Raw genomic sequence first — 1,153,433 nt, 5'->3', positions numbered from 1 at the left:
CTTCCTCCCTACCTCCCACTTTCTTTGCTTCAGCCTTGCTCCAGTTGCCTTCCATGGCCTTCTTTATTCTTCCTGTGGCCACATACCCTCCTAGCATGCCCCCTTTTGGCATGGTTCTGTGTGGCAGGAGCTCTGTCTATTTGCCACTGTGCCTTCAGCAGATCCATCCATCCTCCAAGCACTTTCCACGCTGAGGTAACTTAGCCCCCTGGCTAGATCACACAACAGTTCTACCCCTCCCAGGGTACCCAAAGTCCAAATTAAACACAATGATATGTAAAACTCATCCCTTCCTTCAGGGAGGCCTGGATAGGCAGCAGTCTTTCCCTGTTTCTGACCCCAGCCAGACTTCTCTCCCACTTGAGAGCACAAAGACTTCTCTTCCACCTAGCCAGGCAGCAGTTAGGCAGGGCTTCACCTTTTTTTAGCTCCTCCCTCTAGCCCCCAGCTGCCCATAAACCTTTTCCTGACTTGTGTGGGGTTTGTACATTGCATCACACCCCTGCTTGCCTCTGCCTTCCTTTGTTTTTCCTTTTACCTAATCCTCTGTCTACCCTTTTCTCCCAACTACCCTAGAATACATTTAAGACACAGAATAAAAAGTGTCAAACAGAATCCCACCCAAAAGGTACTTGTGTGTACACACACACACTGGAACTTATATCACGCTTGCAAGCTATTCATTCATCTTGTATGTTGAATCTACAGCTTGTCAAAACTCAAACCACCCTTGGTTCTGTAAACTCAAAATAATCTTTGTTTTCTTATATGGAGAATAATAATCAATAGATCGTGGACTGCATTCTGCTATGTATTGATATGACTGCCTCCTTGCAATGCATACTGAAGAAAGAAAATGTCTTTGAAGTAAGAGCAGGCTCCATTTCTAGGAAGAGAAGATTCAGACTGACAGAGCTTTGAATCTTAATATCTGTACAAAATAAGAAGCTTTTGTACAAAGTTGCAGCTGAGGAACTTTCTGAAGAATATAAATTTATTGGAAAAATCCTTCTTGCTGTGACAGGCATAAGGTTCTGTAAAAATGTTTTCTATTCATTAAACGCTGGCATTTGGGTGTACAGAGAATACTGTAGCACATTGCAGACAATGTAATATTTATGTGGTGTGATAAAGCTTTTTTTCCCCATTGACTTTTGAGATACTGATGGTCTAAAAACAGCAAAATGTGTTTGTTGTAATGGTGATCCACAATAATCTGGCTAGCTCTAGCTCTCTGGTTAGATGGTAATATAATCCTAGTATCTTTTTGCCACTGCAGAAGGATAATTAATTGCTAATTGAATGTGCTCTCTCTTTTCATAAGCAGTCCATACACCCCCAAATTGAACATTTTAAACTATGGCTACATCTCCATTATATAGTGATAATCTCTTTAATTCCAACTTTTTTTTTTAATCTAAACCTTGGCAATGTTCTCCGCATGGATCACTTTTCCAGTAGCTCAGCTGATTATCATATATCATGCATGGTTTACTCTTTGAGCAAAGAACTGAAAAGCAAGAATTGTATAATCCAGGTCTCAACAATGATTCTGTCTGTGGCCTTGCAAGTGTTATTCAACTTCTTCTTGCGTAAAATGGGGATTATACTCTCCTACCTCACAGGAATGTAGTCAGAAGCAATGTTTGTCAAGTAGCTGGAAATGAAAGCTAATGCATTGGGAATGAGAATAAACTCCCTGTAAGGGTGTTCCTAGATGCACAGCAAGTTATACATTTTGGGGTACGGTTGTTCCTGCTTTTTGTTACTAATTTAGTTCAGGATTTTGTGCATCAGTGTGTGAGAGAGAGATTGATTCAGTAGCTTCCCTACCCCAAAAGCCTAAAGATGCAAAAAAAGCACCAAGGCCAAGATCCTCAAAGATGTTTAAGCATACAACTCCCAGTAATTTCCATGGAAATTAGAAGCCAAATACCTTTAAGGTTTTGGGCCCAAATTGTGTACTACACACTATTACCAAAATGAAATTTATATTATCTACCCCCACCCTATTTACTCCTTCTCCAGGAAGGCCTTCCTAGAAGGAGAGAAGGAAGAAGAGCTGAAGACTGCACAAAGCTATTTGCATTACCTATGTTGCTTGTCTAATCTAATTAACCTGGCTCACATTTGGATACTTCCATGTTGTGTACCACAACCTTTGGAGAGACTAGTGCATAGGTGCTAGAACTAGGAGTGTGGGGGATGCTGCCACACCCCCTGGCTTGAAGTGGTTCCCATTCTATACAGAGTTTACAGTTTGGTTCTGTGGCTCCCAGCACCTGCACTATAAAAATTGTTCCAGCACTCCTGGACTGGTGTGGATTTTATGCCTGGCTTGGACCAATCTCATGGAGGCCTTTGAATATCAGAGCCCTGATGGAGCTAGAATTGGACCATGCCCAGTGGGAATGCAGCATATGGTAAGCTGTGTTGCTAAAGCAGAAGGGTTGCCTCGTTTGGTACCAACTTGAACATTTTCAGCATAAGTGGCTTCATTTGGTTGTGCTGGGTCAGTGCATTGCTGATGTGGTAAGTCATTTACAATGCAACAGAGAAATGTGACAGCAGTATGGGCCAGAATCTGTATGTAGTTCTCATTCCTCTATTTTTTGGCATTCCACTATTTTGTTACCCCCACCCCCTTTTGCATTTCCAGCTGCCATTCATCCATGTCTGTACATCAGGTGCTTTTATATAGCTGCCTTATTACATGCCATAGAGATTTTCTTTCATCTGCCATACTGAATGAACCATCCAACTTCATTCTCCTGCCTTACTCTCCAGTGCATATGGTTTTCAGAGTAACTCATACAACCACTTCGTCCATCCTTGGCCTCTTATCTTTTCCTTGGCTCTTGGTGGACAGGCATGAAATCAGAGTATTCTGGTTCTTTGATTGGTTTTTGAACTGAAATGGACTTTCAAGTTTTGACAGAGAAAAAGATATCCTTTGATCTTTATAAAGTACTGCAATATTAATACTCTTCCTAAAACTCCTTCCTAAAAAGGAGAGGAATACCATAGGAATGATTGGAAGCAATGAACATTTCGGTCATGCACCTTATAGACTCACTTTCCTTTTTTAATGTCTTTGATCCTGTCTTGTTCTATTACTTAAGTACAAATGACAGATTATATTAGATACAGAAATACAGATTTCCTTTCTGTCACCACTAAATTATCATGCAAACTAAATTTCCAGCTGTTATTGATGTCCCCTGATTTAAGTATCTTTTTTAGCTTCTTTTCCTTATTTCTTTCCTGTCCTCCTTGGCTGTACAGAAGGGCTCTTAGTCTGCCTCTGGGAAGGTCGCCATCATTTTGCTGGAAAAGGAACACAATGAAGAGTGACAAACAGGCACACACCAGACACACAATACCTGATTTGTAAATGCAAAAAGGATGTCTCACCCCAAACCAGTAGTTGATGTATTTCAGTAACATAGGCTACATTTAAAAAAGGTTTAAGTTTGTCAGGTATTACATAGCAGCCCTCGATGTAAAGAATGGTTTCAGTGCTAGTTCTCTTATTCAGTCTTCATGGTTTAGAAAACCTTCCTGCCCACATCAAGTACTTCTAATCCAGGAAGAGCTATGAGACAGCTTTCCACAAGGCTGGTTAACCCTAAACAATTCTTTAAATTTCCTTTGGTGTCCTGTTCCCCTAACTCTTTTGTTTTGTTTTTAAACCTCCATCTAAAGTGAGTGGTTCAGCCAGAACTGAAATTGCTAAATTGTACCACAATAAGTACAGCTGTAACGCAAAACCCCGTTAACCTCAGCACAGTCAGACTCAATCTAGGTTGCTCCTTTCTGAGATGTGAACTCTCAATCCAAGGTCACTGACCAGGTGTCTATTATCAATTCCCAGTCTTTCCAGCAATGTTTCCCCCCCCTTAAGTGTGACACTCTAATTTAAACAGAAATTCTCAGTGTCTTTAAAACAGAAGCAAAAATGGCACACATTTGGGAAAGTCTATTCTGTCACTATCACTGCCCAATTAATTGATATGTAGCTAGTCCCCAAGTCCTCTTTTTAATTCTGCTTAACTGGATTGAGACAGACTCCCATGTGAAGGTATATGCAATGCCAGATGTGCTGTAATAAACTGCACAGCGAAGTCCAGCTATTTGCAACAACACATTGTTCAGAAACTTGTTATTCTTCTGCACTGCATATTCTAAGGTTCTCTTTTCAAATCCTCAAGTCTCCACCCCTTTAATTAGATTGTTGTAGTGGAATCCCCAGGAAATTGTTGGCATTATCAAGCTTTGCTGATCCAATTACACTTGCAAACTAATAGGTTTTCTATACACACACACACACACAGAGATAATCAAATACCAGTCTGAGAAAGAGGAATAGTTTCTCCTGGGGTTCACACTAGGCGTAGTCTGAAATATCCCAGCTACAGCAATTCAAGTAATTGGCAAACAACACTATGGACACTTGCTTCCCCCCCCCGTCACTTTGAGCAGTAATACATTTATTCTTTCAGTGATGGATCACGCTACATTGCGTATAGTGTGATGTGCAAGATATCTTTATAATAATGCACTTTGATATTTAGATTGGACTTTAGCCGAGGCTGCACCTTAAAATTCAGAAGTTGAAACTAGTTCAAGATGTGGCATCCCCAAATTCCATCAGGAGTATGTGACTCTGATGTCTCATGGACTTCGTTGGCTGCTGGTTGGCCAGTTGATTTCCAGGCAAAGTTTAAAAGAGGTTTAGACAGAGTCCAAAATGGTTCCAGCCCTGTCTACCCAGAACCACTTCTCCTCATATGATAGAACAGTAGCTGCACAAGGGCTCCTGAACTCTGGAATTCCCTTCTTACCTTGATTTCCTAAAATTCAGGTTTGATTACTTTTAGGACCAGAGAGATGCACCTGTTCTCTAAGACTTTCTCTTGGGTGGGTGGGAAAGAGGAATTGGCCAGGTGGGCTGAGGTTGGGAGGTTGCCATGGAGACTCCTAAGAACGTTCAAATAAATGTGGCAAAAAAATATTCTACACCTCAGGAATTTCTCTAGGAATGTTGTTTTTTTTTAAAAGATTTGCTTGAGATGTATTCATTGCATAGTGTTAGCATTTGATTTTTTTAAAAATAATTGGTCTTGGAGAGTGAGACACAATAAAAGTTTAAATTAATAAAATAGCGTGAGAGTTTCTTGTTGAGGCAATGTCACAGATTAAGGATCTAAGAATTCTGAAGCAACATGATGTTTGGTGTGCTCCCTTGCATGGCAATAACCCACAGACTTTTAGCATTCCATCTTTTTCATACCATCACCAGTGTATGAACTTTGAACTTCCAATAGGGTTGGGCATGTTTATGGCAGCACTAAAAATTGCAGGCAAAACAGTAGTAATGCAACTGGTAATGTGGACTTCCACCCCGTCTTTAAACCCCAGACCTTTCTGTGTACTTTACAGCATAAATCAAAAAACCCAACAGACCACAGGAGCCTCAGAAGGAAATCATCATAAGCATTTTTTACTCCTGGGGGAAAGAATCTCATTCTTGAAAAAATGTATTCCTCCAGGGGTTTCTTGTAGAGTTAGTCAAATTTTATTTAAAACATTCACTGGCAGAAGCATAAATTAAATTGGACACAAAGACCCAACTAAACTTGTAAGAAACTGGGATTGCTAAAGGGCTAAAATGGGAGGAGGAGGTATGGAAAGAAAATTCTGTTTAAAAAAAATCCTAAGAAATTTACAGTGACTGACCATACAAATCAGTAGCAGAAGCCTATAAAGTATAAAAAGCAAAGCATATATATTAAGAGTATGAAAATATCTTATAGTCCACTTTTCTGCACACCCTACTTATATCTGTACAATTCAATTTATAACCATACAAGTAAGCTTTGAAATTCTGGCCCTAAAAGGTTCATTTTAAGCACTGGCGTGATAAAAAGAGCTAAAAACAGAAGCCAAGAAAATGCAGGAAACAAGGATGAAAAACTGTAGGAAGACAGTAATACACAGAATCCAGTGACATAACTATGCAAAATTTAGACCCATTTGTACACATTTGGGTCAGAAAAAGAGCTGTGTTTGAAATATCAAATTGTGGAGCAGACTATTAGGATTGCCAATTTTCTAATTCCGGAAAAATGGACACCCTTGCCCTGCCCACTGCCCCACCCTGTCCCACCACTTCCCAAGGCCCCGACTCGCTCACTATGTCCCCCCCTACCGCCGTCACTTGCTTTCCCCCCCATCCTCTCGCACGTGCTCATTTTCACTGCAAGGCCCAAACAGGCATATTTATTGTTTTGACAGATGTATTATGCAAAGTTCAGGTTTTATTTGTTACACGATGCTAGAGCTGGCAACAAAACAGTCAAAAAGGATAATTAAATAAAAAGAAATTTCACAAAGGTTTTCATGATTCTTTCCCTCCCCTCTTCCCCTTTTTTGTAACCAGCTCCATGTTTTTTTGTTCTCTAAAGTTATTGTAATGTTAGTGTAGAATTAGGACCACACAATTATCATAGCAGCAACAGATCCATTAAAGGCCCACTCCTGAAGCCCAAATACAAATCGATAGAGCACAACCACAGAAATGCACCTGTCCAGATACCTGTATAAATAAATCTGTAGAAACCGACTCCCACCCCTACTTGCAGATATACAGGTGTATTCATGTGTACACATCCAGCATGCATTAACACATGTACTTCCACATTTAATATTACAATTGTTGTTTAGTGCCTAGAGTCCCCAACTAAGATCGGGCTCCAGGTTGGTAAGTGCTGGACATACACATGACGAGAGAGTCTGCAACAAAGTTTATAATGTTGCTAGACAAAGGTGGGGAGAAATGTATAATACATTTGGCTCTTCTACAATTACTAGCCAACAACATTCACTTTTTAATAATACATTTCTTTTAGAGTTCTTCTCTTTTAAGAACTTGTTATGAAATGAACACATTTTATGTCAATTTTTTGGTGCGCAAGCCAACAAAAGGAATAAAAAAATCAAAGTTAAGCAGCAAATTTTATTCACACAGATACACACATGCTGCAATACACACACCTCCCTACACAAAGATACAGTCTTACACACATACAATGCATGCATGCACACACTTGCCTACATAGAGACACTTTCATACACTTTTCCAGGGGTTGCCTAAATCACCCAGCCAGGAAGGGAGGAGGGTGGGCTGGAGGAGAGGGGATGGGGAGGGAAAGAGGCCAAGGATGATAGTAGGGTGGGGGTGAGAGGGGGCAATGAAGGAGAGAGGAGGAGGTGTGGGGGGGGGAAGGGGGGTGGATGGTAATGCAGGGGGAGGCAGAAGGCTACAGGTGCATGAGGTTGTGGGGAACATAATGGGAGTGCAGCAGTGTATGGAGGTGAATGGGGTGCCGGTCTGTGGGAGGTGAGGGACATGGGGGTGGCAGCTCTGGGAGATGGAGAGGATGGGTGGGAGAGCGCTGTAGGGGATACAGAGCTGGGATGGGTAGGAGTGGGGGGCAGAACAGGATGGGATGGGAGAGGGATGCAGTGAGGGGGGGGATTGGGGTGCAGCCACATTCCCAGCATTTGGAGACGGAGATACACATACTTTGAACTCCTGGATGTTGGCAATGGGGTGACAGACTGTGGTTCGCAGCAGGGCGTGCGCTCCAGCTCGAGCCCGGCCACAGGAGGGCGGCCGTGCAGCAGTGGAAGTGGCGAGTGCCATGCGACCCCTCAACAGCCGCCTGCTGAGCACTCACGCTAGTTCCACCCCTGCCCTGACCCAGCCAATGGGAGCTGCGCCCGTGGGCTGGGGCAGCACGCGGGTCCCCCTGGCCGCCCCTAAGGCTAGGAGCCGGACATGACAGCTGCTTCCCGACCCAGGAGCACTGCAGCGTGGCGGCAGCACCAACCGGACAGTCAACAGCCTGGTCAGCAGTGCTGACCAGAGCCGCCAGGATCCCTTTTTGACCGGGTGGTCCAGTCCAAAAGCCAGACACCTGCTCACCCTAAATCACATCCATTTTCATTCCATTCATGTATAGACTCTTCCTTTCCAACAGCATTACGTTTTCCCCATTTGTTCCAACTGGGTTGAAAGGAGGGCAAGAAGGTCAAAAAGTGTGCTTGAAATTCCCGAAGAAGCAAGTGGCTCAGAGCATATTAGAATTAAACACTCCTCTAGACTAGAGTGATAAAAAACCCCTCACTGGTTTTAATTTACTGAGATTCACATGAAACTTTTCCCCCCACTTTTAACTCTAAGGAAGCATGGTTTAGTGAGTTGAGCTCAGAGAAGAGAGACAGCAACTTGTATGTTCAAACCCTGGCTCGGTCAGAAGCTTGCTGTATGACCATGGGCAAATGCCTGAATGCCTCTTCCTTCAGTAATGACGGGTTTCAGAGTAGCAGCCATGTTAGTCTGTATCAGCAAAAAGAAAAGGAGTACTTGCGGCACCTTAGAGACTAACCAATTTATTTGAGCATAAGCTTTCGTGAGCTATAGCTCACTTCATCGGATGCATGCAGTGGAAAATACAGTGGGGAGATTGTTTCATGTTCTGTGTATATAAAATCTCCCCACTGTATTTTCCACTGCATGCATCTGATGAAGTGAGCTATAGCTCACGAAAGCTTATGCTCAAATAAATTGGTTAGTCTCTAAGGTGCCACAAGTACTCCTTTTCTCTTTTCCTTCAGCTTTGCTATTTGCAAGATGAGGATGATTAATGCCTTCACAGTGGTAGAGTGAACTGATGTTCATACAGTGCTGTGAAGCACTGCGTAATACAAAATGAAAAGGAATTATCTTGGGGAAGTTCATTTTCATGAAGGAAACAAAAATTAAACTCAAGCCAATGTGTGAGTGTCTCTGGTTTGGGACAGAAGCTACCAATTCCACATGATTTCAAATGAAACAATACCTCAACCTCACTTGAAACTCAGTTCATTTTTGCTGAAGAGTTCAGGATCAGCAGCAAACCTTTAGCTGGTCCTAACTCAAGTATTGAAGCCCTAACCCAAGTTCCACCCCATTTTGAAATTCATTAGGAAAGTGCCACACACCCTACTCCTGACTTAGCTCTTTTCTACAACCTCCATAACACACAAACACTGATCAGACAACCCCACTTTGATAGCACCTGAAATGCTAGTGAACCACTAATATCTGCTGTTCACAATAGTTCAGAAGCTGGTCACACAAAATCAAAGCAACATACTTTTTCCTTCTTCAGTGTGGCTAGACAACAGCTTTGCAAATAGTGGAGATGCGTGCTGTCAGCATTAATGCTCTCTATGCAGCCAGTAACCAAATGCATGTACATTTTCAAGAATATTTGCACACATTGTAGACACAAAGTTATATTCCATGGTGATTCCAATTTTAAACAAACTGTCATTTTTTGACGCTATAGTTGTCTAAAGACAGCTCCTCTGTTGGCTCCTCATTAGATCTGGATTTAGTTTTCATTACTTTCTTAATAGTGTTGGCTTTATTCTCTGCTCCCATCACAGTGAAGACACAGATGAAAATGACACTTTTCCATGACACTCCTGACACACTCTGCTCATAAAAGATATCAGCCAGCTTATCAAAAAACTTATTTCCTCTGCCGAAATTAAGATACAGTATTAGCTTGACCAATAGCAGGCTAATTATTAAGTGTCAATAACATGCTCAGCCCTGCGCAAGGTAATCCCTGCCCCAAGGAACTTTCAATCCAAGGGCTTTATCCTGCAAATGCTTACTAATGGGTGTAGTGTTTGCTACCAGTATTAGGTGTTTGCAGGATTAAACATTTTCCCAACTCGAATCATCATAGGAAGTTTCTGGTTTGCTTGGTTTTATTTGTTTAAATGAACTTGCTGGCTCAGGTCTATTATTTTAGGATCAAGATACATTTTCTGTAAATGTAATATGCTTAAGGCTTATCTATGGCTTAGATCAATGTTAGGAGGCACCTGCAACTGCAGAGACTGCTGACCAGAGATTTCAGTTCCAATAACCAAGGTACTGTCTCTCTCCCCTCCTCCCGTCCCGCAAACAAATACCACCACCCTCCCTTCACTTCACAGGCACACATGGGATTCATTTTATTTTGCTTTTGTTTTAATATATGCCACACACAGTACAGCAATGGTGCATCCGTCACAGGATCCTGCTAGACAGGCAGTCTGGGGATACAGGAGAATTTGCCGAAAGATTTACTAGAAACAATCAAATTAACAAGAACCTCAGTCTATGGGTTCAGTCGCCTAAAATAATAATGATTGAACTTTGCACCAAGGATCTTAAATTTGCCGCAGCGGTGATGCTTCTGGGCACGAATACAAGAGCCTCCAGAGACAACTTGGAGGCAGAAGCTGCATATTTTAAAGTGAGAAGTGTCATTTCTAAACATCAATGACCTTAATGAAATCCTTATTTTTTTGAGGACTGAATCAACACCGAGATGTAGGTAGCCTCCCATTCCTGTTAAAAATTCTCCTGCATCCCAACATCCTAACAAAGAACAAGACAGCCTCTCAAGAAAAAAAGAAAAGGAGGACTAGTGGCACCTTAGAGACTAACCAATTTATTTGAGCATAAGCTTTTGTGAGCTACAGCTCACTTCATCGGATGCGTTCAGTGGAAAATACAGTGAGGAGATTTATATATTCACAGAACATGAAAAAATGGGTGTTATCATACACACTGTAAGGAGAGTGATCACTTAAGATGACAGGTTTCAGAGTAACAGCCGTGTTAGTCTGTATTCGCAAAAAGAAAAGGAGTACTTGTGGCACAAGTACTCCTTTTCTTTTCACTTAAGATGAGCTATTACCAGCAGGAGAGTGGGGGGGAGGGGGCAGGGGGGAACCTTTTGTAGTGATAATCAAGGTGGGCCATTTCCAGCAGTTAACAGGAATGTCTGAGGAGCAGTGGGGGGTGGGGTGGGGAATAAACATGGGGAAATAGTTTTTGTGTAATGACACATCCACTCCCAGTCTCTATTCAAGCCTAAGTTAATTGTATCCAGTTTGCAAATTAATTCCAATTCAGCAGTCTCTTGTTGGAGTCTGTTTTTGAAGTCTTTTTTGTTCTAATATTGCGACCTTTAGGTCTGAAATCGAATGACCAGAGAGACTGAAGTATTCTCTGACTGGTTTATGAATGTTATAATTCTTGACATCTGATTTGTGTCCATTCTTTTTGCAAATACAGACTAACACGGCTGCTACTCTGAAACCTTTCAAGAGTGTCTGAGTGAACGACTCAGCTGAACACAGAATCAGAGGGGGAAATGGAATATTTTGAATGAGCAGTAAAGAACTTTAATAAAAACTCCTTGAGGCTAGAGAACTGGTTAAAGATACATAGTTAATTTACCAGGTTTAAAAAAAAAGAAAAAACAAACCACACCTCACAGTCCTTATTAAGTTTGCTGTTTCCTATACAAAATCTACCATTAATTCTCCATATCCAAGGAAGGCAAGAGAAAAGGAAGACCTGTATGGTTGAATGGCAAAGCTCAAGAGGTCATTCATTCCAAAGAGATACTTCAGATGATTGAAATCCAATGCTAGTGAAACCAATAGAAGGGCTCTTAAAGTATGGCAATTAAAATATAAAAAGGAAATTAGAAATACTAAAATGGATCTTCAAAAGTAGATATTCAAAGACTTGAAATGAATTCTTTAAGCATAACAGAAGCAGGAAGTCCCTTAGAAAACTGGTGGGTGTGCTGAACTATCAGGGAGTGAAAGGAACAGAGACAACATTGCTGAGAAGCTAAGTTACCGGTGAGACATCTACCCTGGACCTATTGTCTGCAGGTAATAAAGATGAAGCACTTTCAGATATTGGGGTGTCAGAATAGATATTACTGGAATAAATCAGATTAAAGAGCATCAGATATATATTAAAGAATTCTGAAAAACTTTAAAGTGATTGAACTGCTAACAAAAATACACACACATATTAAAACCAATAACCATACCAGAAGGCCAGAGGACAGCAAAGGTGTACAGACCTCTAAAAAATGATGGTGCTGGGGTTGAACTTGAGAATTGCAAACCTATGGAGGTTTTTTTTTTTTTTAATTAGCAGGTAAATGGAAAGAAAAGATAATACGAAATAGAATTCTAAAACATGCTGATGAATAGGATACAAAACTAGTATGGAGGACTTGTGGCACCTTAGAGACTAAGAAATTTGAGCATAAGCTTTCGCAAGCTACAGCTCACTTCATCAAATGCATTCAGTGGAAAATACAGTGGGGAGATTTATATACACAGAGAACATGAAACAATGGGTGTTACCATACACACTGTAACCAGAGTGATCACTTAAGGTGCGCTATTACCAGTGGGGGGAGAGGGGGGGAAGCCTTTTGTAGTGATAATCAAGGTGGGCCATTTCCAGCTGTTGACAAGAACGTCTGAGGAACAGTGGGTGGGTGCCGGGGGGGGGGGGGGAGGGAGTAAAACTATTTCCCCTTTTTATTCCCCCCCCCGCACCCACCCACTGTTCCTCAGATGTTCTTGTCAACTGCTGGAAATGCCCCACCTTGATCATCACTACAAAAGGCTTCCCCTCACCCACTGGTAATAGCTCACCTTAAGTGATCACTCTGGTTACAGTGTGTATGGTAACACCCATTGTTTCATGTTCTCTGTGTATATAAATCTCCCCACTGTATTTTCCACTGCATGCATCCGATGAAGTGAGCTGTAGCTCACGAAAGCTTATGCTCAAATAAATTTTAGTCTAAGGTGCCACAAGTACTCCTTTTCTTTTTGCGAATACAGACTAACATGGCTGCTACTCTGAAAACTAGTATGGTTTCTGTAGAATTGGTCTTGTTTTTTTAGATTGTAAGATCTTCAAGGCTGGGACGGTCTCATTACATGCATATACAGTGCCTAGCACAATGGGGTCCTTGTTTTAGTTGAGCTTCAAGGCACTTAGTATAATGCCAATAGTAAACATGATATTTACTGTTTATCCCATACATTCCTACAAGCTCTTGATACATTCAAATTACAGAGCATAGGCAATAAAAAGAAAACATCTTTTCCTCACCCTTCACACCCAGCCTCAGTGGCCTTATCAGATACATGACCCACATACATTCCAGTTCTAGAGGAATGTTTCATTCCAAGCAAAGTTTATAGTAGCCTGGCTATCCCCCAGTACAGAGATCTGTCTGCCTGCAGCCCAATGCTGGTTAGCCATAGAGATTAGGAAAAGCTTGTTGTTTCAGAAGTAAAATTTCTTTTTCTTCCCTACTAAAACAAAATGATCCGTCACTGGCTGAAGGGCATTGCACTGAAACATATCAAAATGTATTCCATCAGCCTGATGAGTTATCTGACATACGTACACACCAAAAAGAGCATTAAAAATCATTCAAGCATAAACTGAAGAGGTGTGGGTGTCAAAGAAAACTGGATCATGGTCTCACTGATGCCTGCAGTTAGTGAAGTGCAGAATTGTGCTCAGAAATACACTGTCCAATGCATAACCAATGAATATATTTGTATGTTCTTCTAGTGATAGATCATTAGAAACCACCGTAATTAGAGTATCAGCATCACCAACTCCACCATAGTGTCCTGCCCCTCAGTCATGACTGGTTTTCAAAACCGGAACAAGGCCCCCCATATTGTGTACCACACTGTGCACATTGCTAGTATTCAGCAAACAAGTGAATGGTTAGTCGCTGCTGAAAGCCTCCACAAGCTACATTAGAGCCTCTGGGGCTGCCAGCAAGTTTACTTTTGCTTATTGTTTGCTGCCCATGTGCTCAGTGCTGTTCAAATCAGAGGCTTATGGGCCACTCACCTAGGATGGCCCAGATCCTGCAAATACCAAGTCCATGGGACAACTCATATATCTAAAGATAAGCAAGTAGAAGTGTTTGCAGTATTGAAGCCTACGTTAGGCAATACAGTGCTAGGACAATGCACTGGGTAAAATAGTCTCCTAAATGGTGCCAATTTCTCTTTAAAGTTTACATACTTCCATTCTGGGGGTGGCGGGTATTGTTGATCAGATTAATTAAAAAGTGTGTTTTAAGGAAAGATTTGATTAAAGAAAGAAAGTGATTAACTGGTTCCCAAGGGCAACATGACAGAAGAACAAGAGTCAGGGGACAATAGAAAAAGGATGCTAAAGAAAAACAACGACAGGGTTTTGCTGAGTTTTTACTTAAAATCATAAGTCTGCCCAGCTTTGCTCAAAACTCTGCCCATAGGTTTGCAAACATCTGAAAACCTGACCTGAGTTTCGGATCAGTAAAGTAATTAAATCCCATGACCTGGTTTCAAGACATTTTTGGAAAAAAACGTCATGTTGCTCCAATTACAAATAATGAACTATGAAAGCAGGTGAAAAATACAATTTCTAGAATTCAGAAAATAAAGGCTTTAAATTAAATTGAAGTGACACTCCAGCCCCTAAACATGAAGAACATTTAAATAGAAAATAACTAGGTTATATGGGCATGGGTTAAATCAGGGATCAGCAACCTTTGGCACGTGGGGCAGACCGAGGGATGTGCTGGCCACTGCTTCCCACGGCCCCCATTGGCCTGGAGTGGCAAACCGCGGCCAGTGGGAGCTGCGATCAGCTGAACCTCCGGATGCGGCAGGTAAACAAACCGGCCCAGCCTGCCAGGGGGCTTACCCTGGTGGGCTGTGTGCCAAAGGTTGCCGATTCCTGGCTTAAATAAAAGTTATTTAACAACACAAGTACCATGGGTAGAAAGGAGATAAATTAATCCCCAGGGCAGGGGAAATTCCTCAGGAAATAAAAGTGAAAACAAGTGACTACACATCTGAAAAAAAACACTTTTAGAAGCACCAAAGCTAACCCCAGAGATGAAGTTGGGAAACATAATGGAAAGGTAGCATGGTCTAATGGACAGGGCTTTGGAAGGACAGTGAGGAGACCCGAATTCTGTTACTGCACAACATTGGACAAGCTACATCTCCTACCACCCTTTGTCTATTTAGAATAAGCTCCGCAGGACAAGGACTGTCTTAGTATATTTTTGTACAGTGCCTAGCTCAATGACACTGATTTTGGTTGGGGTCTCTAGAGGCTATCAAAATGCAAATAAAATTGATGCCCAACAATTATCCTCCAATTATAAGATATCAGTGGATAGTGTTGTCTTTCTGATAAAAAGATCTTCATACAGACTGGGTTTCTGCTTAGGTTACTTATGTTCTTCTGATACATATTTAACTTTTTAGTTGGCAGTTCTCAATACTTAATGTCCTCTTATCCTATGTTAGAGTGCCAATTGTAGTCATATCATCAAGGTCCACCACAAACAAACGCTGTTTTCATATCAGTAATTGTCATCCTGTTCTGCTTTCGGTTCTTCCATGTGCATTTTTGGCAAATAGAATTCCAGCAGAAAGGGGATGGGGAGCGTGTGCTCTTGTGAGACCTGGATACTAGATAAATCACCAAAACTCTGCAATGTTTTTCACAAGACAGAAAGATTTTCCTTTGAGTCCTGCTATTTTGCCAACACCCAGCACAGACAGTTTTCACCTTTCTTAGTGCTGCTCAGGCAATATACTTGGAAGGATAATACCGTGGAAATGTGTCAGATCCCAAGACAGAATATATGGAAATCAATTACAGGATGAGACACAAATAGCATGCCTAAGTAAACACTGATAATAGCCAACTTGAACCTCTCAACTTATAATTGGGAATCTTCGCAATGAGACACTGTAGAGTGGATAAAGAAATGACACTTCTGGCAAATGATTGCGCTGCAGACACCGAGTTAGAAACTTTGCTTGGAAAAACACATTTCTCAATGCTCATTTACCTAGATCAAGACAGAGAAGAGCTGACAAGGAGTGGGCCAGGCTTAACCTGTATTTGCGTCTTTTTGTTTAAGTCTGTTTAAATGTAAAAATGGAGCCCTCCTTTATTATATATGCAACAAATGACCAGACATTTACTTTTATTGTGTCCAATTAAGTAGTTCTAAGAACAAGGGATCAAGTGAATGGCAGGTACATTCAGAACAAATAACATGGAAGTTCTTCACATGCACCAGGAAGTCATCTCATAGAATTCACTATTGCAGAATGCTAAAGAGCAATGCACTGTACAGTACAGGATTTTAAGTGTGGTGGATGATATTATGAGCCATAATGATATTTCTTCTTCATAAAGCAAACGGGCCATTCTCTCCTTATTAATCCCGGGTCTCAAGATCCCAAAACTAGGCTGGTGGCAATCTCAGGTCCTGATCCTGCATTCCACTCATGCAATCACAGGGAACAACCAATATGCAATTACAGAATTGAAACCTTGGTCTACGCTAGCATCATCTGCTTACAGCTTTATTGTACATTGAATGAATTAGCTGGTGTTTACAAAACACTGAAGATTTTGGTACAAAACTCATTGCTGGTGTAAATGGGCTCAATTCTGCTAAAAAAGTTAGTGGAAGAATCTGCTTATACCAGAGCGGTGAATTTGGCTCCTAATGGGCTGCATAAACTAGGTATTAATTTCACTGAGAGCTATTAATTTTCTATTAAAGGAAGTTTCAAATGTCTGTAGTAAAAATGCTGAAGGGAATGGTGGTTTTCATTAGTGTCTGGAAATATTTAACACACATTAAATTCAGAAGTGAAAGACATTTTAGAGAGCAGAGAGCTATCCTTTAACTTCACAGTCCACGGTCATGAACTAACTCCTAAACATCCCAGAAGATTTCAAAAGACCAAAACTCGTATTTCTGACATAGTACATATATAATGGCTGTTATAGTGGCCCTTCATTGCATGCCTCATAAAATACTGAGTAAATAACAAATAATTTATAGCTCACAGACGCATGCATTGACCCAGAGTGCAACACACAAACCTATGGCAGTCAAAGTTAGCTTGCTAAAAACTCAGCAAGTGCTAAAAAGAGTTAGAAAAAAACTCCAAACATGAATCCTTTTCATATGACTGACTTGGCAAGTATTATACAAAGAATTCCTATAAAGCAAGCTCAAATAACTGGAAAATAAAGGAGAGTACGATTTTGTCCTTCGATTATTCTTCTGAAGTGTAGTTGGGTTCTGAAAAAAATAATGCTGTATGTATCAGTTACTACGATACTCCCATTTTTATATTAATATATTTAAGGATACCAAGTAGTAGAAAAAGAATTCAGTGTGTTTATGGATTGTTCCTTTTTTAGTAGGGTATCCAGACACTCTTTGCACATTTCAGCTTCGACCATTTTATATCTCAAGCACAGCTTTCCTTGAGGGCGCTGTCTGCAGTAGCCATCATAAGCATCAGAGGAAATTAAGTATCGTAGTCCTACATTCTCCATGTGAAACAAATACTTCAGTTGTTGTTCCCATGATCGGATTCATAGCTGCTACAATGAACGTAAACAGTATTAAAATATTCGAAACCCTAAATTTATGTTGGCTTGCTATAGGGCACACCGAAGCATTTGGCTTGATTGAACATTCCACTTAGATGTGGTATGCAGGTTCTCCCCATGAGTGGCAGGCCAGATTTTCATAATTGGTTACCCTGCTGATTACAATTGTGATCCCTGATGAGGCTATTGTACTAAAAACTTAGAAACGCAACCAGGGAAGGAAAACAGAAGGTCTTATTTTTTAAAGGAATCTTCAGCCAAAGGGGTCAACAAACATCCTTTAAAAAATGACATGAAAAACTTCTTGCTTTTGTTTATTTCACTTGAAATTAGTGAGGACCAACAAAGTCTCACCTGAATTCAACTGCTTCCAAAGCTGACAAGTTGTATACTATATTCTTTGGGAATCTCAAATAATGTGTTGCACAGAGTTTAGAGAACACTACTTGGGAACCAGAGCTCCTGAGTTCCATTTTCAGGCTTGCTAATGAGTAGCTGTGCAGTCCTGAACAAATTCAATTTGTGTCTCTCTTGCTACCTCTCTGTAAGGTAGACAATTGTGTGTAAAACACTTCAAAGATGTAAAATGGCACATTAGTATTAATTATAAAATACTTATCTAATACACTGGTATTTTACAACTGAATTATCTATTAAGTGCTTTAAGATTCAGGATGTAAGGTGCAATACAAAGCACTATATCTCAAACTGCTCAATTTTTAAACTCCCAGGCTAGTCTTCGTTAATCCACACAAATGCAATTGAAAGAACATCTGGAAATAAAAAGTCTTTGATTTTAAAATCAAGTGGTACTGCAAACAATGTGTAAAAGAAGATTATTTAATTGCTTCAGCCCCGCATGCCACTATCATTAGTCTGTGTTTGTAATAATGAATTATTGCATTAAAATGTGCACAAACAAAGCTACATTTTCAAATTTAGGTGTATGCAATTGCACACACAAAATTGTAGATACCTAAATTACATATGCCTATACCAGATATGTTCACCTGACTACTGGGAACCTAACATGCCATGTGCACACCATGTAGATGTGTGCAGTTATATGCATGCATCTGTGCACAACAAAACTTGAAAATCTGCTCCATAACTGCAATGTGAAACTTGTGGCTGAACCATAATTGCTCTATTCTCTATCATTTCTAACAGACAATCCAGAAATTCAGCACATCCTCTCTACAACACTCAGCTTCAAGTACAGAGATGAACAGTGGTGTATCCAGAGACCCAAAACAGCATTTTCCTCCCATGGGGAGCATTCCCCATGAATCCCTACAATTTACAATCTCTTTTGTGCTATAAATTGATCTTGTATCCATATCTCTGTAATTTGCCTACACATTTTTAAATTTTATCAAACTCCAGTGCAGTATTTGCAAGAACCAACAGTAGCTATAAGAAAGGCCTCAAAGGATTCTTCTCCTTCTGAATAACTAGATTTACTGCCACATTAACTGAAGTAAATCTCTTCACCACCCACATTTAGTCTTTCATGCTCCAGTCTGCTGGTAATTTTTTCATTGTCAGTAATCAATGAAAATTTAAATGAGAACTATGTACTGGGCTAGAGTTGCATTTACATTTTTAAGTAATGACATAACCTAACACCTGCACACTTTCGTGCAAAACTTCAAAAGTTTTTTCCTTCTTAAATTGGATTCAAACATTTACGTTGCAATTTCTGCCTGCAGACCTCACGGGCATACACTAGTCACATCAACTGTTTATAGTTCTGTTGAAAAAAAAATAGACCCTGGAATAAACATAGCACCACAGCTGAAATTTCATTCTGGAAAAGCTTGTTAAAATAAGTATGTATTACATTTTATCCCTAGAGCCTTGAATCCATTGACATAGTAGCTTGTGGTTTGCACAGTTATTTCAAGGCCAGTGCAACACCGAGTTTAAATTGAAATCTGTGTGCCTGTAAATGTAAGGTACATGCACTGACCCACAGGTAATGCCGGTACTTTGTTAACCAATGACTTAACCACCCTCATGATGGTTTAGACATATTTTCAAATCCCCTTCCTTGACACACGCATGCCTCATGCATCCTTCAGTTACATTGGGTTGCCTAAAGCAAAGGTGACGTCTGCAACCAGACATTGCCCCCAGGAAAGCAAAAGCATAACTCATTTCAGATGGAAGTGGTTTTCTAAGAGTTGTGAAAAAGAAAGGAGGATTCTAGAGAGGAGGCATTTATACTTGCCTCTTCTGAGCTATTATAATAGAGAGCTAAAGTACATTTTATTCCACAAATTTAGCAGCTATTCTTTCAAATAGGCATCTTGCTAATTTCATAAATGCATATGTTATATCCCTCCCCATCTTGGGCCAGGGACTGTACCTTACTTTACACTCATGCCCTGCCTATCACAATGCAGCCTTGATCTTGATTGGAGTCTCTAGGCACTACTACAGTACAACAGTAAAATGAATGTCTACCCACTAATGAATGAGGCATAAATGCTCAGTGGTTCCTAAACAAGTCATCCTCACAGCAGTTACATTAAGCAAATAATGTCTTTCCACTCATACAGCACCTTTCATCTGAGAAAACCAAAGCAATTTATAAGCATCAAATACAGTGAAACCTAATGACTATGGCCACTAGAGGGATTTCTGTTTTTCTGGTCAATGATGGGTAGTCATGCAACGGTGGGATTGCTGTGGAGAAACCTTCATGAGAACAAAGATCTTACTGGCCATTAGAGCGGGTGACAGATTAATGTTGCACAGCTTTCACTGTAATTAAGCCTCAACATCCTTGTGAGTAGAATATTATCCTAATTTTTTCATAGGAGGAAAGTGAGTTCCAGCAAGGTGAAGGCCCCAAACATGTAAACACTTAAGAACAAGCTTATCTTTACACATATGAGCAATGTGTAAAACTACTCATATGCTTACATGTTGCCAGGATCAGGATCAAAGTCAGTGGTTAGAAGCCAGGAATGCCAATTCTTAGTCCTCTGCCCTAATTCCTCGAAAAATTCCATAGTCAGGCCTTATTCAAAATTGTTTTTCTTCCAATACGCCCATTAATATAGAACACATCATCTGAAGATACTCAAAAGCCATTATTCTGGTGTAAAAAAACCCCAAAGCATCCAACCACATTACTTCCAAAACATTGCACTGTGTGCTGCAAAGAACAATTAATGAAATTAGAAGATACTTTTTAATTTCTCTTATTCTGCTTCATTTAATTCTACGGAGTATTTTTGGATACATGAAAAACTCTATACAAAATAAAGTTGTACTGGACTGTAACCAATAATTTACATTCACCTCTTAGGTCCAAACAGTAATTGTCAGAGAAATAATATTTATGGAGTAAACAGAAGCCTACAGTACATCATAAAACTGCTCCTCATAAAATTTGCTAAACTCTACGCTCTTGAACATGTCTGCTCAGCCAAGGCTAGGGCTGAATCATGGAAACTAAATCACCCTAATCTCAAGGAGGCAGAGAAAGAGATTGGTCCTCCCAGGGTCAATGTTGAGGTCATTGGTGGACAATGTATCAGCTTGAACTGAAACCGATTACACCCAGCAGCCCTCTGCTTTAATAAAGGACTTTGATTTCCAGGGCTGCAGGCCATTTATCCTCTAAGTGCTACAATATACTCAAACTGAATTTTGTCTAGTCTGTATTGAACTGTTAATCTAACTGCTCCTCTATTATGTTGAGAGAGAGAAAAGTGAAGAGGACTGCAAGGAATTCATGCAAGATTCTAAAATGTGCTTTGTTTCAGCAGGGATGAATTTGGTCCAATATCTATAACCAGTTCATAGACCAGGGGTGGCCAACCTGTGGCTCTGGAGCCCCATGCGGCTCTTCAGAAGTTAACGTGCAGCTCCTTGTACAGGCACCGACTCCGGGGCTGGAGCTACGGGTGCCAACTTTCCAATGTGCCGGGGGGTGCTCACGGCTCAACCCCTGGCTCTGCCCCCCACTCCACCCCTTCCTGCCCCCTCCCCTGAGCCTGCCGTGCCTTTGCTCCTCTCCCCTTCCCCCAGAGCCTCCTGCACGCCATGAAAAAGCTGATCAGGAGGTGCTGATCGGCAGAGCTGCCGGTGGGCGGGAGGCGCTGGGAACGGAGGCTGCTGACGTATTACGGTGGCTCTTTGGCCATGTACATTGGTAAATTCTGGCTCCCTCTCAGGCTCAGGTTGGCCACCCCTGTCATAGACACTGGGATGAGGAGGAGAGTGAAAGGGCAGTTATCTGATTGGACAGGTCATTAAGAGGAGAGCTTTCATTAAAGAAGCCAAATGGCGTCAGTGATGAACTACGTGAAAAGGCTAGAATGTAAATTCTCTTCCATATTCAGTTTTTATGCAGAGCTTTTATTGCACTTCCCTCTGCCCCCCATTTTTATAATCCAGGTTATGGTCTGGAACAAAGTGAAGGTAGTCTACCACTACAATAGTCAATCTGGTTACTGCAGGCTAGCATTCAATCACATTAAGAATTGCTGCTTGGAAACAAAAACTCATGCAATTGTAAAAGAGCTAGCTCAGTCAAGGTAAAAAATGTAACAAGTGGATACAAAAACAAACAAGTGCAAGGTGAAAATTGCTGTTGTCCTGTAACATATGTACACGAACATTAAGTATTTTACACAGTGGAATAGCTTTAACAAGAGACTGAAAAAAAAAAAAGCGCATACATTTTTAATGGTGAAAGTAACTAACCATTGGAACAATTTACCAAGGGTCATGGTGGATTCTCCATCACTGAAATTTTAGATCAAGGTTGGATGCTTTTTTTCTAAAAATATGTTATAGGAAATATTTTGTGGAAGTTTTCTATGGCCTATGTTATACAGGAGGTCAGACTAGATCATCATAATGGCTCCTTCTGGCCTTAAAATCTGACGGTGGAAGGCCTGTCCCAGAATACTTCAGTCGTTAAGAGCTGTTTCCTGAGAGGCAGACCTAAATTCAGATTCTTGCTCTACATCAGGCAGAGGGAAGATTTGATCCCACAGCCTGTTCTAACCGGTGGGCTTCAGGTTATAAGGGTAGAGCAGCAGTAACACTGCAACCACTTTTCTTGAAAGAATGCTGATTTGGCTTATGCACCTAACTCCAGAAGAGGGTTCACAGTTGTGAATGCCGAGTGGAAACAGGCATCTCCCTCTGGCCCAGACTTAGGTAGCTAACTTCTTAGGAGGGGCAGGATTTATGCTCCACCCTTCTTCCCACCATTTCCTTTTGGCTAGTTTAGGTGGCTCCCTACTTAGTATGCTGACTTTTGTGAATGCCATTCTTAGGCACTTAACTCTCCCATGCATTGTATAAGGAGCCTGGCCACCTTAATTTAGGATTGTGAATTCTATTAGGCAGCAGGGCACTTTAAAATTAAGCGGTGTTGCAGCATCTAAGTCTCCCTTGTGAATCTCACCCACAATATTAAACTTTGCAGCACTTGCCAACACACTCAAAACATAATAGCTTTATCTTTGATTTGTCATTAATAAAATGGTGATTTTACTGACCTTCAGATTTTTATTTTTTAAATAAAGCTGCAGTTTTCAAAATAGAGGAAAAATTATTTTGTACAAAATAACTGCATGTGCATGTTATTGAGCCCCTTCTTGTGGGACTACTCAAGATAGTAAAGTTAAGCATATGTATAAGCATTTGCAGGATTGGGGCCATACAGCTGAATTCTGCAATCCTTAAAAACAAAATTCTATTTGAAGGTAATGGAAGCTTTGGGATTCGAGTTTAGCCTAATGTTATGAAGAAGTAGAGTTGTATTTACAGCTAAATCATTCTACTGACATTACTGTACATATCTAAAATTAAGTCTAAAATTAAGCATTAGTTGCAGTTACGAGTACAACTTTGTCATTTAATTTTAGTAAACAACAAAAAGCTTTTGGATTTGTAACTAAACAGCCCTTAATCCTGTCAGATTTAACAACCCTAACTGAAGGGTTTAAATAATTGAAGGCCCATTGCTACATCTGAAAAAGTTCTGCTTTCTACAAAATAACTAGTGTCAGTTTGTTTTCAATAATGCAGTATGAGATTTATGAAATCTTCAAAACCAAATCCTCTTTAAAATTATCCTAAAGGCTCTCCCAAAAATCCATCAACAAATGTGCTTAAAACAACTTACTGCTGTGCTGTGAACCTGAAACTATTGCTTCCACCTGTAATTTACTAAGCACTAAAAGGGAAACCTTTTACCACCTCTTATCCTTGCTACTCATTCTAAAATGAAAAAGGCTGTTCTAAATTAAATACACCATTAGGCCTTTTTAATACATTCTATCAGTTCAACATTTATTTCAGCATTTTTAGTCTGAAAGCAATGGAAAGCGCCTGTATGCTTCAATTCTTGATGTATAACAATATTTTAAAATCATCGTGCCCTTCTTGCAGGTGTGGAATAATATCTCCCCACAGAGCACCTCCGAGACAGCACTATACACCTGCGCTGAATGGCTTTTCTCCTAGTAAGACATTATGTTGGGTACTTTGGGTTTAGTCTTGCTCCCATTGAAATTAATTGAAGTTTTGCCATTGTCTTCAATGGCACCATGGTCCAGGCCTCATTTAAGCCCCTTTCCTACAAAAACTTATGCAAATACTTGGTAGTTACACTTATGTGTAACTACCATTCCATTCAAATGGATCATGTCTTTGGATATGTGCTGCAACTCTCATGCGCAAAGTTCAAGTGAAACTTGTTTCTTTTTTATCTTGTGATTTATCCAAAATCTCCTGCTGGTAATAGCTTATCCAAAGTGACCACTCTCCTCAGTGGTCACTTTGGATAAGCTATTACCAGCAGGAGAGTGAGTTTGTGTGTGTGGTTTTTGGAGGGGGGTGAGAAAACCTGGATTTGTGCTGGAAATGGCCCACCTTGATTATCATACACATTGTGAAGAGAGTGGTCACTTTGGATGGGCTATTACCAGCAGGAGAGTGAGTTTGTGTGTGTGGTTTCTGGAGGGGGGTGAGAAAACCTGGATTTGTGCTGGAAATGGCCCAACTTGATGATCACTTTAGATAAGCTATTACCAGCAGGACAGTGGGGTGGGAGGAGGTATTGTTTCATGGTCTCTGTGTGTATATAATGTCTTCTGCAGTTTCCACGGTATGCATCCGATGAAGTGAGCTGTAGCTCACGAAAGCTTATGCTCAAATAAATTGGTTAGTTTCTAAGGTGCCACAAGTTTTGACTAAAAATTTTAAAAAGGCTGCTGATAAAATGAAACTTAGAACCAGAATCTCAGCTGGTGTAAATCAGCTTCATTTACTTGACTTCAACAGAGCTAAGCAAATTTCTAGTTGTTGAGAATCTGGACTACAATTTTTTCCTGTTACTTTACATCTAAAATGACATATTAAAATTAAGAATGAGAATAATTTAGGCAGGATTGGGGCCTTTATCTCTATTTAGGACCTAATCCTGAAAATGCTTATGTATGTGCTTTACATTATTACCATGAATAGTCTCACTAGTCAATGGGACTACTCACAGTAGCAAAGGCAAGCATGTGCATAAGTGTTTGCAGGATCAGGGATCTTAATGATAAACTTTTTATATTTAAGTTTAGAGGTATCTATTGAAAATGGGAATTAAGTGAGTGAGATAGTGAAATAGATTTCACTAGTATTAGAACTGTATATTGACAACTTGCAGATGGAAGAGGCTTAGACAAGATAAAAATAAAAACCTCCAATACGTTTCCTTTAAGCATTTCAGTCCGGAGTGAACTTGAACTGCGATGCATGTTTTTATTTACAACACTAGATACTCCATAATGTCAGAAATGATTTTCATATGTAAATGGATTGTTGTGTCAAATAAACGGTTTCATGATTGAATTTACTCTTAAAATGATAGTATCGTTCAGTAGACATTGTAATAAAATTTAGCAAATGTGCACTTCGCAAGGAGCTCAGTCCCAGGCAGTTATTTTGTACAAAACAATATTTTTCCCTTTGTCTATTTTGAAAACTGTGCGGCTTCATTTAAAAAATAAAAATCTGAAGGTGGGTAGAAATCACCTGAGCAATTGAATGATCTGCCTGACTTTTCACCAGTTATACTGGTAGCTTGCTTTTTGCTGGGATTGTGAAACTTTACTGGTTCAAATTACAGTTCCTAAAGTGTAATTACATTCTATTTCACTTTCTGGTTTACAGAAACTAGCACAATAGTACTGTGTTCAGGTTTTTCAATGAAGCCAGGGAATTTTTCGCATGTTTAAATGTCATGAAAACATTTTTGTTCATGCTGGGTTTTATAAAATCTGATTTCAAGGAAAATACATTTTTGGACCCGAACTACTTGCTTACCTACCTTTTGGATATAAACTCAAGTTTCCCTCTGAAGAAACATTTCTATTTTTAAAACCAACAAAACACTGATGCAAGTACTTGTTTTTCCTGAAAAAATGAATCTACTTAATAATGAGTCTAACTTTTAATAAAAAGTTCTCTCTTACTTCATGATGGCACTTGTGGGTGAGCAATGCATGTAGGCACATTTTTAAATGGCTTATAGTTTATGTAGAAACAAATTGTGAGAATAAGGAAAAGGGCCAATCTAGAGAGTTATCAGAGTGAGGGGAGGAAAAGCACTTTATACTTATGTAATTAAGGTTTAAATATTGGGCCTGATTCTATGAGGTATTGAGACCCAGATCCTCAAAGGTATTCAGGTGCTTATTTCCCATTGAAATTAGAGGGAGGTAAGTCCCTACATACCTCTGAGGATCTGAGCCTACATGCTGTCAATTCCCTCTGCTGCCTTCAGTGGGAGTGGGAGGGCATGGATTAGTGTTCACGTCACACTATCCATCGGTACCTGACCCAAATTGGGGAAACTAATAATCCAACCAGGGGACCAAATATGGTAATGAATCCTGGCCATGTGCCACCTGAGGCAAACACTAAGAAGTGGAAGTGGAGCTTACTAAGGGGTTGATCCTATACTTTTGAAGTCAGAGAGAATTTTCCCATTGAATAGTAGGGATGCAGGACCAGAACCAAAGGTGTCAATCCCGAAGACACTTGTGCATCTGCTTAACTTTACTACCATGAGTAAATCCATTGATTTCAGTGGGATTACTCATGCTAGTTAAATTAAACATATGCTTAAATGTTTGCAGGATCAGGCCCTCAGTGGTTTGCTGGACACACTCGTTACCTAGCATAGTCACACCTCTCATGACAACTGTTTTTTAAACTAATTGAGCTAGATAATTTGGGGGGAAAAATGTTTAAAAAAAGCTCCATCGTTTTGGTTTCATTTTGTCCACTCTTTTTTTTAACGAATGTTGCTGTTTGATACTCTTGTCTTTCGTTCAGACTTAAGTGATTTTAAAAAAAAAAAGATCTTGTGAAAGGTGCCAGTTTATTTGACTCCATTTAAAGCTGCAGTACCTCTGTCAACTGAGCAGATACAAATATAGGCATGTTGTACGTGCCAGTGATGAAGCAGAAAAACCAAATATAAGGGTGAGAGGGTAGCACCTTCTCCATGATCATTCATTTCTTAGCCTGCGGATAGCTCCAACAGAAATACCAATTGTGGAGGATGTTAAAAATTAACAAGCTCCAAATCTGACCCATTGACAATGGAAAATGACTGCAGCAAGGACCCTCAGACTTGGTTCTGTAGTAGAATACTTTTTAAAAAAAGAAATTAAATAAGTCAATAGTATCTTAACAGCTCTTCCTATGTTTTTTTGGTATTGCATCCTCACAAGGTAAGTACTTAGCAATTTGGGATTTTGCCCCCATATTTACAATTAAATTAAATTTGAAGACAGACATTGATTTTGATTAACACTGTGCATTTGGGGGGGAAAATTGATTAAAATTAGATGTGACAGTATCACACAAAGTTGTCAAGTATTTAAGAGCTGTGACAGTGACACTAAAATAAATTGAATAAAACATTCCTCCTGTGCACGTTTTACTGCAATTTTAAATAAATAATTTATCTGAATGGATCAATATTACCTTATTCATTAAATTGAAAATCCACAATCATATTACAGAGAAGGGGGGAAAGGAATAATAATGCAACAGTGCAGTCTTTCAAAAATTTGATATTTGTTCTAATATTAAGTCTAAGGCCTTGCAATGAGCTCCATCTAGATGGAGCCTCTATCCCCATGTGGAGCCACACTGAAGTTAATGAGGCACCTTGTGGGCATAGAGCAGGGCATCACTTCAGAAAACTTCTGGGGATGGCAAAAATAGATGAATAATGAATGCTTGCTGGCATAGCAAGAGTTAAGATCAAAGTTGGGGGCAGGAAGTGGAAGCCATAATGGAGCATAGTGACCTATAAAAAGCTGGGGGGTGGGTAAATGGATCTCTGGTCCCATAGCAAATGATGCGCCTGGCACATAGGTTCCCATGGAAGTCATTGCAGTATCAGAATCTAATCATTTAGGGCCCAATCATGTGCTCACTTAAATCTATTCTGAAACTCAAATCTGAGCCAAATACTTTAACGATGCCACTATATGTGCTTTTAAAATAAACTCATGTGGTCTAATGGAAACTGTGTCATGGAGGAATAAATGTATTTCTATATAATCATAGAGCCAGATGCCAGGTTCTGATTTTCATCTCATGACAGGGTAAATCAGGAGTAACTTTATGGAAGTCACACACCAGTGTAACACCATGAGATCTAAACCAAGCTTTGGCTGGGTACAAATGGGTAATCCCATTTTTGCTGTTCACCTTAAGTTTTTATTAAGGTGATAATATTAGCTAATTGCCTGGAATTTAGTGAGAACACGGTTCATGTGCTATAAAGCTTGCCCCAGCTTTGAAAGAGTCAGTCTGGCCTGGGAAGGTTAGGGTTAGATAGAAACCTGCTCCAGGTTTGGGAAATACAGCTAGCCTACAACTAAATTTAGCATGTGAACCTTACTCACGGAGGCTTGCTCTTGTTTGGAAAGGCTGATGCCTAGTCTACACTAGAAAATTAAGTTGGCTTAACTACATCACTCAGGGATGTGAAAAAATCCACCCCACTGAGCAGTGTAGTTAAACCGATTGAACCTCCAGTGTAGACAGTGCTAGGTTGACTGAAGGGGAGGTGGATTACCTATGCTGATGGGAGAACCCTTCCCATCAGTGTAGATAGCGTCTACACTGAAGCACAACAGCAGTGCAACTGTAGCATTTCAAGAGTAGTTGAGCCCTGAGTTTAGTCTGAGGGTCTGACAGAGGGACTCAGCAGCCTGAAAAGATTTGTTTAGCCCAGATAAAAGCTTGTTGCAACTTCAGGGGCTTTTACTTTAGCGGGTGCTATACTGTTCTGAGGTTGCTGTGGGAATTTCTGTAATTTGATTCAGTTAACTTTAGATTCTGTCCTCACACACTTTAATAGATATTTATTTTCCATATTTTAATGCTCCTGAGTCTTGTTGCCTTCCCCCCTTCAATTATCTGAGTCTATGACCTACACTGCACAAATGTGAGACTGCTGTGACAATCTTGTTTTCTGTTCTGCCTCTGTGACCCTAGTGTGTTGTTTTAGAAACATTTAATTACATTTCATAATATAACTAACAATAGTTTGCTCTTGTGTATTGCTTTTCACTAGCATAGATGGCTTGATCTTGCATGGGGACAAGCATCCTCAGCTTCCAGTGAAGTACAAGGGAGTCAAGGACACTCAGTGCCTCTCAGGATCAGATCTATGGGGCCCAATACTGATCCCAGTTATGTTAATAGCCAATTTACACTGAATTAAAATTGGGCCCATAGACACTGCAAGCAATAAGCAGTGTCTATGGGCCCAATATAAGTGCCAGGCACTAGGAAAGCAAACATACTGCGCTATCTGGGTTTGAGGGAAAAGAGACATAGAACTGTGTGTGTCATGTACATCTTGATAGATCTACAGCCCAGTTTGTTTTATTATTTTCTTCAGCATGACATACAGGAAGGGCAATCAAAATCAGCTTGGCAGAATGTGCATGAGAACTGTCTCTGGAGAGATAAGCAATTGATCAAAATCACATTCTCTGATCTCTTGGGGCCAAATCCTGTTCCCATTAAAATCAAAAGGAGTTTTGCTATTGAGTTCAATGGGAACAGGTTTTGACATTTGGAGAGGAAAGAAAAAAACACTCAAGCAAGGTGTGCTTATGCTGCAAATACCGAAGGTTGCTGACTCATGTGAGAAAGTCAGATATCTGATCTTGTCTATTGCAAGGGAGAAATCAGCAATCAATGAGGTTAGAACAGTCTCTGTACCATATCCAACTCAAAAATCTATCTGCAAAGGATCAAGGAAATATGAAGGCTCCAGATTACATTAAAGTCCTCAGTCTCTTGGTTAGAATGCTCCCATTAGTATATGTTCATAGTCCAGAGGCTGGAGCAGGAAAGAGGCAAAATGGAGATGTTTCAAGGCCAGGGCCTTTTAGCTTCTGCCAAGAGCCAAGTAAAGGGAAATCTGTTCTCACTGTGAAAGATGGTGTTTGGAGTCACATGAGCAAGTTACATGTTTATCAGCCCAGCCCATATTCTAGTTAGAACATTCACAAAGAGTCCATTAAATGTAGACAGGCGTTTTCTAGGGTCCACTGTGAGCTAACTGTTCCTCAATGGGCCATTCAACTTGACTTGTCTCTTCATGTGCTGGCTAAATACTTTGTAGGCATTACCACAGCAGCAAGCAAACATATCTAATATTCATAACTTCAGATACCAAGATGAATATACATGCATAGAAAGAGAATAATCATAAGTACCAAGGGCAAGGTTAATTTTTAGGTGTTGTGACAAAGCTCTGTCCTTGCCTCCATGGGTCCCACATTTCCTGGCAGATTTAGCAAGCCTCTAAGGCTCGCTGTGACTCTCCACGGAACCCTTCTCTCTCTCTAGGGAGAAGGGTCACAGTCTACAGAGCCATTTCATCATAAGCCAGCTAGGGAAGTGAGGAGAAGCTATCCTTCCTTGCACAGTCTCTGTTGTCTCCCAGTCTCAGTGATTAATTGGGGGCAAAGGGCAGGGAGCCCAGGTCCACCCTCTACTCCAGGCTCCAGCCCAGGGACCCTAATAGTATCAGCTATGGTAGCTGACCTTTTAGAAACATGACATGTACAATTCCCTGGGCTACTTCCCCCACAGCAGCCCTCACTTCCTCAAGCTCTACTTCACCCTTACCTCAGGGCCTCCTTCCTTGTACCTGATATGGTGTGTACTACTCAGTCTCTCCAACAGCACAACTTCCTCCCACAGCTCCTGACATGCACCCCGACCTGACTAACTGGGAGGCTTTTAACTAGTTTCAGCTGGCCCTTGATTGGCTTCAGGTGTCCCAATCAACCTAGCATTCTCCCTGCCTTCTGGAAAGTTCTTAATTGGCCCCAGGTGTCTTAACTGACCTGGAGCAGCTGCTATTTCACTTATCCTGGTGCCAGGGATTTGTTTAGCCTGGAGCTAATATATCTATCTCCCGCTACTTTTCTATAGCCATCTGGCCTTGCCCCATCACACTGTTAACTTTTTAATGTTCATCGGCCTTGTATGTGCTGAGGTGGTTTAGCATAACACATGTTTTTAGGTTTGCAAATCTGTGAATCTCTGCCTCTTTGAGATTTTATTATTAATTATTATTATTTTGCTGGTCATAATGTGGGAGGGTATCCTCTCTGCCCTTTGCTCATGAGGTTATGTATGTGTCTTGTAGCACTCGTCTGAACACCAGTTGGAAGGAATTTTTTTTTCAGTAAGCATGGACTGATTCTTTTCTCTTAGAAGGCATGCATTTTTTTCAGGTACGCACTGATTGATTAACACAGAAAACAACTAGGGCTGTTAAACTTTCTTCAAATTCAACAGAAAATTAAATTCAGCTATATTTTCCAGTACAGTGATGAAATGGGTGTTTGTATATACAAACATCAACATGCTTAACTACTCACTTTCCCCCCAAATATGTAGTATTTCAGTCTGTTTATATGGAATATTGGAGTTGTGTGAGGAGCCATTTCAGCATATGTTTGACATCTGAGGAAGTGAGCTGTAGCTCACGAAAGCTTATGCTCTAATAAATTGGTTAGTCTCTAAGGTGCCACAAGTCCTCCTTTTCTTTTTGCGAATACAGACTAACACGGCTGCTACTCTGAAACCTGATAAAAGTCAAATGTTAAGTAGAACTGTATCCTAAACGCATTATGGTATTACATCCAAATATTGCATTTCAATGGGAGATTCAACTTCCTTTATAGGAACAGAACAGACTCCAGAAACTCTTACCACAAAAGTGGTTCATAGTCATGCAAATAGTCCTATTGTCTTCAATGGAATTGATCAAACGATTAAGGGTTTACAGAATTAGGTTCCAAGGTTGTAAACTGAAATTGTTCTGGATGAAACTTGTTTTTTCCTACCCCTGCCCCCCCACCGCAGACGTTCTTGTTAAACCCTGGATTTGTGCTGGAAATGGCCCACCTTGATTATCATACACATTTAAGGAGAGTGGTCACTTTAGATAAGCTATTACCAACAGGAGAGTGGGGTTGGGGCAGGGGGAGAGAAAACCTGGATTTGTGCTGGAAATGGCCCAACGTGATTATCATACTCATTGTAAGGAGAGGTTTCAGAGTAACAGCCCTGTTAGTCTGTATTCACAAAAAGAAAAGGAGTACTTGTGGCACCTTAGAGACTAACCAATGTATTTGAGCATGAGCTTTCGTGAGATGAAGTGAGTTGTAGCTCACGAAAGCTCATGCTCAAATAAATTGGTTAGTCTCTAAGGTGCCACAAGTACTCCTTTTCTTATTGTAAGGAGAGTGATCACTTTAGATAAGCTATTACCAGCAGGACAGTGGGGTGGGGCGAGATATTTTTTCATGCTTTGTGTGTATAAAAAGATCTTCTACACTTTCCACAGTATGCATCCGATGAAGTGAGCTGTAGCTCACGAAAGCTTATGCTCAAATAAACTGGTTAGTCTCTAAGGTGCCACAAGTAGCCCTTTTCTTTTTGCGAATACAGACTAACACGGCTGCTCCTCTGAAAAATGCCTGAGCTGACAGATCAGAAGGAGCTTCATTCGAATAAAGGTGGGCAGATGTGTGATAACTACCAAGCTAGGAATTAAGATGAGTAACTTTCAGCAAAGTTCTTGGCAGATTCCCGAGGCAGCTAGTTTAAGGCCGTCAGTGTCCGGCATTATAATCTTCACTTATAGTTTTCTCACCCACAAAGCTGGAAAATGAGGCATTTGTTTTCTTTGTTTTGCTGCTCCAGTTCCAGTTAACAAAATGCAAGTTAGACTATTTTGGCTGAAAAGAAGAATTCTATGTACACTGGGGACAACACTTGATTCCTGTCAGCCTGGGCTGACATCAGAATCCAAACATCCTCTAGTCAGTGCAAGCAGAGGCATTCCTCTAATGATTTGGACTTGATGTGATGCAGTATGAACGTCATGGATAATTCAGACCAATGGGGAAAAACAGAATCAAAAACAATGTTTAAACACCTTCCATCCTCCTCACCCTGCCCCTCTTGAAGACTCCTGACCAACTTAACAGCACAATGCATATGCTAACAAATTTAAACAAAGCTTTTGTTAGCATATGTATTATGCTGTTAAAGCCATATAAAGAATGAATGCCCTCACTAGCCACGTTCTGCTCCTTTAAGAGAAGGGGGCTAGCCCCAACTCTTTCCGCTACCCCAGACCTGCTAAAAATCTCTTGCTGGTACTGCGTACTGGAGGGTGCCGCCCGACTTGCCCTGCTGCCTGGATTCCCTGCAGCGCTGCACCTGGCTGAGGTTCAGGGGTGGCACCAGTCACTTCCACCCGAGGCCCTGCCCCTGGCTAGGCCAGAAGCCAGAGCTGGGAAGTAGTAAGAGCTGCCCAGGGAACCCAGGCCGCTGTGGGGAACCTCGGAGTCCTAGACTCTCCATCTGCCCTGGGTAGCACGTCCCAGGGAGCGGGAACACCAGCCCGGGGCTACTCTTGAGCGCCCCCGATGCTCTGCAGCGCTGGTCACCGCCTGCCTCTGGCACCCGGCTTGGCCAGGGGGCGGGGCCTTGGGGGAAGAGGAGGAGCCAGGGGCGGGGCCCCAGAGAGGGGTGGGGCTCTGGCATATGTCCTGTTTTTTCATTTTGAAAACGGGGTCCCCCTCGAAGGGAGGCGAGGAGGGAGTAGCAGGCATGAGTGGAACGTGCGTGGCGGAGGGGGAAGCAGGAGGACAAAATGGCGGCCCATGCTACCTGAGGAGAAGGACACAGCGGGAGAAGAGGAAAGCGGGTGGCTACAGGGGAAGGAGGCAACAGGGCAAAGCCCTGAGGGGAGAGACTCGTAAATGGGGGCGGAAGGCCAGGTCTAGGGGAGAGGAGAGGAGAGGAGAGGCGGAGCGCGGCCGTTGCTTCCCCACCCTGGAGGAAGAGTCACGTCCTACCGCTCCTTTAGCTTTCCAGGCCACACTCAAGATGGCGGCCAGACACAGTTAGGACGCACGCTAACGCCCCGCCCACTCCCTCTCTGATTGGCTGTCGCCGCCAGCAATCTGCAACACCACCCAATCAGCCTTTTTGTTTGGCTGGTCGCCGAAAACGTGCGGCCTAGCAGTGCTACGGCGTAGAGAGGAGCCCGGCGCCGCTGGCCCGGGGGGTCCCGGCCGGGTGCGGGTTGGCCAGCATGAGCCGGCTGGGCCCTTTCCTGGTTGCGCCGCGCCTGCTCCGCCGGCCCTGGGTCCTGCCGAGGCGGCCTAGCGGCGTCTCCATAGTGACGGGACCCTGCGCGGGCCTAGCGGGGTCAGGCGCCGCCGCCGCCTCCCTGTGCTCGGGCCCAGCGGCTCCGAGCCTGGCCATGGAGGAGCTGCTGAGCCGCTCCGTGCCCCCGCTGCCCCCCTACGAGACGAGGGAGAAGGCGCCGCCGCCGGCCGAGCTCCGCAGCGCGGAGTTCATGCGCTCCTACAGGGCCCTGGAGGCCGGCCCCCCGCGGGCGGAGCTGCTGGCCCGCCTGGCCCGGGACTTCGGCGTGGACCACGGACGGGTGGCCGAGTTCAGCGCCAAGGTGCTGCAGGCTCGGGAGCAGCAGAGGGAGCCGGGCGCCCTGCTCCAGGCCGAGGACCGGCTCCGTTACTACCTCAGCCCCCGCTACCGGGGCCTCTTCCAGCACCTGGGCCGGCTGGAGGGCGGGCTCCGCTTCCTGATGGAGCTCAGGGGCGACCTGGTGGAGGCGCTGGCGGCGCGGCATGCGGAGGGGCCGCACGTCAGGGTGAGGGGAGGGCGGGCACGGGTCGCGGGGGGCAGTGGGGCTCCTAGGTGCCGGGCTGATGAGAGGGGGGCCCAGAGTTCGTCAGCCCTTCCCCCCAACGTTTGTGTCAATGAAGTGAAATGAGAGGAGGTGGGACCCAGCGAACAGGATGTACCTTGGGCCCCAGATTTCTCCCGAGGAGCCCGTCACGGCAATACAGATAATGATGGTGTGAAGGGTGGGAAATCCAGCACGCTGTGGAGGAAATGGTGCACTGATGGACATGATATGGCATGGCACCAGGAAGACCAGCTGCCCGTGGTGTAGGCTGCAGGTGGGAGCTGTTGTGTCTCTGCCAGCGGTTAGATGAGCCAGGAGGAAGGGAGCCATTGGCACGAGGCAACACGCTTGTGGAAAATAATAACAGGACGTAGCAGGGCGTCCTGCAACTTGTGTGAGAATTTCCATTTTGGCAGGTGGAATAATTGGCTTGGTATGAGATAACTGGTGAGGTGAATGTACTCTGATTCCAAGGATGTGCTTTAGCTACATTGGTACAACACACAGGGTGTGTCTACACAGCATTTTGGAGAAAGCCTGCCAGCTCGGGTTGACACACTCAGGGTAGTTGGAGCTCAAACGGGTGCTTTAAAAATAGCTGTACAGACGGAGTCTTGTAGCTGTTGCTTGGGCTCTGAAGCCTAGAGGGTGGTGTGGGCTTCAGATCTGGAGCTGCAACTTCAAAGAGTGCTGTCTAGAGAGCAATTTGTAGAGTACTAGGATGAATACCATTAGCCTGAGTATGTCTCGAAGGCTCACTTCAAAATGCTGTGTAGAGGTGTAGTATAATGTTAATGAAGCAAAATGTTAGGAGGTGTCATCCTGAGGTGTCTTGGCGGTGGCAAGCCAGCCCAAATGTCTGGGTCCCACTGCTTGGCAGCAACATGGACAGTGCTATTTTTAGCGTGCTCTCTCAAGTGGTGCTAGAATGTGTCTGTTACCAAGGGTGGGAGGCATGCTCCCAGTGTAAACATACCCTAAGAAGCTACTACAGGAGAACCTCAGAATTACAAACTGACCAATTAACCACACACCTCATTTAGAACTGGAAGTACACAACCAGGCAGCAGCAGACACCTCCTCTTCTTCCCCTCTCCCCCCCACAAAAAAACCCCAAGTACAGTACTTTGTTAAACATAAACTACTAAAACAATAAAGGGAAAAAGGGAAAGCAGCATTTTTCATTTGCATAGTAAGGTTTCAGAGCTGCATTAAGTCAATGTTCAGTTGTAAACTTTTGAAAGAACAACCATAATGTTTTATTCAGAGTTATGAACAACCTCCATTCCCAACGTGTTCGTAACTGAAGTTCTACTATATAAGTGTTAGCTCTGTCTCTCATCTGAGGCTTTAGTTTAGTCTATTCTCACTTGTTTACTACAGGAAACTAGATCTGAATTCTGTTTTTTTTCTTTTACATAAGATGCACCTGTTAAATGTCAAGGAAATCCAAGGATTGCATATATCTCCAGAGTTGCCTCTCTACAAACTTCTTAATAGAAAAGAAAAAGAATAGAGGGAGGGCAATAGCTGAGTTTTAGTGTCTAGAGTTGTTAGTTCTAACTATAGCGCAGTATTTTTTTAAAAAATTATCTTATTGTTTTTTGACTGCTCTTAACTAGTGAAGTCATGAGCTGGGCAAGGCTTGTGAATTTGAGCAATAAATGAGGGAAATATATCCAATTCTGGGACATGTGTACGCTTGCCTGGGATGTTTGTGAGGAATTTGTTTGAAATACTCTAAAATATATACATATTTTAGCATGTTTGGATAGTGTTGCAATTTTAAAACAACCACTTTAATGTTTTTGCTCATTTGTTTCTGAGACTTGTGGATAGAGCCTTGCACGGGTGCAAAATTTATATCCACGGATGCAGATAATCCATAGATATAAAGTGGTTATCCGGGGAGTTGCAGGGCTCTACCAGGAACTGCAATGGCAAAACTGCAGGAGATACAGACCACTGGATGGAAGGGACTCCTGTCCGGGAGCATATGAGCTGCTTGCACACACTAGCGTGACCAGGGACAGCTGCTGGTGAGCCTGGTGGGGGGTCGTACAGTCACTTCAGAGGAACTGCCCAGGATGGGCGCTGGCTCTTGCGAGCGACTGCCTGACATGCTGCTGCTTTCGCTACTACATTTCCTGGTAGAGCCCTGCAGCTCACCAGATATCCACTTTATATCCATGGATATCCATATAAATTTTGTATCTGTGTAGGGCTCTTCTTGTGAATACATGTCAGTGTATCCTCATCAACCAATCAGACTGCTCCCTTAGTTCATTCTTTTAAAGATTGTTTTAATGATTGAAATTTTAAAGATAGTGTGGTAACTGCTGGTTTTTGTTTACAGTTCTGCAACTCCTGTTTGCTCAATATGAAACTAATGAAACCTTTTTTCAGAGTAACAGCCGTGTTAGTCTGTCTTCGCAAAAAGAAAAGGAGTACTTGTGGCACCTTAGAGACTAACCAATTTATTTGAGGATGAGCTTTTGTGAGCTACAACTCACTTCATCGGATTAATGAATAAATTGGTTAGTCTCTAAGGTGCCACAAGTACTCCTTTTCTTTTTAATGAAACCTTCTGATGCATATTTCCTTCATTCCCTGCAGGATGGGTAAACTCCATCCTCTAGTGAATTTTATGCAGTCTTTATAAAAGCATTTTTTTCCTGCCGTTCATGGCTCTGCTTTTTCCAGTTGGGGCCTTATGTCCAAACAGCTGGCCCATTGATTAATGAAATCTTATTTCATGTGCCAGCATTGTAATTCTTATTTTTTCAATTGCTTCCCCCCAACCCCCCCCCCCACACCTTGGTTGATGATGTCTCTGATTAGTGATCTGATATAGCTGAACTCATTAAGTTAACAGGAGAACAGTGGATGTCTCGATGTGATTTGTTTGTTTGTTTTAAATGGGTGGGGCACATCCCTCCTATTTTTTCTAGGTTATTATTGGCAGCCTTTCTTCAGGAAAATTATTTTGGCGCCATTGTATTATGCATTGGTTCCTTCAGTTCAGTAGAGAGGATTCATACAATGGGGTTTCGTAACTCAGCCCATGATATCTCTGTTTAAAGCTGAAATTATCTTGACTTGATTTTGATCACAAATCTTGTTGAAAAAAACAGAGTTCTCTTGGAAATGTTTATTCTCAGTATTGGTTATGACACTGGGATGGTTCAGTAACCACTGATCCTAGTCCGGCAGATGATTAAAAAACAACTGTACTGCCCCCTATTGTCTTCCTCTGAGCTGAAGGAGGAGTGCTAGACTATAGAAAAGGGCACAGAACAGTCTTCTCAGAACTTATGGTAAGGCTGGTAGCTGGATTCTGCAATACTAGAACTAAATATGTGACCATTTCTCCATCAAAATCTTTACAGGTATTGTTTAAATGGAAGGATGGCAGACCATTTAGTGATTATTTCTCTACCACAGGTGCATTGCTATTGAATCATTACTGTAGTAGATGGTGAAATGGATGCAACATTTATCATTCTGTAGTTATACCTGAGTATTTATATCTTCAGTGTAATGGATAAATAGACTTAGTTGGTCCAGTTTTTAAACCAGCCTATTGATGGTAAAAACTTAAATAAGTGTTTGCATGAATTATACTGCTTTTTCCAATGTTGAGATAAAAATCGTTAGGATGCAGAGAGGTAAGTCTCCTTCTGTGTTCACCTCATTTGATTCAGTTCCATAATGACACAGTGCCCAGGTATTGTGTGCCTGGCTGTATCCCACTCTTAAATGTGGTTGGTAAATGGATGATGATAGGTGCCATGCGCTGATGTGACTGAACTCCTTCTTTTTATGCATAATTCAGTGGTGATCTTGATTTTTTTTTTTTTTTTTTGTAAGTGGCATAGCTGTCATGAGCCTTATCAAGGTAGGTTTAGTTCAAAAGACTATTTTATTTGTAGCAAACAAAATCTAAGAAACTGAGTAGAATAGTCCCAATTTTCAGTTCAGGAAGACCAAAGAATCTGAACATAAACATTGAACAAGGCATTGTATACACACTGAATAGAAAAAGGAGTACTTGTGGCACCTTAGAGACTAGCAGATTTATTTGAGCATAAGCTTTTGTGAGCTACAGTTCACTTCATCGGATGCATGTGCTCAAATAAATTTGTTAGTCTCTAAGGTGCCACAAGTATTCCTTTCTTTTTGCGAATACAGACCAACACGGCTGCTACTCTGAACACTGAATAGAGGGTAGTATAAAGAAAAGAACACCCTGCAAATACGGAGGAATTTGTATTCAGGGTTAGTATTCTAAGGTAAAACAGCAGAATCATGACTAACGGCCCAGAGGAAATGACTAGACTCTTCATAGACTAGTTGCTAAGAAACAGTAAATGACTTCCTGGTAGACTCATAGAAGATGATAGATACTTCTGACCCAGCTGCAGAACTGTTTAGACATACCTAGCAACAAAAGTTCAGCTGTGGACTATGTTGGTGGTAACTATATAGTTCTTCCCCTGTGGGTATGCAAAAATGCTTTTTGGTGTTCTGAGTCTGCTGTCTGACAGGATGCGTACTCCCTTTTCCTTCAGCTAATGCAGCCATGGAAGGGCAACCCCACCTATATAGGTGGCCCCAAGGAAGTATTGTGTGCCTAAAATGGACTGCTATCTTTGCCTTAAACTCTTATATAAGACCTGCAGATCAGCGCAAAGTGCACTGCAAAATAAACAGTTTGCTGTTACTGATTTAGACCCAAGTGACTACTAGTATTGAGGGTCTGATTAAAAATAGCCATGAATGCCTATAACCTTTGTGCACTTTGAAATGTCTTTAGTAGGGCTGTTGATTAATCATAGTTAATTTTGAGTTTATTGCATGAGTTAATTGCCATTAAAAAACTGCAGTTTTAATCACATTGTTTAACAATAAACTACCGATTGAAAAATATTGAATATTTTTGGATGTTTTCTCTACATTTTTAAATATATTATTTCAGTTTGAACACAGACTACAAAGTGCACGCTACTAACTTTACATTTTTTGATTTATAATTTTTACAGTGGAAATATTTGTAATCAAAACAGTATTTTTCAGTTCACCTCATACAATAATGCAATCTCTTTATTGTGAAAGTGCAACTTACAAATGTAGAATTCTTTTTACATAGCTGCACTCAAAACCAAAACAATATAAATTTAGAGCCTACAAGTCCACTCAGTCCGACTTCTTATTCAGCCGATCGCTAAGACAAACACGTTTGTTTACATTTACGGGAGATAATGCTGCCGGCTTCTTATTTACAGTGTCACCTGAAAGTGAACAGGCATTTGCATGGCACTTTTGTAGCCAGCATTGCAAGGTGTTTACATGCCAGATATGCTGAACATGCATATACCCCTTCATGTTTTGGCTACCATTCCAGAGGACTTGCTTCCATGCTGATGATGCTCATTAGGAAAAAAAAAAAAGCATTAATTAAATTTTGACTGAACTTCTTGGGGGAGAATAGTATAGAATAGTCTCCTGCTCTGTTTTACATGCATTATGCCATGTATTTCATATTATAGCAGTCTCAAATGATGACCCAGTACATGTTGTTGTTTGTTTTAAGAACACTTTCACTGAAGATTTGACAAAACACAAAGGTACCAATGTGGGATTTCTAAAGATCGCTACAGCACTCAACTCAAGGTTTAAGAATCTGAAGTGCCATCCTGAAAGGGACGAGGTGTGGAGAATGCTTTCAGAAGTCTTAAAAGAGCAACTCTCCAATGCAGAAACTACAGAACCCAAACCATCAAAACAGAAAAAAATCAACCTTCTGTTGGTGTCATCTGACTCAGATGATGAAAGTGAACATGGGTCTGTCTGCACTGCTTTGGATTGTTATTGAGCAGAACCTGTCAGCATGGACACGTCCTCTGGAATGGTGGTTGGAGATGAAGGGGCATATGAATACACCAAGAAAATCTTTCCTGTGTAGACAGACCCTTAGAGGGAGTGAGGATTTGGTTAAGTCGTCCAGCAAGGAAGCCTTAGGAGCAGGTAGCCTTGATAGAAAGAGCTTTGGCTGACACGTTTTGGTATCCTTTGATTTGCCAGTAAAGCAAACCTCAGGAAAGGAGTAAATGTGGACTCCTTACAGTGTGCATAGACTGTTCAAAACAAGGTGGAAAAACCTCTTGCTTACAATGGAAAACAGTACCAAGTTACTTGCTTAATCTGCTGCAGTCTTTTCTTTGCATGACACTACAGTAGCATACATGAGGCAGAAAACTGCTGGAGATGGGCCTGGGAGCCTACTCTCAGTACAGGGGTCTTACCCCTGGCATTGAAGCTGGTAAGAGCTTTATAGCATGTTCCCACAACTTGTCCTCTGTCATGGGTGAGGCCAGAGTCCCCATAGCCAATAGAGGGATCTAGGAAACAACCATATTTATTAGAGCCTCCCTGACTAATTTACGCTGTGGGCTGTGTAGAATATGCCCCAGATATGTAGCGCACAAATGTGACTTAAAGCCACCTATGCCCCCTTCTATTTCCTAGCCCCATTCCTGTGGTTAGCACAAATGGAAAAACAGAGAATCTGGGCAACTGTGGTGTAATTTGGAACAAATACGATCTTCCTTCAAGTACATTGATTTTCAGTAGATACAATTAAATAGTGTGTTTCATAAATATTTCTGTACCAGTAATGTGTAAACAGAAAGTTAATGGAAAATATATTAATTACTTAGAACAGTTTTCAGTAGAGGAAATTATATAAAAATTTCACCAAAGAGAGAGAAGAACAGTTTGGAGTTGTGCCCGTATACAGGAAACTTTAATATTTTGCTGTGTCCTGAATTTTTAAACAAGCTCCATCTTGTTAAACTGAGAGCTGAAGTTCAGATTTTGATAGCCAGAAGTTACTCTGACAGTTTTTTAATGATCTTTTTCTAAATCTATAAGTATCAGTGTTATCTATGGAATGGTTTCATCGGGAGTAGTTGAGGTTTGGGGGTTTTGTTTGAAATATGTAGAGTATAAGAGCTGTGTGGGGAGGCTTGCAAAATACCATATTGTGCTTGAGTTAAACTAGTACTCTTGGTCCCTAAGGTGTGTGTTTTTTTTTTTTTTGTTTTTGTTTTTTTCTTGCAGTGTCTACACTGCAAAGAAAAACCCACAGCATCTGGGGTTCACAGCCTGGGACAGTTGATTCGGGCTGCGGGGCTAAAAATAGCAGTGTAGACTTTAGGATCTCAGGCTGGAACAAGGGCTGTGAAACCCAGTGAGCAGGGAGGGTCTGGGAGCCCAAGCGCCAGCCTGAGCATATTCACTGCTATTTTTAGTTCTGCTGAGCCCTGCAGGTGCTCTGAGACTTGGTACGGTGGGTTTGACTTTGCAGTGTAGACATAACTTTTATGAGATTAAACTCTTATTTTTCTTTTTGTGTGCACGCGCACGTGTCTTTTGTTTCATTTTTTACTGAGGAACTTTGGAGGGCTCTGATTATATTCAGAGCTTCCAATATGTGAAGTGTCCTTTTGTTCACCTTCCCTCCCATGTCACTCTATCCCTTTTCTATTGAAGATGAGACAGATGTAGTGGGGCAGTACACACCCCTGCTCCTCAGCCTCCTCAGTAAAACCTGGTATTCATAAATACCAGTGAATAGTAAAGTCCTTTGTTTGTATTTAAACTACATTTAAATTAATGAAATGGCTAAACATCAGAAAACATTACGTAAGGTTCTGTTGTTGCAGTGCTTATCTTTTAAAGGCAGGCTGAAGAGTATAAACAAAAACACCACAAACTATGATGCGCTTACAACTTAACAGATCCTTTATCATTGATTTCCCCCTGCCCCTTATTCCTCTGCAACAAAAATAGAAAAAAACATTTTTCTTTTCATGACAAAGTAACTTGTTCAGTTATGAAAGTCTGGGTGCCAAATTTAATTTTCTGTATGTTTTCTTATTCCATTTATGCAACTTGCTTGAATAGCTGGATTCTCTTGCAGTTTGGGACCCTATGAGAGTTAATTCTATTTCCCCTTTATGGCCTCTCTCTCGTTTTTTCACTTAGATACACACACACACTATGCCTATCTGCCTAATGACTGATAAAGGAACAGAATTGCCTATTAATTTTTTGTCACTTATTACATTACTTGCTGGTTGTATGGAAATGATATTTATTTGAAGTCTCATCTGTGGCAGATATTTAATAGAGCCCTTAATAGCCTCTGCTCTAGAATCCCACACTCTGTAGACAATAGCATTCGTGGTTCTCTGGAAGTCTGTGTCCCTGCTTCCCACCAAATGGCAGGAATTCAGTAGTTCAGCTGTAGTGACTAGTGGGAGAGTGTGCTTCTCTAAGGAATGTGCTTAAGAACATAAATATGTGCTTTGAGATAAACTTCATGTACATAATTTCTGTTGTGTTGTGCATTTGTTTCTCAGTCATATTAGGTTTTTATTAACATAATGCTTATGAACATAATTTTGTACAGTCCTGCTAATTAGGGCATAGATCAGATGGAAATGCAGCCAAAAGAAAACTACCTGCTGTCATACATTGCTGGAAAATGACACCTGATATTAAATCTGAGAGAATTTCATCTAGGAAGGAAGGCCAACAAAGTCTGGCTGGCTTTGAATTTTTGACTCCTAGATGAAGATTCACATTTGACTTCTTTCTTCTCTATGTGGCGAAGGATATGTGACCTTTTTAGATCTACAGTAGGGCTTAGGTAGTATTGTAAAATATGTGCCTCAAAAAATCCCAAACAACTTTCCATTTCGGCACATATATGCCACTAAAGCCCTAATACTTTGGGGTGTGTGATGGGGGTTGAGACTCACCACCGCGGCACCTTCTGTTGGTACCTCCGGGAATTAGCTCAGTCCATGTGGAGCGCCCTTTGCCAATGGTGTCCCGTCAGTCTCTCACCCTCTGTTGGCATCTGGACCCGTGTTGTTCCCTTCTCACAGAGTCCTCTTCAGAACACTGCCCAACAGCAGTGCCCCCTAGTCCATGCTCACCCCCTTCTGGGGGGGGCATTTAATAGCAGTCTTTCCGCTTCAGTCCAGCCACAGTGGCCAACCACCCCTACTAAAGTCTAACCCCTTCTGTCAGGGGTCGTGTGCAGTCTGCTATGGCCACTTCTAATAGCTGGGTGTAATACAATGGGGAAGGGAGGGGAGGGAGACCCAGGCCCAGGGACCCTCTGGCAGCAGCCTCCCTGCCCTCCTTCGCTCCCCTTGTCCGCCTCTCCATCCTGGGTCACTTCCCCTTTGGCCCCTTTGCACCTTGTGGGCCCTTGTATCAGGGCCTGCAGCTTGACAGGTACCAGGCTAAAGTTCCGAATTGCCTTCTATGATGAGATAACTGGTTCTGTGGATGAAGGGAAAGCAGTGGACGTGTTATTCCTTGACTTTAGCAAAGCTTTTGACATGGTCTCCCACAGTATTCTTGTCAGCAAGTTAAAAAAGTATGGGCTGGATGGATGCACTACAAGGTGGGTAGAAAGTTGGCTAGATTGTTGGGCTCAACGGGTAGTGATCAATGGCTCCATGTCTAGTTGGCAGCCGGTATCTAGCGGAGTGCCCCAAGGGTTGGTCTTGGGGCCGGTTTTGTTCAATATCTTCATTAATGATCTGGAGGATGGTGTGGATTGCACCCTCAGCAAGTTTGCGGATGACAGTAAACTGGGAGGAGTGGTAGATACGCTGGAGGGTAGGGATAAGATACAGAGGGACCTAGACAAATTGGAGGATTGGGCCAAAAGAAATCTGATGAGGTTCAACAAGGACAAGTGCAGAGTCCTACACTTAGGATGGAAGAATCCCATGCACCGCTATAGACTAGGGACCGAATGGCTAGGCAGCAGTTCTGCAGAGAAGGACCTAGGGGTGACAGTGGACGAGAAGCTGGATATGAGTCAACAGTATGCCGTTGTTGCCAAGAAGGCCAATGGCATTTTGGGATGTATAATTAGGGGCATTGCCAGCAGATCGAGGGATGTGATCGTTCCCCTCTATTTGACATTGGTGAGGCCTCATCTGGAGTACTGTGTCCAGTTTTGGGCCCCACACTACAAGAAGGATGTGGAAAAATTGGAAAGAGTCCAGCGGAGGGCAACAAAAATGATTAGGGGACTGGAACACATGAGTTATGAGGAGAGGCTGAGGGAACTGGGATTGTTTAGTCTACGGAAGAGAAGAATGAGGGGGGATTTGATAGCTGCTTTTAACTACCTGAAAGGTGGATCTAAAGAGGATGGATCTAGACTATTCTCCGTGATAGCAGATGACAGGACAAGGAGTAATGGTCTCAAGTTGCAGTGGGGAAGATTTAGGTTGGATATTAGGAAAAACTTTTTCATTAGGAGGGTGGTGAAACACTGGAATGCGTTACCTAGGGAGGTGGTGGAATCCCTTTCCTTAGAAGTTTTTAAGGTCAGGCTTGACAAAGCCCTGGCTGGGATGATTTAGTTGGGGATTGGCCCTGCTCTGGGCAGAGGGTTGGACTAGATGACCTCCAGAGGACCCTTCCAACTATGATATTCTATGATTCCCTTCTGCTCCCCTGAGCCTGCCTAGCGCTGAACTGTCCCAGGTGCTGGTCTCCTCACTCAGGAGGCAGACCTTCCCCTTGAAGATCTAGGAGAGACTGCCTGCTTCTCACCTGGGCAGCCTTTATATAGGGCCTAGCCTGGCCCTGATTGGCTGCCTCTTGCTCAGCCCTGATGGCTCTCTAACAGGCCTTCCGTGATTGGCTGCCGCCTTGTGCGGCTGCTCTGGCCTGCTGTACCCCGATCTGGCATGGGAGTGGGGCAGCTGCCCCATTACAGGGTGAAAGACTGCTTTGTTCTAGGGTCCTTGAACAGTCTCTACTGTGTCTGCTTTATCACTGGATCATGGCAGCCTGAGAAGTTTATGCATTGTCTAACATAGTAAAGGCTAAACTTGTGGGTGGGAAGAAAATGAGAGGGAGATTTTTGAATATGCAGATTTTTTTTATGTGAAGGAAAATGTGGCTAACTTGATTGAGTCTGCAAATGAGGTCTGGGAAAAAAGCGAAGATTTGGGAATTTACCTTGCAAACTCCATTACTGTGATCATTATCAACAACTTTGCTTTAGGAGTTTTTCTAGGAAGAACTAATTTAATTATAACTTTAGGTGGATTAGTGTAGATTGGTTGCAAGAAGAGTCTGGAATTGCAAAAGCAGAGTTTTACTAGCATGGTGTTTTAAGGGATAAAACATGGTTTTTGTGATAAAAGCTATCTTCATTTTGGATTGTTTATAGCAATTACCTTGGCCAACAGCGTTTTCCTTTGATGTATGCCTTTTAAAAACATTTCTACTTTTATCTTTGTTAGGACATTATAGGAAATGTTCACACACTTTCAGAAACTGTTTCAAGAAATGTTGGGGGGAGGAATAGCTCAGTGGTTTGAGCATTGGCCTGCTAAACCCAGGGTTGTGAGTTCAATCCTTGAGGGGGCCATTTAGGGATCTGGGGCAAAAATTGGGGATTGGTCCTGCTTAGGGGGTTGGACTAGTTGATGACCTGAGGTCCCTTCCATCCCTAACCTTCTATGATTCTATGAAATAGTTGTTTATAAAAATCTTCTAGAGAACTAGGGTGCAACGGAGAATTTTTTTTATCTGAGTGTTGTACGTAAGTTAAATAGACCAGTTAATTATCCTAAAAGTCTGTGGCTCAACTGTTCTTAATTGTAAAAAATGCCCTGTTTATGATAGTCTCTGTTCAGGCAGCTAGTAGTTTGATGCTTTTTAAATATGAGTACAGTGTAATATAAACTACTGTAAAAAAAAAAATTAGCCACAGAACATCACTGCAGGAGATCCATACTTTCGTTAAGGTTAAGAATTACCATTTCAGTCTGGAAAGTAATTCTGCATCTGCAGCAATCTTTTGTAACATAGATAGATGAAAGCAAATGAAGAAGATAAAATTCATTGCTTTTTGAAATTATTCAACAGTGCACTTCTGTGTGTATTGTTTACTGTGTGCGTATTCTGTGTGTATTAACCCCTTTGCTGAATTTTATATTCATATGCTGCTGCTTCACTCTTTCATTCTCAAAAAAAAATTCACATTTACATGGGATTTAGGCAGATGACTTCTATTAACCTCTGCATGTGGTCACATCCTATTTAAAGGTTTAAATCTTCTATCCTGAGGTCTGGAGATCTAGTAATGGGATATGATGCATATTGTGGAAAAGTTTGCTATGGGGATTTTGAGCTACAGCAGCCTTAAAATTGTATTTCTTTTGGTTTAGTCTACAGAAAAGTGAAAAGAAAAGGAGTACTTATGGCACCTTAGAGACTAACCAATTTATTTGAGCATGAGCTTTCGTGAGCTACAGCTCACTTCATCGGATGCATACCGTGGAAACTGCAGCAGACTTTATATACACACAGAGTTGTGTATATAAAGTCTGCTGCAGTTTCCACGGTATGCATCCGATGAAGTGAGCTGTAGCTCACGAAAGCTCATGCTCAAATAAATTGGTTAGTCTCTAAGGTGCCACAAGTACTCCTTTTCTTTTGCGAATACAGACTAACACAGCTGTTACTCTGAAACCTGTCACTAGAGAAAAGTGATAAACTTTCAGGTTACGTTTTTAAGTTAACTATATTTTGTTTGCTGGTAAAAACTATTGCTGAAAACCAGGTTTAAGACTAAACGCAATGAAGGATCTATTGTATTTAGCTCAGTGTTCTCTTAGAACTGTTTTTTTGGAAGGGCTAAGTTATAGAAGTGAAATATGAAGTCCATAACTTACACTAAGTGAATTTTTTAGCAGGAAAAAGATCTCAGAAAAAAAGTGCTCACATTTCTTTGAAAAGTCTTTATTCTCCTTGTTGATGTTGAGCAGATTCTCTTTTAAGGATCACATACGTTTTACCAGTCATAATAAATGCTGTTACATTATATAATGAATGATTGAAGTTACAAGGCTAGAATTAATAAAATGGTGCTCTTAGCATGCTATAAATTTGTCAATAGCTTTACATTATTTGCTAGCTCGCTATTAACTAACAAAACTAAAGATAACTAGCTATGTTCATTTGTATATGGGGATACATTTCATTTTTTAGTTATTTTACTGGTATTGGCCCTAATGTTGCAAACAGTGTAATTGCTTAGACCCACATTGAAATCAGCGGAGAAAGATAACAGGCCAAAATGTTTCCTCTGCAAAATCTTTAAAAAAAAATAGCATTCATGGCTCCCAAAGGTAGAGTTTTTAAAATGTGACCCTCATTAGATTTTTTTCCCCCGCCTCATCTTCAACAGTTGCTGTCCATCTCCTTTTCTCTGGCTGTTCCTCCAGTTTTTTTGTTTCCTTTTTCTTCCTTCCCCTTAACCTGTTGTTCCCAATTTTATTTTACTCTTGAGCATTTCAGCTTTTTCTCTGAAGCAAGATGTTCAGTCATGTCAGGCATGTCTTGTATTAAAGTGCTTTGTTAAATGGAAGATAAGGAATTAAAATCTGATGCTCCAGAAAAAACTTTTCTTCTGCCTGAGTATCTGGTATAACGATAAGAACTGAAAGTAGAACACTTTACAAATTGTTATTGTACTACTAGCTAGATAGTTGTGCTTCCTGTGATTGGTCACAATTGAATCCACCTAAAACTCAAAAGAACAGGAGGAATTGTGGCACCTTAAAGACTAACCAATTTATTTGAGCATAAGCTTTTGTGAGCTACAGCTCAAAGCAAAACATATTCAAGCAAACAAAACCCCAAGGACCCATCTTCTATGTTCATAGGGGGGACAAAGGTCATGCTCAAATATTATTAAAACCAGAGTTTTAAACATTGTGCTAAAGTAATGTCTTTATGTTCTGAATTGCACGTGCTCTGATTTACAGCAACGCAGAGTGTTGCTGCTTATTTTTCCTGGTGGTTCCAGTACAGCCACTTTGGGGTCTACCAGAGTAAAGACAAGTAAATATTTATTGAATCCACATGTCTAATGCTGTAGTTCTGTACCCTGTAAAACATTTAATAGTGTGGAGTAAGGTTTTTGAGCCATGTCTGTTCCTACTATTGGTAACTTTTCTATTGCTGCCCAAATGCATATATATCTAAATTGCAAACAATAAAAACAAAGATACCAGGGAAGAAAAGCATTACATGAGTTAGTGACTTGGATCTTTCAAATTGGATCATCTGAGGTGAAAGAGAATGATCAGGGGCAGTTGAACAGTTGAATTGCATGTGAACTACAAATAGTTTTGAAATTCTTCAAGTAGACCCCTGTGCGTTCCCGATAATGGGAGATGTGCTGGTGGTGTAGCAGGCTTTATGGAAACCTCTAAAATCTCCACCTGTTGGAGGACCCATGCACCCTCCCTTAGGGCCCCAAATGTTCTGCAGGCAAGGATATAAAAAGAGAGCCCCAAGAGCCTCGGTTTCGTCAGACTGTGTGGTATTGCGCAGGCCAGGAACACTGGCTGAGTGTCGGATCTAGCTCTCTGGAAACAGTTTCCGAGTGCCTGCCTTTAGATAAATTAATTATTAGGTCATAGTTGGTAGATAGTAGTAGAAAATTTGGGGGCTATTAGGCGCAGACATGCTGGCAGTTGTTCTCAGATCTGTGATGGGAGATACTAAAGCTAAGAGACAGGAGTTCAAGAGATGTACTTTATGTTCAGTTTGTAATCCCCTCCCTGAACTGATCTATAAAATTGCTAGCCTCTCTTTCATATCACTTTCCAAGATCTGTTTTGCCCTGGTGCCCATATGAAACTTGCCAACAATTTATTGCTAGACTCAGAGGCCATCTTGCAGGTGACTGATGGGTAGTTAGGGAAAGCTAATATTATGGAATAAATTATGTAATAAAAATAAATTAATATTTATATAAAATGAGATTTGTCTCCTCAACCCACACCCTTCATAAGATGATTCCCATTTTAAAATGCAAGTAATTTGGGTCAGGAACCATGCCAATTACTGTGTTTAGAAAATGTTTTGCACAGTAAAGTCCCGATTAAAATCTCTTGACACAACCATAATATGCATATTTAATAACTAAATAATTAGACATTGGTAACATACACTGGGTGAGTATAAATATATAATCAAAATATAAAAAATGAGATGCAAATATCCTACACATGCCAGCTTTATTAACTGGTATTTCTAAAATTATTTTTTGAGTTTTAAGTAGTTTTGGGATCTTTTTGAAGGAGACTGTGGGGCAAATTCATCCATGGTGTAAGTCCCTTGAAGTAACTGGAGCTATACCAGAAATGAATTTGCTTCCATAATTGTGGCAATGAAACTTTGCATGGAATAGTCAATGTACATAATTATATCTGCCCCTCAACAATGTGCTCGTATGTGGTGCAATATATAGCTGTCTTAAATGTATCCTTCTTGAGATACAGGTCACTTGAATCCTGATTGTTCATTGGAAGTCTTTGCAGACCTTACGCAGCCAGGGAATGAGTACCTTTGTTGTTTGAATAAATCAAACCTACCCATTTATTTTTTTTCTTAATGAGATTTATTCTTTATGCGGCAGAATCTTCTCTTTTGATAATTTATTTTTATCATGTTCAGCTTCTAACAGGGGGAATACAGAGGGACGGTAATCCGTAGCACATTACAACTAAAGATCTTGAAACTTGGCATGCCAAGTTATTTGTGTTCTTTAATGCGTGTCATCGTGACATGAAGCTGGTGAGCACCTCTTGTATTTAAGTGATTTCTGATGATTAAGTATCTGTTTGCTAGTGATCTAGAAAATGGTGCGTGATGGTTCATTTTATATTCATTTTAAAAAAAAGTGTTACTTTAGGCACGATAGAGCAGCACTAGAGAATGAATGAAAAATTGGGGGGATTCTATGGAAACCTGGTTACTGACTACAATACAGAATACTCTGAAAGTCAGACAGAGTATGGCAATAAATTGGAACAAACTCAAGTGTTGCAACATCAGAGAGTTTTACTTTGTTTTCCTAGAGGTCAGTGTGCTGATATACTACAACATTTCAAGGATTGCTATCCCAACTAGTTTATCTGTGAACACCATTTCCCTACCATTTTTTCTGTACAGTATGTAGAACTCAGTGTAAAATTTACATTTCTTTGAGGGGCATCTGTCTAAAGCAGAAGCATGCATATGTGAGTTGTGCTAACTGCCAGTGTAGAGAAGTGGGTTGCCAAGGTTTACAAGCAGACTCAGCTAAGCTTTTTTCACCTGACCTAGTAATCTTGGTTCTGGAGGTAACAATACAGAAAAGGTCCTTCCTGCGTTGTCAGTGCTATAGGTAGCACTGGAATAGATAATACTTACCCACTTTATTCTTTGTGCATCCAGCAGTGAAGAGGTGGTTAAAACAGTTCCAAAAACAGTAGTGAACAAAGAGTAATATAGAAGTGACATTACGCAAAGTAAAACTATTTCCCCATGTTTATTCCCCCTCCCCTCCTAGCGCCCCCCCCCCCCCCCGGTTCCTCTCACGTTCTTGTCAACTGCTGGAAATGGCCTAACTTGATTATCGCTACAAAAAGTCCCCCCCATTTCCCCCCCCGCTCTCCTGTTGGTAATAGCTCACCTTACCTGATCACTCTTGTTACAGTGTGTATGGTAACACCCATTGTTTTATGTTCTTTGTATATATAAAATCTCCCCACTGTATTTTCCACTGCATGCATCCGATGAAGTGAGCTATAGCTCACGAAAGCTTACGCTCAAATAATTTTGTTAGTGACTTAAAAATTCTTCAGTGATTTTCTTGCTTCTTAGAATATCTTACCACTTGTCCACCAGGTTTAAAAAGAGTATGTATGAATGCTGACCGTAATACTGATGTAATGATGTTAACTTCCTAATATGTGAGCTGCTTAGTATTCAGCAGAGATCAAGACAGAATATTACATGAGACATTCAATCTGAAAGCCTTCTCCTTGATTTGTTTTTGGCATCCAAATTGATGCATCTGAGCAAACACATGATTTGAGATTCAGTTCTTGTCAGTGTTAGAGACCACTCAGATGCTGTTCTGGTGTGTCCTTTTCAACTTAACTGTTTTGGGTTCTAATCTTCAGTGCACTGTGGAGAATGTCTGCATAGTATCTTGTAAACATTTTCATCATTTTAGACCTAGATGAAAAGGATTTCTATTTATTCAAGCTTCAGATGATTTGCAATCAGCTTTCTCAAATGGACCCAAGAACTTGCTTAAAATTTTCAGTGTGGTAATGGTAAAAAATAAACAAAAAATCATTAATGAAATAGATGGCCTTGTCCCAGATTGTTATCTTGCACCCAGTTTATTCAAAGTAATGAGTCAGTTTTTCTCTTCCTGTTTCCAGGAAATGAATGGCATGCTAAAGAGCATGCTTTCAGAATGGTTTTCTACCGGATTCCTAAACCTGGAACGAGTCACCTGGCAGTCACCTTGTGAAGTGCTTCAAAAGATTAGTGAGTAAGTGCCAAGAATTTCCAATGTTTTCAGTGTTTGTTGAAGTAGTTTGAACAACGCATTGGCTCTTCTGCAGACACTTGTGCAGGTCCCAACTCAAGAAATTGCATTCCTATGCTCTACTGCAAAGTACGATTAAAGAATTGCAACCTTACACATACTGTTTAGCACATACTTTGATTTTAACAGAATTATGTAGATCATAAACAATATCCTTGGGGCGTGAGATGATTCATTCTTATGGTCTTATTCAACATAAATTAGAGCTGTAGGCTCTGGGAGAGTATGCTTAGAGCCAAGAAGAATCTTTCTTGTGATGGCCATAAAAGACACACAAGTCTATTCTGCTGCTGGTGAACTCTACATAGTAAGAAGTCAGTATAGTGTACCAAGACGATACATCTAATCAAATATTATTGTAATTCTTCAGCAGTCATGTACAGTATGCAGAACTCAGTGTAAAATTTACAGTTAAAGCTTTGTTATCCAGCATGTTCAGGGAATGGGTAAGTCAAAAATTCCAGTTAACTCACAGGGAGGAAGTTTGGATGCAGGAGGAAGCTGGAGGTTGAGAGGCAGGAGTGGGTGGAGGTGGGAGGATGCTCGGGGCAGAGGGTTGTGGTTTGAGCTGCCGGATCCGGGCAGTGCTCCCCTCAGGCAGCTCCTCGCAAGCGGTGACCTGTCCAGAGGGGCGCAGCCAGGCAGCTCTGCACGCAGCCTTCGCCTGCAGGCACTGCCCCTGCAGCTCCCATTGGCGCGGTCCCCGGCCACTGGGAGCTGCGGAGCCAGTGCTCGGGGTGAAGTGGGGGCAGTGCACGGAGCCCCCTGCCTGTACCTCTGTCTAGGAGCATTGACTGTGGTCAATGGGAGCTGCGGGGGCGGTGCCTGTGGGCAGAGGCAGCACGCGAAGCTGACTGGCTGCGCCCCTCCGGACACGTCGCTGCTTGTGGGGAGTTGCCCAAGGTGAGTGCCGCTCGGATCCGGCAGCCCGCACTACAGTCCCCTGCCCCGGATCCGGCACCCCAAAACTTCTCCCAGATCCCAACCCCCTGCCCCGAGCCCCTTCCCCCATCCAAACTCCTTCCCAGACCCTGTACCCTCTCCTGAAATGCTGGTTTATAGAGCTTTCTGGTTTGTAAAGTGCCGGATAACACAGCTTTTCTTGTAAATTGAGGTCAAGTTTATACAAGTGCCTTGACAATCAACAATATTTATTTGTATCTTCCTGTCTTGTATTCAGAATTGCATTGATTCCATTGGAAATGTATGAATCAAAGTTTTATTGTGCTGAATTTTTTTTGCCATACTTTGAACTCTAAGAAAAGCTTTAGGAAAACAACATCTCTAAAGAAAGAGTTGTGAGGGTAGGCAACTTCATCTGTTCTTTGTAACACAAAGAAAGTAAAATGGTGATACAAGCTAGGTCTGCAAAACAAAAATAAGTGATAGAAATCCAAGTCTTCCAAACTAGAGACTGGAGCATAAGAATTTTAAGACTAAAGTTTGTTCAATGAGTATTTAAAAAGATGACTGAGGGAATTTGTGTTCTACAGAAACTTCTTAATAAAAGTTATTTAGTTTAATTCTATATGTGATTAATCTGTGGATATTGATAAATTAAAGGATTTGAATAGAGTACTAAAACTGGTTGAGGAGAGACTTCACGTTCTTGTTTCAGTGTTTTACATGAACCCTTTTGAAATATTAATTTATAAAACCTTTCACTAATATCTAGATTCCTTTTTATAAAAAATGACACTATTCTGTGTGCATGCAACAAAAGTATTAGCAATAGGATGGGATGAGGAGGTTGGATTTTTAAATTGTATTTGAAAATAGCATTCCATCAGGATAGACGGTAATACTGTGAGGAACCATTTTGCGCTTAATGTGTAGTGCTTTTCATCCAAAGCTTTCAAAGTTCTTTACAAGGGCAATCAAATATTTTCTCTATTGTACTGTTGGGGAAACTGATGTCTGAGGGGATGTGATATACCCAAGGTCATTCAGTGAATCAGTGGCATAGTGATCTAATCTGATCTCCTATGTAAAATACAAACTGCAAGCTGGAATTTATGTTCCAGAGAAGGCTGTAGACAGACAGAGAGTGTGTGGTAAGTGAGATATATTTTACAAAATCTATTATGTTACAGTTAGAGGGTGAATTTCATTTATAGCCTGATCCTGCCCTATTGATGTCAATAAGAGCTTTGCTATTGACATTAATGGGAGCAGCATTGGGTTGATACAGTGGGTTGAGTGAAGTCTGTCTTTTTAGATGAAAATCTTAATTTTTTTAACCTCCTATTCAGTTCTGAAGCAGTGCATCCTGTCAGAAACTGGATTGATATGAAGCGTCGAGTTGGGTCATATAGAAGGTGCTACTTTTTTGCCCACTGTGCAATCCCTGGGGAACCATTGATAGTCTTGCACGTAGCACTAACCAATGAAATCTCCAGCAGCATCCAGGTACAGTCAGCATATTCTATACCTACTCCAATGTTTAAATTGCTAAATAGGCTTGTTTAAAAAAGGTTGGTTCAGAATGGATCAGAAGTCTGTGTTAAACTCTCATTTTGAAAATCCAAGTTAAGTTCTTGGTGCTACTAATGGCACTTCTTATTTTTTCAAGAATAACTCAGTGAGTTAATGATTTAGGTGATGTATGTGAATTGTAATACAGTCTTTAGAATAAGTGGCAGGAATCTTTGTTCACTGAAGAAAGGTCTATTTTGGTGGTTGTGTTAATGATACCTGCCAGTAATGGGTGGTTGGTCTCTTCCCCCCCCCCCTCCATTATGGTTAGAGAGCTAGCTTTCAAAGTACAGTGAAAGCTGTGTTGTCTGGCACTTCACCAACCGGCAAGCTCTATGAACCGGCTATAAATGTCTGGTCTTCGTTGAAAGTCTGGTTGGCGCAGGCTCTCTACCTGGCTCCGGGTGGCTCCCTGGAAGTGGCAACATGTCCCTGCTGCTCTAGGCACAGGAATGGCCATGGGGGATTTGGAGTGCGGGATGTAGTGATTGGAATATCTTTTATACTGTGCTAGAGTTTGACTTTGTCTCAATAGATTGAATACAGTAAGAGAATGGAAAAAACTGTCAACGTTTTTAATAAATTAAAAAGTAGTAAAATGAAATAAGTCTTGTGGTGATGGTGACTCTTACTAATTTTTTTTCACAGGCCATAGTGAAAGAGGTTCCCCCTCTAGAAACAGAAGATATGAACAAAATTACTACAGCCATTTTCTATTCAATCAGTTTGACGCAGCAGGGACTTCAGGGTGTAGAACTGGGGACTCACCTCATCAAACGAGTTGTTAAAGAATTACAGGTAGGTGTGGTAAATTACACTTCGGGGTATTGTTCTGCCAGAGTCCTTTTTTTCGGTAGTCACTGTGCCTCATTGCTCAAGATGTAGAGCTGCCATGGATTCCCATTAAGCCTTTGACCTTCCGAGGGCTGAAAAATCTTTTTCCCATCTGTATTTAGTAAATCGGCACTAAACTTTAATATTGGCTTTTTGATTTTCTGTTTTTTAAAAAATATGGGACTTGTTTGGTAGCTTTCTTTAGCAAAATACCTCTTAGCTGACCTAGTTAGAAGGGATTTTTCTTATCTGAATGCAGATTTTTTTCTCAGTGCATTATAGTATGTTTTGTCATTGATATTATATATATAGAGAGAGAGACACACACACACCTCTTCTTTGTTTTTGGAAACTAATAAGTTAGATGTTTGAGGCTCAGATTTTAAAAATAATGAGGTTAGAAGGGCTTAGGAGCTGATATAGAAGGTGTAATATAAGACCTCTTGTGGTCCAAGTTCAGGGTACAACTCCTTTTCCTCCTCCTTCTTCCTAAAAATGTCTTTTATTTACTGATTGTTTTAAACTGTTGAAGTTGAACTCTTAGTACAGATAATTTAACTTCTACATTGGTGCAGAATGTAGTATTTTGGTATAGTACAGAGAACTGTGGAATGGAATATTGCAGATAAGTCTAGGTCCATATTAAAGTAATTGCAACTATTTATCTATCATTGGCAATTTCTTTGCATTGTTACTAACATTTCACTGCAAGGTGAACAACTAACTGATCAACATGTCTCCTATTCTAATTAGAGCTGATCAAAAAATGGAGTGAGTGTGAGTATGTGAGTGTGTGTGTGTGCGTGTGCGCAGAAATCTTCCCTTTTTAAAATTTCCCAACCACCTCTAATTATAATAAGAGAATAGCACTCTATTGTGCACCCAAATAATTGATGTGGAGTATGGATTGTATAAGAATTTAGAAATAGTATGTGAAAACACTACTGCATTTGGGCTATCAGTTGCGTTGTAATTGTAAATAAAATGTCTGTGTGTGTCTGCTATTTTACCTATTGTAACAAACACATCCACCATTCTAGACTCTTGGAGAAGAGTTTATTTTTCTTGTAGCTGTTAGGAATAACTGTTGGAGGATCTGTTCTTCCAATTAAGCTGAATTAACATTTTCAGTTTAGTGAGATAGGGTATTGGAGCATATACACACAGATACATAAGTCCTGACATAAATTGGGGCTATCAGAAATGCATATATTCTGACTGTCCTGTTTTAATCAGAAACATATACATCATGAAGTAGTTGAACTTCAATGTGTCAGTTAGTTTTGTAAAGAATTTAAAGAAAAGAATAATGCATTAATCCTTAGTATTGCACTAAACAATTGCTTTGAACTATAAGCAAGGTAGATAAAATATAGTGAAAGCATTAATAGTATAAGAAATGTTTAGTATGAAACAATACTCTTACTGAGAGAGGCATTAGAAAATCCTGACTTCTCATTTTATTAAGTTAATATTTAAGCAATCTTGACATGGGCTCAGGCACTTATGTTCCCAGGGATTGCCCAGAATCTGTTGTTGTGAGTTCTGGAAAAATTTGGTTTTCTGTTACAGGATTAACTTCTGTATGAGCTTGGTGTTAGGTCAGACACTTAGGTTGTCAACTTCTTAAAAAGTAACATTTTAGTCAACAAAATAAAATATTAAAAATGCAGTCACGTTTGCTTTTTCCAAGATGGTACTGAAAAGTCAGTGCAAATCTATCAATTTAAATGTAGGGCCCTATCTTACTCGCACTTGTTGAAAACAGAAGTAGGCTGTTTAATGCCTGAGAGAGGCAAATAGGCCTCTTTTTCACTGTAATGATCTTTTTGTAGATGTAGAGACTAAAGAACTTAATCACAAGAGTATCTGGAAAAGATGGGGAGTGAAATTTACATACAGTGTTATAACCGAGTCATGCAAAGTGGTGTTCTCGCTTGATTTTAATGACAGCTGAAGATTCTCAGCAACTTTGAGAATTAGACCCTACAAAGTTAGAAATCCTTTAGTGTCCTAAATTGGGATTCATAGTGTTGTTACATAGTGAAATTCAAAATCCAAGCATTCTGGGCATTAAACATTTTAATTTTGGCTTTAGACAGGCATTTAGGAAGTTGTCTCATTAAAAGTTTAGCTTGCTCATGTTAAGTGCCAAACTAAATTACTGTGTTTTGCTCTACTTGCTGGGTGTCATTCCCATAGATAGTTAGGCAGTAATATTATTCTCATGCCTTGATTTTAAAAAATAATCCTTGGGGAGAATAAACAAAGAGAGTATAATGACGATATGAGAAAATATGTACTATTATTTGTTTGTTTACACTCCACTATATTTGATTAATTCCAAATCACTTAATTTCAAGCCTCTGTAACTTTTAATTTCCTAAGGAAATGACCATGTTCTGAATGTTGCCATCTTGAAAATGTTTAAATGTAAAAATTAGTGAGAACCTGATAGCTGAGCATTTGGCAGAATACTGGAGCTATATTTTAACTGTGTATTGGAATTTGGAAAATTTTAGGAACAAATTGATCGTCTGTACATAGGGTTTCCGAACAATGTGTTTATTTTGGAATACAGTCTCTGTGCTTTTATATATCAGTGTACTGATGATTTTGATTATGTAATCATAATTTGTAAAAGCTCTTGTGATGGATGGCTATGAGCGGTTTTCTGTTACTCTTGGCGTGTTCTGTGACTAGTTTTTAGGTCAGATGTAATAGGGAAATATATTTGATGGAAAAACAAAATAAGTGAGCAGAAGGAACACATTTCTCAAAAAAACCCCCAAATCTTCATGTTTGAACTATGCAAGAGAAATAATTCTGGAGAAATTTTTCTGGAATTTTACAGTGCACTTAGGGCAGCTCTGTAGCTAGTTAAGTTACAAATGAATTCTTGCCAATGTGTTGGAAATAGAAATACTTTTGGTGGATTTGCATTATGGAATAAGTACAATGACATATTTCTTGAAGCAAGGTCTTTATAGATTCTGGTATCCACCACTGTGGAAATACTAGTACAGTGAAAAAGGCCACTATTTATTTTTTATAATGTAGGGGGTTGTGTGAATTGTATTTTTTTTCCCACCTTCTTGGTTTTCAGACAACTGAAACATTTTCGCTTAATCATAAAAAAATAATAACAGAATAAATACCCAAACAGGGAATCAAACTGAGAACAGATGTGGCTGATTTCAGCCCAAAAATGAAGAGATGGGGGGAGAATATTAGCAACTGAAAATCAACCTGTAGAATGAATCATAGAATCATAGAATATCAGGGTTGGAAGGGACCCCAGAAGGTCATCTAGTCCAACCCCCTGCTTAAAGCAGGACCAATTCCCAGTTAAATCATCCCAGCCAGGGCTTTGTCAAGCCTGACCTTAAAAACCTCTAAGGAAGGAGATTCTACCAATGGAAAAAACTTGACATTAATTTTAGACTTCACAGCACCCATCTAAGATTATGCATTGTATTCATACGTGTTGAAGAATGTTACATAAATATTTATCAAATATTTGTCAATACATAAATATTTGTCAATTTATTCCTTTTCTTTGTAAAGTGCTTTGAGATCTACTTATGAAACGCGCTGTATGAGAGAGAAATGATATTTGCATATTCAGTAGTTTTTAGATTTAAATGGCACGTGGGGTCACCATCAGTTTTACCATATTTCAATCTGCTCTAATGTCATAAAAGAATAACCTTTCAGCAGACTACAAACTGAGTTGAAAGCTTGTTCAAAATGTTAAGAACTGAATGATTTATGAAACATATTTTCTCTTTTTCTGGGGGAATTTTTGTGAAATTCAAAGTTCTTAATTGCCTCAGACTGAAAAACTTGGATTTCATTTCATCTTATATTTCCCAGAAAGTTTTATTATTAGAAAGATGAAACGGGCTTAAGTATGTCAGAAGAGCAGTTAAAAAGTTTCCCAGCAACCTATTCTTTGTTGTCTTTTATTCAGGAAATTGTACATGGGTTGGGTAATCACAAACTTCAGTAGAATCAAGAAGAAAATGATTGAAGTTTCTTCAGAAAGAAGTAATACAGGTATAGCATCACTGTATCGAATGTAAAACATCTCAGTCTGTTGCAGCTCCACTGGCTAATACACAATTCAGATTTAATGTAATGAATAGCAAAAGGTCAAAATGGTGCTGATTTGCTTAAAAAGAAAGGTTTATGACCAAAGAACAAGTCAAGGTGTCAGCTCGCCAAACGATTTGGATGAAGAGGCAGCAAATGCTATTCATTCAAATGAAACAAATGTCTTAGTCATGGATATTCCAGAGGGGATGGACGAAATTTTTCTGGAATTTTACAGTACACTTAGGACAGCTCTGTAGCTAGTTAAGTTACAAAGAGACCCATATTTCTTTTGAGTAACATTTACAGTATTGGTAAACTCCCCTTCTCTGGAATAAATTGGTGAAACATAAATTTATTAGAATTTATTAAAATAGTCACACTCTGTGGAGAACAGAAGCATGAAAATATATTTAATAATTATTCAGTATACCTCACTTGTCATTGTTGCAGGACTATGTCATTCTAGATCAGATGTTTAAGCCATATTTGTTTAAACAAAAATATTCTCCCCTCTGCAAATGTTGTTTAATGTGAAACTATTTCACCTGTTTATAGAATGCGTGTTCTTCTAAAAGTCTGGTCAGGCAGTGCTTAAAATTTTTGGTGATGCTGGAAACTACATTATTTAAACAAATAAAGTGTTGTAGGAAAACCACTGAGAATTTGACAGATTCATGTGAGTAATTCAAATCTTATGTAGTGTCCCAATACTGCTTCCCATCACATCTGTGCACATGTGATTGCCTGGTCATTGCAGTCCACCAGGTCACTGGAAGAGCATGTGTGCTCAACAGCTGGCATCACAGGAGATGCTTCATATTTTGAGGCTCTCTGCCGCAGTTACAGGTATTGGGGCCAGTGATGTAGCCTGACTTGATCATCGCATCTCTAGACTGGGCAACTCCAGTGCGGAGTCATTGAAGTCAATACCATGTAGTCCAGAGCTGACCTGCATTGGATGGTAGGTGTTTGACTATTGGGAGCCGGCTTCCTGAGAATGTTGTTTCATCTGCTAACCTTGGCTTTAGTTTTCTCAATGTGATCTCTAAAGGAGAGTGTGCGGTTGAGAGTAACACCAAGATATATAGGATTTATGGAATGAGTAAGTTTTGTCCCAAGCCAGCTGCCATTGAGTTCACATTTGGCTACTTGTTTTTTGAGATGGAATGCACTGTCTTGCATCTTTGCTGGGTTTACAGACGGTTGGCTGCATAGTACTTGTCTAGGGTGTTCACCAGAGTACTGTCTAATATGCCAAACTCCTTGGGCTTTGTGGTGATGTACAGATTATCTGTGTAGATAAAGTATCTTGTGCCAGGGTAGCTTGACTGGTCATTTGTGTAGATGTGGAATAATGTAGGTGCTAAAACACTATTTAGCAATCCACACTACCAAGGGTCAGTGTGCTGAAAATTTACTATCCTAGATATTCTTATTATATCATGACAGATTCTTCTATCATTGCACGTAACATGATTAACATTAGTTGATTCTGAGTTTGTTGGAAGTGTTACCTTCTCTGATAGAGGTTGGAACGATGGCCTCCTTTGCCTATCATTAAAATGCCACATGCTGCTATGCTATGCAGCATTACTTGAGAAAGCATGATTCTGATGGAGATTTACACAAGAAGTTTGGAATTAATGTACTGAAAAATTAATTGTTTACATTCCTAATTTTGTCTCACTGTAATATATATACAGTTAGTCTTTCAACGTACTTTACCAGGAAGAGTATTAAATTACATAAATGAGATGCCTGGTACGCCTACATAATTGTGCTGTTTGTAAGAAAAGTGACCTAATTTTGGCAGAGTTGCCATGTAACGGAACAGCGTGTAGCTGCAAAGAGATGATATGCTATTATAATTTGTATGTTGTCCTCTTTCAGCTTTTTTGCATTAAATAAAGTAAAAACGAATGATGCAGCAGGTTCATTGATTTCCTGAAATTTCAGATTCACGGACAACCACCCTTGTTTCCCCATTCTTCTGGTGCCTTGCCTCATTGTACCTTATTCTAGCCACGTAGGCAATCAATAACAATATATGATGTGTTGTGTTAACCTCGTTTCCTACACAATGGGGATATTCTTACTATGTGTGAAGCTCTAGAAGGAGAGTGTTTTGTTTCTCTGCCGTAGCCACTTCTTTTCTATTGTAGTGAAATATTCTCCTTGTCTACAAAAAGGCATCTCACTTTCTCCATCTCAGAACAGTATTTTGGTTTGTCTCCATGGTTTTGAATGAAAACCATTTCACAAATAACTGGTATCAAAGGGAACCAATGTCTGAAAGCTGAAGTCAGACAAATTAAAATGAGACATTAGGCATGCTCTTTTAACAGTGGGGGTGATTAACCGTTGGAAGAAACAATTAAGGAAATTGGTTAGATTCTCCATTTCTTGAAGTCTTTCAAGACTGGATACCTTTCTGGAAGGTATGTTTGGAGAAAACATAAGTTATTGGGCTCAATACAGGGGTAAGTGGCTGAAATGTCATGACCTGTGATATGTAGGATGATCTAATAGTACCTTCTGGCCTTAAACTCTATGAATCTATGAAAAGCCACTTTTTATCCCACGTCTGACTCCTTTCTGTCTGTCTTTTTGTAAGAACAACTCTTCCTTGTTTGGGTTCTAGCTATTCTATTTTTCTACAGTGCCAAGATACTAGTTGACTTGCAGACTTTAATTGGATCATGAAACTTTGCTTCGCACTTTTCTATCTCCTCACATAACACCTCTACAGCCAAACTTTAAGAAGGAATGTTTAAACACTTAAAGAACTACCATTCTTAATGATTTCTTTTCAAGTTTTAAATAGTTGCAGATGATGTTGATCTTACAATACCGGAAACTGTCACAAGAATCCTGTAAAATTCTGTAGGCAAGCAAGATTAATAGATTCCAGCACCAGAGGGGACCATTGTGATCATGTAGTCTGACCTCCTCAATACAACAAAGGCCACAGAGCTTCTCCAAAATTATTGCTAGAGCGTGTCTTTTAGAAAAACAACCAGTCATTAAAAATGCCAGTGATGGAGAATCCACCACGACACTTAGCAAATTGTGCCAGTGGTTAATTACCTTTACTGTTAAAAATGTATGCCTTATTTCCTGTCTGAATATGACTTGCTTCAACTTCCAGCCATTGTACTGGGTTATGTTTTCTCTGCTAAACTGAAGAGCCCATTATTAAATATATGTTCCCCATGTATAGATATTTATAGACTGTAATCAAGAGACCCCTAAACCTTCTCTTTTTTTAAGCTAAATAGATTCAAGAAGCTCAATCACTATAAGGCATATTTGTAATCCTTTAGTGATTTTCATGACTCTTCTTTGAGCCCTCTCCAATTTGTCAACATCATTCTTGTATTGTAGATACCAGAGCTGGACACAGTATTCCAGCAGCAGTCTCACCAATGCCAAGTGCAGAGGTATAATAATCTCTTTCCTCCTATTCAAGAATCCCCTGTTCATGCCTCCAAGGACCTGATTAGACTCTTGGCCACAGTGTCTCACCAAGAGCTCATGTTCAGCCAATTATCCACCACAATGCCCAAATATTTTTCAGTCACTGGTTCTCAGGATAGAGTTCCTCATCCTGTAAGTATGGCCTATGTTCTTTGTTCCTAGACAGCTGTATTTACATTTAGCCATATTGAAATGCATATTGTTTGCTTGTGCCCAGCTTACCAAGCGATCCAAATCTCTCTGTATCAGTGACGTGTCCTATTCATTATTTACCATTCCCCCAATTTTTGGGTCATCTGCAGACTTTATCAGGGATGACTTTATGTCCTCTTCCAGGTCATTGATAAAAATATTAAATAGCATAGGTCCAAGAACTAATTCCTGTAGGAACCCACTAGAAATACTGTGAGTATCATTTGTTGCTGTGTTCTCCGGGAGTTGCATAGTGTTTAAAACTACACAGCAATAGTTTCCACCCATCCAAGTATTTCTGGGACTGTCTCACATTTTCAGGGTGAAGAAGCAGTCCTGCAAACCTCATTTTCAGGATGTCAACTGTTTTGTTTTGTTTTGTTTTTTTTTAAAATAACAAAAGGATCTATGCAACATACTGCTGACACTAAAATAGAACATAATGTTTCATCACAATGTTTCAGTGCAATGTCGTGTTCACATTTGTCCCGTTGGCCTTCTTAGTTATGCATAACTGTTCTACTGTTACCTTGCACCTCTCCCTTTTTTTGTGTATTGCATCTGTCTGGGGCAGAGAGTTTAGTTTTTCTTTATTCAATGCCTAGCACAACTGGATCCTCTGCCTTGATTGGAGCTCTAGGTAATACGGAACTACAGTTAGGCCAGACTCTTATAAATGGAAGCCTTTTGACTCATTAAAGTAAAGAATATATAGGTCCTTATCCAATAATGTTGGAAAAACAAAAATGATCAATCCACTTGTCCGTTCTCTTTTCTGTGGTGCCAAAAGTGCATTCATACCAGTCATGGTTTCCTTCTTCTCTCAGCTGCAGAAACAAAATATACTAGCTTCCTAAAGGAAATTAAAGCTGCAGGTGAAGGAATAATAAATATTTAAAATGTCATAGTAATGACATTTCTAGGTGCATATTGTCTTTGCTGGGATGAATACACGCTTTAAATCAATAAACTAGCAACTTAATGATCACAGTTTACTAGCGATTATATTTTATGAATGTTTCTCTCATATAGCACACTATATCCTGAAAAGATTTAATTTTCAGTATGAAATATGGTAATTTGCCACAGGGATGGGGGGAAGGGAGAGAAAGGGGCTTACTCAGCAGGATACCAGTAGCATTTATATTAAAAAAATAATTTTTTTTGAATCATAGCAATCAAAATAAGGTGGTATCATAAATCCGGTTTTTGTTCTGAAACTCGGTCTGAATGAATGGCACCCCACTAATCAGTCTGTGATTTCTAACCAACTTCAAACAGGCTAATTCCAACCAGTTCTTGTAAATTAAGATCACTTGTTTTTAAACAGATGTATTGTGTCTCCAGTCTTACAAAATCAGAGGCTCAGCCTGTTACATTGGCTATATTCAATGAAAATAATGGAGGGGACTCAGGACAAGAAAAAGCTTTTGATTACTGAATTTTCAGCAACATTTCTTGTTTAAGATCAAAGCATAGCTTCGTTTACTTTAGTGGATAAAGATATGCTGACAACATAAACACCCAGGTGCACAAAGGATCAGTATGTCTACTGAAAGGATAAGAAAAAATATAACATTTCAGAAAATCTTTCTGTAAGCATATAGACATTATTTAATTGAACATCGTTGTTTCAGCTTCAGAACATTTTTGGTAAGAAAAACTCCTTTGTGTGCGGTAGGATTTTTTTATGTCAACCGCATGTCAGCTAGGACTGCTGAAGACCCCTTGCATGTAGATACCTAACAAAGACCCTGATTTTCCTAATTTAACTCTGCAAGATATTGAGGGGAAGGATGATGTTTAATCAAAGGCCCTTTAAGCAGCGTTAATAAGAGACAAACTGTTGCTAACATGTCTGCATAACTAATAGGTGGAGAAGGGCGCAGCGCTGGAATTTGTGGAACTTGACAGCATTTAAAATGAAGGGCTACGCTCTCATTTTATTTTACTTTTTGTATGATGAGTTCTGTGGCCCCTCTTCTCCACTCACATCATTTCTCCCCTTTCTGTTATGTGATTTGGGTAGGTTGGTGGCAAGAAGGAGATGGGGCATAGAAGGTTATTAGAGCCAGTGTTGTTTGTCTCTGAGAAGAGGTATCTCTCTTAGGTTCTCTGCTGTCCTTCCTTTGTCTTGTAATGTCTCTTACTCTCTTCCTTCTCCCTCTTTCTGGCTGTTTCTTCTTCCTTCTGCCTCTTGCCACTTGTTCCTTCCTTCCATTGCTCACAGTTTTTTCTCATACCTTTCTACCTGTTGTCCTTGTTAAACTCCACCTTGCCATACTTCCCACACGTGCTCCCCAGCAGCGCTCTTCTCCATTATTAGTGATTGTGGTGCCTATAAACTACAAGAATTTATGGCCCCATGCTGCCTGGGAGGATGCAATTTGTGTCCAATTGGATTGGGATTATATGATCGGGCACAATCCTGCCTAATTAAATGTACGTGGGCCAGGATTGAGAGCTGTGTCAAAATTTAGTACGTTGAGACTGTGTGAGCCACTTTCATTGCTGTAATAATTTAGCATAACGTTAACATTGCTTCTGCATTCTTAGGGGAGAAATTGACATGTTTTAGTATTTAGTATTTGTTTTAGGTACTCCAGTGTGATATCTAACCTTTATGAATCTGTAGTTTTGTTGGGAAGTGGTTGAGGTTTATATATGAAGGGGGAAACAGACTTCTCCTGTAGGTGTGGAAAATTGATGGCTTGCCTGCAAGGTTTTGAAATGCTGGCTTGATGCTGGCATAATTTAATGTCAGGATAAGTCTTATGTTATATCTTTGGAAGTGATTTTTGTGTAAATTGTGATAATTAGCCACTTGGCTCTCAGTTAAAGCAGGTATGGAAATTACCCTTTTCAGTGCTGATTACAGGCGGTTGTGTTGACACCAAATAAGTAGCAAAGTATACTTAGTTTAACATGAGAGACTTAGTTTTTTAATGAGAGAATGTTATTTCTTGAAACTCTGAAATACCAAATATAGCACTGTTTACAGTCTTTGTACAGCCACCTGGAAATGGGTTAGATTTTGGACAAAGATTCTTAGATTGTTAAATGGGATTATTTATTTATTTTATGTGAGGGGAGAACTGATTTTTTTTTTTTCCACGTGGAGAACTTCCTGTCTCAAATTCTGCAACACCAGACAGGCTCTGTTTTGAACCACCATTAGATATTTTACATCCTTTAAATACTATACACAATCCTGTAAATGAAAAACAGTTAATGTGATTACATGATTACCCTCTCAGTAATTTCAGTCTCTGACTGAACCAGGGGCAGGTGACTTCAGCCAAATTGACTTAGACAATTTGAAGGGGAAGAGCCCTTTCTTCCTCTTTCCGTCTTAAGTTCTTATACTGTGTTTATCATTATGTTGTCTAAGTGATACTACTCCGTGATTCTTTGGTGAACTTGAATACGTGTTTAAGGTTTACCTTGCTCATGACCTCAGTATGACTCCCACAACAGTAGGTTTTATTCCCCTCCTCCCCCCAAACTGAGCTACATGCACCAGTTGAGAGGAATCTAATGCATTACAGCCTGAAAGCACTTGTCTTATGGAACCTCTTCTGCAGAGCTGTGGCAGCGAGGGCAAAAGAGGAACATATAATCATCAATATTATTGGCAGCCTAATTTTGGCAGAAGGGCTCAGCTTTCTGATAATACTCCTTCATTGCATTTGTTTGCTCTGTATTTTGGGTCAGCTAAAAGTGAAGGACTTTCCAAGGCTGCCTGAGTTCAGTGCAGACATTTGTTTGGAGCACCGTTCTATCCACAGTGACTTTAAAGGGGCCAACAATATAATTACAGTGCTGAGTCAGCTGTGAATTGGTGGCAGCATCTTAAGACGTGTAGCACAGCAAGAATTTTGTTGATGTTAAGATAGCTTACGCTGATGGCATGCAGTAAGTTATTTATGTGAAAAATAGGTAGATTTGGGAGTAATGTACAGAGAAGGAAAACTTGTGTACAAACTTTGTTATATAATAAACACACAGATCTTTTCAACCACTATGTGCTAAAAGATGCAGTTTAGGAATGGTGAAAAAGTCTTTTAATTTTGCTGCCAGTAATATATTAGGGGGAAGAGGGAATATTATGAAAGAACTGAGTAAACTTTTTAGCAATATTTTATCTATTTTTTCCCTTACAGTTTAAACACTTAATGTTTAATACATTTCTGTAACCCTTCACATGTTTTGAGTTAACCTTTGTGGACATCTGCTTGAGCAGCAGAAGGTTATTCAATTCATGATTTCCCAAGGCATTGTAATTTTTTAAAACTTGTTTTCATCCTCCAGTAAAACTCATTTTTTTTTCTGACTTTGCCTTAACTTAACCCACTGTGACACATCTGCTTGTAAATGCCAGTATAACTTCAAAAATGGAACCCCTGTTGCCATTTTTCATAAGGGAAGCTGCAAAACATTCTGTCATGAAGTTATATCATTAAATCAGAAAAGACACAGCCACTGAGTTAGAAATATGTTTATAACCACTCTTTGCATTTAGTTCTTTATTTAGAAGGACTTTTGAATTTATAGGAATATGGGAATTGATTTGTGTAGTCCAGTATCCTGTCTCCAACAGTGGCTTGTACCAGACAATTCAGAGGAAGTTGCAAAGTAACCCTCAAAGTGAGCAATTAGGTAATAACCTGCCCATATGGTAAACTTCCTCCTAATTTTCTTGATTAGAGGTTGACAAAGACCATGTCTACATTACAGACTTCTGTTGGCATAGCTATTGCAGTCAGGGGTATGAAGAGGTGTGATATCTGTCTGACCACTGTGTCAACAAAAGCCCCTAGTATAGACACATTTATGACCTCAAAACTGCACTTTTACTAGTATGGCTTATTTCAGTCAGGGATGGAAGCTGGCTGGATTAAGCTATATCAGCAAAAGCACAGTTTTGCTCGTATAAGTTGTTTCCACAATAGGAACACTTAGGCAGTACAGTATATTGATATAGCTATACCAGCAAAACATTCCTAATATAGACATGGCTTTTTTACTAAAGTGTGAGGACATATAGGACCAGGTCTCTATCCAGTTTGCCGGTGCAAACAACTGCACACACACTTTTTAAAGTATATGCCCCCATAAGGATGTTTTTCTAAATATGGATTTTCACTACTATTTGTATTATTGCAGCCCAAGAAGCCCCAGTTAGGTCTGTGAGCCACCCACCCACCCTCCCCACCTTCGCCAAGCACTGTGTAATCACATAGCAAGACACATCCCCTGCCCAAAAGAGTTAGTCTAATTTAGAACAAATAGAGGAGATTATGAAGTTGATGGCAAGGCAAACAGTGATAGCATGTGTGAATACATGTTCCTAACTGAGCAATTAACAGTTGGAATGATCTTTAAATATTAGTTGTCCTTACTAGCAACCTACCTAACCATTATCAGCTGGCATTTTACCATAGGCATCAAGATAGAGATGGTTTCTGAGGTATTTATAGGAGATCAGAACAGTGGCTTTAGAGATTGGTTTGTTCCACGCACAAAGGGAGTCATGGGAGAAAGTATGCTGCACTAAACATTCCAGTCTCAATATTTATCTCAGTTCATAGAATGAACCTTACTCAATGTATTAGATTCACATGTAAATTAGAATAGAGTCATTAAAGATAAATTAAGGCAGTGTCTGCTAAAATACTCCCTACCCAGTCAAACTCACTCTAGACAAATAAGCTTTCAAGATATGTCTATGCAGGGATTAAAAACACTGGTCCACGTCTGCTGAGTTTGGCTCACAGGGCTATGGTTGAAAAATTGTGTGTAGATATGTTTGGGTTCAGGCTGGAGCCCAAGCTCTGGGATCCTGCAAGGGTGTGTCCTGAAGATCCACAGATTTGGACCCTGAGCCAAGGAGGCAAACTATTTCAGAATCGGGGCTTGTTGGAAGGCAGATGAGATCCACTCCCCTTTAGCTTTAACAGTTCCTGGTAGCCTTTATTTTGTACATTTTAAGACAGTGCTGTTAGCACCTATAAATTACATATACAAGCAAAAACAGCTAAGGCAAGAGAAGTTACCTCTCCTGGGGACACGGCAGCTATTTTCAAATCTGTGGTATCTGCTGTGTTCTTCCCCTGTGTCTTTTCCATGCCTGTTGTCAATCATTGTCTTTTATACCCTGTTCCATAACTTTGCCTCATACCTATCCATTCTAAACCCCAAGTAAACATTTGTATGCATAAATCACAATAATTAACCTAATACATCCAAATGAATACATTTTTGCTCACCTTACTAAAACTAACTTTTGTGATCTATTCTTTGCTGTCAACCCCACTGGTACCTTCAAATTCTTTTTGATCTTAATGGTCTGCTTTTGTGGCCTTGGGTTTTTGCATGTTAACTTGTTTTGCAGGGAGACTTGAAGTTAACAATTCTCTTGTGAGATGGTTTCACCTGCTGTTTACCTAGACCAAGGTTTTACGGAGGAAGGCACACAAACCAGTTGTCATGGCTTACACAACCATTTTTCAGCTAAATTCTGAAATTCTGCATCAGACATGTACAACAAAAAAAAAATCCTTTGTGTCTTCCTATAATGTAGACAATAATTTCTCTAACATTGTTTAGTATATTAATGGGTTGGGTTATATGTATGACTAGCACAATTCAGTACACAGTTTTCCAACAGCCTCTCCATTGACAGTACTCTAGCACCAGTTTCCTGATGTACAAATCTAGGAACTGTTAACTCGAGCATTTTGTCTAGTTTCAGCTTCCAGGTATAACCAAGGGTGAGTAGTCTCTGGGAACAAGTGATACAAATCCATGTAGGGCTTAAGTTAAAACTTGTGTTGCACCTAGAAATGAAAACCAATGTAATTTACAAAAAGAAAAGGAGGACTTGTGGCACCTTAGAGACTAACCAATTTATTAGAGCATAAGCTTTCGTGAGCTACAGCTCACTTCCTCAGATGCATCTGAGGAAGTGAGCTGTAGCTCACGAAAGCTTATGCTCTAATAAATTGGTTAGTCTCTAAGGTGCCACAAGTCCTCCTTTTCTTTTTGCGAATACAGACTAACACGGCTGCTACTCTGAAATGTAATTTACAGAGCACTGGTGAAAAATGTCTTGAGATAGGTAAGCATATGGACAGATGCATTTCTCGCTAGCTGAAGTTTTCAAATATTCTTCACAGAATATGCATTGTGGTAATTCCGTCTGCAGGTGACAAAGACATGGATAACCACGACAAGGTGTGCATTTGAGAGAACTGGTAAAAAGCTGATACAGTGACATATTATACCTGCAAACTGAGACTAGACAGGATGCCCAGGTTAACAGTTTCTAAAATACATAACAGTTGGGAGCAGATTTTGACTTTCTGGTTGGGTTGTTGATAATTACTACTTTAATTTGTTCAAGGTGACCTGGTAAGAACTTATTTTCCTACACAAGCTTTGCTTTCATTGGCGAAAAATGTGACCTTGGACTGTTGCTTTCATTGTTCAGCTAGTGTGGAATGCAGCGGTTTCAGATGATTCACGAATAATAGGATGGGATCTGCAGTATTCTGAAAAAAACAAACAAAAACAACACCACCAGCAGCTTCTTGATGGTGTGAGTGTTTCTGACAAGAAAATAAACATGAACAGAGTCATCAGTAGCCCAAGAAACTAGCAGCCCCATACTACTATATGTAAACATATTTTTCTTATATGCGTTGTCTTAATGCTGGAGCTCAGGACATTGGAATGACTTGTTGGAGCAGATGCAGATATTGGCAGACTGTGTTTGCAGATACACATTTTGTATCTCCGCAGGGGCTCTAGCTATGGGCAACTGGGTATAGGGCTGCTCTAACTTACACAAGAGGTAGGCCTGTCAGCCCCAGAATCAGAGACTCATTGAGGTTCTCCCTGAGCTCCGGTGCTAAGCACAGATCAGCTGTGGGTGATCATTTTCAATAGCTTCCTGGGAAATGCATCCTGTTTACTTGTATGTAGATGCCCAAAGCCTAAAACACATAAGTCAGTAGCTCTTGTGTAAACCTCTATCAATATCTACACTAAATATTACACATTTAGATTGCCTAGATTCTTCCATGAGTTTTCTCTCTCTCTAAAGTTCAGTGCTTATTTGCAAGGTAAATATTACCTGAAGAATTTTCTGTAAAATGTTATCTTTTCATAAATCAATAACTGGTTATTGTTAGTGGATATTACTTGTGTAAATGTTTTGAATAATTGAGCTCCTTTGAGTAACACACATTTGAATCCTGCCAAATGCAAGGTCATACATCTGGGCACCAAGAACATAGGTCATACTTACATGATGGGGGACATCATCCTACATAACAGTGACTCTGAAAAGAATTTGGGGTGGGTCTTTGTCTAACCCATTGAAAATGACCACCCAATGTGAGGGTGTGGCTAAGACAGCTGGTGTATACTTGTAGGTATTAGTGGGAGAAATGTCAATGAGAAGTGGAGACATGCTGTTTCCTCTAGTTGACGTTAGTGAGACTGTTACTGAAATGCAGCATCCATTCCTAGTTTCCATATTTCAAAAAGGGTGCTGACAAAGTGGAAAGGGTTTTGAAAAAGCTACAAAAATGATTTGAGGTCCTGAAAACATGCCTTATAGCAAGATACTGTCTACTTACTTTTAGTCAAAAGAAGGTAAAAAGGTGACTTGATCAGTTTAAGTACCTACATAAAGAGAAACTTCTATTAATGCTCTTTTACCAGACAAGGATATAACAAGGTTCAACAGCTGGCATCTGAAGCTAAATACATTCATACTAGACAGAAGGTGCAAATTCTTAACAGTGAGGGTAATTAACCATTGAAACCGCTTACCCAGGAATGAAATGGCTATTAGCCAGAATGGGCAGGGATGGTGTCTCTAGCCTCTGTTTGCCAGAAGCTGGGAATGGGCAACAGGGAATGGATCACTTGATGATTCCTTGTTCTGTTCATTCCCTCTGAAGCACCTGGCATTGGCCACTGTTGGAAGACAGGATCCTGGGCTAGATGGACCATTGGTCTGACCCAGTATGGCTGTTCTTATGAGCTGAATGTTACTTTCATTAATGCTACTTTTTCATTAATGCTAATGTGGTAGACACTTGTCTTTAGGCTACATGTATAGCTTCTTTTTAATTCCTTTACCCAACTTGCAATTGAATTTTTCATGCTTATTAACTTGTAGGATAAGAAGTGGTGTTAAGATATTGAGCATCAACTAATTTTATCCCCCAAATTACTAAAATCTGTAGTCTCAATAAACAAGAAATGGTAGGCCAAATCAAATTGCTTCTCTTAATATCCATTCAGGGATGTGACTCCCATTATCTGAGTCACCTGGGGTTGTTTGCCATGGCTTACGGAACACCACGATTAAAAATAAAAAGATAATCACTATTATTATTTATGACTGTATTAAAGAAAGAAAGAAAGAAAGAAAAATTTAAAAACAGAACAAAAAATATATATACAGTGGTTACTGCAGTTACAATCTCTTGTATATGTTTCTCTGTGGCAATTTTTTAACCAAGATTATACCTTTGAGAGTGGGCCTGCCCCCGGTGGGTCACTTTTATCGAGATAAGTTAAGACCAAAGTACACATTCAACACTAGTAGTGAGTTGTGTTTTATAGATGGGGAAATAAATTTTTGTTTATGGGTAGGTGAGTGCTTTTTTAGTTTATTAAAGATGACGTAAAGAGTTTATAAATGGGCAAAACTGAGTGATCTTAACTAAGTCTTGTGAAAGCAAAGAAGGTGTTTAAATTAGATTACTTGAGAGAAGTCATTCAAGGAGCTCTCTTGAGACAGGCATATTAAGAATTCTAATATTCATATTAAATCCAATGCTGCTTTCTGTTTATCCAGGTTAGCATATGTCTCCCCTCTGGAAATATATAATCTAAACCAATTTGGTGTTTTAACAGGAGAATCCATTACTATCATAAAGTAGAATAGCGTTTCAATATCCCATTTAAAATCATTACAAGAAAACATTAAATCTAGTGCATTGGCAATCTTTCACCCTTGATGTTGAAATCTTAGTGATCTCATTGTGTTCCAGAAGCAGTGCTGTACTGGAAGGTTGTTCCTTCCTAATGCTGTATGGGGTCGTCTTTGTTCTTTGTTGTCATTCTGCTGTTTGTGTGCTCTAAAGAGATGATATTAACAGGATGAGAGGAGATGAGTGTGATTTGCCATTGAAGTCAACAGATGGGAGCAAAATTCATGTTACTTGCTTAATTCAGAAAAAATGTATTCTTTCATAGTTTGACTAGAGGTTCAAGACACACCTCTTTTAGGGCGTTCTTCAAATTGAATATTCACTGCTGTCACCCATTCTGTGATTGAAGACATTAGTGAGGTGGTCCTGGTATCATCTTTAGAACATGAATATGCAATCTGTAATAACTGTCTTTGTTCTTGTGGAGGGAGCTGTCAGAACATCTTAGGTTAGAGTTTTAACTCTTGTATTTAGCCCATTTTCTGAGCTATTCTTGTAGTTTTATTAGGGTTTAGTAGGACTTGAAATTCTATTTCAAATAAGTACAAATGTATTTGTACAAAAAGTCAAGTTCTCAAAATTGCCTTTTTAAAACTTACATGATTCTTAAAGAGCCTTTTTAGCTTAAATAGTCTACACAGAAGATTCTGTTCCTTCTTGAAAATCTTTGGAGAGGGTACTTGTATTTCTGAGTTTGATAGGGAAATTGCCAGATAATTAATTGCCCAATTAAAAACATACATATATAAGTTGAGGCTTACTGCCTACAAACTTCCGTGATCTTGTTAATCTTTTTTTTTTTTTATCTGATGTTCTTTGTGTACCCTTAACCAGAGAGGTATCCTGAAGGGTCACTGGTTTCATCAGTAAACAGTGATAGCAAGGTTATTTGATGCTATATGTGTCCATAAGACATCTTACTATTTATATGGCAGTAGTATTAAGCAGGTAGTATTCCAAAGAAGCTTATGCTATTTGTAAGCATTTAAAGAAATTTAATAAAACAAGAAGGAAAAACTAAATACATACACTATTATTCTCCAATATCATATGTATAAAAGTATTTGTAAGAAATTCTTCAAATTTAATAAAGGCACAAGCAAGTTTGTAACAACCTAACATTTCAGAATATATTAAAATAACTTAATTTTTGCATCAAAGTTGAGGCTCACTGCCTACACACTTCTGTGATTTTTTTTTTAATCTTTTTGTATATGATGTTCTTTGTGTACCCTTAACCAGAGATGTGTCCCTAGACTTTATCCTGAAGGGTCACTGGTTTCTATAACTTGATCACTGCTCACTGTCCATTCTGCTTTTGTTGAGATTCTTCAGAGCCCCCATGTTTTCAAGTTCTTAGAATCTGTGAAACAGTTTGCTAGCTCCCAGGCACCTAGAGAATATAGCAAAGATTTTGAAAGGAATTTAGGCTCCCATTTTCCATTGATTTTCCATTCCTTTTGGGCTCCTTTGACAGTCCAAACTAAAATTTATACCATATCTAAATTAAAATTGTGTGTACATAGTGATGCTGCTCAGTGCTCCACAGCCTTCATTCTACCAGTGCTGTATTGTATTGTCTATGTGACTTGAGTTCTTTGGCAATCTCATTCTTGCTTTAAATTGAATTGTGTGGGATTTGATAGGAAGAGAGAGATGATTCTAGGAGTGTCAGTCATGGGAGATCAGTTTATGGTATGAATCTTTACTGTAGCAATTAGTAAACAATATAATTAGTAAACAATGTAAGTCATGTATTTTAGTAAATTGTACCGTAGAATTATATTTTTCACCAATGTTTTTAAACTTGTTGCTATAGCTACAAGAAGAAGTGTTGTTCAGTGTTCAGATGTATACAGGTTTTCAATTGTTTTCTATATTTCTGTAACTTGGCTAAATTTCTAGAATACACTAACTATTTATCTGCAGCATTAAGCAGTCCTGCAGTGCTTTTAGTGGAAAGCTGAATTAGAATTACAGGGATGGTATTGGTATCCCTGATTTATTTTTCATTGTAGAGCTGCCAGTACGGTGACTTTTTTGAGGCATTGGTTTGGTGGCACTGCTGCAATACCATTAAAAAAGTAGGAGGCAAATAATTACTTCTGTTGGCTAACAAATATTTGGCGTTTTTCTCAAACTTTTGCAGAGTGAACATTTGTGTTTCTCACTAATAGGATCTTTCTCTAACAGATAGTATTAAATAATGACTGGTCAGGACATTCTAACATTATGAATAGCATGCTTTATGTTTCCCGCTGACTAATAAATATACTACCTCAGTTGCTGGATTGCAATGTTTGGCAGAGGATATCTGTCGCATTAGGCCGAAGTGTGAGTTTTGTTTTGTTTAAGACTTTTTTTTAGCAGGAGACAAGCTTCTAAATGTTTGGTGCGGGGGAATCTATTTTGAGTTACATTCAAATTCAGTTTGTAGTATGTACAGATGCGTATATGTGATGAGGTTTGTGGACCCCATGGTGGCCTGGTGACAAAGGAGTTAATGCAGTAACCACCTGTCAGTGCCAATTAGCAACTTCACAGCAGCTGGGAGAATAAGAGCTGAGAAGCAGAGGGGGCAGGACAGTTTCCCCGGAGAAAGAAAACTGGAGAAGGAAGGTACTGCCAGCAAGCTGGTGGGGAGACAACCCCAGCAAAGGGATAACCAGATCTACAGGCTGGGGAAGTCTATGGAACCAAGGGAGGTAGGAAAGAACTCAAGGCACAGCAAAATGAGTTGTTGAGTCTTGATATCGCCTCTCTAGTTTAAGGGCCCTGAGCTGCAACCCAGTGGCATGGGTACACCTGGGTTTCCCTCTCCATCCCTCAGAGTCTTAAGACCCCAAGGGGTTTCTAGACACCCTGACAACCAGGACTAGCTAACCCCTGCAGGTGTAATGGGAAATCTGAACACCCCAATAGGACTGAGACTAACATACTTTATAGCCCAAGAATGGGGCTACGATAAGGACTCGGGCAGGAGCAGCTGACTGACTGCCCTGCCAGACCAAGCTCCCTGAGGGGGTGCTGTCATGTCATTTTGCATGCATATTGGGTATTGGCTTGCACAAATAGCCACTTACACATTTTGACTTGAAAGCTCTTTGCACAAATGCTGACTATTGTATGTATTTAAAGTAATTGACAAACAGATTAGGTGTGGGTAATTTTTGAAAATCAGACTCCATATTATATTGGGTATCAAGTATGCTTTTTTAACAGGACTAGTGGATATAGAACTGTATTTTGATCTTGATCTCTTGGTGAACAGCATAATATTTTAACCAAACACTAGATTCCTTTATTCTTGCAGAATTTGTATTGTTTTTAAGAATATTAAATTGTGTAGACATACATTTTGGGGGTTTGTGTGTGTGTTTCATATTTCAGGTTTCTTAGACTCTAGTCCTGAAAGCTGTTTTATATGGCTGGATCCCATCAGAGCCTTTTTCACTTCTTTGGGCATCCACAGAGGCTCAGAGGATTGAGTCCTACATTTGGAAATCCAGGAGTTTAAAAGGGCTCTTCTTCCAATGTTTGTGTCTGACACTTGATAGGGCACTGTTGTATTTTAGAATTTACAGGATAAATTTGCTGTGCAGTGCCTTAGCAGCATGATTGCCGTTAGCATTTGTCAGTTTAAGATAGCATCTGAATGAAGATGATTTTTTAATGATGATCTAGAAAATACTCAAAATAGAAAAATGTATTGTGAAGGCAATTTTATGTTGACGTTAAGATGTTATTATAAAGTCTATAAATGTCTGAAACCTCCTCCCTCTCAGTGTGAAAAGTAATTTTAAAAAGCACTCTGCGTTGTTGTACTTTGGCTTCTTCCTCCCTCCTTCACCCATCAGGTTTGATATCCAAGTTAATTCCTGATGTGTTAAATCCAAATGACTGTGAATTTGGTGGTTCCAGCTAGTGCTGATATCAGTGCACCTCAATACCAGCATTCATTTTTGTCATAATTACCAAAGGGAATGGTTTCTGTTCATGTGTCTGTTAGTACCTAAGAGATACTTCAGCTGATTCTATAAATGTTGATTGATGGGATCAACTGTGTTATTCTCAACATAAAATTTTATCTTAGAGTTTGCAGTTCACATGGATAGTACGAAAAGTAGCTTCCAATGGTACATAATCTCTTCTCAGACTTCAGTAAACGCTGGATTCAGAAAAATCCTTGCGTAAGTGGCACTAGTTCATCTAAAAGGGCTACTGATGTCAAGACTAAAAACCTAAACAAGACACACTGCCTTTTGTATCTAATCGGAAGAAGCCTCCTGAGTTTATTATAGAAATTTAGCCTAAGCCTCATTCCCTCCTTCCCTCCATCCCTCCCTAATTACCCATACATTTCTTCACATCAAAAGAGGGGAAAATTATAATAAAAATGCAGGAAAGTCATAAAATGGCCAAATCCTTTCACCTTACTCCTCTGGGTAGGATTGTTAATGGGCACAGTACTATGTTGATGGGCACAACACACATACCTATAGACCTAGATGAGGTTTACTGTGTAGATTATAATTATCAGTTGTAAAGGAAAAATATTAACAGAATGGCAAACACTTACCTGAAACTAATCTGTTATTGACAGAGGTGATTTTATATGGTATTTGCACACACCAGTAGCTAGTGTAGTAAATCATACTTTTGGCTAAAGAAAATAATCTTTTCTCAAAACCATTTGTCCCTACTGACAGTAAATTGTCCTGAACAGTTGTTGGTGAGAGTTCTTATTGAGTCAGAGTTCTCATTTATTTAAAAAAGCAATTATTGTGCTTGATTTTTTATTTTTTTTTCTTTTGGTCTACAGGGGGAATTTCCTCAGATCAAAGTGTTTTCTAGTCTGTCACCTATCCCAGGATTCACCAAGTGGCTCATTGGACTTCTGTCCTCACAAACAAAGGAACAGGGGAGAAATGAACTATTTACAGATGCAGAATGCAAAGAAATCTCTGAGATCACAGGTGACCCTGCTGCTGAAAAGCTAAAGAGGCTCTTAACTAACAACGAATGGGTGAGATCAGAAAAATTGGTCAAAGCATTGCATTCACCATTTATGAGGCTCTGTGCTTGGTACCTGTACGGAGAGAAACACCGTGGATATGCCCTTAATCCAGTAGCAAACTTTCATCTTCAGAATGGTGCTGTGCTGTGGCGGATAAACTGGATGGCAGACACAAGCCCCCGTGGGATCACTGCTTCATGTGGCATGATGGTAAACTATCGGTATTTCTTAGAGGACACAGCCAGTATCAGTGCAGGATACCTTGGGACAAAGCACATCAAAGCCTCAGAACAGGTTCTTTCCTTGGTGTCTCAATTTCAACAAAATAGCAAACTTTAAATATACAGCAAGATTTTAAGAGCAAACATTTCTCATTTGAATGAAGGGGTATGATATTTTGGGGTGTCCTTATTGAAAAGGGAATGTTTGTAATAAAAAAGTGAGCTCTGTTGTTAGTCACAGCAGGATGAAAAATTACATAGTCTGCCAAAATTACTATAACTTTCTTTACTTGCATTGCCAGATACTCAAAGCCTGGTTGAATTATTGCCATACTTTATGTTCAGATGAGCTGGAAGTGTGTATTAAAGGCTGTGTAAACTCATCTCAGTAAGGTTACAAGCCAGTGGTAACTTGTGTGGACTGTTCTCTGCCCCTGTTGTCGTTCTCAGGATCAGTATAGTTGTTTTAAGGTACATCTTTAAAAGCACAGAGGAACTCCTCAGTATGCTAATATATTAAATAGATTAATATCCAAATAACTAGATAAAAGCAATGGGCGAAGACAACTTTTTGTTCAAATTTGTATAAGCAGAAGAGCAATCTGCAGCATTTCTTCACTAAGGTCGTCTTCATCTTTATTCCTGACATTTTTTGGTAAAACCTCTTGATTTGGCCATTCTTTTGCTCTTTCAAAGTACAGTACAAAGTGCCAACACTGAATCATTGCTCTGATCGAGCAACAAGATACCTTGTATTTCCGTGGCTTTTTCTCAAGGCTGTAGGTATGTGTAACAGTGTATCTGCAGATTGCTATAGCTCAAATTTACAGTTTAATAAGTAAAATCAGTGGTTCTGAATAAGAGAAGAGAGTCTGTTGCTTATAGGACTTAATTATGAAGCTTTTGGATATATATTAAATCTCCATAAATTATATTGGGCATTTTAGAAATTGGTAAGAAGCTTTTTTAATAGTAAACAGCCAGGTTTGGTCTGTAAAGCAATGAATTAAAATAAAATAAATCTTGCCCTATAAACGTTACATGATATCTCTCTTAAAATGTACCATATTCAGGTTACAGTCACACTTGATGTTAGTGTCTCCAGTGAAATAAGATAACTGCCTTCTATGGATCAGATATCAGCAGATTTGGAGTGCAGAATTCTTGACTTCTTCAATGTATGGTGAAATCCTGACCAGATTCCTGAGAGAATTACACAAACATTTCTATTTCCCTATGCAAGTAAAGGTGAAGGGATCCCTAAGTGTCCAGATGTACCATTTCATTCCAGGAGAAAGGGCAATCAAATGAATTATTTGTATTCACTAAACAAAAAACTTCCCACCTACTGAGTGGCCTGTTTTAAATATCTGCTAAAGAGATTAAATGGCTTCAATGGTTCCCTGGCTTCAGCTGATGGCAGATTTCTGAGTGTGATGATGCAGAGAGGCTGGGTTCACTACACACTATTCCCTTCAGAACAAAGTCATTTTTACATAGCAGCTGGTCTTCACATTAGCAATGGCAACTAGCCTATGCCATGCTGCTTTCATTATGTTTTTAAGAATGGTTCCAAAAGCCATCACATCTAGTCAGCAGGTATCTCTTATGTCAACAAATTAAGGCAAACCCATGGATTTTGATCAGATACCAGTTAAAAAAAATGACTACCAGTTTCTTGCGGGGGAGCAATATTGTATTGCCAAAATTTTTAAGGAAAATTAAGCAACTCTTTGCTCAATTTGAATTGTAGTTTTTGTGAAAATGCCAGAGAGCAATACAGTACTTGCCAAAATATAGCTTTTTCACTGGCTCTGACTAACCTGATTCGTTGCACATGAGCCAAAAAAACACTGTAAAGTTTTTGAGAAGAATCAGGAAATTCTTCAGTTTGCCTCTGCATTTCCCACTTATGGAATTAAGTACTCAAACTTCTGGAATCTTCTGGTGTGAGTAGTGTCCACTGGACACTGTCCGGTGTTTAGTCAGTGGTGGGAAAGCAGCTCAGTCTAATCAATCAGTCAGTGGCCTAGAGTAAAGGTAACTGCTAACAGGACAAGAAAACAGTTATTTTAATTTTAAAACTAGCGTTTCACTGATGGGGTGAGGACTGGGGTGCTGTGTTTTTTTCCTGATAATACCTGAGAGTAGACTGACCCCACTGTGTACCAACTCAACTAGTGAGAGTAAACGGTGGGCTTGTGTACACATGAAGGTTTAATGTGGAATAAGGTTGGGTGTGAATTTAAAGTGGATTACCTATCCCTGCTTTACTCCATATATGGAAACTTTTATTCCATAATAACAGTGCCTTATTCCAAATTAGCTTAATCTACTTTAAACTAATTTGGAATAAGATGCTCTTCTTCTGGATTAAGAGGGTCCACACACACAGTTGATCAGGAAGAGCTATTCTGGAATAACTCCCCATGTGGACAAGCCATTTGTGGTGTTTGGGACTGTACTTGCCTTTATGCCCTCAGGCGAGGGATCACAGGCATGCAGGGAACATGTCGTGGCCCCAATGGACACTGCCAGCTAAAAGGTTCCAAACACGCATAAATGAGGCATGTACATACCATGAGAGGGATCCATATGGAAAAAGCATCTGAAACCAGAGTTACTGTTAGGAGTAACCTGCTGTTCCCTAGGGTTTTCAGACCTGCTCAGCACCCATTAAGATCAGTGGGAGCTGCTGGGTGCTCAGCATGTCTGAAAAACCTAGTTATTTATATGGCTAAAAAAAAGCAGTTGGGGACTGAGCTCTTTTGAAAATTTGATCCTCCCCTCCCCCCACTGAAATCAGTGGGAGTTGAGAGGCTTCCGCACCACACACCGATAGGCATTATAAACAGTGGCTTAATCCTGTTGCTATTGAAGGCCATGACAAACCTTTCATGGATGCCAAAGGTGTAGGGTTGGGACTTCACAGGATAAACGTCGTCCCTATGGAGACCATTAATATCAGGTATGAATGACAACACGTGTACTTCTTGATGCATTTTCCCAGTGCAGAGTGTACCCCGTCCTTTCCAGTCAGTCATCGCTTCAGCTTGTTCAAAATTGCCTGTCGATGGCTCTTGGAGTAAATTTCAGCATTTGCTATGTATAAAATGTCAGTTTTGCCTAAAGGGAGGATATTATCCATGTTTAAAGACTCTCAAGGACTTAAGAGTTTAAAAACCTGCTAAATGAAGTCAGCCAGACCTTGCACTGGAGTGGTACCCATTAGTGTTGCCATAGTGAATAGTCAGTTGCTCCTTCTGTGTAAGTACCCCAGTTTTCTAGGGGTTCTAGCAGGACCGTTTTGAACTTTCATCTTTCTGAAACTTGGTGTGCAAGTTCTTCTTCTTTTTTATTTCAAAAAAACCTAATTTTTGGACTTAGAGCAAAAAATGGGGGTTTAAATATTTTCTCTAAGGAAAAACAGCTTAAATTTAAGAACCTGAAATTTTTCAAGCATGTATTCCCAAGAGGCACTTACTCATCTGAAGTTACACTGGCTAAGATAAGAATTATGAGTGGTTATAAAGGATAGTGTTAGGGAAAAAGATGATCACTTACTGGGATGAGGAAAAAATCTCCCTTTCTGAGTAGGTGTGCTGTAGAAGTTTTATGAAAGGTCCCCTTGATTCGACAATAGTTTGATACCAGACTAGATGGATGAATGATCTGACCTGGTATGACCCCCTGCTCCAATGCTATGTGTAGACTGGTGCCTTTTAAAATTAAAGACAAAACAAACAAAAACCTGTCATTTTCTGTTTCTCTATAACAACATGAAGAAAAAGACCCGTTTTAAAATAAGGATCTGATTTTAAATGGGGTTTTAACCCACCCTGTGCTTTCCTAACACATGCACCTGCAGTTGCAACTGATATGATAAAATACCGTTGCAGGTACAGGCATTAATATCTATAATACCTGCCCACATGGCCAATAGTGGTAGGAAAGTGCCCTTGAAAGTACTTGCAAGCTCACGGTTGCCCGCCAGGATCTAAATATCAGGCCTAAAGTTGTAGCATAAAAGTACCTTCCCATTTCTGTGCTTTCCCTATTATTTCTAGAACTCTGCAGCCTGTTTTGTCTGTAACATCATTAAATATTATCTTTACATGGAGCCCTGAGGGGGAACATGTGTAGATAACTGTTGTGTGGGTGCTGAACTTTCAATGGCTGCTGTCAAAAGAGTGCTTAGTCTGATACCCTGACAGCCAGACAGTCAGTCACTTAGGAAAATCTCATTTTTAGCGAACACATTACTGCAGGACATGACACTTTTGTTTTCAACAGAGATCAGAAGCCAGGTGTATTTATTTTTCCCTTCTCCAAGGTTTAGAAAGTACAATTTAATCTGTATACTCCTGGTTTTAAGATGAAATTCAGTTTTATATATGAATAAATACAGCTGTTCGTGAAGGAAAAACCCTATATTCTCTAAAATGCCTCCGGTTTGAGGAATTCAAATAAGAGACTTCTATTAAAGACAACAGAGATTTTGAGTGATGCAACAGGCTAATCTAAACCAGGCTCATAAACTGTGGATTCTCACACCTAGACAGAGTTGAAATGCCTCCATGGTGTGTTTGTTGGGAGATTATAAGAAAAGATTTTTAGCATCACATTGGAGATGCATTGTATGGATGTATTTTCTATATGACATCTGTTCTCCACGAGCCCTCACGCACCTGCAAAAGTATTTCACTTCATGCTCGCTTTTTGGTTCACTTCATCTGTTACACCAGTAACCTAACAAATTAGGCTAAATATTCTATCATTTAATTGTGCATCAGAAATTTAGTTCAATTTTAAAAGAACTTTTGTGAAAGGATTGTTGAGGGTGAAGTCTTTGCTCATTACTACCACTAGCTTTTTATTCCCACTTGTTTTCTTTCATTGGTTGTTGGCCTTGAAATGACCATCATTTCTTAGACTGTCCAGCATGCCCTTAAAGGTTGCTTTAAAATGAACAATGCTGAAAATGGAAAGGAAATGCTCACCGTATGTTCTATTTAATGGGGCAATGGGCATGTCATTGGAGAGGTTTTAGTCTATTCTTTTGAAATGCAGCTTCATTGCTCAAAATGCAGGGATAACACCTCCCCCCTCCCAGTTTGTGGAGCCTATTCTGAAGAGCACACAACAAAGAGGCTGTGATAAAAGCGTAGAACAGTAAAACTTGGGTCTCCTTCCAGTGTTTGTCTGACACTTGGCAGGGCACAGTTCTATCTTAGAATGTAAAAGGTAAATTTGCAGTATAGCGCCTCAGCAGCATGACTCCCGTTTGCTTTTGTCAGTTTCAGCTAACTGCTGAACGATGATGCTTTTTTAATGATGATCTAGAAAATATTCAAAATAGAAACATGTATTGTGTAGCCATCGTAAAGACAATTTTCTGTTGACATTAAAATGCGATTGTAAAATCTCCAAATGACCGAGACCTCCTCCCCCTCAATATGAAAAGTAATGTTTAAAAAAACCAACACTCTGGCTTCTTTCTCCTTCTTTGGTCCCAAGCTGAGGAGTTTTCATGTGCTGTCCTTTTCTGATAGCCTTTTATGATGCTAAAACTCTCATTGGGCTGAAGATTTAAACACATGCTGAATGATGCACTCCTGCAGTAGTCATGTGCTTTTGTGTCCCAAGCATTTAACCTGTACAAATTAAATAAATATGTTCACCGCAGAACCCTCTGATGCAACACAATCGAGAGAATAATTGTTAGTTGTCAGTCTGTTCTCTACACACTCAATCCATGGCTTCCCCATGAAGGGGTCAGGTCCTGTAGTCTAGTCAGGGCCAGAGAAAGACGTATGTGGGTAGAGGGAGGGCAGCAAGGCAGCAAAGTGGCATTAGTCTTCGTATTTCCTCAAATTCTGGCACCAGGCTATTCCTAAATGGAAATCAGAGCAGACTTCAACTAATGCCTAGCTGCCTATGTCCTGGCCCAAAGGTCCATTGTTGCAGAACAGCATTCTGGCCCTGTCCTTTATACCACGCGCCATTGAAGGATTCCCTGAAAGGGGGGAAGTCACAGTAAGTTCGCTAAAGTACCTTTACAGCTGCTCTGGCACAAAGCAGACAAAATGTGGGTTGTCTGGTGCAAGGGAGCTAATGAATAGTGATTGTATTAATGGGGTATTTTGTGCATGTGCTCTAAACAGCTGCCCATGCTATACTGGATGGAGTCTACAGACTCATTTCAGCGAGAGCTATGGGCTGGGTAATGACTTTTAGTCACTATCATAATGAACTGGGTGGAAACCATTAACTCAGAGAGGGTTAATGCTTCTCTAAGGCTTTCCATTGCAAACTCAATTTGTAAACCATAGCTGGTTGTTTCAGAGAATATATTGCTAAATCTGGGCCTTTTACAGGTCCTCTATCAGCCCAAATACAGATTTATTTTAAGGGGGTGGGGCAGGGCGTAAATTGATTTTTGACATGTATTAGTCACAAATTTGCAAAAAATATTTTTATACACAGTTTCAGATGCTCAATTAAAAATAAACATACTGAGAAAATGGCTTGAATTTTACCTAATGCTTTATAGACACACAGTCCTTAATGTGGACTGCTTCTTTTTGTTACTATCATTACCATAGTAATAAACAAACTGGTCTTGATGGAAGAACGCAAAGAACAGCTATCGAGCAAAGTTTGTCATATTTTTATGAATGGAAAATGTTTGAAAACGAGTAGATTTGTGTGTTTTTTGTAAAGTGCCTAGAACCAAATGGTCTGCAGGGAGACATGCTGTTGTAGACAAATATAAGAAACTACCTACACCACGGAAAAGGCAGCAACTTTATTCAGTTTCAAGAAACGCTTATGGCCTTCTTTATAAAGGCTTTTGTGATGGCTCAGTTTGTGCAATTTGTGTCTTCAGTGTCCTGTCTTACATTATTTGCACCTTAAAAATAGTACATTGGAGTGATGTATGGACTGCCACCTATTGGGGACCCACATAAGAACACACAACCTCCCTAAGTGATTCAGCTCTCATGGAGGGAGTTGGACTTCATTTCAGTGGTGAGAAAAAGAGTGATGGAAGTGGATCAGAAAATGGTCCTAAGCAGCAAAGTAATGTAACTTGCCTTGATTTGGTCTCAGTAGTGGGGTGTAGCTGTGAAACTATGATGCCTTTGTTTTAGGTACAGCACAGTAGCTCAGCCAGCCAATGAACCGTTTCCTTGGCACACAGAAGGGGTGGAGGCCCTGAGAGAGGCCACCTGGACAATTTAGTGAGAGCAGAGGTCCAGGGAGGTGCAGCCAAGCTGCCTGGAAAATTCAACAATAAAACTCATGTTAAGAAATAATGGGCATTTCCCAGTATGAGACCCAGCTAGGTGTGTTTGCATGGGTAACGGGGTATTTCATGGCAGTAGAATAAGTTAATGTTGCCGCACTATCTAGTGTGTGGTGCTTTGGAATGTGGGTGCTTTGTTCCCTACTTGCTCCAGCAGACGTGAGATGCTGCACACATGCAAAAGGGTCCAAAGAGGAGGACGATGTGGCAAGACAGTGAATGAGGTGGAAGAAAGCCACTGCCCCTCCATTAATTTATGGTTACATCGTTCCCATTATTTTTATGAGGGACCAAGTAACTCCTGGCATGAAAGTTCAGCTCCTATGGACAGCAATGGATGTTGCACTCATTTTAACAGGTGGGTTTGGTTCCAGGAGAAATGCCACATTGAGGCAAGTTACCCCAACATATACCAACTTCTGGGCTAACTTACAACTCATTTTGGCCAAGAGCTGTATGTCATGCATGAGACCATTACGTTGAGCAAACCAAAGAAAAGTTTGTGCCAACTTGCCTTGTGCATCACTGGCTTGGTTAGGATGTCAAAAATAGAGATGACATGATGGCTGTGCTCGTTATGTTCCTCCAGTAAATAAGTGAAACGAAGCACTATTTTGATGATTATGCTGTCCGGATAGTGGCACTATACACTGCTGTGCAAAAAGTCACTGATAAAAAAGGAGTTATCGGCTCAGATCCTTGGGAGGTATAAATCAGTGTATTTCCATTGACTACAATGGAGTTACACCACCTTACACCATCTCATGATCCGGCCAGTAGTCTTCAAGGCCCAGATCCTCAAAGGTATACAGGCTCCTCGCTTCCCTTGAAATCTGTGGAATTTAGGAGCCTAAATAGTGTTGAGGATCAGGGCCAAAGGGCTTGTCAATACCAAAACTTGCACTGGTGTAGTGTAAACTCATGTTGACCATTATTTTGGATTAATTTAAACCTGTTCCAAATTGGCTTAAAAAAACATAAAAAGCCACTCAGACTAGAATAAGAGTGTGAAAACAGGAGTTTACACTGATGTAACTATATCTGGTGCTTAATTTGCACCAGGGGGCTTGGCAGTCCATAGCCACGGCACCTCTTGGCTTGCTGCATCAGTTATGAATGTAAAAAAAAATTGTGTCCTGGCACCTCTTTCATTACAAATGAAGCACTGACTGTATCTGTCTAAATTCACACCTTAGGTTATACTAGTACAACTTCCCTGTGTAGACAAGGGCTCAATCGTGTTAAGCACAAGAAAGAAGCCCACCAAGGCAAGGAAATACAGAGCAGAGAGCCTTTGCAATTGGGGACTGAGGCCTATGGATACAGTACTGCAGGGAGTGTGCGCTGGTAGCACCATACCTGTTCTGTGCATAAAGAGGTGTTTGGCACCTGATCGTGTGAGATGCTAATCAGGGCACATGCTTACAAGTAGTTCAGGAAAATTCTCTGGGACACTTCCATTGATGCAGGGATACTGAAACCTCATTGCTGATTTTTAAAAAAAAAAAACCAGTATGGAGACTAGCTACTGAATATGCTCTGTCATAGTTTTTCAAAGATAAATGTCTTCTAGACGTGTTGGTCTCCTCCCACCAAAATACCATAAGACCGCATGGCTCAATATACCTCACTGCATTTTAATTGGTGGTGGTATTATTATTATTTATTATTTATGATTTATTATGAACCACGTTAATTACAGCAGTGTCTAAGGGCCAGCCAAGAATGAGGCCACAGTGTGCTGGGTGCTATAGTGGGTAGTCCCTGCCCCAGAGAGCTTGCAATCTAAACAGGCAAGAAAGACTGGGTAAGAGAAGGGGTATAACATGCAAGCAGAGTGAAAATGTGATGGCAGCAAAAGGCATGTTAGTCCATGGTTTTTAAATTTTAATTTAATTTTATTTATTTGATGGTTTTACTTAGGAGGAGATAAGCTAAATGAACAAAAAAGGAACAAGAAGAGGGTAAGCGGGGCAGATGTGGAGTGAAACCAAAGTGAAGGAGGAGGAAGGTTGGAGCAAGGAGCCAATCAATGCACAGCGGAGAAAGTCCAGTCAAAACTAGAAAGCTCTCTGAATATCTCTGCTTTGGCTGCATCTGCCCCTACTGGCTGGAGTCTCTGGCTGGCTTCTCTATGCAGTTTTCTCCCAAGGCCACATGACGTGTGGGTAGGATGTGTGCACCACCATGTAATGCCCCCAGAGTGTGGGAGGTCTGTTTTAGATCAAGGAGGGTGCTGAGGGAAGGAGTGGCTGGGCCCCATTTTATCCCCTCCCCCATAGTGCAACGGTCCTTGATGGCCCTGTCTCAATGTGACATGGTTCAGAATTGTATTGACAATCAATACAAACCATTCCATGCTTCCAGCTTTCATCAGACTCTTCCCTCCTATGATGAAGATTTGAGGGCTGAAATGCTGCCTTACAATTTTTCTTGGTAAATCTACAATAATTATGGTCTGACTTCTGTGGGTTGTATTCAAACATATGACCATGGTAGTCGATGGGAGTTTTACTGAATTAAGGACCCCAAGATTTGGTCTGATACTGATTGTTTTGTAAATTGCAATCTGAATGTTTGGCGTTCAGATAAACATGGAGAGTTGAGCCACAGGCTGACAGGCCTATAACTGATATAAACAAATACCGATTTTCTTGTGTCTAAATACTTCTGGAGAGTCAATGGCTTGTGTACTGGAAAATAACAAAGGTGTGCCTTTCATTTATATTACAATAGCATGTAGGAACCTCCATCATGACCCCTTTGTGCTGGACGCTGTACAGACGTAGCAAAGACATTCTTTGCCCAAAGGAACTAACAGCCGAGGGGTCCGAATCGACACAAGGTGTGGATGAAATAGACAAAAAGTGCTGCAGCTGTGTCGGCAGGATGAAATCAGAATAAGCCAAGTAGCCATTAGCAGAAGTGTCACATTACCACTTGCCTAGCCAATGCCAATTGATGCGATGAAATAAAAAAATTCAAAGAGAGCTCCTTCCATTTTCAAAAATGTCTGAATTGATAGATTCATTTTCAGCTACAGCTGTTCTATCTAATGAAAAAAATTTGCTGAAACCATTGCAAATATAAGGGGAAATGAGGGTAACTAATTTGCTGAAACAGGTACACCAAATTCCAACTTAGCGTGACTTTAAACCAGAGGACTCCTGAACCCCTGATTATTGGGATTACACTAGGAACACTAACCGAATCTTAATTAGAGCTGGAATTTGGAAAGAGAGAGAGAATCAAAATGACTTATCTTGTTTCTGCTTAATTTAGAGAAAAAGGAAATGATGTAGAAACTTTAAATAGTGGGGAAAAAAAAATCATTAGGCTCCTACAATCTGTATCTAAGATTATACTTAAGTGGAATTTTTGTTCTAGTAAAGTCTTTAAAATGTAATTAAAATATCAATGATATGTGTTTGCTTTTTTTTAATCAACTATTTTTTTCAAAGAAGCCTTTTTTTTCATGAAAATATCTTTTAAGTTTGAAAAAGGTTACACTGCGTTCTTGGAGGGTATTTTCCTCTATGGATGAGAGTTTGGTGGGAAAGGATGTAGTTATAAATATACTTCTGAGTATACTTCTAAATATGTTGAAAGTATACATTACACATTAGGCCCTTGCTTATTTTAAACTCATTAGCCAGCACCCTGTTTTATGAAATGCGGTCATTTCTTCTTCTTACGTTGGAGTTTTAACACATTTTAAATAAAATCTGTCATTTGGAAAAAGTACGTGAAATACTGAACATCCAGCTTGGTACTAGGATGTTCATGCTTGAATGTACATGCTTTTCTCATAAACTGGGGACTTCTGTATTACCACCTGCAACTTTATACATCTCAAAACCAATAGGATTATTTAACTGAAATGTTGATGTTCTCAGATGCAGGCAAATACGCGTTAACCCCACTCCCCCAAACATACAGAAAACAACATTAAAAGAATGTTAATATTGTAAGGTAAAGCACTCAAAAGTTAGGAAATGCCAGAATTAAGGTTGCCTATGTAACCTTAATTTGGGCCCTTGTGCATATGCATTTTGATACCGTCTTTAACTGCATGATCATAGACTATATTTTCAGCAGAACCTCATTCAGTGCACAGGATGTGAGTACTCAGCACTTATGCAAATCATAGGCTAGCTGTCTCAAGTTGGGCATGCAGAAATGAGGAACATAGTGTTAATAGCATTTGTAAAAAGTTTGGTTGAAGTGAGTTGCCCAGCATCATATAGGAACTCTGTGGCAGAGGCAGGGATAGACTCCAGGTCTATAGGATGGCATTCAATCTCCAACCCTGCTCTCAGAGGAGAGCAGGGTTGGAGATTGAATGCCATCCTATAGACCTGATTAGCTGAACATCCCAGTCTCCCCCTTTTCATCCCCCAGGCCTTGCTCCTGATTCCCCTATATTCCAGTCAAGCTGATTCATTTCTTCTCCCTGCGACCTGGACACCAGGAGCACTGAGAGCACAGGGGCGGTAGTTCATGTGCCTTAGCTCCAAGAGAAGCAATGCAGCCCTTGGATGGAGCATGCTCCGTACAGATGGACTCTTCAGAGAATTTCGCTGCCAAACTCTTACGACTCTACTGAGGCTATAATTTAGCCAAATTTGGGAAGAGTTTCATGGGAACAGCAAAAAGCACTTCGCTGTCACGGAGTGAGGTCCTTGCTCCAAAACCTGGAGGCATCAAAGCTGATCAATGAATCAGAAACTTCCCCCTAACCTTGTGCTGAGAAACAGCTGAACCGTTTTTGCTATAATTAAAAAAAAAAAAATTGTAAACCAGAGGCAGACGTCTGGCATAGAAAATTTCAGCCTGAGCAGTTATGTCTGTTAAAATTATTAGCCTTTTTTAATGGCTTATAATGAAAAGTGATGGCAACCCTTATCTACAGACTTCACTTTTGTATGTCGCCTACATTGACCTGGCTCGCAATGTGAGATCTGTAAGCACAGCTGTAATTTATGACAAGTGATTATTTTATGTGTCAGAGCAGCACGAGTTTATTTCCGTGTGTGTTTCTGTATGTATCTGATCAAGTAAGAGAGTTGTTAAGAAAACAGTTGAAATGGCTTCTGTAGCTGCAGACTGATCAGAGGACAGATGTTAAGATGGGAAAAGCATTAAAAAGAATGAATGATGAGAGAGTGGAGGTGTTTAAAATAGAACAATGGTGGGCTCACTTTTGAACAGATTTATCATTGCTTTTCTGGAAGGAAATGACACAGAGGGATTTGTGGATATTCAGGCTGAAACAAGTTGCTGTGTTAGGAGTATTGAAATTATAGGTATGCAGCGTAAAATGTGTTGAAATAAGACATAATGTGAGCACTTTGGGCTTCGCTGAAGTGCATATTTCAACACTTCTTACGTCATTGTTAAAATGATAGGATTCATCAAGAGGAATTGTATCCACTCTGGTGTGTGTGTGTGTGTGTATGTATAATATGAACACATACAGACTATCAACATGTGTTTTATAGGTTTTGATGTATATATAAATAGAGAATTGAAGGGAGAGAAAGCACTTGTGTATTATCTTGTTTGCAGAAAAGTCCTTAATAGGAACACCCTGAAATATTAACCTGTGATGAGTAAATGTGTGGTGGTATTGCTCATAGAAACCAAATAATTTTACTTCTGATTTACAAGGGATTTGTATGTAAATGACCCTTACTGAACTCTAAGCTTAATACAGTTTTGTGTAAGAAAAGAGATGTGTGCACAGGGACTGAGCCAAGTCTTGATTTAGCATGTTGCACTTTTTTTAATTCTCTCTGCTAAGTCCTGCCAAGCCTGCAGACTTTATTTACTAGCACTCCATTGAAGTCAATGTCAAAGCTCCCATTGATTTTGACAGCATCAGGATTTCAACCTATAGGTCCTGCAGCAGATAATGGTTTGTCTGTCATCTTCATCATTTGCTGTGGCTATCTTAGTCTGTCTCAGTTTTGCCATCCCTTCATGTGTTTATTGTTCTTAATGCAGTGCTCAGTGAAGCCCATTTAGGCATGTGATCTCCTCTGTTAGCTCTGTGGAGAGCTGGCTGTTGTACCCATGAATTTGTTCTCAGATAGATGTCTGTTGTATTTGAGCCTCAGTCTGGGAGGGAGTAATGACTTAACACAGTGCCACGATGGCAAAACAGCTGTTTTCATGCAGTACTGGTGAATAGCATGAATCCCTACACACCGAACATGGGATATTGTTCAAAATGGGGACACAATAGACAGAGACGTGCTCAGCTCTGTGAAAATAATTTAGGAGGCTGACAAACTTTTTTTGCTGGTTTACAAACACTGCTGTTAGCTGAATCTTCCCATCGCATCTATCTGAGTCCATTATTTCTGATCAGGTGCTTTGTATGAGAATAAAATAGCTTTAGGGTTCATTCCAGTGCTCTTTTACCCTGCCAGTCTTAATCTCTCACAACCATTGCTTATTCCTCTTTACTTTAAAAGAAAGGTGAAACACATGCCTATTGACAGCTGAAAATCCCTGTTCACAGAGAACTAACCTCTGGTAGTAAAGCCAAAAGGACACCCAGATTTGTGTCATTTGCATTTGTAATGGAGAAAATAATCTTGTGGCTCAAGAAGTGAAGCCTGTCTTCTGCTCCATCAATGGCAAAGCAGACAGTTGTAGATAGCCAGAGACTGATCACACACATTGTAAATCCATTAGGTGAAAACCTGGCTTTACTGAAGTCAATGGGAGCTTTGACTTTGATTTTAATGGGGCTGGATTTCACTCACTGACTTCAATGGAATAACTCCCGTCTTACCTCATGATAACTGTGATCCGAATCAGACCCAGTGCATCTAGGGTATGATTGCAATGAAAATGATACTTTCTGTGTAGCCCATACAACCCCTACCCCCATATTAGAAGAACATTAGAGCTGCAAAGTAAAAAGCACAAGTCAGGAGACAGTATTTTAGGCTGGAATTTTCAAAGGCTCTCAAGGCATTAGTACTCTAATCTTACTGAAACAGTGGGAGCTGGGCATCTGCCTCCCTTAGGCTCCCAGTATAAGACCTAGATCCTACATCAAACACCCCACAATGGGCCTCCACCTCCATGCAGAGTCTTATTGACTTCAACAGAGCACCTTGCAGGAGCCGGGGTCCACTTGTATGGAGTCGATTACAGGAACGGAGTCTGAGGTTGACTTGCCTTAACTCTTTCCCCCGTGTGCACCTGCATTATGATACGGGCCCTGATTCTTAGCTACGCTCTACCTGCTTTGCACCTCTCCATGGGTACAAAATGACCAAGGATTTCACCTACATAGGGAGATCTATTGTTGGTGGCACAGACCTGCTGTGGCTAGCATGGCTTTGGCTCCCCTGAGTTCTACAAGTACCTAGCTTCCTTTTGTCAATGGGGCTGATTAAAGCCCCTCAGGATAGTGGAAAGATGCTCTTAGCAGGCAGGAAAGAGTCCAGCTTGATTTTCAGATCCCGAGTTGAGTTTACAGGGGGGCATCTTTTTTCTGGTAAGCTGAGCCAATGGGATATGCACGTGCCATTGTTAGGTTATCACTTACTGTTCATCGTCATGCTACGTTTCATTGTAAAGGCCACACCTATTGAACTGGCTACGTAATTCCAGCAAGGGGACTTGTCAGGGGATCCCATTCCCCACAAGACAGAAATGCTACTGATAGCTTGGCTGAGCAGACACTTCAGATGTGTTGCCATCCCAGTGGAGTACCATGAGGAGTGCTTGAATGTGAAAAGGAATAAGCATGTAACTGTAAAGACATAATGAATGAGTAATGCCTATTTGTTGCTGTGCTAAGCTTGACTGAAACCCTAAGTGATAGCTCCCTGTTAAATAGTGTAATAAATTAGTCACAAATTGGTTATGACTCAGGGAGATCAAACTTTTTGCTACATACTGTCAGACAGTTTCATTTACAGGATATGCCAAAAGTGGTGAATTTTTTGTCAAAGACAATTTAGCCAGCTCCTACCTGCACTTGTATAAAAGCACATCTCAGTGACGAAGGGGTGTCAGGAACCAGGGTCTGCATCTGGGTCAGTCTGGAAGCAGGCCCTACAGAGCAAATCTCTGGGCCACCTAATGGGCACAAACAGTAGTGGACTGTTTGATTGGCAACACAGCCTGATTGGTCGGACGAATCAGCCGACTGGCTCATAAGCCCAGCAGCAGATGTAGTTTGGTAGCTGCTCAAAGCACTCGCCCATGGCTGTGATAACTTCTGCATCTGCTTGTTCCCAGTCCTGCCCCTACCATGGACCCAGCCCCTCTCCTGCCTTACCTCACTCCAGGAAATCTGGTCCTGACCCTCAGCTCAAATTCCAGACTTTGGACTGCAGCTGTGACCTTTGGCTCTGGCACCTGGCCCCCAACTCAAGCTCTGACCCTAGGCACTGATTCCTGGCTACTGACGCCTGCTCTAAACACTAGACATGACTGCCTGTGTCCCAGTCGCTGACATGGGAAGACTCTCACTTTCTCACATGCTGTTACAAGTGTCAGTCACGTGAATGACATTTTTTATTATAATCTCTGAGAGTATCAATGCCCTTAACATCAAGCCAAGACATATTATTGCAAACTTCCAAGGAATTGCCCTTTAAAAAACAAAGAAGCCTATGGTTACCTTCTTTCACTAGGGAATGCTTCCACATAGTGAGCAGTTCTCATACACTTGTTCTGTGTATGACACATACCCTATGGTGACAATAGCCATATAAGCAGGCTTGGAAAGTTTACAGTTTTACTGGTGAATGTAGGTAAATGTCAATTTCATCATCCACACACAAATCAACGGGAAAATATGCCCATTAATAATCTAAATTTAGATAGGAAAAGTAAGAAAAACTTTTTGCTTGAGAACTCACTAGTTTGACTTAAGGATATTTTTACAGCCTTGCACAGATACAAATTTATATCTGCAGATAATAAATTGGAATCTGTGGAACCACAGGGGTCTCCCGGGAACCGCAATGGCGAAAGGAGCAGAATGTGGGGCTGCTGCTCCCAGTGCAGCTGAACCGCCCCTAGCCTGCCCCGGTCCCTTCCACACAACTGTCTGTGTCTCCTGTTTTGGGGGCAGTGCAGCCATGCCAGAGGAGCTGCTGGCATGGGGCGCTGGCTTTCTGCTCCTTTCGTTGCTGCGGTTCCCAGGAGAGCCCTGCGGTTCCACGGATACTGACTTATATCTGCAGATATCCGCATCCATGGATATAAATTTGTATCCATGCAGGATTCTAGATATTTACTGTATTTTGACAATTTATGTCTGAACAGTTACAAAGCTTTAACTTTTTGAATCTCCGTGTCCATTGTCATTAATTAATTCTTGTCTGGCCCCCTCCCTCAGAATTTCCTGCAGCTGTGGAAAATTTAAATCAATAATGTTTGGGAAAGAAAATGCTTAAAACCCATAATTCTGTGCAACTGTAAACTTTAGATAGATAAAAAATGGGAAAAAATGCTTAAAAATAAAGATATTATCTGTCAAAACTATAAAAAAAAAATAAAAATTGAATTCTGCCAAGCCTACAAGGCAGCATTTTGAGGGTTGTCATAAATATAAAGGGAAGGGTAAACACCTTTAAAATCCCTCCTGGCCAGAGGAAAAGCCTTTTCACCTGTAAAGGGTTAAGAAGCTAGGATAACCTCGCTGGCACCTCACCAATATGAGGAGACAAGATACTTTCAAAGCTGGAGGTGGGGGGGAGAAACAAAGGCTCTCTCTGCCTGTGTGATGCTTTTGCCAGGAACAGAACAGGAATGGAGTCTTAGAACTTAGTAAGTAATCAAGCTAGAGATGCGTTAGATTCTGTTTGTTTAAATGGCTGATAAAATAGTTGTGCTGAATGGAATGGATATTCCTGTTTGTGTCTTTTTGTAACTTAAGGTTTTGCCTAGAGGGATTCTCTATGTTTTGAATCTGATTACCCTGTAAGGTATTTACCATCCTGATTTTACAGAGGTGATTCTTTTACTTTTTCTTCTATTAAAATTCTTCTTTTAAGAGCCTGATTGCTTTTTCATTGTTCTTAAGATCCAAGGGTTTGGGTCTGTGTTCACCTATGCAAATTGGGGTGAGGATTTTTATCAAACCTTCCCCAGGAAAGGGGGTGTAGGGTTTGGGAGGATTTTGGTGGGAAAGACATTTCCAAGTGGGCTCTTTCCCGGTTATATATCTGTTAGACGCTTGGTTGTGGCAGCAATAAAGTCCAGGGGAAAAAGGAAAATAGTTTGTACCTTGGGGAAGTTTTAACCTAATCTGGTAAAAATAAGCTTAGGAGGTTTTCATGCAGGTTCCCTCATCTGTACCCTAGAGTTCAGAGTGGGGAAGGAACCTTGACAAGGGTGCTGGGGGGAGATTAATTAGAATTTATTTTGCCAAAGTGGCTTAGAAAAATAATTACACAGAACCTCTTCAAAATCCATTCAGGCAAACAATGAAAACGTTGCTGTGTTCTGGGGTACCACATTCAACAATACAATAAAAGTCTGAATCCAGCCTATGCAAGCTCCAGCCTAAATTGTAAGCAAGCTATTTTTATTCATCAGATGTCCATGTGCTGTATCCAAACGGCTGGTTTTGAGATGAGGCAAAGTTTCACTGCAGAAAGATCATGGTTTTAATATGGAAGCAGGGGCCACCTTGTAACACTTTATTAAAAGATCTCAGCAGATGTGATCATATGGGTACAGATTGTTAAAGAGCCCCACAGTCTCTATGGTAGCCCTTCATCTTCCTTAATACCTGCAATTTTCTGCTGTGCACAGTAAAGTATTAAATTGCTACTGTTTCTACCCAGATTTAGATAATTGTTTTATATAGTACTTTACATATTAAATTCTTTCAGTATAATGGTACAAAATGTCATTTTCTGGGAAATTAGCTACTCTATTTAATCAGCCTCTGGGGACAGCTACACGCTCATAAATAAGGAAATCATGGTTCATATTTTTAGTGATGTCTGTCTTTTTCTCCTCTGATTTAATCTCTATTTCTTGAGCATTTGTTCGGCCAAGTGCAAATGGCGGAAGTCTCAAGAAATAGCAAAAAGGCCTTAGAAACATTTGCCATTCAAAGTAAGAGAAAAAGTAACAGTGGAGAGGAACAGCAAATAGTGCTGGCTGAAGGGGACTGGTTTATTAGTAAAGGGATGACTTGTTTCACTTCGGCTGGACACTCCCAGTTTTACATATAATGTGCAAGGAGCTTCTTTGAGGACACCTAAAACGTCCCATTTTTTTCGTGTAAACAAAGCATTTGTTTCAACTACAAATTATTTGATTTAGATGTATTGCTACCACGAGTAGAATTTGCTCTGCATTTACCAGGAACACACAGGTCACTGGAATGAGCGATCAGTGTCATCAACGGTGTTTGGAGTGGAAAGTCAAATGGTTATAGTCCCTGTTGAAGCTGTCCTTTGCATTTGTTAACAATATACATTTGCTGTTTCACAATAGACTCATCCATAGCACGTTCACTAAGGGGACTTAAGCATTGCAACATTTAACTCCTAGCCAAACTGCTGCCCAGCCCTGAGTTAAGTGTCCAGGCTCCCGTTGCATTATATGGGGAAATTAGGTGCCTAAGAAAGGGATTCTCAGAAGCCAGCAAGCTGAGTCGGGAGCCCCTTAAGCTAGCTAGATGGGACATGCAGAGGAAAGGGCAGTACTTAGGATCCAGATCCACAAAGGTACTTTAGGCGCCTAACTTTCACTGTGCTGTTATCTTTCGTAGAACTGTTTGATGACCCTATAATCTGCCACCACAGAAGTGTTCTGGTTTTTATTTTGAAAATACTTATGACAAAAGGCTAAAAATTTAATATGTACAATTTGTCAAAATGTTAGCTATTGGATGGAGGACCATGATGGGCCAGATTCTCAATGCAAATTGGTGTAATGCCATTGACTTCAACAGAGCTCTGCCAGTTTATACCCACTGAGGATCTATCCTGATAATTAACCAAACATGTTGACCTATTGGAGGACACTGGATTGTTGTTCTTGCAATGCTTAACTAAATTGTTGCTATTTTGGGGGGAAATGAAGGTATCTTAAATGCTTCAAAGGGACCATGAGCAACCAGACACCAAAGTTGCCAAGCAAGAAAACATAAAAGAAACCTTCAACATTCAAATCCTTCTCTCTCTCTAATCGCCAGTTTTCCTCTCTCACATTCACTGTAATCCAAGTATGTCCCCTTTCTTTTTCTTTCTCCACTGTGGTGGAGTTATGTTTGTATCCATACATAGATAAATGTGTACACCACATGTTCATGTTTGTTTCTCAGTAGAGAAAGCAAATTCTTTTAAATCTATTTAAGAGATTTAACCAGCATATTAACATGAGCCAGAAGGGATAATGATATTATTCAATCATGGAATCCTTTAATATAAGGTAATAGGGTATACTTTATACCTCACCTTTGCTATATTTTATTATTTCCCTCTCTCGCTTGTTTCTTTGCTTCCACTGTGGAAGGCTAGCCCCAGTCTGTCTGTCTCTCTCTTCCCACATAGGATCACTAATTACACATAGGATGATAATATCCAGTATAATCCTGTTCCCTCAAACAGAAGGATAGATGGAACTAAAAACTCCATCATGGGACCCTGAGTTCTTAGGACTATAGGCTACAATACAGCAAGGTACTTGAATGTGTGTCTAACTCTACTCTCATGCTTAAAGGTAGACACATGCTTCAGTACCTTGGTAAATTGAGGCCTTAATTGGAGAGGGCAGGAGATGAAGCTGGAGTCAGCTTCCTTGGATAGCTGCCTCTCCATGCAGCTCAGCTAGTTCTCCTTTCCCCAGGCATTGCCACTCCATCATGAACCCCAGGTCAAGAACCCGTGTCCTACATAAGACTTGGGCCTGTCCACGCTGCTGACACTGGAGTTCTGAACTCGGCTGATGATGTGCTGTTGTAATTCTCTGAGGAAACAGTTAAAACAAGGATGCACAGGTGTAAATCAGAGATTTGAAGGGAAAAAGGAGAGCTTCAGTATCCTGGCTACTCTCACATGTGTACACACCCTAATGGCCAAGCCTGGGTCAGAGCAAATCATTAGTACTGCAGAGCTGCCCCGTCTCCACAACGTATGTACAGCTGTACTCTGAATATCCATTCATCACCTTGTAAAGCTCTTTGAAATATGCGGAGTGTGAAACCAGAGGAAATATGCTGTATTCATGCCAATGTCTCTGAAAAATATTACCCATTATCCCTTGTGGCACTGGGCACACACACACACACACACAAAAGCTGGCCCTACCTGTACTTATCCCACCAGCTCCCAAGACAAAATGGCAACCTTATTTTTGGCTGACTCTTCCTTACCACCTCTTAGAGATTCTGCCCCATGTGTAGCTTATGCACCTTGTGTGTTCTTATTTCTCTTTCCGACGACGTTTCCTCCACTTACTAACCTTGCACATTTCCAGCCGACTACGCTGTATGAGCCCAGTTATGAAATGCATCCTTTCATTTAGTTTTACCTTTGATTGCTCCGCCCCACACACTTTTTCCCCCTTACCTTCTCTGTTACATTTCTGAATTATTTAAGAAGAGTTCTGTACAAGCTCAAAACCTTGTCTGTCTCTCATCAAGAGAAGTTGGTCCAGTAAAAGACATTGCCTCACTCCCTTTGTCTCGCTAACCTGTAATGCAACCTTTTCCTGTTGGACTTTTTCCTTTCCCATTCACACTTCTAAAATTCCCTCTGGTCTTAGTATAGCTGCACCTCTTCATCATTCTCTGATATCCACCCACTTTAATGCATGTACTCTTTTTTCCCACAGACCTCTGCGTTCCATATTCATGTTTATCTGGATAATATACGATAGGCATTGAGAGTTTGTATGGTATTATCCCTCTGCAGAGCAATAGCAGATGTGGAGAGCCTTGCAGTTCAGTTTTCTATTGGAAGAGAAATCAGTGACATTGTGTCTGGGTATGTTCTTAGGGTAAAGGGAGGGATAGCTCAGTGGTTTGACCATTGGCCTGCTAAACCCAGGGTTGTGAGTTCAATCCTTGAGGGGGCTATTTAGGGATCTGGGGCAAAAATTGGGGATTGTTCCTGCTTTGAGCAGGGGGTTGGACTAGATGACTTCCTGAGGTCCTTTCCAACCCTGATATTCTATGATTCTAAATTGTTTTATTTACACCAATCCTGGAACAGAGGTTGTCAAAAACAGCACACAGGCAATCCCCCACGCAATACTCAGCCCAGTGCCCATTTCCAAGTCATTGTACCCCAAGAATTGACTCCAGAGAGAGACTTTAAAGCAGAAAGCAAACTCTCTTACTGTTGCCACAGCTTCCCGCAAAGGAAACCACATCACAAAACTCAAAAATTTTTCAAAGTTTTTCTTCAAAGATCGAACACGGCTCACCCGGCTCCATGTGCTTCGGGGCCCGAGCTGCTACTTCAAAGCACGGTCTGTAAAGCTATTTTTAGCGTGCCAGCGTGAGCCCTGGTAACCCGAGTCTGTCGACCCGAGGTGGGAGGCTCTCTCTTGCTCGGCCCCAAATACTGTGTAGATGTACCCTGTGTCTCTCTCAATAAACATATAAAGTTAGATCATCTTTGCTTTCTACCTTTCTTTCCCCTGGCTGCATTTTTTCCCCTTTATGGCTCATCCCTGGAGAAGGATTCATGAGTGAAAAATCATTGCTAACTTCATTTTCTGCCTTCAGTGTGCATTTCTTTCCCAGTGCAATAATAAGGAGTAATAGGTAACACTATTTTGCAGAGCCCATAGTATGTAACAAATTGTCGATTGTTGTTTTTAGTTATTGTTGCCATATTTAACTTATTTGAAGTGTATTACTTTTTCTCTTTGTCTTACCAAGTTGTGCTTACGCTTACTGGTCCTTTCAACCCTTTTGGTAATATTAGGAGCCAGAATTTCCCTAATGATAAGAGCTGGGAAATGGGATTTGGGTCTTGAGTTTCTCCCACTGTCTTGCTATGTGAACTTAAAGTAGTTCTGAGGTTTCAAAAGTGGCTACTGGTTTGAGATTTTGGATGTCCACCTTGAAACACTGGTTGGAGCTATCGGTGCAACTTCAACTGCAGGTTCTTAGCACCTCTAAAAACCAAGCTCATTGTCTCACAAGCTGAACCCCCCAAATCAGTGGCCATTTTTGAAAATCTTGTCCTTAACCCTTCTGTGCCTCTTGTCAGAACTCCCTCCCTCCCTCCCTGTAGTGCCCAGTGAGGTCTCCAATCATCACCTGTCTCTGGACAGGATCCTTTGTCCACTCCTTTCTGACTTGGGATTTTATAGCTACACAGCTCCCTACACTGTGATATACCCAGCAAACCCGTCTGCCTAACAGCCAGCATCTGTACTTTGCTCTCTCTCTCTCTCTGAGTGCTATGAAGAGTGCGTTTCCAGCAGTTAAAAGTTACCACACACAACTCTTTCTGAGGGCTACCAGGGTAAGTCAACCTAAGTTATGCTAGTTCAGCTACATGAATAATGTAGCTAGAGTCAATGTAATTTAGGTCGACTTTACCCTGGTGTCTTCACTGTGCTGCATGGATGGGAGATGCTCTCTGGTCGACTTGCAGTGGGGGAGGTTTAGATTGGATATTAGGAAAAACTTTTTCACTAAGAGGGTGGTGAAACACTGGAATGCGTTACCTAGGGAGGTGGTAGAATCTCCTTCCTTAGAGGTTTTTAAGGTCAGGCTTGACAAAGCCCTGGCTGGGATGATTTAACTGGGAATTGGTCCTGCTTTGAGCAGGGGGTTGGACTAGATGACCTTCTGGGGTCCCTTCCAACCCTGATATTCTATGATTCTATGATTCTATGACTTACCTTACTCTTTTTTGTTCTGGTGGAGTACCAGAGTCGACCTGAGAGCTCTCTGCTGTCGATTTAGCTTGTCTTCACTAGACCCACTAAATCAACCCCTGCTGCATTCTTTGCAGCAGCATTGATCTCCCTGTAGTGAAGACAAGCTGTAAGCAAGCACATTTATTCATAAAGTAACAGCATTACAGAGAAAACATACAAACCAATACAAATTTCTATTTGCATGCTAAAAGCTTACCAGAGGTCACTTGGAATTATTACTAATGTATTAATATTATTATTACAGGACACCACCACAACACCAATTTAACCAGACATGCCTTTTGTTAAATTCAAAGGCCAAATGGTATTTATACAGCTGCTCCAAACATGCTGTAAATGCCAAAATAACCACACCCATTTAATAACAAGCAGTTATAAGTATGGATCAGGTGCTTACAAGAGGACTAGATCTGGGGTTCTCAGACCCATGTTGTCTGGCTCCAACTTGGTCAGGCAGCTACTAGTAACAAACCCTTCAGGAGTTCACCCTTTTATACCTTACCTATTGGTCTCTACGTGACTGAGAATTTCTTTCTTTGCTTAAACCAGTTGGAACAACTCTTGGAAATTGAGGCCTCTTCTTCAAGGCCTTTTCCTCCTATCTTACAGTTACCTTCCAGGTCCAGTTTTTCCAGTGAAGCCACATTCTTTCCAGCAACTGCTAACAAGGCCTGCAGATTACACAAACTGCAAAGCATATATTTTCTTTAGTCAACCTAATTTTATCCTTTACATACCTATCTAATCCTACAGTTACCCATCAGTCTTATGGGGTCCTAGGAAACCAAATTCTTTCCAAACCTTCCCTCAAGAGTTGTGGATCCCTTAGACAGAAGGCCCTGTCCATTTGTCAGATCAGAAAGAAGGCCCAAAGTCAGTTTAAACACAGCCTTTTTATGCCAAAAGCCCTTTCTTTGCCTATTGGTCTCTGGAAAACCCATGTGTTCTTCATCATGAAAGTGTAGTTCTCCTCTCAAAAGGGACTCCATAAATAGGGCAGCATGGAGGTTCTATTATGGTGTGTGACAAAGTGTGAGCAGCCTAAGGCTGACTCTCCACTTTGTGCACTTGGCAAGTGTCTTCACATGGGCCAAACTGAGAAGACAAGTAGTTAAGGACTGCATGATTTACCAGTTAACAAGATGATTTAGCTAGTCAGTGGAGGACAGTTAAAAGAGAGATAGGAAGAGAGGGCAGACCTAGTGTTTTCTCCCAGTGCATGTGGATGAATTTCTTAGGCCTTGTCTACACTACGGGGGGAGATCGAGCTAAGTTACACAACTTCAGCTATGTGAATAACGTAGCTGATTATACTGCAATGTCTTGATTATACTGCAAATAATTGAAGACCTTCCCCGCCACCCCCGTGATGTCCGTGTAGGTTCGCTTTTATATCTAGAAAGCAGAATAACGGCTTGTGTGGCTCATCCAACAAAGTGGCATTTCCAGGGCTGTACGGCTGTGGGAGGCAGTAGATTCTCAGAGAAAGGGAGAGTCAAGGACAGTTGAATTCAATCATCTAATGGCCAGAGCTGGAAGGAGGTGCTGTGTATTCTGGATTCTATTTCTGCTGTGATATACTGAGATCTGGAAATGAAGGATGCTACATAAGTGCAAAACACTCTTACAATTATTATCTTAAAACTACAAAGGGACAAACATAATGAAGGGTGGGTCCAGGTTTGGAAGTGGATTTCTCAAAAAATCAAAGGATTTTGGAGGGGAGTATTCCAGACTGGATTGTTCACTTCTCAAAACCCTACTGTATTGTACTTGAAATTTAGAACACTTTTGTACTTCATCCAGCAATGCCCAACAAAATGGTGCCATTCCTTGGACACCAGGGTTTGAGGGCTTCAGTTGGGCGACAGTATTTGATAAGGCTAGTCAATTGTATTTCTTGCATAGTTCCCATGCGTAGCTGAAAATATCATCTTTCCCTCCACCCCCAGTCAGTTCACGCAGTGTAGACTTTGACAGCAGTGCATTATAATGCAAATATAATATATAGCATTGACCTTGTATGAACTCACTATTATATTTTATAATCCTCTCCATTTCTACGTTTCTTTCCATAGCTGTGGAGCAATTTTCTTTCTTTTCTTTGTGAGTATTAAACATGCATTTTACTGTATTGATATTAAAAGCCACTTGTTTCATTGGCAATGTAAACAAAGAATGGTTGCTTTAAAAAGTATGTCATTTGCCGTTGGTTTCCCTGGTTTTCAGCTACCAGTAATCTCTCTTCTAAACTGCAAAAATATTCATAATTATCTTCTAAAAAGTTACACATGTCACCAATGTACATTTCTAAATATGATCTACATTTCTGCTGTTGCCGTGCTGATGGTTTGGCACACGTAATCATTTTAGAACTTATAAAACCATATGTCTCAAGCCAACAAGCACACAGCTGTTTAAAGCAGGTTTTAAATTATGTTCCTGGCCTGTAGCTAACATCATCCTTACAATATATAACAGTAACAGTAAATAAAAGGCAAATCACTAACTGGGAAATATAATCAAGAAACAAGAAAATAATCTCCCTTAATAAAAAGGAGATTGCATTGCATAGTCATGACAGCAAGTGCCATTAAGATATCAGCACTCCATTATCTACAGTACCCTGACTATTTAATTTGCTGCTCTGAGCGATCTTTAATATACAGAACAACAGGGCTCATGCAAAAGTAATTTAAATGTATTCCAAATCCTCAACTTTTAGTTTATTTATATTTTCTCATTTGTGATCACTCTAGTTTGGAATGTATTTTTCAACTGCCAGATTCTTCATTTATTTATTGTGTTCTTTCAACTACTGGTTCCCCTACTTCCCCTCTCTCTGTGAGACTACACCAAACTCATTACTTGCAAGTTGCCGCTAAAGGGGGGATTGCTGCCTTGTAAACAAAACTATTGTGAAGTCAGGAACTCAATCACGATACCACAAAATGTAAAATCTGGAAATTCAAATCAATAACAAAATATCCTAGCATGTATATTGAGAGCATGATTTTCTTCAAAGGCTCACTCTGGCAAACTCCTGGCTTGCATGTATATTGGGGGTTGCACATATAGAAGTGAACCCCTGAAATTCCAGCATATAATACTAAAAATAGAGTAAATGGGAAAATATTAGGGCTGTCGATTAATCAGAATTAACTCACGCTATTAACTCAAAAAAACTAATAGCTATTAAAAAAATTAATCACACTTTTAATCGCACTGTTAAACAATAGAATACCAATTGAAATTTATTAAATATTTGTGGATGTTTTTCTACAAACAAACAAAAAAATCCACATTTGTAAGTTGCACTTTCATGATAAAGAGATTGCTCCTCAGTACTTCTATTAGGTGACTTGAAAAATACTATTACTGTAACACTTCTCTATCTCTACTGGAAATACCTCTCCTGACCAGTCCCTGAGGAACTCCACTAGTAACCTCCCCGCAGCCTGACCGTTCATCTTTCAGTATGATCCATTGTAGTCTCCCCTTTAACCAGTTCCTTACCCGAATTTGGTTCTTGTACTAAACCCTATCTTCTCCAATTTAACTAACGATTTCCCAAGTGGAACTGTATCAAATGCCTTACTGAAATCCATGTAGTTTAGATCTACTGCGTTTCCTTTGTCTAGAAAATCCATTGTCTTCTCAAGGAAAGAGATCAGGTTGGTTTGATATGATCTACCTTTTGTAAAATCATGTGGCATTTTATCCCAGTTACTGTTTACCTCTATTTCATTAAATACTTTCTCTTTCCAAATTTATTCTAAGACTTTGCATACAACTGAGGTCAAACTAACAGGCCTGTAGTTTCCCAGATCACTTCTTTTCCTTTCTTAAATATAGGTACTATAATTCTCCAGTTGTTGTGTACAACACCTGAGTTTACTGATTAATTAAAAATCTTTGTTTTGGGGGCTTGCAATTTTGTGTGCTGGTTCCTTTAATATTCTTGGATAGAGAGTATCCAGGCCCCTGATTTAGTCCCATTAAACTGAGTTTGACTTCCACATTGGATGTGGTAATTTTGACTTCCATATCCTTGCTCCCATTAGCCACGCTGCCACTGTCCCGAAACTCCTCATGACTCCTTGTCAAGGTTCCTCCCCCACTCTGAACTCTAGGGTACAGATGTGGGGACCTGCATGAAAAAACCTCCTAAGCTTATCTTTACCAGCTTAGGTCAAAACTTCCCCAAGGTACAAAATATTCCCCCCGTTGTCCTTGGACTGGCCGCTACCACCACCAAACTAATACTGGTTACTGGGGAAGAGCTGTTTGGACGCGTCTTTCCCCAAAAAATACTTCCCAAAACCCTGCACCCCACTTCCTGGACAAGGTTTGGTAAAAAGCCTCACCAATTTGCCTAGGTGACTACAGACCCAGACCCTTGGATCTTAAGAACAATGAACAATCCTCTCAACACTTGCACCCCCCCCCCCTTTCCTGGGAAATGTTGGATAAAAATCCTCACCAATTTGCATAGGTGACCACAGACCCAAACCCTTGGATCTGAGAACAATGAAAAAGCATTCAGTTCTTTACAAGAAGACTTTTAATAAAAAATAGAAGTAAATAGAAATAAAGAAATCCCCCCTGTAAAATCAGGATGGTAGATATCTTACAGGGTAATTAGATTCAAAAACATAGAGAACCCCTCTAGGCAAAACCTTAAGTTACAAAAAAGATACACAGACAGAAATAGTTATTCTATTCAGCACAATTCTTTTCTCAGCCATTTAAAGAAATCATAATCTAACATATATCTAGCTAGATTACTTACTAAAAGTTCTAAGACTCCATTCCTGGTCTATCCCCGGCCAAGACGACTACAGACAGACACAGACCCTTTGTTTCTCTCCCTCCTCCCAGCTTTTGAAAGTATCTTGTCTCCTCATTGGTCATTTTGGTCAGGTGCCAGCGAGGTTACCTTTAGCTTCTTAACCCTTTACAGGTGAGAGGAGCTTTCCCCTGGCCAGGAGGGATTTCAAAGGGGTTTACCCTTCCCTTTATATTTATGACACTCCTATTAAAAAGTGAGGCAAAGTATTCATTTAGGTGGTGGCTATGCCTAGATTGCCTTTAATCTCCAAATCTTAAATGATGAGAGAGCAAATAATAAAGGAGTTCAGATACTTTACTTGTGCGGGTGTTACGAGGCTTGACAGAGGCCGCCGCGTATGAAATGTTGCAACTTCCACACACGACGATTTACATATGGACTTAACTTCAAACACTGTGACTAGTGCCACTAACTGCACCCATGACCCAATGCTAATTATTAATCAATTAGTATTTCCATAGCACCTGGATCCCTCGTCATGGACAAGGACCCCTTGTGCTAGGCACTGTACAAACTCAGAACCAAAAGATGCTCCCTGCCCCAGAGAGCTTACAGTTTAACTATAGGACAAGAGAAAACAGGTGGATACAGACAGACGGGAAAGCACAAAGAAACAATGAGACAACACCGCTCAGCATGATAAGCAGTGGTCTCTGGCAGCCTCTTGTCAATAATTTTGTAGATTTCACAGCACAGGAGAGTTTTAAGAGGGTTTTGAAAAAGAATCATGATGAGCTCCAGTCCTCCCAACTGAGGGGCAGCATGGGAGAAAGCATGAAGATGCTTGTTCGAAGTGAGAAATGAAGGATGAAAGTTAAGCAGCCATGTACTTTTTTGCAGGATCAGAGCCTTAATGCATAGGGCGATTTTGCTTGTATTTCTAATTATTTCTTTGACTTGTACCGGGCCAACTCTTATGTACTCAGCACAGTTTAAATAAAATTACAGATCAAAAAAATGTTTTCAAAAATCCTAATCCTGAAAAGGCAGAGTTTTTAAACTTGGGCAAGTGCTTAGCAAGCACACACAGGAGCAATGTTTGAAGAATTTCATGAAGATTTGTTCTGCTCAAAGGAAACTGTAGCTTTTGCTGCTTATAACCCATCTCCCCACCTTCTATCTATGCAGTGTCTTTGATTTTAAAAACATTTCCTGGTATTTTCTTGGTTTTTTTTGTTTTTTTTCCCTCTCCCAGTCATTCTCTCTGAGGCACAGTTGAGGAATTGCTACCATTAATATTTCATAACCCCTGGAGTATGTGCTAAAAACATGGAAATTTAGACACAAATCACATATTGGTGTTAATGTCATGTTTTGGTGTGTGACTTTCAGGTCTCTGAGAAGGAAATTTAGATGCTGTCTCTCTCGCGCACGCTCAAAAAAAAGAAAAAAAACTATCAGTAAAAATATATCTGACAAAAACACACTGAGAGTTTTCCAATGGTTTAAACAATTTTATCACATCCTGGAGTGACTTATTAGAAGTGTCTTCAACCTTTATATTTTCCAATAACAACCTGATGTCTTCACCATATCTTATGGAACTATAATTGGCTGAATCCAGATACCGGTGCCTGGAGGGCATACAGTCTTACAGACTTTAATGGCTCATTAGGTATTTATTCACTTTACCTTAAACAGCTCAGCCATTTGTGGAAAATGAGCCTTTAAAATAGAATTAAGGCTTTTTTCCTAAGCGTAGTGTGTTACCTGAACTGTTGCTGAATTTAAATTTCCAAATCTGCCGGTTTAATTTGGCTTTCCTGTCTTTCTTTTTCAACAGGAGTTATAGCTTTATAATAACCTCTTCAGCTTTAAGCTTAATGTCAACTAAATCTGCTTGTATGACATAGAATTGTTTCTTTGTTGTAAAAAAACCCACATTTTTGGTCCGTATTTTGACATGTATGTGTCGTTCATTTCTCTGCTGCTGACCTACACAGGTCATGGCTGAACTCTTTAATCATCCGAGAAATAAGGAAGGCAGGATTGAGACTGATGGGAGCTTAAGCAATGTGAATTTTTGCCATGGTGCTGGGTGGTTTTGCATCACCATGTAGAAGAATGGCTCAAACCTCTATGCACATGGTGCATTTTAAATTGGTTCCAGCAACATACGTTTATTTAAACAATTGCTTGTGAGTGAGGGAGACAGACAGAGCAATGAGGATGGGGGAGGCTGGGGCAAATATGAGCTGAATTGAATAGTGCCAGTTAAACTGTGCACTCTTCAGCAGGACCAATTAGAACACAATGAGGCAAATCCAGTTTCCTCTGCCTCTCACAGGCACAGAGGACCAGAGACAAAGCAGAAGTTGTATGTCTGATTCCTGGCTTCACGCCCCAGCCCAGTGAGCCCTGGTCTACACTAGGACTTTAGGTCGAATTTAGCAGTGTTAAATCGATGTAAACCTGCACCCGTCCACACAATGAAGTCCTTTATTTTGACTTAAAGAGCTCTTAAAATCGATTTCCTTACTCCACCCCTGACAAGTGGATTAGCGCTTAAATCGACATTGCTGGCTCGAATTTGGGGTACTGTGGACACAATTCGATGGTATTGGCCTCCGGGAGCTATCCCAGAATGCTCCATTGTGACCGCTCTGGACAGCACTCTCAACTCAGATGCACTGGCCAGGTAGACAGGAAGAGAACCGCGAACTTTTGAATCTCATTTCCTGTTTGGCCAGTGTGGCAAGCTGCAGGTGACCATGCAGAGCTCATCAGCACAGGTGACCATGATGGAGTCCCAGAATCGCAAAAGAGCTCCAGCATGGACCGAACGGGAGGTACGGGATCTGATCACTGTTTGGGGAGAGGAATCCGTGCTATCAGAACTCCGTTCCAGTTTTCGAAATGCCAAAACCTTTGTCAAAATCTCCCAGGGCATGAAGGACAGAGGCCATAACAGGGACCCGAAGCAGTGCCGTGTGAAACTGAAGGAGCTGAGGCAAGCCTACCAGAAAACCAGAGAGGCGAACGGCCACTCTGGGTCAGAGACCCAAACATGCTGCTTCTATGATGAGCTGCATGCCATTTTAGGGGGTCCAGCCACCACTACCCCAGCCATGTTGTTTGACTCCTTCAATGGAGATGGAGGCAATATGGAAGCAGGTTTTGGGGACGAAGAAGAAGATGATGATGATGAGGTTGTAGATAGCTCACAGCAAGCAAGCGGAGAAACCGGTTTTCCCGACAGCCAGAAACTGTTTCTCACCCTGGACCTGGAGCCAGTACCCCCCCGAACCCACCCAAGGCTGCCTCCTGGACCCAGCAGGCGGAGAAGGGACCTCTGGTGAGTGTACCTTTTAAAATACTATACATGGTTTAAAAGCAAGCATGTGAAAGGATTACTTTGCCCTGGCATTCGCGGTTCTCCTAGATGTACTCCTAAAGCCTTTGCAAAAGGTTTCTGGGGAGGGCAGCCTTATTGTGTCCTTCATGGTAGGACACTTTACCACTCCAGGCCAGTAACACGTACTCGGGAATCATTGTAGAACAAAGCATTGCAGTGTATGTTTGCTGGCATTCAAACAACATCCGTTCTTTATCTCTCTGTGTTATCCTCAGGAGAGTGAGATATAATTCATGGTTGAAATAGAGTGCTTTTCTTCAGGGGGCACTCAGAGGAGCCCATTCCTGCTGGGCTGTTTGCCTGTGGCTAAACAGAAATGTTCCCCACTGTTAGCCACAGGGAGGGGGGAAGGTTGAGGGGGTAGCCACGCGGTGGGGGGAAGCAAAATGCAACCTTGTAACGAAAGCACATGTGCTATGTATGTAATGTTAACAGCAAGGATTACCCTGAAAGAGTGTAGCCACTGTTTTATAAAATGTGTCTTTTTAAATACCGCTGTCCCTTTTTTTTTCTCCACCAGCTGCATGTGTTTCAATGATCACAGGATCTTCTCCTTCCCAGAGGCTAGTGAAGCTTAGAAAGAAAAAAAAACGCACTCACGATGAAATGTTCTCTGAGCTCATGCTGTCCTCCCCCACTGACAGAGCACAGACAAATGCGTGGAGGCAAATAATGTCAGATTGCAGGAAAGCACAAAATGACCGGGAGGAGAGGTGGCGGGCTGAAGAGAGTAAGTGGCGGGCTGAAGACAGGGCTGAAGCTCAAACGTGGCGGCAGCGTGATGAGAGGAGGCAGGATTCACTGCTGAGGCTGCTGGAGGATCAAACCAGTATGCTCCAGTGTATGGTTGAGCTGCAGCAAAGGCCTCCTCGCCCGGTATCGCTTTGCCAGGTTCCGGTGCTGCATATACTGCTGGATAATGTGTGTGGTGTTTAATGTGCTCCTAAGTGAGCTGAGCGGCCTCCATGCTTGCCTTGGTATGGCGTCCGCACAGAAAAAAGGCGCGGAACGATTGTCTGCCGTTGCTCTGACGGAGGGAGGGGCGACCGACAACACGGCTTACAGGGTTGGCTTCAGGGAGCTAAAATCAACAAAGGGGGTGTCTTTACATCTGCCTGCCTGGTAGAAGATGGTACAGTACGACTGCTAGCAATCCGTATCACCTGCCTGCTCACCATAAGACGGTTATGCCAGGAGCACCTCGGACACAACGAGGACGACTACCAGTCATACTGCACCGTCTGCTGCCAGAAGGCAATGGGTTGCTGCTACTGTGTAGCAAAGCCGTACCGCGTCTGCCAGCACCCAGGAGACATAGGGTGACGGTTACCTGAGCGGGCTCCATGCTTGCCGTGGTATGGCATCTGCACAGGTAACTCAGGAAAAAAGGCGCAAAACGATTGTCTGCCCTTGCTTTCACGGAGGCAGGGAGGGAACGGGGTCCTGACGATACGTACCCGGAACCACCCGCGACAATGTTTTAGCCCCATCAGGCATTGGGATCTCAACCCAGAATTCCAATGGGCAGCGGAGACTGCGGGAACTGTGGGATAGCTACCCACAGTGCAACGCTCCGGAAGTCGACTCTAGCCTCGGTACTGTGGAAGCACTCCGCCGAGTTAATGCACTTAATGCACTTAGAGCATTTTCTGTGGGGACACACACACTCGAATATATAAAACCGATTTCTAAAAAACCGACTTCTATAAATTCGACCTTATTCCGTAGTGTAGACATACCCTCAGTCATGGATTAAAGCTAGAGCTGGGTGAGAAATGTTTTTCCCATTCAGCAAAGATTTTCATGATTTCAAAACTTGTTTTCATTCTCCATCGAGACGAAACTGAGATCTGTCCATTTATTTTTGTGTAAAAAACCCGAACTTGCCTCTGTGATGTGGAAGACATGGGAATCCCACATGGGATCCCACTAACCACTCTCTTTCTCTGGCCAGAAATAACCTCCTGGACCTTTTCAATGAAACTATCAGCTAAACCGCTCCTTGTGTAAAAAACCCGAACTTGCCTCTGTGATGTGGAAGACATGGGAATCCCACATGGGATCCCACTAACCACTCTCTTTCTCTGGCCAGAAATAACCTCCTGGACCTTTTCAATGAAACTATCAGCTAAACCGCTCCTTTCCCGCAAAAACCATTGCTTAAATGGTTCCAAACTCCTCTAATTATACTCCACGGGGTCCATATGACTTAGCACTGGCAGGGACACAATTATGAAGATGCATCTGTTAAACCACATACCCCCTACCCCTGTTATAGGGAAACTGGGATATACTGACTGGGGGACTATTTTCAGAGTAGCAGCCATGTTAGTCTGTATCCATAAAAAGAAAAGGAGGACTTGTGGCACCTTAGAGACTAACAAATTTATTAGAGCATAAGCTTTCGCGAAAGCTTATGCGCTAATCAATTTGTTAGTCTAAGTGAGCTGTAGCTCACGAAAGCTTATACTCTAATAAATTTGTTAGTCTCTAAGGTGCCACAAGTCCTCCTTTTTTGGGCGGGGGGGGGGCGGGGACGGGACTATTGTGTCCCTGTGACTGAAACTGAGACTGTAGAGGAGTTCTTCTGCCACTTGGTGGCTTGGAGGAGTATCGACTCTGTTGCAGCCTCAACCTCTCTCCTCTCCTGCATTTGCAGACCTCCTCCATGAACAGCCAAAGCTACTAAGGCTGAGAGTTGGCCCTAATGTATCAACATAATGTACGTGTATGTTTGGGCGCATGGTAGCAAAAGTACATTTGCTTTCTGCTGTTTACTTGTGTGATGTGTAACTATGGAGACAATATTTGTATAACTACAATAAAGTTTGGTAGTTTCTTGAATCGCTGTTTGTTTGTTTGTTTGTTCGTTTGGAAATTCAGCTTATAGTTCAGTAAAATTGTAATGTATCCATGTCTTAATAATAGTATTTATTTGCAACAAATACTAATGCCTGTGAAAGCATGCATGCTTTGGGGACTCAAAGGAAGTTCATTTCTGTGATGTGGTTAGGTAACGTGGTAAGGTTGTTGTAATAATAATCAGTGGTCATTCCCTCACCCTCACCGTTGTTGCAAACACTTTACTACCCACATTGCCATACCAACGACAGTGTCTATATGGACATACACCGTGTAAAGGGAAGGTGTCAAATGAAGGTGAAAAGAGGTATTACTTGTAGTGTTTTTCTAGTTTTAAGTTTCCCTATTGATAACTTTTTCAAAAATGTACCTGACTTTATTGACACATCGCATCTTGCTCAACACCAAAATGGCTTGGTCTAGAAACTCTGTTTCTTTTGTTCTGCTAGCCTTGTTGAGGAAACATGCCATTTAGTAGGGTTTTGTTGGTTGTTCGGCTTTTGGGTTTTTTGCAGGACTTAGAGGAGAAATTGAAGAGATGTATCAAATACAAACTGCTTATGATGGGGTGTATAAGGCAGGCTGGGAAGAGATTAAAGGGAGTCATTTGAGCAGTGATAGAAAGAGGAGGCAGTGGAAGCTCAGGAAAAGGAAGTAGAAATGCTTGCCCTGCCCTGCATTTAGGAGGCAAGGAGGAACTGGGATACTCAAGGACTCTACTGCTTATAAGATAAACTGTAAAGGTAAGTTACTCATGTTCACTTACATGTAAAGTGGTAAATTAAGTATTGATTGTTCCTGATCCTCCCCTACCAGCTGAAGCAAACCATTTTCCTCTCTTCTCCTCCTTTTTCCCCCCGAGACAGGTTGAAGGAAACTTTGCCCTCACTCCACTTAGACTAGATGAGGGACGAAAATGCTCTGGCAGAGATGTATGTTACTTCCAGTGGCACGATGCAGTATTTTATCTTTCCCTCTCTTTCCTGTTATCTGTATGTGTATATAGAGCAATTTTTAAGTGTTTATAAATAATAAATTGACCAGCTACTGATTCCAGGCATGAGCAGATGTCAGGACCTGATGGCTAACACCACTGCTCTTAGGAAAAAGTGCCATGAGATATTTAATTACCACAAGCAGTTGGGAAGGACCTCAGGTTTTTTATCTCAGTTGAAAGATAGCATATCCAGTGCCAAATTAGGATATTGATTCCTTAATGAGTCAGGGAAGATTGCTACCTGCTGAACTGACAACATTACTTCTTACTGCACCTAGGTTTTCCTTGGAGGTCTTCAATCCAGGCCCAACACTGCTTAATTTGAGCTAACTGTGTTGACATAACATACGTAGACTTCTGCAATGCATTTAACTTCGTACTGCACAACATTCCGATAAAAAAAAATTATCACTGTACAATATAAATATAGGACATATTAAATGCATTCAAAACTGCCTAAGTGATTGCTCTCCATAGGTAACTGTAAATGGCGAATCATCATCCAAAAGGGGAGCGTCTAGTCCCACAGGGATCTGTTCTTGTCCCAATGCTAGTCAATAGGTTTATTAAAGCTTTGCTGATTAAAATTTGCAAATGACACTAAATTGGTGGAGCGGAAAATAATGAAAAGTTCATGTCATTTCTACAGAGCAATCTGGATGTCTCAGTAAGCTGGGCTCATTTGAACAACACGTGTTGTAATGTAGAAAACAACAAGGTCATACATCTGGGGGGGAAAAGAATGTAGGTTACATTTAGAGGATCGGGGATTATATTCTGAAAGCAGTCACGCTGAAAAGGATTTAGGGGTCCTGGTGGATATCCAATTTAACGTGAACTCCCAGAGCAATGCTATAGCAAAGGGGGCTAATGTTTGGCTGTTTATGCAGGGGAATATCAAGTGGGAGTAGGGAGGTGTTGTTACCTCTGTAATTTGTGAAACCAATACTGGAAAATACTTTGTCTAGTTTTAGGGTTTCCACTTCAAAAATAATGTTGACAAACTGGAATGGGTTCAGAAAAGAGCAAAAAAGACTGGTTCAGTGTCTGGAAAACCTGCCTTGCAGTGAGACTAAAGAAGCACAATCTATTTAGCTCACGAAGAAGAAGGTTAAGAGGTGACTTGATTGCAGCCTACAAGTACGTACATGGGGAGAAGATTTCTAATAGAGGGCTCCTTAATCTAGCAGATAAAAGCAGAACAAGATCCAAAGGCTGAAAGCTGAAGCCAGATAAAGCTGAAGCCAGGTTAGATATAAGGCACTAATTTTTAACAGTCAGATTCAAGGTAATGAATCATTGGAACAACTTCCCACAGATCTGGTGGATTTTCTATCACTTTAAGTCTTTAAATCAAGAGTGGATGTCTTTCCAGAAAAAAAAAAGTTTTATCTCAACCTAGGGCAGCCTCCATTATTAAACCAGACAGTCCTCTTTTTGAGAGGTTTGTCCTCCATCTGGTACTGGGACAAAACTGCACATGGTTTTGTCTGGTATCGGATGGGGATGCCACTCTGCCCCTTAAAATGATGCCTCCCCGTGTGATGTGACCACACACACACTGTCACACCAAAACGTCCTTATCTCAACCACAAGTTATGGGCTTGACACAGGAATTACGAGGTGCCATTTTCTGGCCTTTGTTATACAAGAGGTCAGACCTCATGATCATAATGATCCCTTCTGGAATAAAAATCTATGTGATGAGATCACAGCCCAAGATGTTATGGCTGACTGTTTCCCATGCATCACAAATGATTGAAAGCTGAACTATTATATGGGAACTTTCATGTGAGAGAACCATATTTTATGACTTATTCAAATCCCATGATAGTGGAAGAAACTGAATGTGAACTATGAGTCAGAGCAGGCTAGGAACCTGCTTTTGGAGTGTCTTTCTGTGACACTGATTTGACTATAAGGCATTCTTTAAATACTTATACAGGTAACAATTTTCTTGCCAGTATGATCACCTGGAAACTGCACAGAACATTTTACCAAGGTGAACATTTAGCTGAGGCCAGAGCAGACTGATGGCCTAAATGTCACCATGAAATGTGCCCTTTTTGTAATGTTAATGAGGGTGGTAATGACTGATGATGAGTACAGGATGGCTGTTGTTTGACCAGGTTGCTGATCTCAAACTGCAGGTGTTCACATGGAAGTTAGCAGTAAGCTTCAGCAGGCAGATCAAGCAATAAAATACTCACTCATTAAAGAGTGGGTGGGTGAGGTAATATCTTTTATTGGACTAACTTCTGTGGGAGAGAGACACAGAGCTCTTCTACTGGTCTGGGAAACTAACTCAGATTTTCCCAGATGTGAAGAAGGGTTTTGTGTAAGCTTGAAAACTTGTTTCTCTAAGAAATAGAAGTTTGTCCAATAACAGATATTACTTCACTCACCTTATCTCTCTAATCTCCTGGGGCACAACACTTACGCCTTAAAAACATTCTCACCTTCTCACTATCCAGATCAGTATTGAAGACCGAGGTGGGATAGGCCAAGGACTAAATTGACCTTGTCTTGTACCTGTGATGTGGTGACAAGAGCAACCATTAACTTTCTATTGTTGTCAATTTAATTTTTTAATGGGTACTAAATTCACTTTAAAATGAGTTTCTTGTTATTGTGTAGCTTCGGTCAAATTAACCCATGAATATCACATCTTCAAAGGTTGTCATGTTCTAATTAATGTAGCGATATAATGTCTTCAATGGATGCGTGATTTGCCCCAGGGTGCATAAAGAGCTAGCCAAGCAGTATTTCCAGATGTTTGATTACCATGTTGTTACTTAATGGGCTGCATGTGATCTCCATTAATTAGACCACGCTCAAATCTTGATAAAATGTGTGTTCTTATAGAATAGCATAATGGCTTCAGAAATTCCCTACAAACAATGATTAATTACAAGCTCGTCATGATTTTGGAATTTAAGAGAGAAGATTAGACACTTTTTTATGGCTATAAAATGGTTCTGAAAAAGAATCTTCCGTGAAGTGAAAGTGGGGATGGTGGTTTGGAGATGAAATGATTTGGCAGAAAAAAACAATTTCTTTATAGCTCTATTCAATGAACTTCAAAAACATTTGTAATGGCACAAAAACTCCATCACATTTATTCACATTACAGGGCCCAATCATGTAAATGGGGCCCTGTTTCCACTTCATAGAATATCAGGGTTGGAAGGGACCTCAGGAGGTCATCTAGTCCAACCCCCTGCTTAAAGCAGGGCCAATCCCCAATTTTTGCCCCAGATATGTAAATGGCCCCCTCAAGGATTGAACTCACAACCCTGGGTTTTCTGCAATTTGCATTTCCCACTAGTCATTGTTGGCTTTAATCCCTTTCAGTTCTAAGCTCTCCTCTGGATAAATGTTGTTCATGGTTATTTTTGATGGTGTGGCAATACTGTGTACAATCTTCAGGCAGAGGACCACACCTGTTCACTATGCAGATATAAGCTACTTGTCTACAGACACTAAAAGGGGCAACATCAAGATTAAAATAGAATATTAAAGAAAATTATTCAGCAATTGTGCATGTGAACATACCTGATAGTTATTTGTGTATGTGCAACTTAGATGCATAAGTGGGTGCTTAAAGCTTCTGACAACCTGTAACAGAAAATCGAACTTTTTACCACTAATGAAGTTTATTTGCTTTATTTTGCTCTCCCCTCCACTTGAACTGTGAAACTGATTGATCAGTCCTAGTCCCCTCTGAATTTCTCTTTCTGTGCCTTAGTGCAAAGCTGTTGTGTTTGGTGCAGGATGCTGCAGGGGAATGTTCAAATGGGATAATAAATGATTTTATTTGACTAGTTACAAAAAAATTCCATCCCTTTCCCATGCATATTGGGCCAAACGCTCAAGTACTTAGCCCTAATTTAGGCAAAATTCCCATTACATTCCATAGGGTGGTGGTGACATGGTATTTAAGTTAAAGTATTTTCCTCAGTAATACATTGTCCACAGTCAATCCGCAGTGTTAAATTATCCCAGATTTATACCTGAGCAACACAGCACCGTGTCCCCCTGCCACAGAATGATGGATTATTGCACCAAGAGACCAACACAGCAGTCATCTTAACATTAAAATATAACATCAAAGCAAATCTGAGAGGATTTTGTTCATTTGTTGTCTATCCAAGTGATTTTTACAGTACTTGAAAGGCAAACTGCTTCATTTCAGGAGTGCGATTTCACTTACAAAACATTTTGATTAAGATATGTAGCAAGATTTGTATTTGCACATATCTTTAAAATAGTGGCTGATCATAACCATTTTACTCTAATATCTGATCTACAATTACCAAGGGGAAATGTAATGGTTGGTGGATAATCAGCAGAAAACTACATCCCCAAAAGAAGGTATGCTTCAGTAGGCTATGGAAACGGTAAGATTCTTTTTAACTCAACAGGAGTTGAGGGAACACGATATTTCTTGTAAGACAGCAACGAGAATCGTATTCAGCTTCCTTGAATCAAAACATCTTAACATAAATGTCAGTGTCTTGTAAAAATAAACAAGAGAAACTTTCCCTTTCTCTATAGAAACCAGCAAAAGTGAGGCAACACAACAGATTTCAGATTATTTTTAACATATTGGAATGTGGCCAGTTGATGGACATAGACCTAACTACACCATCTGCCTACAAAAGACAAGGAATGTTTAGTATTAATGTAAACCAAGCATGCGACAGGGAATTATCTTCTGTTTCCCATATTACAGGAAATACACGACAGCTAACAATAGTATGAGAAACAGAGTGTGCCTGCAACTAGATGCATGAAGGCCGACAACTAATATGAATAAGAAGGAAACATTGAAGAGGATGGGGTGGGGGGAGGAGGAAGGAGTTAAATTTGGGAGGTCTTTATGTGCGGGGTAAAGTTCTGTACCAAAACAAGCAAAAGGAGCTACATTTCCCCCCTTCCCCCGCCACTTGGCCAGTAGATGTCTCTGTTATACACATAGATACTCCTTCAGCTGTAACTTCCTTCCCCAGTTAAATCACATTTTGTCTCAAGTGAATCTTTCAGCATAAAATGTATGCACTATGCCTCTTTATTTTGGGGAGTAGTGTCAAACTTTTTCTCTTTTTTCCCCAGCCACCACATATAATTAGGAAATTACCATGACAATATAGGAAACTTTCACATTTGAGTTAGTACCTCCTAGCATATGGGATAAAGCAGCATTCGATAAGCTAATAAACCAGGTAATGCTTGACAGATTGATGCAGAGAGTTCTGCTCAGTTATCAGTGTCAAATATCTATATCTAATTTATATCTATCTCAGAAGGCCAGTCAAAGCCTTATGTTGAATGTACCATAGATGGTATATTTCTGCTAACAGAACAATATGGTATTGATGGATCTTGTCATTTTTGCCTATAAAGAGAGGTTTTAAATGCTCACAAATGCCTGCCAAGTACAGCAATTCTGTTCTACACCAAAGACCTAGATTAGTTTTGTTCGAGTTATAAAATGCATTAATTTAAGATTATATCCCTGTATGCCGGGGAACATATGTAGGTACAGCACATAACTGACAATTTGTCAGGCCTCTTTCCAAGCCTTTTACGTGAAGAATGGGATCCAATCTGGATCAGTTACAACTGAATAAACATAATCAACTCAAAACTATGCCTCTGTTGCTTAACAGTGCAAATTATTTTTGTGCAGTTCTCTTGCCCTGTGCCAGTGAGCCGAGTGTGAGTTCTAACTCCATCTGGCCCTGATCCACGGCCACTCCACATGTGGCTCTCAGGATCCTAATCTTTCCTTTCTGGGGATCGAGGCCAGTTTTTATCCTTCAACATCTTAAGTCTCCCCTATGCAAACACAAACATGGTTCAGGTTGTCAGTGGCCTTCTGCAAAGTCCAATGCTGTTACCATTTCATCTGTCATACAACAAAGGGTATTTGTTTCATGAGAGGCTATATTCCTTTCCCAAGCATGTAAGATCCAAATCTATGTCTTCTACAGCTTGCTGCATGGTCATACTTCAGCAGGTCAAGTTGTTGTTTTGGATCTATAAAACCATTTATAGTCTGAGGCCTGTGAACTCTGTATAGGTTCTTATAATGTGGTCATCCCTGTGGTATCTTAGCACCTTCCAGTAGTGCATTAACCAATGTTTCCAACATCTGTCAAGAAGTATTTATTCTCCCATCCTCCCCCAGGAAGAGAAATGTGTGCAGGGGAGTGTATTGTTTTCACTGGGGGTGGGTGCGTGTGTACACATGTTCTGTATATATTTGATAGAGAAGGCAGGTCAAAGAAAGGCACCTGGCACATGGAGCAGAAGGTGGTGAGATTGGTGATTAGTTCCTGTGTGAGTTTTGTGACAGACATGGCAATTTCCTGCAATGTCCTTGAAAGACCTTAGGGTATTAAGTGTATGTAGTGTTGTGGGCTGGGATTGTATGTCATTTCATCATAGGAGGCATGTGACAAATATTGCAACACCATCTTTGGGTCCGTTGGTTTAAATGAATGGTTTATGTAAGATTGGGTTTTACTCCATGGGGAAGGAACTCCTCCAGGAACAAAAAACATTGGCTGGTGATTAAGACCAATCAGCTAGATTGTAACGCCCTGGAGAGGTACACGTATACTAGTTTATACTAGATTCTCTGGAAACCAACAGACAAAGAAGGATTTTTGGATAAATAGGTTAAGTTTAAATCTACTCAGTGCATCCTTTCTGATCCACTAGGCGGTCAGGACCTTCTGTCCAAGAGGAGGTCCCAGTCCTTCCTGAGAAGGGTTGGAAGGCCTTTGGGCTACTGGGGCCTTATAAGACTGATGGGTGACCTCTGGTAAGATTTTAGCATGCAGTTAGAATGCTTATTGTTTTTCTCTGCAATGCTTTCACCTTAAGAATAAATGTATTTGCTTTTAAAAGTCTTTGTCATAACTTATTATTGTTGGCAATTACAGCTGTTCATAGTCTTCAAAGAGAAAGCAAAGCATGGCTTGTTGGAGAATTCACAGTGCAAGCAGGGAACTGTGCTGCCTGAAAGTAACCCCAGTAAGGCAGGAGAGCGATGTTAATATCTACCCAAGAGAGTGATGGCTGAGGAGACTGGACTTTAGAGTGGGTGCCCTCGAGGGACAACAGAGGAAGAATACAGGTGCAGTTGTACTGAACTGTGACAAGTTCATTTCACAGTCTCAGACCAGCCCTGGGAAAGCTCTGTCTCCTGCACAGCTTTATCCTTATGGTAGAAAGTTCATTGTGCCAGAGGAGAGAAGCTGTTGACCAAGGTCTTCATTCTGGATTTTTAGGTATCATGCTCCCAGGCCATTGAGCACACTGAAGATACGGACTGAGACCTTGAGCATTGCTCTCTATGGCAAGCTTGTGTAGAGACCGGCGGACATGTTTGATGTGCAGCATTCTCTACTAGTTGGAATTTCCTAATGGTTCAAAGTGTCATGCCCAGGTATTAGAGATTAACTGTCTCAGGACTCTGGACCAGATGGAAAGCTCAATTTGACGGACCTTAGATTTAATCAACTGGGGGTACAAGGTCAGGCAGGAGAGAGATATTTGTGGAAGAGCCGTGACCTGGAAGCTCACTCTCCACTCTTTTCCATTGGCGTATGCTGCTTTTCCCAAGGGAGATGGCTCAAGAACAGAGAAGTTTGTGGTAGGAGCGGAAGTTCTTTGTTATTAATGAACTTACTGTATTGTTTTTGTCTGTAGAGGTCACGATAGATGTAATCTTATTTAGCAAAGGAACAGGGATAGATGCTACCTTCATATTGCTTCATCCTATCAAAATCTAGGGGTATACGACTATGTACTGTCCTTCCTCAGGAATAACTTGGAAAAGCTGCTCTACGGGCTACATAATATAAACAATTGCTAAAATATGTAAATCAGGAAAACTAATGATGTGTAATACCCCCCTGTTTTAAATGTCTTAATTTAGTTTGTAGACTAGCCCTCAAAAAGTCTCTTAAGGAGAAAAGCATCAATAACATGAACTCTGTGTTAGCTGAGTAATTACTTCTCAGAGCTGGATTCTTAAATATTAATTTGCTATATGCTATTCATCATGTGGAAAACTGCATCTGTAAAGGCAAAGCAAAACTGAGGCTCCAACTCTGAAGGTAATGGAGGAGAATGTTTTTTTGCGGCTAAGTTAGTGCTTGCTACGTGCATCTTTTCAACTTACCAATAGGTGCGTATGTGACACGTTTGCCTGTTGCCTTTTGCATGGCAAGTAGAAATGTTGCATTAGCAATGACAGATGCTATTCTACAAGCATTGCTGTAGTTAGTCACCCAGGCCGATCTGACTGCTGCAGGAAAAAGATGCTCTTTCCAGGCGTCTGACATGGCCTTGAATTACTGCAACGCAGTTTTGGTTCCCAAATAACCTGGCCAAAGAAATGCCATATGTGCTATTTTGCCCTCAGCCAAGTGAATGCAGCTCCAACTAACTTCAGTCACAGAGCTCAGTGAATGGCTTCAAGGAACAGCACCAACATAAGTCAGGATTAGAGCTCACTTGCCCCTTTAGATCCTGGGCCAAACATAGAGGTGAATCTAAATTACTGTAATTCACACCTTCTTCCAGTACTCGCAGTCTGTAAATTACACCCGTTTAGACTTGGTTAGACTGCCTTAGTCGCTCCTGAACCAATTAGGAGAGGTTGGCTGAGTGTAAGGGTGTTAAACTGAGTGCAGTGTGGTGTAATTTACATGTTGTTAGGGGTTGGTAGTAGAGATAAATTGTGCCAATGTGGAGAACTTGGCGCAGGCTACTATCTGTTTACTGGAGTGGCTATATTTTCCTTCACTTTTACACTGTGTTGCTATGTTTATGCAGCTGTTGCTAGTTACAGTGGCTACTAATCTAACTGATTTTTGGGATGCACTGTGGCAAGCATCTGCCCAGTGGAACTCTCTAGTACCAAGGTCAAGGACATCACTGCAAGGAAAGTGTTGCCTAGTGCTTAGCCGGTGGGGGGTGGCGGGGAGAGATTTAATTCCTACTTTTGCGACACAGTGTGTGATTTTGGGCAAGTGATTTAACAACTCTGAACCTTCATTTCACCATCTGTACACTAGGGATAATAGCACATACCTCACGGGTATACTGTGAAGTTTCATTAGTAATCCTAACATATTTTGCAATCCCTGCAAAGTGTGATACTGAGCTTGTAAATGGAACTGTAAATCCATGTACCTATATTTGCAGCTGCCCCAAGAGGCTTTATGCAGCAGTGCTAGATTACGGTTCAGTGCCCCCGGTGGAAACTGTAGATATTTTTTATCCTCTGGGAGTTCAAGGCTATGTGTAAAATCCATGCAGAAGAAATGACTCAGCTCTTGGGTTCACTTTAACACCTTGTTGTTTTTCAGTCAAGACCCAGAACATGTCCACCTCCCCTACCCAGACATCCCTTCCTATCCCATGTCAGCAAGAATACTCCTGGAACATGTACATGCTAGGAATACACCCCTGCTTACTGAGGAGGAGATAGTTGACAAGCATGTATGTTCTCTCTCATCATCTCTGCAAAGAGCAGAGTCCCCCTGGAGGCTAGCCTGAGAGCCCTGCAGCATATTGAGGTATGGACTTCCCACCAGCTGGATAAAAGCAGATATGTTATTCTTACTGATAAGTATTAATGTGGCAACTAGGAGCCCGAGGCCTGGCTCAGGACCCCATGGTGTTAAAGTGCTGTACAAATATACGGGGTGGTCCTCCAGCCATTTCTTCTCTTCCCATTTTAGGAATTGGTTAGCTTTTAAAGTGAAATTTTAAATCAGACTTAATCGCAACAAAGAGCTTTCCTTTCCTCAAACAAATTATATATTTACACACAATTCTCTAATTGCTTACAGTATGTTGCCTTCCAAATGTAACACCTGCTTGGGGATGCTGTTAATTTAGATATAATAAGATAAATGCAAAAATTCTATATTGTACAAGGCAGGAGAGATGTAATGTCTTAAAAGTAAGTCATTGACATTACAAATGAATAGGAATCAAAAGAATTTTTTTTTCATTCACAGCAACCTTTACATCAATGGATTTCGGAGCACTTCACATTCACTTAATTCATTGTTGACTGGGGGGACTGTTTTAGCAGCCTAGCAACACTGCATGATGGTTTGGGCCAAGAAGTGAAGAAGAATCATGTACCGTATTTAAAAGGCATGGGGATTTGCAAGAGACTGAGGGTCTTGTTTTAAACATGAGTACATGCCCCACAAAAGTGAACATACATGGTTCATGTAAACAAACCCACGAAGGTGTGCCGGATTCTGGTAACAGTGCATGCAAGTTTGCTCCATGCATTTTGGCTGTGTGCAATTCCACATTTGCATCTTTGAAAACTCAGGGGAGATGGCGTTCTCTGCCTCCAGGAAGCATAGCTCAGGGCTTTCAGCCCAGGGGGAGTGGAGGGTATGGTGACTTTCTACCACCATTGTGCTTTCCTGCTCCTGGGCAGTTCTGGGGACTGGCAGAACCCAGCATCTGCACTAAACCTCTTTCCATTGACTACAAAGGGTTTTGGATCAGGCCCTAATTCCCTTTTAAAAAGATACTTCATTTAAATTGCAACAGAGACCAGAATCTCTATATCACTCTCAACTCTGCCCCTAACGCCTATCGCACAATGTCCTGCGTTGTCTTCAGCACCGATTTTTTTTATTTATTTATTTTTTGCGTATTTTTTTTTTCTCCTGCCCCGAGACATTTTTACTGTATTATTTTCTTGGGATCTTCAGCATAGCTATGGAATTCAGCTCTGACAGCTGGGGTCAGAGATTTCCTTCTCGTTTAGTACTTGTTTTGAAAATGGTGAAAGGCGACAATAGAACAAGCCGTCGCTTTTTGTTTGTGGCTTTTGAGCCAAATATTAAAGAGCAAATGAAGATCGAATGTGGAAGCCACTCGAGAGAAGAACTACTCCAGCTTGAATTCTGATCCAAGTGAGCCTAAGCCCTGGTCTACACTAGGACTTTAGGTCGAATTTAGCAACGTTAAATCGATTTAAACCTGCACCCATCCACACAGTGAAGCCCTTTATTTCGACTTAAAGGGCTCTTAAAATCGATTTCCTTACTCCACCCCTGACAAGTGGATTAGCGCTTAAATCGACGTTCCCAGCTCGAATTTGGGGTACTGTGGACACAATTCGATGGTATTGGCCTCCGGGAGCTATCCCAGAGTGCTCCATTCTGACCGCTCTGGACAGCACTCTCAACTCAGATGCACTGGCCAGGTAGCCAGGAAAAGAACCGCGAACTTTTGAATCTCATTTCCTGTTTGGCCAGCGTGGCAAGCTGCAGGTGACCATGCAGAGCTCATCAGCACAGGTGACCATGATGGAGTCCCAGAATCGCAAAAGAGCTCCAGCATGGACCGAACGGGAGGTACGGGATCTGATCGCTGTTTGGGGAGAGGAATCCGTGCTATCAGAACTCCGTTCCAGTTTTCGAAATGCCAAAACCTTTGTCAAAATCTCCCAGGGCATGAAGGACAGAGGCCATAACAGGGACCCGAAGCAGTGCCGCGTGAAACTGAAGGAGCTGAGGCAAGCCTACCAGAAAACCAGAGAGGCGAACAGCCGCTCTGGGTCAGAGCCCCAAACATGCCGCTTCTATGATGAGCTGCATGCCATTTTAGGGGGTTCAGCCACCACTACCCCAGCCGTGTTGTTTGACTCCTTCAATGGAGATGGAGGCAATACGGAAGCAGGTTTTGGGGACGAAGAAGATGAGGAGGAGGAGGAGGTTGTAGATAGCTCACAGCAAGCAAGCGGAGAAACCGGTTTTCCCGACAGCCAGGAACAGTTTCTCACCCTAGACCTGGAGCCAGTACCCCCCGAACCCACCCAAGGCTGCCTCCTGGACCCAGCAGGCGGAGAAGGGACCTCTGGTGAGTGTACCTTTTAAAATGCTATACATGGTTTAAAAGCAAGCATGTGAAAGGATTACTTTGCCCTGGCATTTGCGGTTCTCCTAGATGTAGTCCTAAAGCCTTTGCAAAAGGTTTCTGGGGAGGGCAACCTTATTTCGTCCTTCATGGTAGGACACTTTTATCACTCCAGGCCAGTAACACATACTCGGGAATCACTGTAGAACAAAGCATTGCAGTGTATGTTTGCTGGCATTCAACCAAAATCCGTTCTTTCTCTCTCTGTGTTATCCTCAGGAGAGTGAGATATAATTCATGGTCACCTGGTTGAAATAGGGTGCTTTTCTTCAGGGACACTCAGTATAGCCCATTCCTGCTGGGCTGTTTGCCTGTGGCTGAACAGAAATGTTCCCCGCTGTTAGCCACAGGGAGGGGGGAAGGTTGAGGGGGTAGTCACGCGGTGGGAGGAGGCAAAATGCGACCTTGTAACGAAAGCACATGTGCTATGTATGTAATGTTAACAGCAAGGTTTACCCTGAAAGACTGTAGCGACTGTTTTATAAAATGTGTCTTTTTAAATACCGCTGTCCCTTTTTTTTTCTCCACCAGCTGCATGTGTTTCAATGATCACAGGATCTTCTCCTTCCCAGAGGCTAGTGAAGCTTAGAAAGAAAAAAAAACGCACTCGCGATGAAATGTTCTCCGAGCTCATGCTGTCCTCCCACACTGACAGAGCACAGACGAATGCGTGGAGGCAAATAATGTCAGAGTGCAGGAAAGCACAAAATGACCGGGAGGAGAGGTGGCGGGCTGAAGAGAGTAAGTGGCGGGCTGAAGACAGGACTGAAGCTCAAATGTGGCGGCAGCGTGATGAGAGGAGGCAGGATTCAATGCTGAGGCTGCTGCAGGACCAAACCAGAATGCTCCAGTGTATGGTTGAGCTGCAGCAAAGGCAGCTGGAGCACAGACTGCCACTGCTGCCCCTCTGTAACCAACCGCCCTCCTCCCCAAGTTCCATAGCCTCCACACCCAGACGCCCAAGAACGCGGTGGGGGGGCCTCCGGCCAACCAGCCACTCCACAACAGAGGATTGCCCAAAAAAAAGAAGGCTGTCATTCAATAAATTTTAAAGTTGTAAACTTTTAAAGTGCTGTGCTTAAAGTGCTGTGTGGCATTTTCCTTCCCTCCTCCACCACCCCTCCTGGGATACCTTGGTAGTCATCTCCCTATTTGTGTGATGAATGAATAACGAATGCATGACTGTGAAGCAGCAATGACTTTATTGCCTCTGCAAGCGGTGATTAAAGGGAGGAGGGGAGGGTGGTTAGTTTACAGGGAAGTAGAGTGAACCAAGGGGCGGGGGGTTTCATCAAGGAGAAACAAACAGAACTTTCACACTGTAGCCTGGCCAGTCATGAAACTGGTTTTCAAAGCTTCTCTGATGCGTACCGCGCCCTCCTGATATCTTCTAACCGCCCTGGTGTCTGGCTGCGCGTAACCAGCAGCTAGGCGATTTGCCTCAGCCTCCCACCCCACCATAAACGTCTCCCCCTTACTCTCACAGATATTGTGGAGCACACAGCAAGCAGTAATAACAGTGGGAATATTGGTTTCTCTGAGGTCAAAGCGAGTCAGTAAACTGCGCCAGCGCGCCTTTAAACGTCCAAATGCACATTCTACCACCATTCTGCACTTGCTCAGCCTGTAGTTGAACAGCTCCTGACCACTGTCCAGGCTGCCTGTGTACGGCTTCATGAGCCATGGCATTAAGGGGTAGGCTGGGTCCCCAAGGATACATATAGGCATTTCAACATCCCCAACAGTTATTTTCGGGTCTGGGAAGAAAGTCCCTTCCTGCAGCTTTTGAAACAGACCAGAGTTCCTGAAGATGCGAGCGTCATGCACCTTTCCCGGCCATCCCACGTTGATGTTGGTGAAACGTCCCTTGTGATCCACCAGAGCTTGCAGCACTGTCGAAAAGTACCCCTTGCGGTTTATGTACTCGCCGGCTTGGTGCTCTGGTGCCAAGATAGGGATATGGGTTCCGTCTATGGCCCCACCACAGTTAGGGAATCCCATTGCAGCAAAGCCATCCACTATGACCTGCACATTTCCCAGGGTCACTACCCTTGATATCAGCAGATCTTTGATTGCGTGAGCTACTTGCATCACAGCAGCCCCCACAGTAGATTTGCCCACTCCAAATTGATTCCCAACTGACCGGTAGCTGTCTGGCGTTGCAAGCTTCCACAGGGCTATCGCCACTCGCTTCTCAACTGTGAGGGCTGCTCTCATCCTGGTATTCATGCGCTTCAGGGCAGGGGAAAGCAAGTCACAAAGTTCCATGAAAGTGCCCTTATGCATGCGAAAGTTTCGCAGCCACTGGGAATCGTCCCAGACCTGCAACACTATGCGGTCCCACCAGTCTGTGCTTGTTTCCCGAGCCCAGAATCGGCGTTCCACAGCATGAACCTGCCCCATTAGCACCATGATGCATGCATTGGCAGGGCCCATGCTTTCAGAGAAATCTGTGTCCATGTCCTGATCACTCACGGGACCGCGCTGACGTCGCCTCCTCGCCCGGTATCGCGTTGCCATGTTCTGGTGCTGCATATACTGCTGGATAATGCGTGTGGTGGTTGATGTGCTCCTAATTGCCAAAATGAGCTCAGCGGCCTCCATGCTTGCCTTGGTATGGCGTCCGCACAGAAAAAAGGCGCGGAACGATTGTCTGCCGTTGCTCTGACGGAGGGAGGGGCGACTGACGACACGGCTTACAGGGTTGGCTTCAGGGAGCTAAAATCAACAAAGGGTGTGCCTGTACATCAAGGAGTATTTCAGGCAGGACTGCACGGAGGGTTCCAATAAGAAATGGTGCACCAAAGTTATCGTTGTTATTGGAACAAGGAGGTTAGCCTGGCCTCTGATTGATACATGGCTAGATTAACCTCACTGCGCCTTCTCTGTGACTGACTGCAGTGTGATCTAGACAGGGGAGGAGGAAAATGAGTACAAAACAAATCTGGTCTATTTCTTGTTCTGACCCACTCCATCTATCCTTTACATCTTTGGCTGGCAGCAGACAAAAAAGGCGCGAAATGATTGTCTGCCCTTGCTTTCACGGGGGGAGGGAGGGTGGGAACGGGGTCCTGACGATATGTACCCAGAACCACCCGCGACAATGTTTTAGCCCCATCAGGCATTGGGATATCAACCCAGAATTCCAATGGGCAGCGGAGACTGCGGGAACTGTGGGATAGCTACCCACAGTGCAACGCTCCGGAAGTCGACGCTTGCCTCGGTACTGTGGAAGCGCTCCACCGAGTTAATGCACTTAATGCACTTAGAGCATTTTCTGTGGGGACACACACACTCGAATATATAAAACCGATTTCAAAAAAACCGACTTCTATAAATTCGACCTAATTTCGTAGTGTAGACATACCCTAAGAGGATTGGAGAGTATAGACTGTGCGACAGTAAAGAAGCAGGCAGAACAAGAAAGCCAGGCTGAAAGCAAGGGAGGAAAAAAACCAACAGCAATACATACCAAAGCAGATGGGCAGGCAGAAAACACCCAGCAAGGCAGTCAAGTTAAAAAGGGCTTAAAACAATCATATTATCACTAGGTTGGAAACCCCATCAATATATTTGGCAGGAGAGACTTATCTAGATATAACTTCAGAAATTCTCACAAAGACCCAGTTTGACATGCAAATGCCTAACATTGTCTATGAATACCCAGGTGGCTTTTGGATGCAACATGCTGTATAACAGAGGCCGTGGTGAGGGTCTCAGAAGCCACTCTCTGTACATTCATTTTGAGCCAAGTGCTCTGACAATGCGGAAGATTTGGGAAAGGCTGCTTGGCTAATGCTCGTTTTGTGAAACAAGATGTTAGAACAAAAAATCTGGATTTTTTTCATTGGTTATTAGAGCATCTCTTCAGTAGCATTCTGTCTACTGTTCTTAATCCCATAAATTACTTAATATAATTGTGGAAATTGAACCATTGCAAAATAGCCCTTGTTCATATTTGTATATATATTGACACCAGTGTCCAATTTGGTCTTTGGTGCAAGTTTCATTAGCGCAAAATGCATCAACAAGTCTCAAACAGCAAACAATTCTTCACTAATATGCCATGAAGTGCTGTTCCACATTTCCATAAATGATTAAAAATCCTGCTCTGCTTATGCATCCAGACTTGGTGCAGTGCAGATAAAAGTGCTCCACATATGGTGTTTGCTAGCATTGTCTTTGGCATTATGGACTTCAGAGATAGGGTTCAGAGAACCATGCTAAAGTACAGCCATAGAATGAGTGTGCTTTGCAGAGAATACTTCCATGAAATGCCAGAACACTAGTCAAGAAAATAAATAATTTTCTCTTGTTTTAAGGAAGACAATAGCCAAGAAAGCATAAGCGAGTGGAGAAAAGGTTGCTTCATTTCTGGACATTGTTGTGTTTAGTTATTTGCAGGGATTCTGTGGCAAGAAAGGTGTTGGTGCTATTTCAGTGATCTACAGTTTGAAGATGTAGAGAAGGAAAGTTGAGGCTCTGTCACAAGTGAAGGACTGTAATGCATGTCTTCATCGAAATTCCACTGGCTCTGGCTCATTGAGCGTCCTCCTCTGAATTCCAGGGACTTAAAAATTAATGGTTGTATTGACATAGATATGAGTAATAGTGTTTATATTAGTTACTGTGGGTGTGTGGATGGTGGTGTAGATGCTGTGGTGATGGGGGTACCAGAGTTAGGTAGTCTGATAGACTAGATAGGCCTTCAAGATAGTCAAGGTGAATACGGCTCTGGAACTCTAGGGGCCTGATCCATAGCCCATTGAAGTCTTTCTATCTATATCAGTCAGCTTTAGCTCAGACCACAAAAGTAAGGAATTTATCCATCTATTTATACAGTCCCAATCACCATAATGCCAAGCACCTTTGCAGCATTTAAAAATACGTAGAGATGTCTATTGCTATTTTTCTTCCTCTCCGACCTATAGAAGAAATAGTTGGTTCATTTATACAGTGTTTGTTTTGCTTGTTGATATTGTCTTGTCTTCTTCCATTGCATCATTCTGCTGCAATCAAAACAGAAGGGCTGAGACCCTACAAGAAATATTGTTGCATAATACAATGGTCCATAATACTACTCAGTGTCAAATACCAAGTCAATTTAAACTTGAGAATCTTGGCTGTAATTTCCTTTGTGAAGACGGAAGGATGAATATGAATTTCTGGCTCTGACTAAAATATTGCTACACTACCCCTATAAAATACAGAATCTCCTCTCTGTCTGCCTTGCATTGCCACCCTGCTAAATAGAATGCAGTTAGGCTCGGCATTGTCAAAGATGTAAATCTAGTATATTCTCACATGGGACATGGTAATGTAGTAAGTCAGGAGAATTGCCAGTATTTCTGTAACATATTCTAAGATGTCTTTGCTCAGGATCCCTTTAAACTAACGGCTGCAGAGATGATAAACCTCAGTTAGGAATGTTGAAAGTTCATCTTGTGATATGGAACAGGGCACATGCCAGAAGACAAAGGTGGACTTCTACCACTGTAAAACATCTGGATAGTGATTGTCTACTCTTATGGTATGTCAGCATAAAACAGCAATCTTCAGGAGGGTTAAGCAGGGGACATTTTTTGTGTGATCTCCTGCACTAGAAATACTATGTGCTAAATGCTCTGCTGGAGTAAATTGATGCATCTCCGTTGACTTAGGCCAAGCTGCAGCAGTTTACACTAGCAGAGAATTTGGCCCTATTTGAGAACAAATGACTAAGGGTCCTGATCCAAAGCCCACTGAAGTTCATAGTGTGACAAAGTTCCTCCTCTGCCTTGGTGGGTCCTGCGCTTATTGGCGGATTTTCTCGCCTCAGAGGTTCATGGCAGGCCTCAGTTTGGCCACTTTTGTGGCTCAAATCTGTCATTCACTCAGTTAGCCTCATCACTGGCCAGCATGGGGAAAGGAAGAAGAACAATCCCCACAGTCTCTGCTGATCCACCTACTGGATCAGGGAACAGGCCACAGACCTTTCCCTCTGGTGGAACCCACAGTCCAGTTCAACTCCTCCGGTATCAAGTAGGGAGTTGGGGGAATGGAGGGATGGGGGGAACCCGTGCCCACCCTTTACTCTGGGTTCCAGCCCAGGGCCCTGTGGAATGCAGCTGTCTACAGTGGCTCTTGTAATAGCTGTGTGACAGCTACAATTCCCTGGGCTACTTCCCCATGGCCTCCTCCTAATACCTTCTTTATTCTCACCACAGGACCTTCCTCCTGATGTCTGATAATGCTTGTACTTCTCGGTCTTCCAGTAGTACGCCTTCTCACTCTCAGCTTCTTGCACCTCTTGCTCCCAGCTCCTTGCACACACACCGCAGACTGAAGTGAGCTCCTTTTTAAACCAAAGTGCCCTGATTAGCCTACCTGTCTTTATTGATTCTGGCAGCTTCTTGATTGGCTGCAGGTGTTCTAATCAGCCTGTCTGCCTTAATTGTTTCCAGAAAGTTCCTGATTGTTCTGGACCCTTCCCTGTTAAGGAGCCGGAATCGTTCTTCACTCGCTCCTGAGCTATTTGCTTTCCTTTCTTTCCTAAAGCCCCCCGGCCCGGATTTTTCACACTTTTCCTTTTGCTTAGTTTCCCCCCCCGCGTTTGGGCCGGACGCTTTGTTTTTTTGGTTTCGTTTTTTCCCGTTTTTTTGAGCTGCGTCAGTGTGCTGGCCGGTCGCCAGCACCCCCGCCCCCCCCCGATGCCTGCTTTTGGACTTTGCTCCTTGCTTACTTGAAACCCCCGGAGGAGGGGGGGAGGACTGCCAACCTGCTGTCCGGGGAGGGGAGTGGACCCCCCCAGACCCAGCTGTTTTGTTTTTTGCCTGGACCTTTTCCAAGAGCCTTGGGACAGAGCCAACAGCTGTAGCAGACGCCAGAGGCCGGAGTACTCCCGGGCAGCTATGAATCATCGTGGAGAGAGGCCGTAAGACTGAGGGATTCCTTTTGAATTTCTACCCTCGGGGGGGGGAGTTGACTGCATTTCAGCTGCGCCTGCGGCGGCACAGGGGTGTAGCAGGGAGCTACCCCCAGATCCATCGGTGCCCCCAACCCCCCCACCACTATTACAACTATCACGGCCCCCGCTGCTTCGTCCCTGCTGGCAATCTGCCATCTGCCTTCGGATCCAGCTGTTTGCTTTGGACTTCGCCTTTTGGCCCAGGCATAATAACCAACCAAGCGAGACTCTTTGGACACTTGTGGTGGGTTGTCCTCCCCCCACACCCCCCCCCGGATTGTTTACCCCATAGCCTACCCCTACTACCGGACCCCGATTTTTGCCCCCCCCCCCTCCCAGTGTCTCCCTGTCTCTCCCTGCTCACAATGGCAGAGAAGGAGGGACGCAAGGCCCCTCCACCGAAATTGGTTGCCCCTTCCCCATCTACCCTCCTGCCCACCCCTCAAGATTTCCCCACCGCCTCCATTGTTAGAACCCCTGCCACCGCCCCCGCTGGGGCATCGGCAGTGGGAGGCGCCGGGGCGATTACTACTGCTGCTCTGGTTCCTGCCCCACTAGATTCTAGGAACCCCCCCCCAGTTAGACGGAAAAATCGAAGCGGGCCAAAAGGGAAGGGCCCTGCTAATGCCGCTGGACCCTCCGTGGCAGAGGCCGCCCCCACCACAGTGGCCTCGTCATCGATCGCGGCACCCCTCCCAGCTGTTCCCTCCACCAGCTCTGCGACCATCCCTCCCCCGGCCCCCAGGACGTATGCCCGGGTGGCGACAGGCCCCCCCTCACCTGCCGCCTCCTCATCTCGCCCTCCCACTGCCTCCGCTGCCATTACTAGTAGTCGGGGCCCTTTTCCCGCCCTGACCGGGAAGCACGGTGTCCGTTGCCTCCTAGTACCCGCCTCGCCCCACGTGGAGGCATACGTGCAGGCGTTGGCGAAAGTGGTAGGACCCATGGCCATTGTGGCGGCCTCCAAGATGTATGGGAAGGTCGTTCTCTTTCTGGCCTCGGAGACTGCCGCCCAGGAGGCGGTGGAGAAGGGCCTAGTGGTGGGGGGGGTGTTTCTCCCCCTAGAACCGCTAGAAGATCTGGGCGTTCGCTTCGTCCTCACCTCCGTTCCTCCCTTTTTACCTAATGTTGCCCTGTTACCTGCTCTTTCTGCCCTGGGGAAGCTTGTTTCTGTTATTAGCCCTCTCCCGTTAGGCTGCAAGGACCCCGCCCTCCGTCACGTCCTATCGTTCCGCCGGCAAGTGCAGATTTTACTGCCGGCGGGGGTGCGTGACGGAGAGGCGCTCGAGGGGTCCTTCCTAGTTCCCTACCAGGGAGCCCGCTATAGGGTCTTTTATTCCACCGGAGAGGCCCGGTGCTACCTCTGCCGCTCGGCAGGGCATGTCCGCAGGGACTGCCCTTTGGCCCGGGGGAGAGGGGCACCTGAGACCCCCGAGACCCGGCGGGATATCGGCCCTGTTGTTGCCGACACCCCTGGCCACCCGGCACCCGACACCACCCCCCCTCCCACCCGATCCACCGCTGCCCCCGTCCGGGCCCAAGAGGCACCCCTCCAACAACGCCCGGGCGACCACGGGAGTCCCACTCTTGCCGTAACCACCTCGGCAGAGCCTATGGAGGGGGGTGTGGCAAAGCTTTTACCGGGTGCAGGAGAGGGCTCGCCCCAAGGAGAACCCCCCGCCCCTAATGCTGCCTTACCGCTACCCCCCCAAACCCCTGAACCTCTGCCTCCGCGCCCCGCTCCGTCCCCTGCTACTCAACCCCCGGACGACGCCATGGAGGGCTGGACTGTAGTCCAGGGGAAGCGAGGCAAGCGGAGGGCTCGAGCTCCGCTGCATTCATCTGACGCGGAAGCCCCCCGGAAGACCAGGAAGGGAGGTACCGACCCTGAGCCTCCCGCCTCGGCCACGAGTGAGATCCATTCGCTGGTGTCGGGAGGTGAAGATAGACCAGCATTGGAGGGTGGAATCCCCCCTCCGCGGGGGACCCTCCCCTCCGAAGCCCCGGGGGAAGCCCCTTCTAACCAGATACCACCTGAACTCCCAACGAACCCCGATGTGACCGCCGAGGCGGGCCCTAGCGGAGAGGCCCCTGGGGTGGTGGGAGTTGGCCTCTCCTCCGTGTACGCAGAGATTGAAGCCCTGGATTTGACCCCGGTCACCCAGGGAGGGGATGATTTACTGCCGGCCGGCCTCGATTTGGGCAATCTCACCCCAGGCCCCCTCTCCCCATGCCCTTTCCCCCGACTGCCTTTCCGGGTGAGCACCCCACGGAAAGTGGTTTACCGCCTGGGGCCATGGCTGCCACGACCACCCCGGAGCCAGTACCTAGCATTCCTCGGAGCCCCCTCCCTTGCCCCTTCACCCCCGACCCTGCTCGGGAGGCGCCTTCTTTTCGCTGTGCGCCTCCTGAAGCCCAGGGCCTTACCTCTGCCCCTGCCCCCACCCCTATTCCGGTTCAGTCTCCCTCCTCCTGCAAGGCTACCGCCGCCCCTGGGGTTATTTCTTTTCCGCCTTTTGCAGATTCCCCCCAGGGAGCAGTCTTTATGTTTTCTAGTTGCGACTCCCCAGGAGTTGCACCTTTCCCCCTGCCATCCCCGTCCGCCCCAAGGCACGAGATGGAGTTAATAACCCCAGCCTGTCAGACACCCCGTCGGCGGTCCGCACCCTGCCTACCCGCCTTAGCGGACCACGAAGCTGCATCAAAAGCCCCACCAGGGACTGCTCTGGGAGTTGTAACCCTACCCCCCCATGAGCTGCAGCATGCATTACGGGAGTTCTTGAAACGATGCCGTGGTGCCCGCGATAGGGCACAGCTGGCTCTCCAGCAATGGGGGGACTTTGATCGACTCCTTCGGGCCGCGAGAGCCCTTATGAGGGAGGGTAGAGGGCAAGGGAAGGGCGGTGCCGCAGCCTACGAGCGGGCCCGCAGCTTCCGGAAAGAGTTACTTACTCACGGGATGGGACACGGGTTGCTACGCGACCCGCCGGGGGCCATGAGTACCCCCACCCCTGAGAACTCCCCACCCCCCCAGCCCTCCGCATGACACCTCTCATCATTGTAACCCTGAACACCAGGGGCTGTAGGATGGCTCTCCGCAGGTCCCAGGTGCTCTCCTACCTTCGGGAGGGGAGGTACTCTGTGGTTTTCCTGCAGGAGACCCACACGGACCCAACCGCCGAGGATAGGTGGCGGCTGGAATGGGGGGACGGGGTATACTTTAGCCACTGCACGGCTTGGCAAGCTGGAGTGGCGACCCTGTTCTCCCCCACCCTGCGGCCCGAGGTGCTCGGAGTCACTGAGGCCGTGCCGGGCCACTTGTTGCACCTCCGAGTTCGATTGGAGGGGCTCGTGGTCAATTTTGTTAATATCTATGCCCCGCAAGTGAGCTCACAGCGGCCGCAATTTTACCAGCAGGTGTCCGAATTTCTCGACACCCTGGATTCACACGAGTGCCTGATCCTGGGAGGGGACTTTAACACCACCCTCGAGGAACGGGACCGCTCGGGGGCCGAGCCGAGCCCGGCCGCCGCGACCATTCTTCGAGACATAGTCGACTATCACTCCCTAGTGGACGTCTGGCGTGACCATCACCCAGATGATACTTCCACGTTTACCTTCGTTCGGGTGGAGGCCCGTCGGTCGCACCGCTCTCGGTTAGACCGTATTTATCTATCCCGTCTCCATCTTTCACAGGCCCACTCCTCCACCATTCGGCCGGCCCCTTTTTCCGACCATCATTTGGTTGCCGTCACGGTCTCCCTCCGTGCAGAGGGACCGGGGCCGGCTTACTGGCATTTTAATAACAGCCTGTTGGAGGACGAGAGCTTTGTGATGTCCTTCCGGGAGTTTTGGCTGGCCTGGCGGGAGCAGTGGCGTGCCTTTCCCTCGGTGCGGCGATGGTGGGATCTCGGGAAGGTGCGCGCCAAGCTCTTCTGCCGCAACTACACTCGGGGCACCAGCCGACGGAGAAATGCGGCGATGGAGCAGTTGGAACGGGAGGTCTTAGAGCTGGAGAGGCGCCTGGCCGCCAGCCCCGGGGACCCGTCCCTCTGCGGAGCGTGCCGGGAGAAGCGGGAGGAACTTCGAGCCCTCGAGGACCACCGGGCCCGAGGTGCCTTTGTCCGGTCCCGCATCCGCCTCCTTCAGGAGATGGATCGCGGCTCCCGCTTCTTCTACGCCCTGGAGAAAACGAGGGGGGCCAAAAAACACGTCACCTGCCTTCTAGCGGAAGACGGCACCCCCCTCACGGATCCGGAGGAGATGTGTGGGAGGGCCCGTGACTTCTACGCAAACCTTTTCTCCCCGGATCCGACCGATCCTGGCGCTTGCGGGGTGCTCTGGGAGGAACTCCCCACGGTCAGCGTGGGCGACCGAGACCGGCTAGAGCTGCCTCTCACCCTGGCCGAGTTCTCGGACGCCCTCCGTCGCATGCCCACCAATAAATCTCCGGGCATGGACGGGCTGACCGTGGAGTTTTACCGCGCGTTCTGGGACATCCTTGGCCCAGACCTAGTCACTGTCTGGGCTGAGTCCTTGCAGAGCGGGGCCCTCCCTCTCTCGTGCAGACGAGCGGTGCTCGCCTTGCTGCCGAAGAAGGGGGACCTCCGCGATTTACGAAACTGGCGTCCCCTCTCACTCCTTAGCACGGATTACAAAATCGTAGCGAAAGCAATCTCGCTGCGGCTAGGGTCCGTGATGGCGGACGTGATTCACCCAGACCAGACCTATACTGTCCCGGGTCGCAGCATTTTTGACAACCTCTTTTTAGTCCGAGACCTTTTGGAACTCGGGCGGAGAGACGGTCTGTCGTTCGCCCTCCTGTCTCTCGATCAAGAGAAGGCGTTCGATAGGGTAGATCATGGGTACCTCCTGAGCACCCTGCGAGCGTTTGGATTCGGACCCCAGTTTGTGAGTTTTCTCCGGGTGCTGTACGCCTCCGCGGAGTGTCTGGTTAGGCTCAACTGGACCCTGACCGAATCGGTCAGCTTCGGGCGAGGGGTGCGGCAGGGGTGTCCCCTCTCAGGCCAGCTGTACGCCCTGGCGATCGAGCCTTTCCTCTGTCTCCTCCGCAGGAGGTTGACGGGGTTGGTGCTGCGGGAGCCGGAGCTGCGACTGGTCCTGTCGGCGTACGCCGATGACGTCCTCCTCGTGGTCCAGGACCCGGGCGACTTGGCGCGAGTGGAGGCATGCCAAGCCATCTTTTCGGCAGCCTCCTCCGCCCGAGTCAACTGGGTCAAGAGCTCTGGCTTGGCGGTGGGGGGCTGGCGGCAGGTAAGCCCCCTCCCACCCGCGCTTCAGACCATCCGGTGGAGTGCCGGCCCTCTGCTCTATCTCGGCGTTTACCTTTCTGCCACGCACCCTTCTCCGCCGGAGAACTGGCAAAATTTGGAAGGCGGCGTGATTGAGCGGATCAGGAAATGGACGAGGCTACTCCGATGTCTCTCCCTTCGGGGGAGAGCACTGGTGCTTAACCAACTAGTCCTGTCCACGCTCTGGTACCGGCTCAACACCCTAGCCCCGGCCCCGGGTTTCCTGTCCCACCTCCGGAGATTGATTCTGGAGTTCTTTTGGTCAGGATTGCACTGGGCCCCTGTTGGAGTTCTCCACTTGCCCCTGAAGGAAGGAGGGCAGGGCCTGAAGTGTCTGTACACTCAGGTCCGCGTTTTCCGCCTCCAGGCCCTGCAGAGGCTCCTTTATAGTGCAGGTAGTTCGCCGTGGAGCATATTGGCGCATGCCTTTTTACGCCGCTTCCATGGGCTCCGCTATGACCGACAGCTCTTTTATCTTTGTCCGAGAGGTTTTCCGCGAGACCTCTCCGGGCTACCGGATTTCTACCAGGACCTCCTCCGGGCCTGGAAACTGTTTTCAACGACCAGGTCCGTGGCGGCCATCGTGGGGGCAGATCTCCTCACGGAACCCCTGCTACACAACCCCCAACTTTGTGTGCAGGCGGCGGAGTCCCGCACGGTGCGCCAGAGGTTGGTCCTGGCGGGAGTTACGAGGGTCGGGGACCTCCTGGACTACGACCGGGGGGACTGGCTGGATCCCCTGACGCTCGCTCGACGCATGGGGCTCTCCAGCCTTCGCACCCCCTGGCGCGTGCTTCAGGAGGTGGAGGCCGCTCTGACCCCCGCCGCTCGGGCTTATGTTAGCCGAGCCTTGTGCGAGGGCGCGCCCCGCCCATCCCTTACCCCAGGCCCGCCGGACCTTTCCATCGGGCCCCTACTCTGTCGATCCCAACACACCCCTCATCCTTTCACTGCGAGCCGGCTGCATGAACTGCAACCGGTCGGTTTTCAAGTTGCATCACGGAAATATCTATATACACTCACGCTCCATACCCTTCATGCCCGCACCCTGGTGTCCCGCCCCGATACAAAGTGGCGAGATCTCTTACCACCTTTGGAGGGTGAGCAACCTCGGTGGGCCAGCCTGTACTCCACCTTGGTCCCGAGGCCCGTCGGGGACATCAGTTGGCGGCTCCTTCACGGGGCTGTGAGCACGGGCGTGTTTTTGACACGTTTTACCTCCCTTCCGGAGACTTGCCCTTTTTGCAACGTGAGGGAAACCCTGGCGCACGTCTATTTAGAGTGTGCCAGATTGCAGCCTCTTTTTCGGCTCCTCACAAATATTCTTTTGCGCTTTTGGCTTCATTTTTCTCCCCACCTCTTTATCTATACACTCCCCATCCGTGGCCCCACCAAGTCGCGGGATCTCCTGGTTAGCCTCCTCCTAGCCTTGGCTAAAACAGCCATTTATAAGACCAGAGAGCGGAGGTTGGCTCATGAGGCGTCCTGCGATTGTGAGGCCGTTTTCCGACTCTCAGTACATTCACGTATCCGGGCGGAGTTCCTCTGGGCAGCGTCCACCGACTCCCTTGACACCTTCGAGGAGCGGTGGGCGCTGTCCGGGGTTCTCTGCTCGGTGACCCCGTCCGGTTCCCTCCGTCTGACCCTCTGATTGAGGGAAAGAGCGAGAGCCGCCAGTCACAGCCGTTAGTTGCTGTGAATACCATCATTACTGTCTTCTAGGAGGGGTCCTATAATACATGGGTGTACCCCCCTCCCTCCCAACCACCCACCCCGCAGCCGTGCCCATCTTGTCGGGCACTCTCAGGAGAGGGAGGGTCGGTGACCCTGGGCGCGGCACTAGGTAACTCGAGAGGGTGGAAGACCACGAGTGTCGAGGAAGCCCCCCCGCTCTAGGCCACCAGGTAACTCAGGAGGGTGGAAGACCACGAGTGTCGAGGAAGCCCCCCCGCTCTGGGCCTGGGCTAACCTGAACACCTCTCCCTCCTGAAAGCTGTTGTGTTATACCTTTTGATTGCGTTGTTTTGTTGCTAAGTTTTTTTTTTTATCCTTTTGTATTCTTTGTAACTGTTACAAATAAATTTCCTTTCTGTTTAAAAAAAAAAAAAAAAAACCTTCCCTGTTACCTTACCCAGGGAAAAAGGGACCTACTTAACCTGGGGCTAATATATCTGCCTTCTATCACTCTCATAGAATATCAGGGTTGGAAGGGACCTCAGGAGGTCATCCAGTCCAACCCCCTACTCAAAAGCAGGACCCATCCCCAATTAAATCATCCCAGCCAGGGCTTTGTCAAGCCTGACCTTAAAAACTTCTATGGAAGGAGATTCCACCACCTCCTTAGGCAACGCATTCCAGTGTTTCACCACCCTCCTAGTGAAAAAGTTTTTCCTAATATCCAACCTAAACCTCCCCCACTGCAACTTGAGACCATTACTCCTTGTCCTGTCCTCTTCCACCACTGAGAATAGTCTAGAACCATCCTCTTTGGAACCCCCTTTCAGGTAGTTGACAGCAGCTATCAAATCCCCCCTCATTCTTCTCTTCCGCAGACTAAACAATGCCAGTTCCCTCAGCCTCTCCTCATAAGTCATGTGTTCCAGACCCCTAATCATTTTTGTTGCCCTTCGTTGGACTCTTTCCAATTTATCCACATCCTTTTTGTAGTGTGGGGCCCAAAACTGGACACAGTACTCCAGATGAGGCCTCACCAATGTTGAATAGAGGGGGACGATCACGTCCCTCGATCTGCTCGCTATGCCCCTACTTATACATCCCAAAATGCCATTGGCCTTCTTGGCAACAAGGGCACACTGCTGACTCATATCCAGCTTCTCGTCCACTGTCACCCCTAGGTCCTTTTCCGCAGAACTGCTGCCTAGCCATTCGGTCCCTAGTCTGTAGCTGTGCATTGGGTTCTTCCGTCCTAAGTGCAGGACCCTGCACTTATCCTTACTGAACCTCATCAGATTTCTTTTGGCCCAATCCTCCAATTTGTCTAGGTCCCTCTGTATCCTATCCCTGCCCTCCAGCGTATCTACCACTCCTCCCAGTTTAGTATCATCCGCAAATATGCTGAGAGTGCAATCCACACCATCCTCCAGATCATTTATGAAGATATTGAACAAAACTGGCTCTCCTGTAGCCATCTGGCCTGACCCTGTCACAATAGAAAGATTCCCATTGACCTCCAGGGGCTTTGGATTCAGTGCTAAGAATTGTTCATCACACCTGTCTTTGTGTAACTTTACCCTTATTATTAATTATTTTACTGCATACAAAATAACGCCGTATTGAAACAGTACCTCGCACAATGTGTGCTACAGCTGATAAAACATCAGCAAACTGGTTAATGAAAAGGAAAATGTATTTATTTTCCCTGAAGAGGTGGGCTGAGATGAAAGCCCCATTGTCAGCCACCTCTTGGGGTAGGCAATTAACAAACAGCAGCATACTATTCACATTCGGAGCTTAATTCAGTAAATACATGCTGCATAGTCACATTCCACAATTAGTAATTACAGACAGATGCAATCAACAGGTCCTTTTCAACATCTTTATAAACCTCCGTGTGAAATGCTGAGAGACCTCAAACGGGAGCGAATTCAAAGGTACGCCCACGCCTCAAACACACTGTTCAGATGTACTGGCTTTTTTTTTTTAAAGTAAAGCCAAAACAGAATTGGAAAAGGCCTAGAGATAGGAACAAGAGTGAGTGGAGGTATGCAGCCAGGGTGGATTTACATGTGAGGAGGAGAGAATCGAAAGCCTCGGATTATTCAGGTTGGACAGGAGAGGTGAAAGAAGAGTCAGGGTCTATGAAATAAAGCATAGTCAAAAGTCCATTAGCTAATGGCTCATACCATGAGATAGACTCCTGCTGAACCTGAGAGGCAACAGCTTTACAATGGGGAAAGCTAAATATCTGCTACGCTGTATATAAATGACCCATGAGGTTGGCTGCCCTGAGAAATCATAAAAAGCAAGTTAAAATATTTTACAAAGGGCCTACGGGTGTCAGGCATCCAGTTCCCATAGGGTCTTTTGAAGATCCCATCCTGGATGTTTGTATGAACACAAATAAGGTTTTCAGTTACAGTCACAGAGACTTAAAACTCCTGGGGATTTCCTCTCCTACAGGGTGGATTTCCTGTAATAGATACATCCTGCGTACCCGCCAATTGTGGATACCAACGCTTAAGACACTTGGGGTCAGATTTTCACAAGTGCTCAGCCATCCGGCATGTCCCAGTGTGACACTTAACAGCAACGACTGTGTTGCAGCTTGTGGCGATTCCTTGATGTGAAGGCGATAACCCAGGAGCAGCCCTGAAAGCTATGAATGTAAAGCACTTGGGAAAGGAAATATAAAGAATATGTGCATGACCGTGCATGCAGGTTTGTGTCTTCCTTCTCTTTGCTGTCATGTGCTATTCAGAGAGCACTTACTTACTAGGGGTGGGGAAAAATGCAGATTTTTTTCATTACCCCTGGATATAAAGGAAATGAGGGGAGGGGGGAAGGTATGGAAAGAGGAAGGGCAGCTGTCAATCACTCCTGAAAAGCTCTGTTCCCACTGTCTTCCAGTGAATATCACCCTTCATCCCAAAGTGCTTTACAGTCTCTACAGCCATACAGGCAGCACCCCCATGACACGGAACCACGGCTAGGATGGAACGTGGCCACTGCTCTGCCACGAATAGCAACATTATCGAGTGACTGGCGGAGGGCCAGGCAGGGCATCCCTGAATCTCAGGGTCTGTTTACACTGCAATTAGACACTTGCAGCTGGTGTGTGCCAGCTGACTCAGCTCGTGGGGGCTTGGGCTAAGGGGCTGTGTAATTGTGGTGTAGATGTTTGGGCTTGGGCTGCCGTCTGAATTCAGGGACCCTCCCACCTCGCAGGTTCCTAGAGCCCAGGCTCCAGCCCTGAGCCTGAATGTCTACTCTGCAATTAAGCAGCCCCTTAATCCGAGCCCCATGAGCCAGAGTCAGCTGGCATGGGCCAGCCGTGGGTTTTTAATTGCACTGTAGATGTACCACATGCTATTATTACCGGGGAGGAAGATCAAGCTCTCCTAGAAATAACTCACACCGCAGTTCTCCCTAAATTAAAACACAGCCAACCAATGAAAGGGGTTTTCTTCACTGTTCAATGGAAGTGACTGATGGGCATCTTTGATTTACATTGTGACATTCACCAGGAGTGTTTCAGGCTTAGAATGATGAGGGAGTTTAGGGGGGAGATTCAGTGGTCGCTCTGGGCCAACATTTAAGGAGGAGCACTACAATTCATTGTCGCTGTAGGTTAAACCAAATTCCCATTTACTTTAATGGTAGCAGGGTGGGCTCAAAGGCTCTCATTTTGTTACCACTTTTTGCTGAGTTTTCTGCCTTCTGGAGCCACCTCTGGGTATGTAGCATTGACCCTAGAAGCTTTAATTTGCCACAGCTCATCTTTTCATGTTGGATCTGCATTTCCCACATCTCGTCGCCTTTGATCCATTTTGTTTCCCTTAATGCAACCAGCTGTGTGTTCATATACCCTGGTTTACTCCAACAAGGAACCTCTTAATCTGCGTGCTACAACAGCATTCAGCAAGCCACAAGAGACAATGATTTTCTGCACTGCCACTTCCAACTCAGGTTTCAGAGTAGCAGCCGTGTTAGTCTGTATTCACAAAAAGAACAGGAGGACTTGTGGCACCTTAGAGACTAACCAATTTATTTGAGCATAAGCTTTCGTGAGCTACAGCATCCGATGAAGTGAGCTGCAGCTCACGAAAGCTTATGCTCAAATAAATTGGTTAGTCTCTAAGGTGCCACAAGCACTTCCAACTCAGCTTCTTTGCTCGCCAGCGCTTGGGCCAATTTTTTTACATCTTGAGGAGTGGTGGGCTGCAGAAGGAATAAAGGTGGCAGCAAGAGCAAACTGACTTTTTCCATGTTCCGCTTCCATCTGATTTTTGATTTTGAAATCTAAGCACAGTGCCCAGCTTGCTGCTTTTCAGCTCCGTGAGTTAATAATTTCCTTCTCTGTGTTGTCGCCAACAATCATGGGAGGATGAAAGGGAATATCTCCCTACGCTGCCACGTGCTTGGCAAGCATAGCAGAAGCCTTGCCTTATCGACGAAAAGGTGGCTTGTGCATCTACTTATTTTCAGTTACTTTGGCATGAGGATTTTCTTTGGAGAACAAAAAAGCAGTAAAATTAGCATCTATAGCATCCTTTCGAAAAGCAGCAGCATACTGAATTCTTCTAAATCTGAAGTGTGTTATGCAAACTGCTTGTCATGGTACTTACAAAAGCCCCTTTAGTAGCTAATCTAAGCAGTTCTCCGAAACATTGACACGCCTGGGTCAAATAAAATACTGAGCACAAGGGCTTATTTCATGTCCTAGCTGCACTGCAGCATTGGGTGGTATTTTCCCTTATGTGGAGACGGTGGTTATGATGATAGAGGCAAGTTGGAGAAATTTCCTTCAAGTAATAAAGTGTGTGGTTTAGGCTGGAGGGATCCGAGATTGAAGAGAGACTTAATTGTGTGTGTGGTGGATTAAAGGGGAATGGAATTTAGTGAAACCCTGAATAGTGTGTGAGGAATTCTGCCTCCCCCCACTGCAACTCTTCCACTCCACTGTGATAGCACAGAAGAGCCATAAACAGCCCACAAATAGCCAAGGTAGAATTCTTCATGCACAGCTGGGCTGTAGCAGGTGGCAAAATGCAAGCCTTGGCATAGGGAGCATGCCAGGAGCAGCCTGGGATGAGGCATGCTCACAATCCAGGGGCTATGGGGACTCTGGGCAGCACCAGACTACAGAGCAGCCCATAGGCAATCTCAGAGCAAATTAGAGCAATCCAGAATCCTGAGGGCACAAAAATGGTTCAAAGCATCTTTACCCTCCTCTCCCTAAGCTGCACCTTCTGTGCTGGGGGCTTTCTGGAAAATGCCAGTCCATAACCAGATAGCTGTCATGGGAAGAGAAAGAAAGAAAGGCCCTTGTGAGGGGGTGCCCACCCCACACAGGACTGGACCAGGTTAACATGGCTAGATGGGCTTATTAACTCCATAGGCTACACCTGGAGGAAAAGCCAAGAAGATGGCAATAGACAGAGGCTGCTGCTGGGAAAGAACAGTCACTCCCTGGGAAGAGGGAGGAGAGTTTGGAACTGGTACACTCAGGGCAAGGAGGGAAACTAGGAGTTGTAGGAAGCAGTCCAGGGAAGCAGCATTTAGGGCTGGAAGAGGAAAGCCCAGAACTGCTGCATTGAGGGTCCCTGGACTAGAACCTGGGGAAGAGGGTGGGCCTAGATTCCCTTACCAGACACCGAGGGCATGGCATAGACCGGTGGGGCAGTGAATGGGAAGACTGCCTGGGTCACTGTGGGAGTGACAGAGAATTGAAGGACTGTACCCCAGGAAGAGGGAAACGCTGAGTAACCTAGCTGGAGGACTGAGTCATGAAGAGAACTCTGCAGTTCCTGGGATGAGAGAGGAACTGCAGACTGAGAGAGACACAGTGTGAGGGCATGCAATCATGGGAAGGGATATCACCCTCGAGAGCTAATCTGCAGAGTGACCAGGAGAAGGCACTGAACAAGTGGTGAGTGGAGAACTCCTGTCATAGCCCTTGATATTCTTTGTGTTAGTGGCTTTCTATAAATTACGTAACATAGCTTTGGGGGAATTTCAAGGCCCATCCACCCCCTTGTAACACTTTGTAACATTGAAACAAACATGCAAAATTAAGGACCAACCCCCCCTCTCCCCAATCCATTATGTAATTTATGGGCAGCCCCATAGCGACACCAAGCTACCAATAGATGCTCTTCGCATGGTAGCATTTCTGAGTTTAATGATTAAAGATGCAAAAGTAGTTTTTTGTGAAAACCAGGGCCTCCGGAAAGTAAGGATAAATGGCTAGATCTCCAGGACTGTAATTTGAGCAGGTTCCAGACCACTGACCAGAAGAAAATTCAACTCCTGAACACAAAGACATGTTTGCAGCCATGCACGCCATCTGACAAAGTAACTAGATTATGTCAGATTTTGCTAACAGGCAACCGAATGTAAATAAACCTGAAAGATTACTCCGCAGTGTTTGACTGTAGGTGGTGAAAAATACCACTCACGAAGAATTATGGCCTAAACTATGTTTATGTTCCTACCTTTATGTTCCTAATCCGCTCTCAAGGCTTGCTTTGTGTCTTAAAAAACCAAAACACAACAACCTTAATATTTCTTATATGTCAGCTCAGACCCCCCCCCCTTGGGTTAATACATTACACAGTCTTGTTGTTTACTTCTCATTAAGCTAAATGTTTTATGCAAATCATCTGACATAAAGCCAGACGACCAATCTAGAAAGGCTGTAATTCCATTTGATGAGTTCATTCAACTGAAATCTGTACTTAATTTCCATAATTATACTACCCTATTCTCATAATGTGAACTGATTGCTGAGAAAACACAAAATAACTAAAATGCATTCAGATTTAAAATATGAAAATGATATGTCCCTTTGGGCATAAGAATTATGTTTTACAAACAGTTTCTCTATTTTCTTATTTCTCCCCCCTCAGATAATATCTCTTTATTTAAGGCTATGCCAACCTAATTTAAAGACTATTCAAATAATACCCATTTCTGATGCACTTTTGTCTTAACAGGGGGAAAAACACATGCCCACGCGTGCGCACGTACACACAAAACACAAGGCATTAGCAATGGTATTAATGTGTTATGCTCAGGAGCTTGAAGACTGCCATTTTCAGAGTCATGCAGCTTAAACCTAGAACAAACTGGTTGCGTTGCTGCTGACAAGTCTACGCAATTTCTTATTTATAGAATCAGCCAAATTAAGTCACCGCTGCACCAATCAGTCTGTAAAAGAACTAGCATGGCTGCTCCTCACAGGGCTTGAAGAAACCTAGGACCAAAGTTTTGAGAAACTTTGGTCATTTCAACTACATCTTTCTTGGCTCCCCAGAATTAGCAGACTGCTGGCTTTCATTTTTGCATTGTGTATTCTATTGTTCAGAGGGCTCTTACTATAATATTTGGTCATATTTATTCAGCATGCTTTATCCAAAAAGGATCCAGAAGTGTTCTACGCTATGGACCTAATGTAGTTCCCATCAAAGCCAACGGATGAACATGACCAGGGAGGATCAAGCCTTTTGGCCCAGATCGTCAAGGGTTATTTAGCCACATAACTGTCACAATGGCAGTTCCGTATCTAAATAGCTTTGGAGATCTGGGTCTCTCTGCGTTTGGGGATTTCAATTTTCATTTTAAACCACGACAAACCGATAAAGCAAAACAAGTTCTAATCTACCAGTGTCATTTCTAATGCCCACATCACCCTAGCAAAATTACAAGTTGGGTTAAGTGTGACCTTAAGGGACTCTGCTCTCCACCATTTCTTTATGCCTCATAAATAAGAAAAGACTTTTGGCAACTATAAGTTCCAGGCTTGGGCTTGTTCTGAAAACACTTGCATGAGTTTTGCCCTGGGCTCCACTATCCAGAATGTTCCTGTTGAGCACTGGGGTGCCTCATGAATGGAGAAGTGACCACTAACATAGCCATATCTTATCTCATTAAGTGCCTTTCAAGGTAAGGCCCCAGACAATGACCTTGAGGAATTATTGCTGGTACAGTGGCATCTTTGGAGCGTCTTCTGATGGACTTACTTTTTCTTCTTCTTGCTTAAAACATGAGTTGCTGTGTGCTGCACACCTTGGGCTCTCTCAGTTGGGATCCTACCTCAGAGATAGTCCTTTAAAAACAATAGCATCAGTCATTTACTTCCTATGGAAATTCTCTGCTGCAAAAAGTTTGCTTTTTATGCACAGCAACATCACAGGAACCAGCACAGGAAGGAGTCTGTGTGCACAAGTACCTAGCCCCCAAAGACACTAGGGCTAAAATTTTCAAGCCAGGGAACCTAATGTTAGACTTCATAACCACATTTAGGTGCCTAAATATTGCTGCTGATCCCACAAGAGGGCATTGCTCTGAGTGCTGCGGTAAACCAGTCCTTAGAAGTTTGGTAGCTTGCTGACGTCCCATGTGCTCAGAGGCAAGTGCTGTAGATCAGTGGTTCTCAAACGAGGGGCGCCGCTTGTTCAGGGAAAGCCCCTGGCAGGCCAGGCCAATTTGTTTACCTGCTGCATCCGCAGGTTCGGCCGATCGCGGCTCTCACTGGCCGCGGTTCGCCACTCCAGGCCAATGAGGGCTGCGGGAAGGGCGGCCAGCGCATCCCTTGGCCTGCGCCACTTCTCGCAGCCCCCATTGGCCTGGAGCGGCGAACTGTGGCCAGTGGGAGCCATGATTTGCCGAACCTGCAGACGTGGCAGGTAAACAAACCGGCCCGGCATGATAGGGGCTTTCCCTGAACAAGCAGCAGCCCTAGTTTGAGAACCACTGTGCTAAGGCCGTGCATTAGAGGGGTAGTTAGCCAGGATGTCTTAAGAAATAATGATAATTACACTTTGCAATGTCTCATTATATACACAGGAATCATGCCACCCACGTATGAAGTGCAGTCACCTCTGGGATGAAGTGCAGCGGTACTTAACAGCACATGGAAGTTGTATGCAATGGGTCAGGACAGCAGGTGCCTGATTCTGAGATTGTCTGATCACCCACAACTTACCATTGACTGTAGCTTGGTGAAATTTGTCTGATCACCCACAACTTACCATTGACTGTAGCTTGGTGAAAGTCGTGGGTGCTCATTCTGACTCCGGATCTGGCTTGAAAGGGAAGAAGGAAGCAGAGGAGGAATTTAGGCTGGCACAATGTAATTTACTAAGCAGGGTTATTGATCAATTTCCTTAGTGCACACTATCCATCCTTAAGGTGAACAGCTCACACACAGTGGTAGATGAGATCTTGTAATTATTTCCTGTACTAAGTGTAGGGGGAAATATGTTATCTCAGATACCACTGTATGATAACTGTTGGCAAATGGAGATGACAATGCAGATGACACATAGACAAAAATAGACATAGAACTCAATCTTGCAAAGGGTTGAGTGCTCTGGCTCCAATCCAGCAAAGCACATAAGTATATGTAAGCATGTGAGTATTCCCTTTGATTTCAATGGGATTCCTTATTGGTGGAAAGTTAAGCCCATGCTTAAGTACTTTGCTAGATCAGGATTATAATAACCAAGAATCATCCCTTTCCATTTGACCACATAGAGCGTGATCACAAAGAAAGCTGGATCTGACAAATACAGCACATCCACTATTTGGAACTAGGCATATTTTTATAGTTAATGCTGAGAACTTGTAATTTGTTTGTAATAAAAAGAAATCTATTTTTTTCAGTCTCCTGATTAAACTAGAACACTTTCTCCCACAGATGCTAAAAAATGGAGTAGCCACACTTGATAAAAGGCATACACTCCCTCTCTCACGTTATGGCAGTTTACCCATTAAGAGGAGGGCCCAAATTTTTCTCCACCATCCAGTATTGCCCAAGAGTTCTTCACTGTCTCATAACTCTGTGACCGCCCATTTTGCTGTCACCCCTAAATGTGTTACTAGGTCAAAGGTTTCCAGGGGGCACTGTTCCCTCTAAGCTGTGGGCATGTGCGCTCGCTCACAGCTCTTAAACCCTGCGCACATGGCAAAACACAGCGTGCGCTCCGGCTTTGGCGGGTTTTTGGTTGTTTTTTTTTTTGCTTCGGCAGCAGCACAGAAAAAATTTTTTGGGCACACGGCCTGTTAAAAATTAGAGGGAACATTGCTAGAGGGTATACATCCTTGATTTGTATCCCTGGAATAATCGCGAGAGTATCAAGAGACAGTTCAGCTCTGCTAATGGTGGCCACAATTCTGCCGTTTGAAACCCAGGCACTACCTTGAGTTTAGGAGTATTTTGTGTGTGTGTGTGTTACTCCTATTACATTTTTAAGCCCTCTAAGATGTTTTCTCTTCATTTAAACCTTCCCGTCATTTAAACCTTTTACAATTCGCTGAACTCTACACGCTCTTAACTTACATGGAACTCAAAATTGTAGTTCACTTGTATGAATTCTTCCCAAGGCTTGAATGTGTGGTAGACACTTATGTATGATTGACTGATGGTGAAGCTGGTTTAATATGCAATACCATGTTGAGTCTATGCAGTAATATTGCTCCAGGAGTTCTAGACAATGCAGTCACCCCTGCAGTTACCAAGATGGCCTTTCCGAAAAAAAGAAGCAGAATCTCATTACCGTTTTTTATAAAAGTAAGAAATAATCCTGTTAAAAATTCAAACTTTCAAATAAATCAATTTAGAAACTTTCCCACATATCCTCCTTCAAACATGCTAGTCTTTCTTCCTTGAAATGACAAATAGTACCACTGAGAACCATGCAAATGGTATAGTCTCAGTATGTTTGGCAACAAGAAATCCTGCTCAAATAGGGCCTGGTCAAACTCTTATTTGAAGTCACTGGGAGTCTTTTAAATTCGGTTTCAAAGCCAATTGGATCAGGCTAATACTTGGCAGGAATGGGTGAATCTGAAGAAGTTCAGGTTCCACTTTTGACCATGAAGTTCAACAAACTCAAACTTCAACCTTACAGGAGAGGAGTCCCACTCTAGTGTCCACTTCAGGGTCAGCCACCTGGAAGCTACCATCCCTCTCCCGCCACGGCACTCTGAGAATCGGACCCTAGGGCACAGGCTCTTCTGAATCACCTTTTAGCCTCATACATCATGGGCCCAATCCATAGCTGGTGTATCTGTGCCTTGCTCCATAATATAGCAGTGCGGAATTCAACCAGCGTCAGGATCTGACCCAGCAGAATAGTTTTGCAAAAAGCTCCTCCTCTCCCTTCCAAACCACATCCAAAATGTCCCCCCGCCCTGCTTCCCCAGTCATCCTTACTTTCCCGATTAACATATTCTATCGTCCCTCTTTGCTCTGCCTGCCTCAGCAACCCCTTACTTCACCTCACTTCTCTCAGCCTCTTTCATCCCTACTCTGCCAATCATAGTGAAACTCCTTGCTCTGTTCAAGTAAAGGTGAAAATTCCAAGGATATTAGGACCTTTTTAACAGGATTGTAAAGTCTCCTTTGGCATTTTTTGGTTTATTTGTCTGATTTACTAAACTGACATAATTTGTGGGCTTTATTGTATATATCAAATCTTTCATATAGTTCAAATAATTCATAATTGTGCCCTATATTGATATAATGTAGCACCTGAAATCCAAAAGATTCTAAAGCACTTTATTTAATCAGGGATCTAATCCCCATGTGGACCAGTAGCCTGAATTCTGCACCACAACAATACTGACTTGAAGCCAGTCACATTTTGGGGTTTGGAAGGTGGAGGGAGAATTTACATATGGACCAGGTAATTGCTGGACTTGGCATGTGGCCAAGGCATTGGGGTAAACACCCCGAACTTTGTGAGGCAGTGGACACAGGAGACACATGCAGCAGGAAAATTCCCTGCTGCATATTGGAAAACTGGCTCAGTACTGATTCAGAAGAAAAAGTGTCACTCACTGAATTATCAGCATCACTTCCTGTAGCAACTAGTTATTCCATAAGAATGAATTCTCACTAATTCAATTAAAGTAATGGACAGAAAGAGTCTAAAAGCTAAATTCTCATTCATGTTAGTTGAAAAGAGTTATTCAGCAAGTGAATACAAAGGTTGTTCACAGGCTTATAGATTATTAACTTCATACTCTGTAAACAAAACCCAGAAGAAAATATTGTCCTAGAACCAAAATCCTATTAATTTTACAGCTGAAAGAAGTCCCTTTAAGAAAGTAAATCGCCTTTTACTTGAATGTAGCTTACAACTATCAAGCTCCATTGAATTAATGTCTCATGGCAATGGAAGGGCTAATGAAACCTATTTGAGAGAAATGTCATTTGTTCTGAAAACTGACGGTCGTTGTAGATTTCTTCATCTGATTGAGAGAATGACCTAATTTTATAGAAGATGAGACTGATTGGGGAACCAGCAGTTTGTATTTGCATACACCAAAGGAAGCTGCTTTTTACTGTGCTTATTTGCATGAAGCAATTTAGATGCAGTTTGGTCATAAAAAGGTTCTTCTCTGAGTTTCAGTGGGTCTTTCTGAAAGGTAAAACACAGTAATTACTTAATGAGAAATGTAAGAATACTGTTCGATGTCTATAACTTCCTTGAATTGATACCAGCTGGCTAATTTAATGGCTTAGGGTCACTGAACATATTTCTAATGTCTCCCTCCACCTCCAATTCAAAATAGATCTCTTAAGTTTATCTAATTTTAGTTCACTTGAAATGTCCAAGGTTGCCAGAGTTGATTTACATACCAGCTGAGCAATAGAAACAGTTAATACCATTTTTATTAAGTGGCTATATAGCTGCTGAGGACTGTCGCTTTCACTGCTGTATGAATGCCGCAGCTTTTTTAAAATCTCTAATTACATTTTAATGAGATACATTAAATGTAGAAATAGAACTTGGTGTGACAATTATTTTGCTAAGATGCTCTCTTATCTATATTCAATATACTGGGCACGTTTGTATTAATAATGGCAAATGCCCTCCTGTGTGCTTCTTATTATTTGTTCTGTTAATTAATTTGCTGGATATCCAGGCAAAATAGACACAAAAATACAATAATTAAACATTGGGTCTTACGGTCCAGCTACAGATCCCCTAATACCTTTGGAAATGGAGCATTCCACGTGGTAGTGGGTGATTAGATCCCTGATTATACAAGTGATCATGGACAATACAACCCAAAGCAGGATTTAAAGTAAATCTGAAAACAGCCACTGAGCGACTTTGTTGGACCCTGTGAGGGGTGTTTAGCCCACACTTGCCCTGAAAGGATTAATGAAGAGTGAGAAGGGGGCTAGTTAACCCAACAGGACACAGCAGAGACAATCAGGTGGCTAAGCAATCTCCTGATTGAATGAGGGAGCCCAGCTGAGGAGGAATGAGCTGGGCTGGGACTATAAAGGCAGGAAATTGGCAGCAGAAAGGGGCTGCTAGGAAAGTCTGCAGTCACTCTCTGAGAGAAGGGAGGTGTATTTACACAAGCCTAGAGAGGGGAGGTACTAGGAGGGTAGGATGGGGCTCAGTGAAAGGTAGTAAGGCCTAGAAGGGAACAGACCTTGAGTGCTGGCTAGAGGGTCCCTGACCCAGAACCTGGAGTAGAGGGGGAGGGCTTGGGTTCTTTCCCATCCTTGAATGATATGGGAAAGACTTGAATGGGTGACTGCCACAGACTTTCACCTTGGGTAAGTTACTGAATTTCTCTAGCCCCCAATCCAGCAAATCACTTCAGCATATGCTTAACTTTTAAGCATGTGCTCTAGTCCCTTTGGAATTCAATGATGCTTATGGGCAACCCTTAATCTATAAAACCTTTAAACCTATGCTTGAGTCCCATTGGCATCAAATGGAATAGAGCGCCGTCAGAGGGATCTCCACAACTACAGAGAGATTGTGAAGGGCTGGTGGGAAAAACAAGGAAGGGAGGAAAAACGTTTAAAGCAAAAATAACTATTTTGTGTCCGTGCAAATATAATTGTAGCTGCATTTATGGGGTATCACTTGTTGTTACTTAACATTTTTTTTCCCGCTAGAGTAGAATTTAATACAGAGCATAGTTTTAGCTGAGCGAGCTAGCTTTTAGGGAAGAAACAATGGAGTCCTCTTATGGGGAGGAAAGGAAGATAAATTTCAGGGACAATGGTTTGGTAACACCACTAGTTTTCAGACTTCATAATTAGTTCAAGAGATTCAGGAGACCTTCAGCTCCAGGAGATTCATCCCTGATTAAAAGTTTGAAGGGGAACAACACTTGATGAATACTAGATGAGTAATCAGAGATCACACCTTGACTACTAATTGGGTAGCTAATTAAAATACTGTAGCTCCTCCCAGAAAGAGATGCTCTGGTGGTGATTCGATGCAAGTTACCTACCGTGTTCACAGATTCTAATCAGCAAAGAATCGTGCAGTGCAAATATTGAGCATACAGAGCATGTTGCGTTCCCCTCTGCTCTGTCTCTAATATTACATATTCTGAATAAACTTGACTTTAATTTTCTCAATCTAATGTGGGAATCCAGAAATATTTACCATATTAAAGGGGCATTGTAGCTGGGGGTTTTATAATTAAGTTCAAATGTAGAACCGACATATTGGGTCAAAATTTCAAGCATCAGACTTGTGACCTTAGGCAGAATTCTTATTTGCACAATGCAAAAAAAGCATTTAAGCGCCCGCTAAATTAGTGCACTCTTGACTAACAAATTTAATAATATTATGATAGAAGGTGTAATATAAATGTAAGGTATTATTTGAAACAGTGTAATGAGTTTAGCCTCACAAATCTCTGAGTTATGAGATAATTGAGGCACAAGGATTTTCAGTGGGGTCCACCTGACTGGAGTTAGGGTCATACAAAAGGATGTGTGCAAGGTCCATTTTAACACTTTCATCTGCAGATGAAAGCTTCTAATATCTGCGCACAAGGATGATGGAATTTTCAATTGGACAAGATATGATGGTTGGTATTTGTTGTTGTTGATAAAATATCTTTTATATACCACTCTTCATCTGCAAGATCACAAAGCTCTTTACAAAGGAAGTAGGTATCATTATCCCAATTTTACAGGTGGGGAAACTGAGGCACAGAGCAGCAAAGTGATATGCCCCAGGTCACCCAACAGGTCTGTGGAAGAACCAAGACTGGGACCAGGTCTCTTGACTCCCGCTCTAATGCCAGTTGTATGCTCAGGCACAGCAAAGGCTGGGTTTTGAGTATTAGGCTCCTCAGAACAGATCCTCAGAGGTATTTAGGCACCTAAGCTCTGTTGAAATCATAATTACCTTTGAGGATCTCTACCCTCATGACTCCCTTAAAGCTACACAGGAAGTCTGTAGCCGATGCAGGAACACATTCTTTCCCAATTCTTACCTCCTCTACCTTCATCATAAAACCATCCTCCCTTGCCATGCCTGTTTTGATGCACAAATGTAGGTTTTGCATGCTCAGGTGGCCCACACACAAACAAAGAAATGTACGCCATTTATGTAAAAATGCTGTCCAAAGAATTTGAAAAAGTCGTGTGGACACTGCAACATTCTATGTTGCAGGAGACCACGTTCCTGTTAACTCACCCCCTTGGTTCATGGCAAGAATGATTGAATTATTCCTGATAGATCAGTGTCAAGTATTAGTCGGGGTAGCTCCAGTGATGGCCAATTCCACTTCTCCTCTCCGCAACTTCTTATATTGCTGAGCTGATCTTCCAGATCAAAAGATCTTCCTAATATACAAATGTTCTAGTCTGAAGCTTAAGTCCATTATTTCTTGTTCGGTACTGACTGATTAATGAGAACATTTGATCCCTGTCCTCTTTATGTAATCATGTCTCCTCCTTGCTCTAGGACAACTTTCACATCTCTTAAAGGTGCCTGCAAAGGCGTTTTAAAAAATTGGTTTGGGCCCTCTTTGTTTTGATGGTGTATAAAGAAAGTCCGAATATTCCTCCCCACACACTTTTCTTGCTGCTTTTTTACCTTAAAATTAACTCAAGAATATTGCAATGTGCAGGAATAAGATACTATCAGGTTAAATAACTGGTGAATCCTCCAGCGGTGCTCACCATGTTCCATGCATCAGGAACCTCTTGCAACTAGCCAGAGCAGCAGAATGTATATAGCTAGGCCTTACATATTTGTATATGGTTAGTAAATGTGGTTGTCTGGAACCTAGCTGGGCTGGTGGGTTTCTTATAACTTTTCTTAAGTAGAGAGCAAAGGACACAACAGATATCAAATCTGATCTGTAACTTATTATCTATTAAAAAATCCTAGCTCCTCCTCATGGTGGTTGGTACTCTTTATAGACTCAAGCCAAACTCCATTAAACTCAGTGGGAGTCTTTGTATAGTTTTCAATGAGAGTTAGAATGGGCCCTCTGTGAATGGTGGCTGTAGAGGGGGGGGAAATGCACCTTCCTTTTAATTGCTTGTTTCTGCAGATTTGGCAGTTATGCTTTGTAGGCTCACTGTCCGGTTCCATGAAGCTAAAACAAGGACATATTACCAAGTTTTAGCCAATACCCAAATTACCTTTTGATATGGTTCTTAATGATGCTTCATTCATTTGTCAAAGAACATTCAGCTGTGAGACTCAAATGAACAGGGTATTAGAAGCCAGAAATATTCCATTCTGATTTTCAGACAGATGACAAGCCACAGGAGGGCTGCGGGTGGCCGGCATGCACTGGTTAGTTACCAAATTACAGTCAGGGAGACGTGTAATGGAATCAGGTTCAAGCCAGGTCAGGACACCAGGAAGTCAGGGTCAGGCCCTGAGTTGCAAGCTGGAGTAGTCAGGGACAAACTGGGGTCAGGAACCGGAATCAAAGGTTCACAGTAAGAGGTGGTCTGCAGAAGCAAGCAAGCAGTCTTCATCATTGCTCAGACAGCTCCCTGTAATGGCTTCCTGGTTTATATACATTGGGGGGGCTATCAGTGGGCTCCGGGGGGCCACCACTCAGGCCCCGCTGGATGGTACTTCCTGCAGTGTCTAGCTTCATAGGGTTCCACAGTGGAAGCTCAGACTGATCTTCCAATGGCAATGCAACAGTGTTAACAGCCCTACACCTCCATGATCCATAGGCACTGACTCTGTGAGTGCGCCGCGGCTGGAGCACTCACAGGGAAAAATTGGTGGGTGCTCTGCACCCACCGGCAGCTCCCCCACCTAGCTTGCCTCCCCAACCTCCCTCCCCAGCTCGCCTCCTCCCCTGAGCATGCTGACACATCCTGCTTCTCCCCCCGCCCAGCGCTTGCAGCGCAAAACAGCTGTTTTGCGGCGCAAGCGCTGGGAAGGAGGGGGAACACGGCGTGTTTGGGAAAGAGGCAGGGTCAGGGCAGGGATTTGGGAAGGGGTCCAATAGGGGCAGGGAGGGGGCAGAGTCGGGGTGGGGCTCGGGGCGGGGGCGAGCACCCACCGGCACCAAGGAAAGTTGGCGCCTGTGCCATGGTCCCATGTTTCACTCTGGCAGGTGCTTATATCCCTTGTATAACTTGAATGACTCGAGCAATAAGCCTCTATAGCAGCCTATATTCTAACTCTAGCCCACTGACAGTCTACAATATCTTCACTGTAATTTGGCTCAAACACTCTTTTTTTAATAACTTGTATTGATTTTACATTACTGTTCCTCTGGAAGGAAACTTAGTGCAAGCTTATGCCTCTGTTACCTATATACAAATGAATTAAACATATTCTTTTAGTTCTCCTTTTTTCTTTATTGCCTATCATGTCTGGATGCCAATCGTGTGTGTGTGTGTATATATATATATATATATATATATATATATATATATATATATATATATATATAATGAATTGCATTGCTGCTTAGGATATTTTCAGTTGCTTGATTGCATCACTGATTTCTATTTATTAAAATATAATAAAGATGAATATTGAAAAAGATACTTTGCACCTCACAACTAGAAAAAAAATGTGAATCAAACAGAGTACACCGATTGCTGCATCAGTGGCTATAGAGATTTATTGTTGGTGTTAGCTCGTGGAAAAGGAGACAGTGATTGTATTGAGATTGTTTTGGTTGGTAGCTGTCATATCGGGAATAGATAACACAATGATTTCCTATGTAGAGGGAAGGTGTCATGGCTCTCTGAGGGGTCAGGGACCCAGCCTCCCTGTGCCAGTCTCTGCTAAAGAGAAACAGCCAACCACATCCTCGTGGGGATGATTAATTGGATAAGTAGCTGGATGGCAATTAATTTTTATAAGGAACCCCTGGCCTTATAAAGAGTTATGAGTGCTCAGCAAGAGAGGAAACTGCAGAGGAGAGAGACTACGAACTCTCCAGGCAGGGAGGCCTGCATGACCTCCTGATTCAGCAGGGGAGAGACTGCAGAGCTCCAGGCAGTGGAACAGCCTGCTGACTTACAGCAGAAGGAGAAGGTTTGTTTACACAAACATTTGGCGGTTGATTAAATAAACTAGACCCCTGAAGGGGCATTGTTCACTTGTGTACGAGCCTCATTAAACTTACTGAAAACCCTCTAAGGGAAACTGAGCAGGAGATGTAACCACAGTTCCACACTAGGCCACCAGGGGGGTGTTCCAGGAGTGAGTGCCTACCATTACAAAAGGATTATGGAGCCTCTTAGGCCTTGGTTTAGAAAAGAGCTTATGTCCATGCGTAAGCACACGAGACCTCCAATTGACTTTGATGGCTCTATTGCATGTGTAAAGTTAGACACATGCTTAACTATCCTGCTTAATTGGGGCCTTAGTTGGGAGCTCACCCCTGGCTGTCACAGACAAGCCTTCCTCATGCTAAGGGCAGGTGGTAGGAAAGTGACTCACAGCCCTGGTACCCCTGGGAAACGCCACCATGGTTTGTGTGGCAGAACCTATGCCACCTGCCCCCCCCCCCCATGGGTCACATAGGGGATTGGCTGAGGGAAAAGGAGTGTGGCTAGATCTTCCCTGCAACCCAGTGATCTCCAGCTGCCATCATAGTCCATAGGAACTATTGGAAGTTGGCATAATACAGAGCAGCTCTAAGGATGCTAAAACTGGTGCTGGCCACTTGTGTGGGCACATAGGCAGTCCAGGTTCAAAGAAGGACAAAGATGACTTAAAGCCACGTTGGCCCACCGCTTGCCGTGCTGGACTGCGTGCTCCTCAGCTGTAGGTTGCAGCTAAAGCTTGTGGTGTCGGTTAGTTTCTAGCAGTGGACCCTTTGATCCAAACAGATTGTCCTCAATTCCTGAAACAGTCCTAGAATTACAGCCCCAACTCATTATTTCATTCCCGCTTGGCAGTACCCAATCAAAAAATGGACAACCGCCCATCTGTGGTTCTGCTCCTCTGCGGTACAGTGCTATGCATCTAATCCTAATACACCGCATTACCTATCTTCTGAATGGGCTCACACAATACATACCTCAATAGGAAAAATGCATTTCAAAGGTGGGCTGAAATGCCAGACCTCCGAAATGCATTTTTCTCCTCTAATGCCATTCAATAACAAAACAGTCTTCAAGACTATCTTGTCGTGCTGGCTTTTATACCCTACAGTCATCACACTCCTCCCTTTCCCTGACCTCATTTTTGGATAGCGACACTATAGAATTTAATTTTCAATCTTACAGAAGCAGATTCTCCTTCTATCACTGTGGGTTTCTATTAAGGAAACTGCTAAATATTTCCTCTTTTGGTAGCAGGAGACAAAATTACCTCATGCACAACCTGATGTTATTCCATCTAGTTGGCTTGACATACACTGTGTATTTCAAAGGATCACGCCTCTAAAAGATGAACCGTGTTTAATAAGGACCATAAAAATCTGAGGTCAAACAGTGCCATGAATTCAGCAGCGCAATGCTGTATCACAGCACAGACAGTTTCAGACAGGGGACAGCATGCAGCAAGAAAACCCCAGAGACCTTTTTTGAAATTTCATAGAGGGCATGCCTGGTGATTTAATAATCATATTAAAGGGAAAGAAAGTCCTGGAAAGATAAAGGTAGAGACAATCCAGATCTGTATGGAAAAAGCTGTTTCCCCAGTCCCTTAACGCTACTAGAAAAGCAGATTTGCTGTGAGTGGAGAAAAGCTATGGTCCAGGCTCCATTTTAAGGGAAGCAAATTTAAAGACAGAATTCAGAGGAGCCCGTTATAGTCCACAAAGGAGACTAAGACCGAGTTTGGAATAGCCTATGAAGGAGGAAGAATTCTTGTCTTCCTTGACTTTAGCTCTGCCATTCCGTCAAAAAGCAAAGATCTGAGAGCAGTTAACATTTCACAGCAGAAAAGGAGAAGAAACAAGTTTAATGTAGCATCCAAGCACTGAGGAAATCTTTAACTGAAAAACATAGCGTCTCTGAGAGGAGGTGGTTGTGGAAGAGCCTATGAATGCATCCGATGAAGTGAGCTGTAGCTCACAAAAGCTTATGCTCAAATAAATTTGTTAGTCTCTAAGGTGCCACTAGTACTCCTTTTCTTTTTGCGAATACAGACTAACACGGCTGCTACTCTGAAACCCATGTACGTAGGGTACACTGCATAAGTAAAAGATGAAGAATTACACTTTTTGATATTGAAATGGCTATTTTAATTGGCTGAACACTTTGTTCCTGGAGCTGCATGGCATGGTAGTACTGAAGTAACATGCTTTTTAAGGACTCCCTTTTCATATGAAGAAATTTCAGCAAAAAAATTTTTGGAGGTATCTGGAGATTGATATTCTCTTGGACTTGTTATAGCAGACAGCATGACAGTGAAAGACAACAGATACCAGCTGTATAAATTCTTCAAATAATTTTCACAGAGTTTAAAGCCAAAAGGGACATTAGATCTCATCTGACCTCCTGTATGCCAGAGGACATAACCTTTCACCCAGTTATCCCCGTACTGAGCTCAGTAACTTGGGTTTAACTAAAGCATTGTACCAGAAAGGTATCCAGTGTTGATAAGAGATGGAGAATCCACCTCTTCCCTTGGTAGTTGTCCAAGTGGCTAATCACTGTCACAGCTCAAAATTTGTGCAGAATTTCTGTTTTGAATTTGTCTGCCTTTAGTTTGCAGCCATTGGTTCTTGTTATGCCTTTCTCTGCTGGATTAAAGAGCCTTTTAGTACATGGTATTTTTCTCCACCTGGAGGTAGTTGCACATTGTTGTCAAGTCTCCTCTCAACATCTTTTAGATTAGCTAGATGGAGAGAGCTCTTGAAGTCTCTCACTGTACGGCATTTTCTCTAGCCCTTTAATCATATTTGTGGCTCCTTACTGCACCCTCTAATATTTCAGGTTTCAGAATAACAGCCGTGTTAGTCTGTATTCGCAAAAAGAAAAGGAGTACTTGTGGCACCTTAGAGACTAACCAATTTATTAGAGCATAAGCTTTCGTGAGCTACAGCTCACTTCATCAGATGCATATCGTGGAAACTGCAGCAGACTTTATATATACACAGAGAATATGAAACAATACCTCCTCCCACCCCACTGTCCTGCTGGTAATAGCTTATCTAAAGTGATCATCCGGTGGGCCATTTCCAGCACAAATCCAGGTTTTCTCACCCTCCACCCCCCCCCACAAATTCACTCTCCTGCTGGTGATAGCCCATCCAAAGTGACAACTCTTTACACAATGTGCATGACAATCAAGTTGGGCTATTTCCTGCACAAATCCAGGTTCTCACATCCCCCCCCACCCCCATACACACACAAACTCACTCTCCTGCTGGTAATAGCTCATCCAAACTGACCACTCTTCAAGTTTAAATCCAAGTTAAACCAGAACATCTTGGGGGGGGGGGGAGAGGAAAAAACAAGAGGAAATAGGCTACCTTGCATAATGACTTAGCCACTCCCAGTCTCTATTTAAGCCTAAATTAATAGTATCCAATTTGCAAATGAATTCCAATTCAGCAGTTTCTCGCTGGAGTCTGGATTTGAAGTTTTTTTGTTTTAAGATAGCGACCTTCATGTCTGTGATTGCGTGACCAGAGAGATTGAAGTGTTCTCCGACTGGTTTATGAATGTTATAATTCTTGACATCTGATTTGTGTCCATTTATTCTTTTACGTAGAGACTGTCCAGTTTGACCAATGTACATGGCAGAGGGGCATTGCTGGCACATGATGGCATATATCACATTGGTGGATGTGCAGGTGAACGAGCCTCTGATAGTGTGGCTGATGTTATTAGGCCCTGTGATGGTGTCCCCTGAATAGATATGTGGGCACAATTGGCAAGGGGCTTTGTTGCAAGGATAAGTTCCTGGGTTAGTGGTTCTGTTGTGTGGTATGTGGTTGTTGGTGAGTATTTGCTTCAGGTTGCGAGGCTGTCTGTAGGCAAGGACTGGCCTGTCTCCCAAGATTTGTGAGAGTGTTGGGTCATCCTTTAGGATAGGTTGTAGATCCTTAATAATGCGTTGGAGGGGTTTTAGTTGGGGGCTGAAGGTGACGGCTAGTGGCGTTCTGTTATTTTCTTTGTTAGGCCTGTCCTGTAGTAGGTAACTTCTGGGAACTCTTCTGGCTCTATCAATCTGTTTCTTTACTTCTGCAGGTGGGTACTGTAGTTGTAAGAAAGCTTGACAGAGATCTTGTAGGTGTTTGTCTCTGTCTGAGGGGTTGGAGCAAATGCGGTTGTATCGCAGAGCTTGGCTGTAGACGATGGATCGTGTGGTGTGGTCAGGGTGAAAGCTGGAGGCATGCAGGTAGGAATAGCGGTCAGTAGGTTTCCGGTATAGGGTGGTGTTTATGTGACCATTGTTTATTAGCACTGTAATAGAAACTGCTGAATTGGAATTCATTTGCAAATTGGATACTATTAATTTAGGCTTAAATAGAGACTGGGAGTGGCTAAGTCATTATGCAAGGTAGCCTATTTCCTCTTGTTTTTTCCTCCCCCCCCCCCCCAGATGTTCTGGTTTAACTTGGATTTAAACTTGAAGAGTGGTCAGTTTGGATGAGCTATTACCAGCAGGAGAGTGAGTTTGTGTGTGTATGGGGGTGGGGGGGATGTGAGAACCTGGATTTGTGCAGGAAATAGCCCAACTTGATTGTCATGCACATTGTGTAAAGAGTTGTCACTTTGGATGGGCTATCACCAGCAGGAGAGTGAATTTGTGTGGGGGGGTGGAGGGTGAGAAAACCTGGATTTGTGCTGGAAATGGCCCACCTGATGATCACTTTAGATAAGCTATTACCAGCAGGACAGTGGGGTGGGAGGAGGTATTGTTTCATATTCTCTGTGTATATATAAAGTCTGCTGCAGTTTCCACGATATGCATCTGATGAAGTGAGCTGTAGCTCACGAAAGCTTATGCTCTAATAAATTGGTTAGTCTCTAAGGTGCCACAAGTACTCCTTTTCTTTTTTCCTCTAATATTTCAACATCCTTCTTAAATGTGGACTCCAGAACTGGACATTGTATTACAGTACCGGTCTCACCAGTAAATGACCAAGTCATACTCATTTCTCCTATGTTTATTCATCCCAGGATCACATTAGCATATTTTGCCCAGCATCACACTGGGAGCTCATATTTAGCTCCCTGTTCAATATGACCCCTAGATCCTTTTCAGAGTCACTTCTTTTCAGGAGATAGCCCCCCCGCTCCATTCTGTAGGTATGGGCTGCATTCCTTGCTCCTAGATGTATAATGGTGGCTGAATTAAAATGCATTTTGTCTGAATGGGCCCAGCATACCAAGTGATCCAGGTCATTTTGTATTCCTGCCCTGCCTTCATCATTATTTAACACTCTGCCAATCTTTGTGTCATCTGCAAATGTTAGCAGCAGCGGTTTTATATTTACTTTCAAGTCATGGATGAAAAGGTTGACTAGCATCAGGCCTCGTAATGACCTCTGCGGAACCCCTCTAGAAATACCCCCCCCTCCATTCAGTGATGATCCCCCATTGTCAGCTGCTTTCTGAGATCTATCAGTTGGCCAATTCTTAATCCATTTAACATGTGTTTTATTGATATACTAGAGTGCTCATTTTTAATCAGAATGTTGGGTGGCACCTGACAAAAGTTTAAGTATAATGTATCTATGCAGTTACCGTTATCAACCCAAGTTGTAATCTCATCAACGGATGAAATCAGATTTGCTTGACGAGGCCTATTTTTGGTAAACCCATGTTGAGTGGTGTTAATGATATATTCCTATCCTTTGTCACTTGAATTCCATTTCCGCTTTTCCATTGCTTTGCCAGGAAATGGTGACAGGCTGACACAGAGGGTTGCACTAAGAAACTCTGCAGAGGGGTGCGTGTCAAAGACACAACTAGCCCCGTAGCTGTGACAGTACTAAGTGAACATCCCATAAATTAATTGGGCATTCCCAGTATATAGGGACCTTCTCCAAAGCTGACTAAGACAATGGGCTTTACTTTACTGGGCTTTTGATCAGGTCCTCAGTGTAAGAAATTATTGTTATCATGTGGTTTATACTATTCCTTGAATTCAGACTGATGGCACCTCGGCTCCTGGGATTTCACAGGAAGAGCTTCAGGGCACAGGTTAATGGCTTTTAGCAAATAATCTCCTTTGAACTGAAGAGATCTCTACTTGATCTGTCCTGGGAGCATTTAGGGAAAGGAAAAGAGGCTCTTGCAGTGATGCATCATAATTGGTTTTGTTCCTGCATAGTCCTTCAGAAAGCTTTAAAATGTGCAGAGACTGTTTTCTGGATTTGGTGACAGCTGTCAACAGTCTCTCCATTAGCAAAAAGGTGACAAACACACGACCCTTATAAGAACAGTTAATGTAAATGTGTTTATCTATCTTCCTGCATATTATCTTTATTGAAATTCCAGATGTGCTTTCATTTCATAGATCTTATTACCTCCATCACCTGTAGGATTTGCACCACTGGGTCAAATAATGCACCATATTGGGTGGTCACACTTCAGGTGGCAAGATGTGGAGGTAGGCTTGGCGGTTTAATAGTCATCTCTGATAAGCAAATACGAACTGGTAAAAGGGCCCCTTTTCTTCTCAAAGGTAACTACAGCTTCATCATTAACATCTTCGTTAAACTTCAACTTGCATGACAATCCTGCTGAGGTTTAATACAGGACCGGAATTGGAAGGGAAACAAGGTTTGCTTTCTAATTACCCTGCTCATTTCTAGTTTATTCTCATTTATAAAGCACTAAAACAAAACCTTTCCCGAGCAAGTGCTTCATAAACCAACATGACAGCACTTAACCCTGCTCTAGCACATGTGTGTCACTCAGAGAGACATCGCTCTGAAAACCTGTGTAAGCAACTTCACTCTTCCATCAGAAACCTCGCTGCTCCCCAGTCAAAACAGAAACTTGGGCAGAATATAATTGTTATGAGAACTCATTCCACTGTCTCCACGCTGCAATGCTGGACTAATTTCACTGGGGAAGAGTGGTGTTTTTATGGGGCTAAGGGAACCAGTGTTCAAAAATTACTTGTGATTTATATGTACCAAACAGTACTTCTGGCAGCCTAATTATTCCTTGTTTCATTATCCCTGGATTCCTGGTAGCTGACTGATTCACAACTTTTACTTTTCCTTGCTGTAAGATAATAGTGGGAGAAGTAAAGCAGCCACTGTTTTCAGCAATAGCTGTCATGAGGGAAAATTCTGAGTACTGCCTAAGGGAGTTCTTTTGAAGAAAGTCTATTTGATATGCCAGGTTCTTTTGAGGAGTTGTAGAATACTTTGAAAATTGGTTTAATGATGCTTGCTGTTTAGTGGGAGTGACTCACTGAAAAATGCAGTAGCGGGGGTGCCTAATTCCCTAATTACTGTGCGGCTAGGAAATATGAACTGCTGGTGAAAGGCTAAACATATGGGCACTGCTGCAAACAGAGACTTACAATTTCAATGGCTGTCTCTGTAATAAGGTGAATGTATAGCAATATCTGTCATATTGGCTGAATTCTGCTCTGAGGTCTGTATCCATATTCACTGTACAGCTCTTAGCTATGTATTGTATAGATCTGAAGGCTGAGGTACAAACATCAATCTCTCATCTTCATTGGTTCTCTTGTGTCTACACTTGTGGTTTACTTGGAGTGGATGAAGTCCAGTGAATTAATTTGAAAAGGAAAGGCCCATCATGCACTAAACAGGTGTCTGCTTCGTGGAAATTGAAGGTGAGGAGAATGAGAATTTGCAGGAAGAATGAGACACTTGAACCATGTGTTTTATTCAGAATTCAGTGGGGTGTCATTGAAAAGAGAATTCGAGTCCAGGACTCCAGAGCTCAAGGAGTCCAGAGTTCATGACTGTTTTGCATTTTATGAGGATCTGGGAAGAGGAGGTTAGGAATGAGTAGGCTTTGGAGCAGCATGGTGTAAGTCATACAGTGAAGTTGGGAACTGCATGATAACCAATTCTGGTATGGGTTGAATGTAAGTTATAGGTCTCATGCTGGAATTTTTGGATGAGGTGCTCTACTCTGTGTCATGTAGGAGTTCAGACTAGATTATCATAATGGTCCTTTCTGGCCTTAAAATCTATTAGTGAGTTCTTGTGCTGTTTTGAAGTTGTATAAGTAAGATTTGGAAGACTGGTTAGATTTCTGTCATACATATAAAACTGTCATTCATGGTTGTCAGAACTCAGTTCTGTGTGACTTGACCAAGCACCTAATTTAGAAAGATTAACCAGGATTGGCATAGCGGTGATGTCAATTTTTGATGAATGCTTCTTTTTCTCAATCTTCCACTCTTTTTAAATCACTCCACTTTCTTTGCCAAACTGAGTTGAAAGGGGTTCAGAGCAGGATTCTTCTGTTTCGGGGAGTTTCTTCTCTTCTTGGGTTTCTCGGTGTTGCTTTCCATTTGCTTGTCGTGGGACAGCTGTAGTAGCTAAACTAGATTTTTAGTGATCAAAGGCATGTTTCTTTTTTAACATCTTGACTTGTCGGTAAAGTGGCAATAAGAACTGGTTGACAGTTTTCCATCAAATCATTTTATATGGACAATGCCTTTAAAAAAAGATGTTAGCAAAGATATTTTTTCATGAATCTTTTTTGGTTTTCTTAAAACTGATTTTTGCAGGTTTTTTGACAAAACCCCCCCAAAATTCAGGTAAAAATGTTGACAAAACAACAAAAGTAGTTGTCATGTACATTTTGTGCATGGAGAAATTTTTCCCCCTCAACCAACTCTAATAAAAACATTTCCCCAGTTCAGTAAAAGACTTTGAGATCCTCCAATGAAAGGTATTACTAAAAGGCAAATTATAACCTTATGGAGTTAATATTTTACATAATATTAATTCACCAAACACTGCTGGTGATCTACCGCGAGAGAGGCTACATGTGTGCTGAACAGTAAACACAGAAATTTAGAACCGAGCCCCTTAGCTCTCCCAGTGTTTTGGGGTCTATCTGATTCCCACCATCACCAAAAAAAAAAAAAAAAAAAATTGTGCCAAACCTCTGCCTCTTCGTACATTAAGGATTCTCAAACTCGGATGAGGTCAATCTTCCCACACAGGCTTTGTCACCCTACTCGTTTTGGTTCTTGTGTAGCAAATAATGTTACTTAAAAAGGTAATGGGATTAGCTAGACCCCTCAATGTTAACTAATGGGAGAAATGAAAAAATTACATTTCCAAGGTCTGTGAGGGTCTCTTGAACCCCAGCCTTTTACAAAATTTTAAATAAAATGTGATAGGCAAACCACTGCCTATTCTTTCTTTAAATATTCTCAAACTATGATGAGGACAACTGTTAGCATTGGTTTTGTCTGCATACCTGTTGTGGTTTTAGTGAAGTGAAAAAAAATCAAAGTAGAGGGTGTCCGACCCCAAATAATTATTCCAGCATCAGATTATTTTTATTTTGAGGCAGCAGCTATATGACTATGTGAATCTTTCAGCATTGATTTTATCCTCATAGTTCCAGGTTTTTTTTAAATACACTTCTACGATCTTAGGGGGTCTCTGAGACCCTGGATAACATTTGCCTCAAGTATCATCACAATTAACCAGCAAATTGAGTTTCTTTGAAAATAACTCTGTCAGACTGATTTTCTGGGAAGCCTACACTTGCTAGCAAGAGTTTCTGGTAGGGTGGCCAGTCCTTCAGGATTGTCCTACAGTCTGCAGGAATTGAAGATTGTGTCATGTGATGAAACCTCCAGGAATACGTCCAACCAAAATTGGCAACTCTAGTTTCTGGGGAAGCCACAATTGTCAGATACATTTTTGAGCATGCCTGTGCTTGCTAGATGATGCTGTTGGGGCAAAGATTTGCTGTTGCATTTCACATGCACATTGCATCTCTGAATGCATATATCGTTCGGATTTTGTTGACTGGCACTTAGGATAATAAATCTTTCTCAGGGACCTGGGCACAGAAATAGCGCAGGAAAGGAACACTGCAGCCATTGCCTCAGGCTTCTAGGGAAGTAGCATCTAGTGTGTTGGATACTGATACTGAGTCTAAGAACCAGGGAAGATATTACATCTGTTCCAGAGAACAAGGCAGAAAAACACAAAAAATGTGGGAAATATAAAAATGTTGTATGCTCACAACACGTGTCTTGTATTTGCTCTGTTTGTTCAAAGGAGTAGGCCAGTTGCTGCCATTTTGCTGCATTTGTGCTTTCTATATCATTTCTGTTGCTATCTATTTTCATTGTCTAAACATGGGGTCAGTTAGACTTTGATCACCTATATAGGGTTTGATCATGGGAGTCAGTTAGACCCCAACCCAAGTACTGCGTAGCGTGCTTTTGAATCTAGGAAAATGTTAACTTGTTCAGAGCGTTATGGTTCGCTGGTTACAATCAAGTCAGTTTTAAATGCATCCCATGTGTTTCTCCCCCCAATTTTGACATAATAGGGGTCTCCAAGACCCCAAAACGGAAATAGTTGGGTGATTTTTGGTCCAGTTTGAGGGTTCCACTCTTGGTAGATTACACTGTAATTCATTAGTTAAATCCAGACTCTAGCATTTATTTTTTATGCATATCAATACTGTTAATTCTCGGTATATATAGGTGTGTCATCTTTTAATTACCAGAGACTGTCATGGATCTCTTCTTTCCATACTTCGTTTTTTTGTTGCAATCTTTGGAGCCATTGATTCCATGTGATTTACATTACAGCGATTTTTTTTTTTCAACCTGTAGTCAAAATGCTCTCATTGCTGATCAATAGGTAATATCAAGGACAAAACATCACGGGTATTCTGCAAGTTAATTTAGAAGTCATATGTGATTTCTATGTCCTCCGCTGCCTCCTTTCCACCCCCCCTTAAATGGGCACCTCATTTGTTCTCTTTCAATCTATATATTTTTGCTCCAACTTGTGGAGAAGTGTGTTCCCTTCCTCCCCCCACTTTGCACATTGTTATCTGCATATCACCTGTAAATAATTTATTCAGACTTGGACGGTTCTATTTATAGCCAGGTAAAGCTTCTCTATCACATTGTGCATCTTCTTTTTAAGCAAAAGGAAATTTTACATTTCACAAAACCCAGAGACTATATTATGGATGTACAACCTGATGAAAATAAAATAAGAATCAATAAGAGCTTCTGTTTGAAATTTGAAGATGAACCTGGAATGAACTTTTCTGGAGGTTCAGATATGTTCAGAGACCTCTTGTCTCCAATATTCTCCACCGTGTGCCCCTGAACTGCCTGCTTCTTGAAAGGACAAAGGGTGTGATCCTTAGAGCAGCCGAGCACTTACAAGCATCTCTGGCTTTATTGGAAATTGCTAGTGTTCATCTATTCTTAAAATTAAGCCCTGAGGATAAAGTTCACAACTATACAGACAGCCAGCACAATCCAATGCACTATTATTTCACCTAGACCCTCAAAATTGGACTTATATGTGCCGTAAGTGGTGGTCTTCTGCTCAGCAGTGATATCTACCCTAAAAGCAGAAATGCCACAAGGAAAGCTTTCTTCCTGCATCGGTAGACCAAACAGACTAGGCATTTTGAACTTTTATGGGGTTTCCAGCCAAGTTTTGTTTCCCCAAGAGATCTGGGTGGTTTGGATAAAGAGCTGCACTTTTATGAACAATTATTCTAATTGATTTCATTACACAATGCCATTGATATGCATAGTACCTTACAGAAACATAAGGAGACAACATCCCCGTGACAATGAGTTTACAGCCCAAATTAAATATAGTAACAACAGAACTCCCAGAACATTTGGGTACCTCTGCAAACTGATCCCCTCCAAATTCAATGAGGTTCACCCATCACAAGGCCACATGCAGTTCTTGTATCTGATCCTTGTCTTGAATGGTTTATCAAACTGACATCCACCAAGCTTGTTGTTGTTTATTGTTACTTGCCACTAGGGCTTGTTTCATGTGTATTGATTTGGGGCTTGATCCTGCAACCCTTACTCACTTGAGTATTCTTCCTTTTCCCTAGGTGTAATCCCAGTAGTTCCGCCGCTCTGAGTAAAGTTGCAGGCTCGGACCTGAGACTGCTAGAATATGCCACAGATACCTTCTGTGCAATAACAGTTTTCCCCAGTACGCCCTCTTGCAAAAGCAAAACCCAAAGACGTGTCGTTTTAACGTGCTGCTTAAATTACTTTTTAAAAATTTCGTTGAGATGGTTTTAAAAGGGCGTACAGATGTAATCAGGCATTGCCAACCCGCTCTAAATTATTCAAACTCCTGCTTAGAAAGGGAAGGGGAGGGGGAAGGAAAAGGATTTGCTAATGTTTCTGGTTTGTCTTGTCTCGCTGTGGAAATTATACTTTCAAATATGATGCGCAAGGACCATGTGCATAATTGATTGATTGGCGAATCGGAGAATGAGCTACCTGTACTTCACTAGTTAGGCTCTCGGAGTGTTACACAGCCAGAGAGAAGGTTTCAGAATGGCCCCAGGGCTGACAAACACAGCGTGATCTTGGAACACCCCTGACTCCGAGGGGAGATCTTTTCAGTTCCTCACCTAGAGGCAGTTGACAGGGAGCCATCTCTTTCTGGAACAAGTCTATTATTTTAAAGGAGGAAAAGCTTCTGTTTGTTTTTCTTTTTTACTTTAGCAAACTGCGCTCGCCTTAAACCCCAACACACAACAGCCAAGCAACACAACAGATCACACAACAGCCAAGCAAAAATAAATAAATAAATAAATAAATAAAAAGAATTGTCCAGGGCAAAGGCTTTCCAGCACATCGATCGAAAGTCTGACCTAAGTCAGTTCTGGGGTCACAAGAGTGGTGTCAGATACCTCTCCATAAGGGGAAGCGATGTGGAGACAGCTGGATCAGTAGCTAAGCCTAGGAAAGCAGGAAACAGCCAGCTACACCTGAAAAACTGGACTGGCTTAGGCATGCCTGGGCAGCTTTGTTATCTGGGCTTGATTCTTTTAGAAAGATTTGCTACAAATCCACAGGTGCACTGCCCTCAGCTCTTTCGTCTCCTTCCCTGCGCTCAGGGGCAATGGTTGGCCAATGGTGGAGCATCTGCCTTCCTTTTTCCCGCTAACCAATTACCACACAAGCCCAGCGCGCTCTGTTTCCTTGTAGACTTATGTCAAGGTTCCTCCCCCACTCTGAACTCTAGGGTACAGATGTGGGGACCTGCATGAAAAACCTCCTAAGCTTATCTTTACCAGCTTAGGTCAAAACTTCCCCAAGGTACAAAATATTCCACCCTTTGTCCTTGGATTGGCCGCTACCACCACCAAACTAATACTGGTTACTGGGGAAGAGCTGTTTGGACGCGTCTTTCCCCCCAAAATACTTCCCAAAACCTCGCACCCCACTTCCTGGACAAGGTTTGGTAAAAAGCCTCACCAATTTGCCTAGGTGACTACAGACCCAGACCCTTGGATCTTAAGAGCAATGAACAATCCTCCCAACACTTGCACCCCCTCTTTTCTGGGAAATGTTGGATAAAAAGCCTCACCAATTTGCATAGGTGACCACAGACCCAAACCCTTGGATCTGAGAACAATGAAAAAGCATTCAGTTTTCTTACAAGAAGACTTTTAATAAAAATAGAAGTAAATAGAAATAAAGAAATCCCCCCTGTAAAATCAGGATGGTGGATACCTTACAGGGTAATTAGATTCAAAAACATAGAGAACCCCTCTAGGCAAAACCTTAAGTTACAAAAAAGATACACAGACAGAAATAGTTATTCTATTCAGCACAGTTCTTTTCTCAGCCATTTAAAGAAATCATAATCTAACACGTACCTAGCTAGATTACTCACTAAAAGTTCTAAGACTCCATTCCTGGTCTATCCCTGGCAAAGACAGAATATAGACAGACACACAGACCCTTTGTTTCTCTCCCTCCTCCCAGCTTTTGAAAGTATCTTGTCTCCTCATTGGTCATTTTGGTCAGGTGCCAGCGAGGTTACCTTTAGCTTCTTAACCCTTTACAGGTGAGAGGAGCTTTCCCCTGGCCAGGAGGGATTTCACAGGGGTTACCCTTCCCTTTATATTTATGACAATTTATTTTAAAAGAAGCCCCGCTGCATGCATCATTTAAAAGGAAACTGCACAAAACACTACAAAAGATCCTGGATGGAACAATCCCCCTAGCTTGGTCAGGGTGTGGAAGTGGAATATATGATGTAATACGGTGAGTTTTTCCCATCTCCATTTGCTAGGACTGAAGGGATGAATCACAAGTAGTGGTCCCATAATTCTCTGTCCCAGCTAATCTATGCCTTTAGGAGGGCTTTTTCAAAGGTGTCTAACAGAGTTAGGCACCCAGCTCTTGCTGAATTTCAATGGAAAATTCATCCTTGTTGTACAGCACTGTCAAAGTTGTCCAGCCGAATCTGCCCCAATTCCCTCTCTCCCTACCATTAACCTCTGGGAGGGTTTGTCTCTTGTGGCCTGTGTTAGAGACGTTTACTGGAAGCAGAATGTTGGTTTGAGCATCTGATTCACTAGCTCTTTAGATAGGCAATGGGCCAAATTCAGCCCTGATGCAAGTGGGTGCAATCCTGCTAACTGCAAAGGAGTTAACTTTGCCGACACTGGGAGCGAATTTAGCTTGATATCTCTTTCTTGATATCTCGGGGGGAGGGATAGCTCAGTGGTTTGAGTATTGGCCTGCTAAACCCAGGGTTGTGAGTTCAATCCTTGAGGGGGCCATTTACATATCTGGGGCAAAAATTGGGGATTGGCCCTGCTTTAAGCAGGGGGTTGGACTAGATGACCTCCTGAGGTCCCTTCCAACCCTGATATTCTATGATTCTATGATTCCCTTTGGACTGATCATATCCTGCCTTTTGTTCTTCTTTGATAGATTTATTTCCTGCTCTGGAAAGTAAGAGGCAGGGCTAGGTTATAATGAATATAAAAGGGTTTATATATTAAGTCTGCTGGACACAGATAGACCCTGCATTTCCACTTGGCTTTCTAAGCCGCTAGAATGACGACAACCAGCCAGTGCTGCATTGTGAAAACATTCAGAATCTCCCTGCATCTTGGCCAGGAGTTAGCAGTCATAGAAGGGACTACATACTTCTGACTGGCCTTGCTTCTGAGATTGAAGAGTTTCTAGTCCCTTATAATTGTTTTTAATGTCTCTTTGGGGATTTAATACATAATATTAAATTGAGTGTTTTCTTTTCCTCCAACTGCCAAGGATTCTATTTCATGGCAGCAATGGAAAATTAATTTCCACTTCAGAAATTGCTTTGAAATAGACAATACAGTACAGTATGATTTTTGGTAGACCAGTTTTCCTACAAACTGCATCCCAAAGCACTTTAGTGAGTTAAATAATACAGGACAACGGATGGTATAATTTATCACCCGCCTCCTTCCCACAGTTCTTTCAAAAGTTAGAAATAGCCCAGGGAGTTGATTCTTCTGACCCACCGTTTAGGGTCATTATCATTGCATCTTCTGCAAAGCTTGTAAAAAAATGGGCATTATCCTGTCTTAGCACCACTTAGAGAGATATAAACCACTACGGGGTTAATAACATAGAGCAGGATCTTGCCTAGCACAGACTTGATGATTTCAAGGTTACGGACAGAATAGTTAAATGACTCAGTTATACTCTCATCTCCATAAAAAGGGATTTTCATGCATTACTCCCAGCACTCTGAGATCTGAATGTACCTCAGTCTACATTTTAAGAAGTCCTTGAGAAAGTTTCCAATGATGGCCTGTTTCGATCTAAATGCAACAGAAATCCATTATACATCTATAACCACATGTAACAAAGAGACAAAAACTGTTGTCCTTAAAGTTGATAAATATATTTTATGTATTGAGATGGCAGATCCAGCAAATGAGATCTCACAGGTAGCATCACTGTTGTCTCATGGTTAGAGGAGAGGAGCAGAAATGCTGGATTCCATTCTCTGACACTGACTTACTCTGAAAACTTGGTCATGTCACTTAACCTCTCTGCCTCAGTTTCTTCATCTGTTCAAAAGCAGCAGTACTATTTGCTTAACTCACAGGCATGCTGGGATGTGTAACTGATGACTTATCATGCCCTTTAAGATCCTCTAATAATGTCTGGGTGGGAAGCACTACTATTAACATTTCAGTCCAAAGCTGTTTCAAATTAAATTAAAGGAGTAAGAAAAACACAGAGAAAGGTATTGAAGAATTTGCAACTGTGCCGATAGCACAAAAGTGAGAATTAGGGTGCAAAGCTATGGGTAGGGGGAGACATAGGGGTGTCCTGTGAGGGGAAAATCCCAACAAATTCCATGATACTAAAAATTGAATGTAAAAGGATATCCTAAAATTGGAGCCAGAATGGTATCAGACGTGTAGAAATGGGGAGATCTCTTAATATGTGTATTCAAAGTGGGGAGGTAATTACAAGAGCAAATAAAACGTCTGGCTGAATAGCTGGGGAATTATTAGAGTCTGCATGGCTGAGGCTGCACAATGCTCTGGCAGACCTCAATCAAAGCGATAAGTTCCAGTCACTGCATTGCAAAACACATTACAGCACTTGAAAAAAACCCCAAACCCATAACAACAGAGGAAGGCACCGGTATTGTTGCCTTCAGCTTTAGAGGAATGAGTTATGAGGACAAGTTAAAAAACCTTAACCTTAGAAAAAAGTCAACTAAGGGGATCTAATTAAAGAGCTCAAACTCTATAACTAATGTCAGCATTATTCATAACTCCATGCAGAAAATTTGACAAAAGAGCACAAACGGAATTTAAATTAAAATAAAGACACAAGGGAGCATCTTCTCTGTTTGAAAGTAATAAATGTTTGGAACGAACTACCTAGCGAGGTTTTGGAGGTGATGACACCAAGGGCATACTCAAGAAGCTCCTAGATTTTGCTCTGTGGAAACAAGGTATTAATATGGATGATCTGAGATGAGCCAAATGCTAATTCTCATCCCAGCCAATGCTGAGAATGCCAACAGCTGCTCGATTTCTAATGAGCACCTGAATGGCAATGGCAAAGGCAAACTGCTTCCCATTTTAGGATGGTGGCATGAGCCATCCAAGGGACAAAGGGCTGTTTACCTTGGATTGGCAATAGATGACTAATTTATTGTGATCTTTATGCAACTCTCTATGCCAGTGGTTCTCAAACTGTTGGGATCCCAAAGTGGGTTGCAACCCCCTTTTAATGGGGTCGTCAGGGCTGGCTTAGACTTGCTGGGGCCCGGAGCCCGAGCCCCACTGTCCAGGGCAAAAGCTGAAGCCCCAGACCAAAGCCCTAGGGTGTCAGCCCTGGATGGTGGGGCTCAGGTTAAAGGCCCCCTGCCTGGGTCTAAAGCCTTGGGCTTTGCCCCCCCCCCCACCTGGGGCAGTGGGGTTTGGGCGGGCTCAGGCTTCAGTCCTCCCTCCTGGGGTTGTGTAGTAATTTTTGTTGTCAGAAGGGGGTCGTGGTGCAATGAAGTTTGAGAACCGCTGCTCTATGCATTTTCCCCCCTCATTGGGACTGGTTTTCCACACCATTTTCCAAACTCCTGCACATGGTCCTCAAATATTTAGTGCTAGTGTAAAGAATTTCTTCCATTTGCTGAATAGCTGAAAATAAACAATTCACTGTTTTTTATTGATAAAACAAGTGGAGGGGGATGGTGTTGGGTGAGGTTTGCTGAAAGGCATTTTAAACTAATTGGTTTTTACCTTCTGTTCAGCCTTACTGAGATCTGATCTTGCACATCAGAGTTCATCATCAGTCCCAAATGAAGCTTTGCCCAGATTGGCATTTGGTCTGTCTCTTAAAATGAACACTTCTCTCATTCTTCACTGGTTTCTGGCTGTCTCTGAACTGATGGATCCTGTTCTATTTTTGAACATCCAGCCGTTGTTTTTTTTTCCAAAGGAGGCCAGTGCTAAAGTTTTAGGAGGGTCGCAGAAGGAATTAAATTTAATATCATGTCAGAATAGTCATTGTTTTGACAACCTTTTGCCGAAACAGCGTAAATCCAATAATTCTGTGGGAAGCGAAGCGTCATCCTCATCCAAACAAAGTAGTGAAAATTCATAATTGTTAACCAATAATGCAGGAGCCAATGCCAGCCCCTTCATTAAAGGAACACATGGCTCACAAACAGGATACCCAATGTGTTCTCTGGATTCCCTAAATAGCCCTCTTAACCATTTTTAATCACGACTGGAATTTTTTAAAAAAAATCTGTTTCAGGAATTATTTCAGGGGAAGTTCTAGGGCTTGTGATATACAGGAGGTCAGACTAGATGAACACTATGGTCCCTTCTGGCCTTGGAATCTATGAAATAATTACAGTAGCAATACAGTAATACACAGAGAATGTGCGTCATGGGTACAAACTTTCAAACTGGATCCATGACTTTTGATTGCCTCCTTTTTTTGCAAGTGCAGATGCTTTAAAGGCAGCTGATTTTCAGAATGTGCATGCTCTGTGGCCCCTTTATGTGCCTCATGCTGGGCACCCAGACATTGAGCCATCCACATGACTGTTGAGACCATAGATACGCTCAGAGCCTGCTTGGGTCTAATGGTTTGGCAGCTATCCTGAGCCTGTGCCACATGATAGTCATGGTTGCTGGCCTCCATTCTATTCTTCAATGTCATTTTGCAGACCACTTAGCCACTACTTATATTCCTTTTTCCTCCCTCGCTTTTTCAGTAAAATCTCAACTTTCTGCCCTGTTGAAGTGTGAACCCCTGTGCATGCAGTAAGATGCTCACAGGGCTGTCTAAAGTAATAATCAAAGGGGCTGACAAAGGAGGTGCTGTAGTCATAATGAACAGGTCTGATTATGAACAGGAGGCTGCCAGGCAACTCTCCAACACCACATTCTACAGGCCATTATCCTCTGACCCCACTGAGGAGTACGAAAAGAAACTACACCATCTGCTCAAGATATTCCCTGCTACAGCACGGGAACAAATCTACATGGACACACCCCCAGAGCCCCGACCAGGGATTTTCTATTTGCTACCCAAGATCCATAAACCCAGAAACCCTGGATGCCCCATCATATCAGGCATCGGCACTCTTACAGCAGGATTATCTGGCTATTTGGACTCTCTCCTCAGACCCTACGCTACCAGCAATCCTAGGTATCTTCGAAACACCACCGACTTTCTGAGGAAACTACAATGCATTGGTGATCTTCCTGAAAACACCATCCTGGCCACCATGGATGTAAAAGCTCTTTATACCAATATTCCACATGAGGATGGACTACAGGCTATCAAGAACAGTATCCCTGATGAGGCCACAGCACACCTGGTGGCTGAGCTTTGTGACTTTGTCCTCACCTACAACCATTTCAGATTTGGGGACAACTTATACCTTCAAGTCAGTGGCACTGCTGTGGGTACTCCCGTGGCCCCATAGTATGCCAACATCTTTATGGCTGACTTAGAGCAATGTTTTCTCAGCTCTCGTCCCCTAGCGCCCCTCCTCTACTTATGCTACATTGATGACATCTTCATCGTATAGACCCATGGGAAGGAGGCCCTTGAAGAATTCCACTAGGATTTCAACAATTTCCACTCTACCATCAACCTCAGACTGGACCAGTCCACACAGGAGATCCACTTCCTGGACACTATAGTGCAAATAAGTGAGGTCACATAAACACCACCCTATACCAGAACCTACTGACTGCTATTCTTACGTACATGCCTCCAGCTTCCATCACACGATGCATTGTCTACAGCCAAGCCCTAAGATACAACCACATTTGCTCCAATCCTTCAGACAGAGACAAACACCTACAAGATCTTTATAAAGCATTCTTACAACTACAATGCCCACCTGGGGAAGTGAGGAAACAGATTGACAGAGTGAGACGGGTACCCAGAAATCACCTACTCCAGGACAGGCCCCACAAGGAAAATAACAGAACACGACTGGCCATCATGTACAGCCCCAACTAAAACCTCTTTAGCACATTATCAATGATCTACAACCTATCCTGGAAAATGATCCCTCGCTCTCACAGACCTTGGGAGACAGGCCAGTCCTCGCTTACAGACAGCCCCCCAACCTGAAGCAAATACTCACCAGCAACTACACACCACTCCACAGAAACACTAACCCAGGAACCAATCCCTGTAGCAACCTTGTTGCCTACTCTGTCCCCATATCTACTCTCGTGACCCCATCAGAGGACCCAACCACATCAGCCACACCATCAGAGGCTCATTCACCTGCATGTCTACTAATGTTATATATGCCAACATGTGCCAGCAATGCCCCTCTGCCATGTACATTGGCCACACTGGACAGTCCCTACGTAAAAGAATAAATGGACACAAATCGGACATCAGGAATGGTAACACACAAAAGCCAGTGGGAGAACACTTCAGTCTTCCTGGACATTCTATAAGAGATTTGAAAGTAGCTATACTTGAACAAAAAAACTTCAGAAACAGACTTCAAAGAGAAACAGCAGAACTAAAATTCATTTGCAAATTTAACTCCATTAATTTGGGCTTGAATAGGGACTGGGAGTGGCTGGCTCATTACAGAAGCAGCTTTGCCTCTCCTGGAATTGACACCTCTTCATCTATTGTTGGGAGTGGACTACATTCACCCTGATCAAATTAAACTGAAGAAGTGAGGTTTTTACCCACGAAAGCTTATGCTCAAATAAATCTGTTAGTCTTTACGGTGCCACCAGACTCCTTGTTGTTTTTGTGGATACAGACTAACATGGCTACCCCCTGATAGTAATAGTCGTTCATCAGTTGGACTTGAATGTTTAACCAAGACAGGTATCTCCTTAATGTAATCAGGAATGTAGATGGGAGCTTTGTAAGGTGAGCCTCACTGGTAGGAAAAGGTGATGGAGGTCCGGCAAGTTTGGACGAAAGGGGAAAGTTTAATCATTACCACTGGAAGTTGTACTTTTGGGGGATACTTCTTGTGAGAATTTTGGCATTAAAGATGGATGCTGGCCCCGAGGTGAACACGCAGGTACTCTACCTGGGGGTAGATGCTCAGCAGGTGTTCTTTGTCAGAGCTCCACTGAAATTAATGGTGTAAATTGCTGTAGTACTGGCAGAGAAGCTATTTCTTGATGCCTCTCTGAGTCTCCAGATCTCAACTGGGTTCAGATGCCCCCACAATTCTACCAGATGTTAATGGGGTGCATGAGAAGCTGTATAACTTCATCACACCAGTTTGCTATTGTGCTCTCCTACCATGTCCCACAGCTCTATTTTCTTTAGCAAAAGTCCCCCCTAGCCCTGGACTTTAACTTAAATTGTACCTTTGTCAGTTGGCCCCTTCAATTGTGCAATTTCACTGCTTTCGTAAATTTAGTCCTTACTGAAATCCTTGGAAGCTATCACCAGAGTTGGGGAGAGCCAGTGAGAGTAATAATCAGCTATTTAAAAAATCAACCTTTAAAAATAATTAACTCCCTGAATGCCATATTCATTGGGCTACTAAAGAACGCTGCCTCTTTTGCACTAATAAAGACCTCTTTAACAATGAAGACTTGCTAAATGAAGCTATTAACATCATGAAAGAACAACTTTCTTGATCTGGAGTTCTGTTTTTAACAAATTTCTGCTTCCAGTGTGTAGGATTGGAACTGCACCAGCAGAATTGGAGTTATGCCTTAAATTAAGCCAATTCAGTCATGCTAATGTATTCACATTGGCCTGAGCCAAAAGTACGGAGCTCTTTAATTAAATGATAATCTCACAGGATGAAAAGAACATCTTATGCACAAAGGATGCTGACTGTGATGATGATGATGATGATGATGATTTTATTTTTTTATCACCTTTTCTTTCATTCATGAGAGAGATTTTCAAAGCCACTAGAGTCACTTATGGGCCTTTCACACTGAGTAATTAAATATCCTACTTACTCTTCAGGGGCTCATGAGTCCCTTCTCCACCCTCTCCAATGTAGAGAGAGTGAGTGGCATCGCAACCTGGTGCACGGGGTTGCAGTGGCATTCAGGTTTGGCCAGGCCACAATGTGGTTGGCTCATGGCCTGGATGCCTCCCCCTGTGGCTCCATAGCCAATGCTCTTTAACAAAGCAAGGCATGCTCCTTACTCGTGTTGAGCAGTAGCTTACTCCACTAATATGTCCATTGTAGTCAATGGACAGACTTCTGCCAGTGTAAACTTGTATAGCTCCATTGCATCCAATGGAGTTACACCGATTTATACCAGCTGAGGCTCTGACTCGTTGGGATTACTTGTGGGGTATGTTGCTACACAACATGAGTAAGGATATCGGAACCTGCCCTTCAATGATGAGCCCCTATGCTGAATCTTGGCCCATGGCACATCTTCTCTTGAGGTATGTATGCTCTAACCTGCCATGAATCTCAGAATGTTCTAAAACCAGACTCCAAATCCTAGTCTCATCATGCTGGAGTATGGAAAGTAAACACTTCATGGAAAATGGTGATCCTTGGTTGGTACAAACATATTCCAAGCATGATAAGCTGGTACAGTTGCCTGAAAAGATTCAGAACCATAGTCTGATGCTAACCACTGAAACACAACTGCAGCCAAGATTTTGTTTAAAGAAAGGTTAGTGAAGGCTTGTTCTCTTTGGAGTTTTGTTTCTGAGCTGTATTGTTCATCTGACCACAGATATAATTTCACAGCAGAGAAGGAACAGTCACAAAAGAATGTGATAGACAAGATAACAGGCAATGTTCAGGGAAGGTTCTAATGTGCTTTGAAATACCATAAACAGAGAAATATGTGTCCCTTTAGCCCCACGGTAGCACAGGCCCCTGCTTAATTCATAGTGTGATACCAACTTGTTCTGTGATCACATTAACTAAACAGGGTTGAGCTAGCTCAGTATTTGGATGGGGACTTGACTGCTATCATGATGAGTGCCTTAGGATATGTCTACACTGCAATAAAAACCCTACAGGATTAAGTCTCAGAGCCCAGGGTCTGCTGACTTGGGATCACAGGGCTCAGGCTGCAGGGCTAAAACCTGAAGTGTAGACGATCAGACTTGGGCTGTGACCTCCGCAAGAGGGGAGAACGTTCAGAGCCTGAAAGTCTACACTGCAGTTTTTAGCCTTGCAGCCCGAGCCCCATGAGCCCCAGTCAGCTAACCCAGGCTCTGAGACTTGGTGCCATGGGTGTTTCATTGCAGTGTAGACATACCCTTAGAATTATCTTTGGTAGGCTAGATATAAGAACAGCTGGGCAGGCGGCATTCAGGCACCACTGAAGTGCTAGAGGAAGTGATGGTGGTTATTCAGTAGCGGGGCAGGCCATATTAAATTTCCAATAAAAGCAAGAAGGCATACCTCTTGACCTATCTGCCCTGAGCCCTGTGTAGATCTGTGACCACAGAACTCTCCAGGCCCCCAGGAAAGGACATAGACAGCTGTGATCCCCTCATCTCAAAAAAGATATACTGGCATTAGAAAAGGTTCAGAAAAGGGCAACTAAAATGATTAGGGGTTTGGAATGGGTCCCATATGAGGAGAGATTAAAGAGGCTAGAACTTTTCAGCTTGGAAAAGAGGAGATTAAGGGGGGATATGATAGAGGTATATAAAATCATGAGTGGTGTAGAGAAAGTGAATAAGGAAAAGTCATTTACTTGTTCCCATAATATAAGAACTAGGGGCCACCAAATGAAATTAATGGGTAGCAGGTTTAAAACAAATAAAAGGAAGTTATTCTTCATTCAGCGCACAGTCAACCTGTGGAACTCCTTGCTTGAGGAGGTTGTGAAGGCTAGGACTATAACAGGGTTTAAAAGAGAACTGGATAAATTCATGGAGGTTAAGTCCATTAATGGCTATTAGCCAGGATGGGTGAGGAATGGTGTCCCTCGCCTCTGTTTGTCAGGGGGTGGAGATGGATGGCAGGAGAGAGATCACTAGATCATTACCTGTTAGGTTCACTCCCTCTGGGGCACCTGGTATTGGCCACTGTCGGTAGACAGGATACTGGGCTGGATGGGCCTTTGGTCTGACCCAGTATGGCCATTCTTATATTCTTATGTATAAATTATGGTCTAGTGGATTGAATTTGGAAATTAAGAGAGCCAAGAAGTCAGATGAGTTCTATCTCTGGCTTTTCCACTGACTCACTGTGTGATTTTTAAGCAAGTCACTAAGGTCCAGATACTCAGAGATTTCAAGGGTTTGGGCTTTAACCCCTTTGGCCTTCAATTTCCCCATCTATTACATGGGATTAAGTGGCAACTTGGAAGAAAAGCATCATATACAGACAGAGCATTATTTAAATTAACATATGGGAAGAGTGAACTAGCCTGTGTGTCAACTTACACATTTTATTTCGGGTGGTGCCCTACAAAAATATCATGTCCAACAGGCAATTTATCTCCTGGAGTCACAAATTACTTCCCATAGAATGGATTATAAATCTCAAGTAAAGCCTAGTCAATTCTACGAATGATGTATTTCTATCATTACTGACCCGTTTATTGATGCTCTCTGTTTCATATCTATCTTTTCCCTTGGGCAGAGACAGTGCCATAGTGCATTAATACATTAATCTCAACAGCTAGTCTAACATTCCCCATTGTCTTTCCTTTTTGCATGCAGATACTTGAATCTAAACATTTTGGTCAATATTAGTTTACCTAGGTATTTAATAACATGATTCAATGACCTTAAAGATATTTAGAAGGACAGGTTCAACATTTTTGGATGAAACATTTTCCCATAGGAACATGAGCATTCATTCAAAATTGAAATCTTCCTCCAGAAAACATCAATTTCAGTTTTCAGAGTAACAGCCGTGTTAGTCTGTATTCGCAAAAAGAAAAGGAGGACTTGTGGCACCTTAGAGACTAATCAATTTATCTGAGCATGAGCTTTCGTGAGCTACAGCTCACTTCATCGGATGCATACCGTGGAAACTGCAGAAGACATTATATACACACAGAGACCATGAAACAATCCCTCCTCCCACCCCACTGTCCTGCTGGTAATAGCTTATCTAAAGTGATCATCAAGTTGGGCCATCTCCAGCACAAATCCAGGTTTTCTCACCCTCCGCCCCCGCCCCCCCCCCACACAAACTCACTCAATTTCAGTGGAATTTTCCACCAGGAAAATCAAAGCAAAACATTTCAATTCAGGAACATCAAGATGCTTTGTTTAGATTGAAAATGCCAAAACAGAGTGGTTTGATATTTCAAAAAAAAAAAAAAATTCTAGAAACTTCTCATTCTATGAAAAGTTTTGTTGTTTCAAGTTTTCATCCTGACTCAGGATGAAAAGAGCGAAACTTTCCACAGCACAGAAAATTTGTTTTTTCTATCAGCTGCAATATTTACACAGCAATTTGTGACCAAACCAATCAGCTGCAGCTGGAGGAACAGTTTTTCCAGGCGTGATCAGTGTGTGCAGGTCAGGCCAGTCCATGCTTTTTTTTTTTTTTTTTTTGCACATGTCCATGTCCAGTGACAATTTCAGAGGCACTTAATAAGTGCAAACCATAGGACAATTGATCCTGAGGATGCATGTAGAGAACAGAGGTAACTTTACAGACACAAAGTGTTCATTACATTGTGAGTGCACAAAAACAAAAACAAAATACACAAATAAATTGGTTAGTCTCTAAGGTGCCACAAGTACTCCTTTTCTTTTTGCAAATGGAGACTAGCACGGCTGCTACTCTGAAACACCTCTTAGTGGTTTGTATGTATCAGTTTAACAACCTGGTTTGCTCTTTGGGCCTGAACAATCTGAAGCTCACTGTAAATTAGATCAAAGGAGGCATTGAAACAATAGAAAGAGCCCAAACTCTGCCAAGCAGCAACATAGCTAAAGAAGGAAGAAGCCAAGATTTTAGTTCCAGGGTGTTCAGCCACTGTATGGCTTCTGTGTCATGGAAGACGACCCTGAGCCCTGCCTGGTGACAGGCAGTAAAGTACTGTGTCACTAATTCAGTCCTTACTGTTTTGATGTTTGAATGGAAAAATGTCAAGAAACAAATATATGAAGCATGCTATGCTGGAAAGAAACAAATCCGTCCTATACCCTCAGGGACTGAATGCAACTTACAACTGCTGAGTGAATAATTAGTTGTAATTAGCACTAGAAATTGATGCCTTTGGAGATAGTCTGCCAAGTTTTTAAGCACTTTAATACTAATGGATTTTTTTTTCCTCAGGAATAAATCTTTATAGAGGAAGCAAGCGCAAATTGATTTTTAAAGAGCCTGTCCAATGCTGAATTTATCTTTCAAAAACATTAGATTTAAAAACAATTACATTTACCTTTACTGTGTTTTAATGTGTTTTCAATGGGCTCATTTCTCTTTAAATATTTTTTTCTGTCACTTCTTGTCCATTTTCTTGGAAAACGAGCATATAGAATGCATATACATCTATAGAAGGTATTAGGATAAAATATGACACGAACTACCGCCATTTAGTTTCTGAATCATTTTTCGTTTATGAAAAAGTAGCATACTTTAGCAATAATGGAAGTATACTGACACTTTGAAGTATATGAGTAAAGTTCACTTCCTTTTTATAAAAAGAGTTTTGAGTAGGGAAAAGGCAAAGGTGTAAATGTTAAGAAAATAGTGTGCGCAATTTCATACCTACTCTGTATTTGTATCTTACAGATCTTAGCCATGCAAACTTAGAGGCAAGGCAATGGGAGTTTGAACCAATAACTTGGGGAAAGACCTCAGAGTTTAGTCCTATTCAATTGCATGAGCAATTGCAGCAATTGTGCAGGCAAATGACCAGTTGTACCAAGTATTAAACAAACTTTGCCACAGCTGGTGGACTGGTGCATTTGCAGGACAAATTGCAACTCAGGTTCTGATCTTGCAATTGGCTTTGGGTGGAGACGGTGGTATGCTGACACTGAGCCAATTGCAGGGTCTGGGTTCGAGTGCCAGACTGAAATGTCAGAGATAAATACAAAACACTGATTTCTCAGGAGTGCTGAGCACCCTCCAATCACAACTGAAGTGACTGGGGGAGGGAGGTGTTTGAGGCTTCAGATCATCAGATCCCAAAAGGTGAAGATACTGTGTTTTGATTTAAAATAAATTGTTTATTTTTTTTTGTGTTGTGGTAGTAGCTAGATGCACCACTGAGGAATCAGGGCCCCATTATGCAAAGCACTGTACAAAAATAATAAAAATGTGGTCCCTTCCTCAAAGAGTTTACAGTCCAAGTAGGTTGATGGGTGATGTGGATACCTCTAACATAGACAGATTCCATAGCAAGAGATACTGTACGGTAGCTAGAAGTCAGTGCACTAAATAGTGCAGCTATTTGTGGTTACTACCAGCAATAAAATGAAGATAAAATAATAACCATTACTGGAAAATCAGAGCTAAAAAACCCCAGTTTGGAACATACAAACATTTCAATATTAAATGCATTAACTACAACAACATGATCTATCTTTTACAACAGGTGGTGTGTGGACATTAGGATTATAGAAGCAGTCTGTTGTGGATTTTAACTCTGAATCATGTCATGCAGACATCATACAAATCAATTTAATTTCCTGCAGCAAGAAGGTGAATTTCCTGCAGCAAGAGAGTGGTCCTTTTTCACTGCCAGCTTGAGTGCCCAAGCATTTGTTCATGGCAGTGTAAATATGAGTGTGACATAATGTACAAAATTAGAAAGCAGACTCCCTCCATACCTTTGGAGTAAATATGTTTCCTTATGGGACCTGATGCAAAGCCATTGAAGTCGGTGAAAAGGCTCTCATTGATTTCAGTTGGCTTTGGATCAAGCCCTGTTCTGAGACTGACTACTCACCTCACTCTGAATCATCTAAATTCCAGGTACCTACTAAGGGGCCTAGTATTGTGCTGACATGTTACCGGTGCATTTCCTGTTAATACCAATGGAGCTTTCATGTGTCAAGTGTATAAACAGGAGGACAGACCCCAAAATGTACATCATGGACCATAAAAACCTCAGATGAAATTAAATTTGCAAGAAAAAAACTAAAAGACTTCTTCAAACCAATCCTTTTTCAAAGGACCCTGATTGAATATGCTAATATCATTCTGACAAGTACGCATTTTGGTTATGTGCAACCAGTAGGTGAATAGCATGTGTACTGCAACTTCAGGTTACATCAGTAATATCGGCAACATATAACATCATGCGAGAATGATGGCACAGTGAAGTAATATGACCAACAAATATGTGTTGTGGTGTGCTGGTTTGCTCATGGCTGCTCTGGTCTATGTGCTATTAGTAGTCAATGGCTTATCGACATTCACATCTCTGTGCACAATTTTAATTAAGAAATTCAGACATTTCCCAGGAGAACAGGTACTGTGGGTTCTGCCAAATTTATGAGATTTTCACCCCTAGGATGGAGGGAGCTTTCATATATTTCTGATGTATGAAACATGCAAAATCTTCAGTAAGTTTTGAGTTTTGAACATCTTGCATGGGAACATAGGAGTGGAAGGATCCACTTGAGTCATTGATTCCCGTCTCCGACTATCACATGAAACCACATCATATAATCCTGTTCTTAGATAATGGTTTCTATCCTATGTTTTATTTATAAGAAAGAAAGAAAGAAAGAAAGAAAGTGTGTGAAGTGTAAATGAATTATAAAAGATTTTTTAGCTGGCTATTCTCCCTCCCAAACAGTTTATGAACAGTAGAGATACTACTGCATAACTGCCTAGTGTCTCTTCACTATTCATTATTAGATGGTTCAGACACCTGTAGACAAATGACCAAGGTATAGTAGATGCATGCATGCTCACTGCTTTGCCTTGTGGTCTGGAAGGAGCTCGGCTTTGAACAAAGCATCAAAGTGGACAAAGAGTTGGTGCTGAATTACTTGTGTTTACAGCTGCTAACATCAAAGGCTAAATGGGGGTCATCAAGTCTTTGCCTGTAACTCTGAGGGCACCAGACCTTGTGTTGCAATGCCAACTGTACTTAGTCGTTCCTTCTTCCTAGTCGAAAGGAACATTTGTGCTCATTGCCTTCTTCCACACTGAATTCCTTGTTTTCACTTCACACACTACTCCACAGTGGCCTTTGCTTTATGGAAACAATGAGTACAGCATGTTTAGTTTGGAGGTTACATTCTTTTTCTTATTGTGTAGGGTGCAGTATCACTGTTCATTAGGGTATCTTTAACTTGGCACCAGTTACTCCAGTATTCAATGCTGGCTTGAGGGGGAAAAAGCAAGGTTTCTTTCCTCTTTCTGTTGGCTTTTGAATTATTGCCTTTAGTTGATTTCTGAGAAAGCAAAGCAAGCCCGCTTTCTGAGATAAAGGCATTTAGTTTGTGAGTTTTCTTGAAGGAAGTTGTTTTTGGTCTGAACTTGGTAGCGTGTTTTTCATCCTGACTATAAAGTAACTCACATCTATTTTGGGAAAGTACCAGTGTGAGTGAGATTTCAGGAGAAGAAAAGAACATGTTTTACTTTCTCCTTTCAACCGAGGTTCAATCCCCCAAAAGTCCCCATAATTGCTAGTGAAGGTACCAGGAAGGTGACAATATCCACTGCTGTTATGACGCTGAGCCAACCAGCAAGCTGAGTGACTGATAAACAATCTTTAAGGACATATTAGAAAAATATTGAAATGGTAAACAGGGCCAATCCTTGTAGATAGTTTGCAAAGCCATGTTAAGTAGACTAGAGTCCTTAAAATATAGGCCTCTATTGTTAGAGAATCAGGAATAGATACTAATTGTATTTGTTTGTTTACCTATATCTTGTTAGAAGTTTAACAATGTGATCTAATTAGTTTGTAGCTGCTAAACTTCTGTTCCTGCCTATAATGTTTTATTATTGTAATCTGTTGATTCAGAGATCAAAAGGGGATATTGCCATTTAGATGTGGTGCAATCATATTGTTGTCTTCATTTCTCTTTGAAATTTGTAGGAAACTACCTGTGAACTGTTGCCCTATGCTAATGAATGCAACTAGTTACTAGTGTATACTTAGGAAACAGATTAGTTTCAAAGCAACAATATACATTACCTATTCTGCAGCCAAGGAGGGCTTTCTCTGACCACAACTGAACTTCAGCTATAAAGAAAGTTTCAGGCCTGATCCTTGCCATCTCCGATCTGCTTAAACTCGGACAGGGAAAGTCTAAGTCCGTAAGATTAAGGTCTCCACTCTATTCTGAATTAACTGCTGCAATTTCTCATGGAAGAAACTCAGCGGGTGGACCCCGGACCCACACAGTGGATCCAGGGGGCAGCTTGGACCCCGCTGCAACCCAAGACCCCAATCCTGCTTTGTGGGGCCAGGTGGTAGCCAGGACCCCACAGCCTGACCCTGCCGGGCACCAGCCAGAACCCTGCAGCCCAACCCTGGACCACGACCCTGCTGCCCGACCCTGCCGCATGGCTGCTGGGACCCCGGCGAGAATGCCCACTGAATGGGAGAGAAGAGCCGTGGCAGAAGAGTGGAGCCCTGTCGCTCGTCACAGATGCAGGGATAGACGGCCAGCTTGGAGTACTTGACATGAAAGCCTGAAGAACCAGTGCTTCCGTTGCACATTTACTGAGTGTTCTGCACCGGGGCTATCCAGAACAACCCCACGCTTCCAGGGGGATGGACTACATGAACTAACAAGTGTGTTCCATTTTCCTGGTTCTATGTATGTTACCGATGTATTCCAAAGAAAGAAAAGACACACCGAGAGAAGCCTCATTAAAGGACCAGATCCACAGCCCATTGAAGTCTATTGAAAAATCGCCATTGACTTCAGCAGGTTTTGGGTCAGGCCTGAACGAGAGCAGCTATTACTCTTTCTATTTTCAACTCTCCTATTATGCCCCTTATCCCTTCACATGTGAAGAAAGTTATAATTCACTCCAGGATGCACTCTGCAGAGGCAGAAAAAGAGAATCTGGTCACAGCCGTGTTCCCCATGTCACAGTGGAACATTAGAGTCATAACCTGCTGCCTGTTGATCTTTTCACTTCTCAGTAACAAAGGTATATGAATATTTCAGTTGTTTTATAGTTTTCTTTTTTCCGGGAGAGGTGGAGAAAGAGGCCGAGAATCCAGACAAGGCAGCCATTGTGGATTCATGCAAGCAAACTGGTTTTCTTAGCAACAGACGTTCTGTGAGAAGTTGCACACTTATATCTTTCCATTTGTGCTACATGCCTTACTTTGGGGATGGCCCACCACACTTAGGTGGACAATCTCTATTCAGAGACCTAGAGGGGAATTTTCAAAGCCTTGCATAGAGCATATCTAACCCAAAGGACACAACCTGTCCTTTGATGACTAAATTAGGATGTTCCTTTACTTTGAGGCAATCCGGCAGCCAGACCAGGGCTGCTCGCTCATCTCCAGAGCCTCAATAGGTGCACTGGCCCATCCTGTAACCACAGCCTGCAGTGACTTAGCCCTCAGGCATGCTGCAGAAGCCTATTACTGGGCAAGACCCGGGCCAGATGGTTCCCAAGCACAGGTATTTCACAGGTATCTCACAAGAGCTGCAAGCTAATCTATGCAACAGCAGTACCCGGCCAGGAACTCTCCTGCTGCCTTGCAGTGTTACAGACTCCCTCGGCTTCCAGCCTGTCCCTTGATCCAGTTCCTGTTCCAGCCCCAGCCTTGCTGAGTCCTCTTCCAACCTGCTTCAGCCTTGTTCGTGTCCTACTCCAACCGTGCTCCAGCCCTGAAGCCTTCTTGTGACCCCTAGACCCTTGGACTGCCTCCACTCTGGCTTCAACCTGACTACAATCCTAATTTGGCTTGTCTGTGGATGCTAACCTCAGTTCTGACCCACAGCCTGCCTGCTGGACTTCAGTTCAGTTCTGACTGCACGGCTGACTCCAATCACCAGACCTGACTGCGTGCAACACAGAGCCTGACACTGTCCTATTTTGAAGATTCACACACCTACCCGGAATGTAATTTTCAGAAGAACTGAGCATGCAGAATTCTACCTGGTGCCAGTGGAGGCTGCGGATGTTTAGTTCAGTGTGTATCAGTTCAGATGCTCAGCTTAGCACATCTGAAAATCAGGCCCCTACAAACTAGTTCCCAATAGGAACACAACCCAGCTTCCTTTCGTACGGGCACAATTCTGTGCATGAAGAAAGCTATATTTGCACTTTTCAAGCACTAGCACCTGGAGGTAGAGTGGATAGATTCTGTCCATGCATGTCTTAGGACTTGAAAAGGTTATATTTGCATGTATGAAGTTGTATACGCACAAAGTGAATAGAGAAGCGTTATTTACCTTGTGCTGTGTATAAGAAAGGGAACCATTTATATCACTGCTGTTACCACTATTACCCAATTACCAGACATTTTGGATAAAGTGCATCATGTAAGGTGTCAATGAAAAGTTAGTCTATCAAATAATATTATCCTGGTTAAATCCATGTATCATCTTTGTATCTAAAGTTTTGAATATTGGCTATGATTAGCATCTCAAACATGTGTTTTGTTCCTGGGTGACACCCACCAGATTAGTGGCTGGGTCACTACAAAAAGTAATTTTCCCTCTGTTGATACTCACCCTTCTTGTCAGCTGTTGGGAATGGGCGACATCCACCTTGATTGAATTGGCCTCGTTAGCACTGACCCTCAACTTGGTAAGGCAACTTCCATCTTTTCATGTGCTGTAATGTATATACTGCTTACTGTATTTTTCATTCCATGCATCTGATGAAGTGGGTTTTAGCCCACGAAAGCTTATGCCCAAATAAATGTGTTAGTCTCTAAGGTGCCACAAGGACTGTTGTTTTTACCCACCAGATAGATTTACATCAGGGATAGGGTGACTTTGTGATGATGGCCTATTAAGGACACTTGACTCTCACAATGGGCCATAGAAGAAACTCATCCTGCCCGGGTAGCTTTTTCTGTGGATGCCTCAGACAGCAAGGAGTCAGTGGCTACCCTTGTGATTCAGCAAATGATATAAGGACATGTGACCTAAGACTCCATCTTTTACCAGTAACTTTCCATGCTTATGTGACCCTGGACTCCATCTTGGGCCAGTAATTTTTCATGCATGTGAAAACTAACTTGCCTTTCACCAGGACCAGGATTTCCTCTAAGGTTTTTTTTTTCTTTAATTTGAACACCATCCCTAGAGAAACAGTGGGCCATTCATGCTAAATTGAAACAATGGTGAGCACTAACTATCTGGAGCATGTTAAAGCCAAACCCCTAAATTCTCCAGTGTCGCTAGCAGTGTTCCAGGTTAGACAGTGGATATACCATGAAGCTAATTACAGAATCTGCAAGTTGAAGGGAATTACATCTTTGTGCCACGAGGGGAAGAATATGATGTATGCAAAAAATTAAACACATTGGGGGAAAAAAGACAAATATTGAATAAGATATACCAGAGAAGTACAATTACATTTTTATTGATCAGAAATTTCCAGGCTGGGAGCCCTTTGTTATTGAGAGATGTGCTAGCTGAATTCTTTACAGTTTGAAGATTTTGCTGTGGATTAGTCAGCTGACAGTTTTTGGAAATCCCTATGAAAGCTATTTCCTGTGTTATGGGTTTCTCTGACACTTTCTACTGGTAAATAATATCCTGATGTGCTGCTTCTTTGTGCTAACATTTAAAGACTTATGCATGGAGTAGCTAGTAGTCAGGGACTGGGTAGAAGGATTGGAAACAGCTTTTTCAAAGATTAGGAATCTAGGCCCTGATCTTCAAATGCATTTATGTGCCCAACACTCATTGAAATCAACAAGCAACTGTCAACTAGTAGTAGGGGTGAAAGAGAAAAGGCTGAGGTTAAGTAGAGATAAGCAGTTGAAAGTATGCATGCTTATCTGAACTACACCATGCTATCCAGATCTTGCAAAATAGGGTTGGAAATTTCAGGAAAATAAGCTCCTTAGTTACAGTCCAGAGGTCCTACTACTGGCAATAACCTGAGGTCCTGAGTGCCTAATGAAAATCTAAGTGCTCAGTGTTGAGTTGAGACAATATAGTTGGAGGTTGATCTAGATGACCTCCTGAAGTCCCTTCCAACCCTGATATTCTATGATTATATAATTTTCTCATGCTGTTCACTGCAATGATCATAGCATAGTGATGCTTTCCCAATACAAGTGATTATGGCAAACTACGTTCATTGTTACTAGAACAATCATTCATATTATATTCTGATTCATAGCAGTCATTGACAGATTTCCTGCAGGCTTTCTTTTCTTTTCCCTCGGTTATAATCAAAATCAGCAATTCACGGCTCCCCCCCTCGCAAATTTTGTTATGGCTGTTAACACCAACACAGCACAATACCCACCTCTGCTTATTCTGAAGTGATCTTTAAAAGATGGTTATGTCCCCTTTTCTCCCTCCTCCTTTGATCATAGCAGGAAACAAGCCCTCCAGTGCGGAAGTATAGTTGTGACAATTCCTTAGTCTGTTGCCTCTACTGGTTGAGAGCCTGATCAAAAGCTCATTGAAGTCAGTTGGAGTCTTGCCACTGATATTATGGGATTTGGATCAGGCCCTGAATTTTTTTAGATTATGTCCCTAAACTCTCCCTGATGAGTAGGCAGGCTAGGTGCAGTGCCCAAGGTTTAATCCTGTATTAACCATATCGTTTGTAGGATTTAATATTTTTCCCTACATTTTGATATGTCGGGAGTGTTTATCACACAAACAGACAAATTACATTTTATTAGTCTCTCAAATGCCAAGACCTTTTGTGTTCTCTCTGCGTGCGTATCCAGAATAACAGTGCTGCAATGAGCAATGCTAGGAGACTAGCCAGAACACAGCTTTGATTAATACTATAAATCTATTCCTAGATTAAATATATTGAAAACATTTAATAATAACCTTTTTCCTGGATGAGATGATGTGCTTAGCATTTGATTCTTCTGTGTTTGGAGGCTACAGTTTTGATTTCTGAAGGTTACATTGGAAATGCTGCATTTCTCAAGCCGCACAGATGTGGGTGTTATTTCAGTTGATGAGCTGTAGAAATATCTATTTGCAGCTTTATTACGGAACAGCTATAGCAGCAACACAAGTTATTATTCACATAGTCAGATGGGGATGTGGTAAACATGACCATAAGTTACAGTTACAGAAATCCTTTGTGCAGATGCAGTTAGCTCCGGGACATTAAATAGCCTCTGCAAAAATAATATGCATTTCACAGCAACTAATCTAACTTGCGTAATTTGTATCATCACTGCAGTTCATGGCTGGCTTTCTTTCCAGTTGAAATACTCAGGAATATTACCTAGGTGACTAACAGAAATAAGCTCTTCTATTGTGTGCTCTTGCATGCAGCATGAGCCATGGAATTCCCTGATGCAGGGAGTCAGGTCAAATAATGTGGCTGGATTTTTCAAAAAGACTGGTTAATTTTATGACCAGAAACAATTTTGCAGTAAATGTAGTTAGTTAAGTGAATATGATAGGGTTAACTGGGAGTAATTATGGGATGGAGCCATGCACCACCCTTCTTTTATTTCCTGCTTAGTCATTGGGAGTTTTCTCCCTCACTTTCTGTGATGCAGTTAAATAAAGCAGCAAGTTCTCAGCCTGCAGTACTGTGAGTAGATTTATTTTTGTGGCACTGAGTGGTCCCTTTCCAAAGTAAGCATGGTAAAATCTTATGCCTTCTGATGTAAGTAGAGTACGTGAAGGTAAGGAATTTTCATCCTTGCACTGCAGTGCCCGGATGGAGAAGTGCCTTTATAATGTGGGGGACAGAATACATGTAGAGAGTAGAGACCTATGACACTGTGAGCTAGGTGAATGCAAGGCTGTCTTTATTTCCTGTTGCCTTCTTACCTCCTTTGTATAGCCCCACTGGGGCCACACTAAACATTCACAACTAACATTACAATGGGACACATTGTCTTCTTCTGAATCATGAGTTAGGACCCACTTTCAGAGCCAGAATATTGGACTTTAGGCCCCTATTCTGATTCGGTATGGCACATCAGTGGGAATATACTAGTCAGGAAGTCAGGCTGTTCCATTTATTAAATATTCTGGCTAGGCAATGCTGCTATTTCCTTTATTAAGTATTTTGGTTAATTTCAGATAGATGGGGATGTTTGTGTGTAATTCTGTGCTTCTAGACAATAACTCAAGAGACTCTCCTGCTAATTCCAAATCCAGGTAGCATGTGAATTTACCATTTCCATTCCCAAACCTTTTTAAAAATTTAAAATATTAGACAAGCCTAAACAAAGCAAGGAGTTCATGGATTTGAAATGAAGACTGGAACACTTGCTGGAAAGAAACCTTAACAATATTATTTCTTCACTGATAAGATCCCCAAATCCCTTGCAGTTGAAAAATTACAGAGGATTTAAAAGACTTCATGCTCCAGGTTATAAACCGACAGTGAGCCAGTCACTCTGAGGAGTTCTGTCTTCCAGGAACATCGAACCACTATTTCTTCAAGCTTTCTAATTCTCTGCAACCCGAACTTTGACAGATGACTGTAAAGAGAAGGCAGAAATGTCACTGTTCCACCCCCTATCATGATTTAATTATTTACTTAACTGCTTCCCACACCATCCTCCAAGAGAGAGGAAAGTAGAAGAAAGAACTAAAGGAAATCTGTCTTGAAAGGAAACTGAACTCCTTCCGAGAAACTGTTTCAGTGCACAATAGGGATGGCCTCTTAGTGGGGAAAAAAATCACCCAGATGTTGTAGTGATGGGGAAGCTGCAAAAGGTGGAGATCCTAATTTTTCCTCTTGCTTTGTATCTTGTGCAGTTATTTCCCTTGGTGAAAAATGATGGCAGAGCAGCTGTGTGGACTCCTGCTATGGTACAGCCCCTCTGTGTGCCCTCCTTTGCAAATCTTGCCTTTAAAGCTACAATCTGGCCCTAATTAATTACAAAAATGCTATTTAAATATCGAGTTTGTGGTAACCAGGCACTACTGATGTGTTAACAGTTCTTACTGATCAGTGTTGTCTAGTGGTTAGAGCAGGGCCTAAGAGTTGGAACTCTTGGGGTTCGGGTTCTGATTCTGGCACTCATTTGCTTGGTATCCTTAGGCAAATCTCTAGAATTTAAAGGTGTGATATTAGCAGGCTTTAGCTCATGTGTACAAACTAGAACGTTTGAAAAGTCCAGTGCAGAAACGGTCACACAGACTTAGGCTTTAAATCAACCAGTTCAGCACACATTAAAGGTAGCATGCTTTGTTGACGCTAGACTACAAACCCTGCTATTTGGCACGTCCTAGCTAACATGCCAGCATACCAGCTTAATTTCTAATCTAGACAAGACCTTGGGACCTGACTTTCAAAAAATGTGGGTGCAATTTTGTGCTAATTGGTATGCATAATTGCGTGGCTGCATGCATAACTTCGTATTTGTGCACACAAATGGTTTAGTTCCATGTGTAACTGGCCTTATGTATGTGCTGCCTAATTTGTACAAGGCGATCATTATAAATGCCTGTGCAATTGCAAACACATGCACTTTTATGTGCCTGTGACGGGAGTCCCAGAGAGCCACACTGAGGTTACTCAGTTAGGGTAAACTGCAAAGAATGGGGGCAGACAATCCCCAAAGCTGGTGGATATTCCAATACTTAGATTTACTAAACCAGCACAAACCAACTTCTATAATACCTTACTGGTTACCCAGAAGCCAACAACACAGTTCCCTTAAAGCAACCCAGCCTTAGGCCTCCACCCGGCCACCCAAGTCAAATATCAGGAGGATTACTGAAAATCTTATTCATCATATAAAAAAGTTCTACCATTCCCAAAGGATTGGACACATTACCTTCCAGGTTCATGAATATTCCACATCTTACACAAATACATATTTACAGCCAATTCTTATTAACCAAACTAAAATTTATAAAAAAAGAAAAAAGAGAGAGTATTGGTTAAAAGATCAGTATATCTATAGACATGAGTACAGTTCTGAGATCAGTATTATAGTAGAGATGTTGAGCACTGTAGTTGCAAAGAATTCTTTTGGAATTATTCCATAGTCCAATGTTCATATTCAGGGTGATCCCGGTGGGACTGGAGATCTCAGTCTTATGACTCAAGCTTCCCTTGCATAAAGCATCAAGCAGATCTGACATGAAAAAGGATCAGGACCCAAGACACCTTCATACAGTTCCAGGCCTTCTCTTGACAGCTCGGAGTCCTCAGGCGAACACTAGCAATCATTGAGGCTTTGAAGTAGACCCATTTCCTAAACATCACTGGTAATTAGCTACAGGGATTAACATAAGGCAATTGCCCGTTTTCTACCATTCGCAGGTGATTTGCTATACATTTCAAAGAGAGATGAATACAGTGATATCACTACGTTTACACTATGTTTACAGGTTTCAGAGTAACAGCCGTGTTAGTCTGTATTCGCAAAAAGAAAAGGAGGACTTGTGGCACCTTAGAGACTAACCAATATACTTATGCTCTAATAAATTGGTTAGTCTCTAAGGTGCCACAAGTCCTCCTTTTCTTTTTACTATGTTTACAGTTCATCTAAATGTTAAGATCGCCTTTTGACCTCTGAATTAACAGAATACAGCATGACAGGGACTATTTGATTTCATTGTTAACCTCTAGCAATAAACACACAAAACACAAACATTATTTACCAATAATTCCCTAAAGGTTGAATCTGGGTCAATTAGCCAGCAAGATGCTTAACCCATTCTGGCCATGTGTCACAGTGTCCAATTAAAAAAAAAAATAGCCTTAACCACTTTGGGCTCCCATTTCCCTATCTGGGATAGTAAAACTTTCCTACCTTATAGGAGTATGGTGAGACTTAATTAATTACTAATCAGAAAGGGCAAGATTCTTATCTCTGCTCCACGCTGGTTAAAGGGACTCTTAAAGCCCCATGCGATGCTAAGGGAGAGTTTCCTTAGTGCAGGAACTGAGGAAAACAGCCCTTCACAAACTCCAATGTAAGGAGTATGTCAGGAAGGGAGTAGTATTTTGAGAGTGGGGCTGCAGCATGTAACATTGCAATGATTTTGGACAGTGCTGCACCTCATAGACAACCAGCGACAGGATGCTATTATGCCACAGTACTCTTTGGCCAGCAGATCACTCCAGAAATATGGTTTAGAGACACCTTAACCTCCCCACACACTGCCCTGTGAATTCTCTGCTGTGTTTCTTAGCGGCATAGCACAGAATCTCACCCAAAGTATTCTGGGCTCCTCAGACGAAAGCTAAAGTATTAAATAAAGTATTATCATTTTTTAGTGGGCAACTACCCTTGTAAATGCAGATGAAATTCACAGCTAAGTGGATTTACAATAGTTATTTTAAAGTGTTGCACAAATCTCTCTAAAGGTTCTTTCACTTCAGATCCCAATAGCTTTGAGAATAGAGTAAAATAGCTGGAAGAATCTTCCCAGACGTGAGGATGTTTTAAAATGATGTTTGGGGCTCCTGTTTCTCCTAGGAAAAATAACAGCCCAGAGCCAGAATAACTAGATCCATCCCTGCCTAAAAGAGGTCCCTACTGATGCGGGTTTTTGATCAGTTGCTGACTGTAGACCGGATCCTCTGCAGGTGTCAGCTGACATTCCCTTGAAGCGAATGGAGCTGCGTTGATTGACGCCAGCTGAGAATCAAGCCAGATATGTACCAATGATTCCTTTAATCAAAACAGTGTCTGGTACAGAGGAGGAATGTGCTTTCTCTGGAGATGCCTAGAAACTCCAGTATGATCATTTCTTGCTGCAAGCATGGAGAACTATCTCATACTGCATCTGAATAGCAGTCTCGGAAGCACAGTGAGATCTTCAAGGTAGGCCTCCAGAGTGTTGAATCAACACATCAGAACCCATGGGTACACTATTAATCCTGTGCAAGAAAGCATAATTTAATGATGCAAAACTGCAGAGTTTTGCATCTATGAAAATGAGCCATACTAATTTAATGAACGTATGTGCTTCCAGATAGTTATGGTTCCCTCCCTGGCTATTCCTGTTGATATTAGCTACACTCTTAGATTGTTTTCTTAAGCTTATAATTATTATTATAAGTCTATCAGGACAATTTTATTCATAATTATTTTGCACTTAACAATTTCATGTGTATACAGGAGGCAAGTTTAGACCTCCCTAAGGATAATGAATCAAGGCATTATTTTCCTTTTATCTAAAATACTCTTTTTTTCCCCACATGAATTACCATCTAGCCCTAATCAGTTATCAGAAACTCAACTAACTCATAGCCTCAGTACTTCAGAAAATGAATTCAGCACAATGTGCTAGCACTTTTCAAGCCTTAATCAAGCTTGTGTGTTTTCTCCTAGCAGGGGTGTTTGGAAACACTTGGATCAACTAGTTCAAATACTGTTAATAACCTTCAGGTCATCTGTGGAGAATACACTCTCTAGCAGGGGTTCTCACAACAAAAAAATTGGTGGCCTCAGAGTGTGGCCACCAACTCTTGCTAGTGGCCGCTCTGACAATTTTTCCTACAATACTTAATTAACTTTAAAAAAAAGAAAATATGCACTGTGACAGGGTCGGGCTGCAGATGGCTATAGGGGAGTAATAGAAGGCAGATATATAAGCCCCAGGCTAAGTAGGTCCCTTTTCCCTGGGTAAGGTAACAGGGAAGGTTCCAGAACAATCAGGAACCTTCTGGAGACAATTAAGACAGGCTGATTAGAACACCTGCAGCCAATCAAGAAGCTGCTAGAATCAATTAAGGCAGGCTAATCAGGGCACCTGGGTTTTAAAAAGGAGCACACTTCAGTGTATGTTGTGCGTGTGAGGAGCAGGGAGCAAGAGGCACTAGGAGCTGAGAGTGAGAACGCGGACTGTTGGAGGACTGAGGAGTACAAGCATTATCAGACACCAGGAGGAAGGTCCTATGGTGAGGATAAAGAAGGTGTTGGGAGGAGGCCATGGGGAAGTAGCCCAGGGAGTTGTAGCTGTCACACAGCTGTTCCAGGAGGCACTCTAGACAGCTGCATTCCACAGGGCCCTGGGCTGGAACCCGGAGTAGAGGGCGGGCCCGGGTTCCCCGCAAATCCTCCCAACTCCTGGTCAGACACAGGAGGAGTCGACCTGGACTGTGAGTTCAGAAAAACGGCCAAGCTGAGAGCTGCCGTGAAGCTCCAAGGCGAGCAAATCTGCCAATAGGTACAAAGACCCACCCAAGGTAGAGCAGGAACTTTGTCACAGCACATATACAGGTCCAAATCAGTGTAATTAATTTATGTAGGGTTCTTTGCAGACCTAATAATAAAAATAATGTATAGTTGTCTGTTTTCTTTACTGGATCTAAACAGAATAGAAACACAAAGAAGGTACTTTGCATATTATTGTCTTTTGTACTTTTTTTGGTTGCTTTTTTATGACTTGCTAGCTATCAAGTCTGCTTCTGTGAAAAGTGATATGTGTATGTTTGTTAATATCACTTTTCACAGCAGCAGACTTGATAGCTAGAAGACAGTGAAAAGTGATATTAACAAACATACCACTTTTCACAAGAGACTTACTCAGCCCTGGCAAGCCCAAGGACAAATTAAGCCCTGGATGGGGAGGTGGGTAGGGAGACAGCGGGGGCCAAGGGAGGCAGCAGGATCCAGGGGCGATGGGGTGGTGAGCCCAGGGCTGGGACCAGAGGCAGAAGCTCCTCAGCCGTAGTGGAGCCTGCTGCCGGGTGGCCGGAGTACAGAGCCCTCCACCCCAGAGATGAAGTTGAAAGCCTGAACCCCTGGGAAGGTGGGAAACTCACACTGGCTGCCTGCTCCTCTGGAGTTTGTGGCTCCACTGCTTCCCCACCCCCGATCACATGGGCAGAGGGTATAATAGGCCAGGGGTGTTTGGGGGCCAAGTTTTTGCTTTATTATGCCCCATGCAGGTTCTGGGGTGGCTGAGGAGGCACAGACAGTCCGGCTGCCTCAGCCTCCCCGGAACCTGCATGGGCCATATCAAAAGTGTCTTCTAACAGATGATTTTCCCCTGGGCGGGCTGGGTCTGGGGAGGGGTGGCACAGCGCAGCTGTGTCCAGCCCCAGGCTCCTCCGGCTGTGGGAGAAGGCTCAGGGCGGTGGCCAGCCCCGGGCTCCTGCAGCCGGGGGGACGGTTGGCCAGGAGTGGGGCCCTTGTGGCTCCGGCCATGGGGGTCTCGGGGCTCCGGCAACGGGGAGGGCATGGGCAGAAGGGGCGGATCCAGGGGCAAGCCTCCCCAAAGGGGGGCTCCACAGAGCTGAAACAGGAAAAAAAACCCCAAACTACTAGCCAAAGCTCTTTCAGTATGAATCTCTTTGTCCATTCTCCACCAGCCTTTCCTGAAGGTTTCTATTTGGAAGAGCAGAAGATAAAGTTGCTCATGGAGAATTCATGAACTAAAGCTAACCACTGAATATTCAGATTAAAGGTTTAAGATTCTGCAAAACAATGTAATGAGCTGAACAAATACTGAAGACATAGGTGCCCCACCCATGCCAATCATGCTCAAACTATGCTTAATTAAATTTATATTTTACATTTTAATGGCATCTCATTATTCCATTAATGGTCTGCAACAGGATTATCTGTGTTTGTTTTCCACCAGCATTTATACATCATGGCATGTCTCAACAAGTATTAAAAAGCTGCGCGTTGCATGGAAACATGGAAGACTTGGGTGCATTCTACTGAATTCTTTTCAATGTGCATATTTAAATAGTAAGCTCCAATTTACGTCTGCTTTCTGCTCTTTTGGACTTCACTCTTTTAACCTCAGGCGTCATTTTAGTGATTGTCGCAATGTGTTTATTTCTGGGATATTCAGATGAAAAGAAACGGTGTTAATTACAACTATTACCATACAACAGGCTACATTGTCAACTATTATAAAACGAATATGTCACCAATTGATGTCAGTGAAACTATATTCTTTTACCCCAGCTAAACATCTGTTCCTACAACTCTAGGGATGCTTCAGTTGCCCTACATGGGTTTGGAATCCCCTGTACATGAAGCTACTTGATCCTTGGATAAGGCAGTTATTTCCATTGGTGATAGGTGAATAAGCTCAGGTTGGGTTTGGCGACACACTTAAGAAATAGAACACTTTTTCAGTACTGATTCCCAGGGAAGATCACCGTAGCAGTACCTCTTGGAGCTCTCTGGATTTTCCCTTGTGGTCTCCCAAGCAAGTCCTGACGCAAGTTAGGTTATGAGAACCAATAAGTTCACCAAAAGGCTGTCTGAAAAGGTACATGGATTCAAGTTAAAGTGTGATACCCTTGAAAATGTTTCCCAAGTGTGAATTCCCCTTTAGAAAGCATTTATGCTGACACATTTTGCCGAGAGGAGGGGAGGAATGAATGTATCTTGGGTGACCATTTCAACTCAGCAATGCTAATAGTTGTTTATAGGTTGTCATGCTGTGAGACTTAAACCAGCCGGCGACCTTAACTGCTTCATTGTCATCAGACAAAACTAACTTGTCATTTCACAAAATAAGGGGCTGTGGCTTTTTCAGAACTGGAAAGTAGTAATGAAATATGACATTTGATAAATGGGTTTTATGTTGCATGCAATTCCTGTTTTCTCCACATCTTTTTTTGGTATCATTTACTGTTCCTGTTTTCTTTATCTGTTTCTCCTATTGTTCTGAATGTGCATTTTTGGCCAACTGTTAACCTTCTCTTAGGCAACTAGGGAGCTGAGACTTAGACGCAAAGCTCTCTGGGGGAAATGTCTTCTTTGCTATTCCTTGTTTGTTCATACCAGATTATTGCAATGTAGTTTTTGTGGGGCTGCACCATAGGTCAATGTGGAACTTCTGTTGGTGCAGAATGCAGAAGCCAGCCTGTTAAGCCGTGCACCTCAGTGGCAGCATGTGCAACCAGTGCTCCGTGATCTGGATTGAATTTAAGTTGCTGGTTTTGAGCAATAAAGCTCTACGTGAGTTGGGACCTTGCTACTTGAGAGACGACCTCTCTCCTTGTGCCACACTGCCACGGTTGGGACTGATGTAGGCACTTGAGCTGGCTCTCCATTAGTTTAAATAATCCGGGACACTTGGTAGAACATTTTCCATATAGGACCTTCAACTCTGGAACAGGCTTCCACCCTGGTTTGAAATGGCCCAAGTCTACTGACTTTCAGGGCATATGGCAAGATGTCTGTTTATGTGAACTGATGGCTGGGGGGACTTTAGAAAAAGCTAATCTGTGGGGGAAAGGGAAGCCTGGTGTTCTGCCAGTGAACTAAATTGTTTTAGTAGTATGTGGCAGGAATACATAGAGTCTTGAGTAGGGGGTCCCTTTATATTTTTTGTATGACTCTAACAGGAATAATTTCTCTCCTACACAGTGGAGTTCCTGTCCTTTATGGGGATTCCCAGGTTCAACCGTAATGAATGATTATACTGTGCTTTATGATCTCGCTCATGAACTCATTGTAAAAAAATTCTCAGTCACATCAGCCCAGATCATCTTGCCTTGATGTCGTTGGAAGCAAAAGGAGGACTTTGAAAGACTGGAGGGCCAACTTCTCAGCCAGCTTCTGAGTTTTCATGCCCATGTTTGTGCATGTGCCAGGAAATGTGGGTTCTTGCCAGAGCTGGTTGAATAGCCAAAACAAAATATTTGCAAATACCTCACAAATACTAAGGCTTTGGTTCTACTGAGCCACGTTTATGCTCTTTTGTATTCATGGAGCTTTGAAACTGGTCTGCCTGATTCAGTCAAATACATTTGCCATTGAATACGTGTGTGTGACCCACTAGCTGTCAGGGTTGAGCACCTTCAGCTGAGCCTGAGTACTAGCCAGCTAGCCTCCAGGCAGATTAGTGAGCTCAGCTGTCTGTGGGAGGGCTGCCTAACTGGCTGAAGGGAGCCAGCAGGCCTACTTTTAAGCTTAGCAACAGCAGTGGATCGCTGGTTGCTCAATACTTCTAGCCACAGCTGCAATCAATCTTGTTCCTGCTCTGCTCCAGCCTTGCTCTGGTCCAGCTCCAGCCCTGCTTTCCCTTCCTAGTTCCTGGCTCCTGACTCTGGCTCCGATCCTTGTTTCTGGTTCCCTTTTTCTGACTCCAGTTCCTGACCCCCTCAGACTGGTTCTAACCACTAAGTTTAATGGCAGGTCCCTAGGATTTCCTAAGTTTCATGAATAACCAACAGGGTGTCAATTATCTGTGTATGACATTGATCCGATTTTGCATATCACGTTGAATAAAAAATAACAATATTGGGTTAATCTTTGCATGCAGTGACTAGTCTTCCAACAGCCCTTTTGTATAGTCATTTTGCACAATCAATTTGGAGAGTTGGGTGCTCGCTTCTATGGTTGTTCACAAACAGGGCATGCCTATTTAGCTAGCAAAATCAGCTGCATGTGGAAAATTAGAGGCCAAAAAAGGCAGTTCTCTTAACGAGTACCATCAAGTAATTAAGCCCCAGAGACGAATGTTCCATGAAGGGCTTCAAAAAACCTTGTAAGACTAGATATATTTCCTTTTTGAAAATTTGGATGAAAAGTCTATTGATTGTTCCCCTGAAGTGCTAGAAGCCCCAAATCCAGCAGTAATATGCAAATACACGAGAAACAGAAAGCAAAACTGATCAGCTGAGTTTCATTATGTAAGCTGAGTATTGTAGAAAAATAAACAAAATAAAAGATGAAAAGTGAATTTGATTCTTTCACTCATACTAGCCTGAAGGAAGGATGTGGGGCCAAAGTTAGTTGTATTCTCTAGCTGCTTTGCGTCATGCTGATGAACTTGGGTCAACCGTCCATCTAACCCAGGCATGGGGCCAATTTACTCCACTGGCGTGGAACAAAGATTGCAAACCCTGATGATGAATCTGGCTCTTGGTTTTTACCTTAGTAAAATATTTATTAGCAAATGACCTGTAAAATATTTGCACCAGTTTTTCCTCCTGTCATTTCACAGTTGTATCCTACAGTATTTTGTTCTCCAGATATGTCTAAATCCAGCTTAAAACTATTGATACTTTTCACCTCTGTGGCTTCTGACTAGTTTTTGGTAAAGAAATTCCATTGGGGCCTGGCCTTCCATCATCTCTGCTCTTCTGTCTGAGAGAACCTCAAAGTGCTTGATAAATTCTGTACTCCCCAGGTGTATCTATAACAAGAGGAAGTAAGTTGGACAGCTCAGCGAAGAAAGTATAAAGTAATGTATTGGTGACAGTTAGCAGTAGTTAAAGTCTCACTTGCTCTTTGGATCAGTTCAGCTATTTCCAAAACCATGCACGAAGCACACCAGATAACCAGGTCATGGGTACTGGATGCTACGTTGTTTATGACGCCAACTAAAAATCATGGGACATTTTACAATTTTGTGTATCTATTCGTGGCACACAGACAAAATAGCCTTATGTGCACTTCAAAAATGAAATTGCTTTCCCTTGTACAGAACAAAAACTCTGAAAAAAGTTGTCTGTGCAGGGTAAAACTCTTGTACATCTTTACCTTGTTTCTTCTAAGGGTGCCTCTTCACTGCCAACTCCTTACAGTGGCATGTGGAGTACATTCGCTGCCTACTTCGCTAGCGTGGGTATAAATAGCAGTGTTGCGGGTGAAGCATTGCTGAGGGGAGTAAAGACACGCCTGAACCCTCTGTGTATGTCCCTGAATGGCTCTCTACATGCCAAACCACAGCTATTTGTAGCAGGGGAGTGTCCCTCTGCCTCCCCATGTCTGGAGTCTTTCCCTGTAGACTTTCCTTGCCACCAGAACCTTTCCCTGACTCGTGTAGCTATATACCTCATAGAATCATAGAATATCAGGGTTGGAAGGGACCTCAGGAGGTCATCTAGTCCAACCCCCTGCTCAGAGCAGGACCAATCCCCAACTAAATCATCCCAGCCAGGGCTTTGTCAAGCCTGACCTTAAAAACATCTAAGAAAGGAGATTCTACCACCTCCCTAGGTAACGCATTCCAGTGCTTCACCACCCTCCTAGTGAAAAAGTTTTTCCTAATATCCAACCTAAACCTCCCCCACTGCAACTTGAGACCATTACTCAGTGTGGATGCCGCTGCTTTTCCCTGCGTGGTGTAGCTACAGATAGCCTACATGCCGCCATCAGTGGTGTGCATGTAGACAGACACACCCCAAGACTGTCCCATTAACTCTCCCTTTTCTTCCTTTCTATCATCCCTTCTTTCCTTCTTCTTCTCCTTCTCTTCCCTTGCTTCTGATCGTTCCTCCCCATCTTTATGGCAACCGGAACAATGCAGAAGCCAGCCGGAACAATGACTGGCCCAGAGGCTTATTTCTCTTGCTTCTAGGGTTGTGATCATTCAAAAGCTTCTTTCAGTCCAAATGGTCAAGTGGTTTAGAACACTGAGTTTGAGGGAGGGGCAGGATTGGGATTAGCATTGGGCTAGAGAGAGCAAGGATGACTCTATCACCTGGCTCTTAGCACATTCACCTGGGAGCCCCATGTCTAGTCTCCGCTCCAATGAATATTTAAGTAGTTATACAACATAAACAGCTCCTAAAGGAGAGATTGAGAGTGACCCACCCCAGAATACTCTACAGCCCCTGGGGCAGGCAGGAGAGCTGGGTTCAAGTCCCTGCCCCAAATCAGGCAGAGCAGGGATGCAAACCTGGGCCTCCCACATCCCAGACAAGTGCTCTAACCATGGGGACTCACCTCTTCCTTGTGTTGTGTGGGTTAGGCATGATGCCTATTGGATTGGGGTCCCCCAGGCAATGTAGGTGGCGGAACACCTAGTTTGTGACTCCTGCCAGGGCTTAGGTGTGAGTTAGGTGCAGAGAGTCTCAGCCGTGTCAAGAGTGAGGCAGCTATGTATATCTGCACCAACAGGAGTTTAGATGCCTATAAGATTCAGCAGCAGCTGAGCTGGGGTTGTGAGGATCTAAATTGTGGACTTTGTGGCTGTTAGGCACCTAACTCCCTTTGTGCATCTAGCCATCAGTCTGCTTGACTGGCTCCTAAATCATTTGGGCACGTTTGAAAAAATGTATCCCTTATCTCTTATGAATATCTTCATATGGGCCCTGATCCAAAGCCATAGAAGTTGATGAAAAGCCTTCCAGAGACTCTCAGTGAGTTTTGCATCAGGCCCATCGTGTTCTTTTATGGGTTGATCGGAGCAGGTTCTATAGGATTTTTAAAGCCAGAAGAGACCATTGTGATCATAACACAGGCCATAGCATTTCCATATTCCATTCCAACCATCCCATAATACTGTGGTGGAATTACTTCTTCAATCTCCCATTTAATGTATGAATGCAACCTAGCATTTTGTTGACTTTCATTTTAACTGCTATAAAGAAATGTTTAGAGTTTTATCTGCTTCTGCTCCCAAAGCTCTCTCCCTCCCAGCACTTGACCATTTGAGTTATCTTCTCTTCCTCCAAATTGTCTTGCTCATGCGTCTCTCCAAGGCTTCAAGCCACCTTCTGAAGGGCTTTGATAAAGAAAGAATATATCTGAGACACAGAGAGACTATTCTGGGATGGGAGGGGGACCAGCATGGGAGATGAGACAGAAAATGAGAACAAAGGGTGAAAAAGCACTTTATGATTAAGTACAAAATTTTCATTGCATATTCTGAAGGAGTGGATATAGTTGATGGGTTGAATCAGAGGACTTGAGCTGAGGACTCCTGGTTTCTGTCTCTGGTTCTGACACTGACTTGCTGTGTGACTTTATAGTAGTCCCAGGAGAGCAAAGTCAAACAGATTCTTAGACAGCTCTTTTAAGTGATTCTTCTCCTTTGTAGATTTGATTTGTTTTACAATATTTCTGAGATTATTTAGAAAGGATCCAGAAGGCCTTTGCACAGCTGTGACTCAGTTGTAATAAGCAGTAGGAAACCACTAGAGAGGCAACTAAAGCAGGCACTACGAGGAATATCATGCAAATTACATTCATGCATAATTCCTATTGATTTTGATGGTGGTTCCTCACACAGAATGATGGTAGCGTTTGGCCCAATGGCCTGTTTATATTAGCTTTGGTGGTTATGAAATCCACGTTTGATAGTTTCTATAGTTACTAGAGCCATAACACACTTGTGCGTCACTCATGGCTTCATTCATTCCTTCTCCAGGGTTTTCTGATGGGTTAGAGAAGGTTCTCATCACCTTTCTACGTAAAGCCGCACTGACCTCAGAATCTTAGCTGACAAAGTTCGTGTTCTTTCTGGTATCAGTCAATCTGCCAGCAGTGTTTGGAGATTCTGTGACACAGTGGGGGATTTTCTTGGTTTTTCTTGTTTTTTTTTTTCAATGGTTTGCATGCAGAGGGGATGGGACACAGTTTCCCTGGGTGTTATTGGTTTTACCAGGTGATGGGAGAGGGATTTTGTTGTTACAGAGGACCAGCGATGGAACTTGGGACCCCAGCCAATGGCCTGGAGAATGGATACCCCAGCGGCTAGTGATCTGGTGACCGGAGGGCCCAGCTCGGAAGTCACAGCCAGTTCTGGCCAGTGGGAGGACAATGGGCTGTGAAGATGTGACAGATTTCTGTTACTAATCTGCCTGAAGTATCAGGTGGTCAGTCTGAGGCCACAGGATCGTTAAGGGAGGAGATGATGTAACACACCAAGTGTCTAAATTTTAAAGCTTTATTGATAAAATAATAAAATAACAGCGGAGAGTGATGGGTGCTTCCCATGTCACTCAGAGGAAGGAAGAAAGCGTTAGTGTCCCGAGCCCTAACCCACTTTCATACTCACACACGCACTATCCGAGGCTGGCCAGGCCTGGGTGTAACGTAAGAAGAAGAGCAGGGAGGGTGGACAGGAGTTCTGTCCTGTGCGCACAGGTCGTCTGGGTCCACTGTGATCTCCAAGTTGCTCCAGCTATCAGGAAGGTTTTAAGTCCCAGTCTCCTTGGACGGGAGGGGGAGTGCTTCGTTCAGGGACCTCTGCTCCTGGTGCCCTCTGTGCCAGTCCAAACTGGCTTTCCATGGTGTCTTCAGTATTCTCAAAACACCCCAGCTCCAGGGACGCAAGGCTCGGCTCCCCCGCTTGCTGTCTCACTGGTGTTTTCAATCTCTGCAGTCTTAGAACTTGTTTTCTTCTTTGCTGGCCTCAGTGCCTTGCAGGTCTGTGCTGCTGGGTTTTTCTTTCTCACGGCTGCTTGGGCACATTCACACCCCAGTCTTTCTCGGCTGTCCGCCAAGTCTCAGCTGTGAGCAGCATCCTTGGGCTGGGGCCAGCGTCTTATCGTTGGACTGAGCTTGCTAGCTGCAGTATTGAGTTAACCCGTTCTCTGCTCTCTTTCTCCTTCCCCCTTTGGCCTCTTGCAGCCTGCAAAAGAATCTTCCATTCCACACTTACTCACACCTTTGACCCTTCCCAAAATATCCTGCAATGCTTGCAATAACATTAGCAATATACAATGCTGATCTGCCTTCCCCAGGGGACCACTTGAGGGAGGGAGCCATCAGGGTGTGACAAAGAGAGGACCCCGGTGACCTGACCAGCTGGTTCCAGCCAGAGGGGAAGAAAAGAGGGCTGAGAGGAGAGGAGGCCCAGGCGACCCTGTTTATCTGGATAGAAGACAATAGACAGAGGCAGGTATTGGGGGGAAGGTGATATCAGATGCCCAGCTGGAAAGCACAGGGGCTCGGGACTGGAGAGAGAGAGAGCAGACAGAGCCCACCTGGATGCAGGAGTGACTTAGATCCGTTGTGCTGAGGGAGGCCAGGCCTGAGGGCCCTGAGAGTTTCCTATGCTGTGTTCAGACACTTAATAAACCCTCCTGTTTTACGCTGGCTGAGAGTCGCTCCGGTCTAGAGAACAGGGTTGCATTATTCCCTCTGGGAGTGAAGGCCCCAGGGGTCCAGAGCGAGTGGACTCCCTGAGGGGGCCCACAGCAAGAAACAGACATGCTAAGTCTTAGAGAGATACGGTTCCAGGTGACGTCAGGGCTTAAGCCCCGAGAGAGAGTGGACTGCAGAGAAGGGCTGTTGCTCTGAAGGGGATTCCCCCCAGGGACCATATAGGACCAAGAGTGGGCCCAATCTATGAGTCCGTGACAGATGCTATGATGTCAACTTGCCCAGAAGGGAAGGAAATGTTTTAGTAGAGCTTCTGGGAAATTTTCTGATGGAAACCAGTCAGGCAGAATGGCCAGAGTACCCACATGGATTCCTGCCAACATAGGCTCCTCTGGGCACCTGCCTTTCCAGGCTACCCAACTTTCCAGGGAGCTGGTAGCGTGGCAGTGGAAAGAGGGCACTGCAGGCAGCCAGAAGCAAGCTGAAGAATTTGGTATCGGGTACCCTGAAATGAAATTCTTCAGAATTCTCCTCCTGTGAAAAATTTTTAAATTTTCATCGTGATTCAGGATGAAGAGTTTAAAAAAAACAACCACCCATTTTCCACCCAACTCTACATGTTAGTGTCACGGATAACTTATTTCCAATGCAATAAGTCAGACTGTACCTGCATGACAAGATTATCTGGAATGTTTTCTTGCCTTTTAGTGATAAGCCAGAAATAAACATGCATTTGTTATAGACATTAAGAAAGGATAAATCCCTCATGGAAATGTTTCAGCTCTGACACAACTGGACACAGTCATCAGCCAAGCCACTCTATTCTTTATAGCAGTGGTTATCAGACTTTTTTTTTTTTGCGGACCACTTGAAATTTGCGGAGGGTCTCGGAGGACCACTTAATGATCTTCCCAAATATTGTTTGTACCGTTAGCTAACTATTGTAAAGCGCTTTGGATAAAAGTGCTATATAAAAGAAAACAATAATAATTAATGTTTTTTTGTTCTACGAATAAAAGCACACAAGTCATATTTTAAGATCAGTAGTCTTACCTTTCTAATGCAATGAATGTTCCCTCTCTCCCCTGCCGTGGTAGCCCCCAAGCTGGGGCTGGGAAGGAGCGGGGAAGGGTCTCTTCCCGGCAGCCGCAGCCCGGGAGCTGAGGAAAGTTGTTTCTTTCTCTGGCTGCCGCAGCCCTGCACATCCCAAATTCCCCCCACCCCCTCTTCTCACTCCATTTCCCCCTACCACCTACCCCGTATTCCCCCTAAGGCCACCACCTGACCTTACATGTGCATCTTCTCCAGGGTCCAGACTTCTAATTAGTGGAGCCATGCCTGTGTGGCTTCACTAATTATGTGGGTGGCCCTTCATTCTTTTGTGTGTAGCTGCCCAGGTGCACACTTTAGAGGGAACTGTCCGTGGACCCCCTGAATGGAGGGTCTATCGGACCACAGTTTGAGAACCTCTGCTCTATAGCAAGAATATCTAAAGCATAAGAATGTGAGCTCTCCCTTGTTTCAACTGCATTTGCAATGCAGATACACTCTGTTCCCTTCTTCCTTACCCCAAGAAGTGCACAGCAAAATAAACCACTTGAACCCCATTCCCCTGATGCAACATACATATAACCCTCTGAAGGCTGGTAGACCGCCTTTGTCACCATCTAAGACAAAATCGGCCATGCCCAGTTTAGTTTGCAGCCTTTACCTCAGGGCTGTGTATTCCTCAACACACACACATACACACAAATGTGGAGCAATAATAAGAAGCAACAGTCCTGTTCTCACCTGAGATTGAGGTGACCTCTCGCCTCCAGTAGCTTAATGGTCTCACCCTTCCTGAGCCTTGGGGGAGAGGGGGTTGGGATTGGGGGCATGGTCTGCAGGGTAAACTGGTCTGCCCTCTCATAGCATTCTGCTGCATCCACTGTAGAGTATACTCCCAGCCCTCTTTTGGAGCCGAGGTGGGGGGGATAAGGGGCTGCTATTCACAGCTGGGAATCATCCGACCCAATCACTAGAAGCTGTCCAGCTGGGTCAGATGATTCCCAACACCTGCCTTTTGGGATCCTCTCCAGAACAGGGTTGGCTGCGCCCCAACCCCCTTGAATCGCCAGACACCATGTTATGCCCTCATTGATTCCAGTGGAGAATAAACCCTGTTGTACAGACCTTCCGATCCCAGCTTTGTCAATTTGATTCTTCCTCAACCATTCCTGCTGCAAACTTTAACAGCCCCAGTCCACCTTTCCATTTCTTTGGCTGTGCTTTAAAGGAGTGTCTTGCATTCACTGAGAGATTATTTTTACCCATCAATTTGCCAAAAGTCCTAGAGAAGCTGTAAGTAAAGAGCACACCATGGGGTACTGTGGAATAATTCTACCCTTACCTCCTGAGTAAAGAAGTCAACGTAATTAATGACTTCCCTCCAATTGGTCACGTGCAAAATAGTAATTTGGGTACTGGCAAACCAGGACTTACTGTCAATTCACAAATCCACGCATGCCAGCACTGCAGTTCTCTACATCTCCACTTACAATGGGGATCAATACTGCACTCACAGCAAGCCCTTGTATATTTTATTTATGGCGCACATATTTTGAAACTTTTTTCCCCTCGGTTGTTTTTAAGAATTATTGCCGCAACCACACTTGATTTACACCAGTCCAATTTTATTCTCTTCTCTCCTGCAGCCAGAACAACAGGTGAGGGTGTGTGTTTGTGCGTATTCATGTGTGCGCACATTTCTGTGTCTATTGGGGGTGGGAGGAGGTGCATAGCTGTATGTGTAATGGCATATGTAAATCTGTGGTTTTTATTCTCCACTAAACTAAGTCCTCTTTACACTGCTCTGGAAGTATATTTGTAATTTGTAGCCACGTTTACGCTACAAAAGTAGTGTAAAATAGCCTTCGTCAAGTGAGGATTGGCTCTTGTGTACATAGGTGTGTGAGCACATTTCTATGTGTATGTCAGAATACAATCTATGGAACAGGGTTAGGTTGCAACCAACCCGCCTTTCTGACCTACCCCAAACTTTGAGGGAGGTCAATGCCATGTCCAGACTCTGACATTATAACTCTGCTCTGGCTCTAGCCCTGCGCTCTTACAAGTTACACTTGCTGTTGTTGGTTATGGACGCTGACAGGTATTTACTCAATAAAATGAGCAGAGTAACTTCCCAATCCTACAACCTGTTATGTAGTTATTTCTTTGGTAGACTCCAAGAAGAAGTACCAGTTCTCTGGTTAGATAACAGAGGTTTCTGGGTCACAACAAAATGATAATGCACTTAACTGTAGCAGGTGATGGAACAAGGTAAAACACATTTATTTTAAAGTCTAACATACAAATCCCTGGCTAACTATGTACAAGAAAATCAGGGAATTTTAATATAGAAGCTGAATTACATAAAGTAACATGCACAGTCAGACAGGAAAATAACATAGTGTTATAAAACTCTTCAAAAATAACATTTTTTAACCAAAATGATCACTAGTCTTTACGTAGATCTTGTTTCTATAAGATGTGTGGCCGCTAGTATCCTACAAAGAGATCACTCCGGAGTCATCATTTGGGTGTCTGTTTATGGGACTCTCAAAGCCCATCCCTCTATTTCCTCAGGCAGGTGAAGTTTAGTTCAAGAGTTCCCTTTTTAGTAGCCCACTGAGGTTGGGACAGCTTAACCCTATCACACCTTCTGCCACCCCAGTGAGTCACAGCAGCCAAATATCCTCTTTTGGTGGCTTCCATCTAGAACATGAAACTTAGAATTGACCCATCCCTTTATCAATGATATGTACATCAATCAGTTGCCATATGGACATCTTTTAAGGTTGTGAAGAACCTGGCTGTAACCCTTTGACACCACGTTGTGCCCTCCATCAGGAAATGGACTTTAACCACCCAACCAGTCTATGTTTGCTAGGGGACACACATCAGAGGATAAACAATATGGGATGGATTTGATGCCTTGCCATAGTAATGAAAGGCTCTGTAGTCCAGTATAGATCCCCTCAGCTATCCAGTCCCCCCAAGATTGGTACCTCTAATCATTATTGTCTGAATTCCTCAGTACCTTATTATTTCACTTCTCAATCTTAACTTTGGGCATGAACAATGTGGTGGTGGTGGTGTTTTGTGCAGGGAAGATAATTGCATTACTGCTGTCTGTATGGGAAGGACCATTGTTATTCCCTTCCATTAAATATCTGTGAAATCTCTTTCTGCACCATGGAAAGAGAAATAACAGCAGAACCAAATGCAAATCAGGCACAGTTGCACTTACTCTGCATTCTTTATAATTAATACACATTCGTTCTCCAGGCCACTTGCTTAAATGGTCATAATAACTGTGTTTGTATTGGGCTGCAACATCCCTGGAGTCCACAGAGCACTGTATTTATTTATTTTGACTTCATACTTGTTTAAAGAGACCATTTTTAAAAAACTGAACTAAGCAAGCTTTTTTGGGGTAGGAAACTGTTCCTCGGTTTTCAGTGTTCTATAAACCATGGACCATCAGTTTAACCGTTACCTAAAAGGTAATGTGATGGACGACTTACTATAGATTTGATATATTGCAGGAACTCTGCATTCATGAATTCTGAGTAAGAGCAACAATTTTTCAGATATATATTGTCAAAGCTATTTTCTCTCCAATAACATTCCACATAAAATGTTACAAGTGTAATGGCTATTTTACTTGCAGTTAAAAAGCACATACCATTGTAATATATCAGCTGTTGTTAAGATGACATCAGGGAATATATGAAGGTTTTTTTTTTCCTTATCCTATTTGAGCCTTCTTTACTACCAGTGTTTCCCATTAAATAGACTAGTATTAATGAATTACTAGAGAGAGTATACCGCCTATATATTACTTTTTTGTTCTCAGTAGATTTTAGTACCTACACTTAACATACATTACTATATATTGAAGGGCACAGTGGCATCTCTTTATAGACTGCATATCTGATCTTACTCTAGGACTTCACTCACATCTGTCAAATAATTAATTTCGTAATCAGCCTACGGTTGTTTTGAATGGTGGCTTGTTCCCAAATTATATTTAATTGGAGGGTTGATCTAAGCTGCCAATCCAAAGATCACAAAAGTAGGATGATCATCATAGTTCAGTACACCTGGGTATTAACAGGCAGCCTGTTGGAATAAAATGACAGCCCTTAAACAGCATGTGTTCACAACTGTTGTAGAATTAAATAAAAAAAAATGTTAAAGAGTTCTATGGATCTAGCAAAGAAATCCAGAGTTACACTGAGATAGGTAAATCTGCATATTTATACACACATATGGTGAAATTCTGGCCCCGTTGAAGTCAATGGCAAAACTCCCATTGCTTTGGATAGAGACAGGATTTCACTCAGAGTGTAGGGTTTTTCAAAATTGCCCAGCAGGGAATGGGTGTTTTTCAATGGACTTCAGTGGGAACAGAAAGAAAAGGAGTACTTGTGACACCTTAAAGACTAACCAATGAGCATAAGTGGGAACAGAGTTAGGCTAAGGCTGAATGCTTTTGACCATCCCACTGATAGCTGTGCTATTAAGCAGAGCATATAACAAACCTGTGTGGCATTATGATGTTCCCTTTACCCATTGGAGGATTGGGCCAAAAGAAATCTGATGAGGTTCAATAAGGATAAGTGCAGGGTCCTGCACTTAGGACGGAAGAACCCAATGCACCGCTACAGACTAGGGACCGAATGGCTAGGCAGCAGTTCTGCGGAAAAGGACCTAGGGGTGACAGTGGACGAGAAGCTGGATATGAGTCAGCAGTGTGCCCTTGTTGCCAAGAAGGCCAGTGGCATTTGGGATGTATAAGTAGGGGCATAGCGAGCAGATCGAGGGACGTGATCGTTCCCCTCTATTCGACATTGGTGAGGCCTCATCTGGAGTACTGTGTCCAGTTTTGGGCCCCACACTTCAAGAAGGATGTGGATAAATTGGAGAGAGTCCAGCGAAAGGCAACAAAAATGATTAAGGGTCTGGAACACATGAGTTATGAGGAGAGGCTGAGGGAGCTGGGATTGTTTAGCCTGCAGAAGAGAAGAATGAGGGGGGATTTGATAGCTGCTTTCAACTACCTGAAAGGGGGTTCCAAAGAGGATGGCTCTAAACTGTTCTCAATGGTAGCAGATGAGAGAACGAGGAGTAATGGTCTCAAGTTGCACTGGGGGAGGTTTAGATTGGATATTAGGAAAAACTTTTTCACTAAGAGGGTGGTGAAACACTGGAATGCGTTACCTAGGGAGGTGGTAGAATCTCCTTCCTTAGAGGTTTTTAAGGCCAGGCTTGACAAAGCCCTGGCTGGGATGATTTAACTGGGAATTGGTCCTGCTTCGAGCAGGGGGTTGGACTAGATGACCTTCTGGGGTCCCTTCCAACCCTGATATTCTATGATCTCCCCACTGGTTGTTGCTTTCACTCATTGCATCAGCATTACAGTTCAGCCTTGATTTTGCATCGGAGTGTGTTAGAATGGAGTTTGGACATTGGGCCAGATTAGCAGATCTCTGATCAGGATCATGACTTTAGAAGTAAGCTCTTCAGCACAAGGGATAATGGTGTCTATTTCTTTATCTGTAAAGCACCTCACTTTGGGTGCTGTGCATTTATTAAACAACTCTAACAAGAATTTCAATATATCTGGAGTTTGAGTTCAATTTACATAAGCACCGAAAAGATGAGGAGTCCGGTGGCACCTTAAAGACTAACAGATTTATTTGGGCCTAAGCTTTCCTGGATAACAACTCATTTCTTCAGATGCATGGAGTGAAAAATTACAGATACAGGCATAGATATACTGGCACATGAAGAGGAGGGAGTTACCTTAGAAGTGGAGAACCAGTGATAACAAGGCCAGTTCAGTCAGGATGGATGGGGTCCACTCCCAATAACTGATGAGGAGGTGTCGATACTAAGAGAAGGAAAATTGCTTTTGGAGTGAGCCAGCCACTCCCAGTCCCCATTCAAGCCCAAATTAATGGTGTTAAGTTTGCAAATGAATTATAGCTCTGCAGTTTTTCTTTGAAGTCTGTTTTTGAAGTTTTTTGTTGAAGGATGGCTACTTTTAAACCTGTTATTGAATGTCCAGGAGGACTGAAGTGTTCTCCCACTGGCTTTTGTGAGTTACCATTCCTGATGTCCGATTTATGTCCATTTCTTCTTTTACGTAGAAACTATCCGGTTTGGCCAATGTACATGGCAGAGGGGCATTTCTGGCACATGATGGCATATTGCATTAGTAGACGTGCAGGTGAATGAGCCCCTGATGGTGTGGCTGATGTGGTTTTGTCCTATGATAGTGTCACTAGAGTAGATATGGGGAAAGAGTAGACAATGGGATTTGTTACAGGGATTGGTTCCTGCATTAGTGTTTCTGTGGTGTGGTGTGTAGTTGCTGGTGAGTATTTGCTTCAGGTTGGGGGGCTGTCTGTAAGTGAGGACTGACCTGCCTCCCAAGATCTGTGAGAGTGACGGATCATTTTCCAGGATAGGTTGTAGATCATTGATGATGTACTCAAGAGGTTTTAGCTGGGGGCTGTACATGATGGCCAGTATGTCCCTTGTTGGGCCTGTCCTATAGCAGATGACTTCTGGGTACTTGTCTTGCTCTGTCAGTCTGTTTCCTTTCTTTCCCATGTGGGTGTTGTGTTTTAAGAATGCTTTATAAAGATCTTGTAGGTGTTTGTCTCGGTCTGAGGGATTGGAGCAAATGTGGTTGTATCTTAGGGCTTGGCTGTAGACAATGCATCGTGTGATGGAAGCTGGAGGCATGTACATAAGAATAGCAGTCAGTAGGTTCTGGTATAGGGTGGTGTTTATGAGACCTCACTTATTTGCACTATAGTGTCCAGGAAGTGGATCTCCTGTATGGACTGGTCCAGTCTGAGGTTGATGGTAGGGTGGAAATTGTTGAAATCCAGGTGGAATTCTTCAAGGGCCTCCTTCCCATGGGTCAAGTTGTCCCCAAATCTGAAATGGTTGTGGGTGAGGACAAAGTTACTTGAAAAGATGCTTCTCCACCCTCATCTGCTAAGGATCACACATACAAGTTTTTTCATGAGTTACAAGTCAAAGTCCATATCTGGCCCCAGCTGGAAATGTTGTTAGAAGACTCTCTCTCATGGTAATCCAGCCACAACAGTTCCATCCCTGGCCAGAAACTAGAAGGAAAAAAAAAGTCAAAGAGGTTCAGGTTGAGAGTAAAAATATATGAAGGTTCTTATTTCATCTGAAATGGATGATCGCTCCCTAAGTCTGCTCTTAACTCATGCCATTGTGCCTGGGTGTTGTACCTTGTAATATATCACCTGCTGTTCTGAGATCTCTGGAACTAGTCACTATGGAGTTGGTTAAGTATTTAATTCAGACCTGTAATATATTTTAAAAGCTTCTGTATTTGATTTCCCTAGACTTTCAGTAGTGTTTGACAAAATTTCTAAATGATTTGAAATATAAGAAAAAATATATAATGACCATCTCTAAAATCAGCAATGACCAAATATCTTTAATTTGATCATTATTTATTATTTACGAGACATTTGCATTGGAATTGATGATCTATATGTCAAAATGCAGCACATTCTAATTTTTCTAGCACAACGGCTGAAGGCAAATCACAGGCGAGGTATTTGTACTCTTACCCCCCAGATAGATGGTAAAAATACCTTTTCTTGTCATGCTTAGTCAAAGCACTTGACTTTTATAGCTTCAAATCCTGCTAAGATAGAAAAGCAGATGGAGGTTGAGGTAATGTTGAGTCAGGTATGTGCCACTAGACAATAGTTTGTCACTGACAGCATCCCACTGCTTGAGGTTTAATTGCTCCTCATTTTATCCTGCACTCGTCTTCTTCAAACTAGTTCAATAACACCAGCCGTTGCCATTAAAATCACACTCAAAATATGGTAGAAAGGAGCACAGCTGCAATCAAAGACTTGTGGGGTTTATTGTCTTTTGTTTTCCCTAAGCACAATCTAGGCTGCATTTGATAGTAAAATCGTGTGTACTGCAGTCAATATGAAGAAGCTGCTCTTGTTTCTGTGTCACAGTGTTTTTAAAGGTGTCATTTAAGAATCGAAGGGTGTTTTGCAAGGCTAGCTTTGAATAATGTTTCCTGCCTCTCAGAATGTCTGCAGGTGACGTACCTCTTCCAGAGCAATCCAAATTAAAATTGAGAAGTACATTTTTAAGCAATGAATGGCAAGCTCTTGAAGGGGCTGAAAGAACAATGCAATACATCTGACCACAATAAAAGCAAATGTGGGACGATGCCAACCAGCATGCTTGGTGGCACGGAAATTGTGGACGCTTACTGTTTTTGGGGAGATGTTTCTACGCTCTTGCTTGCCGCAGTAAGCAGAAAGCCAGCTCCACCTGAAAGGACTGAAGATAGCTGCATGCCTGATTTTTGTCTCGCGGAATAGCTTTTGGCAGAACCTGATGCCGTGCCGTCTCTCATGAATGTGGTGGTGCTTTAGAAGACAGAGTAATGAAACAGTGTAATGGATTTGACTATCCCATTAGGTCAGTGAGTACAAGGGCAGCAAACACAGTGACCTGTTTCTGATGCCGTCACCTTTTCAGCAAGTGTTAAGCAGCCTTTTCTCTCTCGTCACATAATCAGTCAGTCTAGTCTGCGTACTGTTGTTCATTGCTGCCACTCTTACTCATGATGAGTTGTGCCTTACTCTTCAGACAGTCCAACAGAAATCACTGGGGCTCACCAAGCTGTTAAATAAAGAGGAGTAAAGGTAGCAGAATCAGGCCCCTTGCTGGCTATCTTGGATCTTGTCATGTGCATTAATAAAATAGACATAAACTGCTAGCTTAGAACATTTAAGTCTTTGCCAAGGACTAAAATATATTGTGTAGTGTTGAGAGAGTCAATGGCAGAGAAAGAAAATCTATAAAGTAATAAGCATTTTAAAAGGTCGGTATTATATTACTTAAATAAAAACGAGGCCTGGATTTGTCCTCTAAGAAACCTTTTTATTAAAGAAAGAGTAATTGACACTCATTCCTGAGCAACTGGAAAGCAATAAGTCATTCTAATTTGGGACTAAATAGAGAGGATGCAGAGGGAGCGAAGCAAAAGGTCTGTTCTAAGCACAGCTGGGTTTGTTCACAGATGCTCCAGGAACAGAGGATCTGTGGGATAGGGGGGCCACAGATGGAGACACTGGGAAGTTTAGTGGTTTAGAAATCCTGAATAGCCTTTTCTCTCCCTGACCATTTCTAGGCATCTGATATCCTGCAATCTCCTCCACAAACAAGCTGCTGTCAACACCGCATTTTCTTGGAACCTTAATGCTCCCTGCCTTTGTTGACGAAGGTGCCATGTGTCTGACAGACTCTGTGTTGTGTCCTAATATTTCTGAAGTCAAACATCACATGTCCCAGGACTCTATCCGTAGTCATCCCAGAGTGCATTGTGGGTTCGAATGCTCACTCAGGAATGTGGAGGGGCTATCAGATATGTCCTATGAACTGTCACACTGTCAACAAATGTAGGCAGAACTGAGGGGAGCGGAGCGATTCTTTGATTAGCAACAGTTTAAAAAACAGTTCAAGTTTGGTTCAAATCAGAGAGCAAGCTGTGGTTCAAACTGCAGGGAGACAGCATCCCGGCACCTCTCAAGAGCTGTTACTCTCCAGAATTTTAGCTTTTTCTTTCTTTCTTTCTTTCTTTCTTTCTTTCTTTCTTTCTTTCTTTCTTTCTTACGTCCCTGGCTGTTATGGTTGTAAGGAAACCTCTGAAATGTGAACTCCTCATTCCTCTCCATGAGGGATGACCTCAGATGCACATATTCATTTCAGCCTGGTTAACTCAGTATTCCTCATGTAAAGGGATGGTGATGGTAGATTTGCAAAATTTATCTCATTTTGCTGCTGTCCCCTGAAACAAGATGCCATGTTTATTATAATAACGCTGCCACAAACGGGTGATGTTTATTTCCCCTCTCCTCCCCTTGCAAGGGACCAACCCAAGGAGTGTGACAGTTCCTCTGGGCATATTCAAACCCCACTGACAGGGAGACAATCTCAGGGAGCATGCATGGTCACCTTTAGAACATCTACACCATCGACTCTGAAGTGGAGTTCCATTTTGATGATTCACCGGGGTGGAGCTTATTTTGTGGGTGGAGCTTAGAAGAACACGGCCTCCCCCCTCCACCCCAATTCTACCCTGGATTAGACCCCCTTGATCCCCTCCTTAATGCTGACTGACATTATCTGTGTAAGAGGAGAGCCCCAGAAAATGATTCTAGCATCCTTTTTAATGACTCACCACTCATTGGCATCAATTTGCTACAATACGTATATACAGGGCAGGGGAAGCGGGAAAGTAAAGATACAATTGTGCCTTCTCTTTCCAGCAGAAGAAAGACATTTTAGTTTTACAAGAACTAACCATCTTCAGAGAAAGGAGAAAAAAAAAGTTCAAGTAGCTAAAGGACTTAAAATTATGCTATCTATCACTAGGAGGTAAAGCAGAGATGAGCAGGACATTTCCACAGGGAATCCTTGCAACAGCAACTTGTATTGCCAGGAAAAATAGCCACAACAAATCTGAAAGTAGGTTCTGGTCAAAGCAGAGTAAACACATACTTATGATTGAATACACATCCCGTGGGAAGACATGCTTAGGAAAGCATAAGAATTACAGACAAATACTAGGAGAGCCTGAGAGGCGTGTGCAGAAATTGTGATGCTGAGCTAGTAGAAAAGAAGATACTGCTAAATCTAACTGGGGACAAATGTCAAGTTGGCACTTTTCCTTTGCATAGTCTACAGACACCACCTGGGTCAATAAATTGCAAGGAGATAGTACCTGCAGGCATCTGTGGATGACTTGGGGTTCAGGTTCTGCCATTCTTATGTTTCTGAGCACTTATTCATAGAATTAGTCCTCTTGGAGTCAGTGGGTGAGTAAGTGCTATGCAATGTGAATAGGGCTTGTGGGATGTAGCCGTTGGGAATGAAACTTATTGGCCCAGAAGTAATTGCTAGATAATCTACACTCTGGTTCAGTAGTGAGGGATAACGATGGTTGATTGACAAGCTTCAGATAAAAGGGAAACTTCCCCTTTATATTTACTTGACAGAAATCAAATTCGAGCCTTTTCAGAGATTCAGAAACCTAAGGCTATGTCAATGCACCACTGTAGCGCTTCAGTGTAGACACTTACTTCAGCAATTGAAAGGGTTCTTCTGTCACTGTAGTAAGCCCACCTCTCTGGGAGGTAGTTGCTAGGTGGACGTGTAGTAGTAGGATTTTATGTTTGTATTTTGTGTAATTTAAAATAAAAAATAATGTAGCATGTGTTAAATGTACTGGTGTATGATTTAATCACATTCTGCCAGCCACCTTTTTTGAATAGCAGAAAGGAATGGCCTAATGGGCCATTTGGGAAAAAGGCATCAGCTGGAATCTGTGTCTGGGCTGATTTCAAGGCAGTAACAGATGTTTTAAGGTCACCACTTTGTTGTATGTTTAGCATTTTAAAATTAGTAAAAGAATGCCATAATTGTTTTCTTGTGCATTGCAACTTGATGTTCCTGTGCAAAATGTCTTGTGTAAATTAATTCTGTTTTGTGTGTGAATAAAAAAATGTATGTGTTCAGAAATAAATGTGAAGGCTTTTGCTGCACTAGATGTACGAGGGAGGAACCGGAGACAAACGCAAGGGCACCAAGACAAATGCAACAGCCCCCTTCTGTAATGTCAAAGGAGAGCAGATTGACAACTCTAAAAATAAAACAGGCACCTATTAATGGGGACAAGATAGCTGTGATAAAAAATAAAAAAAAACAATTAAAAAAAACAAGCACTCGTCAAACAACAATTGATGACAGCATGATGGTGCAAAACTCATTGATCCCAGTGAAGAAAAATCACTATATAAACAGGGTGCCTTGCCATGAAACTTTGGGTTTGTCCTGCCAAGACTTCCCTGGAGTATTGTGTTGTGACCGACAAAGCCTGGCTCCTCCCTACCATGATCAACCTAGTTGGCCACTAGATGGCTCCAAACTCTAGACTAGGAACTATAACGTTGACTGGCAAAACAGTATGTATGTAGTGTAATTAAATGCATATGCTAATTGTTGTATCTTCAATAAATGCGGCTTATTGCCTTTTCCCAGCAGGAGTGGTAAGTGTACAGGAGAGCTTTGGTTATGGAAGAGGGGAGGCCTCCTCAGAAGTGTTGTTGTCGGGGGTGGGGGCGCGGAAGGACCTCAGGGAGCTGAAGGGAATTTTGTAGCTGTGTAGAAGTCTGTGACAGTAGAACAGTGTGAGGGCTTTTGGCACAGAAGGCAAGGTAATCTGGGTTCTAGCCTTCTGTGTGGTTCTGGGGTGCTTCCTGACTGATATGAGGATTTGCCTGATATTGGTCAAAGGAGCTGCCAATATCACCCACAGCAGGCTGGATGAGTGTGGTGCAGGGGATGCTCTGTCTGCGGCCTTCTCTTTGTTTTTCTTCCCCAGGTTGCTTCAGGGTTCCCTGGGCAGTCAGGTAGAAAGTTCAGATCCTTGGCAGCAGTGTGACACTGACGGTAATGCAGACAGACATGAGTCTGCAGTATGAACATTCTTATTCAGCTTAGGATGCTACACACAACTCTCATGGGTGACTCGAGACTAGAGAGCCACCTGAACTTCACACAACAGCCAGCTGCTGGAATCACTGTCATCTACTCCCTGCTCCTAACGCCAACCTGGGGGGGCATAGCTGGCCCCAAGGACCCAGGATTCATCTTCTGCCCCTGGGTCCTGAACCAGCAGCAAGTAGCTGGTTGGTAGCAAAGAGCTATACACTTCGCTGTCTCCTGCGAGTTATTTCAGCATCAGGCTCACTTCTAAGGATTTGTGGCTTAAATGCCAAGATCCTTCCCTATTCCTTGCCTGTATCACTCTTGACTACCAGCGACTAATAGTTAGTCTGCTAGGGAATCAGAGTGCTCGTGACTCAGATTAATAGATCCACACTGTTAGAAAGTTATAGTGCTCTCTAGAGGCTGGATGGCTGTCTCAACAGCTTTCCGGAACTTTGTAACATACAGAAATATAGATTGAGCCTATGGATTTTACAAGTTAGGACTAATTTTGCTTTTCACCTTGAATTGTTCCCTTTATTGACACTGGAAGCTAGCATGGAGTAAATACATTTCAAGATAAATTCTTCAGGGAGGTTTCTTTGGAGCTCTGGCTTGATTGGAACTGCGTGGGTCCCGGTGAAAGGAACCAGGAAGATGAGTGAAAGCATCTGAATGTGACTGAAATTGCTGTTGATGTGCAAAAGAAAGGAGTGCCAAAAAGGGCTCCCTGTGAAGGGGCCTTGTGGTTTGAAACTTCATAATAGGAGCCAAAAAAGCAATGCTGTCAAACCAGCCTTAAGGAACTGAACAAAGAAGGACACAAACATCTGTTGATTGGTGATCTCATGGGTGACTGGCCCCTTTAAGGGGATATGGGGCAAACCACAACTGTGCCATAATGAATTAGCTGCTTCCCAGCCTGCAGGAGATGGGATTGATGAGGGCCAGATGATAGAGTAATGGACACCTGGGCCTAATAAAAAGGTTGACTCAGTGAGACCAGTCTGAGAGTGGGAATCGGGGAGTCAGTAGGTTCTCATGGAATGCCCTGAGCCCAGGTCTGCAGGATGCTGGGTGCTTTGGGAGAGCAGTCTAAGGCCCAGTGCTCCATACTAGCACTGGGAAGGATTCAAGGAACAGAGCCCAGCAGGGCCTGAGAATAAGACTGCAGGGGAACTGGCCTGAGAGCTGAGTGCTCTAACCTAGAGCCATTATGACTCTCAAAGTTAGTTCAGGAAGGGGTGGGAATAAGGCCTACAGGGTGGGCTGAAGAGAAACCTGGAAGGGCAGGGGAACCTTCTGGTTTGGGACTCATTAGGTGGACTTTTAACCCCTTCTGGGATAGCAAGTTTATTTGTGGTTTTGCTGGAAGGCTAAGCCACATCACCAGCACTGGCTTGTGTGGAGAGCTCAGGAGACCCACCTCAGGGGGCGGGAAACTGAGGCAGGAAGTGCCAGCCATACCATGTTTGGCCAGCAGGAGCTATGGGGTGGCCACATCTCCTCACAGGTGACATAAGAAAATGTTCCATTAATTCAAAGCTTTTTCTGTTCTTAGTGACCTAGTACATTACTAGAATTCTCCAATTCAGTACTTGGTAATTCAAATACTTCACTTATCCTTCAGAGCTGGTATTTTTGAGTAGTCAAATACGTGAATGAACCCCCAAACTTATAAATTACTCCCACTGTATTTATTTTAAAAATATTGTCTGTATTGATTCTCTTCCCAGGTGATAATATCTACAAACAAGATGTGCAAACAAACAAAATATGTTTTATAGCAGTTGGGTGTACATGAATTATATCACCAGTTGATTATGCAAGAACAATTGGATGGCTAACAGGGCATCAGTTATATGCAAATACTAGTTGCTTTAGAACAGGGCAAAAGCTCAGTGCCAAAGGTGTTTTTCCATTTCATTTAGATTGTTACCAGTTGGAGCAAAGCCACTATAATGAGAAATCTATTAAAGATAAACTGATAGTCACTGGATCCCAAGTCAGTTTCTACTTTCCAATCCCCTTTAAATGGCTCCTTTCAGTCAAAAGCATCGGGAGTCCAACCTCCTTGGCTGTCCTTCAGACAGGGTAGGCTGACAGCTGACTCAGAGTTTTATAGGTTTGCCTTAAGTCATTGGGCTGGCAGGTAGGAAGGCTGAAAATTATGTGGTCATCATTCTGACTGCAGGAACTGGTTAAGGAGGGGACTTGTTTGGTGTGGGAGCTGGTCACATTGGAGAGAGGTCCTCTGACAAGTAAGTTATTATAAAATATGTGCAGATCCATTTGGGTGTGGCCTCTTAGGACAGGAAGTATTTGAATAAAGGTGATTCTTGGTATAGTTTCCCCTGGAAATAAAGAATCAGTTATATAGGAGCACAAGATGGAAGTATTATTTTGATGCCCCCTGGCACTGTGCTGGCTCCCTGCCCAGTAGTGGATCTGGTTTAAAGAACTGGTCTTGCTCTTTAAGGCCATGAATCCTGAAAGCCCTGACTATCTCAGGAATTGCCTCTCTCTTTCTCATTGATCATGTCATCTCCTCAGACACTGGAATTGACTGTGCCAGAAACATGTACCTGGAGAGAAAAAAGTCGTCTTGGCAGCAGGCTTGCAGATTTCCAGGTTCCTTCTAAAAGACCTTAAAATGACCACTTGCAGGCTGCAATATAATATCCATCTTGGATGGTATTTTTAAAGATGCCTAATGAAGTTAGATGTGTGAATCCCAGTGACATTTAATGGGAGTTGGGTGCACACCCTCCATAGGAACTTTCAGTTGAAAATGCCAGCCCTCTTCTAATTACTCATCCCAAAGATTAAAATACTTCTAATCATTTTAGTTTTCTCAGTGCACCAGGAGACTATCGGGAGAATTAGCCCAGGGGTAAATGGATATTTTCATAGTTCTGGTAGAGACTCAGTAATGGCTGTGTTATGAACAGAGGAAAAACCAAGACATTCTATCTTCAACCTCTCAGGATCAGGGATGGTTTTGGACTACGATGAGCACATTGTTGGTGTATAACAGATAATAATAATTAATGAATAATGGTAAAAAAATTAGAAAAACTGCTCAATTTTTTCATTCAAAAACACTTTTATTTGGACAGGAGCCTTTTTGTTCAATGATTTTCTGCAGAAAATTTTCATTTCATTCACAATTTTCTGGATTTTTGATGAAAAAAAAATAATCTGTTCAGTTTTTGGTTTTCATTTTTCTTTTTCTCCCCCCTTTCTTTCCTTTCCCCATTTGGAAAGGAGGAAAGAACAGGAAAAACAAAAAAAAATTAAATTTTTTGATTAAAAAAAATCCACACAAAATATTCTCATGAAAGTAAAAAATGTCCATGAAACACAATGACCACTTTTCAATCAGCTCTAAAAGATAAATTGAATGCAGGTCTACACTACAGGATTAAGTTGACCTAAGTTACACGATGTAGTTTAGGTCAACTTAATCCTGTAGTGTAGACCTGCATTCAATTTATCTTTTAGAGCTGGTTGAAAAGAGATACTGAACTGGTGATCCATAAGGAATCTGACTAGCGGAGCATATTTGTGACCTGCAGACCTAGTTGAAACTCTCCCGTCAATTTACCTTATGCTTCTCGTTCTGATGGAATACTGGAGTTGACAGGATAGCGATCGGCGGTCGATTTAGTGGGTCTTCCCTAGACCTGCTAAATTGACCCCAGGTGGATCAATCACTGCAGCATTGATCTATGCTCTGAATGATGAGCAAACCCAGCTCCTCATCACTCTCTGCTTACAGGAGATCAGGAACTAATGTTTCCCCTTTACTCTTGGGAAGAGTGGCAACTTCTCCTTACTATTTTCCTCTGTTCAGCTAGGGAGCAGTAGGGAATGGGATAATCTCCTTGGAAGGCAGCATTTGGTACCTGTCTGCTAGGAGATAATTGCAGCATTCCAAGGGGATTAGCACAGTGGAACTTTATTATAGCAGAGTGAAACTGCACCGGCTATCACTCACCAGATGGATGTCAGACTGTTTGTCACAGTAGACTCCAAGCACAGAATGGAAGACATGAGGATGAGCTGCAGATGAAATGTGGCCTAAGCTACCCTCTCTGCTTCAGAAGTGGGTGCAGACTTTCTCACTCACTCGCTGCCTTACTTCAGAACTTTTTCTCAGAATTCTCGTGTATAACTAAGTTTCTTGAGGCTCAATCCCAGGCCCATTGAAGTCACTGGGAGTCTTTCCACTGACTTCATTGTAGTTTGGCTATGGCCCTTCCTGCCTTGTGGCCCTACCAACTTCCAATTAAATTCAATGAGAATTTTAAAAAACCCATCCACTGAAAAATTGAAGCTTCCCTATGAGAGGGGTGAAAGGCTGTTGAAATAAACTATGCAAACGAGGACATTTTGTCCAGTTCACTGCAATTACAGTTTCCCTGTAGTTGGGTTCAGTACAGGCAGGGGGTATTGTATTGTGCGTATCTATAGATTTAGATCTAATGTATGTAGAGAAAGAAAGGTAGAAATTTAGCAAACAGAAATGAATGTGCTCTGCAGGTCACAAATATGCTCCGCTAGTCAGATTCCTTATGGATCACCAATTCAGTATCTCTAACTGTGAGTGAACGAGCAAGCTGACAGTTAGTACTGTTGCAAGCCAAGTGTGTTCTGCAACATAAAAATAAAGTGGTCCATTTTCCTTTCTATAGGTCCAAAGGCAGAATCAAGCCATATAATGTGAGTGATGTAATTGTCTTGTAGAAAGTGCTGAATCTCATTCAGATGATCACTTACTTGTAGTGAGTGGGTTAGCAATGTAATGGAAAATATCCCCCAACTTTGCTCTTCTATGACCTGTCTGTCTTAAATTGGGAAGATCCACATGTGGCAGAAATTAGAAACTATTTAAAGTCTTGCCTGGCAGTTTTATATTATACTGGTGTTAAAAGTGGTGTGTTGGCATTTAAATCACACAGTGCGAACCTCTATTTAAATCATGTTTCCTGCTGTAGAACAGTTTTTTGCTAAATATAAGTGTGTGTTGAGTTTGTTAGAACCTCAAGCAGTGGAAGTTCATGGTAGCAAAAGAGTTCCACTAAAAAACAGTAAACATTCTTTCCCAGTGTTTGGTTTTGTGAAGAAGAAAGTTGATACAACACAATATTCAATATGCAGTACAGTCATTTTAGTAACGGGAGGGGGACATTTCTCTAGGTCTTTTAATGACTTTTCTACTTTAGTTACTGCTTCCCTATCAGTACAGAGCTCTAATAATACTCAGAAGGCAGAACTGTGTCTTGATTTACAACCCACTGAAAGGATGTAGATCAGGAGAGAACTTCCCCCAAAATTTCTAAATTGACTGAAGACATTTGGCTGATGGTGGTGAAAAGCTGCAATTTGGTACAGTACACGCTGAATGTATTGAGTTTGAGGCTGTATGCGTGGTTTGGGCAGTTTACATCCAGCATGGCCATTCTTTGCACAATGGACACTGTTTGTAAGCTGCACACTATTTAGTCTTAGATGGAAGAGTGCTCTCTCAATTCCCTGACTGTTTTGTGAAGCAGCTTAAAAGTTTGGTTGTTTCAGCACTGCTCAGAAGAACTTTACCGAACAAAATTGTTGCTTGCTCTAGTTAACTATAGGGAGGCAGAGTGGTCTAGTGCTAGAGCACTGCACTGGGACTCAGGAAACCTGTGCCCTGCTCCTGGGTCTGCTGCTGGCTGACTGGCTGACATGTCACCTCTCTCTGCCTGCTCCCCTCCTGTAAGCGGATATTTATCTCATTTGTGCAGTGTTTTGAGATCGACTCATGAAAAGTGCTGAGAACTGTGTACTACTGTCTCTTTGAAGAAGACGAGCCCCGTAGTAGCTTTGGACAGTCCTGGTCCAAAGTCCTAGAATTCACAATCAGTGAAGAATCGGGGATCTAATTATTACTGCTATTTGTATTACAGGATTATCAAGAGCCCCACTGAGCTAGGCACTGTACGTACAATTAGCAAGAGACAATCCCCGCCCTGGAGACCTTCCAGTCTGTTTCCCCTCCCATTCTTTATCTGTAAACAGGCATGGAACAGTCTGTGTCAGGTCACACAGCAGATCAGTGGTAGAGGAGCGGAGTAGGACACAGAGTGAGAGTCAGCTCAGTGCCTTAAGCACCGGACAGCTCTGCCTCAAGTTAGTAGGCCCTAAAAGATACAGTTTATCAAACACCTAATACGTTGAGGCTGATGTGAAATTTGGAACCCCCAAACTGAGTCTGAAGACATACCTGTAGTGGGGAGCAGAAGGGCTGGCACCCCTGAAATGGAGGCCTGGCTATGTTTCCATCCCCGTCTGGGGCCAGTGGAGGTTAGAGCGGGTCCCAGAGGATGGGCTGTAGTGGGCTCCACAGCTCAGGAGTGGCTGCCGGGAAACAGGTAGCCTTTCCTCTCCCAGACACCATGGGTCCCGGTGAAGATACCTGACCTGGGCCAGAAAGCATGTGCCCGAGCTGCTGGGGTGGGGGACAGGGCATTGGTACCTGCAGGAAAGACAGGTTGCCAGACTCCAAAATGGGGGGAGCACTGGGAAGCAGCCACCAATACGGGAACTGCCAGGATGCCCCTTCCCAGCCCGGAGCCTGCTGCCTTCCCCCCTCTCTACCTGCCAAGTCTCAGTAGCTCTCATCCTCTTGATTCCCTTTCTCCGACCCCTGCACTCTTCACCTCCCCAGCAGCAGGGAGACACCGTATGTGTGAATGAGGGAAACACATAGCGCAGACCAAAAGTACACCCAGTACTTCTGAAAATGAAAACTGTCCTAAATCAGTAACATAGCAGTTAACATAAATACTTGACAAGCCTATTTACAGGAGAGAACACAGTGATTGCCATGACAAAGTTGTTAATTAGTAGTTAATGAGTAATTATTGTTACTGTAGTATTGTAGTATTGCTTATACCCTGACGACCCTAATTGGGATTGGTAATGGTACCCGCTCTGATTCTGTCATGCAGATACACATGTTGATGATTGTGAATACTCCCCTCCCCCCCCCCCAACCTATAGCCGGGAAGACACTTTTACTTCTTCTTTTATTTGGGCTCACTGTGAATGTATTTTATTTTCATGATTTAGCAACGTTGTCTGGAGACATCCATCTCCTGGAATCTCCTAATAAAAGACTGGAGTGATGTTGGCTCCTGGTATTGGAAATGAACATCCGTAGGTCAGACAACTGCCCTTTTTTCCAGCATTTCTTGTTGATCTTGAAGGAGAGGCTGTCTCTCCGTTCCCTGCTATATTATAAGGACCAGAAGAGCGTAACTAATGCGTATTGCTAGAGAGAATTAAACCTATAATAAGTTTGTGACACCTCCAATATCTAACAGTTCTACTTAAGCTACATGTAAAAGCAGAATCTATTACTGTGAGTGTAAAAGCAGAATCTATTACTGTGAGAATATTAAATGCTAAGTGCTTCAAATATGAAGCAGGTGGACAAGGCTTAGAAGAAAAATAATTTGATCTCTTTCTAATATGTGTACTCTGCACATTAGCTAAAGATGGAACATGTCAAGAATCTATAGCATTCCAGATACTTTTGAAATCAAAGGACAAAAGAAAAAGGAAATAAATAATAATAATAAAAAAATTGAAAGCAACATGCCTGCATGAAATGATTGTACCTATGTAATAGTTCTCTGTGGGCCTCCACTACCTACACTAAGTAGTAACTTACCACAAGCAGTTTCAATGGTTTCTAGGGGACTGTTCAAAGAGTAAGGTATTACTCAGTGTGAGTAGAAGAGGTGGAATCAATGTGATCAACTGGTGGACTTAAAAGGCAATTCTCTTAAAAAAATTGCAGATGGAGATACTTTGTCATCTTGTTTTGAATTGCTAGAGTCAGTCCAAAGGCTGTGCATCAGTAAGAGGAATGGTGTTTTGGTAGCCTACGTCTACCTGCTGTTGTAATGCTTGTGGAAGTATTATACTGCTGCTAAAGTAGAAATACTTCAGGAGTAAGTCTCCATTGAACAGCTGGCAAAAAACCACAAGATTTACTGTATCTTAAATGGAACCTGCTGCTTGGTTGAAAATCAGAGGTAGTACAATTGTTGCTGATCCTGGGAACTTGGATGCAAAGATCTAGTCTCTCTCTCTCTCTCCTCATCTTATCCTGAAAGAATCTGATCAGACAAACCCAGAGAAGGGGCAAGACAGTTTTACATGACTTTGTACCACCCCTGCCAGAAGATAGGGTGTGGGTAGGTAGTGGTGTATTTGATGTATCATAGCACGTGTTGAGATGTGTAATTACAGCAGTAGGTGAAAAATGCAGTTAGTGCTCTGGATATAAATGGCAAAATATGTCATTCTTAGAGTCTTTTAAAGTGAAGTTTTTTCTTGATATGATTAACCCTCTCTGGGAGAATGGAGTATCTTAAAGCTTGTCTACATGGTGCCACAGTCTGGACTTTGGAGGTGTAAAGTGCAGAGCGCTTAATGTCTTGCATTCTAACTGGTCCATGTAGACCCTGCTGGTGCAGACTAAAAGGTACTTAACTCTTTTTAACATAGCCCTGGTTCAAACAAGATGACATCAAGGTGAACTAAGTTTGCACCAGCAGGGTCTACACAAGCCACTTAGACTGCAATCCGTTGAGTGCTCTACATTTCACACCACCATAGTTCAGACTGTGGCATGATGTAGACAAGCCCCCGGTATAGAAAAATGATTCTCAACCTCTTTCATAGTGGGACTCCTGAGACTCCCTTCTCATCTCTTTGGTGTCCATCTGGGTAGCAGATAGCAAGTGTAAAAAATTGGGACGGGGATAATAGGTGCCTATATAAGAAAAAGCCCCAAATATCAGGACTGTCCCTATGAAATCGGGACATCTGGTCATGCTACATCTAGGAATCCCCTCCCGTTTAGCAATATGGAAAAATTAGGGTAATCACAACCCCATAACCTGTTTATGACCTGAGAACCCCCCGTATGTCACAGGTTGTCTCTGCAGTTTTGTGTGACATGTAGAATTTGACTTCACCTTTTCCTTTAATGTAGAGCATAGGTGGTTTTGCCAAAGATTGCTCTTGGCATTTGCTCTACCCTTTCTCCATTGTGCAATTACTGGAATACCCTTTATGCATGGTTCAGGTATGTAGACAATTAACTTCATACCATACCTGGTTAAATGACTACAGCACCATTCCACCATTTCCATATGAACCCAAACAACTAGAAAATAGTGGATGAGCTAGTCATCAGAATCAGCAAGTAGAGCTTAGCTCTTTTATCCATGGAGTGCTTGCCAATGCACTCATGTAGAGCTTTCTGCTGTTCCAAGAGCCATTTGTGCATATAATAATTAAAGTTCCAATGATCTGGAACAGCTTGATTCAGCTATTGTTTTGGCAGGTGGTTGAGCCGCTGAAGCATATTCAAACCGTGTTAGCCTTGATAAAGTAGCCACAGATTATATGCATGCCTGAAATTTTGGTATTGTTACAAGCAGTGAGAAATCAAGGGCGAGTCCACCAGCTATGCATACATAGCTATCATTGACGGCACATATATTACTTGCATGAATGAGTGATGGGAGTGAGGGGGTGTGAAATACGTTATTCTGCATTTAATTTATTATAGAAGTGGGATATTTAATCTTTCCTCTATATACGTTGACATGTAATATACCTAGTGTTATCCACAAACCTGATTACCTGTGGGACTGTGCTTTTTACATGAGTCTAGATGTAAACACATCAAAAAATGAGACAATATCTTTCTACCCAGAGCCCAGGTATACCTAGCCTTAAAGACCTTCCTTATTTCTTTGATTGAATGTTCTGGGCCTGGATTTGCAAAGTTCCATGAATGGGAAAATTCAAGTTCGCCACTGGATGCCAATTAAGAACTAAAGAACTACATTGAGGTCTTAGGTCGCTTGCTAAATATTGTGGCCACTCTTATCTGAGCAAGTAAAGTTCCCACCTGGAAAGTTTTGGGGCTTTGATAGACTTGCCTTGAGCGGGTGCAGTTTTTCTGCCGGGTTGCATAAGTGGTGAAGGCATCCTGCAGTCCCTTACCCAAGCAATCTTCCCTAAGGCCAATGGGAGTTTTGCTTAACTAAGGTCTGCCAGCTCTGACATGCCTGAATTCCAGACCTATTCCATGAGAGTTATAGATATGAGCATAAAAATGACTTTCTGATGGGGAAGCAATGGGAAGCCACAAGTGTGGTCAAGTGCCCCGCCCCAGCAGGGTGGGTGCGTTGTCTCAGCCAGCAGAGAGATAAATAACTGTGGGAGGGTGAGGGGGGTGGAACAGGGCTGAGGATGCCTCGGCTGGTGCCGGGTCAGATGCACTCCCCATGCATCTGGACCCTCCATACCCAGACCTCCCTCCCATACATGGAACTTTGCAAGTGGAGCCCCTGCACCCAGACCCTCCCTGCTGAGCCCTACCTCCTGCACCTGCACAAGGTAGGGCTGGGGATGCTGGCAGGTGGCTTCTACCCTGTGCCAGGTTCAGCTGCTAGTCCATAAAATTCCCCTGGCTCTGTATCCCCCCAATTTCCTGTTCCTATCAGTCATCCTGTATGGGGGGAGGGGGTCACTATATGGGAGCCACTCCCCTGTTCACACAACCCCCATGCATCTGGACCCCCCATATCCAGACCCAACCCCCATGCATCCGGCTCTCTCCACTGAGTCCCATCCCCTGTACTCAGACCCCCCCCCAGTGAGCCCCACCCTCCTGCATCTTAACCCTCACCCCTGCACCCAGAGCCCCCTGCTGAGCCCTCTGCACTCAACCCCGCACCCCAACAAGCCCCACCCCCTATGCACTTGGACCACCCTGACAAATCCCCCAGCACCTCCCAGCTCACCACCCCACTGATCCCCATCCAGCTGTATGTGGATCCCGCACCCCACCAAACCTCTCTCCTCTAATACCCGGACCCTCTTGCAGAGCCCCATACTCCCACACCCAGACCCCCATGCTGAGCCCCAACCACCTTCACCTGGACCCCCCATCCTCATACCTGGAACCTCCATACATCCACATCCCCCACTGAGCTGCCCGCACTCAGATTGTCCCACACAGAACCCTCTCACCCCACATCTGGATCTCCCCACACTATGCCCCTCCACACTTGGATCCTGCCTGCCCTAGTGCTACTGGTGCAGAGGGGCAGGGCTTGAGGGGAGGTGGGTTTCTGTGTCAGGCCCAGACCTTGCGCTCTGTCAGGATCGAGTGCAGCCTCACCACCGAGTCCATGTCCTGGGGAGGGGAGGGCTGCAGGGTGATCTCCCACCTCTCTGCAGCCAGTGGCCTGTGTTCCCCACCACCAGGCTGGAGCCTCCACATTTAAAGTTATTGCCAAATAAAACATGCAGAATTTTAAACTACTGTGCGCAGAATTTTTGTTTTTTTGGTGCAGAATTCCCTCAGGAGTTCTTCCTAATGTCACATGGGAAGGCTGTGATGGAGCAGGGACTTGAATTTTGGTCTCCCAAGTCCTGGGGTAGTGTCTTGACCAATGAACCATGCTCACTCTCCAACTCTCTTTAAATAGAGCTCTTTTGGTGATGATTACTGATTGCTGATGATGAGTGAAGTGGGCTGCAACTTATTTACAGTTGCCCTTTGGTCTGTCTTGCCTTGCTAGTATCAAGATGGCTTCCTGCAGAATGCGGATTGGAAATGCCAATGGTCATTGGAGTCTTTTAAATGACATTTTCTGCTTTTAACCCAGGATATCAAGTGTTTCTTATTCTGCAAACTTGGGTAGGGCCGGGCAGAGGAAAACAAGTGGAGATTTCCAGTAAGTCTGTTTGCCATCTGAAAATAATAAAAATATAGCTGCAGAAAGGATTATTCGCCTCCTGAAATGACTATACTGCTTAACGAGGTCAGTCACATCTCGGCATGCAACTTACAAGATAAACAGAACTCATTTTACCGTTTCTTCTCTACAGTAAAGGAAGTCCCAAACAAGCAGGGCAGTCCCAGTGCAAAGAATGCGTGCACAAGCCTCTTTGGCCTTCGCAGAGGGAACCGTGTCTGAGTCATGAATCATGGAGAAAGGGCAGAGAGACAAAAGCAGCTATGCAGTTTGGCAAAATAATTTCTTTGCTTCTTTCATGAGGTTCGAGCCACCGTGCGCATTGTCAATACAAATACGACACAAAGGGCAGCTGATGTTAGCAAGGAACAGAGCAGAAGAAAAGAGGAAAATGATGTCCAGTGAGCTGTAGCTCTGCATTGCTGCTTGATTGTCCGCTTGTACATGTACACTATCTGTGGTCCTGCCGTTAACTTCATGGCCTGGCGCCTGGTCTACACGTTGATGCATTTAATCACGTATTCTTGTTTGTGCCAAACTATTTTGATGATGCTATTTGGAACACAAACAGTGCCACTCTGCTTGCTGAAATCGAGTGATACCGTGAAAGAGAAGAGACATCAGTCCAAGGTTATTATTCCTCCTGGTGCCTTGCTTAACCAGTGTGCAGTTGGATGATGTTAGTTACACCCGGTTACTCTTTGCAATGCTGCTTGCATGGCTATCTGCTTTTGATACAGTGTTGGCATTTAGAAAGGTCAATAGGGCAAAAGTGGGCAAGCTGTGTTTTTTGACACTGAGGAGAGCTGACACTCAGTATAGGGACTACTGCCTGACAGACAAGTGAGCATAGTGCACCCATGCAGATCTGCTTGAGAAATTGCAGTGGGAACATACTGTCTTTGTTCACAAGGATATAGTAGGGCCTTCCTTTAATATTAGGACCAAATTGTAATATTAAAATCCTAGAGCTAGATCCTTGTGTACGGGGAGACTTTGGCAAACCAGTAAAGTGCCTGAAACACTATGGCGTATTGGTAAAAGCAGCCAAGTCAGCAGGCTGTAAATAGCCAAGTCAGCAGGCTTAGCTTAACCAAGGCAGGAGGGGAGGGGGGCTTTTGGGTGCCACAGAAAGGGCAGCTTGACCCCGCATCCTTCCTGATAAGAATTGTGTTGAAATGGCTGATACATGCATCTTAGAAGAACAGGATGTGCCCCAGGAATGTCTATTGGGGCCTCAAGGCTGCAAACTCTGGAAAAACCCACACCTGGTTAATCGATAATCAGAGCCTTTTGCTTGCCCATTGGAACTTCTTGCTTAACAAGTTTTCTTTAAGGCGCATGTCATTCTATTACTAATGTATAAATAAGGAGGGAAAGTTTGAGGTGGTGGGACTCTTCAGGACTGGACTCTCTCTCTGGATGCATCTTGTGTTTCCCACCGGCAGACGGGCTGCTGCTGTGCCACTTGAGAGCCACACTCAGCTTTGGTAATTATCAAGGGTTGGGGGTGTTTTACTAACCTGTTGCAGATGTGTGTATCGGTGCTTGAGACTAAGTAAAGTTTAGCTTTAAGTGAAAGCATTCTTGTGTTGTCCTGTTTGTGCCAGCCATCTATCGGTCAGACGGCCGTGTCTCCCCTGATCTTTTTCCTGACACCACCTCGCACAGAGTAAAAGTTACCAAGAGCTTTGGGTTGAAAGAACCCTGGGTAACACATGGGCGTGCTGAACTCTGCTTTGTGTAGGACCAGAGGAGAGGGGAGGGTATTTTTGAGCTACCTTCCTGATCCTGGGGCCATTTTTCACCTGGCACAATTTAGAGCAACCCCCATTGGGTACCTAAAGGGGAGCTGGACTCTTTAGAAAGGCTAGCTGCAAGCTGTGGGTACTGAGCATTAGAAAATCTGACCCTTAACTCTTGTAAAATCTACTACTGGTCAAACATTTTCTGCTGGAATGTTTTTCCATTGGAAAATGCCATTCTGTCAAAATCAGAAGCTTCCTCAGGAACATGTAGATTTTAAAGAAAAGTTATTTAAAAAAAAATCAAAACAAAGCATTTTGACATTGTCAAAATTGTCCGTAGCCTCATTTTCAAAATGGAATGTTTCAATGTTTTGTTTTTGAAATAACTTTTCTTTTCAAAATTTATTTTATTTTATATTTAAAAAATTGAAATCAAAATGAAATGTTTTGATTTTTATTAAAACAAACTGTTTGAGCCAAAATGGAATTATTTTGAAAATTAAATTTCATGGGAAATCTTGTCTTTTCATTCCAATTCAAAATGAAGAAAAAGAAAAGAAAATTAAAGATGTTGGAATTTTTCCACAGAATGGAAATTCTGATTCCCAACTAGCTCTGGTAAAATCCTTTTTAACACAAAATCTGAGTACGGGGCTTTGAAACTAGTTGCAGGTTTCTCCTTTAATGTGGATGGATTTTTACGATCAAGGATAGATTGTCAATATTGTTTTGATAATTGATGCAATATTTTGGAAACTGCAGATTTTTCTTGAAAGCATAACAAGTATATATACACTCCTTATGCTTTTCAAAGCAGGATTCTAACTATTAATTTTTGATGCAAGGGCTGGCCTTGCTTTTGTTGAAATGCTCATTGGTGGAAGCCTTGGAGTGCTTTGTCTGTCTTTTGTCAGCACTTGTTTTACAAAATCTAGCTAGTATGTGACCAGATGATTTGGGCTGAGGCTGTGGAAATTTCATCCCCAAAGAAGTGGTGATCAGAGAAGTTCTTTCTTTATCCCAAGCATATGTATTTGCTATACATGGCTGCACATGGATAAACCCCTCTACCTTCCCTAAGGCTTCTGGCCAAAGAACTTGCTTCCTTACCAGGGACATAATTAGTAACTGCAGGGGATAATGGTAGTATCCTCTGTACTACACACATTTAATTTCTATTAAATTGCTACTTTCTTGTCTTCCTTTTATTCTGCCACAGGCGCCTGCCTCATCTCCGTGTCAGAACCATCCCTGTCATGCTTAGCTACCACTGCTGTCATTTCTCTTGCAATCACCTAAGGAAGTAAGATGAAGTTTAGGAAGTTAAAAAGATCAGGTCTCAGAGTAGCAGCTGTATTAGTCTGTATCCGCAAAAAGAACAGGAGGATTTGTGGCACCTTAGAGATGAACAAATTTATCTGAGCATAAGCTTTCATGGGCTACAGCCCACTTCATCGGATGCATAGGATGGAACATAGAGTAAGAAGATATAGATATATATACACATACAGAGAACATGAAAAGTTGGAATTAGCCATACCAACTGTAAAAATCAGGAGAACACAATCAGTCTCGCTGTACTGCCAGTGAGCAGGCAATCAGCAGGTAGCTTGGCTGGGTTGTTTGTCACTTAATGGAAACCTCTCCTGCCTGTGTTTTATATCACTAGTTGCTGTGCTGAAACATCTAGTAAGGCAGTTTTCATTTTAAGATAGGGCTTTTGGGCATAACAACCCCCCCCCCCAAAAAAAAAAACCCAACTACCAGCTCGTTTCTCCTTTGATGATGCATCAGAGGAATTTTCATCACAGAGTGAATTCTATTTTCGTGCGCTTGCTCATCCTACATTCCCTAGAGTGGGCTGTGCCTCACTTGTACTGTGTACAAATTTCTCCCTCAAACGGAAGAGAGAAATCAACTTTATTTGGAGCAATTTACTTCACACAAAAACAGTGCTTCATCCCAAAACCAGGGTGAGAGCATGGATTTGATTGTGACATAAAGAAAAAAAATATGCTTTAGAAATAGCAGAGAGGAACTGCTGTTAGGACTCACAGAAGTATGTTGCTGTGATTCCTTTTTTCCCTTTTCATGCCCACAATAAAGAGGAAAGAGGAATAAAGTTCTATCTCCGTGAAAAATGCAGAAGTCTAAAAAAAGATGCAAATTTAAATCCACAAAATACAAAAACATGAAAAAATTAAAGGCTTCATTGCAACATTAATTTGCGCACATATCTCTTACTGAGACACTGAATTGCAATGGAACTTGAGCCCATAACGCCTTCCAGCTCCTTGGAAAATCCCAGTGTAAAAGTACTACCTCTGTACAATGTGGGTGAATTAATTTTGGATTGAACAACCATAACCTTTCAGGGCCAAATTCACAGCATATGTAAGCAGGTGCAACTTCTGTTAGAGGTGATGGCACCTGATTCTGTGGTGCTAAGCTGGTGTAAGTGGGCATGAGTCTAATGCAGATAAAGTTGGTGTAAAGTTAGGGGCACAGTCAAATGTACCTCTTACTGTTAAGAACCTGTGTCACCTCTGAACTTTCAGTTGAAACTCAGAGAAGACAGTTAATACTGAACAATTGAATGAAAGAACCCCACTGAGTTATAATGAAATTCAACTTACAAGCTCCACCATAGTATTCTCCCAATGGATGCTAGTGGGAAACACCCATGTGCTACAGGTACTCTTTAGTTTGTGATAGTTTGCTACTTTGAATATGTGGGACGGTGAAGAATGAGGCCAACTTTCTGTAATTGGTGTTCATTTATGTTCAACACAGTGACGTCCTTAGCCTAGAAGTGTGTTTAAAAGTGTTAAACTGAATATTTTTTCCCAAGAGAATTGGGAGGAATAGTTCTAAATTGAACAGATTGGGGGCATCCATTCTGACCGACCAGCACCACGACTCTGGGAAGTATGAGAGTGTGCATGCGGGGATACGGTGTGAGACAACGGGTATGTCAACAGAACATAGAAAAGCCTGTGGCTGGCCTGTGCCTGCTGACTCAGGCTTGCAGGACTTGGGCTGAGGGGCTGTTTTATTGCTGGGTAGATTTCTGGGCTCAGTTCTGCGATCTTTCCACCTTGCAGGGTCCTAGTGCTTGGGCTCCAGCTGGAGTCTAGATGCCTACACAACAATGAAAGAACCTGCAGTCCAAGCCCCACAAGACTGAATCGGCTGGCATGGGTGTCTAGTTGTTGTGTAGACATAGCCAAAGGGGTTTGGTGAAATATGGGGAGAGTACTGGTCTTTTCGCTATGACTGGGAGTGTGTGGGGCTTTTCCCCTTAATGGTGAAAATTGCTGGAGAGTCAGAGAAACCAAGTGCAAAAGGGGTTCAGAGCACATCAAGACTAAGGAGAGCACTGCTGAGAAAGGAGAGAGAGAGAGAGAGTCCTGCTCAGGGAAATTAACAACATCCCTGGAAAAATTACTGTAGGCGGCAGTTTTGGTCCATCTTCCTTATTTTGTTCAGCTGCTGAGGTTGTATAACATTTCAATCCCTTATTTCTGTTAAGAGTGAGACACTTTCTTTCAGGATTATAATGTGCAGCTTTATGGGAAATTTATGTGTCTTTACCGAAGTCTAACTGAGGCTTTGCTAGTGAGAGAGACAAAGATGTTCAACAATTACCTTTAAACCCCTAAATGAACTACTTTTGCCAAGCCAGGATTGCAAGCCATAGATGAGCTTTTATTGTTGAGACTGGCTTCTACAGCCGAGGAAGGAATGGGTGATTATATATACAGTTAGGAAATCAATCATGAAGAATAACAATTCTAGGAATTATTGTCTAGGTTCTCTGCAGACCATAATTATACCCTTTAATGCATGATCATGCAGACCTTCTGCAAGCAAATTTCCCATTAAAGTCAATGTGATATTTGCTTGCTCAAGAACTGCGACACTGGGCCATTAGCATGCATTGATTTACAGGCTTCATTCTGCACATGTTAGGTACACATAGAATCATAGAATAGCAGGGATGGAAGGGACCTCAGGAGGTCATCTAGTCCAACCTCCAATCCCCAATTTTTGCCCCAGATCCCTAAAGGGCCCCCTCAAGGATTGAACTCACAAGGCTGGGTTTAGCAGGCCAATGGTCAAACCACTGAGCTATCCCTCCCCCATGTGATGTACAACATTTAGAAATGGTAGTTTTGAGCTTTCAGTGTCCAAGTTTGCCTCTTCCCTAGAGGTCTATCATTTTGGGGGTAAATAAGGGCAATGCTGCCTTGTTCTCCGGACCATTAAGATGAGTCAGCGCACACGGTTCCTTGGCTCAGTTCACCCACCCCTGCTTTTGAATGATCATCTTCAGAACCTGCTCCAAAGGAATATGACTTTCCTGGGGTAGGAAAGATCACCATAATGCAAGGTCCTAAAGAGGGAGAAGAGAAAGCAAATGTAGGAGAAAAAGTGCTGAGGTTCCTGAGTGTCAATCTGGGTGAACGGGAGAGATTGGGATGATCAAAAGCTTAATAGCAAAATGGATCAGATTATAGAGGCTGAACAGGAAGGACACCGTTGAGTTGTCCTGAATCTTTATATTCAGGCTTCAGCAGTTATTGAAGATTTTTACTACATTTGATACAGGAAGTGGATAGTAGTGGAATAGCAGAGGGGAAGTCAATAGCAGAGATAAGTTTTTGGCAAATATTCATTGGTTCACAAGTAAATTTCAATTCCACTGCTTTTGCCACTCTCTCCATGAATATCTGAGTAGGGCAGATCAAAACATTTCCATCTGAATTTTTTTTCAATGGAAAATTGGGGTTTCTGTGAAACACATTTCAGTGGAGAATTTCTGCTTTCCTCAACACTTTTTTTCATCAGAAAACTGAAAAATGGAACATTTGGCAGGATTTTGGTAGTCTTTCTTTTTTTTTTTTGATGAAAAGTTGAAATTTTATGTTGATGGTTTTGATGGGAAAAAAAAAGAAACAAACAAAAGTTATTAGTCCCCAAAAATTCCATGGGGGGCAGGGGATGAAGATATTTTCTGACAAGTGCTATATCTGAATGCTGAAGTTTTGCTAGCATAAATACTCAGGGTAACACAGATTTTTAGATTGAACGTTCAAATATTCACTGAAAACAAATTTCAGATTTGTGTATTAAGTTGTCAAAAGTGCAAGTTATGCCATGCTTAATTTGGGCCAGGGCTGTACCCTGACACCTTTAAGCTTGGCAGTTCATCGCCCCTGCATCTCCGGGCTTGCTGCATCAGTTATGACAGCAAAAAAATTGCTTGAGCCCCGGCACCTCTTTCAATACAAATGAAGCACTTGAGGTTATGATTCATACTAAGTTGGTGCATATGGGTCACATGGACTATTTCTATTCCCTGACTGGATGGTGTCTATAACTAACCAACATATCACAACTTTCAGCTGATTAAAATGAACGTATAATTCAAAATTTGGGCTGTGCTTCATTACATAAGTTACAAAGTGAACTGTGTGTTTCCCTGTAATATTTGCAACTTGCAATTCAAATGATCTGCAGAGCCAAATTATTCATGCAAGTAACTTCCAAATAACTGTGAATAATGAATACATTCAACAAATTTGTGGTCAAAACATGGATGGTTAGCAAAGGGGAAGGAGTAGGCAGGATGCTAGAATCCTGCATGTGGGATGTTCACACCTGGGGCTTCTTCTGTGCTGTTATGGGAGTTGTGAGGAGGAGGCAAAGAAGGTGTAAAGCTTGGCTGGTGGATGGACAAATATATAGATTCCCTGGCCTCTTCCTCTAGCAGAATGTGGAAGCAAACCAAACTGAGGCTGTTTTAGTCTGGATGCTGCAGAACTTGCTGATGCACTAGCTTAAGGGTAGTGGAGCCAGCCTGTCCCCTTACTGTTGCTGAGTTCTCACGGATCAATCCCTGTATTTGGGCTTGGCCCAAGCTTTACCTAGGGCCTTGTCTGCACTCAGGACTAACCCCAATTCAGCAGTCTGTGGCCACCAGCTAGTATAGCTGCACAGGCTCTGAACTCTAATCATAGACAGCCACAAGCTGGGGTTAGCCGTGATTGAATTTACGGGGGTTTGTTCCACCAGTGCAGCTACACTTCTCTTGGTTACTGATTGCTGAACCAATGCGATCCTCCATCATAGACAGGGCCTTATTAGAAGAGTTTATGAATCAATCATTCCCATCAAACGTGCTATCTTGAATCATGTCGCTTGGTTGCTAACCATTCTGCTCATTGTATTGTCTCCACTTTTATGAAAAACGTGCTTTCACAATAACAAAACCCAATAAAAAGTAATTTAAAAAGTAAAATACACAGAGTATATATCTATCTGTGCAGCAATATTGGCACGTTTAGCTGTCTTGACTTTGCAATTCCCCCAAATGTATTATAGCTTAACTCTACTGAGCCAACCTCCTCTGAGAGCAAAAAGATCTTATTAAGGAATGCAAAGTTCTTGTGTTTAAATTGGTTTTAGTTTTAGCCCCTGGAGGAAAAGAGGCCTAATGTTCCCAGCTACCAATAAGGGAATATTTTCTAGTTCTACAACATGCCAACCCTTGAGGAGGAAAATAAAAATCAAAGCATTTTCTTGAAACCAGAGTTTCTTTTCCTTTTGTTACATTGCTTTGGTTGACCTTGACAGAGAAGGTTTTGACCAACCACTTCACCGGGTCAGGATCAACAACTGCTCCTATTACACAGCGAATGACAAATCTTAGGCTTGGCTGCATGGTGCTTTCGGGTGCACCATCAGGGGCGTACAGTCTAATTTTCACGGTATGTTGTGCACTTACTGGCCCATGTACACCCTGCTGGCACACGCTAAGAGTTCCCTAGTGTTTATTATTGTTGTACTTTTGAAACAAAAAGGGCTGCATTAGCTCACATTAAGGAACTTTTATGGTGCGCCCGCAGGATCCACATGGGCCCATTAGGGCACCAGACACTGTGTGCATTAGAATTTACATCCCTCTAGTGTGGACTAAAACAACGTGTAGGCAAACCATTAGTTTTACTCTTAACTCTCTCTCTCTCTCACGCACACACAATGATGCAGACACACACCACACAGGGGCACACCATACGTATAGACGTTGACACATACACATTCAGTGCCCACCATAGCACAGATGCTCATCCAGGAACACAGCCACCATAATCACTGACACAAGCCTGGGCACATACCCACAGACGTACGCCCTATGCACAATACGGAACAAATAAAGGACTGCGTTCTCTGGTATAACCCCTTGATGCCCTGAGGACAAGAGCATTTGGCCCATATAACACAGGATACATAGCTGTGACTTTCCATTTTACAGAAGACCTTCATATTGAACGTGCCTGGGACTGTCCCGCAGCTTGTGCTGTCTGTTAAGTGGTAACATTTTCAAAGCCTTCTCAGGCTTGGTTACTGTGCTATACAAGGCATTGCACAGAGGATGTTCACACCCCTGCATCCAGCCACTCCACCATCTGTCTGCTGCCAAGGGCTACAGATGAAGGCTCTGCAAATCCACTCTTCTCATTATTGATTTGTATTGCGGGAGCACTTAGGGGCCCCAATCAGGAATCAGGGCCCTATAATAAAGACTGTGGCTGCCTCAAAGAGCTTAGAAGCCATGGATAAGCAGATGTCTATATTGCAACCAGTGGGTGTGACTGCAGCTCAAGGAGACATACCCCAGCTAGCTGGCTCAGGCCCTGGATCAGTGAAGCCATGGAAGTACAAGCTAGGGTGATCAGACAGCAAGTGTGAAAAATTGGGACAGGGGATGGGAGGTAATAGGTGCCTATCTCAGACAAAGCCTCAAATATCGGGACTGTCCCTATAAAATCGGGACATCTGGTCATGCTAGTGCAAGCTAGCCCCATGAGTATTAACCCAGGATTCTGGGTGGGGTTCTACAGCCTGAGCTGACGTTCATGCTGCGGTGGCTTCACTGTTCTGGCTCAGGCTAGTGAGATTAAAGCTATCTAGGGTGTGTCGGCACAAGCTTCAATCACACACCCTGACTATAGAATAGACATGCCAGGCGGATACAACAGACACACAGGGGAGTGCAAGGTACCAGTGAGATGGTTATAACAGAATGATAAGTCATCACAGTACACCAGCCCCTTGTTTAAAGCAACAACTTTAAAGCATCTATAAGCTTCCCACTGCTATTCTGATTAAGCTTCAGTTAAAAGCTACCTCAACAAGTTGATTGATTTTTGTGGCTCCTTCTTATGGTCACTTACTGGTCTAATGTTTTCTTAACCTTCTATAGAATTTTAGTTCCAGTTCTGAGTGAAGGCACCTGTTCACATCAGGTCTAAGGGCCAGATCCTGTAACAAGATCTGCCCTCTTCTGCCCTGGCAGATCTGCTCTAATTATGTTTCCAGTTAGTGGAAATTACAACTTGTCAGAAGCACGATTAAAGTGTAAATAGATAAAGGAAAGATAATTTTTTAGCATGTCAAATTGGCCCATTAAATCTCTGTGTGTTAAGAACATAAACATAAGAGTGGCAATAGTGGGTCAGATCAATGGTCCATCTAGCCCAGTATCCTGTCTTTAGACAGTGGGCCGTGTGAGATACTTCAGAGGGAATGAAGAGAACAGTGATCCATCCCTTGTCTTCCACTCCCAGCTTCTAGCAGTCACATGGGGTTGTGTCCCTGATCTTCTTGGCTAATAGCCATTGATGGACCTATCCTCCATGAACTTATCTAATTCAGTGATACTTTTGGCCTTCACAATATTCCATGGCAATGAGTTCCACAGGCTGGCTGTGAGTTGTGTGAAGAAGTACTTTCTTTCATTTGTTTTAAACCTGCTGCCTATTAATTTCATTGGGTGACCCCTGGTACTTGTATTATGTGAAGGGGTAAATAACGCTTCCTCCACACTATTCATGATTTTATAGATCTCCATCATACCCACCCATAGTGCTCTTTTTTCTAAACTGAACAGTCCCAGTCTTTTTAATCTCTGTACTTTTCTGATTCTAATATATCTTTTTTGAGATGGGGTGACCAAAACTGCATGCAGTATTCAAGGTGTGGGGGTACCATGGATTTATATAGTGCAATTATCTATCATATTATCTTTTCCTTTCTTAGTCATTCCAAACATGGTTAGCTTTTTTGACTACCACCGCATAGTGAGTAGATGATTTCTGTGAATTACCCACGACTCCAAGCTCCCTGTCTCACATGGTAACAGATAATTTAGACCCCATTGTTTTGTATATATATTGTTTTCAAATGAGCATTAATGTGCATTTATTAACACTGAATTTCATCCGCCATTTTCTTGCCCAAGGCAGACAAGGTGGTCACACAGTTTTGTGTGATCTCTGTAACTCTTTGCAGTCAGCTTTGGCCTTGCCTATCTGGAGTGATATTGTGTCATCTGCAACCTTTGAGACCTCACTGGTACCCCTTTTCCAGATAATTTATGAATATGTTGACCAGCGCTGGTCCCAGTACAGATCATTGGGGACCCCACTAATTACCTCTCTCCACTGTGAAAACTGACCATTTACCCCTATCCTTTGTTTCCTATCTTTTAACCAATTACTGATTCATGATTTCCCTCTTATCCCATGACTGCTTACTTTGCTTAAGAGTCTTTGGTGAGGGACCTTGTCACAGGTTTTCTGAAAGTCCAAGTACATTATATCCACTAGATCACCCTTGTTCACATGTTTGTTGACCGCTTCAAAGATTGGCAAGGAATGATTTCCCTTTACAATTGCCATGTTGACTCTTCCCCAATATATCATGTTAATCTATGTGTGTGATAATTCTGTTCTTTACTATAATTTCAACCAATTTGCCTGGTACTGAAGTAAGGCTTACTGGCCTGAAATTGCCAGGATAACTTCTGGAGCCTTTTTCTAAAAAATCAGTGTTACATTAGCTATCTGCTAGTCATCTGGAACAGAGCCTAGTTTAAGTGACAGATTACATACCACAGTTAGCACTTCTGGAAGTTCATATTTGAGTTCCTTCAGCACTCTTGGGTGAATACCATCTGGTCCTGGTGACTTCTCACTGTTTAATTTATCAACACCTCAATATGGGACAGTTCCTCAAATATGTCGCCTAAAAAGAATGGCTCAGGTGTGGGAATCTCCCTCACATCCTCACCAGTGAAGATGGATGCCAAGAATTCACTTAGCTTCTCCACAGAGGTCTTCCCTTCCTTGACTGCTCCTTTAGTGCCTCCATCGTCCAGTGGCCTCACTGATTGTTTGGCAGCCTTCTTGCTTCTGATGTCCTTAAAGTTTTGTTGTTGTTAGTTTTTGTGTCTTTTGCTAGTTGCTCTTCAAATTCTTTTTTGGCCTGCCTAATTATACTTTATAGTTGTACCTATAATTGCAAAGATCCAATTATCATACATTTTGTGAACGGAGTGATAAGGTTTCTGGATTAGAAAGTGATAAGAGATAATAATTGCTTAATAATTTCTCTTAAAAGCTATCTAAGCCAAATGTATGATTCTGATAAGAACTAGAGGCAGATGACTTTAAATCCTGATATGTCCAAGTAAACAACATGAAGAAAGAGCAGAGGTAGAAATGCCATCATTTGGTGCAGATGTTTTAAACATATAAGACCGTTACTCCTGACAGTCTACCCACACTCCTCCTATACAGTGTGTGACCAAGTTCCTGCTCTACCTTGGTGGGTCTTGCACTTATTGTCGGATTTGCTCGCCTTGGAGCTTCACGGCAGCTCTCAGCTTGGCCATTTTTCTGAACTCACAGTCCAGGTCAACTCCTCCTGTGTCTGACCAGGAGTTGGGAGGATTTGGGGGGAACCCGGGCCCTCCCTCTACTCCGGGTTCCAGCCCAGGGCCCTGTGGAATGCAGCTGTCTAGAGTGCCTCCTGGAACAGCTGTGCGACAGCTACAACTCCCTGGGCTACTTCCCCATGGCCTCCTCCCAACATCTTCTTTATCCTCACCATAGGACCTTCCTCCTGGTGTCTGATAATGCTTGTACTCCTCAGTCTTCCAACAGTCCACGTTCTCACTCTCAGCTCCTAGTGCCTCTTGCTCCCAGCTCCTCACACGCACACCACAAACTGAGGTGAGCTCCTTTTTAAAACCCAGGTGCCCTGATTAGCCTGCCTTAATTGATTCTAGCAGCTTCTTGATTGGCTGCAGGTGTTCTAATCAGCCTGTCTTAATTGTCTCCAGAAGGTTCCTGATTGTTCTGGAACCTTCCCTGTTGGGAAACGGAACGTCCCTCGCTTGCTCCTCAGCTATCTGCTTTCTATTCTTTCCTAAAGCCCCCTGGCCTGGATTTTTCTCACTTTTTGAACCTGCCTTAGTCCCCGCCGACCGGGCTAGACGCTTTTTTTGCTTTGTTTTGATTTTTTTTTTTTTCGTCTACGTGCTGGTCGGCCCTCAGCTCACCGCCAGCACCCGCCCCCCCACCCCCACGCCTGCTTTCGGGTGCAGCTATTTGCCTCAGTTGAGCCCCCGGAGGAGGGGGGGAAGATTGCCGATTTTGCTGTCCGGAAGGGAGAGTGGAAACCCCCAGACCCAGCCGTTTTGCTGGCAGCTCGGACTTTACAACATTCTCAGCATGCCGAAGGCCTTGGAACACAGCCAACACAGCTGGAGAAGAAGATTTCAGAAGACAGGAGAAATAATCCAGGAGAGCTATAAATCATCGTGAAGGGGGCCGTAAGACTGAGTAATTTTCTGAATTATACTCTCGTGGGGGGGAGTTTGACTGTGGTTACTTGCGTTTGTGGCGGCACAGGGGGTGTGGCGCGGAGACCCCCACCCCCAATCCATTGGTGCCCCTAACTCCTCCACCCTTACTACAACTGTCACGGCCCTCCCGCCATCTGTCCCTGCTGGCAACCTGCCATCTCCCTTCAGATCCAGCTGTTCGCTTTGAATTTTGCCTTCCGGACCGGACATAACAGCCAACCAACCGAGACTCTTTGGACAAACGTGTGTGGATCTGCACCCCCCCCCCTCGGCTTGCTTATCCCACAGCCCCTATTACTGGATCCTGATTTCTCCCCCCCTCCCAGTCCAACCCCTTCGGCATTCCCCCCCCCCCGCCTGCAACCAGCAGGGAGGAGCGGTTACTTTGCTTTCCCCCTCCCCCCTCCTCCTTCCGGTGTCTCCCCCTCTCTCTCTGCTCACAATGGCGGGGAATGAGAGGGGCGAGGCCGCTTCAACAAAATTAGTTGTCCCTCCCCCACCACCCCCCCCGCGCGACCCCCAAGGTTCCCCCCCCACCACTATTGTTAAGATACTTGCCACCCCCCACGCTGGGGCACTGGCAGCAGGAGGCACCGGGGTGATCACTGCTGCTGCTGCGCCCACTGCCCCCCCAGATTCTAGGAACCCCCCCCCAGCTGGCCGGAAGGGCCAGGGCGGGATGAAAGGAAAGGGCCCCGCTAAAACCATTACCCCCATCCTGGATACTTGCACTTTTTGTAATGTGAGGGAAACCCTGGCGCACGTATATTTAGAGTGTGCCAGATTGCAGCCCCTTTTCCGGCTCCTCACAAATATTCTATTGTGCTTCTGGCTTCATTTCTCCCCTCACCTTTTTATCTATACACTTCCCATCCGTGGCCCCACAAAGTCGCGGGATCTCCTGGTCAACCTCCTCCTCGCCTTGGCTAAAACAGCCATTTATAAAACCAGAGAGAGGAGGTTGGCCCATGAAACGTCCTGCGATTGTGGGGCCTTTTTCCGATCCTCAGTACATTCACGTATCCGGGCGGAGTTCCTCTGTGTGGCGTCCACCGACTCCCTTGACGCTTTCGAGGAGTGGTGGGCGCTGTCCAGGGTTCTCTGCTCGGTGACCCCGTCCGGTTCCCTCCGTCTGACCCTTTGATTGAGGGGAAGAGCGAGAGACGCCAGCCCCAGCCGTTGCCGCTGTGGATACCATCATTCCTGTCATCTAGGAGGGGTCCTATAATACATGGGTGTCTACCCCCCCCCAAACCGCCCACCCCGCAGCCGTGCCCCTCTTACCGGGCACTCTCAGGAGAGGGAGGATCGGTGACACTGGGCGCGGCACTAGGTAACTCGAGAGGGTGGAAGATCACGAGTGTCGAGGAAGCCCCCCCGCTCTAGGCCACCAGGTAACTCAGGAGGGTGGAAGACCACGAGTGTCGAGGAAGCCCCCCCGCTCTGGGCCCGGGCTAGCCTGAACACTTCTCCCTCCTGAAAGCTGCTGTGTTATACCTTCTGTTTGCATTGTTTTGTTGCATAGTTGTTTTGTTTCCTTTGGTAATTTTGTAAGTGTTACCAATAAACTTCTTTTCTGTTTCCAAAAAAAAAAAAAAAAACCTTCCCTGTTACCTTACCCACAGGAAAGAGACCTACTTAGCCTGGGGCTAATATATCTGCCTTCTGTTACTCTCCTATAGCCATTTGGCCCAACCCTGTCACAAGTGCTGTATCAGTGACAGTACAACAATGACATTCAAGGCCCAGGATGTAAGAGAAATCATGTTAAATAGAAATCTTGCATTTAATAATGTTGTCTAGGATTGTGTGATCTTCTTTAAAGTAATTAGAAAACCAAGACTTTAACCTACCTTAAAATTCTTATTTTCTATTGGTGAACTGTCTTTCAGCTTGTAATTATCCTACAGCGATTGCCAACTCCATAGGAATGACTATTATGTATATCGAAAATGTTGAAACCTTCTATAAATTCTTTTACAAAAATCTTTGGGGCAAGACTGAGAGTTTTGGTCAAACCACAGAACAGTGGAAATGCAGTCCTTGGGCTTGTCTTCACTACGCGGGTAAGTTGACCTAAGTTACGCTACTCGTTATTAACATAGCTGGAGTTGACGTAGCTTAGGTTGACTTACCCCGGTGTCATCACTGCACTGCATCGACGGGCGACACTCTTCAGTCGACTTCCCTTACTCTTCTCGGAAAGCTGGAGTACTGCGGTCAAGTGGAGAGTGCTCTGCCGTCGATTTAGTGGGTGTTTATTAGACCAGCTAAATTGATCCCTGCTGCATCAATTGCAGCAGCGTCGATCTCCTCGTAGTTTAAGCACCGGCTGGAGTTGGTTCTCCGGGATGGGGGTAAGGGGAGCCTCCCATGCTGCTGCTATAGTTCACAATGGTAGCTGTTTGAATATAGGTGTATTGTCTAATATTGCCATTCTTTTTCATCTAAATCTTAAAAGCAAGAGCTGGAGAGGCTTTAGCAAGCTTGAAATTCAATTTGCAGAGGGGTGTAAAGGTGAGAGATTGTGTGTGGCACCAATAATTTTGAGACATACATAAAAGAAATAAAAGGACAGCCTTAAGAACAGGAAAGATAAAAGGATTGCTGTTATTAAGCAGAACTTACTTCACAGAAAAACGATACTGAATTGCCTGCTATTAGCGAGAAGGGGAAAAGAAAGGGAATATTTTTTTTCTAAGAACCCAAGAGGTTTTATCCATTTTAAAACCAATTCAGTGCAAAATAAAGGCAAGCGAGCATATATATTCTAAATAGCACTTCAACCTCCCTCCAAAGAAGTCATCAGTGTTAAAATAGGAGTCGTTACTGTGTTCTTGCAGTCCGTGGATTGCAAATGACAAGCCTGCTTTCTAATTACTTTTAGAACTGTACGCACAAAGTCTTGCATGTAAAGTGAAGGAAGCCAAATGTGGCTGGTTGCATGCAATAAAATAAATTAAAAAAAAAGAAAGAAAGAAGAAAGAAATCAATTTTGCACCCATTATAGTTTTCACAAATTTGGCCAGAGACTAAGAAATCGTTTTTGGTGACTGAGACCAAAGTAAAAGACTTTTGGCTTCAAGAAATTAAAACGTGAGTCACAACCAAGGGAAGGTTGAAGGTCAAGGAGTTACAACTGCATCTGCTCTAATGAGTTCTTGAGTTAAATTGTGTCCAGGCGGTCAGCGGCATTGACATGTTGAGTTGTAAGATGGTGGCATATGGAACAGTCATGACAAAAGGTGAGTCATTTATTTCAGTCTTTATTTTAGGACAGACTTAGGGATTTTTAGGATAATGTATTTACTTAATGAACAGTTAATAATGTAAGTCCCAGTCCTGGAATTGCATCTGTACAGATGTAGGGGGTCTGCCTGGGCAGATCTACTTGTAGGATCAAGGCATTATGAAGTAAACACTGCTCTGATGCTTCAGTAATCAAACCTAGGTGTACCTTCTGTCTCTGATTATGTCTACACAGCAAAAGCTGTGCATGGCCTAGCCTAATCAAGTTAGCTTGAATCCAGCCAGCATGAGTAACATGGCAGTGAAGACAGCACGTTTCAGGTGGCAGTGAGGGTAATACAAGCCTGGCATAGGCTATGAGTAAGTATTTGGCTCACTATCCCTGTATGAAACCTGTGCAGCACAATCCTCTCAACTGTTGTTGCCTGCCCAAGCTGGATTCAAGCTAGCTCAGGTAGGCTAGCCTGTCACAACTTTGGCTGTTTAGACATAACCTCAATCTCTATGATTGGTTCCTCTCGGTGTGTGTCTGTGAGGGTCAACTGGATGCGTGGCACTGCCCAGCAGCCTGCAGGATGCGAGACAAAAAGGAAGAAAGGGTGAGGCCCAGCCCTGGTTGTTGACTGAAGCCTATTAAATGTGCAAAAGACAAAATTAAGCCCCACGCTGAGCAGAGGTCTGCAGTGGCAGTCATAACAAACCCCCTGCCGGCAATTGTTCGCTCATCTCTGAACCTCATGGTGGCGAGAACTGTGATTTTTTGCCATCGCTACACAGGCGCATATGAAAATGTGAGCTGATCAAAAAGGAAAAGGAGGTGATTAAAGCATTCTTTAGTGTTGCTAGGGAATCAGAGTCCTGATGTCAGTTGAAATAACTCTGGCGCATGTCAGGGCACTACAAAGACATTGCCATGAAGAAAAATAGTCCAGCATCATCATTATCTCACCACAGGTTGGTACCTCAATGGCAGTGCTTCTAAAATTATAGTCCAATGGGCATAATGTTTTTCTGCTTTGTTCTTGCAAATGTTTGTCCACTTCTCAAAGGTTAAAGTTATTAAGGGATAAATCCTATTATTTTTAGAAAACATAAGCCACGAGGCCCAAACCTTCATTATATCATTTAGCTAAGGAGCAGGAAGATCTGTCCACATTGGCCTACGACCTTATATGGAGGCAGCAGCTTGCAAAGTGGGTGCATGGGGCATTCTGCAAAAGTAGGTGAATTCACACCGATATCTGGCCCAACTTTTACTTTGGGTAAATAGATCCTGCCTACCCAAATCCCCTATGCAATTTCCACTGGATATAGTACTCTTCTTTGTTCTTTGCCCAAAACGGAGCCACAATATTGCAAACACACAATCATGTGCATAAGGTCAATGAGGTTACTCACATGAGTAAAGTTATATACCTGCCTAAATATTTTCACGACCAGGGCCATGGTGTGCCGTGTTACTGTATGCTGTTAATCAGCAATCTCATTCTGCTTTAGAGGTAGCTGCACTTCAGCTCTGGTGAAGTGATTTGTGTATTTGCAAAACACTGTGGGATCCCGGGGAGTGTGTGTGAAATATAAGATGTTAGTAATACAATACTAATAATCCATGCTCAGTCACAAGCATCATCTGGAACCTGGATCTGATTGTTAACAAAAGCCTATTAAATCTGGAGAAAACAAAACAGTCTGCAGTGACAGCCATAAGAAACATGCTGCCAGAGAAGACAAAGTAGTCTGAAATGACAGTCATAACAAACACAGCGCTGTAGAATAATACAATCTTTCCTAAGCAATTTTCAAATAAAAAAAACCAACAAGTTTACAGTAAAGCCATGCACTTTGGGCACACTTTTTTGAAACACGTTTTTTTCCGGGGGGAAGTGAAGGATGACTTTTGATCACATAAACAGCTCAGGCAAGAGGGATCTGTAGGGAAATCAAATATTCTTGCAAGAAGACAAAATCCTTTCCCTGAGTTGCAGTGGCAAAAGGAGGGCTTCAGAATTCTGTGTCATGTTAAATGTTCACAGCAGGAAGAGAAGCCAGGCTCTTGAACTGACATGATGGATTTCCTTCTCACCTGCTGCCTCTGTCTCATTAAACCAAATTGATTAAAGCGTTATCAAAATTTGATACTTCAAAATGACTGCACAGAGCAACTTCTTTTTATGAGAAGCCGTCCTCACACTATGACACACAAACACATACACACACAGCGCCTTTTAATTGGTTGGGAAAAGTAGTAAAAACTTTTGCACTCTTGAAAGCAAACAAGTGCTCTAAATGCTTGTGAGCCCGTCAGGCATATTTGATATTAAGCCTCACTGGGTGCAAGAGGGCAGATGGATGAGCTGTGCCGCCACCAGCCATATTAATTGCATGCTAAAGATTTTCATTTTTTTCAGATAGAAAATATGGATCGGAATTAGCGCAGAATTATTCAGATGGCTCTGACAAGCTGCGGCTTTAGAGATTTATTGAAATAAATTAGTTTCTTTCTTTCTTTCCGATTACTTTGATCGGATAGTGAATTCTGTCACCCTCCTAGTTTTTAACACTCTACTATGCAGGGTCTTCATGCTTGCAAATTGCACACACAGAACGTATACAGCACATTCCAATACATATGCAGGTGCGGCCCTATGCATGTGATTGTGTCATGTATGATACCTAGCTCTTATGTTTCGCTTTGCGGCAGTAGAGCTCAAAGCATTTCACAAAGGAGGTCAGGATCATTATCTGCTTTTTAGAGATTGGGAAACTGAGGCACTTGCCCCGGTTATCCAGCCAGCCTATGGAAAAGCCAGGAGTCAAACCCAGGTCTCCTGAGTCCCAGTTGTCCTTCCAGTAGGCTGCACTGCCTCCCCATATATACCCCATCAGCCGGAGAATGGAATACCTTAGGAGAAACGTAATGGATAGAACCATGGCATTTTGGGATGTATAAGTAGGGGCATAGCGAGCAGATCGAGGGACGTGATCGTTCCCCTCTATTCGACATTGGTGAGGCCTCATCTGGAGTACTGTGTCCAGTTTTGGGCCCCACACTACAAGAAGGATGTGGAAAAATTGGAAAGAGTCCAGCGGAGGGCAACAAAAATGATTAGGGGTCTAGAACACATGACTTATGAGGTGAGGCTGAGGGAGCTGGGATTGTTTAGCCTGCAGAAGAGAAGAATGAGGGGGGATTTGATAGCTGCTTTCAACTACCTGAAAGGGGGTTCCAAAGAGGATGGCTCTAGACTGTTCTCAATGGTAGCAGATGACAGAACGAGGAGTAATGGTCTCAAGTTGCACTGGGGGAGGTTTAGATTGGATATTAGGAAAAACTTTTTCACTAAGAGGGTGGTGAAACACTGGAATGCGTTACCTAGGGAGGTGGTAGAATCTCCTTCCTTAGAGGTTTTTAAGGTCAGGCTTGACAAAGCCCTGGCTGGGATGATTTAACTGGGAATTGGTCCTGCTTCGAGCAGGGGGTTGGACTAGATGACCTTCAGAGGTCCCTTTCAACCCTGATATTCTATGATTCTATGATTCTATGGCTGATTCCTGGTAAGTGTCATCTCAAAAGAATTAGCAACCTAGAAAAAGGGTGAGTTAGCGTTGACTCATCACAGCAGCTTGCAACTGGAATCTAGAACCTGTACTGTGAAACCGTTGTCTGACGCTGGCTACTTTGAAGAGCCAGCGTCACCACTGGGGAATAGTGTGGTGGAGCCAGTGAGTGGAGCGCTTGAAAACATGAATAGCTGGGAGAAGACAGATCCGCTGGGGGGCAGGTAGCAGGGATGGAAATTCATTTGGAGGATTTTTTTTTCAATCTCCCAAATTAATAAAGCAATACTTACTGTACCAGATACTTGTCTTCCCTTAAACCCCTCCTGTGTTGTTTGAGTGGTGTGAAGGGGCCATAACGCTGCTTTGGGGTAGCAGCTGAGGGATATTCTAGTGCAGGGGGAATCCTGAGCTGGCCTGGGGCTCCCATAGCCAGTTCTCGGCTGGTCTCTCTTGTTCCCCTTCTATCTGGCATACGGAGTGGGGATGGGGCATATCAGGGAGTGGAGCTGGAGTGCAAGAGCTCTCTGGAGATCTTGGCCAGTCCCTTGAGGACTACTATTCACTGGCACGTGTTAGAGCAGCCCTGAGTTTGCCCCCGCCCCCGCCCCCGCTCCCGCCCCCGGTAGGCTTGAAGACCAGGGGGATGGAAAGATGGGAGAAAGTCACTAGTACCTTCTTATTTCCAAAGCTGTGCCTAAGGTCTGCTGGGAAATAGCAGTACTGTCTTTTCCCTCTACGGTCCATAATTGTGACGTATGGGCTGGTGTGTTTTCATTTAGAAATGTAGGCTCTGTAGCCTTATAATTAATTTGGGATGCAAAATGATTTTGTCACTAATATCAGGTTTGTTCTTTGGTGGCTACTTAGAGACTAATTAAGACAATGATTGGTGAGACACACAGAGACTTTGAGTTTTATTTCTATCATGATTAATGTAAGCAAAATCAGAGAACTAGAAAAACAAGACAGGCTAACAGCAGAATTCACATCATGCATACTTACAAATCTGCAGGACTGTGGGGGGGGGGGGCCTTAAAGTGACATTAAGTATTAAGGTTTTCACCATCCTGCTATCCCTGTGAGGGTGGTGTTTGAGTCTCTTTTAATGCATCTAGTGCTTACACCTCCCTATTGCGCTGAGACCATGTTTGATTAAGTCTTGGTATCTTGTTCATGCTTGTTATTCCTGCTACCCATTTGTCTACATTCCTGTTACAGCAGTTGTCGTAAGCATTTGCACAGAGAGAAGATTCTTTATACAATGTGGTTAAGGAAGTCTGACTAAATAAAGCTAGGGTTGCCAGGCATCTGGTTTTCGACTGGAATGCCCAATTGAACAGGGACCCTGGTGGCTCCAGTCAGCACCGCTGATCGGGCTGCTAAAAGTCTGGTCGGCAGTGCAGCGGGGCTAAGGCAGGCTGCCTGCGGCTCCTGGAAGCATTCAGCATGTCCCTGCAGCCCTTAGGCGCAGGAGCAGCCAGGGAGGCTCTTTGTATGGCCCGCCCCCACCCCGGGCGCCAGCTCCGCAGCTGCCATTGGCCAGGAACTGTGGCCAATGGGAGCTGCAGGGATGGTGATTGCAGGCAGGGGCAGCGCACGGATCGCAACTGGCCATCCCTAACCCCGAACCCTCTCCCACACCCCAACTCCCTGCCACAGGTTGGAACCCCCTCCCACACCCAAACTCCTTTCCAGAACCCACATCTTGCACCCCCCTCCCATACCTCAACCCCTCGGCCCCACTCCTGAGCACCCCCCCCCCCCCGCATCCCTCATCCCCAGCCCTCCCCCCAGAGCCCACACTCCCAACCAGAGCCCGCACCCCCTCCTACACCTCACACCCCTGCCCCTTCAGAGCCTCCTCCTTGCCCCCTGAACTCCTCATTTCTGGCCCTACCCCAGAGCCTGCACCCCCAGCCAGAGCCCACACCCCAACCCCCTGTCCCAACCCAGTGAAAGTGAGTGAGGGTGGGGGAGAGCAAGTGATGGAGGGAAGGGGTATGGAGTGAGTGGGGGGCAGGGCCTCAGGGCAGGGGCGGGGCAGAACAGGGCCTCTGGGAAGGGGCAGGGCGGGGCAAGCGTGTTCGGTTTTGTGTGATTAGAAAGTTGGCAACCCTAAATAAAGCCTTCATAGTCCAGAGAGTTTATCACAAGATCTATATTACTAAATCTTCTAACCCAAGGTTACTTACTAATGCTAACTTTTATTAGACCTGATGTGGAGTTATGCTAACTATTATTACCACTAGGCCTCAAGCTAAATGCTAGACTTCTGGCTTACGGCAAAGCCTATTTTAAAATAATATTTAATTTTCTTTCTTTATTTCTACTTGCATTATAGCTCTAGTTTCATTTGCACTAATTTAGCAAATTAGCTGAACGCTTTCTAAGATGTACATGATTATTTGCCTGATCACCCGAGTTCAGGTCATGGGTCAGAGTTCAAAAGGTCCAATCCTGCATCACTGATGTCACTAAGATCTTTGCCATTGACTTCAGTGGAAGCAGGATTCATCCCTTAAACTACTATTTGTGCATAGATCTGTTCTGTCCAGTCACCCCCGGTAACTTACGACTGGCTGCTTTGTGTATAATATTTTTCCATTAACCACAGAGGATTTCCCAGAGATTAATAATAAGAGAAAACCACAGGGCTCAGAAGAGGTGAAAACCTCCTGCATAAAAACAACAGCCTTACTCAAGCCTGCAGCTCTGCTTTCATAAGCCACAGCAGCAGCAGCATTCAGTAATTCACATCAGTGGATAACAGAGTAAAAATTCAGGGAAATAATTTAAAACAAAATAGCTAGCTCTTTAGCCTGGAATTTTGTATGGTATTCACTTGTTTAAAAAGCAGTTTTGAAAATTAGCCCATTTATCATTATAAATTATTATTATTATTGATTTGTATTGTGTAATGTTTACGAGCATCGAAAGATGGTCACTGTCCCCAAACGTATACAATCTAACTATAAGGTGAGAGACAATAGGGGGATACAGACAGATGGTGGAGCACAAAGAAACAATGAGAGAGGATCCGTCAGCATGATGGACAGTTTTCTCAGCATACCAGCTGCCTAACTGTATCAAGTTTTTTGTTTGTCACAGAAAGTGAAGGTTTTTAAGGAGGGATGATAATGTTAATGGTAACATTATTGACATCTGTCTATCTATATATGTTTAACAGATGGAGAGGCAGATTCTTATCTACATTCATCAGTGTAAAGCTGGAGTAACATTTTCAACATCAGCCTGAAGAAACGCCCTTTGTGCCTTCAATTTTTTTCCCTCCAGCAGTAGAATTGCTTCAGATTTACACAGTGTAGCTGAGATCAACATATGCACCTGCATTTTTGTGGGAGTCCCACAAATTATTCTTGGCGGGGCTTTGGTGAGGAGTGCTACTTGATTTTTTTTAAATATCATTAAAATGCTTCTTTCCCCACCCACCCCTCTTCTCACTGCTCTATGTCCAAAAAGGGAGGATTGCCAACCCAATTTGATGCAAATATATAGAAACATTCACTTCTGAGATTCCCCTCAAGTACATTAGCAAGTCCCCATGACTATGTCATAGGTGCCAAGATGTTACACTTTTATTTATTCTCACTGCCTGTGAAGGAGACACAATAAATACTGTGGCCCAAAGACCTCATCAGGCAGTGCTGAGGCAAAACACTTAGTACCGTTATTCAAGCTATGAGGAAAGCATGTCAAAAGTCGAAGTAATTAAGTTTACTGAGTCAGAGAGAGACAGCAAGGAGTAGTCATGCTGATGGATATCTTTTATACATGGCCACAATTGAACAAAGTTTGTCACATGATATTTTTTTACCTGTGTCAAGGTTCCTCCCCCACTCTGAACTCTAGGATACAGATGTGGGGACCTGCATGAAAAACCTCCTAAGCTTATCTTTACCAGCTTAGGTCAAAACTTCCCCAAGGTACAAAATATTCCACCCGTTGTCCTTGGACTGGCCGCTACCACCACCAAACTAATACTGGTTACTGGGGAAGAGCTGTTTGGACGCGTCCTTCCCCCCAAAATACTTCCCAAAACCTTGCACCCCACTTCCTGGACAAGGTTTGGTAAAAAGCCTCACCAATTTGCCTAGGTGACTACAGACCCAGACCCGTGGATCTTAAGAACAATGAACAATCCTCCCAACACTTGCACCCCCCCTTTCCTGGGAAATGTTGGATAAAAAGCCTCACCAATTTGCATAGGTGACCACAGACCCAAACCCTTGGATCTGAGAACAATGAAAAAGCATTCAGTTTTCTTACAAGAAGACTTTTAATAAAAATAGAAGTAAATAGAAATAAAGAAATCCCCCCTGTAAAGTCAGGATGGTAGATATCTTACAGGGTAATTAGATTCAAAAACATAGAGAACCCCTCTAGGCAAAACCTTAAGTTACAAAAAAGATACACAGACAGAAATAGTTATTCTATTCAGCACAATTCTTTTCTCAGCCATTTAAAGAAATCATAATCTAACACGTACCTACCTAGATTACTTACTAAAAGTTCTAAGACTCCATTCCTGGTCTATCCCCGACAAAGATCAGCATATAGACAGACACACAGACCCTTTGTTTCTCTCCCTCCTCCCAGCTTTTGAAAGTATCTTGTCTCCTCATTGGTCATTTTGGTCAGGTGCCAGCGAGGTTACCTTTAGCTTCTTAACCCTTTACAGGTGAGAGGAGCTTTCCCCTGGCCAGGAGGGATTTCAAAGGGGTTTACCCTTCCCTTTATATTTATGACAACCTGATTGAGTAAAGGAAAGAAGAATGAGTCCTCTGCTTTGTATAGAAAATATCGCCATATGTCGACCTTCCCACATTAAGAAGGCCAAATGATAGGGTTGATACAAATAGTGGGAGCAGCATGCATTCTACAATGATCTTTTCTGTATAAATATCTTCAGTCAAAAAACATGGGAGTATTAGTAGGTAGTGGGTGATGAAAAACTATGGGGAAGCCATGATTGAAAACAGGCACAACACAACCATGAGCGGGGATTCGTGCACATGTTCAGTCAGGGGACAGAAACTTTTTCCTGACCCTGCGATCTGGTGGGTGAGCAAATTGGTTTTGTTGACATTATTAGCTTTGTTCATTGAATGCACGTAGTACCAACGATGTATGTAGATTCCTATAGACAACTATGTGGACAAAGTCCCCGTCGGCATGGCTCTTACAGTTGAAGGGCTTGATCCTGTGAGGTGCTGAGGACCTGCAACTCTTATTGATTCAACACTCTGCCCCTATTAGAATTTCACACTAACAACAGAAATGAAGGGTTTGAGTCTCATTTACATGAACATCCCTTAGCATCATTTTGGCAGTGTAATGGAATCTTGAACTCTATGTAAATTATCTTGTACAGCTCATTAAATGTACACCAACCTTAAAACTCCTTTATATTGCCAGAGCAGCGGGCCTTACTAGCTGCAAATAATACAGACTAATGCTACTAATACAGACTCACAAAAAAGTTATCCACCCATTATATATTTTGGATGAGGGGGAATTGCAAATGGTAGCCAAGAAGATCAGGTGGCCACATAAAGAAGGTTCTCACAGTTTGCTGAGATTGTGGTCCTGGCATGACATAGCAAGACACCCATTTGCACTTCTTTATTTGCTTCACTCTAACTGAAATTGAGAATTCTCTGCCGCTAACTGGAGACCCCAGCGCACTCAGAGCCATTGACTATAAATATATGAGAGCGGTAGCCCTTGTGCACAATAAGGAACTGTACAGAAGCAGGGAGAATAACAGTGACATGAATATGCAAGCAGCTCTTCATGCCAACATCATAATCACAGATGTTGTTTCCATGCATCTGGGGTCCATCCCCGAGTCATTCATTTTGCACGAGTTCCAACTCCAGTAGCTACTCCAAATATTTTCACCCAATGGGGGATGGCTGATTGTTCAGCCTTTAGCACATTTTTCTGAAGTTTACTTTGCTAACATCTGTGTACAGTCATGGAGCTGGCACTGGTTCTGAGACACTGCTAATTTTCTCTATTTTGGTGACAGGGAATGCTGTCCCTTTCTAGCTCTTTGAATAAAGATAGATTATAAAGCGGTCCGTGCACACAGAAACTGTCATATGCTAGAGTTAATCCGTGGTGGTCTGAAGTGCTGAAAGCTACCTCCAGCAGCTGTTCTCCTGGGGGACAAAGTGGCCACAGTTGGCCAAAGTGGGTAAGACTGGCCCCGGAGGAGATGGGGCGAGGCCAGCTTGTACTCAACATTGCATTGACTCACAGCAGCTTCTGGGCAACCAGCACACGCGAACAGAATGTGCAGCCTTCCTCCTACACTGGTAGACCCAGAGAGGGGGAAAGTAACAGCACTACTGCCATTACGTTTCTCCAGGGGTGAACCCCCTCCGGCACATTTGCCACGCAGGCAAAGAGAACAAGGGGTTGAATTCCATTGTCTGTGCAGATGAGGGTTGTCACAGTTTGGGGGTTAACTACCCCAAAGAGGACAGGACAAGGAGCAGTGGTCTCAAGTTGCAGTGGGGGAGGTTTAGGTTGGATATTAGGAAAAACTTCTTCACTAGGAGCGTGGTGAAGCACTGGAATGCGTTGCCTAGGGAGATGGTGGAATCTCCTTCCTTAGAGGTTTTTAAGGTCAGGCTTGACAAAGCCCTGGCTGGGATGATTTAATTGGGGATTGGTCCTGCTTTGAGCAGGGGGTTGGACTAGATGACCTCCTGAGGTCCCTTCCAACCCTGATATTCTATGATTCTATACCTCTTTCACCCTGCTCCTGGTCTTCCTCAAGGGCATCCACTTAAGGATTCAGGCTTCTAGCCATTCCTTCCTTTGGGTAGAGACCTGCAGCTCTCTCTCCCTCCAGATCGGGGGTGTGTGGGCTTGAAGTCCCTCTGTACTGTGATTTCCCCAGCCAGTCTGACCAGGGTCCAGCACCTGTGGTTAGCCTTTCTCTAAAGGTACAACCAGCCTCCACAGAACAAAATACATGTATTCTTAGGGTAAAAGCATTACAGAGAACACATATAAAACAAACTGAAGTTATTCTATGTATGCTAAAACCTTAGTAGAGGTCACCCATCAATTCTAGAGAATCCATGTAAGCCACAGTCTTTCCAGTCCTTTCCCTCCCCCACACCCTGGACAGAAGGTCCTCTCTGTTTGCTGAATCAAAAGAAGGCCCAGTGGGAGTTCAAACTCTGCCTTTTTATAACCAAAAGCCCTTTCTTTGTGCGAGTCTCTGGAAAACCCAGTTTGAACCCGTATTAGCCTTTGCAAACCTCTCCAGGGGGTGGTAACCCTCTAGCATTGTTTAGTCTCAGTGACTCAGCTCAGTCACTCCCCACTGTTTTTAGTTCCTGGCGGTCCCCAAAGATACTGCATGGGGTTGTAAGATCTGTTACAAGGGTACATTTAACATGAGTATAAATATGTGTTGTTATATTGCGGGGGGAGGAGGAGTTTTTTTAGTGTCTCCTGGTCTCTGCCGGATTCCCTTCCAGACTGAGGGGTCAGCTCCTCCATCATATGGCACAGGTCAAGCTTATGGGAAATTATACCCATCATAGGGCAGGAGCCAGTGGCCACTGAGCCCAGAGGCTACTCTTAAATGGACAAGGCCATTGTGTTGCATCTGATATGGACTTGCCAAATAATGTTGCCTATTTGGAAGGCTAGCCTAAGAAGGCAACTGCTAGTATTTGCCATTTCAAGGAAATTGTTCTATCTGTTGTTCTTAAGGGTAACACTGGGTGTTTTTTTTTTTTACATTTTTGAACCAGTGGCAGGAGGGGGTAGCTTCTGAGGGCTGCGGTGGTCTTCAAAATGATGATCTTGCTGAACTGGAAGTGTTAACTGACCCATTATATAGAAGTATATTGAACACTAAGTTATTAATCATTGTGACTAAAGCTTTCACAATCTGGTCCATAGTAGTTATCCAAGTATTTGCTTGGGAGTAGTTTTGCAGTCTGGAAAGAAGGCAAAATACTCAGCTTGTTTGTTGTTATGTTTTATTATTTTTTCCTCATGAGTGATAACTAGTACTAAACTTCTTTCTCTGGGGGGTGAGTCATTTATTTTATAGTAAATTGATATCTGTTGATATATGAACATTACTTATATATTATTTATATGTAGATCTGCATCCTTGAACTGAAAAATGTAATCCTTTATTCTGTAATTTACTGTTTAAAATTTAATGAAATTTTAATTATATATATATACACACATACACACACACAAGATTTATGTAGCACAAAACAAGTGCTGTATATTACTGCAAATTGTTCATGCTGAACAAATTGTGTCACAAAGGGAACAGGAATAAATTACTGAGCACAAAACAAAAGCATCTGCAGTTGGCCTATCAATCCTATGTAATATGGCAAGTGTTATTTAGAAAGATGCACCTGAAGACAGTGTTACTGCTCTTGGAGATGGCAAAGCCAGATGAATTGGTATCTATCTCTGCCTCTGAATAGGGCCCAGTGGCAATGAGTTTCTGGACTCTGCAGCATGCTCTAGCAGTCTGGCATTACATTGTTTCATATCCCTGTGTCGTTAAAAGTGTTTGAAAAGTTAAAATTGGGAATTTTTGGTTTCCACAATGCAGTTATACTATTTGGCAGTGTCCCGATGACTTTAGGTGGACAAAGTAATTGGCCTGAAGGCCCATGTTGTGACAATGTACCTGAGGCACCAACTGTAGTCTACAAAAGACCAGCAAAGCCTTTGAATTGAATGATACGGGGGCAGAGCATTTTGTTTCATATACTTTTAGTAGCAATACTAAAATGCTGTGTTAACAACTGATTACACTGTGAGGCCTCAAGTCACAGTCATCGCTTGATTCTATATTAATGTCTTTGATATTACCCGAAATTTTGTGTCCTGAACTGAATGACATTTCAGACAAATAACTGTATTTCCTTAGACAGATAAATCACCTTATGGCAATAGCTACTATAATTTGCTGCCATAATTTCTTAAGGTAATTTATTTGAAGAATTGTGTCTATGCTCCCAAGCTGAAACCTAGATGATTTTTTCACATTTCTATTTTAAAAAAAAGGAAAAAAACCCACCTCTTGCTTGTTCACTTTGAATAGTTTTGGTCAAGCTAATTTTTTAAAAAAACATTTTGACTGCACTGCGCTTTAGCCTTCACAAAACGGGTGCCATTAGACTTTCATAGCTTCCAGCACAAGAATGGTAGTTCTATTTCTAATGTGCTCTGTGGCTTTATAAATGGCAAGGTCATGTCTTTGTAGGATTTGTGACAAAGATGAAAGTTCTCTCAGAGCCTCTTCCCTGAAAACTAAATCCACCATAAATCCAGGGCTTTCAAGATTTTTCTAAGATGGGAAATGCTGAGCATTCTGATAAAGATCATACTTTTCTCACTGTAGCAAATGCAAAGATGAATATATATGTAGAGCATCTATGAATGAAATCCTGCTGGGATTGTCCTGTAACTATTGCCTTCTTTCTGCAATCACTTTAATAGGCTGTTAATTTTACATAGCACTAGTGATCCTTCCTATGCAAGCTACACATTCCTGCCAGCTGTTCGCTGACTGAGTGATAATGAATACTCTGTATCTCAGAGCTGATGATTCTTGCAACATCCTTGAGTGCTTTTGATTCTTAACTGTCAGTTCTAGTTGCTGTGCAGTAGGCAATTGTAAAATTTATGGAATGAGGACAGATAATTCTGGACTGTACTCAAACAACTTCCTAACAATACTCTCCAAAACATTACAAGCAGACGTTCATCAAATCTACTAGTCATGTGTCCCTGTTCTTTCACCTTGTTAGAGCCAAAACTCCTTCTAGTAGTCCATATATTTCTGCATGTACCAACAGGTCCAATGTAAAATGATTGTTTTTGGATATTCCATCGCCCATGTAACAGGAAAATTCTAGCAGGGTCCCTAGTAATAATTCAGGATGATTCTCATTTACTAGGTATTTGAAAATATGAAGATAATTTATCTATATTTCCTCTTTGTTTCTGTGAACATCCAAGAAGAGTGATGAATGCCACTTTATTAAAAATATCCTGTCATCTAGCAACACAAATAAAAAAAGTTAGATGTCTTGAGCATTATGTTATTTTATATTTCACTAGCAACATACTAAATGTGTTTAATACTATTAAAACTGGTGTGGTAGGTAGAGCAGACACTCTTTCACTGAGTCCAATTCAGTGTCTGTAACTACAGCAGGTAGCTCTGGCCGTAACAAACACTGTCCGAATATAGAGTCTCCACAGATGGAAGCAGGAAGTCTTTCATTTGGGCATGCGCTCTCATGAACATGTTAAATTAATGTATGCCTTTGAATGAAGATGTTCAGATATTTTCTTACAGGAATGCCTTTGGGATTCTCTGTGGTTGTCGTAATATTAACAAGTCCATTGGAGTAGACTGCTTGGATCAAACAGGTTTTTACATCAGCACATAAAACCTGGAATTTACGGTTTGCCATAAGGCTCACAAAGTGAGATTTCAACTCCCTGTGGTGCACAGCACATCACGCATCAGGAATGTCACTATTCCTTGTAGCAGCTATTGCTCTGACCTGTTGCTAAAATGCAATTCTAAGCTGTACTTGGTGTATCTCAGAAGCTGGAATAGACACAGAGATAGATATATTGCCTTGGGAAGATGGCATAAAGGTGGCAAAGCTCATCACTTTCCCAGTTTCCCCCCATAACATGGCCATTTCTAAAACCACTTGTAAAAAGCATAATTGCTCGGATATGCATAAACAGAACAAGCTACACTGAGGGACTCAAGAAAAGGCCCAAGATACTGATCTTAAATGATAAAAAACACATTTGTATGTGTTCCCATTAGCATAAAATAGAAACCGTAAAACTGATCACAAAATACAATGTTTTCACATTTAGAGACTATTATACTATGTCTCCCAACTGCCGTAAACTCAACTGACAATGCCTTCCATACAGCAGCAAACTCACTCTAACTTGGAAAGTGTTTGTCTACAGTCAGGTAGAAACAACCTTTGATACAAATGAAGGTGGTGGAAATACTTCATATATATTGCAGTCAGTACAGAAAGATCAAATGAAAATATCTCAGTGCACTGATGGAGAATCCACCCAGCTCCAAAGAAAAGCTACGCACTCATAGAATCAGTGTGTCACCTTTCCTTGGGTCTGGTTTTATTAACAAAAAGGTAACACTAAATGAACCTCAGCCTAAGCCCTCTCCTCAGCCTTGGCTGTTCCTAAGGTTCCTTCCTGTAAGATTCCGCTGTTCCCAGGCCCTAACTCCCACTGGTGAAGAGCTATTGCTACTTTCCTGTCTATTCAGGGAGAAAGCTAATGAGCCCCACTTGCTTTAAAGAATGTGGCCCTGAGCAACAGTGTGCAACTCAGGAGAGCTGTGTTCAGTTCCCACCTCCCCTGTTGGGTCACCTTGGGCAAATCATGTCGCTGCTGTGTCCCTCAGTTCCCCAGTCCCATGTAAAATGGGGATAAAGATACTAACCGCCTTTGTAAAGTGCTTTGAGAGCTGTTGAGAAGAAGCACTGTATAAGAGCTAGGTGGTATTATTATTATTTATTAGAGTGTCAGCAGTAATTCACTGGCAGCTCCCTGCTGGATTCCAACACTTTCTAACAGGGTTTGGCAACAGGAGACTTCTTCCACCTTCTTGCAATGTCAAATACTAAAGATTTGACAAGCATTAATAATTATCCCCATATTACTACTTTTTAAATGACAGAGAAAAATGTATTTCACATCTCAATAGCATAATATGGAATAACTCTCATTATTTGTATGGTGGTAGCCAAATTCAAGGTCCCATTGTGTTAGACATTGCAAATGCACTTAACAGGAACCTAGCCACTGACCCAAAGAGTTCATAATCTAAGTAAGTGGCTGTCTGTTGCATTTTTTGTACTCTTTAAATATGTGAAAATTCTACTGATGATTTTGCTTGGGAATCCGGTGCTCTATACTGAGTCCTGGAAGTTTTAATTAGCCTTGATCTACATTTTCTCCAGAAGTCAAAGGTACCATACCCATCTTCTGAAGAGCCCTTGTGTTGGACTTTAGAGAGTCCTGTTTTTCTTGGATGAATGTCAGCCTTGTTTCATTTTCATTCCATGCACTGATCTACAATCGCTTATCAGATTCTGCAGGAGTATTGATTTATAGATACCAAATCCAGAAGGGACTATGGTGATCATCTAGTTTAACCTCCTATATAACACAGGCCATAGAAGTGCCCCAAAATAATTCCTAGAGCAGATCTTTTAGAAGAACAATCAATCTTGATTTTTAAAGTGTCAGTGATGGAGACTCCACCATGACTCTTGATAAGTTGTTCCAATGGTTAATTACCCTCATTTTTAAAAATTTACACCTTATTTCCATTCTGAATTTGTCTAGCTTCAACTTCCAGCCTTTGGATCATGTTATACTTTTCTCTGCTAGATTGAAGAGCTCATTATTAAATATTTATTCCCCATGTGAGTACTTATAGACTGTTATCAAGTCATGCCTTAACCTTCTCTTTGTTAAATTAAATAGAATGAGCTCCTTGAGTCTACCACTGAAAGGCATGTTTTCTAACACTTAAATCATCTCATGGCTCTTCTCTGAACCCTCTCCAATTTGTCAACATCCTTCTTGAATTGTGGACACTGTAAGTGAACACAGAAGTCCAGCAGCAGTCACCAAAAACAGAGGTTAAATAATTTCTCTGCTCCTCAAGATTCCTCTGGGATCCCCAAAATTTCAATAACCCTTTTGGCCACAGAGTCACACTGGGAGCTCATTTACCTGATTATTCATCATCATGCATTGGCAAGCCAGAAAACTGAAAGACAGGAGAACATAAAAACAAAATCATTTAAAATGTTAATGCTGGTCATGATGACTTCACAATGGATGGCTTTGGGGATGGATAATGAACTATTCTTGTCAGCAAGTTAAGGAAGTGTGGGCTGGATGAATGCACTATAAGGTGGGTAGAAAGTTGGCTAGATTGTCAGGCTCAATGGGTAGTGATCAATGGCTCCATGTCTAGTTGGCAGCCGGTGTCAAGTGGAGTGCCCCAGGGGTCGGTCCTGGGGCCGGTTTTGTTCAATATCTTCATAAATGATCTGGAGGATGGTGTGGATTGCACTCTCAGCAAATTTGCGGATGATACTAAACTGGGAGGAGTGGTAGATACGCTGGAGTGCAGGGATAGGATACAGAGGGACCTAGACAAATTGGAGGATTGGGCCAAAAGAAATCTGATGAGGTTCAATAAGGATAAGTGCAGGGTCCTGCACTTAGGACAGAAGAACCCAATGCACAGCTACAGACTAGGGACTGAATGGCTTGGCAGCAGTTCTGCGGAAAAGGACCTAGGGGTGACAGTGGACGAGAAGCTGGATATGAGCCAGCAGTGTGCCCTTGTTGCCAACAAGGCCAATGGCATTTTGGGATGTATAAGTAGGGGCATAGCGAGCAGATCGAGGGACGTGATCGCCCCCCTCTATTCGACAGTGGTGAGGCCTCATCTGGAGTACTGTGTCCAGTTTTGGGCCCCACACTACAAGAAGGATGTGGATAAATTGGAGAGAGTCCAGCGAAGGGCAACAAAAATGATTAGGGGTCTGGAACACATGACTTATGAGGAGAGGCTGAGGGAACTGGGATTGTTTAGTCTGCGGAAGAGAAGAATGGGGGAGGATTTGATAGCTGCTTTCAACTACCTGAGAGGTAGTTCCAGAGAGGATGGTTCTAGACTATTCTCAGTGGTGGAAGAGGACAGGACAAGGAGTAATGGTATCAAGTTGCAGTGGGGGAGGTTTAGGTTGGATATTAGGAAAAACTTTTTCACTAGGAGGGTGGTGAAACACTGGAATGCGTTGCCTAGGGCGGTGGTGGAATCTCCTTCCTTAGAAGTTTTTAAGGTCAGGCTTGACAAAGCCCTGGCTGGGATGATTTAATTGGGTATGGGTCCTGCTTTTGAGCAGGGGGTTGGACTAGATGACCTCCTGAGGTCCCTTCCAACCCTGATATTCTATGATTCTATGGTTCTAATGAGACTGTTATACTATTGGCCAATAGTTCAAATTCATTTCAGGTAACTAGTGACCAAATCATGATTGTCACCATCTGGCTGTTTGATGCTCTGTAATGGAAGGACAGGGTGCATAATAGGAGTACAACTGGACAGGTATCAATGTAATAAAAATTACCATTGTAATTGTCACCCTTATTGGCAGAGATTCCACTGCAGAGACGCCAGGGACTGAATGGGCATGGAGGGTTGATTACCTTCTCAGGCCAATGGTGAGCCTGCTATGGTGGGACAGCATGGAGAAATTCACACTAGTACTTCTCATGCTGTGCTTGCCCTGTGACTGATCAGAGGATTTCAGTCTCCAGCATTGTCCACGCATGAACTTTTCAAGTGTGATAAATTCACCGAAAATAAACAAGATTTAGAATTAGTCACAACTTCTGTACCTCTCCCTTCACTGACCTGAAAGTCCTGGTCTCCCAGTCTAGTTGACACTGCTGCCTGCAGAAAGGTACCACGGGCACATGAACAAACAAATAAACAAGGCTTGTGTCTTTCTGAGTTGTGTGTGCTCATCTGCTAGTTTCCCCAGGCCACAAGGGCTAGTTTTGCCATGGCAGGAGGGAAGCTGTCTTGATGTAGGAGAAAAAAGAAGTGAAATCAAATTGGGGCGAGTGTTTGTAACCAAAGCTGCTCAGGGAAATCATCGTTACCTACATTTGTACAGTGCTGTATGCATGCATGGCGCTTTTGTATAAGCAGAAAGTACCTAACAAAGAGTAGGATCTCTGCATTGAAAAACCATGGCTTCAGTCCAGCAAAGCACTTAACACTAAGTACTTGAGTAGTCCAGCTTTGCTGGATCAGGTCCTACAAGCACAGATGTATTCAGCACAGTGCAATCTAGACAAGAAAAACAAAGGAAAACATGAGTATCTATCCTAGCATTTACAGCAGGAGTTCACAAAAAAGTGGTGGGTTCCAGGAACTATGCCCCAGTCCGTGGATGCACTCTGGATGACTCAGGGTCATCAGTATGTCTACAGTGCAAAAAACCCCACAGCGGTGAATCTCAGAGTCTGCGTCAACTGACTCAGGCTTATGTGGCTTGTGCTACAAGGCTAAAAATAGCAGTCTAAATGTTCCTGCCCAGGTTCTGAGACCTGGTGAAGGGGAAGGGTCTCAGAGTCCAGGATCCAGCCTGAGCGGGAATGTCTACACTGCTCTTTTCACACTGATAACGAGAGTCCCGCAAGTCCAAGTCAGTTGTCTTGGGCTCTGAGACTTGCTGGGATTATTTTGCAGTGTAAATGTGCCCTCAGCCAGGAGACTTCTGAGACCTTGGTTTCAGTAAAGCAGGTTTTATCCAACTGGGTCTGCGGACCCCTGGGGGGTCCAAAGGGAATCCAGGCAGTCCATGGGCCTCGCTGATCAACTCCTCCCCTTCCCTCAACTTCTCCCCCTCCCTCTTAGTGCCTCCTGCATGCCAGGGAAGAGCTGTTCAGCGGTGTGTAGGAGACGCTGGGAGGGAGGGGGCGGAAAGAGGTGGGGAAGGGGCAGGGCAGGGATGTAGTGGGGGCATGGCTTGGGGCTGAGTGGGGGGCTTGGTGGTCTGCAAAACATTTTAAATCAAAATGGGGGGGTCCTCAGGTTGTTAAAGTTTGAGAACCTCTGCACAAGAGAAAAAGGTGTGTTCTTACCCCGAGTTTGCTAAATCAAGGTCTCTAACGTGGTAAAATCCTAGGGAAAATAAGGCATGCTGAAGTTTTCACATGTTAGCAGGGTGACTTAAAGACTACTGCCTTTAACTCAGCCTGCGTAGTTGTGAGAAAACGCAAATTGCCTTCCCTAGGATTTTCCCCTCAGGTTAGTTACCTCGTGTTAAGAACACAGCTTTTTTCCCTAGAGAAGACACTGCCTGAGAGGACTGCAGGATTGTGGCTTTGAATACAAAGCATCTGAGACACCCATCTATCTAGGCCTTCACTTTGGTTAGTGTCTGTTACCCAGCTGCAGACTGTAAACACACACTAATGCTAGCTGGCAGCTGAGCTGCAAAGCACACCAGCTTTGACTCTTGGGCTCAGAGTTCGGTAGACATCCTGATTTTATAGGGATGGTCCCGATATGTATGGGAATGTGCTGCTTTTCCTTTTCACTGGGCACAGTAGTCTTCTAAGGCCGAAACACCCATCCTTCCTAAGGGCCAATCCAGAGAGCACACTAGGGAAAGGCGTAGAAAGAAAGCTCAGATGCTCCCTGTATTTATTGTTTTATTGTCATTGCCTCAGGCTGAGCGGTGCCAGCAGTCACACGTGGCTGGACCCTTCCCTCCAGATTAGTCTCCTGCTCCCATGGGTGGAACCTGTTGCAGGTTGGGAGCTGATGATCTAGCCCTAAGAGTGGTGTGTGGTTATCGGAGCTGGAATGCCTCATGGAACAGGCATCATTCGAAGAGGGTCTAAATGAAGCCTAATTGCAACAGTACTAAGACCTTTGTCTGTAGTGTCCTGGGAAAGGAACGCCCTGGGGCTCCTGACGAATCCAGGCAGTGTTTTATACAAGGCCCACTTGAAGCGGAAACAAGAAGCAATCAGGCCTAAATCTCAGCAATACAATTGCCAGTTCTTTTCCCCCAGTGCAGTTTGCGGTCACTGAAGGGGCCAGCTGAGACACAACAAGAGTCTGAACAAAATACAGACTCATAGACATTGGAATACTGGGCCAGATTAATCCCCAGTCTAACTCCACCTATGAATGTGAGGTCGAGGGGGACTCCCCTTGCTGGTAGTTAATTCCAAACTTCCATCCCTTGGCTTGGGGTGGAGACCATTCCTACAGCCGGTGGGGAGGCAGGAATTCACCCAGAAAGCACCCAACAAATAGCAAACAGGCCCAGTTCACACCCTATCCCACCCTCAATACCAGCTCCTCAGTCCCTGATCAGGGCACCTCTTTCCCACTGGCAGTCTCTCACACGTGCTGCAGGCTCACTGTGGCCGCACAGACTGGCAGCTTGCTGAGCCTGTCCTGTGACCCTCAGCCCGCTGTGTCCCTTGGGAGCATACACATGCCATTGGCAAGCCTATCCTCCAATCAGAGGAGAGCTGGACATAGGGGCAAGCTTCCTGCCAGCTCTCTCGCCAGCCAAGGCTCTGGCAGGGTGGAGCAACCAGCTTCCCTGTCTCATTGCCACACAATCTCAGGTCACCAGGGGAAAGCACCTCCATAAAAGGCGTTATTAGTGTAATGAACATGGCGTATTATATATGTCTTCTTCTTGATGACATTCAATTACAAGGGCCAGAGCATCATAGCTCACATGTAGATTTTCCCTCAGGGAGCATGGATTCCAGTATCACAAGTTAGCAGTGAAGAGGAAAAAGTTTCCCTATTGTCTACTATTATATATAGTCTCTCTTGCTCATTTATTTAGGCATTGACAAAGCTGGAGGAGAGACCGGTGTATCACAGTTTTATTATTTGGATTGGTTTCCAAGAGCAACATAATGGATTGAGGTTTTCTGGTAAGGGCAGCTGGTGTGTGTTATTGCAAGGGGATTTCAACTAGTTTCTGTACTAGCATAGCATTCTGCTGCTCACACAGCCAGCGACAGCTTCGGAACGGTGGCTGAGGAAAGTTCAGGAAAAGCAGTGCCTTTGTATTGCCCTGCTTCAGGGGCTGTTCTGCCTTGAAGGCTGCTTTTGCACATTGCTTCTGCTGATAGCCCAACAATACGGAGCTGCTCTCAAAGCTAGTTCCGCTTGATTTTCTTGCTTTATGGCAGTTTAGCAGTGCAAAGTGCCCAAAGAAACCCAGGATCAGGTCCATTTTATATCCAGATTGAAATATCAGTCATGTTCATATGTAAATGTTACTGTATAACATAATCTCTTTACTGGATAAATGAAATCTGCAATGATATGGCCACCCAGCCTTCAATGGGGCTATAGAGGGCAACCATCAGACCAAGCACATTCATTGACTCTTGGATTCACAGTAAAATCCACTCGGTTTATACTGTGAATTAGTGCGCTTGCAAACTCACCGCCAGCCTTGAGGCAGCACAAGATCATTGCTTTGGGAGAGGGTTGACATCTCAATGGTGGAAAGAGTCTATTGAATGGCTTGGCAACTTCTGCGGAGAATAATGACAAGTTCCCAGTCAGGTGAATGCTGCAGAGCGGGTTTTTTTTCCAGGAGACTGTAAACAAAACTCTTTCATTTGAGCAAGCTTCTATAAACACACACAAAGAGCAGACATCTTCCCTGAGGAATGGAAAGCTTGCAATGTGTTAATCAGTCAGCCACAGATATAAAATCCGCTGTGCAAGTGCTAGGGATAAGCGGGCCAATTTAGACACAATAAGAACCAGTCTGAGCCATCATCTGCAGCTCAATTCTCGTTTTCTTTTTGTTTGGGGGCAAGGGAGTTGAGAAAGTTTAGTTAACTCCCTTTTACATCTCTTTTTTTTTTTTGGTGCGTATCTAGTGAATATCCAGAAATCAAATCTGGGACTCAGTTACAGTAAAGTGGGGGTAGGAGGAGCAATGGACTTAAGAAGCATTATGCTTGCAGAGGCTGAGTGCGTCTCCAGGGACGGTCTGGGAGTGCGCTCACAGGGCCTCAGTTCCCCAGGACAAGGACAAGAAACTCACTGCTGTGTGTTGGGCCAGCCAAGTCGCATCTCCTCTCACGTTCCACTTTGTTCTAGTGACGTCAGTATGATGGTGCATGTGACTTTGTGTCCTGGGCAATGGCACCTCCTGATGCTTTGTTCAGCACCTGTTTGCAGAGTGGGGTAGGGGGTCTTATAACACTGTGTCATTTAAAATTGGCCCTTTCAGCAAGCAGTTCCTCAACAATGCAATCAAATTCTCCTTTGCTTGTGCTGCAACACATGAGGCTTTTTAACATTCACTTTTGTCTACACCATTGAATAACTGGGGCTAATCTCGCCAGCTATTAGTATTCTGCTAATAGAATTTATAGCTCACTGTCATAAATATAAAGGGAAAGGTAAACACCTTTAAAATCCCTCCTGACCAGAGGAAAAACCCTTTCACCTGTAAAGGGTTAAGAAGCTAGGATAACCTTGCTGGCATCTGACCACAATGACCAATGAGGAGACAAGATACTTTCAAAGCTGGAGGGGGGAGAAACAAAGGGTCTGGGTCTGTCTGTGTGATGCTTTTGCAGGGGACTGAACAGGAATGGAGTCTTAGAACCTAGTAAGTAATCTAGCTAGAGATGAGTTAGATTCTGTTCGTTTAAATGGCTGAGAAAATAAGCTGTGCTGAATGGAATGGATATTCCTGTTTTTGTGTCTTTTTGTAACTTAAGGTTTTGCCTAGAGGGATTCTCTATGTTTTGAATCTAATTACCCTGTAAGGTATTTACCATCCTGATTTTACAGAGGTGATTCTTTTTACTTTTTCTTCTATTAAAATTCTTCTTTTAAGAAACTGAATGCTTTTTTCATTGTTCTTAAGATCCAAGGGTTTGGGTCTGTGGTCACCTATGCAAATTGGTGAGGATTTTTATCAAACCTTCCCCAGAAAAAAGGGGTAAGATTTGGGAGGATTTTGGGGGAAAAGACATTTCCAAACGAACTCTTTCCTAATAATAATAATACCGGTGTTAGACGTTTGGTGGTGGCAGCGAAAGTACCAGGGCAAAGGGACTAGTTTGTACCTTGGGGAAGTTTTAACCTAAGCTGGTAAAAGTAAGCTTAGGAGGTTTTCATGCAGGTCCCCACATCTGTACCCTAGCGTTCAGAGTGGGGAAGGAACCTTGACACTCACTCTAACATAAAATGATGTAGGGTTGCTAATGATGATGTGCCAATGTTCCCCAGTTTGCTGCTCAAGCCGTTTGCTGTTTGCAAAGGTTTGGCTCTATTAGAAAACACATCCTTGAAAATAAGTAAGACAGCAATGCCGAGTATAACAACTGAGTCCTTGTTATAAGAGCAGGGGGAGAAAGAGCGGGGTTTTTTTGAAAGACATTATTATTCTTGAAACCCTGCACACATCAAGCTAAGCATCAGATCCTAGACAGCCTGCAGACCATGCAAGCAGGAGTGCCAACTCCTTCCCATACCCAGGTCTTTCACACAGCAACAGAAGTGCTGCCTGCAGTGCTGAGCTGCTGGGTACAAGGGTTGGATCCATTTCTAGGAAATTAACATTGCGTAACCTGGTGCAGCGAAACGCCAGCCCTTGTATTCTTTTAGTAATTTGCCTAGTGGCCTCCACTTCATTTGAAGGTCTGCCCCAATGTCGCATCTAATTTATATGTCTGTGCCAGATCCATTGAGAAGCTCAAACAAACAGAGGCTGAAATATGAACATAAGAACATTGATGATATGGCAGCCAAGTGCAGTCCTCTTACTCTGTTGGCTACTGTCATGTGCACAACAAAGAAAATGCAATACAGTAACTCTGTAAGAAGCCTATTCAGACTAATGGTGGACAAGCCTCAAAAGGCCCCAAGATTCTGTTGGGCTTAGATAAGCTTCAGAAAGCATCTGAGTGTTGAGATGATTATCTGAACCTCTTTGGTCTGCCAGGTGGGGCTAGAAAGTTCACAAGAGCTGACTTTCTTCTGAGATTTGTAGTGCTCACTGGGTTGGACCGGATGTTCTGCACGAAGGTGCTCAGATACAGTGGTGATAGGCACAATATAAAAAATGAGATCAGACAGAAGCACTGATTCTCACAGAGGAATTTGACACGTTTGCTTCTGAGCCCAGTTGGGACCCAAAGGTGCAGCGGAGTTAAAAACAGAAGAGAATGAAGTAAAGGGGGTGGGGAGAATAGCATAGTTTTCAGAAAACAATAGGAAAAAAATTATTCCCTTCAATTTATGGAAGAAAGCTGATTGGAATTCTTCTTATATCTGGGCTAGTTTCTCCATTCCTAATCGAAACCAACACAGAGTATAAATTCTTCTGCCATCTTCTATGTGTTTGTACAGCACCTGGCACAGTAGGTGCACCTAAGTGCTACAGAACTACAAATAATAACATAAAATAATAATATTTACTTACTTACTTAGATGGCCCAGCCACCTTAGTATTTGAGCTCCTTAGATGTGTCCTGCTGGTGTTGTTCCCTGCTTTTTGCTAGCTGCCATCACCCTTTTCCCTCACAATCATTCAGTGAAACCCAGTAAGAAAATTAGGGTTATATGCTGGAGAGGTCTGCAAATATTGCTGCTTGTTGCACAAGTCATTTGTGGACGTCCTTCTGGGGAAACATTCAAAAGCCTTTCTTTTCTTATCTTGCAATGACAGGTCAGATCTATATAGGCTATCTGAAGTATGATATTTGCACGAAAGAAGTATAGATTTTTAAAGAGGCTGCAAGAAGGGAAGTATTCTACAAAAGAATGATAAAGAATGAAAAGTATCATGTATATTTCAAGGCTTTGGCATTCGGTGAGCTCTAATATAGTTTTTCATTTAGTTAAGTTCATCGTTAGGCTTTCCAGCTCAATGAAACTAGGGACCTTAAAAAATAAATAAATTGTGAGTTGCCTTTCTGTTGTTATGTTATATCTCTCTGCTTTATGAAACTGTTCTGATGACTGAGCTGTTCTGATCTAATAGGTAGCATATCATGGGGACAGTTCCACATTTCTGTAGTTGCTAGGCTACCAGAAGTAATTCTTGGTATTCTGCAGCACAACTCAGTAAATACAATGGTCACATCAAACTTGTCTGAGGGCCTCATCCTGCTCTCACCAGAGTCGATGGCAAAATTCAGACTGACTGAAGTGGTGCAGATTCAAGTCCTCAAATACCGTCTCCAGATCTGGCCCATTCTGGCTTATAATGGTCCCCCATTCTCACTTTTAAGAACCTCCACAAATCTAAATTCTAGGCCTAAAAGTCATTGGCTTTAAATATGGCGAAACACCCAGTATGTGGAACATTCAGGAATATTCAAAAGTAAAACTCTGAAGTCTTAGTATCCGTTAGTAGTAAAATCTTTGGGTTATAAATGGGATAGAGAAATTCATTGGAACCATTAACCTTTAGTAAATCTGAAGCCAAAGCTAAAATATTTTGATTAAAAAGAAATTAATCAGCTATTAACAGATTACATTTCCTTTGGTGAAAGTCCAAGACCGCGTATATTATGGAAAGAGTTTAATTACGTTCAGATGCTGTTTCTGAAGTGGAAGATGACCTTTTATTTGGGGATTTATCTGCCTTTGCCCTCTGGGGACCTGATCCCAGAGCTAATCTTAGCATTTTAGGGTGGGCTGGAAAAACATCTTGCCACCCAGAATCCTGAAACATAACTGACTCCTGTCCCCTTTTACTACACCTCTGTGCACAGGAACAATGTGAGGATTTGAAAAGGGCTAATGAGATGATTAAGTGGACACACTTTAATTTTGCATTAAAAATATCTCTCTGTGTGTATGTGTTTCAGGGGTTTTAGGGTTTCCTCAACTTCTTGAGCCCCAGCCTATGTGGTTAATGTTAGACACATGAGTCCCATTGCCTTGCTACCAAAGTGGAGTCAAGCTGCTCCTTCCTTTCAGTTGGAGTGATTGGGGACAGATCCTCAGCTGGTAGGAACTGTCATAGCTCGGTGGAGCTCAAAATATTGCCTATTATAATATACTCAAATTGTGGTTTTGGCCCTGGCTTCCATCTAGTTAACTTTTTTCAAGTCTATCTCTGCAAGGAAAAACCCTTGAAACATACCTTGATTTAAAATGAGACCTGCTATTTTCCTTTGTATTTCTATTTCTCCTAAATAAGAGGGGCCATTGGTCACTGGCTTCATCCTTGTGCTCTTCATGTAACCCACAGATGCCAATCAAGTCAGTGAGAAGACTAGGTATGCACAGAATGCCAGAGAAGATGCCATACCTAGTAGAACAAGGGCAATTAACTAGAAAGCTTGAACATTAATGCTTAATTTTCAGGCTGCTCTTGGATTCAGCTAGCCCACAATCACTATTTAAATGTATTTTTGTGTGCATAGTATCCATAAATTATTCTCTCTGGTGAGCTGCGATAATGTGTTGCATTGTGTGAAAAGGAACATTTCGAAAGAAATTTAGCGACACTATTGCTTCAGAGCTCGCTTCCCCCACCCCGCTCCACACACAAGCACACATATATATATACTTGGCTGTATTAATACTTAATGCTGTTAATGAAAACATTGCCTGCTACTCACAAGGGAAGGGAAAAACAAAGGCCTGTTTGTTTGTTTTTTAAATACTTGCAGCAAATATCTACAATAGTTCGTATTTGCTAGTGGTTACCTGCACTGGTGTCTGAACCACTGCATTGATTTCCTCTTCTACATAAAGGGAAAAGTCGCATCCAGCTCAAATAACACTGTGTTGCAAAGATGATGATTATTTAACATTTATATTGCAGGAGCACCTGGAGAACAGGCCCTCATTCTATAGCGCACGGTACTAACACCTGGCAAATGACAGTCCCTGACACAGAGATCTTAATAGTCTAAAAGACTCCCATAGCGGGTGGATTAGATAAATAAGCTGGCCAGAGTGGATGAAATGAAGTAACAAAAACAACAGGTTGGGCACAAGTCTCAGACATTCAGGAGCAGGAGTCACAAGGCTGGCAACCTTGGCAACTGCAGACTTTCTAACAGCAACCGTGGGCCATTGTAACAGAGAGAGAAATGAAGGAGGTTTGAGGTTTTCAGCACAATCTGTAGAGATGCTGGGGTTAAAAAAAATCAGTTTAGGGATTTTCTGTTAATGCTCGCACAAGGCCTGACTCCTTCACCCCCATGGCACATCCTCTGTCAACCCAGAGAGAAACTAAACTGCCAGATATAAAATTCTAATTTAGATTCTTAATTAGTTGCCCTCAGGTAGGCTCTTGGGTCACCACAGGCCAAGGAACATCTGCAAAGGATGTATAATTTTTTTGGCCTGGAAGTAAATTAAACAAATGTATCAAGTCATAGAGTTTCCTTGTAGTCACTACCTTGGGGGCAAATCTTCTCCCAAGCACCCATCGCTGTGTCTGACCTGAAAGGCAGAGTTGCTATACGGTGTGGGCACAAGGCAAACGTGTTCACAGGTGTGGGAGTGGGGATGGTTCTGAACCTTTGGTAGACACAATCTGAAAGGCAGTGCTTTGTCCTCCTCCTGTATTAGTGTAAGGGAGTGTTTTGAAGGCAGGCAGGGCATGACCTACTTGTCTGAAGCTATGTCGATCCACCAGCCAGACCCGCCCACTCACTTTGCTACGCTTTGCAAGCTAGTGGACAGCACTCTCACCCTCGCTGAGCTAAGGCTGTGCACAGGGGATGTGATTTTAGGGCCAAATCATCCTCATTTTACTCATGCAACTGGTCCCATTGCCTTCCGTGGGACTACCCCTGTGAATAAAGCATGCAGGATTTACTCAGGGGCATTAGAAAGGTAGAAACAACTGCTCAAACTGTGCATCACTTCATACTTGGCTATAGCAGCATAACTGACTTTTCCCTCCATTTTACTAGCAAAATCTTGTTTGATACATTTAGTCAACATTATTGGTTATGCTAATTCTAATCAATTAATTCCAACCATCCAGGAATACAAATAAAGCCAGAAGGTCTCACATCAACAGCTGCAAACTAACTAGGTAATGCAAGTCAGCTAGAAACAGGCTCACATAGTCTGACAGCAATTGCTGCATGAGTGACATTTACAATTGCAGAACATTTCTTTCTTAAGTCCAGTGAATTCCATCATTCCCTCTCCTCTCCCTTCCCCTCCACTGCCTGTCTCCAATCAGATTCTGTAGATAATATTGGATAACGGATTTTTTTTTTATCTTATCAGTGTCAACCACAGTACTTTTCACTCTAGGGAACTGAATTTTTGTCTCCAGCCCCATTGGCATGAGGAATTTCATGTTGATTTTGTTAATCATTAACTAATATAACCATACTAATATAACTAATATAATCATTAACTAATATAATATTACACCGCCATATTCAGAGTTGTGTTTAACCATCCATTTAAATGGAAGGCTAGGGTCCAAGTTGTCTTTGTCACAGGACACATGATCTGCTGAGGAATGAAGCATCTCCCTGAACCTCCACACAAGAGTGAAAATTAGTTCATAACCGTATGTTGTAGCTCTAGGCGTGCAGGTGCGTGATGATCATTTTAGAATCTTGCGCTCACATTTGTAGGAATCTCCATTCAGAAACAAAAACAAGTTAGAAACAGGCTGTTTGCTAAGGGACCTGGCATTGATCATGGTTGGAAGACAGAATATTGGGCTAGATGGACCTTTGGTCTGACCTAGTATGCCCGTTCTTATGTTCTTATGATGTCAGCTACCTACCAAACTGATTTGGGTTTCATTAAAATAGCTAAGGCAGAGTCTGGTTTGACACAGGCCAAAACACACTGAAAAGGAACAAGGAAGAAAGTGAAGGTGATACAGCTTGCATAGGTGAGGAGTCTAGGCCTTGTCTATGTGAGAAAGTTGCATCACTTTCATTTAAATACGTTTAAAAAGCAATTTAGTTTAATGAGTGAAACATCTGTATAAACATTCTTATTTTGGCCTAAGAGTGGCTTATTTCAGTTGAGCTTAAGAATCGACATAAGCTAAACTGGTATAAACTATTTTAAACTGAAATTGGTATCTAAACAGGGTTTTGCACTGGTTTGATCAAATCAGTTTTAAAATATGCAGCTAGTTAAACCAATGCAAGTTTGTGAGAAGATAAGGCCCTAGCGTTGTTTTGGGTACTGCTATTAGTTGTCAATCAAATAAAATACAGTCTGAAAAGATATTGGAGTATGTCTGATCTTTCTTGTAGCCCATCCAGAAAGAAAGCAGTACTGGGAAAACGGTGTGGTCGGTGCCAGATTCCTACCTAGCATTTCTTATTCACTATTGAGAGGTCAATTTCCACTTTCCATTGGCCCATGATGTCAGTTTCCATTGCCCACTTGGTACATTTTCAAAGGAGTGCCTTTGTGCTTTCTCTCATGCTTGGGAGAATCAACCTGTGAACATATGCAAAGCCACCTCATGGATTTCCTTCAAATCCCCCCCTTACTACTCTCCTTTGTTATGGCGCTGTTAAAACACTGTTAAAACACTGGTCAACAGCTAGGCCAATATTGTCTCATTGTTTCCCTGTACTTCCATGTGTGTCTGTCTGTATGCAACTGTTGTCTCTTGTCTTATATATTGTTTGTAAGCTCCTTGGGGTAGGAGCTGTCCTTTTGGTCTATGTTTGTCTAGCACCTAGCACAATCAGGTACTGATCCATGAATGGAACTTTTAGGTGTACTACAATACAAATAATCAATCATAATATGGAATATTATTTTCCACCACAAGTACTTCAATTGAAATCAGTGGGACTACTCACTATTCAATGTAAGGATGGGAGAATCTGCCTGTCAGACATCAAATGGAGCATAGAAACATCAACTGCAGTTTAAACCTACATTCTACAGGTGTCAGGAATAGATCTGTGTAAGACTTTCCTATTGGAACACATAACCAGGTGAGTCAGCCCAGATTTGCCTCAGTACCAAAGGGTTCAGAAAAGTCCACAAAGCTGGGCTGAGTTTCAAGTGAAACCTGAGGGATGAAATGAGGCAACACTTTGCAATTTTCATGACTTCCACTTTGAATTTTGGGGTATGTGAACAAGCATGAAACTAAGAAAAAGTTTACCAGCTCAAGCTGGATCCACTGTTTAATACACAGCTCTAATTAGAAGTAACCTTAAAGCAGAATCACCTAATTTAGAGCCTGATTTCAAAGCCCTCTTTCCATTGACTTCAACGGGCTTTGTTTTATAATTTAATCAGAGAATGGGTTTCCATGGAACAGGCCATGTTTGCTAGTACACTCCAAGTAGTATTTTAGATGATTACATTGCTAATATAATGAAACTTTCCATTTCACAGTTGTTTAATTTAATTGAGTGAGAATCAGATAATCTGCACATGCTTAATGGGGTATATGTGTAAGGCAGGTGCAAAAAATACCCCTATGGTAAATTAAACGAACTCAACAGTCAACAAAATAACTATGCTGTGGGAGTTGCATTTCAATTAAAGCCCACATGGATATAGCCATCTTAACAGAGGTAATTCATTAGCTTTGCTTGCCTTCAGTAGGAAGAGAAGACAGTGTGGGGTTCCATGAATGCATGACTGAGTTTGATGTGAAAAGTGAAAAATTTGTTTTAATGAAAAAGAAACAATTTCTCTCGAGTGATTTCCATAGTAACTGTCATCAGTTATCCTAGCTCTAAGCAACCTGTCTTGCCCTGACTCACATTCCACAGACATCAACTTAGATTTTCACATCACTTTTTATGAAGGCACCCCATGTGGAGAATGATCTGTTTAAACCTTGCCTCATTGCAGGCATATCAGAAACTACCAATGTCTAAGAAATCTATATAGGGTATATCTACACTGGAAAAAAAAACAAACAAACCCTGCCAGAAGTGAGTCTCAGAGCCCGGGTCAAGTGACTTGGGCTTGTGGGGGCTCATGCTACAGAACTAAAAATACCAGTGTAGCTGTTCCCACTTCGGCAGAGTCTGAGACTCTCCAGCCCAAGCAGGAACTTCTACACCGCTGTGTTTAGCCTTGCAGCATGAGCCCAATGAGACTGAGTCAGCGGACTGGGTTCTGAGACTTGCTGCAGCATGGTTTAGTTGTTGGGTTGTTTTTTTTTTTTTTGCAGTGTAGACATACTCTAAGACCACAGACCCAAAGTATGGGCTGCTCCTGCTGTGCTTGCAGTGGGTGAAGGGGATTGATCTCTAATGGTTTATCAGGCATGCCACGAATCATTTGGCAGTGAAGGAGCCACAGAGGCTGCAGGCAAAGCAGAGCTGTAGGACCATACAGCCAGGAGGAGACTTTTGTTTCAGCTTAGCAGGGGTCCAATGAGGCTGTTGATTATGGCATTTTTCAAAGTAATTTGTTACAAGTGGGGCCACCAAAGACAGAATAAAAACAACAGGGGAAAGATGCACTTATAGTGCCATTAACATAGCTTTTATGGGTCAAAGTCCATTGAAGTCAAAGGGAATCTTTCCACTGAATTTGGGGCCAATCATCTCTTTGGATCTGACCCCATAGCTCTTTCCCTTGGTGATAATGTTCAATCCTTATATATCCCCCATAGATAGCTTGAGTCCAGTAGTAGTTCTCTCATCATCAAGGTAATGTTCTCTGAGTCTGTAATGTTGTGTAATGAACTTCTTCACTACTGTCTCCTTCTTTCTTAGATAATGATGACACTCAATTATTTTACATTGGTTTTGGTGGCTGCATTCAAATACTGATGCCTGTAAAGGTCTCTTGATCCATAACTGCAGAGATCCTTTTATGTGCCTCTGTGTTACTAGTGTACCTCCCATGTAGATAGCATAGTTTAAGTCTTTGCACCTCTTCACTAACGTTTCTCTCCGCTGGTTAGCTGTGTTCCAGTAGGTACTCTTTATCCCTCTTCTATTGCTCCATTATGAGGCAGGCTTCTACTGTGTCTTTCATGCTAAGATTTTGTCCAGAACATCTTCATAGATTGTTTCCCTGTTGAGTTAACCACAGTGGTTCTTATGGCATTGGTCAGTAATCTGTCATGGTATTGCTCAAAGTTTGTTTTTATGGAGACTGGTTACCCCTGGCCTTTCAAACATTAGCTAATGTATACTATGTTATTGTATGGACCTAGGATAAAATCCTAGTCCTACTGAAGTCAATGGTAAAGTCATTGACTTCAGTGTGGCCAGGATTTCACCACTAGTGGCCACGGTCAGTTTCCATAAGTAAACTTGTCATGCAGTACTCTGAATGTAGTTCAGTTCTGCATCTCTTTTCATCTTAGACAGAGCTAGATTAGAACTGTAAAATTTTATTAATAACAACAAGTAGGAAGAGGAAATGGATGGATGAGTGATCTTCTGGGTAAGGCACTGTACTGACACCCCTAAGATCTGAGTTCAATTCCTGGCTCTTCCATGTAACCTTGGGCAAGACAAAAGAATTTCTCTGTGCTTCGGTTCTGTAAAGGAGGAATAATAATACTTACTTTGTCTGACTTGTCTATTGAGGTCTCTGGATTAGGACTGTCTTCATACATGTACAAATAGCATGTAGACTAATGGGATCCTCATCTTGGTTGGGGTCTCTGGCAGTACCTAAATATAACTAGTATTAATAAATAATAAGGACAGTTACCAGTTATCTCCTTTATCAACTGGAGAGCTTTTCCTATGTATACTCAATAAAGAACCAGCCAAACCTTACATTACCTGTCAGCTTTCTGATTTCTGGCATGCAAAATTTCTCCAGGGTTAACATATCCCCAAATACTTTATCAAAATGATGTTACTGGGTGCTCTTTCCACCTTACGTATGACTCCATAAATCAAAACTGTAAGGGAATTATTTACTATAAATCTCTCCCTGCAATAAAGTAAAATTGATCCTCTTACACGGGCCACAATGTGACTCTGCCATCAAAGGGTTACACATGTACATTGTCTTCTAACTCAATAAAATGAGAGAAGGATTGCTTTGCACCAGGGAACTAAATTGCCAATCAACTTATTATGGAGCTTGGAATCTGCTGTTATTTTGTCAACCTTAATGCTTATACATGTCAATTTACGTAGGATTATTCTTGACAATTTGACCTGTTATTTAGTTTATCAGTCTTTTTTGTTATAGAAATTACACTATACACCATAAACAATTATTTCTCATAGCTGACATGCCATTGTGTAAAATCTTTTGAAGGCTGCCCAGAACAGATGCTACCTAAACACCTGATGGCATTAGGTTAATGTAAATTTCCTTATTTTCTATATAGTCTATACAAATTGCAATATTTCCCACGCCTATAATAGTTTCATCATCGTGGGCATGTCAACATGAAGTAGTATATTTCAACACTGTAGGATACAAAATACTGAATTGCCAGCTTATACCTTGGAAAAGTATTGTACTTTCTTTGATGGTACATGATTCTTAATACCAAGTTATGCACGAGCCTGTTATTGTTTTTTAACGAGGCTTTTGTTATTTTACAAGTGAAACTATGAATCTCAGCAATTTTGGTGTGTGGTAGACAGATCTTTTGTGGTAGGTGTTGCTTCTTTTCTCAAAAGACATTAAGGCTATGTACTTATTATGTTAATAACTGACTTTCTTAATAGATGGCAGAAATAGATTTTAAAATATTGATCTAGTCTGGTGCTGTCAATGAAGCAAACTATTTTCCAGTTACAGTACTCGCAGAGAGTTCAGGAAAACAGGTGTTTCAGAGCAAGCATATCTCTCCTTGATGAAGTGCTTATTTTATAGCAAAGACATTATCTGTATTACATCCTTGTACATGTTGGGGTTTGCATAATTTCTAGCACTCTTAGTGTCTGAATTCCTCTCCATTATGCATTCTGCTGGTTAATTTATGAAGTGTAAAGAATAAAGCTGGTTAAAAAATAAAGTGACTTTGGTGATACTTAATCTTTTTCGCACAATGTGTGTGGTAATTAACATATTCAGCTGTACCAAAACCTAAAAGTTTCCTCCTAATCACCCTTCCATATATTACATTTGACATCTCAGTTATTTTCAGTGGCTTCTCCTGGGTACATGAAGTGATGAAAACATGCAATGAAATCTGACACTTTAAAAAAAACACCAGACCCTTAAGTACTAAAGAAAAAGATTAATTTGATTTTTGTAAAAATAATAGTTGAAAAGAATGTGATTTACATGAATTTACATGGATAAAATACCATTTGCTAAACGCCACCGGTAGGGAATAAAATTTGAAACTTGAAAATGATTATGTAACCGTTTAGCTACACTGAGCTATCTCAGCATGAGTTAACTGTAACACACTGCACAGGCACATTAAATTGCATCTTTATAGGGTACAAAAGGCTTACAAATCACAAAACCTGCCATAGTTTGAAAATAAATGAATAAATATGCTGGTTTAATACAACACTGGGTCAAATTCCTCTCTCAGTTACACTGGCCCCAATCAGCTTAGTTTACACGATGGTTTGAGGCAATCTAGTAAGATTGATTGATTGACTGTTTTCTTACAAAGACAGCAATGTTTTTGGATTTAAACTTTCTCCTAAAATGTTGTGAACTCAATGACAGCAGCATTGTCCTAACACATGAGCACTACAGAGTGAAAGAGAGTACAAAATGTCCAAGCTGTGTGTTATCCTGTACAAATCCCAGGGCCTACTTTGCTATTTTGGATGCCACTGAGTTTTTGGTAGACAAATACCAGTTCATTGACACTGCAAGGAGGACTAGTCACTTTCATGAGATATGGCATAGTACACAATTGGCCAAAATAATATCATGGTTCATGCCATTAAGTCAGGGGCATTTAAAAGGAGTTGGAGAGGCAGGATGCTACCCTCGGGGGCAATTAGGAGCCCAAGAGAGTCATTCATGATCCATTTCTACCACCTTCTTTTAAATAAAACAGCATATTTATGACTAACAGAAAGCTAAAATAATATATCTGAGAATAGATATCCCTTTCTATGTTCATATATACTTTTTTCAATAGGCAATGGAGCAACTGGGCAGAGCTAACTGGACACTCAGATTCATTTATTTATTACAAAAAATCTTTATGGTCAATGTTCAAATGAGCTCCATAGGCAAAAGCATCACCTCATGGTTAGGGAAGTGACAGTCCTTGTGGGAAGAAGGACCCTAGTATACTGCAAAAAGAAAAGGAGTACTTGTGGCACCTTAGAGACTAACACATTTATTTGAGCATAAGCTTTTGAGAGCTACAGCTCACTTCATCGGATTCAGTCCCATGGAGAAGTAAACAAACCAGTGTGGAAACTCGTGGAGAAGAACAAAAGTGAATAACAAGGTGTAGGAAATTGATCATGGAAAATAATCAAAAGAGTCCAGGGGAGCAATTTTTGAAATGATTTAGGAACATAAATTCAATTTACTTTTAATGGAACTTGTGCTCCTAACTCATTTAGGTGCTTTTGAAAACCCAACCCTTAGTACAGCTAGTATTACTAAACAATGACAAAGAAATAATTGTCTTCAAGGATGTTAGTGCCAAGGAAGGAGTGAAATATTTTCAGGGTGGGCTAAGGAACTAAATGGACATAACTCGGAAGAATGGGATGAAATTAAGCAAAGAATAATTTAGGCTAAGTGTAAGTAAACATTTCCTAACAGTGAGGTTGCTCTATATATGTAGATTCCTTTATGACCTCCAACACCGTGATATCTGAATACTCTTAGACAGCAGTCGTCCCCAGAGTGGACAGTCTGTAGCAATACATCAAGATCAGGATGTCTATGAAAGACTCGCTACAATCTGTTGAGTCTGAATTGGTACAACAATTACCACATTATTAAGTGGCTTGGCATAATAGACTGTAAACATTCCTACTGCTCTTTCAGTGAGCTTTTTTTGCATTAAAAGTAAACCGGAAAGATTAAATAGCAAAAAGAGAAACTGTTTATAAGATAAAAATAAGAAAATAATCAGTGTACAGACATCGAAGGCCTGGAATAGAATGCAAAGGAAGGGATTATTTCATTTTGTCTTTTTTAAAATAAGTGGGAAGAATCAAGAAAGCAGAGGTAGCTTGACTCCAGTTTGTGCGCATGCATACTGAAAGTATGCAAGCCCAAGTCACAAGCACACAGTACTCATGAGAGACAATCTGGGCCTAAATTACTTCATGTGCTAGATCCTGCATGTTCAAATTAGGATCTAATGATTTTGCATTAGAGTGTAGCTGAGAACACAAACTTAAATCAGGGACAGTAACAAAAGAGCAATTTCCAGGTGAGGCAAATTTAGCACAACTTTTCAGCCATGAGCAGCTGTCTTCACACTATGGTGGACCCAGATCTTCCCTATAGTAAGAATGTAATAATATACAAGATGCCCAAAATTCCATTTGGGACCTCTACTGTCTTATCCTGTTGCCATACTAACCTTCACACAAATAAAACACAACGGTGTTGTGTTGTAACCTGTAACTTTGTTGTTATACAGTGGAGGCCATAAGATATGTTCTTTTGAGCCCTCTGAATCATAAAAGAGGAAGTTTTCTTGCCATGGGATGTATAGTATCAGATAGTGCTTGAACTCTAGAGTTCTCCTGAACCTATTTGTACCTTTCATGTGACACACCTCTGGCTAAGATCCGTGTTAACTTTGTCTTTGTTGCAGATTACACGATATCACCTAGTTTTATAATCCCCCAGCAGTGTGAAAAATGTACCTCTGAAAAATATAGATCTGGGAAGCCATGTTTTAGTGTCATACTTCCTTTACCCCTCCCGAGGTATTTCCCAGAGTGAAGTCTTCTGTGAAGGCAAATCTTCCTACAGGTAGAAATACAAGCACCCATAAGCACAGGAACTAAGGGTGTTGGGGGTGCTGGAACACCCCCAGGTTTTATCCAGGGCTCTGCTGCTGGCCTCCCACCCCTGGATCCCAGGTGTCGGCTCCACAGGGGAGGGCGGACAGAGGTAAGGGGGCTGGCTTTCACCACCCCCACTACTCGAAGTGTTCCTATGCCCCTGAAGCACTCCATGTTTGGCTTGCAGTTACAGCAGTTGCTTGACTGGCATTGGATTCTCTGCTTCTCTGGACATTAGCATTTGAAAGACGCAGCAGCAACTATCACCGTTCCTTTCGTGGTTAGTATTTAAGTAATGACTGGACCAGAAAAGACAGAGCGGTCTAGGATTAGAGTGATTATAATTAAAGGAGAACAAAGAAACTGAGAACAAAGGTAAAAAAAAAAAAAGACCTAGAAGTGGATCTTTCAACTTCACTCATCAACTTGGTTTTTGAATTATTTTTGACTTTGGGTGTCTCATGGTTTATTTATTTATTCCCCCCCCCCACATTCCTTTATGAACAGAAGACACAAGTTTTGCTCCATTTTGTCACAGAGAAAAATGTATTGGGATTTCCTTGTTATCAGCCCACCAGTCCTGAGAGATGTTGTATGTTTTTTTTTAAGGTTTAATCCCCATGCTGGCATTTTTACACCTTCCACTTGTTGGTGGCTACTAGGAAAACTGATTTCATTTGTAATAGTGACTGTGTGACAACCTGCACGTCAGATTCCAATGTGCTTCAACAACAGTTTAGCTACTGAAAAGAAAACATGTTAATATTTAGTATTAGACATTTGGTTTAAACCTTGCATATCATCTGTTGTTACTGATCACCTGTAATATCCTTGTGTCAGGGTTCCCTTCCCACTCTGAACTCCAGGGTACAGATGTGGGGACCCGCATGAAAGACACCCTAAGCTTATCTCTACCAGCTTAGGTTAAAAACTTCCCCAAGGCAGAAATTCGTCCTTGTCCTTGGAATGGTATCGCTGCCACCACCAAATGAGTTAAACAAAGATTTAGGAAAAGGACCACTTGGAGTTCCTGTTTCCCCAAAATATCCCCCCAAGTCCCTTCACCCCCTTTCCTGGGGAGGCTTGAGAGTAAACAAGATGAGCACAGACCAGCCCCTTGGGTTTTTAGGACATTAAAAACCAATAAGGTTCTTAAAAGCGGAACTTTATTATAAAGAAAAAGTAAAAGAAGCACTTCTGTAAAATCAGGATGGAAGGTAATTTTACAGGGTAATCAGATTCAAAACACAGAGGATTCCCCTCTAGGCAAAACTTTAAAGTTACAAAAAAAAACCCAGGAATAAACCTCCCTTTTAGCCTAGGGAAAATTCACAAGCTAAAACAAAAGATAATCTAACACATTTCCTTCCTATTACTTACAGTTTGTAATCTTAGATGCTTAGTTCAGGTATGGCTTTAGGAGATGTTTTTTCCCTGTCCTGGTTCCTTGCTGTCCCGGAGAGAACACAAAGAAACCCCAAACAAAAACCACCCCCCACAGATTTGAAAGTATCTTCTCCCCTTATTGGTCCTTTTGGTCAGGTGCCAACCAGGTTATCTGAGCTTCTTAACCCTTTACAGGTAAAGGAGGGATTTATGCTATCCTTAGCTGTATGTTTATGACACCTTGTCATAAGATGGCTGCCAAGAGCATGGCCCATTGTATAGGACACCAACTTGGGGGTTAGACAGTTCTAATCTAGGTTCTAATCCACCATCTGCTACTCAATTAATTCTCTGTACTTCAGTTTCCTCAGTTAACCAGTAGTGCTTTTTCACTTTGGACAGTGCTTCAAGATCCATGGGTGAAAATCATTCTGTAAGTGCCGTGTATAATGTTATTCTTACAGATATTCCAATTGCAATTAAATAAAGACATTCAACTGAATTCACAATGAGATGCTTCCTGGCTTTTAAACTCTCAGGTTGCTGGGTGGAGTTTTCTTATATCTCTTTTGCTAGAATTAAATTAGCAGCAGTAAATAGCCAGGCTGGGTATTTGAACAGATTTTCACTACAGACCAAATAGATGGGCTCATCCTTCTAAAACATACACTTTTTGCTTAGCATCTATACAAATCAAGACATTTCACTTCTAACCTGTCTTTAATTTACAATATATCCTGCATATATCAGTTGAAGGCCACTTGTTCATTATGGCTGAAATCCCCATGAAAAAAAGAAGTGGGTGACTTTCAGGAAGCATAGCCTGGGAGTTGGAAGGAGGAGAGAAAAAATATAAAAATCACCCACTTATTTTTATATGTACTTTCATTGATTTTTGCTTTAACAAGGGGGGAGATAAGTTTCCTATTTTGTTTGATTGTTTCTCTTTCTCTAGTTAATGACATCAAGGTTGGTATCTTTTTACTGTGGGCTGTCTAGAGGAACACCCACCAAGCCCCAGAGATGGTTCTGAAATACACTGCACATCTTTGAAACATAGACTTTCAAAGAACATCAGAGACCTGCACTGCCTGAACTCTGGTCTCTCATTTGCATGAGGCATCTGGCTTAACTGAGGGAATATTTTTGTCACACTAATAATAAACCCTTTCATGAACTGCAGAACTGATCCTTGATGAGAGATGGTTCAGCAATATTGGTGGTGACATGGCTGATCTGAGGTGGGCCTGTGAAGTGAGGACACTGTGTCACAGAAATATGTCTCCGGAGATAAATGCCCTGAGAGCAGAGCAAGATAATAGCAGGGAAGGAATTGGGCAAAGTGGGATGAAGGCCAAAAAGTCACAGAGGGAGCAGCCATCAGGTGTGCAGGGTAAGATGCCTCTTCCCTTTTCTAAGCAAAGAAAACAAGAGAAACTTCCCATCTGGGTTTTGCTATGCAATTTGCAACAACAACAACAACAAATTCTAATTACCTCTGGCTTAGCACAGGACACTACATTAGGAAATGACATAGCTAATGAAAGATGAATGTGCGAGCCAATTTCCTTGAGCGGGTAAAGAAAGAAATGTCACGCCACTGGTCCCCTTATCTACCTCCTTTTCCAAAAATATGAAGAGAAAAAAAAGTCTTTTATGGTTACCCCTCAGATTGCACCACAATCTGGAAAGCTTCTCCCCATGTTAAGCAAGAAAAAAGAGATACATTCAAGCATGGCACTCAAGCAGACATGAGAGGAAAAAAGATCACCCTACAATGAAAGCAGAGAGATAATGGCAGAATGTCTGGCAGTGGGCGCAGATATGAATACTGACCTTCTGGCCATAAAGAATAACAATAACTTGGAAGTCGGAAGGGCAGATGCTCATTTGGCGAAAATCAGCATAGTGCCAGTGATTTTCCATGGAAAATCAGCATAGTGCCAGTGATTTCTTCAGCCAATGTACACCAGCTGAAGATCTGAGCACAATGTCTTCAGGATGGAGACCAGTGCAGGCTACAACTGGGGAGTTTGCGTTGATTTACAGAAAAGAGTTAGAGTTGTGGAAGCTATAGCAATCCAGTGAAAACTGGATGGCATTGAAGACAAGGAGGGGAGGAATAACAAAGAATATCTGAATCTTCTGAAAAAATGTTTCCTATTGGATTCATCCAACAGCTATAAAAAGAAACATTAGATGTTCAAAGTGCGGATGAGTACACTATTGTGGTACACACTGTCCTTCAAATGCTGGTCAAAGACCAGAGGACTTTACAATAAGGCTTCCCTATTATTAGCCAAAAGAAGCTATCATAAAAAGGGCAGTGAAATGAGTGGATAATCTTTTAAGGAAATTAGGTACAGGTCATTTTGAATGAGAAGAGAATAAAATGGAGAAACAGTTTCTGTGGGGAAACAGAGATTTGCCACAATTGAGACAGGATCTACATTTTTCTTCAATATGCGCTGTACAGTGCCTGTGTCATTAGGCAACATTATCAGTAGGGTTTTGGCATGCCAATAGTTGTCCTCATATTTCTTGTCTCGAAGGCTTTCCAGAAACCTGGCTATTGTAGGAACATTCCTACAATATTGTAAACTTGAAACAAGGGTGGTGGCAGTGAAACCTCAAAATAGGGGTCTTAATATGAAGAATGAAGATAAAGTGCAGGAATTGCTAAAAGATACCTCTGAAATTGAATCAATAGTTTAAAACTGGCAACTAACAAAAGCAAAATAAAGAAAGCTGGACAAAGAAATACTAGTACCAATAAGGATCAGGGTTCCCAGGATAAAAAGGAATCAGATGAGGAAGAAGAGTTGGAGGCCGACTGAGCACATGTGAACTTTGAAAAGCATTTTCTAACAAAGTGAAGTTGGATTTCAATTGCTGTTGCATTGATGGGTTTAGGATTTGTATATATGGCACTCTATATTTAGCAACGTTGTTTTAAAGTTAAGGTGGAAAGAGTTCTATGTTGTAAGAGTTTCATAAAGTAAATATATAGAAAATTTTATAAAAAAAAAGAATTGCATCAGTAATCTGAGTTGTTAAAATAGGAAGAGAATGGCACTCATGGGAGGTGTGAGCTAAATTGCTCATAACGTTTGAAAAAGAAAAGTATGGGAATAAAAGTAACTAAAAACATTTGTATTAGAGGAAGGTCTCAATGATGAAGAATGAAAAGTCCTTCAGAGAAGACCTTCATCTGAGGTAAATTATAGCTCCAATGCCTTCCATGGAGCTAAGACAACTTATACCAGTTAGGGATTTGTCCTCAAAAGTACCATGTAAGGGGGAAAAGAAACCTTTGCAGCACTAGATGTTCCAGCTCAGGGATAATTGTAATAGGATGGTAAAATGTACCAAACTTGAACCTGTTAATGAGGGTGGTATAACAAATACAGCTGGTTGAAAAAGAGAAAAACTCTTTCACAGGAAATTTCAAAATGGCTTTCGTTTTGTAGGCTTTGAAATGGACCCATTTTCTATTTTTTCGTAAAAATTTCTGCAACATTTTTACTGATATTTTAAACCAAAACTTGCATCAAAACCATGTTCAGAATCATTATCAAATGGTTTTATTGACCAAAAATGCATTTTTCAGAAAAACAATCATGTTCAAATTGTCATCAAAAAATTTCAATTACTGAAAACCCACGTAAGCATTCAGTAATGATGTGAAACAAGTTTTTTTTAAAAAAATTTTACACTGATCCCCTAAGCTCAGGGAATTCTCTGTTGGGTATTTGTAGTTTCTGGTTCCAAAGAAGCTTGATCTCAGTAGAGAATTTGAGCCTGTAGGTTTATATAAGGAAACCTCAGGTAGGGGATATACTCAGTGGCTGTTACTGTGAAAAATTCCCATTGCACAGGCTTAGCAATGAGATGCTTTGCCTTCAAATTTGAAGGCAACTAGTTAATTAAAAGATATAGAGTTGGCCAATGTTTGCCAATTGCTAGCCCTTTGTGCACGAGACCTCCATTGCTGTTTGTGCCAGAGCAAACAGGGCAGTTAAACGAGAGATGAAAGGTCCCAGGTTTGCAGAAGTAGGGACTGACTCTTTGCTACTTGTTGCTGCAGCATGGGGAGAATGCAATTTCCTTTATCCCAGAATACCCTTCTGGATGGGAAGAGATATAACGCTGTCTGATGACCTTGACCCAGGAGTTAGACATCAGCCTTCCATCTGGCAAAGAGTGGAGTCAGAGGCTCTGGTCCTTTTTCACCAAGAAGACAACATCTATTGAAGCAATAGGAAGTTATGTTGCAAGGCATGTTGGCGAGAGGTGATTGGATGAGACAGCTGGCCTGAGGCATGTTGTGGAGTCAATAGCTTCAAATGTCAGAGGTTTTTATGTGTAATTTTACTGTGTTGACACTGACATATTGAATCCTTTGCTATGGAGCTCTGCTCAAGCGAGACTGGTTCACTGTGTGTGCTGAGTCTAATTTGGCTGTGTTTATAATGGTGGGACTTGCATGCTCTTTTAATTTTGATCCACTCCCAAACCTAGAAGCAGGGCACACATTTACAGCCACAAAGGAGAGAGACTGCTTCAGCTGCAGACAAACAGGTGCTCAGAGACTATGCTGCAGAATGTAATATAAAATGCATAGAGATTGGTGGCCAACACTAACACCTAAGGTTATATGGCACATGTGAGCTGTCTGTCTTCTCCTTACAGTGTATATCAGTGGTGGACAACTTCTGGCCCATAGGCTGCATGTGGCCCATCAGGGTAATCCGCTGGCGGGCTGCGAGACAGCGTTTACATTGACTGCCTGCAGGCACGGACACCTGCAGCTCCCAGTGGCCACGGTTCACTGTTCCCAGCCAATGGGAGCTGTGGGAAGCAGCGGCCAGCACCTCTCTGCAGCCCACGCCACTTCCCGCAGCTCCCACTGGCCGGGAATGGCAAACCGCAGCCACTGGGAGCTGCAAGCGGCCGTGCCTGTGGATGGTTAACGGAAACACTGTCTCGCAGTCCTCCAGTGGATTACCCTGACGGGTCATGTGCAGCCCATGGGCCGCAGGTTGCCCACCACTGGTATATATCCAATGCAGAGCAAGTGTTCTCTGCAGCATCTACCCATATAATACATTCAGCACTACTCTGACCACATATTTACAATAGTGGGAAGGGATGCTGGGTGGGGGATAAATACATTGGAATGCATTGATCATCAATTCTTCTATGCTGGGCTGTGTACATTGCTAAGCTTACCTATGCTTAGGGTGAACTGTGAGTTTTCTCTGGGAGCCTGGCTTACTTAGGTGCTGTGGGTGATGAAAATGCAGGTCTCTGTGAGCAACTGTGGACATTGAAATTTAGGCGGCCTAAAACTGTGCAAAAAGTTACTGCAACTACATGGGGATTTCATATGCAGATGATCAGTTACGTAGCTAAAGGTAAAGGAAAAAAAATACCCCTTTGTCAGGCCCATAGAGCACACTAGAACCTCCCCCATCTGGCTCAGCTGTCCCGTGAAGGACTGTATGAAGCTAGAACTCTTGCTGTTGCTGTCTTGTGAGTATAGTCTAATTTGTTTGGAATGGCATGTGCCATTTTTCATGCTAAAATTCCATCTCCTCAGTTTGCAACACCTCCAAGAATTGTTGAGTAGGATGCATTTTACCTCCCATTAATCACTGTTAGAAAATATCGCACTTTATTCACCCTGAACCCAGGTTCTGAGCTCCATCATTAACTGTCATCTGCTACTCTGGAATACAGTTGTCCTCAGTCTTCCGCCATCTGAGTCAGGTAAGAACTCCAGAATAGCATTACTAAAATCAGAGATGACTCTATGAGGGGAAGCATTGTTGGAAGCACAAAGAATGGATTTTAAATTGTGGGTTAGGCTGTTTACATTTTGCAGCTTGGCTTTGTTTGCCAGTGGCTGGTAATGCTAACATCCATCATGTCTGGCCTGTCGTGTAGTCAGCAGCAGGCCCTGCCACTACTGTGCAGGCCCAGCCAGGACATAGAGGGACCCTATCTGGAGAAAGTAGGCGAGTCTGGGAGCTAGAGAGAAGCAAAGGGTCTGTCTGTGTCCAGCAGCCTCAATAAAGAGAGCCTTTTTATAGCCTTTAAAACTGAGCACTGCCTCCTCTCTACCATGAACAGCAGTCCAGAGATGGACTTTGAAGGTGCTGAATACTTCCAGTGAAGTTCTCAAGCACTCTCAACTCCCACTGGCGTTGAGGGTGCTCAGCTACTCACAGGATCAGGCAGCATCAGTAAATATTCCAGTGAACATACAAAGCCATTGTATCCAGTGCTTCAGGCTTTTTAATATTAATGCCGTCCCAAGAGCAGCACCTCCTAAGAGTTAATGGAGATTAGATCTCATCTAGAAATATAGCTCCAATTCACTGAAACTTCCTTAATAAATTTTAGTATAGACTTTAGTTCAGAATTACAGTGTAGGTCTCTAGCTATTAAAAAATGACTTATTGCCACTGGTGTAACTCAGTACTCGCTGACAGAAATGGCCTGAGCTAATTCCCTCAAAGATTACTCTCTGTTCCTGGAAGATAAGTGCTTTTGCCTTGTTTCCTTATGTTGGATTTTATATAGTAACTCGACTAGCACTGCATCATTTTCATTTGCATGTACTGTGTTGTCAATATCAGAGCAGGTGTTATATCACATCAGATTTGAGAAGACTTTGTGAAGGTGTTCTCGGCCTGCAGCGGTACCACTGCTGGGCCAGGTATAGAGCTGTTAGAATAACGTGTAATGAATAATGTATATTGAAAATTTCACCTCTTTTTTTCTCTGTTCATTAATTGCTTGGGAACAGCTCTCAGATTTCTCCAGTTCAATCCGTGTTTAAAGTTATTTGTTGAGTAATTTCTGCCAGTTGTTTTTGAACTGTAGGTCATTGGCGAGCCGTTTGCTGTATATATTTGACATGCCAAATTCAATTTGCTTTGATTAGACACGCAGGCCCATATGCTACAATGTCTACCCTTGCAAGTGGCTTGGGGCAGGTCTACACTACCGCTAAAGTCAATGTAACTTGCATCACTCAGAGGTGTAAAAAAGACACCCCCGAAGCGACACAAATGCCAGAGATCTAAGCGCTGTCCCCACCACTGTCCACTCTCACTGACATAGCTTCTGCCTCTTGCTGAGGTGGAGTAATTTATGCTGATGGGAGAACGCTCTCCCTTTGGCATAGAGCGTCTTCACTAGACGTGCTACAGCAGCACAGCTGTGCCGATTTAGCGCTTTTAGTGTAGACCTGTCCTGAGTGTAATGTTTAGAAAATCATTGGGTTTAGAGGAAATACTCATGATTAAGAATTTGAAATGCAGTTTACACATGCAAATATGGTGAACAGTAAAATACTATTCTAAAATATTTGCAGAAACAAAACCACAAATGGGGCAAAAGATGAATTATTTAAAAAAAAATATGAATAGGTATTTGTGGATCATTCTTTGTTGCATTCACCCAAATGTAACCAGGAGGAAATAATGGGATTGCACATGCTCTTAGAGAGAAAATATGTACGGAATATGCTCATCAGCAGTCTCTGTGCAAACATTCCAGCAGCGGAAGGTGCATGACATATAGTGCTGGTCTACTGCATACTCGCAGGTTTGTCAGAGTAGCTAAAAAGCTAATATTATGATGTTCCTTTTCCCTTACAATGTCTGCTTCCCCAGCTTCCAGGCCCAGAGCCTAATTCTGCTCTCACTTACACAGGTGCAGCCCAGACAATGGCATTTCCTACTTGTCAAGTAAGGGTTGGGAAAATGAGGGAATTTTAATGACAAACATTTCCAGTGTTTCATCTCATTTGTCAAAATTTGCCAACCAAGGCAGAATGTGGACTGCTGAATCTTTATTGCTGGAGATGAGGCTGCACAAGCTGGAAAGCACATAGCTTGACTTTCAGGTGCCAAGAAGAGATTGCAGGAATGACAGTTTTTTACTTAGAAATTGGAGGAAAAAATGATGAGGGAGAAAAATAACTTAGAATCATCCAATGCTGCTTTTACAGAATCATCTTCAAAGCCAAGCTGTATTTTATGCTTCAGTCCATTTCTGGTTGAATTGGCTTTGTTTCCACTCTAAAGTTTAATATTTTCCCTTTTTTAGCAATTTTTCTATGTGGTGGTACTGGTGTTGCAATCTCCTGTGATTTTATCATAAGGATCGTGATATTTGGTGTTTTTCTTCAAGCCCCAGCTCCTGAACTCGAGCGATTTTGAGAAAATCTCAGCTTTCATATTAAAAAAAAAGTGAGTTTCTAGTCATCTTGGTGCAAAGAAAAGCTTGAAAACATGACTTGCAATGACGCTAATGGCTCAGAAATCCAAAGGCAAATAAAAAGAGCCACATTTATTATTTGTTAAAATCTCATGGTTTTAAACAAATCACGTGATTTGGGGCAGGGGGAGCTGGCTCATGATTGTTGAATGCTTGAGGTTGGCCATTGAGTTATCCTGCACCCAGAAGACTCTGAAGAAGTAGACTATTGTTATGTGGCCTGTAGTCTCCTGATTGACAGTCATGCAGAGTCCTTGGTGTAATGACTTTGGCACGAGCTCAGTTTAACAACAGAACAGCATCTGGTACTTGCTTCTCTTCTGGGAGGAGCCACGCACTCTAGAGGCTGCTTGCAGATGTGTCAACAAACACCCATTCACCCAGCTAGCACAACAACTGTGACGTTGTTCAATGAAGATGCTGTGAAGTGCTCAATCTTCCTAAATAAGCATTTCTGGAATATTTGCACTTTAGACACAATCTTCTAGGACATGGTTCACTGGAGTTGCTCTGTGGTGTGTATATATATATATATATAGGCTTGTTTGTGTCACCAAATTTTGTAAAGCTCCACTGGAAATAGCAATATCTGATGCCAAGTAGCTGTAATTTCATGGCAGAGACTATACTAAGGTATCTCTCTTCAAACAGGGCAGTAAAGATGCGTTGATGTATTCTTTTCATTCTAGGCAGCTCCATCTTCATTTTATTAGCAGCAGTTTCATAGTAACCTCTCCCCACTTAGGGTTTTGGATTTTTTCCCCTTTAGTTAAATCAGGTTTAAAGTTGTAAGTTGTACTTATGCTACGATGCATATAGTGTACTTAATAAACATGAGATTCATTAATTAACATAACCTCTGGACAAAGCTCTTAATCTCTGAGTCTGATTCACGGAGGGAATACACAACACAACCTCCATCATTTTAAGTAAACAGGAATGACAGTCATTTGTACCTTAAATTAAAAGGAATGATTTGTAGCCAAATGGTATTTAATGAACAACTTAGTGGAACATCAAGATAAGCTTCACTTAGGGCCAGGTTCTGCTGTCCTTTTTCCATGAAGAGTAGTACCATATTGGCAAGAAGTCTCACTGATTTTACAGATCGCAAAAAGAAAACCAGTCGCCATCGGTACCATATATATCCTTAACTAGATGATTTGGGGAAACAGATTCCATTATTTAATTGTCCCACAGGACCCAGGATATGGTATTATATGCAGTCTCACTACCTGGTATCTACAGAATTTGACCGGACTTGAAATCTTTGCTCTATTTGGGTATGGTAGTAGCTTTTATCAATATTTTTCTTCATTCAGCTGACTACACTTGTGCCACTGAATTGCAGGAAAGATCTTCTCTGCTGAAAAGGAAGATCTCTGACAAACAGCTACAAAGCTAACAAACAACAGCTATTGTACAGAACAGAGGTTCCCAAATTACACTCCATGGACTACTGGTGAGCTGCAGAGTGCTGGCTGCACGTATGGAGCTGATTCTCTCATTGTTTCCAGCGGATACATTTTCACTAAAAGACAGTGAAAAAATCCATTAAATGTTTTTCTAATAATGCCAGAGAAAAAAATACAATCAACTGCAATCAGCTAAGCCGCTAATACTAAGAATGTTCTCTCATAGATATTCCCGTCCCATCACATAAGAATCTGTTCTGATAGAGTCTCTCTCTTTCTGTCCTAGGTTTAGTGCTGAGCTGCATTCAGCCACAATATAGTCACTTTTTGCTACAACCACATACTTTCCCCATTAAAATTAGTAGGAGCAAGGGAGGTGATTTTGCCTCCATCTGTGGCATTGGTGAGAGTGATACTGGAATACTGTGTTCAGTTCTGGTGAGCACGTTTTTGAAAGGTTGTAGAAAAATTGGAGTGGGTGCAGAAAATAGCCATAAAAATCATTCAAGGGCTGGAAAAAATGCCTTCCTTTGAGAGACTTAAGGAACTCAATCTGTTTAGTTTATCAAAAAGAAGACTGCTAGTTAACTTGATTAAGTGTGCATATCTTCATGGGGAGAAAATACCAGGTACTAAAGACCTCTGTAACCTGGCAGAGAAAGACGCACTAAAAATAATGCCTGGAAGTTAAAGCCAGACAAATTCAAATTAGATATAAGGTGCAATTTGTTAATCATGAGCGTGATTAACCCCTGGAATAAACTACCAAGGGAAGTGGTGGATTCTCTGTGTCTTGATATATTCAAGTCAAGCCTGTATGCCTTTTAGGCTGTTGGTGTACTGTGACCGTTGTCATAACATGACATATCACATTGTGCATTGCTATTACCGGCATGCCACAATATGATAGTCAAAATATTCTATTGATTTATTTTATACTATTTTATTTTTAAACTATTTTTAAAATCATCAGGGACAGCTGCTATTTAGCATGGATTGAAACATCTTATCTTATTTTATGTCTCTTGTTTGCATTGAAATGAAACTGTTTGACATTTTGTCTCTGTGAACAAGAAAAGAAGATAAGCCCTCAGCCCCAGGTGAGAATTAGATGCCCAAATACCTTTGATGATCATTGAATCATAGAAACGTAGGATGCCAGGTCAGGCCAGCAGATGGATGCCTCCATCCCCCTTAGAAGCGAGTCACCGACTGCCACCACTCTTTGTTTCTTCTTGAGAGTGGTGACCGTGATCTTCCCAGCCTCGGAGATATGTAGCTTCTCCTCCACCACCTTTGAGGGAGATTCCTCATCCCCCATTCCCAGGGCAGCATACTGGATGGATGGAGTGCTGGGACAAAGATGGAACACTGCATGGTGCCAGAAGTAATCAGCAGCCAGCTTCCTCCCTGTGAAGGAGCAGTTCCCTCCTCCCCTGGTGATGCTAGTGCAGTCCTCTCCAGCTGGATGGTTTTCTCATCGGTGGAGGTCTCTGTACACATGTTTTCAATGAATTGCTGATGTGAACTGATGCTCCTCAGCCTAGCCACCTCCCCCTGTAGCTCTGCACCCTGCTTCCTGAGAGAGTCTACAAGTGGACACTTCTCACATTGGATGTTCTTCTCAGCCTGGCTTTTTAGGGCAGGAAATGAAGGCCACAGTCTCTGAAATCCACCCCATGACATAGGTAGAGGCATCCATGGTCAGGTTTTCAGTCTGGACACAGGTGCAGGTTGTGGTGGTGCTGACCTTGGTGATGTGGCATTTCCATACCATGCTGACAAACTCCCTCTCAGACTCCCCTGTTTGCTAACACCACTTGATCACTTAACAGCTGTCTTCGAAGCCCTTCTTTCCTAGGAAAGCCCTGCCCCCTCCTCAACCCACAGGGAAGGATGAGCACAAGAGTGATCAAAGGACAGGAGGCTAGAGCCTTGCCATGTCCATTCAGCAAGCAGACAGTAGGCCTCTGGCCCTCACTCTCACACAGTCCACACAGTCAATGTTAAGCAAGCCAAAAGAAAATCCAAGCAGACAAACAAGCGTGCTCCCTCACTCCAAGAATTAGTCCCCGCACCTTCTTCAGCAGGGACTCTCCCTCTTAAACTCCCCTGTTTGCCTTGGTTACTTAGTGTCTGGCTTTTAAGCCCTTCTGTCCTTTCCCCTCATTAACACTGGGCTTCAATGTACTAATGAGATGAGCAGCTGTTTTCAATGTCCTTGTGTTAGCATGGAATCATTTTTCTAGGATACTAAAAACAGCTGGTCCTTTAGCTAGTGCACTGAGTGCTTATCTTCTTTTCCAGATCCAAGTGTCAAAATGCCAAACTGTTTCCTTACACCACAAACAGTAAACACATTGTTTTCCAATGTAGGATAAGATGTTTGAATCACTACTAAGCAGCTGCATGAATGACCTGCCATGTTATGCACTATTACCAATGTGTCATGAAATAATGAAACAATATATAAAAGTAATCAAAAATCAAAAAATCAAAACAAAAAAGGCGTTTGGAAACAAAGTTTCAATTGTTTTCTGAATTGAAATTACTCAAAATGAAAAAAGAAATTTTTTCCCTTGGGAAAGTTTGTCAAAATCCATTCAGTTGCACAAAAACCAATTGGTTTAATCAAAATGTTAAACTCTTCCAACGAAAAATATCCAACCAGTTCTGCATCTTACCTATTCCCACCTCTGAAGGAGAAAGGATGGTTCAGTTTTCATGTTTATTCAAATTTAATTATCTCTTCTGACACTGCCAACAAAAGTATAAATAGTCTGCATCACAGAACCAATGCTGTCGAGTCCATCAACTTACCTTGCATACCCCGCTTTATGACTGTCACACAGTAATGACTTTTGGCTTATCACCCAGCTGTGTTAGATGCTAACCAGCAATCTCAGTTGAATGGCTCAATATCCTTGAGCCATTCAGTCACTTGCAATCATAAATAGTCTATTCTTTTATCTTCAAAAAGAAGTTTAATATTGTGGCAGGTTTCTTTTTAACTCAAACATCAGAGAAGAATTTATCTCAGCTGCTTCGCAGTTTCATTTACTCTTCAGAAACGTTCTCTTTGAAGGTTTAATCTAACAGCTTTCAGAAATGTTGCAATAAACTTGTTCATTTGTAGATTCACCAAAAATAAAAATCTCTTTTGTTTTTTGCATTTCAGTTGACGTTCCGTGCTTGTGGAAGATCAACTAATTAGTTTTTAGGCAAATTAATCTTCAAGTAACACTAGGAGGTGAGAAGTTAATTCTCTTGCATTCCTAATTTCTTTATGACTACTTAATTATTTGTGAATGTTTCTTGGGCACAGTTATAGAAATGGAACTCAACATGGGGTCAAGCAGTGCCCCAATGGAGGGAGAAAGGTAAAAGCTTTGCAAATTTGACATGCGTGTGGGTTGCTTTGAGATTGGCATTTACTGCCTGTCAATACCATCTTTTGTTTGGTAATTGTAAAGTACTAATCATCAACAACAATTTTCTTTATAGCCCTGTACATTTCCAAAGAGTGTTACAAATTCAGAAGAAGACACATTCACTTTCGTAAAAGAACTTACAATCTAAAGGACAAATTTTTGCCCTGGCTTAAATCAGTGCAAGCTGCTGAATCAAGGTGAGCAAAGAGGCTGGGAAAATGCTGTCAACAGAAATGAGAATGGAGATGTCAGTAATGCAAGATTTTCTAGGCACTTGTAGATGGAGATGATTAAATTTCAGGTGGTAAGAGATAAGAAGCCATTGGAGGGATTCCAGCAGGGGATGTTACATGATCAAAGAAGTGAAAAAGGAACATGAGTTTAGCAGGAACATTTGTACAGTCTGAAAAGGGGAAAGACAAGGAAGCAGGATAGGTAAAAACGTATGCTCCATCCACTGTTTGTTGTATCCGTTTGCTCTCATGTTGTACTAGGTTGTAAACTCTTTGGCACAGAGACCATCTTTTTGCTGTGCATGTGTGTAAGTTATATACATAGGTTTTAACTAGGACTAGTCAAAAAATCCAAATGATTTTTTGTGAAAAATTTAGGTCTTTGTTTCCTTGGTGTTTTGAGAATGGTTTGAGTTTTGAAGAACAAAAAATAAAAACATGGATAGACTCCAATTTTACAAACTACTTGCGGATGGAGTTCATCAAATAACGTTCTAAAGCTGAACATCTCAAAATTACGCTGGGCCCGTCAGTACAATGCACTGCATCAATTTCGTCTTCTCCTTCAAACCACTGCAAAGCGATTCCCAATGCATTGAAGACATCAGCTGAAGGCTCACTGACTTGCTCTTAATCAACATCACTTTTATTACATGATTTTTTTGCTTCCAGTCAGGAAAAATGATTCCTGTGACTGGGATTGGTGTTAGTAAAAAATTGAGGTTCTATAGTAAAGCTAAACTAAATATTTTACTTCATTTTGTTTTATTTCAAATTCTATTTGCATTTAGGTTTTTGAAAACTAAAAAAAGGTTTTTTTAAACTTTGTTTTGTTTTCTTGGTTTTTATTCTCCCTTTTCGGTGGAAAAAAATTAAAAAGGGAGAGAAAGTGAAGCAAAACTCCCACTTCTTTTCATTTTTCGCATTGGCGCACCCAAGTCTCATTAAAGCCAATAGAAAGTTCCTTTTTAATGTCATTGGCAGCTAGATCAGGCCATAAATATGGAAGGAGGTCAAGAGCAAAGAGAACAGGAAGGAGAGTCCGATTGACAATGGAGACAAAGAAAAGCAGAGGATGGGAACTGGAGAAGTAGTAGAAACCCAAAGTAGGTGCTAAATTCATTAGCCACAAAACTCTTCACTATCATTGAGAAAAGCAGAGAAGCAGTGTTAGTCCTACTTTGAGCAGGGGGTTGGACTAGATGACCTCCTGAGGTCTCTTCCAACCCTAATATTTGATGACTCTATGATTCTAACAGCAGGCAACGAAAAGCCCTGTACCATTCCAATAAGGCCCATCCATGTTGAATTTATTTTTCAGACAATTGTATCCAACCAATTGCATCACCTTCTTCTCCTCTTGACAAAATAAAAGCAATATAGCTTTACAAAAAAGTATAATATGCCAGTGGTTTCTTGAGAGATTTCTTCTTGCAGTTATAGGTGTCATAGACAGGGAATTGATGTATCTGGCTTTCTTCTTTGCATGTTCTTGGTACCACAAGCTGTGAACAGCAGGCTTTCAATTAATTTAAACTAACTTTCCATCTGCTCCAACAAATGTAGGATTTGAGTGAAAGACAGTATGATGGAGTGACATGAAATATGCAAATAGCAAGCACTAATGTGAAAGGCAGTCTTCTGTGGAAAATGTAATAACCACGGTGCATTCTTTCTACTCTATGGTAAAGGCTCACTTTATTGAAAAATTATTATTGTTCTCAATATTTTCCTAACCAATACAAGAGACGAAAGCTTTCATGAAGGAGATAGAGATTTAAATTTTTTACATAGCATTGTAATTTGAAGAACAGGATATGTCAGATCAATTTCTTGTTAATTGCCACTTTAAGCAAGCTTTATGTTATGGAATTATTTCATTACCTTTCTGCTGTTAAAACAAAACAACACAAATGCCAAATGTGCTTAGAACTCTGACAGCTTGGGGCCTGTTATCAACTTGATCAGAATGCTGGTTTGAAGAAATACTATGCTCGCTCAGCAAATAAAAGTTCCAACAAAAGGATTTAAATTTCACAAGCAAAGGCCACTGTGAAACAGCTACAATTCAATTACACTCAAGTAATGACAGACTAAATTACAGCAAGTACATACAACAAAAGCCTTTTGCTAGGAGATGTACACACTTCTCAGGCATTATTGTAGTCCTCTTAGTATAAAGCAGCAACCTAACATTGATTCTGACACTAGCCTTTGAAGCAATGACTATTTAAAAGCTTGAGCTAAATAAATTCCACCGGAGGCTTGCTCCTGCTCCCACCAAACCCTATGGCAGCAGAACTGCACACTTGACTTCCAACTTTTATACAGTATGAGAATTTGCATAGCAAATCTTTTCAAATTCTGGTGCCTTCTCCTTAAATTGCTAGCTTTAAGATCTGTACTTTTCGCCTTGCTTTGACCATAGCGGCTGCTGGCATGGTTATCAAATGCAACTCGAATCAAGATTCTAGGCCTGGAGAGGTGGGTAAGGGTGAGGATGGTCCTAGCATTAATATATAGGAAAGGTGGTGAAAAAAGAAGGTTTTGATTCACATTTAGTCCCAGAATCTCAAAAGTATTTAGCAACCCAACCGCTATGGAGCTGGGCTTTAGTTCTTCACAAAATCAACCTAAATTTATACACACTCTTTCTAACTATGCATATATGGAGGCTAATTATATAGAAGCATAGGGAATACCATACTGAATCACACCAGTTGACCATCTAGACCCATATTCAGTCTCCAGTACTAGCTGCCTCAGCAGAAGAAATCTTATGGAGTAACCTACCCTCAGAGAAAGCTTCCTCCTCACACAAAATAGTTAGAGGTTGGCTTATACCCCAAATCTTGAGGATTTCCCATCTTTTCTAAAACTCTTGGTGTTTTGTAATATTTACTGTTATAAATCTGAACGTTCTTGTTATCCATAAAGGTGCGCAATCCTTTTTTATAGTTCTGCTAAGCTCTTCAATGATATCTTGTGACAATGAGTTCCGCAGGTTATTTCTACATTTTTCAGTGTTGCCTGTTATCAGTATTTAATTTAATACATTTTAATTTCATTGACTGTTTCCTACTTCTTGTATTAAGAGAAATTCCTGATTATATATATTCTATACGGTGGAGGTATTCTGAATGTATGTGAGTGTGGTAGGACTTCAATTCCCCCTAGACCATTAGATGTCGTAGGTCACGACATTTTTATTCAACAGGTAATAGTCCCCTGTTTACATATAAATTATTGGATTTGACCTCTGACCTAAGTGTCATGAGGTATTAGTCATTAGAATTTTCTGACAGTGTCCCTAGATTCCTTCCTAATGTCCACTTAAAATTAAAGAGCTCCCGAGCAAGGTATTTTCCTATAGAATACATCAGATCTTGTGCAGATCTCTGGCTCCCTCGGTGAGACTCATTCAGCAGGCACCATTCAAAAACAATAACATTTGACAATAGTTATTGCATGGCCCATAGCCCAGAAACTAACAGCTACTTCTGACTGTACTGTGTGATAACTCTTCTGTCAAATGTTAACTTTTAAACAGTAATTATTGTAGAGTACAGCAATACTTGTTACCTGGATGTGACGGTGATAGCTGATTTAGACACAGAGATGAAGAACACAGAGATGAAAAGAGTCACTTTGGTCTCTGAAGGCCAGTTGCTCAAAGCCTTTCGCGCCTAACTCCCAATCAGTGGAAGTTTAGGTGCCTAAATACCTTTAAGGATCAGAACCTCAGTCCGTAAAGGAGCAATTCTTAATTCCCAACAGTCAACCCACTGTACGTTGTTCCAGAACCCAGTTGTCTTCAGTCTCCTCAATGGCCTTTCCAGTCTCAGTTTTTTTCTTTAATCTTACAGATTCCCAGTTCCTCAAACTCCCTGAGAGATTCCTCAGGATCTCCTGAGCCAAGGTGGACCGTTTCTACCTTGCCTCAGGGCAAATGATCATATCCCTCATGAAGTATATTCTTGTAGACAAATATCCCGGCAGCCGTGGTGGGAAATAATTTAGTTTTCTTGTGACTTAAAGATGAATTTGTTCCCTACTCTCCAGAAACAAAATGCTGGCACATTTGACAACTGTATCACCTACTCCTTTCCCCTGTTATCTTTGTATTAACAACCATTTTTTTAATTTCACTTTCCTATTCCTTATTTTTTTGCATCTCATGTGTTATATCTGCTCTCTGAATTCATTACTGGGATGCCATGTTTCTTGTGCTCAAACAATTTGCTGTTAATGATAAACATTTTAGCGCTCGCAATGCAGAACCAAGTCATGTGTGTCAGCCACGACATTAATATTAGCAGAAACATACTTTTATACTCTGCTTGTGTTTCATAATTTCACTTACTGCTACAAACAGATCAAATCAGGGTTGTGAAGTCTCTTGGTCAATTTTCAGTTAAAACTGTTACTTTTTTTTTTAAATGGATTGTGCTATGAATGTTTTACATGACACTTACACAGATACAGCAAATAATTTCTTAGAGAATTTATATGCTCACCCTGAAATCCTTGTCAGAGACGTGATTAGACAAGCTTAATTATAGGCAGAATGACAAAGTATGTGTCAGGAAAACTCAACTCTTCTGCCTGCATAAGCAGTTTCAAAGGACTAAGAATGCCCTGCCAATCACACTGATATTTCAGGTGTAGCTTGCTGGTATTTTTTAACCTGCATTAAAAGTGTTTACAAATGGGACTGTTTCATGCACAAGTTTAACATTTAATCAATATGTGTTGAATTTAGATACAAATTGAAGCTATGGCAGAGAGGGAAAAAAAGAATAAAAATGCATTGCCACATCAAGAAAGGAAATGTGAAAATGACAGATTAAGTAATTTAAAATGAAGGCCATTGAGAATGAATACGGGGGATATTTTATTTTATGCCTGAGCTGGATCATTGGTTGAAAATAATCATTTAGTGCAACAAAGACAATAATCCAGAACGGAGATGGAATAGTAAGTTAAAAGGGAAGGCAATAGGATGAGTAATAGAGTTAAGAGACCAAGAATGCAGCGATGCAGGGATGGTAATACAAGTTATTTAACACTGGGAACAATGGCAACTAATGTTAATTAGCACTAATGTGAACACATTTTCTCCTCATAAATCCATTCTTGATGTCAATGAGGGTTGCCTGCATGTAGATTCGGGGAAGAACATGCCCCTAAATCGGCTAGCAAGAAAGAAGGTAAGAGCACCACTGAAAGAAGAGGGCAGAAAGAGACAGGAACCAAAGAGGAAGGAGGAAAGGTTTCAGGGGGCAAATCAAGAAGGATGTGTAACTTACTGGGTAGTGTATGTTTCAGGTCTCCGCTGGGCCCAATCTGCAGAATATGTGAGTTTATCACAGAGCCTCTTAGAGAGCTTGAGTTGCAGCCGCTTGTGTGTTTAGCTCTGGAGGTTCCTGGTTCAATCCCTGTGGGTTAGCCAAGATGATGGTTGTCATAGACGCTCTTTGTTATGTGAAGGATGTTATGGCTGCAGCACTAGCTTCAGCAACTTGACCCCTGTCTGGTCTCACTAAGGGCACCCCCTCAGGTGTTAGGCGCCTGGCCTTCAGCTCCCTCGGCGGGCGGGGCGGGGCAATCTAGCTATTCTACCACTCTTAGACCAAGCCCTGGGCTACAGTATCCGTGTACCACTCATTCAGCACCTGTAAATCTTCCCGTCAGGAACTGTGACCAGTGGTTAACACAGGTGACCAGACAGTTTTCTTAAAACAAAGTGTTGTTTTCTTTTAAAAGTAGGAACACAGCAAAGCACACCAGAAACAGGATTTTAACTCAATAAAATATCTATCTTACCTAAGGCTTACCATCCATCTGCAAGCTTAGGAAGGCTTAACTGCTTCAGATGCTCCTGCAGGATCTAGGTCAGTCTGTTCCTCATGAACAGCTCCCTGACAACTACTCCCCCCTTCTGGACACAGAGAGAGAGGGGTTTTGTTTTGTTTTTTTACCATATACAATGCTTTTGATCTGGGTGTTCCCAGCATTGGCAAAACAGCTGTTAGCCTGGAAGTAGTACTTTCCTATCTAACAGACCAGGTATTTTTTCTTAACCTCCTGACCCATTTACCAGGGTTTTTTTTTCCCCGTGGTGCCATTGTGTTGTCTCTCTCTTTGTTTCATATTAAACTAAACCACATATGCATATAGTAAACATGCCAGTAACCCAATATAGCTGTACAGTAATATACCCAGCTCATATGTGGTATTCATCAATTATTGTAGATCATCCCCATATCCTTCACACAGGACAATGAGCAATCACATACCTAGAAGACAGGAAAGGTTATTCTGGAGTTTGCAGATGTAGCTGTTTATTTGCAGATTCTGTGTTATTCACTCATTAACTTGTGTTTGTTTGGAGGGGACTCCCCACAAAATTACTCGTGTGACCTCCTCCCGCTCACCCAAATTAGATATATGTATCAGTCTCGAAGAGGCATGGAATGGAAGGCACATAGGTGAGCAAAGCTTGAAAATGGCTCTATTCAAAAGTAAAATTCTTCTAATTTAATAGTAAGATACAAATATACTAAGCCCCTGTCAGGGTAGATTCTGGAAACCAGACAGTTAACTGCTTAGAAGAGCTGAGACAACGAAAGGTGGGTGAAAAAGTCAGCGCAGTTTGGCTCAGAGTGTGTGTGTCTGGAAAGTCCAACTTTTGAGTGAGCTCTCTGGAAGCCAGCTGAGAAGTTATCAGCCATTCAGGAAAACAAACAACAAACTAAGCTTCCAGCACACATGCCAGTAGCATGAGTGCATGGTGAACCAGCGAGCTTCTGGTTGATAACCCCCAATATGAACAAGTTTACCTACAGTCTCTGAGGTTCATTCTGTTTAGCCTGGCAGCCATCTCTAGACACTAGTGGGTCATTGTAATGGCTGTTTCCTCCCCACTTGGCAGAGCTACACCCCGTTCTTCTTAAAGGGGAAATACTCTTCAGCCTGGGAGAGTTACCGGAAACCTATGGATCTGCTGAACATTTACATTAAATTTTAATTGGAGCTTCAAATTTGCTGCAGCTCAAGCATTATGCCCTTAATCACAACGCGAAAGCTCCCCCAAAAAGGAAAAAATAATTGCTGCATCTCGGTACATTCTAAAGCACTTGTTCTCCAAAGGACTCATTCCATTAAATTCCCAAATAATTATTTTAAAAGCCTGAAACGTTTGGTTAACCCCCACCACACACAGACAGATACCCGCCCCACCCCCGCACCTTTTGTAAAGATCTTAATGGTTCCCAGATCTAAAAATGTTGGCCATACATGTTAAAACTTCACTGCTTCAAGGTCTTTTTTTCTAGCACTATTTATTATTTCCTTTGGTTCATCTTAGTTTCTTTCCAGTTTCTTATTTGAAAAAAAAACTATCCAAACCTTTTCTACAAAATTATAAAATCTCCAGATAATTATTCGGATTGAGAACCTGAATAAATAATAATGTGACTGCAAAAGATTTTGTTTTTAACTAGCAAGAGGGTCTGAGTTGAGAGTCAAATGCTTAACTTTTTCCTTTTCACATAGTTGAGGGTCTTCTGAGATCCTGACTTTTAAATGCCAAGTTATTCAGATTCTCTCTTTTTCATTAGTGGTAATTTTGCCTTGGCTTGAGAAAATTGGTTTTAAATTAGTAAACTGTTTAGCAACCCCTGTGACATGTCTTGGATGATGTGCAAGGAATCATGCTGTTCTATAAGACCTGCAAATTGAGTGTCACTTTAAGACTATTGCTTTTCGTTGTACAGGTGCCTTGGAAAAATACTTGTTATGTTCTGTGAACTTGATGTTATTGTTCACAGACTGTTAACAGGCCCCCCCAGGATCGTTCACATCGTTCAGTTCACACCTGGACTTTGCAATAGTTGCAACAATTCACAGAGTTCAAAAATGTCTAGAAGATTTAGACAGTCACACAAAATGTTAATGAAGAGAACAGAACAGAAATCTGAGCCAGGTTTAGAGTGTTGCCAGACTTCTTCAGTACTACATAATGTTGTCGTGAAATAACCAGGACTTTCATCAACCAGACACAGGCCAACTAGGATTTTATTTATTAAAACAAAAGTGGCAGACTGAAATACAAGGGAAAGTTAGGAAGAAACCCATTGTTTTAGGCTGATGGCATATGTCTTTCAAATTAACTGTTGTGCACCAATGCGTTTTACTTCACATAAAGAACTTTCATGACGTAATGATCCACCAGTAAGATTTGGAGCCTGATTCTCCATTGCCCTGCAGTCATTTACATCCATGCAAAGTGAGAGTAAAATGCTAGCAAATCAGAATGGTTGTGACTTGCACTCACTTTGCATTGGTGTGAGTTACTACACAAGAGGCAAGGCAGTGGAGAATCGACCTTTGGTCTTCTAAAACTTGAAAAACCCCTGGCCAGCCAAACCTCAGATCCAAAGAAGAATTTAGATTTAAAAAACGTTCAGTTCAGTACCTGGGATTTGAACTCACCCGTACAACTTTGGCTTCTGATTCAAATACCTAACCATAAGGTTCCCTTTTCTGGTTCTTATCTGGACCGCAATGGCAGAAATCTCATTAAAAACTGTGAAAGTCCATGAGATTCCCACCATTCAAGATGGCAGACATCTCACATGATCAGCATTTTTGTGAAAATGATGTATGAGTACCAACAGTGCCAAGAAATCAGATACAGAGCTCTGGTTGGGCTTTGAACCAGAATCTCCATCCCTTAGAGGTTTTTAAGGCCCGGCTTGACAAAGCCCTGGCTGGGATGACTTAGTTGGTGTTGGTCCTGCTTTGAGCAGGCGGTTGGACTAGATGTCCTCTTGAGGTCTCTTCCAACCCTAATCTTCTATGATTCTCTGATTCTATGAGCCCAAATAGTTCACCCTAGATTAAGCCTATCCTGGACCTGACTGTGATCGCTGTCTTTGTAGCCAATCTCTGGTTGGAATACTACCCTTCTGCTACTTAACATTTTGTGTGATGCTTTTACAGGAGGAAGTGAATAGAAGAAGCTCATGCGCTCAATTCATGATATGTCACCCTTCTTCTAGCAGGCTGAGTTTTGGATTAAGCAGTTTTGGAGACAATATGTGAGACTGGAATTCCATCTCTCTGGAGCTTTGATAGGTTCTTTTTCCTCACAACTATCAGAAAGGTATGTTTCATAAAAGTCCAGTTTGTAACCAACAAACATCTTCTGAATCAGAAGAAATTGGACAGCTTGCAAGACATCTTCTTGAATCAGCGACCTTTACTGAGAACAAACAAACAGGGATCTCTCAAAGCTACAAGTTGCTACACAAACTGAGAAAGGGCCAAGAGGCTTGGGAGGCTGAGAGCTTCAGATTATTCTTCCTATTCCCAGTGTTTCAGATTTATTGGAGGGATGGAGAGAGCAGAAAGCCAAGAGATGTTCTTTTACAAAACCAAAACTGAACAAAGACTCGGGTTTAGTTCAGTGGATGAGTAACAGTTGGAGCCACTTTGCCCATCTCTGATTAAAATCCCCTATCAAACAAACAAAACAAAATGACCCCTCCAAAAAGCAAAATCAATCTTTGTCTAGCACTTCATTTAGAACCAAAGAACCAAGCCCTTTGTGTGATTCAATGACTTGCTGGGCCAAAGTGTGATTCTGCTAGGCCAATGTGTGATTCTCTTATGTAATGACTTGCTGCCAGAAATCCCTGCTTCCATCCCAGTGTATGTCTATGAAGCTTCCTCACATAGCCCAATTCCCATATTAATTAGTGTGCAATGCAAATTAATTCCATTGTATTACTTTTTATTTTCCTAATGAATTGAGGTCTTACAGAGCACTCGCTATTTAACACTAAAGTAAAACGGGCCTCAAATTCTCCTTTTTGTGAAATTGAAGGGTATGTCTTTTCTAAAACTGTCTTCTTTGATTTGAATTACAATTAATTTTAATTAATTTATTTACGCTTGTTATAGATTCGTGATAGCTCAGTCAGAGGATATCATCTGAACTGCACATACTCCTCCCATTTAGAGTCAAAGCAAGAAAGAGAGGAGGGCACTTTTTGATTGTCCCATTAAAAAAAAAACAAACATCTTTGGATTGCCCCAAAGGATGGAGCAATGTGCAGCAAAATGTTTTATTAGCTTCCTGTTCTCAGTGTTTATTTTACAAAAGAACAATGTGCAGAGTGCCAAGGAACGTTAATTAAGAGGCTAGGAAAGGGATGAAGACCAGGATCTGTGTAAATGGTCACAAAGAGCTACAATTAAAAGTAGGTTTATCTCTGAATTGATACAATAGCAAAACTCGCTCTTTAATGCGAAGGACTACAAGAAAAATTACTAGAAATCAAAGCACATGCATTAAATGTTAGGGTGCCTTAATGGAGAGGGAGATGGAAAAATCAGATAATTCTGTATTTCTTTTGGTGGAAAATATATGAACATATATTCAGCTCCAAGCTGTATTGATTGCTCACTAGCTCAGTATGTCAGGGATGGAATACCTATCAGAGCTAATAATCAGCAAGGTGGGGCAAAATTAGGCCATTTTTTTCCTGCTGTGCCTTGAAGAAACCATAGAAATTAGGGACTGAAAAGATTGATGTGGCCCATCTGTCAGAAAAATCCTATATTAGCTGGAGGATAGACAGGATGATCCAATAGGTTATTCCCTTTACAATCTCTATGGGCTGTACGCAAAGACTCTAGTTTGTCAAATGTTTATAAAGAATATCAGGAAACAGTAAACCTGGGGTGGGGTGGGTAAGTTCAAAAGCGCCTAAAGGGTGTGAGAGCACAAGTCACCTTGACTTTTCCAGGAGACAAAGTCAGTGGAACTTGTGCTCTTAAATCACTTAGGAGCCCAGGCTGAAGCCTGGTAAGTGGGCAAGGGATTCAGATCCCAACCTCCAGCCCGAGCAGGAACACTTACACAGTTATTTCTAGCCTGGCAACCCAACCCCCATGAGCCCAAGTCAATTGACCTGGGCTCTATGACTTGGTGCCGTGAGTTTTTCTTTGCAGTGTAGATATACCTGTAGGTGCTTTGGAAAAACACACCAATATTTTTTAAAATTCTTCATGTTTACCTTTCTTATTGAGGATATTTGTGTTGCAACTCTACCCCCCATCATTGATACCTGGCACATCAGCATCTAATATAGGCAAAGCCTCATGACAACTCAGATGGGTAAACAGTTATGGGCCGCCATCCTAGAATAAGGTCAGCATGGGTGATGTCCAGATGCTGCACAAAGCCTCATTCATTGTGACAGGCAGACATCTCTGCAGAGCTGATTGCAGACTGGGGTTTTGGTTTTCAGTTGGTTCAAGATATCTCTTTGGTTGGAGACTGAGCCCTTTTCAAATTGAATAAAGCATTTGGTGGTACCTGGGATGAAGTCCTGGCTCTCCTGAAGGCAATGGCAAACTCAAGTTGACTTTACTGGGGCCAGGATTTCAGCCTTGATCTAGTTATTACAGTATGTAGTTAATAAGTATCAAATTGGGACGCATGAAAACACTGGAATGTGTTACCTAGGGAGGTGGTGGAATCTCCTTCCTTAGAAGTTTTTAAGGTCAGGCTTGACAAAGCCCTGGCTGGGATGATTTAATTGGGGATCGGTCCTGCTTTGAGCAGGGGGTTGGACTAGATGACCTCCTGAGGTCCCTTCTAACCCTGATATTCTATGATTCTATGCAAATGAACATATTGAGGCCTGTTGGGCTGTAACAGCATGACCTCCCCTGGGCTCTGTTTCCAGATTCTAAATATTTCCTTTAGCTTTTTAATTCCAATAATATGAGTTAATCTAATTACGAGAGTAGTGGTTCCCCAACTTGTTCCGCCGCTTGTGCGGGGAAAGCCCCTGGCGGGCCGGGCCGGTTTGTTTACCTGCCGCATCCACAGGTTCGGCCGATCGCGGCTCCCACTGGCCGCGATTCACTGCTCCAGGCCAATGGGAGCTTCTGGAAGTGGCGGACAGTACGTCCCTCAGCCCTATTGTCCATTAACTTATGTAATTATTTTTTGAACCCAGTCATACTTTTGGGCATCACAACAGACCCTAGTAATGAGGTCCACAGATTGACTATGCATTGTGTGAAGAAATACTTTCTTATGTTTGTTTAAAATCTGCTGCCTATTAATTTCATTAGGCTCTTTTGTTACGTGAAGGGTTAAATAGTACTTCCCTATTCAAATTCTCAACACTTATCATGATTTTAGAGCTCTCTATCATATCCCTACTTAGTCGTCTCTTTTCTAAGATGAACATTTCCAGTTGTTTTAATCCCTCCTCATATGTAAACTGTTCCCAACTCCTAATCAGTTTTTGTTGTCTTTCTCCACCAACAGATGCTTAAGAATAACCTTTGAAGAAAATTGGGAATAGTTTGCAAGTTATTCATTAACTGAAACAAGGGGCCAGCTCTAGTTTTCATTCTAACCAGGCCGTTTCAGCATGCCTTGCAAAAAATGAAGGAGCAACTTAGATTTGCCCTTCTAGTTTGGAAATGGTGCTGATTCCAGATCGAAGCCATGAAAAGTGCATCCATTTGCCATTATTAGGGGCACTCTACAACTGCATGTGATAATAGTGAAACACATAGTAAGTAATACATAATAAATCACAGCATAATGTAATGCTGAAAGCGTTGGGATATGGTGACTACTTCCCTTCTGTGCTTACAGGAGCATTGCAGGTCAGAGCATTTGGGGAAAAGGTTGTGTGTAGTTCAGCCAGAGGCATCATAGTTGAGGAAGACCATCTTGGTAGGAGGAGGAGGAGCAATGTCCCTTGTCCGATGTCTGCAGAGAAGGCCTTTGTTCTGAAGCCAGAAGACGTATTTATCTACTATTGAGGGAGAACTCTGTAACTAGCATGAGCAGTGCAAAGTTACACAGTAAAAAATGACGCCTCAGAGCAGAACTTCTAGATCGCTCCTATTAAGGGTGGTAGGGCAAAGACATCATTTAGCCTGATTTAAAAACTCTCAACATCCTCTACTCTCACTGCCAACCTTGTCCTGGCTTGTGTGTTAACCTTGCACTGTTTAAAACTGCTCTTTTAAGATACAGTATGCAGCATCAGCTTAGGTTAATCATAGCCCGGGACCAAATAAAGTCAAGGGCAGGAGCCCTTTGTGGTGGCCTCCAGGTAATGGCCTTTTGCTAAATTTAACCTCAGTTTCTATTTGTTATTTGTAAAGAGCCCCATGCAAAGGTCCTTACTCACTTTATACGCAGTCTGCTCAAGTTCAGGTAGAACAAAAATTGAGGGTGAAAAAGCCAATGGGAGCAGGCCTGTGGGGGGGTGAAAAACCACAGAAAGATGACTTCTGTGGTGTGCACTTGAACGTTTCCTTTTTGGAGGTGGAGTTTTGCTCAACCCCATAGAATAAGAAGTGGTTCCTGATGTTCTCTAAGATCTTTTGGACACAAAAGATTACTCATGTGGTGACCTTGAGACTACACCATCTCTACCTGCAGGGTGTAGTGTCAAATGCTTCCTCAAGCAGCAATGTTCCAGGGAATTCCACACAGGCAGCTGCTTCTGGATTCCCCCTTGAAGAGAGGCTTCCCCAACATGGAGCGCTTTTATGCAGAATGCAATACAGCCTGGTGTCTTTTGGATGGATTCAGTTTGGTACTTTCGCAAGAGAAGATGTGCATTCCACCTGACCCTTCCACTCCTGCTCTTGACCTCCATCCTATTCTATTATTACTATGATCTGTATTACTGGTCTTGGAACAGGCCCATCACCATGGTCTCAGAGCACCTGCCAGAGTTAGAAACCGTGGTGATTCAAGGCAGTAAAGTTTCCTCTTTATTCCACCCCACAGAGGAGTAAGTTGCATGAGAATTTTTTTTCTACGTGTGTGTTCCAGAGCGGTTTCTGGGTTATGAGTTGCTTTGTGGGAAATCAAAGTTACAGAAGAGAAGTGGTGAGGATTGTGAATCCTAATGTCCTGGGAAATCTGTTGTCATGCTCACATGAGGTTCACCAGTAATGTGGACAGTTCCATTGTTCCTGCTGTGTAGAGCGGTCAAGTTAAAATCCCAGTGGGTGTCCTGGGTCCAGAACATTGAAGGCCTAGAAAATCAGGACTTTAAATTTGGGGGTCTGATTTCTGAGAATCTCTGCAGTGGCATCATGGAGTTCTGGGGTGCATGGAATGATCTGGCTCTGAGAATAGGCCTCAGGAATGACCCCATACTAATAATCTGAACTGTAATTCTCTTGACGCATTGGCAGGAAGGATCCAGCAGAATTGCAGCAGGTTGAGCCCACTACCTTAGCATTAGCATTTAAATATATCAGGCTAAGAAAAGATTGTGACGAGCAATCAATCCACATGGTGGGAGAGAACATCTAAGGGGTAGAGCCACTGTAAGGTAATTCCAGTATGGTAACTTTATTGGAAAACCCTTCCCTGAACCTCCCATGAGAACACAAGGTTAAACCATCAGTAAGATGCACATGGCAGAGCGAGTCTGAGCCCATCTCTTGCCAACTATATTATAGAAACAAAGGTCTGGGCAATTTTACCTTGGATGAGAATTCCCTTAGTTTTCTGGGTCATCTCTGGAGCTCAAGAGAAGCTATCAGTACTTGCTAGAGGACATCATCTTGGAATGCAAGTGGACTGGGAACCACTGCTGACACTCAGCACTGCACAGTGGCAGGAATCTAGTACTGCAGCTTCCCGTAGCGTTCACTGGTGAATCTTCAGGAAGCTGACTTATGGTTTTGTTGATCTTTTGTTTGGCATTTGATTTTATCATGGGTGGCTTCTCTTGGTAGCCCTTAACTGCCTGCTGATAGAAGAAGGTGATAAGGGCTAGTTGGCTGAAGCCAAAGGATGGTGAAGCCAAAGACCGATGAAGTTTCTTTGCGGCACATAGCCAAGAAATTTGGTAGGAGTGTTGTAACAAAACTTGGGCTTTGGAAGGCGTAATCCTTAACTGAGCTGGTGTATGCAAAATAATCCACTCACCACATTCTTATGAAGTCTGGTGAATGATCTCTAGATTTCTTCCATTCACTATACCCACCTAGTCCCACTCTATGGCCATTGTGTGACAACAAACAGCTCAATTCATTGCCTTAATCAGGGCAACTGGGGGAGGATCTTCAGGGATGACACCTGCCTCTTCCCAGTCAGGGGCCTGAGGTAGGCCAGACATAAAATTAGGTGGGCTATGCCCCCCTCCCCCACTCACCATGAGGTCCACCCCCTCCATGGCCCCTCCCCATGGCCAGGTTGGAGGCTGAAAGCTGGAGCTGAGTACTGTGGGACGCTGGCTGCTCACAGCTAGTAAGAGCTGCCCAAGTGGGGCAACCTGGCTGTGGGGCCAGCCGAGCCCTCGGGGAGTAGTGACCATCGGGGGTGTGGCCCAGGAGCCCCGGCTGGGTGGAATGTCCCTCCTGGCCAGTAGCTGCCGCTCTTTCCACTGTGCTGGAGAGCAGCAGCTGCTACAAGGTGGCTATGGCAAATTTCGGGGTGGCTATAGCCCTTGCAAGCCCCCTCCTAGCGCTGCCCCTGAGGCTCTTGCTTCTAGTTCAGTGTGGGGTGGGTTCAGACACCTGTGTCAGCCACAGCAGGGTGATTATACAGCCCCCTTGATTCATGCAATGTTGTTTCAGAAAGGTCTAAACCCAGACGAAAGGATAAAAGCCCAGACATCCTTTATTTGAGCATTTCACAAATAAATTACAAGTTTCTTTGCAACCACATCATAAATCAAAACGTTTATTTACACCTCAGAAACGGCAAGCAATTCAGCAATTAGGGCCTAAAGGAAACATTAACTGGAAAAGTAGCTGAATAAAGTATTCAAATCCAAACAAAAATTCCTGGTGATGACTGAAGGAGACAGAGTTCATTATGGGGCAAACGTGACGATACAGGAGGTTACCATTGGACGTTTCAATTAATCACACAGCATATCTGTACTGAATTCGCCACCATACACATTTTCATTTTACAATCCTAGTTCATGGGCAGGGCGCGTATGCATGCCCACGCATGCACTGTCCCTTTAGACTACATTCATTTAACCTCAAAACATCAAATACAGCCACTTATTAATGCAGAGGAGAAGCATAACTTTCAGAGGATGGGTATAGCTCCATATAGTCATCCTGCTAATACTGAAGAAAGTTAGGGTTCTTTCTGTATCCCCCTTCACACTGCTACTGACTTGCTGGTACATAGACAACTAAAACAAAAGGAGTCAGTAAACAAGTATGCATATCTTCAAATTATGTAAATCAATATAAAGAGCGAGAGAGCCGAGTGAGGCTTAAATCAATACAACATCAGAGGTGGGAATAAACTATTTATTTTCAGCAGTTTGGGTTGACCCTGCATAAACCACGCCCCTTCTTAAGTTGAGTGTTCATCCATAATTCATAGAATTAAACTGCTTATTCCAAATCCCCATGCTGTGTAATCTCACTCTCCCCCTCTACATATATTATATATAGCTCTATATATGTATGTGTGTATCTCTATATATCTACATATATACACACACATAGCAATTGTGCAACTAGTAACTTTCACTGAGCATTTTTGTGTGTATTCATTTCATTTGGACATTGAGAAGTTAGCGATCATCAAAACTTGTGGTTAGGTAAAGTAGTCACAGCAATGGGCTGTACGTTTTACACAGTAAAATAGTTATCTGTATCTAGCTTTGTTTTCCGAAATAATTTGCATGTGAACTTCAAGGTTACAAATCACCAAGAGCTAAATGGGAAAGAATTGTTTTTGGTTTTGTTGTTTTGCTCCCTTTGGGAGATGTAGCACTTGGACAAAAGACGGTTCTACAGATACTGTAATGGGAATACATAATCCTATATTTTCCCTTGGACCTGCTATTCTTGAGCCAGTGTCATTTTTTATTGTCATTCATCTTTTATTCAACTTTTTTACATGAAATGAGATAAGCACATTTGGTAGGAATTTGGCTTCTGGACAAACAATAATGTGATCCGTGTACAAAACTCTGCTGTGTGATCAAATGGCTAAATGCATTGGTAGAAACCGAGGGGGCAAATTAGCAATCACCATGCTTTAGGAAACTAGTGATGCAAAGGAATGGCTAGTGGTAAAACAAGCATAACCATAACACACAGGCTTCTCTTTTTCTGTAACGATAAAATAAAGCATTGAAACCAGGTCGCCTATCAACTGACTGGAAATCCTTAATTTAATAAATGAGTTTGTATTACAGTGGACCCTAGTTTAAATGATCACCAAAGAGACCAACAAGACTTGCTTGGCTAGAAGTGTGGTCATTCTAAATAAAAGTTAAACCAAATTGTGTTGGGGACCTTAGGGATACTTTAACGGGGTCAGCGAAGGAAGTGAGTCAGATAGACTTTAGGTTTCCCTAAGTTCAAGACAAACCTACAATAACAGATAAATGATTTCCAAGTGTCTTATGACAAGTTATGTTATTTTACTATGTACAGCAGACTGAATAAAGCAATGTGTTGAGAAATGAGATGAAATATCTCAAGGTATAGGGTCTTACGGACAGGCTGGATTTTCATCTTTCATCTCTGGTTAATGGAGTTATTCATGGAAATGTGATGAGAATCTGGCTCCATGGGTCTATTACCAAAACATCGTTCCACTGTAATCTAACTCTTATTTGATCCCCACCATGAAATTCAGCTGGTTTTCTTTTGTTTTGAGCTTCAGACCTGCAGTTACTGAACATAATGTACATTAATATATGCACATAGGCATAATGCGAGCACACTCATGAGGTGTATTGACAGGGCTTCAATTAGCAAGTACACTGAAAATGACACAATTACCCTGCTAATCAACACCATTCTTTGATTAACTCGATAATTGTCATATTGGATTCATGTTTTACCAGAAAATACAGGATTTTGAAATTAAATGATTTATACCGGCACTGCTTTACGTATGCTTCAAAATGAAAATGATTAAATTCAGAGTCTTTCAAAATACAGACAACTTTGCATGGATTGCACACACATACACACAGAGAGAAATAAATGTTGTAGCAACTAAAATAGCTAAATTCATATAACTGATGGATTATGAAAATAGCAAGGCATACCTGAACAAGTTTTAAACTTAATCCAACATAAAAAGGAAGAGCAAAAGTTATGAGGTTTTTCTTTTTGGTCTTTTCTGATTTTGCATGACATGAAATGCTTCCAAATTCTGCTAGTTTCTGAGTTTCAGGAAATGACATCACTTTGGGCCTTTTCCCTCATGTAAGGAACCCCATACGTTTTAATGGGGTTTCTCTCTTTAATAAGACTGTAAGATTTGCCCTATTGGGCTTCTTGATAGATGTTCTTTCTTGAATATGGAAACTTGGGAAATGAGGACAAAATATTAAGATGGCAGGTAGGTTTCCTCTTTTCGTGCCTCGAATGCCCAGAGGTTAACTCAAGCTGGAGCCTTCGGGCATATGAACAGGAGATGATGGGGACTGAGATTTCAGACCCTCCCACCCCAGTTTTGGATGAGAAAGTCAGGGAGGTATTGGTACCTCTGTGATCCAGAGCCTCCACTGGGGAATATCCTTATTGATAACCACCCCGTGTATAGGTCAATTTTTTTGCAATATTATTTGAGACGTTACTCTGCACTGTGGACTCTTATTGCACAGGTAAAGGGTAGGCAACTGGCTTTACCCAGTAGCTTGTTGCTAGGCCAGATTCAAACAGAAAATTTTTATTCCTGGATTTGGGCCCCCTTAGGAGGATCCATAATGTGCTAGGTTCTGAACAAGAAGCAGGGATAGCTTCTCATCATAACTCACACAAAGCCCAGTGAAGTCAATGGGAATCTTTTCACTGACAGACTTTGAATGATGTCCATATGCAGGGGAAGGAAGGATCCCATTAGAAAAATATATTTATGTGGAAGGATAGTCGTTGTTTCCGTTACATTCAAGTGAAAAGTTTAGTAGATCAAGGCATGGGATGCAATTCCTCTTTGGGAAAGATCCACAGTGTATTTAGCATTCATCTATTTTCCTTTTGCAAATTTTGCATTTAACGCTTGTTTATATATATAAGTGATTGGTGATTATAAAGCAGCAGCATTTGCTTACCACAATGCCTGGGGCAGACGGCATGGAATGGAAGCATGCCCATGTTCAGGTAGGAGTAACATTTGAGATCAGGCACTTCCTGCTTAAAGGCCTGCAGTTGCTTAATGAACCTTTCTGAAATTCTTTTCTAAAGAACCTCCCATTGACCTCTAAGTACTACTGTGGTAACTCAGACACCTATGACCTGTGAAAGAAGCAAGGTCAGTGAGAGTTTTTGCTGGGTGCGGACTTCAAGTGTTAAGCTCTCCGATTAAAAAAACCCAGCTTTTTGTGTCAAGGCAGTTTATATCTTATGAAGAAATCTAAAAATTTAGGGAAGTCCACAACATAAACTAACTTTTTTGCTGTCACCATTATTAATTATTATTATTATTACTTTACTTAAAAAGGACCTGTTGTAATATTTGGTATAATACAGGAAGTCAGAGAAAAGCTATTGTACAGCAATTTTTCACCACCAATACACATTTAATATCTAGTGTAACATCATGAAAAAAACTAAATGTGTGTTTGGAATTTATTTTTTATACTTCCAAAAAGCTTTAATACTGAAACATATACATGATGTGGAAGGTATGTGTATAATCTCACGGCAGTAATGACAACATACAGAATGACCCATAAGTACTGTAAAAACGCTAACCCAAAAACGCAGCTGTGACGATCTATTGCATAAGAAAGCATTGGTGTTTAAACTTTAAATAAGCAAGTTTATTAAAATATTCTAAGACATTTAACCTCACCCTAGTTACTGGCAAGCTCTAGTAAAAGCCACAGTCTGCCACTAGTATAATTTTTTGTGTGTGTTAATTTTATAAAAAATTTGGTGTGAGCTTTGATGGATCATTTACAATTTATTAACAGGATCATCATCTTGATACAGTTAGAAGTTTTTTGTTTACCTTACATGCTCACAGAATAAAAAAAGGATTAATATTCATACATAATGACACCTTTTAATTCCAGGTTTGCAAACAAGTTATTTCACACACACAGAGAAATGATCTTGTTACTTTTAATTGAAAACTGTGCGTACATGTATATGTATGTGTGTGTGTATATATATACTCTCCAAACTGTATATATGAATATATTTATACAATACAATTTCCTCACTGTGCTCAGGGACGTCAATGAGAGCTGTATGGGGACAGAGCGAGAACAGGTCTTTGTGGTCAGGGAGTCGAAAGAGAGATGATCAATGCATCTGAGAAATCCCTGTACTCCTACTATTCACACAGGCTTTCTGACACGTAAACATCTACCTATCTGATTGCCCCTGCAGATCAGGCACTAAGAAGTTTAAAATGTCCTCAGCTGCACCAGCAAATAATTATCGGCAGGAGCAAAAAGAGAGGCTGGGTTAAGGCCCCTTTAAAATCAAGCCCAGAGTGTCCCAATATTATATGAAATGACCCATAGTGCATTTGACTGCTTTCAGCCCCCTTGCAAATCACAGCCTCCTTATCTCCCAGGGCTGCTGTCATTGTAATGTGGAGTGAAAAGCTGCTTTCACTGCTGCTTCCTCAGTACTACCTGTGGCTGAAGGAAAGAAATCTTGATTGGAAATAGAGCACTGGGAATTTGCGTCTCTTGTACACTGAGCCTGAGGTAAATGAAGTGACCTTGTGGTATAGCTGGCACTACTGACATGGCAATTTTAATGGTATAGTTGCAGTTGCTCTCGTCTTTTGTGTTACACCATTGTATAAACAGCATATACAATGGGTTTAGCTATGACAGGACAATTCTAACTCACCTATGGCCCTGTTACTCTGTCCTGTCCCTCCCCAGCTTCAGGCAAATGTCTCATAAAAGCTAAACCTATTGTGTATCTCTTCTCTGCATATAAATATATATATACACACATACATTCATACATATACAGATACCATCCCACAGACAAAAAAATTGTTTCTGAACAGTTGAATAGCAACAAGTCAACAGAGAGAAAAAAATGGATTCATTCTATATTCAGCTCGCAGAAGGTCAAGTGGAGATGTCATGGTCTTTTAACATTCAGTGAAAATTCGCATAAACCTTGCATCTTGCAAGAGAAATCCATTATTGAACAACAGTAAGGGCAGAGGTTGCCAAACACTGACGTACAGTTGGATAGACTAAGTGAGGTTGCAAATTAAACTGAATCTGGAGCAACTGAGGCCTAGTAGTGAAGAACAGTAATTGTAAACTGCGATCTTCAGATTTGATGTTTTCCTTTTCTTGTTGCCATGGCAACTCGGTAGGACAGCTTCAAATGTCAGGAGTTCTTACAGACCTAGGTGATGGGAAATGTGTGTGGTTATTACTGAGCAGGATCACAGCATTCTCTAAATATTCCTTAAGGGAAAAATACATCAAATTCCTCATTGGGTTGTATGCATATTATTAAGCAGTTGCAGCTAAATCATCCTGGTTCGGAAGCAATTATTTGAAGGCAGAAATCTATGGGAGAAATGCCACTTCTGCCATTTAAGGATCTTTAACAGTGCATAGCCAAGAGGTCTGAGCTTAAAAGAGGAGACAGGAACTCCTGTGACCTGATCCTCTTGTACCTTGCACCTTAGTCAATTACACCCGTGTAAAGTGAGATCAAATACCAACCAGTACACTTTTTTCAACCAATGAACAGTGCAGGAAACCCAGGCAACTTTTTAAAGAACATGTACTTTAAAAAAAATCATAATTCTATTGGCAGTTTTATGCTCCCGGCATGCTACGGTTTGGAACAGCTGCTCTATTAATTGTGTGGTAGGACAATGGAAACAGAGGAATACAATAAGAAAAGGAGTACTTGTGGCACCTTAGAGACTAACCAATTTATTTGAGCATAAGCTTTCGTGAGCTACAGCTCACTTCATCGGATGCATACTGTGGAAACAGCAGAAGACATTATATACACAGAGACCATGAAACAATACCTCCTCCCACCCCACTCTCCTGCTGGTAATAGCTTATCTAAAGTGATCACTCTCCTTACAATGTGTATGATAATCAAGTTGGGCCATTTCCAGCACAAATCCACGTTTTCTCACCCTCCGCCCCCCCACCCCCCACAAACTCACTCTCCTGCTGGTAATAGCCCATCCAAAGTGACCACTCTCTTTACAATATGTATGATAATCAAGGTGGGCCATTTCCAGCACAAATCCAGGTTTTCTCACGCCCCCCCCCCCTTTTTTTTTTTCCAAAAACCACACACACAAACTCACTCTCCTGCTGGTAATAGCTTATCCAAAGTGACCACTCTCTTTACAATGTGTATGAAAATCAAGGTGGGCCATTTCCAGCACAAATCCAGGTTTTCTCACCCTCCGCCCCCCCACACACAAACTCACTCTCCTGCTGGTAACAGCCCATCCAAAGTCACCACTCTCTTTACAATGTGCATGATAATCAAGGTGGGCCATTTCCAGCACAAATCCAAGTTTAACCAGAACGTCTGGGGGGCGGGGGGTAGGAAAAAACAAGGGGAAATAGGCTACCTTGCATAATGACTTAGCCACTCCCAGTCTCTATTTAAGCCTAAATTAATAGTATCCAATTTGCAAATGAATTCCAATTCAGCAGTTTCTCGCTGGAGTCTGGATTTGAAGTTTTTTTGTTTTAAGATAGCGACCTTCATGTCTATAATTGCGTGACCAGAGAGATTGAAGTGTTCTCCGACTGGTTTATGAATGTTATAATTCTTGACATCTGATTTGTGTCCATTTATTCTTTTACGTAGAGACTGTTCAGTTTGACCAATGTATATGGCAGAGGGGCATTGCTGGCACATGATGGCATATATCACATTGGTGGATGTGCAGGTGAACGAGCCTCTGATAGCGTGGCTGATGTTATTAGGATCTACAACCTATTCTGAAGTATGACCCAACACTCTCACAAATCTTGGGAGACAGGCCAGTCCTTACCTATGGACAGCCCCCCAACCTGAAGCAAATACTCACCAACAACCACATACCACACAACAGAACCACTAACCCAGGAACCTATCCTTGCAACAAAGCCCGTTGCCGACTGTGCCCACATATCTATTCAGGGGACACCATCACAGGGCCTAATAACATCAGCCACACTATCAGAGGCTCGTTCACCTGCACATCCACCAATGTGATATATGCCATCATGTGCCAGCAATGCCCCTCTGCCATGTACATTGGTCAAACTAGACAGTATCTACGTAAAAGACTAAATGGACACAAATCAGATGTCAAGAATTATAACATTCATAAACCAGTCGGAGAACACTTCAATCTCTCTGATCACGCAATTACAGACATGAAGGTCGCTATCTTAAAACAAGAAAACTTCAAATCCAGACTCCAGAAAGAAACTGCTGAATTGGAATTCATTTGCAAATTGGATACTATTAATTTAGGCTTAAATAGAACTGGGAGTGGCTAAGTCATTATGCAAGGTAGCCTATTTCCCCTTGTTTTTTCCTACCCCGCCTCCAAACATTCTGGTTAAACTTGGATTTGTGCTGGAAATGGCCCACCTTGATTATCATGCACATTGTAAAGAGAGTGGTCACTTTGGATGAACTATTACCAGCAGGAGAGTGAGTTTGTGTGTGTGGTTTTTGGAAAAAGCGGGGGGGGGGAGGGTGAGAAAACCTGGATTTGTGCTGGAAATGGCCCACCTAGATTATCATGCACATTGTAAAGAGAGTGGTCACTTTGGATGGGCTATTACCAGCAGGAGAGTGAGTTTGTGTGGGGTGGGGCGGAGGGTGAGAAAACGTGGATTTGTGCTGGAAATGGCCCAATTTGATTATCATACACATTGTAAGGAGAGTGATCACTTTAGATAAGCTATTACCAGCAGGAGAGTGGGGTGGGAGGAGGTATTGTTTCATGGTCTCTGTGTATATAATGTCTTCTGCAGTTTCCACAGTATGCATCCGATGAAGTGAGCTGTAGTTCACGAAAGCTTATGCTCAAATAAATTGGTTAGTCTCTAAGGTGCCAAAAGTACTCCTTTTCTTTTTGCGAATACAGACTAACACGGCTGTTACTCTGAAACGAGAGGAATACAATGTGTACCTCTTATTTTTCCTGTTAGCCAATTTAAAACCACAAATGTTTGCAGGTGTTGCTCCTTGAAGCATAACTCTGCCTTTTTTAGATTGTCACCCTTTACATTGTATCAGAGAGGTGCCTACACAAGACCCAAAGAAGCAGAGGCAAGTAGGATCTGCTCTAACACCCACTGGAGTTAATGGGAGTCTTTCCATTGACTCCATCAGGCATTGGATGCGTCCTTCACTGAACTGAAAATACTGTGTTTGCATTGAGAATGAAAGCACAAGGCTGTCGAAAGGATTCAGGTCAAACCATGCAGGGTCCTGATCCTACAATAGTTGGACCCCATCTCAACAGGGCTCCAGGCAGAGGGAAGGATCTGCTTATGTGGAGATCACTGCAGGCTTGGGCCATGACGACAAATGTCATACACCCATGTCAAAAGAGATGAATGTGTTTACTGAATATGCTGTCTAACCTTTGTTAAATTTCTATTCCTTGATCACCTATTTATAATTTTGCCAGTTAACTATAAACACATGCAGTCTATTCAGGACACAATGGGTATTATTTAGATGCTGGAATACTATTTCTGTTTGCTTGTTTTTGATTATTTATTTTGTTTCTTTGAGGCAAACTGAGTTTAATATCAATTTTGGTAAAACTGATTTTGTTCTGACTAATTATTTGCTTGTTATTATTTTTGCATTATTTGAACTGAATTTAATGTTAAATTTCACTAACTAGGGAATTACATGCAGCACAACAAAGAAACCTGAAACAACAAAGAAACCTATAACAGCCTACCATCCCCTATGGCAAAATATAAATTATGCAATATATGTTTCTCTAATAAAAATAAGTGGAAGGAAATGAAACAAGCAAAAGAATCTGGAGAGAGGCTTTTGAGAACACACACAATCTCTAGAGCTGAAGAACCAAGTTCAGCCAGTGGCTATCTTCTGCTTGCCTTTGTATTCACCTTCCCCACTGCTTTCTCCTGAGTTTGCTTAGCTACCATCCATACTTGCTTATATTCTTTCCCAATTCTGAGAACACGCTGCTGTGTGATGTCTCCTAGGGCTTCACCTACCATTGAACTGCAGTCATTTTTGGGGTGGAATTTAACTGATGTATAAAGAGCACACAGTAATGCTACATACTAATACAGTGCAGAGAGGAGGATACCATATATCCATTTTAACAATAGAGTGAATTTTAGTTAGGAAGGATGCAATCACCTGAAATGGAACGTGCTAATGCCATCCCGATTCCAAACTACTACAGCATTTGGGATGGTTTGGTTTGGGTGTTCAGGTATGGTTATTAAAGGCAGAGATGCTAATTACAAAATTCTGATCCATGTTTGGATATGGATACTCCCTGAGCACCATCACCAGTGTTTAGATGTGTTTGGATGAGGGGTTCAGATTTGGGCCAATTTTTCATAAATACCTTGACCTACGGTGACAGTGAAAAATAAATGTCACATCTCTGAAAGTCAGTTTGATGCCTCCCAGCATCAGGAAGTGGGTTTTATTCAAGCCTGACTCACAGGAAGTTGTGCTGCCTTTTGAATCAAAAATCTACTCTGAGTTTCTAGGAGTCTCTTGGAGATCTCCAAGCTAAGGATAGCCAGTCACACGTGGCAAATAAACAATAATCATAATACTCAATATCTGGATAATCCATAGGCTGAAATTTCTTCAGAAAATAAAATTTCAGGACACAATTATGAATACCCAACACAGTCAGGAAATTCATAGTTGGTTCATCAGCAGCTTGTGAACAAGAAATAGGGGATACCTTTGTTGCATTAATCATTCATTATAAATAGGTTGCCCAGCTCTAGTTTTGACCACGATTTTTTCCACGCTAGTTTCTTCTATATTGGAGTCTAATACAACTGTGACATAACATATATTTCAAAACCCTGCTTCACGCAGTATTGACAGTTCCTACTGTGCTGTGCTCATGGAGAATAAAATATATAATTTTATGATGTAATGGTCATATTTTGAAAATTTTCTCTACCTGCAAACAAACAATAATCGCACAACCCCCCCAACCCCCCCCCCAAAAAACCCCACACCCCTCACCTTCTATTTCTGAGTGTGAATTCCCAGTGGACTCACCCATTTACCAGCTAGAATTTAGTTTTTCTGCTCAGCGACTCAAGCAGTATTTCCATTGCAATTTCAACCAAATAAAAGAAATGCATTTAAATGTGCCATGAAAAGTTGCATGAACTGCTCTTCCTAACTGGAATGTCACCAAACTGATAACAAGAGGAAGAGACAACAAAAGGTGGGATCCTGAACATATTCAACTCCCCTTGAAGTTGACTGGAGATCCCGGTGCTCAGCAACTCTTATGATCAGACTTACTGGAACGCTAAAAAGGTGATATAGAGATTATTAGAGAGTGCACATTGGCTTCAATTTAAGTGAGGGTTCCAGCTGAGGGCAAAGGTCCTGCTGTTTAGGGTTATGGAATTTAAGCTTCGATTTTGTGCATGGACACACACAGTCACAGACATACACACTTTTAAGAAACATTAGGGGGAAAAAAACCCTGCAGTTTTTCATCTAACTGTAGCAGGTGGAGATTCCATCTGTACTGGTTTTTTTGAGGAAAAAATAGACTTATTTTTTATCAAGAGAAATCTGTCAAGATTTTCAGTGGGAGTTAAGGTTATTTCTTTATGAGCCGTGTAGTCTATCAAATGAAACCCTGGCAACAGTGAGACAAAGAAAACTGTTCATTCCATAGGTTCCAGGGACAGCACAAATGATGTACTGCTTCATTCTCCTGGATTTTGATGTGACCAGAAGCCCTTGATGGGACTCTTTCTTTTTATCTTTTTTTGCAGGCTGTACACTTCCTCTGCATTTTCTGATCTAGCCTTCAAGACAGCCCTGTAGCCATCCTTAGCTTCAGCTGTGCAGATGACAAGGACAATCCTATTCTAAGCAGTGTTGGTTAGAGCAGCGTCAGCCATGCACTATGATTAATTGATTGACTTAATTTTGCTTCTTCTTCTGCATGTAAATTGCCTGTGAGCTGCTTTCAGTTCTCTCAGATGTATGTTTTTCCAAATTATGTGACAAACAATTTCTGCAAATAATTCTCTTCTGTATCTTGAGAGCAAGTACTCAATATTTGAGTGTCAGTTAATTTTGATTGCACACAGAGGTAACATGATCTGGTTTATATTCCCTGATTGAATTAACCCAACTCTTCTATTCCAGTACGAATATCAAAGTTTGCCAACTCAAAATTTGCTTTTCAAGAATATTCTCAAACAGTCACTTAAATGTAGCATTTTCAGAAACACTCAGGCCAGTAAAACTCATTTGCTAGAATATCTGCAGAAATTAAGAAGAGCCAAAGTAGTGGGCAAGATGCTCACGTGGGATAAATGGGTATAGACTCACTGAAATCAATAGTGCAATGCTAATTTAAATCAGCTCCCTTGCTGCAGACTAAGCCAACTACTTGTAGTCCTTCTTTTAGTGGACAGAGAACAATTGATCACCGTCCTCTTCATAACAACCTTAACATGGTTGAAGACTGTTATCACGTCCATCCTCCATCTTCTTTTGTCAAGTCTAAACATGCCCAGTTTTTTTAACCTTTCCTCATAGGTCAGGTTTTCTCATTTTTGTTGCTCTCCTCTGGACTCACTTCAATTTATCCACATCTTCCCTAAACTGTGGCTTCCAGAATTGGACACAGTACTCCAGCTGAACTCTTACATCTACATCTAACACTCTATCACTCTATCTTTAAAAGCGGGGATCAAGAGGACCTGGGGAATGATAGACTGGTCAGCCTAACTTCAATACCTGGAAAAATACTGGAACATATATTAAACCATCAGTTTGTAAGCACCGAGATGATAATAGAATTATAAGGAAAAGTTAACATAGATTTGTCAAGAAAAAACAACCAACCTAATTTCCTTCTTTGACAGCATTATGGCCTAGTGGATAGTGGGGAAGCAGTAGATGTGATATATCTTGATTTTAGTAAGGCTTTTGACACAGACCCACTTGATATTTTCATAAGCAAACAAGTTAAATGTGTCTAGATGTAATTTCTATAGGTGAATGCACAACTGGTTGAAAAAGCCATATTCAAAGAGTTATTACCAGTGGTTCACTGTCAAACTGTATCTAATGGGGTCTTGCAGGGTTAATATCTGGGTCTGGTACTGTTCAAAATTTTGATTAATTACTTGGATTATGGAGTGGAAAGCATGCTTATAAAATCTGTGGATGATACCAAGGTGTGAGGGGGTTGCAGCACTTTGGAGAACAAGATTAGAATTCAAAATGACTGACAAATTAGAGAATTGGTTTGAAACCAACAGGATGAAAATCAATAAAACTAAGTGCAAAGTGTTAAACTTAGGAAGGAAAACTCAAATGCAAAACTACAAAATGGGAAATAACTAGCTAAATGAAAGTAGTAATACTGCTGAAAAGGATCTGGGGGATATAGTGGATTACAAATCAAACATGAGTCAACGATGTGATGCGGCTGCGAAAAAGAAAAATCATTATCCAATCATAAGGGTTTGTCTAATGGATAGTTTTTAAAAACCAGCTTGCAAAAAGTAACAATCCATTTTAAACAGCCTACTTATGTGTCTGTGTTATGGATTTATACAATGATAGTTGCCACCTGTCTATTCCTAGAGGGTGAATCTCATGTTCACTGTATCTGAGGGTGTGTGATGGAAGAAAATGGCAAAAGAATACACATGCCATTCTTGAAGTCCAATATTTCAACCTGCCTTATCTTACCAGAAAAACCATACAGTTCATACCCTTGCCTCATTCACTACGGGCATGATTTCCAAGAGCTCATTGTCCAACAACTCCCATCTAGGTACCTCCAGCTTGTACTTATCACAGTGCTTTGGCACTGACTGCTTAACTTTGCAACCTCACCATTCTCATATCATGGCATTTTTCTGATGTCATTTCCTATTAGTTTTACTGTTCTGTTTCTTTGAAACAAAATTACAGAATGCAGACCCATTTGCTAAACAGCCCTTGAATGCTTTGTTCCTCCCAAGAGACAAAATTCAGCCCTGTGCAGAGTGACAGCAGCACATGTCTTATACACCACTTAAATCCCACTGAAACCCTCATGGGAATTAGTGGTGCATAAGCTTTGTGTTGACCCTCTGCATGGAGATGAACTTTACCCAAGATACATGTTTGTACCAATTCTAATTTAACATACAGTAGAATCATAGAATCATAGAATATCAGGGTTGGAAGGGACCTCAGGAGGTCATCTAGTCCAACCCCCTGCTCAAAGCAGGACCAATCCCCAATTAAATCATCCCAGCCAGGGCTTTGTCAAGCCTGACCTTAAAAACTTCTAAGGAAGGAGATTCTACCACCTCCCTAGGTAACACATTCCAGTGTTTCATACTGTACATATTCATAGTAGGATAGTTAATAAAACTGGATTCTAGAGTTCACTGCTCGCAAATGCCATTTTCTTCAGAGGGAAAGCTTCAATTGCCCTCTCATTGGAAACACTGAATTTAATCTTTGCATACTTAAAAAAAACACATTTACAACATGGGGTTTGTAGATATCTCAATACCGTTGCAGAGTTCCTAGGGAAATGGTATATAACATCAGAACCACAGTCACCTGACCAACATTCAGATAATTATTTCCTGGGTTTACCCTCTAGAAAAGAGCATGGATTAGATACATAGTTACTGCTGTAGCCTAAATGTAAATTATAATAATAACAAAACACCTTAGAAATTTTCAAATAAATTATTTGTTTTTTTGCCAGTGTCCCAGTGTGGGTGAGTTTTCCAAATAGCCAGAACTATGTTTTCTTTGAGCTTCCTCCAAATTTATTTCCATCAACTTCAATAGAAATTGGATAACACCCTTGGAAATTACTAATATTTCTCCAAGCACATAGAAAGTAATAATTGAATAGCCACTTCCTAGTTCAAATCTCAGCGTAGCAAGATATTCTATAAGCTTTACTGCAGGTGTCAGAAGATATAGGCTCCTGATCTTTGCCCAGCTGGCATTTGCTTTTCTTGGGAAAGAAGGGAAATATATTCCCCAAATTCTCACTAGACTTGGACAGATGAAACATCTGCCCCAGTTAGAAAATGTGTTTGCTCATCTCAGCAAGCAAGACACCTATTTTTTGCATGAGCCAGGAGTTGTGCCCGTTGTCAGGGAGAATGAGTGATCTAACTGCACATACATACAAGGGTGAAAGGTCTATCAGAAAGAGAAAGTAAATGATTTTTCAATGGAAAATATCCAGTTCACAGGTATACCCATGTAGTTAATTGTCATTTGCTTTAGTAAAATGACTTCTAGATCCTTAATGATTAAAAAAAAAAAAAAAAACCACAGCATGTAGTAATTCTGTATGCCTGAAGTGAATCTGTTGTAACTCTACCCACAACTCCACTAAAATCTTAAATACCAATGTCAATATTCAGTTTCATGAACTAAAATGACAGAAGTGCTATACAACTGGTTGAGACCAAGCTTGGCAAGGAAGTGGAGAAACATATCAGTTCAGGCTGATCAGCTACTGAAGGGCACACCAGGTCTTCCTCGGCTGAAATAATTTCCAAAGGAAAGTCTCTTTGGTACTATCAGCCTACTATAAAGATGTTTTCACTTGCACTGTGAAGTAATTTGTTAATTAAAAATATAAATTGGCCAGAACTTCCATTGGAGTAACACTACTTTACACTGGCTAATGATCTGGCCTTTATCTTTTTAACTCTTGTCAAGTTCCTCCTCCTTTGTTGAACCCTTTTTTCTTGATTTATTTGTTTGCTTTTATTCAATGGGCAATTCTTAGGCAGTGTAAAGTATGCATGTGACATCTACTTATAGCAAAACACATCAATCCTATCAGATTAGTAGTGATGCTTGTTTTGTGGTTGAAGGAAACTTTGAAATCTAGCCTTCAACTTTTTATTACCTAGTACTCAATGTGATTATACAGCTAGCTAATAAAGCAGGTTCCATAAACATCCCTGCTTATTGTTTGTTTAGAGTATATTAATTTGGGGACTATAATTCCTAGAGTAAAGCAGCAAACATATTCCAGGCCTTGGATATATTTTTTTCTTTAAGTAATACAGTCATGTCACTGTAGCTTTGATAGACAAAAATATAAAGCTGCACTCTCTTTCAGTTCAAGGGGGAAATAGGAGGAAAGGGGAAAATGTCTAGTAAAATAAGTACATAGGAAAGAATTCTCTCATGCACTGAGCTGTTAAATCCCACTGAATGGCTGAAAATATTCATTTAATAAAACAGACAAGTAAATATTTGAAGTAGACCAACTGAGTAGTTCTCTTTAAGTTTTCACACATATAGTACTAAAGTAAATGAAACATATCAAAGATCAGAGCCAGCCAACCTTTTAAAACAATGGAGACCTACTTAAGCAGTCTGGTCTCATCTTCCAAAGCAATGCAGCTTAGTTTGTGAGCAGTCTTGCAAAAGTAGAGCATGAACATAATTAGTCCAGGGACACTTAGGTCTCTAGGTAAACTATATCCCAACATGAAATATTGAGAGAATCCCTAAAAACTTGTTATTAAGATAGAATGCAAATGAGAGGAAAGTAATTTGCTCAGCAGCCATGGAAGAAAGTGAAATCAATTAGAAATTTGTCAGATTTGGCTGTGCTGATGCTACATATAGATAAATATTACTTTAAACTGCCCCTGAATTTTCATTTCAACCCTAAATCTTCAAAGCACTTTTGTACATGTCCAGTCTGTGCATGCATAACCCAAGCATGCACAGATCTTAATATGTGGACATGAATGATTCAAAGCCCCAATGGCTTCTTCAAACATAAGAGTTATCTTCATCCAATCAAGCAACACAGACAACACCATCTGACATTTGTGGCCAATCAAAACCCACCAACTCATCTTGAATTGCAGATACCACATACTGAATACCAGTAGCAAGTTGTTTACAATCAGTCTATATAGAAAAATATAATTCACAAAGATATGTGTTAGTAATTTTGAGGTACTCAGATACTATAGTGATTGAGAGAGAGAGAGAGAGAGAGAGAGAGAGAGAGAGAGGAAAAAAAAGCATAGCTAGATAAAATAGCTGAGCTAGAGAAAACAGAATCATGATTTGTTGTGGACATTTTGTGAGCAGGAAAACAGCCTAAATTTGTCTAGTAAATTATTTTCTGTGAATCATTTGCTCAGCCCTCATTTTTAGGTATAGTCTATTTTAGAACAATTCAGAAAACTGTCTGAAGTTAGGTTTCAGAGTAGCAGCCGGGTTAGTCTGTATTTGCAAAAAGAAAAGGAGGACTTGTGGCACCTTAGCGACTAACCAATTTATTTGAGCATAAGCTTTCGTGAGCTATAGCTCACTTCATCAGATGCATTCAGTGGAAAATACAGTGGGGAGATTTATATACACAGAGAACATGAAACAATGGGTGTTACCATACACACTATAACGAGAGTGTATATAAATCTCCCCACTGTATTTTCCACTGAATGCATCTGATGAAGTGAGCTGTAGCTCACGAAAGCTTATGCTCAAATAAATTTGTTAGTCTGTAAGGTACCACAAGTACTCCTTTTCTTTTTGTCTGAAGTTACACACCTGACGTTACAATGTTATCCAGAAAACAAACACGGTACTTTATATACCAACTATTTACCGGTGCAAAAAAAAAAAAAAAGGGAAAAAGAAATTGTTCTTCTGAATGAACACCAAAGAAAGGGCTACTAGTTTAATCTCTTCAAATGTCTGTTTCACCTCTATGGAATGCCTGGTGGTAACACCACCACAGAGTTTAAGGAACTAGTTGTTTTTGTATTATCAAGTATTTATTTAACATTCCCAATACATATCTATCTATTTATATCTAGCTAGCTAGCTATATCTTCTAAACTGTCACATGTTTTTCAACATTTATTTTTCCGGAATCTTTAGTTTTAATATACTTAAAATGCCCTTTACCTATCCAAATAACTGTACTGATTCATTGAAATGTAGGCTAATGACTTACATTTTCATTAAGGTTAAGTATAAACTGTGGGTGTTGCTATTGGTCTTATTTATATAGCTAGGTATTAGGTACTGAACCTGCAATTCATTGTGTGTGGGCAGATTGCTGTGCCCATTCAAAGCCCTCTGACTTAATGTGTGCTCAGCAGTCAGTCTTCCCCCAATAAGTTGCAAGACCCAGGAGTTACATTGCCATTATTATCAGAGTATCTGAGCATCTCATAAACATTAATGAGTTAATTATGTCTCCAAGAAGTTGGAAAAGATGGAGTAAGTAAGATACAGAGATATTATATTTGCCCAAGATGTCTGCAGTAGAGTTGGGAACTGAATCCACATCTTCTGACTCCCAGTCAAGTGCCTTAAACATAAGAGCACTATTTTTCTACTAGAGCTTGGTCAATCAAAAATTTATGGGGCGCACAACAAAATGATTGTTCTCACAATACAGGTGGGCCTGTGTCTCCTCGCATCTCAAATCTAGGTATAATTATTAAGTAATTTTACAGCACTGTATGCCTATTGTCTTCAGTGGAAATATTTCTGATTTACACCAGTGTCAGAAGAGAATCAGGCCCTAAACAGCACTATTAAAAGTTCCTTTCATACATACAGTATGCATGCTGGAATATCAGAAAAGAGCCTTTGATGGCAGCAGTGCAAAACTGCTAATTTTCACATCAGAAGCATTCCTAAATTTCGAACGTAGTGAAATTTTGCTAATATATACAGCTCTATGTGAGGTCAATACTGAAATTCTATTTTTCTTTAAAAAATGAGTACTTGCCCTGGTAGAAATTTGAAACTTTTGCTAAGAAGTTTTGGCTTTTGTTTTCATTTAGCCAGCAAAATGTCAGTTCTCCTGTCTGTAAAACCTACTTATAAAAATAAAACCAGCCACAACACACCCTAAAAGCACTGAGTTGGGAATTATATATATTTGGTTTTGGCAAACCCAATAAAATGGAATGTTTTCTGCATAATTTCTTCCTCTGACCTCACAGAACAGAGCCAGATCTTTGCTCCTTTTGAAAAAAATATCCTCTAAAAATGAAACAAAAGTTAAACGATGAAAAGTTGTATTATTTGTCTGAGTCAACCTAAGCAAAGCAAAGAAATTCAGGGATAAGACTCAAAACTGTGCACCTACAGGTAACAGCCCTGCACTGGCAAAGGAAAAGACCAGAAGACCTCATAGGTCTTTTCCATCTGTAACTTCTGTTATTTGTCTTTGGTTCACACTAGATCGCATTGCCTGAATCTTCAGATGTTTGGTGTTCTTGCATAAAGTAGAATTTATATGCTGCAATTCCTTTGTACAATGAGGTGGGTTAAAAGTGACATTTCAGGTTTAATTCTGGCTCTCCACACTCAGGCAAGTTTAAATCTGCCAGTTAATATTATTTGAAGATTTTTTTATTGGTTTAATATCCAACATTTGAAATCCAGGGGAAAATAAGATGTTGTGTCTATTAGCCTTGAAGATGCATTCCTAAATGGGGATAGTGGGCAGCAGAGAGGAAAGGCTGTAGAGGTGGCAGTTACCATTTCAAAAGGAAGGATAGAGGAAATTAATAGGAGGTTAATTTCAAGGATCTCTCTCAGGCTTATCTGCAATCACAATAGAGGCATCAGTGCGCTACTCTTGTTTCTCAACACACAGAAGGATTTTCACACTTTAGTTTGACAAATGAATTTCAACACAGAGGCCACAAACTCATTTCATTTCTTCACAGCCACCTTTTTTTTTGGTTTCTGTTTCTTTCTGTTCATGATCATGGAGTACTTTAGTTACATGGGCTGAAGTCATCTTTACAACTTTGTAGCCCACTTCCCAGACTGGATCAAAAAGAGAAAGGTTCCTATCATTTGTTTCCCATCAACTAAGACTTAAAAGGTTAAACATAGACATTTTCATTTTCACCTCTTTCTCATAAGTAAATTAAACCAAAATATTGTTACTGCTGTAATTAACTGAAGCCATCACGGTGCATGCTATTTGTTCTGGTTTTGACTATTGTGCTTTGAGGTCTCTCTTTTAATCTCTTGTTTTTAGTGGGCCTGGCTCTCATTTAGTCTTTTATGTTGATTTAACATACATTAAAATGTTGCAAGCAACCACCAGTTTGAGACAATGTACAATTATTTCAAAATCAAGTGAAAAGTCTAAATATTTAAATAATAATATTCTGGATAATGTGCATCTGGTCTTAAATCTAGAGCTGATCATACAGGATAGCTATATTTGAGTTCTTCACAGAGACGCTGGCTTTTGCCATTGAGCTCACTGTGACTGTGAACACAGGTATGTTTTCTTCCTGATCCTCCTCTAAGCCAATGGGAAATAGCCTGATGGAGCTGGAGAGCATTTATACTTTGCCCACTCTGTTGTGCATATATCCAGTCCTGAAGGTTCTTTGATGCATATCTGTGAGTGGGCTTGTTTTGATTAAGTTCATTGTGGAAACTCATTCTACCATGGCAATGAGAACAAATATTTCTATCAGGAGCAAAGTATCCCGAAAAACTAATAGTCTAGTGGTTAAAAGCTTGTTAGCGTTTATGTACACTGTCATTTGTTGTGAAATTAATAGTATTTAAAGTGTAATTTGTACAGGAAACTATGCTCCTTTTACTATCCACCCAACACCTGTGGAATGTGATCTACCAGACTGTCAATTTGTACATTGCCATAATGGGCTAATTCTTCTTCTTTTTTTAATCAGTAGGCCACTTTGTGGAGATCCTCTTAGTGGAAAGGCTGAGCGGTTTCAGTTAAAATGGTGAATAAGTCCATCATGAAATACAAAATGCTAAAAAATGTTTTGATCCCCTTCAGAATACCCCTCACATGGACTACATCAGCTCCCAAATTCAGATATTTTTACTGTGTGACATTAAAATGATAATTTTTTATCATTTTCCTTCTGCTGTAAATCTGACTAGCATACATGAGGGATACCTCCAATACAACTTATTTTGGTTTGGTGGGTAAATTAACATGCTGCATCTCTTTCCTGAAAGAAACAAATAGTTGACTGTAACTGAAAGGCCCTGCCTGGTCACCTGGCCAAATCAGAGCACTGAGAGACAATATGGTACCTTTAAAATGAGGCTTATGCGCATATGTGTCAATAGTGCACTCCTCCCTAGTCCTGCCTCCTTGTCCCAAGGCATTACTCTGTGTGACTGACATCCAACAGGCTTATTCCCCTTCTCTCTGGCTGGTAGCTGAGATCTATTTCTCTGATCAGCCCCTTCTCTTCACCCTACTGCCCGGAAGGAAACTCAGCTTCCTTTGTCCCACTCTCAATCAGCAATGCCCTTTTGACAGGCACCCTATTTCTGCTCTCCCTGATATCACAGGGCCACAAGGAGACAGGAATAGCCAGACTGGATCAGACCCATGGTTGATCTTGTCTAGTATCCTGTCTCTAGCAGAGGTCAGCACCAGATGCTTCAGAGGAAGGTGTAAGGACACTGCAAAAGGCAGATTAGGAATAATGTGCCCCAATTTTAGGTCTCAACCTGGTCTCTAATAGTTAGAGATTGGTTTAAGACCTGAAGCATGAAATTTAATATCCCTTCCAAAATTTGTTAGCATTAACTATTGTAATCCTGGATGTTCTCGTTATCCAGATAGGTGTCCAATCCCTCTTTAATCTTACTAAGTTCTTGGCCTCAATGACTTCCTGTGGCAATGAGTTCCAAAGATTAATTATGCATTGCACAAAGAAGTATTTTGTTTTATCACTTTTGAAATGCCACTTTTCCATTCCATGGAATGGCCTTTGTTCTTGTTTTATGAACAATACACAAACCAGCAATCCCTGCTTTCCTTTTCTTGCCCCAACCATATATCTACTTATCCCAGGCTTCTGGACAATTGTATATTTCTTAGCCTGCCATTACTGAATGTACTCAGCAGCAGCTGAATATGCTGAACTGTTTCCTTTTGCTTGTCTTGAAGTTTTAATCAGGTCCTTCTGTTCTGCAGTCATTTCATTCAGAAATCTGCCACATATCACTTCTCCTGTGACTTACAGAACAGGCATATTTTCCAAGTGTAGCTAATAATTGCCTTATTTAAAGATGTTTTGTACTGGCCAAAGATTCACACAGGGCATTTTTATGCTGAAAAGCTCTTTCATGGGATTATCCATCCTCACTCCAGATGTCAATTACAAAAATGAAAGATTTTGCCATGAACAGCAAAGTTCACCTGATTGAGGAATTTGCCTCCTAGGAATAAGAGCCTCATAAAACATAAGCACCAGGAGCAAAGTGAGCTACGTAAGGGGTTTTGCAAAAATTAAACCCATAACTTGACACTAGCAATGGGATATTTCATCTGTTCAATAAGCATTAAAGTTATCTGAGTTTTTATGGCACCATAATCTTTGATTACTCTGATAAATATTTGGACTACGCAAGACATTGTGATGGAACTAATGGTAGCTATAAAAAGAAAACCTACTTGTGGACATGAGTAGGAACCACCACTCTCCGCCCCGTCCCCCCCCTCCCCCCCCCATCGTCCCCCGGATATGACACCAGCACATTTTGCAAAAGTTCTGAGCCAGAGCCAAACTCCTCAGCTACCTCCTGGGCTTCATTCTCTACTGCCTTGTGTGGTCATGCACACCTGTGGAAAGTGATTTTAAAATGCTACCCGTCTGATTTAACAATGGTTTTCAGCCACTTTGTGCAACTATTAACGACTGTATGAGACACAAGACACTGGAAAATCAGGGTCCCCTCTCTCCATAATGGATTGAATCAGATTGAGCATCACTGAATTTTAGGAAAAAGTCTAAATTTGGTCTGAACACTGGCTGTCAGGCCTGTATTTGCCTGAGTGTACTTAACCCTGTTTGCTGAATTCATGCTCACATTCACAACTGTAGATAAAATCACCTAAATCTGGAACAAGGTGGTCTTTCCACATGTGTTTCCCAATACAGCTGGTGTTTCCCTGGCTTTTAATCAGTTGCCAAGACAAAAGAATGGAATATCTTTTCCTACCCAAACAAACCACACCTGCAAATCATAAACACATACATTATTTGTGCGGCTGTTTTGCAAAATTAGAGAAGAGGATCTATTTATAAATTTGACCCTTTATATTTTTTTGACAGGCAGCTTTTAAAAACAAACAAACAGGCTAGTATTTATGGGCTTGCTTGTGGCTTTTATGCCACAAGCCCACGTACGATGTGGTGCAGAGCTGCACCACGCCAGGAAGAGAGCCAGAGAGAGAGTGTGTCTTAGGTGGGTACTGTCTATCCAGAGCTGCACCTTGCATATAATGATGGAGCAATATGCTCCCTCCTCAGTATGCTGGCCTTGTTCTATGCCTTGGTATCGAGTAGTGGCAGGACCAAGCACCTACCATCTCCTACCCCTTCTCATTATATTGCTCCTTAGTGAGTGTTGGGCTGGGCGAGAAAGAACCAGCAGTCCCTGTCTTTCCCAGAATGCCAGGACTGTCAATGTGAATGGTTCTTTTGCAGCCACATAATGAGGGGGAATCTCACTGCACAATCCTTCTGTTCCTGTGCGCATGGGCTGTTCTCACAATCTGGGCCTATATATGGCTCACATTTTAACTAGTTACAGTAGCTGGGAAATGTACTCTGTGATGATCTGGATCCAAAAGGTAGAATGTTCCATTAGATAAACCTACTTCCCGTGATTCATTCCAAGGAAAAATGTGTTGACTTCTTAACCTGCTAGATAACAACCAGGTGGGTGCATTCAAAACCAAAACACTTAACCAAAAGATATTAAAACAATGCAACCCCTTCCTGTAATCACATCCTGTACAGACAAACCAACAAGAGTAAAGTTTCAGAAGGAATACTGAAAGCTCATCTAGAAATGCAAGGAGGTTCTCATAATGGGCCTGACTTATGCCTGGTATAATGCCATTAACTTCCATGTAGTTGCATCAGAAATGAATCTGAACCAATGAGCTGCATATTAATATACACAAATATGATTTTTAATGTCCTGCAGAATAGTTCTAGCAAACTAATAACTACTTAGGGCTGAATTCAGGGTGCAGGGTAACTGCACTGACGCAAGTACAGTCACTTCAGATGTCACCCAATGGAATCAAAAACAGGAATTTGCACTTAGCATTTGTACAGCTCTTTATCTTCAAAGAGCTTCACAAACATCAGCTAATTCTAAACTTCCCACAATGACTTTTATGCCAACCTTTGGGGATAAAAGTCATATATTCAAATAAAAAAGAAACTAATATGATGTATACTATATAACTCAAGCAGCCCCAAAATCCGATATGTGCAAAACTCTGCTATTCAGGCCTTTATCTCAGCATAATATCATATTGTACTTTACCCAGATTTCTAAGCCCTTTGGCAGTGCTGAGGTGTTAAATCCACCTATACAAAACCATGCATACATATGGTGACTGTACAAATTTTTTGGGACAAATAGTTTATTTGTCAAAAAAATGCAATTTTGGGTTGACCAAAACTATTTGTGAATTTGGGTTGCATTTGTCAAATAGTTTTGGCCCCAAATCCTCCCCCAGATTTTTTTTTAATTCAAAATGTTTTGTTACTACATGCTCAAACTGAAACATTTTGACCTTTCATTTCGAAGTGATGGTTTGGTTTTCAGAAATTTCGCCCGATTTATGTAAACAAAACAGAAAAAGCTAACACACCCCCAAAACCAAAACAAAAAAATGGGTGGGGAGAGGGTTTGGATTGACCAAAATATTTTGTATGACCTGAAATGAATTGAGGGGAGAAAGGGAAATGGAAATGAAAACTTCCATTTCAGGTCGATATGAAATTAATTTTATTTCCAGATTTTTTCGGCTCAACCACTGAACCGAAAAATTAATTATTTTCTCAGCTCTGCCCAAGACCATTAGAGCAAGCCAAGGGCAGAGCCAGCATTAGAACTCGGAAGTCCTTGTCCCCCCAGTCACATCACCTTTCAAGCATTAGTTTTGACTCTTAACCCTCCAAAATTAAATTGTACATTCGTAAGGTTTTTTTTTTTTTAGAAACGCCTACTCGGAAGCATCAAAGAGAGACAATCTATTGAAAGTTATCCCAAGACATCAACTCCTGTTCTCTCTTTTGACTTGCAGTTCTCCAGACTATCATCTTAGATGTCTATACATTTAGATTCTTGAATGAATTCCCTGTGTACGGTTGCTTACGCACTTTATACGGGGGAATAGATTGGAGCAGACATGACTCATTTTCATAGTGACCCACAACAGCTGTGGTTACAAGAACACGTTTAATCTCCTGTTTCTGTTTTTGAATTGAATTCAGGCAGGGAGAGACGAAGGAAAATGAGTCACAAATGTGTTACTACTGCCCATGCTTCTAAGTTTATAATATCTCAGCTTTGATTTTCTTTGATTCTCCTTAAAACTCTTCCTGTATTTGCAATCACCTGGCATTTTCTACCCTTTTTCTGCCTACAGAATTTTTTTTCCCCATTCACATAGATATTTTCTCAAAATATTCAGATGTCACACTGTGGACTTTTAGATCACTATACAAATTAACTTCTGCTCCCGTGGGTAGGTTTTCTTATGAAGAAACACAAAAGATTCACTTCCAAGAACTTAGATAAATAATGCTTCACTGTTACTACTTGGAGTTTAGGAAAACTTACAAAATAAACTGAAGAGTGAAAAGAGAAGGATTAGGATCATGCTGATATGAAGGGCATCGGCTGCACTGCAGTCCATTTTGGATTTCTTGCAGGAACACACTTGTACTTTCAGTTCGGTATTGTTAGTCAGAGGTGGTTTTCCGGAATCTGTCACCAAGATTGGGATGTTGTAATTGGCCTTCTTCAGGTTTTGAAGCAGGCTGACCTGGGCATGAGTGTCTGCAAAGAATAAGGAGGTAACAATTAGGCAGCCACGGGGGGGGGGAGGGGGGGGAGGGAAGGGGGGGGGAGAGATGTGGGAATAAAAAGGCACCAGTATGCCACACCACACATGCCACATGAAAATCTAGGGGGAAATGAGAGCACTCTACATAACTAGGCTGGAAGGATTTGTTGGTAAACGTCCAATTCTCAAACCCACAAAAAATTATTTCCATCAACAGTAATCAAAATTCACAGATAGGCGCAGTAAGAAAGTGCTTCTTGAGAATTTATGAGTTTAATATAAGGATATTTACTTTTTACATTTTGACAGGTGATGTGTTTTAACTATTATAAAAAGCTTTATTTACTTTTCTAATCTCAACATCTATTGTCATTAAATAACCTTTGTCTGACACCCCCTGCCCCTTAATTTTGTGGAACTGTGAACATTTAAATAGATAAAAGTAAAAAAAAGTGCTTAAAACTAAACATGACATTATCAGTCAAAATTCTAAAAAAATAGAAATGGAATTCTTCCAAGCCTATATATAACTGATTACAAAATGGTATTCAATCAACAACTCGGTCATAGGAATTCTTCCTCTTTGGCAGGAATGTAATTTCCCCCGGCTCTTTCTGCAATCCCATAAAAAAAATGGATTTTCAAGAGTTTATTTAGTTTAAAACTATGATTTGTCCGGCTGAAACAGGATGTGGGGCTGTTGTAACTTATCAGTACTCTATGTGACCTGGTTTGTGGCACAGTTACTGTATGGCTATATTGAATCATTGGGATGTTTCCTGTAAGCATATGTTGGTTGAGTTTTAATAGCAAGGCTGTTAGGAAGCAAGCAGGAAGACCACACAACGGCTCCAGATAAACAACCTGATAACACATCAGCAGGCATGAAGAGACAATGACTGAACCATTAGTTGTGAAGATACTGTTTGCAGGCTCCACCCAAGTTACAGGACTTGTTTTGTCAGTGCTGGAAGCCAATAGTCCAAAAGGATTTTAAAAGGCAGTTGAGAGGTAGGGGCAGTTGTCAGGGAGCTGTTCCTGGAGAACAGATAGCCACAGACAACCCGCTAGGAGATCTGAAGAAGCTAGGCCTTCTCCCAGGGGGATGGTAAGCCTTGGGTAAGACAGACATACATGTAGACCTCTTATTGTTTTAAAATCCTTTTTCTCTTATGTTACACTTTGTTCCAGCTATATTAACCACTGACCACAGGCTCCCGAAGGGCGGAACCACAGGTATCCAAGCCCGTTGGGACCTGCTGGAGGTAAGGCTGAGACTTGGTGTAAGAGTGGGAGAATTGCGGGATTCCACCCTGGAAAGATAAGGGCACAAAGCCTACCACCTGCTGAGCTTCATTCAGACAGGCCAGAGAAGGGGTCAGAGGAGCAGCTAGTCTGTAACCATGAAGGCCTACTACCTAAAATAATAGCACTTAAGGAGCTCAGAGGAGCACACAGGGAGGTCAATGGGGGGATTCCCTCATCCTACTTAACTGATTTTCTAGAAAGAAGCTATGGGGAAGTAGACAGTAGGCAGGTCCATGGCTCTGTATGTCCTAAGCAGTAGCCAAAGGAATTGCTCATTGGTATGCGGGGGAGTATGCCGAAACCTCTTATGGTGTACTGACCCCAAGGCAATTGGGCTCAGAGTGCTCCCCACCGGGGTGGAGATGGGCAGGAGGGAAAAGGAATGGCCCCATGCCACCCATCACAATGGGTTGTGCATTAAGAGTCACTGCAGTTTGTCATTCTGGGCTTTGGATCAGGCCTTAAAGGCACAATCTACTCATAAGTGATCTGTTCTAATCATCCAAAGCGCATAGGAGTACATGAGTGATAGTACACCTATCACATTATTATGCTCCTTGATCTCAGATAGAACTTATAGGAAGAAGGTTCAGAAGGGCAGTTAGGGAGAGGGAGAGACAGTCCGAAAGAATGAAGGTATAAGAAAAACAAATTAAAAGACTTACTGTTGATCTTGGCGATTTTCCACACTTTATCTGGGCCAGACTGTTTATTCAGTTCAAACTTGAATGGATCCGTGTTAGGGTGAAGGTCCTTATCCGATGCCCCCAAGATCACAACCCTGAGATCTTTTGCGTCATCACAGACTTTTGCCAATGTTGGATAAATGGTAGGGGCATTGTCATTGACATCTTCCAGAGTTATCTGTAAAGTTCCCGTGCCGGATGCAGGAGGGTTGCCTATGTGACAAACAAGCAAGTATTTATAAGCTTGAACTTTCGTAATGCACGCTAGCCTCTAACAGGCACCCCTGGATGCTCACAAAAGGAGATCAGCGTCATTGACACAGTGCCCACTGCTTACCATCACAGGATGACCTTTGCCATTTTTTTTTAAACTCAAGGGTTACTTTTGCAAAGTTTTGATTTAGACACTATATTTTCCAAAATCCAGTAAGTGTGATTCTCTACAGTAAAGAGAGTAAATCTAAGCAAACCTCTGTTCAGGACGACTCTGTGTAGTACAAAGTGGGGTCAAAATTATATTAGAGTCCAAGTCTAAGTCTAGGGAGCAGCTTGCTGTACGCAAAGTGAGCTGTAGCTCATGAAAGCTTATGCTTAAATAAATTGGTTAGTCTCTAAGGTGCCACAAGTCCTCCTTTTCTTTTTACAAACACACAGTAAGAGATAGTCCCTGCCCCAGAGAGAGTAGACTCTAAATAAACACGACCCTTAAAGAATGAGAGGAGAAATGGAGTCATAGAAAAGTAATCTGCCCAAGGTCACACAATAGGTCAGTGCTTAAGGTGGGAATAGCACCGAGGTCTCCTGAAACCCTGGTTACTGGACGACTTTGGTTAATTTAGTGGAGCTTAAATCTGCCAGATTGAGAGTTTGTGAGAATGAGCTCTTTTATTTGTCCAGAGATGTACAGAATGAGCAATGGCAGTTCAAACTTCCACAAATTATCTGCATGAGCCTTGACCTAGAGGAATCAACTTTAGGGGTGACAGTGTTGTTTATTCAACATACCACCAGTACAAGCTTTAGCCTCTATTCTGTGACTGATGTACCACCTATGGTGATGGAAGCGTTTGAAATGTAGACATCTGCTCACAGGGATCAGGACTGAGCCAACCACCTCATTTTACAGAGGTCAATGAAAAGCTGACAGATGATAATATGTTTCAGTCACTACTGATTGTGTGCCAAAGCTGAACCAGAGACTTACTGTCCTGGTTAAAAGTTCAGTATCTCCATGATAGCTTTTGCCATCCAGTTCTCCATGATAGCTGGCCACAAAGGTTTTTAAAAGTACATCTCTTCTTTCATAGGCTGTTATACCTAATAATAATTTCCCAATCTAAAGGAAACACTTCTTGAGAGCCAGGTTTTCTTATTCATATCATAAATCTACCATCCCCTTAGTAGCAAAAATCTGAGATTCCTAAAGTCCATTCATCTCAGAACTCTCTGAATATAAAAAGGAAGCAAGGGGGTATGTTTAGCCTCTGAACTGCTAGTGTGGTTCAGCAGGAAAAGTGGTACTCTAATGTATAATTAATCTGCATACAATAACTCAATGAACTTGGGAATCACTGATAGATTGTGACACTGCATTCTAAGGAAGAAAGTATTCACCCCATGGTCTGGATCTGACAGAACTGTAACTGTAACATAATGTGATTAGTCGTTATAATGACAAATGTTACTAATAGTGACACTTCATCTGTTTCAGACACATACATGCATAACAAAGGCAGAATTTTCATAGTTCCCTTCGGTTGCTTTTCCTCACTCTTTTTGTCATGATGAGGGTTAGGGCTGAGTTCTTTTTAATTAAAAAGAAATTATTTTTCACTTTTTATTGGACTAATTGAATTTGCAGAAATATTCCAATACATTTTTTGTTCTTGATATATTATTAAGTAAAGTCATATGGCAGAATGGATGAAAAGACATTTGAGTATTTGAAAGATGATCGTAAAAGTCAGGCTTTCATGCACTTAATTAAACTGCTGTCTTTAATTTTGAATGCATTATTTCCACACTGGACTGATAATGTCTTGTGCATTGCCCTGCTTATCTTCCTCTGAAGTCAGTAATATTAAAATCTTCTTTTTGAAATTAAGAACCCAACAGCATTATGACTATACTGTTAATTGTTGAATGCAGATATGGCTACATTTGCTCCGCTTTGCTAGTTCTTCACTTTCTTCCTATGGCTTATGGACCAATCAACAATACACACAAAAAGAGAAAAAGAAAATTGCTTCTGTCCATTTCAATGATTTATTCTCAGACTGTTTTACTTGTAACTACTGTGACAAAATGTTTTGTTGATTTATAAAGACTTTCGAAAGAAGAATAGGCAAATGTCAAGGTCATAAATTGAAGCTTGTTAACAAGCATGCCATAAAAATGCAACAAAAAGCAAGTCAAAGTAAAATGGCTACAACACATCCATTGGAATTTTTATAAATTTTATAAATTTGATACTATTATGCCTTGGAAATAAGAAACATTCAAAACCCCATGATCTTTATTTGGCAATGAATTTGAACTAAAAGTCTCTCACTTGCATATTTTAATTCTAAAATAAGCCTTCCCTCAATCTATATTGTAAAATGTTGTAGCTAGAGGAAGAATTAATGCATTAAACAGATTATAAAAGGACAGTCCTACAAACCGTGGGGCAAGATTTGAAAAACTCAGCTTCCATTTAGGCACCTCAATGAAGTAGCTTGTCCCACTGGGTGCTGAAAGCTTTGAACCTTTAGGTGCCTGATTGGGAGCTGTTGACCACAGAGATTTTTGGACAATCCTGCTCTGAATCACGCTAGCTATATAACTGAACGTAATGGCACTATTCCATAAGTAATGGCTACTACTGTGTGTAAGAATTTGTGGATCGGGCTACAAAAGTTAGTTTAATTGTTTATGAAAGTGAAGAGAATAGCTATCAGATAGGGACATTACTATTATAAGGCCAAATCTTGAAGCCCTCATGAGTGATCTTCAATGAGACTAAAGATTATCCAAATTGAGTAAGGTTTGTGGGACTGGACCCTTCATTGGTAATAATATAAAGGTTTAGGCGAATATCAGATCATGCAGCAATGGGAAGTGTACGATGTACGTTAGAACCAATAATGTCTTCATATCCTAATATTAGTTTACATTAGAACATTCTGACAGCAGGTGTCACTGAGGCAATAGCTACTGCTGTTGTGAGATGCACCAGTCAGGAAATGGAATAGGTTGGGTAGTTATGTATCATACCTTGAGGAGGTAGATAATATAATGTATGACTAGGCCCCCTGCCTGAGAGCCTACAATGAAAGGGGCCATTACAATAAGCAAATAGTGTAAAAAGGTATTCTTAGCGAAAATAAGTGATTTGAAAATGAACAGTCAGGGAACATGTTTTTTGGACCTGTTTTTTGCTCTATCTTGCTACTGTATTCTAACTTAATACCATGCAGTATCATTTTAGTGCTTCTAGTCTAAAGCTGATTTTTAAAAAAAGTTATATTCAGCTACAGAAACCTTTTAGGTTAAAACTCAGCAAATAAGAGTTTAGGTTTTAAACATGTAGGCATGAATTTGGAATCTGGTTTCCCATTTTAAAGCCAGTCAAGTAGTTGGATACCTACCAGACATCAGGTATGCCTGATACAAAATTATGGACATAGAATGGGAAGACATTTTTAATATCAGGTCATATATAAAATGGCACATTCACGCCCAGCCACTATCTTCAGATTGCTGGATGGCTGACCAATGTATTAATAGGAATGCAGAGTATTTTTTAAAAAGTTATTTTAGGGAAAACCTGGTCTCTGATTGGCTGAAGTACACAATAGCTCAGCTCACAAAACCATTGTGATGGCAGCAGGGAATAAATAACGATATTGTCAGCAACCGTCACTCAACTGTGCCAACATCCATCAAAAATAATAAATCTACATAAACAATTTTCTCTAATTAGAATGATGTTATTGTAATGCACCATTGTCACATGATCAGCGTCCCCTGCTTGGAAGACAAATGTTTTGGCTTGGCTTCAGTATTTACGTAGCTGGAGGGGATCATTATCCCACGATGAGATTCTATTCTTTTCATGGAATCATTTAAAGGGATACTGACAGAATAGAAATCTTATCACAAAATAAAATTCCTTTACTATCAATAAACCAAAAGGATTTTAAAATTCCAGGGTATTTTTTCACACTTCTGCCTTTATTTTACTTGGGTTCATTTGGTGTGAAGCCAGCAAGACAGTTTCAGTTTCTTGTTGTTTGCGTTCTCTGGTTCTCGTGCAGAAATGCAATGCTGCTGTTTCTGGGCTTCCAGCATGGCAGGGCTATGCTCAGATCAGTAAGTGCAGATGTTTGCTTGAAATGTCATAAAAATGAATAAAAACATTTTGACTCTGATTTGGATTTGGATTCTGTTATCCTCACGCTTATTCACTTTAAAAAAACAACAACAAAGCCTAAGTCTGGGACCTAAGCACACTATATGGGATTTTCAAAAGTGCCTAAGACAGTTAGAAGCCCATCTCCCACTTAAAGCCCTGGTCTACACTAGGACTTTAGGTCGAATTTAGCAGCGTTAAATCGATGTAAACCTGCACCCGTCCACACAATGAAGCCCTTTATTTCGACTTAAAGGGCTCTTAAAATCAATTTCCTTACTCCACCCCTGACAAGTGGATTAGCGCTTAAATCGACGTTGCCGGCTCGAATTTGGGGTACTGTGGACACAATTCAATGGTATTGGCCTCCGGGAGCTATCCCAGAGTGCTCCATTATGACCGCTCTGGACAGCACTCTCAACTCAGATGCACTGGCCAGGTAGACAGGAAAAGAACCGCGAACTTTTGAATCTCATTTCCTGTTTGGCCAGCGTGGCAAGCTGCAGGTGACCATGCAGAGCTCATCAGCACAGGTGACTATGATGGAGTCCCAGAATCGCAAAAGAGCTCCAGCATGGACCGAACAGGAGGTATGGGATCTGATCGCTGTTTGGGGAGAGGAATCCGTGCTATCAGAACTCCGTTCCAGTTTTCAAAATGCCAAAACCTTTGTGAAAATCTCCCAGGGCATGAAGGATAGAGGCCATAACAGGGACCCGAAGCAGTGCCGCGTGAAACTGAAGGAGCTGAGGCAAGCCTACCAGAAAACCAGAGAGGCGAACGGCCGCTCTGGGTCAGAGCCCCAAACATGCCGCTTCTATGATGAGCTGTATGCCATTTTAGGGGGTTCAGCCACCACTACCCCAGCCATGTTGTTTGACTCCTTCAATGGAGATGGAGGCAATACGGAAGCAGGTTTTGGGGACGAAGAAGATGATGATGAGGAGGAGGTTGTAGATATCTCACAGCAAGCAAGCGGAGAAACCGGTTTTCCCGACAGCCAGGAACTGTTTCTCACCCTGGACCTGGAGCCAGTACCCCCCGAACCCACCCAAGGCTGCCTCCTGGACCCAGCAGGCGGAGAAGGGACCTCTGGTGAGTGTACCTTTTAAAATACTATACATGGTTTAAAAGCAAGCATGTGAAAGGATTACTTTGCCCTGGCATTTGCGGTTCTCCTAGATGTAGTCCTAAAGCCTTTGCAAAAGGTTTCTGGGGAGGGCAGCCTTATTGCGTCCTTCATGGTAGGACACTTTACCACTCCAGGCCAGTAACACGTACTCGGGAATCATTGTAGAACAAAGCATTGCAGTGTATGTTTGCTGGCATTCAAACAACATCCGTTCTTTATCTCTCTGTGTTATCCTCAGGAGAGTGAGATATAATTCATGGTCACCTGGTTGAAATAGAGTGCTTTTCTTCAGGGGACACTCAGAGGAGCCCATTCCTGCTGGGCTGTTTGCCTGTGGCTAAACAGAAATGTTCCCCGCTGTTAGCCACAGGGAGGGGGGATGGTTGAGGGGGTAGTCAAGCGGTGGGAGGAGGCAAAATGCAACCTTGTAACGAAAGCACATGTGCTATGTATGTAATGTTAACAGCAAGGTTTACCCTGAAAGAGTGTAGCCACTGTTTTATAAAATGTGTCTTTTTAAATACCGCTGTCCCTTTTTTTTTCTCCACCAGCTGCATGCGTTTCAATGATCACAGGATCTTCTCCTTCCCAGAGGCTAGTGAAGCTTAGAAAGAAAAAAAAACGCACTCGCGATGAAATGTTCTCCGAGCTCATGCTGTCCTCACACACTGACAGAGCACAGACGAATGCGTGGAGGCAAATAATGTCAGATTGCACGAAAGCACAAAATGACCGGGAGGAGAGGTGGCGGGCTGAAGAGAGTAAGTGACGGGCTGAAGAGAGTAAGTGGCGGGCTGAAGACAGGGCTGAAGCTCAAATGTGGCGGCAGCGTGATGAGAGGAGGCAGGATTCAATGCTGAGGCTGCTGCAGGACCAAACCATTATGCTCCAGTGTATGGTTGAGCTGCAGCAAAGGCAGCTGGAGCACAGACTGCCACTGCAGCCCCTCTGTAACCAACCGCCCTCCTCCCCAAGTTCCATAGCCTCCACACCCAGACGCTCAAGAACGTGGTGGGGGGGGCCTCCGGCCAACCAGCCACTCCACCACAGAGGATTGCCCAAAAAAAAGAAGGCTGTCATTCAATAAATTTTAAAGTTGTAAACTTTTAAAGTGCTGTGCTTAAAGTGCTCTGTGGCATTTTCCTTCCCTCCTCCACCACCCCTCCTTGGCTACCTTGGTAGTCATCCCCCTATTTGTGTGATGAATGAATAAAGAATGCATGAATGTGAAGCAACAATGACTTTATTGTCTCTGCAAGCGGTGATTGAAGGGAGGAGGGGCGGGTGGTTAGCTTACAGGGAAGTAGAGTGAACCAAGGGGCGGGGGGTTTCATCAAGGAGAAACAAACAGAACTTTCACACCGTAGCCTGGCCAGTCATGAAACTGGTTTTCAAAGCTTCTCTGATGCGTACTGCGCCCACCTGTGCTCTTCTAACCGCCCTGGTGTCTGGCTGCGCGTAACCAGCAGCCAGGCGATTTGCCTCAACCTCCCACCCTGCCATAAACGTCTCCCTCTTACTCTCACAGATATTGTGGAGCACACAGCAAGCAGTAATAACAGTGGGAATATTGGGTTGGCTGAGGTCTAAGCGAGTCAGTAAACTGCGCCAGCGCGCCTTTAAACGTCCAAATGCACATTCTACCACCATTCTGCACTTGCTCAGCCTGTAGTTGAACAGCTCCTGACTACTGTCCAGGCTGCCTGTGTACGGCTTCATGAGACATGGCATTAAGGGGTAGGCTGGGTCCCCAAGGATACATATAGGCATTTCAACATCCCCAACAGTTATTTTCTGGTCTGGGAATAAAGTCCCTTCCTGCAGCTTTTGAAACAGACCAGAGTTCCTGAAGATGCGAGCATCATGCACCTTTCCCGGCCATCCCACGTTGATGTTGGTGAAACGTCCCTTGTGATCCACCAGAGCTTGCAGCACTATCGAAAAGTACCCCTTGCGGTTTATGTACTCGGCGGCTTGGTGCTCCGGTGCCAAGATAGGGATATGGGTTCCGTCTATAGCCCCACCACAGTTGGGAATCCCATTGCAGCAAAGCCATCCACTATGACCTGCACATTTCCCAGGGTCAGTACCCTTGATATCAGCAGATCTTTGATTGCGTGGGCTACTTGCATCACAGCAGCCCCCACAGTAGATTTGCCCACTCCAAATTGATTCCCAACTGACCGGTAGCTGTCTGGCGTTGCAAGCTTCCACAGGGCTATCGCCACTCGCTTCTCAACTGTGAGGGCTGCTCTCATCTTGGTATTCATGCGCCTCAGGGCAGGGGAAAGCAAGTCACAAAGTTCCATGAAAGTGCCCTTACGCATGCGAAAGTTTTGCAGCCACTGGGAATCGTCCCAGACCTGCAACACTATGCGGTCCCACCAGTCTGTGCTTGTTTCCCGAGCCCAGAATCGGCGTTCCACAGCATGAACCTGCCCCATTAGCACCATGATGCATGCATTGGCAGGGCCCATGCTTTCAGAGAAATCTGTGTCCATGTCCTGATCACTCACGTGACCGCGCTGACGTCGCCTCCTCGCCCGGTATCGCTTTGCCAGGTTCTGGTGCTGCATATACTGCTGGATAATGCGTGTGGTGTTTAATGTGCTCCTAATTGCCAAAGTGAGCTGAGCGGCCTCCATGCTTGCCTTGGTATGGCGTTCGCACAGAAAAAAGGCGCGGAACGATTGTCTGCCGTTGCTCTGACGGAGGGAGGGGCGACTGACGACACGGCTTACAGGGTTGGCTTCAGGGAGCTAAAATCAACAAAGGGGGTGCCTGTACATCAAGGAGTATTTCAGGCAGGACTTCACGGAGGGTTCCAATAAGAAATGGTGCACCTAAGTTATCGTTCTTATTGGAACAAGGAGGTTAGCCTGGCCTCTGTTTGATACATGGCTAGATTTACCTCGCTGCACCTTCTCTGTGAGTGACTGCAGTGTGACCTAGAGGAATGAGTCCCCTAGACAGGGTAGGAGGCAAATGAGTACAAAACAAATCTGGTCTATTTCTTGTTTTGACCCACTCCATCTATCTTTTACATCTTTGGCTGGCAGCAGACGGTGCAGAAGGACTGCATGCAATCCACATCTCATGGCTGCTCGGCAGAAGATGGTACAGTACGACTGCTAGCCATCCTCATCTCTTGCCTGCCTGGCAGAAGATGGTACAATACGACTACTAGCAATCCTCATCTCTTGCCTGCCTGGCAGAAGATGGTACAGTACGACTGCTAGCAGTCCGTATCGCCTGCCCGCTTACCATAAGACGGTTCAATAGGACTGACTGCAGGACTAAAGAGAATGACCTGGTCAAGTCACTCCAAATTTAGTCCCTGCGCCCATGTCTGCCCAGGCGCTCCCAGCCGACGTGGCCAGGAGCACCTCGGACATGACGATGACGGCTACCAGTCGTACTGTACCGTCTGCTACCACAAGGCAAGGGGTTGCTGCTACTGTGTAGCAATGCCGTACCGCGTCTGCCAGCACCCAGGAGACATAGGGTGACGGTTACCTGAGCGGGCTCCATGCTTGCCGTGGTATGGCGTCTGCACAGGTAACTCAGGAAAAAAGGTGCAAAACGATTGTCTGCCCTTGCTTTCATGGAGGGAGGGAGGGAACGGGGGCCTGACGATATGTACCCAGAACCACCCGCGACAATGTTTTAGCCCCATCAGGCATTGGGATCTCAACCCAGAATTCCAATTGGCAGCGGAGACTGCGGGAACTGTGGGATAGCTACCCACAGTGCAACGCTCTGGAAGTTGACTCTAGCCTCGGTACTGTGGAAGCGCTCCGCCGAGTTAATGCACTTAATGCACTTAGAGCATTTTCTGTGGGGACACACACACTCGAATATATAAAACCGATTTCTAAAAAACCGACTTCTATAAATTTGACCTTTTTCCATAGTGTAGACATACCCAAAGTCAACGAGAGTGAAATACCTAATTCCCTAAGGAACTCTAGCCCAGACCCTCGAAGATATTTAGACATCTTTGAGCATCTGGACCCCTATGTCTGTATGAGAGCTAGGGCTGATTTATGGTTCTATATACTAAGTGTAATGGCTGCCATTACCAGAGGGTTACATAAGCATGTGAAATTCTGTTTCTTATAGTTTCAACTTCAAACCTTGTGACATTGTCTGAGTTTGTTTTGAATTTTGGGGTTTGTTTCAAGCAGAGACTAAAAGAAACCCCAAGGAACATACTACTGTGTGTCTGTGCTAAGCCTGTAGTTTTTAGGTCTCTGAAAGTGTTTGCACCAATGGCTGGAGGTGGACCAACCCTGCAGGTATGACAGAACCTATAAAGACTTGATTGCACGAAGACTTTCCCATTAAAATACTTCATAATACTTTACTCTCTTTCTTTCAGGCATCCCTTCCCCATCAATTGATAAGCCCTGGGACAAGCCCAAGGCAGCTGAGAGCTGCAGAGAAAAGTTTCCAGATGTGCAAATAACCCCCGAGTATGTCTGCCAAAGTTTCACAAGCATATCCAGAGCTTTGTAAATAAACAAATTTGAAATTTAAACTTAACGCAAAGTTGGAGTAAGCGTGAAGTTCAACTTGCATCTCTTATAGGCTGGGCTCTCTGGCTGGACTAAATCTCCCATGAGGAACACAGTCTCCCCTTTCACCAGGTGGCATGGTTCATCATGAGAGTCACTTGTTTGTAGTGCATCATGGGAGATATAGCTCAGACAGGGATCCTGGCCCAAATGGGAGAATGGGAGCCTCAGGTACCCGAACTACAAATCCCATGAGGCAATGTACCACTATAGGAAAATCCAGCTTAATCTTGTACAGACTTGAAATGAAACACTTCAGAATCAATTTTTTTCAGAACTTTTTACTCCAAGAAAAATTAAAATATTTCATTTTTTGTCCCAATTCGGGATGAAAACAAATGTTGAAATTTCAGAATATCCCATAGTTTGGAAATTCCAATATTTACTCAGCTCCAGTGTAACCAAATGAGACAAAAGCCAGGAAATTCAAAGTTATGGCTGAGAATGTGTTCTTTGCTAATTTGATATTGTCAGCTTAACTTTGACCTTGCTGAGTTTTGACAGTTTTTAACACACTTTGAATGCAATTTAAATGCACTTTTTCTTGTTTGGAATTAGGCATTTACACAATGTTTTTAACTAGAGGATTTCAAAGCACTTTACTAAACTAACCAAACCAGTTTGGACAAAATAAGAACCTTTGCTCAGTTAACAAAGTGAATCAAACACAAACATTATTTTTTGTATTTCTGAAAACCAATGGGGGAAAAATAGAAAGAAAGAAAGAAACTAAATACATTTTATGTCATGCTGTATGGGCATTGGGCCAGATCCCAAGTGGTGTAACCATCAGTGCGATTGATATACAGGATATGGCCCAGAGAGTCTATATGTTAGACAATAGTATTGGGAATTAAAAGTGGAAAGATTTAAAAAATTAAATAAAAGGGAGATATGTATATTTATCAATACTTGATATCACATGAGAGGAGCAAGTTGTGTGGTGAAGACATCGGTACAATGCAAAAGGTATTTGACCATGTTACCATAGGCTTTGAAAGTTGGATGCAGCTGTAAATAATATAATTTGTTTAGTGGGATAGCTGAGGAACAAAGAACAGATAAACAAGACATAATCAATTTAAGAGGAAAATACGAGACACACAAATCAGAAAATGTTAAGACTGGGAGACAAGTTAATTAATGAGACTGCATATTTTTGCTTAGATTTAAAAACTTGTGATATTAAAGCACCAAATATATAAAATCTTCATTATTAGAGACATACGTTTTATAGTCTACATTTTTGTCATTATAGGTATGGAACATTTTTCTAAGTCCCTTCAAAAACAATTTATCAGTGACAATTAGAATAAAAGAGAACTTTACTGCTGAATTATATTTCAAGCCCATCTCAGACCTGTGCTCTGGAACTGCTTATCAAATTCACTGTCATAAACGTACAGCTAAGGGTAGCCTAGAATTCCTCCTTACCTGTAAGGGGTTAAGAAGGTCAAATAGCCTGGTTGGCACCTGACCAACAGGACCAATGGGGAAAGAAGATACTTTCAAATCTTGGGAAGGGGAAAGGTTTTGTTTGTGCTCTTTGCTTTGTGTGTGGGGGTTCTCTCTTGGGACTGAGAGGGGCCAGACAGAAATCCATCTTCTCCAACCCATCCCAATCCAAGTCTCCAATATTGCAATCCATATAGGGTACAGATGTGGGGACCTGCATGAAAGACCCATGAAAGCTTATTTCTACCAGCTTAGGTTAAAAACTCCCCAGGCACAAATTCTCCCTTGTACCTTGGGTTTAAGTAATGCTGCCACCACCAAGTGATTTCACAAAGAACCAGGGAAAAGGACCACTTGGAGTTCCTCTTCCCCCAGCAATCCCCCCCCAAGCCCTTACACCCCCTTTCCTGGGCAGGCTTGAGAATAGTATCCTAACCAACTGGTTACAAAATGATTAAAGACCCAAAACCCTGTGTCTTGGAACAATGGAAAAATCAGTCAGGTTCTTAAAAGAAGGATTTTATTAAAAAGAAAGAAAGGTAAAGATCATCTCTGTAAAATCAGAATGGAAAATACTTTACAGGGTATTCAGACTCAAAACACAGAGGATTCCCCTCTGGGGAAAACCTTAAAGTTACAGAAAAAAGGAATAAACCTCCCTCCTAGCACAGGGAAAATTCACAAGCAAAACAAAAGATAAACTGTTTTACCTATACTGGTTGCAATATTGGAGACTGGGATTGGGATGAGTTGGAGAAGAAGGATTTCTGTCTGGCCCCTCTCAGTCCCAAGAGAGAACCCCCACACAAAACAAAGAGCACAAACAAAACCTTCCCCCTTCCCAAGATTTGAAAGTATCTTCTTTCCCCATTGGTCCTGTTGGTCAGGTGCCAACCACGTTATTTGAGCTTCTTAACCCCTTACAGGTAAGGAGGAATTCTAGGCTTCTCTTAGCTGTATGTTTATGACATTCCCAAAGAAACTTCAGCCACTTTGGAGGATCTGACTATTATACAGGTCTCTAAGCCATAGTGTTGCCTGAAGCCAGAACCATATCAGGAACAACAGAGCAGAAAGAGTCTCACATCACACTGACATTACAAATGGTAGAAAGACTTGTGAAGTTATTTCTTTTGATTGCATTATGTTTACAGGCCTATCAAGTGAATCCATTAGCTATGTCCTTTTGTGCCACCATGCAGAAATTACAAAGCCATTTAATTCTTAGGACAAAATTCTCTCCTCCTATTGCAATCAGTGAGAGCTATTAACATGCATCTGAGGGCAGAATCTGGCCTTTAAACACAGATTTTCTTTCAAGCCAACAGGCTTAATACTCAGCCACTCATTTAAGTTTCACCAACAATGATTTCTTTCTCAGAAATTAGAGTATTTCTATCACTTCCTTTAAAAAGTCTTTTTCACCCATAGTTTGCATTAAACTGTCAACACAAGGCCAAATTCTGGACTCGGTTGCACTAATTTAATGCAGCTATAATTCTACTTAAGTCAACAGTTGTACTGATGTAAAACCAAAGTTTTGTACATCCCCAAGTGTTTGTTCACTTATAATAGTAAGAATTAACATTCTTCACATGTAAGCAGTAAAAACTGTAGTGATTTTGAAGTCAATAATTCTCAAGACAATTAACTTTCCATCACCCTGTCACGAATAAAGTTACTAAAAGCTGAAGTATACCTCTTTAAACACCTATGGATGAGATTCTTATCTCAGTTATACCAGCGTAACTGAAGGCAGTAGGGTTACTTGGATTTACACCCAAGTAACTCAGGCATGGTCTACACTGGGGAGTGGGGAAGGGAAGATCGATCTAAGTTATGCAACTTCAGCTATGTGAATAACATAGCTGAAGTTGACCTACTTATATCTACTCACCACAGTGTGTTCACTACAGTGAGTTGACTGCTGACGCTCCCCTGTCGACTCTACCTGCGCCTCTCGCTCCGATGGAGTACTGGAGTCCACGGGAGAGCACTCGGCGGTTGATTAGATGCAATAAATTGACTAGACGCGATAAATCAACCCCCGCTGGATCTATCGCTGCCTGCTGATCCGGCAGGTAGTATAGACATACCCCAAGAGTACAAGATAAGCCTGAGTTGGGCTCTTTGACTTTGGGCTTTGACTTGGACTTTTCACCAACTCACTTGTGTATTCTTAGCTTCCACTTTGCCTGAAAGGGAGGGTTTTGGAAGGGCTTACAAGCACCACAATATAAGCTCCCTGGATTGCTTTAATATATTCCTCTTGTTGCACTTAATATTTTCAAGAAGGGAAGAGAACAGAAGAATGAAAGAAACACTTCAAAGGTCCCAGAAGTGTTCGGTGTGAGCCAGGCAGTCACACAGTGTAACCTTTGGATGGGCTAAGTAGCACATTCTCTCTGAAAAGAGGATACTGCAAATTCTGTTTTTGAAAATAACATTTGAAAACCTGCTGTAGGACTAAATGACTTTGAAAGTTTACGGCAAACATTCTAACTTTCCTCTTGTTGCAAAATTCTTTACCAGCCTCTCTCATCAATATTCGGCTAAACCCTGCACAATACGAACAAGAGATTCTCTGCAAGCTGTTTCTCTAAACAAGAAATGTGTGCAGGTCAGGTGGTTTGGCACTGACCTACCTGATCTGCAGGCACGAATCCAGTTCACGGGCAAATTCTGTTATTGCCATATGCGGGCTCATATCTACAAATAACCCACTGAAGCCAAGAGGACTTTCTGAGAAGCAACTCTTCACAAATAAAGGTATCAAATCTGGCCACACTGGAAAATCTGGCCCATAAATGCAATCCTCTGTCATTTTGCAAAGAATAGCTCCCAAGGTCTCAATGAACAAGAATTCATTTTTTGTTTTTTTGTTACATTTCTCTGGTACACAGATATATTCTTTCATGATATATGGAAATAAACAGCCCATAAAAGTTATAATCCTTTATTCATTCCAATATTCTAAGCAGATCATATTTTTGAGTAATTATATTTCAGAAGAGCAAAGCTCTGTCAGCATATCAAGTTGCTACTGACATATGCATCCGTCTTAAATATTGTTTTCAGCAATTTAATTTCTTTTTCTAATCACCAGTCCATGGTGACAAATTTAAATAATATTTTGTGTGCAATTTATATTTTATTGAAATTTAAAATGGCAAGAAAAGGACAAGTATTAAATTTATTTTCTCTTCTCAATTAATACAGCAATTAAGATAAGAGGTGTAAAACTGGCTTAATTGGGTTGCCATAGCAACTAATAGTCTTATTTCTTCCAAAATAACATGTTTTAGGTGGAATCAATTGGTGGTAATTTAATTATATACATCATGAAGCAAGAAGACAGATTAAGATACATGTAAAGAGAAATTTTAATTGCAAATTGTCATGCATCCCTTTGTTACTCCAGTTTTTCCTCTCTTCTGGGTGCTGTCTGTTTCTGTTCATCATCAGACACAATACTGAATAATCATTTTTCTTTTTAATGAATGAGAATATTGGCCCTCTGCATGTATTTTGGGGTTCATTCAATCTGGCCACTGTAAACACTGAAAAGGTTGTAATTGGAACCTTCTTCATCATTTCTGATTGATTTTAGTTTGGAATGTTCCATGGAGAAATCGAAACTGTGCCATTCAGCTCACCTGTATATACATAGAATCACAGAAATGTAGGGCTGGAAGGGATGTCAAAAGGTCATCAACTTCAGTCCCAAGCATTGAGGCAGGACTTAGATCATCTCTGACAGGTGTTTGTCCAACCTGTTCTTAAAAACCTCCATTGATGGAGATTTCACAACCTCCCTTGGAAGCCTATTCCAGAGTTTAACTACCCTTATAATTAAGGAGCTTTTCCTAATATCTAACTTAAATCTCCCTTGCTGCAGATTACTTCTTGTCCTACTTTCAGTGGACACAGAGAACAATTGATCACCATCCGCTTTATAAGAGCCCTTCACAGATCTGAAGACTGTTCTCAGGTCTACCCTCAGTTTTCTTTTCTCAAGAGAACACATGCCCAGCTTTTTAAACCTTTCCTCACAGGTCAGGGTTTCTAAACCATTCATCATTTTTGTTGCTTTCCTCTGGACTCTCCCCAATTTATCCATATCTTGCCTAAAGTGTGGTGCCCAGAGTTGGACACAGTACTCCAGCTGATGCCCCATCAGTGCTAAGTCGAATGGGACAATTACCTCATGTGTTTTACATATGACACTCTGGTTAATACACCCCAGAATTATATTAGCTAGTTTCACAACTGCATCACGTTATTGACTCATTTCCCATTTGCAACCCACGAGAGCCCCTAGGACCCTTTCAGTGGTACTACCACCTAGCTATTTATTCACGGCTTTGCAGCTGTGCATTTGATTTTTCCTTCCTAAGCACAGTACCTTGCACTTAGTTGTATTGAATTTCATCTTGTTGATTTTAGATCAATTCTCCAATTTGTTAAGGTCATTTTGAATTCTAATCCTGTCCTCCAAAGTGCTTGCAATCCATCCAAGCATATTCTCCACTCCATTATCCAAGTCATTAATGAAAATATTGAATAGTACTGGACCCAAGCCTGACCTCTGCGGGACCCCACTAGACACACCCTCTCAGTATGACAGTGAACTACTGATAATAACTCTTTGAATATGGCCTTTCAACCAGCTGTGCACCTTACAGCAGTTTCATCTAGACCACATTTCCCTAATTTTCTCATGAGAATGTCACGGTGGGACTGCATCTAAAGTCTTAATAAAATCAAGAAATGTTTTGTTTACTGCTTCCCGCTATCCACGGCCAGTAATCCTGTCAAAGAAGAAAATTAGGTACACTTGGAATGATTTATTTTTGATAAATTGTTGCAGGCTATTCCTTATAACACTATTATCCTCTACAAATTGATTGTTCAATAATTTGTTCCAGTATCTTCCCAGGTATCAGATAATTCCCTGCTATAATTCCCTGGGTCCTCTTTGTTCCCCTTTTTAAAGATAGATACTATGTTTGCTCTTCTCCTGTCTTCTGGGACCTCATCAATCCTCCATGAGTTCTCAAAGATAATTGCTAATGGTTCTGCGATTGTTTCAACTAATTCCTTAAGTACCCAAGGATGAATTTTATCAGGCCTTTCCAACTTGAATACTTCTACATTATCTAAACATCCTTTAACCTGTTCTTTCCCCATTGTGTCTTGTATTCCTTTGTTAATATTAAATTGTGTTGAATATTTGGTCACCATTAACCTTTTTAGTGAAGACTGAAGGAAACAGGCATTAAATCTCAGCCATCTTGATGTCATCAGTTATTAGCTCTCCTTCCCCTCTAATTAGAGGACCCACATTTTCTTTGTCTTTCTCATCTCCTAATATATTTCTAGAACCACTAATTATTGCCCTTTATATCCCTGGCTAGATGTAGCTCACTTTGTGCCTTACCCTTTCTGGTTTTGTCCCGACATGCTTGTGCTCCTCTTTTGTGCTCCTCTTTCATAGTTCATCCACACGTCCACTTTTTGTAGGGTTCCTTTTTGATTTGGAGGCTACTAAAGAGCTCCTCATGCTGCCATATTGGCCACTTACTATTCTTCCTGTCTTGCCTTCACATCAAGACAGTTTGCAATTGTGCCTTTAACATTGTGGCCTTGAGAAACAGTCAACTTTCCTGATTTCCCTTTTCCCTTAGATGTTCTTCCTATCAGACCTTACCTCTACCAGTCCTCTGAGTTTGTTGAAGTGCGCATTTTTTGAAGTACATTTTCCAAATTTCTGGTGCTTTTATGCCTTCTTTTCGTTAGAATCATGAAATCTATCATTTCATGGTCACTTTCACCCAACTTGTCTTCCACCTTCTGATTTGCTACCAATTCCTCTGTCTTGGTCAGAAACAAGTCTAAAATGACTGCCCTGGTTACTTCCTCCATCTTCTGAAATGAACAGTTGTCCCCAACAATTCCAAAACCTTACTGGATATTTTGTGTTTTCCCATATTATTTTTCCAATAGATGTCTAGGTGGTTAAAGCTCCTTGTGACTTCTATTTCTTTTGTTTTGGATATTTCTGTTATTTGTTCTAGAAATGCCTCATCCACCTCCTTTTCCTGATTTCATGTTTTATACTAGACACTTACCAGGACATCCCTACTGTTTTTTTGCCCCTTTTATTTTTACCCAGGGACTTTCAACTGGTCTGCCTCTTCAGCTCCTCCTGGACCTCAGAACAAGTGGATAAATTCTTGATGTCCAATGCAACAACTCAATTTTTAGCCTGCCTCGTCTTCCTGAACAAGCTGCACATGTCTATACCAATATTACAGTCACAAGACTTATCCCATCAAGTCTCTATGATGCCAATTAAATTTAGCTTATGTACTTATAGTCTGAGTTCTTTATGTTTATTCCCCATACTCATTACATGCGTAATTTATCACAATGTAAATACTGAAATCACATTGGATTTAGAGACAGTTCTACATAGTCCTACATGTTCTTTCCCCCTTACCACTGCTTATGGATATTTGCATAAAAACAGGGCACTCCACCTTGTTCCGTTGATGCAGACCCTATACTAGTTAAGTATCAGTTTAACATAGCCCACTCCCAATACTCCTCCTACCATGAGGAGAGAAGGGACAGGAACTGGTACACTTGCACCAACAGAGATTTTCTCTCCAATGGGGGAATCCTCTGCTGAAGATTTGTGGGCAGTGTTCAGCCCCTTTGCTTCTCCTGAATAGCACCTCATGAGTAATGCCAAGGGGCTGGAGCTTCTTACAGAATCAGCTCCAAATCAGAAGTGATGACTATCTGAGTTTTGTGCGCCTCATCGTGGCACCTACATCCCTGAGTAACAAAAGGGATATTCCACATGATATTATACTGACACATGGTAACTAGAAGCCATATTTTTAAAATAGACAACAAAAATCACCATACTTGAGAATTCATAGCACAAAATAACAGAACTTTGTCATTCCACAATCACACTGATAACGTCCTGCTTATTTTCTGGGCTGGGAATGGAAATTTCAAAATCCAATGAGAAAGATTGTACTTACAGAGTTTTCAGCATGAGCTAAAACAGCCAGCTGCTCTATTTTCTGGTAATCACCCAGAATACTCCAGTTAATAATAATGTCTTTGGGATGATTATTGAAGGATACTGCAACATATTCAAACAGGAAATACTAACATTTTCTTGAAAGTTTGTTCCAGCCCAGTTTTGCAAACCCAGTAGGCTTCTTGCCCTTACACAAATAAATAAATAAATAAATAAATAACAGTACAGCATCCTACAGTCATGGTGCAAACTACCACATTTTACAATAAGGACACTGCAGTGTCTGAGTGATTACCGCAGCATTTATTTCAATAAGGGGGCATCAGGAAGAAGCCTAAGATGTTTTCCAGGTTTACCTAAATCTGTATATTTCCCATTATCAGCCTGCTCTCAGATTAAACACAGTTCACTCCACTTATGTTAACTCTGCTCCAGGATCTTTTCCACCAGCATTTAATTTCTCCTTTGATAGACCAGAGTCTCTATGTCCACACAAGCCCTTAATAAAGAGTTCTCAGACTCTAAAGACACGGTCTTGACCTTTACAGATATCAAAGGAGTACAAAGAAAATTAGGATGTACATTCCAAAAAGTGAAATTTCTTCCACATAAAAGGTCATATTTTTTAATCTATAAAATTAAATACTATGACCATCAAATTCATTATTATCTATGTTGTTTCAATAAGTCCTGGCAGAGATCAGAAGGGCTGTTTACAACTGGAAGAAATCATTTCACACTTAACCAAATTTTTCCTTCTGATACAGTTATAATGTTCAAGAAGAATATCCTCAAGATATCTGACATAACTATTAATTATTTTTTTTCCTGCAATGAGAATGGCAGCCACAGCTCCATCTACTAACATCCTGTTGTTAAGAGCATCTTTGTGGTGGGCTGAAGAGAAGTGATGCAGATGAAGGTGTGGCTGACCAGTTTATGCACAGAACTGCCAATGAGAAATTCCTGAGTTATATTCCCAGCTTGCGACACACTCTATTTTACAGGTTGGGAAAAGTGCCCTTGTACTAGTCATTAGCATTGTCAAATGACCTCAATCTAGTGCCCACCGGATTCAGTAGGAGATTTTCTATTGACTTCAGTGGGCACTGCTAAGAGGGGCAAAACAAAACAAACCTATCTCTGTGAATTTCATTCCTGTCATTGTGAATTTGATTCCCATTTCACCCCACCTTCTTACCCATAATCTACACAACAGATAGTGAAAGAACATGCTGGAATAACTGTAACACATTCTGTAGCTAAATATATCCCAGGCACTGTGGCTAGCAATGGTAACATTTAGGCTTCTCAACCCTTTATTGTATGACTAACTCTGATATACAGCATATTAAGGACAGGCTTGAGGACTCCAATTCTGGAGTCGAAGCACTACGACTGCCTTCTAATTGAATGCCTTAATTAATCATTAGTTTTGAATAAGGAAAAAAACCAACTTCCTAGAGAGTGGATAGCTGTAACCTAGGTTTATTAAACTCCAACACTATTAAAAATCAGAGGAAAAATCTACAGGTGCCTTCCCAAGGCATGTATTCAATTTCTCAGTCTTATTTTTATGAGCTTAAGGCCAGATGTTGAAGTCAATGAAAGTCAGTCCACTGACTTTAATGGGAGCAGGATCAGGCCCTTAATATTGGTCATAGGGGCTTGACTGAGAGTCTTCTAAATCCATGAAAGGCAAAGTCTGCAGCAGTTCAAGCTTCCCCAAGTTGATACGGATCAAACTTGACTTGGAGGTGAGAAGATAGTTCAAGTTCCACCCAATACCTAGTCAAAGCCAGAATTAAACAGATGCTACTTTTTAGGCCATATCAATCACAGAATAAAGAACCCTATGATGTGTTATTAATAGATCAAGAACATGTTTGCATTGGCCAGGCTGAAATCCACATTTAATGAAGAAGATCTAATAAATATCTGTTCTCTTTTCCTGGCAAGTGGCCACATACAATGGCTGGAGAAAAAACCTACAGCTTGTGCCAGAACACAGCCTTTGGATAAAAGACTCTGTGGTTGAGTATCTTTTACCTCTCCTTGCTCCAAGACTCTTGGCCACATGCATAATTTGAACTGGCTGAAATAACACTATGTTTTCAATTTACCACCCAATCTGTTTGGTCCTCTTTTAATCTTCCAAGAATAGCCACTATCACACATCATTCTAACCTTATTCACCAATTTCAACTAGAATATATTCAGTAAACTGAAAAAAATGACTTTTCCCTTTGGAGTTTATGGACACTGCAGCTCTCAAAAAGAACATATGGAGCATATTTTAATTTAACCTTCTTTTAAAGTCCTGGAAGAATTTTATATTCATTTTAGATTATTCTACTACCAAGCTACATATAGTATTTAGCCTGTAGGAAATGAAATAAACCTTTTCAAACTGGGCATTAGAGTTAATTGGCTAGAAAAATCGAGCAGAATCCAGCATGGCTGGTTAGCACTTTTTGGTGACCCATCAGTAGGGGAAAGAGGGGAGTAGATGTGCCTCACTGGCAGCATGGACATATCAGCACCCCAGAAAAGACCGACTACCCAATGCAGTGCCCACTGAAATCAACGGAAACACTCCAATTGGCTTCACTGGCCATCGGATCAAGCCTTTACAGACCCTGGATTAACACTATACCCCTTTGACTGCACATACATGGTGGGACAACACTTGCTATGGCTAAAATGGAAACAATCAAGTTATAAGTCTATTGCATATTGTTGTACAATGAAGTCAGCAGACGCATTGCAGGACTTCCCAATAACATCAATAATGTACTCCTGAAGGCAAAGGGGCCAGCATTTCTCAGGCAAGGGTTGAGCCTGATATTAATGATATCAAAGTATCATCCGCTTAACTGTATTTTCATACAAGTGGTGAACATTCTAAATTAGCCATTCTCTCTATGATACACTTGCTGGCATGTTTATGAAGATGCCTAAGAATAGAAAAGTAAGTAGTTATGTAGACACTATCATGCAACTCTTAAGAGACACATATGCATATTACAATAGCCTTCTTTGGAGCTGATCAGCTCAAGAGTGAAGCTAAGGTATTATAGGCTTTTGTTCGTAGAACAGGGCTTCCTGGAATTCTGGTTCATTCTGCATGATCTCCAGAACAACTTTATGGTTCCGCACAAAACCTCAAGGAAACCTCCAGCATATCAAGTGGGGTCCTGTAGGGATCAGTTCTGGGTTGGTTCTGTTCAATATCTTCATCAATGGTTTAGATACCTCAATGACAACATAACTCTCTATGTTGTCATTGAGGTATTCAGGTGCTTCATAGCTGGGTGACCTCACTCTGTACTGAGGCCCCCAATTCCAACTGCCTTCTAGCATATCTTATTACCTGCACATGTTTGAAAGATGTTACTGATGAAGTTAATTATAAAAACAACAACAATTGTGCAGTGGTCTGTACAATTCCTTTTGCACACAGCCATGATGCTCAGATACTGCGACATGAGAACCTACCTACTTGTAGAATAGGAGAAAACAATCACTGTGACTGTGCCCGCATTCGCTAGTATCTGCACCTGCATATTTTCAAATGTTTTGCTCCCTCATTTCTCTCTCTCTCTCTCTCTGATAATTGGTGAGACAATTTCCTCCTGCTCCTGCATACAATTCTAAGCCTCTGCTTCCTGCCTCTTGAGTGTCTACAGCTTTGCCTTTGATGCAGACACAGCGGCAAAATGAGGACAGACACATGGATGGATTTTTAAGAAGCAGGCTGCAACTACTATTAAATTTAAATAGAGGGGAGGGGCACTACCCGCCCATCATCCATACTGTCCTATACCAATCATTTAATTGGTTCCAGTTCAGAAGTTACAGGGTTCTTACCATATGGCCCCCACTCCAGGTTAGATCCTAGGAACTGAGGAATGCTGGCCAATCAGTAACCCTCCTCTCCAATTGACCAACCAGTGAAAGAGACTCCTAGGGGAGAGGAAAAGAGCTATCTGGTGTTCCTCACCAAGTGTCTCCCTCCCTTGTTGAAGGGCTGTTCCCTTTCACTGCTGGCCCCGACAAGCTCCCCTACTCACTGAGGCAGGTGGGTGGGGTTTCTGAAAATCAAACCCTAAGTAATTTGATCCCAGTTTTCCTATTGGCTCAACATAACATTACAGGGGGTCCCTGGTATACCCACTTATCCGTCGTTTCATATATCCGTTGCTCATCAATAGGGGACTATGCCTGATTCACGTCGGTCCCCATCTGCATATCCGTTGCTTCACCTTTTACCTGGCTCTTCTTTGGGTGCTTCCCTCAGTGTCCAGGAGGCGCTGGGAGGGAGGGGAAGAAGCAGGGATGGGGTGCGCTAGGAGGAAGGTGCAGAACTGGGTGGGAAGAGGCGGGGCAGAGGTGAAGGGGGGCCGGGAAGAGGCGGGGTGGGCCACTATTTCTTATGGGAAAAATTCCCCAGTATCCGTTGTTTCAATATCCATTGCCCTTTTCAAGAACGCAACCCTGACATGTACCGGGGACCCCCATACCTTTCTGATGCTATTATAATTAAGATACATTTTTCAAAAATGATTAGCCAGCAAACATAGGTAAAGGAGTAGGGTTAGAGCCACATTTCTTTTATGGACATTACACTAAGAAAGAAACCATTTATGAATATACAAGTAAATCGCTTCTGCAGAAGATTCTTTTTTCCTTTTGCACTGAAGGAGATGATTCCTTTTTCTTGTCAGACCTAGCAAATGTTTCCTGAGCCAAGTCATGTGATGCAAAAAATGTAAAATTAACCTCCTAAAAAGAACATTTTACAATTTATCACCAGGGCTAAAGCAGCTGCAGCTATGGGAAAGGGTTAGCATATTAGCTGTTATATTACATACAAAGCCTTTCTTTATTTTGTGCCCTCAGCTCTAGAGATTTGCAGGAATGTTCAGGATTTTCACTACATTTTTATGTGCTACAAAAGTCACTCGTAGTGAATTTTTGCAACATACTTTAATTTAGATTATACTCGACAGAAGAAACTTTAATACACTTAATATGTAAAAATATTGCGTTTTAACAAGGGTTTTTAATTATGTTTTTATTGTCACTGTCATTATGTGTTAAATAGGATAGAATTCACCATATCCAGGATGAGTTTGCTATTGGTGCCTTAGGCTTCATAACAACTCAAATATTATGAAGAAATTAACTCTGATAAAGATGATTTATTACTACCCAAGTACATTCATCACATGCATTGTTTACTATTAGCAGTGTGGGCTTTGTAGGATTAAATGTTTCCAGCCTGCCCCCAAAACCTATGCCATTCTAAGTTTGAAGTCTAATTTCCTCTCCACTTACTTTTTGACTCTATTTGTTCACAAATATCTTAGACACTTAGGTGCCGATTTAGCAAATTACTTAAGCCCAGGCTTAACTTTATGCCTGTGCTTTTTTGAAAAATGGCCTTGAAGGGGTAAAAAATCAAATAAATTATCAATCCAGTAGTGTTATCAGCAACCATTACTCACCACTGTCTATTGCCAGAAACAGTGCTGTATAGACGTTGTTGTGGACATAGGGTGATTCACGATCCAGGACAGCAGTGGTGAAAATGGTACCATTTGTAGGATTAATTTCCAGCCATCCTGCTGGATCCTTGTAAACAGAATACCTAGGCAAAAAGATAAAAGCCATCAACTGATCACATATCTAACCTTGAACTGATTATGTTATTGCAAAAGGAGAGCCCTTTGCACGGACTGCCTTTCTTAGGAGAATCTCTTAAGCACTTTCACAGACAGTTACTTCTTTGAAATAGGTGATTATAATTAGATTCATTTTACAGATGGAGAAACAGACAGAGAGAGGTGAAGGCCAACAGTTTCAAACACCTAAATCAATATTTAAAACACAGGCAACCTGGCTCTCATGGGTGCTGACTGCCTTCTGCTGTCTATCTGAGGGCTTTAACACTACTGCCCATTATTGTAGTATCAGACCGCCTTCACATAAAACCAATAACAATAGTGAAGCCCCTAGTGAACTTTACTGAGTCTCTGGCACTGTTACCTTTTCAGGGTCAGAACTCTGTGGGGGGGAAGGATAGTACTTATTTTGTTGTCTTTTTGTTGGATATTTTGGATTTTATTTTATTTTATTGGTTGCTAAGGGGGTTGGAATTAGAAGGGAATTAGAAGGGTGTTTTAAATGCCATTCTTATGACGGCAAGGATTTTTGGAAGAGGAAGGTTTTGCAGTGTTTCCTAAAGATGGTCCGATGCTGGATCTGCTTGATCTCCTCTAAATGTTCGTTCCATATCCAGCTCCCCTCCTCCAAGGATGCTTTGTCTTCAGCTCTCATATGCTTCCTTCTGGGCTTTGTGATCTGCACTGTTGTGCTTCCAAGCTGTGGGTGCTCAGACTCTCTGAACAATCAGGGCACTTCCATAGTCACCTAAAAATATATATAAACTGTTGCCTTCTGGGAGCCCTGATACGTACTTCACTACTGTAGACTATGCCTCCTCTTTATCATGATCATTTAGGTCCTGATCCTGGACAGATTTAGGCCAGTGCTTAACTTTATGCATTATGAGTAGCATAACTGAAGTCAAATTACATGTAAAACTCTTTGCAGGCCTAATTTTGTATGCAGTTAAATACATTGAAATAATCTAACCATAATGTGTTGAAATAACTGACACAAGTTTCCTTTTTAATTAAATATTTTAATGCATCAAGTCTCCAACTAAAGTGCCTATTGCACAATCAATATGCACTTTAGTGAGATGCTTATCTGCTTGAAATGGATTGCTTTATAGGTCATAACAGTCAGCAAGTCTACCATAGGTATTTTGAATCACTATCAATTGACATGAAGCCTGTTTATTGTTTTATGAGTATCTGTGAATAACCAAGTAATTTAGAGTGGCCTCCATTTAAAAGGTGCATTAGGCAGGTATTTCTGCCAAAAAATCATCTACCCACTGAAGGAAACAATCTAAAGCAGTGGATTGGCAAGAAGAAAATAGTGCCAGAAAAGAAAAAAAAAATGAATTAATGGTTAGCAGCCTAAAGAAGTGAGCACACTGAATGCCTGTTTCAGAGACTTGTCTTGGTTTCAGGTAACTGAGACATTCTATTTATTTCAGGTACTTATATGGAAACCATTGCCACAGCATTTGAGCACCTCACAATCTTTAACGTATTTATCGCCACAGTGAAATCCATTAACTTCAACCAACTTTGGACCAGGCAAAGGGCTCAGACTAAATCCTATCAAAGTCGATGGAAAGACCATCATTGACTTCCACAAGAGGTGGATCTTGCCCTAAATTCTGTCTTCCCAGCCTATATGAGTAAGGCCAGATTCTAATCTCATTTACACACGGTTAGCTCCATTGACATCAGGGAAAGTGGTTCTCATTTGCACTGGTGTAAGTGAGATCAGAATCAAACCTTTATTCTGATGGCACAGGAAATGGCATTTGCTTTTTGATCTCCAGCTTCCAGACCTACTAAGCTATAGCCTGATCCTATTCCCATTGAAGTCTATACATTTTCATCCTTGGCTTCTCTTGGAGTCCAATAGAGAAAATGTAAACAAAGAAATGGAAGCAAACACTAATGAACAGTGAGTGGTACAGTCTATCAAACGTGTATGCACTTCCACTTTAATAACCATTCAAACATTAATCAATAGTTGAGCTTTATCTCCCATAAAAATGAGTTGCTAGAATAGTAACAAGGCTGATAATTATTTCATTGTACTCCTTTGTTTTTTTCTTTTATTGTTGTTTTTATAACATTGCAACAAAGGTATGAACAAACAAAATATGGAACCAGGGCAGTCTAAACAATTCCCAGTCTATTGTAAGGCAGCAAATTCTCAATTAACCCTGAAACAATTTAAGGGGATTCAACACTTTTAAAGTAATGAGAATTTAAAATGGATTTTTATTATCTTCCCTGATTGCTCTACAAAGCACTGTTGAATGTACAAATAATAACAATAATAAAAAGAATTGTATAGTCCGTGATTTGGCTTAGGATATTGTAAAAGCAGTACTTTGTCTTTTCCACCAGATGTTTTACATATTGTAAGAATATACTGTGGTATCGTTCAGATGATTGTTCTTTGTTCCTTTTTCAAAATAAGGGTTCTACTACCAAAAGGCTTAAACTAGACACTCATTAAGAAAAGCATTATATAAAACCATAAAAATACAGAATACAAAGACTGACTTTCTCCCCCTCTGCTGACTTCAAGGGTACCCGCTGGGCATTCAGCAGTTTTGAAAATTGTGCCATATATCCAGGTGCCTAAGTATGGACTTAGCAGCCTAACTTTAAGCACTGAATTTTGTAAGTCAGAGGCACGTGCATGTCGACACATTTACTCACCTACATATAAATGTAGGCCCATATTTTGTGCTGTGTCAAAGACCTGACTGCAGCTTGTTCTTGTTCTACATCAGCACTCGTGAAACTTAGAGCAGCCTCAGTTTGTTCTAATCTGTGCCAGCAGACTGTGCCCCCGCCCCAGCATGTTTGTCAACGGGGATCACCGGAGTATAACCCATTTGGCTGTGCCTCTTCTCCTAGTGACATGCCCCTCTATGCCAAGAGCTGCAGGGAAGTGGGAGAGGAGCCAGCTACACCACCTCCCTTAGCTGGAAAATCCTCAGCTGAGAAGAGCTTCATGGTTTATGGCATCTCTGGAGAGATGTAGCAGAGTTAAATCATGGGAGAGAAAATCTGACTTAATGTGTGTGTGCTGGGGTGCCTGGCCCACACTGGGCTCTAAGGGGTTAATAGAGCCCTTGGGAGGCTGCGCAGGAGGCAGTCAATCAGAGGGGGCCTGCAAGGAGTAGCCAATCAGGGCCAGGCTGGCCCATATAAGAAGGGCTGCAGAGCAGAGCAGCTTCAGTCACTTCCTGGAGCTTGGGGTGGGGAGTCCTGCCTGCCTGCCTGCCTGGCAGGCTGAAGGCAGCATGCACCCTGGACAGAGCAGTGCTGCAGGCAGGGACCCAAGAGCTAAAGGCAGCTCATGGCAGGCTGAAGTTGTCTGCAGGCTGAGGCCCTGAGGCAAGGGCAAAGAGGGTGCTGCAGCTGCAGGGAAGTGGCCCAGGGAAATCTACCAAGGAATCAGAGGGGGCCCCGCAAGCAGCAGCCATCTTCAGGGTCCCTTGTCCCCTCCTCATCCCCACTCGCCACTGAAGAAGTGGCTGGACTAAGTGACTGTGATATTCCCCCAGAAGGGGGGGAGTACAGAGTGTGGTACAGACAGAGGGCTGTGTCCTGAAGAGGATGCCACACTCCTGGGAGTGACATGGGTCCCAGGAACAGATGTGACGGTGGCAAGACGCCACCAGAAGAGGGCACGCTGGCTAGCAGAGCTGATCCCCGAGACATCTAGGAGGGGGCGCCGCAGTGGTGAGTCCCTCCCCGTCACAAGGTGCAATTGGCTTACATGGCTAAAAAAACAAAACAAATTAAAATATTTGAAATGGCTTCATCTTTAAAGTAGTGTGTATGTGTGTGTATTTATATACATATTTTCTGGAAAGTATTCAAAGTCTTCCAAAGAACAGCTCCCAAGGATGTTTAGCACACACAAATAATATCTGTGGCTGGCAGCTGATTAGGAGGGAAGATCATTATACAAAACAGTGGAGACAATATGGACATGAAAATCTAATCAGTGTCACGACCCTGCACTTGCCACATAAAGAATTTCATAGCTAGGAGTGAAGTAGCCAAGGGGTTACAGAAGAGCAGCCAGGCATCTAGGCACAGACCCAGCTACTGCCTCTGGCAAACCATTCCAGAGCTTGGTAGCTGCCAGACACATCCCATGTGAGTAGATGGGTCTTAGCTTCTATGATTGAACAGAACGAGAAGGAAGGCAAAATGAAGCATATTGAGCATACTGAGCACCACCAGTGACAGAAGAAGGCCGTGCCAAATTAGCACTGAACTAACATATACGTGCCAATTTGATGTTGCAGCTCTTTTGCTAGGGTACATTTGAAGTTAGTAATCTAAATGAGCATGCTGGGATATGCATTTTTCTGTTACAGGAATCTGAAGTTACAACAGAGGTTACTCAGATCGTATTGCACAAAGATTGTATAACCAACAACATGCAACTGCTGGGAGGACACTGGAACAAGTATTGCAGTCTTGAGTAGCAAAATATCAGTTTGGCTGTGCAATTCAGCTCTGCTATGACAGCATGTTCCCAAGAGCGGGGGAACTTAGGCCCTGAAGCCCAGATTTTTAAAAGGATTTAGGTGTTGCTGTGTTCAGCATTGCAATGCATAACTGATTTAGAAGCCTAAATCTCATTTTCAAAAGTGATTTACGCTCTTAGGAGCTTAAATCCCAACTGTCAATGAGATTTGGGCTCCTAGGTGCCTAAATCCCCTCTGAAAATGAATCTGTTAGGCTCCTAAATCAATTGGGTGTTGCAATGCTGAGCAACTCAATGCTTAAATACCTTTAACAGTCTGGACATGAGCCCACAATATGATGGGTTGGAATGTACCTGTGGCATTCTCTAATGGGGAGGAATGACAGTCCAGTGCTTAAGTCACTGGAGGGGGACTTCAAAGACTTGGGTTCAAGTCCTGGCTTTACCAAAGATTTCCTGTATGACATGAGACATTTCATCTACCCTGAGTCTCAGTTTCCCATCTGTAAAATGGGGAGATTAATCCCTACCTTGAAAAGGTGTGGCAAGGATAAAATCTATAAATGAATTTTAACAATAGCCTTTCATTGTTTGTACAAACTGAATTTGCCCCTGAAAGTATAGGGGCAGAAGTGCATGTGCATTCATCCAGTTAGGTCACAGAACACACCCAGGTGACTTATGTAAGCAATCAGCTAGTCAATAATGAATCACACTGAGGGTAAATAATGGAAAAGATGCAGTCACACCGATCTCAGGCCTGAGCAAAGCATTTTGGGTCAGATTTTTAAAGTTAAAGATGCAGCTAGGTCCTTTATGGGATTTTCAGAGGCACCCAAGTGCCTATGAGAGTTTTAAACCCCTTTAAAATCTGGCCCTTTATAAAAAATAAGACTAAACACAGTTGGGTTAAATTTTCATTATTTTCCAGACATGTGATTACTGGTTCTAAAAGTGCCTACCATGGATAAAAGCCATTTTTGCAATATTTCCACCCGAACTGGTAGCAAGAAATGTCACAAGAAAGTCTATTCATACGTTAGATTTCCACACTACATTTTCTGCCTTTAAGGGGTGAAATCTGGCTTACTGAAATCAATGGCAAAATTCTCATTGACTTTAATGGGCCCAGGATTTCATCTTAGAAGTTCAGCTAAGTGTTCACCTTTTGGGGGGGCTTATCCAAACATCTTGGAGGCTTCACCCATAGTTAGGTGAAATTCTGAAACAACTGTCTGTCCTTATCCTTGCTGGACCTACATTACATAAAGGCAGCTTCAGAAATTCTTCTCTGCACTTTTCACAAACTGTTCAAGTAAAAGGATCAGTGGGGAATGCAACTCCATATTTTCTGTGCTTAAGAATTCAGTATGAAAAGTTCCTTTTGCCCTTGAATGAAACATTCTCTAAAAATGGATATTATATGATCCTTGAATCACACCAATATACATTTCATACTATTAGATGAAGTACCCTCAAACAAAAGACCACAACTGCCTCTGAGAAATGCCTGTAGACATGTAAAAGAGACAAGTGTGGTAATTATAGCGGAGAGATATTTGTTCCTCATGTTTGAAAAAATGCAAATAGGTCAAGACAGTGAATACAAGATTAAATGTTTGGGCTGAAATGATAACTAATGCACATTGCATTTCGTGTGCTTTACCTTTGGGTCGCATAACCTAGAGCTTTTAAAATCGTAAGCTGCATGCCATCATATTCTCTGCTTCCCACTGTGCCACCGTTAGCATTAGACTGTGCTGTTTACTGTTGATAGTAGGTGATCTATCAGCAGTGTAATAGCCCTCAGTGTCCTGCAGCTAATTTTAGATTTTCTAGACGGCTCAGGGATGAGCAAATACAGTACAAGAAATAATTTATATGATGCATTTACACTGTATTTCTGCCCATGGAATAACTGCGAATAGATAGCAAGCTAAATGAATTTCTTTGATATCCAAAAGCATTTGACAAATTATTTTGTAACTTTTGTTTCTTTTTAAACTGTATGGTTTGATCAGCAAATATTTGCAGTTTGATCTGTGTTGGCTAATGGTGACCAGTTATAAGTTACATTGCACTTTTTCTGCTATCTGATTGGATGAAGGCAAAAGCACTTCCACCTGAATACTGTCTTAGATTGTAAGCTTTTTAGGGCAGAATCATTGAATCATAGAATATCAGGGTTGGAAGGGACCTCAGGAGGTCATCTAGTACAACCCCCTGCTCAAAGCAGGACCAATCCCCAATTAAATCGTCCCAGCCAGGGCTTTGTCAAGCCTGACCTTAAAAACTTCTAAGGAAGGAGATTCTACCACCTCCCTAGGTAACGCATTCCAGTGTTTCACCACCCTCCTAGTGAAAAAGTTTTTCCTAATATCCAACCTAAACCTCCCCCACTTCAACTTGAGACCATTACTCCTTGTCCTGTCCTCTTCTACCACTGAGAATAGTCTAGAACCATCCTCTCTGGAACCACCTCTCAGGTAGTTGAAAGCAGCTATCAAATCCTCCCTCATTCTTCTCTTCTGCAGACTGAACAATCCCAGTTCCCTCAGTCTCTCCTCATAAGTCATGTGTTCCAGACCCCTAATCATTTTTGTTGCCCTTCGCTGGACTCTCTCCAATTTATCCACATCCTTCTTGTAGTGTGGGCCCAAAACTGGACACAGTACTCCAGATGAGGCCTCACCAGTGCTGAATAGAGGGGGACGATCACATCCCTCGATCTGCTCACTATGCCCCTACTTATACATCCCAAAATGCCATTGGCCTTCTTGGCAACAAGGGCACACTGCTGACTCATATCCAGCTTCTCGTCCACTCTCACCCCTAGGTCCTTTTCCGCAGAACTGCTGCCTAGCCATTCGGTCCCTAATCTGTAGCGGTGCATTGGGTTCTTTCGTCCTAAGTGCAGGACCCTGCACTTATCCTTATTGAACCTCATCAGATTTCTTTTGGCCCAATCCTCCAATTTGTCTAGGTCCCTCTGTATCCTATCCCCACCCTCCAGCATATCTACCACTCCTCCTAGTTTAGTATCATCCGCAAATTTGCTGAGAGTGCAATCCACACCATCCTCCAGATCATTTATGAAGATATTGAACAAAACTGGCCACAGGACCGACCCCTGGGACACTCCACTTGACACCGGCTGCCAACTAGACATGGAACCATTGATCACTACCCGTTGAGCCCGACAATCTAGCCAACTTTCTACCCACCTTATAGTGCATTCATCCAGCCCACACTTCTTTAACTTGCTGACAAGAATACTGTAGGAGACCGTGTCAAAAGCTTTGCTAAAGTCAAGAAACAATACATCCACTGCTTTCCCTTCATCCACAGAACCAGTAATCTCATCATAGAAGGCGATTAGATTAGTCAGGTATGACCTTCCCTTGGTGAATCCATGCTGACTGTTCCTGATCACTTTCCTCTCCTCTAAGTGCTTCAGAATTGATTCTTTGAGGACCTGCTCCATGATTTTTCCGGGGACTGAGGTGAGGCTGACTGGCCTGTAGTTCCCAGGATCCTCCTTCTTCCCTTTTTTAAAGATTGGCACTACATTAGCCTTTTTCCAGTCATCTGGGACTTCCCCCGTTCGCCACGAGTTTTCAAAGATAATGGCCAATGGCTCTGCAATCACAGCCGCCAATTCCTTTAGCACTCTCGGATGCAACTCGTCCAGCCCCATGGACTTGTGCACGTCCAGCTTTTCTAAATAGTCCCTAACCACCTCTTTCTCCACAGAGGGCTGGCCATCTACTCCCCATGCTGTGATGCCCAGCGCAGCAGTCTGGGAGCTGACCTTGTTAGTGAAGACAGAGGCAAAAAAAGCATTGAGTACATTAGCTTTTTCCACATCCTCTGTCACTAGGTTGCCTCCCTCATTCAGTAAGGGGCCCACACTTTCCTTGGCTTTCTTCTTGTTGCCAACATACCTGAAGAAACCCTTCTTGTTACTCTTGACATCTCTTGCTAGCTGCAGCTCCAGGTGCGATTTGGCCCTCCTGATTTCATTCCTACAAGCCCGAGCAATATTTTTATAATCTTCCCTGGTCATATGTCCAACCTTCCACTTCTTGTAAGCTTCTTTTTTATGTTTAAGATCTGCTAGGATTTTACCGATAAGCCAAGCTGGTCACCTGCCATATTTACTATTCTTTTGACACATCAGGATGGTTTGTCCCTGTAACCTCAACAGGGATTCCTTGAAATACAGCCAGCTCTCCTGGACTCCTTTCCCCTTCATGTTAGTCCCCCAGGGGATCCTACCCATCCGTTCCCTGAGGGAGTTGAAGTCTGCTTTCCTGAAGTCCAGGGTCGGTATCCTGCTGCTTACCTTTCTTCCCTGCATCAGGATCCTGAACTCAACCAACTCATGGTCACTGCCTCCCAGATTCCCATCCACTTTTGCTTCCCCCACTAATTCTTCCCGGTTTGTGAGCAGCAGGTCAAGAAAAGCTTCCCCCTATTTGGCTCCTCTAGCACTTGCACCAGGAAATTGTCCCCTACGTGTTCCAAAAACTTCCTGGATTGTTTATGCACCGCTGTATTGCTCTCCCAGCAGATATAAGGAAAATTAAAGTCACCCATGAGAACCAGGGCGTGCGATCTAGTAGCTTCTGCGAGTTGCCGGAAGAATGCCTCATCCACCTCATCCCCCTGGTCCGGTGGTCTATAGCAGACTCCCACCACTACATCACTCTTGTTGCTCACACTTCTAAACTTAATCCAGAGACGCTCAGGTTTTTCTGCAGTTTCGTACCGGAGCTCTGAGCAGTCATACTGCTCCCTTACATACAGAGCTACTTCCCCACCTTTTCTGCCCTGCCTGTCCTTCCTGAACAGTTTATAACCATCCATGACAGTACTCCAGTCATGTGAGTTATCCCACCAAGTCTCTGTTATTCCAATCACGTCATAATTCCTTGACATCACCAGGACCTCCAGTTCTCCCTGCTTGTTTCCAGAGACTGTAATTTGTAATTCTCCCTGCTTGTTTCCAGAGACTGTAATTTGTTCTGTATTTGTACATTGCCTTGCACTAAGATGTACCACAATCTAAATCAGTGGTGGGCAACCTGCAGCTCATGGGCTACATGCAGCCCATCAGGGTAATCAGATTGCGGGCCACGAGACATTTTGCTGACGTTGACTGTCCGCAGGCATGGCCCCCCGCAGCTCCCAGTGGCCGCAGTTTGCCTTTCCCAGGCAATGGGAGCTGCGGGAAGCAACGGCCAGCACGTCCCTACAGCCCGTCGCTTCCTGCAGCTCCCATGAGCCAGGAACAGCGAACTGCAGCCACTGGGAGCTGCAGGGGGCCATGTCTGCGGACAGTGAATGTCAGCAAAATGTCTCGCAGCCCTCAATCAGGTTATCCTGATGGGCCGCATGCAGCCCGTAGGTTGCCCACCATTGATTTAAATGATAACAACAACGAGAATAGTTTTACATGAGAATTTGGCTTTTTATAATTAATCTTACATGAAGTTTTGACATTTGCATCAGTAAAATATGATTGTCAGAAAGTGTGTGGAAAACAGGGATGGTTGGAAAATTTCAATGAATAAATGGAAACGAACAGTTTCTCTCTCTCTCTCACTCCTTTTAGTTTTCCAATTTTCCAGCAAGCTTTGGTGAATAAAGTGAATGTGTTAAAACATATGAGTGAATAGACTGGTTGTACTGCATTACATGCCCAGATGTAAAGCCACTGTAATTTAATTCTCTATTGCAGTCCTTTAAGTCCATACCTTGTCTGTGCCATACAGTTCAATAGCAGAGCCAATTCTTGGTCCCTCAGTTTAGCATGATGCAGAGTGTGTGCTGTACCAGTAGAGATGAGACAGTACTAACAATAACTGAATTCTCCATTTCAACAGAAATATTAGTGATGAAATATGGAAGCCACGGATATGACCCGTATTGTAACTTTATCACATTAGTCGACAGGATACTACTAGTAAGCAGTTCTGGGGAAAATCAGTAATCCAAAAGGGCTTTCATATTGCCTTTCAAAACCCCTGCCTGATGTGCTTTCCCATTAGGATACATAAAAGCCATAAAACCCCTAAGAAATAAAAAAGGGACTATATATATATATTTTTCTTTATGTCTCCTGAACAGCTCCATCTTTTATTCCTACATCCATACAGCAGGATGTTTTTACATCCTCTCCTATGTACTGAACTCAGAGGCTGGTAGCTTGCTGTTAAGTTGATAACGCTTGGATATAAATCTGCATGTGACCACTATGGTGTTTCATACCCTGTTGTCTACCTCTGTTGCTCTGTAGTCAGAAAAAGTGTGTGAATGCCAACTGCTGGACTCTGATACAGCTTGTTTTCTCTGCTTCACTTTTCCATGCCTGCATTTGTCCCTTTTTTTAAAATGAGCACACGTAGTAAGAGCTGCAGTATTGTCAGAATGATCTAATTATATATTATGCTGTGTAATCTGATGCACGAATCATTTGAGGATAATTTATAGTCTGCTATTGCTTAGGCTGTTTTGCTAAGTACATGTCTGTGTGTACAATAAATCCAATTTGAGTCTTTTTTCATAATTTATTAGCAATTCACATAAAATTTGTCCAAAACAATACAATGTCAACAGTTAAGTGGCCATATGTTAGCAGAAATGAGGACAAAAATTGTATCAATATTGCCCTTTGTGCATTCACGTATAGCACTGGTGTCAGCAACTGGATGTGCACCGCTGACCTGCACTGGCTAAACCCAATAACCCAAATTTCTTTCAACAACACTCCTTCACCCCATCATATTTTATGGACCTCATGCTTTTCTGATGTGCTCACTGATCAGTGTGGCAAAGGCAGATTTTGCTGTATTTATAGACATATTGGCTGCTCAGTGTACTGTTTGTACCAAATCCATGGACTTCATACAACACAACAGATTTAGTTACTGGTTAAATCACATACCCATGAGATATTTGGAGAGCTGAAACTAAAATTTGGGTGTCCTTAAGCTTCATACACACAGGCCTCTTCTGCCAGAGCTAATGGAGATCTCTTCTGGGTGGCAGTAGTGGTAGGCAATTATCCACCTTGTAGGCCAACCACTAGAGGGGACACCATTACAAGTACACACACAAAACTGGAAGATTGCATTATGTCTTTAACTGCACAGTGTGCTCCATTTCAACCACGTAACATAAGCCACATGAGAAAGCATTTGGATGACATGCAAGGGATGACAAGCAATCAGAAAATTTCACTTTATGGATGATACTCAGATCAATTGCTTTAGCACGCAACATTAATGAGTCAAAGCTTAGGCATTTTTTCTACTTGGCCCAAAAATCACAGTTCAAGATAGACATGTTACCATAAGGAGTAGTAATGGTAAACATACTGGCATCCTTTTTAAGGCTTGTGCATATGGTCTACTGCATAAAAGAACCACCACCTGGATTACTGATCCGTGAAGTCTGTAGGAACTCTATTGTATAAATCTGAGTGTGTGATTTTTATGATAATATGACTGTTGGTCACAAGACCCACTTGGAAACTTCACAATATCTGGATTTTTGACAGGAGCCTTTACATTCCATCACATCAGAGCCCTCTTACAGGTACCTAAATTTGTGAATCAGTGGCAAGATTCTGCTTCTCCAAAGGAGCAATTACAGCCCATCATGCTAATACATCTTTAAGTGCTTACACATGAAGCTTGGGTGCTAACTTCTTTCAAAACATCTTTCATAAGAAATGTTACGTCTGAATGGTAAGCAATTTTCTCAATGAAATAACTTAGAACCATAGAATCATAGGGTTGGAAGGGACCTCAGGAGGTCATCTGCTCAAAGCAGGACCAATCCCCAGTTTTTGCCCCAGATCGCTAAATGGCCCCTCAAGGATTAAACTCACAACCATGGGTTTAGCAGGCCAATGCTCAAACCACTGAGCTATCCCTCTCCCTTACTTGCTTGTTGTTGTTTATTTAATTACATATTACAATCCCACATATTCTCACCAATTTTCCTTACCCTTCTTGGCTAACTTTGAAACCTGGATCACAATTATACAATCCTTCAGCCGAGGAATTCTAAATGCATGTTGTTTCTGCTGGGATGCTGGCCAGGGGAGACCCACTCAAAAAGAAGGTTCTTTTTTCCCCAGCATCTTCTAGTCTATGGACCAAGCTCAGGACACAACTTGAATCCCTCATTTGGTTAAAAACACCAATAATAATCCACCGGCAGCCTTCAAAATATGCTATTTAAAAAGTCATGTTTGCTCCATTATATTTTCACTCTTCTCATATTTGACTTACGTTGTTCAGGTGGGGAACTAAGAGTGGTGGACAAGCTTTTTTAATTAAACGTTTGACGATACAAAATGCATAAGTATGTATTTGGATGGAAATGCTTTTACCAAACCTATTATTATATGCTACCAGTGCGGCAGACCATAAAACACCTCCTGTAGTGCACACAAATTCTGAAGATACAAGCTCAAGCGGTCATGCTCTGGTGGATTCTTTGTTAAATCCATAGCCTTAAAATGTAATTAGGAAATTTAACCTAAATACGCTATTCTTTAATAAGAACAAATATACTGGTAACAACAACATAAAGCTTACTTAAATTGCCCTTTCTGGCTACCAAGGGATAATGTTGAGAGTGCCACTGGGTTAGTTGGATTTATAAATTGACTGCAGCATAATTGCATTGTAGGTACAATATAAATTGTATCATGTTGATATTGCTTTTGGAACAGTGTGAGCTTTCGAGGCACAGGCCCGCGTTGAATAGAATACAATACCCTCTGAGGAGTGCTGGGAAGCATTCAGCAGGATGCACAACCATCCTGGAGCCCTGATTTGACAGGGGAGATCACACATTGCTTAGGAGGTGTTCACTTGTGTGGCCTGCCAGCTCTGCAATCATGGATCAGGACCACACTTTACTAGGGGCAGTATAAACACAGAATGACAAGATGATCTTTTCCCCAAAGACCTTGAATTTAGACACCTTGCTTCCACTTTTTCCTTTGAAAATCTCCTCTTTAGCCACCATTCCTGCTTGAGGCAGAAGGAATGGAAAATACAGATTAAAAACAAATATCTTATCAATACCACATAGATTCATATGCCTCATGCCATGTTCTCCAGCTAGTATTTGTCAAGGCCATGCTAACAAGGGCCACAGGTAAAGCTGGTTGAAAAATGTATAAACAATTTCATACAAATATTTGAAATTTTGAAGTTGTTTCTGTTTTGTAGGATTCAAAATGGAACAATCCTTTTTTTTGGAAGAAAAAAAAATTAAGACAGTGCTAACCGAATTTTGAAATAAAATAAAAAACCTATACATCACTCCTGTTTCTGAATTCAAGGACAAGGAAACGGGAAATAACAAAAATCTGAAATTATGAATATTTTTCAGTTTTCAAAAAGAAAATGATAATTTTGGCTCAATTCAACAAAAAGAAAAATGGTGTTTATTTTTGAAATTTCAAGTAAAAATGGGGGGGTGGGAGGAAGGGTCAAAATGACATTTTCCGACCAAAATTTCATTTTTGACAAAATCTGTTTTTGGCAGGAAAAATTTCAAAAAATGTTGACCAATCACAAGGAAAATGTTCAATCCCCCTCTTGGCAAACTGGTATATGAATAATACTGAGTCTTTCCCAAACCCCCTCTTATGGCCCTCAAACAACCTGCTCCCAACCTTGTCAAGCTCATCAGAAGCAAGCTCCCCACAGACCAGGACCCACCAACTCAAAGCAGCACCAGACCCTGTCAGAACAACAGATGCAAAACCTGCAGACATATCTCCATTGCTACAATGATCAATATCTCCTACAACGTCATTGGGTCCTCCACATGCCTATCACCACATGTGGGGTACCTCATCCAGTGCATTAAATGCCCTAATAAGAACCACATGGTAAAACCAGACAATCCCTACACTCTCGAATGAACTCACAAAGAAAAATGATAAAAGACAATACTACCATGTCGCTGATGGGCAAACCCTTTTCACAAAATGATCACTTTATATCTGACCTCTCATTCCTCATAGGAAACCTGCATAACACCTTCAAAAGGTGAGCCCGGGAGCTTAAATTCATAATTTTGCTAGACCCTAAAAACCATGGTCTTAATAAAGATGCAGGATTTATGGCTTATTATAACAATCTGTAACCCATTAACCCTCAATTTTTGTCCTTTTACTGCAGGGGTGTTAACGGGCCACTTCACATTCATCTACTAGAGTAAGTGTTAACTATTTATGCTAAACAACCTGTTCCACTTTATATATAGTTGTGATACTCTGAGTACCTTTCCCAGACCCAAAGAACTCTGTATGGCTCAAAAGTTTGTCTCTTTTATCAACAGAAGCTGGTCTGATAAAGATATTACCTCACCCACCTTATTTCCCTATAAAACAGACACTTCTATGCAGAACAGATGGGATAATAAAATTCAAGGACTGTGATTAGGAATTCAAACCACTGTGGTAGCTGTCCTAACACAGGGTTCCCACTGGCTTAAGGGGTCTTTATTGCCAATGACAGATCAATAATATTCACCCAATATTTGCTCCTGCTTCTATTTTGATCATGAATGAGAGTGAGCCAGGTACATCAATTATACACAGCATAATGAAAAAAAACATGTTAACACTGTTCTAACTCATGCACTATGAGGGAAATTGGTCACTTTGCTTATAAACTAGAGCACCACTTTTGGTGCTCATGCGCTGTACGGGGAGACTTTGGCAAACCAGTAAAGTGCCTGAAACCACGATGGCTTATTGCTAAAAGCAGCCAAGTCAGCAGGCTTAGCTTAACCAAGGCAGGAGAGGAGGGGGGGTCTTTGGGTGCCACAGAAAGGGCAGCTTGACCCCACGTCCTTCCTGATCAGAATTGTGTTGAAATGGCTGATACATGCATTTTAGAAGAGCAGGATGTGCCCCAGGAATGTCTATTGGGGCCTCAAGGCTGCAAACTCTGGAAAAACCCACACCTGGTTAATCGATAATCAGAAGAAACCTCTTGCTTGACCATTGAAACTGCTTATTTAACAAGTTTTCTTTAAGGGACATGTCATTCTATTACTAATGTATAAATAAGGGGGGAAAGTTTGAGGTAGCTGGACTCTTTTTGGACTCTCCCTCTGGATACATCTTGCAGTCCCCACTGGCAGATAGAAGATTTGGCCACCGGAAGCCTGCCGCTGTGTCACTCTAGAGCCATACTCAGCTTTGGTAATTATCAAGAGTTGGGGGTGTTTTACTAACCTTTTTTGGACGTGTGTAAGTGCTTGAGACTACGTAAAGTTTAGCTTTAAGTGAAAGCACTCTTGTGTTGCCCTGTTTGTGCCAGCCATCTATTGGTCGGACGGCCTGGTCTCCCCTGATTTATTTCCTGACACCACCTTGCACAGAGTAAAAGTTACCAAGAGCTTTGGGTTGAAAGAACCCTTGGTAACAGCACCAGCCACGTAACCTGCTCCATCTGGGCTGAGCCCTATGCTTTCATGGAGCAGTTTGTTGGCTGTAGAAACCTATTTTGTTCCTTTTGCATACAGATTCTGTAGACATCTTTTGTTATGCATGATGCCATGCCATGAAAGTGGGGACACTTATTTGTTAGAGATTTATGGTACTTGTCACGTTAATGATTTAGAAAACTAGCCTTCATCACAATGCTGTATAATATGATCAAAACACAGCAAAAAGAAAAAAAAAAGTCAAAATTCAGCTTGCCTGTCCCTTGCTACTGAAATATATGAGTCACTAATTTATTGCTTGTGTGCAAAAACAAGAAGGAAAATAACTGATAAACTTCAGGGAAGAAACTGAAGAGTGATTGCGTGAAATAGGTGCTAAGCAGAATAACAACGTTGACCAATCAAATTAAAATACTATAGTGGTTCTCATCAGGTTGTTGAAGAATTCTATAATAGTGCAAAATATTTTATATTAGCTTTATTATATGGCTTTCCAAAAATTTCTACATTCCAAAATGTAATGTTCAGTTAGAAGTAATTAGGGCTACGGTTAAATAGGCCCAGAGGCTGTGACGATTTGTATTATTCCTACAGCCAAAGAATAATACATCATATCTGGGAATAACACACTAGCATAATCAGGATGTTACTGTTGGAAGATTTGTCGACATATGCAAACCAGTAAAAATGCTTTAACTGTAGTAATTGTGTGTCAGAAGCTAATCAACACAAGAAGAGCTGGAGGTGCTTTTATGAAGCACTTAGAGGAGGTTTGGGCTGTAAAACTCTATCGAACTTCTGCACATGCCAATTATTTATATCCATCCTTCCAGCTGGATCAGCTTTTCCTGCTACCTGTCCATTTGCTGGTTTTCCATTCCTTTAGTCAGGAGCCATGCAGTCTTAAAAGATGGAGGAGTTTTGATACGAGTCTAGCAGATTCACAACTACAATCTCACTATAAAATAAATAATAAATGACAAATTCTAGGACTGAAAAGGGAGTTATGGGTTTTTTTTTCCAGGGGGCAGGCAGAAAAGAAATGAGACGTGGCACACTACTGCAAAGTATTGTTCCATTTGGATCCATAGAACTTCCAGAAGGTCAGCAGCACTTGCTGCTAGAAATCCAGTTGGTACCAGCATGAGATCCCTTAAATGAGCTGCAGTAAAAGCCTAAACTCTACCACGGTCTCTTAGAAGGTCCAGTCCTGCTCCCACTGAAGTCCATGGCAAAATTTCCATTAACCTCAAGAACAGACTCAGAGAGGCAAGATTAGAAGGGAATTAATATATTTCTATGAGTCCATTTGGGAGATGAAAGGGTAACTACTAAATGTAAATAATCATTTAAGTGCAATTTATGGATTGGGGTATATATTATAATGCATATTTAAGATCTGTGCAATATGCTCTTCATTCAGTAGAGATTAGCTGAAATTAGTACATGTTCCACACACACACAGGGCATTTTTTTTACTTTTGTGCCAGGCTTGCATTTTTCCTATTATGTTATTTACCACTGCCCTTTTTGCCACAGAACTTTTCAAAATAATTACAGTCCGCCATACATTTAGGAGACAAGGAAACTATTTTATCTTGGAGATTGGCGAGTACACAGATAAAAAAATCAAGTTTATAGCTGTTTTAGATCTTTCCCCTCACTGTCAGAGAAGCAAACAATATCAAGGGCAACATTTTTAAAAGCAGTTCCTGAGGATTTAGATGAATTATTTCCTCTGACACTAAATGGAGTCTTGTGGCTTAAATGAGTGCCACTTTGACAATTAACTTGAGATGTTCTTCGAGAGGTGAAGAACATTAGTGAATGAAACAAATGCGAAAGAAAGTGATGTTTAAATTCTGTGAACTCTTTCAGAGCATAAACAGGCAGAATCACTGGTATTGTATCCTCCAGCTACTCTCAAGTTTCTTGGCATTCAGAAGTATTAAGGGCCTGATTTTTCTCCATCTTGCATCTTGGGTAGTCATTCATTCCCATGAGAAGTGGATGTAAAATGCTACCAACTGCTCAAAGGATAGTGCTGAAACTAAGACTATTAAACATGGATGAAGTCAAATTCAACCTTTTCTTGCTTTATATGGTCTGAGTATTACATGGGAAGCAAAATAATTTACCAGAAGAAGTCTGAACTACTGTTACTCATGGGAAGAAAACTGTCTCAAACAGAAGTATTAATTATGATGTATATAACTGCAAAAGTATAAATTATGATGTATATATAACTCCAACTGTGGAGATGATGCCCCTTACCATTTTAAAAAGAGATCAGGGGGAAAATGTGAAGTTATTTCAGCTTCTTAATACCACATACAAGTGTTTACATACAGTGCATCCACCTGTTGAAGTATGAAATGTGCAAAAAAAGAGAATGAATTATAAAAGAGGTAGGAGAGTGAATGAAAGGAGAAAAGTCTATTAACTAAATAATCACACTCCAAAAAATCAATAAAACCAAAATCTTTTAAATTTTTAATTCTGAACCGAAAGGGACTGTTAGCGGCACTGAATGCAAACAGGTGAACATTACCTAATGTCACAGAGATCTGGAAAAGTATTAGAAAACAGCATTCATTTAGCATTTCCATGAAGTCTACGAAAAACTGGGATCATATCCAGGGCAAGAGAAAATATTCACAAAATGGACCTTTCTTAGAAAGCAAGTGATGGAATCACAACATCTGTCCCCCACACCAGCAGAAGACATTAGTTAAAGCTACAACAGAGATGCTATGAAGGTAATCTATGTTCAGTCTGTCAATTCAAGGTCAACAAAGATGGAGTGAAGAAGTTCTGGAGAATGAAGAGTGAGCAGCTGAGGGCTAAACATGATTAAACCTGGATAAAGCAGAAACTACAGTTATCCCTTGAAGAGGAAATATGGTTGAAGCATCAGCTATGACTGGATCAGGGTTTGACAACAGGCAAGGACAACCAGAGTGATTATTGCCTATGGAAGGGATATCATAACAACGAGTGAAACCTCCATTTTCTATAAAGCTACTGCAGTTTGCTCTGAGGGCTAAATAAAGTATTTCAAGCTATTCCAGATAACTTGGAATTCCCAGGTGATTCCATTAGACTTTTCTTAAGGAGGAAACACAATTTTAGGAATGCAAGCAGTGGAACAGCAGTCTGAGCAAAAAAATAAGAAATGGTTACTTATTTCAGTGACCCAGCACATTTTGTTGTATTCGCCTATTTTTCTTGGCTTCGCAGACAAAAGAACAAGAATCAACAACAAAAAAAGCAACTGTAGAAAGCACAGAACTTAACACACAACATGTAATAACTGAAAAGAAAAGTCTGTAAAGAAGCTGATGTTGCCAAAAATTGCAATAGAATTAGTTTCCAATGCTGACTGAACTGGAATACGTCTAAGTTGTCTGAACTGACAAGGGACTCATTGCTAGGAATGAGCTATATACAAGGGAAACAGACAATACAGCAGGAGGAAGTGGAATAAGTATGCTATTCTCTTGACTCAGAAAGAGATTCTACATAGCTCAGTTTTTCATTTATAGACTTCATGCAGGTGAATGCAACACATTAAGAGGTAACACTAAGAATGATTCTGTGGCATGCCCCATTCCAGCTTGGTTGGCAGTTCTAATACTGACTTCAGTGCGAGTAGCATTAGGTCCCTGATTGGTGGTCTGAAAAGAACCAAATCCCAAAACACTTGAAACCTGCTCATTGTGTGAATATAAAAAGTTTACATATGATATATAGCTGGTGGGATTTCCCGCCCCCCTACCCAAGTTATATGTTTTTGTTAAATGCTGAAAGGCACAATTCCTGAACCAATGTCTATAATGGCATTTGTATGTGTTGGTGCTACTCAGACCCATGCCTGCAAAGTTCCAAGTTAGAATCCAAACTTTCCCAAAGCATAAGGGGAACACTGGTTTGGAGTTCTGTAGAAATAGGTACACAAGTTGTGAAGTTTGGATTTTCCAAAGTTTAGTGCAAGGCAGGGGCATGGGCATGGGCAGGGTGGTGGGTCTGTGGGGGTGAAGAGTGGAACATGTTAGCTTATATGTGGAGACTGTGTCCTTCACTTTTGAGTGTACACATTCTTGCCCAGGAAAAGTACAGGGGATGTGATTACATGCACAAAATCTATTTGTCCTCCTGGGATATGTGCATGGAGATTCTGTCACCTATACTCATAGGTGATGGACTCTATCACCTGGTGGCATAAGTGTTAGTGCTGGAAAAGTGTGCATGCAGGTACATGGAAATTAATGCTGGGTTGATATTGACAACAGAGGGGAGAGATAGTTAGTGGTTTGAGCATTGGGCTGCTAAACCCAAGGTTGTGAGCTCAGTCCTTGAGGGGGCCATTTAGGGATCTGGGGCAAAAATTGGGAATTGGTCCTGCTTTTGAGTAGGGAGTTGGTCTAGTTGACCTCTTGAGGTCCCTTCCAACCCTGAGATTCTATGATGTCCTAATAAAAAACAGGCCCCAATATTTAAATTCATATCATTTGTGTGTGTTCTCAGCCTTGATTATCTTCTGGCAGACAAATATGATAAAGTGGATTTCATGTCATCACTACACAAAAGGTGCTTGCCAAGTTTTCTGATCTTTGATTAATCGCCTGGCTTTATCCAGAGGAGTTGGTAATTCTCAAAGTGCTTCATGAATAAGTGGAAAGACAGCAAATGAATAAGATTGTTTCCATAGAAATAGATTCACTATCATGCCAACCCTTGAAAATATGAGAGTCTGGCACTGTGCCAGGAATTAAGATAATTTTTGGTTCTGTTTGTTCATTTATTTTAAATTTTGTTATTTGGGATTTTTAGCAGCAACACTTGTACTAGCTCTCCTTTTCTCTAAAATGACTTCTAGTTCCTTGAGGATGATATATGACTGCCCAATGCACCCTTTAAAAGCATCAAGTGAGTGAGAAAATCTGGTGGAAAACAAAGCCATCTTGATGCACTTAAGCATTTATGTAGCCCTGAGGAATACGTTCTATCCTTGTAGCCAGCAATAACAGAAGGTAAGCATAGGTGAGAAATTCAGCAAGACGTGATGACATGATGATATATGGTTCTAGAAAACCTCACACCAGAATTTAGTCAAAATATAACAAAAATGGAAAAATGTTCATTTGTATCTGATAACAAAAAGTGGGGAATACACAATGGAAGAAGCTGAATTATAGGGACTAATTTTGGGGATATGGTGCACCATATAGGCTGCACTTCTTGTGCCACAGACATCCAATGCTTTTAACCAACTCTCTTCTCCTTTTTCTTATTGTGACAATAAGTAGGCAAAATCCTATCAGGTGTTTAGCTGACCAAGTCCATCCCAACATTCTGTACAGAAAACTGCACTAGGTTTCTATTCTAAATATTGTAGGTGCCCACATGTACAATGTCCTGCCATATCTTTTCTCTGACTTTAGACCAGTTGTCTTTGTTTGTCTAACTCACTATCTTTTTTCATTATGAAAATTGAAAAGGAAAATGTGATTTACCAATTCTGATCTGGATGAGATTCCCAGATATTCAGACAATTCATGCACTCCCTAAAAGACAAGCACTTACCATCTTTCAAGTTTCTGTGTGTCTATGTTTTAGCTGTTTTATTTATAATGTTATCAAGTCTAGTTTGTTATATTTGTTATTGCTTGTTGTGCTGAAAAGATTGCTTTTTCTGATTCTGCTGTCCCTTTTGGGCCTGTAGGAAAATTAAATATGGCTTCCCAGAAGTTGAACAAAAATAGTCAGGGCCAGATTTCTACTGGCAGTTACCTTGGTGTAAGTTTAGAGTGACTTCCATTACTTTGCCAGTTTATATACAAACTGAATTTGATGCTGCATGTTTAAATATTAATGAAGAAGAATACTAATATAATTTAATTTCTGTTAGATTTGCCAATGGGTAAAGGGGCACAAGCTTTACCCATGGTGTGGGTTGAGAACATGGCACTTTGTATATTCCACAGCTATAATATACAGGCATTTCTGAACAAAAAATGTGTTTTTTTTCAAAAAAAAGGACAGGATATTTTCACAAGCAAATGATCCTTTGCAAGGGAGTGGGTACTGAAGACTTTAAGCACTGGAATAAATTGCCTAGGGAGGTTGTGGAATCTCCATCATTGGACATTTTTAAGAGCAAGTTAGACAAACACCTGTCAGGAATGGTCTAGAATAATTAGTCCTGCCACAAGTGCAAGGGACTGGACTAGATGACCTCTTGAGGTCTCTTCCAGTTCTATGATTCTATGATTCTCGCATCCTTCTAGCAGTTACAAAGTTTGAGAGTGTCTCACTTGTTAGCTTAAGTACACAGTGCAGTCATGAATATAGATAGGCTATCTCCGTTGTGATGCCTGTAAGAAATTAACTAATCACTGACAGCTGAGTAGAAGGGGGTGGATGGCGATATCTGACACTATTTCTTTTATAAATATGTAATTGCAAGCATGTATTAGTATGCTACATACTATTTCTACTGTGTTAACAGAACATAGCAAAATCAGGCACTCAGATGATAGGAAATGAGTGAATTAAGACTGCCTGTTCAGCTTTAATTTGTCACCTTTCTGCATATGCCTTATGAAACAAGGTGAAATCCTGGTCCCAGCTGAGTCAACTGCACAACTTCCATTGTCTTCTATGGGGTTAGGATTTCACACAGTCTTTAATTACAGGACCTCTTATTATTTATTTCACAAGAACCCTGACTCATTCAGTGCACAGGATATACGATGCTCACTGAGTGGGTGACTATTCAATTCTATTTTTTATCCTCATCATTAAATATCCAGCCTTGTTTACTGCACATTAAACCCTGCACTGAATACAAAATTATTAATTTCCCGATGGGCTTTTCTATTCTGGTCTGAACATAGTACCTGATTGCTTCACAAACATTAATGAATTTGTGCTCACAACACCCCTGTGAAATGAGGGACTATTATTGTCCATGTTTTATACATGAACAACTGAGACCTCAAGACATTAAGGTCAAAGCTGTCAAAAGTGCCCGCTAATTTTAGGTACGCAACTCAAGACACATAGGGCCTGAGTTTTTAGAGTATGTAGTATTTTTCTAGCACTTTATATCTTCAAAGCACAGTTAAAATTGCAAGATCAACGCAATCCTGGCATTTTCTAACTTTTGAGTGCTTGATTTTGCAACTTTAATGTTATTCTGAACATTTTTAATGCAAATTGGTTTTATTTTTTTTAAAAGTACATTAAAAAAATTGAAATACTATCAAGTGAAATCCTGCTGGCCACCACAGGGGCCATCTTCAGTGCTGAAACCATTAGATTCACAACACAGTCCATTAGGTAAGAGGAGTAAGAGGTAGCAGAAGACTGTTGTATTCTATGTTGGTCTAGCCACTAGAGGGCAATGAGACACACACTTTCCCAGTGGGTTTCACAGCTATTTGTTAGACAGCAGAGGAATGTTGAAACTCTGGAATCCTGGGTCCAGTTTCTGTTCTGGAGGGGAGTGTGCTTTATAACCCTTCTCCCCCCATTCCTCCCAGCCTTACCCTGTTCCCTTCTGCTTCTATCCACACTCCTGCTTGGTTCCTATCCAGCCCTTAATAACCTCCTATCTCTGCCCCAATTTGTTCCTATCTTTCCCCTACCTGCATCAGCTCCTCTCTCTTTCTTCCTTTGCTATTACTGTAACTCCCTTCAGGTCCTGTCCCAGAGCCCACCTCCTGGTCCCTATGCCCTCCTCGCCTGTCCACAATCCCGACCGCTTCTTGCTCCTGTCCTTAGCTCTGCTCATTTCTCTGCATTTGAGGGAGGCTGTTTCCTTCTTTTTCATCAAAACTCCCTGAGCACCAGCAGCAGGAGCACTCAAAACACAGGAGAGGCCATCATCCCAATTGTAATTTAAGTGTCTGGCACCCCAGCAGGCCCAAGCAGCCTGGAGGAGCAATTGCAGGAAAAGGCCCATATTTCTGCAGCCCTGGGATGGCATATGCTCTGTCGCTCTGTAGATGTAGTGTCCATTGCACAGTCCATTGAAACAGGAGCATACCCCATCCTCATTCATCTCCTATGCACTGGGCACGCTCCATCCCCATACATCTCCTATGCTCAGTGCATATGGAATCTTTAGAGACTAATGCTGCCAGTCTCCACCACACCTCGACTGACCATGTGCAAAATGAAATTTTCAGAGCCTTATAATTTGGCCAAATTTGGGCAGATTTTAAGAGGGACACTGTATGTGCCACATTTGTTACAGAAAACCTATTTTAGGAATGTTTTAAAGAGGAGTAAATATTGAATTGAATTTCTTTCTATATCCATTCCCCCATAAAGTCAAACACCATAGTTACCAGAGCCCAACTCCAACTTTACATGGCTCAAAGGAAGCTATGGAAAATTGTTAAAAGTACTTAAGATGTAACTCTGATCCTTCCAGGGCCAGAAGCAAGTGCTGTGTGTTCCATTGTGAAGCTGAAAGCCTCCTGTTCTGACAGTATAAAGTTCCTGTTGATAGCCCTGCAGAGTCATGAGGTAAGAAACTTTAAATCTGCAACATTTTATGTATTAAAAACAAATCTATCACTAGCTCAGGACTGAATCTCACCCAACCTGGGGTTTACGCTGACAGAATTATGTAGGAAATATCATATTTGCAAGGGAAAGGATGTAGCATTTATCTGGTGAGTTGATTGAAAAAAAATTGAATTTTTGAAATGGCCCCAGTGTTTAATAGGCCCTGAACACGCGGATGACTAGCCAGATGTGCATAATAGACACCATTATCATATGACTCTGCAAACAATGTACCACATGGATATTAATTACCTACGTGTTCATGGATTATGTCTCTGTGTGCACAGCAAAGTTGGTCATAAACCCACAGAAAGTTTGATTCATGGGTGAATTCTGTTTGAGCCAAGTGTGGAAATGCAGAGTTGCCACTGCTTAACAAAGTGCATAATTTCACTTACATGCCAAAACTATTTTACGGAAACTGGGCCCCTTATTACTCAGTTAATAGGAAAATTCCAATTCAACTCTGCAAGATTTTTTCTATTACAGTAACTTCAAAGAGCTCTGTTCAGTGAAAAATGAGTGCTAAAACCTTCTACCCATTTCCTAGCGGAACTTAAATTCCATTCTAAGAATAGCCACATGTGATTTTGAAAGAAGATGGGACGCTTGATTCTGAGAAGTGCCCAGATCAGGGTGATTCATGGCTGATCAGCACCTGCAACACTAGCAGCTATAGTACTGTGTGCAGCATTGTGGAAGACCTGAGTTTCGGAACGGCTCTTTTCTAGACACCTGAGACCCGGCCTCGCTGAACTCAATGGGAGTTTTGCCATTGTTTTCCAAGTGGCTAAAATTTCAACCCTGACCTCATGGATACTAGACATGAGTGAACCCACATTTATCTGAAGGATATTGACACCAGCTGAATCTCTTGGATCTTCAAACCAGGCCAAAGAGATCTGCAAGAATTCCAACACACCTTTTGTGCACCTAGAACATGAATACCAGAAAAATAGCTACTCTTCTGTTATAAAAATTCTGATTATGGATCTGGTCAAAAGAAGGCAGTTGAGAAGTACACAATGATGACAAAGGGCTTATTGCATTTTTCTCTGACCACTGTTGGAAACAGTATTCTGCACTAGACAGACCATTGGTCTCATTCAGTATGGATGTCCTACAGCAAACTCTTGTTCAGGTTTTTGTTTTTACTATTACAGCCTGGCCTTTGCTTTACAATAACAGTGGTCTCGTGAGTTATCTTCTATACTTATTATCACACAAACACCTTTCCTTAAGAGCACAGTGGAAGTGTTTTAGAACTTTTCAACTATAATTTGGCTGTGTGGAACTCCAGAATTCAATGAAACACGAACTATTAACTGCAGTATATACCACCAGTTTCATAGTGACCCAACCACCTCACACAATGTCCCTACATTTAATATCCAAATATATAATAACCAAGATACTTTTCACCTCAGTGTCTTTCTATTCTTTAACCGTCATAAAATAATGACAAAGTGAGTTATTATCAGGATCTAACTTGCACGATAGGCATAACTTGTGACTTATATATCCCATTGTTTTATTTCTCTAGAACAGTATTTCCCAAACTAGGGCCACCGCTTGCTCAGGGAAAGCCCCTGGCAGGCCGGGCCGGATTGTTTACCTGTCGCATCCTCAGGTTTGGCCAATCGTGGCTCCCACTGGCCACGGTTCACCGCTCCAGGCCAATGGGGGCTGCGGGAAGCGGTGCGGGCCGAGGGACGTACCGGCTGCCACTTCCCGCAGCCCCCATTGGCCTGCAGTGGTGAACCGTGGCCAGTGGGAGCAGCGATTGGCCAAACCTGCAGACGTGGCAGGTAAACAATCCGGCTCGGCCCGCCAGGGGCTTTCCCTGAACAAGGGGCGTCCCAAGTTTGGGAAACACTGCTCTAGGAGAACTGCAATATTGTTTAGTCAGTGACATGAAAAATGTGCCCTATAATTTCATGGTTCAGAACAATTTATTTCTCTGCACTGACACATTATGTGAAATAATGCTGTTTTGTGGGGGAGGGGGGAGGGTCTAATTAGACTCCCCTTAAAATGTTACATTCATCCTTGTTAATCAAGAATTTGGAGCTCTTAGGGAAATATCAGGGGAGGTTTATATTGGTTTTGATAGCCATTCTGATTACAGGAAAACAAACACATTCTCAAGTCTATCATCTGTAACTTTAATAACACATTAAATATGTTTATAGGCAAGGTAAGGCCGATTTCAGATTTTAGGAATGTAACTCTTCTGCCAGGTGTTATTGGCAGCAACAAGGGCTGAGTTAAAATAGCTAAGGGTCTCTCTTAAACCTAAAAAAAGATCAGCAGCTTCAACTCCCCCACCCACAGAATTTCTGGGATTACCGAACACTTTCTGTGGGCATGCTTAATAGGCAATACTTCCCCACTCACAAGCACTAAGTCTGCATATGAAACAAGGACAACTTTAGTAGAGGGGAAAGGAAAACAGCATCAACCTGGGAAAACACAGCAATGCCATATCTAAATGAATGGTAAGTAAAACATTCCTCCATAGAGACTTTGGCAATAGTCCGTTAGCTTGTTTCCCTGCCTACCAGTGTGACTGTCCCATAGGCACATGTCTGTTATCACATCACTTCTCCCTGCCCCATCTGCTAAACCCCACTCACAGTTTGGTGTCAGTGGGTAGCATAGTCCCAGGGTCCTGAGGTGTGCTCAGGTAGGCCTGTCTCTAGTCCCTTTGGAAGTCCTGCCTGGTCCTGTCCTGAGGCTCTACCACCTAACCCAGCTATCATGATCTCAGCTTTATTTAGTAGCTGGTTACAAGGGTCCTCCCTAGAGTGCTACTGTCCTCTGAGGCTTTAGTGAAGAACTCTTCCTGCATTGCACCTCATCATGGAGCCACCTCTGCATCACCTCTCACAGTGAAGTCCCTTCAACAGCATAGGATCCTCTGGAGATAAACAGTAGTATATAGCACTCTTGAACACAGTTCTTGCCATTACAGGTATACTCCTTGCCATAAGATAGGGATCTTTCCCCCTTTGCTCAGTCCAATTCTATTATCCAACCAATTCTGAGCTATTGTACCATTATGGTGGCTCTAGAAGAATTCTGGGTTAGAAAGTTGATGTAAATGAAGCTCTCTGTAGCTGTACATTCTCCCTGCTCACTCACAGCTGGGAACAGATTGCTCTTTCCCCTCTGGAGCTCGTTCGTCCACCTAGAGTTCTGGGTATATATCTTATGCAGATGAAGCAGCTCTGCAGCTGTTCTTCACACTGTTTCACCAACAGATGGAAGCAGAGAACTCCCTCTGCAGCGTTCATCCACAGGGCTTACAGGAAAGCAGACTGTGAGCCAGATCTTCTGGTTCACTAAGCCAGCTTTATGCTGCTATCCTGCTGGAAAACTGCCCTAAACCCAGTTTAACTACCACCGGAGGATTACCCTTCAGCATTGGGTGATCCTTGGCTGACAAGGAGCCACTGTGGTAGCTTCTGCACCATAACTGTGCTCATTGTAGCAAGTGCATGGGGTGTGGCCAAGGTAAAAGGGGCATAACTGGGGAATCTTTGTGCTCATAAAGGCCTGGTGCCATATCAGCTCCTCTGCTGCTGCTGTTGTTTGGAGCCCGGGTAAGACTGAAGACTGCTCTAATCTGCACACAGTGCAGAGCAAGCCCAGGATTAGGGAAGCTCAAAGGTGCACCCCCACCGCACCTTGACTTGTGCTGAGCACTGGTCAGTGGGACCCCAGGATCTGGCCCGCACTGCATTTTGGCCAGGGGCAATTTTTTCACGCATCCTTCTAATCCTTAGAGCAGATGTTGTTCTCAATTCCTTCCATGCTACTCATGAGGTAACTTCAGAACTTCAAGCCCGTTGTTTTTAAAGATACAAACAAAGAGGCCAAGTGGGTATCTGAGTCTGATCACCCCCTTCCATGGAGGAGAAACCAGCAAGGGTGGAACGGAGGGGCAGGCCATCTCAGAGAGGAGATGTGGAGTCTCTTGCCAAATATTCCCACAAGGGACTTGAGGCCCTGTGGAATTCAGATAATGTGAAGGTTCCCAGTCTATGAAAGAACCTTCCAGATCTATGAATCCTGCCTCTGCTACTGTCCCTCACCACTTCCAATGTGGCTCCATCCAGAGCCATGGTACCATCGGCTGGTTCCCCTCATGATTTGTCAGAAGCATCCATGGAGGAGATCCAGAGCAGCATTTATTCCCGCTTTGGCTCATCTTCATTGGAATCTCTGCAGCAAATGGCAGACAGAAGCCTATCGTATGTTCTTCATCATCTTTCCTTTATCCCTGGCTTACAAGCCCACAGAACATCCATAAAGGAGTACCCAACAATGCTTCAGGGAGTGTGGAAGCACGGCCTCATTTTCAGGGCATGACAGTACATTGATAAACACAGGGCAATCTTTGTTTCCACAACAAATTATTCGTTCCCTTCTTGCAATGATTTAACCCTCAGAGTCTGGCTTTTTATTTGTCTGATTAATTAAGACTGCTTAATCCTTTACACTCTTGCAGGAAAGAGACTCTCATGCACTTGGGGTGAGATTGCCTCATGCACTTGGGGTGAGATTCGTCTCTCTGGTGGAACTTATCGCTTTGTCCAGCTCTAAGGTTGAGGAGAATGTCTGATGGTAGTGGTGGTGTGTGAAGTGCAGATGACATGTCCGGGTTCCTCACCTGTGTGGTCATTTTCAGCCTCCTTTCACAGCTCTGGTAGGACTTGAATTCCAGATCCGGCAGATTTTTAAATTCTCTCCATCCTAAGGATTTTACTCCAGCCATTAATTCTCTTCAGTTTCATTTCACTAGTTTGTTTCCACCAGAGAGATTCTCTTGCCAGCTTTTCCTCACAGTTAATTCAAAGTGTGTGATCTCTCCAGGCAGTGCCAGCCAAATGCCCCGTAGCTACAAATAATTCTCAGAACAGGAGAAACACTGATAGATATTGGACCCAATTTTCCTCTCACGCCTCATAACCCCACTTCAGTTATACATGTAAAAGTGGTATGTAAAGAGAATCAAGCATACCCGTCCCTTTCTAGAAGCCGCTCCAATCTGAATATCTTCACTCCTTTTCTCATTTTACTGTTAGTCTAAACAGTTTGTTACACAGGGAAAGAATTGTATATTTATCTCACCACTTAATAAATGAAAGACACATGCCAGTTCATTCAGATTACCAAGGAGCAATGAACATGAATCTTTCATTCAAAGTTTCTCCTCTCTGAGTATTAGTATTACAACAATACCACAATACATCTCACTTATCATTATACTTACACTGCTACTATAACCACATACAAGAAAAGGTTTTCAGTGAAAATGCTGTTCTGAAGGGTGGTCTGAAAGAATTTCCTCTCTAGCATGAAGGAATGGGCAGGACTGTTTCTTTCAAAATGAGGTGATTCAAGCCTCTTCCACTCCCCCATCTCTGGATTCCACTGCTACAATTAGCTTCTCTGGAGGCAATGCTTTGTGTTTCAAAGATCATGGCAGGAAGGGGAGCATAGGAATTACTTGTACCTTAGGCCAAGTTTTCATGATTTCGCTCTCCATCTCCATTATTTTTAAAGCAGTTTGTACTCCCCAATATACATCATCTTCAGATTTAGAGATGCGCTCCGAATTCCCAGGGTGTGGATTTTGGACAGGCCATAAATACAGCTGCAGAGCTAACTCAAGATGCTCTTGGGTATAACTTAAAATGAAAAACCCTGGTGCTGCATACTGAGAGTATGGCTCAGCCATTAATTTTTAAAAATAAGATCTATTTTTCTATCTGTATAAGGAAAACAATCTCCTGATGTTAGGGGTCCAAAGACAACACTTTCTGACTCTGGAAGACAAATTTAACAAGGACTGCGTGTATTACTTCATAAGCATGCACTCTTAGCTTGAGACTTGCTGTCCCTCTCTCATTATACAGTACTTCCTTAAAATGACTGCAGTGCAACCTAAAGCAAGTTTATTGACCCGTGCCTACAATAAAAGTGTGTCTTAAAAAGACTCAGTATGCATCGGAGTATGCAAAATTAATCCCTTAACAGTTGGCGAGGAATGTTGTTTGAAGTCTCATCATTCTTGGACATAGGGTGCTCAGATTTGCTTGAAAAAACCCAACTTGCAGAACAGAATGAAATACATTTCTTGAATTAGTTTAATGATGCATGGCTTCTGATTTCACTACATATAAACTAGTAACTGGCAGCACAAATGGGAATAACAGATGTAAATCATTTCTTACTTTATTCCACTGAATTCTGCTTAGTTTCTCCAATGTTTGGGAGTCACGATGAACTCACCGAGCTTGCAGATTTCACATTTAATGTAATCTCAACACTATCTTACAGGCCTTTAGGAAACCACTCCATCTTTTCAAAGATGAAACATGGCAGTTTTCACTTACACCAGCATAACTCTGGAGGATCTCCACTGACTTCAGTGGATTGCACTAGGCCCTGACTCTAGGTTTCTGAAGATGGAACAGAGCCAAATCTGGCTCACTTCTAAAAGTAACCACCAATGGACTTAGTAGATACTACGCTGCCCGGCTGCACTTTGAACAAAGATATTAAGAAATGAGTATCATTCTTTAACTCATTGTCTGAGAAACTCAGGACTTGTCAACACTTACAGCACTGCAGCTGTGTAGCACTTAGTGAAGATGTTATGTGTGCCAACGGGAGGGCTTCACCTCTCTGAGAGGCGATAGCGATGTCAACAAGAGAAGACCTCCCATCGACCTAGAACTGTCTCAACCAGGAGTTTGGTTGATATCCCTGTGCTGCGTAGGGGGATGGGTTTTCCACATCCCTGAGTGACGTAGTTATACCAACATAAGTTTGTAGACCAGGGCTCAGCAATATTACTTTCACAGTCTGTTATTCAAGAAAGAAGCCCCATTAGAATTTGTCAGTGTTTTGCTCTAAGGCTCAAGTCCAGTATAAGAAGTAAAACAAAGTCTGTTTTACATTTCAACATAGACAGCTGTTGTTTGGAAATCATGCTATGAACTGCAAGTACTGATTATGATCTCAATTCCACTAATATAAATCAGGAGCCATACCACCAAAGCCACTGGAGATATTCTGGTTTCATATTGGTGTATTTCCACTGACTTCAAACGCATTGTAAGTGAGATCAGAATCAGATCTTAAGATTGTTAACATGTCAAATTTATTGTAAAATAGCCACATTGCCTTTCAACGTAATGCAGCTGAGACTTCCTCAATATTCTTCTTATTTATTAATTCATTTGTATTATTGTACTTAGGAGCCCAAGTTATGAATCAGGACCGCATTGTGTTAGGTGCTGTACAAACTATGACAGTGGGCCTTCAGCTATCTATTCAGACTTCCTTGATATTATATGGCATCAACTGGGATTGACTACAGATGAGTTGCCAAAATTACTGCATATAATTTTGACAAAGTTTCCATTCCTATGAGCCTCATTCTAGCATGGGTTCTATTTCTAAGCACTCCAGCTTCACATACATCTTTCAGATAGGAATTAAAGCCATTTTAATGTTGTTATTTAATTAATTATACATGCTGTATTCCATAAACTATTTTTTTCCTGGAGATGTTTCTACAGCAACCAGTCACATCACTTACCAAGAATGAAAGTTGCAATAATATACTTACATAAATAATTAAAAATCCTAGAGCAGAGTAGGTAATAAAAATATATTGCCATGATAAAACATGAAACCAGAGAGCATTGCTTTAATTAAAAATTATAAGTACGCTGCAGTAAACAACTTATTTACACTTAGTTTGAAGTCTAACTATGGTTATTCCGGAACTTGTTGAATCCAAAGAGCAAAGAAATGACAAAACTTGATCTCTCCATGCAGACAAATTATTAAGGCTGGTAACTATGTTTAATTAAGATCTACTGTTAATAATGGATTTCAGAAAGCAAAGCTCTTCTTTTAATTTCCCAAGATAGAAAATGTTATTAAATTTGGCCTTTAACTTTGCATTGACACATACCCTTGAAACTTCTGATTAAAATTTCAGAGGTGGGAAAGAGGCACCCAAAATTAAACTCTTAAATCTGGCACAAAAATAACAGTAATCCCTGATTAAGAAATCAAATTTGAGAAACTTCATTATCAGTCTATTAATAAGTTGTTGGATTATAATTAATAAGGGGGCTTCTGGATTTATTATTATTATTTATTATTATTGTTATAAAAAGTTGGAAGCTGTAGAAGGAACTGAATACTTCAGAAGAAAATATAGGTTAATATAGGTTAATCAGTCTTAGAATTTCAATTGTACGTTAAATGGTTCCATTGCTTTCTCCCTGTGAACACAGAGGGACAAAATTTTGCTCTCAGTTACATTAGTGTAAATGGGGAGAAACTCTGTTGGTTTTGTCTACCGGTTCTTGTTTTGAGGGCTTGATTCAAATCCCACTGTACTCAAGGGGAGCCTTTTCATTGACTCCAGATCAGGACATGATTGTCCAAGGCCTGGCTTGAAATTAAAACTACTCTAGATCTAATCAGATGTAACTAAGGGCACAATTGGACTTGGATCCTGAAGTGTATGGTTGTGAGTTTTAGTTCCCAGTATGATGTTTATAACTCTAATAACTTCCCTTGAATGTTAATGCAGGTGCACTGCTAACCATATGCATACTGACATCTAGACCTACAGGTATATGGGTTTTGATTCTTGCAAATACTTGGAGTCTTTGAATACTTCAGACTGAAGAACTAGAAGGAAAATTGTCTCAAAAATACAGATGCCTATAGGAATCTTTATAAGGCAAGCTACGTTTTCCAAAGAGACAAGTCATTTAAATCAGATTCAGATATTTGGTGCTCAAACAATAGATTCAGTTTGATTTGGAACCATGATACAGAAATGTTTCTTTGTGTTATATTCATGGTTTTTAAAGTGTAGTTGTTACACTATGTTAGTGGTCATTACTAATAGCTACCAGCACCTCCTAATTGTAGGTACAGCAAATTGAAAATACCTTTTTGGCCCCGAATGGTGTCATACATTAGTTGCAATACACTGAAAACAAAGGTGGGTGACGTGAACAAAACTCCTCATACCTCTATCTGTACAGACATACATTTTGCAACTGACATATGTATTTTGTTGGGAATAATGGATGCATGGATCAGGGATGTGGGCATACGGTTCGCACAGACACATATGGATCAGGGATGTGGGCATGCACACACAAACTGAGACTTGCACTTGTCCACTAAGGCTTACTAATCACTATCCACTCTCGGCCCTCTACCTCATTGTTGTGCTTTTTCTGGATGTTCAGCATGAGAGAAGAAAACATCTCTTTTGGGTAAAAGAAAATTCCAATTTTTGGCAGTGCCAATATTGTCCACATTAAGTTGTGGGCTCTGGGAACCTTTCATTTAGCTTATGAACTATTATTATTCAGAATTTCAGGAGTCCTCTGCTGCAGGTTTTGACTAGTGGTAGATTGCAAAAAGATTTATGCTGTTTAGCTGCCTGCATACGCTATTTGAAAAGCAAACTAGAATTCCCAGTGATCCACTAATACCACCTATAATTTTCATTCCCAACATAATCATTAAAAAAATTGGCAAAATCAGCAAGTCTTGTTCAGAAGTACAGATAACAGATTCAGGATTATAAGAAAAACCTACTGCATGATTTTCTTAACCCATTTCACGTATACTCCCTATTCTCTTGGGGCTGCTCTCTTAGCAGAACAAGATCAAACATTGCAAATAATTAATGAGCCTTTTCTTATCAAATAGCTCCCATGAAAATACTTAAAACTGTCAATAAATTTAGCCCTGTATATGCTAAACTCAATACCAACACCAAAGGGAATATGGGACTTTTTTTCTACATGAGTCAGGCTTTGAATAATGCACGTGAGGGTCATATTGCTGAATCTGACGTGATAGAAATTCCACAGCTCTTTTCCATCCATCAACAGAAAGCTATGACAATAGTGAATGAAATAAGAATTCTCCGGAGCAAAGACTAAAATGAAATGAATGGCTAAAAATGCATTCAATAAATAAATACATTTAAAAAACAGGGGAAATGACATCAGTTAAGATCTATCCTTCAGATAATCTGATTTTTAAGTGACAACGTTTACAGGTACTCTTGATACAGAAAAACAACATATTCATAGTCTATTAACTAGATGTTTTTGAGATGATGCAGGGAATTGAAATCTTTAATTATATGTGTTACCTTTCTCCCCTACATTAAATGTTGAGTACTCTTACCTGTTTAAATTCATCTTCACATCATTTTAATCCCCACCTCTCAGTCCAGTCCTTCACAACACTATGCTGATACATGCTTATTTACACTGAATTTCATTAATGACCCATAGACTCATTTTCCGTAAGAAGTGACCAGTCACTTCTAAACAACTCTTGTGATGATGGACAAATCCACACATGGATTGGCATTGTGGTCTCTACAGGTACATAAGAACATAAGAATGGCCAAACTGGGTCAGACCAAAGGTTCATCGAGCCCAGTATCCTGTCCTCTGACAGTGGCCAATGGCAGGTGCCCCAAAGGGAATGAACAGACAGGTTAGCATCTAGTGATCCATGCCCTGTCACCCAATCCCAGCTTCTGGCAAACAGAGGCTAGGGACACCATCCCTGCCCCTCCTGGCCAATAGCCATTGATGGACCTCTCCTCCATGAATTTACCTAGCTCCCTTTTGGTAGAGCCTGCGTGCCTGCCTTGCAATCACTGGGCACTCAAAGATTCAATTGACTTTGCCTGGAGTGTATGGCAAACAAGGAATACAGGAGCGGGCCAACCCCCTTGAGCTACAGAGCTTATCCATGGCCTTGTTGCTCCCTCTCATGGAAAAAAAGGAAATAGAGAAGGGTAAAAAAATGACTTCTAAACCTCCATGAAGTTTATCATAAAGTCAAAACTGCATTCTTCCTTCATGCAAATGGTGTTTGCAACCTCATGCGGTAAGGACTCGGGAGAAGGGGTCACAGACTGCACTGCCCAAGAGAATCCATAGGGAAATCAGAGCACAATGTTTCTTAATCCCTCTTACATTATTCTATGGCACCTTTCTGCCATTCATTTTCAATGCCCTGCAACAAGGCTCCATTTCTAACTGGAAATTCTTCTGGGAAGCATATTACAAAGAGTGGCTGCTCACTGATTTTTCTCCTCACATGCACCCTCTCAATCTTTAATAACTGACAAGGCAGCTGATCTGTAGAGGGACTCCCCAGGCTACAGCCTCTGGTCCTCCTTTCTGCATTCTACATCCTCGCTCCACCCAGTTTTGCTTCCCTCATCCAGCTCAAGTGTCTAAGCATCTGATTGAAACTCCTCCTCTGATATGCAGGAAGGTAGAGTTAACGTTATTTCAAAGAAAATACGATTTTGAGACTAACATCATTGTATGACTTGTGTGTTCTTTCTAAATTTTCATCCAGTTCACCAGAGACTCCAGGAACCGTTTTTAACTGTAAAAATAATCTGCTTTTTTGGGCTGGAAAAATTATTTCCCTCTTTCCACACGAGCCTTCCCAGAACACTGGTAGATCATCATCATAAGCTGCCTAATATAGGCTGTGGTCTCAAGAGATTCAGACCAGAAAATAGCAATCAGATGTCATAAAATAGCTTTAAAATTGATTCTCCATTTTTAAATATGAGAAGATGGCAGCACTTAATAATAGCCAACTCTGTTCCTCAGAGACAGAGTATATGTATGGAATTATATTTCTATAGTACAGAAGACATCATCATGTGGCTGGTGAGAGGAAGACAGCTAAGGGAGTTAGCCAGCTGCTGAATATCTCAGGGGGTTTCTGTCTTCCTGCTATTAATTAACTTTGGTGGGGAAAAAATTAGCACTTTTCTGTGCTAGGATCTTGTCATCCAGGTTAGTAGGACTCTGGGTTAGTTTACTGGTTTGCTGTGTGGTTGAAATCTAAGCTCAGTTGCTGACTGTCTGGGCTAGATCACCCTGCAGTTAGGTGGGTTAACACCTGAATACAAGTGGGGCTCTTTGAAGTGAGGGCAATGCAATTTTTTTTTTACTAGGCCAGAGATTATGGTGGCTGAATGAGAAAGGGTGAGTCACCCATTCCATTTGAGAGTGCATGTGCGGCCCAAGCTTTAAAAAGCACACAAGTTCCCTGTGGCTGGTAAGATTTAGCTGCTGGGATGAAGGCCACTGGAAGATTAAGGGAGTGAACCTGCTGGGTTCTTCAGCAGAAAAAGGCAGAGAGGTAATGGTTGTTTTTTGTTTGTTTGTTTCTTTAATTTGCAGATACTGTCAGGTCTGATCCTGAGCACATCATCATGGACTACAGGGCTCTGGGAGCATGGGTGAAGGAGGTGGGGGTGCAGATAAGTGTCTCTTCCATTCTCCCAGTTGAGGGTAAGGGCCTAGGCAGAGACACATGCACCCTGGAGATGAGTGCAAAGCTGTACAGATGGTGTTGACAGGACGTCTTTGCCTTCCTCGACCATGGGGTGCTATTCTGAAAAGGAGGACTGCTGGGAAGAGATCAGGTCCACCTGACCAAGAAGAGGAAGAGTATTTTTGGACACTGACTACCCAACCTAGAGAAGATGGCTTTAAACTAGGCTCAAAAGGGGCCAAGTGATAAAAGCCTACCAGTAGGTATAAAAAGGTGACCTTGATAGAGGGCGAGAAGATGCAGCTGGAAGGAATGAAAAATGACAATAGTGTCATAGAAGCGACAAAATGGAAGAGTGGGGGAATCTGCTTAACATCTAAAAAGTCTACATGCAACTGCAAGGGGTATGGGGAATAAACAGGAAGAACTGGAAGGCTTAGTACACAAGTTAAATTGTAACTTAATTGGCATCACTGAGACTTGGTGGGGGATAAACCTCATAACTAGAATATTGCTATAGAGCCATATCGCTTGCTCAGGAAGGACAGGAAGCGGAAAAAAAGAGGAAGTGTTGCTTTATACATCAAGAATATATAAAGTTGTTCTGAGGTCCAGGAGGAGGTGAAAGGCTGGCCAGTTAAATGTCTCTGGGTGAAGATTAATGGGGAAACTAAACATGGTAAGGGTCTATTTGAGACCACCAAATCAGGAGGAGGAAATGGATGAGGCATTTCTAGAACAAACAACAAATATCCAAATTTAGTAAGTAATGAGGGGTGAGGGGCATTAACTACTCAGACATCTGTTGGATAAGAAATACAGCAAAACACAAAATCTTTGGCAAATTCTTAGAATGTATTGGGGGCAACTTATTGTTTCAGAAGGTGGAGGAAGTAACCAAGGACAGCCATTTAAGACTTGATTCTGACAAACAGGGAGGAACTGGCTTTGAATCTGATCTTGGAAGACAATTTAAGTGAAAGTGATCATGAAATGATAGATTTCATTATTTTGAGGAAAGGAAGAAGAACAGAACAGAACAATAAGGAAAATGAACTTCAAAAAAGCAGACTTGAACAAACTCAGAGAACAGGTAGATAAAGTCCCATATCTAAGGGAGCATATCTAAGGGGGAAAAAGAGTTCAGTTTTGCAAAGAGACAATATTGAAGACACAACAGGAACAAGCTTCATGTGAAGGAAAGGCAGGAAGAATAGGAAGAAATGAATATGGCTCCATCAGGAGCTTTTTAATAACCTGAACATCAAAAAGAAATCTTACAAAAAGTGGAAATATGGACAATTTACTTTGGATGAATACAAAAGAATAGCAGAAGCATGTAGGGACAAAATCAGAAAGGCCAAGACAAAAAATGAGTTACATCTAACAAGGAACATAAAAGGCAATAAGAATTTGTTCTAGAAATACACTAGGAGCAAGCAAAAGACAAAGAAAAATGTAGGCCCACTTTTTAGGGGGATGGAGACCTAATAACAGGTAAAGGCTGAGGGGCCTAATGCCTATTGTGCTTCAGTCTTCATTAAAAAGGTTAATTGTGACCAGATGCTCAACATAATATTAACAACAAGAGGGAAGGAATGCAAGCCAAAACAGGGAAATAGCAGGTTAAAGAGTATTTAGATAAGTCAGATGTATTCAAGCCAGCAGGGCCTGATGAAATTCACCCTAGGATGCATTAAGGAACTAATTGAAACATTCTTGCAACCATTAGAAATTATCTTCAGGAAGCCCATGGAGGACAGGTGCGGACCCAGAGGACTGGATGAGAGCAAACATAGTACCCATCTTTAAAAAAGGGAACAAAGAGGACACGAGGAATTATAGATTAGTGTTGATTGGTTCACTGTCAAACTAGGACAGCAAATCTTGTAGGCTCCCTTAGATGTCTGTCCTGGGTCTGAAACTATCTAATATTTTCATTAATGACTTGGATAATTGAGTGGAGAGTATGCTTATAAGATGTATGGATAACACCAAGCTGGGAGGAGTTGCAAGCACTTTGGATGATCGGATAAAAATGCAAATGGACCTTGGTAAACTGGACAATTGGTATGAATGAAATTCAATCAATACAAGTGCAAAGTACTGCATTTAGGAAGGAAAAATCAAATGCACAACTACAAAATGGAGAATAACTGCGTAGGTAATATTACTGCTGAAAAGGATCTTGGGGGTTATAGTGAATCACAAATTGAATATGAATCAACAATGTGATGCAGTTGCAAAAACGGCTAAGATAATTCTGGGGTGTATTAACAGGAGTATTGTATGTAAGACAAGGGAGGTAGTTGTCCCACTCTATTCAGGTTAGGTCTCAGATGGAGTATTGTGTCCAGTTCTGGGTGCCACACTTCAGGCAAGTGAAGAAGTGGTTTTTACCCATGAAAGCTTATATCCAAATAAATCTGTTAGTCTTTAAGGTGCCACTGGACTCATTGCTGGTTTTGTGGATACAGACTAACATGGCTACCCCCTGATACTTGGAAGACTATTGCCACCTGCCTAATGTAGATCTTTGTCTTCATGATAATGAAGCTCTTCATTCTGAAAAAGAAATCCTCACTTCTTATTATCCGGATCCCAAATTAATTTAATTTAATGTGGTACTAACAGCCAAGCTCTTCAGGCACAACAGACATTTATATTCACTTTTTGGTAGACTTAGAATATTGCACTCACCGAATCGTCTGGTGTTGCAAGGTATCTGGATCTGTGGCGTTTACTGTTAACACAACACTGCCTATGGGGCTGTTTTCTTGTTTGGTTACCGTCATTGGGTCTGGGTGGAAAACAGGGCCTTCATTTACATCCAAAACAGTGATCTGAACTGTTGCTGTCGAACTGGGGCCGTAGGCTATGTCTGGAACCAGCGGGTCTTCGTTTTCTACTTTGATCAGCAGTGTGTGGAATGCTGAGATCTCGTAGTCTAAAGGCTGTAAGACACACCAAGAAATCAGAGTACCAGATGCGAAGAGCATATATAACATTCATCCAAGCTTGTAAAAGTGACAGAATTAGCCACAAAGGACAGCACCTCCATCACCATCATTGGATACATCCTGCTGTCTGGTCAAAGTTCAGCAACAGACAAGTTGTGTGGTCTCTGTCTCATATTTTGTGTATATATAGCCACACGACAAAACTACAGCATGTACTCTAGCATAGTAGCAGAGATACTAGCTTTCAGTAAGCAGGGTTATTGTGTTATTGTAACACAAAAGGAGTGACATGTATTGCCTAAACTGAACTGCAAGCCAATAATATACTTTCGACTTGAGAATTCCAGTAGTTGGTCCTTTTCATGTGTAATGCACCTCACAGTAATAATAAATTACACAAAAGAAAATTGTCCTTACTTTGACAACAGAGAGCATCCCCTCATTGGTCTTTAGGTTGGTATGGATTTCAAAACTCTGTCCTGGGTTTCCATTGATAATGGTGTACACAGCTCTCCAGGCTCCTGTTGCTGGGTCATCTCGGTCTTCAACAGTTAAATTCACTATCACTCCTGTGACTCCTTCTTTTACGGTGGCTTGGAACTAAAACAATATTTGTTATTAGTACTATTAACAATAATAATAGTTACTATTTTCTAGTAATGACCACACAATTTTTTTTATTCAAGACAGCATTCATTATTTACATCAGAAGAAAGATGTAATACTTGAGTGAAACTCAATTTCATAGGCCATAAATAATACATTCCCGGAGCATGAAAAGTAAGGTACTATATCATTACTGCACTGCTTCTGTTCTTGATAGATTGTAGATAAGTAACAATGTGATAGAAAACACCCTTTGAAAGCACTTGACTAAGAAGAAAAAAAATCATCTAGTAACTTCAGTTAATGCACTGCAGATAATACACAGAGGTGCAGAAGTGCACAACTACTAGAAAAAGAAATATTCAGAACTAAGAGGGTGGATGGAACATGATTCATTCTTCTTCTAAGATTCTTGCCTTTTGATGTTTTACAAACAAACCCCCGCTTAATTGCTCATTACAGTGGTCATAAATAAATAAAATATTTGACTTGTGTCCCTTAACTTGCTTTTTCTCTGATGAGTTTCTCTGGGATAGAATAATTAGGGTTCATTTTACTACTTAGTTCCCATACCTATCATGCATTACATTCTCTTTTCAGAGGGAAGAACTGTCATTATAGGAAGTTGCCCCTATTTTACAGGTCAATTAACCAAATCTTACCTGGGTAATCTACAACTTGATTATGATCCAATCAAACTGTATATGAACACTATTCTCACTTAGCAGGGGTATATTAGGTAAACCATCACAGATGCACATGAATTTCAGACACAATAATATTCCTCAATTCTAAAGCACTGGCAGCTGAAGCACTTTATATTAATTAATTTAATGAATACATCTCTCCATGGTTTTGTGGTGGGGAAGAATTTTGATAGATTGATTTTATGGATGGATAAACTGAGGCTCAGAGATAGATTCAAGGCCCAACCTTGAGAACTACAGATCACCTGCAGCTCAATTTTAGATCATTAGGAGCTGGGAGATCTCAGCATCTCTCAGGATTAACCCCCTCAATGGCCCCAGCCTGCAAACTTCACTAATGTAAGAAGCCCCCATTCCCCAAACTGGCTTGCCTGTTCCTGCTTTGTCAGTGGCTATACTGTTTTTTTATTCCCAGGGACAAAATTCATCCATTGTGCATCTCTAGCGGTGTCAATACTTTTGCCCAAGGAGTCGTGATGAGAAGTCCTTTGCTCTATCTTATCAACCTCTGTCAAGGTTTCTTCCCCACTCTGAACTCTAGGGTACAGATGAGGGGACCTGCATGAAAAACCCCCTAAGCTTATTTTTACCAGCTTAGGTTAAAACTTCCCCAAGGTACAAACTATTTTACCTTTTGTCCCTGGACTTTATTGCTGCCACCACCAAGTGTCTAACAAATATAACCGGGAAAGAGCTCACTTGGAAACACCTTTCCCCCCAAAATCCCTCCAAGCCCTACACCCCCTTTCCTGGGGAAGGCTTGATAAAAATCCTCACCAATTTGCATAGGTGAACACAGACCCAAACCCTTGGATCTTAAGAACAAGGAAAAAGGAATCAGGTTCTTAAAAGAAGAATTTTAATTAAAGAAAAAGTAAAAGAATCACCTCTGTAAAATCAGGATGGTAAATATCTTACAGGGAAATCAGATTCAAAACACAGAGAATCCTCTAGGCTAAACCTTAAGTTACAAAAAGACACAAAAACAGGCATATACATTCCATTCAGCACAACTTATTTTATCAGCCATTTAAACAAAACAGAATCTAACGCATATCTAACTAGATTGCTTATTAACTCTTTACAGGAGTTCTGACCTGCATTCCTGCTCTGGTCCCAGCAAAAGCAACACACAGACAGAGAGAACCCTGTTTCCCCCCCCACCCCGCCTCCAGCTTTGAAAGTATCTTGTCTCCTCATTGGTCATTTTCGTCAGGTGCCAGCGAGGTTATCTTTAGCTTCTTAACCCTTTACAGGTGAAAGGGTTTTTCTTCTGGCCAGGAGGGATTTAAAGGTGGTTAGCCTTCCCTTTATATTTATGACACGCCCCCCAAATCACAGATAGGGTGAAACGCTGGCTGTGATTTCTTCCTGGAGCTCTAGGAGAAAATAGAGTTAATAAGACACATGCACCTCTAAATATACTACCAAGTATATAAAGACTAACAATATTTTCCACATCTCAAGGACGATTTTACCAGTTGATTCTGGGAAACTTTCACAGGAGAGTGCATCAGCCACTTTGTTAGAAGCTCCTGAGATGTGTTGGATGTCAAAATCAAAATCTTGGAGAGCTAAACTCCACTGAATAAGTTTTTTGTTATTTCCCGTGGCGGTATGAAGCCACCGTAGTGCAGCATGGTTGGTTTGCAGGTGGAAATGCCGTCCCCAAACATATGGGCGTAGCTTTGCCAGAGCGTAGACAATGGCGTAACATTCCTTTTTAATGACTGACCAGTTGCTTTTCCTCTCAGACAGTTTCTTGCTGAAAAATACTACAGGGTGGAATTCTTGATCCAGTCCTTCCTGCATTAAAACTGCTCCCACACCACATCGGACGCATCTGTGGTTACTAGGAACGGTTTGTCAAAGTCTGGGGCCTTAGCACAGGGTCCGACATGAGTGTTGCTTTAAGCTAGTTAAAGGCCTTCTGACACTCTTCGGTCCTCTGAACAGCATTTGGCTGTTTCTTTTTGGGTAGGTCTGTCAGTGGGGCGGCGATTTGGCTGTATTGTGGTACAAATCACCTGTAATATCTGGCCAAGCCTAAGAAGGATTGGACCTGTTTCTTTGACTTTGGGACAGGCCACTTTTGGATAGCATCCACTTTGACCTGTAGGGGGTTGATAGTTCCTTGACCCACCTGGTGTCCAAGGTAAGTCATTCTGTTTAGGACTATTTGACACTACTTAGCCTTAACAGTTAGTCCTGCCTCCCTTATGAGCTCGAAGACTTTTTGTAGATGTTCCAGGTGTTCAGCCCAGGAATCCGAAAATATGGCCACATCGTCAAGGTAGGTGACTGCATATTCTCCTAATCCCACTAGGAGACCATCTACAAGTCTTTGGAAGGTGGCGGGTGCATTCCCCAGCCTGAAAGGGAGTACATTAAATTCATACAGCCCGACATGTGTGGTGAAGGCTGACCTTTCCTTGGCGGATTCATCTAGTGGTACCTGCCAGTACCCCTGGGTTAAGTCCAAGGTAGAGATGAACTGGGCCCGTCCCAGTTTCTCTAATAGTTCATCTGTGCATAGCATTGGATACTTGTCTGGGCGAGTTACAGCATTTAGCTTATGGTAGTCCATGCAAAAACGTATCTCCCCATCTGGTTTGGGAACTAGAACCACTGGAGATGCCCATGCATTGCCAGAGAGGCGGATTACCCCCATCTGTAGCATATCCTGGATCTCCCGTTCTTTAGCAGTTTTAGCTTGAGGAGACACCCAGTAAGGTTGGACTTTAATTGGGCGAGCATTACCTGTGTCAATGGAGTGGTATGCCCGTTCAGTCAGTCCTGGGGTGGCTGAGAACGTCAGCGCATAGCTAGTGCACAGCTCCTTGATCTGCTGTCGCTGCATATGCCCAAGGGTCATGGAGAGGTTCACCTCTTCCACGCCACCAGCACTTTTCCCTTTGTAGTAGACACCTTCAGGCCACTCAGCGTCATCGCCTCCCTGGGCTGTAAACTGACAAACCTTTAATTCTCTGGAATAAAAGGGCTTTAGAGAATTAATATGGTACACCTTAGGCTTTCGGTTGGAGGTGGGGAATGTGATGAGATAATTAACAGCTCCCAGGCGCTCCTCGACCGTGAATGGCCCTTCCCACGATGCTTCCATTTTATGGGCCTGGAGCACCTTTAAGACCATGACCTGGTCCCCTTCTTTGAAGGAACACTCTCTGGCATGTTTATCATACCAGGCTTTTTGCTCTTTTTGAGCATCCTTTAGGTTTTCTTTAGCAAGGGCTAAAGAGGTTTGGAGGGTGTTTTGTAGGTTGGTTACAAAGTCCAGAATGTTAGTTCCTGGGGAAGGTCCAAACCCCTCCCATTGCTGCTTCACCAATTGTAATGGCCCTTAACCTCGCTGCCATATACAAGTTCAAATGGTGAAAACCCTAAACTGGGATGTGGTACAGCTCTGTAGGCAAAGAGCAACTGCTGCAACACTAGGTCCCAATCATTGGAGTGCTCATTTATGAATTTACGTATCATGGCCCCCAAAGTCCCATTAAATTTTTCCACCAGGCCATTTGTTTGATGATGGTAAGGGCTGGCAACCAAGTGATTCACCCCATGAGCTTCCCAAAGGCTTTCCATAGTTCCTGCCAGGAAATTAGTTCCTGCATCTGTGAGGATGTCGGAGGGCCAACCTACCCTGGCAAAAATGTCTGCTAGTGCCTGACTCATACTTTTAGCCCTGGTGTTGCTTAGAGCTACTGCTTCCGGCCATCGGGTGGCAAAATCCATGAAAGTCAGTATGTACTGCTTTCCTCTGGGTGTCTTTTTCGGAAAAGGACCCAGAATATCCACAGCTACTCACTGAAATGGAACTTCAATGATGGGGAGTGGCTGGAGCGGGGCTTTGACCTGGTCTTGGGGTTTTCCCACTCTTTGGCATACCTCACAAGACCAGACATAGGTAGAAACATCCTTGCCCATTACCCCCCAGTGGAATGACCTCCCCAACCGGTCTTTGGTCCTGTTCACCCCAGCATGGCCACTAGGATGATCATGGGCTAAGCTCAAGAGCTTGACCCGTTACTTAGTTGGAACTACCAACCGTCTCTGAGGATGCCAGTCTTCCTGGTGTCCACCAGAGAGTTTCCTGGTATAAAAGTCCTCTTTCTGCAACAAATCTGGATTGATTAGAAGAGCTGAGAGGCAGTGGGTTGCTCTGTGCTGCCGTCCAAGCTCTCTGGAGGTGTTCATCTGCTTCCTGTTCAGTCTGGAACTGTTCCCCTGATGCTGGAGACATCAGTTCCTCATTGGAATGTGGACCTAGGCTTGGTCCCTCTGGAAGCGATGTAGGGGATGGGGCTGTTTCTGCTGACTGTGAACCGCTCTCCGCTGGTGCACTATGTTGGGTTTCAGGCTCCGGCTGAGCCTCTTGTGTAGGGTTATTGGCTGCTGCTGGTTCAGATTCGGTGGGGCCCTTTGGTGTTGGGGTTGCAAGTACTGGATTCAGTGCTGGCAATGGGTCTGGTGCTGGTTGTTCCACCAGTTCCGGTTCTGGGACTGGCTCTATCTGGGTCTCTGGGACTGGATCCACTACTGCTGTTACAGACGCTGGCATGGGGTCTGGTTCCATCACCTCTGACCAGGTCCTGGTAGAAGTTTCTGGAACAGAGCTAGGCATGACAGCTTGCTTAGCCTGGCTGCGGATGACCATTCCCACCCTCTTGGCTAGTTTCACATGATTGGCCAAGTCTTCCCCCAACAGCATAGGGATGGGATAATCATCATAGTCTGCAAAAGTTCACATTCCTGACCAGCCCTTGTCCTGGACCGGCAACTTGGCAGTAGGCAAATTGAAAGAGTTGGACTTGAAGGGTTGAATTGTCACTTGGATCTCTGGGTCAATTAAATTGGGGTCCACTAAGGAAGCATGGATAGCCGACACTTGCGTTCTGGTGTCCCTCCACGTGGTGACCTTCTTCCTGCCCACACTCACAGTTTCCCTCCGCTCCAAGGGTATCTGGGAGGTATCTGGGCCTGAGGACTCTGGTGTGATTCCGGTGCAATGAACTGTAATCTGTTGGGCTTCTTGGGGCAGTTGGCCTTCACATGCCCCGGCTCGTTACATTTAAAACATCGTCCAGCTGACGGGTCACTGGGGCAAGGTGGGTTGCTGGAGAATGGTGTGGCAGGACAATAAGGTGTCTGGAGTATTCCTTGGTGTGTAGTTGGGGCCTTGGGCTGCCCCTGGTAGTAGGATGTGGTCTGAGGGTGTCCCTTCTGGTATCTGCTCCAACTGCGACCAGGATTGTTCCTCTCTCCTCCCTCCACCCATTTTGTTCTGGCTTGCCCCACCTCTCTGATGGTCTGGGACTGCTCATATCGATCAGCATAAGAAGCAAGACTTTCTGCTGAGTCCATTTTCTTATACCATAAACACTATTTTATTTCCTCCTTGGACATATTCAGGAATTGCTCCTGAGCTATCAAATCACACATTCCGTCAAAGCTAGTGACACCCCTTCCTTGGACCCATTTATCTAACAGATCCTTCATCTGGTTTAGATAAGCCACATAAGTCCAGGCCCTCTCTTAAGGGTTCAAAATTTTACTCTGTACGTTTCAGATGTAATTTGAAATTGCTTTAAAACCAAATCCTTGAACTTATTATAATCAGAAGCTTCATCAATAGGCATCTTATTGAATATGTCCAGAGCTCTTCCAGTCAATTTTGCGACCAATGTAGTCATCTTGTGAGCTTCAGGAATTTTATGGAGTGCACACAGTCTGTCAAAGGTGAGAAAATATTCAGCAATATCACTGGATTCATCATACTGTGGACACAGTCGCTCCCATTTGTGGATTGTTGGGGAAGGATTGTTAGGGTTATCAAGTAGATTCTGCTCAGCCCTTACCTTCTCCATCTTCAGTGCATGCTTCCTCTCTTTTTCCTTCTCCTCCAGTTCTTTTCCCCTTGCCTCCATTTCTTAGTCCTTTGCCTCCACAGCTCTCCTGTGGGCAGCCTCTAGGGCTTTTTCTGCCTCTCTCTCTGCCTCCATTTCTTTGTCCTTTGCCTCCATTTCTTTGTCCTTTGCCTCCATAGCTTTCCTGTGGGTAGCTTCTAGGGCTTTTTCTGCCTCTTTTGCTGCCTCCAGTCTGGTTAACTCCAGTTTGTGTTGTGCCTTGGTTTCTGCCATGTTAGCCTCTCTGTTTTTAACTAACTTTACACCCGAGAGTTAGAAAGAAAACAACAAAACAAAACAAAAAAAAACTTGGCTTGTCAAAAAAAATAGGTTGTACTGTAACTGGATACTTATGTTCTCTTATAGTGATTGTCAGCCTACAGAATAATCCTTTAAAAAAACAAAAACCTAACACCTTTTTCTCCAGGCAAATAGACACAAAACCCCTCTAGTTGCTCTTAGGTAAAAAAAACAAAAACAAAAAAACCTTCAGGTCTGTGAAGACTTGTGAATTTCCCTGCAGGAGGTTAACTACCCTGCCTTTAGGTAGAGAAAACTCCAGCTCACAAAAGACAATTACCTTTTGTCTCTGCTCTGGCCCCTAAGCAGAGACCAAAAAAAACCTCTAACTGCTTTCAGCTTAAAACCTGCTTTCCAGCAGCCCAAAGGGGGGAAAAATGTCCTTTTTTAAAACCTGTGCTTCTGGTTCAAAAAATCTCAAATTGATCTCAAAATGATTTCAAGTTAATCCCTGGTCTGCCACCATGTCAAGGTTCCTTCCCCACTCTGAACTCTCAGGTACAGATGAGGGGAACCGCATGAAAAAACCCCTAAGCTTACTTTTCCAGCTTAGGATAAAACTTCCCCAAGGTACAAACTATTTTACCTTTTGTCCCTGGACTTTATTGCTGCCACCACCAAGTATCTAACAAATATAACCAGGAAAGAGCTCACTTGGAAACGTCTTTCTCCCCCAAATCCCCCGAAACCCTACACCCCCTTTCCTGGGGAAGATTTGATAAAAATCCTCACCAATTTGCATAGGTGAACACAGACCCAAACCCTTGGATCTTAAGAACAAGGAAAAAGCAATCAGGTTCTTAAAAGAAGAATTTTAATTAAAGAAAAAGTAAAAGAATCACCTCTGTAAAATCAGGATGGTAAATACCTTACAGGGTAATCAGATTCAAAACATAGAGAATCCCTCTAGGCTAAACCTTAAGTTACAAAACGACACAAAAACAGGAATATACATTCCATTCAGCACAACTTATTTTATCAGCCATTTAAACAAAACAGAATCTAATGCATATCTAACTAGATTGGATTTCTGACCTGTATTCTTGCTCTGGTCCCGGCAAAAGCAACACATGGACAGAGAGAACCCTTTGTTTCTCCCCCCACCTCCAGCTTTGAAAGTATCTTGTCTCCTCATTGGTCATTTTGGTCAGGTGCCAGCGAGGTTATCTTTAGCGTCTTAACCCTTTACAGGTGAAAGGGGTTTTCCTCTGGCCAGGAGGGATTTAAAGGTGGTTAGCCTTCCCTTTATATTTATGACAACCTCACTCCCCCATAATAACAGAACATTTGAAGAGGTTACAGGGATTTCCAAATATTACCCAAGATAGAAGATCTAAACTATAATCTTATTACAATATAGACTTTGCTTTCTGGTTACTTGTAGGTACAATTTGATCCCCTATACTAAAATATAGTGGAGGTAACTGTGTCTTTTTCTGTCTTCATGTCCTCTTTTTTATTTCTTCCAACATACTTGACTTAGGTTCTCAAGCCATTTTTGAATGTATCTGGAGAATCTGAGTGCATGCATTAAAATTCATTTATTTCAAGCTCTTCAGCTTCAGACTTGATTTTCTAAGAAGGGCAACATTATTGATTATCTGTTTCTATTGTCTTCAGTACAGTTGGCAAGGAATTTAAAGATTCTTTTGATTTTGGGAGTTAATACATAGGTTGTTATTGAGCTTCAGTTCAGGCAGATCATTAAGCTCATTTACAGCTTAATTAACGTGAAATAATAGTTTAACAATATGTTAACTTGACTTCAAATGGATCAAAAGAAAATACAATATTAAGAAACTCAGATATAATGGAGCTGTGGTTACCAAGAAGGTGCTCCACACCACATAGAAAAGTGCTGTAACTTACAAAGCACACTTGTTCGGGTCTCATATTTTGAAAGAATCCACCATTTCTTGTAGCATTTAGGGCCTGAATCTCAGAGGTGTGAAGCACCTGTTGAAATCAGCTTTCCAAGTTCAGTCCCATGACTGATTTGTTCAATTAGCAAGTGATCCCTCTCCAGTCTGTTAACAGTTTAAGTTCTGCAGCCCTGCAAAATTTATCGGATATTGACCCAGGAACAATGGGAAACATACACTGGAGTATGGTTAAATATGGAGGTCTGAAGTTTATTTAAAACTATTAATAAACTGGGTTAACACAACCTCACACTACCCAGCCGGGTTGTTCCAGTACAGACTTCAACTGGCAAACTAATGGCCCCAGGGGCAGCAAACATGAGGGTGAGTGTAAAGGCCATGCCCCCTTTATGCCATCTGGCCTGCCCAGGGACCCTGACAGGAAGCAAGAGTCCTGCCCAGCCTCCTTCCTTCATACCAGAGATACGTTGAGGACAGCAACAGGCTCTGCAAGACAAGGAGGAATATCCTCTCACCATGCATTGCTGTACTCAGGATCAATGCCCAGGCAGTCCACTGGGTCACAGGGACCTAAAACCAGACCTTTTTCTAACCTAATATCACGCTGCCTCATGATTTCTTAGAGGTGGGTCGCAACTGGCACCAGTGGCCCATGTAGACTATAAACCTGAGGATGGGTATCAACACCACGGGCCCATTACACACTCAGGCCTGCCTGAAAACTAGCATCCCAGCCCACTTCCCTCCTTCATGCTGGTGATAGCAGAGATAAGATGAGGGTGCTCTAAGATGTGCAAGACATTGGTGCAGACCCCCTCAGCATGGATAGCAGTCCTCATGGCCACTGTAAAGGGAGGCCAAAAATAGCTATTTGCCTGGGCAGCAAACAGCAGTCACTTTCCTTTCCCTCCAATTTTCCCCTCCTATTATCACACACCACTGACCAATGGCTGCAGCAGTAAGCAGGTCATTCTCCAGTGCCGAGAGGCAGCATACAATAGCTTTTCCCTTCCTGAGTCCTGCAGTACGGGGGGTGGGGAGAAGGGAAGGGGAAAGAAACAACTGCCCCATACACATATTGAAGGCAAGGGAGGTAGGGGGAGAAGACTAGGACGCATGTGGCACATGGCCCTAGTTGCTCCTAGTTGAGATTTCATGCCCCCGCTCCCACTCTCAGCGTGCTTCCACTTCTCCCAGACCCACTCCAGCCACAACTCAGTAGCAAGATGAGCATTTACTATTGACATTTTTTACTTAAAAAAAAATGAAGAGATCAGCACATTCAATATTTTAAGCTTTTTCTCAATCTTGGTTCTATACAATTACTAGCCATGCACTGCAAAGGCCAGATTTTCAAAGGTGTTCAGGACCCAACACCTCCCATTTAGACACCTAAATAGATGGCCAGATTTCAAGAGATCTCAGCTCCTATTTAAGTCCCTAGGCCATGATCCTGTACCATTAAAATCAATGGGAGCTTTGCCATTGACATCAACAAAGGCAGGGTCAAGGCCCAATGGAGGAATTTTGACTCATGCTCCTAATTCACATAGGTGTTTTTGAAAACGCCACCCCTGAATCAAGTGGACAGATTTTTCATATGCACTCAGTACTCCCCTACAGCTCTCACTAAGAATACAAAGAGCTGGTGGGTGCTGAGCACTTTGAAAATGTGGACATGTGTCATTAGGTGCCTAATTCAGAGCGGAGTCCTTTTGAAGATCTAGCCCTTAAAGTAAATATAGAAGAACAGCCCAGTTATGATGCCAGTCTCTGATGGAAAGTCTGGCAGAGGTTCTAAGGTTTTTCAGCCATTTCATGGAACATGAAAGTCAGTTTAAGGACATTTGATTTAAGAATATCTTAAATATCTTAGGAGGATGGTTCTCCTATGCAATCGGCACCTCTTACCTACTCCTTTTTCAGGCAGAACACCCAGTGGCTTCAATGACAGTGAGTTAGCAATTCAGAAAAGGGCACTTAGACCTGGTGTGGCCAGAAACCTTCAGAACTTATGATACCAGCAGGTCAAGTAACTGAAACTCCCCTGGAAAAGGCAACAATGTTAAACCCGATAACTCCAACCTTCAAGTTATATTAACCATAGCTGTCCTGCAATTTACAAGCACTTTAGATGACCATCAAAGCAAGTGACTATTTGAAGCTGCTTAGAGTCTGGAATGTTAGGGCTTGTCTACATGGGGAAGTTAAGACACAGTAAGCTAGGATGTAAATTTAAAGCATTTTAGCTACTGCAGACTCACTCCCTGTTAGGACACTGACTGTGCACTAAAGTGTGCCCCCAGGCAAATTAGTTTAGCATACTTCCAAAGTGCATTAAGCTAATGTGCTCAAAGGTACCCTTAGTGCGCGGAAAAAGCATTCATATCGGGTGTTAGTGCGGAGTAGTTACATGCACCAGCTCATGCCCATCAGCTACTGTGGGTTTTTCCCCATATAGACGAGCTCTTAGACTAAATCCAGGGAAGATGGATTAGGAAGCAAAGTGATCAAATGTGCATGATAAATTATCACATTGGCTCTGCAATTTAGTACATGGATAATGTGAAGACTCTTATCACTCATATGAGAGTGTGAAAGAAGGAGCAGAGAGAGAGAAATTCTTACTATGGAAAAAAGTATAGTACATGTTATACAGAGGACAACCTCTGGTGTCATTCTAGTCTGGAGGGCCCTTTTATACACAGAACAAATTCCCCAGTGACTAGAAAAAAATGTTGTAGTAACAATGGTTCCCCTTTAAAACCCATAAGCAGAAAAAGGAAGGGTTAAAAAAATGAACTCAGAGCTCAAGCTAGTTTTGGAAATGGGGGAAACAGAGTGATAGGTTCCTCATCTCTCAAAATGCAAGATTTACACTCTGAAGGCAGGGTGCTGAATAGGGAAAAGCTACTGCTGTGCTCTAAAAACCCCCACAGTGGCTAACACCTATAATTAGATCGCGAGTTAATTGATTTTACTCATTTTAAATATTCACACATCCCCAAAGCACCACTATAAATTAAGAATAAAATAGATGAGTTCAGAACTTTATTTAAACGGCTGCCATCAGCACCCACATTAAAAACAAAACGATTTATAAACAGAACACCTTGAGACAGATGCTCAGCTGGTGTAAGTTGCCATAGGAAGTCAATGGAGCTATCTATGCTCCTTTATTACAGCTGAGAATTTGGCTCTAAGTTTAACTCATTCAAAAGAGTTGTGTGCCTTATTTCTAGAAATGGGCTCAAACCAAACATTCAAATCTAACTCCCTTGCCCTGGAACTGGGAAGGCAGTTCTAAGTTATAAAAAAAAAGGATGATAAAATAATAAAATTTAAAGTTTTGGTTCCAAAGCAGAAAGGGCCTAATTTTATTGATTCGGTACAGTTCAAGATGGAAAAAATATCAGAGGAACAACAGATCTCAGGGGAGTTCCACCATTTGGAGCTGAAATCTTAAGAGATCAGCTAACAGGACTGCAGCACCAGCAAATTTAAATACTAGCCCTTGATCAAAACTCCACACTCTACCTTAAACGATCTGAAAATTGCCTTCTTGGCCAAAATTGTAACAAAGTTTCTGTAATAGGTGAGATTTTATTTATGATGTGTCCATATGATACATAATAATAAATGACCTGGGGTACCGTGCGTGATTAGCATCCAGACAATGAGCATGAGCATGAAGATATGCCCTTTTGTAAGGCCATTGAGCAAATTCTGCCTTAGACTAGGACACCAACCCAGCCTGAAGTAAAGAGCTGCAGTGAACAGCAAATGCAATGTGAGAAAAACGTGCTTGAATTGATGATCTGTACATCAAGGCTCATTAGGATTCCACACACTGTCGGCCCCACTCAAGAACCACCACATTAAAACTGCAAGTCAGTTTTCATTAATCAGAACACCATTCCACTGAAGGTGTTGTGTGTGTTATCATCGTGGTGTTTGTTTTCCTTGCTAGATCTCATGACTGATGAAAAATGATGAGATACATTAATACACATAGCTCCATAAGAGGATGTAGAGAGAGCTCCCAGAGGGAGATCAATCCGCTATATTCCCCACCACCACCCGTTAGAACCGTCTCACATCTATTCTTTCCCACAATCCCTTGTATTTAAAACATGAGTTCTAGATACACAGGTTTTTGCAAATTAGGTTTATTAAAGTACCGTATTTTATATTTTTTATCTTTCCATGCTGCTATTCAGTGGCAGCCATGAGATATGCATATACAGTATTTATGCATTTGTTTGGTAAGAGGCTAGTGGGTTTTCTATGGCATTATGACTAGCATACTTCCCAGGATACATGGATCTTTGGTGTGATCATACAGGTTTGCTGTGTCAAAGAACCCAGCAGGGAGAATCTCATGAATGTCAATTGCTGACATTTATAGTGGAATTCACTTGGAGACACAAGCCAGACTTTCTAGCCAATGATAAGCCAAATCACCTGGCATTATGAATATGATCCCATCAGATGTCTCAAGCTTGCCAGATAAGAGCCTGGATAGAAATTTTCAATTAACATATGTGTGCTTCACAAAGTGATTTGATCACTCTTCCTTCTGAGTCCAACAGTGATCAAATGTCCTGGCATGGTGTTAGGGGGCACAGAGTGCAATGTAAAACAAAGGACATGACCTGCTGTGACAATTAAAGATTTACTGACCTTTTCATGAGAATAAAGCTGTTGTTAACCCTGTGACCTTGCCAAATTGCAGCTTGGAAAATTATATTCTCCCTTCATAACTCTCTCCTGTGTTGTTGTTTTGTGGTTTTTTTTAAGACATTTACTGTCTTTAAATGGTGTGGAGCCTTCACTGTGCTCACACAGACAGTTGCTGTTCTTCACCCTAGGGGCAGCTGTATTACAGTAGTATATTTAAGGTTCTCCTTGCACAGTTTGTACATTAATATATGAAGCACATCGGGAAGCATTTAGATGAGAGGTGCTATGAAAATGTAAGCTATTATTATTACATGACCAGGATTTGATGATGTAAACTAGATGCAATATCCTGTTAAAGAGGAGAGTGCAAAACGTAAATCACTTGAGTAGCCTTCAGTAATTTTCACTGTTTTACTGTAATAGTTCAGGCTGTTGGGTACTTTATTTCTTATAAACTGATAATATTTCTTCTAGCTGCTTCCTTATTTTCTCTTAATACAGAATATTCTCAAGGAGGAAGGAAGAGATCATAGAAAATAATTGAACAGTACATTAGGAAAGATCTTCCTGAAGATATGAAATTGATCATCATCATTTTGAATGCATTTGTACTTTTTTTTTTTTGCTATTAAATGGTTACAATTCCTATCGACTGCAGTAGGAATTGAAGTGCAGAATTTGTTCCCCCTTACGGAAAAACTCTGAGGCATTTTAATATTGCTAATACTGCATATGAATGATGATTGAAAAGAAAAAGCAGGCTAAGATTGTGGTCTGCATATTGTAGCAGAGGAATGTCGATTTAATGGAAGGGCTTGAGATTTAGGGGATTGAGAGAGAATCTGCCCAAGTGTCCTTGGTCGATGATCTCCTCCTGGCTATGGTAAAGGAAATGCATCCATGCTGATTTTATTGATTACGTGGAAGGTGAGGAGTGGGGGCATTTGCCGTGGACTTAAGTGATATAATGCAATTTTTTGTTGTTGTGAAGATTATGTTTTGGAAGGAGTGCCCAGAGCGTGTGAAGGGAACATCTAATGGCTGTTTTTATATACATACCAATACATTGTGTTTCTGTATGGGTGTATAATGACAAATCAATGAAAGAAAGAACAAACAAAAGATTATTTCTGAATGTGACCAGGGAGCAAACTTTGCCAGCTAAAATTCTAGTTTGATAAAGGTCATATGTATAACTACTGCCACAGTCAGTAGTTAATGTTCTGTGAACCCATAATTTCTGAATGGATTAAATTGCATCTGTTGCTTTTTAAAAACATAAATCGGCTTGCCACCCCTATTTTGTGGATTTGAGCTTTGAAAGATAAGTATTGTACTTCTAAATATATTAATAAGTATGTTGCTAGACTTAAAATGTATTAGGACTGAGTACAGATCTGGATAGAAAATAAAATGTCAAGAAATGCACTCTTACAAACATAGGAGATGTAATAATTTCAACATGACTGGTAAAGAACTTCAAGCTGATGATCATTCAGAACTGAAAAGGAAATTATTACTTGATGAAAGGATAATTTGTTGCTATTTTATTTAACTCTTCACTGTGGAGTCCCAAACACAGTCACATAGTACATGTACTTGCTACTAACACATTGACAACAAAAATAAAGTACAGGACATTTTTGGTCTGATTCTCCTGTGTGACTTCATCCTAGAAATCAAACAGGAAAAAATATTCATATCTATTATGCTAAGTATTGAGAAAGATCTGTCTAAGCCATATACATTGGGTCAAATTATTCATAAACTCTGAGGCCAGAAGGGACAATTAGGATAATCTAGTCTGACCACCTGGCTTTTAGAACTCTACCAGCATTGAGCCACACAATTTATGGTTGAACTAGTGTGTATTTTGAAAAACATCCGATTCAGATTTAAAGCCTTCAAGACAGCAGTATTTTACCACACCCCTTGGAAAATTGTTCCAATTGGTAATTGCTCTCATGGTTAATAGTGCCCATGTACACCTCCATATTTTATATAAGCGAGGCAAGATCTTTTTAGCCTCATTGAACAATGAACAGGTTTATTGATTCTTCTGGCCTAGATCCCACCTACATTTTAATTACCACCATGTTGGAATGACTATTTGTAACCAGGTTTGCAATACAGGCTAAAGCACAATTTGATTCTGTAGCATAGATAGGACTGAATCATGTTTTAACAATTCTCCCAAACTATGCAATACCCTGCAAAATCCAAGGAAATTGTAGTACAGCCTTGGACTTTGTAAAGCTGTTGCACACTTTGAGTGATGCAGCAAAAAACACTATGATCCCTTTGACACTGCAAGATGGAAGTGCATTTTAATCCTGCTGAGAAGTTGCAATGTTGCACAGAGCTCTCACCATGGAATAGAAATTACAATGTAAGTGAGATCTTCCCCAAGGCAGAATCCTTGGGATAGATGAGAAAAAGAAGCTGAATAATAAGATAAGAAGTCTAAGCATCCTATCTAATATCTTGTCACTTTTTGCACTGACAGGACCTCTCAGATGTTAAAGAACCAATTTCCCAGTGAAGATGATTATTCACAGTGCTAACTTGCAGCTGATCACAATCCGTGCTGCCAGCAGCAGATGTTTCAACAGTGGTTAAGCCTCTTCCTGTGGTCCTTGGCGAGCACGCTACATGCATCAGAACAACTTGTATCACTAGAATATTTTAGCAATGAAACTTAATCAATTCCCCAAACTTCTGGCATTTCAGAGAGTGCCAACTCATGTGGGTGAGATGCCCTAGATTTACAAACCCCTCCAGCAGAGATATGTATGAAATTGGCCCAGTCTGAAAACTCTTTTTTGGAGTCAGTTAAGCACTAGGGAAAGTTTCATGGTGTGCCAGGAGGTGCAGATGGAAGGAGGTAGCTTTATGTGCAATAATACAAAATTTGTTTTAATTTTGAAACTGAAACTTCTAGCTAGTATCCATTTTCTAGGGGAAGTGGGAGGTGAAGGGGATGGAAATTCTGGCCAGAGGTACAGTATTTCACACTGTCTGCACATAATAACTCTTCCAGGCAAGCAGAAGACTCTCTTTTCTCAAGCTGATGAATAAAGTCTATCATACGCAGAATTTCAGAGAGGAAGTCCATGAGTTTCCATCAAACTATCTGTCATATCTCCTGTTTGTGCAGCATTCACTGAATGGAAATAGCAGTGGTATATGAAAGTGCCATAATATAAGGAGAACCATTTAAGTATCATAGTAAGAGAACTTTCATGATTAGTGATTTCTTTCTTTTCTTTTCTTCTCATGGGAAGGTACTTTTTATCATATTGCTAACAGTCTGAAGAACACAGTGCTATCATTACGCTAATAGGGAACAGTTGGTCTATGGGTCTGCAACTCCGTCAGCACAAAAAGACTCCCTTCCCAAGGTCAAAAAGGAGAAACAATAATAGATGTAATGGAATCTCAGCAACCTTGTGACTTCAGAGTGATGCGAGCCTTCTTGTATAGCACTGTGACGGCAGCGTTCAAAGCAGAGTTTGCAAGGAGTTCTCTTGCAGATGGTGCATGCACAAGGTGAAAGTGTGTGAGAATTAAATGTCGACTGGAAAGTGCTGTGATGGGGAGTGATTGAAGCATGGAGTGAATGGATGTACTAGCTGAGGTTGAGTAAAAGAGAGGTAGGTCAGGAAGAAAGTAAAGATATGCTAAATGGAGTCTCTCTTTTCTGTTTTAAGGGAACCTGTATTCTCCATCCCCCATTGTCCAGCTCCTTTCTTAGATGCTCATTTCATCTGTACTTGAAAGAAAAGTATATAGTGAAAAATGAAAGCTAAACATCTCCTTTCTGAGTGACTTTTGTGGTATTGTTTTTTCTTTGCAATGTGTGCAGAGGGAGCATTCAATGCACTTTCATCTTCTTGCCCGTAATTTACATTTTCTTAACAGTGCGTTCAGAAGACACACAGCCTAATAGAACACAATCACTTTTTTTCCCCATCACCTACCCAGCACATGTTTTGATGTGGATGGAGAAATAATCACTTGAGTGCTTATACATAAACATGAACAAAGAGCGTAGCTCCAGAATGACATAATTACTTACATACTTTCACATCAAAATCTATCTAAAACTATCCAGCATACTACAGATACTTGTAGACGTAAGTACCAAAGGACTGACGAGGCTTTTTATCTCTCTCAGTTTAATACAATAGCCAATATTTACGCATTGCTGAGAATAAAAGGGGATGTTCTATTTGTAGGTCAGGGTGACAAGCATTGGAAGGACCATGAGGCCTACCCAAAGCCTATTTGCATCAATGCAGGCGGTGGGCATGTGTGTCCTCTGTTCACAGGCCTCAATGTACATTAGGTCTAGTTTTGGGTTTAGCGTGCGGGTGGTATTGATGGCTTGTGATACACAGGAGGTCAAGTTAGATGATCTGGTGGTCCTTTCTGGCCTTAAACTCTATGACATTGGATCAGGACTTGTATGAAGAAAACTTGCTTACTAAACAGTTATGCTATTCCTGCTTTTGAATGGTTCTTTCCTTCCTTCATCTGTAAATCTATCTTTATTCTTAGTATTTTTGCAAACTATTAATAACAAACACATCCCCACAGATAAGTACATTCTGAACCTTTCCCAAGCAAAACCATGCAAATGACCCCATTAATAAATATTTTGGATCCTAAGGCACAGTCCCATATGGAGCACTTCCAACTGAGCCTGCCAGTTCTTTGGCAAATGATGTTAAGGGACAATAACCATCACTTTATTTCTGTATATAGTTATATGATACTCTGCAGCCAGCAGTTCTTTCTCCCTTTGAAAGTGAGAATACTGCTGCATTAGCAGGTAGGCAGAAAACTATGCCAGTTCTTGCCTCTGAATAAGCTCATAACGAGAGAGGTGAAACATGAAGAATGATTTCAGTGGAGCCAGAAACCCCAACAGGAAAATCAAAATCTATTTGACGTTAGAACAAAATCTTTTTTAATCTGGCTAATGCGGCTTTTGTGCTGATGCGGATCGGTACATTTATTACTGAACAGTGGGATGTTTGAAAGCACAGACACCTGACTCCAACACTTCCTAAGAAAGTAATAATTTTCAGGTGTTCGGCTTGGTGGTTAATATATAGATATATAATTTTCAGCATATTAAGCAGTGTTTTATTAGTCTTCTGATCTTCAGGATTTATAATCAAACCTTGATGACATCCTGATTAATGCTGGTTTAGGCTCTCTGAACACTACAGTATTTCTGATCATTTGGAGCTCAGCTCGTGCCAAGATAATTAGCCTCCTGATTATTCTAAGTAACCAGGGGTCAAAGGTTAGCTAGCACCACAGAGCACATTTAATTCAATCAATTTAGTTAGTGAAGCAGTTAGAGAAATGTATTTCTACCACTGCATTAGGAATTTTTTTTCTGAATTCCTATGCTTTGGCTGATGAGCATTTTAGCTTACTTTCTAATTTGATATTCTAGTGGGGTTTTCAACTTCAATTACTCATGATATTTTCACTCATAAAACCAGGAGCGTCTGTGTGGGGAGGAGAAGGAACTGTCTCACTGAGAGACAAAAAAGCACTTTGCTGTTAAGGTTGGGTTTTTTCTGCTAGCACATTCTAGAATGGGCTTGGAAAGAACTTTGCCGGACATTGTATGTGAGTGTGTTTTATTGCTTTGTTGAGTCTAATTTTAGATGTCTCTCAAGCAAAGGGAGTTTGGCCAATAATCTAGGGACAGACGTTATTCCGTGGTAGGAGGTTTCAGAAATCGTGGCAGTTTAGTTCATGCTCAGAGGTGGGCTTGGGTAGTTTACTAACAGCTCCAGTATTATAGTGCTAAGTGAACATCTTTTCTCCCAACCAGTTTTTTCACAGAGAAATGCAGATTTGGGATAGCCAAAATACTTAGTTAATCTGTATTGAATTTGGAGAATTATTTTGGTCAAAAGGAAAAAACACTGAGAAATGTCTAAACTGTGTTGACATGTCCATTTTGGGGGTTAGATTCAGGTACCGTTCACAAAACCATGGGTAGTGACCTTTTACCCAATAGCCTAGTGGTTACAGTACTTACATAGGATGCAGGAGACCAAAGTTCAAATCTCCACCCTGGAGCTGGACCCTGAACACAGGTCTCCACCCTCCTAGATGAGTGCCCTAACAATCAGGGGATCGGCCTCCCACAGTCTCTTCTTTGTATAAATAAGTAAATGTCCATTGGACTAGGGATTGAACCCAGGTCTCTCCTCCAACAGATGAATATGCTAACCACCAGGCTAGAGGGTTATTCTCACTCAATGGCTCATGCCCAATGATTATTTCATCCACACTTTTGTTTGTTTGTTTGTTTGTTTCAGAATTGGCAGAGAACTGAAAAACAAAGTTCATCACTCAGCTCCAGAGCAGGATGATTGGGAGTGCCATGTTCCAACAAGTACTATGTTTGGCATGAGATGTAGAATGGATCCCTTAACTAATTCTGTTCCATAAAGGTTCCCTGGCACTTCTTACAAGAATAGGAAGCAGTTTTGCTCAATTCTATCTGGATAATTTTCCATTTTGATTAGCCAAAATTCACATCTGTCAATGCATCAGGAATTCTCCATTTCTTGTTCCTTAGCTGTTGGAGAGTATTGCTTCTGCCATTACACCAACCTGTTACTGACACCCCTGAGATGGATTGAATTTTAGTTTCAGAGTAGCAGCCGTATTAGTCTGTATTCATAAAAAGAAAAGGAGTATTTGTGGCACCTTAGAAACTAACAAATTTATTTGAGCATAAGCTTTCGTGAGCTACAGCTCCCTTCATCGGATGCACAGTTTTAGTTGTGAGAGATGAGTATCTATAATAAATAGATAGCACAGATAGCAAGAAAGATGTCGGACCTAATTTCCTGTAACTCATGCTGGCTTCTTTCCCCATAAGGTACAGGACCCCTGACACGTAAAATTGCAACATTTGGGATGCTCAATGTATCTGTAACTTCCTCTGTCTGCTAAGGGGGCCTAAAGGTTTCAGTACTGCCCTGAAAAGGGTACTGCTGGTTGGGGATCTGTTGTGACCAGGACAGCTTGGAGATGTTCTGAATAGGGGATGTCCTTAGAAGTGTCTACTAGCAAGACTCCTATGGAAATTAAAACTGCTGCCCGGGGCAGAACCCCAAAGGTTGGGGGGCAGTGGAATCACTGTCCCCCACCTTGGAAATAAATTCGTTTCTTCCTACAGTTGCAGAGTTGCAATTTATACTACCTTAAGTCAATGGAAATTAATCTGTCCCACAATCTGTACACTACTTTGAGGTCCATTGGGATGAAAAGTGCTATACACGTGTAAAATATTCTAACGAAGGTGTCTCTGAAGTGACTATTTGTTTGATGGGTCTCATCCTAGATACCTGTGGGTATCTGCCCTCTGTACAAAATTTGACAAATATGTCAGGCTCTCTCAGCTCAAGAGAAGTCCAGAACAGGAACTGCAGGGTAACTGCACGTCATGAGTTAGGTGCATTAGCAGCAATATGTGAAGAACACTGTCAAGGAAGCCGAGTGCCTGCCTATTCTATGTAGGTCACTAGGCAGTGCTAAGAGTCTCACACTTTCATGAACATGAAATTCCTTCAGCCTGTTTATATAACGAAAACCAAGAAAACCACCTATACATCATATCGTTAAACCCTGAGTCTTATCTACAGAAGAAAAAAACACAACACCAAAAAAACCCTACAAAAACAGAACGCTACTGCACATACAATTCTCCCCGAGGAGAGATAAGAGAAAGAAAAAACATACTTGATAGATGTTAGTTATGTCACAACGTACAACTGCAAGGCACTCAGGTATTGTGGCAATGGTACCCACAATATAAGAGCATATATAGACTAGAATAAGACCCCATAATAATAAACCTTTTCACGATTGTATAGCATCATTCAGAAGGTTTGACTTTATGAATGATCATATGTGTATTGTCTTTAATGAAGCTTGTAGCTTGAACTCCAAGAAAGGAAAAGGCTCCATGCCAATGAATAAATAAATAGGACTGAACCACAAAATGTGAATTCAGGTCTCAGACTGCCCCCCCCCCCCACACACACACAAATTCAGCAGTGTTTTGATCTGGGGTTTTGGTTCTGTCCATTATAGAAATAGGGATTGACTGCAAAAAGCACATTTGCTTTTCCAGCTGCAGATGAAAGATGAGATAGAGTTATATTTTCAACATTTCTTTTCTTAGCTGAAAGTATACTCTACTGCCATGAATATGCAAAGGAAAAAACCCTCTCAAGCCTGAATTGAAAGGGAGGGGAGTGAGATATTCAAACAATCATGCTGGGACAGACTGTGAGGGGCCACTTGGAATGAGGTGTGGGGGAAGAAGTAGCTTGTGTCTCTGTTACATAATTCAGCCACAGTTACAGTCCCTATGCTCTCTTTAGTATATTTACAGGCTTCCACCTAGCACTCCTGTGGGTGCAAAGTATTCCAACAGCAGCAGGGAGGGACAAAGAAGAGGCAGAACCGTGCTCCCTCCCCTTCAGTGCACTGGCTAACAGAGTTGTCTGAGTATGAGAGGGGAGCAGGCTGCAACATCCTAAGGGATGGTACCGGGGCATATGTGCAGGGGAAATTTGGAAGAGATTGTGCTTCCGGCAGCATCATATGTCCCCCAACTCCTCATGGGCTGGTGTGTCTTGGCACCACCTCCAAAGTAGAGATTTTGCCAAAAGTCACAACTGAGCTCAATTGTTAAGAATTGCCCATAAATTGCTGTGCACAAGAAGAAGTTCCATTAGTCCTATGGGAATAGAGCTGGTCAAAAACTGGAATTTCTTTCCTGTAGGCAGTTACGATATTTTAATATTTGTTTTTGGCTCAACTCTAGCCAAAAAGTAAAACTATCAAAATTGTTGGCAGAATGGAAAGTTCCTAAAACGTTAGATTTGGAATGTCAAAACATTTCATTCCAGTTTGTTGAACAAAATCAAAACATTATTTCAACATTGAACTGCAGCCACCGCGATGTCTCACAGGAGCTATAGATCAGGTGTTTCAGCCCCATTTTCCTCTACGGGCCAGGCTCCCTGGCTGGACTACATCTCCCAAGACCACTGTACAAGTTCAACTGAAGGGGAAGAAAATTGGGAAAACTTGTGTAAAATTTAAAAAAATTGACACTGTAGAAACTGCATTTTCTGTAAAACAAAATATCAACAGAAAATTTCCAACCAGCCATACCCACGAAGGGAGCTTCATATTCTTGATCCCCATTTACTGGCACGTTATTGACTAACAATTTGCATATGTAAAGACATCTCTCTCATAATATGTATAGCTTTGATCAGATTAATAGGTTGCTTATTGTCCTTGCCTTTAACCATTCTAAGGCCATTTACTGTTGTGCTTATCACCATCTATAACACATTCTACTCATATCTGTATCATGCTTACAACATTAATCTATGATATGGTAAACCCTGAGGGTTTACGGGCTCTAGGGACTGAGTTTGTACAGCACCTAGCCCATGGGATCCTAGCCCATGATTAGGGTTCCTAGGTGCTACGGTAATACAAATATTACATTCATAAAAGGTAACCTTAATATAAAAGGCAACCAACATCTCATTTGGAGGATGGTACTTTATATAGTAGAACATTCTTTTACTTCTGGCAGGACCAATCGGAAATATCATGAGGTTGTAGCCAAGAAATAGGTTACTTTTATCCCTTTGTTGCTAAGATTTATGAGGCTTTGAATGCCTCTATTTGTTTATCTCATACATATAAGACACCCACCACTATGGTGTCTGGGTGCATTTATACACTCACACTGGATGAATTAATATTTCCAAATACAAGGAGTAGATGATTTATCTTCTCTTGTAGACCAGAACTCTAAAGTCAACACATAAAGAGAGACTTAGCCATTTAACTGAGTGTCCAGAATTTCATATATTGCATTATCTCAGAAGACACTGAGCCCTAAAAATCTTTCTAAGCATGTCCAAACTTTAAGGTTTTGATATTTCTCAGGTTCCCCCCAGTATCCAGTCCTCCATTTCGAATGAAATGGGAATTATTTTTGGACTAATATGATCTATGGCTTTTTTTTTTTCCAGCAAAGCACTTACACATATGCATAACTTTGAGCACATGCTTAGCCCCACTGACTTTACTGGGCCTATATTTAAACAGATGCATCAAGACCTATCTTATAGGATAGACTGCTGCACTGTCTCCATTATCCACAGACCACCAATCAACTGGAAGGGAATACTGGATGGAAAGTGAGTATTGCACATGTGTAAAATTCATTTTCTGTAGGAAATTGTGCTCATTTTTGTGTGTTCCTTTAAAAACAACAAAAACTAGGTGATATTCCTAACCTCTCCTGCAATGCAGTGTTTAAATTATGGATCAGTTACAAAGTGAATAAAGCAGATTGTTTCACATTCTGTACTCCTCTGGCCTTGCCAAAACGATTTTTATAAAATAATAAAAAAAAAAAAAACACATTCACAGGCCGAGAACTCTGATATAACTTGCAGCCTGTAGCACATTTTTACTGCTCTCTTGCAACATAAACCCTTAGAAAATAGGATTTGCAATGGAAATGTGGCCAGAACCTCAGGGGCACATTGTGAACAAGTGCAAAATGTTGCCTGCCAACCTTGCCAAACAAGTAAGACGGATGATATATTGACAGTAAATGGTCTGGAATTTTGATACTAATTTTTCCCATGGCAATGGATTTGTTTAATGCTCTTCATGACTATGATTTTTAGTCCTTAAATCTGTGTGTCGTCTTGTTTTGTTTGTTTATTGCTTCCATGGAGCACCTACAATGGCAGTGCAGTCTGGTGCTATATAAATAAAAAGCATCATTAATTACTGAGGCCAATCAAAAATGCTCCTATTAAGTGCAAATTTAGTTACAAAGATTAATATCTATACCATCACCACATTATGGTACATCATTTGCCCCTTCCTGGGTTTCCCCAAAATTGGCTGCTATGGAAACAAACTTGCTATTAATTGTATACCCTTCACTGTCATTACAGGTGCCAGCCTAAAAGATTAAATGCAGTTGTGTACCACCTCATTCTGTCAGAGAGAACAGATAATCTCAGGTAACTCAATTTCTCAGTCTTGAACATGTGGGGCAGGGAGATTTACAATTGGATCCTGGGTGTTCTGTTGCTTGGCTTTTGCTGAATAGCCTTGAAGAGATGGGGTTTAAACTATGTCAAGGATATTAGTCTGAAGTGATTGGAGTGAAGAGTACACTTCCCGTTTATATCCCCAGAGTGATAAATGTGAGAGCGTAATTTTTTTTCTAAAGCAAAGAAAATGGGAAGCCAACAAGGATTTTAGACACATGAGAAATAGCTTATGAATTTAGATGATAGTTCAGCAGAAATAAATTGTACATCTGTTCATTCATTTTAATAAAGTGGGGGAATGACATGTTGCTGCAGCCCTTTGCAATTTTTAAATTATGATCCTATAATAGTACCATTAACATTTGTAATGCAGCCCATACTCTATGAATTTTAGAAAAAAATAAATTCATGGAATAAGAGAGCATCCATCTATAGTTTGGCCTTCTGGCAATTAAGAAGGGAAAACTCAATGTCTTTTGACCTATTGAAAAAGAGTCCAAAAAGGATCTTACAACATCTTGACCGTGTAACCTATAACTCTCTGTGTAAGTCTGTTGACAAAAAATGCAGCACCGTTCTCAAATAAAAAATACAGGTGTGCAACATTCAGCTGGCTAGATTCATGTCTGCTGACTAAAGCCTAGTCTTTTTTGTACTCACCAACAATAGCAGATTTCTGCTGTTATTTGAAGTGTGTCTTCAATGTAACAAACAAGGTGTTCTTTCTCAGCTGCATTGGTGGTTAGAAGTGTATAGCAAATTTTTCCAAAATCAGGGAGGAGCATGTCATATTACCCTTGTCTCCCACCCACTGATAATCCAAATGAGAGACATGCAAAGTGTTCTGAGTAGGGCACAATTAGATCATTGCTTTTGTGAAATTATTATGCTTTACAGAGATGATAATGGCATGTGAATTTAAGATATAATCAAGCTGGGCTTCAGCAGACAACACCTTTTAAATCCAGTGTTTTGTTTTTCAAAACTGATGACTCATGGGAAATGATAAATTAACGTTTCAATAGTAGATGTCATGTTTGCTTAAAAAGCCCAGTTGGAGGTATCATTACATTTTCCCTTAACTACTTGAAGAAGTGTTGTTAAGCATACAATTGTTATCGGGGGGGGGGGCAGGGGGAGAAGGAGTGGGAAAGGAGCTTTTGAAATTGGTTAGTTGTTCGTGTATTATTCCATTGATCAACTGATAAAGTCTACGTGTGGGAAAAGGGAAAGAGGAAACACTGACAGCCCTACAACCATGTGAAAAAAGCCAAAGCTGGACGTCAGAAGCTGTGAGCTGTTCCTGTAATCCATTCTGCCTTGCCTCCTACTACCACAGCAAATGAATCTAGACTGCATGCTTAAGCGTTTAATCTTCCAAAAGCAAAGATTTTTCTAGTGGCTATGTCTGATCCCAATATTGGAAGACAGTTGCGTTACTGCCTTACATTTTGCATTAGCCATATATATATTTTAAACATATGTATATATTTCTCACCACAGCTCCAGCAGGTTGTCAGAAAACAATCTCAACAGATAGTCTAGGTAAACAAGACTTACTGGAACTGGTGAATTCCCCAATGAATACTGAAGAATAGAAGAAAATAAATATCTCTGGGGCACAAGGCCCCAGGCAAACACTTACCATTGACAGAAACCATACAGATTTATTGATCGGAGCTGCATTTTAATCATATGGCTGGAGGAAAAAAAACAGTTCCTAGAGTCTACCCGACGGCCCCAGCATGGGGTATGATAAAACAATTTCTACCACTAATATCAGGCAGCAGATGTAAAAGGACTTAGGAGAGTTCAACATCTGCAAGACAAGCTGGATTTATTACTCATGACTTCAATTATTATTTAAGCTGGAAACTTTGAAAAGGTCAGAACTACTAACTTAGTAAACATGCCCTTCACATGTCTTCAAATAAGCACTCCCCCTCCCCCCCAGCTGGCAGTATAATAATCAATTAGCCAAGTACAGTGCTCTCTCTCTCTTTGTTATGTTGCTTGTTTGGTTACCAACAAACAAATAAAATACCCCAAATACTAATCCTTGAAATTTCAATTCAACCTGCAGCAGAAAATTCAATTTAAAGGGACATTTTAAGATTGAAAGGCATGGGCCTCAGTTTTAGGTAGGCACACACCTGTGACCATGTACATCTATCGGTACGCCTGCACAAAACCAGGATTTGCATATGCACATGCCTAAACTGTCACTTGCAAATATGATCTCTCACACACACTTATGCACATGAGTTGTCCCATTGAACTGATCCCTCAGAAATGTTTTCTTTGATTTTTTGGGGGGTAATATTTCAATAAAATCAGTTGCATATTTGGATTAATACATTCATCTGCAGTGTTAATTTTTCTCAGAAAATGAAACTGACTGTAGACAAAAGTGAAACTGACTTGTCTATTTTCATTATCCATGCTGAATGAAGTACAAAAAGTAAACAGAAATCATAAATGTAAATTTTTTAAAAAAGGGTTTGTACAGTTCTATCATTTATCTTTATCTGAGGTGTTATTAGTAACAAAGAAAGGAACTATGTACTAATGTAACCATGTGTATATGCAAGTTAGTGCCTGGATATATGCATGTAAATTAGGTGAGCATTCTATGCCTGAGTGAATGGGAGTGGCCACTGCAGATAAACAAAATGAGGAGGATTGATGGTTTAGGAGGAAAGATGAGAGGTTCAATTTTAGACATGTTTAAATTTAAGGAAACAGTGAGATACCTGGGAGTGATTTGAGCCGGGACAGAGAGGGAGAGGGAGAGAGAGTAGCTGGGGTTCTGAGAACTATCAGCATACGGCTGGTAATCGAAGCCATGACAACTCTTTTTGGAGATAACTGGACAGAGAGGAAAGGAGGCTATGAATAATGGTCTCCCAGGAGACATCAGCAGGGAGAGGAAAGATGATACTCCACCAAAGGTAACACCGACGTAGTGGTCAGTGAGGCAGAAGAAGGATAGGAAGATAGAGTCTCAAAAACTTAGGTCTTTAGGAGAACAGGGTGGATGAGGGGAATAAAGACAGCAGAGACCTTGATAAGAATAAAGATGGAGGAGAGGCCCTTAAGCTTAAGCAGGAAGAGGTCATTAGCTATTTTGGTGAAGTGAGATTCGATGGAGTAGAGAAGATGGAAACCAGAATGGAGGGGGCTCTAAAGGAAGCTGAGAAATAGGTAGGTCCTGGGACTAGATGCCACAGTCAGGGTCTTGCAGATGAAGAAAAAGAATTAGAAAGTAGGTGGGGTTTAGAAAAGGTTTTATATAGTTTGGAGTAAACACCATGCTTGAAGGTGGAGAGACAAGAGCCAGGGAGGAGTTATTTAATGATGAGGGAGTTAGGAGGAACCCTCCTCCATGAAGATGGGAGACCTCAAATTCAGACACATGGAAAAAGGAAGGCAAGATATCAAGAAGATGGTAACATGTGATGCTGTATGATTGAAATATGACCATTTATATCATTAATATTGCCACAGTTAGGCAATTGCAACAAGTCTTGCACAAAGTATATCATGTAAGGTGTCAATGGAAGAGTTATGATTTGCTAAATATGTTTATCCTGTTTAAATGTATGTATCATCACTGTATCTGAACTTATAAATATTGGCACTATATATCTGTATCCCAAATGTGTTCTTGTGGTAACACCCAGCAGATAAAATCTACATTGAAACCAGACAGCTTTGTGTGGATGGCCCATTAAAGGCAATTAACTCTCACAATGGCCCAGCAAGTATTTCCGCAGACACCTTAGACTCCAAGAGGCCAATGGCTGCCCCTGTGGGTCAGCAAGCCATGTAAGGACATGTGACTTGCTCACGTGACCCTGGACTCCATCTTGTGCCTGTAATTTTTCACAAACAGTGCTGTGAGCTTTGTTTTGGAACAGTGAAATTCCAAGCACCTGGCAGATGGTATAAAAGACTCTTGAATCATCTTCATGTTGCCTCTTTCCTGCTCTGATTCTCTGGACTACAGACTTCAACTAAAGGGAGCATTTTCTAATCTACATACTGAAGACCTTCCAATCTTTAGGAAGTTACCAGAGACTTTACAGGCCAGCAGTTTATTTAATCACGGCTATAAACCTGATATAAGAACATTGCAATGATTATATGAATATAATCTCTGAACCATTTTTAACTCTCTTCATCTTTTCTTTCATTAATAAACCTTTAGATTTTAGTTAGTAAAGGATTGGCAATAATGTGATTGTTGGGTAAGATCTGCGTTACATATTGACTTGGCGGTGTGGCTGATCTCTTGAGATCAGAAGAACCCTTTGTTTGATAAAATTGGTATTCAATGACCGCTCATCATAAATTCTAGTGTCTTGGTAGTGAAATAAGGGCTGGGATGCCTAAGGAGACTGCATTTTTGACTTCTTGTTAAACCAGTGAGGTTAGACAGAAGTTTATTTTTGTTGCAGGCTTGGTTTAATCTACTGATAAAATAAGCACCAGTCTGGGGTGAGTCTGCCCTATTTCTCAGCAGTTTGTCCTGAATCTGGTATCTTCAGCTGTGACTCACTGAGGCATGGTGACATTTGGCATAGTTGGCAGGATCCACAGAACCAGGCCAATTAAGTTTTGGCTCAGAACCCCTGCTATTCAAAATTTGAAATTGAGACTGTTAAGGGGTAAAGATTCCTTACAATGGGTGGAAATGACAATAAAGCTATGTTTAGTCAAGTGAATATCATAACCCACCCACAAGGAAGATATGGATGTGTTTCATCTGTATTACCTGTTAGCAGTGTGGAGAGTAGTGGAAAGGAGGGGAATATTCCCAAGCCTTTATCGATCCCATTCTCCAAGTATTTGTCCATACTCAGCAGCGAGTGCCAGGGCAAGGGAGAGGATATCTCCAATTGTTTGTCTGTTGTGAGGGGCAACTTGCTTGTTAAGAAGCTGTCCCTCTCTCCTAGTTGTCTGTTCGGAAAGACAGCCTGACTGGTGACAGTAAGGGAGGTTGTGAACAAACAGGGAGTGTCTCTCAGCTTAAGCCATCTGAGAATTTGTTTGAGGTGGCTCTGAAATTGGATGAAACAGAAGAAAAAATTGTTGCAGTACGGCAAAATTATGTTTCATCAGTTAAGGCTATGGCTGATCCTTACATTCAAGTCCCAGCTGGGGAGGGCAGAGGCACATCTTGTATGCAAGTTGAATTGCTGTTCAGAGAAGCTCCTGAAAAGGGAAAACAGCCTCATTGTGGATTTTGCAAGCAGGTTGCAGCACCTGAGGGGTGTGGAAGTGATTTGATTGAGTTAGTTCAGTATGAATCACTGTCTGTAGAAAGCAATAGTTTATTTGTTGAGAGACTTTTCAGTTCCTAACTGTCTTTCAGATGTGTATGGATCCACTGACCTTGCTTTAGACAGATCCAGTGTGGATAGCTTAAAGGAGGTTTCAAATGGAGTGAAAATTGTGAGGGAGTTTGAACAGCCCTATAACCAAGTGAGCGTGCTTAGCAGGTGCGGCGAGTTATATGGGCCCGTGGTGCCCTTGCTCCAGCAAATTCAGGCCATGGGGGCCTGGATCCACCAATGTTCAGGGCCAGGTCTCTCCCCCGGCCCCGCCTGCTGCCCTGGAGCATCCCCCTGTGCCCCAGCCTTGAGCCCCCTCCTGTACTGTGGACCCCTCATCCCCGGTCCCACCCCGCAGCGCCGCACCCCAACCCTCTGCCTTAGCCCTGAGCCCCTCCCAAAACCCTAATCCCCAGGCCCAGGCAGAGCCTTAACCCCCCCTCCTGCACCCTCTGACCAACCCCTGAGCGCCTCCCACACCCCAAACCCCTCATCCCCAGCCCGAGCCTTCACCCTCACGCCCACACCCAAACCCTCTGACCCAGCCCTGAGCCCCCTCCCACACTCCAAACCCTTCGGCCCCACCCCATTAATTTTTTTTTGTGCAACAATATGCAGGTGGGGTGGAGGGCAGGACTTGGACCCATTCTGGGCACCACCAAAAATTATACAAACCTGCCGCCCCTGTTGCATAGCCAGCATTTTGGAGAGATAATCTTGTTGGAACATGAATGTCTCCATGCTGATTCTCTTAAGTGAACAGTTTGTGTCTGAGGTTCAGAGAGGAGATTGGGTAGCTGAATCTGCAGAGCAGAACAGCTGTGCAGTTACTGTCTTGAGAATGCAGGGGGTGGCAGGCAAACTCTCACCTCTAGAGACTTTGGATATGTCTTGTAGTCTCTTAGTGGATTAGAGTACATCTGGTTCCATCTGGAAGCAGAGATTGGTAATGGAAGGACATCAGAACCCTGATTCTGACATGCTAGTAAAAATGGATGGTCTTTAAGACAGAGTCCAGCCTTGGAATTGGTAAAGATGAATTTGAAAACTAGTAAACAAACTAGTGTCTGTGTTGATGCAAATTACCTCCCCAACAGGGAGGAGCATAGCTATTAGCACAGAGGACACACTTGTCCAACCAATGGAATCTGTTAAACAAGAGAGCCCAGATTTCAACCCTCCAGGAAAGGGAGGAAGAGAAAGACTTGATCCTGCAAATGGAAGCCCCCACAGGTTAAGCCTAAAATACTACAACCTGAAAGATGAGAGGAGGAAGGAAGTGATGGAGCAGAAACAGCATCACTCAGCCTTGGGTCGGGAGGGTAATGACATTTCAAAATTCAGGCAGCCAAAGCCTAGGATGGGAGGGTGAACATGGGTGCACAGTGCTGTAAAGTCTGGGCTGTGCACAGCATGGGATTATGCTTTTTCCCCCCCATGACATATGGCCTGGGAACATAGGGAAAACATTTGTACAAACAAATAAGTATTAAGTGACTCAGACAGCCGGTTAGAGAAAAGGACTAGCCTTTAAGAAATAAGCATCTGGGACTCAAAGGCAAACAAGACATGGAAATAACATACACGGATCTGAATAAATTACTTTGCTGAATCATCTTTCTCAAAAGATACCATAATTGCAAAGAATTCTTGATGTAACTCCAAACCTGCTTGGTTTTTTTGTTTTTTTTTTGTTTTTGTTTTGGTTGTTAAACCAATCGACAACATTTTCATTCCAGTAAGTTCAACAGATGATCAGCCGTACAGAACTTTATTGCCTTGCAAATGGGATTGTTTCTTAGACATTTACCAACAGTTTTGCTTGAGTAAATGTATGGCTCTTTTTAGCATGTTGATTTTTATCAGTTCACTATTTTAATGTTCCAGAGCAGATGGAAAAAAGATATTTTGTCTAAATAATCCTGACACTTTGATTCACACACGCAGCTGCTTAGCAAATTTTGCAGTAGCCAAATCAGTTTTTGTGTTGCTGATTGACTTGTCAGTGAAGAAATTGAAAAACTGATCACAAAAATAAATTAAAAAAAAAAACCTCTCTGGAGCAATGACCTAAGGAGTCAGATAACTGTTATTTTTGTATGAACGTTCTGCAGTTTCATAACCCCTTTCTGGTCATATAAACTACAAGTACTAAGCTAACTCGCACATATTGCTATTAAATAGGGTTTTGTCTGGCGCAAATTGAATATGTTAAGATCTATAGTGGGTTATCTTGTTTAATCCCACTGATGAAGAGAAATTCTTACAGATGCTGGAGGTTTTTAGGTTGTATGGGTTTTTTAACTCATAGGATTAGTGTGATATTTTGCCACATATCTAACAATTCCACTAATAAATAATAAAATCTAATAAAATCAGCCATGACAGTGTCAAATAAAGATAGAGTTCTTAGCATTTTTGTTTAGTGCAGATTCCACATTTTGGAGATGCACTTAGAGACAGGGAATCATAACCTTTTCAGTACATCAGTGTATAACAAGTGTTTCCATTAAGCTATAAAATAGTTTTGCTGGCAATATCTCAAAGCCAATAGAGTACTTAACAATTTGCCTTTGCCACCTATTCCACTTATTGATCCCACAGTCCTTACTCCCAACTATAAGAATAATATAATAAACACTTAGGCCACAAACCTACAAGGACCTCTGCATGGGAAAACTTCTGCACCTGCACACTGAACCATTGACGTTAACAGGGCTGAGTGGAGGGCCATGTCTCTCTCCACAGAGAGGTCACGGCAGTTTATGGGCCTCAAAATATAGTACTTTCCATCTGTGGATCTCAAATATGCAACAGGTAGAGCCAATCAGATTTTTTCCTCCCTGTCTTTAATTTTGATTTTTTTTGGCAAAAGTTAGAATACTGAAACTCTGGCTGAAAACCTAAATATCTCAATTCAGAAACGAGGCTGTGGTGCCTATTGGAGTTGGAGTTTGGGTTCCTCATGCTTTCATTGTCCTCTATGGGCCAGGTCAGGCTACATCTTCTCAGACTCCATCTTCCATCATAAACCACATCCTCCACTCTTGGAGAATAGAGAAGGTACATTATGAATCCCTAATCATGGTGCATCATGTGAGATGTTGTTTGGTCAGAGAGCCCAGAAAATAGCAGAGAATGGGGACATAAAGCAACTAGAATTATAACTCCCAGAGGGCACTGCAGCAGTATATTCAAATTGAAATACAGTAGAACCTCGTACAAACACCAGAGTTACAAACTGACCAGTCAACCACACACCTCATTTGGAACTGCAGGTACTTAATCTGGCAGCAGCAGAGACCAAAAAAAAATAAGAAAAGAAAAAAAGTCCAGTATAATAGTGTGTTAAATGTAAACTACTAAAAAAATAAAGGGAAAGTTTAAAAAAAATAAAAGATTTGACAAGGTAAGGAAACTTTCTGTGCTTGTTTCATTTAAATTAAGAGGGTTAAAAACAGCATTTTTCTTCTGTATAGTAAAGTTTCAAAGCTGTGTTAATATTAAATCAGTGTTCACTTGTAAACTTTTCAAAGAACATCCACAACATTTTGTTCAGTTATGAACATTTCAGAGTTACGAACAACCTCCATTCCCGAGGTGTTCGTAACTCTGAGGTTTGACTGTATTATGGTTTTCCGCCAAAATACTTCCCTTTTCAGGTGTTCAGTTTTTCAATCAAAAATCAAAATTTCCCACAGAAAGCAGATAGTTTTCAGGAAAAAATTTTAAATTTAATAAAAAATCCAAATTTCAAATGGAAAAATGTTTCAATGGAAAATTTTTGACCAGCCCTAGTAATGAGCGCTAAATATAAGATGGTATTGAATCAGACATGCAGAGACAGCCCTGGACTCTGGCCAGTCCCTTTAGCTTATGCTTGTCTGGTTGACTGTTCTTAATTTCCTTTTCTTTTTTTTAAAAAAAATCTACTCGCAAATTATCTTCCCAAATATATTTCTGCTTGATTATTTTCAAAACTGTTACTGCTAACTGTTTCCTTTCTAATTCCAAATTTAATACCTATGGCAAAGTTCACACTTCACAGACCATGTTGAGGAAGCATATGAAGCTTCAGTTCTTGGAGAAAAGAGCAATAAATTGTGGATTTATGGCTTTTTGTTTGGATATTTGCTCTTAGTTGAAGCAGATGGAAGAAGTCTTCAGGGGATATTCAGCATTGGAATGGTTTAGTGGTGAGAACTACCAGCTGTAGTGAGAATTGCTGTTTTTACCACTGAGTTGTTGTTGACCTCCCGAGCATAACCAAATGGTTAGCAAAGACAAGGACTCAGACATTCATATCAGGACTTCTCAAATCAGCTGAACATGGCTAACGAAGGAAACTAGACAAAGGACAGGAAGGTAAAATAGTCCTTTTGAAAAAGGACTCACAAGAATACAAGGTTTTTATGTGCATTGACTCAAATTATAAGGAGTGCAGGGAGAGAAACACATCTGGAGAAACAGTGAAGTGCTTTTGTGTCTGTCCCTCACCTCCCAATTTAATACGGTTTGAACAATCATTTCTCTTCTTAGAGTCCTTCCTGTATTTATACAAGTGTTTTTTGTCTGCTTTCAGATAAAAAAGCATGCACTGTGTTGTTTCTTGTACCACTGAAATGAGTTTATCTGTAGATTAAATAGACAACTTTGTGTATTTCATGACCTTGGTGGAGAGAAACAAAGCAATGAACTCACCCTTCAAAAGTAGAGATAAATGTAAAACTCTGCTGCCTACTGCGATGCAGTATATTCTGCTCTAATTCTGTGATAAGTGGATGGATTCCATGTTGAACATAATTTGCAGAAATTCCTGAACAAAGTGCTGATACCAGTTATACAGATAGCTAATGGAAAGCCACATGAATACAAATTATTGTGTATACATATGAATTTGGAGGAATACGAAAAGCACTGATCTTTTCCAAATGTGATTTTACACTATGTTCCTCTTTGTTTTACTCAATGCATAGAATAAGTATTGACTGTGGTCAAAGAATTGACTGTGGTATTGACTTTGGGCCATTATAGCTGAATGTTTGTCACTGTGCTCATTATGGGCTCAATCTTGTATGGCACGGAGCATTCCTCATAGGTAGGGGCCATTTTCAACTCCTCCTGATTCCAAAGGGAATTCAACACCAAGGTTGCTCTTGAAAATCCCACTAGACCCATGCATAGTGAGGTGCCTAAATACCTTTGGAAATCTGGCTGTAAGTGCCGAAGTCACTTTTGAAAATGAGAATTAGACTCCTAAGTCACGTAGATGCGCTTGAAAATTTTATCCAATGGCCTGTCAATTGCACTAGAGATCAGCATGCAAATTAGGAAAACCCTTAATTCTTTGGACTTTAATACTTACTCCACAGAAAAGGCTAAATATTAAACATGACAACAAATACTATAGTTTGAATCAGACTACTAACATTAATTTAAAATAAATGTAGGAATTTTTTCTTTTTGTTTTGCATTGAGTTTATAATGCATGCATACTTAATTTAGAGAAAATATGTTAATCACAATTTAGGTGTTACTTTCCTTACACAGAGATCTGATAAACAGCTCTCAATGTGACTAATAGGCACTTTGTAAACTAAACTAATAGGCACTTTGTAAATGGAATCTAGCTACAACGCCACGTATACATCTGCAGCTTTGCCCCAGGCATAGACATGAAAGAACACAAATAAACCAATTATGGGACTACCTAATCTCCTTTGTGTTCGACACATTTGTTGCACAAAGGGCTGTGTAAAAATATTTGCAGCACAGGTAAAACCAGCAAAAAATTATGAAAAGAAAAAGAAAAGGAATTACATTCTGAGCCGTCAACATGCCTGCCCCATCAACAATCCTGCCTACTCATGGCAACCAGGAGATCAACATTTGACAATTTTACCTATATTTTTCCTTCCAACAGATTATAAGTATTAAATGTCAGGGACTAAAGTCAACATAAAAGCAAACTTTGGTAGGCCATGATGTTCTAGGAGGGGGTTTCCTGACATGCCCAGTGCTCACAAGGATCTCCAGAAGTCGTGGAGATCAGGGTAGAATAAGGAAGGGTAGACTTCTACCACTCCTTGTCCTTTTGGGTCCTGCTTTGAGTGCGGCTTGGTTGGACCCAAAGATGGGAGCCAAAGTGGAATTACATTATGAAAAGTGACTGCATAAAAATGGCACCTCCTTACTCCACTGACTTGCTCCATGTGTGTATTCAGAGCCCCACCTGATTGTTTTTTATACTCCTGTAGTCCCTGACAAGCGAACACAATGGAGGGAGAGGGTCCTGGATTCCATTCCATCTCCCTTATCACCCACAGAATTGCTAGGTTCCAAATACAGAGCCTTACTTACCAGCACAACCTTCCCCTCCTTCTTTCTTCTCCTTTTCTTCCCTGCCCCCAAAGAGAATGGGTTTGCATGGGTGTGATTAAAGGCAGAATTTGACCTGCAGAATCTTTATTACTGTTGACAACATGCACCAGGCTTGATTTTTAGATCTGAACTGCGTTTTGCAAAGTGAGGCTTTTTTCATTTGTCAACTGAGCAAATCTGATCAAAGTCATAGACCCCCCCGCCCCAACAGACCTAGAACCCGATAATGTCATGGTTCAGAGTGTATTTTTTTCCCCAATCTAAAGCATTTCTGTGGAGAGAATTTAATTATAATCCATTATCTCTATCATATTTATTAACACTGCAGGAACAATAATGATAATGATACTGATATATTTCGTTTAACTTCATCTTTTACTTGAAATGCTATCCTATCCATTTAACCAATGAGTAAATGGAGACACAGAGAAATGAATTGACTTCGTTTATCCCGAACTGTGTAAAAAAACCCAAGATTCCCAACTCCCTGTCCATTGTCCTAACCGCCAGACTGGGTTTTCAATCCATTCTGAGCAGACAGCTAAACTAGTTAGCAAGATACCAAGGGACCATGTCATGAATCCATCCTGAGCTCCACGACATCTATCCAGCAAAATGGGATATAAGGAGACTTGAGACACCATATGGAAGGTTATTTTGTGCTTTCTTCAAAGAGATATATCAAATAATCAGCCACACTTTAGATAAGGTTCCACTTATAAATGGTTTCAGAGTAGCAGCCGTGTTAGTCTGTATTCACAAAAAGAAAAGAAGTACTTGTGACACCTTAGAGACTAACCAATTTATCTGAGCATAAGCTTTCGTGAGCTACAGCTCACTTCATCGATGAAGTGAGCTGTAGCTCACGAAAGCTTATGCTCAGATAAATTGGTTAGTCTCTAAGATGCCACAAGTACTCCTTTTCACTTATAAATGGTTTATTAAAAGGTTAATACATGATTTGTGGATGCCACAAGCATGTTGTAGAGATGAGTTGTATGTGTCACAACAGGTTATAAGTGTGATAGCTTCCATCTTGGCTGACATCAGAGATTGAGGAAGAAACTTCCAGAGCTGAAAGCATGAATATCTAAAGCTTGAGCTAAAGAACCAGGCTCTCTGAGTAGAGCTCTACAAGACTGATATACTCTGTGGATCAGTGATGGAGGGAGACATGTAACACACTCTCACCAATGCATTACCATAAGCACATAATTATGAACCGTTATAAATCATGGTTATAAGCAACTGATTGACTTAGTGGAGTCTATGACAATTGATTAATCATTTATGAAAACATTAATCATTTATTAACCCTTTATAACCTATTTATAAATGGATCTTTAATCACACCTTTAATCCAAGGTGTGACCAAATCTCTCTCTTGGAGGCTCAATTTAGTTAACAGGGATTTGTCACAGTGGAAATGTTTCAGTAAAGTTAAGGAGAGATTTACTTTATTTGTGTTTGTGCATGAGTTGGGAAGGGATATAGAAATCTCTCCCTTTATTTTTTTTTTTAACATGGACAATTTATTCTAAAGACAGTCAATTCCAAAGTTGAGTCCCCTGATGCCATAGAACTCTGAGTGTTTAAATGATTTAACATTCTGGAAATTGAGTAGATTGAAGGGGGTATTGGAAGGGGGAGAGAGAGAGAGAGAGAGAGAGAGAGAATATATGGAGGAGAGCAAAGAGGACTGATCCTCACTTGGCCAAAACTTCTATATAAATTATCCCCACAAGGTCTATGTGTAGATTTTCCCGCTGCCATATGCAAGTGGTTGTGGGCGGTAACCTCACAGCAGATGCCAGCTCTCCCCAAGGTCCTGCAGAGGGCACCTTGCTGTTTCCAGAACTCTGTGGGGGACAGGATGGGTACTGGGTGGTCAGCAGCACATTGTTCCCCCCACCCACCCCAGAGCTTATGAAGGAAAGCTAATGCAGCCTTCCCATGGAGTGCCCTTCCTTTAAGAAGGTGCCCGAGACAGCAGTAGGCAGAGGAAAGCCTTGGCAATGTGGTTCCAATGGAATCACACTACTGCAGAAGCACAGGGACATCTGTTGATTCCTTGGGATCCATGGGAGGTGGCTTCCACACCCCATTTTCTTAGGAGAGGGAGAACAAACCCTTAACACCACTTCTGCGGTGGAACAACCTGGGGCAACGCTCCTTGATATTTCCTCTACTGACTCTCTGGGCAGCAGCAGGCTGACCTCTTGCCAGAATCAATGGTGTTAGAACAAAGACATTACAGAGATGAATTAGCCTGCTTATAGCTTTGTAGCAGATGTTTCACCGCTAACCCCTTATCACACACTACCAACAGGGACACGAACCATAGGCTCGCACGCATGCATTGCAGGTACACAACGTGATGCAGTGCTCTGTCACCAACTGTTACAAAGTGGCTCAGAAAAAAAAATCATGTATTTTCTGAATGCACTGAGTATATAAATAACTCCCAGCACCATTAGCAATCACTCAGCCTAAGTAATGCATTGCCAAGCTGTTTGAATATCCTACAGTAGGCAAGGAAGTTGTCAGATTTTCCAAAATGATCTATTCCTGCGCTTCCCTTTGGTTCATTATTTACTTTCAGACTGACACTCCCTTGGTACGACTCAAAAGTTGAGCCCCATATCTTAAGTTTCTTGGGGAAAAAAGGCCAAATGTTCTTCATGACACAGAAATATATCTTTGTGTACAGTAATAACTCTCCAAATTCCTTTTTTTAAAAAAAATCCACTAATATTAAACAAGCAGAGCCACAGTGTTTCAGAGCTCCCAGGAAAAAAATCACCTCAAAATCCGCAAGCACTTCTATCTATATGCACTATTATTGTGCATATGGGCAATCACCTATGAAACTGGCGAGCAATTAAAGGTCTTGTGTACACATCTGCTACCTTGTTTGAACATTTTGGGAGAAACTTCTGAAATTTTATCCTTAAGTTTCCGGTCAAGACCAAATACCATTTACCTGCAAAATGCTATTTTTAGGCATTTAAATTGCAGTTAGATAAACCTATGGAAAGTATGTGTAACACCAACAGACCCCAGTCATCGGCTGGCGGGATCGAACCTGGGACCTCTGAAGCATAGTGCATGAGCCTCTACTACAAGAGCCAAAAACTGTCTGGCTGTTAGCTAAGGCTTCTACAGCAAACTCATTTTACTCTCTCTCTCTGAGAGGTCTCGGTGCCACTAGATGGGACAGAACACCACGCCCAGAAGGTGTGTGGGTTACATATGCAGAGGAGTTTGAGAGTTTGCTGTTGAATAGCTACATTTTGGGCCTACATTTCTTGAGTGTCTGCCACTACTGCTCAGACACAATAGTGATCAGCAAGGTATAAGGACATACATCAAATGGAATAGGTTGCATACTTTAAGATAGCTGTTTTTTGAGGCTGGATTACTGATTCATAAGCATTTTCATTTTTGGCTTGATCTCACCAAGTGCTGGGCAGTCAGAACCCAATCCATTAAAGTATCTGGCACATGCTTAACTGCAAGGACTTGACTTGTCCTACTGAATTCAATGGGAGCACTTTTCTGGATCAGGGCCAGGATGGTCAGCACCTTGCATAACTGAGCCCTAAAAACACCATTAGGGCAAACACCAACATGCTGCCTCTGCCCTCCATAAACATTAAGGCCATGACGGCAGCAGGAGGGCACAGTTCTCTGTCTGAGGAATCAGCATCCACAACATAGGGCATTTAGGGAGGAGCCACGGGAGGAGCCAAAAGAATTTCATCTATCAGATTTACTGGCTAAAACACCCCAGGAGCAGGGAGAAAATGACTGTGGTGGCTACTGCAACATTGTATGCACAGTAGAGGCTGAAGAAGTTAAAGTAGTATAGATTGGATGAATGGACGATAAGGTGGATAGAAAGCTGGCTAGATCGTCGGGCTCAACGGGCAGTGATCAACAGCTCAATGTCTAGTTGGCAGCCGGTATCAAGCAGAGTGCCCCAGGGGTCAGTCCTGGGGCTGGTTTTGTTCAACATCTTCATTAATGATAATGGGATGGATTGCACCCTCAGCAAATTCCCGGATGCCACTAAGATGGGGAGAGAGGAAGATATGCTGGAGGGTAGGGATAGGGTCCAGAGTGACCTAGACAAATTGGAGGATTGGGCCAAAAGAAATCTGATGAGGTTCAACAAGGACAAGTGCAGAGTCTTGCACTTAGGATGGAAGAATCCCAGGCACTTCTACATGCTGGGGACCAACTGGCTAAGTGGCAGTTCTTCAGAAAAGGACCTGGGGATTACAGTGGACGAGAAGCTGGATATGAATCAACGGTGTGCCTTGTTGCCAAGAAGGCTAACGGCATATTGAGCTTTGCTAGTAGGCGCATTGCCAGCAGATCCAGGGAAGTGATTATTCTCCTGTGTTCAGCACTGGTGAGGCCACTTCTGGAGTATTGCGTCCAGTTTTGGGCCCCCACTACAGAAAGGATGTGGACAAATTGGAGAGAGTCCAGCAGAGGGCAACAAAAATGATTAGGGGGCTGGAGCACATGACTTATGTGGAGAGACTGAGGGACTTGGGGTTATTTAGTCTGCAGAAGAGAAGAGGGAGGGAGGATTTGATAGCAGTCTTCAACTACCTGAAGGGGGGTTCCAAAGAGGATGGAGATCGGCTGTTCTCAGTGGTGGCAGATGAGAGAACAAGGAGCAATGGTCTCAAGTTGTGGGGGGAGGTCTAAGTTGGATACTAGAAAAAACTATTTCACTAGGAGGATGGTGGAATCTCCATCCTTAGAGGTTTTAAGGCCCTGCTTGACAAAACCCTGGCTGGGATGATTTATTTGGGGTTGGTCCTGCTTTGAGCAGGGGGGTTGGACTACATGATCTCCTGAGGTCTTTTCCAACCCTAATCTATGATTCTATGATGATGAATCTGTCCAGCCAGTCTACAGTAAGACTACTGAACAAAACCCAGTTTAAATGTGATTTGAATAGTTGTCCAAAAATTGGCTCTTAAGGAGTAATTGCAAAACTATCACTATTCAAGAATAGTTACAAAAACACTATTTGTGACATATACTGTAAAATCAGAGCTTATCAGGGGGCAGGGGGAAAGGGAAGAGATGCCTCAGGCATCAAAACATAAAAATCACCTTTAATGAACAGACAGACTCAAACAAAGCTGAGGTTATTTTGCACTGGGGATTTACAGAAAATATCTGTTAAGTGATCTAGCACATCTCAGAAACAGGAATGTAAACACTGGTTTCCAACTTGGGGGAAAGCAATAAAAATCACTGGACTTCCAGTGAGACAGCAAGATAATAAAAAATGAAAACATTTTAAGGAACACTGTACAATCTTCCACTTTGTACCTACACTGGAGAACCTAGCATTGCACTAATGCAGTGTCCAGACTTTTTATTAGGTACACAACAAACAACATTCACAACCAGATGCATCTATGGTATAACTCCAGTGACTTCCATTGTGTCAGATCAGCAGTGAATCTGGCCCTCATAATTCACCAATGGAAAGTGAACATTTAAAACATAACTTAATAGAGCTACCTTCATAACACCATGAAAAATAAAAGCAAAAGCTATTTTCAGTAGAAATTATGTTGTGAGAAGATAAAGCAGGCCACTAAATATGTATTTGCTTCATAAAAGAGAAAGGGGACTGTTAGAAAATATCTTTAAACAGAAGGGAGATAGTTTGAAAAAAAAATACATCAATACTAAAAGAACCCATATAAAGCAGCCAATCTCAAAGTAAATAAAAGATGATAGCACTTCTAAATCAAATCATTTATTGTATTTGAGCTTTCTGCCTCAAAAGCTATCCTGTAGAAGCTATCTTTTCTTTTTTCCTTTCTCTTCTTTTAAACATTATTGTGTCAGCGGTGTCTTTATACACAGAATAAGTATACCACAGGCAGCAGCCATGCAAACATCTTCACACTACCCACCCCAGGCACTTGCAGAGGAATCACACGGGTGAGAAGTGCGGTTTGGTTTCTGGCTTAGATTTGCGAGAGCAGGCTTGCGGGGACTTGGGCAGGTACTTCAGTTCCACCCTGTCTCAAGTCAATGAACGTTCTGCACATCCTTAACAGCAAGCACACGCTTACGTGCTTTTCTGAACCAGGGACTCTTTGTTGCCATTTCACGCCTGGTTTTTAAGACTGACTAGTAGATATAAATGCGGTGTTGCTTGATGGGATGGTACATTGCTAGAAACTGGAAAGAGGCCACCAAAAGCCACTGAATTCGGAAGGAAAAAAATACTTTCAAGTACTATTAAATATGGACTGCATCTGAGCAGTAAATCCGATCTACAAATGAAAGCGTCTGACTTATGAATTACAAATATTTTTCTGAGCCATCCTGTGCACTGGCGACATTTACTGACTTGAAATCCTGAAGGCAGCAGGTTGAAAAATCCCAGGATTGTGCTTGTTTTCAGCACTCAGCTTTACCAAAGCAGAAGATTTTTGATTATAAGCTACTATTTTAAACTATAATGAAAGGGATCAAACCAGGATACATTGCAAAAAATAAAAATGAGGACAACAGGACTAAATAGGGAAATCAGGGAAAAGCATTTCAGATAGAGTGTAACAAACATATAATCTAAAGCCAAACTTTTCAAACCTGGGTGACTAAAGTTAGCTGCCTAAATTTATAGTTATAAAGGCAAATGGTCGGGTTTTCATTGAGATCAGGTCCCACTGACTTATATGGAATGTGTAGGTGTTCAGAACTTCTCAGAAACAGACTGTTCATTCAGTTGGAAATGTTGGCCTAAACTACCAAAGAAGATTATTAAAGCTAACCATAAAAATGATTTCAAGACAGACATGTAGTTAATTCTGGAGAAGAGGAGGATTGAGGGAAATGGTAGAAATTCAGGGAAGTAGGCATGTGAAAGCCTAACTGGTAGCAATGTTGAATAGAATGGCTTCCTATTTTTATCATGTTGAGTCTTCTTGTGTACTTATAACTATCAATGGGGAGCCTATGGTTATACAACATTATATACCTATTTTAACTAAAAGTCCTAATGAAATAGCTCTTACAGGGTTAAGGGCCTGATCCAAGGACATAATTCTAACAGGATTAACAGCCTGATCAAAAGCCACTATAAATTAAAGGAAAGGCTCCTTTTCACTTCAATAAGATTTGTATCAGGCCCTAGAAACTGTTTGTGGTATTGTTTAGTGGTGCTCTGGTAAAAGCACCCTGCTGAAAGCAGCTAGTGTTGTTGGCATTTAGGACCACATTTTTACTGCCAAGAAAAGCTGTTCTGAATCCTTGTTTTTCAGTCTGGTCCCTCAATCTTCAGTTGCTGACAGAATAATTATTAGAGTGAAATTGCTATCACTCTTTTGAAAATGAAACACTGCCAAGTGGATAAAATTAAACAGGGGAAAAAACAAACAGCAGCAAGAAGAAAATAATCGTTTAATAATACAATTCCCCCCTCCCTTTCAAAGTTATATTATATTCAGCATCTCTAGTGTTCACTTCCTACAATCTGGAAATATTCCTGTAAACTGCAGAACTTTGTGAAACTTTTATAGCCAAATCTGAAAACAGGTGGTTTTGGGTGTCAAACTGACTGGTGAAATTAACCAATGCTCCCAGGAATCTTTTGCCCTTTTTGGACAACAGAGGTGGGGGGCAGAAAGGGAAGGATTTGGGGAATGGTTTGTCTGAAGCCAAAGAGCTTTGTCATGACAGGGATAGAAGCTTAAAATGCCATTGTTCTACAGACAGGTGATGTCTTTTGTGTTTGTTTGTTTTCTTCCAGGCACTCAGTATTGTTCAATAGAATTCATCTTGTGGGGCAGAAAATTATCACACAGAACAGGTGAAATTTAAAAGGCATCAGGACCAGAGTTTCATTACCAAACTCTGAAAGCTGGCAGGTCTCAAAGGGAAAGTGCTGAAATTCATTGGCTTCTTGACAAAACATGTTGATTTCAGCTGAGTGTCATATTATCATATGATCCAGAGCTAGGTTTACAGTGATGGGACTCCCCGCTACGGGAGAAAGGAGGGAAATAGCTCTGTAGGCTTAATTTAGATATTATCATCGCCTGCAGCCCATTTCTGTGCAGTACTTTATGTTATAATGTTTGGGGTTTGGTTGTGTTCTGCCTTTGGAAATTATATTAAATGGTGTATGGAAGTGTATTGATGTAAGGGAGGGAGAATTTATTAGATATATCCCCCAGGGAAATTATGTCAACCTGAGCCCAAAAGCAGTAGGGTACAATGAGCAAACTTCAAGAGGGGAGAAAATGCTGAAGGGTTCAGAGACCGGGGACTCTGTCCAAAGAGCCAGAACACTGTCCAAGGATCCTGCAGTGCTCTGAGTTTTGTTTCCTGTGTATCAATTTCCTGAAATCCATGTAAGCCAAAGCTGACTGGTTTTGCATAGGCAAGGTGGGTTAGGTAATATCTTTTATTGGACCAACTTCTGCTTGTGAAAGAGACAAGCTTTCACGCTTACACAGAGCTCTTCTTCAGGTCAGGTTTTGCTTAAGAAGATATACAAGGTAAGAAAACAAATGCTTTTGATCACCGCTTTTCCGATAAAAGTTTGTCCTGGGCATGATGTTAAACTCCATCCTCCACTGCCTTGTGCATACTTCTTGGCTGAAGAAAGGCTAAGGATCTCACCCAGATAGAAAAGGTGCTCATGCTGAAGTGATAGGCAGTTAGCAGCTCTGTCTAGGTTGCTCTCTGGCAGAAGCTACAACCTCTATGTCACTGAACGTCCAAACTCGCTTTGGCCTTTGGATTCTGGATCAGTGGTTTAAAGGGCAGACGACAGGTTTATGGTAGCTTCCGCTCCTCCATGACTTTGCCTTGGCGTATGAGCCTAAGGTCTTGGCAAGATGGTCGCAGGGATCTGAGGGAGGTGCATGGGGTAGCTACCAAGATTTCCAAGCAGCCCTGTTTAGGAATGGCCTGCATGCCTCGTGTGAGGGTGCCCCTAGAAAAGGTGGGTCAAAGAAGCTGAAATAAAGCCGACTAAGTGTTCCCCTCCCTCATAAAATAATGCTATTTTATATTCAGAAACAGAACTAAGTACAATTGGATGCAAAGATTAATAGAAGAAAACTGGCAAATTCTTACCTCTTTCTTGGTGAATTCTGGTGGGTGATCATTTTTGTCATCGATAACAATGGTAGCTGTTGCTGTGCCAGTTAATCCCACATCAAGACCAGCCATGTCCTTCGCTTCTATAATAAGCTCATACTTAGGGTTTTCCATCGTCTGGAAAAAAAAATTGAGAGATCAAAAATTCAGTTTCCTCTACTTCAGACATCAAGAGCAACAACAACAAAATACAATTTGGTCTGATACAATATAGGCCAAACATTTATTTGAGTTACTGCTTTACTGAGAGAGTGTGGCTCTCCCCTGGGCTCCAGGGACTGGGATGACAAATTTTATCTAAAATACAATATGAAGCAAGATATAATGGGTTTATGTTTGTGAACAGTGTATAAGCTACACAATTATTCAACTGTATGGTGAAATGGGACAGAAATTAAAATATTCCCAGGTTTTATGGGTAGAGTTTCACTTCAATGCACCAATATTTAGTCACATGATGTGTTAATGTTATGATAGTTATATAATTAAATCCTAAAGTCACATACCAAATATAAACTCACACTTTATTGTATTAAGCCTAATGTCCTCTGCACATAGTATTTTAAATGGTAATCCAAATATTCAGAAGTAATAGAAGTAGGAAAGCAATATCTTTGCACAAAAGAATTAGATATGGTGACATTAGCGCATTAGATCTATCTAACCAACCAGTTTTTATGCCATGCTCATCATCTGAGTACCTACCCATCAAAGAACTAGAGAGCAGCAGGTCTCCATGCTCGTGCTGCAGCACAACCCGTTCTCAAGTCCCATCCCATCCCACCTTTCCAATGCTGGCCATAACTTAAAAGCCAAAATGGGGCCCAGAGTGAATTCCACACTGGGGCATCCACAGTGTTCTCAATTCACCTTTTGTGCTGGGCATGGAAGCATAGATGGTGGCCTGCCAGAGAAAAGGTTACTGTTATATATCATCAAATGGAATTACTATTCGGTGCCTAAACCTGCTCCCATTGAACTCATAAACCATTTTAACAGGTTTCAAAGGGGTAGCTGTGTTAGTCTGTATCAGTAAAAACAATGAGGAGTCCTTGTGGCCCCTTAGAGACTAACACATTTATTTGGGCATAAGCTTTCGTGGGCTATAACCCACTTCATCAGATGCATGGAGTGAAAAATACAGTAGGCAGGTATAAATAAACAGCACATGAAAAGATGGGAGGTGCCTTACCAAGTGGGGGGTCACTGACTTCACTGAAGACAGGAATGGGCCCTTCTTAAAATGAGTATTTTCCCTACTTGTATGAAAGCCCTGGCTGGGATGATTTAACTGGGAATTGGTCCTGCTTCGAGCAGGGGGTTGGACTAGATGACCTTCAGGGGTCCCTTCCAACCCTGAGATTCTATGATTCTATGGTCTTATGTGGGACCATCTATCTATCAACCATAGGTGTTGCATTGTCCATGGAGAACAAAGATGGAGAGGTGCTGTAGTCACCTTTAATGTTATGTAGTAGGAATATCTTGCATGCTCAATAGCTGTGTTCAAACATGTATCTGGAGTGCTGTCATAAAGGGAGCCAATTGGTGCTGAGTTCCATGCTGCAGAGAAAACAAATGCGTCCCCGAGCCCCTCCAAATACCATCACTGCCTCACGCAGCAGAACTGTAGCGCCTGGGACACAATTTGTCCCCCAGCAATTAACCCCCTGCCATTTAAAATTAAAAAAGCCTCTTTGACTATCACTTAACAAGCCAAGCTCCCAAGACAGCCTCTTTGCAGCTAAGAGCTCACTGCCGGGGTCCTCCAAATTACACACTGTGCAGCCCATTTTATAAAAAAGACAGCCTTTCATGGGGATTTTCCCTTGCCAAACCCCAAAGCACCCATGTTTTGGTTCTCAAAACTTCTGCAGGCCACCAGGAAAGGTTCCAAAGGCAACTGGTCAATACCATGGTTCAGTAAGAATCTTGCCGTTCAGGCAGCCCAAACTAGGAGAGATGCTAAACACTGAAAACATAGTTTTGTAGAAAACCTTCAGCTATTAAGCCTTAAAATCCCACCTATCCTGCAAGAGGTGTGTGCCCTTTTACATAGAAACTAAATGTTATTGCATGCAGTTCATTATGGACGGCAGAAAATCCCCTACTGGGATTTTAAGGCTCCAGGACAGTATATAATTGTACATATAGCAATATCACTGCAGTATCCATGACTCAGGGAATGATCCTGGGTATAAGTATAAGGCTGGGCAAAATTCACAGAATTTCATTTTAAAAATGTTCAGTTGTTTCTTTTCAGGCTGTATTGGAAACCCTACCCTCCACTCCCCCCTGCAAATTTAGCTTTCTTCATTATTTTGAAAAAATGGCTATTATTGCATAGAAAACTTGCAAAATCATGTCTTATTGCATGTTTTGTAAGCTGACTTAACTGGAAAAATAGGCCTATTTATGCTTAAAATGGGTCATTTTTTTTTATTTGAAAGCTGGCCCATTTTCCATTGAAAAGGCGTCCATTAGCGGCAGGAAATAGTGCATGTCTCAGCAGATATTTCCAAGACAAGAGTCCAGTGTTCAAGCTCACATTGAAATGTGTAAAACATTGAGCTTTGAGTCACATTTCATATTATTATGAATACTTCACACTTCTCTGCAGTGCAGCAGTTTATGCATCTAGTCCTGTCACCCTGCTGTGTTAGAAAAAAAGCAACTCCTGGCATATCCTACCCGAGAGAAGAAGTGTGACCCAATTAGATTCCCTTTACACTAAAATATTGTATTTGAGGTTCTTTTCAGCATTTCTCATATTTCTAGAATTTAATAGCTCAACTCACTAGTTCGTACTTATTAGCAGTTAACTTTGCCTATGTGATTGTCAAGTATATTTAAGAGACATCTTTCTTTTTCTCTCTCCATTGAAAAGTCCCTTTGAAGTTGTTAAGGACATTGAAACAAATAGTAACACTTAGCTTCTCTCTAATAGCTTTCATTTGATAAGTGCCTTGCAAACATTATCTAATTATAAAAAGCCCACTAGTGTAGGAGGATCCTCGGCTGGGAAATCTGGTTGATGTAAGACCCTTTCACCGTGTGGGAGTAAGCCACAGCATAGCTCTGAATCAGGACCTATATTTTATGCTGTTCAATAATATGAATATAACCAACAGAAATCAATTCTGTGTGGGCTCTGGCAAGACAAGTAAGGGGAGGCCTTTAGAGCCAGTAAGTTCCAGAGCATCACTCTCCTGATTTCTGAACTTGTCAATGGTCATTTATAGGACATCTGCATAATTGAGGAGGAAGAATTGTTCCAGGTGCTGCAGGGAGGGCAAACTAGGAGCAATTACATGAAGTTGTGCAAGGAGTAATTCAGCCTCAGATGCAGGAGAGGAGGGGGAAACAAACAAACAAAAACAAACCCAAAACACATTTTGCAGTACGAGTAGTCTGACTATGGAACAACCTTTTCATCTGTGAAACTCCATTGCTGCAGATATTCAAAGATGGTCTAGGTAAAACATTTATGAATATCAGCAAGGACAATAATTGATAGTTGTGGGGGTGGATGGGATTATTATCCATTTCTGTGTGATTATATGGTTTAAAAGATATGGCATTCCAGATGGCGGTCTTAACAGGAAAAAAATAATTTTTCTAACCCTTTTCCAGCCTTTATCCAATAATGTTTATTCGTATTTCCTTTTGCTTTTTATAAGCACAAGTTATACCTTCACTCCCTTGGTTGAATCGGCTTCATTTGGTGGTGGGTCTTGAATGTGCTTAGCTCTGTCTCTGTTGCCTATGTTAGTCCTCATCAGCTAATAACAGGAGCTAATTAATCAAATACTATTGTTCTGGCAAAAACAATGCATTTATGATTGAAAATGACAATCTGTAAACTGCATTAAGAACCCAAAGAACACTTGAGAAAGACAAGCTGCTCAGTACACTTAGTAAATCCTAAGAATGTCATCATTTTGCCATTCTGTCCACGTATGAACTGAACAACAGATGAGGTACATCACTCTGAACAAATATTTACAAAAAAATTAGTACCTAGTATAGCTTTGCAGGAAGGTATCAAGATCAGGAATTCCAGAGATTTTTTTGGACAAGATCAAGTTTTGCTCAGAACAACGTTTAAAACCTGAGCAACCCATAATGATCAGATAGGAAAATATATTACATCAAATATTTGTTAGAAAAATCAGTCACCACCAGGATGTTGCCTCATTCAGAATAAAGTACTTGCATAGCAAGGGCATTTTATTGGAAAATATCTCACCAATATCAGATACATGTAATCAGCAAAGTGATACTAAAGGCTAAAGATTTGAGTTTAAATGTTGTATTAAATACTTTCAAACAAGGGAGATGGAGGTCCCAGTGTATCCAACCTTCTCCAAAGTTTGGGCGTACAAGTACACATATGTGAAAGGTAAGTTGCACTGACGGTAACTGAATTTCAATAAGAGTAATACAGGAAGAAGAAATTCAATACACTGGATAATTGCAAGATATGTATCAATTGGAAACATCTTAACCTATTGAAATAGGTCATTTTGATTTAATCATTTGGGAAGCAATGGTTGACTTTTAACAGCTTCAAATGGTTGCACCACAGCAGGTTCCATTTTGATAAGCCAGTAAAAGTAGAATATTTATCTGAATCTTGGAGTCTGACAAAATGGGCCTTGTAATCTAAAGAGAAAAGGTTCTCTTGTAAAGTTTCTACACTGGGACCAGTAAACGCCGTGACATTTTAAATATTCCAGTACTTATGCAGTTGGGCCTTTTTTAGAACTTGGACGTTAGGAGACATTGCAATGAATAATATTTTTGACACCCTTTTTTGAATCTGAGAAGATTTGGTTATTATTATTAATAAAATAAAATAATAATAATAAAATTGATGGCACTGTAATTTTCAAGATAGAATGGAACTTCTTGACTACATATAGAAAGATATGGACCAGAAGATAATTTAAACCCAGATCCAAACCTTCTTCAAGAAACTGTTAAGTGACTTACCTAAAGTCACAAGGTAGCAGAACTGGGGCATTTGGAGATCATCTTTTGTTCATATACAATATGCAAAATATATTGTAAAAATTCCTAGAATACTATGAATCAATTGTTCTCAACCTTTCCAGACTACTGTACTTCTTTCAGGTGTCTGATTTGTCTAGGGTACTTCAAGTTTCACCTCACTTAAAAACTAGTTGCTTACAAAATCAGACCAGCTAGCTTAATTTCAGTACCCGAAAACATAATGGAGCAAAGAATTAAGCAATCAATAAGGTGATAAGTAACAGTCAGCATGGATTTATTTGTCAAGAACAAATCATGTCAAACCAACCTAGTAGCTTTCTTTGACAGGGTAACAAGCCTTCTGGATAGATGGGAAGCAGCAGATTTGGTATATCTTGGCTTTAGTAAGGCTTTGATACTGTCTTGCATGACCTTCTCATAAACAAACTAGGGAAAAACCACCTAGATGGAGCTACTATAAGGTGGGTACATAACTGGTTGGAAAATTGTTCCCTGAGAGTAGTTATCCATGGTTCACAGTCAAGCTGGAAGGGAATATCAGTTCTGGGTCTGGTTCTATTCAATATCTTCATCAGTGATTTAGATAGTGGTATAGAGAGTACACTTGTGGAGATACCAAGCTAGGAGGGGTTTCAAGTGCTTTGGAGGATAGCATTAAAATTCAAAAAGATCTGGACAAAAGTGAAGAAATGGTCTGAAGTAAATAGGATGAAATTCAATAAGGAAAAATGCAAAGTACTCCATTTAGGAAGGTACAATCAGTTGCACACATACAAAATAGGACTGCCTAGGAAGGAGTACTGCAAAAAGCAATCTGGGAGTCATAGTGGAGCTAAATATGAGCCAACAGTGTAACACGGTTGCAAAAAAAGCACACATCACTCTGGGATGAATAAGCTGGAGTGTTGTAAGCAAGACACGAGAAGTAATTATTCTGTTCTGCACTGATTTGGCCTCAACTGGAGTATTGTGTCCAGTTTTGGGCATCACATTTCAGGAATGATGTGGACAATTGGAGAAGGACAGAGGAGAGCAACATATATGATTAAAGGTTGAGAAAACATGACCTATAATGAAAGATTTTAAAAATTGGGTTTGTTTAGTCTGGAGAAGAGAAGATTGAGGGGAGACATGATAATAGTTTTCAAGTACATAAAAGATTGCTAAAAGGAGGACTTGGAGGGATAAAAATTGTTCTTATTAACCTCTGAGGATAGGACAAGAAGTAATGGGCTTAAATTGCAGCAAGGGTGGTTAAGGTTGGCATTAGGAAAAACTTCCTACCTGTCAGGGTGGTTAAGCCCTGGAATAAATTGTCTAGGGAGGCTGTGGAATCTCCATCACCAGAGATTTTTAAGTGCAAGTTAGACAAACATCTGTCAGGGATGGTTTAGATAATACTTAATCCTGCCATGAGTGCAGCGGACTGGACTAGACGACCTCTCAAGGTCACTTTCAGTCCTATGATTCTATGATAAAAATACAAAAGTGTCGCAGAACACTATTACGGAAAAATTGCTGACTTTCTCATTTTGTCAGTATGAAATTTTAGTTTGTACTGACTTCGCTAGTGCTTTTTATGTAGCCTGTTGTAAAACTAGACAAATGTCTATATGAGTTGAGGTATCTCCTGTGGACCCCCAGGAATACATGGACCTTTGGCTGAGAACCACTGCTATGAATGATTCTTAGGAAGTGAGCTGTAGCTCACGAAGCTCATGCTCAAATAAATTGGTTAGTCTCTAAGGTGCCACAAATACTCCTTTTCTTAGGAAGCTGAATCCTGGGGATCAAATATCTGAAGTGGCCCTTAAATTTTATTTATATAGGATGCAAAAAGGAAACATGCCTATCTGTGCAGCTCCCTCAGAATCTCCCGCCCCCCAAAAGAGAAGTAATTGTTGTTATTAATTATTTATATTGCTGTAGTACCTGGAAACGCCAACTGAGATCAGAACCCCATTTTGCTAGGTACTGTACAAAGAAACCTAGTAAGACACAGTCCCCACACTGAAAGTGTAAATTAAAAAATCATCAAGACAAACAAAGAGCTGTAGGGGGACACTGAGGCACAGAGAGGCGCAGTGCCCAATGTCACACAGCAGGTCACTGGCAGAACCAGGAATAGAATCCGGGTCTCCAGAATTCCCATTTAGTGACTTAGCCACTGGACCACTCTGCAGCTCCAAAATCAAATCACTCTGCACAAGGATACGCTGACGATGTAAACATGCAATGGTTTCAAACAAAGTTTATCCATAGCCAAAAGGGGTAATGATTTTAATTGATGAACATATAGTCGCTGTTTGTCTGGGGTTTTATTGATCAGCTCTGGCTATGTGCACCATAGCACTGTGAAGAGACTTTGTACCATTACAGCAGGAAACCCATTCATTTCCCCATAAATTTGCACTTTAGTCATTTAGCCCACTGTGGGGGTGATGTTGGCAAATGGTTTGGCCTGCAGTCAGTCTGACAAGTTTGCATTCTACAGCCCACACAATGCCACACTCTCCAATATGTGTCATCAGTATCAGATTTCCATCCCCTGCTCTCTCAGCGTCACTGTTTCATCACTGGTAGGCAATGAGAGGTAAGAGAGCTCACTTTTTGAGATTATTGGCTTGCTGACAAAGCCAGCAGGATATGATAGTAGCAGAGGGAAACAAGTAGCTCAATGCAGTTACATATAGTTAGAATAAACCCAGTGATAACGTCTAGGTAGGGGACAGATATGACAATCCTATGCCAAGGTTAATTCTTTTAATGTTTTCTTTATAGTTACAGTAAGAAAACTGTCAGTGGTGTAGAAGCCATAAGAAAAGTGATCCCCAGGAGTCACACTTCACATCACAATCACTAACAGAGGCCTCAATTCTGCTAGGTGCAAAGTGCAAAGCTCCCATAATACCCAGTGAAATCCAGGAGTTGACGATTCCCAGCACCTAAAATCCCAAATTCAGAAAGATTGAAGTCAATGGAACTGCTGGCACGTTTAAATGTAGGCACACTTTTAAGTAACTTGATGAATCAAGGCCTAAGGGACTGATCCACAGCAGAACAAAACTAACAGGAAGACTTTAGTGGCTTTTGATGAAACCATAAATGTTTTTTAGTCTCAAATAAGCACAAGGACATGGACATGCAAAAATTGTCAGACTTTCCAGGCAAAGTTCATTCTCTGGACTCCCAAGCTAATTAATAAATGTACAGTATGTTAGGTTGGTGTTGCAATCTGCTAGAACTTTACTAAACTAGATAAGACTGAATAAGCAGTAACTATATAGAGGCTATAGTTAGAGTTCATTCTGTTAGAGATATTCCCAGTTCTGGAGATATTGGCTATAACTTAACATTTGGAATCCAGCCTGGCTCAGTGACATGGCTGACCTCAGAGCTGACTAATGACTGGCATTCTGCAGAAGGGAAATGCGTGAACAATTCAAAGCAACTTGGGCTGCATTTTAGAGGTCTATGATTACTGCAGATCCTGAAGATAGATGTGTTGCTTCCCCTTCCCCCGAACCCTTTATCTTAAAACCTCTTTATTTACTTTGTGTATTATGATGAATCTGGAATATTTTTCATTATTTTTTCAAAACAAACTAATAAAAAGTTGGAATCACTAGAATTAGATTGAACATTTTAAAAGTGTCCACTGTGTAAGGGTGAAATCTCATAAATGTGTGTGTGTACATATTTCATTGCTTTGTTTTGTTGAATTTTTCAGAGATGGCATGGTTCATTTAATCCTCCATAAATATTATTAAATTCAAAATTATATTTTGCATCACATGGTATCTTTTACATGAGAATTTAAAAGCATTTAACAATCAGTCATTAAAACTCACAACAGCCTTGTGGTCTTGCACCTATTTGAATAATAAATTAATGGAGGCACATAGGGAAAGAATTTTAAATGGAGTTAATGCTGAGTGGCATTTTCAAAACTACCTAGATACCAAATTCCTACTGAAGTCACTGACACTTTGAAAATCCCATTTGGTGACTATCTGCATCTTTAGCTGCCTAATATACTAAAAAACCTGACTCTTAGGCACTTTTGAAATTTTTACCGTTAAATGGTTTTGTCGAGGTAACAGAGAATTAGTGGCAGCATCAGGAAGAGATCCCAAAAGGTATATCTACACCGCAATGCAAGCCCAGCGTTCAAACTTAGGCTCAGAACGAATCCCCCTCTTGTCTGCACAAAAATTGTGCTAACTGGGACTTGTACCCACGGTCCCAGGACCCCCTCGGCGGCGGAGGGTCCAAGCCTCACTCAAGCCAGGACCTAGGGTTCAAGCCTTATTGTTTTGCAGTGTTGATGCCTCCCTGCTGGACTTATGCTCTGGGAGTCTACCCAAAGTATGCCACAATCCCACAGGCCAATTTTTTGTCCTCTGGACAGTCACATATGGTGGACAGTAAAGGTTTCCCACACTGTCCCAAGAACAAAGGGCTAGAGCGGCCACATTTTGGGAGGTTGCTAGGAAGTCTGGGATATGGGTGGTTGGACTCAGGACTATAAACTGCAGTATAAATGCTGGAACCCCAGGGTGGGATTCAGGGATCAACAATTCCTAACCTGGGGTTACAAATGAGTGAATATGCTCAAGCTCTAGGTTAACAAAACCAGAGTCTGCTAACTTGAGTTCTACTAATCCTGGGCTCACATTAAGGTGTAGACATACCCTAAGAGTCCTGACTCCTTGTTTTACAAAATTATCCTATGACTAATTAATGATTAATACATCTAGAATGGATAGACTGGGTAATTTTATTAAATTCTTTGGGTGTTAGAGGGACTATGAACAAATACTAAATTATTTCATGGTGTTGCCTATTCCTAGAGTGTGAAATTCATGTTGTATGTCACAGAAAACACAGAGTCCAAATTTGCCACACTCAATCACCTGAAGCAAGGCACCTAAATCCATATGTAGACACATAAATAAACGAGACCTGATTTTCAAAGGTTTAGAGCATTTGTGGCTCCCGCTGACTTTGAATGAAATCGTGAGTGCTCAGCACCCATAAAAATTGGGGTGGGGGGCACCTATTTAGGCGCCTAAATAGGAATTGAGGTTCCTAGTTTTAGAGGCTGAAAATTTTGCCCAGACAGATCATTTGAATATAAAACTAATTCCAAGCAAGCAATAAGAATTCACATGAAAGATGTGAATAATGAACCTCTTCATGAATAGGCTGTAACAAAGTCCCCTTTTTGTCATTGGCACCTGAATAGACTGTGGTTGTGAGTAAAATGGGATAATCAATGAAGTTGACATATGGATTGCTGGCATATTCAAGGTGCCCACACACTTGACTAAACACTGAATCTTACTTGCTATTACAGTAAGCCAGATACAGTATGCAATGGGAAGTCTATTTCCTGGAATTAGGCTTTCTGTTTTGTTTTTCAGATTCAGCTAGCTCTGAACTGCTTATTTTCTGGGGATTTTTTTTTCCAGAAAATGTTGATAAGTTATTTCCTGGAAAGATACACCAGTCGGTGTGAATATATTTTATGTAGCTGAGTCTGCATTATACAGAGTTTGGATTCCAATTCAAACTTCTTCAAAGTGTAGGGGTGGATGGAACCAGGATTTGGGGCTCATCAATAATTTGGGCTTTCTAATGCAAAATATCTTAAAAAGAGCTCATGGCTTGTTCTTGTAGATACTTCTAATACCAGCTTTAATCTACTGGAAACAACCATAAGTAGATGATTTGGAAAAGGAATTTGGCGATTTGTCATATTGCCCTTGCGTATTTGCCCACATCAGCAACCTGCCACCTAACCCAGCTTGTTTGGCAGGTTCTCCTCTAGTAATCTTGAGCAGGGAGATTTTCAAAGGCACAAAGGGCAGTCAGGCACCAGCTCCCACTGACGTTCAAAGACACCTGACCCCCCAATATGCCTTTGAATGTCTCCCGCTAGAAATGAAAAAGCAAAATCAGAAGCTGGGAGGTGCATTGGCATAGATGCATCAGGGAAGGAGAATTATTTTGGGGCCCCTGTGCTGCTATGATAGCAGCCTTCAACTACCTGAAGGGGGGTTCCAAAGAGGATGGAGCTGGGCTGATCTCAGTGGTGGAGGATGACAGAACAAGGAGTAATGGTCTCAAGTTGCAGTGCGGGAGGTCTAGGTTGGATATTAGGAAACGCTATTTCACTAGGAGGGTGGAGAAGCACTGGAAAGAATTACCTAGGGAGGTGGTAGAATCTCCATCCTTAGAGGTTTTTAAGACCCAGCTTGACAAAGCCCTGGCTGGGATGATTTAGTTGGGGTTGGTCCTGCTTTGAGCAGGGGATTGGACTAGATGACCTCCTGAGGTCCCTTCCAACCCAAATCTTCTATGATTCTATTCCCTCACTTTCATGTGTTGGACCAAATCTCCTGACCCCCAAAAAAGTGTAATTAATGTGTTGCATCACCAATATGGTGCTGTCTTGGTTCTGATCAACTGATTAAGGATTCCTAAGATGTAGTTCCAGTCTGAAAGATGACTGTAAAAATGGCATTGTGCGGTTCCTTGTTAAAAGAATGTCATTGACTTCTGGAGCAATTGCCTCAGTTTACTAGTAAAATATGTCTGTATTTTTTGCTACTGCCTTGCTAGAACTTAGTTAGAGAGACAAGGTGGGTGAAGTAATATCTTTTATTGGACCAACTTCATGAGGGACACAAGCTTATGAAAGGTATTTCCTCACCCTACTTGTCTCTCTAATATCCTGGGAGCAACACGGCTACAACTACACAGCACACATACTAGAACTTAATTAATACTTTCACTGAATGTGTGAGAGCCCTCTTGAGATCAGTTCACTCTCTGATATCTGTATGGGTGTTGTCATGCTAATAGGAGCAAATAATAATCTCCTCACTCTTCTATAGTACTTCTCATCCATAGATATCAAAGTGCTTCACACAGGAAGCCAGTATCATCATCGTCATTTCATAGCTAGGAAAACTAAGGCACGTGGAGGGAAGTGACTTGCCCAAGGTTACCCTGCAAAACAGTGGCAGAGCTGGGAATTGAACCCAAGTTTCCTGAGTCCCAAGCTAGTGCCTTAGCCACTAGGCTGCTCTAAAATAAATAACTATCACTTGGAATGTGAACCTCTACTGAGTAAGAAAGTTTCATCTTTCATCACTTGAACTCCAATCCAACAGTGAGAACTACAACCCTGTGAGAGGAAGACCAGTCCTGTAGTTAGTGTACTAGCTTGGAACTCCGGAGACTGGGTTCAATTCCTGCTCTGCAACATACTTCCTATGTGTCCTTTAGCAAGTCACTTAATCTCTCTATGCTTCAGTGTCCCATCTGTAAAATGGGGATAATAGTACTTCCCAGGCTATCATGGATGCTGTGAGAATAAATACGTTAAAGATTGTGAGGCGTTCTAATGCCGTGGTAAGGCGTGGACACAAAAATACCATAGATAGTTCAAATGAAGACAAACAGCAACTCAAAACTTTTAAGTGTTTTTTAAAAGCATCCTTTTTGGTCCTATTAATTCCTCATTCACCGACATTTCACTTACTGTCAGTAGACAGAAAATATTATTTTGTAGAACGTTAACAGTATTCTCTCTAAAAACTAAGTTTATTCAAAATTCTGTTTATAAGCTACATATTTATAATCTTATTCATAGTGTATTACCATATCACATTTTTTATTTACACAATTATAACATAAGGCTCAACAATAAGAAAATCTCTTAGGATGTGAATAATTTCACTTTGTGCTGAATAAAGGCTCATGTTCATTTTTGAGGAAAATTGCACGCACAAAGTATTGAATTTGTCCTATTAAAACTTTTTGAATCTTTTTGTTGATTAATGCTATCAGCATTCAGTCTATCAGTGTTCCAGGGTATGCTGCCAGAATTTTGACAAAAGCGGAATACAAAAACTGAAGCAATAGGACTATTAACACAGAAAATTTTTAAAAAATTATAATCACAATCTTTTCATTAGTTCTAAATGCCAATTTTGTCTGTGGGGAAGAGGTAACAAAGGCAAGAATTATATTCAGAGCTTGAATTACAATTTCACGAATACAAAAACCAAAACAATTTTGTAATGTAGATCCTCTATCTCATCAATTTCCAATTCTTAGGTCTTAAAGGAAGATCTGCAGTTTAATCAAAGTAATAAGGAGGTATTTCAGTTACGAAGAAAATCAATATCCATTTACTACCCACAGGAGAGAGAGAGTTCATAGCTGCAAGGGGGAGTAATAGTGAAACTAAATTTTCCCCTTCTGAGGCCAATGTAAAAGAAAAAATACGTGGCTCCAAGATGCCTGACACAAACTACGTCTTGGATTGAAGGACTGAGAGCTCTGTATCCCATTGAAAAGAGAACTGTGTTAGGATATCCATGCCTGTCTGTAAAGGCCTATACATCACTTGGCTAGTTATAGAGGTATAAAAGAAAGAATCAAAATCACTGTCTGCCGGTGTAAGAGCCTTCTCTTACTGTGACAGTCTGAGGCCCTGTTCTTAGGCTAAGGCTTTTGGCTAAGCAGCAGAGGCAGCCATAAACTGGGAAGCGAACGGTCACATCCTCACATCCTCACATTCCAACCTAGTCACATTGAAATAAGGTGCTATTGGGCTGTTAGGATACAATCCTGTCCTGATAATGCCTATCGCCTCCAGAGAAAGGGAAGTGCCTAGAAGATGTAAAAGGAAACTTAGTTTGATAGCATCCTGTCTGGCAAGAACTCACTTATCAATAGCTGGGATGTGAAATCCTCATTTCTTAGTTGTTCTCCCCCTGTAGTCCCCATTTCCCTATTGTTTGTCTGTATAATCTCTGTCTGGTTCTTTGATTGTTTCGGTCTGTTATATAATTAATTTTGCTGGGTGTAAACTAATTAAGGTGGTGGGATATAATTGGTTAAATAATCACGTTACAATATGTTAGGATTGGTTAGTTAAATTTCAGTAAAATGATTGGTTAAGGCATAGCTAAGCAGAACTCAAGTTTTACTATATAGTCTGCAGTCAACCAGGAAGTGAGTGGGGGGGGAAATGGGAACGGAATGGGGGTGGGAAAATTGGAATCATGTTTTGCTAAAGGGGGAAATGGGAACAGAGAATGTGGGTAAGGAAATTGGAATCATGTTTTGCTAAAGGGGGAAATGGGAACAGAGAATGTGGGTAAGGAAATTGGAATCATGTTTTGCTAAGGGCATGGAATGGGAACAGGGACACAGGTAAGGCTCTGTGGTGTCAGAGCTGGGAAGGGGGACACTAAGGAAGGAAACTGGAATCATGCTTGCTGGAAGTTCACCCCAATAAACATCAAATTGTTTGCACCTTTGGACTTCGGGTATTGTTCCTCTCTGTTCATGCGAGACAGACCAGGGAAGTAAGTGGGTGAAGGAATAAGCCCCCTAACAAACTGCAGGGCACAAAGGCTCAACATTTTAATTATCAAAAATGCTGGCACGATTGTATGCCCAATATGCATATACACTTGCTGAACTTTATATGCAAATACAGTAATTGCATTTAAAAGACACTAATTAGATGCATTTGAACATACAATTACCAGATTTCACACAAAATGGTGATACTTGTGCATGCAAATTAGGCCTGGGAGTTACAAGCTGGCAATCGGTACGGCCCTTCTTGGGTTCAATTTCTGTGAATATTGAGGCATCACAAGGGCCAATGCTCACAGAAAGGACAATTTTTGCTTCAATATTCACTGAAATACCGTTTAAAATTGTATATTTGCTAATAAAATGTGTCATTCATCTAATGTTGGTTAATTTGATCAATCAGACAAGGTGAGATTTGGTGTTGTGCCCCAGGGGTTTGTCTGCACGGTACGTTAGTCTGCACCAGTGAGGTGTAAAATTCTAGTCCTCACCAGGGTGTCATGAGGCCAGTGTGAACCATGCTGGTGTGCATGACAAGTTCCCTAGTGCAGTTAATGTAGTCCATATCAACAGTACTATATTAACCCATGCTAGGGGACTTTTAGTGTGTGCCTGAAGGGTCCACATCAGCCAGTTAGTACACGAGAAACTGGTGTGGACTAGAATTTATACCCTTCTGGTTGTGGAATAATTTATCATGTAGATAAACCCCAAGAGGAACAGCACAGAACTCACAAGCCCATGTGATGTGGGGGCAAAGGCAGCTTTAAATCACCTTGGTACCCTCTTGATTATGGGTTGGTCTAGGGGCTGCATAGGCCCCAGGCATTACTTAGACAGTCACAAGGGCCTGTCTAAACTATGGCATCCTTCCCAGGCTTCCCTATAGGCTGCAACATGCCTGGAATCTCCATAGTGAAGCATGGTATAGTCCTGCCACAACACATCCCTCCCACCCATGTCACGGTGGTTCTTTACCATGGTACAAAGGGGCCAGAGTGGGTGATGGGGAGTGGCAAGTATTTGATTTTTGGTATTACTTCTGTTCCCTGACTGGATGATTCATGGAACTACCAAACACAGCAGAAACTGAGAATACTGAAACTGAATACAGAATTTGAACTTCACTGTGTGTGTATTTATATGAGTCAGTTTCATACTCACATAAGTACCATCGTTAGCTGTATATTCAATTATAACAATCACTATTTGCAGTTCAAACACTCTGCTGGCCTAGAATTATTTGCTGGAGTCATTTTTAAATAATTCTGAACAATTAATACTTTAAAGAGCTGTGCAATGTGCTTTTCGCCAATCAGTGAAGAGAAAAGGAGGGCAAAGTTCCTCTAATAAATTATTAGGTGCACATCATTCACTCATTGCTAGTCCGTGCCATGGCACAGGTCTGTTTAAATCCAAACATTTAAAAGGAGAGACACATTTCTTCAGCACAGTAACCTATCATATGTATCAGTGCAGACAGCTTTTTCAAAGCTATGTATTAAAATAGGTCTGTCAGGAGACTTTCTCAGGACTATGAAAGGTGTAAAGGTTATAGAAATGTAATGAGGAGCAGCACACAGACATGAGTGAAGGTGTTGGTATGACATATATGAGAATTTTCCTTTAATATCCTGGACAACCTTACTGAATGAAGTTAAACCTTAATGACAAAGGTTTAGGTATTTGGAAGTTCATTGTTTATGTATTAGTGGGGAATAGTATGTAAAATCTTTAGGGAGGCGACCTGACTAATACAAACACTGGGAAATGTTATAAGTCTCAAAGGACTATATGAAACAATGAAACTTTTAAAATTAAGTGGGTTTCCCAAGAAATCTCTAGGAGAGAAATGCAAATGTGACTCCCGTTATGCAAGAACTCCGTCTTTTGAAGCTTTGCCTTACAAACCTGTGATCACAGAAAAAGCTCTGGGTGGGGGTTGAAGGACTGATCATCTGACAAAGCCCTTACTGGAGCTGGGGTGATCTCTGGTAAGGTTATTAGCATGTGTGTAGGTTCTTTTATTGGCTTAATGTGTTTTCTCTGTGATGTTTTTACCTTAGGCATAAATGTGCTTGCTTAGAAAGAGCTGCGTGGGAATGTAACTGTGACAATTACCTCACCTCATCTCACCCAGGGCCACAGGGATGTGGTGCCGGCTGCTTCCGGGAGCTGTGCGGGGCCAGGGCAGGCAGGGAGCCTGCCTTAGCCCCGCTGCACCATGGGGTTGGCAATTCCATGGGCCGGATTGAAAGCCTTAACAGGTTAAGGATTCTCCTCCATTTGCTTTCAAAACAATGTGAAACTAAATATTTCATAGATTCATAGATTCATAGATATTTAGGCCAGAAGGGACCATTATGATCATCTAGTCTGACCTCCTGCACAATGCAGGCCACAGAATTTCACCCACCACTCCTAAAAAAGACCTCACACCTATATCTGTGCTATTGAAGTCCTCAAATTGTAGTTTGAAGACCTCAAGGAGCAGAGAATCCTCCAGCAAGTGACCCGTGCCCCGTGCTACAGAGGAAGGCGAAAAACCTCCAGGGCCTTCCAATCTGCCCTGGAGGAAAATTCCTTCCCGACCCCAAATATGGCAATCAGCTAAACCCTGAGCATATGGGCAAGATTCATCAGCCAGATACTACAGAAAATTCTTTCCCGGGTAACTTGGATCTTACCCCATCTAAAAACCCATCACAGGCCATTGGGCCTATTTACCATGAATATTTAATTACCAAAACCATGTTATCCCATCACACCATCTCCTCCATAAACTTATCGAGTTTAATCTTAAAGCAAGATAGATCTTTTGCCCCCACTACTTCCCTCGGAAGGCTATTCCAAAACTTCACTCCTCTGATGGTTAGAAACCTTCGTCTAATTTCTAATCTAAATTTCCTAGTGGCCAGTTTATATCCATTTGTTCTTGTGTCCACATTGGTACTGAGTTTAAATAATTCCTCTCCCTCTCTGGTATTTATCCCTCTGATATATTTATAGAGAGCAATCATATCTCCCCTCAACCTTCTTTTAGTTAGGCTAAACAAGCCAAGCTCCCTGAGTCTCCTTTCATAAGACAAGTTTTCCATTCCTCGGATCATCCTAGTAGCCCTTCTCTGTACCTGTTCCAGTTTAAATTCATCCTTCTTAAACATGGGAGACCAGAACTGCACACAGTATTCCAGGTGAGGTCTCACCAGTGCCTTATATAACGGTACTAAAACCTCCTTATCCCTACTGGAAATACCTCTCCTGATGCATCCCAAGACGACATTAGCTTTTTTCACAGCCATATCACATTGGCAGCTCATAGTCATCCTATGATCAACCAATACTCCAAGGTCCTTTTCCTCCTCCGTTACTTCTAGTTGATGCGTCCCTAGCTTATAACTAAAATTCTTGTTATTAATCCCTAAATGCATGACCTTACACTTCTCACTATTAAATTTCATCATCATCATGACCGTGTTTTCCAAATAAAGAAGGTGTGAGGATCCCTGAAAGCAATGTTTTCTTGTTCATTTTGCAAATGTGTCCCAAAATTTTTGTTTTTAGTTTAGAATAGAAATGCAGAAGCAATATTTCCTCTAATTATTGCAAAAGGCAGAAATCATTAGAACTAAAGGAAGTCCGGCACATTCATAGTAATAATAGGTTGTGCTTGGATACATTTAGAACAACAGGATTGTGATCCTCCTTCCAGGCTGAATGTGGAAGCTCCAGGTACTTAACCCATGCAAAATATCTGACATTTTTCAATACATGGACTAAAATACTTTGCACAATAGGAGTAACACCTAGGTGATCAGCTTTTTTTTTTGCTGTTTATGTGATACAAATTACCTGCCTTAATTGAATAGCAGCCAGTATCAAGTCATCACTGATAAACACACATTATCTTCAGCCCAACAGTATAGGAATCTCTCACTGAGTAAAGAAACAAAAGGTTCCGTCAAGCATTCCTATCCCTGCTTGAATCCACTCCATCTTAACCTGGCTTCAAGCTGCATTGAAGGATTCTCTGAAAACTTCAGGTGAGGATGTCGCACAGCAGGGAAAGCTGTAGGTCTTGCTGCAAACAGCTTGCCAGTTTCCTTCCCTTCACAAGAATGCAAACCTGGGAGAATGCAAACCTGCAAACAGCTGGGAGAAAATGTTCAGGTGAACCTCCCTCCCCTGCCACCAAACAATGTACTATTTGTATTTCACAAATTTGAGTTCAAATTACAGAATTATCTCACAGAAAAGTTGACAGCTTTTGTTCTGATATTTTCAAAACTGAATATTCGACTTTTTGATTAGAAACGACTTATTTTCCTTCAATTCTATTAAAAAAACTGTAAAGTTAACAAAAGCAACCAAACATTGCAGGTCAAACAACTTTTTAATTTGGACCCTAAATGATTTTTTTAAAACTTTTGCAGTGTGCCAAAAATAATTGTGGGTTTTTTTTTTTATTTTGGGTTGACTCAAAACTAAATTCCCTCTCCCCCCATTTTTTTTGGTTTTGCCATCAAACCAAAACATCGGCTATTTGCACAGCTCTATACCAACCCACCAAAGACCCCTCCACAAAGCCATCTTGTGAGACAAAGGAATGGCCCTTCTCCAGAGTCTTTTGGGGTGCAGGGTAGTCTCTTCCAATACTTTCTATTGTTAAGGGGGGTGACTGATCCTCAGTGCCAGGGAGTGCCCTGGGCAGCAAGTAAAGTTGTTCAGTAGGTACTTGCCCTAATCACCTTCCTGGAGGGCAACATGGCCTCTCTTTCCCTCTGAAGCTAGCTATGCACTAAGCCACACAACCAAATAATGCTCTGTAAGGCATAGAGCAGTAGCTAGGGATCCCTCAAGTGCTGCTCGGCCTCTATACCCAAGACTGGGCTTTACTTCGTAGTGCAAAGTGAGACACAACAGCAGCAGTGGGTCTAGCTCCACCTACTCCCACATGCTGCTAGTACCACTGGAAGTGATAGGGCAGTGATCTCTGGGCACTCTGGAATATCTGAGAACAGACATGAGAAAAGGAGAGATATTTTCTAAATTGTGAAAGTGAGGCTGTGACTTCTTCCTCAGCCCCTCCTGTCGACCGACACAGAATGCCACTGGGATCGAGGTTGCCAAAGGTTGCATCTTTGACAGGGAAGAAGCTCTCAGTCCCCAGTCCTGTTACCACAACCTTCCTGAGTGGTTTCCACTTGCCAGACATTACTACATGGTAAATAGGCTTGGCAGAATTCAGGTTTTTTAATACAACTTCAACAAATATTGATGTTTATTTTAAGCGTAGTTTCTATTTTAGAAATCACTTTAAAGTTTCACAGTAGTGGAAATTTTAAGCATTAGATTTTTATCCATTTAAATTTTCACAGTTGCAAAAAATTATGGGAGATCAAACATTAGTTATTTAATGACACTAGATGGTGAGATTCAAAAAGTTAAAGCTTTATAACTATTAAAACTCAAATTATCAACATTATGTGTCACATATACAAAGTAAATATCCATAAGTCAAACTCAAATAAGTTGTTAAGCAGCATGTTTGTTACCTTGCTTATCTATATATTTCAATTATTGGTGGAAATATTTTTTCGTCTGTTTGTGTGTGTATGGCGAAATCAAGGTTTACCAACATTTACCGATAACAATCTAATCCTTTCAAGTCTAATGGGAAGGTATATCTCCCTTCCCCACCTCTCTTTCAAAGCAGGTAAAAGCAATAGAGGTACCGTGACAATACAGACACTTATTTCAAGTAAATGAATATCTGATGCAATCATCTTTTGATTGGGCTTACTCCTGCCTGTAACTATCATAATTTCCTTTGTTGTTATTCCACCATGCTTTCACCACACCCTCCACTACACCAGGAACCCACTGTTCCATCTCCTCCCAGTCCCAGGTTACAGTTCCAAAAGGTATCCAACAGACCTGCCTTTCCCATGGCACTTGGTGGCCCAGATAACGGGTCCTCCACTCAGCTCATACCATGACACAACCCACCACTTCACCTATCACAGTTCAAATTGGGAAGAACTGTTTGAGGAAACAAAACAGACATAAGAAACCAGATTCTAGACATCGAAGACACTGTGCACGACCACTACATAGGCATGGGTCAAAAGCAGACAGCACAAAGCAAAACAAACTACAACTGTGTCAATATCATGGACATGACAACCCACCCACAGTCTTGGACAGACCATCAGTTTATTCAAGCAGTGGTCAGAGCTCTTCCTGCTCCCAGGCAAGAAGAAAGATCCATGAATCATAATTGGACTTAGAGGAGCAGACTCACCCCTGCGGCACCTCCTGCTGGTAGTCATTGGGAATTAGCTCACCAGGCGTCGGAGCACCCTCTGCAGGTCGGTGATCCACCTTACTGCCAGCCCCTGTGTCCCTCCCAGGACCCAATGCCCCTTTCTCTGGGGTGCTGCCCCCTGGCAGTACCCCCACACTCTCAGGTTCTGGGTCTCCCCACCCAGGGGAACCTCCACCCTCTAACCCCACCTCACCTCAGTCTGAGCTACTGCCAGTCCCCATCTAGCCCCACTCTCTGGGGCAGACTGCAGTATAAGCCACTCATCACATGCAAGGGGGTTCGGACCTGCTGCCTCTGCCTACACATGGGCTGCCCCTCTGCAACTCTGCACCTATTCGGCCTGTAGTCAGGCCGGAGCTCCCAGCCCTGCTCCAATCTAGGTGTCCTGCCCTACAGCCAGGCCCTTCTCCCTCTACAGGCAGAGGGAGACTGTCTGGGCTCCTGGCTCGCAGCCTCTTATAGGGGCCAGCTGGGCCTAATTGGGGCATGGCCACAGCTGAGCCTACCTTCGCCAATCAGCCCAGGCTTCTCACCTCAGCCACAGCCCTCTCCGGGGCTGCTCTAAGCCCTTCAGGGCAGGAGCGGGTATCTACCCACTACATGGACTATGAAGACTGATGGACTCCATCAAATTCCAAAGCCTGGTAAATAACAGTATTCTTCTCACAGGACAAGGAGTCAAAGACCTGCTGAATTGTTATCATTGCACACTAGCCTCCACCATGAACTCAATGGCCACCAAACAGCCCATTCCTCCCCATCGCCCACACAGGTCTCCTTAATTTTCTGACATCCTGCACCAGATGAAGGGAGAGAGGCAGAAACCTGAGCACCATAGGCGGAAAACAAAGGCTGATACTGTATAAGACAAAACGCAGTGAATTCCTCCATGTCTATGCCAAGGCTGTAGCACAGCCCATGAAAATCTGTCAGCCTCCACTGAAGCTACCAAGGAGCAATCCTGGGTGTTTACAGCAGCAAGCCCTCCAAAGAACTATCAATCTACTTTGCTGGAAACATCATGTGTGTTTGGGAAGGATTCCCAAACAACCTGGATCTGCTTTGCCTGCACCCAGTAACCCATAGCCTGCCTGTAATTCCAGAATTCAGTATATTCACTCATCCAACATTTCTGGATACCCTGAAAAAGTCTTGACTGAAGACCTGTGAAGCCAACCCATGCCCTTCGTGGCTTGTGAAACAGAATTGTGAGCAACTGGTGTCACTCATGACTGATATAGCCAATGCCTCATCCAGGGAAAGAATCTTTTCTTCCTCCTTCAAACACACAATAGTATGACCAACACTGAAGATACATCAATTCTAGTCAACTATCATCCCACATCAAACCTCCCATTCCTGAGCAAGTTGACAGAAAAGCTAGCCAAAGGCCAACTTTGAGATCATCTAATTGAAGCTAATATCCTAGACCCAGCACAATCTGGATTTAGGCCAGGAAATGGAATTGAAACTGCTTTAGTAAAACTGATGGATGATGTCCTGCTGTCAGTGAATTAAGGGCAGACATCCACTCTCATCCTTCTGGGCCTCTTTGAAACATTCAACAGTGCTGACCATAAGATATTGCTGTCTTGCTTGAGCCTTAACATTCCTGATATTTCTAGGGTAAAAATATAAAGAAAGAAAAAATGGGGGAAAATAGTACAGGCCTTCTTCACATATCACAAAGAAGCCAAAGAAGGCACAAGTCCTTATTCTTTTTATATATATACAACCTTTGGAAATGATCCTTAAAGCTCTGCAAGTTAATCACTTCAAAGAGCAACTGATGCATACAACTCCCATGACACATGATAGAGATAAACAGTTTATTCTGATGCCCAGATGAGCCGGAAGAGTCTGACTGAGGCTGTCTGTTAATCGAGGCATGTGACAGAATTGAGAAACTGATGCTCTTGCAGACCTCGCACACTTGCTGAAAATGAAAGTTTTCCTTGATTTGTTACCATCTAAAATAATATTGTCTGCCTCAGTAATAAAAGATAATATTTTTTTATGACAACTCCCTTATGTCAAGTCTTTACATAATCAGTTACAAATGAAGCTGACTGTGGGTTAACGGCAGATAGCTCATTTTTACAAATTAGGTGCACTTGGGTTATATTTCCCTCCATATACATTCCCATTCCACACCAGAAAGTAATGTTACAAAGATCAGGATAGAGATTGCATTCTGCTATGTAGTTTGTTTTGCAAACCTGTACCAGTGGTCAAAATGCTCAGGAAACTCAATTACTGACTTGCTATGGTAACCATTCATCAGCACGCCAAGATGAAAGAGGTTATTTCTAAAATTAGTGCCTTAATGCAGAAAACACAGTTTGCAATTCCAGTTTTACAATCTTTGCCTGATATTTATATTGTTAAAAATTAATGGGAGCACTGCCTATTATTTCAGGCATTTCATCAGGAACTTAAAACTCCTGTTAAACAGGTTCACTTCTCGTTGCAGTTAAAAAACCCTTCCTATCTGTTTGACCCTGTTACTATGTAAACACAATATTCTAATCAATGTAGCCATCAAATGTTAGTTTTAATCAGTATTATTATTTTCCCTTTAAGTTTAATTTTTTTATGCAAAATTTAGTTTAGTTTAGTGTCCTATTGTCAGTAATAATTCCAGGTAGCTGTTGAAACAAAGCACCCTGCAGAGAGTATAATGAATCAGCAAATGATAGGAGCTTTCCCTATGGACAAAAACAATTCTGGTGGCTGCATTTATGCTTTCATTGGATTATGCTCCTGGAATATAAATTGATTTAGTTCCAAATCATCTGAGGAAAAATCATGTAAAATGGATTTCAATTATATCATTGCTGCTTTACAAAAAGATTTAATACTCTATGGGGCGGGTGAATCAGCACCTCTATAGGATTCACTTTCTGATGAAAGAAAACAATTTTCCATTTATTTTTTCTCCAGTCACTGTGACTTAACTCTAAATATCTTTTTATCAGCTTTTCTTCTGCCTTATTTGATAAAAAAAAAATTTGGGATTCCTGTATTTTCTGAACAGAAAGACAAGTTTTGTTTCTCTTCCCCTTTTCTGTTCCGTTTGGCTGTGCTGCCTCAGCCTGAATCCACTGATAATGGTTGTTCAATCAGAAAATAACACAAAGCAGAACCTTAGAAATTCCTACTACAAAATCCTGACATTGAGTATTTCCCGTAGTCTCGCTTTCAAGCAGTAAGGCTGTAATACAGACACGGGGCCTGATTTTCCACTGCCTTGACCTTTTGTGTTTTCACTTACACCTGTGCAAATTTCTCTCCCCGAAGCAAAGACTGTCAATCAGCAACAGGTTTCTCCTATAGTGCAAACTCTTTTAGCTTATCTATTACAAAATGTCAGTTTCTTTGCATAAGCTAATTTTGTAGAGCTTTTCACATTCACTGTGGAAGAAGGATTACAATCCTCAATCACTGTTATAAATCTAGTTACACAACCTATTACAACCTCTGACAGGGAGGGGGAAGATAAAGGGGAACAACACAAAACAAGTGGAACACAAAAAGTATTTTAAAATCTCTTTTTGCAAGAATTTTGCGTCACTGAATAAACCTAAAGGTGTTGTGTTAGATGTCTAACCTCACTAAAGGCAGTAGTATCATAGAATATCAGGGTTGGAAGGGACCTCAGGAGGTCATTTAGTCCAACCCCCTGCTCAAAGCAGGACCAATCCCCAACTAAATCATCCCAGACAGGGCTTTGCCAAGCCTGACCTTAAAAACTTCTAAGGAAGGAGATTTTACCACCCTCTTAGTGAAAAAGTTTTTCCTAATATCCAATCTAAACCTCCCCCACTGCAACTTGAGACCATTACTCCTCGTTCTGTCATCTGCTACCACTGAGAACAGTCTAGATCCATCTGCCTTGGAACCCCCTTTCAGGTAGTTGAAAGCAGCTATCAAATCCCCCCTCATTCTTCTCTTCCGCAGACTAAACAATCCCAGTTCCCTCAGCCTGTCCTCATAAGTCATGTGTTCCAGTCCCCTAATCATTTTTGTTGCCCTCCATGGGCTCTTTCCAATTTTTCCACATCCTTCTTGTAGTGTGGGGCCCAAAACTGGACACAGTACTCCAGATGAGGCCTCACCAATGTCAAAGTAGAGGGGAACAATCACGTCCCTCGACCTGCTGGCAATGCCCCTACTTATACATCCCAAAATGCCATTGGCCTTCTTGGCAACAAGGGCACACTGTTGACTCATATCCAGCTTCTCATCCACTGTAACCCCTAGGTCCTTTTCTGCAGAACTGCTGCCTAGCCATTCCTTCCCTAGTCTGTAGCGGTGCATGGGATTCTTCCATCCTAAGTGCAGGACTCTGCACTTGCCCTTGTTGAACCTCATCAGATTTCTTTTGGCCCAATCCTCTAATTGGTGTAGGTCCCTCTGTATCCTATCCCTACCTTCCAGCATATCTACCTCTCCTCCCAGTTTACTGTCATCTGCAAACTTGCTGAGGGTGCAGTCCATGCCATCCTCCAGATCATTAATGAAGATATTGAATAAAGCCAGCCCAAGGACCGACCCTTTGGGCACTCCACTTGATACCGGCTGCCAACTAGACATGGAGCCATTGATTAACCTGGACTGAGATAGATATTTGTCATCATCTAGTTAAAGGTGCTCAAATAATAAGAAACAACAGCGGTAATAAACTTGAATTCCTTCCTACATATTTCTGCATTTGTGTTTTCTTCCAAGTGTTTAACACTACAGTTTTGCTGGAAACTACCAAAAAAAGTGTTACTCTATGCTTTGTCTCAGTAAGATAAACTGTGCTTTATTGGCAGTATGTTCTAATCTTTCCACTCCAATGCTGCTGCAGCACTTGTCAAAAATTTTGCTCAAACCAACAATGTTCCTACAGTGCAAAAATCTTCAGCTACATGTCTCACTTTGTCTGTTTTCCTCTATTCATTATTATCAGAAAGAATATTTGGTTGGTTACTGAGAGACTGTTAACCCAATAGCACATCGATCAGGAGGCCTGACTAGATGAACACCAAGCGGTTCCTTCTCTCTTGAGAATCTATGAATCAAGCCAGTGAAAGATCTATTCCACCAGGAGCACTGAAATATGGCAAATAAAGAAGGAGCCCATTCAGTGAAGTCAGTTGAAAGGCTAACTTTGGCTACAAAAGGCTTTGAATCAGGTGCTATCATCGGAGGCCAGATTAAATAAATATTTCCTCTTTGAATCAATGACTCAATTGGAAAAGATCAATTGAGCTGCAGTTTTTCTTTGCTAAAAGAACAGGAGGACTTGTGGCACCTTGGAGACTAACAAATTTATTAGCACATAAGCTTTCGTGGGCTACAGCACACTTCATCAGATGCATAGTATGGAACATAGAGTAAGAAGATATATACATACATACAGAGAAGGTGGAAGCTGCCATACAAACTTTAAGAGGCTAATTAATTAAGATGAGTTATTATCAACAGGAGAGAAAAACTTTTGTAGTGATAATCAAGATGGCCCATTTAGACAGTTGACAAGAAGGTGTAACATGGGGAAATAGATTCAATATGTTTAAATGGGCCATCTTGATGATCACTACAAAAGTTTTTTTCTCCTGCTGATAATAGCTCATCTTAATTAATTAGCCTCTTACAGTTTGTATGGCAACTTCCACCTTCTCTGTATGTATATAGATACATAGATATTAAGATCAGAAGGGACCACTATGATCATCTAGTCTGACCTCCTGCACAATGCAGGCCACAGAATCTCACCCACCCACTCCTGCAATAAACCTTCTTACTATATGTTCCATTCTATGCATCCAATGAAGTGGGCTGTAGCCCACAAAAGCTTATGCTCTAATAAATTTGTTAGTCTCTAAGGTGCCACAAGTACTCCTGTTCTTTTTGCGGATACAGACTAACACGGCTGCTACTCTGAAACCTTTTTCTTTGCTGTTACTGTGGCAGAGGGGCTCCCGATGCTTAAGTCTACCTTATGGCAATAGATCACATCCTAACTCTTGTCCCAGATCCTCACTGTGATGTATGAATATCAGTCTTTCACTCCCTCTAGGCAGTCACTAAGTAACATTGAGTCAACTGAAGCAGCATCTGTGAGGTTTCTATATTCCTAACCCAGCTGAGACCCGATAGCCTCCCCTCATTCTGCAATGATGGTCAACGACCAACTCCCAAGTTGGTTTGAAAAGTCCATGAAGGATGAAGACTCTCACTGGAGATTGAGAACTTCTCATCCAGGACATGGCTAGTCATAAACCAAAAAGGCAAAGACACTAAGCAGTCTCCTGCAACCAGGTTTCCTCTGCAATTAATTATTTAACCAGCATTTGTAATAATCCCTTAGTGCAATTTTTTGTATCATTTAGAAAAAAAAAAGCTCTAAAGATTAGTACACTCTATATAAACCAATGCAATTAAGGCTATTATGAGCTCGGTCTACCACGGCATCCTTTGTATCCAGGGCCAGTATTTTATTATCTTTCCAACATGCTATGCAATATCAAAGTATTTAGGGGCCACTTGTTACAATGCAAACCAGCTTTCTACAGCACTCCTTTATGAAAAGCTACCAAAAGCACGTTACAGAGGAATTCACTGTTAAGTCAGAGTGGCAGAGAAGGGCTTAAGACAAGAGGGAAAGGGTAAAGAGGGAGTCACTAGTTTACAGTGAGGAAGAGAAAATTCCAGGCTGATGGAGAATTGCAGAGGAAAGAATGGTTTTAGAGTAACAGCCGTGTTAGTCTGTATTCGCAAAAAGAAAAGGAGTACTTGTGGCACCTTAGAGACTAACCAATTTATTTGAGCATAAGCTTTCATGAGAAATTGGTTAGTCGCTAAGGTGCCACAAGTACTCCTTTTCTTTTTAGAGGAAAGAATCACTCCCAGTCATGTCTCAGTAGAGGGACAGTAGAGGAATAGAATGAACGGGTGGGCGTGGGAGTAAGCTGAGGTCAGAGAGGCAGGACGGAGTAAGTCCACAGGGAGTTCTGAAAACTAGGAATAGATTTCTGGACAGTTCTTTGTAGATTAAAAGATAGCAAAGGTAACAAAGGATGGGGTGATGATATGAGAGGTACACTTCTAAGAGTGTAAAAGCAGTCTGACGGCAGAATTCTGGACATCCTTGAAGATTAGAGAGCAGACATTTATGACAATATTAAAAGAAAAACTTCAAAGCAAGAAAGGGCTAGATTGTAACTCTAGCCATGGATCTGAGAAAGGGCAGTACCAAAGCTGCACCATCCCAGGAGTAATCCGGGAGGCATTGTGCCATACATACACCTTTCTAAATCACAATTCCTCCCCTGATTTCTCCTTGCTCTGCCCACTCAGTTATGCTGCAAAACTCGGCCAAATCCCCATCCACTTACTCTGGAGGGAATAAATAAGCATGCAGCACCTGCTTACTCCTGCAGGCTCAGAGCCAAGGTCTAATTGCCTGAATGGAGGTGTAAAGCAGGTCTTACTCCTTCTTATTTCCCTGCATGGATATTTAATCCAAGTCCCAATCTAGCCCAAGGTTATTAAAGCCTGGTAAGGGAAAATTCTACAAGGTTCCAGTGTGGGTGATAAGAAAATTTACACACAAGTGAGGTGAGGTTTTAAAAGGAGCATAAAACAGATTGGGCTAAAATACCTAGGTGTGATTCACTTTAGATACACAAAGGTGAACTGTCTTGAAACAGCATCTTGTCTCTCAGAGCGGTTTCTGATAATGCCAAAGAAATGACTGATGACCCTTTCAATTCTGCAAGAATCTCAGCCATTTGAATGAATTTAAATCTAAATCAGCAAGACCTTAATCAGATACTTAAAACTGACCTTAATCAGATCAAGATCTAACTCCCCACCTCCCACCCCTGGAGGTCAAGGACTAAAAACTCTTACTCGCACACCGGGTTTCCCACTGAAGCCAACACTGTAGTAAGTGGTGTAGCTTCAGGCCCGTGGCTTAGAACTAGTTATACACAGACACATCTGTAAAAAGAAAGAAAAAATGTGCATGTGTGAGTATAATGGGGTTTGAAAAAATTAACAATGAACACTGAAAATGAAGGTGTGTAATCAAAAATGACAAATCAAGATTAGCAGACTGGCACAGTAATGCAAGTATTACAAGCTGTCCCCTACTCTCATTCAACAAAAGTGTCTGGAAATCTGGTGCAGTACAAATCCACGATTTGAACAGAGATTAACAAATGTTAACATTATAATTTATAATAAGACTATTTGCATAAACTTTACTGAGATGAAGAAAAGGAACCGAGAAATTGTAAATTCACTAGCAATAAATATAAAATCGCATTGCATTTTGCACTACTTTGAAAATCTCACGATCTAGGTCACTAAAAGTAAAAGAAATTTCTAGATTTTTTTTTGCTAACATAACAACCACCAGAACTCAAATGGAAGAGAAGCTCAGAGGCATAAAGAATTAGTTTAATAAATACACAGAGAAGACACACTGGAAAATGACTGCCTTTGTTAAATGTTTATCATCCTGTTCCTAATCCTGGTTATATCCTGCTTATCAAAACTGGAATCCAATTATTAATGGGAAAGTAAAATAAAATCAATAACAGATATGCATTAATTTACTAAAGCAAAACTATTATACACAGATGAAAGTACAGTAGAAAATATTAGCATCACTAAAAGAAAAGGAGGACTTGTGGCACCTTAGAGACGAACCAATGTAGCTCACGAAAGCTTATGCTCAAATAAATTGGTTAGTCTTTAAGATGCCACAAGTACTCCTTTTCTTTTTGTGAATACAGACTAACACGGCTGCTACTCTGAAACCTGTTATTAGCATCACTGTTTCTCTCTCAGGGAATTCAAAGGCTTGCAAAATATTGTCAAGGCAGCATCGTTATCTCCAAGTATTCTCCATCCCTCCCCTCATCCATCCCCACCCAAGCTCTGCCATTCCCTGCACCTACTTCATTTGAAAAATAATCCAAAGACAATGGGAATGAGAAATTCACATGTTCAGTAGTGCTCCCTGTCAAGAGGGATATTGCAAGGGTTGGGGTGGGGGACAAAATTGAGCAAGGTTTTCTCCCTCCAGGGGAGTGAAAATGTCTTTAGTTCTCAGGATGTGACATGGAAATACTGAATGAAATGTGGGATTTTCAACTAATAATATGTGCAGTGCAAATAAAAAATGAGTAAGACCTGAATGTGAACTGGACCATAATATCTCCCAGAGGAATCAGAACCAAAGTGTTACACTATTCCAGGAGTGAGACATGCAGCTGAATTATTTGGCTAAAAAACTATTTGTTATTGAATCAAAGTTAACTTTGCAGTAGTACAATGTTCACGCTGCAGGACTGCACATTTGAGAACATAGGAGAAGTGCATATGAGGATTGCACTGCTCAGTCCCGGTGCTACCTTGAATGTCTATAAGCAGTTATAATAAAAAATTCTGATTTTTCTTTCTAGGAAAGAAACCGAGTAAAGGGAGATTCAGGAGGAGATGAGACATGGACCACTATTTCTTTGCAATAATTTTTGAAGAGAAAAGACTACCAAACTGCTGGTGGTTTGTAAGTATAAGAAGTACAAATTAATTAAAAATTGGATGTGTGGGGCGTGACTGTGTGCTTGCACACACATGGGCATGCTTCTGATTCTCATAACATTTTTCAGACTGTACATCCACAATGTGGATTAAACCCTATTGGCATTTCTCTGTTCTCAACACCCCCAGTAACTGTCTGAGTCTAGGACCCCTATCCAGGAAAGTGCTTAAGCATTTCCTTTAAGTTCCACAGACTTCAGTAGACGTTAAGCATGTGCTTAAGAGCACTTCCCAAATAAGGATGCTTTCCGGAATCAGGGCCTAGAAGAGCATATAACTTGCTTTCGAAGGCGAAATTCCCAGCATCCTTGAAGACAATGGGAGTTTTGCCATTGACTGCAATTGAGATAGGATTTCACCTAAAATATTTGCATTATGGAGCTGGTATTATGGATTCATGGTACGCAAATTAATTACGCAGCACATTCTCATTTTCAGCACACAAGGTCTGATCCTGTCAGGCGTAGAGCACCCTCAAATGTCACTGACTTTAATGGGAGTTCAGATCTTTCATTTTGCTCAGGAGTTGCTCAAAACATCAGAGGATTGGGCCAGATAGTCAGATGATAAAAAAATACCCCCTTACTCTGTGGGCAGGTTGGGGCATAGCACACCATGGAAAATTTGATACATATTTTTAAGAAAGACGTCATAGTACTCTGCACAGGCAGAGCCTCAGTTTTTAAGATGAAAGGAACCCTCTTTATCTACCTTGGAAGAATAAAGGGTTGGATTAAAGCCATCAATATTTTAGATTGTGGTTCCAGGGAATCTAAGCATTTCAAGTCTGAAGCTTGGACAGCCGAGCCACTCCCCAACTGATATTCAAATTAGGCAGCTGACCAAACCTGCTAGGAAGGACAACAATTAGTCCTAAACCTCCCCACGCAAACAGAAGAGCCAAATTCTGCCCTCACAATTCTGTTAAAAACGCCACACTTACATGAGGGTAAAATCTGACCCTCACACCCTTCAGAATAGTATTTCATTGGACTACAACTTATCTCCTCATCCATTCATATACATTGGGGGAAAATTCCAAAGTAGATTTGCTGCTTGTAAGCCAACAGATCACACAATTCCTCCACTAACTGAAATGATTATCCCCTAATAAGGATATCTCCCTGTCCCTCCCTCCCTTCAGGAGATACTATTGCAACCAACGACAGCTCAGAAATAATTTTTACAATGCATCTTCGTTACGTCGGGCAAAAACCTCCAATGACTGTGGATGGAACCTGTGTGGTTGTGCTGCAGGATATGGAGAGCCTGTACAACGAACCCACAACTCCGGCATGCCTTAATGCCGAGCTTTGGTGATGCTCCATTCCCTCTAATGCAGAGGGTTGGCGTGGTGAGAGGCCAATGAATACATAACTGGTTTTCCCCATCCCCATGCCCAGGGAACTGCAATACTGGCTAAGGTGTAGCCCCACACCCTGAGTGGGGAAGGATTTCATCCCCACCACAGAAACTCCCTTTAACAAAGATTGTTTGTCCAGGCTTTGCACTGGCAGGAGGATTCAGCCCTTAGAGGACAATAAATCCTTTATACACACAGACAGGAAGAAATGTGGAAAACTACAGACTTCACATTTCACAAGTACCATGATACCCTATTACAAAATAAAGTATCATACTGACCAACATATTATTCAAAGCAGTGACACAGCAGCATATTTTATAGTAAATGTCGTGAGCAATTTAAATGGTTTTTGCTGTCTTCTCTCTTTAAGCACGTGTCATTTTAAGTAGTAAATAGAATGCAATGTGCCTTTAAACAAATCTAGATGACCAGATTATTAACAATATTAATTTGCAGCTATCTCGTGTCTTTCATATGAAGATCCTAAAGCCCATTACAAAAATTAATTGAGTCTAGCAACACACTGCAGGAGAGACAAATACCATTATACCCATTTAACAGATGGGTGAATTGAGCCAAAATGGCATGCCTGAGGCCATATGGAGAATCAGTCAAGTATCAGAGGGGTAGCCATGTTAGTCTGTATCCACAAATACAATGAGGAGCCTGGTGGTACCTTAAAGACTAACAGATTTATTTGGGCATAAGATTTTGTGGGTAAAAAACCCACTTCTTCAGATGCATGGAGTCATCTAGGAATAAATCACAGGCTCCAAACTTCCAGTCCACTACTTTAACCACTTCTGCTTTGTTAATTACAAATGAAGAATAAAACCTTACTGCAATTTTCTTAACCGATCTTTGTGTAACATTTGCTTGCTTCACAAGGTAGATTTACAAATTCCCAGTATTTACAGCATTCCTAGTATGCCTACTAGCCTGGCTGATGACCTGCAGAAAATCTGTTATTGTGCTCCACAGCAGCAAAGTGAAATTCTGCTTAGGGAATACAACACATTATCTTTGTATCTGGCAGGCATGATTCCTGTGATTCAATGCCTCCCCCCTCCCATGTTTTCCCTTAAAAACTTTAGTGTAACTTAGTTTTTAAAAAACAGGCCTTTGATTTTTTTGAGCTGAAGGAAGAGTAGATTGTATTTTATTAGTGAGAGGATTCAGATGCAATGCTTGGATCTGGATTTTGAACACAGAAAGTACTAGGGGATGTCTGCACCCATACTTTGGTTTAGTTGTATCTCTATTTACTACAGCTCCTGAGAAACCATCATTCGCATGCTCATTTCTCGGAGTCTCTGTTTGAAGTTCTGCACATGTCTGATGAGTATTTTGTTCTTGCCATTTAGTTTCCAGATTTTATTTGCTATGACAGAGATGTGTGATGATCACATGAAGGGTGACATGTTCGTGTATTGATTGATGGATTCATGTCTCTTTTTGACCCACTCTGTTTTCTGGAGGAAACTGCATGCCCTGGGCCTGAGCTTCCTTGAAACATAACAGTGGAATTGCATGCAAAGTCAGTACTTAAGTCACTGGTATAGTATCCCCATAAGTTCTCAATGGCTAAGTGATACATGACTTTTTTCTAGAGGAAGCCATAAAAATTGTATTTAATGTTAAATAGATTGAGACTAAAGAATCACACCATGTATTCTTGTTGAAAAATATTGTATGTGTCAACCTGTCAAGGCCTAAGGAAAGAACTCCATTATTCATGCTGTTGTAAGCTCTGTATACATTTCAGTTCTTTATATAGAAAGCTTAATGGCCAGGGATTATTTGCCTCATTGGTCATGGTGCTAGGAGATAAAACAATGGAAAGTATTGGTTATAACTTTCCTATATTTAAACTTCTAATGCATTGAACCATTAAAACAAACAATAAAGAAATTATTCCTAAAATTAGCAAAATTGATCTTTTTTTCTGAATGGAATTGATAAAGCATGTCAGGCTCCTTAATGCCACTTTTTTTCTCCTGGTTGGTTGTTACATTACAAGTTCACAGGCATTTCTGTTTAGTATACCTTTATTCAACAGCTTCTCATTCATCTTCATTGCTAGGAGGGAGAATTGACACAAATCTTGAAGAAAGCAAGCAAGCAAGAAAAAGAAACTAGTACACTAAACTCATGAGCACATACAATAGGATACAGGAGAATGACGTTGAGTAGTACATTTTCTATGTGTAGTCTCACAACACTAAATTATATGCTTCTGTGTTTTATTAATAAAGTCAGTCTTTTAGGATTAGGTCAACTTCAATCCAGCAAGCGGAGCTGGCAAATTTGAAGACAATAATTTGTAAATTCAGTATATGCTGACTAAAGGGCTAATTTCAGAAGAAAAGAAGGGGGCAGAAAGCTATGGCTTAGGCCTATCATGTTGAAACTTTGGTCTAAACTCTAGTTAGCAGAGCATCTGAATGGCAGTCACACCGCTAAATACAGTGTCGACAAACTGTAGGAGTCACACGATCTAACCCCTACTATTCATTTTTCTTTTTAAGCAACAAAACAGACACTCTTAAAACTTACTACAGTCAAAAGGTTGGAACTTGAAGGTAAGATCACTGAACAAAAACCAGAACCACTTTAAAGACATAATTCCCTCCCTCATCAGCCAATGGGCTAAAGCTTGAGTAGGCAGATAAGTTTGGCACCCTTTCCTGATGGTTAGCAAGCTTGGGGTTGTGGCCAGTCGAAAAAGAAGCAAATTCCAAAGTTGAGACCCTCCATGTAGAACTCCCACCCAGCAACAGATATTCAAACTTAGGAACGGTTAGTGAGAGCACATCAGACAATCTCACTTGGCCAGGAAGTAGGATATAGGGTAGGATATAAACCATATAGGGCTATATACAGCAATATCAATACACACCTTGTGTTGCACCTGGCAGAGAACATGAAGCCGGCATAGTTTATGGAGAACCGGTGTAATGTGCTGTAGCCAATCCCACTAAGCAACTGGGCTACCATATTCTGTACCAACTGCAACTTCAGGATGGGTTCCGTGGATGGTCCCTTTAGAGTATGATGCAAAGCATTACAATAGTCCAATCTGTCAGCCACAAAGACATGAAGATCCAAGAGAAATGGTCACCGTTGTCATGTAATATGCAGATAGAAAATAGGCACTTCTGGTTTCTGCAGCGACCTTGGATTCTAACAGCAGATGGTGATCCAAAAGCGTGCCGGCGTTGCAGGTCTCTTAACAAAAGGAGGGTGAAGAATCACTTCTCTACAGGAAGCAGTCACCATCACTGCTATGCTATCAGAAAGCTTCTGCCACCCAACCAGCATCAACTCAGACTGATCTCTATGAGGTCTCAACCAGTTCACTCTGACATTTGCAATTTGGCCTGACCCTGGGAAAGCATTGTGGGTCCAATAAAAAAGAGTTGTAAAGCTGCATCTCAGCAGTATACCAATGCAGCTGCTTCCCAAACCATCACACTATCTTCTCCAGTGACTTCACACACACATCAAACAGAAGAGACACCGGAAAATCCCCCCAAATATTAGAATTAAAATGAACCAGCCTTTTGTCCACAGATAGGAAGATATCAACCAATTGTCAAACAATGAAACCAGTGCAGTCCCCTAGTTATAATCAGGCATAAAACCAGACTGACAGTTATCAAAGAAATCTGCAACTCCAGATGGTGGCAGAGTTTCCTCACTGCTGCCTTTTCTACACATTTGCCCCCCAAAGGCAGGTTAGAGGACAGGCAATAATCTTCAAGCTGGTCAGTGTCAAATGGATTGCTTTTTTTGAGCAAGATAGTGTCAGTTCCCCAGCAGGTGTACACCAATATAGTTCTATTGACTTTACTGAAGCTACATTGATTTGCACCAGCTGAGGATCTAACCCTTAGGTCCACAGATTTGTGAAATGCAATATTCAGATTACCAGCTGATCATCAGAGAGGACTAAGGTAGGCGCTGAAAGGGAAGTTGTTTACCTCCATTTCATAGGTGCTGGATGGATTTAGTAGAACAATGGTAAATGATACATTTAAAAGTTAATCTAATATGAAATAATTTTTTTTAAATCTGCAATGGGCCTTCGTTATCTATCAGCTTTATTACATTAGCAAGTAAAGAACAGTGATTTTTTTTCTTTTCTGTTCCACTCAGGAATGGAATGAAGTGTATTTGCTCTCAGAATATGTAACTGTGGTAACAAAGAAAGCATACATCCAGATATAATAAATTAAGAAATATCATGTACAATAGGAACATCTTCCAAATATTTTGACAAATTACTGAAAAAATATCAAGTTACTATTTCAAGTAGTATAAAATATTGGAATATGATCTTACATTATTTCGTAGTGGGGATTGTAAATTCACTAAGATACAGTGATTTGCTGCATGGAATTAATAGGAGAAAACATGTATAGGGTGGTAATTAAAGCCTTATTTAGATAAGAATAGCCTTTTGGTGGCGACTTGTGAAAAACACACCCTAGATATAACCGGACATTAACCGGCAGCCAAATATTCATCAATTATATTTTTTTATTGTCACAGGTAGTCCTACTTCCTGTCAATGCAACATTGCTTCTGTTGTCAAGCAATTCATAAATACTGCCCTAAGTCAAAAGGGGAAGTGAATCTGCTTAAGTCAGTAAAACTGACAAATAAGACCACTGAAAATATACCACCTTAAACCTTGGTTAGTACATTTGATGACTGGCTCATTAATAAGAAAGCAAAAACACCTCAGGAATTTATTATGTTTGGAAGACCGAGGATTACCTCCTTGCAATTCTTTTTTAAATTTAAGGGTGGTAGGAAAGTGACATTTGAGATCTGGGAAGAATGATAGAGGCTTAGTCTAGCTTGCTCCTTCCTGAAGATAAGGTGACTTTTTTCCCAGCATTCTGCTGTTCATCTTTAAAATAAATTAATATTTTTAAAGGCCAACTTGTGGTTTCATTTTTCATTTTGACAGCTCCTGAAATGCAGACAGATTTTGCCTCAGATGTTGTTTTTTCTCTTCTTTTGGTTCATTTTCACTCTGCTCCAGCACCGTTCTACTATCCAATGACTTTCCAAATGACCCTGTAATAAGGGAGAAATCAGAAAATAAAGCTGGACACTCAGCCAAGTGTTTTGCTTTCCTGCCTCTGGAACGTTGATATTTTCTTCAAACAGAGGCAGGTATTTGCAATATTTACTAGAGCGAGGTGAAAAATTCAGTGAAATCTGACTTCTGAGTGGCATAATGATTGTCATCTGGGCATCAACAGGGATTGAACTGTCAACCTCCGGAGCTAGAGCATTAATCTCTGCAGATTGAGCTAAAAGACTAACCCCCCTAGCTGGCTGTGGTAGCAGAGGCACACCCTCTGGAAACCTGGTACAGAGGGCCACATATGGCACATACTGAACAATGGGCTACAGCAGCACAGACACAAAGCCAGATCCTCAGCTGGTGAAAATCAACATAGATCCACTGAAGCCAATGCTATTTCACACCTGCTGAGGATCTGACTGCTGTCCACGTGCAATTTTATGGACATCACTCTAAGTGCAAAGTTGTTCTTGCTATTGTAAAACTTCTTGTCTTACTACCTAAAACTCCGAAGTGTGAATAATTGGGATAATTGAAGGTCAAAGTTGACACACAGTTGGATGTGTTACCGTCCTCTCATTGTCCCAATGTCAGGGAAAGGAGGTTATTGGGAGAGAAGAGAAAAACCTGTCAATGACACTGAGTACAGTTAATTAAAAGCAGATGAAAGAAGCTCTTTCTGCTTCTGAAGTTTTCCAGTGGTGTCACAGTACAGGGAATTCACTGAAGTAGTCTAGGAGGTAAAAGCCTGGCTCACTAAAGTCAATGGAATTTTTGTGATTGATGTTAATGGGGAGAGTCCCCTCTCTCAAAAATGGCACAGGGCAGGGTGGGGCATAGAAAGTAGGAAACAATTCCAGCACCCAAAGTATTTATTTTCTATAGGAAAGAGAGAGAGACCTCACCTTCTACCTCGCTATCTACTCATGGGCTGGATCTTGTTGTGCTTCGTCCTTTATAAAACAGGTCTGCAGAGAGGAGCAAAGAGAAACAGCAACAGCAGCAAGGGGAAATTTGAGGAAAATAAAATGTCCTGAGAAAAGAAGGAATAGAGCTGCTGTGGTCAGTGATTTAGGGCTCAACCCTTCAACTGTTAATCATATAGCAATTTTTACTTCAATGGGTCTACACGCATGAGCAGGGACTGCTAGTCTCAACGAAGGATGGAGGATCTGGCCCCCCACCAACTCAATACAGAAGGGGAAGCAGATGCAAAATGAGGTGGTATTTAGAAGATACTGGAATATTTGGGGGGTATTTTATACCCCCAAGGGCTATCAAAGCAAAGAAAACCTAACTTGTTTGTTACAGAAGGGTCAGAGGAAAGCACATTTCAAACACCTAAGTGGGAGTACTGATTACAGAAGGAAACTGGGACTAAAAGAAAAGCTCTTCAAAGATAGATGTAAGTACCATTAGTGGTGAGGAAGGTGCAGGGGAAACATGTATCATTGGCAAGGAGTTTGAAATAAAATCAACATAGTTGATCTGTGGATTTTTTCCTCTCTCTCCGGATCAAAAGCACAATAATGCAGCCTACCTTTTTATTGTAGGGGAGAAAATAAACTCAGTAGAGGAAGGAAGGAAGGTCACACACATAAACTATCTGCTTTAATAAGCCTTTTAGAGAAATAACGATTGCACAGGAATATGACCAGCATGCAGGAAACAACCAGCAGCGAAATGAAGGTGAAGAGGATGCTACAGGAATGAGGGATCAAATTAAAACTTAAAGTAGGTAGCATAAACCAGGTACTGAGTAAAATAGAGTTGGTCATTCAGAAAGGGGCATTCTTCCCATTTTCTCTGGATGATGTTGAGGAGGGGGGTGGTACTGTGATGTCATACCTTCCATTCTCTGACACTAGGAACTTTACACTAATTAAACAAATGAGGTGTTGGAAGCTGTGTGATGGAGCGTCCACCCCACACTTGCCCTGAAGGGGTTAGGGTAGGCCAGAGGGCCCATTAACCTATTAGGAGGCAAGACTGAGAGAAAAGCCCTATTAAAAGAAGCTCACCTGGGCAGGAACAGGTGGGACTTCCATAAAGCCAGGGAGCAGGCAGCAGAAAAGGGCTGCTGGGAAAGTCTGCAGTCATTCCCTGTGGAAAGAGAGGTGCATTTGGGCTGGCAAACTCAGAGAGGGAGGAAGGCAGGAAAGGAATCAGGAAGAGGCAGTAAGGTCTAGAAGGGAACAGGCTTTGACTCCTTGAGCCAGAACCCAGAGTAAAGGGCAGGCCCGGCTTCCCCTGCCAGCCACTGAGGGAATGGCACTACAAGGCAGTGAATGGGAGGACTGCCTAGGACTGCTGAAGAAAAACCTTGATACCCTGGAAGGGAAAAAATGCATAGAGTGACCTGGCCAGAAGACCGTGTCATGAAGAGGCAGCAGCAGCTCAGGGAGCAAGAGAAGTGCTGCAGACCCAGAGAGAGGTGGAGAGATGGCGTGCAACCACCGGAAGGGGTGTTGACCTTGCGAGCTATTCTCCAGAATGACCAGGAGGAGGTGCCATTTTATCAGTGAATGGAGCACCCCGTCACAAGCTGCGTTAGACCCCTCAGCCCACAGAGAGACCAACTAAAGTCAACAGGGCCCCAATCAGGGCCACAGTCAAGACACTAATTAAAAGCAAACACTGATGTTATTTTAAAGAGTAGCCATAATCAAACATAGCCTCAGTCAGTAGGCAACAGGCCAGACAAATGATGCATTATTGACTTCACCACCAGCTGTTGACTGGGACTGCACATGTGCTTAAAGTTAAGCATGTACATAAGTGTTTTGCTGGATCAGGACCTGAGTGCTCAGCCCACGCAGGATTGAGCACGAAGCTCTGGTTTTTCCTTCATCAGTTCCCTTTTTCAATTGGTTCTCGGTGAAGATATTGGCATGTTGGGCGAGCAACTGAGGCAAATCTCTAGTGCAGAGGTAGAGGCATCTGGTATAGGAGTTCCAAGAAGCAGAAAACAGATCGTTTAGTTTGGGGGCAGGAATCCTTCAGTTTCTTCAGAGCTTCAGCCACGATTGTCTACATATCTGTCATGACTGCCAGTTACATTCATATACTGCACCTCTCCCAGACATACATCTGTGCAGCAGAACATTCAGTGGAACTCAATTTAAACAACAACCCATTTATTTGAAGTTTGCTCTTTGGAGGGGGAATGAGCAGTGGGACCATCAATATTATTCAGTCAGATGAAAGGTTTTCTCTAACTATGGTAATGAGCGAGAGTGCAGATACACCTTCTGGTAGATGGGAGTTGTGTGCCTATGTCAACCTGCGTTTGCTCCATGCTTGTTCTGACAGAACTTTTTTAATTGCAAAGGCAACAAATAACAGCAGATGCATCTTCATTAGCAAGCCCTGAGCCACCTACTGGATCATAACTTTAACGTTTGAGAGGGATTTGTTTTTTTACCACCACTGTAGACAGCTGTTTTAATTTTTGAGGGAGCATAAAGTTTGAATAGCAATTGTTGCCTTACAGCTGTCTGGAAGTCACTTGAGTGTCCAACAAAAGCTCTATACAAAGATGGAAGTCAACACAACCCTGCTGAGAGACCGGAATTACACATGGATTCTGTAGGTTCTTCATGAGTTTTATGCAACTGTCCTGCTGCATGAGAGATAAAACAAACAAAACAAGCCTGCATGTATAAGTGGACAGTAAAGCAGGCGAGAGCCCTGAAATGATGAAAAATACCATTATCGTCATTTTAAAGTCTGCAATACTACAAATATGCTTCGGTATGCAGAATGTATATTTTCTTGCTTTTATAAACTATCAGGAACTGTTATATTTGCTCTTAACACCATAATTTTGGTTTTAAATTAGCTATTAAATTACAAAATGTGGTTTGCTAAACAGCAATTAAAATTTAATTTTATTAATTTTGTTGATGTTAATCCACCACAAACTCATTTGTAGGAATTGGATGAAACAAACTATATAACTTGACTGCTTTGAAATCACTCCTTTTTTCAGTTTCTTCTATGGGGAACTGGAAAAAGCCCCTGTATGTATCCAACGGTTCTCAGCATGATTTATTTATGAGAAACTAACACCATATGGGCTCCAAGAGCATACTCCATAATGGTATTGGACACAGGCCTATTTGTCTGTGCTGCTGCTGTAGACACTGAGGACATGAGGCGAATGCAGACACCTGACTATAGGTATCAAAGTGATGGAGCATTACACAGTAAGACAGAATGCTTTTTATCAAACCCACAATTACCTAAAGATGTATTTTTCTACAGAGATTTTAAACTACTGTAGTGAAACCATAAGATGACGACACTAGAGGTTTAAACAAACTATAACGGTACAAAGAATGGGCCAGATCCTGCACCACTGAGAGCAATCGGCGATGTGTTATTGACTTAAATGGAAACCAGAATCCAGCCTGTTTCTGCAAACTTTGATTCACTTGAGTAAGGTATACCAATGTGCCCCTCACTCCACCCCAAGGCAATTCTCACAATGCAAATTAATAACGCAGAAATATTTCCCAAGTATTGCATGTAGTTCCAATGTATTCTTGAACTCCACATTAAGAAATGTATATTATTTATTTATTTAAAATCAAGCTTATTGCTCATGTACCATTTCAAGAGCCATTCATTCATGCTATGTTGCTAAAACCCACTGATGCCAGATATAAGAACACAAAATAGCTAGTCTAAAGACGGACATTGTAAGAAACTTATCTTTGGCTGAGTAAAGAACAGAATTTTTTGGTTCACTGGGAATTCTAATAAAACTGAAAAAATCATTATGGATCAAACCAACCCCCCTTCCCCAGCCCTGAAATGTTCATCAAATTGAAAAAAAACAACCACCACCGTTTTGCTTTGGATTGAAATAAAACATTTGTTTGCTCTGCAATGAAATGTTTACTTTCAATGCTGAGCATTTTCAAACATATTTTAATTAAATAAAATGGAAAGGAAATTTCAAAGCACAAACTCATTTTGAATCACAATGGGAACAATTTCCATTTCAAAAATATCAAACAATATATTTTGAATGTTTTTCAGGGTTTTTTTTTTTTTTTGGCAAAATTGACATGGATTTATGAAGTGTTTTGGTGTGCCAAATCTGATTTTTTTTTGCTGGAAATTGTTGCAGCCAAAATGTTTCCCCCAACTGTACTTACATTAGAGCAGGAGGAAAATAAAGCACAGAGTATGTTAAGTGTTTTTCCCCATGCCATACAGCAAACCTGTGGAAGAGCCAAGGTGGTGCTCAGACATCTTAAATCACAGGATTATGCTCCCTCTGCTAGGATGGCTTCTGATTGCTGAGTCTAACATATAATGACTTCCTTTTGTTTTATAAAGAAGAATGTCTCATTTTCATTCAGTTCTATTAACTGCTCTGTTTATCACTTAGCTCTATGCCAGAAAAGAGGCATGTGGTGGGGAGCCTAGGTTTGGAAATAGGTGAATAGAAAAATTCCCTATTTTCTCAAGTTAAACTACTCAAATTACCCCTGTGAAAGCCTTAGACATGTCATGCAAACTGTGTTATTTTTTTTCTCTTTTAAGCTATCCAAAGTAGAGTTACTTTAATACATTTGACCATTTGGCTATTAATTTAGGAATATCACCAGAGAGGAGAATGAGACTAGTTTTGTGTCACTATTTGATGTGACTGATTGCAAGAGATTGAACCTCGTGTTCCATAAAGTGGCTACAGCACAGTCACAGTATGTGGTGTTACAGCCAGGAAGGCTAGGGGATTGTTCCCAAGACAAATGATAACTCCCACATTGCAATTCTTGGCAGACAATCACATTCTTCCATTGATCCATGTCAAGGATCCATGTCCAGGAAATATGGCTTTCATGTGGCCTAGGAAAGTGAATCAAGACAACACAGGGTTGTCTCTGTAAAAACACTTCTTGTACTGTGTACTCTACTAATAGCTAGAAAGATCTTACCTTTGCCACTACTACAGAAGACTGTACATTGATTTTTTTGTTGTTGTTTAAAAAAAGGAGGTGTTATTATCTGATCGCCTAAACGAAACTGTGACCAGTTCTCTGACAAGTGGTGTCCCCATACTGCGGCAGTAGAAATGTGTGAACATGCAGCTCCATGCATATTCATAGATCATGAGGATCATCTACTCTGATCTACTGCATAGCATGTGCCATAGAATTTTATCCACTTCAGACAGAGCCAGCTGAGTGTTTGGGGTTATATTTGGTTTTAAAGATCCCAGCTTCATTTAGCATTAGCTGCCATTAGACATGTAATGATGTGACAAGTGCTGGGTTTTCATCTTAAAAAAAAAAACAAAAAATTCAATGGCATAAAGTCAAATGCTGAGAGCCACAGAGATCCAGGATATATACTGAATTTAAAAAGAATAAATTATGTTCCCTATGCTGTAAATGATGGACATACCCTTCCTGTCTATTTCTTCTCCTGTGCATTCCCACATCCTGCCTCCTAATTCCAATCTATTTTCTTTGTTTTGTTGCCGTGTGGTGGCTCTTCCCTACACTAAGGTGCATTCTTTCCTTCGGAAACACTGAAATCTCTATGTTTAGTTTCTTTTTCTCACCATCCATTCACTTTTAAGAGGGTGAGCTGCCTGGGGGACATAATATAATAATGTTATTATCCTTCCTAACCTGAATCTAAAGTAACTGCAATTCCTGGTCCCTTATACACTGGAAATTCACATGACATTTGGTTGTGATCCCTCATGATTTGAATTTAAAACAGCCTGCCCAATTTGTATCAATCAAAAAAAGTGATCTTCATCTTCTCCCATCTCTTGAAAGGAGGTTTCCATTATCTCCTTTTGCTCCCTCCACATTTCCTGGACTCAGACTGGACAACGGTTTGTGTGAATTTCTGACCCAGCTAAAAACATGAAATGCCTGAAATCTCACAAGAAAGTTTTTTTCTTATGAGAGTTCCAAGGCCGGTTTTCAGCTGGTTGCTGTGGTGCCTGGTGGTTTATAGTGAAAAAGACAAATTTTAAAAATGGTAGCCTCAATTTTGCAAATGCAGTTTGCACCATCAAATAGAAAAGTGAAAATGTACCCCACAGTAGCTAGTTTTTCACTGCTGTTGGCTGCTTACATTGTTTAAAAACCAAATTCAACAGTAGAAGTAAACATAGAGATCACCGATTTCTATCCATGTTAATTAGGCCATTAAACATCTGTAGTGCATTAAACAGAAAAAACTAAACATACACACATAATGATATGGAGGCTAATATAAAATGTTAAATAAATACATATATGCTTACTTATGTTTTTGCAATTTTTCCTTTTATTTTAATAATTAAAATTAAGTTTATTAATTCAGACAGACTTCTGATTTGACTTTGGGCAGATCATTTAAAATCATCATATTTCCATTTACCTGTCTGTAACATGGGAGTAAATAAATATTTACTGATCTGACAAAAGTGCTGTGAGACTTAATTAATAGATCTAGGGACCCTATCAATCAGTTCAGGCACTGCCTTTCAGTAGTGAGACCTAGTGATCAGAGTGGAGAGCAAAGTCAGACATAGGGTTGGGACTGGGATAAGGGTTGTACTGGTACCGAGATCTGGGGACAGGCCAGGGTCAGAACCAAGATCAGAGTTGGTTGACAAGCCAAAAACAACTCTGTAGCTGGGATCCAGGTGCAGGCCAGAGGTCAAAGCTGGGTGGTCAGAGGCCATGAACAAACCAAATCAGTACCATAGTCAAGAGTCCAGGTACAGGCCAGAGGTTGAAGCTGGGTGGTCAGAGTCTGAGAGAGTCAGGAGGTGGAGGCAAGGCTGGAACAGGTCTGTAATAGGGCTGGAGCAAGGACAGAGTATGGCAAGGACAAGACTGGAACAGGGCTTCGGCAAGGCTGGGGCAGGAACAGGAACTGGACCTGGAGCAGGCTGGGAGTTGAGAGAATCTAATACACTGCAAGGCAGTAGGAGGGTTCCTGGCTTGGTAGTGCTGTTACACAGTCTGATCTGCAGCTCTGGCAAGCTTGGGAAAATAACTGAGCCTTGGGTTCATCTGACCCAGGCTCTACTCAGGGATGGGCTGCTGCCACACAGATTCATAGAATCACAGAAGATTAGGGTTGGAAGAGACCCCAGGAGGTCATCTAGTCCAACTCCCTGCTCAAAGCAGGACCAACCCCCACTAAATCATCCCAGACAGGGCTTTGTCAAGCGCGGCCTTAAAAACCTCTAAGGATGGAGATTCCACCACTTCCCTAGGTAACCCATTCCAGTGCTTCACCACTCTCCTAGTGAAATATTTTTTCCTAATATCCAACCTAGATCTCCCCCACTGCAACTTGAGACCATTACTCCTTGTTCTGTCATCTGCCACCATTGAGAACAGCTGAGCTCCATCCTCTTTGGAACCTCCCTTCAGGTAGTTGAAGTCTGCTATCAAATCCCCCCTCATTCTTCTCTTCTGCAGACTAAATAAGCCCAGTTCCATCAGCCTCTCCTCATAAGTCACGTGCCCCAGCCCCCTAATCACTTTTGTTGCCCTTCACTGGATTCTCTCCAATTATCCACATTCTTTCTGAGGTGGGGGGCCCAAAACTGGATGCAATACTCTAGATGTGGCCTCATCAGTGCTGAATAGAGGGGAATAATCATTTCCCTCGATCTGCTGGCAATGCTCCTACTAATGCAGCCCAATATGCCATTAGCCTTCTTGGCATCAAGGGCACACTGTTGATTCATATCCAGCTTCTTGTCCACTGGTTTCTGCAGAACTGCTGCCAAGCCATTCGGTTCCTAGTCTGTAGCAGTGCATGGGATTCTTCCATCCTAAGTGCAGGACTCTGCACTTGTCCTTGTTGAACCTCATCAGATTTCTTTTGGCCCAATCCTCCGATTTGTCTAGGTTCCTCTGTATCCTATCCCTATCCTCCAGTGTATCTAACCACTCCTCCCAGTTTATTGTCATCTGCAAACTTGCTGAGGGTGCAGTCCATGCCATCCTCCAGATCATTAATGAAGATATTGAACAAAACTGGCCCCACGATCGACCCTTGGGGCACTCCACTTGATACCGGCTGCCAACTAGACATGGAGCCATTGGTCACTACCCGTTGAGCCTGACGATCTAGCCAGCTTTCTGTCCACCTTATAGTCCATTCATCCAGCCCACACTTCTTTAACTTACTGGCAAGAATACTGTGGGAGACCGTATCAAAAGCTTTGCTAAAGTCAAGGAATAACACGTCCACTACTTTCCCCTCATCCACAAAGCCAGTTATCTCGTCATAGAAGGCAATTAGGTTAGTCAGGCATGACTTGCCCTTGGTGAATGCATGCTGACTGTTCCTGATCACTTTCCTCTCCTCTAAGTGCTTCAGAATTGATTCCTTGAGGACCTGCTCCATGATTTTTCCAGGGACTGAGGTGAGGCTGACTGGCCTATAGTTCCCCGGCTCCCCCTTCTTCCTTTTTTAAAGATGGGCACTATATTAGCCTTTTTCTAGTCTTCCGGAACCTCCCCCAGTCGCCATGAGTTTTCAAAGATAATGGCCAATGGCTCTGCAATCACATCCGCCAACTCTTTTAGCACCCTCGGATGCAGTGCATCTGGTCCCATGGACTTGTGCTTGTCCAGCTTTTCTAAATAGTCCCGAACAACTTCTTTCTCTACAAAGGGCTGGTCACCTCCTCCCCATACTGCCCAGTGCAGCAGTCTGGGAGCTGACCTTGTTCATGAAGACAGAGGCAAAAAAAGCATTGAGTACATTAGCTTTTTCCACATCCTCTGACACTAGGTTGCCTCCCTCATTCAGTAAGGGGCCCACACTTTCCTTGGCTTTCTTCTTGTTGCTAACATACCTGAAGAAACCCTTCTTGTTACTTTTAACATCTCTTGATAGCTGCAACTCCAAATGTGATTTGGTCTTCCTGATTTCACTCCTGCATGCCTGAGCAATAATTTTATACTCCTCCATGGTCATTTATCCAATCTTCCACTTCTTGTAAGCTTCTTTTTTGTGTTTAAGATCAGCAAGGATTTCACTATTAAGCCAAGCTGGTCGCTTGTCATATTTACTATTCTTTCCACACATCGGGATGGTTTGTTCCTGTAACCTCAATAAGGATTCTTTAAAATACAGGATTCTTTAAAAAACAACAGTTGTGTTGTTCTTTAAAAAAAAAAGTTTTGTTGAACAAAACCAGGACAGACCCATGGGACACTCTGCTTGATACTGGCTGCCAACTAGACATCGAGCCTTTGATCACTAGCCGTTGAGCCCGACGATCTAGCCAGCTTTCTATTCGACATTGGTGAGGCCTCATCTGGAGTACTGTGTCCAGTTTTGGGCCCCACACTACAAGAAGGATGTGGATAAATTGGAGAGAGTCCAGCGAAGGGCAACAAAAATGATTAGGGGTCTGGAACACATGACTTATGAGGAGAGGCTGAGGGAGCTGGGATTGTTTAGCCTGCAGAAGAGAAGAATGAGGGGGGATTTGATAGCTGCTTTCAACTACCTGAAAGGGGGTTCCAAAAAGGATGGCTCTAGACTGTTCTCAATGGTAACAGATGACAGAACGGGGAGTAATGGTCTCAAGTTGCAGTGGGGGAGGTTTAGATTGGATATTAGGAAAAACTTTTTCACTAAGAGGGTGGTGAAACACTGGAATACGTTACCTAGGGAGGTGGTAGAATCTCCTTCCTTAGAGGTTTTTAAGGTCAGGCTTGACAAAGCCCTGGCTAGGATGATTTAACTGGGAATTGGTCCTGCTTCGAGCAGGGGGTTGGACTAGATGACCTTCTGGGGTCCTTCCAACCCTGATATTCTATGATTCTATGATTCTATCCGCCTTATAGTCCATTCATCCAGTCCATACTTTTTTAAGTTGCTAGCAAGAATACTGTGGGAGACCATATCAATTGCTAAAGTCAATATATATGACGTCCACCGCTTTCCCCATATCCACAGAGCTAGTTATCTCATCATAGAGGGCAATCAGGTTGGTCAGGCATGACTTGCACTTGGTGAATCCATGTTGACTATTCCTGTTCACCTTCCTTTCCTCCAAGTGTTTCAAAATGGATTCCTTGAGGACCCGCTCCATGACTTTTCCCTCGACTGAAGGCTGAGTTACTGTAGTCTATGTGGGAAGGGCATGTTAGTGCAGCTGGGTTGTTGCCACATGCCTGAGTAGTGCTTCACTGCAGCTCTTTTGGAGGGGTACCTCTTGAGGCTCTGGGGATGTAAAGGGACCCCTCAGCCTAAGGGGAAGAGCCACTGGATCCAGGCATCAAAATATTATGGGGGACAACAAATGAAAAACAGGGACGGGAGGGTCACAGGTTCAAAACCAGAGATCCAGAAGGGGACACCAAGCAGAGAACCCAAACAGTACCTACTACTCCCCAGAGGTGTCCAGGGACCCAGTAGACATTTCCCAGAGGAACTCTGCCTGGATCTGTTGGAGAGGCAGCTGGGCGAGCAGCCCTGGTTTGGCTGCGGGTTTGCGCCACAGATAGTGAAAGTAATATCCTAATTTTAGCTTAGCTACTCCTTCTGTCCCTTCCTGTTAGTTTCTTTGTGAATGGACCATTGCTAGAGAGGACTGGAAGTGAACAGGAGAGTAATCTGCTAGGTAGAGTTCAAGACAATACAGGTTATATTTTCAGTGTCCGATACAAAACATCACAAAAAGAACACAAAGAAATATAGCCATAAACTAACCTCAAATGAAGGTTAAAGGGGGATGAAAAGTCAACAAATGACCCACTGGTTCAAAAGGAGGGGGGCAGAAAGTTCAAACCCTTTATGGGATAGGGTAAGTGAAAGATTGAGCCCAAGATGCAGAGTCATAGGGAGAGGGCAGAGAGGAGGTCAAGCGGATAGAGCGGTGGAAGGAAGAGGTAGAAGGCAGGTTACGGAGGTTGAGCAAGTCCCTGGAGAGCTTCTAAACCAGGAGTACAATTTGTAATCAAATGCAGTTCCAGAGTGTTTGAAGAAGCTGATAGGGGTGATGCTGACCTGCTCCCCTGATAATCAGAAGGATGGTTTCCTTTGGTAGCCAGGTACAAATCCAGCTGTGGTACGCTCACACCCACCATCTGGGAAAGTAATGAGCTTCAAGCCACAAATTCCACTCTGACGTGATGATCCTATCTCAGGGCAAAAATTTAGCCTGTCTTCCAGGAGCGTGCTAGTGGGGGACAGAGACCATAGACAGCCTCTGCCTCCTTAGCTCAGGTGCAATATAGGATATTCACTCCTGCTTCCTTTGAACACTTGGAGGGCTACTACCAAGACACATGGGGGTGCTCCATCGTTCCAAGGGGGCACAGTCACCTGGCTTGGAGTTATAAATGGGCCCTGGCAGCCAGCAGTGGGGAAGGCAGATGGACACACCATTGCTTTTCATAGCAGCTGTAAGCAGCACAGTGAATGCATCACCCCCGAGCTCTCTCTGCCATCCAGAATTTGGACCCATTTAGAAACCTTGTTTAGAAATATAAATTCAGCACTTATCCAGGCAGCTGCTCGGGTATGGAACTAATTTTTTCCATAAGATTGACAAATCACATAGATTCACATCTTTTTCCAAACACAATTGCATGAAATGCCAGTTAGAACTATTCTATTTATCATAAGTTATTGCATTACATTATTTCAGGCAGCCCCAAAATACCCATCCTGAATACAAGAACCATGTTGGAAAACCTGCTTGCTGGTGTTTATTTCTAGATTGTGGCCAATTATGCTGATCCCGAGTGGGTATTCCTGATACAACAACTCAAGGATTCTGGCCCAGATCTTATACTGGTGTAAACTGCTATTAGGGTGACCAGACATCCCGATGTTATTGGGACCATCCTGATACTATGGGCTTTGTCTTATATAGGTAACTATACGCTTCACCCATGAAAATAAGTGTCCTGATTTTTCACACTTGCTATCTGGTCAGCCTAATTGGCGTAGATCCATTGCCTGTCAACTATCCACTTCTGATATTTAAAAATGGCATCACAGTTCAGTTATAAAGCGCCCTTGCTATGTTCAGCTTATGTCTGAGGATAAGACATTTCACAAAAGTGGTGTGACTGAGTAGGGTGTTTCAATTATTTTAAATTTGTAACTGTCTTTACCTTGTGGGAAACAATTTTCTTTCAAATGTATTGATACAGAGACAAATATCACTGATCAGCTTAATTTCAATGAGGAGAGTACATATATGCCCACCAAAATGACAGTATTTCTCTAGTTCGAGCCAGCTAACAAGAAAGCGTCTCTCGACAAAAATCAAATGGTCTGGGAAATGCCTACAAATAATTTAAATCAGACTACCAGCACCCAACATGATGAAGTGTGTGTTTCTCAGAGCTAAGAAAATGAACCACCCACTGAGTTCTGGTATATCTACTTACTACAGTCAATGTGGGTAAAGTTGGTATTGTAACCAATAGGTCAGCTGCAGCTGAGTAGCAGCAGTTGCGGAATCAAGATCCAGAGAATCTTTGAAACTGAAGATACAGTACGTCTACTCAATATACAAAGGGTAAAAAACCTATAGAAAAACAATGTATAGAACATTTACCTTATCACAAAACTTGCCATTTGTTTATTAGGGTATATTATACAATAGTCTATGTTTAATTTTTGTATTAAAATGGCTGCATAAAAGCTTATGTTCTTACGGATTTAAAGTCCTAATCTGAAGAAGCAGCCCTATAGTTTGCACCCACATCTTACAGTACTCAGAAATTTAAATACCTGACACTGTACCTCATCAAAGTGCTAACAAAACACGGCTGCAATTATTTTCAGGAGCTAAACTGGAGACAAGCTGAGGTGCTATTGGAAATCAGAACCTTAATCCATAAAACATACATTTAACAAAGGAAATAGCTAATTATCTAATTATAATCAGAAATTCAAAAAGGACATTATTCAAATTAGAGATCGAACAAGTATAAATTAAAATATCTCTCCGTTCTTTGAACCAGATTCTGATTTCATTACACTAGTGTAAACCTGCAGTAATTCCACTGATGTTAACAGGTTTACTCCATATATACACTGCTGTAAAATAGACCAAAGGCTGACTATACATAACTATTGAAATAAGCACTGAGTAATATTAAATAGTATGTAGAAAACTCTGTTATGGAGAGTCTCCTCTAGGTGGACCTAGTTAGCAATGTGCATGTAAATAGCCATTGGACTTTCAAAGGATGTTATGAGTCTTGCTTTGAAAGCAGTCACTTCCTAACCAAATTTAAATGAGGCACAAACAGACTATTTAGCCATCACTCTGCATGTTACTTCTATTCGGTGTTACTCATCACTGCAAATAAAAGCAGAATAAAGAAGATTTAAGTGCATTTCTACTTGCAAAGTGGATAAAAATTGAAACTTCTTACGCAACAAATCTGCTGTTTACCCCAATATTTGCTTCATGCCACTGACAAAAATAATGTTTAGTCCTCTTAGCATTGTACAGGCAACACAACAACATGAGAGTGTGTTGGAGTCTTTTCTGGTTCATGCTTTTTTAATGGAGTCTAAGCTCCAAAGTTAATGAAGGTCCAATTACAGGCACAGATATTACCTCTAGTTACACTTGCGCAGCCTCACTGAATAATTGGAAAAATAGGCTTAATAATTGAAGGCAGAATTTAACTGCAAAATCTTTAGCACAGCTGCTGATGTACAAGCTGAAAAGAACCTAGCTTAACTCTCAGAACACAAAACAGGATTGCAGGGCTAGCAAATGTGAAAACCCCTTGTCAGTTTAGCAGATTTAATCAGGAGTCACCAGGAAACAACATGGAAAGGCCAAGATGCCATTTAAAGAGTGGCTTTTTGGAGTTTAAGTGTACTATAAGTGAAAAGTATTATTTTTATTATTGACTAGATGCACATATAATAGTTAAAAACCTACACATAATAGTAATAAAAAATAGATCCCCAACAAGCAAAGTCTTTAACGTACATTTATGGCACTTCTAATTCTTGGACTTATTTTTCAAACAATAAAAGTGATGATGTCTCAACTGTTATTACTTCCTGTGCTAACAGTTGTCTCAAAAACATTTTGATTGCTTTTCTGTTGTACGGGGTAAAATTACTAGAAAACCACATGACCTAATCAAAATAAGGCCAGCTTGCAATCTTGATATTTTACTCAGATCTCTTTCTATGCAGTTAAATAAATCCTAGCATATTTTTGTGAAGGGGAGAGTTATCTGTGCACCATTACTATCCAAATGAGAGTTTGCAGCTGTGTACACCCTCACCTCAACCTGCCTTTAGTATTTGTAACAATACTATAAATAAAGGATGCAGTGGCAGGCAGCAGCAGGAGAAGATTGAAAATGTTTATAGTGGATTAGCTGCTTCATAACACACCATTTTCTATCACTTCATTTTCATGAATCAACATTTCTAATACCAATCATTAACAGAGAAGAAACAGTAAAAACACAACAGGAACAGAAGAACATTTATGTCTAAAATGAGTGATGTACAGTAGCTTGTAAAGAAGTTTAGTTAACAGATGGTGCTCTGGAGACAAGAAAAACGAACATAGACTGCGCGCACACACACACTAGTCAGAAATGCCAAAAACTGTGGGCTAGATCCTGAAGCTTTCACTCCCACTACCCTGGCAAACACTCATTGTCATCAATGAGTTTACAGTGTGAAACTTCTATCATTCTGCACATCAGTACACATATCAGCTGAGGCTGTGGGCTAAAAATCATGCCATGTGATTAATGGACTACTATAAATTTAAGGAAATTATTTAGATTTTGTCGAGTGAATGTTGATGTGTTTCTTTCATTGATAATTTGTAACATAGGCCTTGTCTTCACTTGGAACAAAAAGCTGTGTTCTTGAGTTAGTGAACTTCAGTTAATTCCAGGTAAAATCCTAGTAAAGACAAGGTGTACTGTAGTTTGTGCATGAGTTAGTAGATTGAGTTAAAGATTAGGCTCTCCCGTAGTCTTGAACTTGACCCGAAAACTTGTGCATAAGCTACAAACTGCCTTGGCCACGCTAGGTTTTTGCCTAGAGTTGGCTAAATGGAATTAAGAACATGGCTTTTTTTCCCTGTAAGGACACAGACAAGAAACTGGCACATGTTTATTTGAAGAACTCTTCATTCAATGTAAGATTTATTCAGAGTACACTATACAATATCCATTTACATTTCATTTCTTCATTGCAGTCCTCTTTCACAAATCTGGAAGATGGACAGAAAGTGGTGGGTACATATATTTCCTATACTTTATTTTATTATAATCCCCCCAGTCCTCACTCCACAGAGTATATTTCTCCTTTCAATGTGTAAGGATTTGTGTGCATAATTCCTATTACCATTAATTTGAGGCAAGCATGTGAAGCCCTGCACAGCCTGATGAATACACATCTAAATTGGTTTCTGGGATTTCACTGTAATTGGCTGAAGGGTTTGTTGACATTGGGTATATGTTCTTCTCTTACCTTGAAACCATTCTCACATCTCTGACAGGCCCACCTAATCCTATGGTTGAAAGAATATCCTGACTAGAGAAACTCCTACTCAAACTGAGAAGCTCCTAATTCCTAGTCTCAAATATTGGGGTACTTCAAAATGATTCCTCTGCAATACAGCAGGAAGTCTTAGATCCACTTACCCAGCAACTGTAATAGTTAAACAGTTTAAGTGTGTTAAAATGAAGTGGGATTTCTGTATATATTACCAAATAACAGGAAATTCTTCAATTTTCCTCATTTTATATGCTATGAGTGTAGTTATGAAACAACTTAATATCATTAACTCATTTCTAGATAAAAATAAAACCCTGTTTTGATTGAAAAATTACAATCTAACATATTTTGCTATTCTTCAAGAAAAGAATCTCTGTTCAGGAAAGAACTAAAGCACACACTTAAATCCCATGGTCTTCGCTGTAACTTAAATGTGCTTAAAGTTAAGCCTATGATTAAGGGTCTTCTTTATCAGAGCCTAACAGAAAATGCAGTTACCCTTCCATGCACTCAAGAACAACTCTAATCTGTTCTAATAGTTATAGACAATTGTTTACGCGTGTATATAGAATTATATTTGTACAAGAACAGAGCTTGTTTTTTTTTTGTTTTTAGTTTTTAAATATCTCCTTTGCTATAAGCAAGTTATTTATCTTGTCTCACTTCTAGCCTCCATGTTTTTATTGGGGATGTATGGGTAGATCATAATAGATCACAATGGACCTGTCAGAGCTATCACATAAACATGTATCCTGACACATTTTAAAATTTACATTAATTACTGGATGGCCAGGGTAAATCTCTCATGTCATTTCATGATACAGGCTGTCATAAGGTTCAAATGGGATACATATTAATAAAGTTTTCATGTGGAACATGCACAAGGCATGCTGGTTTTAAAATGTAAATAACTTAGCTTGTTTGGAATGGTGAAAGGTTGCTCAAGGGGCCTAGTCTAAATTATAGCCAAGAATTCTGCAGTATTCCATTTAAAAAAATGGTTTTGAGTTACAGGACCAGAAAAAAATGGTTTGTAGCCAATGGATGCACATTTCTATACTGCCCTTATAACAGGCACACTCAGTAAAAAGACTAAGTAACGTTAACACTGAGGATGCAGCATGCATCACTTTCTAGGTCAGAGACCTCCTGCTTATACTTCCTGGGCTACACTCACTTACACACTTAAACCATTAATGGCAGTGCTAACCAGAGCAGTGCTGCCTGGAGGTGAAATATCCACTGGAATGGGACAGTGGTGGTGAGGTAGCTGCAATATCCCATCCACCGGCAACCACCCCAGATCAGTGCGCAGCAAAGCACTTCCTAAAAGTCCTTTGTTTTGTTTTACTCTTCCATTCAATCCCTTAAAAGCTTGAAACGGTTATTTCCCTGCTGGTTTTGCATATTTGAATTGGGCAAACATGTATTTCACCCCTTGGCCTCTTTATTTCACCATGGCATCCTCAATGTTCTAGGAACAGGATCCACACATTTTCTTGGATGAATTCCCAGCTCCATTGAAGTCAAAGAGATTTCACCCCTTGTGTTCCCTCGGTGCTGACATGTCAGCTGAGGGGGAAAAGAGGCACATGAGGAATGTCCCTATACTATAAGTTCCAACTGGTGCTTGATGGGAGACCTGCTTACAAACAAGCAGGAAATGACAGGACAACATGTCCCACACCAGCAAGAGAGAGGATCATCGGGGCTTACTCAGGTGTCAGAACTATCAGCTTTCAGATCCAGGTAAGTGGACAGAGATGAAGTGGAGACAAGGCCCACAGTGGGGCCACAAATTCAGAAAACCTGTTGATACTAGTGCAGAATGCACAGGTACGATTGTGCACAAATTGTAGTAGGAGTAGATTTTTCACTTATATGCACCTGTTGAAATTGTCCCTTAAACTCCAGAAAACTCCCACCTTATTTTAAGAGATACATTAAAGTCTGAGGCTAAACTACTTAAAGTGAGCCAATATGAACAAGCATACTAGTCTATGAACAAATCTGAAAATGTCATTTTCTGAGCTAACTGCCTGGAGCAATTTCTGAGACAATTTCCTACAACAGAGCAGAAACTTGCATGACTCAAAATATAAAACAATCTGGGTAAACTAATGTTTCAAACCTTTTCTTGCTTCCATTCTTCTGCCATGCTTAGGTCTGTCTACTTGCATTTTTTTTCTGAAGCAGCCAATTTATACCTTTGAAAAGACTTTAAAAAAATCCAACTGGGTCTGGAAAGGGGAAAAACGTTGCTCCAACACTTTTTATGCTTAAAGTAAAATCGTACCTCATTATATGAACGTCTGGGATACTCAGAAGTGAACTGCTTGGATTCTTTAACAATAAAATTGTCAGATGACAGTTCTTCATTGAAGTCATCACAGACTGAACACATTTTCCCAGAAATAACTTTTTCTACATCAGTGAGTCTTCTCACCTGATTTATTTTTCCATCATATCTACTGAAGAGCCCCACTGAGCTGGTAGTCCATAATCTATTGTTTGTTCCATATTCCAGATTTCTTACCCAACTTTTCTTTCATTAACCAAAATCTTTCCTAAATCTTAAAAAAATTAATTGATTTGAATATTTTTGAGTGGTTAACCTAGGCAGCTTAAATTCAAATTAAAAAATTAAATAAAGCAAAAATTGTTAATAAAATACAAACCAATATATTTCTATTTTAATACTCATTTTATGTTTTTCCTCTAAAGTTAAAATGTGTCATTAAAAAACTCCTGTAAAAGCAAATCAGTAGAAATTAAAGAGGGGGAGAAACTATTATTTTATCTTGGCCATCGCCTGCCTATGCAGAATTGCCCTTAAAACTGGATGTTTGTCCTCACTCTATTTTTAAATGTCTCAGCAGCCTTGGAGATTATTTCATTGTTTGTACTCTTGATAGGAAATATTCTCTGGTATTTTCTTGTGTTCGGTTTCATTTAATTACTCTTAGATACAGTACATTCACTTGAATAGCCCCAAAAAATCCAACTCATCCAGGCATTTGTTGGAATATGACTGTTCTCAAAATATTTCTCTCCTTCTGAATATCTGCAGTCCAGGTTGTTTTTCCTTACAGATTTTGTCTGACGTGTTACTGAGATCTAAACTAAATCCAATTCTGTTAATTATTTCAGGATATGCCTAACCCCTCTCAGTTCCTTTGTTTTATTTCTCTAACCTCACTGATGTTTGGGGGGAAAAAAGATATAATTTTCTTAAATGTCTTTGGCTCATTGAGAACAAGCAATCTGCCCTGAACTGAAAAAGCCACTGAAAAGATATCATAGGGTATTAGACTGAAAGACAAAAAGGGACTAGAAAATAGAGACAGAGAAGGAACCATCTGCAAGATGAATACTCAAGAGCCCATCTTTATTCTCTCACCATCCATGCAGTCATCTGTTTCCCGATATGAATTTGTAATGTGCTATCCACCATAGTGTCTAGTTGCCAAATACAAGGGTAAGTAGAAGCACAAACTGGTGTTGTATTAGGACAATATTCTTTTCCCCTCCCAATGAGACAGTTAGATATATGAAATATTATTTGCAGAGATGGGTTACACAGGGAAAAGAGGAATGGAAGAAGTGCCAACTGGCCATTTGGGATACTGCTCAGTCATGGGAAGTCTTGAAAAAAGTGGTGTGTCCTGCATGTGCCTATGAGTCTCTGTCAACTGCAGCATCTCTGGTGATTGTAGAATTTTGGGAGACGTGTGGGGAGAAAGATTACAGTCAGCTAGGTTCTAGCCCACATTTTGAAATAGGTCTTATGGCGTATAGAGAGAAGGCATAGAATGTGGACCTGCAGACAAATATGCTCTCCTTGATTTATGTTACTTAGGATTTAGGCTGCTGCATGCAGTACAGATGAAACTTCCTTGACGCCTTCACAGCCATCCCAAGTAACAAAGCCATGGGCTATGTCACTATGTGACTAGTTGAAAATGGAAAGTCATTCCTGGCCACTGTTGCTTTCTTATGCCTGTGACCGATGTATTCAATAGACAGTGAAATCTCTACACTACAGAAATGAAAACCTCAGCACTTTCCAAAGTTCTACATTTCCGCTGAATCTAGGGATTAAAGGGAATCAGGAAAAAAACCTGCTATCATTTAGAAATGTCACCTAGAAATAATGTGAGTGAGACTGGGGACGCAGCTCAGTTATAACTGCATACAGCTTTGCTAAGTGATAGAACTGTTGTAGAGCAGTGTTCCAGTGAACAGAAATGGTTACGCCAGATTATGTTTAGTCTGTTTCTCTATTTTACTTGCTCTTTTCCTTTGCCCTTTCTTCAGTGGCAGATGGTGATAGCATCCACTTCCCTCCTGGATGCAAGAGGAGGCTTGTTGAGACAACTGAGTCCATAACTTTTGCCTGCTTGGGACTTAACCATAAGAAGTATGTCAAATTATTTTCAATAATGAATGTTATAAACAGGTGTAAGAAAACTAGAAAGAGAATGAATTACTCCAGACAAAAAGGTCTACTGATATAGCTCAAGGATCTGTGCTGAGTTGGACTCAAAGAAAAATCTGAGAACCCTTTGGCCTTATGGAAATGGATTTAATTAGTGGATGAAATAATTAGGTGTGAACCTTAGATGGCGATACTATAAGGTGATACTATAACTGGTTGGACAACCATTCCTGGAAAGTAGTTATCAGTGGTTCACCATCAAGCTGGAAGGGCATATTGAGTAGAATCCCACAGGGACTGGTCCTGGGTCCAATTCTGTTCAATATCTTCATCAATGATTTAGATAATGGCATAGAGAGTACACTTACAAAGCTTGCAGACAATACAGAACTAGGAGGGGTTGCAAGTGCTTTAGAGGATCAGATTAAAATTCAAAATGATCTGGACAAAATGGAGAAATGGTCTGAAGTAAAAGGATGAAATTCAATAAGGATAAATGCAACGTACTCCATTTAGGAAGGAACAATCAATTGCACACATACAAAATGGAAAATGACTGCCTAAGAAGGAAAAGGAGTACTTGTGGCACCTTAGAGACTAACAAATGTATTTGAGCCTAACCTTTCATGAGCAACAGCTCACTTCATCAGATGCATTCAGTGGAAATACAGTGGGGAGATTTATATACACGGAGAACATGAAACAATGGGTGTTACCATACACACTGTATCAGGAGTGATCAGGTAAGGTGAGCTATTACCAGCAGGAAAGCAGGGGGTGGGAAGGGACCTTTTATAGTGATAAGATGTTTCATGTTCTCTGTGTACATAAAATCTCCCCACTGTATTTTCCACTGCATGCATCTGATGAAGTGAGCTGTAGCTCAGGAAAGCTTATGCTCAAATACATCTGTTAGTCTCTAAGGTGCCACAAGTACTCCTTTTCTTTTTGTGGATGCAGACTAACATGGCTGCTGCTCTGAAACCTGCCTAGGAAGAAGTACTACAAAAAGGGATCTGGGGGCCATAGTAGATCACAGGCTAAACACGAGTCAATTGTTCAACACTTTTGCAAAAAAAAGCAAACATCATTCTGGGATGTATTAGCAGTAGTGTTGTAAGCAAGATACAAGTAATCCTTCCACTCTTCTCTGAGTTGATTAGGCCTTAACTGGAGTATTGTGTCCAGTTCTGGGCACCACACTTCAGGAAAGATGTGAATAAATTGGAGAAAGTCCAGAGAAGAACAAAAACATTTAAAGGTCTAGAAAACATGACCTATGAGAGAAGACTGAAAAAAATGGGTTTGTTTAGTCTGGAGAAGAGAAGATTGAGGGTGGCCATGATAACAGTTTTCAAGCACATAAAAAGTTGTTAGAAGGAGGAGGGAGAAAAATTGTTCTCTTTAACCTTGGAGGATAGGACAAGAAGCAATGATCTTACATTGCGGCAAGGGAGGGTTAGGTTGGACATTAGGAAAAACTTCCCGTCAGGGTAGTTAAGCACTGGAATAAATTGCCTAGGGAGGTTGTGGAATCTCCATCATTGGAGATTTTTAAGAGCTGGTTAGAGAAACACCTGTCAGGTATGGTCTAGATAATACTTAGTCCTCTTGAGGTCCCTTCTAGTCCTATCATTCTATGATTCTAACTATGTCATCCACTCCTCCTACCATTTTGAGGTCCTTAAAAGAAGACTTGGAAAAATCATCATGGCATCACAGCTCAACTCGCCTCAACCCAGCTCATCTCATCTTCTCTGATCCCAAGATATAAGGAGCAGAGCAAACCAAAGGATTTTCTTCCCAAAAGGAAGGCTGTTAGGGTTTGCTCTTGTTTAAGGAACGTTGTTTTTCATTTGAGAGTCCTGAAAGTCATGATATCATCATGACATCCAGCCTTCAGCCCACCAGTGTAGATAGCTAACTGACAGTGCCTCAGGGGCTCCAGTCAGATGCATTTAAGATTTTGTTCCATCTCCCTTCACTTTTTGTGTTGTCAAAGGGAAGGAGGGAGTGGGTTATAAAACCAGTTTCCAGGCCACTCTAGTTCTGAAAGTTTTCACTAGGAGGTCCACTGCTGCTAATGCCTGAAATTATTAATGCTTATTACTAATCGCCTATTTGTTTTGATGAATAATGTTCAGTCCATGGGTTGATGATTATCTGTGGCTCATTCCAGTCAATAGTCATTATTTATTATACTTCTGAAGTGACTGATCCCCTGAATCACATAGTAACATTTCTGCATGCTGTCTGAAGGCTGAATACTTTAAATGATGGATAACAAAATTCTGGTACAATTTTTGCACAGATAAATATTTGTGAGAAAATTTGTGAAAATGTAAATGGTTGTGTTCAAATGCTCGCAAAAACCTCATAATGGGAACCATGGATCAGATCAAAACTAAAATGGTGCATTTATACGTGACCATCTCTAACTGTGACACTCATTTTTCTCTCTCTCTCCCCTCTCCTACCACTACCCTTTCCCTGAAATCCATAAGTGTCTGACTTTTCTTATTTGTTTGTTGCCCTTCTCCATGTTCCATTTTCAACACGGGTTCTTTTTTCTACTTTCACATCTCAGAGAAGCTATCAGATCTTTGAGTGGTTGTTATTCTGTCACTATCTGAATAGGATAAATATCTGTATGTAAAGTGTTTCAAAATATTTCCCCTGACTTCTTCTAAATAAAAGAAAAAGTTTTAACTGGGTGGAAAACATTGTCAACAAAATTATATAAATATTTTAATAGGTCTTTCCACATTATATCTTACAATTACTTTTAAAGATACCGTCTATTATTTTCCAAGATGTTTTGCACAGAAAAGGAGAAAGTGTTTAAAAAGTTACCTCTCTCATCACTGTTTACTGCAGCAGGTAGCATATTCTATTTAATCCATTACACTTATCTATAATAGTTTAAATTATACTATATAATTTATCTGTGCTGAAAATGATTTGTAAAGATGGACTGTAGTCCAACCAAGGCACAAGGCATTGTATGCTTATCAGTTTCCTCAAAATACCATCTAAATTCATCATTTATATTCCAAAATCTGTGTTGGCTTTCTGTTTCCATCTCATGAAACAAAAATTAATATTTCTTTCTATCATTTCAGAATGAAAAAGAGAAATATTTATCTGTTGGAAACACCCTCCCGGCAATTTAAATCCCATCTGTTCAAGTAGGAATAACTTACCAAGTCACCTAAGATCAAACTCCTTTGCCACCCACAGATAATGTTGACATGCTGGGTCATGTAATCAAATCCCATCTGCCACATATGAAGTCTGATTAACTAAATATAGTGTGTAAACTGGAAAAACACAGATTATACTGTCGGATGGGAGTGGAAGTTATCCAGAGGGAAGTGTTCTTCTAAACTTTTTCTTTGCTACTTGGCATTCTGCTTTAACCAGCTCTAGAAAGAAGAAGCTGACTGGCTTGACAGTGAGAAAAAATGATCTGCTGAATTTACACAGCCTTAAATGTTTACTTTGTTTTAAAACAACTACTTCCTCTCCTAACTTAAGTTGTTCCTGTCCCAGTTTGTTGTTGCCTTACTAAAAACCTGGTTTAACTGAATCTACATCTTTGCAGTGTGATGTAATTGACCTTTTGACACGAAAGTTCTTGTAGAATTTCTGATAGTCAAAGCCACAAGACCAATGAGCACAGTTCTCTAGGTGTTACCATTTTAAATTAAATTTATGCTGGTCTCTTTAGTAAAATGTTGTATAATGAAAACTCCATGCAGGATAAATATCCATCTTTCTCTATATGGTTTGCAATTATTTGTTGAAGGACTTTTGAGATGAGATGTGTATTTCCTAGCAATTCCATGCCCCCACCCCCAACACACACACACATACACACACACAGAGTCTCACACACCCTTCCGGTGGTCAAAGGGGAATTGATTCGAAAGGATTCTTGTGATCTGAAGGTAAGCTAGGGATAAAAGCTCAGGCCCCCTTAATGAATGAGGGGAAATACAGGGCAACTAAGTGTCTGGAGGTTCCAGTTAGTAGAAATTTTATCATGTAGGGACTGCAAATGCCTTTCCTTTTTCTCCAGGGAAGAAAGGGAGCACAACGTATTGAGGATGTTGACATACGGCTGAGAGCATTTTTTTCTCTAAAGTGCAGAATGCCTTTATGTGTTCTCTCATATACCTGTGAGAGAATCAACTCACCTTAGAGGCAGCCATAATTCTGTACCATGAATTAGAGGAGGTAGTCTGAGCAAAGCTGCATTACAACAACTAACTAGTCAGCTGCAAGGGTTTCACCATTCATATCAGCCGTTCAGTTGCTGTGTTCAGTGAAGAATGCAAATGTTTATGTATTGCTCCCTTTTGTAATAAAGCTGGGCCACATTTTTTTCAAAAACAGGACTCTAAAGTCCATATTTAGGCTCCTAAATAAGCCCCTAATCCTGCAACTACTCACAGGCTTAACGTTATTCAATGAGTAGTCCCCCTGAAAAACAAGTGAGGCTGCTGGTAGTAAAGCAGTGGTGGAACTGGTAGTTAAGCACATGGTAGTAAAGTTAAGCACAAATGAAGGTGGGGTGGATAATCAGATGAACGTGATTTGCCAGTGTGATGCTGTGTTCAAGAGGGAGAATGAAAGCCTTTGATGCATAAATAGTGGAATCTCAAGTAGGAGTAGAGAGGTTATTTTACCTCTGTATTTGGCACTGATGCAACCACTGCTGGAATACTGTGTCCAGTTCTGGTGCCCACAGTTCAGGAAGGATGTTGATAAATTGGAGAGGGTTCAGAGGGGAGCCATGAGAATGATTAAAGAATTAGAACTATGCCTTATAGTGACAGACTCAAGGAGATCAATCAATTTTGCTTAATGAAGAGAAGATAAAGGTGTGGCTTGATTAAAGTCTATAAGTATCTACACAGGGAACAAAATATTTCATAATGGGCTCTTCAATCTAACAGATAAAGTATAACACAATCCACTGGCTAGAAGTTGTAGCTAGAAAAATTTAGACTGCAAACAAGGCATACATTTTTAATAGTGACTGTAATAAACCACTGGAACAATTTAGCAAGGGTTGTGGTGGATTCTCCATCACCGATAATTTTTAAATGAAGACTGGACATTTCTCTCAAAGATATGATCTAGGAATTATTTTGGGGAAGTTCTATGGTCTGTGGTATAAGGGAGGTCAGATCAGCTGATCACATTGGTCCCTTCTGGCCTCGGAATCTAGAAAGTTTTTGAAAGATTAGGAACTAAGTGTCTTAGTTTTCAAGAGGGCTGAGGACCCAGCAGTTTCATAGAATCATAAAATATTAGGAGACCTCAGGAGGTCATCTAGTTCAATCCCTTGCTTAAAGCAGGGCCAACACCCACTAAATCATCCCAGACAGGGCTTTGTCAAGCGGGGCCTTAAAAACCTCTAAGGATGGAGATTCCACCACCTCCCTAGGTAACCCATTCCAGTGCTTCACCACCCTCCGAATGAAATAGTGTTCCTGATATCCAACCTAGACATCCCCCACTGCAATTTGAGACCATTGCTCCTTGTTTGGTCATCTGCCACCACTGAGAACAGCTGAGCTCCATTCTCTTTGGAACCCCCCCTTCAGGTATTTGAAGACTGCTATCAAATCTCCCCTCACTCTTATCTTCTGTAGACTAAATAACCCCAGTTCCCTCAGCCTCTCCTTGTAAGTCATGTGCCCCAGCCCCTTAATCATTTCTGTTGCCCTCTGCTGGACACTCTCCAATTTGTCCACATCCTTTCTGTAGTGGGGCGGGGGGTGGGGGGAGAACGGGACCAAAACTGGATGCATTACTCCAGATATGGCCTCACCAGTGCCAAGTAGAGGAGAATAATTACTTCCCTCGATCTGCTGGCAATGCTCCTATTAATACAGACCAATGTGTCATTGGACTTCTTGGCAACAAGGGCACACTGCTGACTCATATCCAGCTTCTCTTCCACTGTAATCCCCAGGTCCTTTTCTGCAGAACTGCTGCTTAACCAGTTGGTCCCCAGCCTGTAGTTGTGCATGGATTCACCCTCCCCAGGACTCTGCACTTGTCCTTGTTGAACCTCATCAGATTTCTTTTGTCCCAATCCTCCAATTTGTCTAGGACACTCTGGACCCTATCCCTACTCTCCAGCATATCTACCTCTCCCCCCAGCTTAGTGTCATCTGAGAACTTGCTGAGGGTGCAATTAATTCCATCATCCAGATCATTAATGAAGATGTTGAACAAAACCGGCCCCATGACCGACCCCTAGGGCACTCTGCTTGATACCGGCTGCTAACTAGACATCGAGCCTTTGATCACTACCCGTTGAGCCAACAATCTAGCCAGCTTTCTATCCACCTTACAGTCCATTCATCTAATCCATATTTTTTAAACGTGCTGGCAAGAATACTGTGGGAGACCATATCAAAAGCTTTGCTAAAGTCAAGATATATCACATCCACCACTTTCTCCATATCCATAGTGCCAGTTATCTCATCATAGAAGGCAATCAGATTGGTCAGGCATGACTTGCCCTTGGTGAATCCATGTTGAATGCTCCTGATCACCTTCCTATCCTCCAAGTGCTTTAAAATGGTTTCCTGCTCCATGATTTTGCCGGGGACTGAAGTGAGGCTGACTGGTCTGTAGTTCCCCGTTCTCTTTCTTCCCTTTTTAAAATATGAGCACTATATTTGCCTTTTTCCAGTCATCTGGGACCTCCCCCAGTCACCATGAATTTTCAAAGATAATGGCCAATGGCTCTGCAATCACATCAGCCAACTCCCTCAGCACCCTTGGATGTATTAGATCTGGACCCATGGACTTGTGTATGTCCAGGTTTTCTAAATAGTCCTTAACCTGTTCTTTCACCACTGAGAGCTGCTCACCTCCTCCCCATACTGTGTTGCCCAGTGCAGCAGTCTGGGAGCTGACCTTGTCTGTAAAGACTGAGGCAAAAAAAGCATTGAGTACTTCAGCTTTTTCTACATCATCTACCACTATTTTGCCTCCCCCGTTTAGTAAGGGTCTTAAAGGCGTCTAAGTGACTTGAGAGCAAAAGTCGTGTTGCCCTTCAGTGGGACTTGTGCTACAAAGTCACTTGAAAATCCTTCTAACTGAGAACTGTGACCAGGTTTTCAACACTGTTTTCAGTGAAACCCAGGAAAATGAAAATAATATAGATAACAGGATCTCTATTGCTAAATCCAATACTACTTTATCAATGAAAAGCAGAGTGAAAATATCAGGACAACTCTTCCCCCTGCAGATGATTTTTCTCCCCTTTTCAAATGCCAAGTCCCAGTCTAAATCCTCCCTTTGTTCTTGTCCATTTTATGGGAGCCTCTTGTTACTCTCCTGTCTACTCTATACTGTCTACTGCTCTGCTGACTGGCTGGCTTCCTAGTATTTCCCTTCTGGTAGCTTCAACAGGTTGGTTGTCAGGTGATGGCTGTGCACATTCACTCATTTTGATTCATATAGAGCTACTTGCACCCTTTCTAATGATGTGTACGGATGTCTCAGTCCCTGATCCAAAGCCATTTGAAGTTAATGGAAAGATTTCGTTGACCTCAATAGGCTTTTTGATTAAGCTCTCAGTGGGAGAAATTCCCAGGCAGAAGGCCTGGAAGGTGTAAATTAGATTAGATTGGGGGTTACTTTAATTAATATCTTCGTTTAGCTCTCCAGATTGTAATTTAGACTCCCTTACACATTTGTGGAATGGGTGAATAGGTCCAAAGGAGTCTTAGTGAGGGTAAGGTAATGAAATGTACATGAGGTTATGCAGCAGTTCAGAATTCGGCTCCCCAACTTTTCTCAAAGCTTTTCAGGGGAGGAGCTACATAGATGCACACTCACTGAATCATACAGTAAAGAATTTCACAATAGCCCTAAATTATAATGGCAAGTACATCTAAACTCCTGCCGTCTACTTACTCCTGATGTCATATCTTTTGTTTTTTCACAATTAGGTACATGTCAAGGTTCCTTCCCCACTCTGAACTCTAGGGTACAGATGTGGGGACCTGCATGAAAGACCCCCTAAGCTTATTCTTACCAGCTTAGGTTAAAAATTTCCTCAGGATACAAACTTTGCCTTGTCCTTGAACCCTATGCTGCCAAGCGTGTTAAACAAAGAACAGGGAAAGAGCCCACTTGGAGACGTCTTCCCCACAAAATATCCCCCCAAGCCCTACACCCCCTTTCCTGGGGAAGGCTTGATAAAAATCCTCACCAATTTGCATAGTTGAACATAGACCCAAACGCTTGGATCTTAAGAACAATAAAAAAGCAATCAGGTTCTTAAAAGCAGAATTTTAATTAAAGAAAAAGTAAAAGAATCACCTCTGTAAAATCAGGATGGTAAATACCTTACAGGGTAATTAGATTCAAAACAAAGAGAATCCCTCTAGGCAAAACCTTAAGTTACAAAAGGACACAAAAACAGGAATATACATTCCATTCAGCACAACCTATTTTACCAGCCATTTAACAAAAGGAAACCTAAGGCATTTCTAGCTAGATTACTTACTAATTTAACAGAAGTTCTGAAGAGCATTCCTGAACTGTTCCCAGCAAAAACATCACATGGACAGACAGAGCCTTTGTTTCCCCACCCCCCTTTCCAGCTTTGAAAGTAACTTGTCTCCTCATTGATCATTTTGGTCAGGTGCCAGCGAGGTAATCTTAGCTTCTTAACCCTTTACAGGTGAAAGGGTTTTGCCTCTGGCCAGGAGGGATTTTATAGTTCTGTATACAGAAAGGTGGTTACCCTTCCCTTTATATTTATGACAGGTACCCATAACAATGAGCTAAACATGAGGTATATCTGAAGGTGCTGAGTTATGGGGGAAAAACCATTAGTGTTTTACCTCTATTCTTTTAATTGTTTAGCCTTCCTTAAAATTGCCAGTGCAGCTGTCAACTATTTAAAATTTCTGCAAATGATTAATTTACTACAATATTATGAAGGCACTAAACAACGTCTGTACACACACATAGAAGAATCCAAATCCTCTCTGAAAACTGCAATCAAAAATAATTTCCAATTAAAATACTTTCTGTCAGAAGAAGAAAATTAATTTAAATTTTAGCTCTAGGACGAAAGGAGAACGAGCAACGTCATGTTTCATTTTCTTCAGTGCGTGAACTGTCACTTCAATTCTCTTTTGAGAAGGGTTTATTTTGAGATGTTATAATTAGAATCCTGAAATGGCAGTTTTAAATATACATGACAGATGTTTATTAAATTGCCATACATCCAGAATAAAATTTCTTACCCCCACCCCATTTAACTACAGCAACTATCGACAACAAATTCTGATCTCCAGATTTCTGTTGCACTGGTGTATATCTGGAGCAACTTTATTATTGTTAATGGAGTTACTCCAGATTTTCATTGGGGAAACATGACCCAGTATACCACCTTTCATCACTGGGGTGAAGATGTAGCCTGGACTATTAAAGATAATCTAATATATGTACAAACTTCATGCAGATCAATATCCTAAATTACTTTCCATAAAGGAAAGTGAAAGTTTCCATAAAGGAAAGTTAAACTCAATGGGGTGAACAAGGTCTCAATCAGAACAGGATTTGGACCATTATCATGTAATTAGGTCAGTAGTGTGAAGCGGTACCATACAGTCATTATGGGGTGCACATTAGGAGAAAAGTACATGCATAAGTTGTGACATTAGTGTACCATTCATTTCAACAGGGATTTCAGCTTTTAAAATGATGGTGCAATTTGGCCCTAATTTTATATTCTACAAAACACTTTTCTAGGTAAAAAATATCTTCCTGGACATAAGAATGGCCATACTGATTTTAATGGCCATACTGGTTCAGACAAATGGTCCATCTAGCCCAGTATCCTGTCTTCCGATAGTGGCCAATGCCAGGTGCTTCCGAGGGAATGAACAGAACAGAACAGAAAATCATCAAGTAATCCATACCCTGGCATCTACTCCGAGCTTCTGGTAATCAGATTCTAGGGACACCCAGAGCATGGGGTTGCATCCCTGGCCCTCTTGGCTAATAGCCATTCATGGACCTGTAAGAGTTACTTTATATATGGTCCTAAGGGATTTAAATGTACAGTTTCCTGGAAGGGGGATTCCTGCCATATGAGTTTCTATTGAATAAAACTGAGATCCTAATAAAAAAGATACATACTCTCCAACCTGCAATCCAGGTAAAATATAAAGGCTCCAGGAGTATACTATAAAATGTAATCAGAAAACCGAATTACCTGCATAAATAGCTAGATCTTGACCACTGAGATACCACTCTGAGAGCTTCCAGAGGGTTGAAAAATCAGTCATGTACAAAATATTGACACGCATCAAAACACAACACAATATTTATATAGAGAAAACACCAGCCTCTCAGTGGTAAGGATAGTTGTTTTCACACTTCAATGGTCACCTGTATAGTTATGCTACTGTTGGCTTGTTCATTTTATTGTTTAAAGTTTTAAGCTTTTAAAATCTCTATGTATGCAAATTATGGTTTGGAATTGTTGGATTTATTTAAAAAATAAGTCCAACAATTCCAAACCAAGAAGAGTTTGAGTTTTGCAGTCCCATTTTAATTAAGACTCCAAAGCTCTTCACTTTGCCTTGCATGTGACAGTGACAAGTACTGAAGTAAGCAAAATGTTGCATTAATGTGTTATAAATAATTCCCTAGTCGATTTGATATATTCTGAGAAATTCATTGGTCCAAGAGCCAGAAGGGGAAGAATTTGATTGTCATCCCGCATTGGTTTATGTTCATGAAGTTTTAATCCAACAATTTATCTCTATCTAATTCTCTCCAAAGGGACACTTATTTGTGACAAATATCTCTGAATATTTTATTAAAGTAAGAATTTACAGGGTATATTTAAGTAAAATACATATTGTATTATTTATATATACCCCTTCTCAGACTGCCTTTTTATTGATTTATCAAGTATAAAAAACAGGTAAAAGAGGAATCCAAACTATCCCATACTCTCCAAAGAGGTTTTTTCCTTTGAATATGTTTTGTGTGCTTCAACAGCAAAGAATCTTGGTGCTTCTAGATGTTGACATTATTAAATGAAAAAGATGCTACGTGAAGGTTCTTACATAAACCAACAGAGCTCAATTAAATTCAGAGCAAAGGCTGTCACCATTCCTTTCTTAATCCATGTCATTGTGATTAAGTATTCCAGCACATCGGACAGGTACAATTGTGCAGTATTCAGAGTTGAAGAGGAATTTCTTGGTTGGACTTTAAGAGGAAATCTTTTAAGGAATATTTTAGATTGTCTTTGTGGCATTGTTATGAGAACCCTAAAAAATACAAGTCACAACAGGATGTGTTAAGAATGAAGGACTTATCTCAGTTATACTTGTATGAATCAAAAGAAAGTCTACTAAAATTAATGGGGGTTACATCACTGCAGAATCAGTGTGAAATCAGAATAAATTCCCTTGGTATTACCATGTTAATTTAGAAGCAGGGCTATAACAGGTTTTTGTGTCCAGCTTCTTTTTTTTCTTATTAGCAGTGAACACAAATGAAGGAATAACACTTTCTTTTTAACTTCCCATTGGGAGTTTATCTTACGCAGGGATGCAGCATGAAATTATTTTTCATGGCACTGACTCGATCACTCCCTTAAGATGACAGTACCAGACATGAACACAACATATTTTTATTGTGTTTTCAACTATTTAAAGGGAAGTCATAGAAAAGTACATGGAAAGTCATCAGGAGGATGACGCTTCGGTGAACTGAGTCCTGACAGCACAAGCCAAATCCCCCCTCAAGAGCACATTCTGAACTATTCTGAGGTGGAGTAATGACTCTTCATACTTGCAGAAGCATATCCTCTTTTGGCTGTGTACGTTCTGTGTGGGTCAACATGGGGGCGGGGTATACTCTACATATTAGTCTGCCCTTGGGACAGTAAAAATGCATGGTCAGATACTGCTCTGGATAGGGAAAGCCTACAGATGCACAGAAGAGTAGGCCGACTAAATACATTCACAGGGATTCCCTTTTTTATGACTATATGAAGAAGCAACACAAAGCTCAATGCATTGAGCATGCTGCACCCTACTTAGTGTTCTGTTACAAAGAAGCATGGTAACAGCTTTTTTAGCATTATCTATTGATGGCCATGTTCCTCATGCTTATAATTTCAGTCCTTGAAACTCTATAGTCACCAAATTATTTCCTTCTAGGTTCCAAGGACACTCTTGAAGGGCAGGAAACTTCATATATTAATATTCCTTGGAGATCATCAATTTACAAACCAACTACAACTTTATACGTTGTTTATTTTTCTAATCCATTGCATAATATTAGGATAGTGTTGCCCTAGGCTTATAATCACTGCATGTACACCACATAGAATTCTTCTTTCACAACACATTAGCTATGCAGAAACTGGTCTCAGAATTACTCCCAATATTCCTATCCCAAACAAGAATTTACATAGATACAAACCGGGGAAAAGATCACATACAACTAATAGCCTACAAGACATCAGAGGAGATGCCTATATAGGGGATTCCAATCATACTATGCTGACTCCTAAATCCCTTTGAGGGTGGCACTCAATGGCATCTTCAGGACTACAAAAAATATTAGGAACTTTGTTACTGATACAGTCCTGTCTTTCCTTCCAAGTGGAAGGCAAGTATACCAATGGCCAATAGCCTTTAGGAGTGGCCAAACACATGATGTCCAGTCCTTCCTTATAGAAAATGGAAGGGAGAAACATTGAAAAAATAAGTAGATTGCATAAATATCATTGTTGTATATATATTTTATTTGGATTGTAAGTTCCTTGGATCAAGGACCATGCCTTTCTCTGTGTTTTGTACAGTGCTTAAATAGGTTATATTGTATAAACATCTTTGGTGATCTGTAACGTGTATGTTAAATTGCAAGTCTATGGGGTGTTTGGGGTTCAGTGGGCTGGCAGTACTTTGACCTCATTTCGACACTGTGGCAATTATCCATCACTCATATAATTGGAGGAGAGACTATTTCAGATCACCAGGCACTGTCAAATAATCAGCTATCACTCTCAGAGAATATGTGGTTTTCTATTTAGATTGTATCTCGAGTCCAGCCAAGTCTTGCCAGTTAGTGTCTGGGAGTGGATTTTCTGAAGACTGGTTTGTCTGTGGAAAAGGAAATGTGCTTCATGGATGACTTAGCTGTCCCCCCCCCCCCACCCAACATATACACACAAAACCAGCCAGAGACCTGGGATTTTAAAAGGAGCCTAAGTGAGTTTAATGAAACTCACTTAGGCCCCTTTTGACGTTTAATGAAAAATGGGTGTTTTACTCTGTTAGGCCTCTTTGAATGTCCCAATCTAACTCCACAGGCAATTAGTCCAAACAGAGGAGGACCTGAAGCATTTTCAAGAAAGTCCAAAATGTGATAAGCCCATGTCCACTGCTATCTCATCACGAGAATCAGACAGATCTTCACAGATCTTCACCATTACAAAAGATTGTGAATAGAATTTATAGAATTTAGAATAGAATAGAATATATAGAACTCTATATATAGAATTTATAATATTGTTCCCTGATATAAGTGCATTTGTTCTTTCTTCTGAAGTGGGCAGGTGAGTGATCAGGGCAAATGCCAAAGTGATTTTCACCCAGTAAACAAAAGGATTTCAAAGTCTTGCTTCCCTTTTCAGGCTTTTACCGGCATTGAGAATAGGAAAGAACTCTCACATTTTTTTCAGCTGAAATTCTCCTTGCAGTACAGCAAGTGACTGAACTAAACAGGTAGACAACCGTTACAATTCTCTAACCACCACTTTTCAGCATTTTCAGGGAGACCCATTAACTTTAAGTTCTTAATATTAGTGCTTGGAAGGACTGAAGGGCACTCTGTGCCAACTGTTTCTAGTTACATGCCAATTGAAGGCTAAATTGGTCTCCCTGAAGCACAGAGAACTCTTCAACCTTCTCCCTAGGTGCATGGGAGCCTCAATGATGTAATTAAGAGCATGTAGATGGCCAGACTTCCTATTCCTTTCCTTTCAACGCATCTTGGACTCTATACAGTGCAATAAGAGATACCTCATCTTGCCCAGCCCAAGAAACATGTCTGGGAACAGGAATCTCTGCAGAGGAAGGAGTGGGATCAATCCTACTCTCAGATCATAGGCTGCATTGGGGCTGATGCACAGAGGCCTACTCTATCCTAGCAGTCAAAATAGCCCATGTGGCTGAATTCCCCATATCTGAGGAAGGAGACGTGTGGATCTTGTGGAATCTTCCTTTCTTTTGCCCATCCAACCCCCCCCTCAGGCGAAGCCCTGAGCGGGTCAGCATACATGCAGGGGGTGCAAGCTCCTGTTGTAATAACTGGATCTGCAAATTCATCCTAATTTGAGTTCAGCTGTAAGAAGTGAATGGAAGTTCATAACGTGTCACAATAACCTACAACAACAAATGCTGGTGGGAAGAGTTACAAAAGGGAGACAGAAAGACTGAATTAATCCAAACCAAAAGGCTTACTGATATAAATCAAGGACTGTGTTGAGGTCATACTTGGTAAACAGAAAAGAATGTATGACTGAAAGTCAATGGACTAAACTTGGTGTGTTGGAAATTAGGCCGAATGGGTGGACAAAGTAATAAGAGGATGGACTATTCCTCCTATCACCCCATTTTGGGGTCCTTAAAAAAAGAGACTTGAAGGGGAGTGTGTGCTGACTGAGGGATTCCTGAAGGACGGGGGGAAGGCCTTCAGTCCCCCATTTTGCTCCAGGGACTTTGTCCTCCACTTGTGAACCTTGAGAGTCATTACATCATTGTGACATCCAGACCTCAGCATAAGAAGGGGGTTCCTGGCCATCACTGCCACACCAGTGGAGACTGCAGCTGGAGATATGTGAGACTGACTGTATCTTCCCTTCTCTTGTGTGTTCCTTTCCACACTATTTTTCCTCCTGTCCTCTGTTTCTCTCTGCTTTTCATCTTATCCTGAGGTCAACTATACCACATGGCACCAACATGGCAGATGAGATGGCCCATCCAGCTCTTCCCAGCCTGAGAGAGACTGGTAAGGGAGATGGCTCAGACCAGCCAGATGATGTCCTAGCCTGGGAAAGCAAGCCAGAACCCAGAGCAACAGCTGCAGTGGCCAACCTGCCAGCTGACAGCATACATATGTGACTGTTCTGCTGCCCAGAATTGTGAGAACATCAACAAAAGCTTATATTTCCCCTACCGTTAGTATCCTGTCTCTTCACCCCCTGGTGTCTGTCTGTCTGTCTGTCAAAAAAGCAGGGGAAGTAACCATCACATTTTGGAAACTAACCCTTTCCTTCTGGGCATACAAACCCCACACCAGTAAGGAAAGGGTTATAAGCAGCTGCTCTGGGCCCATGCAGCCCAACCCAACCACCAAAAGAAGAAAAAGCCAGCTCAGTAGGGCAGCAGACAGTGAAGATGAATGGACCTACCTTCTGAACTCCTGGGAAGGAGATCAGCAAGAGCACTAGCCAGGATGATGGACCTGGTGCCTTACATCCATCTCTCGCTTTTAGATAACAGATATCTAGTAGATATCAAATATTGGGAACAGAGCTGGCCAAACATTTTTGGCCTAACTTTTTTTGTGTGTGTGTGAAAAATGCCGATTCAATGTCACCTAAACATTCACCTGAATTCATGTCCGTTTTGCTGAAGTGCGAAAATGGACAAAAATATGAAAAAAAACCCAGAAAGCGTTGTTTTGATATTTTCTACGTGAAATGTTTGTTTTTCCACTTTAAATGACTTTGAGTTTCAATATTTTCTTTAGTTTTATTTGGAAAAAACAATAAAACTAATGTTTGAAAATGGGCCGAATCTAAAGTTCTAATTTAGATACTGATGAAATTAAATATTTCATTTGACCCAAAATATTTCTCTTCACTTTTTGATTTGTCAAAAATTTGGAGAAAAAACCCTTTGACCCAAATTTTTTTAATTGCCAGCAAATCCATTATTCACGCAGCTCTAATAGGAAGCTTTCCAATATTCAGCTGGACCCAGGGTTGCTGGAACATATTTTATTGTGGGGGTACTGATAGCCATTGAAACAAACTGTAATTCCTGGATATGATGGAAACCACTTCAAGCCTGGGGTATGTGGAAGCACCCCAGCATCTCTTGTTCCAGCACCTCTGGCTGGACTTGCCTAAATGATTCTGCTTCATACTTGGTGTCTACATCCTTCAAATACTTTGTATATAGCTATTATCTTCCCCTCCCCTTTCATGTAACCCCGTAGTTATCATGTAGCCAAGAAATATATATATGTTTTAGTAGTCTTTTGAAATACTAGTGTGGGGAAGGAGAGGAAGCATTTTCTAAGGTTTTGAAGCCCAGGGTGGGGAGTCAGGAGATCTGGATTATATTCCTAGCTCTCTCAACAAATTTCCTGTGTGGCCTTTGGTAAAATCACTTAAACCCAGATTCTCAAAGGTATTTAGGCATCTAACTCCAATGGGCGTTAGACCTTTGAGGTCTAGGCCTTAATCTCTCTGTGCCTCGTTTCCCCCTTTGTAAATTGACACTTAACTACCTTAGAAGTGGGCTGTTCTGAGTTTAGTGATGGCATATTTAAGCACATACTTAAAGTTAAGCACATGCTTAAATGCTGTCCTGAACTGGTCTCTATATAAAGCAATACAAAAAAAAAAAAATAGCTGTCAATACTTTGTGTACCAAGTCTGTTTGCCATTGTGTTTCTGATAAGAAAATGTGTAAGCCCATACTCATATTGCCAAAGAAACTTTTCCCAGAGGGGTAGAAAAGTAAAGGGGATGGGTCAAAATATAAGGGGTATCATACCATAAGGGGAATAATAAGGGTTCCCATTGCAGAAATTCTTCATGGAAAAAAAAAACTAATTTGTATGACCATAAACTGGCAAACCTCTTCCAAATCTTTTATGTTATAGTCATCCTTTTTAGTTTCACATACTCCAACAGGTAGCTTAATAGTCATTCTGTACATATATTTAAAAAGACTGACATTAATAGGAAGTAAATTTTCTATTCCATTAAAATCTTTGATGGCTGAACAATATAACACACCAGGAGCATCATAAATGGCTGTTCTATCTCAAGGACACTCACTGTTTCTGGATACAGAATACAATATCAAAATCACAAAGCATAATAAATTGCTGAATGGATTCCTTTAAAAGCAACAACAACAACATGTAAGATCATTACAGATGAGCAAAATGCTACAGGTGAGCACAGATATTAGCTTCCTTTTTTAAATTAAAAAGTTCATCTACATCAATGCTAGAGCCAGATACTAGACTGCGATAAGCCTGCATCTGGCTGCTCCAATGGAGCTATGAACCAACATGACTGGTCACTAGGAACTTTTATTAGGAGAATCCTTGGATGGCATAGAGCTGTCTTATTGATTTCTACCAATCACCTCTTGACTGCTGGTATGGGGGCAGGACCATGAAACATGTAGTGGATGTTTGTCATCCTGCCAGTCCCATGCACCCACTGGCAACTTGTGTAAATGTACATCAGGGACAGGACCAGTGGTTTATTAGTCCCAGTGTCTGTAAAGAAGAAAGTACTCCTTTGTACTCTCATTCCTAACACCACACACTCGTTTTCAACTAAACATTTGGCCCCTACAGCCTGATTCTCCATTGCCTTGAATTTTCTGTCGTTGTTTACCCCTCCCAAATCAGTCTCTCAGACAGAAGGTAACATTTTATACCCACTTCATATTCAATTTGCATAAAGGCAAATGACTGCACAAGCATTCAAGGCAATGGCGAGTCAGGCTCTTAATAGTCCACCTACCTTGCGTATTCCACTGAATATCACTGAGTTCCTGTAAAACAAACAAAGACACTCCACTAGCTGCAGAATAGCTGGACTTTTTGAGGATGGAGACTAGTACCGGAGAACTCTCAAAAGCCAAGAGTTTAATGGCATTCACGAGACCATTTCCTTCTCTCTCTCTCTCTACAATTTATTATGATGTTGAAATAAATCTCTCCTGGGGCCAATTGACTGCTTGTCTGCCATCTCTTCCTAACTCTCAGACAGACATTCCAGGGGCAAGGAAAGAAATCTGTTTTCCCCTTCCCTCATTTCTCTGGGTCTCTGACATGCCAGGAAGAAGAAAGTACTTATGTGTCTATCCTAGACCTCAGTATGTTCTTCCATGCTACTTCACTGACTCTTTCCATTTCTCTAATGCACAAGTTTCATCTTCTATACACAGCAGAAACTAAGAGACGAAGACCCTGAGCAAGTGATATGGCACCGAACATCATCTTAAAAGGATTCCAGCTTCTCCAGTGGCCCATGTCTTTGGTGTAGTTTCAAATTTTCCCAGCAGCACAGTGAGTTCATTTTTCAAAAAGAACAGGAGGACTTGTGGCACCTTAGAGACTAACGAATTTATTTGAGCATAAGCTTTCGTGAGCTACAGCTCACTTCATCGGACGCAGACTAACATGGCTGCTACTCTGAAACCCTTCATTTTTCAAGCCACCTGTCCTGGTGTGCTGTATAAGTGGCTATTAACGTGCTTACTAGCATGGGATGGGTCTGGCTTGTTGGGCACCACTTGCCGCAGATAGTTTGCAACCTCTCTGGACATGATGCTTGTCTAAATAAAGCAAGTTTCTCTGCCACTGATGTATTGCTGAAAGATAAAAACCCAGTTATCTGCAAGGCGCTGACAGAGAGCTACTCTAAGCATGATAGCAGCTGTCTGTATATTCTGAATAAATGCTGATAGCTGAAATGTATTCTCTTTTGGGGCTACAGTTACTTTATTAAAAACAAAATACAAGAAATATTAGCTCTGTGCCAATGTAAACATTAAAAGCCCTCTGTGAAAAATGGCTCTCTTGAATCAATAAATAAGGTGTTTATAATAATCCCACCAAAATTTTCAGTGGCAGATTCATAGAATAAGCCAGGTGTCTGGCTGCTAAATCCAGTTGCACCCTCTGCTAGTGCATAGAGTCCAGTGGCTAGTTCTGTTACACCAGCAAGCAATAGGATTGAGAAGCCACAAAGGGCATTGTATTAATTTCAGTGGAATAATGGGCCCAAAAAGTCAAAGGAGTTAACATGATCCTGTCACTGCACAACATTAAACAGCCAAGCAGGGTGCGGGGTTTGGTATCCGGAAGCCTCAGTTTGCTTGGTTTCATGGCAAACATACTAAAGAAGGAACATTTATTGGTTGGGGTATACACGGGGAAAGGCATCAAAACAAGGCATGAAGCACTTGAGTGATTATATAGGACAAACAATCAAAACCTATCAACGTCCCTTTTGAGAGAGAGGATATCATTTAGAGTCTTATTTTGTTGAACAGCCTCTCTTGGCGGGGGAAGGAGATCACTCGCTGCAGGTGCCACTCAGTGATTGGGCAGGGCATGTAAGGTTCTTTTTTTTCCTGGCTCCCCCTGTTGACAGCTGCTCTGGTCCCATGGTGGTCTGTCTCTTCTGTGACTCAGCCCTCTAGCCAGTCATATATTAATGTCCATCCCTTCTGGGCTACAGAAAGAATCCAGCAGTTGGTAAGTCCTCTTGGTAAAGTCAGGGGCTCCTGGGTCTCTATCTTTTTAGATTGACAGATAATGCAGTGTTTTTATTTAAAAAAATGGAGCTTAGGAAATGAGATCCAGCTGTAATATTTACTATCTTGCAAACAAAATAAAGGGAGGGTGGGACTTTCAAGCTGTAGATAAGATAAAATGATACAATCATTCTAATTCAGAGCTGAATCTAATTCAAGTTATAGTTTTCCCTAAAATTATTGTAAATATGAATATTCTAGAGTATAATACAAAGTTCAAGTGTGAAATACATTTGCTGAAACCAGTAATTTTTTTCATTAAAAATGAGAGCATGCTGTCAGTTCAACATTTAGAACGAGAAAGTAAGAAGTGTATGGACTGCTTAAAGATGCATATTGCCAAAAAAGAAAGAGAAGAGTACAGAGGGTAGTGTCCACTTGAAAATGTGGTCAGTAAAATAAAGCAAAAGCTTTGTATTATGTACTGTTGCCCTTTAGAATGGCAAAGTATTATCAACGGATGATTTAATGATTCACGGTCAGAAAAAGAGCTGGCTGAATATTTCAAAAGTCATGCATGCCAACATTTGTCCAAATGGTTAGTCCTTCCAAGCATGCTTACACATCTTGGTGCTGTAGAATATGCAAGAACATTTGGTTTGCATGACTTCTTAGGTAATAGCTTCTCTGAGTATGAATATCCACCAACTCATGCATAAGCAAGAGTATTCACTAGTTAGCCATCATTCATCCTTCTCTTGTTTCAGATGTTTCAGTCATGCAATCAGTAAGAAGAAACAATACTAGATGACATGGCGATTGACCCCACTTCACAAAAAGTCAAACTGAATAGCAACACAGTGGGCTGGAGTCACCCCGTATTTATGCAACCTGAAGGCATAAATTCTTTAGCTCACAGGTAGCAGGTACAGAATGAGGGACCAGGGTGCCGGGATACACAGCAGATGCAACCTCAGTGTCACTGGAGGAGTGGGCAGTACTAGGTCAGCACAGTTGACAATGTGGGGGGCACTTGTTGGAAATATGTAGTGGCTAGCCAGGGTGCCCTGGAGGTGAATTTCCAGAGTACAAGAAACTTAACTTTGCTGAACTTGGTCCAGTGTCATATATCTGCATTGATTTTCTTTACAGATGACTCTTTTAAATATATAGTGTAATATAACAGAACATAATACCTATCTCTAAAAAGGAGAACAAAGAGGACCCAGGGAATATTAGACCAGTCAGCTTAACTTTGATACCTGGACAGATACTGGAACAAATTATTATACAAGCAATTTGTAAGCTCCTGAAAGATAATAACGTTATAAGGAATAGCCAGCATGGATTAGTCAAAAACAAATCATGCCAAACCAATCTAATTTCCTTCTTTTGACAGGGTTACTGGCTTAGTGGATGCTGGGGGGAGGGGTGCTAGATGTGCTGTATCTTTTGATATACTCCTACATGACATTCTCATAAGAAAACTAGGGAAATGTGGTCTAGATGAAATTACTAAACAGTGGGCGCAAAACTGGTTGAAAGACCGCACTCAAAGAGTAGTTGTCAATTGTTGGCTGTCAAATTGGGAGGGTCTATCTCGCAGGTGCTGCAAGAGTCAGTCCTCTGTCTGGTTCTATTAAATATTTTCATTAACGACTTGGATAATGGAGTGGAGAGTACACTTATAAAATCTGCAGATAATACCAAGCTGGGTGGGGATGCAAACACTTTGGGAGGACAGGATTGGAATTCAAAACAACCTTGACAAATCAGAGAATTGGTCCGAAATCAACAAGATGAAATTCAATATAAATAAGTGCTAAGTGCTACACACACGAAGGAAAAAAAATCAAGTGTGCAACTACAAAACGGAAAATAAATGATTAGATGGTAGTACTGCTGAAGGGGATCTGGAGGGTATAGAGGATCAGAAATTTAATATGAGTCAACAATCAGATGCAGTTGCAAAAAAACCTAATATTCTGGGGTGTATTAACAGGAGTGTCATATGTAAGACATAAAAAGAAAAGGAGTACTTGTGGCACCTTAGAGACTAACCAATTTATTTGAGCATGAGCTTTCGTGAGCTACAGCTAACTTCAGTAATTGTCCTGCTCCAGTCAGCACTGGTGAGGTCTCAGATGGAGTTCTGTATCCAGTTCTGGGTGCCACATTTTAAGAAAGATATGGACAAAATTGGAGTCCAGAGGACAGCACAAAAATGATAAAAGGTTTAGAAAACCTGACCTATGAGCAAAGGCTAAAACATCTGGGTACATTAAGTCTTGAGAAAAGATAGCAGTCTTCAAATATGTCAACCTGAAGCAAATACTCACCAACAACCACATACCACACAACAGAACCACTAACCCAGGAACTTATCCTTGCAACAAAGCCCGTTGCCAACTGTGCCCACATATCTATTCAGGGGACACCATCACAGGGCCTAATAACATCAGCCACACTATCAGAGGCTCGTTCACCTGCACATCCACCAATGTGATATATGCCATCATGTGCCAGCAATGCCCCTCTGCCATGTACATTGGTCAAACTGGACAGTCTCTACGTAAAAGAATAAATGGACACAAATCAGATGTCAAGAATTGTAACATTCATAAACCAGTCGGAGAACACTTCAATCTCTCTGGTCACGCGATCACAGACATGAAGGTCGCTATCTTAAAACAAAAAAACTTCAAATCCAGACTCCAGCGAGAAACTGCTGAATTGGAATTCATTTGCAAATTGGATACTATTAATTTAGGCTTAAATAGAGACTTGGAGTGGCTAAGTCATTATGCAAGGTAGCCTGTTTCCTCTTGTTTTTTCCTACCCCCCCCCCAGATGTTCTGGTTTAACTTGGATTTTAACTTGAAGAGTGGTCAGTTTGGATGAGCTATTACCAGCAGGAGAGTGAGTTTGTGTGTGTATGGGGGTGGGGGGATGTGAGAACCTGGATTTATGCAGGAAATAGCCCAGCTTGATTGTCATGCACATTGTGTAAAGAGTTGTCACTTTGGATGGGCTATCACCAGCAGGAGAGTGAATTTGTGGGGGGGGGTGGAGGGTGAGAAAACCTGGATTTGTGCTGGAAATCACTTTAGATAAGCTATTACCAGCAGGACAGTGGGGTGGGAATAGGTATTGTTTCATATTCTCTGTGTATATATAAAGCCTGCTGCAGTTTCCACGATATGCATCTGAGGAAGTGAGCTGTAGCTCACGAAAGCTTATGCTCTAATAAATTGGTTAGTCTCTAAGGTGCCACAAGTCCTCCTTTTCTTTTTATAAAGAGTATGGGGATCAATTGTACTCCATGTCTCCTGAAGGTAGGACAAGAAGTAATAGGCTTAATCTGCAGCCAGGGAGATTTAGGTTAGATATTAGGGAAAACTTTCTAACTATATGGGTAGCTAAGTTCTGGAATAAGAATAAACTTCCTAGGGAGATGGCAGAATCCCCATTGTTGGAGGTTTTTAAGAACAGCTTGGACAAACACCTGTCAGGGATATTCTCAGTTAACTTGGTCCTACCTTAGCACAAGACCTGGATTTGATGACCTCTCAAGGTCCCTCCCAGCCCTACATTTTTATGATTCTATATACTACAGCATTTTGTAGATATTTCAAACTATTTTAACTATATTGCAAATTAAATGCAGCAGTTCCTAGGAGGAACAAAAAGCAAATTATTTATTCATCAAACCATATTAGGAGTAGAGTGAACAGCATTTTACTTGGATAGAGGTAGCACTAGCTTCTATATACCCCTCAATTCAGACAAGAACTGATATTTTCCTCCACAAAGCTGATTCTGTAACACTTGCAAAAGAGCACAGTGGGTAATGGATAAAAATGATTAGTGCTCTATCAAAGAGGTTTAAGAGAACTTGATTCTATGAAAGTACAGCTGCCTTTTCTAGTATTCACATAAGAAGCATTATTTCTTGCTCACTGCAGGCAAGTGTCACTTTGAAATGGATTTTTTGTCCCCTAAAATACAAAACTGCAGACCATTTACACAACATCAGATTATTTTTTTAGGTGAAATTCTGCTATGTTCTATTTAGACTGCACACTTTGGTACAGGGCATCTTTCTGCTCTGAATCTATGAATCAAAATGTCTTCTCCAGTGGATGTTTGGAGGTATAATTTGCCCCCTTATGCTCTTCAATCTTCATCTCTGGCACATTCAAGGATGCTCCAGTCCCACGAGAAAAAAATGAACATAAATCTTCAAAAATATGTCCTTACATGCCTTCTTAAAATGAAAATGGATCTTCTTCCATAAATTATTAGAGTTTGCTGCAAACTCTGAGGAACATGCACTTTTGGAAACAATTTGGAAACTCAAAAATACATAAATAATATAAATGTTGATAGATTTAGGGCATAATCATTTTTGAAATTGCTGAACACTTCCTCTGAGTTGCTAAGCACCTTCAACTCCCATCCCCAAAAGTGAATGGGAGTTTAAAGTGCTCAGCTGTTTGCCAGATTGGACCTTTCAGCTTACTATATATGCCTTATTGTCATTTTCCCTGTAAACTGAAGAAAATAACCTTTTCTATCATTATTTTTTGCACGTGGCCATGTGTTACAGAAACAGGTCCAAGCTGAAACTTTGGGTCCTAATCTGCTTTGAACTTTGCAGTTAGAATTTCACTGCAGTTCACATTACAGATGAGTGAATCACAGGGGTTTTTTTCAGCTCAGTGGTCAAACCAAATAATCTGAAAACATTTTTTTAGTGCCACCCAGAAATGGAAAATTATTTTTTCTCATCATTAAAAAAAATGCTTTAAACTCATCATTTTTTTCTACCTGAGACAAAACATTGTGTTTCATTTTTGAGAGCTTATCTCTGGTTTTTAAATAAATCTACCTACATTTCTAACCGAAACCTCATTTAAAAATGAAAAGTTAAAATGTTTCATTTAAAAAATGTCAGAAGGAAAGGTTTTGACTTTTTTAAAAAATCCTTTGTGGGAGAGGCTGGGGACATGAATCTATTGGCGGAATTTGACATGAATTCACAAATAGATTTGGCTGAGCTGAAACTGTGTTTTTTGGCAAATAAACTATTTCTCAAAAATAAATCCCCAACTCTAGTACATATCCAGGCCTGAACTTAGTGGCGGGGGTGTTATACTGCTATATTCTAACTCCCCCTAATACAAAACAGAAAAAAAATTATCTGACAAACAGTATTTAGGCAAACTAGGCAGGAGCCCAGTCCAACTCACACTGAAGTCAACGGGAAAAACTCCCATCAACTACTACAGGAGTTTGATCGGGCCCTAAATTCTGGCATATGATACTGTTTAATACTACAATATTTAGTTACTATTGTGTCATATTTTCAATATTTTCTGAAGATTGAGGCTATCATAGATGTAGACTTCCTCTCTATCCGGGGGGGTACTCAACTCCCCCACTACCCCCCAGACCCGCCAGCACTCCACCTCTTCCTCCAAGCCCGCACCCTGCCTCTTCCCTCCCCCATTCCACACCTTCCCTCAAGCTCCATCTCCCCTCCCTCTTCCCACCCCCACTCCACCCTGCCCCGCCTCATCTCACTCTCTCCCCTGAGCGCACCCCATCCCCACCTACTCCCTGCCTCCCAGTGCATTCTGCATGCCATGGAACAGTTATGGGGAGGCGGTGGGGGGAGGGGAAGCTTGGCTGCTGGCGGGTGCTAAGCACACGCTAATTTTTGTTCCACAGGTGCTCAGCCCTGAAGCACCCACGGAGTCAGCACCTTTGTAGCCAGCCTGGTGTTCTAAAAGCAGACAGGTAGTGCAGGAAAACTCGGCTCACAGTGGCTTCAGATCTCCTTTCCCCCCAGGTAGCGGAAGAAGGGAACACTGTGGCTACTGCACACTTGACAACGATAATGTGACTGAACAAATTCTTCCTGATAACTGATCCCAGAATTGCTCATCTTCAGAAGAGGACACTTAATGTTCCTTCTCACCTACCTTTGTTCACACTCTAATATAAGGGCAGGTTTTCCAGTTGTAAGGTATTTAAAGGCAGTCCAAGGAATCAAGATTCTGAAGGTTCTTAGGAATTTATCTTAACTGGTCTTCATTTAGAGGCAAGTGTGGTTAGCCATAAAAACTGCTCAATTGCGTGGGAGGAGCAGATGGTAGGTTGAGGCTCACAAAAAGCAAGTTACATATATATTTTTTTAGTCAAATAAATGTCCCTTTAAATATTTCTTTTACTTCCTAGAGAGTTACCAAATATATGTGGGCGGAGGGGGGGGGAGGGTTGGTCTTAATCTCATTAAAAACAATAACCTCAACATTTGTCTTTCCATTCGGAACAACCAGTCCTTCACCTGGGTGTGTTTACTCATGTGTAAAGTCTGAGCTACCTAGCTCTGATGATTTTGGTTGGTTGGGGGTTAGTACCTAGATCTTGAATTTCTGCATAGAAACGACTCCCTGAGCTGTCTCAGAGCAGCTCTTCTTAAAATATAAAAGCATGAAGAAATAATATGGGTTGCTGCTTATGTTCAAAAGGGAAATCAAAAACTGCCAGATGCCTTGTACCTCTCCATCTCAATACTCCCTCTTGGGCAATATTTGCAGCTTCCCTATGATACACAAACATGAAAGAAACTAAACTTGAAATAAAAAAGTAGCAATTTACATTCTGTCAATTTAGCTCAAGTCAAGGGGAAGGCTTCACATAAGCATCTGCAGCTACTGAATGACTAAAATGAATAAAAGAGCTAGAAAACATGGACTAACTTTGATTATCACTTTAACACAGTTGCTTTAAAAGCATTTATATCAACTTCCAGTGCATTCACATTTGAATAATAAGAGCCAGATTTTTTTGGCAGTTTAGCCTACCTGGTATGTTTCACCTTAAACATAGCCACAGTTTCCTCAGTTGGTTCCCTTGTTATTCAGTGAACGTACACAGAATAATTAAGGATAATACCCGCTTGATTGGCAATTGTTTTTGTGTTTCAAGAGAAAATATACAGTAATAAAAAAGGACTGGTAAATAAGACCGATTGGGCTGACTGCAACTAGGGCTCACATGAAACTGCTGTAATTTTGGTGGTCAGAAACAGCTGGCTCAATTTGTCTGGTTTCATGGTTCACCTGAAACTTGGAGGCTGTGCAAGCTTGGACACTGTGTGTCAGTTTCAACAAGAAACTTCCCTGTAGGACTTCCTTCTGTACATTCTGGGGTTATCTTCTGAGACTACATCATATAGTCACTTGCAAACCCTGCCTCTCAGCACCCATAATCTTTGGAGAGGGGCTGGCTCAATTTCCTCTCCCTCAAATCATGAGTGCGGGGATCTTTGACCCATTCTTCACAACTAAAGTGACCTGATGTCCCAATTTTATAGGGGCAGTCCCAATATTCAGGGCTTTGTCTTATATAGGCACCTATTATACCCCCCTGCCTTCCACCCAGTCCCGATTTTTCACACTCAATATCTGGTCACCCTATTCACAGCTAGCACCACATAGGGGCAGCAAATAGGACTGCTTCCTGCCCATCCCTCTCCAGCATCCTGGAAGACTTCCTAGGAGAGAAATGCATGTGTATGCCTCATTATTAAGCAGCAGTGGAACTGAGATATGCTACTCCAGTCTCATCCTGGGCCTCTGCTAATCCCCCAGTCTGGAGCCTGAGACACCCTAAAATAGTATTGTGATGAGAGATAGGAGTTCCTTTTACTGTGACTTGACATTATAGAAGGGGAAGAGTTGGCATAACCATGCCCACTTATAATTATTTGTATTATGATAGTGCCTAAAGGCCACCAGCACTCAGGATGGGGACCCCACTGTGTTAGGTGCTGTATAAATACATAGGAAGATAGTACCTCTCCTGAACCTAATTTTCCAGGGCTATTACAAGCCTTTGCCTATGAATGGATTGCAGTCAGGCTCCGAAGTTCCTCTGATGAAGTGAATCCAGGCTCAGGGGAGGCAGCGGGCCTACTTATTGGTCCCTAGAAGATGCTGGATAGGAGCAGCAGAACTGCTGGATGACTACAAAAGTGCCAGGTGGCATGATGGGTAAGTGGGCTAGTTTACTGCCAGGAAGACTCTGGAAGGAAAGGCGAGATTGCAGGCCACTGTGTCGCCCCAAAAGACACATGAAGGCAAGTCACTGGGGGTCAGAGCCTGCGAGAGAGGGAGAGCCTGGTATGGTAGAAATGGAAGGGACCTGGGTTAGCCCGTATTCTCAGCTAAAAGTTAATTATAGAACACATTTGAACCCAGATAACACTGGGTTTCAGTGCTAAAGGTCTGCACAGTTCCAATTATAGCTGTATAATGCTTTCAACACAAGCAGTAGCAACAAAAACCACTTTTGCAATTTTGGCGAGATTAAATGATGCCACCCTACTTTCCACACAAAAGTATCAAATCAGCAGTTAATAGGAAATCCTGGGGAGATCAAGTCTTGCTTTCAGCACACACTGTGCAGTAGCAATAACAGTTCAATCTCAGACAGATTTCTTGTATGTAAATAGCATCATTATTTCATGTATTACCACTGACCTTTGGCGCATACTAGGCAAGGTAGGGTTGTTCATCACCTTCCATTGATTTTTCAATTTCCAGTAAATTGGTTTTATCTTGAGGTTGTTTACGTATTAGGAATAAAAAATGCAGAGCCTGACTTCAGAAAACAATAACAAGGTTTTGAACTGGAGACCCTGTGGTTAAAAAGGAAACTTTTGCAAATATTAGCATTTGCTTCTGCGGGACAGAGGATTCTACTCTCAGCAATACCAGAAAAAAGGGTTGTCAGTGGAGTTGCTCCAGGTGATGTAGCTGCCAGAAAAATCTGGACTTTCACAATGTTAAACGTCAGTTACACATTCCAAATATATATATATATATAATTGCTGAATTGCTCTCCTTTACCAACAAATGTAGAGACAGTCTGGCTCTTTAAAATTCCTTCTGGCTTGCAGGAAGGGACTGGTTTTTGTTTTTTGATTATAAGAACTAAGCATTACTCAATTAACTTTGTCCCCACAGGCCAGGAAACTCCCTTTAAGACCAGTGGGTATTTAAAGAGCCAGACTAACACCCAGCACAATTTCATAAAAGGTCAGATAGGAAATCATGTCTGCCTTTTGTTCCAAACCAGCAGACAACTGCTGTTTCAAGTTCTAAAAGTTTATTCATTCCAGTGATTTTATGTCCAGTGTTATGCAATGAAAAATTCCTCCGAATCCAATGCCAAATGCATTGTCTATCAACCCTGTGGTACCAGATTCACAAATGATGGGCATGGTATACAAACTCTGACACCAACGTCAAATGGAAAGCTCTACAATACAGTGCTTCATTGAGCAAATTTCAACATCTGAACATTTCTGAGCCTCTGTTCATGTAACATAAAAATACTATCAACAAGTATGCTCAGCTGCTATGTTGAAGAGGCCCACATGGATGGAAGGACAGTATATATATTTACATAGATAAATTATTCACTTACCTCACGGTCCAACAATGCAGGTGATACCACTGTGACAATGTCTCCTTTCTCTGGATCAATGAAGAACATATTTGGAGATGGTTTGTCAGGAGTCTGCTTAAGGATATTATACCTCAAAAGAGCATTGTCTGTACCAGGGTCATCAGCATCAAAGGCCATCATGCGCATCACAGTGCTTCCTAAAGAGAAGGTGGACAAACAATATAACGTGGTTACCAGTGTAGACTATGTGACAAGAATGCATAAAGCTCCTCTGGTTCCATGTGTGAGCATCACTAAGCTGTAATCCAGCATCAGCTCAGGAAAACCAATAAAGAATTTCACCTGCTATTTAGTCTGTCAGTTTACTTCTCCTCGGGCTACTGATTTCTAGGTTGGTAACAACAGGCACATGTGTCTACCCTGCAGCAGACAAGTGTATCTAAACCAAACATGGCATCTTCCCCAGGTGGCTTTCATGGGTGGTGGGACGGGGCAGAGTGGCCCCAGACTGGTACCGCAGGGGTTAACCCTTCCCTCCTAGCAGAGGAAGCCATGCCCCTGAGGCTCTGCTGGGCATGCTTCAACTGGAGAGCCCGTATAAAAGCCTGCAGAGCTGCTTAGTCTGGGCTGACTGCAGGAGGGGAAGGAGGTATACCACCAGCTCCTGAAGAGGGACAGCCTGCGCACCAGGATCCAGAGGCCAGCCAAGCCAGGGCGCACCCTGATGCCCAGATGGAGTTCGTCACTGGAGAGGAACAGCCCGGAGGACCCCCCAAAGCGGAGAACCCGGCGTTTATGGTAGGAAGTGATCCGGGGAACTTTAGAGGCAAATGGCATTAGAGCCGCACAGAAACTCGGCATGTTATGGGCAGATCCCCACCGAGCTGATGGCAAGGGGAGCTTGCCACTACCAGGGCCCTGGATTAGGACCCAGTGGAGAGGATGGGCCCGGGTCCCCATACCACTCCCCAGCACCACACTGTGTGAATCCTATGGAATCTGGCCGCTAGGCCATGCTACCCTGTCTGAGAGGGGGATTATATGGATGTTGGCCATTGGGCCACACTGCCCTGACACTTGGGGAGAGTTACATGGATGCCAGTCACTAGGCCACACTACCCCACTTGCGAAGGGGATTGTACGGACTCTGGCCATTAGGCTGCACTGCTCCAATGCGGGGAGTGATTTATATGGACCCTTGCCATTGGGCCACACTGCCCTGACACTTGGGGCAAGTAACCTGGACTCCGGCCACTAGGCCGCACTAACCTGACCAAGGGGCGATTGGGTGGAAGGAGGCCATTAAGCCACAACTGGCTGCGCACAGAGAGGCGGACACGTGAATTTAGGAGTGGCGAGGTTCTGACACCCCACCCTGCCCCTGCCACAAAGGGCCGGTGCGGTGTCAGGCCCACCACAGGTGGTCACACCCACATGCTTGCATATAATCACTTTTTCATTTTCACACCATGAAAATAAAGAAATTAGAGTCTAGGATGTCTTCCAGCTAATAACAGATGAAAGAAAAAATAGGAAAATAAAAAATGCAATACTTAAATGAGAGAAGGGTTTCAAAACTCTTTAGTACTCAGGCTTCTGAGCTTTGAGTTGATCAGAACTATTTGTTAATTTGACATGGATTTGCTGAATAATCCCCCTCACTCCAATTTTTTACATTGCAGTGGTTAGGGCACTATCCTGAACTATTCTGGGGTGAGCCTTTCTCAGTCTCTCCTTTTGAAGCTGTTCTGCTGCTGTTCACAATGATTCCAAATTCAAAACCCTACTCCAAACCAGGCGGAGGGGGGACTTGAACCCCGGTGTCTCAGATCGCTAATGAGTGGTCTATCCTCTGAACTAAAGGGGCCACCACCTCCTCCTGGTGTTCTGGAAATGGTCTTTCCTCTGGTTTTTAATAAAAACAAGCAGTTCAAAATACCTCAAATAGAACAAAATATTTTATTTTGGATCAAACTAAATGTCCGACCCAAAACTTATTTTTTGTTTCCTTTTTTTGGTTTTACCAAGTAAACTGGAAAGTTTTCATTTTGAGTCAATCCAAAAATGACATGTTTTCTTTCAATATTTTGGTTCAGCCAACAAATGGAAAAAAATCATTTTTTGCACAGCTGTAGACAAGATACCATATAGTGATGTTCTGCAAATCATGTTCTCACTAGTGGACCAATGACTGGAGAGGCCTAGTCTCAGAACTCTTTCTCAGTCCCATTGCTCCTTAATGATGAGGTATGCACATGCATCTCCCTCTCAAGAAGAGTCTTCCAGGATGCTGGAGAGTGATGGGCAGAAAGTTGTCCTATTTGTTGCCCTTGTGTGGATGCCAGTTGTGAAGAACCGGCCAGTGGTGTCCCACTGATGAGTTGAGAGAGGGGAAATTATGTCAGCCCCTCTCCAAAGATAATGGGTGCTGAGGGGCAAGCTTTGCAAGTGACTGTATGATGTAGCCTCAGAAGATACCCTCAGAATGTACAGAACAGTGTCCTCCTTTCCCAAAAAATTCCCCAGTTCCTAATATAAATAAATAAATCCCTCCTCCCATCACCATTGTCTCATCCATGCATTGAAACTCTGTAGGTCTGCCTGTCTAATTGGTCCTGTACATGGAAGGAGAAGCATTACGGAGAATGTTACCATTGAGGTTCTGGACTTTAATCTCTTACCTAGCAGCCTCAATTTGGCCTCCAGGACCAATCTCCTGCCTTTCTCTATGTCACTGGTACCCACATGTACCACCAATACTGCACACAAGTCTACTTAGATGTCTCAAGAGGCCTGCAATCTTTGCATGCATGCAGCAGGTAATTCACCCTGTGGCTCTCCCAGTCATCGCAAACCCAACCACTAATAATCAGATCCCCCTATTACATTTTGCAATACTGGGAAACATAGCAAGGCGTCAAGGGGTAACTTTCTTCTCTCAGAGCTGTCTGACCTTTAATCACTGGTGCACGAAACCAACATGCTGTCAGATCTGTTATATTTCTCAAGGGGGGGTAATTGCCTGAAGTGGCAATGAAGCAAAACCTTGGAGAACTTATTTTCAAGGTCACTACAACAAAAGGCTCTGTTCTGTGCTCTGAGAAATACAACAAAAGAGAAGCAGGAGAAAAAAGCACATTTGACCAAGAGAGTTGTACTGTTTGTTTCACGGTGTGCTGTTATGTTACATCCACCCCTAAATGCAGTAGCCTTTGTACTTTCTGTTTGATTTCTAAGGGCTTGTCAACATGGGGAGCTATTCTGGAATAAAAGTGTCCAGCAGGACAGTGGGGTGGGAGTAGGTATTGTTTCATATTCTCTGTGTATATATAAAGCCTGCTGCAGTTTCCACGATATGCATCTGAGGAAGTGAGCTGTAGCTCACGAAAGCTTATGCTCTAATAAATTGGTTAGTCTCTAAGGTGCCACAAGTCCTCCTTTTCTTTTTTTAGAATGGAATAAAATTGCCTTATTCTGAATTAGATTAATCCATTTGGGATGTGAATTAAGCTGATTTAGAATAAGAGCATCCACAGAAGGAGTTAATCAGGAATAGTTAATCTGCTTTGAATTCACACCTGACCCTAGTCTGGATTCGTTTTCATGGGTGGAATCAAGGCTTGCTCAACATGGAGGTTTAGTGCACAGCAAGCCAGGGTGTACATCTAAAGCTCACAAGCCTGCTGCATGCTTACTGGCCGCATGGACCCTGCTACTGCAAACTAAAAGTTTGTAGTGTGCTTTGACCTACTGCTGTTTCAAACAGCAGCACATCAATGCAAACTGAGCAACTTTTGGATTGCGGTAGCAGAATCCAAACGGTTACTTAGCGCATGGCAGGCTAATGAGCTGTACCTTCACACCCTAGCTTGATGTGCATTAAGTCTCCAGGTAGTCAAGCCCTCATCGAATCATAGAAATGTAAGGCTGGAAGGGTCCTCAAGATTTTCAGTCAGAGTGGCATGAAACTCGTGTGATACTAAGGGCTTGTCTATATTACCTGCTGGATCGACAGGCAGCGATTGATCCAGCGGGGGTCGATTTATTGTGTATAGTCTAGATGCGATAAATTGACCACCGAGTAATCTCCCATTGACTCCGGTACTCCACCAGGGAGAGAGGCATAGGTGGAGTCGATGGGAGAGCGTCAGCCGTCGACTTACCGCAGTGAAGACACCATGGTAAGTAGATCTAAGTACGTCAACTTCACGTAGCTGAAGTTGCGTAACTTAGATCGATTTCCCCTCCCCACCCCAGTGTAGACCAGGCCCTAGGAGCGATGGTACTCTAACCCTTTTTGTGAACATTGCTATTTGCTATGCATGATCTTGAAAGGCATGGATAGAAACAATATATTGTGAAGTAATTTCCACTGTACAAAAGTTACTAGTTCCATATGGTAGCATTTGGCAGTCACTCTGTCATAAATATAAAGGGAAGGGTAAACCCCTTTGAAATCCCTCCTGGCCAGGGGAAAGCTCCTCTCACCTGTAAAGGGTTAAGAAGCTAAAGGTAACCTCGCTGGCACCTGACCAAAATGACCAATGAGGAGACAAGGTACTTTCAAAAGCTGGGAGGAGGGAGAGAAACAAAGGGTCTGTGTCTGTCTGTAGTCGTCTTGGCCAGGGACAGAACAGGAATGGAGTCTTAGAACTTTTAGTAAGTAATCTAGCTAGGTATGTGTTAGATTATGATTTCTTTAAATGGCTGAGAAAAGAATTGTGCTGAATAGAATAACTATTTGTCTGTGTATCTTTTTTGTAACTTAAGGTTTTGCCTAGAGGGGTTCTCTATGTTTTTGAATCTAATTACCCTGTGAGATATCTACCATCCTGATTTTACAGGGGGGATTTCTTTATTTCTATTTACTTCTATTTTTTATTAAAAGTCTTCTTGTAAAACACTGAATGCTTTTTCATTGTTCTCAGATCCAAGGGTTTGGGTCTGTGGTCACCTATGCAAATTGGTGAGGCTTTTTATCCAACATTTCCCAGGAAAGGGGGGGTGCAAGTGTTGGGAGGATTGTTCATTGTTCTTAAGATCCAAGGGTCTGGATCTGTAGTCACCTAAGCAAATTGGTGAGGCTTTTTACCAAACCTTGTCCAGGAAGTGGGGTGCAAGGTTTTGGGAAGTATTTTGGGGGGAAGGACGTGTCCAAACAGCTCTTCCCCAGTAACCAGTATTAGTTTGGTGGTGGTAGCGGCCAGTCCAAGGTGTAATATTTTATACCTTGGGGAAGTTTTGACCTAAGCTGGTAAAGATAAGCTTAGGAGGTTTTTCATGCAGGTCCCCACATCTGTACCCTAGAGTTCAGAGTGGGGGAGGAACCGTGACACTCTGTATAGGTGTGGATGCTTAATATAGGTGGAGAAGCAGGTCCATTTTTTTCTGCCTTCGCTATTTCTAAGGTGTCCATGCCACATAAGGCACAAGTAACTCTACGTCTATGAGTCTCTATAACCAAAGAGAAAATAAACGTAAACGGATGAGGTTTTCTGAGGTTCAGTAATATCTCATACTACTTATGTCATTACAAATCATCAGTGCCTGAACATTGTTGTGATATCTGTCACTTGTTCATACACATATACACACAGAGAAAAGCAACTCTTTAGATCCAAGATCCCCTAGCGCCCTCTGTCAGAAGAGCTGTGGAATCCCACTGCACAAAGAGAAGAGTAGCTCTTCCAATGGGACCAATCTGAGTGTGAGAAAGGCTTGTCTAGCCTAACTAAAAATGGCCTGTGTTCAAATATATACCAAAACTAACATGAAAGCTCATTGCTGCACATTTCACACATGCACACTAACAGCACAGTAGTAGCTAGTATATATTCAAAGCCATTTTAAAAAATGAAATCTAAATGTTTTACAAAAATAGCAGGCAAGTGGTAGCATTTCCTTCCTCAAACAACACAGCTGCTTTAAATTAAGAGTTAAACACAGTCACTGTTATATATTTGTGCTTTATAATAAGTTAAAGATTGGACCCCAGTCAAAAAGATCAAATTCAGATCTGCATTTCCTAGAGATGCAAAGATGTGAAGATCAATGGTTCTGGTTTGGGCACATGTACTGCTGCTAGTATTTCAAGAGGATCTATAGCGTAGACTTCAGTGCCAACAAGTTTAATTTAAGATACATACATCTTTGGCATTACTCCTTCATCATAAAGTTTTATTCTTCATAAAAGATTCATTTCCCCAGACTCATAAACTGACTTCTTCTAATTCAGTGTCATTTTATAAAAACTTCCATTCCTGGTATCAATCAAATGCAGCTGGCTTCCAACCCACAAAACAGCTTGCAACATTATCATGTTAAACAATATATATTAACATATCAAGCTGAGGAACAAATGTCTGCAAAATTAGCAACTTTACAGTTCTGCCCATGATTTGGAGATATTCACTTTAGGCTCTCTTCCTCAGCAAAGGTATAGGAGCCGCCATGCTATATTTCAATGTTTGTTACACCTTCTGGGCAGTTTTGTTATTGTTATAATCACTGGAAACCTCTACTTGCACCTCCCAAAGTTGCTCATTGATTAAATATATATTTCACCAGCCAATTCATTGCTCCAAAGGCTATAGCTACCAATCTGCTGATTGTTGATTTGGCCTACAATTTGCTTTAGAAATATTAGTGAATATCTTCCCTGAGGCACCAGAAAGCAAAACACAACGCTTGCACAATCTTGTCGCAAGTGGAACAGGTGGTTTCTTGGGAAAAGCTCCTTGGCATTTTGTAATTTACCTTTCAATAACCTTTCTTTCTTTGTCAGATGCCAAGAGAGTATCTGATACATTTGAGCTGACAGAGAACTATTAAAACAGAATTATTTTAGGTTCAACTACCAGATGGGTTGAGGGTCTTTTGCTTCATTACCTGTCATCTCCATTCGCTGTTACCTTGGGGGGTCATTATTATACATCTTGCCCTAATCTATATATGCAGTTACGGTATTTTATCATGCATTAGTTAAGGTTACCGCTAAGTAGTGCAGTCAAGTGAATGCTTTATACTGCATAATGAAATTTAAAAAAGGCTTCCTGAGTGATATAGGCTTCAAAACATGAATTGCGCAATATCTTATTAAGGTGTTATTTACGAGTTCTTATTGCAAAATGTATGGAGATGGGTTAAAGTGTAAAGTATTACTTTTAAGGAATTATGGTTTTACAGTCAAGGCACCGGATCAGAAGGTTGTAGAAATGAAAGCTTTTCCCAGCTGTCACAGACTTCCTGTAAAAACCAAATCACGTAGGGCCACAGCTTCAAAAATGGTTTCTAACTTTGGGCACCCTATTTTAGGAATCTAGGACCTGCTTTCAGAGGAATGGAGGCCAAATGGAGTTGCAGCACTACAAAAAAACAAATAAATAAAAATCAGGCCCAAGATGTCTCAAAAGGGCACCAAAAATGCTGAGACACCCAAAATAAGAGCTCACTTTTGCAAATCTGGTCCTGACTCCCCCTTGTTCCCAGGTTTCCCCAGTCTGTAAAATAGGAATTGTATCAGTAAAACATGTCACTAGGTTTCAGAGTAACAGCCGTGTTAGTCTGTATTCGCAAAAAGAAAAGGAGTACTTGTGGCACCTTAGAGACTAACCAATTTATTTGAGCATGAGCTTTCGTGAGCTACAGCTCACTTCATTGGATGCATACCGTGGAAACTGCAGCAGACTTTATATACACACAGAGAATATGAAACAATACCTCCTCCCACCCCACTGTCCTGCTGGTAATAGCTTATCTAAAGTGATCATCAAGTTGGGCCATTTCCAGCACAAATCCAGGTTTTCTCGCCCTCCACCCCCCCCCACAAATTCACTCTCCTGCTGGTGATAGCCCATCCAAAGTGACAACTCTCCACACAATGTGCATGACAATCAAGTTGGGACATTTCCTGTCATGTCACTAGCTTAATTCATAATATAAGGAGTGTTACAATATTATTAACACATCACAAAAATCGACTAGAAATGTATTACTCTGCAAAATATTTCTGTGTAAATGTTGTTTTGGCATTTTCCTTCCTTGCTGTTTATTACCTCTGAGGACATTTTGTATGGAATCAGGGAGCTAACCTGGGCCTTTTAACCACAGCATGTATTAGGATATGATGCAGAATTTGAAAGCCCAAGTAAGCTCTCCCAGGCACGTGAAGCAGGCAGACAAAATTCCTCCTACAGCCCAGGGGGAGCGTGTGTGCTGCATCATACTTTGAATTCTCATCACTGTATGCTAAGGGAAATGAAGCAATATCTGGACTTAGAGCTGACTGGCCTTACACAATACAGGGCCAGGTTCTCTTTTACACTAAGGTCCATTTGCATTGTTCTGACACTATCAAAGGGCCTTAAAGTGAATGTAAATTACATGCATTCCCATTTAAGGCCCCTTTGTGCTACCACAGTGGCGTAAAGGGGCCTTAGTGTAAATGAGAACCTGGCCCACAATCCTTTGCTGATTTTGAGCCTCATCCTGCAAACACTTAAACATGTAAGCAGCTAATGAGATTACCCATGCAAGTGTAACCACACATCTCCTGGGCGTGGTGTTCTGTCCCATGTAGTGGCACTGAGACCACGTAGAGAGAGAAATAAAAGGAGCCTGCTCTACAGCCTCAGCTAACAGGAAGTTGGCTTTTAGCTCATGCAGTAGAGGCTCATGCACTAAGCTCCAGCGGTCCCCGGTTCGATCCTGCCCACCAGCGACCGGGGTCTGTCGGCATTACACAAGCACAGTTTCATATGTGCTGCCTTTGCAGCATCTTTATTTGCTACTGCTTAAAATAGTCCTGAATGTTCATGTTCCTTGGCATGTGTTGCCCTGTAGGTTCTTGTGTGGGGTAGTGAAGAGAAGTATATTTTAGTAATTAAAGACTGGATAGGTGTTGAACCGCTTGCTGACAGTGAAAACGGCTTCTTTTCACATGCTTTAGCCTGTTACTTGTAAACTAAGATAGGCGTCTCTCTGTATCTAGGACAGAAAACTTCCAAGAATTAGGGCTATTTCAAGAGAAAGCTAGAACAAAGAAGAGAAGGAGATAGGAGGATAAAAGAGAAAATCCAAAGAGTGACAAACATCTCATCTCTTCGACATTGGTGAGGCCTCATCTGGAGTACTGTGTCCAGTTTTGGGCCCCACACTTCAAGAAGGATGTGGATAAATTGGAGAGAGTCCAGCGAAGGGCAACAAAAATGATTAGGGGACTGGAACACATGAGTTATGAGGAGAGGCTGAGGGAGCTGGGATTGTTTAGCCTGCAGAAGAGAAGAATGAGGGGGGATTTGATAGCTGCTTTCAGCTACCTGAAAGGGGGTTCCAAAGAGGATGGCTCTAGACTGTTCTCAATGGTAGCAGATGACAGAACGAGGAGTAATGGTCTCAAGTTGCAGTGGGGGAGGTTTAGATTGGATATTAGGAAAAACTTTTTCACTAAGAGGGTGGTGAAACACTGGAATGCGTTACCTAGGGAGGTGGTAGAATCTCCTTCCTTAGAGGTTTTTAAGGTCAGGCTTGACAAAGCCCTGGCTGGGATGATTTAACTGGGAATTGGTCCTGCTTCGAGCAGGGGGTTGGACTAGATGACCTTCTGGGGTCCCTTCCAACCCTGATATTCTATGATTCTATGATTCTACACTTTATCGCTATAGAAATAAAGCAACTCTCAGAAAACAGAACAGAGAAGGGTACTCTGCTGCCTGCTAAACTCATCATAACTAATTACATGTTTGACTGTCAATCTGTACTTTAAAGAAAACAAGCCCCGGGGAAGCAAAACAAATGTAAGAAGAAAGGTCTATTACGTCTCCAATCAACTACATTTGAATTGCAACTGCAACTATTAACTTATGGCTCTTGTTAAACTCGGAGGCATTACTCAATAGAGGAGAGGTTTAGTGAGAATTAATAAGTTCAGGCTTTTAGCATATTTTATATTTTTGTAGGCCAATCATTTCTAGCCCTTGCTTTACGTTGTCTATTTAAATAGTGGGCAAACACAGGACATTTTAAAATTCAGAGTGTGTTGTCTCCACAGTGCTAAGCAGCACACTGGATCTGACCACAAAACACAGCCAGTCAAAATGGCTAGATGAAGTGGTGAAGGTTCATTAGTGGGGTATGCTATAAAACCATGGCTCTTGGTCTGTGTGGGATTAGTGACAAAAGTAGATGATGATAAACATGAAGTGAATCCTGGCCGCACTGAAGTCAATGGGAGTTTTGCCATTGCCATGGAACATAATCAAGGATGGATGCTTTCGCATCACAGGATATTCAAGCTACTCTAATTTCGTTCAAAGAAATAAATGAGTGGCTGCTTTGTGCATGCAGAGTGAAATTCTCTGTGCAGAGGACCAGCACAGATCCGATGCACCACTGAAGTCTTACTTAAGCCCCGGACATCAGTTGTGGCAACCCACCCCCCTGAACCAAGCACTGAAATTGGCATATGTCATAAATATAAAGGGAAGGGTAAACCCCTTTGAAATCCCTCCTGGCCAGGGGAAAGCTCCTCTCACCTGTAAAGGGTTAAGAAGCTAAAGGTAACCTCGCTGGCACCTGACCAAAATGACCAATGAGGAGACAAGATACTTTCAAAAGCTGGGAGGAGGGAGAGAAACAAAGGGTTTGTGTGTCTGTCTGTAGTCGTCTTGGCCGGGGACAGAACAGGAATGGAGTCTTAGAACTTTTAGTAAGTAATCTAGCTAGGTATGTGTTAGATTATGATTTCTTTAAATGGCTGAGAAAAGAATTGTGCTGAATAGAATAACTATTTCTGTCTGTGTATCTTTTTTGTAACTTAAGGTTTTGCCTAGAGGGGTTCTCTATGTTTTTGAATCTAATTACCCTGTAAGATATATACCATCCTGATTTTACAGGGGGGATTTCTTTATTTCTATTTACTTCTATTTTTTATTAAAAGTCTTCTTGTAAAACACTGAATGCTTTTTCATTGTTCTCAGATCCAAGGGTTTGGGTTTGTGGTCACCTATGCAAATTGGTGAGGCTTTTTACCAAACCTTGTCCAGGAAGTGGGGTGCAAGGTTTTGGGAAGTATTTTGGGGGGAAGGACGCGTCCAAACAGCTCTTCCCCAGTAACCAGTATTAGTTTGGTGGTGGTAGCGGCCTGTCCAAGGTGTAATATTTTGTACCTTGGGGAAGTTTTGACCTAAGCTGGTAAAGATAAGCTTAGGAGGTTTTTCATGCAGGTCCCCACATCTGTACCCTAGAGTTCAGAGTGGGGGAGGAACCTTGACATGGTGGCACAGTGGTGGGATTAACCTGAAATCATTTTGAGATCCAGTTGAGATTTTTTGAACTAGAAATACAGATTTTAAAAAGGAATTTTTAGGAAGTCCAGAAAGCAGCTTTGAAACTGAAAGCAGCTTGTTTTCTCTCTGCTTTGTGGCCAAGCAGAGACAAAAGGGGATTATCTTGTGAATTGCAGGTTTTTTTTGCCTGGAGGCAGGGTACTTAACTCCTGCAGGGAAATTCACAGTCTTCCAACCCAGAGGTTTTTTTTTCTTTTCTTCCTCAAAGTAAATAGGGGGGGTGTGCTCTACCCATTTGCCTGGAGACAAAAGTGGCAGGGTTTTTTTTAGGATTTTGATTTTTTTTGTTTTGTTTTACAAGGAGCACAGGTTTGAAAAGAATTTTTTTTTTCTTTGGGCTGGGTAAGCAAGTAGTTGGAGGTTTTTTGCTTTAATTTGGGCCCAGAGCAGAGACAAGGGGATTGTCTTTTTCTGTAGGCTGACAATCACTATCAGAGAATAGGTATTCTATTCCAGCACAGCAAAATTTTACAGCCAAGTTTTGTTTGTTTATTTCTAAACCTCGGGTGTAAAGTTAGTTAAAAACAGAGAGGTTAGAATGGCCAAATCCTCAGCTCGACTACAGCTGGAATTAGCCAAATTTCAGGCTGAGGAAAAACAAAGGGAACATGAAAGACAGATAGAACTCATGCAGCTGAAGAAGGAACAAGAAAGGGAGGCAGAACAACGCCAAGAGGCTGCCCACAAGAGGGAAATGGAGGCAAGGAAGCATGTGGAGGAGGAGAGGGAAAAAGAGAGGAAGCATGTGGAGGAGGAGAAGGAAAAAGAGAGGAAGCATGTGGAGGAGATGGAGAGGATAAAGGCCCAGCAGAATATACCAACAAACCCTAGCCATCCTTCTCCAGGTACCACTTCCCATCCCAGAAAGTTCCCCACCTACAAGGCAGGTGATGATACTGAGGCCTTCTTAGAAAACTTCGAAAGGGCCTGCCTTGGGTACAACATCTCTACTGACCAATACATGGTAGAGCTGAGGCCGCAGCTCAGTGGACCCTTAGCTGAGGTGGCAGCTGAAATGCCTAAAGAACACATGAACAAGTATGAACTGTTTAAATCCAAGGCGAGAGTCAGAATGGGGATAACACCCGAGCAGTCTCGTCGGAGGTTCAGAGCCCTAAGGTGGAAACCAGACATGTCATTTACCCGACATGCCTACCACATTGTAAAACATTGGGATGCCTGGATATCAGGAGCAAGTGTTGAATCTCCAGTAAATTTGCCCTTCCTAATGCAAATGGAACAATTCTTAGAGGGTGTTCCTGAGGAAATAGAAAGATACATCCTAGATGGGAAACCCAAAACTGTAATTGAGGCAGGAGAGATTGGAGCCAGATGGGTGGAGGTGGCAGAGAAGAAGAAAACTGGTCGCAGTTGGAGCGGAGACCAGAAGGGACCACCCCAGACCACACCCTATTACCGGGGGCCGCCCAAAGCCCGACCTACCTCCCAAAGAACCCTCCAGACCCCTTATCGTCCCACCACCCCGTTCTCCAGCAACCCTCCTCGCCCCAGTGACCCGTCAGCTGGACGATGTTTTAAGTGTAACGAGCTGGGGCATGTAAAGGCCAACTGCCCCAAGAACCCCAACAGATTACAGTTCATTGCACCGGAATCACACCAGAGGTCCACAGGCCCAGATACCTCCCAGATACCCTTGGAGCGGAGGGAAACTGTGAGTGTGGGTGGGAAGAAGGTCACCGCGTGGAGGGACACCGGAGCACAAGTGTCAGCTATCCATGCTTCCTTAGTGGACCCCAATTTAATCAACCCAGAGATCCAAGTGACGATTCAACCCTTCAAGTCCAACTCTTTCAATTTGCCTACAGCCAAGTTGCCTGTCCAGTACAAGGGCTGGTCAGGAATGTGGACTTTTGCAGTCTATGATGATTATCCCATCCCCATGCTGTTGGGGGAAGACTTGGCCAATCATGTGAAGCAGGCCAAGAGGGTGGGAATGGTCACCTGCAACCAGGCTAAACAAGCCGTGAGGCCTAGCTCTGTTCCGGAAACTTCTATCAGGACCCAGTCAGAGGTGATGGACCTGGACCCCAGGCCAATGTCTGCAACAGCAGTAGTGGATCCAGTCCCAGAGACCCAGACGGAACCAGTCCCAGAACCGGAACCAGCCGAACAACCAACACCAGACCCCGTGTCAGCACTGAATCCAGTACTTGCAACCTCAACACCAGAGGGCCCCACCGAACCTGAACTGGCAGCAGCCGATAACCCTACACAAGAGGCTCAGCCGGAGCCTGAATCCCAACATAGTACACCAGCGGAGAGCGGTTCACAGTCAACAGAAACAGCTCCATCCCCTATATCGCTTCCAGAGGGACCAAGCCTAGGTCCACAATCCCATGAGGAACTGATGTCTCCAGCATCAAGGGAACAGTTCCAGACCGAACAAGAAGCAGATGAAAGCCTCCAGAGAGCTTGGACGGCGGCACGGAGCAACCCACCGCCTCTCAGCTCTTCTAATCGATCCAGGTTTGTTGTAGAAAGAGGACTTTTATACAAGGAAACTCTTTCTGGGGGACACCAGGAAGACTGGCATCCTCAAAGACAGTTGGTAGTTCCAACTAAATACCGGGCCAAGCTCTTGAGCTTAGCCCATGATCACCCTAGTGGCCATGCTGGGGTGAACAGGACCAAAGACCGTTTGGGGGGGTCATTCCACTGGGAGGGAATGGGCAAGGATGTTTCTACCTATGTCCAGTCTTGTGAGGTGTGCCAAAGAGTGGGAAAACCCCAAGACCAGGTCAAAGCTCCTCTCCAGCCACTCCCCATCATTGAAGTTCCATTTCAGCGAGTAGCTGTGGATATTCTGGGTCCTTTTCCGAAAAAGACACCCAGAGGAAAGCAGTACATACTGACTTTCATGGATTTTGCCACCCGATGGCCGGAAGCAGTAGCTCTAAGCAACACCAGGGCTAAAAGGGTGTGCCAGGCACTAGCAGACATTTTTGCCAGGGTAGGTTGGCCCTCCGACATCCTCACAGATGCAGGGACTAATTTCCTGGCAGGAACTATGAAAAACCTTTGGGAAGCTCATGGGGTAAATCACTTGGTTGCCACTCCTTACCATCATCAAACAAATGGCATGGTGGAGAAGTTTAATGGAACTTTGGGGGCCATGATACGTAAATTAGTAAATGAGCACTCCAATGATTGGGACCTAGTATTGCAGCAGTTGCTCTTTGCCTACAGAGCTGTACCACATCCCAGTTTAGGGTTTTCCCCATTTGAACTTGTATATGGCCGTGAGGTTAAGGGGCCATTGCAGTTGGTGAAGCAGCAATGGGAGGGATTTACATCTTCTCCAGGAACTAACATTCTGGACTTTGTAACCAACCTACAAAACACCCTCCGAACCTCTTTAGCCCTTGCTAGAGAAAACTTACAGGATGCTCAAAAAGAGCAAAAAGCCTGGTATGATAAACATGCCAGAGAGCGTTCCTTCAAAGTAGGAGACCAGGTCATGGTCTTAAAGGCGCTCCAGGCCCATAAAATGGAAGCATCGTGGGAAGGGCCATTCGTGGTCCAGGAGCGCCTGGGAGCTGTTAATTATCTCATAGCATTCCCCACCTCCAACCGAAAGCCTAAGGTGTATCATATTAATTCTCTAAAGCCCTTTTATTCCAGAGAATTAAAGGTTTGTCAGTTTACAGCCCAGGGAGGAGACGACGCTGAGTGGCCTGAAGGTGTCTATTATGAAGGGAAATGTGCTGGTGGTGTGGAAGAGGTGAACCTCTCCATGACCCTTGGGCGTATGCAGCGACAGCAGATCCAGGAGCTGTGCACTAGCTACGCGCCAATGTTCTCAGCCACCCCAGGACTGACTGAACGGGCATACCACTCCATTGACACAGGTAATGCTCACCCAATTAGGGTCCAACCTTACCGGGTGTCTCCTCAAGCTAAAACTGCTATAGAACGGGAGATCCAGGATATGTTAGAGATGGGTGTAATCCGCCCCTCTGAAAGTGCATGGGCATCTCCAGTGGTTCTAGTTCCCAAACCAGATGGGGAAATACGTTTTTGCGTGGACTACCGTAAGCTAAATGCTGTAACTCGCCCAGACAACTATCCCATGCCACGCACAGATGAACTATTAGAGAAACTGGGAAGGGCCCAGTTCATCTCTACCTTGGACTTAACCAAGGGGTACTGGCAGGTACCGCTAGATGAATCTGCCAAGGAAAGGTCAGCCTTCATCACACATCTCGGGCTGTATGAATTTAATGTACTCCCTTTCGGGCTGCGAAATGCACCCGCCACTTTCCAAAGACTTGTAGATGGTCTCCTAGCGGGATTAGGAGAATATGCAGTCGCCTACCTTGACGATGTGGCCATATTTTCGGATTCCTGGGCAGACCACCTGGAACATCTACAAAAAGTCCTTGAGCGCATAAGGGAGACAGGACTAACTGTTAAGGCTAAGAAGTGTCAAATAGGCCTAAACAGAGTGACTTACCTTGGACACCAGGTGGGTCAAGGAACTATCAGCCCCCTACAGGCCAAAGTGGATGCTATCCAAAAGTGGCCTGTCCCAAAGTCAAAGAAACAGGTTCAATCCTTCTTAGGCTTGGCCGGTTATTACAGACGATTTGTACCGCACTACAGCCAAATCGCTGCCCCACTGACAGACCTAACCAAAAAGAAACAGCCAAATGCTGTTCAGTGGACCGGAAAGTGTCAGAAGGCCTTTAACAAGCTTAAAGCAACACTCATGTCTGACCCTGTACTAAGGGCCCCAGACTTTGACAAACCGTTCCTAGTAACCACAGATGCATCCGAGCGTGGTGTGGGAGCAGTTTTAATGCAGAAAGGACCTGATCAAGAATTCCACCCTGTAGTGTTTCTCAGCAAAAAACTGTCTGAGAGGGAAAGCAACTGGTCAGTCACTGAAAAAGAATGTTATGCCATTGTCTACGCTCTGGAAAAGCTACGCCCATATGTTTGGGGACGGCGTTTCCACCTGCAAACCGACCATGCTGCACTAAAGTGGCTTCACACCGTCAAAGAAACTAACAGAAAACTTCTTCGGTGGAGTTTAGCTCTCCAAGATTTTGATTTCGACATCCAACACATCTCAGGAGCTTCTAACAAAGTGGCTGATGCACTCTCCCGTGAAAGTTTCCCAGAATCAACTGGTTAAAATCGTCCTTGAGATGTGGAAAATATTGTTAGTCTTTATGTACTTGGTAGTATATTTAGAGATGCATGTGTCTTATTAACTCTGTTTTCCTAGAGCTCCAGGAAGAAATCCCAGCCAGTGTTTCACCCTAGCTGAGATTTGGGGGGCGTGTCATAAATATAAAGGGAAGGGTAAACCCCTTTGAAATCCCTCCTGGCCAGGGGAAAGCTCCTCTCACCTGTAAAGGGTTAAGAAGCTAAAGGTAACCTCGCTGGCACCTGACCAAAATGACCAATGAGGAGACAAGATACTTTCAAAAGCTGGGAGGAGGGAGAGAAACAAAGGGTTTGTGTGTCTGTCTGTAGTCGTCTTGGCCGGGGACAGAACAGGAATGGAGTCTTAGAACTTTTAGTAAGTAATCTAGCTAGGTATGTGTTAGATTATGATTTCTTTAAATGGCTGAGAAAAGAATTGTGCTGAATAGAATAACTATTTCTGTCTGTGTATCTTTTTTGTAACTTAAGGTTTTGCCTAGAGGGGTTCTCTATGTTTTTGAATCTAATTACCCTGTAAGATATATACCATCCTGATTTTACAGGGGGGATTTCTTTATTTCTATTTACTTCTATTTTTTATTAAAAGTCTTCTTGTAAAACACTGAATGCTTTTTCATTGTTCTCAGATCCAAGGGTTTGGGTTTGTGGTCACCTATGCAAATTGGTGAGGCTTTTTACCAAACCTTGTCCAGGAAGTGGGGTGCAAGGTTTTGGGAAGTATTTTGGGGGGAAGGACGCGTCCAAACAGCTCTTCCCCAGTAACCAGTATTAGTTTGGTGGTGGTAGCGGCCTGTCCAAGGTGTAATATTTTGTACCTTGGGGAAGTTTTGACCTAAGCTGGTAAAGATAAGCTTAGGAGGTTTTTCATGCAGGTCCCCACATCTGTACCCTAGAGTTCAGAGTGGGGGAGGAACCTTGACAGCATATGCCCAGCTGTAAGACTGATGCCATAGAGTATCACATAGCCAAATAATCAAAATCTGATCACTCATGCCATCTTTGTCATAAACACAAGAAATGAGTGAGATTTAAAATACAGAGGAAGCCTTGTTAAGAACTTCTGGTACCTATGGAATGATAACAACCAGTCAGAAATCTTTTATCAATGGAAGAGGAAATAACAAGACATTATTTTTTAATTGAAAGCTATGATAAACTATGCACACAGTGAAGATCTACAATTGCAGAGTTTAGCTGTTCTGCTACTTAACCATTTTTTCCTAGAAAGCATTATGGATGTTTGATTAGAAGATTATTCATGCACTGGTTTACTTGAGAATGTGTTATGTACAGTATTGTCCATAGCAATATTGCAGGTGAGAGTGCTGTGTGGCTGAACGTTAAAATATGTTAAATGCTTCCGAGTAACTGACTGCTCCAGGCAAGACAGTGGAATATGAAATGCCTAAGAGTTAGGATGTGAATTTGCATTGTTTGGAGGCATATGACCTGGACACTGCTCTGGTATATTGTTTTGTATGCCTCTGCTGAGATGACTTCTTATTCTGGAAATGTTGATTGCTCACTGGCTGAAAATGCTGGGTCCAAATCACTTAGCACATGTATGCGTGACCCAGATATGAGCTATATACCTGAGTCACACATACGTGATGACTGCCTTGAAATAACATTGCTTATAAAAACAATGCATTAGATTAATAGGTATTGCAACAATGTTTTCATGTAAACAACTTGCTTTCCATCTGATGCACGCACATGGTATTGTGAAACCAGTACAATGAAGATAAACACCATCATTATACTGAGTATACTATCCCTCTCTGACACACAGTACATACATGGATGAATATAAGCTATTGGTCCAAACACCCAGAGAGTGCAGAGATTGTGTGTGGTAAAAAAAAAAAAAAAAAAGTCCCAGATGTCTAGATTTAGATTTGAAATGTGCTTTATTGAAGTTAGCCAACTTTCTATTGCCACATACTTATGCAGGCTGAAAAGCAAAATCTATTTTTCAGCTAAGGGCAGCAAAAATACTAGCACGCTAATAGTCTGGGTTTTCACTAGCTTGAAAAATACTTATTATAGTTTTCAAGGAATCCACACACAGATGGACACCGAAACACACACCCACATCTCTATGTAAGTGGAAATAATGATGGGGTCCAAATCCGAGGCTGTGCTTCCATGGTTATTTAGGGCTCATGAGCATCAAGAGAAGAGCTGGTTAAATGTTGACAATATTGTCATTCTCCCTCCGTTTTACAGACAGCTGCAGCGCTGCTCAACGGTTTTTGAATTTCAAAATAAAAACCTTTCAAATTTCAAAAATAAATGGGTGGAAACAAAGTTTATACATTTTCCTTCTCTTTCCCCAAGAAGCTCGGCTCAATAGTTTGCATAAATATGGTGCCCCCACCCAGGGCTGCAGTATGCCTCCCCCAATGGAGTTGCAGTAGGGAAGAGGATGAGACCACAACATGGTCCTGAGCCATTTTTTATCTGCTTTTTAATCTGGGGAAGAGAGGACTGAAGGTTTGTCGGAAGGCAGGCTGGTGACTGCTACTTTCCCTCATTGCCTTTGGAGATTTCATTGATCAAATGAAATCTCCACCATAGCCAGTCTAGAATTCTCTCTTCAAACTGAATGGTCCTTTAAGTTGGCATTTGCTAGGCAAGGATTTTGTCCTTAACTAGGAGTCTGCCTAAATGGTGGAACCATAGTGCAATATGCTTTACTGGAGTTTCATGTCTTTCCCTTTTTACCAGTAAAGTCTATTAAAAAAGGTATGAATTACTTCTTGAATCATGACCACAAGCTAAAAGATCCCACTGTTCTAGTATGTCAACTGAAAATTCATAACATGTTTCAGATAACATAATTTACAATACAATATAGCATGTTTCCTTGAAATAAATGTTTTAAAGTAAATGATTGAACAGCTTGCAGTAGGTAAATATGATATACCACCAATCGCCATGCCTACTGTTCGTTAGGGAGTAGTCAACCAACCCATGTAGGGTGTCTCTATGCTGCAGTTGGCCTGGGTGATTGGCACTTGGTCTGGGCACTTGGTTTAGCCTCATTCTAGTATGAGTGTTCCCACAGTAAATCCCACCCTGTGACACCTGTGTCCTCACTATTTCTGCACTTGCTCACATGCATATCCCCTGGGTCTTTGTGCTGAGATGCTCTAGGAATCTTTCCCAGTCAATTGCTGGAGAACTTGTCTGTTACTCAGAGTGAATTGTTGGAAGGTCATTGGAGACTCAGATGAGCTTACCTGCATCCTCACTGCATAGTTGGTGGATCCCAATCTGAACTAAAGCACAGCTTGGTCTTTAACCCAGACCCCTAGCTGTGCAAACAAGTATGGGTTCAAAACACAAACAAGCATGTGCTTGAGTTTTGTATGGGTGGATGGTAGCTGCAGTGGGGGAAGGATGTATAGGAACATGGACTAGGGTTATGGTGTAGCACACCTTTAGGTCAAGAGTCTGCCCTGGGCACCCTCAGGTGGGGTATAGAGGGGCCACAGCCGATTCTCCCTACAGTAGTTCTGCCTGACTTGGCAAGAACTGATGCTGGGAGCTCTTGAGAAATGTGTGCTGCAGTGGTAGGTCCTCTCCTGCCAAGAAGATAGCACATGCTGCATCCAGCCAGCTATGTTGTCCATGCAGAGGGCAAGATGGAGCAATGGCCCTGATCCAATTTAGGCAGGTAGTGAAAGTGTTGATCAGCAGAAAGTACTACACTCCCTAAGCAGGTTCTGGCCATCAACTGACCAGGAGGGTGGGGGGAAGGGATCCGCATTTTGTGCCCTCCCCACACCATGCACATCCATACGGCAGGACAGAGTCTGGCCCATGCCTTGATAAAATCTATTCCCTGCTCTGTCTAGACTGAACAGGTCTCTCAAGGTCTTTCAAGCTGAACTATTTTACAGCTAACACATTCTATCATAGGTGCTTCCATCTCACAGGATTTGCCATGTTTTCTCCGTTTTTGTGGCAAATTAGAATTCCCTGCACTAATTCAAATTTGATTTTGGACATTTGTAAGCGGGTTAAGTGCGGATGCAAACTTTATAGTCTAAGTGAAGAGCTTGCTCCAAAAAAATATGTTCTGCTCAGTTTTCTTCTTAACACTGGTTAGCAATCCAAATGTTTTCTCTAGCTCTTCTTGGACTTTTCTTTCATATTTTCCCATCCTTTTTCTCTTTGCCTATTAACCAGGCATCATAGGTCCTGACCGCTGCATTCCAAATTGCTAAGAGACAGCAAATTTAAAATTCTACCAAGATATAAGCCCTGCTGTAAGTTTCATATTCACAAATACCTGTGAGAAATTATCTTGTAAGGGTGGTGAGAAGGAAGATAGAAAATAAACAGGACAAAATTAGATTAATTTAATTTGCTTTAAAAAAAACAAACAGCAGCGTTCCTCAGTTTCACTTGGTTTCTAAGCTGGGAGAAATCTTAAAGCAAATGGAGAAAAGAAAAATATTTTAAAGAGTTTAGGGCTTACCAAGCATGAGAGCCAACAATTAAATCTCAAAACTTGAGAGCTGATAATTAGGGCTCATAAAACTTGAGAGCTGATAATTAGGGCTCTACAAAACATGAGAGCCGATAATGAGGTGCTTTTTTTTTGGATAACTGCCTCACTCAATCATCTGCCATCCTCTTCCCACTCTAGTTCTGTGGTGAAGAGTCACCATTTTGCATATTTAGTGGATGAACAACAGGAACAGTGATGGGGTCTTTCTGTTTTTCCCCATTAAGCAAGCAAGTCACCACATTTTCTCTGCACTCAGGTGAGGGAAGGCTTAAGGGTGACCAGAAAACAAAAATTCTGTTTCACAAGAAAAGTTGAGGCTTTGACTTTGGTTTCCATTCTTATGGAAGACAAACGCGAACTTCTGAATTTTTCTTTTTCTTTTGTGAGGAGAGAGAATTGCCCAGTATCATCCAGTGGTTAGTGTACTCACCTAAGATGTAGACCCAGATTCAAACCCTTGCTCTGAATCAAGCAAAGCAGGGACTTGAACTTGGGTGTCCCACATGAGTGCCCTAACTAAAGGGACATTGGTGGCTTTATTTTCTAAGGCCCAGATCCTCAGAAGTATTAAGGCACCTGTCAAGGTTCCTTCCCCACTCTGAACTCTAGGGTACAGATGTGGGGACCTGCATGAAAAATCCCCTAATCTTATTTTTACCAGCTTAGGTTAAAACTTCCCCAAGGTACAAACTATTTTACCTTTTGTCCCTGGACTTTTTTGCTGCCACCACCAAGCGTCTAACAAGTATAACAGGGAAAGAGCCTGCTTGGAAAAGTCTTTCCTCGCAAGCCCTACACCCCCTTTCCTGGGGAAGGCTTGATAAAAATCCTCACCAATTTGCATAGGTGAACACAGGCCCAAACCCTTGGATCTTAAGAACAAGGAAAAAGCAATCAGGTTCTTAAAAAGAATTTTAATTAAAGAAAAAATAAAAGAATCACCTCTGTAAAATCCGGATGGTAAATACCTTACAGGGTAACCAGCTTCAAAACATAGAGAATCCCTCTAGGCTAAACCTTAAGTTACAAAAAGACACAAAAACAGGAATATACATTCCATTCAGCACAACCTATTTTACCAGCCATTTAACAAAAGGAAATCTAACACATTTCTAGCTAGATTGCTTAATTAACCCTTTACAGGAGTTCTGACCTGCATTCTTGCTCTGGTCCCGGCAAAAGCCACACACAGACAGAGAGAACTCTTTGTTCCCTCCCCCCTCCAGCTTTGAAAGTATCTTGTCTCCTCACTGGTCATTTTGGTCAGGTGCCAGTGAGGTTATCTTTAGCTTCTTAACCCTTTACAGGTGAAAGGGTTTTAACTCTGGCCAGGAGGGATTTAAAGGTGTGAACCCTTCCCTTTATATTTATGACCGCACCTTATTCCCATTGATACTTCTGAGGATCTGGGCCTGAGAGTCTCAGAAAATTTGACCCTAATTTTCAATATTGTGCACTACAAATCTGGCACCCTACTCACCTCCCTATGGCCCCCAGAGCCATTAAGACAGCCTGGGATCACAGCAGTGACCTGGACACACTTTTACTCCAGGCAAGGGATTGGGAAAGGTCTGGCAGAGCAATGTTTTGACAGGTCTTTGTCAGTCAGGTTTTTTCCTTACACAAGAGGAATCCCTAAGGAGGCTGACAAGCCATCTTTGTGGCTGCATTTCCAGAGGCAGCCAAACTGTAAGTGAGGATCAGGACTTGTGAAATTAATTCATGACAGTAATGGGTAAAAGGGGGGAATGTCAAATGTGATTTTCATTTTTTTGGGGGGTAGTTCTTTCATTTTCTTTAAAATATTTGAAAAGAAAACAAACAAAAGAGTAGTTCCTTCGATCCCAGCAACTCCTTCCTTCAAAAAAATAAAATTAAAAATCTAGGAAATGAATCTGTTAACTCTAACACTCAGATTATTTTATAAAACACGGTAAAATCCAATTTCTTGATGTTTTCAATGTTGCTGTAGTCTTGCTGTTCCCAGGACATGAGAGAGACAAGGTGGGTGAGATAGTATATTTTATAGGACAACTTATGTTCATGAAAGAGACAAACATTCGAGCTCCACAGAGGTCTGGGTTTTTTCACTTTCTTGGTGGTCTATTTTAGTAAGAATCCCAAGCTACATACATACTATCCTGTATGTGCATACTTTGCACTAGAGCTGGGCATTTTTCAGGGCACCAAAACTAATTGTGAATTCAGCAAATAGTTTTAGCCAAAAAAACCCCTAAAACCCTGTAAAGCAATGAAACCAGAAATGTCTCAATGGTTCAGCATTTCATTTTGAAATGATTTTTTTTCCCATTTTTGCAAGAGAGAAAAAAGAAATCCATTTGGGGTCCAACCTTTTTTTCTGTATTTTTCAGTTCAGCAACTGAACTGAAAAATCAGCTATCTACTCCGCTCTACTCTGCACTCCAGATTTTTTTCAGTATTTAGGACTAAGCCTTGACATTCCTCTCTCCCCCCCCAAAAAAAACTTTTTTGGCGAAAAATGCAGATTCAGCAACACTGAAATGTTTTGTGATGGTTTGCACCAACTAAGAATCTGGCTGACTGGTGCATGAGATGTGATTTTGCAGCTTTTAGCAGAGAGATCATTACATTCTCATTGTTCTCCTCTTACCTTCCTGATCATGTTTGACCTCATCACTCATCTTATTTTCTTATGATTCTCTGTTTGATACCCTTTTTACTTAGAGGTGCCAATCAGCAAAAAATCCACAGTTACACTGTTTAAAATTAGTGTACTTCAAAGGGCAATCTGACCTCTTCATTTAGAGGTGAATCCTCTCCTCATATCTTCCGGTCCTGTTTCCTGGAATCTGGGCACAATTTTACTCTAAATTATCATTTCATCCTCCTATTGATTTCACAGTCAAGTCCTGTTAATCTGATCTGCAAAAGAACATCTAAAGTTCATGTGCTTGATACATGACAGCCACAATCCTTGCGGATGTCCTGGCTTTTTTTCTAGTTGAACTATTTATTAGTCTTTTTGCTGTCTCCCAGCACCAGCCCTACTGAAATTGTTAATCTTATTCAAAAAGCTAGTTATCCAGTTAATTTTCCATAATTTTATTTTTTCTCATGTGCCTGTATTGTTTCAGTGACTTCATTGTTTTCCAGGGCTTTTGCATTTTACAAAGCCAGTTTAAGGTTCTTACTCTAGCATTTAAGCTTTGTTGTGTCATTTGGGCTGACAAATTTAGCTTTGTTGTGACAATTGGGCTCACAAATTTACCCTAATTGTGAGCTCAGTTATAAAAGTTTGTAAAAGATTATATGATATAATAACCTGTAATAACAATTGTTGATAGAAAATAGGTCAAGTTGCTTTCAGTAATGAATGTTATGAACAGGGGCAAGAGAACCAGACAGACTATCTTAGTCCAAACCAACAAAGGCCACACTGATATAATTCAAAGACTATGTTGAAATCCTACTTCTTTTCTTCATCTTTTATAAAAGGTTAAAATGATTTTTGATCTTTTGTTTGCCATGGTGCTGAGCAGCCTGAGGTCTGTATGCCAAACCCTGAATCTTGTTAACAATGTTTAATGTTGGACTATTAACACATTTGACCCATTTGCTCCATCTAAATTCATACAACAGCTCTTTCACTATAGCTTGCCATTTTACCTGATGAACCTGGTGCCTATGAGAGTTACTTAGTTATATTTGCAATAAACTAAACCAATGGCTGGGCAAGAACCTAGTTATGCCTTCGTAAATTACCATGGGACAGATGGATGCATCTCTTTCTTTTAAAGAGAGTGAAGCTGAATGCAGGTTAAACTGAGCAGGAGGAACTTTATTAGATCCTGTGTTCTCCTCTGTGGCTTAGCAGCTTTCACCCTAACTCCCTCCACTCCCTCTTTTCCTAGTGTTTCATCAATAACACTCCTTTGACTCCAGTTCTACTGATCATGATACAGCATCTAGACACAAACCAGCAGGGGGAAGGAGCAGACAGTGTTGCCTGTTCCCTGCACTGTGTCTAGAAAGCTCCATAGGTTGGTGGGGAGGGAGGCATGAGCCAGGCACGTGCATTGCCCTTGCCCAGGTAAATCTGTCCAAAGAAAGCAGTAGTTCTTGTAACCTTTACTATATCTCTACACAAAAGGGTGGATTTTAATTTTGAAGCATTACGCTTACATTCTCACACATACTATTAGGCAATTTATGTGGAAATAGGACAAAATATTCACTTGGCACCTAGCCTAAAAACACCCCCAGATTCTTAAGAATAAGGCTCAATAATTTCCCAGATCAGAAGAGGTCATGGCAACAAGAAGAAACACAACCAGCCATTCGGAACATCTCCTGTTTGAATTGGTCCACCTCTACACCAAAATCACAGCCCCAGCTCAATCCCTTAAAGTATTTGGAAGCAGCAGATGATTTAAATGTTTTTCAAGCTATTTCTCAGCTGAATAACTGAGGTTTGTTTGGAGGAAATCTGCATGTTGAAGTCTCAACAGCGCTGCTCTAGTTCCCTCGCATTTTGGTGGATTTTTATTTTAAAACCATTGACAGTTTCAACCTCAGTAAATACTTCAGCTATTTAAAGAAGATGCTGTATGATTTTTAAAATAAGTCTTTTAAACTACTGTATGAAACGCAGGGTTCAAAATACACAGATGTGTATATATAAAATGGATCAAGTCTGGTAAGTGGTAAGTCTCTTCTCATGGAAGTGTCCTGATGTTCTCTCGTGTATGGAATCACCCTATATACAAACCCTCTGAATCCAGCAAATGTAGAGTCAATAGGTGACCACCCCTGCAAAGATATGCAACAAGGTCACAATAAAATGCTTTGCCAACATTGTTTCTTTCCCATGACTTGGTGACTGAAGCAGTTCTTAGGCTCAGATGATGGCAAGAATAGAACTAACACAGCGCTATCACCCTAAAGGAGTGGAGAGGAAGAGGGGCCCACCCAACTCTTCACAGTTGCCATACTGCAGAGGGGAGCATAGACTGTATCCCAGTAAGAAGAGTTGCAGACGCCACTTCCTCAGCTTTGCTCCAAGCGTCACTGTGCTCTGCACTGATACATGTCCCTGTAGAGACACAATACAGTCCCTATGTGGCACTGAGTAATGGCAGAACACAGCAGCGGCATTCTTACTTCCTTGGAAGTGATGCATCTTGTGAGTTAGGGGCCTTAAATAACAAATCAAGCTCCTTTAACTTAGCTTGGAATTGATTTACTCTTTATGTCCATGCAGAGAAAATATAGGCATTGGAAAGACTCTGCATGTCATAAAATATCTATGCTATTGATTATGCAACTCCTTAAAATAAAATTAATAATTAAACACAGAACTGCACTATATATCACTGAATGTTAGGAGGCAGTAAGAGATCAAAGTTATGTACAATTAATCATTGTCTGGTTTAAATAAACACACACACACAGTCTTCTGGGCTCAGGTCCACAAAAAGTATGTATAATTAAATGCTATAAACTAGCAATAAGAACAAATAGCAATAAACAGATAAAAATGCTAAATATTTATCTTTTCATTGATTTCAGCTACCCATCCTTCTCTACCTTGTCTACATTTAAGTCCAAATTAAAGTCTCAGTTCTTTTATGCTGCTTACGGTGAACTGAACTGAACTGTGTATGAGAAATCCCTATGTGTTCTTAACCTTTTCTTAGCCTCTGTCCACCAGCCAGTCTGTCTTTAAACTGTAAGTTCCTAATGGCAGGGACCATCTCTTCTTGAATGTCAAGAAAGCATCTAGCACATCATGGGGCAGATCCATAATTGATATTAACTGTCCTAGTTTCATTGACTGGGGTCCAGGAAGGATCTGACACATAACTTATGCCAGCTCTATGTGAGAATCAGACCGCCAAACAAAAAACTGACTTCATTATAACTTACACCACCTGAGGATCTGTCCTGTGAAGCACAAAATAAATAGGCCTTAATCCTGCTTCCATTGAAGAGAATGGAAAAATGGAGCAGAATCAGATAAATAATGAATAAATATTTTCATTTCCTCTTTCTCCTTTCAGACTTAAGGCAATGTGAAGTTCTTAGTAATATATGCAATAATTTTAAAGACAATATTTCATACAATTTAAGTATTAAAATGTGCTCAAGCATATCCTTTCAGACTATATTTGCTCTCAACTATAGATCTGATGGCAGCCATATGAAACACTCTATTCTAGTTTTAAAAGGTATCACATTGCAGGATCAAATCCATAACTATTTGAAAAAGGGTTTTTCCATGCAAGACCTCAGCTAGAAAAAGCAGGGACACTATACATTCTTGTGATGTATTTGTTTCTTTCCCCACAGGCTTATTTGAGATCTTGTGGCTTGTGAATTTGAACTGTAAGCCTTCAAACTAATCATTCAAGTAACTCAAGGTCAGAACTCAAGTATCTCTCTTTGCCTCTTAGATACTTGCTAGTAGTATCTTTCCTTGACACTGTCATGCAATTAGATGAGATTGTCTTTGTCTTTATCCTTTTGACATGAGATTTATATAATTCATGAGACGAGGAAAGGAAGGTTTCCATCAGAACAATATTATTTTGGTGTCTGACTTTTCTCACCATAACTTCCTTCAGAAAAATTGAACCCGATAATTTTTAAAAGTTACTGACTTTGATAGACTTTTAAACACAATTATTTTATGTCTGTTTATCAAAAAAGAAGAACCAGTGACAGTTATGGTATAATAGTGAGTCACAATGATTTATATCTATGGATTAAGTGTCACATTTGAAAAATAGCAGTTTAAATCATATATTTATGTCAGACTTTGAAAACCGAGGTGGAGATATGCCAACTAAATGTACCAAAGTCAAATGAAGCTATCCATACATTTTTGCTATGTTACAAAAAACATGCATTAAATTGCTCTGTTCAGAAACTTTTCTGAATTTTATAATATTTTATTCAAATATACCACTTTGAAGAAAGAGATGTAATAGGGCTAATTTTGATTTCCTTTGCACTGTGTATATCCACTGACATAAACTGAGTTACTTCTGATTTTCAGCTGTCTGAGATCAACAATAAATCACACAGTTAATTTGCATTAGTAAGTACAGTAACTCCTCGCTTAACGTTGTAGTTATGCTCCTGAAAAATGCTACTTTAAGCAAAACAATGTTAAGCAAATCCAATTTCTCCATAAGAATTAACGTAAATAGTGGGGGTCAGGTTCTAGGGAAATGCGTTTCACCAGACAAAAGACATTTTATATATATATATATATATATATATATATATATATATATATATATATATATATATATATATATATATATATATATATATATATTTACACACACAAAGTTTTAAATCAACAATTTAATACTGTCCACAGCACTGATGATTGTGAAGCTTGGTTGAGGTGGTGAAGTCAGAGGGTGGGATATTGCCCAGGGAATGCCTTGCTGCTAAATGATGAACTAACACTCGGCTAAGCCCTCCAGGATTAACACATTGTTGTTAATGTAGCCTCACACTCTACAAGGCAGCACGGACAGAGGGAGGAGAGACAACAGACGCATGGCAGTGGGTGCAAACATTCCCTGCAAAAACTGAACATGATGATGAACCCGCACTCTCCCACTGGAGTGCACTACTCCCTCCACTTTCCAAAGTGCTGGGGGGTGAGGGGGGTGAGTGTGAGTGTGTGAGAGAGAGAGACGCATTGCCCCTTTAAGTACGCTGACCCTACTCTAAGTACACTGCCTTTTAAAGTAGATCAGCAATTTGAGACAGCAGCTGCTGCCAGCAAGCTCCCTCCATCCTGAGCCCTGTCGTGTCCCCCACTCTGCTCTGTGGAGATGGGGTACAAAAGCAGGGGGCGGGAGGGGAACACCCTGACATCAGTGCCCCCCCATCACCACCCTCTGCACAGCAAGCAGGAGGCTCCTGGGAGCAGCTCCAAGGCAGAGGGCAGGAGCAGCACATGGCAGTAGGGGAAGGGACACTGGCACTGTCCAGCAATTGATAGCCTGCTGAGCAGCTGCCACCCAGGGAACTTAGGGGAGCTGATAATGGAGCTGCCGCCTCCTCTTCCCCCCCCCCCCGGTTCCAAGCCCCCACCAGCTCGCTCCAAGGAACTGCTTTTCCTGCAAGCAGTGGACAAAGCAGGCAGCTGCCAAACTAAGATATAAGGGAGCATTGTGCAACTTGAAACAAGCATGTTCCCTAATTGATCAGCGACATAACAATGAAAGGTTTCAGAGTAACAGCCGTGTTAGTCTGTATTCGCAAAAAGAAAAGGAGGACTTGTGGCACCTTAGAGACTAACCAATTTATTTGAGCATAAGCTTTCGTGAGCTACAGCTCACTTCATCGGATGCATACTGTGGAAACTGCAGAAGACATTATATACACAGAGACCATGAAACAATCCCTTCTCCCACCCCACTCTCCTGCTGGTGATAGCTTATCTAAAGTGATCATCAAGTTGGGCAAAGTTGGGTCTCTAAGGTGCCACAAGTACTCCTTTTCTTATAACAATGAAACAACTTTAACCGGGATGACGTGAAGTGAGGAGTTACTGAGTTATTGTAGTGGGCAGTAAATTTTAAAAGAATTTCTCAATCATTTTGAGCAAGCTTTCCTGGCATGAAAGCCCCCAATTAAGATAGAATAAAAACAAATGAACCCAAGAAAGTGTCAGCAAACTATGTTTATTCATAGTAGGGAGAGTTTTTTTTCAGTAGCCAATTAATGATGAGGTGGTAACGTTGCCAAAAAGCAGAAAAATGCAGCTGTCAACACTTCAGCACCGTGTGACATGTTACTGTGTGGTGTCATCACCCTAAAGTAAGCACTAAAGAAGACGCTGACCTCCTGATTTTCTACTGTAAGCATGATGCCGAACAAACACATTCCTCGATTCTAGTTTTCTGGCACGAGAACTTTAGTTAATAAAGCCCCACCCAACTTCCCTCACACCCCTGCAAACCTTACGGCTCTGTGGAGACTATCATATCTTGCTATGTAAAAGACTCAAGGGCTAGGAATGGCTTCATTCCTTGAGAGGATTTCGTCTGAGAGTGGGAAATGTCAGCTTCTACTGAAAAGTAACAGGTGCTCTATAATTTTACTACGACATTTCAGTAATGGAAAAGCAACTCTTGTGATTCAGCTTGCATTTGCATTAAACAAATTAAGCAGCTTTTGCCAATACGCAACTTTAGCATTACGTTACTGACCTCCATACAACACTAAGGTTACTCCCTCGGTCTCATGTACCATGAAATATCCTCATCTCCTAAGAAGTAGTCCATTCAGCTACACTATTGAATCAAACTCACTAACAGAAAATAAAATGGCTGCTCATAAATTATCTTAAATAGAAGTTGAGCTTGTGCAGCACCTTTCAGTTTCAGGCCCCAAACAAATAATACTGTAGGCTTATTTTATTCCACTCACCTCCAAAGATTTTACTGTGCTTTAAAATATTAAGCACCCTTCAGATTTTCAGATCATGATGGAGCTTGCTTTTACTCATAAGTGATGATTACAAAATTATTACTGTTATGATGGTGAACTATGATGCCAAAGCACTTGCCTCTTTTGCATTGAACTTGTGCAAAGAAATATAACATGACATGAGAGTTGCTAACAGAATATGTAAGTTGCCTATGTCATACATGCATCATGATGCCTACAGAACCGTGCCTGACAAAATTCTCTTTTTCCACCACTTGGATAATGATTCTGCTGATGGCAGAATTAAGTGAAGTGTTACAACTACAATACCCACCTGCGGAAGTGAAGAAACAGATTGACAGAACCAGAAGAGTTCCCAGAAGTCACTTACTACAGGACAGGCCTTACAAAGAAAATAACAGAACGCCACTAGCCGTCACCTTCAGCCCCCAACTAAAACCCTTCCAATGCATTATCAAAGATCTACAACCATCCTGAAGGATGACCCAACACTCTCACAAATCTTGGGAGACAGGCCAGTCCTTGCCTACAGACAGCCCCCCAACCTGAAGCGAATACTCACCAGCAACCACATACCACACAACAGAACCACTAACCCAGGAACCTATCCTTCCAACAAAGCCCGTTGCCAACAGTGTCCACATATCTATTCAGGGGACACCAGCACAGGGCCTAATCACATCAGCCACACTATCAGAGGCTCGTTCACCTGCACATCTACCAATGTGATATATGCCATCATGTGCCAGCAATGCCCCTCTGCCATGTACATTGGTCAAACTGGACAGTCTCTACGTAAAAGAATAAATGGACACAAATCAGATGTCAAGAATTATAACATTCATAAACCCGTCGGAGAACACTTCAATCTCTCTGGTCACGCAATTACAGACATGAAAGTTGCGATATTACAACAGAAAAACTTCAAACCAGACTCCAGCAGGAGACTGCTGAATTGGAATTCATTTGCAAATTGGATACAATTAACTTAGGCTTGAATAGAGACTGGGAGTGGCTAAGTCATTATGCAAGGTAACCTACTTCCCCTTGTTTTTTCCTAACCCCTCCCAACCTCCCCGTTCCTCAGACGTTCTTGTTAAACCCTGGATTTGTGCTGGAAATGGCCCACCTTGATTATCATACACATTGTAAGAAGAGTGATCACTTTACATAAGCTATTACCAGCAGGAGAGTGGGGTGGGGGGAGAGAAAACCTTTTGTAGTGATAAGCACCCATTTTTTCATGGTTTTTGTGTATAAAAACATCTTCTGTATTTTCCACAGTATGCATCCGATGAAGTGAGCTGTTGCTCACGAAAGCTTATGCTCAAATAAATTGGTTAGTCTCTAAGGTGCCACAAGTCCTCCTTTTCTTTTTGCAGTCTATAAATCGGGACTTTCTTTTGTAAAATTAGCAGACAGTAGATGATACACATGGTACTGCTGGAGTTTCTCATTTAATTTATCACTCCCAATGTCAGTTTGTAATATCACTTATTTGCAGCCCACTTATGAAACAACCCTGCTATGCTAACTCCAGCAGGGTGCATAAAAGAACTAGAAGAAAAAATTCCAAATGTTCTACTTGCATTTTACTTTATGGAATCTAGTGTATGAATCTGCATATTGTGCTTCCTCTACATATAACCACACTTTTCTACTTTGAACAACAATCCTCAAGAGAGCAGAAAAAAGGTTGTACCATGAATAATTTAATGGGATTTGACTTATTATAGCTTCTTTTGAAAATACTGGTTTTAAACAAGGTATTGGGCATTGGGAAAAACACACCTCTGCACAATATCCTGTAGTAGGCACGTGACATTCCATTGTGACTTGATGGAACTCCAGGGAAATGGTATTCGTGCACAAGGTGCTAGAATCTCGGTGAAAACAAAAATGAAAACAAATATGTTCACGATCTGATCATATTTTATATAAAGGTTACATTTATACATAGTTTATAAAGGGTGAATAAGTGATTGATAGATGCTATAAACATGAGTAGTATATATTATAGATGGCAATTAGCAAATCAGTTGAACATGATATAGATGCTTATAATCTGGCGACCTCTTGGATTCTATAATAAATAATAATTTATTAACCATTTATTAACATCTATCACTTACTTATTAAGCATTTATAAGCTATTTATCTCTGAAACATTAATATAACCTTAGTATAAAGCGTGACCCAGAATTCTCTTCCCCTGGCCTAATTGTTCAGCCAACTCTACTAAATTGATATTCGGATAAAAAACAAATATAGAGTGATCACCATTAGAAAGTCAACATTTACTTGTTGTCTTCTGTTTTAAATTCAACATATGGAAACACCTGTCAGTATGTGAGATTATAAATGTTGATTTTAATGGTGACCACTGCAATGTGAATTGTGCTGCAATAACATTAAGTAATCACACAGGCAAGTTAATAATTTAAGGGTTTACCATATATATGAAATTAAAGCAAAGATTTACTTGAATGTACTGTATTGAAGCAAAGATAAGCATATTTGAATAAGTTGTCCATGTATTATTCTGTGACATGATTGCACTTCGTATAATGCAATGTCAAAATGCATTGTAGGTAATTTCCAGTTATAGGGATATGAGTGATCGTATCTGATATATATTTATCTTGGAGCAGATTCTGATCTCACTTCCATAGATTAATTTCACATAACTGTCAATCCATAACAGTGAAGTTATTTCTGATTTACACCAGTATAAATGAGATCAACATTAGGTCTTTTGTTCACACTGATCTTTATACCTGCTGCAAATCCACGCTGGCTCTGCTCCCTCCATTTGTACTATGCTAACTAAAAACAACAATGGGAATAAAAAGGAGGTACATAGAATACAAAGCCTACATTGATCTCTTTTTGTTATAACCCATGTCAATACATCTGCCCCTTCTTGCCTGTGCATCCCCTATACAACTGCCAGGGATGTGGTTTTATCATTTTATCCTCTATAAAGTGCCATATAAATCTATGGTTCTATAAAAATAAAATAAAAATCCTGCCCAAATGCTGGTATCTTCTGGTAAGTCCAGTGGGGTTTTTTTGTTTGTTTTTTGCTTTTAGTACTTTAGACATTTACTTTATTGTCAATATTAAACATGTAATTGTCTAGTGATGCAAAGAACAGTTACAGAAATAGACACTACCAATGCAAGTTGCTCTATACTGGACAGTTTGATTAACTGTTCATTACCTACAACATATTTAACACCTGACCAGGCTGCCAATTATGATAGTATGGTTGGTTTTTTCTGAGGGAGATTCTGGGAGCTGATTTGAGACCACAAATTTATTTCACACAGGCCAACAAGCAGCCATTGGAATCTAATCAGTATTGACATGGGATGGATTTGAACCAGCAATTCTAGAGATGAAAGGCTGTACAGACTATTATCAATTCTCTGTGCCATTCAATCACCCTACAGATTCTCTTCTAAGTGTAAAGTATACAACTTCATCCTAACTGAAACACGACCAGATTTTTCATGGAGCTACAGTACAGCATAGTAAGCATAAAACATTCAAAGAAATATTAAATACAGATACAGCACTTGTACTATTCCTTTTATGCTGCACTAAAAACAATTAGAACAACAACAAAAATGGTTCTGCTGAAAGATATACCATAATTATTACACAAAACGTGGAGCAAAACATCATTTTCTCTGCAATTCTGAAAATAGAAAACAACTAAATTGTAAATGCTGGATGCTGATATGTTATTGAAACATACAAATGAAACTGTTATGCTAAAATGGTGCAATATCACAACCATATTGTATAAAAGTGATTGCATGGTTTCTTCACACTGTTTACTGAAGTATGTATGTGTGTGTGTTCTGTGTGAGAGAGAATGGCAACAAATAACTATAAAACATTAGCTATCTAGGGTCCAAGGCATTACAACTAGTGTAACTAATATTGCCATTCTAAACTTTAACACAGAAATGTTTACAGAAAACTAACAAATACTGGAATTCAAAAAGGGTTAGTTCATCTGATTTCACCAATTTACGTCAAGCAGGCAAACCAAGAAGATTTAAAGTCCTCCTCCCCCATGGAAAACTGCTTTGTTCTTTATTTTGCAGAATCCTGTACTATTCTAGCATGCCTTGTTATCTTGGAATGTTTTCCTGATCAGTCAATTTCCTGTAGCTACATAGAATGTTATGTCATTCTCAGTAATGAAACACTTTTTAACCAGAAAATGAGAACTTCCAGCATAAGTATACCTGTCACCCAGCAAAATATGTTTTCTTTGCTTTAAACGCTGTCTGTGTCGTAAGTAATAAATTTATGCTTTTGTAACAGAACAAGTGAGACCTCCTAAAAGAGATGGAAACACTTATTTATCTCCTTTAAATGCTGCTTAGACTGTCTGGCTGAAACTGTAAAATAAATAGCCAGGGTCACTTATTTCCAATTTGCACGCTATATAACCAAGACCCTCCAAGGTATTTAGGCTCCTAACTTCCACTGATTTCCATACCATGAGGATCTGGACCAATGTCAGTATGAAAAAAACACACAGCCTCCAAAATGGGAGTTAAAGAAAAGAAGAAAGTAACTAACCACATGCTTGTCCCATGCTTAACAGCCCTGTCTATCATACGTGTTAAGTGTGTTTTGCACCCTCCTTTAGTGTCTGGTCCACATAGAAAATAACATTCCACTACTGCTGCCAGCAAATGAAATTATTCCTTTAGCTCAAGTGGGAGAGACCAGTGCTGTGGTGGTGAATACGTAACCCACACACCTCCTGGGTGTAGTGTTCTGTCCCATTGTGTGTGTGTATGTGTGTGCGTGCTCTACAGCCTTAGCTAGCAGCCAGTTGCGATAGAGGCTCATGCACTAAGCTCCTGACGTCCCTGGTTCAATCCTGCCTGCCGCCAACTGGGGTCTGTCGGTGTTGCAAATATACATGGTGCTAACCCTCCAGGTGACTGGCTAAACTTGCTGCTAGCCGCACACAGCTCTGCACTTATATAGGACTTGATTCTGCATGCTGAGTGGACCTTATTGCTTTTATGTCAATGGGAGTGTTCCTATGAGTAGGAGCTACTCCATGGGAGAAATCCTAACTCCATTGAAGCTAATATGAACTGACTTCAAGAGGGCCAGGATTTCACCCATTGGCAGTAAGGATTGTAGAACTCCATCCACAAGTGGGGCCAGCAAAGCAGGATTGCACTTGCTGGATGGGTATGGCTATGGTATTTCCTCTACCTGTAAATTAAGTAGCAGTGGGAAAAAAACAACCAGCATTGTGGCCCTGGGTGTTAGAGCATGTCCCATAACTCTGCATTTGTCTGTGGTGCATCGGTGAGATACAGACCTCAATTTTGATGCAACCATGGTATTAATAAAACTACTGATGTGTTTTTGTTTGGTTATGGCAAACCTGTCTGAGTCTTCACTGAATATTAAAATATAGTATGTTGTAGCCAGGCTGCTTGAAAATGTATCAATACCTCTTAGCTTGTTATGTTACAAAAAGAAAATCAAAGAACTTGCAGGAGGTTTTTGTTCTGTCACCATGGACAAGCAAATGTCAGGAACATAATTCTGCTTAGCAATAAAACTGTGTTTATGACCCCTATGAGTGTTATACAAACTCAGAAAAGCTGCATTTAAAAACTTTACCTTGCTTTAATGTTTATGCTATTTTTCTTGTGCTATATTTAAAAGGTACGTTGCTTATTGCAATTTGTACTTTCTACAAAATATTTAATAGCAGTTCAATTTCTGAAATAGACAGATTGTAGCTCTAAGAGTCTTGGATCAAGAGACAAACCCCTATGAGTGTCTTCTCTAGACTAGGACTTTTCTCTTTGTAGTCAAGGCAAGTCTGATTCAACTGTAATCGCTATATCAAGAATACAAGGTATGTACACATTCATGTTTTAGTGTAAAGCCCTGTGGGGTGTGTTATCTAAAAGGTAAACAAATCTACACAAAAATCTAGAAATATTCTTATTGAAATAACTTACAATTACTCTGAAAACTTTGTTCAGAAAACCCGCTCGGAAATGTGTATAGTTGGAAATATTTAAACCTTTTATTTTTTTCTTAAAATCAGTGGTTCTCAAACATTTTGTATTGGTGACCCTTTCACACAGAAAACCTCTGAGTGTGACCCTCCCCCCTTATAAATTAAAACCAAGGGCTTTTAAGTTTTTGGGGGCTTGGGGCTTACAGTCCCCATTCATGGCAGGGCTCACGACCCCCACGTAACCACCTTGGGGTTGCGGCCCTCCAGTTTGAAACCCCTGCTTAAAATCTTAGTGGAATGCATACTTGAAAATAAGTTAGCTAAATGCAAATTTCCTAATAATATTGCTATGTGAATGGTAAAATGCATTAAGTACCAAAATAAAATCTAATGATCTTGCTAAACTACTTACTAATTTAAGAAGATATTTAAGTATAGAATATTTATATTAATGGAGGGAATAAATGAATGACTGGCCGTGCTCAACAATGCCTCATCCAACTCAGGAAGATACACAGAATCATTCCTCCAAAAATTGTTATAGAGAATCCCCAACTTCTTTAATAACTATATAAGCTAAAGAGTTTTTAAGGGTTATTTAATGTCAAGAGACTGTTTTGAGAACAAAACAAAAAAAATGAGGAATAGGAATGTTTTGACTTTTTGAAAACAGAATTTCATTTCCTGTTGAACTCTAATAAAACTGAAGGAATGCCTAAGAAAATGAACTCAATAAATAGAGTAAAAAACACAAAACATCTGTAAAGATGTTCTAAGAATCTCCCACTACAAACACAAAGGAACTATAACCATCAAGAGAGAATTATAACCTTAATGAACATATGTATTAACAAATTACATATTCATAACACGGAGATGCTCCTACGGACATCCCCAAAGTCATGGAGCCAATGAAAGGGCGACAACAACAAACTATGAAACTAAACAAGCTGAAGAGGTGTTTTCTCCTATAATTTCATAGAAATAGGAAGGAGGAGACTAAAAATAAAACAACCCAACACCTCGGAAGTGAGCACCCCCACACACACATTCTCTGCTACCCTACTTAAACCTTAAACATTCATCAACTATTCCTGTCCATCTCTACAAGCAAGCTGCCACAACAGCTAAGAAAAACAGAAAAGCTTCAAGAAGAAACCAATCCAAGGAAATTTCCCCAAGACTTCAACATGGATTGGGGAAAGAACGTTAACTAAAACACTGCCAAGGGATAAGATTTAACACTCTAGTCATTATTTTAATCGGAAAATGAAAATGTTTCTGTAACTTAAAATATTAACAGCTTCTCTTGCCAATCATCAAGTGATTAGACTATGTATTCCTGGAGAAGAGGTAGAGCTAAATGCTGGTAAACAGAGAAACAGTGGGATTTAATTGGATTTAAGATTCTTAATATCGGTTAATTGGTCTGTCTCAAGATAGAAAAAGCCATTTAAGAACGCAGTAATTAATTTAAATATTTTTTTCAATTTCATCCGATTTAGTTAAACTTGCTTAACTTGCTCAGTTATAAACTGGATGGCTATTAATAATAACCAACTGGATCCACCAGTCCTTAAAATTCTCTTGCCCATTTACAAACCTTCTTAGTTATCTAAAGATAGATTAAAACCGACTTTATGATCATTTGGGAAACCAGATTTTGGTTGCAATTTTCCCAGAGAAAAGTGCCTCACCAAAGGTGGGCCTACTCTCAAAGGTGTAATGTCTACTAAAAGCTCCGTATTGAGAGACATACAGAAGAAGCTATAACAGAAGTAATCATTTTATCATTTGTGTTCTGTCATTTGTTTCTATTTTTAACGTTTTCTTTCTCTTCCTTTAATAATTAAACACCCATAGTTAATATCTTCTAAGGTAGGTAAAAAACACCTGTGTCTAAAATAGTTGGAGTCACACTCCTACATTGATAGTAATAGAATTAATTAGTAAGAAATGGCTGACTATATCTTGTTTCTCTAAAGTACATAGCTTTAGTCATTTTTAAAATAAATTATTTAGCATCTAACAATTTAAAATTACTCCCTTTACACCTCACAAAGCTCTCAATTGTTATATCTAAATTCCCCCATACAACCGCCAAGAAAACTGAAAATGGAGTGTTCTCCTCATACCTTTAGAATTAGGGTGAAGAAAGTGATCTCCAAGTCTGGAGGGAATTTTTCTGGAGGTAGGGGTCTCTTCCCAAGTCCATAGAGAAAGTTGATGAGAAGGGGCTGGAGGCAGTTGCATGCACAGACTGGAGTGTGTTTATGGCAGAGAGAGCTGTTGAGAGTGGGGAATGTGAGCTGACTTGCTAACAGAAAGCCACAGAGCATGCTCAAAGATTCTGATCCAGCAAAGCACTTATTCATATGCAGTCAAAGTCAACAGGGTCTGTATTCCAAGCAGAAAGGGCTATAAGGTTTTGAGTCAAAGTCCCCTAGAGTCGAAGGGAGTGAGGCTCTATGTGCAGAAATACTGTGAAGACTGATGCAAGCAAAGTTACAAGCAGGGACACTGAAACTGACCTCCTTAAAAGAGCCAATGATTTTATTGTTTTTTTGACAGTCAAAATTATTTATTCTTGCTTAGGTTTTATAGGCTACTTCATCAGATTAAAAAAAAAGGAATGCATGAAACATGGTTGATGTGATCAATTCAAGAGGCATGCAAAGTCATACTGTACCATGAACCACTGCATTCGAATGTATCGTGTGATTGGGTATTGGTCTCTTAATCTAGAATGGCTGGAGTTGCACAAAATGAAAAATGTTCACTTCATTCTGTGCACCAGGCAGGGGGAGACTAGGTCAGAGGCTTTAGAAGGAAACACAATCCTCTTCAAATCTATGAGCATGAAACCAACAGACAAATGAAACAGTTATGGTCTCTCTTACCTTTGGACATATGGAGAAGGCTGTTGCTTTGGCAGGTTTCAACCTCTTCCTAATAAAGTAACTACAAAAAATATCCCACTTCCCAAAAATGCTCATAAGTAAGGTTTTGTCATGGTGCCACCTCTCCTGACATGAAGTAAATTTCTTTCATTGAAGGAAGGATGGAACGACAGATGGAGAGACTGAGACTCCAGTTCTTTGGGGTAGGGGCTGAAATGTTATATATGTTTATACAATGCCTAGCATCATTGGGCCCAACCTGGTGCTACAGAAATATAATTGCTAAATAAATACTACTATCACTATTAATAATAATGCCATACCCGGATCGTTATTCTGATTAGTTTTTGATGATTATATATATAATGTGGTTTCATCAATAACTTTGTTCTTTTCTAATTTTCATTTTATTCCATTGTTTATTAGAACTGTGCACTCTTGAAAATGGTACTTAAAAAAATAATGGAAGTTAAAGATTGATAAAACTGATTAGATTATCAAATGTAAGCCCGTGTTTTTACTAAATTATTCTCTTATTCTGTCCAGTTTCAAAGGGTGGGAACTTGCAGTACTTCCTTTAATAGATATTTCCATTAGCAACAACAATGTCCTATTCAGCCAACATTTTTCTTGGCTTATTCTCACTTAAGTAATAAATATAAGGGTCCATGGGATTAGATCCCAGGTTTGCAGTGCCTGGGACAGCTGACATTCCCACATTGCCACTGGGAGGTTCCAAGGAGCACTCTGGAGATTGGGTACTGCAAGAAGAGCTGTGTCCAGAGCCAAAGCATCCTGTGGTCTTCTGATTGGCCACTGCTCACTATTTAACCCTGGAGGATGCCCCAGGAAGTTGTCTAGGCAACCATGCAAACGTCTGGCTTGCTGCAACTCCAGACCTGACCTTGCTTTCTGATCTCTAGTTCCTGACCCCAGCCTGACTCTGACCCTGACTCTTGTTTCTGATTCCAGCCTGGTAACTATCTCTGATCTCCCACTCTAATCTGACTCACTGATCCCAGCTCTAGCAATTACTCTGATCCCTGCTTGCTGACTACCACCATGTGGCCATCCTTGACATGTGGACACCATCACAGCCACGACTGCTAAGCCAGACCACCTATTTCCAGGTCCCTTACAGTGAGGAAGGTATTTTTGAGTAGCTAGTGACTGCCTGTGAAAGCTGAGGTCCCAAGGCACAACACAGGTTGTCATGTGAAACCACTCTGTCTGCTTCTTTTCCCCCACTGTTTTCTTTTTCAGGAAAGTTGCAGTCACTTGCACTTCAAGTATGCCATAAATACTTTATCCTTCTTCCACACATGAGGATTGTAATAACCGACCCCATTAAACCACACTCCTTAGGTGCTTTAATTCTTTAACATTTGTTTACTGGGTTGGGCTTTGGGTATGTGTAGTTCTGTGCTGGAGGGGATGGCAAACAGCTCCAAGGATCATATTTGCAATACTTAGAATATTGAAAACCAAGGGTCAACTCAGAACTTCATCCAAACAATATAGATGCTTTGGCCTCAATCCTGAGCTGCACCAAGTTGATGCTCAGGGCTGCGAAAGAGAGTGGGCATGTGGATGGAGATAGAATGGAACTACAGCACCCATTCCAGCTCCCCAGTGTAAGTTACCACAGTCAAAGGGCTGCTCTGAAAGCAACCGCATCTGGAGCTCCACCTCACTCAACTACCACCTTTGACACATACCCTATGCTGAGCAAAATGTGCGAGACAGAGAGCTGGCTACATCAACCTTACACAAGGATCCCCCTACCCCAGAACAGAATCTTCAGCTTTCAATCCAGGGAAGCATCGTGACTGCTTTGTGTTACCTCAGCCTCTGTAAGACTTTAATAGCCAAGGTCCTCTCCAGCCTGTTTGGGAATGAAAGAACTTTTTTAAAACAGAAGACATTTGCACCAAGGTCTTCTTTAGCTATGTCCCATCTCTTCACTTTGATGCAGTGTCCTATCTGTTGACTGTACACCTGGCCACTGCCCTTCAGCCTAGAGGTTGCAACAGTATGGTAATGTCTGCATTTATCTAATGTGTAAATTGCTGTGATGTACTATAGTAAATAAAAATAAGTTATTCTGCAGAGTTCCCTAAATATCTTTCAATAAACATCTTTCTGCCATAAGAAATATCTTATCTTCTGTGGATTACAGGAAAACTTCAGAGTAAGAACAAATAAAATAGGCAATACAGAAAGAGACAAACTGGTCACAGAGAAAATTGTACCCTCATGTTCCAGAGGATGGACACCTGGGACTAAATCCAGACACAGGGAAGAAAATTTGGATGTCAAAGATGTTTGTCACCCAGCTCTCAATCTATCCCTGTTAGATATATAGGCACAACACGGTTCTCTCTAAGCACGTCACCTACCATGTAATGGCGTGCCAAGAGGTGTTTGTTCTACGCCAGCCAGAAGGTACTTTCAAACTCCTGAGTTTCATTTCCTAGGAGCAGTGGTGAAGAACATATCAGCACTGATATAAATATTATGCTTCCTATGCAGAGCCAGGGCAATCCTATGAAGGCTCTGTGGCTAAAACCACCGAAATTAAATTTTGATCTGAATATATAACCCAAATAGAGTAGAACACTTTGACTGACTGCTGGCTCTCTGTGCTCCTTGTAGTTAGCTGTCTATGAGATATAATTTAGGGTCCATCTACACTGTATCTAGGAGGGAGCCCGTGTTCACAGACTTGTGGTAGCAGGGCTTCCACTACCATGGTAAAAATAGCTTTGTAGGTGGTGCTTTGATATTGCAGAGCAGGCAGGAGCTCGGGCTGTGACGCTCCCCCCGCCATGTTTCAGAGCCCAAGCTCCAACATCTACACAGCTGCACTCATGTGAGCCCCACTACCAGAAGTGGGTGGACCTTGGCTCCAAGGCTCACTCCCAGACACAGTGCAGACACGCCCTTAAAGATCAGGGGAGAAATAATTAATATTGTGCTCATCCAAGCCCTGGTCTCTTTGTTCCTATACAGAGAGCAGTCTGGTGTTGGATGCTTGGGAGTGGCAGAACATCTAATGCCATATGTGATGAATTGCTGAAGATCCAAACAGATGGATGCTTTTGTTACACTTCCTGCATTGTCTCTAGAAAAACTGTTAGTATAAAAGAACTATATATTTTTTCCTAAGGTTGATTAACTAGCTTTTTTCCAGTAAAATGACTTCCCCGTAGGAGAAGATTTAACATTTCTTTAATGCAGTCTTCATCCTTTCCCATTGATTTTGGCTTCATTAAATATGAAAACGAGAGTTTACTCTTTACAACAGATATCACTTTTTTGCATAAGTGACTAAATGTTTGCCTCTGTGTGCTTTGCTCTGAGGGAGAAGCATGAACTAATATATACTTTTATACAGTAGTTTGAAAGAAAAAAAAATCACATGTGGCAAAGGAACGATAGACACAATTCACAGGGAAAATACACTCCAGTGACATGGCGAAGGAGCAGCAAGAACAAAAATTCTGGCAGAAATCACTATGGCAACCTAGGTAATTTTCTTGCACCAAGAGGTTACATGCAAGGAAGTGTTTGTTAGCAAAATAAACTGATCAATCAGATGCAAACCTTCCCTGTGCATGAATCAATAAGCTAAGAAAGGTGTGGTAGAAGACAAAAACACAATTCAGTATTAGAATACAGCTACCTGGCTAATAAGCCTTATGATGAAAATTGGTCTGTGGCTGGTACAATGGTCTCAGCTAGCATGAAATAGCCATAATTGGGGGGGAAACAGCAAACAAATTACAGAAGAAAGTTTTAAGAGCACTTAAGCTGCGAGAAAGATTTAAAAAATACTTTTCTTATTATTTTAGTAGGGCTTAGTGAGCTGTCTAAAACAGAGAAAACATTAGAAGAAAAGATATTAGTTACCCTAATTAACATACGGGCCACTATCAATACTTAGCACATGAAGATTTGAAATGTTAAGTTCAATAGCTCAGCCTTGCTGGTTGGGTTGCCAGTTACCTGGTGACCAGGTCTTGTACTGGCTTCTTCAAATAACTTGAAACCCTGCCTCACAGTGTAATGGGATATTTCGAAGATTACATTCAAGTTCTCACATTACAGCTTTTGCACACACGTACAGAAAACTTGCTGAAAGTGGCATTCCCAGCTTCCCCATTTATCAAGCAGATTTTTTTTTAAAGGGCCATTCTATAACCTGAGGGATTGATTTAGGCAAAGCACATCAGATCAATAAAGTAAAGAAGAGAAAGGAAGAGGGAGGAAAGGCAGGGAGAGCGAAAAAGAGACTCTGCATACATTCCCTTTGAAAGCAAAAGCAATTCTTATTATTAGATTTCACACTTGGCTTCACTGCAAAACAATAAGCAGTTTGTATGGTTTTTTATATGTAATACAAATGCAGCTTGTTATCTTTCCATCAAGGAGCCACACACTGACTTGCCCCATACAACTCACAACAATTTCATTGGTACAAATTCAGGTGCTGCTTGCAATTTACCAAAAGGGATGGGCCAAAACTGATCCGAAAAATGTGGGTATGTCTAAGTAGGGCAGAAGTGTACATTAATATCTGAAAGAAATGCACAGCAATAATAAACGACTTTTACCACTGAAGTGGTTAAAATAACTGTACTGCTGGCAATACAGTCATGGCATCATACAGGAGATTTCAGACTTACATAATAACACAGCAATTCACATAGGGTCTAATCCAATTCCGACTGAAAGCAATGGGAGCCTTTCCTCTGAACTCAAAAGAAGTTGACTGAGGTCCTTAAGCAGCAGTAGAGGTATAAAGCATATTGTGGCCTCAAAGCTCTGTGGACACATTCATCAACTAATCTGCACAAGTTCTAAGTAAGGCTGATAAGAAAGCATATATTACCTTGCATGCTACCTAGGATAACTACTGATGATTCAGTTAGCTGACTGCCCATTCAGAGAAGCATCAGTGGCGCTTAGAGAGTAAATAAAGGTTTTGCCTCTTGTCAAAAGTCACTCACTTTGTCATGGGATTGCTCTATGACTTTCTAGCACAGTCAGAAGACATTTCAGGCTCCCTCTAATGTGAGATAGGTGACATTTTGCCCTTGGAATGAGATGGAGGAAGAATAATTTGCAAGTCTGGAAGCATACAGCAAAAAAAGCTGTATTTCTTTTTTAAAAAGTCATCATTTCAATGTAGCGTAACACATCTTGCTTGAAAGGGAGGGAAGTCTAAAAGAATCCAACTAGTTGATTCAAAGAGTAGCTCTTCTGAAAACACAACAGCATAATACTGGAGTAATGCAGTAGAGAATCAGGCCCACAGCAGTTTTAACAACAAAGATAACTGAAAGGATTTTAAGGGTGACCACTGTAAGTACATCAGTAACCGTGCATGGCAGACGTTTATTTGGTTTAATTAATCATTCTAATTCTTGAACTAATAGCCAACATAGATGGCCAACTATTAAATTTTAATTAAAGTAAAATATTTTGATTTAAAAACTAAAACGATGTAAAATTAACATAGTGGACATTAAATGGATTAATATCTGGCGAATTGATAGCCTCAAAATGTAACTATGCATGGGGAATCATTATGGAGTTATGTATTTCTAGTGGGTTCCTGTAGGGATGAGCTCTTGGCCCTACACTATTCACAATTTAATATTTTTATCAGTGACCTGGAAGAAAATATAAAATGACTGATAAAGTCCTCAGATTACATAAAAATTGAGAGAGTGGTAAACACTGAAGAGCGCTGATCAATGATACAGAGCAATCTGGATTGCTTGATAAGCTGGGTAAAAGCAAGCAATATGCATTATAATATGGCTAACTGCAAATGCATTCACTAGGAAAGAAGAATGTAAGCCATAATTACAGGATGGGGGACTCTATCTTGGAAAGCAGCGACTCTGAAAAAGATGTGCAGTTCGTGGTGGATAATCAGCTCAATATGAGAGTCTAACCTGACACTGTGGCAAAAGGACTAGTGAGATCCCTGGATGCATAAAACAGGGGAATCTTGAGTAGGACTAGGAAGGTTATTTTACCTCTGTATTTGGCACTGGTGCAACCAGATCTGGGATCCACAATTCAAGAAGGATGTTGATAAATTGGAGAGGGGTCAGAAAGTAGCCAGGAGAATGATTAAAGGATTAGAAAGCTTGCCTTACAGTGATTGTCTTGAGGAGCTCAATCTACTCATTTTAACAAAGAGAAAGTTAAGGAGTAACTTGATTACAATCTATAAGTACCTACAAGGGAACAAATATTTGACAATGAACTCTTCAATCTAGCAGAACAAGGTGTAGCCCAATCTAATGGCTGGAAACTGAATCTAGACAAGTTCAGATTGGACATAAGGTGTAAATATTTAAGTTAGAGCAATTAGCTATTGGAACAATTTACCAAGGATTGTTGTGGAGTTTCCATCACTTGAAAGTTCTAAAATCAAGGTTGGATGTTTTTCTAAAAGATCTGCTCTAGGAAGTTTTTGGGTGAAGTTCTATGGCCCGTTTTATACAGGAAATCAGACTAGATTATCACAATGATCCCTTCTGGCCTTGGAGTCCATGAATCTACAATGTTCTAGCTCCTTTTTATGCATTTTTTCTTTTGAGAGCTTTTAATGTTCTCTGCATAAGTGTTGTTTTCAGCTGGTGTAAATCAGCAGAGCATTCAATGGGAATACTCTGATTTACAATAAGTGAGGATTTGGCCCCAGCAGGGTAGACACCATACAAATACCTGTGATAAAATATACTTAACACACATCTCACTGCAGGTGAAATATCAATCATATCATTGATGTACATCTCTAGGTAAAAGATTATTCTCATAAAGGAGCGATTCATTATGTCCCAACTTGTTTCCTTATATCTGATGTTAGGATCAACATAATCTGAAGTATTTGAATAAGGCCCAATTCAGCAACAAACACCTAAACACGTGCTTAATTTGTAATAGCTTTAGCAAGCTGTTGAAAGGAGGCCTTTTAACTATTTAGTTGTTCAGGAAGCATTTTAATACATTGGTTTATTGCTATTGGGGATATCCTTTTACAACTTCGATACAGTGAATCAACAATGACTCAAATTACAGTGTACCCAGTATTTGTCATAACATGCAACTAACTTCAACCTACAACACCCAATCTATTCAAGTTCTAGGCCTTTCCTGAGCAAAGAATGTCTATTGAGCAGTATAAAGAAATGGCTATCACCTGAGATTGAATTTGAACTCAGACCCCTGTAGGAGAAAGGAGAGTACCCTATCCTACCACATAGGCCTCATAGTTTTTCCTTAAACACTCATATCCTATTGGATTTTTTTGTCTCTTCATATATATGCACAGCAAGCAGCACCGCACATTAACTGCATCTCTCTCTCCTTATTCCATCTCGGCAATGGTCAAGGGCTTTCTCATGTGCTTCATTTTTCACAAAGTGCTGCAGTGAGGCCATAAAGTCTGGACATGGCCTTAACAGAAAGAAAAGAAAAAAGAGAAATTCTTTATTCTTGCTACATCGCCCTGTGCCAATCTGGACTCTGGGGCCATCATTTCCTTCTGCCAGCAGGCAAGTGAGAAAAAAAAAAATTCTCTCAGAGCTTTGATAGTGTCACATATCCAGAGCTTGAGGTACTGTCTTATCCGACCTCTGTTCAGTTCTTTTTTCTGGCTCACAGCAGGCAAGATCAGAACACGTTCTAGAACTACCTTTTCAATTAATTACTTTTGAGAAGGATAGCAATTTCCACTCTATTGCACGGTGCTGATAGGTCGTTATTGAAATGGGACAACTGACAACAGGAAATTTAAACACATACACCCAAACAGCTTTTCCCACATTGTTTGTCTCTGTGAGTGTCTCTGAAGTTCTTGGTAAAGAATAATGAGAAAAGTAAATGTAACCCCTTGTGATGGGGTTTACAGACCCCACACTAAACCATGGAGCAATGCAGGGCCAGGGATGCTCCACCCCTCTACAGCTACAGGGCATGCTCCAGGAGAAGGGACAGTTTAAAAGGCACTGGTGGCCTAGGGAGAGAGGAGAAAGAGTTGCAGAGTGCACCAGGAAATAAGGATGATGCGTAGTGCTGTGGGCAAAGTGACTTCAACCTTGGCAAGGCCACTCTGGGAGCAGTGATATGTATTTCCCCACCTCCATCCCCCACTATTTTGGAGCTGAAAACCCACAAGAGGCACTGAAGAACGGGCCACTGTCTCTCTGCAGTTGAAGCAGATTCTACTGAATGGAAGAGTCATAGCCCAGTAGGAAGTGACCCACGGCAAACATAACTTGGGGCAAACCAACGAGTGGTGTGAACATTGCAACACCCATTTAGAGCCTTGCTTGCTCTCCCCTGTTCCCCTTCCCTCTGTTGTGACAGAACCCCAAGGGGGTAAGAGGGGACACACAAAAGAGACTGAGTTTTGCCATATATGAATTGGCAGGGCCCCCTCCAGGACAGTCAGACTGAAAAGAACTATGAAGCCACTGCCTAGGCCAGCTGACTATTGGACTGACCTGCTACACCCCAACATAATTAAAAGCACAAAGACAGATACCAACGGGAAAAGGTTGATATTTTGGTTAATTAAGTCACTGAAATGGGAATTCAGAGATCTGGGTTCAGTTCTCAGCCCTGCCACTAATATCCCATGTGACTTGGCCAAATCACATAATCTCTCTGTTCCTGAGTGCCCCATCTGTAAAATGAGGATGAAACTTGTCCATCTCAAGGGGATGTTGTGAAGCACTCAGATACCGTGGTGACAGGAACCTTACAAGTACCCACAGAGACGGGTATGGTGATGTCCAGAACTAGTCAAATAACTTTTTAGAACTTGGCCATAGTCAACCCATAAGGTCCATGCCCTGAAAATAATAATGATAAGAATTCAGACCCAAGAACTGTACTTTGAAGAAAACAGTGCAAAAAGGATATGGCCGTTAGGATAGTTCATTGAACTATTTGCTGCAAAGGCTTTGTTTCATAAATTCATCCACTATTTCTGTTTGGTGGGAAATCTGGAGAAAAAAACAGACCTACATTGTGAAAAGTGACTAATGCTTTTGGAAAAAGAAAAGGAGTACTTGTGGCACCTTAGAGACTGTTGCTCACGAAAGCTTATGCTCAAATAAATTGGTTAGTCTCTAAGGTGCCACAAGTACTCCTTTTCTTTTTGCGGATGGAGACTAGCATGGCTGCTACTCTGAAACCTGTCATAATGCTTTTGAGTGCCTCAAGTTGTTTGCGACCAGTTTGAAATACCTCAAAGGAGGTTGTTTTTCAAGTAGTGCTGGGCATGTACCCCTTGATAATTGAGTTCCTTTAAGTGTCTCAAGTTGGGAACCCAAAACCACTCTTCACTTTTGAAAATGTAGGCCCCGCTCTGCAGAAGGACAATGGGACTGCATCGTGGACTGTCCGTGAACAAATTTAGGCTGGAAATTAGAAGGTTTCTAAACATCAGAGGAGGGAGGTTCTGGAATAGACCTTCCAAAAGGAGAAGTGGGGGCAACCAACCTAACTAGTTTTAAGATGAAGCTTGATATGTTTATGAGCAGGATTATATGACAAGGTTGCTTCCACCAGCAATAGGGGACTGGACTCAAGGACCCAGGCAGTCCATTACAATCCAATGTTACTTAAAAAATTTCACATTCAGAACTTCCATGGACTTCAGTAGGGTCTAAGTTTGGAATGGTAGCATGACTGGGCTCACAGTATGTATTAATTGTTAAAACACAAGCTTTCCTCTCCTGTATCTTTCCATGTTGAGGTTTTTCTAATTTATGAGATGCTGTGGTTCATAAACGGATAGACAGGTTATTGGAAAGGAAAACACTTTAAAATCTAACTGGGTTTTCTAACTGAAACTGTTTTCAACAATGGGGTCTGAGAGGTAGACAAGGTTAACACAAATCAAAATGCAAGTAGAAAGGAGTACAGGATAAACCACATAACCCCTTGAATTAAAAGTCAAAAAATCAGTGCCTAGCCAAGATAAAAACAAAAACAAAAAACCTACCTTAGCATCCCATGTAGTACACACATTGAAATTGTTGTATGTACCTTATTACGGTAATATGAGAGTACTCTTTTACTATCCTATATTACAGTAAATTATAAACACTTATAATTTTAAAGATCAAGGTCTAAGAGTGTTTGCTTTTTCCCTTTCTCTTTCAAATAAATCCAGAAGAAAAAAGGAAGTTGTGATCAAACACCCTGCAAGAATGTCATTATTCATCATCAGCACAAAAGCAGTACAAAGGTTTCAGTAAACATCACCTAAAAGATGGAGACATAAGAAATCAAAGTAATGAAAAATTTTGGAAGGAAAGTTTGAAATCTCACGTGAGTGTCATTCTCACTGGAGTTTCAAGAGAAATATACATTTACATTAAATTATTATTTTCCTTGGCAAACAACATACCCAGTTATTCAATCCAGCCAGATGTTGAGCACTCTTAATTCCCACTGAAATCAGGGTCGACACAGGATTGGGCCTTAAAGCAACAAATAACTATGGGTTTGGAATAGTTCTAATTGCAAATGGAGAAGAATAAAGTATTTTAGCATGGAGTATTTACCAGTGTTCTCAGGGCACACAGCTGTTAAAAATATGGAAGGTTCTAAAGGAAGAAGAAACTCTTTATTGACAGTTCTGGTTTGGCTGCAATAATTGACAGACTATGGGACTGATCTTGCATGTAATGCTCACCTAAAGCTGTCACAAAAAGGAAGGCATAGCATTGGATAAGTGTCTTATGAGCCTAAGTCCCTTTTTTCAAAGTTCCATTTTCTGACAGTGCACCTACAGAGGTAACCAGAAAGGTCATGAAAGTCAGTGTCTCTTAGGCCCCTAAATCACTGAGGCACTTGCAAATTTTACCCAATGTCTCAGTCTTCCCCATTAAAAAAAGTCACAAAGTCTGAGTCTCCTACTCCTATTCTTTTTCCTTCTACCTGTCCAACAAACCATGGGTACAGGTAAGGATATGTGTGACTTTTCTGATTACCTCAAATAACGATTTTGATCTATCTATAGTTATAAGCCTTTATTAGATTATTTCTTGCATTTGGTGTAATTTTCCTGAGCACAAAACCTATAAATTAGTCACATCTATCAGAAAATGCAGCCACAGAAAGAGGTACTGAAAATGCCTGAGTATTTAAACACCTTGAATAAAGGAAGGGGAGAAAATGAGAAGAAAGTTAATGGAATGACTAATAGCATGGTAGGTGTTATATTAAAAAAAGTGCACTATAAAATGAGATAAAAAACAAGCTAGTAGAAATTTATCCCTGGTGAGTCATAAATTTTAAAACATTTGCAGAAACCATACAATGGAATTAGAATTTAAAACACCTAATTATTTAGACCTGAGATGAGTATCCTCCTGCTGTATCTATTCAGAAAAAAAGTTATAGAGATGCCAAAAAAGCAGTTTAAAATATAGAGTAATAAGAAAAAATATCTTTTTTGTCATAAAATCCTTGATGAACAAATTACCATTGTATGAAAAAAAAAATCCATTAAAGCTTCTTAAATGCTGAAAATTTCACACAAATCTCATGGAAGAGCTGCTTTGGCTAACCTTGTATGGCAGACACGTGTGACAGTTTGAGGCAGAAAGAAAGCACAGAAAAAAAGTCAAAATATCTAGATAGCCACAAGTTTTCTACCTAAACCCCAATGTGATGCACATTAAATTCAATTGAGACACTCCCACTGACTCCAATGGGAGGTAGATCAGGCCCTTAGAAAGAAGAGATATATTCTTGCAAAATATAATACCGAATTGCTAACATGCCGCCTGTGTTATTTTATTTCACAAATATTATTAGGAAAGGTTTCAGAGTAACAGCCGTGTTAGTCTGTATTCGCAAAAAGAAAAGGAGTACTTGTGGCACCTTAGAGACTAACCAATTTATCTGAGCATGAGCTTTCGTGAGCTACAGCTCTGTAGCTCACAAAAGCTCATGCTCAAATAAATTGGTTAGTCTCTAAGGTGCCACAAGTACTCCTTTTCTTTTTGCGATTATTAGGAAAGGAGTGTTGGCCATCTCTGGCTGTGCCATACTCTTGGGCCAGAAGAACAACCACAAGCCCAAAATAGTATTATGGCACCTATAAGCCAACAACAGTCCTATTGGCCAGTCTCAGTGCTTTTAAGAGACACTAAGATTGTCCACTAAACTGTACATAAAAGGTGGTGCTAGGCAGAAGTGGACTCCTTCATACTCTGTCCCAACCACCCCAAATATTGTACATTGCCTCACTTTAGGTTGGCTAATGGTTGCATGGGTAGCATCAAGTTCCATTGTTGTTTTTGTCTGTATGGGGTTATGTACTGTGCATCAGGTTGTTGTGGTATTTGCTAAGATCATCAGTTTGCAGAGAGTACCTCTGGATTTGCCGGGTTTGTGTCAGCAGGCACAATCTACATGCTGCATGAGTGCAGTTATAGTAATTCACTTGATTTTATTATTTGCTTCACAGCATCACAGCTTTAGGATGTATGTCCTGGTTGAAGGATTTACATTCTCTTTGTTGGGGTTACAGTCATTTGAAAGGTGTAGTGCTGGCTCACCCAATCCTACATATGATGGGAAAAAGACGAAAATGGCCTTCCCTACAAAAAAGGGATTGACCATCAATTTTTGCTGAAGGAGGTCAAATGCACAAAGGTGCCAAAGTTCTTGTGAAGAGGTTCATGGCACTGCAGGCCTTGGAACTGCCCAGGCCATCATGGTTTAGGTGGGTTGGTTAAGACTTGGATGGTTAGGTTGCTCAGGATCAGAGCATCGAAAGGAGAATGAGCCAGTAACAACTCAGAAAGAAGAACAGGAGTACTTGTGGCACCTTAGAGACTAACAAATTTATTAGAGTATAAGCTTTCATGGGTTACAGCCCACTTCATCAGATGCATAGACTGGAACATAGAGTAAGAAGATTATATACATATATATATACAGAGAAGGTGGAAGTTGCCATACAAACTGTAAAAGGCTAATTAATTAAGATGAGCCATTATCAGCAGGAGAAAAAATCTTTTGTAGTGATAATCAGGATGGCCCATTTAGACAGTTGACAAGAAGGTGTGAAGATACTTAACATGGGGAAATAGATTCAATATGTGTAATGACCCAGCCACTCCCAGTCTCTATTCAAACCCAAGTGAATGGTATCTAGTTTGCATATTAATTCAAGCTCAGCTGTTTCTCATTGGAGTCTGTTTTTGAAGCTTTTCTGTTGCAAAATTGCCACCCTGAAGTCTTTTACTGAATGGCCAGAGAGAATAAAGTGTTCTCCTACCGGGGTTTTGAATGTTATGATTCTTGATGTCAGATTTGTGTCCATTTATTCTTTTGCAAAGAGACTGTCCGGTTTGACCAATATCAGAGGGGCATTGTGGGCACAAGATGGCATATATCACATTGGTAGATGTGCAGGTGAACGAGCCCCTGATGGCGTGGCTAATGTGATTAGGTCCTATGATGGTGTCACTTGAATAAATATGTGGACAGAGCTGGCATCAGGCTTTGTTGCAAGGATAGGTTCCTGGGTTAGTGTTTTTGTTGTGTGGTGTGTGGTTGCTGGAGAGTATTTGCTTCAGGTTGGGAGGCTGTCTGTAAGTGAGGACTAATCTGTCTCCCAAGATCTGTGAGAGTGAGGGATCATTTTTCAGGACTTTAACATCCCTTCTTTTCCCGGCTGCCAGGCAAGGCTGTCTTGTTTGTTTTTTAAAGTAATAATCAAGTTGCCACTACTTGGCCAAAATTCTCATGTTTGCCTCTGTCCTCCATGGCTACCTGCCATTTGCAATCTGCCCATCAGTTTTCAAAACAATACTGCCCTATTGCCCCATGTATGGTTATCAACCATTAAGACTTTACTCTTGAATATATAACACTGGAGTGTCCATTTGCCTTGTGGCTAACTATCATTAGGAAGGAGGTTTAGTAATTGGCAGGTGTGAATGGCTGTAATTTATTTATTCCATATTTTATCCCTTAACCAATGTCAATCAAAAACAGATTCAACCTCAAATTTAAACTGTTAGAAATAACAAATATGCTCCACTAACTGAGGAGAAAACATTTTTCCCCTCAGGATTGGAGTCAGTAATGACATTAAATCTTAAACAGCATTATCCTGCTTTGCTGTTGATGTGATACTCAGAAATGGTTAGGAAAAATCTGAAGTGAAGCATCAATTGTCAAAGCAATGATGCCATCCAATGAACTTCATACATCATTAAAGGCCTGATTCTGCATTCCATGGAAACCCAAAACTGTCACTGACTTCAGAAGAATACAGGGATCCAAAGAATACAGTATCATTCCCTGAATATCCAAAAGGTAGATTTTGTTATTTCAATGCTATACAGCATGATACTTATGAAAATGAATTCTTAAAAGTATTGGGAAATGCTGGACAGGAAAAAGTCTCTTGGCTAAACAATGCTGTTCACTTTATATTTAATCTTGATATCATCTTCTTCTTTGATTACTATGGACTTAATTCTGTCTGGACCTCACGAAAAGCACAATGAGGAGATGCAAGGAGTTCTCCCTGTACCCCTGCCGACAGTTTGGATGTGGTGGAGGGGGCAAGGAATATTCACTGCTACACGAAACACATATAAGAACACAAGAATGGCCGTACTGGGTCAGACCAATGGTCCATCTGGTCCAGTGTGCTGTCTACTAACAGCAGCCAGTGCCAGATACTTCAGAGGGAATTAACAGAACAGCGCAATTTCAAGTGACCATCCCCTGTCATCCAGTTCCAGCTTCTGACAGTCAGAGGTTAAGGAACACCCAGAGCATGGAATTGCATCCCTGACCATCTTGGCTAATAGCCATGTGATGAACCTATCCTCCATGAAATTATCTAATTCTTTTTTGAGCCCACTTATACTTTTGGCCATCACAACAGCCAATGGCAACAAGTTCCACAGACTGACTATGTTTTGTGTGAAGAAGTACTTCCTTATGTTCGTTTTAAACTTGCTGCTGATTAATTGTATTGGGTGACCCCTAGTTCTTGTGTTATTTGACAGGGTAAATAACATTTCCCTATTCACTTTCTCCACATGATTCATGATTTTATACACCTCTATCATATCCCCTCTTAGTCATCTATTTTCTAAACTCTGTTTGTTTTTTGTTGTTGTTGTTGTTTTCTAAACTCTATGTTTGTTTGTTTTTTAATCTCTCCTCATATGGAAGCTGTTCCATACTGCTAATCATTTCTGTTCCCCTTCTCTGCATCTTTTGAGATTTTAATGTATCTTTTTTGAGATGGGGTGACCAGAACTGCATACAGTATTCAATGAGTGGGTGTACCATAGATTTTAAAAGTACCATTATGATATTTTCTGTCTTATTATCTATGCCTTCCTAATTGTTCCTTTCATTTTCTGAGGGGTTTTTTTTGGCAGTGGGGGGTGTTTGTTTGTTTTTAATGTCACTGCACATTGAGTGGATGTTTTCACAGGACTACCCATGATGACGCCAAGATCCCTTTCCTGAGTGGTAACAGCTAATTTAGACCCCATGATTTTGTATGTATAGTTACGATTATTTTTTCCATTGTGCATTACTTTGCACATATCAGCGCTGAATTTCATCTGCTATTTTGTGACCCAGTTTAGTGAGATTCCTTTGTAACTCTTTGCAGTCAGCTTTGGACTTAACTATCTTGAGTAATTTTGTATCATCTGTAAATTTTTCCATGTTGTTGTTCATCACCTTTTCAAAATAATGTATGAATATGTTGAACAACACCGAACCCAGGAGCGGTCCTTTGGAGACCCCACTATATACCTCTCTTCATTGTGAAAACCAACCATATATCTCAACCCTTTTTTCCTGTTTTTTAACCAGTTACCAATCCATGAAAAGATTATCCCTCTTATCCCATGACTACTTAGTTTGCTTAAGAGTCTTTGGAGAGGGATCTTGTCAAAGGCTTTCTGAAGTCCGAGCACACTATATTGACTGGATCACCCTTGTTCATGTGCTTGTTTACTCCCTCAAAGAATTCTAACAGATTGGTCAAGCATGATTTCTCTTTACAAAAGCCACGCTGACTCTTCCCCAATATAGTGTGTTTATCTGTAGCAGAGAAAGGATTGGATATGAATCCCTGAATCTGTTCCAGCATCTCCAGTTTTGTTTAATGGTTGTGTTCTGGTTCCAGTTCAGGTGTGTCCAACATTCTCATGAGGTTTCAACCCTAACTAGTGCAAAAATCACCAGATTCCTTTACATTTCCACCATTCAAAAAGCAGATAGCAAGTGTCGGTGTCATCAAACCTAAACCCCTGCCGTTATTTCACCCAGACTCCAAGTCTTAGACTAACTCACATTTAAATCATGCCAACACTTCATTGACTCATCTCTGTTTTTCTCACACTTAGTTGATTTTCTAACTCTGGGCTCAATACTGAGAGTAGTAAGGCACCTCCAGCCAGGTGCTGAACACCCTCTGCTCCACTGAGTGGAGTAGGTACTTTTCAGCACCTCGCAGGATATGACTCGCACATAGATGGCAGAAGAAAACTGCAGTAAAATGAATTATTGGGATTTGAGGGCATAAAACTTCCTCAACAGCAAAAGCAATGAATACATGACTTTAGACTGTCCTGATAATGTGGATACTGGTGAACTTTGTCTCTTTTCAAATCCGTGAAAGACACAGACACTAAAGTCCATTAACAGTTTGGCAGTTTGAGGTTTAGTTTCAGCTAGAAAAAGTGAAGTGACAAGCAGAAGCTAAGCTCTTCAGTCCTGCTATTTGCTCACAAGATTTGTATATGGAACCTTAAGGCACTCTCATGTCCCATACTAGGTGTGGCCTGAAGACAGCTCCTTCAAACAGCAAATAAAAGGGTCTCTCTGCCCCTAAATATCTTTCAGCAGCATCAGTGTCTTATTCTGATGCATCAGAGCAACTTACAAAGGTAACCATACATGTGTCAAAGCAAACATACTGTCTGCACAGCAGGACATACTTAAGGAAATGGTAAGAGCCACATATCCCATCAGCACATGTGGAGAGAAAGCTGAGCTCAAGCCAGGCAACATCATGTTATGCAAGAATGCTGAAGGAAGGAAGGAAATAAATATCTTGTCTCTATATAAATAAGAAAGGTAAGACTCAAACTGTTTGGCAAATGATGCTCTGAGGTAGAAAACCCAGCAGAAGCCAGTTAAATCTTAATAAAATGGAGGAAAAGAGCAATCTTCATTCTGTCCTTGAGAGGTTTTGATTTTTTGTTTGTTTGCTTATCCTCAAAAATGTCTTAATCTTTGTGCAACTGCTGAGTGTGCTTCACATTCATTCTTAATAAGTAGGAGAGGATACAGTCACTATTTGATGCATGCAGCCACTAAAAATGATCGAAGTTACATGCAGAACTGGGCAAATAAGAGCTTTTTCAGTTTGATGGCAGCTATAAAAGAAATCAGGAAAAAAATTGGCTCTGGTCAAACTGAATCTGATTTTTTTTCAGAATTTTCAATGAATCAAAAAAGCCTGGTTTCTGTTCTAGAGCAGGGATTTGAACCTGGAATTCCCACATTTCCAGTGAGTGCCCTGACCATTAGGATAACGGTTACTGGGGAGGGAGTGGAGTGACAGCATCACCACCATGTTTCCTTCCTCGGGACATTTTGTGAATGGAGGAAACTATTCATGCCAAATTAGTGAATAGTTTTGTGTTGTCTAAAACTGCACTTTTGAACAAAAACAATTTGTCAACAAAGTTTTCCCAGCTCAGCTTACATGTAGGTCCATAAATATAGGGCCCAATCTTACATTTTCTCCAGGTGCAGCACTCCTGCTAAAATCCATAGGAGTACCATGCCGGAAGGATTTACCAGACTGGACTCAGAGAAAATAAGATCGATCCTATTGCTTTTTAACCACGGATCATAATCTTACCCAATGGGATAAATTTTGCCCTGAGATACAGGCATAAAATTCACTAAAATCAATGAGGGATACACCCCTGAACACAATTTAGCCAGTTGTACATTGTCAACATTTTATTATTAAGCTACGCCTTTATCATGTTAATTAACTGTTGATGTACTAAATATTTAGTAATCTAGTGGTGGATGTAATAGTAAAAATGGTGGCTCAGAGGATGGCAGCTGTTTCTGAATAAGAGCTTCTGTACAGTGATTCATAGCAGGGTAACTGAGGTCCACTTGTAGATCAGGAATAATGGGCTGCCTAATGGATTGCAATGAGTATCATGTTTGCTGCAGCTGCTACAGGCAAATTTTGAGTAGTTTTTACTCCCAGTGCCATTAAGAATTTCATTTAAAATGTGACTCTAAGGAATATGGTCTACCACCTCTTTTAAATGTTTTCCAAGTTGTTGTATTGTGCAACCAGTTCCTGAAAGAAAACAGGAGTTGTTCAGCTGAATTCTTTATTTCAGGACTGGGTTTTAAGCAAGTGATGTTTAAAAATATAATAAGGAGATGCACATTTCTGGAAATTTAAGCCCAACAGGTTTAGGACAATGGTAAAATAATGTCAAAGTGTTACAAGGACTAAAGTCAGCCACTACACCCATTTGATTTGCAAGGTTAATGAAATCTGGGGTCAAATGCAGCCCTAGAATAACCAAAGGACATTCCCATTACATTCAGAGGGGCCAATATTTGGACCACTGATTGCAATGGGAGTTAAAGCACTAGGGTCATATTAGAGTTATTCTCCTCAGGCAAAGCTAACACAGAATGAGATTAGGGAAAGATCTATCACAGCGATGTTTGTTGTTTGATCACACATGTAAGGTACATTAAATGCACAACTCAGGAAGAAAGTGGTTACTGCAAAACAAATAATTTCACTATAATCTCACTATTTCAAAATCGGCACCCCTGAGCGACTTAGTTCTACCTACCAATCCCCCCCTGTAGCCTGCACTATGTCAGCAGGGCAGCTTCTCCCACCGACATAGCGACCACTTCTTGGGGAGGTGGATTAACTAAGCTGACCGGAGAGCTCTCCCCCATCAGACTACAGTGCCTTCATTAAAGGGCTACAGCAGCACACCTGCAACAGTGCAGCTTTGCCAAAGCAGCGGTTTCAGTGTAGACATGGCCTCACTTGCTGTGTGACCTTTGGTCATGTGGTGTAGCTGTCGCCATGGCGGTCCCAGGATATCAGAGAGAGACAAGGGGGAGGGGGTGGTGATGTCATTTCTTTTATGGGACCAACTTTTGTCAGTAAGAGAGACCAGCCTTTGAGCCAGACAGAGCTCTTCAGGTCTGGGACAGGTACTCACTGTGTCGCAGCACAATGCAAGGTGGTTCAGTGTGTTTAGCGTAGTCAGAGCATATGGTAAAGGTCCATTCAAGATAGAGTGGCCAGTTAACACCTCTGCAGTGAGAGGACAAAAAGAGGGGGTTAGTGGGTTACAGATTGCTGTAATAAGCCATAAATCCGGTGTCTCTGTGCAGTCCATGATTTTTAGTGTCTAGCAGAGTAATGAACAGAGACACCGGATTTATTACAGCAATCTGTAACCAGGGGTGCTGGAACGCCATGGCGCCATCACTTTTAAAAGTGGGAGGGCACCTTTCACTGGCCATAAGGGCAAGTGACGGGGGGAGGGGTGGAGAGGAGCGAGCGCGGGAGGAGGTGTCTTGGGGGGAAGAGGTGGCATGGGAACGGGGCCTCAGGGGAAAAGGCAGCACAGGGGTGGGGCTTCACGGGAAGGGGCAGTGCAAGGGCACGAGCTCGGGGAGAAGGGTGGCATGAGGGCGAGGGTTGGAGGGAATCGGCGGTGTGGGGGCAGGGCCACAGTTAGGAAGCCGGTGGCCTCCCCACTTTCAGGGAGCTTCTGCCACTCTTGTCTGTAACCCACTAACCCCCTTTTTTTGTCATATGCCTGCAGAGGTGTTAACGGGCCACTCTACCTTGAATGGCCCCTTACAAAATGCGTTAACTATTTATGCTTATGTTCCCTCTTGCATTTTGCTGTGCAGCTGGGATTCCCTTTCCCAGAGCTGAAGAAGAGCTCTGTGTTGCTCAAAAGCCTGTCAGTCTCACCAACAGAAGTTGGTCCAATAAAAGATATGACCTCACCCACCTTGACCTCTGGACAGTAATTAATTCTGGCCAGAAGCAGCACACCCCAGAGCATCTGTAAATGAGGAACAACGTCGAGCAGCCAAAAAACAAAGGAAAGAGGGACAAAGATGTTTTTATGACTTTTTTTCCCATTTTTGTTTCCATAGAGCCCAGTTGTGTGTTTTATGGGTCACTGCATGACTCTCCAGTCAACTGGGTTGTTAACATGTGTTGGATCATATTAAAGAAGTTCTGTATTAAAATCACAAATGAGTTTGATTCCCCAGAGTTTAAATTCCAGGGTATTACTAATGAAGAGGTCTCTTGGTTTTTGGTACTGTTTCTCTCCCTCTATGTGTGAAACTTGCAAGCTGCTAATTGTGTTAGTACATTCTAAGACAGAGTCTGTTCTCAAAGCAATTCACAGAGAGAGAGACTCACAGCAATACTCTAACAACAGAAACAGCACCCAGAGACTCCCCGCCCTTTTCTTGTATTAACAATTGTGATTAAAATAGAGATAGAGGATGTATGTGGATGGATGCTTGGTGTGGATAATAACTGAATGATCAGGGAGGTGCCAGCCTAAGAATCCAGTGTCCATCGGCTGAAGAAGGCGTCAAGTGGAAATAACCAGAGGACCCCACCCAGAGGGCAGACTGGAATCCACCCAACAGCCTCAAGAATGGGAGAACCAAAGAACAAGATAACATCTTGGAGCCGTCAGGAATGTGCTATCTGCTGATTGATTCAGCAACAGCATGATGAAGCAATTCCCATAGACTGGCATAGGGAGAAATTCCTATAAAAATAGACTCTAAAAAGTGAGAACTTTGGGGTCTGATTCTGCAAACCAACTTCCAGGAGCATCAGATGAGCATCTGACAAGGCCCTGCTCCCTCCTCATGTCCAGGCCACCTGGCCAGTGGCTTGGCATGGGCAACTCTAAGGCTGGTAACTATGATAACAACCTTGCAGAACCTGTGTGTGTGTGTGTGTGTTTGTATGAATGAATGTGAGAATAAATTTGAGATTGAATGGAATGTTATAACTATAACTAACTGCTTACTATGATTCTTTCTGTATTCACAATAAATGTGGTATTTTGCCTTTTTCCCTTTAATAAGATCCTGCTGGTTTTTATTTTATTGGTACAACACATGGGATGGGGGCAAGTTCTGTGTTTCTTTTATTAAATGAAGTGGACCAGAGACTCCATTACATGAGACATTTAACCCTTCCTGTCCCTCATCAGATCCCATTAAAAATGGGTATAGTAATATTGAGATGGCTCAAACTTGACACCTTATTCAAACCCACCTTCTCCCCAACCCACCAAACTTTGTGAAATACAGATTTGGATATGAGTCCAGATCCCAACTTTCCACTCCTACCATCTCTAAACAATACCTGCCTATATGACAGGGCAATAGCAAAGACTGGCTAATGTTTTTACACCATATTAGCAACATTTGTTCCAAAAAAGCTATGTAGGAGCAAATCATTATTACCGAGTTTTATTAATTTTTTTCTTCTTCAACTTGATAACATCAAATAACACTCAGCAATTATCTGAATTTGCCTTCTCAGTAATGTGTCCTCAAGAGCACCACTGGCCACATAGAGAGCCAACATTTTTCCATAGCTTACATGTATCTCCTCTTAATTCATCTCACTCTTTAAAAAAACAAAACACATACCACACTAAAATAGTCATCTCTTTCATGCATTTTACTTGATATCTTCTTAACTTTTACTTAATCACTTTCTAACTGACTTTTCAGTTACCATAGTGCCCTTTTTTCTGTAATCAGAGACAGCGAGGGATGACAGGAAAGCTGCTCATTTCAAAGGCTTACTGCAAATTGTTCTCCTGCAAACCTATTCTTATGATAAAAGGAGCTGTATACATCTGTTCTGCAATAGAGAACTCATTATCTTTTTGAGCTTCTATTAACTACAAGCTGTGCAGCATATTTAAAAAGTGGCTGGCCATTTGTAAGTGAAGTAGGGGACCTGTCATATATGTTTAGGTAGACATTTCAATTTTCCTTTTTATGTTTGGGTACCTACCCCAAAAGGTTAAAAACAAGAAGGGGTGGGGCAACAAAAAATAATATCCCTCTTGCACTTGTCTGTTTAGATGAAACTGTTGGAACAGTACTTATAAATGACTGAGATTTCCTTTTTTTTTAAAAATATAATTGTTCTGTACCAAAATAGCAGGACTGGGTCAATTATAATGATCATGGCAACAGCATTCTCTTGAACTTTGAGGCCAGTGGATAGTGCTGTGTCAGCAAATTTCAGAAAGAGAAACAGTCCTGTTGCATTATGAGACACCTTAAGTGTCCCAAGTCCACATTATATTAACAAATGTATTCCAGCATCCAGAAGGACTCCTCTGGGAAACAAACAAAGAATGTGCTGAATCCATAAAACAGAACAATTACAAAGCTTATAGAGAGCTTTAATTATCTGCAGTTCACTGGCAGCCTTAAAAAAAGAATGTTAATGAGACATAAGAATTCAGAAAGGGATATGTGTATATATTAGGGAACCCCAGAATCATAAATGTATATGTCTCCATCTGGTTTGCTGTTTTTCCACTTAAAGAGACACAACATGCAATGTTCATAGTAGCACTTGCTTATTTAATAGACTGAAATGATGCCAGTTCTTGAATATCACTACTAGGTATCCCCCCTCTGGAGGACTATTTCACAAGATAATTAAATTTATTCCTAAACTATTCCTAAAAAGTTATTAGTACATCAAAGCAATGAGAAGCAAATGAAGAGAAAATTCATTTTTGTAGAAATCCTGAAATTCATGTACTGTGCCTATGTGATTATAATAAGGTACCATCTGTATAAAAAAATGGTGAAAAGGAGGACACAAAGAAACAGTAATAGAGGCAGACCTCTTTCCCTGGCTCCTGAAATTCAATTACAATCAAAGTAAAGGTGCATTCAAAATCTCAGTGTTTTATAGATTGGCAATTGCAATCTAAGTTTTTCAAAGTGTGTGTTCATTCAGAACCAACATCAAACTGACTTGTTAGCTACAGGCTCAGTCCTGATCCCATACAAATCAGTGGGTGGGAAAAAAAGCAGCCATTGCAGAATGAAGCTCTAAGAGGGAGAATGACATTGGTCTCTTTTCCTCCTCGATGCTCATTAAAGTTAATAGGCTAAATTCATGCCTGGTGCGATTCCACTGTCATCAATGTAGAATTTAGCCCAGCGAGAGTTATGCCCATGCCTGGGTAGGGGAAAGTTGACCCTAATATTTTGGTTTTAAAAAGAGTCCTAGGATGGGTAAGAAAGGAAACAGTCAAGAAATGAAACATGGACAATTACAATCGAATGACAAAATAATTCCACTCTATGAAATACAGATCCCAATAACTTCACTCTCCCAGTGCCACAGCTGCAAGTCTTGTTAACAGATCTCAAGGAAAAAGAGTTCCAGACCATTGGGCCTTTTATGTCACTTTAATGTTTTGGGAGGCAGCTGGGGAACTATATTAGCTTATGCTCCAGTATTCATAGTGGATAGTTTATGGGCTAAATGAAGGACCAGGTTTCTTTTTTTAAATGGCTACCTGCAAAACTATTTCCGGAACTGGTGTGTAATTAAATTAATTAAACTAAAATATTCACTAAATTATACATTGTAACACTAACTTGGCAGCAACCAATGAGGCACATTAGCAGACCTGTCTCTCCAAGCTAACTGTCTGCTGGAAAGAACATTCACAAAGGAGACAGGCGGTGATATAGATTCATTCCAGGGCTTGTGGATTTTAAGATTGGACGTTGTTTCTTTTCATGCAAAATGTAAACATATCTGCAATTGCTTCTAAGAGAAAACTAAGTGCTCATAAACTATGATCAATATGGCCCACTACTGTACTAAGTAATTTTGTTATTTTTTCCTTTCAACTGACACTCAAATTACTCCACAGAGAAGATTGTCACTGTTCATTTCATCTGAATGAACAGAGATAAGAAGGATTGGCAATTGCCTATTTTTATACCATTATTCTTTTAAAGTAAAATAGAGAAGCTGACAAACTACAGGGTTTTTATCTTGCAACAAGAAAAGGGAGTTTGATGACTAATTTCTATTTTGCAGTCTGATACACACTTTAATGAAATAATTTTGTGAGTTTAGGGGTTTTTTTAATTCCAGATTTGTTGATTGATAAGAATCTAGAACATCATCAGCAAAATAATGATATCATATAATACGCTTGTGGGTCAGACCAAGAGGTAATACTATCTGCACTAATAGTAAAAAGACTCTGTACATCAGCAGTTCATTTTACAAAGAGGATCTCAAAATGCCTTAAACATTAGTTAACTTCAGTAAATTTCTGTACTTCATAATACATAGATGGCTAAAATGAGGTACAGGGAAGTTAAGCAATTTACCCAAGATGTTACAATAATGGGCCAGCTTCTCAGCTGGTGCAAACTTTCACAGTGACGGTATGTCTACACTGCAACTGGGAGGTATGATTGCATCCCGTGTAGACACACCCAAGCTAGATTTAGCATGGGTGGCAACATTTGAGAATGTACCCAGGGTCCTGGGCAGTTGGGGCTAGGTCATGCAGCCATTCATGCTGCTAAGGATACCCTACGGTGAGAGCTAACGAAATACACCTCAAGAGAGGCCTCACTGTAGAGGGTGGAGCTATGAGGACCAGCGACATGTCTGACTGACCAAACCTGTGCTAGTGTGGATGAAGCAAAGTAGGTACATTAATAAAGGAACCACTGACACGTTTTACAGTGCTGCCACAATTTGAGTGCTTAAGCAAGAGGTTTAACTTTACTCCACATTGCTGCATCAGAAGCTGGAATGCACCATGCTCAGCACACATGACAGCCGTTTAACTTATTCTAATTTCTACTGCATGACTGAGCCCTTTCTGAATATCCAGATATTGAGGGGGTGGGAGGGGATTGTTTCCTAGGCATTATTGACCTGATCTGGAATTCCTTCCTCAGGTCTTCTGCTTAGATTTCTCAGATCCCTACAGTATTCATATTAGATTTGAGTTTTCCCTGAGAGATTGTCTAGAGTTACTAAATATGGCATGAGGTTTGAGATGTTACCACAGTATATTTTTTAAAAGATAGGATCTACTGGGTTACATCCCCAGCCGGAAATAAATAAATAAAAGTGCAATTTTGGATTACCACATCAGTATTCTGCTGAGGTTTCTCATAAGAGGAAGTGGAAAAAGCTAATTTCATAGAGCAGTTTGCCTTGCCCATTGAGCTCCCAATACAGAAATTAATAGAAAAAGCATGTTCCCCAATGCAAACTAATTAGGCTAAGAATTCTTTGTTCTTTTATAATGCCTTTACAGTCCTTTCTCTATAGAATTATTATTTATAGCCTGTTATTTTGATTACAGCAGGCAACTTGAGTCAGGATTCATGGGTTCCATTCCCAACCTACTTCTAAGTCAGTTTATACTTTTGAGCAGGTCGCTCAGGTGTTGACCTTGCAAACATTTCCATCTCATCTTAACTTGAAGCAGGTGAGTAATGTCACACTTCATTGGGACTAATCATCTTCTTAAAGTTAAGCATGAGTGTTTGCCTAAAAGACAGGACTATCCTTTCCTTTCCCGCAGTCTCCTGCCTCATTTGCTACACACTTTCCAACTTCTGCAACAAATGATAGACAAACAGCCTCATCCACCATTCAACTCTGATTCATTCCCTGAATACCCTCTATGCACAGATCTGCCATGTCCCCTGCAGTGCTTTGGCTAGTGGCTGATCATACATTGGGTTCAGGAAGGAATTTTCCCACATTGCAGGTTAGCATGAGCCAGCAGGATTTATTCCACCTTCCCCAAAGGGTCGGGGGGTGGGGATTCCAAGTGCTATATTGGTTAGTTTGCTGCTACTTTGTGGAAGAGGTGTCCAGTGTGCAGTTTTTTTGAGCCAGTGTACCATTATTACACCCTCATACAAGCCTTTGGTTTAGGCCAACTGTGCAGCATTGGGATAAGCTTGGTGTTGACTTCAAATAGTTGTATAGATTGAAGTACCCTTCCTCCAGACTCTAAACTTTTGCAGGAGGAAGAACTAGGGTCTCTGGCCCTGCACTGAGTTCCACTGCCTAGAGTGGATGGGTGGCTAAGGGTAACTTTCCTGATATGATGGGACCAATACACCCAGAGATTCATACTGCTCTTGGCTGGGATACTGACTCGGTATCTAGGTTGTTATGTTCTAACCTTGTACAGCTATTGATGGTTATTTAAGCAGTTAAATAAAGTGCCTACCTGCCTTTAAGCTTACCAAATGTATGCTACATTTAACTCCTCTGTAATGTCCACATCAAGTTCACATGCCCTAAAAGTGACTAGCAGAAACCCTACTGTGATGGGGGCTGGCCCTCTGACCAGGTCACTAGTTGAGTTTGCCCCCCTATGGAATAAGAGTCCAAGAATATATATATATAATATCCAACTTCCACACAGAAGAAATGGTTTTCAGTCCACCTCTGGGGCTCTTGTGGGTGGCACACCTTTGTCTCAGGTCTTGTCTCTATTCTCAAGTGTGGCGGGGAGAGGTTTATACTCCATTCATGAAAGGGTGGTTTGTAGGAGAGCCATGGCCTACCCCTTCCACCAGGTTCCAACCCAAGATCATAAAGGAGGCAGCGATAGCAAACACTTTTGCGTTCTGGGAAATTTCCTACCACTTACTTTCCTAGTCCAAGGCGTGGTCAAAAACCTCACAGATGATCCACCAAAGCTAGAGAGAAGGGTTCCCTAGCCCTAGGAAAAGGGGCTAGTGCCTCTTCTAGGCCTGGGATAGCTGCCGCTTGCAGACCTCTCCCTGCAGCCAGGCCTCCTGCTGTACCCTAACTCAGGAGCTCCCAGGATCACTCTCTCCTCCTCTCCTGATTACCCCACTTCTGGGCTGTCCGGCTCTCTTTAAAGCTCCCCTCCTCCAGCTGAAGCAGGTTCTGCAGGTGCAGCACAGCAGAGTCATCTGGGTCCAGAACTGCTTCTGAACCCCTTCTGGCCCAGTGTAGGGTTTATACAAGCCGACCACACATCTTTTCAACGATCGTTATACTGCACATGGATTTACCCTCGCACCATATAATGGACATTAAAAAGGTTTTAAACTAATTGCCAAATGTTACAAGAATGCCCAATGGATCCAGTTTACCTAAAAAAAGCCCCTAAGAGCATAGAGTTTCATTTTAAAAACACAAAGCTGTTCAGTGTGAAAAAGAAAACTGTGAAAAAAGGACTGCAAGGGGCAACATTCTATTCTTGGATGTTCAGGGCAGAATTTGACACTAAATATCCTACTCTCTTCATTGAGTTCCGCATATATAGGGAGAGCTGGAATTCAGAGTCAAGTGAGAGTTGTGTGCATAGAGGGTGAAATTCAACCCTGTGCAGAAGAACAGTATAAGTATCATGCACCACCTGAGACTTACTTAGTGTTATTTTGGGGACGATTTTAAAGTCTTATAGGGGACTTAGGTGGTGCATGGGACTTTTGCTGGTCCTCTGCACAGTGGTGAATTTCTCCCATATTAAACTGATTTCTATTTGAAAATGTGGTTAATATAACTTTAGAATTTTACATGTTTAACTTCTGGGATGAGATCCTGATCTCACTGCAAGCAGTGGCAAACTTCCCATTTACTTAATGAAGTCAAGATTTCACTCTGGAATAGATGGAAATTTTACAGCTAAAAGACGAACTGTGACACATTTCAGATTTAGAACAGAGCTAAAATAAAACAAGCCCTTAAATCTGAATGATACCACTATAATAATAATGGATACAAACATCATTGTTTCACTGTTTCTCACAATTTTAAAAAGTAACAAGCCTTAAAATTCATTCATCAATACATATAAAATTCCACCCACCTCCAATAATTAAGGGGAATGATGAACTGTTTTCTTTCATAAATACTCTATGTATTATATAATACGAATTATGGAGATTGCATCTGGCTCTATATCATTCAGCATTTAACCATATAATTTAGTTAGTGTAACTATTCGGGTAGGCTTTAGAATTTTAGGGCAAAGGACTTTTAAACTTTAACAGTTCATGTCTTTGAACACAAGGGTATTTATTTATTACACAAGGCTATGAAAAGCTGCATTATTTCTTAAAGTGCAATACATTAATAAAGTAAAATAAAATATAACATAAAATGGCCCTATCCATTTTTTTTTAAAAGCTTGGAATATTCTCCTAAAATTAGTTAAGAATTCCAAGTGGGTCTATTTTATTATAGCAGTTTATAGTAGTTCCTTCTGTAGTTAAATTGACTAAACAATCCCCTGTATAGATCCCTTTTTACTCTCTTTTACTTTTTACTTTTTACTTTTGAAAGAATTTTCTTTTTACTTTTGAAAGAATTTTCCTTAGGGATGCAATTTCTCACACTTGTTTGGTGCTCATAAATATATTTTGTTTTGGAAAATTTCAACCATTTATGAGTCATACTCCTAGAATAGCTTATCTAGTGGAGAGAATCGACAAAAACGTTGCTTCCCTGAACTTAATGTGTAAATGCTCTTAGTTGACATTGTAGTGCCTTGGCTAAATATTAAACAAAAAAATCATTTGAGTTCATAAAGTTATGAATGATTAGAAATAAGATTTGGAGACAATATAGTGGAAACAAATCTCTTAACTCTGCAAGTCAATATTTATGCCTGATCTATGCTTAAAATTTAAGTTGATATAGCTAAGATACTCATGCATATGAAAAATGCATATCCCTTGTCCCGTAGTTCTGCCACTTCCATGTAGATGCAACTAGTCGACACAAGAATGCTTCAGCCAACCAAGCTACTGGTGCTCAGGAGGTGGTGTTCCTATTGTGACTGAAAAACTTCTGATATTAGAATGCCCACACATGCCCAGCTGTGTGAGCATATAATATACATGCGTCATGATTACTTTGACATCAACCAAACTATTCAAATATTTGCAGGATTGGGCTCTCCGACTATTTGTAGCATGTGACAAGCAGAGCACAGTGGGATATGGTTTTCCCATCCTGTGAAAATTTTGAACAATTTAAAAATATTTCCTATTCCAAATTGGGACAAAAAGTCAACATCTGGAAAAATTATCATGAACCAAACATGCAAAAAAATTCAGCTTGGCTCAGACCAAACATTTCACTTTGATCATTTTGAAACATTTAATTTTGATTTGACCATTTTTTATTCTTAACAATATTTTATTATAATTAGCTTGAATTAAACTGAAAGGCATTTATAACGGAAAACCCAGAATTTTTCATTTCAACAATTTTGAAAATTTTTAAAAACGTTTTTCAAGTCAAAAATTTGCTGAAACTGACCCTTTTCCATGAAAAGTTTCAGTTTTGACAATCCAGCATTTTCTGATGAAAAATTCTCAAACAGCTTTAGAAAGTAGTATTTTAAGTCTCATGGTATTTGTTCCTGTTCTTGTTTTGCCAGCCACATATGTTCAAAAATCATTAGTTAGGCCCCCAAAATTATGAGATTGACTTTAAAACCCTGATTTGGGGCGGGGTGGGGAAAAATAATTTTGATTTTTTTTTTTAAATATCTTCTGATTTTACAGTTCTCACAGTGCACTGAGGTCACATTTGCAAATGTTCCTCTGTAATCATAGAAACATTTTTTTAAAAAATACATGAAAGCTGTGATTTTCACATAATTACTTGCCTCCAGGAGGTGGAGCTTTAAGTAAAACATCAAATATCTTTAGGTCTCAGAGTAGCAGCCGTGTTAGTCTGTATTCGCAAAAGAAAAGGGGGACTTGTGGCACCTTAGAGACTAACACATTTATTTGAGCATAAGCTTTCGTGAGCTATAGCGTCTGATGAAGTGAGCTGTAGCTCACGAAAGCTTATGCTCAAATAAATTGGTTAGTCTCTAAGGTGCCACAAGTCCTCCTTTTCTTTTGTAAATATCTTTAGATTTGCAATAAAACATAAGAGTTGACAGCACTAATGTTCTCTGACTGGATAACAAACTTCTAAAATGAGAAAATAGACAATTATTTCTGATGAGTAGCATCTAACAAATAATGACAGGTTTCAGAGTAGCAGCCGTGTTAGTCTGTATTCGCAAAAAGAAAAGGAGGACTAGTGGCACCTTAATTGGTTAGTCTCTAAGATGCCACTAGTACGCCTCATCTAACAAATAGCATCTTCTTGTTCAAATGTAAATGTGCATAATACGTAAAAATCACTCTTGTGCGGAAAGTCAGCACAAGGACTGTGCACCACTTATGTCTCACTTAAGCCCCTAGCACAGGATGTTCAGTGGTACATAGCCCCTTGTGCTAGTCCTCTGGATGAGGCACACATCCATGAAGAACACCCCTTTCCCAGGCATTTATGCCAACCAAAACCAAAGCATTCATGCTGATGTTTGTGAATAAAAGGGGGCATAGACATGGTCAAACCAAACATCTGTTCAGAATACAATAAATGATCACGGCATTTGACTAACTATAGTCAAATAAACTTCTCTATGAAGGCTGCAATTTGTTTTATGAAAATGAAATATTAAGTTTTATTCTCTGTAGTAACTGTGAGACCATACATTATGGACTTCTCAAGGGGAACCTGAGAGGTAATCTTAAAGGTAATCTTTAATGAGGGATCAGTAGTGGATTGTTTCCATGTTCCAAAGACCTCATAAAACTTCTTTTCCTTGTCATGCTTCAAATGGAGTAATTCATTCTTTTACAGCATATTATCTTAGTTAATGTCTCCAAGCTGCAAGCTTCTACTTGACATTCCTTATAACCTGTCCCCATGCACCTTCCCAAATCTATAATAGCAAGTAATGGTCTAAAAGACTATAGATGACTCGTCACTGAATAATGCATCTTTTATAAAATGGTCATGCTTCTTGCAGATTAATATGCGTCTCAAAAGTAACTCCATACTTCCTAAAAGCCGTATTAGACTACAAGAGATATGCACCCATGCATTATGGCTTTTTTCTAACATTCTGTTTTTAAATGATAGTATCTTAACTTCAGCTTACCTCAAGATACAAGTAATAATAATAATAAAAACTCGGAACCACAAAACATATAGGTGGGAATCAGAAGATTCTCCATACCATATGACATGAAACACTCTCTAATTTATGATGAAGGCAGAATTTTCTTGACAGTTCCCTATTTAACTTATAAACCGCTAGTTCTCTCTTACTCAGCCATCTCTGTTATTATCCAAAATGGTAATGTTTAAGCAGCGACCTTCAAAATCTCCATCAACGTAGAGCAGTAACTTTTATAGTGCATAATAATATTAAAATCATGACAGAAAACAGAGTGGTATTTGTACAAGCCGAAATGGAAGCTTTATTTAGAAGACCACTTGCATATCTAACTTTTGCTTAAAAAAATGACATCTCTACAAGTCAATTGTGTACCATAATTTTATCAACCTAAGGCAAGTAAATAAATATACATATTGCATGTGCAATACGAGTATGTAGGAACATCCTCACTCTCCTTATGGCTGCAGAGATCTTGGCAGTTGCCAGGGCATTTTGGAGTGTCCAGCACAGCCATTTCTGTACAAACTCAGATCCAATAAAAAATAAATAAAAAGCAAGAAATGCGATGTGTGACGAAGTGGGGGTTTTATCCGTCTTGCTTGTGTGTGTGTGTTACTGTCCTGTACTAATATTGTGTGTACCTTAGTTTCCCTGTGTACTGCACCAATACTTAGGTGGAGGGAATTGTGCGTGTGATTTTGCTGAGGCCCTCGGGGCAGGTGAGACTGCCCAGCTATTTGCAGCTCTGTAAGCTGAGACCTAGGAGGGGAGTGCGACCAGGTGACATCTTTGGCCCAGGAAGCAAGACAAAGGGAAGGAGAAGGGGCTACAGGGGGGTGTCGGAGGTCGGGTGGCTGGAGGCTGGCAGTCTGCTTGGGGTACTGGAAGGAGAGGGTGGGGGGAATCCAGGGTGTCTGGCCCAGGATTCCCAAGATACACTTGGCTGAAAGTCACTGATGTTTGTAATAACAAGCTCTGCTCTATGCTGTAGTCCTGTCTACGAATAAACCTTCTGTTTTACGCTGGCTGAGAGTCACGTCTGACTGCGGAGCTGAGGTGCAGGGCCCTCTGGCTTCCCCAGGAGCCCCGCTGGTGCGGACTCGCTGTGGGAAGCGCACGGTGTAACGAGGGGATGCTGAATGCTCCAAGGTCAGTCCCAGGAAGGCCGAAGTTGTGTAAGCTTCTTGCCCTGGAGACAGTATGTAGTGCTTCCCCAGAGTCCCGACTGGCTTCGTATGGAGTAGTTCCAGAGCATTGCCCGGTGACCCCGTGACACTAGGTATGCTTCCAATGAAGTGAGCTGTAGCTCATGAAAGCTTATGCTCAAATAAATTTGTTAGTCTCTAAGGTGCCACAAGTCCTCCTTTTCTTTTTAGGTATGCTAAGAAGCACTCATGTCAAAAATTAAAAAGAGAATCATTGGCCCATAGATATGATTTATGATAAAACACAGCTATCAGAGGCACCCATCACAAATGCTGTGTAGAGGAGTTGCATGTAACAGATATAATTGTATGTCTGAGAGTATGGCTAATTGAAAGAGTGCCATCTACTGAGACATAAGAATATGTAACATTGTTCATCAGTATGTAGTAGCAATAAAGTTCTTGCTGAGTCTTGCAAATGGCTTCCTCGTCAGACAGCTCCTAGCAGGGCACTGAGAAGGCTAAAGTTCACAATAATTACAGAACTCACAGTAAAGCTGAGCATTTCAAAGTATGTGGATGCTCAGTTTCTATAATCCCTCTTTGTTTTAACAAGACAAAATCTCAGATGAACCTGCTAATTATATTACCATATAAGAAATGAATGAAATAAAAATAAGCTAAAAATACATCTTCAACCTCTTGTGATTTAGTGCATGGCAATATACACAACATTTGCAATGCAGGCAAGTTAACAGTGCCCTGAGGAATAACGTTTTCAGTTCTTGATTTGTATGAATGTAAGTCTGCATCCTTAGGACTCAACTGTGCCTGATGCTTCTGTTTCCCAACAATCCCCCATGGCAGAGGCAGGGCAGAACCACACTGGCTCAGGAGATGCTCAAGGAACCTTTCTACCTCAAGCAGGTACAAAGCTTCCCAGCGTTCTCCAGTGCAAGCACAACTGCGACTACTGTGTGGCTGGTACTGAAGGGAAGAGAGAATCCATGAAATTTCAGGGATGCTCAGGTGAGTTGAGGAACAAAGAGTGTAGGCCAGTGTTTTTTCAAAGTGTTGGTCATGACCCAGTAGCGGGTTATGGCATGTTAGGTACTGGGTCGCCTTGTTCTGATCAGCACCGCCGACCAGGACATTAAAAGTCCCATTGGCAGCACTGACCAGCTAAGTGCCTACCATTTTCGACACCATGCTGGGCCCCGGAAGCGGCCAGCAGTGGGTCTGGCTTCCAGGCAGGGGGGCCACGGGGCTCCACGTGCTGCCCCCACCCTGAGCTCTGGCTCCCCACTCCCACTGGCTGGAAACCAGCCAATGGGAGCTGGGGGGGTCAGTGCCTGCAGGCGAGAGTCTCACAAAGCTGCTTGCGTGCCTCCGCCAAAGAGCCGGACCTCCTGCTGGCCGCTTCTGGAGCACAGCATGGTCCATGGCGACAGGACAGGCAGGAAGCCTGCCTCTGCATCCCGGCTGCGCCGCTGACCGAGGTAAGTCCGCACCCCAACCCCAATCCCTTGCCCCAGCCCTGAGCCACCCCCAAACCTGGAACCCCTTCCTGCACCCCAAACCCCTCATCCCCGGCCCCACCCCAGAGCCTGCACCCCCCAGCCCAGAGCCCTGACCTCCTCCCACACCCCAACCCCCTGCCCCAATCCTGAGCCTTCCCCAAACCTAGATCCCCTCCTGCTCCCCAAACCCCTCATCCCTAGCCCCACACCAGAGATGCACCCCCAGCCCAGACCCCCTCCTGTACCCCAACCCCCTGCCCAGAGCCCCCTCCCACACCCTAAACCCCTCATTCCCTGCCCCACCCCGCAGCCCTCACCCCCACACCCCAACCCTCTGTCCCTGCCCTGAGCCCCTCCCACATCCTAAGCCGCTCATCCCCCGCTCCATTGAGTCTTGGGCAGCAACAATTTTCTTTAACTGCAACCCCAGAAAAAAAAGTTTGAAAACAACTGGTGCCGGCCATGCTTACAGGATGAGGGACTCTGTCCTGAAAAGCAGCGAAAAAGATAGGGGGGGTCATGGTGAACATGAGTTTGCAGTGTGATACTGCGGCCAAAGCGAGCTAATCCGATCCTGCAATGTATAAATGCAGTAATCTCAAGAAGGAGTAGAAAGGTTATTCTACTTCTACATTTGGCACTGGTGCTATCACTGCTGGAATACTGTGTTCACTTCTGGAGCCCACAATTCAAGAAGGATGTTGATAAATTGGAGAGGGTTCAGAGAAAAGCCATGAGAATGATTAAAGAATTAGAAAATATGCCTTCTAGGAACAGACCCAAAGAGTTCAATATATGTAGCTTAACAAAGAGGGTGGGAGTTGATTACAGTCTAAGTATCTACATGAGGAACAAATATTTAATAATGGGCTCTTCAATCTAGCAGAGAAAGGAATAATACAATTTAATGGCTGGAAGCTGAAACTAGATGAATTCAGACTGAAATAAGGTGTAATTTTTTAACAGTGAGAGTAATTAGCCATTGGAACAATTTACCAAGGGTTGTGGTGGATTCTCAATCACGGACAATTTTTAAATCAAGATTAAATATTTTCTAAAAGATCTGCTCTACGAATTATTTTGGGGAAGTTCTATGCCTATGTTGTAGAGGAGGTCAGACTAAAGGATCACAATGGTTCCTTCTGCCTTGGAATCTATGAATATATGAATGCAAATACTTTAACTGTGTCAGGCTCCTACATTGGAGTTGGGGCAGAAAGGTTTTCAACCAAATTGGAAAGAGTCCTGCGGAGGGCAACAAAAATGATTAGGGGTCTGGAACACATGAGTTATGAGGAGAGGCTGAGGGAACTGGGGATGTTTAGTCTACGGAAGAGAAAAATGAGGGGGGATTTAATAGCTGCTTTCAACTACCTGAAAGGGGGTTCTAAAGAGGATGGCTCTAGACTGTTCTCAGTGGGAGCAGATGACAGAACAAGGAGTAATGGTCTCAAGTTGCAGTGGGGGAGGTCGAGGTTGGATATTAGAAAAAACTTTTTCACTAGGAGGGTGGTGAAACACTGGAATGCATTACCTAGGGAGGTGGTGGAATCTCCTTCCTTAGAAGTTTTTAAGATCAGGCTTGACAAAGCCCAGGCTGGGATGATTTAATTGGGGATCGGTCCTGCTTTGAGCAGGGGGTTGGACTAGATGACCTCCTGAGGTCCCTTCCAACCCTGATAGTCTATGATTCCATCTTTGCCTCCACAAAGGAGCCACACACGATAGCCATTAGTGTTTCTCTATAGCTGGTCAGAAAAAACTGAAAACATTTTTGCTTTTGTTTTTTCAATGGGAAAACAAAAACAAAAACAGAATTCATCCATTTTGTCAGAAAGTCATTTCAATTGACAAAACATTTCAATAGAAAACTTTTGACTAGGAGTCACACATGTTTTAAAAATACCTCTAGCTTTGTACTGAGATGCAAGTGTATCTTCTAAAGAAAGTCTTGTGGGCATTTAGCTTCTGCATTAGTTCAAAGGACTAATGAAATAAGGAAGGTTGTATTAATTCTACTGGGCATGGTTCATAAAGGAATCCATAGATTGAACCCTGCTGTCTGGTTTTTCAAGCACTGGAAGTGAGCAGGAGTATCATAGCACCAGTAATGTCTAGGTAAGCAGCATATTGGTGGTAAAAAAACCCGTCATGCAAATTATGCATCGGCATAGAACCGAAGCCACTGAACTGAGCATTGAAAAGATGCCACTATTCACTGCCCACAATTGATGACATCTTGCCAGAACTCTCCAAAGCCAGAATCTTTATGGTTTGTGAGGTGAGAAATGGATTTTGGCACATAAGCCTGGATAAAGAATGCAGCATGTTGACAACTTTTGCAACACCCTTTGGTCACTGCGGAAGGCTATGCATGCCAATTAGCATAAGCCAAGAAGCAGAGGTGTTCCAGAGAAGACTCACCCAAGCACTGGAAGGACTGCATGGGGTGAAAATAACGGAAGATGATATCCGCATTTTAGGTGAAGAGAGCAATGAAAAAGAAGCTGAATGAGACCATGAAAGAAAGCTATACACTTTTCTATAGCAACACAGGGACAAAAATATAAAACTCAGCCCCCCAAAAATGTGACTCAAACAGCATGAAGTGACATACATTAGACATCTGCCCACAGCAGAGGGCCTGAAAGCAGATTCCCAACAAGATCGAGCTCCAGTGGATGTGAAAGAGGCACCATGCTTCACCGTAACGATGCATTTTCTGTTCCAGTTCTGTCCACACTTGGCTGCAGTAGTATAACCTGTATGTTAGCTCACAAGGCAGAATGTTGGGTGGGATTGGATAGGTCCTCAACAGCAAGCATTTGACATGCTGAAACAAATGTTAATGGATACTCCTGTCCCAAAGTAGAGGAGAGCCACTGATATTCCAGTGTGATGCACTGGAGAGAGGAATGGGTGCAGCTATTTTCTGTTTTGCCAGAGCAGCTGGTCACTTACATTAGCAGACCCTGTCAGAGACTGACTGTGGCTGTGGTATTTGGAGAGAAGTAATTGCATCAGTACACCTGTGGCTACTCATTAATAGTGTAATCAGATCACAAACCTCTAGAGAGAAGAATGGCAAAGCCCCTTCTTAGTGCTCCAAAGAGATTCCAGTGCTTGTTGATGTGCCTACACATTACCAGATAGAGATAAGATCTTGTCCAGGGTGACTACTAGTGTTAGCATCAGCGAGTTGAGGGAAGAGATCAGGACACTGAATCCATTAACATGCTGTGCTATCTCCTAGTGTAGAGGATGGAAATCAAAGAGGCTACAGAAAAGGATGTCCAATCTCTGGAAGCCAAGAGAGCAACAGTCGCAGGGTAGCTAGAAGACAAAAGCCAAGTACCCGTAGAAGCAGAACCATATTTTCAAATTAAAGATGAGCTGAGTGTTCAGGATGGAGTCATATTCTGAGAAGAAAGAGCTACTGTCCCTGCCTCATTACATGAGGATGTCATGCAACAAAATACATACCCCACATCTGGGCATTGACAGCTGTCTTAGATGGGCTCAATAGTGTGTTTACTGACTGAGAATGAATACACAACTCCACTTCTTGATAAAAGGGTGTGACACCTGCCGGTCATGTGATAACTGCCAGCAGAAAAAGACTTACCACATGAGCTCCCCACCCAGCCATAGGAAAAGGTGTACTGAACTACAGTAGAATACTACTCACATTTTTGGGCGGTTGATGCCCTGCCTGATACAAAAAGCAAGCCAGTGATTAGCATACTTCAGGCCCTCTTTGAAAAATATGGCATTCTGGACCATCTATTCACTGACAACAGACCCCAATTTGCCTCAGAAGAATGCAAGGAATTTACATACAAATGGGAGTTTGACCACCACCCTACCTTGCCAGCATACCCTCAGAGGTATGGCAAAGTGGAACCAGCTTTGAAAACAGCTAAGAGACTGTTACACAAACTTCCTTGTTCAGACAACTTGTTAGCGTTTCTGGAACACAAGAATACCCCAAAACAGGGGTGCTAAAACAGTCCAACACAGGCACAGATGGGAAGAAGGACCCAAACCCTGCTACCAGTGAGGAGTTATCTACCTCAGCAAGAAGGACGGGGACACTGTTGAGAGAAGATGACCAATCATCAGGGAAAGCAGGCACTAGAGTATGATAGGTCAGCCAAGGACTTACCAGCCCTGGAGACAAGCACACCTGTGAGGATCCAGCCATTAGAGAGACACCAGAATGTGTGGACTAAAGGACTCATGAGGGGTGCAGTGGTACTTAGGTCATGAGATGACTACTCAAGAGGAACAAGTGATCTGAAGGAACAGGAACTTACAAGCCAGAATGGAATGCAATCACAGAATGGAAAGACAGCGAACCACCCAGAGGCCAACCCACAGTGAGGGAGGAGAGTTTGCTAAACTCTGAGACAGGTGACAGGGAAACAGAGATAGGTCACTCCGAGTGTGGTCACTTGCTGAGAAGATGAGACTATCACCAGCTGAGTCTGTGGTAAAGACAAGCTTCTCACTTGGCTATGCGCTAGCATCCTATGGCCAAAGGGACACCAGGTGGGGCGGGGGAGTCTAGCCATAAATTATTTGTTCAAAATGTTTACAGGTTTGTAAAATAGGGAAGGTGTATCATGGTCAGTGGAATTGCTGACAGAAGACCCATGCTCCCTGGAGGGACTGTCACTGAAGGGAACACAAGTGGAACAGGGAATGTGGCGTAGTAGGCTAGAAGCATCTCAGCCACTTGGACAGAGCAGCCCACAAGGCTTAATAAAGTTCCACTTGTTCAACTTCACTTGCATTACACTTCACTCTTTGCCCATGAAACACACAACACCAGGAAAACAACTTTTCAAAAAGTGTTAGATCCTTTGCTTCCATTCACTCATAAAAAGAAAAAAAAGAGAATGAACAGCAGCAAACCGCTGCACAAGACTCGTGCATGCTGTCAAAAAGAAGAGTCTAAGGCTGCGGTTCTCAAACTTCATTGCACCATGACCCCCTTCTAACAACAAAAATTACTATGTGACCCTGGGGCGGGCGGCGTGGAGGGGGACCAAAGCCTGAGCACCGGCACCCCAGGTGGGGAGGGATGGGCCAAAGCTGAAGCCCAAGAGCTTCTGCCCTGGGTGGGGGGCATATAACCTTAGCCCTGAACAGTGGGGCTCATGCTTCGGCTTCAGAGCCAGGCAGTGGGGCTTGGGCTTGAGCCCTGGACCCCAGCAAGTCTAACACCAGCTTTGATGACCCCATTAAAATGGGGTCACAACCCACTTTGGGGTCCTGACCCACAGTTCGAGAAACCCTGCTCTAAGGGTATCTGCTGGCATCCACAACGAACACTTCTGCAGGCAAGATCATATCAGACAGCCTTGGTCACTACCTCGTGTCACCCCAAGACTCATTAGAAAGGTTTGAGGGAGAGTATGCCTGGGCACAGACTTAGGGAAAAGGTAAACAAATCCCTGTCAGCAAAGTTCTGAGAGAAATTGTATCTAGTGTCAGGAGTCGCACAATGCATCACTCTTCAGTATCAAGCCATTAAAACAGTCAGCTGCAGTGTATGCAACTGGCTCAATGATGACCCACTTTCGTGCAGTCTATTTTGTTTAGAAAAAGTTCAGAAAATCTTGAATATTAAGCCTCTTTTCAAGCTATAATGATCATGGAGATTAGCTCTGATCAGCAGTTTTAGGCCATATGTAAATTCTGTGTCCCAAGGCATAGTAGCTGACTATAAAACTTTTCTTTCTTTCTCTCTCTCACTTTTTTTTTGGTGTGTGTGGGTGGGGGGGGGGGCAGGTTAGCTGTGATAAGGATACTGCCTCATAGAACCTCATTACTATTGGTCCATACCATCTACTTAGCATTCAACAGGTCAGAATTCTTAGAGCATGTCAAGGACTAGCCTTCAGCTATGGTTTACTAGCTCTGAAAGAGACTATTATTTAAGCATTAAAAAAAAATCTAATTCTGGTTCCCTTAATTAATCCTTTTTTATGTGTTCCAGCTCTTTGGCTTCTGCAGCCTGAGCTAACTTAATAGCATTGCAATAGACTGTCCCCCTGTCTTTCCCACCCCTTCCCCCATACTTGCTGATAAAAACATTCCAAAATGAGAACTTGAGACAGCAGGGGCTTGGAGGGGATTCCTTTCCTTTTTTTTTTTTTTCCTTTTTTTTTTCATTCCCACCTCCAAGGAAATAATATTTAACGCCCTCAAGACTGGCCACAGTTCCCTCAGACTCACCACTCATAACCCACTGAAAACAACAATGGTCTTCTGTGGCAACACAGCTGCTTGCTACTCCTCAGGGTGAGCCTGGGTGAAGTCACTCTCTGTTGAGGGTGCTGTAATGTGGAACCTCCTACTGGATGAGGTGAATACTGATTGACTCACCATTTTGGAAAAGCTTTCCCATAAAACCAAAGACATGAAAATTCAGTAATGAATACCACAGTAAACATAAGAACATAAGAATGGCAATGGGTCAGACCAAAGGTCCATCTAGCCCAGTATCCTGTCTTCCAATTGTGGCCAATGCCAGGTGGCCCAGAGGGAATGAACAGAACAGGGAATCATCAAGTGATCCATCCCCTGTTACCCATTCCCAAACAAAAGCTCCTAACCTACTACGGGCATTTCTGCATGAATCTTGGCACCTGTATATGGTGCTCAGATACTATGATGAGGGCGCTCCAGAAGTATAGTGGATAATTCCTAGTATCACTGTGCGCGGAAAGAGCACCAAAATGAAATGTTTCCCCTAATGACTGTAACACGTTAGCAGCCAAAATGTAAGCAGGGAAATCAATTCTTAAATGTAGTGAATAAAAGGAAAAGTTGCAAGCTTAATTCTAAAAGGCTTCCTCACACAGAACAAACTGGGAGGAGTTAGAGTTCTATTTAATAATGATGAAGTCTGAAGTTGATCATCTCTGCCCTCAGTTATTGGATGCAGCTGTAGCAATGAGAAAATAAGAGCCAAAGAGTGGATAACTTACATTATCTTAACTACCAAGGACAATACTTTAAAAATATAAAACCGAGGTGGAAAACTGCTGATTCCTTGAAGATCTCTCTCTCTCTTTCTTTCTTTTTTTTTTTTGGCGCTAAGAGCATATTATCAAATTCATAACTTGTGTAAACTGGTGCAGCTTCCATGAAGTCAAGAGCAGTGCCAATTTACACTAGCTGAGAATCACTGAATGAGACTCAAACTATAAAATATGGCTATGGTCACCTTTTATCTTATCAAGGTTACCAATTTGTGTAAAAAAAAATAACCCAGAAACCATGATATTTCAACTTGAAAGCAAAAGGCAAAACTTTTTAAATTAAGAAAGAAAGAAGTTTGCAAAAAAAAAAAAATGTTTGCAAGCATGTCCAAATAGTAATTTATACAATTTCATGACCCATTACACTTTCTGCAAGAAATGCTGAGGGACCAGTATTGCTTTTGTTGTCAGTAGCTGTGGTCCCACTGTTTCTCACACTTGGTAATTGAATGCTCATGGAAGACAGCTTTTCCCATCCCCACTCATCACTAAGTGGATCTTACTATAATCCCAAATGGCATAAGACCTGTAGGGTATGTCTACATTGCAGCTGGGAGGTATGATTCCCAACGTGGGTAGAAAGACACACGCTAGCGACTAAAAATAGCAGCCTGGATATGGTGGCATGGGTCAGCTCAGGCTAGCCACGTAAGTCCAAGCTCGTCTGACTCCCTGGGTCTAACCTTGGGTAGCTAGCCTGTGTTGCCATCTATTCAGTAACATCCACGCTGCCATTTTTAGCACACTGATTTGAGCATAGCTAGGGCAAGCACGGCTACCTGTGCTGGAAATCACACCTCCCAGCTGCATTGCAGACATACTCATAGACTCTTTGAAGTCCACTAATGACTTTGCTTTGCCAGTCTAACGTGGAAGGTGCTCATGTCCAAGAGTGACGGGCAGCAATATAAAACCCTAAAACAGAGAGAGATTCGTGTTCATTCACACAAGTGGTCCAGCACAGGTACTTTAGGTGCAAACTTCCCCATGACACCCCACTAATGTGCTTCAGCACTACAGCTGGTAAAGAATTTTTTACTACATGTTTTTCATTTAAAAATGCAGATTTGTCTAAACTGAAACTTTCTGTGGGAAAGGGTCAGTTTCAAATCTGTACTTAAGAATTTTTTGCATAAGTTTTGAAATTGTCAATCCATCCCATTTTGATATTTCCAAAAATGAAATTTTTCAGTTTTCTGGTTTGGAATGATTTTTTCTTTAGAAATGTAAGCTAATTATTGTACAATTTAAAAAAAAATCCAAAATATTTCAAATAACTGTTAAACTTCTTATATGGTTAAAAAAATCCCTTAAAATACACATACACACATAGTTGGGCTATGAAAAATTTTAAAATGTTAACTTTTCCACCTAATTCGGAACAGGAACATTTTCTAAAGTCTTGAAAATGTTATCAGGACAGGAAAACCATTTCTTACCCAGCTCAATTCAGCAATGTCCAGGAGACACAGTTATCTACAGAAGTTTGGTTTCTAACTGACCTATGTTTAATTGGCCAACAAGAGCTCTGTTGTGGCTTTCCGATGTGGACAACTGCCTCATAGGAATTGGACAAGAGCCATCCAACTAATTTCATGCCATGTACTGAGAAGTCACCAGATGGTAACACTTTTGTTCATTGGCCAGTTTGAGCTCAACAGGAGAACTAGATGGTGGTTTTTAATATGTCAACAACCATGCAGGTTTTTAGTTAAAAATGAGACTTTCAGAAGCAGCAATTTAATTTGCTTTGTGCAAAGATGTCCTTCATGCTGAAGAAACTCTAGTGATCTAAATGTCCAATCCTGCTAGACACTGACTACTGAAATCAGCTGCTCAGCACCACAGTTTCTAAGTATAATTAGATATAACATAATTTAATAGGAAGTCTTTTTCTCAAGAAGATGAACTGCTCTCTGTCAAGGGAGGAAACCCAAAGCAAGTGCTGTTCACACAGCTCAGTTTCTCTTTTCTGGCTTTTGCCAGCTTCAGTCCAATAAAAAGACCAACCCTGCAAACACTTACTACTGATTGCCGTCTTTACTACCTAACCTGAATAATCTGTAGGATTACGGGCCGGATCCTGCAAATGCTAACAACCACAGCGATTATGGTTGTAAGTAATCCCAAAATCTACCAAGCACTGCTGGATAGCAAGGACCCAATCTAATGTCTGGTGAAGCCAATGATTTTTATGGACAATGGATTTGGGAATAAGCATTTCCAGGATCAGACACAAGTGCAATTTAGTCTTTGATGTGATATTTTACAGTATTGCACAGTATTTTAATTGAAAGACATGTACTTTCTGTAATTATATTTTATAGCCTGCACCGCACTCCAACAATGTTTGAGGAGGGGGAAAGTGATGTGGGAGCTTAGAGACAGAATTCACTGTGGGGGTTTTGGGGGAATAAATCAATACTTTTATTCATCAAGGTCCCCAGCAAAGATGCTGTGGGCGCTGCACAATTAACAACTGATTGCAAGAAAAAGTAACATTAATTAAAGCTTTATGCAATACAGTATGAAAGAAAAGTAACATAGTAAGTTAATTTCATAAGGAAAGCTCTGGACAGAAGCCATTCAAAGTCCTGGAAACTTTGTGGACCCTTTGTGTGATACCCTGCCACCTCGATATTCACCACTGTCATGTAATTAGGATATGTTTTGTACAAAGTATGCCTTCTGAGGTATCATTCTAAAAGTCTTGATCTAAAAGACATTAATGTCTCATTGGATTGTATGTGTGATCGTCATATGTGAAGTTATGAAGTTTGGTGATGTGTGGGTTACTGAAACATGTTGTGAGGTTGAAAACACCCACAAGCAGCCTTTCAGGTACAACAGTAAAAAGGCCAAATAATGTTAATGGCTCATTGAGGAAATGCACACAAGCACAAGGATTACCCCAGGAACTGTATACGATAGAAACCTCTTGGAGATAGCACTACACAATGGGAACTGTTTGACCCAGGTCACAGCAAAAGAGCTTTCCAGCAAGTGAGAAGAAGATATAAAAGGGGGGAAATGACATCATGATGGTACCTCTCTCTCCCTACAACAACATACCTGGAAACAACTGAGGGGCAAGGACTGAACTGTGGGAAGTGATGGTCACAGGCTAGAAGGATTTTTAGCCTGTGTATGAAAGACCTGGGAAGCCAAGGCAACTTGTGCCTTAAGAATCTGTCACCCTGTTTATCACTCAGAGTGAGAATTTGCTAATTCATATCCATCCTATCTAGCGTGTTAAGCTCAGTGTGTGGCTTTGTTAATTTACTAAGATAATCAGCTTTGCTATGTTTGCTATCACTTAAATTCTATCTTTTGTAGTTAATAAACTTGTTTTTGTTTTGTCTAAAACTGAGTGTGGAAATTATAACTTGCAACAGAAAGCTGTTGCATCTCTCTCTCCACATTGAGGTAGGGGCAAATTTTACGAGCTTACGCTGTACAATTCTCTGTGCAGTGCAAGATAGTATAATTTTGGGCTTACACTCCAGAGGGGGATGTATGCCTTAGCAGCAGGGAGGTGCCTTAGCTGTATAGCCTAACCATGCAGGGGTTGGTCAGAAAGCCTGTTTGCATGTCACAACAGCTGGGTGTGTCCCTGCCTGTGTGTGTATGCTGATTGAAAGAGCAATCTTAGAGAGTTTAGCAACTTGTCGCAGCAGCACAGTGTGATAGGGAGCCCAGGCTGGTGGGTCAGGCAGGCTCAGTGGTACCCTAGTTCCAAGTGGCACCTCAGGGGGAACACATCACACCATGCATGTTGTAAGAATGGGTTTGAGGCAACTGGAGCTTTCTCCAAGAACTTCTCCATGCTAGGCCTCATCTTCAGTCTCCAAAGATTGCCCTTCCCCCAAAAATGGATCCACTGCTACATGGAACACCCTGGCTATAACTCTCCTGCATGAATTTTACCAATAATTCAGCATCACTTTGTTTAACTGTACTCTACTCAGGTGGAGCAAGGATTGGTCACCTGACAAGAATGCACTCCAGGATATCAGCTCTCCTGTTTATGAAAACCCTTTTAATCTGAATGTTTCAGATGCCTCCCAAAATTTTTGGATACATGGATGGATGGAAAGATATAGTCAGACAAATTAAATAATACAGTAAGAACATTTAAAGGATTACTTCCTCAACATCAATAGATGTTTGAAGTAAGAGAGCACAAGTGCCTTTGCTTTAATGAAAGCTAATGGAATGCTTGTTCAACAGACTTTTGTAACCTAACATCATGGAATCCAGACTATAAAACTATACAAATATATTGATCTCAGGCAACTGTTCTGAAGCCCAAGGTTTTTGTTTGACACGATAAGATGATAGATTACTGCTTGAAGCTGCAAATCAATGGATCTTTGAGTAAAGTTGAAAAAATGTAATCAAGAACGTTCGACAAACTGAATTCACTTTTTACCCCTCTCAACAAAAATCAACCACCCGTCTGAGGTCAAGTATAATCTGGCCTTCTAAAACCTAAAGCAGTGAAGCCAAGAAATACTGTTTGACTGTGTACTTGATAGCATTATCCCCTAGCGTGCTCTCAAAGATTATCCATAATGTATGTTCAATGAAGGAGTAATCATATGACCCTATGGACAAAGTCTGTACTGTATATCAAATCATGTAATTAGAATAATTCTGTTTTAAAAAGAGGGTGTCGGGTTAACAATCATATTAAAAAAAAATCCCTACCAGTGCTATAACAATACCTTTGATAATTAAAATGGAAAGATATTAAAATGTTTGTTTTTTTCACTCTGTATGCTAAGTTCATGTTCTGCTTTTCCCTTAGATGTTTGGGAGAGAGAATAGACTCTGGGTCAGTTTCATGTTTGATTGTAGTCACTTTAAAGTTCCTCTTTTTCTATCATGATCCCATGCACTAGTACAATGCTGAAATGTTTGCGCTGCAAATACTGCAGGAGAATATTTACTTATTTAAAAAAACAATTTCCACTGAATTACATTTAAAAAAAATCATTACATGTTTCTATTGATCTTAGGTTAGATAAGGCTGTATTTACAAAAATCTAAAGTTGGGGCCACATCCCCTGTAAGTGTCCTGTTAAGAAGCACATTCCTAGTCATGGTAGGAATGTCACGGGGATATTCAGGGCTAATGTAATGTAAATCACCATAACACTTGGCTGTTATAGCTGGTAGCACAAAGACGGTGCTTTCCATTTGCAAAGTGTTTTACAAACATAGTGAGTAAAAATGTCCTGTTTACATTTTTTTTATGCAAAATGAAATTCTGGGATTTTTTTTCCCCACAAAGTGTCTGCTTTCTGCAGAAAAAATTGACTTTATGACAAACTGAGAGGCAAAATCTTTCTAGCTGAAAACATCCTAATCATCATTTTTCAGCACTGGAAAATTTTAATGAAAACTCGTTTTCATTTTTGTTGAAATTATCTATGAGGGAAGAAAAAAATAATATTTACCAGCCAACTCCAATAACAAAAGCCAGATCCTCAGCTGGTGTCATATTGGCTCCACTGTAGGCAATGGAGGTTTTCCAATTTACACCAAATGAGCATCTGGCCCAAAGAATCTGACTTGGGGTGTCGCATGCACTGACCCTGCTATGGCAATGTCTGTGAGAACTGAAGTGCTGAGCACCACGCAGGTCATAAGCAGTTAAACCCAAAACACCCATGTGAAGTAGGTAAACAAGGGTTATCATTCCTATTTGCATACATGGGACACTCGTGCTCAGGAGCTACATGCCTTTGCCATAAAGAAAATCCTTGTCTAAGTCAGAACTTGAGACTTCCTGTCTACTATTCTTGTGTTCAATCACACTTCTCTATAAGTGACACAGCCTATTCATCTGTGATTAAATCTGAAAATCCCTTAAGAAGCAGAGACACTAGATGTAAGGCTCTAATACCATGAATTAGTAGGGTAAGTTATTTTATTGCAGGTGTTCTGAAATCCCCAGAATGATATGCTACAACTTGATTTAAGTAACTATTTGTCTATGGAGAACTGGATAGTCCATATATAATGGATTTGTCTCTTGTTTGGTAAACAGTCATTGAAGTTAATCAATATAGAAACATTTGAAATTAGCATATGTTATCATAATTGTATGAGAAAAAAGGGTTGTTAGTTATGATTGTGCAATTGAATACTACTCCACCAATAAACAGTTTCAAAATCTAATGAGTGGTTGATGCTTTGAACAATACTACAATAATTCTTGGCCAAATTATCAACTGATGTAAATAGGCATAGCTCCACTGAAGTAGAGATTTACATCAGCTGAGAATCTGAGCCTTTATACATTCCCTGACTAGCTCTTATACATGAATGAGATTCGTAATGCTTTGTCTCATTATACTGACTTTGATATATACATCAAGGCTAGTAAATGTTAGACCTAAATAGGCTAATATTGTCAGTTCTAAACTCCCTTTAAAAGAGAGCTGCCAATCCATTAGGGAAATCCATGAGAATCAGAAATCATTAGCGCTATAAAGATAATGCTATGAAAACAGTACATTTGTTATTATGGTTTCATGTACAATAAGCAACCTGTTAAGGAACAGAGTCAAAGACTGCTTCTGACCTAACTTACACTAATATAAATCAGGACTAACTCTTCGAAAGTCAATAGAGAGTATAGGTGTAAATGAAATCAGAATCAAGCTAAATATCCCTGGTAGAGCTGGTTGGAGAAACTGTGACAGAACCCTAAAGTATGGGACTGTATAGTTCTATTGAAAGTGAAATGTGTTGCAAAATCGGGTTGCTTCTTGCCAGAATTTTGTTTGCAAAGAAAATTGAAAAAAAAAAAGTTCCAATGTCAAAACACGCTGTTCCATTGGTTTTGGAATGAAACATTTCATTTTTTGTTTTGACATAAATTTTCATTGAGAAATTTTTAAATGTATTATATGATCATACATCCCATTCAAAATGAAGCCAAATTTTGAAATCATGCATTCCTTTGTGACATAGAACTACTGTCCTCTGTATAGCCCCAGTACTTAGTAATAAACGATTTGCTCAGAAAACTATACATAAGGCTTTAAATGTTTTATTTGAGGCATCTGTTGATCTTTAATAATATATAAAGTTGATGTCCAACAAAATAGTCTTTGCTCCTAACACAGAGGTAGCTGGAACAGATATATTATTTATAATATCACTACACTAACACTTTGCCCTTATTTACCACTTTCCATTAAATATGTTATAGGACACCTACATTAAGTAGAACCATGGACAAATTGCTAAACAGGAGTGCAAAAGAATGTAAGGACAAAATCAGAAAGTTTAAAGCACAAAATGAATTACACCTAAGATGGGATATAAAAGGCACTAAGAAGAGGTTCTTTAAATACATGATGAGCAAGAGAGACAAAGGAAAGTATAGGTCCTCTACTTAATGGAGAAGGAGAGCTAATAACTGATGACATCAAGAAGGCTGAGATGTTTAATGACTATTTTGCTTCACTCTTCACTAAAAAGGTTAATGGTGATCAATGAAAGTTTATTCAAAACTGGCACATTTCCATGAACAATTTTAGTTTTGTTAAAATGGCATTTTCTGACTAAAACACATATAATCAAAAAACTCCGAAGCAGCTCTAATCACACCCTTATTTTACAGATGGGGAAACTGAGTCATAGAAATTAAAGTGAGATCTCATGGTGACACGGGTGAACAAAACCTAGATCTTCTGAATCTTAAGTTAAACCAAAAGGCTTTTCCTTCCTCTTTAAGAAATTTTAAACATTGTGTAACTTGGAACTAATGAACAATTTGTAAGACTTCCTTTGGATATCAATCACAAAAGTGATCAGTGATAGAATATTTCATTGCTGTAAAGCTAATACATTGTATTAGATAACTATCAGTGTTTTATGTTTCCATAAAGCAGAATCATTGCATTCGGTAATGTCCCTCTCTAGTCTTTCAAATGCTTCTTTAAAGCATACTTCTTACCAGCAGCTATCCACCAGAAATAGATGGCAAAAAATCAAAAATTGCATCACTTTGAGATTCTACCTTCACCCTTTCTGGCACGTCTTCTGAATTTGACTGTCTGTGCTTGATTCAGAACCTGGTGCTGCATTCTTTGCATATCCAGTACATACACGGACAACAGTGTAAAGGGTAGCCAGGCAAGGAATATAAACTTAAGCCCTTAGTTTGTTTTGCAATATTCTTGAGGTAAGGAATACGTCTTCGTCAGTGTTATTTATGCAGTGTAAAGCACAACTGGTGGCGCTCACTTAGTAACAAAGGGCTTGATTTTCAAAAACACATACAAACAAGAGCATGCATATGTTATTTTCCATCTCTCTTTGATGGATAATTGTTGAAAGCCAGCAGACAGAAGTGAGTTTGCACCTAGTTTACAAACATAGTCGCCACAATTGTGTGCACAGATTGAAAATTTTCATGCACAAATGGACATTTAATACACCTAAAATTGCACATGCAAATGAGTACATTGCATGGACAAATTAAAGTCCAGTTCTATGCCTCAATTCTGGACTGTTACCCGGATTCATGGTTCTGTGGGGGTCTCATGTGCACCAAACCCCTGTTCTATGAACATTTCAAACAATGTCTCGGGGAAAAGAAAGGAGGGTGGGGGAAAGGCCAACCCCATTTTTTTTTAAAATAGACATTCATAATTTTGGATCCAACGAGAAACTGCTGAGCTTGAATTAATATGCAAACTAGACACCATTAACTTGGGTTTGAATAGAGGCTGGGAGTGGCCGGGTCATTCCACATATTGAATCTATTTCCCCATGTTCAGTATCCTCCTCACACCTTCTTGCCAACTGTCTAAATGGGCCATCTTGATTATCACTACAAAAGTTTTTTCTTCTGCTGATAATAGCTCATCGTAATTAATTAGCCTCTTACCGTTTGTATGGCAGCTTCCACCTTCTCTGTATGTGTATATAGATATATATCTTCTTACTCTACTTTCCATTCTATGCAGCCGATGAAGTGGGCTGTAGCCCACGAAAGCCTATGCTCTAATAAATTTGTTAGTCTCTAAGGTGCCACAAGTCCTCCTGTTCTTTTCTCTTTAAGACAACGTTAGAAAACTCAGAGTAACCAGCATAGGAATAAATAATCCTGTCATTCTCAAACAATCCACTTTGTATTCAGGTGGACATGTTCTCTGATCATAAAGGTAGTGTGGATCTCTCTGTTGATGGATACTAGCACCCCATGTTAGGGCAGACTAATCCCACCTGCACTGGCAATTTATAGGCCTTTCTCAACCGAGCATTTGGAGTACTGACTGCACCATAGTATTACTGTCACAGGAAATGATGTTCTATTGTTATAATGCCTGGCAACACAATAGTAGGATTTACATCCATTTAAGGGGGAGGACAGCACAGGGGCTAGACCCACATCTAATGTATCAAAGCTCATCAATCTCTGAATCAGATCATAAATTTATGGCACATGATTGCAAGCTGTTCGGATTTATCACCTTCTGTATGCACACTAAAGGACTCAAATGAAATACAGTTGTGTGGAAGCTGACAGTCGACTGACTTACAGTACAGCTCACAGAGCAGCCTGCAGGGCTGGCATCCTGCAAACAGGAGATGGAAAGGCAAAATATAAAACCTGTAACTTACATCTATATAAACAGGAAAAGACTGAGATCTGGTACAGCCAGTAGCATAACAAAAAGGAACGAGATGCCATCCTATTCTGGAATATGTCATGCATGTAAATATGTTTCTTCAGGTTCATTTTCTTTGACACTGTCTAAACTATGCTGAAGCACCTTTCAATTAACTGATTATATGGATGAACGATATCTCTTGTGTTCAAGTCATTTGAATCTTTTAAGCCCACCCTGCCCCTCAGAGGGCATACAGACAGATGCATAAACAGATACATAAAATCCCTGCTAGCTGAGCTAATGCATAAATTAAATTCCCTGTGCAAAGAATTAGATACAGAATTATACAAACAAACTTGAGTCCCTGATCTTCAATACCCAGAAGGGAGTCCACCACTTCCTTAAAAATTCATTTGTTCTTTAATTAAGAAATATGCTTATTTCTAATTAATAAACCAATGGTATAATGTAAATATATGCCAAGCAACCAAACATCGCTGCTTTGATAGTTCTATGCCTGGAAGTATATTAAAGTGAAATTATTTTTCTACATGAAATGCAACAGCATAAAAATGGCATGTGTTCTGTATCCTGGGCAATTAACAATGTTCAAGTCAGGTGCCTATTACTGTTGGTATATTATTGTGTGGGGTAGAGCTGCAGGAGAGGACAGGTCATTTTAACCTTAGGTGCAATGAACAAACAAATAATTTATTCACAAAAAAAGTTAAACAACAAAGGGCTTTTTGCAATTTCTTCAGTTCTTACACACAGCCTTAAATACTGACCTCTGCTCCTGAGGCAGTCTGGAGTTTTCCCTCAATTTAACCTATTTCTGTGGAGAGCCAAGCATAATTGAACCCTGGAGTGAACCACTGACTACTGCTTCCAGTTTTTTACATAGCAGTTCTTTTAGCTGCAAATTGCTACACTTAAGATTATTTAAATGTGCTCAAGATGGACTGAGCTGAACACAGTGGCTTGGCTGGGCACTTGTTAGGGACAGGAGGCTCTAACAGGTCTTGCCCAACTCTAACATCCATGATTTCAAGACAGATTAAAAAACAGGAATGATCTCTGTATCTAAACAGTTATCACGTCCACCTACTTGCTGTTTCACCACCCTATATTATTTATATGCACACATACTTATTTTGACTTCGTTGGAGGTTTGGGATAAAGGGTGATGTTATTATATGACTGCTTACAGGGACCCGGGTCATAGACCAGGGCCACAGACTATTGTTCTAGGCACTATACAAATGCAACAAAAGACAGTCCCTGCCTTGAGGAGTTTATCATCAAAGTAACAAATAGATATATGTTACTAGGCACTCCTGCAATACAAGTTAATTATTAATTAATTATTATTATTATTAATAGTAGTAATAAAATAATTAGTGTTTGAAGATTAACTACTTCATGGCCTGTAGAAAGATACCACAAAAGAGATACAGCAAGCCTAATTATGAGTGCACAAGAGCCATCCTTAAGGCTTAATTATGTTCAAAACAAAACTGACTGACAGAACTGCTCCCTGAATGCAGACTGTGTTCTAAAAAGGACAGAAAATGGAGCACGTGCTGAGCGCCCGCAGGAGCCTGGCTGGGAGAGAATATATGAACAGACACAATGAGGTCGCCAAGTGTCTGCATTGGAGCCTCTCTGGCAAGTATGGATTTAAATGCATCATGTGGGATTATGACCAGAAGATTGAAAGCACTCTAGAGAATGAAGAGGCAAAGATTTTATGGGATCTGGCAATTGTCACAGGCCAAATGGTGCAGGCTACCAGGCCGGATGTAGTTTTTGTAGGAAAGAAGACAAATAAGACAATGTTAATTGATACTGCCATACCAGCAGATGGAAATATATATATAAAAAAAGAAACAAGAGAAAAAGATGGCAAAGTCTAAAGAACTCTGCCACAAAGTGGAACAATCAAGGAAAACTAGATCAGAGATGAACCCAGTGGTTGCTGGAGCACTTGGAGTGATCCTTAAGGGTCTGAATAAGCAACTCATGAACACACTAGGAGTTCAAGGTATCATGAGCAGTGACCTCTAGAAGACTCTTGCGCACTGTGAGAATTTTCAGGCAAGTCAAAGGAGAACAAGTGCAGATGAGCATCTAAAATGCAGGAATTCTGCAGAGGGTTTAACAAAACTCCTGACTACCCAAACGTACAGTCAGTTCCTGATCGGGATTTATTGGTGCCTCAGAGGGATTTTAGACAGCAACATTCCCCTTTTTATACTTAGAGATCGTGTATGTTGTAAAGGCTGTTTGTTTAAAAAAGGCAGGGTGTAATAATAAATAAACAAATAATAATAAATATATACAATCTCCAATATTTCCTGAGAGATAGAGTCCTCCAACTATTGAAATAGTCCTCTGTGATTATTCTATTGGCTTCTGGTTGGCACCTGTATTTGAAAAACAGAATATCAACATTACAAATGTTTGGGGCCTGGCCAGCTCTTATATTTGTCTGAGCAGATACTGACTGGCATTTGTTAAGATACCTTAGAAATCTAAAACTGGTAAAGCCACATAAGAGAGATTCTACTGTAGGTTGCACTTTTTCAGAAATATTTTTAGTCCTAAGTGAAAACAAGCTGTCTGGTCCTGATAGCCTATCCACTTTCCAAAATTTGTGCCCTCTTAAGAAGCTCTGGGACAGCCAGATATATTACACAAAACAGTGTTCTTTACAATTCTCATCTGGCAAAAAGAACAAATAAAACACAATTGTTGGGGCTTGATAATTCTTTCACTTACACCAGTGTAAACCCAGGAGCAGCTCCACTGAAGTCATTAGAGTTAAATTAACGTGAAACAGGAAAAGTGAAAAGAGAATCACACTTTTCGCTTCTGGGTGTTGGCAGAACATGACCTTTTAAATTGGGACCAACCTATGTAGATGGACAGAATCAATTATTCTATTTACAACATGGTTAGAATCTTACAGCTGCAATTTATTACCAAGAGCAATATTTTATTTTTCACTATCTCAATATATTTAGCAACAATCCTTCCCCGTACAATATATTCCTACAGTGGAATACCAAGGCGCTAACTTCTACATTAGTTATGAAAATTAAATCTACCTTTTTTGGAATCTTCCTTTGGAATTCCATCAGAAATACTCCTGTCATTTTCGTGAACCCCTAGAGGTATTCATTGTGATTCACTGTATCACAAGTCACATCAAAAGAATTCATAACGATTTGATTTGCATTATAAAATCTTAAACACAGAAAATTGCTTTTGATGTTGTCTTCAACTTGTTCTTTCATTGTTTTAATATAAGACCATCATTCGTATCAGCAGTACTTGAACTGTGTAATTTCCTTAAAGTGACAGTTTAAGACCGACCAACAATGTTTCTTTATTGCTTCATTTATATTTTCTTCAGTTCTTGATTCACGTGTTTCAGATTTTGTTCTCTCATTAGGGACATGAACGATCTATTGTGAAGGTGTTGACTTACTGCTGCCGGCGCCTCCCTGTGGCAAAGTGTGGCATAGCAGCTCTCTCCTTGCTGGGTGGCTCCTGATGATGGCTGCTCCGCCTCTGTGGTGACCTGCCTCTTTCTGTGATTTGACCTTCCACCCAGGTTACTTCAAAGTTTGTCTCATTCTGGGGTAGTTCATGAACAGAAAGCAAAGGGAATTAACACAAATAAGCAGAGTTAAAAAGAAACAGAGGGGAACGATTCCCTGTCAGGGTGTGTCAGAATCTGGCCCTCACTTCCCTCAGGGAGGGGCCTTCAGGCAGTGGTTGTCTGGGAAGCTCCTGCCTCCAGTCAGCCCTTTGCTCAGGAGCTGAAGGTCTGTTCTCTCCCCTGATCTGCCAACAAGTGTGCTGTTCTGCTTCCTTATAAGCTCCTCCGGCAGCCTGTTCATGCCTTGCAGGTGTCGCAGTGCGGCGTTGCCTGCGCCCAGAGCGGCTCATTAACCCTTTGTTGTCCAGTGTGGGGTTTAGTATACCTCATCACACGCTATTGAAAATGGTTTTAAAATTACTGACACCAATGTACTTTGTTGTAGGCAATATTCTGTTCAGTGAAATGTTTCCACAGAGTAAGTTTGCCTCTCACCAAAAATGACTGAATATTTTCCATAACTGTGTATCACGAAAAAAATGGCAGATTTCCCAATCTCACTTGGAATGAAATTATCCCCCAAGCAGAGAACCAGCATAAGGAGTATGTGCCACTTAATTCCCGCTTGATCCCTATTTTGTGGATTTAAGAGTTGCACAGTCCTGTGCTTGGTGTGAATTTCTCCCTCTTGCACTGAGTTTATGTGGTTTTGGGTCTGAAATCGAGAACTCTTCCATTATTTCAGTCTTCCAGGAGGAATTTACTTATTTTCAAAATACAGTGGAAATGCCATAAAACTCCACAATCCATGTGTGCAGAATGTTAGTAACTTCTGTGATTGAAGAATGCATGAAAGAAAGAAAAATGTGGTCTTGACACTGGTGGAAGGAGAATCAGAGGCCCTTAGAAAATACCTAATTCCACTTTTTCCTGGTTTCACCTAGTCATAAAGAAACAATCCTTGAATTTTCTCCTCTGCTGGAAGCTCTTTATAAAAATTGTGTCTTTTCTAACAACTGGCTGCAGGAAAGCTCTTAAGAGAACCCCTGTAGTTTTTCCCCATGTTGTTGGAATCACAAGTCAAAGGCAAGAAGCAAGCCTGCGGAGCTCACCAAATTCAATGCAATTTCAGTCATTTTAAAGCTTAAGTCGTCCTGTTTTTTCCGCACATCAGCAATGATCACAAAGTAAAAAGAAATACACTGGGGGGGAAATATTTTTATAATCCTTGAGACATACATCAAACAAAGATGATTGCAACATTTGTACAGGGAGAAAAATCATCTAACTTATTCTGCCAACTTCTCCAGATATATCTTCATGCAGTTTACCTTTGCAAATGTCTTTTGATTTTCATCTTCCGTATGCAATCTCATTAATATTCATTTCTGCAGCAACTTTGTTGTTATTAGGCTAGCTGAAAAAAAGGCAGCCTTGCATGCTGTATTTGATAAGAGGAAACTGTCTCTATAACCCAATTTTCATTTGTCTGAATGATAGCAACATACAATTATATAGCATGTGGCTATCAATAATACATGCTCAGTGATCTAGACCCTTCCTCATGCCTTATCCATTTTTACAAATTATTATTTTATGATATTGAACATTCCTCTGGGCTATTGTGCTTAATGTCATCCTGTGTGCCACTTTAAATGTCCCTTTATTTCTAATAATTATTTACAGACATCTTCTATCCGTTCTGCTTTAGGGCTCCTCAGTTGGAATGCAATGTATTCAGGCTACTGTGCTTAATGGAAAACAAGTTGTTGTTTTTAATGCAATTCACAAGCAATTTCCCCTCCCTGTGTAGTTAGGCTTTTAACCCATTGGGCTTCTAACATATTGTTACAAGTTGGATAATCAAGTCAAATGTGTTCAGAATCATTTCTGCCAAATGGCTCCAGCGAATGAAATGAGATGTCAGCTTAGTTCATTTAACCAGCCCAAAGTAAAAAAAAAAATAAACTTTTCATCAGCAGGAAATTGTCAGAAATTTCCAGATGACCACTCTCCTGCAATCCATAAGGCTATTGACCTAGGTTTTGCCGTAGCAAGTGGGTTCTCAATCTGGTGGCTTGTGACCAGGTCTAGGGTGGTAATGGATGTGCTCCTTTCTTAATGGGTGCATGGGACAGGGTCTCATGGGAAGAGGATCTCAAAACTTTTCCCTGCTGGAACACAAGGTTGCAATATGGAAAAAGGTTACTTTAGTATAAAGTATAACACTTTATAGCAGTATAAAGTATGCTGAGCTTGATCTAAAGCCTATTGAAGTCAGTGGAAAGACTCCTATTGACATCAGTGGATCAGGCCCATATATTAAATGCTAATGTTACATACGCTCAGTCTTTTACGGGAACTAGGGGCAGTAGAAATCAACACTCAAACAAAACAACCGAAAGAGATAATTTTTCAAGTACAGATTATCCTGAACAGGCAACCACTAAACTTCCAGTATGTCCAGGATTGGACACTTCTAACGGAAGCCAAGTTTTCTATGACTTTTAAAATTGCTTTGGTAAGATTTTGACAGTTGGCTAGTCCCAAGAAAATCATCACTCGGCACAACACCACAGGTATCTTATGTTACAAATTAATTCCATGCAAGAAAAACTGATAGGGAAATATATGTGTATAGCACCTTTCATCCAAAAGATCCTAATGCACATTACAAACTAAATGATAAATGGTCCTGTTTTGAGCAGGGGGTTGGACTACATGACCTCCTGAGGTCTCTTCCACCCTAATACTCTATGATTCTATGATAAGCTCTGGCTCAGGTTTTGAGAAGTGGCTTCCATTTAATGTACGCACAATTTTGCATTCACAAATAACTAGACCCAATTTTTTGCTCCTTTAGTAAGATGAAGACACTAACATTATAGAGGCTTAAACAGCTGTTTGTGTCCATAATGCATTGTGGTTTCAAAATAGAAAGGGCAATTATTAGTAAGGACAAAATTGCACTCCTTCCGCTCCACCAATCCCCAAAACATGGAGGGCAGATTGAGGTCCATTTGAAAATGTGGCCTTAATTACACAGGAATCACTTCATACACCACTAAAATACAGCCACTTCTGGGATTAAGCATGGCAACTCTTTAACAGTCTATAATCATACTAAACAAATAAAAATACATATAAACTTCTAGTTTAAATATATCATACTTGGAAACCTTGCCTTGCCTTCAATTCAGGCACAGCATAACAAGGTGTGTTTGTCCTTATTATCACATAAAAACAACGATATTATACTACACTTCACAATAGATGCCAGCTTTCGCATTGTAAAGCAATGTGCTCAGTCCTTCTTCACCAAGTCTTGTCCACAAACCTCTTCTCTACAGCCTTTCAGTTGAGTATTTAGTACACCATTTTGTTTGCAGAATTCCACTTGTGATACGCAACAATAGTTTAACACATTGCAATTCCTTTTTCCTCTTGAATTGACCCATAAATTTGAAAATACAAATACAACTCTTAAGTTCTTTAAAACCAATTATACTAATCCTATTTCCACAACTGCTTTGATCTTTCAGAAACTTGCTATGCAAACTTTTGCAAATCTACTCAGCTATGTATGAGATTCATGCTTCACATGACTTTTAAAACTTTTAAGCAATGTAATAATTTTGCCTGACAAGTTGCATTTATATCTAACTCTTTCCTTTTCAGTATAGACTGTCAGCCTGGCACTTTTTCATCAGTTCCCTTGACTCCAGTCTCAGATTTCAGGATTGTGTCTAGGTGCAAGATATATTACACAGTGCATTATTTTTGCCTGTGCCTTGTTATGTGCTGGCATTCTGAGATCTCTGACCTTGTGACTCCATCAACAGGTCGTCACCAGTCACGCCGCTCCAAATTTCTGGACCTAATAGTTCCATAGTTTGCCCTGAAGTAGTATACAATAATATCCTTATGGCTCTTAAAGTGAGCTAATGGACCATATTCAATTTTGATCTTCAACCTCCATTACCTTCCTGGGGCAAAAGGTGTTGTTCATCTTCTGTACACCAAGATGGTTGCATGCAAACTTCCTTCTTCATTTTCTTCTGGTTTTATGTAAGGAGGACAAGTTCTATGGTTCTACCAGCTTCAGGATTCTAGCTTTGATTAAGCCCACCTGGATAAGCTCTAGTCTTCATGATCAAAGCTTCATCCTTTAATGCATAAGGCATCATCCTTAAGCCCTCCTCTGTCAGAGCAACAAAGGAAAAATGGCAGCCCCTCCTCGCACTGCCCCTTACCTAATCCACGGAATGTGTGACAGTTGGATGTGCTGATCTGTTGATATCATTGACATAAAAACATAGGAGGTTTTTTTCGGTTAGACAGCAAGTTTAATTAAGTTGGGGTACACAGTGCGTTTTGGTACCTGTTGGAGGTAGCAGTAAAAAAGAAAGCCTATGGAATACTGAAGCACACTCTTGTCATTCTGAAGGTGTCAAGAAATGCACAGATCTTTTCCTTTAACTTCTTATTTCCAGACTTTTCAGGTTTCAGGTGGATTGGCCTGTCATGTCATGATGCAACCTTACCTGCTCCTAAGCATTTTGTTTGCTAGTCTAATAATGCTTGCATCCTTTCTTTTGAATATCTTTAGCACCAAAATGGGGGGGGGGAGGGCTTGATCATTGAAATTTGCCAAGGAAATAAACCTCACTGAGGAGAAATGCCATGGAACACTTGGATGAAAACTGGCTTGGTTTTGACCAAATTAGCACTTGTGAAAAAGGCATGTAATGAATGCAAGTTTGTTTGTTTTTTAAAGCAACATTAGTGGGGTTGGTGGTTGTTTGTCTCACCTGTACCCTAATGCTAAGATGGAACTGCTCATGGGCACATGGCAAATTTTGCTTCATATTGAAAAGTTTCTGAAGGTTTGTATATTGAAACAGGCAGGGTTCCAATGGATTGCTAAAGCAACACGCTGAACTGAGGGGGTCTGCAGGAACTCACCCTAATTTGTTACAGTCTCTTAAAATAGGCATTTACTGAGTTGGGGCACCATTGGAATGCTGACTCATCTAATGTGATCTCTGTTGGATACCTACCTCACTCAGCACTCAGGCTGACTACCTCATACTGTTTGGTTATATTTTAGTTTATTCTGATAGTTTTCAATGACATCTAATGCTTCACAGCCTTCCACTTATACACATCTAGACTGAGTTGTGTTTTCTCAGCAGGATGTGAGGTTTTGGCAAATATAAGTTACATTCATAGTGAATATAAGAACATAAGAACAGCCATACTAGGTCAGATCAAAGGTCCATCTAGCCCAGTATCCTGTCTTCTGCCAGTGGCCAATGCCATGTGCCCCAGAGGGAATTAACAGAACATGTAATCATCAAGTGATCCTTCCTCTGTCACCCATTCCCAGCTTTTGGCAAACGGAGGCTAGGGACACCATCCCTGCCCATCCTGGCTAATAGCCATTGATGGACCTATACTCCATGAACTTATCTAGTTATTTTTTGAACCCTGTGATAGTCTTGGCCTTCACAACATCCTCTGGCAAGGAGTTCCACAGGTTGACTGTGTGTAGTGTGAAAAAATACTTCATTTTGTTTGTTTTAAACCGGCTGCCTATTAATTTCATTTAGTGACCCCCTAGTGCTTGTGTTATGAGAAAGAGAAAATAATACTTCCCTATTTACTTTCTCCACACCAGTCACGATTTTATATGCCTCAATCATACCTACCCCACCCCCGTTAGTTGTCTCTGGAGTCATCTCGAAGCTGAAAAGTCCCAGTCTTATTAATCTCTCCAAATATAGAAGGCATTCCATGCCCCTAATAATTTTTGTTGCCCTTTTCCAAACCTTTTCCAATTCCAAAATATCTTTTTTGAGATGGGGTGACCACATCCGCATGCAATATTCAAGAGGTGGGTGTACCAGGGATTTATATGGAAGCAATATGATATTTTCTGTCTTATGATCTATCCCTTTCTTAATGATTCCCAACATTCTGTTTTCTTTTTTTGACAGCCGCTGCTCATTGAGTGGATGTTTTCAGAGAACTATCTACAATAACTCCAAGACCTCTTTCTTGAGTGCAACAGCTAATTTAGACCCCATCGTTTCATATGTATAGTTGGGATTATGTTTTCCAATGTGCATTACTTTGCATTTATCAACACTGAATTTCATCTGCCATTTTTTGCCCAGTCACCCAGTTTAGTGAGATCTCTTTGTAGCTCTTTGCAAGTAATTTACCTTACTTCTCCTCTCTCTCTGAGATCTGAAAGCTTTCTTGTTCAAATGCCATGGTTCTGCAGCTGCACTCAACACTTATATTAGGGATCACTGCACAACCTATAGATAAAAGTAAAGGCATTCTCTTGTCCTACGTGACAAGACAAAATGCTAACAAGGCATGTCAGGACTTCAAATAGCTGAGGAAAGTAATTATAGAAACATGAGATGGGAGATGGATTGGCCATGGGGGTCTTCCACACCAAGTCTAAATCATGACCCTCAAGAAACTTGTAAGGCATTGGCATGACAGAGACCACTGTCTATCCTGTCAACCAGTATTGTATCCTTGTATTTCCACATCTGTATCCTTCTCTTGTCTTATACTTAGATTGTAAGCTTCTTAGGGTAGGGACCTTCTTTTTGTTCCATATTTGTACAGTGCTAAGCACAATGGGCTCCATCTCTTGTCAATATAAAACTGCTACATGAGTGCACTGGCCATTCTAATTTAATGTAGGTTTTTAGAGTAGCAGCCGTGTTAGTCTGTATTCGCAAAAAGAAAAGGAGTACTTGTGGCACCTTAGAGACTAACAAATTTATTTGAGCATAAGCTTTCGTGGTCTACAGCTCACTTCATCGGATGCATTCAGTGGAAAATACAGTGGGGAGATTTATATACATAGAGAACATGAAACAATGGGTGTTACCATACACACTGTAACCAGAGTGATCACTTAAGGTGAGCTATTACCAGCAGGAGAGAGGGGTAGTGCAGAACATTTTGTAGTGATAATCAAGGTGGGCCATTTCCAGCAGTTGACAAGAACGTCCTAGGAACAGTGGGGGTTGGGGGGGATAAACATGGCAAAATAGTTTTACTTTGTGTAATGATCCATCCACTCCCAGTCTCTATTCAAGCCTAAGTTAATTGTATCCAGTTTGCAAATTAATTCCAATGCAGCAGTCTCTCCTTGGAGTCTGATCTTGAAGTTTTTTTGTTGAAGTATTGCCACTTTTAGGTCTGTGATCGAGTGACCAGAGGGATTGAAGTGTTCTCCGACTGGTTTTTGAATGTTATAATTCTTGACATCTGATTTGTGTCCATTTATTCTTTTACGTAGAGACTGTCCAGTTTGGCCAAGGTACATGGCAGAGGGGCATTGCTGGCACATGATGGCATATATCACATTGGTAGATGTGCAGGTGAACGAGCCTCTGATGGTGTGGCTGATGTGATTAGGCCCTATGATGGTGTCCCCTGAATAGATATGTGGACACAGTTGGCAACGGGCTTTGTTGCAAGGATAGGTTCCTGGGTTAGTGGTTCTGTTGTGTGGTGTGTGGTTGCTGGTGACTATTTACTACCAATGTGATATGGGTGATGAGTGAAGTGGTGAAGCCCTATCACATGGAGTTAATAATCAATTAATTATGGCACACGTACAATAGATGTATCCAATTAGCTGCTCCTGAGCCAGAGGGTCAGGAATTGGAGACATCAGATGATAATTTAATGGGCACCTGGGCCCTATGAAAGAGTGCACTCTGAAGAGAGGAACCACAGAGAGAGGAGGGACTCCTGTAAAATTGCCAGAGCCGGAGTCTGCATGTGAGCAGAGACCTCAGCGAGACTCATTCTGAGGGGCCAGTCCTCAACATCAGAACTGGGAGATAAAAATCTGGAGTAACAGAAGGAGATTGAAGATGGAGCCCAGAGAAAGGTAGATTTGTTAAGAGACTCTGATTACCAGTTTGAGCTTTTGTCGTCCCCAAAGGGGTTGGACTTAGAAACACCTCAGCCAGAGGAATAAACTGCACACAGATAACCTGCAGGGTGGGCTAGAGATACAGATTCCTAGAACATCATACCCTGATGCAAGTGAGCGCTCTAATGATGAGTGTGCACACTGAGAAAGAGAATAATTATCAGAATGTAACCTGTGTAGTGATAAAATTGTGTCTCCGGTATCAATTACTTTTGGTGTTTATTTCTGGAAGTTAAAAAAATTAAATAAAAAATGATCCTATTTTCCCCTGGCTGAGGAACTGAGGGAAAAGAATCTTCAGGATTTATTTTTAAAGCTAGGAGTTTGTTTGTTTGTTTCCCCCAAAATACTATAAATATGGATTAGCAGAAATTTGCTTCCACTGGTTCTGGAGTCCTTGCCATCTGATCTATTTTCAGAATATTTAAAGGCTTTGCTGGTATGTATGTTTGAAATCAACTGTGAAGGATATTGGGTTGTTGTTGTTGTTAACCCTGTGACACCTAAATAGCACAGAACTGTCTGTAGAAAGTAATGGAAGTCATTAGCAGGCATTGTGGATGATAGATTTAACTATGCATACTCAGAAACTCCTTATATTGCAGTTTAAATTAAAAAAATGCATTTGAAACTGGTCACTCGATCTCATTAGGTAGTCATACCCTGTTATGTACTATTGATTAGTTTGTACAAAGGAATTTCAGAGGAATTCGGACAGCCATGCATGTGCAGTCAATAGTTATGAAGTTCTTGTTTTATTAGGTCCATTTACAAGGGGATGCAGGAGGAGGGGAAAGTAAAGGGGAACTTTTGGGAAGGTTTGTTTTGGATTCTTTACAGTTCACTAAAATCTGAACTATACACAAAACAATGTTAGAAAATGGTTGATTTTCCACTTGGATAACTATACTATACTTCTAAACAGGACTCTAACTTATCTCTGGTTAGAATGAAAATATGGCCATTTTTTTAAAATTGTCCTGTTGGTTCTTAGTCTGCTTGTTAAATATTGCAATATTCAACATCACACATTTATCTTAATACCTCTCTGTGTTAATCTTATGGGATAACAGCTTATAATGCAATTCAAGTCCAAAGCCAAGCAGGGAAGCATAACCATGTGCTAGTACATATAATTGCTGATATGGTCAGATGATTCCTAAAAGCTCCACCAATGACAAAGTTTGAACAAAGATGAATATATAGGCTTACCAAAGGTTTAATACATTAAAGAGGGAGTACAAAATGATTTTCTCTGTTCACACTAAACGCAACACACCCTATATAGAAGTGAAATTAATATTAATTGTTCATAATGGTATAATAGGTTTAATTTCAGTCTTCATCCTGAAAGATTCTAGTGTGTTTATAAGCAAATCTCTTAAAACATAGGACAATCCTGCAGTCTTCATCCAGCCACAGTGTTAGGATATAGATATTCAGGCCTGCCTGTAAAGGCCTATACTCTAAGAATTTAGGTGTATTCTTATCACTTAGCTAGTTAAAGAGGTATAAAAGAAAGAATCAAAATCACTGTCTGCAGATGTAAGGGCCTTCCCTTCCTGTGACAGTCTGAGGCCCTGTTCTTAGGCTAAGGCCTTGGGCTAAGCAGCAGAGGCAGCCATAAGCTGGGAAGCGAACGGTCACATCCTTACATTCCAAACTGGGCACATTGAAATAAGGTGCTATTGGGCTGTTAGGATACAATCCTGTCCTGATAATGCCTATCCCCTCCAGAGAAAGGGAAGTGCCTAGAAGATGTAAAAAGAAATTTAGTTTGATAGCATCCTGTCTGGCAAGAACTCACTTATCAATAGCTGGGATGTGAAATCCTCATTTCTTTGTTGTTCTATCACTGTAGTCCCCATTTCCCTATTATTTGTCTGTATAATCTGTGTCTGGTTCTGTGGTTGTTTCTGTCTGCTCTATAATTAAGTTTGTTGGGTGTAAACTAATTAAGGGGTGGCGGGATATAATTGGTTAAATAATCATGTTACAATATGTTAGGATTGGTTAGTTAAATTTCGGTAAAATGATTGGTTAAGGAATAGCTAAGCAGAACTCAAGTTTTACGATATAGTCTGCAGTCAATCAGGAAGAAAAGGGGGGAATGGGAACAGGGAATGGGGGTGGGGGAATTGGAATAATGTTTTGCTAAAGGGGAGACTGGGAACAGGGAGACAGGCAATGTTCTGTGGCGTCAGAGCTGGGAAGGGAGACATGAAGGAAACTGGAATCATTGCTTTTCACCCCAGTAAACATCGAATTGTTTGCACCTTTGGACTTCGGGTATTGTTGCTCTCTGTTCATACGAGAAAGACCAGGGAAGTGAGCAGGTGAAGGAATAAGCCCCCTAACGCACAGCTCCCACTAAGGACTACAGGATGTAACTCTTTATTTGATATATGTATATATCTATATCAATACACATATAGGCATACAGATGTATGGCCCAATCTTGATCTCACACCACTGTCACTCCAGTGATTTTAACAGGCATCTCCCCTAGCTTGCACTGGTTTCAATGAGATCAGAATTAACTCGTTTATATTTGCTGATAATATAATTATCATTCACAGTTGAAGTGGGGATACCTCTGCACTGGAATACAACAGCTGTTGAACAACTCACAGCAACTTTGCACAACATCTGACAGCAGGAACTGAAGAGAAATAGATTGAGTTGTAACTGCAGGAGGAATTTAGATAGAGAGTCTGGGTATCCTAGTTGGAATTTGGCAAGGACATCTGTTCTAAGACCCCCTAGTTTACAGAAAATGCCATGAGAAGCACACGTGAGCATCATCAAATCTACATTAGAAATGATCAGAAAATGTTCATACTGGCTCTCATCTACACAGTCTATTTTTATTTGATCAGTGTTCAAATATGTTCAATGTTGCAATATCCCAACAAGCCCTAAAATATGAGAATATTTTTCAATACGCATTCGATTTATTCTTGTCATTTACCTACCATAGGCATTGCATACGCAAATAAATCCTGCCAGCAGCCAATCTGACTGAGAACAGGTAGAGTTCCCACCTGAACTGAATTGATATGGGATGTATTCAGTCCCAACCTTAATCCCATCCTGCAGTTCATCTCTACTGATAACTCAGATAAGAACAACAAAACATAAACCTCAGACTGAGCTTCCTTCTCAAACTATGTTGTTTCTAGGGTTTCCCTGCAGCATACCAGAGACAATTACCCTCTGCCCAAAAGGCAGGCAGAAGTTAATGAGCCACACCCATCACACACAGTCAGCAAATATCCTTCTGCAATGGAACAAATGTGCAGGTATCAGAAGGCAATATATGGCCTATAAAACATACAGTAGTTTACAGCAGCATGAATGATGTCACATACCTGTAGGTGACCCTTCCATGACATGTCCAACGTACGGCCCTTCCCGGAAGATGGGTCTGTTGTCATTCTGATCAATAACAATGATATCTAGAAGGACTGGGCCTTCAATACTTTTGCCGCTGACATCAGTGATCTCAACCTGCAGCTGAATGAGCAAAAAGATAGGAGTACATGAGTTAGTTCATTATCATGACATAAGCAAGGAGCAAGGAACAGAAAAGCTTACATCAGCATTTTTGCTGGAACAAGCCACTGGAAGACTTAATACTTCAGTCTCAAGGGAGATTCTCTAGGACTGGGCTAGAAGCAAAATAGTTTTGAATGGAAGCAAGAGAGATTCAGACTATCCTTGAATAGTCTGTAACTGATTTGCTAAATTTACTAAAGAATGCAGTGAAGGGGAGAAAAAAAGAATCATAATTTGATACTAATGAAGTAAATATTTGCTTAGAATCAGTCTATTTCCTTCAAAGGGAAACATACAGTACCAGGTATAAAATAAATTGCAAGATCCTTGTTAACTGAGTATTAGAAGATATAAATAGGGTGTTATAAGAAAAGGTAAGAGTAGCCCTTTTGTAGAGTAAATAAATTCCCTCCTTGATGAGGGAGTGGAGTAAATCAGCACAACATTTGATTCAATCTCTGTGTATTTTGTCCTGAAAAGAAAGGTAGAGAGGCAATAGCTCTAATGATAATATTTCAATTATGTTATGTCGTGACTTTCATGCCAAGTCGCCCCACCACTGCTGCCTTCAACACTTCGTATGTCTCCTCTTTATTTATTTATTTATTTATTTTTATGTAGCAGCAATGGGAAATTGTGAAATTGGCAGCCACTATTTCCTTGACATGTCAAATTCAACAAAGCACACCTCAAAGTCATGATGCAGCAAAAACCTGAGGCATGCAATGCAAGAGACATTTCTTCCCCTTTCTGTGGCAGGTGGCTTTTGTTCCAATGCTATGAATTGCTATGTCAGCCATAAACACAGAGAGACAGTAATAACAAGGATTCATTGCAATCAATGACTATTTCTACATCCAGAGTATACGAGTACTAAAGTCTTTTGGCACAAAAAGCTGGGAAAGCAAAAGGAACCATTCAGATCTGGTTGGGATTTTGGCTAAGAGCGTTGGAAATAATGCTGTGTTAACTAATTAGAATTAAAACACAAAGTTTTAACGTTTGGGATTTCTAGTGTAAATTTCTGGAACAGCTTAAATAGCCTCAAAAGCTAAACAACAAGTATTCTGTCAGGGGGGAGAGGGAATCTAAAAAAATTGGTCCACTGTGACCATAGGCAATGGTTATTGAGCAAAACAAGTGGTTTTTGTCCAAATGGAATGATGCAAATATTATAATAGAAAACTACACATCTGATGACCTTTACCTTGAAGGGCATTGTGTGTTTATGAATGTGTTTGCTTAGCAGCTGAGGGTTGATACAGTGCATATCATACACCGTGTGGTAACGAATTGTGCCGTTTTGAAAGGTTCCACTCTTGAATAATAAACATTCGTCACAAAACCTTAGCACCTCCAGCACTCAAACCTACCATTTAGGTCCATTTTCAGGTTTTCCTTTCATATCAACTCTGCTTAACACACACACAAATCAATCAGCTGTTACTAGTATGGCAATTCTCAGAAAATAGTATGCCTGTGTTCATGTTGTGGGCTCTGGGGTACTAACTGGATTTTCAGTTGACAAGGTACAGTTAAAATAGTCTGCTTCTTGGTGACATTTTTCATCACAAAGTGTTGCTGTCTTTTGAGAACAGACAGCCTGCAACAAAATTAAAAGAAAAGGATTGGGAATCTTTCTGGTATTACCAGCTATATTAGCTAAACTGTGCAGGATGGTAACTTTAATGCACAGCTATTAATTTCATTGGCTGTCCCTGGTCTGTCGTCACTTCCTAATACAATTTAAATTTGATGCTAAATTCAGCCCTTGGTTATATCACTTTAACCAAGGGTGCAAAAGCCTCCACTGACAAAAAAAAATCTAGATCATGCCTGGGGCATTGATCAGAATTGGGTCTGATTCAGCACAGTCTTCACTAATGAGTGTCCGACAGAGTCTTGGCCTGAAACTAAAGTTATCCTCCGCAGTCACAACCCCATTGCTTTGATGAGAATGGTACCCACTCCGCATTAGAGCTAAATCTCATTCCACTCCTTTGCACATCTCACCACAACCACCATCCTCTGAATTTTTAAAAAAATTCTTTTCCAACATGCTGAAGATTTACCTAAAACAACAGATCAATGCCACACTTGTATCTCTGGTAAATTCATGTAGTATTTACATTGACAGAAGGAGATGTTCTAATTTATGAGTAAGTGAATATTGAGGATCTGATTTGTAGCAACTGCATGCATGGGCAAGCAAATTTACTAGTTGTCTGCCATATAGTCAAGACTTGGGCTCCAATCCTGCAATATCTGTGTACTGTCAATTGGGCCCTGCATGGGAACAGCAGTCTACCTACCTGCAGTCAAATGTAGGATCAGAGACTGAAATGAGGACTGTTTTATAGCATGCTCATTTTGAGCTGAACCACTGATCTTGAAGTTCACCCATCACCTCATTATTAACTATTAAAATAAACAATAGTCATTTTAACAATCTAGGAGTTACTGCTATTATTAATACTAAACATGTAATGTTTTCAAAGCATTGTACACATATTGCTTAGCTAAGCTCCTCAGATAGACTTGGCCAAAACTGCTGAAAAGGGTCACATGATGTTTTTCACAAACTCACATCATAGGGATTTTGAGCCCACAATGATTTTGCTTTCAGGGAAGCATTTGGGTTAATTTGTCTTTCCACAGATCCAGATCTGTTTCTAGCTTGAAACAGCACATTTCATTCCTTGCCTCCTTCAGTCTATCATTGCCAGTCTCCACAGCCTCTTCATTTCCTTCTCCCACACTTGTTTCATGCTTTCCGCCTTGCTTCCGCCCCATGTGCAATCCCAATCTCAGTCTGCAATGCCCTCAATCTCAAAGTTAAGATTCACACCCTCTGTAAGGCCCACAGAGTCTCCCCTAGATCAGTCAATCATCCCGTACCCTCCTAACATTTTAGAAACAAAGCTATAAAGTGAACAAAAATACTAAATTATCATCTGGTCTCTCTGGGCAGTCTATTTTATCTGTCTATCTCTTTTAGATTATAAACTCCACGGGTCAGGAATTGTCTATTGCGTGTGTTCTGTAATGCCTGAATGTATTGTCAGTGTTACCCCAGAATTTAACATTCCTGCACGTACCCCAGAACTTGACAGTATTGCAGACAGCCATTTAGTATGTTCAGCCATGGCCAGCTGAAAACCAAGCATCACATAGCTAGGAAATCTTAGGCCTTTTTGAGACAAGGTCAGACAGCTGTATACTTTCAGTTGGTTAATTAGAAGGGGAAGATGGGACAGAAAGTTATGGAAGAGTGAGTGAATAGCGCCCTTGGTTTTAGGTGCCCCTGACATATTGTTGTTTTGGCTAGAAATACTAGAAAAGTTCTGAGACAATGAGTAGTTTGAGAATTGGTGATCCAGTAGAGGTTATTATGCTGACCCACTAGGAGTCACTATAGATTATGTGCTTTGTTAGAGTTAGCTATATAAGATTAAGTAAAAGTAAATACCTCACAGCCGTCCGAGGAAGCTTTTCCAAGGACAAGAAGATGACATCTAAACTCCCCATCAGCTGGATGGAAAGAGGCACTCTGGAAGCCTGGCTGGTGATCACTTGAAACCATCTCAGACTGTGGGTAACTATATCTGGGATGTCCTAAACCTATTGTGTGTGTGTTTGGGGGGAGAGGGGAGGAAAGACAGCTGTTGTTACAACTCTGTTTTCTGGAACCCAGGAGTAAGATTTGTTAACCCCCCATTTCTTGCGCTCTTATCTTGCTTGTTTTCTTCTCATATGTAACAAGTGGTATGAACAGGCTTATTGAAGTCTTTCATGCCCCAATGATTTTAGAATTGTCATGGTAAAGGATGAATAGGTAATAAAATGTAGATGTGATAGGAATTATGTTAAGTGAAATCGAGTGTGGTCGCGGATGGATGTTTGATGGATAATAAAAGGTTGAGGTGCCAGCCTTAGAATAAGAAAAACAATTATCCAGGACCATTTGGCCGAAGAACATGTTGGGTGAGAGAGTCCAATAACCCTGAGGGCACCCACAACTGTCCCAAGGACAGGGGGCCTGAAGAACCAAAGAACAAGATAACAAGAAGCCATCATTGCTTTGCCATTTGCATGATTGACTATCACTTCAAACGTGAGAACAATGATTGATTATCACTTCAAACATAAAAACAGCATGACGAAGCAAACCCTGTAGACTTGTATGAGGATAAATCCCTATAAAAACAGACCCTGAAGACTGAGGACTTTGGGACTGGTTCTGCAACCAACTTCCAGGAGCATCGGATGCACATCTGACAAGGCCCTGATCCACCCTTGTGTCCAGGCTGCCTGTGAGTGTGACTAGCAACTTATAGGCTGGTAACTATGACAACAACTGCAGAACTTATGTGCCTGTGTGAGTGAATGTGTGAGTACATGAAATGTTAGAGCTATAACCAATTGCTTCCTCTGATTTGTTCTGTAATCACAATAAACGCAGCATATTGCCTTATCCCCCGAATAAGATCCTGCTTGTTTTCATTTTCTAAGTATAACGTGTGTGTGTGTGTGTATGCATACACGTAATATCTAATAAATAGTAGTTTTAGATAAGAGCATGCTTTCTTCTATCAATCATTTATCAGACGGAAGCACTGTGTTCCCATTGATTTATTCCTGACACCGCCTGGAGAGAGAAAGAGTTAGGCTACCACCGTTTTGGGTTCTGAAAACCCCAGGTCACATCTGCACTATACAAATGCATGAATGCTAATTAATAAAAAAAAAAACTTTGGCTTTCTTGGGGTATGTGCAAATAAGACATGGAAGGATATAGTACTAGATGCATAGTTATACACACACAAACAATTTATTACATATGCTGACACACAGAAATGCCTAGTTCAGGTCAGATCGTGGCATAAGCAGCCTGGGCCTTACGTGTTTTCATGCCTGCTCCAGAAACGGCACAGCAGTCTATACCAGGCCTTGAAATCTCCAGCCCACAGTCCAGCCAGATGAGGAGCCATGCTGAGGTAATGAAGCATCAGAAGCCATAAGTGGGAGATAGTCAGACCTTACTACTGGGTGGAAGAAGATGGTTGTCCAGATTGCAGCCACCTTCTACCTGCGCATGCCCTGACATTAATTTCTCTCTCCCTCAACACGTCCAAGATGAGAGATTAGGACCTCAATGAGGACCATAGAAAGCGAGCTACTATCTTCACCCAATCTACTTCTCCCTGTGTAACTCTTCTATGAGATAAACCAGGAGGAACAAGGACCTGAGTACAAAAGTTACCTTCACCCTCTCAGTTCCCTCCCAAGAGATTGCAATAGCAGCAGGGGCCTGAGAGCACTTTGAGTGGTTTGTTTATTCTGTTAATTTATTCTTACTCATGGCGCCTGATATTTATAAGTTATTTATATGTTAGCGATGAAACCTTTACTGGGCTAGGATTAGGTCAGAATTCTAATTCATTTGTTAAGATGGATAGCTTATTATCTTATCGCAGTGCATTCTGCTATGCTTGTATGCACATTTCACTTTATATTGTACTATGATGGGTGTGAGTGGGAGAAGCACAATATTTATGCTTTGAATAGACTATTTGCTCCCACAAAATACTACAAAGACTCTGAGCACTGCCTCAGTCCATTTTACGGGCCTCTGTTATCCCAGTCTTGATTTGGATGCCCTCTTGCTTGATACCATTCTTGTAAAACCCTGCCCACTCTCCCTATGATTTACAATATATATCGTTTAGGGGTCTAGGAGCCAGAAAATAGTTCTGGCATGTACACATCTCCTGGCAGCTGGTGCTTCATGGGCTGCTTTGCCCCGCTGGCCTATGCAGAATGAAATGTTTCATAGAGAACATTTGATCCTCACTCTCCAAGACTTGTTTAACATTAGTCTCTGAAGTCAATTTCATGTCACAGGGTTATTAACATTTTCTATACCCTGACCCATATTGTGTTACTGGTGCCATTAATTACAGTTCAGTCTTATACCTGCACTCTGCACTGCTGTGTCACAATGCCACTGCATAGAGCTAACCCAAAAATGAATAGTAAATGACATGTCCCTGGTTGCTTTGGAGCTTCAGACTGATCCTGACTCTCAGCCATATTATTTTTCCTCTCCCCTGCCCCTTTTCATTTCTGGCAGTATGGGTAGCTTATTTTATTAGATTAAAAATGTTTTGCAAGCAATTGCTGGTAGTCAGACAATGTGAAGGTACAGTGGTCATGGGTCATACTTCTGGAAAGGCAACAGTAGGAGGAATCTGATAAAAATCAGTTCCTACGTGTGTAATTCCTTTAACATGATCCAATGGCTGGAAGTTGAAGCTAGATAAATGCAGACTGGAAATAAGGTGTAAATTTTTAACAGTGAGAGTAAGTAACCATTGGAAAAATTTAACAAGGGTGGTGGTGGACTCTCCATCCCTAACCATTTTTAATTAACACTGGATTTTTTTCTAAAAGATCTGCTCTAGAAATTATTTTTGGGAAGTTCAACGGCTTGTGTTGCATGGGATCTCAGACTAGATTATCACAATAATCACTTCTGGCATTGGAATCTATGAACCTTCAAAAGCTAGGTACCAAATGGCTCTTAATATCAGATCTCACAGTGTCAAGAAAATAAATAAGTCAGTGGAAAAGGCAAGTGTTAAACTAGGTTGATAAAGAACCAAGCCTCAGCTGGTTTTATACAAGAGACCACCTCACCAACACAGAACATGGTAAGCTTCTTAGCGCATGGTTTTTAAATGTTGCATTCTTCACCAATTTTCAAAAAGTAAGGAGAGAAAGAGAGGGTTGTTATTTTTGTTTATAAACCACATCCATTTCAAGGTTAAAGCAGAGGATTGAGATGGTTCATTTTAGTAGAAGGATCCCAGCCAGGTTGTGAGGTCTTGCTGGTCAACATGTATCACCCATATGAAACCCAACAGTTCTCACCTGACTTCTGCTTGATCTCATGTACAAATCATGATGGATTTCTTTACTCTCTTTGTACAGTACATATCTTGATCACCAACTTACCTGTTGCTTTTGTCCCCTCATCCCCTGAGGTTGCTTTCTAAAATGATAGACTATAGCACACTGCTTATGACCCATTGTTACCATCACTCTGTACACATGGTGCTAGTATTCCAGAGAGTTGGCCGTCCAACTGGTGCTTAAACCCAGCCTTGGCTGACAATGAAAATCATACACTGGCTATTAAGCACATATAGAAGCCTTCTACAAATTGTTCATTCAGATCTCAGAGTGATAGTTAGGGTATAAATGCCTAGAGAGAAAGACAGATATGCAGACTGTCAAGCTCCCAAAACTCCCACTCGAGTCAGTAGGAGTTGTGGGTGTTCAGAACCTCTAAAAATCAGGTCCAATCAGTGCACCTTTGCCCAGAATACTCACCTCCCTCAAGACTGGGAATGCTTAAAGCTGTGGTTCAAGATACATGTACAACACATGACTTCCAACAGAATAACTCCTTGAACCAATGACCCTTGTTAAACAGATAGGCAGGCTTGCCCAAATCAGCAAACAGCCCCACGGCTCTCTAAAGCTATTTACATTATTACAAGAAAATCTGGGAAGAATAACTATCCTTTGGATGTATGGACTTGAAAAGTCATTGAACATTACCTTCATTGTGCTCACACTAGCAAGCTTCTCTCTCAGACTCTCAGAAAGAGTCAAGCATAGTCCCACGGTCTCAGTGTTAAGGAAGATATAAGCAGACCACATTCAGGGCAATATAAAGTCAGGAGTGTTTATTAGAAACATGATAGCTCACAGGCTTAAGGTACAGATCCAGTTTTGGGCTAATGTTCCCAGCCTGGGTGAGAAATGCAGGGCAGAGTTTAGTAGACCGATAGAACAGGTAGAGGTTTAGAAGCAATAAAGAAGATGTAAATCTCAGGCAACAATGAATTTTAATCTGAGTTTTACAAGACAATTTCTTCTCAATACTTTCCATTCCAAACAGGACTGTTTAATTTGCTTTTTAACTTCTCATCAAACTTCACTCACTATATCTGAAGTGAGGGTCTCTCAGGTTCAGAAGTAAAAAAGATACCCAGGACAGCACATCAAAAAGATCCAGATCTGTTTAATTGTGAAATTAATATCTTTGTGAAAGTGCTGCCACTCAAAGTCAATCCATCATCCTGATTTTAATAATTCCTGTATTACACAGGATTTATAAAAGGTAGATACTCACATAACCTCCATGGGATGTTAATCTCATGAAACCCCACATCATCACCTTTCACAGAGTATAGAAAAATGCTCTTGACTATGGTGAGCAATTGTTTATATTTACATTTGCATCTTGGTTTCGGAGGAATCTAATTGACTTCATAGAATGTTTGCAGCACCCATCAAGTTTGCCCATGATCCTACTCTTGTTTATTTTGTGCCTGGAACTTTTAGTTCAGTTCATCAAACAACACACGTCTATTCATGCTTGTAATGGAGATGGCTCAGGCTATGAGGCCTCTCTACTATATTTTCATCTCAAACTCTCAGTCAATTGCAGTTCTGCTCCAGTAATTTACACAGTATGGCTGCATACATTGGAAAGTCAACCGATGAGGCAGTTACATACCCCTTCTTGACCTTCCTCTTCAAAAACTCGGAGACAAACTTAAATACTTTAGTATCTGGATAATATCCTCCCTACCATTGCCTTTTGAATACAAAATTAAAATCAATTTGCTTCAAAGAATCATTCTGATAATTTGCCTTAGGTAGTTAAATCCCATTAAAATGGAAGTTTGCTTCACTTACTATACACATGCCAGCAGCTACATATGAATATAGCCCCCCCCCCTCCTCCCCCCCCAAAAAAGATCAAAAATGTAGCAGGTTTACATGACAGCAGCATATACAACAGATCTGTCTTCAGTGTACTATTCTGTTCTATACTCTACAGGTCTAAGTAGGTCATTATATAGGTTCTTATATTGTGATGATCAGCATAGTATCTAAGCACCTTCTTCCCAAAGTGCATTAGGCAATATGGCTAACATTTAAGGAACAGAGAGGCTTCATCTTGGCCAACATGCAGTACTATCATTAGGCTTCCTATATATGTTATCTCACAGCACGGTTGTTACAGGTCACTGACTGTACTTGGCTTCCCCTTTAGCCTGAAGTGTCTGTGTTGTCACATTGTTTCCCCTTCATTTCTCTGCATACAAGCATCAGTGTCTCCTGTTGGTGCTGCCATCCAAGCTATGACCTTACGGCAATATGATGGGGTCAGGTCAGTTGGTCTTTATGCTTAGAAGTCCTTTTTCCTTTTTCTTCTCAACCTTTTCATTGGTAACCACAATTTTCCTTCATCCTCGGTTAGAGCTAACTACAAAACAAAAGCTTGTTATGGGCTCTACTCCGTTCATCAACTGTATTCCAATGTGGACTTCAGGTCTGTTGCTGATTTACACATTTTGCATAGACTTCCCCCAGTTGACTCACTGGGTGTTTTTCAGGGGTCATTGTCTCCCAGCCCCATGTTCATTCTTCCAGACAATGCTGTCCATCTTCACCCATCAATGAAAGGCAGCCATTTTTGAGCTGGAGTGCAAAAGCTGTTTACATCAACTGGAGCTGGTGCAAAACGACCACACTGAAACTACAAAGGGAATTAAGTTGGCAGAATCTGATCAGGAAGATGCAGTTAAGAATCGTAGTCCTGTAAAAAAGCACCAAGGCATCTGTAGGCCATAAGAGGCTACATCAGCATTTCCAGCAGCAGAGTGCACTCAAGCATCTTAATGGAGCATTACTTCCAATACTAATGTAGTACTGAAGAATGACCCCTACTGAATCAGTAACACTGCTACCTGAAACACCCTCCATTTCCTTGGAGGATATGTATACTAATGCTGTATTTATTGAAAGTCTACATCGGAGATGTTTGTTAGTTTTATTTAAAATGACTTGCTAAGTGCAGGGTCAGAGTGGAGAAACTTTGTCAGACTCATCTTCAGAGTGTTGGTATATAGTACTCCCCCACTAGGGAAAACCACTTAGCTACCAGTGGGTTAGGGAAAAAAGTGATAAAGAACCACTCAACACTTTAGGGCTCTATTTAAAAGGAGTCTGCATTATCTAGAGGAACAGTTCAGGGAAAATAACAGCCTGGACACAAAGAAATAAGTTGCTATAAATAACTTTTAACAAATAATTACTCCAGCTTTTCTACTCTACAAAAATATAAAGAAAATACTAGCTGTTTGTTATACAGTATCAAGAAAAATAGACTAAAAATCATGCTAGTAAGCAGCATATTTAGATAGCGTGGACCACATTTTTCCCCTCAAGGACAACTGTGCCACCCCCTGACAGTTCTATGGTGGCTCAAGTAATTTCAGAGTGGTGGCACAATTGTCCCCAATGGGAGAATTTAGCCCAATTTTCAAAGCCCACATTTAGTGTTCATTTACACTGCAGCTGGAGGACTAATTTCCAGCTTGGATAGACATACACGCAGTAATTCTGCTGAAGCTAGCTGCAGTGGCATGGGCAGCAGGAGGGGCCAGCTGCCTGAACATATACCTTGTGTCTCAGATAGGATTGTATTAGGATGGCTAGCCCATGCTGCCACCCATGCCACCATGGCTATGTTGCTATTTTTAGAATGCTTAGCTCAATCAAAGCTAGCGTGTGTACATTTACACAAGCTGGAAACACACTCCCAGCTGAAGTGTGGACATACCCTTAGAAGTTGACATGGATAGGTACAACAGGGACAAAATGTCTGTTGGTATGCCAAACCACCCTTGTGAGCATCCTGATGTGGACTTTGATCATCTTGCTATTTTCAAAAAGTGGGTTCCCATCCATAAAAAAATTGCAAGGCTGCTGGCCTGTTTCCTCAGCCTAGGAAGACCTCACTGCCATACCCAAGTCTCTTTCCAAGCACAGTTTTATTATTCAAACATAAAACTTAGGCAAAATACACACAAACAAAAAAGTGGTTCCTCTGCCTACCAGGGATTACAGCTCCCAGAGGCTGTTCCCCTCTATGCCGAAAGGAGAACACACCCTTCCCTCCAATCCTCTTGTTTCAAGGCCTACTGCAGGAGCCCATCTCCCACCTGCAGCTCCTCACTCAACTGAGCCATTTGCTGGCTTTTATAATTCCTTTTCCCCTTCCCATCTGGGCTTGCTAATTGACCAAGACTGGCAGCTGCTGGGACCCTGGCCTTCAAAGGGGAAGATCACCCTATTACATACATATTCAATTTATTTGTCCTCTAGTGGACACACACTAGGGACTGAGTGGCTAGGCAGCAGTTCTGCAGAAAAGGACCTCGGGGTTACAGTGGGTGAGAAGCTGGATATGAGTCAACAGTGTGCCCTTGTTGCCAAGAAGGCTAACAGTATTTAGTGCTGTATAAGTAGGAGCATTGCCAGCAGATCGAGGGATGTGATCATTCGCCTCTATTCGGCATTGGTGAGGCCTCATCTGGAGTACTGTGTCGTTTTGGGCCCCACACTACAAGAAGGATGTGGAAAAATTGGAAAGAGTCCAGTGGAGGGCAACAAAAATTATTAGGGGGGTGGAGCACATGATTTATGAGGAGAGGCTGAAGGAACTGGGATTATTTAGTCTGCAGAAGAGAAGAATGAGGGGGGATTTGATAGCTGCTTTCAACTACCTAAGGGGGTTTCCAAAGAGGATGGATCTAGACTGTTCTCAGTGGTAGCAGATGACAGAACGAGGAGTAATGGTCTCCAGTTGCAGTGGGGGAGGTTTAAGTTGGATGATAGGAAAAACTTTTTCATTAGGAGGGTGGTGAAGCACAGGAATGGGTTACCTCGGGAGGTGGTAGAATCTCCTTCCTTTGAGGTTTTTAAGGTCAGGCTTGACAAAGCCCTGGCTGGGATGATTTAGTTGGGGACTGGTCATGGGTTGGACTAGATGACCTCCTGAGATCCCGTCCAACCCTGATATTCTATGATTCATATATGATAAGTTTTTGGTTCCACTTCAAGCTATAGTCACATTATTGGTGCATTTCAACTTCACAAATTGTCGCTCCTTGGGAAAGTGTTTGCAGTCAACCTGCAAGGTGCTGAGTGCCTGAGTCAATAGGAATCGAAGGCTCTGAGCATCTCTTAGGGAACATAGTATCTGGCAGATATAGTCTACTTATGAATTAATGTTTATTATAGAAATTAGAAGTTGTAAAGCAGAATATTGGTGCTAATTATAGATATGAAATTCCTCTTCTCTTTCCTACATACATACATTTCCTTCTCTTTCATACACATAAAGCCTAAAAGGCTCAAGATAAAGGGTTTTGCTTTTATTTTTAGAAAGGTTCTATCTTTATCATGCATGTTTTATCTCCAACATGTTTTGCTGGAAATAGATTCTTTCAACAAAATGTTAAGCACTAGAGCGTTATCTGAATGAAGACTTTTCTGAATGTCTCCTCTAAATTATAGATCATTTTTTCATAACAAACAATTACTATAGATCTTCAATCTGTTCTCTTTCTGACAGTTCTGACACATCTATCTGAGATGTTAAAATGATCTTTCTTGCTTTCTTCAGGTTATGAAATGCCAGAGAGGTCTTCTTAGGAGAAACACCTAACAGTTTTGATTTGCCATCTTATCAGTGAGGACAGAATACCTCATTTTAATTGTTACTTAAATTCTGCCCTGGATAATTAAATCACAAATTATCTTTTTTTAATCTACTTTTCTTCTTTACTTTTTCTTGAGTAATACCAAAGTTATACTGGCATAAGTTGATGAGTTATCTCACAAATAAACCATTTGAAAGCTACTGTAACTAAAAGAAAGAATAGGAACAACAGGATAGTCTACAAATGGCTGATTAAAATTGCAGCCAGGTTTATGGAAAAACTAGTAAAATTCTTAGGAAAATATATATAGTAAAAGATATAAACATTTAATTTTACCATGTTCATATTATGACTGTTGTAAGTTTTCATAGTATAAATATATACATAGCTGTCATCTTATGCACAGATGCTTAAATTTCCCTGTTGCAGGGAAAAAAAGGGTTTAGAAACCTTAATATTTATCAACATCAATAAACAGAAACTTCTAAAGATTTCAAAACTGTAAGGATTTCACAGAATTAGGAAAAACTCATTAAAATAACAGAATAACATTGAACCTGCTGTAAAGGCTTCAGTTTAAAGGTTGGTCTCAAAAACATTGTAAGTTGGATTTGCAGCCTACATGATGAAGAAGGTATTATTAAAGGCATGACAAATGAGAAAAGGTTCCAAACTAATCATTCATTTAATAGCTTATCTCTCTCTCTCTCTCTCTCTCTTTTTTTGGGGGGGGGGGCACGGGGGTGATTTGATCTGTGTTAACAAAAGAAGCAGAAAAAACAAAACGAAAAATCAGCACATAAAAAAGTGCAGGGTTTGGAGCAAAAAGGTGGAGGGTTTTTTGTGTGTTTTGGACATGCTAGAATATATGCAGTACAACTGGTATTCAAAATATTCCATTCACTGAACAGGGCATAAGGTACTGAAACCTTGGCTGACTTCCATAGTAGCATCAATATCCATGTCTACAGAGCAAGCCTGAAGCATGCTAGTTCAAATTCAAAAGGGAAGGTTGTATACTTAGAAAACTAGATGATATGTGTGAGAAGCCCACAAACCGCATCCGAAAACTGGAAGATTATGTGCGCAGACACCCTCTCACCACCGCTCACATGTGCCTGCGATTGTTGGGCCACGTGGCGGTCTGCACTTGCATGGTCCGGCATACGTGGCTCCGCCTCAGGCCCCTGCAGGCGTGGCTGGTGTCAGTCTATGTCCCCAGCAGACACTGTGTGGACCGTACGGTCAGAAAATAATTGTGGATCAAATTCTACACCCTCTAGTCAAGCAAAACTCCTCAAGTGTGCCAATGTCCCATTTACAATATCTGGCCCCACAGTGCTATATAAAGGATACAACAATTTCTGAAAATCCTTTCTCTTAACACAACTACATTTTAACTGTGTGTGTAAATTAAGAAGAATTTCAAAAGAGACTGATGACTCCCAGTAGAATTACACAGTAATTAATTCTTTATTAGGAAGAAATTGCTTCAACCTCTTTGGAACATCAGGCACAAAGCATTGCTGACCTGTGAGCAGAAGAAGGAATTTAACAAAGTCGTGATATAAATAGCCATAGACTCCAATTCTTCATCAGTTCTGATGCCCCCTCTTTTTAAATAATTCAGATCATTGTTCAAGTAAGGAGAATAAAAGGTCACAGCCAACATCAAAGCGGGTCTTGATTCCTGAAGTGGTGCTTAGCATGAACTCCCAAGAAACTAAGAGTAAATGTTAAAATGATATTTGTTGCTCCCTCTAATTTCACTCATTGAAAGTGCGGGGACCTATATGTACACATCTCTAAAGCCCCACTAGATTTCAAGGGTTTTTTATTAATTAATTAATTATTATTCTCCTCTTTTGAATTGCTATGAAATGATTTTTTTGGGTGGAGCTGGGGAGCTGGGACGGGGCGGGCAATTAGAGTGGCTTCTTAGCAAGTGAAATGCAAGATAATGGGCATGTATTGGAAGAAGTTGTGCTATCATATAGATTATATTTGAAGTTAGATGCCATTTGACAAAAAACCTATATCGGGGGGGAGAAGGGGGAATGAAGACCACAGGACAAAATAATACGACAGTGTGAAGGAAAAGGAAATAATGGAGAATATCAAAAGCCTTTCTTAGATAGCCTTATCTTTGTTAAGTCAAATCCACTTATAGTTTCCAGAATTGATCTCACTCTGATTCCCTGGGGTTCAAACAAGAGACTTAACTTACTGTTGGTAGGAGTGGTCTCAAAGTCCACCGAATATAATTCTGTCTGGTTCCTTTACCTACATCCTTCTCAGTTAGAATTACTATACAGTGATCAGAGGGGGGAAAAAGCATCTATGCCCAATCCATTTTGAGGTTTTCATATTGTATTTATTATTATCCAAGCAACATTCAGCTGAAAGAAAATGAGTCGGGGGGTTTGAATGAACTTGGTCAAGCAAGAGACCTAGCTGATCATGATTTTGTATGGCAGCCTGAATCCCAAGTTTCATTATGGTCAAACTTATATAAAAGCAAAAGATGATCAAATCCATACAGATGCTTTGATTCAATTATTTACTTATTTTACTGTTTATTTACCACAAAGATTTTTACACAGCAAATAGCTTTACGCACAATGCACTACTGCTTGGCCTTCCTTGAGGTGAGAACTGCAGGAATGTTACCTAGCCAATAGCTCTTGCATGCTTTATTTTCTGTAATGGCCCATTTTACAGAAGTGCTGAGCGCTTGCATTTCCTGTAGCCTTCAGGTAGAGTTAGGAATGCTCAGTTCCTCTGAAAAATCAGGCCCCAGTTCTCTTTTTTTGTGATAAGAGATCTCTGCTGCATCCAAAGCAGCAACAAATTCAGGGACTGTTTGTTTTTCCTCTTTTCCAAGAGGTGGAAGTACACAAGTGCCAAAAAATGCTGTCCAACATCACCTCCATAGTCCTTTCTACGCTAATTAAAATGGTACTCCAAGCCACAGCTAGTCCTGGAAACCTGAAAGTTCAAACAAACAACAAAAACACCCTTAACAGAAACGTTCTAGTGTATTTGCTAGTTTGAAACACACTTTTGCCAAGTGGGGATTTTTCTACCTGGTAATTACTATAAGAATTGCCAAAGAGACACTAAGTTCTGACAGACTAATCTTCCTTACTGTTAGCATTAAAACAAATCTTTAACGATGGAATATAACTCTGTAACTATGGCCTGGAGAAATCCAGGTTGTTAGATGTCATAATGGGAACACAGAAGCATAAAACAGTAAATGTTCTAACCCACCAATGCCCACTCATTCTAATTTCAGGAGCTCAGTTGTGGGAAATATGCCGACTTGACCCCTACAGATACAAGATGATCAGTGCTATAGAATAAGACAAAAACTCTCAGGGTCCCTGCTAATAAATTTGAATATGCTAAAATGTCTGCCTGACTCTAAATTTGGTGATCAAGACTCTAATTACCTAATCTAATGTAGATACTTCAATGCTATTGGTGTCCTAGTAAATGCATTTTCGCCATCACCATATGTTCCTCTGAATCCAAATTTTGGGGTGGGGGTGGGGGAAGAAATACCATTTTCCCTTGGAGTCCAAGGTTAAAGACTTTTTTTCTTTACTGTCAGCATGAAAAGGTTCTTTTCTGTGAACTAGATCACAGTGTAGAAAAGCATGTTAAAGAATTATAGAGAACAATGGCGTGCATTTCAGAGAATAGAGTACATTAAATACGAACGACTAAATCCTAGAAATCTTACACTTAAATGAACTCAGCTTTTGCTACAAGACAAGACTAACCTCTTTTTTTGTTTTGTTTTCTTTGTTTTGTTTTGTTTTTGGAAAAATGCATTTTGAGGTTTTCAGCTTACCAAAGAACCCAACTAATGCTGGGTTAGTCAAAGTTTGGTTGTTTCTTGGAGGGAGGGTTGTTGTGGTTTTTTTGAGTCCATGGAAAAACTCAAGGTGGGAAACAATCTGATATTTCTATCAGTTACTCCTAGAGATAATTAAAGGTGTTGAAAGCAAAACTAGATTACTAAGTAATAAATGATGTTTGGTATCATACAAAGATAGGCACACGTATTCCATTTTGGAACAGATAGAACTTTACTTTAACTGCAGTTATTTGGCTATGTTTATAACACTGATCACATACAAGATATATTTAGCACTTGTAGCCCTAGCCTGTATTCCTTGCACACAACACATTCCCACTGATATCAATACAGAATCAAGTCTTTATACATAGGATCACGGCCTTGTTTGTGGTGTTTCACATCTTCAGAGCATGTTACATACATTAACTAATTAACCTTCAGAAAGTCCCTGTGAAAAAGACATCCTCCCCATGTTCTGACAGAGAAGTAGAGGGAAAAGGATATTCAATGAGTTGTGCAAAGTCAAGCAATGAACAACTGGAATTCTCTACTTTGCATTATTGGGAAGCAGCGGGAACATATCTATTCCTCCAGAAGAATAGGCAACACCTGTATGGTGGTGATAGTCCAAAGAAGTCTAGTTGAGAATAAAAGAGTACAAGTGCTGGCAGTCAGGATCAGTGGGCAGGCATCTAATCTGGCCTGGACACAGGTCTGGTTTTGGACTGTGCTAGGAGACTAGATGAGTATTTTTGATAGGTTTAGAAATATTTGGTGAATCAATCCCCCACAAGAACCCTATGAAATAGACATGTTTCAGCACCCCCATTTCACTGGTGGGGAAAATGAGGCACAGGGTAATTAACGATCATCTCTATCATTATTTTAATATTAGGGTAGAATTGCGGAGCCCCAACTGAAACTGCAGCCTCATTTTGCTAAGAATAGTACATACAAGTAGTAGGATGGTTGTCACCACCTGTATCCCTATGTTCACCCTTTTTATAAGACTATGATGGATTTTGCACAAAATATGCCTTGTATTATTTGAAAACTCATAGTTTGCTGATCATTATTGAACTGGTAAAATATGTGTGGCAACATTCTATGTAAAGTTATAAGATTCTACTGTATAACATTACTGAGATATGTTCCAAGTTTATAAAAGCAGGCACAAACCAGTTCCTCAAAGACAAAAGGCAAACTAACACCTGAGCCAGGTGTCAACAAAATCAAATGGACTATCACCTGGTTAAGAGGCCATTCTTCAACAGGAAAAAGGGTGTGTGAGAGACCCCAAAATATGCCTCCCTTTCTCTCTGCCCATGGTATCAATGACACCTGAAGGACAAGGAAACACTAAACAGAGGGAGGGGTCCTGGCTGAAAAGAATCCAGCCAGTAAGATTTCTTAGCATGTGGTGAGAGACACCTTTGCTTTGAATTCATTTAGCTTGTTAAGTTAGATATTAATTGCATTTTATCTTTTATTTTCTTGTAAGCAATTCTGACTTTTATGCCTCATTACTTGTAATCACCTAAAATCTATCTTTCTGTAGTTAATAAACTTGTTTTATTGTTTTATCTAAACCAGTGTGTGTCTGGATTGATGTGATTTGGAAACTCCATTTGAGACAACAAAATTTGTGCATATCATCTTCTATTATTGAAATGATGGACTTTATATGAGATTTTTTTGTCTAGGAGGGAGCTGGGCGGTACAAGACACACATTACTGGGGGAAGTCTGGGACTTGGAGTTTGCTGGTGTTACCCTGCAATGTAATTCATGAGTGGCTGGCTATAGCACTCATACAATATAGCTGGGATTGATTTACGTGCTGGAGCCTGTGTGTGGGCAGATCAGGAGTGATTGCTCTCACAGCAAAGCAGTGTAAGAGGCATGCCAGGTTGGAGAATTGAGACACCACAGCTGTCCATCTGTCCAGATTGTACCCTGGGTAATGTCACAATTGTCATTGCCCCAAAAGGGTTAAAATAAAAATAGACAAGACAAAGGCTGGGAGAGGATACAGAAATGAGATGACTGTTGAAACTCATATAGATGGTCAGAATCATAAACCAGGATTAGACCCTAAGTAGCTTGACTTTCTGGCACCAGTCTGACAACTGAACCATAATACATGTCAACCAAGTCATTTGGGGTACCTCTCCACAGCCCATAGCAGTGAGCTTCCCAGCCCAGGTCAAAGATTCGAGCTTGCAGGGCTCATGCCAGCACTCTAAAAATAGCTGTGTAGACAGTTGTGGCTCAGACTAAAGCCCACCCACTTCTCTTGCCTTCAGATCTGTCTACACAGCTATTTTTAGAGGATTAGAGTGAGCCCTGCAAGGATAGGTTGGGAGGCTTGGTGCCAGGGGCTGTGTAGCCATACCCCCATAGGGTCAAATTTTCCAAGGTATTTAGGTGCCTAAAAGTGCAGATGGGCATGTAGTGGGATTTTCAAAAGTCAAAAGCAGGTTAGTCACCTAATTCCCATCCAAATCAAGCCCCTATATACCTTTGAATACATCAGAAGCATCATATGACACATTGCAGTCTTTTCTGTGATCACTTTGTGCTGCCCTAATTTTATTATCCTTCCTCCTTTAGGCCTTTTCTGTAAAGAGTTCTCTCTCTCTCCCTTTCGCTAGCACATTGGCTGCCATGGTACTGTACTCTACCATGTCCTGTTTTTATCCATGTTACAATCTGCTTCTGTTTTGGACTATGCTAGGTAATATCCCAACTCTCTACTTTCCAAGAACCCTATTCAGCCCTCCTTATTTAGGAAAACTGGATCTCATTTTTCTCAATGTCTCTAAAGACAAGAAAGAGAATTGAAAACCATTCTTGTCATAGAAAGCAGCACAATTCTAGGGACTGTTCTCACAAGCTACAAACAACAAAAACACTTTTAAAATCATGCATCCCCTTAAATGTTATCTAGGAGTTATGGACACAGAGAAAATATGCTCCAGTGTCCAATCCCAAAATAACCCTAAGGAGTATTTCAAATATAACTCAAATCTGTATGGTTGTAGAGCTCTTCAAGTGAAGCCATGTGTACTTTAGACAAACAGAAAGCATTATGGATGATCATATAAATACTATTTAAAATCTTCCCATATCACAAGAGAACACATGTTGAGGCCCTCAAAAGAGAGGGATAGAGGATATCAGGATACACCAAAGCAATCAAGTCTAATCACCACTAAAAAACATGAAATTAAAGGAAATCAAAAGAGGAGGAACTAGGACTGAAATAAAAGCATGAAAACAACAAGCACTGCCAGCCTTTTTAGGCTCTGTGCTGCACAACAAAACCAACAAACACACATGCATAAGAACAGACGGAGAATGGCAATACTCTTTTAAATCGCCCCAAAGAATGCTCAAGTCCTGCTCACTGTTCTTACCACTTGAAAAGACAGTGCACTAATGAGTGTCATAAAGGGAATGACAATAGCCTCAACAAGAGTTCCATCTCAGAGTGAGATTCCAGTTAAGAGGCAGTGGGGTTGCAAAACTTAATCAGTAAAAAATAAAAATAAAATCAAAAGTAGAGCAGAAACAAGAGAACCCATTTAAGCAGAAGAAATAAAGGTCAATGAAAAAGTTAGGGATATATCACCATGTGTATATATGTTTTATGTCATATTACTATGTTGTTCAAAGTATCTGTTGGTACTAGTGGGAGGAAGAAAAAAAGGACTTCCTGATATACATTCTAGGAAGTCACTGGTTTGAGCCAGTTTTGTATCAGTATTAGTAGGTTTTTTTTGTTTCAGTGGAGGAAAACAGCACTAAAACACAAACTTTTCTACACTTTGCAGGTTACAAAACGGATGCAACCACTCCATTAAATAGTGCCTTTTAAGGAATTGTTTCATTAAAGTATATGAACAAACTTTTCTCCATTTTCTTCACTCTGTTCATGAATGACATTGACTGAGAACCCGGCTGAACTTAGATTCATGAGTGCTGTATGTCCTTAAAAGTTCATGGGAGCATCAGAAGCATCAAATGACCCAACTCGCTACTTTCCAAGGTCCCTGTTCAGCACTCCTTATTCAGAAAACTCCTACGGACTCAAGTGTATGTTTTGCCTGCACATGGAGTATCAGTGGAACCTGAAGCATTACATCATTCCTAAATCTCTCTTGCAATATCCCTCTGAGCCTTCTCCCCCCTAAAAAAAAGTGGTCATTCGATCTCTCACAAACATAATGCATCCTGACATGCCCACCCATCATCTGGGATCTCCCCACACCCCTGACCACCATGTGTTCTACCTGACTGTGACCACAGGAATATCCTTCCTCAGCATGGTCTCCTCCAATAAACATTCTGTGCTGTTTTTGAGCCTATCCAGTATGCCTAAGTGAACATATTTTCAGTGTTGACAGCAAAGATTGAGTTATTGTAGCTCCCATCTATATGGTTTGCTGTGAAGCTGTGTTTAGTTATGTTAGTTATCCATAAAATACAAGAGCTCTTTTATTGATTTTCTCCAATATCCGCATTCACAAATAAGAGGTTGTCAGCTCTGTTATACTGCTAAGGTAAGATTTTGACATTTGATTGGCTAAAAATACCATAAAAGTTTTCACAGTTGTTCAAAGTTTTGATTTTATTTCCCCCCTGTATTCTTTCCCTGGCCCTAATGGTTACAAAGATGTATGGGAAAGGTGGTAATGGTGCACTTGTTTTTCTTTGCCTTTTACTTTCAACTAAATGAGTTTCTACTGATTTTGTCTACAGTTAGCTTTATTGAATTTCCTGTTATGCCCAGTTGTTTTGCCAATAGAATGTCTATGGGACGTATTTCACAATCCTATCAGCTGAACTTATTGGTCTTTAAACATATTAGTTCATGTCAGGTCATAGACATTCAGCTGCTTTTCCTCATACACAATGTGGAATGGTTTGAGCTTCTTTTTTTGGTAGTTTTTCTAATGAGAAGGCTACATACAAAAGAGAATGCCTGACTTTGGCTCTACATTTTATTTCAGGAAATATAGTTACTGAGGTAAATATAATGGAAGTGGATACAGAAAGCAGCCTGTTCCGGTGCCTCTAGTTTGAGCTAGATGTTGTTTCTGTGAAGGAAAAATTCAGTGGACCCAAGTAGGCCTAAATTTCCCAAACAGGCCTAAATCTTTGGTAAAGCTAACTGTGTATATAAAGCATAAGAAAAGAGTGAGGTAAATTCCATTAAGGGGCGATTGCAAACAGCACAGCTTAAAAAAATGTTACCATAACCACTAAAAGTTAAAAAAAAAACAAAACCATTAACCGCAAAGAAAACACCTGTCAATAACAGGAAAAGCTTGTTTTTGCTAAACTCCAAATAAGGCAAAGCTACTGTTGAAACTTGCACTATATGCCAAATAAGGAAAATGCTGTTAAAGGAAGTGGGTTTAACAAATTGTGGTTTATAGCAATATAAGCTCCTGTATTTTCTGTATACTGCGGGGCAGCTACTTAGAGCTGTTACCCCCCTGCGCTTGTAATCAATAAAGGAGCCTCAGGCTTGTTCTGATCCAAACACAATGCGTGGTTAATTTTTCCATGACATTTCTGATTTCTGTTTGGTTCCAAGACAGTTTGGGTACTTTTAACAACAAGTGAGTGTTTCAAAGCTGGCAGCCCCAGAATCAAACCACCTTCCTCACCACCACCACCTCGTTATCTGTGCCTTGGCCAGCAAGTCCTAATTTGGAAACTCCTTATAATTGTTTTAATAGAATCAGTTACTATATCAATACATGAGTCTAGCTCTCAACCCAAACTCCAGCCCTTTGGCTGGTTAGGCATCTCCAGGTATTTCTCAGTATCTTCTCTGCAATGTCCTGCCACCATCTCTGTGATGTCCTGCCACTAGTCTATCTCCAAAATTGAACCTCTTCTCTGTCTTCCTGCTTCTTGTCCACTCATGTCACATCTTTCAGGCCCACAACATCCATGTAATCTTTTCTCTTTCCTCACTCTTTCTCCCTTATCAAGTCTTTTGCTATTTCCTATTGCTTCTTTTTAAATATTACCCATGTGATCACATTATGTCTTTTCCTCTCTACCTTCACTCCTGACCATGTTTTTATTTCTTGCTCTGTTTGGTGCAACTTCCTCCTTCCTGGCCCTACTGCTTCTCATCTACGCATTCCCCTAAATCCCTCCCACATGAGACTACCCAAAATAAAGCTTCTTCAGTCATTAGCTTCCCTTGATGATCGGACCATTTCTCCCCTTTCCACCCTCACTTCTTGAGCCCCATTGTTGGCTTCCTGTCTCTTATCACAAATTCCCCATCCTTGCAGTCAAGTTAACATCGTTGTGGCCTCACTTACACATCTACTTCTCTCTCCTCCCTGTGCTCTTCTTAACGTTTGCTTCTCACTTTCTTCCTTAGGACTAAAACCTGGCCCCAAGAAAATCCATAACAAATTCCCAGACTCAATTTACTGCCTTGGTTGCAGTTTCATTCATGATTCCCCCTGTGCTAGGAACAGTTCTCCTTAACAGTTCTCTCCCCTTAAAGCCTTCTTCCTCTAGGAATCCTTAGTAACAAAAGTCTCTCCACATTCTCCCTTACCGGAAGTGTTGTTCCAATTGTTTGGTCTTTGTTTTGTCTATTTTAGCTGAAAGATCTTTGTGGCAGGAAAGTATGATTACTACCGTATAAAAGTACTTTACTATATTAATTAATAGTAATAATTAGTTAAGATGGACACAATTTTTGGATGAATAATTTATTCAAAACCCACCCAGGCATGTGCCCTCAACATTAGATTAACAGACATGCATGTACGTTTTCTGCAGCTGATTGAAATGAAACATTTCATATGACCCAAACTGTACTTTTCCAACTTGCTGACAAATTCCAAACATTTTCAAGCCAATCAAATATTTTTTCCCCTGATTTTTCAGTTTGCTGGCCAAATAATTTCCCCAGCTCTAGAATTAATTTATTTTATGCAATGGACATGCTTATTATGTAGAGATGTTAGTTTTGTTTTTTTTCAGCTCTCTAGTTTCTTGCTGCTTACTCCAATCAAAAATTAGACTTAAAGGAAAAAAAAAGGGTATAATTCAGCTAGAAAGGAGTTACCTGAATGTCAAAAGTTAATTACAATGACTCGCAAAAAGTTAACCACAAAACTGTCTAATGCCACCTACCCCAATAATTACAAATGAAAAGAACAGATATGTTGAACTATACAGCTGAAAATTTGTGAAACATTTCTTTCCAATAAATAACTTGCGCACGTAAAAGAAACAATCACAGAACACATGAACTTCCCAATCGCACCACAGGAAGTATAGCAGTGAAACCTGCTATCCATGTTGAAAAGCCACAACTGAAACAACAACAAAAACTCTTATCTTTGAAACCAGCAGAGAAAATCACTAAAAGAACAGGAGGAAATGACATATTAACAAAAAGAGAAAATTATACCCTATTAGACATTAATAGCAATTAGGAAAGAGGTAACTAATTTCAAAGAAACAGGGTCACCACAACAAGACTTGATAATTAAAGTAACACACAGTAGAGATAAACATACCCACAAAATAGAGGAAGCAGTTGAAGCCTTACAATAGCGAAGCACTGGACTGTTTTTACACCCTATTTGATTAGAAAAAGAAAAACCTTCAAGAAAAATCTCTTCACTTAAACTTTTAAACGTAAAAATGTCTAGTTTCAAGGGTGTCCCTATTTTTTTTGTCCAACTGGGGACACCTGATTTTCGCAGAGTGCCGAGCATTCCCAATATGAAAACGAGGCCCCTTTAATCTGGCTCAGGTTGGACATGACAAAATTGAAGGATCCAGATTCACTAGTCACTTCTGAGTATTTAGGCCTAACCATGCTGAAATTTCTGATCATATTTCAAGTATAAAGTATATGAACAATATACCCCTGTTTAAATGAAGTGAGAGTTATTTAGTCGCATCTAGTGGATATCACTAACAACTTCAGCCACTATCAACCTCAAACCAGTTGTCCAATCACTGACGAGCACTTATTCATACAAGTAGTCCCAACTCTGGTAGCACCAGCATTCCCCACTCCCCACCTAGCACAGAGGAAGTTGGAGTTGGACTGCATGTGCATTTCCACTGTGAGAAGTCCTTCATCGTGGATTAGGCATCAGAAGACGGTGTCATCTAGAACTGAATCTGTGTCTGTGTGTACAATATACTGTTCATATCTACTTGCAATATGCAATACATACATTCTATGCAATACAGCACATGATGGGGATAAGTAAACAACCTTCATGTAAAAGAGCATGATGAAAATTGTACAGAAGTTCTCAGTTCATTCTGTGTGCTACATCACTGTAGCTCTTTTGAATATCCTTTTGTTCTTTTGACTTTGCAAGGATAGTTTCCAGCAACATGCTTACAATGGATATGGAAACTTTTTCTTTTTTGGAGTTATCTATTTATCACCATTAAGTAACCTGCTGCTTATGTGAAACATAGAAAGAAATTCACATCCAATCTATACCTACTGTTTGATTCTTGTGCTTCAGTCAGTAGCAACACATCAGTTATACAGACATTAACACACAGAGGAAAACTGTTCTATATAGAAATATTACTTGGGAAGGAGTTCTGCAAAACTGAATGCTCACTACTATAACTGTAAATAGATTCAATACTGGATAAACAATTTAGGAATAAATTCAAACTTGGGTAACAATTCTACTGACATTGTAATATATTATATTTACAAGAGGTACAATATTAGTAAGAAATGCAGAAGGAGCAAGTAATAAATGACTGTAACATGAAGGCCAGAACACATATGCAATCTGTTCAACAAACTCAAGGTTCCAATTTCTCCTATGGAGCCTATGCAAGTACCAAGTATATTGAAGAAACTGCTGTCAGAGATCATAATCCCTCATACAAACAGTGGGGGAGTGGGATAAGGAAAAGAACAGTACATTGTGAATAGGACAAACATAAAAGAGTTAGGGCTAAGACACAAAGGGGCATCTCATGCCAACAACAAGATCTGCAAAGATTTTGTCAAATTTAAAAGTAGATAAAGAGCCAATTTAAAGACTCTCCATGTACCATCCCAGGAAACCCAAAGGAAAAACATCTTCATATCCATAATAGGATGTGCTAATCATATTGCACATATGGCTGTCTCATTTAATTCTATAGGAAGGTTGCAGGATCACAGAATCATTCAATAGATGGCACTGTAGGTCCTCCTAGAGACACACTACATGCCATTAAATGGAGACAGCTGGGGCAGAGTTATGACTGGGAGTATATTTTATTATCTCTCCTAATTTTACTACACACTGTTTTTTTAAAAAATCTACTTACTATCAGAAGGCAGATGGACTTAATACCACACAATGTTTCAAAGGAACTGGAAGTTTCAACTGCAGGAACATGGCTCGTGAAAATGATTTTTAATGACTTTTCAACAATTTAGCCCTCATTTCTCCCACGATGAATCAACAGTTGCTGAATATTCACAGACACTCAAAAGGTCAAGTGAGCAGACATGTCTATGAATTGCCTCTGCAGGCAGGAACCAAAATGGTACAACAGTTAATAGTTCACTAAGGAAGAAGGGCTGTTCGAAAAGTACACATCTGCTGTTTAGTAGTAGGGGTGGAATGACTTATAAAAATGCATAATAGTAGAAAAAACTTTCATAATTCATTAATTCCTGACATGTTCTTGGTTATGTCAGTGACAGACTGCATTACTTCAAATGGGGTTTGACAGCAGGTAAATTACAGAGTCTAAGAGTTTAAGAAAGTTACTCAACAAAAATGTCTTGATCATGAACAGCATTTGCATAGTGGAAAACATTTTATTACTAATGAAACAACGAATTTGGTAAACTGACATTAAGCTTATTTTTCTGCATCATGGTTCCATTGCTTTAACTCATTGATTTTGCTAGCAGAAGGTTGGTAGCAAATAGAACTGAGTGAACTATTTGTTGCATTTGATGGTTTAGCCTTTTTCTGGTTACCTGTGGAAAGACTTCAAATTTTAGAAGGGCATTCGTCATTCAGAATTGTTCAACAGTGATTATAAGTGAACATATTTCAGCCTTTAGATTGTTTGCAAATTGTGTGCTGTGACTTCTGCCTTGAGTAGTTGCTATTTGTGCTGTGTGATTGATCATTTCAGTCATATAGAGTTGTTTCTGCACTCTTACTGGACCATTTTTTATAAACAGGTGAATGACTTGAATAACTAATTTCCAGTTCAGCACTCCTTGCACAAGATTCTGAAAGACCTCTGCTTCCCTGAACATTCAAGCAAACTAATACAAAGTCCCTTATACTAACATTAGCAGAATTTGAATGTATGAATTAATGCATGAATGGCCATCAGTGCCATCAGAGAAAATATGTGGCTTTTATCCAAATTAATTATATATATATAATATCATTTCAGTATTCATTAGGATAATGCCATTTGGGGTATTATCCACAGTTCCCTTTCCAGAGGGTCAATACAAAAGATGCTTAGCAAGTGATAAATTATTTAGCTAGCTAATCCATAATCTGCTATAAAACAAGCTAAAAATGGGCTTGGATTGAAATATACAGCACACCAGCCTACCTATGGTAACTGGCAATTGCTGACAGCTGATATGACCCATTTGCTACCTGAAAAATTGCCGATTAGATTATTTCGTTGTTGGAAATTATTGTTACATGCCAACTGCCAAACTAAATTGCCACTGAAATCAATAGGTGAAAAGAGACATCTGCTAAACCTCCCAAGTCCGTTACTATATTGTACCATACCTCCTATACCACACATCCCTTTTGCTTTTCATTTCACTTTACAGCTCCTGATCCTCTTGTTACTTCTTCTCCTTTGTATTATAGATGTCAGTTCTTTAAAAGGGACACTGTCAAGGCCAGTAGAGCCTAAAATCAGATCTTAATAGTTTTCTCTTTCTTTCAGGGGAACGCAAAGTGATTATGCTCATGTCATGTTGTCCTGCTGCTCCACCTGTCCGCTGTAGCTGTGTGGCCTGTTAGAGGAAGTAGGATTTTTGTATAGTTAATAAGACCACCACTTAGTTTTCCTGCAGCACAGGGGTCAGCAACCTTTGAGAAGTGGCGTGCCAAGTCTTCATTAATTTAAGGTTTCGCGTGCCAGTAATAAATTTTACGTTTAAGGAGTCCCCTTCCCTCCCCCCCCCCCCCCCCGACGGAACCCCAGACTGGCAGCGGGCTGAGCGGGACTGGAAGCTGGGACCCCGGCTGGCAGCAGAGTGCCACTAAAAATCAGCTCGTGTGCCGCCTTTGGCACGCGTGCTGCAGGTTGCCGACCCCTGCTGTAGCACTTTTCATCAGTAGATCTCAAAGTGCTTTGAGAGGAAATAAAGTGATACTTGGCCAGCTCAGAGGAAGAGAGCAGCGAGGGAAGCTTAAGATTCACTGTCAATCACAAAGAAACCCAGTGTCAAATGTCTGTCCCTGACACGTCTCCTGGTAGAAGTTGGTATTTTCTTTCCTTTGGTGTTGAGATCATAATTCTGGACAAATTGGTTAAGATCAAGAGGTCAGCTAAAAAACCCCACAGTTATAGAGTCTGAAAAATCTGAGGACACAATGAATATATTACAGCTATGGATGCCTCAAAATCCCTCTCTAATTTTCATCTGATCTTGGCATATACACTCCTGGCTTGCAAAAAATGTCATTCTCGCTCACCAAAGAAGATTTGTATATTTATTCTTCAAGCAAGTTTATCTACGAGTCTTTGTGCACTTAAGCATGTTATTTTATCAGTAGCATTTCTAGCATACATTTCCTGTTGCTTTAAGCAACAACTACAGAAGCTCATTTACCTTATGGAGAAGGTAATTAGTAGGTATCGTAGCTTGCCATTTATTTGACAGCTTTCTCATTTTCTCAATTTTACGTAATTTGACAGGGACCATTATAGATCCATAACTAGTCTTTCAGAATGACTTTCACAAGGTTAGTTCACTTATTAATTGACCCTTAGCAATGGCAATTTAAGAAGCATATTAATCTCGTCTGTCAGTTCTAACAAATAGTAGATGTGGAAAATAATTTGTCTTTCGCAAGGAGGCTTGCAACAGAAATGAAGTGTCTGAATTTTTAATTAATATGCATATTCTTTCAACAAATGAGAGTTCGGGTTGGGGGGGTACACTTATTTTCAGTGATTTTCCTTTATTGCCCCTTTAAAGTTTTTGCCATTTTCTTATTATGAAGATAAACGCTACTACAGTGATCAATACATCCTATGACCGGGATAATCTTCTACAAAGGACACATTGGTGCTCACAACAAGGATCCATGAAACTGACAGAAGCATGAACAAAGCATTAAACAGTAGTGTTACCATTACATATACAGAAGAAAAGTTTCTTGCATTCAGGAGGATTAATCCAGTAAGAATATATTAGACAAAAGATTATTATTCAGTGACTGAAAAAAACAACTAATATCAGATGCTTGATGCTGCAGCCCTTTAAAATCTGCCCCTATAGCTCTTCACTAGCTTTGCAGAATGCAGATAGTTCATCTTAAAGTAAGGGCTACCTGTATTGAATTTTTAATCCAATATGCTGGTAGAGATTCAGCACCTGTTCTCCTCTTTTAGTTCTATCATTAACTAAATAATGGAGAACAGTTAACGACAAGGGGGAAAAGAACTCTGTTGAAAGAAATAATTCTTGACCTTGTGTAGTTGTATTAGTGTCTCCTTTTTCTGCAACTTACCTCAGGCTGACAAAACCCACACCCAACACAAACAGATTAAGTGGTATATTCATCTATTGAGGAATTCACACATAATTCCCAGAAAGATTAACACAGGCTTTGAGGGAGACTATAACCTCCTACACTCTGAATTTAAATCCCCGAAGGCAAGGAAGTACAGAATTAAAGGCTGAGTTGCCCCTTGCCTCCTGTCTTCCTATTGTGCCCAGATAATAAAGAAATATGCTAACAGGGTGATCTGAGACAGAACAGGTACTTAAGCCTGAGAACTATGCTATGTAAAGCAGGCTGTGTTAAGCACTATACAGAATGTTTGCCTTATTTCTACATACCCTTATTGACTGGGATAAGGCTTTTTCTGTTTTTTATCAGACTTTTACTAGTACCAGGTAGAATTCTATCTTGAATTCTCAACATAGGCAAATTGACTCCACGTGCATTAGGATCATGCCTACAATATGTTAAGATGTAGTTCTCATTGTTCTTATTTTAACAGGTTAAAACACATTTCTCAGGTAACTGTAATAGAAAAGACACAAAGAATGATGTTACGGTCTCATATTTATTAGAAGCTAGCCCAAACCAAAACTCCAACCACCAAAATTTAGGTGATTCAAAATCTCGATGCAGCTCTAGATCCAAATGCCACAGCTCTGCTACTTACAGAATTTCTAATATGCATATCAATAACCACTTCCTTGCAGTCATTGTGCTGGATAATATTAGCATGTATTTTAGCCACTTAAAAAATATGAACCATCTTATTAATTGGCTATCCCATTACAACACCTTCCCAGCTGTTGTGGTTTGCTGCGTAAACAGGTATTCAGGCAATTAAAAAAAAAAAACACAAATTACATACTTGATAGAATGCAGTGTCTCTTTCAGAGCCATTAGTGTCAATCATGCGAATACAAGTTTTAAGCAATGTTTGAAATGCATGCCGTTTAAACAATAGATCATAGTCTGGAACTACTGCAACAATCGTACAGGTATAAGCACTATCTCGGCATTAGTAACTCAGCCATTACAATGCTATTCATATTATTTTTCTCTTTGATAATGTTTCATGGTAGAAGAATAATTCTTATTTACTTATTTTTTTGAACTATTAAAAGCACCCTATGTTTTCCTTTTTTTAAAAAGGAAGATGACCATAATTTCCAAAGACACAGGTGATTGGATCTAAGGAAGAACTGCCCTTTGAAAAGGTACACAGTTCTTGTAACTTCACTACGTTTGTCAATGCCCTCATCACCGAAAAGTAGGAAAGATGGAGGCCATGCAGAGCAGAATTCTGTTACCATATCCCCTCCTCTTTTTTTCCTCCTCAGACAGGGCCTAATCCTCAAGATGATAAATTCCTTCAACACTTGTTGAAGTCAGCAGGAGTTCAAGTGACTCTTCTCTGGAGGGGGACAGCTGGCATGAGTCACCCAGAGAAGTCACATTGTACTGTACTGCATGAATGGATTGTTGAGAAATTGCCAATAAAAGTAACCGATTTTATGTGGTTCCCAGAACGCAAGGCCAGATTCTTAGCCGGTGAATATGGCATAGCTCCACTGCTTTCAATAGAGTGACACCAATTTACACCAGCTGAGGATCTGACTGCCACATCACTTCAGTAGTGATCCAAAAGTAAGAATGACACTTAACTAATATCAATGACCCAAGTACAGAGAGAAAAAGCTTTCCACTCTGTTGCACTATATAGTACTCTTAGCAGCTTATAATATAGCCACAAAAATTAAAAATGACCTGAACTACTGCATTACACTTAGCCACTGTTACAGTAAAGACAGGTAAACCCCAGTGTAGTCTCTGCCCCAACAACATTGCTGCTGTTAAAACAGAATTATAGTCTGGAGTTGGCTGTTGCCAATCTATTGATCATTTTAAACAACTAATCAGAGGATATCTGACCAATTTCATCCTATTGAAGTATTCTTGAAGCTGTTTTATATTTTCAGGGCTACGTTCTAGTGTCCATGACACTTGTCATAAATATAAAGGGAAGGGTAAACCCCTTTGAAATCCCTCCTGGCCAGGGGAAAGCTCCTCTCACCTGTAAAGGGTTAAGAAGCTAAAGGTAACCTCGCTGGCACCTGACCAAAATGACCAATGAGGAGACAAGATACTTTCAAAAGCTGGGAGGAGGGAGAGAAACAAAGGGTTTGTGTCTCTGTCTGTAGTCGTCTTGGCCGGGGACAGAACAGGAATGGAGTCTTAGAACTTTTAGTAAGTAATCTAGCTAGGTATGTGTTAGATTATGATTTCTTTAAATGGCTGAGAAAAGAATTGTGCTGAATAGAATAACTATTTCTGTCTGTGTATCTTTTTTGTAACTTAAGGTTTTGCCTAGAGGGGTTCTCTATGTTTTTGAATCTAATTACCCTGTAAGATATATACCATCCTGATTTTACAGGGGGGATTTCTTTATTTCTATTTACTTCTATTTTTTATTAAAAGTCTTCTTGTAAAACACTGAATGCTTTTTCATTGTTCTCAGATCCAAGGGTTTGGGTTTGTGGTCACCTATGCAAATTGGTGAGGCTTTTTATCCAACATTTCCCAGGAAAGGGGGGGTGCAAGTGTTGGGAGGATTGTTCATTGTTCTTAAGATCCAAGGGTCTGGGTCTGTAGTCACCTAGACAAATTGGTGAGGCTTTTTACCAAACCTTGTCCAGGAAGTGGGGTGCAAGGTTTTGGGAAGTATTTTGGGGGGAAGGACGCGTCCAAACAGCTCTTCCCCAGTAACCAGTATTAGTTTGGTGGTGGTAGCGGCCATTCCAAGGATAACGGGGGTAATATTTTGTACCTTGGGGAAGTTTTGACCTAAGCTGGTAAAGATAAGCTTAGGAGGTTTTTCATGCAGGTCCCCACATCTGTACCCTAGAGTTCAGAGTGGGGGAGGAACCTTGACATGGTGGCACAGTGGTGGGATTAACCTGAAATCATTTTGAGATCCAGTTGAGATTTTTTGAACTAGAAATACAGATTTTAAAAAGGAATTTTTAGGAAGTCCAGAAGGCAGCTTTGAAACTGAAAGCAGCTTGGTTTCTCTCTGCTTTGTGGCCAAGCAGAGACAAGAGGGGATTATCTTGTGAATTGCAGGTTTTCTTGCCTGGAGGCAGGGTACTTAACTCCTGCAGGGAAATTCACAGTCTTCCAACCCAGAGGTTTTTTTTTTTTTCTTTTCTTCCTAAAAGTAAATAGGGGGTGTGTGCTCTACCCATTTGCCTGGAGACAAAAGTGGCAGGGGTTTTTTTTAGGATTTTGATTTTTTTTTTGTTTTTTTGTTTTACAAGGAGCACAGGTTTGAAAAGAAATTTTTTTCTTCTTTGGGCTGGGTAAGCAGGTTTCCAAGTAGTTGGAGGTTTTTTGCTTTAATTTGGGCCCAGAGCAGAGACAAGGGAATTGTCTTTTTCTGTAGGCTGACAATCACTATCAGAGAATAGGTATTCTATTCCAGCACAGCAAAATTTTACAGCCAAGTTTTGTTTGTTTATTTCTAAACCTCGGGTGTAAAGTTAGTTAAAAACAGAGAGGTTAGAATGGCCAAATCCTCAGCTCGACTACAGCTGGAATTAGCCAAATTTCAGGCTGAGGAAAAACAAAGGGAACATGAAAGACAGATAGAACTCATGCAGCTGAAGAAGGAACAAGAAAGGGAGGCAGAACAACACCAAGAGGCTGCCCACAAGAGGGAAATGGAGGCAAGGAAGCATGTGGAGGAGGAGAGGGAAAAAGAGAGGAAGCATGTGGAGGAGATGGAGAGGATAAAGGCCCAGCAGAATATACCAACAAACCCTAGCAATCCTTCTCCAGGTACCACTTCCCATCCCAGAAAGTTCCCCACCTACAAGGCAGGTGATGATACTGAGGCCTTCTTAGAAAACTTCGAAAGGGCCTGCCTTGGGTACAACATCTCTACTGACCAATACATGGTAGAGCTGAGGCCGCAGCTCAGTGGACCCTTAGCTGAGGTGGCAGCTGAAATGCCTAAAGAACACATGAACAAGTATGAACTGTTTAAATCCAAGGCGAGAGTCAGAATGGGGATAACACCCGAGCAGTCTCGTCGGAGGTTCAGAGCCCTAAGGTGGAAACCAGACATGTCATTTACCCGACATGCCTACCACATTGTAAAACATTGGGATGCCTGGATATCAGGAGCAAGTGTTGAATCTCCAGTAAATTTGCCCTTCCTAATGCAAATGGAACAATTCTTAGAGGGTGTTCCTGAGGAAATAGAAAGATACATCCTAGATGGGAAACCCAAAACTGTAATTGAGGCAGGAGAGATTGGAGCCAGATGGGTGGAGGTGGCAGAGAAGAAGAAAACTGGTCGCAGTTGGAGCGGAGACCAGAAGGGACCACCCCAGACCACACCCTATTACCGGGGGCCGCCCAAAGCCCCACCTACCTCCCAAAGAACCCTCCAGACCCCTTATCGTCCCACCACCCCGTTCTCCAGCAACCCTCCTCGCCCCAGTGACCCGTCAGCTGGACGATGTTTTAAGTGTAACGAGCTGGGGCATGTAAAGGCCAACTGCCCCAAGAACCCCAACAGATTACAGTTCATTGCACCGGAATCACACCAGAGGTCCACAGGCCCAGATACCTCCCAGATACCCTTGGAGCGGAGGGAAACTGTGAGTGTGGGTGGGAAGAAGGTCACCGCGTGGAGGGACACCGGAGCACAAGTGTCAGCTATCCATGCTTCCTTAGTGGACCCCAATTTAATCAACCCAGAGATCCAAGTGACGATTCAACCCTTCAAGTCCAACTCTTTCAATTTGCCTACAGCCAAGTTGCCTGTCCAGTACAAGGGCTGGTCAGGAATGTGGACTTTTGCAGTCTATGATGATTATCCCATCCCCATGCTGTTGGGGGAAGACTTGGCCAATCATGTGAAGCAGGCCAAGAGGGTGGGAATGGTCACCCGCAACCAGGCTAAACAAGCCGTGAGGCCTAGCTCTGTTCCGGAAACTTCTATCAGGACCCAGTCAGAGGTGATGGACCTGGACCCCAGGCCAATGTCTGCAACAGCAGTAGTGGATCCAGTCCCAGACACCCAGACGGAACCAGTCCCAGAACCGGAACCAGCCGAACAACCAACACCAGACCCCGTGTCAGCACTGAATCCAGTACTTGCAACCTCAACACCAGAGGGCCCCACCGAACCTGAACTGGCAGCAGCCGATAACCCTACACAAGAGGCTCAGCCGGAGCCTGAATCCCAACATAGTACACCAGCGGAGAGCGGTTCACAGTCAACAGAAACAGCTCCATCCCCTATATCGCTTCCAGAGGGACCAAGCCTAGGTCCACAATCCCATGAGGAACTGATGTCTCCAGCATCAAGGGAACAGTTCCAGACCGAACAGGAAGCAGATGAAAGCCTCCAGAGAGCTTGGACGGCGGCACGGAGCAACCCACCGCCTCTCAGCTCTTCTAATCGATCCAGGTTTGTTGTAGAAAGAGGACTTTTATACAAGGAAACTCTTTCTGGGGGACACCAGGAAGACTGGCATCCTCAGAGACAGTTGGTAGTTCCAACTAAATACCGGGCCAAGCTCTTGAGCTTAGCCCATGATCACCCTAGTGGCCATGCTGGGGTGAACAGGACCAAAGACCGTTTGGGGGGGTCATTCCACTGGGAGGGAATGGGCAAGGATGTTTCTACCTATGTCCAGTCTTGTGAGGTGTGCCAAAGAGTGGGAAAACCCCAAGACCAGGTCAAAGCTCCTCTCCAGCCACTCCCCATCATTGAAGTTCCATTTCAGCGAGTAGCTGTGGATATTCTGGGTCCTTTTCCGAAAAAGACACCCAGAGGAAAGCAGTACATACTGACTTTCATGGATTTTGCCACCCGATGGCCGGAAGCAGTAGCTCTAAGCAACACCAGGGCTAAAAGTGTGTGCCAGGCACTAGCAGACATTTTTGCCAGGGTAGGTTGGCCCTCCGACATCCTCACAGATGCAGGGACTAATTTCCTGGCAGGAACTATGAAAAACCTTTGGGAAGCTCATGGGGTAAATCACTTGGTTGCCACTCCTTACCATCATCAAACAAATGGCATGGTGGAGAAGTTTAATGGAACTTTGGGGGCCATGATACGTAAATTCGTAAATGAGCACTCCAATGATTGGGACCTAGTATTGCAGCAGTTGCTCTTTGCCTACAGAGCTGTACCACATCCCAGTTTAGGGTTTTCCCCATTTGAACTTGTATATGGCCGTGAGGTTAAGGGGCCATTGCAGTTGGTGAAGCAGCAATGGGAGGGATTTACACCTTCTCCAGGAACTAACATTCTGGACTTTGTAACCAACGAACAAAACACCCTCCGAACCTCTTTAGCCCTTGCTAGAGAAAACTTACAGGATGCTCAAAAAGAGCAAAAAGCCTGGTATGATAAACATGCCAGAGAGCGTTCCTTCAAAGTAGGAGACCAGGTCATGGTCTTAAAGGTGCTCCAGGCCCATAAAACGGAAGCATCGTGGGAAGGGCCATTCGTGGTCCAGGAGCGCCTGGGAGCTGTTAATTATCTCATAGCATTCCCCACCTCCAACCGAAAGCCTAAGGTGTATCATATTAATTCTCTAAAGCCCTTTTATTCCAGAGAATTAAAGGTTTGTCAGTTTACAGCCCAGGGAGGAGACGACGCTGAGTGGCCTGAAGGTGTCTACTACGAAGGGAAATGTGCTGGTGGTGTGGAAGAGGTGAACCTCTCCATGACCCTTGGGCGTATGCAGCGACAGCAGATCCAGGAGCTGTGCACTAGCTACGCGCCAACGTTCTCAGCCACCCCAGGACTGACTGAACGGGCATACCACTCCATTGACACAGGTAATGCTCACCCAATTAGGGTCCAACCTTACCGGGTGTCTCCTCAAGCTAAAACTGCTATAGAACGGGAGATCCAGGATATGTTACAGATGGGTGTAATCCGCCCCTCTGAAAGTGCATGGGCATCTCCAGTGGTTCTAGTTCCCAAACCAGATGGGGAAATACGTTTTTGCGTGGACTACCGTAAGCTAAATGCTGTAACTCGCCCAGACAACTATCCAATGCCACGCACTGATGAACTATTAGAGAAACTGGGACGGGCCCAGTTCATCTCTACCTTGGACTTAACCAAGGGGTACTGGCAGGTACCGCTAGATGAATCTGCCAAGGAAAGGTCAGCCTTCATCACACATCTCGGGCTGTATGAATTTAATGTACTCCCTTTCGGGCTGCGAAATGCACCCGCCACTTTCCAAAGACTTGTAGATAGTCTCCTAGCGGGATTAGGAGAATATGCAGTTGCCTACCTTGACGATGTGGCCATATTTTCGGATTCCTGGGCAGACCACCTGGAACATCTACAAAAAGTCCTTGAGCGCATAAGGGAGGCAGGACTAACTGTTAAGGCTAAGAAGTGTCAAATAGGCCTAAACAGAGTGACTTACCTTGGACACCAGGTGGGTCAAGGAACTATCAGCCCCCTACAGGCCAAAGTGGATGCTATCCAAAAGTGGCCTGTCCCAAGGTCAAAGAAACAGGTTCAATCCTTCTTAGGCTTGGCCGGTTATTACAGACGATTTGTACCGCACTACAGCCAAATTGCTGCCCCACTGACAGACCTAACCAAAAAGAAACAGCCAAATGCTGTTCAGTGGACCGGAAAGTGTCAGAAGGCCTTTAACAAGCTTAAAGCGACACTCATGTCTGACCCTGTACTAAGGGCCCCAGACTTTGACAAACCGTTCCTAGTAACCACAGATGCATCCGAGCGTGGTGTGGGAGCAGTTTTAATGCAGAAAGGACCTGATCAAGAATTCCACCCTGTAGTGTTTCTCAGCAAAAAACTGTCTGAGAGGGAAAGCAACTGGTCAGTCACTGAAAAAGAATGTTATGCCATTGTCTACGCTCTGGAAAAGCTACGCCCATATGTTTGGGGACGGCGTTTCCACCTGCAAACCGACCATGCTGCACTAAAGTGGCTTCACACCCTCAAAGAAACTAACAAAAAACTTCTTCGGTGGAGTTTAGCTCTCCAAGATTTTGATTTCGACATCCAACACATCTCAGGAGCTTCTAACAAAGTGGCTGATGCACTCTCCCGTGAAAGTTTCCCAGAATCAACTGGTTAAAATCGTCCTTGAGATGTGGAAAATATTGTTAGTCTTTATGTACTTGGTAGTATATTTAGAGATGCATGTGTCTTATTAACTCTGTTTTTCCTAGAGCTCCAGGAAGAAATCCCAGCCAGTGTTTCACCCTAGCTGAGATTTGGGGGGCGTGTCATAAATATAAAGGGAAGGGTAAACCCCTTTGAAATCCCTCCTGGCCAGGGGAAAGCTCCTCTCACCTGTAAAGGGTTAAGAAGCTAAAGGTAACCTCGCTGGCACCTGACCAAAATGACCAATGAGGAGACAAGATACTTTCAAAAGCTGGGAGGAGGGAGAGAAACAAAGGGTTTGTGTCTCTGTCTGTAGTCGTCTTGGCCGGGGACAGAACAGGAATGGAGTCTTAGAACTTTTAGTAAGTAATCTAGCTAGGTATGTGTTAGATTATGATTTCTTTAAATGGCTGAGAAAAGAATTGTGCTGAATAGAATAACTATTTCTGTCTGTGTATCTTTTTTGTAACTTAAGGTTTTGCCTAGAGGGGTTCTCTATGTTTTTGAATCTAATTACCCTGTAAGATATATACCATCCTGATTTTACAGGGGGGATTTCTTTATTTCTATTTACTTCTATTTTTTATTAAAAGTCTTCTTGTAAAACACTGAATGCTTTTTCATTGTTCTCAGATCCAAGGGTTTGGGTTTGTGGTCACCTATGCAAATTGGTGAGGCTTTTTATCCAACATTTCCCAGGAAAGGGGGGGTGCAAGTGTTGGGAGGATTGTTCATTGTTCTTAAGATCCAAGGGTCTGGGTCTGTAGTCACCTAGACAAATTGGTGAGGCTTTTTACCAAACCTTGTCCAGGAAGTGGGGTGCAAGGTTTTGGGAAGTATTTTGGGGGGAAGGACGCGTCCAAACAGCTCTTCCCCAGTAACCAGTATTAGTTTGGTGGTGGTAGCGGCCATTCCAAGGATAACGGGGGTAATATTTTGTACCTTGGGGAAGTTTTGACCTAAGCTGGTAAAGATAAGCTTAGGAGGTTTTTCATGCAGGTCCCCACATCTGTACCCTAGAGTTCAGAGTGGGGGAGGAACCTTGACAACACTGATGTCACCTCATTAGCTTCAATGGAGTTATTATAGATTTACATTAATGTCTATGAAATGGAAGCCCATCCCACAGATGGAAAGCAGGCACAAATTCAAAAAAATTTATTCTCATTCAGACATTATAGGAAAGCCATAAAAAAACCTAGGAACCAATGTTTCATTCCTTATATTTCTATTTCCTATTTTCTGGTGACTGGTGACTCTTTGACTACCACCTTCTGTAGGAGTACTTGTGGCACCTTTTCTTTTTGCGAATACAGACTAACACGGCTGTTACTCTGAAACCTTCTGTAGGGAAGCTTTATTTTCAGACAACTTTCCTCCCCTCAAATGAATTCCTGCATGGTTTTGACTAGTTGCAACTTTCAATACCCACTTGCCAGCAGGGACAAAACAAAACACTAACAAAAGATTTAAGACAGCCAAAGAAAGGAGATGATCGAGGGTTTAATAGGGTTGTACAAAAGATAAAGTAAGCACTAGACTGGTGCAAATAACGAATGTTTTGGTTCAGTCACCAAACTGAAAGATAAAATAAAAAATAAAACTTGTTTCAGATCAACATAAAATGAATTAAAAAAAAAATTCAGTGAACTAAAGAGAGCTGGTTTTGGTTTTTTAAGGCCAAGGTTGAAGGAAACATTTCATTTGATCAGAAACAAGATGTTTCATTTTGTTTTCAAGTTCTTTTACTTTTAAAAAAAAAATCAAAATGAAGTAAAATTCAATATTGAAAAGTCATTTCCAATTGAAAAGTCAAAATATTTTATTTTGAAAATGGCAAAATAAAATGTTTTCACTTTATTGGGATTTTTAGGGTTTTTTCGATTGAAACAATTCAGTGAATTTGACATGAATTCACAAAAATGTTTCAATCAACCCAAATCTGAATGAATATATATGGCAAAAAAAAAGAGTCATTCAAAATTTTTTGCCTAGCTCTAGTCATGATTCTTCCCCCGCACACACTCTTTTGCTAGTATAATAAGATCCCCTTGAAACCAAATCATTTCTGGGGTTCAAAAAAGGGTTGTGCACCTCAGCAGTTTTGATTTCCAGTTCACAGAAGAGCAAAAATACTTCAAGAAAACTAGCAGTAAGTCCGAGCTGAGTGCATACAATATGTATTTTGCAGGAAAGTATGTTCTTAAGAGACTTCAGGTCCAGGTTTGCAGATCCAAGAGGTTTGTGTTTTATGCAGGGCATGCTGGATATTCATATGAGGCGACTCCATGCTTGTAAAATTAAAGTGGGTCTTCAGTAAGGGAACTATTTACAGAGATGTTGCAGCTGCACCTAGAATTCAGCAACTGTGCACACAACACAAAGCCTGCCTTTCACTGAGATGAATCCCCAATAGTTTATAGACTGGTGTGCAGGGACAGTTTAATTTATGCCTCCCTGAACCAATGAGGATGAAACAAGCCCCACAGAAGCACCTGAATGTTTGGGGGTTGATCTGAACGGAAACCAGACTCAAAGCTTTTGATGTGATCAGTCTTCACTTGCATTCCTGTTTTAAAAAATGACCAGAAAAAAAATAATTGAACACTTTTTCATACTGAATGTGCTTCCTGAATAGCCATTAGTCAAAGAAAGTAATGGAAAAGAATGTAACCCAACCATGAAAGTCTTTTTTTGACGAGTACTGAGACTGCAGAAAGTCATAAAAATCAGTATGGAATACACCTAGATTAAATAGAATTCTCGTTTAGGTTGCTGGAAAACAAAGTAGATACCAATTTGATATGACTGCAGTCACAATACCATGGGTTGCTTGATAACCGACGTTGACAAATACGTCAAGAAATCATTTTAGTCCATTGTAAAATTTGTGGGATCAGGATGTTTGGAAATGTTTATGTAATCAACAGTATAACAGTAATGTTACTGTCCATTTGGTGCAGGGACAGAGTGTACATCTGCAGGGATAAGCGGAGCAAATTTCTGAAAATCCAGCTGTGTCTCTGTAATGAATCAAAGCCAGTTTTGCAAACTGACCTTTTAAAACATAAGCTTCCCCCTACCAGCCATCGTTTAAATTGTCAGAATCTTCACAAAACACAAGGACTTACTTATCTCAAATGGCAGCTGCCCAAATTAATTGACATTATGGGTTTCCATTGTTTCATTATTATTATTTCTATTTCAGTAATGGTGAGAACCCCAAACGACTCAAGGCCCCATCAGTCTGGGCAATATGCAAATATTTGGTTATAGACAGTACCTACCACAAAGAACTCACATCCAAGTTTAAGACACATAAGTAGTGTAACAAATATGCAGCGAGGGCAGTACAAATAATAATGATAATAGTAATTGTGATACTAAGAGAAAAGCCGTGTGCAAAATTACATCCTCCTTTCTCAAAAGGAAACCATCCTATGTTATCTGCATGTTGTTACAGGGCCATGATTTAGGATGGAATGACATGCATGCCACAAACTTATATACCAACGGGATAACACTCCTCTCAAGTTCCCATAGACCTTGCTGCTTCTCATTCCGTTTTTTTATCAAAATTCTTCACAGTCAACAGGATGGCGCTAAATGCAAGTTAGCCAAATGAAAATGCCATCAAAAAGGGAGAAGTGGTGTAAGAGAGACTCCAATGGCCTGTCTATATCTAATGCCACTTTGTGGATAGCTAATGCAGGCAGCACTATCTTCCAGGTATCATAGTAACTGCCTGAAAGAAAGCAGCACTTGGTTGAAAATTAGTGGGCTAAAGAGAAATTCAGATTAGATGAAAGTGATGCTGATGGAAAGAAGGAAACACTTTAAGTCCCTACCCACCACCACCACCATCGACATAGACTTCAGAGTACTGTCAGGCAGGTTTGCCTAGACCTTTAAACTACAGCTCCATGAAAGCAGCCTGGAGCTATATCACCTCAGGCTCCAATTTCTTCAAATTTACAAAGACAAGCAGCATTCAGGCTTGAGTAGCCCCGAATGGAGACAGTCAAAGGGGAAAAAAGGCCATTGTGAGAAGAGATACTGGTGACTCAGCAAATGGAACTCTCTTCTTTGAATCAGAAATGAAACTGTGTACCAGTGTTGTTATAAGACAGTGTGCGTTTTGGGCTGATACCTCCTAGTGGAGATGCAAAGTAACTTTCTGTTCATTTCTCATCATTAAAGATCCCATTAAAGGCAGGGATCATCTGCCCTGATGTTTTGACCATAATCCAATATGGGCTATTTCAATTTCCCTATCTTTGTCCTCTTGTTGAGTTAACAGAACAAAGGTACTGTAGTTCTCTTAATCTCTGAGCTATAGACTGTTGGGTAGTGCTGAAGTGTCCTCTCACCCCAAATTTGGTTGAATTTCTGTGCTGTTTGATATTAATTGATTTATTTGACACACACTCTACCACATAGAGAACTTTGTTAAAAAAAGTCAAAGTTGCTGAAGTCCAAATCCCATTAAGTTAATCTCTCAAAATCAAGGAAATTAACAGGTAAGACAACAAACAATGTGTGAAATCTTGGCACCATTAAAGTCAATGGCAAAACTCCCTTTGACTTTGGCATGGCCAGGATCTTTAATCTACAAACATTAGAGTTCCTATAGTTTGCTAGTGACCCATCTATCATACACAGAAATCTTCAGTCCCGCTCCAATACGCTCCAAACCAGAGCTGGTCAGGAAATTTCGACTAAATGTTTCTTCATTGGAAAATGAAGATTTGTGAAAAATGAAACTTTTTGCAGAAATACACTGGTTTTGACAAAATTTTCATTGGGAAGATTTTGCTCTGGTCCAGGATGAAATTTTTGGACAGAGAAAAAGAGCCCCCAAACAGATAATAGACTGGTGGTTAGGGCACTCACCAGTAATATGAGAGATCCAGGCTCAAGTACCTACTCTGCTTGATTTGGCAGTCTCTCTTTCTGACCCAATGAGTATTAAATCAAAAGGAGAAATTAAGTGAGAGAGATTGACTATATAGACTAGTTGTTAGGTTACTCACCTGGAGCATTGGACATCCGGGTTCAAGTCCCTCTTCTGAATTAAGCAGAATAGGCATTGAACCTGAATGTCCTACATCCAGTGTTAATGCCACTGTCAACAGCTATGGGCTGTTCTGGGTGGTCTACTGTAACTTGGGTTTAGTGAGCAGGAAGTATGGAATTTTCACAGACAACAAACACTGCCTGCCTGCCTAAATTCAGTGATTATCCATTTAGAGAATGCCTTCTTTAAATAATAAATGTATCAGTGTGTGAAAATTATTGCTTCAATAACTATAACATCAGGTGCAGTGCTCATTACTCCTTAGCAATTGGCTCTCCTGTTTGTTCAGCGCTCTCAGTTCACTGGGGATACTTAATTACTAATGCAATCCATTATCTACTAGTAACAACCACCATATCAAGCATTATTACCTAATTAGTCAAATATGATTTTAAAAATCATGATTGATTGGCATTTTCAATGCACAGGATAACTATGTAGGGTATACGTGTTTGTTCTACAAACCAAACTGCATCAAGGTTTATGTCTATTCAAATATTCCTATGAAATCGGACAATAAAACAGTAAGTAACTGATTAACCATGACATGAATTTTTCAATTCCATCTCACTTGGAAAAAAATTAAATGATTCATATGCAAAAACTCTGTTTTTAGATCTTTAAGGTTATGACAGAGTGAAAAACCAAAGACATTCAAGGTTAAGACCAACACTCCCTGCTCCTTCCTTAATAAATACCTCTATACACTTAGGACCTAATCCAAAGGCCACTGAAGTCAATGGAAGCCTATTATGGGAGTCAGTATGACTGCTAAATCATCCTGTCTCACTGCAGTAAGCAGTTGATCCAAAACCATCAAAAGTCTTTGGGATTCTTTCCATTGATTTCAATAGATTTTAGATTAGGTTCTTACTGTAGTGAGACAGCATGGTCTAGTGGTCATGTAGGCTATGACAGATATTGCAAACCTATGAAGTATCTCTGGGGACCACTGTATTAAATTTATGAATGGTTTATCCATGATAGTGTTCTATTCCCTGGGGGAGCCTTGCCACAGCTCCTCTAGGAACTAAAAACAGTGGGGATGGTTACCCTGGGGATTGTAAACAACTCTGAAGAAGCATCACCTGTAGGGTTCAAGGTTTTCCAGAGACTCAGACAAAGAAAGGGCTATTGGTATAAAAAGCAGAGCTTGAACTGATATAGGGCCTTCTTTGTGATCCAGGAAATGGACAGGACCATCCATCCAAGGGGAGTCCCAACCCTTGTGGAAGGGATGTGGAAGACCTTGGCATACTGAGGACCATAAGACTGATGGGTGATCTCTGGTAAGCTTTTGTCATGTGTATATTAGAACTTTTATTGTTTTTATATGTTTTGTTCTGTAATGTTTTTCCCTTAAGAATAAATGTCTAAATAAAGAAAGAGCTGTGGGGTAAATTGTAATTGCTGGCAAGACACTGTTCATAATTCTCAAAGAGAAAGCAATGTACAGGTGTTGGCCATTAGGCAGACTGGCTTGCTGGAGGTATCATGTACAAGGCATGGAGCTGTGCAGCCTTAAATATCCCAGTCATAAGGGAGAAGGATATGGGTCCCTGCCCCGAGACAGCTGATGGCTAGAGATATGACTGGGAACACCTGGAGCAGACGACGGGGCAGAGGTAGGGTGTGTGTGTGTGTGTGCACGCATGTGTATTCAGGTGCAGTTACCCTCAAACTGTGACACAGGAATCCGGGAGTCAGAACTTGAGTTCATGAAACTTTGCCATTGACATGCTGTTTGGTCTTAGACAAGTCACAATCTCTTATACGTTTTCTCTTACCTTCTTTAAAAAGTCAATCATCATACAGACTCAGTATCATCATGCCCTGATCTTAGTCCTGTAGAAACGACATGTGAATGCCTAACTGACACGAGGCCGGATTCTGAAAGCCCCTTTTCTATGGGTTCATTAGTACCTTACTCAGTGACAAACTTCCACTGATTTGAATGGAACTATTCAGCCAGTAAGAGGCTTCTCAATCACAGCAAATGTGACAAACTCTGGCTTTTAAATGGGAGATGTGTGTGTGTAGAGGGATGCAGTAGTTGACCTCATCTGTATTTTTCAATACTGTCTTCCCAATCGCAGCAATGTAAATAAAAGACCACACAAATGGCGGCACAAGACCCGTAAAACTTTCCAGGAGTATATTTAAAGTTCTTTAATATCAGCGCAGCCCAAACCTGTTGCTACAGTATGACACACATGCACGCACTCTTTTTTTCAAAGTGAATGAAAGCAGGTCTTACTAAAACAAGCTACGAGACTCTTTGAGATCCTATTCCTGGAAACATCTGTTATATAGTCAGGTCATATCTATGCCACATATTGTGTGTGTGTACGATTCAGTCTTATTTACTGCATGCACAATGGGGGGGTGGTTAGGAAATCTGAGTAAAAATCAATATACTGCAGGCTTTGATCAGTGTTCCTCCGCTCTCCCAACAGAAACAACAAAAATACTGCATTGTTGTCAAAAATACCACACAGTGACACTTACGTTTTCTTTGTGAGATATCTGTTAATGAAGCACTATGGCCCATGAGCACCTGATAGCATATCACCTCCAGACAGCGGGCTCGTTTCAGGAGCACCAGACCCTGAGCTTTTGTTGCTAAGAAAATATATTCTGTTACGTTTGAAATATATATTATGAAAAGGTGCAGCTTTTCTTCGTGAAACGAATATGTTGCCAGGCTGACAGCCCTGGAACCAGCCACGGTATTCATGTGTTCTTTCTTGCAAGGTCGCACCAGTATTTCCCAACCATGTTCTGATGCCTATTCAATTGTTGCCTTGTGCTGAGACGACCACTATGATCACATCAATTAGCTCCACATTCTGTTATATAGACACTTGGCCATTAGATTGATGCCCATAAAACAGTCTGTATAAGCAATCAGACAGACAGCATATGACATATACCACTGTTCTGTACCAGATTTAAAGTAGAGACTGTGAGCCCATTGAAGCCAATGGCAGAATATCCTTTGACTTCAATAAGGCCAAGATTTCATCCCTAGAGATAAAAAATCTGAATCCTATTTCTACCTCCTGAGCATTGGGGAATTGCTCCCAAACTGCACCTTAAATTGTGGCGTTCAATATATAACTCCAGATGAATATTACAAAGTCAAAAAGGCACTTTGTTTTCGTAGCTACATAGTGTTATTGCAAATTAAGGCTGTGTCAAGTGCCTCTCTTGAACCTAACATTTTACAAATAAAATTCAAAGAGTAGGAAACATCTTAGTTTTCAATTGCTGCTGAGACAGAAGCACTTTCTGACAGCGCATGACTGTTGTTCAGGAAAAAACAAAATGACACATTTGTAAAGGTTAATTAATCGTAATTTTTAAAAAATATGGACAGTGCTCTCTTTTTAATAATGCTCCACCATATTAAACTGCACCTCATTTAAATGCAATTGAAAAATACAACTCTAACCTTTGGCTCCTAAATGTATTGAATCCCTATAAAATTATTGTAAAGAGTATTCATCTTCCTTTCAATGATAAAATCTTTATCCCTTAGCTGTAATGAAAGTTGTTAGGTCAATAGTCGTAATTCGCCATGTTGTGCCATTTCCTTAAGTACTGTATTAGCATTTATAAGAAGTCCTTCCAAATGAAAGTTCTTCAAATATTACCTCTTTAAATAATAATTAGAGTTGAATTACACCCTCCTGCACTGGTGACGTCTGGTGAATTGGAAGATATGATAACTCCAAGGCCCTATTATGTTGAGTGTTGCTATTGTACTTGTGCACCTAATATAGTTGAATTAATATTCAGTTCACAATAGAGGGTGATTAATAATATACTATGACAGAGCAGTGAGAGGCCTGTCACAGAGCTGCACATATTTAGGTATTTAAATCAGTAGCATTTATTCAAAATACATGGTGTACCCTAAGGTTAAACTGCTTCTGATTTTGAATAGTGGTGGTTTGTTCAGACTGATGCTAAGTCGTGTCCTTTAATAAAATCGTATAGTTCCTTTCCTTTCCAAAGAACAGTGCAATTACCAAAAAAAATGGACAGAGGGGATCTTGTTGCCAGAGGCAAATACTACCAAAACCAAAATAGAGAAATAAAGTAACTTTCTATTTTTAAGTGAAGCTGAGAGTTATTCTTTGTTTACTATCTGATAAATTCTCCCTTTGTCTTCTTTACGAAGACACTATATCAAGGGTATCAAAATAATGATAAAAAATGCACACTATTTACCTTGGTACCTGCAAGTCACATTTCTACAGAAACTCTGCCCTCTGAACTTGCTTTGCAATTTAATTGAACAAAGTGCTGGTGAAAGGTGCTGAGTTAAAGCCCTGGGGACTCAAATCTTCCACTTATCCACAGATAATGAACATCACAGGCAGTTTACAATTAAAGTGGTCATTTCATTTAGCACCTTCTACGGGAAAAAAACCTACAACCCGTAATGAGAAAACTTACTTTTCTTCCCTGAGAGATTTGAGTTGAACATTTCCTGAATTTTACAGACAAAAACTGAGGGAGGAAACAGAGAATAGGGACTACAGAGTTTTTGGTCCTGATTCTCATTTACATTAAGGCCTTTTTTACCACTTTCGGAGTGTAAAAGGCCTTTAAATCGACATAACTTATAATTTACATCCACTTTACGCACGCTTTATAATGCCATGTGATGTAACATACCCTTACTATAAAATGAATCAGGCATTAGGCTTTTTTTTTTAAAGTCCTCTACAGCTATATGATAGGATAAATGTAGCGATAATTAACACAAGAAAGCTTCTCAAGGTATTTTAAAATATAAATACTGTGCGTACAAAGAAATTTCAAATTTGATACACCACAATGACTGTGCTATTGAGAACTCTCCTTTAGCTGTCAGCACAGAGCCATCCAAGAAGAGTGATGATACATGGTTAGAAAACCTTTGCCTCAGTTAAGCTGAAGGCAACAGGATAAGAGTCTGGAAGAAACTCACTGCAGCAATGAGCGTGCCAGCTTTTGATTCTTGTAGCTATTCTGCTTAACACCTCTAGATACTTTGTAAATGTGCATGAAAATAGAAAATTACTGTATTTGAAATTGTACCCTTTTCTTTCTCTCTCTCTGTAGTCCAAGTCCAACTGTCTATCAAAACAATTAGCATTCATATCCCTGGAATAAAGACATGGACAATGGAAAAGATTAGTTAGAAAAATGTTAAAAAGTCTTTTATTTTTCATTGCTGCTAACTTTGGGCCTTATCCCCTTTTCAATGAATTCAGTGGCAGCTTTGTCTCTGTACAAAATGAGAGCAGGATTAGGCTTGCATCTATATCATAAAAGCGCAACTCAAAAAAAAAAAAACACCTTAGCATGAATGAAATGTTAAGGCTAAGAATTCAGACACTCAAAAGTTTGTGTTCATTATGGTTTAAAATATGGTTTTCTTTGTGTAGATTAAAAATTAGTGAATTACTGTCAGAAGCTGGTCAGAAAACAGAATTTCCATCCCACAAGTAATCAGATGCACAATACTTATCATGAGTTAATCTGATATCTACCCACAACTGGGGTGCTGATCAGCATTTCAACATTTGGGTTTTTTTTCCTAATTGGTGTAAAAACAAAAAACAAAACAAAAAAACAAAGACCTCAGATAATTTTTTGTTTGTAAATGTGGAAATGTCTAACTGACATTTTCAAGAGGAAGAAAATGCTTCGACATTTCAGAATAAAATTATCTTCAAACCTAAACATTTTGTTTCAAAACGTCAATTCAAAATGAAAATGTTCCTTTCATGGTGACTTTTCAAATTTTAAACGACATTAAAATAACATTTTAAACTGAAGTGTCAGTTTGAAAGAAAATGTTTTATTTCAAAATGCCAGCTGGAAATAAAATGTTTCATTTTGAAATGTCATTTCCAAAAATTTTAAAATGTTCTTGAAATCAACGTTTTCCGGTGAAAAAAATCTATTTTGACAAAATCACATTTTCCATTTAAAAAACTGTTGGGAAATTTTCCATTAATTCTATTAACATATGCATTCTGGATTTTCTGGTGTAACCCCTTTTTTATAATATGCTACAAAACAATGCACAGAGTGTATTGGTTTATGATTTTCCAGACTTAATGAAATCCACTAAAATAATGCAGATTTGAAACCAATCTTTTTGGGTAGTTTTACAGTTGTGAATGTTTAAAGCTGAAAAACCAATCATCTATAACATTACTAGCCAACCTAATAATCTAACCACAACTGGGTGCTGATAATCATATTCACAGCCAGAAGAGTTATGACTAGAGAGAAAAATCAGCACTAAATTATTCAGAATCATTAAAAATTATCGAGCAAGAAAATCACACTCCATAAAAAGCACCAGTTGGTCTCAAATGATTTGGTGATACATCATATGGAGTCTCTTCTTAAAGTCTGGTTTCAAACACTCCTATCTAGAAATCTGCCATTCACTGATGAAATCATTGCAGTCTACTGGAAAGATCATTACATTGTATTGGTCAGGAAGCTATTTACATTCACACTCAAACACACACACTATCCTTCTCTTCATCAAGTTTTCTAGATCCTCTCATTAATAATATAAAACAGATGGATCAGGACTATTGATTTTTTTTAACTCTACAACAAGGATCATAATCTTAGTCATTTGCTGATGATGATAGTAGAGTATAAATCATTCACTGAAATATCTGAGGTCATATAGTTCTGTTTGGTCAATTATTATCAAATCTTAATTAAAACTAAAAAAAAACCCTGATTTGAAAAATGTGGACAAATAGATAACAAATAGGCACTATTTGCTTCTGTTTGCACCAGATGGTCTCTTATTAAAGAGGAGCGGTACTAACTTCTTAAGGTCAAGCCTTGGAGGACTTTTTAGGCAGATTTCAAGCTAGATAGGAAAGGTTGAGAAGAGGAGATTTCATTGACATCAAATGACTGATGTGTATTTCCAGCTAGACATGGACACAAACTGCAAAGTTCAGATCTGGATCCAAACTTTGGATGTGTTTGGATCTCAAATTTTAGTTCAAGTCATTTCTGTTTCCAATACATAAACTGAGGAACTCATTCTCCACTAGAATCAATGAGAAATGCCTCCACTGATTTTATGATAAAGTACAGGCTTTATGGAAGAAGATGGAGTTGTATTGAGTCAAAAGAAGAGTAATTAAAAGTTTTAATTAGGACATTAAGAAGGAAAAATATAACACTAAATATCAAGGAAAACTTCCAGACAGTCACTTATAGAATTTGCAGAACTAAAAATCCCACAGGAGACATGCACACCCCATAATTTGATGAAGTAGAGAACTAGAAGAAGTGTGAAGTGAAATGTACTGCCAGGAATTATTTTATCACTAACTTATATGATTCTACAGTATATCTGTGTATTTATATGGCTTCCATCACCATGGTATCAGCTCCTCCCAGTACTCAAGGTTTATCCTAGCAATATCACACTGAGGATATCCCCATTTTACAGATGTGGAAAGTAGGCAGATAAAAAATAAGTAATTTAAGCAAAATCAGACGGGAGGTCAGGGGCAGAATTCAGGTCTCCTTAGCCCCAGTCCATGATCTTCACCTCAAGATCATCTTTTCTTCCCTCTATCATAGATCTTATAGGAACAATATATAATAGGGACCTGCATATTCTTTCTCAATTGAGCTTTGGTCATGAAATACTCTCAAAGAAAACAGAGTGATTCCCTGAGAAACATCATAAATCACGTGCCACGCACTTACCACTATCTGACTTATAAGGGCATGTGATTTGCTTGTGCTAACCTTTTAATCCACCCTTCAAGAAAACTTTGTTTTCCCTTCCTTCTTCTTCCTCCATAAGTATAACTATCCTCCCTAAACTATGAAGATCAAAGTTTCATTAATCATTCTTCATTTATGTCAGTATCAAACTCCCTTTTAATACCATATATCCTGTGCGCAAAAGCTCAGCATATTAATGAGGTTTACTTACTGAGCTTAAAATGGTCAGCTTTGGTACAAAGTGAAAGATCAGCTTCAACATAACTCAGCACATATATTAATTAAGCCATTTCACATTGCCATATGGGTTCCATTTGGAGAATGGGGGGAATGGGGTAACAAAGAATAATTCCAGTGATTGCTCTCAAATTCGGTGTTCTTAAAAGCTGCAATGATAAATCTTAACATTTCAACACCTGCTGCATTTTTCTCCCTTCAGTCCCTAAGTCCATCACCGGTGACAGCACAACAGGGATGAGATCTGCTATGGTGACATTTGCTGCCAAAGTCAGTTTTCCTGTTGTGGGGCAGACAGAAGCTAAGAGAGCAAAATGTGGTTGCAATTGGAGTGGAGCAAAATGGTTTCTCCTTCCTAGTCAGACCATTCAGGTGGATCTCTGAGCCCAAGAGTTGGAAGAAATCAGAGAATCTCTATTGTAGGGATAAAAAGGAGATTCAAGACAAGGTGCAGGAATATGTGAGATGGAAATGCTAGTTGATATGACTCCTCTATGCACTTGGACTGTTCTGTAAGCTTCTGAGTATGTGGGAACAGCCATGAATTTTGGTTATTGCAATTTCCACTGAATAGGTAAACCTGTTGCAAAGCCAGAATCTCCTATTGCTGGAGCTTACTGATTTAAAGTGAAATCATACACCGTTAGGACTACTCTGGTAAGCTGCCCACAGACAAGAACCAAAACAGCAATCTGGCAAATACAGATCTGAACAAGCCTTCAAAGGAGGGACTGGTGGTAGTGCTTGAAGGTCAGAAACTTTATTTTGTGTTCAGTTCTTTAATTAACCCTCTGGGGAAAAAGGAGATTCTGGTAAGAAATGGTTGAGGAAGGTAGCCGCTTAGCACCTCGAGGTGCAGGACTTAGCCGTCCGACCTTTGGGCTATGTATTAGAGGCAGGAAGAGAGGCTGGGCCCTGGCTCCCCTACTAATCTCTACAGAGGGGACAACATGAGGAGCCAATCCCTCAGTGGGGAACGCAGATGGGGAAGGCCCTGAATGCACAAAGGTCTAGATCCCAAGTCCCTGACCAAAGGAGAAAGCCCTGAAGCCCTTGCAGGCATCTGAAGACTGTCCCATTATTGCACTCTTTTTGTGTGCCTTGAAAGGTATGGACTGCGATTCATGACCCTTTCGGAGGGCCAAGTCACAAAAAAGGGACAAACTACCACATGACAGAGCTGTAGGGAAAAAGGATCTGTGAGGAAGAAAACTTGCCCTGACATAAGAACTGACAAACATCTCTTTCTAGGCACTCATTAAAAGACAGCCAATCTAATTAAAAATATTGCAAAAATGTTTTGTTTAAAAAAAAATCAATGGACTGAGAAGTCTGACTTCAGCCTGGAGCAACTTTCTAATGACTTAGGTTGAAACGACTGAAAATACTACAGAGTTTTATAAAGCAGAAGACAGCAGACCTTTCAGCTTCTCAGCACTGAAAAGCATTATGATCACATGCATTATTTTAGAGATCTTTATGCTGAGATGTTACTGCCTAGTTTTGTTTTGGGTTTTTGGTTTGGTTTGGTTTGGTTTTTAGATGGCAGGAGTGGCTGGAAATCAAGGATTGTCTTTATGGGGTATTTCTGGAAATAAGGGGAAAGAAAGGTTTCCCACAACAGATGCTGGAGAATGCTAACTCTGTTATAACAAAAGTATGGAACCACCCACAAGAATCAGTATATAAAATGCACTTTTAAGTCCACCTCATCAAATACATAATTGTAACTATCACTATCAGAAAGAAACCCTTCCTGATCACACTCAAGTTTGAGCCTACTATAAGTACACAGCGTACTGTCAGATCCAAAATAAACTGCATGTACTTTTCTCTCCCCCTCAGCACTTGACAAAAGAGGCCACAGGACCTACAAGCACAGCAGCTAAGTTCAGTTTAACTTTGCAAGCTACTTGTATTTGTATTGTTAGCATTGCTTATACAAGGAACTTTTACATAGGTGGAACCAGTAGGTCAAGAACGACATTCCAAACCAGCATCTCTGTACCAACCTATTTTGATGTTGCTTTAATATTCACTGAGTGAATAATACCCAACATGGCAAGAGGAGGATTTTTATGGCTAAGGTTACAACTAAATAGGAATGTTAAAGAGGACAAATAAAACCAAAAATTAGAGCTATTTCCCAAACCAAGGGATCCTGATGCTTAGATGTCACAGCAGGAGTAACTTGCCTGGTAAAGGGGGCTATTAGTCTCTCTTACAATCTGAAACATAAATGATCCATCAGAGAATGCATTGCATTTCTGCCTGATGAAAACAACAACCTATCTAAAGAAACTAAACCTCTTTGAAATGCTTTCTGCTAAATTTTCTGAGTCACGGAAGGGAGTGTCAAGGGAATGGAAAACCATCAGGAACTCATGGAATCCAGGAATGTAGTAAAAGGGAAAATTTTACTGCTTAGTAGAAGCAGAAGACAAAACACGGGAGTTCCTTAGCAACTGTTTCCCACATTCTGCACTACTTTATCCAATGAGAGCCAAGCAATTGACTCATCCTCTTGAAGTTCATCGAAAATCTTCCCTTAAAGGACAAGGGAGTTACTGGCAGTGTGGGTATCACTTCAAACGTGTTGTAAAGCACCTGGCCTAATCTTAACATCAAAGAGTCAGAATTTAATCTATGGATTTTTTTGTTTTTAATTTAACTCAGCAGCTATATACATATCATATATACATCACAGCCACCTGCTTGTGTTCTTCTTTGCTCCTCACAGCCAATATTCTGATAAGAATTGATAAGCAGAAGCTACAACCAGAAAAAGTGGCAAATGCAGATTATGGGAAATATGCAGATTAGAAGAGCTATCGTATCAGTCACACAGCAAAAGGTAAGACCAAAAGGACTAGACAAATCCTGGAGATCTGGTATAATCACTAGCCAACCTCATTAGAACTTAGAGCAGACAAATGCATCAGTTAAAATGGATAGGCCAAGTTTTCTGCCGAGCTATATTCTGCACAATCCTTTGGATTTCAATAAGACTGAAATGGTATAAAATGAGTGAAAAATTTGGCCCTAGAAGGATAAGATAATGATGCTTGGAGCACTTCCAGAATCAGAACATCTATATCTTGGGACCCAGCATAATCATTAAGGGTAGTGGATCCTTGGGAATTCTTTTCCTGGAAACATTATTTATCAAAGATTTTGTTTTTAAATGTCAAAGAGAATCCTGTTTATATTGAGAAACCCTATCAGGTTGCATTGAAGTCCACGCCTAAAGGTACTGAAAGGGCTTAAATACTCATACTATTGGAGGTTCACGACATGGACAGAATCATAGAAACTGTGGGCAAAGAGGGCAGAGGTGCTCTGTTAAACCGAAAGAAAGTATTAACTATAAAAGCTTTATAATATAAAATCCTGAAAAAAGGGTGGAGGTCATAGTACCATTCCCTGCAAGACTGAGGTTCAACGTATATTTTCTGGGACATAACAATAGGCTAGAAAACGTCTGTAAAAGATTTGTAAAGAAAAGCTTGCTGGGAGTTAAAAGCTCAGGCCCTATTTTCAAACCTGTGTACCTAATGTTAAGTCAGCAGAGTTAAATTAGGTTAAGATAAACTGAATTAAAGCCACTTTGTATCTGAATAAGAGTGTCCACAGAGGGGTTTAATGCAGTTTAACTATTCCAGGTTTAAAACACACCTCCCCGACCTCTGGCCTGTGCTTCAGAAGGGAAATAGGCTGAAGTGCAGAAATAGAAGGATTCTATTAGAGAGTTATACATCTTACCTCAGCACCATTTAATCCATTTTAGTCGGGAATCGGTCCTGCTTTGAGCAGGGGGTTGGACTAGATGACCTCCTGAGGTCCCTTCCAACCCTGATATTCTATGATTCTATGATTACAAATAGAACCCACTACCCATCATTGGCTGAGATAAGTCTTTATTCACCCAGCAGGGGGGAAATATCATATTATTTTACCTAATCTTTTGAGCACTGCATGTTACAGGCCCATTGGGAGATTCAATTCTTGATCATCCTAGAAGAAAAAAAAGTAACCATGATATAGAAATGATCTTTGAACCAATAATGTAAATGTAGATTGTTGTTGTAATTGGTAGAGAAGTTGTGTGTATTAAAGTGAAAAATCAATACAAAGAAACGGAAAAAGAGGGGTTTATTATTATTTGATGCTAACAGACTATAATTATTAGTGTAAAAAAGAAAAGATATCCAAATGTATAGCCAAAAGTTCTAAATGTTACATTATCCAATATAGTCTGAGAAATACATTAAATATACACAGCATTGAAGACCTCACAATGGACCTATGGGGCCAGGTAAAACAGGATATTGTAAATTACAGCTTACTAAATTGCAGTTGTACAGCTAATAAAAGGCTACAGTTCTCAGAGGAGCTGACTGACAGTTAATTTTCACAAAGAATTTATTACAGAATTTTCTTATAATTATCAGGAGTGAACAATACTAGTCAAACAGTTTGACGAAAGAGAGAGGAAATAAAAAGAGAAGTCCTTGTGAATATTGCTTGATTATAATAGCTGGATTCCAGCCCAAGTATCATCAATTATTTCACCATTTTCCTTGAGAAACCAGGAATAATATGATTGATGGCATTTTATGATCTTTGGTGCCGCATTATGTCATCTTTTAGACAGTTACTTCCATTTGCAGCATTTTACAAACTGACATTAATGGTCTACAGTGTTGTAATGAGCCACAAAATGGCAAACATACTTTCCTTTCCTTTGTCTGATGACTGACCTTCTAGATTTTTTAACGCTACTCGCAACCTTTGGACACGCCTCTCTTTATAGCGAGATTTCTCCATGTCTTATGTGGTAATAAACTGGCACAAGGGCATCCAACTGCCACGCTTGTTACAATATTTTAAACAAACCCAAGATAAATAATCTAAAACTACACTTCATGAAGTACTAGAACTCTGACTATGGGGAAACATCCTACATTGGCAGGAGGATGGACTAGCCCTTCCCATCCCTAATATCTACGATAGGAGAATTAATTTCTCACGTTTACACCTCAGGAAGTATCAATGCATTTTTTTGATCCCCTCATACCGAACTGCAGAATATTGGGAGGATGCACACCGTAATCTTGTTCAGCAGAATTTTGAACCTGCAGAGCCTAGGAGCTTCTAGAATTCTAGTCCCACCATTGAAGGCACTTGAACTCACACACAAGGCTTCATGATCAGACCATAGTTCTCCCAAATGAGGAGAAGAGCATTGCTGCTCATGAATTAGCGAAAAGGATTGTTTGCAGAGCGGCTCTCTCCCTCCCACTGCCATGGATTCAACAGGTCACTTCAACAGTTTTTCCAGATGCAGATTTCTCTGAATTCTAGCTGCTGACGTCCATAGGTTCCCATGGTAGCACAACATGCTAATTAAACTACCAGGCTGGTAGTTGAGAAGTTAATAATCATTTCAGAACATGTGTGTATCTTGTTCTTATAAAGTCAATGAACTGATAAAACAACTGATTATTGTAGTCATCTTTGGATGGAGTTCAAATTAAACTGGTGTTAAACCAGTGCCTCTCTACAATGATGTTTCAAGTCCAACTAAACAGATTTTTTAAAGAAACAAACAAACAAAAACTATCAGTAATGAACAAAGAAGGGAAACAAAAACCTGGAAATATTGGCCTTTTACACCTAAATTTCATGTTCTCATCCGTTTATCATGACCCTAAATATCAGGGTTGCCTAACAACTTATCCACGTACTTTAGAACTAAGAAAGGGACCTTTTAATCATGAACAGATTGTAAAAATGTTGTAAATGTTAATTTCAGAGTGGCAGCTGTGTTAGTCTGTATTTGCAAAAAGAAAAGGAGTACTTGTGGCACCTTAGAGACTAACAAATTTATTTGAGCATAAGCTTTCGTGAGCTACAGCTCACTTCATCCGATGCATTCAGTGGAAAATACAGTGGGGAGATTTATATACATAGAGAACATGAAACAATGGGTGTTACCATACACACTGTAACCAGAGTGATCACTTAAGGTGAGCTATTACCAGCAGGAGAGCCGGGGGGAGAAAGAGAGAAAACCTTTTGTAGTGATAATCAAGGTGGGCCATTTCCAGCAGTTGACAAGAACGTCTGAGGAACAGTGTGGGGGAGGGGGGGAGAATAAACACGGGGAAATAGTTTTACTTTGTGTAATGACCCATCCACTCCCAGTCTCTAGTCAAGCCTAAGTTAATTGTATCCAGTTTGCAAATTAATTCCAATTCAGCAGTCTCTCCTTGGAATCTGTTTCTGAAGGTTTTTTTGTTGAATTGCCACTTTTAGGTCTGTAATCGAGTCACCAGAGAGATTGAAGTGTTCTCCAACTGGTTTTTTAATGTTATAATTCTTGACGTCTGATTTGTGTCCATTTATTCTTTTATGTAGAGACTGTCAAGTTTGACCAATGGCAGAGAGGCATTGCTGGCACATGATGGCATATTTCACATTGGTAGATGTGCAGGTGAACAAGCCTCTGATAGTGTGGCTGATGTGATTAGGCCCTATGATGGTGTCCCCTGAATAGATATGTGGGCACAATTGGCAACGGGCTTTGTTGCAAGGATAGGTTCCTGGGTTAGTGGCTCTGTTGTGTGGTGTGTGGTTGCTGGTGAGTATTTGCTTCAGGTTGAGGGGCTCTCTGTAAGCAAGGACTGGCCTGTCTCTCAAGATCTGTGAGAGTGATGGGTTATCTTTCAGGATAGGTTGTTGATCCTTGATGATGCATTGGAGAGGTTTTAGTTGGGGGCTGAAGGTGATGGCTAGTGGTGTTCTATTGTTTTCTTTGTTGGGCCTGTTGGGCTTAGTAGGTGACTTCTGGGTACTCTTCTGGCTCTGTCAATCTGTTTCTTCACTTCAGCAGGTGGGTATTGTAGTCGTAAGAATGCTTGATAGAGATCTTGTAGGTGTTTGTCTCTGTCTGAGGGGTTGGAGCAAATGCAGTTGTATCGTAGAGCTTGGCTGTAGACAATGGATCGTGTGGTGTGGTCTGGATGAAAGCTGGAGGCATGTAGGTAGGCATAGCGGTCAGTAGGTTTCCAGAATAGGGTGGTGTTTATGTGATCATCGCTTATTAGCACCAAAGTGTCCAGGAAGTGGATCTCTTGTGTGGACTGGTCCAGGCTGAGGTTGATGGTGGGATGGAAATTGTTGAAATCATGATGGAATTCCTCAAGGGCTTCTTTTCCATGGGTCCAGATGATGAAGATGTCATCAGTGTAGCGCAAGTAGAGTAGGGGCATTAGGGGACAAGAGCTAAGGAAGCGTTGTTCTAAGTCAGCCATAAAAATGTTGGCATACTTTGGGGCCATGAGGGTACCCATAGCGGTGCCGCTGATTTGAAGGTATACATTGTCCCCAAATGTAAAATAGTTATGGGTGAGGACAAAGTCACAAAGTTCAGCTACCAGGTTTGCCGTGACATTATTGGGGATACTGTTCCTGACAGTTTGTAGTCCATCTTTGTGTGGAATGTTGGTGTAGAGGGCTTCTACATCCATAGTGGCCAGGATGGTGTTTTCAGGAAGATCACCAATGGATTGTAGTTTCCTCAGGAAGTCTGTGGTGTCTTGAAGATAGCTGGGACTGCTGGTAGCGTAGGGCCTGAGGAGGGAGTCTACATAGCCAGACAATCCTGCTGTCAGGGTGCCAATGCCTGAGATGATGGGGCATCCAGGATTTCCAGGTTTATGGATCTTGGGTAGCAGATAGTATATCCCAGGTCGGGGTTGCAAGGGTGTGTCTGTGCGGATTTTGTTCTTGTGCTTTTTCAGGGAGTTTCTTGAGCAATACAACCTATCCTGAAAGATGACCCATCACTCTCACAGATCTTGGGAGACAGGCCAGTTCTTGCTCACAGACAGCCCCCCAACCTGAAGCAAATACTCACCAGCAACCACACACCACACAACAGAACCACTAACCCAGGAACCTATCCTTGCAACAAAGCCCATTGCCAACTGTGTCCATATATCTATTCAGGAGACACCATCATAGGGCCTAATCACATCAGCCACACTATCAGAGGCTCATTCACCTGCACATCTACTAAAGTGATATATGCCATCATGTGCCAGCAATGCCCCTCTGCCATGTACATTGGTCAAATTTGACAGTCTCTACGTAAAAGAATAAATGGACACAAATCAGACGTCAAGAATTATAACATTCAAAAACCAGTTGGAGAACACTTCAATCTCTCTTGTCACTCGATTACAGACCTAAAAGTGGCAATTCAACAAAAAAGCCTTCAGAAACAGATTCCAAGGAGAGACTGCTGAATTGGAATTAGTTTGCAAACTGGATACAATTAACTTAGGCTTGACTAGAGACTGGGAGTGGATGGGTCATTACACAAAGTAAAACTATTTCCCCATATTTATTCTCCCCCACCACCCCACACTGTTCCTCAGATGTTCTTGTCAACTGCTGGAAATGGCCCACCTTGATTATCACTACAAAAGGTTCCCCCGCCCCCACTCTCCTGCTGGTAATAGCTCACCTTAAGTGATCACTCTGGTTACAGTGTGTATGGTAACACCCATTGTTTCATGTTCTCTATGTATATAAATCTCCCCACTGTATTTTCCACTGAATGCATCGGATGAAGTGAGCTGTAGTTCACAAACGCTTATGCTCAAATAAATTTGTTAGTCTCTAAGGTGCCACAAGTACTCCTTTTCTTTTTGTAAATGTTAATGACTCTTCCAAATACTGGATGAAGAATTACATTGCCCTCTAAGATGATAGGCGAATTGTATTTATCACTAGACTCATTCACTCCTTCCTAATTAGATAGATGTTGTTTATTTGCATACTTTGGGCCTGATTCTTAAGCTAAAATGCTCAGATATAAAATACCACCAGATTAGGGGATAAAACACAATGGGAGAATCTGCACTGCTTTCTCAGAATGACGTTATGTGGTGGGCCTCTGCAGATTAGGAAATCCAGGAAAGCATCAAAGTGTAACTTTGAGCCCATGACTATGTAACACCGACAGACCCCGGTCATTGGCGGGTGGGATTGAACCTGGGATCTCTGGAGCTAAGTGCATGACCTAAAAGCCACGTGGCCTTTAGCTAAGGCTGTAGCAGATTCATCACACTGTATGTGGTCTCGGTACCACTAGATGGAACAGAACACCACACCCAGAAGGTGTGTAGTTGCATACTTCCCCTAGCTGAGGAAACACGTCCCGAGCTACAGAGACTTCCCAGTTGAAATCCTAGACGAGCCCCAACTTGTAACACTGACAGAACCCAGTCGTTGGCAGGCGGGATCAAACCTGGGACCTCTGGAGATCAATGCATGAGCCAAAAGCCACATGGCCTTTAGCTAAGAAGTAGCAGACTCGTTAATCGCTCTTATAGTGGTCTCAGTGCCACTACCTGGGACAGAGCACCACACCCAGGAGGTGTGTGGGTTACAAGTCAATGAGCACATAATGTGAATAGGGAATCAGTAGGCATATCCACTTCTTATGCCCAGCAAGCAAGAAGCCCTGGGCCAGCTGGTACCCAGATGGCAAAGCCCTATCAGACTTTTCCTGCTATGAAAACGTTTATAAACTTGGGCTCTGCTCATTTTCTCAGGGTCGGGCCCACAATTTTTAACAAATCATAGCACAAAAGGGCATTTCGGCTTTAGGAAAGGCAGCAAATACTTGTGTTATACTGTTTTTAATTACATGCTGCCTTTTTTTTTAAGCTTATTACAATAGATTATGGCTCTGCTGTGTGATAGTATATAAAGACACAGCAGTAGATCTCACTGGTATATTATAGAAATAAAATTCCTGATACTACTCCCGTAATTAATTTCCACAGGGAAACCAGTTTAGTTTAGTAAAGAGATTAATGAAAATGTTGCCCAGGATACAATTCTCCTAGTGAGATGCAAAACATTATTATCTCTGAGTGGAAACTATAGAACGATTTTAAATGAGTATGTCATCAACACCGGGTATATCTTGTCTTTTTTAGGTCACTGGCTTTATAAAATGGAGGATTTTTTGAGAGCTTCCCAGTCTGCAGCAAGTAAAGATAATGCTGATCATTTCACCTATATCACAGTTATGGTGCATGGATAAGAAAGCATTAACTTACTTAAAACTGGTAGATCAAGAGTGAATTGGTAACAGCAACCCTGTCACTGTCATGGCAATAGAATAAATTTCCTTTTCAGCCGCTGACTCAATGGGCTATATTAAAGGAGTTCTTAGCTCCGCCATTAACTAGGTGTTGTCTTGTGCAAGTCACCTAGCATTTCTATGCCTTAGCTTGCCAATCTGTATAACGGGGATAATACTAATCTGCCTTACATTCACTGGACATCTACACACTAAAATGCTTGATTTGTGTATGCAATCACAACACTTGTGAATGCACATTTTAAAAACTTTGATCTACTTAGCTGTGCTCAAACAAAAATAATAAAATAGAACTACACAGTATTTTGGCCTATGAAACTAACCAGTTTATACTATTATACACTATGAGAAAGAGAGCCTTTTAGACCACTTCTGATACTAGATACACTGTATAACTTCTATTAACGTTACAGGCAACTCCACCAAGGATTTTGAAATCAAAGAGGACTTTTTAGTTCTTGATTCAGGTGGGATTTGGACCGGTTTTCTACCTTGGTTAGAATGGTTGTTAAGGTCCAGAGTTCTGGATCAAGTGCTACTTAGTGCATTTGATGATGGACAAGAAAATAAACCTGGGAACAGTCAAAAACTTTGGATACCCAGCAACAGACTTTTTAGGCAAGTGAACGTTTAGATTAATTTCCAAACATAATAAGAGAGAAATATTCCATTTTTAAAAGGTGCTAGATCATTTATATGTCTCCTATGGTAATAACTGACATTGGCTTTCTAGCTGCCTATTAGTGCTGCTATACTTTCCCTAGACACACATCATTCTTGTTAATGTCAATAGAAGTCTGGACATGAACAGGGAGAGGAGAATAATGTGATGGCTGGTAGTAAGTAACCACAAGTCTAGACATAACACCTATCTCATTATGCCACTTCTGACATCCACTCAGGTTTGTTCAAAGGTGCCAAGATAGATAAAGAAGGAGCTATACATTTAGGAGTTCGTTGTCAGGTGGTAAGTGTCTCTCCGTCTTTTATGTTCCAGACTGCTGAACTCAACTACAAAGGAGAAAATCAGAGCCAGAAACACGACTTCAGAAAAATTACATTTACAGATACTTGACAGCAGCCATTTTGGTGCCTAGCTAGTCTTACACTGTACCCAACACCAGAGTAGCTGAGCACCTAATCACTTACATCTTTCTGGGCTAAGGCCAACTCAGTTGAATATGTGTTGTAGAATTGCTCAAATGAATTCTTCCTGTAATATCCCATTGACATTGCTAGTTCACATCAGCTAGTGAGCTCTACCTGGAACATTCTCCAGCAGTCAGTGAGATTAAAAAGTTAGTGCTAATCTATTGTGAAAACTGACAGTGTTCAATAATACCCATTAACTTCCCTCTTGAGAAAAACAAACCCGGAGGAGATTTTGTACTACTTGGATTTCTATGAAACATGAAGACACGTAGTGGTAATTTCTAACATCTTAAAGGAATTTTTTGTAATATACCAACAATAAAATGCAGAGTTGTATGCATGCCTCTTCATCTGGAAACAGGTCTGGTATTCTGCATTTACCTCATATTCAGAAGAAGGGGGAACAGTTATTGTCTGTACTTGTGGGCCCCATTCATTTCAATGAAAGGTCTGTGAGTAATTGGTTTGGCCAATGTCTCTCTGAGGTCTGCCTGCATGAAGAATGATCCCTTCTCCCCTGGCACCTTCCTGCTGCTCTTTCATAGAGCATCAGCCCCTTTTATAGCTTGGCCAACTAAGTCCCACACCTACCCTTCGGTGTGGCACACTGAGTAATCAAGGTTGGCTAGCCTTAGGCCCACCAGCCCATAAGGGGCAAGCTACTCTGTTGCAAAGACATTGCTCATTGGACAATTATTATGACATCACAATGGTGACTCCTGATGAGGGTTTTGAGGAGGAGAGGGCAATGACCTTGTAGACTAGCCAAGAGGACATTCCACACACAAAGGAAGAGAGCAAAGGGATGTTTGTGGGAGGCTGGAATAATGAGCAGAGCAGTGAGGGTGAAGAGATAATGCAATGACATGATAACGCATAGGTCAGAGGGGCAGAATTGTGGAGGGGCTTGGAACTAAGGAGAAGAACTAGCACTTGATGCAATGGGAAACAAAGAAGCTAGTGGAGGGGTTGAACCAGGGAGTAGGATTTGTCAGTGACAGGCAAGGGAGCTTATTTTAGCAGTTGCAATTTGTATGGGCTGGGGACGGATGATGTCTGTTTCCAGGAGACCTCACAGGAGGATACTGCAGTATTCAAGATGTGATAGGATGAGAACATGGATGAGAATTGTAGTAGTGTGGCCAAAAATAAAGCCAGGACAGTGCTTAGCTGTTATGGAGGAAGACGTGCAAGATCTGGAAATGGCAGGAATGTGTGGAGCAAGCAAGGAAGGGGGATAATTCAAAGAGAACCCCCAGGATGTCAGCTTCAATGATAGGAAGAATGGTGGTGGTGTCAAAATTGAGATAGAATTGGGGAAGTGGGGCCAGTTAGGGACGAAAGGTGCAGAGTTCTGCTCTGGCCTTAAGTTTGAGTTGACAGCAAGACATCCAGGAGGAGATATCAAAGAGACAGCTTGACATGTGGGACCAGATAGAGGGAGAAGTCAGAATAGAGAGAGAGATTTGTGAGTCGTCATGGCAGATGTAGTTAGAAGCCATGCAAGCAGATTAAAGTTACCCAAAGAGAGGACAGGAGGAGACAGCCAAGCACACTGCTTTCCGGGACTCCCAGAGAGAGCAGGAAAGGGGAGGACACTGACTCACTAGAAGAGATATTGATAGAACTGTTGAAGAGATAGAAGGAGAACCAGGAGAGGGTGGAGTTACAAAAGCCAGAAGAGGCAAAGTGTGATCAGCCATGGCAGAAATTTAATCCTTTCTGTAAATATTGTTTCTTCATTTTGCCAATATTTTTTTCTAGTAAAGTCAATTCTGGCTCTAGCAAGGTGCTCAGGCACATCATTTGTGATATTTACAGTGTGATATATTGCACAAACCTGAACTTTTTAGTTGTTTTTTTTAACAGATCAAATGTGTGTACCTACCCCATCCCCAGACAAAAATAATTGATGTGAACAAAATTACGATGCATTTCAAAAGTGCCACTGCGAGGCACAGCAATCGAAAGGACCATTTAAACAACAATAATATGGATATGAAATATGCACTCATAGTTGATAACAACATGATGTGCTATATACCATTAACTTTTAATTAACTCCAATTTTGCCACAATTAAACTCAATTAGAGCAGAATGTCTGACACTGCAATTAGCTGTATATAAACGCGCCAGTTGGTGTCACATTGAATTAACATCTCCTGATGGTGGATTCTCTTTCTAAAGATAATGGATTTACCATCATAAGATTTTTAATGGGCCCTACACTTCATGTGTTATGTGCATCTAAGACAGGTAACACCAAACAGTTTTCTACATAAATGATTGTCAAAACTATTCAGATTTCAAACACATGAACCTTCATTGCACTTCAAATTGTATATTTATTTATGCCAGTGTAAATTGGGTATAAATGCTACATTTTCGGGTGGTGGCTTTTTACACTCACTTTGTACTGGTGTCCACAACTATGCAAGGGGCAGGGTGGCACAGAATCAGTTCCATAATGTGTGTAAGAATAAACCATATTGGATACTCATCATGATACAGCAGCCTACCTTCTTTATTGGTACTGTTTACTTTGAAAACCAATAATGATCCAAATCTATCACCCATATTCACATGAGTACCTCACCCTTACTCCATGAGTAGGCCTATTGGAATCAGAGGCCAAGATTGTGAACCCCTTACTCTCAATTGCAAACAATTATATAGATGACTAGCCCCATTTACATCAATGAGGCTACTCATGTAGTTTTATATGCCTGATATAAAGCCCTTTGAAGCTGGTAAGATGACTTCCCCCATTGCCTTCAATGGGGTTTGGATCAGACCCTAACTGTTCACTAATGTTGACTAAAAGGCCCACAGTCTAAACCTAGTGAGAAAGCTCACAGCGGAACATAATACTTGTGTAAGTAGAACATAAGTAGAACAAGAATCTCACCCTTACCTGGCAATACTCAAAGATTAAGGTATTATTCAACATGAATAAGGGTGGCAAAAGTGAGCCCTATATCTTTAAGAACAAGACTTTGTAAATACTTCACATTCTCTACTACATTAAGTGGTGTTTTTTGCTGTTAGGAAAAAAAAAAGTTTAACTAGAATAAAATAAATGAAAGTTGGTGTGATTGGAAAAAAAGGAAAAATGAATGTATAAATCCTCAGATAGATATTGTACTGTAACAACACTTATATGGCGCTACTGCAAGCACAATGCAATATCACATGGAATGCCATGGTAATTGGGAAGATAATGTGTGTCACTTTTTAAAAGCAGTACATATGGGTCTTCTTTTCAAAAGCACTGAGCACTTAAAACTCCAACTGAAGTCAACAGATGTTTTCGAGTCACTCAAACCCTGAGTGTTTTAGTATCTTTTGAAAATGACACATTTCATCTTCACTTTATAAAGGTATTTCTGTCCTTTTACCATCACTTTTTGTTTGCTTTATGATAAATACACATAAAACAACCTATTCAGTAGTTGGTTACGACTGCATGCAACCTCTCACCAACTGCTGAGCCTAGGTTTGACTATGTTAAGGACAACCCTCTCTATACATTGCATCACATGTTTTGGGATTGGCTTGGTTACTCTGCAGGAACCAATTCTTCTAAGCATGCTCTGTCCACATGCTGTCCAGCTACAACCTACACTTCACCTTCTCTTTACCTTGCTGGCGTATCTTGTCCAGTCTTACTTGATTTTTAAAAATGGCTCCCTCGGTGTACCCTCTCTTATTTTAGCTAGTTCAGATATTCTGTCTCTTAGCTTATTGACCCACTTACCCATCTTAGTTAGCACAAATATTCCATTTTGAGCCTGCTGATATATTTACTTCCCTAATCCTGTCTTCCAAGAAATGAGGCCTCCCCCATGTCCAATTACTCATGTCAAGCCAGGCCTAAAAGCAGATGTAATGATTCTGGTGCCAGAGCTCAATCATAAGCTTTGTGTGCATGTGTTTGCTTTTCTTTGTGAACAGATAGAGAAGGTTGGGATTGGAGAATCAAGGCCCAGCTCAAGAGTTTTGTGCTTTGTTGATCTTATACTATTTACAGTTGTAATGAAATCCAAAGGGATGCCCAAATGGATAAAGTAAAGACTATAGGGACTCAGTACCTTGTTGTTCATCTCATTCATAATGATGGGTATCTCCAGCAGCACAGGACCCCTCAAGAACAGCTGAGATTTTGTTTCAGTTAAGATGCCAAGGGAAGAGTGATATCTGTTAAATGATGACACTACTTCCTGCAATGCTTAGATATTCTCTTATTGTCTCCCATTCAACTACCAACCTGATTCAAATTTGCATACCCTGAAAGACCAGATGAAATCATAACACCAAGTTCTATAGCTAGTGGCCATGGAACTTCAGCCGAACAGATTTGGAAGAACCACATGTGAAGATCAAACAGGATAAAATAAGGTAGAAAGAAATGCAGAAAGAGATGAATGGAAGGTGCTCAGAGATATTAATTAATATTGAAGAGAAATCTACAGCTTATCTACAGCTAAGCGCATTAGGAGTAAAACCAAGAAAACGAAGAAGAAAAAACCCTAAACAGAAAAATATTTATCACCCGAATGTTTGTACACATACATACACACATTTAAACAGGAACGTAACTCAACCATGATGATTGCCAATTATAGGAATAAATGCGTGTATAAATTCCAGCAGTCCTTAACATGTTATTTTTTTATCGTGGAAAAGCAAATCCCTAGGTGCCTTCTTTTTAGTCTCAGATACAAATATACACCGGACCCTTGCTAGAACGCGCATCTATATAGTGCGAATTTGCATATAACGCGGTCGCGGCCATGGATCCCAAATGTAATTACTTTAATTGCAATTAATTATAAAGCGGTCCCGCGTTAACGTGGTACCGCGCATGGATCCCAAATCCCGCGTCCTAGCGAGGGTCCGGTGTATGTATGTCTGAGCTATACCCTTATACAAGTACAATGTATGTCTGTGCACTGTACATATTCTATTAATTTTAACTGAAATGAACAAATTCTGCACAAATCAGATCCATAGCTTGACCATCAAAGTATATTGGCTAAGTTAAATTATGTCACAGATGTAGGCCTTGCTGGAGCCCTAGGCATAACTAACTAACCGTGTGAACCTAAGGCTGTGAACCAGAGCAGACCTGGCCTTGGCAAAACAATGACACACTAGGTATTAGCTAACACCAAGTAAGCACATTCCTGACAGGAGAAGATGGTACAAAAACACACAGATTTCTCAAGTAACTATGTACAAGAACACATCGACCCCTCGTGAGGTAAAGAGGGAATGACAGAATAATGGATGAGAATGTTTTGTTCAAACTATCATGTAGAAGGGTGGTAACTAACAACATTTGACGTATAATATGTATTTTGTTTGTATCAATGTATAAAAGGCGAAGTTATAGGAGGGGCATCTTTGTATCAGTCCAGTTGACAGGATCTGAATGTCCTGACTAAGCCTTTACCATGTCACAAACATAGATGTGTTAGTGTCCCAGCGACCCACTGGACAGGGTATTAGCCCCAGGTTTCGCTGACAATAAACCTGGCAGAGTACCTTCGCCTCTGAACCGAGCCTGTGGTCTTTCTTTACTAAGAACGTCAAGGTGTGAATTGGCAAGCTGCACTCTCTGGTAGTGCAGCTGACATCGGCACTCAAGTAACAGGAGCACTTGGCAGCCTTATCAATGCAGCAGTAGCAAACAACCTACCGCAGCACTAACAACAACTGATAGTATTTGTTTGTCATTATTTTCAATGAATCAAACCGTCAGTCTTTTCAATAACAATGGAACTTCCCCTGCAAGCAGAAAAAATATTTCTATTCTTTGTTGCTACTGCTATGAGGATTTGCATAAACAGAAATAAGTTATTGGATGAGTTTTATCCACAGTACAATCCTCCATCAGAAGCCAATAATCTGACCACAATACATGGGTGGGAGGGCGGTTTGCAGCTTTTCTAACAAATACAAATTCTCCTTTAATGGTAATTTTTATTCAGAAGTCCACTGATCAATTCACTGATCCCTCTGCCTTGGATTTAGGAATCAATTTACTTTTTAGGTTTCACCCCAGGTAGATCTGCCAAGAAGAGACTAGGGAAGTGATTTATATGCTTGAATTTAGAAGTTCAAAGTGTGTTGTATTGGTAGTAAGCATAGTATTGATCAATAGCTACAACTAAAGAAAAACAATACAGTGGGACACACGTCCTTGAATATCTTAGTTCCTTAGCTTTTTTCCCTTAATAGACTATATTGTCTATACTCCACCTGCAAAAAGGTGTAAGTCATAGTTTATACAGGAACTCAAGTATTCAATATTAGTATTATTAAGTGATATTTGCATCTTTTACAGTTCAATGTTAACATTCAGTATTAATTTTTAATTTGAATCACAGTGCATTTTTCACATTGATGTACTGTTAATTTATTAAAGGTTACAACTGCAGTTACATTTTTCTTCTGGTTATGTATTGCCACAACTCTATTCTGCAATGATGAATGACTATTAAATTACATGTTTGGGTAATCAGCTTGCTGGCTTCTAAAGTCTATATACACAATGTATTGCTACTTAATTTACTGGTTCAATGTATAGCAGTTCCATGCATCAATAAGGTCATTGCCATTAGACATACCCCTCCAGAGAACAGCAAATGTAGTGTACAAATTGTTTCACTTCTAAAATCTTGAAGTTAAATGTAATTCAGATTGGTCTACTACTGAAATTGTTGCTTTTCCTCCAAGGCTCTGTTGGAAGCTATAGATTTCTAACTGAGACACCAATATTGCACTCTTTATGAAGGTAAAACTCCATTTGATGGGATTAAACACTGTTGGATTTAGATCTTAAATCTTTTTGCTCTTCAGTTTACTACCTTCAGGAATGTTGGGTGAAAACCTGACCTCATTCCAGTCAATGCCAAAATTCCCATAGACTGAAATGGAGGCAGGATTTCACCCAGAATGGATATGAGAGAATAGCCTGAGATCTTTCCAGTCCAACTATTTTATCAATAATGATAATAAACAAAAAATAGAAAAGAAAATAAAGTATCTGTAGAGCTGGTTAATGTTTTTCAAACAATTTTAGTTTTGTCAATACGTGGACTTCTCATGTAATTGAAAATTTTTACTTTTTCCAAAATATGGTTTTTTAGACTTAAAAATTATTTTTTGTTCATCATTTTTCCATCCCACCACTGATTTATCTTCCTCTTTTTATTTTTTCCTTCTTTTGTGGAAAAACAGAGAAAAGAGAGTAAAATAGGAGAGAAAATGGAAAAGCAAAATTTTAAAAACATCACTCGTTCTGAAACCCGCAAAACAATTTTTTAAATTTTGTTTTTTCATTTTTCGAACAGCTCTAAGTAGCAGAGTACTCTTCAGGAAAACCAACCCAAATCTATAAAACTAGTAGGAAAATATGGATAAAAGAACACTTTTCATAAGTATACACACTTGCAAATAAAAAAACCCAGTAACCTATAATTCATTTAAATTGTGTATACATAAATCTAGCCACATCTAAGCAAAAAAAAAACAACTTTTTTTTTCTATTTAGGTGTCAGCTGAGACTGGGATCAAGTTCTATATGATACAGTGTATTAACAGGTGTATCATGATACAAATATGGTGCACCCCAAAGACATTTGAATTACAGCTATGTAAAAATAATACACTAATTACAAACCTCAGAGGAAAGTTGTGATTTTGCAGTGTTCATAACACAATATAAGTATATTCCTTTTTAGTCCCCATATTATGAGGAAAGGTAGAAATTTACAAGTGGGTGCTGTGTTGGTAGCAATCCAAATATACACTGTGGAAGACCTAGGCTTTGTAGGCACAGACCAGAAGAAAATCCACCTCTTTCTCTCTCTTTCATTATATATATCTTCAGATGGAGGAGCCCAATTTATGGTCAGTTTTTCAGTATTCCCCCAGATCTCATATTCATTCTCTATTTTAAAGTCCCTCGATCCCAGATGGACTTTTTTATGACAGCCTTCATGGTAGCCATGAAGATGAATGGAGTAGAACTTCTAACAGGCTCTGCTTATGTCTACAGTCTCCGAAACTTTATTTAAACAAATATTTTTAAAATAATGCAAGCTATCTATGTTGAGAACTATCCTCTGGAAGCTCATGTATGCAGCAAGTGAGTTGCAGAAGTTCTGTGAAAAGAATCAGAGTATTCTAGATTCCTTAATCTCTCTCAAACCATGATCCTTCACTTGGCAATGGCCACAAACTCTTCTGTGTATTTATACATGAGAGAAACCAATACAAAAGATGTACTTATATAAATCATAGTCACAGTGAAGTAAAAAACTGCCATTGATTTTGATAGGGTCCCAAGATTTTGCCCACGCCATTTTACCTCACTTGACTTAATTAGTTCATATCTCCACCACAAGGAGCACTGGTGACAGCTGCAAGGATCTGTCCCACTCTTCTACCTCTCCTTGGTTAGCCAAAAGAAAACATATTCTAGGCACGGTTCTTACAAACAAAAATCCCCTTCTCTGAGTCTGAGCACCAGGAACCCGATCTGCTGAAAATTCTAAAATAACTCCCACCTCTTGATTGCTGCAAGTTTCTCATTAATGAGCTACTGGAAGAAAAGCAGTCTCACCAGACATAATTGCCTGGTTTTGAAGAGTGTGAGTGTGGTTTTGAAGAGCATGATTCTAATATAAAAGGGGGAAAAATCAATAATGGCCAAGATAAATCAGGACAAACACCTTCAAACACAGCAAGGCTTGTGTCCTGGAGATATGAACAAAGTGACTCCACCAAAAGCATCTGTGATACTATATGAGTTCTCTCTGTACCAGGCTTTTTGCATATTTATAGCTGTAGCCACCCTGACACTCTCTCTTTCGCTCTCTAATTTGTTCACATATTCTGGAAAGAAAGAAAGAAAGAAAGAAAGAAAGAAAGAAAGAAAGAAAGAAAGAAAGAAAGAAAGAAAGAAAGAAAGAAAGAAAGAAAGAAGTTTTACAGTGGACAGGAATAATTCCTTTTCATAATTGTTTTCACTATGAAAGATTTGTGAAGTGAAAATGCAAGAAGTTCTCACAGTTCCCATTGCCACAGGTACTGCTGCTAACTCTTGCAATTTTACCACAAGTTTCATGATATTACCTGTTTTTTCTTAAAACCCCAGCCACTGCAGTCTTGTAATATGTGAGAATCTCATTTGAAAAAGTAAGTTTCTAGCATAATAATTGAAGAGAAGAGACTGAAAACCCTAGAAGCTCAAAACTGAGAAGGCAAATTAAAAAAAAAAATCTCAGACTTTCTGAGGGTGAGGGACTTACAGGTTTTCAATAGTTGGGGTGGCCAATGAGGCATAGACTTGAGCTACAATGCATGAATTCAATGTGACTGGGATGTCCTCCAAAGCAACTGGAGAGTGTAGTGACTATAAAGTGATGACAATGCACCATGGGTTTGATGCTGCTGAGACGAGAGGCATGATTTCTATTTAACTAGAGTAGAAAGACAGATTGAAGTGGAATTTAAAATATTTGGCCAAACAGGCATCACTCCTACGTTAGGAAAAAACCTATTTGCATTTGCTGGGATTTAGAATGATTTTTTTAAAAATTAGAAATCAGGAAGTAGCAGATAAAAACAGGCAGCACATACAAATATATGTGCTACAGCCCCTCGGAACAGGAGTGCAGACAGTGAGGATATTGTTGAGTAGCAGTTAGGGCAGACATTACTGGGGAAAGGAGAAGTCAGAAAGGACAGTAGCAGCAGCTGAGATACCCAGGGAGCTGAACACAGGAACTGCAGTTGTATTGTGAAAAGGGAATACGCAAACAGAGCACCTTCTTCCTCAATGTATCTTCCCTGTGTGTGTGTTCAGAGCCAGGTCTGTCACTTGTTTCACAAACATGTATTTGTTCCTACATTTGACTCCTGGTAGCACTGCAGAGCTCATACTGCTATGCAGAATAGAGATAGTTAACAAATCTGTTGATGATGCATGAGAATAAATAGAAACTATGCTCCTGTGTGACAAGGCTAAATGAAAAGTAAAAAATTAATTCAAATTTCAGGGTTTTTTCTAAAGGGCTGTAGGGGGAGATTGATATGCAAACAGGACAATTCTTGGTTTAGATTCAGTAACACAGAATGTGATTGTTGCAAAGCTAGACAAAAGTACCAGGCTTTTTGCATATTTAACCATTCTACTTCAGTATTTAAGTAGCACTAAAGTGATGCCAAGGAGGAGATGATCATAAATACTTTGAATGTAAACAAACAATATTTGAAAGAGTATGGGAACTATAAGGTATGTTTATTTAAACAGAGTAAAACAATGCAGACGAAGGAGGAAACAGTAGCTAAGGAAAGTGTTTAAGGACAAGTTTATGTTCACATAAGGGTGACGAATGCCTCCAGCAGTGCCGTTTAAAAAAGGCATGAAACAAGATAGCATGGCTGAATAGGGAAACAGGCAGTGAGAGTAGGAAAAATATCTACAAATGACATAAAACACATCAAGGATGACCAGAGAAGTAGAAAAGATAGAAAATGAAGGTAAGAAAGTGCAAAAAAAAAATGAAGAAGAAGAAGAAAAAGTGGAGAATGAAAGGAAGATTGCATAAGAGGATAAGATTGGTATTCTGATTTTCTTCAAGTACATAAGGAACTAGAGGTCAGTCAAGGAGACAGTGGGGCCCACAGGAGCTGAAAAGAGTAATTTATTGACCCCAAAATTTAATAAATTCATTGCCTCGGTTTAGGATAAGGCCTGTGTATTTCACAGGGGAGATTGAAGAAATATTAATGGAAATCAGGTCCCTGCAAAACAAGTGATTACAAAACTAGGTTGTCGGATGTTTGACCGGACGGAATCCTTTCCAGAATTTTGATGGGAACAACAGAAGAGATAAGGGAACCCTTAGCAGATATTCTTAAAATCGTTTCAGCTACACGGAGAGTTACTACAGGGCTGAAGAGATGTTAATTTTAAAAGGTTAACACCAGACGTCTAAGACCTTGACTTGAGCAGTGGAGAAGGTACTGGAAGTAATAATCAAGGACAGCTTGAAAGATCTATTGCTTAATGAGGACCATCCACATGGGTTTATAGCAATCAGATCATACCTGTACATTTGATAAGGTATTTTAGGATGTAATTAAAACAAGTGCTGACTTGGGGAATTTGGGGCTATCATTTTTGGATCTTTAGGAAAGCTTTTTTTCTATAAATTAATACAGCAATCTACAAGGTCAGAAGTACAGTATGAAGAGAAACTGCTTTCACAAACTGAAGAACAACCCAGCTAAAAGATTTTGGTGGGGTAGGGGAAAGAAGAGCAGAAAAAATGATATTTTTCTTTTGAAATTTCATCCAAGCAAACTGAAATTATTATTCATGCATGTGTCAAGGTTCATTCTCCACTCTGAACTCTAAGGTACAGATGTGGGGACCTGCATGAAAGACCCCCTAAGCTTATTCTTACCAGCTTAGGTTAAAAACTTTCCCAAGGTACAAACTTTGCCTTGTCATAGAATCATAGAATATCAGGGTTGGAAGGGACCCCAGAAGGTCATCTAGTCCAACCCCCTGCTTGAAGCAGGACCAATTCCCAGTTAAATCATCCCAGCCAGGGCTTTGTCAAGCCTGACCTTAAAAACCTCTAAGGAAGGAGATTCTACCACCTCCCTAGGTAACGCATTCCAGTGTTTCACCACCCTCTTAGTGAAAAAGTTTTTCCTAATATCCAATCTAAACCTCCCCCACTGCAACTTGAGACCATTACTCCTCGTTCTGTCATCTGCTACCATTGAGAACAGTCTAGAACCATCCTCTTTGGAACCCCCTTTCAGGTAGTTGAAAGCAGCTATCAAATCCCCCCTCATTCTTCTCTTCTGCAGGCTAAACAATCCCAGCTCCCTCAGCCTCTCCTCATAAGTCATGTGTTCCAGTCCCCTAATAATTTTCGTTGCCCTTCGCTGAACTCTCTCCAATTTATCCACATCCTTCTTGAAGTGTGGGGCCCAAAACTGGACACAGTACTCCAGATGAGGCCTCACCAATGTCGAATAGAGGGGAACGATCACGTCCCTCGATCTGCTCGCTATGCCCCTACTTATACATCCCAAAATGCCATTGGCCTTCTTGGCAACAAGGGCACACTGCTGACTCATATCCAGCTTCTCGTCCACTGTCACCCCTAGGTCCTTTTCTGCAGAACTGCTGCCTAGCCATTCGGTCCCTAGTCTGTAGCTGTGCATTGGATTCTTCCGTCCTAAGTGCAGGACCCTGCACTTATCCTTATTGAACCTCATCAGATTCCTTTTGGCCCAATCTTCCAATTGGTCTAGGTCCTTCTGTATCCTATCCCTCCCCTCCAGCGTATCTACCACTCCTCCCAGTTTAGTATCATCCGCAAATTTGCTGAGAGTGCAATCCACACCATCCTCCAGATCATTTATGAAGATATTGAATAAAACCGGCCCCAGGACCGACCCTTGGGGCACTCCACTTGATACCGGCTGCCAACTAGACATGGAGCCATTGATCACTACCCGTTGAGCCCGACAATTTAGCCAGCTTTCTACCCACCTTATAGTGCATTCATCCAGCCCATACTTCCTTAACTTGCTGACAAGAATACTATGGGAGACCGTGTCAAAAGCTTTGCTAAAGTCAAGAAACAATACATCTACTGCTTTCCCTTCATCCACAGAACCAGTAATCTCATCATAAAAGGCGATTAGATTGTCCTTGAACCCTATGCTGCCACCACCAAGCGTGTTAAACAAAGAACAGGGAAAGAGCCCACTTGGAGATGTCTTCCCCCAAAATATCCCCCCAAGCCCTAAACCCCCTTTCCTGGGGAAGGTTTGATAAAAATCCTTACCAATTTGTACAGGTGAACACAGACCCAAACCCTTGGATCTTAACAACAATGAAAAATCAATCAGGTTCTTAAAAGAAGAATTTTAATTAAAGAAAAGGTAAAAGAATCACCTCTGTAAAATCAGGATGGTAAATACCTTACAGGGTAATCAGATTCAAAACACAGAGAATCCCTCTAGGCAAAACCTTAAGTTACAAAAAGACACGAAAACAGGAATATACATTCCATTCAGCACATCTTATTTTACCAGCCATTAAACAAAAGGAAATCTAATGCATTTCTAGCTAGATTACTTACTAACTAACAGTTGCAAGGCTGCATTCCTGATCTGTTCCCGGCAAAAGCATCACACAGACAGACCCTTTGTTTCCCCCCCCCCATTTGAAAGTATCTTGTCTCCTCATTGGTCATTTTGGTCAGGTGCCAGCGAGGTTATCTTAGCTTCTTAACCCTTTATAGGTGAAAGGGTTTTGCCTCTGGCCAGGAGGGATTTTATAGCCCTGTATACAGAATTCCCTTTATTTTTATGATGCATGTCAGAGAGGGGTTCAGAAGCTGGGTGTGGTATTCTGATATCTTTCATCTGAGCACTGAGAGACAGGGTGGGTGAGGTAATATCTTTTATTGGATCAACTTCTGTTGGTAGGAGAGACAAATTTTCGAACACACACAGATCTCTTCTTCAGGTCTGGGAAATGTACGCAGAGTGTTTCCCAGACCTAAAGAAGACCTTTGTGTAGCTCGAAAGCTTGTCTCTCTCACTAACAGAAGTTGGTCCAATAAACGGTATTACCTCACCCACATCGTCTTTCGAATATCCTGGGATTGACATGACTTCAACAACATTTGAGCTCCGAGACTGTTTCAGAGAAAGATTATTGTCAATGGATCAAGTGATATTCCCTGTCAGTCCATCCAAGAAAAAAACCTCATGATCTCTAGACATGGCTTGTTGTCACAATGCCCATGTGTCAAAACAGGTACATCCAATATGTGCGTCAAGTGGATTCAGCTGAAGAACATGTCCCAGCCAGGTTGTTTAACAAAGGTCAGACAGGAAGATTAGTATCACCTTAGTTCTAAATTTTTAATTCTTCAGAACAAATCTGAGATTCTAAACACCTGCATTTATATGCACAGCATCTCAAAAGTGCTGCAAATTTTGTGGCAAATGGATGCACAGAATTTGTGTTCATAAGGCTGCAGGCATCAAACCAGAGCCCACTTTTTGACATGTCTCTCAGAAATGTCCATCCAAAAGTAAATTGCTATAAGGAGTTGGAATGCAATCAAGTAGCACCTATCTACTTGGTACAACTGGGTGCAATTTTTTTTCTAATAGACTGTAGATGGCTACTAGGGAAATAGAAATTAACCACAAGGTAAACCATTCAGAAAGCTGCTGTTATTCTTACTAGTAGTAGTAGATACTGAAGAGCACAGGCAACATAATGTTGCTTGTACCTGCAACTGAGTGATGCAGGTCTAATAGGTATGGGCACTGTGTTCTTGCTCACCTTGATCCAGAGGTTATGCATATATCGCACTGCTCAGGGAGGCACCGAACCACAGAGACACGCATTAATGCACAGTTCCTCAGCTGTGCACATTACATTTTGCAGGGAAGGGGAGTTATCTGCTACAACCACAGACAAAGCACAGCCTGATCTCCCACCATGCTTTGAAGAACACAAGCTCTTTGGAGAAGGAGCCACGACTTCTTGTGTATTTATACAGCATCTAACACAATAAGACCACAGTCCCAAATCGATGCTTACAGTACTGCCACAATTCAGACAAACAGCAATAATTATAGTATTAGAATAGATTAAGGCATGCAGAAGTATCATGAGGACATTTAAATGCTTAAGATGACAATTAATATATAATGGCAAAAATAGCTTCACAGACTATTAGCATGATATGACAAACATGTCATTAGCTCTAACTTGCATTCCCATTATTATTCTTTCCAGCATTGCTGCTCCATGAGAAAAATCAAAAACAGAAATATCCTCATTCCCTCCTTTCTCTGTGAGTCAGCTTTGATTGCTAGGATGGTAGTTTAACTGGAGGAGGGAGTTGCCTCCTCAAGAACCTAAGCCTGCTGCTCTGTCTGAGGTGATAAGTTATAACCAAACCACTGGTAATCTCTCACTGTAAGGAAACTTCACTATTTCTCTTAGCACTAACATGGACATGGACCAGGCAACTATGACAAATCCATGCTAGTGCTGAGATCTGAAAACAAACCACAGTAACCATTGACTTTAGGTGCTTCCCAAATAGATGAGACCAGCATGCCAGTGGTTGTGAAATGAAAGCACAGTATCCTGCTGATATCACATAACATTAAGACCTACAGTATTCATTGAGGAGTTTATCTACAGTAAAAAATGAACAACATATGCAAAATTATGGAGTTTATAAAATATGTATTTTGTATATACAGAGGATAAAACTGACTCATTCATAGAAAGCCCATTATTTTAACCTCTGCTCTTCTGACAGTTTTTCATTTTCTCTCTCCAAAAAAATGCAGTGATACTGCACCTGTAGATACTCTGGGAGACCCGACACTCCATTGACTTCCGAGCTGTTAACAACTATTTCAGGCTCAATTAAAAAATGTGTGTGCAAGTCTAAGCTTATTGCACCTCTAATTAGCATGTGGAAATACTTGATTTGCATGCACAATCATGGCAATTGCACACACAGTTTGGTGTGTGTAACCAACACTTACAGAATAGCTCTCTGTCCCCCTCTAGTGTTGGTGGAATTGTACATATGCGTTATTGAAAATCAGGCCCTTCATTTAAGAAGTGGTAATTTTTCTGGATTCATAAAGTAAGAACCCTTATTTTACAGGTTACATGCACACTCTTTACCCATATTTAATGAAGATAATTGACTTTTTTCATTTCAAATTCAACTGACCATCTTAAAATTACAGGCCCAAGTGCTGGCACCATGTATATGAGTAAAGTGAACAGTTAAACCATAGTAAAGGAAGATAGAGGCTCATTTATGTGGTAATGAATATATAAGCTTTCATTTCCAAGTCACTCGTTCAGCATGACAAATCTAATAGCTTTTCGTAACTATATGAAATGAGTTGATAGTCTCAGTTCACTTCCTGATGGACAGGTGTATGGACAGGTGTATGGACACTCTCTCCCCACCCCCTCGCACCTTACCCAAACTGACAAGTTTGGTGGCACTCATCACAGAGGCCAATGAATGAGCTGGGAGAGGGACTGCATGAATGACCCTCCCATTCAAAGAGCTGGCTCCTTAGGAAGTAGGTTAAAATATAGTGACAAGACAGAGTGGAGAAGCTTGAATGTCTGATGCCTAAACCACACCTGTTTGTGAGTAAACATAGGATTCTGGTCCTAAGAGCTGTCTGCATGATAACTTTCATCAGTTCAAGATTCACACAAAGGAAAGGTATAAGACACTGTGTCCCAGTGGGGGCCAGCTGTGGTCACTCAATTAGGGTGAACTGCAAAGAATGGGGCAGACAATCCCCCCCCAAAGCTGGTGGATATTCCAATACTTAGATTTACCAAGCCAGCATAAAACAGTTTCTTTATTACCTCACCAGTTACTCAGCAGTCCAAACAACATAGTTCCCTTAAAGTGACCCAACCTCATGCCTCCATCCAGGTACCTAAGTCAAATATGATGATTTCTGAAAACTTTATTTCATCATATAAAAGGAAAGGTTCTACCAATCCCAAAGGATCGGACACATTACCTCCCAAATACATCTTATCCAAATACACGCATACAGCCAATTCTTATTAACTAAACTAAAATATATTAAAAAACAAAAGAGACAGCATGGTTAAGAGATCATTATACATACAGACGTTAATTCAATGAGGTTCAAATTCATAGCAGAGATGGTGAGCATTGTAGTTGCAAAGAGTTCTTTCAGAAATAGTTCACAGGTTATAGTCCAATGTCATTGCAGGGTGTTCCAGTTTAGGAGTGGGCTCTCAGTCCTTATGGCCTAAGCTTCCCCGGTATGCAGCCTTAAGCAGATGACAGAATCAGGGCCCAAGGATCATTTATACAATTTCATGTCCTCTTTGACAAGTTGGGAGTTCCTCCGAGAACAAAAGGTAATTAGGATGATTTTGAAGGAGGATCATCATTGGTACTTAGGTATAGAATTAACATAAGGCAATTTGCTTGTTCCTCCACCATTCACAGTATATTTCGAAGAGAGATGAATACAGAGATATCCCATGTTTACAATTCATTTAAATACTAGGATGTTCTTTTGATCTCTGAATAATCAGCATAGAAAGGGACAGTGGATTACATTGTCGACCCTACTCGTACTTATATAAATACGCAGAAACACAAACATTATCTCCCCACACGTCTTCTGAAGGTTATTTATTCTGCAGGATGTTTAACCCTCTCTGGCCATGCATAACAGACATTCTACCTTAATTTTGGGGTTAGTAAAAGGATAGCTCAGAAATAATGTGGAATCCTTATGTCAAGCATTTATTTATCACTACTTCAAACAGTGCATTAAATATTAAATCCAAATTCAATTAGCTATGAACAATACATAACTGTTACAAGCAACTGACATACTCTGAGCCATAATTAGATTGCATGAACTAGTATAGTACATGCAACATGAAGATGATTTCAGGCTTTATGTCACACGAAGGGGAAAAAACTAGACTGTTTGAAATCCAAGTTGTCCACACAAAAAGAAAAAACAGAAAAAGAAAGACTCCAGAGGAAAAAAATGTTCCTTGCATAGCTGTTAGACATGATTATTAACATGTTAGAAGATAATATATTTAGGCAGCATATTTAGATAAACTGATTGAATAGCTAAAAATTCTGGTTCCAGAAAAGAGCTATATAACTTACAATAAAAATACATATTTGCACTAAATTATCCATATTTCAACATGCCAGCCAAATTCAAAGATAGCTCATTTGAATTACTTCCCCTTGAGAAAAAAGACATGAAATCTGTCTTCTGCCAGTGAGACAGAACTGGGTATTGAATCAAAGAGCACTGTTAGGTTGCTACAGGGCAATATTACATGAAATTTAGCTAACTTTACTACGTGGACTTTTCAGCATGGGGTCTGGTGATAATGTTTGTGGAAGATGAAAACTAATCACTGGAAGAAAAACACGAGTCGTAAAATGCAGGATCAGGCAAGGAAGTGAGCACCTCTTACATAGTGCTGAGGTCCTTCATTTCCCAGGGCAGTCCATGGAAGAGGAGGGTGCTCCAAATCTTGGAGCAGGCATAATATTCTCAGAGAAGAAGAGAGTCTTAGTTTCAGTGAAATGCATTAATTTGACTATTACATCTGCAATGGAATGGATAAAGCCTGGGTCTCGCTCAGAAAGTCCGTAACATTGTATCCGATGAAGTGAGCTGTAGCTCACGAAAGCTTATGCTCAAATAAATTTGTTAGTCTCTAAGGTGCCACAAGTCCTCCTTTTCTTTTTGCGAATACAGACTAACACGGCTGCTACTCTGATCCCTAACTTCTGTGGGTCAGATCCTGGTAAAAATCAGCTTAGCTTCAGGCCTGGTCTACCTTAGAAAGTTGTGTCACTTCAACTCCACCCATATATTTAAAGCAGAACAGCCTCCCTAGTGTGGACTTAATTATATTAATATAAAGATGTGCTACTCCAATATAAATATTTCTATGCAGGAAGGAGAATAAGCTATACTGGCATAAAGTACTTTTATACGAGTAAAACTGTGTCCACACCCAGGCTTGCACTAGCATAAACTATAGAAGTTAAAATTCACACCCTAGCCAAAATAGTTACAACAGTGCAGCTCTCAAACGTAGACCAGGATGAACTGCCTTCAACAAGGCTGTGCAGACTGACAACAGAATCTAGCCCTTTACAGCTCCAGATCTCTCTAACCAGCTTCCCGTTGCCTCTGCACTTCCTGATAAATACATATAGTGGCATTATGCTACAGTAGGCACCTGCATCTTGCAGGATTGAATCCTGGGTTATGATAGCATTCATTTTATATCAATACTGCTTCTAACCTGATTACCAAGTACTTAGTCTTGCTGCTACTTGCTCTCATCAATATGGGGCAGGGGGAAAATGAACTAGATGAATCTAGTCAGCCTAAGGACACAGAAATATACCCTTGTGGGGCTGTTTTGCTTGATTTTTGTTGTGTTTTGATCTATCATGAATCTTAGGGTATGTCTACACTAGAACTTGAAGGTGTAAGATTCCAGCTCAAGGACACGTACCCGCACTAGCTCTAATCTAATAAGAGTGCTAAAACTAGAAGCATAACCACCGCAGAGCAAGCAGATGGAGGGGCAAGGTGCCAAAAGACCAATACCCTAGCCACGTGGTAGGGCAGCTAGCCCCTTCTGCTGCTCCCACCACTGTGACATCTAATTGGTCAGAGCTAGCGCGGGTACATCTACCCATGCTGGGATTTCCTTCGAGCTTCAGTGTAGACATAACCTTCAGTCCAAAGTTTATCGGGAGGCAAGGGGTCTGTCCCACACAGAGCTCCCTTGCACAAAAGTCCCTTTACTTAGAGCTTTGCACAGAGGAGATGATTTGGGCCTAAGAAGATGCGATTTCACAGTTCTAAATATCTGTCTGTGTAGGATTCAAATATTAAGAGGCAATACCATGGAGTGAATAATTTATGGCAGGCATTGTTCCAGCAGACGTTTTCAAGGGTAAAAAGGTACAGGTACCATCTACAGTACTAGTTAAGAAATATAGCAAATTCCCCCAGCTGCTGGCTGTGGTTGTCTATGCATATATGTCTGAAGACTGTAGATCACCAGAGCAATTCCTCATACCATACCGGATCCAATATTCTGAGTATGTAAAACTGTTCTGAACTGCACTGAACAGGTCTATATATAAAGGACAAGTTATTCCTCCTTTCATAATGACATAATTTACAGCTGGCACCTCAACAGCCTGCTGCTACATTCATATATTCAAGGGCATTTTGACTCGTAGTTTTCAACTTGCAATTTTAGCAGAAATAAGTAAGTAAATAAATAAAAGACAGAAGGGGAACAACGATCAGGCCCTGGTAATATTATTTATTGTATTGTAGCAGCACCCAAGACTCCAATAAAGATGTGGACCAATTGTGGGAGGTGCTATAAAAACATATACACCTGATTAAGATGAAAAAACATACCCAGGGAATTAAATATTTACTCCAACCTATTGTTTGTTTCTGTATTTGTTTTAGAAAAGTGTGAAATAAAGACATTATGCAGTAGAGGGCACATTTCACAAACCTCTAACTTTGCACCTATTAGCATGTTCATGTGCAAATCGCTTTCATACAAGAAAAAATAGGCATAGATTTTCTTGTGCCAGGGACCATGGCAAAGGTTTTCAAAAATAAGAGACTAACATTTGTACATCTGTCCTCAGGAAATAAACGTCCTCAGGACCCGGCAACTCCCATTGTTCTAAGAGGGAGTCAATAAGCATTTTTTGAAAATCTGGCTACTTCTTTTATTTGCTTAATTGAGAGCTTTGGAATATCTGATCCTTAAATTCTTATATAGACTCCTAAATAAAGTGATCTGAGCATTCAGCAGGTCTTACGGAAATCAATAGCACTCAGCCTTTTAAAAAGTCAGATCACTCCTCTAAGAGCCTAAGTAAGGATTTGGGAGCCTAACATTAGGTTCCTGTGTTTGAAATTCTTGGCCTGGGTGTGCAAGACTGCAGAGGCCCAAGCCAAGGCCAGGCTTGGGAATGCTGAATAGTTCATGCAAATAATCACTGTGGTCTGCTCTAGTTTATGTGAGGGACTGCAATAAGCACAAGCTAATCAAGAAACCTCCTGGAGCCCAGTGTGTCTGGGCTGGTTTGGTAATTAAGTCTGGCTCAATTTCTAGATCTAAGATATCGAGGAACTCATATGACCTCCATCGCTCAAGTAGCTAAGCATGTGCCAAGTATTTTAAAACTGTAAAAGAATTACAATCTCTCTCCTAGTCCTCCTTAGCCCATTGGGAGAAACAGTTTTATTAGTTTATAGATTATGTTGTTACTGTTGCTGCTTACCTATGTTGATTAATTAGTGAGTGTGTTGTGAGCCCCTGTGTATAAGGAAACAGCTATAGGTACACTAAGTCAAAGACATGAGTTTTGCACTTCATTCCAATAAATATTTCTTCACATACCGAGGGCAGACAACACATCCACTAATTAATCAACATAGGAAAGAAGCATAATTTCTCATGGACAAAACAGTCCATGAACTTTTAAAAAAGTAATAAAGTTTAGTTGAAGTTTGGTTTGAGTTTTGGCCAGAGATTCAGATTGTACAAACTAGTTCACTCATGACTTATTGCTAAATACAAACCCCACAGCACTGACGAGAAGCACCGGATCTTTCATGTCTTAAGCATCAAGATTTAAAAAATATTTAGGCACCTAACTCGTGTTGATTTCAATGTGAGTTAGAGGACTATATTCCTTTAAAGATCTGGCCCCAAATAATAATGTGCCAGCTAGGCAATGGGTAGTCTCCATTTGAGCCTATCCAACCTTATATTAGATACAGCAGTCAAAGTCCTTTCATAATTGCTTTACAAGTCTGAATAGATATGGAGGTAGAAATAATCAGACAGAAACGGATGCTCTGGAAGCGTGAAACAAAAAAGCAAGATAAAGGCACTCAACAACAGCTTGCAAATCAGAGTGGTGACAAAATTTACCTAGACAATTTGAACTGTTAATGAATGAAAGTGAAGAGTTTGTTTTATTTATTTTTTTTAAAAAAGTGAAGGGCTTTATTTGTTTTAGAAAATGTTTATCACGTACAAAGTGTGAAATCAGTTGTAGGAGCTTTTAGCTTGTTTTCTGCAGTGACAGATTGGCTTCCTGTACAAGGATGCCTAGACTTTGATAATGACAAAACAAGAAAATTCAAACAAATTATATTGGCAGTACTGCAAAGGAAATCAGGAAACACTGCTGCCTTTCTGGGTCAGATTTATTGCTCATGTTAATTGGGATAATAACCAGAGCTAAGCAAATGATTGGGTTAAAATAAAAATAAGTGACAAAAAAAGCTCAAACCAGAGATGGGCCTGAACAAACCAGTCATGTCCAAAAAACCCTAGAACAATGGGGAAGATCAGATCCATTTCCAAACCCTTCAACTGGCCCCTATTCTCAATGGAACTGAAAATGCCACCCTTACTCACACAGAGTAATTGTGGAGTAAAGTACCACCCATCATGATTATGGGTGGCAGAATGAAGCCCAACATTAGCAGAATCAGACCCTTTGATCTGAATGTCACCTTAAATATTAAGAAAGTTTAGATTTTGAATTTTACAACTGGCCCCTATTTTCTACACTAGCTGAACCAAACTCCTTTGGGTAAACTCTTGTCCTGAGTAAAGCCAATGGCAAAACTTCCAATGACTTCAGTGGGGTCAGGATTTCGCCCATGGGTCCTAACTACCAAAACACCAAACAGTACAACTCAAGCCCATCTCTAATTCAAAATGACCCTCAACTAAAAGATTTTTAAAAACTAGAAAGATATGATTTAACTTATTCTTCCAATATTATTATCTCGAATGTCTGCATGTCTTTGTTCCAGATGGGACAAATGCTAGACATGCCTTACTACCATGAAAAAAGGCTGTTCTGTTCTACCTTAATAAGCAGCACAAAGTATGGCTACCTAGTGAGAGAGATGTTTCCTGAGATTCATATTCCTCTTTTGCAGACTCAAGAACTCTGGAATTTTTGGATACTCAACCACATTTATGGATGCTTACCTGAAACAAAGGAGCTACTGGGTTCATCCCTCAGAAATCAAAAGATCTTTCTTCTTTTTTAAAGAGACTTGGTCTTAAACAGGTTTCAGAGTAGCAGCCGTGTTAGTCTGTATTCGCAGAAAGAAAAGGAGTACTTGTGGCACCTTAGAGACTAACCAATTTATTTGAGCATAAGCTTTCGTGAGCTACAGCATCCGGTGAAGTGAGCTGTAGCTCACGAAAGCTTATGCTCAAATACATTGGTTAGTCTCTAAGGTGCCACTAGTACTCCTTTTCTTTCTTGGTCTTAAACGTCATTGAAGCAAAACAGTTATATCAAGGCTTGTCATGTTACAGAGGTGGCCAAAACCAGACCCTCATGACAAAGCCCGTTCAAATGTAGGAAGTGTGTGAATGCCCAGATCTGAATATGTCCCTGCTGTGTCAGCTGTGTGTTGGATCCAGTTTGGATGCCAAACTTGAGACACAAAAAAGTTTGTGAGATGAGAGACGTCTCTGAGACATTAAATTCAAACCAAATTCCTAGCCACTATTCCACCTTGAAATCAAACTGTGACTGCAAACACTGTTGGGCAGAGCCCATGCCTTCATAAAGCGTTTGTATCTGGGATGCCAGGTCCTGACTGGGATGTCTGGGCACTATTATTAAATACATAATAACTATTATAAAGCTAATGTGGATCTAGATTGGAACTCTACCTCCTTAGTCAATCTTTAGTTATAATTAACACTCTTCGAACTGTTACATTCATTACCAGATGCCAGGTGGTGCTCAGAACAGGTCTGGCAGTTTTTCCTGCCTTTCAAGCTATCAGAGAACACGAAGACACTATTTCTGAGCAGATTCTTACAACCAAATGCCTCCCAATCATAGTAAGTTAGGGGCAAACATGTCAACAGCTGCTGGGAATTTCCTTTGGTAAGAAAGATTTCATCAGTATAGTCCAGTAGACGCTATAAACGGTGATTACTAAAAAAAAATTCCACTGCATTGGCTTTGGATTTTGTTGTCACTCCAAACTTTAACTGACATTTTCTCAAGAGAAGCCATCATATTTGCAAATGTATTAGTGACTAACAGAATTAATCATTACTGACACTAAAATTTTAGGTAGGATTTTACACACTTGGCCATCACTTATCTAATTCCAATAAACAGCTCACAAATCAATCAGATAAGCAGTAATAAAGGTTTATGGGACCGAGATCATTAAGGCAGCAGCCTTTAAAAATACCATTAATCCTTTGCCTAAAACCAAATGAAAATGGGGTGGAAAAAAACCTGCTTAAGGCAGCAAGGGATTGTGAGTGAAGTCATACATTCAGCTCTTAGAGTAGATCCTAAATGTAAAGGTATAAAATATTGCAAATACCATGGATAAGTCAGATACAGCTGAGGCTTAAGTGGTGCATAGACCATGTACTGAATCTGTGAGCAGGGGGCAATTTCATGCTAAGTCAGCATTCTCCACAAGTATATTTTCAGGCAAGCAACTTGCACCAGCAAAATATTGACTTGAATTTTTGCAGCTATACTTGGATTGCAGGTGCAAGTTTGGGTACCTGCACCTTCAACAAACTGATTGCAAGTGGAAACCAATTAGAAGGGAAAGTACCACAGATCTGCACCTGTAGAACATGAGATGTGACTCTGCCCTAATACATATATGCCTCCAGAAATATGCATCAAAACAGTGTCTGACTTGCCCACGGTATTTACAGTATTTTATGTATTTAAGAGGGAGAATTTCTAAAGTGCTCAGCATCAGTCTATCTCTGCTCCCATCCAAGTCAATGGTTAAGGAGTGCTTTTTAAAATCCCACCCTTAACTATGAACACTACAGCAAATTTAACTGCTACAGAAGGTAACGCTGGTTTTCTTAATTGTTTGCAGTGTTGTTGATTAAGCCATGTTGCGCTCTGGGTATAAGAGACACAAGGTGGGTAGAATTAGTGGGGGAAGCAAAAGTGGATGGGAATCTGGGAGGCAGTGACCATGAGTTGGTTGAGTTCAGGATCCTGACGCAGGGAAGAAAGGTAAGCAGCAGGATACGGACCCTGGACTTCAGGAAAGCAGACTTCGACTCCCTCAGGGAACGGATGGCCAGGATCCCCTGGGGGACTAACTTGAAGGGGAAAGGAGTCCAGGAGAGCTGGCTGTATTTCAAGGAATCCCTGTTGAGGTTACAGGGACAAACCATCCCGATGAGTCGAAAGAATAGTAAATATGGCAGGCGACCAGCTTGGCTTAATGGTGAAATCCTAGCGGATCTTAAACATAAAAAAGAAGCTTACAAGAAGTGGAAGGTTGGACATATGACCAGGGAAGAGTATATAAATACTGCTCGGGCATGTAGGAATGATATCAGGAGGGCCAAATCGCACCTGGAGCTGCAGCTAGCAAGAGATGTCAAAAGTAACAAGAAGGGTTTCTTCAGGTATGTTGGCAACAAGAAGAAAGCCAAGGAAAGTATGGGCCCCTTACTGAATGAGGGAGGCAACCTAGTGACAGAGGATGTGGAAAAAGCTAATGTACTCAATGCTTTTTTTGCCTCTGTCTTCACTAACAAGGTCAGCTCCCAGACTGCTGCGCTGGGCATCACAAAATGCGGAAGAGATGGCCAGCCCTCTGTGGAGATAGAGGTGGTTAGGGACTATTTAGAAAAGCTGGACGTGCACAAGTCCATGGGGCCGGACGAGTTGCATCCGAGAGTGCTGAAGGAATTGGCGGCTGTGATTGCAGAGCCATTGGCCATTATCTTTGAAAACTCGTGGCGAACCGGGGAAGTCCCGGATGACTGGAAAAAGGCTAATGTAGTGCTAATCTTTAAAAAAGGGAAGAAGGAGGATCCTGGGAACTACAGGCCAGTCAGCCCCACCTCAGTCCCTGGAAAAATCATGGAGCAGGTCCTCAAAGAATCAATCCTGAAGCACTTGCATGAGAGGAAAGTGATCAGGAACAGCCAGCATGGATTCACCAAGGGAAGGTCATGCCTGACTAATCTAATCGCCTTTTATGATGAGATTACTGGTTCTGTGGATGAAGGGAAAGCAGTGGATGTATTGTTTCTTGACTTTAGCAAAGCTTTTGACACGGTCTCCCACAGTATTCTTGTCAGCCAGTTAAGGAAGTATGGGCTGGATGAATGCACTATAAGGTGGGTAGAAAGCTGGCTAGATTGTCGGGCTCAACGGGTAGTGATCAATGGCTCCATGTCTAGTTGGCAGCCGGTATCAAGTGGAGTGCCCCAAGGGTCGGTCCTGGGGCCGGTTTTGTTCAATATCTTCATAAATGATCTGGAGGATGGTGTGGATTGCACTCTCAGCAAATTTGCAGATGATACTAAACTGGGAGGAGTGGTAGATACACTGGAGGGGAGGGATAGGATACAGAAGGACCTAGACAAATTGGAGGATTGGGCCAAAAGAAATCTGATGAGGTTCAATAAGGATAAGTGCAGGGTCCTGCACTTAGGACGGAAGAACCCAATGCACAGCTACAGACTAGGGACCGAATGGCTAGGCAGCAGTTCTGCGGAAAAGGACCTAGGGGTGACAGTGGACGAGAAGCTGGATATGAGTCAGCAGTGTGCCCTTGTTGCCAAGAAGGCCAATGGCATTTTGGGATGTATAAGTAGGGGCATAGCGAGCAGATCAAGGGACGTGATCGTTCCCCTCTATTCGACATTGGTGAGGCCTCATCTGGAGTACTGTGTCCAGTTTTGGGCCCCACACTACAGGAAGGATGTGGATAGATTGGAGAGAGTCCAGCGAAGGGCAACAAAAATGATTAGGGGTCTGGAACACATGACTTATGAGGAGAGGCTGAGGGAGCTGGGATTGTTTAGCCTGCAGAAGAGAAGAATGAGGGGGGATTTGATAGCTGCTTTCAACTACCTGAAAGGGGGTTCCAAAGAGGATGGTTCTAGACTGTTCTCAATGGTAGCAGATGACAGAACGAGGAGTAATGATCTCAAGTTGCAGTGGGAGAGGTTTAGATTGGATATTAGGAAAAACTTTTTCACTAAGAGGGTGGTGAAACACTGGAATGCGTTACCTAGGGAGGTGGTAGAATCTCCTTCCTTAGAGGTTTTAAAGGTCAGGCTTGACAAAGCCCTGGCTGGGATGATTTAACTGGGAATTGGTCCTGCTTCAAGCAGGGGGTTGGACTAGATGACCTTCTGGGGTCCCTTCCAACCCTGATATTCTATGATTCTATGATTCTAATATTGTTTATTGGACCAACTTCTGCTGGTAAAAGAGACAAGCTTTTGAGCACCACAAAGTGGAAGAAGAGCTCTGGGGAGCTTGGAAGTTTGTCTCTTTCACCAGCAGAAGTTGGTCCAGTGTAAGATAATACCTCACCCACCTTGTCTCCCTTGATTTTCTTAATGACTCCCACTGTTGGAGATCTGACACTTTAAATGTCTTTAATAATACTGTGTCGTCTCTCATTCCTGTTTTGGTTTTATTGTAGTTTATTTTTTCCATTGAATGGGTTATCAGGTAGAAACTTTTGAGTTTAGGTCTACAGCATGTTTACATTTGGATACTTTAACAGGAGTGAAAACAGAATACAAGTATTTGAAATATATACTTGAATAATTGCTGTGTATGTTCAGTCCTGCTGATACAATTGTACGATTATGTTTGTAAATGAAAACCAATAAAAATAAGATGGAAAATAAAATACTGTACAGATAGGACATCAGGGGGTCACGGTTTATTAATTTCATTTTGTAAGGTTCTATTTTAGCAATTTTTCAGATTTGTGTGTGGGGGGGGGTTCGTGGCTTTCTTTGTATATACTGTAAAGCGTAATGTATTGCAGTAGTATATACTGTAATGAGTCATCTCATTGTAATGTTCCCTAGTGCGCTTTAAAATACAGCTGTTTCAAAAACACCAGCTGGGTCTACATAGACCAATTAATATGCAACACATTAGTACGCTTCAGAAATCACATCCACATAGCCTGCATTACTGCTCTGTACAGACAAGCCCTTAGAGCAGGGATGGGCAAACTTTTTGGCCTGACAGCCACATTGAGTTTCTAAAATTGCACAGAGGGCCAGTTAGGGGCGGCTGTGCCTCCCCAAACAGCCAGGCGTGGCCCAGCCCTGCCCCCATCGAACCCCTCCTGCTTCTCGTCCCCTGATGGCCCCCCCGGGACTCCTGCCCCATCCACCCCTCCCTGTCCCCTGACTGCCTCTGGACCCCCCTGCCCTGACTGCCCCCCGCCGCCCCAGCCAACCCCCCTCTCATTCCTGATTGCCCCCCCAGGACCCCTGCCCCCATTCAACCCACCTGTTCCCCACCCTCTGACCAGCCCAACCCCTCTCCACACCCCCGCCCCCTGACCACCATCCCGAACTCTCCTGTCCTCTATCCAGCCCAGCCTGCTCCTTTACCGCGCCGCCCAGAACACCAGGACAGGCAGCCGTGCCGCCTGGCTGGAGCCAGCCAGGCCACTGAGCAGCACAGAGCACTGGCTCAGGCCGCGGCTCTGCAGCTGCGCTGCCCGGCAGGAGCTCACAGCCCCGCTGCCCAGAGCATTGAGCTGGTGAGCTGAGGCTGTGTGGGAGAGGGAACAGCAGGGGAGGGGCCGGGGGCTAGCCTCCTGGGCCAGGAGCTCAGGGGCCGGGTAGGAGGGTCCTGAGGGCCGGATGTGGCCCGCAGGCCATAGTTTTCCCACCTCTGCCTTAGATACAAGTAGCCATTTCTGGTGTTTATTGGATAAACACCAATTTAATTTCTTTTGTACCAGGGGTATTTTATAGGGTGTTTATCCGTTAAAATAAACCATCAGAAGCCCCATGCACATTATTTATCATTCCATTACGTTAAAATCAGATAGGTATTTAAACTGATTTCTTAAAGATTGGTCCAGGTGGGGGGGTTCATTTTCCTTTTTATTTTTCAGGCTGTACATTATTTTATCCTAAGATTTTCCTGGTTTCTCAGCAGCAGTCTCTAGAATTCTGTATTCTCATTTCGCATTGGAGGAGACCTAGACAACTTTTTCCGAGTGTATTTACATGAACATTTGTTGCCATTTTAGGTCCAGCTACATGCAACTTTTCTAAATATCCCCGGACGAACTAATTCTGTGTTGGCGGCTTCTCCCAGGCATTACTCCCACTGTCAAACATGCTAAAGAAGTTATTGTGAAGGATTTCAGTCAAAGCCACTCCAGTCAGCAAGGCGAGTCAAGTACACAATCAGATCCAAAGTCCACCTAGAGTTGATTTATCTGAGATTTTCCAGGTAAAGAGAACACCTCCCCCCATAGTCACCACACTTTAAGAGATTTGGCTTGACAAGACCCCCTCCCAACGATTCTGGTTGGGATATAGCAGCAGTAGCTATTTGCTTGGTCCTCCTGTGTCTAATATGTATTTGAATACCACATGACAATGTTAAGGGGACCATGAAGATTGCATTGGTTAGCCATCCAAAAGTCAACAAATGCCATATTTTAGGTTGCACATATAACAGAGGTAATCTGGGGGGGAAAAAATAGCTCAGTTTTTCAAAAGTGGCTAGTGATTTTTGGCTGAATTTTTGGGTGCCCAATTTAAGATGCCTTTAAAAGGGCCAGATTTTCAGAAACTGCTTAACACATACCTCTGAACAGCAGGACTCTCTAGCTGAACACCAAAAGAATGAGGCCTCCAAAAATCCCTTGTCACTTTTGAAAATCTTGGCCACTGTGGCTTCCTTTCTTCTTTACAATGCATAAAGAAGGGTGAAAAACATACTGATGGTTACAAATATGAGGAGCAGCAATTCCTAACCTCTCCTCGTCTTCGCCAGAGGACTCACTGGAAGTCTCAGATACAAGAACAGTGCGTTTTCTCAATGCTTGTTTAAAGGATCACAGGCATGTTGAATCTTTAAGAAAGACATTATCTCGCAAGTGTGTCTCATCCATTTCAGTTAAATAGGGGTTAACAAAAACAAACGAAGAACAAAGTGTTTAAAACGGTCTGAGTAGAATTCATCACCCTTTTTTGTTAATCAGATTTCTCTTGCATGAATATCATACAGCTTTTCCAGTAGTCCTTAGAATCTTCTAGAAACCACAAAGTAAGGAAAACCTGAATTTCAAGTGTTAAAAAAGAAGCAAAGAAAAAACCTTCTTTATACATGATAAAGAAGGGAAAAGGGCATGATCCTTTTTTAAGGCCTATGAATGTCCCCTTTAATTCTCCTCCCTTATGTATGTAGGACACACACTGACGCGCTCCTCATGCACAGCTTTACCTTTGCTGCACCATTTTTATCTGCTATACTGTATGATGACCTGAAAAATATTCATACTTTTTTCATGGAAATTTCTTCTTTTCTTATTTTCCATGTGCACTGTACTTTTTGAAATAATACAGGGGAAAAAAAGCCACAAACCTAAGAAGCTTTCCAGCCATTCATCTTTTAGTGGTTCAAGAAAGCCACAGAAGAAAAAAAACCCAACCGCCTTCCTGACATAGTTTCAATGTAGATGAATCACTAACTCATTGTTTTTTCAGACTGACTAATCAAATTAAGAGCTCGCCTACAGAACTTTTCCACTACAGTTTGCACAACAGGATTTCAGTGACCATGCTGAGCAGAAGAATTTTATAGCAGGTCAGATAGAAAGAGCTACAGTCCATTAAAATAAACATTTGCATTGCTCTGGATAATCTACTGCACTGCATTATTTTTATGTGATTTGCGTTGCTCTTCTAGGGAAATAAAGTTTGTCCATAATTTAACACATGCCCCACCAGATCAGATAGGGACAACATTTGAGGTTTGAGATTTAAATGCATTAGGCTGGAAAGATTGCTATGACTTTCCAGGGGAAAATATTTTGAATGAATTGAGGGGCAAAAAGGGGGCCATTTAGGGATCTGGGGCAAAAATTGCGGATTGGTCCTGCTTTGAGCAGGGGGTTGGACTAGATGACCTCCTGCGGTCCCTTCCAACTCAAATATTCTGTGATTCTGTGAAAGGAAGAAATAGCTGCAAAAAAAGAAGATGAGAAACAGTACAAGGTGAAACTGAAGGGTTTTGTTGTTGTTGCTTTAAAGAAAAAAACGTTTACCATAAATCCTCTATGACTTGGTAACATAAATCTGAATAGTGAGTCCACAGTGTGGCATTTACCGGGCAGAAACCGCAATCTGGTGAGTTTGAAGCAGTGCTATTTAGCAAATATGGATATTCATATGACTGGGAAACCCCTTCCAAATGACAAGAGACAGAGAAAGCTTCTAAACAACAGATATTGATCAGCACATGCTGGGAAACACAGTGGAACAGCTTGATGGTAATGAGCAGAACTGTTAGCACAGAATGGGTACATCATGCTTTTGGAACAATGAGATTTTCACTCTGGATGAGGCCACAGAAGGCAATTGCTCAGGCCTGCAATAAGAAGTGGCAAGGTGCAAATTTGCTTGCCTCTTCGGGTTTTGATTCCAACTGTTAATCTATATCAAAGTAACCAAATACCGGTTATAGTATTATATTAAAGCAGTGGTTCTTAACCTGGGGTGCACGCACCCCCTGGGGGTGCAAGATGCCCTTTTTGGGGGTGCGAGACAGGCCAGATTTTTTTAGAAGGTAAATCATCAAAAACACAAATTAAGCACAGGCAGGTAAGTACAGCTACTTTGTTTCATCGAACCTATGTATTTATTAACATTATACATTTAACGATTACTGTAATATACAAACAAAAAATATATCTAAGTTTAAAGAACTGACCTACTTCAATGATTTTTGATAAGGGGTGCGAGAACATATTTTGATTTTTGATAAGGGGTGCGAGAACATATTTGGAGAACCGAAGGGGTGCAGGCTGCAGTAAAGGTTAAGAACCACTGTATTAACATAACCAAATACAACCAAGTTCACAGTCAAAGTGGTAGAAAGAGCATGTGAAATAACAGATCCCATGTGGCCAAACCACGTATGACAAAGAATTGCTGTAAAGTTGCTATACAGATTTTTTTTAAAAGTCATTTGTTTGAATTTCCATAGGGAAATTACGGACCAGGTGGTGATTCTGAATTCCTTCCGAGTCTTTTCTGTCAAAATGATTACTTACACCTTCTTGTAACTGTTGTTCTTCAAGATGTGAAGAGGAGGCCACACATGTGCCCTGACTTCCCTCATGCTCTGAGCAGAGGATATAAAGGGAGGAGCCTGGCTGCTCACCCTTCAGTCCTTCATAGAATCATAGAAGATTAGGGTTGGAAGAGACCTCAGGAGGTCATCTAATCCAAGCCCCTGCTCAAAGCAGGACCAACCCCAACATTCATACCAGAATGTAATTGGAGAAGGTGAACATATGCAACAAATCTCAAGGAACAATAGTTACCAGAAGGTGAGTAACTGTTTTTTTCTTCTTCAAGTGATTGCATCTGTCCATTATACTGTAAGTGACTCCCAAGCTGTTATCAGCGGAGGTGAGGCTAGGAGTCTCATCAGAATAAGGGGCTGCTTTTCACACATTCACACCTTCCCTTGGTGCTGCAGGAATTGCATAGTACCTAGCGCACATACCAATGTCAACAATAGGGGTGTTTCCTACAAAAGCAGTGGAAGTCAAACGCACCCGAGCTGAGCGAGCTGCCAATTGTCCAGGTGGTGTGATACCGTTAGCAGTACAGCACAGAGCAATGTAGATGACAATCCACTGAGAGAGCAGTTGTGCAGTAACCGGATGACCTTTCCTTCTTTCTGCATAGGACACAAAGAGCTGTCAGGAAAACTAAGAAAGTTTTGTTCTATCCAGGTAACAGGCTAGAGCTTGGTGTACATCTCAACTATGGAGCATGTTGATTTTGCAGGGCGGGAAAAAGGACCAGTCAGAATATTGCCTGATTGAGGTGAAAATCAGATACAACTCTGGAAAGAAAAATAGGGTGTGGGCTAAACTGCACCTTGTCCTTGTAGGATATTGTATTTGGAAGATCAGTTACTAGGGCCATGCAACTCCCCCACTCTCCTCACAGAAGTGATGGCTACTAAAACGGTTACATACAGCAAGAGGCTAAGGACTTGAATGGAAGTCCCATAAGAACTGACAGAACTAAATTCAGGTCCCAAAGAGGAGATGGATTCCTGATAGGTGGGAATAGACTACCTAAGACCTTTTAGGAACATGTTTGTCAAAGGACTAGAGAAAACAGTCCTTTCACTAACTGGGGATATTTCCTGTTCTACTGAGTTGTGAACAAATTCCTCCTACTCAAAGCTATGATCTTAGAACAGCCGTACTGAGAGACGTTCATGATCCACATTGAATTATCTGCTCCAGCAGTCTGCCAGGCCATTCTGAGCTCCTGGCAGGTATGATGCTTTGAGAGTTTACTCATTCAGTATGCAGAAATTCCACCGCCTGGCTGCCTCGGGACACAGCCCATCTGAGCAGGCATCCCCGCTGCTTGTTCACATAAAACACTGCTGTGGTGTTGTTAGTGAGCACTTTCATGCTCCTGCCCTGGATGCATGGCGGGAACTGCTGACATACTCTGGATAGTGCACACCACTCAAGAAGAGTTATGCGTAGTTTGCCCTCATGAGTAGACTACAGGCCCTGAGCTTGCAGATGGCCCAAATAACACTCCCACTCCATAGCAGAAGCAGCTGTCCCCAAGATCATAGAAGGGAGAGTCAGTGACCCTGCAGGCATTGTCTTGGTTCATCCACCAATCCATGTGCAACAAGACCTTGGCTGGGATGCACACTAACTTGTCCAGATGTCCAGTTGGGGTGGGAAAGGTGGGTCGCATAAGAACATGCCACCATGTGCCCCCAGAACCTGAGACAGTTCCTTGCTGAGGTCTGGGGATAGATTTTGAATGATGCACAAAAGTCTCATAGGAAACCATAGGAACTTTAATCTTTTGATGATGTTCACATTCAGAACTCTAGAATGGGCCCAAGACCCCCTCTGGCTTTGGGTATTAGGAAGTAACAGAATAAGAACCTCCTGCTCCAGTACTAAGGAGACACTTCCTCTATAGCTCCCAAAGAACATAGAGACTGCACTGCTTGTCATAGTACAGACTTGTGAGATGGGTCCCTGAAAAGGTATTAGTAGAGTGGAGTGGGAAGGGGAGAGAGAAAGAAACTGTAGGGTAAATCTCCACTCCACCATGCTTAAGACCCACTTGTCTGTGATGATGGTTTCCCATGCACTTAAGAAATGAGACAGCCAGTTCCCAAAGGTAGGGAAAGGGCCAGAAAAATTTGACCTGGTAGTATGCCATCCTCGATGGAGGAGTCAAATAAGGTGCTTTGAGGCCTGTGATTGCCCAGATGAAATGACGGAGGAGGCAGATGGTGGAGGCCTCCTTCTTTGTTGTCTGTGTGTGCCTGGACTGTTCCAGCTCTCTGGAGAGGTAGTGCGGCTTGGCTGGAAGTGAGGATGAAAACTTGACCGTTTAGGGGCTGGTGTATAATGACGACTTTTTCACTACCTGGAGTCTTTCAGTGTATGTAGTGCCTTATCAGTCTTGGAGGAGAACACCACATAGCCCTCAAAAGGGAGATCTTCAGTCATCTGCTGTATCTCTGCAGGAATCCCCAATGAATGCGGCTATGGCAATGTCACATGGTCATGCCATCACCATGACACTTGTAGCTGAGTGTGCAGCATCCAGGAAAGCCTGCAAAGCTGACTGAGAGACCAGATGATCCTCCATCAATAGGGACTGACACTCGCCCTGGAGTCCTTAGGCAACCTGTTAAGAAATTTGATACTGCATCCCTATGCCAAGAGAGCCTGGCAGTTGGCTATGCAAAGTTGCAATCTCATAGTTGAATAAAACTTTCTGCCAAACAGGTCTGGTTTGTTTACATCCCTGCAAAAAAGTGTGGAGTGCTGATAGAACTGTTCAAAACTGTGTTATTTATGCTCTACGTGCTTTGCCATAGGTGTAAAAGAGGATGGGTTTTGTCAGAACAACTTGATGGGCTGCATTATCACCTCATTTATGAGAAGGGCTACTTTTCCAGCAGTTGGTGGCTGCAAAATGTCTATACGTATATGAAGATTCTCCTCCACCAACTCCATCTGAATATCAAGAGATGAAGCCATTTTTTTCAGAGCTCTCGGTAAACCTTAAACTCATCCAGTACCAGAGCCTCATCCAGTGTTAAGAATGTGTTATGAGACAAAGCATGACCATCATGAGGCCGGTCTTGTACCACTGAGGTAGACATTTGCTCCGAGCCAGGCTGAGGACTGTCCCACAATTCAGTGCTGGTGGCTGTCCAGTACCGACTCTGAGCATCCTGGGTAGGAAAGCCTCCCTTCTTGGTGCCCCACTTCTATGAGGAGGTGAGGATATAGATCTGAACAGTGGAGGTACCCTCTCCAAGGCACCTAGTATGACCAGTGATTGGGTTGATATGGTACCAGAGGTCAGTCATACCTAGCCCAGGCCCCCTAATTGTACTACCTACTCTTGTCAAAATAGTGAAAGGCACCCTGGATTCTCTGAGGTGGGAGAGACAAGAACTCATTTCACACTCTGACGAGGAGAAACAGTTCTTTGAAGGCCATATTGGTGCAGTACCTGAAATGTCACTGGAGAGCGGGATCTACACCAAGGCTGCAGTATCAGCAGAAGCATCGGAGGCTTCCTGGCTATTGGTATTAGGTGTTGAAGTGGAGCAAGCACTGGTGATCTAGGTGATGTAATCAAAGAGTGAGGAAGACAGTACTTGACCTGACATGGGCGCTGTAAGAGACGCCAACATTGGTGCTATAGTGGAACGGGGAGCCCGCACCTTGAATTAGTGGTGAAGGCAGTACTGAGAGAGAGAGAGAGAGAGAGAGAGAGGCCTCTGATTTTGTTGGTACTGATGCAGCATGCTTTCCCACCATAAGCAGGGGTGACCAATTCACTGTTGTCATTGATAAAGTAACTGGTCTTGATGTTTCCAGGGTAGGGACCAGAGTCAGTGGCTTAGTCCTAAGAGAGCCACTCTGGAATGGTACCAGGGAGCAGCACATTGAAGGGCGCTCTCTACCTTCAGTACTGGAGTGGTTTACCTTTGCCAGAGAAGAGTCCCACACTGTGGATTCGAGGACATCCAAGCCACCCTCTTTTCAAGTTTCAGAGGCCAAGAGTGCTCCAAGCAGTTATACTCTTTGGAGGACTGCTCTGGTGGAGATCTCTGTGAGCAGGCAATGCTGGGAGATCATTCCTGGGAGGAGTGGTCAAGGAGCTCCCTTGCCCTAACTGAGCAAGCTCCAATGCTGGGCAAAAAACAACTTCCCAGGGGTGCAGGAATGGGGGGGGCAAGGGGGCCATGGACCCTCCCACTTTTTACCAGCCATAAGGGTGAGAAACGGAAGGGAGGGGTGGAGAGGAGTGAGCAGGAGGTGGAGCCTTGGGGAGAAGGGGTGGAGAGGAGTGAGGCAGAACTCCCACCACTCCTGCTTCTTCATTCTTGTTCTGAAGGCACAGCTGATCAGACACCTATCTCTGATGTGACCCTCATACAGAGAGAGCGTGGAGTACTAATGGGGACAGAGACATGAGGACAGTAAAGCACAGTGCATTCTCTGACCTCTGACAGTAAGAAGGAAATGTAGAACGGGCAGGATGGCTCCACCAGTTATGGTATCAGCTCAGAGTGTGAGGGAAGCCAGACTGCATGTGTGACTGTCCCTATGCGTACAGCTAGGGAAAACGCTCTGGCAGTAGTGCACAAGATGCGCACAGACCAGCTCAACTACTTGAACAAGAAAATTATTATAATATATATAAAATATTCTGAAGAATTCTACCTGCCAAACACATGGATATATGCTCCTGTTAACAACATTTTTGATAGCCCGTTGGACAGAGCTCCATGATTAGAAAGTAGAGCTGGATAATATATTGTTCCATGGACAGCTTGAGGAAATAAGAAGAGAAGCATAGAACTGGAATTAATCAATGTGGTGTGAAGAAAGTTTAATTGGACAGAAGGTTGTAAAACAAAGGAGGATTTGATAATACTTCCACTGCAATGTTCTCAAAGGAGACCTCTTTTTGTCCAAGCAGAACTTTGCGTTCATAAATCAACTTCATGCACAGTTTTCACAAACTGTCTCTAGGAGACACAAATGATAGACTTTATGTAAACAAAACACAAATATTTATGTGTTGGTCTGACTCATAGCTCAGAAACAGGAAAGAAAAAGCAAGCGTTAGGAATCTGGATCTCCTCTCATTTAGAGATAATAAATATGACAGATTTGCATGCATGTGGGTGGGTATGAGAGTGTGTCCAGAAATTGCACGTGCAAGTGTTCATGTTCTGAAATTTTTTATACAAATAGTAGCATGCAATATTAATCAAAACACTGAACCTGTTGTACTCTCAAGAAGCAAACCTGAGCCACAGAAAAAAAGATACTTTGTGAGGAAGGGGTACAGGCCATAATGCTAAGACTACTCACTTGGTAAGTGGGAATGGCTTCTCTATCAAGGGACCGTGTCACTGAGATTTCCCCAGTGTTCTCATTGATTTTGAATGCTCCTTTTGGCTCTTGATCCACTCCCTTTCCAGAAAGTCGAAACTTTGATCCCTCTGTTCCGTCACTGTCGATAACCTGTTAGGTGAAAGTAACAAGTTAGGACCCAGCTCGACTGAACTGATCAAAACTCATATAAATGTAGTAATTCAACAGAAATAATTTTAAGCCTTACCCTAATGTGAAACTATATAATGAATTTCTTGACATTAAAAATGAAGCCATATAAAAAAAACAACACTTTAAATCATCCAGAAAACAGAGTGAAATTTTAGTATCTAAACCTGAAAAAACTTGATGTCAATAGGATTAGGTTAACTGTCAGTTAGTTACTAGCCTATCCCTCCCGCCCCCCGCAAGAGGAACTCCAGTTATCCAAGATACTGTTATCCTGCCTATCCTATCTACTACAGCACTTGCCCACCAGCTAGGGGTGGCTGTGATTTGATTTTTCATTTAAATGGAAAAAAAATCAGAGACCTATTCCATTTAAGTGGGACAAAATTTGGAGACGTGATTTCCACTCTAAATAGTTAAAAAAAAAATCTCAGCAGCAACCGCCTACCACACAATGATTCCTAATTCATTTCAAAACAATCTAAAGTGAGACTGACATTGTTCCAGGCACACCCACCCCCAGGTTTAAAGCCAGGAAAATACTCCTAATTAAATATTTGGGTGCCCCTGCCATACATCGCTTAGCCATACAGATGGAATTCTTGTTCCTTTCATGTGTCTATTCGTGGATAACACTCCCTCTTTTCTCCATTTGAGAGAATGCCTAAAAATCCTTTTTCAAGTGTGTTCCACATGAGTGGTGGCACCATGTGTACACTTCTAGAGCTATGTGAAGTTTCTTACAAGCTAGAGGCTTTGCAAACTTGTATTTATACACAAGAACCTAAAAGGATTATAAACTAATCTTGCCCTATTATGCTGACAGTCTTGCCAAATCATTTTTTCCTATTGCTGTTTTCATGTTATTTTTGTTTCTACCATTTCGTTAATGTTTCCACAGAAACATTAAGTCAAATATTTATGTGCTGGTCTGAATCACAGCTCAGGAAAAAACAAAGGAAAAGTATTAGGAATTCTGGATCCACGCCCACTTAGAGTTAATAAATGCACAGATTGTTAATAATGTCCCTGAGGAAATTCATGTTTGTTGCCCTGTTACTGTGGGTTCAGCAATGCCTGTTTGCAGGTTATTGGGCAGTATGATTTTTGGTTAACCCAAACAATCATTATTCAATTTTTTAAATTTTAATTGAGTGAAAATTTGCCATAAGACAATACCCTACAAGAAAAAGAATGTCAGAGATAAAGTTTCTCCTCTCAAAAAAAATTTTTTGTGGGGGTGGGGAGGGTGGAATTTCTGTGTTATAAATCTGTTCCACCTTCTTTGTCTTCTCCTCCTCAGAACATAAATGGATTCCCCACTACCCTCATCCAATTCTGAATATGCCAAGGCAAAACACAGAGTCAGGATAGGTTGCCCCTATTCAACCAACAATCAGGCAAAACTCGCTTGGTGTCATGGTTCTTCTTCCATAGCAGGGCCCTTGGATCCCACTTTTGTCATTTCCTTGGGAGAGGGGAGAGCTGCTGGCCTGCTGGTCTCTACACGTTCTCTTCTGGGGCCGGATTCTGCCATCAACTCAACACATGCAACTTACACTCAAACCTACAAAACCAGTAAGTCTTTTATCTGCCCTCCCACCCCCTTGCAAATGCTAGTCCATCCTAGAGCACATCACGCCAACAAGCAATCCCTGCCAACAAGACTAGGGATCAAACTGCCCACATGCTATCATGGTTCTCTGAGTGTGCAGAGCTAACCTGGAGGTGAGCGGTATCAGAGAATAAGGATACATCTCAGAGGCACGTGCTTGATGTAGCGATGGAAAGCATGGAGCACCCGGAAGCCTGAAGTATCAGTTTCGCCTGACTGCTATTGTTTGGGACTGGCAGCAACAAGACTTTAAAAAAGTCATTTTTTAAAGTTTTGGTTTTTTAATGTTTAATTAGCCACAAGAGGGAGCTACTACGTGCTCCCAGGAATATAACAGGACCATTAACATCTTCTAATTAAGATGCTCATATAAAGCTTCCATAAATCAAAGAAAGTGCATTTCCCAGTTCACACTAAGCTCAATACAGATGAAAAGTTTAATAAAAATCAGCCTTAATTTGCCATATGTTTCAGTGCTTCAACAAGAATAAGGAGGAAAGAACAGGATGACTGTCTAACATTGCTACTCATAAACGTGTTACTAAGACTAGTGTCTTAAATAGCACCATTCATGCCAAGATCTCAAAGTATATCACAAGTTGGGTGTTGTGATTCCCACTTTACAGATGGAGTAACTGAGGCACAGAAAACTTAAGGCTAAAATTTTCAATGCTGGGTGCTCCTAAATAAGTGGTCTGATTTTCAGGGAAGCTGACTGCCTGCAGCTAAGAATGGGCCACTCATATCAGGAGCCTGCATATGGATTTAGAAGGTCTGAATTTAGGTACCGTAAGTTGAAAAGTGTGGCTTAACATCAGGTCTCTTGATCATTAGTCTCCTATTTTATCTACTAGCTCACACTGCCCTGGGTATTTAAGAGTTCAAACACTATTTGAGTATAATGGAAACACAGCATGTATTACACTTTAGAAATTAAAAACTTTCTTAGCAATAACTTATAAGAAGCCATATAGAGCCAGGTTTTGCAAGGTGCTGAGTTCCTCTTGTGAGGTGCTAGTCACCCTCAGCTGCCATTAATTTCAATAGGATTTGAGAGTTCCCAAATCCATGCAGAAGATCCAGATCTCAGTTCATAATCATAGAATCATAGGACTGGAAGGGATCTCGAGAGGTCATCTAGTCCAGTCCCCTGCACTCATGGCAGGACTATGTATTATCTAGAACATTCCTGACAGGTGTTTGTCTAACGTGCTCTTAAAAATCTTCAATGATGAAGATTCCACAATCTTCCTAGGCAATTTATTCTAGTGCTTAACCACCCTGACCATTAGGAATTTTTTCCTAATGTCCATCCTAACCCTCCCTTGCTGCAATATAAGCCCATTGCTTCTTGTCCTATCCTCAGTGGATAGGAAGAACATTTTTTCTCCCTCCTCCTTGTAACAACCTTTTATGTACTTGAAAACTGTTATGTCCCCTCTTTTCCAGACTAAACAAACCCAATTTTTTCAATCTTCCCTCATAGGTCATGTTTAATCATTTTTGTTGCTCTTCTCTGGACTTTCTCCAATTTGTTTCACATCTTTCCTTAAATGTGGTGCCCAGAACTGAATACAATACTCCAGTTGAGACCTAATCAGAGCACAGTAGAGCGGAAGAATTACTTCTCATGTCTTGCTTACAATACACCTGCTAATAAATCACAGAATGATGTTCGCTTTTTTTGCAACAGGGTTATACTGTTGATTCATATTTAGGTTGAGGTCCACTATTACCCCCAAATCCCTTTCTGCAGTACTCTTCCTAGGATGGCAATGGGCCACCTGCGGCCCATGGGCCACACGGGGCCCATCAGGATCCGCTGGCAGGCCACGAGATAGCTTGTTTACAATGACAGTCTGCAAGCACGGCCTCCGACAGCTCCCAGTGGCCGCTGTTCCCGGCCAATGGGAGCCGCGGGAAGCTGCGGAACCCCACTCATTATGCCCTTCCATGACTGTGAACTACTGATAACTACTCTCTGGGAATGAAGAAAAGGAGTACTTGTGGCACCTTAGAGACTAACCAATTTATTTGAGCATAAGCTTTCGTGAGCTACAGCTCACTTCATCGGATGCATACTGTTTTGCACCCACCTTATAGCAGCTCCACCTAGGTTGCATTTCCCTAGTTTGTTTATAAGGAAGTCATGTGAGACCGTATCAAAAGCTTTATAAAGTCAAGATATACTACGTCTACCGCTTCCCCCTATCCACAAAGCTTGTTACCCTGTCAAAGAAAGCTATCAGGTTGGTTTGACCCAATTTGTTCTTGACAAATTCATGCTGACTATGACTTATCACCTTATTATCTTCTAGAGGTTTGCAAATTGATTGCTTCATTATTTGCTCCATATTTGCTTCTGTCTGGGTACGGAAGTTAAGCTGACTGATCCGTAATTCCCTGGGTTGTCCTTATTTCCGTTTTTATAGATTGGCACTATATTTGTCCTTTCCAGTCTTCTGCAATCTCTCCTGTCTTCCATGACTTTTCAGAGATAATTGCTAATGGCTCAGATTTCTCCTCAGTCAGCTCCTTGTGTATTCTCGGATGCATTTAATCAGGCCCTGGTGAATTGAAGACATTTAACTTGTCTAAGTAATTTTTATCTTGTTCTTTCCCTATTTTAGCCTTTGATCCTACCTCATTTTCACTGGCATTCACTATGTTAGACATCCAGTCACCAGAAACCTTCTTGGTGAAAACCGAAACAAAGAAGTCATTAAGCACCTCTGCTATTTCCACATTTTCTGTTATTGTTTCCCCCCCACCACATTGAGTATGTACATAGTAATAATGTTATAGTAATACTTGTTCAGCTGGCCCTGAAATCCCAATGCCTTTTGCACACAGAAGACCCAAAATATGGCTATTAATTACACAGTGTACTCTGGTTTTGAATTGTTTTAAAGTTTAGAGTGAATTTCAATCCTTAAAACAAGGTATTGACAAGGCTGTATGTAGAGTATGACTAGCCTGAAGGGGAAGGATGGTCCAGAGGTTAAGGGACTAGAGAGAGACCGGTGCTCAATTCCTAAATTCACAACAGACTTCCTATGTGACCTCGGGAAAGCCACTTTGCTTCTCTTGCCTCAATTCCCCATATGCAAAATAGTGATAAAAGCACTTCTCTACCTCACAGAAAGAAAAGGGGTACTTGTGGCACCTTAGAGACTAACAAATTTATTTGATGCATCCGATGCATCCGATGAAGTGAGCTGTAGCTCACGAAAGCTTATGCTCAAATAAATTGGTTAGTCTCTAAGGTGCCACAAGTACTCCTGTTCTTTTTGCTAATACAGACTAAACCCACCTCACAGAGGTGTTGTGGGGGTAAATGCATTTAAGACTGCCAGGTGCTATGAAACTATCATTAAGGAGGTCATATAAGAAGCGCCTTTGATAGACCAAAAGGAAAGACACTTAAGACAAAGTACTTGGCATCATGATCACCACTCTGTAGAAAATGGAATGTTACTGAGCTGGTAAAAGCTGCCTCTTGGCTGAAACATATTTAACCAACATGATTTTTCAGCAGACTGTGTGTCCCATCCAGCTAAGCTCATTTCAACAGTGTGATCCCTCAGTTGTTAGGGGCTTATCACAGCAATAAATCAGAGTATTCTCAAAAAAGGGAGATAAAAGCAACACCACCACCACATCCCCCAAGAGAGAAATATTTTTATAGTTCCGCAACCACAGCAATTCTGCCATCAACAACATTTATTCCATGTTAGTAAGCATGGAAGTGTCATTACTTAATAGCAGTTCACATGAAATATTTCCTGAATTTCTAAATCTTTACCACTGGCTCTCTGTATTTCAGAGATGTATCATTTCAGTCCTGCAAAGGGGCTCTAGCTCAGCTCCCAATGTGGTGCCCATATATGGGATGAGATTTTGAAAGCCATCTAAATTAACTAGACTGCTTTGAATATCTGGACCATGATGCTTGCACCCGTAACTCAACTAGGCCAAATTCTAATATTTTTGCCTGCAGTTTAATGTAATTTTTGCCTGCAGATAACCCATAAAACCATGTGCTTGCAATTAAAGGGTGAGAAATTGGCCCGTAACATGAATACTTGACCCCAGACACCAAACCAACTCTTGTGAAAACCCAGGAATGAAAGAAAAGGAAAATGTCAAGTTAATGTTTTTTCAGTAGTGTGGCAGGAACTGGGGAATACTGTACTTTCTTCCTTCTTCGACTATCTGCGATGCTATAAATATTTTACCTGGTTTTGTTGAAAGACTTAGTAAACACTTCTCTGTATTTCTTTCAGAGAAAGAATAGTTTACACAGTTAGTGAACAAACAGGCACATTTGAACTTCGCAAAGAAAACTATAACTCGGTTATTTTAATTTTAAAACTACATTTCCCTTTGCAAGCTTAATTAGATTCTCAGCCTCTACTCAATGTCACATCCCCAAGGGTCAATTTTAATTGGGAGAAACATGTGACTGGAGTGTGTTCTAATTTCACACTTTCAAGTGTATAATAAAAAGGCAATGTCTATTGGGCAAAAGCTACTTTTCCAAGATTAGCCATTCCTTTTTGGACTACTTTGGGCTACATTTTGTATTGGTTCTTTTTGCTACTACCTAAAAAATAAAAGTGACTATTGGGTAGGCTTTTCTTTGCAGCTTAAAGACAACATGACACAAACTATTATATTGCATAATGCAGATGAAAACATTTTTTGGAAATTGAAGTCTGCTTTACAGATAAATAAAAGTGCTAAGATATGCCTATACATAAATAAATTTGAACTTGGGAACTATTTTTTCTAGCTGTCATTACAAAATAGGAATGTATCTCTTTCTTCAATATTGCAATTATCTGTTCATAAATTTTGTAGAAATTAAAACGAATTATGAAAATAAAAAGACACAAACTTGTTCCCAATGTTGTATTTACACTCCTCTAATTCTGAACCTGTTTGGCATGGAAGACATCTTTGGAAACTAAGATCTAGTGCGCATGCTAAGTGCCTCTTGAGCAAGCTGCATATGTGTTTGCAAATCTGATTGGGAGAGAATTTATAGAAATCTTATATAAACATCTCCAGCACCTGCCAGATCCAAATGGAGAATCTAATTCATAAAGGCAATTATCATGTATCTGACTTTAAGCCACATGAAGTGCATCACGTGCCATATATCAACATCAAAGCGGCATTTGATTCAGTTGACGGGTCAGCACTTTAGCTCACACTGAAAGGAGATGGCGTTCCAGACCTTCTGCTAACTCTGGTACACCGATCTTCACACCTGTATCGAATGAGAGTATGTGTTGGTTCATGGTTTTCAATGTGTTTCTACACAATCTCTGGTGTGCAGCACGGTTGCATTCTCGCCCTGGCACTATTCTGTCTAGCTATCAGCTGGATATTAGGACTTGCCCTTCACACATCAGAATCCAGGTTGGTCAAGAAGCATTCACCAACCAAGACCATGCAGCTGATGGTGCCCTGCTTGTGGAGAAGTCAGAGAATTTCGGCCCTGCCCTCCAAGATCTCCAAGACATCACCCACACTATGGGGTTAAATGTCTCATGACAGAAGACCAAGGTCCAGAACTTCAGAGCTGGGCCACCAAAACCCCTAGTTCAGGTGAGGGTGAGATCTTGGGGAGCATTGATGAGTTCCTCTACCTAGGCTGCAAGCAGAGTTCAAACAGTTGCAGCAAAACAGACAGACATTCTTTCACAACTAGGTCTTGCTGCCTCCTGCATTAATCCCACGCTTCTTCATCCATAAGCATGATGTCTTTGTCTCTGTGCATATTCAGGACCTATCAAACTTGTGTACTACCTGTATTGCTGTACGGAAACCTGGACCCTCTTACAGGCAGACATGGAGCAGTACTGACATTCTATATGTCCTGTCAGCATCAAATCCTGAGACTAAAGTGGTTTGATTTTGTGCAAAATGTCATAATTTCTCAGCAATCTGGCCTTCCTTCCATCACTCATTATATTCGAAAGCAGCATTGTATGATTTTTGGCAATGTTATCTGGATGGATAACAACACCCCAGCACACCGTGCTCTCAAACTTTCCATTGATGCACAAGGGGATGCGTGCCCTGACTACCTACCATCACCAGACCCAAAGATTTGTGGATTTGGAAGATTTAGCCAGATCTGGGAACTTTACAACACAATGCCTGGTATGACACCATCAACCATGGTTACTCTGGATGACACAATAATCATCAGTAAGCTATGTGTGTTTGATAATTTTAAGCACATGAATTCAATGGGACTATATACCTGCTCAGAATTAGTCACATGCTTAATTATGTTGCTGAAGCAAATCCTGTAGCTGGAAAACGGGTCATTACAAACATTATACATTTTACTTTGACCAGGATTCATCCTCATTTGTGAATCTGAAATTTACCAAGGCAATTAAATTCACAAACCTTTCAGCAAAATGACTTGGTTGGAGTCCCAATCCTCTAGTAATCATTTTAACAAACTCTTGTTTCTAAACAACCAGGCCCTTATTTTCAAGAGTGTCTTTTTGGTATAAATCATCTGAAGATCCTCTTTTGAAATGCAGCCAAAAAGTATCTTCTGGATATAAGGGCCATGAATTGTAATAGGGAACATACCACAGCAGAGGAGTTAAACCAAGAAGAACTTTGAATCAAGTTTGAGTCAGAGACACAGGGTGTCACAAATCTGTCCTTGGCAGAGCACCCGTTAGGAGCTACATGGAGAACACAAGTGTGAGGATCCAAAATGGCCCCACTCCAACAGTTCCTGCTGGCTGTGTTAGTCCAGCGAGGCTGGCGCTCTACCCTCTGGCCAAGGTCTGGCGACTGTCTTTCCCCCTCTCAGGGTACTAGGGAAACAAATGAAACAGTCCGCAGTCAACAAAAGAGATTAAATAAAAGCACTAAGGAAAAGAAAGAAAACCTGTAGGCAGCTTCAGTCAGGATATTGGCCTCTCTTACTGCAGAGAGCCTTGGAAGCGCTACGGCATTCACAGGGTCTCCAGCATAAGTCTCAGTCTCTTTCTCCTACTTAGCCCAGGGGATCCAAGTTTTCCTGTGGGCAAGGGCAGAGGTTCTGTTGGCTGTCAGACCTCTCCCTGGGAGCTAGGGAACCCAACAGCCTGTTCCCTTGCCCGGGTTGCCCCCCTCTGAGTAGAGTTCCCTCCTTTTAACTCTTCCTCCTGTCCTGACATGATTCCAAGTGCAGAGGGGTGGGGCCGCTCTAACCGAAAGCAGCTCCTTAACCCCTCCATGCTGCAGTGGAGTTTGTCTACCCCACCACAAGGGTCCACACACCAAAAAAGAAAAAGAAAAAGGTCTACTCATTCACACACCTACATTAATACATTAAGGCCCTGAACCTGCAACTGACTCCTCATGGGTCGACCCCTTTAACTGGAAGTTTGTTGATGGGGCTCTTCATCAGTGCACGGGGCTTGCTTTCATAGAATCAATTGTAGGATTGAGGCCTACAGGTTTCTCCTGCAGTTACTGCACATGTCATGCAAACTGGGGATTTAACTATACAAATTAGCATTTCGACACTGAATATTTGCATACACATGCAAACTTTGCATACACATGGTAACTGAATGCACAGGTGAATGCTGACTTTTTGCAATCTCCTTTTGCCTTTAATTTATGAGAGGCAAGAAGAAGATTCCCTGATTGTAAGCAACGTTTACTTGACCTGTGGTTTTAAGCAAACTCTGGAACGGACAAATTCACAACCGCTGTAGTAGATTATTATTATTTCATTGGTCTGGATTTGCTACACTACAGAATATATATTGACTATTTTGACTGGGCAGAATTTATAGCCACAGAGTTTCATGTTCTCAAAGGAATACATTTGGAGTTATCATCAGTGCCTGGATTTTACACTGGTTTACTTGGCCTTTCAATTACCATAGTCTAATCATTGTTTAAGTTTACTAGATTTACTCTGTCCATTGAAGGAAGATTGCACTGCTTAAGAGAATTTGAGGATTGATGTCTGTTTAAGTGACAAGCGGCTAGAGTAGCTCCAAATATGTAGTTAGCTGTCAGGAAAATTTGATTAAGTGACAAATATTTTTTTAAAAAAATCTCAAATGAACTCTTTAAAAAAAGGGGAGGGGGAGGGAGATTTTTCCATACAAGGAATTATATGGGATTTATGGAGATGATTTATTAAAAACCTATAATTGTGATCTAAAAGGCAAATATTCAGAAATAGCATTTAATGGTTTCTCATTGGCGGGATTCAGGATATGGGATAGACCAGACAATATGCAATCATCATGCATGTACCTAAGAGATTGTAAGTAAATGGGAGAATAGGAGTAAATATCTAGTTCAGTATTGTTTTCCCAATATTATCTTAAGTATTATCTAGTCTAAATATGCTGCACTTTCTTTGTAATAGTTCTTAACCTAAGACTAAAAAATCCCTTCAATTACATTTATATTTTGACATTCAATAGCCAGAATGAACCATAAGTGACTCTCTAGATTCTGCATTCCTGATGTAACTCCAACAAAATCAATCCAGCAGTGAGTGTGGCTAGGGTTGCAAACCCTCCAGGATTGTCCTGGAGTCTCCAGGAATTAAAGATTAATAATCAATTAAATATTATGTCATATGAAGAAACTTCCAGGAATACATCCAACCAGAATTGGCAACACTAGGTGTAGCCTGCTTCACACAAAATGATAAACAAACTTTCCTTGCAGGTATTAATATACTGAAGACTGTACTCTGAAATATACAAGCGCATAAACAAGTTGTTGCGTTTCCCAGAGCTCCTGCTAGAGTGCTATGATTGCACTGCCCCCCCCCCCGCCGCCCCCACACATTTAGCTGTCATGATTACTAACGGTAAAAGCTCTTCCCCCTGTGCTAATATAAACACAGGAATTATTAAAACACAAAGGTAGAAAAAAATCTCTCCCCACCAATGCTGTTTACTTGTTTGATGTTTGTTTTCACTTGATGCTTATGTAACCCACCATGGCAGCATTTTATACACACTTTGCACATGTGTAAATGACGGCACCAGGTGTGACGCAGTGGAGACTCACCCCCAATATATTTAGCATTCTGCTGACTTTCCCACACAGGCACACGTACAGCTTGAAACCTAAGTAGCAGCTTTTCCCCAGCTACAGCCATGTCTGATTTTGAAATGGTCTCTAGAGAACATCACTCTGGAAAGCAAAACCCAGCCTGGGGCTAAGAAGAGTCAGCTGCTAGCTTCTCACTTTTGGCTACAGTTGCAACCACCACACCAACCTGTCAGCTACAGTCCCCAGTCTTTTGGGCAATGCCTCCAGGGGAAGCAAAAAAAAAAAAAAGGAATCAGGATTGGGATTAGGTGGAAACCACCAATGGAAACAGAGCTGCCGGGATTATGGAATAAGAATTGTGGGTAGAGGGATCCAATTTGGGACTGAGTAGGAGTAGCAAAGTGAGCCCCACAGGGTACATGAATGCAAGAGGAGTCTTCCAGCCAACCTGACCCATCCCTGGAAATGAATGTTCAGTTTGTATTTAGAGAAAGAAAAGAAAGATTGTGTCGGATTTTATTTTGATTTAACCAACTGCCCAGCCCAAGTCTCTTTCTTTGAGAATCCTGTGGAGTTGAGGGAAGACTCAGAGAAAAAACATTCAGGCTGTACCAGAAAAATGTAGAAATATTTTTAACTGAACATTTTCAAAACCAGTGAGTTGCTAACAAAGTTCTGTGTAAATTTGGTTTCATAATATTAACCCGAAGACAATGCAATTCTTCTGGATGTTTTTAGAACCTGCTTAGCACCCAATTCCGATATGTAGCAAATAACCCACGGATCTAATTATAGATTTTTCTCAGTCACTAGTTCCCTAGGAAACAAATCCATGACTCATGACTTGCACATGGAAGGTCATAGTAGGAAGATAAATATTTTAATGTGTATTGAAACTTATCTAGAGGTCACAGGTCTGCATCTCAGCAAATGTTGGCACTTCTGTCAAGGACAGAAGGCTGCTATATTTGATGGCTATCTCAAGTATTTAATACCTTAAACATTTTAATCTAGTAAAGCACTTAATGCTTTAATGATAAACAATACTTCATTGTTTTTAATGCAATAAACAAAGAATTTCATGCTTTCTTTTTGCAAGTGCATGTTATTGAATATGGCTCACTTCTCGACTTAGACATGAAAAACAGTCACACGACAATAAGAAACATCTGGAAAGTATCTGAAATATGTCAAAAAGTGAGACAGAAAATGGAAGTATGAATGATACTTCAAAGTATGAATGATAAATAAAATGTAGTGTTTGTCCTGAAATTTGCTTCTAAAGTTAGCATAAAATGTCAGAACAAACTGATCCAACAACTCTGTCAATAAGATTGTAGCTGCACTACTAGAATGAAAAAAAATGTGAGAAGTGGTGCTTCATTTTCAACCAGTATCACAAAAGAAGCTTAGAATATAATTCATGCTGAAACCAACCCATGTGTAAATGAAGAACTAGAGGGGGATAGGGGTGATTTGGGGGCAGCAGGGAGAAAACAAGGAGTGATTTAAACATAAGTTCCTTGTGTCACGGTCGTCCCCATCCCCAACTTTGAATGGTTCTAGTTCTGGCCCACATACAGTAACAATAGGTAAAATCTCACTGTACGTAAGAAGACAAAAGTCCTAGTCACACTCCACATGACAATCACCCTGGTTCAATGTGAGTTAAATGATGCATAGGTCTTGTGCTGGCCTCAGCAGAAGGGTGAATTTCAAAGTATGTAAGGATTCTAGGATTTAACTATTTACACTCATAGGGCACATTCTCTCTGTGTGTATGTGGACAGATAGATTACACAGATAATCTAATTTTCAATATTTTCAGTTTCTCGACACTGCTTTTTTGGCTCTGCCATCTTGATCTTCTGTTTTCACATTCTTTTCTCACCAGCTGTTTTTCCTCTCTCCCGTGACTCTGCTCCTTTCCTTTCTCAAATGCCATCCACTTGTGCCAGCGTAGCTTTTGCCCTTTTGTCCCTAATTGACTGACTTCTCTTTAGCTAGAAAATAACAGAAAAAATGAACTCAGCCAAAATGAATGTTACCAACAACCAAATCACTCCTGAAAGCAAAACTGTGGGTTTAAATTATTGCCCAGCTCTTATATTGTGCTTTACTTCCCTAACTCCATCTAATCTCCTCGTTATATTTTCCCTGTCTGGATCTCACTGTTGGATCTTGTTGTCTCTGCTTGACCACTTTGTAACAGAGGAAACAAAGAGAATCAAAGACAATGTGTCTGAACTCTGACCTACAAGGACCACATCTCCAGACTGGTGAGTAACCTAGTATCCCATCACATTCAACCATTGTCCTGTCTGCTGAGAGTACCAACAAGATGACCAATTACTGCCTGTGGCAGTGGTGGGTTTTGACCTAGACACACTTGTCTACTAGTAGCTGGGAACAATTTATTTCATACAGGCTACTGAACCACATCTGGATGGCAAAGAAATTCAGAAACAACCACAAGAGCACGATAAGAACCAGTGACATAGCCGTGCAAGGCTCTGGGACCAATAATGGTCCCTCCTGACCTAAATATCTATGAATCCTTCTGCCACTAAAGTCAGTCCAGGATCCAGCCCAACATCTATACTTCATTTCCAATCCCTGAGTCTTTTAGCTCTCCCTGAAAGATACTACCTGAATATATAAATTTATTATCTTAATGGACCAATATAAAATTCTCATTATATATGTGTAAACTAAATAATCACTCTCTCTATATGTATTATACCTTGACTCAGTCTCATTTTTAAGATAAATAAGTGTTTGTGCTGCTGCCCTTAAACCTAATTTAATTTACACAAGAGAAATACGCGAAATAAATGTTTCCTGGCCTAAAAGAGCATTAAACCAGTAAACTCGTTTACTTTGCACATCAGACTGGCTTTAGTGAATATTAACACACACACAGAAATCTGCTTCTGGATTTTAATGCTATTATTTACTTACACTAATGGGAATGATTATATTGTTTATTGTGTTGCATATTAAATACGAGGAAATATAGGTCTTCAGTTAGAAAATGGGCGTAGGATGACTAACTCTAGAGGAAAATGGGACTTTTGTACACCAGTGGAATTTTACCACACAATATGACAAATTTATTTTGTATGGCATCTTCTATACAACTTGAATCATAAAATACTTTGGACACAATCTTGCTCCCAGGGAAGCACATGGCAAAATTCTCATGGATTTCAGTGGGAGAAGGTAGGTTCAGGTGCTTTCTGTAGTTAAAATGCTACAGGACTTGCAGATAGGGAATCAATCATAGAATCATAGAATATCAGGGTTGGAAGGGACCTCAGGAGGTCATCTAGTCCAACCCCCTGCTCAAAGCAGGACCAATCCCCAACTAAATCATCCCAGCCAGGGCTTTGTCAAGCCTGACCTTAAAATCCTCAAAGGAAGGAGATTCCACCACCTCCCTAGGTAATGCATTCCAGTGCTTCACCACCCTCCTAGTGAAAAAGTTTTTCGTAATATCCAACCTCGACCTCCCCCACTGCAACTTGAGACCATTACTCCTCGTTCTGTCATCTGCTACCACTGAGAACAGTCTAGAGCCATCCTCTTTGGAACCCCCTTTCAGGTAGTTGAAAGCAGCTATCAAATCCCCCCTCATTCTTCTCTTCTGCAGACTAAACAATCCCAGTTCCCTCAGCCTCTCCTCATAAGTCACGTGTTCCAGTCCCCTAATCATTTTTGTTGCCCTCCGCTGGACTCTCTCCAATTTTTCCACATCCTTCTTGTAGTATGGGGCCCAAAACAAGACACAGTACTCCAGATGAGGCCTCACCAATGTGAAATAGAGGGGAACGATCACATCCCTTGATCTGCTGGCAATGCCCCTACTTCTACAGCCCAAAATGCTGTTAGCCTCCTTGGCAATAACGGCACACTGTTGACTCATATCCAGCTTCTCATCCACTGTAACCCCTAGGTCCTTTTCTGCAGAACTGCTGCTTAGCCATTCGGTCCCTAGTCTGAAGCAGTGCATGGGATTCTTCTGTCCTAAGTGCAGGACTCTGCACTTGTCCTTGTTGAACCTCATCAGATTTCTTTTGGCCCAATCCTCTAATTTGTCTAGGGCCCTCTATATCCTATCCCTACCCGCCAACATATCTACCTCTCCTCCCAGTTTAGTGTCATCTGTAAACTTGCTGAGAGTTCAGTCCACCCCATCCTCCAGATCATTAATGAAGATATTGAACAAAACTGACCCTTAGGGCACTCCGCTTGATACTGGCTGCTAACTAGACATGGAGCCATTGATCACTACCCATTGAGCCCGACGATTTAGCCAGCTTTCTATCCACCTTATAGTCCATTCATCCAGCCCATACTTCTTTAACTTGCTGGCAAGAATACTGTGGGAGACCGTGTCAAAAGCTTTGCTAAAGTCAAGAAATAACACGTCCACTGCTTTCCCCTCATCCACAAAGCCAGTTATTTTGTCAAAGAAGGCAATTAGATTAGGCAGGCATGACTTGCCCTTGGTGAATCCATGCTGACTGTTCCTGATCACTTTCCTCTCCTCTAAGTGCTTCAGCATTGATTCCTTGAGGACCTGCTCCATGATTTTGCCAGGGACTGAGGTGAGGCTGACTGGCCTGTAATTCCCCGGATCCTCCCTCTTCCCTTTTTAAAAGATGGGCACTACATTAGCCTTTTTCCAGTCATCCGGGACCTCCCCCGATTGCCATGAGTTTTCAAAGATGATGCCCAATGGCTCTGCAATCACATCCACCAACTCCTTCAGCACTCTCAGAGGCCAGTGCATCCAGCCCCATGGACTTGCACTAGTCCTTTTCTAAATAGTCCCGAACCACTTCTTTCTCCACAGAGGGCTGGTTACCTCCTCCCCAGGCTGTGCTGCCCAGTGCAATAGTTTGGGAGCTGACCTTGTTCATGAAGACAGAGGCAAAAAAAGCATTGAGTACATTTGCTTTTTCCACATCCTCTGTCACTAGGTTGCCTCCCTCATTCAGTAAGGGGTCCACACTTTTCTTGACTTTCTTCTTGTTGCTAATATACCTGAAGAAACCCTTCTTGTTACTCTTAACATCTCTTGCTAGCTGCAACTCCAAGTGTGATTTGGCCTTTCTGATTTCACTCCTGCATGCCTGAGCAATATTTTTATACTGCTCCGTGGTCATTTGTCCAGTCTTCCACTTCTTGTAAGCTTCTTTTTTTGTGTTTAAGATCAGCAAGAATTTCACTGTTAAGCTAAGCTGGTCACCTACCATATTTACTATTCTTTCTACACATCGGGATGGTTTGTTCCTGTAACCTCAATAAAGATTCTTTAAAATACAGCCAGCTCTCCTGGACTCCTTTCCCCCCATGTTATTCTCCCAGAGGATCCTGCCCATCAGTTCCCTGAGGGAGTCAAAATCTACTTTTCTGAAGTCCAGGGTCCGTATTCTGCTGCTCTCCTTTCTTCCTTGTGTCAGGATCCTAAACTCGACCATCTCATGGTCACTGCCTCCCAGGTTCCCATCCACTTTAGCTTCCCCTACTAATTCTTCCAGGTTTGTGAGCAGCAGGTCAAGAAGAGCTCTGCCCCTAGTTGGTTCCTCCAGCACTTGCACCAGGAAATTGTCCCCTACATTTTCCAAAAACTTCCTGTACTGCCTGTGCACCGCTGTATTGCTGTCCCAGCAGATATCAGGGTGATTGAAGTCTCCCATGAGAACCAGGGCCTGCGATCTAGTAACTTCTGCGAGTTGCCGGAAGAAAGCCTCGTTCACCTCATCCCCCTGGTCTGGTAGTCTATAGTAGACTCCCACCATGACATCACCCTTGTTGCTCACACTTCTAAACTTAATCCAGAGACTCTCACATTTTTCTGCAGTTTCACACCAGAGCTCTGAGCAGTCATACTGCTCTCTTACATACAATGCAACTCCCCCACCTTTTCTGCTCTGCCTGTCCTTCCTAAACAGTTTATATCCACCCACGACAGTACTCCAGTCATGTGAGTTATCCAACCTAGTCTCTGTTATTCCAATCACATCAGAATTCCTTGACTGTGCCAGGACTTCCAGTTCTCCCTGCTTGTTTCCCAGGCTTCTTGCATTTGTGTATAGGCACTTAAGGTAACACGCTGATCGTCCCGCTTTCTCAGTATGAGGCAGGAGCCCTCCACTCTTGTGCTCTCCTGCTTGTGCTTCCTCCTGGTATCCCACTTACCTCAGGGTTTTGGTCTCCTTCCCCCGGTGAACCTAGTTTAAAGCCCTCCTCACAAGGTTAGCCAGCCTGCTTGCGAAGATGCTCTTCTCTCTCTTCGTTAGGTGGAACCCGTCTCTGCCTCGCACTCCTCCTTCTTTGAACACCATCCCATGGTCAAAGAATCCAAAGCCACCTCTCCTACACCACCTGCATAGCCATTGGTTGACTTCCACAATTCGACAGTCTCTACCCGGGCCTTTTCCTTCCACAGGGAGGATGGATGAGACCACCCCTTGTGCCTCAAACTCCTTTATCCTTCTTCCCAGAGCCACGTAGCCTGCAGTGATCTGCTCAAGGTCGTTCTTGGCAGTATCATTGGTGGCCCTGTAGGCATACAGTCCAGGGATTCTTAAACTTTGTGATAGTGTGACTCACATCTTAATGGAGAGATTAGGCATCTACATTGGAAAATATTGGCCTAAATTATTTGTTCTTCAAAGCGTTTCAGTAAAGTGCGTGAACATCTTAAGAAACAGTTGAAATGAAGGAGGAGAGCCGTTAGCATGTGACTTTCCAGCAGCAAGTAATCTACAGGATGCCAGGGCTCCACGGACCATGGGTTGGGAATTGCTGCTCTTGCCCACACTCTGGTAGGAAAAATTATTCTGTTTGCAAATACAATAAACTATTGTACTATTGTTTTAATTTCTTTCCCATTCCCCTCCCCTCTGTGAAAATGTACAGAGGAGCATATGTCCCTCCAGAGTTAATGGGGCTACTCATGTAAGTGAGAGCTCAAATATGCGAGCAAGGGTTTCACAATTTAGACCCCACGTGTGTGTTAGATGGATTCACTTTTTTTTGCCAACAATTTGCATGCTATACATACATCTCCTGATATACTTCCACCACAGCCTCTCCTGAGGGAGAATCAGAAGATTGAAAAGAAAAGAGAAAAGGTCATTTTTTGAATGAGCAATAAATTATCTTACCCTTGTATGTTTAAGAGATTGCATTATCTGTGAGGGTATTTGCACATTTACCCATTCTTCACTTTTAATTTCCATACCTTCTCAGAGGGTTTGAGGGCTTTTTAATGGTGACATTCCTTGGCATATCCATGTTTTAACAGTAGCAACGTTAACTCAAAGTTAACGACTTTTGTTGGTGATTTGATATTTGACTTTCATCTCCCCTGATGAGGTTCAGCTTTCAATTTTATTCAGTATTTGGGCTGTGAAATTAAACTTTTTTCCAAGTGACAGAACTGCCAATAAGATACACTGAGATGTACTGTCACTCTGTGTAAGTCTGATTTTTGCCCAGACTGCTTCTAAAAAAAAAAAAAACCCTTTTATTTAAACTTGTTTTGAATGAATGAGAACTCTTAAAGCTCTACAGCATCCTCACATTAGGGTTTGGAATAATTGCTCAGTGCAATAAACAGCTCACTCTCTCCTCTTCTTAATTCCTTTCTCCAACTTTCCCCAGAGATAAGGGTTCAAAATGCACAATAAATCTCAGGATTATTAGCAACTCTAACGTGAAGGTAAAATGTTGTTCTTTGCCATTGTTCGTTTTTGCTTTCACTCTTTAAAAAAATCAATATTTTACCTTAATGAATGTTTATTCTTGGTAGAAGTAGAAACGTAATGGCTCAAACTACAGGTTCCAGTGTGCAAAACACCTCTATAGCATAACAATTAGCAACAGAGTTACATTAGTCTCTCAAGAAGCTTTCAGATGACTAGATGATAATTGCAATGCAATTTTACTTTCTTCTGTATATTACTCTTCATGCAGTCATACTAAGGAATTATAGACTCAATCAAAAGTTAAAATTAGCAGCAAAGCATATACAATTCCCAAACTAATCATTTTCAAAATACAAAACAGCAAGTCTAAGCTTGGTTTTTAAACCCTCAGAAGCTAGAAAGGTCTCCAGGTTCAACTAACAACTAGGCCACTATAATTTATAATGACTGACAGATGACAGATCCCACCTTGACAGTGGCAGCAGTTGCCTATCAGTTCCATTGTTGATGGTATGTAACACTTTTTATGAAAATGTAATATTCATTCAGTAAGTTACAAAGCCCTACACCTGGATTTCTATAATCACATTACTTGGAATAACACGTGGAAATAAGAGGACCAATATTTGTCAATCCAAGACTATAAACAGAACTGTTAAATCTATTAAAGGAGAAAATGGAAGGCAGTGAAATAACTTAGAAAATGGAAGAGCAATTTTATAGTCAAAAGCTGCTTAACAAAAAGCCAGCAAAGCAACAGTAGAGTGGGAGTAAAGTACTCATGTAACTTAATGTACCTAAGTAATCTAGCCTCGCACTAGAGTTCTATACCTAATTAACTTGCCAAATCCTGCATCACCTAATCAAGAGAGCTAGTCAACTTGCACAACTCTTTTAGAATCATGTCCACAGAATTATTTTACAACTGAGCCTTATTATTTAAAAAAGGATTAAGGAAAAGTAAATATTAGCCTATATGCATCTGATTACAACTGGGCTGATTATTACATCCAAATTCCTGGGATTAACATATCATCATAGAAATCATACGGAAAAGACAGATTCTTAGATCTTCTCTATTCCCCTCCCAGTGTAGGATTGTTCCTATCAGCAGTGCTATGTCTTCAGTCTACCACAATACATTTCACTTTCAGGATTTTTTTCCCATTTCAAGCTTAGGATTTTCTTTGTTTATTTTCCTCCCTTAGCTGTTAACTATAGTGCCTTGGACTATTTCATAAAAATGGCTCTCCATTGCGGATTCCAACCTTCTAATACTTGTGTACACATATACTGTACACAATCAGTCGTATAGCAAAACTATACATATTTAGGGACAGATACTCAGCTGATATAAAACACCATCTGAGGAGCTGGTCCATAATAGTAACTGAAATCTTCCTTTACACTGTAAGTCAATTTCTCCATCCCATTCATATGTTCCCCTGACCCTGCCTTTTGTATGTCCTACAATTTGTTCACATTCTTCTGATTGAAAGGAACTGAATTTAAACTGGGGAAGATTAAGTAAGCAAAGGAAACCATATACAAAAATTGATTTTGAAATATTTGCCAAAACTCTGTAATACATAATCTCTTTTTTGCATTAACACATAAATCCTGATTTTTTAACTAATCAGCTAGAACCTTGAAAATAAATTGATCCTGACTTGAAAAAAAAATATCAATACTTTACAGAGCTAGCTACATTTCCCAGTAGGCTGACTGGGGGAAGTGCATGGGTGAAATCCTGGCTGTACTGAAGTCAATAGCAACACTTCAAATTTTTCCCCCATAGTCACTGTGACCCTCACAAATGCAATAGGAAAATGCAGGGTGAATCTGTGCTTCCCAAAGTCTTGCTGGATTTTCCACTGTCTGGAAGATCATCTTGAAGGATCGTGGGAAATGTAGCTATACTATTATATGTCACTCAGAATTTTTGCAAAACTCTTTTTGGACCAAAGTTATTTTATCAATTTGTTAAAGGATATTAAATGCTTCAACAAACAGATACAAAATACAATAGCTATCACAGCTATATATTTATAGATAGCTATGAAAGGAATAAATAAAGTTTTAAGAGGTTGTAAAAGGCTATATACAAGGGAACCATAAAACCACAAACAAACAAAGGCCCAGAAAAGCCTCTAAATAATACAATTCTGTCCCTTTCTCTAATTTGGATGGTTTCATGAGAACATTAAGGAGCAAGGTATCTTTGGTACATCATAAATGCTGAAGAATTCCTTTGGTTACACTCCATAGGGAGAAAAGATTGATGCATTTTTGTGGCATTTCAGACTTGTGCTTGCACATTGAAATTGGAATAATTAGGTGGGTTGGCATTGTTCTATTTTGTAATATGTATGAGGGTGAAATCCTGGTCCCACTAAAGTAAATGAGAAAGCTCTCATTGACGTCAATGTCGTTAGAATTTCACCCAGGAAATTTGCATTATATCAAATACATCAAATAGAGAAACAATGCTGTAAACATGGTTGCCTATTTTGTTTTAATGTGGAACATTAAAGTTAATTTCAGCAAGCTGTTTTCAGTTTGGTATATTATACATTAGCATACATATCTGTAATGGCCTGATCAAATGTCCATTGAAGTCAATGGAAAAATTCCTATTGACTTCTGTGAACTCTGGGTCATCTGAGGCCTTCACTGTTGATGATTTAGTCCGATAGTACATGTAGAGATGGAGTGGAAACCAATGACAGATTGAGCAACGTCTCGTAATCAAACCTTGAAATATTTTTTTATATACCATGCCTAAAACAGCTGTTTCTGACAAGAAAGAACAAAACCAGTCTACCAGAATTATAACATGAAATGATCAAAATGATTAAAACAATTAAAGTTAGGGAGTTTTTCAAAAATGTTAACACAAGTTGTTAAATGCTAGTGCAACAAATATTTATCATAAGATGGGAAGAGAAGGTTGTGTGAACCAGGGAGAGCAGAAGTAAAATACCTGTCACGTTTTCTGCCAAGACTTCTCAGAGCAGCTAATGAGAAAATATGTTCATCTGAAACTTGCAGCTTAGCTCTTTATGGTGCTCAGTGATAATAAAGACACAAACATACTTTGTTCCACGTTAACTCTGCACTTCTATTGTTCAGCTCTTTTCTATTCATAGCCATATATTTTGATTAGTGGTAAAGATATCCTAAAGTAGAATGGCCTGAAATAAGACAAAGTATTTGGGCTATGCACAGCCAGTGTTAGTAAATGAAGCTTGGTACCTTAGAGGTCAACAAAGTCCAAGGGTAGATTTCTGGCTCTGATGGAGTCAGGGGGAGTTTTGTGTTTATTTGACTAGACCATGATTTCACCCAAAGAATTTTCAATACATGAATGATCTGTATTAAATAAAGTCAAATACACTTATTCTATACAGCATATAGTTTGCAGAACAGGAGCCAGTGAATAAGGAATGCATGCTATATTCCACTCGTGTTCATTGGCTAACATATGAAGCTCTTTTGCTTTATTGAGCTATAAACTATGAAGAGTAATTATTTGTTAAAACACACACATGCACACACAGCAGACTAACTTTATCCCTGACATAAGTCTACTAAAATAGGAAAGGTTACAACAAGGAAGCATTTGGGACAGCCTTTTCTCTTATTACTCAAACTCTTGCTCATTGAGTGACTTAACTTTTCTTGACTGATACATGGATTTATTTGAATCAACTTGATTTGCAGCTGCCAAGTGCCAAGAAATTTCCAAATATCATTTAGAACTGAAACATGATTTATTTTAAATAAATTGCATCATTCGGGAAATTAAATGCAAAAATGGTTAAAAAATAATCTGTTTATGTTCCAAGTCTTCCAGAATTGTTGTCTGATGGATTATTAATGAGTTTCTGAGAGAGTACGTATTTTAGAATGATAGATGATTTGACTCCAGAATTCAAGTAATGATTCATTGACTTTGACAGACTTGCAGCAGATTTGAACTTGTTTGGAAAGCCATTTCCTCTTCTGTCTCACAGCAAGTAGATTTCCTTCTGATTGCTCTAGTTGAAGAATGCCTTGTTTACTGTTTCCTCATACAGACACCAACCATTAGGGTCTACATTTATGTAACTCACTCTTTCAACTGTGCTATTCTGACCACAGGGTTAAGTTAGGGAGATAATATCTATTAATGTGAGGGCTTACAGAGATAAGAGGGCTGATCCGGTTCACTCCCAGTTCTTCTGTAGGTTACTTGTGCTAATTGTAACTGTAAACAAAATTATTAAAATATTAGCACGATAGAAAAGCAACTGAAATGCCGCTAAAATACTGAACTCCTTGCACACATATGGAAAGGAATTAAATGGTTGAACAAGGAAATATAAGACAAAGATGTGTGAGTATACACTTCTGGTCATAAGAGGCTTTGAATTATTTAAAAAAGAGCCAAATACTTATTGTCCAATTAGTTTCAGAGTAACAGCCGTGTTTGTATTCGCAAAAAGAAAAGGAGTACTTGTGGCACCTTAGAGACTAACCGATTTATTTGAGCATAAGCTTTCATAAGCTACAGCTCACTTCATCGGATGCATAGTGTGGAAAGTGTAGATCTTTTTATATACACACAAAGCATGAAAAAATACCTCCTCCCACCCCACTCTCCTGCTGGTAATAGCTTATCTAAAGTGACCACTCTCCTTACAATGTGTATGATAATCAAGGTGGGCCATTTCCAGCACAAATCCAGGGTTTAACAAGAACATCGGGGGGGGGGGGTAGGAAAAAACAAGGGGAAATAGGTTACCTTGCATAACCACTTAGCCACTCCGAGTCTCTATTCAAGCCTAAGTTAATTTTATCCAATTTGCAAATGAATTCCAATTCAACAGTTTCTCGCTGGAGTCTGGATTTGAAGTTTTTTTGTTGTAATATAGCAACTTTCATGTCTGTAATCGCATGACCAGAGAGACTGAAGTGTTCTCCGACTGGTTTATGAATGTTATAATTCTTGACATCTGATTTGTGTCCATTTATTCTTTTACGTAGAGACTGTCCAGTTTGACCAATGTACATGGCAGAGGGGCATTGCTGGCACATGATGGCATATATCACATTGGTGGATATGCAGGTGAACGAGCCTCTGATAGTGTGGCTGATGTTATTAGGCCCTGTGATGGTGTCCCCTGAATAGATATGTGGGCACAGTTGGCAACGGGCTTTGTTGCAAGGATAGGTTCCTGGGTTAGTGGTTCTGTTGTGTGGTATGTAGTTGCTGGTGAGCATTTGCTTCAGGTTGGGGGGCTGTCTGTAGGCAAGGACTGGCCTGTCTCCCAAGATTTGTGAGAGTGTTGGGTCATCCTTCAGGATAGGTTGTAGATCCTTAATAATGCGTTGGAGGGGTTTTAGTTGGGGGCTGAAGGTGACGGCTAGTGGCATTCTGTTATTTTCTTTGTTAGGCCTGTCCTGTAGTAGGTGACTTCTGGGAACTCTTCTGGCTCTATCAATCTATCTGTTTCTTCACTTCCGCAGGTGGGTATTGTAGTTGTAAGAATGCTTGATAGAGATCTTGTAGGTGTTTGTCTGTCTGAGGGGTTGGAGCAAATGAGGTTGTATCGCAGAGCTTGGCTGTAGACGATGGATCGTGTGGTGTGGTCAGGGTGAAAGCTGGAGGCATGTAGGTAGGAATAGCGGTCAGTAGGTTTTCGGTATAGGGTGGTGTTTATGTGACCATCGTTTATTAGCACTGTAGTGTCCAGGAAGTGGATCTCTTGTGTGGACTGGACCAGGCTGAGGTTGATGGTAGGATGGAAATTGTTGAAATCATGGTGGAATTCCTCAAGGGCTTTTCCATGGGTCCAGATGATGAAGATGTCATCAAGATAGCGCAAGTAGAGTAGGGGCATTAGGGGACGAGAGCTGAGGAAGCGTTGTTCTAAGTCAGCCATAAAAATGTTAGCATACTGTGGTGCCATGCGGGTACCCATAGCAGTGCCACTGATCTGAAGGTATACATTGTCCCCAAATGTAAAATAGTTATGGGTAAGGACAAAGTCACAAAGTTCAGCCACCAGGTTAGCCGTGACATTATCAGGGATAGTGTTCTTGACGGCTTGTAGTCCATCTTTGTGTGGAATGTTGGTGTAGAGGGCTTCTACATCCATAGTGGCCAGGATGGTGTTATCAGGAAGATCACCGATGGATTGTAGTTTCCTCAGGAAGTCAGTGGTGTCTCGAAGGTAGCTGGGAGTGCTGGTAGCACAGGGCCTGAGGAGGGAGTCTACATAGCCAGACAATCCTGCTGTCAGGGTGCCAATGCCTGAGATGATGGGGCGTCCAGGATTTCCAGGTTTATGGATCTTGGGTAGTAGATAGAATATCCCAGGTCGGGGTTCCAGGGGTGTGTCTGTGCGGATTTGATCTTGTCCTTTTTCAGGAAGTTTCTTGAGCAAATGCTGTAGTTTCTTTTGGTAACTCTCAGTGGGATCAGAGGGTAATGGCTTGTAGAAAGTGGCGTTGGAGAGCTGCTGAGCAGCCTCTTGTTCATATTCCGACCTATTCATGATGACAACAGCAGCTCTTTGTCAGCCTTTTTGATTATGATGTCAGAGTTGTTTCTGAGGTTGTGGATGGCATTGTGTTCCGCACGGCTGAGGTTATGGGGCAAGAGATGCTGCTTTTCCACAATTTCAGACAGTGCATGTCGGCGGAAGCACTCTATGTAGAAGTCCAGTCCGCTGTTTCGACCTTCAGGAGGAGTCCACCTAGAATCCTTCTTTTTGTAGTGTTGGTTGGGAGGCTTCTGTGGATTAGTATGTTGTTCAGAGGTATGTTGGAAATATTCCTTGAGTCGGAGACATCGAAAATAGGATTATAGGTCACCACAGAACTGTATCATGTTCGTGGGGGTGGAGGGGCAGAAGGAGAGGCCCCAAGATAGGACAGCTGCTTCTGTTGGGCTGAGAGTATAGTTGGATAGGTTAACAATATTGCTGGGTGGGTTGAGGGAACCATTGCTGTGGCCCCTTGTGGCATGTAGTAGTTTAGAAAGTTTAGTGTCCTTTTTCTTTTGTAGAGAAGCAAAGTGTGTGTTGTAAATGGCTTGTCTAGTTTTAGTAAAGTCCAGCCACGAGGAAGTTTATGTGGAAGGTTGGTTTTTTATGAGAGTATCCATTTTTGAGAGCTCATTCTTAATCTTTCCCTGTTTGCTGTAGAGGATGTTGATCAGGTGGTTCCGCAGTTTCTTTGAGAGCGTGTGGCACAAGCTGTCAGCATAGTCTGTGTGGTATGTAGATTGTAATGGATTTTTTACCTTCAGTCCTTTTGGTACGATGTCCATCTGTTTGCATTTGGAAAGGAAGATGATGTCTGTCTGTATCTGTACAAGTTTTTTCATGCAGTTGATAGATTTCCACTCCATACGGCTAAATGCAGTGCCTTGCATAATGACAGGTTTCAGAGTAACAGCCGTGTTAGTCTGAGGAGGTATTTTTTCATGCTTTGTGTGTATATAAAAAGATCTTCTACACTTTCCACAGTATGCATCCGATGAAGTGAGCTGTAGCTCACAAAAGCTTATGCTCAAATAAATTGGTTAGTCTCTAAGGTGCCACAAGTACTCCTTTTCTTTGTCCAGTTAGTGTTTCCTAACATAATAGACACCATTGAAATGGCAATGCCTACCAACAATTCTCTCAGATACCTTGGTGAGGTAACTGTTGAAACATACTGATTGATTTTTAAGGGTAACCAAATGTAATACTCCGTGGTTCACATCACCCAAGTATACAGGAACCACCCACTAACTTTAAAGAACACACTTAGAAGTTATCTTTAAAAACAAAAACCTTTTCAAGTGGTGTGCACAGGGTGGCCTGCCCCTTTAAAAGACAAAGACCTGGGGTCAGACAGCCCTGGTCAATTCCCAGACCCAGATGGGAAGGGAGTGATAATAAGAGCTAGCAAGAGGTCCAGTTGAGGGGAGGGGACCACAGGGAGAAGCTGCAGGAAGAGACAGTCTCTTGCAGTAATCCCGGAGGAAAGAAGACTCCAGATGGAAAGCCCTAGGAATCATGGCTGGAAGTTTTGTTTGCCTCTTGGGAGTGTGTGGTCATTTGGACCATAAATGGAGCCCAATAGAAAGGGCTAAAGTCCAATTTGATCTGGTTGATAATTCCTCAGATGGGTGAGGAAGCCGACACCTTACAGGGTATATAAAGTCTATATTTTTGCCTCTTGTTTTAATACATGGCTTCCATTTGATTTATGAAAGAAATTTAACAAACTCTGCTTCAGAATATATAATATAAAGTAGATCAAAACACACATGTCTTGCCTAAACTGAAATCCCAATCCAAAATATGATATAGATGAAATATCTACTTTTATTGTAAGCTCCACTGCTTGAATGTTTACATCATATCTGTGATTAAGAAGCCTATCTAGAGCCATTCATGTTTTCAAGACTCAATACCTTGTTCATTTTAACAGATTAAAAAGGCGGTTATAATTTAAAAAAACATGGAATGATCTTGAGCGATCCAGAATCCCATAAGACATATTCTGCTATTAATGCATCTCTTGGAAATGGGATAGCCTGATTACACTTTTAGCCTTCTGAAAAATTTTGGATCCTGCCGATTGCTCAGCCTCTCTTCTCCCTATTTCCTAAGAACAACAGATTTTGTCCACGTCTCCTCTAATTCTTCATCCTTCTAATTCTGTGCATGTATAAAGGTGGTTTCTTCTTTCTAGTAGAATCACCATCTGAAACCCCAACAAAATTCTCAGGATCCCAAAAGCAGCAGAGTGCGTCAATTGATGTATCTGAATAGTACACATTTGGCCCTACACTAAGGTGGTCAAAATGCCCATGAAATTGTCCCCAGTTACTTCGAGTCTGAATTTAGCCTATGACTTGAGAGTCTAAGGTCACACACATGCAACTTTACTTTTTTTTTTCTTAAGCTCCTTTTTAAAAAAGGACACCTAGTGTTAACAAATAAACATTCTTTTGTCTCATCCTACTTGTAATATGTAAACCAATTTACTCTATAATAAAAGCAAGCTACAATCCCCATGATCTATTGCCCGTTCTTTTGAATAACTATCACAAAAAATGTAAAAATCTGACAAATCCGAATTTATTAAAAACCCAAAGTTTATCAAAGGGAACCAAGTTGGTGCTAGGATATGAGAGCAACAAGGTGGGTAAGAAAACATCTTTTACTGGAAAATGAAGAAGAACTTTGTGTAGCTCAAGAGCTTGGCTCTCTCACCAACAGAAGTTGATCCAATAAAAGATAGCACCTCACCCACCTTGTCTCTCTATTCTCTTGTTTTGCAGCTATCACATTAGAGATAGGCCTGGATCTGAATACAAGATCTCAAAATTCCAGGAGGTTCTGATACCATGTTCTGGGCTGGGCCCATCACTATAATACATATTCTTAAACTATATTTTGGTTAGAAAAATAACTGTCTAAGTAACAACATGTTTGTTACTGACACCACATTCATCATTATAAAAAAGCATGATTCACCTCTTTCATCTGCTTCAAGAATGGTCTATTTTATCATTTATCCTTGTTTTTGTCTTGTCTATCAATCAGGTTTTTGAACTGATATGAAGCCTATTCCATGAATGTATATTTAAATCTTCTTTTATAACAAATACTCCTTCGGAAAATGACAATATTTAATCACATGTAAACCCACAGACAAAAACTAAAATAAAATCATGATCCAATAACAAAGGATCGGTTTTCAATTTGCATAAGCCTGGAAATTCAGATTCCAATCCATCCTCAGCATAACCCATTGTATCTAGGTATTTCTAATATACAACAAGGCATTGGAGCATATGACCACACAGTTTTAAAGCCTATTAACATTAGAAGAACATAATTAAAATAGAGAGCACAGGACAATGAATTAAAAATTGACTTTCTATGATCTGAGTTTCTTGACCATTGACATTATCAGCATGTATAATTCTTTGTGATCCCTCAGTTTTATTTTTAAATACAGAAAGGAAAAATAACCATGCATACCAGTAAGAATGTGATATAGTTTCAACAATTACTAAATCTGGGTATGATTTCCATGGGACAACACAAGGGGGTAAACTTTCTGCCCCACTCCACAATTTTTATGTTACGCAAGTGATGTACATGGGGTGGAGACTGGCTGCATTACTTTTTCTGAGGGTTCCTGTGGCTTAGGAATCTCTCCACTGTGTGTATAGCTGGGATAGCTGACTCATACACCACCCTCTTCATAACCCCTTTTGCTGGGGAATGGTGAAGTGTGTTTCTGGGCAGGAGGGCAAGAAAGAATGGGAACCAAGAAGTGGCTGCAATGCATAGCACTGCAGTTGGTAGATGGTCCTTTGACATCTGTGGCCAGATGGCAGAGTTTAGAGACAGGTGCCAATCCAAAGGTCAGAACCAGAGAAAGAGTCTGGAGCCAAGCAAGGGGTCAGAGTCAGTGTCAGAGTTAGGTTGTAGGAGCAAGGACCTGAAGCAAGGTAGGAAGGCAGGAACCAGGAACAGATGGGGGTCTGGGATAAGGAGGGCAATCCATAGCAGCAGCCAGCTAGGGACCCAGGCAGAGACAAATGCATCCTGGAGGTGAATGCCTAGCTGCAAGGATGGTGTCACCAGGAGGGCTTCGGCTTCCTTGACCACGGGATGTTGTTCCAGGAAGAAGGACTGCTAAGCAGAGATGGGGTCCACTGTTGAGGAAGGGGAAGAGCATATTTGGAGGGCTTTAAACTAGGTTTGAAGGGCACAGGTGACCAAAGCCCACAGGTAAGTCAGAAACATGGAGACCTGGGAGAAGGGTCAGAATCTGGGGGGTAGCCTGGCTTGTTATAGCAGGGATAAAGGAGAGACAAGAAAGAACTGGGGGGGGAGGGGAATCAAATCAGTATCTTAGATGTCTGTATACTAATGCGAGAAGTATGGGGAATAAGCAGGAATAACTCAAAATGCTAGTAAATAAACACAACTATGACATAGTAGGCATCACAGATTTGGTGGGATAATACACAACTGAAATATTGGTATAGAAGGATACAGCTTGCTCAGGAAGGACAGGCAGGGAAAAAAGGGAGGAGGTGTTGCCTTATATACTAAAAATGTATATACTTGGACTGAGATTGAGATGGAAATAGGAGACAGACTTTTTGAAAGTCTCTGGGTAAGTATACAGGGGTAAAAAGCAAGGGAGATGTCATGGTATGGGAGAGGCTATTCTAGATTTGATTTTGACAAATAGGGAGGAACTGGTTGAGACTTTGAAAGTGGAAGGCAGCTTGGGTGAAAGTGATCATGAAATAGTAGAGTTCATGATTTTAAGGAGTCATAGGAGGGAGAACAGCAAAATAAAGACAATGGATTTCAAGAAGGAAGACTTTTGCAAAGTCAGGGAGTTGGTAGGTAAGATCCCATGGGAAGCAAGTCTAAGGGGAAAAACAATTGAAGACAGTTGGCAGTTTTTCAAAAAGACATTATTAAGGGCACAAGAGAAAGCTATCCCACTGTGTAGGAAAGATAGGAAGGATGGCAAGAGACCACCCTGGCTTAACCACAAGATCTTCAAGGATCTAAAAATAAAAAAGAGTCCTACAAAAAGTGGAAACTAGGTTAAATTACAAAGGATGAATATAAACAAATAACACAAGTATGTAGGGACAAAATTAGAAAGGCCAAGGCACAAAACAAGATCAATCTAGCTAGAAACATAAAGGGTAAAAATAAAATTCTACAAATACATTAGACGCAAGAGGAAGACCAAGGACAGGATAGGCCTGTTACTCAATGAGCAGGGGAAAAACAACAACAGAAAATGTGGAAATGGCAGAGGTGCTTTATGACTTCTTTGTTTCTGTTTTCACCAAGAAGGTTGGTGGTGATTGGACATCTAATGTAGTGTATGCCAGTGAAAATGACACAGGATCAGAGGCTAAAATAGGGAAAGAACAAATTCAAAATTACTTAGACCAGTGGTTCTCAAACTGTGGTCCACGGACCACCAGTGGTCTGCCAGCTCCAGTCAGGGGGTCCGCGGATAGTTCTCTCTAAGGTGCATGCCTGGGCAGCCGCATCAGAGAATGAAGGGCCACCCACTTAATTAGTGGAGGCACACAGGTGTGGCTCCACTAGTTAGGTGCCTGGACCGTGGAGAAGACACACATGAAAGGTGAGGTGGTGGCCTTGAGGGGAATAGGGGGTAGGGGGCAGTGGGGTGAGAAGAGGGGGTGGGGGGAATTTGGGACGTGCAGAACTGTGGCATCCAGAGAAAGAAGTGACTTTCCCCAGCTCCGGGACTGCAGCTGCCGGGGAGAGACGGCCCTCCTTCCCAGCCCCAGCTCGGGGGGCTGCTGTGGTGGGGGAGAGAGGGACAGACCCCACTCCTTCCCAGCCCCAGCTCAGGGGCTTCTGCAGCCCGGGACAGAGGGCACATCCATCACATTAGAAAGGTAAGACTACTGTACTGATATTAAAATGAGATGTGTGCTTTTATTTGTAGAACAAAAAAAGTTTATTATTAAGTTTTTTAAAATTATGCTTTTATCCAACACACTTTACAATAGTTAGCTAACGGTACCAAAACCATTTGGAAAGATCATTAAGTGGTCTGCTAGATCCTCAGCAATTTTCAAGTGGTCTGCGGAAAAAAAAAGTGTGAGAACCACTGACTTAGATGTCTTCAATTCACCAGGGCCTGATGAAATGTTTCTTAGAATACACATGGAGCTGACTGAGGAGATAACTGAGCCATTAGCGATTATCTTTGAAAAGTTATGAAAGCTGGGAAAGATTCCAGAAGACTGGAAAAGGGCAAATATAGTGCCAATCTATAAAAAGGGAAATAAGGACGACCCAGCTTAACTTCCATACCCAGACAGAAGCAAATATGGAGCAAATAATAAAGCAATTTGCAAACCTCTAGAAGATAATAAGGTGATAAGTCACAGTCAGCATGGATTTGTCAAGAACAAATTGGCTCAAACCAACCTGATAGCTTTCTTTGACAGGGTAACAAGCTTTGTGGATGGGGGGAAGCGGTAGACGTAGTATATCTTGACTTTATAAAGCTTTTGATACTGTCTCACATGACTTCCTTATAAACAAACTAGGGAAATGCAACCTAGGTGGAGCTGCTATAAGGTGGGTGCAAAATTGGTTGGAAAACCATTCCCAGAGAGCAGTTATCAGTGGTTCACAGTCATGCTGGAAGGGCATAACGAGTGGGGTTCTGCGGCCACAGAGATCCGTTCTGGATCCGGTTCTGTTTAATATCTTCATCAATGATTTAGATAATGGCATAGAGAGCACACTTATAAAGTTTGCGGATCGTACCAAGCTGTGAGGGGTTACAAGTGCTTTGGAGGATAGGATTAAAATTCAAAATAATCTGGACAAACTGGAGAAATGGTCTGAAATAGGATTAAATTCAATAAGCACAAATGTAAAGTACTCCATTTGGGAAGGAACCATCAGCTGCACACATACAAAATGGGAAATGACCGCCTAGGAAGGAGAACTGCAGAAAGGGATGTGCTGGTCACACTGCACTACAAGCTAAATATGAGTCAACAGCGTAACACTGTTGCAGAAAAAGAGAACATCATTGCATTGAGAACATCATTGCATGTATTACCAGGAGTGTTGTAAGCAAGTCACAAGAAGTAATTCTTCTGCTCTACTCGGCTCTGATTAGGCCTCACCTGGAGTAGTGTGTCCAGGTCTGAGTGCCATATTTCAGGAAAGATGTGGACAAATTGGAGAAAGCCCAGAGAAAAGCAACAAAAATAATTAAAGGTCTGCTGCCCCACTACATGAGGAAAAGGGCTAGAACAGGCCAGAGAGTCTGCACAGACCAGCAGCAAATCAGCAAGGGCCTGTGGAGAGCCAATCAGGGCAAAGGGAGAGGCAGCCAATCAGGGCCGGGCTGGGTCCTACATAAAGGCTGCCTAGCAGAGGAGGAGGACTGGCTCCTGAGGTAAGGTGGTAGCACCTTGGACAGAGCAGTGCTGGGCAGGCTTGGAGGAGCAGAGGAGAGCTCTGGCCCAGTTACCTGCCAGGCTGCGGCCCCTGCTAAAAAGGGTCGAGAAGGTGCACGGGGCCAAAGGGGAAGTGGCCCAGGGAAGATAGATGGACAAGAGGGAAGCGAAGGAGGGCAGAGAGAGGCTGCTGCTAGAGGGTCCCTGGGCCAGGACCCAGAGTAGCGGGTGGGCCTGGGTCCCCCGCTTCCCCCTTACACTGCACCTGGCCACAGAGGAGTGTGACCGAGACAGACTGAAACTTACCCCTGAGGTGAGGGGCTAGACTTTGGGGCTGTGGTTGGCCACCGAGGCAGATGTTAGCCAAAGGACTGTCGTTATCTTCCTACCCACCCCCCGGAAGGGGTTAAGAACAGAGTAGGGGGCACTGCTGGAGGGCAGTGTCCTGAAGAGGATGCCACTGAGTGGAGAGCAATGTGGGTTCCAAACCATCAGAGCAGATAGCGGGTGAGACACCATGTGCAGAGGGTGCTCTGCAACGGACAAGAGCTAATTCCTGGAGCAACCCTCAGGAGGCGCCGGTGGTGGTGAGTCGTGACTCCGTCACAGTCTACAAAACATGACCTATGAGGGGAGATTAAACAAACCCAATTTTTTCAGTCTGGAGAAGAGAAGACTGAGAGGGGACATGATAAGTTTTCAAGTACATAAAAGGTTGCTACAAGGAGGAAGGAAAAGAATTGTTCTTTTTAACCTCTGCGGATAGGACAAGAAGCAATGGGCTTAAATTGCAGCAAGGGAGATTTAGGTTGGACATCAGGAAAAACCTCCTAACTGTCAGGGTGGTTAAGCACTGGAATAAATTACCTAGGGAGGTTGTGAAATCTCCATCATTACAAATTTTTAAGAGCACATTAGACAAACACCTGTCAGGGGTGGTCAAGATAATATTTAGTGCTGCCATGAATGCAGGGGACTGGACTAGATGACCTCTCGAGGCTCTATGATTCACCTACTTGTTCAGACAACTTTCTCTCTCTCTTTCTGGTTTAAGTATTGTGTCCCAGCTAATCAGTGGGGCTGGACCTCCCCCAAGTCAGGAGCTTCATGGGAGGAGGCCTTTTGTGATCTAGAGCTTCACTAAGCTCTCTTCTCTACAGTGTCAGAGAAGCTGCTGAGGGGTAGTCACCGTCTGCGGACTACCTGGGGACCTATGAGCACAGGTTTGAGGCCCATAGTCCCTCACAGGGGCTCAGAACCAATTCGCTGAAGCCCACCTCCTCTGCTTCACAAAATTTATTTCTGGTGAAGCAGAGAACCTGAGCCAATAACTTCTTACCATCTGCTAGTAATTAAAATACTAAACACCAAAACTCATGGACTTAATAAAGACACTGGATTTACAGTTTATTACAACAATCTGTAACCCAGTAATTCCCTTTGTTTGTCCAATGACTACAGAAGTATTATCTAGCCACTTCATCTTGAATGATGACCAACTCTTACAAAATGTATTAACTATTTATGCTCATCTGTTCCACCTCGCATTTAGCTGTGACACTTGGAATCCTTTCCCAGACCTGAAGAAGAGCTCTGTGTAGCTCAATAGCTGGTCCAATAAAATATATTACCTCCCCCATCTTGTGTCTCTAAAATATCAGCAAGCATTCAAGAAAGAACACATGATCTGAGGAAGATTTATGGAGAAGAACAGAAATGCTGCTCCTGAGGCCTGAATATGGGCCGTGGAGTGGGGAAGGAGACATCTGAGAAACTTTCAGAGGAGGGACCTAGAGAGTAAATACATAACAGTTCCTATAATAAAAGGCTAGGTTTTACCTAACTTGTTTGACAAATATGTAGATGTACTTCAGAAGGTGCACTCATTTTTAATGGATAGTTTTTTCTTCTTGCTTTCAGGCAAACTGCCCCATTAGCGTCAGCCTGTAAACTTATGCATTATCAACATGTAAATCTTAATTGTTGTTGTTTTACAATTAACTACATTATTTTTCCAAAGAAACAAAAATAGTTGCAGGCTTTCTATTCCATTTAAGAATAAATACAGGAAGCTTTCGCCTAAATGAGAATTTCCAGTCACACGTAGTTGCTTAACAAAACATTGTTCAATGTCAAAAACTACAATTTAAGGCAGTTAATGGTAAGATTGTGTGAAAGTTTGAGCAGTTAAATTATTAAACTGTGAGATGCATAACTCTGCCGGATAATAGCTGTGCATTCCCCAGCTTGCAGAATGTAAATGTAGCTATTAATGAGGGGAGAAACTCAGTTTAACACTTCAGCTAGTTTAAAAAAAAATAAATAAGGGCAATCAAATAAGCATGGCTGAACAGACCTCAAACTTAAATGTAGAATACTTGTTTTAAGTAGGCCAAGATTTAGGAAGAAAATCTATCTACTGTAGCAATGTCAAGTCTTGCTTCTATTCTGCTTAGTGGGGTTTGGTCTCGCCAAGGGGCCACTGGAACAGGACAAAGGGACCTTCAACCTGTCCCAGATGAGTGGTTCAGGAGTCTATGTGGAGTGAATCTTCATCTGGTATAATTTTTACTTCCTTGTCCCCCCACGCCCTTGCCATAAGGGGTGGGGCCATAGTGCGCTGTGCTCTGCCAGTCCTCATTGGTGCAATGGATCCTATGGGGCCATTTCAATTCTACAGGCTGCAGCAAATCCTTAAACTTCTCTAATTTGCACCCGAACTGGGTCACCCCTGAGATGGAAGGAGATGGATAAGTGGCTTTCAAGCACCTCTACACCTCCTTCCTCTACAGCTAAGGTCATTTTAGAGGTAACACGGTGGCTACCATTAAAAAATAACCATTACTAAACTATGCTATCAGACATAACAGTTGGAAACTGCCGAATTTTAATGGAGATTGTTGTAACTGATTTTTAATGGTAATCATTGTAACTGGACCAAATTTTGTGCTCAGTTGCACCACTGCATGAGGATATACCAATGCTGAATAGCCCAATTGGGTCCAATGCCTTTAGGCAATTATTATTCATTCACTGTCAACCAGAATATTTTCCAGTTGCCTTACAGGTTTTAAAAAAAAGGACATGAGCCCCGTTCCAAAGAGCTTAGTAGGTAAGAAGAGTCACCAGAACACAAGGGAAGGAAAACAGTGAAGTGGGAGAGGAATGGAGGCTAAAGATTACAAATACAAGACCATGAGTTATCTTAGTGATGTTACAATAATTAGGTTATTTGGACAGTAGGGTGGTTTTTGTTTTTATTTTAAATACACATTTATGATGATCTATTAATTCACATTTTTGGCAATTTCATTGTGGTATACTTAAACATGTAAATTATACCATTGCAAAATGGGATTATGATTGGTGTCCATTTAAAAAAAACAGAGTAACCAATTAAACTATAGGCAGGCAGCATATAAATACCCAATGGAAGTTTAGCCAGAATACTGGAGCCAGCTTACTACACTTGTAAAGAGTAGAAGGGATCTATAAATGACCACAGCTGTTCTAGACCGAGGTTTTATCTCTCATTCAAAAAATGGCTACTCCTGAAGCATTGTGCTTTTGCCCATAATGAGATATTAGCTCACTATTGACTCAAAAAGAAGACAACTTGATGATATGGTTTAATTTCAGGGTGGGTCAATGTTCAGGCCAATTTTTGTTTCATACTAAATAGTTTAGTCTCAGCTAGTGAAGCAGTCTGATTCATTTCATGAAGGCCAATGAACACCAGATTTGACCCGTTATGCAGGTGTAAATATGTTAAATTTATCTTAATTGGGATCACTCCAGATGAGGCACTTTAAAGGATATCAGTCTCAGAATTTCAACACTTGACAATGTTTTTTGATTACTACCATATTTATGTGGATTAGAATAGGTGAAATGCTGTATGAAATCAATGAAAGGGTCAGTAACCCATTTCCGATCTCATGAGCCATTGTCTCCCTCTACTTATCTGTATTTACACAAAAACCAAAATTTCCAAAGCTAAAAAGTATAGTTTATATGTAACACTACAGAAAGCTTTTATTCTGTTTGATGTAATAATCATGATACAATTATGAGCAAAATTAAAATATGGTCTTAGGCCAACAACAGTAGGATCTAAATATGATCTTCCAAAAAGTTGAGGCATTCAGATATAGGTTTGAGTCTCCTGCAAAAATATAATCAAAATATTTTGTGGTTCTAATTAATTTGTTAAAGATTAACCTAACAATCGATAAAACCACACAAACATACATAAAGTACTCAGCAATGTAGTAAATGAATCTCTGATCTTTTTATATATAATTTGAGAGATCTGTAAGCAGGCTGACAAAAAGACACTGGAGATGGGCATTGGGGTAAGTCAAGCCTTTAGGTTAATAAAGCAAGCTAGCTTCCTGAGAATCAGACTTTGTTTTCTAATTTTTACTGAAATGTAAAAGCTGGAGGCATACTATCAAAAGTCTCATAAAAGGAACAAATGACTTAATGACATTAGCAACACTACTTAGTTTATGGAAATGAGACAAATAACACATCTTAGCCTTTTTTAAAAACTTAACTAGATTTATTAACTTTCTTAATAATGAAAATTTTAAGAAGTGTTTCTATATGTACAATTGTGTCCATAAGGGTATGTCTACACTATGGAATAAGGTCGAATTTATAGAAGTCGTTTTTTTAGAAATCAGTTTTATATATTCGAGTATGTGTGTCCCCACAGAAAATGCTCTAAGTGCATTAAGTGCATTAACTCGGCGGAGTGCTTCCACAGTACCGAGGCTAGAGTCGACTTCCGGAGCGTTGCACTGTGGATAGCTATCCCACAGTTCCCGCAGTCTCCGCTGCCCATTGGAATTCTGGGTTGAGATCCCAATGTCTGACGGGGCTAAAACATTGTCGCGGATGGTTCTGGGTACATATCGTCAGGCCCCCGTTCCCTCCCTCCCTCCGTGAAAGCAAGGGCAGACAATCGTTTCGCGCCTTTTTTCCTGAGTTTCCAGCACCGGAACCTGGCAAAGCGATACCGGGCGAGGAGGCGACGTCAGCGCGGTCACGTGAGTGATCAGGACATGGACACAGATTTCTCTGAAAGCATGGGCCCTGACAATGCATGCATCATGGTACTAATGGGGCAGGTTCATGCTGTGGAACGCTGATTCTGGGCTCAGGAAACAAGCACAGACTGGTGGGACCGCATAGTGTTGCAGGTCTGGGATGATTCCCAGTGGCTGCCAAACTTTCGCATGCGTAAGGGCACTTTCATGGAACTTTGTGACTTGCTTTCCCCTGCCCTGAGGCGCATGAATACCAAGATGAGAGCAGCCCTCACAGTTGAGAAGCAAGTGGCGATAGCCCTGTGGAAGCTTGCAACGCCAGATGGCTACTGGTCAGTTGGGAATCAATTTGGAGTGGGCAAATCTACTGTGGGGGCTGCTGTGATGCAAGTAGCCCACGCAATCAAAGATCTGCTGATATCAAGGGTAGTGACCCTGGGAAATGTGCAGGTCATAGTGGATGACTTTGCTGCAATGGGATTCCCTAACTGTGGTGGGGCCATAGACGGAACCCATATCCCTATCTTGGCACCGGAGCACCAAGCCGCCGAGTACATAAACCGCAAGGGGTACTTTTCAATAGTGCTGCAAGCTCTGGTGGATCACAAGGGATGTTTCACCAACATCAACGTGGGATGGCCGGGAAAGGTACATGATGCTCACATCTTCAGGAACTCTGGTCTGTTTCAAAAGCTGCAGGAAGGGACTTCATTCCCAGACCAGAAAATAACTGTTGGGGATGTTGAAATGCCTATATGTATCCTTGGGGACCCAGCCTACCCCTTAATGCCATGGCTCATGAAGCCGTACACAGGCAGCCTGGACAGTAGTCAGGAGCTGTTCAACTACAGGCTGAGCAAGTGCAGAATGGTGGTAGAATGTGCATTTGGACGTTTAAAAGCGTGCTGGCGCAGTTTACTGACTCGCTTAGACCTCAGCGAAAACAGTATTCCCACTGTTATTACTGCTTGCTGTGTGCTCCACAATATCTGTGAGAGTAAGGGGGAGATGTTTATGGCGGGGTGGGAGGTTGAGGCAAATCGCCTGGCTTCTGGTTATGCGCAGCCAGACACCAGGGCGGTTAGAAGAGCACAGGAGGGCGCGGTACGCATCAGAGAAGCTTTGAAAACCAGTTTCATGACTGGCCAGGCTACGGTGTGAAAGTTCTGTTTGTTTCTCCTTGATGAAATCCCCCGCCCCTTGGTTCACTCTACTTCCCTGTAAGCTAACCACCCTCCCCTCCTCCCTTCAATCACTGCTTGCAGAGGCAATAAAGTCATTGTTGCTTCACATTCATGCATTCTTTATTCATTCATCACACAAATAGGGGGATGACTACCAAGGTAGCCAAGGAGGGGTGGTGGAGGAGGGAAGGAAAATGCCACACAGCAATTTAAAAGTTTACAACTTTAAAATTTATTGAATGCCAGCCTTTTTTTTTTTTTTTTGGACAATCCTCTGTGGCGGAGTGGCTGGTTGGCCGGTGGCCCCCCCACCGCATTCTTGGGCGTCTGGGTGTGGAGGCTATGGAACTTGGGGAGGAGGGCGGTTGGTTACACAGGGGCTGTAGTGGCAGCCTGTGCTCCAGCTGCCTTTGCTGCAGCTCAGCCATACACTGGAGCATACTGGTTTGGTCCTCCAGCAGCCTCAGCATTGAATCCTGCCTCCTCTCATCACACTGCCGCCACATTTGAGCTTCAGCCCTGTCTTCAGCTCGCAACTTACTCTCTTCAGCTCGCCACCTCTCCTCCCGGTCATTTTGTGCTTTCCTGCACTCTGACATTATTTGCCTCCATGCATTCGTCTGTGCTCTGTCAGTGTGGGAGGACAGCATGAGCTCGGAGAACATTTCATCTCGAGTGCGGTTTTTTTTCTTTCTAAGCTTCACTAGCCTCTGGGAAGGAGAAGATCCTGTGATCATTGAAACACATGCAGCTGGTGGAGAAAAAAAAGGGACAGCGGTATTTAAAAAGACACATTTTATAAAACAGTGGCTACACTCTTTCAGGGTAAACCTTGCTGTTAACATTACATACATAGCACATGTGCTTTCGTTACAAGGTCGCATTTTGCCTCCCCCCACCGAGTGGCTACCCCCTCAACCTTCCCCCCTCCCTGTGGCTAACAGCGGGGAACATTTCTGTTTAGCCACAGGCAAACAGCCCAGCAGGAATGGGCTCCTCTGAGTGTCCCCTGAAGAAAAGCACTCTATTTCAACCAGGTGACCATGAATTATATCTCACTCTCCTGGGGATAACACAGAGAGATAAAGAACGGATGTTGTTTGAACGCCAGCAAACATACACTGCAATGCTTTGTTGTACAATGATTCCCGAGTATGTGTTACTGGCCTGGAGTGGTAAAGTGTCCTACCATGAAGGACGCAATAAGGCTGCCCTCCCCAGAAACCTTTTGCAAAGGCTTTGGGAGTACATCCAGGAGAGCCGCGAATGCCAGGGCAAAGTAATCCTTTCACATGCTTGCTTTTAAACCATGTATAGTATTTTAAAAGGTACACTCACCGGAGGTCCCTTCTCCACCTGCTGGGTCCAGGAGGCAGCCTTGGGTGGGTTTGGGGGGTACTGGCTCCAGGTCCAGGGTGAGAAACAGTTCCTAGCTGTCGGGAAAACCGGTTTCTCCGCTTGCTTGCTGTGAGCTATCTACAGCCTCCTCCTCATCATCATCATCTTCTTCGTCCCCAAAACCTGCTTCCGTATTGCCTCCATCTCCATTGAAGGAGTCAAACAACACGGCTGGGGTAGTGGTGGCTGAACCCCCTAAAATGGCATGCAGCTCATCATAGAAGTGGCATGTTTGGGGCTCTGACCCGGAGCGGCCGTTCGCCTCTCTGGTTTTCTGGTAGGCTTGCCTCAGCTCCTTCAGTTTCACACGGCACTGCTTCGGGTCCCTGTTATGGCCTCTGTCCTTCATGCCCTGGGAGATTTTGACAAAGGTTTTGGCATTTTGAAAACTGGAACGGAGTTCTGATAGCACGGATTCCTCTCCCCATACAGCGATCAGATCCCGTACCTCCCGTTCGGTCCATGCTGGAGCTCTTTTGCGATTCTGGGACTCCATCATGGTCACCTCTGCTGATGAGCTCTGCATGGTCACCTGCAGCTTGCCACGCTGGCCAAACAGGAAATGAGATTCAAAAGTTCACGGTTCTTTTCCTGTCTACCTGGCCAGTGCACCTGAGTTGAGAGTGCTGTCCAGAGCGGTCACAATGGAGCACTCTGGGATAGCTCCCGGAGGCCAATACCGTCGAATTGTGTCCACAGTACCCCAAATTCGAGCCAGCAAGGCCGATTTAAGCGCTAATCCACTTGTCAGGGGTGGAGTAAGGAAATCGATTTTAAGAGCCCTTTAAGTCAAAATAAAGGGCTTCATCGTGTGGACGGGTGCAGGTTTACATCGATTTAATGCTGCTAAATTCGACCTAAAGTCCTAGTGTAGACCAGGGCTAAGAAAGCTCTTAAGACATTTGTAGGATTATCAACTAATATGAGGAGCTCAGGGGGTTTTGAAACTGATATTTATAAAGAACAGTCAGGTCTTTCCAACTACGAAGCACTCATTTTAATTTAGCTATAAGAGTCTATGGATGAGAAGACAGATCTCTTGTCAATTAGGGTTACTTCTTTGGGTCTCCTTTCCCTCTCTGGAAGGTTTTGAGAATTTTACAAGACTATATAGTATATTCATCCCCTAATCTCAACATACAGCCTAGTATATCAATTTTAACTGATGACATGTATCCAAAAATTGAAATTGGCTGCTCCTGTAAAAAAAAATAGCGTCAATTTACAGTCCATTCAGTAGATGCGTTCCTATGACAACTGATTATGATTTGTCATTTTACTACAATACTAGTCCCATTTAAAATTTTAATAGCTTTTCTCCAAATAAAAGCACTGATAGAATTTTTTAAAATAGTACTTTTGACGTACCTGGCTATCACACACTAATTAAAAGCAACTTCTTGTTGTTTACTTGATTTAGCATTAAGGTATATATGTACAATAAACATGCTCAGACAGCTACTTTCAACTCTTTATCTATTATATTTCTTTCAACTCTTTATCTATTATATTTGACATTTTATTGACAGGTTCATTACTACAGTCTTCTCACTATTCTACATGCATGCAGCATATGCCTAATCCATTGATTTTATTTGGAGGCGAATTAGGCCTTACATGTATCTATTGTGTATCCATTAGAAAACTCAGCACTCAAATTCAGTGCCTCTCTCCTTTTATCCAGAAGATAGTCCAGCAGAGAAACAAATGAAAATGAAGCCTAGAGACACCCAACAGAATATCTCCACACCTATTCAACTTGTGTGATACAGTCTATTTTGGTTCACTTCAAATGTAATAGACTCAGCTACTCTACCTTAATACAACCCTATAACTTTAAAGCCACAGATATGAATACACATTTAATACCATAAGCAGTTCATAAATATTGATTCTTCTCTGAAGAGCTAGCCATCTGCTGCTATCCACAGTGTCTTCTTTATGCTACAGCACGTTAATCAAAACTCAAAGTCAACACAAATCATTAGATGAGAACACAAAATACGTCAATACTTCAGATAGTTTCCATTATCAAGAAATATTGTTTTTTCTTCTCAAGTCTATTTCATTCCCCTGGTATATGAAAAGTTCCAAAATGAAAATGTGAAAGACTTTGACTGAAAGGCAGTATATAAGTGCAAAGACATCAAAATGGTTTGAAACCTAAGATGAAATAAGCATCAAAATATCCCTATGAGCTAGGTAAGATTTATTATACCTGTTTGACAGCTGGGTTACCTGGGCACAGCAGATTACTCCAAGACCCCATGGGGCTAGTTCCTATCCCCTACTCACATAGAGTAGTAACTTACTTTGTGAGCAGTGCAATTGAGCCAGATTCTAATACCCTTATACATCTAGAGTAGCATCTGACTGCAAAAGATGTCTCTTTAAAGTGATTAAACTTCTCATGGAGTAACTCTGAGGCACTATTCTGTCAGTAAGGGCATAACAATCTGTCTCACAGATTTTAACATTTAGGGAGTAAGGTACTACTCAGCATGAGTAAGGGTGGCCCATACAGTGTCAGTGACAGAGCCATGCATCCTAATAGCTGGGCAATATTTCCCTGACTATCTCATAATTAGAGAAGATGGAGATTGACTGGAAGGTAGAAACTTCTCATGATCTTACAGTAGTTGAATAAAAATAATGAATTAATTTTCATGGTATTCTCCACCCTTTCTATGTGCTTTCTGGGAATATTTGTATGAGATATTTTATTTGCAAGGATGTTAGTGGTCTTGTGAATACTCCTGTCAATATGTGATTGCACAGGAAGTCTTTGTGTAGCCATCCTGAAAGCTCTTTGATTTCCTTCCTCCTTGTAAGCTGCTGGCTTGTTTCTCCAACCCAGGAAGGACTCACTGTCAGGCTTCAGAGTAACAGCCGTGTTAGTCTGTATTCGCAAAAAGAAAAGGAGTACTTGTGGCACCTTAGAGACTAACCAATTTATTTGAGCATGAGCTTTCGTGAGCTACAGCTCACTTCATCGGATGCATACCGTGGAAACTGCAGAAGATATTATATACACACGGAGACCATGAAACAATACCTCCTCCCGCCCCACTGTCCTGCTGGTAATAGCTTATCTAAAGTGATCATCAAGTTGGGCCATTTCCAGCACAAATCCAGGTTTTCTCACCCTCCGCCCCCTCACACACAAACTCACTCTCCTGCTGGTAATAGCCCATCCAAAGTGACCACTCTCTTCAAGGAAATGGCCCACCTTGATTATCATACACATTGTGAAGAGAGTGGTCACTTTGGATGGGCTATTACCAGCAGGAGAGTGAGTTTGTTGGGGGGGGGGGGCGGAGGGTGAGAAAACCTGGATTTGTGCTGGAAATGGCCCAACTTGATGATCACTTTAGATAAGCTATTACCAGCAGGACAGTGGGGCGGGAGGAGGTATTGTTTCATGGTCTCTGTGTGTATATAATGTCTTCTGCAGTTTCCACGGTATGCATCCGATGAAGTGAGCTATAGCTCATGAAAGCTCATGCTCAAATAAATTGGTTAGTCTCTAAGGTGCCACAAGTACTCCTTTTCTTTTTACTCTCAGGCTTAAGTCTCTTTCAGGACACAGTTTTGTTCTTCAGCATAAACACTTGGGAAAACATCCAAGCAAAAAGCAGTTCCTCTGCATACCATGGGCTACAGCTTCCAGAGGCCCTGAAGGGAGGACATACTGTTCATTCCCCCTGCTTCAGAACTTATTGCATGCAACCATCTGGTACCTTCAGTTCCTTCTCAACTAAGTCACTTTCTGGCTTTTATAATCACCTGCTTCCTTCCCAGCTGGGTCCAATAACTCAATAAGACTTGCTGGCCCAGGGCCCCTAAGAGGGCAGACAACAAAGGCGATCAATTGCACACCCCAAATAATAAACTTTTGAAAACACTGTAAAAGCAAATAGCTCACGAACATCCCTTAAAGTCAAATATTTGTGTAAAATGTTTGTTGACTAAGTATGAAGAACAAAAAGTTGTAAAAAATCAAAGTATGTTCACAATATATTTTCAGAAAACAAAGCTAAACTAATCTAATAAATTATGCGCTTTGAAATAATCCCCCCAGCTCTGCATCACAGCCCTTTCTCCTTTTCAAAAATCCTGCTACTGGATATGGGTCTACATAGTTCATTACTCAATCAATAGGGAGTCACTCCTCAAGAGGATCAAGAACAAAAAAATGGCAATTTAGATGTAGTTTTCCTCCAGCTCTTGATTTAAAACCCTGATAGGAAAAAATCAGCCCTATCATAAAATATAATTAACTCTGACAGTCAAATAAGAATTTTAGAAAATTGCTCTTTTGTGAGGGGGAAAAAAATCTTTGGCTCTTTTTCTCTGTATTGTAAAAAGTGACTATTGTACTGGAGCATGAATCAGAGCAGTATACAAACCTCCATCTGATAGCATAAACTCTGTCTGGAGTAGACACAGAATAAAGGTTTATGATGGGGAAGGTTATGGACATAACCAAATGTTATCAAGCGTATTTTCATGTCAACAAGATAAAGGATCAGAGCACATATTCAGCAACCAAAATGTGCAAAACTTTCATTAGATGGTTGTTAACTGAATGTGAATGCTTTTATCTGCACTTTGAAACTACCAACCTTTAAAAAAACCCTTTAAAAAAATCTATTTTCCACTGCTTAAAAAGATTGCCCTTCCTCAGTTTGTATACATCTTTAACTTCTTCCCTACAGGAAATACTGTGCTTGCTTCTTAAGATTTCACAGTAACAGATAATAATAGTATTTGGTGGGATTTGTGTCTCACTATTGTGTTCCACTCCTTTAAAAAAAATCATTTAAGTGATAATTGCTCCTTGAGATTGTCACCATAAAATAAGTTAACAGAATTCAATAGTATAACTGGATGCTTGTGTAAAGAGCCCAAAATGAATTCAGACATGAATAGATTCTATTAATTAAAATTAATTTTCAGGTTCCAGTGCCCTTAGCAAACTCAAATGTAACAAACCCCAACAACACAGTAATATTAGATGTTGATTTATGTTTTCATATTTACTCAATTTCTGCATGTGCTGTATTGTTCATTAATTTTTATTATTGATAAAATTCACATAGACCTTTTACTTTTTCTTTATATGAAGAGTGAGTTCCCCTAATGCATGTACTATTCTCTGAAAAGATTACCACTGGTACTTTGAATTTAATCAAGCAATAATTCCTCTGGTAATTTGTATGTATTTTGTTTTACCTTATGAAGAATAAAATGAGTTAAGGAATTACTGTCAAACTATAATATATTTTTCTATTATATCTTTAATCAGGTTTAAACATGAACCTCCCCTCAAAATAATAAAGCCACTGACTTTAATTTTCCTCATAGCTGTATCCATACTTCTTCAATTCTTGCAATTCTAATAAGTAAAAAAAATATTAGTATATGTTATTAGATTATAAGGATTGCTGCTGCTTTCAATTTCTGGACTTCATCGCTGTGCAGATTTTTATTATCAAAATCCATTCAAGTCTCTGGCAAGTACTGAGAAAGCTCAATTGAAAATGTATGCTTAATAGTTTCTTGCATGTGTTACAAAAATGAAAGGCAAAACTTCTAAAGCAATGAAAAAAAAACCTAATCTAGTGAAACTAGACAAATTTGAGGCTAGATGAAAAGCCCATTTTTGCCAGATGTACTTTCGAAATTTTTGCTCGAAGAAATGAAAAAGCAACAAAACCAGCTATGTACATGTCAAGTTTATTTCACACTTGCTTCAAGTTATCAACCCAAATTACATTCTGTTCCTACTAAAACATCCAAGCAGTTGGGCCTGATTGAAAGGAAATTGAACTTAATGGAAGCTTTTCCATTGGCCTCAGTAGGCTTTGGATCAGGCCCTTGGGCCCTGACTCAGCAAAGCATAGCCTCTTCTAACTGACATTAATGGGATAGAAGTGTGTGCTTAATTTTAAACACATGCTTAGAAGATTTGTTGGAGCTTCTCTCTCATTACATTTTTACATCCTGGCCTGAAAGGCACCAAGATCATTTCCCTTCCATGTGGTAAAGCCTAAAAGGAACATTTGAAAGAGATTTTCATGGATAAGGTTGCAAACTGTGTGGCACAGGTGGTTAATGAGAATTTAATAATAAATGAGAAAGATAAGAGGACCTGGCCCTTTGTGGCCAGCTGGAAGAGGCTGGAGAAAGTTGTTGGAAAAAAAATTGGAAGGCTTATGAAAGAGAACCACAGCAGACAGCATGGAAGTTAGAATCATACTGTACATCCGTCCCTTGATCAGATTATCACACAACACTGTAAAATAAAGAAGGGAAAGAAAATGCCCTTCACATGGGGCAAGACTAAGAGTGAACACTGATGCAAGTCAAATAACCCTGGATGAACCCAGAGATGAAAAATAAACCCTATTAGATTACACAGACCATCTTACTATCAGTGTACAATGATTCCCTATTTCAAGTTTACTAGAGTCTTTGTCCACTCTAGTTTTAAATGTCCCAAGTGAGGTGGCCTTCCACTGCTATCCTTGGGGTAACTCTTCCACAGAACAGTACAACTTACTGTGAGGAGATATTCAGCTTTCATTTTGTCTCTTATTATTGTCCCATTACTCTGTTACATCACCTTTTATTATTCTAAATAATCCCTTTCTCTCCTTGGCATTCACATCCTTCACATTTTTCTATAATGTAATCATGGCCTTCTTTAATCGTGGCCTTCCTTAATCCTTATGCTTACCCAAGCTATGACCCATGGGTGAGTATGTCCACAGAAGTTTTCCCAATCAACTGACAATGGGTTGTCAGAGAGGAAAGAACTACAGACTTTAAGCACCAAAAGCACTGATCCAGGCCATTCAGCTCAAAGATTAACTGCCTTAGTTAGCAGCAGTATTATATCCTTAATTTCAGCTATCAGAGAGGACACAACACTGATAAACTTTGTGGATAACATAAAGATTGGGGAGTGGTAAGTAGCGAAGATGATAGATCACTGATGCAGAGTGATATGGATTGCTTGGCAAGCTGGGTGAAAGCAAACGTGTGTTTCAATATGGCCAAATATAAAGCCATACATCTAGGAACAAAGAATGCATGCCATACTGACAAGACTGAGGACTCTATCCTGAAAAGCAGTGCTTCTGAAAAAGACTTGGGGTTCATGATGGATAATCAGCTGACCATGAGCTCCCAGTGTGACTCTATGACCAAAAGTGCGAATGAGAAGCAACAGGAATATTAAGGAGGAATAGAGAGGTTATAGTACCTCTGTACCTGGCACTGGTGTGATGGCTACTGGAATACTATGTCCAGTTTTGGGTTCCACAATTCAAGAAGGATGTTGGAGAGGGTTCAGAGAAGAGTTGCAAGAATGATTAACAGATTAGAAAGCATGCCTTATAATAGTCAAGGAGCTCAATCTGTTTAATTTATCAGAGGAAAGGCTAAGGAGTGACTTGATCACAATCTAAAAGTACCTACCTGGGGAACAGAAAATTGGTATCCGAGAGTTCTGCAATCTAGTAGACAAAAGGTACAACATGTTCTAAGGGCTGGTAGCTGAAGCTAGCTAAATTCAGACTTGAAATAGGGCACAAATTTTTAACTGAGAGAGAGTAATTAATCACTGGAACAATTTATCAAGGGTTGTGCTGGATTAGGACATTTTAAAATCAAGACTGGATATTTCTCTAGAAGATATGCTATACTTCAAATTGGAATTAATTCAGGGAAGTCCTGTGACCTCCCTTATGCAGCAGGTCAGATTAGAAGATCACACTGTTCCCCTCTGGCTGAGATTCTATGAAACATACTTGACAAGTGTTACAAACTGCTCCCATCAGGAATGCTCAGCCTAACCTTCTGAAGCTTGCAGAAGTTCAAATCTCAACCTAGGGGAGCTTTACAAATTATAGCCTATTCTAGGTCATGAGGAGTGATTGAACTCAGGACCATAAACACCAAAGCAGAGGTCATCTTTGGCATTGGAGTTAAAATAAATAGCCAGCATTAGCTGGCAGCAATAGTGAATTCTTATCCTCTGGTCACTAGAGTGGGACATGACAATCTTACCTAGCACTAGGTTTACAACAATGTCATGTTTTGCAATAAAAATGAAGCAAAAAATCAATCCTTAGAAACACCAATAAATTAGATTCTTTGAATATTCTTTTAAATAATTACATTTCAAAAGTCAAATTCAGCTCTCCATTACATCAGTGAAAACCTAGAGTAACTACATTGACTTCACTGAAGTTATTCTGGATTATACCTGCTCAAAGGAGATGAGAATTAGGGCTGACCTGAAAATGGAATTTCTGTCCCCTGGAAAATGTCAAGGTTTTGGAAAAAATGTCACCACAATTCAAAATGAAAAGTAAAACCTCTGAAATTCTCCATGGGGCAGATATTTCAAAAGATTCCATTTTGGGAGATCCAGAATGGAATTTTTCAGCTCAGTGGCTGACCACCTGGAAGGCTGTTGTCAATTTCACCTTCTTCCCCAGTAGGCAGAAAATGAAATTGACAAGAACCTCCAGGTGGGCTTCCACTCCCCTTGCACTGGTCTCCCCACCTTCTCCCCAACCTGGTTGCCTCACTGCACAACAACTGAGTTGGCAGACAGCCAGGGCACTCATTCTTCCTGCCTCCTGCCCATCCTGACCCTGGCTTCCTGCCCCCCCCCCCAAAAAAAGACAAAATTAAAATTTTCCCAAAGAAAATTTTGATTGTATGAAAAGGGCATGTTTCATTTAAAAAAATCATTCTGACAGAAATTTCCCAACCTGCTCTAATCAGAAGCCAGCCCAAATGTAGTTTATCTGTCTATAACAAGGTAGGTAATGTGTCCTATTTTACGACTGTGGAAAATGAAGCATGAATTACAGTAACTTTTTAAGGTGACATAGCAAATCAGTGGCATATCGAGGAGTAGAACCCAGGACTCGCAATTAGGTGTCTGCAGAAAGTAGCATTGCTCTCTGATTAATGGATGTAAGGAATCCAAATGCTCAGCTGTGTTGTTCTACATGTGGCATCTCTCTGTATTAGATCAATTTCCACATTTTAATAGGCTACTACAGGAACCATTTTTCCCCTTCTGTTAATTCTGCTCACATATTTAGTCTTGTTCAACTGATGAACACATTTTTCTCTCTTTAATATACAGTTATTAAAAAAGTCACCATTAATTACTTATGATTAAAAGAATTTGGCGGTCAGTCAGAAGGAAAAAAATCCATCATCTCCTGAATCATAGATATTTACGTTACTTTGTAGAGGACGCATATGCAGGACACATCATCCTCTTCCTTTTAGAAATAATCTACCAGTCACCTTTCCTTAATATCAGTTTAACAAGTGATAGCTAATGAAAATGACTGTCTTAGGGCCAGTCCACATACTGTCTTCCTCTCTACTGGACTTAACAAACCCTGTCAGCAAAATAAGTGCTCAGAGTGCTAACATGTTTTGGCTTGTACATATGTGGGGATAAGTTAGTTTTCTTCTAAAGCACCATTCAGTCGATCTTACTTTAAATCATGAATAGCTACTGCTGAAGAATTATTTAGAGGGGTAGAAAGCCTAAAATGGTGTAGCAGGAAATGGGATGAATGAAGATGGTGGAAATGACTGGGCAACAACAAGATCAAGTCTTCAACCATGCTGGGTCAGTCCATCTCTATTAGATAGTTACATGGATATAAATGTGTGTTAGTACGTTCGCACCATAGGCCAGATAGAAAGCCCATTTAAATCAATGGGAGCCTTTCCATTGACTTCAATGCACTTCACATCTGGCCTCTCATGCTTGTTATATTTCAGCCTAGCTATACATATGGATCACTGAGTAGCTCCTTTTGCCTCTCATAATCCCACTTAAAGGAAGATATTACTTTAAATAGGTTTATAGGAGGCAATTTCACAAATTAACAGCAGAGAGATGGGCACAAACTGAAATTCTGGATCTAAAGATGCCTAAACTTTTGGGAGGTTAGAATTGGAGGTGAACTCCCGGTCAACAGTAAAAACACCAAGACGGAAGAGGGATTGTACAAGATGATTTGACTGAGTGGGAGAAAGGGTAGGAGGTGTTGACTTGAAATAACTGAATTAAATTGAGACATGACAAATTTAAGATGTACATCAAGAAAACTTCTCAATGGAGTGATTAGACAAGTGAATAATCACCTTGGGAGAAATGCATAAGTCCCATTACTTGCCATACATGAAATGGAGACAAAGAATTTAAAACTGGACTGAAAGGAACAATCCTTCATGAGGGACAGGGAAGCATGATCAGGATGAGAGATTGTTATTAACTCAGGCACTTTTCATCCCTAAAATGGCTAGATATCTTTTATTGGAAGTCTTTCCAACTCATAATGTCAATGGGACTGTTTGCTTAAGTGGCAGAATCAGGCCCTATGTCTGATTTCTTGGAATGTTGTTTTCTTAACTCAGAACTCTTGCTCCTGAACAAGCCCATGGTATCAGCATTTGGGCAGATACCACTACGGAAACAAATTAAAATTTTCAGTTAGGTTCATTAGGTAGGGCAGCAGAATAGACAAAATCTTTTTTAAAAAAGCATATTTCATTCATTCACTTTCTTATTTCCATTTTAAAAACCTGCCACTTTTTCTTCAAAAAAGTTAGCTCCCAACAGCATAACAACTAAAAAGGAATTGTTAGAGTTTTGCTCTATTGTGGTTATCTCACATGAGCAATTAACTAGCAAGAGTTGCAGCATATCTATTAGAAATTCTTTCCCATAAAAGAGTTTTAAGATTTCCTTAAATTCAAAGGTTAGGTTAATACAAACAACACAATAGTTAATCTGTAATATACTTTATTGAATAGCTCCAGAGCTTGGACAAGGTTATATCTCTTTGGATCTACCTCTAAGGTCATTAACATGATTTATTATGAAGCTACAGGAAATTAGGTCCTGGATATTTCAATATTAGGCAGAAAATTTTAATTCCATCATTGCCATAGAGCTACTGTATCTCCAACCAAACTTGTTGCCATGGTAACTAGATTAGCAAAGTATTCCTTAAATCTTCTTTTCTCCTTATTACCGTCACAAAACATTGAAAACTGGAGATGAATTATTGTTAATTGTAACTGAATTAGTTTTCCAAGCTGTCTGATTCCAACTGCTCAACGTTGATTCTTCTGAAACATTTTAAGTAAACATAACTGTTTTAACAAGACTTTTCACCAGGACTCTGTTAGTTTAAACAGAACATATTTTACTCTAATTGTTTATGTGACTATCAATATTTTAAACAGGACGAAAGTTTGAAGAGAGCCCTTCAGAAAACCAGATACAGCTGGAGTGCCGTTTTTGACTTAATGGGTTCATTGGGACATCAAATATAGATCCTTTATTGAAAATTAAAATGTCAGTTTAATAACTCACGTATTAGCATTGAAAGCCTTTGTTTGATTGGAGGGCTGCTCACTTCATCAAGAGCTAAATAAATGGGCACAATTTCATTCAAGTCAGTAGAGTCGGTTGTCCCCTTATACCACTCATAAATCTGATCTCAGATTTCAAACTACATCATCAGATTTCAAACTACATCATCTTCAGTAGGTCATTTAGGCCCCAACTAAACTGTCCCAATGGCACAGCTCCGCTGCTGAAAGATAGGCATGTGATTAAGAACCTTGATGTATGGGTGCTTTATTTATGTGTAAATAAGATAATCATCCAATCAGTAAGCATGCAGTCCATGTTCTGGGTACCCTTAAAACAAAATACACATCTCATGAGAAATTTTCCTATAAATTCATATAGTAACATTATGGACTCTCAATTTCCCTGTGACTGTGTAGGATCAATAGCAAACGCCTAGATCCAGCCCAGATAAAACACTAATCTTCCAGAGTATTTCCTCTCCAGATGCCTAGCAGCATGTCTAGAAAACTGACCACTTGTGACTACATTTTTTAGACCCTAAGCTCTTTATTAGTATAATGGTCACACTCCAAATAGAAAGCATCATACAATGTACCGCTACTGTTAAAGACTGACAAGAGGCAATCACTAAGTAAATAGAACCACCACTCTTAGTTTGTCATAGAATAAATATCCATAATTTTATGGAGCACTGACAAATAACCCATCAGTGTAATTAAAGCAGAATTGTATGTCCCACTGCTTTGTACTTCATTTCACTTGATGTGGACAAATAAACGGGAAGAGTAACATATGGAGGGACACCAAAAAATTGAATATAATATCCCTGCACTTTTACCATCAAGAGCAAAAAGAAACACATCAATAACAGTCAACATGTATAGCCCAGACCATCTGGACACAGAAGCTTGGGTTGCCAAGAGCGTATTAAAATATTTTAATCTCATTGTATTCCCTTAGGAACGCAAGCTAGTTTGCACAAGCACAGGATCTGCTAAACCACCAGAATTCTCATCGTAAATGCACAGTATAGGTATGATCGTTATTTAATTAAGAGATACCAAGGAAGGGGTTCTCAGTTGACAAGGCAATAATCCTGTTCCTAAGTAGACAGAGTAGGAGGTCAATAATGTTACTGAGCAGGAGGTCTACATTTATTGCTTTACTAGGCTACAAATTGAATTAAGATTTTGTGTTTAAAAAGTGACAAGTTTCCCTCTCCTCCCATGCAATATAGTTATCTCCTCCCTGTTTTAACTCCCAAAATTTCACTGACGCTTAATGGATATTGTCCTCAAACCCTTGTAGTTTCCTATGTTGTCATGATTTTTTAAAACGTTGAAATAAAATTATTTCCCCCTGACTCTCCTGTTTTGTGCTATTTGTCCTGCTCCCATCCATGGTCCAGCAAGGAGTTTGGCTGTTGGCTTCTGCCCTTATTATCTCCATGCAACCATGTGCTTCTCTAGGAAGCACAGAATTAGAGTGGGCCACAAATATAAGCTGGCTAGTCAGGGCAGCCAAATAAACTAAACAGATGTGCTGATGGAGCAGTTGGAAGGAACAAAGGAGGGTCAGCGGAAGGACTGTATAGCAAAATGTTCTTGTCAGCGTGATGAGCACCAAGAGCTAGGAGCATCCGAAATTATGTCACTATCCCAGTCATCTTACTGAGCCAAGAAAACGCCACATAACTTGTAAACAGTATGAACAGAAAGATGAAAGCAAAACGTTGTCATTCTGATCACTGATTGTCACATAGGGAAGGACTTGGGTGTTTTGTTTTCTGATTTTCCCTTGTGGTTCTGTATTATGGGAGCATCCTTGGTTCTTAATTCCTTTTATTCATATACCGTATCATCAACAGGAACGCTACACTCTCATCAGTCACAGTGGACAGTCAAGTCAGCTGCAACCCTGCTGAATTAAAAAAAAACATTAGGTTGCTAGTGAGAGTTTGAATCAAGGGGCGATCCTGAATTTTATTGGCACACAGATCTGAGATACAGGCAGGGCTACAAGAGAGGAAGGAGTTTACAAAAATCCAGCGTGACTGCGAATGAAGAAGCAGAAACGTCTAAAAAATGACAGTGGCCTTTTATTTTTCAGACCGTTTTCAATATCTCTTTTATTACATCCTCAGCCGTGTGTTATATGGGATGACAGCATTTTTAGGAGGAATGGGCTTTTTTGGGTGACTAGCATCTTTTCCTTATGAAGAAAATACTACAATATTTCTATAGCAGATGACAACACAGTAACATCAGCATTATAAACTGTAGATGAGAGTACTGTTAATAAGAGCCTGCATACTATTCCTTGATCAACTTCATAATACAACATACGGTGCTTCTATACTCACCTATAGTTAATCAGGTTCCTTTCTTTTCTTAACTGTAGGTAGAGCCACATCAGACATTAAAACAGCAGCAGTCAGAAACAACAACATGGGAGGCTCTAAGTGAACTGCCTCACCAAAAGAATGGCCTCTAACCATCTGGCAGGTGATTTGGGCAGCCCACGTCTGCCCCAAGTCACATTTGGATCACAGCCCTAGCTGCAGTCACACAAACTGTATAGTCTATGACAAGAAGTTTTTTCTTTCTTTGTTCCTTGCTTTCATAAACACCATTTGTTAACTACGCTTCTGTTTCAGGCACAAATCCTGCTAGTGACTTTCCATAGTAGGAACTGTTCTGAAAATGATTGCATAGAGTTAGAACTAATTCATTTTTTCTTCTCGGGGCCCTGCACTATAACTCGTTATAACTTTTTATCAGTTGAGTCAGCTGTGTTCATCCTTATGAGGAGCAAATTCAATAACATTTAATATTATGTTTTTATTACACCTAGACTGTACATGCTTGCTTGAATTTTGTTGTTCTCCTTCCTTCTGAGATTTCTACCAGCAGAGACACAAATATAAGAGGGTAGGGTTACCAAAACATAGTATATATACAGCACCTATGCATTTAAATAAAATGTCCTTTCTGTATGCTATAATATACATAAATAGTGACCAATTTTGAATAAAAGATGAAACATCCCAAACTACAAATCAAAAGTAGACAACTATTGAAACCTGAAAACATCTATTTAAGTATTATTTTCTTCTTTACCTATTTTCTTTTTCTCATGCCTTGAACTTCACGTTTATGTCTGGCCAAGAAAGGAGTGTGTCTAGAAACAAGAAAGGAACAGAAATCTCACAAGAAAGCATGTTCTTGTAACATCTCCCGACCAATTCTACAGACCCAAGATATCCAGATAATTCAAAAAGATTTGGACAAGTCCCCACATCGTGGCGTGCTTGGGCACACAGTTGGCCAAATTCAGTCCAGCATTTCTGGTGGGTTTTGAGAGTAGAAAACCAGTTGCAGAAGATGGTGGCTGCAAAAGAAGTGTCCACAGCCTCCCTCTTACAACATTCTAGGACTAACCAAGGAGGACGAAGGGTCCAGTTAGCCGTGGTTGTGATGACTGAGCCTACTGTAACTCTATGGGGACTATATTAGGTTTTAAAGCTATTCTCCTGTGTTGGATGAAAAAAAAAGAGAATGTAGGTTCTCTCCTGGTTCTCATGCAGTAACAGATGCTACTGTGTTTCTCTCTCCTGGAATGTCTGAGCCTCACAGGAAGCAGAAAGAATCAGAAATCTGAGAAAACTGCTTCTTGCGAAATGCAAAGTCACCTTTTCAGAACTCATGAAGCTGCTCACAGTAAGCATTTGTAGCTTAATCAGAACACCAGGCTTCCTGAGGTTTGCCCATGACTGGTAACAGGAATGTAAATTCGACTTCTCCATGATTTTCTGCCAGAACTAGTGCTCCGATGTTGACATTTTTCCGAAGAGCATAGCTAATGCAGATGTTTGAGCGAGGCATCCAAAATGGAAATAAAATCAAATGCTTTCATTGTCAGCACTGATCCTTATTGGATTTGAAAAATATGAAAGTATACAAATTTCCTTCCCCGCCACCAGTACTTTAAGAATTAGAGCCTTTTTAAAAAATGTATCCTTTATTTACAATGTTTTATTAAGTACATTCTGGCAATTCACTGCTGCTGCTCTGAAGTATTTCATTCTCTTTATTTGAAACACTGCTGATATTTTCCCCTGCATTTTCAAAGAAACATACAAAATCTACTTTGTTTTCAAATGAGACTGGGGCAAAATGTTCAGACCTGGGTACTTAAATTAGACACTGTCACCCTGCAAGGAATAACTAGGCTAGCGGAAGCCAGGATGAGGCCTTCTGCTTGTGGACAGGCTACTGCTGGTAGAGATCTGCACAACACCAAAGCACCCTGAAGCTACAGGGCAGGGGTGACAGAACCCCTTATTCGCCTGGGTGGTCCCCAAAATATCACAGACTCGGTGGTGCTGGAACCCTTTTAATTGTGCGGGTGCTGAAAGCCAGCCCCCTTACCCCTGTCCACAACCCCCGCTCCCAGCAGCTGGGGCCGGGAGCAGGGCCGTGTCTCCGTGAGGGGGGGACCCGGACAGGGGTAAAGGGGAAAGACTGGGGGTTGGCACGGGGCCAGGATTGGAGCCCCGGGCAAGGGGCCAGTGGCCAAGGGGCAAGGCCAGCCCCCCAAGAGCAGAGCCCTGGGTGTGGGGCCCCAGGCACAGGGCCAGCAGCAAGGAAGTGGGCCAGCAGCTGGTAGCTGGAACCTGAGTTGGCCTGGGCCGGTGGCCAAGACCCAAGCCCTGGGCTGGGGTGTGAAGGCCTGGGCTTGCGGCCAGTGGCCCCACATAAGACCTGGGTGTGCTGCAGCATCCCACACCCCCCACCCTGCACCCCTACTTCCCACGCCTATGCACAGACTCCAACTGAAAACCTATATTTAAGTGTTTTTCGATAAGTTCCCCAGTATTCAAAGGCGCTGAGCACTTGTGGTTCTTACCGCCTTACATGGCAGGGGCAGATGCTTAGCACTGCTGAAAATCAGGGTAATATGTATGTGCCTTGGTATGGATTTCTGTCCTAAGTTTAGGCATCCACATTAGAACTGTTATTTAGCTATAACTATAGATTCCAGTGAATTTTTGCACAGAGTTGTGAAGTAATTTATCCCATTAGCTTGAAATCGCTCATTAGTCTTGATTCAAGACACTGAGCAGTACGATCAATATTGTTTCTAACACATTTTGCTCATTCAAAACTCTCTTTAAACTCTCCTTTTCCATGATGCTGACAAAACACTTGACAACACCAAGGCTGTTGGCATGCTGATATCGCTGCTGATCATGTTAACCAATACTGTCTTATTGTTTCCTTGTACTCTCTTTCCTGTCTGTATCCATCTCTTGTCTTTGGGGCAGGGACTGTCTCTTTGTTCTAGCATAATAGGGACTAGGGCTCTTAGGTGCTACAGTAATACAAATAATCTTCTTCTTTCATATGGCGATAGCAGAGAAGATGAGAACCTGCTTGTGGTCTCCGCTGCTACATGGATAAGTACAACGAATGCCATCAAATTGGCAACTAAATGTCTTGAAAAGGCCTTCCAGTCAACAAAGTGAAAGTAATACAAATAATAATAATAAATAATAATGCTGTCAAGCTACTGGGATACTATATGGATGGACACTTTCGCAATAGAGGTAAAAACGTTTCTATCCTATCTCACTATTTTGAATGGTGGTATTATTTGGCAGTTGTTTGGAGACCTACATAAGGTGAGATGGTGAATTTCAGACTAGTTTCTCATGATATGCAACTCACGACACCCTCCAAACTACTAGCCTTAATGGTATTTTGGCAGAAAGGCCCATGAATGAATGGAATACTAAAACAAACCAAATTCTTATTCCCTAGATTTAAACCCTCCAGATGAGAAGTTAGACTCTGTGAAGGTCAGTACAATGACCTTTATGATCCAGCTCCCTTGTGCTGTGCCTGTTCCATTCATGTTGCAGTTTACCTCTCCTCTTCCTCTTTACCAAGCAGCCTGACCTCTGAGCCCCTACACATGCCTTCTCTACATTTGATTGAGTGGTGTAGTGCGCTGGGACACAGGGTCACAGCACCACCAAACTTTGGCTAGGATAAAGGCTGTTGCCCAGATGACTGTCCTGGCTCCATGGCCTATGTGTATACTGTAACCTGCCAGACAATTATAACAATTGAACTTTTTAGGGCTCTTTCTGTTCCTAATACAGAGCACAGGCTTCCCTGTAGATGGGGGTGGGAGGAGCGGGGGGGCGGACCTCAGGAGAACTGGCAAAAATTTTGAATCACCCTGGAAAATAACATGGGCTTCAACCAGCAGAAAGAAAAGTTTGCAAGTTAAACTAATTTTGGAACCTTGACGTAGATCGTGCTCCACAAGGTTTCTTAAACACTCTGCCGTATTTTTTGGTAACCTGGGTCAGCAAAATACTTGTTTTCCAACCAAGAGATTCTGCCAAGTACGATTAATGAATGAACATATGATAGAAATTAGAATATATTTAATTCAGGATTAAGACCCCCAATCTATTTTATTCAGTCAACATAAAAGGATGTTATAGGGATTAGCATATTGAGGCTGGATGTGACGAGGTAGTAGTTCATTTGCTCCTCCAGCTATTTATCTGGTAACGTTTACGTTTTACAATAAGTCTTGGTTATTATTTCTACTCTAGAATAATTTGTCACTAATAACAACCTTTTCCGGTGATTCCAGGGGGAAAACATCACTGGCTTTTTCAGTGCTGGAATGAAGTTGCCAGTTAAAATTACATCATAGCAATAGCAGAAATGGTTCTAACTCAACCGCTTCCAAAAGAAGAAGGGAGTCAGGATTGGACCATGGATCCAGATCTGAATTTCAAGGCTGGGCTCTATTTCTGTAAGTGCTGAATCAAATTCTCAGAGATTGAAATCCAGATCGGCATCTAAATTTTGTGACTTGGGAACCATCTGTTGTTAGTTGATATTGGGTTTATGGAAAGGAATAAAGGGATCTTTTTAAAATATATTATTATTATTATTATTATTAGATAAAAAGGATTTTGTGGTGGATGGATGTACAGCCTATGAAAGACATCTCAAAGGGCTTGCCCTTCATATTTAATATGAAGGTGACTGAATACATTTAAAAAAACCCAAACCAAACTTCTACCTACCAGATCTGTATATAAAATAACTTTCTTGTTTGTCTCAATCACTCACATCTGAGAACTCGACAGCTGCCATCTTCTCTTTGAAACAGCACTATGTTAAAGCACACTAGCGAACTTTTAGTGCACACCAACAGGGTCTACATGGAACAATTTGTGTACTTTAGAAAACTCACATCCTTACTACACATTGCTGCACCATGTAGACATTAAGATATCAAATATTTATTGTGCCCATGTTCAAAAACCGCTTACCAAGTTATTGGTTATTTTAAACAAACAAAGAAAAAGCTTAGCCATGGTGGATTTTTCACAATTAAACAAGACTTGTACTTAAAAAAATTCAAGTCTGCCCCAAAAGAAAAGAAATCTTCTGATGAGATCTGTTTAGTATCAGTGTGAGGAACAAGGGCAGGGAGGAGGATAAAATGCTAGAGGCTTCAGGGTTTTGCCACACCCATCCCAGAAAAGGAGCAGTGGAGAGGTCCTCCAAGCAGCCTAGACTGATTGTGAGGAAGCACCCAGAGGGACCACTGGAACAGCCAATCAGGGAGCTGGGGGGGGGCATATAAAAGGAGCTGCAGAACAGAGCAGCAGTTAGTTGCTGCTTGGAGCTGGAGAAAAAAGGACTAGGTGTCTGGTTAGAAGAGCAGCAGGACCAAAGACAGTCTGCTGGCAGGGACCAAGGCAGCAAGAGGCTTCTGGCTGGCTGCTAAGACTGAGCCAAAGACAGTTTGCTAGCAGGGACCGGGGGAGTATTGAGGGAGCTCCTGGCTGGCTGCGGGGACTGACTAAGGACTAAGCCTGGGGAGGGCTGCAGGAAGATAGTATCTCCAGGAGGAATGCCTGGGGATATGGCCCCATACAAGGGCTGGACTACTAAAAATCAAAGTCCAGGGAGGGCTAGAGAGACAGTGACTATATACCCCAGAAGGGGTCTGTTCTGGTTAACATGAAGACAATGTGTGTGACGAGGGCTGAGTCATTGAAAAAACTGCCTAAGAACCACCAAAAGGGGTCACCAGAACTGAAAGAACACAGACACACCAGACCAGAAGGGGGCGCTCCCGAGAGGTGAGTGCTGACCCAGTTACAAGCCCATATTTCAGAAATGCCCATGTGCAAAATATGTCCAGGCGGTTATAACAAATGATGCCTAAATGACTCATTTGTATGTTCAATTATTGTTGCTGTATGAGCAATATTGCCAAATGGATATGCAAGTTATATGTGTGCAGTTCAGAAAATCTATGCATAAGAACTGCAGGGGTGTGAGTGTGAGTGTGTGTGTGTCTACAGAGATACACAAAATAGGGTCTTGTTTTGAAAGATCTATACAAAAAAGCCACCAGCTACACATGGTCTTTGGGTACTGTAGATTGATTAAAGGAGTCCAAAGCCTTGTATGCATGTCAGTTTTTGGGTGCTATAGCCACAATTAAAAACAAAATCAGACACCAGATATCCCATCCTGAGGGAATGTACTGTTCTCAAATAGAACTTCATGACTTGTCATGTGGACATCAATACTGGACAAGCACATTTGTTAGGTGACTGTTACTGTGAAGTTTGTGCCGAGGTTAAAAACATACCACTCTGATAAACCCGTTTTATCAGAACTGATCCCGTTCAAGTAAAAATCCAACATGCATCAAAATCATGCTCCTCTGTCCCAAAAGGAAAGAGAGAAATCACCTCTTTCTGTCTGGCTTCCATGCTCTTTAATTTTGTCCAGCATATATCTACCACTGTGATAGATGCTACAGAAAAACCGAAGAGAAATGGATGAATTACTTAATATCGCAATTTGATGCTCTGTTTTGTCAAGACTTACCCTGCCCACGACTCTGGGGAATGGCGGTCTCTGATTTTCTGGAATTAATATTGCTGTTGCCACAATGGCCCTTTTTTGTCTTAGAATTCCAAGACTGCCATCTTCAATCTTAAAGATTTCCTAAAAAAAAAAAAAAAAAGAGGGAAGTAATTATCCAAGACCTCCAGGACAGCATGAATTTATTATCCCCATTGCATAGATCTTAATTTCTGACTAGAAAATTCCAGGTGCCGGGACCTTGCCAATACATCCTCTCAACCCTCATTAGCAGGAAGAGTATTGTTAGTTCAAGACTTGAACCATTTTTGTGATTAATGATTATCTTTAAACTATTCAGTCTGATCTTCAGGATCATTCCATTTATGACGATGCCAATAATGATTTATGCATGCACTGTTCATCTTGCATTCCTGTAGCCTAACTTTCAGCCTAAGTAGAAAAAATGGCCTAGCTTGAAAGCAACCACAGTAGCTCTATAAATCTTCACCTCTGACTGTGCTACCTTCCCATCTGATGAACCTGTTGAATCTTAAAAACCAGATGAGATCTGGCCAGCTAAGTGCTTGGGTAGGAGACCTGCAGGTAAACAAACATACTGGTGGAAGTGGTGTTGGTTAATTCTACCAGTATCACATTTCCATCCGAGTCAGGTAGAATCAAAACCTGATGCTAAGCAATTTCCGTGTATTTAAGATGTTGGTTGGGGGGATCAGTTGTGAAAGTGAGGTAGGTTTTGATCATTTATGGTCATTAAAGATCTCATGACAGTTTTGCGTGATCACAGTAGCTATATCCATGGGAGAATCTCGGTAAATTTCAGCAGGGGTAATTACATTCTACATTCTCCCTCTCTTCTGGACCCAAACTGCTGTATACGGGTATTGTTACAATAGCTGCTGCATTATATCCCAGAGGTGGATGCATTTCAATGGTGGCTGATGCAACACCTTTGTCATTCTGTAAATGAGCTTTCTAAAAGGCACGATTTGTTTCTGTCAGGAAACAACCACGGGCTGTTCCTGCTGCTATCTTGCTAGTGCCTCCGGCTAATATACAGTCTGCAGTAACTGAAAACTGTTGCCTCAATTGGTTTTAGTATGAATTTTCAAAGTGGACAATGAACAGAAAGCAGGGGAAACTCAGGCCTGCAATAGTCAATTCCAATCCTGCTGAAGTCAAAGAGGAGGAAGAACTATCAAGAAAATCTGTTTTCAGCCTTCATTACTTTGAGGCCCACCCTAATAATATTTTCCCCTCCATCCTATGCACATTGCCACCTCTCTTTAGTCTTTCAATATGCAAGACACTTGGGTCCGTGTTTTTGTTTTGTCTTTCAATTTCTCTCCCAAATGAATTTTGCCTAATAAAAATTCATGAGAAAGTTGAAGACAAAAACATTGAAAGTGTCAAAATAAAAAAAGCTGAATTCTACCGAAAGGCAAATGTACAATACAGTAAGCTTTCAAATTCACTTCTGCTGTAAATACAGGCAGGAGCTTAGGTTGCCATATGTCTATGTGACGTGGTTGAGGAGCATGACAAGGAATGAACGTTGAAATGTCCAAAATGAAAAGGTTCCTTTAGTCAGCTTAGAACAAATAGAACTACAGTGATGACAACTTTGATCCATGCTGACTCCTAGTCTCACCAACCCCTCTGAGCTCATGAAGTGCTACATTACATTGAAGAATAATCTCCCAAAATGCCTTTGCAAATGAACAAGGCAACAGAAATTGATTCCTGCCTGTAGTATGGATCCCTGTGTTCAGTTCAGTGGGAGGCATTTCCAGATCCACACCACTCAAAGGCATGGTCAGCGTTCAGCAATAGTCAGGCAATATCTAGTACCAGATTTCCATATGTACTGCTGTATCACAGTGTCTTGTGTCTATTTTTGCTGCCAATACAAATTAGGACTAGCTCTATCTGGAACCCATTTCCATTAGTACTGGAAGACTTGAGTCATGAACAATTATTTCATACATTTTCCCACAATCAATCATCATTAAACTTTTTTCAGATTGTTCCCCTCTTGCAAAAAACCAAAGATTATGCAACTGGTCACTACCTCAGTCCACATTCATTATCACAAAGTGTTGGAGGTGTCAAAGGAGGTAGGAAGACTAGAAGACCTTACCTCTGCATTATGAGCAAGATATTGGAACAATAAAGAATTCTTCCAGGGTTTTACAATGAGTCCAGTGCAGGGTGGGATGGGGCTTTGGTAGTTCAGTCAGAGATGTCTGTATACTCATATAAAGTAAATTTCATTCCTGTACAGATGACTGTGTAACACTTACATCTGATTAGTCACCTCTAAAAAGTCAACATTCTCTTTCTTGTCACCTACTGAAATTAAAGGGATGCTTGCCCCTCTGCACAGGGGTACATTTCACCCACCACGCAGATATGACTAATTAAGCTAGTAGCCTATATACGTCACTATCAAGTTCACATAAACAAAATTGGAAAAAGAAAAGGGAAGCAGAAGAATTCTGGACTGGCCGCCATTAAGACATCAACATTTACCAATATATATATATATATTGCACAGTTACCACATTACTTCCTTTTCTAAGTAAAAGGAGAAATTATGGTATGTCAGCTAACACTGTGCAGTAGCAGTTGGCAAATGCTGACTTGTTAATGGTGACCAACACAGAAGCCAGGATTTGGGAATTCTATGCTTACACACAGCCTGACCTAATGAAGTCACAGAAAAGATTTGCATTGACTTCAATGCATACTCAATCAGGCCTGTAGTTTGTATATGTAATCACAGTAGCTGGGTGCACCTTTTTCATTTCTTGGAGCACGGTGCAAAGATTATGAAATCATTTCAAATGGCACAAGTTATACCTTTTGATAATGTTGTAAGCTACTGTCTCAATATCACTTTAATATTATTATTGTATTATAATATTAGCATCTCTTGGAAGGCTGTGCCCCACCCCCCAGAAAAGTTGTCTCAGCAATAGGATTTTGTTACAGAAATTATAGAAGCAAAACTCTGCCACTGATAACTGGTGAGTAGTTACCAATTAAACAATGGGACTCAAGCTTTCTTCATGCTGTTTGTGCAGAATGCATGGCTAGGATTGGGCCAGAGAGCTCTAGCAATCCAATTAAACTTAATAAAGGCAACGGAAAGATTCCCACAATATTAGTACAAAGGAGTTAATTACAGGTAGCTGTTGAAAGAGTTCAATCTCAGATCTGCCATCCTATTTAGAAGATGGGAATCTTAACTCCATTTATACTTTGCGTGGAAATTGTGTTACAAAGTTTTTCTTTATTATGTTTCTCCTTTTCAATAAACAAGGGAGTAGGAAGTGGAATGAGCATTGTTTAATTTTAACTTTTTGACAGAAATATTTTGCCTCAGCGCTTACAAGGATTCAGCTACTGTCTCCCTAGACAACGGAGAATCGGGCCGGCATCCAACTCTCACTTGACTATCTGACTCACCACTTCACCACAGGCTTTGCATCAGGCCTTTCACTTTACTGAGTGTCATTTTTAGATACAATACCAGTAATTTAATTTCCTAGTCCCATTACACAAGCATCAAGCCCGGACGAGGTTCATTTTTCTAATATTTAGGCATGTGCTAAAAAAAAAAAAAAGACTAATCCAAATAACTGCAATGACCTTGAGTTGATAGAGGTCAAGTCTACATAATCTAGGATGTTACACAGGTTCAGACTTCCCTAGTTCCCTCAAGAATTCTCAATTCAGCTTCCTCACCACCACCACCCTGTGGTACGAGTCTTTTTGAGGACTTAATACCTCTTGAAAATTTGAATAAATAGCCAAGCCACTTTCCAGTAACAGGCACCATTACTCTTGGCAGAGAAAACTTCATTAGAATTTGTCAGGGGAATAAGTTAGATGTCCGAACACTCATCAATTTGTCACAATAAGGGTTGGAAATATGACTGGAGTGGCAATCTGTAACCCATTACAGGTGACCAGGAAAGCAGTTGTGTTTCTTGTCATTTAGTTGTTTTTTATAAATTAAGTTTGATGGTGTAAGACGGGGTCAATAGCAGTTTCCATCACAAAAACACAAACAGAGTTAATTTACTTTTTAATGCAAGCAACCTGACCCCCTCCCTGAAATTGCAATTTAATATGGCATTCTCTTTCACTCCCACTGTTGTGTAACATGGCTGTGTGATGTAAAAGAGCAGCTGGAGGTGGCTGCATATCAGTGTTGGGAGATATAGTCTTCTCTATATCTATCCCTTATTTACTGTATTTCAGAGAGGGTGTTTGATTTATTTAATGTGTGTTATGTGCTGTAAGTGCAGATTATTATAATAATCATCACTACCTGGTGGTTACCATCAACAGTATTGAAAGTAAATTTTCTAAATGTTTGCCAAAGCATCAAAACACTGGCATTTATTAATACTCTGGAAAGACCCAACTGTATTCATGAGCTCTTCATAAGTAAGTTTAAGAACAGCTGTTTAAATAAATCATTAGATCAATTAATAAAATTAAGAATTTTAGAGGCCAGTGATACACAGACACCTACTTATAAATAGTCTCTCTCTTCATTCCCTGTAAATCCCACCATACAAATTGTACTGTATACTTTAAAAGCTTAAATCTAACTAGAATTCAGTATACTAAGGAGAATCATCTATCTTTGAACGTATGAGATTAAAAGTTTCTGAAGTATGCACAATGGGGCAGCATCTGGAAATTGTTAGTGGAAAAGTGGATTTAATTGCGTGGGTGTTTTTTACTATTATAATTGTTACATACATAGACAGACAGATCTTCAGATTACACAAGTTGATCGATTCATTGACTTCTCACCAATTCATGACATCTCTGACTGCAGATTTACTAACTGTTTATTTAATGAGGGGCTATCATTTTTTTTTATGGGGTATTGGATTTTTTAGCCTTCCTGACAGGTAACATACATTTTGTTTTACATTATTACAATTCTATATTTTAGTACCCTTGTAAATAATAATTATTTTATAAATGCATTAAAAATAGCCAAAGGTACATCTTCCTATTTTTAAGCTGTATATATGAATACCCAAGACTATTCCAGAGAAAACCATTTCATTTCTGCATTGTAGAATTATTTGCTCTATGATTATCTTGGACTTATGCATTGTGAGGCATGATGTAAAAAAATCCTCTGTCTACATTCAAGTGTAACTTTAATGTATCTGAAAGCTCACCTTATTCTATGTCAGCAAAAAGTATTTCTAAGTCAAAGCTGATAATGACTGAATGCCATTAGCTTTCTCTTTCCGCACTCATTAACCATGGGAGTTACTTATTCTGGGACTAATCCAGAAATGACAAAGAAATGTTACTTTAAATTAACGTTCTAGACTTTTCCCATCATTATTTACTGTAGTGGGTGTATTTTCATTTAAACCATATTGAATCACCCCTCTAGCAGGAATGCTCACATTGGCTGCACACTGCTCATTAAATATAATAAGGTATCCCTTCATGGATAAACAACTAATTAGGCTCTGGCTGACTGCACATGTCAGATAACATTGCAAAATATGGGCTTTGGGAAACTACTGTTTTGACCTTATGTCTCAAGTTTCACCTGGACACATTACTAACTCGCATTACTCATCACTGTGGAAAAAAAATCTCCACTGGCATGAAGCAAACAGAAACAAGTTGCTTTTATAGCAGAAGGCAGGAGAACTCACCTCAATAGAGAGTATTCGTCTGATATCCTGGATAATACAATGCCACTAAAGATGCCCCAAAACCTTGAGATCCTCAGTGTGTTCAACCATATTGTAAAGAAACAGACTAATTTTCTTTATACTCACTGCCCTAATGCAATGAAATATAACAATGCACAGATCATGAAGGTACTGTGCCTAATACAATGGAGATTTTTCTCCCGCACAGTTTCTCTTTACCATGGTATCAAAAGATTGTGGGGTTTCTCAAACTGAAGTGTTTGGATCTGTAAGTAGCCCTAGAAAATGTGCATATAGTGATTTGTTTGCCCACTTTCTTATCATCAGATGGGGCTGTTTGACTAAACTTTTTTCCTGCAACCCAAAAATTACTAATAAAGGATTATTTCTTCTCCATTGGAACTCCCTCCATGATGGTGAAAAGTGACACTGAATGCATTTCAGGAGAACTCTCCTCATGCATCATCTTCTAAATCAATGTTTCTCAACCATTTTGATAGAGGGAACAGACTTTCAGCCTTTCTAAACAGTATCAGGGAGATCTCAGGTACCAGTTGTTGAGAAACACTCTTCTAAATTACTCAGTTATCTTTCTTTATATTTTCAGTTACCTATTTCAACAGAGCTGAACAGAAAATGTAAATTTGTCTTTTAGAACCATCTGCTTTTCTAAGTTTCTGCAATTATTTTTCAGACCTGTGTGTAGATTTCCCTAGGTTTGCCCAAGTCACTTCGGGTATGAAGGTAGTGTCATAGTTTGGGAGATTTATAAAATCAGATCTTTAATAGGTGTATTGATGGGTAAGAATTTAAATTATGTCATGTCTGAAATCTGAAACTGCTGATATAAGTGAGTATATATAGTCTACTCCCAGCTGCCTATAATCTCAAAGGAAAATACCAGAGGCTAAATCGGAGACAGTGGGAAGTGTAGGGACGAGAGGGCTCATTGACTTCCTATTTTATTTTTGTGCATTTTGAAATAATGATGGTGGTTTTGAGCCAGCAGTTTGTGTTTTAGTTTTTGTAATATTCACAAGAGGCACTGATTTCAATAGTGTAGCTGGAAAGGCTGTTCCCCCCGATCCCAGCCCCCTTTCAGTCTGTTTGATATTTAAGATGGGCTCCCTTTGATGAAGTTTGGGAGAGTCACAGACATATGTAAGGAAAACATCCTACCTTCGAAGGAGATCTGAAACATTCTGAGGAAATTGTCCAGGCCACGCTTGGGAAATGTACACCAAAACCCCCATTTTTGTTAATAATTCTTTACAAAAATCTACCCCACTGTTAAAAGAATAAAAGGCCCTTACACAATAGAGGAGTTTTAAAATGTGTAATATCTAAATATTTCCCATTAATTTCTAAGGTCCCTTGGTGCATCTTAAGGTGCCTAAATACTTTTAATGATTTGGCTCTAAGTGATTTGTCCAGGGTCACACAGGAAGCCCCTATCACATGTCTCTGTGCATACAGGTCCCCAGCAGTGCAAGTACCCTCTTTTCCCTCCATCCCGCAAAAGGCTCAACATCCCTCTTTCCCCAAACATGCCTGCCTTCCCCTCCCAACAAATCTTCAGTTTTTCCTCTCACTGCCCATGAGCCTCTCAACCTTCCTTTCCCTTTCCCTCCAACCCCTGAGCTCTTCACAAACATCCTTAGATCTCACCACTGTCCCCTCAAATACCCCCATCCTCCTTGCCATCCTTCCCCAAACTCTGCACCTCTCCTTACCCTCTCCCCATAAACACTGCCTCTACTCCTTCAGCTGAATCTCCCTCTTCCCACCCCCTTCTTCTTTTTCACGTGAAAGCACCACAATCCTCCCACCCTTAATCCCAGTCTTTTCTCCCTCTTCTAATATCCTTCTGGGACAGATATGGCAATTCCCTGCAATACCTTATTGCATTAAGTAATATGTATTATTATGGGCTGGGACTGTATTTAAACGCTCTTTGGGGGAGATGTAATAGATGTGAGACCTGGGAGTTCAAAAGACTACCTTGAAAAGGTGCCAGACAAGTATGGACTTTTGGGACAACATGTGTTAAATGGATTTCCTGGGGCATTCCTGGGGAGAGGTTAACGCAAATTCCTTAACCCTGGTTATGCAAAATCCCAGCCTTTTGAAGCCACGGAGACAGTCATTATCTGTTGATTACCTACTACAGAAGGTCAAGATCAAAAGCCCAAATAGTGGCTGGGCTGCCCATTTTTCATTTTGGTTCTGGAACTAAAATGGATGAACTTGTAACCACTGGAAAAACCCAATTGTCGGTTTTGAAGGACTATAACCTAGTTTGGAGTTGGAGAAGACCTCTGTTCAGATTTGAGCATGCATATAGATGCTTTGATTGTTTTAATATGATTTCACTGGAATGCTTTTACTTTAAGAATAAATGTGCTTGCTTAGAAGGAGCCATGCAGTAACTTATCATTGCGGCAAGACACTGGTCATAGGTTTTTCAGAGAGCGAAAGCAAAGTGCAAGTGCTGGCCATTAGGCAGACTAGCTTGCTGGGGATATCGCAGTGTAAGGCAGGGAGCTGTGCAGCCTTAAAACACACTCAGGAGTGAGTGAGCTGCAGGTTGCCACCTAAAAGAGGTGATGGCTAAGAGCTGGAGCCAAAAGAGGGTGCCCTTGGTGGACCACAGACCAGGAATGCAGATTCAGTTGCCCAGAACCTGTTACACCCCCTTCATTTTGATCCTTCAAGGTCACTGTCACTCAATATTGTTCAGCAGCCAAGGTCACGCTAAACTGATGTCCTCTGCCCCCCAAAATGCCTACTTTTCTCTGTCAATCACCTTGGCACATGCTTCCTTTGCCCATGAACATACCTTTTTGCTTTGCCTCTCCCCAGCTTCCCTATCTTCACCCTTCTTCTCTCTGTCTCCCCTTTTCACCTTCACTCCCCCAATGCCAGTATTGGCAACCCAAAAGTTCAAAAATCCTGGTGGATTCTGACTTCATGAGCCAGGACCAAGGGAGGAACTCTTCCAGAGCAGCCTTTCTGTAAGCCAGATAGAGAAATACCAGTGGGACCTCTCCTTTGGCTTTTAGCAGATAAATAGGAGCTGTTTCCTCACGTCCCTCCACCTCTAACCCCGGTTTTCAAATTTGTTTATGAAATCCACTGGGAACTGGACTCAGCTCATGACACTGCTGCCATAAGCCACAGAATAGCCTTCATACAGATAACAACCTAGAGATCAGAGATGCGGGGCTTCATTCTGTTGTCCTGTACCTTGCGCAGCCATTCATGCCAGTGCAACAGTGTGTGTAAAACGCTAACCAGTCAGAATAGTAGCATTTCCAGTCCACTTTACACAGTGCAAATAGCTACATAGGCAAGGCAGCAGAGGAGCAGGCTCCTTGTACCCTATTTCCAAGCTTTGAAGTATCCAATCTCCCAATTCTGTCATTTTGAATTTGGAATTTGTGTGGCCTGTTTTAAAATACAACGCTAATTCATATGCTCTTTCAACTGAAAACAATTTGGGGCACACAGATCTGATTTCCAAGCTTCCTTCTCCCATGTAATGGCTAACTAGGTACTCGTGTGCAAAATTTGCCGGTTATCCCACACCAAAAAATGCATTGCACAAAGTGGAGAGGGAAGGTGGCTCTTTCTCGGGGCTGTAACAATGTGCTGCATTAGACTGCAGGGTGAGAATGCAGGGTAGATCTCACAGATTTGCTGTGGACTGCACAGCATGCCACAGAGACAGGAGACTTTCCAGTACTCTTTACTATATAGGAATGACGTTCTAAAGAGTTTAAGTTCCCCCTGTTATTACAGTTCTATGCTTTTCCTAAGCAGAGGCTGCCAGTACTAACAAGTGAAGTGGTGGTCTGTGATGAAGACAAAATGCCCAGTTAGAACCAGGCTGAGGCCAAATTCCTCCTTTTCCAAGCCAGATTTGAACTGGGGCCTAAAGAGCTGAAATGTTAGCATATAAATCTGCTTCACAATTTGGTCCTTATTTCTTCTACTCAGTCCAAATTAATTCACTGGCATTATCAACTTGATCCTAAGAGCTTAATTCAGTTGTGAGATACAAACAAGGATGAGTGTTGACAAGTACCCTGGGTACAGATTCCTACTACAGTCAGAATGATACTCAAACATGAAAATAATGGACCTGATTTTCCATTGCCTTACATCAGTTTTATACCAATGACTCAGCTGAAGGCAAAGGACTCACACTGATGTAATCATAGAAGATTAGGGTTGGAAGAGACCTCAGGAGGTCATCTAGTCCAACCCCCTGCTCAAAGCAGGACCAACCCCAACTAAATCATCCCAGAGAGGGCTTTGCCCAGCCAGGCCATAAAAACCTCTAAGGATGGATATTCCACCACCTCCCTAGGTAACCCATTCCAGTGCTTCACCACCCTCCCAGTTAAATAGTTTTTCCTAATAACCCATTGGAACTTGAGACCATCACTCCTCCCACACTGCAACTTGAGACCATTGCTCCTTGTTCTGTATTCTGCCACCGCTGAGAACAGCCGAGCTCCATCCTCTTTCGAACCCCCCTCCCCTCAGGTAGTTGAAGGCTGCTATCAAATCCCCCCTCACTCTTCTCTTCTGAGGACTAAATAACCCCAGTTCCCTCAGCCTCTCCTCATAAGTCATGTATCCCAGCCCCGTAAACATTTTCGTTACCCTCCGCTGGACTCTCTCCATATTGTCCACATCCTTTCTGTAATGTGGGGCCCAAAACTGGATGCAATACTCCAGATGTGGCCTCACCAGTGCCCAGTAGAGGGTAATAATCACTTCCCTCGATCTGCTGGCAATGTTTCTACTAAAGCAGCCCAATATGCCATTAGCCTTCTTGGCAACAAGGACACACTAATGGTAATGTAGATACTGGAGAATTAGGACTGCTCTGTTTATAATCCATTTACTAGACTACAGATGGAAAGCTCTCGAAGAGACTATCAAAAAGAGCCATGTAACTTTTCTGAATGCAAGAGTTTTTATGTGGATCCTAATTTAGGTAAGAGATGGTGAATATTTATATGTACAAAGCCAACTCTCAAATTACTGCCATTGTTGTACCTAAGAGCACTTGATTCTATCCAAGATTACCATTAATTTATATTCAATTTTAACTTCCAAATCCAACTTTTTCTGTACCTATAATAGAAGTTAGTGTTGTTTGGAGCTAGTTCCACCTATTTTGGGTCAAATCTCACCCCCTTTGGAAGAATCTTCCCATACAGACATGGAAGATGCAGATGAGAATAACCAGCTTTTTCTAGAGGATGGGATCCCAGTTAATTCTTTATTAGATGTAGAATCCAGAAGGCCCCCTTACTTGCATACTGCAAATAAAGTATAATTTAGGGTATTCATAGTGTGGATCTGACACGATCAACAATCAGGATAAAATAATTGCCCTACTGGAACACATCAATGAACCATGTCATCTGGCTTCATGTTCCTGACAGTGGTTATCACTGACTGTCTCAGAAGATGGAAACCTAAATGTATGCACCTAATTGAGCTCGAGTTCCTGACTGTAGCTGAGTGATCTGTTACCATGAAACATGAGGTTTGATAGTAATCATAATTTTAACACAGCTATCACAACATCATGCACAATTCTAACGGATGTGTGAAATCTGACCCATTGTCCTTAACATGCAACAGTCATGGTTACATAAAAACATTTCTTTTCTAATTTACATGTGTTGCCTTTTAAATGAGTGTCCTTCAAGAGCAAAATAGTCACCATCTGTACAACCCCTAAGCAGGCAGGCTTTGTGCAAATTAATTAAACTAGGGTAAGGTACATTGGGTTTCTGGTCAGTGGAATCATATAAGCCATGCTATTTAAAAGGAGGTAGGATTTTCAAAAGTGCTGAGCACCACATAATTCCTGCTCATTACAGTGGCTTGCTTGGAAAGGAAGGATGGTCCATTGGTTAGTGCACTAAGCTGGGACTTGGGAGAGCCAAGTTCAATTCTTTGCTCCACCAAAGGTTCCTGTATGACCTGGGGCAAGTCACTAAGTCTCTCTGTGCCTCAGTTTCCCATCTGTAAAATGGGGGTTGTGGTATCACAGGGGGGTTGTAAGGATAAATATGCTAATGATTATAAGGTGCTCACATACTTTGGTTCTGGGGGGCCAAATAAGTGGTACCCCATGAAGAGATACATGCTCAGCAATTTTGAAAATAAGGCTATTTTATTTAGGGCCCAAATTAGGATTTAGGAAGTGAATTCACCCTTTACTGAGCATATGTCTTCACTGGGCTGTTCAAACATCTCCTAGATCATTTTTTCTTGAAAGGTAATAAGCAATTCAGGATCTATTAGTGTATATGAATAGTTTAAATTGTTCCTTCCAACGTGCATTACCTTTACCTTGTACTCATCTATGGCAAATTTCATCTGCTATCATGTTGCCCAATTACCTAGTTTTGTAGGTCCTTCCGGAGTAACGCTCAGTCTTCCCTGGCCTTGATCCACCTAAATAATTGGGTGTCAGAGGATTCTGACACCTTGAAATGTGTGAAAAGGATTATCCTTCATCTGTGCAGTGTACAGTATTTCACAAAGAGAATCTGTATGAGGGCATCATGCAATGCTAGCAGGATATGCAATTCTTTTTAAAGAAAAGTGTGTGAGATTATGTTATAGGGTATGTAGCTCTTGTATGAAATAAATTTTATACTCAAACTGTTGTCCCAGTTATTAAAGATATTATTAAACCTGATGTCATTTTAAATCCTCATACTTGGAAACAACACTAGATTTTAGAGGTCTCTTCCCTAAATTTAGTTAACTTACCCTACCCAGCATCCACAGGAGGCAAAGCAAATTTAAAGACAACCTGAGTAAGCATACAGATTTTAGAGCTCTTTAGGGTATGTCTACACTGCAATTAAAAGCGCATGGCTGGCCCGTGCCCGCTGACTCAGGCTCGCGGGACTTGGGCTAAGGGGCTGTTCAATTGTGGTGTAGACGTTCAGGCTTGGGCTGGAGTCTGGGCTCTAGGATCCAGCAAGGTGGGAGGGTCTCAGAGCTCAGACTACAGCCCCCAAGTCCAAAAGTCTACCCTTCTGTAATGATGAGGATAAGAATTATTATGAATTAGCTGTGAGATTCACATGCTTATAAGAATGGCATATTAACAATACCCTTATGTTTTTCTCTTCTTAATCTGCTTTGTGTCATATTCAACACAGTAGTAAAGAAGAACTCTGATATTGATTTGCACATCATCTTTTGCATTTCACTATGCTTCTCAGAAAGGAAGGGGTGTTGACAAGTTAATGAACTCCAGCTACTAACACATGGATAAGTCAAGGGATGGGTTTAGCACCTGTCTTGTTCTAATCATTTGAAGTCTTGCTTAGGTGAACCTTTCTTGATCACTACACGAAAACTGAAACAGTCTTCTTTTAGTAATCATGAGTGCCAACACTATCAGAACAAGTCACGTAATGTGTGGCTGCTTGTAGACCCCCTATTAGTCTAAATGAATCAGTTCTTGCACTCCTAAACCTTTACTTTTTTAACATATGGGATGTAATAATCTATGCTAAAAAGTCACCGGGTCCTAAGTCTTCCAAAAATGTACTTTTCTAAGAGTTTACATAACTGTGTTGCTCCGTTTTCAAATGAAATTCCTTGTGCAAATAGCTGTTAATTTCCAATAGCATAGAACATGGTCAAGATAGCTGAACTACCTATTCATCAAATCCCTACTTAAACCCTTGTTTGGGAGCCTGTATAATACCAATGTACATTAACGTACCATCAATGAATATATTTTCTGGCTCAAAAGCCTCTTTGACCTCTGTCCTGTATGCATTTTATATCCACTTTATCAATTTTTATAAGACAGATACATGGACTAGGTCATCTCTCATCTTCTGCACTTAGCCATGATCGAGATCTATGGGCTACATTTGCTCAGCACAAAAGAGAAGGTGAAGGTGTCAGGAGCCAGTTCTTGTTCCTTGAGTCTTCAGAACAGCCTTGACCCCATGCAACTTGAAGCTGCTTCCAGAAAGGAAGAATGTGGTGGTAAATTGACCTATGACATGTCCCTTCCCACCTCCAGTCCTGGAAAAAGAGGACAAAGGCACAAGGTCCAGCTATGGTGCAAATAACAGGCAAATCTCCTTTACCAAGAGAACTCTCTGCTGGGCATTTGCTACTGGATCCCCAGTAGTACAGAGGAACTGTAACCCGGTGAGAAAATCTTGCCATCCATCTAAATCTTTGAATTAAGGAGCTGTCTTCAAAGTCTCTGCACTAGTTGAAGGGCCATGTTCCTTGGTGAGGAAGTACTAAGATACTACCTAATAGGGGCTATATAGGTGGTTAGAAGGACAGATTAGATATCTGGATGGGGGAACAGCTGTGGTGCCCTTAAAAGGACTGGAAGTTGGAACAGTAGTTTTCATACTTTCCATCACAATTTCTCCTTCCAGAAGTACAGGGTGGAGTCTGTAGTGGCATGCTGCCCTGAATTCCATATGCTATGCCTTGCCAGGCATTACTGTGGCAATGAGAATAAACTATTGTTTCTAAGGAATAAACCGATGCAATTCAGCCAACCAAGTGGCACAAACAAAAGTTTAAAAAATGTGTTTTGTAAGCTGTGCCTGCACTGTGTCAGGAACCTGTTATGCTGCGTTGCTGTGCTGACAACTCTGACATACAAAAACTTTGCTCTCTGTTCTGTGATCCTAATAGCAGGTACCGACGTTTCAGATCCACAGAGCTAGGTAAATGCTGCAAGCAGCAGTGGAAAACACACTACATATATATCTAAAGAACAATGACATGAAAAAATACCATTTACCAGAACAATAAACAGAAACAGCCTCTTCCTTTTCCAAAAGATGGGTAATTTATTTTCATATTCATAGGCCCATGATCCGCATGGGCAAATGAGATAGCAGGAGTGGGCGTCTTAGTTATTTTAGCCTGACAATATTTTCCTAATGATATTATTTGAATCAATAAGTAGAGAGGAAAAAAGGAATAGTTTAAATAAAATAAAGATTGATCTGAGCCTCCATCCAAAACTTGAACTTAACTTTGAACCTTTTTTAAAGAGGTCTGAAAAATGCCCAAGTAAATATGATGTGTTTTGTTTGTTAGTTAAACAGATTCCATTTCAGGACTAGGACTGGGAGTTAAAATGTCCACATACCATAGGAATTTTCTTCTCACCGGGTTTTAATTTGCATCACAATCAGCAGAGGCCTCCCAGGATGACCCATCTAAATAATCAGGCTCACCAGAGTTGGATTATTCAGATTAGGTTTGGACAAGCGTCCAGAAATTGCCAGCACTTTATTCAAAGTCAAACTCCATATGTTTCACCTAAAAAGTCCATTCTGTTTTTAGAGATATTACCAGTTCCAGTGATATTCACTCTACTTACTACTAGAACCCTAACGTTTCTAGAATTGGCATTTTAAAATGCATCTACTGCACCATGCAAGTGCACATAAATACAACAAAACAGGTTATTGGTATGACTCCACAGCACTATTAATCATCCCTATGGCGTAATATCTAACTTGTGGTGTTTGTGATTCAGAAAAGGGAAATGTTATCAAAAACTGACCTTTCATGTTTGTAATGGACAAAACAGCCTCTTAATTAGAGATCCAGAGGTCTGAGTTAACCCATTATTAAGACAGAGGCCAAATTCTGATCGAAGTTTGGGTTTCAAACAACTTCAAGATTTAAGGGTGTTTAGATCAGAAGTTTTGGTCCTCGCCTTTTTCTGCTTGTAACTACATTGCAAATTCCTAGTTTATTGTTAAACTGTACTCTTTATATTAGAAATTCAAATCAAAGTTACTTGGGCTAGGTAGGTGGCTCATCAGAAGCTGCACTCGAGAAGCTTTGGATGAATTCCTGTCACTGCTCATCATTTCAAGGCCCATAACCATGGTAGAAGCAGAGTTTCCAGAATGTAACAAGCTAATTAGTAAGGGCTACTCTTCAGACAGATTTCCCAGGGGAGGAAGGAGAGGGAGGGGTTGTTGTAGTAAAGCAAAAATTGCTGTAGAAAGATATCACTGAGAGAACTGGAATTAATAGGGAGAGAGAGACAGAAGAGGTGGGGAGTCAGGGGCTGGGAAAAGGGAGATACATGATGTAAAACTGAAGGAAAAGGATAAGAAGAAGGATTCTTGCAAGAAGTGTCCCGCTCTTTTTGTGTTTCTCTTTTCAATGTGTAGTATGAGTCACATAAAACTTCACACAGATTATAATGCAATACCTTGGCACCAATCACTCTTGTTTATGTGGCCATTAGTTCAAAGCCACAGACAAGCAATTTATTGGGTATGAAAAATGTCACCTATGGTACCCTAATTTGCATCTGAAAATTGATTTTTGTCACACTGGGATTTTAGGACAACCTCTTTTGGCAGCCAACACTGCCACAAAGCATAATAAAAATAATTATGTGGCCACAAAAGCATGTTAGGCTCACTGTAAATTTTAAGTCTCTAAAGGATTGTACTTGGCAAGGCATTATTGATGAGATTGTGAAAGAGTTACCTGCGGCAATCCTTCTTGATGATTTAATATTGACACCTAAATTTAAAGCATAACTGATGATTGCTAGCTAAGTGTATAACATCATAATGGTCCTTCATTATGCTTAGTCAAACACTCCTGCATGGTACTGGAATATTAGAAATGTCAGTCAAACCACCACTGGGATTTTTAAAAGTGATAATTGCTGAGCGACGTCGTATTTCGTGAAGATGATCACAGTTAAACCATGTCACCTATTAGCTTGGCAATTTTGCAATTATTAAATCCACCTGTTCGTTTTTCACTTGGTGGCATACTGGGCTCTTAGAATCTGCCAATTTCTATCCGCTCAGTCATGAGGCAGTTAATTTGTATGGGAAGATGTCATCTGCCACTGTGGTTCTGAATAATCCTATTAATGATCAAAATGCTAAGTTGCTCAAACACTTTCGTTAGTTATTTTGGCAAAACAGTTCCCCTGAGTAAGTTATATTTATACTCCAGAGGCTTCTAAAACTGAATTGACTATGTGTAATTATGCAGATGAGTTTCCTCCCTCAGAGAGATATTGTTTTAGAGCAGTATTCTTTATAAGAAAGTTCTTTTCCTACCATTGTATCTTTTTATCAGCCCAGAATAATCTACAGCCTCAGTTTCAGTGCGGGAGAGACTTTGCTCTCTATTGTGAATAAAATATTTAGTCTTGGCTCTGGATATTGTTTCTTCCATTAAAAAGTCAGGTACAGGATGGCGATTTAGAAAAATATATACCTTTCATGCTAAGTTTTGGAGGGTAGGTGTTTGTGGGAGAGGAAAAGGTAATATTGAGAATGAGTTAACAGATCCAGACAATATGATCTGACTCAAACCTTTCCTCAAAAAAATTAAAACCATTTTTTTGTTATGAAAGTAACTTATAGAGGTCTATAGAGGTGCAGTTGGGGGTTTGTTTTAGACTTGTGGGGAGAGTTTCTATGAGAGCAGAATTCATCTTTCTAATGAAGTTCATATTTAACATCTTGTCGCAGTGTAAAACTACTACAGCATTGTACTGCACTTGAGAAAATTGCTACAAGAGTGTTACAATATTTGAGGCTACTTGTGGGAAATACTGAAGTCATATCTTTTTAAAGGGCAGTTGCCTTCCATAGGATTCATTAGCTACATTCTTACATGCTAACCAAGAATTGTGTGTATGTATTTAGGTGTGAGCTGCTATGGTGCAGTCTGGTTCTTCTCTTTTCACATCCGCTCAGCCCTGGTCTAGCTAGCAGAAGGATTTGACCCTGACGAAGAATTCCAGGAACATTTGGAAAATGTTTGGCCAGAATTTTAAGCAACTATTGTGCTTGGAGACATACCTATGAGGACTACCTGAAGAGTTTCTTTCCTCTTGAAAATTTCTATCAGTGTGCTATTGCACTGTACATTTTTTTTTATGTGGAATAATTGCTTTGCAACACACAAAGAAGCTGGACACCTGGTAGCTTCAGTTATCTGGGGATTCCTGAGTAGCATAGAGCTGGGATAGCTGGCTGAGCACCCTGCTTATTTGCAGCCCTCAGTTTAGGAGTTGTGCCTGGAATGCTGTTATTCTCCAGCAACCCACAACTTGCCAAACAGCCTCCTGGGTGCTGGTGGAATTTAAAAACAGTGCAGGTCTCAGTCTAAGTTACATCAGGCTGATCCAGTAATGAAAAGCTCTGGATAATTGGGGATGTAAATCACAGAAGATTAGGGTTGGAAGAGACCTCAGGTCGTCATCTAGCAGGACCAACCCCAACTAAATCATCCCAGAGAGGGCTTTGCCCAGCCAGGCCATAAAAACCTCTAAGGATGGATATTCCACCACCTCCCTAGGTAACCCATTCCAGTGCTTCACCACCCACCTCGTGAAATAGTTTTTCCTAATAACCCACTGGAACTTGAGACCATCGCTCCTCCCACACTGCAACTTGAGACCATTGATCCTTGTTCTGTATTCTGCCACCGCTGAGAACAGCCTAGCTCCATCCTCTTTCAAACCCCCCACCCCAAGTAGTTGAAGGCTGCTATCAAATCCCCCCCCCTCACTCTTCTCTTCTGAGGACTAAATAACCCCAGTTCCCTCAGCCTCTCCTCATAAGTCATGTATCCCAGCCCCCTAAACATTTTCATTGCCCTCCACTGGCCTCTTTCCAAATTTTCCACATCCTCCTTTCTGTAATGGGGGGCCCAAAACTGGATGCAGTACTCCACATGTGGCCTCACCAGTGCCAAATAGAGGGGAATAATCACTTCCCTTGATCTGCTGGCAGTGCTCCTACTAATGCAGCCTAATATGCCGTTAGCCTTCTTGGCCACAAGGACACACTGTTGATTGATATCCCGCTTCTCGTCCACTGTAATCCCTAGGTCCTTTTCTGCAGAACTGCCCCTTAGCCAGTTGGTTCCCAGCCTGTAGCAGTGCATGGGATTCTACCGTCCTAAGTGCAGGACTCTGTAAAGGTCGCTTAAAGACATTTTCCCTTCCACTCCTCCTCAGCTTGGCTGAGTCAAGCTTTGAGGCAACTGAGTATCGGACTCTGTTTCTATATTCTAGTATAGGACCCCAATCCTGGAAAGACATATGTATGCATTTAACTTTATACTCTGCAAGTAGCCCCATTAGCCATAAAACTTTGCTGGGTCAAGTCCTAAATAGTTAATAAAATAAAGCAAAGGTTACATATTCTTTGGGAGGAAGCCAGAAAATGTTTTTTAAAGTCATTTTTCAGCAGTGCATGTTTTTTTAACCTTTTCTCTTTTAAATTTATGGATTTTGTGGGCCTACATAGCTTTGGCTATGCTCTGAATGTATGTTTCCACAAGCAGCGCAGACCATGGTTTTAGATTTTACTCAGTATCATACTTTGTCCATATATGGCTCACTCTAGCTGAAAGCAGCAACATTTGCTAGTGGAACTCTATATTTAGTTTTGAATGATGATCTTGCATTTATAAATCATTGCCTCCAACAGAGGAGGAAATTATTTATAATCAATGCACAAACACTGAAGCAAATATGACTGCTCAGCTTTCCTAACAATGCTTATATCGTTAAAAAAAAACAATTGACAAAAATATTTTTCACACTGTCAACACAAACAAGAAAAGGACTCCATCTGGTTTCCAGTGCTAGGTCTACAATTTTATATAATCTATACTGCAGTATTGACCAAATCCATCTCATCTTACCTACATGACTAGTCCTATTGATTTGAGGGAAGGCCTTGTTAACATGACTAAGATGAGCAAGATTTTTTGTTGCTGCTCTTCCGGGCTTATTCAAAATTTCTAAATCCTGATCTGAACCACAACATTATATTTTAGAAACAAAATAACATTCTATTAACAGTGGAAGGCCAGGCCATCCTTTCACTGTAGAAAGCAATCAAGTAACCAGACCATGCCCAGTGCCATTAGCAGGATTGTAACATGCCCGGAACGTACAGCTTATTCTTTCATAGCTTCATATTGCTGGGAGTGTTCTTCTCATCCAGAGAACCTTCCAAGGCACATTTCCCCCACTACTTTTACATCATGTAATCCCACTTCTTTCCCCCTTTGTAAATTTAAGTCTCTGTTTTCCAGGAATTATGTCCTCCCTTCTCAAATCAATTGGATCATGGAGATGACCTTTTTGTTTTCACCTTCTTCTATAAAATATAATAAATCAAATATGTGCCAAAAGTAAACTAAGCTCAAATATTTACCAAAAGAAAATTCTTTAAATAGTGTAGTCTGTTTTAAATTTGCATTTCATCCTCTGTTGGTTATTTATACAAGCCATGCAAATCTTGATGCAGAAGTAATATCATGTAAATCACATAACTAACACAGGTGGATGTTTTCTAGGAATGGTCTGTGAACAATCTTCAGATCAAAAATTACTCAAAGAATTTCACACATAGCTGTGAATAATTTGTACAGTCACAAATGCCAAAGTCTGTTCACAGGCAGTTTGTGAACAGAAAGAAAGGCCAAATGTATCAAATATGCACTGCAAGTTATTTAACGGTCTCTGTTAAACAATCAAATGCATCTAGACTGAATTAAGACACCCTGCTACACTCAGATACTGTATTGCAGCCAAACTAGTCCTCTCTCAAATGCTCGAACAGTAGCAGCCGGTGTCACATGCACGACACTGATTGTAAAAAGAAAAGGAGTACTTGTGGCACCTTAGAGACTAACCAATTTATTTGAGCATGAGCTTTCGTGAGCTACAGCTCACTTCATCGGATGCATACCGTGGAAACTGCAGCAGACTTTATATATACACAGAGAATATGAAACAATACCTCCTCCCACCCCACTGTCCTGCTGGTAATAGCTTATCTAAAGTGATCATCAGGTGGGCCATTTCCAGCATAAATCCAGGTTTTCTCATCCTCCACCCCCCCACACAAATTCACTCTCCTGCTGGTGATAGCCCATCCAAAGTGACAACTCTTTACACAATGTGCATGATAATCAAGTTGGGCTATTTCCTGCACAAATCCAGGTTCTCACACATCCCCCCCCACCCCCATACACACACAAACTCACTCTCCTGCTGAGGGCCAGAGCCTTCTTGGCTCCATACTGTTTCTTCACTCCTTTAGACTTAGTGTTGGGTCTGTAAACGATATCACATACACCCAAGCAAACCAGATGGTTTAGTGGCCAGCTTTGCTGTCTCTCCAGATGCCATGCAGGGCTGCCAACACTCCCTTATTTTCTCCTCTCTCTACAACAAGATGGGGAGTTGCTGAGTGCTGCAATACCCCTGGCGTTCAGTAGGTGACTACTGCTAATTATTATTAATAATAATAAACAACATCAGGAGAAGGGGTGGTGCAGGAGTGCTAAGAAAACAGTCCCATACTTTTTTAAAATTCAATGTTGGCAACCCTACTTTATTAAGCAAGCACATTTATTCTTCAGGTGAATACATTACTAATGGAAACATTAAAAAAACCTACACGGATACTATCCCCAACTCCAATCAGGGCTCTGGAAGGTGATAAGTCCTTCAAACCCTTCACAGGGCTTTTTCTGTGGTTACAAGTTCATAACTGCTTAAGCTCAGAACAAGAATCACCATGAATAGTTCATTCTTTCCTTTATACAGCTTGGGCCTTTGATCCTGTCATCATGTAACTGGCAATCAGCAAACAATGCTTCTCTTCTCAGGGCACAGCTTCAGAAGGTTGGGTCTTTGCACCACCAGAGAAAGGATTTTGCATTCCTCTCTCACCCAGGTACTTCCTAGGAAACCCACTTAACTTTTTTTTTTTTGTCCCAAAAGTTCATTCTTATCTGCCACATTGTTCAAAATAGTCCTTTGACACTCCTCACTCTTCCCAGGATTTGCTTTGGTCTCGTCTCTTCCCTAGAGAAGGTACATACAATTCCACAATACATAAATTGTGCATTTGTAATACAACAGATCCCAAAGACTTAAAAACTTAATTCACTAAGTTTTTTCAAGGGATGGCAGGAAATTGCCATGTCTGTCACAATGACTTTGATAGTTCTCAACCATGTATTTTTGCTGGATCTGGATCTGCCCTCTGCAGGGCCTCGCATGTCAGGTCCCTGTTTTCTAATCATATCTTCACTTTCCGTGTTCAATATAAAGAGCTGAACAGAACACAATGGGCTTTTTCATTTTCCACTGGCCCCAGAGTCTCCTGCCCCTTGCAAAATGCAACACGCTGTGTCGGAGCAGGGATGGCTCATGCTGAGTGCTGAAAGAACATGGAAGTTCAGGTTGGGATTTCAGGCTGCTGCCTCAGCAGCATCCAGCTGAAGATCTCCTGAAGCGAATGGCATTAGAGGCCCTATGAAGGAAGCACTGGAAAGCTGGAGGCTTACACAGAGCCCCTTTCGGCACATATTAGCATTGGTGAGCGGGTGAATCCTGAGTCAGGGGGCTTTCCCAGTGCCTAAAGGTGAAGACTGAGCCTGCAATTAAGACACTAGACTGGGATTCAGGTGATGTGGATTCAAGTCCCAGCTCTGCCACAGATCTTAGGAAAGTCAGTTCCCTATGTGTGAAACAGGGATAAACACCACTTACTCCCACCCCATGTGTGTGTGTTCTCTATATCGACTGTAAGCCCTTTGGAGCAGGGGTTGTCTTTTATTATGTGTTTGTACAATGCCAAGGGAGCCTCAACCTTGCTACTGTAACAATAAATATTAATGCTGAATGCTCCTGCTCTCTCCCTTGTAGTTTTCCTGTATTATTCTGGTCACCCTTTCCCTCCCTCTACACTGTGTTAATACTTACATAGCTCTGTGCATTTCATATGCAAGACCTTTATATACCCTCAAAAAATACCAATATTTATGTACAATTTATTATTTTATAAATGCATATCACATGGATTAACACTGTGTTTAGCAATGGCTTCCTACACAGTTACATATATTACTGAACGACATATTGTCTAGTGTCAAGATTAATTTTCTCCCTTGTTTTCCCATTCTACACTTTTAAAGACAAAGGCTTAATCAAGTCACTCATCCAAACCACAATCATCCTAAACACATTTTCAATTAATAAAATGACCCACAACGCAGCCTAATGCACTGAGTGCTCACTAAAAGAACAAGGTTTAATTACCAACAGCCAGTTTGATTCAAGTCCACCAAGCGATTAAAAAAGAAAAAGATAGATTGCCCCATATTTCTGGTTTGCGAGGTGGTGAAGTGATTTTGTCCCTGCAGTAAAATCAGCTCCTTCTGTACCCAACAGGAAAATTATAAGGCCACCTTTCCCACCTACACTACAGAGATACTTCCCATTAATTTTGTCCTAATGTAATTTAATATGATATACAGAAGAAATGTTTCTTGATTCAGAGTAAGTAATCCACTGGAAAGTGTGTGTTACAGGTCGCTCTTGGTATCTAATCCAGAAAAGATGAAAGTCTGTTAGAGCCTTGACTAGAGAACCATGGTGCTTTATGCTTTTAGCTCTAGATGATCCCAGTTCAGTCCCTGGTGTGTCAGCCAAGATGGTGGCCATCACACATTTGACTTCAGTTCCCTTACTGACTTGAAGACAGGTCAACACATGCAGACACAAATGTAGGATTCAGTGGAAGCAACTGAAGAAATATAGACTGGTTGCAAGTGAAGTGGAAATTGGAGTAAGCAATATTATCCTCATTAAGGCCCTCTGCCCTACATATCAACCCAAGGAATTAAGGAGGCATAGTGTGAACTAACTGTATTGCCAGTCTCAAAATAATGGGTGAAGGTATCAAGGAAGAGCAGGCTTGCAGGACTGCAAAACCCCTTCTCACCCATGCAGATGGGCATTGGGTAGATAGACAGGAACAGAGAATAGCCTTGATTCCCCTCTCCCCCCCTCCACACACACAGTCCCAAGTTTGTTGGCCAGAACTGCTCAACTCCTTTCCTGCTGTGCTTTAACTGAGCTCCACCCCTTACTGAGGGGCTAGGAAAAAAGTGACAATATAGCCCTAATTTATTCACTACTCTGTAGAGGGTGCTTCTTTAATAACATGGGATGGAACAGCCTATCATTTAACAAGAAGGCTTGGATACTCACTACCTAGCAGGAATATTTCTGCACTCAAAAAGTGCATTTAAAAAGTTGATCTGCACTAGAAACTACCCATTTCTAGGACGACAGCAAAATTTTCATCCCCTGTATCTCTTCAGAAAGTCATTCTAGAGTAGTTAGGAGTCAGTGCCTGTAAAAACAAGTAAAACACATGATTTTATTCTAGGCAGCGCCCCTGCTGCAAAAGATTGGCTGTACCAATGAGAGTTTCAGCCATTCCAAACCAAAAACAGAATACTGTGACACACGCTTCCTAATTTAGGCATAGATTGTAGCATTTCTTTGTAAAAAGCTGATCCTAAAGGTGACATAGCTAGAAGGCAGAAAATAGAAATTCTATAAGTTTTCTCAACATTGACTCCCAGGAAAAACCCACACCCAACGGTAGAGAATAGTGTATGCTGTTTTCAGTTCCTTGTTGGGAGATATCACATAGATGAAAGGAAATGATTTAATGCAGATGGCCTTGACAGTGTCTCTGTTTAGTCACGATGTCTTTTGGATTGGTCAGGAGTTTTCCAGCAAGCAAAAATGACTGCCTTTATGCTTTACATCAGCAGAAAGCTTTGAGAGTATCAGAATATTATTCCCACACAAAGAGAAAACTATATTATTCTACAAAAAGAAAAGGAGTACTTGGGGCACCTTAGAGACTAACAAATTTATTTGAGCATAGTCTCTAAGGTGCCACAAGTACTCCTTTGCTTTTTGGAAATACAGACTAACACGGCTGCTACTCTGAAACCTATTATTCTACTGAGACTCTGCCTTCACATTTAGTGTTTATGATCCCAGTGAAGTCACTGAGAGTTTGGCATGGAGTTCAATGAGCGTAGAATCAGGTTGATAATACCCCAAATGAGATAATTCAACTGCCTTACTTCATAAGTACAGATGCCATAATTCATAAGTACGCTGATGAGCTTGAAAGAGAGCCTTTATGTTTTGATGTGGCCTTTTAAAATATTCAGAAATGTTGTGCTTCAAAAAAAAAGCCATTGGGACAATTTCTGTTGACAGTTACACCGGTGTAAATCAGAAGTTATTTTAGTGAAGTCAGCAGAGTTTTGCAGGAGGAACCAAGAACAGAATTCAATTCCCTAGCCTTTTGGGTTGTGAGTATGTGCGGGATGGTGATGAGGGCTTTCTGGGCTGAAGTTGCATACAAAGGGGCCCAGAATCTCCCAGGGCAAGCTCAGAACAACACAGGATCAAGCCCTTGAAGCTCATTGTCAAGAATCAGGGTCTGCAGCAGAGACAGTCTCTGGGCAACCTAACAAGTCCAGCTAGCCAGTAGTAGGCTGACTGATTGGCTACACCACCTGATTGGTTGGAAGGATCAGCAGACTGGATCTTAAGGCCAGCAGCAGCAGTTCAGTGGCTGCGCAAAGCATGTGCCCATGGCTGCTTGTTCCCAGACCCTGCTCCTGCTTGGTCTCTCTCCAGGTAATCTGGTCCTGACCCTGGGCTCCAATTCTTGACCTCTGACTTTGGCTCTAGTCTGACTGTAGTTCTAACCCTGGGCTCCAACTCCTGGCTCCTAACTCTGACTCTCACCCCTGACTCTGGCCTCTAACTTCTGACTCCAGCTCTGACCCTGGGATCCGACTCCTGGCTACCAACTCCTGCTCCAACCACTAGGCCTGACAGCCCACATCCCAGGCACTGACACACATGTAAAAAAGGGTGGGCTGATAGTCCAAATAAAGGGATGGTGCAGTTTATTGCTGATAAAGTACTGCCACTGTCTGTCTCTTTCAGGTGATCTCATGGTAGATCTTTATGCAACATATTAGCCTTGAACAGTTTAAAAAATAATCAGAAATGAATAAATTTTCTACCAAGATGTTTACATGCTATCTCAAAGGCAGATTTGTGTTAGGAAAGTAAATAAATAAATTTTAAATTGCATGTAGACAATCACTACTTAATCTTTTGCAAAATTTATAAGTCCTCTCTCATTTGAAGGATATGCTTGTGCATGCCAGGCTTATCCATTTCAAAACATCAGGGGCACATGCAAAATGCATGGTACTGCACTGATTCTTATTCGCAAAGTCCTTAAAGCTATGGAAAACCTTGCCATTTATATAGTGATATAAATAATTTGGTGATACAGTTCACAAAACAACAACAGACTAACTATTTCCATCTGTGAACACACAGGTCATGTCTGACTGAACACTCAAAAGTCTTCTTCATCAATAGCGCCTTGACACTAGCTGTAGAACTGGGTACTTGGCCACATAAAATATGCAATAGTTCTCTAGTGTGATTAGTGCCATTATTTAAAATGCATTTGTCTCTACAAAGTTAAACATTTAGCCCATTTTGATTGGTGATGCAAAGCATGACCCTTTTAAGTAGCAAGAACTATGGTATCATGCTGAGATCATAAAGTACAGTCCATGAGAAGGCAATACACTAAGTGCAAGAGCCATGTCTCATTTTAAAGGGATTATTTTCTAGCCCCTATCTGAAAAAGCTGCACGTACTAGATCTGTAATTCATTTCTCTCAGAACCACAAAAGTTTAAGTAATTCTAGAGACAGAAAAGAAATGAAAGACAAAATGTTTTAAAGGTCTAAGAGATGCCAAATCGTTCAACAAAAATTGGACACCATAAAACCCAAGTGTACCTGCTGACTCACAGGCAGGTTAATACATTTCCACCTACAGGAGTCTGAACATTTGCTGATGAAATGATTTGTGTTGCCAAAAGCTGAATCCAGCCATTTCACTGTAGCTGGTCTCAAATAAAATATTTTAAACAAATCTATTGTCATCAATGAGTTTCTTGTTTGTTACTATGCAGCAAAGTGTGGCATTCTTGGAACTTCACAGTGACAGCAGGAATAGACCTCATTCTCCTGCTCCAACACCACATACTTTTGGCACTTGTGCTAAATGGAGATCTTGTTTAGCTCTGAGCGGTAGAGATCACACCTCTCACCATTTATGAATTCATTGAGTGGAGAGCCATAGAAGCTATGCATGCTATGCAGCTCGTTATTTAATGATAATAGAATATATTGAGAATTTTTGGTGGCGTCAAAAAAAAAAAAAAGACCAATGGCAATAACTGAGTCCTGACAAGGCAGGACTTTACAATGATCAGGTGTTCTTTTACTCCACTTGTACAGATTCAGCTGCCTCGTGGTTGATAAAATGGGAGGGCAAATATCTAGATCAGTGATTCCCAAACTTATTCCGCCGCTTGTGCGGGGAAAGCCCCTGCTGGGCCGGGCCGGTTTGCTTATCTGCCGCATCTGCGAGTTTGGCCAATCGCGGCTCCCAGTGGCCGCGGTTCGCTGCTCCAGGCCAATGGGAGCTGCTGGAAGCGGCGCAGGCCGAGGGACAAGCATCCAGTAACTGAGGAATGTGATGCTTATTGTGATTTTTGAATTTTGATTCTGCCACTCTTATGATGAAAAGGACCTTGCTGTGACAAGTAGTCCCTCTTACAGCATAAGAATACGTGTAGATGAAGGTAGAGATGAATGTGAGTAATGGTGACAGAATCAGGTCATCACCAGATAAGTTTGCCAAGATCCAGAATGAACTCCCTGTCTTTGTGATAGCAGTATTCTCGGGTGAGGACAAATGCAGAGTATTCTTTGTTTGTGATGGTCACTGATGCTGGAGATGTTTGCTAAGATAGGTGCTATTGTAATAATTTTTCCTTTTGGCTGCTGAAACATGGCAGTGTTGGGGGTAATTATTAGACATGATTATCGATGCCTCCAAAAAGAGAAACTACTATACTCAAGAAATCATCTTCTGACATGAATAATTAGTCTAATTATTGCCCTGTTTCAAATCTCCATTATCTGGGGAAGTTTATGGAATAGACGGTGGTAAGACAATTCCAGCAACATCAAGAATCCTCAGGACTCTGTTCTCAGAAAATTTTACTTTGGGTCAGAGCATAATCGATGCTAGGAGATCATCAACTAAAATCTCATTTATGAACTACAGAAGTGATTGTAGACTACAACAAGGACTGATGGGATCATTCTTGAATGGCTTGGCTCCTTTCTGTCTGAAAAGACCAAAAGGAAAGTAGTGGACAATTCATCATCTATTCCAAGGTGCTCTCTTGGGTTCTGCAGGGTTCTAGTCTGTCACTTCTCTTGTTCAGTCTCTTTACTGGGCTACCTAAAAATATGTTTCTGTATGGATATTAAAGATTTCATGGCAGTTTTAATACTGAGTGGGGGGTCTCTGTGTCCTTTTCCAAAATCCCCACTATAAAAGCAACTACATTTCAGTGATGAAGTTATACATCACTTATACATTAATGTATACTAAACAGATCCACCTAAATACTTCATATTATGCAGATGTTTGTATGTAGATAGACACTAGCTACACTTATGGATATGCTTTAAGAATCTTAAAGGATGAAAGCTGCTTTATAAATATGACATTATTACGTATCTTAATGGACATCTTATCCTTTATGATCTCTTTTTACATTCTTGTAAATCACATTTAGCCTGTTGCTTTCCCTCCAACATCCCCCAGTTACTGGAATGAATTTTAAATTTAAGCTTTTCTCCCAATGAGTCCTCTGCATCTTCTCCACATCTCTGGAGCAGATTTCCTCACAATGTCATTATAAATCTTAGCAGCTCGACACATCATGACAGATGTGCACTAAGACAGACAAGGTGTCAGAGATGGGGTTTAATTAGGCCACAACTTTTATTAATTTAACTCATCAAGGAACTCTCTCAGTCATTCATACAATGCAGACCACCATTCTGTAATCATTTCCACCTGGTGGGTGTCTGCCATCATCCCACCACCCCTCCACACCTGGTCTCCAACCCACTGCTGGGACCCCACCACCTGCCTCTTGTACAAGGGTTATGGGGCTGCAGAAAGGGTATGTGTATATATCCTTCCCTGGGTGCACAGGGGCCAATGGTTACCTGAGCCCCACTAACCTGCTCAGGTGCTACCCTCTCCCCACTCCCAAGACCCTCCTTGCAATCCCCAAAGGGGTGACCCTTAAAGGAGCTGTCATAAATATACACAGGGCAACTGTACTGAATTGCCTTACCTGTAAGGGGTTAATCAGTTCAATTACCCTAGTTGGCACCTAACCAGAAGGACCAATGGGGAAAGAAGATACTTTCAAATCTGGGGGCGGTTGTCGGTGCTCTCTTTGTTTGTTCTCTCTCTGGACAGAGAGAGAGAAGGCAGGAAAAACATCTCCTAAAAACATACCTGAAATGAGCATCTAAGATTACAAAAATTGTACGTAAGGCAAGGAAATGCATTAGATTATCTTTTGTTTTAGCTTGTGAATTTTCTCTATGTTAAGAGGTAATTTTGTTCCTGTTTTGTAACTGGAAAGCAGAGTCAGAGGGGAATCCTCTGTTTTAAATCTTTTTATTTACCCTGTGAAGTTACCTTCCATCCTTATTTTGTAGGTGTGATTCTTTTACCTTTTTTTTTTTTAAAAAAAAAATTCTTTAAGAACCTGATTAATTTTCAGTGTCCTAAAAACCAAGGGGTTTGGTCTGTGCTCAGATTGTAACCAATTGGTTAGTAGATTATTCTCAAGCCTCCCCAGGGATGAAGGGGTTTGGGGGAATATTTGGGGGAAATGAGGACTCCAAGTGGTCCTTTTTCCTGAATTTTTGTCTAAATCACTTTGTGGTGGCAGCAATACCGTCCAAGGACAAGGAAAGGATTTGTGCCTTGGGGAAGTTTTAACCTAATCTTGTAAAAAATAAGCTTAGGGGGTCTGTCATGCAGGTCCCAACATCTGTACCTCAGAGTGGGGAGGGAACCCTGACAGGAGCCGCTACGGATTTTCTTGACACTCCACAGAATGACAGCCCCCCTCTCCCTGAAGTGGCAAGGGGAGCTATTTATTATCCCAAACCATAAAGGGGAATTTCATCCCTGTGCAAAGAAGCAGCACAGGGCCTATGCTCCACTCCGATCCCAATACTGCCTCATGATAATGCTTCAGAGGGACATAAATGGAGCATGGGTATTTTCCAAGCCTTCTGTATGGGGATGAATTTTACTCCAACAATACAATAGTTGAACAACCCTTGCTCCCACTGAAATAATGGAAGCTTTGTCAATCCAGTGGGCACAGGATTGGCCTACATGCATTTAAAAAAAACAAACAGAGTATTTGGTTACAGTGCAGGGATTTAATCTGGGCTTTTTCATTTCACCTGTAAAGAAACCACATGTCCACACTAACAGCAGGACAAGCGGCTGCCTATGTTACAGTGAAATAGATACATAGACAACATCTATTCTTCTTGCAAAACACAAAATTCTATACTCAGGTCCTGGCTGGTGCATAAAGGGAACTGTGATTCTTAAATACTTTATTCTGGAATATGTTCTCTTGTAATTTTTCAGTCTACCCAGTTACTCTGTCACTGATCGTGACTCTAAGAAATAAATACAAATAATTATTTATGATTTCACTTCAGCTTTAACACTTAAAACGTTCTGTGCTGACTGGATTCTGTTTGCTAATGACAAGCACAAAGTCCCTCTCCTAGGATAAGTACATCTCTAGTTCATATAAAATCAGAATGTAGATTATTCACCTAGGAAAGCACAGAACATGCAGTGCAGCCAACAGCTTATAATTTCAAAGTGAATTATTCATGTTTCCAGTCGATAAGACCATTTTTCTCTCCTTAAACAACTGACTACTTCTCATTTACATGCTGAAGTTGTGCATCGAGGGGAAAGGGAGCAAAGTTAGCTAACAAGATTGGCACCAACTCCATTGGTGCTCCAGGACTGGAGCACCCACGGGGAAAAAAAAATCGTGGTCGCTCAGCACCCACCAGCCACAGCTGTTTGGTGGCTGCCACCAATCAGCTGTTTGGCGGCTGGGGGAGGTGCTTGAGGACGGGCAGAAAGCAGGGAGTGGTGGGCGGATGGGACCTTGGGGGAGGTGTTGGAGCAGGGTGGGAAGAGGCAGAGAGAGAGGGTGGAGCCTCAGGGGAGGGGCAGAGTGAGAGCGGGGCCTTGGGGCAGAGCAGGGGTGGAGCAACCCCAGGGGCAAAAGAAAACTCGGTGCTTATGGCTAACAACATTTGATCTAAGCATTTACACATACAATGAGAGATGTTACTAGAAATACTTTGCTCAAAGATGGAATGTAAGTTAATCAGAATCATCAGTGGATCATGTTCTTTACTCTGCCATTCAATACAAAAGGCAATTGCTTCTATAGCAACTGCCACATCTCTTGGCACCATGATAATTCTTCAATCAATGGTACATTGTTAGGGCAGATTCCAGAACCAATGGATGTGAAATCTGGATTTGTTCAGCAGCAGAAATCTGCAGGGGAAATGCACTCAAGTGCTGAAGATCTACACCTGGCTATCAGCACCAGTGAGAGCTGATGCAGTGATGTAGCTGAGTGGATGGGGAACTCAGGGATGGGGTGTACACAGTGGAGTCTCTTTACTTCAAGTACACTGTTAAGAGAATGTCTCTGTCAGCCATGAACGGCTTGCCAGGCGGGGGACTGTGAGCCAGGAGAGAAGCTCTCAGAACTACACTTACGTGGATCTAATAGTTCAAACTCCTGCATAGAAGGTCTGATCCAAACCTGACTGAAGTTCACTGGACTTTGAATCAGTCTCAGGGAGCAGAGGACCCATGTTTGGCTGGGGTTTTGGGTGCATAATGGTTTGAGTGGCTAAGGAGGATTTAGAGAGAGCTCTATGTTGTATAATGATTTCACAACACAGAGAGCCGCAATGGGGATTTTAATAAATGTACACATAGAAATAATTGGAACACGTTATTGACTCACCCACTGATGGCAATGAGGTATTGCATTCATGGACCTAAAGTAAAATGTGATTATGTAGTTATAGGGATTTTGAAGGTTATCTCAACTAAAAATGATTTTCACTTAAATCATTCAATGGGTGGCCATAAAAAGGAGAAAAGCTATTTAACAAAATACTATCCATATACCAACACCTATGGCTTCATGTGGATGAAGTTTAAAGCCTGCAAACAAATCTCATACAGATTCGTACATTAGTGGAATAATATGACAAACATTTTGTTTCCGCAAGTACAGAAATGTCATATTTCATCTAATCTTGGTGTTTGTATCTAAACTTTACAGTATAATAGAAACAAAGATTTTTGTGTTACGGATTTAAAATAAACTACGTGTTTTTGAAAACCTAATGGACCCTTTTTATGTTGTAATATGAAATATCTCAAAGTTTTCTGAAAAGAAGCAATTTTCTATATCAGATCTTTTTGATCAGCATAAGAACTCATAAGTATATTATCAATATTAATGGAGCACTGCGACTTTAGGAATAGTTTTGTAGTCTCTTGAAATGATATGTAAAATACAGCATTGGACGTACTCCTCTTTGAAGCAACTGCTGCTTGTAAAATCTAATAAGATGAAAATCAGCAAATCTATTTGTCAATTTCTCATATGAGAGTCCAGTTCATACACTTGTAGGGTCGTTTTCAGCCCATTTGGAATTTTCCTCCAAACTGATATGTTGAAAAAATCCTAATTTTCCTTGATAGGACCAATTACTGGTTATAGCATAGTGGCTGGTACTTTATGATGTTTTCAAATAACCTACAGTAGTTGTACTGCAAAATGACTCAATTTACGTATTCACTTTTCTCCCTATGATTTTTTTCTTCTATTATAGAATCATGATTTATAACAAGAATATTGATCCTTTTTCATCAGTGCTAAGATAGACAGACAGTCACTACGGTCTAGGGCAGGGCAGGGCAGGGCAAACTTTGTGGCTCGAGGGCCACATCATGGTGCGAAACTGTATGTAGGGCCGAGTAGGGAAGGCTGTGGCTCCCCAAACAGCCTGGACCCCGCCCCCTCCCACTTCCCCACCCCCTGACGGCCCCCCTCAGAACCTCCAACCCCCTCTGCTCCTTGTCCCCTGACCTCCCCCTCACAGGATCCCCCACCCTAAACCACCGCCCCCCTGGGACCACCCCCCCATCCAACCTCCCCTGCTCCCTGTCCCCAACTTCCCCCCCGCCCCCATCCACACCCCCGCCCCCTGACAGGCCCCCCGGGACTTCCATGCCCTATCCAATGCCCGTTCCCCATCCCCTGACCACCACCACCACCCCCCCAAGAACCTCTGCCCCATCCAACCGCCACCTCCCAGGACCCCCTTACCATGCCACTCAGAGCAGCAGGAGCTCGCAGCCCCACTGTGCAGTGACGTAACTGCAGGGGAGGGGGGACAGCAGGGGAGGGGCCGGGGACTAGCCTCCCCGGCCAGGAGCTCAAGGACCAGGCAGGACGGTCCTGTGGGTCGTCTGTGGCCCATAGTTTGCCCACCTCTGCTCTAGGGCCTCAGCATTTCTCCTCCGCTATAAACAAAATTTTGCAGCCTTTTTGTATTACACTGGCAGAGCAGACAGTGAAATCCAAAAAAACGTGCTGCAATTTGAACCTATGGCACGATGATGCCAATCACAGAAGGGGGGGGGGGGCGGGAGGGAACTTGAGATGTCATCTAGCCCAGTTCCCTGTGCTGAGGTAGGACCAAGCAAACCTCGACCATCCCTCACAGGTGTTTGTCTAACATGTTCTTAAAAAACCTCCAAATTATGGGGATTTTACAACTTCCCTTGGGAGTCTATTCCAGAGTTTAACTACCCATTGAGTTAGAAAGCTTTTCCTAACTGCTCATCTAAATCTCCCTTGCTGCAGATTAAGCCCATTACTTCTTGTTCCACCATCATTGGACATGGAGAACAACTGGTCACCATCTTTATAACAGCCCTTAACACTTTTGAAAATTGCTGTCTGGTCCCCCCTCAGTCGTATTTTCTCAAGACTACAATGTGCCGACTTTTTAACCTTTCCTCATAAAAGATTTAGAAAACCTGATTTATCATTTTCGTTGCTCTCCTCTGGACTTCCTCAAATTTTCCACAGCTTTTCTGAAGGTTGGGGCCCAGAACTGAACACAGTACTCCAGCTGAGACCTCACCAATGCTGGGTGGAGCAGGAGAATTCCCTCCCATGTCGTACTTATGACACTCCTATTAATACACCCTATAATTATATTAGCCTCTTTTTTCACAACTGAAACACATTGTTGACTCATTCAGTCTGTGACCCATTGCTGTCAGAATCGCTGGCTGAGACAGGAGCAGATGCAGGCTGGAGCAAGGACGGGCTAGAATGGCAGCAGGCAGGGGCTAGAGTTGAAGCAGGAACAAGGCCCAGCTAGAGCAGAAGTACAAGCAGGAGCAAGGGCTGGCTGGAACTGAAGTACAGGCAGTGTGTCAGAACTACCAGACAATGAGAACATTCCCAGCCAGGTAGTGATGGTGAGCAGACCAGAGAAACTTCTCCCCTTAGGAGTCTATACATTTGCCTTGGGATCACATGAGCGGGCTCTGGCCTGAGGATTGGCTAAACCCTGGTTGAACGGCATGGGGCCTATCACAAGACCTGCAGGTAATTGCTGTGGATGACACATCATACTCTCTGGCTCAGGGATGACTCATCAGGCTTGGGCAGGCTCAGAGGTAACTCATGGACGACTCATCTCAACTATAACTTCTAGATCTTTTTCAGCAGTATTACTGCCTACCCAACTATTCCCCACTTTGTACTTTGTCTCATTTTTCTTCCTAAGTGCCGTACTTTGCACTTGTCCAGTGAATTTCATCTTGGTGATTTCAGACCAAAATATAGCACACTTTCATAATACCACCTAGTTCTGATATAGTACTGTCATAAATATAAAAGAGAAGGCTAACCACTTTAAATCCCTCCTGGCCAGAGGAAAAAACCCTTTCACCTGTAAAGGGTTAAGAAGCTAAAGATAACCTCACTGGCACCTGACCAAAATGACCAATAAGGAGACAAGATACTTTCAAAGCTGGAGGGGGGAGGGGGAATAAAGGGTTCTCTGTCTGTGTTGCTTTTGCCGGGTCCAGAGCAGGAATGCAGCTCAGAACTCCTGTAAAAAGTCAGTAAGCAATCTAGCTAGATATGCGTTAGATTCTGTTTTGTTTAAATGGCTGATAAAATAAGTTGTGCTGAATGGAATGTATATTCCTGTTTTTGTGTCTTTTTGCAACTTAAGGTTTAGCCTAGAGGGATTCTCTATGTTTTGAATCTGATTACCCTGTAAGGTATTTACCATCCTGATTTTACAGAGGTGATTCTTTTACTTTTTCTTTAATTAAAATTCTTCTTTTAAGAACCTGACTGCTTTTTCCTTGTTCTTAAGATCCAAGGGTTTGGGTCTGTGTTCACCTATGCAAATTGGTGAGGATTTTTATCAAGCCTTCCCCAGGAAAGGGGATGTAGGGCTTGGGGGGATTTTGGGGGGGAAAGACGTTTCCAAGTGGGCTCTTTCCTGGTTATATTTTGTTAGATGCTTGGTGATGGCAGCAATAAAGTCCAGGAACAAAAAGGTAAAATAGTTTGTACCTTGGAGAAGTTTTAACCTAAGCTGGTAGAAATAAGCTTAGGGGGTTTTTCATGCAGGTCCCCACATCTGTACCCTAGAGTTCAGAGTGGGGAAGGAACCTTGACAAGTACCTTTCAACCATAGGTCTCAATGTGCTTTACAAAGGGCTAAGAATCACTATTCTCATTCTATGGAGGCACAGGATGGTGAAGTAACTGGCCACAGGACAAGTGCCAACAGCTGAGCCAGGAACAGAACCTAGCTCTCCTGAGTCTCAGTCTACTCTCCTCAACATTATATGTAACAAGCATATATTACCATAATGTTGAAAACCAAAACTTTAAAATAGGGAAACTGCAGGCGGTGTAGAATACCGCAGGGGTAGTCAGTTAAAGTGAATGGTACAGGGCAGCTTGACTGCAACAAGTTCATTCCCTGCTTTCTGAGCTACTAACAGAAGCTATTTTAAAGTTCTGCTCCTACATTACATGCTGTCCAAGGGTGCGCTCCTCCCTCTTATCTCTTCTTTTCTTTTCCCATCTGGTGCCTGAAAAGAGTCCTGAGGGGTTGACAGTTTCCGTTTAATCATTTCATCCTTGTGTATGGGAGAATCCTGGGCACCATGTGGTACAGCTACTCCTCGGCTAGAATTTGTGACTATCCGCCTGTCCCCTTATCTGCTTTGGAACCCGGCTCTGGGTATCTTGCTTTTATTTTTTCAGTGTTTGTGTTTCTGCAAAGAAAATTTCTAAGTAATTCCTTTTGCTGTGAAAAGGGGCAGAGTTTGTCAACACACAGAAAAGTGCATTGCCCCCCCCCCCCAAAAAAAGAAGAATTTTTCCCTGTGGGGAAAGGAGGTGGAATGGGGATGGGAAGGGGGCAGGGGCGGGTCGAGCACCCACTGGGCAGAGGGGAAGTCGGTGCCTATGCATGCTATGACACTTTTGTATTTCTAGGGTTGATTTTCTAAGCAAGTAGTTTTTAAGTGAGGTGAAACTTAGGGGTATGCAAGACTAATCAGACTACTGAAAGGGGTACAGTAGTTTGGAAAGATTGAAAGCCACTGCTGTAGAACACCCTAAAACAGACAGAAACCAATGTCACTAGTCATAGTTATAGGGGAGGTGCTAACAACAGGACTTAGAATGGAATCTGGTTACAACCTTAACAATGAAGGGATTTCTGTCCCTCCATAATACACAAATATATGTATGTATTACACAGACACACAACCTCTGAAGTAAGTTTCAGAGGAAACTTGATCTGAAAAATCAAACTACAATTTTTGCTTCTTCCACCTCTTCTAGTCAATAAAAAGTCTAATCAGCATCTAATTGGCTATCTTCTTGATTATGCTGGAGGCAGAGTAGCATCCATCTTGCTAATATGAATCCGTTGCCTCTGGAGAGCTAACAAAAGTAAAAATGTTTTCCGACAGGAAAATAAGCAGATATGTCTCAAAGACACAACAAGCAGAACCGCTAAGAAAGAAGGCAATATCTTTATAATCACTGGTGATGTTTTAGCTATGAATTGAATCACTTAATTAAATCACTCATTAATTGAATCACTTAGGACCTGATTCATCTCCCACTGAAGTCAGGTGGAGTCTTTCCACAGGCTTCAATGGGAATTAGATCACTAGAATCCAAAAACTTATTTAGAGGACAACTCTGGAGAATATATCTTCCCAGTAGCCATCTCAACTCTGACTGGGAGCAATCACCCTTTCTAAAGGTTTATCGTTTAGTCTCTCTTCAGGCTCACAGCTAATGTTACCTAGACTGCCAGTCACTGTATTAGTCAATTGTTGTCAGTCATTTCTAAACATGTTGAGATTCTGTAATTAGAACCATTAACAATGGGATTTCACAGATGTAGATTACAAGCTTTCAAAAGAGAAACTGCAGACACAGGCAGTGGGGAAATATTTAATAACTACTTATCCTCTAATTAAACAAGGTACGGAACTCTAAGTACTGCATGCTAAGCACTGCTCTAGCATATGCTTATCGTAACCCTACAGAATTATACTAAAATGCTAAAGTTCCAATCAGAGCTATTCTTAGCCAAGATCCATCTCACACACAGATGGAGCAGTTTTGCTGTTTCCATGCTGACACATTGAGATTGTAGCACGAAGGTTTAAGTTCAAATTTATCATAAAATCACTTCAGATAGGACAATGTAATCTTCAAATTCTACTTGAATTTGACACACAGAAAGACAAAACAGACTATGTTGGACTTAATATAGGCAAATAATAACTGAACTGTTTGCTAAAAAAATACAATCCTCCTTAGAAAGACTTGGATTAATCCAGCAGCTCTGGGACTGATTCTCTGACATCACTGGGGAATGCTCAGTAAACACAAGATGGAAGGCTGGAAAGATTCTCTCCACTGTCACCAAATCCTGATAAAAGAAAAAGAGGACTTGTGGCACCTTAGAGACTAACACATTTATTTGAGCATAAGCTTTCGTGAGCTACAGCTCACTTCATCGGATGCATGCAGTGGAAAATACAGTGGAGAGATTTTATATACACAGAGAACATGAAACAATGGGTGTTACCATACACACTGTAACGAGAGTGATCAGGTAAGTCCCCCCGCTCTCCTGCTGGTAATAGCTCACCTTACCTGATCACTCTCGTTACAGTGTGTATGGTAACACCCATTGTTTCATGTTCTCTGTGTATATAAAATCTCTCCACTGTATTTTCCACTGAATGCATCCGATGAAGCGAGCTGCAGCTCATGTTCAGATAAATTTGTTAATCTCTAAGGTGCCACAAGTACTCCTGTTCTTTTTGCGGATACAGACTAACACGGCTGCTACTCTGAAACAAATCCTGATGTTGCTCTACACCAGGATAGTTTCCCAAGACAAGGTTAAGCAGCCACAAGTTGCCAATGTCCTTACTACAGGCGAGGATTATCATTTTGAATGGGGACGCTGGTCACAGCCCTTTCTCCCAGTCATGTCCCCTATACCAGCAGCTGTAAAAAGGTTGATGGCTGCAGGTGTAGGAGATGCTACAGGTAGCTCTACACCCTCTGAGGATCCACCTGTGTGGGGGAGATCAGCCAACAGTTGGATCTGCAGATTTAGGTTGGTTTTCTTCCACTAGAGCAGCAAAAAGTGGCCAGAACAGAGCCCAGGACCAGGGCCAGAGTTCATATCAAACGTTATTTATGAATAAAGTGAAGTTGATGGCTTTTAAACCTGTCCTGAGCATTAATCAGTACACTTGGGAGTCTGAAGAAGAGAATCTCACCACCTGAATAGCAGTTGAGGACCAACGTGCATTGATAGATATAGTTAAGTGCACGGCACAAACATGCACATAGATACCCCATGCCAACAGTCTGTTTTTCTTCTCAGAGAAATCTCCCGTTTCTCACAAAAATAGTGGTTCAGATCCTGAGGTCATACCTTTCACAGGAAACCTGCTATTGAAGACAATGGAAGGGCTGCCTCATTCAGGAAGACTGAATAAAAATTGAGTAAGAACTTCAGGATGTGGCTCATAAAGAACAAGACTTTCACACAGGGACTGGGCCCCAAAGATTGGCTCCAGATCTATCAGCAGCATTCAGGGCTGTTTGGATCTGGGCCCATCCCTCATCTCACAATTAGAGCTGACTAAAGGGCACAATACCATTTCACGGCAAACTTCCAGGTTTCAACGTTTGTTTTTTGTTCCACACTGGAACAAAATGTTTTGAACACTTTCACAAAAATGGAAGAGTGAGTGTGTGTTATAGCCTGTTCTGTGATGCTGGAGACTCAGATTCAAGCCCCTGCTTCAGACCAGAGAGTTTTCCTCCAAAAATCACGCTGAATAAGGTAGAGCAAGAACTTGAACCAGGGTTTCTCTGATTCCATGCCAGTGCCCTAACTAGCCAGCTATAGCATGTGAGAGAGTCACTCTTGCTCTTGAGGTGACCTATGGTACATCAACATGGCAAGGAGACGCTCACAGCAGTGAGTCTCAGAGCCTGGGTCTACAGATTCAGGCTGCAGGTCTCGTGTCTGGGCTTGGGCCAGAGCTCAGGCTCTAAAGCCTGAGCCCAAATGTGTACAACAGCTATTTTTAGAATTGTAGTGCAAGCCTGAGTCTGTAGACCCAGGCTGCAAGACTCAGCGCCACAGGTTTCTGCTTGCCTTGTAGACATATCCTTAGTTGAAACGGAAAGGCTGACAAAATTTCCTTTAGTTGAAAATGTTCTAACCACCTCTACTCATGCTATAACAACTTTCTGATGCCATTTGTTTTCCCCGGCAATCTATATTCACATTCAATACAACTTAAAATGCAAATCAAAACCTTTCCCTCGGCCATTGACTTTTAAAAGTTTGTTCAGCCTTTGTTAGCCCTACAGCTAACCCATTTTTTTAAAAAAATGGAAGATTTAAGTTAAACTACTATAGCTATTGTCGGAAATATAATGAAAGTGCTCCCAGCCAAAAGTCTAAATACTGAAATAAGACGCTGGATCAGTCACTCTTTATAACCCTCCTCATTATGGCTTCTTTGAGTTCCTTTAAATTATAGGTCTGTAAAGGTACCAGGCTTAATTATCTTGTAAGTCACTGTCATGCCTGCCTACTTGCTGAATGCCATGGCACAGAAACGAAGGTTACATCAGTTTTTCTTTTGTTATTTTGTTGCGTATAAAGTAAACATTTCAATCAATTCCCCCGCCCTCCACCCCATCATTTTAGGATTATGTTGAAATTGTATGTGAAAAAGGAAGGAGACACTATTCTATGGACAAAGTGGAACAAAAATCATTGGCATGTAAAGAAGAGACAGCAAAATGTGGGGTAATAATTGGTACAGGCATTGATGTACACTAGGACATAGCAGACCCATATTAAAAAATTTAAGAGCTGTAGGCTGGAATTCATTCCCATGTCACTCTTAGATTTCTAATGAATGTTAAGGATTTGTAGGACCTAAATTACATGTTTACAGTAAGTCTTCTCAGATCCTCAGTAAGGGCCACACCATGGCTGTCTAGCCCCATTGGTTTGCACCAGTAAGGTTATTAGGGTTCGGCCTCTTATGAGCTACCCTCAACAAAGCTGATCTGTGTCCTTGCAGAAGGGCTGTTTTGTATGAATGGTTCTTTTGTTAATATCTGGCCTTCATTGGCATTATCAATTCTCTGTTGGTGCCTAGGAAATATGTAGTGACTCAATATCATACAACAGCCCTAATTTCAAGAGTTCAGAATATTAAAATACTTGGACTATGGGTCAATTAACGGCTATTAGCCAGGATGGTCAGGCACGTAACGTCATGATCTGAGTGTCCCTAGCCTTTGTTTTTCAGAGGCTGGAAGTGGAGGACAGGGGATGGTTCACTCGATTGCCTGTTCTGTTCATTCCCTCTGAGGCACCTGGCACTGGCCACTGTCAGAAGACAGGATCCTGGGCTAGATGGACCACTGGTCTGGCCCAGTATGGCTGTTCTTATGTCTGATGACATCTCTCTTTTAAGGAGGTAAAGCTGTCTAGTGTTTAATATGTTAGTTACATTGAAACGGCAACCCTCCTTGACATTCTCTTGTGAACTTTGGTCTTTTATTACCTTTAAAGAGCCATGATTGTCTTTCCCTCCGACAACTACAACTTCTGCCATATCTTCAGCCTGGGCAGACCGGGCATGGATGAACAAAGCTCTGCCAGCTTCAGTTATATTTTTCAGTGCAACTAAAGATCCATTGGGTTCCACCTTAAAATCTGGGTTAGAAACTTCAAAGTTCAACTTGTCATTCCCCTTGCAGTCATCAAACACCACTGGGAAAGAAGAAGAAACAAGAGTGTAAGTATTGGTCTGCACACAAACTTCAAACATTTATACATGATTTGCTTCTCCACAGATATCATACACAACTAGTTCAAACTATGGAGCACATTTTCAAAGTGGTCTCCAATCAAGCTCTCTGTTTGCATGACCATCACTTTGTGGACAAGCTTGTGTGTGTGCAGTTTTGGAGGGATGCAAGATTTGACCAGGAAAATTGGGTAGCTAAGACATGAATTAATAATTTCAGTCATGGGCATTTTGTGACTACTCAAATCAAGATCACACAAACAGCAAATACATACCTAATTGCATATACTAGGTAGTATCTACAGAATACTTATTATGGAGTTGTTCATGTAATTGGACCTCTAGAGTCTTTAAGGCTAACCAAACAGTTAAAGGTAACCAGTATGTTGCCTTCATGACTGGAATTGGTTGTTTTTAACCTGTGTACATATTCTATTGTAAAAATGTTATATGACAGAAAAGTGTGACAGAAAGCATACTACAGTTTGAAAGTCACTATTAAGATATCTGGCAAAATGTATGAATTCCACATTAAAACTAACCCTCCTTATTGTTTAAAGTTGTAAATAGAAGATAGACAGCCAACTTCCACTGATTCGTCAATGGGAAGTGAGCACCTACCTGCTTCTTATGTTTTTAAAAATCTTCCCCATAATTGTAACAGTGTGAAATGTAATTCAAAATACTGTAATTGTGAGTAGTATGGACTTTGTGTTTGCAGGATGTTTATCTTATTTATTGATTTGAGATCCTTTTATAAAGGGCTGATGATCTATGAAGGTGACTATTTTAGGTTATATAGAATTAAGCGAGTAAGGTAGTTATATTAGCCACCATTTAAAACACAGCTATCACCCAAATACAGGATCCCAGTTACCATTGTGTGGGCACCGTATTTAACAGCAACCATCAATGGAGCAATATAGTTCTTTGTGTTTGTCAGACTTCCACCATTAATAAAACTATGGGGCAGATCCTCATCCTGGTCAAAATTGTCATAATGCCATTGATCCTCAGCCCTAGTATAAATGGTCATAGATCATTGAGAGCACACCAGCTGGGGATCTGCCCCTATATATCCATAGATAGAAAGTGTTTATGCTACCAAGAAACTGTTTTAAGCCTTGTGAAGGTAGACAGTGTTGCTCAGATATACATGTTCTGCATACTTGCTATTGCTCTGCATCTTCGGGACTTTATTTTAATATATTATCATCTTTACCAACAATTCATTACAACACAATTCTTCTTTAAAGAGATCTCTAAAAAAAACATACAAAAGGGAAACAAGAGATTGATGGTAATTAAGAAAGATACTGTGATGAATTACATTAATTTCAAGTGCACAATCAGCAAGCTACTGCAAGTTGATAAGTTATGGGGTGATACAAGTATCTATCCCCATTTCTTTTATCTTTCTTATTTCACAATACAGTGAAAATGTATGCTAGATGTTATAGGTTACATTTGGTAAATGACAGGTTTCAGAGTAACAGCCGTGTTAGTCTGTATTCGCAAAAAGAAAAGGAGTACTTGTGGCACCTTAGAGACTAACCAATTTATTTGAGCATGAGCTTTCGTGAGCTACAGCTCACTTCATCGGATGCATACTGTGGAAACTGCAGAAGACATTATATATACATAGAGACCATGAAACAATACCTCCTTCCACCCCACTCTCCTGCTGGTAATAGCTTATCTAAAGTGATCATCAAGTTGGGCCATTTCCAGCACTAATCCAGGTTCTCACCCTCCGCCCCCCCACACACAAACTCACTCTCCTGCTGGTAATAGCCCATCCAAAGTGACCACTCTTTAAAATGTGTATGATAATCAAGGTGGGCCATTTCCAGCACAAATCCAGGTTCTCACCCCCCCACTCCCCTCCAAAAACCACACACACAAACTCACTCTCCTGCTGGTAATAGCTCATCCAAAGCGACCACTCACTCCTGAGTGGTCGCTTTGGATGGGCTATTACCAGCAGGAGAGTGAGTTTGTGGGGGGGGGGGGAAGCAGAGGGTAAGAAAACCTGGATTTGTGCTGGAAATGGCCCAACTTGATGATCACTTTAGATAAGCTATTACCAGCAGGAGAATGGGGTGGAAGGAGGTATTGTTTCATGGTCTCTGTGTATATATAATGTCTTCTGCAGTTTCCACAGTATGCATCCGATGAAGTGAGCTGTAGCTCACGAAAGCTCATGCTCAAATAAATTGGTTAGTCTCTAAGGTGCCACAAGTACTCCTTTTCTTTTTGGTAAATGATGAGTAACGCGAGTTAATTCAGATCATATAATTCAGTACATGTAGAATGGGTTTTTCTTGAGCTGTGTGAGTCTCCTTAACCATTACAGATTTATACTACAGACAGTTTTGCCCCTAAAGACCTTGGAGATTTAGCAGGTGCTCCTAGCCTTTAAATACTGTGAATACCATTGCCTGCAGTAATTACACACTTCATTAAAATGGAATCTCAGTTACATCATGTCAGCTTTAGACCTCATAATAAACCATGTGATTAAGAAGTCTTCACCACAAACTTGCAGTTGCACCGTAAATCTTTTAGGTTTCTCCAGTTGAGAAAGATGGATTGCATGTGTTTAGTGTGGGGTTTGTTTTTTTTTAAAAGGAGATCCACCCTAGATTTCCAGATTGCTTATTAAACTGCTGGTACAGTGAACTTCTTTTAAGTTCATTGTGGGCTGCTTGCTGTTTTGATCTTGTTTTCCCTTCTGTAGTGGATCTTTAAAAACTGTTGTTGTTTATGGCTACAGACAAGCACCCAGAAATTATAGAAGATCAAAGGCATTAGAGTTATTAAAAATAAAGCAAGCTTCAAAATGATTAACTGGTTAAATCCACTGTTGAGATTATCCTGTTAGGTTCAGTTGTTGTTTTTATAGTCAAGAAATTCCTAGATTCTATCACAGCCATGACCAATACTGGAACCAAAGCTGTGGTCTCAGATACAGAATAATTTTGTACTGTACCATGACTGGACACACACTACAGAGACCATCTACAACTGACTGGCATAACAGACCTGCAGGTAAATTTCTCATATGACCTCATTCCACCAATGCTGTGGATTAAGCATATATTCACAGCACTGCAGTTCTGGGACCTGGGCTGCCAGGGGACTGTAGACCTAGTCAAATTTCCACCTGGAAATCCACTGCATTTGAACCCCACCACCAGAAAATTGCAGAGATGGGAAATCTGTGGCCCTTTGATTCTTCAGTTTGAGTGAAGCTTGTTACCATGTGATGCATTGTGGAGTGCGGCCTAAAATGCACACTAGGGCTGATTTTCAGAGGCGATGGTACCCACAACTCCAACTGATGTCAATGGGAGTGCAGGTGCTAAGCACCTCTGACAAATCAGAACCTCAGATGCTAAATTGAACCAGAAGCGGCTGCAAAGGGCAAGTGGTTACAGTATGTGGCAGACTAAGCACTAAGGCATCAGACTGGTTAAGGAATATCAGCTTGGACAATACCAGGGACAATACCAGCCCCTACCCTCTCAGCCAGCCTGGTGTACTGGGAGAACATAACAACGGCCATTCTGGGTCAGAACAAAGGTCCATCCAGCTCAGTATCCTGTCTACCAACAGTGGCCAATGCCAGGTGCCCCAGAGGGAGTGAACCTAACAGGTAATGATCTAGTGATCTCTCTCCTGCCATCCATCTCCACCCTCTGACAAACAGAGGCTAGGGACACCATTCCTTACCCATCCTGGCTAATAGCCATTAATGGACTTAACCTCCATGAATTTATCCAGTTCTCTTTTAAACCCTGTTATAGTCCTAGCCTTCACAACCTCCTCAGGCAAGGAGTTCCACAGGTTGACTGTGCGCTGAGTGAAGAAGAACTTCCTTTTATTTGTTTTAAACCTGCTACCCATTAATTTCATTTGGTGGCCTCTAGTTCTTATATTATGGGAACAAGTAAATAACTTTTCCTTATTCACTTTCTCCACACCACTCATGATTTTATATACCTCTATCATATCCCCCCTTAGTCTCCTCTCTTCCAAGCTGAAAAGTCCTAGCCTCTTTAATCTCTCCTCATATGGGATCCGTTCCAAACCCCTAATAATTTTAGTTGCCCTTTTCTGAACCTTTTCTAATGCCAGTATATCTTTTTTGAGATGAGGGGACCACATCTGTACACAGTATTCAAGATGTGGGTGTACCATGGATTTATATAAGGGCAATAAGATATTCTCAGTCTTATTCTCTATCCCTTTTTTAATGATTCCTAACATCCCATTTGCTTTTATGACTGCCGCTGCACACTGTGTGGACATCTTCAGAGAACTATCCACGATGACTCCAAGATCTCTCTCCTGATTAGTTGTAGCTAAATTAGCCCCCATCATATTGTGCGTATAGTTGGGGTTATTTTTTCCAGTGTGCATTACTTTACATTTATCCACATTAAATTTCATTTGCCATTTTGTTGCCCAATCACTTAGTTTTGTGAGATCTTTTTGAAGTTCTTCACAGTTTGCTTTGGTCTCAACTATCTTGAGCAATTTAGTTTCATCTGCAAACTTTGTCACCTCACTGTTTACCTCTTTCTCCAGATCATTTATGAATAAGTTGAATAGATTGGTCCTAGGACTGACCCTTGGGGAACACCACTAGTTACCCCTCTCCATTCTGAATATTTACCATTTATTCCTACCCTTTGTTCTCTGTCTTTTAACCAGTTCTCAATCAATGAAAGGATCTTTCCTCTTATCCCATGACAACTTAATTTACATATGAACCTTTGGTGAGGGACCTTGTCAAAGGCTTTCTGGAAATCTAAGTACACTATGTCCTCTGGATCCTTCTTGTCCACATGTTTGTTGACCCCCTCAAAGAACTCTAATAGATCAGTAAGACATGATTTCCCTTTACAGAAACCATGTTGACTTTTGCCCAACAATTTATGTTCTATGTACCTGACAATTTTATTCTTTACTATTGTTTCAACTAATTTGCCTGGTACTGACGTTAGACTTACCAGTCTGTAATTACCAGGATCACCTCTAGAGCCCTTCTTAAATATTGGTGTTACATTAGCTATCTTCCAGTCATTGGGTACAGTAGCTGATTTAAAGGACAGGTTACAAACCATAGTTAATAGTTCCGCAATTTCAGATTTGAGTTCCCCTCTTTAGTGAATACCATCTGGTCCCAGTGACTTGTCACTTTTAAGTTTCTCAATTAATTCCAAAACCTTCTCTAGTGACATGTCAATCTGTGAATTCCTCAGATTTGCCACCTACAAAAGACTGCTCCTAGGTTTGGGAATCTCCCTAACATCCTCAGCCATGAAGACTGAAGCAAAGAATTCATTTAGTTTCTCCACAATGACTTTATCGTCTTTAAGTGCTCCTTTTGTATCTCGATCATCCAGGGGCCCCACTGGTTGTTTAGCTGGCTTCCTGCTTCTGATGTACTTAAAAGAACATTTTGTTATTACCTTTGAGTTTTTGGCTAGCTGTTCTTCAAACTCCTTTTTGGTTTTTCTTATTATATTTTTACACTTAATCTGTCAGCGTTCATGCTTCTTTCCATTTACCTCACTAGGATTTGACTTCCACTTTTTAAAAGATGCCTTTTTATCTCTCACTGTTTTTTTTACATGGTTGTTAAGCCACGGTGGCTCTTTTTTAGTTCTTTTATTGTGTTTTTTAATTTGGGGTATACGTTTAAGTTGAGCCTCTATTATGGTGTCTTTGAAAAGTGTCCATGCAGCTTGCAGGGATTTCACTCTAGTCATTGTACCTTTTAATTTCTGTTTAACTAACCTCCTCATTTGTGAATAGTTTCCCTTTCTGAAATTAAATGCCACAGTGTTGGGCTGTTGAGGTGTTCTTCCCACCACAGGAATGTTAAATGTTCTTATATTATGGTCACTATTTCCAAGCAGTCCCATTATAGTTCCCTCTTGGACCAGATCCTGCGCTCCACTCAGGACTAGATCGAGAGTTTCCTCTCCCCTTGTGGGTTCCTGTACCAACTGCTCCAAGAAGCAGCCATTTAAAGTATCGAGAAATTTTGTGTCTGCATTTTGTGCTGAGGTGACATGTATCCAGTCAATATGGGGATAATTGAAATCCCCCACTATTATTGAGTTTTTTATTTTGATAGCCTTTCTAATCTCCCTTAGCATTTCATCGTCACTATCACTGTCCTGGTCAGGTGGTCGATAATAGATCCCTACTGTTATATTCTTATTAGAGCATAGAATTACTGTCCACAGAGATTCTATGGAACATGTGGATTCATTTAAGATTTTTATTTAATTTGATTCTACATTTTCTTTCACATATAGTGCCACTCCCCAGCCCTGCAGGACCTGTTTTGTCCTTCTGATATATTTTGTACCCCGGAATGATTGTGTCCCATTGATTGTCCTCACTCCACCTGGTTTCTATGATGCCTATTATATCAATATCCTCCTTTAACACAAGGCACTCTAGTTCACCCGTCTTATTATTTAGACTTCTAGCATTTGTGTACAAGCACTTTAAAAACTTATCATTGTTTGCCTGCCCTTTTCTGATGTTCACATAAAGAATCTGACACATTTCTCATCTTATCTGGCCCATACTTTATCCTCTTCCATCCCTTCCTCCTGACTAAAACCTAGAGAATCTCTATCAATAGACTCTCCGCTAAGAGAAGTCTTTGTCTGATCCACATGCGCCTCTGCAACAATCGGCTCCCCCCTGCCCATCTCTTAGTTTAAAAACTGCTCTGCAACCTTTTTAAGGTTAAGGGCCAGCAGTCTGGATCCACTTTGGTTTAGATGGAGCCCATCCTTCCTGTATAGGCTGAGCCCATCCTTCCTGTATAGGCTCCCCCCATCCCAAAGGTTTCCCCAGTTCCTAATAAATCTAAACCCCTCCCCTCTACACCATCGTCTCATCCACACATTGAGACTGAAGGGCTGGCAGATAGCTACTTTAGATTTGATTCTGACCAACAGGGAGGAACTGGTAGCAAATCTGTAGGTAGAAGGCAATTTGGGTGAAAGTGATCATGAAAAAGGAAGGAGTGAGAGCAGCAGAAAAAGGATAATGGACTTCAAAATAGCAGACAAACTCAGAACTTGTATGTAAGGTTCCATGGGAAGAAAATCTAAAATCTAATATTAAAATCTCAAGGAGACAATATTAAAGGCACAACTACAAACTATCCTGATGCAAAAGATTAGAAGAATAGAAAGAAGCCAATATGGCTCCACCAGGAGATCTTTTATGACCTAAAACTCAAAAAGGAATCCCACAAAAAGTGGAAACAGACTAATTAGTAAGGAGGAGTACAAAAGAATATCAGATATATTGGAACAAAATCAGAACTTGCTAAGGTACAAAATGAGTTACACTTAGCAAAGGACATAAGGCAATATGAAGACGCTGTAGAAATACATTAGGAGCAAGAAAAAGATGAAGGAAAGCATAAGTCCTTTACTTAGCAGTGAAGGAGAACTAATGAATGACGACATCAAGAAGGCTCAGGTGTTTAATGCCTATTTTTTTCCAGCCTTTACTATAAAGGTTAATGGGGACCAGATACTCAACACAATTAATGTTACCAACAAGAGGGAAGGAACACAAAGCAAAAAAGAGAAAGAACAGATTAAAGAACATTTAGACTAGTTAGATGTATTCAAGGGGTAGGTCCTGATGAAATTCATCCTATCGTACTTAAGGAACTGGTTGAAGCAATCTTGAACCATTAGTAATTATCTTTGAGAACTCCTTGAGTATGTGTGAGGTCCCAGAAGACTGGAATAGAGCAAACATAGTGACTATCTTTAAAAGGGGGAGAAAAAAAGGGAATTATAGACCAGTCAGCCTAACTTTGACACCTAGAAAGATACTGGAACAAAATTATTAAATCAATTTGTAAGCTCTTCGAGGATGGACTGTTATAAGGAATACCCAGCATGGATTTGCCAGGAACAAATCATACTAAACCAACCTAATTTCCTTCTTTGACAGAGTTGCTTACCTAGTGGATGGGGGAAGCAGTAGACATGATATATCTTGATTTTATAAGGCTTTTCACACAGTTCCACAGGACATTCTCATAAGCAAACTAGGGACATGTGGTCTAGATGAATTTACTATAAAGTGGTAAATTTACTATAAAGTACTATAACTGGTTGAAAGACCATACTCCGAGTAGTTATCAATGGTTTTCTGTCAAACTGGGAGGACATATATAGTAGGGTTCCACGGGGGGGGCAGGTCTAGATCCAGTACTATTCATTAATGACTTGAATAATGGAGTGGAGAGCATGCTTATAAAATTTGTGGATGACACCAATATGGGAGGGATTGCAAACAATTTGGAGAACAAGATTATAATTCAAAAACAACTTTCACAACACAGAAGCTTAGCCTGAACTCAACAAAAATAAGAGCAAAGTACTACACTTAGGAAGGAAAAGTCAAATGCACAACTACAAAATGGGGAATAAATGATTAGGGGATATTACTGCTGAAAAGAATCTGGGTGTTATAATGGACCACACATTGAATAGAAGTCAGCAATGTGATGGAGTTGTCAAAAAGGATATCATCATTCTGGGATGTATCAGCAGGAGGTATTAGTTGTAGGTAAGACCCAGGAGTTAATTGTCCCACTCTACTCAGCACTGATCCAGTTCTGGGACCCACACTATAGGAAAGATTGGATCAAATTGGAAAGAGTGTGCAGAGGAGAGCAATGACAATGATAAAAGGTTTAGAAACCCTGACCTGTAAGGAAAGGTTAAAAAAACTGGGCACGTTTAGTTTTCTGAAAAGACAACGGATGGGGGACCTGTTAACAGTCTTCAGATACGTTAAGGCAGTGGTTCTCAACTGTAGTCCACCACTTGTTCAGGGAAAGCCCCTCGGCCTGCGCCCCTTCCCGCAGCCCCCATTAGTCTGGAGCGGCGAACCGCGGCCAGTGGGAGCCACGATCGGCCAAACCTGCGGAAGCGGCAGATAAACAAACCAGCCTGGTGCGCCAGGGGCTTTCCCTGAACAAGCAGTGGACCACAGTTGAGAACCACTATGTTAAGGGCTGTAATAAAGATTACTATGATCAATTGTTTTCCATGTCCACTGAAGGAAGTAGTAGTAATAGTCTTAATCTGGAGGAAGGGAGTTTTAGGTTCGATGTTAGGAAAAGCTTTCTAGCTATATGGGTTGTTAAATGCTGGAATAGTCTTCCAAGGGAAATTGTGGAATCCCCTTCATGGAGGTTTCTAAAACAGGTTGGACAAACACCAGTCAGGGATGGTCTAGGTTTACAGGCCAGCCTTAGCACAGGAGGCTGGATTTGATGACTGAGGTCCCTTCCAGCCTTAGTTTTCTCTGATGCAGCACCATGAGGGAGTGAGTAAAAAAAGAAGTGTCCAGGAGTAAATGGAGGAGTCAGGATTGAATAGATGGGGGAATGGAAAGTGGATCCTCAAAAATGGGAAAAGCTGCACAAGTGAGCATAGGTGCTAGAACTAGTGGTCCTGCAGCACCACCTGGCTTGAAGTAGTTTCAATTATATACAGGGTTTACGGTTTGGTTCAATGACTCTTAGCACCCCCACTATAAAAACTGTCCCAGCACCACTGCAAGTGAGAGGAGAGAAAGAGGGAGACAGTGAAGGGGTAGGAAGGAAAGGAAGCAGTGAGACACTAAATTTTGGGAAGAGATACATTAAGGGGAAAGATAGAAATGAAAATATGAGGGAAGGAGAGAAAAAACACCACTGGAAAAGGAAGGCAGATAGAGGTGGTGGAAGAAAGGAGAAGAAATCAGACACATGAAAAGTGGCTAGAGGAAAGAAGGATACCACTTATTGGTGAAGGAATGGAAGGAAAAGAAAAGAGACAGAGGATCAAAAAGAAATGAGACATACTGCCCCAAATCCTGCTTCCATTTACTCTAAATTAGCATCACTGTCCTCAGTGTAACCTTCGACTGACAGTTGTCTAACAGAGCAGAATTGGGCCCAGCAGGTTCATTATTTCACTGAATAAAGGTTAATCCAAAATGGTACCATAAATAAGACAAAAGCCCCTGTTGCCCTTGGCCATCCCACTCCCTCCAGATGAATTCTCCAGCCTCCCCCTACTCCTCTCTTCCCCATCCTGCAGGCCCCTGCCAACCAAGTCTTACACTGCAGCAGAGAAAGAACACACTGACATGGGATGTGCTGCTCCAAACAACCTGACAATAATAAGGCTGTATGACACATCAGAGCCAATGCTCTCAGAGCACTCTGTCTGTTAATTGAGACCATGGAGCACTGGTGGTAAGATTCATGTAACTGCAGTTAGGTCCTGATGGAAAGCTCTGTATTAGCCGCCTGCCCTAGTACCAAAAGCACCATATGAATGCAGCTCCTGACGATGATACATGCCAGGCATTTTAATAGCCACACAGAAATCTCATGGTACCGTCAACTTGCAAAAAGGCAGCTCCCCCCCCCCCCCCACACACACACACAAATTGTGGGGATTAAAAACTGAAATTTTTCATTCAGTTGCTTGATGCAGATCCCATCCTGATGGAGAGATTTTAAGTGGATCCTTTTGCATAAAAGCCGCCCTCCAATAATAAAAAGCTCCAGGCAATTTACTAATGTATTAATAGTTCACAGCTGGTAAAGTTTGGCAGCTGCCACTTCGGCAAGTTAAGTGTGTCAGAAGAGAGGAGTCTCCTAGTAACAGTTTAAAAAAAAAAAAAAAGCTGAACAAATAGGGAAAGTTTTCACTTGAAAACAGATCACAGTTCAGACCTCTAACGTCACCAAGCACAGCACTGTTGGCTACATTAAAAAAAGTTATGCTTCCCAATGGTTCAAAAAAAAAAAAGAGGTTTTAGACTTTCTAGTCGTGCATTTCTCCAGCAGCGCTATTCAGCATTCACCAGTTTCTAGATTCCTGCATCGCCAACATCTGTGAGCATTGCAAAGAAACCCAAGATCTCATGCTGCTTGGACACATGCAATCAGAAGAGATATTTGGATGTATATTTTATATTCACTTGGAGTTGTGAACCTGTCATTTCAACCCCCTTCATAGTCTGCTCCTCCATCTCTCTGGCTTTTACGAAATTGGCACTTTTTCCAACTGGTGGAAAAACAGGGCTGTATGAAAAGTGGAATGCTACTTCCTTGCCATGTTTCAAGCAAAACACCGATGCCCTAAATTCCCAGTTCCACCACAGAATTTGGCTCTGATCTCAGGAACAGAAGATGTGAAGATCATGGTGGAAAAGAAAGAGGGCAGGCAATGAAAAAAGTGTTTTGGGAAGGGATATGAAGGAGAAAGAAAGAAGCAGTGAGAATCTGATTGTGTGTAGGAGTGAAACCAAGAGTGAATGGGAGGAGACAAAGGGAGCCACACGAACACAATATGGAGGAATATGAGGGCCCAGCAGTGATAGAGAAGTAGGTTGAGCAAAACTGTAAAGAGTTGAAGATAAGTATGGTAAATCTGAATTTCGGGAGCAAACCCAGCTTTTCACCAGAATCGTTGTGATTTCTCTGTACAAAGGAAAGGTGGGAATTTGGTTTTAGGTCTTGCACAAGAGTTCTGCACCATCCGTTCTGTGCTCACATCACAGGGGACCAAGGACAGAGGATATTCCATTGTGCAGGCATTCCTGTCCTACCGTTCAATCAGGGGATACTGGGCTATGGCAAGCTACTTCAGCTAATGCAGTCTCCATGGAAGAGTCCCACAGCTGTTCCACAACTTTATGGTAAGGATTCATTTCCCTGGCCCAGGCTGTGTATTCCCAAGCTGGCTGTATATTGGGTCTATGAATTTGGGCCTTAGTTAAGAAAGAGAAAGGAAAACACTGAAATGCCACACAAGTACTGCTGAGTCATACTCAAAGTCTAATATCCTACCTGGATCTAGCTGAATCAAAAGGGGCTACAGCCTCTCTCTCAAGAACAAAGCAAACTTGGGTCTGAGCCAGAGTCTTAGGAACAACCATACCTGGGTGGAAAGCTCAGGCTGAAGCTTGGTTAGTTGTTATCTGCGTTACCAGTACAGTCAAACTTCAAGAAGGGGTAAGATTGGATTTTCCTAGAAATGGGAAATCCCTCCTGCTTGCAACAGGTTACTGTCAAAGTGCAATTAGAAGAATCTATTCATCTCAATTTTCTCTTCTAATTTGGCCCTAAAAAATAGTCCAAGTAAGTGAAAAAGATGTCCGTGAATAACCTAAAATCAAAGTATGTCTGCAGGATAGTGCATGTTTTAAATAGTCAAAAAAGGTTGTTGGAGGGGTTGTGTGGGCGTGGGAGGAAGAAGATTTAGTCATTGGACCAAATCCTCTAATAGTCTGTTTACAGCAGAAGAGAATTTGGCCCATTATCTGATGTTTAGGTGTTCAGATATGATGAAGCGGGTGAAAAACAGACAGATGAGACGTGGTGAATATTACAAGAAATAAGGACAAAAGACTCAGTGCAACTGCTCTCACATAACAGACATGCATACTGTATAGCTGGGATTTAACAGATCAAATAAATAGTAACCTGCTTAAAAGGGAACTCTCACACTTGAAGTTTAAAATAAATGTTCACAGGAGTAACTTTAGTTAGTGCTTAAGAAGTTTAATCAAATTAGACTGTAAAACTCCTTAGGGCAAAGACCACCTTTTTTTGTTCTCTCTTTGTATACTACCTCGCACAGCAGGCCATGACTGAGGATCAGAGGCGCTACTGCAATACAAATAATAATAAATCATTCAACTATTCTATAATCTACACTGCTGGAAATCACATACCAGTCATGATTATAAATGGCTGTGTCCAGATAAGAAGTTATCAGGGAATTAAAATATAACCATCTAAGTTTTATTTACACAAAGGCAAAGTTATTCATTTATTGATGCCTTCTGATGTTCCTTGTCATGCCCCCACTGCCAAGTGAACATGTTTATTGTGTTTAATATGCCATATGGTATGAAACAGTCTCCAAAACCCTGTGCGAGCCGAATGGAAGCACTGCCAACCATCTCCCAATGAAAAACAACATGTATGTCACTTCTCTCTCTGTTCATTTCTCAGCATTAGGCTCTCCAGCCTTTATTTTTAAGAAAATCTTTTCACCATATGTATTTGGTATAATATATATGCCCACTAACTAAATTAATCAGAGTGTGTGTGTGTGTGGTTTTAATCATAGCCTTCCATCAGCAGAGGCAACTTTGGCAACTGGAGGTTTCTTGCATGGGATCCCAAGCCCATTACTGTAATGATAGGGAATTGAAGGTGTGACTGGGAACGTTACCTTTTGTAGATCAGAACAAGGAATCTGAGGTTTGTGGGACTCTTTTCCAAGCTCCTTCCCTCCTATCCACCCACCCCACAATTATGATGGGTAACATATGTGAGGCTTTCACACCAGTGTGATAATGAACCACAGATGTTTTAATGAATCCAGTTTTAAAACAGGAAATGTTTAACTCCTGGATCCTTCCTGTAAGCGGTACACTGAGAAAACACAAGCTGCAGCATGGTTCTTACATGCCGGAGTTCGTTATGCTGAGATGTTTCTATTTCAAAGCCCCATTTTCAGGGTTTTAACACTCAAATGCTTCAATTTGCTTTGAGCTGAAGTATGGGATCCACAGTTCTGAGCCTGCCTGTTTATCATTTGTCTAAAATTGTTTGAGAACTATTTTGGACTATTAAAAAAAAGGTATGAAAGCACAATATATATGTGCATATTCTGCAGCTGCGTGCATACATAGAATTCTGATAGCTAGCCAGCTAAACAGACAGACTTAATATGAATAAGAGCTTATATTTAGAAAAAGACCCTTGTAAACACTCTATAAAGGCATCACTTCACACAATCACTGGAGTGGGCCTGCCTCTTTGGTGGAACAGCTGGTTAAGTGTACCCAGCAACAGTTTATGATAGGGACTGAAGGATACTATATCTGATTGAAACTACAGGGGAAGATTTAGGCAGGCAGAAAGTAATTATCCAACTGGAATCTGGCCAGCAGACCAGAAGCTTACAAGCTTTCTCATGCAAATATTGCCATCTTTAATATCCAAAAGTTTTAGAATCCCAGTTTTGCATCTCCTCTGAAAGACAAGCACCTCCAACACCATGCTAGGGGACTGGACTCCTTAATGGCAAGATCAGAGCCCGTAGTGGTGTAGCTGGAGGCTAAATAAATAAATAAAAGTAAGCTTGAAAAGTAGCTACAACCCATATGTACTTTCTGTTTAAGAAAACATTTTTTAATCAGAACCAAAGGATAATTCTTTTCATACAGAAATAATGCCTCTCTGTCCATTGGTGCAAAAGTGAAATACTCTCACCTGCAATGCACGGCATACCCAGTTTTTTAAGATTGATTTTCACAAGGGACACTTCAATTCACACTGTATTGTGCTCCTGAGTCCAAGTCAGCTAATCAATTTCAATCTTCGCCATTTAGTTTGAAGGGAAAGGCTGTGGGTCAATGTACTAGTAAACTAAAAATTTCTGAAGTATTTAAGTGTGGGTGTTATCAGCGTTAGGTTCTATAGCATTATGCCAACTTTAATAGACAACTTTAATAGCTCATTCTGTGGTTGCAATCTTAGCCCATTGAAGCCAATGGGAGTTTTGCCTCTGACTTCAGAGAGACCAGGATTTTAGCCTTTAGGTTTATTCATTCAGTTTAACAGTTAATTTTAGATCATGTTTTAATTGTAACAGGACTTGATCTCTCTTACAGAGTTCAGTTGGATCAGGGCAGAGGGGTGAGGTGGGGGAGTCTGGTGATGAGAGGTGAGGAAGCAGCAGCTACATACAGAAAGCAACTGTTAAACTCCCAGCTGGCACAGAACCCATTGCTCTGAAAAGAATCCAGCCCTGCTCAAAGAATTCAGCAATACAGGCAGGGTGGGTAACCTGAGCCCTGTTAGCTAGGCACAGAAAAGCGAACAGCAGCAAATGCTATTGAGAGCTCTTATTTTAGGACGTTTGTAATGATTCATAGAACACCACAACCCAAGTCTAGTAAGCACTAAAGAATGGAAGTGGGTGAGGACAACGGACAAACAACTGGGGAGATGGCAGCAGGCCAGAGAGTACATTCTAGAGCCAGACCTAGAGCGTGGGAGGCAGCTGCTCTTGCAGCTCAGGGCAAGAGCAGCAAAGCAACAGAGACGACTCAGTTTAGTTCTCTGCCCTTTCCCCTGGACCAGCAACAGGAATGAGAGACTCTTCTCCCTTCCTCTGAGCCTTCCCCCAACAGCAGCTCCAGGGCATTAGTTTGATGGGGGCCCCCCCAAGCCCAGGCCTGAGTCCACACAGGGCCCTCTCTCTAGCAATGGACAGTAGTTACCCTCCTTTATTGACTCCCTTGGGAGCTGGACAGCTAGCCAGTCTCTCTCAGACATGTAGAGTTCAGTGATCATACTGTGTTTATGGAGCCTGCAAGAGCTCTGCTTTATGTCGTCTCTAATTCCAGCCCTTATAATCACAAGTCACAGACACACCGCCTTGCTGAAGGCCTAGGAGGGTACCCGGCTCCGAACATAACAGCTGTATTTCTACTTCCTACCCACTTCTGACAGAAGAGATAATGGCTCAGCCCCTTCCTACCTGATAACTGCTAAGACTCCAGAGTCCCTGCTTCCAAGCTTCTCCTATGGGTTTCTGTTCTCTAGGGCAGTGCTACTCAAAGTGGTGGTCCACGGACCAGTGCCGGTCCGCGAGCCATCAGCTGCCGGTCTGCGCGCTTATTGGGGAAAAAATTGCCGGTCCCCCACATCAGATAGCTTGAGAAGCACTGACCTAGAGCAGGCTCCCTGCATAGCAACAGAAACTTGCCTCTGTATATCTGCTCCTTGCATCCTGACCCCTTTATCATTAGCAAACTTCTACAAATAAGGCAAGATCCCTTAGCACCCCATATTGAAGCTAAAAATTAACTGATAATAGGAATTGTGTCCTGACTCTTTAGAGGCTTTAAAAATTGGCAGTTGCATGGGAGGATGGGAAATGTATTACTAACAACTGACAGATCTAATGGCTTCTGAAGGTCAAACAGTTTTCTTTAAAAAGATACGCAATACAAAAAAGTTATTAAAAATCAACGTGTCTTGTAGAAATGATGATTTGTAGCCAGGGAAAACTGTAGACGAGGCTGAGGGTTCTTTCATGGAAAAAATTCCTATAGAATTTCACAGAAAAGCATAATCTTTCTGAAGGATATTTTTAACCATCCTATAGAATTTAATGAAGAATTCTACCTCTGCAGTGGATTTTCCTGGGGATAGATTAAAAAAAAATACCCTATGGAAAGGTTATCATTCATTATTGTATTCTTTAGGTCTCTTCCATATGTATGTATGTAAATTCTGTATATAGCTCATAAAATTATAAAAACTGTTTCTTCGCATATACTCAAAGATTGAGGAAATGGGAGTGACAGCAGAATGTTCAGCAAAATACAACAGGAATAAATAGAAAAAAAATAATTTAATTACTTTGGAAAAGCCAGGCCAAATTTCATACCATTTAGCCCTGGAATTTCATGTCCTTCTGAAGCCCTAATCACTGATACACTTGCAATGACTGTTATAGGAGCAGCAGTGATTTGTATGCTCTGTACAACCTGTATGTTCAAAAGGTCTGTTACACCTTCCCCCTCCCTTTTGTCTCCTCTCCCTCTTTGAATACCTGTGAAGTGGCTTTCCCCCTCCCCCCCGGAATGCTTGTGCTGCTTAAACAGCTGGAAGAGCAGCAGAGCTCCCAGGTAGACAAGGTGTCTGGAACTCTAATTAGGCAGCGATCACACACCCAATGCACGGACACCATCCAAGATGAAGTGTGACCAACCACATGTGGCCAAGTCATCTCTAGTCACAGGCCATGAGGAGCAGGTCCTTAAAAGGGGAAGAGGCCATGTGATCAGGAGTGCACTCACAAGCTTGTACCTCCTGGCCAGTGGTTCACCACCTCGCATTCCATCATGCCTCGGGAAGACTTATCTTCATCGTACCATCCATCGCTGTGCTGTGGGACACTTACCTTGAAGGATCCTGACATCTCCAGTGCCATGCCTGTCCTGGGACCGTGAGTATGAGAGTGTGAGTGTGACCATGAGCCCCCCACCCTTCTTTTGAGCTTAGCTATCAGTATAATAAAGGTGCTGCTTTCTGCCAAACTCTGGTGGGTCATTTGTCCTCCCTAAGCTTACTAGCTGGCCCAATTTCGGGTCACAATGACTGCATGCACCAATTCAATAATTGCACAGGCAAATGTCTGTGTCTGATTGCATCTGCATTCACCAAATTTGTGTGTGCAACGCTGTGAAATGCATCCACAACTCTCTCACGCAATTATGTGCTCATTTTGCACATTCAAGTGAGTGAGATGCTGGCCCTCAAAGAAAAAGCTTTCCACACTGTTCCTGGTAGCTATTAACGTTAGCAGGTTTTTCTTCCATGTGTCACATAAATAACTATATAAATAAAAATGCAGAGCCCAAGAGAGGTGGGATAGGTGGGATAAGGAAAGAGAACAGGTCATACAATGCTGCTTTACGGGGAATCCAACACAGCTGATGCAATGGGTGAAATTTCAACTGTCTCACTCTCCTGCTAGTCTTTTCATGCTTTTTTCCCCACATTGCTCCTCCAATGCCTGAAATATCACTTTTTATCCTGGGCATATGTGTTCCTCAATCACATCTTTGGAGTGCTTCCTAGAAGCTCACTTCTGCCAATAAGTGACTACCAGCCTCCATTTGTATCAAGTTATTGAAAAAACACAAGCACTACAATACAATTCAGTTTCACAAAGAGGAGGTTAAGGGATGGCATGATTGCAGTCTCTAAGTATTTAGATGGGAAACATTTAATAATGGGCTTTTCAAACTATCAGAGAAAGGTATAACAACATGATCCAATGACTAGCAGTTGAAGCTAGACAAATTCAGACTGGAAATAAGGTATAATTTTTTAATAGAGCAATTAACCACTGGAACAATTTACCAAGGCTCACGGTGGATTCTTCAGCTTTGATAATTTTTAAATCAAGACTGGGGTTTTTTCCCCCCTAAAAGATTTGCTCTAGGAATTATTTTGGGGAAGTTCTATGGCCTGTGTTATACAGGAGGTCATACTGGATGATGACAATGCTACCATCTGGCCTTGGAATTTATGAATCTATGGGTTCAAAAAAGAAAAAAATAAAATTTCAAGCCAAATTACATGATTTTGTCACACATCCTGTTTTGCCTATTGCTATATTTATGGCTAGATCTAGTTTTTACAGTCAGATATAGCTGGAGGGGCTAGAAGGGCTACTTCAACCTTTTCCCTCCCCATAGTTTTCCCAGTGATTGAACCAGAATTCCTTCTGGAGCTCCTCCGACCATAGGAGAGGATGCAGCACGCCCAATGCTGTGCACCCAACAGAATCTGCTGTCTGGTCCGAGGGACAAGGTAGGTCTGAGGGACAAGGTAGGACCAAGGGCCTGCCCATTACCACTAACATACCCATTACTTTAAAGAAGCAGCCACCCACAGGAGTCCTAGCATAAAACTTGGTTTGTGGTCCCTGATGGAATAGTTGCTATCCTCAGATTGGAAGTGCAAGATGGGGGAAGGAGGACTGGCCACAATTTGGCTCAAGGTCTCAGAGTAGCCTGTTCCAGAACCAGAACCCAGTTCTGACTCCCAGTCCACTCAAACCATGTTTCCTCTCAGAGGAAACCTCAAAGCCATGCTGATTCTCCTGGGCAGTGGGTATCATAGGCTGGGAGAAGCTGTACCTCCCTAAACAGCCAGGCATTGCCCCGCCCATGCTCCACCGCAGCCCCGCCCCATGCTGCTTCCTGTTCAGCATGGCTCCAGTCCCCCTGTGTGGAGGCGCCGGCTCAGGCTGGAGCCATACCACTCGCACTTCTGGGGTGAGGGGGCTGTGGCCAGGCCACCTGCCCTTCCAGTGCTCCCCCAGCCTCTGGTTCACAAACCACCCATGCTGTCTCTTCAAGTAACTGCTCCGTGACATAAGATAAATGGAAGTCTCAAATCTTGTCAAATAGAAGGCGCCGTAATGATTTTTTCCCCAACTTATATTAGAACAGACATGATCTGACTGAGCACTTAGGCCAGATGCAGACCGTAAGGCATAGTAATATTAGAGGTGGTATTGTAACTCCTGGACATCAGATGCAATTCCAATGAAAATGTGATGTCAGTAGAAGTATGTTAGGAACTTTCAATGACATTCTGTCATGGCCATTGATCTTTTGGATACAACACACAGTACAATTTAAAAAGAACGGTTATGTGATTGAAAACGTAGAAGACACCTGCATTGATATTATGTTGAATTACATTGGAACCTTCATGTCAGTGGAAGAACAAGAGATTTCCCTATTAATATGGATTACAACCTGAATGATTCAAGTGACCCAAGAACCTAAAGCAGTATCAAGAAAAGGATTTTTTTTTTTACTCTTTTGTTTCAGTGGAAGTGTATGCCATTGAAATGCAAATGGTCAATATTTTTTTCCTTATGGGTTTATGTGACCTCCATAGAACATACCATACAAAGATTTTTTAAAAATATTAATATGCTAAATCTAAACTACAAACTGACTGAATCAAGGGAATTTAAAATGTATTTATCATATGGTATTGTTGCAAATCACTCCAAAAAACTTCAGAACAGTGATATTTTGAAAATTCTTATGAAAATAATGAGTTTCTTGGTCTCAAAATAAGACTATGAAATTTTTCTGTTAGTAAAACAGAACACATCTCTTTACTGAAAGAAGAAAAGGAGGACTTGTGGCATCTTAGAGACTAACACATTTATTTGAGCATAAGCTTTCGTGAGCTACAGTTCACTCTAGCAAAGAGAAAGCATTTGAACTGCAAACAAAATTAACAAAGCAAAACAAAACAGCTGTAACTCCAGATTATCAGTAGTTTACAGTTGGATTTTAATAAATTACGCTGTACGTAGATACGTTGGAGGGGAGGGATAGGATACAGAAGGACCTAGACAAATTGGAGGATTGGGCCAAAAGAAATCTGATGAGGTTCAATAAGGATAAGTGCAGGGTCCTGCACTTAGGACAGAAGAACCCAATGCACAGCTACAGACTAGGGACCGAATGGCTAGGCAGCAGTTCTGCGGAAAAGGACCTAGGTGTGACAGTGGATGAGAAGCTAGATATGAGTCAGCAGTGTGCCCTTGTTGCCAAGAAGGCCAATGGCATTTTGGGATGTATAAGTAGGGGCATAGCGAGCAGATCGAGGGACGTGATCGTTCCCCTCTATTCGACATTGGTGAGGCCTCATCTGGAGTACTGTGTCCAGTTTGGGGCCCCACACTTCAAGAAGGATGTGGATAAATTGGAGAGAGTCCAGCGAAGGGCAACAAAAATGATTAGGGGACTGGAACACATGAGTTATGAGGAGAGGCTGAGGGAGCTGGGATTGTTTAGCCTGCAGAAGAGAAGAATGAGGGGGGATTTGATAGCTGCTTTCAACTACCTGAAAGGGGGTTCCAAAGAGGATGGCTCTAGACTGTTCTCAATGGTAGCAGATGACAGAACGAGGAGTAATGGTCTCAAGTTGCAGTGGGGGAGGTTTAGATTGGATATTAGGAAAAACTTTTTCACTAAGAGGGTGGTGAAACACTGGAATGCGTTACCTAGGGAGGTGGTAGAATCTCCTTCCTTAGAGGTTTTTAAGGTCAGGCTTGACAAAGCCCTGGCTGGGATGATTTAACTGGGAATTGGTCCTGCTTCGAGCAGGGGGTTGGACTAGATGACCTTCTGGGGTCCCTTCCAACCCTGATATTCTATGATTCTATATATATATATATATATATATATATATATATATATATATATATATATATATATATATATATATATATAGACACACACACACACACTCTACGGCTGCAATACCTGTGTAAGACTGGCCAACACCTTTAGTTGTAAAAGAATTCCTATTTGAATGCATTGGGTGGAGGGATAGTTTCAGCTGAGTAGGGGCTGAATAATGAATCTGTGCTGCATTGAAAAGTGTTTTAAATTTGTGATCTATCACTTTAAATTTTCAGAGTAGAGGGCTCTGTAGGGAATTGAACCATCAGAGTGAGTCGGCAGCCAGCCAGCATGGGTAAGATAGGGTGAGTTTAGTCTCTCTGTTTTAGGGAGCAGCCTGCTGTGTCTCTGTTTTTTGGTTTGGGTGTGTTACTTCGAATTCTAAGAAATCAAGTAGTCTTCTGTTGCAACCTTCCAGCAAGAGTATTTTATATTTTTTTTAAATCTTACTTCTCTGAATGCCATGAAATAGAACAGAATACAAGATTTGGAGTGGGATTCTTGGTGCTGAATTTCCTTCTCAGTGTGGATCTCAGCCTAAAAAACTATCCAAGACTACTCTCTTTACATCTGTGATTTACTAGAAACTGATCTGTTCAGTTACATTTGACACAAGAAACCAGGGTTCCAGGAGGCTTAACTATGTAAATAAGTTGTCTGTAGTTGTCAAAAAAATAAAGACAAGCAATCACTCTCAAGAAATGGCTAGAGCCAAAACCAAAAAAAATACAGGCATGAACCATTTTTTTAAATAAATGTCTCCAGGTAACAAATTAATTTAGAAAGGGTTTTCATTTAACCAGGCAATTAGCTGCAGGTCATAGGATTTTTTTTTTCCCCCTACCTCAAGTTCACAATTAAAACTGTTTATCTTCAAGGTCTGTTTGTTATAATTACAGTGATCTGTCATTTCTTAATGTGATCTGTCATAACTTTGTTGCTTTTTTTAAATGGCAGACATTTTTCTAAGTCCTCTTTTTAAAAAAAAAAAACAACTTAAATTCTAATTTCAGACAAACCTTAAATGAAATGATGTGAGAGCCCAGCTTACTGATAAGCGAGGAAGGAGTTTGCTACCAAAAGGTGAGCACATTTCTGCTTGGCTGGACCCTGGGTCACTAGGAAGGAGCTCAAGACTATTGTCCATAGAAGCTGCCTATAGGATAGAGATGAAACACTTGATCTCTTTAAGGCAGTGGACTATGGATCTGCTCTCACAGCACTCCTATCTTGTGCATGGACCACCCTGGGAGTTTGACTTCCACCTGAGAAAATAAACCGAACACTGTAGTGATGGGAGGCCGGGAGAGACAGAGAGAGATTCCCATTATACGAAACTATCCACCTAGAACTTTCATCTGATACCACTGTCAGTACAGTCATTCCCTACCCCCAGCGCCTTGAGACAGAATTTTTTCAAAAAGAGAAGGGAAAATTGGATGGCATATTCTCTCTCACCACAAGAATACATTGAGGCAAGAAGCCAAAGCCAGAGACTTAGTTATTTATGTGTCTGATAATACAACAGAGGAATGCACATGCCCGGCTCCAACCTCACCACCCCAACAAGAAGGAAAATGATTAGCTGGTATATGCCAGGAAATGCAAAAAAGGAAAGAATAAAGAAAATCAATGGAAAACTCTTTGCCTGAAGTGCAGTAAATTTATCTTAAAAGCTATCACCAGAAATAAATCTTTTGTCTCTTCCCACCTTCAGCGTAAGCGGTACCAGCACATAGTTCCAAAGTGCTGTTGAGTGGTATGAGCTTGTTTCGGAGATAGAGGATGATGCATTGGTTATATACATTAGAGGAAATTAGAGTAATAAGTCCACTATGTAATATTTTTCTTAGAATATGAATGCCCTTGCATCTTTAAAAATACTATTACAATTAAAAGCCATTCTTTGTATCAGAGACAATCTAAGGGCTCCAGAATACCTTTAGCAAACAACTTTTCATTTCAACACTGTGCAGTTTGTCGCTAATTCTATGTTTTGCTTCATTTGAGGATCCCATCAATTTTATGTCACAGACATACAAATCACTCCCTAAGCTGGAGAAAAGCAATCACTTAATTACAGTCTACCAAAGTGCAAAACATTTTGGAGATCACAAGTAATGCCTCCTCGCCAAGCCTCTTAAAACTCTGCTGGGTTTTCAACCTGCTTAACTGTTATCTTGTTTAGACAATATCAGAGCCTGACTAATGGTTACAAAACTGAATAACCTTCATTTGAATATTGACTCTCATACGAAGATCAGACAAGTGACACTGCCGAGAACAATATAATTAAAACCAAACCATGTAATCTTGCAGCACACAGCCATTCCCAAAGCAGTTACTGTTCACATCAAGCATAGCCCTTAATACTTCACATAAAGACAAGCTTTGGCATCTTCCACTAAACAACTGCCTTGGGGGCAAGTAAGTTGTGTCAATCAAGACCATTTAGAAGAAGCCTGAAATTTGTTTGTACATATAACACAGAGAAAGACTGTCAGACGAATAAAGTTTCCCTCTCCCCCATTTATTAATGAGAAAGTAATATGTTTAAGTAGACTAGGTAGCCCAGAAGTTGCAGTCAAGGTTCATATTAAATAATCTTTGTAATTTTTACTGTTAAACAGCTGGATTTGCTATGACCGAGGCTTCCAGTTAAACAAGCAACATTAAAATAAAACTTTAAAATTAATGACTTGACACATTCAACCTATCCAAGATTTTAGCAAGTTGTGATCATTAGTGTCATTCAGATATCTACTTGTCTCTGAAAGCAGAATGGGATTGCACACAAATTTAATTTAACACTAAGCATGCAATGGCATCACATAACTCCCATCACCAAAACCAAAGCCAGCTGAAGTTGATGGGAGTCTTTCATTCCAAGCCTTTCCATTGATTTCAGTAGGCTTTAATCAGGCACATCATGACCAGGACCTACAGACACTTTCAACTAGCTGTGGTCCTATTGGCCAGAAATAAGCACTTTTGGTATTAAATACGAGGCCCTATATGAAGATTTTATAAAGACTGGTCTGAGCCAAAACCCCAGATCTGAAAACCCCTCAAATTTTTCTGGAAAGTTTGGCTCGAGTTCCAAATTTTGCATCTTGGAACCATTTCTCATACAAAATGAATACTATTAAAATGAAAAAGCAGTCTGTATTGCAGACCATCTAAGGGCTCCAGAATTTCTTTTGCAAACAACTTTTTATTTAAAAGCTCTTCCCAGTTTGCCTCTGGCTTTTTCTCTTTCTTTTCATTTGAGGGACACATTGGATACAGGATACACAAGATACTGGCACGTTGGGCAATTATTACCATGCAGTGACATGGCAGTCAAGATGTACGTAAAATGTTATTGCACAGCTAAATACTCTTTATCCTTTGAAGGATAAATAAATTCTACTGTAATCCACACTCCCGTGTAACTCCCATGTAGTGCTTTAGCTGCTACACTTGAAAATACTACCAGTCCCAAAATGATCTTGAGTGATTTAATGGCAAAGCTACTTCCACTAAGACTTCATTTAACGTATTTATTTTAACATAATGTCTGCTCTCCTTCCTGCATTCCAAGTCATACAGATGTAAAACAGTGACTTCTCACTAACCCTTAGATTCATTATAGACACCATTAGTTATAAATATTGCAATCATGCTGCTCTGGGGATTATCAATATAGATTTCTTGAGCTACTACCTGACCTTAGTTATGGCATTAGACTATAGAACCCTAATAAGAGTAATTGTTTGAATATCATCCTTTTTTGTGCCTTAGAACAATCATCATGATTATTATGCTTAAGTTTAACGAGATAATAATCAGACTTTACTTTTCTCATAGTTATAAACCTATTACAAAGTATAAATCACTAAATCTGTACATTTTCCAAGAGCGTGTCCCTTTCCAAATCAGCAGTCTCTTATGGCATCATAAATCGACAGCCCACTGTATATTGGTAGATCTCATGTGTGTTGCACTTTGCTACTGGCTAAAAAAGATAAACAAATTGACAGCAAGTCATTTACCATGTGACTGTTTTCAAATGACACTGTATAAATATATTTATATATGTGGCCTTTTAGCAATTTTGTAGTCCCTTCTTCTTGGGATCAATTTGAGCCATAAATTAATAATGACACCATTCTCACTTTTTTTTTTTTTGGAAGGGTGTGGAGGGCTTGGGGGAAAGAGTAAAACAGTATGCAAGTTAGATGACTAGAGGTTTAAAAATAGAAATGTGATCAAAGATGCCCTGCCCGGCCCTTTGCAAGAAATTGTAAACACTCTTGCTCTCGCTGATTGGCAAGTTAATGTTGCAATGATGCCTACAGATAATTAAAACTTTGTTGAGTGCTTTGGTAGGCTCTAACTTTCCAGTTTATCCTAAAGCAGAGAATTGCAGTTCACCCATCAACAGATGAGTAAAGCGCAAAAGCTGAGAGGAGTTTGAGGAAAGATGACAAAACAGAAATGCTGTGCACTCTCTTATGACTGCCAAGGAAAATCAAATTATTATACAATGCATATAAAAGCAAGGTATAGAAGGTGGGGCTGAATACATGACAGCCACATAGACCTGGAAACCAATGTGGTTTTCACACTACAACTTCAGTGCTGGTTTCAGTCAAACAGGTCTGACTCACACTATACTGTCTTACACATCTCACAATGAGATTATTCACTGAAAGTGAATAATGGCAGACTAGAACTCATATCGATTAGTATAAACTAAACAAAATTAGTTTTCAAATGGCACAGCATCCGTCCAACAAGATGGCCAGATAATTCTCTGGAAACAAATACTATTTTGCATAAGTACCTCCCGGACCATTCCTATTTTTGTCTAAAATTAACGCAGCATGGCAGCACGCTGGGCAGTGTTCATTACTTCATTGCCTACAGAGCTATATATATATGCGCAATATTAGCATAAGCAGTGTAGACCTTTTAGACTAGGCTGTCTCTTATTATTTTAAAAGAGCAAAAATACTACTTGTCAGTGCTGAGACTTCTGCTCCTTGAACCTCATTATTAAGAGCATTCCGTACATATCTGGAGACTAAACAAAAGAGGACTGCAATGCATCCCTGGCATAGGTCCATTAATTTAATTGGAGTTACACTGGAGATGAATCTGGTCCAGATCGTTCACCTTTAGGGGGAGGGTGTAGGGAGGGGGAAAATAATCACACAAAGGGAAAATATATTTGAGGGCCAAATCCTCGGCTGGTGTAAATCACTGTAGCTCCACTGATGGCCTACCAGGTTACGTGGGGTTCTCTAGATGTATTCCAGCCCCATCAGCTCCTTAAGTAAGATGGGAATGGTGGTCTTACAGAAATGGCAGTGGAGGGCCTGCTAATTCCAGTTTAGGCTAGAAATCTGTAGCGAAATCTGGACCACATCTTGCAAATATTCAGCCAGACACTAGGAATCCAATTTCCTCTGTTCTTCAAGACCCCATTCCTCTATTAGGTTTGCCGGTTTATGTTATGTTCCATGTACTGACTCCTCCATTATCATTGTTCACTTCTACCCCATCCACAGGAGGTTAGATAGGAGAAATTACTGTTGCTGTAATCACCAGGACACTGTTCTGTTAGTCTTAGTGGCCTTTTCCAGGGTTCCTTCCCAACTCCGCCCCTCTCAGTAAGGCCAGGCCAGCATAACAGCAGAAGAGAGAATAACAACCAGAATTCCATTTTACTTTCACACTTGCTCTTCCAGGGGGAGATTCCCTATCTTTCTTCATTATTTCTTTAAGCAATTCTTCGATATTACATGAAATTAAGTCAACTTGATACTAAGTTTTGGGTAACGGTGTGAGTTACTGCATTAAGTTTCCACTTCAAGAGATCTTGGTTCCAATAAAGACAATGGATTATTGTTATTATTAAGGGCTTATGTGGCATTTTTCCATCCATAGATCAAAACCACTTACAAAGAAGGGTGAATATTGTTATCCTGACTTGACATACTGGGAGTTTCAATGGTTTACTCAAGGTCACATAACACATCAGTGGTAGAGAGCCAGGAACAAAATCAAGTGACATGAGTATCATGATCTAAATCAGTACCCCTTGCACATGCAAACACAGATATGTTAAAGTTAATACATGGCCCATTTGGACAGAAGTTACCATTTTTCAAAGTTTTTGACAAGTTTGCATAGAAATGGTTTCAGAAGAACAGCCATACTGGGTCAGACCAATGGTCCACCTAGCCCAGTGTCCTGTCTTCCAACAGTGGCCAATGCCAGGTGCTTCAGAGGGAATGAACAGAACAGGTAATCATCAAGTGATCAATCTCCTATTGTCCACTCACAGCTTCTGGCAAACAGAGGCTCAGGACACTCAGAGCATGGTCCCTGCCCATCCTGGCTAATAGACATTGATGGACATATCCTCCATGAGCTTATCTAGTTCTTTTTTAACCTTGTTAAAGTTTTGACCTTCACAACATCCCCTGGCAAAGAGTTCCACAGGTTCCCTTTGCATTGTGTAAAGAAGTACTTCCTGTTTGTTTTAAACCTGCTGTCTATTAATTTTGTTGGGTGACTCCTAGTTCTTGTGTTATGTGATGGGGTAAATAACTTCTTTATTCCCTTTCTCCATACCAATCAAGATTGTATAGACCTCTATCATATCCCCCTTAGGTGTCTTTTCCACACTGAAAAATCCCAGTCTTTTTAATCTCTCCTCATATGGAAGCTATTCCCTACCCCTAATCATTTTTTTTGCCCTTCTCTGTACCTTTTCCAATTCCCCTTTTTTTTCAGATGGGATGACCGGAACTGGACACAGTATTCAAGATGTGGACATAAAATGGATTTATAGAGAGGCATGATGATATTTTTTGTCTTATTATCTATCCCTTTCCAAATGGTTCCTAACATTCTGTTGGCTGTTTTGACTGCCACTGCACATTGAGTTGATGTTTTCAGAGGACGATTCACAATGACTCCAAGATCTCTTTCTTGAGTGAAAACAGCTAATTTAGACCCCATCCTTTTGCATGTATAGTTGGGATGATGTTTTCCACTGTGCATTACTTTGCACTTAACATTGAATTTCATCGGCCATTTTGTTGGTCAGATACCAGCGTAACTCTTTGCAGTCAGCTTTGGATTTAACTCTGAGTAATTTTGTATCACCTGCATATTTTGCCACCTCACTGTTTACCCCTTTTTCTAGATCATTTATGAATATGTTGAACAGCACTGGTCCAGCACACACTGATGGGGATGGGGGGGTGGGAGGGACCACTATTTATTTCTCTCCATTTGGAGAGCTGCCCATTTATACCCTTTGTTTCCTGTCTTTTAAACAGTTACTGATCCATGAGAGGAACTTCTTTCTTATCCCATGACTGCTTACTTTGCTTAAGAGCCTTTGGTGAGGGACCTTGTCCAGTAACAGTTTAGAAAACTTTTTGGCTACTACTTGTGAAAAGTCATATGCCTTCTTTAAAAAATGGATGCCATGAACTATGGCATGCAGATAGTGCCATAGACAGCACATAAGGAGTAGTCATAAGGTGTCAGAAAACCCACATTTGGATGCTCAGATTGGTACTTAAAATCAGAAAAAGCCACTTCAAGTCCACAGTTGCCAATGTGAGCATCCAAATCTAGAAAGTGGACATCTTATCATTACGTCTATATTTGACAATTATGCTCCCAATATGGTAAACTGTATAAAATAAAATAAGGATTAAAATCCAATTGAGTGCTTTGGAGTCTTTTTGTTGTTGTTGGTTTACAGAGTTGTAATTTGAAACATTTTCTCTAACACAGAATTATTCAGGACCTGTACGGAATTAGTCAGCCATGCATGTAAAGGAAAAAAGCTATCTATAAACAGAAAGTTGGTGGACATTTTTCCAGCTTTGATTGTTCAAGAGATGTTTTAAGATATTCCATGGAAAAGCAATTGACAGACCACTCCCTCAGTTTGGCAATCTGACGAGGCAGCTGCAGTTCCAGAACATAATGGAAAATGCTGGTGTCTTCCTAGTTATGGCTATTTTTTTTTTAAATCCATGAAAGAGTGCTTTTCTTCATAAAGGTTTTGAAACAGGATCGGTTTTAATGATCTCTGAGCCTGATCACAATTACACCACTGTAAAGCAGAAGTAACCCCAGGAACATTACATAGGGGTCTAATTTGTGTAAGTGACATCAGAATCAGGCCCCTTTAATGATTCATCTTTAATAAACCATGGAGCTGAAAGAATTATCGAGCGTATAAAAGCAATGGTGCTTTGTTTAAAAAGCTCCAATATTCCAATAGGTAAAACTATTTTGTTTTTGGTCTTTGAAATACTGGAGTATCATGTAGTCCAGAAACACAATTTACAACAGTTACGGTTACAGGCTGATCTGCTAATTGTATGAAATGGAACATAAACGTACTGGTGCTGTGTAATTCCACCCCCGGCTTATTAAAAAGGATATCACAGTCCCCAAAGGCACAGTAGGAAACTGAGAATTTCTCCTTTCAGATGTTACCTACCCTATAAATCTTAAAGCTTTACCCAATGCATCATCTTTGAATTAATTATGTATCACTCACCATTATACATAACCTTTCTCATTAAAGCTACACATTTTTTAATTGAAGTTGCCGCATGACAAATGTTAAGACCCTTTGACACAAGTTGTTTTATGTCAGTGTATGAGATTCACATAGTTTTTCTAATACCCAGGCAACTCTCTGCTATTCAATAATTATCTCCACCATCAGCATTTAAGTAAAAGTGACAAAAATATACTTCTTAGTAAACATCAGAGCTGAGAAAATGACTTGGAATGAATCATTTATTGGGTTTTGCCAAGTATTTTTCTATTCACAAGCAGATTGCTAAATTTTTAGAGGTAAATTATTCATGCATTTCTGTCAATGTTTCCTCCTATTTGAATAACTGAAATTTGGTTGTGAATATTGAAATTTCAACATTGGCTCTGTCAGTTACATAGGGTTTTGGTTCTGCTCCTGACTGGATGCAGTTCGGCAACCTAGAGTGCATTTCAAATGTTACTAGCAAGTATACACTTCAAAATTCACTTTCAGGCCAGATCCACACAAGAACATTTTACACAGGGGCATGATATTTTCAGGACATCTCCATATGGCAAAAACCCTAGCATAGACACACTTAAAATCAGCATAAAATGTTTTTGCTGGTATACCTTATTTTTCCTCAGAGAATCAGTATAGGCTATATGGGCAAAAGCACTCTTATTGCTGGTATACCTCCATCTCCGTTAAGAGAGTTGTGTGTGTATACTGTATACTATAACAATAGTGTTATAGGCCTCAGTGAATGTTTGAGCTCAGAAGCTTAAAATATCCTATTCACACTAGAAAAGGCCAACCACTCAAAATGCACAAAATAGAAAAACAATAGTCTGAAATTCTTTTTCAATTCACCTGAATATTTTTTGAAAACCTGCCCACTACTTATGCAGCTGCAAGAAACATATTTCCAATGAAAGCTAAACTTCTGCTGACTGAACAAAAGCAACTGATTTAAAATGCAACCTTTATGGGAACTGAACAACATTCAGGTTTAGAAGATTACAAGAAGATGAATTTTGTCACACAATGAAATGTGAAAAAAATCACTCAGCAAAAGAGATCAGGTTTCCTAATCATCAGTATGTAAGTTATTCTCATCAGTATGAGAGTTATTCTCAGCAGAAATGTAAGTAAGATTGTAGCTACAAAGAGAAGTAACCTCAACCATTCTCTACCCACCAAGAAAGGGTTCAAGTTAAAGAAGTGGAGGTAAGTGCCACAATTCATTTTTAAAGTTGGTGCAAAATTCAGCTAATTGAAGGTGGTCTTTTTTGTTCCCAGTTCTCATGGAGTCTCCTTGGTTTTCCTGTGTGTTTCACAGGTTCGCCTGAAAAAGTGGAATTCAGTCAAACCAAAACAGTTACAACCTCAAGTGACAAACTCCTGGATTTCATCCAAATCTTGGCCCAGGTTCCTTCAAAATATCTGTGAAGCTTTCTGAGAACCTAGACCCTGTATCATATTTTTGAGAACCTTCACCTGGCATGGTCTATTTTTAAATGCTTTCACACCAAATGTGGCAATTCAGTGTGCTCTAGAAGTCAGATTCTGCTTTCAGGTCCATCAGTACAACATGACTTCACTTTCATAGGGTTGAATTAATGTAACTGGGCATCAGAAGTGTCTGAATGAGTGAGATCTAGACCATGGACAAGAAGGACACAAGAAGTTTTTCAATATTTCAGCTCAACATTCTCTCAAACTTCCAATAATGTACCTCTCCCAGAATTTTTCAGGACACTAATGGGCTGAGTTTTCTTGGAAAAGACTCATGGAGATGGAATCTCCTGAGTCCAGCAGTAATGCATTTTGCATTAAGAATCCCGATTTCACTTCACAGGGTTAAATACTTGTAAACCAGCAAAACCACATTTCTTGTAAGTAACACGTTCCCCTTTAAACAACGCAATAAGCTCTGCCAGTAATGGAAAAGGTGCTCAATTGAAAACTTGCAAATAAGAAAGCACCATCACATGAAATACAGGAGCTAGATTGTTTATTTCTGGAATTAAGGTTTTGTAACTAATGCATGTTTGCTAACAATGTGTGTGCTTCTACAATGGCACAGAGATAAAATGCTGTCAGAGATGCATCAATTTAATCCTCAGATTTACCTAAAATGACATTAATGTATGTTGCTATGGAAGAAATGTATTGATTTATATGAAAAAATAAAGAATCCCCTGCTATTAACTGCTTCGCTGCTGACACTGGGCACAGTCCTGCCCTGGTCAGAACAAAGGAGGACAGAGGTATCTTCGTGAATCCCCTCCAGGAATCCTGTTAGTACAGAGTCCTTAAGTAATATGTTGGCCATTTTGTCTCTCCTCTAAGCAGGTTCAATATGTGCATCAAGGACCTGATCCAACAACCACTGAAGTCAATGGGGGCCTTTCTACAGGTGCTAATGAGTTGGGGAACCAGACATAGAATCATAGAAATGTAGGGCTGGAAGGGACCTTGAGAAAACAAATCCAGACCCCTGCGTTGAGGCAGGAGCAAGTAAACCTGGACCATCCCTGGCCGGTGTTTGTCTAACCTGTTATTAAAAGCTTCCAAATGATGGGGATACCACAACCTCCCTTGGAAGCCTTATTCCAGAACTTAACTACCCTATGCTCAGAACGTTTTATCCCAAGACCTACCCTAAATCTCCCTGGCTGCAGAGATTAAGCCCATTACTTCTGCTCTTACCTCCAATGGACATGGGAAAAAATTGATCCCCTTTTAACAGGCCTTAACAGTTCCCCCACCCCCAGTCTTCTTTTCTCAAAACTAAATACGCCCAGTTTTTTAACTTCTCTTGTAGGTCAGGTTTTCTAAACTTTCATCATTTTTGTTGCTCTCCTCTGGACTCTTCCCAGTTTGTCCACATCTTTCCTAAAGTGTGGCACCCAGAGCTGGACATAGTACATGTATGACACAGTCTGCACCAGTGACAAGTAAAAGCAGGACAATTACTTCCTATGTTTCAGAGTAACAGCCGTGTTAGTCTGTATTCGCAAAAAGAAAAGGAGTACTTGTGGCACCTTAGAGACTAACCAATTAAGTGAGCTGTAGCTCACGAAAGCTCATGCTCAAATAAATTGGTTAGTCTCTAAGGTGCCACAAGTACTCCTTTTCTTTTTACTTCCTATGTGTTACATATGGCACTCCTGTTAATACACCCAGAATGATATTAGGCTTTTTCACAACTACACCACATTGTTGACTAATATTCAATTTGTGATCCACTTTAACCCCCAGATTCTTCTCAGTACTTCTACCACTTAGCCAGTTATTCCCCATTTTGTAGTTGTACATTTAACTTTTGCTTCCTAAGTGAAGTACTTCGCACTGATCTTTATTGAATTTCATCTTGTTGATTTCAGACCAATTCTCCAATTTGTCAAAGTCCTTTTTAATTCTAATTCTTTCCTCTAAGGTGCTTGCAACCCCTCCAAACTCGGTGTCATCTGCAAATCTTATGAGCATCTCTCCACTCCATTATCCAAGTCATTAATGGAAACACTGAATATCACCAGACGCAGGACTGACCCCATTATATAAACATCTTCACAGTTTAACAGCAAAGCATTGCTAACAGCCTCCAAGCCAGTTGTGTACCTAACTTATCATAATTTCATCTAGTCAGCATTTCCCTAGTTTGCTTATGAGAATGTCCTATGGGGACTGTGTCAGAAGCCTTACTAAACTCAAAATATATCATGTCTACTGTTTCCACTAGACAAGTAATCCTGTCAAAGAATCAAATTTAGTCAGTTTGGTATGATTTGTTTTTGACAAATGCATGTTGGCTATTCCTTATAACTCTTATCATCCAGGTGTTTACAAACACTGTTTAATAATTTTAAACACAGAAAGATACTGGAACAAAATTAGGCTGACTAGTCTATAATTCCATGGGTCCTCTTAGTACCTGTCTTTAAAATTGGAAACAATGTTTGCCTTTCTCCAGTCCTCCGGGACCTCACCCATCCTCTAGGAGTTCAAGAATAATTGCTAACAGTTCCGAGATTGCTTCAGCTAGTTCCTTAAGTACTGTAGGATGAATTGCATCAGACCCTGCCGACTTGAATAGATCCAACTGATCTACATATTCTTTAACCTGTTCTTTCCATATTTTAACTTGCATTCCTTCCCTCGTTGTTAATATTAATTGTATTGAGTATCTGTTCACCATTAACCTTTTTAGTGAAGACTGAACCAAAATAGACATTAAACACCTCAGCCTTCTTGATATCACCAGTTATTAGCGCTCCTTCCTCTCTAAGTATAGGACCTATAATTTCCTTTGTCTTTCTCATCCTCCCAATGTATTTATAGAACTTCTTCCTATCGTATTTTCTGTCTCTTGCTAGGTGGAACTCATTTTGTGCCTTCATCTTCCTAATCTTGTCCATACATGCTTGTGCTATTCGTTTGTACTCCTCTTTAGCAATTCATCCACGTTTCCACTTTTTGTAGGACTCCTTTTTGATTTTCAGGTCATAAAAAAGTTCCTGGAGCCCTATTGGCTTCTTACTATTCTTCCTATCTTTCCTTTGCATTAGGATACAAACCTGTGGCAATATGGTGTATGGCCCAGAGTGTTAGCTGGCCACATTGCCCAATGCATTGTTAAATTACCCAGCTTGTTTTCCATGGACTGGAGGTAAAGACCCTGCCTATACCCCACTCTCCTGCTTTGCCCACCATTGCAGCAGAAGGCAGGATTTATGTGTAAAGGTACCCCAAGGAAAACATGCCACCAGAGTTGCCTGACACCATCTTCTCCAGGGGCATTGAGCTCTTCCATGATTATTTCAATAGCACTCTGGAAGATCAACTTGAATGCTTTTGCAGCACAGAGGCCCAGCAATAAATTGGTTAAACTTAAAAAAAAAAAATCTTTGTACCATGGAAGTCTGTGCAAGCCACAGACACTGCAGAAAATTGATTTTCCAACAGGTTTTGCGGCTTTGCGTTGGCTTTTGAAGCATGGAAGCTAGATATATTTTGCTAAGTATATTTCTCTGAATTAGGGTCCATAACTGTTTAGTATTTTCCTGCACATTTTCCATTGATTAATGTTATGTTTACAGAACTCTAAATATGGAATGTTGCCTTGCTGTTGGAGAATTAATTCTGCCTTTCTTCTGTATTTTTATTGGTTTTGCCATATACATTTTTTACCATAATATTCAAACACAAAATTATGAATAGATCCTTGAGCTATATCTTATGAGGATTTTCTCTGCTAATTGGCAGTATCAAAGGAGCTGTATCATCCTTCTTTTGTAAAAAGATTAGATGGTAACTATGTTCATGGCACTTCTCAGACTTCTCAACACAGCATTAATTATGCAATAATGCACAAAATAATTGTGCCAATTAGATGCCATAAATTTTTTTTTAAATAGCCTTTGCAGCTTTGCTTCTCTGTGGCCTTACCAGGATTTGTTATAAAAAGCATGCTGCTTTCTTTTGATTGTTTCAGAAGGTTAAAATTCAGGACACCTGGGTTCCATTGCCACCATTGCCAGTGGCTCAGTTTGTTAACTTGAGTGTCTATGCCTCCATTTCCTCCATAAAATGAGGATAATTCTTACTCTCCTTATAAATCCTCTGATCTCCTTTGATGAAAGCCACTGAGAGTCAAATCCCAAGTCTATGAATATCATCAGAAGTCTTTTCTCTGATCTAAATAGACTTTGAATCAGGCCCTACGTAAGTGCAAAATGTTACTATTGAATAATTGCATCAGCAATACCAGTTTGCAGACAGATACTGCTCCTTTTAACCCTTCTTCATTTTCTTAATCATACTATGGTAGCACCCACAGGTCCCACTGAGACTAGAGCCTCAATGTGCCAGGGGCTTTACACGCAGAGAGGAAAAGACGGTCCGTTTTGGCCACACAGTGTCATGTATATTCTTGAGTGGATTGTGAAGCCCAGTGGCAGAACAAATGCCATTCTTCAAACTTCAAATATATCACTCTGCTGTAAGGAACTGTCTTTGCTAATGATTTTACTGATTCAAGCCATGGCTTCTTTCCAACACTTATTAAATAACAGCTAATTTCCCATATCTCATTTTGACATTTTCTACATAGCTCAGTACTTTCCCCCGTGCTAAACATTCTGTATTTTGTGTTGTGTATGGCTTATAAACAATGGTAAAATTAATTTGTATCTCGTGCATTCAGCTTCACCCCTGCTTAATCATCCTGCTGCATGTTTACTTAGATAAATGCCTGCTGAGGCTGTTGACACTACAAAGGATATAAACCATTTTCTTTATGCACATACATCAGCATTGCACATATTTACCCAAAAACGCAAAGAAGGATGGCATCAGAATAATCCCGGATTAATCCAAATTCTATTTCCCCAAATTTGCAAGCGTTGTTGTACAAATGTTTTACTAAATGATAGCGTTCAATGTTCCAAACAGCCAAGGACAGGGTTCTGTGTTTTTGTTCTGTGTTTGTACAGCACCTTGCACAATGGGGTCTTGGTCTGTGACAGTGCTACTATAATACAAATCATCATCATCATGGTTTGTTCAGGACCATTTCTGAAAGTCATTAGGATGGATTTCCATACCTGCCCACAGTCCCATATTTGAGGGCCTTCACTCATTTAGTACCAAATTTACCTACATTCCATGCAACCGTGATGCTTTGATTGACGACATTAATTTATATGAGAAATAAAGAATCTTGAAACTAAGGTTATAGGTTTTGGGACTAAAGGAACAAATCCCTCTGCATCATTATTGTGTATGTCCCACATTTAGACCTTAAAACAGGGGTGGCCAACCTGAGCCTGAGAAGGAGCCAGAATTTACTAATGTACATGGCCAAAGAGCCACAGTAATACCTCAGCAGCCCCCCCCTCCCCCATCCCGCTCCCAGAGCCCCCCACTCACTGGCAGCCCCGCCGATCAGAGTCTCCCCCTCCCTCCATGCACCTTCCAATCAGAGGTGCATGACATGCAGGAGGCTCTGGGGGTTGGGAGAGGCGGAGGAGCGAGGGCACGGCAGGCTCAGGGGAGGGGGCAGGAAGGGCTGGAGTAGGGGTAGGGCCTGTGGCAGAGCCAGGGGTTGAACGGCGTACGCCCCCCGGCACATTGGAAAGTTGGCACCCGTAGCTCCAGCCCCGGCGTCGGTGCCTGTACAAGGAGCCGCATGTTAACTTCTGAAGAGCTGCATGTGGCTCCGGAGCCACGGGTTGGCCACCCCTGCCTTAGAAAATTGAGGGATTCAAAGTTTCATAGGTTCCAAGGCCAGAAGGGACTGTTGCGATCATCTCGTCTGACCTCTTCTATAAGAGACAGGCCATAGGACTTCCCTGAAAAAAATTCCTAGAGCAGATCTTTCAGAAAAGCATCCTATGTTGATTTAAAAGTTGGCAGTAATGTAAGATCCACCATGACCTTTGGTAAATTGTTCCACTGGTTAATTACTCTCATTGTTAAAAGTGTACACCTTGTTTTCTAATTCAATTTGTCTAGCTTCAACTTCCAGCCACTGGATTGTGTTATACCTTTTCCTGTTAAATGGAAGAGCCCATCATCAAATATTTATTCATGTAGGTATGTACAGACTAATCAAGTCACCCTTTAACCTTCTCTTTGTTAAACTAAATAGACTGAGCTCATTGAGTCTATCACTATAAGGCATGTTTTCTAATCCTTTAATCTTTCTCATGGTTCTTCTCTGACCCCTCTCTAATTTATCAACATCCTTTTTGAATTGTTCACCCCAGAACTGGATACAGTATTCCAGCAACACCTACACCAGTGTGCCACAGAGACGTAAAACAACCTCTTTACCCCTAGTCGAGACTCCCGTTTATACACACAAGGATCACATTAGCCCTTTTTGCCACAGCATCGCACTGAGAGCTCATATACATGTCTTTGGAAAACTTATGAAACTCCACTTCATTGTGTATCTTACACAAACCATAATTCCTTAATAGAACTAGTCAATATTTTTTGACAGAACATATCACTCCATCAAAATTTGAAAGTTTGAAATCTGTCAATTTCAAAACTACTCAAAATCAAAATATATTGTTATGACTCATTTTATTTCAACTTTACTAGTTTCATTCCAACATCTTTATTTCATTTAGACTTTTAAATTAGATTATAAAATGTTATATTTAATATTTTTATAATATATTAGGTTTCTAAATTATCCAAAGGAAACGTCTCAACATTAGCAAAATGAAATATTGAAAAGGCCATTTGGAGGTTTCTGAAAGAATTTTTTCTTCAGAATTTCCATTCTGTGAACATTTCAAAATGTTGACTTTTCATCCCAATTCGTAATGAGAAAAAATGTCAGAATTTCCTACAGGACAGATATTCTATCATCTGACCAGCTCCATGACTTTCCAAGGATCTCTTTGGGACTGTGCAAGCCCCAGAGGGGAGATAAGGATAAAGACAAACAGAATCAGTCAGCAAGGAGCAATGAAAGTTGGTGTATTAATTAAAAAAAAAATCACAAAGTTGAGTGTTGAACACTAACTAGCTACTCAGGCTTCAAAGCTGACATCCTCGAAAACATCAGCAACACTTACATGACTTAGCAGCATGCAAAGGTAATTGTCTGACACTTATCTGACTATGTGAACGAACAAAACAGTTCCTGTATAGCCAGTGATGACTTATTGATGATACCTTTCCTGGAGTGTATTGAAATATGCCCACTCACTGCTAAGACATGCCTAGTTGTAATAGAGCTCTCTGGTCTACATTTGACATCTGGGTTATCTACTAAACACGGGATCACCTCCAGCAATTACCAGAGACTGGCAAGCAGCATAATATTTTCTCGGATGCTGATGAAAATCAGCAATAGAACTGTAAAAGCTCTAATTACAGAAATGGTAAACTGAGGCAGAGAAGCTGGTGATTAAGTGGCATGCCCCCAGTTACACAGTAAAATAGAGGAAACTGCATTACCTGGAGGAAAATAAATTCTATGCAATTCCAATGGCATGTGCTGAGTGGGACAAAGACGACCTGGATTCTTTACTTCTATCAGCGTGCTCGGTGACCTGGGCAAGTCATTTCACAACATTGTCTTAGTTTCTCTAACTGCTACTGATCTCCTTGTAAATCCCTTTGAGATGCACTGATGAAAAGCTCTATAAAAGAGCAAGGTATTATAATTATTACTTCAGACCAGACACAATAGCCTGTGTCATTTACACCATATTCAGTTTTGCCAACTAACAATATTGGTTTAATCAGACTTGTGCCACTATTTGTGATGAATGATTGTGCTTCTTGCAACATGAAAGGGCATGTTCTTTCAGGTGAGAGCAACTTCTTGGCATTTATGCTCAGCTCCACAACTAAGGGCTGCAACTGACCTCTTCATAGGGGAAAAGATGCACTTGGGTAGATTTGAACCCAATTTCGCCTTGGGACATAGGGCAAATCACCGAAGGCCAAATTTTCCACTAATTCTGAGTGCTTCAATCTGTGGGTGGAATCTTGCCTTGAAATCAATGGGAGTTTTGTAATTTACTTGAAAGAAACCAGGATTTCACGTGAATTGTCAAAACTTGATGGGTTCTTTTGAAAACATGACATAGTCTTAATAAGTCTAACTTTTCCCATCAGTAAGTACTAAAATTATACTCACTTACCTTGCAAGAAGGTACTGAGCCACAATTTGCAGTATGCTTATAATTACTTTGAGACCCTAAGATGAAGTAATTTACTCTTTCCACTAGTATCATAACAGCCATGATCCAGCAATCAGGTCTGCATAAGCAGATCACCACGTCTATGTAAAGCCCCTTTAACTTCAGTGGGTCTCTGAAAGAGGGTAGAGAGCTGCATGTATGGAGGTCATCACAGGACTGGGTCCTTCATATGTGTTTTCACATACATTACTCGTGGAATCAGATCTTGCTTACCTTAATCCGGTGAGTAGTTTGAAAGTAAGGAGACTATGGACAAAGAAGATCAGGATTTATCCCTATGCAGTTATCACAATATACAGGGATATGGTAGGTGCAACTCACCCTGTAATACATTTAGAACATTTCTAAATTACTACACTCTTTCCTTCTATTTGGACCACTTTCAAAACTATATACTCTCATCTATATAGATTCTGAAATGTAGAATTTATTAAGAGATAGCATACAGGAGTTCCTCCATGATCTGTCACTAAAGTAGTATATAATCCAAGATAATTTTCCAACTCACAGTCTAACGAGTACAAGGTCTAATATTATGGGCATTTCTGCAAAGATATTGCAATAAATATTAATACCACGTGCTTCACTCAAAATGTATCCCATGTTTAATGTATTTTGGATTAATTGCTCAAAGTTTCTGTGGACATGCTGTCAGAGTGACAGTCACAGTTCTTATCACCTGGTTAGGACCATGGACCAATTAGACAATTATCTGAATGAGTAAACATATGAATCAGGTGTGTTCTGCTTATCAGTGACAGAAGTAGTAAGAACTCTCTAAAAAGATCTATGCCCTCAAAAGGTTCCTTTATTACAGATATGAGAGTGGACACTGTAGTTGAGGGAATAATAAAATGATGCATCAGATTTATTTATGCTTGAAGTGTAAACACAGATGTTCAGAAATGTGCAGGAGCATTTGATCACTTATGACCTACTCCAGCTGCCACTGAAGTCAATAGAAAGACCCACTGAATTCGACAGGACCTGGATCAGGGCCTTAATATGCATTAGTCGTGTGAACGTGTGTGTTTACCACATCTATCATGAACACATGAGAATTGCATTCACATAGAGTATCAGGGTTGGAAGGGACCTCAGGAGGTCATCTAGTCCAACCCCCTGCTCAAAGCAGGACCGATCCCCAATTAAATCATCCCAGCCAGGGCTTTGTCAAGCCTGACCTTAAAAATATCTAAGGAAGGAGATTCCACCACCTCCCTAGGTAACGCATTCCGGTGTTTCACCACCCTCCTAGTGAAAAAGTTTTTCCTAATATCCAACCTAAATCTCCCCCACTGCAACCTGAGACCATTACTCCTTGTTCTGTCATCCGCTACCTCTGAGAATAGTCTAGATCCATCCTCTTTGGAACCACCTTTCAGGTAGTTGAAAGCAGCTATCAAATCTCCTCTCATTCTTCTCTTCTGTAGACTAAACAATCCCAGTTCCCTCAGCCTCTCCTTGTAAGTCATGTGTTCGAGTCCCCTAATCATTTTTGTTGCCCTCCACTGGACTCTCTCCAATTTCTCCACATCCTTCTTGTGGAGTGGGGCCCCAAACTGGACACAGTACTCCAGATGAGGCCTCAACAGTGTCGAATAGAGGGGAACAATCACGTCCCTAGATCTGCTGGCAATACATCCCAAAATATACATACATCCCAAAATGCCATTGGCTTTCTTGGCAACAAGGGCACACTGTTGACTCATATCCAGCTTCTCGTCCACTGTAAACCCTCGGTCCTTTTCTGCAGAACTGCTGCCTAGCCATTCGGTCCCTAGTCTGTAGCAGTGCATTGGATTCTTCTGTCCTAAGTGCAGGACTCTGCACTTGTCCTTGTTGAATCTCAGCAGATTTCTTTTGGCCCAATCCTCCAATTGGTCTAGGTCCCTCTGTATCCTATCCCTACCCTTCAGTGCATCTACCACTCCTCCCAGTTTAGTGTCATCTGCAAACTTGCTGAGGGTGCAATCCACACCATCCTCCAGAATCATTAATGAAGATATTGAACAAAACCGGCCTCAGGACTGACCCTTGGGGCACTCCGCTTGATACTGGCTGCCAGCTAGACATGGAGCCATTGATCAATACCTGTTGAGCCCGACAATCTAGCCAATTTTCTACCCACCTTATAGTGCACTCATCCAGCCCATACTTCTTTAACTTGCTGACAAGAATACTGTGGGAGACAGTGTCAAAAGCTTTGCTAAAGTCAAGGAACACCACGTCAACTGCTTTCCCTTCATCCACAGAACCAGTTATCTCGTCATAGAAGGCAATAAGATTAGTCAGGCATGACTTGCCCTTGGTGGATCCATGCTGACTGTTCCTGATCACTTTCCTCTCCTCTAAGTGCTTCAGAATTGATTCCTTGAGGACTTGCTCCATGATTTTGCCAGAGACTGAGGTGAGGCTGACTGGCCTGTAGTTCCCAGGATCCTCCTCCTTCCCTTTTTTAAAGATGGGCACTACATTAGCTTTTTTCCAGTTGTCCGGGACTTCCCCGGATCACCATGAGTTTTCAAAGATAATGGACAATAGCTCTGCAATCACATCCGCCAACTCTTTTAGCACTCTCAGATGCATCGCATCCAGCCCCATGGACTTGTGCACGTCCAGCTTTTCTAAATAGTCCCAAACCAATTCTTTCTCCACAGAGGGCTGGTCACCTCCTCCCCATGCTGTGCTGCCCAGTGCAGTAGTCTGGGAGCTGACCTTATTCGTGGAGACAGAGGCAAAAAAAGCATTGAGTACATTAGCGTTTTCCACATCCTATGTCACTAGGTTGCCTCCCTCATTCAGTAAGGGGCCCACACTTTCCTTGACTTTCTTCTTGTTGCCAACATACCTGAAGAAACCCTTCTTGTTACTCTTAACATCTCTTGCTAGCTGCAACTCCAGGTGTGATTTGGCCTCCCTGATTTCACTCCTGCATGCCCGAGCAATATTTTTATACTCATCTATGCATGCAGTTCTGAGAATCTGGGCCTCCGTATTTGGGAGTCTTTAAAACTCCTCATTTTAAACCGCAGGCCTCCAACGCAACAGGTTGGGAAACCAATGCACAGAAATGAGACTTTTTTCCTCTCTCCCTATTTGAAATACTGATGCCACACATGCTAAGTTGCTTGAATCTCAAATAAGGTTGAGGGTGCTTATCATTCAACCATGGAGTTACACGGTGAATTTAGGGCATTAAACACACATCAGCTTGTTACTCTTATGTAACACTGTCAACAAGCAATCGTGTGCCAATAAAGTCCAGAACAAGACAGCCAGTTCTGAATTTACAGAGCACTCCTAAAAACGGTTGCTATACATTGAGCTAATTAATTGTAACTCAAAGGAACAATCAAATCTGGCTGATTTCAATCTTACATTACAAAGAAAAGTGAGGAACAACATGTTTGCACATTTATCACAGGACTCTGTGATGATAAAAAAGGACAAACTCTGAGCTGTCAATTCGTTGTCATGTTTTCCCATTGTGAGCTTTCCGTAAGCTTTACACGAAGGAAATATACTTGGTATCTTTACAACCATACATTTGCACTGAGCGGCAGTTGTTTATAACAGTGTTATTAACATGGATTTGCATTTAATATTATTTCCCCTTTTGTGGAGCGGTCTTATAGAGAAAGGAGCTTAAGAGAAAAAAGGTGTCTTGTTTGCAGTGGGGGGAAAAAAAAAAAAAAAAAAAAAAAGACAGGAAGGGACTAATAAAAAGGGGCTGAGAAGCAAGGAAGGACAGAGTGGTGCCCAGATTATATAAGGCGCCTAAGCATGTGATTAGATCGGTTGATCTCAAGGGTGACTACTCACACGCTGAACGTTAAGTACATTGCTGGATCCGGGCACAGGAAAGGAACTAGCTGTACAGACAGGCTTGGAGAAGAGAAGATGGACCTGGGCACTCTCTGAACCTTGTGTGACAAATCTGGTTGCCATTTTTCCCCCACTTACTCTGCCCCATTGACCCTCCTTTCAAATCCCCAGTCCTAGAGATAGAGGTTTACTTAAAACCTACTGGCTGCAGATGGTGAGAGCATGAGCCCTAGCCATCCTGGCAGCTCTCCAGTCTCCCTTTTTATATGAAATCAGCTGAGGCCATTCATTGGTAGCCTTCTTCAAGGTGCAGGACCATTACCTGACACCCACGATGCAAGGGGCTAATTTCAGTTAGCTTCTTCCAATGGCACAAAGACTCAGCGCAAGCTTGGAATTCAGAGGGGAGAGAGGACTTCTGAGCAAGCACTACCCCAGGCTAGGGCTCATAGGAGGGAGTTAAACAGTTTTAAAGTAATTTACATTCTTGCTCTAAATGCTAATCCATGAGGAAAAGAACTTGGTGCCCATGACTTGGTTTGTTGTGCTGAGTCACCGCACAAGCTTACACATCCCTCCTGCATCTAAATTTCAGTTCTCTTCTCAGATTGCTCCACCGCTGCAGTCTGCGGTCTTCCCCTCTTGGCCTACCTGACTCCTCAAAGCTAACGTCTCAGACCATCTCCTCTCCGCAAACATTTGGAGTCTTTGTCTTAAGAGCACAAGATACAAAACAAGTGTTTGTATTGTATTTGAAGCAGGTATACAGTTGAAGTGTATATGTGTGTTCTGAAAGGAAAGGGGAAGAATTAAATAATCCTGTGCGAAACACAGCCCTGCAATGAATTAGGATACATCAGTAGGATTCCAACTCTTGCTTAGATTGTAAATTATTTGGGAGAAAGGCACTGTATAGACAGAGACAGACAGACACACAGTCTAGCTGGCTGGGTTCCTTAGATGTTAGCTTTTACGTATAATAAAAACAACAAAACTCCTCTGGGACTCAGCTCATCCAAAAGAGATAGACTTTGATATTTGCTACTTTTATTTTTAATGCTTCGGGGTAGGAATTTCAAAAGGAATTTAAGGGAGTTAGGCACTGAAATTCCAGGGGAGTGGTGTGGCTAACTACTGTAGGCACTTTTGAAAGCCTCTAGTTAATCTAGAGTAATTGCCCTTCGAAAACACTACTGTTTTTCCAAATATGTAAGACTCTTCAGGAACACAGACAGCCCCCCCCCTCGCGATACAATCTTTTCTCTCCCTGCATTTTAACGTAATCTCAATTTTGGATGCATTTTCTTACCATTACCACTTTTCTTTTAAACTTTAGCCACATTTAGAGATGGCCTCTGGCTCTTATTTGCATGTATTTGAGCCCAGTGGTGTGGGAACAGAAGGTGTCTGGAACTTCCATTTAAGCTATTGGTTTTAGTTTATGCTTTAATTTACACAATTTCCAGAAAAGGAGCCTTTTTGGCCTTTTTATTGACTGCAAAATAGCAGGATAGTTTCAAAGTAATAGCAGCCATTAGGAGAGAGAATGGGAAATAAAATAAACTTTTATTGCCTGAGTAGCAGCCTCGGGGTTTAATCCTTCTGTCCTTGCTCAGACAATTTTCATTGATGTCACCGAGGATATGAAAATCAGGCTTCCTGTACCTTTTGCCTTCTCTTGCCTGTAAAGATTGTTTGCTTGTTTGATTCCCTCAACCCCAATTTGTAAAAAAAGAAAATTGGAGGGACAAATGCTTGAAATTTTAATCATTTAAGAATCCTTGATCTCTAGAAAGGTAACAGCACGCACTGTAAATTGTAGGAAAAAAACCAAACCAAAACAAAAAACAACCACATACACACAAAGTGAAATTTTCCATCAGTTAATTTCATTCTGCCTACAGCAATTATCCCATAAAATATACTGCCACAGGAAAGCATAAAATGTCAATGTGCTCTTGCAAAAGGCAGTATAAGATGCCTATAAATGATCCAGCAACTGCTAAGGGGTCTGCATTCCCCCTTCTATTTTTATTTTTAGTGCAGATGCTTACATTTTAAGTGCATTAATCAGAGGGTTCTGCCAAACACAAAGAAAAATGTTGAAGAGCATAAAAGTACCATTTCCACTCACATTTGAGTCAGGAAAAACTGCTTATTAAGCTTTGGAAAATAGAGGCCTTTGAGACCAACTCACCTTTGAAGGGGAGCTATAAACAGATAATGGGCCTGTTTCTGTTCCCTTTTAATCAATGGGACTTTTTCCATTGACTTTGTGATCAGGCCCCACATCAGATTCACCAACAAAAGCATTTAAGTCACCTAAGGACCAGAACTCTTTAGTAAAGTACAGCATTTGGCCAACAATTTAGGGTCTGATTTGAAATGGTGCCTCACCTAGACCCCCCCAACCTGTGCACAAGCTAGTGTGTACCTATTTGACTATACAAAATTGAATATGTGGAACCCATTGCTGGGCCAGTTACAACCCCAGCTACAGAAGCTGGCTCTTTAGTTCACAGTTTAAAAACCATGTGTTTTTAAACTCTGGAGGGTCCTGGATCAATTCCTATTGTTGACCAATTTGGAAGCCATCACGTATGCGCTACCAGCAACCAGCTTTTAAAAAAAAAAAAATCAGGTCTCTATATTCCTATTTATGCAACCTGCTTCCTTTCTCATTTACACTAATGCCATTACCTCCTACTCAGTTACTCCTCATTTACATTCAGTGATTAAAGTAGATTGACCGCATCTGGCAAGAAAGGGAAGCTGTAGAGGGGTGAAGCAGAATAGGAGTCGTGTTAGAGCTTAGCTTTTCCAAACTAGAGGCGGAGCTCTCCCCTCAGCTTTTATCACAGGAGGGAGGAGCTGTGCTCTCTTACCTCCTCTTTCATGCTCCCCTTTATACTTCAACATCTGTTTATACTGCTAGAAGAGAAGAATCAGGCTGTTTTTCCCCCATCAAGTTTCTCTCTACGGGGATTGTGGAGCTAATGGAATTCCATTGTTTTAATTAAGGTGAATCAATCCCAGTTCTCTGGTTTTTTTGCTTGCGGGAGGGCACAATGCCAAGGCTGATATTATGTGATTTCTCAGTGTAAAAATTGGATGCATTTTCCTTGATAATAGCAACACAGAAATAATAAAAAGGCCAATCTACTTGCGCAATCAGCAACCATAATACAGAAAAGTGTCTCGGAAACCCTTCTCTTTCCACCTGACAATGATGCGTATTGATTTACAAAATGCAGCTTAAGTGCTGTTTTGTGCTGGCCCTCTATGCTGGGGTGGATCCTGGCCAAGGAGGACATCATGAAGGAGACCTTATTCGTTTTACAAATCATGGAACAATAAATGGATATTATATATTGACCGACCATAAAGAGTTTTAAAAAAATTGGTAAGAAACGCTAGACCAAGATTAGTACTTAGGCCCACTGTTTTTCTTCCATTAAACATACTGGCAACGCAGTGTTGGAAAACTGTGTAATGAATTGTGTCAGGTATACTGGTATATGATTTCTGTATCTTACTTTGTAAAATCTTTGGTCTGTGTAAATAGCAAGATGTCTCATAGACTTTAAGGTCAGAAGGGACCACTGTGATCATCTAGTCTTACCTCCTGCACATTGCAGGACACAGAACCTCACCTATACCCTCCTGTAATAGACCCCTAACCTGTGGCTGAGTTACTGAAGTCCTCAAATCATGGTTTAAAGATGTCAAGTTAAAGAGAATTCACCATTTACACTAGTTTAAACCTGCAAGTGAGCAAGGCATAAAAACTCCAGGGTCTCAGCCAATCTGACCTGCGGGAAAATTCTTTTCAGAACCAAAATATGGCAATCACTTAGACTCTGAGCATGTGGGAAGACCCACCAGGCAGATACCTGGGGAAGAATTCTCTGAAGTAACTCAGAGCCCTCCCCATGTAGCGACCCATCTCCAGCCATTTTGGATTTTTGCTACTGGCAGGTGCTGAGGGGCTAAATGCCATCATAGGCAGTCTCATCATACCATCCCCTCAAATGTATCAAGCACAGTCTTGAAGTCAGGCAGGTTTTTGCCTCCAAGACAAGCTAACAAGCAAAAACCCAAGGCCATAAAAACAGAATAGTAAAATAAAAACAATTGGATGGAGCCAGTGGGATTAACGGCAGAGGACAGGACAGATAAAAGTATGTTTTAGTAGGATAAGCAAAAATAGGTTTAGGTTACTTATTGTGATTTATGCATAAAAATGTTTGAGTTTAGAATGGACAGGTACTCAGGTGAGGTGACTGAATAACAGTGTGTGAAGCTACAGAACAGGGTATAAAAGATAGGTGATTGACAGTATGAATGTGGAGAAGACAGGGGAAGAATATAGTGGTGACACATGGCTAGAAAGGGTTAAACATCCTGCAAAATAAAGAACCCTCAAAAGACATGTAAGGAGATAAGAATTGACTGTAGCGTGTATTTGGGTAAGATCTGAAACATTTTTTAACCCAGGAGGTTATGTGTCTGATCCATTGGGATTGGTGGAACCTTTTCTTTTATATGATGAAATAAGATTTACAGAAATTTTCATCATATTTGACATGGGTACCTGGATGGAGGCCTGAGGCTGGATCACTTTAAGGGAACTGTGTTGTTTGGACTTCTGAGTAACCAGTAAGGTAATAAAGAAGCTGTTTTATGTTGGCTTGGTAATTCTTAGTATTGGAATAGCCACCAGCTTTATGGGGATCCTCTGTCCCATTCTTTGCAGTTCACCCTAATTGAGGGACCACAGGTGTTTCCTCACTAAGACCATGGTCACAATAGCAGAGGCCAGAGATTTGAAAAAATAAAAATAACCTGTAGGAGAGGTAACTTACTTTTCTTGCCTTACCTGTTTTTGCATGTATGTTAGAGAGACAAGGTGGGTGAGGTAATAATCTTTTATTGGTCCAACTTCTGCACCGCTCCATAAATTTCTTAATAGTGGATCTAGACACTTACATACTATGTCAGCAGCTCTTTCAGTGTAAGAAAGGCTGCTACATTCTCACATGGGTTAGGGACAGAGGCAAATGAAAAAATGTTAAATTTATGCTAAAGTTCTAATGCTACTCCAAGCATGATTGAGGCCTGCCCTGCCCACCTTTTGTACTGATTTAACTCTTTCGGGCAGGGGTGTGATTTTTCCTACAAAAATAGTTAATAGTGCAGCCTGTTGTGTGGAACGCTGGTATAAAAAGGTGATTTATTCCTATAAAGTTACCAGGCAGCTGCACAACTTTCACTGTTCCGATTTCAAACCAGTACAGTTAAAAAAAGTATTACAAAAATTTATGTAGAGACCAGTTTTGCTAAACTCCCTGACCAGGCCCTCAACATTCCCTGATTGACCCGCCCTGTTTCCTGTGCCTTTCCACCCACTATGGAGCTCAGCTCCTCAGTACTGAGGAAACCATGGAGTCTGTTTGTTGACTTTTCTGTGCCCACTCACCATGCAATGACATAGTATTTTTGCCCTCCAACTGATGGGAAAGGAAAGAAAGATTTCATCCCTTGGGAAAATCCTCATCTCAATCTAAGAAACTGAATTGGCAGTGGAAACTGTGCCTCTCCACTGTATGGGATGGCAGGAGGCAGGGAGTTTCCACACAATATGGCAGCAGGGAGGAGTGTCTGGAGGCATGACAGGGATAGAACAATGGCATGACTAAAGATCCTCCAGCCGAAGCTCTACATAAAAGCAGCAGGGTGGCCATATAGCAGGATCGAGTAATCAACCCATAGCGAGTTGTTCCTGAGATACAGACTCAGAAAGAGCATTTAGCTAGCATTAGCAGTGAGAAGAACAGTGTTTTAAACCTGCTAATAAGATATCACGTAGGTCACACTAAGAAGGCCTATCTTTAATGATAGCCGGGATCAGAGCATGTTGGAAAATGTGCCCCGAATTGTTGTGGCGGTGACTTTGGTTCAGTAATCTCACTCATGGATTGGGTTCCACGGCTGGGACCTAGCTCAAACTTTAAAACCTGCCTGTAATCCCCGAAGAACCAAAGTCAAAACCAGCAGATTAAGAGATCTCCATCACAGCAAGGTGAAAAAGCCATCAATCAGGAATAATGGTTAATCCATCTGTTCAGCAGTAGGCTTTTTTTTAACCACCAAAAAGTGAGGGCTCTAAAGAAACCACAGGTGAGGCCTTAGCACAAACAAGATCTTTATTATAATACAACCAACCAACCAGGGTACATATTAATCAGCCTTTACAAGTACAGGGAGCTGATTAGACCAACAATGCCTCTCTGAGGCACCATAATTAAAACAGAGTGAAAATATACACAGATACACGCAAGAGGATATACTGTACAACATGTCAGCTGCAGTTTGGTTAATACTGAACGTTTGGATCTCAGAAAGTTTGCAGTAGTTTACTGGATTATTAATTTTGAGGCTACAGTGGTGTCTGTGTTAAATAAGTCTGGCCAACTGTGTTAAATAAGTATTTACAATCAAGATATTTTCTATGGAGGAAATAAGGGGATGCAAGGGAATTCTGCAGATACTGGGGTACAAAGGATCATAGGAACTGTCAAAATGGTTCAGACCAAAGGTTCATCATATCCAGTATCCTGAGGCCCATATCAGATTTTTCAAATGAAGGGGTGCACGTGTGAGTGTGAGAGAGAGAATATATATAAATATAAAAGTGACTATATCTTGATGCCCCATCAGATGCTATCATCTGAAAGTAAGCAGAGGGAACCACAGAGCTGGTTTCATGGCAGTTCCATCTGCCATTAGATGTACGTAATTAGAAGTCTAAAGATTTCTCATTCTTTGCTAATGAATACCTCCCAAACTCATTTCCCCCAGCAATCCTTCAGGCCCTTATTCATGTAACTGATAGCCCCACGGGGCCAGGTCTCATTAAATAAAGTAATTCTGCAGTTCTCAAGAGGTGTGTTTCAGTCACTGCCTCTTGTGTTATACTTGGTCACCTTTAAAGGCAAAAGGTATTTTGAATATAAAAAACCCAGAGATGTTTGTTCAGTTCTAGGATTCTTATAACCAGTTCCTGCCCCCATTCCAGATCTACCAAAAGCCTCGTAACCTCAACAAATAGTAACATTTAGTTTGACAGAATGCACCACTCCACTATTTGTCTTTTTTTTTTAATTTTTGCATCAAAATGAAACTTGGCAACAGCCTGTTCTTATGTATACAGTATTGCTCAGCCCCTCCACCCTGGCTCCCTTTCAATGAGGATGCTATCCAATCCTAATGGGCCACTTTAAGCAGTTCAACAAACTTGCTAGAGACTCCTCATTGGCCAAGCAGTTAGAGGGCAGGGCAGGGCTGGGCAAGACAAGACCACAGAGAATATTTCTGCGCCACTGTGAACCTTCAGAAATGATTTGACAGGTTTTCATGCCCCCTGGGATTTCATGGTTCACCTAAGTTTTATCTTGCACTCACACTTTGCACTCTGGGTAGGTGTCTCATCCGATAAACATGGTCTCTGTTCTTCTCTGCAGTCTGCGTATACTCCTCTGATCCTTCCCCTATTGTTGGCTTCAGAGCCTTGTTCCCAGCAGTTGGAATAGATGGCATCCTTTCCCCTGCTCTTTGCCTCACTGTCTTTCTAGCTTCCCTCCCCCCACTTAATTTTTCCTCCCCCTTGTCTGCTCCTTTAATTTCATTCTCCCACTGCTACAAGCCTGACTGATTTTTTTTTAATTTGTTCACTGTACAATGTCTTTCAATTATAATTTCCTTTACTTCTATAGCACCACATGCTTCCTTATATTTAATTCCATCAGGTGCTTGGGGATCGATAGAGGCATTCTGCAAAATGAAGTGTATTTCTGTATTATGTGGTGAATGAACCTCGGAAGGGAATGCCAATTTTGCAAAATGTAGATCAGAATGTTGCGTCAAACTATATTTACATTTAAATGAATGTAAATCAGATGAAGGTAGGTAATGGATGTCCCAACATTAAGATCCCTTTAGCCATTAGGATACCCCCTCCCCCTCTAAATATAAACACAATTGATGTAGACACAGAAGCAAAATGAGAACTGACATTTATGGAATTAAGTGGCAGGCCACAACTTTTATTAAACTTTAATGCTGGTGAGGGGCATTACCTGCCCATCACCTATACTCTCCTATACCAGGCATTTAATTGGTTCAAGAGCTCCTTACCATATAACCCATAATGCAGGGTGTATTTTTCACAGCCTACACCCCAGTACTCAGCTCTCAGAGTCCTAGCACCCCTCTACCCCATGAGGGGGACAGAGTGTGCGCAAGGTGACAATGGTCTGTCACATGAGCCCAAGGCCCATCACCAAAATCCCAGGTCCTACCTCTGGGAACTATTCATTTTATTTTCTTAACCACTCTGGAACTGACCACAACTGACAAATACCACCACCCCAGTTAGGTGTGAAGCACTTTCCTACTTAACCAGCTGTGGCTTGAAGATGCTGTGAGGAAGGCAAAACACTCCTTGGTCCTCTGCCAATTGGCCCATGAGAGAAAAAATTCCTTCCTGACCTCTTAAACAGGCAATTAGCTAGACCTGCAATATCTGTCAGGCTGAGTTCCCATTCCTAGTTCAGCTGAGCTGGATGGGTTGCTGGAACAGAGCTGAAAGAGGATCCAGACAGTCCCTGCACTGGGCTAAATCCTGAGAGCTGATGAATGCTGGCCAATCAGTCCCCCTCTGTCTCAGCTGGCCAATGGGTGCCAGAGATTCACAGCAGGAGCTACCTATTGTCCTTTGGCAAGCAATATCTGCCACTCATTGATGCGGATGGGTGGCATTTGGAACACAGCAAAAATGTAAGAGTGGGGGCTGGGGGGGAGGAAGAGGAGAAATCCGTTCATAGACTAAAGTAACGCTCCAAATATTTTAGAAACTAGAATGAGTTGGCAAAACAAGTAGTTTTCTCCTGGCTTGCCATGATACTGGGAAAGTAGCATTTCATGGGGAGTGGAAACTAAATTAGCCTTAACATCATGTACAAAATGTGCCTATTTTAAAGTGTTTCTCTTTCACAGGATTTGGCTGCCTAACCCTAATAGGGAGAAATGCTTTAAAAAGCTCTATGCTTTACACAGCATTCCATTTGATCTGTTTTTTACATCAGCACAATTTTGTGTTTAAAAAAAAATAGATAAAAAGGGACCTCTGTAGGTGGAAAAAATTTTAGCCCAAAAGTTTAACTGACCTGCGAGTTACTAAAAGTGATGCCTCTTCGCAGGACCCTCCAGAAAATTTAAATTTCTATTTCAAAGAACTGGTGCCATCAACCTGTTTGTCACCATCTGTTATACAAGTGTAACCTGGCTGAAAATGAAAAACTGGCAAAGTCTCCAGCTTTCCCTGTATCGCTCTCTACTTTGCAGTCCTTAAGCATCACAGAGTGTTTATTTGTCAAGCCCTGTGCAGCAGAAAAAGTGCTGCAGTATGATCCTTTCACAAAATGAACAAAGTTCAAAGCCAGCTATGAAGTATGCAGTAAACGGGGCAAAAGGACATTCTTCTTTTGCAGTCTTGAGATCTTGGTGTAGGTCTGCAAAATTAAGTCCTTCTTGTTTAAAAAGATTTTCCTATTTGTTTCATTTTGGAGACATGGAATACTTTCAGGCACTGTTAGGGGCTGGCAGTTATGTCTCCTGGCTCGGTTCCCAGGACTGTCCATGAATTGCTGGAGATCTTGGACTTCGCACTCTGTGCCTCAATTTACCATGTTGCAGCTGGAAACATTTATCTGAACCACAGGAGTGTTGGGAGTGGAGCAATGCAAACCATGAACCCACTTGAATTGACCTTGGATGTCATCAGGATGAGTCCAAGTCTGTCTTCAACACAATATACTCAAAAACCATCATGAAACATTAACCTCAGCTCAGCTTCTTCCTTAAACTTGATTATCCCTGGGTCTTCCCTCCAGAACTTTCTCTTTCCTACTTCCCTAGCTCCCTTCCTCTTAAGGGCCACTCCCACCTCTCTCATCCCACAGCAGAATTGACGAACTACACATGTCACTATGAGTCAGTAGACCTTTAAACACTGATATGCAGAGTTCTGACAAGAGGAATCAATAGAAAAATCCTTCCATCCCATTGCTGAGTTGGGACACTACGTTTTTTGAGCAGGAAGTTCATATGGCAGGGCTGCAATTCAACATCCCTGCTCAAACACCCAGTTCCCAGCCCGCTGGCTGCCCTCTCCTGCAAGTCAAAATTTCTCTTTGATCCAGATCTATCCTACCCACTTCCTGACATCTTGACTGTGAACCAACAACTTCCTTCTATTGATGCAATATTGAGGGATGGCTCTAGATAAGGGTTTCCAGGAGCCTCACTGAGATTTGCACTGATTTGTACATTGTACAATTTGCCCCACTCTGTATTCACTGCTTAGCACATGAGGAAGTTCTGTGAGTCGCCACTGAGGCCCCACGTTCTCATCAGTGATCTCAGGGCTCTCCCCACAAGATTAAAACCATGCATGATGCTCTTCCTGGAGTGCTGCTCTTTGTCTCTGAAGGATGATGTAAACTCTGAATTTAAGATCACCCTGTGTGGACTAAACAATGCACATGAAAGAGAGGAAACAAAAACAAAGACGATCAGCTCTGCTATTTCTCCCACTTCTGCCATAAATTAGACTTCTGGTGCCAGAATTCTCAGCTCATGTAATTCCATTGCAGTGCAGGGAATTCAACCCCTTATGTCAGGAGTAAAGTCAAGAAGGAATATGAAAAAAGCACTTTAAATTGGAGACGGAGCCAGAGAAAACCCCAAACCAGGCACTCTAAATCCCATGGAAGTTGAAATCTGACCTAGATCCAAACCGTGCAAGAGAAGTTAATACAGAGGCAGAATCATGAGTTTATTGCATCCTGTGTCACTTGTGATATCACAAGTGGAGTCAGGTCTCTTTCCCCAAGCACTAGGACATTTAGATAGTGATCTTTGACCAATGGGTAGCTACTAGATTTGCATGATCTAGAAAACCTTCATTCCTATCTTTTAGGGGTACAGTGATCAGCATTACAAGGTTAACATTTATCTGCAATGGTCACCTAGATACCACAGTTAAGGCCAGATCCTCATATGGTATAAATTGGTATAGCTCCTCAGATGATTGTATATTGGCATAGGACATCAGAGGGTCTAACCCTTAAATACTACTCTTTGGAAATGTGGTCTTATTTAAGATATTGTATGGTAACTATGAGAGCGGCAAAGAGTCCTGTGGGTACCAGGTACCTGTGGTACCCACAGGACTCTGCTGCTTTCACAGATCCAGACTAAACATGGCTACCCCTCTGATACTATGGTACCTATGGATATTGTCTTTTTTATTAGTGGCCACTCAGTGCAGACTCATTTAAATATTTTCAACAAATAAGTTGTGCTCATAAATCAGGAAAACAATATAATTCAAGCATCAAGAGGATAATGTAGCTCTCTAGTCCTGTTATCTGGGTGTCAGGTTCAAATAGCAACCCAGAAAATTTTCAGAAAACTCAGGTTAGATTTTGAAAAGTAGAATTTTGCCTAAAAATGGTATGGCTCAAGAAAATCAAGAGGAGGTTCTTAAATGCTCAAGCTCTGGCATGCCTGTTGAATAAAACAGACATGAAACATTAAGAGAGGCAAACTCTTGCAGGGAAGGAGCAGTAGGACTTGAAAACCATTGTTTTTTCATTTTGATTTAGCCAGAGATTCAGAGCAGTTTTTAATATTTATGACTCGGACTCTAGACACTACAAGATATATTCAGTAAATACCTAGACTGACAGAAAGTCCCCGTTGTACAGAGATTTACTTGGAACACAACTTTGGTCATCCATTCAATCCCAGTACATCATGGGAACACAGTACCAGTAGATTTCTACAAAATTCCCCATTAGCCACCCATGGAAAATAGCTTTGAATATCTCTAATGACACTGTTCCATTACCTTCCTTGGTAGGTATTCCACTATCTAATTGGCATAATGTTACTAAAGGGTGAGACTATTTACCCTATAATGTTCCTTTTCTTGAACTTTAGGCCATTACTTCTTGTTAAATCTGCACTGACAACTGAAAAAGCTCCCTGCCTCTGTTTTTGTACAAACTCCAGACTAGGCTTTTGTATATAGTGTCATCCATTTGAAGCCATTAGAAAATAAGCACAAAGGTGCCTACCCTCAAGCATCCCTTTAACAAAATACAAAGCTTTAAAAATCAGCAGGTGTGCTTGGAAAAAAGGATAACTCCTCTGCTGCCCTGTGCAGACTGCCTGTAGTTTTTACATCTATGCTTATGAATGCCACATCTCTAAACAGAGCTCTGCTGATAGATTTGCGCACATTCTGTTCTTTGCTAAGCAGAGCTGGCCACAGAATGTAGGAAGATAGCACCTCCTAAATGCTAATGTTTTTGCAGCACATCGCAGTATTGTAGCGAGTCTGATGGGTTTCAAACAGTAGTGGAGGACATGCTTATTCCAAGCTAAGCGTTTCTTCTTAAAGGATTTCGCTATAAGCTGTTTGTACCATGTCCTTATTTTAAAAGGTTTGAGGCAATGTCAACCTTCTACAAAACTTCAAGAAGTTTAATTCTGAAAAAATAGGTGTAAAAGTATTTCAATGAATTTATACAAATAAAGCTGTGAGTAAGTGGAAAAATTCCAAAGAAAATCCATTTTAGTGTATAGATTTAGGACTAAGAATTCATTTACATTTAAAAAGAAAGGTCAGTTGGGTCTGTTGTGCCATTGATTTTTTTTTTAAACCAGAACTACCCATTTAATTCAACAAGAGAGTTCTGCTTGAAAAAACCAATGCTACAATAGGATCTACTGTATTTAGAGCCAGATCCTCAGCCGATGTAAAATCAGCCTAGCTTCATCTTCTCAAATAGCTCATGTGAAATCTTGTGCTCGTGCCAGGAAAGGATGGTGTGAAATTGAAACAAATTTTGAGAATGAATTATTAATATGTCAGTTGTGATGCTGTCAATTTGTGAGCCGATATGCTTTTAAGCTTAATTAGTTGCAATTGAAAGTTACATTGTATCTTCACTTTGTTTTGTTTTTGTTGAAAATCTGTTTTGCAAAAACAACTCCACCTTAATTTTCAATGTGACCAACTCCTGCTTTATCACATGACGACTCTCCCTATGCATGTATGACATGTAATTTAACAAATCTTTCTGATAATATGGCAAAAGAACAGATTCAGCTTCTTATTTATCAGTTTTATCATATCTGCTGCTAATAAAATTCATGGGAAGTTGACAGAATTTCAATGACATTTCAACAGAATTTAATCTAAGAAAAATAAAGTAGCCTTAATTTACATGCACCTTTCATGCAAACATTATTTATCCGTGTTTATCAAGTGCTTGGTTTTCTCTCCTAAAATAGACAACTTTGAATGAACAATTAAGGAAACATCAAGCGATTACATAGCATAGCCAAATCTTGCTCACTAAGCTAATAGGTATCTTTCCCTTAACGTTAGTCAGTGTGCTTTGGATCAAAACCTTACAGTTGTGTGAGCCAAATGTATGGTCTACTCACATGAGTAAGATCAGGATTTGGCTCTAGAAGAGAGAGTGTCTGATTCTGATTTCAGAAGGGCTACATCTACATTGAGAGCTGGATGGGACTCCCAGCTCCTGGACATATACTTGTACTAGCTCTCATCATCCTAGCATGAGTATAAATACTCGTATCTGTAGTAGCATGGGCAACGGTACACAGCTTAGCCAATTTCAGGCCGGTTTGTACACACCATGTCTCAACTATGCTGTGCTGCTGTGGCTACCTTATTATTCATGCTTGTGCTAGCTCAATGAGAGCGAATGAGAGTATACGCGTACGATCTGGAAATCGCACCCTTGGTTCACAGTGTAGGTGTAGCCCTTAGTCTATACCAGCTTTAACCTCACTGAGTTACTCCTGATTTCATCTGCAGTTAGGTGAGATCAGCAAGCATGATCCTGATATTACAGTGAAAGGTGTAACTAAGTTAGAAATGTTAATCCTAATAGATCTCTCAGTTCATGATGTTTAAAAAGAAATTTGCATCCTTCAGACATGCATGGGCACACCCACCCCAAATAGTTTTTCAACTTGATATTTGAATATTGTGGCATATCTGTATTTTTCGACCTTTATGCGCCACCATATGCAAATATCATTTGGAAATCAGGATGGGAACAACAATTTTCATTTTAAGATAAAAGGCTGAACCTAGATCTAGAATTTGTATTTCCACGTAGTTCTGTTATATAATCTGATAATTAACTAGAGATTATAGTGGGGAATCAGAATGAATCTACTCACAGATTCAGCACAAATATTTCAGCCTATGACCTCCCCCCTTACCACTTTTGTCTGAAACAAGTTTTCTGGTAATGAGTAAAACAACAATGAAGGGAACAGCAAACTATTAGAACTATATCACCCCCTTCATTAGAAAGTTGGATAAGAAACAAGTATGTGAACAGCAGCATTCGAGAGAGAACAGGTTTAACAATTTTCCTATAGTAATTTCTGCTGCCCGTTGTAAAAATTTTCCAATACAAAAATTCCAGCTGGGTCTAATTGAAATTTAAGTTATTTTAGCCATGCTCTCGTCGGCGCTTCACCTTTCAGACTCTCCATGAATTACTTCATTTCAGCAAGGAAAAGCATTACTCCCGAGAGGGTTTTGATAAACTGAAATCCATCTTTAACATATGTGATAGTTTCAGAGAATGATTAGTCTCTGCTCTTGATCACATCCTGTTTTGATTGATCGATCAAGAAGAAACAGTTGAACTCCGATAAAGAATCTGCTTCCTACTGGTCAAGGCTGTTAGTCCCAATGACCTCCATCTCTGCCATGTTGCGGGGAGCAGTCTGATGGAGACTGAACTTTGAAAAGTCCGCAGGAGTTCATCTCATCTCAAATAAAGGTTTGCCTAACATTGCCCATCTGTGCTGAGTCAACTACTTGTAGTAAAATCCCATCTTCAGTACAATTAAAACGTCTTCAGTTAAGCTAAGTATTCTAACCTTAGAGTATAATGGAATATTAAGGTTTAATCTGCTGTTGGGATTTAAGGTAGGTTTTTCCAAAGGGCTCATCATTGGATTAACTCTGCTTCCTACTGAAGTCAATAGTAAACTTGTGTTAACCAACCTTTGCTCCCACTGAAGTCAATACAATTCCTTTGAAGGTTTTGCCCTAGATTTCACAAGTTTAACTAAAACCAGAATTTGGTCCTAAATGTATATTTTTTCCTTTTTCTAAATATGCTTTTACATTCCCCTGCCCCCCAATCCCAATACAGAAAGAGGAGGAAAAAAAGAAAAAAGATATACTATCATGTATTATACATAATTCATGTGCAATCAGAAGATTATGTATCCATATATACATACACACCACACAAGTGTACACAAAACCATATATATGGTATATATTGCCTATAAATATGTCTCACTCATTATAGGGTGTATGTACACACACACCAATATAAATTTAAATAGATTCATGCTTGCATCCCAAAACTTCCTTTTCTAAATAAACCAAACCCTTTTAAACTTATGGCTGTCCATTGTCTGCCTGACTAAGTGACATAAGAGGTGCATATCTGATTAAGATAGCCCTCCATCCTGAAGCATGGGAAATATTTTTCTTATGCTGTTGAATTGGATAAGGACAATATCCTTTCGGCTACAGAGGGATTTGTCCCAAAGAAAAATAAGACATCTCAGAGAGAATGAGCTACAACCAGAGGTGAAAGTAAGCTGGTACGGTCCAGTACAGAGAACTGGCAAGAGCCAGTACGCTGTGCTGAACTGGACTGGCTTCCCCAGGCTGGCACTTTAAGGGGGCCCTGGGCTCCCCGCAGCGGCTAGAGACCCAGGTCTTGTAAAGCGCTGCCCAAGCCCCGCTGCCAGAGCCCCTGGAGTAGTGGCAGCAGGGCTCCAGTGGTGTTTTAAAGGTCCCTGGACCCCGCAACCGGAGCCCCTGGGGTAGCAGCGGCAGGGCTCCAGAGGGGATTTAAAGGGGCCAGAGCTCCGCTGTCTAAGTAAGTGGCCAGTTTCTTAAAAATGATTGATATAGGTTAAAAGGAAAAAATGGCCTTAAAAATTAGCTTTCTAATTGGCCTGGAGAAATCCTCACAATAGGCTTGAAAGTATTCTAATAACAGAAATTAGAAAAAAAAGATATTCTGTAATTTTACAAGTCTTTGTTTGAAAGGCACTCAAAATTCCTTCCTCAAGACTAAACTATGTTGTAGTACAACTTGATTTAGAAATGAGTAGAATTGAATCAAGGAATGTTATGATTGGTTTTCACCTGTTTCTTTTTATTCTAATACTTAAACTTCACCATTTAGACCAAGGTTATCAGCATTCTATGTATGCCATCACATCTAGGATATAAAATACATATATGTTTCATTAAACTAGTTTAAGAACAAACGTTACATATTAACTATTTGTCTGTACAAGACATTCAATATCAGCATGTCCCTATTCATTTTGTAGGCGCGTAGGCAGGGTGAAAGGGGTATGCTTCGGGTCAGTAATGACAAAGCAGATTTTCTGGGCACCTGGAGGGGGGGGATGTTTTGAAAAAAAATTAGCACAAATGTATAAAACTTTTTAGTTGTCATATTTTGCTTTCATGTTGTTGGTCCATTACTGTTTGTCTTTTCTACACAGACCCTGATTCAACAAGATACCCAAGCACAAGCCTAACTTGAAGCATGGACTATTTACATTGACTTCAACAAGAATACCCAATTGTTTAAAGTTAAGTGCATGCATAAATGCCTTGCTGAGTTGGGACTTTATGTTGTAAGTGCTATGGAGCAGGGCTCTATATTTCTGTGCAGGGCAGAAATGGGCCTTGGCCTTTGTTGGGTACTGTTAGCATTAAAATAAAAAAAATTAAAAAACAAAATCCCAGCAAAACAGATGCGTGCACGGTTAACTGAAGACGATATTGCTGTTTTTACTGGAATTGATCCACTAACCTAGGATATCCTTCCTTATATCTAGTTAGCTAGCTGAATTGAAGACTGTCATAGTTCATGTCATGTCACATTTTGACATAATCATAGCAAACTAGCAATGTTAACACTAACTTCCCACAGGGTAATTTAATAAATCATTCTAACCTATTTATTGAGAGCAGCTATCAATATAGCAAACCAAATGGCCTCTAAAAGAGTGAGCTGCCTGCTGATAGCCATGTGGACTGCTGATAGCTAGAAACTCCTCCTCTATTCTGGGTGGTTTATAACCGCCATTTTCTAGAGCTGAGTGCAAGGAACAAATTTCATCTTGTCGAGGCATTGTCATTGCGGAGGCATTGTGGAGGGAAATCATCTTTAGGGCCATGCAGATATATTTTTAAACTCTCATGGAGATGGTGTTTGACATATGGAACAATGGCAAAATGTCTCCTTGTATAATTCATGGAAGCTATAAAGCTTCTCCAGAAGTTGCTGCCCAAAGAACAAGTTTCCTTATTCCTAGTAGTTTGGTGGGATTTCAGTAAAGTTGTTTCCACAGTCATTTGCTTAACTGAATGCCCTTGGCTCTAGACTATACAGGCATTGGAAACCTTTAACCTAACTAAAACCAGAATCTACATTATCACTTTGGGAACTAGCCTACTATATCACAGGTGTGGCAAGCTTTTGTTTCACTGCTTTTGTCAGTAGATGTGTCAAGTTCATACTCCTATTGGGAAAATTCCCAAAGATAATAAAGTCACTTGGTGCTCTGATGTCCTCAGCACCAGCTGTTATGTTGGTTCCTACAGAAACTGTAAATCTGTTGTGCCCAAATTTCTACTCTTCTCTTGGACTGACTACCCCATACTAAACCTGACCTGAAGTTTCACAACATAGAGAATGCTCCAAGAAAAACAAACATCTTGCCCAGCAATAAGCACAATGGGATAATAGGGAGCTGATTTTTCATAGCAGACAAGTGATGTTCTAATTGTTTTAGGATGATCAGCTTGCCCAGCACAGCAGTCCTTCCCTCAGAACGTTAGTAATGAGTGCTAAAGTATTGCACCTGAAGGATGGCATGTGATCTTCAAGTCTTCTTCTGTTGGCCATATCAAAACCAGTGTTCACTAGAACACTACAAAGCTTCTGGCACATTTCTGCAGAAAAAGCTATTTGCTTACTAAAATTCAGCTTTCCACCACTGATGTTAATCTGCCTTTATGGAAGTATCTTCTGAAGTTCTGTGATTTGCAACCGTTATTTCATTCCCCTGTGCTGTTGCAAGGCAATTTTACCTGTGCCCATGACCATCTCTGTGTTATAGCCATTCAGAAAAAGTTGCAAGATTTTTTTCTAATTAGAGAAGTGTATGTGTCTTTCTATTCTCCTTTTGTATTTAAAATGCTGAACAGTTTTCCCCTCCCCCTCAATCTTACACACACACACACACACGACTCCTTCAGACAGAGACCACGTCTGGAAAGTTTGAGCCCAACCCAAGTGACAGTTCAAAAAGTTACAAGCAACTGAAAAATTATATAAATGGAAATAGTCAATGTCAGCTATAGCATTCCAGTCAGACATCTAATCCACCTGTAAAAAGCCACTGGCCTTCAGCATTAGGGTCCTTTCCTTGTTCTGTCTTTTGAGTGTTTGAATCCCAAAAGCTACATATTTTTCTTCTGCTTCACATTTTCAGCACATGCTATAACAAATTCTACCCTCTTCACCTCCGGGTATTCTATATATAGCTATAATAGTTGTCTTTTAGACAAACAGAATTTTATTTCATCCTCTAGCAATTCCCTTCTTGTTCCAAAACTCTGTTCTAATAAAATACTGCCTTTTTTGGAGCATTTGGGAGATCTGAAGCAGAAAGGAGGAATTTCAGTTCAGAAATTACTGCAGCCTTTAAAACAGCAGCCTTACAGCAAAAGAGCCATCCACTTTCTTTCAAGGTCACGAAGTTCTGTAGTACTTTCCCTAAAAATGCAACAATCATATTTAGGACAATAAATCCTGCCCCTGAATTAATAACTGCCTACTTCTAGCACCTTTACTCCTGGGCCTAATCCTTAATTGTGTGAATAGTCCCAGTGAAGCCAATGCAACCTACTTGCATAAAATAGAGTTGCAAAATTGGGTCCTGTGTTATAAAAATGATCACACTGGCCAGATTGTCAGCTGGCATTAACTGGACCAACTCCGCTGACAGCGATAGGACTTTGTCAGTTTACACAGAGGTTCTGCAGAGCGTTTAAGCACATATTTATCTTGCTTTGAAATCTATGGGGCTATTCACATGTAAAGCATTAAGCAGTGCTTTGTTGCATCGGGGCTTGATCTTGTAAGTTACTAGTGAGCACTATTTCCCCAGTCCAGCAAAGCACTTAAGTCCATGCTTGACGTTAAGCAAGTGAGTGGTCCTACTGAAGTCCAAGGGTCTACTCTTGTCCTTAAAGTTAAGCACGTGCTTAAGCGCTTTGCAGAACGTGTGTGTAATTTGGCATCATTCAAGGACAGAATGATCATCTTGCAGAATTGAGTCCTTGATGTATAGCTGAGCATCTGGTCCTCTAATTTTATATTTCCCTTTGCACATCATTTCTAGAAAATGAGGTAACCTTATTTTTAAAAAAAAGTTCAAGGGATCAGTTCCACTATGAAAACTTATTTTTCCCATCTTATGAAAGGTAATCTTTTGAAATAGTTTTATCATTTAAATTAATATTTAAAATGCAATACATTTAGCATATGAGGATTTTAGATTGGAAATTGTTACAGTGATTACACAGTATAACCCAATTAAACACTCTCTTCCTAGTTCCTTCTAGATGTCATTAGACACATCTATGCCCAATAATAAACATTATCTAGCCATTGTTATACATTGGGTTAACTGATTAAATTCATGCAATCTATAGGATGGCTGCAGTTGGCTGGCAAATTTATTCCACCAAACACTCCTGCAAAAAGAGGAATGTTATTGCAATTCTTTTGACAGAAAAGGTCAAAGTAATCCAATCGCTATTTCTGAAGGTGACTAATGGTCAACTTTTTTAGTGATGAATCCAAATACCATCTTTGAGAGAAAAAAATAAAGTATTTTTTTAAATGACAAACCCCACATTTTATTAAATATTTCCTTCATTCTTGAACAAAAGTTTCCTATATCTTTGACGAGCTCTAAAATAATGATTTGTTTTGTCTAGAAATAGTTCTTCCCCAAGGAAGAAGCGTAAACTTTTTTCCAAATATGTTCAACAATGCACATAAATGTCAAAGAAAATAGACAACTAATGTACATGCCTTTTTTGAAAATTTTACATGAACAGCAGAAATGTCTGCCTTAATCTAAGATGAAACACCTGTACAGTGCTTGGTTCCATTAGAAAGTCAACATTTACAAACCAGTGTCTGACAGTAGTATCTGAACTACCACAATGAGGCCCTTATTCAAGTTTTTCCATTGATTTCAGTAGGCTTTGGATCATGACTTTGATCTAGGTTTTAAGTACCTGGTAAAACGATGGTACAAATATGGACTTTGTAATGGTGATTGATATAAACCCATGAAATACCATTACAACACAGCTGCTCAATGACAGGGAAGAATCCTGGGTGCATTAAAGTTAACAGAGAAATCAGGCAGAAAATGTACAGCAAATTAAATGCGAGTTTACATTCTGATATGGCACCCCAAAAGGCAACACATTTTGTCTCCAGATATAGAAGACCATTACTTCCTGATGCAGGGAGGTAATAATCCGACTCCTTACAACTCGGACGCATTGGCACCTGGAATACTGCATTCCACTATGGGCTTTCTACAAGGAAGATATTGACAAATGACTGAAGAGAAACATGGGTAATCAAAAGCCTAGAAAGACTGATCAAAAGGGAATGATTGAGAGAGCCAAATATGTCCAACTTGGGTAAAGGAATTATTTAGGACTGTATACAGAGCTATTACTAATAGCTCTGTAGAGTAGAAAAGGAAAGTTAATGCTAAATGCCCTGAAAAAACTACCTGGCAGGAGGCCTGATCATACCCCTTGCACAGGTAAATCCATCGGCTTTCATACCAATGGGAGCATCAGCTGTGCAGCAACTGTGAGAGGTGGGGGAAGAATCAGGCCACTAGCTGACAGACTAGGTCAAATTAATTGACTGTCTCAAAACCATTTAGCTAAGTGCACAGTGGGCCTATGTAAATTTCTTCTCACTGTTGCCTTCTCTCATTTTTTTGCATGGCTTCTTTGGAGCCCTGACAATCCAGCAAAGCTCTACTCCCACAGTTCTGAAATGTAGGACAGGTATGGGGACCACATAGCAACTGTGAAAAAATGGGATTGGGAGTGTGTGTGTGTGGGGGGGGGGGGGGAGTAAATAGGCACCTATATAAGTCCCAAAAAATCTGGTCACCCTAAGGTTAGGAGAAGGAATCTGGGAACTGGTATGGAGGCACAGACCCTCTGTGATGCCCCACCAAGACTTTCCTGTCTTTCATCTCACATGGTAAACGTTTTATTTATAGCAAACTTTAAAACTTTGAACCCTAAACTGAACATCTGTTTTATTACTGTATCCAGTATCTATATCGGGAATCCGCCTTGCTCATGCAAATTCACCTACAGTAAGAACATTTTTTAAATGAGAAGCAATAAAGGAAAAATGTTCATTTATTAAAACGATTCAAACTGCCTCCTTTGGAAAGCTCAACATTTTCCCCTGCATTTCTGGATTTTGACAGAAGATAACGTTTAATAAAGCCAGCCTTTCATAGCTTAATGTGGTAAAGCTTTGCAGTGTCCATTAAGTAACACTTGCTACAGTAAATGGTAAATTACCATCTACAAAGAAATACATGCAAGTTCTATATGAATGCCAAATTAGCTGAATATGGTCAATGTTATTACAATAAATATCAGTGGAAATCAGAATGATGAGGCACTTAAAATGTCCTACCTCAATTGTCCTATCATGAATTCATTACTGGATAGTGATGCCCACTTATTTCAAAGCTTGTTTTTCAGCCATTTGTGCTGAGAGATGGAATTTAATCATTAATTGTGAGGCTGAAACTTGGCAAACAAACACTGACAGGCAGGAAGCAAGCATTTTTCTGCTTTTGAAAATATTGAAGACATAATTTGTCCATTTAAAAATTATTCAATAGAATAAATGGAATGGAAATAAATAGAGGTTAAGGTGTTTTTTGTGCTCCCGTAACTCAAAACAAGCTTTGATTTTGCAAAATCCTTCAACACATGATCTTCAAATGTCTGGGGCTGGCAGTGCTGGCTATTGAGCATCCTCATTTTCCATGGAAATCCCATCTCATTTCAGAGCCCTCTCAACATCACATGATCAGGTTTAAATCTAGCGGTTAATCTAGCCAGATTTTGCAAAGAGGAAACCTGTGCAGACAGATGATCTTTTCTGAATAACTTTTCAGTAGGCACCTTCCAGTTTGAGCAAAAGACGCAGAGGGAACCTGGGTTCCAATTCCAGTTAAGACACTGACTCATTCTTTGAAATTAGGTCACTCATTTAATCTTCTTGTACTTCAAATCAACCCGAGTTAAAAAACTTAAGTAACCTTAATTGGAGGGGAAGAGGAAGCAATCCTGCATTTAAGCTGAATAAGCAGTATTTAAAAAAAAATAAGAAGTCGTCCAATACTCCCTTAACAAGGCACCAACCATTAAAGGGCTGCATGCCACCTGCAAGATCCTGTGTGCCTCCAAATCCTTGTGCTCAGATACCATGCTAATTTTCACCCTAGAAATAGGAGAGACAGCTGGAAGTTGCAGAGAACTGTAGGTGCTCAGCATCTCACAGTGAGCACTTGGTACCTCAGAGAATTAGACCCCCCCGTTTTTGAAAACACGGGACCAGATTCTCAATTGCTGTCAATCTACCGGCTTCCATGGAGGCATGCTGATTTCCACCATAAAATCTGACCCAGATTCTGCTTTTAAACTTGCTGATTAAAAGACAAAAGAAAAACATTCTCCCATCTAAATGATGTCCCAAAAGCTAACATGATTCCCACACTGATTATTATTATTTTCACTCATAGCAAAGACTCGTACGTCTGAGTCAACCAAACACATGCCCAACTTCAGTGCACAGCCAGCTGTTGCTTTTATAGACTTGGTGCATTTTCATAGTATGAAAGACATTTGCTTTCTGCAATGAACCAGGTCTTATGTGCTTCAGCTTGAAAGTCTGTTTTCTTGAGGTACAAGTAATAGTAGTAAAGAATTGAGTTTAATTATATAAGGGAAGGATTTCAAGCAAAGCCCTGACAAATCAAACTTTATCCTCTTGCAAACAAAGCAGAATTCCTCATTGACACAAAGTATTCAGCATCATCATCCTTCTGTGCTGCCAGTGTTTTAACAGGGGCTCTCATAAGCAGTGATTAGTCCTTCATTCCCATACCAAGGGCAAGTGCTTGATGAAAGGGGGGGGGGGGGGAAGGAGGTAGAGAATCTCCCATACCAGCCCATATGGAAGATTCTCACAAATGTAACCAAGGAGGAAAATGCATCACTGCGAAGAACAAATTAACGTGAACCCAGACTTTGCAAGAAAGGTTTATTCTTTGCTCCTGAAAAATGCACTAAATACTTGTACTGCAATTGAGTATTTAACTTGTGAGATTTAAAGTGAAAGGTGTTGATCTTCTTTGGTGGAGGAAATCTGGGGCTCTTTCCTGTCAGGCGAGTTTGCATGTTTGAATCTCTGTACTCTTGATTCAATCTGGTTCATTCCAAAAACCAAGAGCTTGCTCTGTCAAGTAATGTTATCCATTGGAGGGATAAGTCATCTCAGGCAGGGATAACTCAGCAGCATCCAGAAAGGAAGTGACTCCACCAAATGCAGGGAAATCTTACTTTCCCCTTCCAGTGTGGAGATGCAATTTTAACATGTGGCAACCGTTGTGAACCAGCATACTATTGGCTCTACATTTGTGTTTGGTTTTTGTAACTCCGACTGCTGCCCCAAATGATGACAACGGAAAGTCTGAAGTAGCAGCAAATGCTCCTGGGACAAATGAAAATGAGTTTCTCCCCTTGTTTTTATTTTGTGATACACATTGATTACGGAAAATTATGAATTTAGTGATTATTCATGACCAATAACCAATCAGCAGCCAATAATTGATGAGAATTCTTGGTTAGGATTATCCATTTAGTCAGTAATTTTCTTTGAATTCAAATTTGCTTAACAAACCTCAGATAAGTCCGCTTTAATTGGACTTATTAGTCACACAATTAGTAAAAGAAGCTCATACACAGACATAATTACCAACAGCTTGTGGAAGACCTTTCCTGTAGTTTCTAACAGTCTACATCCAGCCTGTGAATGGACTTACTTCTCTTATGATTAAGGGGCAATTATACTTGTTATTCTTACTGTACATCAATCTGGTCCTTATTTCCTCTTTTTGGGTACACACTTGTCTTTATCTTAGGCTATTGCCAAGGTTCCTGTTCCATTACAACTTTCCAACTGTCTCAACATTTGGTGGTTAATCAGAGTTTATGCCCCTTTTTGGATAATTTCATCCATTGTACATCTTGCAGTTAATATACTATAACTATATCTTAAAACAGTTTTGAAAATAGGTTACAGGTGATTGCACAGTAACACTCCATTCTTCCTTAGATATCTTTATCTTAACTGCAAGGCACCCTGGAGTCGTGCTCCCAGGCAAGACTTAAAAATCTTTCTTGGCTTATCTTAAGTGTCAACATATTGACTCTTCCCTTGTCTTACCATACAATAGGAGTAATCCTTGTAGCATTGCAATATGCTCACACCAGGATACGTGAGAGTTATCAAATGCCTCAGCTTCACTCTGCAGTTGAATCACCTGCAGAAGCTGGTTATTGACTCACACACTCCTTTGCTAGGAATTAATTAAATGTGACTATTTCAGATCGTGCACGGAGCATACAAAACCATAACGCTTCCCCGAGATGCAAAGAAAATAAGTAGGCACCTCTATTACAGATAGCCCCAAACGGAAGCTAAGCCAACTCAAGTGTTATCTCCTAAAATTACCATTACACCATATAGCCAGATGTGTTGCTTTGTTTCCAGGTAAAAACAAAAATCAGGAGAGAGCAAGGCTTTCAAAACTTGGTGTGAAAAAGAGCATTGGTCTGCATGTTGTACAATAATCCTCCATTCATCATTGTTAAGCTATACAGAAAGATATCTTTTGCAGCAAGAGAAGCTAGATACCGTATAGTAAGATAAAGTGCAATACCTCAGATAGGCTCATCACTCGCTCATTGTACTGGGAAAAAGAAAGGTGAGGACTGTCATTGCCTCTGAGATATTAAGCATATTATCCTCAACTCTAATGACAGTAATGAATTAAATGCTGGCTAACTAATGTATTTGCTTCATTCAGCGGCTAAAGGATCAGGAGAAAGAAAGCTTAATCACAAAACATCCAATCCAATAAATATGCAAGCAAAGCTTCCATAAAGCAGCGGACAAAGTTGCAGAAGCTTCAGAAAAATGAGTGGGGGAGAGAGCCATCATGTGGCATTATTATTTTTGAAGAAAATCAAGTCCTTAATGTGCTGCTTGAGTGGTGCATATAGTGGTGAGAAGAGCAGCACCCTTTATACCAAGCCACTGACTAAGAGGTTTACTGGAAGTCCAATATGGAATGTAAATGCTTTCTCCACAAGGCCAGCCATTCCCTTTGGCTTCAGTAAGGTTGCTCATAGTAGCGAGGCCACAAAGGATTTGGCTCAGGGTCAATGAAGTTTGCTACCAAACTGTAGTAAAATATAGGACATCAGTCCCTAGCACTCTTACAGGAGATCACTTATTTCACTCTCTCGAAGTAGATGGAGCCTAGATTCAAACTACAACAGCAGCCAAGCAGAACGGCCTCAGATGTATTAATTTGGCTACTTGCAATGCAAATTATCTCAAAGTAATAACTTTTCAACTGTCTCAGTGCAATTTCTGAAGATAAGATGGCTGTCTTCAAGGCACTATGCTAATGTTACAAAGAACCAATGGTTTCATGACACACAGTACTACACAGCTCCTTTGGGGCACAGGCTTGCTCCCATTGAAGTCAACTGGACTTTTGCCATGGCTTCCATGGGAACAGGATCAGGCCCTTAGAAACAAGGCTACCAACCAAAGCGAGAAAGAGAGGGCTAACAAAGCTAAGCCTCGAGGGCTAGATCTTTACCTACTGTAGGTCAGCATCGCTCCACTAACCTCAAAGCTGCACCAGTTTGTACCAGCTGCGGATCTGGCCCCTACTTATTCCAGTCTAATGAAAAGAACTAAAAAACCAAACCCTAATTTCATCCAAATATACAACATTTACAGTTTCAGAGTAGCAGCCGTGTTAGTCTGTATTTGCAAAAAGAAAAAAGGAGTACTTGTGGCACCGTAGAGACTAACAAAATTATTTGAGCATAAGCTTCATGAGCTACAGCTCACTTCATCGCATGCATTCAGTGGAAAATACAGTGGGGAGATTTATATCCATAGAGAACATGAAACAATGGGTGTTACCATACACACTGTAACCAGAGTGATCACTTAAGGTGAGCTATTACCGGCAGGAGGGGGGGGGCACGAAACCTTTTGTAGTGATAATCAAGGTGGGCCATTTCCAGCAGTTGACAAGAACATCTGAGGAACAGTGGGGGGTGGGGGAGGAGAATAACATGGGGAAATAGTTTTACTTTTCTGGAATGACCCATCCACTCCCAGTCTCTATTTAAGCCTAAGTTAATTGTATCCACCCTTGCAACAAAGCCTGTTGCCAACTGTGTCCACATATCTATTCAGGGGACATCATCATAGGGCCTAATCACATCAGCCACACTATCAGAGAATCATTCACCTGCACATCTACCAATGTGATATATGCCATCATGTGCCAGCAATGCCCCTCTGCCATGTACATTGGTCAAACTGGACAGTCTCTATGTAAAAGAATAAATGGACACAGATCAGACGTCAAGAATTATAACATTCAGAACCAGTTGGAGAACACTTCAATCCCTCTGGTCACTCGATTACAGACCTAAAAGTTGCAATTCAACAAAAAAAACACTTCAGAAACAGACTCCAACAAGAGACTGCGGAATTGGAATTGATTTGCAAACTGGATACAATTGACTTAGGTTTAATAGAGACTGGGAGTGGATGGGTCATTACACAAAGTAAAACTATTCCTCCCCTTTCCCCCACCTCCCCCCGTTCCTCAGACGTTCTTGTCAACTGCTGGAAATGGACCACCATGATCATCACTACAAAAGTCCCCATCCTCCCCTCCCCCTGCTCACCTTAAGTGATCACTCTGGTTACAGTATGTATGGTAACACCCATTGTTTCATGTTCTCTATGGATATAAATCTCCCCACTGTATTTTCCACTGAATGCATGCGATGAAGTGAGCTGTAGCTCACGAAAGCTTATGCTCAAATAAATTTGTTCGTCTCTAAGGTGCCAAATATACTCCTTGTCTTTTTGCGAACATTACCAGTTGTAAGTGATTCTCCTCCCACCCCCCCCCCCATGGATCTTTGGTTGCTATCAATTTCAGTGCATGAATATGAAAGAAAAACAATATTCTAACTCTGATACTTTCTTGAGCTTATGTACCCAGAACAATCTTTCAGCAGCAATAAAAAAAATTCAGTGTCAATAACTACATGAAAAACAGGCCTCTGAATTTACAGCTTGCTTGGACTAAGTGTATGAATCCAATGGTCTTCATCAATATTACTACATTTTGCATTTCCCCTGCGGTGCTTCACCTTACAGTATAAACAAAAACTAAACACTTTCTTCCACCTGGATAATACAGCTCCTCTACTACAATGGCACTGGAAAAAGGTAGTAAATATTTATGACAAGTTTATTATATTTTGCAATGATCACATATATATTAATGTCATCAAATGCTGGACTATTAAATCAAATCTATAATTACATCATTTAAGATAAATCTGTAATCAAGAGCTATAATTAAGTAGTTATGAACCACAAGAAATCCTTTGAATATAGATCTAATAAAATATTTAAGCAATAAGTCTGAAATATATTCTTCTGTGAAGCTAGAAGGAATGAAAACATTTGTTGTCAGAAGTGGTAACTATTACTAAGGTAGCCAGCAGCATCAGGAATATCAAAGAATTTAATCAAATCCTGAAGAGATTGATAAGATATTTGCTACAGTACAAACAAGCATGAATCTCTGATGATTTTAACTTTGACATTTTTACATAATGCAAAGTAATTCAAAATGTGGTCACACATTTTCATAAAAAACAGATACCTTTTTATCTTATCCCAGCCTGTGGAGTGATACAGGAGATAAGAAAAACACAAATCTTAGATTTCTTTAGAACTCTGGTTTAATTTAGGGCTGTAGAATTGAATGTTGTAGACAGAAACTTGCAAAGCGTCACTGGTGAAACATAAAGAATGGTATAGCATACAAAGGAGCTGTCAGAGCTTCCAATTTCCAACCTTCTAAGAGGTTAGGGCAAAATCTGAACAGTCTCAAAATAGCAATGTTTCATATGCTAATCTCATTAGAAAGAATTATTCTGATATCCGGAAGGTTTCATATGGACCACAAATGAATCCTTTAAGCACAATACACACTTCCTGTCTCCAAAGCGGACTCTCTCTCTTTTCACACCTCCCAGTGATAAGGAACAGCATCCACCGGAATATCGCCACAGATTGGAGTCAACGGTGTTGTGGAGAATAATCCCCCCACCACCCAGATCAGTCATAAAATATCCAGCTTTGCTGACCTGAAATAGAGTGGCTTGTGAAAGCCAAAGAGTCCCCATTTCTGTACCTCCCAGAGTTTGGCTCCACTACTCTTATGCTAGTACAGAAGAACTTGAGCATCAGCAGAGCCACATCCAACAATATGACACCTTGTTCCCCATTCTGTGCATTACCATCATAGTAAAATTGATCATCAATGTGTGTAGGGGTTGGGGGAAAATGAGTAACATGATCACACTCAGCTCTTTATAAACAAAGGTTAAGATTAATCCTGGTACAACCTGAGAACTTCAGGGGACCTGATGCAGTAGTTATAAGTTAGAATGTGTGTTTCATTTAAATTAATAGTGTACTTAGTATATTTAGGGTAACTATGTGTGTGTTTAAGAACTAGATGGTGTGCTGGGATTGGACTTTCCTATGACCTGTCTCTAAGGTTTGGAATTGTGCTGAAGAGGTCAGAAACATGCAGTGAGCTGGGTGTGGACAGGAGGAGAGCTGGTGAGTAATTATTTTGGTTTGACAGCAGTTCCAAGAAAGAAAAAAAAAAAAATCAGTTCAGGTCAAATCAAATCTGTCTTTTTCCAGAATTGTCGTCGAATCAGAAGAGTCTATTTTGGATCTGTTCCAGAGCAGGGATTTGAATCTCAGGTGAGTGCCCTAACCACTCAGCTAAAACTTTTAAGGGGGAGATAGGGTGGTGGTAGCAGCTTCTTCTTCTTCTTCTTCATTACTTCTTCCTTCTCTGGACATTCTGAGAATATGAATTTGACAGGAGTCGCTTTGGCCAAACTGTTGATTTAATAATTATCTATCTATAAATATATTAAAAAAGGGAAGTTTCAGTCACCCCAATTATTCATAAAAAAAGGTCATCTGGTAGTTGGTGGGGTTTTTGTTTTGTTTTGTTTTTAATTATGACAAAAGTTGAATAAAGTGCCCCAGTTTTAAACAGCACCCTGGTGTGGAGGTTGAACATTGTGACTGCTTACAGGGATGACTTTAGCCCAGTATCCAAAGGTGAGCTTAGAAATATACAACAGCAGAAACATTTATACCGCCCCAAATAATAAAACTAGGCTCCTATTTTGTTAACCATTTCCAAAAGATTGATTTAAGAGACAAGAAACGAAACAATAAATTAAGTTCCATTTTTCCAAACCACCATACCACACTGGGGTCTGAAACATTTATAAGCACTGGCTGGGTGCGGGCGCTGGTCCCAGAGGCTGGTGTAACAATGGCTTCAGGATTCTAGGCTGTCAGGACAAAACAAATTGCCAACGAGAAACTTATCCTGTAAAACACTGCTTCTGTAGTTTATTTAAATTTGAATCTGTATTTCTGTTGCTGGCATGTACCATTAGTCATGACTTAAACTGTAGTAACAGAACCACCCACCACCACCATCCAGAAAACAATGCAATAATAAATGTGACTTGCATACCAGCACAGAGCCAGGGATTTTTATCAGTTTATTCTAAAATGTTATTTGTAAAGATAAATAAAATCATGAGAACTAAATAAAATGTGCCACAGTTGCCAGTCATTTATCGAGCTCATGGAGCGGCTACAGAAACCAGAGTACTAAAAGCTGCAGTGAGTCCGTTGCGTTGATCTTCATGCCAACATGCCTGGCGTGGGGCTACAGCATCGGCACATGATAAACCACAACAGATTAAGGATGGCTTGCATTAAAGGGATGAAAAGATTGGGGCCTGGTGTAAGCCATGCCATGCCGGTTTTAAATGTCTCGGGGATAGTACAACTTAAGGTGCCCTGCCAGGCTTTGGTTTATATCTAGATGCATCCATGGAGTTTAATAATCTTATGCAGACTGATACTGAGAGGGGAGCGACCATAACTTTTAATGACGTGAGCAGAGGTTCGGAGTGTTCAGAACCCTGCAGGAACAGGCTTAATCCATGTAATGGCATATCCAGTTTGAGAGATGGTGGGAACAATGGACTGGCTACCACAGGTGTGAATATTTTAGTTGATCAGTATTTCTCTTCCAGGAAGGGTCAAGTCCTTCCCAAACTTTTAATACATTTCGGCTGTATATGACGTAGAAAGCAAGCATGCAAAGGTAGGACAGCAGCTCTGAAGATGAAGTTACAATTGAATGCCATTGAGCCATCTTCCACAGTCATACTCGCTTATCCTCCATGTCTGTCCATGGCCCTCTGAAGAAGAGGGTCTAGTTTGACCATCAAGGAGAGTTAAGATGAACGTTACAGTCAGTTATATTACAACATCAAGCAGGTGGATCTTGAGACCTGAAATAGCATAAGTTGTTCACTTACCCTCCTATTTGTAGCCAACAGGGCTACACTTATTTTTTAAAAAATCATAACTTTCAGCCTCATCTGAGGGGAAGAGGGAAGAATCTACAATTCAGAGCCATCATACAAGATCCAACACTTTATGGGGGATGTAAGTGTCCAGTGATAATGATCCATACTTGGATCATTCTGCAGCCTCTCTTCTGCAGCCAATAGAATATTGATCACCTGTCTTGACTGACCATTTGAGATACCACAGGGCCTGTAGGAAAGGAGACGATTGCTTATGTAACATACCCGGGACAACAGTAGCACTTCACAGCACACTGAAAGCCCTTTCATGGCCAACTGAAAACCTCTCTGGTGAAAAGTAACTTACAAACATTGACTGAGCAGCTGTGGGATACTTTGCACCTAAGACATGAGCCACAACAGACACACCAACATGATAACTCTTTCACTTCAGTGAGATCTGTGCAAATAGACCTAATTTTTTTTTATTTCCCCCCCTTATTATTTTAGGGGATTTTTAAAGCAAAAATATCACAAACTTTACTGAATTGACAATGATCAAAAGTCAATCATTTGCAACTAACATGCTCTCCATTACTGCATTGACAAAGCCTATTCTGGAGGAGGACCAAAGCTCATGGCAGCCAAAAAAACACTTTAGTAGAGATATCAGCATGTGCATACATTTAACACTGTCTCTGTTCAACAGATGTCTGGATCTGATAACTTCCCCCACAGCCATATGCACACACAGATCAGCAAATAAATTAAAGAACCAAACACAGAATTTAGAACAAACTTTGTCAGTTAGTGTCCAGCGATCCAGGAAAATGGTTGAGTGAGGATGGACCCATTCAAAAGGACAGATGTGCACTGTCACTGTGGTGTTACACCCCTTTTTCTCTCACCTGAGTGTATCCCTTTGGGGGACAGGCCTTGCTACCTTTCCCACTTTCCGGGGGAGGGGAGAACCACACAGATCAAGCACTTGGAAAACAGGGGCTGCCAACAAGAGATGCAGTCTCCAACCATGTTAACCTGACAAGCCCAACCAGTTTTGGCAACTGTAAGTTTCCCTTCGGCAGCCCAAAACAAGGTCACAGAAACAGCATCTTCTGAACAAAGTATTATTTATTCTTTCACCCAAAGGCAAAAAAGCACACAGAAACAGGGTAGAAGCAAGTTACCTCCCATCTGTGGCCTGGGAGAAGCAGAGAGCTTGCTGCAGTTTGTGTGTGTCACTGACACTCCCTGGGAGCAGCTCCTCCCATCCCCTTAACTCACCCAAAATGCCCCTCTTTTTTCTAGGTCCCAGGTTCCGCTAATGGTTTACCATCCTCCTTTTATCTTAAGCTTAGCCTTGGGAAGACTAAATCATTCTTAGTCTGGATGTAGCTAGGTAGGGGACACTCCTGTATAAACAGCTGGCGTCTTTGTTTCCTCAAGGACTTTTATTTGTGTTATTGTATTGCCTTTGGGGATTAGTTCCTTTAACAATGCCTTTGATTTAAAGCTGTGCATTCAGGAAGGATAATATACAGGTAGCCAGCAGGCCACATGATTTTTATATAAAAAATACTACATGTAACTCCCTCAATCCCCAGAATAAATTTTAGCCAACTATCTTTATCTAGTGGTTAAGTTATTAAGCAATTTAAATAATAGAGATTCATTAAGGTTTTGCTGAGGCTAGAAAATTCACTGGAAGAAAGAAAATCATAGTATTTATAAGAAGATAAGTGAGAATGCAGAATTTGAATGACAACTCTCTGGGATTTAGCCAGAACAGATGTTCCAAATTTCAGATATTATCATTCTCATCTCATTTGGGAAAACAATTTTTCCCCTAAAGTGCAATAGTTAGACATGATAAATAGTCTGCTGGAAGATAACAAGCAGAGGATATTTTGTACACAAATAGCAAATTTGATCACAACAGACCTGTAAAGTTGAACAAACCCAAACATTTATTCTGGCATTTTAAAAACTGTTCCCCTCACACCCCCGCCACTGCTTAACTTTAGATGTTCAATTAATTAAAAAAACCCAACCACCACTTCTGTGGGCAGCAACTATGTCACCTAATTTTTTTCCATGCACCTTTTACTATGTTTATTAGAGAATAATTACCAACCATCTTTTATTGACTTCCATTTGCAGCTTTGAAGAAACATGTCGCTTTAATACAGTATCAAAATGAAATGTGCCATCCAAAAGCAGTGATAATTATTTCAGGAACCTTGATCAATTTAAAACATGTGGATCTGCTTTGAACTATTAAGAGATACCTAAGCAGAACTATTAAGAGTGTGGTATAGATATTCAACAAAGGTGACTGACAGAAAACCAGAGAAAGCTTCAAGAAGAGGGGAAAATCTTTAATCCTGTGAAAATGGGATTAAGCAACAAATGTATTAAAAAAAGAATTAAATTCCTAATCCAACAAAAATGAGTTTGAGCAATCGTGTTACACTATGTTCCCAATCTTAATGTTTTGACAAAGTACACGTTGGGTTGATTGTTTTTAATAAACATGAAATTAAAATCCAACTGTTTTGTGCCAAGCAAGGTTTCAAAAATATTAATGTGATTGTTCCTGAAGTACAAATGTGAAGCAATGATTACGGATCTGATTAACAAGGTGAGAACCACAGATAAAACAATTAAAAAAAGACATACAGCTGTGAAGATTATGAACATGACTCACATTCAGATCAGCAGCCAATTGCTCCAGTTAATTGTCTTTACATTGGGTCCCCATTAAGTTTCATATTTTATAAACATCACATCGCTGACATTTGAAATGCCATGTGCATCAGTTTTTGATCATCTCAACACTCTTCATACTTATTATATACCATACCATTTTAGGCTCTTAGCGCAACAAAAAACTTTACTGGAGTTAAGTGTTCACCTTTTCTGTTATCCTAAGTACTGGGACCACACCCCCATTCGGTGTGAGAACAACTACATTTTCTAGTTTTAAGGACTTAATGTGAGATTATATTTCATTTAGTCAAAAGAGCAAACTGAAAAGCATCATGTGTGTATTTCTTCAGTCAAGAAGAAAATGTTATTCATATTAGTTAAAGGAAATCCAGCCTTGATAGACGGCCGGAAGAGGGACTAAAAAAGATTGACCCAGATCCTCAGCTGTTGTAACTCCTATGGAGCTATACCAGTTTACATCAACTGAGGATCTGGCCAAGTATCTTGATCAAAAGATCTGTGTTTGCGCGGTGTGTGTGTGTCCTTAGACACATACTTAACTTAATACAATAATCTTTTGCTTTATAACAGTTTGCAGTCCAGAGCCATCACACCTAAAGGAGGGCGAGATGAAGTCTACTCATGCTCATACAACATATGTCAAATGGTTAACTAAGTCCCAATTGCAAAAGCTTTATTACTGAAGATGCAAGAGACAGAAAGAACAGAGCTTGACATTCAGGTTCTGGATAATAGCTGTTGCAGCTAGAACCTTCATGTCACTTGTAAAATGTGCAAGTTTGAGATAGGGACAATCAATGTGGAACAGCCAATTTCATAGTCACTTTTTAGGCTACAGTCACATTTTCAGATTAGATTTCTTTGTACATAATTTATATAATACAGTCATGATTGTTTCATGTACCACATGGCAGGACATAATGAGGAGACTCCCTGTTTCTAAAAGAAAACTGTTTTTTTTTTATTAAGAGACCTATTTACCAAGGTGCTACAACCCCCAGCTTGCATTCCAACCACATGCACATAGATAGGCTGTCTGGTGCCTTCTCTAAACTCTTCCCTCCTGCAACCTGTGATCCTCCCTCCCAAGTTCCATGCAGGATGCTACAGTGACCCCATAAGCATTCTCTTTAAGTAACCTGGGTGACAGTCTAAGGTTTCATCACAAGAAACTGTTTTTGACCATTTAGAGATGTGTTGTCAGCATGGCAGATAAATAATATACATTTGATATGTGGAGGCAACAAATTTCATAAGTGCCACCACATACAGGCACTGTAGAGTCCGGTAATCTATCCGGAAGCATATGATCTGGTTTAACAATCCTGCATTTGTTTTATAAGTATAGTGAATCACTGTTAATTAGTAATTATTGCAAATGGTTGCTTGTATTACCCTCGGCTCTTGCTCCCTAGATTAGTCAACAACAGGAGGACTTGTGCGCTTCTGTAGATAAGGCATCCTGTGACAACATGGCTTGGAATACACATCCAACAAGATTTTCTTAAGTCTCCAACTATTCCATTGCAAAAAAGCCCTTTCCGTGACCGTGCAATGGCAAATTGTCTCTCTTGAGCCACAAAGGTCTGGGAAAAAAAATATGAGACCTTCACCCCTGCTCTTGATCTCCTCTGAGCTTCTTAAGACAATTCAACACAATTACTTGGAAATAAGTACTTTCCCCCCACCCACCCACCCCCAGAACCTTGTAAGCCACATCTTGTATATAAATGAATTTCATGGACTCTTACTTTTCTGCCATTCACAGAATAGTACATGGTAATTGAAAATTCCACCCATATACCAAGAGTAGGAGAAACACTAAGTGTGATCATGTTATTATAGACCTGTCACAGGGTACACTCACCACCAGGGTGCCTCCTCCTGGCTGCTCTGGGGATTAGCTCCTTCCAGGTCCTAGGCCTGCTTCTGTTATTTGTTCATGAGCCCCATAGCCACCCTATCTCTCTGCAACTTAGGGTGTTCTCTCTTCATGGCTTGGAACCTCCAGACAGGTCACTATAGTGCTCCCCTTCCTGGGTATCAAAGTCTCTCTCCCTTCACTACCCTGACTATGCCACTTCTCCACTGGCTTATAGGAGAACCCAGGCCTCCCCTCTCCGCTGAGTTCCAGTCCTAGCAACTGTGGTCTGCTTTCTCCCAGACCTTGTCATCATTTTTCTGGACTTCTTCCTATATTTTCTGGCTCTCCTCTCCTAGGGATGGGCTGCAGACTATTTATTTCCCTGACCCCAAAACACCTCCCTTTTCCCAGGGAGTGACTACACACTACTTCCCCTACAGCCCCTTTGTGCTCCCAACTTTCTGGCTTTATACCAGCCCTGCCTGTTCCTTCTCAGCTGGACTCCATCATCTATCAGCTTTTCAAGCCCTGGCTCTCACCCAGGTGCATCCTATCAGGTTAATTAACCTAATTGCACCTGGTCTATGTTGTGGTTATGGACACCCTATCACAAGACCATACCTATGAGGAAGTAAAGCTGCATGCAACCTTAACGCTGGCTTGTTCTGAGTTCCGAAGTGGGCAAACCTGAACAGTCTCTTAACACATGGGACATTCCAGGAGTTTTTTTAAATGAGATTTTCTAGGGTTATTTATATTTAAAAGCAAAAAAAAGAGAGTTAGTTTACAGCTTCTTTTCAGCTAGACACAACTAAAATGCCATGCCCAATGCAGGAGCAAAACTCTGCCTATAACATTATCACTTAGTCTGCACTTTAACACCGAGTGTTACCACCTACAATAAGTAAAAGACACTGCCCAACAAAGTTAGTCACACATGCATGCAGAGCACTCCCTGTCCTCGTTACAAGTGTTGATAGAAAACACACTAATGTTGCTAAATATGTACTGCATATGAGCAAATTGTGATTTATTTATTTTTTAAGCAAAGTCTCCTAGCTTGGCCAAATCAAAACCAATTTTCCACCTGACTACTCAAACATAATTCTCTCAAATGAGAAATATTTCCCTACTTTCTTCCCTCGCTATTTGAACCTCAGGTACAAGATATATTTTTCTTTATTGGAGAAAGGGTCTTTTTATTGCCCAGACTCACAAAAAGCTGAACCATTTTTGCCTGAGCTTTCCAAAATAACTAAATACAAATGCAGTTGCTGGCACAAACCAGAGCTGGGCAATTTAGCACAAAAGGTGAAAGTTTCAGAAAGTGATGGGATTGAAAACCTGAAGTTAGAAAAGAAATGCGTAGGCAACCTAAACTTTACCTATAGCTGATATATTAAGCTCTCCAAGGTACATTAAAACTAAAAATTACAAGTTACAATCAGACAGCTACAGCAAGCTTAGGAACATTTTCCACAACTCCTTGCTAATGAAACCTTAACCGTTGAATGGTTGCCTTTCTCAGAGCTGCTGTTCTCCAAACATGTCAAATTCATTGTGCCCTCATAAATTCTGAAATGCACCGTTTAACAACAGTGCCCTAGTATGTGAAAGCAATCTTCCACTACGTGTGAAAGACAGTTTTCTTGAGAAGGTAGAGTATATCTTAAAAGGTTAATTTTTTTTCCTTAATATACTGTAATATCTTCTGTAACCAGCTGAGTATTTGGAATGAAAATAAATGGCTCTAAATAATTAAGTAGTTGCACTGAAGAGAAACATCACAAACCTATCAGTGCTGATAGAAAAAACCTTTAGACTATAAAAATATTTATGAAGTTCAGCTTAGCGTAATTTTTCTCTCTGGATACAGCTTGGCACTCTAAACATTCAGCTTTAGAATAGGTCTTGGCCTCACGCATAACAATGATGCTTTCTCAAAAATAAAAGAAAGATGGATAAGAACATTCTTGGGGACTTTCAAATTTTATAACACATTCCACGGCTTCCAACAGTGTCAGCAGTTCTTTCCTACATAAATTTTGAAATAAAAACAGCAAATTGGAAAAAAAAAAAGCCTCACAATATCTTGATCTTCTATTTTCCTGACCTTCAGCTTGTAACTTCCCATTTACAATGGCCCTGGTAGCACAGATGGCATGCATCTATCAAGATTCATAAAACAAAGAGACATTTTGACACATAGTTCTGCTTTTGCAAACTCCAAGCAGAGATTAACAAGTACCAGCATTCCATTACCCAGTTTGCAAACACAAGTACTGAGGATGCTCTTTCATTAAACACAGTTAAATCATCAGCAGCAACTGAGTTTGTCTTGGCACCTCCATTCCAGAATCCACTTTATTAAAGATTCCATATGTAGATTATCAAAAAGAGAGACCTATGTTTTGTTATAAAAAGAAACACAGAGGCAACCATTGCAGAAGTTGACAATTTCTTTTCCAAGGATTGCAAATTAAACTGTAGCCTGGGGGTTGAGGTTGACATCTTCAGCTAAGCAAAGTTAATGCTGGAGTATTCTTCAAGTCAAGATTGACCTTTGAAGATTTATGTGCCCGATTCTGCAAAGATAAGGATGTGGGTCACAGTGGCTGATCCAAAGCACACTGGAGTCAATGGGAGTCTTTCCATTGACTTCAGTGAGCATTGGATCAAGCACTTAATGCTGTATATTTTAATACTATGGGTCTTTTTTCTTTCTTACCAGGCTCAGGCTACAAGGAGGTCCTGCATGGATTATTTGTAGCTAATAATATATTTCATTAATTTGGACCCATTTTCTGTTTTTCAATTATCCATGTACGGACTTTGCTTTTAACAAGCGTCCTTTGAAATTATTCATCAAATGATTTCAGTTAACATATGTCAGCCTATGGACAAATGGAGGACTGTTTGCTCTGATAGCCATTCACTGTTCACACTTAGTGGTCAGCTATGACATTATATTGTTTCTACATTGCATCTAGCTCAAGCCCAAATCTATTCACCACTTTGCAGTCCTATAGACTGCCTAGGGGATGGTCCTTAAAGTTTTTTAATGGCCTCCGAGAAGCTCATCCTTGAGTCCTTGGGGTCTGCTCCCATTTGGCTATTATTTTGAAAAAGATCTCTGGAAAACGGAACCATTTCAGTGGGAATGGGTGGAATTTCATTTGTGTTTCCCATGTAGATGGGGTGGCAATACGGTGGGGAATAGCTTTGCAGTGGTGGTTTCCTAGACACTGGCTGGAACAATGGGTTCGATCCTGCAAGGTACTGTGTGCCTTCAACTGCCATTGACTACAGTGGTTTTTGAGGGATCTCATGCCTTGACTCCCCATTATAGCATTTTTGGAGGGAAGAGGGAAAATAATAACACAGTCATCCAAGGAGTTGCACCAGGGATTACGCAATTACGTCTTGTCTATTTATTGTAAATAAGTGCTATGGTTTAAGCAGTTTCTCTATTTTAATAAAGTCAACAGTCTAGAGCGGTGATTAATAGTCAGTGAAAGTACAGAACCCTTGCAACAATGGATACACATTTTACAAATGAACTCTCTTTGATCCTCCATACTCTGTGAAGTGAAAAGACATTTTACAAATATTTTCAGCTAGAAGATAAAGACAACGCTTTAGATCCTTTTGAATTGCCTGCTGTTTTTTCTTTTTTCGATATCTCTAATTACGTTATAAATAATTAGCAATATCAAAGCGAGATCTGATTGACGAACTACCAGAAAGCCCTCTGCATGCAGAGAAAACCATGGAAATTATATTGAAATTTCACATGTTCCTTTAACACTTAACATGCACAGAGCAGAATTTAGCGTTACCAGCTCTGCCTTGGATAAACGCCAGATGACGAGTATGACAACAAAAGCTGTGTTACAACTAGGAAGGCCTCAGTTCTGTCGTCCAGTACAACGATGGAACTCCCATTAAGTCGAGCATCAGGATATACATTGAGGAGAATTTGCAGTCATTGCTCACCTCTAGGAGTACTAGACAATATTCAAAGTGTCTTTCATTGTAACTACCACTTGAAGTCCAACTGGGCCCTCAGCTATATGGGCTCAAATTCCATACAATATTGCGCGGAGAAACAGACATAAAGGAAAATCCCTCCAGCACAGATTCAAAGCACCGAAGCATGTGTTTAATTTTAAGTACATGCTTAAATCACATGGAAATAAATGAGATTTAAGCATTTGCTGAAAATGAAGCATATGCTTAAGTGCTTTGCTGAACCAGCACCTCGGTGCTTAACTACCTGTTTAGTCTTGTGTTTACACTCTGGCATATGCCAAGATAAATTCAGAGCAGAAATGGTCAACATTGTTCTATTTTTTTTTAATTAAAGATCATCAGGAAAAAGTTACTCTCTCTGTTCCTCCCAATCATAGCCCACATGTATCACCAACAAGACCTGCATCAGAAGCAGCTGAGCACATCTGATTTAGATTCTCTCCACATATCACACAAGAGCATTTACAGTATTCTGGGGTTTTAAAGGTCAAAGAGAGATTTCTGAACACCATCAAAGTACTTTTTCATAAACTCCACCGCACTCTGTTAGCTCTTCTGAACACATGGTCGTGATATAGGTATGGTAGAGGTGCAGACCCAAATACTGAGCTGATGCTACAATCTAGCTCTCACAGTTCCATTTTTCTTGCTGCATAATATGCACTCGATAGGTACACCGTCTTGTCTTTGTGCTAGAAAGCACACCTAGGGCTTGTCCAGGAATACAGTCAACCACACACAATGAATACTTTAGCGCTGGAATCGTTACACAGCCCCTGCTCTAATGTATTCTCTGCAAGCCTTGATCCCCAGTCTGCAAAGGAGAAGGAAGGATTGGAGAATCCTAGCAATAAACCTCTCATCGCCACCCTCTGCTCAGCCTACCATATAAAGTAACCCAAACGCTCTAGGCTTTTTATTTAGGGTTTCTGTTAGTACATCGACCTTCTCCTGCCCCGTGGCTGACAGGGGAGTGGAGTGGGCAGAGTCAGGCTTCAAGGAACAGGGTTTCACAGGACTCCATCTCCACAGCCATGCCTATCCCTGCCACACAAATGGCGGAACTCTTGCTCTGCAGGTCTTGGTTCGTCCCCTTGCTGCTAGTGAGTCACTGGGTGCAGCCTGTGACTCCAGTGGGGGAAGTCAAACTGTGCATGGAGTTAGCAAATGTCACTCTGAGGCAGGCATACAAGCTGTTCTGCGGAACAGGTAGGGTGACCACCTTTTCAAAATGCAAAAACATGCAGGAGCCCCGCCTCCTCTGTGGCCCTGTCCCCCTTCTCCTCCTCTTCCCACTGAGGCCCAGGCCCCTGGCCAGGCTGGAAGCCGGAGCCGGGCAGTGGTAAAAGCTGCCCAAGGATCCCAGGCTACTGTGGCGAGCCCCGGACCCTGTAAAGTTAAGGATGTGGGTCATAGTGGCTGATCCAAGAGCAATTCCTAGCCCATGTTCCCCCCGGGGCAAGTGGAGGGTCCAAGACCCTGGAGGTCCCCTTGGTGGCCCGGGCTCCTTGGGCTGCTCTTATTACTGCCTGGCTCCAGCTTCTGAACTGACCAGGGGAGGGGCTTCAGGGGGAAGAGGAGGAGCAAAGGGGGGGGCCTTATGGCAAGGGGGTGCTAAGGCCCATATAACCTCCCTCCGACCACCAACAGGAAGAGGCTGGCACTGCCTCTGAACTTTGGGCAGGCATGGAGCAGTGCCACAGGGAATCCAGGACAAATGGCTGTCCCAAAGTCATTCAACCTGGGACCAGGACTTGAAATGTATATTTTGGGACTGTGCCATCCAATTAGGGATGCCTGGTCACCGAGGAACATGCCATTTGGTATGGTTCCTCCCTTACTTCTCCCCACACTTCCTTGCTGTGGCCTGGATAGCGTGGCTTAACTGTGTAGGGCACTAGAGCAAAGAACAAGGGGAAACATCACACACAGCCTCTTCTCTCGGAGCACCCCATTGCAGGTTTCTTCCCACTGGTTTCCTTCCCCTGTTTAAAACCACTGAGAGAACATTAGTGTCTTGCCCAAGGCTACTTAGCAAGTCAACAGGCAACCCAGGTAAGATTACAACGCCCAACCTCTTTGCTCTCCCAGACTCAATTCTCTAGATCACATTACCTGCCACACTCTACATACTGTACACAATCAGTGTTGCAAACAACAGATGACAGCTAAAGTAGCAGTGATCAGAGCCAGCCCAACAAACAAAAGTGAGCAAAAAACAAAAATGAGCGCAAAGAATTTGAGTGGGCTTATGCGGTGACAACAGCTGAGGACCTCCACCCAGCTGAGGACCTCCACCTCCACCCATCACCCAGGCCAGTCTCTATAGAATGGATCCAAAGCAGCAGACCAGTTCCCACTCTAACCTTAAGCTTTAGGGACCTTTGGAGACAGATCCCAACTTTGCAGCCATAGCTTATCTCAATCAAATTAAAACCTTGTGTCCACCATTAAATCATTTCATTTCAAAGACAGAAAATATTAGAACCACTGAACATATTTTGAAAAGGTGTTGTTATTATCCAAGAAACCCAGAGAGTGCCTGGGAAATGTACTCTTCTCCATTTCTTTCCATCAGCAATCTACTGAGATTCTTGCTAACAGAAAACAGATGGAAGGAGAGTATTCTATGCCTCAAAGGTCATATTATTTCTAGTAACTAACATTATTTACAGCCACTGCATGCTGCTGAGTGTTGTGTAAACGGGATGAAATTTAGATAAGCCAACAAAAAATAGCCTGTCTTGCCACGGGTTCTGTATCATGCTTAATGGAACAGAAGGGAAGTGCTGTTTGCTGAAATGGTTTGGCCAGATCTGAAACTACGTGGATGATATTTTTTTTTCCCCTTCTTCTTTATCATTAAAGCTTGGGAAGGGGAATTTTGAGAGCTTTGACTTTGGGAAGCCAGTTAGAGTCTAGGATCTAGCTTCATCATCCGTCTTATCATCTGTATTAATTTCAAAAGGCTGCATGCACGTGTGAAAGATGTTTGGCTCATGAAGCTAGTTTAAAAAGCTCATGGAGGTAAAATCTTCATGGGTAGGAATAAAGGGGATCAGTTAATAAAATATACCATACTTGTATCAGCTGTGTCAATGGGAAGTGATGTGGAGTCAGAAATGTGATTGTCATGCACATTGTGTAAAGAGTTGTCACTTTGGATGGGCTATCACCAGCAGGAGAGTGAATTTGTGGGGGGGGGGGGTGGAGGGTGAGAAAACCTGGATTTGTGCTGGAAATCACTTTAGATAAGCTATTACCAGCAGGACAGTGGGGTGGGAATAGGTATTGTTTCATATTCTCTGTGTATATATAAAGCCTGCTGCAGTTTCCACGATATGCATCTGAGGAAGTGAGCTGTAGCTCACGAAAGCTTATGCTCTAATAAATTGGTTAGTCTCTAAGGTGCCACAAGTCCTCCTTTTCTTTTTGCGAATACAGACTAACACGGCTGTTACTCTGAAGCCTGTCAGAAATGTTGTAGTTTCCCTGACTGAAAAGAAGGGACAGATAGAAGAAGTGTACATATGCTCTGAGGGTAGGGAAAAGATGAGAGGGTAGGAATGAAACAGGTTAGCATGCCAAAGGCATAGACTTGGAATAAAGTCAGCTAGCTGCCTGTAGAGAGGGAGGAATGTTTATGCCTGCTAAACATGAGCGATGTGATGAGAAAGGAGTAGGATATAACCATTTACTGGCCATATCTTTCTGCCTTGGAGCAAATCACAGCCCTGCTGCATTCAGGAACCTAGCAATCACAGCCACCCGACACAATGGGGGAGCAATTCCCCTGTGAGAACTAGGGTTATCACCCTACAGTGAAAGCGGAAAAACTTCAAAAAATTAAATTAGCACCTAGAACGTAACTCTTATGGGCCAAATTGTGCCCTCAGTTACAGGTGTGCTACCCTCCTGACTTTGAAGCAGGCAAGGAATACCATGAATCAGGGCAAGCAATTCCTCTAGAATGGGATAAAATACCAATCTCTTAGTGGGCTTCTACAGCCCAGCTGATAATCAGTTTTTAGGCTTTTTTTAAACCAAGAAACAACAAAAGGTCGTATTCTCCTCACTTATAGCAAAGTAAATCAGGGGTAGTTCTACTGAAATGCATATAGCTTGCATGTGCCAAATTTGTTAGCATTTGTCACATACAGGGGTTAGTGAAATAAAGCACACACACAACCAGTAACTGGGTCCAGGCCTCACTACATTTCAGGCTGTGTCTTAACTGAAAAACAGTGCACTCTTTCCTCAAAATAGCTGTCTTGATGTGAAATCCTAGTGGAGACAAGCCACATGTTGTTTTTACCTCAGCATAGGTAGTCCAGGTCAAATCCATACCCTCACCTGGGGATTACCTTGACTAGCTGCAAAGAGGTAAAAACTAGCTGTGCTTTGTCTCCTGTAGGATTTTATATCAAGACCGCTTTCTTGATATACAATTTCCTCCTCTTCCCCCCTTTTATTTTCTGTGAAGACATAGCCTCAGGCAAATCACCTGGCAGTTGGTGGGTTAAAAATCAAACTCTAGTGATCAAATCCTCCTGGCTCACCTATTAGTTCATTCACTCTAACATGCAACTTAGCTAATTAATGCTTACCGGTAGTTACATGACAAGGTCACTTCATTTAAATATGCTTGAGAATAAACAAAGTAATGCTATTTGTTCGAGAACCAGGTGAGGATTATGGAACGTGTTACATCATTATTATTGAGAAAGTCAGAGAGTGCCATCAGACATTTCTCAAAATCTTCCTTGGAACGGATCATACAATTTACTAGGGCCTCTGTACCACTGATTTAAATATATATGTAACCCTTCTGCCCGTCAGAGTTGGCAGCAACAAGGGCCGGGTTCAATATCTAGGGGTTCCATTCCAATAACACAATGCAAACTGGCTCGAGCCCCCACCCAGTGACCTGGGACCAATATATACCACCCCCGCTGGGCGCCTCCAAGAGGCAATACTTCCCCTCTCGCAAGCACATAGTCTGAGTGTAGCAAAAGTCTTTTAATAACAGAGAGAAACAATGTGGCATTATGTTGGGGAAACACCACCAACAGGATTCATAACACAACCCATGAGCAAAAACAACCCCACCCCAGGCAAATTGGGGCATGCCCTTTTCCCTTTGGTTCTTGAGTCCAGCAACCCCAAATCACCCAAAGTCCCAAAAGTCCAATGCCCCAAAAGTCTCTGTCCCTGGTCAGGGCAGCCCCAGAGTTCGAAAGTTTATCGGCGGAGCTTTACCTCCCAATCTGGGTGGAAATGGGACAGGGGTAAGAGGCACCTTACGTGATCTGAAGCTGACCGCCCCATAGCTCCATAGCGGCGCTCCGCTCCGCCAGCCGCCCCACGAACTCCTTCGCTCAGCTGCGCTCCGCTCTGCCAGCCGCCCCACGAACTCCTTCACTCAGCTGCACTCCGCTCCGCCAGCCGCCCCACGAACTCCTTCACTCAGCTCCACGGCCCACAAGCAGCTCCTGCCATCCACACACTGCTCCGCGTCAAACTGCTTCACCAGCCGTCCCGCAAATTGCTCCACAATATATCTGCAGGCTCCCCCACTACTTAACACAACACTCAGTGATTTCAGCTCTTAGGTGAATTCAGCTTATAGTAGGGGAGCCCCAGTGCTGGTGCACTGTCAGCCCAAAGTGAGCTCAGCAGCCTATAACTAGACTTCTAATGAAATCAAAATTAGCTCTGATATTCCACAGTGGAGAGAGGAGGAAGTGCAATCAGCATGTAAGGCCCTCACCAAGGGGCCCATGCCACCAAGTATTAATACTTGTCCCCAGCCTCTCTCCATTCACACAGTTTTGGAACCCATGACCCTTGCCTAGCGAGTGCTACTTAGTTGATGGTGAATCCCTCCATCATAACAAAAGGCCACGTACAGTTCCAAGCACAGTTCCCATAATCAGGGTAATAGCAATTTATTCTTCCTGCCCCAATAACAGAGACACTGGGGATCCCACAGCAGCCAAAGTGACCATTTGGGCAGCTATGGTCTCATTCTAGGCGTGGTGGGTGTGCCTATGCAAATGAGATCGGCCCCTGAAGTTCTTTTCCACAACTTGCCACACCTCACCACCAGATGTCAGGGTGGAGCTCATCCTGACACTGCTTACATATATATATATATATATATATATATATATATATATATATATATATATATATATATATATATATATATATATCAAACACACACATGCATTCAAAAGTATAATCAGGGATTCACAAAAAATAACCCTCACCCACAGAAGAACATGCTACAGAAACAGTAAACAACCTTGAAGCACTAGCATTATTAAACCGAGAAAGTACTTTGTCCTGCTTCCTTCCTCAGCTGTGCCCGCAAAGCCTTGGGGCACATCTCTGGGTGTGGTGAGACACAAAGGTGCCCATTGTACTTCAATACTGATGCTGCGCTGTGCTGAGCCAGTCCCACAGGTACAAGGTAGAGCATCCTAAAGGCTGCTCCCAATTTGCATGATCTGCCATAGACCCTAAGAACCCATCACAGCAAAGTACCACAAATGCAAAGAGAAAAGGAGGACTTGTGGCACCTTAGAGACTAACAAATTTATTTGAGCATAAGCTTTCGTGAGCTACAGCTCACTTAATTGGATTCAATTTTCCACTGAATGCATCCGATGAAGTGAGCTGTAGCTCACGAAAGCTTATGCTCAAATAAATTTGTTAGTCACTGTCATAAATATAAAGGGAAGGGTAAACCCCTTTGAAATCCCTCCTGGCCAGGGGAAAGCTCCTCTCACCTGTAAAGGGTTAAGAAGCTAAAGGTAACCTCGCTGGCACCTGACCAAAATGACCAATGAGGAGACAAGATACTTTCAAAAGCTGGGAGGAGGGAGAGAAACAAAGGGTTTGTGTGTCTGTCTGTAGTCGTCTTGGCCGGGGACAGAACAGGAATGGAGTCTTAGAACTTTTAGTAAGTAATCTAGCTAGGTATGTGTTAGATTATGATTTCTTTAAATGGCTGAGAAAAGAATTGTGCTGAATAGAATAACTATTTCTGTCTGTGTATCTTTTTTGTAACTTAAGGTTTTGCCTAGAGGGGTTCTCTATGTTTTTGAATCTAATTACCCGGTAAGATATATACCATCCTGATTTTACAGGGGGGATTTCTTTATTTCTATTTACTTCTATTTTTTATTAAAAGTCTTCTTGTAAAACACTGAATGCTTTTTCATTGTTCTCAGATCCAAGGGTTTGGGTCTGTGGTCACCTATGCAAATTGGTGAGGCTTTTTATCCAACATTTCCCAGGAAAGGGGGAGTGCAAGTGTTGGGAGGATTGTTCATTGTTCTTAAGATCCAAGGGTCTGGGTCTGTAGTCACCTAGACAAATTGGTGAGGCTTTTTACCAAACCTTGTCCAGGAAGTGGGGTGCAAGGTTTTGGGAAGTATTTTGGGGGGAAGGACGCGTCCAAACAGCTCTTCCCCAGTAACCAGTATTAGTTTGGTGGTGGTAGCGGCCATTCCAAGGATAACGGGGGTAATATTTTGTACCTTGGGGAAGTTTTGACCTAAGCTGGTAAAGATAAGCTTAGGAGGTTTTTCATGCAGGTCCCCACATCTGTACCCTAGAGTTCAGAGTGGGGGAGGAACCTTGACATGGTGGCACAGTGGTGGGATTAACCTGAAATCATTTTGAGATCCAGTTGAGATTTTTTGAACTAGAAATACAGATTTTAAAAAGGAATTTTTAGGAAGTCCAGAAGGCAGCTTTGAAACTGAAAGCAGCTTGGTTTCTCTCTGCTTTGTGGCCAAGCAGAGACAAAAGGGGATTATCTTGTGAATTGCAGATTTTCTTTGCCTGGAGGCAGGGTACTTAACTCCTGCAGGGAAATTCACAGTCTTCCAACCCAGAGGTTTTTTTTTTTTTCTTTTCTTCCTAAAAGTAAATAGGGGGTGTGTGCTCTACCCATTTGCCTGGAGACAAAAGTGGCAGGGTTTTTTTTTTAGGATTTTGATTTTTTTTTTTGTTTGTTTTACAAGGAGCACAGGTTTGAAAAGAAATTTTTTTTCTTCTTTGGGCTGGGTGAGCAGGTTTCCAAGTAGTTGGAGGTTTTTTGCTTTAATTTGGGCCCAGAGCAGAGACAAGGGAATTGTCTTTTTCTGTAGGCTGACAATCACTATCAGAGAATAGGTATTCTATTCCAGCACAGCAAAATTTTACAGCCAAGTTTTGTTTGTTTATTTCTAAACCTCGGGTGTAAAGTTAGTTAAAAACAGAGAGGTTAGAATGGCCAAATCCTCAGCTCGACTACAGCTGGAATTAGCCAAATTTCAGGCTGAGGAAAAACAAAGGGAACATGAAAGACAGATAGAACTCATGCAGCTGAAGAAGGAACAAGAAAGGGAGGCAGAACAACACCAAGAGGCTGCCCACAAGAGGGAAATGGAGGCAAGGAAGCATGTGGAGGAGGAGAAGGAAAAAGAGAGGAAGCATGTGGAGGAGATGGAGAGGATAAAGGCCCAGCAGAATATACCAACAAACCCTAGCAATCCTTCTCCAGGTACCACTTCCCATCCCAGAAAGTTCCCCACCTACAAGGCAGGTGATGATACTGAGGCCTTCTTAGAAAACTTCGAAAGGGCCTGCCTTGGGTACAACATCTCTACTGACCAATACATGGTAGAGCTGAGGCCGCAGCTCAGTGGACCCTTAGCTGAGGTGGCAGCTGAAATGCCTAAAGAACACATGAACAAGTATGAACTGTTTAAATCCAAGGCGAGAGTCAGAATGGGGATAACACCCGAGCAGTCTCGTCGGAGGTTCAGAGCCCTAAGGTGGAAACCAGACATGTCATTTACCCGACATGCCTACCACATTGTAAAACATTGGGATGCCTGGATATCAGGAGCAAGTGTTGAATCTCCAGTAAATTTGCCCTTCCTAATGCAAATGGAACAATTCTTAGAGGGTGTTCCTGAGGAAATAGAAAGATACATCCTAGATGGGAAACCCAAAACTGTAATTGAGGCAGGAGAGATTGGAGCCAGATGGGTGGAGGTGGCAGAGAAGAAGAAAACTGGTCGCAGTTGGAGCGGAGACCAGAAGGGACCACCCCAGACCACACCCTATTACCGGGGGCCGCCCAAAGCCCCACCTACCTCCCAAAGAACCCTCCAGACCCCTTATCGTCCCACCACCCCGTTCTCCAGCAACCCTCCTCGCCCCAGTGACCCGTCAGCTGGACGATGTTTTAAGTGTAACGAGCTGGGGCATGTAAAGGCCAACTGCCCCAAGAACCCCAACAGATTACAGTTCATTGCACCGGAATCACACCAGAGGTCCACAGGTCCAGATACCTCCCAGATACCCTTGGAGCGGAGGGAAACTGTGAGTGTGGGTGGGAAGAAGGTCACCGCGTGGAGGGACACCGGAGCACAAGTGTCAGCTATCCATGCTTCCTTAGTGGACCCCAATTTAATCAACCCAGAGATCCAAGTGACGATTCAACCCTTCAAGTCCAACTCTTTCAATTTGCCTACAGCCAAGTTGCCTGTCCAGTACAAGGGCTGGTCAGGAATGTGGACTTTTGCAGTCTATGATGATTATCCCATCCCCATGCTGTTGGGGGAAGACTTGGCCAATCATGTGAAGCAGGCCAAGAGGGTGGGAATGGTCACCCGCGACCAGGCTAAACAAGCCGTGAGGCCTAGCTCTGTTCCGGAAACTTCTATCAGGACCCAGTCAGAGGTGATGGACCTGGACCCCAGGCCAATGTCTGCAACAGCAGTAGTGGATCCAGTCCCAGAGACCCAGACGGAACCAGTCCCAGAACCGGAACCAGCCGAACAACCAACACCAGACCCCGTGTCAGCACTGAATCCAGTACTTGCAACCTCAACACCAGAGGGCCCCACCGAACCTGAACTGGCAGCAGCCGATAACCCTACACAAGAGGCTCAGCCGGAGCCTGAATCCGAACATAGTGCACCAGCGGAGAACGGTTCACAGTCAACAGAAACAGCTCCATCCCCTATATCGCTTCCAGAGGGACCAAGCCTAGGTCCACAATCCCATGAGGAACTGATGTCTCCAGCATCAAGGGAACAGTTCCAGACCGAACAGGAAGCAGATGAAAGCCTCCAGAGAGCTTGGACGGCGGCACGGAGCAACCCACCGCCTCTCAGCTCTTCTAATCGATCCAGGTTTGTTGTAGAAAGAGGACTTTTATACAAGGAAACTCTTTCTGGGGGACACCAGGAAGACTGGCATCCTCAGAGACAGTTGGTAGTTCCAACTAAATACCGGGCCAAGCTCTTGAGCTTAGCCCATGATCACCCTAGTGGCCATGCTGGGGTGAACAGGACCAAAGACCGTTTGGGGGGGTCATTCCACTGGGAGGGAATGGGCAAGGATGTTTCTACCTATGTCCAGTCTTGTGAGGTGTGCCAAAGAGTGGGAAAACCCCAAGACCAGGTCAAAGCTCCTCTCCAGCCACTCCCCATCATTGAAGTTCCATTTCAGCGAGTAGCTGTGGATATTCTGGGTCCTTTTCCGAAAAAGACACCCAGAGGAAAGCAGTACATACTGACTTTCATGGATTTTGCCACCCGATGGCCGGAAGCAGTAGCTCTAAGCAACACCAAGGCTAAAAGTGTGTGCCAGGCACTAGCAGACATTTTTGCCAGGGTAGGTTGGCCCTCCGACATCCTCACAGATGCAGGGACTAATTTCCTGGCAGGAACTATGAAAAACCTTTGGGAAGCTCATGGGGTAAATCACTTGGTTGCCACTCCTTACCATCATCAAACAAATGGCATGGTGGAGAAGTTTAATGGAACTTTGGGGGCCATGATACGTAAATTTGTAAATGAGCACTCCAATGATTGGGACCTAGTATTGCAGCAGTTGCTCTTTGCCTACAGAGCTGTACCACATCCCAGTTTAGGGTTTTCCCCATTTGAACTTGTATATGGCCGTGAGGTTAAGGGGCCATTGCAGTTGGTGAAGCAGCAATGGGAGGGATTTACATCTTCTCCAGGAACTAACATTCTGGACTTTGTAACCAACCTACAAAACACCCTCCGAACCTCTTTAGCCCTTGCTAGAGAAAACTTACAGGATGCTCAAAAAGAGCAAAAAGCCTGGTATGATAAACATGCCAGAGAGCGTTCCTTCAAAGTAGGAGACCAGGTCATGGTCTTAAAGGCGCTCCAGGCCCATAAAATGGAAGCATCGTGGGAAGGGCCATTCGTGGTCCAGGAGCGCCTGGGAGCTGTTAATTATCTCATAGCATTCCCCACCTCCAACCGAAAGCCTAAGGTGTATCATATTAATTCTCTAAAGCCCTTTTATTCCAGAGAATTAAAGGTTTGTCAGTTTACAGCCCAGGGAGGAGATGACGCTGAGTGGCCTGAAGGTGTCTACTACGAAGGGAAATGTGCTGGTGGTGTGGAAGAGGTGAACCTCTCCATGACCCTTGGGCGTATGCAGCGACAGCAGATCCAGGAGCTGTGCACTAGCTACGCGCCAACGTTCTCAGCCACCCCAGGACTGACTGAACGGGCATACCACTCCATTGACACAGGTAATGCTCACCCAATTAGGGTCCACCCTTACCGGGTGTCTCCTCAAGCTAAAACTGCTATAGAACGGGAGATCCAGGATATGTTACAGATGGGTGTAATCCGCCCCTCTGAAAGTGCATGGGCATCTCCAGTGGTTCTAGTTCCCAAACCAGATGGGGAAATACGTTTTTGCGTGGACTACCGTAAGCTAATTGCTGTAACTCGCCCAGACAACTATCCAATGCCATGCACTGATGAACTATTAGAGAAACTGGGACGGGCCCAGTTCATCTCTACCTTGGACTTAACCAAGGGGTACTGGCAGGTACCGCTAGATGAATCTGCCAAGGAAAGGTCAGCCTTCATCACACATCTCGGGCTGTATGAATTTAATGTACTCCCTTTCGGGCTGCGAAATGCACCCGCCACTTTCCAAAGACTTGTAGATGGTCTCCTAGCGGGATTAGGAGAATATGCAGTCGCCTACCTTGACGATGTGGCCATATTTTCGGATTCCTGGGCAGACCACCTGGAACATCTACAAAAAGTCCTTGAGCGCATAAGGGAGGCAGGACTAACTGTTAAGGCTAAGAAGTGTCAAATAGGCCTAAACAGAGTGACTTACCTTGGACACCAGGTGGGTCAAGGAACTATCAGCCCCCTACAGGCCAAAGTGGATGCTATCCAAAAGTGGCCTGTCCCAAAGTCAAAGAAACAGGTTCAATCCTTCTTAGGCTTGGCCGGTTATTACAGACGATTTGTACCGCACTACAGCCAAATCGCTGCCCCACTGACAGACCTAACCAAAAAGAAACAGCCAAATGCTGTTCAGTGGACCGGAAAGTGTCAGAAGGCCTTTAACAAGCTTAAAGCGACACTCATGTCTGACCCTGTACTAAGGGCCCCAGACTTTGACAAACCGTTCCTAGTAACCACAGATGCATCCGAGCGTGGTGTGGGAGCAGTTTTAATGCAGAAAGGACCTGATCAAGAATTCCACCCTGTAGTGTTTCTCAGCAAAAAACTGTCTGAGGGGGAAAGCAACTGGTCAGTCACTGAAAAAGAATGTTATGCCATTGTCTACGCTCTGGAAAAGCTACGCCCATATGGTTGGGGACGGCGTTTCCACCTGCAAACCGACCATGCTGCACTAAAGTGGCTTCACACCGTCAAAGAAACTAACAAAAAACTTCTTCGGTGGAGTTTAGCTCTCCAAGATTTTGATTTCGACATCCAACACATCTCAGGAGCTTCTAACAAAGTGGCTGATGCACTCTCCCGTGAAAGTTTCCCAGAATCAACTGGTTAAAATCGTCCTTGAGATGTGGAAAATATTGTTAGTCTTTATGTACTTGGTAGTATATTTAGAGATGCATGTGTCTTATTAACTCTGTTTTTCCTAGAGCTCCAGGAAGAAATCCCAGCCAGTGTTTCACCCTAGCTGAGATTTGGGGGGCGTGTCATAAATATAAAGGGAAGGGTAAACCCCTTTGAAATCCCTCCTGGCCAGGGGAAAGCTCCTCTCACCTGTAAAGGGTTAAGAAGCTAAAGGTAACCTCGCTGGCACCTGACCAAAATGACCAATGAGGAGACAAGATACTTTCAAAAGCTGGGAGGAGGGAGAGAAACAAAGGGTTTGTGTGTCTGTCTGTAGTCGTCTTGGCCGGGGACAGAACAGGAATGGAGTCTTAGAACTTTTAGTAAGTAATCTAGCTAGGTATGTGTTAGATTATGATTTCTTTAAATGGCTGAGAAAAGAATTGTGCTGAATAGAATAACTATTTCTGTCTGTGTATCTTTTTTGTAACTTAAGGTTTTGCCTAGAGGGGTTCTCTATGTTTTTGAATCTAATTACCCTGTAAGATATATACCATCCTGATTTTACAGGGGGGATTTCTTTATTTCTATTTACTTCTATTTTTTATTAAAAGTCTTCTTGTAAAACACTGAATGCTTTTTCATTGTTCTCAGATCCAAGGGTTTGGGTCTGTGGTCACCTATGCAAATTGGTGAGGCTTTTTATCCAACATTTCCCAGGAAAGGGGGAGTGCAAGTGTTGGGAGGATTGTTCATTGTTCTTAAGATCCAAGGGTCTGGGTCTGTAGTCACCTAGACAAATTGGTGAGGCTTTTTACCAAACCTTGTCCAGGAAGTGGGGTGCAAGGTTTTGGGAAGTATTTTGGGGGGAAGGACGCGTCCAAACAGCTCTTCCCCAGTAACCAGTATTAGTTTGGTGGTGGTAGCGGCCATTCCAAGGATAACGGGGGTAATATTTTGTACCTTGGGGAAGTTTTGACCTAAGCTGGTAAAGATAAGCTTAGGAGGTTTTTCATGCAGGTCCCCACATCTGTACCCTAGAGTTCAGAGTGGGGGAGGAACCTTGACAGTCACTAAGGTGCCACAAGTACTCCTTTTCTTTTTGCTCCCTATGAAGTGTTTCCAGCTTGGCACCTAATTCACTAATCACCCAAGATTCCCCTCATGCTGCAGAGATCCTCCAGGCTCCTGGTCTAGGCCAAGTAGAGAAGCACAAAGTGTCTGGAGCACATTCTAGACTCAGGGCCATTGTCTGATCATAAGAGCAAGAAGCAGATGCCAACTAAAAAAAGCAGAAATTCAGCAATATGTTTGTATAATCACAAGACTGAGGTTAAATGAGCAAAACACATCAGATGTGAAATGGGTCAATAAGTCCCAAGAAATGGAATTAAAATGAGAATTAATCCCTGAAGTGTTGAGCCATGGTATCTGCATAGATCAGTTCACAGAACTCTTTTTAATTGCCTTCCAAAGGCCACTTTGTTCTGTTCAGATGATCTTCAACAGGTTCCAGGATTTTTTACCTACCCATGTATATCTTGTGTACAAACAAACAAACACATTAATCTTTCATTTATTTTAGGAAACAAAACTCCTGTTATTCTTCCTTCCTGATATTTTAATCCTCTGCTTTTGGCAATATAAATAACGAGAAAGACACCAATTAAGCTGCAAGTCTCCTTCTAAGCAATGAAAAATGAATAACACAGGTGAGAAAGCAGCAGATAGAGTTCGGATGACAATTTTAGACGTATTGCTATTACCAAGCAGGCTGTAAACTGTGACAGGCCCAGAGGGACTAAAGGTGAATTGGGGCAATCAAATGTGTCAGCTTTAGTGAGACAGTCTGCTCCTCTCCCACTCTTCTTTACTCCCTGTATAATAGGTTTCAGAGTAGCAGCCACGTTAGTCTGTATTCGCAAAAATGCATCCGATGAAGTGAGCTGTAGCTCATGAAAGCTTATGCTCAAATAAATTGGTTAGTCTCTAAGGTGCCACAAGTCCTCCTTTTCTTTCTGCAGATTCAGACTAACATGGCTGCTACACTGAAACCTGTTATTAAACTTTGGAACTCTGGCCTAGGTCAGATGCCCGGGGCCAGATAATCTTTCAGTTTCTTCCCAGTCTTCCACAGTGTCACATGGTGTTAGAAATCAATTCAGTCTTACCCCCAAATAGTGTATTTTGAATCCCTAAGGCTGGAAGGGAACCTGGCAGAAAATTAGGGGGAAAACAGCGGCAGGGCTTCCAAATTAGACCTGGCTGATATTTCCAATTTTGCACGTGGTATCCTCCACGCTGCTAGATGTGGCAGGCCTGCAGGCACTGGAGAACTACAATACACCAGGACCATGAAAGGGATTGCAAATTCATTTGAAACTGCTATTACACTCCTGATAAGAAAGGCCGTAGCCAATACTGAGTCTCAGCCTCTTCTCAGTGAAGTCAAAGGGAGTTGTGTCATTGAAATCAAAGGAAGCATGATTGGGTCTACACGGAAGCACATGCAATGCTGTCTTTAGAAGCATACAGGAGTTATTTTTTTTCCCCCAGGATGACATTTAAAAGCCTATATTTTCTTTCAGGAATTCTGCAAGTAAGTTATTATACAACCTGGCATAGTGGAAGCATTATTATGAAGGATTATTAACACGATCTCAAAGAGTTTAGGCACAGAAAGTGAGGGTTTTTTAGCAGGTATAAATTACCATAGTGTGATTGAAGTCAATGGACCTATGCTAATTTACACCAGCTGAGAATCTGTTGTAGATATTCTACTTTTAAGAGGTGTTCCAACCTTTAATTACCTGGTCAGTTTTACATGGAATTCCTCAATACGTAACATCCTTATTAGTTTACAATATATTTTTAATTCTCAAAATTAATTATGTTTTTTATGGTGAGGTCAATTCCTGCTTTACTTTTTCATAAAGTATTTTAGGAGAATGAGAAAAAAAACCCGCATCTCTGGATTTAGATTACTATATTTACTTTAAGGAATGCAGTTATTGATAGTATCCATCACAATCCAGCACTCTTCCGAAAGGGCTGACAGAAATAGCAGATGGCTAAATGTTGACACACACACCATAGCACCTCCGTGTCAAAGTTAATCTGCAATAGATCTTAGTTTCCAAAGGTAAAATACAGCTGTTTGTAGTAACCTATGACTGGCAAGTCTAACTCCAGCAATCAATTTGCAATACTTTCATGACTCTCAAAATATTTCACGACTACATAAGAAGAGTTTTCTATTGAATCCTCATAGAATCAAATAAAAATATATCCAATTATTTTTCAATCTTCTCTAAAGAGAATTAAATATGTCACATTTTTCACTGTCTTTCTGATCCTACTTTAACTTAAATAGGTTTCTAACTAAAAACCAGAGAAAAATATGCAGGGGGGTATAATTGCATTCATTAGTGAGCATCAGACTTTGGTGTACTTGGATTTTGATAGGAGGGAAATTGATAAACGCTGTTCACATCCTAACGTTGGTGCATTGGAAAAGAAACTTTATTCTTAATTCAGTTTATTCCTGAACAGGTAGGATATTGTTAGTGTCTTTTGTGCTGAGTATTTTAGTGTTTGGCTTTGTTGCCTTTTGTTAAAAAAATAACCAAATCATATCTGTTAGAGTTCATGGTGCTGATATTCTTGTTATGTGTCCAGGTAAAATAGTGATGGGACTAGTATAAGAACCTGGATAGAACAGGAATTCTATTTGTATGTTTTAGGGGTCCAATAGATTAGATCATTTTTATTAAGCTTTTATATAACATCTGTCATTACTTTGGTACTGCATAGTTCCAATCAGTCCCAATCCACTATGAATGTTTATCACAGACAATTAAGAATACCAAATCCAACTGAGACTACAAAATACAAAATTCTACAAATACATTAGAAGCAAGAGGAAGACCAAAGACAGGGTAGGCCCATTACTTAATGAGTATGTGGGGGGAAACAATAACGGAAAATGTGAAAATGGCAGAAGTGCTAAATGACATTTTTGTTTCAGTTTTCACCAAAAAGTTTAGTAGCAATTGGACTTCTAACTTAGAATCATAGAATCATAGAAGGTTAGGGTTGGAAGGGACATCAGGAGGTCATCTAGTCCAACCCCCTGCTCAAAGCAGGACCAATCCCCAATTTTTGGCCCAGATCCCTAAATGGCCCCCGCAAGGATTGAACTCACAACCCTGGGTTTAGCAGGCCAATGCTCAAACCACTGAGCTATCCCTCCCCCCCACTGAGCTATCCCTCCCCCTTAACTTAATGCATGCCAGTGAAAATGAGGTAGAATCAGAGGCTAAAATAAGGAAAGAACAAGTTAAAAATTACTTAGACAAGTTAGATGTCTTCAAGTCACCAGGGCCTGATGAAATACATCCTAGAATACTCAAGAAGCTGACTGAGGAGATACCTGAGCCAGTAGCGATTATCTTCAAAAAGTCATGGTAGACGGGTGAGATTCCAGAGTACTGGAAAAGGGCAAATATAGTGTCAATCTATAAAAAGGGGAATAATGACAACCCAGCGAATTACAGACCAGTCAGTTTAACTTCAGGACCTGGAAAGATAATGGAGCATATAATTAATCCATCAATTTGCAGATACTCTATAAGACAATAAGGTGATAAGTAACAGTTAGCATGGATTTATCAAGAACAAATCATGTCAAACCAACCTAATAGCTTTCTTTAACAGTGTAACAAGCCGGGGGGTGGGAGGAGAAAGGGGGAGGAATGTGGTAGATGTGGTATATCTTGACTTTAGAAAGGCTTTTGGTACTATCTCACATGACCTTCTCATAAACAAACGAGGGATATACAATCTAGATGGAGCTACTACAAGGTAGGTGCATAGTTGGAAACCCCTTCTCAGGGAGTAGCTATCAGGGTTCACAGTCAAGCTGGAAGGGCATATTCAAGTGGGGTCCCACAGGGATCAGTTCTGGGTCTGGTTCTGTTCAATATCTTCATCAATGATTTAGATAATGACATAGAGAGTACACTTATAAAGTTTGTGGATGATACCAAGCTGAGAGGGGTTGCAAGTGCTTTGGAGGACAGGATTTTTTTAAGAACAGGTTAGACAAACACCTGTCAGGGATGGTCTAGATCAGTAGTTCCCAAACTTGTTCTGCCACTTGTGCAGGGAAAGCCCCTGGAGGGCCGGGCCAGTTTGTTTACCTGCCGCATCCACAGGTTAGGCCGATCATGGCTCCCAGTGGCCACGGTTCACTGCTCCAGGCCAATGGGAGCTGCTGGAAGCGGCGGCCAGTAGGTCCCTCAGCCCACACCTCTTCCAGCAGCTCCCATTGGCCTGGAGCAGTGAACCGCGGCCACTGGGAGCCGTGATCGGCCAAACCTGCGGACGCGGCAGGTCAACAAACTGGCCCAGCCTGCCAAGGGCTTTCCCTGCACAAGTGGCAGAACAAGTTTGGGAACCACTGGTCTAGATAATACTTAGTCCTGCCATGCGTGCAGGGGACTGGACTAGATGACCTCTCAAGGTCCCTTGCAGTCATATGATTCTATGATTAAGATTAAAAATGATCTGGACAAACTGGGAGAAGTGGTCTGAAGTAATTAGGATGAAATGCAATAAAGACAAATTCATTTCTATTTAGGAAGGAACAATCAGTTGCACACATACAAAATGGGAAATTGCTTAGGAAGGAGTACTGCGGAAAAGGATCTGGGGGATCAAAGTGGATCACAAGCTAAATATGAGCAAGGCTAAGATTTAGTCAAGGGTATTTTTAGTATAAGTCATGGACAGGTCATGGGCAATAAACAAAAATTCATGGCCTGTGACCTGTCCATGACTTGTATTATAAATACCCCTGACTAAATCTTAGGTGAAGCCGTCTTCATCTCAGTTTTCCCCATCTGTAAAATGGCTATAATACTTTACTTTGCTATCTCAGAGGAGCATTGTGTGGGCTAATTAGTAAATTTTCACAGAGTGCTTTGAAGATGAAAACGGCTTTGAAGATGCTTAAGTACCATGTGTAACAGACACTAAGACACTTCACTGTATAACCGCGGTTACACACTTTCTACTTTGAAGTGATAGTCGTATAATCAGCATACAGTAAAATGTACTTTGGCAAAAATCAATTTTATTTCAGTTAATAGTCTTAAAATAAAAAAACTGCAATCTAAAGCTCAGTTTACTGTAAAGAACAAAACCTGCATTTTGTAATAATTTAATATTGCTTATGTGGCTTAACAATTACTAATTTTACAAGAAATGCTACACATTACCAATTGCATGCTCTATGCAAATGGATCTACTCACACAAAATAAATTCTTTCAGTGTACAGCATTCAGAAACTTGTTTATTTTTCATGATACAATTACGTCTCTAGGGACATTCATATTGCAGGAAAAATATTTATACATTTTCTTTTCCCACTGGTTCCAGTGGGATTCAATTTAAAATGATGCTATCTTGAAATGAATGTTTATATTGTTATCTTAAGTTTCCTTAAAACTCAATATCATCTTTCCCTAAACGTTAATTGCTTTCATGGCTGCTTAGTTATTGTTGCAGGTTGCTCAATATTCATGCAACCAAAAGAGACAGCAGTTGCATACGTTGAAATTTTGACCTGTATGTAGCGTTCTGTATGCCTGCTTCTTCAGACACTTTCAGTAACAGGTAACGTTTTAAATCACAGAGAAACTTGGTCAACTTAGCCAGCTATTACCATCCCCACTCCACTCAAAAAACAATTTAAATACTAATTTGAATACTAATTTAAATGCATCAAACACTTAACTCCAGTGAACAATCACTGATATTTTTAAAATAATTTATTTTTTAACCAAATACAGTTTTGCAATATTTGTCCCCAAAATGGACTGAGCCTTTTTATTTAATTTAATTAATTTATTTATTTAGGTAATTTGAAGATACAAAAATGGCTAAGACATTTCAGTTTGGGAAATAACTACTGAACATAGGGCATGGATTTTGTCCCAGTAGGAAATCTTGTTAAAAGAACTGGGATGGTAAGTATAGATGGACACCTTGTTAGAAAAGTGAAATCTCTTGGAATTAATTTTGTGATGACAATAACTCCCATCCAGATACATGGGAATGTCCCACCTTCATTTTATCGGATCTTGATGTGAGAAGAAACACACTATACATGTTTTTGCAATTAAGTTACATAGCCAACAATATATGAGTCTAAGACATTTAATCTTTCAGGAAGCCAAATGCTGAAAGGTTCTGAGCACTGGAAACTCCTGATGAGGTCAAAGATGTTGCAGATGCTCAGCATTTCTCAGGATGTCCATCAATGCATCCATCCAAGTTTTTATGCTGTGTCCAGTTCAGTAGGATCTGAGGTCTTCACAAAGAGTTCATAGCCAAAAAAGGGCAAGCAGACCCTATTTTCCCGTTTACTTCCCTCAACATAGGGTAAGTCTATTTTTAGTTCTTTTGCAGCATTGTGAACTACAAGGAATTGCATCAGAATATTCAGTCCTTAACCTCTTGAATTCAGACTATGTTAATAATGATCAAAAACCATTACCACTTGACAGCTAGTCTGAGGAATATGATTTAACTATCTCAGGTGCAGTTCCTAGCACACAAATACATACATCAAAGACATGACCTCAAGTGGCACCCTTTTATGGAAATTGGAACTAGGTGTAGACACTCTCAACAAGAGGTCAAGGATGGAATGAACCGCAGAGACTGAACTAGCCCCACACCTATGGATCTGGTCTCTCCCTATCAGGAAGTAAAACATATTGGCCAGATGTTGTGGGAAACTTACACACCTGCACCTTTCTGTGGCTGAATAAATAACATCTCTTGGCAATGCTATCAATGAAAAGCATTTCATGGGGTCCATAAAGTGAAGACTTTACACAGTGAAGCTAATGGGACTGAAGCATGTGCTTAAATATAAGTACTTGCTTAAGGAATTTGCAAAGAAAGGGTAGACTTAAGCATATGCTTAAGTGTTTGCTGAATTGGGGCCAGGAAAAGTTAAGTCAAGGGTTAAGTCAGTGTAGACTATTCCCTTTGCTTGTTCTCACAAGTCATTTTATTTCAGTTAATTACCAATGCAAACTATGGTTAGTATCACCCTATTCTGGGAAGTGATGTTGATGTATGAAAACTGTAGTCAATGGCTACTGTTTCCAGAAACATTAAGATTAATAGATTTATTATGCAAGTGTTAAAACTTCAATATTTCAGAATCCTTTTCTAGCTTTATTAGAGAACCCATCACAGACTGAGTGTCTCAGAGAATAAAAATAAAATCCCGCACAGCAACAATCTCAGGATTGGTGGGCGTTTTTAACAAATGTTTTCATAATTTATAAATTACAGACTCCATATCTTATCCCCTAAACCACTGCTCACCTGCATGAAATGTCAATAATATTTTCTTACAATAGATGCACCTAATTTATAGATAATATTTACATTTTACTTTTTTTTGGATTAGTATAAGAGACAAAATTGATCCATTACAAGATTACTTGATTTAAAGGATAGCTTTAGACAAGATTATTTCTTATTAAGACACAAATGATCATTTTGAATATTCAGATGAACTGACCTTTTAATTCTCCTATAAGCTAGCGTTTCTATGTTTGAAGCTGTGAATATAAAAAGATACCGTAAGGTGGCTATAGACCAGTACTGTAGGCAAAAATATTCTATTTCTTCAAATTAAAAGGCTCCTAAATCCATATGTAGGCACCTAACAAAGCAGCAATGTTTCAGCAATGTTGAGAACCAAGAAGCTCTCAAAGACCGAAAGTATTTTAATGGAGATTTTCCAATTGTCTATAGGAAGCCATTCTGCACTGCACATGCTTCCACGGATAAATTAGCTCTGTAGTGAACATATCCTCACCCTCATGCTGAGTCCTGGCTTGTGACTTTGACTAAACACCTATGCAGAAGGAAGAACCCTCTTAAGATGCTGTCTGGGCTACCCACACCTTGTATCCAGGTTTGCAAGGGAGTACAGCACAGCCATTTACTCCCAAGCAGAGCTGGTGAGTGTGGTGTTCAGTAGTCAGTCAGGTGTTTAAGGTGCTGCTTAATTGTGTGTCTGGCTTCAGCTGGCTGCACCTAACAAGAGCTTCACAGCACCCCATGCAGCCTATATGAGAAGCTCAGCTCTTAACTGCATAGTCCCCAGTATCACAGAGGACAGGAAATAGGTAGAGCACTTGCTCCACCCAGTCTCAATGCACCGGCCAGCAGCAAATTAATACACCTCAGCCCCCATCAACCATTTGGGGCAAGTAGAAAACAGGGGGAGAGGTTTGCCTCAGAATCATGCAACCTCCCAGAGATACTTCCAGAATGGTACTGATTACACAGTCCCTTGCTCAAGACAGAGCATTCCTAAATAGGTCAGCAATCCATAAGACCCTTTCTTCAGTCTTTGCACAGTAAATTGGTCTTTCATTAAAAGTCCTGTAATCTTCCTTCCTAGAGACATATTTGTACCTTCATTAATTTTCTAGTTGATCTGATACAAGCCAAAATTTATAATAGAGGAAGATACATCTTAATAGCATTGGTCAGCTGTGATATAGCTTACTGTAAAAATAAGGAATGGAATTAAATGCAGATAGGTAAGACTGAAACTGAACAAATCTATCAAAAGAATGGCGAGATAAAGCATCCTAAGCAATGAAATGTGAAAAGACTTCCGGTCATATAAAGGCAACTTCTGGCCTTGGCATTCATGAAATATCTTCTTCAAGTTGTACTTTTACTGTGGTCAGTAAACTTAAAAAAATAATCTCATCTGAAGCAGGCATTTGTTTACAACTTTAATTTAGTTTCACAGAAAAGGAGCTAAAATTGATTGCTTTGCAGATACTCAAGACAATGGAAACCTTGTATCAAAGGTTATTAACCTTTCAAGGCATCCTTCTGTGACCACAAAACTGCATTTTTAAAAATTCCTCCTGTAACATATCATAGAAATGTAGGGCTGGAAGTTCACCTCGTCCAGCCCCCTCTGCTGAGGCAGGACCATATATACCTAGGCCATCCCTGGCAGGTGTTTGTCTGATCTGTTCTTAAAAACCACCAATGATTGGGGTTTCATAACCTCCCTTGGAAGCCTATTCCAGAGTTTAACTACCCTCAGGGTTAGAAATCTTTTCCTAACATCTAACCTAACTCTCCCTTACCGCAGATTAAGATCATTACTTGTTGTCCAATCTTCAGTGGACATGGGGAAAAATTAAACACAGTCCTCTTTATAACAGCCCTTAACATATTTGAAGGCTATCAAGTCCCGCACATACTTCTTTTCTCTGGACTAAACATGCCCTGTTTTTTTAATCTTTCTTCATAGGTCAGGTTTTCTAATCCTTTTTATTATTTTTATTCTCTCTTCTGGACTTCCTTCAATTTGTCCACCTCTTTCCTAAAGTATGGCACCCAGAATTGGCCACAGCACTCCAAATGACGCTCAGTAGAGTGGGACGATTACTTCCCATGTCATATATATAATGTAACACTCCTGTTTATACACCCCAAAATGATATTAGCCTTTTTCACAATTGCATCACATTGTCGACTCACATTCAATCTGTGATCCACTATAAATCCTAGATCTTTTCAGCAGTTCTATCACCTACCCAGTTCTTCCCTATTTTATAGTTGTGCATTTGATTTTCCATTTCTAAGTGAAGTACTTTGCATTTGTCTTTCCTGAATTTCATCTTATTGATTTCAGACCAATTCTCCAATTTGTCAAATTTGTTTTGAATACTAATATTGTCCTCTAAAGTACTAGCAATCCCTCACAGCAATAGTATCATCCACAAATTTTATAAGCTCACTCTTTACTCCACTACGCAAGTCATCAATGAAAATGTTGAATAATACTGGACCCATGACAGACCGTTGTGGGACACCACTAGATACACCCTCACGGTTTGACAATGAACCATAGACAGCTACACTTTAATTTCATCTAGGCTACACTTTCCTGGTTTTTTCATGAGAATGTCCTGTGGGACTGTGTCAAAAGCCTTACTAAAATCAAGAAAATCACATGTACAGCTTCCGCCCATCTACTAAACCAGTAACTCTTTCAAAGAAGGAAATTAGGTTGGTTTGGCATGACTTTTTCTTGTCAGATTCATGTTGGCTCTTACTTATAACCCTATTGTCCTCTAGGTGCTTACAAATTGATTATTTAATCATTTGTTCTAGCATCTTTCTAGGTATAGAAGTTAGGCAGGCTGCTCTATAATTTCCTGTGTCTTCTTTCTTCACATTTTAAAACAAGATAGATTCTGTGTTCCTTCTCCAGTCCTCTGAGACTTCACCGATCCTCCATGAGCTCTCAAAGATAATCTCTAACAGTTCCAAGATTGCTTCAGCTTCTGCTAGTTCCTTTAGTATTCTAGGCCTAGGGTAAATTTCATTAGGTCTTACTGACTTGAATACTTCAAACTTCCCTAAATATTCTTTAATCTGATCTTCCCCTATTTTGACTTGTGTTTCTTCTACCTTATTGTTAAGTATCTGGTCACAATTTAGCTTTTTAGTGACAACACAAGCAAAACAGGCATTAAACAACTCAGTCTTCTTGATGTCATACGTTGCTAGTTCTCCTTCCCCACTAAGTAGAGGACCTACTCTTTTCATCATCTTTCTCTGCCTCCTAATGTATTTATCGTAATTTTTCTTATTGCTTTTCATGTCCCTTGCTAGGTGTAACTCATTTTGTGTCTTAGCCGTTCTGATTTTGTCCCTACGTGCTTGTAATATTATTTTGTACTCATCCTTAACAATCTGTTTGTGTTTCCACGTTTTTGTAGGATTCTTTTCTGATTTTTAGGTCATTAAAGAGATCCTCATGGAGGCATATTGACCTCTTACCGTTTTTCCTCTTTCCTTCACATGGGGATAGTTTACTGTTGCACTTTTAATATGGTCTCCTTGAGAAACTGCCAGGTCTCCTAAACTCCCTTTTCCCTTAGATTTTCTTCCCATGGGACCTTACCTACCAGTGCTCTGAGTTTCTTAGTTTGCTTTTTTGAAGTTCAGTTTCCTTAATCTGCTGCTCTTACTCCTTTTTTTTCCTTTGAATTATGAAATCCATCATTTCATGGTCACTTTCAATACAAATTGCCATCAACCTTCAGATTTGCAATCAATTCCTCCCTCTTAGTGAGCATGAAGTCTAAAGTGGCCCCTTGGTTACTTCCTTCATCTTCTGAAACAAAAAGGAGGGCAAGAGGGGGATCAGGGGTGGGGCAGGGGGTTGGGGCGTGGGGGAGGGGGACAGGTTCCGGGCAGAGCTTACCTCAGGCAGCTCCCAGAAGCAGCGGCATGTCCCTCCTCATTGGTTCACGGCCAATGGGAGCTGCAGAGCTGGCATTTGGGGTGGGGGCAGTGCGAGGAACCCCCTAGCTGCCCTACGCCTAGGAGCCAGAGGGGGGACATGCCGCTACTTTTGGGAGCTGAGTGGAGCCACAGGAGGCAGGTCTGACCCAGTATGGCCATTCTTATGTTCATGCACATAATTTCAGTTCTTCATAATTCCGCCTGTGTTCTGTACCTATCTCTCAATTTATTCATTTTCCAAAGGGTGAACTTTCTTTTTTGTTTAATTTTTTTTATATTTTCTTTTATTGTGGCCAAGTTTATAATTCTCTTTCCCTACTGTGTTATTGTGTGAGTTCAGGAAAGAGCTGGCATTGTAATTAAAATTTCAACTAAATAAAGCCTGCGGGAATTCCAGTTGCAACCACAGGGTTATTTGTTTCTGTATCAAACCATGGAGCATTTTCTACAGCCACTTGTTCGCTGGTTCACAGTAAAAGCTCACCTAAATGCTCCCCACATGTCATGATGCATTCCATAAATGCTCATTGTTTCTCTCTGAATCTGTACAGAAGACAGAATGTAAATACCCTGCACTGAACATTTCAAAAGTGCCAATACTGAACAATGCAACTGTCATTGTTTCAATACAAATTGCTAAAAGAAAGGAGGACAAGAGCAAAATACAGTCTGATAAATTCTGAGGTCCAGCTGAAATGCCAATGGCACAACTCAGGATGGTGGTGGGGGCAGGGGGAATAAAGGTGGCGTACAACTCGCTTTTGAACAAACCGGCCTTGAACTCATTGTATGCACGCTGCTTCCTGTTGTAAATTAGAACAGTTTTATGCCATCTGACCAATGGCCAATTGTCAGCTGAGTTTCATTAGTGAGACTGTTCTGGCCATACCCGTTTACTTAATGCACATCCCCAAGCCAGAACAGGAGTTGCTTTGGGGTAATCCACTCATCGCCAATTCCATGGCTAGATTCTATTAGAGATGGCTCACAAAGCTACTGCCGCCCTGCAGTACATTGCACCCTGAGATATGACAGATTATCATCATTCTAAAGTCTGAACAAACAGGGCTGACGGTCCTTGTATGCAGGAGTGGCTGGAGGCTTTCAAGAAAGCTGTGAAATCTACTGTGACTGAAAGAAACAAAAAAGGGACATATTGCAAACCCTGGTGTAAATCTAGAAAGCACAACTCAGAGAAAGATTTTAGGGTTGGAACATTATGCATTTGTTCCTGTTACCTGTGGATATAAGGAAGAATGCTTTCTTCCAGATTTGTTATGTTTTAGTAAATTTTGCTAAGCTTTCCCAGTGGGCTCTTAGAAGGGCAATTTTTAGCTGTAACTGTAACAATCCCCTTAACATGTTGACCTTGGTAGTGCTTTGTTTCCCACATTTTGAATTGATCAGTTCCTCTTCTTTTTGGAAACCTTAAACCACTAGTGAATCACATGAATGGCATGTACAGTAGACTGTAGTTATTGGCCAATGCTACCATTCCTGGGAATATTGCTGTTTTATTTATATGGCCCCTCAAAAATTTATATGGAAACAAGGCCATAATACCCAAAGTTTTGCCTAAGAGGATTCCCCCTTCCCTGTCCCCGCCCACATACACACATGCAACCAACCTGGCTGACGGAAGTAATAAAGGTGTGATGCGTAGGAATGCTGCTAAGAGAATTTACTTTATTCATTGGCCTCAGGCATTTGACAAAAGACTCCAAAGGTTAATACTCCATGTTGTGTCTTTGCTCTCCAACTCTTAGGCACTCCATGAGGGCTAGTCAAAAAATTCCCATCAAAATTGAATTCAATGGAATTCAATGACAATTTATTTATTTGGCAAAGTGCTGGTTTTCATCAAAAATTTTGAATTTGTCAAAACTTCAGCTGAAAAATTTAGAGTTTTCCCCCCAAAAAAGTCAAAATTTCTCTCAAGATTTTTTTTTCCTGACCAGCTCTAGTTCATACCAATGTCACATAATAAGGTTCAGTATGCATTGCTTATTGCTACGCTAGCCCACCTTCAGTAAACTACTGTACCTAGTAAGTACAGATGGGTATAAGAGATATGCTAGCATTCAGAATGGCATACCAAAGTGGCTCTGTTTTTGAAAAACAATCTATAAAATTCTGCCTGTTTACTCTTCCCTGCTTGTTACCAGATGGCAAGTTCAGAGGGGATGGATGAGGTGTAGTGTCTTACCTCCATGGTATGAACACCGGCTTGCAACAAGAAAAAAAATAAGTGTTCAACTTAGTGAATGTCAACAAGGACCCTATGAAATTCCTTTCCCAAACATAAATCAAGAGAGACAGAAAGTCAGCTAAGTGACACATATAGAAACAGGAATCCTGTTTCTGGATTGGGGAATGTATGCACTAAAGAAATAACAGATCTTTACAGACAGAGAATGTCCTGTCCAGGAAAGCAGATTGTTGTGGTTGTTTTTAAATGTTGGCAAGCTGAAAAAGGAAAGTTTATTTTAAAAGGAAGGGATATTTTTGAGTTATTTTAAATTTAAATTTAATCATCTTAGAAAAACCAAAGATGATCTCAATAATTTGTTTTGGTTGAGCAGAGAGAGATCATAAACAAAGTGAACTAGATGATCACTATTATTTCTGAGCACACCAATGTGCCTGAAAATATTGTTAACTTTAGATGAGGAATCATGAAAACTCCTATATTTACAGAGGGATTCGGCATCAGAAACTCCCACTAATCCCTGTTAAATCTCTGCACACTGCTTTGAAAATTTAATGGAAAGTCCACTATCTATCCACTGGTTCCTTTGAAGGGTGAATTTACAAAAATCCTAAAATTAAAATATCAGAGATATCATCTCCAGAAATACAAAAACTATGAGTTGTGGAGCTTCAAAAATTGACTTAGCAGAGCCAACGGTCTTTGCATACCACAGCTAATGTCTCATATGGCAGCTGAACACACCACAGTGGGACAATCTGTGGTGGGACAATCCAGTGGGAACCATCATGTTACAGTTCATAGTACTTACGGGAAATGCACCCGGCACCGTGAAATACCCGCCTTAGTCCATGAGTATCCCAACAACACCTCCATACTTGAAAGGAGTCAACATTTTCTGACCGTTTGGACCAGATTGTTGGTAGATGAATTCTTTACAATTGAGGAAAGAGGCCTTCTTCCCTCCCAAAGCTATTTTTTTTATGCTAGTCTCTCTCCCATGGTATAGTGTCTGTTGGACAATCCCAGTGCTACTCAGTAGCCCTCACCAATAGATGCTCTCCTAATAAACAGGGGATGCAATTGGCTAGAATGTGGAAGGACACCACCTGCACAGGCGTAACCCAGCCTGAGGGACCCCACCGTAAGACCAGGCTGATGTCCCTTTTAAATAAGTTAGTTTTTAGGCTAATTGTGTCCGATAGTTTGCTGGTCAAATGATAAACCATATACATTTCTACAAAGGCTACAAACAATTTGGCCTTTAGATATGTCCTATTTACCTAGAGAGGAAGAGCCTGCAAGATACTATCAGACCCTATGCGGCAAATCAGGTTGATAATACTGGAAATCAGTTTGGTGGATAACATAAATTAATTTGATATTTGATTTGGAAGTGCCAACTGGACATAAAAAGAAAAATCTCCCATTAGAAGTACCTTAAAACATAATTAATATGAGGTTTCCACTGCACTGAGCAACTGACGTACCTGCTAATATGGAGCAGTTGGTCATTGATTTAGGCTATTAGAACAACAGCTGGCCTACTTCAACCAACCAAAGCCCTGAAATATTTCACGGAAGTGTTATCTACAAATGAGGATGATTCCTGCCAAGTCTATAGAAACAAACTTCATCTCAAACCAAGTAATTTACTACCTTGCATTCATCTAAATTCATAACCCAAAGGTTAATGGAGCACTCTGTCCCAAACAAATCACCTTTATTTATGCATGGGTTGTGGGGTAATTGAGAAACAGGTGATGCACACATTCTGGTTTATGGTTTGATTTTCTGCTCCTCACAAAGATTATAAAACCTGATGAAGAGATGAAAAGATCTCATGTTACTATATAGAGCTTTCTCTCGGTTGTTCGTCAATTCAAGAGCTGTGTTGCTACTTCCAAAAAAAAAAAAAAAGCAGTGACTATACCCCTGTGAGGTTTTGACTCAACCCCAGAGCTGGTTTTCAGCGACTAATTAGTTCTTTCACATTGTTCACAATTATATGCTACCTCCTTTTTGAACATTCTTTTTTTAGTTAAATGAAATGTATATGCATAAAAATCAAACAAAGTCTATATTAAAATTCATTTTCCCCTAGGCCCTGTTAATAAGCTGACATGCACAGTTGGGTAGGCAACTGTCTGGCCACCTGGCAATCACTAGTCATATTATCTTTTGTTTTGATCATGTCTGAAGCCAGCTTAGAAGATGATACAATATTTTTGTGCACTTAAATATAGATCTGTCTCTAGATACAGCTGTACATACATACAAACACAGATTATTTCTATTTTACTTATATAGAGATATATGTATTGTCCTCATATACATTATCCACATCTATACATTTGTTATACAGTCCATGTCAAAAGGACAGACTGTTCTTTCAAAGGCACATCCACAGCAGTTAGGCACCTAATGCCCATTGAAAGTAATAGGAGTTAGGCAACATGTATGTAGACAATTTGGAAAAATATGGCATGGTCACTAGCGGGTGGGATGCTCTATCTATATACGCTGCCAATTGTCCCATTATAGAACCTGTATGGAGATAGCAGCCACATCTTACCCGGTATAATGAACATGCCATGTTTTTCCATGTTTTCCACATATATCTTCAGACTGTAATAAGTGAAACTAACATTCGTAACAGTTCACATATAGAGTTAAAAAGAAATGCTGTCATATAAGTCTAAAGTGAACTAAACATCTGTTATTTGGCATTCAGATGTAATTTACATATATTTGTTCCACCATGGCCTGATTAGTTGAATTTCTTGATCATGTACAACTCTGCAGACAGTTTGCTATGTATGAAATTGTTGGCCCAAATTGTTCTTTCATTTGCAGTGGTACCATCTCACTGAAAACCTCCTACTAGAACTACAACTGCTGGTTCTGGAAATCACTAGGAAATGTTCTGTGGTGGCATGAAATCAATACAAGCTGCGTCTCCATACATGGAATTACTTCAATAACAGGGATGTTCGTCAGTGCTTTTCACTGCTGTAGGCAATGAGAATGTCACCTGAAACTTGAACGACACATGAAACCTCGCTGAAAGGGGCAGCTTTGCTGAACTGCAGACACACCTTTAAGTATCTATGATTAATTGGTTAATAAATCTCCCACCATATAAGTAAACAAAGCTAAGAATGCCAATGCAGATGGAAAGGAAAGTTTCAGTTGGAATGAAAAAGTGCCTGAATATGGACAGACAAAGCCCTGATCCTGAAGTATCCCAAGCTCTGAAAACATGCAATCCATCATGCAAGAGACAGAAGAGGTCAGCCATTAATTAACATCCAAATTAAATCTTTTCAAGTAAGGGTCAACACTGCTTTTGTTTTGACATTTAAATCACTACCAACGTATTTCCTAGTTTAGCATGCAAGGCACATCACCCAAAGCCTCTTTCTTAATTGCCTTCATTTTTCATGTGTACTATTTGATTTATTGTCCATTAAAAATACCTCAAAAAAGCCACGAGTCATGTATGTGAAGTATAAACATGATTAATGTAACACAATTACATTCCACATATGATGGGGCTGGTTAGGAATCTCTGTCATCACTGCATGATGGAGCATTGTCACTGGCAGTGACCTGCCAGCTCAGCTTGACTAAAAAAGAGATTGCAGAAGGGAAGCATTTGAAGGCCGCAAATGATCCAGCAATGTCTAAATACTGTATTTAAAGTAAAAAGAAAAGGAGGACTTGTGGCACCTTAGAGACTAACAAATTGTCTCTAACATGCCACAAGTCCTCCTTTTCTTTTTGTGAATACAGGCTAACATGGCTGCTACTCTGAAACCTATTTAAAATAAGTCACTTATCACCTGATCAAGGAAAATGCAGTCTTGCCTGTTTGATAGCAGAGCATTGTCCTAGGACATTGCAACTCTCCTGATGTTATCTGAAGAACAGATTCACAAAACTACAAAGAAAACTATCAAGCGATGGTATTGCCCAGTAAGGTGAGCATCTATCCACCCAGTTCAAAGTAAGACTAGCATTCTAGCTCAAGTTATGGGCAAAAGCAAAAAACAACTGTTCAGTATTATATCTTCAGTCAACTATCATTATCCATGTAGTATATCTGTGCTTTTTAAGGACTCAGTTGTGGCTGAACCTACACAGACACCGAGCAGGAGCGGAGGGAGTAAGTTATAAGAGTTCGCAGTTATGACTTCTGAAGAAACTCACCAACGAGAGTCCAGGGCATAGGTGGAACCCTCCCACCCAGGCTGTGCCCCTTAAAGTGATATAGCAGTTTACTTCCCCTTCAGTGTAACATGTTGAAGGAGAAACTTCCTGTTATTCAACTGGGCTCCTCATCGGCATGCCACGTGGGACCACACCTTAGCCCAAAATATGCACAGCGATTCCTCAAACCGAAGTATGAACAATGTGTCAGATGGTGAATTTTAAAAACACAGCCAATGTGGACTTAAGAATTGCATTCTAATATTCTCGTCCCCACTAAAGCAATTAAATAAACCACATTTCCTGTGATCAGAAAAAAATGAAAATCTGGCTAAATCAAACTCTGACCCAAAAATTCACCCTGAGGCTGCCTATGGAAAGTCTTAATCTGAAATAGCTATTTTTGCCAAAGTTATGACTCTTTGAAAAGTATTTTTTCCATTATGCTACAGATGCTAAAATATAAAAATCCCCTTGAATTCATGCTGAACAGAAAGTTAGATGCAATGTTTTGAACACGACAGCGTCTTAAAAAATGATCTTAAGAAAAAAAGGATAGGGAAAGAGGGGAGTAGAACAAGGGATACTTAGATACGAAGGAAGAGAGATTTAGGGTTTGATCAGAAACAGTTCTATAGGAATAAAGAAAAGGAGGACTTGTGGCACCTTAGAGACTAACACATTTATTTGAGCATAAGCTTTTGTGAGCTACAGCTCACTTCATCGGATGCATGCAGTGGAAAATACAGTGGGGAGATTTTATATACACAGAGAACATGAAACACCTTGAATATCACTATAAAAGGTCCCCTCTTCCCCCCGCTCTCCTGCTGGTAATAGCTCACCTTACCTGATCACTCTTGATACTGGTAATGATAATGGTAACACCCATTGATAATGGTAACACCCATTGTTTCATGTTCTCTGTGTATATAAAAATCTCCCTACTGTATTTTCCACTGCATGCATCCGATGAAGTGACCTGTAGTTCATGAAAGCTTATGCTCAAATAAACGTGTTAGTCTCTAAGGTGCCACAAGTCCTCCTTGTCTTTTTGCGGATACAGACTAACACGGTTGCTAATCTGAAAACAGTTCTATAGGAATGCGTATTGAATAAAAAACGGGGATTAGGAAAACAAAAAGGTGTAAGGAAGGGTGGAGGTGGCCATTAAGTGAAATGTAATGATAAAATCAATTTAAAAAAAAACAGTTCCACTGGAGTACAAAGGATGACAGCTAAGAAACAACAATAGGATCTTCAGGAAACTAATGGAAAGGAGGTCATGGGTATGCAACAGAACATGTGTAGTAGTTATAGTCAATGAACAAAAAGTTGAAAGCAAAATTGTTTAGGAAAAACAAGCCTGCTGCCTAATCCTAGGGGCAAATGATAGTCTAGGCACAAGTCCACCTGGTTTCCTCAGAATAGGAAACAAACTGATTTCTTTAGTGAACCTTAAACAGCAGTTTGAAATGGAGACAGCAGTGAATAGGGAAGTAGGAAGCAATACAATTTCAGTAGGTCCCTAGCTTGTCTGATCAAAGAAGTTCCTACAGCTACACTAATTGGCCTGTTGTGTCCAATTTTTACTTCTAAAATCATGAGTGTTGTCCACCCACCTACCTAGAATCATGAGTTTGTTTGTTTTTTTAAAAAATCAGTTTGGTTTCTTTTCATTTGTTTTTTGCGGGGTTTCTGAGCCTTAACAATGAATTTGTGTTCCCGCTTTTCTCCAACACGGAAGGGTAGAAACATAATTTGTTGTTTTAATGAAAGCTGAGTTGGACGTAATCCCAGGACTCCAGGAACCTGGGGTTAAAGAAAAGCACTAAATATCACAAGGCTCACAATAAAATTGTGAGAACTGGCAGCACTAAACCTCCTTCCCCACCCCCCAACCCCCTCTACTACTGGGAGGGGAGAGTGGATGGGTGCTATGCAACATGCTTCCAAAATCCTGCCTCCATTGAGGAATGGGAGGGAGAGTAAAGCTCAGCTATTCAGCTATTGTCAGCCAGTGGCTTCTTAGGCTACTCATCGGCATATGTATGCTATAAGCTAGGCGTGTGATTCCTAGCTCTTATCAAGCTAGCATGCTATAAACAGTAGTGTAGCCAGGGTAGCATGGGCAGCGGCAAGCGGTGGCATGAACTAGCCATGCAGAGTACAAACGCTCCTGAACCCCATGGGTACGTACTCAGCACACCTAGCCCGTTCCACTGCTCGGTGCTGCCAGTGTGACACTGGCTACACCACTGTTAATAGCATGCTAGCTTGATAAGAGCTAGCATGAGGAGGCCTATGCGAGCTGGGAATCACACGCCTAGCTCCAAGTACAGACATACCATACGCTATCATTTTTAGTGCACTAACTCGATGAGAGCTAGCATGAGTGTGTCTATGCAAGCTGGGAATCACACCCCCAGCTCCAAGTACAGACATACCATCACTGTCCAGCACATACTAATCTCATTATCAGCTGCATGCATGTATATATCTACTCTGCCTCGCATTTTTCCTGACTGCAACCCCCCTCCTTCTCTCACTGTGCCTTCCATTTATAGCTTCCATACAGCTCTTCTTCAGCTCATTTCTAAACACAGCAACTTTGTATTCTACACCAATGGTCAGAGCAAGCTAATGCAAAATGACACACAATAGATTTTCACTCATAGGATCCAATGCACGTGGAACCCCTTTAAGGGTGAGAAAGGGGTTTGGAATAACTTCTTGAACGCCCTGAACTAGACCATGTTGTCTAATTCATTGTTATCACAAAACCTCAATTATTCTTATTAGCCATTTGCATTACAGAAGGATTACATCAAGGCTGAATTTGACTCGATATATTCATATTCAAGTGTTTCTACACATTACACCCACTGCCATGTTCTCTGGGCATGCCATAACGAAAATGAACACTAAAAATATTTGTCTCTATCGGAACACTCACAAATGACCAAAAAAATGCTAGCATCTGCATTGATGGTAAAAGATTTCTAACTCGAGGCCTCATTGAAGATTGAACTGAAGAATTTTCAGGTGTACCCTGAAGTTGACCAAACCCAGGCTTTGGTGAAACTCTGGAAGAAGCCCGTTCCCAAGGCCATAGGAGCTGACTCCATGGGTGCTGCAGGGCTGGAGCACCGAAGGGGAAAATTAGGGGGTGCTCTGCACCCTCCGGCAGCCAAGCTCCCCTCCCCACCCCACTTCACCTCTGCCTCTTCCCCTGAGCATGCCACGTCCCTGCTCCTCCACCTCCCTCCCAGCGCTTGCTGCCGCAAAACAGCTGTTTCTCAGTGTAACAAGCTTCAGGAGGGAGGGGGAGGAGCGGGAATGCAGCACACTCAGGGGAGGAGGCGGGGAAGAGGCGGGGCTGCGGCGGGGATTTGGGGAAGGAGTCGAATAGGGGCAATGAGGGGGCAGAGTTGGGGTGCAGACTTTGGGGAAGGGGTTGGAATGGGGGCAGGGCAGGGCAGGGGTGGGAGGGGGCGGGTTGGGGTGGGGACGGGGCCAGGCCAGGGGCAGAGTGGCGTCGAGCACCCACCGGCACCAGCAGAAGTCGGCACCTATGCCCAAGGCAAGAGCCCCGATGCTCCTATTGATTTCAGTGGGGCTAGGCTTTCGTCCCTGCACTTTTCAGGAAGCCTGATTGCAACTGAGGAACTGCTACCAAGAGTAACCCTTCAGATCTTATCTGCCACATTTCCAGAAAATCTCAGTGTCTCTTATTCCTGCCTTCCACATCTTCCTTAGAGTAGGGTATTTTCTAAACATTATTTTTGTTGAATTCATAATAAATTCTAAGGCTAGAGTGGATTCACCTAGATTAGCTGCAGACCAACCCTAGAAGTCTTTGCCGAGCTCTGTTGATCTCTCCATTCCACGTTGCCTTTCATTTGTCCTTGGTTCATCTTTTATATATTCTGTATGTAAATATACTTACCTTTGTCAACCTCCTAAAATAGTTCCCACGTAGGTTGAAAGTTGCAGTGGTTCTTTTGTTGTATATTATTTTCTTCAGAGTCCTATGCTTCAGTTGATTGTATTTCTTCACTGAAGGTATTTAAAGGTTTGCTGAATATGTGAAATAACTTTTTTACTGCCAGAACGCATGCAAATAAAAAAAGAAATAAATGGCTCTCGCTTTGGTCTCTTTTTTTTCAATAAGTTTCATGTATAATGAATATAGCTGCATTTATGACCAACTAGTAAATACATACGAAACAACTATAACCCATATTTAATTACTGGAGGAAACACTGGCAATGGAATATACAGTATGTTCTTGTTGAAATTAAAAAGATCAAAAAAACAAATATGATTGTTTCCCTGCTCTTCAGTGGAGAATTAAAATCGGCTTGGTTTATTGAAGACTACAAAAGCAATCACCGTTATAGACCTGCTTTGCATACTGGCTCTATTAATTTACATACTCATGGTAGGCCTCACATTCAGATACAACTGTTAAATTATACTGCTGTTGAGTAATGCGTATAAAAATAATGCAACAGCATGCAAAGTGTATTTAAACAGGCACAATTAAAAATATTGATTCCACTGAAGACAAGACTGAAAAGACTATGCACAGGTTTAATATTGTCACATCCAGGACACACTGCTTATGAGTGATTGAGTTCGCTAGACTTGCACATTGACAAGCTGTCTTTGTCGCATGTTATGTATTAGGCCAATTTAGCATCTGATTATTAAAATAATTTAATTCCCAAGATTGTTTTGAGATGGTTTTCCCTCCTGCTCTTCCCCCTCTTAAAATTAATAATGTCTTAATTATTGTGTCAGTTTCACACCCGTGCAATTTGCTGGGTGACCACAATGTAGTCAAATCAACAATGGCTTAAACAGTTTGTCCTTTATGCTGCTGAACAGACCGAGGACAAATCAGCAAGAGATTTGGACAGACATGCTAAGGCATCAAAGTACTCAGGTACAGCCAAAGAGAGAGACAATAAAAGTTATTTGCATTTAACTAAATTTTAACAGGAGAACATTTTTATCCTTTGAGGCCATGAAACCCCCAACATTATGTGCTTAAAACACATGCTGTCTGGCTGCTATGTCTGTTCAACAAATTGCTGGTCTTCTTTTAAAGAAAACGAACAACTGAACTCTATGGAATCCAAAAGGTGCTTAGCACCTCTGAAAATCTGGCAACACATTTTAGTGCATAATGGCAACATTTTCAAAAATGCCTAAGTAACTTAGGATGCTATGTTCCAGCTTCAACTTAGGCACCTAGGAGCCCAAATCACATTGAAAGTCAATACAATGTACTGCCTACGTCGCTTTTGGAGATGGAACTTAGGGACCTAAGTGCTCAAGTGCTTTAAGTCTCCAAAGTGCTTTAGAAAAGGTGACCCTAAATCTGGATCCAATCCAAAGCTCACTGAAGTCAATGGGAGTCTTTCCTTTGACTTCAGTTGGCCCCGGTGACAAAATTGTAGTACATGTTGCAGTAGAAAGAGAGCCTGAGACATAAGCCCTTGTATCACAGGCCTGGTATGAGGCAGGACCTGCTCACAAAATCTGGCAAGAACAGGACTGATATTGCAGAAGTACACATTCCTAAGAGGTGCTAAGTACAGAGTATTGACACAAACACATCCCACTATCAAGTGGTATCAGAACATCCCAATATCAAGGATGGTACATTCCCCAAGGATAACAGAAACACACCGACCCTTCCTAAAACATAAGGTCAGGCTGACAGTACGTAACTTGTTTATATCAGGGTATAAAGATGTATCTCAGAGGGAGTATCTTGGCCAGCCATGGAAAGTCCCGCCACTGACTGAGCTGCGTCCATTGTCACGGGCATACATGTCTTAGTATCCTCGTAGAGTCTGCCAGGTGCTAATACTATGCTTTGTCAACAATAAACCTGGCCGGGTGCCTTCGTACCTTAACGGCTCTTGTGGTCATTGGGCGGTTCGCTCAAGGTCTGCTGTGCCAACTGTCTACGCAGAGCTGGGACAGCACACAGGGAGAACAAACACATGTAGCCAAATATTTAACCACACGTGTATCTGAGTTTTGATATAAACTGCAAAACAGAGCAAATACTTTCACTCACAATATAATCTTAAATAAGTAGGGGATGGAGAGAGAAAAGGTATTCCTTAAATTGAATTTTATTGCTTTGTATTTTTGATCCAAACTCTGAACCTTACTTTCACATAAATGTTATTACATATGAACTGTTAATTTCAGCTCTTGAACCAAATGTGGTCACATGAAAAGGCTACTAAACAACATGAATTATGTGGGGAAAACGCAGGTTTTTTCACAAACCCTGTTGAAATTTCTTTTGAAAATTATCAATATTTAAAGCTCACTTTAGGTACCATATTAGGCTGACAGCCTTGAAGTCTCACATCCTCAGAACAGGTCCCACTACATAATGAACAACAGCAGTGCAAGCTTTGCAACATTGCATCATTAATGTACCTGGAAAGACAAACTCTTGAAAGAAGAGTTATATCTCCATGGCCCATTCAATTTTCGGCCTGTCTGCGTAGAGTGTACGGTGCCAAGAATCAATGCCAGCTCAGCTCTGGTGGTAGTTTTTGTGATGTGGACACCTGTCCATTGGAAAGGGGACTGGACCACCCAGATCAACTGCTTAGATCACAGAAGAGATGGTAATAACTTTTTGAAACTCAGGCCTGATCCAAAGCCTACTAAATTTTATGGAAAGACTCTCGTTGATTTCAATGAGCTTTGGGTCAGGCTCCTGGGATGGATGCACACCAGGGAGGAAGAATGAATTTATACTGAAATGCCAATCAAGAGCCTTCTATATAGTCATGTACTGATACAGCAGGAAAGGCAAAGAATGCAGGAGGTGACTCGTTCATAAAATCAGAGGATGATCCTGAGCTTCCATGTAAATATTCAAACCCCAACAGATAAATGTGCAGAATTTTGCCAACCCTCATTCATAGCAAAGTTCAAAAATCTGTATAAATAAAGGATTTTAAGGGGAGGGGAGGAGCTATTGTAGTACCCAGGTGGAGGCTGTTCCTGGAATCATGTCATAAGGAGAAAGAACTCTGATAAATTCAGTGTGATACAAAAACACTCAGACTGCGGTTAATACAGATTTTTGCAAAAATTACATATGAAAATTACATTTCTTACAGTTCAGAATTGGCTGATCCTCTGTGAATTCAGATGGCTGTTCAATATGAAAAACCTTTTGCTGGAATCCAGGGATGCATTCTAAATCTTCTGCAAATACAAGCAACAGCACCTGAGGAAACAGAGGGAACGGACTTTTAATATCCACTTGTTCACCAACCTTCTTGGCTTTTGTGAATGCTAGCAAGTTTGGACTCAATGTTCATTTAAAAAAAAAAAAAACAAAAAGCCACCCACACATCCAGCACATCACAGCTTCCCTTTACAACTTTCTAACCATTGCTTTGCACGAGAAGTTTCAATCAGCATATACCCAGGCAGATATAAAGGTTGCAAAAAAAATAATATGTCTAAAGACACATCTACACTGCAGCTGGTGCGGTAAAGCCCAGTCTGGGTAGACAGACATACACTAGCACTGCTCAAGCTAGCATACTGAAAATAGCAGTGTGGCGTCATGGGCTAGCTGCCTGAATACAATACTGCCCAACCCTGGGTGCATATACGTGAGCAGTTAGCCTGAGCCACCATCCACATTGCCCCAGGCCAACATTGTGCAGATGTACCTAAGATTAATAATGTTCAATTCAGAAACACACTTAAGCACCTGCTTAAAGTTAAGCCTGTTCTGAAGTCCTTCTTAAGTCATGGGACATAAGCAAGTATAAATAGGGCTGGAGTATGCTTAAGTTATTTGCTGACTCAAGGCCTATAAGCTCAGATTAGTTTAGTAAATCTCTGAGATAGTGAAGAAGTCTTTTGTTCAAGGATAAAGTTTCATGTCACAAAAGTTTCCTTTGTATAAACTCTTGCAGCAGATGGAAAATGTCAATTCCCCACCCCCCACAAAGCTACAGTTTGTCCGGTTTCTCCACAATCAAAAAGTTGTTTACCCCAGTGAAAGACTGAAAATGGAATGTGTACATCATTCTGTAGATGGATCTGAAGGGTAAAGTTAAATACAGCTTGTGTCACTGTTAGTATGTGATCACCAAAGCACCTTGTCACCACAGGAACATCTGGGCAGCGGAGGGAGGGTAAAAGCAAAATAAAATTGACATTGTACCTATTCCCAACCAATCTCTGTTTCAGAAGATTTGTGTTCTATCACTGAATAGAGACAATGAGCTGAAAGGCTATTTTCTTTGGTGGGCTTTACATGGCAGAGGAGCAGGTAGAAAAGTCACAGAAAGAGTGGAGAAGAAAAAAAGGCACAGAAAGTTTAAGGGTTAAATGAAGCACAAGAAAGACGAGCCAGATCCAAGGTAGCAGGCAGGATAAATCTACTTTTCCATACCCAAATATAAGCATCCAAATGCATTTGGGGCCTCCTTTGGGGGATTTCCTCTGGTCCTGATATTCAGAGATGCAGAGCACTTACAGCTCTCATTAGTTTAAACACATGCCTAAAATGCCTCCAGTTGGACACCCAAAGGAAGACCAGAGAAGGGCAACAGAGTAACCAAAGAGAAAATGCTAAGTTTGACTTTCATTAGTACAAAAAGATAAATGTTGACATGCTCATGAAAGAGCCCTTATACTCAGTAGCTACCTACTATGCTTGACCTGCCAATGAGAGATAAGCTCATCATTTTCAGTGATCTAACACTATTTCAGCAAATAAGCCTCCTCCCTATAGAGTAAGAACAGGGTCCTCCAGCATATCACCTTCAGTGCTACCTTTGTTAGATAAACCTCTTTGCCATGTTGCTCTGTTCAGAGGACAGGTGATTATTATTATCAATCTTAGGCTAGCATGCTCCCTGCTTAGCCATCCCTTGTTTGCTCTTGTCAAAGAAACAGAATGCTACCCAGGTTTTCTTTCCATACAGAAAATCCTGGTGCACTACAGAGTCATTGTTGGCTTTACATTACTTGGTCTTTCAAAGCACAGGGAGGATGGTATCCCACCTGGTCTTATATCAGTTGCTCTTATTGAAACTTGATTCTCGGGCAGTCTATTTCACATAAACACTTGCTGTAAAAGGCCAGCTAGACACTGTGTGCAATAGCCAGAACGTTTCGTGACAATCCAATTGGCAGAGTGTGGGCTCACTTCTCATCCCTAATGACATGCACCGCATTTGCCCCTTTGTTCAAGCAAGAAACCAAGAGAGAGCACAAGCAAGCAGAGTCTAAGCCACTTGGCAACACTGTCATGTCTCCCATACGATTGCTGCTTCCCCTTCTTCTCTTAATAAACAGCAACCTGCAAACAAAGGGCAAGATCCTCAGGTGACAATCAGCATAACTCCATTGACTTTAAATTTACCAATTTACACAGCTAAGAAATTGTCCCACAGTGCCTCACTCTGCCCTCCAATGTCCTTCTGTACCAAGGATTCACACAGTAACGTCCAGATTTTCAAAGCCTACACTCAAAATTGCAAATTAGTTATTTAATTCATAGAAGTGGCCAGATATGCATGTAACCAGCCGTTTGCATGTGCAACTACTCCATCCGGATGCAAATCCACAGTAATAGTGTGTGAAAATGAAGCATGTAACCCATGCCAGCTTGATGTAGATAAAGTGTCACACGTAGTAACACCTAGAACAACTAGAGAGTGATACGCCTGCTACAGCCTTGGCTAATAGAAATGTGTCTTTTAGCTCATGCAGAAGAGACTTAAGCATTAAGCTCCAGAGGTCTCAGGTTTGATCCTGCTTGATGACGATCAGGGTCTGTCGGCATTATAGCTTTGCATATGCATTTTCTGCAGGGAGCTGCAACAGTGTATTTTTAAAGATTAGGCCCAGTTGGCACATGATGCCAACAAATGGGCTTGCACACAGCATGAATTAGTGCAGAATAAAATGTGCCACTCCTTCCTGTACTCCCGTGTCAAGACACAAACAGTGAACTATACAGTGTTGCAAAACCAGCCCAGTTTGGCAGAATAGCCCATAAAGTACATATATTTTCAACGATAAAGATAAAATTAATTACAAACATGATTTTGTTGCTAAAAAAATACATGGTGGTGGACATAAAAGAGGCAGTACGTCCTAGCTTGATCGCCTAGCCTCTAGAATCTTGAATTCTAGTTTGTAGCCTAGGAAAACATAGATTAGGATTGCAAAACTGATTTGGATATGATCTAGGTCAGTAATCTCAGACAATGTGTGTTTGCTGTGAAATCAGGATGATCTAAATATGCCATGAGTTCACTTCTGAAAGTCTAGTATACAGGACTCATGTAATGTCAACTTAACAAACAGAATGTGACCTTTAATCTCTTTGAAATAATTATAAAATGCAGGCCTGGCCTTGCTGTGAAATGGAACATTTTATTCTAGCTGTGCAATTCCAAACACTTTCTTCTCTTCCAGACATTAGACAAGATGTCAAGTTTGTCATCACATGGAAGGTTTTTATTAATTATCTTTTAGAAGCACAGTCCTTCTTGTAACTGTATTTTTCAGGCAACAAAAATTCTTCTATTGAACTAAATGTCTATCTTCTTAAAATTTTGTCTGCTAAAGGTCTTCACTTTGAAAAGCCCTGGCAAAAAAATAAACCAAGTACAGATTTGCGTTGAAAGCAAAAGAGAATATTGTTTAAAGCAGAACATATTCTAAATTTCAGCACCATACAGAATTCATAATTGTGTGTGTCCAAAAAGAAAAGTTTCCTGGATCATTAACTGTTTAAAGAAAGTAGAACTGGCATCTGAATGCTTACAGGTATCTTCTCCCAAAGAAAATATTTTATTTTGCATATAGGAGATTTTAAAACACTGTGAAGGTACACAAATGCTGTTCATACTTACAAATTAAAGGGCATATGTGCCTCCAATTCAGCAAACCCATCCCCTTTAGCAAAGCACTTAAGCTGGTGGAGAATTTTTTGGCAACATGTTTTTACCAAAACCATCAAAACTGAAACTTTCTGCTGAAATACATCAGTTTCAATGAAACTTTCATTGGGAAGGTTTCTTAGGTCCAGGATGGAATTTCTGGTCAAAACAAGAGAAGCACAAGAGAACCACCCAAAACAGCCAATAGAACAGTGGTAAGGGCACTAACCTGGAATGAACATTTCAAAACATGGTTTTGTCCCCATGCTGTATTAACTAAATGTTGAAACCTCAAGATTTTTTATGAAATGGGATTCTTCCTTCCTTGCCTCCCTTATTAAGCACATGCTAAAATGCTTTTGACTTTAGCCAATGAGCTTCTTATAATATTTAAGAAGCAAAGAGATAAGAATTTCGAAAGCTAAAAGTACACTGCTCTATAACTGAGAAGGGGTCAGTCTCCCATTCTTTTACTGAGAAAAATAGTATCTGCAACCTTCAAAGACTGAACACCAAACACCATTTGCTCATAACAACCTAAATCAATTTGGAAGTGAACCATTCCCTGCAAAGCAAACTGCAGGGTTCAATCACACAGCTCTAGAGAGCCCATGGACTCATATATACAACCAAACCGTCTCACCTGGTGCAATTTACTTGTTAATAAAATGTGAAGATTGAAGAGGCAATTTTTAATATCCTGACAGTTTGTCTATGCAAACTTACTACTGGTCTTTATAAGTAAATGTCACTGGTTCAGCTAGCTCCTAAGTAAGCTTGGTCATAAGGTCAGTAGATAAAGCTGTGTTCCCCATGGTGGTACTAGGCCTACTAAACATCTTAATAAAACAACAAACATATTCTAGAGGTCGAGGTTGATCTCAGTGTTTGCCCTGAAAGCTGGTCACACAAGAACCATGGAATGGAAAGCAGAAGGGGATCTCACTTTTTTATCAGAGCTGACCAGAGGATAACAATTCCGTCTTGCAGCAGATTTTGAGGCTCTGAAATGAATGTCCATTCCACATTGGGACAGAAGAAAAAAAACCTACCTTTCTAATGTTTTGGTGAACATGGTGGCTAGGGTACTGCCGTGGGACATGGGAGGCCCAGGTTCGTGTCTATATACTCTGCCAGATTCAGACTGAGCTAGGGTGAACAACTCTGCTCTGGATCAGGCCCATCCCAGGCCATGGCTGTAACCACTCAGTACAAAGTCTCTCAGACCCCAAAATCCTTCCCAGGGAAAGTGTTGTGGAATCCCCATGCTACATCCCCGTGAAACAACAAAACAGCATTTTTCACCAAAATTGCATTTAAGCAAAACAGTTCTGACAGTTTTTATACCTCTCCCGCAGCAGATATTCATGAGGAACCTGAACTGAAACCCTTTGTACGTGACTTCATCTCAGAACAGGGTTTCTCTGCCTCTCTGCAATTGATGGAAAGTTAGCCTCTAAAACAAGCTCCCAAATAGAACATAAAACGAGATTTTCAAACCATCAGATCTCTCTGCTTGTTGTACAGGAATTCCATTCAGATCAGATCAGCCATATCCCAGATTTGGAAGTGATGTTCTCAACCTGTTCTACTGTAATCCTTCTCGAATATTTGTCAGTCTGATGTGTAATAGATCAAGTCCCAATTATAAAAAACCCTAATCTTCAGAATGCCAATTACATCTCACATTGTTCTTATGGGTTGAAATTCATCCTTATGCAGAAGACTCACACAAGGCATATCCAAACAGGGCGTAAGTGGGGCATAGGCTAGGGTGAACTGTATCGAATATAAATACAAAGAAATCTCAGATTATTAGGATGATAATATTGTAAAGTTGGAGGTCCCCATTTTATCTCTGGTTCCATGCGAGCAATTTTAACACTAAGAAATCACCATAAAACCCTATAAAGTTACAGGAAAAGTTAACATGGAAAAGAGACTCAGGCATAAGTGACAGTATTGCCAACCTCCAGACTTCAAAAATCAGGAGTTAGTCCCAAAGACATCATGTGATGTTCAGAAAATTATACAAGTTTAGGTTTTATTTTCTCCTGCTATTTGCTTTGTTTTAAGGTCTGGGGTACACCCAGCTCATCTTTTTTAGCTTTTCTCTGGCATCATGAGAGCTAGAAACCAGTTTTGTTTTGTTGTTTTTCAAATTAAAGCTCAGGTTCTTGCATATATTCTCTCATAATACTATGACACCAGGGGCTGTGGAGTGAGAAAAAAACTCCAGACTGCGAGAGTTGGTAACACTGAGTTAATCTCAAAATGAAAAATCAGGGATGGATACGTTGTTACACATATTAAACTGGCTAAGTTGCTACTCCAAATCTAAAGACCCCTTCCTTCCACAGGTGCTTCAAAAATAGGGCCTCAACATAAGAACGGCCATACTGGGTCAGACCAAAGCTCCATCTAGCCCAGTATCCTGTCTTCTAACAGTGGCCAGTGCCAGGTGCATCAGGGGGAATGAACAGAACAGGTAATCACCAAGTGACCCTTCCTCTGTTGTCCATTCCCGGCTTCTGGCAAACAGAGGCCTATTAATTTCATTGGGTAACCCTGGGTTCTTGTGTTATGAATAACACGTCCTTATTTACTTTCTCTACACCAGTCATCATTTTATAGACCTCTATCATGTCCCCCCTTAGCTGCCTCTTTTCCAAGTTGAATAGTCACAGTCTGTTTAATCTCTCCTCATATAGAAGCTGTTCCATACCCCTCATCATTTTTGTTGCCCTTATCTGTACCTTTTCCATTTCTAGTACATCTTTTCTAAGATGGGGTGAGCAGAACCGCATGCAGTGTTCAAGGTGTGGGAGAACCATGGATTTATATAGTGACATTATGCATTTTTCTATTTTATTACCTCTCCCTTTCCTGCAGAAATATTTAGTAAGAGGGTCTATTGGAGAGAAAAAATGGGTATAATAGCAATAAGTAGCATAGCCTGACAGCATTCTACAGAAGGAGGGTGAATCCTGGCCCCACTGAAGTCAGTGGGAGTTTTTCCATTGACTTCAGGATTTCACCCATAGCATTTTGGATCAGGGAAATAGTTACATTAAATTAAATTGTCACAGATAGTTACCATAACCGAATAATGGAAATATTCTTATGAATTAAGGGCCTGATTCTGAATCAGACTGGACAATGGGATTTTTGACACTGACTTCAAGTAGCAGATCCTCAAACAATTGTTTCACCTACCCATATACAGGCTACTTGACGGACATTTTTGAACATCCTCACTGAGTGGTTTTACAGCAACTGGCACAGAAGGAAATGATCCAAAAGCTAGCAGCGTACATCCTGAAATTGATGTCATTAACAAAGGTATTATAATACTGTAAAACTACGCACTGATTTATACTTCATTATCACAGCACCACCAAATTCACCTATATAGGCTAAAAGAAATGCAATGCTGTTTTTTGGAATTCTATCCTATTGGTGGATTGCGTGTGGTGTGTTTTGGGTTTTTTTTAAATATGAGGGGAGGAGGGGAGTGAGTGAGTCCGTGAGAAAGAGAAAAAAATAGGTGTTAACCTTCTTTTTTATCATGAGATGGTTCAGAAAAGCCTATTGAAAACCTCTACAGCTCTACCTCTGAATCTGATAGTGAATTCAAGTCATTGTTGTAAGAAATGCTATTAAGATTTGGCAATAAGATTCTTCAAGGATGATAAATATCCTTTTAAAGGGTCTGCACATCCATTTACTGCATAGTTCTGTCCTAAAAATGAAAGTCACACTTGGAGTACTGAAGGGTGGGTTATGAAAATGCAAATTAGAGTGACTTTATTGGCTCAAATGAATTCAGTTCTCTTGTCACTAAGAAGTATGACTGTAGTAGACTTCCATTAACTGGAATCAGAATATGACAAAGTCTTTAGGAGGACTATCTAACAAAGAGAACTTTCAAAAGGAAAGGGTCAGAAAAGAATGAGTGTTTATTATGAGAGTTGTATCACACATTGAATAAAATGTGTATCTTCCCCGACATGGGAAATCTTGTTCATTTGATTATTTAAGAAGTGATTTACTGGTAAGTGTTTTTGAACAGGCAGGTACTTTGCTTCTCAAGTTTAAGTTCTATAGAGGAAGTAAAATAAGGCTGTTAAACCAGCATCAGAACCAGACTTTTCACATGGACCCCTATATACATGCAAGTCCCAATAGTACCCTGGAGTCCATGCTAGCTGATTGTTTATAATAAGACTGGAATTTTAGGTCAAAATTTACAAAATTTTGTAAGCATAGGCTGCTAAATAAATGGACGGATCTTCAAAAGTGCTGGGCACCTAAAAGCTGTCACTGAAGTCAACTGATGTTCAGCAGGCTGGTATAACCGAGGTCTTAGTTGGATACATAGGTATAGTGAAGAAACTCTGGCCTAAGGCCTGAGTGTAAGTTTTGCTACAACAGTAGCAAGCAGTTTTTGCAAAAAGAATCAGGATTAGCCTTTGTCCAAACCCTTACATCCATACCAAAATTATCATCCATATTAATTAAATATTCTCAGGGGCTAGTAACAAAGAGCAAGATTCTGGATACTTGTGATGAGGAGTGCTTTTCTCCATGAGTAGTCCCATTAAAATAAATCATCTGCTACTAGTCATACCACCTCGCTCTTATATAGTGCTTTTCATCAGTACATCTCAAAGCATTTTAAAGGAGGTCAGTCAGTATCATTCGCCCCATTTTACAGATGGATCTGGTAAAGTGCCACTCATCATCAGCAAATGAATCTACTCAACGAGTAAAATACTACTCAGTGTGACTAAGGGCAGTGGAGCCTGGCCCCAAATCATTTTATTTGGGTTATTAAAGGTGGTAACACGTTTCTGTGACAAACACAGACACCAGCAGAATGAGATTGCAATTGGTTAGCCTATTTAGAGGAGGTTGCACAATAAATATAGTTTACAGGCAACAGAATAATGCAAATGAGCCATTCTGTAGCACTATTGCACCAGCGAAAGAGGCATAAATAAGACACACAGAAAGTCAAACTTTCCTTCTCATTAAATGCAGCATATGGAACTATCCAAACCTAAACCGTATTGCGACAATAGCCTGTTCCAAGGTCTGTTTATATAGAACATTTTAGTTATTTATCATCTAATGAACCAGTTTCATGCTATTTTCCCATAGTTATGGCTCCATGAAAAACATGAAAATTTTAATCTCTATAAAAAAAAATTTAAGAAATTCTTAAACATAGTTATGCCACTTCATATCCACTTGCATGGGGGAAAAGTAATTATTCCATACAGAAAAATATTGATGTGGCAGAACCTATTACAGAAAAAAAAATTAAGTCATATTTCCTACACCAGATAGCACTTTCAGATGAAATTTCTTGCAACTATACTGAATATGATATATGTATAATTTCCTAACAACATGATCGTTATCGGAAAGGTATAACCTTCCATCTCTTGCTTTCTTTACATTCCATAGTGTTATAACACACGGCAATTATTACTAAATCACAAAACTTAGCTTAGTGTATAACATTGTATATCTGTCTTTCAGGTATTCTGCACCAGGAAGCTAAAACAAAAACAAAACTTGCTAAAATAGACCTTTAAAAGAGCACATGGATTCATTTGCTATGGTAAAGACAAGAGCGGTATTGTGAGCCCCAAGCATTGAAAAAAAATCAGGAATTGAGCCCCAAAAATATTTCATAAAGAATATTTCACAAGGCCCAATCCAAAACCTATTGAAATCCCAGGACAGGTTCCATTCAATGGGGCTCATAATCTTCGGCATAAGTATGTGAGTTAATTTGAGCTCTGTTACCATAATTAGATGAAATTACCTGTATTATCTTGCCACAAATTATTCGCAGTGGAATGAATATAGTATTTTATGGTGGGGAAAACCTGTAACTTGCAATGATATCTGGTGGCAACAATAACCTGTTGTAGTACAGGCATAAAAAGTGGTTTTAATGGTTTAATATTCATTTTCATAATTTCACTAAATACAAAAAGCTGGGGTTCAGCCAAAAGATTAGACATCAGATGAAAGACAGGGAAAAGGTTTTCTATTCCACCAAAAGAGCCCCCTTGTTTTTAGTTGTACAAGTGCAATCAAAACACTTCTGTGAACTACCAGAACTCAATTTTTTTCCTTTCATGCCTATTAACAGGCCATTGGTTAACAAGTGACCTAGATCAACTAGGTTCTTTTTTGCTATTGAAAGTATATAAATAAATAAAATTTTGTACATTGACGCCAATGCAAACATATTATTAATGTCTGTCATAAATATAAAGGGAAGGGTAAACCCCTTTGAAAATCCCACCGCTGCCACCATGTCAAGGTTCCTCCCCCACTCTGAACTCTAGGGTACAGATGTGGGGACCTGCATGAAAAACCTCCTAAGCTTATCTTTACCAGCTTAGGTCAAAACTTCCCCAAGGTACAAAATATTACCCCCGTTATCCTTGGAATGGCCGCTACCACCACCAAACTAATACTGGTTACTGGGGAAGAGCTGTTTGGACGCGTCCTTCCCCCCAAAATACTTCCCAAAACCTTGCACCCCACTTCCTGGACAAGGTTTGGTAAAAAGCCTCACCAATTTGTCTAGGTGACTACAGACCCAGACCCTTGGATCTTAAGAACAATGAACAATCCTCCCAACACTTGCACTCCCCCTTTCCTGGGAAATGTTGGATAAAAAGCCTCACCAATTTGCATAGGTGACCACAGACCCAAACCCTTGGATCTGAGAACAATGAAAAAGCATTCAGTGTTTTACAAGAAGACTTTTAATAAAAAATAGAAGTAAATAGAAATAAAGAAATCCCCCCTGTAAAATCAGGATGGTATATATCTTACAGGGTAATTAGATTCAAAAACATAGAGAACCCCTCTAGGCAAAACCTTAAGTTACAAAAAAGATACACAGACAGAAATAGTTATTCTATTCAGCACAATTCTTTTCTCAGCCATTTAAAGAAATCATAATCTAACACATACCTAGCTAGATTACTTACTAAAAGTTCTAAGACTCCATTCCTGTTCTGTCCCCGGCCAAGACGACTACAGACAGACACACAAACCCTTTGTTTCTCTCCCTCCTCCCAGCTTTTGAAAGTATCTTGTCTCCTCATTGGTCATTTTGGTCAGGTGCCAGCGAGGTTACCTTTAGCTTCTTAACCCTTTACAGGTGAAAGGAGCTTTCCCCTGGCCAGGAGGGATTTCAAAGGGGTTTACCCTTCCCTTTATATTTATGACAATGTCCGATACTATTAGACATTAACTACCAGGTATAATTGAAATGGCAATTCTCTTAATGACCTAGTTAGTGACACATTTTGTTCTGAACTCTCACTGGCTTTAGTGAGAGTCACATGTGCATATGTCAGGGAAGAATTTGGCCCCTCATGCATAGTTTTAATTATACTTCCATAATATTGAGTCATTTAGAAGGCATTTTTAAATTGTATGATTAAACTTCTGGAGCATGCTAGTGTCTGCGAAGAGACACAACATAAACCTACTCTCACTTAAATCAGGGGGAGTTTTCTTATTGGCTTCATCAGGAGCAAGACCACAGTGTGTTCTTTTAATCTGCATGAGCAATCTTTTTATCGGCTTGGTCCAGTTTATGGGCTCATGATCAGTGCAGCTGCTTTATATATTATTCTTTAGCAAGGATATGGTAAATCTTCAGACAAAAGGAATTACTCTCACATGAGGTGGACTGAGAAAAGCTTTGTTCTCTTTATCATTACCAAGAGATAAAGAAATGGATGAATGCACTAGCTATTGGGGGCTTGTTGGTCAAGGTAAGGGCATGAATCATATTTCAACAAGCAAGTGGAGGCTAGGAAGTTTCTCGTGCTAACTCAGTGGGAACTAGAATGTACCATGCCCTTTATAGAGGAAGGGGAACTGAACTCTGAAATTAGTGAGGTATTGCTGAAAATATGTATCAGGGACTGCACAGTTTATGCTGACCTTAACTCACAAGGGTGTCACAGTTAGCATGCAGATGGTACCCTTTCCCTATTTGGGAATAATCTATTGAGGTAACTGGGATTAGAGCCCGCTATGCTAGACAGTATAATATACTTGGACACATTATCTAGCTGCTGATCAACTCACAAAACTTACAAGCTAAGTCATAGAAGGGAAAAGGAAAGTAGATTTGTTACTTGTCTGCTCACCTTTATCGGAGGGACATATTTTTACAATTTCTTCTATAAAACATGTGAAATCAACTCACTGTGCTAGCCTGCATAATTACTCTGCAGTGATGATAAATTAATTGCAGTCCTTTTATGCTCCTTCTTTCTGAGTGTGTCTATCAAAAAGAGTAAGTACTGACCCCAGTGAACCCCAGATGAATGATCAAGAACTACATAAAGTTATCATAGTTTTAGTGAAAACTAATATAATTGATCAACTCTGAAATAACCAGTGTAGAAAAGCCAGGTGCTTAAAGAGAATTGGAGGTGAGGGGAATGCAACTCCTTAATTGGCAGAATCAGTATCTGGTAGATTCAGAAGACTCGTGGTATAATTTATATTAGTCAAGAATCCAATTCCAAAACTACTTATAAAGAAAAACGTTTAAATAATTTTAATCTTGGTCAATACTGTGCCTTTTTTAAAAAAAGTTTTTCTATTCACAAAAGATTGGTAGCTTTAACTTATTATAGGTACCCTCTGCTGGTATCAGCATATCTCCAATGACTTTAACAGACCTAGGCTGATTTATACCAGCTGAAAATCTGCCCCTACATACATACACCTTATCACAGTTCACGGAACTAACCGGGCCTTGCACATGTATTCATAAAACACAGCCCTTTTCAGGTGTTTCTTCATCAAGAAATGTGACCTTTTTTGGAAATAAAAGACAAGAGAGAACAACTAAAAGAGCTAAATTATTTTTGCCAGTTCTTCTGTCTCTAGAAGAATTATGTCCTGGGGGAAAGACAGCAAGTAACAGAACATTTCTGTGCACATCACAACATAGCAAACTCTCTAAAGCTTACAGGCCCTCTGTTAACAGTGACATTACATCAAGAATGACCTTTACAAAGAAATAAAACCCATTAGTTCTAGGAACACGATAACTATTAAAGATCAACACTTAGGAGCCGAAGCAAAACCTATATCTGGTAAATTAATTAGAACACAAATTATATGAAACCAAGACCTTGGTCTATAACCTCTCTCTTATAATTACTTGCCTTTTAAAAGCTGAATGAAATCTTTTATGTATGAAGATGCTACTATTGACCCTAAATGCATTAGGATTCAGAAAGAAATGTTTCATATATAGAGAACGGGATTTGACTGAATATTTGAACGTACTTTAGTGACTTCCTACTGAAATCACTATTTGTTTTCACTCATTGACAATAGATACAACTAGTGAATCTTAAAATTAGTTGGAAAATATTTTGAGAGTGTTTTCTTTTTAAAATAGAATATTACCACACGTACACACACCAAAAATTCAGGGAAATGTAAGTTTGAACACTTTTATGAATGTGGCAGTTTTTTAATATGATCAAATAAGGCCCCAGTGCTGCTGGACATGTGTATCTTTACCTATGCACATATTCCAATTCGAAACAATGGCAGGACTCACATGAACTTCAGGATTTGTGATGAGGGCCTGAAGTCCAGGCTAGTCTGTCCATTGATTACCATGGGCTTTGACTCAGGCCTTTAATTTCTATTTCCTTTCGATTATACTGCAGAATACGCTTCCACCTGGGCAAACAATGACTATATTCTTTCCTTAAAATGTGTTCACAGTCATTTAAAACACCTTTTATTAATTTTTTTTATTTGTGCGGGGGTAGAAATAAAGGAGGGAACAACCACTGCCGAAAATATCAACTGACACACAGCAGCTGTAGGAAAATCTGAGCCCTAGACAGCTGATGTTTTGATTTGAAACATTTTATTCCCTGGCCAACTGAGGACCCAGGCAAGAGTTACTAATACATTAGGGGGAAGATCCTCGGTTGGTTTAAATTGTCATTGCATCATTAATTTACACCAGTTGAGGATATGCCCCAACAAGCATAACAGAACACCTTAGCCCTTTTAACCCCAGCAGTTAGCCAATATTTAGGGTCTTGTGGTTTGTTTCTGTTAGGTGAAGAAATTGATGATGAAATCAGGCTTTTCTTTGACATAATACTGAATGTATGTACATTTCTGTTTACCTTAAAACAGTAGGAATCAAACAAACAGTAGGCAGCTTCTCTGTTCTTAGTTCCAAGCCTCTTTCCAGCCAGCACTCTGCCCAAAAAGTGCTCTCTCTCTCACTAGGTTCTCTCTCAGAGCAATGCCTTGAGTCCTTTTCTGGCTCTCTCCTTGGCTTTCTTGCTGCCTTCTCTGTCTGATCCTGGCTGCTTTGGCTCAGGCATACATACAGCTCCATCAAATAACAACCCGTTAAACCCTTCCATCCACATAGCTCAGTTTTTGACAGGCCTTGCATGGGGGTTGTGTTTTGGGTGGTGGCTCCTATTACTTCAGTTATCTTACTCCAAAAAGTAGTTTAACTCCTTCTTACACCTTGTCCACACTTAGGCCGACATAACTACGGTACTCAGGGGAGGGAAAAATCCACAACTTTGATCGTAGCTACATCTACCTAACCTCTGGTGTAGATGCAGCTAGGTCAACGAGAGAGTGTTTCATTGACCTAGCTACTGAGGGAGGTGGAGCTCCTACAGAGATGGAAGAACCCCTTCTGTCACTATGGCACTGTACGCTATGGCACTGTAGCATAGACAGAACCTTACAGTTATCCTAAATAAATGTCCATCAGCTTCAACAAGGTTTAACCCAACCGCAATCACCACATTGCATTTCTTTTGGAAAATGATGACTTAAATTAAAAGGCAGTAAAATTCTGTGGAACTTGAAAAATTGTTGTGAACTCCCATATTTAAAAAACACTATACTATCCACAGAAGTTCTTTGAAAAGTATCAGATTCCATCATTCCTCATATTTACTGAGTTTGCTTTATTTTTATTTTAGAAAAAAGATGACCCCAAAAGCTGTGATCAAAACTGAAGATGTGGACAGCAGCAAAATCTATGGTCTGAACCTGTATCTAATACGGGTCTGAATGCTCAGAAGGATTGGGAGAGTTCAGATCTAGATTCCAGACTCCCACTTTGAAAGCGCTCATAGTCAAGCTTCTGTCCTGCCCATTACAGAGATACAATGCTCAGATCAGATTCACTATTGGGTTTTGGTTTGGGCCTCTCTTTAATCAGAGGCAAGAACAACTTCAATTTTCCCGGCAATTTTCACCCATGCAAGACTGACTGTGTATTTTACCTGACCTCAGTGAGAAGGGACAGTCTTCTTTTGGAATTCCTCCTGTTGGGTTTATATTTGCTCATGGGATGTCCTAACACACATTAAAAATAGTAGTGATAATTTCATTTGTTCGTTGTGTTCAATTTTTAAATGAGTTTGGTACATTCTGAATCGCAAGACCAAGTAAATCTGCTCAACTTACTTGGACTTTTAAAAGAGTTTTTATGATGTTCGAGTATCCAATAATTTAAAGGCACTTTTCCTTGTACATAGTAATTTAAAATTACTGAAGCACTTCATTTTTTTCATAAATGCTTCAGCCTGGAAGTGATTGGGGTTCTGCTCTTGCACAGTGTAAAGCAATTTAAAATTATTCGAGTGCTTCAATTTTTATAGGCGCTTCTATCTGAAAATGATTGGGGTTCTGATTATGTGCAGTATTGCACAATTTTAAAGTATCCCCCTCCCCAAAAATTGTTTTTCTAATCAATTTTTCACGGTTGGGACTGAATTCCGGAATAATGTAATATATAAAATAAGGCCAGATAAATTATACATGCATTTTACATTTAAGCAAACTTTCATCTCCTAAATAAAAATTTCAGTTTGGAAGGGTGAAGCCCTCTCATAACCATGAAGCGTTACACTTTGAAATAAATCAGGATTATGCAAAATCAGAACATCAGTATCAGTTTTTAAATGTTAGAACAGATCCTTTCTAAAATCAAGTTTCCATGTCTACTATGTACTGTAAAGTAACAGCAGTTCAGAAGCTGAACTTCTTTTTCTGCTGAAGACAACCGTGTGTGGAGGGAACAACCTTGTTGTTGTTTTTTTAGTAGATTACGGTTTGAATCCCACAATAATTGAGCCTTTCGGCTTATTCATATGGTTACTGTTAAGTATATGCTGAAGTGCTTTTAGAATTAGGGCAAGAGTGCTCAGCACCTTGCAGGTTCTAGCTCAACAATGTTAATTAGTATGTCGAATAAGTCAGTGGCACTGCTATGGGTACCCGCATGGCCCTACAGTATGCCAGCATTTTTATGGCTGACTTAGAACAACGCTTCCTCAGCTCTCATCCCCTAATGCCCCTAGAAGTCACCCAGAAGTCACCTACAGGACAGGCCCAACAAAGAAAGTAACAGAACACCACTAGCCGTCACCTTCAGCCCCCAACTAAAACCTCTCCAGCACATCATCAAGCATCTACAACCTATCCTGAAGGACGATCTCTCACTCTCACAGATCTTGGGAGACAGGCCAGTCCTCGTTTACAGACAGCCCCCCAATCTGAAGCAAATACTCACCAGCAACCACACACCACGCAACAAAAAACACTAACCGAGGAACCTATCCTTGCAACAAAACCTGTTGCCAACTCTGTCTACATATCTATTCAAGGGACACCATCGTAGGACCTAATCACATCAGCCACACTATCAGAGGCTCGTTCACCTGCACATCCACCAATGTGATATATGCCATCATGTGCCAGCAATGCCCCTCTGCCATGTACATTGGTCAAACTGGACAGTCTCTACGTAAAAGAATAAATGGACACAAATCAGACGTCAAGAATTATAACATTCAAAAACCAGTCGGAGAACACTTCAACCTCCCTGGACACTCAAGTACAGACCTAAAAATCGCACCTATTCGACAAAGAACTTCAAAAATAGACTCCAACGAGAAACTGCAGAACTGGAATTAATTTTCAAACTGGACACCATTAAATTAGGCTTGAATAACGTCTGGGAGTGGATGTGTCATTACAGAAAGTAAAACTATTTCCCCATGTTTATTTTTCCCCCCTACTGTTCCTCACATGTTCTTGTCAACTGCTGGAAATGGCCCACCTTGATTATCACTACAAAGGGTTTTTTTTCTCTCCTGCTGGTAATAGCTCACCTTACCTGATCACTCTCGTTACAGTGTGTATGATAACACCCATTGTTTCGTGTTCTCTGTGTATATAAAATCCCCCTACTGTATTTTCCACTGCATGCATCCGATGAAGTGGGCTGTAACTCACAAAAGCTTATGCTCAAATAAATTTGTTGGTCTCTAAGGTGCCCCAAGTACTCCTTTTCTTCTTGCTGATACAGACTAACATGGCTACCACTCTGAAACCTCTCAGGATAAACTTTGTTATTGTAAAGTTTAGAGTTTCAAAATATGATTAACTGAGCTTTGTGTTGAAACTACAGTGTAGCAACTCAATGCTTTACTGATCGATCTCACCCATTAAATGGCCAAGAATATTCATGGTCTTCTTAAACCACTCCCCCTAGAAGGGAAGGGAAAATTGAGGACAGGCAGTTGGTGGATAGAAATTGGCAAAATTATCCATGTACCACCGGTGGTCTCAGAAGCACTTATTGGTGTTTGTGACAGAGATGGGTGGGCAAAATGGTGATGGCTCCTCTATCTTATTTCCAGTTGCTAAATTCCATTATAAGGCTGCCAATGACACATAAATACTCTACTAAATCTATTGTTTTTCCATGGAAGCAGTTGCTACAGTAGCCACAAGAATGTTACGAAAGCATGGATGGCAAGTATCCATAAGATAATCTTGGTATTAAAATGTGGTCCACAAACTTTAGGATTAAACATGGCACTGTAGAAAGAAACAAATTAATAACGTCTAATCCTTAATTCTTCCCAAGAGTTTGAAGATATTTATTTCTTTGCTATTAAAATGAGCCACAATGAAAACATAAATTCAATTAACCAAAACAGTAAAGTAATTCGGTGTCATCATGTACAGTGAATTGAAATGATAGTGTCTAGTCCTGAAAGATATTTTACTGGCCTGGCCTGCCAATCAAGGCTTTTGAAATTCTGTCTCTTCAATTTCAGTGAGTAAGTAAATACTGACATCTTGAATTGTACTGTATAGAGCTACTTTTTATCCAGAGTTAATCTTGTTCACTGCATCTATTCCCTAGGCTGAGGTTTCAGAGTTCCCAGTTCCTGTAAATCCTTGGTATTACATCTTTTGATTCAGAAACAAAAATACTAACATATCTTATCATTCAGAAACACATGTCTTGGGTTGAGGAAGGACTGTGTTCTCCTCTTTCCCCATAGTCATCTGCTGTGCTCGCTGCATACAATTAAATTGCAAAGCATCACTGAACTCCTCTGAAATATTTTGCTTAAGCAAAACCTCAAATTATTGTAATTAAAGAAGCTGTGAAGAACCCCAATTAGACTGAGTGTCCAACAAATATTAATCAGTAAAGTAGTATTCTATTATTAAAGAACAGCTATTCACAGTAGGTGCTCCTCTTACAAGAAACAAAATTAGAAATCAAGCCAAAAGCAAACCAGAATGCACAGCAAATGAGGCTATTCCGTGCCTAATTTTAACTACTCAGTGCTCCTGCCTGGGTGGTATTTTGTGTTTTGTTTCTCTCTTCCCTCTCCTCCCCCCCCCCCGCCCCTGCTGCTCCCCCATAGCAACAGAAGTTCTAGTGGTGAAGAAGTGACATCTTACAGAACATAGGACTGAGAACCAGACCTCAGGATGAAATCCTGGCTCCATTGAAAGTCAATAGCTAAACTCCCATTGACATCAAAAGGCCAGGATTTCTCCCCTTGGTTCTCTTCCCAGCTATATAACTGACTCCCTGCAGTGGGCACCATGGGCAAACCACTTAGCCTCTCTTCAGTTTAATCATCTGTAAAATGAAGGCAATAATACTAATGTACTTCTGAGAGAGGCTGTACAGCTTAATTAATCCAGTGTTTATAGAGTGCTTTGAGATCCTTGAATGAAAGGGGCTATAGAATGTAAACACCTATTCTAAGAGAGATGGTGAAGAGCCCAGTCCTGCACCCTAACATCAATTGGTGGATTTTTGTGCACCCAGGGGTACCAGATTGTGTCCAAAAAGAGGTGCACAAGCAGTCCTACAATTATGAACATGCTGCACCTCTCTTTTCAGCTTTTTCTCTACTTGTGGCTGTCGCTTACCCTGCCCTGCATGCCTGTTTAAAAATGATGACAGTAGGCTCATCATGAATCTCATCTTAACTTCCTGAAACCAGTCCCCCTGCAGCTTTCTTCCTCTCATTTAAGTCGATTTTATACTGTTATGTATGAGCACGAGGCACACCACTTTTTCCTCTTACAATATAAAGGAATAAATGTCAATGGTTTAAAGTAGGAAATATTCCTGTCTTTCAGTCAAGTACAGCATGGCTGCCAGAAACTAAGTGATTTATAAGGCACCTTGGCAAATATTTGAAACACTAGGAGATTACAAGTTTACTTCTTCAGAGAAGGCTCTCTAATAGAATAGCTTATAGGGAATGAACTAAGATATCTTAAAAGCAGGTCTATAGACCAGTTAATCACAAATCTGTCCCTTCTCCTTAACGGTTACCTTATATAGATTTTAAGGTGAAGCAGTACATTGTGCTAATCCAGTTCTCTACTGCTGTCCAAAAAGAATTATTTTTGTTAACGGCACGGTAAATCAAAGACTTGTTAGCTGAATTGTACAGAAAGTGGGTTTCAGAAATGAAAGCTATAATTTGTCAGGTATCCAAAACTCTTATGGGAACCAGCAGTGCATCTATTACATATTTGTTAAATTGTATTCCTGTCACATTTACGTTGCCTACGGCAGGAGATTTTTAAGCTAGGGGAGAGAGAAATGTGTAAATCAGAAGTAAAAAAAAAATATATTGATTGACTGCAAAAAGGTAAGTTTTCTATAATTACTTAGATATGCAACTCAAACAAACGTAAAGGCAGATATTTTAGAAGTACAATGATATTTTAACTTATAAAAGTGATATTTACAAGTACAACCTAACCAAATTCCAGCTCTCCAAAGTCCAGCATGAGCACTTCATACTACGCAGAAAGCTCTGTAAGTACATCAAACACATTGTCAAACAACTGTACTCAGTTTAAAATTGCTGTGTTATCATTAGTTCTTATTTGTATTGTGGTAGCACAAACGCCCCCAATCAGGGATCAAGGTCCCTTGTACTAAATACATTACACACTTTAAAAAAAAAAAAAAGGTAGTCAAGAGATCCTAAGGGTGTTAAACACTCAACTCCCTTTGACTTTCAGTGGGAGCAAGTTGGATACTTAACTTCTTCAAGCACTTTTGAAAAACCCACCCTGAAGGGTTATGTCACTACAGACTTGTTAATACTCTAATATCAGCAGAAGCTTTACTAGTGATTCACATCAAAGCAATGTTAATATTATTGAAGAACAGATGCAAGGGTTTTATACAGTATGTGATATGTTTAAAATTCACTCTCCTGAGACAGTAAAAAAAAAAAGAAGTCTGATTTTAAAAGGCTGATCATCATTATAGGAGACCATGAAGATTGTGGAAAAAAATATAATACTAATGACACTGTTATGTTCACTTCTGCCAGCAACAAAAATTACAAATTCCTTATTGTACCCGGCAACCACAGAAATGGAAGTCAAGTGGAACAGGAATGAATATTAGATACAACAGATGGAGAATGACAAAGCATCTGGCTGAATGGCAAGGAAACCACTATATCATTACTTCTCAAGATCTTTCCAGATAAGATATTACTGGACAGCAGAAAAAAAATTAGTTCTGGTAGATCTAGCAATGGGTAAGAAATATTGGAGAAGTTCCTATGGAAGACAACATGAGTCTGTACTTTATCTCTTAGTCTTCTGTCCTAAAGCTGGAAAAAGGCAGGAATCATATTTGCCAATGCACTGAAACTTCATCTTTGGCACTGGGCGACTATGCACCATTTCAGCAAAGCATTTAAGCACTTGATTAACCTAAACATATGCTTGAGTCCTATTGAAGTCAATAGAATAGAGTCACATGCTTCTCTGTTTTGCTTTGTTGAACCTTGGCCCTAGATCTCTGTTTGCTCTAAAGTGCACATCAGCTGCTTCACTAAAAAAGGTTTCAGAGTAGCAGCCGTGTTAGTCTGTATCCGCAAAAAGAAAAGGAGGACTTGTGGCATCTTAGAGACTAACAAATTTATTTGAGCATAAGCTTTAAGCATAAGTTACAGCTCACTTCATCGGATGCATGCAGTGGAAAATACAGTAGGGGGATTTTATATACACAGAGAACATGAAACAATGGGTGTTACCATACACACGTAACAAGAGTGATCAGGTAAGGTGAGCTATTACCAGCAGGAGAAAAAAAAAACCTTTTGCAGTGATAATCAAGGTGGGCCATTTCCAGCAGTTGACAAGAACATGTGAGGAACAGTGGGGGGGGGGGAAAATAAACATAGGGAAATAGTTTTACTTTGTGTAATGACACATCCACTCCCAGTCTCTATTCAAGCCTAATTTAATGGTGTCCAGTTTGCAAATTAATTCCAATTCAGTAGTCTCTCGTTCGAGTCTGTTTTTGAAGTTTTTTTGTTGTAATATTGACACTTTTAGGTCTCTAATCGAGTGACCAGAGAGATTGAAGTGTTCTCTGACTGGTTTTTAAATGTTATAATTCTTGATGTCTGATTTGTGTCCATTTATTCTTTTACGTAGAGACTGTCCGGTTTGGACACAAATCAGACGTCAAGAATTATAACATTCAAAAACTATTTCCCCATGTTTATCCCCCTCCCCCCGCTCCTCCTCACCCGTTCTTGTCAACTGCTGGAAATGGCCCACCTTGATTATCACTACAAAAGGTTTTTTTTCTCTTCTGCTGGTAATAGCTCACCTTACCTGATCACTCTCATTACAGTGTGTATGGTAACACCCATTGTTTTGTGTTCTCTGTGTATCTAAAATCCCCCTACTGTATTTTCCACTGCATGCATCCGATGAAGTGAGCTGTAACTCATGCAAGCTTATGCTCAAAAAAATTTGTTAGGCTCTAAGGTGCAACAAGTCCTCCTTTTCTTTTTACTAAAAAAGTGATACTAAGTCGGAGTACCCCATGTTGATCAAAGACAGCAAAGTGATCAGTGGCAAACGCAGCCTTGACAAGGAAACTCTGAAGGAGAAGAGGACCCCCCTCAAAAAAGTGCTGGTGTTTCTTTGGCAGGATCTGGGAAAATGTTCCATGACAGTGCTCCATGGAATAATGAATGATAGTGCAAGCCTCATGTTTTATCTTCACCACTGCTATATGTCTATTAGTGCTATGACTTTCTTACTTTTTTCTTGCTTCAATTGTATGTAATTTCTCTTTTAGGAATTTAGTTGGTTTTGCTTTTTACTGTCTTAATTCTTCAAAATAACTTAAAAAAAAAGAAGAAGAAGGAAAGAAGAATCCCTGTCTTCACAACTTCCCCCAGCTCGGACCAACAAAAATTCTCCTGCCAACCGCTTTGGGTGAAATACTGGCCCCACTGAAGTCAATGAACATTTTGCCATTTACTCCAGTGAAGCCAGGATTTCACTCCATGTATTTATTATTTAAACTCTATGCCTCTGTCTTTGGTGATTTGCTTCTTGCCATTAACTGCTATCACGTGTGCTGGATCCTGGTTCTCCGTTCTCCCTTTTGGCTCATTTCTCCTTCCTCATCCCAGAGGCTACTGTTATTATTGGATAGTTCAACATAAAGAAATTCGTTTCATAGCTATAACAAAGACTGAGGCACCCATTTCAGCTGCAAATGGTGAAGAGGCAGGTGGTCTGCATGCCTGTTGTGCACAGCTTCAGTGATGAACACATACTAATGTGTGCGCCACCAAACTTGTCAAATCAAGTTTACAATATACAGTCTGTCTACCAGACAAGGAATAGAAATATGTTTTATGCCTCCCACTTTCACTGTAGTATTAATGACACACATTACAGAAATCCAGTAAAATCCAAAGGGTTAGACATTAATAACTGAATTATGATATTACTGAAAACCCATGTTGAAATAAAAAAAAACCCAGGGTGGACACAGAGAATCAAAATGTCGACAGCTCTTGCTTCAGTTAAAAGTAGCAAGGGAAAACTGTCAGGGAGAAAATTTCTTTGAATAACTGATGTCCATCTCACTGCCTGTGAAAAGCCCATGGAACAAACAATAAAGTCAATAACCTTAAGGCAGGTCAATATTAAAGCACTGTGAGAGGAGAGCAGAAGGCAGCCTGAGACTAACAAACAGTAAATTGGCAGTGGGATTTATATTAAACTTGTCTTTCCTAAAGTCAAGCACGAAGATGTAGATCAAAACACAAACTTGTTTTTTTCAATATAAACTACCCAATTGCTGTCAGTTTGCACGTCTTTCCTGTACGTGTAATTCTTTTGTGGTCTCCTGCTGCATAACTTTTAGATCTAGATGTTTGATAAAGCTGGTTGAAAATGGGAATTTCCATCCTGTGGGAAATTCTAGTATTTTGTGGAATGAAGGGAGTCCCATATTTGGACAATTTTTTTTTCAGGCGGGAAAGCACTGAAAAAATTGGATTTTTAAATGTTGAAACATTTTGTTATGATATTTTCCGTTGTTATGAAATGTTTCAACATTCCCAAATTTCTTTGAATAACTGATCTATGTCTCACTGCCTTTGAAAAGTCCAGGGAACAAACAAACTCAGTAATCTTAAGGCAGTTCAATATAAACTGACAGCAACTGGATAGTTTAATTTTTTAAAAAAAGTTGTTTCACTTCAATTTGTCAAACCAAATCAAATTGTTTAATTTCACCTCGGGTCAACATTGAACGGTATCTGCATCAGCTGTTGCACCATGGGGATTGTAGTTTGGCTGCCTAATGACTCCATTCTCTTCAGTGGGATGGGCTCCCTCTCTGGTCTACATCTCCCATGATGCACCATGATCATAATGATCCTATGATGCACCATGGCAGTTCATCAGAGGGGATACGTTGGTGTTTCATGGAAGATGTAATCTCACTGCGGAGCTTAGCCTATAGGGGAGAATGGGGCCATGAGTCATCTGAACTACAGCTCCATGGGGTCCCACAGCAGCTCAGGCATACACAGATAATATCAGACTGACCCAACACACAACATTTCAATTTCATTTGGCGAAATACTTTGATTTGGGTCAATCCAAAACAAAAATATTTCATTTATACATTGAACTACACATCTTAGTAAGAGACAATCCTTGTCCTGAGGAGCTAACATGAAAACAGATAAGACAGATAAAGAGTAGGAGGGGAAACTGAGGCACAAGATGGTAAAGAGACCTGCCCAAAATCGCACAACAGGTCAGAAGCAGGCATTAATCTTTGGCCTATAAATGTATCTTGTTCCCAGGGACCCAAAACAGATATACTATGAGTTCTGACAACTCTCATTGACTTAAATGCATTTCAGGTTTTCAGGGTCTCTCTATATTGGATACCAAGTTTGGTGAATGTTATACACTGTTTATGAAATGGAGTTCTCATTAGTAAGACATATTTATTTAGCATTAGAATGAATTAAAATCTTGGGCCTTTTTATATTCAAACTCACCTTCAGAATTTCAGTCCAACTGTAAATATTACTAATAATATTTTCCCACTGTAGAAATTAGTATTTTATTAGTAATTTGGGGTCAAATCTTGAAGTCCTCATTCAATTTTTATTCAGCTCATTCCTCAGGCAAAATCTCCCATTGACTCAATAACAAACTGCTAGAGAGTCCAGGATTTGGCCCTTTGTTTCTGCAATTATTCAGTCACAGTGTGGTTACAGCTTCCTCTTGATCCAGGAAGGAAGAAAGATGCAGCAACCTTTTCCCTGGCATGGCTTACTTCCTCTTCTCTGCCAGCGCAAATACACTGGCCAGTGAGTTGGGGTTGAGCTTTGGCTCCAACTCCAGTCTCCACCCACCTATGCAAGATGGGTAGCAGCAGCTACTTTCCTTACCCCAAGTTGCTATCCAAAATACAGGTAACAAGCAAAAGGGTGTAATGAGGCACCTTATTCCCCGAGTCCCTGCACGAGCATGCTCACACTCTGGCCCTACATGAATAAGGATTACCCTAGCAAGGAAGCACTCGGTCCACGTTCCGAAAGGGGCACCATGGAAGCTGCCCACACACAAAACTTCCAAAGCACATTACGCCAGACACACACCCTTCTTACTGTCTGAGTTGGAGGAGAGCCATCCAACCATGCTAAATTCCATAGTAGCTTTGCGATGGGGATGGCTGGTATGGAATTTTACAAGATAATATCTTTTTTGTTAAAAAATGCTAATTTCATTGAAATGCCAGAAACATTTTTGCTGAAGTATTTTGGTTTCAAATAAACGTTCATCAGAAAGGTTTCTCAGGTGATGGAGTTTCTGTTAAAAAATCAAAAAGAGAGAACAAGATCCAGCCCACAAGACCGAATAGCCTGATTGTTAGGGCATTAAACTGGGATATAGGAAATGTATGTTCAAGGCCCTGATCTGGAGCAGGTACTTAAACTGGGTTTTCCACATCAGTGCCCTAATCAATGAGCTATTGGGTCTTCTGCAGTAAGAGTTTCTTTCTCTCTCTTACACACACACATTTTATTGTCCCCCTTCCTCCCCCCCCCACCAAAAAAAAAAAAGGTTGTGTCATTTCAGTGCAGAATGAAAACAAATTTCATAACCTCAAGATTTTTTGCAAAATGTAATTGTTGTTTTTCAGCCAGCCCTAGTCATGGTCACCAACAAACTAAACTTTTTTTCATTTGCGACTCAAATCCAGTATTGAACTCAGACCTACAGAGGCAGAAGAGGGGAAAGGGTAAAATACTAAGCCTCTGCATCACCTAGCCTCATTTCTACATAGCTAAAGGTGCAAGCCACCCTTTGATTATGCTCAAATGGAAATGAATGCTCAGCAAAGAATTCAGGCAAAGTGGCTGTAATACATGAACTCCAAAAGCATTGCAGGATGCCGCCTTCCTTCTTTACTGTCTTGGTTAGTTTGTATTCCTAGTCATCTTTACGGTTCCCCACGGTGCCATAAAGAAAGGTGAATCTGTCTTAAGCATGAATTAATGTGCAGTGATATTATAGCAGCTTCTTGCTTTCCCCTCTGAATTCACTCTGCAATGCTTCAGTTTTAGTCATGCAGTAGTAGTTTTGCAGTTACCTGCTGGTCTCAGGAAGAAAGTTTAATAGCAATTAATCGAACTTGCCCTTTGTTCTCTTACTTGGTATTTGCCTATGGCCGAAGGCACAAATATACAACTGTCATAAATATAAAGGGAAGGGTAACCATCTTTCTATACAGTGCTATAAAATCGCTCCTGGCCAGAGGCAACATCCTGTTACCTGTAAAGGGTTAAGAAGCTCAGCTAACCTGTCTGGCACCTGACCCAAAGGACCAATAGGGGGGCAAGATACTTTCAAATCTTGGGGGGGGGGCTTTTGTTTGTGCTCTTTGTTTACGTGGTTGTTCTCTCTTGGGACTGAGAGAGGCCAGACAGAAATCCATCTTCTCCAACCCATCCTAATCCAAGTCTCCAATATTGCAACCAGTATAAGTAAGCCAGGCAAGGCGGATTAGTTTATCTTTTGTTTTATGTGAATTTTCCCTGTGTTAAGAGGGAGGTTTATTCCTGTTTTCTGTAACTTTAAGGTTTTTCCCAGAAGGGGATCCTCTGTGTTTTGAATCTGAATACCCTGTAAAGTATTTTCCATCCTGATTTTACAGAGATGATTTTTACCTTTTTCTTTTTAAATAAAATCCTTCTTTTAAGAACCTGACTGATTTTTCCACTTTTCCAAGATCCAGGGGTTTGGGTCTTTGATGATTTTGTAACAAATTGGTTAGGATATTATTCTCAAGCCTCCCCAGGAAAGGGGGTCTGTAGGGCTTGGGGGGATATTTTGGGGGAAGATGTCTCCAAGTGGTCTCTTTCCCTGTTCTTTGTTTAAAACGCTTGGTGGTGGCAGCATACTGTTCAAGGACAAGGCAAAGTTTGTACCTTCGGGAAGTTTTTAACCTAAGCTGGTAAGAATAAGCTTAGGGGGCCTTTCATGTGGGTCCCCACATCTGTACCCTAGAGTTCAGAGTCGGGAAGGAACCCTGACAACAACTCAATTAAATCTAGTCCTCTTGTGATAATATACATAAAAGTGCCATGAGGGAAGCTTTGCCATGACACTCCTTGTTGCATTTCACAAGTTTATTCAAAAGCATATATTTCAGTGGGGAGGCCTGTCATTCGAGTCTTGTCCCGTATGTGAGATGAGCTAATGCAATGTCAATTACCTGAATAGAAGGGACCTTGCTTCCAGATTTTCCATTGTGCTCTGCAGATGACAAATGGTGTAGGACTGGCACCAAAAGAGAGAGAGGGATTGTGAATAGCTCTTAACACTAGCTTCTTCTTAGCAGAGGTTTACAATTTCATTGTTGATTCCTCTAATTTGGATAGGCACAGTATAAGCTCGTATAATGCTACCCATCTATAGGTCTTTCATATAATAGCAATAAAAGGGGGCAATTGTAGCGAACAAGGTGGTTAACTTAAGTTACTCTAAAACTAGTCAGAGAATTGAAATAATGAAATAAGGGAGGTTGAATCAATTATTCAAGTCTGTGAGAAAATTGTAGACCATTTGTGGTTCCAGGGATCCAGACCTCAAACTGCAATGCTCATCGACTAGTGTTGCTTATAGTGATTAGCGATATAGCAAAACTGCAGGAACATTGCTGTGGGAACCACAGGGACATCATTAATTTTTGAGAAACACAAGGAAGTTGGAGGATCCAAATAGGTGCAACTATTGCCAACAGCAGGAGGGAGGGAGCTGGAAAAAGACACAAGTAACATTTGATGGCAGTATAACCCATGGTGGTGTATACCCATTTGCTGCCATAATGAAATCATAAATAAACTGAAAAATACAAAAAGTACCCATAAAGAGACCGTGGGCAAATAATATATGGGAAACAAACAATAAACTGATTTATTTCATAAACAAATTACTTTTCCCAAATCAGAATATTGTGCTTTTATCCAGTCATTCACAAATTTTAAATAAGACTAACAACTTCTCTGGAGACTATAATTATTAGTAGACCACATTTTCCAGAATGACAAACGAAGATGCAGACAAAGTTGCCCAGCAAGTGATGAAGTCAGAATAAGAACCCAAGAGTCTTTAAGTTCATATGAACAAATAATTTTAATAGAATTTGAATTTAAATTTGGTTTTACTCATTAATATCTGTGTTAAATTTCCTGATATGTTGCTTATGGTAGATAGCAAAAGGTTTTCTGCCGTCTCTTTGTACGCATATATATGCAATATTTATCTAGATAGCATGCCTTTAACCATGAGCTTCTTCTAGAAAATAAAATGCTTTCATTGCCATTTGCATAGTGTGATTATAAATTGTTCCAGAGTTGAAGGATCAGATTCAGACGTGTGTTTAGTATCTGCTATTCTCTTTAAAGTCAATAGGAGTTTGGGTTCTCAGAGCTTCTCAGTGGTTCAGGTTATGTCCTAGGACCACAAATGGAGTGGACAGCAAACACTACCCCAAAAGGCTATATCATGATCTCTTTTGCAAAAATGCACCATCCTGAATTCACAGCAGTTGTGCTCAAAGCTGCTTACTATATATGCATTAAACTGACTAAGGTGTGATATTCATACTACACACATCCACTCAGACACATGAGCAAGCACTCCATTCTACCTTTGCTAGTATGTCACTGGTTGCCAAAACTGGGAGAAATCAGTCTTTTCCTCATCTTCCCCTTCACACAATGAACTGTTAAAACCCCAAGATCAAAATCTGATACAAGGACAAAAGGATTTCCCCTTCTTCTGAAAGAAAGAAAAAGTTATTGTTTCTGACACACTTCTTATCAAAGTACAATGACGCATCCCTTCCACCAAACTTATGTTATGATGGGCATACATGTCTGTTTATGAATGTCACTTCTGATCCACATGCTACCCTCTTTCGTAGTGTTTAGGGATAGAGACCAATTCATGACAGAAAATCCATAGCAGAAAAAGGAAGCAAATAATAATAAGACAGGGGCACTGGTAGCTAAACAGTAATAGAGATGTTCTTATACAGACTTGACCTTATTCTGCATAGCCTTGTTCAGCTTGCCAACGAATATAGACCAGCTAACCACCTGCTCAGCATTGAAATTCCTTCTTAAACAATTCTCCAGAAAATCCTTTTGATGTTAATCCACTACTTAAAAAAAAAGAGCACTGCTTAAAAAAAGACAAAGGGAAATCTGCAAAACCTTGAAATGTAATTGTCATCTGACGGTGATCTGGTGCTGTACTTGTATAAATGAATTATACTGTTCTCTAATTCAGACTGTGAAAGGAGGGACAGTCTTGAGGGTAAGACACTGTACTGTGATTCAGGAGAACTGGTTCAGGTCCCAGCAGACTCCCTTTCAACTTTATCCAAAGACTTTAGAAGTCATTGGGAGACTTCCCATTCACTGCAGCAGGATTAACATCAGGCTTTTAAGTGACTTTGGGCAAGTGACTGAGGGTATGTCTACACTACGGAATAAGGTCGAATTTATAGAAGTCGGTTTTTTAGAAATCGGTTTTATATATTCGAGTGTGTGTGTCCCCATAGAAAATGCTCTACGTGCATTAAGTGCATTAACTCGGCGGAGTGCTTCCACAGTATCGAGGCTAGAGTCGACTTCCGGCGTGTTGCACTGTGGGTAGCTATCCCACAGTTCCGCAGTCTCCGCTGCCCATTGGAATTCTGGGTTGAGATCCCAATGTCTGATGGGGCTAAAACATTGTCGCGGGTGGTTCTGGGTACATATCGTCAGGCCACCCTTCCCTCCCTCCCTCTGTGAAAGCAAGGGCAGACAATCGTTTCACGCCTTTTTTCCTGAGTTACCTGTGCAGACGCCATACCACGGCAAGCATGGAGCCTGCTCAGGTAACCATCACCGTATGTCTCCTGGGTGCTGGCAGACGTGGTACGGCTTTGCTACACAGTAGCAGCAACCCATTGCCTTCTGGCAGCAGACGGTGCAGTATGACTGGTAGCCGTCATCGTCATGTCCGAGGTGCTCTTGGCCACGTCGGCTGGGAGCGCCTGGGCAGACATGGGCGCAGGGACTAAATTTGGAGTGACTTGACCAGGTCATTCTCTTTAGTCCTGCAGTCAGTCCTATTGAACCGTCTTATGGTGAGCAGGCAGGCGATACGTATTGCTAGCAGTCGTACTGTACCATCTTCTGCCAGGCAGGCAAGAGATGAGGATGGCTAGCAGTCGTACTGTACTATCTTCTGCTGAGCAGCCATGAGATGTGGATGGCATGCAGTCCTTCTGCACCGTCTGCTGCCAGCCAAAGATGTAAAAGATAGATGGAGTGGATCAAAAAAAGAAATAGACCAGATTTGTTTTGCACTCATTTGCTTCCTCCCCCGTCGAGGGGACTCATTCCTCTACGTCACACTACAGTCACTCACAGAGAAGGTGCAGCGAGGTAAATCTAGCCATGTATCAAACAGAGGCCAGGCTAACCTCCTTGTTCCAATAAGAACAATAACTTAGGTGCACCTTTTCTTATTGGAACCCTCTGTGAAGTCCTGCCTGAAATACTCGTTGATGTAAAGCCACCCCCTTTGTTGATTTTAGCTCCCTGAAGCCAACCCTGTAAGCCGTGTCATCAGTCGCCCCTCCCTCCATCAGAGCAATGGCAGACAATCGTTCCGCGCCTTTTTTCTGTGCGGACGTCATACAAGGCAAGCATGGAGGCCGCTCAGCTCACTTTGGCAATTAGGAGCACATTAAACACCACACGCATTATCCAGCAGTATATGCAGCACCAGAACCTGGCAAAGCGATACCGGGCAAGGAGGCGACGTCAGCGCGGTCACGTGAGTGATCAGGACATGGACACAGATTTCTCTGAAAGCATGGGCCCTGCCAATGCATGCATCATGGTGCTAATGGGGCAGGTTCATGCTGTGGAACGCCGATTCTGGGCTCGGGAAACAAGCACAGACTGGTGGGACTGCATAGTGTTGCGGGTCTAGGACGATTCCCAGTGGCTGCGAAACTTTCGCATGCGTAAGGGCACTTTCATGGAACTTTGTGACTTGCTTTCCCCTGCCCTGAGGCGCATGAATACCAAGATGAGAGCAGTCCTCACAGTTGAGAAGCGAGTGGCGATAGCCCTGTGGAAGCTTGCAATGCCAGACAGCTACCGGTCAGTTGGGAATCAATTTGGAGTGGGCAAATCTACTGTTGGGGCTGCTGTGATGCAAGTAGCCCATGCAATCAAAGATCTGCTGATATCAAGGGTAGTGACCCTGGGAAATGTGCAGGTCATAGTGGATGGCTTTGCTGCAATGGGATTCCCTAACTGTGGTGGGGCCATAGACGGAACCCATATCCCTATCTTGGCACCAGAGCACCAAGCCGCCGAGTACATAAACCGCAAGGGGTACTTTTTGATAGTGCTGCAAGCTCTGGTGGGTCACAAGGGATGTTTCACCAACATCAACGTGGGATGGCCGGGAAAGGTACATGACGCTCGCATCTTCAGGAACTCTGGTCTGTTTCAAAAGCTGCAGGAAGGGACTTTATTCCCAGACCAGAAAATAACTGTTGGGGATGTTGAAATGCCTATATGTATCCTTGGGGACCCAGCCTACCCCTTAATGCCATGGCTCATGAAGCCGTACACAGGCAGCCTGGACAGTAGTCAGGAGCTGTTCAACTACAGGCTGAGCAAGTGCAGAATGGTGGTAGAATGTGCATTTGGACATTTAAAGGCACGCTGGCGCAGTTTACTGACTCGCTTAGACCTCAGCGAAACCAGTATTCCCACTGTTATTACTGCTTGCTGTGTGCTCCACAATATCTGTGAGAGTAAGGGGGAGACGTTTATGGCGGGGTGGGAGGCTGAGGCAAATCGCCTGGCTGCTGGTTACGCGCAGCCAGACACCAGGGCGGTTAGAAGAGCACAGGAGGGTGCGGTACGCATCAGAGAAGCTTTGAAAACCAGCTTCATGACTGGCCAGGCTACGGTGTGAAAGTTCTGTTTGTTTCTCCTTGATGAAACCCCCTGCCCCTTGGTTCACTCTACTTCCCTGTAAGCTAACCACCCGCCCCTCCTCCCTTCAATCACTGCTTGCAGAGGCAATAAAGTCATTGTTGCTTCACATTCATGCATTCTTTATTCATTCATCACACAAATAGGGGGATGACTACCAAGGTAGCCCACGAGGGGTGGTGGAGGAGGGAAGGAAAATGCCACACAGCACTTTAAAAGTTTACAACTTTATAATTTATTGAATGCCAGCCTTCTTTTTTTGGGGCAATCCTCTGTGGCGGAGTGGCTGGTTGGCCGGTGGCCCCCCCACCGCGTTCTTGGGCGTCTGGGTATGGAGGCTATGGAACTTGGGGAGGGGGGCGGTTGGTTACACAGGGGCTGTAGTGGCAGCCTGTGCTCCAGCTGCCTTTGCTGCAGCTCAGCCATACACTGGAGCATACTGGTTTGATCCTCCAGCAGCCTCAGCATTGAATCCTGCCTCCTCTCATCACGCTGCCGCCACATTTGAGCTTCAGCCTTGTCTTCAGCCCACCACTTACTCTCTTCAGCCCGCCACCTCTCCTCCCGGTCATTTTGTGCTTTCCTGCACTCTGACATTATTTGCCTCCATGCATTCGTCTGTGCTCTGTCAGTGGGGGAGGACAGCATGAGCTCGGAGAACATTTCATCTCGAGTGCGTTTTTTTTTCTTTCTAAGCTTCACTAGCCTCTGGGAAGGAGAAGATCCTGTGATCATTGAAACACGTGCAGCTGGTGGAGAAAAAAAAAGGGACAGTGGTATTTAAAAAGACACATTTTATAAAACAGTGGCTACACTCTTTCAGGGTAAACCTTGCTGTTAACATTACATACATAGCACAGGTGCTTTCGTTACAAGGTCGCATTTTGCCTCCCCCACCGCGTGGCTACCCCCTCAACCTTCCCCCCTCCCTGTGGCTAACAGCGGGGAACATTTCTGTTTAGCCACAGGCAAACAGCCCAGCAGGAATGGGCTCCTCTGAGTGTCCCCTGAAGAAAAGCACTCTATTTCAACCAGGTGACCATGAATTATATCTCACTCTCCTGAGGATAACACAGAGAGATAAAGAACGGATGTTGTTTGAACGCCAGCAAACATACACTGCAATGCTTTGTTGTACAATGATTCCCGAGTATGTGTTACTGGCCTGGAGTGGTAAAGTGTCCTACCATGAAGGACGCAATAAGGCTGCCCTCCCCAGAAACCTTTTGCAAAGGCTTTGGGAGTACATCCAGGAGAGCCGCGAATGCCAGGGCAAAGTAATCCTTTCACATGCTTGCTTTTAAACCATGTATAGTATTTTAAAAGGTACACTCACCGGAGGTCCCTTCTCCGCCTGCTGGGTCCAGGAGGCAGCCTTGGGTGGGTTCGGGGGGTACTGGCTCCAGGTCCAGGGTGAGAAACAGTTCCTGGCTGTTGGGAAAACCGGTTTCTCCGCTTGCTTGCTGTGAACTATCTACAACCTCATCATCATCATCATCATCTTCTTCGTCCCCAAAACCTGCTTCTGTATTGCCTCCATCTCCATTGAAGGAGTCAAACAACACGGCTTGGGTAGTGGTGGCTGAACCCCCTAAAATGGCATCCAGCTCATCATAGAAGTGGCATGTTTGGGGCTCTGACCCGGAGCGGCCGTTCGCCTCTCTGGTTTTCTGGTAGGCTTGCCTCAGCTCCTTCAGTTTCACGCAGCACTGCTTCGGGTCCCTGTTATGGCCTCTGTCCTTCATGCCCTGGGAGATTTTGACAAAGGTTTTGGCATTTCGAAAACTGGAACGGAGTTCTGATAGCACGGATTCCTCTCCCCATACAGCGATCAGATCCCGTACCTCCCGTTCGGTCCATGCTGGAGCTCTTTTGCGATTCTGGGACTCCATCATGGTCACCTCTGCTGATGAGCTCTTCATGGTCACCTGCAGCTTGCCACTCTGGCCAAACAGGAAATGAGATTCAAAAGTTCGCGGTTCTTTTCCTGTCTACCTGGCCAGTGCATCTGAGTTGAGAGTGCTGTCCAGAGCGGTCACAATGGAGCACTCTGGGATAGCTCCCGGAGGCCAATACCGTCGAATTGTGTCCACAGTACCCCAAATTTGAGCCGGCAAGGCCAATATAAGCGCTAATCCACTTGTCAGGGGTGGAGTAAGGAAATCGATTTTAAGAGCCCTTTAAGTCGGAATAAAGGGCTTCATCGTGTGGACGGGTGCAGGTTTACATCAATTTAATGCTGCTAAATTCGACCTAAAGTCCTAGTGTAGACCAGGGCTTAGTATCTGCATCTGAAAACAGGGGAAAATTATTTCCTTCCTCTGTCCTTTGTCTTTTCTATTTAGATCCTAAACTCTTTGGGATGGGGATCACCTTTTATTGTGTCTTTGCAGCACATAGCACCATAGGACCACCCACCTCAAAAGGGATGTCTAGGCATTAAGATAATAAGAAAACAATGAAAAAAGAAAGAAAAAAAAAGGAAAATAAATTTCTTGGCCCTGGGTCTGGTTGTCTCTCTGTTTCGTACAGCACAGAGCACACTGATATGACACAAATTTTGACAAAGTTTCCTGCCTAACTGGCGGAGTGAAAATACTTAGGACAGTAGCGTATTTACACCAGATGTGAACATAGGTCACTGAAAAATATTTCAAAGCAAAGTAGATGGAGAGTCGGTGAGGCACAGAATGGTAGGAAGGTGTTTCTGGATGACAGAAGCTGCAAAGACCAACAGCTGTTATACCAACAGTGACAAGATTGTGGAAGTGGATAGAGATTCAATGGGAGACCATCTATGGGGTGGTTAAGAGCTTTCCTTTCTACAATAGTAGGAAAGATTTTAGTATGTCTTGTAGTGAAAAATATCATAGGGTGTCTTCCAAAGCCCGTTGGAATTGAAGGGAATCTTTCCAGGGACTATAACTGGCTTTGGATCAGACACATAGTAAAGAATTCCCTCATTTATTAAGCAGTCAGATCTATACGATCATGAAATGAGATTGTAATAAGCATCCTAATATCTGTCACAACATTTGTCATGGGGCTTCATTGCATACTTGACTTGGGGTTTATACAATTCTATGCCAATGTGCAGTGGAATTAGGCGTTTGCTTACATCATTCTTCTCCACAGTAGGAGACAGAGGAGAAATTATTATAAGGGATAAGAGATAGTAGCATTTGGTGGTGAAATAATAATTAAAACTGCTGTGTGATTTCAGAGGTGAGATGGCATAACAATATGAATCAAACAGCTGGTTTCTTGTACTAAATGCTTATTTATATACTTTAACATATCCATATACTTCATATGAACATATACTTCACAGGTAAGTTTCAGAGTAGCTGCCGTGTTAGTCTGTATCCGCAAAAAGAAAAGGAGGACTTGTGGCACCTTAGAGACTAACAAATTTATTTAAGCATAAGCTTTCATGAGCTGCAGCTCACTTCATCGGATGCATTTCCTACAGAAAATATTTCCTTTTGATAGCTCAAGCCCCATTCCACAGTAAGTCAGCTAGAGCTGGGCAAACATTTTTGGACAAAAAAAAATTTCACTGAAAGATACAGGTTCAAATTAATCAAAACTTTTCACAAATTTGTGCTGATTTGTTTCAGCTACAAAACAACAATAAAAAAGAGTTGAAACATTTTGTTTAGCCAATTTCTAAAATGAAACATTTTGACTTTTTGATTCACAATGCTGTTTTGAATTGTATTTGAAGTTTATTAATAAAAACTAAAAGGATAAAAACTCTTTTTTTTTTAATTTTTCTGACCCAAATTCTGTTATTCTCACAGCTCTGAAGTCAGCTGGCATACAGCAGAGAATTTACCTTTTGTGTCCTCCACTTACCAAATGACACTTTGAGAACAAAGTAGGCGAGATAATATATTTTTATTGGACCAACTTCTGCTGGAGAGACAAGCTTTCAAGCCACACAGAGCTTCTGGGAAAAGTAACTCCCAGTGTCACAAGTAAGTAGTTGACATATATTATAATAGACCATTCAATGTGAAGTTGTCTATTAACACCTCTGCAGTTCATAGGACACAAAGAAGAAGTCAGTGGGTTACAGATTGTTGTGAAGGCTCCTGTAACCCTCTAACTCCCACTCTACCTTGAATGGTCCCTTACAATATGTGCTAACTGCTTATGCTAAACAATCTGTTACACCTTGCGTTTTGCTTTGATGCTGGGAGTTCCTTTCCCAGGCCTGAAGAAGAGCTCTTTGTGGCTGAAAAGCTTCTCTCTCTCACCCACAGAAGTTGGTCCAATAAAAGAGATTACCTCACCCACCTCATCTCTCTAATATTCTAGGACCCACATGGATACAGCTACATTGCACTCTTTGAGAACGTGCATCTTGCAGAGAACGTTTGTACTCTCTCTCTGCCTCGCTATCCCTTGCCTTACCAAGTAAATGGTGGATACTCCAAAACATTCTCATATAAAAGCATTTTACTTAACGGAACAATCCTGCAACGGACAGGGGAGAGAGGATGGGAACCATATGAACTTGTTGATCTTTCCATCTCTAATTCCTATGACTACACAATTATTTCCACTGCAGCTTTACACAAACAGTCAGTCAAGACAACAGTAACCTTATTCCCCCCTAAGAAGGAGCAGTTCTGTTCTTTGTAAATGTAGTTATGCCATGAGCAGTGACAACCATGGCATATTTCAGAGTAACAGCCGTGTTAGTCTGTATTTGCAAAAAGAAAAGGAGGACTTGTGGCACCTTAGAGACTAACCAATTTATTTGAGCATGAGCTTTCGTGCTCTCTCTTTTATGCCCTCATCCAATGTCTAATGACTCCAGTGGACTTTTGATCAGGCCCTTAAATTTCCTGAGTGCAGAAGAGAGTTCTATCTATCCTCTTGTCATCAGAATGTTCACATCCTATGATTCCCACTGAAAGCCCCCTTAATCTCTCCCTCCACCCTGTCTTCTTTCACAGTATTAAAAAAGGACTTGGGGAAACATCTCTTCTTATTGCAAGCACCAGCAGCACCGCAGTAATCTACACAAAAGGCAGAGAATATAAGGAATAAATCAATGTGCCAGAGGTGGCTCTGTTACTATATTTGGTATAAAAACACTTATAGGGTGTTGACTTTTAAATGATGCAGCTCAGCAAGGGTTTCGAGAGCATGAGGACAAGCTGACATCCACATAAGAATAATCATTCAGGAGAACAGTCTTTGAAACATGAGGCACTGAACTCAATTGGATAATGAAACACTGGAATCTCCACAGGGAATATTTTTCACCTCCATAAAGAACATTATATTAGATGACTTTTTCATTTAGACAGGGCATTTTTTTTTTTATTAACAAAAGCAATGGATGTCTTTTTGGCTCAGGGTCTAAACATTTTTCTTTTCCTCCCTTGCTACTACTTCCCTCTCCGTGTTCAATGATATGAAGACGTGCAGTATCAATGCAGTTTGATGGAAAAATTTCCTCCTTGCCTTAAAAATGGTCCCTAGACAGACACAAAGGCCATGCTGGTAAGAATCCAGCAGCTCGAAAAGCCCTCTATTTCACTCAGAATTTCCTTAGTTTTACAATATGGGAAATGTTGTCTTGCTGAGTTAAAGGATAAAACAAGAACTTTTGAGTGCATTAGACAGCCAGTGTCTTCAAATGTACCCATCCACACTGCTAGACCAGTTTCCCAGATGAGCTTCCCAGCTGGCTATCTCGTTCCATGGCCGCTTCTCCAGTCCTAAGGCATTGTAAAGTGAAAGGGATCACCCCTCTCTTCTCGTTCACCTGCACTATCCCATCCCCATTTAAATATACCAATAAGGCTCCCATTTGGCAAACCACAGGCGAATCTGCCAAAGGGGAAATAAACAGAGCTGCAAACTGTACATCTCAGCCTTCTCTCTCTGGTTGTCCTGCTGGTAGAAGGGGCTAGTACCTGGGGAAGAAGAGACCTGCAACCAGAATGGCTCTGAGGAGGAGAGCTGGCAGCTCCACTACGGAGACAGCTTCTCTGTCAGATGAAAGAAAAGGAGTACTTGTGGCACCTTAGAGACTAACCAATTTATTGGAGCATAAGCTTTGAGTTTCCTGTGGTTTCCCAAGAGGGAGCCCCATTATGACCGATCTTTCTTAGTGCACTGGAATTGGATGCCCAATGCAGAAGTGTTCCACATTTGAGTGTGAATTAGGTTATGGTTAGAAGGGAGCATTTAAGGAGAGGGTTCGCTAAAAGGCTTTGATCCAGCAGAAAGACAAAGCAGGAGCACGAATGAGGCAGTTTCCAATGAAGTCCTACTGCTCCTCCAGCACCTGGGGCAAACAATAGGACGGTTATGACAAGGAAGCCAAATTCCAGTTTGCCTTTGTAATTTCCTTCCCTCAGAAATCTCTTTATGCTCAGAATGCTAAAGTCCTGTGTGACATAGAAAGTTTGTGGCTTCTGAGACTGCTATATGGAAGAGGGGTCCAAAGCAATGTTAGAACTTATGGGAAAGCTGCCAAAAGAACGATTGTAAATCTTTTAGAATTCTGCAAAGTCTCTAAAGTTTTGATGGATTTTAAAAGTCTGAAGGACCATTATGCAGGACTGGATATTCATAACATAGGCCAAAGAATTTCACCCAATAATTCCCACGTGTAGCGCTATAATTTGTGCTTTGTGCTAGTGATGTGAAAAGTACTAAGAAAATCAGAGATTTTCCTCCTTGAAATAGCCTACATTTGAGAACAGTTTCACCAAGGTATGCAGAAATAAGGGTTCTATACCCTCCTGTTAGCGGAACCTTCAACACAACCATAACTATGGAGGCACACGGGTTGCCTCTATGCTACTACATATGAGCAATAAAAATACAAGCGAGATGCCGATAGAAGCAGACTTGATACTACGGCGTTTCAACAAACAGACCCTGTAGTGGACAGTAATTATTCTTACAGCCTCACACTGTAACCAGCTTGCAACACATGAAAACTAGAAAGTCCTGTTTCCCCTTTTGCCAAACTGAAAGCCAAAATGCAGGGCTCAATGGGGCACTTCTGTTTGGAATGAGAAATCAATGGCACGGAAGCAAGGTAATCTTTGATGTGATCTAGTTGCTTACAGAAATATACCCAAAATCCTGTTTCTCTGAAGAGCTGAAATATATATTTTCCTGAAATCCCAAGCCAGATGGCCTATCCACCACCATCCCTAAGAAGTGCTGTCTCTCATTGCTGCTTTTCAGCGTCACACACAACTGCCACTTCTCATTCACACAGCAGCACGGAAACAACAAATAGCCCCTGCATTTAGAATCTCTGGGAAAGCCTCTTAGCCACACTTGTTGTGCAGCATCATGGCTGACAAGGTAAACTAAACCTCAAAGTTGTCCTTTAATGAGCCTCTGGATGGCTACCTGCTTGTATACATCCATTCAAAAAAATCCCTCCCATCTTAATGACCTTTAATGGGACCCATTACAGCATTTTCACTGAGAAGTTACAGTCTTCACTGCTGCACATGACTGCAGAGAGTGCGATTTTCAAAACCACTGGCATAACTCTGTTCCCAGTAAAGTCAACTGGAGTTTTACCATTGACTTAGGCTGGCCTACAAACAGCTTTTGTATCTGTTTCTGTGAGGGGCATGATGTTTACCGAAGTATTTATAACAGCACAACCCATTGTGTGGACATCACCATATTGGTATAAAGCTGCCTTAGGCCAGAATAGCTTCTTGCCCTAAATTTACTAGGAGTTTCTACCTCTTATACTAATTTCAAACCAATATAGTTAAAGGGGCACAAAATCTATGTGCAGATCAGCCCTTAAGGGGTTAGCCTTCAAATTGGTGCGGACTGTGCTACTTTACAATAGCATGGTTAAGGTGGTACAAGTTGTGTGTGTAGACAAGGCCTTAGATGCAAGCACAATTAGGCCAACGCCGAAAACTTCCTTAAACCCTGTTTAACATTTAAGGTGGAAGCCTAAACAATGGCAGTAGTAAAGTCATACAAAGTAACAGCAGAAGGAAGTAGTAAATGGTAATCAAGTCTTCATGAGACTATTACAGACAAGGCCATAATCAAATGAAAAGCAATACAATACATATGCAGTCACACAGCTCTTACAAAGCAGGAGAGCCACTCGGTTACCCTTACCACTGTGGTTGTTCCAATTGCAACTTCGGCTCCCTCCGACATTACAAGTGGGGAACACATGTAGATCCACTGATGCCATTTCATTAATTTGATGCAAATGACAGTACCTGGGTGCTGCACCTTAGATCTGTACGATTTTTACCCCCTTCCTCATTGTCATGCAGCACTATAATGCATCTTACTCTGATGTGCCTGGCAGGAGACAGTGATATTAACTGTGAAGTCTGTAGGCTTCTGCCAAATTCACAAATGCTGGCAGCAGAGCCTATAGAAGGGGCAGACAGGGCTTGGAAAATGAGGAGTAATTTAATGCAAATGTTCTGTGCCGTTCCCCAGGCTCCAAGATTAGGGATGTCAAAAAACTTAAGTGCTCCTTCTGGTTAATAGTATGGAGAACTAATTATTACTTACTGTACTTAAGGTTTTCTAAAATGACTGTATTCATCATTTTTCCCAAGCAAGGCTCTTGTTGTTTTGTGCGCTGAAGTGTATTTTGCCAGAGTGCTCAGTACTTTTTCCCCCTCAAAGTGAAAGTTAATTGTTAAGTTTGATTTTTAGCCATGATTTCCTTTCACTTAACTTATTTTTACTCCCTGGTGTAGTAGCTAATGGTATATGTTTAAAGAAAGACAAGGATTACATTTTCTAATGCAGGTAAGCACACCTTATGACAAGGGCTAGGGCTGTGTCTAACACATACCCTCTAATTTTCTAAGAGAAACTCTTAAAAGCATGTTTACAGATTGCTTCTGAAGGTGAAAAATGCTTGCATGTGAAGAGAGGGGGAGGGCTTCTTTTCTATTTGCCCAGCTTTCCGAGTGCTGTAGAATATGCTCCTACTGGGGCACTTTGATTCACTGAACTGGATATACCTTGCAGTCATATTTCGGTAATATAAATAATCCTGATTCATTACTGAAAGATTCTAGATTAACAGCTGTGCTTTCATGCACAGCTGAATAGTTCATTAGAGAATTTAAGCTAGCTGCAATCTGTCTATCCCAAGAAGAGTAAAATAGTACTTCCTGGATCATCTTAATGTATAACGAGATGAGCATGGTCAGCATTTATCTCTAAGCAGACTAAGCAGCCGTCTCCTTACTTATGAATTCATTTTGGTTTATGTGGGCTTTACTTATTTTTAAAATATTTTATGGCCAAAATATGACTGATATTCACCAAATTCACAACCCTTTTGATTTACAAGCTTTTAATAGTACGTCCAAATCAGTGATGCTTTAAATGGTAGATTTCAGAGAAGCAGCCGTGTTAGTCTATATCCATAAAAAGAAAAGGAGGACTTGTGGCACTTTAGAGACTAACAAATTTATTTGAACATAAGCTTTCGTGAGCTACAGCTCACTCATCAGATGCATTCAGTGGAAATACAGTGGGGAGATTTATGTACACAGAGAACTGAAACAATGGGTGTTACCATACACACTGTAAGGAGAGTGATCAGGTAAGGTGAACTATTACCAGCAGGAGAGTGGAGGTGAGGGGACCTTTTGTAGTGATAATCAAGGTGGGTCATTTCCATCAGTTGACAAGAACGTGACCTGTACCTCACAAAAGCTTATGCTCAAATAAACTTGTTAGTCTCTAAGGTGCCACAAGTCCTCCTTTTCTTTAAATGGTAGTATCCAAAACTCTTCTCTCGGTCTCCTTAAAAATAATAATCTCCTGTCTTCTCAAAGACTGCATTTACACATAGAACATCCAGTCTGACCTCCCCCCAGATATGGCTTTGGTTTTGGTATTTAAGACATGTTCAGTGCTCAGACTGGTGTTTTGTTCTATAAGTATCCTGATACCATTATAGCGTTAACTACACTAGTAAGACGATGTAATTTTAGTACATGCCTATGGAAACGTGTTGAGCCTCTGAGCAAACCCAGCAGCGTTGGGTGAAATAATGGAATTTGTTGTTGTTGTTGTTGTTCACTTGCAATTCTGAAAAATACATATTAAAAAATAGTTTTGGGTTGAACAAAAAAAAATTCAATATTTTCAGTGAATCAAAAAGATGTTATGGGTCAAAACAAAATGTTTCATTTCAATTCTGAGCAATTAACATTTAATTTAAAAAAATTAAAGGAAATTTCAAAACCAAAAAGGCATTTTGAATTAAAAATTCAACACACTTCATTTCTAAACAAAACATTTCGATTTTTATGGATTTCTTCCTTCCCAACTGAAACAAACTGGTGAAACGGACATGAATGTGCAGAATGTTTTCATGCTGATGAATCTGCTTTTTTTTTTTTCCCCAAAAAAGTTTGAGTTGAATAATTTTACCCAGCTAAAGCACACTCTGAACAAACATTTTCTGTAAGTAGCTACTGGTTTTCAGTGCCTTGCTTTTCGGTTGCCCAAGTTGAGGTACTTATTTTCAGACATACTGAGCATCCAGAATTCTGACTGATGACAACAGGAGTTGTAGACATTCAATATCTCTTAAAAAAATCACACTCAAAATGTTTGAAGTTGGCCAAAATGAGTGGCCACTTTTGAAAATTTGGTAGCCTTTATTTCCGGACACTTGCATCGACTGCATCTGATCTGACGGCTCTTTCAGTAAATAGAAAGCTCTCTGCCTTTATTTCAGACAAACCTGATTCCTATGTTCTCATTAAACATTACTTCATATATCAATTCAAAACCAGAATTTGTCACAAAAGACTACTCGGAACTGTTTTAAAAGATATATAAAGTATGGATATTCTTCCTGTCTATGTTTATTGAAAATAACTACCAGGACACTCAAGTTCTTTTTTAAACGTTTTATTTCTAACTGCAACATAGCCGAAGGAAAGGGACTGCTGGAATGAAGTACTCGTTATTCATTGGTACATAAATATATGGGAGACACGAGTCTATGTTTTGGTTGAAAAACAGGTCATTTACTGTTGTTCGTTTTCCTTCAAATCAATCCAAGTCCTGCACATGGTGCATAGTAATTTGTTCCATTGCCAAGTTCTCTCTAAACAAGATTAAAACTTTTTATGTCAATTTGTGAGCAAAGGGGGTTTGCTGATTACTGAAATTCTAGAATAAAATGTGAAATTAAAGACAAACAATTCACAAGACACAGACAGTTTATGTTATTAGAATCAAGAGTATGATTAATTAGTCACTTACTTTGAGTGCTTTACTCTGTTTCTTTCTCCACTGGTGTTGCAATTGCCTGCTGTGGACATCAGGTATACTGCTATGCTATGCATACTAATACAACCAATAGAATGATACACCAAAGTTGTCTCTGCACTGGAATTTTACAGCTCATTAAGTTTTTAAGTCAACAGAACACTGGAGTCCAGTGAATAGGTCAGAAGTCAAATGTCACCAGACACTACAGAAAAGTAACTAACCCAGGGGATGAGTTCCGCCATTTGACAGTTGAAGTTATAGGGCATTTGCTGACTTCGTTTTCACATGATTTTAAACTTGCAATACCGCACCCATGCCCTGAATCAGCAAAGCACACACGTCCCTGCTTAAGTCCCATTGAAGCATGAGCTTAAGTAACTTTATTGAATAGGGCTGGGCTTAACACATGCTCAAGTGCTTTGGCGAACAAAGGCCAAAGAAAGGATTGTCAGTTAGAGCAGAGTAGGAAATTGTTTGCTCATCTTGTGAATATTTTTGAGAGTTTGAAATTTATTCCTGTCTCCAACTGGGACAAAAAGTAAAAATATCAAAACATTGTTGTGAATCAAAAAGAAAACTTTTTTTGCATTTGGGTCAATTAAAATGTTTTGTTTTGATTTCAACCTTTTTTTAAAACAATCTTATGTCAATATAATTAGCTAACATTTTTAAACAAAAAGACTTTGAGAACTGGAAAACCAGAATTTTCGAAAAATGTTAAAAAAACAAAAATATAGGGACAAATTCAAAAAAACATTTTTCTCAGCTTTTGAATTGGGAAATTCATAGACCCCAACTGGTTCTGCGAACGTTTTTCAGTTTTGACTAATCAGCATTTTTGACCAGAATGCAATTTGTCAAAAATTCCCAACCAGCTCTTTTACCTATACAATGTTGTGCCGAATAAAACCAAAAAAACAACCAAACCCTCACCACAGAGCCTTCTAGAACTGAGATTTTTCTAAAGTTTCTTTGCCTTTAAAGAGTTTTAGGGGAGAGCAGCTCTTCCTATCATAAGAACATAAGAATGGCCATACTGGATCAGACCAAAGGCCATACTGGGTCAGACCAAAGGTCCAACTAGCCCAGTATCCTGTCTTCCGACCATGCCAGGTGCCTCAGAGGGAATGAATGGAACAGAGAACGATCCATCCCCTGTCGCCCATTCTCAGCTTCTGGCAAACAGAGGCTAGGGACACCATCCCTGCCCATCCTGGCTAATAGCCATTGATGGACCTATCCTCCATGAATTTATCTAATTCTTTGTTGAACGCTAAAAAAAAGAAAAGGAGTACTTGTGGCACCTTAGAGACTAACAAATTTATTTGAGCATAAGCTTTCGTGAGCTACAGCTCACTTCATCAGATGCATACAGTGGAAAATATAGCGGGGAGATTTTATATACACAGAGAACATGAAACAGTGGGTGTTACCATACAGACTGTAACCAGAGTGATCAAGAAAGGTGAGCTATTATCAGCAGGAGAGCAGGGGGGCAGGGGGGTAACCTTTTGTAGTGATAATCAAGGTGGGCCCTTCACAGCATCCTCTGGCAAGGAGTTCCACGGGTTGACTGGGTGTTGTGTGAAGAAATTCTTCTTTTTGTTTTAAACTTGCTGCCTATTAATTTCATTTGGTGACCCCTAATCTTGTGTTATAAGGGGAAGTAACTAACACTTCCCTATTTACTTTCTCCACACCAGTCATGATTTTATAGACATCTGTCATATTCCCCCCGCCCCCTTAGTGGTCTCTTTTCAAAGATGAAAAGTCCCAGTCTTATTAATCTCTCCTCATAAGGAAACTGCTCCCTACCCCTAATCATTTTTGTTATCCTTTTCTGAACCTCTTCCAATCCAAAACATCTTTTTTGAGATGGGGTGACCACATCTGCACGCAGTATTCATGATGTGGGCATACCATGGATTCACATAGAGGCAATATCATATTTTCTGTCTTATTATCTATCCCTTTCCTAATGATTCCCAACATTCTGTTCGCTTTTTTGACTGTTGCTGCACATTGAGTGGATGTTTTCAGAGAACTATCCACGACTCCAAGATCTCTCTCGAGTGGTAATAGCTAATTTAGACCCCATCATTTTATATGTACAGTTGGGATTATGTTTTCCAGTGTGCATTACTCTGCATTTAACAAAGTTGAATTTTGTCTGCCATTTTGTTGCCCAGTCACCCAAAGTCAAATATAGAGGAAAGGCTCGGGGACAAAGAGACTCCATTGAGAATTTTTTTCATACTCCATAAGCCACTTTGCTTCATTCAAGCTGGGAGAAAATTCACCTAATACAGCTGTGGAAACTACTTTTAATTGTAATTAATCCAACTGGATCATTAATTGAAATAGCCATGTCACAAGAAGGCTGATTCTGTAGCTGACGTTGGTCTAGCTCTTCTGTGCCAGAGCAGGGGCTCCCACTTGGGCCCGGTAAGGAGGCAGGGCAGAATTGAAGCCCCTAATGTTGACTGACCCCACCTAATTCGGGTGATTAAGGAAGATGGAGAAGGTGACAGCAGAAGCAGCCAGCTACATTACAGTGGCAGCAGGAACAGCAGCAACAGACCCAGGCTATACTCTTGCAGTTGATGGAGAGCCTCCAGAAGCAAGCAGAGGCACAATTCACCATTTAGCAGTGGTGTCAAGAAGCCCACCTCCAGCAATAGGAGCGAGTGCAGAATCCATTGAGGCCAAGGGTCTCAGGGGAACGTGGTTGGTTCTGGAGAGGGAACCTTGGGCTGGCTGGTCCCTGGCCTGGCAAAGCTAGGGTCAGATGTTGGCCTTCCCTCCAGACCTTCAAGAGAGTGGTGAGTGCAACGGGCTGCGATAAAAATCGACTTGGGCAGCCTGTATAGCACTATTCCTGATGCAGCCTACTGACTGGGAAGCAACAAGCAGGCAGGCTCCTAACCTGTGGTGAAGTTTGCCATCTTAGATAGACTAGGACTGACTCCAGAGACGTAAAGGCACCGGTTTCAGGTTGCACCATTCTTGCAAAGGCACAACCCTAGATCGTAACTCAAAGATTATGGGATCTCATTGCTTGGTGGCTATGCCCAGAGACCAACTCAAGAGAGAAAATCATGAACCAACTTGTCTTGGAACAGTTTTTGAAGGTCCTGCTTATGGGAGCCCAGAGCTGGTAAGGTTATTTCAGCCTGCCTCAATGCGGGAAGCCTTCTTTGAGACTGAAGGGGGCAGAGTAGACTGAATGGTGTGGTCAAAGTGACCCAACAGGGAACGTTACAAAACAAATTCTCACTGGGGAAAGACCCTGTATAGCCCAAAACAGGGTGGGGGGAGTGGGTGTTACACAGGACCTACTAGTGACCTGGGAAGTCCCATAATCCAATGGAGGTACTTCTGAAGGAATCCAGAGAAGTCTGGTGGTGTGCTTTAGATGAGGCAAGCCTGGTCATATTAGGTGAGTATCCCTGATAGACAACTCAGGTAATCACATTCACAATCATTACAGCTGGCTCTGTTGCCTAGGCTCCACTCTGAATGACTCTGGGGCTCAGTCTGTAATCTTGGGGACAGAATGGCAGAGTTTCCCAGCCATAATGCAGGGGAAAGTAGAACAACAGTTTAAGACAGGAAGGACCCAGCGTCAATTTGGATACAGAGGGATACAGAGGGACCTAGACAAATTGGAGGATTGGGCCAAAAGAAATCTGATGAGGTTCAACAAGGACAAGTGCAGAGTCCTGCACTTAGGATGGAAGAATCCAATGTACCGCTACAGACTAGGGACTGAATGGCTAGGCAGCAGTTCTGAAGAAAAGAACCTAGGGGTTACAGTGGACGAGAAGCTGGATATGAGTCAACAGTGTGCCCTTGTTGCCAAGAAGGCCAATGGCATTTTGGGGTGTATAAGTAGGGGCATTGCCAGCAGATCGAGGGACGTGATCATTCCCCTCTAATTCGACATTGGTGAGGCCTCATCTGGAGTACTGTGTCCAATTTTGGGCCCCACACTACAAGAAGGATGTGTAGAAATTGGAGAGAGTCCAGCGAAGGGCAACAAAAATGATTAGGGGACTCGAACACATGACTTACAGAGAGAGGCTGAGGGAACTGGGATTGTTTAGTCTACGGAAGAGAAGAATGAGGGGGGATTTGATAGCTGCTTTCAACTACCTGAAAGGTGGATCCAAAGAGGATGGATCTAGACTATTATCAGTGATAGCAGATGACAGGACAAGGAATAATGGTCTCAAGTTGCAGTGGGGGAGGTTTAGGTTGGATATTAGGAAAAACTTTTTCACTAGGAGGGTGGTGAAACACTGGAATGCGTTACCTAGGAAGGTGGTGGAATCCCCTTCCTTAGAAGTTTTTAAGGTCAGGCTTGACAAAGCCCTGGCTGGGATGATTTAGTTGGGATTGGTCCTGCTCTGGGCAGGGGGTTGGACTAGATGGCCTCCAAAGGTCCCTTCCAACTCTGTTATTCTATGATTCTATGAATTTGGAAAGCAGGGTTGCCAACTTCCTACTCGCACAAAACCGAACACCCCTGCCCCGCCCCCTACCCCGCTCCCGCTCTGAGGCCCTGCTCCCCGCTCATTCCATCCCCTGCTCTGTCGCTCACTCTCCCCATCCTCACTCACTTGCTCATTTTCACCAAGCTGGCTCAAGGGGTTGGGGTATGGGAGGAGGTACAGGCTCTGGGCTGGGGGGTGAAGGTTCTGGGGTGGGGCCAGAAATGAAGGGTTCAGGATGTAGGAGGGGGCTCCGGGCTGGGGCAGGGGGTTGGAGTGCGGGGGGGGGGGTGAGGGTTCTGGCTGGGGGTGCAGACTCTGGAGTGGGGCTGGGGATGAGGGGTTTGGGGTGTAGGAGGGTGCTCCAGGCTGGGACCAAGGGCTTCAGAGGGCGGGAGGGGGATCAGGGCTGAGGCAGGGGCTTAGGGCACGGAGGGGAGCTCAGGGATGCAGGCTGTGGGCAGCGCTTACCTCAAGCAGCTCCTGGTAGCAGCGGCATGTCTCTCCTCCAGCTCCTACACAGAGGTGCAGCCAGGCAGATCTCCGCACTGCCCCGTCCACAGGCGCCGCCCCCGCAGCTCCCATTGGCCATGGTTCCTGGCTAATGGGAGCTGCAGCGGTGGTGCTTGGGGCGGGGCAGCGTGCAGAGCCCCCTAGCTGCCCTTATGCATAGGAGCCAGAGTGGGGATATCCCGGCTGCTTCCTGGGAGCCACGTGGCACAGAGGCTAGCAAGGAGCCTGCCAACTCTGCTGCCCAGCGCTGCCAACTGGACAGTCAACGGCCCGGTCAGCGGTGATGACTGGAGCCACCATGATCCCTTTTAGACCGGAGGAGTAGAGGGAGCTGGAAGCTCTAGTAAAAATGTGGAGTGGGATCAAGAGCAAGCCCTTGACAATCTCCAGATCCTGCAAGGTCAGCTAAAAAGACATCAACTTTTAGTAGTAGAGGAGCTAAGCACCTAAGCAGAAGATCGTTGGTATAACTGGAAATGAAATTTGCCCCTGTTAGGGTGGAGGCAGACAGTGGGAAACAGCAGGGCTTAGTGCTAGAGCAGGAGCTGGCCAGGCTCCAGACAGAGAAGGGACAGGGAACAGAAACTGCTGGCAAAGTCAGGTCAGGGTTCAGCAGGGACCCAGACAGCACCTCTGAGAGGGGTGCAGTGGGGACCCACACAGGACCTTGAGGCTGACCAGGGACCCACAGGGACCATTGATCCTCTGTGGGAGGCGAGTCAGAGGACACCTGTGTTATGGCTTCCATCACGAGGCTGGGGGACTGCCAAAGTGACTGGCAGCTGCGGAATGTGAGCAGCTGTCTGAAGAACATCAGGCCACTCAGGAAGAGAGGGGCCACCTGATCCTAATGGTCAGTGAACTTGAGGAAGAATTAGAGACTCTTGTGCAAATACCCTTGATGTCCCGGAGAAGAAAGAGAGATTCTGTAGACTGACTGGGGAAGACATCAATTGTAAGGCTTGTGGGGAATATGGATATATCTGAATTTATATGTATGAGTTTATATGGAGTCTTCTGTGTTTTGGGTTGGGGGTGGGGGTCAGAACAGTCCAGATGGGGCCTCACAGGTCATGGAAATAACCTGCCTGTGAAAGAGGCATGTTTTCCTGTCTGGGGGGGGAGATATGCCATGGGATAGCTGGCCCTGTAACTGAAGTAGGTCCAGTTCCCCTGGGCCAGAGTTTGATGTGCTCCCAGGTGGGCCAGTTAAAGGGGTGGGGCTGCACCTGGGACATGCAGAGTTACAGGGTTCCAGTGAGGGGCTGGCTGTGAGAAGGAAGTGGCTGAGGGAGAGTGAGCAAGAGAGAGGCAGGAAAGCAGGCCTGCCTGAGCCCCAGGGAGGCCTGACTGTGAAAGCCTGAGATGCAAAGGGTGAGCTGGGAAAACTGGTTGTGTTTGCTAAGTCTGGTCAATAAAAACTGCCTAAAAAAGAGCCTATGGGCATGGCAGTGAAGCCTTGGCAAGCTAGGGAGAAACTCTGCTGTGCGACAATACACTTAATCACAGTCACATAAACTCGGGTCCAGTCAGCTGGATGAATACACTCAGCAGGAAAACCTACCCTCAAGAACATACTCCATACACATATCACTTGGCTGTCTATGCTCCTGGTTTCCTGGTAGAAAGGTATTGCATTTGCTCATAAAGTTGATCAAAACCATTATGCTGGGTAACAGTGGGCTTGGGTGGGGTAGCCCTGTATAACACGAGGGGTGGCATTCCTGACATAGGAAAGGCCTGATCGTCAGCTGAGCTAAACCAGCATAGCTCTATTGAAGTCAATGAGTTACACATAGTAACACCAGCTGAGGATCTGGCCTGAAACATTGCTTCTATGCCAGCGATGAAGTAATAGAACTACATGCTTGATTACACCAGCTGTTGATAATCATCTGTTTAAGAAAAGAAAGGGGGGAAATGTAGCACATTGTGAAAGAAAAACATGGAATACCAAAGGAACTTTCAGAAACCAACTGGTGTGGCTGAACTGCAACTGTGGATACCTTGAGTCACAGTAGGAGTGAATTTGAGCTTCTCAGTGAAATCACACCTGTAGTGCACCAGGAGACAACCTGAGCCATAGATGCAGTCCAGCTAGACTTCATATGGTTGCACTTACAAGTGTGCATAATCCTGATTCATCACCCACAGTGCAGAAAATGTCCCTTCACATGTGGCTAATGCATTTCAGTTTTGCTTGATTGATAGCCTTGACCATCCAGGGACATAATCTGCATGGCATAAGAACTTGCAACTGTGTATAAATGTAGACTGATACAGAGGGTTATTGTGATCATCATGAGCCAGCATCCAGAGAGGCCTAATAGCAAGGAGCAGAAAGGCATTCAGGTAGAAAAGTATATGTTTCCCTTTAAGGATGATAGACTCCAGCTGCTGCCAGTATGCCCCTGAAAAACCTGTTCTCCTTTGTGTAGAAATAAGTGCTCAGCTCACACACTGTAATAAGACTTGACCACCTTTCCTATCTGGACCATATAAAACTACCTCTTTTGTGCTAATCCAGGAAGATTTAACAGAGCCCAGAGTCAGATTTTCACTGCAGCTGTGCAGGAAAGAACTTTTGATTTCCGAACTAAGCTCAGCAGTCAAAACACTAGTTTTTGTGCTGTGCTGCCAAAACCACAAAATCCAGATTTGTGTCCTATTAGAACCCATCGTAACATAATCACCAATCAGTCCAATTTAGCATAATGTCTGCAACAACTGATTATGGCTGAATGTTACCATTTGTTCTTTAAAATTTGAAAACTAGTTCCATACCATCAAAGACAATATAGCTAATTCTGCTGGTATGTTGGTCTGAGGTACAGAAGCCAATGACTCATGAGATGCCTAAAATAAATGAAGTATATTTACAGCACCCTATCAAAGGTCAGCAGTCATCCACTGCTCCTGCAAAACTATCACGTAAAGAGCAGTTGGAATCGGTACCCAGTTGCACTTTGGGATTTTTGGCTCTAAACCATCACTCCTAGAACACATGCTATGACAATACAAATAGATAACGTTTGTTACAGGGATTGCCAACTACAGGCTGCAAATTTTCATACCTGCAAAGATAAAAGGAAAAATAACTGTGTGCTACACAGCAGCAGGAACTACAGAAAGAAGGGTATAATCCATTGTGAAACAGAACTGCATTTGTGCTTCGTGAGTGCAATGTGACACAAGAGCTGGCTAGACTCAATAAGAGGCTGATTATAACTGTGCAAGGTACTAATACAAAGATACTTCGGTTTGTTCCTTCTCAGAAGACAAAAACATCAGCCGCTGTTCAGATTCAGAGGACCCTGAGAGATCCTCCTGTTTGAGAATACTTGGGTTTGGGGTGTGGTGGGGAGTTACCATGGAAATTTCAGAGGTAAAATATAAACAATGAGACACCGAGGAAAGAGCCCAGCATCAGCTTCGCGAGAGCAAGCACATAGAACTTAGAGATTCTCTATTTTCATTGTGAGGGTCCATATCCTTTATGAGATCATTCTGGCAGAGAATTGTAAACAATCACGGGTGCCCAAGACACAACAACAAAAATGGACCTGGCTAGAATCTGGGCAGGCACCAGCCCTCCCCAGCTCTATGTGTGGTGTGCATTAATGACACACCACACATAGTGTGTCTACCTTTTGCTATGAAGTCAGCAGCAGAGACTGAGCACCCGCCCTTCTCTCAGTTTCTTTCTTCTTTCCTGCTGGGTTGGGGAATAAGGAACAGAAAGATAAATTGTTTTTTTCTTCTCCACAAAAGGTGGAATGAAGAGAAAAGTACTTCCAAACTAGCACTAAAAACTACTGAAGAATGACTGCAAGGCATTAAGCCACATAGGTTACATGACAGAGTTGAAATACAGCTACTGATTGGCTAGAATGTTTGCCCTATTACAGGTGAGCTCTAGAAGAGACATAAGTCTGTATGTAAATAGTTAAAGTGCCAGTAGATGCTGCTCAAAAATATGCAGCATCATTTTCTGGGTTTTGGAGAACTAATAAGTCCTCTTGTCATCATGCCCTGCAAATGGCTTTTTGTGTGAAGTTCTTTATCTGCAATTCCTAACACTTGTAGCCCCATGACTAACTCTTAACCCCATTTGTTGTGTTCACTCCTGAACATCCATTCACAAAAATAATTGATGTAGCAACCTACATGGAATGTGGAGGGAGCAGCACAAGTTGAAGGTGGGGAAGAGTATGGAGGAAGCACCAGGAAGCCAGTCTGTGAGCACATGTCTATAATGCTCACTGCAGTTGCAGCATCTCTATAAATAGTTTTCTTAATAAAGAGCAAGCCAGGTTAGTTTTACAGATGTGGAGTCTTCTCATATTATTATCCAGCACATGGTACGTGAAACAATAACTGTTTAGTTTTAATCTAGTTTTCATCTCAAAGCTGATTAAGCATTATCATTCCCATTTTACAGATGGTAAAATAGAGGCACAGAGAAGTTAACGTAACTTGCTTAAGAAGTACATAAGTGAATCAATGGTGTAACTACAAAAAGAACAAAGATTGCCTAATTCTAAGTTTAGGCCTTTATCTGATCTACCAGATCTGCCTTTCTAGCATCTGAATATTTGCTGCATTCAGTCCCGGAAATCGAGCAGACTGATATTAAGAAATATTCACCTCCTTGAGTATGGTTATTTGTGCTATATGTCCAGTTCATTGTTTGATCCTCCTGTCCTTAACTGGAAACATAAGTGGAGGCTGCTATCCTTCCATATGTTTACTGCTACTCCAGAGTTTTGGGAGACGGAAGGTTCCAGTTTCAATGACTGCAGGCCATGGTGAATTCTAGGAACACTCTTTTAGGCAAATAATTCTGCTATAGTTTGGAGCAGAATTGCTCCCTTATTGAAATTTGAGCATTTTGCCATTGGCGTTCATGGGACCAGGACTGAGCCCACACTAATTTTCTCCCTGTGCAATGTTTTACTTTGTCTACCTGAATTTTATGGCCAAATTCCACATGTTCCTTACACCAGTGGAGACACTTGACCAGCATCACTGCACCAGCAAGGACTCCAGGTTTATACATGCGGGATCCTGCTCTGTCTTCCATTCTCTCCTTTATACCTTTCCATCCCCCACTGTGTTCTTCCTATCTTTTTGCTTTCTCAGCTTTTCACTTGATCCTGAAATCAAATGCACTGCACGTCACCAGTGCAGCAAGATGAGATGGCCCATCCAGCTCTGCTCACCTCAGAAGGACCAGTGAAGGAGAGGGACCTGATCAGACCAAACAGATGGTGTCTCTGACTGGGAGGCCAGCTGGGCTCCAGAGCAACAGCTGTCGTAGGTGAGCTGCCAGACCAGAGCAACCATCCATGACTGTCAGCTGCCCTGTACTCTGAGATCAACAAAAATGGAATTTCCCCCTCTTTACTATTCTTTCTCTTTTCTCTCTTCTGTGTCTGTATGTTTTGTCAAAAACTGGAAAGTGACTATAACTCCAAACTGAAAACTGAACAGAACTAATGCTTTTTTCCCCAAGAAGGACTTTGACAGACTAAGAGACTAATCAACATTCTCTCTCTCTCTCTCTCTAAAAAGAAACTTTGACAGGTTTTAATTGTTTGTTTTCCATAATCACTCAATTTCAGTTTCAACGCTTTTTTTTGTGCGTGTGCCATGTTTGGAGTTTTTCCTTCTGCATGTTTCAATCAATACATTTCTAACTTTTGCAATGAATTCCTGGTGTTTGCTAAATAGGTGCTAAATAGGTGACGTCTTTGTACAGCAAACTCCAACCTTGTTTAAAACTTTTTAGTGTGTTGGACAGTTACTGGGTCAAGTTTCCAACTTTGACTCTTTGGGCTCATAGATTCCGTCAAAATTAATACGACAATGAGAGGAAAGATTTTAGCATCTTCACCACCTCCCCTTGTTCGACTCACACAAAGGCCAAGCAGAATTACAGACTTGGTTTCAGAGGGTCAGGGAGGGGATGAGAATATGACTTTTCCTCACCCCCAATGTACAGGTCAGTGGAGCTGACCTTCAGCATAGGGGTAAAGAGGACTCCCGCCTCAATGAGGTATAGCAGCAGGCATGGAGCCTGTGTATGTATGCAAGCACAGGCAGGTGGCTTTCTTCAAAGTGAGTCCCAGTGATCCTTCTAGAGTGGTCCTTTACTACTCTCTTTGCTAATTGAACTATCCAGCCTATAACTCTCTATATATACACCACAGCACAGAAGCGTGACTGCAGAAATACGGAGCGTTCAAGCAGTAGCAGTGAAGCACAGAGGGACTATCCACAGCTATCTTCAAACCCGGAGGCTGCTCCAGAAGAACCACCCTGCTGAAAATGATCTTGGGACAGAGAAACTTGGCAGCAGCTGTGATGCATCATATAAGCACATTTTCTTTGACTTTAGATCTGCAAACCACTCCTACACCAAAGCCACTGTTACAGGCGCTATAGAAATAAGGTAATACGTCATTTCGCTAAATGGAAAAAAATAGGCCACAATATATATGGGTTATACTTTATATTAAAGGTATATCTACAAATACTTTGTAAAGAGTCCATAAATAAGAGATATTTTAATAAATAACTTAATCCTTACTGATTGTTAGAATGCCCAACAAGTTGCTTATAGCCATCTATATTTTCTTCTACTGAGGTGTTTATAATGATCAATAACACATACAGTTCACATCTTTAACATGCTTATAACTAGAGCTGGTCAGGAATTATTTAAAATAAAATGTCGATTTGTTAAAACTGAAACTTCTTACTGAAAGGTATCAGTTCTGAAAAAACTTTCAACAAGAAGGTTTCTCAGGTCCAGATTGAATTTCTTTCAAAACCAGAGAGACCCTCATTCCAGAATAACTAATAGCCCAGTGGTTAATGTCTCAACCATCAAGCTATTGGCTAGTCTCGAGTACTCTTTGTCTCTGGTTGTTCATGAAAATTTTCAAAAGATATCAATTCCAGCCCAATATGGAATGGGAAAATTTTTGAAATCTCAAAAATTTTCATGGAATGTGAAAATCATTTCCCACCCAGTTCTACTTATAATATCAATTAACCATTCATTAACTCTTTATAAACACCCCCTTAAAATAAAGTGTGACCTGTATGGGTATTGATAGCAGCCCAAACAGCTTTAAATAAAAAGAATATATACCAAGAACATTACATTTTAGTATTTTTTTTTAAGGAGGAGTCTCATGAACATTTATCGTGTCTTCTGGTTGAAAACAGAACTGGCTTTCCTTATCAATAAACCAACCCTACAATGATGGATCTCAAGGTCCATTTTCTATTATTAAAATTAGTCTTTTTTAAAAAAAAGATAAATAAATATTAGAGGAAAATGTATGCCTCCGGGCCCAGATTCTGATCCCACCACTGATATTACATTAGCATATTGTCACATCAAGTTACTCCTGATTAACACCAGGGTAACAGAGAATAGAATCCATCACTGTTATTGAGTTTTTAATCATCCCTTTATTTTGTGATTTGGAATGCAAATGTCTGTTCACTGTACCACACAGCTGAAAATTGTGAGAGGAATCAGTGAAATAGATGGAAGTTGCAAATAATAGTGATTGTAGGACCACAGTATGATCTTTTTAAGTATATGAGATCCATTTATATACCTACACAAAATGACAGAGATCATACGAACGGCCATACTGGTTCAGACCAATGGTCCATCTAGTCCTAGTCTTCCGACAAAGGCTGGTGCCAGATGCTTCCGCGGGAATGAACAGAAAAGGGCAATTATCAAGTGATCCATCCCTTGTCATCCAGTCCCAGCTTCTGGCAATCAGAGGTTTATGTGCACCCAAAGCATGGGGTTGCATCCCTCTCCATCTTGGTAATAGTCATTGATGAACCTATCCGCCAATTTTTTTTTAACCCAGTTATGCTTTTGGTCTTCATAACATCCCCAGGCAACAGGTACCACAGATTGACTGTGCATTATGTGAAGAAATACTTTTGTTTGTTTTAAACCTTCTGCCTATTCATTTAATTGGGTGACTCCTGGTTTTCTGTTGTGTGAAGGAGTAGCTAACACTTCCCATTTAGGATTTTATAGACTATCACATCCCCCCTTAGTCATGACTTTGTTAAGCTCAACAGTCTGTCTTTTTAATATATCCTCCTATGGAAGCTGTTCCGTACCCCTCATCGTTTCAGTTGCCGGAGAGAAGAGTGAGTCATGTAACTGGGGTTTGTGTTTTTATTTCTGTTTGCCAATAAAATGCTGTAAAGGAAGAAGCCCTGCCTTATCTGATCTGCTGAGAAGACATCGTAATGAGATGTCTACATTGCACTGGCTTGGCAGCTGACACATGTATATCCAACTCCAGAATTAGCTCTGCTGTTCTCCAGCCTTGTCATGCCATTTGATTTGTCTGTTGGCACTCAAATATGAAATACAAACCTTTCCCCTAAAAAAAGATTGAATTTTAATAATGCTGAAGTTGTGACAGAAGACAACAAAGCCAGCGTTCAACATTAATGCCAGCACACCATCATTAATGCAAGCCGTTTTGAAATGAGGAGAGACAAAGTGCAGAGCTATAACTTAAGAACAAGTGTTAACATTTCCATTGCAGCAACACCAAAATTTGCTTGGTGCTGTGTGGACACGTAAAATGACACAGTCCCTGCCCTAAAGATCTTATAGTCAAAGGTCCAGATGATCCTGCAATCGAATCCACATGGGAGACACAAGGATCCACATAGATGCTCTCATAGGAATGCTCTATATCTGAAAATATGTAAATAGTTAATGCATAAAATACCAGTAGGTAGCACTCAAGAATAGACCAGTACAACCTCTTGGTGTGCACTGCAAATGGCTTCCTCTGGCAGATCTTTACATCAGTTTATAACAGGCCCAGCAATGCATCCATGGGATCCCACTGCCAGAAAAGGGACAAAATCAGGCTAAACAATACCAGCTTTTACTCTGAATTAGCCAGGCTCAATGGTTTACGTCCCAGCTGTGTTTTATTAATCATTGTTTTGGCACAATGAGATACATACATGAAGCTGTTAGTCTATGGTGGCAGGGGTACTGGATAAAGGGACAATAATACAATAGGAAGAAAGCCATGCAGTTAACTTTAAGACAAGTGTGCCACTGAAGAAATGCAGAGAAAGGCCAGGAGAAAAAAACATTCAACCCACTCTTAAGAGGACCAGCTTCAGCACATCTTTCATTCATATTTGCCATTATTCTTATTTGTTTTACTGCATCCAATAGTATGCAAACTTAAAACAAAGATAATTAACCACTGGAACAACGTGCCAAGGGTTGTGATGGATTCTCTACCACTGGGATTTTTTAAATCAAGATTGGATGTCTTTCTAAAATGAGACGCTCCATTTCAAACAGGAATTAATTCAGGAAAGTCTTATGGCTTGTGTTATACATGAGGTCAGATGAGATGATCAAATCGGTCCCTTCTGGCTTTCTGATCTATGACTGTATGGGACAGGGTCCCTGCCTCTAGGTGCTTACCATATAATTTCACTTGTGCTTCAACATGGAGGCTTCCACACGGGAGCGGGGGGCAATGAAATAGTAAGTAGAAGCTGGAGAAAGGTTAAAGTAATAAGATTACATGGTTGACCAAAATAATAATACTTTTGATTTATATTTCCTCTGTGGGGAGTGCAATGCTGCTTCCCTGGAGGGAAGCTTAAAGGTACAGACCAGCATATGACCACAATGAAACTCCCCAGTAAGAAAGTGCTCTACTCTTTTGACCTCCAAAGTTCTCAACCAACAAGCGGCTGTGCGCGGGCAGACTCCTGGGCCCATGTCTCCCTTGGCAAAGGCAACAAGGCTGGATGCAGACACAGGGGTCCGGGCGTGTGGAACAGTTTGCAAATGCTTGCAGGGGCTTCCGACCCCACCTCCAGGTTGCAAGCAATTTAATTAGGAAACTCTTCTGGGAAGGGAATGAGGCTTCTTGTGTGTCTGCAATGTACCTTGCACAACAGAGCCATGAAGTAGATTGGGATTTTTGCCCCACAAAATAACTAAACAACAATACACAAAATTTGAGTGACAACTGGAAGAGTATCTATGCACGGGCCTCCATCCATTAAAAAACACTACCACCCTCCTTCCAAGAAATGTTCTGTACAATGCAAGGCTCCAAGAAAATGTGAACTGAGAACAAATCACACTGAATAAACACAAATGATACAAGGAACGACCGCACAATCAGGGATGAAAATGGAATCCGCATGCAGATCGATATGTAGAAATTAAGAAAACAAAAGCTATTCACAGGACTAGTTCCAGCAGGGTGGGCAGACTGGCAGGCTGAACTGCAGCTTGCTGAGCCACTGCTGGTAATAGCTCACCTTACCTGATCACTCCTGTTACAGTGTGTATGGTAACCCCCATTGTTTCATGTTCTCTGTGTATATAAAATCTCCCCACTGTATTTTCCACTGCATGCATCCGATGAAGTGAGCTGTAGCTCACGAAAGCTCATGCTCAAATAAATGTATTAGTCTCTAAGGTGCCACAAGTCCTCCTTTTCTTTTCGCGGATACAGACTAACATGGCTGCTACTCTGAAACTCGTCTAAAGCAGGAGCATTGCTGGCTTTTGTTTAGTTATTTATTTTAAACTGGCTGGCTGATCCTGTGGTGCTGGCTTCTCTTCCCTATTTCCAGCTGCTAAATTGCATTAATAAAGACCTAAAAATACATGAAATGCTTTCCCAGTGTTAGCTTCCCATGCTATCAATTACTGTAGTTACAGCAGGGATGCGCTGTGCCTGAATAAGCAGATGGGGGGAAAGTTGGTCTGTGAATGGGGAGAGGAGATCCACACAAGATAATCTCTGTATTAAAGTGTTGTTTACACAAGGAACATTTCTGGGAACCCCTGCCTGTGTCAATCCCCTTGTCAATGCAGAATTAGATAGCATGTGCCACATTTTCAAACATGGGTACACAACTGCATGACTTCTTTGTGTGTGCAGTTACCATGATCGGTCATGTAACCTGGATGGGTGAGAGCACAATTCTGCCCATGGCAATTCACCAACTTGTATATGCAAAAGGGGTCAGAAACTGCACATACAAGAGGTATGCAGTTGTGTGGCTAATTTACTTGAAAACCTGGCTTTGCCTCTAGTAACCTATCTGATCCTTTAAACAGTCCACAAAGCAGTACTTCCATTGTTTCTACAAGAATAATAAACCTTGCTGTTAGGGGAAAAAATGAAAACCTCTCCTTAGACCAGGGATCAGCAACCTTTGGCACACCAAGGTAAGCCCCCTGGCGGGCCGGGCTGGTTTGTTTACCTGCCATGTCCGCAGGTTCGGCCAATTGCGGCTCCCACTGGCCGCGGTTCAGCGTCCCAGGCCAATGGGGCTGTGGGAAGCGGAGCAGGCCAAGGGATGGGAACCACGGAGCAGGCCTGGAGTGGCGAACCACGGCCAATGGAAGCCACAATCGGCCAAAACTGCAGACGTGGCAGGTAAACAAACCCCAGCCCAGCCCACCAGGGGCCTTACCCTGGCGGGCAGCATGCCAAAGTTTGCCGATCCCTGCCTTAGACCATGAACTAAGATTACAGAGATTATTCAACAGCTGCTAAATCATAGCAACTTTTAGTCACCACTGATTTGTGTAGGACTCAAACCAGTGATCTACAGATGGAAGGTTGTGAGCGCTCTTACCAGTTGTCTGAAAGAGAAGATAGAGGGGTTGTGAGCATGTGTTTGCGTAAGTGTGTAAAACAACAGAGATGAAATGTGAAAGCAAGATGACGGCGTTTCAAAACAATGTAATGCGATGTAAAGGAAACACAGGTGTATTGAACACAAGAGAAACCTGACATTTCATTAGGCACTTGCACATGTTCCGTTTTAATACTTTCCAGTGTTAAAAATAAGATTCAGTTATTCAAAGCGTAGCCCTTAATGTAACACAAACAAAGTATATGGCATCTCTTTGAATCTATGTCAGGCCTGACAATTGCACAAGTGAGCTACTACAGGGGTTTGAACATTGATGGAATTAATGCTTGAGGGTAGCCAGGTGGAAAGAGAGCCAAAGATAGAAGTAAACAGGGTCTCCAATTAAAGCTGCACTTACTCAATGTCAGAATCTAGATTTCTTCTCTTTCTGCAGATACATATTATGGGCTGAGTTCAGCCTACAGTTTACTCTCCATCAACCCCAGTGTGGTAGCAAGAGTGAAAGTGGGTGCAGAATTTGTCCCCACAACATGGATTAGCCACTTGCCACAAGAGCTGGCCAAACAATGACAATTCCATGTCACAACAACTTTCAAGAATTCAAATGTGTTTCATGCAAACGGAACTGTGTCAAAACGTCTATTTTCAGATCAAACCTCAGGGCATATGAGTGTCCCCCATCCTGGTGGTTTGGGCACTGGTTGATTCAGAGCAAAGACTTTCGTCCCAGGTCAGGCAGAGCAGGGACTCGAACCAGGATTTCCTACATCCCAGGCCAGTGCCCTAAACACCGGACCATAGACTCAGTCTTTGTCTGTGTGTCCATCTACCTAGCCAGCCATCTCCTGCTCCCCGCTCCTTCCTGACAAAAACTTAGTTGAAACCAATACATTTAAACAAAACAGCATTGTAAGCAGTTCCACTCACCACTGTAGCACCTCCTCTCATCAGGCCATGGCATTGCATGGGTGCTCATCTCTAACAACCCCTGTTGGCCACTTCCTTGGCTCCACGATGACCCATCTCCATCCTCCATAGCCTAGCCCTCTGGCCAGGTCACCTTTCAGTTCAGTCCCCTTATGGGGTAACAAAAGTCAAATTAACCAGCCAAACAGAACACAGCTAAACAAAACACGTTTCTGTCTCTCTTGGGCTACGATGAAGTTCTCTGCTCTTCACCCTGCTCCTGGGGAATGCAGATTTCCTTTTCTGTTCCAGTGGCTTACAACTGCTTCCCTGGGCTTTTCCCTTGAGGCCCTTCTTCCTAGCAGATTTCCCCACTGCTTCCCCAGCTGGAGGACTCTGGTGGCTTTTCCCAGGGACTTCCCTGCTTCTTCCAGACCTCCCTATCTCCAGGCCTCCCATAGGATTGTAACTTGCTCCCTGTGGTTCTCTCCAGGCTGCCTTCACCAGGCCCTTCCCAGAGCAAGGAACCCCCTTGCTCCTCTTTCCCAGGTCACCTTCCCTGACAGAGCGCTTCTCTCTCCCTATGTAGTCCTCGCTAACCCTTTCACAGTTGGGATCATCAGTAATACTTAAGTCATCAGATCAGGATCAGCTACCAGACAACTGCTGGTCACAGGCAGGGCAGAGCTGACTCCCCTTAAAGGGCCAGCCCCTTGTGACAAGCATATTTCCAGGAAAATCTGTTTCAACAAAAAATGTTCTGACCTTGCCACATCATTGGCATTATGGTCATGCTTACAGGCCCCCCAAAAGAGATGAGTGGTCCATCGTACTAGGTGTTGCCAATACATAGCAAGAGACTGTCTTTGCCCTGAAGAGTTTACAGTCGAAATAGACAAACAGACAAAGATGTAAGAAAGGAAGGGTTCTTTTTCCCCAACATTTTTTTTGTCCAGGTCTACAAATGGGAAAAAGGTGCTTGAATCTTTTTGTATTAAGAAAAAAAATGCAGGTAAATATTTGTGCTTTAAGTAAGCTTATGCTTAAAGCAGGACTTATCTGCCTTGCACCTGCAACTTGTACATGGTTCCTTATCAGTCATTAATTCCGTCAGTTCAAACCCCTATGACAGCTCAGACATCCCATAAGTTATTTCCAGCACTGCCACAGCATAAAGAGCATTTTATATCCTTCCTTCATATCACATTTCTAGCTCAATGGCATAGGTAAAAAAATAGAAAAGAAACCATCTCTCCCTGTCTTTTTTGCATGACCTCATTTACATTTCATTAATATAATAAATATTATATGGGAACCTCTCGCAATATATTTCCGATTACTCCATCTAGCAATCTATAAACTAGGATATTGGGAGGCCATTTCAGGTATAAGCAAAGCTAAGGTCCTTTCATAAGTCAACTAAAGCTGGCAAAAGCCGTGTTTGCTGTGAAATGACAGATCACTCGAATCTCTACATGATTACATCATCTGCCAGTTATATTTTTGCCCGAATAAAAGGGTTCAGTAATTCAAAGGAGTATTATGACACTCATGAAAAAGATATCACCAAGAATGAAACAGGATCCTTTTAATCATGTTTCTGCTTATGGCAACCCATGTACACTTTATTACATACCATTTAAAACCATTTACATTCTTTTTTTCCCCACAGGCTGCACTTTGCTCCAGAAATATAGCCGATAACCTTTCTGAAGTTACCTCTGCCATTATGTTGGTGAAATATATTTACTCCAAGCTGCAGAAAACTTAAAAGGGTTTTGGCTCTTACAGAAACAAGGCAACACAATGTCAGAATGTTTTCATGTGTGCAGGGAACTCTTCTGATGTGAAGGCCATATATTAGTGCACTCACGCACACACACACACATATCCCCCTACACAATTTGCAGATGGCACCCTCATATTGAAATGTTTTGCTCCCCTAAAACACGGATCCTGACAAGTTAAACAGCTCAAAGAAGAGCTAACTCTTTGGGACCAGATCCCCAGCTGATGTTAATCACTGAATCTCCATTCACACTACACTGTGGATCTGGTCCATTTTCAGTTATTTGTAGTAACTTACATTGTTTTTCTAGGTTTCAGAGTAGCAGCCGTGTTAGTCTGTATCCGCAAAAAAAAAAAAAGGAGTACTTGTGGCACCTTAGAGACTAACAAATTTATTTCTAGCACTTTCACTTAGTTGGGTCTCCTGAAACTGCCAGATTTCCTCACACTCCCTCCACTTTTGGGGAGTTTGCAGAGGTTTTGACAGTTATCTCAATAGGAACATATGCTGCCAGTAGTTAGGGCAGCAGGGCAAGCAGAAGGTATCTAGAATTTTACATCAGAAGTAATTTGCTCATTGCCCCACAAACCAGAATTCAACCCATATATAGATTGAAGCCAGAGTGAAGTACAGTAGACCCATGGCAAAGACCTGACAGAGCACCAGCCACAGAGAAATCATTAACATTTAACTTTGGTAGGGTGATGAAACGATACGGGTATGAAGAGATACTAGAATTAACCAAGGGCAACAGCATTGGCAGAGATGTGATAATTTTGTAAGTCATTGCTTTCTGAGTGGCCCTTTAAAAATGTTGGCTTTACTGAGAGATGTGCTCAGCTCGGTGAAATTGCCAAAATGTACTAATTTTAAAAGGAAAGCCGCTTACTTTTTGGATGGTGTTCAAACGACTTTGAAGTGAAAAACCCAGTCAAGAAAAAATGGCATGGCAGTCCTAAGAGGTACCTGCTATCAACTGAAACAACACCTGTGCCACCCTAATAACCCTTCAAGAACATAGGACAGTTACTGTACATCTGTTTACTGCTTTAGCCTGACAGACTAACTGAGGAGGTCTTTAGTGGGCATATTGTTATTGTAAAAGTCAGCCTGGCAGCTTTATCAGTAACCCTGTTCCTTCTCTCAGCTTGTTCCCTTAGTGGGAGCAGTAGCACCAGGTGAACTATTCTAAGAGGAATCAGATTGTTCTCTGCGCAACCATTTTTAATAGGGTTGGAAGAGATTAATTATGGGGAAGGACTTGGTACATGCAGGTTCTATAACCTTAGCGGGGGAAGAGATATTGGGCAGGGTAGAGATAATTTCTTGTGTTACATATGTGAACTGGTTTAGTCGGGAGTTAATTTAGGCCATTAAGAATTAGGGTTTGGAGTCTATTAAAGAACTTTTTACAAATCACATTGGCTATGGATATATGTTTTTAGCCTTCATTGTTAGCTGGACTACTTAAAAACTGCATGCATTAAAGGACCATATTTGAGGTGAAAACAAGTTAAATGTAGTGCCAAAAAGAACACGGTAGAGCAATTTCCTCTGTCTGAACAGTAGATAATATAGAGGCAATCAATTCTAACTCCATAGAAACCTCAAGAATCTCACCTCAGGTAACTGGCTGGAATAAGAAGCATCCCATTGCACATCAGACCAGCAGCCTCCAAACCAACCTGTTGAAGAATGAACTAATTTTTTTCAAATATCGTGCACGTCTTGTTGGAGCTCATCTCTGTTCTTCCCTCTGTGCGGAAGAGCAGGCTATTTTCTAAAGTTTCTCATTAAGAGTTTCTCATCTGAAATACATATCGGGTTTGTCTACATGGTGAGTTAGTGTGCGGCAAGCTGGTGCTTTGCCCAGTCACGCCTTGGCTTGCCTCACACTAACCCATCATGTGGACACTTCCTTAGTTAGTATTTTATTTTTTATTTTCATTAAGGCACTAGTAATGTAAGGGGGCCATAAAACAAGAATAAATGTAATTTACTTCCAGTTTAAGATCCCTTTACACTGCCAGAGTGGTGTACAATGTCCTTATTATAACTGAGAGCCTGTTCCTTAGGAAGGAAGAATGGTCTTGTGGTTAAGACACTAGAATGAAACGGAGGAGATCTGGGTTCAGTTTTCAGTTCTGAGACAGACTCACAGCATGACCCTGAGCAAGTCACTTAAACTCTCTGCGCCTGGGTTCCCTATGGTAAAATGTCAGTTGACCATTTAGATTATCAGCTCTTTGGAGCAGGGCTGTCTCTCATTGTGCCCAAGAGAAGCTCCTGGACCATGTCCCTGCTCCCTGGAGCATGCCGCCCAGGGCATGTGGCGGGTCCACGGCTCCCCACAGAGGCTTGGGCTCCCTGGGGGGCTCTTACTACTGACTGCCTCTGGCTTCTGGCCTGGCCGGGGACTGGGCCTCAGAGGGAAGAAGAGGAGCAGGAGGCAGGGCCATGGAGGGGGTGGGGCTCCTGCATATGTCGCGTTTTTGCATTTTGAAAAGGTGGTCGCCCTAGTTGGAACCCCCACATGGTCTCCATGGTTTGGTCACCCAGGTTTCTCTTAGGTCATAGACGTCCTTCTCCATCTTCTTTGGCAAGGAAGACATGCTTGGTTCCCGGTGGCTGCCTCAGACAGTGGGCTAGTGATCCTTCCCTCAAGTAGGGAGGCCGCTAGCTCCTGCCTTTTCGCCAGGCTCCTCCTTTTCTCTCCCTTCCAGGCCTGGCATTGGCTGCAGGTATAATGCAGTGTGGTTAGCTGGGTCCAGTGGTGTCATAAATATAAAGGGAAGGGTAAACCCCTTTGAAATCCCTCCTGGCCAGGGGAAAGCTCCTCTCACCTGTAAAGGGTTAAGAAGCTAAAGGTAACCTTGCTGGCACCTGACCAAAATGACCAATGAGGAGACAAGATACTTTCAAAAGCTGGGAGGAGGGAGAGAAACAAAGGGTCTGTGTATCTGTCTATAGTCTGTCTTTGTCGGGGATAGACCAGGAATGGAGTCTTAGAACTTCTAGTAAGTAATCTAGCTAGGTACGTGTTAGATTATTATTTCTTTAAATGGCTGAGAAAAGAACTGTGCTGAATAGAATAACTATTTCTGTCTGTGTATCTTTTTTGTAACTTAAGGTTTTGCCTAGAAGGGTTCTCTATGTTTTTGAATCTAATTACCCTGTAAGGTATCTACCATCCTGATTTTACAGGGGGGATTTCTTTATTTCTATTTACTTCTATTTTTTATTAAAAGTCTTCTTGTAAGAAAACTGAATGCTTTTTCATTGATCTCAGATCCAAGGGTTTGGGTCTGTGGTCACCTATGCAAATTGGTGAGGCTTTTTATCCAACATTTCCCAGGAAAGTGGGGGTGCAAGTGTTGGGAGGATTGTTCATTGTTCTTAAGATCAAAGGGTCTGGGTCTGTAGTCACCTAGGCAAATTGGTGAGGCTTTTTACCAAACCTTGTCCAGGAAGTGGGGTGCAAGGTTTTGGGAAGTATTTTGGGGGAAAAGACGCGTCCAAACAGCTCTTCCCCAGTAACCAGTATTAGTTTGGTGGTGGTAGCGGCCAATCCAAGGACAAAGGGTGGAATATTTTGTACCTTGGGGAAGTTTTGACCTAAGCTGGTAAAGATAAGCTTAGGAGGTTTTTCATGCAGGTCCCCACATCTGTACCCTAGAGTTCAGAGTGGGGGAGGAACCTTGACAAATGGCTAATCTTAACCCTTTCTGTGCTGGTGCGTGGTTTCTCTGCATCACCACAATGCTACATGACAAATAAATAATAATCATTCAAGTGTCAAGTGTGCCTTTCATCAGATTGATTTTCTGTTCCTAAAGTTTTAGCCTGACCTATTTACGTGTCCAGAGAAATGTGCAGTGTATTCCTGAGACAGTCATAGTCTGCACCAGATTTTCAAGATTACACATACTGTCCCAGGGTAGTTTGCAAATTCATGTACTGCTAAACTACAGATTACAGTGCATCCTCACTTCATTAGTGAGGTATTGCTCTTTAGATGCACAGAAGAGACTAAGTTAGTGGACTAGATGACCTCCTGAGGTCCCTTCCAACCCTGATATTCTATGATTCTATGAATGATTGAACAGATAATTTTTTTCAGCTTCTATAAACAGTTTGGAAGAGGGCTACACTCTTTACTTAAAAACAACACAAAGCAATTTAAATAAAATGACCTAAGTCAGTGGTTCTCAAACTAGGGCTGCTGCTTGTTCAGGGAAAGCCCCTGGCGGGTCGGCCTGGTTTGTTTACCTGCCGCATCTGCATGATTGGCTGATCGCAGCTCCCACTGGCCACGGTTCGCCGCTCCAGGCCAATGGGGTCTGTGAGAAATAGCACAGGCCGAGGGAGGTATTTCCAGTAGGGATAAGGAGGTGTTAGTACCGTTATACAAGGCACTGGTGAGACCTCACCTGGAATACTGTGTGCAGTTCTGGTCTCCCATGTTTAAGAAGGATGAATTCAAACTGGAACAGGTACAGAGAAGGGCTACTAGGATGATCCGAGGAATGGAAAACTTGTCTTATGAAAGGAGACTCAAGGAGCTTGGCTTGTTTAGCCTAACTAAGAGAAGGTTGAGGGGAGATATGATTGCTCTCTATAAATATATCAGAGGGATAAATACCAGAGAGGGAGAGGAATTATTTAAGCTCAGTACCAATGTGGACACAAGAACAAATGGATATAAACTGGGAACCAGGAAGTTTAGACTTGAAATTAGACGAAGGTTTCTAACCATCAGAGGAGTGAAGTTTTGGAATAGCCTTCCAAGGGAAGCAGTGGGGGCAAAAGATCTGTTTGGCTTTAAGATTAAACTTGATAAGTTTATGGAGGAGATGGTATGATGGGATAACATGGTTTTGGTAATTAAATATTCATGGTAAATAGGCCCAATGGCCTGTGATGGGATATTAGATGGGGTGGGATCTGAGTTACCCAGGAAAGAATTTTCTGTAGTATCTGGCTGGTGAATCTCGCCTATATGCTCAGGGTTTAGCTGATCGCCATATTTGGGGTCGGGAAGGAATTTTCCTCCAGGGCAGACTGGAAGAGGCCCTGGAGGTTTTTTGCCTTCCTCTGTAGCATGGGGCACGGGTCACTTGCTGGAGGATTCTCTGCTCCTTGAAGTCTTTAAACCACAATTTGAGGACTTAATAGCTCAGACATAGGCGAGAGGTTTTTCGCAGGAGTGGTGGGTGAAATTCTGTGGCCTGTGTTGTGCAGGAGGTCAGACTAGATGATCAGAATGGTCCCTTCTGACCTAAATATCAATGAATCTATGAATCTATGTGCTGGCCGCCCTTCCTGCAGCCCCCATTGGCCTGGAGGGGCAAATCGCAGCCAGTGGGAGACACAATTGGCCGAACCTGCGAACGTGGCAGGTAAACAAACCAGCCCGACCCATCAGGGGCTTTCCCTGAACAAGCAGCGGCCCTAGTTTGAGAACCACTGACTTAGGTCATTTTATTTAAATTGCTTTGTGTTGTTTTTAAGTAAAGAGTGTAGCCCTCTTCCAAACTGTTTATAGAAGCTGAAGAAAATTATCTGTTCAATCATTCATAGAATCATAGAATATCAGGGTTGGAAGGGACCTCAGGAGGTCATCTAGTCCAACCCCTTGCTCAAAGCAGGACCAATCCCCAATTAAATCATCCCAACCAGGGCTTTGTCAAGCCTGACCTTAAAAACTTCTAAGGAAGGAGATTCTACCACCTCCCTAGGTAATGCATTCCAGTGTTTCACCACCCTCCTAGTGAAGAAGTTTTTCCTAATATCCAACCTAAACCTCCCCCACTGCAACTTGAGACCATTACTCCTTGTCCTGTCCTCTTCTACCACTGAGAATAGTCTAGAACCATCCTTTCTGGAACCACCTCTCAGGTAGTTGAAAGCAGCTATCAAATCCCCTCTCATTCTTCTCTTCTGCAGGCTAAACAATCCCAGTTCCCTCAGCCTCTCCTCATAAGTCATGTGTTCCAGACCCCTAATCATTTTTGTTGCCCTTCGCTGGAGTGGTGGGTGAAATTCTGTGGCCTGCGTTGTGCAGGAGGTCAGACTAGATGATCAGAATGGTCCCTTCTCTCCAATTTATCCACATCCTTCTTGTAGTGTGGGGCCCAAAACTGGACACAGTACTCCAGATGAGGCCTCACCAATGTCGAATAGAGGGGAACGATCACGTCCCTCGATCTGCTCGCTATGCCCCTACTTATATATCATAGAATCATAGAATATCAGGGTTGGAAGGGACCCCAGAAGGTCATCTAGTCCAACCCCCTGCTCAAAGCAGGACCAATTCCCAGTTAAATCATCCCAGCCAGGGCTTTGTCAAGCCTGACCTTAAAAAACTCTAAGGAAGGAGATTCTACCACCTCCCTAGGTAACGCATTCCAGTGTTTCACCACCCTCTTAGTGAAAAAGTTTTTCCTAATATCCAATCTAAACCTCCCCCACTGCAACTTGAGACCATTATTCCTTGTCCTGTCATCTGCTATCACTGATAACAGTCTAGATCCATCCTCTTTGGAACCCCCTTTCAGGTAGTTGAAAGCAGCTATCAAATCCCATTCTTCTCTTCTGCAGGCTAAACAATCCCAGCTCCCTCAGCCTCTCCTCATAACTCATGTGTTCCAGTCCCCTAATCATTTTTGTTGCCCTTCGCTGGACTCTCTCCAATTTATCCACATCCTTCTTGAAGTGTGGGGCCCCAAACTGGACACAGTACTCCAGATGAGGCCTCACCAATGTCGAATAGAGGGGAACGATCACGTCCCTCGATCTGCTCGCTATGCCCCTACTTATACATCCCAAAATGCCATTGGCCTTCTTGGCAACAAGGGCACACTGCTGACTCATATCCAGCTTCTCATCCACTGTCACCCCTAGGTCCTTTTCCGCAGAACTGCTGCCTAGCCATTCGGTCCCTAGTCTGTAGCTGTGCATTGGGTTCTTCCGTCCTAAGTGCAGGACCCTGCACTTATCCTTATTGAACCTCATCAGATTTCTTTTGGCCCAATCCTCCAATTTGTCTAGGTCCCTTTGTATCCTATCCCTGCCCTCCAGCATATCAACCACTCCTCCCAGTTTAGTATCATCCGCAAATTTGCTGAGAGTGCAATCCACACCATCCTCCAGATCATTTATGAAGATATTGAACAAAACCGGCCCCAGGACCGACCCCTGGGGCACTCCACTTGACACCGGCTGCCAACTAGACATGGAGCCATTGATCACTACCCGTTGAGCCCGACAATCTAGCCAACTTTCTACCCACCTTATAGTGCATTCATCCAGCACGTACTTCTTTAACTTGCTGACAAGAATACTGTGGGAGACCGTCTCAAAAGCTTTGCTAAAGTCAAGAAACAATACATCCACTGCTTTCCCTTCATCCACAGAACCAGTAATCTCATCATAGAAGGCGATTAGATTGGTCAGGCATGACCTTCCCTTGGTGAATCCATGCTAACTGTTCCTGATCACTTTTCTCTCATGTAAGTGCTTCAGGATTGATTCCTTGAGGACCTGCTCCATGATTTTTCCGGGGACTGAGGTGAGGCTGACTGGCCTGTAGTTCCCAGGATCCTTCTTCTTCCCTTTTTTAAAGATTGGCACTACATTATCCTTTTTCCAGTCATCTGGGACTTCCCCCGTTCGCCACGAGTTTTCAAAGATAATGGCCAATGGCTCTGCAATCACAGCCGCCAATTCCTTTAGCACTCTCGGATGCAACTCGTCCGGCCCCATGGATTTGTGGATTCATGGATACATAATGAAGACTATGTAAAGCGGAATTTAGTCTAGTCAATAACAACTTTTAGATCCTTTGGTATACCACTCCCTCCTCAATAAAATGGGCTGTAGCACTCTATAAAGACAAAGCTGAAAAAATATACTGAGCTAATATCGGAAGTTCAAGCCTCTTAGTATTAACATATCTGAATATGTTCAAAGACCTACAGCACAAACCAGTAGCTGATGCCATCTTAAATGTCATCCTCATTGGTGAACGGCCACCAAATAAACTTCCCAAAAATGACGTTAAGCATCCAACACTTTGGGCCCATTATGTTCCATTATTCTCAGAAATGTCACTTGATGCACAGAATGAAAGGCTGATTTTTAAATTGGCAGTCTGCATTTGCATGCCTTATTTGTGCACGGAATTACAGTGATTGCATGCTTAATTTGGGTAATTGTGCATGCACAACTGGCCAGCTGCATGCACAATTGCCTGATTTGCACATGTAGCCTTAATTGCCACTTGAATCATGACATTTTACAATTATGTGCAGGCAAATAGGAGCGGGAAAAGGGCTTGTTCTGTAAACAAGGCATCTTTCACTGGTCTGCAGTCCCTCCTAGCTAATCAGAGTACTTGAGGCCATTTCTGCTGGCACTTGTAGCCCTAGCTGTATCCTCAGTTTGATATACTGTACTACACTGAGGGACGTTCTCCTGAACTTTCATAAATAAGGTGAAGGCAATAGTGGGAAACTATAAATCAATGGAACATGAGTATCTATTTATCATTTAGGAGCAAATCACTTCCTTCTGCTTCATTCTGAAGAGCTCTGCTGTATTCTTTGCAGTCATTCTGCATGTTGAACCTCCACTGGTGGCAATAACAGCAAATAATCGTTTGCACTTCTAGACTGTTTTACCAGAGATCTCAAAGTACACCAGAAATACTGAAAGCCACATGACAGCAGAATTACGCAAGAAGGATCTACAGCGCAAACAAGCAAAGAGCAATTAGGACCTAATTCACCAAAGCTACCCATGTGGGAGGACCTCCATCTTTGTGCAGATGGAAATACACAGAACTAGATCCTCAATTGCATCAGAGAAGAAAACAGAAAATCTCAGGAGCAGGATGCAAGGACAGCATACAGTTTACCTTTAAACTCGCTTGACCCTGGACCAGCAGTGTGTACAGCCAGTGATCCAGCATAACTTAGAACATCCTTAGGGCTATATATTATATATGTATCAAGACTCACCTTGTTCAGGAAAATTAGCACTAGCAAAAGGATATACTCCATTTGGGACAGGAAATCAATTTTAAAAGGCCTGGTGAACATATGAATGGCAACCAATGGCCCCAAGAGACTGAAACATGAGGCATAACAGAGCCTTGGCCAGGCCCTGAAACTGGCAGCGAGGAGGGGCAGTGACATAAAATCTGCCATCTGAGCTCAAATCCTTTAAAAGATTCCCTAACACGGGGGTGATCCTTCTTCGGCCAGCTGCGATCTGCCTCATGAAGCACTGCAAAGGCAACCACAATGCAGAGGAGAATCCGCAGCAAAGTATCTACCCAACCCTGACAACCAACACCAGCAGCAGCAACATCGCCACGAGTCAAGATTCTTTTATTACAAGCTATGTCATTTGGCACTTAACACTCCAAGAGCACAACACCTAAGATCACGTGTCCTCAGATCCCACAGGCTGCAGAGCGAGAACAGAAGGTATGGCATTAACATTAATTTTAGTCAGACCTTGACTAAATTAGTCATTTATTTATTATAGGAGAGAATACAGTAAACAAATATCATTTCCAGCTTGGTACTCGCAGGAATTAGTTATGCAATGACTGATAAGAAAAACAAGAGCATCATGCACCTAATTCTGCTGCTGCTGAATAGGTATTCTACAGTGACCTTCACTGCTCTTGCCTCCCCCTTCTCTGAGTACATCTAAGCTGAACTGAGAGCAAGCCCACCAGGCAGTGTTTTAAATGTGAAACTGAGTTTTGAAATGTATTCATTACACAACTATTGCTATACTATGCTTTATTTGGAATGGCTGCTGTTTGAAATTGCTGGTTACTACATTGTCATTTCCTCCATGGTTCTTGTAGTTATCTATATTTGATCAATAAGCCCACAGAGGCCTATTTCCCTTATAGAGGAACAGATCTGGCAGCAATGCCCAGAGACTCAAACATGTTGCTTTTCACAGCTGAACATTAACTTCTAAGAAGAGCAAAGCAGCACGTTAGTTTGGCACGTTATCATAGAATCATAGAAGATTAGTGTTGGAAGAGACCTCAGGAGGTCATCTAGTCCAACCCCCTGCTCAAAGCAGGACCAACCCCAACTAAATCATTCCAGCCAGGGCTTTGTCAAGCCAGGCCTTAAAAACTTGTAAGGATGGAGATTCCACCACCTCCCTATGGCCATCCTCTTTGCCAAAAAAAGGAAATCTGCTTACAATGGAACCCACTGAGGGCGAACGTGGAGAAGTGAAACTCCATCAATATAGAGGGATCTGCAACCCATATTCTCATGGCTGAACAAAACTCCCAGTTGCATTCTGGGAAGACAATTATGCATACCAGATGGGGGGGGGGGATTTCTCTACCCACTTTTGCACACTGCATCTGTGTTCTTCTCCAGCTCCACATATCCACATAGCCCACTATGGAAGGAAGCATTTAAATCATGGCCAGGGGATTGCGCGGATACTAATCACCTCCTTGGCAATGCAGCCTGGAATAGCATTTGTGGAGCTCCCTTCACTAATCCACAATTTGTCGGTGGGTTGGGAGCTGGGCTACAAGCCCAATGTAGATCCTTGCAAAAGGGCTGTTTACTCAGGTTTTGTTTTAGGGAGTGAAGGCAAATCTCACACTCCTTAGGAAGTAGAATCAAAGTCCTGAATTATTTCCATGTGTTTCAATTTGTATCCCCTGTTGTTGTGAGTCTCCCACTTACAGCAAAGCTCCTTCTGTGAAAATAAATGACTTCCTAATAAGCAGGTTGTAGCTGATTTGTAGAAGCATATTTTAAATGACAATACACTGGGGAAATATTGCAGGAAATATGTCTGTACCCTTCTGAGGTCAGTTGCTACCAGAACACCTGTTTCTGAGTAATAAATTATTAACAATGTCTGAAGGGATGTGCAGATTATGTTTTGATTTTGATTTTCATGTCTGTCTAGGTACTTAAATCACTGCAATAACTGGGCACCTCGCACAATTAATGAAATGTGGTTGGGAAGTTTTATCGTTGTGGTATTCAGTGAGCTTCACGGCACCCCACCCAGATTCTGTTTGGAAAGCTCAGTCTTTAAAGGCACAGTCCCCAATACCACAATCCTCATTTTAAAAATAAGTATCAGAGGTACAGAGAAACTAAGTGATTTGCCTGAGATCACACAGAAAGTTGGTGGCTCTGCTAGGATGTGAACGCAGATCTGACCATCAGTCCAGCACTCTATACACAAAACCACCCTTGAATATAGACCAGTAATATGTAAACAAAAGCAGAATACTCAGATTCCTGCAATAGTCACAGAGCTGAAGTTTTCCTTTCCATTCGACTGAATCTCTTCTCATTGCAGTTATAGCATCACTCCGATCACCAGCCTGTCACATGCCGAAATAGCTATATATAAATTGTATCAGTAAATCTGCAGTCCTTTTCTGAATGACTCCGTAAGTAAAAGAGGCATACCACTGGCTCTAACTGAATGAGATATTTAGAAAGGGAAGGATTGACACACCAAGGTTCCCATTGCTTCTTCATATACAATAATCATGCAAACGGCAACTCTTCAGTTTGACACAGGACAAAGAAAAGGAGGGTAGGAAGGAAGAAACTTGCATTTTACATCAATGAAATAGTCTCTCTCTTGGGAAAAAAAGTAAATTATTTTTCTTATCTTCTGCCATACCCACCCCAAAGGCAGCTGATGCAGTATTGTCAGATTTAAGGAAGTATGGAGGTTTTATTTAGAGTATATGCATGAGAGATTAACAGCTTTAGAGCTAGAGAACAGTGTCGTTTCCATTTGAGCTCACTGGGTTTATTCTTAGTTTCTTGTGTGTTACACTCATCTAGGAAAGGTCAATCACAAAAAAACTTCATTTTGGATAGTTTTCTGCCAAAAATGGGTATTCAGCCAAAAAGTTAGTGTGTGGTTCATGAAAACGGGAGGGGGGGGTGGCCTTTCAGTTTCTGACAGTCAATATTTTCCATAAGGAAAAAAAAAAAAAACTAAACACCATCCAACCAGCTCTACAAACTAAGCGGTGAAGGCCCAATAAGCTTCAGACAAGTCTTGGGACTGTGTCATCCAAGCGGAGGCTGATCCATCTCTTGTATTCCTCATGTTTTGTGTAAACACATTGCAGTTGTAGGCTTTTCTCTTGTGAGTCATAGCACGCAAATGTATTTCCTTGCTGTTATTGTTAATAATTGGAATAAAGACCTTGCTTGTTTGTTGAATAAATTTGGGGCAGGGTGGTAGGAACAGCATATCAGTAAACACATTAGGTTGGGTTGTCAACCCTGAAATTGTCTGCCGAGGTTCTCTAACCTGTATTTGTGTGTGACAAAAATGTTTCGTTCTAGGGGCAGTCCTAGAAAATCTGTGTGTGATAACCTCTTGTAGTATAGCTAAGAAGGCTGATTCTTCCATCCGCAAACTTTCAAAAAGAGAAAATCTAGTTTGGTATAAAATGTGCCATCCTGTGAAATTTAAAGTGGATTGGTTTAGTTTTGAAGAAGCTTTTGAAGAATGGTGGGGGAAAAAATAGGCTTAGAACAGATGTCTCGTCCATGTTTTCATCTGTTTGAAAATCAACTTCTTCTGGCGTGGGGAAAATGCAGAACTTCCATTGACCAGACATCCTTTGGATCCCTAGAAACTACAGCCACCGTTCAACTCGGTCTTTAAGAGTATGTCTACCCTGCAATTAAAAACTTGCGGCTGGCCCGGGCCAGATTATTCAGGTTCACGGGGCTTGAGCTAAGGGCCTGTATGATTGTGCTGTAGACATTTGGACTCGGGCTGCAGCCCAGGCTATAAGACCCTCTGAGGTGGAGGTCAGGAGCTCAGGCTGCAGCCCGAGCCTGACCATATACACTGCAATTAAATAGCTCCTTAGCCCAAGTCCCATGGGCATGAGTCAACTGGCACGGGCCAGTCAGGGGATTTTAATTGCAGTGTAGACAGACCCTAAGAGTTTTAGTACCAGCTAAAAGCTTTCGAAGTGAGTTTTTTCTATTCAGAAACAGCAGAATGCCGGACAATTAGGCTAATCACAAGTATATAATCTCTGGTGCCCCAGCATCAATTGCCTGCTTGAAATGGTGGGTAAATGCGAATGAGATCTCAGATACCCTCAGTGGTACTGAATGCATTTGTCAACAGTAATGTTAAGAACCCTAGACCTTCCCTTCCTAATTGCGAAGGTGTCATTTAAATGCATTTGTAGCCACTCCAAACAAATGTATTGATTTCATGTGAACACTTTACATTTAAGAAAGGGCCATATGGCACTGTCACCTGCTCTGTTCAAGTGGCTCATGGACAAAGAGTGGAGCTTTCTGCTTCCCTCAGTCACTCATAATGAAAATGCACTATTTTCACACAGGGAAATGCTTTAATGTATTCAATGGCAGAAATTATGTTTCTCCAGTATCCTGCACATCTTTTTCTTTGAGTAGCAAACATCAGCAAATGGACCTTGGCACTCTGAGAGGACTCCCTCTTCATGTTGATTGTATTGTGGTTCCATTGTTCTTTGTACCACACATTTCTCTTGAAAAATAGCCTGCATTAGCCATCTGAGCCTCAAAAGAGCTTGGGAAGTTACTTTACCTCAGGAGAGGCAATTCCTCCCAGAACATCCTCTTGGAGGCTGCAACTATACACTACTACTGATTTTGGGATGCATCTGAATGGCAAAATTCAACCCCTCATTAGTGAAAAACAAAAGTTAGGAATCGAGGTGACTCATCCCATCTTTGAATCCCTATATAATCTGTTTCCTCTGTTTTCCAACTGTCATTTATTTCAAATTTCTTCCGTATAGCTCTGACTTTCCCATTTCTGTAAAACAGGAAGGTCATTACTGTAGCAGTTTTTTAATTGTTTATCACAAACTGCCATTGTGTCTCTCAAACGGAGCAAATTTACGGCCCAGCCATGTCCCCTCATGGCTGGGCATGGTGGGGCACCCAGTTTCCTCCATCAGACAAAAGTTTGGGGCAGTGACAGTTGGACTTTTCTCATACCTCTAGCTCTCTAATCAGGTGATTCATAATCTCAGTCCTTCGGAGAAGTACAGAATCCTAGAGGCTAAAAGGTCCCATGACCCTGTATCAGGCTGTGAGCCCCAGCCCTTGTAATCCTTACCCTCTCTTCCTCAGAGAGGGTTTCTATCCTGGTTTCCTGGGGATGGTAGGGGAACACAGGCCCACCCTCTCCTCTGGGTTCCAGCCTAGGGACCATGTGTTTAATCAAAACAAAAAGTCAGATGATACAAAGCGGATACACGTGGATTTGCAGGGCTCTACTTATGCTTTTAGTGCTGGAAATCCCAGTGCTAGTTGCCACTGATAGACCGTGGAGGTGTTTCCTACGGAAGTATTTTCGGTCCTCAGAAGACCACCCAGGCCTGCAGCCCTACTGTCAATTTGTGGGAATGAAACATCCTGCAAACCAAGCAGTGCCAATGTCGCTGGTGTTTCCCAGGACTCAGGAGTGTTTTCCCATGAAAACCGCCCCATTGTATGTGGTACTCTTCTATTCTTTCTAGTCCCTAAGGACCATATTCTGTTCTATTTTACATTTGCGCCATTCCACTGCCTTCAATAGGAGTGCACAAGTGTGACTGCACATATAAATAGGAAATATGCCAACAATAATCAAAAGCAATCAGCAAAAAATACCTTGTTCTGAGCTTATACAGATGACAAAAATCAATAACAGAGGTGGCCAAGTTCTTCAAAGCCAGCATGGTGAAAACATTATTTTCGCTTATTGGAAGCTACTATATAACGAGTCAGACCTTTAAAGTTGTGTACAAGAAAATGATTGAGGCATCCAATATGTGAAGCTTTTTACTGAATAAAAAAATGCCATATACACATAGACCAATATGTGGGTAGAGTGGAGGGCTTATTAAAAGGAGAAGAAACCATCCATAGAAGGGGAAGAAGAGGCACAGAACTTTGCTGGCAGGGTGGGATTTGTGTCGGGATAATGGTGGATCAATTATTTTAGGGTTGTAGGGCAACAGAAGAATAAGTGAAACAGGAAGTAATCAAATACTGGTGGATATGAAGGGCAGCCTTCCTCTCTCCTCCCCCTGCCCTGGAAATTAGAGCAAAACAAAGGGTTAAATTCAGATCTGCTGTAAAGGCATGCAACTCCATTTATTTCATTGGGCCTACATGTTTCTCTCCTTTAGGTCAACACAGAGTGACATGTACCCATCAACCCAGATGCACTGTGGGATTACAAAACCTACACATCCCCATGTTGACATGTGTCAATCAAGGTTAATGTCAGTTTGATGAGTGCCACCTATCTCCTGCTATCTCATACAATTTTGTACAAAAGGAAGTTTTGCTACCCTGTAGTAAGCCCTCATTTTAAAGTATAAAATATACATGTATATCTTTGAATTATATATGAAATGAAAAGAGTTTAATAACTGTTCTTTCCAATTTCTATTTTAGAAAGCCAATGTGAACTGTAGGTATATGTGGGTTTCTTATTATTATCCCTTTCTGCCACTTACCCACCTTGGGTTTCAATGTTAAAATTTACCGTGCTGCTAGAAATCTGACATGCATAGAAATACAAATCTAATTTAAATAATATGCATTTTTATCATCATGATTTTAAATTTGATGACCATTTGCTAAAGAGAAGGATTTATTCAAGATAAGAGTATGAGTTGCCGCCGATTATTTCGTATTATTATTGTCCACTGAACTTGCAATTATTAGCTTTATGCATTGGGAAAAAAGACTCTACATGTAACTGTCTCTTACAATTTATTACAATATGTCCTGAAATTAAGTCAATCAATTTATTTTTAATGGACTCCTACAAGAATTTTTAAGTACATTCCTCAGAATTATTGTAGTTCACTAACGCTTTCTTTCAGCACATGATGGATAGTTTCCATTTTAAAATATGGCATTTGTTGTAATGTAGTTTAAATTACTTTTCTTCCTGGAACATGTGTTATTCAGAGTTACCATTATGTGGTAGGAAATTGTACATTATGTTGCAGCTTTATCTCCTTTTATAGCTCACATTACAGTTACATCCATTCAGGTACAATTACATTGGGGAAAATATGATTTAGTATTTATATTAAGAACAATCCTATTTAGTAAATTTATTTTAGCTTTTGGTTAATTACCAAAGTGGAGTGAGAACAACCCAAAACAGCCAGAGGATATGAACTTCATAATTAAGTAAGTAAAGCATATTTTTCCCAGGATAAGTACACATAGTAAAACCTATTTATGACCAAATATTTATAGACAATGTTATATTAATTCTCGTTTATTCTATAAATATACTGTAATGTGAGAGCATCTTGCTTAAGAAAAACTGTCTCCAGAAAAATAAAGAAGGCTCAGTTTTTAATATAACAACTGTATACATAAATTCACTTCTCACAAAATATTTATTTCTGTTACTTCCTCATCCCAGATGTAGTACATCTTTCAGCAGTAATTTCACTGGGCAAGCACACACCCTCATAGTATATGTGTGTAACAACATAATTTGTGGTATATAACTATAAAATGTGCCGAGCTTCTCAGATTGTTAGAAGTTGTCATGTTGTTATATAGGAACTAGGTAGTGGTGGTGAATATTCATTCTGAATTAAACCATTAGCTTCTTCTACATGCAATATAAATCCAGGAGAGTTTTTTTTAGGCTTGACATCGAACTTAATATAATATTAAATCTGTTGATATGAACACTAAAATATATGCTGTACATTAGAATATCTATTTTGTTCCTGTTGCTGGTAAGGGGTTACAATTTATATATATTACACACACACACACACACACAGTGTAAACTGTTGGACAAGTACAAAGACATTTTAATCAGGATATAATAAGTATTCTTACTCTGTTCATTAAGATAAAGAAATGTTTGGCAGGAAAATGTTTCATCAGGTTGTAATTTGCTTTGATATGCAAATTATGATGTAATTAGTTCTGAATTTCTGAAGAGGTAGAATCTATGTGCTAGACATATTTTCATGTGTGTTAAACAATGAAAGTTCAAGTATCATTTTTCTTTTTAAAAAAATAGAAAATTCATACTCGCTTTGTGTAAACACAGGTAAACATGGGAGGTTTTTTGCACATTTGCCTCACATTAGAGAAGACAGTTTTTGTCAATTTACTTATGAAACATAAAAGTTACCTGGCAGGGCTGCATTTGAAATGATATCTTTTCCTGTTTAATTCCATTCTCTTATGCTAGAAACTGTGGGACAGATTCACAAGAACTGTAAATCAACATAACTACAGCGGCTTCAATGCAACTACACCAATTTAAAGTAGCTGAGGATCTCACCCAGCATGCTGTAAATAGAGTTTGGGAATAAAGAGAGTAGCATATTAAAATTGTAATGATAAAATTAATCTTAGGTATTTAGCAACTTGCTAATTGCTTTAGTGTTTGCAGAGTTCAAGGTATTTTCTGTGGTAAAATATGAGAAAGTACAAGGAAATACTGCAGATACCAAAATAACTATTTATCTTAAATAAAAGTAGTACATTTTTCTATAACACCACAGTAGATGAGTACGGACTAATATGTCTCAACTATGATAAATATCAGAGATAGCACACAATAAAACAGATCCTTCAGGATATTGGATACTCTAAATTGTCATCCTCAGCTCTTATTAAGGTGCTCAGCATATGGCAGGATTAGATCCTAAGGCACAAAGGACCGAATGCAATAATAATGATATCACCTGGTAGTCATGGTATCAAGCAAGAAGAAGTGTAGTGCAGGCATAAACAATGCCCGTAATCAGATTAGAGGTTCAGTGAACTTTGCTGCTTGTGAAATCTGACCTTTGGCACTCCCGTTAGTATGAAGAACCATGGTGAAATCCATGGAAACATTTCATGTTATAAATGTGTGTCAGGAGTGGAACTATGCTGGAAACAGCCAAGACGCAAACATTCTGGACATGAACTATTTACTCTTTTAATGCTGCGGATTTTAAGTGCAGTAACTCAACTATATTATAGCCACTTACTTATCTGTTTCAAAGGATTAACCCTTTGTAGACATTTTATAAACCCTTTCTGAAACATTCATTTGTCTGGAAGCCTAGAAATTGCAAAGGGCTAAAAAATTGTGTTTAAATGCAATTATACTTCACTTTTAACTGTACTAATCCGTTTGGAATAGCAGTTAGGCAGTTGTCATCACCAATGGCTATTTTGTTAGAGAATTAACTGTCTATATCTGTTTTCTTGGGAGAGTTTCTAAACAGACAGGTCATTAATTATTGGAGCAATTATTTGGGGAATTATTTCTAAGTTAATGTATCTCCTGTGTTTTTATTGTAATACTCCTAGCCATTGTCAAGGTACATCTTTTAGTGGGACAGTCAACATGATTAGCAGAGTAAAGGTCTAATGTAGGAAAGAACACGTTTCACATTAAGCACATAAGTAGTCTCACTGAAGTCAATGGGACTACTTATGCGTCCAAAGTGAAACGTGTGCTTAAGGTCTTTGCAGGGCTGAGGTCCACATCTGTTAATTTCAGAAATCACCGTTGGAGTCAAAGCTGTATTTAAAATACATCATAACAGCCTGCTGGACATGGGGCCTAATTTACACATTTTACTTCAATGGAAGCCCTGAGCATTCCAACTGCCTGAGCTGGTTGATTAGAAAGCAACGGCTGATTGCAGAGTTATCCAGAGGTAACAGCAGCAGCCATGCAATTAGCCACATCATCGCCATTGCTTCCAGTTGGCAGATAGTTAAGCGACCTTGTCGTATTGGTTCTATTTCATGGCAACTATGCACCAAATCACCCTGAATGCCTAGAGGTTTGGTGGGGCTGAAAAGGGCCCAATCTAGCCAACAAATATTGAAGAGGGGGGAAAAGCCTGTGGATAGAACATACTCTCCACCTCCCTTCAGTGCTCTGTAGAAAGAACTGTTGGCTGGGGCACTGTATGTTTCTGGGAGGATTTGTAAGGCAAAGAACGGTGAGAGGTAAAGCACAGTGGTACTCACTGCACATGAATTTTTCCTGGGAACTGAGGACCGTCACAAACCTCTCTACCTTTTCACTACAAGTGCAATTCCCACTTCTTTTCCCTACCTCCTCTAACATAAATGCATAGCAACACGTATATTTATATTTTATTTAAAGAAAGACACACTACCAAAGCAAGGCACTCCACTAAATATGGTTCTCCCTCTGGGGAGAGGATGAGAGAAGAAACATCACATGACAATTTTGGTGGCCCTTTGCTGCACGCACCACTGAAAGGTGCTCAGATTCCACAGTGATAAGTGCAGTATAAAGACTTATGCAGAATAGAATAGGACAGGATTAGGACTCTGTCTAACGAGCCTGCTTTGCAAAACCGTGGAACTCCTGATTTCCAGTCTAATCAATCACCCACAAGAGCATCGTTCCCGCCTTTAGCCTCCAAAGCTTCAACTTTAACTGCAATCTCTTCCTCCTCATTTACTTTTTTGGCACATTAAAACCTGTTCATTCAGGGTTGGACTTTCAAAAGCATTTAGAATTGGTCTAACAACCACTAAAGCAAATGGGAGTTTTACCATTGACTTCAATGGGAATACGGTTAGGCCAATGCTGAGCACTTCTCACCCCTCAAGGAACTAATTTTAGCAAGAGTTTATCATGAAGTACTCTATTAAAATAGTCATTATCTGGTCTCTAGTTTTATACTTAAAGTTTCACAATGCTTAGATGACAGTCTAGCTTAAAGATTATTTAATTAGAGGAACGATCTGCATAACTATGTGATGGATTCTTATTTCCGTGGCTAAAATATAGCGTTACTGACAGTCATGGCAGAGCTATTTACAACCTTAGCAGCTGAGTTTTAGCTGTAGTGCACCTGTCAAGCCCATGAACTGGATATTTTGCGTTTTCATATGCAGAATCTTTTCAATACGTACTTTCAAAAGAGAATGTCAAAGATATTTAATTGACTATGACATCTCTTTCCTTTTAGGAGGTTTCTGTAACTGAAGCAGAGCTGCAGAAATCTATAGTCAAGTGCTTGAAGTATAACTCAAACACACACGATTAGTGATATGAAATGCGCAATTTATGTTACAAATGCGATCCATTGAGCCAGCAGGGAAACATTAATTGCTGCTATAATACAGGGGGTGGAGGGGGAGAGATAATATTAGCTTTTAATTCAGGCATGGATAATTTTCTTCTTATTTTTGTTGTAGAACATGGAATCTAATACTTGCTAGAATAGAAAGAATGATTTAAACCAGTTTTTGTATATGTTTGGTTTTTGTTTTGTTTTTTTAATCGAGTCTAGTTTCTCACTTTCATTAGATGTAAATCTCTGAATGTTGTTTGTTTGATTGATAGTGAATAATGGGAGAGTAAAACCAAAACACAAACTGTACATCTAAACAGGAGAGGGAGGAACAAATTCAATAGCATACTCTAATCCACTTTTAATTTAGGTTACCAAAATAATTTGTAGCACAACATGATTCTGAAGGAAAACATGGGAATAGATCCAAAAATGCTTTCCGACAGCCTGAATCAGTCAACTTGGGACATACCAAGGGATGCGGTGGATTTTACATCACTTGAAGTAATAAGCTGAATGGCCTTCTAAAAAATATTTTCTCGAGCTCAGCCACACGATATAGGCTTGATGCAGGAATTACAAAGAGAAATTCTGAGATCTGTGCTATTTCTTCATAGGTTTCAAGGACAGAAAGAACCATTATGATCATTTAAGCTGACTTCCTATATACTGCAGGTCAGAGGATTTCACCCAATAACGTAGGAGATCAGACTAGAACATAATGATCTCTGCTGGCCTTAAAACCAGTTATTAAATCAGCACTTGATCCTGCAAGTGCTTACTGACAGGTGTGGTGGAGTAGTCCTATTGAGTTCAAAGACGGTTTGCAAAGTGCTTGCGCAAGTGGGCCCTTAGTGCCTAATCCTGCAAGGTGCTGAGCATTTCCTAAGAGCTAGTAAGCATGCGCTAATCAAGGCCTTTCAGCAACTCTCAAGCCTTGTGTGCATGGGAAACGGTTTTTGCTAAAGTGGTAATTTAAAATCACTATATCTCACACACCCCATAAGAGTGCCTTTCTTAGTTTAGTTCAGCATTTCTCAAATACGGCCACCAGCGGGTTTCCGTAAAGCCACCACAGCTTCCTCAGCGGTGGTGGTGGGGAGGGAAGCAAAGCACTGGCCCCTCTCCTCTCCCTCCCAGTTCTTCATGGATACGCAACCCTGCACGGCCCCTGGAGACAGGTGGGGCACCATGCTGCAGGAGCACTGTGAGTTCTCTACGTGGAGGGAGAGGAGGCTATGAGGCTCGGGACCTGGCTGTGCGGAGCAGGGCTCCAGCCATGGGGCTTCAGGTGCCAACACCCGGCTCCGGCTGCAGGGTTTTGAGTGCTGACCCCCAACTCTGGCTACGCGGCCCTGGTTCTTCAGCCATGGGACTTCAGTTCAGGCTCCAACTCTGGCCACACGGCACCGGCCACGCGCCCCAACCCCGGTAGCAGCCGCTGGCCCCAGGCACCAACCCCCAGCCCTAGGTGCCAACCCCCAGTCTTGGTCGGTGACACCGGGCACCAACCTGTCGTCCCAGGCCCATGGCAATGGGCACTGGCTCTATGCACCAATCCCCAGCCCGGGCAAGCAGCAGCAGGTGCTGTCCCTGGGTCTTGATCTCCAGCCCTGGACATGCAGCAGTGGGTGTTGGCTTTGCCCTCCTGGTGGCAGACACTGCCCCGAGATCCAGCCCCGGGCTCCAGCACCCAGCTCTCGGCTCTGACTGCATGGTGGGGGACACTGGCCCTGGGCTCCAACTCCCTGCTGTGCAGCTCCTCCTCTGGCCACAGGCACTGACTTCCAGCCACATGGCAGTGGGCACCAACCCCCAGCTCCAGCTGCACAGCTGTGGTGCTCACCACCCATTCTCCTCTCTCTTGGCCCCGCATCCATGTTCCCCTCCCCATCACCCCTGGATCTCACTGACTTCCTGGCCCTACATCCACTCCTCCATTGCTCCAGGCCTCCACTGCCTCCCCCGGTCCACATCCAACCCACCATGTCCCACCAGCTTCCGCCTCCATCCCCCTCATCCAGGGCTTAATTTGTCCTGGGACTTGCTGAGAAAAGTGATATTAACAAACATGCAAGTATCACTTTTCACAGCCTTCCAGATCACTATTAAGTGTCCTGTGAAAAGTGATTGATATTAACAAATGTACAACTATCACTTTTCACAGAAAGATTTTTACTATCGAGTCTGCAAAAAACCCCTACATAAATAAATTGCAATGATATGTATATGTGATATTTATTTGTTTTTCCTAAAGTTAATCAAGTATTTTAGGAAAAATTATCAGTCCTGCCACCAGCAAGAGTTGCTGGCCGCACTCTGAGACGACCAAAAAATTTGTTGTGGGAACCCCTGGTTTAGTTTATGTCACTTAGGAAGCTAAAGTGAAAAAAGCTACTCTTATCCTGGAATAAGAATATTCACATGAGGGATTATGCCTGTATAATTAAATTACAGTGGTATAATGGTAAACCTTCCCATGTAGACAAGGCCTTAGGAAGCACTTAGTACTTTGGGATTAGGCCTTCCAATTTTACTTGATCTGATTTTTAGTAAATAATGTACTTCCAGGTCAGAACTGTCACTCTATTTGGAGATAAAAAAAAATACACTTCTCCCTACCAGTAATTCATGTATTTTGCCCCCTAACGTGCTCCCTCCTTTTGCCTCGCCCCTTCCTACTTTCTCCCACTTCATTGCAGTCTCACTCCTGGTGGTTTGAGGCCTTCTCCTCTACGGTTCCTGCTTCTTGGCATTAGCCTGATCCCTTAAAGTATATTTTATAGGAAAGACACTATGTAAAATCAAGGACCTGATCCTGCACACACTTACTTGTCAAAGGTACTATTCACTGTGCAGAATGGGCTCCGATACTCTTTGCAACACAACACATTCTAGCAGAATTTTTTTTTTAAACGTTAAGGGTCAGATTCCAGTACCTTTACTCAGGTTTAGTAGCACCTAAAGCCAGAAGCACAGGTAAGGGGCAGCATATACTCATGTTGCCCAGGAGCAGACAAGGAGCCAGTCGTATCCTTAGTTCCCCTCTTGCTCCAGGGAGGTAGTAATCTGCACCAGTCACATGTTTGGCATTGAGTACTTCGTGCAAAGGCTCTATCCCCACTCCTAGTTTTGATCCTCTACTTCCCTACCCACCTATGTAGGAAGAGGAGTAACAACCCCGCAGAGGTTTTGGTCCCTCCCAGAAATACAGAGAGAAGAGTGAATGGTGGGGTTTTTGAGTGAGATGCTATTAAATGTGAACAAAGGGATCTAGCCTTAAATAAAGTTTAACTATCTGCATTAAACGTGTGCAGCATTTGGCTAAGTTGCATATATGTACAGCAGTCACAAGATTCTAATGCCCACAATGTTTTCAACTCACATGCTTAATTGATAACGAAAAAGAACGCTCAGCCTTATTGATCTTCAGGCCATAGATAAGTGCTATAATGTTTGAAGCATACCAAAAGAGAGGAATTTTTTTTTTTGTTACGTTATCATAAACTTTGCAAAGCATTTTCCATTATTTGCCATGTTGGTGGGCTTTTCACCTTGAAATTGTTGACAGCAGAGCAGAATGCTGCGTCTTGGCATTTTTTTAAATCTCTACTCAAATATACATCTGGCTGTTTTTCACCCTGTCAAGTTAATCCCTTGAAAGTATCATAACATAGTAAGCGAGGTATAAAACAGTGGAGCTTGTGGACAGAGCTCAAACGTGCCACACATCATGCTGAATGTTTTGTCTCACCGAAAATGGCGAAATAATTTCGTTTAGGTTTTTTGTTTGTTTGTTTTAAACAGAGAGTATCAAATATAATCCTTGCAAATGTAACGTGTTGCCTTTGCAATTCCTATGATCAAGTATATTTTTGCTGCATGTTTCTATCTCAGTTTCACAGCCTCTACTGGCTGGAATTTTAATTATAAAATGTATAAGGGTTTATTTAATGCTTCCACCCTTGTACTTCTTATCACCTGTGTACTGAAATGTTCATAACCCCCTTATTGTAAGAGAAATAAGATAGGAAAAAGCCTTTGAGAGTGTCTGCACATAAGACAGATTATATCACAGGACAACGATCAACTGTTCTGTTCCCATGAGCCTACATTTGAGAGATCAAAAGAAGCTTTAAGATTATGGTCTCTCCATGGATCCATAGAGAAGAACAGATGAAGGTCACTCACTGTTTCATATGAGAAATATACAGGACACTGCAATCTTAATTCATTCAAATCTCTCTCACACACACACGGCACATACGCATACATGCTTTATTGTCAAGACTTCTCCAAAGCAGTAAGATTTTTTCCCCTACAATTTGTGATAGGCATCCTACCCTTTGATACATCAGATTTCAAGGGCACCTAACACAACCCCTGCAGGTGAAAAGTAAAAGTAATTGTAAAGGTTGCCATGGTTACTGTTGCTCAACTATAAAATATGGGGAGAATTTGGGTAAAAAATTGGCAAAAAAAGAATGTATTATTCAAAATATTTTAAATACAAGCAAGGACAAACAGGGACTGTTTATCTGATTGTCCACTGCTCATCACTACAGACCACTTTATTTTTTCATTGTTTCAGTAAAGTTAGTCTAAGAAAAGGGGGGAACAGTTTATACCAAGATTCAGTCTATTCGTTCAGAAGGGCATGCATGGAAAGCATGAGCTCAAATCTAACAGATATCCTTTTACAACTCTTTTTGATTATTTCTGGCAATTGTGTGGGTCTTGTATAACATACTGGCTATAATTTCCAAGGCAGCTAATTCAGTCCTGAACAGATCTGGGAGTCACACAATGGACATTACAGAAGACCCAGGCATATCATCCCCCGAGTGAACGTCTGTGGAAAGACCATTGTAGGGGCAGGGAGGTAAAAGTAACTTGAATGGGGACTCCCAGGATAACAAAGGAGAGCAAGTATGACATGACAGACCTATTACTGTATGGGAGAATACTGTTATGGCAGGAGTCACCAGATGGTGCTGTTACACATATAATTCTGAGCAGGGTTTAGTCTTTGAAGAAGTGTTGTATTGTTAGTTTTTATGATTCAAACTTCTTTAGGTGAGCTGTAGACAATAGCAAAAGAGTTGGCGCTCTGCCTTAATCTCTCTAATAAGAGTAAATTCTAGAGGCCAAGCAGATTCCTGGGTATCAGGCATCAGTGTTTCAGTGGATTTTTCCTGAAAACGAGGATTACTTGTTGCTGTTTGTGACTGTAACCAGTATGCCAATTTCCTGCAATATCCTTGAAAATCCTGACTGAATTAAGTTTAAGTATCTTTGCAGTCCATTGTATTAAATGCAAAGGTTACATAGTATTGTGAGCCTGGATGATCAAAAGAATTATATTTAACAATGTGGCAGATAAGAATGGTTTTGGGGACAATACATATGAAGTGGGTTTCCTGGGAAACACCTGGGGGGAGGTGAATGCAACTCCCCTCTAGTCCCGTAATGCAAAAACCCAGTCTTTTGAAGCTACGCCCTGAGGAGAGTGCCTTTGCCACGTGAGGCCAAAATGCAAGGCCCAAGCTATATAAAGGAAAGACTGAACTATTCATGGTTTTGCAGGTTTTGAGCTATCAATTTGTAACCATAGAAAAATCCCTTTGTGGAATTTGAAGGACTGACTCCTACCAGAGCCCTTGTTGGAGCTGGGGGGTGATCTCTAGTAAGCTTATTAGCCCTGGACCCTGCTCTGTCCTGGGCAGGAGGCTGGGGTGCCCAAGAGCACCCACTAGCCCATGTCCCCCACTCCTGGGGCATGCTGCCCAGGGCAGGTGGAGGGTCTGGGCCTCCCCACAGCGCCTTGGGCTCCCTGGGTGGCTCTTACCATGGCCCAGATCCAGCTTCCAGCTGGCAAGGGGGCAGGTCCTCAGGGGGAAGAGAAGGAGCAAGGGCAGGGCCATGGAGGGGACAGGGCCTCGTGTCCCCCCCCCCCACACACACACACTTCTAATTTGTTTGTACCTGTGTATAAGAATGCACACCTGAGGAGTTGTCTTTGTCCAGCCTAGGGGGCAGTGGAGTGTCCCACCACTGACTGAGCTGTGTCCATTGTCAGGAAGCACATATATACTAGCAGAACTGTAGACATCAGATCCGGGGAGCTAGAGACTGTGCTTTGTTGGTCAATAAACCTGGCCAGGTGCCTTCGTACCTTATTGGAGTCTGTGGTCATTGGGGGTTCTATTGGGGTCTGATGTGCCAGCTATCTGTGCAGAGCCGGGGCAGCACAGAGAGGGAACACACACACGCAGCCGACTGTATCAACATTGGATAGAGCAGGGCACCACACCGGTGGCATCTGACAACATCTATGTTTAATTATTAGTCTAATTTAGAACAGTGTTTCTCAACCAATGAGTTGGGACACCCCTGGGAGTCAAAAAAGGCAACCATGTAGTCATGAGGTATTGAAAATTGTATTACCATCTAAGCAAAGAATCTCTTGCCCCCAACTCCCTGCAAACCTTTACGCTTCAAGGGCCAGCATTCTCTGTCAACCTCTCAAAATACACAAACAAATTATATTAGGCTTATCAGGTAAATTAGCCTGGTCTGCCTTGACAACTCAACACCAATCATGTAATTAAACCATTATAATAGACAGCATATATTTTGGTTTTAATTATTTAAACTTCCTTATTCACATATCCATGACTAGAGTAAATTAAATGACTCTATAAATGAGGTTTAAATACCAGTTAATATACAAAAAAGTCAGTGTTAGACCGACAATCCACTGGATTTCACTCAGTTTCCCAAAGAGCGTACTGCCAAATGAGTGACGGAAGCCAACACTCTATTTTCTTTATGCTTTATTTGCCTCTTATTTTTCAAAGATCTTTCATGTTTTTAGTATCCATTTCAGTTGCTATGGAAGAAAAATTTGGGTTGTCTGCTCTTTTTTATATTTGTATATTCACATACGCCATCATACTGAAACATGCTAAGACCAACAGGATTTCCTAAAATTCAGTGTACCTTTATCACAGTAATAGATTTGAATTAATGTTCAGTTTATCACTTGCCCTCTAGTTTTGCAAAAGATTACTTGTGAGGATTAAGAGGCACCCTATATTGTATTCAAATAGAGTTGCTTTTGATATAGAGACTGAAAATAGCAAAAATCCTTGACTGCCGGGGACTGTGACACTAGTAGACAACGATCTTAGGACTAACCTGAACAGGATGTGTAACAATGAAATGTAATACATAGTGAGAGTGGAAAATTCAAGTGGAACATTTTCAAAACATGATCTGTTCACACTAGTTTCTCTTGATCATCAAAGGGCCTGACCCAAAACCCATTGAAATCAATAGGATATTTTTCACTGGCTTCAATGGGCTATGGATGAGAACCTATATTTTGGAACAGAGCAATGGTTTTTTTGGTCAAATGGTTTATTTTCTCCATCTGAAACTGACAATGGAACGCAAGAGAGATATGGAGCAAAGTAATCCAATAGAGCCTCTGCTGACATTTTTACTAGGAAGGGTCAATGAATCCATCAAAGGATGAACGTCAAAGTAAAAATGGAGTTAATCGCAGATTTGTGTACTCACATCACCACTACTGATGTTATGGCAAACACAGGGCACAGGAATAAAGTTTTATGTTAGCTTTTAACCCTTCCCCCACCCATCTTCTCTTAGAGTGCCACGCTGCTGCCTATTACCAAAGTATCTGAGTGCCTTCCACAAAAAATCAATATAAATAACCAAGTCCCTAGTGGACTTCATAGCATCTCTAGTAGTTCTCCATTTTAGGGGTAAAAATTCTCCTTGGGGGAGGGGTTTTGACTTTTTAGATTTTATTAATTTAAGGAGGGGGTTGCTCAGGGTTGTTTTTTGTCTGGGTGGGTTGGTTTTTTTTAGCTGAAGGGGGTGTCAGTATCCCCTCTTTGAAACATACTAGTACCTACTAGTTCACTTAAGATAGGAGAGAAATAATGCATGCTTGGTCCAAGTTTTCTCTGATGCCTTTGGTGAGCCAAGTAGTATAAACATTTTTCCAAAGCAGCTAAGGTGAAGGAGGAGATTTCTCAGAGTACATTAAAGCTTATTCCTGTGCGGTATGAAACTCATAGACTAGTTAATGCCGCATTCTGTCTTTGCTATGCACACCCAGCGCATCTAAGTACCTGTTTACATTCAGTAAAAAAACAAAAAAATCTGGGTTTAATCCCATTTTAACTTGAGCTTTATAGTTCTCCTTTGATTACCTATTTTAGTTTCTTTGCGGAACTGCATGAGCTGGTATGTTTATCTCTGTTGGCCATCATAAGACAAGCTGAAACCACAAAGCTTGTTTCACTTAAACCTTAAGGTTAAATGAGCACCATGAACCTAGAAATAGAAGCTCAGGCCTCCATTTAAGCCTGCCATCATTTCTGTTTAAAAATAAAATAAAATAAAACATTCATGGCTGGTTTAGACAGATATAAAAACGTTGTTATCTTTCCAGTCTATGATCAAATATTTATGGTTCTACAAATTTCTTGTTGCACTGTCAGCTCCTTTTTGTGATATCAATCATGGAAGGTGAATCAGGCTATGGGTTGAATATCAGCAGAAATTAGAAGAAAAACAAAATTTGGGAGATACAAAGAAATCAAACTGTAGGCAGAAATTCATTTAAAAAGGCACTTCAAGACCTTTGCCACCAAATAAATATTTCATTTAAAACACACCATGAACACCAAAGACCTACAATCTCTCCAACAATTGAATCTTTAAAAGTTTTCTTGAAATAGGGGTGAAATAGGGCAAGTTTTGTTCTAGTTGTACATTATGTGAATTTCTTTCATCTTGGTACAGTATAGATTCTCTAACAGAACATTTTAATTTCAGGTGTCTATGTTGGAAATTATTCTTGAGATCATTTTCTAATGGAAGCATGCCTTGGAAAATTTCATCACAAAAGAACGTACTATTCTTGGCAAAATGTCATCCTGAATGGTACCTTCCCATTGTTATACCTCTGAAGGACTCCTTGGAAGAATTCATCAGCAGAGAAGATGAAGTTAGGGCATGGGAGAATTTCATGTGTTGAAGGGTCTTTAGAAGAGTCTCATACTGAGAAGAAAGAAGTAAAGTAAAAAATCTGCCACAATCACCCTCTTTCATTGCACTAAGAATCAAAGTTACAAACAATCTCTACTTCTGTGTCACTGTATGTAGATATGACAGACAGAGAGGAAATGGAACATAAAAGCAGCTCTATGCCTGTACAATATCACTGGGATGGACAGTGAATGTCCTCCTGCTCCTGCATTTGGTGAGGGGGTGATTTTGAAGCCTGCAATATCATTAAACTTTTCCCCAGGTTATTGTCTGGTTTGAGTTACCCTGTTATTCCACTACCCTGCTGAGATGTTACAGTTTCAGTGAAAAAATGATAGAGTAAAAGGCTAGAACTAAGCTATGCAATGGAGAAAAAGTGCTACCGTGACCTCAGTGCAGCAGTTCCTATGGATATAGATATATAGACAGAACTGACAAGATTCATTGTCCTCATTGTTCTGTATTTCCTACTCATTCTGGGCATTTCAACTGCTTATGCTGAGATCTCTTTAGCTTATGCAGGGAAGTGTCAGCCTGCTAACTATATAAAGACCAAATTACAGATTGAATGTAGGTCCCAACTGTAAACAATAAGGCTGCAACCCTATCATAGGTTACCGGTGTTCTGCAACATCATCATGGAGAAAGAGGCCATTGATTGAAAAGGCAAAGGAAAATGGGTTGTGATTATTGTAGAGGGGCATTCTCACAACTAGGCAGGGCTCTGTGAGTCTCCCATTCCCTTTGGGCTGTATAGCTGTTTTCCCTTTGCTCTCTGTGGTTCTCCATGTTGGACTCCCTTGACTTGTTCTCTGGTGGAGAATCCTCATGGGAGAGAATTGTCGTTCATTTCAGGCAGTGGATTTTGTTGCACCAGTAAGCAGATCCCATCTGCCCCTTGTGTTTCAAATACCCTGTACCTTCTAACTAGGAGCTGGGAAGTTCATGATGTGATTTTTTTGGTTATCAGGAAAAGTGGGTTTGCTTGATTGGGATTTTGTGGCCCCTCTCCCCCATATGATTACACAGTACCTGCCCCAGCCTGCGGGGTTAAATTACAAAATAGAAGGGTCACAATTAAGGGTCCCTAAATAAACTGTTAATACAGGACCAGTTCTTTACCCTGGCCAAACTCCTGTGCTTGAGAGGTAAAAGGGATGTAAGGAGTCACCTTACCCCCTACATGAGCTAAGTGTTTCAAGGCAGCCACATGAGAGATTGGGGGAGCAGCTGTCTGCATGGGGTCAGAGCCAAGACCAGCACAGCTGAGCGAGCTTGGAAGGGGAAGTAACCATACCAGATATAAAGGCTTAGCCCTTCCCACTTCCTCCTCACTCTCACAGCCACAATTCAATCCCGGTTTTATCCCCTAGGGCTGCACTATGTGTTGCTCCTTCTTGAGGGAAGATTGCAAGGCGCCAGTCTGGCTCCTAAAGATTATAAACATCCACCAGGGACAATCACTATCCATCATCATGGTGAAAAGTCTCACAAGCACAGAAATTATTCAATTGACTTTTATGTGTTGGCCAACACTGATGGGCATCATATCTGTCTCAGCTTCATAAAGGTAGATAACAACTCTGTTTACCTTATGCCTACTGAGTAGTGTTTGTGAAGGATACTGTTTGCTGGTGATGCTGCCTAGTGGGTAGTTAGGCCTCTGTTGTCCCCGCTGCTACTCTTTCCCCAAGGCAACCTTTCATGATCGCTGGCAGTCTGTCTTTTATTGGGGTTTGACTTGAATTCAGAGCGATCTTGATAAATTGGAAAACTGGACTACAGAAAGCAAAATTAAATTCAAGAAAACACAAAGGCGCTACACTTATGGAAGAAAAACAAAATGCACAAATACAGCATGGGGTTAACTGGCTTGGCAGGATCACGGCTGAGAAGGATCTGTGAGTTGTGATGGATCACAACCTCAACACGAGTCAACAATGCAATGCTATTGCAAAAAAAGCAAATGCAATTGTAGGTTACATTAATAGAGGCATAACATGCAAGTCATTGGAGGTGATAGCACGGCTCTACTGAGCTCTGGTTACGCCTCCGCTGGAGTACTGTGTCCAGTTTTGGTCACCGATGTATAGAAAGGATGTGGAGAAACTGGAAAGAATCCAGAGGCAAGCAACAAAGATGATCAAAGGGATGGAATGCAAGCCATATGAGCAAAGGTTGAAGGAAGTCTGGTATGTTTAGTCTGGAAAAGGGAAGATTAAGGCGGGACATGATAGCAGTCTTCAAATACTTGAAAGGCTGCCATAAAAAAGATGCAGAGAAGTTGTTCTTTTTTGCCACAGAGGGCAGGACAAGAGGCAATGGTCTCAAACTACAGCATAGCAGATTTAGATTAAATCTCAGGAAAAACTTCCTAACTGTAAGAACAGTAGGACAATGGAACAGATGCCTAGGGAGATGGTGGAAGCTCCTTCACTAGAGGTTTTCAGAAGGAGGCTGGAGCCATCTGTCTTGGATGGTTTAGACACAACAAATCCCACATCTTGGTTGGGAGTTAGACTAGATGATCCTTGCGGTCCCTTCTAACCCTGTGATTCTATACCCTTCTGGACAGGTTACCACTCAATCTTCTCTCCCTCCCCTCCCCGGTGTGATTGGGTTCCTAGGAAGATATGAGATTCAACTATTGACCTCCAGGAGCGTCCAGTCTCACTGGGGTTCAAAAGGTATTTATCCTTTCCCTCCTTCCCCTCATGGGGAGTCTAGAAAGTGTGGGGTTTTGTACCCTACTTAATGTGGGGGAGTGGATTGGTAAGGGAGCCGAGGCCTTCCCACTCCACCAGGCTCTAGGCCAGGGCCCTATAAAGGTTACCACATGCCTTAAGACTGCCTCCCAGTGCCACTTCCAACCATTCACTCTCTGCCAAAGTTTTGCAGTTTGTCAAGAAGTAGTAAGAGAAAAGGTACCAGCTGAAGCTTCAGCCCCTCTGGCTCAGCAAGCAGGACCTTCCAATCCAGGAGAAGGGTTCTGCATCACACTTTCTCAGGACAGGTCCCTCTCCCTCGCTTCTCAGGCCCCTTTCTGAACTGTCTGGCTCCCTCTTAAGTTCCATCTCCTGCAGGAGCACACACTGAAGTTGCACTGGGCAGCGCCTGGGCCCAGCGCTGCTCCTTAACCCCTCAGATCTAGTGCAGGGTTCATACACCCCATCACAGTGCTATCTTCATGGAATACATGCAGAAATTTAGAATAAAAAAAAACATTTATACTCTTCCTGAAAGGTTGCAGTGTAACACTACTTTATTTGCTGGACTCCACAATTCTAACACAGCAACAACCAATTACAGAGAAAGAGAGACAAGGAGGCTGCTCCCTAGGGGAGCAAAGCAGGACTCAGCTGCCAAAGAGCCAAATCACATGCTTCACTACCAAGCCCCCAAGCCTGCAAGAAGGACCAGGAAACCCCTTGTAACTTAAAGTGATAGCTTGTCATTTTAACAGTTTTCTATACACCAGAAGTAGTACCTTACCACACAAATAGTCCCACTGAAATCACTGTAGCTATTTGCCTTGTGCTTGTAATGCACCGCTCAGCACCAATAAGGGTGGCAGAACCGTGCCTTTATTTAGCACAATAAGGAACTGTTGTCAAGTGCTGGCCAAAGTTAGACTTTCAAGTACAGTGTCTATGCACAGGACACAGTTCATGGTGGGTAAATGGGTTTTATACAAAATCTCCATCCTGCTTTTACTACCAATCTGTCCATTTCTGATTCAGTAAAGTGGAATGAATGTATGGAATAAAATTACATGAAGTTTCCTGGAATATGGACAAGAAAACAGCGTGTTCCAGACAATTATTTAGTTTTTAATTAGGCAATTGCAATCCTAGATGAAGATACTAAAATGCAAATACAGAACCTAACATCTCCCTTTCCTTCTCCCCAAGAAGCTTAGATAAATGCAAGAAGTTAAACAAAATTCATTTATATTTCGTCCAGTGTGTCCAATGCATGCATGATATGATACACACTTCAGTGACTTTAGATTCATGCACAAATTTCAAGAATATAAATAAATTCAAGCAAGGAAATATTCTATTATCAGAGAATGTTCTTCCAACTCCCAGTAACGTTAAGAGGTTTTCACCTGCTCTAACTGCAGAAAGGCTGGGAGAATGGAAAGAAATGAACAGCACACCATGAAAATGGAATTAGGAAAACTAGCTAAAGGGGAACCCCTCCTTGCATACAGGTCTAAAAATCCTCAATGCGTAAGAAATTTATAGGACTAATTCCCACTGGCACTAATTGAATTTACACTCTCTAACTCCCATTAGCATTAACAGGAGTCATCGCCTTGAACTGACAGCAGAGTAGACCCGACAAAATGAAGAGCAGGAAATTGAGGGAGAGACAGAGATGGCAGAAAGACAAATGAAAATCAATCCCAAGATCAAAGTCTTCTGTAGAGGAAAAGCACAGCATAGTAGAGTAAAAAAATATAGGCAGTACCTTATAGAAATTTGATATCTGAAAGCAAGACTCCCGTTATTTTTTCAGTGAACTGTCGGCAGGCGTTAGGAAAACGGGTTGGGTAGATGTGAGTATGAGTACTGATGGCATTCATCATTGGGAAATAATCTCAAAAACATGCCAGTCAGTCACTTTGTTTCAGCAGCGGAATCGAAACATGCAATATCTATTCCAATCCTGAAAAACCATCAGACAAACAGCTTTATTATAAACAGAAATTCACAGCCTCAGCTCTCAGTTTAATGCCTGGTTAATTTTGCTAAGAGGATTATTGTTGTGTATTTGGTAAAATATCTTCCACAGTATGATTACAATAATGTATGTACAATAACATAATCTCTATTGTTAATATTTATAAAGCATCATTAATGCACATAGCCCCATAAGCATATGAAATTTCTATCCTGCTCCAAACACAGCATATGCACTGGATATAGTCCAAACTTACCAGTTTCCTGGTTTTGTCTTTATTGTTAACATTATAAGGCTAAGCCTAAGTTTCCTCTGGAGCGTGGATGTTCCTGAGCACTTTTCCTTTCAGAACCACCTTATTCCCTTACCTTAATCCTATCTGCCTCAGAGACATTTAAACCTTTTAATACTATGTGTTGTAGCAAGTAAGACACAGCTGATTTGATACCTGAGTGAGTCAGGAAAAATAACTGCATCTTCATGCAGCATTCCAGTATGGGGACTCATCAGAAAATCTGGCATTCCAGTGTAAAGTCCTGTAACCTATACTACCTATTACAAGTGCTTTACAAAAAACAATTTCACAATACCTGTTTCAAGGGGCATACAATCAAAAACAGTAAGCCAATACGCTGCAACAGGTTAGGTGCAGCAGGGTGTACAGACAGCATTGGTGAGGAGACCGGTGCAGGAAGTACTCAAGAAAGAAGCTGGTTTTCAGGAGATATTTGAAAGTGGAGAGAGAAGGTGTTTGATGGGCAAGTAAAAAACCATTCCAGTTACATGGAGCATTCAGCTGTGCATAGTAGATGGATACAAAGGGAGCAATAAGACTAGAGGACGGGGAAAAGCATAGAGGACAAGAGAAAGAGCAGATGGTAGCAAGGATGTTGGTGGAGAGAAATTCTGCAAGACCTTGAAGGTGACGAGTAATATTACTGAATATATATTTTGGCTAATGATCCCAACCCACGTGAGCAGAAGGCCAGACTGTAACTTAAAACCCCTGGTTGCACTGGAGGCAGGGTGAAGAGAGAGCTATACAGATTCAGAGACCCCAGACAATCAGAGACGGTCTTCATTTCCCCAAAGAGACAGACAATTTATCTGAGGGAATACCTATTTGGAAGAAAGGATGTTGCAATGGTTGAAGCACTGGCCTAGAACATAGGAGACCCAGGTTCTATTCCCTCTTCCACCACAGACTTGCTATGTGACCAGCAGCAAGTCATTGAGTCTCTCTGTGCCTCTTAGTTCCTCATTCACAAAATGAGGATAATAATATTTCCCTACCTCACAGCGGTTCTGGGGAGGAGACAGGTACTCACAGGAAGAAAGCAACCACCGACTAAAACTTCATTAAATAGGATGCCCTAATGAGCAACTCAGTCAGGGGACACACACACAAACATAATACCTACTTGAACAGAAGCTGGGTCTCTGAAAGTGTTCTGTGTGCACCCCCATTCTACCCTGGTGGTTCAGGGGGAAGGAGACAGAAGCACTGATTGTCCCCTCCTCTCTGCTCTTCTTGTCCACACTGGAGTGTCTAGCTCAGACCATGAGGTTAGTGCAGTTCCTGCACGCACACCCCACAGTCAGGTTGTGGCTGGCCCCTGTACAAAGTGTACAAGACGACTTCAACATCTCCCGTCGCCTGAAAATTATGCATCTCAGGAGCCGCATCAGACAGATCACTCCACCGAGACAATCTCTTTCAGAAACACTCATGCAGCAGTCTGTGCACACAAACAGGTATTCAGGCCCAAATGCCCATTTGCGTGCACAACATGATCAGCTTTCAGATGTAGTGGATTTAATTCAACAGACAAACGCAAGCAACCAAATGCACATTTACCTTTGGACTCACTTAATGAAAATCTGGCCCACAGAAATCTCAGCATGATAGCACAGCAGGCACACAGGGAGTCATTTATAAAAGCTGTAAACTAAATCGGGAAAACGGCACTCTTGCATTGGCAAAAAGCAATTTTAAGCCAAGACAATGTAAGGTGTCCCAATAAATCATGCTGTGTATAGTTCACATACCTATTTCTCATCTGATAGAACATGCCCCGATCTCCTGCTCTGCCTCTTGTAAGGTCAGGGATAACCTTCTGAGCAGGACTGCGAAGTTAGGCGTATGAGAGATTCAGGAGCCTGCCTAAAGTCACAGACAATTGCTCTATATGTGATTGGTCACAACTTGAATAATTGAATAAGTATTTTTATATTGTGACCAAATTAGACAGCACCTGATGACATATTGGCCAAAACTCATGACTTGTCGAGTTGAAAAGAGATTTATAATTTTTGGCACATCCATTTGGATTGATATTTAAAATAGTATGTAGAATATGCGTCATCGTAAAATCACAGACACGTAGGGCTGGAAGAGACCTCAAGAGGTCATCCACTCCATCACTCCACACAGCGGCAGGACCAAGTATCCCTAGACCATCCCTGACAGATGTTTGTCTAACCTGTTCTTAAAAACCTCCCATGATGGAGATCCCACAACCTCCCCAGGTAATCTGCTCCAGTGCTTAGCTATCCTTACACTTAAAAAGTTTTTCCTAAAATCTAACCTAAATCTTCCCTTGTTGCAAAGTAAGCTGATTCTAGTTCTACCCTTCTTGGCATAGGCGCCGACTCCATGGGTGCTCTTGGGCTGGCGCACCCACGGGAAAAAATAATGGGTGCTCAGCACCTACCGGTAGCTAGCTCCCTTCCTCCCCTCCAGCGCCTCCTATCTGCTGGCAGCCCCACCGATCAATTCCTGGAGTGGATCAGCTGTTCCACGGCGTGCAGAAGGCGCTGGGGGGACGGGGAGGACCAGGGATCGGATGCACTCTTGGGAAGGGGTGGAACTGGGTGGGACTGGGGTGGAGCAGGGGTGGGGGCAGGGCCTGCAGCAGAGTGGGGGCAGGAAGAGGCGGGACAGGGCTGGGGGCTTGGGGAAAGGGGTTGGTGGGGGTGGGGCCTGGGGCGGAGCCAGGGTTTGAGCACCCCCAGGGCCCAGAGGAAGCTGGTACATGTGCTCTGCGGACATGGAGAACTGATCGCCTTCATCTTTACAAAATCTTTTACATATTTGAAGACTAATGACCCCCAGATGCATTTTTATATAAACCCATACCAGTTCAGCATGGTGCTCTGTCCCCCTCTAGTAGTAGCTGAGCCACATAGATTTTGAGGACCCTGCCACAGCCTTGTTTAACAGGTCTGGTCTCTTAGTTCACATGGTAGATGCTCATGCTTTTAGAGACAGAGGTCTCAGTTTCCATCCTCACTGATAACCACCCACAGTCTCCTCTACTCTGAACCTTGCTTCATCTTATCTAGCCACATCTAGTTTCCCCCACATAATGACAGGTTTCAGAGTAGCAGCCGTGTTAGTCTGTATTTGCAAAAAGAAAAGGAGTACTTGTGGCACCTTAGAGACTAACCAATTTATTTGAGCATAAGCTTTCGTCAGCTACATGAAGTGAGCTGTAGCTCACGAAAGCTTATGCTCAAATAAATTTGTTAGTCTCTAAGGTGCCACAAGTCCTCCTTTTCTTTTTTCCCCCACAGTTACCCATACCATGCTCCCTTGGTTTCAAACTTCACCCATGTCTCTCTTTTAATATTTAAACATTCAGTACCACCTCGTTTATCCGATCTAATTAGGGCTGGAGCCTGATCGGATCATCAAAAATTCAGATAATCCGACGAATGGGCAAGTGAGAGGCTGCAATGCTGTCTAGGGGCCACAGGAGAGATCTCCCACTTCTGAACCTGTGTGTGCTGGTTGGTCGGTTAATACAGAGAGGTGGATAAGGAGGGCTCAAATAAATGGGGTTCTACTGTACTTGGATCAATTCGATGTGTGCATAGAGGGAAATGTGCCAGTGTATCTGAGGGCAGATACGCATATTTATCTCTGTTTAAAGACACCTTTAAAAGAAATTTGTAAATACTGATATCAATGCTTGCAGTTAAATTATTGCCAAGCCACCAAAGTAGCTATCACAGACAACAGCCCGGTTCAGAAGTGACCTCTTCTGTCTTGGTCAGCACAGATTTGACATCACATGGAGGTGGTTTGTCAGCCTCCTTGGAGCAGTGGCTCCCAAACTTTCTATTAAGGCGATCCACCAATTGCCTTTTGTATTTTTGTGATCCACCCAAAGGGTTGGGAGCCCAAAATCATAGGCCAGCATCCTTCTCCTCGGCTGCCACTGCCTCCTTCTCTTCACCCTGCTGAGCAGATACTGACCACTAGCCTCAGCACCCTCCACCCCAGCACTGTAGCCCTACACCCAGCCCACTGAGGGAGGAGGCCTGGGGGAAGGAAAGGGGTGAGGGAAGGAGCCCACACTCACTCCGCAGCAGGAACTCATGTTCTTGCTCTCCACTTTGGGCATTGTGACCGGGCATGCAGGGTCACAGTGCCACTCAGGTTTGGCTCGGGCAACCCTCCATTGTGACATCAGAGTAAGTGCCACGTGGACAAAGAGTGGAGTTGTACACTTGCATGGATAAAAGCATGTGAGCAAAATCGATCTGCCTTTCCACACAAGGGATCCATTTAGCACATCACATCTAATTTTCATGTCTCAGAAAAGGCATATCTTTCAATAGAGCATAGAAAAGGCATATCTTTCAATTTGTCAAGGTATTTTGGCAGAAAAATTAACATACCTCAACAGCAGTCACTCATCTAAAAGCTCTCGCCTTTTGGAATCCAAGGTATTATTTATTCTCCCAACAGCTGTATGCTTCACCCTCCTACACTAGGCCTGGAATTAGTGAAAGTGAACTAACTTGTTTGTTGTTAAGCTGCCTGAGTCAAGTGTCTTCTTTTCACCTGAGTTAATTTAAGAGGAAGTATTGGTGCACTGGGAAATAAATACATCCTTGGATACTGGAGGACGAGGCTTTCTGCACAGGGCCGCTGTCAGGCATGGTCAGGTTTTATGGCTTTAGTACCTGACAGCATCTCTTTAATCAGGTTGTAAGATACAACAAATATCTTTCTTGCACAAAGGACCCAAATCCCTGTAAGCATCAATTCTTAGCCCTAAAGATTAATGTTAAAGATTATGGAAACAAATATTGGGCAGATCCTGAGGATCTTATTCAAGCACAATTCCATTGACATTTTGGTAGCAGTTTGACTCAGGAAAGACCTCAAGGAAAGGGGTCTGGCTATATACGCAAGTGGTGGATAAAACTGCAGTGGGTTGAATCATGCATGAATATTTTAATCAAACTTTTTCATTACATTTATAAATATGCACAAAATATTTGTGAATCATTCTCTGTCCTGACTGAAAGCCCCCTGAAATCAACTGAAGGACTGTCATTCACTGGGCCCTGGATCAGGTCCCTAAAGCTGGAAGAATAATGAAAAGAAAATATTAATAAAATACCTATTTTAAATAATATTAAGAAATTCAGTGACTTATTCAACCTGTTATTTCTATCAGCTGTTATCCATATGCAGATTTATAACAATATCTGTCTTTCTCTCGCACACACTAAGTCACCAATAATCATTACAATTTGTTACATTTGACTGAAGTCCACTGGTTCCCATTTAGACATTGCACATTTCAAGGTAACTAATGAAATATTATCCATCAGCTGTGAGGTCTTGTACATTCCGCTGACGTCTGGCAACTACTCTCCTTGCTGCATCTATCAGCAAGTTAGCACGCTGAATAAATTCTGTACTGTTGGAAAAACAGCTAAAGTGCACTTAAGAGCTAAGGGTGCTACAATAAACAGTCTGCTAATCCTCCAAACGGCAAATAAAGACTCACGTCCAAACAGCCTATGTCTGTGGACAGTTATATGGCAAATGCATTTATAGGCCTTCCAAATGCTAACCACTTATGACGTGATTTGCATAACCATACCTTTTACTAATTTTTTTCTTGTGTGACTGCAATAGAGCTTGAAGTAGCTTAAATTGTATGATTTGAACTCCTGTGTGGCTGCCAAACCTGCCCATTTACTCATGTTTAAGCCCACTCAACATTCATTTTTTCCAAACGTACATCATTTTCCCACTGTTCCATAATTGCAGTCAGAGGGGGCTTGCCCATACCGGCAACAAAGCTATACATTATGGAAGTCAAATGTGGCAGTTTTGACAAGCTGTAATAAATTAAACAAAATTGATATAAATTTGAGACATCCAAGACATTCGCTTAATAACCAATCATGCATTTCACAGTTGTAAGCCAGTATTAAAAACTCTGATCTTGGCAATTTATACAAAGACATATGTCGCCCAAACCATCAAAAGACAAAACATGCTTCTTCTTCTTTTTTTTTTTTTTAAAGATATGTGTAATCACATTTATACTCTGGATGTTGCAGTTGGTTTGATCAGTTTTGCTTCCATAGTTCTTATATGAAGGAGACAGAGGTCAGTCAAATGAACAGAAAAGCCGTTCCAAAGAAAGAAGCCTTTCTTCTGATACCTTAAATGATTTCAAAGTTGTTGTAAGGAAAGCACTCCTGAGTCTTCCCCCCCACCCCTTAAATCAATACAGTTCTTCATTAGCTCCGACAAATGAACGATGGCCCTGAAACTAAAATGAAAACTTGGGAGTTAAGAGAAGTTGATTCTAATCCCAGCTCTTCCAGAAATGCCGCAAAATGACCTGGCTGAAGTTTTGCGGGGCATGATCCAAAACCCATGGAAATCAACAAAAAGACTCTCATTGACTTCAGCAAGCTTTGGATCATTCCTTGAAACTCCTCGAGCCAAATTCTGTTTTGACACATGCTGGAGTAAATCCTAAGCGATTCCATTGATGTCAGTGCAGCTACACAGGATTTACAGTGGTATAAATGAGAACAGAATTTGGCCCTCAGTGTCTCAGTCGCCATTGTGGAATAGTGGTAATGATGCGTCCCTATCTCCATTTAGGTGCTGCAAGACTTAACTCAATAAAGTTTGTAAAATGTGCTGTGATCTGCAGATGGAAAGTGCTACAGAAAGTAACATATTGTTATTAAACATATAGTGAATCTAGACAGCCAAGGAGGGCGAGGTAATATCTTTTATGGGACCAGCTTGTGTTGATGAGCAAGACAAGCTTTTGAGCTTCCACAGAGCTCTTCTTCAGGTCTATTCCACCTGCCTGCACACAAATCTCTTGCCAGAAATAACAGAACATCATATACCAAGTACTAACAGACGGTAGGAAAGAGGTGGGAAACAATTAATTTAATTCCATCCTCCCCTCCAAGTAACTCAAACATGGAGAACTTCAGATTGCTAGCTCAGTTTTACCATATTCTACAGAGATTTTCCACTTCCAGTTATTTTGTCATTGAACTCTCAGTTTTAGGAAATAAATCCATGTTTTAAGAAAATGAAAGTTTAAAATCTGGAAGTTTACTTGCATATGCTAAAAACAATTATACACACACACACGCACATGCACACACAAAACCAATATACAAAAAAAGGTATATATTGCTAATTCATTATAGGTGGAAAGGAATTAATGGAGCCAAGAGCGTGTTGAGAAAGGAAAGTGATGGCAAATACCTGGACACACTGTGCATCCAATCACCCACCTCTGTCAAAAAGAAAAGAAAAGTAGGGAGAGGAAAGGAAAAGCAATAAAAAAAAATTTAAAAAAAACCTCTCACTCTATTACAGGCCCTCCTGCCACAAGTAACCTAGGTTTAAAATGATTAATGTGATTAGCTAAGCAGGCAAAAATATTCACTTTGAAAATCATTGTTTCATTCTGATCTTTTTGAACTTAATCTCTGCTTCCTCTGGCATGCTGTCTCCAGAAGTATTATTTCATTCTTAGGGGAGAGAAAGGTGGGTAGCTCTAGCAATTAAAAGAGAGAGAGAGCCAAAGATGTAACATAAAAGACCAAATCTTCAGCTGGTGCATGTTAACTTCAGTGGAGCTATGTACATTTACACCTAGCCCAATAGCCCTACATATTTCATTTCTCTAATTAGGATAGAGCTAAAATAGTATGACTTTTTTTTCCTTTAATTGCAGCTCTACAAATTCCACACTTGCCTCTCTCTTGTGTATCCTTGCACAGCACTTTGTTTCTATGTTTGTATATCTCAGTTGGCCTGTTTGGTAAGTGATTCCCTTTGTTAGGTTATTTCTTTACTTGGCTCATATTTAGCCTTTACATTATTCATCAAATAATCCTTTAGCAAGTTTCACATATTTTCCTACCCTCACTGGATTCTCCAAAACAAATTCAGACCATTTCCTTTCAATATGCGGCACAGGAAATTAATGTGCCACTACTAAAACATTTAAAAGATGTCTCTTAATGCGGTCTGGGATGGAACAAGCCTTTTATGAATATAAAAAGAGCTTCATGCAAGCTGGGTCTACCTTCAAAAAATTCATAAGAGCAGACCATTTTTCAGGGATGTAAAATTCAAATGCCACCTGTTTATTTTCATATTGACCATCCTAACAACAGGTGTAGCAACATGAAGCATAATATTGCACATAAATGTGTATCTGTAATCCCTATTTTTACAATATTTGAGCTTAATCATAGATTCATAGATTCATAGATATTTAGGCCAGAAGGGACCATTATGATCATCTAGTCTGACCTCCTGCACAATGCAGGCCACAGAATTTCACCCACCACTCCTAAAAAAGACCTCACACCTATATCTGTGCTATTGAAGTCCTCAAATTGTAGTTTGAAGACCTCAAGGAGCAGAGAATCCTCCAGCAAGTGACCCGTGCCCCATGCTACAGAGGAAGGCGAAAAACCTCCAGGGCCTCCTCCAATCTGCCCTGGAGGAAAATTCCTTCCCGACCCCAAATATGGCGATCAGCTAAACCCTGAGCATATGGGCAAGATTCATCAGCCAGATACTACAGAAAATTCTTTCCCGGTAACTTGGATCTTACCCCATCTAAATACCCATCACAGGCCATTGGGCCTATTTAAATCAATTGAGGCCACATACAATAACCGCTGGTGGTCTCAGTGCATAGAAAAATCATACTCTTCTCAAAGATCTTTCTAGTTTTCTTTTGAAAATCTTCCATGTGGATGTTCTTCCACAGGTTCAGATTTTATTTTTGGGGGCTGTTCCCACCTAATGATACCTCGCATGATATGTGCATTTTTATCTCATTTATTCATTTCCTGCTTAGTTAATTGAATGTATTAGAATAAAATAATTTGGGTTAGACTGTCACAGCCACAGCAAGGAGTAAATAGAAGTAAGGCTCCCCCTTTCTTGGCCTTGCTCACTCTTTGACTGTCTATGGCAGGGGAGGGAAGGGGCAGGAAAGTCCAGCCGACTTGCCTAATACTCCCCTTTGCGATCAAATGGGTGGTGAAGGTCAGGAAATGGGAAAAGCCTGGGCTCTGTCCCTCTTCCTCACCAGCCAGAGGAGTAATTTACAGCCTCCCGCCAGAGTAAGGGAGGAGTGTGGTATAAGGGGAAATCGAGATTCCCTGCATCATAATTGTTTCCCTGCCATCCTCCTGGCTGGGCACAACTACGAGCCACCACTGAGTTAGGGCAGATAGTGAAGTTACAATCTAGCCCTGTGTCCATCTCAAAGCCTTTCCTCCCTGTAGACCTATATTTTAATTCCCATGTGTATTAAACCAGTGTCACTTTAAGAAGTAAGTACTATGGTTACTTCACTCTGTTCCTTTGCTTAACAATTATAAAATGCTCCAACTCCTAGAGGTTGGTAGGATATTATTTTGTCAGCACTAAGTTAAGAAAAGTCTATAAATAGCTGTCAAAGTATCATTTAAACCCTCATTGTTTCCGCCTACAGAGCTGGAATATCAAAGCAGATCATCTTAGACATCTAGGCACCCTGAACACCTGGGGCCTGATCCACAGCCCATTGAAGTTGATGGGAGTCTTTCTGTGGCCCCCAATGGCCAGCTATATCATGGCAGACTTGAGAAAATTTGTGGTGTTTTGGGGAAAATCCCTATGACTTGAAAACATCAGAAAATTATAGGAAGAACTCTGTCTATAATATCGGAACATGTTCTATTTTACACTTCAAACAGTTCAAACAATTCAAAAGTTAACAAAGGCCGACAACAGACTGAACTTTTTCCACAGCTTGGACAGATGTGATCTATATGGGTTTAGGAGGAAATGAACAGTGGTTTCTACAAAGCATGAAGAGGAAGTTATTAAAGGAGAAATATTAGATAATGGGATAAGAACAAACTGTTCAAATCAGGAAAGGCTAGGACACACATGTCAGACTAACTTGCCTGGCACTGAAGAAAAAAACAAATTCTTCAGATAACTCTAGATCAAAGTACGCTTCTGTCAAGGCTTTCTACAGTCTTGTTAGTCATCTATGGATTGACTAGTGATCTTTATCCGTCCTTGAGCCTCATTCCCTCATTAAACTAATTTCCTTAGAGTTACGAAATATCTTTCAAAGACCAAAAACACTAAGAACATGCAAGAAATGATCAAATTGTGTTTCTTGAAAAGAGACAATGAGAAAAAGGAGGGATATAGAAGTCTTAAGGCATCATCCTCATATAGGACGCTTTACAAAATAAATCCAGAGTCACAAACAATAGGGCCTGGTCCTGAGAGGTTCTGAGCCTTTGCAGTTCAGAGGGAGTTCCTGGTGCTCACCATTTGTCACAGTCAGTCCCAAAATTAACTAGTCACAGATTACACTGCAGGAGAGAAGCCAAGACCTTGAACTACAGAAATTCGTATTCCCCTTGAAATAAATCTGTGGTGGGTTTACCCAACCCATACACAAGGCACTTTGGAGTCATTTGGGGGCAAGGTAATAATTCCCATTTCTATAGTATTTGAGAGCCCATAAGACAATACATTTCATAGGTGCACAGAGTTTAAGGCCAGAAGGCAAAATTAGATCACCTATGTATATCATAGGCCATTTTCACCAAGATACCTCTATATTAAGTCCAGACACTAAAGTTAGCATTTCAGTCCTCAGAAGACTAAATTGTGTGGCACAGGGAAAGAATTGGAAAGACCAAGTTACCACCAATGCCCAAGACCCCTGCAATGGCAGGGAATTGATTAGGGGGGATATGCCCAGATGATTCCATCTGATGATCCATGCCCCATGCTGCAGAGGAAGGTGGAACACCACCCTAAGTCCCTACCAATCTGACCTGATCTGCCCCACCAAATCTGGCCATTAGTATGACCCTGAGCATGTGAGCAAGACACACCAGCTAGGCATCCAAGAGGAGGATTCTCTGCACCACCTCAAAGCACTGGGCCACTCCATTCCGTGTCTCGTCTTCATCCAGGGCCAATCCCTGAAGCTTCAGAGGAAGGCAAAACATTACATCTAGCCAATTGTACATCGGGAGGAAATCTTCCTTCCTGTCCCTTGCAGATGATTGGCTGAAGCCCTGAAGCATGATATTTCATTACAGTCATTATCTTAACACAAAGCTGCAAGGGGTAGGAGAACACTGAGCACTATGTAGGCAATCCCAATCTTCCCATGGACATGAAGGAATGGGGGAATCAGAGAATCACAGATTCCAAGGCCAGAAGGGACCTCCATGCTTGGTATTCAGAATTTTCATAGCTGAAAATGTACAGATAGTAAGATTTGCAGCAGTTTTTACAGTACAGTATGCATAAAGATATAAGAATTAACCCTTTACTGGGTAAGCATTATGTCATCCAAGCCAACAACTGTCACAACATCATATTCTGGAGTGTGGCATTCATTGTACAAGTGAGGTTAAGAGAAAAAAAATATATATAGCACAATTTATGATACAATGCAAATAAGGAGTGCTGAATTTGGTCATCAGAATGTTTAGCTGTGTATACATGAATACACTGATCTACAGGGAATGCAACACAGTGAACAATACAGGCGAACTGCATATTGGAGGTATCTTTTTCCATTTCAGATGGGCAAACAAAACAGAAAGCAGTAATTTCTCCTCCCTTGCTGTAATGCTCCCTTACTTTTCCTTCCATGACAGGCAAAATTATGCTAGCTTTGCCACCCCAGATTTACTGTAGCACACCCGCAGACACTTCGCATCTGCTATCAAGCATTCAATCAATCAATCATTTATTGATAGCAAATGTGTCGCAGACAGGTCAAAAGCCAAGTTCGTGTGGGTGTTCGTTGATTTGGCACATGAACAAATACTTAGCAGGGATGCCAAGAAACCATTGAAATACATTGTCAAATAAGCAGTTAGTGCCCCCTTCTCCCCAAAAAACAGCTATTAAACTTCTTGCTGGTGAGATCTGAGCAGAGCTGTGCCAATGGGATTGCAGATTGCAGTGTGTTCCTTGGGAGGACATGAGAAGAAAGTGATTTATAAAGCATGAGGACTGTCAATATTTGCTAGCAGATGCTGCACTGTTATCACCGGGACTGGGCAAATGACCGCCCGCCCCCGTTCACAATAAATCAATTGCACATTTAGGGCTGGATTGTGGCTTGGGTTATACCCTTCACATGGAAGTAAGAAGCCCCCTACGCCCCTGCATGGGCTACCCAGAGCTCAGGTCCCAGAGTAAGTGGGCACTATGCTCCTTTGGAGCAGGTGGGGGTGGCCATGCCCCTACTCGTCAACCAGCGTAGTAGAGCTGGCACAGGGGAGAGAGAAGAGAGACAAGGGCTCAAAATCTACTTCAAGTAGAGGCCAGCAGCACATTACTAGCCCCAGTGCGGTGAGGAAGCATGGGAGGAATTGAGACCGAGAGGTATGTCTCTGAGTCCCAGTGCCTTCAGGGGTCATGTGCAATACACGCTACTGCTTACTACTGGCAGAGTCTAAAATCAGCATCTGGTTCTGTGTGATTTTTCACCCCTTATGAATATTTTTATTGCATTCTCCATGTTCTCACCCCTTTCATTGTCTTGGACAAGCAAGCAACGTTTTGTACAAGTGCATTTCTTGCCTGTAGCTAAAATTCAGGGGTACAGGAGAAAAGGAGGAGGTGGAAAGGAGCCAAGCCCACCTCCCAGTAGGCCCGATTCTGAAGCCTTTACTCACTCTGAATAGCACCTTTCTCCAAAAGTAGCCCCACTGACTTTAATGAGATTACCCAAGTTGTGTAAGGGTAACAGAATCCAGCCCAGAGATTGCAGGGGCGAAGGCCTCAAACACCTGCACTGGCAGGTAAGCCAAGGCCTAGGATGCTGGTGGAAATAAGGGTAGGCCTCTCAGAACTGTGGGATCACCTCAAGCAGCCAGCTCCAAGCCCTGGTGCCACTAAGGTTGGCCCAGTGCACACTAATGGATATGTAATCAATGGCTTGGCCGCTGCTGTGTGTGTGGTCAAGGGGACGCTCGCTCCCTCACAGTTCTGCAAGGCATGTTGTATCACAGCCTGCAACGCTCAATGCAACTTCAGCACAGTCTCTTTCCTCTGAAAAGATTGGTTTGATACTAGGGAGTAGCAGCAGTGATAGGATCTTGGAAACCCTCACCCTACGCAGGGCAGAACTGGGATAGGTCACATGCTCAGCACTGTTGAATGGATGACATGCCTTAATATGTACTAAAGCATTTTTGGCCTCTCTCAGAGCTCTCAGCAAGGGTCTGCTATTTTGTCTGTGATCATATAATGCCTGTCACAACCAGCTGGAGCGGGGAGGCACTGCTCTTGCCCTGATACATGGCCTGGCTGATTTGTGTTGAGAAAGGCCCCATCTCCATATGGGCCGTGCCGCTGAGCACACCCTTTTATCCCTTGCTGCATACCACACTGTGACACAGCTTTTTGCATCTGATGGGTGTCAAATCCTCATCTGACCATCCGCCAACATCTCAAACATGTCCCAGGGGGTCCAGCACGGCTGACAGTTGGAAACACTCCCATTATTTTTACCTTTGGCAGATGACGGCAGGTTCTGCCTTTTGTTTTCCTGCAGCTGGTGACAGGTTGCCATATGACTCTCTAGAGGTAACGGCAGCCACTTTCAATGAACAGTAGCAACTTAGGCCCATATCCTCAGAGGTATTTACGCTCCTAACTTTTTGACCCTTAGTCCCTGAGTGGGAAAAATCAGGCCTTTGGGCCTCAGAGTTTACATATCACAGGATCTGGTTATTCCCTAGTATACAGGAAGCCCTACCAAGCTGTTACCTAAAGCATATCCTTGCAGCCTATTTATTAGGGGAGGGACACCCTACTGCACATAGAATCATAGAATATCAGGGTTGGAAGGGACCTCAGGAGGTCATCTAGTCCAACCCCCTGCTTGAAGCAGGACCAATCCCCAATTTTTGCCCCAGATCCCTAAATGGCCCCCTCAAGGATTGAACTCACAACCCTGGGTTTAGCAGGCCAATGCTCAAACCACTGAGCTATCCCACGGGCGGTGGTAGCAGATGGAGACTGGCGGCAGTGCATACAGTGCGCTATGGGTCCCAAGCTGCTCACATGAACCCTCATAATTTTCAAAACAGTTAAACTGATAAATGTTTTCATTATATTAACAACAGTGCAAGGGATGAAAAGATTCACACTGACTTAAATGGAGCTCCATGCAAGTACAAGCACTGTAAGTACCAGAAATTGTAGGGTCTTAGCCTCAGAGAGTATAGGAATTCAGGTAGATGCAACAGGCTAAATACAGCCTGAGGGTTAATATCGCTTCTCCAGTAAAGCCAATAGAGCTTTTCCAGCTCACACCTGGGCTGAGTTTGACTCCCTCTATTTCGATCAGTCCCCAAATCAGTATGTTACTTGCTGTGTTTGAAGTCCCTGATGGATAACGGCATTTGAGACCAAGAAAGAGGGAGGCAGTGTAGCACAATGGATAGAGCCCTGAACTGTAACGCACGAGAGCTAGGTTCTATTCCTAGCTCTGCCAATGACTTGCTGGGTGATGTTGGGCAACATGTCTCTCTCTGCCTCGGTTTACCCATCTATAAAATTGGTTAACAATAGTGATCTCTTATCTTTTATAAAGTTTTTTGAGATCTCATGAAAAGAGCTATCTAAGCAGTAGGTATTATTAAAATCAGGGATTCTGACTATTAGAAATTATAAAGTACATATGTATACCCATTGTATATAAAGTATCAATACTCTTGATTTTAAAGGACGGATAGTCCATCGCACGATGACAAATTAGTTTTTCCTCCTTTCTTTCTCTATAAAGCACATTGCTATCCCAAATCACAAATCTGGATTTAAACTATTAAAAACAAACACATAAGTGAAAAACATAGTAGACAACTCTCCAGGATTCAATGCTGTTTTGCAATCTGAAAAATTCTGCCTCTACTTGGTGTTTTTAATGCCTCCACTTTGACCGTATGTGATTAAGTTGCAAACGAATGGATGCACACAGCATTAAAAAGCAGGCTGACCTCTTTGATCTATTAGCTGGAAATGCATTTTGCATCATAAAAGCAGAATAATTGATCGTGTCTTTGAGAATGTGAAGGTAAAACTTGTAAATGGCAAAAAAAACCCAAAAAAACACATTTTAGCTCAATTTTTTTCAATTTAAAGGTAAAACAGAATTGTTGACAGTACATGTTCCTTTCTTACATAAGCCCATAATAAAGAGGGACACAGGGTATGAAAGAAAAGAGAAGACCTGAAGTATATGGGATTCACTAAGTTCATATAATGTTGTTATAAAAGTCAAATCAATGATTAGGTGTTAATCAGAGAGACAAGGTGTTTGAGGTAATCTCTCTTACTGGACCAACTTCTATTGGTGAGAGAGACAAGCTTTTGAGCTACCCTGAACTCTTCTTCTGGTCTGAAATGATTCTTCCGTTGACCGATCTACCACCTCGCAAAGAGGTGGTAGAACTACAGTGATGGAACCCGCCTTCTGCAGATGTAGGAAGCGTTTACACTTCAGCAGCACAGCTGCAGCACCATCGCTGTGCCACTGTACTGCAAACGCAGCCTTAGTAGCATAATTATTTCCTAATCAGGAACAATATCCCTACAGCGAGAATTTCCTCCCCCCGTACTGATGAAATGGGCTGTGGTACCAGAATTACTAGTGAGCGTATCAGTCTCTGATTAAGTTCAATTAAGCAGAACATTTCTCATGCATCCTAATAGAAATTTGGAAAGGTGGGGCAGGATAGTCACATGCTTTTGCTTCTCTGAGGTCCATGCATGGAGTGGACTCAAGGGCTGTCATTTTGTCCTGTGCTTGTTGACTGGGGCTTCTAAGCACTACTATAATGAAACTTTAAATAACCATCAGGCTCTAACCCTGGCCCAAGCAGCAGAAGAGCATCATCCCCCTTCTTGACTCAGCAGCAGGACTGTGCTGCTGAAAAGGCACTAGTCTAACCCCGAACTCCTGCTTTTTCATTGCAATTATGGAAAAACCCTGAGGCTGCAAGTGCAGGAGACATGCCTTAGTTCAGCCAGACACCTGCCTCTGAATTAGCATGGCACATGCCATCAATGTCCACAAAGCTGTCTGCCCCCATCAATCGTGTTCGCTAGCATCCTGGAAGTTTTCTACATCACATGCTCAGATTTGTTAAATTTTCCAGCAAACGCCTTTGAACTTTCATTATTATCTGCCTGAACTTGGCATGTAAGGACCCCAGTCCTGGATCCGGACCACAGTTGCCAACTTTCACACGGTAAATAAGCACCCCGACTTTCACAATAAGCCCAAAATCAAGCTAATCCCATTTCAAAACAAGGCCAAAACAAGCCAATCCCTAAGAACCTCAACACTCTATGTGACTAGATCCCCCCAGTGTGCAGTCTGGGACTGTGGTGGGCCTGCTGTGCACCCCTGACTCTTCCCCCACCATGCCCCTGCTTGCCCTTCCCTTGTCCCTGCTTGCCAGGAGCTGATAAAAAAAAAGAAGCTATAAGCCAAACAAACAACAAGCTATAACCAAAAACTAGCCAACAAGCAACTCACCAGCCAATTAAGCCAAAAACTAGCCCAATTTCTGCACTTTTTTTCCACAGGTTTGGCATGTCTGATCGGGACCCCTCTGTGCTGGACACTGTACAAACACAGAACAAGAGGACAGTCCCTGTCATAGGATGAGAGATAACCAGTGGATACAGACAGGGAGAGCACAAGGAAACAGTGAGATAATACTAGTCTGCATGGTAGGCAGCAATCTCAGCATCCTACCTGTCTGATAATTGTCAAAAGTTTTATTTTGGCATCACAGCCCAGGAGAGTTCTAAGGAGGGTTTTAAGGAGGAGAATGAGGTGGCTTCGCAGATGTTTGTGGGGAGTTGCTTCCACATCTGAGAGGCAGCGTTGGAGAAAGTATGTTTGAAAATATAACAGATGATGAAGGCTAGCATTGTTGGTAGAGCAGAGATGGGAGCTGATATCTCAGAATATGAGAGAGCAGAAATAGGGTAGGAGGCAATACATCTTATTGAATAGACCATTAGACTGGGACTCAGGAGACCTGGGTTCTATTCCTGGCCCTGCCACTGACTTGCTGGGTGACCTTCGGCAAATCACTTCTCTTCTCCGTGCCCCAACTGTAAAATGGTGATAAGATTCCTGGTAACGCACTTTAAAATCTACTGCTGAAAAGCATTATACAAGAGTCATTCCTCCTTGCCTTCAGCTGACAATAGCAACATACCAACTTTTGTTTTATAGCAATGCAATGATACTCACTCTCTAGCAACTTACAAGGTAAGCAATTTTTGTCTTTCCAACTTTAAAATATATAATAAAATCCCACCGCAAATTGTTTAGGTACTACACACTTATAGAGGGTGGGGGACAGGCATTTGAGGGTGGTGCTTCAGAAAGGTCAATATGATCCATAAAAATGTTACCTTGGCACTGTTATGCAGCACAAGTTCCATGCAGCAGTACGAGCAATTATAGGTAACAGATTCAGCAAACTCTCCCCATTCAAATGACTTACTAGCTTACAAGAAGAGCTTTGATTTCTTTAGCTGAAATAGACTATGAATCTGTTGGAAAGGAGAAATGCTCCTCACAGGATTGCACACAGCATTGCATGGGTTGTATACAATGCTGTATAGTAAAAGCACATGGTCAGCACTTTGCTGGCTTCCGTCACAGATTTGAAATAAAACCTACAAACCAAGTCACAACCATGGGTAGTCATTGCAGACGTATGGCTTTTCCTCTCCACACGAGAAAGGGTTGTAAGTAGTCAGCTTCCTATGAGGGCAATATACATTTGTCATACCCTACTTACTTACCCCCTGCAGGGGATAAAATAGGCGTCACTTCCCAAACTGTTGGTGACGGTGCCTTGCTTGCTGTTAAAATAATTACTACATCCCACCCCAGCAATAGCAATCATTCAGCAGGGGGGGATGTATCATGTATACACACATAGGCACACTTACAATTATGCAAAGATACGGCAAATACTTACTCATGTGAGTAACTTTATGCATGCGAGTATTTCCATTACAATTGAAGTTTTATTCATGTGAGTAAGCAATTGCAGGATCTGAGCCATACCACATATAGAACTTTGGGATCCTTCAGAATGAAAGATACTACGTAAATGTAAGATCATTATATAATTAGGTAAGATGTCAGTAATAAAAATAATTAAAACATGGAAATCTTAATTACACACAAAGGATGTAATCCTGGCCCCTCAGAAGTTAGAGGGATTTTTACCATCAATTTCAACAGAGCAAGGATTTCACCATCTGGGTGGAATATGACCAATATGAAATTGTTATTTAGCATCATTCTGCCTGAATCTCTGGTTCCTGTAAAATATTTGCACTTGAACGCTATACTGCATTCAGCTTGGAAATCAACTTACAGGTAGATGGCTTGGATTTTCCATAAAAATGTAATTCCACAGTAAATAGAGGGTGAGAAAAAGCAGTGTTTCTAGTTAAATGTGCCCAAGATAAATCAGAAAGGGTGTTTGCCCAGCCATAGAACCACTTTCTCTCTGACAAATATATTTAGCTCATAGTGGGCACTGATCAGAATGCTGGGGGAGCGACTTTTAATCATTGTTGGAAATAGACATCAAAAGGAAAGTAGGGCTGCACCCCAGATATAGAAATAAACCTCATTGTACTCCCGGTTCCAAAAAGAAGTCTCTATTGTCCTTACTAGGCAGCAAAAATAGCCATTGTCACAGCTAACGGCATACCGTCATCAAGACTCCTTATAGATACTACAGAGTGAGGAAATTCTTTTCTATTCATGTGTCAGAAAGCATCAACTTTAATCCATCCTTAAAGTCAGATATTACTCAGTGCAGGCCTGGGCTGTTTAAACAGGACTACATCACTTGATTGCTAAATTATTGTCTCCCAACTAGGATTCATGCCCCAGAGGAATCCAGAAAGGGGTGTGGCAGGGAGGGAAAAGAAGAGCCGTCCTCACAACACTTTGCTTGTCAGTCCCCTTCTGCTCTGTTTCTGGTTCTGATTCTGCTCCCGCCGCTTCCAACAGGGATCTTCTCCTTGATTCAGCGTGCACGGGATCTGCCACAAATCGATCTGAGCTCATCGAATGCCGTCAGCCCGTTTGGATCTCATCTCTATTCTTTGAAGTGACACATTTAAGGAACTGTTTTTTTTACAAACACGTAAAGCAAAAACTATTATTTTAACTTGCACCTCCAGCCCCAACCCCCAAATCGCCGCTCCTATTGCCATGGAATGTCTCAAATCCTGGGCCAGACCTTGGGATGGCCTAAAGGGAGTTTAGGGCTGCCTTAAGGAAGTCAATAAGTGAGGATTCCCCTGTCAAAGAACCACCCTCAGCAGGCTAGCCAGCCCTAAGCCGCCACCAACATACATGGTGTTCTGGGGAAGGAAGGGGGAAGGGCCAGAACACGAAGCTTTCCAGCCACGACCATCAGCAGAACAGATATTTGAGAGCCCCTGTCTGCTAGGATGTAAGCTACAGCAACCTGAGGGCTGGCCTAATCTGTTCCCCTAGGATCTGGGACTGGAAAGGTGGGGTAAAATCACGTATCTCCCCTTCTCCTCCCCAGGTACTGACTGCTCACCTGCAGATCTAGCCCATGGTCTGTTTCTCTTTTGGATATGAAGATGCTATAACATGAGAGTAACATATGTGTATGAACTGGAGAAACCATGATGCTATATCCTCATTTTTTACTCATATTTGCTCCCCTCCCACACATAAAGGAGAGAAATGTGATTAAGGAATATCCCTTCTACACAGGAACCCCACCTATTTAAAGCAGTGGGCTACATTACTTCTGAAGGGGGAGGGGGCAGAGGAAGGTGTGTACAATTTTTATCGGTCTTGAGCTGTATTGATAGGATGCACTTCAGTGCTTCAATCCCGAAGCATTGGTGTAGTCTAATCCTTTAAATATTAAGGAGTCCGGTGGCACCTTAAAGACTAACAGATTTATTTGGGCATAAGCTTTCGTGGGTAAAAAACCACTTCTTCAGATGCAAGATTATCTGAAGAAGTGTTTTTTTACCCACGAAAGCTTATGCCCAAATAAATCTGTTAGTCTTTAAGGTGCCACCGGACTCCTTGTTGTTTTTGTGGATACAGACTAACATGGCTATCCCCTGATACTTGGCACCTTTAAATATTACCATCTTCTCAAAATTCTTTTGTAAAGATTTCTTTTTATGAATGAATGTACCATTACCACCTCTATTAATCTCATCCACTCTTCTGTAGATCCGTTGTTTCTACTGCTTGAATTAGATGGATTTTTTTTAATTCTTTCTAATGACCAGATATATTTCCTAGTGCACCTATTCCAATAACATTGTACTTTCAGGAAAATTAACAGTGACAGCAAGGGATAAAATCATGTTTTGTTTATATTTCAGGTACTAAACAGCTGCTGCTGGATATTGCTACCAGATGTTCTAGAATTATATGCAACATTATACTCAATTTTAACTTTTACAAAATTACATGCTAATAAAAGATGACACAGCGATAGTCAATGATTTATTAAAGGGAAAGCCATTAAGTTCCTTTTAAGCTTCACACCCTACTACCTCAAATAACTTGCCATTATACACCACTGAACAGATGCAATGTCTGTCCCATTTTGAGAATTCAGTGCTACCAATATACTAATTGTAGATCCATATGCCTTTTACTCTAGCAGCCCCATGCACATTTGTACCTCTTAACCTGAATATATACAGACTGTTCATTACATAGTTAAATTACCTGCAAGACAAAGGAAGTCTATAGGTTTTAAATGGTTCTTGTAAGGTCTGTCTTTCCCTTTTCGCTAGCAAGTATGTACACAGAGAAGACATTTTATCCTTTTCAAAGCAGTGCTTTGAATCTAAATGCCAGAATGATTAAGTAACAGGATGTATAAGATGTTGCTATATTACTTTCAATTCCACATAGGCACCTCGCTTTGCAAATCATTTAGAATATTGGAGACCTTGCTTTCTACAACGAAGCTGTATACCCCGATGGCAATCATAAACTATGCGTTTTATTTTGTTCAATTCTCCCAATTAAAATCACAAAGTGACAGAGAGTGTCCAAGCTAGCAAACAGCCTTTCCCACACACAGGCACAATAAACATAACTAACATGAAATGGGAGTGACAGGCACTAATTATGGAACAAGAACTGTCTTGGATGTTTGTGTGCCGACGAAGCCAGTGACAAACGTGGCAAATCTGAATGGCTTTCAGTCGTCTAACAAAGAAACATACACATTAAAGGAGATGCACAATATTTTGAAAAAGTTCTGATAAATCTGCTGCCAGGAGAGCAAGTGAAATATTGATCCTGATTCTCCTCTCACTTACAGTGCCATAAGATCCTCATTCCGCACCACACTTAAGCACATATAGCTTCAAGAATGGGAGTCATTTATTGGCATCAACAGGTCTACACGCTTGTTAGGTCTCTTGCTGAATCCCTGCCTAAGCCAGGAATAACTCCAGTGAAGTCAATGGAGTTATACTGTGTAAAACTGACGCAAGAGAGGAACATCAAACCAATTATCTACCCAAGCCGGCTCCAACTTGATTTCACAGGAAATTCAGAAAATGCTTAGCTGCAAGAGTTAAAAATGTATTGGCACCATCTCACAAAGCTATGCTACTGTAAGCAATCAACCCTGCACTTACCCCCTCCCCTCTCCTCCACATACATCTACCAGACACAATTATAAATAACTCCAAATCTGCAGTTGGTGTATATCAGCATAACTCCACTGGAGTAACTGGTTCTACAGCAATTTACACAGGACAAGGATCTGGCCATGGTTAGTTAACTGTTCAGGATTCTAGTGGGCATCCTTGCCAAGCACAGCTCCTCCAACTAATCATGCTAGAGGTAACTGCATCTTAAGTGTGTGGTTTTAAATTGAATAATATTACCATTAATAACAGTGCCTAATTAAGACATCTATAATGTTTTTAATGAGAAAAATTGAAAGTCCTTCTGGAATTTTTCCAGTCAAATTAATTCTGAGGACTTTAGACATTATTATAAGTAATGTTACAGGAATTAAAATTAGGTCTAAATTAGAACGTGTCACTTTATTAAAAAAAAAAACAACAAAAAACTTTGCTCTGTAGATCTGTGTAGTGTATTTTCTCCTTTATTCACACAGTTCTGCCTTGCAATGTTCTACCACTGATCAGTGGCAATGCAAAATTAGTTTTCTAGTCTGCTCTAAATTGTGCTGTGTATAGCTATATTGTATTTGATGCATCTCTTGGGTTTGCAGCTTCTTTGACGCTTTGCTTTTCCTTTCCGTCTGTTTTTCAACATCTTCTGATCAGTATCCTCCTGGGAATAGGAACTACCAGGATCTTAAGATGTGAATTTCCATGTGGTTCATGTAGGCCTAAATCCTTTCAACTCTTACTCACATGACCGATGTCTCAAATGACCAAACCCTTTGAGAGACTGCATACATGAGTAGGACTGCTCAGGTGAGTAAGGATCACAAGATCTGGCCTGCAAAAAACTGTTCAGTAAAGCTAAGTACAGAAAAGCCAAGATACATGGTTCAGAATGGCACTGTCTCTTGAATAACATCGAATAGCATCAAAGGCCAGCTGACCTGACAATGAACCTTAATTTGTATTTCTAAAACGCCAGTCCTGTAAACACCTTTCTCCAAGCACATACTCGATTTACTTTGCCATGTTCCTTGTTCACTACATCACTGCCACTTTGACTTTACTTTCACTGGGTTCCCAAATTTTACAGCACTCGAATGCTGGAGGACAAAGCAGGTTACTTCAGAGACAGCTACGTACAGCCATGAGGAGAAATTCCACCGCTGCATTATTTGAGCACTTTTTCCATCCCAAACCACATGAGTTTGTACCTGTCCCAAGAGACAAATTTAAATGGTTCCAAAATCTCAATGTGAAAACTCAATGCCAAGTTTCACTCGGTTATCGTCTCAAAAGAGCGAAAACCTGACTTTTGCACTGTTTGGAAACAAAACCCTAATTCAGTCCAAAACTCATCTGAAGGACTTGTGAACCTATTGATGGATAATGTCTAAGTTTGACGTTCGTAACATAACAGGTGAGTTATGAGCAACCTGTACTCTTTGGGTCAGATCCTCATGTAAGTTGTTTAAGGATGTTGGTATCTGGCATATGAGGCTATGCTTGCCCTATATCAGAAGCAAATACAGTCTGGTCTTATCCTTCTGCTGTTAAATGCTTTTGACCACACCTTTATTTTTCAATTGTGCCAATCAACTATCAAAGAACAAATGCTTCCCTCCTCAAAATTCACTCCTCCTTCGAAACCCAGATATTAATCACCAACCCACCATGTCTTATAACAAAACCAATGTGTGTTTTGTGTGGGCTGGCCAACTAGATTGCAAGTTCTTGAGGACAGGGATCACTCTGCTTGTCAGTGCTTGAGAGAATATTCTGAATTAGGCTGCTGCTTTTTACTATTAGAATTGTAACAACAGCAAGGTCATCCAGACAGATGCATAGACCCCTAAAGAGCTGTAGTAGACTTGCTCTCTTTCAACTCGAAGTTGGCTTACAAAATGGGTTCTAGCTTAATTGAATCGTAAGGATGCCTCAGATAATGGGATTTTATTTTATCTGCCATTAAGTGAATAAGCATAAAGAACGGAAAGTGTAAATAAAATGCTTGAGTGTATTACTACCATTTAACGCTGATATGCGTTTTGTGTTTATTTTTAAATAAACCATATTGCCGTCACTGTTCTAAAAAACATTCTGTCAAACTAATGGCAAAGTTTAAAACTCAACCATTCCTATTCAAGGCCTTGGAGCTTTTTATGCTGCATGCTAGCTAATATAAAGAGGCCTAAGGACAAAGAATGCTAATATTGAACTAACATATGGATATGGCTGTCATTAATGCAAATGTATGCTTAAATTATGTAACTTTTTAATTGGACAATATTACTTTGTTCCTTACTCAGATATTTCACATGTAGGAGAGTGATGGAATATATTCAAATGACTACAGCACTTTACTTAAACTACTAGGTTTAGCCTCTGGCGCGAACCGCACTACAAACAGTGATCTAGTTGCTCATTTAGCCATGTGGTCAACTATAGATTAATTATTTGATCTGAGATGTAATGTAGGAACATCTAATGGAGAAGAAATGGAATCTGGATACACATTAGCTAGTTTTACCAGATAATTTTCCTGTTATAGTAATAAAATATTTTCATGGAACATTCGTAGGGCCCACCATATGGGAGAAAAGCACTTGAGTGAGGGATGTGTGTGGCAGTAAAGGGAAGGAAATGACTACAGCCAGGCAGAGGACAACAATTCCATTTTGCAGAAGATTTTGAGAATTCAACAAACCCATTTCACTCCAATTTGGAACCAAAACTAAATATCTGAAAATTCTCTGCAAAACAGAATTGCCATTCTCTGCACAGCTCTATTGGGAGCTTGGGGGCAGGCTTGCTACTGGGCTGCACCAGAGCCAGGGACCCTTGGAGCCCTGGGAGCTCCAACTCCAGGGCAGTCGGCCAGACAAATGATTTGCGCCTCCCCAAGCTCCCCCTTCACTCAAGAAACTTACCATTTGATGATTAATGCCATTTATAATAGTACTTTGTACTCTATGTGGGACTTCTCATTATTAGATTTCAAAGTACTTTATAGATGGGGAAACTGAGGCAAGAGAGTTGTATTTATGGCTTGTCTACACAGAGCAGCAATATGTGCACTAAAGACAGGCCCAGATTAACCAGTGTGCACTTAGTGCACTTATACAGGGCCCCCCATCTCAGGGGACCCCTGCCCTAATCTCTGGAAACAAAAAACCTGAGTGGTAGTGCAGCTCCATTCAACGCCACTCACTCAAATTTGTCCTGGCCACCCTGATGTCTTGACAGCAGGGTGGCCAGGCCAAACCTGAGCAGCACTGCAAGCCTGTGCACCAGGTTGCAAGGCCTCTCCTGTGGCCGGGGGGAGGGGGAGGCAGGGCACAATTTCCATGGTGCCAAGGGGTTCAAAATTCTTTTATCCAGCAATGACTACAGGGGTGTGATGTCTAAAGCTCACAAATGTGTTGCACATTAGTTGGGCTGTGTAGACCCTGCTGGTGTGCACTAAAAGTACCCTAGTGTGCTTTAATATAGTATTGTTTGAAACAATGCGAGGTTAAAGCGCACTGGGGAATCTTTATTGTGCCCCAGCAGGATCCACAAGGACTAATTAATGTGCCAAATGTTAATTCACTCTAGGGGTATGTCTACACTACGAAATTAGGTCGAATTTATAGAAGTCGGTTTTTTAGAAATCGGTTTTATATATTCGAGTGTGTGCGTCCCCACAGAAAATGCTCTAAGTGCATTAACTCGGCGGAGTGCTTCCACAGTTCCAAGGCAAGCGTCGACTTCCGGAGTGTTGCACTGTGGGTAGCTATCCCACAGTTCCCGCAGTCTCCGCTGCCCATTGGAATTCTGGGTTGAGATCCCAATGCCTGATGGGGCTAAAACATTGTCGCGGGTGGTTCTGGGTACATATCGTCAGGCTCCCGTTCCCTCCCTCCCTCCGTGAAAGCAGCAGCAGACAATCGTTTCGCACCTTTTTTCTTGAGTTACCTGTGCAGACGCCATACCATGGCAAGCATGGAGCCCGCTCAGGTAACCATCACCGTATGTCTCCTGGGTGCTGGCAGACGTGGTACTGCATTGCTACACAGCAGCAGCAACCCCTTGCCTTGTGGCAGCAGACGGTACAATACGACTGGTAGCCGTCATCGTCATGTCCGAGGTGCCCCTGGCCCCATCAGCCAGGAGCGCCTGGGCAGACATGGGTGCAGGGACTACATTAGAAGTGACTTGACCAGGTCATTCTCTTTAGTTCTGCAGTCAGTCCTATTGAACCATCTTATGGTGAGCAGGCAGGCGATACGGATTGCTAGCAGTCCTATTGTACCATCTTCTGCCAGGCAGGCAAGAGATGAGGATGGCTAGCAGTCCTATTGTACCATCTTCTGCCGAGCAGCCATGAGATGTGGATGGCTTGCAGTCCTTCTGCACCGTCTGCTGCCAGCCAAAGATGTAAAAGATAGATGGAGTGGATCAAAACAAGTAATAGACCAGATTTGTTTTGTACTCATTTGCTTCCCCCCCTCCCCCGTCTAGGGGACTCATTCCTCTAGGTCACGGAGAAGGTGCAGCGAGGTAAATCTAGCCATGCATCAATCAGAGGCCAGACCAACCTGCTTGTTCCAATAAGAACAATTACTTAGGTGCACCATTTCTTATTGGAAGTCCTGCCTGAAATACTCCTTGATGTAAAGCCACCCCCTTTGTTGATTTTAATTCCCTGTAAGCCAACCCTGTAAGCCATGTCGTCTATCGCCCCTCCTTCCATCAGAGCAACAGCAGACAATCGTTCCGTGCCTTTTTTCTGTGCGGACGCCATACGAAGGCAAGCATGGAGGCCGCTCAGCTCACTTTGGCAATTAGGAGCACATTAAACACCACACGCATTATCCAGCAGTATATGCAGCACCAGAACCTGGCAGAGCGATACCGGGCGAGGAGGCGATGTCAGCGCGGTCACATGAGTGATCAGGACATGGACACAGATTTCTCTGAAAGCATGGGCCCTGCCAATGCATACATCATGGTGCTAATAGGGCAGGTTCATACTGTGGAATGCCAATTCTGGGCTCGGGAAACAAGCACAGACTGGTGGGACCGCATAGTGTTGCGGGTCTGCGACGATTCCCAGTGGCTGCGAAACTGTCGCATGTGTAAGGGCACTTTCATGGAACTTTGTGACTTGCTTTCCCCTGCCCTGAAGCGCATGAATACCAAGATGAGAGCAGCCCTCACAGTTGAGAAGCGAGTGGCGATAGCCCTGTGGAAGCTTGCAACGCCAGACAGCTACCGGTCGGTTGGGAATCAATTTGGAGTGAGCAAATCTACTGTGGGGGCTGATGTGATGCAAATAGCCCACACAATCAAAGATCTGCTGATATCAAGGGTAGTGACCCTGGGAAATGTGCAGGTCATAGTGGATGGCTTTGCTGCAATGGGATTCCCTAACTGTGGTGGGGCCATAGACGGAACCCATATCCCTATCTTGGCACCGAAGCACCAAGCCGCCGAGTACATAAACCGCAAGGGGTACTTTTCAATAGTGCTGCAAGCTCTGGTATATCACAAGGGACGTTTCACCAACATCAACGTGGGATGGCCGGGAAAGGTACATGACGCTCGCATCTTCAGGAACTCTGGTCCGTTTCAAAAGCTGCAGGAAGGAACTTTATTCCCAGAACAGAAAATAACTGTTGGGGATGTTGAAATGTCTGTAGTTATCCTTGGGGACCCAGCCTACCCCTTGATGCCATGGCTCATGAAGCCGTACACAGGCAGCCTGGACAGTAGTCAGGAGCTGTTCAACTACAGGCTGAGCAAGTGCAGAATGGTGGTAGAATGTGCATTTGGACGTTTAAAGGCACGCTGGCGCAGTTTACTGACTCGCTTAGACCTCAGCGAAACCAATATTCCCACTGTTATTACTGCTTGCTGTGTGCTCCACAATATCTGTGAGAGTAAGGGGGAGACGTTTATGGCAGGGTGGAAGGTTGAGGCAAATCGCCTGGCTGCTGGTTACGCACAGCCAGACACCAGGGCGGTTAGAAGAGCACAGGAGGGCGCGGTACGCATCAGAGAAGCTTTGAAAACCAGTTTCATGACTGGCCAGGCTACGGTGTGAAAGTTCTGTTTGTTTCTCCTTGATGAAACCCCCCTCCCCTTGGTTCACTCTACTTCTCTGTAAGTTAACCACCCTCCCCTTCCCCCTTCGATCACCGCTTGCAAAGGCAATAAAGTCGTTGTTGCTTCACATTCATGCATTCTTTATTCATTCATCACACAAATAGGGGGATGACTACCAAGGTAGCCCAGGACGGGTGGTGGAGGAGGGAAGGAAAATGCCACACAGCACTTTAAAAGTTTACAACTTTACAATTTATTGAATGCCAGCCTTCTGTTTTTTGGGCAATCCTCTGTGGTGGAGTGGCTGGTTGGCCGGAGGCCCCCCCACCGCGTTCTTGGGCGTCTGGGTGTGGAGGCTATGGAACTTGGGGAGGAGGGCGGTTGGTTACAGAGGGGCTGCAGTGGCAGTCTGTGCTCCAGCTGCCTTTGCTGCAGCTCAACCATACACTGGAGCATACTGGTTTGATCCTCCAGCAGCCTCAGCATTGAATCCTGCCTCCTCTCATCACGCTGCCGCCACGTTTGAGCTTCAGCCCTGTCTTCAGCCCGCCACTTACTCTCTTCAGCCCGCCACCTCTCCTCCCGGTCATTTTGTGCTTTCCTGCACTCTGACATTATTTGCCTCCAAGCATTTGTCTGTGCTCTGTCAGTGGGGGAGGACAACATGAGCTCAGAGAACATTTCATCACGAGTGCGTTTTTTTTTCTTTCTAATCTTCACTAGCCTCTGGGAAGGAGAAGATCCTGTGATCATTGGAACAAATGCAACTGGTGGAGAAAAAAAAAGGGACAGCGGTATTTAAAAAGACACATTTTATAAAACAGTGGCTACACTCTTTCAGGGTAAACCTTGCTGTTAACATTACATACATAGCACATGTGCTTTCATTACAAGGTCGCATTTTGCCTCCCCCCACCGTGTGGCTAGCCCCTCAACCCTCCCCCCTGCCCGTGGCTAACAGCGGGAAACATTTCTGTTCAGCCACAGACAAACAACCCAGCAGGAACGTGCACCTCTGAGTGTCCCCTGAAGAAAAGCACCCTATTTCAACCAGGTGACCATGAATGATATCTCACTCTCCTGAGGATAACACAGAGAGATAAAGAATGGATGTTGTTTGAACACCAGCAAACATACACTGCAATGCTTTGTTGTACAATGATTCCCGAGTACGTGTTACTGGCCTGGAGTGGTAAAGTGTCCTACCATGGAGGACGCAATAAGGCTGCCCTCCCCAGAAACCTTTTGCAAAGGCTTTGGGAGTACATCCAGGAGAGCCGCGAATGCCAGGGCAAAGTAATCCTTTCACATGCTTGCTTTTAAACCATGTATAGTATTTTAAAAGGTACACTCACCGGAGGTCCCTTCTCCGCCTGCTGGGTCCAGGAGGCAGCCTTGGGTGGGTTCGGGGGGTACTGGCTCCAGGTCCAGGGTGAGAAACAGTTCCTGGCTGTCGGGAAAACCGGTTTCTCCGCTTGCTTGCTGTGAGCTATCTACAACCTCATCATCGTCATCATCATCATCTTCTTCGTCCCCAAAACCTGCTTCCGTGTTGCCTCCATCTCCATTGAAGGAGTCAAACAACATGGCTGGGGTAATGGTGGCTGAACCCCCTAAAATGGCATGCAGCTCATCATAGAAGCGGCATGTTGGGGGCTCTGACCCGGAGCGGCCGTTCGCCTCTCTGGTTTTCTGGTAGGCTTGTCTCAGCTCCTTAAGTTTCATGCGGCACTGCTTCGGGTCCCTGTTATGGCCTCTGTCCTTCATGCCCTGGGAGATTTTGACAAAGGTTTTGGCATTTCGAAAACTGGAACGGAGTTCTGATAGCCCCATACAGTGATCAGATCCTGTACCTCCCGTTCGGTCCATGCTGGAGCTCTTTTGCGATTCTGGGACTCCATCATGGTCACCTCTGCTGATGAGCTCTGCATGGTCACCTCTGCTGATGAGCTCTGCATGGTCACCTGCAGCTTGCCAGGCTGGCCAAACAGGAAATGAGATTCAAAAGTTCGCGGTTCTTTTTCTGTCTACCTGGCCAGTGCATCTGAGTTGAGAGTGCTGTCCAGAGCGGTCACAATGGAGCACTCTGGGATAGCCCCCGGAGGCCAATACCGTCAAATTGTGTCCACAGTACCCCAAATTCGACCCCGCAAGGCCGATTTAAGCACTAATCCACTTGTCAGGGGTGGAGTAAGGAAATCGATTTTAAGAGCCCTTTAAGTCGAAATGAAGGGCTTCATCGTGTGGACGGGTGCAGGTTTACATCGATTTAACGCTGCTAAATTTGACCTAAAGTCCTAGTGTAGACCAGGGCTAGAACTCACACCCATGTAAGGCATGTTACCCCATTGTGTAGACAAACTCTTAGATGTAAAATGCCTCGGGGGCGGAGACCAGCTTTTCATTCTGTGTTTGTACTACACCTAACACAATGGGGTTCTGGTGCATGACTTGTCCACAAGACTGCAGCTGCTCCTTTAAGAATCACACCATTAGCCTACAGGGTGCTAAGCCACATTGGTAAAAGGGGATGGTTCTTAGTGGCTCCTACAAGAGCTGCTTATTTCTGTGTGGCTCCTTATGTATTACTGTCACATTCTGTAACGTCAAGTAAGTAGGTGAATATTCCTTATAGCCAGGGAGAGGCTAATTCTTTCAAAGCACAGTCAATCTTTCAAGAGTCAGGATGAACTATTATTTGCTTATGTCTATGAATATCGCAGGGCACCTCCCATGGAATCTATGTTCAACACTTCATCGAATTGGCAGCTTTTGGCACGGTCACTGCCACATGATGTGAGCCAGGCAAGTTTCAAAACATTCCCATAACATTGCATAGCCAGCCTGAAAATATCTCTGCCACTCTAGGGAGATGAGTGATCCCCTTGGAAAAGATTTCTGGAACTGTAAGCTAATGAATCACTAACAGCTTGGAAGTAGACGCTGTATGCTGCAAAAAAAAGTGTGTCTAGCGCTGCGGCCCTGAAGAAAATTTGTTGACAGCACTTCGGTAAATACTCCCAAAAAATCAAGTTGCTCAAGGAGGATGAGGTTATAAAGAGAGAAAACAAGTTTAGGACGTTCTCACACTAGTTCTCTTTATGCAATGCTGGTGGTGTAAGAGTCGGACCTCCTGTATCTCATACTGCAATGCAGGCTGTAGCTAAAAGGGAAAAAGGTCAAATGAGACAGAATGCAGGATGAAGCCTGGAAGAGGACAGTGGAGCAAAGGGAAACGCTGCTCAGAGTTTCAACAGTCTGTATGCAGAGGTGCTTCCTTCCTGGAGTACAGTGATCGGAATTGACTGCCTTCATATTTAAGTCTCTTGGAAGCTTGCAGAGATGAATACACTGCAGGAGTGTTTGGTCCCAGTACATCAACCCTCTCTGCCAGGAAGCCTCCACAGGTTTTACATTATAGCTGGTGACAAGGAATGGTTGACCCAAAATGTGGAAATTCCAAGTGGTGGGGGAAAAAGTACATTCAGATTGGTGGGGAAGTGATGCAAACGAAGGAAATGCTGCATTCTGCTACCAAGTGAAAAAGGTCTTGGTCCAGGGGCAATCTCTTGAGTAAGACCAAGTGTTGCCAATGCTTGAGATAATTGGTGGCGAGGTGACAATCTCAGCTGTCATTTAGAAAAAAGTTTGTGGGGAGTGATAGTTACAGAAAAGAGCTTGAAAGCATAACCCCTAAAGGTGCAAAACCCAGAAGGCAAAGAAAAGGACCCCATGTTGATTGTGTCTGGGTTTTTATTTGATCATGATTTTAAGCCAATCTCAGGATATTTGGGAGCTTGACTCATGGTTTGGGGGGGGGGGTTGTTTGGTTTGGTTTGGTTTTTGAATGCCTAGCATTGGCAGTATCAATCCCATTTCTAAGGAGTCTAAACATAGAATAAAAAGAATGGGGGATTAGTTTCTGGCCACTAATGTTGCTACCTTCCCAAACTGTTGAGAAGCCATGAACTACTGGTGGGAGGAGATGAAAGGACACACTCTCCTTATTTAAGTGAATTGTTTCAGATTCACCGTTGGTGAAATTCACTCACCTCTAGAGACGTAAGGAGAGTAGCTGCCCCGGAATTGGTGGGGTTCTTCTTTTCCTCTGCACTGGCCTCGAGTAGGCCAGCACACAGAGGGAAGACTGAGCCAAGGGGAGGCTAAGGATTCCCAGTTACACAACTCCTGTACCTAAAACCTCAGAAGGGCAGCAGTCTCTCTTTCAGTACATAGCCTGGAACAGCAACTGTGGAAGGGCTGAGAGATGGGCGCATCCCTTCCTCCAGCCCCTTGGACACAGAAAGCATGTTCTGGCTTTGTGCAGGAGAGGGGAAATTCACTCTATACACAGAGAGTTCGCTGCGCGACATTGCATCTAGCCTGGCACAAAATGCAGCGTGCAGCAAGAGATGTGCTGTGTGTCCTTTTGCTTCTGCTTTCTAAGATGTTAGAACAGGATGAAGGAGCTTGGAAAGAGACAACTTGGGGGGGGGGGGTGGAATCTGTAGTTACATTTTTTGTCCTACAAACCTCACATTCCTTTACATCCATTTAACACACTACCCTATAGGTGAAGTCAGCACAAGCGCCATAGAAAGAATAGTCCCTACAGACAAGGCCTTTGCCTCCGTATTGATACTACTGATCCATGAAACCAGTTGCGGTAGAGATTATATTTGAGATTCAGTCCCCCAGTGCCCATCCATTAGCAAATGGACCAAGACCCATCACAAGCACAACCATGAACTGGTAATGTCTCTTGGACACTGTGGTCCTGAACTACATTCCAACCAGTGACCTGGAGAAAGCAGAGTCAGACCACCTTGTAGTTTGTTGGGCCATTTACACACAATGGGTGTAACACACAAATCTGAATGTTTGTATGATGACCCAAAGAGCAAAGCAGTGGAGGCTGGGCCCAGTATCTCCTTATCACCGGTCCCCTGTGCTACCCAGTCTCTTTGACAGAAATTCTAAGGAACGGCGCCTCATTTGTAGATCTCTCTACAGGATAAACTGCGATGGTTCATGTGACTAACCAATATTTCAGTTGTTTCTTGGCAATAGTAGAAAAGGTCAAATATATTTGAGCTCTGCTGTGTTCTCTCTCTTTTATTGGCACTTAAACTCTAGCACTGCAAGATGAATCAGATGAGTCACAAGCAAATACTGCAAAAACCTCAGTCTCAAAAGCAAATTAATAGTTTACAAGTTGCATGCCTTGATTTTAATTTGTTTTTAATACAGCCCAACTCCGGACAAAACTAAAAGCCTTGAAGAGAGGCAGTCACAGTGCTCAGCTTGCCAAAAGCCAGATCTTTTCCAATTTCTCCTCTTTGAGCTTTAAGCTGGCCTTTCAGAAATAGCAGCCAAGGAAGGGAAGTGGATTAGGTGAAGGACTGATTTACAAGTGAAGTTACTGGGTACAGGACACACAAATGGGGCCTTCAGGCCCAGACTCAAAGCAGACCCACTACACAACTCTAAAATAATCTGCTTTTCACTTCAACCACCTTAAAATGCCCACTGTACCTTGCATCACGGACCAGTAGGTCTGCTCCCCTCTTGAGAACCCAGCTCCCAAAGACTATGATCTCCCAACTGGCTCTGGTCCTTTCCCCACTTTTCACTTCCACCAGGGTTATATCTATTTATCATACGTGCTCTGTGTGGCACAAAAGCATGCCACTGCCCGATAGTCTCTTGGGTGGGCTAGTGATGGTCTCGCCACAGCAAGCCAGAGACCCCCCGGCTAGTGACTGACAGATGGGGGCACACAGCATTAAAGGAACTGCAAGCTCCACCACCCCCTTTCTCAGTGAAGTCTGATTTAGCTTCTTATCCTATCCCCAGCTTGTCCTTTCCTGTTCTCTCCTCCACTCCCTGCGTCCCTGCCCTGCAGGGAGCTTATTTCCTCTGCAATTGCAACAAGTTCTCCGAAGCATTGCTAGGGTGAGATTTATGCCCATGCACACAAAGGTTTCAAAGCAGCAGGCAGAGATAAATATTGTCCATTAATACATAGAGCAAATGGTAATGAAAAACACCAAACCATAATATATAGAAGTGAAAAAAGTATATTCCTTCACTGGGCAGTTAATAAATGTTGGAAGCTAGGGAACAGATAGAGGCGGGACATTTTATCCCTTATAAACTATCATCCCTCAGTGCACTGATGCTTGCACGTAAAATCGCTGGGATAATGCACTGACGTTTCTCATTGCAAACTCAAGTTCAGATTTGGATCTACTCCCAGCACAAGTGAAACGAATCTGTTAGTGTAAACACATAAGGTAGATTCCCTGCTTGTTTCACTGGGATTTACCTGTATTAATTCACATACATCAGGGCCAGATTGCATCCTGTACTCCCATCTCAATATGCAACAGTGAGGTCCAGCAAGGATGAAAAGGGCTATTTTCCCACCTGCCAGTGGCCTCACCAAAATTACAAGGCATTCAATTCTACTTTGTTTTCTTGCTTTCTCCTTTCCGATTTGGTGTGTAGGAGTTTGATCTTCTTTCTCATATTCCCATGTCAACACAAGAAAAGGAACGTATATTCAACAACTATGTCAACAAGAAAATTACTACTAAATTACTATATTGGTACTCTTGACTTTTCAGGAGCTCAAGAACTTTAAACTGTTAATGGTATAGTCCAGGGATCAGCAACCTTTGGCACGCAGCCCGCCAAGGTAAGCCCCGTGGCGGGCCGGGTTGATTTGTTTACCTGCCGCGTCCACAGGTTTGGCTGATTGCGGCTCCCACTGGCCATGGTTTGCCATCCCAGACCAATGGGGGCTGCAGGAACTGGCGCGGGCCGAGGGATGTGCTGGCCCCCACTTCCCACAGCCGAACCTGTGGACACGGCAGGTAAACAAACCGGCCTGGCCCACCAGGGGCTTACCCTGGCAGGGCGCGTGCCAAAGGTTGCCGATCCCTGGTATAGTCACAAGACTTAGCACAAAGTCTGGAGATTGCCTGCAAAATCCACTTTACTGTAGGTGCAGCCAAAATGCTAGAATAGTTTGGGAAAAAATAAAAAAGGTGAGTTTGAGCCACAAGGCTCAGATCTGAACTTTCCAAAGTTCCTGGGTATTTGGACTCAGGCTTTAGTTGGGGAACCATCTCTAACGTCTATACTTCCCAAAGAAAACGAGAGCGACTCCCATGAAATCTGTACTCACTTTTCTCCTTGCAAAGCTGCTGGTGTCTGTGGTAACAGGAAAAAAAGTCTTCAAATATTAGCAAATAGCATTTTGATCACAGTTACAATAAAAAACAAGACAGAAAAGCACGAGATTAAATCACTGTGATTTGTATTTGTGAACCAAAGGTCAGATTTGCCAGCCACATTAGCAAAATACTATTATTTGACACTGAAGTAATTCTAGCAAATCTGCAGGTTAGATATGAAAAATAACTAATAGCTGTACAACGTACTAGGAGAATCTGACTTTCCTCCAATATATCTGTTTTTCTTGCTGTACGGAGAACTCATCTTCCAAGTAAAATAGCAATACATTCCAAACATAGGGTCTGAGCCAGAGCCAAAGCCAAAGCCAAAGCTCAAGGAAGTCAGTGAAAGTCCTTCTACTGACTTCAATGGACTTTTGGTCAAGTCTATCCCCACCTGACACATACATGGGATGAATTATTCCTTGCAAACAGGTCAGTTCGTCAGTTGTTAGGAGTGATGGAGATAGATTTAGAGGTTTAGTGTTGATAAACACACAGAAGAACTCTCTGACCTTCCTGTGGCCTGCAAAATGAGGCAGAAAATTTAAAGATGATTTCTGATGCTTCTGGCTTCCAGTCAGGCTGGAGATAACACAAGGGCAGCTTCTCTTGCTGTATATTGGCACATCCACTTCAGATCCTCTCTGGAACCCATAAGTGCAGAGATACACAAAAATGAAAACTAGTGAAGAATAAAAGCCAGAAGAACAGCTTGGATTGGGTTCAACTTGAGCTCTAGGCAAAGAATCAAGTCAGTCTCTACTTTATCCAGACTGGTTCAGCCATTCGTAATTAATGCATGTGTTTAGCTCCCATTAACAGTAATTAAGAAACAGGTTATATGTATTTGAAAGGAGGAAAAAAGGCACAAAATAAAACTTTTGAGAAGCAAATGCAAGCAAACTGAATCCTCATCTGAAACACACATCAGGCATAGGAAGAGATAAACATTTAAAGTGGCCATTCTAAAATCTTTAGCTCTGAATTTTCCATGCCAGTCCACAAACTAACTACAAAAAGGGTCCTTGAATTTGAGTGCTAATCCCAGCTGTGACAGACACCTTCAGTGGCCTTGGGCAACTCACTTACACTCAGATATCATTTAGGTTATCACATTAGTTTGCTTATACCTAGAATAGCAGATCTCTAGGGTATCTGTGCGGTAATGACAAGGAAGAGTTCCCTTGTTAATAGCTCCTACTGTAAACCAAATGCAAAATGGCATCAACTGAATGGGTAATACTTTGGCCAATCAGGACTGATTATATTTTTTAAAAAGCATAGCAGACTTTTAAAAAAATTAGGACCTTAACTAGCTTCTGATTGACCTAGAAAGGGAATTTATTCTGGGCTTCAGTCAATCAGAAGTAATCTTTGGTCAGTACAATGAACTGTCACTACTGAATCAACATCCGGAAGTAAAAACGACAGCAGCCTACATCATTAGTCAACTAATATAATAGTGCTAAAGTCAATGGAATAGGCAGATGGCGAAGACAGTCTCCCACTTCAGAATAATGTTGCCCATCACCTCGCAGCATTTATTTTATGGAAGTGAGGATACATTCATTGTTGTTTGCAAGGTGCTCAGATAGCATGGTAATAGGAGCCATATAAGTACGCCAGTAGATGCATAGTGGAAATATGTAATGTTGATAGTAATTGCACTTTGTAAACACAGTGGCCAAGCGTCTCAGCTGGGGTAAATTGGTATTGCTCCGTTAATGACAGTGTAGTCAATGGAGTAATCCCATGTTACACCAGCTGAGAATCTGGCCCAGCATCATTAACAGAAATGGTTGTTGCTAAGTTTAAGAAACATGTGATGCTGAAAGTCACCTCCACTAAATAACAGCTTATTCGCAGATCATAGCTGTCTGCCCCCACCCTGTTCCGGATATAACGAGGGTGGCTATGAAAGTGATACCTGAAAGGCTGCCTCTCTTTGACACACTGCAATAATCAATATCCCTACTGTGCAGAATATTGAAATTCCTATGTTGTTAGTCGACTGAACACATCCCACAAATAGAGTAAGTGGATTTAAAACTAAAGATTGTTCTGCTCTTTTCCTTTACTGTTGTTATTATTAAAGTGTCATGATTAGAACAGCAGCATAAAATAAAGATTTAGCACAGCAAACTAAGAGCATGTCAGACCACTATCCATCTCGTAACAGAAGCATTTCAGATATACATCCCCTTATTTATGATCATTATTAGGGTTCATTCTGACACCCTTGCTAACCCCGAGGAGCATCTTACTCCCTAGTAAGGTACTACTGAAAATGTATAAAGGGTGGTAGAATCCAGCCCTGGGAGTTTTTGTATTCAAAACACCAAAATCTATACATTGACAGGTTAATAAGGCTCTTGGTATTCAAAAGGCAGAGTTTATGGAGTTCAGAGCATCAGCTAGTTCCATCAGTACATCAATTATGAGAACACAAGACATTTTAGGAAGAGAGAAAAGCCACTCAGACCCACACACTATCCAGCCCTCCGGTACTATTGTGATATAAATGTCCCCCTAGACAGACAGATGCCTGTTTCACAAATCTCATCCATTTACTTTAGCCACAGCCGTCAATCCCTCCCTTTTTCCTCACATATGTAAATTTCAAGGAGGACCTGTTTGAGCAGGTGCCACCTGTGTCTCTTTTGACACATGTAAGGCCACAGATTCTGTCTCTGCAAGCAGCTAACCGTGGTTACATTTGGCTAGTAGTCTAGCCAAATCAACCAAAACTACAGCTGAAAATTTGGACCACACTGGGCAGAAGAGTCAAAAAGGTCCCCATTTCTCATTATGCGGCTCCTCTGAACTTCCAGGTTTTTGACTCAGCAAAACCCCAGCCATGGAAATAACAAATGTAATTTGATGGGAAATGCCTGTCAAATCCTGATGGCTGAGCCTGTCCCATTTACTTAGACACAGATGCTTAGGATTTCCTGCTTCATCAGTGAAACAGCCGTGATATGTCCAGCTTTCAGAGCTCCAGATATAGTGGTGCATGATTCAAAAGGATCTTAGTTCCCATAGTTTATTTTATCATTTGATAAAATGTGTTCCTTAGGGCCATCTAGAGGGGCTGCCTCTGGGAAAATTGTTAAGTTTGTCTCATGAGGCAGGAGGGGAAGCATTCAGATCCAGGAAAGACACTGGTCCTGCTCAAGCTGGCGTGAGAATGCTGCTCAAGAGCCCCATTTCTTCTGGGGAAACTGTTACTAATGCTAGACTCTGGGACTCTATGTGTGCAACTATTGCATTTCAAAGATTGCTGTTGTACACTGGGAAAGTTGAAATCATCAGTCTGCTGAGGGGGAAAAAGCAAGCTTGACAAACAGTAAGTCTTGAACTCTACAGCATTCCCCGCGTGTGTCATTTTAGCCAGCAATGTACATTTATATACAATGAGCCAGATTCTCGCTGATGCACGGTCGCATAGCTCCTCAGTAGATCTATGCCAGTTTCACCATCAGAGAATCTTGGCCCCACGCATGTGGACAGTGATTTTCATGGTAGTGAAAGCTCTAGTTAAGGTGACATCAGGACACTGAATTTTCATGCACTCGTAACATTTGTAAAAATTCCCCTGGGGGCTCAATATCCTCCACCTCAGAGAGGTCTTTTGTATTCTGAAAGTTTGATCAAAATCCCTTCTGACATGTTTAAATTATGCAAAGGTGATGTAAAGCAAAGGGTAATTGTGTATAAATCAGCCAGCCTGATATTTTCCACAATTTCAGTAAATTGCCTTTTTATTCATGCATAATACAAACAGCTGAACATTACAATATAAAGACCCCCAATCCTGTAAGTTGTTCCACAATGCCCGATCTCTCCTCTTGCGCAGGTCCCACATCAATGGGATTTATCTACGTAGGAGAACTTGCAGGACTGGGGCCACTAGTTTCCAGCTTTCCAAGTCCTCACCAGAACTAGCATGATCATTCTTTTTCCATAATAAACAGCTAAAAGCTTTAAGAAATCTAATTTCTCTCTCTGCTCATGCTTGCCAGCAGGTATCTCTCACATACCCTTAGAGTTCAAAATAATTTCTCCACCCCCCACTTTAATGCCTCACCCTATTTGAAACCTCTTAAAGCTGTTCTGAGGACTGTTTCTAAGAAAATTAATAGTGCAAAATAGAATTGAATATTTGATATGGTAATGGGGGACATGAGTTCACTCCACAAGAAAAGGAATAAGGTTTTCTGAGCAATCAGATCCTTTTGCTAGAAGAGATAACACAATCCATACCACAAGTCTACGCTATTATCTCAACAGTAGACTAAAGTCTGATGACATGGTCAATCAATGGTGCTTCATGGAACAGAACAGAATTTGGTGCCTAACAAGGGAACCAACAATCTTGTAATTACGTTCTTTTTATGTGGCATCTAGTGTCCTATGACCTCTATCCACTAACAACATTATGGTGGAAGGACAACTAAAGTGCCCTGAAATCAGACCACTGGACAGCTAACTATATGCTTAGGAACGAGTTCCCCTCTTAGTTGCACAGGTGACACATTGTGTTAACTGGAGTTGCAGTGATGTAAATGAAAAGAGAATTTGGCCACTGGCATTTATCATGGTGAAGTGGGGGTGGAGGAAATCAGAAGAGGAAAGCTATTATCCTAGCATTTCTGCTTCAAATCCTAGCCTAGGGGAAGAACCCTTAAGAAAAACACACATGTCTCACGCTGGCCTAACAGTTCTAAGGCCTGAAGCCAAAATCCTGACCACAAGAGGGTTGCCTCCAGCTGCTGAAGACAAGAAATGCATAAATGAAAAAAATCAGTCCCTTGACAGGGGGAAAGATTATACCATCACACCTCTGTTTTCTTCCTCTGTCTTCACATGTTAGAAGGAAGAGAGCCAACTTGTTTGGGTAGTTATAGACACTCCTGTACAGGGCTGGCCTTACCATGAGGCGAACTGAGGCGGCCGCCTCAGGTGCCAGACTGTGCGGGGCACCACTAGGACCCAGAGTGTAGAAAGTCGTGTCTGCTGCTGGTGCATCTGGATTCTCTGCTCGAGATGCACAGAGATGGGGGAGTGCTGTGCAGGAGGAAGGAGGGCACAAGAGACAGAACTGGCAGGCAGGAGAAAAGGTCAGAGGGAATAACAGAAAGCAGCAGCAGCTGCAGGGAGAGAGAGGAGGAGGAGCCTCTTATGTACCTCTCGAGCACCCCCAGGAGCCTGGACTGTTAACACCAGCTTCGCAGGGAGCGTCCTGTTTCCTGCTGCTTCCCTGAGCCCACTTGAGGAGAACAGGCAGTCAGCTGAAATAGTAGGAGCCAGTTGGGCCCTTAAGACGCTGATAGCTCCCCTCCCTCAGGCCCTGCTACCAGCCTGCTTATTTGTCCCCTTCCACTGAGTGTGGAGAGCCACTATAGCTGGCACAGAACAGCAGCCCTGAGTGAAAGAAGAAAACGCCCCTCTGGGGCAGCATTCAGAAAAAGAAAGAAAGCAAAGGAAGCTTTTCTATCTAAGCAGGAAGGAGCTCTCCTGAGATACATAGACACAAATGTTCACGGTGAGCCTTCCGGTCCCAGTGAGGATGTGAGTGGTGAGGAGATGCCTGATCTTCCAGTTAGTCAGAGTGCAGGTGACCTGGCAGCTACTGCAGCATCCATATCTCCATCTCAAATGGATGTAACCATGCACATTCCTGAAGAAAAGTGTAGATCAGAGAAGAGAGTGGTGGAGGCGCAAGAAACAGCTGCTGCTGAGTTTAGTTCCTTCAGTCTAGATGATCCAGGACTGTGCACCAATTGAGCAGTAGCCTGAGGGACTTCCTTGTACTGCATGGACCACAGCAAGTGAAAAACTTCATGTTCCCCAAAGACAATGAAAATAGACATTTCCATCCAACCCATTACTGGCGTGAAATCCCCAATGATGACAAAGTGGAGAGGCCATGGCTTATGTACTCAAAAACCCAGAATGCTGCATACTGTTTTTGTTGCAAACTCTTCCAGTCTAATATTCCAGCCACATTGGGTTCTAAAGGAACAAAGGACTGGAAGAATCTGGCTAGAAATCTGACATGCCATGAGAAGGCAGCAAATCACCAGAGCGCATTCCATAGGTGGAAAGAGCTTGAAATAAGACTAAGGTTAAAGGCCACCATAGATGATCAGCATCAAGAGAAGATTGCATAAGAGTCTCTTTACTGGCAAAATGTTCTGAAAAGGCTCATTGCCATTGTGAGAATGCTTGCTACCCAAAACCTAGCACTGTGTGGCACTTCAGATCAGCTGTATGTGCCAAACAATGGAAACTTCCTTAAAATTGTGGCGCTGATGGCTGAGTTTGATGCTGAACTCCAGGAGCATTTAAGAGTCGTCACCACCCAAGAAATGTACACACACCACTACCTTGGAAAAACAATTCAAAATGAGATCATACCGTTACTGGCAACAAAAGTGAAGAGAGTTGTCACTTCGGATGGGCTATTACCAGCAGGAGAGTGAGTTTGTGTGTGGGGAGGTGGAGGGTGAGAAAACCTGGATTTGTGCTGGAAATGGCCCAACTTGATGATCACTTTAGATAAGCTATTACCAGCAGGACAGTGGGGTGGGAGGAGGTATTGTTTCATGATCTCTGTGTGTATATAATGTCTTCTGCAGTTTCCACGGTATGCATCCAATGAAGTGAGCTGTAGCTCACGAAAGCTCATGCTCAAATAAATTGGTTAGTCTCTAAGGTGCCACAAGTACTCCTTTTCTTTTTTTGAAAAGTCAAACAGAAGATTGTGGCAGATCTGAAGTCAACAAGATATTACTCTGTTATTCTGGACTGCACACCTGACATCAGCCATATGGAACAAATGACTTTAATGGTGCGTTTTGCAACAAAAAGAGAACCTAGTGAAAATGTCCCTGCCATGGTGAATGTCAGAGAGCATTTTCTAGAATTTATTGACATTGATGATACTACAGGAGCTGGTATGACAAATGTGCTTCTTAAAAAGCTGGAAGATATGGGAATTGCGACAACTGTCATGAGAGGTCAGGGCTACGATAATGGTGGCAACATGAGAGGAAAGAACAGAGGAGTGCAGACACAGATCCAAGAGTTAAACCCTCGAGCTTTTTTTGTCCCATGCAGTTCTCATTCATTGAACTTGGTAGTCAGTGATGCAGCATCAACTTCTAGTGAGGCTGCTGAATTTTTTTATGTAATTCAAAGCATCAATGTATTTTTCTCTGCTTCAACTCATCGATGGCAAATTTTGAAGCAACATGTGGGAAAATCCTCTCTGACACTGAAACCACTGAGTGCCACACGATGGGAAAGTCGAGTGGAGGCAATAAAGCCTATCAAACACCAAATTGGGAAGATAGATGATGCCATAGTTGCCATTATGGAGGATAATGCTATCACAGGAACTGTTCATGGGAGAACAGTGGCAGAGGGAAATGGAATCACCAGACATATACATAACTTCAAATTTCTGTGTGGCTTAGTGTTGTTGCATGACATACTGTTTGAAATAAATGTTGTAAGCAAGAGACTCCAGGGTGTTGACCTGGATATATCTGGAGCAATGGAACAACTGGACAAAGCAAAGTCATACCTACAGTCTTACCGGTCAGATGAGGGATTTCAAAACGTTCTGAGGAGTGCACAGAAGTTGGCAGAGGAACTTCACACTGAAGCTATTTTCCCACCCATTCAAGAATACAAGAGTCACCGAAGAAGAAGACATTTTGATTACGAGGTACAGGATAATCCCATAAGAGACCCCAAACAACAATTCAAAGTTGAATTCTTTAACCAGGTGCTAGATTGTTCAGTACAGTCAGTTGAAGAACGTTTCATGCAGCTCAAGGAACACAGCAGTATATCTGGGATGTTGTATGATATTCCAAAACTCCTCACTATACCTGAAGAAGACCTACACCAGCAATGCAGGGTGCTAGAAACAGTGTTGATACATGGTGACATGCACGATATTGATGTGAGTGATTTAGGTGATGAACTGAAAGCCCTTTCAAGATACATTTCCGCAGGATCAACTCCAAAGGCTGTTCTGGAATATATGTGCACAAATAAGATGACCACCCTCTTTCCAAATGCTTTTGTTGCTCTGTGCATACTTCTAACACTTCCTGTCACAGTTGCTAGTGGAGAACACAGCTTCTCCAAGCTGAAGTTAATAAAAACACATCTACGCTCGACAATGACACAGGAGAGGCTGGTCGGCCTTGCAACCACCTCAATAGAGCATGAGCTGGCCTGTGGGCCTTCAGCAGGAAGCAGTTCAAATCTTTGCAACCAAGAAGGCAGGGAAAGCATCACTTTGACTATTCAAACAGATAAAAATGCCAGTGTTTACTTTGCAGACAAGAAAAGTTACATTTGCTGTTCAGACGTTTGAAAGTTAAGGGTTACTTTTTTGAACAAGGCATTTTAAGTTGTTAGTTCTCCTTTATTGGGGTAGGTAACAGAGCAGTACCATGAGAGGAGAAGAACAGGAAGAAGGCAGAATTGAGACCTTTCAAAGTTTTGGCCCAAGCAAGTGGGCGTGGGGGCGTCATTTGAGCTCCCTGTCTCAGGTGCCAAAATGTTGTGGGCTGGCCCTGTTCCTGTACCTATCTGCACAACATTAAAAGCTCCTGTTGCTTCCGTGGGGCAGAAGTCACTAGAGACTCCTTTCCAATGCATTTTGTTTCTTATTTGACAAATCAAAATTACTCCAATATTCATTATGCAGTGAGAGGTTGTAAAGTCACCTGTTGTTTGCCACACCAAAAGCGCTATGCACAATAGGACTTAGGTGAAAACTAATTTCATCGTCTTATCCATGCCACTAAACCCTTGAATAAACTAGATATATCTCATACATCTTGCAGAGAAGGAAAGTATGATCCAGCAATATTTTCTGTGCTCTGCTACAGCTGTGCCATTTACGACACTGCAGATAACATTGTAGCAGCATTTCGATTATCAACTGCCACACCATTTCTGCCTGTGATTATTTCAGATCTCACATGGCCAGAATTGTTGGGTCTGGTCAGATCCTGTGCAAGGGACCTCTAAGCAAAACCCAGAGTTGCTGCAGGTAGCATCATTGATGATTCAGCAGGGGGCATGCTTCCATCTGAGCCAGTATTAAACCAGTGCCACAGCATGATGCTACAAGGCACTGTATTATTTTGAGGTACCATTCTCTGAGTGAGATGTTAAAGATTCGTTGGCGCTGTCCACAGAAGCAGGGGTGTTCTCCCCCTGGGTCAAGTTCACAACACATATAAGCAGGTACAACTCCACTGATTTAAAAAAAATAATCCAGATAACATTTGGCATGGAAGAACAAGGCCTTTTTATAAAGCGACATTTGAAGAAAATTGTCCAATCATTATTGTGCTATAGCATGCAAAAGTAAAGTACTCAGCGAGTAATTCAGGGTTAAAGTCCCAATTACAACTACACGATACATACATTTCTCTATGTAGGCCTCTGATATTATAAGTAACCCTAATTGTGCCATCAAATCAGATGCAATAATAAGACAAGAAGGAAGGAGACTAAAACTTGAGCAAAATCTTCAAAGTTATTTCAACAGAGTTTCTATGTGCGAATGAGATTCTTCTTTTTCCTGCAGCTGCTAAACTTCCAGTGCTTTTCAGATATTACTTTTAACTTTCATGCTGTGCATGGAGCCCTCTTCTGGAGAAATTTGAAAAATAAAGGACAGCTGAATAATTCTTACACCTGTATTGGTGTGTATGTATGAAGGATGTGTTCTGGAACTAGCTATTCAATATATATATTGATAACTAACTGATAACAATACATGCAGATATCACACTGATTCCAAAAATTCTCAAACACTGTAGCTTCCTTATATTGTAAGCTATAGCAGAACAATTATCTATATAGCCTACTGACAGCCATTTGATGGTACTATTAGTTTCAAATTGATGATAAACTTGGATTCAATTGTCCATATTTCAATGTAGTACATAGACATGCCAAAGCAACCCCTTTGAAGAATTATATTTTCCTACAAATAAAACTTTTGTATGCAATTAAGTTTTCTATGAAAGGAGAACTATTTAGAGATCTATAGGTATTTACTCCCTATTGTAATTTTTATGATTAAATGCACAGATGCAAGTTACCAGCAAACCTTCCAAACTTTCACTGTCAGCTTCAGATTGATTAAATTGTACAGTGCACGTATCCCTGCAAAATCTTAAAGATTACCATGAACTGATGGGCTCCCAAGAATATGTCCTCCTTAGCCACTCAGACTGAGATACTGAAGAACAGACTTCCTCTATCAAATTATGAAAGACATAAATGACAGTAAAACAATCCCATCAAGTAGACTAAGTCTTTTGGGTAGCAAATTAAAATCCAGTGATCAATCAGCTTCCTAATATAGGTTAACCCTCACCAAACAAACCAACTCATAAAGTACACTTGCCCAATGAGGATGACAGTATAATGTCTGGAAAATTGGCTTTTAGCCTGCACTTGTCAACCACTGACTATTTAAAAATGTCAGTTTCTGTTTTAAAAGACTGATTTTCTTTTATTAATTACTTTTGACCTGAAAAAATAAAAATATAAAACTTTCATCTCTGCACATTTAATATTCTCATGGCCGGTAATGTACTCTGCAGAGTATAGATTTGCTTTGTTTTCCCTACCCCAAATGTATCCCTTGTTGTTTTGAAAGTGAATTATGCTTTTCCTCCACTGTCCCCCAAAAGTATTGCATTTACTGATGTTTATTATTTAGAAATCAGCTTATCAGGATTGATTTTTGCTAGTTCCACTAGCATGAGGTTACAGAAGTAGCTGTTGCTACTGCTGGGAGGAGAAAAAAAACACCTAACAAATATGTGTAACAAACACTACCACTGCCGGATGGCTACATTTGTTTAATATGTTGTTTCTCCCATTCTTCTGTTTACTCCTCCTGTCACATGAAAGTTCTGTGTGCGCATTGAGTCTAAGAGGATAGCTGTACAGCTTTTGAATAATTCCCCTTTGCCCTCCCCCCGCCTGTGTCTCACCAACAATTAACATTTTACCCTGACTATATTCAACAAAACAGGTTTATTTATGTACACTTTCCTATTACCAATTGAACTGATTTCCTAATGAATTCACTTGCTGACATTCTGTGGTGGTTGTTTTTTTAATCAAGTACATTTAAAAAAAAAATCACTAAGTAGACTGCCTGCTAAATCTTCCCATCCTGATAAGAGAGGATGGATCACAGTTTGAACAACCTTCAACACTGGGCATTATGAAACACTAAGAACTCAGTCCTGCATTATGCTCAACACTCTGGCCCCAACTCAGCCAATCACTTAAGCAGCTACTAATGTAAGCATGTGAGCAGCCCCAGTGACTTCAGTGGGGCTATTTGCATGCTTAAAGTCAAGCACGTGCTAAAGCGGTTTGCAGGATCAGGTGTTCAGCACCTTGCAGGATTGGGCACTAATAGACTATGAAGTGCTTGGCCGACTCTAAAATGCAAGCTGCTTTTTCAACAGGCCATTGGTGGAGTGTGATTGAAAGGGTGCCTTCCTGTTGCTTCTTGACAAAAGAGGAATGTTTGAATAAGACTAGAAGCCTGAGCTGACTAATTTGATGCATTGAAAAACCCATAAGATGGAAAAGAGCCTGAAGTCACGGAGAAAGCAGGATGAAATGCAGTGGAGATGGCAGTCCTCAAGTCTTGGGTGAGGAGGTCAGCTTAGTGCATGTGCCAGGTTCCCACTGTGGCGTTGGGTGTTCCCAGACCGCACCCCCTCTGGTTGGCACCTGTTCTCTCCATGCTTCAGCCTTTGTTGGCAGCTGACCTTGCCCAGCTGCCTGCATGTTCAGTTGCAGCCAGCCCTTGAATCTCAGCCCATTCTTGCAGCTTCTCCAACCTGATGCCCACGCGGGCACTGCCAGCCAGTCCCAGAGCCTCAGGCCATGCCAGTCGCAGGCAGCAGCATGCCCATTCTCCCATATGTGCTGCCTCAGCTAGCAGCTCAGCTCGCCTGGCCCCCTGCCCATTTTCATGCCCACCCAGGCAGCCCATAGAGCCTCAGTCTATGCTGCTAGCTCTGTTTATGTGGCCTCCCATATACACATCCCCAGCGTGTGCAATCCTAATGGTCCCATCACTGCAGTATCTGGGCCCCATGGACGTGACCTAGAACAGCAGCATTTACCCACAACTTATAGAGAACCAGACTCTGCACCATCCCTCTTTTTCTGTTGCTCCCTTTAAGGGGGACTATTCTTAGTGCACAGGCAGTCGAACCCACCCATCCACTCCCTCAAGACACCAATTCGCACTCTGTACCATACTTTCACCAGCCACCCACAGGCAGGTTGCACTAGCAGCCAAGCATGCCCACTCTTGAGCCACAGCCCACATGCACTCCATTCATCCAGCTGCCTTCTGCTCACAGACCCTCGGCATGCCTCCCCTCGGCAGCAAAGCTTCCCCTGCACGAGCCCGCACCATTCTCCCTCAGTCTGTAAAAGGAAGCTTCAAATCCGTTTAGAGACTGCAGATGCACACAGAGACTCAGCCTCCCAAGCATTAGCAGTCCAGAACGCTCCGGGCTCCTACGGGTTAACAAAGCTGTTCAAGCCCCAAGTCAAAAAGGAATTAACTTTTATCCCAAGGGGAGCCGACGATGCTTTCCCTCAGTGGGAGTTTACAGAGCTACTAGGACAAAATATATAAGTGTTTCACACCGGACAGCAATAAAGAAACCTCAGACATCACACGGTGCTTTCAAAACTAAACGTATAAAGGGGGTATCGGGGGGGAGGGGGAAAGAAACCAAAGGTAGAGAGAAGGAAGAGCCCAGCTAGTTCCTCTGCTTTGAGTGACAGAAGCAGCAGGACTGGAGCAGCCCCCTGGGTTTCAAGGCTGGGTGTTTTTTTCTGCTTTCTGGCAGAGGGGATCTATTACAGTTAATAAGAGGAAAGGCTACATAGCAAGTCACTCACATCGAGTACTATACATGTCAAGAGGGTGGAGGGGGGAGCTTCTGCATGCTTTGATTTTTTTTTTCCCTCCACATCTTTTTTCTAAAAAGCAATAAATAAGGTGAGCTAACAGACCCTTCTAAGCGGCACAAGCCACAGAGGAAAGAGGCATATCAAAGTTGCAGGATTTGATATGACAAAATATTGCTGCTGCTGCTGAATACACTTCAAAGATCACACACACACACACACACACACACTCCCCCTAAAAGGGAAACATTATTACATATCGCAGAGCAAATTCGTTGTAACTGTAAGTCAGGGAGGTTCGAGATTCTACATTCTTGGCAACTGCCTTATAACAGAGAGCTTGCGTCCTTCAACAGTAATTCAAGCAATGTCTAATGACTCCGAAATCAGACCTGAATCACAAATACTTCCAAATCCAAATGCAGAAGAGAGAAGATGAATGAAAGCAAGAAAAAAAAAACATCCCATTTCTTACCTGGGATAGTAGAAAGGACAGAGTAAGTTGAGTTTTGTGCTGCATTTTGCCAGACTAGAAGATACCGGAGGCTTTTTCATTCATGCACTCGGCTGCACTGAGCATATTTTCACTGTGAAACAGCCTTTGAGAAGAGACTCTGCCTTGAGAGCCAGCCAACTTCCCAAATAGATCAGCAGCATCATCACTAAAGCATTGGATAGAGTCTGATGACCAGAACCAATAGCTTTACAAGGATGATTTCTTCACAAAGCATCCCCATTTTGCATCACACATATTGGGCAAGCACCTCTCACAAACACAGCACCTTTAGAAAGCATTTGGCTTTGGTGAATTTGTGTGTTTAGTTTCAGTCTTACAAATCATGCTTTATGGATTTCATTAGTATTTTGCTCTTTCAGAGAATGGAATTGCACAGGGGGAAATAACAGCAACTCAGAGCACCGGGGCAAAGAGATTCTCTTTATTAAAATGTTAATAAGGTGTGCTTTATTTTCAATAAATCAAAAAAATGACCGCTGCAGCTTTAGTTACTTGCAAGCCCTGGAAAAGCCATATAGTGGAGTTTTTCAGTGCAGCAGAAATCCTGATTATATTTTGTGTTTTCCCTCCATCTCACAAATCACAACAAGGACAGATCAATTCTAGCCTGCAAGAAAAAAAATCCATCATAGGGCAATAGATTTTATTAACTGCTCAGGTAATGGGCGGACTGGCTTTCGACTCAATGAACTTGAATCTAGGACTAAGTTTCTCAAGTCTGTGTCCTTCAATTATGGGAACTTTTCTTGTTTGGAAAAGGATCTGATATTATAAGAATCAAATGGTGGGGGGGGTTAGTTAAATTATTATGTTATAATTAGCAATGTAACATTACGCAGGTGGGGCCCCAACCACAAATTTAGTGTCTCCTTTGCACAGTTTTCCCCTATTTCTGCCCCCTCAGATGCATCCAATTTCTTTATCCCCACCATGTAATCTCCAGGTGGTTTTGTACCTGTAATCCTGACATCCCTTCCTCCCCACTCTTGTCTCACTGCCACCTCCGGCCGCCTCCCCACCACTAACTCCTCAATGGCTCTAAAAATCTCAGTGTCCCTGGTGTTTCTGCTGCTAGCTATTTCCCATGTTCCTCAGCATCAGCAGGAGCTTCCTGCAGAAAGGGACATGATTTTGCAGCATTCCCAATGCATGCTCTTACCCTAGCTGCTTACCCATAGACCACTCAGAGATGGGGGATGGAGCTGTCCTAAGAGCCTGACCCTTCCCATGAAGTAGCAGCTTAGTGCCACGTGGACTCATAAGTACCCCAAATAATGTCAGGGATATGTTTAGGCCCATGTATGGATCAGAGCTCCAGCAGAAAACAGAACCAGCACTGGCAGTGTTCATTAAGGTCTTTACTGCCCTAGACAAAATGAAAAAATGTTCACCACTCCCAACCCCCAGGTGCTCTCCCTAATACCAGATGGCTTCCTGCAGAAGGCCTCTACCTGCTCTGCCCTTTTGCTCCCAAACATGACTTCCCTTCTCTGAGGCATGAGGCTAGCTTGCCAGGGCAAGTTCTGTCATGTAGTATATATCTTTGGCCACTTGAGAAACAAAGAGGGTGATTGATCTTTGGCGGGCACCCATCCTCCTCGTCTCTTTCCAGTGCTGCATTTCCACTGGCTGCCCAGCTCCACCTCAGGGTCAGCCGCTCACTTTCTACTCAAGCAGTATGAATGTGGGGTGGAGGGCTCAGAGCACAGCCTGAGATCATAGTGGGGCAGGAGTAAATCCTTGCCTCCCCACTATGTGACTTTCAGAAGAGGATGCTTGTATTTCGGCCCCCTCTCATTCCCACCAGCCAGACACAGAAGGAGATGGCACCTTCCTGGGAAAAGCAGGAAACAAAAACATGTCTGCAATAACCATACATGCAGAAGAGACTGATAACACAGATAATGGTGTGTGCTGGGGGAAGAACATTCATTGCACGGGCCACCGGAACAGAAGACGCAAGCAAAAATTGACAGTTGGTTTCTGTTTAGGCCACATTTACCATGGGCACCATCTAGCCCAGTCTCCTCATCAGCTCGTTTTTATGGAGGATGGTTATGTTGGAAGTGCCTCCAATGGCAGTCTAAGTAGCTGACCTCTATGGGAGGGGCCTATTCTGGTAGGCAGAAGCAGGATCATATGGATGATAGTCATTTTATAGCACTCTGCCCCTAGAGGAAATGCTTTCATTGGTATAAGACCCCACTGACAAGGTGTGATTGAAGGGTGGACCTGCTGGTTCTAGCTCTTTCCCATATTCTTGAAACTTGGAACCAACAGAAAGGATGGTTTAATCTCAGAGGGGTTTGCCATTGAGCTTGCTTGCATGTATTTCTGCAAAAGGTGAGAGTAGGATACAGTTCTTCAGCGTTGATAATGCCAACGCTTTGCAGCCAGACCTGTGAATGATTTCGGTTCTGGACAAGTGAACCTTGTGTGGAATCCTCTCCCTGGGCTTTTAGGGTACCTGTCCAATAGTAGCATCTGGGACCATGGTCCCTGATGTGGGTTTAGCCTTACAGGCCCTCTGTTATGCCCTCACCATGTATATGAGTATTCTAGTTATAGGATTCAGAGTAACAGCCGTGTTAGTCTGTATTAGCAAAAAGAAAAGGAGTACTTGTGGCACCTTAGAGACTAACCAATTTATTTGAGCATAAGCTTTCGTGAGCTACAGCTGAGATTGGTTAGTCTCTAAGGTGCCACAAGTACTCCTTTTTTCTGGTTATAGGAACAGGTGATCTAATGCATTAGATGGGGAAGGGTGGTCTTATGGTTTTGGCACAGGACTGGAACTCAGAAAACTTGGGTTCTATTCCTGACCCTGCCACAGGCTTCCTATGCGACACTGGTCAAATCACTACACTGTCCAGTGCCCCAATTTCCTCATCTGTGAAATGGGGATAATACCACCCAACCAACAGAGATGCTGTCAGACTAAGTTAATTAGAGTGTGCAATGTTCTTTGAAATCCTCTGATGGAAGGTACCATTCCTAGCACCACAGTTTTCCGTTATAAAGCCTTAAATAGGCAAGTTACCTTGCAAACCACTTTTTTCTCTGGTTGATACCACAGCAGTGGAGGTCAATGCTAAGCTTGAGTTAACAGCACTCTGTCTGCACCCTAGTGGGTCGGATGCAGGGTGTTTTCAGTGAGGGACTCATCAGAGAAGGGGCTACAGTGGTCCTTTCACCTCTTAAGTTGCCAGTCACTAGGCACTTGTCTATATCGTGGGGCGATGCACTCTATGGGCTGGGGGAGGAGAGTGATTTCTAAAGTGCACTAACAAATTGTGCATTAATTGGTCTGTGGAGACCCTGCTGGCACACTTTAACATAGTTGTCTGAAATAGTACTATGTTAAAGCATACTAGAGAACCTTTTGTGCATACCAGGAGGGTCTACACGGGTCCACGCTTTAGAAACCACACCCCCATAGAGAGTGTTACCCTACCATGTAGACAAGCCCGAGATCTGTTGACCTTCTTGTCATGGTGTAGAGATTAGCTGTTCTCCCAGGCAGTGGAGTAGATGGAGAGACTTATATTTTGTAGGACTAGGGACAGGCATAGCCTTTTGAATTTTTAGTAGAGATTGCATGTGGGCCCAGAGCCCTGGATGGGAGAAATGGAATAAGCCAAATTCATTCAATGAACAAACATCTGTACAAAATATTATTGTTGTCTTTCTCTTGTTATTTGGAAAGTCTAAATATACTGGGGCCAATCACACTCATGGTGTAACTCCACTGAGCTTACACCAGAGAGGAGTCTGACCCATTCCATCCTAACTTCAGCAGTTCATAGTCCTACCATCCCATAATGCAGCCACAGCCCTGAGTATGAGGCCAGAAAGCAGGCACCTGATGGACAGTATATAGCCCAGCTTTGAAACATATGACAAGGCATCCAGGACAAAAAGTGAGACCAGCTGCTTTCATCCACTGGAAGACTTCAGACATGAAGGAGCGAAGTAACTGGAGGGGAACAGCATTTATCCGAGAGGGCAATGATTCAACATACTGCGGGTTGGATTAGTAAAGAGATAAAGAATGTGTTTCCAAGGTCTGGCCTTGTGTGTTTGGCAGTGCTGCCAAGATGGGTTTGTAGAGGCATTCTTAGTTCTACCACAGCTCCCAAATTTTGGGAAGCAGTCTTAAAAACAAACAGAAGTTGAAGTTTGTGGCTCTGGCAGGGGGTCCACTCTCTTCGCCATGAAGTCATCACATGACCTCCGCCAACACTTCAAACTCTGACCAGCATTTGCTATACTAGGGATCTCCCTTCGTTATACTAGGGGTATCCTCAGCCACAAAGGGATTTAAATGGGTCTGATGATTAAAGATTAAAGACTGCACCTAGAAGGCCCTGCCCAACACCAGCAGTCAAGCCTTTCATGAGGAGACATTATACGGTCGCTGCTATGGGACCTGAAGAAACAAACACACTGTTGTTTGGCAAACAGTGTTTGAGATGGGTCATGGGAGTGGAAAACAGGGATAGCTAACTATGCCTGTACCTGCAAGAACGACGTGGTGGAGAAACATGAGGCCAGACCGCTGGGCCAAGATTTGTTTGAGACTCTGGACCCCAGCCAGGAGAACCCAAATGATTCAAACAAAGGGATGTATGGAGACGAGATACAGGTATGTTGTATGTAAGAACGTTCAAGGGATGGTTTGGCAGGGACCTGGTCACCATTGCTCGGTTGGCTAGAGCCTTTTGGATCAAGCCTGCACAGACACACATTGCATTTATTGTTGTTTTTAACAGCTGCATGCGGAAGGGGTCTCTTGACACACACAGTGAAAAAGGTTTTAAAATCATGTTATGAAAAAGTACAAAGATGCATTACACGTAGTTCTTACTGTAAATATTTCAGCAGCTGAGCAATGGTTCTTCAGAGGACTTGGAGGTTCTGGATACCGACAGCTCCGAAAGGCCGGTGGATTGGGCCCGATCTGTTTTTTCCCAGACTCAAAACCAGATGCTCAACAGAATGGCGAAACAGAGGGGGATGCTTATTCTATAGGCCTGTACTATCTAAAGTTGAGGGAGAAATTCAGTATTAAGCCTGTGCGAGTTCATAACCGTAAAACCGTGATGTGTGCAATTGTGCGAGCGGCTTTGCATGGAATTATCAAGCACTGCCTGAGAGAGAAACAAAATGAGGATTGTTCTGGGTGCACCATAGATGCCCCTGATCAGAGATATCACGACTGCGTGTACTGGTCTTTAGATGATCTGAACTGTAAAAGTAAAGAAATTAGTGGTAGTTTGTGTATGGAGAGTGCGTTAAATATCATCTTCACATTGGGATATGCGCTGCAGTGCCTCTTTTTAACCCAGGAACATTTAGCTCTAGGGGCAGAACGGGGGACAGAGGTAGAGGACCCAAATAGCGTTTTGGATGAAATCATCAAACCGACAGAGAAATGTTTAATGCAAAATGTTGAACGTCTTCCTCATTCAGCAAATTACTAAATCTTGCTAAGAAAAAGCACTAATACACTAGAGCGTGTTTTGGGAACAAAACAGGGTAGGTTGTAAAATAAAATGTCAGTTGAAAATATCAGTGTGAGGCGTGTTTTTATGGAGTTCAAGGGGTGTGGGGTTTGTCAAAAGGGGAAGTAGGTTGCCCCCATAGATTACATGCAGTTAGGTTACAGTTTGTCAACAACTACAAGAGGTATATGAGCTGCCTGTTCCCAGTCCTGGCACTTGTGCATGAGGGATATAGGCTGTTGGACCATCTGGACCATTGCAAAGCAGCCCCACAACCCCTCTTAAATCATACCGTCTTCTGCTTCGGCTGTACCTTTTCATTTCCCACCCCAGGCCCTCTGCATTAGGACTTAATCGTGACCACTCTGATTTCAACAATGTCTCAGGTCTTTCATCTACCGGTTCATATTATTTAATGCGATACAGCATCTAGGGTTATAGTTCGCATAAAAGTGTTTTATAAAAACAAATCAAAAAAATTTTCTCTAGGGGCTTGGACAAGATAATGATCAAGAAAATTGTAATTGTTGCTTTGCAGGCATTGCTACAACGTATCTTTAAGTTTGTTTTTGTTAATATTTCTGATAGGTCGTAGGATGGGGGAAATAATACCTCATAAAGTGGAAAAGTGCTTCTGACTGACAAACACTTGCCCGTGCTAAAGCATAACAACTAACACAGCATAGCTGCCGACAAAACTGTTTCACTAAAAGAGTTATCAACATTCCCCCTAAAACTCAGGACAGCTTTCTTACGCCCATGGCCTGATCACTATGGCTGTGGCTTATTTTTAAATTTTTTTGTCTTCAGTTTAGATTTAAAAAACATTTAAAAAGATGAAAGGTGCGGGGGGGGAGCAGATTCCTGGTCTCTGGTAAAAAAAAAAACAAAAAAACAGCAAACTTTTTTACATAAGCTAATTTTTTGTTGTGTTTTTTGTACAAATCCAAACTTTAAAAAGCAATTTTGTGTATTTTTTTGTTAATTTTGTTTTTTTTTAATTAAAACACATATGCAAACTCCCCTCAATTGCCAGTTTTCTCTGGCAGTGATCTGCTGTTTTGGTACTTTAAAAACACTATTTTTAAAAGGCTAAGCTAGTATTTTGAGCCTTTTTAGTTCACTAAACCTCTAAAAAATATCCCTAAGAGTGGCCTTGTTGTGTTGCAGCTCAGTCAATAATGCTTTTTCATGTTAAACTTTTAAAAAACTAACAAACATAATGCTTCAAATAGGCCTCACTGCATACAGAACATCCTTAAAAAAGGTCATGTTATATTACATCTCAGTCAATGCTGTATTTTCATGTTAAATATAAAAAAACCCTTTATATAATGAAACACTGCATGTTTAGCAAGCGTTAAAAGTATGGGAGGAAAGTCGAGGGGTGGGGTGCTCTTCAGATAGGCGATCTCTGAGCTTCATGCAGTCACAAAGCGATGGGTTTTGTCTTTTACAATAAAATCTACGGACCCAAATCAAACACAGGAGCTTGTACCTGTCTCTCAGCACACGGGTTGAAAAACATTTAAAAACAAAGACATTCTGATAATGCGACAGAAAAAGTCATATTTAAATCTGAAAGACCTAAGAAAATGAAAGCTCAATATAACTTTCACATGGATTTGTTAAAAAGTGGGGAGGAAAAAAACTTCTCTCTGATCTACTGGATTACAGAATCCAGCTGTTAAACTAGCTGTTACTAAGGTTCTGTGGTTTTAACTCTGGGATGTTTCTGCATACTCATTCTTTTATTGAAACACACCTGTAAAAATGTTAAATAAAGGGCTGTGTCTTCATATAGGCTTGTCTTTTAAAGTGTTTATATTTACAAAACTTAATATAACTTTCACTTGTATTTGTTAAAAAAAAGTGGGAGGAAAAGCAGTCTTCTTATCTCTGATCCACTGGCGTACAAAGGGTGTTTTTGCTAACCATGGCTTTGTTGCAAAAGCATGCTGCTTCAGATTGTCCTGACTAAAAAATGACCAATGTTAGTCTAAAACATAGGGGGAAACTTTTTTTATCACTATAAATTACTTTTATAAACAGGTTCTCTGTGTTTTTAACCTGGGGTTATTTCTGCATGCTAACTTTTTATTGAAACATATGCAAAAGTGTTAAATGAAGGGATGTGTTTTCATATAGGCTTGTCTTTTAAAGTGATTATTCCTTGACAAGACCTAATTATAACTTTCACCTCTATTTCTTAAAAAGTGGGGGAAGAAGCAACCTTCTGATCTCTGATCCAATGTCTCACAGACACTGTTTTTGCTGCAGCTTCAAATTGTCCTCACTAAAAGCATAGGGAAAAGCTTTTAAAAACTTTTTGTTAGTAAGGGTTTGTGGGTTTAATGCTGGGGTGCTTCTGCATGCTTATTTTGTATTGAAACACACATGTAAAAGTGTTAAATGGAGGGATGTTTCTTCAGATAGGCTTGTCTTTCAAAGTGGTCTTCTTCTTTTCTAATCCACTAATTTAAAAAAACTGCTTCAAATTGTCCTCACAAAAAAATAACCAATGTAGGCAAAAGCATAGGGGAAAACATTTTTATTACTATAAATTAGTTTGATAAACTGGTTGTCTGGGGTGTTTCTGCATGCTCATTTTTTATTAAAACACCTATAAATAATGGGCTGTTTCTTCAAATAGGCTTGTCTTTTCAAGTGATTATAAAACAGAGCTTTATTCCTCTACAAAACATAATATAACTTTTACTTGCTTTTGTTCAAAAGTTTAAAAAGAAACAAACTTCTTATCTCTATGTTCTGGACCTCTAACAGCCTTCTTTATCTCTAATTCACTGGCTAACAAGGCTGCTTTTGCTGTAGCTTCAAATAATCCTCACCAAAAGCATAGGGAAAAACTTTTAAAAAACGTTAGTTAATAAGGGCTTATGGTTTTAACCTTTATTAAAGCACCTATGTAAAAGTGCTACATAGTGGGAAAGATGCTTGGGGTCTGTTTTTTTAAATAAGAATAAGGCACTTAAAGGGAGGGTAATGAGGGGAGGGGAGGGAGATGGCTCTTGTTTAAAAATCTTGGGACAATAGGATTGGTTCAGGAAAATGTATTCTATGACCCAGCTGTAGAACAACATCTGATTGGTTCGATCCAAAGGTAGAGATAGCTAGCCTGAGGGGTTGTGAGCTTTGGGAGCTCCCTCTTTCCCCAGGAACGGTCGGTCGTAAGGGTAAGATCTCTCTCTCTGACTCAACCACGTGCAGCCTATCTTTGCCCTTTGTCGAGGGGCTTTCTTTTCCCTTTTCCTGCCATGTTCTCTCTTTTAACCTATCTTTATATGTTTCTCTCTTATTTATCTCTTTTTAAATGTTCTCTTCTTAACCTACTCTTATATTTAATATTTTAAATGCTTCTTTCTTAACCAACCTTTATATTTTTATCATGTACTTACTAAACAGTGTCCACTTTATAAAATTCCTTTTTCTGCCATGTGTTCTTTTTAACCTAACTTTATATTAAATAAATGTTTTAAATTTATTTCAATTTTTTTTATTCTCTAACAACATGCCAAACTAGGCCTTTAAAATCATCTCTCCTTACTAAACCTAACCAAAAATCTTTCTTTTCTTTAATAACTTGCCTCTGTTCTTTCAAACTGACCCTTTAAAAAAATCTTTCTTTTTCTTTGTTCCCTCACTCTATTCTTTCAACCTTTTTCTCTAAACAAATGCAACATTCTCTCTCTTCAAACATAAAAAATAATAATAAAAAAATTCAAAATGGCCAATGGCGCCAAACCTCGACACCAAAGGAAACGGGAATGGTGGGTGGGACATAAGCCCTAAATGGGGCATGGAAACCTGTCAAAAATACATAGTGATGAATGCTATTGAGCCGTATTCTACTTTTACCAATGGAAACTTAGGTGACTGGGGGATTTAGGTACAAGGTTAAGTGGCAGCTGAGCAGGGGTTTTAAAGAGCTAAATTTTGGATTTAGGTGGGAAAGTGGGATAATCGGTAGGGGGGTAGGGAAGAAGGAAGACAAACGTTAATAAATATGCCCGTGCGAACAGTAGGAAGTGGGTCAGAGACCGAGTGGCAGCTAGATCAGAATGTGTGGCAGTTTATATCCACTGAAAACAAATGGGATGGGTTGTTTTATTGTTTAAAGAGGATTAGCAAAGATATGGGGAAATTGGGGACAGATGTTTTATTTAAAAATAAGACCATAAGAATGGCCATACTGGGTCAGACCAAAGGTCCATCCAGCCCAGAATCCTGTCTACCAACAGTGGCCAATGTCAGGTGCCCCAGAGGGAGTGAACCTAACAGGTAATGATCAAGTGATCTCCCCTCTGCCATTCCTCTGACAAACAGAGGCTAGGGACACCATTCCTTACCCTTCCTGGCTAATAGCCATTAAGGGACTTAATCTCCATGAATTTATCCAGTTGTCTTTTAAACCCTGTTATAGTCCTAGCCTTCACAACCTCCTCAGGCAAGGAGTTCCACAGGGCCCTGTTAGATAAGAAGGATGTGGGAGGTGTTCTGGTCCACTTCCCTTTGACTCATTGGCTTGTAAACTCATCAGAGCAAGGAAACTTCCTGTACATTTTCACAGCTCCTAGCACTCTAGGGGCCCATTCCTGTTTGGGGCCCTTCAGAACGAATGCAATACAAGGGACACCATTAAAAACAAATAAGAGATGTTACAACATTCTATAGAAATGATCCAAAATGCTCTCATCCAGTCTGAGCGGTGTGTGTGCTGGACTGTTATTACACATGCTGTAGTTGTAAACCCCCCACGTGGAGTTTGCCAGCTCCTAGAACTCTGAACTGAGCCTCTAGGGGTTCCTACCCTTTGAACACCACCACCAGAGCCCTCTGACAGCACACCCAGCATGCTTGGAGTCAGGAGTGGGGACAGAATGGATTAGCAACTTCTGATGAAACCAGTAAGGAGGCTTCTGCATGGGTTGCTTTGGATGAGCAGTCTGCTGGGCCAAGGATGAGGCCAGGCTGCTCAGCCCCTCAGTGAGAGGGAACAGCCTTACAAAAAGACTAGTTTTATTTTCCATGTTGAGTTTGGAAGCAGCTCAGAGAGAAGCCGAACAGCTCAGGGAGTCTCTGATTAACTTCCCCTCCACAGTGAAAGTCTTTGAACTGCTGTGGGATCTAGTATATGGGTCAGCCAGTTCCAGACCTACAACGACCAGTCTCCAGAGCGGCAGAGATCAAACCCAGCACCAGCTACTGAGAGCCAAGCAAGACCTCTACAGGACTCCAGACCAAGGAGTCAGAAGAGGACACTTCCCCACCCAGGTGTGGAGACACAATAAAGTGATCCTTTCCATTTAAGCCAGCCTGTGTTCACAGCATCGCAGCACTCACATCCTGACTTACCCTCAGTATACCATCTGCCTGGGAATCTGCCATGTAGGGAGCTGGGAGTTGGGAATGTGTTAATATGTTGATGTATTAGCATTTATTAGTTAACCTAACCATTTACTTCCCCATCTCCTATTTCCCTGTTCCCAATAAAGTCCCTCTTTGTTACATTAGTTTTGGGTGTGTCATTTCTTTGCTTAGGTGTTGTCTTGATGTACTTTGTTGTTTCCCATCAATGGGTTTTATCCCCCATGCCAGCAGGGGTACCATTATTCATTTTCTCAAGGGACAGCACCCCCTGTGTCTTGAGCACAGTGAGGAGTCACCTTGTGCAGAGGCACCAGCTGTCACAAAAAATAACCCAGGACCCAACCCATGCAAGTTGAGAGGAGAAGCCACTCTGATTAACACGCACTAGGAGGAAGATTGAGCCACACCTTGCGGGAGGGGGCTACATGATATTTTTAAAGGAAGTCAGCCCCAAGAATCATGATATATTATGCTGCTATATGAACACCTGCCATTTGCAAATTACTAACCGGCATACATTGGCAGAAGAACACAAGGCAGAAAAAGAAGATCTTAGATGGATGAATGTGCTGTCTCAGATGGCTCAAAAAGACTATTCATCCACAAACAGATTAGCATAGGGTTGTACAGAAAGTGTTACTGAGGCTGCAAGTCTCCACTACTGGAGAGGTCATGTAAAATCCACCATCTATTAGTAAAAAGTCTAGCACAGTGAGTTAATGGACAAAAAATGGAAAATCCACATAGACTGTAGAGTTATCACCAATACTAGCCCCAGGAAGCGATTACTATCTAAGTAGAATCATAGAATATTAGGATTGGAAGAGACCTCAGGAGGTCATCTAATCCAATCCCCTGCTCAAAGCAGGACCAACACCAACTAAATCATCCCAGCCAGGGCTTTGTCAAGCCGGGCCTTAAAAACCTCTAAGGATGGACATTCCACCATCTCCCTAGGTAACCCATTCCAGTGCTTCACCACCCTCCCTGTGAAATAGTGTTTCCTCATATCCAACCTAGACCTTCCCCACTGCAACTTGACACCGTTGCTTCTTAGCTAGATAGCAGATAGCACGGTCACAGATGGACATACAAGTATCTATCCAACTTCCTCACAAGTTCCTCTGAAGCAGGGCAGTGCTCTTATCCCCATTTTACAGATGGAGAATCAAGGCACAGACACACTAAAGCCCAGATTTTTAAGAGGAGGAAGGCACTGCAGTGCCTAAATACCTTTAACAATCTGACTTGCTCAAGGACAGACAGCAAGCCTTTAGTGGAGCTGGGAACAGAGGCCTACGTTAGTTCCCTAACCACTGAACTGTCCTTCCTTTACGAAGATCCCTGGTCAGAATGAGCCTCACTGCAGGACCTTGGAGTGCTTGCTGCGATTGCACAAGCCTGCAGCTAGGATATGGTTGACCATGACGAGGCCTTTTTGGCTGGCCTACCTGTATCCTCTGCCTCCAAACACACCCCCTCAACTGGTGTTCCTGGATTAAATTCAGACCTCTCAGAAGCAGATGCAATGCCACTGAAGGTCATGGAGTTTAAGGGCTTATACCAGGGCAGAATACAACATGTTTCCTTACTTCCCTTTGAACCGCATCTTATCCTGTACAAGTGAAATAAACTCCTTTGTCTGAGCAGGGGAACTACACTCACCAAGCTCTCAGAATTCTGAATCCTGTTCATAACTTCAGATCAGAGTAATTAAATTAAATGAATAAATGCACAAAACATATCCTCTTCCCTACTTTTCTGTGGCAGCCCTACCATGTCAGAGTCATCATTTGAAGATTCAGCTGACAAAGTTACTAAAAAAAAAAAAAAAGTAATACAGATTTATATATACAGACCAAGATAATCATGTATCCACTGAAAACAGTTCAGAAAACACACAGAGAGAGCAGGTTTAATACACTGGTTGGTTTTTGAAGACATATCCAAGATCAAGACATTCACCATGAGTTACGGCAAAGTTAATATTGTGGAAACAAATTAAACACAGAATGTTGCATTTTAATAATGTTATGATTGTATGACAGCTGCCAAAGTCCAACCAAATGTCAGCCAGGAAATTCAAATTTAAGGCTGATATTTGGTCTTTAAATTCCTGCATTTATGGGTTAAAACGAAAAAAAAAATCTCTTCTCAAGAGAGAGTATTTAAATATTCCACCATGTATATGCTACTTACTAATGGTGAACATGCTTCACCACCTTTATCCAGCAACAATCCCGCTTAACCTTTCATCTTTTCACAGAAGAACAGCAGATGCGTAAGTATAGCTTGAGGTGAACAAGATATGAGACAGAGAAATAATGTGTCAGTCTGTGAATATCTGGGTGTAATGGGCTCCAGCTGGCACACAGGGCCACAGCAGTTGTAGCATTTATAACACAGGGATGACTAGATTTGGGATACACACAAATATGCTTTCTGCGTCTATTCTTTTGTCTAATGCTAGTAAAGGATAGCCATGGACGAAACCTGTCTGAGCTAGACAGCTAACTGTTTAGTGACTGACAGTATATGAAGCCAACTGTTACTGGTGTAGTGTCTTCAGACATTAAAGCAGGAGGACCATGTTGTGGGAGAAGGGACCCCAATAAAGTGCCCCTTTACACTTCATACAAACCTTTGTGGATATCCTGAATATGTGCAAGCATAACCCACCAGTGAGTGTTTGTTACATGCCCCGCTCTGTGCTAATTCACAGAGGATATGAATTGCTGGATATCAGATGAAAGACTTGGTGCTCAAGCAACTCACGCTTTATAGCTCTGGAGGTCCCTGGTTCAATCCACATTGCCATAGCCAAGATGGAGACCATCACACAAGCAGAACACCAAGAATGGACTGGTGCACTAGCGACCCAATGCTACAAGTTAAGGGTGCATGATCGGAGTGAAATCCTGGCTCAGTTGAACTTAGTGGCAAAACTCCCACTGACTTCACAGGAGTCAAGATTTCACCCCGGTCCTTATGTCCTTTCCACCCCATTTAAAAAATTGCAGTCTAGTTTCCATGTAACCATCAAGGCCTTTAAGCAAATAAATATCTTATGTGATCCTCAAGGGTCTTGTTCACTATTCAAGATATTTCTGGTACAACCACCTGTTATAGCAATGAAGTCCTTACTTTACATGTTTGGCTTCAAGAGGAGCTCAGAGAAGAATTGATTTCAGGACACAACATCTTATCACCTGAGAATCTTCAGAATTATTTTCTCCCTGACAGTAAGTTTCCAAATACACAACAATTAAGAATGAAGTAAGTAAATTAAGTAAATAAATTAAGGAAGGAAGTAAATTAAGGAATTTCCCTACCCTCTCAGAATTTTCTAGGTCCATGAGATTCTGTGTGACAAAGCTGCCCGCCCTCAGGTCATCTACCACGATTAACATTCAGGAAATTTACCTCTGTAGGCCCACCGTACTACACTTTACAGTAGAAATAAACACAGATACTTCCTTATCACAGGAAGAAAGAAATAAAATTTGGAGGACCAAATGTCATGCTAATGACTTACATCCTTGTAATTAACCCTCTTTTTTTCCCTCCTGCTTAAAGCACTTCAGGACTCCAATCAGTCTCATAACAACTCTTACTGGTCATGCTGCGTGACAACTAGTTATTCACCTCCTGTTCCCACGTCCCATAGTTCAATTATTCTAGAACCGAGCTACTGATATCTCTCAATGAACAGCCAAATTAAAAACTAGTTTTAAACATGTCATTAATAATCTTTACATCAGTCAAGTATGCAAATTTAACAGAGGAGGCAGGTATTTATAGCAAAAACTATTAGATATAGTATTAACCTTAGCCATTAAAATAATCCTTCAGGAATAGAAGGATGCTACACAACTTTATATAAACCACTGTATCCATTCCATATTCTGTGAAATATAAAGCTGAGAGATATTGTGCTCTGACACATAGCAAAATGGAATCTTTCTTCAGCCTTTGGATATCTTAAGCTGAATATCCCACTCAAAGCAAACATCTTGAGTATATACTGTAAGTACGTGATTCTTACTCCATTTTCTTTCATTAATTTGAAATATTATTGTGCATGAATTCTTGTGTCATTGGATATCTTGGGATCTCTTCATATTTCTTTGTTTGTGTCCAACTTTATCTTCATTATGTAAAATTCATTAAGGCTTTTTAAACATTAGAAGAAACCTGTCACTTTGCTTCCTCTTTTGGGATTACCTTGCCTTATGGAGTGCTGGGAGTCATCATAATCTTTTTTGGGCCTAGTTTTACTAACATGCAAAGAAGTGGACTTACCCATATCTTCTGCTAGATTGTGCACAATCCCCTAAAGTAAAACTAAATTAGGCCCCAAAGTACACTCTTGCTGTTCCAGCCTGGAATCTATGGGTCAGATTCCATCCCCCAGACTGGTACAAGCAACACAAAGGGACCAGAATCCAGCCACAGCTGGCCAGCTGAGAATTCCCTCCATGGAAGGAACTCTCAGTTGACATAAAGCTGGTGTACTCAACCCTTATGCCAACAGTACAGGGAACATGTCAGGCATCTGCATTCCTCCAAGCCTCAGCTGCTGTGCAGAACCACAGCCCACTGGCATAAATTAGAGCCACCTAAGGCCTGTTCGGATTCAAGCTGAAGTCAGCACAGACTGGCTAACTGAATGAGAAAACTATAACCAGCTTCCCAATACTCCTCCCTGCTGCACTGAGCAGATCAAGGTGTGAGAGCGAATCTGGCCCTATTTCTTTTCTATAAGAAACACTATTTCTAGACACAGAGAACTAAACAAAGCTTACTGCATTGTGGCAGTTCTAGCCTGAAGAACCCACAACCTTTCTTAGTGCCTTCTCACATTGCCAAGCATCTGGTTGCAAAAAACGGCGGTCACTAGCTTCTCCCTATGTTGTATGGGCAACTATCCTGAACATTCTGGAACAGAGTTCCCATCCCAGAATATTTAACTCTGCAGCTAATGCATACAGATGGTGAGAGGTGCCGGCTTTCAACACTTCAGTGGCCTGCAGACACTGAAGAGTCTAGTGGCAGCTACATCTGAATTGTCAGTAGAAAGCTCAGGCAGGAGCATCTTGGTTACTAGAACATTTTCTGGACAGGAAGGGCTGAGAGAATGGAGCAGGGTGAGAAGAGGGAAATGTACTCACATGAAAGCAGGTCTTTGTACCAGGCCAAATTATCCTCCCTGGAAAGGAAGGGAAGGGGAAATGGGGTAACTACAGATATATTGTATAATTGGCTCTGTCTCATCCATCGCTGTAGTTCAAAGGACATAAGCTGCTGTAGAATAGGTAAACACTCCACATTAACTCCCACAGCCGTAGGGCAAGAAGCCAAATTCTGAAGGTCCAGGGCCCTGTCTGGCCAGGAGTGGTGCTGAGATTTGCTATTATGACAGGGAAGGGGATGAGAGGGAGATGCTGTTTTGCAGCCTCTCCACATCTTATTTGTATTTCTTTCCTTTAAAAGGCATGAAATGAGGCCTTTTTAAAAAGCCTATCCAAAGAGAGGCTAAAATAAAACCCTGGACATAATGTACATATGAAAACATTGCTTTATTTTTGGAACTGAGGCTCATGGGAAAGCTGACTCAGCTATAAAAATCACAGCTCCCCTGATTAGCTTCACTTTGAGACTGGAATTCAGGCAGTAAAGTGCTAAAGTAAGATGTATTGAGCTGAATGGGTACAGCTGAGTTTTGTGGGTAGTGAGTTGCACTTGTGACAGTGAAACCAGAGTAGTGAAAATAAGCAGCGTGGTTAACCCTTTTAGTGCACTGAACAGTTAATTTATCTATAGATCAATTCATAAACTAGCTGAGATTACTAAGATCCAAACAGAAACAATAAGGAAAAGGATCCATAGATCCCAACATCTCTATGAATCCTTTTTCTTGTTGTTTCTGTTTGGATCTTAGTAAACTCTGCTAGTTTATGAAATCTGCATTAGAAAAGCAAATTAGGCCGGAGGGATAGCTCAGTGGTTTGAGCATTGGCCTGTTAAACTCAGGGTTATGAGTTTAATCCTTGAGGGGGTCATTTAGCGTTCTGGGGCAAAAATAAGGGACAGTATTTGGCCCTGCTGTAAAGGCAGGGGACTGGACTTGATGACCTTTCAAGGTCCCTTCCTGCTCTATGAGATAGGTGTATATCTCCATATTAAAATGAAACTGAGGGAATTTAACTGATGATTAAAGTCATTTCACAGGCCTCTGTAAATTTACACAATGTTCGCTGCACTGGAGAGCTTAAGAATTTAAGGGCCTAATCCTGCCTGTGAGTAGTCTTACTGAACTAGTGAAGGAATTACCTCTGTTCCCAATGCCGTAATCAGATCCACTGGGGCAGACCCCTGACTTAAGATACATGAAACAGCAGTTCAGGGAAGCAGATTGTTAGTGAGGAACTGAAGAAAGGAATGATTGCTGGAAGAGTGGGATGTAAAATAATATCAATCAAATGTTATTACACATGCCAATTGGCTTCACAAATAGACCTATACAATCAAGTTACAATAATAAAACAGAAAAAAAAATTGACTTGTGATTAGATCTGAGTCAAAACAGATGCAAAAGAAACCAGTCAACTCAGCAGAAACAATCCTCAAGAAATCTACTCATGCCAGAATCTAATTAAGTTTGCATAATATGCAAATTGACGAACTCCAAAGTGAATGTCAATACAATCTGAAGCTAGCAATCAGATTGCCTGCTCTTGGGGAGACATAATCATGTTATACATTTACACAGTACCTTTTATTCCATGGCATTTCAACCATGCAACTATATTGTTCGTGTGATAACAAATATCGACCACAGATGTGCAGACACCTCTGGTGTGGAGGGCAATAGCGATTCCACAGTATGCTGTAACGATACACTACAATTTTTGAGCATAGAAAGCAAAGAAGAAGAATATTGGCTCCATCTTAATAATAATACCTAGCATTTTTCATCAGTAAATCTCAAAGTGCTTTAAAACCTTTAATGTATGTATCCTCCCAATACCCTTGTGCTATTATCCCATTTTATGGTTGGGAAACTGAGGCACAGAGAAGCTAAATGATGTGTATGTGGCAGAGCAAGGAATGGACTCAAGGTCTCCCAAGTCTTAAGCCAGTGCCCTAACCACTGGACTATCCCTCCACCAGTTCAGCTAGGCAGAAATGAATTAAACCAAACTAGAATGCAACCAGGGACCTGGAGAGGCTAACTCAGCTGCACGTAGAGAATGCCCAGGAAATATTTAATGACGATTTGTCATTAGAACTTCAACGTACCAACTCATCTGAATGATGGCACATTGTACACACAGGACCCATAATGCAATGGCAGGGCACTGGCTCACTGCTGACAGACAAATGAAACACCAATACTGGTCCCTTCTGTGACCAGGGTTCTTCTTGGTGATTGGTCATTTATAAGCCCTTTAGGCAGGAGCTATATCTTTGTATGGGAACTTGATCCTGTTTGGGGCATCTGGGTACTACTTCAATACACATAAGAGTAATAAAACTACTGGCTAGCAATGGCTCTAAGGTCAGATGAGTTTGCAGCTCGAAGAAGCTGCACTAGGAGAACAGAGCAGAAGAGAGCATTATGGCACTGAACAAAGGCCCAGTGAAACAGCACACGAATTATCATGCACAGGCTCAGAGGAAGGGTCTTGATAATCTGGAGATGGTGCTGAAAGAGCGCATGAAAAATACTAGATGTCTCTGAGTTCTGACTAAGACTCCACCTGATATCCCTGTTTTGGCTGCTTCTGTTCCTGCTTGCACTGGGTGGGGAGAGGGTAAAATGGGGCCCAGGTGGGGCTACTCCTCTCCCAACATTGCACTGGACCCTGATCTATCAAGGTGAGATACACACACCCTTTATTATGAGGGCATTAAGACTCAGAGGGTGTCTCCTCTCCATCTACCATGTGGCCTGGGTGGAAAACTGCAGAGAGGAGTCAGCCATTAGGAAGAGAAGCAGGGACCTCTGCATATTCCCGTCAAAACCATGGAACGCTTTTTCTCTTCCCTGTGCTGATTGGCTGTTTGCTCCAATCCTCGTTCACAGTCTCTTCACTTCTGCTGCCCTCCAAACCTGCCCCTCTGACTCTTTCCTCACTTGCCCTGTCCCCCCGTAACCCCCTTCTTTCTCCATTTAGCAGATTGCATCCTAATTAAACCCACCCCAGTCCCCTAAAAATGGGGACCTAACATGCCATTTGCTGCCATCACATTGTTCCCTCTGCTTGTGTGTTCCACCCCTTCCCCCACGCTGTGGTCTATTTCAATTGTAAGCTCTTTAGGGCAAGGACTGACAACTACTCTGCTTGTACAGTGCCTAGCACAATAGGGCCCTGGTCCATGATGGGGGCACCTAGGGCCTATTGTAATACAAATAATAATAATAACAGGATAAATAATATCGTCCTTTCTTCCAACAGCAGTAACCTGTTCTGACTTCAGTGTTGTCCCTTTGCAGGTCAGCTTCCGCAGTGGAGGAGAAATCAGTGACATGGAGGCTTTGAGCTAGTCTAAGTGTAACATGCTTTATTTTCACATCCACACCAGTCCTGCAATGAGGTGGTCAAACAGCATGCAGGGCAAGCCTTTCCCCCAGGAAGCTCAGCCCAACCCCAATATCTGATTCCTGGAGAGCAACTCCACCTCAAGAATTGACTCTAATAAGAGCCCAAAGCAGAAAGCAAACTCTCCAGCTGCTTGCACAGCTCCCTCTCTCCTCTTTCTGCCTTTACACAAAAACTTGGCAGAACCTAAAACTAAGAAGACCACAGTGTGTCTTTTCACAGGTCAAGGCTTGCTTTCAAAGCAAGAAAAAAGACCTTGGAAGTCTACATGTATCAGCACCACCTGCTGACACTTGCCATAACTACATTTACATTCACTAGTAAAGAGTAGATGAAGAGGGCCTATTATTGAAGTACATAGCAAATTATGAGAGAGCTAACCAGAGAAGTCAAATGCTGTAAAATTTTGGCACCATGATTTGTTTGTTATCCATCAGATTTTCTTGGTCTGCTTGTCAGGAGACTTCATGTGGCTTCTGCAAGTGGAAGCGATTAGACACCCATCTCCAACGTGAGTTGTGGTAAATACAATAGTCTATACCAAAGGGAACTGGGAAACATTAAGTTCTGCGCAGAGCCTAGAAGAGACATGTAAACCACGTGAAGCCACTTTGCATAGTTATGTAGTCAGGTACCAGAAAAAGAGTAACTGGAGAAATAGCGAAGCAAGAGACTCATCTTGCTGTGACCGCAGCTGCTTCTCTCTTTTCCGAGCAGACGGTGATCAAAAACCTGGAATCTTCAAGCTGAGTAAAAGCTGCTGCAGAGTTAAAGCCAGAGGCAACTGTTCTAGAGTTAGAGTAACAGTCCTGTAGCTGATGAGAAGTCACTGGAGAGTGAAGCCAGTAATTGCAGGGCCATTATGCATCTCTTGGGTCCAAATGGATATCATTAATGCAGTTTCCTTCTGCACATAGATCTCAAAAGATTTCCATTGCTTTGTTTGAGTCAGCTTGGAGGTGAACTTGGCATTGTATCCTGAATTGCTCACAGAGGGCGTTCCAGGCATTTATCATGGCTACTAATGTCTCTTGTGTGCTTTGCTTCATGCAGGCCCAGAGTAGGATGCAGAAGTTGAGACAATGCCATTGCAGAAGGCTTGTATTTGGAACATCTTTAATACTTGTAAACAAAACTGAAGAAACATTAAAATGTTAAGAATAAGTTATTTGTCTTTTTGAGTCTTCATTTACAGACTCTTATCCTGCAATGAACTCCATGCAGGCAAACCCCCCCAGGATCTGGGTTTTATAGTGCAACATACACAGGCTAATTTTATTCACTAAGGGATGAACTGTCTAGTATCCTACTATTCATATCATTATTTTTAATGGGGATGTAAATTAGAAGCTCCCTGAGCATGGAATGAGAGATGTGACAGCGTGCAAGTAGCCTTAGGCTGATTGACCACTCTGGTCTTTTGTTAAGTATCCCCACATGGGGAAAATCAGGGAGATAGTTGGCCTAGGACTGAATGATTAATCAGTTACCAAGGTGGCTCAGCTCATCAGTGGAGGAGAGCTCAAAGAGAGACAGGAAATGGAGGAGAGGTAGGTTAGAAGGATGGGCTAGAGAAGCCCAGAATCTCAGAGAGGTGAGATCTCTCCCCCCTGTGCCTAGGGAGAATGTAAGAACCACAAGCTGCTGGGAACTTGTTGATTATATTCACACTGTAAATAAAGCATTGGGTGTTGAGTTTGCCATGAATGCTGTGTGAGGACTGGTAGCAGTAAGGAATCCAGGGTGAGCGGATCCCACCTTGTAATAGGAGGCTATTGACTTAATACCAAACATCTTTCCAAAGTAAAATAAATAAAACCCTAACACTCTTTGTTGTGCCTCTGTAGTGAAGTTTGTTATATGATGATAAAAACAAACTGGTTTTTCCACAAATTGGCAGCAGTACACTGTGGAACCTATGATGTTCCGCCTGTGATTGGCCTTTCACACCTACTTTTTGTCTCTGGAGGAATACAGCTCCTTCCAAAGTGCAGTGGAAGCGGCTAGCAGCACATGGTTTGTGTGATGGGATGCCATTTTCCAGGTTGATTGCAGTTGCTCTTCCTCATATAATTATCAAGGGGTGGGTGTGGTTACACAAGAGGTTTTGCACATTGGCTCAGCGACCTGAAAGTTCATTGTTGTACATCCTTTGAGGGCAGAGTAGACACAGAAGTGCTGGCTTTGATATTGTGCATTTCTTACTTTGCTGAGGAAGGCAGGGACAACAATTCTCGCACAGATGGAAAAGATTTCTGCAGGGAGAAAAAAACAATGTTTTGGTTCTTAATGCCATCCTCTGGTGAGCCCTTGGCTTCTTGTTTAGGGTTCCTGAGACATCATTTTGAAGACAGAGAGACACTTCAGGGTGATTTATTGCATGAAAACAATCAGCAGGAGCAGAGGAATTCATTGAGCATGCCATCTTGTTCTGGTCCCAAATGTTCCTGTCCCCAAGTACGTATGTATAAAAACTGTATTATTTAAACTGTTAAGCTAGAAGTAAAATCTAACCACCAAATGCAGTGGTTGCATAAAAAAAGTATCACTTTTTCCTCTGATAAATAGAGGTTATCTGAACATTTGCAGCATTCCCTATTCTTACTCTAGAGAACACTGGGAATACTGAGAGAATGTTATTTATTTGGAACAAATGATGCATTTTTACTGGTGACTACTGTATTTACCAATACACATAATATATGTCAGTCATGCTGGTCACAACTCTCTGATTCTTCCCAATCGTTTGTATCGCATCAGTATAGAGAGAGGGGCTTATTGTGTTAGAACAGTGATACAGATCTAAAAAACTCTCAAATGTGGAACTCAATGTACACATGGCAATAGTGTTTCCAGTGGATAGTTCTGCCATCATTCTTCTCTCTTGTAGGAGTGAGTCTCAATAGTCAAGAGGCTGGATTTGCAATGTACAGGGAGAGTTAGGCACAAACGAATGGCATTCACAGAAGCCAGCACTCTGAGGAAGCAGCCACCTGAGTTAGCCAGTAAGAAGTGCCAAGGGAGTTAGGCACTTAAGGCCAGGCTGGCGGGAGGCATCAATCTTTGATTGGGATTCACAGACATGAAGCCGCTCCTTGGGTGAGGCACCTAAGCCAGATCAGCCCTTTCTCAAGAAGAACAAATGAGAATGAGGAGGAAGTACTCACCCAGGATGTGGGAAACCCAGGTTCAGATCCGCACTCTGACTGATTCAGAGCAGTGACTTGAACCTGCGAGAATGTCCTAACCGTGGGTAACAGGATATTTGGAGACAAATCTCTCCTGTTGAAGCTGCTCCACTTTGTATTCATTGGGCCAGAGAGATTGTGAGAATGGCTCTACAGCCTACCGGCTACCCTACCCACCTGGGAAGGCCAGGTTCGAGATCGGCTCTAATGAAGATGTAAGTATTTGTGTCTGGATGTGAGCTAGGCCCTAAGCATCAAGATTTCACATCTGTATGCAGGCCCATCAACAGAAACTTAGGCCCCTTGGGAATTGAGGTACCTACAGGTTAGGTGGCAGCTGAACTCAGCTTTTAGGATCTACAGTTTGGACTTAAGCATCTAAAGTGGCAGTTAGGTACCTAAGTCCCTTAATGGATCTAGCCCTACCTGTCTATCTGCATCTTTAAGCACCTAAATACCTTTGTAAATCTGACCCCAGGGTCCAGGTCCCATGAAAGTTTTGTCTCCTGTATTTCTGAAACTCCCCCTGTGGGTTGTCGGTTTCAGTGATCCAATGGTATGCAGATGTCCTAGGATGAGCTCCTGATGGGAGAGACAATTTCTTAGGTAGTGGCCAGCCCGTGGAGGGCTTGGAATATCAGGACACAAAACTTGCTTTGGACTCTGTAATCAAAGGGGCGCCAGTTCAGAGAGCCGAACACGAAGGTGAGGTGTTCAGAGACCCATTTTATTGAGTAGACATTGTGCTGCCATGTAAAGTGCACAAACCTGACCCAATAAGATGTTCCTATGATTCACAGAAGGTGTTACATCAAATGCTCATAGCAAGTGTTGACGCAGTTCTCACAAATATCTAATCACAGTCCTCCAAAGCAGTTCTTAGCAATGTACTGATTCATTTCTTCGTATTGATCAGAGCCCGCTTCTCAAACATGGATGCCTAACTTCATTCACCTAAATCCACATTTAAGCACCTATATGCCTGGTTTAGGCACACAAATTCTGGGGCTCCTAAATCAGCACTTGCCGTAGGTGCCTGGAATGTGTATTTAGGTTCCTAATTTCAGACATTCAAACTGGAAAACTGGGCCTTGGGTTACGAGACATTTCTCTGTCTCTTTTCTGGTTTATCTCCCTCTTTTTTAAAAAAATGGTCTTGTAACTGGTTTTTAATAAAAGAACAAAGATCTTAACTAATGAAAAATCAAAACAAAGATCAGTTATGTTTTAGGTACAGTTTTCCTAGCATGTCCTAAGCTCTTAAAAATGTGAATTTAAGTGTGGTCTGAAATCAGACCCACATCAAGCAGAGAGTCTTTCAGGCTTAGCAGAATGTGAACAATTCATTGAAAGGAAAAGTTTGTAAAGAGATAGGTAGCATTTAAGGTTGCTTCCTCCGAAGTGTTATTAGCTGACACTGATAGAGGTTTCTGAGAAGGAAGGGGAATATGTTAGCCATGAGACCCACTGATTTTTCTTTCTGATACAGCCTCTCATAAAAATAATATCACGTTGATAGATTTTTTCCAGAGTAAAATATTGTTTCCAGGCAAAAGAAGCAGAATATTTCCTAAAGTGTTTTAACATTGATCAAGAGTTTATGGGGATGAGGTGGAAATCATTGTTCCACATTTGTGCTGGGATGCAAAGAAACAGTTGAGACCAAAGAGCTGCACTTTATGCGTGCACCCACACATCTTTATTATTATCACAAATGGACAAAAGTTTGCTGGCCTCAAACAAATTTTCAGAGCTGACTTATCAATGTTATGTTAATATACTAGGACTTCTCAGTGGAAAGGGTTAGATATATTAACTCCTGGAATTTGATTTAAAACGATCTTTTTCTCTTTCTCTGTTTTAATACTGTTGTGCTCAGTTTTCACTTAGCCCTTTTCAACCATATATCTCAAGGTGCCCTACAAGTATCACCATCCCCATTTTACAGAGGGGAAACTGAGGCAGGGGGACGTGAAGTGACATGCCTACGGTCATACTCTAGGCCAGTGGTAGATTGGGAATAGAACCCATGACTCTTAAGTCTCAGACCAGCAACCTATTGCAAGGTGGCAATAACTATAAAAGAGACTGTATTCAATGATGTCTAGGGATCATAAATAGATCAGACTAAATCTTAGAGCCATACTCACACGTCATCTCCGAGTGAAGCTAAATAAACAAACATCTGGACACCTTTACTGGTAGCTTTCTTCCTCTCTCGCAGATATGCACAGAAGTCTTGGTAACCTAGGAACACAATCACTTCTATTTGGTTCGGACTCCTCGCAACCACTGGCTTTGAGCAGAAGTTCCCTCTAACCTTCACCCACAAGTCCAGTCCAACTGCACCTCAGTCAGGTGGGCACCCTCCTCAAGCGTGGATTTGTTTCATCCTGCTGACACTGGATCCACCTTGCCCTCTGCCCAACCAGATCTTCTCTGACTCACAGCTCCCAGTTTCCATCCAACCTGCTGCAGCCACTTCACCAGTTCAGTTCCCTTGCCTCCAGGTCACTGATGGAATCCAAAACAAAGACAGACCCTTTCCTCTAGAGACAAAATAAGGCCTGAAAATAAACCCCACATCTTCCCCATATAGTTTGGGCCTGATTACCCACCTGAGTCCCCTTCTTTCCGATCACTTTGGCCCATTGAGTAACCCGAATGAATGTACACACTTGCACATTCTTTCACATATATGCAATTTACACAGTTCAGGAGAAATTCCAGATGATACAGCTTTTGATGCTTTATGGAAATCAACAGAAGCATGTGCAAGTTATATCGGCCAGCCAGGAAGCCCCATAGTTTTTCCTTTTGACCAATAAGAGGAGCCAGAAAGCAGTAAATGCAAATTAGCCTAGCATCAGGTAGGAACTCAATTCTCCCATTTCACCCACAAAGATCAGCCAAGGACTTAGGTTCCCAGAAACTTGCTAGCCCTGAGGCTTACCAATGTTTGGGAACATCCAGTGGCAGGAATAGTTCAGAATCACTGAGCCTGTACACAAACTCCCTGGAATCTGTGTGCTTTCCTTGTGCATTGCAGGAAGCTTTGAGTTGATACTGATGAAATTTCATACCTGCTGCGATGGCTTTTCATATGTAAGGAACAATGTGAACCTCAGGCTAAAAATCTAGCCTCTGCGTTGTTGTTGTTGTTTAGGAACTTTTCTAGCTTTCTGTTGTGCTGATTACTCTTGTTGACTAAGAATTGGGGTAAGAGAATTCTGATGAAACTGCTTCTCAGTTACTATCTTCCTTGACTTTGATTCAGGGCTTCTTTCTTTTGAATCATTTAGTATTGGAGATAACTTATTGGCATGAATCTGTCACCTTTGTCAAGAGTTTATCTATCATTTTCCTGCAGGACAACCCCCATGACTAGCTAATCTTTCCTTTTGACTCAGTCTCTGAACCTTGGAACCTTTATTTTTTTGCTGCAGCTGGACCAGTTCAATCTCTGCAATGGGTTTCCTTCAATTCAATAACCAAAAGTGCCAAAAAATGCTAATGATGGTTCTCTCATTTCCCTATAATGCTGGAATAACTTTATTGCTCTATGTCCTAGGGTGATTGAGAGGAAGGGTGGTCCAGTGGTTAAATACTAGACTGAAAGTAGGTTTCAGTTCTGGGCTGGGACCTTGCTCAAGTAATTTAATTAGGGCTGGTTGAAAATTTTCCATCAAACCTCTTCTTTGATTGAAAATTCGGTTTTCGACAACAAATTTTGTGCAAAGTGTCTACTGTCCTTGAAAAATAAATATATTTTTCACCAAAAACCAAACAAAGCCCACACCAAATTTTAAGTTTTCAGTTGCTGAAAACAAAACAAAATTCTCACAAAAAGTCAACATTTTTCATGAACCTTTTGACAAAAAAAGAAATATTTTCATTGAAATTTTCTGCAATCACGTTTTCCAACCAGTTTAAACTTGACCTCTGTGTGCCTGAGGTCCTCATCTGTAAAATATGGATAATAATACTTCCTTTCCCCTCTGTCTCTCTTCTCCATTTAGATTATAATCTTCTCAAACCATGGACAGTCTTAGAATGTGTTTGTACACTGCCTAACACAATAGAGCCCTGATCTTAGGTAGGATATATAGTTGTTACCATAATACAAACCAAAATTAATATGTGAGCAGCAAATTTCTGTCCTTTTCCCCCTGCACAGTTGATATGCCCCTGAAAATCCTGTTGGATTTTTTCCCACTGCTGATAAAGAACACTAGATTTTAGTATATTACCTATAACTGTCTCCAAGTTCCCACCCTGAGAGTTTAGCCTTATAATTATTTTTCATCCCCAACTGCATTACCTGATACTTTCCAACATGAAAGTGCATCACACATTTGCCTGCACATAAACCTAATTAATCTCAAATTATTTTTAATTTGTTGGTTTTGTTCCACCACATTTGCTGCTGTCCTTCCCTGATACCAACAAGTACACTTGCCTCCAGGGTTTTTTTAAATCTAAAATAGATAAAAATAAGCCCCAAGCTACCCTTGGCCGAACCAGCCCAGTGGTCTCATTTACCCTGTTGAAATGAGTAAAGCCTTTTCATTGATCTCTTTTTCTTCTCACTAAGCATTTGCTGGATCCACAGGAATATACTTCTCCCTACGTACCCCACACACTGACTTTGTAGATTAACCTCTTGTGCAGGACATTTTTAAAATTTGCATCATTTATATCAACTACTTCACCTTTGTCTGCTAGTTCACTAATGTATTCATCAATTTCACACATATCATTCAACAGGAGGATCCTGGTGTGCAGGTACTCAGCTCCATTTGTCTGATGGGAAAGTTCCTAATTTCAGCTGAAACAGCTCCGCTGAAGATAGCAAATGATGTGAATACTACTGTACCTCAGCACAGGAGGAAAGAGCAAGGTGAGAATACTAACAGAGGAATACTCAGAGGATGGATATTTCTATGAAGAGGTGGAGGACATACATGTGGGAGGATAAACTAGGGACAGATGAACCAGATCAAATATAATGAGAGATGACACAAACCATTGATCCAAAATTGAACAGAATTTGGACTGAAGCATTTTTAAGAGATGCTCAGAGGACATTTGTTGTGATTCTTTCTCTTTTCTCTGCATTTGCTGCAGGCCATGAAAGAGATGGTGTTTTCTATGCTTCTGGCCAGATCAGAACCAGGAAGAACCAGAAATCTCAGTAAGGAGACTACTTTTCGGGGATTCAGAGGCTGGTTTTGCATCTGCAAGAGCTGAGCATCTGCTTTTCAGATGCTTTTCTCAACTGGCCATGTGAGCTTCTCCAAGCACAAATACAAACCTCCCAAGAAAGAAGAAGGGAAATTAAGATAGGGCATAAACACCAGGCTGTAGCTTGTAGAAAGAGGGAATCAATTAATAAGCTTTCCTGGGTTTATTCCAAGAGAAACTTAGCAGCAGCATCTTTGCAAGCCGCTCATAATCATTAAGTAATGGTCAAGACTCCCTAGACAATAACAGATTGTTGTGTGTGGGAATTATAGACTTTAGCATTGAGAATATAAATGATGGACTGGGGCAGTAGTGCACATATAGACAATGGAAATCCCAACTTCCAAGTTCCCAGTACAGTACTGCTTTATTATGGTGAAACTATCAGTGAAATGGACCAGATTAGTCTCTGAAGTAACTCCCTTTACATGGCCTAATTTCTAAAATGCATTGTCTTTCTGCAGGACCTTTATACTGTGGCAAGTATAAACATTGAATAGTTACCATAGCATGTTGGTTTGTGAGTGTTAGGAAAATGGAACAATCTATCTTGTGAGTGATGAGCCACTATGAGAAAATCCACTAGGATACATTAGGAAAATACACTTACATGATCATAGCCTTTAGAATCAAATTGAGATACTGCAGTGTATACTTAGAATGCAAAATCTGATCCTGCTGCTGAGGTATCTGTTGGTGAAGGATGACATTTTAAACAGCAAATACTGCCCTCCAACTGAGATGCAACCAAATATCCTCAACTGCGAAACATTTTTGCTTTACGGACTGATTAGTTCAATCCAACTTCCGAGCTGTAATTAAAGGTAAGCACATGCATGAGCGTTTGCAGGAACAGAATTTGTCCAAACAGTACATGGGATGTACTTAAGGATTGTGGCATGCTAGCAAATCTGAGAACTAGCTCAGAAACCATAAATGATGTTCAAATAGCACTTTTGACGCAAGTGGTTAGCCAAAAATGTGGGGTCTTTGGTGTGGTCCCAGTTAGGAAGAGAAACTGATGATGGCAGTCAGATATATTTGATGCAATCCTGTTTACTTTCAAAGAATGCCCAAAACCCTGTTTCCCTGAACACATGAGGAATCAAAACAGCAGAAGATAGTTTCTTTGCTGACATTTCCAAGCCCCTTTTAGCCAGTACTCTTCCCAAAAAGCTCTCTCTAGACTTCTCAGTACCATGTCCTTGGTGCTTCTTCAGGCTGCATGTAGTGCTTTGTTCTCAGCTTCTCTGGTCCTTGTGCTGTTTCTCTCACAGACACACTAACCTTTACAAAACAATAGCTAATGAAACCCCTCCATCCTTGCATGTGTCTTTGCTTTGGGCAATAACGTTTGCCTGCATCTAGGTAGGAGGTCACTATAGTTTAAGCTATCCCTTTTCATAAAGGAGCTTAATGGCATCTTACAACTATGTTAAATGAAGGGTAGTTGTTACCCCCTTACTCCCCCTTCCCATTTTAAAGTGGTTTAACCCAACCCATCACAATAGATTCTAAAAAAAATCCTACAGATTTCCTATCAGTATAGAACTGCAAAAGTAGAGGAGGCTGCTTTATTCTGGTGCCGTTCGGCACCTCCAGGATTTGCAAATATAAAATCCTGATTGTTCCTCAGAAGTGCGCTCTGCAGTTGTAAAAAAATATGTTGCTTAAATGGTGGGGCTTGGGGACATGGTGCAAGTGAATGGTGGGATTCTAATGATCCGTTAAAAAAAGGAGAGGTTATACAAAGCTTCATCTTTGCACATCATGTCAAACAGATCAGTAAAAGGAATCCTTTTTTCCCCAGTGTATTCCTACCCTAGGTGGCAACTGAACCTAAGCCATAGATAGTTCTTCGAAGGATATATAAATATATGCACACCTCCTCACACCAAGAATCCCTCATCGTACCATTTCTCTTTCTTAAATATCTGTTGCTGAACAACGACATCCCCTTGTGTAAATAATCTCATTATGGGATGATCTTGTTATGGGATGTCCCCTTGACAGGTTAATCTTCTCGGTAGCCTCCTGAAGATTTTTGTATCTTTTTAATCTGGAATATGATTGGATCCCATTTACAGATCAATATGTTCTTTGTAGTCCTGTTCCAGAGGCTTTTGATAGCTGTTCTCCCATGCAGTTCAAATGGCTTATTAAAGTTTTCTCAGGCTAGAAAGTCTCATGCCTTCAGTTGCTATATATTTGCAATGCTGTTCCTTCATTCAGCAGAGTTTTAATGTGAGCCATAATCGCTTTTTCTTTCTCAGCGGAAATATATCTCCTTAAAATATTCTCAACTCACCACAACAGAGCCCCTATAAATTGTCAACAAGTAGTATATTCATTTGAACAAGCTTTACATGAGTTAGATACTGGACATTTTTTATGATGCTTTGTCACATTTACTGCACATTTTCAGCATTAATATGGTCTCTTCTCATTTGTTAGCCTTATGTCTCTAGCAATAAACTAAAATGATCTATCGATCTCTGATTTGCACTTTGTGCATCTGATTTTTAACGTCATTGTATTTTAAAGGGGGTGGGGGGAGGGGGGTTGGCTTGCCTGTTCTGAAATAGCATGACACACAGAGTAAGACCTTTGAAATTAAATTAAGGAAAATGTGATGTCGCATGTTGAGTGTGCTGTGATTTGTACACGGCCTTAGTCATTAAGAAGATTTCTGAGGGTATTCACAGAAACTATTCCACACGTGCTGCCTATTTAGCAACACTGATAAGGGCATTAATATATGCTAAGAGGCACACCAGCTACCGCGGCTGAATGCTGTTCTTCATAGTGATGAATTCTGGTTGCAAAGATACAGTGAGTAAGCCAAGGAGACATTTCCCTTTTGGAGGCAAACATCATAATGACAAAAAACAGAACAGACATCCTTTAGGTGATGTATGGAAAAGCCTGGCCAAAGATATATGGAGGAATATGACTGATGCCGAATGAGTGTTTCACTCACAAAGCAGAACAAAATAATGATTTGCAGTCTCTCCCCTTTCAGAGATAAACACCAGTGATTAAGAGGCTGCGCCTGTACTCCACATTCATTTACACAGCCAGGTGTCGAGTAGGTTTGCAGATGCCACATGGACACAAGTTGATTTGCTTCCTGATTGTGCTGTAACTATGTCACTAGATAGTTGTTGTTAGGGGTCCATTGGAAAGCTCTAGTTTTAATTTCTTCCTTTTGACAGTCGTTTAATGGTAGCACACCGAAACGGGCTAATTGCAATTAGAATATTTTTGCTGCCAACAAGCTGTATCTTCACACCGTATGCTTGATGGTGCAATAAAAAGGGCTTCAGACATACGGTATGCATAGGTAGGCAGTAAACAGTTTCCTATGGATAGAAATACCACATATGCCATATTGGTCATACCATTGCATTTGGTATCCTGCCTCCACCATTGTTTTATACCTGATGCTTTGGCGGAAGGTGGAGACAAAAGAACCCCATCTCTAATTCATCTAGAATATCCAGTTATGAGATCTCTCATATTGGACCAGATCCAAAGCCCACAGAATCCCCTGGAAAGAGTTCCCCTTGAGTCCAGTGGGCTTTTCTCTCTGCTATGTATGTTACCTTGCACCACAAGGGGTAGTAGATCCATGGTCTACACTTAATGTGGATCGACACTGAGGCAATCGATCCACCGGGGCATGATTTAGCGGGTCTAGTGAAGACCTGCTAAATCAACCACAGATCACTCTCCTGTAAGCATAAGGTAAGTCGACAGGAGGGTTTCTTCCATCAACCCAGCGCAGTGTAGACACTACAATAAGTTGACCTAAGCTACATCAACACCAGCTAGTTGCGTAACTTAGGTCAACTTAACCCCATAGTGTAGACCTGCCTTGAGTCATAATAATAATTGAATCAATCTGGACACATGACATTTGCCCGTTGCCAGTGTTAAACCACTGACCAATGGAATGAGCAGTCTCTGACTAAAAGCCAAAGGACATCAGAAGATGATGCCACAAGTGTCTTGCTCCCACATTTTCAATAATCTTTCAAATAAAATGGCATGGAGACAGGATAATGGTTGGTAAGATGGTCAGTGTCAAGAGAAAGTATCTTCAACAGCGGCCTAATAAACATTTACTTGGTACCTTGCCCTTCCGTCCCCTAGGAGCACTGCTGAGGAGCCATGCAATATAGGAAAATATTCCTAAAAAGCACCATTTAAAAACTAAGCTTTAAAGTCTAATGAAATAGAGGGTCTAGCCACACAGGGAGGTTAAAAGAGTTTAAGTCAACTTAATCCTGTTTGAAAATGCTTGCATACACACCACCCAATCCATGACAGTGCACTAACTCTGCACTTATCATGAACTCTGGAGTGGTCTCTCCAAGTGACCTAACTTTGCTGTGGATGGTGTTAGTTCAGAGTGTTGTTCCTGTGCACACAGTGCTGCTGCATGTTGCTTTGGCAGGCCTCCAATGGCTGCCCAACATTGCTTTGTGGGCAACCGTTACTGACCTGCCTGTGTTACTGACCTCCCTGCTCTGGTAACCGGATGCCCACACCCACATTTACAAGCTAGTATGGGACCAGATTTTGCCCATTTGCTCCTGGAATGGAGTATGTCACAACTGCTGCAATATTACCGCAAAAGCCCTACAACATGTCTCGGGCAGTTGCTTGGAGTTGTGCCGGGACCCTGGATCTCATTGCTTCTCCCCAGATGGCATCGATGCAGGAAACGCTGGTGGCCAGCCATGGGAATAAAGATCAGTTTGTGCACTTTGCTAAACAGATGACCGCAACGAGTCACAACTGGGATGCCGACCAGTGTCAGACAAAGAGCAAACAGCTCAGGAGGACCTACATTAAAACAAAGGATGCCAGGAAAACATCCACAAGGGGCATACACACTGTCCATTTTTATGGAGAGCTGCACAGGATTTTGCACAAATATATGACCACCAAACCAAGTATAATTGTGGAGCCTGATGCCTGCTCTTTCCGCCCCCGAGCCCCAACAAGATTCATGGGAGGAGGGGACCATTATTGGTGAATAACTTGACAGCCTGCCTCACAGAGCTGCCCTTTGCCTCTTTTGAATAAGGCCATTCTCTGCCTCCTAGTCACCTGCCTTAGTGTAACATCAAGAGTGAGAGCCTACAGGGGATGTAGAGGAGATCACTTTCCAGCTTGCCCCCTGCTGAGCCCTCTGACACCCACATAGGTTCTTCCAAGGTACATCAAAACTGCAAAGCCAGACAGGGAACAAAATCCACACACACACACCCCACCACCACCACCACACACACACGCCAGGAACATAATTCCCAGCACACGCAGCCTCCAAGGCACAACCAACATCTCCTGCACTGACAAAAAGCCTAATGTCACCCTTCTGGTGCACACTCCACTTACCTGCTCAGAGGTTCCCCCAAGACTGGGAAAAAATTCTGGGAGGTGAAGTCAGAAATGCACATTTTTAAAATGCGATCGCAGCCTCTCTAGAAAGTGAGTGTTAAAACAAATGGAAGTTTTTACTCCCACAGCCCTGGCACTTACACCAGCCAGAACCTCAAGGATGGGGCCTTCATCATTGGCTGAGTGGCTGTCTAACCTAAGAAGGAGAAAATGGAAAAGTTTTCATGAAATGTTCAGGGACATCGCTGCAGAGGTCCTCTCCATCCTCCAGAAATAAAATAAAGAGGAGAGTTGGAGGCTGTATTTAAGGATGGCGAGAGAACCAGGCAGGGAGCTCTCCAGAGAGATCACATCCCAGGGAACTGCCTGCCACACTGTCCTTTGCCACTGCCAGCATCATCACGGCCAAAGACTGACAGGGAGGGGTGGGGCCACTCCAGACCAAAATGCTCTGCTGAAACATGTGTCGCTGTTAGGGCAGCAGGCACTGCAGTGTTGTAAACTGGGACTTAACCGAGTTCAGCAGTCCCTGCACAATACAGGATACTGGGACCACCAGCAGTGTCTCCCCACTGTGCCCCCACAGCTGGACTCCCAGAGGCCCTCCCCTTGGCAGAGCTAAGCTCAGGGCACTGAGAACAATCGCACCTGAGAGTCCAGCTCTTTTGAGCCCTGGTAACTTCAAACCTGGTCACTCAACACCAGAAGGCCCCTGCAACAGGGTGGCTCACCCTTTAATGGTTAGAGGGCCTGGGGCTATCCAACCCTGATTACTGAAGGAGATTCACCTGTGAAAGAGCAGCAGGTGGCTGCAGTGAATGGGGGTCTAAGAAAGAGTAGCTGACTTGAAGCAACAGCAGCTGCTGCTGCAGGCCCCAAGCCTGGCTCTTGCAGAAATGAACTGTGCCCAGCTTTGGGAAAGAAATCTGGGTACCCCACAACTCAGGGGGGAGAGGCATTGGGTTGGAGTTGGGGTCTGGAGGGCCAGTATATATTTGAGGACTGAATAAAGTGGACTCCAGGTGAGGAAATGTTTTAATTTCCTTTGAATTGTGTTGAATTTGAGGAGCCCTGAAGAAGGGGAAAACAAAGGCAGGAGGCCATAGAGAAACCTCTGTTCACAAGGGGGCACTTGGATGGTCACTGATCCCACGATAGCCACCAACATGAAGAGGCAAAGTCAAGGTGTACATACCTGTGACTCTAAGCTCCCCCCTTGTGTTATGCCCTGCATTGCATTGTTGCACTTTGAGGGTTTGCTTGATTATTGTTTTAAATTAAAGTTTCTTTGCCATTTGACAGTAGGTTGTTAAATGAATTGTTTCATAACTTAAAAATGTTGTTTCACATAAAGGTTTATTCTTGCTTGTTACCTTGTTTAATAATTAAAACATTGAAAAATTTGTTTGTGGGGAATCAATGCATTTAACGCAGAAATGTATTAAGCTGTATATAATTCATAAGGTTTTATGAAAGTATGTAGGCAAAGACATGCGGTAACATAAGGTTTGCCACAAGGTTGCATCTCTACCACCCATAAACATCACTGAACTGCTCACAGTCCATCCCACCGCTGCTACCCATCCATAGGTTAACAACTGGATGTACAGCTGCACAGTTCCAGGTCCAAGATTCAAAAGGAAGAGCAGTAGATATCCCTAACAAGATTGCCCTGGCTGTTTCCATTTCACATTGGACACTTGCTGGTTGCTGAAACTGCTCAACCCATCTCTGCACCTCAGCCTCCCACCCATTGTTAAGGCTTTACTCTCACAAATATTGAGAGAAATACAACCTGCTGCTATGGTCTTTGGCGTGTTGTTTTTTCTGCTGTTCTCAACTTATTCCACAAATGGCGCCACCTTCCTTTCACATGGCCAAATGCACACTCCACTACCATTCTACAGCTACTGAGATGGTAGTTCAACAGTTCCTTCGTCTATCCAAGTAGCCTGTGAATGGCTTCATTAACCAGGGAAGCAGAGGATAAGCCAACTTTCCCAGGATAACCAGAATCATATCCAGACCATTAATGGCCACAGTGTTCCTGGGGACAAACTTCCGTTTCTCCATTAAGCAGATAGACTAAGTTTCAAATCATCCTAGCATTGTGGACACGTCCAGCCCACCCTGCAGTTATGTTCGTAAATCTGCCATGGTGGTCAACCAGCCCTTACATCACTATGGAGAAATACCCTTTTCTGTTTATAAATTCTGATCCCTGACTGAGGGAGCTGAGGCAAATAACAGGCAAATGGGTCTCATCACTTGCCCCAGTACAGTTTGGGAAGCTCATCTGTGCAAAGCAATCTGATCACTGTGCTTTATAACCCAATGGCATCACACAGCAGCATGTGTGACCCCAACAGTCGATCTTCCCATTCAAAGTTGATTGACTAGGGACCAGTAGCATCTGGGGGTGACCAGATTCCAGACAGTGGCCTGCTTGTCAGCAGGTGAGGGGGACCACATGTTGGCAGACTGCCAATACAGCTCCAGGGTTAGATCAGCACATATCTCTGTAAAGGTTTCCTATCCCATCCTGAAATTCCTCCGCCACTGCTGGTCATCCCAGGTCTGCAGAATGACCTTTCCCCACCAAACCACACTGACTTCCTTGGTATCCTCCTCTCCTTTCTTGACCTTCGCCTACTTTCTCTGCCACTGAAGTTCCTGCAGGAGCCATTGTTGCTGCCATATCATGTACTTGGTGGTGTGGCAGGTGGACTCCAAAGCCTGGTTTTTCTGACTCTGAGTGCTGAGATACGACCCAAGCAGCAGCATTGTTGGGTACATGCTGGCAGACAGCAATGTGAAAATGGCCCGAGCTCATCCAGAAGGCAAGTATGGGGGGGGGGGGGAGGCAGAGGAAACATGGGAATTGGGAATTTTTAAAAAAATGGTTTTTGCTATGTATCCCACAATGCCCAGGGAGAAGAAACCCAGAAGGTACAGTGCTCTGCAGTGAAGCAAAGGACTATGGGATACCCTCTGAGAACTCCACACTTAGTATGCAGCAAGCAGTTACCAGCTGTACACACTGATGCACGTGGAAAGAGGGCACCCTGTCCTGAGCGCAAGCTACTAGTGCAGCTCACATATTGTGTGTTAGCTGACGCACATCAAAAAGCTGTGGATTGAACCTCCCCCACCTCCACCATGAAGATAAGCCTTTAATTACTGCATTATCATTTGTAAAGATATTGATTACACACTGGAAAGCTAGAGTTACAGGAAACATCTCAGGAATTAACTCTGTGCTAACTTGTGCTAGTTCAGACTGGTAGCTTTATTCCGTATACAATATGAGTGTTGGGTGAGCATGAAATTCATAGCAAAGGTGCCGTTTCAAGTTATTCCTAACAGTGCACTCGGCAGAGTTCAAACAGCTCAACATTTAAACTTACCACTATAAATATGGCCCTTGAAGGGTCTTTAGTTCTAAAGCATCAGACCATTAACTTTACAATGTCGACCTATTCACTCTTACACCCATTTAATTAGTGAACAACATAAGATGTAAGAGTCAACATCACATGAGCAAGTACAAGAATAATTGCTGGCACCTAACTGATGAACTTAGAAATGCTCCGTAGGTATTAACCCAACCCCCTACACACTGCATACACACATAGCCACAGCCACAAACATACATAAACCCAGCAGAAAGAAGCCCTAACATTTGGAGGTTTTAATATTCAGCTGCCAGGGTGAGCATGACTGCATTTGCATACCTTTACTGCCTTCATTTTATTTTTCCCCCAAGGGTAAAATAAGAAAAATAAGAGATCAGAAATGGATGAGAAGATGCTTTTCATGCCACAGAACAATTTTGGCAATGTGTCCAAAACTAATCCATAGTTATTTCAGACACGTGTACATAACAATATACTTTCTTAAATAAATAGGGATAGCCACTAATTAATACATTATTGTGCATGAAGAAGCAGCTGATTGCACTACAGCCCTGGCTTTTAGCATCTCAGACAAGTTATCAGCCACTAAGCCACAGGAGTGGCTTCATTGGTTCAAGC

General features: G+C 41.5%; 2 protein-coding genes across 3 annotated transcripts; one reads left to right on the top strand and one right to left on the bottom strand.

The window, feature by feature from the left end:
• Nucleotides 1-33,981: 33,981 nt before the first annotated feature.
• MLYCD (malonyl-CoA decarboxylase) lies at nucleotides 33,982-78,922 on the top strand. Of its 2 annotated transcripts, none has more exons than XM_084644778.1 (5): nucleotides 33,982-34,661; nucleotides 52,043-52,155; nucleotides 54,465-54,621; nucleotides 55,336-55,485; nucleotides 78,124-78,922. In XM_084644778.1, the coding sequence occupies exons 1-5, from the start codon at nucleotides 34,080-34,082 to the stop codon at nucleotides 78,655-78,657; spliced, it is 1,536 nt and encodes a 511-aa protein (XP_084500904.1). In that variant the 5' UTR covers nucleotides 33,982-34,079; the 3' UTR covers nucleotides 78,658-78,922. The 2 variants fall into 2 exon arrangements, with proteins under 2 accessions (XP_084500904.1, XP_084500905.1); XM_084644779.1 differs by having other exon boundaries at nucleotides 33,983-34,457.
• Nucleotides 78,923-318,304: 239,382 nt separating this feature from the next.
• On the bottom strand, nucleotides 318,305-1,116,163 carry CDH13 (cadherin 13). Its single transcript, XM_084644551.1, has 14 exons — nucleotides 1,116,019-1,116,163; nucleotides 970,414-970,525; nucleotides 848,551-848,759; nucleotides 807,652-807,771; nucleotides 747,068-747,220; nucleotides 647,888-648,032; nucleotides 542,943-543,121; nucleotides 456,054-456,194; nucleotides 410,369-410,551; nucleotides 409,692-409,945; nucleotides 369,869-370,011; nucleotides 345,721-345,954; nucleotides 343,522-343,740; nucleotides 318,305-324,024 (listed from the first exon to the last, which is right to left on the bottom strand). Exons 1-14 carry the CDS (start codon nucleotides 1,116,061-1,116,063, stop codon nucleotides 324,017-324,019), a joined length of 2,145 nt encoding a protein of 714 aa, XP_084500677.1. The 5' UTR covers nucleotides 1,116,064-1,116,163; the 3' UTR covers nucleotides 318,305-324,016.
• Nucleotides 1,116,164-1,153,433: the final 37,270 nt, after the last annotated feature.

Source organism: Lepidochelys olivacea (assembly GCF_965140295.1).
Source record: "Lepidochelys olivacea isolate rLepOli2 genome assembly, chromosome: 12".
NCBI classification, from domain to species: domain Eukaryota; kingdom Metazoa; phylum Chordata; order Testudines; family Cheloniidae; genus Lepidochelys; species Lepidochelys olivacea.
This window is presented reverse-complemented; position numbering and strand designations above follow the sequence as displayed.

Coding starts and splice junctions, on each gene's coding strand:
- MLYCD (XM_084644778.1), top strand. CDS start 34,080: ATGAGCCGGCTGGGCCCTTTCCTGGTTGCGCCGCGCCTGCTCCGCCGG. Junction 34,662..52,042: donor CGGAGGGGCCGCACGTCAGG/GTGAGGGGAGGG, acceptor TCCTGTTTCCAG/GAAATGAATGGCATGCTAAA. Junction 55,486..78,123: donor GAGTTGTTAAAGAATTACAG/GTAGGTGTGGTA, acceptor TTTGGTCTACAG/GGGGAATTTCCTCAGATCAA.
- CDH13 (XM_084644551.1), bottom strand. CDS start 1,116,063: ATGCAGCACAAAACTCAACTTACTCTGTCCTTTCTACTATCCCAG. Junction 456,195..542,942: donor CTGCATTGTTGGACCGTGAG/GTAAGTGAATAA, acceptor TTTTTTTTCCAG/ACGATGGAAAACCCTAAGTA. Junction 410,552..456,053: donor CAGAATTCACCAAGAAAGAG/GTAAGAATTTGC, acceptor ATATTGTTTTAG/TTCCAAGCCACCGTAAAAGA.